This window comes from Ambystoma mexicanum, chromosome 1p (genome assembly GCF_040938575.1).
Source record: "Ambystoma mexicanum isolate Mex_15411 chromosome 1p, UKY_AmexF1_1, whole genome shotgun sequence".
In the NCBI taxonomy this organism is placed as follows: Eukaryota; Metazoa; Chordata; class Amphibia; order Caudata; family Ambystomatidae; genus Ambystoma; species Ambystoma mexicanum.
In genome coordinates this window covers 1075648824-1076705066 of record NC_090921.1, presented here as the reverse complement: position 1 = coordinate 1076705066, position 1056243 = coordinate 1075648824, and the positions used below count along the sequence as shown (strand labels likewise).

Sequence of the window (1056243 nt, the reverse complement as noted above, 5' to 3'; positions counted from 1 at the left end):
TGCAACTTGTCATGCAAACAGGATGGTCATTCGAAAATGAATGTCCTAATAGGCCTTTTGCACTGCAACTCCTACCCCTAAACTCCAACCTCCAAAGCCCCAGATTTTTCTCCACCGAGGGAATCGATATTAGGACAGCCTGCGAAAATATAACCTCATCTTTAATCCTTTAATACGCATTGGTCAGGACGGTCCTTATGTTCCTTATGGTCATTGTGTGATTGAGAGGAAAAATGTACATTGTTTTTGAGTTAGTGTGGTGAGCCAGTCCGCTCTGGTTGAATGATTTTTCGAATGCACCTCTTTCTTCTGCCTCTGTTGGTTCTATTGGTAGTTCTAACCAGTCTGTCAAACACCCCATCCCACACCCCAAATCTATTCTTCTGAACCCAGTGGGGGACAAACATGCATTTCTGTTGCGTCCATCTTCACCTGTTCATTTGCTATTATGAGATCTTTTGTGCAAACTAAATGAAACTCTCTTTTGTACTCTCAATAGAGTATTTTTGGATGTCGCATATGACAATGTGGAAATTGTGATTGTCACTTTACAAGAAGGGGCATTTATACCGCCAAATCCAAGAGATGTAAAACTTAGCAAATACTATTTGAGCTACTATCCAAACTCCATGCTTGTCTATGGTCTTAAGAAGCTAATGAAGTAGGTAGTATATGCAGTTTACTCAGAATGGACAAACATTTAAGCATTTGTTCCAGGTGTGGGATTTGCTGACGGCAAATGGAAGCAAGGAAGGGGATATCCCTGCAAGGGAAACATGGAAGGGTGGGAAGGCCTCCTCAATTATAGACTACTTAGCTCTCTCAAGAGGCATGTGGAATATTTGTAGGACTTTTAAAATGATTGATTCTCCTCCAAGTGAGAACAATATGTTAACAACTAGTTCTAAAATTGTAAGAGAAGGTTGCCGTACAGTTGGTCGATTGCCTCTAATGAGGAATTTGGGAGCAAATCGAGTTGTTAATTTTAGGGCTGGCGGCTTCATATTAGCTAGGGACTTGAGGACTGTGGTGGGCAATTTCTCAGATAACCAGCTGATGCAGGCATACAAAGTCCCCAAGTTTAATGATTTGTTTTGGGGTATTGATTCCTCGAAGAGTAGACCTGTTGGAAAGAAAATTAAACACAGACACGAATTCAATCAGGCAATATGGGAAGGTAAGATGTCCCTAACACAGCCAATGTCTGCTTTGAAATATTTGGAGTTAAATGAAGAAAGCTATAAGAATAGGAAAAATAAGCTGCTTTGGGATTAAAAGAAGTAGCTGAAAGCTCACTGATTTTTAATGGCGCAGAAGGACGGCGAGCTAATGCTGAATATATTGCTTTGATATGATATGATAGTTTATTTATATAGCGCCTATACACAATGTGTTTCAAAGCGCTTCAAGGAGGGAGGGGACATAGGAAAAATACAGTTACATTCAGCAAAAGTCCTTGAAACAATACAGAATGTGAAAATAACTATCATAATAGGCCTGTCGACATTTCTGATAGTACAAGTGCATAGAACAAGTAAGGCAAGAGGTGATGGAAAGGAAGGAAAACAGAGCAAGCAGTAACATTACTAAGTCTGACGACAATTTACGCAGTGCAGGTGGTAACAAGAGGCAGGGTGGGAGGGGGGGGCAAGTGGACGGAGGGGGGAAGGAGAACAAGACACGCTACTGATCAAAAGTCAGTGACAAATTGAAAAGTAGGGGAGGGGGAAGGGGGAGAACAAAAAGGGGGGGACAGACAAGCTGCTATCAAGAGTCACGGAACAGATGATAGGAGTAAGTGCTAGGAGGCGGAAGTCTAAGAGGGGGGAGAAAAGGAGGAGGGAAGTTGAAGAGGATGGAAATGAGGAGGGGGGGTGGAGCGCAGAGCAAGAGGTGGGGCAAGCAGGGTGAGGGCACACAGATACTCATGGGGGGCAAACAGAATCTCAGGGGGGCACACAGATACTCACAGGGGGCAGGGGGGGAAAGGGGGGCACAAAGATACTCACGGGGGCAGGGGGTGGAGGGGGGCACACAGATACTCACAGGGGGCAGGGGGGAAGGGGGGCACACAGATAGTCAAGGGGGGCAAGGGGCACACAGATACTCACGGGGGCAGGGGGGCACACAGATACTCACGGGGGGAAGGGGGGGCACACAGATACTCACGGGGGCAGGGGGGGCAGAGGGGGGACACACAGATACTCACAGGGGGCAGGGGGTGGCACACAGATACTCACGCACAGAGGGGCCGTCGATCCGCCGTACCGCGGTGGACAGCGGTAGACAGGGCCTTAGGAGTGGGCCTTGTGAGGAGGGCCGGCCAAGCCTGCCGGCCTTCCCATTGGGCAAGATGTAGGCGCCCATAGCCAATCCTGTACCCCCACCAGCAGTGTGCTCAGCACTCCGGTGCAGGCACAGTGAAACGACCATCTTTGAATGGCGATTTTACAAACGAAAAGGCATGGTGCAATGCAAGGTGGCACACAACGGAGCGGTATTGAGACTCCAAAATGTCAGTACATTCATGCGGATGATGTGCTAAACAAGCAAAGATATTAAAATGTTCATCCATGTTGATGCGCCGATGCGCGCCTCTCGTGGGAGCCCAATAGAGTGGGGCTTACCTTAGCACCAGAGTCCGACACGTGCGAGCAGGCAGCACGTAGAATGCAGGGGGGGAAGAAAGATGCAGCCGCTCCGGCAGCCGCATGAGAGATTCAGCCAGGATGGAGGAAAGTGCCTTCCAAACACGATTGAAACTTCTGGACAGTGGTCAATAATGAATCACAATCTCAATCAGAATTGCAGTAATGGGGTCAGTGAAGACAAATGGGTACATTATTTTTGGGGCATTTATAAAAGTAGGGGTTGTGTGAAGGATAGATCTATGGAAAGCCCCTGGATTTTATTCTAAATGATGTCATGCAACTGATAACTAAGGCCTCAACCTCTAAGGCAGCTTGTCTGAATGGTCTGCCATAACAGGTCCTTAAGGCCGATAAGACACTTTGCTCACAACTGTTATTCCTCCTTTTTACAAATATTATTGCAACAGGGCAAATTAGCCTTTCGTGGAAAACCTCAATAATCATTCCAATATGTAAGAAGTGTGATCATGCCCACCCTTCCAACTATAGGCCGATCACCCTTCTAGACGCAGGCAGTAAGATCTTTGCTGCTTTAGTATTCGGAAAATTGAAACTATGGATTTCTGAGAATGATATATTGTCAAAAGAGCAAGTTGATTTCAGGAAGGGATGTCCACCAGTCTGAATGGACCTGTATAATGTTGAGAGATAGTGTTGGTCTAGGCAGAGTAAATGTTTGTAAACAGAGCTAATAGATTTTTTCAAAGCCTTTGAGACTGTAAATTGAGAAGGTTTGTGGCATTATTATACATATTTATGACATTACAAACATTCAGATTAAGTTGGATGAGCAGGGAAATCTAACAAATAAAGCAAAGATGTAGAGGGGTTTAAGGAATGGTTGCTACTTGTATCTGGCAGATATGGGTGAGGCTCTCCGAAAACACGCGTTTGTAAGTCCAAGTGTGGGGGAATCAGAGGATCAGCTGGATGGCATACGCGGACAATATTGTCCTGATTGATAACACTCCAATAGGTATGCAGCACCTCTCATCTGCCTTAGCACTATATGCTAAAATAGTAATCTGGAAATGAATCCCCAAAAATCATACATCTTTTGTTTTTCAACAAATGTGAACAATTTAGATGTTTTACAGATGCCAATGAGATATAAGTTGCGAAAGAGGTAATCTATTTAGGATTTCATTTTAATGCTCATTCAAATATTGCTAATGTTCAAAAGGTTTTAGAGGGGAAAATTGGCCAATGTGTGTGCCAAATACATAGAATACATTGTAAATATTGTAGATTTTCCATGTCTCCAATAATCGGGTTTATAAAGCAAGGCATCTTATATGGTGCTGAAAAAGAATCTCAATCTTTTGAATTATCATGGGAAAGGTTGGAAGGTAGGATCTGAAAGAAGGTTCTTAATCTTTCACCATCCCTACCTATGGCTACTCCTCGCTTTGATCTGGGCCTGACATCGCTCAAAGCCTGGTTGGATTGGTGTATTCTGTCGATGTATGAGAAGATAATGTCAACTCGTCACAAATCTTTGTATGAGGACTTGAAGATTTTGGAGCCCTCATTACTGAAGTTGAAACAATGGCAGAGGCCCATTTGGGGAACAGTGGGAGGCAGTTATCCTAGTTGTGTAAAAACCCAAGTGGGGTAAAGAAATCACTATTTTCTGCTGATTGGATCTCTACCATTGATAGACTGCCTAGATATCACTTACACTCTACATTCTCAACTTTGGATAAGCTTTTGAGGTAGGTCCCACATTCTCTAACAAGATTTCCAAATGCATTCTGGCATGAATATTTCCTCTGATTTCACCTAAATATTTTGCATACAGGGGAGATTCTGGAAAAACATTTGGGGATCCAGATAAATGATGATATATGTAAACGGTGAGGAACCTAAGGGCGTCCTTCCTTTCTTTCCCTTGGATTCTCCTCTCAGGTGGCCGGGGAAAGAACATGGCTTTTGTATCCCGACACAGGGAGAGAATATGCGAGGGAGGATCACCTGGGTGGAGGGAACTTGGGGAGTGGGGAGAGGACGTCCTTTGGTGAGACATGGTATCCCCCATTCCCTTTGCAGAATAAACCCTCTCTCCCTCAAGCATTTGTGTGCTACTCTCAGCCTTTTCCCTCTCCTTCCCCCAGAATATTCCCCAGAAACACTACATCAACACTGGGATGGGGAGGGGACAACACAGAGTTATGCACACTTCCTTTATTAAAATGCACTTCCCCAAATACCATTTTTGAACTCGGCCAAAAGAAGAGGAGTCCAGAGTTAATACAGACGAGATGTGACTTGTTTCAAGGTGAGCTGACTGGCTCTAATGATCCAAAGCCTCAGAGAGGAATATTTGAAGAGATTAAAGGAGCTGGGTAGCAGGAGAGAAAGGCAGAGAAGCAAAGCAACTTCCTAGACCGGAGCAGAGAGAGTGTGCTCTGGCTCAAGAATCACTGGAGAACCAAGACCGGGTGCAGAGGGAAAGCAGCCAAAAGCAAGGCTGCTGGGAGGCAGAGGTCTGGGGTGAACTGCGAAGAAGGGGAAGTCACCAGCTGGAAGAATGATGCCGGGAAGCTGAACCCGCTGACAGCACACTGACTGTGGGAGTGAAGCCAAGGAATGCTGCTGCATTGCTACAGCGAGACACCCATAGGGAAAGCAAGACTGTGTCTTCCTGGGACCGCACAGAAGTGCATGTAATACATCCGGTGAGTCTGCCTGGGAAAGGGGACACGGCAAGAGGGTGAATTTGTCCATATGTACAATATGTTATGGAACCTTTGAGCGGGGAACATAAGTAAGGCCATTGTGAATGCTGAAACAAGTACTTTTGAATACCGAACAAACTGAAAGTTATTGCAGGCAATTGTGAATGCAGAAACAAGTACTTTTGAATACCGAACAAACTTAAAGACATTAAAAGCACTTTTGAATGCCACCCACCGCAAAAGCAAGTTGTGAGCACTCGAGTGGAGTGCAAGAAAGGCGACACATGTGGCAGATACCACTGAAGGTATTGTTTGAAGCCCTAGCAGGGGCCAATGTCAAGAGAATACTAAGGGTATGAGATGAGAAACCAAGTATTGGGAAAGGCTAAAAGAGTTCAAGGAACTGCAGGTTAAGAGGAAACCTGTATTGGCAAGAGCCGAGGAATTCAGAACAAGGGTAGCAACGTGTAGGGTGGCCCACGGAACAGTGTTAGAAGAGTGTGAAGCTGATGAAAGAACCAAACTTCACTGTCAAAGGAAGGCAGTGGCCAATTGTTGATGGAAAGCAGTCATGAAGGGGCTTCGGTTGTGTGACCTGTAACGGGTGCACCGTGTAGGCCAACAACATCACCTAGACTGAGTGCCTCCCTGTATGGAGAAGCAAAGGAAAGTGTCCATAAAGAAGCTTGTGTTTTGCAACAGCCTCTTATGTGATTTGAACATTAAGAATCAGAAATATCTATGTAAACCAGTGAAAAGTACTGACGTCAAAAGAGCTGGGAAGTGTTGCAGGGAATTGTGTTGTTTTGTTGAAAGCTGGAAGACTTGACATCTTGGGGAAGAAAACCCCTTCTGTTGTTCTGTTGAAAGCTGGAAGATATGAACTCTTGGGTAAGGGAGCCCCTGTGTGGTATGAACTACTTTGAACTTGGTGACGGGGAAGGTGGTTTCAAGCCAAGAGCTGGAAGAAGCTCTGAACTTTTGAACACGATTAATTTTGATGCTAACATCCCTACACATTGTATACAATTAGTTGTGAGGGCAAGTATAGGTTTTGGACGCAGACAGACATTTAACTTGGACTTCCTGACGCAGACTATCCTTGGTTTTCTTTAGTTACAGAAAACAAACCTTAGAATAGGGCAAGTTAGGCATTACTCGACCCTTCCTCTTAAAGTCTTAAAAGATTTTTAACAAACTTTAACCTGTTTTCTGTGCGTTAGTCACAATGCCTTCACAAATTCTGCAGGGGTGGTTATCCAAAACGAACATTAAAACATCTCATGATAGCTTGTCCTGTAGTACAGGAACTCTGCCTGAAATACTTGGGTCGTTTTGTTCACTACTTAGTTTGGCTCAGTACTGATGAGTTTGGAATGGACTAAGTGCAGGCGAATAATCTTTTCTAACAATTGAAGGTGTGAGAGTATTAAAAGAGATGGGCCTTTGATTTGAATGCTTATTTGAACACTGTTTTATTAACAGTGCTTGCATAATACTGTAATTTGTATCGTGTGTATTTATTGATTGGTGTTAAAATCTTTGAAAGCTCTTATATGTGTAATATTTTGTTTTTAATGGATTTTTTAGTAATACTTAGCAAGATCTTATTTATTGAATGTTTTGAAACATGTAATGCATTTTTATGTGAAATGGCAATATTATTTTGACAATAACACAATGAATACATAAATAAAATGCGGTATACAGCCCACCGCAATTTCAGTTGATCACTTCAAACCTCTCCCAAAAATACCTCCATATTCTTTATGCTCCAAAGCAGAAGGTGGTTTGCGGCTGTCGTCCAGTCCCTTTTGCAACATGCAATTATAGTCCCCAATACTAGCTCTTGTAATGCTCCATTATACCTGTGAAAACACTTATCGCTTTGTGTAGCGCCACTGTGCTGTGCATTCTGTAGTGTTATCCTTTCCAGTGGTTCCAAAACCTGCAACCATTCTTTCTTGTGGTCCACCATCACCTACCTACTTCTCTGTAGTAGATTTCTGCACTGCTTTACTTTTCATATTCATTCACCCAGAGACTCAGTATATGTTCTCCTTCATATACCCTGGATTGCAATACACCTGAAAAAGAAAGGTTTAGATGACATTTCATTTCCTGGCAAATATGTACTAGTGCAATATGTGGATGATCCTCTGTTGGACTCACGTTCATACAATGCAAACCTGACACTACAGTTCTGCTGTCAGCCATAGCGTTGAAAGGTCACAAAACATCTAAACAGGAATTGCAATTATGTCAAGCAAGAGTACTCTCTATTTGGGTTATGACATCTGTGCTGAACACATCATTTAAGAGCTACTCATATTGCTGCCACCCTGAATGTGCCCATGCCTACTATCATAACACAAATGCATTATTTCCTAGGAATATGTGGGTATTGCTGACAATGGATATGAGGACGGTCTGTCCCTGTTCAACCATTCCAGGTTCTCACTGGCAATACACCCCTGAATCATTGCTTTGGTTTTTAGAATCACTACAAGCATTTACAGCTGTTAAAAATGCCCTTTCGATTGTGTCTGTGCTACGTCTGCTTGACTGCAAAATGCTGTCTACACTATTCAGACATGAATGGATTATGTTTGCATTTGCTGTATGAACACATAGGCATGGATATAAAGACTTACAATCAGCATTTTAAAGCACTGAGCTAGTTTCCATTGCAGCAGGATTTCCATGTTGTTGTAGGTTTGTGGAAGATACGTCTGCTCTAGCAGTGCAATTGTTTGAATGTTTTTTTTTTGTTTTTGTGGTTCATCATGATGTTACAAGCTTTATACTCAAAATGGAAAAGCAACACCCTTCCACTTCTTGTCTCACAAAATGGGAGTTGTTATTGTTGAATATATCACCCATTAATTAGACCTGTTGCTCGACTGTAAACATTGCTCCCTTGTTGCCTGGTCCAACAGATGTCCAATGACATGGCTGTATTTCTGTGAAAGCTACAGGATGGATGATCTCCATGATGTACCTTGGAACAATCCTAACCGCATTACTTTGTAGAAGGTTTATTACAGCCTGATTCAACAGGAAATGTAGCTGCTGTCTTTGACGTGTGTTCCCTCCAAGCTGTAATATAAAGTGAGTTGCCTGCCAATATTTTCTCAGCACAAGAGGAAAAGCATATAGCCCTCACACGGGCTGGCACACTAGCAAATTGTAGATCTGTTACTGCCTATACTGCTACTCTAAATTCATGTGGCTTTTCTCATAGTTATGGATGGATCTGAAAACAGGGGCATTCCTCATCTCAACAGGATCCCCTATGAAAAACAAAATGCATGTTTCTGCTCTAATTAATTCCCTTATATTACCCATTGAAATTGCCATTGTCAAATATGCTGAACATCAAAAAACTCCATGATGAGGTTACACAAGGGAATGCCTTGGCTGACAAAGAAACCAAGGAAGCAGCTGTAGATAGGTACTTACATCCTGATTATGCAGAGAAAGTCCCATTTTCTTCCTTTCAGGAATCATCTAGAATAGAAGATGGAGCACCTGAGAGTGAGAAGAGATCACAGAATGCAGCAGCGTGCCTGTTATAGTCAGATCATCTTTGGTGTTCCTCATATGGCTGCTTCATAGCACCAAGGGCTCTGTTGCCTTATTTTGCCCATGTGCAGCATGTGGTGTAGCACGCAGGCATAAGCGGGTTGGTTGCTTCTGTAAATTGAGACTGCTATTCTCCAGATTTCCCTTCTGTGGCGGCACAGTATTGTAGACAGTGTGTTTGTGGGAAGACAGTAAAAGTGGAAAGTGGGGTGCTTGCATCAGCATTGGGGCACACTGAACCAATCCGCGAATTCACTTTATCCAGCTACCCAAAAGTGGAGGTTTTGAATCCATTTTAGCCCTGCTGAAAGGTAAACACCAATGCTGTGGCCAAGGTAGTGGTTAAGGATTTTGCACCAGGATTTGGTGTGCTATTCAGTATAAACTGTGACCAAAGAACCCACTTAACTAGCCAGTGTTAAAGGAACTCTGTACAGCTTTGAGAATTCAGCAATAACTCAATTATCTATATCGCACCCAATTAGCAAGGGTGGTGCAATGGCAGAGTGATATACAAGAACAAACTAGCCGCATTGTGTATTCTAGCAAAACTGTGTACTCAAGCAAAACTAAAATTGTCAGGTGTGTTGTCTTTAGCCCTAATGAATGTGCAAAGTCATTGTAATATAAACACAGTCCATATTCTGCATGAGATCCTTATGAGCCTCCCATCCTTATCACTGCTAGGTATAACTGGAGCAAATGTGCCTGTAAATGATGATGTTTTGCTTAATTATTGCAAGGCGCAGATCATGTGTGTTAAGGCTACCCAGTCACAGGTGAAAGAAGCACTACCAAAAGTGCCAGACCAGGTGTACCATGCAGTGGAACCGAGGGACTGGGTCTTTGTTGAGGTTCATCAGCAGAATGCTGTATTGCTCCCAGGCAGAAGGGATACTATCAGTTAATTTTGGTTTTTATTACAGTGGAGTAATGCTAATGCGTGTCCACCTGCATTCACATTAGCCATTGCAAGAAGTCAACATCTCATGAAGGTGGTCTGTCCCCTGTGAATGGCTAGCGTCTTGCTCATATCCTTTGTACTAGTTTTCAAGGTTGACCGTATGCTTAGATATGATGTTATAAATGAACAGGTTGAAATAATACACCAAGTCTAGAAATTAACTGTAAGAGACATTTTTGAGACACAGCTATAACTGAAATAATACCTGCTGTACTGTACAGTTGGCAGTGGTGGAAGAAATATGTTATTGTTGCCTGGCAGGGAAGAAACTTTGGGTGTGGCGGAACATGGTTTAGTGGGGTACAATATGTCTTACGATATATCCCTTCAGGTGCTGAATGTATAGAGGGACACGTACCCCCATCTTCTTATACCTTTCAAAAGTAGGTTTCATATAACATTTTTTAGAAAATAATGTCTACAACTACTACTGTTATTCCTAAATCTGCTTTGCCCATGACGTAACATACCACCACTACACCCGACACTGCAGTAAGGGATGTATAAGAAATGTAATGACAAAGCATTTCATCCAAGTGATCTAATAGCATATTGTGCTATGCATTTGTTTATTATTCACAGGAGAGAACATTCAAGTAATTGATTCAATGGAAAACAAATGGTGGGCTAGAAACAAAAAATAAATATGTAACTACAAATCGTGATTTCAGATAACCCCGAGAATCCCACCTCTCGTATCCCCTCCCCAAAGAAGTACACACAGTAGCAACTCCCTGTAATCCTGCAATCAATGGTGAGGGAGATCCCAACTGTTTTCTGGCAACTTGTTTATTTCAAAATGATACCTCAAATGAAAGAGTGTGTTCTGACAAACCCAGGATTGTATGCACTATAATGCTCCCACTTTCCGATAGAACTTCCCCACTATGCCAGTTTTCTTCTTCTTTCACTTTTAGTATACAAGATTTCTAGGGACTTTCTAGCATAGAGATGTAACAGCTATGTTACACTGCACAGAGCCAAGGAGAGGTAATGGGTCACAGGCGGACTGTATCGGGTGCTTCCCTAGGGACAATTATATATTTCTCTCTCCGTATCAGGATTCCAAATAACCTGCCGTCTTCCAAATGGCCTAAAAGGAGATGATATTCGCTCAGCCCAACAGAAAGCACAGATTTCCCCAGGAAAGAAGTGAGATTTAGAATGGGGCCTGTAGGATGGTGCAAATTCGGCAGCCGCAGTGTGGAATGCTGCAAAGGGGCATAAAGCTAGGGCAATTGGAAAAGGTAACACATCTTATTATAATTACTGGCTCACAGTTGACAAATGTGGAAGTTAACATTGGTGAGTTGCACAAAATTTCTGATCTGAGTGCCATGACGGTAACTCTGCTAACAGACCTGGTTTTAAATATCTCATCTGCACGTTGACGGATCAAATGGGGCATGGCATGTGAAGAAGGCCAGGATGTCTTGACCCAACAGTTATGGACAGTATGTGATGACATTAAGCACTAATCCTGGTCAGAGACCCTGAAAAATGAATCTGGAATGGCTTCTGATCTATGTACGGCCTAGCTGACCCTGTGGAATTAATCAGGGTGGAGATGCCAACAATCATAGTGCTCATTTCCAGTTTAGTGCCCTGTACAGGGGAAGTGGCCACCCGCCTACCAAATACTACCTGACTTATCAAGATATTTGTTAGGTCAAGGCTCCCAAGTGCCACAGGGGTAACACCCACCATCTGGATAGGAATTGTAAATACATATTTGAGAGCTCGGGCCATTGGAATCCCCACAGCTGCACTGTATCAACAAATTGCGTCCTAGTCAGATAGTAACAGTAGGTGACAAGGTACGGTGACAAGGTGTAGGGAGAGAACTCTGTTTGGCTGAGAAGGAATGTCATCTTTCCCATAATAACCTACTAACATCTAAGTCCTTAGTGGAATAAAAAGAAGTGTGCATCTTACAATTGTTACAAACACAATTTCACTTTAATCGAATAAACATCACAAAATTGGGGGGATGGGTGACACAATGTTTAACAGTGCCTTCTGTAAAAAGGTGCACTTCACCGCAAGCACACTTCATATTTGGTGCAATGTCGCTACCCTATTTTTTGCCATTTGCTGCAAACGAGGATTGTTTGCAGTAAATGGCAAATAAAAATTTCAAACATCCTCATATTCGCCAGCAAGGTCGAGTACGGTGCAAAAGGTACTCGCCCTTCACAAAATCTCATCGCCAATTCGAGTGAGCTAGTAGATTTTGTGAGCTGCGGGAAGATCGTTCTGGCTCTCTCCCACATTGATGCTGCACTTGGCTGGACCTTCTTGGGTATAATGGATGGCGAGTGATGCAAAGGAAATAAGGTGGTCCCCCTGGCTGAACGATGTGGACCTAAAAACAAAAAAAGGAATTCGTACAACAGAAATGTGCTTTCCCATTGTCATGGTAGAGGCCAGAACCTTGCACATGTTGGAACGTTGGAGAAAATAGCTTCATTTCCTCCCATTCATGGACAAAGTCTGTTACTCGTCCATTACACTGTGAAGGGAGCTGCTACAATTACTGCCTTAACTAAAAGATTATGCTGTGGCAGGCAGCTCGCATTGTGCATGTTCATCAACAAAGCAAAAGATGTTAAGTTTTATGTAATTTACACCGTGACTCAGTACCAACGAATGTGGCACGTAGAAAAACGTTATACTTCTCTATTGAGCTATGTTTAAATGTGGACATGCAATCCCACTGGAATTTCATTTGAGAATTAGCAACGTCATTTAAGTTAAGTAAAGATTATATTCTAAACACTACATTTTTAACTCTATCAATTCAGTTAAAAGCCATTTCCAAGTTGCATTTTGTTCTGTAGGTTCTTATGAAAGCTGCTTCACTTTAAATGTATTGCATCATTAGTTGTTGACATAGCGTGTGCCATCTATTGGCAAATATCTTGCATAATGACTACACTCATGTTGAAACTATTCAAATGCACACCACGATGATTCGGTCATAATATACTTAGTGCTTTGTTTCACAAAAAAGTGTTTTCACAAATTGCTTTTCATTCCCTCATTTTGCTGAGCTCCAAAAGGGGTGGTGGGGTGTGGGGTGCTCTGAGATTGGTATGTTAACACAAGAGACAAAAATAATAAAAAGTACATATTTTAAGGATTATTGGCTGGAGCTATAGGTTAGTTTAATACTTTTAATACTTCCAGTGGTGCGAGAATTAAAAAAAAATGTGTGTTTCTCTCTGATTTAGAATCAGTTCCTGCGGGCAAGCATAGACTATACTGGCCTGGTCACCATTTTGGTTGCTGAGCCTATCCTCCCTTGCCAATAAATGTGATCAAATGACACTTCCAAGTGAAATTGACACACTGTGACCTCCACACTCACAATAGGATTATAACATCCAAACGTTCATCTAGTGTAGCCTAAGTAGGATGAACCTTGTCAAATGCAATTTCATGTGATGCATTCGTTTGAAGTTGTATAGCACTCCATTGCCATGAGGGCATGCCCTGGACCACTGTGGATAACCCAATGTTAAGGGTCTCAGCTGAACTCCAGGCGGATCTAACTTTCGTCAGGGGAGGACTTCTGCAGCAATCATGGCTTTGAGAAGGCGGAAATAACACTGCCTCCTTCCTAAGACTTTTAAGACCCCGAGAACTTAGTCGGTAGGAAGGACTTCCAGGTTCTTCCATTATTGCTTAACCACCTCGGACAAGAGAAAAATAACTATGCGTACTTGACAGATCCACAAACAACAACAGCGTGCCTCCTTCTTGCATGATTGTAAACATCAGACATCCTGTATGATGCTGAGAAGGGCTAAACACAAGGACCATCGTTGTTAGTTAGATGTAGTCATGATAGATGAATATCTAAAGTGTTTAGGAGGTAAGCCCACAAATAATGAGGGACGACTTACTAAAAAAGTGCAAAGGTGAGGAAAACATAAAAGTGGGGTTTGATTGGTGTGGACTTAACACTCAAAGATGATCTCGGTAGTAACACAAAATGTCAAACGCCTACTCTAAACAAGTCTCTGTCCCTCTAGGCACACCCTAATATAATCCAAAGCAAGAGTCCATTGTTGGCCGTGTCTCGGGAGGATAGCTCACGGGCAACATGCTCACCTTGGAAGCAAGACGACACACAGCAACACTGGTTCGATCCCCAACCTATCACCATCAACAGAGAGATCCAGTACAAGCGTATCAAGTCTCCTAGCCTCCAAGCTAATGCTATTCTAAAACAGAAAGTCCACAATACTTTGGCAAGACAAAAAAACCCAAAACGTCTGTTATAAAAGCCCAGCCATAATGTATAAAAACATCATAAGGAATTCTTCTGGTCCAAAATACCTCTGATAGTGCACCCAGTACCTGGGGTTCCCCTGGCTCTGGCCTTCCAGGTACTCAGTTCCAAAGGACAGAAGTGCCTTCACACTGTAGCTGTGGGTACTTGAGCTATCCCCCACCAACTGCTGGGTTTGCAGGGAGAAGTGTATTTACTCCCTGCTCACCCGAGGGTCCTTATCATGCAGCCGAATTCACCCTGCTGCCAAGGCTCTTCCGTATCTACCTCCCTCGCTCTCCATCTCTAGGGGATGCTGGTGGAAAGCCCAGGATTCAGACTCTACAATGCACGGCATGGAGTCTGTAGTTTGTTGGGGGGAGTCCAGTCAGCCAATTTCATCCTTAGTGGTTCCATGTGTTTCTCCCACACTCTGCACAGTCTCTTGCTATAGGGTCTCCAAGGGTCCAAAACCTTGCTCCTGATAGTCATCTTTTTCACTCTGGGATTTCGAAGTGCATGCCTGCTTCCTCGGGGTATGTGAAACCCAGCCCCTATATTATAACCATGGGGTGGAGAGACTCTATGTGATCTCTCTTGGGATTGCCTCTTTCCTATATTGACCTGCTTCATGCACTCGGATTGGTGAGGGCTGATAGGTTTCTCAAATACATCTATTACGTAATTATTATGGGTGTTCTGCGATTGGTTTACTTTTATAGTAGATCCCTTTCCACCTTGTATGCGTATATTGTCAATGCGCAAGGCTTTAAAGGTGACCAACGCTATCAGCGCCATCTTTGAATCATAGAAATAGTGTTGGGGCTATGCAGCGTTCTGTGGTCACTCAAAAACCCCAGGCAAATGTGTCCTTTCCACCCAGCAGTGACGTAAGCGATCGGCTTGTTCTGCACTGTTCTCGCTTTCCGAGATCCTTTCTCACCCACCTGTGGGTAGGTGAACAGTATGAATTGCTGAATCACCTCTGCAGTCTGATTCTTGCAGTCTTGTAGCCTTATGGGAATAGTAGTCTTCACCGAAGGCTTTTCTCTGACTGCTTATGGGTACTGTGTCTGATATAGAGTTGCTGCAGGCATGAGGGGGTTAAAAGAGAATTCTACTCCATCTACCCTATGGGGGGCACTTTGGATAACAGCCAGACTGCCCCCTCAAACAAGTGTATGGGGATGTGCTCCAACTCACCACAATGCACCCTCCTCCAATTAATGCACAAATATTTGTAGCCCTACTGCAGTGGTCTTCTAACTTTTTTGGCCTGGGCCCCCCCTGAGCAAAATGTGGGCAATCCGGGGCCCCACAAAAATGCCAAATGTACATAACTCCAAATGGATATGAACTATCACATGCCGTCACCACACCTTTCACCCAGTATAGTCCCTGGGCTCCCCACCTGCTCCCATGACAGTCTCTGGGCTTCCTCATCGCACTCCTAGCCCTGTCCCTGGGCTCTCCCCACCCCACCACAGAGCCTGCACTCTCCCCACCCTGCTGCCACCAATGTCGATGGGCTCTCCCCACCCCGATCCCACCACTATCCCATGCCCCACCACCCCCACATCCTGCTCCTACCACAGTCTCTGGGCTCCTCCACTCCGCTCCCAGGGCAAGTGGCAGCTGGTGACTTTTTTAACTGGAGGGGCATACATACTTCTCCCAGATATGCCATAGCAACCAAGCGTATCGCGGGAGCTCGAACTAATCAAGGAAAATAGTGGGTTAAAATGCTGCATTTTAGAGCATACTTAAATAAAATAATTGGGTAAAAAGCCAAACAGTTTGCATTGGGCCCAGGGGAAAAACGTGGTATTATTTATTGGACATCTATGATAGATGCCAGGTAAAAAAAAAATGCTATCCACATTAGGTTACTAATATTTGTCTCTGGCACATCCAGGAGGATTGATTTTACTGCAAATGGGACAGTTGAGAAAACATTGCAATAATATTGGGAAGTTGAGCACCTTGCACACAGCAATTCTACCCTTAATATGGAGAGTGTCTACCAGGGAGTATAGCTTGCTTGTGCTTTCAACGTGCTGCCATCAACACATTCAGAGGGTGACGAATTTGGATGCTTAAATAATGAGAAACAATTGAATGCTCAGATTGAGAGGCAGCAGAGGCTGCTCTGTAGAGTCCTTCTGTCTGAAAGCAGCTATGGGTGGGGGGAATGCCAGCTTCCCCCCTAGTTTCCGGTCTCTTGCAGCATATATGGCATGCTTGAGGAGGAGATGATGGAACGGAAGCCCCCGCGCTTTAGGGAACACCTCCTCTATTGTTGCCCCCCTGAAAGCACCCCCCCCCTCCACTCTTACTCCTCCCTCTGCTCCTCCCTCTGTATTCTCCCAATATTCTGTACTGTGCTCCTTTACATTCTACTAAGTTCACGCTATATAAATCCCCTTATAATATATACATGCTCTGTACATATGATCCACCCCCCCCTCCCCCACCCCCGGGTGCCAAATATTGCACCCAGCTCACTAGCTGCTCCCTAAAGTTTCATATTCCCATTATCCAAGGCCATCTAACGTCATCCAATGGTTTTGTAGCATTGAGAAAGGCAAGGGCAGATTCAGTGGACCAAACTTAGTCTACTCATACCCAGAGATGTGTCATCCGGCAATGAAGCTCACCTGATTAGTACGGAAGCCCTTAGTCTTGTACAGATTGCGCAATACTTAGCGTTGGCATGGCCAGATTCTGAAGGCGATCCGTCACTACCAGGTCATTGACGACTTTGCAATGGCTGCGCGTGTCTCCTACTCCGTGATTGATTGTTAGAAGGTCCCTCTTCTTCTCCTGATATACAGGTGGGAGACGTCCCTGCGTCAACGCGTCTTTTACGAGAAATCCCTCATGAATATGATTGTGCGACATTTTGATAGTATATTATAGAGGTTGGATGGTGTATGTTGGAGATGGGTAGGTCCTTGCCTCTTAGTATACAGGCTGAGGGCCTGATTCACAGAACGCTTTCCTGTGGGATTGCGCCATTCTAAAACAGTTCTGTGAATCAGGCCCTAACTGTCACTCTCTCTGCAAATTAACATATCAATCGTTATTTTCTACTTTTTCCCAGTTCTTCTAGAAATATTTCATCCTCAAATGAGCCAGGGATTCACCCACTACTTTTGTATCACTGTACTCTTCAGCACATCCCATCTCTGCAGTGTAAACTATCATGTGACCACCTTAATCTTCACAGAGTGCTCATTGCCTCATAGCCAATTATACATCTCATGCATCACGACTCCCTTGCATGACACATCTCCACGTACACTAAAGTGAGCACTAATAACACATATTAGCACATCGAGATCGTTATTGACCTCCTCTGAGCCAATCAGAATATTCAGAACGCAATCAATAACTAATGGTAATGACAGAATTCTGAACATTCTGACTTCAAAAGCTCACAGGGAAACAACAATGCAATTTCCAGTAAAGATTCATCAAGACTCCTCGTCTCTAGGAGGACTTTGTTTTGCTGCAACATGCAATGTCTCTCATCACAGAGAAAGTTCAAACATAAGAAAGCCTTTCACTTTCTTATAAAGAAGCCGCTTCGTTGTATGGGACGCCTAATGCAGGCTCCTAAACCCGCTGCAGTTTAAGCAAGTTTACAGTTGTAATGTTTAACTCATGAAGAAAACCTTATTTAAATACTACAACGTAAACACCATTTAATTTACTAGTTGTCCTTGCCTATTTATTTTGCTCACTAATAAAGTAACATTTTTACTTCACCACCAAAACATAAAAAAATGTATTGCTTCTACCAGTATGGGCTAATAGCCTTATAGTGCTCAGGAGGGGTCATTACGACTGTCAAGATGGATTTCTGAACTCTGACCTGGAGGGCAGAGGTTCAGAAGGCCAGAATAGTTTCTTGGAGTAGGGTAACCTCTGAACAAGCCAGACCAATCAGGGTAGCGATGGCGGCGGTCAAAACTAAGTCTCAAGAGGGGTGAGGGTGACTGAAAGACCTCAATTAGCACACAGAGCAAGGACACTTACAAATTACTCCAGACAGGTGTTATATCAAAAATATAGACACATTTATTACAAGGCCTTTGTAACGTAGACCATAGCAAAAGAATCACAGTAACACTAAGTAAACCAACACAACACTATCCATACAATGTATTTACAAGACCATTGGGGTCTAAAGGGCGTAGAGGCACAAAATATGTCAACAACCTAGATGGGAAGGAAACAGGCAGTTCAGATAGTCTTAGGCCCTTTTGACATCGACAACACACCTAACTAAGAGGCAGTCCAAGCCCTAAGAAGAGAGGAGCCTTGTGCTCAATAGTACATGCAATGCAAGCGCACACGGTTGTTCCAATAGGGAAACGAGGATCTCTTTAGGGGTCTCTAGCAGCTCGAGAAGGTGGATGAGGCGATGAAGAACAAGTTCCTACTATTCAGGGAGGACCTCCACTAGAAGGCAGAGGCAGTTCCAGAGTGTGGGATGGATTCGCTAGTTCGCACTAGCAGTGGAAAGGAGAGGGGAATCCAGGAGCCACTCATGCATAAAAGGGGCCCTTGGCACCAAGGGCCACCGGTTAGTGTTGTAAGTACTCACCGGTCCCAGGCGCACTTGGATCCAAACTTAGCCGGTTCAGTCCACTCGGGTTGCAGGTACGAATGCGGCAAAAATGACGTCTCTGCGGCTTTCAGTTCCTGAGATACAGCGATGATTCCGAAAAGGGACAGTGGTGATTTCTCCACTCCGGGTGGATGAAGCGACCCAGTTTCACTACAGCAGGCTTCATGGGTAAGGAGGTTGCAAATGCAATGTACTTGCAAAAGACGTTGCCAAGGCAGGGCAACACAGTAACCACGTTTACTCCGGTCCTGGCACACTTGTCTCACTTCAGACCTGGGAATGCCAAGTGTACAAAATTCAGGGTGAGGGTGCCGGAGACACAGAGCTAGCAGTATACCAAGTTTCGATGGCCTCCTCGAAACGACGGCAGAGACAGAGCAAAGGACCTGCGTAACCTGGTCTGCCCAGTGGTTGGCCCAGGGACACTTCCGAAGAAAGCTTACTTGCAGGTTTTGGTGACGGTGCCGAGAATAGTTGGTCCCACTATTCCAATGAGTTGAAGCGTCTTCTCAGACCTTCTAGGCAGACCAGATGCAGGGGGGTCCCATGGGACGACAGCGGGCTCAGGGTGGCAAACCTTCCAGCGGGTCACCAGCGGTTCCTCGACTCGACTTCATAGTTGCAGGATCCTTGGATCCTATCCTTTGTTCAGTGAGAACTCAGGAGATCGACATGGTAGGGGTGTTTTTGGCCTCCTCTTATCCAAAGTTCCCTTTGCGCCAAAACAAAGAGGACCCAATGGGAGATCTTCTCACAAACACACACTCCAGATGTGGACCAATCACGGACCACGGTGGTCCCAGTCATTCATGGCACTCCAGACTCTCTGGCACCCAGGATGTGTATTGGACTCTGACATTTCAGCCCACATCCTGGAGGCACACACACAAGGCATGCAGAAGTCCGCAAAAGCATTGTGTTGCACAGGAAAGTGCATGACCAAATAAGGACTGCCCCTGGTTGAATCGACCTGGGGAAGGTGAAGGGGCAAGATGGCCAAAGGATAGGACAAAGAATCTCGCGGCATGGCCATTTTGGAGCCTTGCCCCCTATTCGTGCCAAAAACGGTTAACGCGGTTAACATGGCAGGAAAGGGTTAAAAATAATGCAAAAAGATGGCTGCCACCAGTCCTGTCCATGACACATCTGCACAGTTCATAAAAAGTCCAGCGAGAGTATCCAGGGCTGTTGGAAAAATGACTATAGACCCCAAGTGTACTGTATGGTAAGATACATTGCACACTTGTTACATGTTGCACAAACGTTGCAGCATTGGAAAAGGACTAAGGGAAACAAAGTATCCCAGTACTGACTGTCTTACGGGCATGTCAGTTTCCCCATAAAAGTGAGTGAAAGGCCAGAGGAGTGCAGCTGAAGGCTGTGCTTCTCTGGCAAAGTCAGTGAATGGCGTCTAAACAGCAGCAAAAAGTTTGGGGTGGAACATATGGAGGGAAAATTACATACAATTATGAAATCTTTCCTAACAATGACCCTTCCCCAACTTATGAACCAAGGCTTCACCTGGACCATTACTTGGTGGCGGGTCATTACCCGTGATAATGACCGCTCCCTCGATCCAGAAGGCTATGGGGGTCATTAGGAGTTGGCTGGTATCCCGCTGGTAAATCCGGTGGGATTGGCAAATGGTATTACCATTCCCACCACTTGATAGCATATTACAGGCGGCGGGAATACCAGTAAATCCCCATTTCATGGCTCATGGAGGGATCTTCAGTATTACTGTTACCGGTAATACCGGTAATACCAGCAGTTTTTTGCCAGTGGGGTGCATGATTTGTCTCAAGCAATTGGCTGGAGGTAAATCAGGCTCCCCCACTGGCAAACTCGGAGTATGCTGGTCCAGAAACGTGCAGGTAAATGGAATTACCGGCATGTTAATTCCAGACCAGCATACCCCTAATGATCCCCAATATCTTTATAGCAGTTAGAAGTGTTGTGTTTGAAGACATGGCTTTGTCTTTCTGCAAAAAGGACTTTGTCCTCAGCTTCTGAAGAAGCCTTGTTTTCAAGCCCTCAACTAAGAACTATCATGGCTGTAGTCATCCACATCTTTTCTTTGATTCTACATCACAGTGATATTGCCACCCACCGCAGTAAGGGCCTCATCACGAGTTGGGCGGTATCCCGGCACTATTTGCACCGGCATACCACTCAACACTATTTGCGTTACTGCAACTTGGTCTGGCGCAAATTGCGCCGGATCCCGAGTTTTGGGGGGCGGGAAGTCCCCATTCCCTATTGTGTCCATTGGGCCCAATCGGGTTGAGGTGGAGCTATTAGTGCTGGCGCAAATAGCGCTGCGTTAATTGCACCGAAAACCTCTGAAAATTGTTATTTTTACCTTCAGCAAAAAGCTGGAGGGAAAGAGGCCATTTCTTCCCAACTCGTGATTTGGCCAGCCCTTAAATGTGGTGTTAATACTGTTACCACCACTGTTAAGGGCTCAGGCCAAACTTGCGATGAAGCCCTCAGGTTTGTAGCTGTGGGAGCCTAAAACTAAGGGAAGGGGAAAGGAATCCATGCAATTCCTATATAATAAGCCCTCTTGTATCCTTTCTCCTGCTCTGCTGGGTTAGCTTACCTCAATGCCTCTGAAGCCGTCACGCGGATCCATACCTGTTACTGAGGTCAGACACCAGCTCCGCCCTACAATGCACCGGTGCAGTCCTGCTTGCTTATCCGTCCTGCCCTTTAATCCATTTCTGCACACCCTAAGGTGACGATAAGGTCTCTTCCATGTGCTCATCCATACCTTTTCCACCTCAATAGAGTCAGAGCCTGACAGTCACACATTTTTTATATTAAATGTAGTGCCCAGCGCTGGTCAATGGGCCGGCTCTTGCCGGGTCCGAGATCTGGCATCAGATGTCTAGCCGGATCTCAGATCCGGCCTGCCTCAGCCCTGACAAGGCTTTACCAAGCCCCCAGCTTCGCCGAGGGAAGCTGGGGGTTCGGTGATATGATCTGCTCTGTCATTTCTTACCCTGCCGTCACTTGCACGTCTGCAGGTATTATTTGCCGAGCCTGTTTTGCTACTTCTGGCTTGAAAGGGACTCCATGGGAATTAATGGACCATGACTATCACTGGGGTGGGGGCAATCACTGTTAAAAGCAGGCTTTCTACCTGCTGGGTACACCATTGTTTTCCAAATGTGAATCTTAAAATTTCATAGAAAAAAGAAAATGAATTTCCAAACTCAAAAAGTCTGCTTAAACTTGCATTCACTGTTTTTTTTCAAATGTGTTTCTTTTGTTGCCAGACGACCACACAAATATCCTGTAATTTGTGTGCCCCTTCCTTTGTGCTTTATCCAGGTTATATTTATAAAGATGTTATATGCATGTCAAACTGATTAATCAACAAATACATGCTTCTGTTGTGCTTACAGAAGTTGTTAGGAAATTAAACTGTGGGTTCATGGGTGCCAACTTTTGATTTCCACAACAGGGGCAGAAATACCCCCACCTCCACCCTGAACAAAAGCAACCGACCAACCCAACCCCTGCTCTGGCCAAACACTTATTATAGCACTTGTTTTTATAAGGAATTGCAAAAAGTCATACGATTAACAAGCAGTTTTTGATATATAACATCTCAGCAACGGTCTCTGAACCTGTTGAGCTAGCCTCGTAGCCTTCTCCTGTAGCGCCTGTCCAGGGCCGGCCTTAGCAGCCGTAGCACTCTAGGCCACAAAACAGAAATTTGGTGTCCCTCTCCCTCAAGTCCGCTCCTGGTCATGCAGGGGGTAGTGCGCCAAATATTTGAATAGATACAGATGCTTTGCATCAGCTTGCTATTTTTATTAAATGTGCTCTGCTCCCCCGAGCGGAGCACATTTAATTTCAATAGGGCACTTGCCGCCCTTTCTCACCTTGAAAGACTCCCCCGAGCTGGCGTGGTGGGAGGCTAATGGCAGGGCACCCTCGGCAGTCGCCCGGGCAGCCCACCCCTAAGGCTAGCACTGAGCGTGTCTATGGATCCCTTAATATACAAAAAATCACTGCATTACCAACATTATTTGGTGTGCACCACTTCCATGGAAATTATTTCAAGTGGAAATGGTGTACAGTGTGGAGTTTGGAAAGAAGCAGCATGAAAGAAATTGCCACATTTTAAAGCTATTATTTCGAACATTTCCTTCAAGTGGAGTTCAAATGCCCCCTCCTCCAAACTCAGCCCCCACCCTGCCCCTTGTGGGACCCCCCTTTAAATGTTGTCCATTTCCACCACTGGATATAAGATACAGTGGTAGGCCTACCCTGGGGGAAATGCCCATTTCCAAACTTAAGGGCCTATTATTATTATTATTATTATTTTTTTTTTATTAATATTATTATTGTTATTATTAATATTAGTAAGTAATTCTTGTAGGGCGCAACCCGCACGAAGGCCTCAGTGAGAGAAAAAACAAGGGGGAAGCAAAGAGCCAAAGTAAAAAGATGAAGAAGGATCAAAATCGGGGATCAAGATGAGAGTTAAAGAGAAAAGTCTTAATGGTTTTTTTGGAGCCAAGGAGAGAGGGATTAATTCTCAGTTCCAGTGGGATAGAATTCCAAAGACCAGGGGCACAGACATCAAAGCGTGTGCCACCAAAGTGCTTCGGTTTATGTCTGGGAATATGTAGAAGGTCAAGATCACTAGAACGTAAAGCGCGTGTAGCAGAGGCCTTCTTCAACCTCTTCAGTAAGTAAGATGGAGCTTTTCCTGCCAAGTATTTGCATGTCATTGTAAGGATGTTGTAGTTGATGCGGTGGTGAACTGGTAGCCAATGGAGAGATCTCCGGGCCTAGGCGACATGAGGAATTCTTGCCAGTCCACAGACAGCTCTCACCGCACCATTCTGTCCCACCTGTAAGGTTACCAGATAACTTTTGGAGTTTCCTGCAAGCAGACTGTTACAATAGTTTATTCTTGGATTAACAAGAGCTGTGGCCAGCATGGCGAAATTGTTATGAGACAAGTAGGGTTTGATCTGTCTAATAAGCTTTGTCGTATAGGCGCAGGAGGCTTTCATCTGTATTACATGTTAATTCCTGTTTAGATTACGATCCAGATGCACCCCAAGCGTTTCCACCCAGGGGCTCACATGAATAACACAGACAGCTACTGTGAATTGACCGCATCTAGTATCCAGCTTACCCAAAACATTGACTTGAACCCACCAGCAGAAATTCTATCTTACTGTTTTTTAAAGCCCAGGAGTTGGCATTCATACATCCTTGGATCAGGTTATATATCTGATTGATTAACTGGGTATCCCTCTTGTAGACACCAGAGAGCTCGAAGATCACCTGAGTGTCTTCTGTGCAGTTGGTATATGTAACGGCAGGGCCATCCAGAAGGTCGAAGATCGGTCGGGTATAGAGGTTAAAAAAGGTTGGAGAGGGACAAGCACCTTGCGGTACTCCACAGGTCAGCAGCTCTGGAGGTGTCTGAAATCCCTCGACAGCCACACACACCATCCCATGCAAAGTGAGTGCCACTTAATGCGGGCGACGGTGTGGTTACCAGCAGGGTGGGCAAGCAGGTGCTAGTCATACCTCCATTATCACCAATCATTCCTAGGCACAGGTGCTAAAGCCTTTAAGAAAAAAACAAAGTAAACTTACTTGGCTAGTCTGCACCACAGTGTCGCTCTCTTGTTGAGAAGAGTGACCTCCGCAACAGGGTAAAGGGACTCCAAGAAAGCAAGCAGCGGCATCACACGGACCTGGGGGAAGGTTATAATATTTACAACCAGAAAAGGCCTTTAGCAGTTGCTAAAAGGTGTTTGTGTGGTTGGCTGCTGGGGGAACAAGCAGGGGAATGGCGGTTAGGGAGAGTTCTGCACAATGGCGTTTTGAGCATCCTGATTGGCTGGTGCCCTCGTCCAGGTTGGTAATGTGTTTTATTTTTTTACACTGCTTTGGCTTTCCGTGCATACAGTGGTATATGTGTTGTGAGGCGATGCTAAGCAGTCTGTCTGCTTGGCTGAAGAGTACAAGAGGAGTGATTTGTATTGTGAAATGTGCTTGGGCGTGCTGGTATATAATAGTGCAATGACATTGTGAGATGGCCGTGTCAATGTCATTTGTGTTGGCTAAGTTGTGCAACATGGGATTTGCATAGTGCACCCCAGCCCGCCCATTTGAAAAATCTTGTTATGCTGATGTAACACTTGAGTAATCGTGAAAATCCTCAAAACCGGGGCAAGTCAGTGTATGTCCAGAGGCCGGTGTCTTTGTTTCTGTAGAATTGTGTTATCTGTTTTCACAGCAGGCCGTACTGCCTACCTGCAATAAAAAATGTCCAAGAAGGTTGCCCTTAATCTATGTATGTCCACCCATGTATTGTCCCTGGTGACTGGTACATTTACTCCCCTCCACAAACTGGTCAGAATGTCCCTCAAACTCACCCCATTGTAAGAGGCTCCCTGCTTCTGTCAAATCGGATTTCTTATCATTTGTACGTTCTTTTGTGATCAAAAGAGCATTGCTCCTCCTATATATAAATCAATCAATCAAATACATATAAATAAATATAAACAGCGGGCCGCTTGTTTCATGTTTTTTTGCATTTTGAGACCTGTTGAAAAATCTTTGGGTTGGGTCAGGGTAAGCAGTGCAAGATGTCTTTGCTGTTGTGTTGAATTGTGCCTAATGAAAGGAACATGCCTCTGTGTGCTGGTCGGTTCCTAAGTGAGTTGTGGTGAGGGCACTTAGGAGAATGTGGGTCTGGAAGGGAGGCTGAGGTATAGGCGGCCTCCTTGGTTTGGAGCAAGGATGAGCGTCACAAGGTGCTGGGAGAGATGTACAGTTCACATTGTGCTACTGGGTGCAGGGTAGTGGAGTACAAGCCGGTGTTCACCTGCAGAGTGCAAGTGGCTTGCTTATAGGTGCACACTGTCTGAGACTGACAGATGAGGGCATGGGGTTAACTGGAGACTCAACTCATTACCCTAAGGGGCATGATAAGTGTCTGGAAGGCATGATTTTCGGGGATCGGAGCAAAAGCTTCACGAGACATGAAAAACAAAGGCTCTCTTTCCACCTTCCCGAGTGCCTTCACTGGCAGTCTAAAAGGCATCTCAAACATCACTCTACGTTGCTTTGGTGATGGGCCCAGTGAGGACACATGAGAGTGTTGCCTTCCAGGCAAATACCTGCATCCATCAGGCAACCGAGCAGGGGTCAGAATCACTGGTCATTTGATTTGCACCAGTAGTCAATGAAGTCACTACACCAGGGGTCAAACACCTTCCACACAGCCCATACAGCCACATGCAGCCCATACAGTCACATGCTAAATAGGACCCCCTAACTCTCACCTAGTGTAGATACAGCCAAAGCCTGGACGTCAGAATGGTGTTGAAACCCTGCAGGAGGTTCTTCACAGGGAGGCCGATGAGCTGATGAGCGAAACAGATAAAAGGTGCAGTGAATCTTCCCCAGAGTGCTCAGCGTCGAATGGTGCACCATCCTTCAGGCTAAAGGGAGTGCCACTGCATCAGGAAGGTTGAGTGAAGAGAGAAGAAGAGTGTTGAACTTATTTATTCTAAGACAGGTATCTCAGTCCTGGTCCAATGCTCGGATGAGAGTGTGGATACTGGTCCTTCCACACATTAAAAGACCTTAAATGACATCAGAAAAGAACAGAGCTGTTATTTTGGTCATGTTGAAGACTAAGTCCCGAAAATACAGAACTACAACATGACAACTCACTTGATACTGAATAGATCATAAGCTTACATACATGTGGTCCTTACTCCCATGTGCTCTGCTGGAGCGTGTGCGGAACAGGTATTGTCCAGTTCATATTGCAGGCTTTGGGCAGTTTTTGTTTCGTCAAAGGGTTGAGGGTAGGATCAGTGTTCCTGATGTTGTTTCCATTCCTAAATATTCCAGTGAGCAGGAAATTGGCAGGCGGGGAGGGGCCAGGAGAGGGGTGATAAGCCCGCTGCGAGTTGCATCTAGAACTACTATTTCCTGTTACACGTGCTACCCTTTAAAATGGGATCCTCACCATAGCTTCAGGGTATGGTCAGGGTTGTGTGGTAATTACAATTATTTGATGAAAGAACCTTGAAGCAAGGTGCTCACAGCAGAGGTGGACTGACCTATGGGAAACTGTGGAGATTTCCCTGTAGGCCTCTGCACCCTGGGCCTCTTTTGTGTGGTAACCTTTTTTTATTTCCAAATGTTCTCATAGCAAAGGGAATGGTCTTGCTGAACACGTGTAATATGGGCCACTTTAGATTTTTGTTGTAGGCCCTCTTTTGGTTCCCAGTCCACCCCTGGCTCACAGTGAGTAAAGCCAATGGCTTGCCACCTGATTCAGCCAGTGACATGTTGCGCAGTCTTCGTAGTGTAAAGGGCTGGATTTGGGAGTGGCTAACTGAGAGTTTGATTTCTATCCAGAGTTACGCTTACACATATACACGTGCTGGTTGCTGAGACCCGTGCCCAGCCTGCACCTTGTAGGCTCACATACCACCAGGAACCTGTGGCCTACGAGGCATTTATTTGTTTTTGTGTTTATTTGAACACCTTGGGCATCATTACGAGTGAGCCAGTCCAGAAATAAAGGTGCCGGTAAGGACGTTACTGGCACCTTTTCTGGACCGGCTTACTCCGAGTCTACTGATAGGGGCTGTGAACTACCGGCAGGCTTGACCTGCCAGTAATTTAGGCCCCTACCGGCAGATAAATTCAGTTACTAACGGTGCTCGTGCTTCAGTGTTCCCACCACGGGAATGGGAACTTACTGCTCCGCCGCCGCTTGCAATATCCTGGTGTTACTGGGATATCAAAAGTTAAAGATTAAGCTTCGGGGGAGTGTCTTGCGCTCTAGGTCAGTCCTTTCAATACGAAGAATATTTCAAACAGATGTGGCATATGTCCAAATCATGTGAGATTTGAATGATGTTTATTTTCCAAAAGAACAACAGCCGACACGTGTTTCGACCCCTGGTCATTGTCAAGGCTGTATACATCATATGTGAAACATAACAACATTAGTGACAATGTACATAACAGTAAAATTACCATTAGATCATAGAATTAAACAAAACAAAAAACATAAAAAACATTAAAAAAGAAATGTCATACCATATTGTATCATGTACCAGGTCAGGATTTGAATGTTGGAGTCAGAGCAGGATGAGAGTTCAATGCCAAATGATAGAAAGAAGATATAAAGTTGCAATAAGCAAATTGGCAATTTTATCCTCCCATTGTATTCAATATGCACCAATATATGGTCTTAAGAAATTCACCCTTGATACATGAACACCAAGCTTATGCAGGGTTTGTGAGATATTCCATCAGTCAATGCCCGATATGATCAAAATATAACAAGGATTTAGAAATCTAAATTGTATGTCCTGTGTGTACTGAAATGATTAGAATGAAACCTACTCACCCTAAAGTTAGATCCAATGTCATTAACGACTACTGGTTGTAATTCTCTCATGAAACCACTTGGAAATCAAACGTATTTCCAGAAGAAATTATTATTGGTACTTCTGCAGTGAAGGAACATATATGTGTCAATCTATGATGAGCTGTTTGGTGGCATGGACTGTAAAGGGTATTAGGGTACAAGACAGTCTACTGACATGAAGTACAAATTAATCTTGAATATAAATATGAGAGATATGGGGCATTTGGGCACAGTTTGGACGATTGCATTCTGTTATTTCGAAAAATAACACATTATCAGCATTGTGCGCCTCTAAAGACTATTTCAGGAAGTCTCCATTAATCCTATAGAATGGGTTGGCTGCCAATTAGAGATGTTTTGCGCAGATATGCGCGTCATCATGTTTACATCTAGTGTTGCCAATAACAGATATATTGCGCTGATAATACACGTCATCATGTTTACATTGATGACGTCACACGCTACTCACATGCGTGATGTCATCACATTACGGGCGCCATTTTTTATGGCGTTTTTGCAGCGATCGCGGCTGAAAAATACTGCTGAAGGTGCGGAAAGGGACTGCTCCACAGACTGGAGCCAGGGATTTATCCCCACAAATAGAAGGTATAGAATTTTGTGATGCAATTATTTGAATGGGTTTTTTTATATTTCGATGGGTCTCTTTGGGGGAACAAGGTGCTGTTCATGGACATATAGGGCCACATTTCAATCTATTATTTTCAATGTTCTCTTTCACTCATCCATATCTCACCAATTAGATATTATTATGAAGGGCACAGTACTATTCTTGCTAAATGGAGCATTGTGCATTAGCACACACATTAGAATAAATCACCTTTATGGTTATTGATTTAAATCCAGGGGCTATATCATATTGTCAAACTAGAAATTATATCGTGCCTCCTATTGCTATGAATATATGTATATTGGCCTACGCCAAGCTGCTAACAAGCTGCTTATAAACTACATGTGAATAAACTCGCATTGCAAGGTCCTGACCTTAGAAACCATGTAAACTGTCATTTTGGGTCAAGCCGCCATTTTAGGTTTTCTTGCTCTATAAAGTCACCATGTGAGCTAAAATGGTAGCCTATGTTATTCAGAACAGAACTCGATTGTCATGACCTCTGTACAGCTAATGTATAACTTGCCTGCAGGCCACTTGTTAGGGTCATGAGCTGAGACCTTGTCCTTCTGCTGACCTGTGTGCAATGGATTACCTGTATCACCGAAACTGATCTATAATTGAATGAGAACACCTGCTTAACTATATTGTATAAATTAAGTCCTGCATTGTAATGTTAGGCCTAGAGCATACACTAATATACATATAGATGAGCAGATGAACTAGATTTGACCTGGCAAGGGACCCTAGAGCAGTAACTTATTTATGGAATGGTTAACCCAAAGGAGGGCTGAACAGCAGGCTTGAAATGTATAAAAGCCTGACTGTTTCAATGAATATTTGCACTCACTGAGCACACCGAACCACGCCGGAGTTCGCTGTGTTGTACTGAGGGTCGATAGCTATCTGAATTTTGTTCTGTTCTTTTGTAACTGGATTCAGTATAAAATAAAGTACTTTGTATGTTCCTTTGTAACCTGTGTTTGGTGTGTTTCCTTTTTGGTTACCCTGCCTCATATTATTTCCTTGTTTTCACAGTCGGTGCCCGGAATAGGGACCCTCAAGATTAATGCCGGATTATTGAAGGTTGACGCACGCTATCGGACCGGGATCGGACAGTGTGACATAACGGGCCCGACTGAACGAGACGCAACACCTCAACAGCGCTGCACAACCCGTTCCCTGGACGATAGCCGTGTGGTCTGAGACGGCATCTTGACGAGGGTCAATTTTTTGAGGCGGGCAGATTTGCCAAATTCACCATACACAAGGTAAAATTCGTTAGGTAAGTCCTTTGTAAACCGATCGGTCCTCCTTAGGTTTGGTCAGGTGAGTCGTTAGCCGACTCTTAATTCAACCCTGACAATTTGAATTTGGTGCATTGTATCTGCAGACACAATTATTGACCAGGTAACACCGAGTATTTGAGAAATGCCTGGGAAATTGTCTAGGTGCTTTAGGGCATTATTCCGCAGCGATAGACAATCTTTGGAATTTAGCCGTCCGGCACCACAGGAGGGGTCGCCGGCATGTACTATGTACTGTAAGCATGGCATTGGAAGTGTAGTATTTAATAAAATTTGGCACAGACAAACCAGACATGCCTCCGAACATCAGTGGCCAGTCAATGGTAGTTTTGAGATCCCTCGTATTGAATATTTAGAGTCAGTCTTGTTAAAAAAGAAGGCCAGACCTGCAGCATTTGATGTTTTGCAAAATTGGAAAAGAGAAGCGTTGCAGCAGCTTAAAAGTAGGGAAAACATGTGCACCGTCATAAAACAAATGCTGAAAAGGCGTTGTTATATGATCAGGACAAACAGTCTGAGTCGGTTAGGAATATGGACAGGGCTTTCTCACTCGGTATGCAGAAAATCTATCCTTCTAAAATCTTCATGTTTCTGATGAGTTTATCGACAAATTGTTAAATGAACGAAGGCCTGGTGCCTCTGCACCACCTCTGTATGTTCCTCTTCCTCCTGCTGTACCTCTCCTGCTGTTATTCCTGCTCTTCCTGCTCAACCTGTTGTTCCTATGCCTCCGGTTGTTGTTCTTCCACCTGCTCCTCTGCCTCTTCCCATTGCACCAGTAATAGTACCTCCATTGAATTTCCCTGCACCCTCACTCCCAAGTAGTTCTGTACCACTTGTAGTTGATCAGGGTGCGGGGTCGAGGATTGTTACTCGTAATACTGTTCCTACAGAAAAGAAACAGGATTTGTTTGCATTGGCTAAGCATTGTATGGAGAGAGATGATCGAGCTAATGTTCTTGCCACACTTTCTAATATGGATAATTTTCCTGAGAAAAATGTTTTCATTGAAGGTTTAGGGATTCATTTATGTGTAATGTGGGGTAAATTAAATAATGCAGACCTCCCACAAGGGTTGAGGGACCTGAATACTTTAGCGTTTTCAAGAGACATTGTGGAGAAGGTACATGAGCATGTTGAGAGTATATTTGAGTATAGAAAGGAGTTGGAAAGGTTACGGAATGAGGATGACGAAGAAGAAAGTATGTATGTACAGAAACGATTTCTTCTGTGTCGTAAATCGACATCTGAGGCGGCGCAAATTTGTACAAAAGATGCGATTAGATGGATTTCAGACATATCGATAACTCCAGTTGAGGTATATGACACATACAGTCAATATACGCTAGACACGCAGAGGAAAGTGATACAGGTAATTGTAGAGTACCGGCAGGATGAATGTTTAAAGAGAAAGGTTAGTTGTCCTACAGAGTTATTGAGCATTTATAAGAGAGCTTTTTCACTTGACACTTCTTCAACTGCTTTAGCGCTCGACTTAGCTCTGTTGCTTAGTAAGCGTTCGGAGTTGCCTACATCTCAGTTGCCTATGAGAGAGGTTCCTCCGACATTTGTCCCAAAGGTTGAGATTCCTGCTAATGCTGCAGCAAGTACACCTGCTGTGGACATTCCTGCACATTATGTATCGCAGTTTGTTCACGTCCCGTTTTCACGACAGGAAGTGAATACTATTAGACAAACTATTCCTGACATTAGGAAAAATCCGACAGGGTTCTATAAAGAGATAGAGTCCATTTTGCAGTCCTCAGTGTTTACCCTAGGCGACATTGATTTGCTATTCCCTGTACTCCTGCCTGTAGATTTGTGGAAACAAGTTAGAACTATAGACGATGTACCAGGGTTGGGAGATACATGGGCTAACATAGTTAGGCTTGATGGGGAAAGGCCAGCTGGTGAGAGACCACCTCAGGTGATACTAACTTTGCCTGACAGAATCATTGCAAAACTGAAAACTATAATCCCCGAAAAGAGAATTATTTGGGACAAGTAGACGGCCTGTGTCCAAGGAAAATCTGAGGGTGCTACCGAGTTCTTTAATCGGTTCGAACAGGTATTCTCGGATTTCAGTGGACAAGATTTAGGCACAGAGTCTGGGAAAAGATTATTTGTGGACAAATTTGTACGTGGATTGCTGCCTGACATCCAGTCACAAATTATGTCTTCTGAGAGCGCTTGGCAGGCGAAATCCCAATCAGAAGTACTGCACATGGCTCAGTACTATGAGAACCGTGTCAATAATGAAAAAGATAGAGTTGAGAAGAGAAAAGGTGATTTGAAGACTAAAGTATTGTTACAGCAAATTGTTAGAGGCCCCAGAGGGGGTAGTTCGCAGATTAGAGGTCAGTATGTTCCACAAGGGAATGTGCCCTTGGGTCCTGTGAATATTAACCAGTGTGCCTATTGTCGCCACGAGGGTCATTGGCGTGCACAATGCCCTGTCCTTCGACAGAGGTCGAGTAACACATTTGGAAATATGGGTAGACGATCCAGAGGTCACCCTGGTGTAGGGGGCCCTGGTAGAGGCCAGTTTTCGCAGGATCCCCAGCAACCTTTTTCACAGGATAATCAGACTTCCAGTGTGGATACTAGAAACATATTTGATCATCCTTCTGCTGCATATCTATCTGAAGAGCTTCCTTTTGATATTTTGTTTCGTTAGGATTGCCCGAAGCAGGGTTTGGAACCTACACCTATTCCCGTTAATCCGAAAGGTCCCTACGTTGAAATGGTAGTGGGAAATAGGAAACATCCATTTTTGATAGACACTGGAGCACAGAAGTGCTCCATTGATCATTCTCGGGTTCCAAACATTCCACTGTCAGGGCAAACCAATGTTTCTGTAGGGTTTTCTGGCACACCAGTTGTTTGTCCTGTTTCTTCACCGGTACCTATTTCTTTGGGTCCCTTTACGGACCACTGTCCATTTCTCTTGACTTCGAATTGTGGAGAGAATTTGCTGGGGTTGAATCTGTTGAAGGAATTAAATGCGGTAATTCATTGTTCTTCTGATGGAGTGCATTTGACGATTTCACCACAGCAATGTTCTGTTTCGCAATTCTTGATGCTTGACTAGACCTTTGCCGCCAGAATTCAGTAATGTACCAGAGTGTTTGTGGGCAGTTGATGACAATGATGTCGGTGTTTTGCAGATTGAGCCTGTTAAAATAGTTTTGAGACATGGAATTAAGCTGCCCCGTATACCACAGTATAAGATCTCAGTTGAAGGCGAGCGAGCTTTGAAGAGCATTGTTTCCGATTTTTTGCATCGTGGAGTGATTGAGGAGATTGCAGGAAGTTTGTGCAATAGTCCGATTTTACCCGTGACAAAAAAGGTGATAATGCAATTTCATTTCGTTTTATAATTGATTTACGTGCCATTAATAAAGTCGTCGCTCCGCAATTTCCAATTGTGCCTGATGTGACGACAATATTAACCATGATTCCAGCTACGGCTACTCACTTCAGTGTTGTGGACCTAAAGAATGCTTTCTTCAGTATTCCTATACATGAGGATAGTAGATACTTGTTCGCGTTCACCTTAGGGGGACGCTCATTCACATTTACTCATGCACCTCAAGGTTATACTGAGTGTCCTAGTATTTATAGTAGGGCTTTGAAAGAGCAGCTTGATACCCTTGGATTGCCCCCTACTTGTACGTTGCTTCAATATGTTGATGATTTGCTTTTAGCTGCTGACTCTGAGAGCTCTTGTTAAGAGGGCACTGTGTTGTTGCTCATCCATCTAGCTAAGCCTGGTCCCAAAGCTTGGGATAAAAAGTTTCAATATTGTTGCCAGGAGGTCGCCTATTTAGGCTATCTCCTGTCAAAGGAGGGAAGAAGATTGACACCTGAAAGAATAAAACACATTTCTGGCATGTCTGTCCCAAATACACAAAAGGAAGTTAGAGCCTTGATAGGTATGGCTTCTTACTGTAGGTTATGGATCCCAAACTTCTCACTGATGATAAAACCGATGTTGGCCTTGACGAAGAAGGGTATTTCTTCGCCATTGCCATGGAATACGGAGCATCAACATTCATTCGAGTTGCTCAAGACTGCATTATGTTCGGCGCCAGTTTTGGGCACACCGAACTATGAGAAGGCCTTTGTGTTGTTTGTGCATGAATGTGATGGATGTGCTTTGGCTGTATTAACGCAGGAACATGGAGGGAAGAATAGGCCATGCGGTTACTACTCTTCCGCCCTTGATCCTGTTGCATGCGCTTTGCCAAGAGGTTTGCGCACTGTCGCTGCTGCTGCTGCATCTGTAAAACAGAGTGAGGGAATGGGCCTAGGCCATGATTTAACCCTGATGGTGCCTCACTCTGTAGATATTCTATTGAACAAAACCCAAACGCAACACCTCACTTCCGTACGACTGACAAGATATGAATGAATCTTGTTTGCTCCCCACATTCAAATTAGGAGGTGCTGCGTTCTTAATCCGGCTGAACTCCTACCTTTCCCGCAAAATACTGTTTGCGGTGACGAAGAGTCACATGACTGCCTGTATACTACTGAACAAGATACAAAAGGCAGAGTTGATTTGAGGGACACTCCTTTGGATAACCCACAAGGGGAGCTGTTTTGTGATGGCTCCTGCTTCAAACTACTGGATGGTACATCCACAGCTACTTAATGCAGTCACTACATTGAGTACGGTTGTGGAGACCAAGAGAATTACGCATAACTCTGCGCAGGCCGCAGAGATTATAGCATTGACTCGAGCTTGTGAGCTTTCCGAAGGGCTAACAGTAAACATATATACTGATAGCCAGTATGCCTTTGGGGTGGCTCACAACTTTGGGAGACTTTGGTCAGAGAGAGGGTTTTTAACTTCGCATGGCACCAAGATCCAACATGGCTCCCTGGTAGTACAATTGCTTTCAGCGCTTGCGCTCCCTAGTCAGTTAGCAATCATTAAGTGCGCAGCACATCGCAAGATTATAGATGATGTAGGGAAAGGGAATGCTTTCGCTGATCAAATAGCTAGACAAACTGCCTCTGATCTCTTCACGGAGATGTATGTTTCAAGGGAGACTGTAGATGCCTATGCAATGGATGCGGGTGTTGGGCCTGTACGGGATATCCAAGCCGATGCCACATTAGAAGAATCCAAGAGGTGGGCTGAGGGCTTGGGGAAACTCGATGATGATGGGTGTTGGGTGGACATGGTTGAAGGGAAATGGTTGCTTCCTAATGCCTATATAGTAATGATGGTTACCATGGCACACGGTCCCACACATGTGTGCGCTCAACAGATCACGAGAATGTTAGAGAAAGTCTGGGTAAATGATAAGATTTCAAAAATTGCCCAGCATTATGTCCAAAATTGCATGATTTGCCTACAACACAATGTGGGAAAGGGGACAGCAACTCCAAGAGGTAGATTTGGGCCTCCTTCTGTCCCGTTTGAAGTGATTCACTTTGACTTTATTGAAATGGAGCGATGTAACAATCTAAAATATGTCCTTGTGGTCATTTGCGCCTTTAGTAAGTGGGTCGAGGCTTTCCCTGTTAAAGACGCTACAGCCATGACCACTGCAAAGACCATGTTAAAGGAATTCTTCCCACGGTTCGGTTTGCCGAGAGTTATCTGATCGGATAATGGTCCGCATTTTGTCGCTGCTGTAATTCTACAGATATGTATGGCATTGCAAATTGACAAACGATTCCATTCGGCCAGATATGCTCAGAGCGCCGGATTAGTGGAAAGACACAATGGTATCATAAAAAACAAGCTCGCTAAGACGTGTGCCGGCACCAAACTAAAATGGCCGGACGCCTTACCGATCGTGTTACTTTCAATGCGGACAACCCCTCAAACTAAGACTGGGCTCTCTCCCTTTGAGGTGGTAATGGGGAGCCCTGCTAATATTTTGGGTTTGCCTTGGGTTTGTAACCAATTGACTAAAAACCTGTTTTCAATTTATCACCAGGTGCGAGAGGCATTGCCGGTGAGGTACGAGGGCCCCGGTCACAGTCTACGACCAGGGGATTGGATCCTCGTTAAATCCTTCGATAGAGCGTCTTGCCTCGCACCACGTTGGAGGGGCCCCTACCAGGTGCTCCTTGTCACTCAGACTGCAGTGCGGGTAGGAGGACGTCGCCACTGGATCCACGGCAGCCACACCAAACGGATCCCACACCCAGTGCCATACGATACAGAAGACGCAGAACCCCTTTCCGACATTGAAATCAACGTACCCGAAATGGCAGACGGTGGAGAGAGAGTATCGGAGGCCTTTCCGGAAGTTGTAAGGCCCGACAAAACGGCCATCTTGCCTCCTTGCTCTCCCACTGCATCGTTTGTGGATCATCCATCTTCTGATCCAACTTCCGTTCACTCGCCACCTCCTGTGGGAAGTGACGACATCCTGTCTGCTGATTCTTTTGCACCGGAAACTGTGAAGTATAATCTCTGCCCAAGGAGATAGGTTTGCAATACGACTCTTGTTGTACAATTGAAAGAATTTGAGGGCTTGCCTTTTTTGGCCCAATTGCATAAAGGGTTCTGCTGGCTAAGGGTTGTGGGAAAAGACATTAAGAAGACGCGCGACCGGAGTCGCCAGCAAACGAACAATTGGTGTTTCTCGATTGAAGATGACAATGCCCGCATCCGCTACCGTTCGTACTGAACTTTTGGACAAAAATGTGACTAGGAGAGACAATGAGCAGATATGTACGGGGGCCCCAAAAACATTTTATTGTCTACTGGTGATAATCACTGGACTTTTAGTAACTGTTGGTTGTGGGTTTTGGTATTTGGAGAGAATGTACCCTTTGAATGATTTCCTACCTGTTGAAAATATAACTGTTGTTCCCACTCCTTCTGTGCAACTACATACCTTGTCACCTAGAGATCTTTTGCATAGACGGAATTATCAAAATAACACTCTACTTCTAATTGGTATATTCACCCTTTACCTTTGACAACTGCTTGTTATGCTTCACTTAGAGCACTGTTCTTTGGCCGATGGAACGATAGCATCTCGGGGAACTTTGATGGCACTAATTTGAATAGTTTTGAGAAACGTGTTCTGACTCCCCTGGGATGCTCGCTTTTCGCAAATAGGAGTAAGCTCAATATTGCTTCTATTAGGCCTTCTGATAGACTGTCTCGTCCTTTCCAATCTTTGATTTCCTTTAAAATGGCTCCGATAGGCAATAAGGATGCCGTGCCTCCTTCTTATACTGTTAACCATAGCCCCGATTCAGTTTCTTTCTGCATACAGAGGAATGGCACCCAGTCAATGGGAGATTTTAAAGGTTGTACCAACGTTGCAAATTTGACTGGGGAAGACAGACCTTTGTATGTAGTCGAACCTATCTATTTTGTTTGCGGTAATGTAGCATTTCCATGGTTGCCCAGGGATTGGCAGGGAACTTGTTATCTAGGAATCCTGTTACCTGGGGTGTTTATAGCAAGTAATGTAGAGGTTTCGAAGGCTCGTCCACGGCGGGACGAGAATGGCGACACTCCAGCACAGGTTTTAGGAGATGTAGCAAAATCATTCCTTCCATTCTTTGGGCAGATAGCGAATTCCGAGGATATCAGGAAACTAGCAAGAGTACTGGAGAGAACCATCAACCGGACCACAGATATACTCTATAATATGACTTTAGAGCAGAAAGCGATCAGATTGGTAGCGCTTCAGAACCGGATGGCATTAGATGTCATTATGGCTGAACGTGGTGGAGTATGTAAACTAGTGGGGTCCGCTTGCTGTGTTTTCGTACCGGATTCCTCCCCAACTATTTTTAAGGCAATACAGAATCTGCACATTCTTAGTTCAGAAGTGCATGTTCCCGAGGGAAATTGGGATCTTAGCGCTTGGTTCTGGGACTCCTTGCGGTCTTGGGGTTGGAAAGTGCTTTCAGTCTTGCTGATTATTTTGGGAATTCTGCTATTTCTTTGTTGTTGTATCCAATCTCTACCAAGTATATGTTCAATGCTAGGGGGATGTTGCGCTCAGGCGATGGGTACAATAGGACATAAAGTGTATGCCCCGGATAAAACCTCTAAGGAGTATGTACTGAAAGAGATCTTAGTAAAAGATCTAATGGCGATAGATATTTCTGACAGCTATTCAGGGTGTATGGACGATGACACATGGAGTTATTTGCAGGGAGATCAGAAGTAGTTTAGCACTTGGCATAGGCCAAAAGGAGGGTTTGTCAAACTAGAAATTATATCGTGCCTCCTACTGCTATGAATATATGTATATTGGCCTACGCCAAGCTGCTAACAAGCTGCTTATAAAATACATGTGAATAAACTCGCATTGCAAGGTCCTGACCTTAGAAACCATGTAAACTGTCATTTTGGGTCAAGCCGCCATTTTAGGTTTTCTTGCTCTATAAAGTCACCATGTGAGCTAAAATGGTAGCCTATGTTATTCAGAACAGAACTCGATTGTCATGACCTCTGTACAGCTAATGTATAACTTGCCTGCAGGCCACTTGTTAGGGTCATGAGCTGAGACCTTGTCCTTCTGCTGACATGTGTGCAATGGATTACCTGTATCACCGAAACTGATCTATAATTGAATGAGAACACCTGCTTAACTATATTGAATAAATTAAGTCCCGCATTGTAATGTTAGGCCTAGAGGATACACTAATATACATATAGATGAGCAGATTAACTAGATTTGACCTGGCAAGGGACCCTAGAGCAGTAACTTATTTATGGAATGGTTAACCCAAAGGAGGGCTGAACAGCAGGCTTGAAATGTATAAAAGCCTGACTGTTTCAATGAATATTTGCACTCACTGAGCACACCGAACCACGCCGGAGTTCGCTGTGTTGTACTGAGGGTCGATAGCTATCTGAATTTTGTTCTGTTCTTTTGTAACTGGATTCAGTATAAAATAAAGTACTTTGTATGTTCCTTTGTAACCTGTGTTTGGTGTGTTTCTTTTTTGGTTACCCTGCCTCATATTATTTCCTTGTTTTCACAATATGACCATATAAAAATTTATATTTTTTTCACAGGCCACATAATGACACTCATGCCAGAAATGGTCCATTGAAACTCAGTTTGCTTGTAATCCGCTATTCCATAATAAGGTAAGACAACTAATGTATTATCACTTTACAGTCCATGCCACCAAACAGCTCATCATAGATTGACACATATATGTTCCTTCACTGCAGAAGTACCAATAATCATTTCTTCTGGAAATACGTTTGATGTCCAAGTGGTTTCATGAGAGAATTACAACCACTAGTCGTTAATGACATTGGATCTAACTTTAGGGTGAGTAGGTTTCATTCTAATCATTTCAGTACACACAGGACATACAATTTAGATTTCTAAATCCTTGTTATATTTTGATCATATCGGGCATTGACTGATGGAATATCTCACAAACCCTGCATAAGCTTGGTGTTCATGTATCAAGGGTGAATTTCTTAAGACCATATATTGGTGCATATTGAATACAATGGGAGGATAAAATTGCCAATTTGCTTATTGCAACTTTATATCTTCTTTCTATCATTTGGCATTGAACTCTCATCCTGCTCTGACTCCAACATTCAAATCCTGACCTGGTACATGATACAATATGGTATGACATTTCTTTTTTAATGTTTTTTATGTTTTTTCTTTTGTTTAATTCTATGATCTAATGGTAATTTTACTGTTATGTACATTGTCACTAATGTTGTTATGTTTCACATAAGATGTATACTGCCTTGACAACGATCAGGGGTCGAAACACGCGTCGGCTGTTGTTCTTTTGGAAAATAAACATCATTCAAATCTCACATGATTTGGACATATGCCACGTCTGTTTTGAAATATTCTTCGTATTGAAAGGACTGACCTAGAGCGCAGGACACTCCCCCCCGAAGTTTAATCCTTAACTTTTAATGTTATACACAAACTTTGTGGGAAGTTTGAGGGGGTAGTATTTGTTTTGCTGCCAGGATATCAGAACTAACTTCATAGGCTGGTTTTGGAATTAATCGAGAGTGGTCACTAGCGCACCAATGGGGACTGATCCCACATATCAGGCAGTGGAAATGGTAAGCTGAGGTTGCCGGTAGGCCAACGGTGCTACTGGCGGCCTACAGGCAATCTCATAATGAGGGCCATGGTGTACCTTTTAGCATAAATGGCGTACATAGGAGGTACTACATATTACAGAGGCAGTCCCTGGGTAGGGTACCTTTACAATTCATGAATATCTGAGTATGAATAAACCAGATAATGAGCTATTAGTAAGGTGGAACGTTAACCTGGTACAAAGACAAGAGACAAACATGATTATGAATAATAGAAAGGTCTAAAACTAACATGATCAGTTAACATTGACGTCACTTCCATTTTGCAGGGCAGTGGGTTGGATCAAGTTGTGGGGTTGAAGTTTGGTGGTTAGAGACATTCCTTTGATTGCTAGTAAGTGGGGCTTTAGTCTGATTTTGACTAGATCCACTCTTGGGCTGCCTTTGATGGTACCGGTTAGGGCATTCCGACAGAGGGGTGTTGATGCAAGAACGATTTTGATTGAAAGCCATCCAGCATTGTCTATGTCAGCAAAGGTAGCTGGCGATCATGGTAGGTAATAGAGGGTGCGTCTAGCAAAGTTGATACATTTGTTTAGTGGAGAGTTGGCGTAGAGTGTAAGTCCAAGTATGTAGGCTCAAACAGTAGTCAAGGGTAGGGATTAGGGTTTTAGACAATTGGTGTTTGAGATAGGCACACATCTTCCCAATATGGCTAAGGTAAATCATAGCTGCAGTAGCCATTGTCATGATGAATTGCTGGAGTTTTAGATCCCTGTCAAAGAGTACTCCAAGGTTTCAAGCTTTGGGCGAGGTAGTGAGGAGATGATGTGGGAAGGTGATAGGCTGGTGAGAGAATAGGGTTGGCATTGGAGGCAGGGGCAGAAAGGGTCCTTCTGTCTGGGAGAATTTGAGCATCAGGCAGCATAAAGCCATCCAGCTACAGGTGGTGGTTAGGCATCCGGTGATCAGATACAGCAGCAATGAAGAATGGAAAGCAGAAAAGGATTTGGGTGTTTGCATCAAAGAGATAATAGTAAATGCTGAAAGAAGCACTGAGTTTGCTAAGGGGAGCAGTCCAGAGAGTAAGGAGGAGAGAGCCAGGGAATGATCCTTGTGGGACTCCGAGAGGTGGAGATGGGAGGGGGATGGGATGTCGGGGTTCCATGTGATGGAGAAAGATTGGTCAGGTAGGAAGTCATCCAGTCCAGAGCAGTATCCTTGAATCCAAGTGAGAAGAGGTTCTGAATGAGAGAGGGATGGTCAACACTTAACAGAGTTAAAGTTTGCAGCGAGGTCAAGTAGGAAGAGTATGGAGTAAAGATGTGAGTGATAGGCCTTTATTAGAAAGTTGGTGACCTGAATGACAGCGGTTTCGGTGGAGTGTTTACTCTGAACGCCTGATTGGAGAGAATCACAGAGTTAATTGTCATCAAGATAGCCATGGTGTGATTATGTGATTGCAGATTACTCATTTAAGGATTTTCTCCATTCTCACCAAGAAGAGAGCCCTTTGTCCAAGCCCGCATCTCTGCGGCATCTAACAATTCGGCCAAACTCTTTAAAATCTGCAAACAGGAAGCAGTGATCAATAACCACACCACATATGCAGCATTTATAGACTGCATATGGCCTTTGATATGGTTAATAGGACAACATTGTGGGGGAAATTAAAGAAATGGAAGTGCCCAGTGATGCTATTGGAACTTATCCAACAACTATATACCAATACCACTTTACGAATTAGATTATCACAACAAGGTCATTTGTCGGCACCGATTGAAGCGGTAAATGGTCACAAACAGGGATGTCCACTTGCAGCTACGTTGTTTAAGTTGTACACCATCGATCTCCCTGAGCTGCCTCGTTTTCAGAAGGTAAATCCACCTGAATTAAATAACCAGCAGATTCAGCATTTGATGTATGCAGATGACATTGTCATCCTAGACAAAACAGAACTAGGTCTACAAAGAAGTCTCAGAGAATTGGAAACTTATATGCTGGAAAATGGATTAGAGATCAACACCGCCAAAACAAGAATTATGCCACTCTCGGCAAAGATGGGACAGAATAGAAAGCAACATTCCTTTTAGTTCTACATGAATGAACAAAAATTAACTACGGTAACTGAAATCAAATACCTAGGGGTCCTAGTGAATCAATCGGAAGTAGAAATTCCCTGGATAAAACACCTGAGAACCAAAACAACTGCATTGGTGAGACAAGGGCCATTCATACATAGAAAATTTGGAAAATACTCCTTACAACCTATCCTCACATTTTACCAACAAATAGTGACAGCAATTTTGAGTTACGGGAGTGAGACCATGATTAATCTTGACCAGTCTATCTGGGATATCTTGGAAGGCCTCTTTTGGAGGAAAATCTTTGGGTTATCGAACTTATTCCCGATCAAAAGAATCAGACAATGAGACCGCGACACAATCATTAAGATCAATAGTCGAGAGGAAAATAATCGACTTGTACAGGAAAATGATTAATGAGGATGAAATTCCTGCATATAAATTATTCCAACAAAAAAGCACTTCTGTGGCCAACACGGTATTAGCATTATGGAAGAACGAAATGAATAGTGTGTTGGCAGCAAACAGTATAACAATGGAGATGCTTGTGAACCGCGCTCAATGTGCTAAACAAAGATTACAGCGAAATGACTGGATAACTACTCTAACAGAGAAAACACGATATCAGATGAATTTGCACTGTGAATTGGATAATCGTGCAATCAATGATTTGCTTACGTATTTGAAGCAATTCCCAGATAGGCATATAAGGGATCAATTTATTAGACTACGACTGAATCAATTACCAACACGAGAACTCCTGGCAAATAACAGGCAAATCCTGAAAGAGGAAGCATTTTGTCGATTTTGTAAGAACAAACAGACGCTGGAAACCATCCATCATATCATCATGACGTGCCCTGCGTTAGCTGAAAAAAGAAACTGGTTTCGAGAAATGATAACAACACCTGGCCAAGAACTTAATTGCCAGGACAGATGGAATTTAATATTATCAGGGAATAATAGAAGTCTCACTATTGTCATAATTCAATTTTGGAATCACATAATTATGATGAAGAGGACATAACTATCTGAAAGTGAGGACTTATAGTAGTTTTGAATGCAGAAAGGAATTGACCTTAGATAGTGTGTAGAGTATGGAGAATGGAAAATGTGTGTTAAAACTATTATGTTTTTTATTGTGAATTTGGATACTGTATGACCTTGTGGATAAATGAAAAGTTTTGAATAAAACTAAAACATTATTAAAAAAAAAATAATTAAAATCTGCAAGGAGCTGGCCAACCCCGCTGCAGTCTCTACCTCTCCTGTCCCCTCCCAGGCCCTCTGGACGGCACTGGCCTCTCACTTTATTTCAAAAACTCAGGACATCCTGTCCTCACTCTCCTCCTATCACCTCCAGCCCTCTATTCCCTGCTCTTCCTCTGGCCCTTCTGCAGCCACCCCTCCTCCCTCCTTCTCTGCCTTTCCCCTTTTTTCTGCTGACGAGGTTTTGAGACAAGTCCGATCGTTGAAAGTCTCGTCAAAACAGGTCCACCCCTGTTCCTCCAAAACTATCAAGGACCACATCGACTCCTTGGCTCCTGCCCTGGCTGACTTCTGCAATCACTCCTTTGCCTCTGGAGTCTTCCCATCCCCCCTCAAGCACTCCCTTGTGCAGCCCCTTCTTAAGAAACCCTCTTCCGACCCCTCCTGCCCAGCTAACTATCGCCCAATCTCTATCACTCCCTTCCTGGCCTAGCTCCTGGAGAAACTGGCCCTCTCCCAGCTTAATCTCCATGCTGAATCTGTTGGTAGTCTTCATGACCATCAGTCTGGCTTCAGAGCTGCCAGAAGCACGGAAACTGCTCTCCTGAACATCCATGAGGACCTGCTCTCAAACCTTGACTCTAACACCCTTGTGTTCTCATTTTGCTCAATCTCTCTTCTGCCTTTGACACTGTCAACCACACCATCCTGCTCAACCGTCTCTGTGATAACCTGGGTATCACTGGTCAGGCTCTGGCATGGCTGACCTCCTTCCTCTCCAATCGACCCTCCCAGGTCCAACTGGGGTCCTTCCTCTCTGACATCTTTTTCCCTACCTGTGGTGTCCCCAGGGATCTAACCTCTCCCCCTGGCTGTTCAACCAGTATCTGGCACTTCTTGCCCACCACATCGCCGTTCTCTGTCCCAACTTTCAGTGTTACACGGATGATACCCAGCTCATTTTCAGGCTACCCTCGGCCTCCTCTTCCTCTTCCCTCATCTCTGACTGTCTTTTGGCTATCCATGAATGGCGTGCCACCAACGACCTCTGCCTTAATGCCAGTAAGACTGAGATTCTACTCATCGGCACACCCACTCCCTCCTTCCCTGCAGCTTTCTGGCCGGCCTCCCTTGGCCCTCTTCCTGCTCCTACCTGCAAGGCAAAAAACCTTGGGGTCATCTTCGACTCCACACTCTCTTTCTCTCCTCACATATCTGACGTCTCTAAGAAGTCACACTACCAGCTACACCTCCTCAGAGGTATCCTTCCTTTCCTCTCCTTCCCCCAGAAGCTCACTGTCTCTAGAAGCTGGACTACTGTAACAGCCTCTATCTAAATCTGCCTGCCTCTACTCTCCGTCCTTTGCAACTCATCCAGAACAGGACTGCAAGTCTTGTCCTTGGCCTCAAGCCCTGGGACCGTATCTCCCCAGGACAGACATCACAACACTGGCTCCCAGTGGCTGCCAGTGGCTGCGAGGATTAAGTTCAAAACCCTCTGCATTGTCCACAAGGCCTTCTGGGGCCCTGGGCCAAAATACCTTCAACTCTCTCTTCCTAAATATCTTCCTTCTCTTCGCTCATCCACCTCCAACTACCTCAGGGTCAGCCGCTTCTCCAAGCAACGAGTTGGGGGTAGATCTCTCTCCGCAGCAGGGGCCTCCCTCTGGAACAGCCTTCCTGCCTCCCTGAAACTTGAGGAGAACCCTCTCCGATTCCGGGAGCACCTCAAAACCTTCCTCTTTGCCTCCGCTTTCTCTCCCTCTCTCCCCTGCTAAAATCACTGAACCTGCACTGAATCTGCAATTGGGCCACTCACCGATCTCGGTCCTTGGCCCAGCCACTCTTCCCTGTACTGCCTCCCTGCACTACGGGACTGTCTCTGTATCCTACAGCCCCTCCTCCAGGCACTTACCTTGCATTTGCCACCACTGGCCCTATTATTTATCTTGTATTCTACTAACCCTGTACTGCACTTTCCCCTCTCCCTTTCTGCTTGCACTTTTCCTTTCCCTCCTACCCTTGCACTTGCGTGATCTGAATGACACCTGGCCTAGTAGGATCGTTGTCTGTCTCCCCTTGTCTCCCCTTGTCCCCCCGCCTTGTCGTGCCTTTAAACACTTGTGTATAGGCATGTTACAAATGCCATATCATATCATATATCATATCATGATGTAGATGAGAGACAGGTCTGAACAAGGGTCAGCAGCAGGAGCGTAGGAGACACATAAAATCTAGGGGGGACAGGGGACACCTTGGGGACTTTGCTACAGACACAAACCACAGAGTAAAATGACCTGACAATTTATTTGTAGTGAGTGATGATGACGCACAGTTGTTAAAAAAAACACATTTCTTTTGTGCGCTCCGTATGCATGTTAAATTCTGTTGCTATTGTTTGTATGATTGGTAACCCTGGGTCTCCTGGGGGCAACCAGACGTGGTCTCCCTCTCACTGTGCTTAGAGAGGCATCAGCTTCACCTCACTGATGATCCCCAACAAGGGTGAAACACGTGTATGGGGTTGCTGGTGGTACTCTCGTTCAGATTGGAATTGCCATTGTATTTCGGTGCTGGACTGCCCCTGGGCAGGACAAAGACTGATATGCAAATGGATATTTCCCATCTGTGAAAGGCACAGTGAGTAAAAGCAGTGGCTGCGAACTCTCAAGTGGTTAATAACCACTGAACAGGTTATCATGTCTGTTCTTGCGAGAGAGGGGCGCCCGCTACCTTTGTAAAACTATTTGTTAAGGAACCTGGGATTGGTAACCCTGGGTCTCCTGGGGGCAACCAGACGTGGTCTCCCTCTCACTGTGCTTAGAGAGGCATCAGCTTCACCTCACTGATGATCCCCAACAAGGGTGAAACACGTGTATGGGGTTGCTGGTGGTACTCTCGTTCAGATTGGAATTGCCATTGTATTTCGGTGCTGGACTGCCCCTGGGCAGGACAAAGACTGATATGCAAATGGATATTTCCCATCTGTGAAAGGCACAGTGAGTAAAAGCAGTGGCTGCGAACTCTCAAGTGGTTAATAACCACTGAACAGGTTATCATGTCTGTTCTTGCGAGAGAGGGGCGCCCGCTACCTTTGTAAAACTATTGTTTGTATGTCAACCAGATCCATTATATCTTTGTGTATATTGCACACACAAACATGATTGAGTCTAATGTGTAATGTGAATATTGAGATAGTTTGGCAGAGGGAGAAATTTAAAAACCTGAGCGCTTGTACTATTACATTAGAAGTGGATTTGGCTGCGGGTAAATGCAAGGTGTGGGTCGTCTGCCAAGCTTTCCATTATTTGTAAGTTATAGAGCAAAAGTTGCATTCACACTGCGCACAAATCAAAAAAGTCCATGCGTAAATTGCATGTATTTAATTGATTTTAGGTCAGCCTGACACGTGTTTCGAGCTATGTGCTCTTTGTCCGAGGCTTGTGTAGTCTTGGTTTCAATCAATTGTCGAGTGACCATTGCCGCACCTATCGTGCAAGCTGTCACAACTTGTTTCAGAAGGGATCACAAACCAAACAAGGGGAGTTTGAGGGGTGTCTCACTCCCAAGAAAATGTTTGACACATTGGGTTAAAATGATGCATGGTATGGCACTTTCTTTGCAAAATTGGGTAGAAATCCATACAGTTTGCAATTGGTTTTGTACGGAAGCACATGAAAAAAACCCAATAGTTGCAAGTCACCAACCATGCACAGGAACATTTTCCAATACATGTCATGCCATTTTTGCACACAACATATGCTAATATAAAATATATATTTGTGCTGGTTGTTACCATGTATGTCCATTCAGGCTGCACCAATATATGCCATTATTACCATATATGGACTCCCAGCCAGTAAAAGAAAGTATGTTCAGGCTGACTATGCACCATAAATGTTACTACTGACTAGACCGGCCTATATTCAATGTGGTTCAGTTTAGCAAAGTAGTATATTTGCTTTACCCTTGATGCATGGTCCTGTAAATCAAGGGCAAAGCAAAACAAGCATTGGCAATGCTAACAGTTTGGCCGTTTGTGTAGGCATGGGAAAGGCACTGCTGTATTGGTATTAACTGCCCGTTGATGGTAGCAGGTGCAAAATGGTTTGAGTACCTGAGCATCTAATAGCAGTGCCTGGCAAATGCCTAATACTTATGCCAAAACTGTTGGCTTTGTCATTTGCTTGTTTTTAACAGGACTTCAGTGAAAGACACGTGGTGCTTTAAAATCAAGTGGCTGAAGGCAGATCTGGTCAAGACATTTTTAATACAGCAGTAGTGTGTTTACAACTCCAATTAGTCATTATCTCTCCGAAGACTCGTTTGAGAAACCACTCGCAGACACTTTGAGGGCAAAGTTTGATGGTAAGGCTGATTGAAGTCAGCTCAAAGAGTTCCAATGAGGAGGTATTTTGGGTGGGGGTAGGCAAGAACTGGGTGGGAATTGCCATATGGATTAGCATGGACATGGAACGTTTTCTACACTGTGGAGCCTAGTGTGGGGGCAAGCTGGCTCCCCCATAGCTGGACACATTAGGGCATTTCTCAAAGGGTCTGTGCCTCTGAGAGGTCAGCAGGGTTGGGATAGACTCTGTCAGTCTCACATCAGGCTCTGATTAACCACTGACAGACTCTGCAACAGCCCTAAAAGTCTTTCAGAGGTATTGGGCAGTCAATATATTTATTCTTAGGCCAGTACATGTTTGATTGTTCTCAGAGTGGATCACAGGGGAGATGCCTGGGAGGTTTGAAGTAGGCACATTTTACATTTTCAGATTTGCTGCAAAGGTGGAACGCTATAGCTAATTTCAATATCAGTGTTCTCAATGCAATATGTGGATTCTTCCCTCTGTTTCAGTTATTAGGTGGTGCCCAAGTGCCACCTATGAGCCAAAACTATTACACTGGATTACATATAGGAGAGATATACGATATCAGGAGAGGCACACAGCGTGTGGGTGTTGTTTGTTTATTGACTCACCCATTGACTACACCATGCTAATAATCCCTATCGCCATACCAACACACTACCTGCATCTTCCCAACCAAAACATATCCTCATGAGAACTCTTTGAGCAATCTCCATCAAACAGTAACACCAAACTTTGTGCAGTAGAGGGCCTTACAGTGTTATTTCTAAGCAGTTTTCTGAGAGTTATTGGCTCAACTCCCCACCTATCCTGAGACTGGGGGATCTGCTCCCTCCTTTTTGCTCGCCTGTGTGCTTGCCTATCCATTGCTGCCAAACTGCCTAACCTCCCCATCCCCATTATTCGCTCCCCGGTCCATTGAATCTCTGCTTTCCTCAGTATGTACTTTCTCCTAAGACTTGTAAAGCACCTTGTTGCTTGCCGAAGCACAGTCTGTGCTCAATAAATACTCTAATAATAATAATAGAAATACAAATAATAATTGCAGCTGTAATTGTGCTACTGGTGTAATAGAACGTGTCTTAACCAAGTGTGCCTTCAGCCACTTGATTTATAAGTAGTGTTTGTGTCCTTGCATCTCTTCCTTGCACTGAAGTCATATGAAAAACAAGCATTCTCAAAGACAACAGTTTTGGATGGATTGTGTATAGGTATCATAGGCGTTTGCCTAGCACTGGTATCATTTGCCCAGGTATTCACACCATTTTGCTGCTGTTGTCGTTTCATGGTCAAGTATCACCATTCAGGCAGTGCATGCCAAATGCCTATCCCATGGCTACACAAAACCCAAATCTGTTGGCTTTATCAATGCTCATTTGTAGTGGTTTCATGCAGTACATATCACTCTTCCGTGTTATAGTGGGTTCATGCAGAGCATATAATGTTTCCATGTTATAATGCATTCGAAGATGGAAAGTTTATATTTTACCCATTTCAAGTGTGCTTTATAAGAGGAGAAATGCGCCTTAAACCTGAGTGTGGTTTGGAAGGTTGGCAAGAGTACATCCCACCCTGTTAGAGTTTTGGAAGGTCGGTAACACTCATTCTGAGCGTGGTGTAGAAGGCCAGCAGCAGGTATGTTTTTTCTGGTTCTTTAGCGTAAGAGAAAACGCTGTTCCTTCTGAAAATGATGTTCCGTAATCGATTGCTAAAATCGACGCCATCCTGCGGGTCTAACTCCCACAGCGCGCGCGTGTGTATGTGTGTGTTTTTGTGTGTGTTATGTGTCACCTAAGTCACAGTATACAAGCTGATAAAGAATTAAGTTTCGGGGGAGTGTCTTGCGCTCAAGGTCAGTTTTCTCTATGCAAGGAATATTTCGCACAGACATTGCGAATGTCCAAATCAAGTAAGATATGAGTGTTGTTTATTTTCCAAAAGAACAACAGCCGACACGTGTTTCGACCTCTGGTCGTTGTCAAGGCTGTAGATATCATGTGTAAATCACAACACCATTAGTGATAGTGTGCATAACATTAGAATTATCATTGAATCATAGAATTAAACAACATAAGAGTAAATAGGTCATACCAAGTTGCATCATGTACCCGGCAGGGTTTGGTGGTTGCAGTCAGAGCAGGATGAGAATTCAATGCCAAATGATAAAAAGAAAAATAGAGTTTCAATAAGCAAATTGACAATTGTTAGCCTCCCATTGTATTCAATTACACTGATATGTGGTAATTCACCCATAATACATGACCACCCAGCTGTTGAGGAGCTCGTGAGATATTCCATTAGTCAGTAACCAATATATCCAGATTATAACAGAAATTTCAATATCAATAAATATATTTCCTAAATGTACTATAATGAGTTGATTGGAACCTACTCACCCTAAAGTTTGATCCGATATCATTAACGACTACTGATTGTAATTTTCTCATGAACCCCCTTGGGCATCAATCATACTTCCAGAAGTGATGTTTATTGATACATCTGCAGTGAAGGAATGTAGATGTAACAAACTATGATGTGCTATAAAATGGCATAAACTATACGGTGATCCTAGATTAGTTGTCTTACCTTATTATGAGATAGTGGATTAGAAGAAAACTGTGTTTCAATGGGCCATTTCTGGCAAAAGTAACATTATGTGTCCTGTGAAAAGTATATACAATTCAATGAATAATCAATCATGTGGTATAATCCTAAAATTAGAATCAATAGTCATAAGAGTAATTGTATTTCTAATATAGGTGTACATAATGCCCCATTTAGCATAAATAGTTTGTGTCCTTCATCATTATGTCTAATTTGTAAGGTTTTGGACTATGGATGAATGAGAAATAATATTATAATCAAATATATGATTGAAATATTTGTGGCCCCATCTATCAATGAATAGCGCCTTAATCCCCCCCAAAAAAAACCTTTAATAGGAAAAAACCTATTGGAATAAAAGCATCACAAAAATATATACCTTATATACTGGGGATAAATCCCTGGCGCTTAGTCTGTGCAGCAAGGCTTTTCAGCTTCTTCAGCAATATTAATGCCGCGATCGCGGCAAAACGGCCACATAAAATGGCGCCCGTAACGTGATGACGTCAGGCCTGTGCGTAACGCGTGACGTCATCAAAGTAAACACGGTGACGCGCATATCAGCGCAATTCCTCTATTATTAGCAACAAGTCTGTTCTATAAAGTAAATAAGTCCCTCTTGAAGTAAACTGCTTAGGTGCAGACAAAGTTACTGGTGACCTATTTAATTTCGAATTGACAGAATACACTATGGTCCAAACTATGCTCGAATGCCCTTTGTCCCTCGTGAATGTACTGGAAATTAATTGATTGTTCATGTCAATACTCTTGTGTTATACCAAAATGTTAGATAAACAATATTTGTGACATAGATAAAAAAACATTTTATAATATAAAAATTATTGTAAGTTATATGTAGCACCTTGTGTAAGAGATGCATGTCAGTTGCATATAACAATTCAATCACCAACATATTTTATTGAGCTTGCCTATGAGTTATTGTGTTGGTAACTCTATGTTGGTATACAAGCTCTCTGAGTCTTTGACTGGCTACCGCCCTAGTTTTCAGGGATATAAAGCAGTCAAGCCAAAAGATTGGCCACTGTCCAATAGCGGTTAAGCTCGCTCAGCATTGCCAGAGCTCCATGAGACCGCATTCCCTGGGCCTCTATAGGTGTGGAATGATGGTCTGTCGAATGCGCTGTGAGGCCCCCCACCCTAGTGCGAGGTCTGGGGCAGCATGCCCCTCCTGTACCCCCCTCGTGATGGCCCTGTGCCCGGCACTGGCAGCCATTCCTGGCTGAGCCAGGAATTATGTGCAACAGCAGCAGACAGTGGCAATGCACTGTCTGTGCACAAGAGATTCTTGGGGTGATATATGCCATTATATCCCTCCCACTTAAAATTCGGGGGGGGGGATTTGTCCCCCTATCCCCTCCATGTCCTACGCCCATGTTCAGCAGTGGGTTTCTTGATTATAGGAATGCCAGTGACAATGTTGTAGCAATTGGGAAGATGCCTGAGAGATTGACGAGGGAAGAGATACAGGAGGCAGGGGCAGGTGCGAGTTATTTTATTATTTAGGGTGTGACAGGATCACTGGGAGCACAGGATGGGCTGGCAGAGTGAAAGATCGGTAGGAGTTCTGCAGGGGAGGTGGGATAGGAGTGAACCCGTGAAAATAGGGCAGAAGTGACAGGAATTGGATAAGAGGATGGATGGGGAGGGTAAGGAATGTAGACAAGTGCTAACATATTTTAGTGATTTTGAAGAGAAATAGGAAGCAAAGGCATCAGTAGAGGGAGTAGAGGATAACATACACTTTAGGGGAATGTGTGGTTTGGAGGGTCAGAGCGTTCACGGGGAAAGAGAGGAGATATGTTTAATAATGTAGGAGGATTTGGCAGAGTTGAGCCCCATATTGATGGCATTGAGAGAGTTTGGCAGTTGGCAGTGAGAAGAGTAGGGGGGCTTCACCAGTGGCAAAGATGGTGTGCTGTATCTCGGTAGCGCCTACATAAATGTAAAATGTGTATCCCCCATGATGATCGGTTTTGATCGCCAATACTTACCAGTTATTCTATTCGATTATTTAATTATTTTTTTAATAAAATATACCACGCCAACCAATTTGTGCAGGCACCATCAATCACTGTTTTATACTCCCAATCAAGATATATTTTCACTGCTGACAAAAAGCTATGCAGTATTTTATTTCCTCCTTCGTTTACACTTTCTATACATTTTTGTTATATAATTCTTGTATTGTTAGTATGTTAAGAGTCTCTTCTTTACTTATATATTACTTTCCTTTCATTCTTCCCTTCCTTATTTACGTCAATCCCACCAATCTCTTACATTGTTTACTATTGGTTTTTAATTCATCAGCCTAAACACAAAAAAAGATTTATACTGTCAATTTTATAACCCACACACGTGCACTTTTGTAAACATGTTTTACTATGTACACCTTGGTTCACTCTCTTAGTAAATGTATCTTGTTCTCCGTTTCGCTCTACTCTGGAGTTTGATATGCAACTCTTCTGCAGGCCTTGCCTCAGGACTCCTTAATACCCTTTATGTTAGTGCGCAACCTTCTGCCCCCTTCGAACCAGGAATTGAGGTATCTATTTCTCTTTATAATCTCCCGACCCCAAAAAAATCCTGTTACTTTTTACACGTATTATTTATAACACAATGCCCCCCTATTTTATTCACTTTCATTGTTCTACTTACATCTGTGACTCAGCTTGAGTCCTCTAGCATCGACTCTCCATCAACCAACCCTTTTGCCTTTCATCCACGGGGCACCTGCTGGGACCGGACATGAATTTCATTAAAGGGGGACCTGCCAACTAATTTTTCTTCACACGTGACTCTGCGCGCCGATCTCCACAGGAAACGCTGCGGTCGTTTGGCTAATGGCGGGAGTAGCCAAGCGTCTGGGGGTCTGGATCTGTCCTAGGTCGACTAGACCATAACATCCACACCGCTACCCAAATGTACTGTAGCACCTTGAAGCATCTTCTGTGCTAGACGGATTTATAGAAATGATTTCAGACCAAATAATCGGACAGACTAAAAGAATATGGCAAAGTACTACTTGATTATCAATTCAATAAAGCTGGGTCACTTGCAGACATTGGACTGATGCATGTACTCTCACACAGCAACTTGATGACATGGAGGTCTTATACCCCAATACGTGTCATCTATGATATCATTCTACGTGGCAAAATACAAAACCTATCAAGGGAAGGGATTGGTGAAGGGAACATGTCTACTTATAGAACATATAAGGATTAGTGCATCATTGGCTACCCCATGTCTGTAGGGCACGCCTTGAACTACCTCTAAATATGTATAATACTGATTATAGTGGACATAACAGTGGATTGATTCCTGCAACATTGTATGTTAGGTTATGCCCCAACCACACTGATTGGTTGGCATACTATCCCAACCTTGGACTTTTGGCTCATTAGCAGCACATACGTGAAACGAAACCTAGGCATTTGATTCCCATCAGACTACTACCCATTTTCCCAATTAGTTCATCATTTCTCATCGGTAGGCTATCAGCCTAAGTCTTCTGTTTGTAGTTGGCCTTGTGTCTGCTTACTGTCCGGGAACATTTAAGGGAGTGTGAGCACACCACTATTTTAGCTTGAGGCTCTAATGAATAGCCTTTGTTTTCGACTTCTGAGTCACATGTGAAAAGATCATGAATGTGTCCATTTCAGGCTTCCATGTACTGCTATTTGATTTAATTATGCAGGGTGCTGTTGCTTCTTCTGGCCTCTAGAGAGTTGGTCACTCTCTCATATGAACTTTGTACACTTTTAATTGACCAGCAGTTTGGGTCTTACAGATGTTTTCATTTTCTTCCATCTATGAAGAATGTCCCACATTTAAAGCTTATCCATGTACTCCCCTTGTGCTCTGTGATTATCCTTTGAAAATAGCATTGTTAACGGAGGGCCAACCATGACTCAATGTCGGCTCTGCACCCAAAGCCGTTTTCCTAGGTCTCCTGATTCTTGCATTGTTGGCCTGACTCTAAAGTAGCTTGGTTAAATTCAACGTGAAGCAGTGTCCATTTTCCTAATATGGGAGTCCTTACCACATTATATATTCTTCTATAGTAAGCTTCTATACATTTTATTTCTACCCTGCGTTACTGCGTATTTACAGTTATTGGTCAGTAAATTACTTTATCTTCTTTGGATCCACAATTGCTTTAGCTTTAGATACATGTTAACCCTAGTTCTTCAGTTACATCATTACTTCTAAGTATTTTCATATTGTTTCAGCATAGGTTTATGAATCTTCTTCATGACATCACTTTGTCTTCATCAGATTTCACTTTAACATTCATCCATAATATTAATTGATGTAATCTGACATCTTGGCAGGTGACATCCTTCCTTGTAGCATTCTTTCATGGAACATCCTTCCACACGTTCAGTGCAAGGGTACATTTTGTATGGCTGTCGCAGTGCATAACATCTCTCATACACTTGATGCGGCATAGGAACGATGCAGGGGGTCCAATCTATGGCTTTTATATGACTGTTCCAATATGACGGCGGTGAGGGGGTGGGAACTGCCAGGATAGTTTCTACCTGCTCCTATATATTCCCCCCTCTGCTCAAATTTTCAACAACATTCTCTTCTTGTATGATCCTCATTTCCTCTTCAACATCTTCGCCTCATCCTGTTTCTTTTTTGTGATGCAAATCTTTGTCACCCCCCTCAGGTGGCCTTCATTTTGTATGTGTTCATTCACACTCCATCTCCAGATGGTGAACAGAATATCCAATGCCCAACATATCTTTTCCGATCCTTAGGATAATGGAACTTGGTTCCTGGAGGTGCAAGAGTACTTTTCTTTATATTCTCACAGGTACTGGCTTCATTTAGCATCTGCTCACCCATTTCAGACTCAATATAAATCATTATCGTCATTCCAATAGCACTTTTGACTGTCTTTTGGCACTGTCCCTAGATGATCCTTGTAAGACAGAATCCTAGCAATACGAACACTAGTATTGCTCCAAGTACTTTAAAAGCATTTGCCAGCCAGGTTGGAATCCACGACAATAAAAATGTAAACCAATCATCTCCTGCTGTCTCATGAAGTTTATCTTCCATTTTCGAATGCAGGGCCGTCAACATAGTTATTGCCTCTGTCAGGGTTTCATTTCCTCCATCATGAGATGGTATAAACGTACAGCAAGAAGGCCAGATCTTGGCGCACATGCCTCCTTCCATTGCTGCAATCAGTTCTAGAACATACCTGTTCTGGAGGGTCATAAGCCTGATGGCTCTCAATTCTTCTCTTATTGCATTGGATACTTTTATTGTTGCATTAATTGTCTGCAGTAGCTTCCATCTTGTAAGATACTTGGCGTTTACTGCAGTTGTAAGTCCTGGAAAGAATATAACTGCCATTATCATTGCCATCTTACTGAACAGTTTATGCTCACCTGGAATATTATCAAATGCCTCCATTGATTTTGCTGAGAAATAATTGCTGCTCTTCAGTCGACGGAGTTCGGGTGATCTCTTCATCCTCAGGTGCCCCTCCATTTTTAAAAATTCATCAATATGCAGGCCACTTTGGGGAATCACCAATACTGGTACCTGTAGCCTTACCATGGAGCATATCCCTACCCAATTATTAGGCAACTGCATGTAGGTTCTGAATCCACAGGCCCAATATCAATACATTAATACTGCAGTTCCTACATTCATTCCTGGAACTTCAATTATCTGTCCACATCCTTTGTCTTTCCAACCAGGATCAGGCCATCATTCTTGAAGCATGTTATTGCATTTCTTAGTGATATTATAGCTACTGGTCCTGCTTCATTGTCAACCCATATGAGTAGCTTTGAGTACTTGGCCCATGATTCCAGTCATTTGTCACTCACTATCTGCACTATACTTGATGATTCTTTCTTCAACAGATGTGCAGTGCAGGCCAATAATCCTTCTTCCCATTCAGTAATGGTGAAAACACGTCCATATATCACTAGTGCAGGTCTTTCTCTGCATCTTGGCTCGCCTGGTGTTTCAGTAATTTCTGAACAATTCAGCTTCTTCATCTGGACAACCTTTATTCTTTCCCCAATCTGGGATGGATACACAAGTTTCTTACTTGTCCAACCTAGTCCATTTTCCATCCTTCTTGTTTTCACATGTTGTCTTCATAATGGAATACCAATTTCGATCGCCATTGTAACCCCAGTTGCCATCAAATTGTCCTCTGGTTGTGCATGCTGCTAGATGACTGAGGCATTTTGCAGCATGTGAAGACATTTTTCTTGCAACAAATGTTCTTGCCGCATTCATGGCATACGGTATTAGGGAACAAACATAACCGCTTTCGTCTGATTTTCTTTCTCCCACCTCTTTCACGTGCTGGTACCATAGGTTATTTTTTAAATGAACAGAATTTTCAAGGTATGTGTTTATGCATTCATGGTTCACCTCAACATCCCTTTTAAATCAAATTATATGAAAACCTATCGACTTTCTGGATGGCAATGAATTTCTGAAATGTTGAAGTCTCTCCATTTTGTATTTACTTTACTTATGAAAATGTCTTATCTCCTTTTTAATCACTTCTATATCAGAAACTGGAGTATTATTGCAATTATCACTCTCCAGACAATACAATCATTTTTTGGATCTTCCAAAAATGTGATCATATTTATTCCTCTTTGTATGAGGGCTGGATAAGTCTGCAATATGCAGGCGAGAAGAACAGATAAGAATGTGTAAACAAATGTAATGATGAGTATCATAAGCAATGGTTAATGCTCTTCTTTTTTCTTCAAGGTCCAGACTCTTCTCTCATTTTCTCTTGAGCTGTCTAAAAGCAGTGTTCCAAGGTAGCTGCAAGTCTATTTTCTCCTTATCAGATCTGGAAGCCAATGATATTTAGTTGGTTTGAAAAACGTTGAACCCTATTATATAGTGCATGTGTGCACTTCATCTCCTTGTTCTCATTTCTAGCCATTGTGTGGGTCTGCATGCGCAGAACAACTTCTCTTTCTTTCTTTGGATGGATCAGCACACGCAGAACTACTTCTTTTGCTTCTCTTGGGATGTCTTTCGGGGGCGATGTTTCACCTTTATAAGGTTTGACGTTGTGTAGATGGTGATGTAGCCATGCTCTTCGCCCTTTCAGCTTCCTCTACTTCATGGGGCCCCTCAAAGCAGGACGTTCTCCAGGTGCGTATGAATTTGCGCACTAGCACCTGGTTTCCTGTGTACAACCTTGGGGGTTTCAGAAAATCTTCTTTTTCATGCGATTGATTGTCTTTGCCACTTTCTTTTGACCCCTGAGACACGAAAGAAACACTTGCAAGCATTGTTGTCAAATAATCGTGCATCTCATCACCTAATGCCCTAGCTACACTGTGGGCATCAGTTCTTACACCAGTTGGAGGAGTCAATGGGGTTCTCATACTGTGTACAGTCACCAACACATGAGGAGATAGGTGGCGATCTGAACCAGGCTGATTTCTTAGGGTATATAAAGAAAGGGGTAGGCAATGCAGCCATCCCTTTTTTTTTACAAAAATCTTCAACTTTTCTATGCGCTCCTTTAACAATCTGTTTAATCTCTCACAGACGCCATTCGCCTGTGGGTGATAAGTGGAGGAAAATGTGTGTTTTACACTTAACAAAAGTACCATCTGCTGAAATAATTCATTGGCAAAATGCAGTCGATTGGCAGACCGCAAATCTTCACACATCCCCCACCTGGGTAATATCTTCAATACTAGGAATGTGGCAGCGCACAGGTCATCAGGGTGTGTGCATTTACCTGCCTCTATCCATCTAGTAAAAGGACATACTATGACCAGCTTATATCTGTAGCCGTTGCATATCTGTAGCATATCTACATAATCTCTTTGCAGATGCTGAAATGGCCACTGGGTGTAAGGGATTGCTCCTCTCACTGGTTGAACATTGTGCCGTGCAGTACATTTTTGGCACACTATGCAATTCACAATGAATTGTGCCACATGCTCCAGATGATTGGGTGAGAGCCACTCTTCTGCAAGTGTTACAGCTAGACTCTCTCGAGTCATGTGTGCTGGGTAGTGAATCTGCTCCAGTGCTATTCTCAATAATGCTGAAGGCATAACGGGATTTCCAGTGCTATCCTGTCTCCAAATTGCCTCATTGGGGGATAAAGAACACCCATGCTTTCTCCATAAATCCTGTTCTTCTTGTGGAGCTCGACCTTGTATTTCAATTAACTGAACAACAGACAGCATGTTAAAGCATTCCTTTGCTAATATGCATCGTCATGTCATCTGTTTAACATATTCTTTCTCTAAACAAGATGTGGGTGGATAAAAGGCTGTATTTTTTGTCCTCTACATCTACGGCTTTGTTTCTTCAGGGGAATTAAATTTGCTCATTTAGAATGCGCTGAGCATTTTACAACTGCTAGAGTCAACAACAGACTTAATGCTTCTATAAGCATATCCAATAGGGCTGCATGTTGCCCTGGAGTGCTGTCTGTGTGGAGGAAACCCCTCTTTTTCCAGCAGGACAGACCTGTGTGCACAGTAGATGGTACATAGGTGGAGTCAGTAGTACACAGTCACTTCCGGAACCTCAAAGCTCTGCAGTTCTGAGATGAGCGCCACTAATTCTGTAGCCTGTGCTGAATCATTCAAAGACAGTCTCATGTTCGTTACTACCTCAAATTCACCTTCTCTAGTCAGTTTCACTACTTCTGCTCCCATATGCCTTTCCCTAGTCGTCTGGTCAATTTTCAAAGAACCATCAATGAAAACAACTTCCATCCTCCATATGTAATTTTCTCTAGCTTGGAGGATTTAGTTATAATTCTCAATATACGTTGTGCAATCATGTACATAATCATCCACTCCTACTGGTTCTGCTATAAACGTTGCTAAATTCACTGTCTTACATGTAACAATTTTAACCACAGAGTTGGAAATAATCAACTCGTACCCTGATGCTCTTTGTGTAGTCAATGTACTTTTGGGCTTTTCTAAAATTGCAAATAATGCATGCACTACAAATAACATTATTGGACATCCCATCTTTATACTTAAATCTTTTTCAATTGCAAATACAGCAGCAGCTAATGATTGCTCATAAGGATAGTGTCCCTTCATTACTGGATCTAAAAAACCACTTTAATGTGCCAATAGTTTATGTCCATGTCCTAGTGTTGTTTTCGGTGTAAGAACTGCTGTAATGACTTCTCCTTTTGAATGGGAGTATAAATATAATTATTCATTGTAATCTGGGATCCCTAACACAGGGGCTGTACTGATTGCTTTTTAAAAGTTTGTAAACACTTCAGTCATCTCATCTGTCCATGTTACATGTTATTGTACTCTTATCTGCCTGTGCTTCTTTAAACCCTTTAGAAAGTGGTACTATGTATGTACTATAATCAAGAAACCCAGGCCCTGTAATAATTGCATAAGCATAGAAACGATTGCATTTCCTTCGCTGTTTTTGGTGCTTCATAATTGCTTCTGCCCTTTCAGGTGTCAGTTTTCTCCCTTTGTGAGAGATCAACTGTCCTATACACAAGACTTCTTGACAATATTGTAATTTCTCCCCGTCTACCTTGTATCCTTTCTCTGAGAGTATGGTTATGAGCTTAACTGAGTCTCCTCTACACCTTTCCTCTGTCTCACAACACACCAAAATGTCATCCACAATTTGAAGTATTGCACTTTCGAGTTGGACATTACCCAAGTCCATCTGAAGGACTCTATTAAAAATGGAAGGGGACTCATAGTGCCTCTGGGGCAAACAGGTATGTTTCAGACATGTATTTATATATGAAAAGGAAGTCAAATCTTATGAGTCTTCATGAAGGGGAATTGAAAAGAATGCATTGCTGAAAGACAATTGTGAAATATTTGGCCGTGGAGGGGATGTTACACAGTATCGTTGCAGGATTTGGAACTAAAGGAAACTCAGCTTCGACTATATTGTTTACAGGGTGAAGGTCCTGAATGCATCTCTATGACACCCCCTTTGATTTTTTCACAGGGTGCACAGCCGTGTTAAATGATAAATCTAATGGCACTAATATGGCCTCCTTCATTAAAGCTGAAATGGTTTCAAAAATACCTTCATCCACCTCTCTAGACATGGGGTATTGCTTTCTAAGCGTGGACCTGGGGATCGAACCTGTGTTGCAGAGAGTCATCTTACTTCCAAAGCGAGTGCATTGCCGCTGAGCTATCCTCCCGGCCCTTTTAAGAAACCCACATCATATCGGCTTGTGGTGCATAAAATCTCTGGCACTTTCCTTAAATCTTCCTGAAATAATTGTGGTCTTCTTTTTACGAATGCCATTCTCTGAGGTATTTCTATATTTTTCACTTTAGTCCAATAAGTGATAGTTATAAAAAAAACACTAGTTCATCATCAGAATTGTCATCTCTAAATAGTTCTTCATCTGTCAAATCTGTCAACATATATCTTTCACTGACGGCTATCACCGTTCTTCATTCCCTTCCTTCATCATCTGTCCCATGCAGAATCACCCTTTCTTTTGTGACCGACCATTGTTGCTTCTAACTCTAAGGGAATGATCTGCCCTTGCTCATTGTCCTTAGGGATTACTGACCTAAACAAAAATTCTCAATATTTACCTGCCAACCTGGGTTACCATGATAATAGAATAGTCACTCCATACAAAAATACTCCTGGATCGAAAGGCACACCTCGTAAAGCTTTCTGGCCTGTAAAGGCTAGTATAAACTCTCCCACATTGATATAGTGTATCCCTGGAGTAGAACACACTTCGTCAGTGAAAGATATGGTCATGTTAGGTTTTTTCATTAAGTCACGTCCCGCTTAACTGCTGTCTGCCTAGAGTATAATAATGGCATTGACATATTATGTTCTCCTATAGAAATTGGTAAATCGCCTGTAAAAGGAACTAAACGCATTGCCCCAGAGACACAATGAGCATTCATAGCCGTACCTGTAATTGGGTATTTTCCCTCATGGACACAGGAACGAGTGGCTCCAGTGTATACTAAAAATGAAAATGTGCTGCCTCCTATTGTTACATTGACCTTTGGTTCCTCCTGGGGTTCTGGTGTCACTTATAGTACTGAACACATCAAATCACTCTGTGGGCTGTCCTGTTGTGGATATAGATGTATTCCTGTACCTGTGAAAGGATTTTCTCCTATCACAGTCACACTCCCCATTATCCCATTATGGGTGTGGGTGCCTGTTGGACTCCTGGGGTCATGTTCCATTGTGGTACCATAGCCGGCTGTATTGGTGCTTGCTGTGGCTGGGCCTGGTGTGCTTGCATGGGTGCCTGCTGTGGCTGCCCTTGTGGTGACTGCATTTGCAGCAGTGCTGGCATCATTTGTTGGGTGCAGGCACGATCAAGCACTGTTTTATACTCCCAATCAAGATATATTTAAACTGCTCACTTTATTTTAAAAAAATCTATGCAATGATCTTATTTCCTCCTTCATTTACACTTTCTATAAATTATTTTTATATCATTTCTTGGCTACCCCCTTTCTGTAGGGCACACCTTGAACTACATCTAAACACGTATAATACTGATTATAGTGGACATAACTATGGTGGATTGGTTCCTGCAACATTGTATGTTAGGTTGTCCCCCAACGCCACTGATTGGTTGACATACTACTCTTGACCTTCCCGCTGGTCACAGTCTCCCCAAACGACACAAACAAGCCCACATCCTTTGCATTCAGGGAAGTAACTATCCCTGAAATCCTACTAATCATGAAGCGCATCAAACCTTCACTATGCAAAGGAGACATATGCCCAGCTAATCTAATCAAAGATTGTGCAACTACACTTGCTCCATTCATCGCCACATTCATCAATGTGTCCTTCACCAACAGCTCCGTCCCTCACGTCTTCAAGAAAGCATGGGTGCGACCACTACTAAAGAAACCCACCCTTGATCCGGACTCCCCTAAAAACTACCATCCAATCACCACCGTGCGTATTTTACAAAAAATTTTGGACAGGGCTGCCTATCTACAGGTACAGTCCTCCCTGGAAACTCATATCCTTGGCAAAAGACAATCTGGCTTCCACCCTCGTCATGGCACTGAATCAGCCTTACTTGACCTTAAGAATCAGCTACTCGAGGCCATGGACAAAGGCAAGTCCTCACTCCTCCTACTCTTGGATCTCTCAGCTGCCTTTGACTTGGTTGACCACAAGATCTTGTGCAAACACCTTGCTGACAATGCCCATTTCTCTCCCAGGCTTGGATGGCAGCCAATGGGCTGTGCTTAAATGGGGAGAAAACAGACATTTTGCTGATAGGTCCCAAAGAAGCCCTAAAAAAATTAGATGAGAAATACAACTCATTCAGTATTGAGAACACCACCATCACAGCCTCTACCTCAGTGAGAGCCCCTGGGGTATACCTGGACTCCATGCTAACAATGGACAAACAAGTCAGCGCCATCTCATCCTCGGCTGCATTTTCCACAAAAATCATAAACGCAGTAAAACCTCACCTATCACCAAGCAACCTCCTTAAGATCGCCAGAGTCACAATTGGCGCAAAACTTGACTACTGTAACATCCTTCTCATAGGCACCTCTGCTAACAACATCAACAAACTTCAAATTGCACAAAACAATGCCCTCAGAGCCACCCGCAGCATCCCTAAGAGAGAGAACATCTCCCAGGCTAGGAAGGATGCCCACTGGCTCCCTCTCAAAGAACGCATAACATTCAAGGCACTCACCATCACACACAAATGCCTCGCCAGGACTGCCCCTGCATACCTAGTAGACAGAATACACCAGGCTCGGGCCCACAGACCCAAACGTGACCAATATTCTCACCTGCTCTCTGTTCCAGCATTCAACAGAGCTAAAGCTGGCGGCACTAGCTTTGAAGTCCTAGCCCCACTAGCCTGGAACGCGCTGCCTCTCAGCCTAAGAAGCAAAGAATCCATCACAGTGTTCAGAAAGCTGCTCAAAACAACGTTATTTAACTAAAGCCTACTACAAATGTACTGTTCTCCCCACTGTTCCATTGTAACCTCGGAACAGCCTCTCAACATTGTCACTATAACATGTACTATTGTAACATTGCCTTCACTTTAAGTAAATCTTCTGTAACAGCGCCACGATGGCTCCGGGGCCACTGGGCGCTTTATAAATTCAAATAAATAAATAAATACTATCCCAACCTTGGACTTTTGGCTCCTTAGCAGGACGTACGTGAAACAAAACTTAGGTGTTTGAACCCCATCAGACTACTCCCCATTATCCCAATACGTCCATCATCTCTCATTGGTAGGCCATCAGCCAAAGTATTCTGTTTGTAGTTGACTTTGTGTCTGCTCACTGTCCTGGAACACTCAAGGGAGTGTGAGCACACCACTATCTTAGCTTGAGGCTCTTTGTTTTCAACTTCTTAGTCACATGTGAAAAGACCACAAATGTTTCCATTTCATCCTTTCATCTAGAGACTTGCTCACTCTATCTCATATGAACTTTGCACACTTTTATATGAGCAGCAGTTTGGCACTCACAGATGCTTTGGTCTTCTTCCATCTATGAAGAATGTCCCACATTTAAAGCTTATCCATGGGCTCCCTTTGTGCTCTGTGCTTATCCTTTGTAAATAGCATTGTTAACTCAATGCAACCTTGACTCATCATCGGCTCTGCACCCAAAGATGTTTTCTTGGGTCTCCTGATTCTTGCAGCCTCGGCCTGTCTCTGAGGTAGCTTGGTTAAATTCAACATGAGCAAGCTTCTATATGTTTTCTTTCCACCTTGCATTACTGGGTATTTACAGTTATTGGTCAGTAAGTTACTTTATCTTGATCCATGATTACTTTAGCTTTAGATACATATTACTCTTAGTGCTTTAGTTACATTGTTACTTCTAAGTATTGTCATCTATCTTCTTCATGACATCACTTTGTCTTCATCAGATTTCACTTTAACATTCATCCATAATATTAATTGATGTAATCTGACCTCTTGGCAGGCGACATCCTTCCATGTAGCATTCTTTCATGCAACACCCTTCCACACCTTCAGTGTGAGGGTTTATTCTGTATCGCTGTCAGCGTGCATAACGTCTCTCATACACTCGATGCAGTATAAGAATGATACAGGCATTCCATCTATGGCTTTTCTCAGACTGTTCCAATATGATGGTGGCGAGAACTGGCAGGATACCATCTACCTGCTCCTCTACATTGGAGATGCATAATGTCTTGAGCTGTTGGATGGGTGGAGCCACCGCCCACTTAAAGCACTGGGGCGATCCTTTCACCAGTGACGCCAATGGAGACACATAGTTTTCTTGAGCTGTAGGATGGGTGGAGAGATGCATGGTAGTGGTGAAGAAGGAAATGAAAGAGCACTCTGGGTATTGATGGTTGAATGAGGCAGCGAGTGTAGTGTTGAAGGTGGGTTTTACGGAGCTTCAATGCAAGGTAGAGGTGACTTAAAGGGGCGATTTGGCTTGAAATAGGAATGGGCCAAGAGAGGCATGTTTGAACTTCCGCTAGGTGGTAGGAGAGAGAAGGGAGGGAGTAAAAGGTGAAGGAATGAATAAGAAGTGAATGAGAGTAGTTGAATGGGGCAGGGTCGGAGCACAGGGTCAAAGAGTTGAGGGAGGAGGAAAGGAAGATGAGATGAAAGGAGTTCCCATGAGTGAGCTTGGAGGCAGTGTAGGGTTTTCAGTGAATCGTGAGAGAGTGGGGGCATGCTGCCAATGATGGGCCTTGGTAATATTGAAGAGGTTGAGCTTGCCAGTCATTACCATAGACACAGCTACTGGGAGCGACTTCAGCAGTAGAGTTCAGTGAAGAAAAGATTAGGGGTGCCTGGCAGGTGCACAATGCCATTGAGCTTACCAGCCAGACTTCAGCCCCGCCCCCTGAAATTTGAGCTGAGGGGTAGGGCTTCCACACATAGCTTTGTGTTAGTCAGAGAGGGGAGAGAAGCCTTTTCTGTACCAGCAGCTTTAAAGAGTTACTGTTTTCGTGCAGAAAGATGTATTTGCACAAACACAGCAAAATCTAAAGCTGCTAGTTTCAATAAAGGCTTCCATCACTGCTCTGTCATACAAAAATCAAATGCACACAGCAGCCCCCTCCCCACGGTTGCGAGCAAACATATAACAACGTATTGGGCCTCAATACGACCCTGGCGGAACGGGTTAACGGGCTCCGCAAAAGGAGGCGGACCCGTTAAACCCGTTCCGCCACATTACGAGATCCCCTCACGGGACCCGGTAAGGACGCCACCGGGTCCCGCGAGGGGAAGAGGGAGCAAACAACGGGCCACTCGTAATCGCCCCGTTGTTTGCTCCCTCTCCCATTCCAATTTAGCCCTATGGGGGCTGAAATGGGAATGGGGAAGGTCCGGGCCCGGGTTCCTGGAGGGAGGAATTACTGGGACCTCCAAACTTGGAATGGCCTGGTAATTCCCCATGCTGGGAACCCGGACGCAATTTCGGCGGCAGCCATGCAAATAGCGGCATGGCTTCCGCCGAGGTCGTAATGAGGCCCATTGTGTCTTTCACATCCGAGGGGATGGGACTGATGCGTGCAACTGTGGTTAAGCAGAGAGGTGAGGGAATCTTTACTGTGTTTGTTGCAGAAAAATGTATTTGCACAAACACAGAAAAAACTTGAAAGATGTTAGTTTCAAGAAAGGCTTCCATCGCCTTTCACTAAACATAACATTTTAGTAGACATTCATAATAAAGTAAGCATCATATTGGTTATGTGGCTAGAAGGGTATTTCGGTGCAGCCAGTGTAGTCATTTAGTAGTGTGGCATGATTTGTTTTTAATTGCCATCTATAACAATGTAGGCATGATATGTGTTATTACGTGGCTAGACTGGCATTTGTTTACAGCCAGTCTAACCATTTCTTTCTGTGGCTTGACATTTATTACTGGGATGGACATGTTTTCTTATGGTATCATTACTAGTATTGTGTGTAAAGCAAACATGAGTATGTTCATATATGGGATTATTGGCATATTTTGGTGCAGCCAGAATGGAAATGTATGGGCACAGCCAGTGTGAAAATGTTTTTATACTATGCCATAATGAACAGAAATGCATGGTTTGTATCTCATGTGGAAGTTGGATTAGTGGCACACTGTACTTCCGCCTCGTCCTCTGGTAGTCACTTTTCTATTGTAGTTGTCATTTATATAGCAACTTTTACCATTATTATTGTCTCAATGCACTAGTGGTGGCCTCTCAGGGACTGAAGTGCAGGGTGTTGGAGATGATGGAGTAGGACAGCATGTGTGTTTGCATTTGGCCACTATAAGTCTTAACAGGGTTGGCCAAGCTCCAATAGAAAGCAACCCACGAGGTCAGGCATGTGGAAGGGTGCTGAGAGGGGTCAGTAGACTGTGTGAGTGCTAGAGTCGAACTATATGCCCAGCAGGCCCGAATTTGTCATAGGTCTTCACTGCATACTGATGTTAGAGGTGTTGAGGGGTAGTCTGGTGTAATTAGGTCAAACAATGATGTGATCAGCGAGATGTATTCTTATGCGTGTGGGTAGCCATGCCTCTGGCCAGTGTCCACCGCAGTGGTGCGTTTATATGTATCTAGAAACTCTGATGGACATTTGCTGTATGTGAACCCGATCAGGTATTGTCATCCTGTGTTGATTCTTGCGGCTGAGACAAATGGTTAGTGACAGGCTGTGCTTCACCTATTGCCACTAGTACAGAACAAGCTATACTTTCAAGCTATTCCAAGTGGAGAGCATGGCAAAGTCTTCACAGATAGTGTGCGCACACTAAACCTTCACATTTGGTAACATTACCATCAGAAGCTAAACATATAGTTCATCCAACCGCAATACTCTGCCACCCCTCCCGTCCTTCCAGTGCAATTCAGGGCAAGTTCCCAATTGCATTTAGCAGCAATACACAAGAAGACCCCCACTTGCCATGGCGCACAATTCCTCCCACTTTGATTCAACTTTGGCAGTGCAATGAAAAACCACCTAGATTCAAATTTGTCAGTTTAATGAAAACTCACTTAGACAATTAGGCTAGATGCAGGTGGGTATAAGATATTAGGGTAATAAGAGTGGTGGGGTTTTAATGGAGTACAGTAATGGCTGTACTCCACTCCCACACCGCACTTACCTTGTCAGTCAATGTGGTTGTCTGCATCAGGCGTCCCAGGTGAGCACGGGCAAACACGGAGTGGAGCTGCTTAGTAGGGAGCTGCCCTTTGCCTCTAGCCATTAGCTGGGGGCTGCCCAGGCAAGGCTGCCTTGGGAGGAGCATCCAAGTATGTGCTTCTGGTCACATGCCCACCGCTCTAGCCTATCAGAACAGCCTGTGGGCGGGCAGGGGGGAGGGAGGAGGGGAGGGAACTGGGCAGCAGGGAGCATGATGTGGGGACCAAACAAAGTAAAGTAGCTACCCAGGCCACAGGGGTGATGATCCTTACCATGTTTTGGTGCTTTCAACAAGAAAAATGAGGGAACACAAATTTAAAAGCCACAAAAAGGAAAATGCTCATACACAGGTGATGGCTGGGTTACCTTGCGTGCCAAAAACCAGCCCCTGAGCTTGCCATCTGCACAAACTCTGCTCCAATGAAGCGAGGAGCTCCCGGTGATTAGATTAAGGCACTCATGTGCTACTTGGCTTTCTGGTCATGTGCACGGACACATGGGCCAATGGGGGCTCAGAGGGAGGGGAGGTGGAGGCATGGAGAAAACAAACAGCGGAAAGCGAAGTTCAAAGCCACTAAAGGGAAAATGTTCACACACAGAGGATGGTTGGGGGTTAACAAGACAAACGAGGGAGCGCAAACTTAAAATCCACAAAAAGGAAGGTGCTCGCACATAGAGAATGGCTGGGGTTACAGTGCATGCCAAAAACTGGCCCCTGGGCTTACCAGCTGCACAAACTCTGCTTAAAGGGTGAAGCCTGATTTGGATACCTGGGCTTTAGATGTAGAAATTATCAAAGAAACTAAATGTGTATGTTATCTTTAATCCAATCACTTTGTCATACTCACTAGCATTTTGCGCTTTAAAATGTACCATTTGATACTTGGGCCCCATGCCAGAAAATCCTTGGGGTAGTACAGAGGGGGAGGAGCCTCCACGTTTGCCCCGCCCTGTTTATGAAGTGGCCCCTCCCATCATCATTAGCCCCCTCTCCCCACCAAATGTAGGTTTTGATGCCCCCCTGATGCCAGATGGGTATCCAGGTCCCTGCACAGTACTGCAGCATATTCATTTGACTCAAACCGGTCTTGCTAGGGTAGGTACCTACAACCAGCAGGTTACACACCAACCTCTGCAGCATGTGTGTTTATCAGAACAGCTTTCTATGTGCAAATGTGACCTGCGTCCTACATCCAGCAAGGTACATATACATATCACGGCCTGTACTGTACAAAGGAACTCCTTGAGCCATACCGTGTGCTGTGGGTGTAGTGTGTACCATGGTCCTGAGTCATGTGAGTGAGGGGGAGCCTGCCTCAGGTGACGAGGGAAAAGGGAGAGTAAATAAAGAGGTGGACGCCCGCAAAGGGAGGAACCCAGTTAGACACCGTTAAGTGGCCTGACATGTCTTCTTGATCGCACAAGCGTTAATGTGTGTGTGTGTAGATTGCCGCCAACCCAACCTCTGTTTATCCATCAGGAGGTTGGGCCTATTATATCACACTGGCAATGAGGATCGGAACGAATCCACATCTGCTGTGCCCCCTACAGCTCGCTCTCATAATACTAGCTGCAACGAGACACGCACTGGCAGAAGAAAAGACACGAAAGCCTAGGAAACAGCCCAGAGTGAAACTATGGAGCACTACACAATGCTCCTATAAGGTGAGAGCGGGGGGAGGGAAGGTAACACACACACCAGAAAAAAGAAAAGAAAATGAAAGTGTTATCAGCACACTGGGGAACAAGTCAGGCACAGGCAAGCACATGTACACACATAACTCCATACCACATGGCAAGCCTCAGAGCAGCCCCACCAGAGAAGGCAGCAGCAGCAGGATCCCAAGGGACCAGTGCATGAGGATAGAAGGCCCTGATACCACGCAAACAATGTTCATGAGGCCTTTTGATCCATATGCCACAGGAGCAGCCCTCAGGTTGGGGATATGGATTCAACAATTTGAACTTAACATGCAAGCCAGGGAGATAACAGAAGGGAAGCAGCGCATGCTGTTACTATTAAACATTGGCGCTCTAGCATTGAGGCTGTTCAACACGTTACCTAACAGGGGAGGGATAGACGATTACATCACAGCAAAATCATCACTAAACAACAAGTTCAAACCTGAATTAAACCGTGATTACACTTTTTTTCAATTCTACATGATCAGGCGGAGAGCCAAGGAAACCATTGATGACTTCCACGCCCAACTCAGGTAAAATGGCAATAGGCTGCGAATTCCCAAATGAAGACTTTGCCGTCTGCATGAAAGTTATCAACAGATTATTGCCTGATAACATCCCTCTGGACCGGATGCTGGCCATGGGCAGGTTATGGGAATGCGTAGATGACCAAGTAGACACCATGGAGGCTACCATGCAATGATTACCCCTCAACAACATCCAGAAGGAGGAAGAAATTGCGGCATCCAGGGGGAGACCAGAAGGAGGACAACCAAACAACGCCAATCCAGAGCGAGCACCAAAGTGACAAGGGGGACCTTGCACAGTGGTGAATCATGTCCAGCTCTAGGAGTCACCTGCTGGAAGTGCAAGAGGCTAAATCATTTTGTAGCGGTTTGCCTCAACCTGCCGCCTCCAAGTGGAGCAGAACAACCTTAAACCCCAAGCCGGAGGCAGAAAGGGAAAGGCAAAGCCAGAGCCATCGCAGCAGCATGGAGATCACCCAGCAGCAGCAACACTGATGCCTCCTAGGAGGAAGAAGCATTCCCGGAGAGGCACCACAGTCGTCAGAAAAAGAACAGTGAACAAGTACATATGATATCTGCCATTAAACCCCTGAAGAACAACAAAAAAGGGAAAAAAGGTCCAGGCCACCCGCCTGCACCATCCTGCCTGATGGAACACCTACCAAAGTCGCCATAGGCACCGGAGCAACGGTGAACGTCATGCCCTGACTAAAATTCAAGCAGATCGTACCAATGCCCCAACACAAAAACAAGCGAGTACAACTCTTTGCCTATGGATGCAAAATGCGACTACTAGTAGCAGGTTCATTCCGCTCCGACCTAGCGCACAATGGGACAAATAAAGCAAGCCAGCATATGTGCAATTGACCAAGTCTGGAGACACTGTTCAGCTGCTGAAACTCGTGAAGTTTGCATTCAGCATTGACACACCTGAAATCAACAACCTCCTGGTGAAACACAAAAAAGTACTCCAAGGCATAGGATGCCTCAAAGGATGGACAGTCAAGCTACACATTGACCCAACAATCAAACCCAAGGCAGTGAGGCACCGTCAAGTTCCTTTTCACATGCGCGAAAGATCGGAGAAAGAGTTAGAGAAATTAGAAGAACAAAGAATCATCGAGAAGATATCAGGTACAACACCATGGGTATCCCCCATGGCCGTTGTCCAGAAGCCACAGCAAACAAACGCACTAAGGATCTGTATCGACATGCGGCTGCCCAATGTGGCCATAGGATGCAAGCGTCATGTGACCCCCACAATAGAACAGCTGATTGTAGACCTAACCCGAGCAAAAATATCCAGTAAATTAGACTTGCGCTCCGGCTACCACCAAATACACCTAGCCTGAGAGTCACGCTAAATAACAACATTCTCATCTCACTTAGGCCTCAGGTGATACAAAAGGCTAAACTTTGGAATATCCTCTGTCACAGAGGTATTTCAGACCGAGATAAGGAAGGTGCTGAACGGCATAGCGAGCACTACCAACATCAGTGATGATATCCTAGTCTAGGGAACAACTACGGAAGAACACCACAAATGGTTAGCGGCGGTCCTGAAGCACCTGGAAGAGTCCGGCCTCACCCTGCACGCCGATAAATACGAGTTTGGCAAGACCGAACTGTTTCTTCGACTACATGTTCAATGCAGAAGGTGTATCACCCGACCCTGCCAATGTGTCAGACATTAAAGAAGCCAAGACCCCCACATCAGTGCCAGAAGTTAGGAGCTTTACTGCCTACTGCACCAGGTTTATCCCAGACATAGCAACAATCGCTGCACCCCTAAGAAGACTGACCCAAAAAGAAACACTGTGGGATGGTCCGAACCCCATCAACAGGCCTCTCCAACAAATCAAGGACTCCCTATTGAGCACCACCAAGATGGCGTTCTTTGATAGCAACCATACCACAGAGGTACTCGTGGACGCCAGCCCAGTAAGACTAGGAGCTGTGCTAACTCAAACCGACCAGGAAGGCACAGTGTCCCAGTCGTATTTGCCAGCCGAGCCCCTACCAAAATAGAACAGAACTACGCCCACATAGAAAAGGAAGCCCTATCAATACTGTGGGGATGTCGACATTTCCAAGTTTACCTCGTGGGACAACCAGCAAGGATCCTCACAGACCACAAGCCCTTAATAACCATTTTTAAATGCTCGGCTTCTCACCCCCAGCACGCTTGGAGAAGTGGATGCTGCCGCTGCAGCCATTCAATTTTGAGTTATCATACAGAGCCGGTGCCGACAACCCAGCGGACTACCTATCCCACCATCCCTGGCCGGCCACCACACCAGAGAAAGAACATGCTGTCGAAACAGAAGAACTTGTTTGTCAAGTGATAGACTGCGCAAGGACAAAGACAATGACACTACAGGAAATGGCTGATGAAACTGCGACATACGCCTGTCTACAATGCACCAAACACTCTGCGTACAGGAAGTTCTTACCTGACTGGAAGAACTTCCTTTACGGGGTAGCACACCACACCACAGCGGGGCAAGAGAAGCTGCACGCCCTATTTGGAATCCAACATGAACTCACTGTATTGGATGAAGGGATCCTTTTAAAAGGACACAGAATCATGTTGCTAGAAGCACTAGAGGAGAGAGCCCTAAGAGTAGCACACACGGGCCACCGAGGTGTCGTGAAAACGCAGGCATATCTGAAGTCCAAGTGTGGATGCCAAAAATACAAAATAGAGTGACAGAGCTGATTGAAACCTGTGCGACATGCCATTCTGTGCAAAAGACAAATGGTGCTCGAACCGATCATAAGCACACCCAGAAGCAACATGAGGTGGCAATCAGTCTGCATGGACTTCTGCACTGTTGCCAGAGAGGGGTACCTATTGGTCCTGATCGCTGAATTCAGCAGGTACCCAGAAGTCAAGCACATCAAGTCCACGGATACACCGTCAGTCATAACGGCACTAGATAAGGTCTTTGCCATGCATGGCATACCGCTAGAGGTGAAGAGTGACAACGGGCCTCCACTCACCAGCCGTGAACTGAAACAATTCCTAAGCAGCCTCAACATCAAACACCGAAGGATTACCCCCTGCCTGTCGCAGGCGAACGGAGACGCAGAAAGGTTCATGGAGCCCTGAACAAAACAATAAGGATTGCAAAGGACCAACAGCAACCATGGCTACCGGCGGTATACCGCTTCCTGCGATCCCGCAGACAGACCCCGCACACCTCCACAAGTCAGCCCAGCGGCTCTAATGATATGATGTGATATTTTATTTATATCGCGCTCGTACACAAGTCTTTCAGAGCGCGACCAAGCAAGGGAGGGGAACAAGGGAGAACAAAAACCACAATCTTACTAAAGGGGGAAAGTGCCTGGAAGGGGGAGAAGTGGAAAGTGGATAACAGAGAAGAGAAAATAATACATAATAAGTGAAATAAGTAAATAAATACAGGCGATGAAAAAGGTGGTAGTGCAGCCAGCAAGTGGCAAGTGCATGATTAGTCAGATAGGATATATCTGATAAGTGCAGAACAAATGTGGAGGACTGTATGGGTACAGATCCCAGTACAATGGGTGGCCTGGAGGCAGTGCAGGAGGGAGGCAGGGTGAGCAGGTACCTGGGCCAGAAGGATAGAGGGTGGCCAGGTGCATGGTGCCAAGAGAGAAAACGGGTCAGCAGGGGAGAAGAGAGGCAAAGGCAGAAGCGAAGAGGAAGGTCTTGAGGTACTTCCGGAACCGGGGGTGGTGCTCCTCAAGTTTTAGAGTGGCAGGGAGGCTGTTCCAGAGGGAGGCCCCAGCCGAAGACAGAGATCTACCCCAGCTTGTTTCTTTGAAAAACGACTGACCCTGAGGGAATTTAAGTAGAGGAGCGAAGGGCTCGGGAGGGGAGGTATTTATGGAGGGATAGTTGAAGGTATTTTGGACCCAGGCCCCAGAAAGCCTTGTGGACAATGCAGAGGGTTTAAAATGTAATCCTTGCATCCACAGGGAGGTAATAAAGGGATTTCAGAGCTGGGGAGATACAATCCCAGGGCTTGAGGCCAAGGACAAGTCTCACAGTCCTGTTCTGGATTAGCTGTAGAGGGCGGAGAGTGGAGGCAGGTAGATTTAGAAAGAGGCTGTTACAGTAGTCCAACCTGGAGATATCCAGAGCTTGGGAGACAGTGAGCTTCTGGGGGAAGGGGAGGAAAGGGAGAGTACCTCTGAGCAGGTGAAGTAAGAAGTTTGACTTTTTAGAGACGTCAGAAATGCGGTTAGAGAAGGAAAGAGTGGAGTCAAAGATGACTCCCAGGTTTTTAGCCTCATGTGTAGGAGTAGGAGGAGGGCCAAGGAAGGCTGGCCACAGATTGAGGGGAAAGGATGGTGAAGGTGTACCGATGAGGAGGATCTCAGTCTCGTTGGCATTTAGACAAAGATCGTTGGCAGTACCCCAATTTTGAATGGCGATTAGGCAATCAGAGATGAGGGAGGGAGAGGAGGTGGCCGAGGGCAGACTGAAAATGAGTTGAGTGTCATCAGCATAGCACTGGAAGTTTGAGCAGAAAATGGAAATGCAGTAGGCATTGGTTGAAAAGCCAGGGCGAGAAATAAGGCCCATGGGGAACACCACAGGTAGAGAGGGAGATTGATGACAGGAAGGACCGTAATAGTACCTAGCAGGGTCGATACGAGAGGAAAGAGGTCAGGCAGACCAGAGTCTGATCAGTGATACCCAGGTTGTCACGGAGACAGTTGAGCAGGGTGGTAAGGTTGACCGTGTCGAAGGCAGAGGAGAGATCAAGTAGGATGAGGACAGAGGGAATGTTAGAGTCAAGGTTGGAGAGCAGATCTTCATGGATGTTCAGGAGAGTAGTTTCCATGCTTCTGGCAGCTCTTAAGCTAGATTGGTGGTCATGGAGAAAGCCAACAGAATCAGAATGAAGGTTTAGCTGAGAGATGGCCAGCTTTTCCAGGAGTTAACCCAAAAAGAGAGTAATGGAAATTGGGCGATAGTTAGCTGGACGAGAAGGATCAGCTGTGGGTTTCTTGAGCAGAGGATGTACAACGGAGTGCTTCAGAGGGGAGGGGAAAGATCCGGAGGCAAAGGAGAGGTTGCATAAATCAGCAAGGGTCGGAGTGAGGGTATCTATGTGGTCCTTAATGGGTTTAGAGGAGCAGTGATGGGCCTGTTTTGATGGGGCTTTCATAGATCGGACTTGTCTAGTAACCTCATCAGTGGAGAAAAGAGGAAAGGAGGAGAAAGAGGGTGGAGGGTAGCTGGAGGAGGGTCAGCAAGCAGAGACGGGGAGGGGAGAGGAGGGGGACTGGAGGAGAGGGTGGACAAGATGTCATGGGTTTTTGAGATAAAGTGAGAGGCTGTCATGACCCTTGCCCCTGGCCCTCACTGGCAAGTCAGCCTTCCAGTAAGGGCCAGATCAAAGGCCTTAAAACCTCATCCAAGACTCTCTTGGAGTCAGTCCTGGCGCCTTTGGCACCAGGCTCATAACCATCATGAAGACCAACATTAGAATGGGACTATTTACTTGGGACTGTGATGTTTCAACCCACGCATCCAAACCCTGCAACACCACCGTGCATTACTGGCAGCGGAAACATCATAATGGCCGCCCGAAAGCATGCTGCTCGCCAGAAATCATCCCAAAATGCGCAGTAAAAATCTGAAAGATAGGTTGCCATCTTCTTTTGCCTCTGTCAGTGTTAATACAGGAGACCATTGCCAGACCCCATCCTTCGGCTGCACACAGAGCAAAATCAATGCAAAGGAATATAGAGCTGTTCAAAATCTGTTTTATTTGATGTCAAAAATTGCTAAAATCATGACTCACCAAAACCACTGAAAAGGTCCCACCTCCTTGTTGGGGGGTCAACATCATTCTCCTGTAAGAATCTACATGAATCTGAGGTCCACAGAAGTATATCTATATTTGAACAAAGTATATTTTGAGGATTGCTTACTGGTAAGACAGCTGTCAAAAATAGGTGCAGTACCGATGCTCGCAACCCACCGGTGTTGGCGATCTAAATTCTGACAGGAGACCTGTGTTTCAGAGGCTAGATATGCCAAGCAAGAGAATTCCATCAGAATGCCATATAGAGTGCCACACATTGATTTAATGTGGAAAAAGACTTGATTAAAGATGTGTTGCTTATTTCAGTTTATAATGTTATATTTTTTTCCACAAGGAACAAAGTTGCCAATGATTAGAAGGCAGTCTGATTTAATTAAGACTTCAAAAGGCTTGCTGTCCCCGGGAATCCTTCACACCTGGGGACTCCACAACAGAAGGCAGGATATCACATGGTCCTGTTGATTAAGAGGGAGGAGATTTTCCCTGCAGCCTGGAGGAAGGAACAATGGGGGCTTTGGGATGAATAGAATATGCTGATTTGAGGTGTAACTGTCAACACTGCTCTGGGAGAAGCAAGACATGTGACCATCTGACTCACCAAGCTTCTAGGGGCGGGCCAGACTGGGTTGTGGATTTCATATTGCACCAAATATATGTTTAAGAAAAATGCTTCTAAAATATTGTATCAAGCTGACAGAAAGTGACTTCACTCACGGTTTAAGACTAAGCTGGACGCCGTGTGATGTTCTGAGGCCAAACCCCGGGATTTATTGATATTGTAGACACTGTGTTTATGCTAGAAAAATGGAAACATACTGTAATATGCCCAGAGAGGGTGTGTACATCCGTGTACGATTCTGTGCAAAACCAATATTGTGAAACCCACTAAAATCCCAGATAAGTTGTCATTTCTGAACCCAAGCTCTTAGAAAGATCAGGGTTAAACAGAGACATGTCTTAATTAATATGTGATATGTGCATGTATTCTCAACAACTTGTGTATCTGGGAAGCATGTTTGATTATGAAAAATTGATTTTCTTGAGAAACCAAAGGAGAGTGTTCTTTCCTTCAGCCATAAAGATGATACCTGATGACTCATTCTGACTCACTACTCCATTCTCCAGTCAGAGAACAGTAAATCCTTTAACCTACCAGGATCATCAAAGGGTCAGGCATAGAAAGTCAGCCTCCACACCCCTTTGAGAACACATAAAAAGAGACTGCTGAGACCCAGATAGACACACTAATTTTTCCACTAATCATCGATTCCTGTGCAGCACACTTCCCGACCATATCCAGACAAAAACTCCAGACTCCTGAGGCTCCAGATTCCAGACAGACTCCAGAACCAAAACTCTAGAACCCAAACTCTAGAACTTTGGAGAAGTAGAGGCCTAATCCACAAGCTGAACTCTTCTCAGTAGGCCTCAGAATCCAGCAACCTAACCAAACTATTCAACAGCCTTGCTGTGCTGTTTGCTTCTAGCCCAGAACCCCGTGCCAGAACTGAGATCCAGAGAAAGCAGAGCTCTATCCAGAACCCGTCAGAGCCAGTTCAAGAGGCCGACCAGACCAGACCGCCGTGCAGTGCTGAACGCAGAACCTAGAGGGCCTGTGACATGTCCGGTGGCAAGAGATCCGCAGCCCGAACCCTTTGACCAGATCTTTGACGAGGCGCATTCCCTTCCAAAAAACTAGGAGTGAGTATCTATTCTAGAACTGTGCATAGTCATCTCTTAGTCTAAAGTAATCTTATCCCATCCATTTCAACCTGTCCAGAACTGCATAGAAATCGTGTGTCCATTCTGTGATTTCAAATCTGTAAACGCGTCATCTGTCATTCTGAAATCTTGACTTTATTTTTTAAAATCTACCTCCATAAAAACGTCCGTATTTTTGAACCACACGTCCTAGAAGCGAGATTTAACTGTCATTTTTAAGCTAGGATCCTAAGCTGTCCAACAAAGCCAAAACGACATTCCAACTCCTTATAGTTTTTCCGTAATCGCGATATACTCACATGGAAAAAGTGCAGCGAATTGAAAATTAGCTTCATTTCACCACTTGTAAAAAATAGCTGCTTCCTGCTTTCCACTGCTGAAATTCGTTTTCAACCTGATAATCACTCATGAGTCATTGCTAGTGTTGACCTGTATCAATCTAAATTAATTATCACCTACCCTCAATCTCCTTTAGCAAATTTAAATAATTTTTTAGCATATTTTTCACTTCATTGCAATCACATTTAAAAGTATTTTGCCTGTTTAAAATCATACCGGTTTTCTCTAAGCCTGCTGGGGGGAACTGGAACTGAACTGCATTTGATTGTATTCTGGAAACCTTTGTGCCCTCCTTTCCATCTCTCCATATTGCATAGGGGGGGAGTGAGTAGTCACAGGGGAAAAAGTGATTATATTATCTTCTGATTGAATTCATATCAAGTTTATTTCTGTGTTGCATTCTTTCCCATCTTGCATTTCTTGAAACCATACAAAGCATTCTCTGCTACCTTATTCTTTCTGTACCAACTCCTAAGTGATTAGAGAATTGTGCTCTTGTAATATTATCCATTGCTGATCACTGTTATATTCATAAGTGTGCTATCAAATATTAATTTATTCATAAAAGTGTGATATATATATATTGTTTTATTCCTCAAATAAATCTTTTAATTTGCAAAACAAACTTACTTTTTGGCTCAGTGAGGTCAGGGGGATTCAAAGAGAGGGGCGTTATATAAGGGTTTATCATCCAGATTCAAAGAATTTGACATAAAAATATATTAATAAGGGCTTCCATCGGGCATCCCAGACTAGGCATTGATTTAGTTGGATTGCGGGATTGAAGTCACTTACAGGACTATTTAACTTGGGGGGGTTCAGCCAACATGGAGGCACACACATAGCTTGGTTACAAGGAACTGAGCTATGAGGTCTAGTCTTTTGGGTGTGGCAGGCCTGGGACTACTTTACCTGGACTACTTTACCTGAGACTATTTAAACCACACCCAAACAGCAGAACATGCTTTGCGTTATTCTGCTGTGGGCAGCGTAACGCTCACTGTGTCCAGTTCTTTGATGCCAGTTTACCTGAAACCAAGGACCTGAAGAGAGAGAAAGAACACTACGAAACTTACCTGGAACAGTATCCTGTCTTCAATCCATCGCCGACTTCACCTGAAGGTACGAATTCCATCATCCGGCACCACATGCATCCTGGAACACCATAACCTGGAAAGAGGAGAAAGAAAGACCGCATTAGTAAGCGTTTTCTCATGTTTCCTTCCGAATGAAGAAAGCCACACAATTCTTACCTGGGTAGTCATCTCCTGGTCAGTATCATTGCTGGAACATTACGGCGCTCGGCGAGGAACATTGCAACCTGCAAGGAGAGAAAAGACACAAGTTAGCAATATAAAAGGCGAAACAACGACGCGCATCGCGCATTACTCACCAGACAGCATCGCAAACACTGCGCATTTGCCTACCGGCCCATGCTCATCTTCAAACTGCATGACAACTCCAAAATACCTTTCCATACCTAAAAGGAAAGAAGCAAGACCTTATTATTCGAACTAAGAGGAACATAAGAACTGCATATAAAGACTGTAAAGCAGCAAACCTATGGAGTTGCAGCAGGCCTGGATTCCCACAGGGGGGGCTTGCACCAGTGAAGTAACTTGGTCGGTGCTCGCCCCCCTGCCACGAGGAGCAGGACGGAGAATCCACCTTCTACAATATGAAGACCCATCTTTAACCAGAGGCCTTACCAAGGTACCGGGAGAGGGTTCGAGAGTGCAAATCATCCAACCAGGGCTGGGTGGCGTCCCCGTGGATACCAGGTGAGCGTAACAGAGGCAAGGGCATTGCAAAGAGCCTGGGAGGCGAGAGGAGGGGTGGAGACTTCAGCAGGGTTGGCCAGCTCCTTGCAGAGTCTAAAGAGTTCAGCCAAGTTTTTAGATGCTGCAGAGACACAGGCTTGAATGCGGACTCTCTTCTTGGTGGGGACAGAGAGTCTGTATTGCCTTTGGAGCAGGCGCTAGGCCAGTTTGTCAGAGGATGAACAAGAAGCCCCCCACTTCCTCTCAGCAGCCCTAAAATTAGGTTTTAGTGAAGCTAGGTCAGAGTCATACCAGGAGTTACACTTGGCTTTGGACATCAAACGGATACTCATGACAGGGGCAAGAACATCAAGAGTAACAGAAATAGAGGAGTAGAGCATGGACAGGGCTGTGTCAGGGTGTGAGTCAGCCAGAGGTGGAGGAGGAGGGGGCAGTAGGTGGCGGCGAAGGCCTCGACTGACACACGCTTCATGGGCCGGATGTCCGAGAAGGTGGGTGGCAATCTTGGGGTAGGCTTGGCTTGGGGGGAGGAGATGGAAAGATGAGAGGAGAGGAGGAAATGATCACTCCAGTAGAGAGGAGTGGTGAGGGGAGTAGAGAGGCGCAGGCCGGAGGAGATCAAGACATCAAGTGTGTGACCGGCAGAGTCAGTCAGGCCAGAGGGGAGGATAGAGAGGGAGAGTGAATCGCAGAGGTCGTGAAAGAGCACAGTTGAGGAACAGGGAGAATCCAAATGGATATTGAGGACACCAAGAGGAGGAGTTGAGTGGTTGAGGCCAGGAGGGAGGAATGGAGGTCTGCCCACTCAGAGAGAAAAGAGGTAATTTGACCAAGGGGCCGGTAGACAGTAGCAACAGTGAGAGAGTGGCTAGGAAAGAGAGCCTGCAGACAAGGCATTCGAAAGAAGAGTAAGTCTGAGTAGGGATGATAGAGGCTGGAATCCACTCACGGAAGATCAGGGCTACACCTCCTGCAGGCTGGTTGGATTTGGGAGTGGGGATGGAGAGGATCTTCTAGCCGTCAGGGAGGAGAGTGTCAAAACTCGTGACAGAGTGTGCCGTGAACCAGGTCTCGGTAAGACAGAGGACATCAAGGTCAAGTTCTTCGAGGAGGTGGCAGATGTCAGATGAGTATTTGATAGCCAAGAGTTTAGAGTGGCAAGATGAAGAAGGTTGCCAGCCTTTAAAACCTTCTGGGGAGGGGTACAAATCAGGGAGGTGTGGAGGGAGCTAGAGATGGGGCAGAGCCTGACGGAAAGGAGGGCAGGGTAGCCAAGGGTGGAGAGTAGGGGACAGCTGGAGATGAGAGGAAGTTGATGAGGCGAAGGAACCGTCTATCAAAGATGAGGAGATTATCCTGAGGGCCTTGCACCATGAAAGTGCCATTCAGGTAGACATTAATGGTGACTCTGGAGGAGTCAAAGAAAGCCATGAGGACTTCCCAGTGGGTGCCACCACTAATGGGAGAGGAGGAGACAGGACAGAGCACAGAGATCATAAGAGGGGTCCAAAGATCAGGTGAAGGAACGAAAAAGGGAATGTCAGTGAGGGTTTGTCTGGCAGAGAAAATGGAATAGGTATCAGCGATGGGGAGACCTGGGTTGGAAGCCAGGATATCCTTTTTGAATTTCTTCTTACCAGACTTAGGGCCTCATTACGACCCAGGCGGTAATTAATGGACATTACCGGCATGGCACAACTAACGTGTCCGTGCTGTCCAGAAACCGTTAAAAGCGGTACATTACGACCTCTCGGGCACGAGCATTGTGCCATGCCGGTAACGTCCCAAAAACGGCACCTACCGGCATCGTATGCCGTGCAAGGTGCACCACCGTCACCCTACCCACCGATATTAGCGATCACCGCAAATAGCGGTAACCGCCATTAGCGGTGACCGTAAAGAAGCGGATCCGGAAGTTGCGCCATCGTACCGGAACGGGAAAGAGCACGGCGGCCATCTTTAAAAACACAATCCATTGCCATCCTCCACAACCATTGCGAGACCCGCCACAAACCTTAACCCACATCCACCCATCGTCAGAATGCCGAACGTTGTTAAAAAAAGTTGCGATCGGCTGCGGCAGGAGCGCTTCACTAAGGAAGAGCTCACCATGTTGGCGGAAACCCTACAGGAAAACGCGGACGTTGCATTCTCAACTGAAATGACCAGACCGGCAATAGCACGGAAGAAGGCCATATGGGACCTAGTCGCACAGCGGGTCAGTGCAGTTGGAACAACACCCCGCACCACAAGACAGTGCCGGAAAAGGTGGGACGACCTCAGGCTCCATGTAAGGAGTACACTGTCTGCCAACAGAAACCTGGGCATGGCAACTGGTGGAGGAGCAGACTCACAGATAAAATTGCAGCCGTGGGAGGAGTTATGTGCCACAACCATTGGCATCGAGAGCATCGAGGGGGTCGGAAAAATGGAGAGAGGAGCCCCCACATCAGGTGACGCAGGTAGGTGCCTCAAATCAAGCCATGCAAAACTCTCTGAAGTCCAGTTTCATGGGAAGCACAATGTTCCCTAATAGGGTTAACGCGACACATCAGCAGAAGACTGCCTACAGGCATTATTGACCTACACCCTGTACACATGCAGTATGCACACTCTCACTGTAGGCACCCACATTCCTGCATGCTTCTCCCACCCAAAAGGGAGACAACCTGTATGTCACTGCCTCCAATGTGCACCATCTAGTTGTCAAAATGATGGCAGTCATCACAATGCCTGCTTGTCCGCAGACCCATCAATAACACATTCCCTCCTATGCTCCACCACAGGCTCCCATTTGGACCTTGGCGAGGAAGACACTGGCACCACACCTGCCAAGAAGGCCAGGCCCGAAGTGACACCACACCAACCCTCCACCTCTGCAGGACCAAACAAACCCCCACAGCAGCCAAAATCGACGGCCACAAGACAGGCCAGGGCACCGATAAGCACCAAGGCAAGCAGCACGGTACCACCAGCAACAGACATCCAACAACTGGTGGCCAGTGGAGGGACTGTGTCTTCAGGAAGCAGCACGATTGGCGAGACTGCTGCCATTGAAGCTTGCTCGGATAGTGATGTGGGGAATGATGATGATGTAGAATGTCCCCCCACTGCCCACCTTCATTCCCCCTACCTGTCCCCATGTAGCCTGCATGATGATGGCACACAGGGGCAATCCCCTGATGACTCCTGGCCAGCCACTCCATGCCCAGTGGAAGGTGTGGAGGAGGGGAGCAGCCCAATGAACACGCCACTGGCATTATCCAAGGCCCAAAAAAAACCAAGAGTCGCTGGACCAAATCTTAACACGCCAACACCAACTGTCCTCACTCCTGACTCAACATGTGGCCGAATGTGGAGGTGCAAGTGCGGAAATGCTAAAATGTGCTGAAACTGAAAAGGCAGCCATACAATCCTCCACCAAGGATATCTGTGCCGAACTTGCCACGGTGCGGCACGTGCTCTCTGAGCTTGTACAGACAATGAGGGACATGCGTCCTAGTGAGCAGCCGAGTACCTCCTCCGCTGCCAGTTCTGCCCCAAGCAGCCCTGTCCGCAGGTCGGCCAGGAACCTGCGGAGTACAGGCAGGGGTGCCCCGGGGGCCGGCAGAGGGGGCTGCCAATAGAGGCCACCCAGTGGAACAATCCCACATTAGGCACTTCATCACAGGCATCCACGCACTTTTGCGGGGAGTTGAGGGGGCAGGGGGAGTTGGTGTGTTGGGGGGTTGAGGGGGCAGGAGGGAGTGGGTGTGTTGGGGGGTTGAGGGGGAGGTGGGAGCGGGTGTGTTGGGGGTTGAGGGGGGCAGGGGGGAGTGGGTGTGTTGGGGGGGTTGAGGGGGGAGGGGGGAGTGGGTGTGTTAATTGAATTCACATTTACATTACAATTTTTGCTTGAGCACAAATCACATGTGTGGACATTGCTCATTGCGTATGTGTGCTTTATTGGTGAACAGTCCACAGTGTGCATATCCCAGACATACACAGTGCCCCAATTGCCATCTCCATTTGACACCCCCCATCCGTGTGTGCTAGAAACATTGGTTGATCAGAGTCCGACGCATGTCACGTCCCTCCTGTGCATCGCTGCATCCCTGAGGTGCTGCCCCATCTCCACCCTCCTCATCCTCATCGTCAGGTGGTTGCAGTTCAGCGTCAGGGGGCAGGGGCACATTCCGTCTGATGCACATATTGTGTAGCATGACACATGCCATGACGATCTTTGCCACCTTCTCATGGCGGTACAGGAGTGCCCCACCAGACCTGCTGAGGCAGCAAAACCGTGCCTTCAATATGCCAAATGTCTGCTCAATCACCACACGGGTTCGTGTATGTGCACGATTGAAGTCCTCCTCGTGCTGGGTCTGTGGGTTCCGGACTGGGGTAAGGAGCCACCTCTTCAGGGGATCACCTGTATGTGGGCAACAATGTATGTGTCAGTCATGACATCAAATCTCAAACCATGACGTGCCACCATGGCGTGCATTCATCTCTTACTGTGTACCACATTTACATGCACAAATGGAGTCACACTATGTGACCGGTATATGTGTATTCCTCTCATGGACTGTTTTGCATGCCATCAACCAGTGTATGCAGGGGGGTCCAGTGCCTTGTGAGTGCCCATCCACTGTGTTAGTCCATGGCGTTTGTTTTGTTGACCTGGCAGGTGTCCAGTGATATCAACGCTCTCATCATGGCAACATTGCTGTCAGCCTCATGACCCCACTGAGCACTACTAATGTAACTAGGCAATTTTTTGGGGCCTCGGTGTCTGTATAGTGGTGTATTGATGTTTTTGTCCGTCATGTGCCTCCTTTGTGCGCAGTTATGGGGAACTGGCCGTTCTGTTGATGGTGTTTGGTGCCGTGTATTGGCTGAAGTCATTGCATGTAGGTGAATTTCGTTGAGGTCGATGTGGTCCGATTCGGTACAGTGCACTTGCAGATGGTTGTGTCATGGTTGGGACACACCTTCATTCACATGGTAGGGCTGCTTACATCGGGCATTATGTGTTCAGGTGTCAGTTGACCTTTGGGGTGCTTTAGGGTATGAGCTGGCTCCATTGCCTCTGGTACTCGCAGCCAGGTAAGGTATGCATCACTCCCCCCCCTTTCAGCCAGGTAAAGTATGCATCTCTCCCCCCCTCCCTTTCAGCCATGTAAAGTATGCATCTCCCCCCCTTTCAGCCATGGAAAGTATGCATTGATACGTCAATCACCTACCCACTTCACATTTCCATGGCCATGACATGAGACTCACTGAGTAGCCAGGATCTTGGCCCTGCATGTCGCTCCATGTAGCGTGGTATTGTGGAGTTACGCAGGACCATTGAATCATGGGTTGATCCGGGGAATCGGGCACAACAATGTGTGATGATCCTGTTGGAGTCACATACCATTTGCACGTTGATTGAGTGGAATAGTTTACTGTTGCAGTACGCTACCTCATTGGCATGTGGGACCACCAATTCCACATGGTGCAATCGATGGCACCAATGCAACCAGGTATGCCGGCTAGTGCATGGAAACCCACTTTGGTGTTTGCAATCTCCTGGGCAGACCGTGGTAAGGAAATGTGGTCATCTGTGTGCTTGAGGAGGGCATCGAGCACTTGGATCAGCGTACGTGAGAATAATGGTTGTGAAATGCCATGCAAGTGCCCCACTGTGTGCTGGTAGGTGCCTGTGGCCAGGAAGTGGAGCACGGACACTACCTTCAGTAGGGGGGGTGATGGCGGTGGGTGTTTTAATCATGCTGACAATGTCGTTGTGTATCATGTTCACGATGGTGGTGATGGTGTCGCGGTCCAAACGGTACAAGGTGTGGATCTGCTCAGCGGTGAGGTTGAATGGACTGGCTCTGATGCGTGGGATTGGGGCCTGCCTGCGTGGTGGCATTGGCTGTACTGGTGGGGCTTGCTGGCCCTGCCTTGCCCTCCTTCTCCTCCTGCGTCTCCTCTGTGCTGCCTGTTGTTGTTGTTGTTGTTGTTGTAGCACTTGCATTGCAATCAGGTCCTCCAGCCCCAACATTGCTAGTCCTATTGGAATCATTGTGGAGTGTGACTGGGTGTGGGAAGGGGTGGGGTGTGCTCTTTTTGTACTTGGTGAGTATATATTGCCTCCACCTGTGATGATTGTGTGCAGCTTTGGCAGCTGGGAACACTGCACATGGCCATTTATGTTTGGTCCGCGATGGCGGTATTTGCACCATGGCGGTAAGGTACTTTACGGCCTTCGCAAGGGCGTTAAGAGCATGTCCGCTTGACTCGTGATGTTCCCCAATTTGCGCCATGCTGCTATTTCCGGCATGGGGGGTCGCGTACCCGTGCCCTGGGTGCTGTTAGCGGCACCGTTAACTACGGCGCCGCTAATTGCGCTTACTCGGATCGTAATCGGACCTAGCGATAAGCGATGCCGGTAATCCTTTACCGGCATCGTTTTCCACTTACCGTCAGGGTCGTAATGAGGCCCTTAGTGAGAAGGGAAGGATAGTTGATAGAGAAGCAGTTGGAGTAGATAGGAGAGATAGATAATGCCATGAGTGAGTAGAGTGAGGAGGCAGTAGGAGAAATATGCAAGTGAAGCAATAAGGAACAGTCACTGGGCTTGCAGGTTACAAATTAGGACCAGAGAGATGTGGAAAACACACCCAAATTTAACTTTCAGAAACAACCCAAATTGCAGTTACAAAACACTCCCAAATTTGACTTTTCAGAAACACACCCAAAATGCAGTTACAAAACATACCCAAATTTGACTTTCAGAAACACACCCAAAATGCAGTTGCAAAACACATAAAATTTGGATCCACCAGGGGGCGCAGAGATGTGCTGAAGCATCTTAGCTCGTCTCCTCTGAAGGGCACCGTTTGAGGGTCTTGAGCCCCCCCAGTACCCCTGGAGTGAGGAGTAAACCATACCCCCACCTTGCCATCGTTGGTGGGCACATCACCCCGAAATTTGGACTTCCGCGGTGGAGCCGCTGTAAAACCGCGACCTGTTGTAGTTTGGAGGGATAGTTACCCCTCCCCCCTTCGACGCCGCGGCTCCACGAGAAACTACACGGAGCCCGGGCTTGAGAGCGGCCTGTGACAAGGCCGAGCGACGCTGGCTGGCGCCTTCCCCCTTCTCCCCGGAGGGAGGTAGTGGCGGCAGGGCGCACCCTGGATGTAGCTGGACCCGCTCTCCCTGGGGCAGACACAAGCCCCCTGCAACGTCCGTGGAGGGCCCGGAGCGACGCCACTGGGTCCTCCTGTGCCTGGAGAGCCGCCGCGAGGCCCACGGAGAGCGAGATCGGGCAGAGTAAGAGAGCCCCCGCCGAGGGCTTACTGCGCCGTGAGAGGCACGAAAGCGGAGAGCTTGGACCTGGCCCCGAGGCACGGGGACGGCCGGCGGGGCCCTTCCCCTGGCCCGCTCAGATCGGATGCGGCATCAATCCTAAGGGGTGGCACCAGCGGGCCCATGAGGTGAGGAGATCACGGCGGGACCCGAACAGCACCCTGAGGACCTCCAAGATCGTGGGAGGAAATGGGCCAACACAGTGGGTGGTCCACTACCCCTTCCATTGAACCGCGAGGGTTATTGAGTGAGTCTCCTTGCGTCTGCTGGACCCCCTGGGGAAAAACTGCCAGTCATAGACCGTATAGACTCTTTGGCAGAGGGCCTGCGACCAATTCTTTGGGCATCTCCCGCCTGGCTGGGGTGGTGTGTCAAGACTCATGCACCAGGAGAGCCCATTTGCAGGACAAGGAAAGACGCATAAGTGCGGGTACTAGGTGGTATACCTGTGGCGGTGCATTCTGCACCTACGAGGGGGAACCCGTGAGAGACCAGGATCTCCTGCGAAGCGTCTTCACTCCCTGTGCTTCCAGAGTGATCGGCCCCTGCCCCTAGCGAAGCCGGCGGTGAGGCCCCCTGAACACGCACTTTTGGGAGGCAGACCCCTCGAGTCAGAGATGTCCGGGGGGACCTATGAGCTGGAAGGAGGCACTACAGAGATTTCGCCGTCCGTCCCCGGGCCCCCAAGTACATCCTGAAATGGCGGCACAGACACAAAAGGAAGCTGCGGACACCAGCACAGTCACCAGGGGCATGGCGGCCCTCCTGGAGGAAATCAGAGGCTTCAGGGCAGATATAGCGCTGCGACTGGACACCCTGGACAAGAAAGTTGACAAAATAGACAATAGAGTTCTCGAGCTCGAGAATAACACTGCTTCCAACGATATCTTCGAGACCCAATTCGATATGCGCCTTGCGGAGCTTGAAAGGAGGGAAGAGAAATGCTCCTTGAAGTTGGATGACTTAGAGAACAGGGAACGTCGGTGTAACTTGCGCTTTCTAGGTTTCCCGGAGCACGAAGGTGAAACACAAGTGGACATCAATAAAGTTGTTAGCGCAGTGGTCGGTTTGCTGTTCGGAGGGGCCAACACGAATGTGCCCACCATCGACAGGGCCCACAGAGCGGGCGCATCCTCCAGAGGCCCCAGGTCCATTCTTGTTCGCGTTCACTATTTTGCCGAGAAAAGCAAGATTCTCGAATTGGCTCGCAAGACAGGCCCAGTGGAGTGGGAAGGGGCCCAAATCTGAATCTATCAGGATCTGTCAGCTTTTACATTGGCAAGGCGCCGCCTATGCTCTCTGCTGACAAAAATGCTCCAGTCCAAGGGGGTCCGGTACAGGTGGGGGTACCCCTTCTCACTCTCTTTTGAGTTTGAAGGCTACAAGTATGCCCTGGTGACAGAGGACAACATCCAGAGAGTGTCAGGTGAACTATTGGCCGGTCCGAATATGGAACTGGGTGACCAGGAGGGTGAGCGAGCTCCGACAGGCCCAAAAGGGACCGGGGCCCCAAGGGAAAGACGCAGGGTTCGAGGCCAAAGGAAGTTCAGGAGATTGGCCCCGGCATCCCCGGGGCTCCCGGACACATGAAAGGGCTCGTGGTGATCAATGAAAAAGCCCGCAATCGACTTCGTGAGTGGATGGGGGAAAGAATTGTTTATACCCAGGGACGACCTTGGGGGTGGGGGGGGCTCGAGTTGTTATTAATCAAGAGTTATTGAGCCCGGAGGGGGAGACAATGGTGGCCTGGTTGGCGATAGGATGACACTAAATACCTGCCAGGCGATCAGGGGGGAGGGGGGAGGAGGGGGGAAAGTAAGGTGGTTGGGATTTTGGGGTTACAGTTATGGAATGCCAAGTTTTGGGGTCTACTACGCACCCCCAGGGCTTTCACGAGCCTCTAATGGGGTGGGAAAGCACTGTGGGAGCAGGAACTGTTGCTGTTTTTCGAGGGGAGGTACGAGCTTTTATCAGTGTATTAATGGATGATTTGCTCCAATACTTGACAGTGGGATCGTTAAATGTGCGGGGGCTCAACTCGCCTACAAAGAGGTTGTTGTTGGTGCGGGAATTTGCAAGGCTCCGGCTTCACTTCTTATTTGTACAGGAAACTCACTGGGTTCGGGGCAAGGAACCAAAGCTCAGGGCTAAAACTATTGATCAGGTATTCACAGCATCTTCTCAGGCAAAGAAGCGAGGAGTAGCTTTGGTGGTATCCCCCGGGGCCCATTTTGTGTTCAAAGCTTTGAAATCAGATCCAGATGGACGATATCTCATGGTTAAGGGGGAGGTGCGGGGTCGGCTGTTAACTCTGGTGTGTATGTATGCCCCGAATGAAGCACAAGATGCCTTCTGGGTTGGAATGAAAGAAATAATATCATTCTCGGAGGGTACCCTATTGGTTGGTGGAGATTTTAATATGGTTCTATGCCCCGAGAGGGATAGGAAATCTGCTAAACCCTGTCCGAACATGCGCCTTCACGAGAGACTTGCTGTGGCCTTTCGCGAAGTGAACAGGGAACTGGGCCTGAGTGACACATGCACCTGCAAGCAGGGTCGGAATCCCGACTATACTTTTTACTCAAGGCCCCACGCAGCTTTCTCCCGTATTGATTACATTTTGGTTGAGACTTCGCTTCAGAGGGAGGTCACTGACTCGGGAGTGGAGATTGTCCCCTGGACTGACCACGACATGGTAAAAATTAGACTGGGTCTCCCCCCTGACCCAGCAGTAGGTTCCCGGTGGAGGTGTAATGACCTTCTTCTACAGGACAAAGAGGTCCGCCAATCCCTTCTGGTGGCCATAGAGGCCTATTTTTCCCTCAATGATAACGGTGGGGTTGGGGTCATGGGAGTATGGGAGGCATTTAAGGCTACTATTAGAGGCACCCTCATTGGGATAGGGTCGGGGAAAAAGAGGGAAAGAGCCCGGGAGGAGAAATCACTAAGGGAAAAGATAGAAGCTATACAACCAGGGGGGGAATTAAAAACACAGATGTTCCCTGGGAAATGGGAGGAATTGCAGAGGTTACGAACCAAGTTAGCAGACCTCTTTGTGGGACAGACGGAGAAGAAACTCTCTTTCTTAAAACAGAAATATATGGAAAAGGGGGAAAAGGCGGATAAGATACTGGCTTGGAGGCTTTGTGAGTTCAGAAACAGCAGAAGGGTCAATTCCATCCACACCCCGGAGGGGGACTCGACAGTGCGGGATAGTAAAATCGCGGAACAATTTAGGCGATATTATGAAAGGCTGTCACGCTCGAAATACGTGGGTGATGTGAACGAGGTTGACAGCTTTCTCGACTCCCTCCCGATCCCGGGCCTCCACCCCGACAAAGTTGAGTTACTGGAGCTGCCCATAACCCCACAAGAAATAATAGATACCATATCCTCGCTGAAAAGCGGAACAGCCCCAGGGGACGATGGCTACACAGTCAAGTTTTATAAAACTTATCGGTCCACGCTTGCCCCATTCATGGCTAAGATGTTCAATGCTGCATTGAATCAGGGCTCCCTCCAACCCACGATGATGTCGGCTTTGATTGTAGTGCTCCCTAAGGAGGGAAAAGATCCCGCCTATTGCCAATCATATCGCCCCATTTCCCTTCTCAACACTGATGTTAAAATCTTGGCTAAACTCCTAGCAAATAGATTGGCGAAACTCCTCCCTTCCCTAGTACATGGCGATCAGGAGGGTTTTGTTTCGGGGCACCAGGGATCAGACAACATTAGGAAAACCCTCGATCTCATGCATGAAGCTTCAAAACAGAAGGTGGAAGGCTACCTTCTTTCGTTAGACTCAGAAAAGGCCTTCGACCGTGTCGAGTGGCCTTACATGGGCAGAGTTCTTTGCAAGATGGGGTTGGGAGACAACTTCTGTGGGTGGATCGCAGCACTTTACAACGGCCCCTCAGCGGGAGTATTGGTCAACGGAGGCACCTCGGAGCCGTTCTCCCTTTCCAGGGGCATCCGACATGGATGTCCCCTTTCTCCCCTTTTATATGCTTTGGCGATGGAACCCCTGGCTATAGCAGTCAGGACAGACCAGGAGATCACGGGGATAAGGTGTGGCGACTGCGACTTTAAACTATCCTTATTCGCAGATGATATCCTGGGCTACCTAACCAACCTCCGGGTCTCCCTACCACGGTTATTTGATCTCATACACTACTTCGGCTCCTTCTCGGGGCTGAAGGTAAATACGTGCAAGTCTAGCATAATGCCCATGGGTCCAGGGGAACATGAGATTGAGGGCAGCACTGAAATACTGGGGGTAAGAATAGAGCGGGAATCCACCAGATACCTGGGCACCACCATCCTCAGAGACCTCTCCCAACTATACCAATGCAATTTCCCGGGGATCTTGGCTCAGGTTAGTAGTGACCTTAAACGTTGGGCTCCCCTTACATTATCTTGGCTGGGGCGCATGGTTACGGTGAAGATGAATATCTTGCCCCGCCTCCTTTATCTCTTCGCGGCGCTCCCTGTGGTGATACCCGAGGCCTTGTTTGAGGTACTCCAATCCCGGGTCCTCCAATTTATCTGGAATGGCAAAAGGACGAGAGTCAAGACTTCTACTTTGACCCTTCCAAAGTGAGATGGTGGGTTCGGTCTCCCGGACTTCAGGCTTTACTATAAAGCAGCCCAGCTCCGAGTGATGTTGGAACATATGAGGGATGACATGGGAACATATTGGACATATATTGAGGACATTCATGCCCACCCGAGAAAAGTTAGAGACCTTTTGTGGGCCCCCCCTAGGGTTCTCCCCTCACATCTCAGAACTCATCCCACCTTGGCGGCCCTCTGGGCGGCTTGGAAGCCTAACGCCGCTAACAAATAACTATCCTCTTGGCCATCCCCCCTGACTTCACTCTGGGGCCCCCCTATTGATCTGGGCTCCAAGGGATTCCGAGACACCCAATCTTGGTCAGACATGGGCCTGGAGAGAATCTCTCAATTGTATCGTGAGGAGGGCTTTATAGAATATGACAAACTGACCGAAGCATTGGCGGACAACCCTCCCCCAGTCTTCGAATACCTACGCTTGAAGGGGATCTTGACCCACCCTCGCTGGCCCGATCGTCTCAAACGCCCCCTCACCCCTTCCGAGACTATCCTGGCCAAAAGCACAACTCGAAGGGGCTCCTTATCTATGTTCTATAGCGTCTTGATAACAGCGGACCTGGAGGGCAGACAACCTTTCAAAAGGATCTGGGAAGCTAGGCTGGGCATGCCTCTGGATGACCATACTTGGAGGGCAATCTTTAAATGCATTTTCACGGGTTCTCTATATACGGCTGCTATGGAACATAACTTCAAAATTCTCCATTCATGGCACCGCCCCCCGGCCACCCTGTCCAAAATGTTTAGGGATGTGTCCCCCTTTTGCCCCAGAGGGTGTCACCAACGGGGCGCATGGTTTCATCTGTGGTGGGAATGCCCAGTCATTCAGGTTTATTGGTCGGAACTACTTAGTTGGATTAAGGAAATTGAGGGGTTCTGCCCAACCTTACTGCCATTGGAAATCCTCCTGGGCACCCCCACGCCGGAGACAGAACTGAATGCGTTCCCTAAGGTCATTGGGGCCGTGTAGAGATCGGGGAGGCTGGCGCTCGCCCAAAAGTGGAAAAGTGCATTGGCCCCGTCCAAAGAGGAATGGCTCTGCAAACTCAGGTCGATTTTCATATATGAAAAGCTTACCGCAATAACGAACGACACCATGACACACTTTCTGCAAGAATGGACTGCAGTTCTTCTCCATGAGGATTGTATTTCTATGCGCCTGTAGACTGTATCTTAGGTTGCCTCCATAAGATGCCTATCTCCATTCTTCCTTGAGACTGTGATTGTTTCCCTCCGGTTAATTCACAATCTGCACCCACTGTGTCAAGTGATTTGTCTAATTGGTATTTGGCAAGCAATCGTTCTCCCCAGAGCTATTATTGTTCATGAATCCTCAAAACTTGGTATGTTGAAATTGGGCTAGGGTGGGGGGGAAGGGGGTGGTGGGAAGGGAGTTATTATTGGAAAAACTGGCAACTTGTTCCTCTTTTTGGGTCTTACTGGTGGAACGGACCGTTTCGTTCAGCCCTATATGTATGTTGTCAATAAAACAAATTGTTAAAAAAAAACACATAAAATTTGACTTTTCAGAAACACACCCAAAATGCAGTTACAAAACACATCCAAATTTGACTTTCAGAAACACACCCAAAATGCAGTTACAAAACACATCCAAATTTGACTTTCAGAAACACCCCAAATTGTAATGTTAAGGCAACATAGGTGAAAGATCTACTACAGTAATGAGGTCCGAGTTAGAGTGAGGTGCTGAGGCTATGACATTAGTGAGCATATAGGGAGACCATTTGAAGCAAGCAGAGGGAAAGTGAAAATAAATGAAGGACAAAAAGGGTAGACAGAAAGGGAAACTAACCCATGGGAAGGGATGTACAAAAGTCTTGGTAGTCCAGAATCATGGCTGTGAACTGGCAGCACCAGGGAGGGTCATGGTGAGGTATTGGCTTCATGTAGCGTCCTGGCAGCGGACAGGGAAGTAGACAGGGGCCTTAGAAGTTTGCCTTTGAAATCAGGTCGGCTCCACGTCTCCCGGTCCCACTGTCGAAAGTTGTAGAAGGGGGGAGCCAATCAGCAGAGCTCAAAGTCAGCCAGCCTAGGTAGCAGCAAGAATCAGGCAGCCATTGGAGTGGTTGCCAGGTGCTGCAAATGGGGGTCACAGGCACTCGGCACAGCAAATCAGGGGCACGTGATTTTGGAGTACCTAGTCAGGCGGAACTACCAATGCATCCAAGCTGGGTAGTCCCCGAACAGGACACCCCGATCATTGAAGAAAGGAGAGAACAACTGAACAACAAAGAGAGCCAAGCCTGTTGGGCGCAGCACAGCAGGAGACACAGTGTTGGTGAAAAACCGGGCGTCTCCAAAGAAGATGACGCTGTCATATGAATCACATCCCTGGACAGTACTCGATTAAAACCACAACATGGTGACCACCACCAGAAGATAGGAAGCAGTAATGCGGAACATATCACACTTCCACAAAATGCCCCTGACAATATGGAAAGAACATAACAACCCGGAGGGCAAAAGGAGAGATACGCCTGAAAAGGCAGGTGAATTCCCAGGATCCAGTAATGCCAGTCCCTGTAAGAAGAGACACCTAGGTCACTGAGCATCAATAGTGACCAGAATTCATGCCAAAATGAAGTGGAACACCCAGAGGGGGCGAATACCAAGTATGGACTGCAAGAGAAACCCCAACCCGACTGCAGGGATATGTCCTAAACAGGATCTACCACAGAAGACAAAGGGCCACGAACAGGTAGTGAAGTGGCAGGCAGATGCCATCAGTAGATGACAGAACTTTATGTTAAAAACAACCAAGTCTGGGAGGAATGTGGTGTATACCATGGTCCCGAGTCACGTGAGAGAGGGGGAGCCCACCTCACGTGACAAGGGAACAGGGAGACGCCCGGAAAGGGAGGAACCCAGTTAGACACCGTAAGTGGCCTGACATGTCTTCTTGATCGCTGCGAGCGTTAACGTGCGTGTGTGTAGATAGCCGCCAACTCGACCTCCGTGTATCCAGCAGCTGGAGGTCGGACTCGGGCCTGTTATATCACAGCGGGCTACATGGTCTGTACAGCGTCTGCCCAACTCACATGGGATATGTCGCCACATCTATTGTTTGACCATATAGTGGCATAGGCCACACACCTCCTTTGTGATGCTTATTAGCCCAGATCTCAATATAAATATTATTTTTCGACGCGTTCCTGGCCCCACTTTTTCACCATACTTAAAAGCACTGGGAAGAGGGAACATACAATGTATGTGGCCAAAAGCCTTGGACAGCCACAGAGCAGTATTAGTATTCACACAAAAACGGATGAATTCTGAGGAAAATAACATAGAAGGGAGGTCGGGTTTCTTAATTTCCAATCCCATCGGTGCTGTGGAAGTGCAAATTGTTGTCCTAAAATAACATATACATGTTATTTTAGAGTGAAAACGTTACTTTGAGCGCTAGATGGCGCCATTTATCCAAAATGCCAGGTAGGAGCTCGGTGAACAGATGCAGCCCGGTTACTGTGATTATAATTGCTATTCCTGCTGCATGAACAGCTAATATTAGTAATAGTTTTCCATAACTGTATTTAGCTCCATTGCGTTAAGCAGGTTTTGCCCACATCGTGAGGCCAACTCATGACGACAGCAGGCACCTACTCATGACTAAGCATCTGTGCTCGGTGCCGAAAAGTTTCCTATCAACAGAACGGGCTCGTGCTATATATATATTTTTTTAATTATTTGCTCTCTCTGGTCGCGTCTGTCAGTGAGAACGTCTGGTAACGTACGAATGCGGGGTTACGAGTCATTTAGAAGTGCCAAGTTTGTGATCTCACTGGAACGGGAACCTCTGCGATTTGGGACATGTGACACGGGCCCTGGAGTGCACCGGGAGCCCCACTTATATGGGGGTTTTAAACATCAGGGCTGCTGGACAGACACGGGTCGAGTACTGGGGTTTCTGTCGGTAGGCTCATAGAAATCTGTATACTTCCGGTAGCCACGGGACTTGCAGGTCCTTTGCAATGTGGATCACTTTGTTCAGTGAGGCCATGAAGTGCTCAGTATCCCCATTTGCCTGGGGCCAGTATGGGGGGATTCAATGGTGTTGTATGTATGTTTAGGTTGTCCAAAAAAAGCCTCGTAGCTCTTATTCTTTGAACAAGGGGCCCATTATTAGGTACGTCATAATAGTTTTTTTGTTTGTTGGGGGCCATGGATGGCGAACATCTTTTCGAGGGCGGTAATGACCGATACAGCATCAGTGAACTGGACTGGTTCGACTTCAGGGTATCTGCTGAACTTATCCACAGCCAGTAGCAAGTACGCACCGTTGGCCAGTGAGCAAAAGTCCACGCTAATCGCGTCCCACTTGTGTTGTCTGTGTGGGGGTCTTAAAATTGGCTCAGGAGCCTTTGTCGCTGGGTTGCTTAGCATGCGGTACACGCTCCTACTAGTGCCATTACTTTCAGCTGCAGTTTTGGTATCCACACGCATGATTTGAGAAAAGCCTGAGTCTTGATGATACCTTGATGGCCTTCCTGGGCTAATCTTAATGCTCGTTCTTCGAGTGCCGCTGGTAGGACAATGCAATGTCCCGTCAACATGATCCCTTCTGGGGAAATTGAGAGTTTGTGTCGCACTCCGAATAGGTTTTGTAGCATCTCTTGAGCCGCTGGTTTTCGGTGGGTTGCTGCTGACAGCAGATTCCTCCAGTCCCCGGATATTATAGCTTCTTTTACCCGTTGGAGGCAGGGGTCCTGCGCTGTCTCACTGGTGAGTTCCTCGAGGTTCATGCATTTGGGGCATGCGCACGCGATCACATGACGGACATGGTCATCTGTTTCCTGCGTGGCGTCGTGTTCTACCGGAGTTTCTGGCCATGGGTGCTGGGACAGATAGTCTGCTGGATTGTCCCCACCGGTGCGATACAGCACTTTAATGTCAAACGGCTGGAGCATCCATCGTTGAAGTCGTGCTGGTGGGTGCGGGGCTGAGCCCTTTAAAATCGACAGAAGCAGTTTGTGATCTGTGTAAACTGTTGCATGGTGCCCTAGGAGGTATACTTGAAAGTGTCAGCACCCCCAGAGGATTGCAAGGGGCTACCGCTCAATGGGAGCGTAATTCTGTTCGGTTTTGGTCAGCGCCCAGCTGGCGAATGCAATGGGGTGCATGGTTCCTTCTTGGTGCGTATGAGTGAGGACAGCTCCCAGCCCTTTAGGCCCGGCGTCCACCAGCAGTTCTGTTCTCCAGGTGGTATTGAAGAATGCCATGGTGGTGTTGGTCGTGAGGGAGTCTTTGATTTATCAAAATGCTTCCTCTTGTTCTCGACCCTGGTTGGATCAGGGGATACCCAGTGGCGTCGCCAGGAATCAAATTTCGGATGGGCACAGAGGGGGCCTAAGACAAAAGTAGGGGGGCACAGATGAATATAGGGGGAGAACATGGTCACTGCTCATCTTAGGTACGGGGGCACAAGGTTTCACAGGGGAGGGCCCGGCCCCCCCAGCCCCACCACTAGCGATGCCACTGGGGATACCCCATTTGTATTGAAAACGTAGCCAAAGAAAGACGGCTCTGTTTTGCCGAATTAACATTTTTCAGCATGTAGGGTCAGTCCGGACTCCTCCGGCCACGCCAGAACTGCGGCCAAATGTGCATTATGCTCCTCCTCTGAAGTGCTGTACATAAGGATGTCATCGCTGGCATTCGTGGTGCCAGGCAGGTCTTGCAGCACTTTGCGGATCTCATTCTGAAAAACCTCAGCCGCTGACGAAATGCCAAAGTTGAGCCTGCGGTACCTCCGGAGTCCCAGATGTGACGAAAATGTTATGTATCTTGACTCCTTGGCCAGACGGATTTGGTGATAACCGGAGCGGAGGTCCAGTTTACTGAATACTGTCCCTCCCGTTAAGTCCATGATCAGCTCATCAATGGTGCGCATTATATGCCGTTCTTGTCCAATCGCTTGATTAGGCAGTCTCACATTGATGCATATTCGCACTGCGTTAGGTTGCTTTTTTTTTTTTGCCTCTACCATTAGGGATACATAGGCGGTGGGCCCCAACGTTTTCTCAATGCTGCGGAGGTCCTCCAGCTTCTTCAGCTCTTCCTCCACTGCTGCTCACATATGGAAAGGGACCTTCCTGTGCCGGACTGCTCTTGGCTCTATGGTGGGGTCAATATGGAGTGCGACTGTTCAGTTCTTTAGGCAACCAATGCCTTTGAAGAGTTTGGGGTGTTTGGCCATCAGTTTGTCGATGGCTGGTCGCTGCAGCTGGAGCGCGAAGTGAATGAATTTCAACTTAGAATCTGGCTCAGCATGTCTCCCCATTGTACACGACGTCCACTTTGAAGGATCCTTTCACAGGGGGGGGGACACTTTGCTCCCATGGGCATTTTGCTGGATGGTTTTGCATTGTATCAGGGGGCTGTTGGCATAATCGTTAGTTTGTTCACCGGTATGGCATTTAGAGTGGCTCTGATGTCGATGACCACTCTTGTCGGTGCGCCGTTCATGAGCACTCTGCAGGTTGGTTGAGACCTGCGGTTTGTTCTCTTGGTGCCTTTGTGTGTCTCCACCGCTGAATTCAGATGCACTCTTTCGCTCCGTCTTTTCCAATGCATCACTCTGAGAATGACTCCCCCCTCTGATTGTTCACTCGTCTCACCGTTACCCGTGCTTCTCTCACGTTCGACTGTTCTTGTTGTTCCTCTGAAACTTGCCTGATGCCCAGTTCTCGGTCTCTGATGTTCCCCTGAGTGAGCTGACTGGTCTTCCCGTCATTGACCAGAGCTGAGGCAGACAGAGGCAAAATGGTTAAGCTTCCCACATTTCTGACATGTTGCCCCGATGGCTGGGCAGGGCTCATCACTGTGCCAGGCTGCGCCGCACCACTTGCAAGTTTGCGGTGTTCGCGTTGACCGTGCACGCAAAATGGGAGTCTTCTCTCGTGGCCATCCTTTGGCTTCAACTGCAGCAATGCTGGCCGAGGGTTGTTCAACGTCAATTGGCAGGCGGCTTATCGCTGCTTCCATGGCGGCCACTTTGGTGTCTGTTTTTTATCTCTGGCACCCCACCTCTAAGATCCGTTCAAGGGGAACATTTCTCTCAGAGAGACTGTCTCTCCTGACCTTCTCAGACGAGATGCCATGAATGACCTGTTGTTTCACTGAGAACTCCTCATTAGGGAACTCACGGACGATTGCCAGCTCTCGGATTCTCATGTGGAAGTCGTTGATGGACTTGGACGGCCTTTGTCTGAACAGGTTCCGTTGGAACCTCTGATAGTCGGAGTTCAGTTGGGGTCTGAATTTCCAATTGAGAGCCATTCTCGCTGCTTGGTAGTCGTCTTCCAGGCCCCTGTTGGGCGATGTGTTGAATAGCAGCAGGGCAAAAGTACCCAGGTTTAGCATGAGTAGCGTGTGTTTTTCCTCATCTTCTGTGACATTTTTTGACTTGAGGTGGAGTTCAAATTGTTGCAACAATACCTCCCACTGGAGGGTGGCGCCTTCTGCGTACGGGCCAAATGGTTTCATGAGCACACCTTGTGCTGAATCATACCATTTGCTCCTTTCTGCGGGCTGAGGGGTTCTCCTGGGGACCTGGTGCCACTTCGGCTAGCGGATGGTGGTTGCTGTCCGTCTGACATCATGGTGCGTAAGGGCTAAATCATATGCTCTTCCCGCGCTTTGTCTATTGTTTCTGTGTGGTTGTTAAGGGGCACACTCTACTGGTGGTCTTTAAGAGTTGCTTTTGGATTTTGGGGCACTAGGGGCATTGGGCTTTGGCTGGTTCACTAGCATGCACTTGGAGGGGCACAACTTCCACTTGCCAGGCTCAATGTGGGTTCCAGGGTGTGACTGCTTGGGTCTTTGGCAGTGCTTGTTTTGGCTTTTCTACTACAGATTTCTGCCTGCTGGTTAGACCTGCACCTGTAACCTGTGCGATCTGCTGCAGGTCTTCCTAGTGGCTTTTTTTTCCTGCCGCTGTGTTGCCCTGACTCCGGCGTAATGAGGGGTTTTTTTTGTGTGTAATTTTTGTTTAGTTGAGCTGGCTTCTGCGCTCTCTGCGCCGGACGCATTTCACCTGTGTCTGCCGCAGGCCGCAGATTCTCTATTTGTTGTTGCTTGGTGGTTGGGAGCGAGGCCCTCGAGTCACCGTGGCTGGCACGCTGTTGTGCGCATGTGCCGCAGGCACAGGGTTAAGATCCTGTTCCTCGTTACCAGTGTGACACGGATCCCGGGCTAGGAGTTACTGGGGTCCCGCCTGATGTCGGGAGATAAATAATGCATGCTCTCACCAGTTAGGTTACCACTCACACTGTCCCGTTTTGGCGGGCTGTGTGATCTTTTATTCCACTTCCTTGCGTCCTGACGTAATCCGTGAGGATGCCTCCGAGGCCTTTACTCTACACCATAGGACCCAAGGACAGGGCTGAATTAAGAGTCGGTGGGAGAACGTCAACATAGGGCCCACCTGTAGGTACTCGCGTTCCCCCACACCACAGCGGCGGATGGACAGTGATGCTTGAATTTCAAGGGATCTTCAGCGTTCCCAGTCCTACTCGTCAAGATGGCGCTGGCTTCAGAGACAGTAATACTAGTCAAAATGTAAGCAAAAGTTACTCCCTCGATTCACAAGTGCCTTCCCATAAAGGGAATGTCCCACAAATGACTCATTGGTATGCCCAAGCTGTAGGGTGACCAGATTTTCAAGAAGAAAAAACAGGATGGTCAACTACATAAATGAAGGACTACCCCCTTACAACCCATCCGCCCATCATTCTGCCCCTCAATCCCCCTCCTCTGGCCCCCAATCCTTCCTTCAACCTTAAGATTCTCACTTGCTAGCGAAACCCTTCCCCAGGGTCCATCATAGATCACTCCAAAGCCTTCTCTCAGATCTCTTTCTGACTAAAGACCACAGTGTACTTAGAAACAATGCTTTGTGATGACATTTCCTGTTTTGTCAAGGGGTGAAAGGCCGTTTTCCATCGCTTCCTGTGATGTCACTTTGGGGTGGGGTCAAATGACATCACTTCCTGTAATGTCGTCAAGGGTCATGTTCTGTCACTTCCGCTGCACATGGTATTTTGGTGAAATGACATCCCTGTCAGAAGGCCTGACAATTTTGAACGGTTTAGGGACTTGACATTTTTACAGGTTAGGCAATATGAGATGAAATGTGATGCCGAGTATCACACACTGCTTATGAGGTGAAGCTGGGATTTGTGCTCAACATGCAATCTCTTCACTTTACCACTTTCTTTCCCAGTGCTTACTATGAACTAAAATAATCTAATTTTAAAGAATTTACTTGTAAAGAACAGAAATTACATAACCCCAAATGACATTAAAAAAAAGAAAAGTTATAGAAGCATATTGTGCAGACTGGGAATGATTCTTGCTTCCCTGTCTCCGTCATCAAGGGAAGTACATAAGTACCAGACTACTAGTTTGTATAATCCTCCCAGAAAGGTGTGAATGCTAGAGGAGTTGTCCCATAGTGAACGCACAAACTATGAATATCACAGTGAACTGAAGCAGCATTGGAGGATGTATGGATCATAGCAGATTGTACTTGTCAGCAACAGACAAGCAATATGTTTAGATCCTTAGCAGCACACCATAACATATCCTAACGGTCATCACCAGTAGGGTACGAGGGTGGGGGGCAAACTGCCTCAGGTCTCGCGGGCCATAAGGGCCTTCCAAGGTATGGCAGGTGCACTGCTTTTCTGCCTCACCATTTTGGCAGTCACATACAAAAATGCAATGCATCCTTCTCTGTGTACTTGAGTTAGCAGCACGCAAGTTAAAGGGTGGGTCATGGGTGGGTGCGGGGAGAGGTTTTCGCTGGTGCCATCAGGCTGGCCATTAGCAGATCATGAACCTCAAGCAGTGGGGTGCAGCAGTAGGGTGCCGGCTGACTAAAAAGGTGCACGATTATAGGCAGTTCCAATCGTGACTCTCTCAGCCATGCTCTATACAATGAAATCACATCTCTGCTACTGAGAGAAACTGGACCTGATTTACAAAGCGTTTTCCAATGGGTGCTTCCCATTGAAAATCGTTTCGCAAATCAGGCCCTCTGCTGTTTCAAGTACTTGATGTCAGGGATGTCATTTAGGGGTTTCCAGGGGTTGCACCTTCGACCCCTCAGGTCGCCTTTGCTACCCCCTCTGGTCTCCCTTGCTACCCCTAAAAAAAGAAAGAAAAAAACGTGTTTTTCTTTCTTTTTAATTATTAAATCGTGGCTCCTGGGCTGTGGCCAGCAGCATACAGCTCTTTGTTTCTGGAGTGACTAGTTTTCTGCTAGCTATAGCCGTTAAGATAGCTCTGTGGGTTGAGCGCTCGCTGCTGTAATGTGTGTGTGATCTGCAGGTTGCAAGTTCGACTCCCGGCAAGGTCAACTCAGCCTTTCATCCTGCTGAAGTTGATAAATCAGTACCAACACAGGTTGGGTGATATTGTATGTATATTTGTTCTATATGATGCATGTAAGTGCTATATAATAACACATCATTATCTTTTGGCCTTGGACGTCTGCATGCATTCTCAGTAATTTGGTAATATGGGCCTATACGTGCTGATATTAATGATACATATGGTGATCCATTCTTGTATAAATATATATCACTTTACAGTGATATCGTAATCATATTTTCTGTAGCGTACGTAGCCTACTATGTGATGCCACTTCCTGTTTTGTCAAGGAGTGAAAGGTTGTGCTGCATTGAATCCCGTGATGTCACTTTGGGGTGGGATCAAATGACATCAATTCCTGTGATGTCATCAGAGGTCAAGGGTCGTGTGATGTCACTTCCGCTACCCCTGGCATTTTGGTGAAACGACGTCCCTGCTTGATGTCAAACCTTTTTAACAATAATTATGATAATGTATTGTTTGCTGATGAGGTTATGGCAACTAAGTTTGCATCAAATCAATTTAACGCATAATACATTCGGTTTTCATTGTATTACATTCAGTTTGTGCAATCACTATAGCACAAACTATGTAGCATTTATTTTCAGCTTTCTTTGGAATATGTTGATCACATGTGATAACAATGATCATACATCAACCAAATTTGAAATGCATTGTGATAGGTTTGGGTGCCACCATAGTTAAAAAGAGCAAAACGAAGGTCATGACCATCCAGAACTGTGGGATGAAACAAAAATCCAACTTTAAATGGCATCTAGGTGAAGCCAACATTGAAACCGTTGCCAAGTTCAAATATTTAGGAGTGATTATGGACAGTTCAGAAAAAGAAATTGCCATGCAAGCAGAATTGTACTCAAAAACTAAAAAACTAGCTGCCCAAGCCAAAGTCATCGATGGCAAATTCGGAAAATTTTCCTTAGTACCCACGATAAACTTCTACAAAATGAAAGTGGTGCCCACAGTAACATACGGTGTAGAAGCAATTCCCACAATTCCAAAACAGCTATGGGCCAAGTTGGAAGCACTGTTTTGGCGCAAAGTATTACATCTACCGACATCAACACCAGGGGCAGCAATAAGACGAGAACTAAGTCTGCAATCATTAGAATGCTCAGTAACGTGCAACTCAATGATGCTCTATAGAGAAAGTAGAATGGCACATAGTAATGAGGTCTTCAGACTGATAAGATGTGAAATGGATAGTAGGAATTGCAACATGCTAAAAAAATTGGCAAAACGAAAATCAAATGGTGCTAAACAGCATCGCATCAAATGAAGAGGAACTTATATCCAACCCGTGTAAAATCCTAAAAAGAATAAAAGATAATGATTGGGCCTCTACATTAGGTGCTGCCGCAAAGCTAAAACTCACCAGCCACTTACCAAGTAACATGGTAAAAAGAAATGAGCTGCAAGCCTACGTAAAACAATGTCCAAGTAAACAGGCCCGTAATTTGATTCTACGAGCACGCTTGAACGTTTACAAAACAAACGAGATCTTATACATTCGAGGCCAGTCGTTAACCAACAATTGCCGATTCTGCAAACATGATTCGCATCCACCAAAAGAAACATTAAGGCATCTGATTATGAATTGTTCAGCTACCAGTTCTATCAGGCAAAGATATTTAGCATGCATGGTAGGCATCGACATCTTGGCCGAAGAGGATACATGGTGGTATCGATTGATAGGAGGCAAAAAAACTGCATGGCAAATTGCAATGGCCAAAATGACTGAATATATTGAGAACAAGCTGCTAAACGATAAAAGTGGTCAATAAATAGTTAAACAGTTGCAAAAGCACTGCCTCCAGCTGCACTGCGACTTATTACCGGGCTATAGCAAAACCTCGTAAATTTCTCGCTAAAAGACTTGTAGGAGCTCGGCGAAAGTATCAATGAAGTCTGCCTTGTTTCATCTCGACTGCCTGATGAACTGTTCTACAAAAATGTATTGTAAAATCTTATTTTTTGATTAAACAATAAAAAATAAAAAAAAGATATCTGAGTAAGTTAGGCACCTGTTGCACAGAACTGTGTTTATTTATGCTGGGCTACAGTACCGAGTCCTGGCAATGCAATCTCTGACATTTCCTCTCTCTGAGGTTAGTTACGCAAATACAGGCAGTTGATAGTAACACTTACTGGGTCATTGGGTGGGGGCACACCCTTCACCTAAGATAGCCCAGTACGATGTAATCAATGAAGAAGATCTGTTCAGAATCTGTTCAGGATCACTGTATTGTCTGGTGGTAAAGCCTGGACAATAGCCTCTGCACTTTGGTTTCACTCACTCTAATTTGACCACCAAACCCCCTCGTGTGACTCACGCATTATGTTCTTTATTGTGGCCAGTAAAATGACGTGCACTAGACGGATGCAATTTTAGCAATTACATTTTTTGTTGTTGAATGTACCGCCTGCTCTTTAACTTCATCTAGACAATTTCAGAATAAGGGTTCCTAGAAAGGAGCAAGCAATATAAACGCCAAAGGCCTCTCAAATGTTGTTCTACATGTCATGAAAAGCAATCTGCAAGTCTGTGTCAAACAATAAATATGGGCAGGTGTCTTTTCACGGTTTCTTTTGTTGGGTGTATTCCAATTTTCAAAATAGCAACAGTTAGGGCTGGGCCATGTGGGCTGCCATTTATGATGGATATATTAAACTACACTGTTTTTTGCATAATACACTTCTAAAAGTATTTTTTAATTACATTGTCATGTTGGTGTAGTACGTGTTTTTTGTACTTTCCATGACGGGTCTACAAAACATGTATGGTTTTAGTTCGTGGATGTCACAAATAATGTAATCTTGCTTCTTGACAAGAACTAAGAAATAACGTAGGCAAGGGCCAGAACTGTAGACTGGGCTCAAATCCGAACTTCAACACTTAACACAAGTGTTTGGTCCTGGCCAACATGTTTAAACTCAGTGGGTGTTATCAAGGGTTGGGCGGAGCGTCTGAAATGCAGCAGTAACTCTATTACTGACGCATTACAGCTTTTTGCTGGAGGTAAATCTTGATGTTTTCCGCCCAATTGCAGCGCTATTACCTAATAGTGCCAAAGTAATAGTGCCCAAAATGTCCCATTTGGTCCAATGGACCCAGTGGGAATGGGGACTTAAAACCCCCCTCCCCTCAACTCGGGATCCGGTGCTAATAGTTGTGGTAACGCAATTTGCGTTGGTGGTATCCCAGCGGATTTACCTCCAGGATGCCATCAAGATTGTGATAGATCCCAGTGTCTAATTTGGAAATTATTTAGCCTGTCATAAATTTCAGTCCTTAAATATTTCCAAATTGTCAGTCATTTGGAGTGATTTAGTTCTTGGAAACATAAAATCAAATGGTGAGACATTGAATTTCCTGCTGGTTTTGCCACTGGCCCAGTGCAACAAATAATAATGGGGCCTCACCAAAAGGTTTGCCCTGGGCCTCACCAACACGGTGACAGCCCTGTCCTGACGTGTGCTACTTAAGCTTCGTGAACAATTAAGAAATAATCTGGGGTGGGGGGGCATTACCGAGTCAGGTAATTCCCCAGGGTCCCTAGATAACGAAGGCCCGTGGGGGCATAACCTGACCCGGTTATGGCCCCCCCGGCGAGGGGATTATTGATATTAGTACCCTGGCCCATGGGACCGGGGTACTAAAAGCTTGTTTCTACCTTTGCGAAACACTCTGGGTTTTTGGAAAAGAAGGAAAAAAAATGGCTGCCGTAGAAGGGAAACCAAAGTACATTCTCCCTTTCCAAGGCAGCCATTAAAAATAATTAAAAACAAGCAAACAAACACACTGGCCACCATGAAAAGGGAGAAGGGACTAAAAATAGTCCCTTCTCCCTTTCCATGGCGGCCATTCAAAAACTAGGAAAAAGGTATCCCCATGGAAAGGAAGAAGGGACTACGCATATCCATGGCAGTGTGTCACAGTTTGGGCGCAGACACGCTGGAGGCAGAAGTGTTTCCAGCGCGTCCGCTCCGATAGAGGAACAAAAAAGCAGGCAACTGGAGGTAAGCGGTTGGGGAAAGGGGGATGGGAGCGGAGCACTTACCTGATTACCCGGCAGGGGAAGATGGCGGCCTTCAGCCGTGAGGAGGCTCGTAGCGGGGGGATTACCATGTGGTAATTCCCCCATTCCAAGCCTCCTCATTGGCTGGGAGGCTGCCACGCCCCCATTCCCCCAACAGGCAGCCTTGTGCCACCACCCCCCCATACTGCCTTCCCATAAAGACATCTCTGCTGGCTGGAAGACAACTCAATTCTATCGACTAAAGAGTGGGATCTTCTCCAGGAAACCATCCCATGCTCTTGGGCAAAGTCTAGGGCCCATTCTAGAGCGAGGCATCACCATTTCACAGTAACTGTCTCTCCGGTCATCTAGTCACACCATCACCTTATTCGGCTTCCAAACACCACTAACTCGACAACTCCATCTCCAACTCTGATACTAGTGTTGTGTCTAAAGAGGTTTCTGGGGTCTGGGGGCCCTGGCCGGCAGTTCCATAGGGCCCTTCTTTGCCCCAAACCCTATAGTGAGCAGCAGCAAGTCTGGCACTGGGCCCGTACACAGACCCCGCGAGAAACATCACATGGTGATGGAGTACTCTAGTCAGCTGAAGTGTGTGCTTAGGAGAGCTGCCGTAGGACACTTCCACCAGAATACCCATGGTAGAAGCTGCCCTGAATTCACAAGTGTTTTGGATTTCTCAAAAGTGCCATAGTCCCAAAGATACAGCTGGCAATTGGTATTGATCGACCTGGGACAGGCAGACTGACGGCAGAATCTTGTATTTGTGGTGATGACGTTCATTCTCTGTTTACGTTGTGCGCTTCAATCTACCAGCACCGGCCTTCTAAAAGCCAAGACGGCCTTCCTAATTCAAGTCCATCATAAACTGCATATTTTATTTTAAAGTTATTATTTTTGGCCCTGGTTGTGCCAGACCTCCTTAACAAGAGTCAACATGATGGCTTCCATATGCAGATAAATAGGTGATTTTATATCATATTTTTAAGTAAAGTGCTTCATGCCTGATACAGCCTGCTTCGCAGCGCTGTAACAAAAGGTGTTATTACTACCCAATGTAACACTACACGATTTATGAACGTCAAAAGATGAAGAGCTGATTTGGCCCTGCTGAGATTTGACCTTGAAAAGTGCAGGCTGCCACACATGGGAGTTGAGCGTTTGCCACCCACACTACACAGTATGCGGTTTGATCGAATGTTCAGTTACATGGAAACATGTATTAAACATTCCAAAGAAGTGTGCAATGACAAATTCCTTCTGCTTCTAAGTACTGTAATATCAGGTGCTATATTAAGAAGAAATGTAGTCGCCAAAGTCAAGACATTACTAAAATCTGTTGGTGTGCACATTTGAGGAATAATAGGTATAAGATAGCTCAGATGATTAAGCGTTCACTGCTGAGTGATCAGTGTGATCTGCACGCCACAGGTCCAATTCAGACGTTCATCCTTTCTAGGTTGTCAAATGAGTACTCATTTTGGTTGGATAATAATGGCATACAAAATTGTTCAAGGAAATACACTTTATCAAGAGCACTATATGTGCAAAAGATGAATATTACTATAAATGCCTAAATGTTAGCATCAATCATTTGAAGGACAGGCGCAGAACAATGCCGCTGTTAAATTAGTGTGACTGCTGTGACTCTTATTTAACTTCAAACATGCCTATATAAATATCACCTCCAAGCATTCATGTGCTTCCTTGAGAGATGTAAAAATCTAATCTTCAAAACTGCATGTCTGAAGCGGACTGCATTATGAACGAATTGGCAGTGAATTATTTTATAAACATATGTTCAATAAAAAACTTTAGCTAATAATCAGTTGAGGTAAGACAATTATCGCAACAAAACTCCTAAAATTCAATGCTTTGGGGCACTTAAGATTAGCTTAACTTGGCACTTTGCCATTGATCTCACCCTATAATACTATATCCCCCATAATGCCATTTTCTATGGCAGTATGAATCCCTTCTCTGCTAATAAATATGTCCTCTTGGGCTTTGCAACGGGGACACAGTGAGTTAAGCCAGTCCTGAGTTCCCCAATTCCTTGAATTTCAGGGGTTTTATTGCCATATGTTTCTTACCTTAACTGATCATTGACTAATGTTTTTTTAAAGAAATTCAAGGGCTTTGTTATTCCATCAATTATTTTCTTGCCCACAAGGCCCTTGGCGGTGCCCACATTGAGTTTTAGAACACTACCAAACCACTAGCAATGGGCGATGATTTTTTGCCCCTTGCCTCACTGTATCTGTTAAAATTGCGAACAACTTTTTAAAATTAATTTTTAAGGCAAGGGGGCAAGCAAAAATGGAATTACTCCACCGGCTGGCAAGTGCCAAAAATAGCCACAATCGACAACCTCCGAAACGGAGATCATCAAAGAGCCCGACTACGGCCATCACGACGTGGCGCTTGCCATCATAAATACGAAAACCAATTCCAGCATAGCCCCAGCAAAAGTAGCAATTTGTCATGCTGGTCCCATAGATAGGAGAAGCTCTAAAGGCAATCCAAATGATACACCGAACCCAACTACAGAGCAAAACTCCAGTCTCCAGAAGGCGATGGTCAGTAGTGGACATGCTAACCATCATCAAAATCAGAACAAACGGCCAATAATTTTTGAATCAGTCTTTGAAGAAGACAGGAACATCCTTCTGAATAGATGCAGCACCCTTGCTCTTTTGGCGTCAATTCCCCTTTTAAAGGATATTTCCTCGCCCGACATTCAATTAGTGCACCTATTCGATCTCAAACAGCTGGGGAAATGTGCAGTATTCATACACTCTAAACTTGTGGAAACTTTGGTCAGTGACTGCCAAGAAGATCTTCTGTTGAATGGGGTTGAGACGTACTATCCCTCGATAACAGGGGTGGCGGGCGGTAACCAGGGAGGGCAAAACTAACCGGTCAGCGCATCTTCGATCCCGATCAGCGGAGGCTGGTCAACCAAAAAGGCTCAGCTTCAAACTGGGGATGGCTCTGCAGCTCGCTCCCTGTTCGCACAAGACCAATACTAGGGTTCTAAGGAATCAGTTATTCTCATCTGCTCCTGGAACTTGAGAGCCTACAATTCCTTTCTAAATGCAGACCTCAATGTCACTTTTAAGGGAGCAGACATAATCTTTCTCCAAGAACCTGGCCAAGGGCCACTCCCTCGTTTGATGGTTATAACAAGCTTAGCCACCATGCCAAGAAGGGCACTAAAGGGTGACTGTGGGGGGGCTGCTGGTGTCTGTTAAAATTGAGAGCGGAAGGAACCTACTCCACCTGAAAACCATGGGAGCTGGTCTCCTGATCGCTAAAGTTATGGACACCACTTATGACAAAGTGGCCCAGTCTCTCCTTATCAACATTTACTTTAATCCTCTAACTCACAACTTGGACATGCTGCTGAATGAGATTGAAAGCTCCCTGTATGAATGGCAAAAAGAGGAGGGTGCGGCCCTATTATTCTAGGAGGAAACTTCAATTGTAAGAGCTCAGTAACAGCAGACGTTTTTGTGGAAGAATCTAGCAGCCAAATCTTAGGGATCTCTAGAAGTACGAACATGGGGAGGGAGTGGTCCCTCTTTTTGTCAAGATGGGGCTTAATCCAATCTAATTTGATTGGAGAGAAGGCATCCAAAGATACTCCAACTTGTGCCAATTCCAACATTAGACTATATATTCACGAAAAATATTGACAGAGAGGCTGAGAGAACTACAGATCTTGAAAAAAATGGGAGGGACCACTGTCTACTCACGTCGTCGATATTAGTAACATCGACTCCGGATAAACTGAAATCCATGGGCAATAGGCCAATTGTAATTATGGAGGTAGGGGGCAGATTGGCCCAGCGCAGTTCCAATGCGAATTACAGAAAGAATAGGCTCACTCGGTGGTGGTACAAACTTAGTAAGAAAGATAGAAGGGGGGCAGTTCCCCAGACGCTTTTCCTATCTTACTTAGTAAACTAGGTAGTAGGGGGCCCTTGTTCAGTGGGAGATCCTCCACTCCCACTCTAGCCTTCAGGCACTCCCTTTTTGATAGTGAGCTAGCAGAAAGAAAACGTTGTCTACAAAGAGAACTAAGGTCAGTTAAAAAACATCACATGAATAACAAGGTAGCCTGCATTAAGGAAACTAAAGTTCTAAAGCAAAAATACAGACTCTGGACTAGACAGAGTAATCAAGAAATACATCACAAATAACCAGGGTTTGCTGTCAAAGCATGGGAAAAAAGATACTTGTGGAATTTGGTGGACTCCAAATTCAAAGAACAGACTGCAGGCCCCACCTCTTACCACAGGGGTGGCAGAGGAAGACTGGGTCCATTTTTTTTAAGGACAAGTTTAGCAGGGGCAGGGAAGAGCTTGGGGGTGGGGGGGACCCATTGGAAGCATCCCCAAACCGCATCTGGACCATTGCTTTTGACAGAGGGGACCTGGAATTGATCGTCGCCAACCTCAACTATTCATGGGCAAGTGGCCCAGATGGGGTGACAAACAAGGTCTTAAAGACCAATCCTACTCTTTGAGCTTGCATCCTGGGACACCTATTTGAGCACATAGCCAAGCATGGCAAGTGTCCAGATTCTTGGCATAGCTCAATCTTGATTCCGATCTTTAAAAAGGGAGACAGGGCACTTCTGGGGAGCTACCGCTTAATCTCACTGATAGATACTTCTTCCAAGGTTTTTGCCACCATGGTATTGCGGGAACTGAGGTCCTGGGCAGAGGCAAATACTTGCCTACACCCACTCCAAACTAGGTTCAAAAGGAGGGTGGGAACCCTGCAGATTTGGTTAGTCCATCACTCCTGCCTCTCGGACGTCAACATCAAGGGACCAACCAATCTGTATGTTGCAGCATAGATCTCTCGGCTGCCTTTGATAATGTGGATCTTCCATGGTTATAGAAAAAGCTGGCCAGTCGGGGTATTGACCTGGGCCTCCTATCCATGCTACAGATGTTATACTCCCACAACTCAAGCAAAATAAGGCTAAACAGCAGAGGGGACCTCTCTAGAGCTATTTCGGGCCCTAATCGCGTAAAACAAGGGTGTGAGGTCGCTCCTACACTCATCAATATGTATCTAGCAGATTTCTGTGAGGAAGCTAAATTCTGGGGAGGATTAGCACTGATGTGGGGGGACCTATCAGTGGGCTGTATTGCCTATGCGGATGATGTAGTCCTGATCAACTATACGCCGGCGGGCCTACAGAGCTGCTTGATGGGACATATGATGTATCTCTCCAAGAACCACCTCACTGTCAACCCTGCTAAATCTGTAGTGACAATATGTAGCAAGAGGAATAGACACATCAGCTACAGGTGGAAAATCAATGAGAGGTGGATCACTAAAGTGGAGTGTTTTCAATATCTAGGTTTCCCGGTATCTTACAAATGCAAACGATTAGTGGCAGAAGCAAAAATGGAACAGAAAGTGGGGGGCAGTTTGTCCCTCGCCAAAGCAGTGAAGGCCAGAGTATGTGAATTCTCCCTCCTGCCCCTTATTGAGTTTTACAGGGCCAAGATCTCGGCGATTGTCTTGTATGGAGTTGAACTGACCCAAGATTTGAGTAGGCAATTCCTAGACATACAAGAAGGAAGGATTTTAAAAAGAGTTTTGGGGCTTCCAACCTCAGTCCGAGTGAGTCTAATTAGACAAGAATTGGGTCTGGTGTCTTGGTGGGCCCAAGTAATGAAGCAATGTCTCTCACTATATTTCAAACTGGTAAGAGCGAAATGCCCACACATCCACTATTACTTGAAAGTTACCATGGGAAAGGGATCCAACCCATTTCTACACAAATTAAGGAAGGGATGCAAGGGTTTTATGGTACAGTTGGATTTGAAGGGCTCAGTTTTTGATATATTAAAATCTAGGGTCAAGAAATGGGACAGATAACAGACCTGCAAGACCTGGGACGCCTACAGAGGTATGCAGGTCAGGAAATCTGGTACTTGTCCCCAAGAGATATTAGACTATACTTAAACAATTTCACTCAGCAAAGTACTGAGATTGGCATCTGAAATTCCGATTGGACTGTTTGCCCACTCTGGATGTGGTAGGAATCAAACTGGGGCTTCCTGTGGAGCTTAGACGATGTAGATTGTGTGCTGGGGATCGGGAGTCACTGCACCATCTATTGATGCATTGCTGAGGGTAATAAAAGATAGAATTGCTAGTTTCGCCCCCTTTAAAAATTCCCCGACAGGCACCTGGCCTATGCCATAGACTAAAAACGACCACTCACGTATCCCTTACTGTGGCTCTGGTCAAGTTCTTGATTATCATTTTTTTAAACCTGGACGAGGTGATGGAAGGGGCCCTCCAGGAGGCAGTATCTCACTTGGATATGGGGTAGATCCTGTTTTACCCGGATGGTCAGGCCCTGGACGCTGAAGAGGGGGGAAAGGGGAGAGACACAGATTCCCTCTTTCTAGGTTAGTAAGAATGGTAATAGAGATCAATACGGTGGGATCCATAGGGCCAAGAGAGCGGGGCTTGGGATTCTCCAGTTAGGTTGATCTACAAAACATATGTACTGGTATCCATGCGTGTGTTGTTAATGACTTGAATTGCTTTGCATATTTGCATAGTCTTGTGTGTGCTAATGATTTAAATTTGTGAACAATCTTGTTTTACTTTGTTTGTGATAGCACACTGCTATGGTGACTTTGAGAATAATTTGTTCAAGTAATTTGTGTACTAAAACATTTTCATTTTAATTTTAAAAAAAAAGGATTTCTTGGGTAAAAAAAATACGTTTATTTTTTGCCATAGCCACATGTATAATTATAATTAGGATTTGCTGTTTTCAGTGTTTATTAACCCGGACGCGGGGTCGAAGACGAAGTCGAAGACATCTTCACACGAAGGATTTGCACAAAACGAACAGGTTCGAAGAACCGAGAAGAACAGAACTCCAAAGAGTCGAGGCGCTAACCGAGAGTCACGAAGCAACACGTTCACGGAAAAAACGGAACTGAGGCTACGGGCGTCGTGTGTCCTACTTATCACATCGGATGACGTCGGACGTCGGGGGAGGTCCTCGACGACGGCGCGTCGACGCAGGACGCAGAAAAAAGTTTCCGAAGCAGCACAGCTGTGGTGATTACATGTCATAGATATGGAATACGTCGGAGGACCCAATCCCCTCGAAATTTTCATTTTAATTTAAAAAAAAAAAGGATTTCTTGGGTAAAAAAAATATATTTATTTTTTGCCATAGCCACATGTATAATTATAATTAGGATTTGCTGTTTTCAGTGTTTATTTGTTTTACTTCTGTGGTCTTTTGCCAATGTTTTAAGAAAATGAAGAATTTTTGTTTATCAGTGTTTTCTCATGTGCTCCCTTTAAACAATCACAGGTAACTGTTTTTCCAGTGTAAACACACACACATTCTTTTATTGTCTCATTGCATGCATAAACAGGGTAATATCTCTCATGACCGGCTGCAAGAATAACATATGCCCAGGTTTGAGAGGTTAACCTCGAAATCCACCCTAATGCAACCACCACTCAAAGATGTTCATCAATCACAAACTGATTTTGACCTGTTTTGACAGTGGTATATGAAAGTTGGCAGGCTTTGAAAATTTAGGCAATGCATAGTGTGATTACATTATTTGCCAAGGATCACACACTTTGGTTAAGCAGCATGCTACAAGCCCCTTGTTTTATGGCTGATCTCTTGGTGACTGTTGTGATACATCGCACAACCCCAACTAACTGCATTTAAGCAGCACGGAAAAGGGAAAGACATGGACATCATTTCACCAAAATGACAGGGGTAATGGAAGTGACATCACACGACCCCTGACCTCTGAGGACATCACAGGAAGTGATGTAATTTGACCCCACCCCAAAGTGACATCACAGGAAGCGATGGAACATGCCGGGTCACCCCTTAACAAAACAGGAAATGGCATCACATAGCATTGTTCCTAAGATCACTGCGTAAAATATGGTTACGATACCACCGTAATGTGATATACATTTCATACAAGAATGGATCACCATAAATATCATTAGTATCAGTGTGTATAGGCCCATATTACCAGATTACTGTGAATGCAAGCAGAGTCCAAGACCAAATGATGATGATGTGTTATTATATAGCACTTATATAAGCAATTATATAGAACTAATATACATACAATATCACCCAACCTGTGTTTGTACTCATTTATCAACCTCAGAAGGATGAAAGGCAGAGTTGGCCTTGCCGCAATTCGAACCTGCAACTTGCAGATCACACACACATCGCATCAGCGAGCGCTCAACCCACTGAGCTATCTTACCGGCTATAGTTATCTTATTGCCTATTGTAAAATGATTAATTACATGCCTGAACGTTCTCAAAGTCAGAAAACAAATTACACTCAGTAGTGGATGCCATTAAACTGGTAACTGAGATTTAACAGCAGGCAAATTCATCTGCAGGCCTGGTGCAAAGTGGGCCACATGTTAAGCCTGTGTGGATCTACTTTTCTGGCTTCAGAGGTTGGCAAAATGCATACCATTGGGAGGGTTCATATCTGTGTATTAAAGAATTTAGAGTAGCGCAGGGAAAGCAGTGCACTCACACGGCAATCCGTACTACGGCACTCGTTACCTAATATATGCAAACAAACATCCTGAACAGCATGCCATAGAGATAGGAAAGATAGACACATTACAACAAAGCATTTATTGTGGCACAATGAAATCAAGGGCCACTTTATGTGCTTCGGTCAAACATTTCTACACTGTACACAAGTGACTGAGGACACTGAGATGGAATGTCTTGTGATGATCATTACAGAGACAACAGCAGAAAAAAAACATGCATAACTGCAACTTGTGAAAATGCAAAATACATAGTCTGAAATGTATGCTTTCTCTACTCTAAATACTTTTTGGACATGTTTGTCTGCATTGTGAATTGTGAATTTAAGGTGTTTAAGAACAGACTAAATCAGTGACTCACCCCCCTGAAGTGTGCCTGAAATAAACCTTAATGAGTCTAGCAATTATTGCACAGAATTCCAGGAAGACAAATTATTTGTTATTCCTATTCTTTCTAATTTAAGGTCAGTGCTCTAAGTGTTACACTTGTACAACCCCTGTTGTTTTTTTTAATTGGCCTGAACAAGAAAGCCAGCAACTCCAGAAACAAATCGCCACATGGCGCTGGCCACAGTCCAGGAGCTTCAATTACAAAATACCATTTTCTTTTTTTAGGAGTTGAAAGGGGGACCAGTGGGGTAGCAAGGGAGACCTCAAGGGCTGCACGTGCGACCCCTGGTGACTCCCAAATAACATCCCTGCTGTAAGAATATCATATGCCCAGGTACTTTTGTCCCGATAACGAAAATCGAAAGCTGGCACCCATGAATATAAACACAGTAAGTGAACACATATCTTAAAGTGAAATATACAACTATAGTTCAATTGACCTTCGCCTTAGAACAGTGATATTCAAACCTGTTTATGCCAAGCCCCCATGAGTACAATGTTGATGCTGATGCCCCCTTGAGTAAAAATATTGCTGCTGGGCATCTTCAGATGTGATTTCTGCTTATATTTTCTATTAAAAACAGTCACCATACTCCCTTTTGGAAGAGCCTTGCACCCCCCCCTGGATTCCCTTAGGGCCCCACAGTTTGAAGACAATTGCCTTAGAAGAAAGTGCACAAGACGAAATAGCTTTGGACATTGAAAAAATGTAATGACCGTGAGAAAACTAACATGAGAGGGGAAATGTTCCAATAAATATGCTGGCAAAATATAAAAGGTGCTCACCTTTTAAACCCAGCAATCTGCATATTCCCTGGTAAAACAAAATCCCAATATGAGATAGGTGCTTGTGGTCTTATGGATAAGCATCTGCACTGGGAACATGACAACCTGAGTAAAATCCTAGTAGCCAAATACTTGAGCAAGCTTCACAACCTAAAAGAAAATAATGGGGTTACGGCCACCCTTTGAAAAATGTTATCCTGCCCACCCACATGTGTCCTCTACTTATGCTCTGAAAAGCATCCACAATCAGGGGAGAATAACTTCACCACGGTCTACGATTGCTACCTCTCTTGCCACATCCTGGGAAAATACTCATGACTTAACTGCCCTCTCATCATTTCTCCACCTCACCCCCATGTCTGCCTTTCACCAATACTCTGCTTCATAAAGATAACTTGAAAAGGACACATGCGATAGTGTCAATCAAATATATAAATCCTTATAGAATTTTACAATTGTGGCATTATTCCCCCATCTTGACTATACATTCCAGAATGCAATTCAGTAAAAGGCAATACATTGTCTCTCAGAGAACATAGAAGATATTTAAACCATATTGGGGCATGTTATTGTTTGCCTTGTACGTGCAAGCTGGATTTGCAATTCTCCATATATTAGCAGCTCCTTACCCAGAGATAGCTAGTCTTTTCATGTGGGCCTCATAGCAGCTTGCCCTTTAGAGTGCAATACTTTAATGGACTGATAGTTGCATGGTTTAAAAGAAATTATAATGCAGATGCTGTGTGTTTTGTGATATTTAAAACTAAGTAAACACACAGCATCCGAGACTATGGACTGTATCCCATTGTAGTCTGTCTCCCATCCATGCAGTAACCAGGCCCACCCCTGCTTAGCTTCAAAGCGAGGAAGGGGCCAGCCCCCTAATGCCATGTTTCTCTAAGTGGTCTTGTAAATTGTGCTAATTTATCAGGTAACATGACCTGCGGGGGCCCTTTCCTCGCTTTGAAGCTAAGCAGGGCTGGTCCTGGTTACTGCATGGATCGGAGTCCCGGATGCCTATTTCCTGTGTATGGACTACAGATAGCCATATCTATAAAACAGTGTGTGGACTACAGATCGATGCGGCTATGTGCAGTTTTATAGCTACCAAAAAAGCTTTTTTTCCGCCCAGGTCCTCACCAAGTGCCCCCCTCATCTGTGCCAGAGCCCCCCCTAATGGCCTCCTCACCTCCCCTGCCCTCTCCCATTTCCCCCACAACACACAGTGTTTCTGTTATGCAGGTTGCTTTCAGATGTCGGCTATTCGTGGCTATATCCCAGGTTATAGCAGGGTATGGGAAAAATGTTTCCGCCTCGTGTTGCAAACTTGGTTCCTAGCCCGACTACAGGTCCCAAATTTCATGTGATGTCCTCTTGCCTCCCCCCACCTCCACCTTGATGGCCATTGCGTATTGTTTGACCAGCAAATGGCTTGTTCTGCGTTTCGTTTTCCGATACTCTCAACTATAACCTGGGCTATAACCGCAACTATCACTCGCATTGAGAAAAACAAAGATGGCAGCTGTTTCAATTATAAAAACCTGGTTTCTTGGCAATTTACCCGAGCTACAGCTATCTATTTTGGAGAAGGGCCCCCCTTTCTCTCTCAAATATTTTTAAAAGTACTGGATGAAATAGCCCCAAACACAAAAAGGATCCCTAGTCAACGTTTCATGCCCAAGATGTTTTGGACCTGATCCAAATCAGTCCAGCAGGGATGGCTGTGCAGTCTGGCAAAGAATTTACCTTTTTTGTCTATGGGAAAAAGAATAGTGACTAGCTCGAAACTACATTTTTTTTGTTTTCTTAATGACTTTTATATTTTGAGGGCATGACAAACTTTTTTTGCAAACTTTCATCCAAATCCGTCACACAAGTCACAATCTATTAGCAATTCATTTTTTCAATTTCATCTGAAACTCAGTTTTAGCTTAACTATAGCGGGCAGCGACATCCACCCTATAATACTCAATGAGAACACTTTAGTTGAAGTGATGTTAAGGTACCAGTTTAATGCAACAAAAAACCCCACCGAGGTTTGGCAGGTGTTGACAGCTACACCACCTTGGCGATGAGCTCCACATCATTCAGCCCATAAGCACACTCATGAAATCACCTGGAAATAGAGCACACCGATTGCCTCATCAATGACATCACTGGTAACTAGGAGTCATGATGAAACATTTTCATGCTCTATATTCAGATGTATGGTGCATGCTAACACAGATGTAACAAAAACATAACATGCCATTTATTTCATGCATACCTAGTTAAATATCAAAAAATATGTTCCCAGCATTGTAAATAATGATAGAATAACTTTAGAAAGTAGTTCATGCACAGGAGTATCTATAATTTCATATATTTTAGAACGGGGGTCTGCAACCTGCGACCCTCCAGCTGTTTTGCACTATAACTACCAGCAGCCCTAGCCAGTATAGACAGTGGTGCGGGATCAGGAGGTTTAGTCCAAGAGCCGCAGTTTGCAAACCCCCACTACCGGAAAGATTACGGGGCTGATTCATCGAATTATTTGCGCTGAAAAACAGGGATTTGTTTGCCATTCTGCCCACAAATCCCTGTTTAACAAATGGGGATTTGCGGGCAGAATGCCGCACAAATCCCCGTTTTTCGGCGCAAATAATTCCATGAATCAGCCCCTACAACTTTAGGTAGTACAGTACGTTATCTACTCTGGTCCTGATAACGCTGTGTCCTCGAAACATGCAAACTATTTCCTCATGACTGACCGTTACAGGCCACCTGCCACAACCCTTACCATTTAGCATGGTTAGGGCTTATCTTGTGCTTGATTAGACTGGCAGCTTTTTGGGGAATTTAAAGAGAAAGCGACTTGGGAAGCTATCCCTTCTCATTTATGTTACTAACCTTTCTGGACTGCCGCAAAGTCAACCCCATGGTTTATGTAGTTGTTCATCGTGCTCTGAAAGAATATGTCTTCAAAACACGTGACAGAATCCATACATACCATCTTCCAGCAGGTCCAGAAAGCTGGCATTATTGCTTTGAGAATGCAACCTACTGGACAGTGTATCATGCAGAGTTGACCTATTTAAGGGCAGAGTGATAAAGTTCAATAGAATGATATTATTAATGTGAACTCTGCCTTTATCTCCATACACTCCAATTTCGCTATTTTATCTTTAGAAGCAACAATACACTTTTGAAATGTTGGATCTCTCTTGCTTTCAGGTAACATTTGCTATGCCAGTGATACCATGGGTTGTCAAAAGGGATGTCCTTTGTGATGTCATCAGCGTGCTTATGAGCTGTGCAACAGCAAGCTAGTTAAGGTGGCGTGGCGTTGCTTCCAACACCTGCTAAATTGCAATGGATTTGTTGTGATAAACTGGCACCTTAATATCCGTTTGAGTAAAGAATTTCCAGGGATTTGATACGGCATATCTCCAACCGCCTGTAATGCTACAGATGCATTTTCAGTTATCATAACTTATGTCATATGCACTGTTATCAATGTGTGTTCTTCAGCTATGAATGATGGATGTTTTCCACCATTGGGGGTTCTTAAGACACTGGCGACGGCTGATGACCAGTTTTTCATATGCCCCACTTTGACACCTGACAAGGAATATTAAGAGAGACCTGGATGAGGAAAAGGGGGAGGGAACAAGAAAGAGCGATTGGGACGAGAGAGGAGAAGAGCGACTCAGTCGATAGAAGAGAAGAGCAACTGTGACAGCAAAGAGGAGGGAGGACTGCGATGGGAGACGGGAAAGAGGAGGAGGGACTATGGTGGGACAAAAGAGGAGGGCCTGCGATGGGAGAACGGAGGGGGGCTGGGAGGGGAAAGAAGTAGGGTCTTAAAAAGGAAGGAGGAAGAGGGACTGTGATGGGAAAGAAGAAGGGTATTGTGATGAGGAGAACAAGAGGGACTGCGACGAGGGAGAGAAGATGCAATGATGAAGAGGGACTGTGACCAGAAAGGGGAAGAGGGACTGTAATGATGGAGGACTTCAACAAGGAAGAAGAGTGACTGCGAGGAGGAAGAGGTACATTGAGAAGGAAGAGGGATTACAACGAGGAAGAACAACATGGAGGACTATGGCAGGGGAGAGGGAATATGACATGAAGCAGTGATAGGAACGAGGAAGGGGGACAGTGACAAGGAAGACTGCGAATACGTTATTATATTCTGTTATTTATATATTTATACTAGCAAAAAGTACCTGTTCTCCGAATGGGTTCTGTGGACAGACATGACAACACTCCCATCAAATTGTTGAAAATCAATGCTCCTGTAGGTTGCTGTTCTGATTCGCTTATCGCTTGATGTGCTTTGCACTCTGAAGTAAACTGCACTGAGAATGGGCATGTGCAGCTGGCTGACATACCCCAGAGCAGACGTTGAGGGGATGAAAGAGCTGGTGTGCTGCTGCATACTGGGACCTACTGTGCTCTCTTCTGACCCGCTGCCTCACCCTGACATGGTGCAGTTCATTGCGGTGCAAAGGTCCCAGAAACCATGCATTCTAGGGAAGAGGACTGGTCCTTCTACAATCACATTGATGTTTTGCCGATTTCAGGCAACCGTCTCATGTGTGAAGGTGATGAAATCCAAGGGGTAGGGTGTCCAAATGTTATGTCGTCAGTAATTTCTGGAGGGTCCTAACAGGTAACTATGCAACATTTGGTGCAGATTGGTGAATCAGTGTGGAATTGTATAAGGAACAACACTTTGCCAAGCCACAAACCCACATACAAATTTAAAGTATGGCTGGAATCCGGGGATAGAGGTGGGGTGTCCAAATGTCATGTAGCCCATGTTGAATGAAGCAGGTATTCATCGTACTGATGAGGCAGTGACATTTCTAAGACAATGTGCCAATGTGCCTCATGACAAGTTTGCCGGTCTGGAATTAAGGGTGCTGGTAAGCTCACCGGCAACCTTGTTTCCGGACCAGCAAACTATGTGTTTGTCTGCCGCTAAGCCCGACAGGTCAGACCCTGCCAGGAGCAGCGGTCTCAGTAAGCAAACCCATAACGGATGCACCGGCACCATTTGCAACAGTGCTGGTGCTTCCGTTTCCCCACTCCCATAGAATCCTAGCAAACTCCATGGGAATGGGGATTAAATAAAATTTACCGACGCCTGACTTCCCGGCCGCCCGACTCGTAATGAGCCAGTGGCACCGGGAAGTCAAGTGCCAGTACATTTTTATGGATCCGGCGACAACCCGCCGGATCACCGCCGGACCCATAATGAGGCCCAATCTGTGCAGCCCGGTGTCATTTTTGCTACTGCAAGGTATTACCATAGAGCATGGCTGTCAAGGCTGAGGACTCCGGACATTGTACTCCCTTGTTGCTCTAGCCAGTATCCACAGACCTGTCTTTGGCCCTGTGCTGTTCAGACATGACGCGTCCCGAGCCCAGTGCTCGTCTTGAGAATGACATTCTCTCCCAGTTATCAGCTTTGGGAGTGTGAATTTTGAGTGTGTGGATTCATTTGCCTTTCTGCAAAAAGGTCAATCCGGGCCTCAATGGCTCCTCATAAACCTTTCCAACAAAAAGGAGATAGCATGGGATTGTGATTGTAAGCATAAGGTATTTTTCAGTTCCAAGGAGGAATTCCAGTACACTAAAGTGGAAGAGGCATTCATTCACCCTCAATATCTATTTGAAATTGCTCAGTCCTTAATCTCCCCTACATGCTATTTTTCTGTAATAATGCAGACACAGGAAACATGCTGCAATCTCTTGTAATGTTTGCAGTATGACCTGCTCGAGACTCAGGCGACCGCTGTCTCTCAACAAAGTCAGCTTTTCATGCTGATATTTGGGCCCTACTAATTAATCAATAAATCACTCTCACGTGGCTCATTACCGTGCAATTTAAAACAGGCATTGATCACTGTCACAGACGGCCTCAGGTCCACACCAACGAAGATAGTTCAATAGTTTGTATTTGCTAACTATTTCAAGGGGTTCTCAAAGGACCGTCCCACTCTATCTAACATAGAGACGTGCAGCCACTCCCTAAACCAGGCATCCCTCAAACCCAGAATGGTCACTAGGGATCTGTAACCCCTACTGGTAACACCTGTCTTACTAAAGGTGATGCCTCTAAGATTACTGGGATAACATAGGTTGGATTTGTGGCGCCTTTCAGACACTCAGGTGTGTGAGAATCCTGAGGGTGTCCACACTTCTTCTCCCCCTTTGTCGTCTTCTCAGGTGGCCAGGGAAAGGCCACCGCTCTTGGATCCGGACTCTGGGGGTGGATATGCAAGGGAGGATCACCTGGGTGATGGGCACTTGGGGAGTGGGGAGAGGATATCTTATGATATCCCCCTTTCCCTGGTCAAAGTGACCCCACTATTCCCATGCCTTCATGGCTGTTATCAATCTTCGTCCTTTTCTTCCACTCTTGAATACTGTGATGAGGAGGATTCAACTGGGATTTATGCACACTTCGATTCATTCAAACTTCCCAAAACACCACTTTGGTACTGAGACTATGAAGAGGGCCTTGGAGGAGTTCAGTTGGAATAGCCACGCAGGTCCAGATAATAGGCTTCCTCATGGTCAAGCAATTAAAGACTCACACCTGTAATCATTTGCCCAGGTGTATAAAAGGGGTGACCACCCAGCACAAGAGGAGAGATGGCCTGGAGAGAAGGACGCAGCCTGGACCAGCGGAGTGGGCTGGAGAGAAACCAGCTTGAGAGAAGCCGTGCAGAGCAGGAGTGCGGAACAGACGCTTTAATAAAGCCTTACTCCAAAGTCACGACGTGTACAGTGTGTTTCTTCCCAAGAACCAAACGTAACAAATGGCGACAAGGTTTAAAGGAAGCAGCAGCGACCTCCGGCCTCCGAGAAGAACGCACAAACGCAAGTCATGGCAAGCTGCAGAAAGGCTAATGCAGTGCATTAGAAGGAGGAAACGTAATGAACGTGTCAAGCAGTCAAACAAACATCAATATTCAAACCGTAATCTATAGTATTGGTACATAGTATCATAGGCATTATCAAAGGCATTATGGAAGGAAGCATTTACAGAAACACTACAGAGTATTAAAGAATCAGGTCAAACAGTGCAACAAAATACATAATCAATCCACATCTGGAGTTATATAGTGTTGCCATGGCCAATGTTTCAGGTCCAGTATTTTTTTCTACCCACACCAGGTTAACCCAGAGTGCGTTGGACGGATTGGAGAGACGGGTTCACCACTTTTTTTATTAGCTGTGTTTGGTGCAAACTATTCAAATGACAGAAAGGAGGCCTTACTATTTCATTGCCTTGGTTCCGCAGATTAGGACATTCTAAAAATATTACCAGAATCTTTTGGATTAGGAGATGTAGGCTATTATGAGAGAAGAATAGCAAAACTTGACAAACACTATGAGGTTCAAGAGAATATTCTATTGCCATGCTATCACTTCACCACCAGGGAACAGAAGCTGGGTGAGAGCATTGAGGAATTTATTACAGCTCTAAGAGGACTAGCCGTCAAGTGCCAATTTACTCATTGTCTGGAAGAACATCTACGAGATCAACTGATGATCAAGTGCAACAACAATAAGATATGGGAAGAAATGTGGAAGGAGCTGAACCCTATATTGGGAAGGACAATTGAAATTGCAAAATGTATAGAACATACAGACAACTGCATCAAAGCTCTTCACTCTGAGAAGAATACCTAGAGTCACAAGGTGGCATCAGACAAAGGTTCAGTGAACAAGAACTCAAAGTCGTCAAAAGGAGATAAGAAGACAAAAGAGGCACAAGGTGACATAGTTTCTCACAGCAACAAAAACACAGGACAATCATGTGGCCCTCCGGAGGAGTCCAGATTCACTTCGGGTAGAAGGTGTTACAGGTGTGGTAGTAGTTCTCACCTGGCCTGTGACAAGGAGTGTGTGGCCAATCACATAATCTCACGATAGTGTGGGCACAAAGGTCATGTGGCCCGATGCTGCAAGAATATCCAGCCCTTCGATCAAGTGAGGGAAGTGATTGATGGTGCTGTCTCAGGAAGAGTGAGAAGAAGCAAACCCTAAGCCATGGTAGTCATAAGAGTGTCCATTTCCATGCTAATAGATAGTGGTGCTTACTACACACTTGTAAGTGTTCAAGCTTGGAGGAGTACATTTGATTCTTGCACTTTCTAGAAACCAGAGATAAAGGCCAATGCCTATGGTGATATACCCATTGACATAGCGGGTCAATTCAATGGAGAATTTGAATTCAAGGGGAGGAAATCCAAAGGAATGGTATATGTGGCAAGAAGAGGAGGAGAATTGTCTTGGGATGACCAAGCAGAGCTAGCTATTCGGCTGGATGCAGGACATCCTGAACAAGTGCTTGCAATACAGAGAACTAAACAAGAAATCAAATCGACCAACATGGTAGGTGAGTGTTCGGGTGTGTTTGAGAAAGGATTAGGGTGTCTCAAGGGATTCTGTGCATTGCATCAGGCTTCAACAAGGAGTTGCACCTATAGTGTGCAGGTTGTGGATGGTACCATTAGCATTTCACAAAGATGTTGAGGAGGAAATCACCAGAATGGAGAGAGATGGCATCATTGAGAAAAATGAAGCAGCGGAGTGGATTTGTCCCATTGTGGATGCAAGAAAATCGTATGGATCTGTAAGGCCCTGTATAGATCTGAGAAATTTAAACAGCAAGGTGGTGGCAGAAAAGATTGCACTGCCAAGAATTGATTATCTGCTAACAGGTATTCCAGGTGCTCAAGTGTTTTCAATACTGGATCTCAGAGCGGCTTATCATCAGATTAAATTTCATCAAGACTCAATGGATTTGACCACCTTTATAACACCCATTATCTCATTCAGATGTCGAAGGATGCCTTTTGGGTTGGTTTCGGCAGCCAGTGTATTCCAGAATGTCATGAATCAATTGTCTGGTAGTGAGAGAGGAGTATTGTTTTATCAAGATGGGGAGCCTCATTACGAGTCAGCCGGTCCGAAAAGAACGGTGGTGGTAAATCCGCCACCACTGTCCTTTCCGGACCGGATGATTAAGAGTCCTGCAGGCGGGAGGTGTCACTCCCACCAGGTCTGACCTGGCAGGTTTAACACCACCCGCCTGCAGGCGGGACATGGAAACACCGGCACCATTACAACATGGTGCTGGTGTTTCCACTTCCCCAATTCCATGGAGTCCTATGGGGCTCCATGGGAATGGGGACTTACAGAATTCCGCCTCTGGAATTCACGGGTCACCGGGGTCGTAATGCCCCGGTAATTCCCAGAATCACGGAGGCGGAATGGTAATACGAGTCCGGTGGTAAACTGCCAGTTTTTCCGGCTCGGTTACTGCCGGACTCGTAATGAGGCCTCATGTGTTGATTTGTTATGTGAATGGAGAAGGGCATGGCATACATTTGAGAAGAGTGTTAGAGATTTTGAATGAGGCAGGGCTGACAATTGCCAAAGAAGTGCACTTTCAGGGCACAGAAGGTGACTTATTTGGGGCATGAAATCTAAGCAGAGGGTGTGAGAGCGAAACATGACTCTGTTGAAGGCATCAGAAGGATGCAGTGTCACAAAGGTAAGAGTGATGAGGCATGCTTTTTCAGTTTGGTGGAATTTCACAGTAAATCCATTAAGAAATTATGGAATAAGATGAAGAATATGAGGAAGCTTATGAAGAAGGGTGTATTGTTTGTTTGTTTGTTTATTTGATAGCGCCCACGCAGAAAGGACAAGATAACTTGAGCTTGGTTACAAAGGAGAATCAGATGAATACATATACATACACATAACATACAGGTAATATATGGTTTCTGCACTACTGGTTACAGTGTAGTGGTCGGACAATAGGCTAGTCATGTTGCAGAATTAATGGGTAAGGTCAAGGAGGATACAATAAAGTAGTTCAGCAGGTAGTCAGGTTAGAGGTCATTTGTTCGAATCCATTTGAGTACCTTGCGTCTAAATGTAGGGTATGGTTGGTCTATACGGAGGTTAGTAGGGAGCGCATTCCATGACTGTGCTGCCTTGACTGGGAAGCTTGTGCCCCCAGCTGTAGTACGTTTAAATCTAGGGATCTCAAAGGTGTGAGCGTTGGCAGCTCATGTTGGGCGAGTAGAGGTTCTCCTGTTTATCCTGTTGGCCAAGTACGGAGGTGGTAGTTTGTTCAAGCATTTAGAAGTAAGTGAAACGGTTTTCACGAAGATTCTGTCAGTTATTTTTAACCAGCGGATGTCTTTCCTAGATTTAGAGATATGTTCTCTAAGGGGGATGTTCAGTGCTGCTCTTAGTGCGTTATTTTGCAGTCTTTGCAATTTATCTGTGACATATTTATTAGCGCCTGAGTACATGGCATTACAATAGTCTTAACTAGACATTATGAGAGCATTGGCCAAGGTAATGCAGCTTGTGGTGGAGAGGAACGGTCTTCAGGCCCGGATAAGCTTACATTTGTAGGCTGTGGTAGATGCAAGTGAGTTCACTTGTTTCTTAAATGTCAGAGTAGAGTCAAGATAAATACCTAGAGTCTCAACAGCCGGCATCACCTTAATAGTATTGTTATCAATATTAAAGGAGCTGTAGATGGGATTAAGTTTCTTGATATTAGTTTCCGATCCTAGGATCAGTATCTCAGTTTTGTCGTCATTCAGGCAGAGGCCATGGGATGCCATCCATGCCTGAATGAGGAGGTATATCCTATTTACTAAAGCCGTGTCATCCGTATAATTACCTGAGAGAGGGATAAGGATCTAGGTGTCATCAGCGTAATTTGGATAGGTGATACCCAGTCTATCCAACTTGTCAAACAACGGCTTTGTAAAGATGTTTTACATGGTGGGGGAGACGCAAGATCCTTGAGGTACTCCGCACGATATATGAATAGGGTCGGCAGAGGCTGAGGGAGAGAAGACTCTCATTGTGCGGTTTGCCAGGAAGGATTGGACCCAGGCTATGGCCTCTCCTGAAAAGTGAGCCGCCGACCTGAGATGGTTACATAATACTGCATGGTCTACTAGGTCGAAAGCTGCAGAGAGGTCTAGGAGGAGTAGCATAGCCGTTTTCCCACTGTCCTTCAGTTCATCAATTTGAGTCTTGAGATCTAGCATGGCTGTTTCAGTGCCGTGAAGGGGGCGGAAGCCAGATTGATGTGATCCTAGTAATTGATTTGTTTCTAGATATTTCTGTATTTGAGTTAGGCTACTCTGTCGATGATTTTGAGAAGGAAGGGCACCGTAGTGATGGGTCTGTAGTTGGTGGGGATGGTGGGGTCTAGAGTTTGTTTTTTAAGCAGGGGGAGGACCCAGGATTCTTTCAAATTGTTAGGCACTGAATTTGTTCTGAAGGAGGCATTGATAATCTTAGTAATAAATGGAGTTAGGTCTCTGGCCGCATCCTTTATGATTTGGGCGGGGCAGCTGTCGCCCTTACAGTTTGAGGGTTTTATGGAAAGTATGTTTTTCTCTGTTTCGAGGATAGAAATTTAATTAAAACTGAAAGGCAGAGTCGTGGTGTTCCCTGTCTGTAGAGTGGTTTGCTGCTCTATGGGGGTCAGTGAAGCCTTTTTTTGGCTATTTTAAGTTGAACTGTAGAAATGTTGTTGGAAAGGGCACTTTGTATTGCTGTATACCATGGTTTGCCTTAGGGGCGTTGTCTGTTGGCAGAATAGGGGATTCCATTTCCCGGAGAATGGTAAAGAACTCCTTGGTGTTAGACTTGGACTTTGCAATTCTCTCATTAAATATATTCTTCTTAGTGGTGATTATTTCTTTCTTGTCATTTTATTTTAAATGGTATAGTTTAATTTTTAAACTTTTCATTTGTCTCCAGGTTTCCAATGTTTGTTTTTAATTTATTAAAAATTGGCATATTGTCAAGATCAGTTTTTGCGATTTGCCGTTGAGCATCTCCATCCATCTTTCTTCTGTCTCCATTGATTGCTCTCTGATCTTATAGTAGCTGCCGAATCTAGATCTTTGTTCTGAGAGATTGTTGCATTCCATTAGTAGGTGGAACAGTGTTTCAGATTTTTGAGTGTCTGAACAGAAGCGGCAAAAATGTTCTGCTGGAGCGATTTGTCTGGTTTTGGCTAGATAGAAGCGTGTTGGTATGGTGTTTGTTCGGACTTTCAGATATATTGCACAGATTTTGACATTAGGAAAGATGGTCAGGTAGGCTGGTAATTCGTTAATGGATCGAATGTCTGTATCACATTGTAGGTTGAGGGAGTATTTTGTTTTTTCCTTAAGGGTCTTTATCCAGTCGTTTTCCATTATTTTTATTTTTGCGTGTTGAGGTCGCATCGTAAGCATTTCATGTGAGATTTCTTCTGTTTGCATGAATTGATCCAGATTGCTTTTCCACTTAGCGAGGATTGTGTTGTTCATTGCTCCGTCATGGGACTTCAAGATTTGAATTGCTGGTGTTTTCTCATCAGTGAGGAGCTTGAGGTATAGGTCTAGTTGTTTCCATAAGACAATTGAACTGATGGACTGTAGTGCTATTTCGTGTCTGATTCTAGGCATTGGAAAAGAAGGTGCCAACTGTAAGATCTTACGCCAAAAGAGGGCTTCTAGCTTTGTCCAGCTATAGTCCGTTGCATGTATCATGGCTTCTGTTCCATAGACTATTGTCGGAATCACCTTTTGCTTGTAATATGTGGTTATTGGTTTGAAAGAGCATTTGCCGAATTTGCGCTGGATCATACAACCTTGTCTTGCTAGAGATTGAGTCCGTTGTTCCAGTTTCAGAGTCCACTCTTCTTTGGATTTGGATTGGTTTATGTGGATGCCCAAGTATTTGAATGTTTTTACTTCTTCGAGCCGATTGTCATTTAAATGGATTTTCAGTTGTTTCCGGTTGTTATTGGTCGGTCTGGTCAGTTGCATGATTTTTTTCTTTTTTGTATTGATGGTGAGTTCGTTAAGATTCATATAAAGGCTTAGTTGGCTGAGGCTGTTTTGTAGACCTGATGGTGTCTTGTCCAGGAGAATGATGTCGTCCGCATATGATTGTTACCGGAGTTGAGTTGATCTTTGGGGGGTTGAGAGCATCGGACTGTAGATGGGTCTCGATGTCTGCAGTAAAGAGATTATACAATGTGCCTGCAAGAGGACATCCTTGTTATAGACCATTTTCAACTTTTATTATTGGTGTTGCATGGTCTTCTCTTGTAAGTCTTATTGCAATGGTGGCGTTTGAATAAAGTTGTTTGATTGGGCCTAGTATGTCGTTGAGGCATTCCCATTTTTCAAGTTTATTCCAGGGTTTTTGCCGGGATATCCCGTCAAAGGCCATGTGGAGGTCTATGAAAGCCGCATAGATTTTTGTTTTGCTGTGGATTGCTTCGTGTTTTATCAGATTTAGCAGTAGTAAGTTGATGTTTGTCCCAACATTTGGGGTGAAGCCAGTTTGTCTTATTGCGAAGCATTTTGTGTCAATTTCCCACTGATTAAGTTTTTTCAGAAGAATCGATGCGAACAGCTTTCCTAATGAATCCAATAACGCAATTGGGCGGAAATTTGTCAGATCGTCCCTCGGACCTTGTCTATGAATAGGAACTATGGTCGCAGTTTTCCATGATGTTGGGATCTGATTAAGCTTGCTAATGAGCAGGATGATGTTCCTCATGAGATTGGCCCATGAGGGCGGATCTTTCTTTATCATTGTGTTCGATGTTCCATCAGGGCCTGGAGCAGGAGATATATTGAGTTTTTGGATCATCTCGAAAATGTCTTGATAGGTGCAATTTACTGTCCACTTTATGTTCTATTTTTGTGGGGTTTTTCCAGTTTCTGATGGTCGGGCTTTATATATTTTTGTGTAATGTTCAATCCATCCATGTTCAGTCACATTTCCTGTCAGTTTTTGCTGGTGCGCTGCGTTGTTGTTTCGAAGATTCCATAGGACTCAAAGGTTGTGTGTTTTGGAAGTTTGTAGGATTGCTTCTGCTTCTGCTTTTAACAGCATCATGTTGTGCGTTTTGATCCAGTTTCTGTAGGTTTGTTTGGCCACTTTTATTTTGGCTAGAGATTCCGTGTCTTTTTTTATTGTCAATTGCCGCACTGTGTTTCTCAGTGCTCTTTTCCTTTCTACTAACTCCTTGCTGTATGAATGTTGGTGAGTCTGTACGATATGCTGTTTGGTTGGTTTGTAGTAAGGTTGAAGTAACCATCCATAATTTAATTTCTGGGCGTCCGGTAGGGTAGTTTGGATAAATTGTCTTGTCAGTGAACTTGTTACTTGTTAGGTTATGAAAAGTTTTTTCCCAGCTGTGCAGACTTCTAGCGGAGTAGGACGATTAGGCTGAGGTTGGCGCGGCATGTCTTGTCCGTGTACGGCAAGTTGGTTATGGTCACTCTTTGTTGTTGCAATTATGCTTGTAGTTTGTACTGCAGCTCTTAGCTCTTTGGAGAGATAGATGTAATCAATTATGCCGGATGATTTGCCTCGGGACCAGGTGGAAAAAGGCTTGCCTGTTTCGTCTTTGGGATAATCAATGGATAGTAGATTACGGATGCTGGTTTCTTTGATCCATTTTTTTGCACGAATTGTTAGTTTTTCATTAGGAGTGGGTTGTCCGTCTTGTTGCCATAGGTGTAGGTTTAGGTCGCCACATAATATGAAATCAATTCTTGTATGTTTAAGAATGAGGTTGTCAACTGTTAGAAAGACACCGTCCAAGGACGCTTCATTGTTGATTGCCACTGGATTCCAGTACAGATTCATGATTGCAATTTTTCTTTCGTGTTTGGGTGTCGCTGTAGTGGAATCTAGACCTTCCTTTGTCACTATTTTTATGACTGTATTTTGTATCCACGGGTTGATGTTTGTTGTGTGCAGTATTGACCATGTAGGGTCAATCTTGATTAACGTTAGTAGGCCTGATGAGGGTCTTCCTTTGGTTCTTGTCGGAGCTGGGTTTAGGAAGGCTAGAAAGCCGTCACAGCATGGAGTGTTGGAAAGCTATGTTTCTTGAAAACAGATGATCTGATATGAGTCGAATTCAGGTGATGGGTCGTTAAACAAGTGAGAGTTTCCCCGTGTATTCCATGAGCACAGGGTCCAGCTGTTTAATATGTTGATTGATGGTTATGAGATTTTGCTCAGCTCTGTAGAGCCTGAGAGATTTAGGCCGTCTTCTGATGCATACTGTCGTCTGATTGGACGATCTATGTTGTTGCTCATCCTTGATTCGTCTTGGTTGTGTATACTGTCTTCTAGGGTATGCTGTCTGATTTGGCGATCACCGTTGTTTCTGGTGGCATTATTATGTTCAGTTTTGAGGTTATGGCTCGCGGTCTTCTTAAGGTGATCAGACACGGTTGGAAGGTTATTTGAGTGGTTATGTCTCTCGTTTGACTGTTTTCTCAGATGTTCTTGGTTAAGATTTGATGTGAAAGCGTTTCCGAGGTTTTCCTTTCTGATGATATCTTCATATTTTGCTTTAATGTCGGGCGTACAGCTAAAACCCAACTTGTGTAGCGCGGTTTTTGATGTTAAGATTTGCTCTATAGTTAATTTGTTTTGCAGTTTTAATAATATTTTGTCATTGGAGTTTTCGTCTACAAAGATGACTAGATCGATGTGTCTGGAATGTACTTGAGTGAGGTTTGGAATTTCTTGGAAAAGGATTAGAATGTTCGCTCTGTTTAAGACCAATTTGGTATGCCTCGTGATAATGTTTTCCATTTATGGCACTCTGTTGTCTGAAATGTGTTCAGGAATATTGGTTCAGATAGATCTTTGCATTCTCTCGGGTGTTGTGATCCAGGGTTTTCTTGCATTGGACGAGTTGGTGAATGCCTGGTGCCGGTGCTAATGCTTGTTTCATTGAGAAATGATGTTGAGGAGATTTCATCATAGGTTGACTGTTTACTTGGAGCGTCAGTTGAATTGGTTATTGATCTGTCTGAAATTTCTTCACATGAGATTGTATAGCTGACAGAGTGATTTGGTTGGTATTCGTCGATGACTATTAGACTTGAGTCATTTAGTTGACTTTTCGTTTTCATTTTTTCTTGTGTTGGTGGGTCCTCATGCATCGTTAGGTTGAGTAGATCGTCTGATTCCACGCTTTGGTCCTTGTGAGTTAGCACTGTCACAGCTGCTGGATTTTGTTTGGCTTTTGTGCTGGTGGGTCCCAGTGTTTCATTACGGACCTTTAGGTTGTTTTTTAGGTGTTTTTTCTGTGGTTGTTTCTGGAATCGACTTTGGTATTGACAGGTTTCGGAGAAATGCTCGTGACCCCGTTTGCTTTTGAGTGTGTTTGGTGGGTTTCTTTGCTGTTTTTTTGTCTGTTTTCTTTACTGGACCGAAGATCCCGAAAGTGTTATTGCCGATCATGGTTTGTGAGCCGTTTGTCACTTTTGTTTTCTCTATGCACGCGTTTGATGGCTTTGTTACTTGGGTCGCCAAAGACGTTGAGGGTTTGTTTGGTGTAGGTCTAGGTTGATCAAGGGTTAATTTTTCCGGTACCATGCAGTGTAGTGTGTTTTCTTTTAATGTGTTCTGCGGTAAGGGCACTTGTTGTTGTTGGTTTCTGAATAAGGTCATAAGTTCTTTTGTGAGTTTAATCTTTTCTTCCTTATCGCCTCGTGCCATCTCAAAAAGTCTTTGTTGCCAGGTGCGAGATTGTTCTGCTTCAGAGTCTAGACGTTTGCCAATTGTGTTTATGAAGTCTTCTGTGTGTATTTGCTTGGTGTGGATCATTGCCAAGAGAGTGGCTTGGTCTCGTATATTGTCTTTTATTGTTTTGTGAAGTTTAAGGAAGGGTATCATGTATTGGGACACCACTGCTAGCAGCATGTTTTGGAGTTCTAACATTGATGTCGGAAGTCTCTGATTTTGATTGTCGTGATTTGGAGAAAAGTGTTTTCCTGTGACTCCAGATGTTGGGGTAGGGTAGTTTGTGGTATTTCCTTGCACCGGCGTATGGAAGGATTCTTCGGCATCGTAGTCAAATTGGGTAGTTTTTTGTTCTTTTTTAATTTTGAGATGTAAGGGTTGTGCTTCTCTGCGTGGACTTTTGTTTTCCATGGGATTCGCAGTTCTGTTGTTTGGAATTTTTTGGTAGCGGTGTCGAAGTGCAGGATGGAGTTGCCAAATGTGTTGGTTCACCGAAGATCTCTTTCCTTCTTTCGGCACTGTTCATGATGGACTCTATTTCAGTGATGTCTAAAGATAGACGGGCTGCTTTCCCTGTCGCTGTGTTCAGAGGGTGTTTGAGAGGTTCATTTAATAGCTTTTGAGCAGTGTGGGCTTGTAACCACTGTAGTTTGGCCTGTTTTGCTTTTTCTTTTTTTGTCATTGCTGTCATCGGCGCTCTCGGGGTATTCGTTTGGCTTGATTGTTTGGATGGTTCTTCGTTGTCAGTTTGGTTCTGAGTAGCCGCTGTTTCAGCTGGTGGAAGATTTGGCGTTTCTGTTGGTCGTGTGTCTCTAGTTGGGTCGTTGACAGCGGCCGTTGGTGGATTAGGTTGGGTTTTTACGAGGGTTGGATCTGCAGTTATCTCGCTCCGTTTGTTTGTTTCTTTTATTTCAGATTGCATATCAGATTGTTTGTTAGCTCGGACAATCTCATTATCCTCCGTGTGGGTTTTACAGGTTAATTGATTGGTTTGATCATTTTTTTCTGTTGTTAACTGGTTTTCCGTTTGGTCCCAAGTGGTTGGGATTTGTAGATCTTGAGCAGTTTGGTCTCCTTGGTTTGTTTGAATCGGCTCTTTAGTTTGTCCATAATCTGGGTGGGGTGAGGGTTCACTTGTGCTTTCTGAGAAGGTCTGTTCTATGTCTTCCGACTGTTTTTGTGTTTCATTGTCTTGAATTTGTAATTCTGAGGTGTTATGGGTTGGTCGATTTTCGGTCAGAAGTTTGTTAGAGTTATTCTTTTGAAATGCCTGTTCCATTGTTGTTTGTGAGGGGTCTATGTGGAGCTTTCCTCTGAGCCTTGTATTTGGCCGCATGGTCCGTTTTTTTTGCATTGAGGGGGACGGGTGGTTTCCTGTTGTCTCTAGTACTCTTGCAAGTTTTGTTGTTGGTAATGTCCCAGTTTGCATTTCAAGATGAGTGAATCTCTTGTGCGATGGTAGAGGGGTTGTTATTGGACAAGGTTTCTTTATTATAGCACCCGGGACAGGATCAAAGGGGTGTGAGCCCCCGCAGTCTCCTGTGTTCCGATGGGTTCGGGATCGAGTGAGTGCTTTAGATGAAGCAGTGCGGACCAAGGTGATGAGCTGGGTCGTCAGAGTTTCTATGATGCAGCGCCCAGGACAGGATCAAAGGGGAGCGAGCCCCTGCAGTCTCCTGTCTTCCAGTTAGTTCAGATGGTCGCAGTAGATTATTTGCTGTAGCACCAGGATCTGGTCAGGATCAAAGGGGGGAGGGCCCCTGCAGTCGCCTGTTTTTGTTAGTTTTGTTGTTATAATAATGTGCTTTCAATGATGGTGTTTCCGTTAGTATGGGGTAAGGGTGGGCAGGATCAAAGGGGAGAAAGCCCATGCTGTCTCCTGCCTTTTGTTAGTTCAGCACCCCAAGGATATCGCTTCTGCTGCAGATGTAGATGTAGCAAGGTAAGGGGTATGGGGTGGCAGGATCAACGGGGAGAAAGCCCCTGCAGTCTCCTGCCTTTTGTTAGTTGCTAAGGGTCTTAGTTCTGCACCCCAAGGAAAACACTTGTGCTGTTCATGTTGTTGTAGCAAGGAGGTCTCTTTTGCTATTAGTGTTTTTGATGGTCTTGCAGCGAGGTAGGCGCTTGATGTAAAGGAGAGAGGGAGTTGCTCTCTGTGTTCTCCTGTCTTGTGAAATGTTTTAGATCTTCTTATTGTGGCACAGGAGAGCGAGAAAGAACCAGACACTAGCTTACTTGTGTTGAAGGATCGTCGCTTCTTTTGCTGTTAAGCAAGGCTCTTTGTGCGGCACTTTCAGATTTCAAGGGGGTGGATGTTTGGAAGAGATATCCTGCTAAATTCTTTATTGTGCAAAATTCAAGTTTTTCCTTGGTTGTGTGAGATTATCTTGTGTCGGGAAGAAGCACTGCTTGAATGGGCACTGAGCAGTTTGGCAGATTCGGGTCCTTCAGCTAGTAATGAATTGGCTTCGGTGGAAAAAGGTTACCACTAGATGGAGCCGGAGTGCTCGTGGCTGCAGGATGAAAGAGTGCAGCTCACGGGGTGCCTCAATGAGGAGCTGGAGGTCACGATAATGAATTGCCTTCAGTGGGTAAAGGGTTGCCACTAGATGGAGCCGGCGTGCTCGTGGCTGCAGGATGGATGGATGCAGCTCACGGGGTGCCTCGATGAAAAGCTAGAGGTCACGGGGGGATCAGGCACCGCAAGCCGTACGAGGAGGGGGACAGGCGCAAGGGGTCACCCGATGTCAGTCACGCAAGGGCAAGCGCAGAGGCCCACGGCTCATCTGTCTCCAGTCGGACCACCGTCGCGCAGGGCTTGCCGGCGCGCGCTGTGCAGCAGCGAGCGGGCAGGCTCGTGGCTCATCCGCGTGTAGCTGGTTCAGCGGAGCTGGCGTGCACGAAGAGGAAGGTCAGGCTCCAAAGGGCACGCGGGTAAGGGTTGGCGGGCGGGCTCGATTGTCTTGGTTGTTTGCTATGCGGGCAGGAGAGTTGCAGCGTTGGGAGGCAAGAACTTGCGAGGGCGGGAGTGTCGGGTTTGCCGAAGGGAGGGAGGAGTGGGCAGACAGGATAGGCTTCATGAAGCGGTGGATGTATTTCTGGATGTGAAGTGGGGGAGGGGAGGTGGGTGACGCCACAGATCAGACAGGAGCGGTCACACAGGGGCCGGCGGACAGGCTCACGGCTTGTCCGCGTGCAGCTTGATCGGCGGAGCCGGCGTGCGTGGGCAGGCAGGCCAGGCTCCGAGAGCACACTGGTGAAGGTTGGCGGGTGGGGTCGGTTTTCTTGTTTGTTTGATATACGGGCGGGAGGGATGTACCGTAGAAAGACAAGGACTTGTGAGGACGGGAGTGTGCTTAGCCGAAGGGAGGCAGCAGGGGAGCAGACAGGACAGGCTTTTGGCTGTCGTAGGTGTAGTTCAGGGTGAGTGGCGGGCAGGTTGAAGGTGGAGGGGGTAGCGTGCAGGAGAGGTTTCGTCAGTTATTTTAGGCCAGTCTCAGGGAAATCTCTTGGTGAAAGTCTGTTGTTCTTTGTTGGAGGTAGAGGGGAGCGGCGCCACGGAGCCTGCAGAGCCTAAAGACCAAAAGACTCGGCAGCAGACTCTGCGGTCGCTCCGTGGCTTCCTGGGGATTATAAGTAAAATTGCCAGAGATAGGAGGACTGGAAAAGTCTTCTGTGTTCCTGGAGCAAAGCAAAATAGAGTCCTGCAGTATCAGTATCCAAAAGACTCTGCAGCAGACTTTCTTGTAATATTTGGAGTGGTCCATAAGTCTAGCCTTATTCTCGAAGTGGGGGAGTGAAGCCAGATTGCTTGCAACTTTCTTTTTTGTAATCTTAATTCTTTGAATTGGGGTGTGAACCACGCATTAAGGTGTTTTATTTGTCTACTTTTGCGCATTTTAATAGGAGCAACAATGTCCAGAGCCTTAGTCATGGCATTGTTGAATACCTCCACTAGTAATGTGGGATCTGAGTTACAGTTAAGTCCGTAGTCTTTTAGCAAGGCTGCTATTGACTGTGAGCATTTGTTGCTGATGTCATTAAAGCCTAGGTTAAAGTCTCCCAATAGTAGGGTTTGTGAGTGGTCTTTTGCATTGTTAGCTATAAGGTTAGTTAGGTCCTCCTCGAAAGTTCCCAACGGGCACTGGGATGGAGCCTGTTCCAAAGAATTTGGGGCTATCAAGCAGGACATTATGAATGCTCCTGTTCTTTCCAGTTTTGTGGAAGGATGGAGGACCATAATTTATGCTAATGCCAGTAATTATGGCTTGGGTGCCGTGATAATGCAAGAGTGTGGTGAGGAGCTTTTGACCATTGCATTTGCTTCCAGGACCCTGAAAGAGGCAAATGGGAGATACTCTGTGGTGGAGGAGGAGACCTTAGCATGTATGTGGGCTGCCAACAAATTTAAAATGGTCTTGTGGGGTCGTGAATTCATAATGAGGATGGATCACAAGCCACTGATTAGCATTTCTTTCAAAGGATGGGTTGGAAGGAGAATCCAGGAGGATACTGAAGTGGGTCAGTAGCCTACAGGGCTTACAGTATCAAATGGAACATATTCAAGGTAAGAATAATGTTGTGGCAGACGCCCTGTCTAGATCTGCATTGGTCGACCACGTGGGTGAGGAGTGTGTTGAGAATAATGAGGAGGAAGTTGCTGAGATTTTTTGAGTGCAGGAGTGTATCAAGAGAGTAGAGTGCGATGTGGCTTGTACTGAGGATAGCATTGATCAGTCTGTGTTTGACTTGGTGACTAGGAACTCCAGAGATATTGGAGATGAAACAGTTAAAGATTACAGGAAGATGAGATATGAACTCTGGGTGAGGGAAAATAACTTATGCAGGGGGCACACAATGGTAGTTCAGTTCCTGAGAAGATGAGAAGTGCAGTGATGGAATTGGGGCATAGTGGTCATTTAGGCTTAGCAAGGACCAGAGGTCTGATAAGGTCTGACTTCTGGTGGCCTGGAGTTGACAAATGTGTGGATAAAATGGTTAAAGGATGCCCTGATTGTGTGGATGGAGACAAAGGTATAAAGGTACACAAGCCTCCAATGCTGGTAAGGGATAGCCCCAGAGTACCATGGGACGAAATTGCTCTGGACTTGTTGGTACCTTTTAAGATTAGAGGATCCAAGGATACCTACCTGTTAGTGGTGATGGATCTCTTATCAAAGTGGCCAGAAATCTGTGTGTTGAAAGATGTATCTAGTGGCAGTTTATTATGATTCTTAGAACTGTTATTTTGGAGGGAGGCTTTTCCTTGCCGTTATTTATCAGATAATGGAACTCGGTTGGTTTCAAGGAAATTCAAGTTATTTTTGGAAAGATATGGTATTGAACATGTCACGGCAGCTCTTTATAATCCCCACGGAAATGGCTGTGTGGAGAGATTTAACCGCACCTTAATGGAGGTTATTAGAATTGCAGTGGCCACTGGAGGAGACTGGGTGAGAGCTGCCATGGCAAGATCATTCCAATACAGGTTGGCAACACATGTGGTGACGAGGTTGGTCCCACATGCGGTGACGGGAGTTGCTCTGCTTGAGTTGTTGCGTGGAAGGAAACCCAACGTCCATTTGTGTCCCAGTTGGAAGTGGAGGTCAAGGTGTGAGAGAGTGGATGTGGAAGCTGTGAGAGAGAAACTGCTGGTCAGTGGATACAAGTCTAAGAGGAGATTTGATCAAAAAGATTGCTGCAGAGGTTTTACGGACGTTTCCGGTGATGTGATTAAAGTGAAGGTTCCATTGAAGGTGAGAAAGGGTAACTCAGTATTCCCAGAGCCCAAGGAGGCTGTTAAGGATCTGGGTTCTTCCATCTAGTTCAGAGGTGGTGGAATCTGGAATAAGGAGAGAGTGGCTCTCAAACGCAAGGTGAAGGATTGGTTGGTTAGTAGAAGGAAGGGAGGTGTTAGGAGTGGTTAGCATGCATGCTGATTAGGAGTGTTCAGCATGTATGTCATTAGAGTTTAACATGAATGCCAGTTAGGAGTGCTCAGCATGTATGTTATGTTTTGTTTTCACATTGTGTGTTATAACAGTAAAAGGAAGTGAGGTGTTAGGAATGTATATCCTTTCCACAATGCTAGCTATTTGTTACAATGTTTGTTGTTTGTTACACTTAGTGTTCATGCTCATTTTACAGTGTCTCTGGTTGCATCCTCACATGGAACTTGGAACCAGGCTGCTCACAGTTTAGGTGGGTTCCAGGTTCCATGAAGAGTCCGTTGGTGAGAGTATGCATCTGGGGGTCACTGCTGATGAGACTTGGCTTACCTGAAACGTAATAAAGCCTTGCTCTAAAGTCATGACGTGTACAGTGTGTTTCTTCCCAAGAACCAAATGTAACAACTCAAACGTAACAGAGCTGTGGAGCACCGAAGCCTTCCGATCCTTGCAAGTCTCCAAGAGAGCGAGGGGTGCTCTTGGTAGCTTCTGCTAGGGAAGAGAGGAGCTACACACAACAACATTCCAGGACAGCGAACACTGCTTGTGATAGCTCCCGCGAAAGGAAGGCAGAGTAAAGCGAAGCCGGGAAACCCGAAGGAACCGCTGCACAATACAGGTGAGTGACACGGAGGGAACACTAACCCAGGGCGCTAGAGGGACTGGAAACAAGCATCTATGAATGCTGAGCAAGCCGAGAACTGTTGGAAGTACGGTAGAAGGTCAAAGCCATTATATCTGAGCTGCAAGCTATTACCAATGCTTTTGAAAGTTGAAACACGTACCATTGAATAACGAAGTGACTGAAAGACAGAAAGGGTATATTTGGATACCGTATAAAACTAAGCAAGTAATGAACATTTATGAAGGAAACAGAAGTAAGGTGGCACTAATGGAAATTACCACAGAATCAGAAGTGTGAGACACAAGTGGTGGCACAGCCAGAAAGCTATCATAAAGGATATGAAATGAAAGTGAAAGCAGCAGGTTTTGGGCAAGTTAAAAGATTGCTACAAAGGCCATGAGATGTGAAAATGAACACTCGTCGAATATAAAAGAATCCAAGGAACTACAGGTTAAGTGATAGAGAACATGTGTTGACAAAAGCTAGAGGATTACATTGAAGTGCATAACATAAATAATTTCTTTATGAAGACAGAAGGACTTGAAAAAGAAACAATTTCTTTTTTAAGTCCTAGGCACCCCCCTCCCACCTCATGAAATGGAGACTTCTATGTTGGAGGCCTCTATGTCACGGGGCGGGGGAAGCCCTATGACTTCAAAAATATATATTTTCTTTTTGAAGTGCTTCTGTCTTCATGAAGAAATTATTTCTGGTACATTAACGGAAGAGAGTGAGTGAGTGAGTGAGTGAGTGAGTGAGTGAGTGAGTGAGTGAGTGTGTGTGTGTGTGTGTGTGTGTGTGTGTGTGTGTGTGTGAGCTCTGATTACTTACCTGTAATCTTCATTACTCCTAATCTTCCTCTTCCTCATCCAAGTACTTACCTATCAGGCAAGGTCCCTCATAGGTAAGTACTGGGATTAGGAAGAGGGACATGGAGGTAATGGTATGTGCTTGTGTTTAATGCCTGGGTTAATTATTGGAAGTCTTCATCACTCTCCTCGTCCCAGTACTTGTGTATGAGGCATGTGTCCTCATACACAAGTGCTGGGATGAGGTAGAGGAATGTGGATGTAATGCCTGGCTTAGTTACCTGTAATGTTCATTATTCCTAATCCCACTCTTCCTCACCCAAATACTTACCTATAAGGCAAGGTACCTCATGGTTATGCACTGGGATGAGGAAGAGGGACATGGAGGTAATTCTTGGTCGAGGAGCAGTTGACGGTTGGGGTGGTAATCTAGGCCAGCCCAGAATGGGGTGCGACCTGTGATTTGTTGCCGGGGATGTGTGGGGCCCCTTCAGGAAGGCTAGCAGAGGGGACCCAAATTGTGTGCTATGCCACTGGCACTATATAGACCCAGCAGGAGTTACGGCTGTCCTGGATACCCCCACACCAAAAACAAAACAGATCTCAGAGCCTTCTTGGGAATGATCGGCTACTACCGCTGATTTATCAAAAACATTTAAAGTAAAACCGCAAGACTCACAGATAAACTGAAAAATGCTGAGCCCCAAAAGATCAGCTGGGATGAGGAGAATGAGATTTGTTACACCACATTAAAACAGACCCTGTGGCAGAATCCCATTTTAGAAGTAGCTGATTTTTTCAAAGATTGTATTTTATAGACAGATGCTTCTTTAATGGGACTGGGAGCAGTTCTCTCTCAAAATCATGACCGACTGGAACACCCTTTATGATACATCAAAAGGTAGCTGTTTCCCAGGGAGAAAAACTACTCAGTTATTGAACTTGAGGCCCTGGCAATCAAAAGGGCTATACTTCATCTTAAATATTACCTACTAGATTGCAAGTTTATACTAATCATTCTCCTTTAGTGTGGACCAGTCAAAGAAAGCAGTCCAATCCAAGAGTCATGCAGTGGTTCTTGGGCCCTCAGCCCTATTGTTTCACAGTGGAACACCAAAATGTAAGAGATCAGGGGAACGTCGACTTTCTATCTTGATTTCCCTGTGAAACATCTAGGCCCAACCCATATAGGAGAGGGTATGTGAGAAGCCTTAGGGTGGCCTCACTTCTTCTCTCCCTTTGTCCTTTTCTCAGGTAGTCAGGGAAAGGCCATTGCTCTTGGATTCCGACCCTGGGGGTGGATATTTCAGGCAGGATCATCTGGGTGGAGGGCACTGGGGCAGTGTGGAGAGGACTTCTTTGGGTGAGACATGGTATCCCCCTTTCTCTGGTCAAAGTGAACCATCTATTCCCCAAGCCTTTATGGGCTGTTGTCAATCTTTGTCCCTTTCTTCCACTCAAAATATCCCACAGGCAGTGCTCTTGAATACTGGGATGAGTTGGATACAACCGGGAGTTATACACACTTAAATTCCCTGAAACTTCCCTAAACACCACTTTGATACTGAGATGAGGAAGAGGGCCTAGGAGGAGTTCAGTTGCAATACCCAGGCATGTCCAGTTAACAGGCTTCCTCAAGGTCAGGCAATCAAAGTTAAAGACTCACATCTGCAATCATTTTCCAAGTCCCAGGTTTATAAAACTGGTGACCGCCCAGCACAAGATGAGAGACTCCCTGGAGAGAAGGACGCAGTCTGGAGGAGTGGAGCGTACTGGAGAAGAACCGACTTGAGAGAAGCCATGCAGAGCAGGAGTCGGGGCCAAGGCTGACCGTGAGAGTATCTGAGGCCCTGCTGTCCTCCCTGTCTGGTTCCCATAGCAGGAGCTGTGGTGCACCAAAGCCTCCCGATAGTTGCAAGTCTCCAATCGAGCGAGTAGTGTTCTCTGTAGCTTCTGCTGGGGAAGAGCGAACCTAACCACTACAACATTCCAGGACAGTGAACGCTGCTTGTGGTAGCTCCCGCAAAAGGAAGGTGGAGCAAAGCAAAGCTGGGAAGCGAGGCTGGGAAACCCAAAGGAGCCGCCGTACAATACAAGTGAGTGGCATGAAGGGAACACTCATACCGTGGCACTCGGGGGACTGGAAACTAGCATGTATGAATGCTAAGCAAGCTAAGAACTGTTATAAGTATGGCAAAAGGCCAAAGCCAGTATATTTGAACACTGAACAAGCTCAAGGTATTTCCAATGCTTTTGAAAGTTGAAACATGTACCATTGAATAACTAAGTGACTGAAAGACAGAAAGGGTATATTTGGACACCATATAAAACAAAGCAAGTAATGAACATTTATGAAGGAAACAGAAGTAAGGTGGCACTAATGCGAATTACCACGGAATGAGAAGTATGAGACACAAGTGGAAGCAAAGCCAAAAAGCTATCATAAAGGATATGAAATGAAAGTGGAAGCCACAAGTGGTCGGCAAGTTAATTGATTGCTACTAAAGCTATGGATGTGAAACTGAACACTGGTCAAATATAAAAAGAATCCAAGGAACTAAAGGTTAAGAGAGCGAGCCTGTGTTCCCAAAAGCCAGAGGAGTACATTGAAGTGCACAGAGGTATCGGTTGCGTTACCTGTAATGGGTGGACCGTGTGGTCCAATAACTGCGAAACAAGCATCTATGAATACTGAGCAAGCTAAGAACTGTTAGAAGTACGGTAGAAGGTCAACACCATTATATCTGAGCTGCAAGCTCTTACCAAGCTTTTGTAGGTTGAAACATGTACCATTGAATAATGAAGTGACTGAAAGACAGAAAGGGTGTATTTGGATACCGTATAAAACTAAGCAAGTAATTAACATTTACAAAGAAAACAGAAATAAGTGGCACTAATGGAAATTACCACGCAATGAGAAGGGTGAGACAAGTGGTAGCAAAGCCAGAAAGCTACCATAAAGGATATGAAATGAAAGAGAAAGCAGCAAGTGGTGGCCAAGTTAAAAGATTGCTACAAAACTGAAGCTGAACACTCGTCGAATATAAAAGAATCCAAGGAACTACAGGTTAAGTGAGAGAGAACGTGTGTTGACAAAAGCTAGAGGATTACAATGACGTGCACAGGGCTATCGATTGCATGACCTGTAATGGGTGGACTGTGTGGTCCAACAACTGCTGCTAGACCGAGTGACCCCTTCTTGGGAAAAGCCAAGGAAAGCAAATGTCAAGAGGTTTATGTTGTACAACAGTTGTTGAAATTAATTATAAATGAAGAAGCAGAGCAATCAATGTGAATTATTAGAAAACCTGGATGACCAAAGCCGGAACTCATATTGGTTTTGAAAGCTGGAGTTGAACTTTCGGGGAAGGGAACCACGAGACTGTGTGAACTGTATTGAACACTAAGTGAAGGGATCCCTGATGCCTACGTGGAAGTATCCTGAACTTGGGGACAGGGAAGCTGAGTTTAAGCCGAGAGCTGAAAGAAGCTTGGAACGTTATGTTTGAACACTATTCCTTTTGCTGTTGGCATCTGTACACATTATATACAGTTAGTTGTGAGGGCAAGCATATGTTTTGGACACAGACAGACTTTTGATTTGAACTTACTGACGCAGACTATCCTTAGTTTTCTTTAGGTAGGAAAATCACACTTTAGTATAGAGCAGTAAGGCCTTACTTCATCCTGACAGATTAGAAAAATAAAGCTTTTGATTAGAAAGTTGAATCTTTTGTCTGTGTCTTACTTCTTGATGCCTTGGCAGGTCCCACTTGCTCTTTCGCACTAGACAACTCCTCTTGTTAGATCTCACTATCACTCTCCTTTATCTCCTCCTTCTCTCCTCCTTCCTACTCCACCACCATCTCCTCTCTCTTTCACTCTCTTTGACACTTTCTCTTCTTTCCCTCCAATGTTCCTTTCTCTCGCTGCCTCCACCCTCTGATCTTACTCCCTGCTACTCTCTCCTCTCACTCTCTACTACCTCCCCAACTCCCACCTCTTCACATTAATACTGCTCCCATCCCCCCACTATATTTACTTCCATCTCCACACAAAAACAATCCCTTCTCTACACAACTACTCTTCTTGCCACCACTACATTCCTCTCCACAATACAACTACTCTCCTCTACACACTACAACTACTCTCCTCTCCACAAAACATTTATTACTAACTCCACCCACACCCTCTCCCTCAGGCACACTCTTAACTTCTCCCGTCACCCTCCTTTCACTCTCTACTCTCCACTACTAATGTCACTCCCTCTCCTTTCGCACGCACTCAACCTCCAGTACCACTCTCCCACCAACCAAAACCTCACTGTGCACACTCCTTCAGTAAGTCTCCTCCATACTCATCTGCTCCACCCTTCCTCTGCCTGATCTGTTGGTCCTCCCTTTACTCGCTTCACTTCACTCAAATAACCCACACATTCCTGTCTCTGGTCTATCTTTCCCCAACCATTGTCTATCATCCTTTGCTGCTTCCCCCACCAGCCACTGGCTGCTCCTCCCCCCGGGAAGGTGTTATATACATCAAAGCCTTCAAAAGGGGGTTTATATCCTGCCCTTTTCCCATACATGGGTCCACTGGTCTCCCACTATGGTGACCCAGGGTCTGTCATGCACTGTCATGGTGTGGGTTAGAAACACTCTCTCTGTGTGGTCTGACCCGGCTGCTTTGCTCCGAATCTGCACTCTACTTTACGTAGAAACTGGCTGCTACCTTGCTGGTTCTTTATTTCTCCTGGATCTTGGTTGGTGGCGTCTTTACCTTGCATCGGTCTGGTGGTGCTTCTGCTAAAGTGGATGACTTTGTCGGCTCTAGGACAGAAAGAAAAAGACAATAGCCAAAAAGGGGGTTGTGAAGGAATGGAGTGAGACAGCGATACTGCGGTCATGCAACCAGGCACAAGGCGAAAGGGAAGGAACTGAGGACCTCTCATTTCCCTCACCTTGTCTTGACAGGGTCAGGTTCCTGATCATGTCAAATCACTCCTCTATTAATAGAACCTTCCCCAGATCCCAATAATCCAGCAAATCTCCTACCTATCGCTGGTCTCCCCAGGGCAAGCAAAACCCTAGATAAGGTGTGTAAGGAAGGCGTGTATCAACAGTAAGACAGACACAAACAACCAAAACTTCAATAAGTGTTTGTAAAACGCCTATCGAATCATAAATCAATAGATGGGAGCAGGTTATGACCATCACTTGTTGTGCTGACTTCACTGGCGCTGCTTTGTTGTAGGAGCCAAGGAGCCACAGCGACAAGCAATTCTCCCCACCTTGACTATCGACGCAGGAGAGCCCCGGGCACCTTGGACACACAATGCAGGATTCTTCAGCCTTGTTTCCTGATCTTACATTTTCTATTCTCGAAGGTAGCGGTTCCTCGTCGAAAAGGTCAAGGGCACTCCCCTCCTTGCAATCCCCTTCTGTTTTACCATTTGTCGCCTTGTATTAAACTGCCATCTTGGAACTGCTGCTTCCTTGTGTGCTTTGCCTCGCTCAGAGTGTGCTCTCGTGCTCTGCCTTTTATCCATGTGGGGAAGTGTAATGGAAGTCAGGTACATGTAATGGTCAGTAATTGCCTGACCATTGTATTGGGACATGACATGTATACGGCTCGGGTGTTAGTCCATTTTCTCTCATAGCAAGCTGTCAGTGAGAAAGTGTTGGTGTTGTGAAGGGGTTGGGGGTTCAGTTTCTAAATATACTACCTGGTAGGATGGGGTAAATGTGTTACAGGGAAGGGGATACCACATCTCGCCACCCAGTGTCCCAATCCCCGAATACCCCAGGTGATCCTCCCACACTGGTCCACCCCCAGGAACTGAATCCAAAAATGATGGCTGTGTCCTGGCCACCTGGATGACAGATCCCAAGGGACTAGTGAGTGAGACACCTTCAGGTTTCTCACAAGCCCTTCCCCTGTGTGATTTAGCTGCATCTGTTTCACAAGGGAACTGAGAAAGGAAATCCACGTTTCCTTGGTCTTTGCCATTTTCGGTGCTCCACAGTGAAACAGTAGGGTTGCAGGTCTAAGAACCATTGCATGACTCAAGGGTTAGAGTCTTTCCACTGGCTAATCCAAACTAGTGGACAATGATCCGTGATGAGTGTGAACTTCCATCCTAGGAGGTAGTATCTAAGGTGGGTAATGGCCCACTTGATGGCAAGGGCCTCCCATTCCAGCACAGAGTTATTTTTTTCATGTGGGGAGACTTTCGGACTAGTCAATAAGATAGGATGTTCCAATCCATCGCAAATTTGTGACAAGGCTGCTCCTAGCCCAGTAAGAGAGGTGTCTGTTTGTAGCACAAACTCCTTCGAGAAATTTACTACCTTTAGAATCGGGCACTGCCACATGGTTTGTTTTATGCTATTGTAACACACATCGTCCTCGTCAGTCCAATGAATTTTCTGGGGTTCGGCGTTCTTTAATTTGTTCATCAGGCTAGTTGTCCTGTCCAAGAAGTTAGAAATAAACCTACGGTAATTACCAATTAACCCGATGAATGCTCTGAGGTCTCTTTTGGTTTTAGGCATAGGGGTGTCTAGGACGGCCTTCACTTTCTCACTTTGAAGTTGGCCACTACTATTCCCTACAAAGAAGCAGAGGTATTTCACAGCTGATTCAGCCAGCTGGCATTTGGATGGATTGGCAGTTAGGCCGGCTTCTCTGAGGACTCTCATAATAGTAAAGAGATGGAAAAGATGGTCTTCCCAGGTTTTACTATAAATGACTATATCGTCAATATAAGTTCCACGGAACATAAGTCATTGACGGCGTGGGCCCTGTGTAAGCCAAAAGGGAGGACTTTAAACTGGCCTAGTCCCAGGGACGTCGAGAAATCTGTCTTTTTCTTATCAGTTCCATGCACTGGGGCCTGCCAGTACCCCTTGGTTAAGTCTAGGGTTGATAGAAAGGTGGCATTTCTGAGTTTATCAATCAATTCGTCGATGCGTGGTATGGGATAGGCATTGAAGTCGGAGATGGCATTAACTTGGCAGAAGTCTATGCAAGACCTCCAGGAATGGTAGGTTTTGTGACCAATACTATAGGGGAGGACCATGGGCTTGAAGAGGGTTTGATGATATTCGTCCATAGCATTTTATTCACTTCCTCAACCACCATCTGTTTACGTGCTTCTGGGAGTCTATATGGTTTCAGATGGACCACCTTTCCTTTGGGTGTTCTAATATAGTGATAAGTGCCTTGCACTCTTCCTGGTTTCGCTGAGAATACATTGAGGAATGTGGTAACTAAATCTTTGAAATCTTCTTGCTGTTGACTAGATGGCTCTTGAGGAATTAATTCAAAGTTATCTATTTCTTCTGATACCAAACAAGATAGTATTGAGGCATTGGTGGCGGAAGGATTTGCCTTCATTCTTTAAAGAGATTTACATGGTAGAGATTGGTCTTTTGTTTCCTGTCAGGTTGGGCTACCTTATAGGTACAAGTTCCTGTTTGTTCTAATATTTCATACAGCCCATGCCACTTTGAGACAAGTTTGCTTTCCAAGATAGGTAAGAGGAATAATATATTTTGTCCTATTGAAAATGATCTTAGGTTTACCTTTTTGTCATGGGTGGACTTTGTTGTGTTTGGGCTTTTTCCATACAAGTATAGACTAGATTTCGAACCAATCTCTGAATCTGGTAGCTGTTTGCTAAAGGGGAATGGGCGCCTCTTCTCTTTCTTCCCAGATTTCCCGGAGCATGTCCAGAACATCGCTAGTCTCTCCATCATAAATTAGTTCAAAAGGAGAGAATCCAGTGGACACTTGATGGGTTTTTCTTACTGAAAATAGTGCCATGGGGATCATGCGGTCCCAGTCCTTCCTGTCCTTATCCACCAATTTTCTTTTGATCGTTTTGATTGTTTTATTGAATATTTCTACCAATCCGTCTGTTTTGGGATGGTAAAATGAAGTTCTTAAGGTGGTGATATGGAGCAGCTCCTTGACTTCGCCCATAAGTTTGCTCATGAAATTGGACCCTTTATCCATCAGAATTGGGAAAACCAACGCTGGAAAAATATGGTAATAGGTATTTTAAAATCTGCTGGGTGGTGTTGTTCCGCATAGGGAATGCCTCGGGGTATCTGGCAGCGTAATCGACAATCACAAGGACATATTTGTTACCCAGTCTAGAGGTTTCCAATGGCCCAATGATATTCATCGTAATCATTGAGAATTGGACTTCTATTATTGGTAAAGGATTCAGAGGGGCAGGCAAGGGAATGTGAGTACTGGTTTTCAGACATAGTTCACTTACTTAAATGAAGTTCTTTATATCAGCATGGACACCTGGCCAGTAAAACCTCCCACTGATATGCGCCTGGGTCTTAGATTGTCCTAAGTGTCCCCCTGTCGGATGAGAATGTCTCTATAATGATCTTCCAATAGGTTTTGGGGATTGCTAACTGAGTTTTACTTAGGCCTTCTCTGGATGTTTCCTTTCTGTATAGTAATCCCTGCTTTAGAAAGAAAAGGGGATTTTCCTTCTCTAATCCCTCCCTTTCGGGAATTGCTTGTAAGAAAACTTCATTGAGTGGTCAATCATTTCGCTGGGCGTAGGCTAGGTCGGAAAGGATGGTAGGTTCTTCTTCCCTTTTTGCTTCAGTGGTAGATGGTTCATCAGCTTCCCCAAAGCCTAAGGCACCTCTCTCAGTATCTTCCAGTTCACTCACTCTAAAGCGAGGAAATAGAGCCCTTTCAAGAATTCCTTGTGCAACTTTGTCCCCATGATGTACTTCAAATCTATGACAACTGCTAGAACATCTAAACTGAACTTCCAGACCAGGCAAGATTTTGGGGGCAATCTTATATAGCACCCAGGAGGGGGTATCAAAACTAAGTCTGTGTGAATCATTCCCCTTTTCCCTGGCGGGATGGTAGCTTCTCTGCTGCTACAGATATCAAAGCCTATACATTTTTGTTGTGGCAATAGAGGGGTCTCAGGCTCTATGACCAAGCTTCTGGAATTTTAGGGTTCCCCAATTTGTGTCAATTGAGTCACATCCCACACCTGATACCACATGTAAGGAAGGCATGGTATCAACAGTAAGAGAGACACAAGTGACCACAGTTCAAAGTTGATTATTGAACTTAAATAAGGGTTTGTAAAACACCTATCTAATCCTAAATCTACAGATGGGAGCAAGCTATGGCCATCAAATAATCATAACGCAGTCCTAGTGGTGTGTCAAAATAAAAGGTTTGTTTTGTTTATTTGTTTTATATAGCGCTCCAGACCCTGTGGTAAATGGGCGCTTAAAGGACAGGTTACATAGGTACAATATACATAGATTATGCAGTAATACAATTGTAGAGGTAATATACAATATATACAGGCAGGGTAGTTAGGTCGCATGGTTAAACATTTCAAGGTAGAAGCCTAAGGTTTTCACGTTTTTAACGACTGGGATGATGTTGCCATCTATGATGAAATTGGAATACTCAGGGCTAAGTTTCTGTAGGTTGTGAGGGGATCCGACTAGGAGGAGCTCAGTCTTCTCATCATTCAGACAGAGGCCGTGTGTGGCCATCCATGCCTGAATGATGGAGAAGATTTTGTTAATCCTGGTGGAGTCTGTATCGTAGTTACCAGTAATAGTGAGGAGTATCTGGGCGTCATCTGCATAGTTAGTGTAGCTGACACCCAAATGGTCCAACTTATCAAAGAGGGGTTTTGTAAAGATATTATAGAGGGTGGGGGAGACGCATGACCCTTGTGGGACACCACAGGTGATGGGGATGGTGTCTGCTGCAGCCACAGGTGAGAAAACCCTCATGGTTGTTGGCTAAGAATGATTGAATCCATAGGACAGCAGAGGGGGAGAAGTGGGCAGCAGATGAAAGGTGGTTGCAGAGTATTTTGTGGTCAACCAAGTCGAAGGCTGCTGAGAGGTCTAGGAGGAGTAGGATAGCTGCTTTGTTTTTGTCCTTGATGTCATCAATCTGACCTTTGAGGTCAAAAAGGGCGGTTTCTGTTCCATGTTCAGGACGAAAGCCAGATTGACGTAGGCCTAGCAATTGGTTGGACTCTAAGTAGTCTTGAATTTGCAGGTAGGCAACTCTGCCGAGGATTTTTAGCAGGAAGGGGACAGTGGTAATGGGCCTGTAATTGGTGGGAATGGCGGGGTCAAGGGATTGTTTTTTTTAGAAGAGGGAGAACCCATGACTGTTTCAGGCTGTTGGGTACAGAGTTTGTTAACTTTAGAGTTAGTTGTAACTGTGGGAACGTAATGGCTCACTCAGTTTCCCCCCAACACCACACAACAACTGGAGATTTCCTACCTTGTCTTCAATAGTGAGATGAGGCTATCAGGAGTTCACCTGTTACACCCTCCCTTCGCCTCTAACTCGGCAAATGAAGGATGCGGCAGGGAAACCCTTTGTTAAGGGATTTGGCTCCCCCTACCCAGTCTGAGTACGAAGGGGGATGTGAATGGAGATTCCCGGGATGAATGATGGGAGATGTAGTCCGGAGATTCCTAATGAATAGACACGAGGGGGAAACAATGAGAGGTAAGTATAGAACGAGGCTTCCTGTGTGATGAAATGTGAATCGAAGGGAGAGGGGAGGTAACCTACGGACTGTGAGCAGGTCTGAAGGCGACTTCACCGGTAACGAGCTCTTGAACGCTATGAAGTGACAGTGATTGGTCGCGGTCAGCCTGGGAAAGAGAAAAGAGGATAGACGAGCAGGTTTCAATAAAAGGGAGGAGGTGGAAGGTTGGAACCAATTCGGAAACGAAATTCCAGTATTTCTCCTAAGCGAAGACTTACGGAGCGTGACCACTAACAACAGTAGCAACGCGCTGAGTCTTCCATTCCGGTGGTTTAAGTAACGTGATCAAATCACCGGGCAGAGTTTCCTCAATGGATGGAATGGGTTCTAGACCGTCCATTCGATTCTGCGACGCCATCTTGGGAGTGACGGCGTGAATAGATGGTATGAAGCGCCACCGGCGCAGAAAAGACCACCGTTGGGAACGGTTCATAACAGAGTTAGTCGAGAAGGATAGGTTTATTCGTTTGGAGATGAAGGGGGCTAGGTCTCTTGCAGCATCTTTGATGATCTGGGCGGGGCAACTATCACCTTTGCAATTAGAGGGTTTGAGGGATGCTATAATTTTTTGGACTTCGGGTATAGTGACCATTTTGAATGTGAAGCCGGAGGGGTTGTTGGTCAGGACGGATGTGCTGGGTATGAAGGCGTTGCTGTTGGAGAGTTTTAGTCGTTTGGCCTCAATATTAGTTTGAAGGCCAGTGATTTTGTTGGCCAGGGAACTTTGGATGCTAGTGCACCATGGCTTGTCTTTCACGCAAGTGTCGGTCGGAGGGTTAGGATTTTCTAATTCCTTCAGAATGGTGAAGAGTTCTTTGGCAGAGGATTGTGCATTGTTTATTCTAACATTATAGGCTTCCTTTTTTGTGCGGATTATCTCTTTCTTGTAGTGGGTGGAGATGGTCATGAGATTGGATTTGTTTTCTGCTGAGGGATTCGTTTTCCATAGGGATTCCATCTTGGCTTTCTTTTTTCTAAGGGTTTTGAGTTCCGGTGTGTACCAAGAGTTCAGGTGAGCTCTAGGTTTACCTTTGCGTAGCTTTAATGGGGCAACGGTATCAATGCCATTAGTTAGGGCATCATTATAGGTGTTGACTAGGAAGTTAAGGTCAGCGGTGGCTGGGAGTGTGTTTAGGAGTGGGAGAATCAGTGGTGTGAGGGTCTCCGCAGTGATGTTGCGCTTGTCTCTAGTCAGGCAAGCCGGTGCGTGAGGACGCTGCTTGGGGTTAGGGTTGTTATGGTTAATGTTGAATAGTATGAGGGAATGGTCAGTCCATACAAGAGGTTGTGGGGCTTTGCAGGTGACATTGCAGTTATGGGCCGTGTCCCAATCGATAGTTCTACCTTTCTGGTGGGTGGGTAGTGTAATGACTTGAGTAAAGTCATGCACAGATAGGGCGTTCACAAAGGAGGTGGCTGGAGTGTCGTTGGGGTCGTTGTACCCTAGATTAAAGTCTCCTAGAAGGATATTTTGGGAGTGAGGTTTAGAGTTCTCTGCTATGAGGGTGGTAATGTCTTCCTCGAAGGAGCCTGTGGGGCCTGGTGGTCTGTATATTAGTTGCAAAGTAATTGTGCTCTTAGGGGTAGTTTGCAGTTTGATGGTGAGGTGCTCGCAGGATTTTAGTGGGGGGGAAGTGATGGGTCTGAGGTCCAGTGAGGATTTGAATATGACTGCTACACCTCCTCCGCGAGCATTGGGTCTGTCCGCTCTGAGGATGGAGTAGTTGTCGGGAATGGCAAGAGTAAAGTATGGTCCTGCTGCTTCATGTAGCCATGTTTCAGTAGTAGCAAGGAAGTCAAGGTCTGCTGAGAGGATGATGTCAGCGATTTCAGTGGGGTGAGCTACCAGTGATCTGACATTGAGTAGTGCTCCTTTTAGAGATGCCGTGTTGGTGGCATTAGCGCTATTCTTGATAGTGGCCTTGGCCATGGGTATGGCAGGTGGCTTGCTGGATGTGGTATGGAGTCTAGCGCCGAGTCTATTGTTACGGTCAGAGAGGGTAGGGTTGGTTGTGGGGCGGTATCCTAATGGTTTGGTGGGGTTAGGGTTAGTAGGAGTGAGGTCATCTTTGGTAATGTTGGTAATGTTGGGAGGGGTATTAGTTGGTGAGGTGCTAACTTTAGCAGTGTGGTGATGGTGGATGATGTGTGGGAATGGTGGAAGGGTGGGTAGGAAGGGTGTAGGGCAGGGGATGGTGCCTAGGGCAACCGAGTTTAGCTAGTCCATTATTGTATTGTATGTAGCTGTTGCCGCTACATTGAGTGCTATTGTTCATGAAGCAAAAAGGGAATATGGTGACAATGAGCCAAGGGAGCATAGTTGGAAATGCGGCGTTGGCTAAGCTGCTTAATTATTATGCAGAGAATGGGCAATTACAATTCAGCTGCAGCAAGGCAGGCATAGGCTAAATTCGAAATTGCTACCAGGGTGCAGAAAATGGCAATTTCATTTAGGCTACAGCAAGGTAGCCATAGGCTAGATGCGATATGGCTACCAGGGTGCAGAAAATGGCAATTTCAATTAGGCTATTTAGTAGATGCTGAGCGCATCGGTGACAGAGTTAGGTGATGCACGTGCAGCGGTTCTGTGATAGTTGGGGAGCAGTTCAGGACACTGTATACAGGCGAATTGTCAAGTTGTAGGGGAGAGAGACACGCTTACCCTGTTAAATTTGAAGGATGGCCTGGCAGGGGTAGGGGTTATGGCCCTGGGCTCGCTGGCATAGACAGGCGAGAGACGGGCACTGCGCCTTCGATCGTGTGCCTTAGAACGTGGGCCGGCTCCCAGCCTGCCAGCTTGTGGTTGGCTGTAAATCCGTGAGATGAGCCAATCACAGCGCGTGCAGAGCTGAGGGGCCGGATGGGTGGCTGTATGGATGGCGGACGGCCATCGTGGAAGGTGGCAAGCCTTGTGGCTTGTAATGGAGGCTTGTACCCTCCAGGGCAGATATGGGGCGAATCCTAGTGCAAGAGGGGCAGCTGGGCCAATCCAACGAGCGGCATGGATATAATTAATTATATCGCCGTGATTTTTAAAAAATAAGCATTCACGCTGCAGGGTTCAGGAATGCAGCTAGCGGAGGCATATGGCCTACCTTTCAACTGGAAGGGCGCACTGGCAGCGATCCAGTTGCCTACTGCTCCTGCAGTGGGTGGAGAGGTCCTATACTAATAAACGTATTGCCAATCCTTACCTCTAAATACAAATAGCGTGGGAAACAGTGTTACAAAAAAGAAAGAAGTGTTCACAAAATGATATGTCAGGATGTTCAAGCCGTTGACCTCACTTCCCCACGTTTCCAGAATGAGACAAGGCGGTATACACAAGCTTAGCACAGTCTCTGGCTTCTCTAGCACAAAGATACAGTTCAATCATTAGCATCAGGGCCTTCCATGCCCAAGTCTCTTTTCCTTTTAAAGTCTCTTCTTTCAGAGGGCTTGATGTGACAAACAAACAATAAGTTATTTTCCTCTTAAGATTTCACAAGTACTTCACTATTCACCTCGGATCCCCCTCAGTCGGGCTCAGATCCTCTTAACACAATGCTTGTAGGATATTCATGCATCCAATTTCTCGGTTGATTCACAGTTCACCCTGGATGCACCTCAGCCGGGCTCAAATCCTCTATAAAACACTGTTCAATTGGTCTCCCTCCACTGGGCTTGGACAAACTTCATCTAGTTTGTCATCAATTTTCTTTATGCTATTAACATTGAAGACTTTCGATTGTGCACAGGATTTTGCTTGACCCGTTGCAGGACCACTTCGATTCACAATTCTTTGTTACTGTTTCGCTCTTGCCACTTTTCAGTTGGATACCTTACAGAGACATTTGAATGAGCACACACGCGGTGCTGGACATCTCTGTTTAAGGTATCGTATCTTGGCTTCAAAGTTCAATCACTCATCTGGTGTTCAATTTTACTCATGTTGATTATCACATACGCTCCAAACACTGTTCGCTTCAGCGTTCACTATACAATATTGCCGCTTGCAACCTTGGCTTCAACACAGACTGGTCTGGTATCAGTCTCCCCAACTCAATGGTCAGGGGAACTTCCCTCCTTTTGATCCCCTTCGGTTTTATTGTTTTCCACCTTCCATAAAACTGCCATGTTGGAACTGCTGCTTCCTTGTGTGCTTTGCCTACCTCAGAGTGTGCTCTTGTTTAATGGAAGTCAGGTGTGTGTGTGGAATGGTCAGTAATTGCCTGACCTTGCCGGACCATTGTATTGGGACATATCAGGTATGTGGCTGAGGTGTTCGTCCATTTTCTCTCATTTTGAACTGTCTGTGAGAAAGTGTTTTTGTTGTGAAGGGGCAGGGTGGGGTTGAGTTTCTAAATATCCTACCTGATAGGATGGGGTAAAGGTGTTACAGGGAAGGGGATACTGCGTTTTGCCATCCGGTGTCCCACTCCTCAAAGACCCCTCACCCAGGTGATCCTCCCGCACTGGTCCACTCCCAGGAACTGGATCCAAAAGCAATAGCCATTTCCTGGTCACCTGGATGACAGATCCCTGGGGCCTATCGGATGAGACACCTTCAAGTTTCTCATAGGTGGTATCAGCCAAGTTAGAAAATACGTGGAAGAAAATTTGCTACATCATCACCTCCAGTCATGCTTCCATTCTTGCCAGAAAACCTCAGTTTGGGATGGAACTCTGTAACGTGATGACTCTAAGAATTCGTTTGTTGAACCTTCTCCACCTCTCTGCAGCCTTTTCCAATGATCAAGCCATACTGATATAGAGATTTAAATCTTTCACAGTGGTAACTATTTGTGACACAGTCCTTTGCCTGATACTGGGAATTACTAAGGTGGTGTCTCAGAGGGCAGACTGCCACCTAGAGCCACTGAATGTTGGGCTTGAGACTGAAATGGGAGGATCCCCATGTCACCTTACCTTGCCACCAATCACATGGCATTGGACAGTCACAATGCCTCACCCAAGACCAGTCCTGGGAGTTTTGAGCGTTCCCAATCCACTAGTCAACAAGGGCAGGTTAGTTCTGGACGTTTTATCCCTGCACACAACCCTGGTGAGAACTTGCCAGGTAATGAGGCACTGCACCCCTCACCCAGTTGAGAGGGTCTAAAACTCTTTGAACAAACCTCCAGCTTGAGTGTAGGAAAAGGTGATTTTCTTTTTAAAGGAAAACACTTCCATTCACTAGAGAAACTGGCAGTGTCGGTTGTAACATTGTTAAACTTCACCCAGAATCTCAGGGAAGCCATTTCAAATCTTAACAGGGATTTTCAATGAATAAGAGTTGTGAGAAACCAGAAGGTATCTCACCCGCTAGTCCCCGGAGTTCTGTCATCCAAATGGCCAGTAAAAACAAAGAGGTGATGGCTGGAATGTTTAGAATGAAACTTAACCTCTGTCATTGCTCTGGGCAACGCTCCAGACCACCGTTCTTCACCTGTCAAGCCATTACAGTAGGGGAAAGACCATATTCAAATCAGGCTTGGTCGAACCCCAAAAGGGGCAGTCCAGCCCGAACTGCAGCTCACATCCCTTCTGCACAAGACCACAAGCATCCCCAAACATTTTTGTTTCGGCCTTGTTGGACCTCATCATTGAGGAGTAGCTTGGGTCTCTAGGCCCAGCAGGCATGGGACACACGTCTGGGCATACCCGTCCCACTCAGGGTGACAAAGCAAAAACAAAGAGGTCACGCTGGAAGGTTTAGAATGAATCTGTTTCTCCTCTGTGAAAGATAGTGAGCTAAAGACTCTGGGTAAGGCTCTCGTAACCAGGACTAATGTCTGGCAGAGGGACTCCCAGGACCCCCCTTGTTATTTGCATCCTGGTGGCCAGGACATGGCCGCTGCTATTGGATCCAGCTCCTGTTGTTGGACCAGTGAGGAGGATCACCTGAATGGTGGGGGTCTTCAGAAGTGGAAGTGGGATACCGACAGGAGAGACGCTGTACCCCTTTCCTTCTAGCCCCTTTTCCCCTTCCTAGCCCGTGGGATACTTCGAAGCTCCACCCACCCTTTTCTGACACAAACACTTTCCTACACTGTCAAAGAAAATGGACTAACATCAGAGATGTTTACCTTACATGTCCCAACAAAATGGTCAGGCAGAGTCAGGCAATTGACCATAACTACAAACACCCGACAGCCCTTTCCCTTCGCCACAGGGATAAAAGGCGGAGCACAAGAGCACATATGGAGGGAGGCCAAATGCACGAGGCAACAGCTACACCGGACCCGTAGTTCAAATCGACGATAAAAGGTGGCGAGACCTGGAGGGACGACGAAGAAGGTACTGCCATTTCCCTTTTCAAATCAAGCCTGCAAAGCCTCCGAGAGGGAAATCATAAGACCAGGAAGTCCAGCGGGCGTGTGGTGTGACAGGTGTCAATGGCACACGGGGCTCCCCACTGCTCATAGCCAAAGCGGGAAGAAGTGCTTGCCACTGTGGTGCCGGCTTAGACTCCCGAGACAAGAAACTCCAATAGTTCAGCACAGCCAGAGAGTCGGAGAAGACGGAAAGTAAAAAACAATCTCTGATGGGCCCAAGGTTGCAGGCAGCAACCTTGTTGAACAAAGAACGTGTTTAATTGAACTATAAAGAAATCCCAGTAAAAGGCTCAGAAGCAGAGTGGTCTGGCGTCACGGGGGCACTCATTCAAAGGACTCTGACTAAAGCCTTTTTGGGTTATATTGTTTTTTTGGAATTACAAGAGCCAAGAGGCCGTAGGAAAGGCCGATGGGGAGCGTCAAAGTGGTCCTACGAGGGTTGAGCAAAACCCTTCGTATACTGGAAAGTCTTTGACACATTGGAGAAAACTGATCGAACTGTGATTGGGTGAAGCCTGACTGGGGGTTAAGAGAAAGTCTGACTGGGGGCTGAAAACACAAAGGAAGTGAATTCCACAGAGTGTTGAAACACCTATGAATATTGTGGCGACAAATGTGAACCCGGCTGAGGGATGCCCACAAGGAATAGTTGTTAACTGGCAATTGTGAACTCAACAGTGGGATGCCTGCAAATTGAGTGTAAACAGGGATATACCCTTAAACATTGTGACGACAAGTGTGAACCTGGCTGAGGGATGTCCACAATGGATAGTTGTTCAAAAAGGACATTGAGATTGTTTGAATGCTACGATTTTGTGTGAAAGGCCATAGTGAACTCGATTGAGGGAGGCTAACTTTACAAAAAGCATGAGAGCCCGGCTGAGGGGGATCCAAGAGGCGAGGCACAATCGCCCAACGTGAAGAATTGTCAAAGGAACTTTTGTGTTCTATATAGTTTATCGTTCAGCCGGCCTTCTAAGGGAAGAGACTTTTCTAATTTTTCTAAGAAACGAGCTGGGGGTAGATCTCTGTCTTCTGCTGGGGCCTCCCTCTGGAACAGCCTCCCTGCCACTCTAAAACTTGAGGAGAACCATCTTCCGGAAGCACTTCAAGACCTTCCTCTTTTCTTCTGTCTTCGCTCCCCCTCTCCCTTGCTGATCTGTTCTCCCTTGGTACCGTGCACCTGGCCACACTATGTCTTTTGGGCCCAGGTACCTTCTCATCCTGCCACCCTCCCGCACTGCCTCCGGGCCACCCCTTGCACTGGGGTCTGTATCTGTACCCATACAGCCCCCCCTTTTTCTTCCTGCACTTATCAGACCTACCCTGCCTGCTGCCTTAAACCTAGCACTTGCAAATTGCTGGCTGCATTACCACTGTTTGTTGCCTTTATTATTTATTTATTGTTATTTATCTGTTTCTCCTCTGCTTCGCACTTTCCACTTCTCCCCCCTTCCATGCACTTTTCCCCTCCCCCCTCTCCCATGCACTTGCGCGTTCTCAATGTCACTGGGCCTAGTAAGATCGCTGTTTTTTTCTCCCCTGTTCCCCTCCCTTGTCGTGCTCTGAAACACTTGTGTACGAGCGCGATAGAAATAAAATATCAATCAATCAGTATGAAACAACTACCCCGGAATGAGGACCATTGACATACAGAGGATAGAGAAACACTTATCATCCAAGGGGACATGGAGGAACCATCCAGGATGTGCGCCCAATGCGTTTGCCCAGCTCACCTCACCACGACGGCACGAGGACGCCTATTATGGTAGTGGTCAAAGTCTCTAGTTTCAAGGGACCACCTTCCACGACGGAACGAGGACATCTAACGATTCCTGAGCGCTAGGGGTGGAAGTCTCTGAGTTCCTGCGCTGTATAGGCAAACATAAGTGGGGCACTTATCCAGGTCCGATGGAGGCGACTGTCCTGATGCTTGGAGAGAGGAGCCAATATCGCGGGGAAACTGGTAGGTCTTGTGGTCTGGGGTCTGTTTGTAGGGTGATGAAGTCTGAAAATTACCTCTCTGCAGTTCAAAGTGATATCGTTCAAAACCAAACCTTCAGGTTCCCTTCTCCAAGTTTCAAAAAGCACAATCCAAAAGGGGTGTTGAGCCCCTGTTTTCAAGACAACAAGTGTGGTTCCTTTAAGTCTCAGGGGTCCCTTCCCCAAGACTTCATCCCGCCACTGATACTTGCTACAGTCCAAAAAAAACACCATGTCAACCTGACCTTCTTTCTGGCTCACTTTGCCAGTTCGTATGCAGTGGTTTCATTAGGTTGTTGCTCATTGTCTTTATATTTCACCATTTAGGCTCTGTGGTCTAGGCACAGTTGTTAGACCGCACAGTCCACCCACTACAGGTCATGCAACCAGGGCTCTGGGACTCCTCAGCACCCACACACATGTTCTTTGGCACTTGCTCCTGTGCACTGTCAACTTTACTTATTTCATTTTATTGGTCTTTTGGCTTCATGCGTATTCTTGAACTTCTCTGGCTACTCCTTATTAGCCTCGTGGCCCTACCACCACGTGTCACCCACCCCCTGCCAATCTGTTGCCTTGCCGCACTGCATTTACTCATAAAGGTTCACTGTTTGGCTCTTTTTCACTTTTAATAATCTTGACTTTAATGTTTGAATTATCAGTTCAGTTCAGTGTTCAATGTACACTTTTACTGATCAGGTTTAATGTTCAATTCAGTTCGATATTCAATATGCACTTTTTGGTTTCAATGTTAAGGTTCCATTTAGTTCGGTATTCAATAAGCATTTATTTGTTCAACGTTAAGTTCCCCTTTAATTCAGTATTCAATAAGTATTTAGTTGTTTCCATATTATGCACCGTTGTTCACGCGCGGACCTGTTGGAGCGCCCCGGAGCCTCTATGCTCTCCTGACACTCACCAATCTTTTGTGCTTCTTCACTGGTAGTTACCTCAACTTCCCTTCTGCTTCTGAAGTCGGGAAACCTTACCGGGGTGAGCCCTGCTCGCCTGCCGTATGTCTCTCTCCACACACCAGCAACTTCAATGCTTCTGTTGGCACACAGCCAGAGTCCTCTCTGCTCTGGCTCCTCAGCAGCTCCTGCTGCTCGCTCTGGGGTATGGAGGCTCCCAGGCTTAGGGAAATTACACATCCCATTCACATCGGGTCCCCCAAGTCCACTGGGATAGAGGCCGGCATCCTGGCTCGGTCTCCAATCCCACCACGTCTGCCTCCTCACACGGGTCTTCTGCTGCTGTCTCCGTTGCTCCCCTTGTAGTGCTCCTTCTCCTCCTCCTCCTCTCTGTCTGGCTGATCTCCCTTTATACACCTGCAGCTGCTTGACAGGCGGCAGGTCTAGATGTCCATTCATGCTGCCTGACCATAATTAAAGGGACATGCCTGGCCCTTACAGCTCTTAGTAGGCATCTTCCTCGCCCCAGTACTAAAGTGGTGAAAAAGTGTGATCTTCATTGCTCTTACGCCTCTTCTTCGTCTGAGTACTGTCAAGTGCCATGTGTGGTGTGAAGAAATGAGTGGAACTGGCTTATAACAGCCCATTAAGGTTGGGGAAGGGTTGGGTTGGTCGTCAATAGGGAAAGGGGATACCGCATCTCACCCAAGGGCACCCCGCTCCTAGTCCCCAAAGATCCACCACCCAGGTGCTCCACCCTGGCGTCTTCACCCCCACGGTCAGGATCCAATTGCAATGGCCTTTCCCCCAGCCACCTGTGCAGAGGACTTCAGTGTAGTATGAGTGAGAATACCCTCATGTTTCTCACAGGTGGTATAATCTTTAAAAAGAAAGTATGGGGTAATTGTCTTGTGGACTCACTGTACTTAAGAACCAGTGCTTAAGAACTCCCGAGTGCTTAAGCCTTGGTTGCTTGTCCAAGCAACCATATAGAGAACCTTGGCTGGGTGCTCTGTGCCTTTGTCCGAACCACAGAGGGCAGAAGTACAGATACCCCGTCCAGTCTTTACACTGGTGGTACAGAAGTGGAATCACTGGTTTTAAGACTCAGTGTTTAACCTAGCTACTACATAATATCCACATGTGTGTTAATTATAGGGTTTAGTGGTGTATATTGATAACTACACTACAAACAATGGCAACTATTGCAAATGGTAAATTGACTAGGATGAGCTTAGAGGCTCTCCAGAGTGCTTGTGAAGTGATAGAAATAGACTTTGAGGATATGTCTAGAGCAGAGCTGATAGCTGCTCTGTTGGACTACCGGGCAGGTGGTGATACTCCTGATAAAAATGGGGAGGCTCTGACGGGGTCCTTACCCCTGGTGATGTAAAAGATGTTGCCAATGGGATTGCCACCTCTCCTGTCGCTTCTATCCCAGAACTCAGCATTGTTTCGCAGGGGAATGTGATGGAACTTAGGTTATTGAGGATGAAACTAGCCTTTGAATACGAAAAGTAAGAGACTGAAGCGAAGTTGAAGAAAGCAGAGTTGGCACACCAAATTATACTCAAAGAAAGAGATCTTGAACTTAAAGACAGAGACACTGAATGTCAAAGACTCCAGCTAGCGAAAGCTATGGTTGAGAATTCAGCCAAACCAGTTGATAGTGTCATGAAGTTTATGAAATAGTTGGTTGGTGTTTATGTGGAGGGTTTCAATATCCTCCAATGGATAAAAGCATTTGAGATGGCTTGTGGTATCCATGATGTTAGCTATAGAGATTTGGCTAAGTGTTTGTTAAATAGAGTGCCTGAGACTGGTTATGACTCAATTCTGAAACTGAGTGTGGAAGAAAGAAGCCATTCTGAGTGTCTGAAAGCTGCTTTGGTTGCCATCTTCGGGTTATAAAAAGAGAGAGAATATGTCTTGGGTTGACTGGGCGAGTTTTGCGCATATGAATATAATGGGATAGATTGATGGTTAGAAAGTGAAGTTTTTCGTTGATTTGTCTCACCTTATGTTTTTTGAAAGATTTTCTGAGGCTTATTCACCAGAGCTGCGTCAGTACATTGCTGACCAGTATATCTTCGACCCCTTTAAATTAGCCAAGTTGGCTGATAAGGGGGTCTTCCACAGGGTGTCCCCTAAGGATCCCAGTGGGAAGGACAAGAACAAAGAAAAAGGAACCCCTCAGAAGGCTGAGGAGTCCAAGAAGCAGACACATTCAAATAAACCTCAACATTCTTCCTCTAAGGGCCAAGGATTTCGTGGGGATAAGACCCATGGGGGTGGGAGCAAGAGTAGTGGTTCTCCTGCTGCAGAGTAGGCTCCCAGTGGATCCAATTCAGTTTCCCGCATTCCTGGCACCTGTTGGGACTGTGGGGCCTTGTAGCACAGAAAAGGTGATCCCAAGTGTAAAGCTAAGGCACTTGGTGTCTTGGCTGTCAGCCTGACCTACCCTTACCCAATGTCTGAAGCAGAGGCCACTGTCCTCCCTCCTCACCAGGAATCACCTTTACTGCTCCCGCAGAGATTTCCCTATTGTGCCTTGAGGCCTGGGACCAGTACTCAGGAGTAACAGCTACTATCCCACAGAAAACACATGATTTATCTAGTTTCCTCATTAATGGCCTGCCTTCCCTTGGTTTCAGAGACATTGGGGCTAGCATGCCAATGGGGGACAAGACCCCACTCAGGCCAGAGGACTATGTAGGTGCTCCTCTGAGAACCACCAGGTTAGCTGGTTGGTCTCCCAAACTTTCTCCTGAAGCCCTAGTCACCATTCAGATTAATGACAAGACAGCAAAGCTTCCTGTCCTGGTTCGGGACAATGTGCCTGCCAACATTTTGTTGTGGAATGACTAAGTAGAGATGGTGTTAATTCTGGATGGGTTACTCCTGACTGATGCTGCAGTCACTAGGTTACACAGGGTCTGACTGACAGTTACCCAAGCCAAAGGGGAAACCCAAGTCTAAAAGGAAGAGTAAGAAGACCACCTAAGTGAAGGGTGTTTCTCCTCTTCCTGCAGTTTCAACAGCCCCCACTGTGGTCCCACCTCCTGAGGGAATAGCCCCAGTGGTGACCCTAGACTCAATTCTGGAGGCAGAAAAGCCAGGGGACCTTCATCGGGGAGAGGTACTCACCACAAATGATTCCCCAGACCTCCAGTGCTTGTTGGCTGAAGGTGGGCCCTCGAAGGCAGAGTTCTGTAAGGGTCACAGAGAGAGTGCCACTCTCTTGATGGGCTAAGAAAACCAGCCCAGGCGCAATGAGAAGGGCCTGGGTCTTTTAAGATTTGTTCGGACGGTGAGCTTCTTTACAGTGAGCCCACTCAGCCTGAACCTGGTGCAATCAAGAGGCTTCACTTGAGCCCAATAAATACACACCGCTTGTAGCCTTGATTAGGCACCATATGCAACCATGCAAGCACCACAGGCACCTAACATTAAGTGACGGTCCACCACCATAGGGGAGGACCAGGCCCACGGAGTCAAGAGATGCATGTGCACAACTAGGTGGCCATCAACCACCCTCCTTTGCACAGCAGGCACTCCCCTTAGTGCTTTTTAGTGCATTAAAAATTAAAGTGCATTCATCCATTATACCCTAAAGCAAGGGCCGGCCCCATCATAGCAGCTAATCCAGCTCCTCTCTATCCTGAGACTTAATGCCCAGCTGGCCGACTTGCCAACAGTCCAAACGGACTAACAGTGGAAGCCATCCACACCAGCCAGCCATCGAGAATCACCAAGCCAACCGGTCTATGTGAAAACACGTATTAGGTTAGGCCTACCTTGTCAGGCCAAACAACTCACTAGCCTATATTCTAAGGCACTACAAATGTAAAAACAGTGTATCATCAGGTTATATTAACTATGTTGCCTCCTTTCCTTCCTCTCCTTTTTCCTTCCCGACTACATACAACAATGTGGAAACCATTATGCCATTGTAAACAAAATGTAACACACGTTTTTATCCAAAATATTAAAGTATACCAACCACTGGATATACTAACACACAAAATATCACAAAAGGTTTCACATAATTTTTAAAATGTGCTAAATTTAGCCTTGAAAAAGACCCCGAGAGTTCGAAACACGTGTCGACTGACCACCAAAATCGCCCTAATAACATGTACATAACGCATTACAAACAAAGATGTAAAGACTAAAAGTCTTTTCCAAGCGCAAATTATCTGGGGAAAAACATGTTCTAATCCTAAGAGGACGAGTGGGCAACCGATTAGTTTAAAAAATCTCACCAGAATGTATCAAGTGCAGCGCATGTTGATTCAAAACCATAGCGCACAAACAACCCTAATTAAGAGGTTGGTTGTATCCCAGGTATATAGGCCCTTCCTTCTGTAGTTGGCCCATGAGGTACCCTTAGCTGGTCATCTTTGGACTAAGACGACCAAGCAAAGGCTCTCAGCCCACTTTCATTGGCAGAATGGGAGAAGAAGTGGAAGCTCACTGCAAGCACTGTCCCGCTTGTCAGTTGTCTGGCAAGACTGGATGTCATTGCCCCACTGCAGCCACTGTCTGTGGTTGGCAGACCAATTGAGCGGGTGGCCGTCGGCATTGTTGGTCCCCTAGTCCCTCCAATATCAGATGGACACAGGTTCATCCTGGTAGATCATGCCACCAGATACCCTGAGGCTATACCCTTTGGACTATAACTGCCAAGGTGGTTTCCAGGGCTCTCTTGGACATATTCACCAGAGTTGATTTTCCTAAAGAAGTGATTTCTGACAGAGGAAACAACTTCATGTCTAGTTACATGCAAGCTATGTGAAAGGAATGCACTGCAATTTATCTCCTCAGGCCAATGGTTTGATTGGGAAATGTAACAAAAATCTCAAGGGCATGTTGGGTGCTTTGGAAGAGCCCCTAAGGAGGAAATGGGATCTCCTCCTACCATGCCTGCTGTTAGCCTATATAGAGATACCTCAAGAAGGTGTTGGTTTGAGCCCCTTTCAGTTCCTCTTTAGACATCCAGTGAGGGGTTGGGGGCCGTGCCTTAGTACGAGAACGTTTGAAAGCCACCCCTCCAGGTCCTGCTATGACAGTGCAGGACTATGTGTTAGGCCTTCGAAGGAGGATGGCACAGATGATGGACCAGGCAACAGCAAATCTTAAGGAAAGCCAAGAATTGAACAAGTACCGGCATGACAAAAGTGGATTGGACTCCTGGTTAGCAGAACCTTGTGATGAAGCCTACCAAGCCTCGAGCTTAGGCAAATAAGTGGACTGGACCCTTCAGGACAATCTCCAAGATGGGTGAAGTCGACTATCTGGTTGACATGGGTGTTCCGGTGGTAACCCCTCAAGTTGTCCATGTCAAGAGGCTCAAGCCTTTCCATAGGAGAGGAGAAGTCCCATGCCTCTTGATAGCTTCAGAACAAGAAGAGGATGAGAGTGAGCCCCTTCCTGACTTGCTGCATTGCACCTCTCAGGATGGCTCAGCGGAGGGAGTGCAACTGTCTCCAGATCTGACACCAGTTGAGAAAAGGACCTGCAGGTCTTTGCTCCAGCAGTATGCCCCTGTGTTCTCACTGACACCAGGCCTCACCCCATTGTGTAGGCATGATATTGACACTGGTGACAGTGTACCTGTCAAAAGCAGTTGTTACAGGATGTCAGACACTGTTAAAAACCACATCCAGGCAGAGGTCGCCAAGATGTTGGGCTTGCGTGGCATTGAACCCTCAACTAGCCCATGGTCCAGCTCAGTGGTCCTTGTCCCTAAGGCAAGTTCCCAGGCAGGTACCATGTATTGGGGGTCATGTGTGGACTACAGATGAGTCAATGCAGTCACCAAGACTGATGCATACCCATTGCCCAGGGCTGATGAGCTTGTGGACAAGATAGGTGCTTTCATGTATGTGAGCACTTTTGACCTTACATCAGGCTATTGTCAAATAGCTCTGAGTGACCAGGCCAAGGAGAAGACAGCTTTCCCAACACTAGAAGGGCTTTACCAGTTTAGAGTTATGCCTTTTAGGTTGATAAATGGCCCTGCCATCTTCCAATGGTTAGTCAACCATGCTCTCAGTGGACTGGATGCCTTCTGTGTTTCCTACCACATTTTGGGTGGATAAATGCCCCTGCCATCTTCCAATGGTTAGTCAATTATGCGCTCAGTGGACTGGATGCCTTCTGTGTGGCCTACCGTCAGGATCAAGATCCACTTGGGTAACCCCAGTCTCAATGGACAACTGGGGTCTCCTTTCACAGGGAGACTCCCCCCCACCCCCCAAGAGCGCAGCCTGCAGAGGATAGAAAACCTGTCAGGCTAGGGGCTCAGGTGAAAAGGCAGGAGCGAATAGCAGAGCTAAAGGGGAAACAAACAGATATAACAATTGAATATCCTTTGAAAGCCAACTGGGTACAACCCGCACCACCCTCAGACCAAACCTCACTCCTACCTGTTGTGCTGCCGTTGCAAGCATGGACCCTACTTGCACAACGCCAGCCAGCGTAGATCACTGATTCAGAGATTTCATGAAGAGTGTGCAAATCCAAGAAAGACCCGGCGACAACTTAGAAGCACGAGGGTACCTAACCTGAGCGGCATGAGGGCGCAATCTGTGGGGTACACAAAGCTACAGGATTTCAGGAGGCAGGAAGTCCCAAAAGAAACAGTTCCCAGAACTGAAGTCCATTTGAATGTCCAAGTTCAGTTCCACGGGAAAAAGAGATCCAGGAAAAAGGTGAGCCATGAAGTCCTTAGAGGATGCAGCAGAGTATTTCAGAAGAGAACAGTCCAAGTTCATAAACCAGTAAGGACATAGATGTCAGGCAGTCCAGTACACGTGAGCCAAGATCTAAGGAAGCCAAGAAATCCTGACAAGGGGGCTAGACACCAGACACAGAAAAGGGCAATAGCAAAACCCGGTATTAAGAAACGGAGATGCCGGGGTCATGGGAACCAGGAAGTAAGTTCAAAGGGATCTAGCGCCAGAAGCAGAGAGGGACGAGACAAAAGCAGATCCAGAATAACCAGCTAGGAGGTCGAGAAAACAGAATTCCGGGTCGAAGAATCAAAGCAACACGGAAGCAGCCTTGCCGGGCGAAGGCGACGGTTAAGGAGCGTTGCCCGACAGTCCTTGTTTGCTTAAGTACAGTCGTTTCTGGGTAGCGCGGAGAGCGCAGAGACATGAAGCATCACGTGAGGTTTGGGCACTAAGGTTGCTGGGCGTTGGAGTCCATTGTGAACACTGAGGCATTCATTGAGCCAGGCGCAATGGCAAACGCCACTGCCTCTGGTCCTTGGTGTTCCAGGGGTGACAAGCCCTTGGGACCAGGCGGTGCGTGACACCTACCTGGATGACATTGCTGTCTACAGTTCTACCTGGGAAGAGCATCTGGCACACTTGGATACGGTTTTGCAGGCCATGAAAAGGGCCAACCTCACTATCAAGGCAACCAAGTGCCAGATAGCACAAGTGAAGGTTACCTACCTTGGTCATGAGGTAGGAGGGGGTCAAATCCAACCGCTCCCTAATAAAGTACAAGCAGTACAGGACTGGAAGACTCCCTCTACTCAAACCCAGGTGAGAGCTTTTTGGAGCCTCACTGGGTATTACAGAAACCTCATGGCAGACTATGACACCATAGCTGCCCCTCTGACATCACCCAAACAGCCTATGTAGGTTAATTGGAGTGAAGACTGTCAAAGGGCCTTTGATGGCTTGAAGGAATATCTGTGCAGGGCACCCGTTGTCTGTGGCCCTAACTACAGCAAACTCTTTATTGTGAAAACTGATGCCTGTGACACTGGAATTGGAGCTGCCTTGTCTCAGTTAGATGACAAAGGGAGAGAACACCTCATCATTTTCATCAGTAGGGGACTCAAGGAAAGGGAACTTAAGTGGACAATTGTTAAAAAGGGGTGTTTTAGCATAATTTGGGCACTTAAGCATTTAAACCTTACCTTACCTTACAGGGTCTGCCTTTTAGGTCCAAACTGACCATAAGCCCTTAAAGTTGCTTATGCAGATGAGTTGGGTCGTGCTCTGTAGTTTCCTCCTTCTCTACCCCTTGCTTTTCTCTGCATTGTCCCTCAATGGTGCTCTCAATCTCCCCCATCTTGTTTAATTGCTATTCTGTCACCTATACTACCCTTCTGAAAGGAAATGTTCAAGAAAGATCTCCTGTTCTCCAATTCAGGCCTACCCATCGCTGACACCTAGGTCAACACTTCTTCCAGGAAGACTTCCACCGACATCCACTTTATCGTTCCTTCTCTGGACCTTTGGATTCCCCATATGGCCTCTACACTCTCCCCTTTCTCTTCCTATCCTATTAATGGTGGCACCCATTGGGAGGCACTTCTGGCATCCTTCCTGTCCTCTAGGGTCATCATTAATATCTACCTAAGTGGCATGGTCATGGTCCTTGGTTCTCAGCCCAAACTCCTTCTTGCTCAATAGGCATCATCTGTCTCTCATCAACTTCGTCTCTTCTCCTGCCACTCCTCCTTCTGTCTTCCCTCTAGCCCCTCTGCCACCTCTGACGAGCGTACTACACTCATGTACCCCTCCTCGGAAGACCTACAAAAGTGTCAACCTGCTCCACTTAGCTACCCTTAATTCTCGCTCTGCTGTCAAACACTCCTCTGTCATCTGCCACCTCCTTGAAGATCTTGATCTAGATGTCCTTGCTCCCATTGAGACGTGGTTCGCTGCCAGCTCTGTCATGAGTTTTGACACTCTTCTCCCTGAGGGTTACAAGATCCTCTCTAAACCCAGGGTGGATTTGCCCTAATCTTCCCTGAGTGGGTACCTGCTACTATCACACTCACTCAATCCTACATCTCTTTACAATGCCTTGTCTGCAGGCGTGGTGTCTCTCCCGGCCTCTCTCTGACTCTGGCCACCATCTATGGGCCCCCTGATCAGGTCTCCCACTTTCTCTCAGAATGGGTTTACCTTACCTCTCCTGACCCCCTCCTCTAAGCTTCTCCTTCCCAGAGACTTCAATTGTCACCTCAAGTCCCCTGATACCGCCTCTCGGCTCTTCAGCAACCTCTGTGACTCTCTCTTCCTCTTCATTCTTCCCTCCGGCCCGATGCACTCAGCCAGACACACCTTGGATGCTCTCATCTCTTCAGACATCCCCATCTCCATCTCTCTCATCACTCCTCTCTCATCACTCCTCTCTCCTTGTCTGACCATGCTCTCCTGTTCTCTCACCATGACCTCCTGGGCCCCCTGGCTAAGTCCCTACCCACACTGCCAGCCTCCTTCTCCATCATTCGACCTATGAAGCGAGTATCAGTTGCCGCTTTTGCTGCCACCTTCTCCTCTCCTCCTACTCCAGCCACTGATTCAACACAGCCCTTAATAACCTTCAACTCTCCATCTCCAATACTTTGGAAATCCTTGCCCCTCTCATGAGGATCCGCATGAAGCCTGCCTCCAGTTGCATCTCCTGGTCTGACTCTGACCTGGCCACTCTGAAATGCAAGTGCAGAGCAGCTGGGCGGAAATGGTAGGCTTCGAGCACATCCTCTGACAACCTGGCCCGCCGCTTGCTCCAAAGGCAATACAGACTCTCCATCTGCTCAAAGAAGAGGGCCTATATCCAAGAGATGTGCTCTGTGGCCTCTAACAACTCGGCTGAACTTTTCAAAATCTGCAAGGAACTCACCAGCTCTACTGCAGTCTCTACCTCTCCTCTGCCCTCCAAAGCCCTCTGCACTTCTCTGGCCTCTCATTTAATTTCTAAAACTCAGGACATCCTGTCCTCATGCTCCTCTACTTCACACCCCACTCCCTCATCTGCTCTCAGCCCTCCCTTGGCCCCCCTTTCTGATCCCCTCTGACGCTCCTCTTTTTCTCCCATAACACCGGAAGCGGCCTCTAGAAAGGTCCGCTCTATGAAAGTCTCATGTAAACAGGTGCTCCACTGCTCCTCCAGAACTTTCAAGAACAATATTGTCTCTCTTGCTCCAGCTTGGCAGATTTCTGCAATCACTCCTTTGCCACTGGATCCTCCCCCCCCACTCCTCGATCACTCCCTTTTGCACCCCCTCCTCAAAAAGCCTTCTGCTGACCCTTCCTGTCTGGCAAACTACCTCCCTATTTCCATAACCGCCTTCCTAGGCAAACTCTTGGAGAAGCTGGCCATCTCCCAGTTTATCCACCACACTGAATCTGTTGATTGTCTCCATGACCACCATTCTGGCTTCAGAGCTTTCACAGGCATGTAAACTGCCCTCCTGAACACCCGTGAAGTCTCGCTCTCTAATCTTGATTCCGGCTCTCCTTCTGTTGTCATGCTTCTTGACCTTTCCTCTGCCTTTGATACGGTCAACCATGCCACCCTGATAAATTGGCTCTGTGTAACGCTCACCTGACTCCCACGGAGGCGCTGGCCTGGTTCGCGCTGCTGTGACCTCTTCTAAGGTGATGCGCAGGGTTCGGAAGACGGACTGGACCGGGCCCCCAAATCTGGCTTGTCTGGCTCGCAGAAGTATCCTTCTGTAGGCGAAAATAGGGGATTAACTGTCTGCGGGGTAATGCAATCGGCCTCCCACTTTCCCCTCTCACCCTCCTCGAAACCCTTCTGTGATTCCTCGTAGCGTCTCACCTTAGGGTCTGGAAGGATGAGCTCTCCATCCTGCTTCTGATGCAGGGGCGCGTTGGTATCCAGTTACTTCACTGGATTTTCGGATTGGTGAGAACCAAACTTGCTTGGCTTCCAGGTAAGTTTTTGATAAGAGGTTCCCCTTGTGTCCATGCATTAATGTACTAATGCTAGTGTCTTTTTCCTCATAGGGGCCGGGGTACGGAATGCCGGGGAACAGGCACCGACCCGAGATGAGAGGTGAAATCCTTGTAGAAATCAGATAAGTCTTTAATGAGTGTTTTTTGGTAATGTCTTTTCATTCGCTCATTAACGCTGATGTCTCCTTTTCCGGGGTCCGGAAATGCCAGGATGCGGCGCGGACCCGAAATGGAGAGGGAATGAATCAGCAGGTAAGCCTTAACATGGAGATTTAGCTTTCCTTATTCCCTTCTCTCTCTCACCTTTTGTTCTGGTCTTTTTCTCCCTAGGCGCTGGGGTGTGACTGCGAATCCGGATGATTGCTGCTGAACATGGAGGCGCCCTGTAAAGGTGAGTGGAATGCGGCGCTGCAGCGATCGACGCGATGAGCTTTTAAATAAAAGTCTTCCTTTTCAGGATTGTCGGCGAGATGTCTCGGGGATGCGGTTTTAGCAGGTAAGGACTTTTCCTTCTTCTGTTCTCTTCTTCTCTTCCTTTGCAGGTGATTCAGGATGCTGGCAGGAGTGGCAGAAGTCAGGATGCAGGAGCAGACACGGTGAGCGTCCAGCTGCTAGAAGCAGAACAACACGAAGCACATGTGGCTGTTCGGGTGGGGTTTAAAAAGCCTTGGAAGAAGTTCCAGGTATGTATCCTTCCTCCAATCAGGTATGTATCCTTCCCCGACCATGTCCGGATGGTAAATTAGTCCCACAGGTAAAGTAGTTCCTTTCACGCCTCAAGGAGGCCGGGATCCTGCAGCTTGGTCTGCATCAGGTAAGTGCACCCAAGCCCTCCCATAATGAGCCTGGCGCCTATGGCGCCAGGACTGATGTCTTTTATGAACCTGGCGCCATAGGCGCCAGGACACTGTCCAAAGGGCCCCTATATGGGGTTGCTGGGTCCTTCCTTGGGGACTGGATGTCCACTTTCGGGGACGCAGGGCTTGAACCGGCTCCCCGGGAGCGGGCATCATGACACTCTGTGATACCGTTGGCATCTCTGACCTGGCTCTGGACAGATTGACCTTCTATCTCTCCGACCGACCTTCCCAGGTTCAACTGGGCCCTTTTCTCTCCACCATCTCACTCTCTACCTGTGGTATCCCTCAGGGCTCTATCCTCTCGCTCTGGCTTTTAAATATCTACCTTGCCCCTTAGCCCATTTGATTTCCACCTTCTCTCCTAACTCCCAGTGGTACGCAGATGATATGCAGCTCTCCTTCAAGCTTCCCTCCTCTGCCTCCTCCGCTTCCTCTCTCATTCCTGATTTCCTGTCTGCTATTCAGGCATGGTGCATGGCTAACAATCCCTGCCATAATGTCAGAGATACTTCTCATTGGGACCCCTGGTCCCCCTTTCCCTCATTCACTCTGGCCGCCCTCCATGGGCCCCCTACCCTCACCATCCTGTGAGGTAAAAATACATTGGTGTCATCTTCGATTCCTCTCTCTCGTTGTCTCCTCACTTCACAAACCTGGCCAAGAAGGCCCACTTTCAGCTGCACCTCATCAAAGGCATTCTCCCTGGGCCTCATCACAAATTAGCCGGTCTGGATATAACTGGGCCGGTAAAACAGTACCAGCACCGTTTTCCGGACAGGCTAACTACAAGTAATGTGGCCGCGTGGTGTTACACCCACCAGGTCTGACCTGGCGGGCGTAACGCCACCGGCCGCAGCCGGACACGGAAACACTGGCACCATTACCACATGGTGCCAGTGTTTCCACTTCCCCATTCCTGTGACTCCACGGGAATGGGGGTTTACAGAATGCCAGCTCCGGAATTACCGGATCACCGGGGCTGTAATGCCCCGGTAATTCCGGCAAGTCCAGAGCTGGTAAATCCCTACGAGTCCAGCGGCAGCCTGCCGGTTTTACCTGCACGGCTCTCGCCAGACTCGTAATGAGGGCCAATGTCTCCAGAGCTCTGGTTCTCTCCAGGCTTGACTACTGCAACAGCCTCTTCCTCAATCTGCCTAATTACTCTCTTTGCCCCTTTCAACTAATCCAGAACAGGACTGCAAGACTTATCCTTGGCCTAAAGTCCAGGGAACACATCTCTCCAGCCCTAAAATCTCTCCACTGGCTCCCGGTTGTTGCAAGGGTCAAGTCCAAGACCCTCTGCATCAACCACAAGGCTTTCCGCAACCTGGTACCCTGCTACATTCAACTCTCTCTTCCTAAATACCTCCCTGCTAGAGCCCTTCAGTCGTCTAGCTGTAACTCTCTGCAGATCAGACTTTTCTCCAAGCAGTAAATTGGGGGTAGATCGCTCTCCTCCACAGGTGGCTCCCTCTGGAATGGCCTCCCTGTCCCTCTCAGACTTGAGCCGCATCTCTTTAAGTTCCGGAAACTTCTCAAGACTTTCCTTTTCTCTTCTTCCTTCCCTCTCCCCTGCTAGTTTTCTTGTCTGCGCTTGACTGGCCGCCTGGTTCCTTCAGAACCGTACACGGCACCACACCCTCCTAGTCCGGTCTACTCTTGCACTTGGACCCCACCTGTCATCCCCCCTGTACTTGCCCTTCCGGGCTCCTGCCCGCCCACTTACCTGGCTGTGCCCTGCCCCTTGTAGCCCTTGCAGCCCCTTCCCTCACACTTAGCTCATGGACCATACCTTCCCCACACTTCTGCTTTCCCCTGGCTCTGTCCACCAGGCCCCCTGGCACTCACCTTCTCACGTTCCCTTTCACACTGACCTGCACTCCCCTCCCTCTGCCCTGCACTTCTCGTTTCTCCACTTGCACGATTTGAATATCACAAGGCCTAGTGGGATCACTACTGTTTTTCCTCCCTGTTCCCCTCCCGTCTGACTTTTTGCGCCTCAGAACACTTGTGTATAGTCGCATTATAAATAACAAATAAATACATTGAATAAATAAGGGTGAAAACCCCAAACTGGTCATGTGGTCCATTAGCCTTCAAGGGCTAGACCTCACCATTGAGCATAGGCCAAGGAAGAGTCATAACAATGCAGATGCCCTTTCCAGGTGGTGTGTTGACCATCTGGATGAGGGTAACAATCTCGTGGGGCGATCAGTTGCCCTAACCTCAGTCTGGGGGCGGTGTGATGCTGGAAATGCTTTTGGAGGGACAGGGCCTCCTAGTCCTTGTCCTACCACTTCTCTGTGTATGTTTTCAGCGCAGCTCTTCCTGTTTTCCTTTTCTGGTGAGCAACACCCATGGGATACCCGTATGGCACCCCTGGGTGGGGCTGCACCCTTGAGCACCTGTGTGTTGCCCACAGAACAGGTTATGGGCTGGTGGCAGCTACATGCGGACTTGGCAGTGGCTCTGAGTGTCCTCCATTTTTGGGACACTCAGGCCCTGCCATAGAAATCAATGGATTGCTGAAGGCCACTGTGGCCTCTTGGTTTCTATTACTTTTTACCTTGTTTCTCAAAGTCCTGGGAAGCCCTGACACTCTGTTAATACCATATATGGCTCTGGGGCTGCCCCTGGCAGACTGGCTGGAGCCTTCCGAGGGTCTGTGTGTTGTGGGTACACCCTTAGAGTTAGACCTGTGTGAATGGAGTTGGGAGTCAACTCACATTGTGTGTTGTGGTTGTCTGTTTTCTGGGTGTTACACAATGCCTGAGACAGCCCTGACTGAAACTGGTATGAATGCAGTGTAGTGTGCTGAAAAAGTTATGGGTGTCTGGGTGGAGTGAATGGCCTGAATGCTTGTGAGCCTGGTTGGCTGCGTGCCTGCATAATTGCCGTTCTGCACGGTTGGTTGACTGAGTCTTACTTAGTCTGAGGGATTGGGGAACACATTTGTATAACCATAATCCCTGTACTCACCAATTTGTTCAGAAGCTGAAGTCAAAACCGAAGCTGATCCCTGGAGTCCAGCAGGAGGAGGGAGATTGTGGCTGGTACTCTTCCCCCAAATCCAAAGGCTGCTGTGCCACTCCAAGGACTGATCCAAGAGAGGACCTGGCTAGGGGACCTCTCCCGCAGCTACGTGGGACCATTGTGCAACCTGACGCTCTTCATCAGAAGTACCCTGGAAGCCAGTCCTGTGTGCCAGCCGTCCAGAGGAGGGGTATTTGTGAATCCAGAAGAGGAGTGCCGAGACATCTCGAGTCTTAGAAGTCCATTGGTGTCACCCGAGGTCTGGAGGAGCGTCTGTGACCACTGGAAGCCCAATTGCTGTCTACCGCCAAGACGAGGGGGTACACTGGCATAGTGCTTCTTGACATCCAGAGCTGTGAAAGTTCCAAACTGCTGAAGAATACTTCAAGGGAGATCCTTGCCATCATCACTGATCACTTTTTCCCCACCGGAGAAGAGCCAGAGTTGTTGAGTGCAGAGGAAGGTCTGCCGGTGGGTTTCCCTGCCACCAAAATCCAACAAAGACATCCGAGGATCCAGAATTGGTGAGGGTCCATGGTCCATTCCAGTGGCCAAATCGAGGTCACCAAAAGCCATCCAGAGGTCCGTGCTGCAGCTGCAGCACCAAAGAAACAAAAGGTGGAAAACTATGATATTCAGGAACCCAACACCAAAAGGGACTGTTGCGTCTGTCACCGCCAGATGTCATTGAAGGTCCCCAGGAGTCTCTCCCTCATCTGCCAAGCCCCTCAGGGGCCCACAGCAAGTTTAATCTTCCAGGACTCCTACAGTCAGAGAAATCATCAACCGATGGAGAGCAATGTGAATAGCAAAACAGCTGCGCTTCAGACAGAAATTGGTTCAATTTTTCTTGTTGGACTCAGCAGCCCAGGGACTCTTTCTTCCAAGGGGGAGGGGGTGGTTCATCCTCAAGAGGAATCGTTGAGTGAAACCAAGAAACTCTGCCGCTTCGCCTGTCATGTCACCAAATGTACTGTGACGAGGAAGAGCATCTTCTAGCCTCATGAGTTTTGCAAGGGTCCAAGTTCATCTTGGATCCTGTTCTCATGTGCCTCTCAGGTACTTTGGGGGATGGTAGAACCTTTAAAAAGAAAGTAGAGGGTTATTGACCGTTTTGGGGCTGGGCTGTAAAAGACAAGATAAGTGACACCTTAACTTTTCCATTACAGGTTGCCCAGGTGGGGGGATCCTTACACCAAATTGTTTATCTAGTCTAAAGAAAGCATTCTGCCACTCTTCAAAACGAACCTGCCTTTCTTCCCTACTCTATGCTGTTACACCCCACTTAAGAATTCACATGCCTATTTAAAACTGTCTGCCATTGGTGTGTTTATTACTGAATTTAAATATTGTGTGGTACCACACAGAATGTACATATTGACCATTTATTGAATTGAACTGCCTCAGTACAAAGTTATTTATATGTATAGATTTTGCTGAACCTTATTTTATCTAAAGAAGCTGTTTTAATCACCTGACATAGCATGCAGACATTTCTTTGTGGGGGCTTGGGGACTCACTGTTCTTACGAACCAGCCTGCATCACCTCCTGAGTGCTAAAGCCTTGGTTGCTCGTCCAAGCTACCATATAGAGAACCTTGGCTGTGGTGCCCTGTGCCTTTGTCCCAACCATATAGAGGGCAGAACTACAGACACCCACCTCCAGTATTAACACCAGCACTGTTTTTTTAGGTGCCAAATCCCCATTGATTGCCTGGTCTCTATTATCACATCTGCGGCAAGAGATTACAATTAGAAATCAGCATTTAGCTGTGGAAGTGTAAGGCTGGCGTTTGATTGTACTACTTTCTCAGTTTTGCATATGCTTGATAGAATGATACAATTTTGTTTAGATAGTCGCTTGAATCTGAACTATGATTATGTTCTTACAAGATTGATGTTTTTACAACAGCTGGCCAGCATCAGTCCTTGTTTGTACCAGATCATTATCCACCAAGGGGATTTCACCATTATCTGTACAGTATATGATCCAGGTATGAATCCAATTTTAGATTTCTAGAACGGTAACCGGCACTGCAGGCAGAGACCACATCACAGAAGCTTGCTGTAACCTTCACTGGCTCCCTGTGGAGTCCAGACTTGTATACTGCCTCGCCCTCATTGTATGTAAATGTGGGCATGGCAGGATGCCAGAGTATCTTCAGGCCCTGATTAGTGATAAGGTGCAACTCAGGTGCCTAAAATCTACTAATACCAACCTGCTACATAACCCGAAATTACACACTGTCAAGGACAGCAAAACGGCTTTTATGCATGCTGCCCCTAGAATCATCTGGAATGGACTACCCCCCTGAGTTTAGGGAACTGAAATCCATTGATGTTTTTAAAAGTAATCTCAAAACCTGGCTTTTCAAATAATCCGTTTTATGTTTTAGTTATTAACTGGAATCTTTAACTCGTAATACCGTACTTCACCTTTCCCCTTTTTGTTTCATGTTTGTATGTCATATTGGCGCCCTCAAGCCTTCGGGTCCATGTATAGCACGGTATAAATTATGAAAGTAAAGTTATATGTGGGAGTGTAATACTTACTTATGATTTGATTACTTGCTATGTTTTAGGTAAAGACATTTCCGAAATAAACATGTACTTGACTTGACTTGAGAATGTGGAGTGTGCTAGGACTACTGCATTAACAATTCAGGAGAAATTATTTTAATTATTTTTTTCTTGCAACCATCTCCTTTTTTGTTGGATTCTGAGCACAAAGCGTTGCTCATGTGTCCCTCAATGATATCACGGTATGCAAATACGTTGTATGCATATATAACGGGCATTCTGTTCCGTCACCAGGAGGAAACACTATAAAAGAGTCAGACGTGCCATTTTTGTCATGTATAATAGAGCCTGTAAGGATTGAAAAGGTAGGAATATTTAATGATTTCCCCCAACCATTATGATTCTGCAAACAACTGCAACCTTTGTGGATCCTAATAACTCGTACATTTGCATCATTTCTAGTCAAATGGAGATCCTTACCATTAATGTAAATCCCAAAACAAATGGACAGAATACACACCGAAACAAGGCTACTATCAACTATGAATTCATGATTAGAGCAAGAGATATCCTGCACTCAGTAAGATAACCACTTATAACCTGATATTAGAAAAATGTCAGGGTTCCTTAAATACTTTGTACCTGTCTATTTGGCTCCACAGAAACAAGGAGAGCTTCCAGCATGAACCATTACATTAGTAGTCATGTGCAAATGTTTCCAGAAAGTGACTGCTTCAAATAGTTTAGGTGATATGATATATGATGCAGCATTTATAACGCTCCTGTACACATGTATTTCTAGGCGCGACAAGACAAGGAGGGGGCAACAAGGGAGGACAAAATACAATCTTACTAGGTCTTGTGTCATTCAGATTGCGCAAGTGCAGGGAAGAGGAAAGGGGAGAAGTGGCAGGGGGGAAGGGAAGGGGAAGTTCGGCTAACTCACAAGTGCAGCCTGCAGGTGGCTCATAAGTGCAGAGAGAAGGGACTGCATGGTTGCAGATACAGACCCTTTAGTGCTGGGGAGCCCGGAGGCAGTGCAAGGGCAACTGGACATGCAGGAGTCTGGGCCCGAGTTCAGAGGACGATCAGGTGATCAGTGCGCAGAGCAGTCAGGTGCATCAGCAGGGAAGAGGAAGAGAGAAAGCAAGCGAAAACGAAGGTCTTGAGTTGCTTTTGGAACCGGAGGTGGTTCTGCTCAAGTTTGAGAGAGACGGGTAGGCTGTTCCAGAGGGAGGCCCCAGCTGAGGAGATGGATCTGCCACCAACTCTCCGCTTGCAGAAGCGTCTGACCCTCAGAGACTTGCAGGTGGATAAGCGTAGAGCTCAAGAAGGAAGAGGTTTCGGAAGAGAAAGTTGGAGGTAGAGCAGTGCCAGATGCCAGAAAGCCTTGTGGACGATGCAGAGGGTCTTCAACTTGATCCTTGCAGCCACAGGGAGCCAGTGAAGAGATTTCAGAGCTGGAGAGATACGATCCCTGGGCTTGAGGCCAAAGACAAGTCTTGCAGTGCTTGGCCTCAGGTGCTTCCTGTTTGTTGAGTGAGGTGGCATTTATATATGTGTGTATTAAAAGATTACTTCAGTTAAAGATCAGTGGTGTTTTACAGAGACATTTTACTTCTCATTCATACAGGGTGCATCATTTTAAAAGGATATAATGGTTACGTGAAATACTAAAGAATATTCCTCAAAAATTGAAGGCCAAGAAATTATTCTACATACATTTATCATTTTTGTTCATGCCTTGGGTGAATTGATTTGTCCAGTGCGATCATCTATCTAGAGACCATATTGAAAAAATAAAACTAATGTTCATAATATTACCCCTGAAGAATGTCCAACATTTGTAGGACAGGGACAGAAACATGTAGGGTCTGTTATAGAATACATAGAATGTAGTGTATCTTGTGACACCCTCATATATCATTATATGTTGTATTATTTTTGTTGAAGATCTGACAAAATGTATATGCATCCAAGACGTGTAATATGGTCTATACAATTGCATTTTTTGATTTATATGTTTAATGGGCTTGTTCAAATAAATTTAGCAAAGTGATATTTTTTAGCACCGCATAAATAGTCCCCATAAGTGGGCCAGATGATGTACTTTTCCCTCTCATGATGGTTATATAGTGATTGATTAATCCACTTTTTTTAGATGTTGTGAGTGTTGCCAATTTGTATAATTTAATTTCTTTTTTAACAATATAATAAAGGATTTCTGTACAACTTGTATAGGAGAGATTCTGTGGACACCTATGACACATAGGCGGTCATTATGAGTTAGCTGGTCTGGATTTAACGGTGCCAGTAAAACCGTACCGCGTTTACCGGACCGGCTCATTCCGACCCGCGATCCTGGAAACACCATCACTGCAAAGTGACCCCTGAGGAGTCAAGGCACCCGGTAGCTCCGTGGGTGGAAACAGCACAATGACTCACTGGCACACCCCCAGTCACCGGCAATGCGCAAAACCGGGCACATTACGAGTAGCACGGACACGGAAACACCGCCATGACAATGGCGTAAACACTATGAACATTGTGCCGGTACCGCCAGCACCAGGGACATGGCGTTAAACGGTGGCAGGTGAGCTGAATCAGGCCCCAGGTGTGCAAAATTATGCCAACTGCACGTCATAAGCCACTGGGACCCTATAAAAGGGCCACACCCACACAACCATGCTGCAAGCCGCCGTAGCAGCATTTGGGCTAGGGAACCTGCAAGCAGCAGTGCACATTGAGGCAGCACTGGGGCAGATGAGGAGGCGGAGGCGGCGCAGGCACAGGAGGCAAATCATGAACCCGGTGGCCATCCCAAACATAAATGTGCAGCAGGCACCACCACACAGGCAGCCAGCAATACCCTGCATCAGCGCCTCACCCTGGAACCTGACCCCAGGTCAAATCCATACATTATACCGGCTTGACTGGGCCTCAATCATATCCATCGTCACCCTGATTGAAGAGGACATCAGCGCCACATTGGCATCCGGGCTGCAATCCCCCCCCACCGCTGAAGGTAGTCTCGGTACTGCATTTCCTCGGCAACGGAACCTATCAGCACACTGTTGGGGATCTGCACGGGCTGTCACAACCCTGTTTTTCTAGAATACTGGTCCAGGTACTTGATGCGCTGCTGTGCCATGCACGAGTACATTTCCCTACCCATTACTCCTGCCCAAGTCATTGCCACCAAATTGGCCTTCCATGCCATTGCAGACATGCCCAATTGCATAGGCGCATTAGACTGCACGCACGTGGAGTTGACTGTTGGACATGCAATCGAGGCGGTGTACCACAATTGGAGTCAATTCCACTCACTGAACATCCAGGTGGTCTGCGATGCTGGACAAGTGATCACCCATTTCTGTGCAGGTTTCCCCGGGTCCACACATGACTCGATGGTCTTGTGGAATTCTACATTGCCACGCTACATGGAACGCTATGCGGGACAAAGCACATGGCTATTGGGTGAGTGCAACTGCCAATGCATGACCCCTGTGTATTGAGAGGGGGGTAGTGAAGGCCCACAGTGTCCCATGCATTTGGGTGGGTACAACTGCCAATGCATGACCCCTGCCCAATGGAATAGACAAGCACCAGTATCCACATAGCTCACCACGCCAAATTTAAAATGCCCCATGTCACAGCACGTAGGTACATGCCCTGCCTACCTCCATGCACACCCTATCCACGGGGTGGCACTACATGCAATCTCAACATGAGGATGTGAGTATCTTCCCCGCCAAATGTACCTGTGCTGCTCCCATGCCCACAATGGGCGCTTCTCGTGCAGTCTGCATTGGTCACATCTTTGCAGTGACCTGTGTCTGCCTGATGCAGATCTGCCAATCACATCACAATGCATAGTCACCCACCACATCTGAAACCATGTGCATTGATATGTGCCATTGATGGACGACAAGCACATGCAGCATTCATACACAGTTTCTTTTGATGCCCTTCATATGCACATTCAGCACTTCATGCGGTGGCACTACATTAAATGGTTTGTATACACACAAAATTAAGATTGTCCACTTGTCATTTGCATTTTAACAATAGTGTATTATTGATTTAACAGGGGAAACAGGAATTGGATTGAAATCAAGAACACACGTGCCCCCCCATGTCCCCAACGTACCCACCCACCAGGCCCCAACTGACTAACCCCACTAAGGGCCACCCCCACATCCCCAACGTACCCACCCACCAACCAGGCCCCAACTGACTAACCCCACTATGGACCACTCCCACATCCCCAATGTACCCACCCACCAACCCTGACCCCATTATAACTGGTTGGACGAAAGTCCGGCAAAGCACATCCTATTTCCGTCCAAGCTTGTGCCCGTGGATGTCCTTTCTGGAGGGTCCTGCCAGCCGTGAAGACCTCCTACTAGGGCTACTGGCCACCGAACTGGAGGGTGTGCTGCTGGCAGATGGCACTGCAAGGATTGTAGGTGGCACATGAACCAGGAAAGCCTGTTGGGAAACAAGCATTGTCTCTGAAATATTCAACATGATATTGTTCCACTCCCTCACCTGCCATGATAGCACCATGTTGGTAGTTGCAAACCGCCCGATTGCACGTGAGGGGCGTCGCGAAGAGGTGGCAGAGCTCTCCCATTGGAGTCGGGCCGCCTCACGTAGTCGGGCCTCCTCGCGTTGCAGTCTCGCCTACTGGAGCTGTTGCTCCACAAGCTGTGTCAGGCTTGCCTGGTGCTCCTCAACGCACAGTAGGCGGGTGCTGAGTTCCATGATTGAAGGTGTGGGGGAGCGCAATGGACTGTGGAGTCCCATGGGGCTGAATATGCCCACCTGTTCGGGAGTGATGTTGCCCCCATCATTCCCATTGTCTGGTGCGTCAGCGCCCTGTTCTCCCGGCGCACTGTCGACGCTGGCTGCGTCATTGTCGCTTGTTGTTGGCCGGCCACTGATGGGTGCAATGGGAGTGGCAGTAGGTGTGTCTTCCGTTGCCACATGCAGCACTTCGGGTGCTGCGGGATGGAGGTGTCTGTGGGCACCGTCAGCGTGGCAGATGGTTGTGTGCCGGGGGTGATGGCAGTGGCGTCCTGGGATGTCCTTGTCTGACGGCCACGTGCAGTCCCCCTTGGCGTTGGCTGTTGTGCCGACTCACTGTCGGTTGATGTGCCTGTGGGGGAATGTAGGGCATGCTGTTAGTCGTGTGACAGGATGTGAATGGGGCAGTCACATGCAACGCACTCCTCATACTTGGTCCACTTGCATGTACACAAGTTTGCTGGGTGATGGACTCAGGTGTGTGGATCACGGCTTGCACACAGTTGCCTCTAGACCCTGCCGGGGGGCGGTCTTTGGTGAATGTGTTGTGTGCCTCTAGACCCTGCCGGTGGGAGGGGGTGGGGGCAATTGGTGGATGTGTTGTGTGCCTCTAGGCCCTGCCGGGGGAGGGGTCGTTGGTGGTTAAGTTGTGTGCCTCTAGGCCCTGCCAGTGGGGGTGGGTGCAATTGGTGGATGTGTTGTGTGCCTCTAGGTCCTGCCGGGAGGTTTGGGGGGGTCATTGGTGGATGTGTTGTGTGCCTCTAGGCCCTGCCGGGGGTAGGGGGGGATTCCATCATTCGCACTCATGGCTTTGCACTCTGTGTACCTACCAGCCTCGCCAGGTCTGGAGCTTCAGGGGTGAAGGTGGTCCCCCTCCTGTGCTGGTGCTGTGCTGCCGGTGTGCTGCCATGTGGTTGCGAATACACAGCCACAGATCGTAACATCACTTGTGGCAGTCTTTGACGGTGCGCACTGTGACGCTGACTGCTGTGCACTTCTGTGCAGTGGCTGCCCATATTTTCCTTGCGCCTCTGCTGTGTGCTGCGCCTTTGATCGGCACTGAACAGCAGTGCCGCATTGTCCACAAAGTGCTCAACGAGCACTGTCAATTCAGCCTCACTGAAGCGGGGTTTGCGCTAGCGTTTGGCTGGTATGCAAGGTGTCATCTTGGTGGTTGTAGAAGGTCAATGTAGCTGTAGGCCAAGTGGTTGCTGAGGATTGCAGTGGATTGTGGTTTAAGTAATGGCCGTCGCTCTCTTTCCGGTTTTCGTGATCACGGTATTTCCGGAACTGGTATTTCCGTATCCGGGATGGTGGTGGCGGATACGGATGTACCACTGCCATGTTGCAGGGTGCATCCATCTCCGTGGGTGTTTGCGTTACGGCAGTGACACCATTTCCGCAATGGTCTGGTGCGCGCGGCCAACCAACCGTAATCGCACCTTACTACCACATGCTTGTAACTTGTAAAGAGGCCCATAGTCTTGCTTTTTCTTTATGATTATTAAGCTGCCTAAATCACCATCTGCTGGTGCAGATAATTTGCTTAGCAAACATTTTTCAGCCAGGCTAAGTATGCCAATGTGCGGCCATTAGTGCCGGATATGAAAAAGGTGCAGTAGCTCTGCCATGAGGAGGTGGAGCGGAGTTGTGGTGGGAGCTATGCTTGAGCCAGGTTTCTTGAATGGGGGCTTTAGTGCACCTAGGAGTTTCAACCAATTTTATCGGACCATCAATCCTTAAAATATACAATTTCTTACAAATGAACCGATAGAGCTCCCCCTCCCCATCACTGCTACTCAATTTTCTGTAGAAAATCATGGACCCTCAATATGAGCTGGCCGGTTCAGTATTAATGTTTACCGGCACATTACTGCGCTGGCCAACTACAAGTTTGCCGGTGGGGTTGCCGGAATGACCTCCATCTAAGAGCTGATAATACCGGCCCCTGTGATGCCGACAAACTCCCTCATGTAATCCTATGGAACTCCATGGAATGAGGAGTTACATCGCCACCCAGCACTCGGAATCTGGTGGACATTGCACTGGACCGAGTGCCAGTAATGGCAATGCAGTTTGACGGTATCCTGGAGGATGTACCACCAGGATACCGGCAAACTCGTAATGAGGGCCATTGTGGTCATACATGTGGGCCTCACTGCTTCCTTAATTCACTACACAGGTTCAACAATGACAGAAGCAGTGCATGCTTTATTCAAACACAGAAGGCAGCACATGCAGCAGAAGTTCACACTTCTCTGACATTTATGCAAGATACAATATGGGTAGCATCAGAGCAAAGGACCCCCTACATAAAGAACAGGCACAGCACAGGGAGCAAGCAGCATTGAAAGATTCCATCACAGACTGGGCAGGTACATAATGGACAGCAACATTGCTAGCTACTAACACACACCAAAATAGTACAGCATGAGTAGGATCAGTGCAACCATCCCTTTCAGGTACCAATAACAGTCACAGCCTGCGCAGCAGCCTTTCAAAGTCCCCAAAAGTATGCCATTTCCTCACAAATGCATCACAAAGTTACTAGACGGGCAGGGCAACGATAGGCTTTGCTCGCAAATGGACCAGGTACAGGTACACTGTAGGCAGGACAAGCGCAAACTTTCCTCAAACATCTGCTTCATGTACTGGGCTAGTGCATGTACCTCCCCAAATCCATCAGGGCCAGCCTTGGTAGTGCCAGTGGGAGCAGTCTTCGCAAACAGGTGCAGCATGTGCATGGCCACCGCAGGCTCCCTCAAAATTAACTATGGCACAACATGGATATGGCTAGTACAAGCTTCCTTTTCAAACAGGTACAGGGTGGACATCGCCAGTGCATGTTTACCTCAGAAGTGGGCACGTTTTGGACAAGGCTAATGCATGTTTGCCTAAACAATTGGTGCATGAAAAGCATGGGAAGCACCAGTCCAAGCTTCCCTCACAAATGGTTACATGCATAGCACGGGCCAGGACAATGCAAGCTTTGCTCATAAGCAAATACGTCATGTGCACAAACAGGTACAGGATGGACAGGGCACGTTTCTTGCAAACAGGTACTGGTACAGCATGCCAGGGAGAAAGCATGTTTCCATTTTGACGTAATGGGACCATCATGAGTTGGCTGGATTTTTAAAGAAATAGCACGGACAATACATACCATGTCAAGCGGGAGTATTTATGCACATTCACATAATTCAGAGTGTATCACTGATGGGGATAGTATTGATGAAAAATATGTTTTTAATTGTACAAAATGGTCGTTACTGAGTTTGAGGCGGTGTAACCGTACATTGGCTTGACTCGTGGAAGCACAATTCGATGTGACCAGATTTAGGGTAGCTAAATTCAGGGGTGAAAAAAAATTGCAGTCTTGATAAAATCCAACCTGTCAATCAGTCAACAAATTAGCAACCTATGCTATGCCAACATCAGCTCCTTATGCTTAGGAATATGAATATATTCCCACCTCTCCTACTGTCACATAAGCCATCTGGGTTCCCCCCTCAAAAAAGGTTAAAAAATGTACCCAAACCAAAGCATCAGGGCTTGCAGTCAACGAGAAAAAGCAATACCATATCTCAGAGTCCCTCAAATCTCACAATTGTCTGCCCATGAAACAAAGAATACTGTTCAAAATCCTATGTATCACACACTGAGTATTCTAGGGAAGTGGCCCAAATTACATTAGGAATCACCAGACGCAATCCATGAAGGGAATCACCACTCGACATACGCAAACCTTTTCCTACAGAAGATTAATCAGGGGAAGGGCTACCAGCACGTAAATAGATGGAGCACCAGAAGAAGCTTCCTCGGGAACTGAGAAAAAAAAAGGAAAATTCAAACATATTGCAAATCCCTCACAAAAATCTTCATTCAAACATTTGGAAGCTGACCTTCTATGACCTGTTGATTTGACAAATGAAGAGGTTCAAACGTATTTCAGTGAATGTTGCATGGATGAGGATAAAAATTGACGATTTAACGTCTAGAGGCAGGCCGAAGGTATTCCACTGCAACTGGTGGGGGCTCACCTTGCACTTGATAAGTCACAGTAAGGAGTAATCTTCTAGAGAGCACATTACTGTGTGTGGCAGGTGTTGGACTGGCTGGATTATATATCACAGTACTTGCAGCACTGAACAGAGATTGGAGAAGGTGAGTGCAAATATCACACTTAACACAGCTCAAGCATGCCTGGCCAAATAACCATGTATTCATTAGGTCTCAGAATTGTCAGGTGGCATGAACAGACACACAAAAGGCCTAAAATGTGTTAAGGAAGGCCAACACCATAATGAGGTGCAGGAGCCCTCAACACTGCAGGAGCAGTGAGCTAGCCCTCCACCAGAGTGCATCCACCCTAAGGCTACGCTCCCTGCCTATTTTTAGCCCCCTGGGCTCAAAAGTCCCACCCACTGAAAAGTGCTCCTCCTAGCCCCATAATTACACACGAGCAGTGTAAATTATATTTTTATTGAAAAAACGACCTAAAAGGCGCATTTCGAGCGTTTTTTCTGTGCCTCCATTGGAACACATGAGCTGTTCCTGCTTCAACATGGCCACCGACCTCCTCCTTGCCAAGAAGGCGACCACAAGACATCCAGGAGAGCCCCCATTGGTCAACTGCAACTACAGAAGGCCAATCATGCGCCGGCAGGCAAACGCTGGCCCCCTCATCCAAAGGATCCTCATCACAAGGAACTTTTCCTGTCTGGAGCCTGTCCGGAGGCACTTGAGGCCTGGGCCAAGGACTCTGCCCATTTTCTGGTAAGCCTGCCCTGACCCTGCAGCTTGCCCACACCTCCCCAGAACCTAACCTTTCCACCTAATCCCTTCATGCAGTACACCTCGTGGGTGCCTCTGCTTTTCACTGACTTTGGAGAATTGCTTGCTATCACCTGGTCTATTGTTGATATATAATATCTCACTATACTATTTAGCGCATTTACCAGTATTGCTTATCCGCTTGTACTGTATCCTCTTGTGCAGCCAACTGCTACCTATTATGCCCTGCCTCTGAACTACCTAGCACTAGTCGCACAATCCCCCTGTCATTTCTGTCACATACCAGCGGCACACACCAGCTGCACACACACACACACACACACACACACAGCCACTCTCCACGATCATGATGCCCAAGAATGCACCTCCCAAGCATAGCATAGTTTCACTCTCCCGCACTCTCCCTGCCACACTCCGCTCAGCCAGCCTAACAGCCATCCTTATAGCCCTCACTATAATGGCCTCTACGCCTCCTCGTATAATCCCAGCACACCTCACCCAGCGCCCTGCACTAAATTCACATGCCGCAGCACCAGACTACAACATCACACAGTCTCGGCCGCCTAGCCACCAGACTTCGCAATCTCAGAAATCGATCACTTCCTAGGTATTTACTCTGCTCACCCACACCCATCACGACTAGAAACACCAGATTAGGCACCCGCACTGCACCACTACCCCATACTAAGATGAGCATAGGCACTGCCCCTCTCCCCCCACCACTCCAACATGCCTCTACACTACTTCGCACTAAGACCCTCACTACCACACACCACAACAAGCGCACTTCACCCCATACTAGTACAAACAAAAACATCAAAGGCACACAACACCCACCTCTTAAATGTGCACTACTGAACGTACGCTCCCTACCTGCACATGCCCTCGAGATAAATGATCTACTATCCACACTTAATCTGGACTTTCTTTGCATCACCGAATCCTGGCTCAATGATGCCTCCTGCCCAGCCATCGCACTAGCGCTACCCACAGGCTACACCATCGTTTGGCAAGATAGATGTGATAAGATTGGAGGGGGAGTCGCCCTTATCCACAAAGACTCACTATCCATCAGATTAGCAGTCCATAGTAGATGGGGTGGTAATGCTGATATCCTATCAGCCAAGCTTATGCTCTCCCCCAATAATCTAATCAACATCCACATCCTATACAGACCTCCCAGACTCCCAGCTGACTTCCAAGAGCACCTCTCCCATCGACTCAGCAACAACATTGAAAAGTCCTCCAAAATCCTTCTATTTGGAGACTTAAATTTAGGATACAATGATCCTAAGGATAAATCTGCCGCAACCCTAGCTAAAGAACTCGCAGACTTAGGTTTCTCCCAAAGAGTCCTCACCCCCACTCACCCAAAGACCGCACCCTTGACTGGGTCATGGATCAAAACTGTGCATCCAACATTACCTCAAACGCCGCCCTTCCTTGGACAGACCACACATGCATTGAATTCCTCATCCCCACCAACCCTAAACCTAAGACTCTCACCCATGCACCACCTGCCACAATAAGAAGTTCTAAAAAACTCAATGCAGACAACTTGCGCCCCCACCTTAAAAGCCCCTGCCTAGCACCACCTTTCTCTCAGGACCCAAATATACTATCAGCTATCTTCAATGATACTCTCACCAATGCCATAAACTCTATAGCCCCACTTGAAAGCAAGAAGGAAAAAAAACAATTTCACTGCAACTCTTGGTTCTCGGAAGAACTCCAAACCCTCCAAACTCAAAAGCGCCAGTCGCTAAAAAACTGGCAAAGGATCCGAATGATCTAAATAAGAGCCTCTTCAAACAAATAGCCCTCCAATTTAAAAAAGCCATTTTAGCAGCAAAATCCAACTCCTTCAATGATAGGATCTCAAAGGCCAAATCCCAAGCTAAAGACTATTCGCAATCTTTAATAAATTAGTCACTCCTCCGGCTACCGCTGACGAGATAACTAAAGACAAAGCCTGGTGTGCCAGCTTTCAGTCCGCCATGCTCAACAAAATAAAACTCCTCCAGAACAAAATCCAAAACCACTGCAAAGCCCTCCCAAACCAAAAAAAAACAACCGCCCTGCACAAGACAACCGTAGTAATCTCAATCACGCTCAATTCTCCTTCAGAAATGTCGCTGAACCTGAGGTCCTTAATCTTATCAAAAACCTCAAACCATCCGTCTGCAAAGCAGATATTTGCCCTCCCAAAATCATCAAGGAATGCGCCAATGGCCTAGCACCCCTGATTACTGCCTTCATTAAGGCATCTTTCCAAACAGGAACTGTCCCAAACAATCTCAAGGAAGCCTGGGTGCGGCCACTTCTAAAAAAGGCCACACTTGACCCAGCGCAACCCAACAACTACAGACCGGTAACGACAGTCCCGTTCCTCCCAAAAATCCTGGACAAAGCAGCACACATCCAGATCCAATCATCCATAGAAGCTAACTTCATACTAGGCAAAAGACAATCTGGCTTCCGTGTCGGGCATGGAACAGAATCTGCCTTATTAGACCTAATAAATCAAATCTCACAGATCATGGACAAAGGCAAACCTGCCTTGCTCCTCCTCCTCGATCTATCAGCTGCTTTTGACCTGGTAGATCACCAAACACTCACCACCCACCTCACCCATGCAGCCCATTTCTCTAATCAAGCAGCATCCTGGATCCCTTCCTTCCTTGAAGGAAGAGCCATGAAGGTCTACTCCGACACAGCTAACGCAGATCTTACCACTATAAACTGCGGTGTCCCCCAAGGATCTTGTACAGCCCCCACCCTCTATAACCTCTTCACAAAACCCCTCTTCGACCTACTTGATTCCATGGGTGTTGTATACAAGAACGACACTCAGGTACTTTTACCCCTATCTGCGCTCTATCACCAAGACGCCACGGCCCTTAACAACATCTATGCCACTATCCAAGCTTGGATGGCAATCAATGGCCTCTGTCTTAACGGGGAAAAGACTGAAATTCTCATCCTGGGCCAGTCAAACACATTATCGAAACTAAGCCCCCAATACAACAACTTCAACATAGACAACTCAACCATCTCTGTATCATCCTCTGTCAAGACTCTAGGTATTCACATTGATGCAAATCTATCGATGACCAAACAAGTCAGCGCCATAGACTCTGCATCAGCGTTCAGCACCAAACTCATCAATGCCATTAAACCCTACTTATCCACCCCCAACCGCTTGGCCATAGCTAGAGCAACTATAGGAGCCAAACTCGATTATTGCAATGCCCTTCTAGCTGGCACCTCCGCCAAAAACATTCACAGACTGCAAACCACACAAACCAATGCCCTCAGAGCCGCCATGAGCATCCCTAGAAGAGACCATATATCCCACGTCAGACGTGAAGCCTGGTGGCTCCATGTCAAAGACCATATTACTCTGAAAATCCTCACCATCACTCACAGGTGCATCAACAAAACCGCTCCAGCATACCTATCTGAAGCAATATCAAGGACCACATCCACTCGCCCCACCAGAGCTCAGTACACCAACCAGCTACACATACCACGCATAAAGAGAGCCACAGCGGGAGGTCTAGGCTTCTCCTATATTGCATCAAAACTCTGGAACTCACTCCCTGCCACCCTTAGAGCTGAAACTTCCATCTCTGTCTTCCGCAACAACCTCAAGGCCACTCTCCTCAACTAGCAAGTGGAGGACTGCCTCTTCCAATTCTGCCATGTATATTGTAATATAACACAAATGTAATTTAACTATATTGTAACCTGTGTATATACTGCTAATGACTATGTAACTATGTGCAACCTGTATATATATTGCTAATGGCTATGTAACTAAGTAACTAAGCTTTGTACTGTAACAAGTGCCACGATGTCCTCGGGCTGTTGTGTGCTATATAAATACGAATAAAACAAAACAAACTGCATGCTCTGAGTGAGGGTGATTCAACATCATTCACACACCAAGCACTATCACAGGGAATAGTCCTGCACCAACGAATGTATGGACATATGATTTACACTCACAGATTTTTTTTCTCATCTCACCGATATAGGTATCATCAATGAGGAAGACATGCCACAGTTTGGGGAAAAAGAGACTGTCAACAACAGCGATCATGCCATATGTCTCGCAGAAAAGGATCTCCAGCCACCAGAACCAATACACACCACACACCATGGGTGAAAGGAACATGCTTGAGCCAGGTTACAAAAAAGATCCTGATGTTTATTTGTATTCCTTCAATTTGGTGATATCTAGTTACTGGTTCCATGTATTAAGGTCAGCATCCACTGGTCATCCTCAAAACTTCCCATTTATCTCTGACTGTGGCACATGGAACTTTCAAGGAGGTCACTCACTCGGGAGTCCATGAAACACACCATTCCAAGACTCATACTACCATCATTCAGGCCCCATACTTTCAATACATTCAAGACACAACAGTGTTCTCTCCTTTATTCTCATCGTTCCAACATAGGGGAATTTGTTCAGCCAGTTCATGAAGGCATTACATCAAGGGTGTAAAAAGAATTACGCACTGTGATAGAGGTATATACACCTGCATGAGATAGTTTAAGTCAAACCACAGGGGTGGGGCAATAGGGCATGTATACCAGGTAACATGAGATTTATATTTGGTTAGTTGACTGCAATGTGACATTTCACAAACGAGCCGGATGTGGTCTATTTAAGGCCTGGCTTGGTAGAATTATCTTACCTGGCTCCCAGTCCACAGCAGTTTAAACAGGGTGCTTGGTGAGGGGCCTTGTTTTGCAGGGCTGCAACTGGAGTTTGTGCATCTGTGTGAGCTGACATTCACTGATGTGTGAACATACTGGCATCTTTTGTTGGTGTGCTGCCATCCTCTGTTAATGTGTGCGTTTGTGTTTTTATCTGTTGTGTGTGGACTACTCACTATATGTTATTCTTTTGGGGTGCTTACGCTTGGATCCTTTTTGTAGTGTGTGCCTTCACCTGTATTTGTTGTGATATGTCTGCTACCAATATTTGCTGTTTTGTTATTTTTGTGTGTGTGTGCTGTCATCCATTATTGTGTGCTTGCTGTCAGCTGTTGTGTGTCTGTTAGTTTGTGTATGTGTGCTATCATCCACGGTTATTTTTTGTGTGGTATGTGTGCACAGTGCCATCCATTGTTATTTGTGTATGTAATATTTCAGTGAGACCACCTTGTAAGGCCAGGTGATCCTTTCTGCCACACCGGCCACAAAGTTTGCCCAGTGGCGGTCATAGTTTTTTTTAAGTGAAGTCCTACGAGCCTTTTGCACTGCTTCTGGCGCCTGGGCTGAAAGTCCTACACCCTGCAGCCCCATCCTCTCAATTTCCAAACCCCCATGAAATGAAGGACAGGTGGGGATAGAGTTTTTCCTCCTGAAGAGGGGATGGTCACCTGGGTAAAATCCAAAGAGGCTCCCAAATTTCCAGAAGGGCCGGGAACAACCCTCTCTTTATCCAATAAGGGACTACCAAAATTGTTGTGACCAGGTTCTCACGGATTTTCCCGATGACCCTCGGATTATTGGTATCAGGGGAGGGGGGCGAAGCATAGAATAGGGTTCTTGGCAAGTCCACGATCAAGGCATCCACCCCCAAGCTCCCTTCATTGGAACTGTGGAACATAACCTGAGGACTTGAGATTGAATGGGGAAGCAGCAATGTATATCCACTGCAAACTTCCAGCAAACTTCCACGAAGCACATGATCATCGTAGGCACATTTCCCCTGACACAGGGAACACCCCACATAGTCTGTCCCCCGTCCCGTTGTCTATTCCCCTGATATGGATGGCATGTAGGGAAGATAAGGCGGACTCCCTCCAATTGCCAATGGACATCACCAGGTCTTCCAGGGACTGAGATTGTGTTCCCTCCAGATGATTCACATACAATAGGGCATTGGTATTTTCTGTTCTCACAAGGACTGCCCTCCCCTGAACTGTTTCCTTGAAGAACATCAAGGCTCTTTTGATGGCGCCTAGATCCTTCCACTTTAAGGAGTGACTGAGATCCCCACTCGAGACCACTTCTGATGAAATTGCCCCAGCAGAGTGTTATGACCTTCCTTCCTGCTGGTATGAGGTGTGCATGAACTGATATGATGTCACTTTGGAATGTATGCTGTGAGCCTGGTATGGTGAGTGTGGAATGTTTGTGGTTGAAGGTGTTCCAGCCCAGGCAGTTTGAAGATGTAAGCCTGGGTGGTGGGAGCCAGTGGGCTCTTGTCCCGATTTCCTCTTAATCTCCTTTGGACTTGCTTACAACTGATTGTAACTAAAAGATAACATTAAACCCACCTTGAAGAGTACCTGACAGCGTATCCAGAGTATCCTTTTTCTGAACCCCATGACTGAGAGGCAGTCATAACAGAGTTACCCCCCCCCCCCGCCTCCTAGCCATGGCTGCTGGCATATGCGGTAAGTATGATCTGTGTTACCGGAGACATACTAATTCCTCTTAAGAGACAAGAAATTTAAGTCGACTTCTGGAGATTCCTTGTCAGAGAATCCGTGATTGGGAGCAAGGTGTGGTAATTCTGAGACGCTGGGTTCCAATGGGAGAGGATGCATTGCATTAGAGGTCTTAAATGTAGCCTTGCCCATGGAGCCACAAACACACACAAGGCCTTGTGGCCCTGAAGAGTCAGCAGGTCCCTGGCAGTCACCCAATTCCTGCTGAAGTAACTGTGCAAAACGTTCTGGAGCTTAACCAGTCTGGGGGCGGAAGGTCCCCGATCTTCTCTGAATGGGTCCCTGCTACGATCATACACACTCAGTCCTACTCTTCCTTTGAATGCCTTGTCTGCAGGCTTGGTGTCTCTCCAATTCTCTCTCTGAATCTTGCCACCATGTACAGGACCCCTGGTCCAGTCTCCCTCTTTCTCTAGGAGTGGTCTGACCTCACCTCTTCTCACCTGGTCTCTCCCTCCAAGCTTCTCTTCCTCCGAGACTTCAATATTCACCCTGACTCCCCTGATGCTGCCTCTGGACTCTCCCGCATCCTCTGTGACTCTCTCCCCCTCACCATTCATTCCTCCGGTCAGACGCACTCAGCCGGACACACCTTGGATGCTCTCATCTCAGCAGACATCCCCATCTCCAACCCTTTCAACACACCTCTCTCCTGGTCTGATCATGCTCTCCTGTCCCCTCACCTTTATCTCTTGGGTCCCCTGGCTAAGCCTCCGTATGCACTGCCAGTCTCCTTCTCCGTCATTCGACCAATGAAGCAAGTGTCAGTTGCTGTTTTGGCTGCCACTTTCATAGCCCCTCCCACTGACTCTCACACTAACACAGCCCTTGTGAACCATCACCTCTCCATCTCCAACACTCTGGACATCCTTGCCCCTGTCAGGAGGATTCTCATGAATCCTGCCTTCAACCGCAATACCTGGTAGGATTCCGACCTAGCCTCTCGGAAATGCAAGTACAGAGCGGCTGAGCGGAAGTGGCAGGCATTGTGCACATCCTTTGACCAACTGGCCTGCCGTCTGCTCCAAAGGCAATACAGACTCTCCATCCGCTCAAAGAAGAGGGCCTATATCCAAGCCTGCATCTCTGGGACCACTAACAACATGGCTGAACTGTTCAAAATCTGCAAGGAACTACTCTCCTCTTTCTCGTCCATATCACCGGATGAGGTCTCTAGACATATCCTCTCTTTGAAAGTCTCTTCCAAACAGGTGGTCCCTTGCTCCTTCAGAACTTTTAAGGATAGCATTCCCTCCCTTGGTCCAGCCTTGGCTGATTACTGCAATCACTCCTTTGCCACTGGCTCCTTTCCGCCACTCCTCAAGCACTCCCTTGTGCAAAGCCTTCTGCGGATGCCTCCTGCTCAGCTAACTAGAGCCCCATCACCATTACCCCCTTCCTGGGCAAATTCTTGGAAACTATGGTCATCTCCTAGCTGAATCACCACACTGAATATGTTGGTTGCCTCCACGACCACAAATCTGGCTTCAGAGCAGTCAGAGGCACGGAAAACTGCACTCCTGAACACCTGTGAAGACTTGCTTTCAAATCTCGATCCCAACTCTCACTCCATTCTCATCTTTCTTTACCTTTTCTCTGCCTTTGATTCAGTCAATCAAGCCACCCTTATAAACTGGCTCTGTGATACCCTTGGCATCAAGGACGTGGCCCTGGACTGGTTCAACTCCTCTCTCTCTGACTGACCATCCCAGGTTCAAATGGACCATTTTCCCTCCTCCATCACTCTCCACCTGTGGCACCCCTCAGGGATCTATCCTCTCGCTGTGGCTCTTCAAAATGTACATTGCCCCTATAGACCATTTGATCTCCACCTTCTCTCCTCATTTCCAGTGTTATGCAGACGACATGCAGCACTCCTTCAGGCCTCCCTCCACTGCCTACTTTTCTTCGTCTCTCATTCCTGACTGACTGCAATTCAGGCATGATGTGCTGCTAACAATTTCTGCCTTAATGCCAGTGAGACTGAGATCCTTCTCATTGGGACCCAGCTCCCTTCTATGTTCTGGGCACCCTCCATAGCCCCCCCCCCCCAACTCGCTTGTGAGGCAAAAAACCTTGGTGTCATCTTCGACTCCATTCTCTCCTTGTCACATCACAGACCTGGCCAAGAAGGCCCACTTTCAGCTGCACCTCCTCAAAGGCATTCTCACCTTCCTCACTCAATGTCTCCAGAGCTCTGGTCCTCTCTATGCTGCACTTCCGCAACAGCCTCTTCCTCAATCGGTCTAAATCCTCCCTTCGCCTCCTTCAACTAATCCAGAATAGGACTGTGAGACTTATCCTTGGCCTCAAGCCCAAGGACCGCATCTCTCCAGCCGTAAAATCTCTCCACTGGGTCCCGGTTGCTGGAAGGATCAAGTTCAAGACCCTCTGCATCATCCACAAGGCTTTCTGGGGACTGGGACCCTGCTACATCCAACTCTCTCTCCCTAAATACTTCCCTGTTAGAGCGCTTCAGTCTTCTAGCTCCAACTCTCTGCAAATCAGATGCTTTCCCAAGCAGCGAGTGGGGGGTAGTTCTCTCTCTTCCGCAGGTGCATCCCTCTGGAATGGCCTCCCTGCCAATTTCAGACTTGAGACGGATCTCCTTAAATTCCGGAAGCTTATCAAGACCCTCAATTTCTCTTCCTCCTTTCCCCTGCCCCGCTAATGTACTTTGCCTAATTTTGACTGGCTGCCTAGTTCCTTCTGGGCACCAGGCCCTCCTCGACCAGTCTACCCGTGCACTTGGTCTCCCCTGACCCCCATCTCCTAACCTGCACTTGCCCTACCGGGTTCCCTCCCCTGCCCTAGCCTGGCTGGGCCTGAACCCCTTTGAGCTCATCCAGCCCTGTCCCTCGCACTTAGCATGTGGACCTTATTTCCCCTGCACTCTCTGCATTCCCTTTGCACTTGTCTACCTGGCCTCCCCTTAGGACTTGCCCAACCCATGTGCCCTTTCCCCCACTTACCTTCACCCCCCCAGAGCAATTGGATGCTCACCACTCAGACCTGCACTTCCATTCCCTCCTTAGCATTAGAGCATTCAGCTCTGACTGGTACGCCCCCTCCTCTCCCCTGGACTTTCTGTTACTGCACATGCACGATCCGAATGACACAAGGCCTAGTAGCACCATTTTTTTTTTCTTCATCCGTGCACTGCCCCTCGTTTGACTTGAAACACCATTTGCTGTATGGGCATATTATATATAACTAATACATAAAATCAAAATATAGGCTCTGTCAATGGGTAGCCACACCCTCCCTTCCTTTCTCACCTGGAACTTTGGGAGGTTTATCAGGAAGCCCCAATTGATCAGAGCAATGTGTATTAGCACCGGCCTCCTCTCCTGACCAGCCAGTCATCCACATAGGGGTAGACCTATATGCCCTCCAGTAGCAGGGATGCCATCAGGGGAGCCAATAGGTTCGTAAATACAATGGGAGCTGATTTGAGGCCGAAGGGGAGTACTTGAAACAGGTAATGACCTTTGCTCACAGTGAACCTCAGGAAGCGTTGGTGGTAGAAAAGGCAAGATTCAAACCGAAGAAGAGACATGGAGAGCAGAGAAGGGGAAATAGAAGAACGAGGAGTGAGAAAACCAAAGGCTGACTGATGAATTAAAGACAGGGCGGATGCGGGCAGGTGACAAGCAGGGAGACCAAATAAGAGGGCATAACAATAATCAATCCGTGAGAAGATCAGAGAGGTGATAAGAAGTTTGGTAGCACGGTAGGGTTGAGCATGACGAATGTTGAACGGAGCGTAGTTGCTGGAGCAGGCAGGTCTTGAGCTGATGAAGAAAAAGGAAGAAGCGAGCGGGGAAAAGAAAGGGAGGGAGGAAAGGGGGAATGGAAGTAGCAGGGAAGAAGAGGACCCCAGTCCTAGAAGGATTAAAAAGATGAATGTGAGAAGACGTCCAAGATTGGATAGAAGAAAAACAGAGTGTGGAGTGTAGAGACTCTGTAAAGGAGAAGAAAATCTGGGTGTTGTCAGCATATAGATGAAAGGAAAGATTGTAAGAAACAATAAGTGCAGTGACAGGAAGAGTGAAGAGCGAGAAAAGAAGAAGCCCCAGAACAGACCCTTGTGGTACTCCATACAGTAGGGAGTAGCGGACAGGAGGTTTTACGAGCCCCAGTGAGCGAATAAGAGTGATTACATAGTTATGAGTGGAACGACTTATGGACAGAACCAGAGAAGTCCAGGGCAGTCAGAGTAGAAAGACGAACCATATGGTTGACAGTGTCGAGAGCGGCAGAGAGATCAAGGAGGATAAGAATAGAGGAGAGCTTGGAGTGATCAGCAGAAAGAAGGGGGATGTGCAAAAGGGCAGTTTCAGTGGCGTGAGAAGGACGCAAACCAGATTGGAGTGGGGGGTGAAGTGAATGAAGATTGAGGTAAGGAGGGGCTTGGCAGTAAAAATGATGCTCTAGGAGCCTGGAAATGAAGGGAAGGAGAGAGATGAGGCAGACATTAGCGGAAACAAGATCCGAAGAATGGGGGCATGTTTGAATGCAGAAGGAATTAAGGAGTTGGAGAGAGAAGAGTTAATATGGGAGGTATGGAAGGGGACAAGGTGAGGGTAAACTTGAGGAATAAGGGCAGAAGGGAGAGGGTCAGGTGGAGAAGCAGTAGGATGAGCACGAGCAAGAAGAGCAGAGGTGTCAACATCAGAAAGTGTGGAAAAAGAGGAGAGGGCGCGGGGGGAGAGTGGGCAAGAGGGGTGGACAGGAGCAGGTGAGAAAGAGGAGTGGAGCAAGACAACTTTACAGGTAAAGTAATTTGCAAAATCAGAGGAGGAAAGAGGGGAGAGAAGAGAGGGATCAGGAGAACAAGGGGAAAGAATCATGTTCAGAAGCTAAAAGAGACAACGGAGGTGATGGGGAGGGACAGTGTGAGATCAGAGATGTAACTTTTTTTTAGCTAAAAGCAAATTTAGATAATAAGAGGAATGCAGCGAGAATGGAGCAGAGAGATCAGAAGAGGACTAGGACTTTTTCCACTGCCGTTCGGCCTTATGGAGATTGGATCGGAGAGAGGCGAGGGTTGGGGTGGGGTCTCCGAGGAGGAGTAAAATGGCATAACGGTGGATTCAGACAAGGGTAGATACAAGAGAAGACTGAAAGGAGTTTCGCGTCTTCAGGAGGAAGAAGAGAGAACGAGGCGTAAGAGGGACAGGAGGAAGAAAGGGAAGAAAGAAAATGATCTAAGGTCCGAAGATTGGGACGAGATATGGACGTGGATGAGGAAAGGGAGAGGAAAATGAAGAGGTGAATAGGAAAGAGGAGAGTAAGAGGTGGTCAGAAGCAGAGGCGTTGCTAGGGGAGGTGGAGGGGGCTATAGCCCCGGGTCTTTTGGTTGTAGCCCTGGATAGAAGCTCAGGGGTTACAACCAAAAAGGCTAGCTAGCACTGTGTCCCGGCAGTCTCAACATTAGCGCTGCCCCGGATCTTTTCCAGACCTAGCAACACCCCTGGTCAGAAGAATGAACAGGGGAAGGAAGTGAAGAAACGATACGGTCAAGATAAGGAGTGATTAGAAGGGGGGTGGTTAAATGGTAGGAGTCAATAAAAGATGAAGGATGAGGCCTGCTCTGGGTCTTCTGGGGCTTTCCAGGTGCACTGGTCATACTTAGTCCCAGGGGCGGGCTCAGAACCTACCCCGGGAATGATTGTCCCCTGGAGCAATCCTGTACTTCTACCTTGAGCCAACAAACCTCTGACTTCCAAACCTATCACCATCAGGTCAGGGTTCACCTCCACTAGACCCAACAGCCCTGCAGGCCTCCTCGAGTCCGGCGACTGTCAAGCCCTGCAGGAGAGTCACCTGGACGAGGGTAGCCAGCAGTTGCTTCCCTTGTGCCCTGCACTGGGTAGAGGCCTGAATCCTGGCAGTAACGAAAAGTACTGAGGCATCACAGGTGAGGAGAAGGTTATACCTCCTAAAGAGGGGCAGAGCCAAAGCACAAAAGGCTTCAAAAGAAAGTTCCTGCGAGGGCAGAGCCACTCAAAGGTAAGTACTGAGACGAGGAAGAGGGACATGAAGGTAATGCTCGAGTACTTACCTATAACCTTCATTACTCTGGGTTCTACTCTTCCTCGTCGCAGTACTAACAACTGACCTGTCCTACCTTGGGTGGGGAAGGCCACATGATTCGTCTTGGAAAATTGTAACTAAGGGATTGTGGGTAAGTGGGGGGAATTACACCTCCAAGAAAATATATATATATATGGAGGCAGGGCCAGGGCCTCAAAGAAAAGCACTGTGCAGAGGAAGAGTATGACTGTGAGTAATGGACATTACTGGTAAGCAATCGGGGCATGTCTGCACCCTCCTTCATTCTATTTGCCAGTTTCGTATTTACCTTCCATACAGGTTTCCTGTTTGCATTTAATGGGCCGCTTCGTCTGGGAAATTCAGAACTCCAATGAGTAAGAGAGGAAAGCAAACCACGCCAGGCGTTCACGCCTCAAGGACTGGGCGTGGCCAAGCGACGAGGAAGGGCGTGGGACGGTGATTTGCAGCTGGGTGGACATTTTCCTACCTGCCGAATTCAAATGACGAAGAACTTTATACGTATGACAACAAAATGACAAGTGTTGCTGCCAATTTCCAAATGTATATTACATGTAATCACCCAGAATATTCACACTTCCACACAATTCTTTTTGTTAATTGGTGCGTGTATAAACATGTATGCATATGGACACACACACACCTATCGTATGCACGTGTACTAAAAGATGCGCGTACCCGGCCGCACACACAGTCACGGTGAGACTTTTCGTGTATCACTTGGTCTGCTACTGTACTTCGAGTGTACTACGGCTGTTGATGAAGTTGTGCATTGTTCCTTTGGCATAATGCGCCGTTTGGTTCCTTTCCCCTTGCTGGAAAATCTATATTGGAATCATGCGCCCCTTACATTCACAGGGAGACTCCATACATTCACAGGGAGAAGTGACGGACAGATGAAGACTCGGCTAGAAATACATGAGCACTAAATTCAAGTGGCATCCCTATGGTGGGGACAGGGGGCCATGGGTCCTCATCCGATATCCCGTGCCCGCCCTCCCTACAGTGGCCTACCGAGCAGAGGCATAGCTCTCAACTCACACGCTTTTGGCGGGTGTCACCCGCATTGTAAAGGGCTGACTCACCCGCCAAGCCTCCTGCACGCCCATTCATTTCAATGGGCGTCTCACCCGCCAAAAACAAAATCGGGTGATTTCACCCGCCTTTGCAACAGAAATGGTTGAGAGCTATGGCATAGGGAAGGGGGCAGGGAAGGCGAGCTGCCCCCCAGAGGCTCCTTTGCAAGAGAGACCGGGATATTGATCAGTGGGACACCTCAGAAAGGTGTCTGGGTGGCAGGATGCGTGCCTAGCAATTCCTGCTCAGCACGCTCATTGTCCTGGCAGAAGGACTCCTTACCCTTTCCTAACGTGAGAGGTGTCCCACTGCCAGGACAATGTCCCAAGGAGCTCCCAAGGTTTTGCTTTGCACTTCATGTGCTTAAATAACACTTTATTTATAGCAATGCCTTGGAAGCAAACCACCTTTAAGCAATAAGCCCCGAGCCGCGGCGGCATTGCAGAGTCAGTTAATGCCCCAGGGCCCATAGTAACAAAGGCTCGGGGCATTACCTGACTCAGTAATGCCCCCTCAGCTCAGGGCTTATTTCTATTAGTACCCCGGCTCATAAGACCGGAGTACTAAAAGTATTTTTTTTAACAGAAAAATAAAAATGTTAAATAAATGGCCGGCGGGGAAGGAGAAATTAAGTCAGTTTCCCCTTTCCATGGCAGCCATTGACAAAAATAGAAAAAAAGTAAATAAAAAAATGCCTGCCTTGGAAACTGGAGAAGGGATTACATTTAGCCCATTCTCTCTTTCAATGGCGCCATTAAAAAAAGTGAACAAAAAAAATGGCCGCCATGGAAAGGCAGGATGCGACTATGTGTAGTCCCTTCTTTCTATGACGGCCTGTCGCGGATCGGCAGCAGACGGGCTGGGGACAGAAGTGTTCCCAGCACGTCCGGTCCTCAAATGGACCAAGAAGAAGGTAAGTGCGGTGGGGGGGGGTTGTTTGGATTGGTGGTGCGGGGGGAGGGAAAACACCTCGATCCCCGGCGGGGGAAGATGGCAGCCTCCAGCCATGTGTTGGCTCGGAGCGGATCTTACCCCGTTCCGAGTCTCTACATTGGCTGAGTGGCTGCCACACCCCCCCGCTAGGGACATGAAGGAATGTAGTGGGGAGAAGGATTCCCGGTCGATTAAAGCCCTGGCGAGGGCCAATCAGATTGATTGTTACAATCTGATTGACCCTCACCGGGTACTAATACATCATAAACTATCCTTTCATAGTAAACTAACTATACACTATATACATTGTCATAGAAATATGTTGAGCAATAAGAGAATAGCAGCAGAGGGGCTCTCACTTTGCTCTGTGTCAACAGCATTTCAATGTGAGCCATTAGGTACTGATGTGGTAGGGGATGTGGGGCCTATTAGCAGGGACTTTGTCCCTTTAGAAATGGGATTGGGAGGGAGTGATCAGAAGTAAGAAGGGTGCATAATGTTGCATGGTTTATGTAAATACTATGGCTTTAAAATCAAGGGGGTTGTTAGGCTCACATTAATCTGCATGATGCTATTGTGACTTTGCATGCAGGATGGGGAACATAAAACTAAAGCCATACTCTTATTGCTGAACACATTTCTATGACAATGTATATAGTGTATAGTTAGTTTACTATGAAAGGATAGTTTATTATGTAATGTGGTTTGCGCCCAAGGCATTGCTATAAATACAGTATTATGTAAGGACATGAAATGCAAAGCAAAACCCAACTAAACCTGGGAAGATGTGCTCAGTTGCTTAAATTGTCCACATCCTGGTTTCACCATTTAACCAAAGTGTGTGATCCTGGGCAAATCATTTAATCGCACTGTCTCTTATCTGCAGCTCTGTAAGTGATTCACTTGTTAGCTTATGTTAATATATCAATCATGCTGTTATTTAAAATAGCCTAATGACTATAGAGTTGCTCCATAAATAATAGTGCAATTTAGGTATTTTACACCACAAAGTTATTTGCCAGTTGGCTTACTCATGGCAACTTATTCTAAAGTCACTTCCATGATGCCACCAAATATCAAAGACTGATGATGCTCCTTGCGATGTCCATTTCCTTGAAGTCACTTCTGTTGGTGCAATCCATATGGAAATTAGGAGGTGTGCATGTACTTTGCCCCAGAGTGCCTGGCCAGAGCTCTAATAGATGAGTTTCCTGCATCTGTAATGATTCTAGAGTTTTATTTTTTCTGTTGTGTTAAAATGCACGCTGCCACCAATGTTACCAAAAAAGTAGATTGGGGCAGAGGTTGGTGGTTTGGGGGCGCGAATCAGACCATATGGAATTGTGTGCACTGCATTTGGGGGTGGGGGGAGTAGCAGGACTTTTTTCGTGGCTTGCCCCCCCCCACTCTTGCAATGAGGGATACTCCCCTGCCCCCCTTCCTGGGCTACTCTCTCTGCAGTGCTGCCTGGTGTCGGCACGCACAGCATACACACACACAGGACTGCAATACACAGGGCTGCAATGCTGCCACCGGGGCTGGCTACGGGGACGGCAAATGCAGTGAAGAACGCACCATAAAGGTGCACACAGCACAGAGACGCAGGGGTGAGGGTCAGCAGTCAGGGTCCAGGGCTTGCAATTGCTACTGCATGAATGCGCAGCTAGGTGAAAAGGCAAACCCTGCCCCCTGCCCTGCCTGATGGAGTGAGGGCACAGTGAAAAAAGACCCCAATTTGAATTTCAACAATCGGGCCGGCATGGCAGACGATTGTTGAAATTCAAATTGGAGTCTTAAGTGGTAGCTCCCCCATGACAGGAGTTTCCCGGCCGAGCCCCACATTTGCGGAGGGAAGCAGGGTGCTTGGTGTTCTAATCTGCTGTCCTCATTTTGCTAGCCGTCACATGTGCGTTCGTAGTTTTTTGCTCAGCCTGTTTCTTTCTTCTGGCCTGAAAGGGACACACTGCCCTCGAGACATCATATTGGCTCCATCTCTGCAGAAGACACTGCTTTAAAGGATCATATATTGTCGCTGGTTTACCGCTGGTATAGCGTGCACACTGACACACACTGTGCTCCTCTAGTTCACATGCCCGCTGTGGATATTCTCAGTGCTCTTGCTAAATTTACACTATAAAATGTCCACACAAAGACACTGCTGAGAAAGGAACCCACAGTCCCAATTGCTATCTGCACAGACCTTCCAGAAAAGAGATGCACAAAAACGCATTGCGAACTGTGGGTATTAATGGCACACTTGTGAAAGGCCGCCTACAGCACATACGATCGGGACACAATATGGACACTATCATTTCAAAGTGCATAAAATGGCAGGTGTCCATTACCAGCCAATGACCACAGGCAACATCTGGACAAATTGCCCATGAAGGTCCGAAACCAGGAGTGAACTTAACTGGTGCTGTGTGTGTGCTGGCCGATATATTGAGTTTTGGAGATATACCAATATATATTTTCAATATCGATATGGGATGAGACAATATTGTTAATACCAAGATATTTGCAACAGATCAGCTTGCTGTATAACTGCATGATTTCTACCTCCCCTGGGCCACTCTGGACTACTTTGTCCATGTCAATTTGGGCAAAGCATACACATTGCCCTTTATACTATAAATAAATAAACAAACAATAGGCTCCCCACCTACTTTTGTCTGTGGCCCCCTCTGTGCCCCCACCCCCCTAAATTTGATTCCTGGAGATGCCACTGCTTGCCATGATTAATGGACACACATGTGATGCCCCTTATTGGACTGGGATAGCTTGGTGGGATAACTAGTGAGTCCGACTCCTTGCCTTCGGATGGAGTGTCTCTGGTGTGCCACGCTTAGAAGCCGTGGTTTCAAGCATGAAGCGCTGTATGAAAGTTGCATTTATGTAGAAACAGGAAAGTCATTTCACAAAAATGCCAAGGGTAGCAGAAGTGACATCACATGACCTTTGACCTCTGATGGCATCACAGGAAGTGATGTCATTTGACCACCACCCAGAAGTGATATCGCGGGAAGCAATGGAACATGACCTTACACCCCTTGACAAAACAGGAAGTAGTATCACACAGCATTGTTCCTAATTACACTATGAAAAATATGGTTTCAATATCACTATAATGTGATGTACATTTCATACAAGAATGGATCACCATATGTATCATTAATATCAGTGTATATAGGACCATATTACCAAATTACTGTGAATGCAAGCAGACGTCCAAGGCCAAATGATAATGATGTGTTATTTTAAAGCACTTACGCGTAAGCGCTTTATATGGAACAAATATTTTTTTACTTAAAATTATACAGTTTAATTTCTAAACTTTTCATTTACTCTTACGATATTAATACATCACATGAAAAAGAAACTTAGTAGTCATTCATAATCATGTTTTAGCAACCATTTCCAATGTTATCCCAAAATTGTATAATGGTATACACCATTTTCTTGTTATTGCCCAACAGAATTTGTGCCCAGCGTTCTTTCGCCGCCTTCTGTGTATTGTCTTTCAGAAACATTTCTCTGAACAAATTGCGCTTCTCCAATAATGCAGAACATTCCATTATGATATGGAATAATGACTCTACATATTCTGTTTGGTTACAAAATCTACAGAACTTAAGTGTATTGGGAATTTGCTTGGTTTTTGTTAGTAATTCCAGTGTGAGGAGTAGATTCAGATGTAGTCTCAAGAAACTAACTCAAATTCGTTGATCTGGAAAAAGTGCAAGATATGCTGGTAGTTGGTTTATTGCTCTTTTATCAAATTCACATTTGAGGTCCATTTGATAGTGGGCTTTAAGATGTAACGTGGTTATCCAGTCATTTAAAAGGATTTGTTTTTTGCATGCTGTGGACGCTGGATCAGCATTTCAGTAGAAATCTCTGCCACAGGGGGCGTGGATTGACGCCAACGAAGATGGCGGTGTAGCCTGGCAGCTCCGTCCCACATATCAGTAAATACGGCATTTCCCCGCATATTCTCCCTCATTACTTACCTTTTCTTCTCAGCGCCATGGTCCGGACCGCTTCCACGAACTGGTGAAGGAAATTCAGCGCAGCTCCAGCGCTCTTCTTCTCCGCGTTGCGAGCTCCAGCATTCCAGCTCCGGGGACTGCCGCAGCCGCCTTCCAGTATCCGCCTTCGCTGAAGTAAGTGTCGGCGTCACGTGCACTGTGACGCGCCGGCTGCGGCCTGGTCGGCCCTCCCTCTTCTCTTCTTCAAAATAGCCGCCTCTGGTGCCGGTGCGTAATAGCACTGTCAGCACAGTTTTCCTTAAGGGAAAAAAAAATTAAGAAGTCTAATATTGTTTCATAAGAAACTCCACTATACGTCACAACATTCAGAGACTATTTAGATACAAACAATATCTCTGCAATACCCTTCCTCACAAATATGGCCCAGAATATCTCATTACCACAATTTTTTGACTAAATAAAGGAAAAAATAAACATAGAAAGGAACACAGTTTTACTTCAAAGGCTTTCTACCACACTTTGCTATTTGTGAGACACAACCCTTTCTATTTTTGTTCTTTTTTGGTGGAGACAGCAAGCACATATTTGACCACCTTAACTATATATGAACCACGAATTCAATATTTTGGAATACACATGGAACTGTGTATAACTATAACTCTAAATCAAACCTTACTGTACCTGGATACCCATATAAATTGGAGGCATCCTACCACTACAAGGCTTGTAGCACCGTCAATTGACGCCTAAGTTTACGCCTTATTATTCAATAGTGCTTCTATTAACCTCCTCTATCAGGAGTAGTACTACCTGTATAATATGGACATAACAATTGTAAACTCTGGGATATAGAGCCTCACATATCTGCTGTTTAAAGACTCTATACATCTGTGCTTACTACCACAAGCCCTCCTCAAAACAGCTTCCATCTGAAACGGAACCTGCTATTGCTCCACCTGTAACAACTTTCAACAATTCTTTACCTTCCATCATTAATATAGCTAACCAAGCTCTTCACAATTGTTCATATATCTATATTTCGCAGCTAATAACATGGCGGCCAACAAAAAAAAACAATACTTCCTCTACCAAAGAATCCAATACTCCCGCTTCCAACCTCAAGAGACCCAAAAGTGACTCCCCCCCTCCGTTAGGCATCTCAGACCCTGCTATAGATGCCATTTTGTCAGAAATCAGATCACTCAAACCCTTCATAGAGACTACAAACCTAAAATTACAACAGTTGGACGACAGATGGAAAGGCTTTGAGAATAGAATGGACGAGGTTGAGAAAAGAGTGGGTCTAGTAGAAGAAACTACACCCAAAGTAGCACAACTGGAAAAATCAATCAAAGAACTTCAAAAACACAACAAAGATTTGGAAAATCGCAGTAGACGTAATAACCTCTGTATTTCAGGTCTGCCAGAGGGATCAGAAGGAACTAATACCATTGTCTTTTTGCAAACATTTTTAATAAATCTGCTTCACCTACCTCCAGATTTAATACTTGAACATTCAACGTGCTCATAGAATTGGCCAACTATCTGCTCCCAACTCTCCTTGACCTCTGTCCAGAACACTGATCTTTTATCTTCTAGAATACTCTCAACTTCAGCTCATTATATCTGCAGCAAAGGAACGCAAATCTCTTATATGGAATGGTACTAAGATTTTCATTTCACAAGATGTTGCTAAAAGCACAGCCCAGCGCAGGAAAGTATTCCTATCCTGTCCAGCCTTGAAACAGCTCAACATACGTTATGGTCTATACCACCCTTGTTCTTTTAAAATAACGTAAGAAGGCCGTACTAGAATGTTTGAAGAACCAGCAGACCTAAGAGCATTTATACGCTCCATCAAATCTGATAACATGGACACATCCTCTCCTGCAAGTACCTCCACTTCTTTTGTAACATGAACGCTTTATTCTCTTTCTCTCCTTACTATCACAAATGTAATTCCATGATTATCCCCTATATGTACGACGTGGGACGGGTGGCCTCGTGACGTCCATCTTCCATCCTGAGTCACTCTATTTCCTTTTTGACGACTCAGTGGGTGTCAGCCTTCCCTACAATTTTATACTCCGCTAGTCTCCTTTTTTCCTGTCTGATCTGTGTTGTATTTCATATTTCCAAGCCAATAGGCAAGCGTTTATGACCAGACTCCCCAACCCTCATCCTATAACCTCATGTGTTTTCCTTATGTGTCTTATTCTCATTAATTGGCATTCAAGATATTGTTCTTTGGCACCTATTATTTGTATTTATATGATTTCCAAATGCTACTTCAGATACTGTCCTTGGGCACCTAATATGTGCATGTTTATGGTCTTATGTTATAGCTATGCTATCATAATATTTGAACTGTTATGATTTTTAAATGTGTCACATGGAACATCAAAGGTTGCAATAATCCCATCAAAAGGTGCAAGGTCATTTCTCATTTTAATAAACTCAACCCTTCCATAGCATGTATACAAGAAACACATTTATCTATTAGAGAAACATTGAAACTGAAGTCCCGTTGGATCAAGGAAATCATTTCTAGACCTGCTGTTGCTAAAGAAAATGGGGTAGCTATTTTAATCAGCAAGAAATTATCATGTAAAGTTCTCGAGCAAGGTGCTGATACTGATGGCAGATGGGTTTGGGCTAAACTAAAAATAGAATCTACTGATGTTACCATTCTAAATATTTATGGTCCCACTAATCCAGACCCCACGTTTGGACCACCATTAAACAATTGATACTTCAAAAAAACTTTACCAATTTAATTGTGTGTGGGGATATGAATCAAGTCCTTGATCCTTTTCTGGACAGAAAAGCTAGCTGTTTGTTCAACAATAACAAATCACACAAATCCTTTTTAGGATGTTTAGCCGAAACTGGTCTTATTGATACATGGAGAATATCTCACCCTACTCAACTTGACTACACTTTCCACTCTTCCCCACATAACACTCTCTCCCGTCTTGACTATATTTTCTCTACTAAAAACCTAACAGGTACCATTATAGATTCCAAAATAGAAAATATCATAATTTCCGATCATGCCCCTGTTTGTACCTCTTTTAGTCTTTCTGATGTTCGGAAACTCATCTCGGTGGAAGCTTAACAATTTTCTTTTACAAGATCCTCAATTCATCCTATCCGTAGAGTCTTTTGTTCAACAATTCTATGCAGATAATCTAGACTGTGACACTTCGGTAGTGAATAATTGGGATACTTTTAAAGCGCCCTTGAGAGGTCACATCATGGCTTACTCAGGCAAAATGAAAGCTCTACGCAAAAAACACTTAGATGACCTATATTCTCAGCTAACCCTAGCCGAACAACATTATTACAGTGTCTCCAACCCTACCAATCTCCACAAAGTACTGACTTTACGCTTCTCAATCAATAAGGAGATCACAGATCTTGCCGCAGGGACAATTCTTAAATACAAAACGAAAATATATCAAACATCCAATAAAGCAGGGAAAGCACTGGCCTCTTACTTAAAAACCAAAAAAGAGACATTTTTCATATCCCACATTAAAGACTCATCCGGCACTGTTAATCACCATCCCAAAGATATACTAAATTGCTTCAGAGACTTCTATACCAAACTATATACTCCCGAGAATTCTATTCCCCATAACAACATCACATCCTTTTTTGATAATATTAATAGATCCTCCTACCCCCAAGTAGATGTATCCCATTTAGACACTGTAAGTACTCTTCCAGAAATTTCCAAAGCAATAAAATGATTAGGCAAAAGCAAAGCTCCTGGCCCAGATGGCCTTGCCACAGAATTCTATGATAGCTTATCTCGATCCCTCATACCCAAGCTTCAAAATCTATTTTCATACTTTATCTCCCAAGAAGCGTCCTCTGGTTCCTTTTCAGAAGCCTTACTTATTCTATTCCCCAAACCCGATAAGGATCCGGCCTATCTCTCTAATAAACGTTGAAAGTAAAATCTTTGTAAAAATCTTAGCCAACAGGATTGAATCCTCCCCTCCTTCTCTTGTCAAACCTGAACAAGTTGGCTATGTTAAAGGGCGCAACATCTCATCCAATGCCAGACTCCTTCTAAATGCTATCCACCTATCTAACCAAAATAAAATAGATAAGCAGGGCGCAGCGGTTATAGCACCAGATGCAGAAAAAGCCTTTGATCGTGTCAGCTGGGACTTCATGTTTCAATCCCTCCGCTGGCGCGGTTACAGCGACAAGTTCATTTCTCTAGTCAGTTTACTTTACTCTTCCCCAAAATCTTCAATTTGTATTTATGGTCTTACCTCCCCATCTTTTTCCCTCAGTAGAGGCACTAGACAGGGTTGCCCCCTCTCACCTATCTTATACATCCTCTCCTTAGAGCCATTACTAGAACTAATCAGATCTAATAAAAATATTCCAGGTGTAGCAAGCGGCTCATCCCATATTAAAACAGCTGCTTATGCTGATGACATCCTTATTCTCATCAAAAACCCGAAAACACACCTACCACATTTACTCAAAGTACTATCTCAATTTAGCTCGGTTTCAGGTTACAAACTTAATAAAGATAAATCAGAAATTATGCCCCTCAATCCCTACTGCCTTAAGCATGACATTGACCCCTTTGGTTTTAAATGGTGCAGTTCCTCTATTAAATACCTAGGCCTCAGATTTGCTTCTACTATCCAGGACACCATTAAGCTGAATACACAATCATTATTAGATAGACTAAAGGAACTAACATCCAGATGGTCCCCTTATATCTATCTTGGTGGGGACGACTAGATACGATCAAGATGATGTTATCACCAATAATGTTATATTATCTGCAACTCCTATGTGTTCCGATATCTCCCTCCTTTTATAAATCAATTTACTCTATACTACTAAACTTCCTTTGGGGGGGCAAAAGCAAAAGAATAGCTCTAACCAAATTGAAGGCACCCTATGACAAAGGAGGGGTCAGGTTTCCTGATTTTAAAGCATACCATACTGCCTTTCTTTTGAAGCAAGCTAGATATTGGTTTGCCTGTCCCATAATGTCAGATATTGCCACATGGTGTACCATAGAGAAGCAGTTAGTGTATCCTGTAGAAATCACCGAGCTCATCTATGTATTTAAGCATTCCTCGTCGGCTATATCAGACCCGATTAGAGCCACAATATCAGCCCTCCAACTCTTTTTATTCACACAGTCAGACTCCATAAAAAAATGTCTTTCTCCTTTCTTATGGCATAACAATAAGATAATGATTAATAATACAACCCTAAACAGAAAATCCCGGAAGAAAAAGGGTATTCGATTTATACAATAAATCATAAATACATAATCTATCCTTTCTTTTCAGCAGCTCAAAAATCAATTCTCAATCCCCAATACAGAATACAATTTCTATAATAAATTAGTTAATTCTTGCTTTGATGCTCTCCACAGCTCCAATGATATTCTGACTCCTGATACCTCTAGACTGCTACACCTTACAATGCCCACTGACACTAAGGCTGCAAAATTCTACGGCATTCTCATATCATCCCTGAAGATTTGCACGATACGCCACAAATGGGAAGATGATTCTGGACACATTTTAAATGATTACACATGGTCTAAGCTTTTCTCTAGAATAAAATATATCTCTGCATCAGCAAATATCTCCCAACATTTTTTCTTCTTTATACACAGAGCTTTCATCACACCAGCCAAACTGTTTTTATCCAATATCAATAACAATAATTGTTGGACATGCGGAGCCACCCCTGCATCGTATGAGCGCATGTTCTTCTTGTGTCCCTATACTCTCAGGTTTTGGCAACAAGTGTGGAAATACCTTAACTCTATTTTTTTCACTGATATCCCACTTTCATTCATGAATATTGTTTTAGGAAGCCTGGCTGTTACCACCCACTTGCCATCTGGTGCATCCAAACTCTATGATCTCTTTATTTGTTTGGCTATGGAGAGTATAACTGCCAATTGGAAAGACTCTCGTTCCTTGTGCATAAGAAGCTGATGGAATAACATTTGTCTCACGCAAAAGATGGAAATGTGTATGGCAAACAATCTTAACTCTATACCCAAGTTTAATGCTAAGTGGACATTTTTCATTCGCTATCTGAATCACTTCGATGTAGCCACGCACGGAATGTGACATCGTTTAATACCTCACACTCCTTTGATGCTCCCAAGAGCTTTATGTATGAATCTTAATCCTGACACTTTATTGAATTATATGCTAATGTGCCTCACTTCCTCAATACCTACCTCCCCCCGCCTCCCCTCGCCCCTTATATTTCGTGTTTGTCAAATGTCTGTCTTGTGTTTGTCCTCCCCCTATTTAAGGCATCATAATGCAGAAATCGTTTCACACTAAGTTGTGCACAACACTGTGCTATAGTCGTTTCGTTTATGTTTTCAATTATACTGGCAATTTGTTCCTCAAATGTTCAACTTCAAATTGTATATAGTGCACTCTATTAATTGCTCTTCTAGATCACTTCTATCTTACCATTGTTTATTCTTAATTCTTGTAATGGTTCACTGCATTATGTTTAAGATGCTTTGACTTTACTATTGTATACTATATACCTTAATAAAAATTCTTAAAATAAAAAAAAAATCTCTGCCACTCTGACCATTTCCTCTATGGCGTTTTTCCAGTCATTTAGGACCTTATCATTATACAATGTTTCTTTATGGTGCAGAATGTCAAGTGCCGGTGACTGATTTTGACTTAGAATTTTCCAGTAGAAGTCCAATTTTTTCCATGTCATAGGGTGTAGAGATTGCGTGTCGATTTCGGATCGAATACAAGGCATAGGTTATGATGATGGTAACAAATATACATAGAATATCACCCAACCTGTGTTGGTACTCATTTATCGACTTCAGAAGGATGAAAGGCTGAGTTGAGGTGGTTAAGAACAGACTAAATCAGTGACTCACCCCCGCAGTGTGCCTGAAATAAACCTTTAATGAGGCTAGAAATGATTGTATAGAATTTCAGAAAGACAAATGATTTCTTATTCCTATTCTTTCCTATTTAGGATCACTGCTCAAAGTGTTGCACTTGTGGAACCCCCTGTTTTTTTTCTTTTAAGGGGCATGAACAAAAAAACACAGCCACTCCAGAAGCAAAGAGCCACATGGCGCTGGCCACAGCCCAGGAGTTTGCATTTAGAAAACAAGTAAAAAAAGATTTTTTTTTTTTTTAAGAAGTAGCAAGGGAAACCACAGGGCTCGCAAGGGAGACCACAGGGGTCGCAACTGCGAGCCCCAAATTACGTCCCTGTAAAGCAGATGGCTGTATTTCGAGAAAACCTCTTGGCTGTTCAGCCTCTAAATTGCCAAGCAAGGCCATGTACAATTGAGCTAAACACTTCGCTGGTTTTGCAGAGACGTACACCGTTGTTTGAGATTACATATCATGCGTATTTCATTCGTAAAACTGGGCATAAATAGTAGCACTGTAGAGGCGTGTAACTCCCCTTTTATGCTTTGATGCGCCGTGCGTGGAGTGTGATAGATTGTATCAGGTCAGGGTTACGGACTATGTAGCTTCCAACAAGACTCCAATCAACAGCGTGGAGTATAGTCACGGTCCTGGAAACACACATTCTGCCAAGAAGGGGGCGTTCGCTGCGCGAGAATTAGCATAACCACGCTTTCCGTCCGTGCCTTGATACGGGGGTGAAATCCGCCCCCAGCCCTTCCACACTTCTCCCATAATAAAGCAGTATGGTAGGGTGTGTGTAGGCGTCCAGACAATTTGAGTGTTCTTTTTCTGTAGCGCCACAGTACTGGGGGCGATAAGGGTTAATGCCTTTACTTATCATAACACAGAGGTGGCTGTATTTTCCCCTTCAGATAGATTCTAACCCGGTTCGTGTTTTGCTTGGAAAAGGCCCCACAGGCGTCTGCATCCGAGTGGCCAGCATGGGGGAAACCGAAACCCACCACTGGATAGACCTGGCTGGGGTAGCAGTCGAGGGTCCCCCCTGAGAGGCACGAGTTGGACCCTTCAAGGCTAGCTCTGACTGGAAGACCCGAGCATTCGTTTTTCAAAGAGTGCGCCGAACAGCAACGAATGGATGCGGAAACGCCGTGAAGGAGAGGCGAGGCTACTACGAGTGTCATTGTGAAATTCAGGGGAAGAGTTCACTCAGTGAGGGGCAGCCCGGGGAGGGGACCTGATCAAAGGGCGAGGAGCATCGGTGGGCGGCGGGTGGTGGTACTAGAGGAAGAGGCATGCAACGTTTAAGGGGGCGAAAGGTCGTTAGCAGCTTAGAGGTAGAGGTGAATGGGCTGGGCTGGGATGGGAGTGGCAGCAATAGAGGGGTGAAATACTAGCTGGGAAAAGGGGTGTGAGTTGAATTAGTTTGTAAGGGAGGGCTTTGAGAGGCGGGAGACATTTTGCACGGAGCCAATGGCATGTAAATACAGCCGGAGCGCCCGGGGCGGTCGCTGGGAGAATCGAGTGCCTGTCTGCATTACCGGAGAGTCACAAGTCGGGAGCTGCTGACCAGCCATCCATCCAGCCAGCAGTACAGAGTGGGGGCGGAAGAGCAGGGCAGAAGGTGGGTTACCTGTCCCACCACGGGCGGCACCCTACAGCGAGCTTAGTACAGCACCGAGGGATTGCTACAACTCCCAAGGTACAGCAGTACTGCCAGGGTCACATAACCCTCCGAAGGATCCCCCGGGGTGCGCCCCTGCACAAGAGTCCTGCGCCACTGCGATCTGCACAGACACTAGCGTGAGCCGCACCTCCGCCACACAACGCCACTGTGCGCTGTCCACCTCCCTCCTTCCAAAGTAGCTGCGTTTGCTGTGGGCGTGTCCGGACAGCATAAACTCTCGGTAAGTACCAACTCCCAGCCAATGGCAAACCAAAACAACCCGCCCCTCCTTGCTCTGTAGGGTGTCTCCCTGTTTTGTTAGCAGTTGTTGTAGTAGTATTTGACACGAACCTCCATGGAATGCGTAATACACTATCGATTGCTTTATCAAACCTCTCATTCGCATAGTTGCCAACATGACCCGTTCCAACGTGTAGGTGCTTATCAATTCCTTGTTTTTTTTCTTTGCATTCTGGGACTTGCAGTTCAATTTTTTCCATTCTAAAACTCGAACTACAAGTCCCAGAATGTAAAGAAAAAAACCTGGCTTGGATAAGCACCTACTGATTGGAATGGGTCAACTATGCATTTGTCATCTTATCGCTATATCCATCAAAGACCCTCTACGCCCCCCCCTTTAACCTATTTCCCCATGAACTGTTTCTACGTTTGACTCAGACCCCCGGACCTCCTATCACTTCCCGTCTCTCTCCTCAGCACGCGCCATCGCGTCGCGTCACTCCTCTCAGGATCCTCTCCTACTCCTGTCCCCTCATACTTGCAGGCTCTCTCCCTTCTGCGTCCCTGGTAATTGCGGGTTCCCTGGCTCTCCTCACATGCCGTTCCAATGATCCTAGTGGACACCGGCTGTGCTGCAGATATCCGTGTCGGGGGTCGCTTTTGGGGAGGGAGAGGGAACGGGACAATTCCGAACGAGCGTCACTATTCCATGGTTTTACATCTTTAAGCATTTGCATCGGCTTGGTGTCAAGTTAAAGTTTCGAAAACAAAAGGATCGAATGCAAAAGGTGAGAGAGTACATTCGACTGAAAACCAAAGGATCGAAAAAAAATGTAAAATGTATTTTTTTTTTTTTGCTCTAGTTTAGCTTTTAAAGTGTGTTTTTACAACAAAAACGGGAGTTTGAGGGGTGATCCTTTTATCGGTCGAATTGACTCGACCCTTTTGTCATTCGATCCTTTTGATTTGGTAGTATGCCCTATAACCCATCGGCTTCACTTGCACCGATCCGTTTGCATCTTCAAAAAAGGGGAGGTCCTTCAGTCCCTCCCTACCTTAGTTGTTTTGTTATTTTTCCTGTATCCCTAGATGCAAATGCACAACAATGTAAATGCATGATCTTATCAAATGATTCCAAGCCGGCTGTGGTTGGTAAACATTTTCAGTAGTTTAAACATTTCCCCCATTTCCCCCAAATTCAGGCGAGCAACCGAGCATAGCAATACAGTCCGAGTATGATACAGGCATTGGACTAGGGTGAGTCGGCGATTCCGTTACCGAGAACATTTTCCAAATAATGGGTGAAATGGTGCATTTTATAGCACAATTTTTGAGAACATTAGCGTAAAAAAAAAGCAGTTGGCTGTATAGGATATCACATGAAAAAACCCAATAGATGTGATGTCACCAGTAGTGCACAGTACAATTTCAAATACTTTGGGATGCATACCAGCAATTTAGAGTTTGTTGGGGTCGTTTTCTGGAGGTCAGCAGGGCCGCCAGGTGTGGGAAGGCCCCAACTCAACTCCTTCCGTGTCCCAAAGGAGTAGGAGGCACACACAAAGGCAAAGAGTTACTGCTGTTTGTTGCATAGAAACAGACAGGGACAGGTTCATGGAGCGTAGGCCCTTTTTCTAGCTGGGTGACGCCACAATGTGTGTCATCGGTGAAAATGCATCCCCAAACCTAACGCTACCCTGGGTTGGTTCCCCGAGTGGTAGGGTCAGTATAGGACAGTATAGAAGAAAAGGTTATTGGTAGAGAAGAGGCCAGCTTGTACACTTGGGTCGTCCCTAAGAATTGCTACATGAAAATAGTTACATGAAGAGAGTTAGTGATTGGTTGTGTTGTGATGCCGTCAGTGGTTAGCCCCTCGTGTCCTGATTGATCCATCTGCAAGCCCCCAAGCCTGGGACCATTGTTGTTCCCAGCTCATGATGTACCTGACGCTGGCAACAATGTGTGGCTATGTGTCAGTGGAGGACAATGGACAGGTCTTACTACTCGCTGTTAGAGCGCTCCTTTCCCATCGCTGTCGGTGTCCAACTTGTTACTTCTTTGTTGCAGGCTGGGTCCTTGACGTGAGACCCCAGAGCTTCTTAGCCCTTTGAGATTGGCATCGTATCAGGTCGACCTGGTCACATGTTGAGGGACCGTGGCTGAGGCAGAATTAAGGGGATTTAATTTGTATTTCTGCTCCGGGGAGTCTTTAGCAATGGCAGGTGTAACATTGCGTTGAGAGCGCGGCATGTTGATTCGAACTTCGCGACCTTGGCTGTGGGGCTCCAGTCAGGATTGTGCTGCATGATCAGCACCTTGTAGCTTCGTCTAAGCTGCTTCGGCTCTGGGCCTTTGGTTTGTGGCCTTCCTTTGGCCTGGTTATATGTGGCGGTATAAAGTCCATAAGGCGAGGGTCGTGAGGGTGCGGATTGTTCCTCATACATCAGTCCATCTACAGGGTCTTATCTTGAGGGTTTTAGTAGCATGAAGCATGAAAAATAACGATGCATGTCTGCGAGTGTGCGCGGTCCTCTAACTCATAGCACTGAGCGTGTTCTTCGTGTGGGTTGATGTGTGTCTGATCCAGGCGCCTGGCAGCACGTGTGTTTTCTGTCTGTCGTGGCTAGGTCGTCATGTCATCTCTAATGATGGCAGTATTGGTTGGTGATGTTTAGTCGAGCTGGTCCATATGGTCGGTCTCAGCTCCACCTGGTTTCCCACGTCGTGCTCTGGGTGGGGTGCGGCTGGCTTGCGGAGTTGGGGCATGGCCACGGTGGATCTTGACATCTGGGGCGGCAGGCAGAGGGTCGAACTCATCTCGCTGCGGGTGCTTGGGTCGTGACGTCATTGGCCATAGTTTGTCGGGGGAAGGAACAGTCCCATTTTCCCTCTTCAAGTTAATCTCATTCATGAAACTACACCCAACAACAGTAGATGCCGGCAATCATACTATAAATCACTTTCATAATGCTCTGTCTGCAATTTATGCCACTATTGCCATTGTAAATCTCACGAAGCAGTGCCCACAATATATGCTAACAATACCATAATAAATCACTTTTATCATACTGAAGGTAAATCACTTTAATAATGCTGCACCCCCCCCCCAACGTATACCAGCATTGCCCAGGTGAATCACTTTCATGGAGGTGCTCTCACCATATATGCCAGAAATTATGCTATAAATCACTTTGATATTACCCCCACAATGCATGGTGTGGCCACTCTCTCTTGCCAAAGAAAGCACGTCATCATCGCTATAAGAATTTTTAGAACACAACAAAAAACATCTGAAGTTGTCCCATGTTGGGTGTAGGTAGATGGTCCTGCTCTTTTTCCTTCCATTGTGATGTACAGAACAGTGATAATACAGAGGAAACGCCAGGTGGAATTGAGCTATTCGTGCACAACCAGACTTCTCCAAAACTCATTTTTTTCATACATATATACGTTTAGACCATCCTGAGTGTAAGAAATTCCATAGAACAGGGTATTTGACCCATCATCCTTCTCAATAGAGGGGCTCCCACACTCCTTTTCGATTTTGTAATGCTTGGGGTTTCAACCTAGATAACCGAGGGTAATCCAGATATTGACCCCTTGGAGAGGCTCAGTTTCACCTGACTGGGGAGGCCCAACAAGGCTGAAACACATGTCAGGGTTTGCTGATGGTACTCTTGTTCAGAGGCAAATTGCCTAGCATTTCAATGCTGGACTGCCCTTGTGGGTGGGACAAAGACTGATATATAAATGGATATTTCTCCTCTGTGAAGGGTGCAGGGAGCTACAACGTTGCTGTAGACCCTCCTGAGTAGAAGACATTCCATAGAACAGGGTATTTGATCCATGTTCATTCTCGGTAGAGGGGCTTACACATTCCTTTTCAAATATATTCCTGAATTGATACCTATGACAATGGGACATGTGTTTCTGGGATAATGGCACTATGGACAGTTGGTAAAAATCAGTTCCTAAATAAGTCTCCCCAGATTATAATCGCTCCCCAGTCATGGGGTTTGAAAGAAAGGCTACATGCCTGTTGTCCCCCAAAGAGGTAAATATTTGATGAAACAACTGCTGCGTGTGTGCATGATTGACAGAGACACCCAAAACATATCCAGTTTCTGTTGGAAAACATGACATTTTCTAACACGCTGCACATTTTCGCTATAACTGGGGTAATGCCAGTCTCATGGACACTTGTAACTTCACCAATGGGCTGGCATCTTTGAAATGCCAATAGGGCACAGCCTGGCATGTGAATGAAACTGGTGCAGAATCAGAGGCATAGGCTCATTAACCCTCGCCACTGAGAAACAAAATTAGGGTACAGCCATGGGTGCATAAGGTGCACCCTCTTTAGTCAATCTCTATGTAGACCTGTTTGAGATCAGATATTCTTTTACAGAGCATAGTCCTTTCATAATACCTAGAATTGGTAATGCTACATTGGTATTATAAGTACATGGGAAGGCACAAAATTCCAAACACAATAATTTCTGGAATGGGGTAGTAGCAAAAACAGACTCACTGGGTAAACCACTGGAGCAATGTGGAGGCAATTTGTTTGGATCTTACAATATGCCACCCGGGAGGCACACTAAAAGTGAAACTGTAAAGTCATCACCCCAAACACATAAAAGATTATATGCACTTTGGCCAATTCTTAAAATAAAAAAAACCATTAGCACCAGAGCAAATCATGTAATCACACATTGTGTAGCGGTGGGTTAGTCATTAAAAATTTAGGCATGCTATGAAAAGAGCCTACAATAACAACAGAGATGCTCTTTCAGAACCAAAATGTACGGCAGAAAGATGTGAACAAGGTGTCACATATTTGTAGTATAAGATAAAAAAAGGTCAATAATAGGAAGCGGACATTTTTCAAAAAATCTAATGAAAAACGAGTTTTTCAAACATTTGCTTATTAAAAAAAAAAAAAAAATACAATCTAGTGATAAAAAATACTATCTGGGCTTGCATGAAGAAGGAGCTCACCATGATAGAACAAAGGGGAGTGAAGCTAGTAGTGGGTCATTTCCCAGTATTGTCGGCAGAAATCCCCAAAAGATGACAGAAGGGGACACAAGAGCTGCTAGAAGTTGGACTATGAAAAGTCTAACAAACTGTGAGAACTCACGTAGATCTACATGATAGCATGTCTGGGCAAACAAAGATGCATATGAAAACCATAAGGAAAAGGAAAAAAAAGAGCTGCCTAAAATATAATATAGGGATCGGCCCAATGGTTAAATACTTTTGAGGCAGGACACAAATATGATGATTTCCAGTGGACAGACCACAAAGATCACAGATCAGAGTATGACACCAAGAAAAATGGACTGAACAGGAACAAAAATACATTTTTCTCAGTCATATTACTGGCCTAAATGAAAACATAGAATGGCATTTATGTACACAATGATTATGTTCTCACATATGACTGCCATTGCATCCTTTGATGTACATTAGCAGCAGGATATAGGGCATATGTATTCACTAGCCAAGTTTTTACCTATTAAATGATTTCACTATTTAAAATGTTTTTTTCAAAATGAAAAACTGTTTATTTGAAAATTGACCACATACGTCGTATATGTTCAAAATGTACTCACTAATTACATCAAAAGAGGATACCCAGTATATATGTATATTTTAGTATGTGAACAATATGGAGCACTATACATCATCACATGCATTATGTTGGTAGTGTCTACACGTAATTGTGTACTGATGCATAATTTATTGACAATCCGCAAGGATTTAAGGATGGCCACCAGGAAAAATGTGCAGATGCTGTCCTAAATTATTTCGATTAAAACCCAGATAATCTATAAAGTTGGTACGAATTGGCTATTTGGAACACACTTCTCTTTTTATGTACAGTAAAGTATATATTATCGTACATTTTTCTTTATCTTTAGGATGGATCACATTATAAATAACGTTTTTAGCTTGCAACAGAAACCCAGTTTTCTACAGGCATGAAAATAAAACGAAGATAAAAAGTAAACTAAGCATTTAGATAACGTAATGTCTGATTTCATACTTTAAATTTCAGTACAGTTATCTAGATTCCTACAGGATTACAGGTGTGGAGCAACCATGATAGATGAGAATCCACTCTCATTAGGAATAATATTGCAAGGTGTCCAGGAGCTTAGACTTTTTAAGGTAACATATCAAGGGTACAACTAAGTAATTGTACTAATAATATCTTGGGTACTAGAGGTCATCCAATCGCTTATATGTATTTTGTTTTATGACCCACAGTGGTAAAACATAAAAGGACAATCTTCTTAGGTATATCAATTAAAAAGGTCAAACAATCAAGATTTCCCCTGAAGAAGGTCCAGCAATGAGACACACAAAGGACTAAAACATGCAAATGCTTTTTTTGAGTATATTTGGTTTATACAAACATTTACACAACATTATATATAATACCATTAGAAAAACAATAAAATACATCACTCCTATCAGCAAACTAGTCCCATATTACATCATCATATCAACAGCATTAAAAAGGCCAATTTTCAACCAGTAGGCTATACATCTGCTTTATAAAGTGCTTCAGTGTAATAATTGTTCTTGTTAATGTAGGGAGACAATAGATCGCTTGATTCTCAGTGGAGTCAATATAAAAATGTGTAAAATGTTAAATGTTAGTTATTGAGTATGTTCTATGTCTGTATAGTACATAAGTCATGTCATGAATGGGTATTTAAATTTATGAAAATATCAATATCCTCTTACAAGTTAATCAATAATTAGAAAATTGTTCACGTATTATGGGTGATACACCCTATTGGATTTCACCATTTCTATTAAAATGTCATGATGTATTATAATAAATAAAATTATATTCAATAGCAGACTTAATTTAAGGAGTTTGGAAATTCCCCTTTTGAAGAAATATATTGTTTTGCGATTGTCAGGAATATCAGGAAGGCACAGATCCTGGCAGGTTTCTAAGTTTAAGATGATTTTCTAACATCCTGCCGATATTCAACTTCCAGGGCACCAGTAGCCCAGAGAGGAGTATTGGTTTCTAAACCATCAATCAGACCCACACCTCTATAACACCAAAAGAGATCCAAACAGATTGCTAACACAAGTAAATTATAAATCTACTTGTCCAATTTTGGTAACGTGGACAGAATGGCAGGTTTATCTCCGCAAGGTCATGGATCGGTGTTTAGTTGCAACACAGCGAAAATACAATTACACAATGATAAAAGGGACTGTCCAATCATGGTTGTATAAAAATATGTAGAGGAGCAGTTGGATGCCTCTGTGGGAAATCACGCCCCCTACCTCCTGTATGTTGGAAGCCTGAGATTGTGCTATGCTTGACACCAGCAGTTGTAACCATACCACAGCGAATATTTAAAAGAAGATACCCACTGAGAAAACCCTATTAAATGCATTTCAGAAGAGACAATAATCTGAGGGAGGTATTCCCTGATGGAATATGAGAACAAGTGAAAGAGGAGCTGGTGACATCGCGAGAGACGAATGTGACACACTGAGGATACTGGCTGAAGAGAATGTATGGTGCTTATGGAAACGGAGGACTAAATTAAGAACGAGTAAGCTATCATATGCGAAAAGAAGATGCAGAAAATCAACTGTTCAATAATTGTACAGATGCTGAAACGCAGGTAGACTAGGTCATCATAGAAGCTGGCTATATTTAGTGAATAGATTGCAGCCAGAGCTGTCATTGTATACAAGCTGGACATCTGTATCTTGAATTTAGTAAGCCTAGACCCATGGATTAGAAAGGCCAAGAACTGTGTTGCAGCAAGAATTAGCTGAGGTCGTGGATAAGAATGGCAAGGCTGTTTGGCCTGATGTCAAAGCAGCCAATGCCAGTTATCTAGTCTTGAAGGTGGTGAACATGAGAAACTGAATCATCCCATGTTAAGGTGCAAAGAAAGAACACCAAGCGTGCCAAGTTTACTTCTTTAAGACATTTCATTACTGCAAAAGTGGTCCAATTCATGGTCTACTGTCACGTGAGCCAAGGATGAAATGGAGTTGAGCTTGGAGTTCCTGAACAGCGATACTGCGTGCTCGCACTCCCTTATTTTCTCAGAATACTCTACAAGGCCAAGTTCAAAGACCATCTTCATGGCAGAAGGCATGGGTGATGAGACGTTGGGCTAATTGGGTCCAGAGGTAAAGTAAAGTCCACCTCATGGCACCTTGGTCTGAGCTCACAGGCTGCCAAATGAACCGAATGTTCTAGACAACCAATTATAGACGGCCATATAACAAAGGGCCTTATAGTTTGAGAGCCAATGTTGTGTACTTAAAAATAGTGTTGAAGATGACGTGTTTTAGTGGTAGGCATAAGTTGTCCACGTGACGGATATCCAATCACAATCCCACCCATTATACAAAGTATACTTAGATGTTCCCCTTGAGCCTATCGCAACCCCTGGTAGGTTTTTCTCATTTGCCATGTAGTATGATGTCGCGTATGATGAATATTTAGTATATAAGTGTGTTTTTATGTGAAATGAATGCAGAACTTGAGCAAATGTCCGTCGATGTCCATTGTAACTCTCTGTTTAAGTCAATTGTTAATAAAACAGCAAAACTTTGCCATCTTCCTGAGTTGGTTCGATAATTTGGTGTCCGGGGTAGTCTGCATCCCATCCATTGCATGCACGCTATCCAAAGGGCTCTAAGCTCATCTACTTTTATTATTATTACAACAGATCTTTCTAGCACACTACAAAATACAACCCGCACTGTAAAGGAACGTAGAGGACAGACACATTCACAAAGGAAAGGGATGCACTCCGGATACTGACAGGACAGTAGTCGGTAAAGTAATCAGGCTTAACTGTTCAAAGTTATTTGGTTTCAGCGCCAAAGGAGCAAGGGGTTGTAAATGTCACTAGGGGCCTTCAGAAAAGGACCAGGTGGACAGAACCACAATGTACCTGGTGCTTCAGGGCACTTTGCATCTCCTGTGACAGAGTTCAAGACGGGAGACAGCTGCAGGTATCAGGTGGCAGGCAATTCGGGATGTAAGGCTGGACGGACGGCTGCATGCTGGCTAGATTTGTTGCCTCTGTGCTGGTTGGCGATCTGGAATGCTGGTCTACTCATCTCGGACGGCTTTAGTGACTGCAGCGTGATAACAGTCACTGGTGCAGCCGGTTGAGGTTCGAGGGCTCGACTGCCTCAAAAATGTCCTTAAAAGTTGGACGCTGGTTGATGCTTGTTTGTTGTGGCACTCCTTCTAGTTTCTTCTTAGGGCTCGTGTCGTCCTTTAAGGCGGACAGCCCAATGCTGAGGAGAGTGTTTGCAGGCAACGGCCTTGTCCATTGTTCAGAGACTCCCTGGCACTTCCCACCTAGGACGCTTGCTGGCAGAACCTAGCAGGGCACGCTCTGTGCTGGCTGGCTACCGGTTCTGGAGCTGCTGGGCGGGTCCTCTGAGTCCAGCATCTCCCTCTGTTCCCTGTGAGGTGTTAAGGGGAGTGATTTTGCTTCCCTCGTGGAAATCCTGGCCTTCCTTCACTGGCGGAAGATGTAAGGCGAATGAGTCCTTCGTATTCCTTTAAAAGTCCTCATCTGATCTGCTAAGTGAGGAGCTCAGCCCTCTTTTAAAGCCAAATGGGCCCAAGTGATTGGTGCAGGCTAAGCCTACCTTAATGAACAAATTCTGGACCCCTACCAATAATCTTCTGTTACGTGTGAGGTCAGGACCAGAGTGTTTTGCAACAGGAAAGGTAAGAGTTGATAACATGTACTCCTAAGACCCACCCGTCTTCCTGTCTGTTGTAGATCAAAATATCTCTCCGGTTAACGGAGCCCTCTGTGGCTCTTGATCAAAGTGCAGGTCTCCCTTGAAGTTTGTGGTGAGAACAGACTTCTGTCTCCCTCAAATCACATACTACGTCCCTCTGAAAGGGGTCCATTCTCCAGGGGTTGCCTACGGTAAATAGTGTACCAAGACATCCCATTCACTGTCCTTCATACAGAGAGGTGGGAACTAGTTTCCTGTTGTCACATTGCATATCCATGAGGTGTTAGTCTTGCCTTCCTCTTGCCCATTCTGCGATCAAGCCTAATGCTGGCCTGTTCAAATTATCTCCTATTAGTATGTGCTGCCACCAGCAGTCTAGACACTAGGAAGGCAGATCCATGGGGCCTTTGATATTTTAACTAGTCTTCCCATAGCCGGAGCAAGGAGTGGCCTACCCCCTTCTTGAGATGCTTTGATGTACCGTGGCTGTCACATTCCAGCTGAACATGACCAGGCAGGACGGCACCTGTCGGTCTGTGTCCTCCCAGAGTACACGTGATTATGCATGCAGTGAGCAGGAAAAATGTGTGCTGAATGGCCTCGCACATTTTTCGGAGGTTGATCTGCCATCATTTATTTTCATTTCCAAAAAATCCAAAAAGCCTAGGTGAGCACACACTACCCGTATGGATGGTCAAATTCCTCACAATTCGGTAGGGCTGGGTTAGTGCCAGTCACCTGAACACCTGCAGCTTCAGCAAAAGGCTGGTGCCTTGGAAGGCCAGTAGGTTGCAGCCTGGCATCTGAACGAAATTGGTGCAGAATCGGAGAGAGGTACAGGCCCATCGACCCTCACCGACTTCACCCCAGGTTTTTGTGTAGGCCAACTCGCATATTGCTCTTCAATACACGCCGGAATGTTGGTTTGGGAAATCATAAAAGATTCCACAGGAAACAGATTAAATATTTTGAATCATTGACTGCCTTGGGCAAAAATGGAACCCGTCTCTGTAACCTCCTCTTGCAGGACGCGCAGCAGAACCGGTACTCACAGTTTCTTCCTTTGTAAATAGCCTGGGAGAAGCTTCTGTAGTGGAGTGAGCTATGTTATTCCGAACAAGGTGGCCACAGGGATGCACGGTTCTTCCAGAAAATCTAATCTGCTACGGGACAAATGCATACACGTGTAGATGGGTAACTGTCATCAACAGGAACATATATTTCACGGAGGGGTTATGCGTGACATCTGATTGACAACTTCGGGGAAGCTTGTCGGTCACTCACAATCACCAGAATAAATAAATGCCATTATTGCTAGATGCTTATTGTTGTGTCTTACTTCTCCCCTGTCCCCGGGCTGTGTGGATGCTAGCTGATGGAATGCCTGTGGAATGCTGATGTGTGGAATGTTGATCTGTGATTGCTTCTGTGTGTTCCCTGAGTGTCAGTTGAGAGCCGAGTGCCTGAAAGAGTGGGTGTCGGTGGGTGGCTTCCTAAGGCTTTATCCGAGAATGTACCTGTAACCTAGTCTACTGAACCAGAGTCAAGAGGTTACTCACCCCAGCATGTTCTTCCAGGGTCTTCTTCAAAGGACACAACTTTTCACTTCTCCTCAATTTTGCGCACTGCATAGTCTCCTTACTATCCTTTTCACCACTTGCTTTCTTAATAGAGTGGGCTGACAAGGGAGGCACGTTGGACGCTTGGACAACCTTGGGCAAAAAAGTACCTGTGGCCTGCCACTCTACCCACCCTCCTTCCTATTATCGCGCCCATCACCACTCGGCACCACAGACACAGTTAGGCAGTGAATATGCGCTGTTCTCCTGCTGTGAGGAGGTAAACCTCAGGGGAAACGACCTCCATAGTGCACTGACACGACGTCACAGCTTGAAGATACGGCATACAGTAACCTTTTCATGCGTTAACAGCTTCTTGTGAAAGCGACACGCAGCAAGCGCGTAATCGCTGCAGCCAGAGGTGTTAATAACGACATTCAGAGGTGGGAGTTGCGTCAGACATCCACAAACTGTACACACCTAAGTTTTTACACAACCCTATGCCAATTGAAAATTGGGGTGCGCCAGGGCGATACATTTCTAATTATCAGTGAAGCGGCCGATCTGGTCAAGAGATCCGTCCCGCAGCTACCAGTTGAGTCTCGCGGTGGATAAGACCCTACTGTACGTTCTTCTCAGCGCTATGAAATGAGTCCCGTTCAGTTGGATAATAGTTGGGACTATTTTAGGGTGCTTCGGCCTCTGTGGGGGAAGGGCAGTTTAAAAACAAGAACGTGTAAAATAGGAAATGTTGCTGTCTGAATCGTTGCCCATGGCGATAATTAAAAGATGATTTTAAAGAGGGGGAACCCGTTGCCACTTCCAGGTTTTAAAATTGGAGCAGCCCTAATGATGTGGTTGAGGGAGGGGAGTGGAAGGGTGGAGGAGGGGCTAGTGTTATGTGCTTGCTAGGAGTTTGTGACTCACCACAACATACACATGTAGTAAGTTTAACAGTTTGAAAATGTGAACACTTGAGCTATTCGGGCCACAAACGGAATATTTATATTATTAAGAATATTAGGTTTTCATATAGTGCTTCATGTTAGATTTTATTCTGCTTCTAAGTGCAGCAGAACTAGCTGTCATTGATCAATGTATAGGTATTCCAGTTTGGTCCGGTTTTTCACTAACCATGGTGCTAACTACGTAACACATCTTTTAATCGCTACATTGTCCAATTGTTTTTTCCTTCCTTTGAGTCCTGTGATTTTTGTCTACATTACCCTCAAATATTTGTTTCAGTAGGAGCTTGCGGGTAAGATACTGTTTATTTAGTTTATTTCCTCAGCTGAAAAAAAGTTAGCTTTTGTTTGGTTGTTTATAATTTACTTTTTGAATTACTCTGTATTCAATTTTTCATTTTCGGATTCCTTGGTTTCCCATGCGGACTGATTGGGTGTTTCTCCTAACGTTTGTTCAAAACCACAGATAGCCTCCATGTTCTAATGAGCTTTTGGAAACCTTGAGTTTTCTGTTTTGTTGCAGTTGTTTACCTGCTCTATTGTCGAGACTGTGCCTCTGGAACACCAAGTGGCAACCACTGTGGAGTAATTGGGACTCGAAATTCATCACCATATTCATCCTGGACAATACCTATTCATATTTCTGTCTTTACTTTCCCTTTGCAACAAGTTGGTATTTACCTTTTCACAAACTACATATCCCATAATGCACCTTTTAACAGTGCTCATTACCTGGTAATTCCTATGCAGCAGTCTTAGAACTACAATCTCCAGAAGCCTTTAGAGATCCATGTTGATTTCACTTTCCCAGGACCAGAGAGGCTGGAGGCAGATTACCTTTAGGTGTGGTGCTCCAGGTGCTGCTAACAAGCCTGCTTCAGCGCAGCACAGGTCAGTATTGAAGCAGCTACTTGTAGGAGCACAGGGCTCTTGCATTGGGTTTGCTCCCAGACCTCTGGTTTTGATCCTTGGATTCCTGCTCTGTTCGGTTGCTGCTGTTTCCAGAACCTACTTTCCAGTGCCCTGTGCTTCCTGCCCTGCTACTTTGCCTGCATTCCCCAGTCTTCTGCCCTGTGCTTTGTGCCCTGCTCCCCTGCTTGCCGTCCCATTACCTGTCTGCAGCCGTGTGCTCCTTACCAGCAATTTTCTTGATCCCTACCTGCAGTTCCTTGCTCTGTGCCCATAGCCCACGTTTTCTGGCTTTAGCTTCCTAGATTCCAGTCCTGATTTTCCTTGTTATCGGTCTGCAGCCCTGTCCAGAGTTACATTCCTTTTATTCCTTGTTGTCATTCTGCAGTTCAGTCCTTGTTATCCTAATCCTGGGTTTTGTTGTTCCCAGTCTATAGTTCAGTTAATTGTTCCTTGATTCTGGTCCTTAGTTCCAGTCTCCTGTACCCTTTTGCTTAGAGTCTTGTCTTCTTGCTTATCCTCTTTCTTTCCGTTCTCTGTCTTGAACCTTGCTCACTATGACTTCTTGTTCTTTGCCTGGATAATTCTATTACAGTTCCTGTCCTCTCTTGTGCTTGAGTAATTCCTTTGTACAGAGTTTAGCTGCTGCGATTCCCAGCAGGCTATCTCTGCCCATTTCCTTTGTCGCTTTTCAATATTGTACCTCGTGCCATATTCTTAACAGTGTGCTAGTTCCTGTTTCAGGAGGCAGTCACTGTTCAGTTTCTGCTGGACCTGTACGTCTTCTGAGTATTGTTCCCTTGTTCGTGCCTTAGGGTCCAGACATAGACACCCACTCCTGATGGTCCTTTTCGAGCATCTAGAGTGGGGTCCTGTATTAGTAACCAGCTAAGAAGGCTAGAGTTTCACCCGACCCTCTGGCAAACTCTCCCCCCATTCTGTGTACACCCCATGTGGGAACCTAACGTGTTTGTCTTACTTGTTCTCCCTGCCCCTTTCTGTTCACTGCCTTTTGTTGCCGGTCTGTGGTTATTGCCTATCCTTTCTTGTTTGCAGAACTCCCTACACCTCTGTCTCTTGTGCACTTTTCTCCCTGCTGCGTTGTGGCAACGTCTCTTCCCTCACGCCCCTGACAACTAGTAATATTGTTAAATATTCTTGGTTGTTTGCTTTATGAAGGTGACTGCTCTTTTAAAAAGTAAATCAATAACCTCCTGTGTGATAAGATTTGGATGATAATGATGAAAATAGACTTCATGGAGGTCCCTTGCTGAGAACAGAACGTGGCCGAGAATGTGATTCTGCCTCTTATGGTTTAGACAGATGACTTCTGCAGGATCCCTCCTGTATGGCCTGCATGGACCATGTTGACACATGCTGGACCAGTTAACACAGATTAGTAGACAAAGGTGTCCTCAGCACAAATGCCCACTTCCCCATAACATTTTGGAGAGCCAAACAGTATTCCCGCAGCCTGGCGGCGTCACAGAACAGACTTTGTGTTTTTAATTTTCTAAATCAGGGTTGAAAATTGAACCTGGTCACTCCAGAGCCATTTCTAGTTTTTTTTTTAGTAAAAAGAGGGCAAAGACCATTTACAGCTTTACAGGTGTCACTTAGCTATCTCAATTGCTGTGTGTGAGTTACTTAGTTGGTATGTGTATGAGGTGTCTGAACAAAGAGGTTGAGAGTTTTGGTAAAGGGGGTTAGTTGAGGGCCCTGTGGGCAACTGATTATCCATCAGGCGTGACCATGGCAACTGTGACGAAAGGACTGCTGCTCTGTAGGGGTACAGGGATGAGCATTGGCTAAAAGAACTACTCTGCCCCACACTACTACCATGATCCCAATCATAAACCTGAATACCTGAATAAGGCCCAACCTGAACAAGATATCCCCTTAACATCTTGGGGCAGTGTAGGCCAAGAGCAGGCTACACTCTTCAGAAGGGGACGTGAGCTGGTAACAGTAGCAACCCAAATAGCATTAGTACAGTGAATCCAAAATAAAAGCGGGTCCAATCAAAGTTTTATACAATAGGGCATTTAATTAAACTAACAATACACACAACAAATGAAAAACTCCAATCGCCCCATGTTGTAGAGAATGCAGACTTATGGTGATAAAGCACTCTGGGTCTTGCTGACTGGGGCAGGACAGGAAGTATTTCGGCAGCAATGCCATTAAAAAGGTGGAGAGTGGGGACTTGGTCAGTAGGGCCTTCAAAGGCACACCGGGAGTGTAGAACCACTGGCAGTACCTTGTTAAAAGCCTGTCTTGGCACTCAACAGAGTCAAGCTGGGCTTCTATCTGCTGCACTGCATGTTGAGGTAGTCTTCCCAATGGTGAGTCACCATTGAGACTGCGGCCCCCAGTGGATTAAAGTGCTATCGAGATTATGGCTTCAAACAGTCAAGTCTGCATCAAGACAAATAGAATGGTGGCTTTTGCTAGATAGAGTTAGCAATTTGAGAAGCGGCAAATCCACTCCTTCTTCATGGTCAAGTTGAGCCATGTGCTCTGATGGGTATAGTCTGGGTTAAAATGGCTCGAAGTGCAGGTAATCGGATCAAAACATCCTGGAGTGCTAAAGGCAGCAGAGCTCGGCTGGTAAGAAGTCGAAGTCATTCGGGCATGGTTGAGATGGCTTGGAAAGCACCTCAATGAGTAAAACTGTCCCTGGGCTGCTTGTGTGGTGCTGAGAGTCCGAATCCTGGTTCTCTGGAAGCAAAAACAGTCCTTATCTGAATTTCCCAGCCAGAAAGGTTTGCAGAGGTGCTTGTATGGTTCTGTCGCCTCAAACGAGCAGGTCCTGGGTACCAGTGCCTCCATTGCAGTAGGCCTTGTCCAACCAGTTGGTCATCCCCAATGTTCCATAGGATTGTTGGGGGAGCGTGGGGGTGGCTTGCCTCTTTCTTGGAGCTCTGTGTCTTCACCTCTATGGCAGAAGACTTTGGAGCAGACTGTACCCCCAGCAGAGGTCCAGATGAATCCATCTTCTTTCAGAGTCCAAAGATGAATCCACTAAGGGGAGGGTCTCCATGCCCCTCTTACATGGGAAACTGCTAGAGCAGATTGGTCCAGAGCAAGCTTGTTGTTGAGGGTCCTATACGTGCTACTTTAACATGTAACCAGTGTCATTTGCCTGCTAATGACATACCCAGAGTGTCTTGTCTGCAGGAAGTGTGGCAAGAAGTTTGGGGACTAAACCTCTCCTCTGGGCTACTTTAACCCGTTTCCCCTTTTTGCCTACTTCAAAAGAACTCCAGTGATCAGCACCCCTGTGAGAAAAGACCATTGTCGGGTGAGGACTGTCTTTGAAGCACTGATTGCCATGGGACCTCCCAGGGTGAAGTTCCTGTGTCCTGAAGAAAGGGGTTGGCCTTCCTCAAAGGAATCAAATTGGCAGCTTCCTTGTAGGGTCCCACATGGTGGTTGTGGGTACATCCAGGCCAGATGACTAATCTACACCAAGCCCTGTCCTGAGTGAATCACCTCACCAAGCTAACAATACATGACATCTAAATGCTGTGGCTGTATAATTGGGTAACCTCCGCATCCACCATATCGTAACTTGACATGGCATATATTTATAGTTTGCTTTGCCACCAGGTGGCTGGGGTACATGCATCTGTTTTAAACCAGAGATACAGACAATTAACATGCCACCCCATCCTTCTGGAACTTTGTGTTACAGCAATTGTTCAGGAATGCCCATGCAGCCTTTCCCCTGCAGGGTTGTGGCTGGTGATGTGAGGAGATGGTCACAGCAAAAGCATATGAGTGCTCTAGGATTGTTCGCATTGAACATTATGCAAGGGGGTCTGATGAGATCTCCCTTTCAAAGTCAGAATTGCCAACATAGATTTGTTTCCAATAATCAAAAAATATTCAGGCTATGATGCCCTCACTACATGGCATTCTGACACAGCAACATCATTGAAGGATACCCCTTTGGCAAGGTCTCAGGTATTGTGCCCCTCTGGTAAGGTACTTGAGAGGCTTTGTCCTAGGGTACACTTGAGAGCCCTACTAGCTCTGGTAGTAGACAGATGGCAGCGGCAGGTGCTGGATGAGGCTGGGGAACACATGTAGGAGCAGAAGACCTAGGCAGTATGCAGCACTAGGTACATGGTATACACTGTTTGAGCATAGCTTCAGAGTGAAGTTCAGAGGATTGAAAAAACCTGCGTTGAATCAAAAAGTTTACTTGAAGTCCATACTTAAAAAAATTGAGTAAGGTTTAAACTAAAGAGCTTAAGGTGCCTGGTGTTCAACCAGTTAGTGGCTTTCAGCCCCATAGCACAAACATATAAGAACAGACTGGTTATGCTGCCCTGCAAATCATGAAACATTATGAAAAAGTTTATTAATCTGGAAAATGTTAATAAAAACACCCAAAATTAAATACTCTTAAGGGGTTTCTTATACGACAATCTTCATATAGATGATTAAAAGATGTTTCTGAGCACTTATGCAGATGTAATGACCTTTGGATAGAAGGCTCTCATATGGAAAGAATGCAGAAACTTGGCTCAATGAAGTTCAGGCCCGGCACTATCTCTGGCTATTCCGTCGGGGTACTCCATATTCAGGAAGGACCGCACCTTTCAAAGAGGTGGTGGCGTGGCCCTCATCGCCAGGGAAACCTTTGCTATTAGGGAAATGGCAGGGCAACTTGACCACAATAGTGACTACCTCCCACTCAAAATCAATATTTCTCCTAACTGCACCATAACTGTGCACATTGTCTACAGACCTCCGGGTCCTTGCACTGACTTCCATGACACCCTCATCTTCGCACTGTCTAACAACATCAAAAAGACTTCACAGGTCATACTCCTGGGCGACTTCAACTTGGGGCTCAATGACCCTAAGGACCCCCTTGCCAAAACCCTCAAGAACGCCCTATCCACCCTGGGCTTTGCGCAATCTGTCTCTGACTCCACCCACATCAAGGGGCGCACCCTCGACTGGATCAGTCAACATAGCTGCTCACTACTTGTCACGGAAAACACGCCCGTCCCATGGTCTGACCACCACTACATCCAATTCAACCTTCGCACCAAAAAAGAGACCAACTCACCTCCCGCCCCCTGCCCAGCTACTCTCGCCAGGAGCTCCCGCCAGCTCACAGCCGAGAATCTAGCACCCTACCTCCGCAACCCCGCCTTGCAGGCCCCATTCTCCAACAACCCAGAAACCCTAGCCAACACTTTCAAAGAAGTCATCACCCAAGCAGTTGACGCCGTTGCGCCATTGACGCTCAAAAAAGCTAAGAAAACCAAACACGCTAATTCATGGTTCTCCAAAGAACTCCTTGAACAACGGGCGCAAAAGAGGACTGCCCTCTCCATTTGGAAAGCTAACCCTTCAGAAACCACCAAAAATGCGTTCAAAGCCATCTCTAAATCCTACAAAACTAACATCACCCTAGCTAAAGCTGCCTCCTTCAACGCTAGGATCTACGACGCCAAATCTGGGTCAAAGGAAATTTTCACCATATTCAGGGAACTGGAAAAACCATCCTCTCCTCCTCCTGCTCTCATCAAAGATGACAACTGGTGCAATAGCATTCAATCCGCAATGCTAGACAAGCTTAACACTCTTCAAACTAAAATTCGTGGCCACCAAAAAGCCCTTTCCCGCCTCATAGCTAACCTACATAGTCAACCCACCACACCGTCCACCACTAATCCCTCTCCATCTTTTGACTTCAAAGATATTACTGAGCACGAGGTCATCACCCTGCTCAAGTCCATCAAACCCTCCAACTGTAAGGGAGATGCCTGTCCAGCTAGTCTCATTAAAGACTCAGCACAGATCCTAGCTCCTTTCCTTACAGCATTCATTAATTCATCCTTCCAGTCTGGCCACGTTCCAACCGGACTTAAGGAGGCCTGGGTACGCCCACTCCTAAAGATACCCTCGCTGGACCCAACGATCCTGGGGAATTATCGACCTATCACCACTGTACCCTTCCTGCTGAAAATCTTGGACAAAGCAGCTTACCTGCAAGTCCAAAAGTTCCTTGAAGAAAACCGTCTCCTTGGCCTGCGGCAATCTGGCTTCCGCCCACGACACGGCACCGAAACGGCTCTCTTGGACCTAAAGAACCAAATGGACGATCTAAGAGACGCAGGGAAACCTGCTCTCCTTCTGCTCCTGGATCTATCCGCCGCCTTTGACCTGGTGGACCACAACACCTTGTGTCACCATCTAGCTACCCAAGCTAACTTTTCCCCCAAAGCTTGTGAATGGATTTCCTCCTTCCTCCAAGAAAGGGCCATGAAAGTCTTCTCCGACTCAGCCTGTGCCACCCCTAGCCACATCACCTGCGGTGTGCCTCAGGGCTCATGTATCGCGCCCACGCTCTACAACCTCTTCACGAGGCCACTGTTCAGCATCCTTGACTCCCTGGGCATCTCGTATACCAACTATGCGGATGACACCCAGGTCCTCATCCCACTCACAGGTGACTACCTGGCGGATACTAAAACTCTCACCACCATCTACTCCACTATCCAATCATGGATGGCAGACAACTGGCTATGCCTCAATAGTGAAAAAACCGAACTCCTCCTCATAGGAGCACCTTCCACGCTGGGGAACCTCGGTGTACAGTACTCTTCCTTCACTATTGACAACATTCCCATCAAGGTCTCCAATCATGTGAAGACACTCGGAGTCTACCTAGACTCCGACTTGTCAATGGATAGACAGGTCAATGCCATTGCCTCCTCCTCAGCCTATTACTCGAAAGTCCTCAACGCTGCCAGACCTCTCCTGTCACGCCAGAATTGCCTCACCATTGCCAGGGCAATAATTGGATCTAGGCTGGACTACTGTAATGCCTTACTCGTTGGGACCTCCAATAAGAACCTGGCCAAACTTCAGCTAGTGCAAAATAATGCACTTAGGGCTGCCACAGGCACCGCGAGAAAAGACCACATCTCAGAAGTCAGAAGACAGGCACACTGGCTTCCGGTGAAAGAGAGGATTGTTTTCAAAACACTTGCCCTCACCCACAAATGCCTCCATGAACTTGCTCCACCCTACCTGACCCAAAGAATCACCAAGCACTCTGCCACCAGACCATTAAGAACGTGCTATTCCAACACGATTGTCACGCCCAAATCACGCAAGGTGCGCGCCGGTGGTGCCAGCTTTCCCACGCGGGCCGCCACCCACTGGAACGCACTGCCACCTCACATCAGAATGATTGAATCCCACCAAGCCTTCCACAAAGCTGTTAAAACCAAGCTCTTTGTATGAAAAGTACCTGACTGCATTCTGTCACTGTATTATGATTATCATTCTTTACTTGTAACTATGCCTGTAATTATGTATCCATAAGACCTCTCGTCTCATGCATATCTGCTGAATTAAGAATCCAACACTTACTTGTAACAGCGCCTCGATGCCCATGGGCTGCAAGTGCGCTATACAAATGTGAATAAATAAATAAATAATAAATAATAGAATGTATGTAATGAAATATGTAGGTGACACTTCCAACATGTATGTACTCTAAATGTCATTTTCAATCAATTCGTGTTTGATTTGCCGGTGTGTTTCGCCACCTGGGCATTTTAAAGGCTAAATGATACATCTCCATCTACACAATGTTTTCAATTTTCAGACTATATAATAATTCCTGTATATACAGTATCAGGTTTCTTATTCAAACTCCAGTTCCCAAAAATTACAATAGGCATCAAATCCATGATTCTGACGTTTTCTTCGTATACTTTCAGAATTAAAAGGGGACACAATTAAATGAGGTAGGAGTAGCTACCAATAATATTGAATTAACACATTATCAGAATAATGTTTAGGCCTTATCCTATGTATGCACAATTAGATAATGTATTTTTCATGAAAATCCTAATTAGATTTTTCCTAAAACCTGCAAATGTATGAAAATTGTTAAGGAAAAATGTATTTTGTGACATAATTAAAGAAGCTTATGAGGGAGGCAATACAGTGATTCGAAACAAGAGGACTATATAGAGCAGGCTTGAATTTCCAGGATGTTATACTAAATTAAAAGAAAATCCACCAAAAAAGATTATTTCATTGTCTAAGGCAACCCTAAACACATGTACAAAAGTATGATAGATCATGAAATGACTGATAAGACTGATAATTTAAAGTTTAATTTAACCAATGTTTTTCCCACAACACAAACATTCTTCTGAATGTTAGCAAGTGTTATGAAACATTGCTGGATATTAGATCTATTATCAGTGTTATTAGTTGGACAACAGAACTGGCTGCCACTAAATATCATGAAATCCAAAATGGAGATGGGATTAGAAATAAATTTAAGTGTGCACAATGAAGAGCATCACAAGTTGGGCCGGGAGGGTAGCTCAGGGGCAACACATTTGTCTTGGTAGCAAGACAACACTGTGAAACACAGGTTCAAATCCTGGTCCCACACTTAGAGACTGGTCTCTGGTATTACGCACGTTGCAAAGATTAATTCATCAAAATAGTCCATGCCCTAATACAAAAAACCTAGGCAGCTTCTTTCCAAAAACAGTCGGAAGAAAAATGGAGAAATGTTAATTACGAAGAGTCTGAATCCACTGTCCACTGCCCACTAGCGGGTTTTAGGGAATCGTATTTCTCTACATATTCTGGTTTGACTGGGGCGGAGCCCAAGATCGATTACCCTCCTGCACAATTTACCTTCAGCCTCTCGGGTGATATGTTCAACAGTGAAAGGTCTCTTAGGACAAACTCTTCCCCAATTACAGACAATGATGAACACGGGGTCCATCCTAGAGACTCTTGGTTCTAAGTGGGGTAATCCACTTATTTTGTTAGTCCTTCTCCTGTACAGGCAGGTAGAGGTCTTGCAGCACTTAACAGGCGTGAGTCTCTGCAGGTTTACAAACCCCTGTGGCTCAATTCTCACTGTATGCAGGCAGGTACGTCCTCTGAGCAGGGAGAATTCTTCAGAGTTCACTCTCACCTTGCCTTGAAGTGAGCCACAGTGATCTCCACAAATGTGCAGCTGCTGTTGGCCCCAGTTTGTCCATAAACTTCCAGCGATACGACTGATTCAGTCTAAACCTCTCCAAACAGCAAGATCCTGGATTGGGTTCATCCTAGTTTTATCAAAGTGTTGCCGGTGAGAGTTGCCTCCAGGCAACCAAAATCTGCAAATGCAAGATGGGCAGGAGAAGGCCCTGCTCACAAAATCAAGTGTGCCTGTCTTGCAGCCATTCATAGCTCCCACTGGCATATGGGGCAGGTCTGAGTACCTTGGAAAAGTAGCACAGGGGCCTTGGAAAGTTTCCCCATCTTGTTCAAGATGATGGGAGCCAGATCAGCCCAGAAGAGCATCCTCTCCTGTGTTCGAGACACTGGCATTAGTAAGCAAATGTCAGTAGCGGGTCAAAGGAAGACATCTAAAAAACTCCATTAAGAAAGCTCTCCTTTTAGAAAGAGAAAGACTAGAAGAGTGGTTTAAGGGCATTTACTAGCAGCATAATGATGCTGGGGTAATTCACTCCTTCTTGTGCACCACCACGACCACCAGGTTCACAATTTGCGTTTTATTCTAGGGGGAACTTATATTTCAATGAGTCCTGTGTAATGGGAACGCCTCCTTTGCCATGCAGTGATGCCACTTGTACAGTTAAGGGCAGCTAGCTTCTGCATTTAAAAAAGACACCAGGTTTTGCCATTTAGGTCTGTTCTAGTTTTAATAATGGAAACAAATCCGTTGGGTTCTTTCATGCAGTGTCACGAGGCCTCCCTTTGCAGAACCACGGTGAAGAATTGCATTGCCCAAAATCTCAAGGGAGACAGACCGCCCCCCTGTCCTAGAGGGAGATCAAAGTGATGTGAAAGATCTGAGGGTTCAAAAAAGAAAAACAAAAAAAGATGGAGCACCTGATCCAATCGTAATAATGGTACAGCAAAACACCTGCTTCTGGCCTCTCTACGGCCTGAAACCGATAGGTTTTGAAATATGCTGTAGGGTTCAAGAATAATAATAAAGCATTGTTTTGACATTCATGATTTTAAATTAAGCAACACAACCTGGGCATCACTTTTATTTATTTGGATTTGTAAAGCGCACTAGCAGCCCATGGGCATCGAGGCGTTGTTGCATGAAAGTGTCTTAGTTACAGGAAGATTACTTTGTTCATGGTTACAGTGAGCATGCCGCCTAGCAGCGCAGGTTTAGTAGGATACATAAATATGTGGTTACAGGTTTGGTTGATCATACAGTAGCAATGAAAGCTATATCACTTCAAATGTGGGACCATGCCTGCAGCCTGAGTAGAAACGATTATACGAACAGCATAGTTTTTACTGCTTTCCGGAAAGCTATATCTGACTTAATACCTCTAATGAGGGGTGGTAGTGTATTCCAATGGGTGGCGGCCAGAACGGGAAAACTTGCACGAGTCCTACGGGCCTTGGGAATAGGGATTCGGTTAGTGTAGGCCATTCTGGTGGGGCTGGTTATCTTAGGTTTACTGATTCTTTGTGATAGGTAGAGTGTTGGGGACACATTGACCCTCCGCTTTCCTTTTCTTGTCACTACCCGCCCCTGCCGCTTTCAACTCTACACTATCCGTTAGGCCGCTCTTTGCTTTCTTTTCAAGCTTCTTCTCTTTTCCCATCTCGACTATTGGCTCTGCTCTTAGTCGTACTCCCCGCCCCTCTCCCCTCACCCTTCCTTCCAGTGCCTCTAGTTTTCCCTCTGCCCTTTTTGCTCATTTCTCCTCTTCCATTTCCTGTGCATGGTCTTGATGTGTCCGCAGGGCCTCTGTACTACCTTTCTTCCCTCCTTTCCTTCTCCTGACCTGCGCGTGGTCCTCGCTCCCTGTCACGGTCCCTTCTTTCTGTGTCCAAACCCCCATGTGCCAGATCTCGTTTTTGCACCCTTTCACTTCTCGGCCCTCCGCTCTGGAATAACCTGACACTCTCTCAGACTTGCAACCGCTCTCTTCTTATTATGCCTTAATGAAGTTGTTAATTGCCCATTTTTTATTACTTGCTGCTGTACTGTTAATATATGCTGTGCAGTGCTGTATAAATTCCAATAAAATGCAAATATATCGCTGTAAATGAAAGGTACAAGTGTGCGTGCAGAGTACAGTGGCCATACAACTATCGTTCGCTTCAGTAGCAATGCCTACATCCCAAATGCTCTCCTTCCGGGCAAGGTATCTTCTCCAAGAAAATAAGAAAGAGAAAAACACCCTGGTAACAGCTGGTTGGTTCTTGAGGACCAATGGTGTCCATTTTATGTTGTGCTTCTCTGCTTTTATACTGCGTCAAATCACCACCGTAGTAGTGTAAAATCGCCTGATCCTTGTCTCTGGCATATTGTGCCCCCGTCTGGGGTGGTCCAGACCTCAGTTTGCTTGAGGAATAGTGAGCAGCATGTTGAAAGAAAAATTCCAAAACTTTATGGTGTACTTTTTATTTATTTATTTTAAATTGGATTGCGGCAGTAATCGACTTCTCAAAGTGGTGTACCTGACGACCAGGAGCGGCGAAGATTACAAATAAATCTATATAATTGTTAGGCCACATTAGGTTTTCAGCTGCGATCTTTCAGGGTTGTCTTTTTTTTTCTCCTTTTTTGTCCTGTCGTTGTAACAACATATTGTCACTACCTTCACACTTCCGGCATTATTTTTCTGAATTAACTGTGAGACGTGCATTCGGTGTGTTGATGCTGCGGTTCTGATAGATACAAATGCATAATGTTCTGAGTGTGCAAAATACTCTTTGTCAGGTGCTGGTGATTTTTATCATTGCTGAGAGGTCACATTATTAGACTGCTGTGACGTTTTACGTTCATAAAAGTGCGCTGAAAACAGTTTAAAGCGACCGTTTTTGTTTATTTTGCTTAAAAATCTCTGGAAATCCCCTTTTTGCGAAAATGTGTGTACATATTATATTTAAGGAAGGGACTTTTGTGGAACCCCTACAAATGTCAAATGACAACAATCGCAGTGTCAAGTGAAACCTCCACAAGCAACACTGAAGAGAATGTCAAACCTAATGGGTCCCCCTTTTTGTCCAGTTGAACTTTCTTGTTCAGGAGCATTCCACAGAAAATTCCCAGCTAGGACGTTAGTGTTCACACTTATCACTAGGAACTCCAGTAAAGCTGGAATGAGGCGAGCGCTTGGCTGCCGTGGCTATTTCCCCATTGGGGAACTCCTATGTAGGATGTAAGTTTCCTGACGGAGTAGCTGCGTGTGATTGCATTCCTGCCACATCGTCCAACTTCTTGAGTTGCAGGGTCTGCTCTGCTCTTCTGGTGGTGGATAACAGTCCTTCTTTGCGGTTAGCATCCTTGATTGCAGGCTGTGCCTGTCCATGACTGTCTCCTCTTGAGTAAAACCCACCGTCTGTCCACACGCTAGACCAGTCCCTACGTGCCTATTGATTGGTGCTGCTTTGCCTACAAGATCCTCCTACTTCTTCTGTGTACCTGTTCTGACCAAGTGTTGTCTTGTGGCATACACTTGAAGTTAGGCCTTTGGTGCACCATTTTATTGACAGCGTGCCTATGGCCCTTTTTCTTTGGTACCTTTCTGGAACCCTAGCTACCTCCTAAAGCGTCGCCTTGCATGTTCCGGCTGCCCCAGGACAGTAGCAACACCAAGGGAGGTGGATTGGTTTGCTTACTTTAAGGAAATCTAATTTCTTCCAGATTAGCTAAACCAAACAAATCCTTGGGTGCAGGATTTGGTCTACTGAAATTTTTAGTCCCTACCGGTTTGCGGTTCTTTAGAAAATGTATCTGCAAATGTTTTATTTTATTTATTTATTTGCATTTTTAAAGTGCTCGCACAGCCCGGGGGCATCAAGGCACTATTACAGAATTCTTTTTTGTTCTCTTAGTTGCATATTTACAACACACTTAAATACCCAGAGATTTCTAAGAGCAGGCCTGGGGATCAAACCTGTGTTGCTTTGTGTCCCAAAGCGAGCACGTTGCCACTGAGCTATCCTCCCACGGGTTTGCTTTGCATCTTGTGCTTGCCTTGACCGGAGTCCTTGTAGTAGGAGTGCATTCACTCGCCAATTATCACAACAGATTAGGACAAATCAAACGTTCCCTTTTGCAGAACTATGCACCACCTAACAGGACTGACATGCACCCAGGCTATCCCAACTTATGCTTGCTTCCTCCCTCCCTCCATCGGTCTGTGTGCAGCATCTATTTCCTGCTTTCCCATCTTCCTATTGTCCCATTGCTCATTTGCTTTCCTCCAGAAGATGAAGGTCTGGTTACCCCTGCAAAGGACACAGCCAACCACTCCAGGGACAAGCCTAGGCGCTTTGAAACTACTACAGTTGTGACTTGGCGCAATATGGAAGCATTAACCTCAAATAACTTGGTGAGCCTTTCGAGATATTTTTTAAAAAATTGGAACTTGGCCCACTGTTTACAATCAGCCTGTATCTGCAACCCCTTGGCCTTCTTATGGTGCCTTCAGAATCTACTGCTTGCAATCTATCAGCAATTCCCAGGTGTGACGGGTTGTGGGGAAAAGGGAAGGTATCCAGATTGGCAGGTGCTTCTGAAAAGCTGACAGGATTGCCTGGCATGTCACTCATAATGCTCCCGCCCCACTGACTCGTCACAGGCACCAACCTCTGTGGAATTCCCTATAGCTTCTCTGGCTTGCTATACGTGTTGCAATGACTACCGGAATACTCCTCTTCTCTTATGGGGAGCCCATGTTCAGACGCACTGCTCAGGGCGTGCATCCCACCCGTGAGCAGAAGGGTGACTGACTTCAGGCCCCGGGGAGGCGTGCCACCCGCCCTAGGCTTTCCTTTCACAGAAGCGTGTCTTTTCCCACTAAATTCGAATCGTAAGAAATGAACCACTTTGAATCCAATATAGCAGTTTGGGCAGCTTCCACTCCATCGCAATTTAGCCTGTCTTTGCCATTATAGAAAAAGAAAAAACGCACGTAACCCAATGCGAGGCCGTCCAGGCTGTAAGGTCATTTCCTGTTGCCATGGGCACACAAGTAATCCCAGACGGGTTTTGGCCTCATTGGGGGGCGTGTGGCCTGGGACCCTCTGCGCAGAGCTCTGGACCAACTCACATGTCTGTTTCTTGGGGTGACTTTGAAACAAACAAAAAGTAAGGGCTGGGAAACGTTGACTCGACCATAATCGCTGGCCAATGCTTTGCGAAAACGTGGCTTCCATCATTGCTTTTCCCACCTGTGCCATTGGGGAAACTGTCGCATTTGAAGTGAACCAAGACTACAGCTCCCAGAATGATTGTGCACATGCTAGGGTTATCAAGGTCTTGAGCCCTCTCCGTTCCTTTCTACACCTACTCCGACCGGGAGGGAAAAATGGACATGAAAAGGATAATAAAGCCAACGTGGTACAAGTTAAACGCTGCCCTAGGGCTGTGTTTCCCCTTCAGGTGGGTAAAAAGAGTAGCTGAGGAAAACGTGTCCACCTGGTGCCAGATTACAGAAGCGTTGCACCGGTATAAGTGCAAAGTTTGCACAGTATTAGCACTAGGGCAAAGTTTGCCCTATTTTTAAAAACACTTGCACATATTAGAAAATATTTCACCATGACAAGTGCAGTTTGGCATTGCATAAGTACCAGGGCAAAAATTGGCATAGTGAAAAAAAGATACATTTGCGATGTGTTTTTTCACCAGTGCAAAGTTTGCTGTAGTGCTAATACCATTCCGTATTTACTTTGCCCTGGTGCAATAATGGAGTGAAAATGTATCTTTTTTTTGGCCAAGGACAATTTTTTTTCCCCTGGTGCTACACCATAACAAACTGCACTCGTCATGCTGCAATACTTTTCTAATATGTTCACACGTTTTTAAAAAATAGGTCAAATTTTGCCCTTGTGCGAATACCGTGCAAACCTTGCATTTGCACCGGTGCAACGTTTCTGTAATCTGGCTCCGGAAGTGTTTCTCACCAAGCATGTTAGATCAGCTCCCTCCAGCAATTCATGGCCAACGTTGGCTGGAAGTTTGCCACAGTCCGCAGCACCATACCAGGCAGTGATTATGACTGCCACATAGGTAAGATGGCTCAGCAGGTTAATGCCCATGCTGACTGCCTTTGGCGATATGCTAGAAAACTGTCCGGACCTACTCCACCTTTCAAAGTTACGGATGGGTGTAATCCTAACATTTTGTTTTTTGAAAAGGTTGAGTTGTTCTTGTACAACATATTTTACCATTTTAATTATTCCTGATGAGCAATTGTATTGACTTGGGTTTTCTCCCTTTTTGAAAATATTTGACACAGAGTCAATGTAATGACCCAATGAGTTGTCTTTTGAAAACCATGCATATTTATACCTATAAACCCTGCAGCCAAAGCCTTGAAATTGTATGCTATGTGTTTTATAGACGGAATTAAAGGAACTCTAGAAACTTTGTATGGAATCTTTATAGAAATTTCAAATTCTATGTGAAAATGACGGCTAAGGATCTAGGCACATGTCAATTGCAGTACTGGGCTCCGAGGATATCTGTACTGGCATCCGTATGCGCATTGAGCCAATTTGTATATGCGCCCAGTTTGGCCAGATTCGCAAATCCATACACAGTATGATTGCCGCCATATATACAGGATCACATGTTGTGATCAAATGGGGTAGCTGGGTTGGAATCCAATCCTTCTGGATCCACAGTCCTGAAATACGCCACTAGGCCACACGCACTCTCAAAGGAGACTGTTTTCTGTATCCCTACAGTCCCACTATTGGCACTTGACACCTGATGTCTGCACTTAATCTTGCACTTGCCACCTGCTGGCCGTACTTTTACCTATTGCTATTTATTCTATCATCCCATATACTGCGCTTTCCCCCTTACCTGCACTTGCGCAATCTGAATGACACCTGGCCTAGGCCGTTCAGTAGACATGGATTCAAGTGGGCTACTAATCGTACATAGCAACAGTGTCCATGAACCAGTTGCTGGAGGAAGCTTGCATGTTCTCTGTGCACCTATTATTGGGTACAGACAAAGGCATTAGAGTGGCATAATGCCATGCCATTGTCATTGATACCACATAAAGCTTCTGCATTTGTATAGCTGTTTATTCGCCCATGCGTACGTCATAGGCCCTTCTTTCATTCACAGGGAACAGCGAGGAGGATTGGGTGGAAGGGAACGTGTGACCTTTGGTAAACGCCGAATAACTAGGGCGTGTTGGAGCTTGCCTCGCCCGCACCTGCCCTGTATGGCCTCGTAGCGGTGTGTGCATCGGGAACGAGGTGAATCTAACATACAGAGCGGGCCGACCCTGCGGGCAACGCCCATTTCCAAACACTGGGGCCTATGCAAAGTGAGGGTCACTGGGTGCAGGCGGCGGTGGTAGTGGTAGTTCTAACCAATCATTCCAAGGCACGGCTGGCAAGGCCTTAAAGCTTAAAGAAAAAAAGAAAAACAACTTATGGAGGGTCTGCACCACAGGGTCGCTCTTGAAGCACGTTTTCTTTTGTTGAGAACAGTGACGTTCGCAACAGGGGTAAAGGGTGGCAGCGTCACACGAACCTGGCATACGTTTATCATTTGTATTATCAGAAAAAAGCCTTTAGAAGTTGCTAAAGGGTATTTGTGTGGTTTGCTGCTGGCGGACCAAGCAGGGGAATGACCGGTAGGGAGCGTGCTGCACACTGGCTTACATGTGTGGTGGCTTCCCAGGGCCCGTGTGAAAGCCATGTGCTTAATGACACGTGCTAGACGTGTTACAGTTTGAATAAAAGGGGCACACGTCGTTCCGTGCGGCCTTCCCGAGCAACCAAGTCTTGGGAGGATAGCTCAGGGGCAACGCGCTCGCCTTGGAAGCAGACAACACAGACCAACACACGTGTGTACAGGGACATTATAAATGCCACACCCTATCATATCATATAACACAGGTTCCATCCCCGGGTATTCAGTGCATAACCAATTATTTTTGCATTTACTAAATGTGTGCAAGTGGTTTCCAGGCTATCCCTGGGAACATAACCTTGGCGACGAGGGAGACCCTGTGTGTCCACAAGTCATGCCGGCACACGCTACCTGGAGTGCCCGCTGCCTGGTGCTCTGTATGTGTGCAGGTCCTGTCCCAGCGACCGTCGGCCTCACCGACGAGGTGCCACTGTGTGCAGGTTGGCGTGTGGTGTGCTCACGTGTCCCTGCTGTCCTGGTGACCGCCTGTTTCAGGCGAGGTTTGTTGACTAGGGTTTACAATCCTATAGTGGCCGAGGTAGGCCGCAGTACGGTGCGGTGGCCCGGAGTAACGAGGGAAGGAGCTGAAGGTGTGCCAATCCCTGCCCGCCACCGCCCTGGTCCAGAGGGAGCTCGTGCGGTGTTGGCCCAGGCCCACAGTGGGGCTCTGGTTAAAGAGGGAGAAGTAGACCAATCCAGAAGTGCTGTCATGTGAAGTCGTTGGCTCACCCCTAGGAGTGGTTTATGTGGTGTGGCCCAAAAGCCTCACAGTCACCCGGTTAAGGAGGTACAGCCCCATAATAGAAAGGGAGCGGATGGAGAGGGATCCCAGATTCAGTGGGAACAGAGGAGCTGGCAGCAGCGGGCTTTTCAATACGCCCGACCCCAAATAACATGCAAAGGCCCAGTCAGAGGGCATACGGCGTCCCTACACCAAGACAAGGGATGGGTGGGTGAACCTGCACAATCTTTAGGTCCCCTGTTTCATAGTCACCCTGAACAAGTAATTCGACATGAAGGAGAGTCCCACGTCTATGGGGACCAACCGGGCGCATTAGCTCGAGGATTTGAGATGTTTTTTGAGGCGGCTGAAATGGTAGATGATACGACGAAGAAGAAGACCCTATAATTATTCTCTGGGAGAAGTGATGTTCATAGACTCTGTAAAACATTGACCCCAGAAACTGGGCCCTTACAAGAGGCTAATACGGCGCTCACTAAATACTTTGCACCGATGGCGAACATTGATTTTGAAAGATTCCACCTGCGACAAGCGACACAGCACCCAGAGGAAGCCCATGACACATTCTAGATGAGGCTTTGCCTTTTGGCCACTTCCTGTGAATTTGTAGATGAGGTGGCAGATAATTCAGGCGTGCTGTTACAACAATTCACGCACCCAAACATTGAAGGAGCCTGGGATGCCCCTACCGAGAATGCCCGGAACTTGGAAGGGCCCATGGGTTGGCCATGACACTGTCGACTATGATGGGGGGGCTAAAGATGGGGGAGGTATGTTTGGTCAGGGAGCAGAAGAGAATGAGTGTGACAGTGAGTGGGGCAGGCCCAAAAGTTGTAGCAGAAGTAGTGAGCACTCAGCCATGTGAGTACTGAGGCAGGGTAATGTCGCATGCCGAAGGGTGCCCGGCGACAGCGTTCCGTGCGGCATTCCCGAGTAACCAACGGAGTCTCTCGCGTGCATACACATAAGATGGCGTCCTGAGCATCCGGATTGGCTGGTGCTCTCGCCCAGGGTGGTGAGGTGTTATAGTGCTGTGGCTTTTCGTGCATGCTGGAGGCTTGATATGGTAGCCTTGGTCTGCAGTGGCATGTGTGTTATTAGGAGATTCTTAATAGTCTGCTGGACTGAAGAGTACTATTGTGAGCATTTGTCAAGGGACGTGTTTGGGTGTGCGGGTTTAAAATAGTGGGATGACATTGTGAGATGGCTGTATCAACTTCATTTTTGTTGGCTACATTGTGTTACATGGGATTTGTATAGTACACCCCCCACCCAATTTGCACAAACCTGTGATGCTGATGTAACACTTAAGTAATCGTGAAAATCGTGAACTGCAAACCTTGGGGGCCCATTGTTGATGCTGGTCTATAAGTTGTGCTGTGCTGCGGCTTTCATTGCAATACTGCATGCAGTGTGGTAGTGATGTATACAGAGCCAGTTACTACTGCAGTTGTCCACTGGCACTGAAGCTTGTCTGGAGTGTGGGTTCGTCCCAAATCTGGCGAAAAAGGACCTGTGTCTGTGGAGGTGAAATGGTACATGGGAGGGGAGGGAGGAGACTGGAGGGACTAGCCGAGGGTTGTCCAATTCCAGGCTTCGAGGGCCTGGATCCCGACCGGTTTTCAGGATATCCCTAATTAATATTCACGAGGAAAAATGTGCATCCGTTTAGAATCATTATATGTAAATTTATCTGGACATGCATACGGCCCTTGAGGCCTGGAGCTGGACAACCCGGAGCAGAAGCTGAAGAAGGAAGTAAACACTTGTGTGTGCTTGTAGTTGTGTATTTGATTGTAGTAAGAATGTCATTTCAAACAGAAATGTATGGGGGACAATACACGTGGGTGGGGTACCCGTACAATCTTAGTTCATGAGTGAAGCAGACCAAAATATTCATCAAAAAAACTCATTGAAAAAAAGAGGGGGGGTTAGATAAGGCGATAAAAGGGATAGGGTGGCTAGGGAGAGGGATTAAATAATAAAGAAGGGGGATTGACCGGGACCCCCAAATATACACAAAAATCGATCTGTGTTTTTTCAATTAAAAACTTTCCTTTGAAAAGCTCATCGGAAAAAAACTGGCCGCAAAATAACATGGAACCGATGGAAGAGGTTTAGGGCGCTAGGGAACGCACAGTGAGATGCAAGAATGAAAGTTAATGGGGGTGCGGGTGGAAGAGACCCTGCATAGACTAAAAGACCACAACAAAATTTGAAGATGGAGAAACTTTGCATGTGGATCCACCCAGCATACTGATAGTAGGTTGAGGTGGGGGATGTAAAGCAGCTGCATGTGGTAAAGTTGAGAACTTTGAGGGAAAGGAGATTAGAAGGGAAGCCCAAGCAGTAGTCTTACACAGTAGTAGAGTTTACTGAGCACTCTGCACAGCAGTTTCTTATTTATTTACTAATGGGTACCCAACCCCTAAGGGGAAAGCACAGGAGCAGCACTGGCGCTGCGGCCCCCATCCCCGCACACCTTGCAGTGTAGGGGGCCCTGCACATGTTTTAGGAGAGGGACCCCCTCAGACTAAAAAAAAAAAAAAAAAAGGTTTAATTCAAAAACAGAAAAAAAGATAGTTTCTTTTTAAGTCGCTCTGCCTTCATAAAGAAAGTATTCTATTACAGGCAGAGTGACTAGAAACATTCATTATTTCTTTATGAAGTCCTAGGGCTCTCCACCCCATGGCATGGAAGCTTACAGGCTGAAGGCCTCCATGTCATTGGGTGGGGGGGAGCCCTATGACTTCAAAAAGAAATAGTTTCTGTTTGAAGTCACTCTGCCTTCATAAAGAAATTATTTCTGTTCCTTTTTGGTCCTTTAATAGAAATAATTTATTTGAAGTCAGAGTGACTTCAAAAAGAAACCATTTCTTTTTGAAGTAATGGGGCCCCCCTCCACCCCATGACATGGAGGCCTCCAGATTGTCTGCAGATGAGCATGGGTGAATGCTTGGGTGTGCTTGTATGGGGAAGGGTGCACATTTAAGTGTGGGTGTGTGTGAATGGTGTGTGTGCTTGGGTTCAGGGACTCAACAAAACCTACATTTCGGGGGGGGCTAACCCTTCAAATGTTGGGAGAGGCGCTAACATCACGGGCGGTGGGGGAGGGGCAAACTTATTTGTTTAATGGCTTCTAACTTCTTTACACATTCTTATGAGACTATTCTAGTGCAGCTTTTAATGATAAAAGCAGTTAACTCTCTCCTTTAAATCTGAAAGCACCCACGTATGGACTGCTGTGAGAATGAGCAGTCTACTGTCCCCTCTCTACCCTTCCAATCACTCCCCTGGCATGCAAGTACTAAGCCCATATCACGATTTTAGCTGCCTGCAGTAATTGCTGGACCTTTGTTAACAACGAAACCCAGGCGCCATTTAACATCTGTGTCCTGTTCATTCCGTAAACAGCTTTGTAGGTCAGCCAGGTTGAGCCAACATTGCCAAAAATTTCAGGAGGAAAGGACTGAAGCCCAGTTAGATCAATGGCATTGTGGCACTGCTTGTGTTTAATGCCATGATTACTTATTGGTAATTTTCATTACTCGTAGCCCCATTCTCGCGCCTCCCAGTACATGTGTATGAGACACTTTGCCTCATACACAAGTACTGGGATAAGGTAGCGGGCCATGGAGGTAATGCCAGGCTTTGTTACCTGTAGTCTTCATTACTTATAGTCCCACTCTTCCTCATCTCACTATTTACCTATGAGGCAAGGTGCCTCATGCATAAGCACTGGGACAAGGAAGAGGGATGTGGAGGTAATGCTGGGCCTAGGGGCTGATTCTGGGCGTTTGAGTGGGGTGGGGGGGGTTGGACAGATATTGTGTGATAAATCATAATGGTCATCCATGTCCAGACTAAGCAGGCATAATATGTGGTATTGGTGGCTAGAGAGGCATTTTGGTGCAGCCAGTCATTTCATAGCTTTGCTTGACTTTTTTTTAACTGGTCATCCCTGATAAAGCAGTCCTGTAAAGTGTAATTACCTTGCCAGACTGGCATTTGGGTGCTGCCAGTCTAGCCGTTTCTTACTGTGGCTTTGTATATTTTTCTGGGCATCTATGATAAAACAACCATGATACGTGTTATTGCTTCGACTAGTATTTTGGTGCAACCAGTCTAGGTATGTCTAAATGTGGCCTGGTATGCTTTATTGTAATATGTTATTACGTGCTAGACTGGTCTATAATGTGCAGCCAATTGAACATGTTTTCATTGTGGCATGGCATTTTTAATAGCAAAGCATTACATTAATAAGCATTAATGTTCCTGTACACTGTTGGTGACCTGCATGTATTGGATTTTTGACTGGTGTTGCTCCACAAAACAATAGCAAACGCTCTGGCTTTTTTGCCAATTTTTCTCAGTGTGCTGTACAATGCATTAAAACACATATATATCCTTCTTCTAATACAGTGTGTGGCGTCACCCTGCAGCAGCACGTTTTTGCATATTGCGCAAGCATGCTATTCTAGGCCGGCCCAGACTGCGGCGTGACCTGTGATTTGTTGCCAAGATGGGGAGGACCCCTCAGCATGGCTCGCAGGGGGAACCCCACATTTTGTGCTACGCCACTGAAGGGCAGGTTGGCCTCAGTGCACATGTGATACTAGGAACCAATGGGAGGGGGAGGAAATGAAGACCAGCAGGGGTGTAAAAACCCCACCCTCAGACCAAGTGATGAGGGGTGTTTGGGTAAGATCAAGAGAGGCGGAAGGTGGAGCGGAGTTGTGTGTGTGTGTGTTTTCAGAAAATAGTGGTTGATCCAAGTATAAGTGCACATGAGTAGACAGGGGACCCGGAAAATGGAGAGTTGAGTGAAGGTAGATGTGATAAGGCGAGCAGGAGAGTTTGAGAGGAAGCACTGTAAGAAGATTTAAAGGAGGAGGTCATGAGAGAGTAGATGGTGAGGAGAGACTAGAGGAGAGGAAGACTTGTAGGGAGTGAGGTAAGACAGAAGACGAAAAGGCTGTGGACCTAGGAAGATGAGACAAATAAATCATGATCATTGGTACAGAGACTGGAGAAACCTTATCCTAGGGAACCCTGAGAAATACCCCGAGGCAGCCAGATGGAAACGGCTAAGGCCTTTCCCCCAAGACTAGGTTAGAATTAGACAGAAGGAGTTGCCTGTCTATAGTCTTTCATTTGTGACAGGGTTAGGAAGCTGACCCTGTCAAATGGGAATGGGGATCCCTCTCAACCATGGGCAGGCGGCCTACCAGGGTGTTTGCCAGAGTCAGTCCTGTCCCAGAGGTGAGGTGAGACAGTTGGGAGGGTCCCAGTCTCTGTCCCCGCGGCATGTGCCTGGCTACAAGTTGTGAGTTCCACTTATCACCCCATACATGCCATGCCCTGTTCTGGCCAGTGTCGTCTTTCCTCTTATCCAGGACCACAGGACACAGGAGTCTTTGTGGTGGAGGAGGGAATGCGCAACCCGCACAAGAAAGATGCGCCAATGAACACTGAAGCAACAGAGCAGTACGTGCTGCAGACGGTGAACAGGATCTCAAGATCACGCATATAAGAAGTTTGAAATTGACTCACTATCTTCATCACAGGCCACCATTACAAAATCTCTGATGACCGCACCTTTTAGATGGGGGCATGGCTTAGAGGCACTTTAATGCCTTACATTGTGAGACGACCCCAGGAAAAGAGCAGTATACCAATTGGCCTGGGTAACCACGTGGGCACCAGCACCATGAGAGGGGGAGAAGGAGGATTTTAAGGGGACATGTAGGGAACAGGGGAGTGTGGGCTGTTCCGTGAGGTCACGAGAGGAGAAGGTGGGCCAAGCCACCAGGCTGAGGCAGGACAGTGCATCAGAGCATGGAGGAAGATTACATAGAGTGTGTGCAAGGTGAGGTATTGGTTGGTGAGAGAAAGTGGTGTTTGGGTTTGACTGTGTATATAATGAACAGGATTCGAAATGGAGGGGAGCTGGGAGCTATTTAGCTCCTGCTTGTAGCCTAGTAGAGCCTGGTTAGCTTGGCACCAGGAGCTACTTTTGGCTCCCCAGGACAACTGATGCTGAACAAACACATTAGGACGCCTCTATAGAACTTTTAAAGCTTTAAGGGTAATCAATAAAGGAAATAATTAAATATTTGCATCTTATGTGGGCATTAGGTTTGGTCACTGGTTAATAAGAGATAACCAGGAGCTGTGTTTAACTCCTGCTTATCCAAACTGATTTGCAAACTCTGAGTGAGACTAAGTGGGAGTGTAGGTGAGTGAGTGAGTGGGTGAGGAAGGTAAATGAGAAAGTGAAAGGAGGGTGACTAAGAGGGGAGGGGGAATGGAGGAGAGTGTCCTGGAGATCAGTGGGAGAGAAGTAGAGACTGAAGAGTAGAAGATAGGGGAAAGTAGTAGAGGGGAGAGTTGAGAGTAGCAGAGAGCCAGGGCGAGTAGCAGTAGACTGAAGAACATTGGAGGGAAAGAGAGGGAAGAGAAGAGAAAAGAGTAGAATGAAAGGAAAGACCATTCGGGTGACGAGTACAAGCGCATGAGAGCTGGGTGATTGAAATGACGCACTTATTTTTGGTTGCGATCCACCTAGCCATCCCTGGAAGGAGTCGGGCAGATGAGATGCTTGCATTAAGGACCACACCATTAGCCATCCAGAGATTAGATGCTAGCGGTTACCGATCTCTAGTGACCACCTTGGGTTTTACTGATGCCTGGAGTAGGGGAGGGAGGGCAAAGCCCATAGGAGACAGGTGGCCCTTAGTGAGACCCTACTCAAACGATAAAAACCCTTGATTTCCGAGTAGCTCCGTTTAGTCCCATCTTGTCGTCGTCCATGTTTATTGAGTATGGCGTCCATGTTTATTGTGTATGGCGTCTGTTATTTGATGTCCACTGTGTGCCGGCTGTTCAACGAAGCACCTGGTTTTGTCGCCCCTCTCCACCCTGCCCCTTCACAAAACTACAGAAGGTTAATCGCTCCTCCAGGAGAGGCAGAGAGGGGCATTGTCTGGCTGCTGGAATTGCAGGTGTGCTGTGCGGCGCTGATCAGCAGCTGCAACGGGAAGGCGCCTCTGGATCAGGTCCTGCGGGTTAAGTAATGTGGCTTCACTCCTTCTTGGAAGAGCTACACGTGCGTGTTTGTACACGTTTTCCCCTTGCGCAGCCTTTCACCCCACCCGTAGATATTTGTGTGGGGAGGGGGTCTCCGGCGGCAATGGTCACTGCAGGCGGAGAGCTGACTGGGCTCTTTTGTTATGAAGCCTCTTGGTTTGACACATGTCTGTTCCCAGAAAAAGCCTGGAAGCGTTCCTTGTAACCGGTTTCCTTTGGAATTTGACTCCTCAAGAAGCTGTCTGTCTGCTGTGTAAACTGCGAGTTGGGTTGTAGTGCCCCAGGCCCGTGTTTGTGGCATTGTGCCTGTGTATTCATGGCAGTGCTGGTACCTGGCGCTTTTGTTTCCTTGTGACGAAAAGCTCACTTCTAGTAGGAAATGTATCTAGCAACACCACCTGCAAAACCTCTACACTAATGAAAACCACACCAGTGTCGCTACTGATCCTAAATGCAAAGGGAAGCGGGCTATGTTCTGTACAGGTAGGGCTCAGAGTATCTAAATTATTATTGGAATAGTTAATATGTATTTTTTTGTTAGTTAATGTGCGGTGCAGTGACTAACGTGCTTCCCAGGGGTCAAGTCCTAAACATTAAAGTGGGGGGACTCATCAACAAACTGAATGGGATGTGACCTTGCCAGAAATTAGCATATCAAGGTGACATGTGCACATTTCATTAAATTGGCTTTGCATAACCACCCAAATTGCAGAGGACAAATGGCATTTGCCTTTCATAAAATCAACACACACACAAATCCAAGACAGGATATTTTCTTCTGTTTCTGAAATCGTTAAAAGGTGTGCATGATTTAAACTCCAAGAACCAATACAAATGTTTTCCCTGGATCTTTCTGTACCAAAATGGGACATTTCACTTTTAGTTGTTTGTTATTTTTCATCAGGTTATACAGTGCAGTGGTGAAGTGTCTGGCCAGCAAACCTGACGACTGCGGTTCGATCCCTGAGGGCTTAAATTCAAAGAGGACATTCAATGTTTCTCATTTTAGCTGAGGGGGGGACTGAGTGCACCTTCTGAATAAAGTGGGTGGACTCTGTCCCATCGCGTGTACCCTCTACTTGAGCCCTGTTGCTCCCTACCCACAACAGAACAAGGCCTGGGAAGGCTAGATGGGTGTCAGAAGTGGGCTTCAACCTTACACCAGATGGTGGCGTGGTCTTTACCACTGGACGCCTGCCCCATAGACCTGTAGATAAAGACTACTCATTGGACAGCTCTGTCGTAGGAAAAGGGCTGGGTTTTCTGCAAATATGTAATAAGGGCGACTTTGAACATTATTTCCAGGGCCTCTTTTGGTTCTGAGTCCTCCCCTGGGGTCATGCCAGCCTGCTGCCATCCCCCACAGCCTGACGCAGGCGCAAGCATACCTCTCAGCTCACCCGCTTTCGGTCAGTGTCGGCTGCCAAATTCCTTTCCCATCCATGGGCCTAAATGGGCTTTCACCTGCCAAAAACATATATTTTCACCCGCCCCCATGACGCAAATGGTTGATGGGCAATGATCAAGTCTCCTCCCCGTCCCAACCCGTTAGCGGCACCATAACCACCACTGCCCCTCCCATCCCTGCACAGAACAGTTGCCAGCAGTGAGCCAGGACCTGCTTGGCCAGACGGAGAAGAGGATCAGCCGCTCTTCTCCCCTGCCTCCCAAAGTGGCACCTTAACCGCCCTGCCCTTCCCATGCAGAAGGGAGATCCTACTTAACTGATTTTGAGCCCTGGTCCCTCAAAAACCTAGTCTGCTCTGCCGCTGCTATACCTCGCCTATTGAGGGAATACACCTACCTTGAAGCATGCATGGCATATGATAGTGTGACAAAATCAACTTACGGGGTACCAGTGGTGCAGGGGTGATATCTGTTTCTAAGCCATCAAACAGCCCCACACCTCTAATACACCAGAAGGGATCTGAAGAGATTGGAATAACAAGCAAATTATAAACCTCTGTGTCTAATTCTGGTAACGTGGACGGAACGACAGACTTATCTCCAAAAGGTTGTGGATCGTTGGTTAGTTGCAACACAGCAAAAACACAATTATTACCTAATCATAAAAGGGACTGTCGAGTCAAGATTCTTTCAAAAGTATCTACTTTATTTATAGCGCAACAGGCCTTCTAACAACGCTACAAAATACAACCCACCCTGTAAGGGAATACAGAGAGAGGACAGACCATTTCAAAAGAAGGAACTGGGATGCACTTTGGATACTGTCACATTATATTAAAACCATCCTTAACCTGGGGAGTTCCTTCCCACCCCCAATCCAGGAGCCCTGCAATACTCGTATAGAGTCACGCAAATTCCGCCCCCAGCCCCACATGTGCCCACATTGAGCAAAGAACTAGGCTGGGGTATAATAAATATGTTTATATTTATTTGGAAAATAGGTAATAGAGAACACACTAAAACGACACACACCGCCTTCTTTGTGGCTCCCAATTAACTTCTTGTTACACAAAAAAAATCAGTTGGTTGGGAAAAACTCAAATCACAATACTTTACTTTATACAGATTTCACTTCAAGAAATAATCAAACTGGTCAATAAACACAAGCAATTTACATTTGTAGTGCTGTGCAATTTCGATTTTCCTGCACACTTAAAAGGCCAGCAGTTGGGTTTATAGATTGGTACAAATGCATATGGCAATTATGATTTCACCTACACTTTTGCTTTAAAATGCAGACAGGGTGATTTTAGTGAATTGGTTCAGGACCCCACCCTCACTTAAATGTCTGTGTTGGGGAAGTCGGATGGTAAACATTGGGATTATTTGAGAATTTTGGATTTCAGACTCCCCCTCCACTTAAAGGTCTGTGTTGGGGAACATGGACCAATAGGATTACCCAATTAAATTAGTCTATTGTTTTCAGCACACATTGGCAATGAGCTTTGTTGATTTGGAATTTTAGAAAAAATGTACCCTATGATGTTATGCCAAGGGGAATTTTATTAAATCAATATTTTGAGTTAAATAGGCTAAGGATCTATACATGTTTGCCCCCCACAACTATAAAGGGAAAGGATTTAAGGCAAGCAGACTCCCCCACCTCCTGGTTTCAAATGGTGCAATTCTACTTACATTTAAAATCTCTATTTAAAGTTCAGGAAAGCCAGCTGCATTTTAGGACCCCCTGGAAGGACAGGGCAGGGGTTTGGTCACTCCATGTTCAAGGATGTCCCACAGCTCTTTTCACCATAGGACCCAGTCAGCTTGTAGACCTTCCAGCAATAGAGCACTCAACCCACATGCAATTTCAGCCAAATCTCCTTTTGGCGTTTCTTGCAGCTGTCAGTACATTTCAGCGGCTCTGTCATTTCCTCATAGTGCATCCACGTTATATACCAGTGATGACCCCATCAAGATGTCAATACTGGGCGATGCCCTGCAAGGTTCCTCGCAACCAGGATTGGACAGTTACCCTTCTCTCTACCCCAAAGTCCAGCCTCTCTCTAAGGATTGGTTTAGGAGTCTGGAGCAGACCTATGGCAACTTCCATTTAAAATCCCCTTTTGTTGCCATGTCAAAGTTTTGGCAAAAATCTAGTGATGTGTCAAAAACTTCAGAATTTACTATTAACTGCCATAATATATATATATTTCTGCTTCAGCTAATCATGGGGAATTAAATAAAATGACGGATCTGCACCATGTTGCACAGACGTTTGGCAATTTTCTGCCGTCTTTACAAAAAGCATATTAGTAAGGAACATATAATTTACTCCCCACATTCCTAATTGTACTCTCCGCCAGCACACCAATTCTCAAATTCGGGACATGTTCAGTACAGCCGGAAATATCTTTTACCTGGCCATTATAATTCCCTCAGTTGCAGGTGGATCAATTTCATTTCAACAAAATCTCCTGGAAATGATCTAAGGAATGAAACATACATGTAATCAGTGTGATTTGTGGTTTCTGGGAAAATGCAGCAATTGTGATCATCCATTTAAACAAAGGGACTCTTCATATGAGCAAATATGAGCTTCGCTTCCTCCAAGCCATTTGCCACTCTTAGTCAGCATGTGAACAGAGGTTTTTTTTTTATTAGCCTATTTGTTGTTTGAATTCAGAGGTTAGCCTTGATTGCAGCTCCTGTTTTCGCCCCCCACTTCTCCCCTTCAATCCCCTTTACATTCCGCTCATGCACTGGCTACAACAATTGGCCTGCACAGAACTGCTTCAGAGACAGCAGGTCTAGGGAACTTGATTTTTGACACACTTTGGGCAGGCCACATGTTATTGCAGTTGTAAGCATTGGGGATGCAAGCCAGGCTTTCAGTGGAGGATCCTTTGTGGATTTTGCCCAGAAACACAGGATTTGTCCTTGGCTTAAAGGAACTCACATATTGCATTTTCTAACACCAGCCTTGATTATTTGGCGTACAGTGTGTTTTTCTGATCCGGGTTTGCCTTGCTTTTGCGCTGAAAGTACAGGGCTGTTTCTTTGTCATTAATAAACTATACGTTTGATTATTTGCTGTTTGTTTATCTGCTGAAAAGTGGGTCTGAATTGTCACAGTGCACCACCTTTCGATGGTTGGCAGTTGCAGTGAAACTGCTGCATTTATTTCTCAGCCAGCAATGTGATGTGCTCTTCCAATCTGCTCTTGGATTACATTTTAGTTTTAGCTTTCTCTGGATTTCAACTGCAGAAACACACCCGTATTGTCTTCCCTGGGCCTACAGGAACTTTTCATGGACACAAAGTGGGATTTTCTTTGCAAATGTTTGCTGCTATTTTGCATGTGAAGCATAATATACATATTTTTTTGTCAACACACATTATGTATTTTCCCTGACATCTTTGTTAGCAGTAGAACATTTTTCTCATGTCTTGCTTTAAACTACAACCACCCATAAAACTCAGTTTTGGTGTCAATGTTTGTAACTCCTGTTTTTCATGTGAAAGGGACCTTTGAATTTCTTCTGCCACTTGTGAAGTAAAATGCTGCCTTTACCGTTGTAATGACAGGTAGGCATTTTTCACATGGATCTCCCTGGACTTACTTGCAGAAACCCCACTGTCTGACTTTAAAGGCCTGTTTTCGGTGTGAAGGTTTTGTTATAAATTCTGGCAGGTCATTTTTTTTTCAGTTCTGTTGGTTTGGCGCCTTTGATTGCAACCCACAATACTGACAGGAGGGTAGTCGGTATGGTTAATAACCATAGCAGTTTAAAGTTTCTTGGCTTCAGCACAAAGGGAACAGTGGGTCTTAATATGTCTCTAGGGGCCTTCTGGAACAGGCCAGGGGGGCAGAACCATAATGTACCTTTACTGTAGGTGTTCCTGGTGCTCAAAAGGGTCGACTTCAGGGAGCTTCGCATTCTTCTGTGACAGAGTTCTAGACAGGAGTCAGCTTGTGGGTATCGTGGAGCAAGACGGTTCGATGAGCGAAGCTGGACGAACAGCTGCAGGCTGGCCTACACAGTGGCTCGAGGTCATGAATAATTGTCTCAGTGCTGATCGGTGGTTCTGAAGCAATGGCCGAGCTGTCTCGAATGTCTTTAGGCAGCAGCAGCTTGCAACGGTCAGTGTTCCCATCGGTTGTGGATCGAGGAAATCGACTGGCTCGAAAATGTCCTCAAAAGTGGGCATCGGTAGTTGCTCTTTGAGGCACTTCTCCCAGCTTCTTCAATGGGCTTGTGCCGTCCTTTAAGGTGGACAGCCCACAGCTGTGGAGTGTGTTGCAGGCAGCTGCCTTTTTCTTAGTTGTAGGTTCAGAGACCTTCTGGCACTTCCTATCCAGGAAGCTTGCTGCAGAGCCTAGCAGGGCATGCTCTGTGCTGGCTGTTACCCGTTCTGGAGCGGCTGGTGGGTCCTCCGAGTTCTGAATCTCCCTCTGTTCCCTGCGAGATGTTTGGGGGAGTGATCTCGCTTTCCTCTTTGGATATCCTGGCTTCCTTCACTGGTGGAAGATGTAAGTCCAGCTGTACCTTCAGCCAAGGTCCAAGGTTGAGTTCTTCTTTGTTACTTATTGTGAAGTCTTCTGATCTCCCAAAAGAGGGGCTCACCCCTCTTTTAAAGCTAACTGGGCCACAGTGATTGGTGTAGGCAATCCTGCCTTAATGAATCAAGCCTGGGGTCCATACCGACATTATCCTGTATGCGTGAGGTCATAACCAAAGTTCTGTGCAACAGGAAAGGTAAAGGGGTGAAAACAGAAACAAGGCGTACCCCATAAATAAAATGGCAGAACCCTTCTCTCAACAAAAAGAACGCTGGGTTCACTTGCATGTGCTAGGAAGTCCCATCGGTGATATGATATGATATGGCATTTGTAACACGCCTATACACAAGTGTTTGCTGTCTGTTGCGTTCGAAGAGTTTCTCTGGTTAATGGTTCTCACTGTGTGGTCCCTGTTAAGGCGGCAGGTCTCTTAAAGCTGTGCCGAGACAAGACTCTCTGTCTCCTGCACACCACATTTTTGTACCTTTATGAATGGGATCCCCTTAGCTATGTGGCCTACTGTAAACAACAGACTAACATGTTTACTGAACCACCAAAACCATTATTGCTCTATGCTGATAGCCTTTTCAACCTTAGTAGGGATCGTTATTGCTTGTGATAATGACCTTCACCAAACTTGCAGTACTCTGTTTTGACTTGCGCCATAACTTGGTCATTTTCCTGTGATAATGACCACCTCCTTTTGGTTTATGAGCATCCAAAAAACTATTTAAGCACAATTAAATTACCCAATAGTTTCTTCTTAAACTTGTCACACTTAGCAGCAAACCTTTGGAGACCAAAGTGACTCTTGTAGCATTCAAATACTCCTTCGTAGCATATTCAGCCGAACACATTTCTGCCCTCCCAAAGCTGGTCCTAGAGACCTGTGGAATGCAGCATAAAGTTTGTATCCAAAGAGCACTGTGCGTTCTCCCTGTCAAGCCTGCCTATGAACCTAAGGACAAGCGAGCAGGGCTACTTCAGTCTCGCCATCAGCTGACTTGTGCGTGTGCTTTTCCTTATGCATAGTTTTTCATCGTGTGTGTGACCAAACATGATTTGATTTTCTGTGCAACCACTGGACATTTTAGTATGTATGTTTTAACTGCTTGAGTCGGGGTTCCTTGGTTCATAGATCCTATATCGTGGTCCGTGATGGAAATGGAAAAAATGTAAAGCGGGATACCACAAGGGCCGAGGTGGGGGTGGAGTTTGGGGGTATGGGCAGAGCTCTGAGGAGATGTAGCTGTGAGGAGGCAGAGCTGGCAGTTGGACTCAACTCATAGGAAATGTTCAAAATAATATTTGGTGCAATTTCTTTTATGCTGCTTCTTTCCAAACTCCACACTGTAGATAATTTCCACTTTAAATCACTTTCATGGCAGTGGTGCACCCAACATACAGACTCTCCGGGATATTGCATCATCAAATCGAATATTTTGCGGTATAAAAAAGCGAATTCTGCAGTACAAAATTGTATTTATTGCACCATTTTGCAGCACAATTTCTAATGATTGACAGGCTGCAGGAAAGAGGTAGTGAATGAGGCTTCAAGAGAGCCAGGTTCTCATTATTTGCATCATTTGATCGGAAGAGTCCCAGATGTCCCTGGCTTCACAGAACAGTGTTTGATTTGCTGTAGTTTTTTGGTTGAATGTGCATGCCTATTTCTTATTTGAATGATTGATCATTATCAGTTCTAATGGTGAAAATATTCTCCCTCTGTTTTACAATTCGGCATTGTTAGGGAGAATTCTCTGTTTAGGCTGAATTTCCCTACCTAGTGAGTCCCCCAGCAGCTTTGCTGGATTTCTGGGGTTTCTTTTTTTCTCCTGCCAAGAGTGAGACTCTTTTACCCTCACTCTTGGACATGTTGAAGTGTGTTTTCTTGGTTAAACCTTGTGTTGAATGGGCTATGGGGTCTTTTACTCCATAGGGCCTCATGTATTTTTGTGATGTGGGTTACACAGCACCCTCTGTGCCGTGACCCAGGGGTGTCCTAGGGACTCCCCAACATAGACTCCATACCCTGGGACTGACTACTGTCTCCCAGGGCATGTAAAGTCACCAAAGACTTTGCTAGTCTTGAATCCTGAACAGAACCAGTACAAACCATCATATTGTGGACGTACTGGCTGGGGCAATTCGATTGCCCCAGGGTCTGTTAGTCGAGGGGGCACGTCTCCGTCCCCCCTGATCGAGTTTTGGCTGGTGGCAGTGGAAACTACTTTTTATATTCGACCGCGAATATTTCCCTATGGGATTTCCCATTGTTTTAGGCTAACACATTTAATTATTTATTTACGGTAGCCTTAAACATACCGCCGGTTTATATATTTATTATTATAACTCCGGTTGGGACTTTTTGCCAAAACTTGATTCTAAAATGGCGTTGGCGTTCGCCTCTGTAACTCTGACCCAAAGTGGAGCCCTTTGTTCCACTTTTGGCGGGCTTCTCCACAGAAGCCCTCCAAAGTGGTGCCACTCTGTCTGGGGTACTTGGGAGGGGTGGAGGGGGGTTTAGGCACCCTGGACTGAGTTACCTTGGTAACTCAAGTCGCACTCCGTCCTGATTGGCCCAAGTGGTGAGCCGGCCGGCTCACCACTTAGCATGTTTGAGTGACAGCTAGGCTGGGTGAATGGGGGTTTGCTGCATAAAAGCAGGGCTTTGGGGACTGGAACTTTAGAAGTCGCCACAGGACCAAGAATCCGACGAGGGAAGAGCTGAGCCGACCTGCTTCGACGACACCACCCGGTGGAGCCCTGCTGAACCGTCTCACTTTTCCCGACGACCGAGGAGAACTCTTAACGGAGTGGCTCCTTCCCTTGACTGGTGGGGACAACCAGTTTTCACCTTCTTTCCGCTTCTGGAGGTATCTCGTGGCCGCCTTGCCAGTGCCAAGCACCCCGGCAACCGGAACCCCACCACTTTTACCCCAACCACGAAAGTCGGTACAACCCTTTAACCGGAGGACTCCGCGGCTGGTTTCTTCCCGGGCAGTGCAACGACCCTCTTCTTCTGCTCTTCAGCGAGAACTCCTTCTCCCCTGACCGACGTCGAGCCTTGCTGCCACTGCCTGGAACAACTGCCACCGCTGGAGGATCCTTTCCACTTAAGGTACCGTGTTCCGCCTGGCTTCCCTTGCCACCGACTGTACGGGGTAGATTTAGCCCCCGGCTTTCGAACCTGGGAGTGCCTGGAACACCCTGGCTAAACTTTCTAAGCCACCCTAAACTCTTTCTAACTCTTTGTAAGACTTTGAATCCCTAATAACAGTGTGATCTTGGGCACATTTTCGCTCCGACTACTCTAAGAGTGGGCCCTGCCTAGTGACTTTTGCTCACCTGTGACTTTGTGCTTCTTTGAGCCTATTGCAAGTGTTCTGGACCTTAGAGTGGTGTGTTAACCCATTTCTGTTTCTTTTCCCCTTTCTTGAACCTACTAGAGTGTCATCTAACGTTAAGCGCTCACCTCTGTTTTAATTATGTGGTGTTAACCTAGAGTTGTCTAGATAGGAGTAAGGGTTGAAACTGCTTTCATTATAACTGAGTTTGAAGTGTTTTTACTATATTTTGCTAGAGTGATTTCAACTTATGTGTGTTAAATAAATAACTATATACTTTTGAAACCAAGCTCTGGTCAGTGTTTGCTTGTGCTATTGTATTTGAGTACCTATTGTGTATACTTTACATACTGCCTAACTCTTCTTGAGGGAAGTCTGACTGCTCAGCCACAGCTACCAGGTAAATCTGGGTGGTGCAGACTGCTACCAAGTGGGTTTACTGCTATACCTGTAGTCTTAAATCTTTTGCAGTGGTCCCCAAGGGAACTGCACAGGTTTCTGCCTAACACTGGTGTACAGCGGTGGGATTTGTATTAAGTATACATTTCAGTGTGCTTTAGATACCTTAGTGCAACTAACCACAAAGCTTAGCACTATAAAAGTAAACCTCTAACATGTCAGTTATAGAAAGCTATAGTCAAGAGTCCCTTGCAGCCAAAACTGCTGATTGTTTAAGAGTGCTCTGTAAACATAAAGACCTCCTGACTAAGGGCAAGAAAATGGAGCTGATTGAAAGATTGTTAGCTAACCAAAGTCTGGGTGAGGGTTCAGAGGAACCTACCACTCCAGCAACTGTAGATGACAGTATTGAAATTAACATGGAGCAAAATGTTGATGATTCTGAGGAAGAGTCAGAAGAGGAGGGTGAGGCTGTTGTGACTGTCCCCCCTAGGCCTCTACCTGCTCTACCTGCTGTACCTACTGGGCCTTTACCAGGTCCCACATTTAGTCCTCAGTACTTTGAACTGGAGAAAATGAAACTAGAATTGGAGTATAAGAAACTGAATGCTCAAACTGACAAAGAACTAAGACTAAGGGAAATGGAGCTCAAGTATGAGCTAGAAATGAAGAAATTATCTGTTGAGAATGCTTCTCTCTCCGGCTCCTCTAGAAGTTCCAGTCCTAAAAGACCCCGGATGCCTAAAGAATTGGTTGGTATGTATGAGCCTAAGTTGGATGTGTTGGATTGGTTGTCTCTGTTTGAATATAATCATGGGCTCCAGAACATCACAGGAAATGACTTACTCACCTGGTTGTTCTCTAGGCTTCCCCCTGTTGCAACTGATGTGGTAATGGAGATGGGGGAGGAGGATAAGAAGGACTATGAATGTGTGAAACTAGCTTTGATAGCTAGGTTTGGGAAGACCCCTTCCCAGTATCTTAAGAGGTTTAGGAGCCTCAAAAAGCATGGCTACCTGGGTGAGTGAAGGGTTGAAAAACTTAGAGGGATGGATTAAGGGTTACAAGGTGAACACTTATGAAGGTATGAAGAATTTGTTTATGTTGGAGACTATTTATGATGCCTGCTCTCCTGAGCTCAGACAACACTTGGCTGATTCCAAGGAATTAGATTCCCGGAAACTAGCTAGGGCTGCTGACTTGTGGGTTGCCAACAGGGCCACTCACAAGGATTCTGGGGTAACTCAGAAAAAGGATGGGGAGAGACAGCCTAAAAAGGACTCCAAAGAGAATTCAAATACTACAAATTCCAAAGAGGGCCCCAAACAAAACTATAAGGGTAAGCCACAAGGGAAACCGAATCAGGCTAGTGTACCTTCTGGTCCCAGACCAGAAGGAGGTCAGAACAAGCCTCCATTCCAGCGAGCCTTTGGCTCATGCTTTGTTTGTAAGGCTACTGACCATGTGAAAGGAGATCCCAGATGTAAGGGTAAACCTTCAGGGGTCCAACTTGCCTCCTTAGCCTTCGCTCCAGAGGAGGAAGTACATATGGCAAGTGGAAACTTTCTATTACTGGCTGATGAACCCACTGGAGTCTCAGCTAGTGTTTCTTTAGTCTCTCTGGGGTTGTGGGAACAACAGAATTTAGATGTATATAACTCTATCCCAGATAATACTAAAGAGTATTATAAAGACAGTGTCCAAGTGAATGGCCAGGAGACTCCTGCCATTAGGGACACTGGGGCCAGCATAACTGTGGTGGATGAATCATTTTTCAAGGCAGAGGATGTTGCTAAGGCACCCAAATGCCTCACCAAGTTAGCTGGTGGGCCTGTGCAGATGTGTCCCCAGTTACCAGTTCTCATCCAATGTAATGATATGGCTGTAAAAATACCTGTCAGTGTACAATGTGAAGTGCCAGGTAGGGTTCTGTTGGGTAATGACCTCAAAGCTCTTGGAGTTGTATCTCATACCCCCAGACCCCCTAGCAAAAGGTTACAGGAGCTCACAAAACCTGCAAGAGAGAAAACCCTGAGAGGGTTATCTCAGGAGATGATGACAGAAATCACTCCTCTCCCACTGGAACAACTTACTGCAGTAACAACCAGATCAGGAGCAAAGGGGCAACCCAAGACTCCTAGGAAAAAGCCAGCAGCAAGCACTCCAGTGCTTCCAACAAGGACTTCCCCTAGGTTGTCCAAAGTTACACCTGTAACTCCACCTCCAGCTGAGGCTGAGAGGGAGGTACAACCCTGTGTGGTTGAGCTAGACTCTGAGGAAGAGCTAGAGGGAGGCCCAAACCTTATTGGAGATTTGGACCCTGGGGACCATCCTGAGCTGCATTCTTTACTGGCAGAAGGTGGGCCTAGCAGGGCTGCTTTCCGTAAGGGGCAAAGAGAATGTCCAACTCTGGAAGGTCTCCGCCACCAGGCAGCTTCTCAAGCTGATGGGCAAGAGCCTGGGAAGTATAGGTTGCACTGGTAAGATGGCCTCTTCTACAGTGAACCCACTGAGTCTGAACCTGGAGACTACAAATGCCTTGTAGTCCCACAAGAGAACAGACAACAGTTCTTACAACTAGCCCATGAGATACCTTTGGCTGGTCACTTGAGTTTCAAGAAGACCAAGGAAAGGCTCTCACTCTACTTTTATTGGCCAAAGATGGGGACTGAAGTAGATAGATATTGTAAGTGCTGCCATACCTGCCAGGTTTCTGGTAAGGTTGGTTCCAAGAATGTGGCACCTTTAGTGCCTCTCCCAGTTGTGGGAGTCCCATTTGAGAGGGTAGGGATTGACATTGTTGGTCCCCTTGATCCCCCAACCTCCTCAGGCAACAGGTTTATACTTGTTGTAGTAGACCATGCTACTAGGTACCCTGAGGCAATTCCTATGAGGACTGTTACAGCTCCGGCTGTGGCTAAGGCCCTCCTTGGTATTTTCACCAGGGTTGGGTTTCCTAAGGAAGTAATCTCTGACAGGGGGTCAAACTTTATGTCCCACTACATGAAAGCCATGTGGAAAACCTGTGGAGTTACTTACAAGTTCTCAACAGCATACCACCCTCAGACAAACGGGTTGGTTGAAAGGTTTAACAGAACCATGAAGAGCATGATAGGTGCTTTAGAGGAACCCCTTAAGAAAAAATGGGACCTTCTACTGCCATGCCTGCTCTTTGCTTATAGAGAAGTCCCTCAGGAGGGAGTAGGTTATTCTCCCTTTGAGCTTCTCTATGGCCATCCGGTCAGAGGTCCATTGGCCCTGATTAAGGAGGGGTTGGAAGGTGCTCCTCCCCTCAAGCCAGTCAGAGTGACTGACTATGTGATAGGTCTCCGGAGGAGAATGTCACACATGATGGCAGAAGCAAGTGACAACTTGAAAGCTGGTCAAGCTCTGGTCAAACATTGGCATGACCAGAAGGCTAACATGGTTGAGTTTACTCAAGACCAGCTAGTTCTAGTTATGCTCCCAACAAGGCAGAGGGCCTTGCAAGACAAGTGGATGGGACCCTTCAAGATTGTGGGAAAGCTTGGAGAGGTCAACTATCTGGTGGATCTGGGCAGGCCCAGGGAAGCTCCTAGAGTCTTCCACACCAACAGACTAAAAGCATACATCTCCAGACCTGACGTAGGAGCCTTGCTTCTAGCCTCAGCTGCAGAGGAGGAAGAGAGTGAATCTCTCCCTGATCTCCTCAGAGGGGTGCCTTTAGATGAAAAAGTCGAAGGAGTTAATCTCTCTTCAGACCTGACACCTGAGCAACAAGAGGAGTGCAAATCTATGTTAAATCAGTTTGCCTCCCTGTTCTCACTGTCACCAGGCTTGACCCCTTGGGGCCAGCATGAGATACTCACTGGTGACTGTCTGCCAGTCAAAAGCAGAGGGTACAGAATGTCAGAACATATCAGAACCCACATCAAAGGAGAGGTCAAGAAGATGCTTGATCTCGGGGTAATAGAACCCTCTACTAGTCCATGGTCTAGCCCAGTTGTGTTAGTACCAAAGGCAGGATCCAAAGACTTGAGATTCTGTGTGGACTATAGAGCTCTAAATGCAGTCACCAAGACTGATGCCCACCCTTTGCCCAGGACAGATGAGTTGGTGGATAAACTTGGTGCAGCCAAGTACCTCAGCACATTTGACCTTACGTCAGGCTATTGGCAAATAGCCCTGACAGACCATGCCAAGGAGAAGACTGCATTTTCAACCCCAGTTGGCTTGTACCAGTTTAAGGTCATGCCTTTCGGATTAAAAAATGCACCTGCCACATTCCAAAGGATGGTGAACCAAGTTCTGGCTGGGATGGAAGATTTCTGCATGGCATACTTGGATTACATTGCAGTCTTCAGCCACTCCTGGGAAGAACATGTGAACCACCTAGGACATGTGTTGCAGGCTCTGGAACAGGCCCATTTGACAATCAAAGCCAGTAAGTGCCAGATTGGTCAAAGTAAAGTGGTCTACCTTGGGCATGAGGTAGGAGGTGGAGAAATAAGGCCTTTGCTCAGTAAGATTGAAGCTGTGCAAAGTTGGACAACACCAACTACTCAAACCCAAGTGAGAGCCTTCCTAGGCCTCACTGGGTATTACAGGAATTTCATTGAGAACTATGGGACCATAGCTTCTCCACTGAATGTAATCTCCTCTCCTAAATTCCCTAAAAAGGTAAAATGGAATGAGGAGTGCAATCAGGCCTTTGAAAAACTGAAGAGAGCTCTTTGCCAAGCTCCAGTATTGAGAGCTCCTGACTACCACCAAACTTTCATTGTACAAACTGATGCTTCCAATGTAGGTATAGGTGCAGTTCTAAGCCAACTGGATGAGAAGGGTAGGGAGCACCCCATTTGCTTCATCAGTAGAAAACTGAAGGATCCTGAGACAAGGTGGGCAACAATCGAAAGAGAATGCTTTGCTATTGTGTGGGCACTGAAGAAGTTTAGGCCATACTTGTATGGTTCTACTTTTGTTATTCAGACTGACCACCAACCCTTGAGATGGTTAATGCAAATGAAAGGGGAAAATCCAAAACTATTGAGATGGTCAATCTGCCTGCAAGGGTTTGATTTCACCATTGAGCACAGGTCAGGGTGTCACCATCAAAATGCTGATGGACTCTCTAGGATGTATATCATCGACTAGAGGTATGAGGTTCATCCAGGAGTGGATTAAATCCTCCTGTCCCTTAGTCTGGGGGGGGCGAGTGTTAGGGAGAATTCTCTGTTTAGGCTGAATTTCCCTACCTAGTGAGTCCCCCAGCAGCTTTGCTGGATTTCTGGGGTTTCTTTTTTTCTCCTGCCAAGAGTGAGACTATTTTACCCTCACTCTTGGACATGTTGAAGTGTGTTTTCTTGGTTAAACCTTGTGTTGAATGGGCTATGGGGTCTTTTACTCCATAGGGCCTCATGTATTTTTGTGATGTGGGTTACACAGCACCCTCTGTGCCGTGACCCAGGGGTGTCCTAGGGACTCCCCAACATAGACTCCATACCCTGGGACTGACTACTGTCTCCCAGGGCATGTAAAGTCACCAAAGACTTTGCTAGTCTTGAATCCTGAACAGAACCAGTACAAACCATCATATTGTGGACGTACTGGCTGGGGCAATTCGATTTCCCCAGGGTCTGTTAGTCGAGGGGGCACGTCTCCGTCCCCCCTGATCGAGTTTTGGCTGGTGGCAGTGGAAACTACTTTTTATATTCGACCGCGAATATTTCCCTATGGGATTTCCCATTGTTTTAGGCTAACACATTTAATTATTTATTTACGGTAGCCTTAAACATACCGCCGGTTTATATATTTATTATTATAACTCCGGTTGGGACTTTTTGCCAAAACTTGATTCTAAAATGGCGTTGGCGTTCGCCTCTGTAACTCTGACCCAAAGTGGAGCCCTTTGTTCCACTTTTGGCGGGCTTCTCCACAGAAGCCCTCCAAAGTGGTGCCACTCTGTCTGGGGTACTTAGGAGGGGTGGAGGGGGGTTTAGGCACCCTGGACTGAGTTACCTTGGTAACTCAAGTCGCACTCCGTCCTGATTGGCCCAAGTGGTGAGCCGGCCGGCTCACCACTTGGCATGTTTGAGTGACAGCTAGGCTGGGTGATTGGGGGTTTGCTGCATAAAAGCAGGGCTTTGGGGACTGGAACTTTAGAAGTCGCCACAGGACCAAGAATCCGACGAGGGAAGAGCTGAGCCGACCTGCTTCGACGACACCACCCGGTGGAGCCCTGCTGAACCGTCTCACCACTTTTCCCGACGACCGAGGAGAACTCTTAACGGAGTGGCTCCTTCCCTTGACTGGTGGGGACAACCAGTTTTCACCTTCTTTCCGCTTCTGGAGGTATCTCGTGGCCGCCTTGCCAGTGCCAAGCACCCCGGCAACCGGAACCCCACCACTTTTACCCCAACCACGAAAGTCGGTACAACCCTTTAACCGGAGGACTCCGCGGCTGGTTTCTTCCCGGGCAGTGCAACGACCCTCTTCTTCTGCTCTTCAGCGAGAACTCCTTCTCCCCTGACCGACGTCGAGCCTTGCTGCCACTGCCTGGAACAACTGCCACCGCTGGAGGATCCTTTCCACTTAAGGTACCGTGTTCCGCCTGGCTTCCCTTGCCACCGACTGTACGGGGTAGATTTAGCCCCCGGCTTTCGAACCTGGGAGTGCCTGGAACACCCTGGCTAAACTTTCTAAGCCACCCTAAACTCTTTCTAACTCTTTGTAAGACTTTGAATCCCTAATAACAGTGTGATCTTGGGCACATTTTCGCTCCGACTACTCTAAGAGTGGGCCCTGCCTAGTGACTTTTGCTCACCTGTGACTTTGTGCTTCTTTGAGCCTATTGCAAGTGTTCTGGACCTTAGAGTGGTGTGTTAACCCATTTCTGTTTCTTTTCCCCTTTCTTGAACCTACTAGAGTGTCATCTAACGTTAAGCGCTCACCTCTGTTTTAATTATGTGGTGTTAACCTAGAGTTGTCTAGATAGGAGTAAGGGTTGAAACTGCTTTCATTATAACTGAATTGTTTTTACTATATTTTGCTAGAGTGATTTCAACTTATGTGTGTTTAATAAATAAATAACTATATACTTTTGAAACCAAGCTCTGGTCAGTGTTTGCTTGTGCTATTGTATTTGAGTACCTATTGTGTATACTTTACATACTGCCTAACTCTTCTTGAGGGAAGTCTGACTGCTCAGCCACAGCTACCAGGTAAATCTGGGTGGTGCAGACTGCTACCAAGTGGGTTTACTGCTATACCTGTAGTCTTAAATCTTTTGCAGTGGTCCCCAAGGGAACTGCACAGGTTTCTGCCTAACAGGCATGCACCCACTCACCAACATCCCTCACACCCACCAATTCCTCTTTACATCTTACACTCCCAAACTTCGAACTCCGCCAGTCATGTGCATACTCACATGATCTGTCACATGGCCTAGTCACAACTCGCACTCCCCAGTCCCTGCCACACTGCCAACAATGTTCCTAACACATATCTTGTGCTCCCCAGTTCCTCCTGCAGTCTACAGACCTTCATTCTCCCATTCTATTGCACTCTTTCCCCCATCCGTGCTCCCAATTTGGAGCTCGTTGCCTTTATCTGGCCAATCGCACCCGCTCTCCTTTCTGGCCCACCGATTTCCCTCTAGCCCACCGCTTTCTCAGTTTTCTGGCCCACCACTCCACCTCTGGCCTACCTCTCCCTTTCTGCTCCCTTTTGCTAACGCCTACCCTCTGGCACGCTGATCTCCCTCTACTTTCCTGCCCATCACTCCTCAACTGGCCCATGGCTTCCTCGCTTTCCTTTCCCCCTCATACTGGGATTATTTTTATTTTTTTTTAATTAAAATGTCGATTTTTGGTCAGTTCTTGCAAAAGATCTGGCAACTAAAAATAGAGCAGATGATGCACCATTTTTAGATGCCCCATTTTTGGAAATGCCCAGGTCACATTATGCATTTCCAAGGGGCTGAGCTGTAGCTCCAATGATGCGCTGGCCAGCCTGACGGGGAAGGGTCTGGTGCCACACATGGGGCACTTTCTACCACCTCCAGGGCCCTCTTGATGGCTCTTGCAAAGGAAGCAGGTGGAGGAAAACCCCCTGACTGATCCAAAAATGTCCCGATTCTATTCACTGTGGTGCTGAAGGGGGGTGGGTGCTTGCCCCTCCCTCCCCCCCCCGCCCTTGATCGATACGCTCCTACTCCAAGCTGCTTTCAGTTTTCAATCGCAAAGTCATGCAAATTGTCCATGGACTTGTCTTTCAGGGCCACTCTTAAACATGAGGCTTTGCCAAACTCTAACGTGTGTTAGACTAGAAAATGACTATTTACAAGGGAACCCCGCCTAGAGCTCAGCACCCCGATAAGTCTTAACCCAGAACAGTGGCGTCGCTAGGAATCAAATTTAGGAGGGGCACAGAGGGAGTCAAAGACAAAAGTAGGGGGGGGCACAGACAAAAGTAGGGCGATAACATGGTCACTGCTCGTCTTAGGTAGGGGGGCCCAGGGTTTCACAGCCACCCAACCCCCCTAAACCCCCATGGCCCCCCCCCTCCTGTAGTGAAGCCTTATGTTAGACATTCAGTGTGCACTACTGAATCACAGACCAGCTGCTGAGTCTAAGTTAGTTCCAGGCAAGGCTTTATTCACATATGTACAAATCTGTACATTACTCCAGTTACTCTTATTATAGTTACAGCACGCGTAGACATTGACAGGGACATGGGAAGGTATAAACGTCACTAACAAAGGAGCTGACCCACCGGCCATCCATTCAACCCAGCTCAGGCCCCCAACTGACACTCACAGAACATTCACACACAGATCCACCCAACATTCTCCTGAGCTGCATTCATGCACCAACATTCTACAGCAAGCATCCAGGCCAGTGGCAATACAAGACTACATTACAACACCCCCCCCCCTAGTGACGCTACTGCCCCAGAACCAAGAACCGGCCGAAACTGATCGAATAGCTCCTGAGCTAACAGGATGCCGGGCCCATCCCGTGTGCGCCTGCACACTGAAGGCCTGGAATGTGAAACTGGTTAATTAAAGGTGGGCGCGGAAATTCCAGATGCTAATCTCCGTCGTTCTTTAGATAATCCACATGTCCTCTATAGCGGCTGGAATGGGGGAGAGGGTGGCGCGGATTGCTTTTTTTTCTTTTCTTTGTATAAATCTTGTTGCAACGGGAAATGCTAGGGTCTACCTGGGAATTTGCAGACGGTGTGACGGCGAAACCTGTATTCTAATCTCCGATCACACAAGCGAGCAAGCCTTGTACTCTTAGGCAAATTGTCATGCTTGTATTCCATGCCCCTTTTCTGCAGGAACTGAATTCAGTGTTTAGTAAAAACTGATTTAAATGGAAATAGTGTGAATTGGCTGCAATGATTTAATAAGAAATGAATGATGTATTTATGTTTTGTAAAAAGTCCAATTGAATGAATACAATAATAATTTTAAAAAAATGAAGAAAACTCGTTTAACGTTTGGCTCCCAACTCTTAGAAAAGAAACATAATGCTAAAAATCGGTCTGAACTATTGTGTGATTTCAGGTGGTCTGTTGGGTCCAATCAGAAGCACATGGTCATGGAGAATGTAGCCAGGGGTTCGGTGGCAGCTCTAGGCATGCCCGGCCGGATTATAGGGCAATGCCCGAACAGACTGTCAATGTGGGTCTGTTTGTAGTATTAGGGCCTTGTGGATCTGGTTGCTTTGCCCAGTTCTGGAAATTGCTTATATGTTCATGGTGGGATCCCACTAGCGGGGATGGGTTGTGGGGAGCAGGTGTGCAGCGGTTATTCTCACCCCCACACTCCCATAAACCTTTGCCTCTAGGAAGATTCATTGTGTGCCCCTGGAAAATGACCCAAGGGGGAGGGGTGTTCCCTATAATGTCGCAAACTAATAAAAAGATGCATCCCTTTTTAAACCTAAAAAGCTGCTCTTGCCTATTGCCTGCCCAGTGCAGTCCTAACAAGAGATTTCCTGATCAGACGCTTAAATGGTCTTGTGGGTAAATGTCTTGCCCTGATGCAACCGACCACAGGTCGAAACCTGGCTTCTGTATCTTTTCAAGCAGTAAGACGCAAGACCTGGCATTACTTTTTGTGAATGTGAACTGCTTTTTTGGGCCCAGACCCATTTTTTGTCCAAGTCAGTTTTTGCCTCTGGCAACTGCGCCAATTGTCATATTGTGTCCCACTGGGTCTGGGCTCACAGAAGGATGGGAGGGAATGTGTGCTGGAGGGAGATGGGGCACATCTGTTTGACCTGGCCTTTCCTGCCATTAACATTCCGGTGAGTATGTGACCTTTTAAAGATAAGTGGGAGCAGACAAAGGTGCTGCCTTGGGCTTGCACATTTTTGAGAACTGTGTTCAGCCAATCACGTTCGTGGAAGGCGTGGCCTGCGGTGTTGCTGCGTGCACATGGGCAACAAGGTTTCCAAAGCGAGGCTGCTTTGACTTGCTGGTAATACTGTAAATATGTCTGCCCTCTACATGGGTAAGATGTCTTTTCAAAGATTTTTGAGACCCATTATGTATTTTCCAAATGTGATTGTCGTGATGAACCATTCCATTCGAGTTGGAGGCTCTCCCTCTCTGGCCCACTCCGTCGCTTTCTCCGCCCCACTCCCGTCCACACCCCCGTTCTTTTTGGTCTCGAGCTATTTCCTTTTTGTCCCCCCAATGGTATTTCTGTCTCTCAAACTTCATAGCAGGTTAGCGGGTTAATGCACTGACGGCAGCCTCTGGAATGTGATGGTTGCAGGGTGTGATCGTGGCAGGGTCAACTCTCTCGTTTCCTTCCAAGGTTAATCACATGAGTGCCATAGAAGTGGGCAGCCATGTCAAATCGTGCCACTTTAAGGTGCCAAATATTTGGTTGAATAAGTATTATTCTCTACAAATTGTATGCATATTTGAACCTAGCACATCATTGCCAGTTTGCATAATGCAAGCACCCCATGGCCGTTTCCCAGCAAACCTGCACACTACATAATTACCTGTTTACATCATGGATAGTTATTACATTACCTTATGCCCACCTAGCAACCAAATGGCGGTTACAATGATGCTCATCTGGCACATCATGGCCGCTTTCGCGGATACGCATCTAGAACATCTTTGTTAGTTTGCATCATGCCCACTTTGCACGCCGTTTCTAATTTCCAGTAGACCCTAAACCATGTCAGGTTTCTGTGAGAACCGCACCCATCATTGGCCTTTTCCAGCAGGGTTTGCCTTCTAGCCGGTGCTAGAAAGCCGAGCGGTCAGTGCTCGAGATAATGGCTTTGAGCTTTGATGGCCAGCAAGGCTGCAATCTGCAGTGGACACAGCAGTGAACACTCTGTGCCCAGGTATTGTGTGCTGTTGGCTGGTAGACTGGATCAGGCTCTCCCAGCCAGCCTGGAATATGATGGGTCAGGGCAAGGCCTCTTCCAGCATTTCCCTCTGGGCATTTCTTGAGGGCACACATCCATCCATTAGTTATTTATTTATTTATTGCATTTGTTATATGCAATAAATTGTCCCGGCAGGATAGCTCAGTGGCAACTTGCCCGCCTTGGAAACAAGACGACGCGAAGCAACACAGGTTTGATCCCGGGTCCGTGCTTAGAAACCTCTGGGTATTAAGCGCGTTATAAATACGCAACAAAAACATATTCCTGTAACAGCGCCTTGATGCTCGTGGGCTGTGTGAGCGCTTTAAAAATGCAAATAAATAAATACGCCGAAACCCAGAGGTATTACGGCGTAGGTTACTTCAAAAGCTTGGCTAGTTACAAATTATGTTACAGCATAGGTAAAAACATTTACAACGTATGTTTCATGCACAGTAAAGGTACAAGTTATGTAAATTTCATGCAGAGTACAATATGGGAGGCGTCAACCTAGGAGAGCTGTCAGGAGCGTTTCAATGTTGTGTGAAATCGGAGTTGTCAGCAAGCTGGGCCTTTTAGCCCAGCCTAGGCCTTGTAGTGAACATGTTACCAAAATGGAGGTCGAATCGCATGGCTGTCGTAATCCACGCTACCAATGGAAAGCCATCAATAATCTTCTAGATGGTTTCCAAAGAGAACGTTCAAAACTCCGAAGTAGAAATAAAATGATCATCTTGGATTCTTGGGTCATCAGCAAAATCGTATTCATCTACTCGCATTTCCTGCAAACATGCATGTTTGCAAGAATTTTACAAGCAAAGCAAATATCTATCAGCAAATTGTGCTGTTCAAAATAATCTCTCTCCAAATAAGTATACTATGCCCCTCCGAATCTAGTTACTGTGGCACTTTTCATGCAGCATTCCAGTTTATATAAATTTCGAGAAATGTATAGCTAATAATGCAGATTATGATTTTAAGACCAAAATTGCAAACTTCTCGGATATAGAGGGAACATTCAGGGTCACAGAAAACAGTATATCTAAGCAAATCCAATATAGACTGGGCAAATTATGGCACATATTTTCTTGAAGCACGTATGCATTCTACACGCCCAAAACATTTCATCATTCAACTTCCAATTTCTATAATTTTAAATATCGGCCCACTATGGACATAGAAAAGTACTCGGACAAGTATGGCATGGCCAATTTCCAATCAATTTCAGTCAGAAGAAGACCTGTCTTGCAGCAGCAACGTTCCTTGCAAGATGGCTCAAACTCATAGGGTAGGTTGGCAACTCCTATATTGTGTAGTAGCAGGTAAGTACGGTAGTGATGGGCAGGTATGTGCAGGGTTCGAGATTGCTGGGAGCTATTTAGCTCCTGCCTTTATCATCGGAGAATCTGGTTAGCTTGAAACTAACAGCTACCAGGAGCTACTTTTGGCTCTCCAGGCCAGCTGGTGCCTAACACACATGCATATGTGACATTAACTTTTGAGTATTTGAGAATGAGAATAAAGAATAATTAGGACACATCTAGTTCACATTTACAGACTATAGATCATACATAATGGGCAAGAAGTTGGTGTGCTTTGCATATGGAAGTTAGATTTGTGGTGCGCTGGGTACTCGCTCCTGGTTCCCCAGGGGTATCTCCTGCCAACAGGGCGATGCCTAACACACAGGAGCTGCTTTTAGCTCCTGCTCTTCGAATCTGAATTTTGAACCCCAATGTGGAATGACCACCACCAAGTATGTGCTCCCATGTCCAGGTCTTACTCGGCCTGACAAACTGACTAAGGGGCACATTGTACTCTGACATGCCTGCAGGCTACTGATGAGCACAGTGTGATGTCACTGCTCCCTTCTTCACTGTGGAAGGAAGACCCCTCCCTTTTCCCACGAGGCCTGAAATGCATTGGACACCAAAAGGAAAAACCTGTCTCTCTGTGAAATAAATACTTCTGACTTTTAATATGTAAAGACCAACGTGTTTGTCAAAAATAATTTCTTTACTTTGAACATGAATGTATGAAAAATAGTAATGGAAGTACTAAATGTGTATGAACTCTAGGTGAGGCACATCGGTCCTTACAGACGTTTGGGTATTCTACCCAAACAAAGTCTTGCACCAGCATGAATGTCATTGCATCTGCTAAAATACTTATGCAATTCCAGTCATTGTGCCAAAGCCAATCTTGCTGTGACGCTGTTCTTTTTACGCTGGTTCTACAGCTTGCAATCCATACTTCCCATAAAATGAGTTCCAGATAACATGGCTGTTTATTCCCAGTTTGCACATCAGGGGATGAAATATCATGATATATCAGCATCTGTTCTGCAGTAATCTTCCTGGAAAATGGGCTCCTAAGACACCTGGTGCTGAGCCTAATGAATAATAACCCTCTGCCCGAGCAAAACATGACTTATCACAACCGTACCTGCGCATCTACCTGAGAGTGACGCTACCGCGAAACTTGAGGACGACCACAGCCAGCTCGTCCAGATCCAATATGTAATACGGGAACAGTGGGCTCCTAAGAGTAAATCATCCACTCCAGACACTCGCCTCTCCTACCGCTATGCTCACTCTCTGCTTTTCACCAACACACAATAGAGCACAACTCTTCCCCCTTGATCAATTTCAGCCTAGTTGCTCACATACGAACAATACTCCATGAACACCTCAACATCCTGCTAGAACGCAGCTATACCCCACAAAATAATCGGCCTAGCTGCACACCTAAACGTCCTGCACAGGCATAATGCTGCCTCGGAGACCAACCACCTGCCTGCACACATTCGACTAATCTCTCACTATTACTGCACCTAATGTCAGGATGCCGCTACCACCAGGCAATCACACCAGCTGCACACATATTGAGTGCAGCCAAGCAACCTATACTACTCTACTCTCTCGACTGACTTGGACTACGGTCCCCAAAGGCGTTCAACCCACAAGCGCCTTGAGATCATACCAATGATATATAGGGCACTGTATAAATGCTTAATAACAATAACTGCAATGGGATATGGCATGCTATGTTCTAAATGTAATGTCATGCGAGGCAGTGTTAGTGACGGTTCCAAAGCACAGTAGGTAATCCTTTTACTTCCTCTCAAGCTAACTCTGGAACTCCATGCCCAACCACCTGCATTAGCCAGAAAATGTGCTCATCGCCAGGAAACGACTCAAAACCTGGGTATTCATCGAACAGCCTTGCAACCAACATGCTTATCTTAATTTAAGTGCACCCTTTCATGACCAGGTGGTCTCAATAAAATTACTCCCCTAAAATATGTGAGCCCTCCTGGAACCCAAACCCGAACCACCGCCAAGAACTATGGAGAATTAACTGCTTTGCCTCCAACACCATAACCAAATTAAAACCTAACGAGTTCCTTGGAAATATCCAACCGATCACCTTCATACTCCCTGAGGAGTGCACGCAACCACTTTATTCCTGAACGGTGCCCGAGTCTGTTCCATTACTTGTATACCTTTCTAGTCATTTCTGCTTTAAAATCTCCCGCCACCTTACTTTACATCCACATGGCAACGTCAGTCCTATCAGTTATCACTTCCATATTAAATGAGTTTCAATGCAGCTCACTTCTTTAGTCCTATAGCACACCCTCGCATCATAGGGGAAAACTAGACCCAGAGCGATGTATGCCTCTAAGCAGAATTCTGACTGTCCCCTCTGGATAAACACATGCCCAAGCCTCATCACCAAAACCATGGAATCCGAGTAGTGCCAGGATCCGGGTACTCCTGGCATGCACCCATCAACACCAACGGCTTCGCTTCTGCCCCTTCCTCTATCCCACTAGCCCACCTCTCCCTGCATCACGTTTTTCTTACTGATACACATGCAGTATGACCATGACAATTGCAGAAGGGTGATACACAAGGCCACTTTCCGTTACATGTCGTATGTCATGACCTATCGGGAAATGCCATGATACAAGGCCATACCATATTTCCCATAAGCTTCATGTTTGACGTTTCCATCAAGATTCTGGCATTCCCAGCCATTGTATAGGTTGTCATTTCCTGTAAGCTTGACATTGCCAGTAAGACCCCAGTTCACATAATTCCAGTACACTGCACTGAAAAATCACAAATACCCTTGAGCACATACTACTGTACGAGGAAACCCCAGTGTAGAGGTGAAGCTGAAAGGGCTCAACACCCCATACAATGTAGTAGCCAGGATTGCGACAAGACTCCATGGTCGCCATACTTGGGAGACTTTGCAGAAAGATCCTGTGACAAAACGCAGAGCTCTGATTTCACAAAGGATCTGTGAAGTCGTTCTGAGCAACAACTCTTGGGTTTGGCAAGTATCTGGGGACGAGGCACTTGAGTAGCTGAAGGAAGGTTCTGTAGAGTCCCTCCTCATGCCATTGGGCGCCTGAACTCTTGATCCCAAAGGTGGAGGTAATGCCAAACCTCAAGGTAGGTACTTATTGCTCCCACTGCTATTTGCTAGACATACGTTTCCCATTACAACGGACAGCCCTCCTCTCAACCACCCGCGCTCTACTCCCACCCCGGCTCTGTGGAAAGTGATGCAAACATTTCCAGTTGATTTTAGGAACCCCCAACCCACTTGTTTCTCCGATCTAGTGCCTGGTGGCCTTAGTGTGTGTGAGACAGGGTCTCTGCCCTAGAGTAAAATACATTGCTTCCTGTTGGGAGTGGGTCCGATTGTCTGGTATAGTAATCATATTTATGGGTTTGTTATTCTTCCGATACCCTTCAGTGTGCAAATGGTTCTTCATTCTGTTTGGGAACATTTTTCTGGTCGTATGGATCTCCCGCCTCCCCGCCCCCTCTGAATTTACACTGCATCTTGCACTCCGCTATTACTGGCATCGGCAGTACTTTCCATGAGCATATCACTTATTGACTTGCGGAGCTAAGGCCATCGTTCTTACTGTGATTCTGCTCCACTGTTGAATGGAGCAGATCCCTTGCAGAGAGACTTCTCTGGACAGGAGCCCCAGGGCAAAAGCCCCACTCCTGCCTGATTTCAAATTTACAGACACCCTTCTTAAGTCCTCAGCCGCTGCCACGCCAGAGCAACTTACATATTTACCATCTGGGAGCAGTACACCAACCACAACTGGCAGATAATCAGGAGGAGGGAGGGGCAGGGAGAGTCATACCACCTGAAAAATTAGGCCAAACAGAAGAAAGAACCATTTGCAAGCTGAAGAGCATCAGAGGAGGAGGAATAACCAACCCAAAATATGATTACTATAGCAGACAATAGGAACACTTTAACAGGAAGCAATGTATTTCACTCTAGGCCAGAGACCCTGTTCCACACACACTAAGGCTACCAGGCACTAGATCGGAGGAACAAGAAGCATATGTGTCCCGGTGTGCTTGCTGAGAGTTATACTTCACACACTTGCTGAGACCAGACCAAGGAGTTTGTTGAGAGCCATACCTCGGGCACTGGATGAGACCAAACCAGGAAAGCAGTTTTAGAAACATAGTGTGCGCTTTATTCCAGAAACTAGGACTGATGCGGGAGTGTATGAATGAGGTGGGGGGTGTAACCCTTGGCTTTAGGATAAGAATTGCAGCCTCGCAAGTACCCCAAACAAGGGAGAAGTACATTGGCTGGTAGCAGATCGACAGGACATGAGTAGGGCGCTGTGTCCCTAGGAAGAGCACTATCAAGAAGCATGCTGGGCACTATATGCTCGGGACTGTAGGCTCGAACAGGTAACTAACATCGGGAGGATTGACGTTTGCTAGTTAGACTCTGAACCACTTTATAATTCAAGGCATAAAGTAAGCAGTGCTGCATAGCAATTTGCTATGCAATTCTGTAGGTTTGCAAATTAAATTGACATTTGTGTACCACAGCTAGCTAATTAAATTACTTGTTTCAATGAAAGCACAGATCACCCATATTCCTCTCTTGCTCTCTTGCCCCCTGTGCTCTCACCACCCTCTTTTCTCTGTTCCAGTTCAAAGGGGTTAGTGGAGAGAGGGTGCAGTAGTAATCATCACCTCCACTCTTAAAAGTGACAACCGCCTTTGTGGGAGTGCAAGATAGGAAGAGTTCTTTCTTTTTCAAATGCTTGCAAACCAGAAGTAACCTGGATGATACTTTCATTAAGCTAACTATATCCTGATGGCAAAGACCAATATGTTGTAACTTACATTTTTAAATAGGCAGTCCTACAATTCCAGTCCTAAACGAATAAAGTTGTTACATAATGCTTAATTACAGTATTGCTACTGTAAAACACAGCATTGTCTCCATGTTTTGAAGTAAAGTGTATCATAGTGTCAACTATATTCCATTTTGTTGGGGAAGGTGCATCATATTGACAAGTGAATGCTTTAAAAAAATGTACATGATCACACAGGCAAATGCTTTGGACAGCAAGTCTAGTTCTGTGACTTGGTTGAAAACATCTGTGCAACTAGCGTGCAACCCGTGAGCTGATCCCAAACTCTGAGATTCTATCTTGTCACCCTTTTGCTTTATACCAACTACCCTGAAAGTGAGCTGGCCACAAACTACAATATTCCACCAAGTGTGCCCTATTCTCTGCCCGCTACGCCATCCACTCTGCTTAGTCTCTTACTTTTTTCCCAACTGCATAATGAATACACAAATCTAACTAGATGTTTACCCAAAATAGTCATCAATGCTTCATCCAGTCTGTACATCTACGGATCTACTGCATACCATACACTGCAGTTAACCTCCAGAGTTCACTTTGCTTGATGATTGATTGCATTATACATAGAGAACTGGCCAATCCAGAGACCAGGAATGCAAGGGGAATCTGCAAGTGCCCGTCTGCTTTTATGCTGGGCCTCTGCCCAGCTTTAACCCTGTACTTGGAAACGGTGCCCCAGGCTGAGTCTCTTCTGGACTGCTGCACCTCGACCCTCACCTTCACACCTCCAGATCCTGGAAATAGTTATTTTCAATAGCAGATATGTGTCATTTTATTTTTAAGGGAAGCGTGAATTGTGCAAAACTATCAGCAACCCAGATGGTGGTTAGCAATAAAAACTGCTTTCATGGGTGTGCAATGCTGCGCTTGTGGCTAACTGCCCTGGGTTTGAGGACCGTTAGCAGCCCAGCCCACCGCAAAAGTGATATTTGACACTATATTGAAATCAGTTGATATCACTAGCCGGCAAGGGCCTTCTTGTCCACCTGAAGTTGACAATTACCATGCCTGCCGCAATACCATACTATATGCTTGGTCTCGGGGTATAACTTTCCTTTAACATTGAGAACCTTTTAATTTAGGAAGCTTTTGAACTTCTCCTTACACAGCAAATGATGGGTCAAGCTTACAACATACAGAGCATTGTCCTGTGCATCACCGACTGCACCCAGCTGCACAGAAAACTGTTTTCAGAGTCTTCTTCTTCTCATATCTATTCATTTGTGTCTGTTCATGCAGCTAACTTTTCCATTTTACAAACCGTGATCGCGCTAATGTCTTACTTACAATGTGATATATAGTTGTTATTCATTTTATATCTTGGGCACAAATAACTTCTGGTGACATTAAAAATATTAGTTACAAAATTGCTAATCAAATAAGGTTGTTTGCGAATTAAGAACATTTTAATTAGCAAACTCTGCTAATCATTTTTTTTAAAAACGAGTTTATGTCTTGTAATTGTTCCCATCCTGGCAATGTTTGCCATCCTCGTCCCCTTTAGCTGCTGGACTGTGTACAATCCTTTCCTGATACAGTTAATAGAGCTTGGTTGAAGTTTTGTAGCTCCTTCACCCCACGTGACCATGGCCGTGTTGTTGGCGCCTTACACGTTGTTGCTCTCTTCCTTCATCCCTTTTTCTCCTATTTTGTTGGAAGGCCTAGGAAGGGTGCCACCTCCATTTCAAAGGCACCCGGTGGGGTTCATGCACAGTGGGGCTTAGATGCATTAATCCATTGACAGGAAAAACACATGAATCAATTGGAGTGAGAAGAAAGTCCCCGAAAGCCAAATGGCTTCTAATGTTTTTGGCTCTGCTTTGACCGTATTTTTTTTCTTTGGTTTTATCGTGTTAGTCATTTGTTTTTTACTTTCACTTAAATTCAAGTGTTAGTAAGGCGGTACCAGGTTGGGCGCTAAGTAAACTAAAATGTGAATTTCTTTTTTTACCTCAAATACGCGAATGTGCAGTATTTTCGTAATATTACTACGAGCTGTCCTATGGAGACCACTGCTTAATAGTTATGTAAATAGAGCTTTTTGTACAGCGCTTAATGCTGTTCAGCCCATTTTCTAACTCTTCTAGCGTTGGCACGTTAGGAATCTAAAGTGATACTGGCCAGTCAATTGATGTGTCTAGAATCACACAATGCTGGTCAAGCACAGCAGCCTGGATTACGACTCTGCTCGCAGGATTCGATGACTATTGATGACATTTCCCGTTTGGATTCCCCATCCATTGTTTTTTGTTTTGTCTAGGACTTCGAGCAAACAGATGACAAGTTCTTCCGGATTAGGCAGCCATTTTAGTGATGCACGTAACCAGTGCATAGGAAGCTGATTTATAGGAAAATTAGAACATGTGTCGGCAGGATGGAGCTGCTGAACTCCAATGGCTACCGATGTACTAGTTCATAAAGGGAAGCCAAATGATCAACCTAACCATTCCAGAGGTCAAGTAAACGCACTTCCCCCGCCTCTGAGAAGCCTGTATATTTCATACGGTTCACCACATCTTCCCATTCTAGAATGCTACATATGGGCATACCTCCCGTCATGCACCTCTGCGTGATAGTTTTGCCTTCTTCGATCATGCAATGCTTCCCACAGGCCAGTGTATGAGCTGTCACTCCTGACATTAGCAATGAAATCACACAGTCGCTCATACATCACCTCAATTAGATGGGATCGGAGGTGCCTGTAGGAACATCCCCTCCTTGGGCTCTCCCCAGATCCCCCAGCACCACCCTCCACCCCCGGACCATTTACAGTAATCGTGCACTGCTGCAGAAGCAGATTACAGGAAATTATGCATTTACAATTGCATGCACTGCACGAGTAGTATATAACATGGGACTACACGTCTACTAATGCATGGCGCAAATGATTTTTTTTTTTGGCGGATGTGACTAGTATTGTAGCGTTATATTGTACAGTTGTATGTGTTGGGCGCCGTGTGTTTTGCCATGTCGTTGAATGTGATTTGTTGGTAGGAGGACCGATCTTGGCATTGGACTCTGACGACTAATATACTTTGCATGCCCATTTGTTAACAATTACATGCCAATTGGCACATGGCAAAGCGTGTATGCTTGAAAGACCAATGTTTGGTCCTGCGGTTGCAGGAAATGACTGTGTGGAAGTCTCGCGAGACGCTGGGCTGTCGGCTCTCGCGAGACCTGAGCCGAGTTGCACGCGCAAGACCTTCTGAGCACAGGGCTGTGCTGGCAGCAACTCGTCTCCAGCGCTCCTCCTAAGAGGACTTCCAGGCATCCACCCTTTTAAGGGAATTCATCCAAAGAACCTATTGATGGACAATTGCATATACATTCTTCTAGAGGTCAAAGAACACACAGGTCCCACCTACGGAAGATTATTGACCAAATGCAGCTTGTAAATCCACTGGGGTCCCAAAAATGGTCCAGAACACGAGGGGTCTCGCTCCCTCTAGCCTCCACAGACCTCTTCCTCCATTTCAGAACGGGGAGACCCGTTCCTCCCGAGTGCATGCACGAAATGTAATCCCCCCCCCTCTCTGCACACCAGTCCCACCCTACCTATCCCTTCCCCTGAAGTGTATTTAAAGCCCTTTTCTGTCTCTTTACACATGCTGTGGTGATTGCCAAAATATTTACAAAATGACTACCTGTAAGTTATGTTACATTATAAGGACTTATAAAGCGCAACATACGCCCAAGGGCATCTTGGTGCTAGGAGGTACATGTGAGGCAGATCGAATTAGAAAAGAAGAGTCTTCAGGGCACGCCTGAAGGCCAGATGGTTGGCAGTCGCACGAAGGGCCAAAGGCAGTTGGTTCCTTGCTTTAGCGGCTGCTACAGAAAAGGCACGACCGCCAGATCGGGCTCTTTTAAAGCGAGGGACCGAAAGTAGTAGAGCAGCCTGTGAGCGAAGGGAACGAGCAGGGACATAGCGAACACATTTCTCCCAAAGATACTCCGCTCCCACCTTTATAGAAGGCAGGTCAATATTTTTTAAATCTTTAATTCTGAATCAAATTACGTTGCCTATGAAATTTCCCACACCCTCTATTTAACATCAGAACCTTCGAGATGTCCTGGGATAGCGCTGGCTGTGGAGGGGCTGCAATCGAGGGCTTACCAAAGGATCCATGCGCAGGACACCATTTCCAGTGCGTCAACACGACTCAGGGCGCAGGCAAGAAGGAATACAGGATGAAGACCGCTGGGACCGCGTGGTGGGAGGAAAGTCCTTCAGAGCAGAACTGTATTCAATATAGTAATAAAATGCAGATTATATAGTTGGTTAGAAGTGTGATTGTCGAGTGCTGTTTGCGTTCCTCAGCGGACACTACGTATCTTGGCAAAATGCTCTACCTCGATCCAACACGGAGGACACTCCAACTCTCGGCCAAAGAAGCCTAGTAGATAAGTTCTGTTGACTGTGGAAAAGGCTGCTTAGAGCACAGTGACTCTGTGAAGGGAGCCCTCCAGTCCGCTCTAATGTGTTCTCTACTCCTGCTTAATAATGGTGTTACGGCCTAGGTCCCTGTTCTGAGTTTCAAATAAAATCTTCCTCTCGGGCCTCGTGCCGCATCAGGCTGGGGACTCCAGGGTAGAACATGGCTGCTGACTCCAGCCTGTTGCTGGAATTGTAGCACGTTTGACCCTCCTTTGCCCTCCTATGCCATGCTCAGCTGGTTTTATTGTGGATTTTAAGATGTCTGGTACAATCCCAGTTGAGTTAACTGTGGTCCCAAAGATGACCTGAAAAACATAACACAATCTAGCCAACATATTGGGATGGAATATTTGAAGTGTGTCGAAAAGTAAACCCCAATTCGTTCACCTTAAATTACCCCTCTTTACATGGATCTTAATGTAGCCTATGGCAAAACAATTTTGGTAGGGACTAGGGTACATGAGTGAAACATTTCCTTCAAATATGCAGAACTGGGAGCGGACAATGTGTGGCACTCTCGGCATAGAATGTTTAATGATACAGTGAACATTTAATGAATGTAGAAGGCCTCCTGAGGCATCATTGACTGCCTTGTGGAATTGGACCTTTGAGTTGTTCATCCATACATTCACTCCTCCCAGATGCATTAATATCACTTCCTCGCCTGCCTGTTCATCCGATTCTCAATTGATCTCGGTATGTAGTTATTTCTGTACAGGAGATGCCAAGTAGCCCCATGTCATGGTGGCCCCTTGATCCAGAGGTGGAATTTCCTGTTGCATGCTGGGACTTGAAGTTTGGTTTTCATAGTATAGGTCTGGGTCTACCAGGCTGGATCATGGTGTCACGCGTGACATGGGCCCACTTGGCAGCTATGCTGTCGTAGGGGTGACCTCTGACATTGTAATTGGTTATTTATAATGCGCCTAATACTCAGAGCGCAGAGGATGGAACCTGTGTTGCTCTGCGTCGTCTTGCTTCCAATGCGAGTGCATTGCCCCTGAGCTATCCTCCCGAGACCTATAATTTGCTTATCCTGGGGGCATGTAGGGGCCGCATAGCTTGAGCATTGCCAGGATTTAGAGAGTTTACTGTTTTAGAATGTCTCCCACTTCCAACCAAATGTTTCCCTTGCTGAGCGGTTCTCCGGCTGCGTTCTTCAGTGTTTGTGCCCGTTTTCTAAATATCTAAAGGTAAAGGAGGGCATTTATCCTGAGTTGTGACATGGAATCTCTGCTGCTCAGAGGGAACCGCTGCAGAGGGAAGACGTGCCCACGCTCAAGAGCTGATGGCGTCTTGATGCTTGGGTGCAATTTCTCCATAAGTGACTGAATGGGCAGTGTGTCGCTGTGTCTGTTAGGAGATAAATTAAATATCATATATGCATTCTCACCCTAAACAAATGAGGAGGCAGGTAATCGGTGTTAGCTGTAGAATGTTTCCAGTGACCTCAAATGACCCAATTTTGTTTCAAACTCACAACCACCAAAATATGCAAAATGAATTCCCTGCATAAATCGAGCCTACATGCACAATAAAATCCTGCTCCTTCAAACCATCAAATATGCCCCCAGGGTTACTGACCGAGTATGCATCAAATAAGGGGTTCTCCCAATAAGCTCAACTTCCTGGTTCTTTGATGGAAGCCTCTTCTTAGTCCCATAAGCTGTCCAGCCACCATCCTATATTTGACATGCCCAAGATCCTAGAGAAGAGGGTGTTAAGCGGCTTCACTTCAACACTACAGCTAAGTCAATGCCTAGCCTGGGATGCTGAGGGAAACCCTTATTGATATATTTTTAGGCCCAGTTCGTGTACTCTGGATGACAACCCTTATATAACACCCCTCTCTTAGAATCCCCCTGACCCCACTGAGCCAAGAAGTAGGTTGGTTTTGCAAATTTAAAAGGTTTATTTGAGAAATATAACAATATATATCTATCACACTTTTATAATAAATTAATATTGGATATCACACTTAAAATATGACGGTGATCAACAATGGATAATGTTCTACGGGTAAACCGATTTGGTTACTTAGAAGTAGTATAGAGGATGAGGTAGCTGAAATGCTTTATGGTTTCAAGGAAATGCAAGGTGGAATAAATGCAGTACAGGAAATAAACTGATATGGTTTCACAAGAGATAATATGTTCACTTTTCCCCTGGTGGCAATTCACCCCCCCCTATATGCAATGCAAGGAGATGGAAGTAACACACACAGTCTTCAGGAATACAATCAAATACAATATGGAATTCAGTCCCCCCCCCTAGCAAGCTTAGAGGAGACAGGTAGAAGTTTGAAACGCAGGCCCAAAATGCTTTTAAATGTGATGGCAATGGATGGGAAAATGTGCTAACTGATTTTAATTCCCTCTAAAGATTCAGGGTGAGTGAGAGATGCTTTTTGGTATTAGTTCAGGCTCACTTTAGCAATGCTCTATGAGTTATTACCAGGTTGCAAACGGATTTTAACAAAGGAAGGAATGTAGCTGCTATTTTGACAAGTGGAGAAATTGAGCCAAAATCGCAAATTGCGGTAAATTTCGCGAATGCGTAAATCGCGATTGCGGAAAAAGTATAGGGAGTAGGAAGTCGGTTCTAGGTTCGGAAAGCCTAGAATCACAGCTTTAAAATGAAAGTTAAACCACGTTCCTAGGACAAACTGTTCCGGAGATACAGACGATTAAATAAAGGTAGATTTTCGGATTTAAAGTAAAACTCAAAATGACAGGTGACAGCTTGCAGCTGCAGAATTGACAGGTGACAGTTGTGCAGCTTTACAAATGATAGATGACACGATTTCTAGGAGGCTGTTCTAATTAGGTTAAAATAGTTTGGATTAGATTACTTTAACTAAGAGATTGGGTTCTGCACAGTTCTGGCAGATGCTCACTCCTAATTTTGAAATGAATGGGCCTCGTCACGGATCTGGTCAACACGTCCAGTGGCGGTTCTCTCTGCTCGGCGGGTCAATCGGGCACCGGTTCTGCTCACAGCGATCCGGATCTCTGGTTCTGCTCACAGCGGTATGGGTCTGGTCTGCGGTTCCGGCACAAGTTCTTGGCAAAGAATTCAAACAGCTCTCCCGGCTGTTGAATAGTTTGGTTAGGTTTGCTGGATTCTGAAGGCCTGCTGAGAATAAGTTTGCTTGCAGTGGGCATTCTTGGTTCAAAGTTCTGTAGTCTCTGTTTAGCTTGGAAGTCTAAGTGTTGGATCTCTGGATGTGAAGTCGTCGGTCAGCACGCTCCGCAGCAAATGGAATTGAATGTCTCTACCTGTCCCAGCAGTCTCTTTTTATGTGTTTTTAAAAGTGGGTGGAGAGGCTAGCATCACTAAGGCGGCCCCTCTCTTGATTTGATAGGTCAATAGATTCTTTGGTCCCTGATTTGGGAAGGGATAGTGTGTCAGAGTGATGTCATTTATATGACCTGCAGAAATGACCCTCCCCTGGTCAATGTGCACACAAATCTATTCCTGATCCAAATACATATTTCCCAGGTACACAGTTGTTTGACATCACATACACACATCATATATTACTAAAGATCCCTGTCCCGACTCTGGCATTTCTAGGAGCTTGCATTCAAAAATGGCAACTTACTTTCGATTTTAGTGGGTTTTGCAACATTGGTTTTTCATCAAAAATTATACAAAGGTACATTTCCCTTCCACATATATCCCAGTAACTTTCCATGTCTCAGCTTAAATACAGTGTCTACAATATTCATAATTAGCGGGGTTTTGCCCCAGAACATGGTACAAATCAGAGTTTGGACTCAAATCGTGAGGGCATTTTCCATAGTAAGACTCTCAAAGTTGTACATTCCTGTCATTTGGTTACAATAAGTTTTATGACTGTTTCTATAAAATATATATTTGTTGCAATTCAACTCCCCAAAGTGTTTGGGTCCGCCTCCAGAAGTCTGGGTGGGTCAGTGATCACATGTCTCTCCTTGCTGGCAGAGGGCTGTTGACAGGAAATACTCAAAATTAACATACCCCATTCAACTGAAAGGGGCTATTGTCTCTCTCCTCCAGGCTGAAGGGGAAACCCCCTCCCTCTCACTCAGAAGGGCCATGTGATATCCTGCCTCCTGTTGTGGGTCTCTGGGGTGTTAAGAGTTCTCAGCCTCTTGGCCTCTGGGAACAGCAGGTGGCTAAGATTTTCAATTAACCAACAAGCTTTGAAGTCCCTGCCCCTCTTGCAACTCCTAAATACAGTTTCCCTACCAGAGTTTAGGCCGCTAGCGCCGCCTTGGGGAATTTGTCGGTACTGCATCCATTTTTGAGTTGTCTTGAATTTGAAAGGAGATTTTTGCTATTATTTTGATAGGCATCCTTACAGTAGAGTGGTGATGTGGAACCCCCCACAATAAGGTTGTATCTTTGGAGTGGTCTTGTGCCAACTGCGCAGTTCTCCTGGATTCTGGTGTGAATGTGGGCGGCGACAGCTCATCCCCCACATCCACCCAGTCTATTGATTTAGTTTGTTCTGGGATAAAATAATGGGCGGTGCCAGCTCATACCCACATCTACCCAGTCTAAGGATTCAACATGGGTCAAAACCCTTGACAAGGGTGCTATCACAGTGGGATTTTATAGGAAATCAAATTATGCTGGGGAAATTGCAGCTGTATTTTAGACTGAAAATTGTGTCCAAATACTCTACTAGAACCACTCAACCCTGAAGTCAAACAGACATACATATCCCCAAAAAAAAATGATCACAGCCCAATACTCTCCTCCCTGGAACACACAAGATCTTGCATCAGTGAAGGAGTTGCATAAAGCAAACATGGCAGAAGTCCACAACCCCATGTAACCTGACACTACTTAAAGAACTCCTGACTTTCCGCAAATAAACGTTCATAACCCCAACAGCCACCTACTATTAGTACACCATAGATCAGACGCCTCAATCATTGCCTCTCCAGATGTGTTGGAATGCAATTACCATGATCCCTAGTCATTGTCTGTTCTGGCTATGGCCAATGGTAGCTGTAGTCAAAAACCCCAGGAGAGCCAAAGGTTGCAGACCCCTGCCATAGATGAAGCCAAGCATGAAGGCAAAGCACTCTTCCAGGAGGTCAAACAGTGCATCAGGTCTCATCTGATCTCCCCATACCACACTCCACTGAAAAATCCAGTACTATTTAAAGGTTCTTCTTTGGCAAGGTCTGCCATAACACTGATGGGAACACCAATTCAGACAATGCCCTGCATGCTCCACTTCACAAAACTGCAGCATTGACTACCTTCAAAACACTCTACATGAAAAACCTAAGACGCTAGAATCGCTCAAAGCAACAGCTTACTTGGATGACCTTTCACCATCCTCCAGATACTCCCAGGATGAAGTGGAGGGATTCATATGCAAGTCAGGGCATTGCTCACCTTGCCCATAGTCCTCAAAACTGGACAAATCCACACTTTGCTCAAGAAAGCAATGCCAGACCCTCTCTAACTCATCGAGCCCATCACATGTGATCCTTTCTTGGGCAACAAACTTTACAGAGCACACGTCAATGCCAACATCCTCCTCCAGACTTCTCAATCAGGCTTTGGACAGACATTCATCACCTAATGACAGACCATGCAGTCCGCATCTTTGACAACAGAAACCCTTGCCTCCTAAGTGGTATTCTATTTCTCTGTAGCCTTTAACAGAGAAGACCATGAATCCCTCCTCAACATATTGCACAAGTGAATGGACATCGGAGAGGACATGCATTGCTGATTCTCCCCCTTCCTAGAGGAACGCAATGCGCATGTCCAGACTGATCTCTCCAGATCACCACCTCTCACAGGAATTCATGCTCTCACCCTTGATTTTTCAATCACTATATGGAACCCCTAAGGTCATTCCTCACCAGCAACAATACCACAACCACAAATATGCAGATGATGCACACATATTTAAGATGTCTAAGTGTTAAGAACAGTTTTTCTAAAGTCCAACTAAGGATTTCATAAAACCATATCTGAGGAAGTACAAAGCTCTGCTCTTAGTATAAGTATAAGGCTGTACCACCTAAGAACCTTGGGTAGCGTAGACAGAGCAGCAGGGCTTATCTTGGGAGGGAGAGAGGGATGTAGGTCATTACAAAGAAATGGTAGCATGCATATGGTTCAAAGAAACACTGATACACTAAGTATTGTAAAAATAATGGTTTATTTGAAATACAGTAGGCTAAGATAAATCTTGGGGAAGTAAGTACTATTCACATACGTTATAAACACACATATAAAAACCAACTCAATACTTATGATTTACAAACCAAAGTGTAGCCTTATTTAGATTACAATAAGCAGTCACGGTGAGTCAAACCTAGAACACATTCAGGATGATATTTAGCTATTCTTGGGGAGTAAACCCAGGTTAGGTGTATTTTTAGATTACATTAAGTAAATCAGGGGCTGTAGGCCCCTTTGGTCCCGAAATAGTGTTATTCAGTTTAGACACACTTAATTAGGTCAACACTGTTACAAGTCTACCTTGCAAAATGTATAACTTTCTTCAATCAAGAATGGATACGGTTACACAACAATATTTCTTTTTAGAACGAAGGTCGGAGGGAGTAATTTAACTTGTATACTACATAGGGGCCTTAAGCTTCTCAAGGATAGGAATGGTAACAGTAAACTATTTTAGAAGTGCCCTGAAGCAATTCAGGGAAAGCACACCCAACAGGTGAGTAATTTACCACGTACTCCTCTAACCACACACAGAATGACTTCAGTCAGTCAAGTAAAAATACTTATTTGAATTAACTTAGCAACATTACAGTTTAAGGAGATCAGCAGCTATTCAAGGTAAGTAACATATTATACTTTTCCGAGGGGCTACAAGCAACTCGAGGACAAATACCTTGTGAAACTATTTTAGAAAAGCACTAAAGCAATTCAGGGAAAGCACAGCCCAGTGTTACAAGTTTAGAAGAGCAGCAGATATTCAAGGTCAGTAAAGACCTGCATACTTTTAAGAGAGGCTACAACCAACTCAGGGACGAGTATTAACTCCAAGACTGTTTAAGAAACGCCCTAAAGCAGATCAGGGACAGCAAAACCGAATAACACACTTTTATAAAGACAAAATGTATTTCAATGTGGGTAAATCCTATTGGCCAGCTTTTACACTCATTAACTTTAGAAAGGATAACACTCCACCTACAATATTATCGTTTGAATGTGAAACAGCATTCAAAGCTTGTAAGTTAACTTTGTTAAAGGATCAACAAGCAACTTAAAGATTAGTATCAACTTTTGGACAATTTTTGTAACTTATTCTATTACAGAACCAAAGTTACTCAACAACTCCTTTACAAGTGGGTACTTACACTTAAGTATTTCAAGACAGAAATCTTCTCATCAAAGTCCGTCCCTAATTCTTGAGCATGAGTTTTCTCTGTGACAGAAGAGGGACCTTAGTGGTCTAGGAGCCAGCTGTAGGCAGGTCAAGAAAGGGTTCAGTTGCAGGCAAGTCAGAGTTCCAGAGGATTTCTCTTCAGATGAGTAAGTATCACTTTAGAGTTAGTTGGAAAGTGGTTAGGGACTTTACAGAAGACTCCCAATATGTGCTCCAGCATTAGTCCTAGGCAAATGGTATGGGAAAACTTCCAGCCAACATGAATCGCCCACTCAACCTCACAGGATGAACACCAGACATACAGTAAGAATTACCCAAGCCAACACAGAACGTTACGAGAAAAGACAAGCTTCTGGTGGATGCCTTCAGGATGCAGCAACGCAGGATCCGATCCTTAGGTTCTTGGTCTGGAGACTGAATACATGGACAGTGAAGGAAAACTGGCAGCAGTCCTCAATGGGGGAGGCTTCCAGCAAAGGATTTTTGGCACCTTTTTACAGGGGCCAGATGAAGGATCAATATCACCTGTCGGATTTTCTTCACTCTCTCGGTCCTGCACTCTGGTGAGGGGACTTCAGGGATTCAAATCATGTCTTTTGGGATCCAACAGGAGTCCACCAAGTTTCAGCAGGATTTGGACTTTGGAAGACCATGCACTACACTTAGGCTTGAGGTCCCCTGGTATTGGCGTTTTGCCGCCCAGCAAGATCACAGCTAGTCGAGAGATGGCTCGTTTTACACGTCTTCTCAAGACTAGTGGATCTCACCATCCTCTGAGTAGGAGTCGTCCCATTCGTGACCCCCACAGGTCGCTTGGAAGGAAGGGTTACATCAGGCTCCAGTTACACAACATGCCCTCCGCTCACTGGAAATCGTTACAGCTGTCTTTTCTTCATCTTCCACTTTCTATTTGGTTCCAGTGGTCGACTTGTCAGCAGCTTCCAGGATCAGAGTATTTATCAGCAACTACAGCACAACTTCTGCAAACTTTCCCTGCAGTTTACAAAAAACGGGGCAGTCCGGCGGTGCGATTAAGTCAGCCAGCCCCCCAGTAGGATTTGGTTTCTTTCAGGCAAGGTGAAGACAAAGGGCAGCAGAGTTTTGGACTCCTCCCTTGCTTCCAGCCTTCTCAGACAGTCGGGAGCCTCTGCATGGAATACAAAGGATTCCCGGCTAAGCCAAATTTCAACCAGGGTCTTTACCACCCAGAATGGCAGAGGAAGACCTTAGAGACAGAAAGCAGATGAGAAATGTAAAAAAAGGAGCCCACCATTCTAGCAAAATGGCGGCCCTCCTATGAATTACTGTGGTCAATTTGACAGCCTGCGAGTAATAATGACTAAAAGTCATAAAAGTAGTTTCACTGCCACCAGCCATTCAAGTAAACTTGCAATTGTATCATAAATGTTACTAGGTAAGTTAGATGGGGGATACTGTGCATCTCCCCAGCACTCCAAATAAGGTGGGGTGTGCTAGCTCACTACGTAAAATGTAAAGGGGATGTACATCCCACGTTACCCCTTGGGAACAGTAGTTCATCCAAGTACATTAAAGAGCAATTACAAAGGGAAGCCCAAAGGGGCAACCCAGCCTATGCCCAAAAGTTATAGGAAACTGTAACTCCAATCATACACTATGGGGAGACGTACAAAGGTCCTCCATAAAAAGAGTAAAAGACTATGTGAGAGGGGAAAAGGATTCACACTCATCTAGGAATAAGATAACATAATTACCAAGTCCAAGCAAAACTTTCTGTGGTTGACACAGGTCAGGAAGATTCATCACTAATATGAAAATCTTACCTAACACAAAGGCACCCACCAACTCCAGACCTGCCTAACCCTGATGCAGACCTGGGTTTCCAGGGTCTACCTGAAACTGTGAACCCCACCAAGACAGATGTATGGTTCCTCACAAACCCTGAGCACATCCAAACCTGGCTGTCCACCAAGACCATGGAGGACGTCGCCCTACTGTTGAAACCCTGTGCTAAATAAAGACCACGACCTTTCCTTGAATACTCGCATATAATGAAATCACAGACTGCATTGTACCAACTCTCCTTCCTGTGGAAAATCCCTTCCTACGAGAAGCCAGATTTATATCCGTTGTAGCTCTATTTCACCTGGACATTGGAAAAGTTATGCTCATTGACCTACCCACCACACCACCCTAGCACCTGTGAAAAGAGTCTTCCATACTTCTGCCGGTCTCCTCAAACATCTCTAAAAATATGACCACATAATGCCCACACTTGAATGTTGCTTATTAAACCGTCCAAGCATTAGTTTGCATGATACTTCAATGCAAAGCCCTTCAAAATGTACCTTGTTTAATGAAAAGCCTTACATTCAGTGAAATAATTGCTCCAGTTTTCAAGCTATGATTCTTCCTGGAAATCCCAGCAAGCCAGTCTTGCCTGCCCTGAGTCCTCGGATATCGGGACAGGTACTGCACTAAGGGGTCATCCCTCAAGAAGACCGACCAAAGCGTCCATCTTCGTGTAGTGCATAATTCAAGCATTTCCCAAAAATAAAGCACCCATTCCACAAAAACCGGGATGGAGTTTTTAACATATAATTCTCAGAATAACACGGCAGGGGGGGCAATACTGGGACAGTACTGACGAAAACGGAATGTCTGGTTACCCGAAGTCTGTATACTTGCTCAAAGGCCCTGATTGAGCGACTGATTTATATTTTCCGCCTTGAATTTCACGCTTTTGTTCTTTAATCTTGGTTTTTGCTTTTTTGCCTTCCCTTTTTTAAACTGGGAAAAAGGAATGTCAGAGGCGGATGCTGCCGAAATTCGAAATGGACTGTGGCATATATTTTGGAAGGGGGTACGTGACTACATCGAGTTTCATGCTCATGAAATGCAACACATGTGCCCAATACCAATTAAACAAAAATGCAACTAACTGATCTCGGGATCCTTCTTCTACTCGCTTTGATCAAAATGTACACTTTTAATGGATTGTGTCCTGCCATAGATTCCTCATCTTAGATATTTATTCTCATGCTTTCAGGCTCTCTGAAACTTTTTCCCAGCAGGGGGGCATTGTGCACAATGGCGTTGATGGCCATCGAGGTGACGGCGATGTGGGTACAAATATCAAGCTCAGTTCCTTTTTTTCTGCATGCCCAGTGTGCTACTCGGGAACTTCACATCAGCGAAATCCTCTGACACAGTTATGTTCTTCAAATATTCCATCACATTGTTGTAGTAGACTTTGTCATCATGTCTACTCCGAAACCTCCGGTTTTAAGAAGCGCTGTGATAGCGGCACTAAAATGTCGCTCGCCGATCCCCACATAGTTTGTCTCTGGTGCCTCAGAACTGCCACGTCATGGTGCATTGCAGCTTGTGTATGATTATGACACCAAAAGCTTTCAAGGGGAGTGAGCCTCCAAATTGGCTCTAGATCCGACCCGACGATAAGAGCTCTGTGGCCGATAAATCGCCTGAGAAGGAGAAAAAACAATTGAAAAAACACTGTAAAAGATCCCACTCGAGGAGCAACTCGCGACCTTCTTCTTCTTCTTCTTCTTCTTCTTCCTCATCAAAGAAGAGGAGAAAGCATTCATCGACGGACTCCTCCCCAGATAGCCTGGTACGGTTCCCGTCTGAATCCGCCTTAGCAGAGAAGTGGGAACAATTTCACATCAAGGTGATGCAGTCTTCATGCAAGCGGGCCCGCTCGGTTTCTTTTCCTCCAGTAAGACCATCAAACCCACCTTGCCTGACCAGGCTGGCAGGGATTTGACTCAACAAGCATCTTGTGTGCTTAAAACCGGTGAAATTCTCGATCTGACTGTCCACGCCATCGACGGCAGATGCGTTTTTTTTCATGTTCCATCTGCTCCATGGCACTATCGACATCACAGATTAAGCCATCAAAGACAGTCGAGGATCCTTCAAGTAGAATCATTCCAAAATCTACTAGGGATTTGATGTCCTTTTCAGGACGTTTTTGATGAGGATGACAACCCGGTTCATTTTGGGTTCAAACCCATGGACCTTTCTCGACATCCTAATGAGTTTCAGGGTGAGGATAAAAGGTTGTCTTACTTGGCTTCAGCCGTGCACGGCGAAAGTGGCAAGGACATCTCTCCTGACGTGGAACGTGGAATTCCCACAAGGAGATCCTAGAGCCCATCCAAATGTGCCATACAGGAGAATGATGGCTAAGGTGATGGATGCCTTAGGTTGGGGTCCTCCACCTGGCAACATAACAGAATGTGACTTGACTGACATTTTAGAGAAGGGCAACAACCGTTGAACCCATCCTTCCACTACATAATGCCATAAATAAATCCCCTCCTGGAGCTATGGAAGACTTCATGCTTGGGCCCATCAGTCCACAAAGATTTTGGAAAGAAGTACAGACCAGCCATATCTCACCTGGAATTCCTAACCAGGCATCTGGCACATCTGGTGGCACAGGCTGCGACTGTGGAGTAATAAGGCAAGCGCCTGTGCATCTTTACCCCCTGACGGGGATGGCAAGCGTTACAATGCTTTGGCAAAAAAGGTTTTCACCTCTTGCACTTAAAACAGTCACTGCTTCATGTTCATTGTCAAACAACACACACACTCTTCGGTCTGTGATCGCTGAGGCAGCTGAACACATCCCTGAGGGTGAAATGAGGAAAGGTTTCCTCAACATATTAGATGATGGAAATGAAGCAATGCGCAAATCTCTGCAGTCAGGACTTGACACAGCCGATTGTGTCAGGAGATCCATGGTGGCGAGTTCCGTCATGCGAAGATTTGCCTGGCTCAGAGTCGGGGTTTGCGCAGGACGTCCAGGCAAAGCTGCTTGACATGCCGTTTGACGGCTCACATCCTTTTGACCAAAAGGCAGATACAGCTTTGAGAAATCACGGGCATCCAAGGAGGCTGGAAAAGTCCTTGGGTGCGGCGATAAGACAACTTGCTCACCCTTCCATTCAATGGAAGGGCAAGCATTTCTGTTACTATAATTACTATAATAAACATAGATGGAGGCCAGTCTCTACCCTGAAACTAGACAGTCAGGAAAGGGAAGAGAAATTATACCACCCAATGGACCACCGACAGTAAATAGATAGCAAGAAGCTGGTTAGGGATAATATCACACCACTATCAAACTAGGGGACAATGCTCACTGAACCTCGGGTACTTAGCCAATTTAATCTGCTGGAACCAGCCACGGTATCACCACAGAAACTAGACAATCAGTGAACCAAGAGAAAGAATATACCAACCCAGTATGACAACCTGATACATAAACCAAACTACAGAGATTGGGACATATAACTCACTAACCAAAACCTCTAATTTCTGCTTACTTAATTTACACAAAAACCCACACAACCACCTCTCTCACAGCAAACCGCATGGACTTCACCACACCGTAACAACAAACAATCAACACATAGATCGCAAGGACCTGCTTCGATCCTATATGCACACCCAAGCTCAGTGCACTGTGAAAACCGAACTGAAGCTGACAACAGTACACCAACTCTCATTTTCCTACGCCCTCTTCACCCACTAACCCACCCCTCAGCTTTTTCTTTACAGATCCGCCTGAGTGCCTGGAGACCAACTCTGTTGGTGACGGTGCACTATATAAATACCTTTTAACATTAACATAATTATGGACAGAATGGCAAACCATTCGCAAGAATGGTGCACCATTACTTTAGATGCATGGGCGCATCAGGTAGTCTCCCAAGGGTACTGCCTCCCATTTTTAAAGCGCCCCTTGGTGTGCACACCCCTCCCCCGCCCCCTGACCAGATCACCACCTGTTCCAGGCCCACTACTCCTGCAAGAGGCTTCCTCTCTTCTGGAGAAGGGCGGCATAGAATTGATACCTGTACAGGAAAGGAACCGGGGGTGGTGCTCCCACTATTTTTTGTCCCAAAGAAAGACAGGTCTGTGACCCATCTCTGACCTGAGGCACTTGAACATGTTCCTGAGGAAAGAGCAATTCAAGATGATGACACTTTTCGTTGATCCTCCAGGCCCTAGAAATTCAGAATTGGGTGGTAACACTCGACCTACAGAACGCTTACTTCCATGTGTAGATGCATGAAAACCACAGGAAGTACCTGAGGTTTGTCATAGGCAACACTCACTATCAGTTTCAAGTTTTGTCTTTCGGGCTAACATCTGCCCGAGTGTTTTCACCAAGCTGTTAGTGGTAGTGGCACCCTGTCTCAGGAAAGAGAGGAATCTTTTCTTTCCCTACCTTGGCAATTGGTTGATCAATGCATGGTCCCCTGGATCAAACTGTAGAGGAGCAGCTGCGTGGCTCTGCAGGAAGTCCCGCCCCCCTACCTCCTGTATGCTGGAAGCCTGAAATTATGCCATGCTTGACACCACCAGTTGTGACCATTCCGCGGCGAATATTTGAGAAAAGATATCCAGTGAGAAAACCTATCAAATGTATTCCTGAAGAGATGACCAGACAATCTGAGGGAGGAGTTCCCCAAAGGAATATGAAAGAGTGAAAGAGAAGCTGGTGAAGTCACAAAAAGATGAGCGTGACGCCTTGAGAAGACTGACTGAAGAAGAAAATGTATGGACCATATAGAAACTGATGACGAAGTTAAGAATCGAGTAAACTTTCATATGCGAAAAGAAAATTGCACGTGTGAAGAGCACTGCAGAAAATACAAGCCGTTCAATAACTTTACAGATGCTGGAAAGCAAGTAGATCAAGTAATCCTAGACGCTGGCTATAAGTAGTGAATAGACTGCCGGCGAAGACGCCATTGTATAGAAGCTGGACATCGGTGTCATGATTTTAGTAAGTGTAATCCCAGACCCATGAGAGAAGAGCCGAGAGCTGTTTCGCAGCAAGGATTAGCTGGGATTGTGGATGAGTCTGGAAGGGCTGTCGAGCCTTGTACCAAAGTTGAAGCAGCTAAGACCGTTTATCTATTCTTGAAGTTCGTGAACTTGAGATACTGAGTCATTCCTTGTTAAGGTGCAAAGAAAGAACACCATGAGTGTCAAGTTTTATTAATTTAAGACAATTAAATGCTGCAAAATGGACCAAATCGTGGTCTCCTGTCACGTGAGCCAAGGATGGAAATAGAGTTGGGCAAGGAGTTCTAGAACGATGAGAGTGCATGCTCGCACTCACTTATCTTCTTGCAGACAAGGATATTTTGCAAGGCCAAGTCCAAAGACAATCTTCATGGCAGAAGGCATGGGTGATGAGAGATGTTGGGCTAATTGGGTGGGGAGGTGCAGCCAAGTCCACCTCCTGGCACCTGGGTTTGAGCTTATGTGGTGCTAAGTGAGCTGAATGTTTGAGACATGGCACAAACATGCCAACCATTTGTAGAGAGCCATATAATGAAGGGCCTTAATATTTGAAAGCCAATGATGTACCGTGTACTTAATAGTGATGAAGATGACTTGCAGTACAGGTGGGCATGAGATGTCCACTTGACAGTAGATATCCAATCGCAACCCAACCCCTTATAGAAAGTATACTTAGATGTTCCCCTTGAGCCTATCACAACCCCTCATAGTTTTGACTTCATGTATGATGAATGTTTACTATATAACTGATTTTTTTGTAAGATGTGCTGAGAGCTTGAGCGAATGTCCATTGATGTCCGTTGTTACTTCCTGTTTTAGATAATTGGTAATAAAACAGAAACCTTTGCCATCTTCCTGAGTCGGTTCGATTATTTGGTGTCAGAGTTATTCTGCATCCCATCCATTGCATGCACATTACCCAAAGGGCCCTACGCTCAAAACTCTAGATCACCTCAATCGCACCTGCCACCTTCTCCACAAGCTGGGCTTTTCCCTCAATTTAAAGAAGTCTCAGTTAACATCTTCTCAAATGCTCCAATTCATTGGAATGGTCCTGGATTCTCCCATGGGCAAGGCTTTCCCTCCTGAGGAGAGAGCTTTACACATCCTGCAGATGTTAACCAAATTCCAGAACGCCCAATACCTGCCAGTCCTGGACTTTCTATGGTTGCTCTGCCTCTTGGCATCCTGCATTTTCCTGGTGCCAGAGGCCTGGCTGAGAATGAGATTGCTCCAGTGGGCCTTCAGTGGTTTCAGTTCTCTGGCAGTATGACGCACTTGATTCAAGTCACAATCAAAGTCGGTCAGGATCTCCTGTGGTGGACTTAAACAGAGAACATGATGGCAGGAGAACTGTTTTGGCAACTGTGGCCAGAAGCAACTGTAGTGACGGACGCATCTCGGAAAGGCTGGGGCGCTTACCTGAACTAGTTGACAGTGAGCGGCTTGTGGTCCCTGGTAGAAACCAAACTTCACATAAAGCTGTCGGAGGTGAGGGCTATCAGACTGGCGCTGATGGCCTTTTGCCCTCCATACAGAGGAAGACTGTCCTGATCATGACTTGACAACACAGTGGCAATTCACTACATGAACAAGAAAGGTGGTGTAGGGTCAATCATCCTGTGCAGAGAGGTGATGCAGCTCTGCTTCTGGATGTTACAGAACAGGATCTTCCTGTCAGCAGTTCACCTCCCCGGGAAGGAGAACACGGCGGCAGAAGCCCTGAGCAGGCAGGGCTCTGTCCCCCACGATTGAGAACTGTGCCAGGAACTTCTGCTAGCGATATTTGCCCTTTGGTGAACCCCATAAGTGGATCAGTTTGCCTCCAGTGTGAACAGGAAGTGCAAACATTTCTGCTCCAGGGAATTTCCCCCAAAGGAGCACTGGGGGACGCATTGGTGATGGATTGGAACTTCCAGATCATTTATGCATTTCTGCTTATTCACGTCATCCCTCAAGTGATAAGGAACCTGTTTGCCCCAGATTGCGCCAGCAGGACATGGAACTCGGACCTTATGGACATGCCCATCTGTGCTTCACATCGTCTTCCCCATAGGACCACCTCTCTCAGGAGAGTGGGCTGGTTCTTCAACCGAGCGTACACACACTTAAGCTGCATGCCTGGCTTCTGAGTGGGTAAGGTACAGAGATTGTGATCTTCGGGAAGACGTGATGGAAATGCTGCTTTTGGCCAAAAGGTCTGCAACGAAAGCTCTATGACGCTGCTGTTGGAAGCAATACTGCAGCTGGTCCAGAGCACAGGATGTGGATACTTTTTCATGTGACACCTCAAGGCTGTTCTTTCTTCTTCATCTGGCAAGACAGGGCCTTATCACCAGCTAATCAAAGTGTTCTCTTGGGCAAATCATTTAATATCCCTATGTCTTATGTGGAGTCCATCTAAGTGATTCAGTTCATAACTTATATTATCAGAGGCAGAACATGCCAAGTTTCAAACAAGTCTTGGTGTTTTGAAACCACTAAAGTGGTGATTGGGTGCAATATCAAAGATGTCTAACATAACATGCATCCCTGTGTGCAACACTCCAAGGCTCTGCCAATGTGCAATGCCCCAGGACACTGATGCTCATCACATCGCAGTGGCCGGTGCCCATGCATCCGAGTGTGCAACGTCCCAGAGCTCTGGTGCTTGTGCATCCCAGTGTGCAATGCCCAGGACTCAGGTGCTCACGCATCCCAGTGTGTAATGCCCCAGGACTCGATGCTCACGCATCCCAGTGTGCAATGCCCCAGGACTCTGGTGCTCACACATCCCAGTGTGCAATGTCCCAGGACTCTGGTGCTTGCGCATCCCAGTGTGCAACGCCCCAGGACTCTGGTGCTCACACATCCCAGTGTGCAACACCACAGGACTCTGGTGTTCGTGTATCCCAGTGTGCAATGCCCCAGGACTCCGGTGCTTGCGCATCCCAGTGTGCAATTTCCCAGGACACTGGTGCTCGCGCATTCCAGTGTGCAACGCCCCAGGACTCCGGTGCTTGCGCATCCCAGTGTGCAATTTCCCAGGACACTGGTGCTCGTGTATCCTAGTGTGCAATGCCCCAGGACTCCGGTGCTTGCGCATCCCAGTGTGCAATGCCCCAGGACTCCGGTGCTTGCGCATCCCAGTGTGCAATGCCCCAGGGCTCCAGTGCTTGCACATCCCAGTGTGCAATGCCCCAAGACTCTGGCGCTCGCGCATCCCAGTGTGCAACGCCCCAGGACTCTGGTGCTCACACATCCCAGTGTGCAACACCACAGGACTCTGGTGTTCGTGTATCCCAGTGTGCAATGCCCCAGGACTCCGGTGCTTGCGCATCCCAGTGTGCAATTTCCCAGGACACTGGTGCTCGCGCATTCCAGTGTGCAACGCCCCAGGACTCCGGTGCTTGCGCATCCCAGTGTGCAATTTCCCAGGACTCTGGTGCTCGCGCATCCCAGTGTGCAATGCCCCAGGACTCTGGTGCTCGCGCATCCCAGTGTGCAATGCCCCAGGACTCTGGTGCTCGCGCATCCCAGTGTGCAATGCCCCAGGACTCTGGCGCTCGCGCATCCCAGTGTGCAATGCCCCAGGACTCTGGTGCTCGCGCATCCCAGTGTGCAATGCCCCAGGACTCTGGTGCTCGCGCATCCCAGTGTGCAATGCCCCAGGACTCTGGTGCTCACCCATCTCAGTGTGCAATGCCCCAGGACTTCAGTGTGCAATGCCCCAGGACTCTGGTGCTCACGCATCCCAGTGTGCAATGTCCCAGGACTCTGGTGCTTGCTCATCCCAGTGTGCAATGCCCCAGGACTCTGGTGCTCACCAGGGGCGCTGACTACGGGGGGCGGGGTTGCGGGGTCCGGGCCCCCCCTGCAGAATGAAGTTGGGGCTGAGTCCCCCCCTGGGCCAGAGAGAAGAGACACAGTATGGATGGCCCTTTGTTCCATCCATACTGTGTCTCTCTCTGGCGGCCCGGGTAAAAGCCAGGGAAAAACGATGTTTAGAAATTGTGGGACAGATGCAAAGCAAGAGGGTCTTGCTTTGCATCTGTCCCTCAATTTCTAAAAATCGTTTTGGGTTGGGTATACTTCTACATCGGTGCACCGGGATGTAGAGGTACACCCAACCCAAAACGATTTTTGGAAATGGAGGCACAGATGCAAAACAAGTCTGTCCCTCAATTTCTAAAAATCGTTTTAGGTTGGATGTATTTGTACATCTGTGCACCCCTCTTGGCAAGGGAGGGAGGGGGCAGGGAGCAGGGGCAGGGAGAGGGCAAATGAGACTGTTTGCAGGTCTCTGAGTGTGCACGTGGTGAGGGTGAATGCTATGGGTGGGGAGATGAGGCGTATGAGCCAGCACTTTCTAGTAGAGCTACCATATTTGAAATGGGGCAATGCTGGTACTACTCAGTTAGCTGGCTATACTCTTGATGGGATAGTACTGCTGTAACAGGACTTCTATAATTGTTGAACCTTCTCAGCGATAATACTATGCTTTTGTTGAGGCAATGTTAGTTCATTTTAGTGGGGCTGCTTTACTTTTGATGGGACAACATCAGCACCTCTCAGTTGAGCTGCTACACTCTTATTGACAAGGCCCCAGCATTTCTCAACAGATTTATTTTAATTGGTTATTTATAATGCGTGTACTACCCAGAGGTTTCTAAGCGTGGACTGAGGGAGCAAACCTGTATTGTGCGGACCGAGGGAGCGAACCTGTGTTGCGCGGACCGAGGGATCGAACCTGTGTCTGTGTCGTCTTGCTTCCAAGGCGAGCATGTTGCCCCTGAGCTATCCTTCCAATACTCTAAAGATCTGAAGTACATTTTAATGATACAGAACCAGAACTATTGAGCAAGTCTGTCATCAGAATAACTCAACACTGTCGTGGTTATACAAGAGCTCATATAGTTAAAGGGATGGAATTACTCAGAATGTAGGAGCACTATTCAATAACCCAAAGTTCTTAAGCATAGTTAATGTTAAAATACTACACTTCTCACCGTTGGGACAGAACTGCCACTTCACACAGAGGCTTCTACACCTTTTATGGGGCAGCACTGATCCAGCCTACTGCTCACATGCTCAGAATTGTCATTTCCCAGCAGGACTGCAACACTATACCATTGTGTTCTGTATGTTGAGTGCTTCTTCACCACCAATGTGGATTCATGACTCTCTCCCAGTGTCTAAATAGTAGATCTGTCTACATTCAATTGGCAACAGGCATGTCCGGAGCTGCCTGCTGTCCATAAACTGCCGCTCAGGATGTTGGAAGCCATGATGGGGCAAGGGATAGAAGGATCGAGCCTGTCGGATAGCAGAATCAGCAGGGTCTTAAAACCTGCTCACTCCTTCTGGAGGAGCCATGGGACAAAATGAGCCTGGTCCCACATACAGGGGGTTGTTACCCCTTTATCTCTCCTGAATGTAAGAATGAGCTCTCTGAGACACAAGTTATCACCCCTGCACACACTTTGAATGAATATGGTATGGATCTATAGATCGAGAAAACTGGAGTGACAATTCAGTGTTTTAACAGAACTATAATTGTCTTCCCAGATGGGAGACGGACTCCATTAATATACATGGGGTCACTGAGATGACCAAGAGTGAAACTGTACATTCAGTTGTGAGATTACCAGCAACGGTTGATACTATGCTCCAAGGAGTGAGGTGCCCACTCAATATATCACATTGTTTATAGGTGTGAGACCCATCCTGAATGCTTGCCCAAAGAGCCTTGGCCAGAGTTTCACACTGAAGAAATGAGCATGGATGATTATAGAGTGCTGGAGTAGGGGCAGTGATAGCCTACTGGAATGCAACTCGAAGGCTTAAATCTCCTTCTTACTTGACTTTAGTATATGCAGTACATGTTAGCCAATGTTTCCACTGTTCTGCGCGCGCCTCCACTCCCCCGTGTGCCGTTGCACCAAGTTGGCGACTACATGCAATTTTGTGGTCCTATAACTGCCAGTGATGTCACTTCCTGTATTTGTCCTCCCACCCGGGAAATTCATAAGTCGGCTCCCCTGGTGCGCATCCCAGTGTGCAATGCCCCAGGACTCTGGTGCTCACGCATCCCAGTGTGCAATGCCCCAGGACTCTGGTTTTCATTCATGCGAATGTGCATCGCCCCACGAATCGGTTGCTCACGCATCCCAGTGTGCACCACTCCAGGACGCTGGTACTCACGCATCCCAGTGTGCACCGTCCCAGAACTCAAGTAGGCCATTTACCAGCAAATCAGTACAACCCCATTCAGTGTTTATATGGCATATGTGAGATGTCGCATGTTTCGACACGAGGAGCTTCCAGGTCATCATTTATATGAGCTTTAGGGTTATTGCTCGGTAAAAGAGGCCTTGGCCATACATTCTTTGTATGGGCTAGCAGTGCAGATTGAATGCTTCTGAGTAACCGCTGGTAGCAAAGTGGTACATATTTTTTTTTTGTAAACAATGTGTACATTTTTATAACTCCGAAAGCAAACTGTTCAGCTATTACCTGTATAAAGTGAGCGCCCTTAACGCATCGTGATTTTTTTTTTTTTAAACACACACCCACTCCCTAATCGTTCCTCAACAGGCCACGGCAGTGCTCTGCGTACATTGGAGAAGGGCTGGGGAGACCCCGCTGTTCCGGTGACGCGGCGCAGACCGCGCGGGACTTGCACGCAGACACTAAATATAGTCAATAACTGAACATCAGGCCGACAAACGGGCGGCCGCCTCCTGGCCGCATTCCTGTGTCTCTGCTCAAAACAAGCCGAGGAGCAGCCGCCGATCTGGAGCGGTTCAGACGAGTCTGGACAGCATGCGGGTTTTCCATCTGCCGATCGCTGCCCTCTGCGCACTTTGAGGGGTGGGAGGAGCTGAGGGTTTGGATGGGGTCCCTCTAACACGAGACCACCCTTCTTAACCTCGCTCTCCATTCCCATCTCCGAGTCGGTTTTGGGGTCTTCTTTCCTTTCTTCAACTGACCTCTAGCAAGTCTTGTTTTTACGTCTCCCTTTACTCTGAAGCCTTTATAATGGCAGGAGTACATATTCCCCCGGACCCCCGCTTTCCCATGCTAGCACTGGAGTAAGCAGGATGCTGAAATGTAAGCTCGGAGATTACACGAGGGTGGTTGCAGATGGTTTTGCTGAGCGCGAGACGCAGGACTGCCCCATGCCAATGTTGTTTCGTACTCTTAGTTGTGAGGCTCTCTGGCCCAGAAACATCTTGGAAGGTTCCCACTCCAACGCCACCTCTCCTTCACAGCAGAGCACAGGCTTGGGCCTTATTACCACTTGTGTCCTATGATCGCTTTTTAAGGGGCTGTGGGGGTGCCAAACGCGCTTCAGCTGCATCTAGGGAGTGCTAGTACAGTGACGTTGGGGGAATTGGGAAGCACATCTGCAGCGGTGTGGGGGGAGGGCCCCTGGTGAGATGATGAAGGAAGTCCAAATGATCTAGATCCAGGTCCTCCAACTTGGGATGGATGACGCGTTACGGTCTGATCTGCTTAAGATGGCTTCCTTTATTTACATTGTACAACGGGTAACTGGGTGCGAGCAAGCATTGTCAAAGGGCCAGAAGGCCAACTGTATTCCCAACCACAGATTGCTGGCAATTCCACAGAGGAACTGTTATGATCTGTCAAGAATTGACTACTTCACCCTATGCCAGTGTTCTTTAAATGGGGGGCTGCCCCATGACATCCTTTTGACCCCTAGGTGGGGGATGAGGGGGCAGAAACAATATTCTTTTACTCATGGGGGGGTCTCTAAATGAAAGAGTTCTATATGAAAGAGTTTGAATACCACTGCCCTATGCAAATATTTATGTCCCCTTCTGGATCACTGTTTGATGACCTCCTGACCTCTACTTCACAGACAAAATCAACACTCTGAGGACATCTTGACCAAAGATGCACCTTGAGAAGAGATAACTTGATCTATCAATGAAGGCTCAAGGCGCTGGCCCACTTCAAGCAAGCGTACATCCACGAAGAGGCTGTAGCTAGGATACAAGCATCCCTGAAAATGACATCTCCTTCAATGGATATGTAACATCAGAGTGGTCAACCGTGAACATCCTGTTTTGGCACTGCCCATTGTGGTAATCAACTCTTTCCTTGCGTCAGGAAACGTGTGACAGAAATGTTGACATATGATTATCACATTCCCTGTTAAAGAAACGCAGGCGGATTCAGTCCCTGTCCAACTATAGGCCTATGTCTGTCTGTCCTATCATGTGCTGCAAAAGCAATTGAGACTGTAGTCCATTTTCATTTTACGTAAAAAATAACTACGTTCTCTGACACTTCTAATCAAGTTGTTGCCCCGCCCGTGGAAGTGCAACAACACTTCTAAGCATACAATAGAGGCTCCTTCCTACAAAAGAACAAAATGTACAAGCATTCAGCAATTTAAAAAAAAATATATTTATTGTGAATTGGTTCACAAATGGAACCTCGCACAAGTATCACAGTTTGACAATCCACAATACAGAGTGTAATTAAAAAAGACAATAAAATAGCATACAGAATAAAATCTTAAAACACAATTAAATCCAGACATAAAACACAAGACAAAGGTTTCATTTCGAGGAAACAACTTATTTAAGAAGTGCATTGCTGCGATTTTCCAAGAGAGCTGATAATCGTGCAGAATTTGATTCCAGAGGAATTCAGGGGGCATCATTCTAAAATTAGCAATCAAATGATGAAAACATAACGACCTCTCGCCCCGCAAAGCAGAGCAATCTGCAACAATATGAAAGAGTGTTTCAAATGTTGCAGGTCAATTACTCCAGCGACACAAATGCTGTTCCCTTTGAATATTCCTACGAGCACCGAGGATTTTGTTAGTGGGAAATAAGTTAATACTAATATGAAGGAAAGTTGAGCAAGCATGGGCATTAGGGAATTTTAAAAGATATATAAAGTAAAAGTGTTTAATGGTTTTTCTATTGACGACACATAGGAAAATAATGTATATGTTTTGCAAACAGATAATGTCTCTAACCAATCTTGTTGCTGAAGTTTCCTTTTCACCTTATTAGGCCCGGTTGTCGGTGCATTGGATGGACCCCAACCGAGGTCAAGTAGGAAACCCATTTATTAAGGATTTTGTTAATTTTACTCATCACCAATTCTCTCAAAACATGCCACAAGGATTTCTCGTCTGCTAACAAGATTTTCCTGTATAAGGTCAAGATTTTCCATTTTATAATAATTTCAAGTGATGATCAGTCAATTTCATATCTGATTATCAGGGCTGGGATGCCGTTGGGCAGGTGCAACACTTGTCTCCAGAATATACCACCTGGGGCAACTCCAAAGTAAAAAGATCTACACATCTGTATATCTCGGCACCATAAGATAATATTTGGAAGTACCATCACCTTGTAAACGGTAATCAAAGGAGCAACAGAAAAGCACCCATATTTCTTATCGTGGTCTGTGTTGCTAACTTAAAATTATTTTGCTTTAAGGAATTTGCGGTCTGCGTTATTATCACCACCAGTTAAAAAGAAACCCAAATATGTAAACCTATTTACAGTTTCCAGTTTATGTTGGTTTAAAAAACATTTTAAATTGCCATATTTATTTTTCATCTTGGTTGATCGCAAAATTAAAATCTTAGTTTTAGTTAAATTAATTAGTAAATTATTCTTACGAGCATAAGATTGTAAAGCTAAAAGTTGCTGTTGCATGCTGATCGGAGTAACATCAAAAAGGGCTAGGTCGTCTGCATACAGCAGCCAATTTATCGTATGTGCAGCAAGGCAAGGTGGAATGGAATGGGCTTTCAGATTTTCACCAGTGTTGTAAATAAAATAAAAAGAAGAATGGCTAAAACACAACCATTTCAATGGGCGCAGAAAGGCATCCCTCCTTATTTAAGCAAATCTTAATTGAAGTCTCTGAATAAAGTGCAAAGGTTATATCTAATAGATGAGTAGGGCATCCCAAAATGTTCAGCTTCATCCACAATAGACCTCAGTTGACACTATCAAATGCTATTGTTAAGTCTACCATTGCCAATTCCGGGTTTTATTTTTCAGGGCACCGGCTTTCAATAAGCTTACAATAAAGCTGTTTAAAGATGTTCCTCTGCACTGAGTAAATCCAGTTTGAAATCTGTCCATACAGCCTGAGGATTTAGCTCATTGATAGAGCTCAGATTCCAACAAAGTGGCAAATTGCTTGCTCGGGATGTCAAGCAAGGTTATTGGCCAATAATTCGAGGGATCATTACGCACCCCCTTTTTGAAAATAGGCAGTATTATAGAAGATCTCCAAGTACTTGGTATTCTACATGCTGATAAGATATTATTAAAGCAAATGTAAAGTAGATATGCCCACAGAGCAGTGTTGTACTTTAGTGAAGCAATGGAGAGACTGTCGGGTCCAGGAGCCTGGAATTTAAGCGACCAGACAGTAATAGAATCTGCATTACAAAACAAATTATGAATCACAATTCGAAGTGTAGATTTTCTTAAAATGGTAAATCCAAGTTTGTTTGCCAATACGATTTATTTGCACAAATGCCTGAGGGTTTAATTGATCATTAACTAAATGCATAAAACAGGCAGATTGCTTACTAACAACGGTTTTAAGCATTAGTTCAGAGACTCTTTGGGTCAGCTTGGATTGATGGGAATGGATCCAATTCCTATATTTATTTTGTAAACAACGGTTTTGGATGCACAAGCTCTCTTCGAAGCGTGGTATTGTAGCTCGGATTTGTCCACGAAGCAGTCTTTTCTGCTCTTGCACTATTGCATCAGAACAATTCTTACGGCTATAACTATTCTGGTTTCCTCTGGGAAACTGTTCATAAAAGACCACCAAAACTTTGGTATAAACAACAACAAAATCAGACATGTTTAAGATTCGATTGTTAACAGCACACTCCAGAGTCTCGTTAAATTGTGGCCTAATTCTTTCCGACCATCGCAATCTATTGCCACTCTTATTCGCACTAGTTGTGCATAGTAAATGGGGCAAATTTTCTGTTGGATATTTACAGTCCACTTCCTCACTAAGGGGCGATGATCGCTATACCCAGAGTTTAAAACTTCCAAGGATGCACAAATGGAACTCATAGGGACAGTGATTAAAATGTAGTCAATTATTGCTTTCAAGTCACCTCGACTCCAAGTATAATTAACCAACAGAGCTTCACTATTGTTACCATTCCATTGAGATAAATCCCATGTTTCCCTGAGGGCAGACCAAACTTGCCCTCTGTTATACCTATCTGAGGAATAAAGATGAGGGTTTCTGGCTACCCCAGAAGGAGGTCCGCACGTGGCGTTTATAATGTTGTTGAGACGCCTCACAGCATGTCAGTCAGCCAGAATGCTTTCCACTTCCAATAACAACTTGCCTTCGGCTGTCTACGTGGAGTTCCAAGAAACATTTATTATTAGAAATTACCTTAAGGAGTCCAGGAGAGAACCTTGCCACTCCAATTCCACAGCTTGAACAAATGGGTTGGGTGTTCTCCAGGAAGACATGATAACATTTAGGCCTGCTGCAGGGCGTCCTCTAATGCCTTTATAAGCCAGATTAAGTAACTAACAATAACCATCTAATATAGGACACTCCCTCAGTCAGGATTCCTGAATAGCAAAAAAATCGTATGAAGTAAGAAAGCAAGAACACACTGGAAAAAGATGCCCAATCCCAGGGGAATTCCATGATAAAAAAAGTACAAAAATTCCACCTGGAAAATATCCTTTGAATCAATTCCCTTTAGCACTGCTATTGATCTTAATAAGGCTAAGCCATTGGCTTGGTTTAAGATTATATCTTCTTTGATGAAGGGGAGTTTCTCTACCATCAGACAATTCAGCTTTTTAGGTTGCTCACTTCGAGACCTGTTCCTATGAAATCTCTCGGTACTACCTAAATTAGAAGGGGTGTGGTTCCAAACCGTTGCTGTTCCAGCATATAAAAGGGAGAGTCTGTAGAATATTTATCATAATGATTTACATATATTTGAGAGCGATGGATTAATCATGATTCAGCAGATTAGAACGTTTGGAGCCTTCTCCAAGTGGCTACATCTGATTTCTCGCACCTCCGGTAAAGTTGTTACAGCATCAGACTGCTGGTTAGTAATGCCATTCTTTACAGTGGGAGAAACCCTCTTTTTCAGGTTATCGGAAGGCCCCAATCTTGAACCTTAAAGGCATATCTCAATTTCTGTTGGCGTCCAAGGGCATAGGATCTAGATTTCCCATTAAGTATGTAGAGCTGTCCATCAGATCTTCCAAAGATGCTTCATATATTGGATGTAGATCACCTTGTTCTCTACCCTCTGAACACGAGATCTGTTGCTCCGAATACTTTGATATTGAGTTTTTATTTCGCTGCCTTTTGATCTTTTTTTGGGCGCCTTTGACACCTATATTGCCCAATTGACGAGGTTCTTGAGGAATGGTAATATTACACAGACATTTTCTCGAGCAAGCAGAATTTAAAGGAATGGTTCAGTCAACATTTTTTATTGGCCCTATGGTTCGGCCATGTGTTTTTAAGCCTAAGTCGCTCGATTTTAGAAAAATTTCCTATGGACCTTACCCGAGTTTTCGTCCATTAAACACACGCAAAAACAGGCAGTAGGGTGCCGCCATTTTGTGATAATCCTATCACTTGCCGCATCGCCCTGGCTGACCTGCTTTTGCGGCACTAAATCATATCCCCCGCCCCTGAACCTGTCATCAGCAGACGCGTACCGCACATTTCACAACGCCAAAGCAGGTCTCGTGTCAACATTCGCTGCGCTTCAGCTAATGGCGGGTCGCCATGGAAATGGCAGGACGCCTCTTTCCTCAATAAGTATAAACAGACCGTTTCACAACACACAGCAGCAGATTTTCGATTCCATTCCTCTCTCTGTGCTACTTTGAGTATTCTGTGACTCGTTTCTGTGCTCTGGTCAGCTACCTTTGTTGCTTGTAGCCCATGTGAACAGATACCAGTACCACCGCTATAAATTATTTTAATTTATTTAACACACAATGGCTACAATAATGCCCTACATGTACGATCCCGAGTATACCGAGGAGGAACTACTGGAAACGGAAACACGCGAAAACGATGGGTTTTCGGACGGCAGTTGGGAGGACGATTCAACAGCTGAAGAGCCTGGACCTAGTCTCATGGACGGTGTTTCCACCTGGTGCACATGCAATCGGTGCGAGCTAATGCCAACCGGGGACGAGAACTGCTGCTGCTGTGAAAACTCGGGATGCGTGGCCTACATTTCGGAAGGCGAGCCACGAGCGCAATGCATCACCGAGCTGCCAGACTTCAGGGCAGCCTGCCTCACACGGTCCGTGTTGAGGATAATGATGGTGCTTATGCACGAACTTCGCACAACTGTTCGTCCTTGTAATCCGAGTAACAAGTAAGTATACTCTGCTTGTCATGCCACTCCTATTTCAATGGTCTTCTACTATATCCAAAATTACATATACATATCATTGTAACGCATGAAAGTCGTTCAATAGTGTGCAGTGTCTAGATAGCATTTGTCCGAGCAGAATGCCATTAGTTACAAGAATTGTCATTGACAACAAACGTTTAATAAACTTATCTTGGTCATTTAAAAACAGTTTGTTTCATTCCTTTTCAGAGGTGGTACAGGCTGGTGGCCTATCGCTCCTTTACATGGTGGCTTCACGGGAGGCTTGGACACCGCGTTCGAAGAGTAATACCCGCCTGTGCCGTTCGTGCCATAAGAGAAATTTTCTCAAGTGACAGCGGTCAGTACAGGGGATTTTCTCTCGCTGTGCTGCAACCTGACCTGTACAATGTGCAAAGCCTTGTATTTTTGTGTCATCAAAATAAGATACAAAATAAAACACCACATATATTTTAACAACGGTTGTTTCGATTTTTTAAATGAATCAAGTGCGTCTCCATTCAAGGATGGACGTCAGACATCTGTGCTCCAAATGGGTGAAGGTCAGGTCGCTGTGAAGCAGGGTGGTCAATATCTAAGCTAACATAATATATTCTCAATAATGCATGCACTAAATAACACTTGTTCAAAGTCTTTCAGTCAGTTATGTCTCTATAAAAGTCGCACGTATATCTATACTATCAATTAACATTGGATTATACAGGCCTTAGGTTAAGGGTTTTGACCACTATAATACACTGTTTGAATTGTGGGTCTGTGCTCACAAGAATCTCTGGTATGTGGCATTTGTTATTAATAGGCAACGATATACTGCAGTAGGGATCTAATGTTAGTTGGGGATCTGCTAAGTGGGCATCATGGCGTGGTCAGTGGTCTGGCACATGAAGAGAATACCTTGCAGGGACACAGGGTCAGAATGGCAGTAAGTTTCCACTGGCAAGGGTGCGTGGGCAAGGACACGTTTGTGGAGATGAACGAGCTATGTGCTTAGTTCAGGCTGGTTCACATGCAGGACAGTGATCTCAGAGGAAGAGTGATGTGTTACATTTATTAGCTGTTGCAAATACCTCTGGAGTTTTCCAGTCAGAGTGGGAACAAGGGTGGGGGCCATGTGCTCCGTGCAGTGAGGCCTGGTCACCACGATGGAGTGGAAAGGGGGTATACAAATGGATGCCCCGTGTCCTGCTCAGTGGTCCCATCTACGCGAATGTGAACCAAAGTTAACATCACATAAGGACAAGGGGCGAACCCACTACTGGAGGCACTTGGTCCGAGTTTCTACTGAGAAGTAAAGGATGAGAGGGGCCTGATGGCCCCTCGCTCCCACACACTTGCCTGCACGCCCCAGGCCCATCCATCCCACCCCCCTCTATCAAAGGCGGTTCGCACCCGGGGATGAGCGCTTGCATGGGGGGCTGTCACGGGTGCAAATGGCCAAGGTGCCAAACAGCATGTACACTTCAAAAGGTATCCCACGCCCAGAGGCCATCGCTCACATGGCCTCCTCAGACCCTGTTTCTCCAGGCAGGCCTCCCCTGAGGCAGGCCGCCCCCCTGCAATCCACATAAGTGTGTCTCCATTCAGCAGTCTTCTTGTGCCTTATCTGCACGCCCCAGGCCCATCCATCCCACCCCCCTCTATCAAAGGCGGTTCGCACCCGGGGATGAGCGCTGGCATGGGGGGCTGTCACGGGCGCAAACGGCCAAGGTGCCAAACAGCATGTACACTTCAAAAGGTATCCCACGCCCAGGGTCCATCGCTCACATGGCCTCCTCAGATCCCGTGTCTCCAGGCAGGCCTCCCCTGAGGCAGGCCGCACCCCTGCAAACCACATAATACCACGACAAACACACGTCATTCATTCACAAACACACCCCTGTTTCTAATATTTTATAAACCACTTGATATGTCTCATGAGAACATCTTTGTGCTCTGCAAGTCAACTGACATCTACGCTAATCTGGTCGTCGTCGTGCTATCTGTGACCGCTTCAAGCAAACTCGTCAGTGTGCTACCTGTGGCCATCTCCCTGTTCTCCTGCAACATACTGCTCGGCCTGCTGAATCCAACTGTTTGTTGGTCTAGGTAAGGCCATGTATCCTAGTCATAGTTCGGTCATTTTTACATTTCTATCTATTTGCGATTACAGTACCCAATAGTGCTATGGTCATTGGTCTCATTGCTATTGACTTGAGTTTCAATTGTTATGCTATCAATAGATCTATTTATTTTCATCTGTGTCAATTGTCATCGAATTGCATCCTTTGGGGGAGCACTCTATAATGTAAGCATGTTTCCTTCTCGTGCAAGACAGAACATCCAAGGGACGAGTCACATGTTCAGAGTTTAGTCACATCATTTAAAACATTTCTGTAACTTATGCAAATACTAAGCCGCACATGATGAACTGGTATAGTTCCGGCGACCAAAACAAACCTTGCATTGAACATGGTATGGTTCATTTACTTTTTTATGACATTTTTATTCTTCAAGGTTTTATAATAATCTAGATATTTACTTTTCAGAATTTTCAACAATGCCTGCCTGTTCGATTAGCGGTTGCCCTTCGAAGACCCATGCTAAATCTGAAGGCACTACAATGCATGTATTCCGTAAAACTGTTGATCGAATAAGAGAATGGGTCAGACATTGCGGATATCCACCGGAAGAGCTTGAAAGTAGAGTCCAGCAAGTCTTTGAGGACAAGATGGGTGATCGATACCGCATCTGCAGCCGGCACTTTTCCTCGATCATGTACGCCATATCTTGGGTAACAAAGAAGAATAAACAACGAACGACACGAAAATTTCTCGCAAACGCTATTCCAACTCTATTCGTCCACATTCTGCCACTGGTGAGTCAAGTGTCCAGATTTAGCTTTAGGCCTTGCGGTAGTGTGTAGGTAGCCGAATGGATTAATTGATATTTTAGGTGTTGTATCCCTTGTAATACTTTCGATATTGATATGAGTGTATAGCTTTTTGAATAATGACATTTATCAATAAATTATTTTTTGATTTTATAACCCCCAAAGGAAATCTATTTATGGGCAAAGGGAACTGTGCTATATTGCACATTTTCAATAGCATTATTCTCAAGTATTCTGTCGGTTTACATGGCATTTTTTTCATATATGCATTTCATTATCAAACAAGAATTTACCTTTACAACTGCTTGACTATCCACTTAATCTGAAGCAAGAACATTCTACATCCGTGACGTGCCCGCAGTTATCAACCACTTCTAGCGCGTATCAGGTAATCCTACTTGGCTATTCTACTACAGACTTGTTTTATGCATGTCAAGTAATAGTTTTTATGTATCGTGTGATTATTTTACCAATTGTTTGGTTAGTGCTTTCCAATTGATATACACCTTAGTTGTCATCCCCTGGTGTTTGTTTTCAGTTATAATTAGTGTTATCCGTACTAATGCAAGTACTGTCTTTCAGGGAGATGCTGAAGCGTCCACCACATTGACAAGAGCCCTAGATGTTCCTCAGCAGCACGAGGTATGGAAACTGACAGCTCCATCGACCGTGATCATCAGGACTGGAACACTTCTCGATTGATTGTTCTACACCATGTTTCATTCTTGGTTAGCCATTGATATGTACCTGTGCGGTCGACCCCAAGTGTGTGTTGTGTTTTCAATATTGTAATCCTTACTAATGCAAATACTATGTTTCAGGCAGTTGTTGAAGCGTCAACCCATGCACTTGATGCGGAGCCTGACATTCAAGTAATTCCAGGGGAAGTGGAAGCGGGACCATGCGGATACAAATCATCGCAACAGCTTTCGGAAGTGCACACCACATTTACAACATCCATAGATATTCTTCAGCAGCACGAGGTATGGATACTGACAGCTCCATCGAGCGTGATCATATAACGTGATTCCATTTGCTATACTTTCTTCCCTATTAACGCAAGTACTGTGTTTCAGGGAGACGACGGAGCTTCCACTACAATCACAAGATCCCATTTAGATGATGCAGATGTAAAGAAATTGGAGAAATAAGTCGATTTAAATCTGATCATATTTAAATATTCCTTGATTCTTTTAGACAATGCATCATTTGTGGTTATCTCTTTATATGTACCTGTGCCATCGACCCCAAGTGTGTTATGTTTACAATATTGAAAACCATACTAACGCAAGTACTGTGTTTCAGGGAGTTGCTGATGCCTCCTCTCCATTACAATCATTCATGGCAGTCCATGAATAGGTATGGATATTGACAGTTCCATGGAACTAGGTCACCAGAGCTTGAATACTTGTCGTTTGATTGTTCTACACAATGTTTAATTCGTGTTAAGCTATTGAGATCTACCTGTGTGTTCGTCCTCACGTGTGTTTTATGTTATCAATATTGTGATGCATAGTAATGGAAGTACCATGTTTCAGGGAGTCGATGGAGCCTCATTCCGTGCTGTCTATGCGGATACAGAAAATATAGTCATTGCAGCGCAAGAGGAAGTGAAGAGATGTGGAAACGAATCGGAGCTACAGCGTGCAGATGTTGAAGGTCGAGTCAAGAAAGTTGCAAAGAAAAGAAACAAAAATAAGGTTAGTTACAAACAGTTCATAACTTTAGACTTTCTTTGTGCTGGGGACTATTTTATGTTTTTTCCAGTCAATTGTACTATACTTTATCTTGTATTTAAACTGATCATCCCTTTTCCAATCTGTCCTCTAGTTACCCGTGGGGGTATGAACTATACATACACAGACAGTGAAGCGAATGAGAGATGTTGCTTGCCAGACCATTTACACTATGGAGGAACTATTAATTCAGACGTGTTGAGACTAGAGATGCTCATATCCAATGGCCAGAACATGAAATGAATGTGTCCGGAGAATCCAGTAAAGTTGTAATGGACCATTGCTACAGTGCGACTGCACCACCACAAGAAGATGATACTGAATGTATTGAGGATAGCTCGGAAGTAGTCGCAGATCAATTCACACAATCTACACCCGACAAAAAATTGCCACCAAAAAAGCTGTCAACATTGTTGTGTTCTCCCATCAATGTTGAAGTAACAGATGTTGAAATGACAGAGAATGAACCAGCAGCAGCATTCACCGACGCATCAGAACCTGATATCGGCGATATTTCTTTCAATGCTGCTGATATGTCCTCAACGATGCAGTCCGAAACAAGTGTGATGCCAGATGACAGTCTAATGAAAGAGGGCAAATACATAGTATTCAACAGTTGTTTGATGGATATTATAAGTATGCTGAAATGTGGGCATTCCGTCAGAGGGAAAGTATGTGGGAAGCCATTGTTTCATGTGACTCGTCAAAAACAAGGCAGTAACGTCACAATACATGCCACCTGTAGATTAAACCATACGTTCTCATGGTCTGCACAACCGATGCTGGGGAAACTGCCAGCAGGCAATCTACTGTGTGCAGCTGCATCACTTTTTAGTGGCTCCAGTTTTAGAAAGTTAGAGTCTTTCTTTCAGTTTGTGGGACTTCATTTCATTTCTAAAACGCAGTACTACAAATACCAACATGATTATTTGTTTCCAGCCATTAGTGATGCTTGGAAAATTGAACAATTGTCTCTAGCAAGTACATTCGAAGGGAAACGATTCAGGCTAGCCGGCGATGGACAGTGCGACAGCCCTGGATTTTCTGCCAAGTACTGCACCTACCACTTTCAGGACATGGATACTAAGAAAATTGTGAGTTTGGTGGTCGTGCAGGTAACACAATGTACATCCTCAGTGGCCATGGAGAAACTAGGATTTATAAAATCAGTGGAATATCTACAATCGAGGGGAATGCACATCAACCTCAAAGCCACGGACAGACACGTTTCAATTGCTAAGACAATGAGAGAGCAGTTACCACATATTAAACATCAATTTGATGTATGGCATCTTGCTAAATCAATCAATAAGAAAATCGCGGCTGCAGGGGAAAAAAAAAAGGTTAGGTAAGTATTTCACAGTGGTCCTAGTCTATCAGCAACCATCTTTGGTGGAGCTCCAAAACTTGTGAATGGTCAGTGGAAATACTACTTGAAAAATGGTGGTCACTGATGCACCACTGTACCAATGTTCACCGCTGGTCAGAAAACCTACATTTCCACCAATGTGAACATGGCCCTTTGTCCCCAGAGGGGGCACAGAAGAAGAAGTGGTTGAATCCATCTCCACCGACACACAAAGCCATTGAGAAGATTGTTTTCGATAAAACTCGATCAAGAGATTTGAGGGGACTGACAGAATTCTGTCACACAGGAGGTTTGAAGGTGTTCTACAATATGTGCCTAAAGTACAGGCCAAAGCGCTTGCATTTCAGCATACAGGGCATGAAACATAGGACTCTACTTGCGGTCTAGGCCCTTAACGAGAATCTCTGCCATGAACAATCTAGGACTACGGGTAATGTAAGGATGCCTTGCTACACTAAGGTGTTTTCTAAAAGAAGTAAGCAATGGGTGATCAAACCAGTCTATGAGGAAATGGAGTTCGACTTTGTAAAAAGCCTTATTGTTGCTGTACTCGAGAAGCACAGATTGTGGAATTTTGAACGTTTCTGTGCAAAGCACTGATGCATTGCCACCAAACATTGCCACTGTGCCATGTCCACCCAAAGCAGAGCTGGTTCTGAAGTACAAATCCCGGTTTAAATAATTGTAATATGATTGTCTTTTTGTAAATAAATGTTATTGTACAGTGTACATACAAAGTATGCTAACCCTAACCCCTCCCTTCACCATCCTGGGTGGCGAACAACCTGGGTGTCATCTTTCACTTCTCTCTCTATTCACCTCATATCGCTGACCTTGTAAATATGTGTATGTATATATTTTTGTTGCTGTAACTAAGTTTCGCAGTCTCATGTAAATGCTGCGCACTGTTAACCAAGGGGAGGCTTGCGTATTGCAAATAATAAAACAAACTAACAATGAATCTCACTTTCAACTCAACTCCTCGGGTACTTTATACTTTCCCTGACCTTCCCCCAAAAAGTCAATGTCTCCATAGTTGTGGTTCTCTAGAGCTGCAAAGCTCGCGGACAACGAGGACAAAATTGGGGGCCTCAGAACGCGCCAAGTGAGCCGTTGCAGATGGGAGAGAAGCCAGTTTGCATTTAATATGCCAATTGCTGAATATTCTATAAACATTTAATGTTAAATAAATGTACTTTCCCAAATGTACCGTGTTGCTGTTTGATTTGAAAGTACAGTTTCATATTCCGAATTGTGGCGCGCTGTGTTGTAAGTTGATCTGTGTTGGTTTCCGGGTTCTGTGTGAAGTCACGTAGAAGACGACTGGGCGCGTTTGCCTACGCAGCACAGTAACGTCATGGAGAGAGGCGGGGAACATGAATGTTTTGATAATGTCAGGCTCAGGGGCGGGGGATATGAATTAGTGCCGAAAAAGCAGGTCAGCCAGGGCGATGCGGCAAGTTATAGGATTATCACAAAATGGCGACACCCTACTGCCTGTTTTCGTGTGTGTTTGATGGACGAAAACTCGGGTAACGTCCATAGGAAATTTTTCTAAAATGGAGCGACTTAGGCTTAAAAAACACATGGCCGTCCCGTAGGGCCAATAACAAATTTTGACCAAACTATTCCTTTAAGTTTAAAGACTTTTTATTCTTTGATTTTCTTTTTTTTTGTGACATTTGCTGTTTAAGACTTGAGAGAGGCTTTTTTCTTATGCTTCTTCCGCTAGTAAAAAAGTGAATAATTCAGGTTATCTCCTGTGTCTTCAGGAGAATCTACTGCCATCACCAAAGAACCCACGTCAGCTGTAATGTTATCCATACGAGGGAAAGCTGTCTCCACCCTAGAAGTAGATGGACATTTGACACTTGGTTGATTTTCTTTAGGTGAGGAGACCAGGCTCTGTTCCTCCAACTGTGGTCCAACTAGCATCTCATTACTAAATTCCAGATGAACACTCGGCAGGGAATAAACAGACACATCCCGTTTAGTTGCGGTCCTTCTGTGCGTTCACACTTTTGCTGTTACAAAGCCTTCCAGAAAAGTCTGCTTCATATGCATTTCCATGATCAAGGCTTTTTGATCACTGAGACTGTCATTGATATTCTGGTATAAATGAACAAACGGATTTAAAACATAATTCAATACCAAGAGAGTGGTAGCGCCATTGTCAGTTTACTGGATCAGGGGTAAAGAGATGAATTGAGGAGTACGTTTAGCTGGCTGGTCAGACTCAGCAGAAAAAAGTAAATTCAGAGAATTTTTCCATAGAGCACGGTGGCCCAAAGAGTCACCATATTGGGCTTGAGAGTTAGAAGAAATTAACACAGCCTGTTCTGTTGGCGGCAGGTTCAAGAGAATTCCGTCTGGGATTTTGGGCAAAGCGTGAGTGGGGCAGCAACCGGGATAGAAGAGATCGGAATCACAGAGGGCTCCACCACCGGCATAGGCCCAACAAATTCATTAATTTTGGCATGATAGGTGGTTTGTAGGCCCACCTTTGACACATTATTAGACCCCCCTCTTAGACAACCCTTCGGTGTTGAAGCCCCCAAGGCTCACGCCATCGGCAAGGTGATAGTCTCACTAACTTCCGGTAAGGGCAGAGGTGTCTCAACACTGTGTTATCGTTCTAAACAGCGGGGGGCAACAAGGAAGGCCCACTGGCACTTGTTTTGCTACAGAGATCGTACAACATCTTTGATATGATGGCAATAGGCTTCACACAAACAAACTTCCCCAAAGTTCAATTTAAGCTATATCAGCTACACCAGTCGCTCACTGGAGCACCAGAGCGCCAAGTAGCTGGGCGAAGTTCAGAGGGCTCGAAGGGCTGTCGGCCCAACAGTCATCAGCAAGGCAAAAAGTTAACCTTTGTACTAAATTCAGAAGCAGATGAACAGGAGTTCACAAAAGCACAGCCTCAGTGCTAAATTCTGCTTTGATCGGTATCGCTGAAGGGGGGGGGAGTCGCCTCCATCACAGCTCCAAGAGCTATCAGCCCAGCAGTCACCGACAAGGTAGAAAGGAAGCTTCTCCCTCCAGTTCACAAAACAGGTAAACTGGAGTTGAGTGGTGAACCACTATCACGTATCACACAAGCCTCCTCGCTCTCCCCTCCTCCGTATTGAGGAGGAAACGCACCAAAATCTCCTCAACCCTCCTAGGATTATTCAATAAGAGCAGGACACACTGAGCAGGATCTGAATTATGGTCCAACCGGGCCCAACACTCTCTACTTTCTCCTTGCTTCTCTGTCCGCGCTCACACCATGGATTCACAGCCGGGAGACCAGGGAGGCAAGAGGAAAGGACCTTGCTATGCCCTAGTTCGATAACCAAGCCGCATCACAATACACAACATTTTCCACTTCCGACAATCGTCTCTCTCACAGCACCCACGGAGAAGCAGCAACTGCATTGCGTTTCGGGTGCGTATCTAAGCTAGAACTGTATCAATTTTAATTTTCTTTACGATCACTACGTTCTCCGACATGCCCGTGGAAGTACAATAACTCCTTTAAGCAAACAATGGAGGCTCCTCTCTGCTAAAAACCGAAATGTACACGAATTCAGAAATTATGAGTGTAGTTGCACAGAAGGTGCCTCTCAACCTACAATTGAGTTTGCTTTTTAGACACTTGACTACATGGCTTTTTGCTCAACATGATGACATTGATTGCATGAGCCACATAACCGATCTACAGCAAAAATATGAATACATGATTGACTGCCAGATCAGATTGCCATTCAATGTGGTGTTAAACTCAAATGTCCGTTGTCCACCTTTTTATAAAATCTATCCTACAAAACACTTGTTAGAAATCGACGTGCAATTGAAGACTATGGATGTCTGAGATTAGCTGGGCACTAGTTCCAAACCATGCTGTATGCAGGCTCGGTCTGGCCTATAGGGCAATAGGCCCATGGCCGAACCAAACATGGCAACTGCTGGTGTGGGCTTGTTTTTTAGGTCAAAGAGGGCCACTTATTTGGCCAATGTGGGCCAGTTTGATGAGTTACTTCACTATACGGCTAATGGTTTTGACCAGTGTTGCTGAATAAATATTCTTTAAAATGCACAATTTACATCACATTTTATCAAAACACTCCCCCTTGGGTACTATTTAGACAGTGTCACAAAGGGAATGAATAGCCATTTGCAACTGTGGGCCACTTTTGTATTGGTGCGCGAAACAATTTTATGGCCCAGTCTGACCCTGGCTGCATGCCGATAACGTGCTACCATTTATCTCCAGAAATCTCCAAGAAGTGTAATAATGGAAAACATTGGGTTATACGACTGTCAAAACGGCTATGCATTGAACTACGAGAAAACGAGCACTGCTGTTGATATATACAAAAACAACTTTTAAGTTTGGCCTTTTTAATGGTGCAAAACTCAATGAAATATCTGGGAATAACCTTCTCCAATAAGACAAAAATTCTTCTTTGAACCATTGAATAAATGTATCTATTAAGAAAATGAAACATGACACCTGCTCAACCTTCGATTGTGGGACAGCAACAGTTTAAGATGTATGTTTTACATAGAGGCTTATACATACAAAACCCCTTATTTCTGTTTAGTCATAGCCGTTAAAAAGAATATTAATTTTCTTTTTCCTGTGGTTGGTAAGATCCATTACTTATGGACTATTTTTGACAACAAAGAGACATTGAAGCATGCTGTGCATTTGACAAATTGCCTCTAAATGAGAATGTTTTAAATGTATTAAGTTATTCGGAAAGTTTGCAACGTTTTGAGCAAGTGAGGAGGAAAAGGAGTGGGAAAGGTGGAGAATATGTGGAAGTATGAGAGCACAACAATGATTTGATAGCAAATGTCGTAAGTCCTTAAAGGACTTACGACATTTGTTTTAAAATCACTGTTGGCCGGTCTTAGACCAGATTGCACCCCAGGCGGGAAGCATCGTGACGCCCCCCCAAAATGTTGGAAGAGGTGTTAACGTCAGAGACGATGGGGGAGGGGCCAATTAACTTGTGTGGGTGCGTCCATCTTCTTTACACATTCTAATGAGACTATTCTAGTGCAGCTTCAATGTTACAATCAGTTAACTCTCTCCACTCAGAAACCACACACTTGAGCACTCCTGTGAGAATGAACGGCCTCCTGCCCCTACCCTTACAATCACTCCCCTGACATGCAAGTATGAACACCCAAATGATTTCAATTGCCTAAAAATGTATGCATATGACTGCAGGTGCTAACAATAAAATGTTTTACATTGGTAATTGCCAGGCATTTGTTAACTGTGCAGCCGCCACCACCATTTATTGTCTGTGCCCTGTCCTTCTACGGCTCTGTTCATCTTACGAAACATGAACGGTAGAGGGGTGAACGCTGATTGATTGATTTTTTTTAATTTCTTAAGCGCGAACGGTCGCCCAAAGGCATCTTGGCGCTGGAGAGAAAGAAAGAACATCCACAAAGAGTCACCAAACAGAGCCAATGGCTAGAACAGAAATGTCTTAATCGCTTTCCTTAAGACCAGATGATTTGAGAGTTGCTTTATGGAAATTGGAAGTTCTTCCAAAGTTTAGCGGTGGCTATAGAAAAAGCTCTACCACTGATCCTCGTGTGACGATAGGGTGGCACGATAAGCAGATCCACCACAGCTGAGCGTAATTGACGGTTAGGATAATAGCGTGTGAATTTGGCCTGTAGAAATTCCGCGCCTAAATCATGGATGGCACGGTGCACTATACACAGAGCCTTGAATTTTATATGGTGGCCGACAGGAAGCCAGTCTAATAGGCGAAAAACCAGAGAAATATGGACTCCATGGGGGGTCCCTGTTGCCATACAGGCCACCAGATTTTGTAGGCGTTGCAATCTTTAAATGAGACTCTTCGGTTGGGCCAGATACAAAGAATTGCAGTAATCCAGTCGAGATAATATGAACGCTGCTACCACAGGGGGGTACATGGACGCCCGGAATTAAGCGAAGAACTAACTTCAGAATTCTCAGCTGGAAATGCCCCGCCTGACACAGTCGTAACTTGATTAGTCATGGAAAGAGAGGCCGAGAGAACTACACCCAGATTGTTTTACTTTACTTACCGGGGTGGGGAGAACACCAAGAGAGGATGGCCAGAAAGAAGAAATCCAGAGTGTGGGATCAGGGCGACACCTAACCACAAGGACCTCTGTCTTGTTTCCGTTCAATTTGAGCCAATTGTGGTTCACCCACGCCAACCAGGCATCCCCGCAGGCACAACGACATCTCCGCCTGATCAAGGTCTAACCCAATCAGGATCTGGGTGTCGTCGGCATACAAGTAACACTTGATGCCGTAGGAGCATATGAGACACACAAGTGCCCAAATATAGATGTTGAATAAGATCGGAGACACGGAGGAGCCCCGTGGACCACCACAAGTGAGAAGACAGGAAGCAGATAGAAAGGGTGGCATGGAAAGGGTCTGGGTACGAGCCTCCAGGAACGAGGTGAACCAGGCTAGGACCTGGCCAGATATCCCTATCTGGGCCAGTCGAGACAACAGGATGGGTTGGTCGACAGTGTTGAAGGCAGCTGACGGATCTAACAATATCAGGGCTCCATCCCCCCTGAGTTCACCAGTCTGGCCATATCGTCCTGGACAGCAACGAGTACACTTTCCGTGCCTCTGCCAGGCCTGAAACCAGCATGCGCTGGCTGGATCGAGCTGGTGAGAGGATTCAAGGAATGAAGAGAGAAGGGGTGATGCCAAAGATTCAATTAGTTTAGCCAGAAAAGGAAGAAGAGAGATAGGACGGAAATTAGCCAGGATGGTGGGGTCAAGCGATGGCTTTTTAAAGTGGAATAACTCTAGCCGCTTTAAGTTCAGACCAGATTGACAGGAATTGATTAGGGGAGATGGTCTTCATAATGTCAATTGGAATGGCATCTGATGGAGAACAGGATTTAATCTTTTGTATTGCTGCCAAGACGATATCCTCGGAGAACATAGGGAAGGTGGACCATTCGGCAGGATCGACTGTATGCGTAAAATGGTCAGGGTGATTAGTGGAGCTAAGAGAGATGGCAGCAGTGCTTGCAACAGTATGGCAGATGTCACCAATCTTTGTTATAAAAAATTGGGATAGGTCGTCACAAAGTTTTTGCGCGGGTCTAACCTTTACTGTCAGAGTATCAGATGAGGTAAGAGATTTAACAACTGAAAACAGCACTTTTGGTTTGCATAGGTCAACTTCCATCTTCTGAGAGAAAAACAAAGTTTTAGCCGCTTTTATATCTGCATGATAAGCTGCAAGGCAAACGCTGGAGTCTGAAATGTCTTACTAAGATAAGGGGTGGGGGTGTCTTGGGGTTTGATGTGTTTTGCTTCTGATTCCAGGTGTCATATCTGTATCCCTGAATCTGTTCATGGGTATTTGCCTGGGCTCTGCTTGATTCACTCGAGATGAGGTCTTGAGGGGACAGGGGTGGGTGGGCGGTCTAACCGGTGGATGCGCCCGCCCATTATCCCCACCCTCTCATTTGTGTATGATCAGGTGCTTCTCCAGTGCCTGTGTGTGCCTCAGTGTGTGACCGGGTGCAACACAATGATGGGTGCAGCTTTGTGTCGGTGGGTGCCCTATGCAGTCTCTTAGCAAACCCCAGCAGCACAGGGAAGCCTGGCTTGGGGGGCACCTTTGCGACAGATTGTAGAGTGCTTGGGAAGTGAAGACGACCCACAAAATATATAAGCACATGTCGGTGCTGTAGCTAATATTCAAGTCTATTGCATCATTTCAGTGACAACACAGATGGTGAGGCAGAAACGTAAATGGTGGACTTCTAAACATAGATTGTTGCTTCTGCGGTCTGCAACCACAACCTTCCTTGTGGTATTACAGTGTAATACTACATTTCGAAAGCCCGTTCCTCTATAGTGTTTACATTGTTTGCCCAATATTAATATTTAATAGAAGCAATTCTAAGTTATTTTAAACTCTTAATTAAAACACTTGATGTTTATAAATTGTTATGCTTGTGCTACATCCAGAGCACAGCAAAGAAAGGGCTATTCATGTCTGTGTTAATATGTAATTAACATGATTACAATGGTATTGTTGGAGTCAGACTGGCGCCCCCTAGAGCCTGACACCTCAGGCAGCCGCCTGCACTGCTTGGTGCAATGACCGGCCCTGATCCTGGACAGTCTTCCTCTGTGCAGGACTGTCCTTTAAGTTCCTAACACTAAACCTGGGTTAGCTTCGCCTGGCTAAGTCGTGCGTCGAATCAAATGCATGCGTGTTTCAGTGGCAGGCCAAATTCGTACTGATCTTGCGCGAGTGCGGCATATGGCTTCGGAACCAATGAACCTGTGAGCTGTTCTGTGTGACACTTGGAGCGCTGCAATCTCTGTGGAGTTTTGGTGGTCGTATTAAAGCCCCACTCCCTTTTACTTTCCATTTGCGGGTTTTATTTTGTTGCGAGAGGAGTGTTCAGGGCAGACTCAATGCTTGCTGTTCAGAAGAGAGTTGGTGCAATTTTCTGAATACAGGTTTTAGTGATTCTTGATCCTTTTTTCTCTTTTGTTTATAGGCCACTTTTGATTTCTTTCCTTTTTTACCCTTGCTTTCCTACATAAAATCTGTAAAGAACACGAAAGAAGTTTTCCTGTCCTTTCTCATGTTCATTTTTTTAAAAAGCCAAATATTCTTCCCAGCCCTTTTTTCAATGTGTATTCGGCAAAAAGTTTCAAAAGCAAATAAAGCCCGTTTGTTTTTCTAATTCCATTTGACTGTGTTTGTAGTACTAGGCTTGCGTGACTTCTTCAATTGTATTTGCTTCTCTTCTCTTTTGCATTCTTCTCCGATACAATAACCTAAAAGAAATAACAATTTATATGTGAACCAAATGATCCTTCCTCCGTTTTTGTTCCCTTCCTTTGCTTGTCAAAGATGCCTTTTGAATTTGTCGTGTGAACGCACTTGTTTGTCCAACTCAATGGAGCAGGACTGGGTGTTCTGTTTGGAAGGAGATCAGAAAGGCGGTGTTCACTTCTCCTATTTCGAAGCTCTTGTGCTTGTGTGTCACATTACCAAGTGCCCAGTGTAGCAGGTGTTACCTGAGGTGGGAAGAGTCATTCGGGGACGGCTTGGGAAGAGGAGATGATGCAGGGCTGACGAAGGAGGGTTTGCCTGTGCCATGGGAGAAGCTGAGGAGACCAGGCTGCCGGCGGGTGCCTTTCCAATGCAGAGAATCCCTGGGCCAGGGATGGGGGCATGGGCTTGAGGTTTCTGGGTGCTGCCATAGCTAATATCATGGCCGAGCAGAAATTTGCAGCAGCTCCTTCTGTGACTTATTTTTATTTACTTATCATGCGCCAAAGCCTGCAGGCATCGGGGTGCACATTCACACACAAAAATATCCAGAAACAGGACATGTGAGATAGCAACAGCACAATCAGTACAGTACTTGGGGCCTCATTACGAGTTGCATCACTTTATTTGCATTAGTGAGCACCCGTCCAGCCGTATTACCGCCGAATCACGGGTTGGGCCCTAAACGTTACTCCCCATTCCCCATTGGACCCAATGGGGAATTGGTGGCGCAATTACCATGCAGTAATACCGCCGGCGGTAATTGCACTGAAAATGGGCATTTTCCCAGCGTGTTTACCCCCAGCTCAGAGCTGGGGTTAAACACGCAAGACTCGAGATTGAGTGGCATTTTCGCCACATGTTTACCCCCAGCTTATAGCTGGGGGTAAACACTCCAGACTCTAGATTGGGCAGAGCAGTAAATGTGGCGGTAACCCTGTTACCGCTGCATTTAAGGGCTACTTCCCAACTCATGATGAGGCCCTCAGTACTGTTTTTGTACATCTATATTAAAATTAGTTTTAGATGAACAATAAAACATTTACCAAAGAAGCATCACTTTGACTGTGTCCTTTGTGCAAATATGTGCTGTAAATATCTTTTTTTAAGAACAGTAAATCAAAGCTTACCATTCTACGCTAAGATTAAAAAAAAGCTCCACATATTCCTTTACAACCCCAATGTACGACCCCCCTTCAGCAGACGTGTCATGGGGTGGCGTATGTATTAACCCCGTCCACCATTTTCACTCATGCAACACCTGATGTTTAGTATCCAGTTAGCCTATGAACCCCAATCCAGTACACTTGTGGCCAGCAATGGTCAGGGAGATCAGCTGATTTTCAATTTAAAATGTGGCTATGGGCGGGAATGCGAAATGCTGGTCCCAACATGCCGGTTTCCCCACCGGTAACCATTCATTCAGAAAGAGAAGTTGCCTGCTTCTTGTAAGGAACTCGTGGTGGAAACATTAACGACAGACACAAGTGATCACAGTTAAAGGGTGTTTATTAAACTTTATAAATGGGTGAGAAAAACGCCTAATCTAAATCTAAGATGGGAGCAAGCTACCACCATCAAATAATAATAAGGCAGTCGTAGACAAATAAAAAGGGCCTATACTAGAAAAAACTATTGCCAATCCTTAGAACTAAATTACAAAGTAGTGGGGGATAATGTTCATCGGAAAAGAAAGAAGTGTTCACAAAATAAGTCAGGAGGGTATAACTGGGGTCTCCCTTCCCCACGTTTTTAGCACAGCACAAGGTGGGAATGTCGAGCACAGCACACTCCTGGGCTTCTCCAGCACGAGCTTACAGTTTGGTTACAAATTAACAGGGGCTACTGTGGCCAAGTCTGTTTTACACCAAGTCTCTTGCCTCAGAGGACCTGATGTGCCATTTACAACAAACAAAAAGTTCCTTTCGAATAATCTTCTCCTCTGGTAATTTCCTTTCACCCGTGGATTTCCCTCAACCGGGCTCTGATCCTTTCTTGTAACCTTGCCTTCCCTTAGTCTGGTTCACATTTGCTAGTTTCTCACAGTTTACTTTTTCGTGATGCCTTGTGGGATTCACTTCCCTTTATATTTCTAGCCCCCAGTCAGGCTTCCTACATTTATCGTTCATACAGTGTTTTCCCTCAGCCGGGGGCACATGCCTGTTTCACAATTTCACAACTTTGGTAATGGGTTAAAGACTTTCGATTATGCAAGGGATTTTGGCTCGACCCTTGTATGACTACCATAATTCAGTATGTCGGTCTTTTCTACGGCCTCTTGTTACTATATTAATCACAAGATAAGGGGACACGCCTTTTGAATGGACGCCCACATGGCTCTGGACCACTCTGCAGCTGGTCTTTCCCTTGATTTTAAAAGTTCAGTAGTACACATGTTCTTTGATCATAACAAGTTGCCGTTTGCAACCTTCGCTCAACACAGTCCGGTTAGCTATCGGTTCTCCCTCCGGCTGTGCTGACCTCCTTGTCGTTTCTTGTCTCTGGAGTCAAGGACGGTACCATGGTAGCAAGTACATCTCCCCGCCTCGGTTATCAGTGCGGGAGGGTCCTGTGCACCGTTGACATCTGTTACACCACACGTCGGCTGTAGTTCCCGGTCTTATGATTCCTTTCACAGAGGCTTTGCGGGCTCTGGTCGAAAAGGCAAGGGCACTTCCCTCCTTGTTGTCCTTTCCGGTCTCTCTGCCTTTCTTCTCAGTTTGAACTGCCACCCTGGAATAGCTGCTTCCTTGTGCGTTTTTTTCCCTGCTCAAAGTGTGTTCTCGTGCAACGCCTTTTATCCCTGTGGGGAAGGCAAAGGGCCGGCAGGTGCGTGTCATTATGGTCAATTGCCTGACTCTGCATGACTCTTGTGTTGGGACACGTCCGGTAAATGGCTCTGGTGTTAGTCCGTTGTCTTTCAAGATGTAAGAAAGTGTTTGTGTCGGAAAGTAGGGGTTGAGCTACTAAGTATCCTACGGGTAGGATGGGGAAAAGGTGTTAGAATGAAGGGGTTACTGCGTTTCACCTGTCATTGTCCTACTTCCACTCCCCGAATACCGCTCATCCAGTTGATCCTCCCTTACTGGTCCACCCCCAGGATCTGGATCCAATAGCGATGGCCGTGTCCTGGCCAGATGGATTACAGATCTCTGGGGATTAGCAGGTGAGACACCTTCAGGTTTCTCACATTCTGCAAGTGCCTAAACCCATCAGGATGAAGGCAACTTAAACTGCCAAAAACAAGACCCTGCACCACTTTCACATTAGCACACAAAAAATATGAACCTATTCAATACACCACACCACACCCCTATTAAAACAAGCAATCCAGTGACCTGTGCCGTCATGCACTGCATTCACCACACAGATGGAAACAGTCCTATGTTAATACTACCACCAACACACACAGTAATTGAGGCTCCAGGACATGGCTGGAAAGCAGAAGAAAACAAGAGATGCCTGTGTTCGGACTTTTTGTGTAAGATTATCATTGTGCAATGTAGTCATGCACACACAGGCTGTGTATGTACCACAGAGACAATAGTAGCAGGAGTATTTAATAGTTTTATAATTCTACTTGTGACCATCGCTTTCAAATACGGCATCTGTTTATTCTCCCGCTCACACTTTGCTCTTGCACTTTAAAAACGAATATCTGCTTTTTCAGCAGGAAGGAAAAAGGCCTAACCGTGCCGCTCCTCTTGGCTGCCTCGACGATGGGGGTGCTGTGTGGTCTCCTGCCTCTCTCCAACATCCCGCTAGCTGATGCATTTACAGTTCTTCTGCACTGCATCAATGCTAGCATGCTCAACCGTGCTCTCGCCATGGGTGGAGCCACACACCAAACACAAAAGCGTGATTTATCCTTGAGGTCGAAAAATGCCAGCTGGGTCGCCCCACTGGCACTGAGATTAATCAAACAAAGTTGGCATCGGAGAGCTAAAGCTCTTTGTGACAAGATCTAAAAGGAAACGAAGGAGGGGAAGTTATGAAAGTGGACACACTGATCTAGGAGAGTGAAGGACTGCAATATCGACCATTCTTAATGGGTTAGAATAATGCAAATATTGCAGCGAAATTTCTTTCGGATGCTTGACTAATGACTGTTTTATTACTCATTTCAAGAGTACTTATTTTATGCCATCATTTCATAGTATAGTGCACTAGTGATGCATTAATGAATATATTGTTTAGATGCAAAATAAAGTGTAGAGGCGGAGCCAAATGCCTCTACAGGAAGTCCCTCCACTCTGTTACCTGTGTGCTGGAACCCAGAGGTCGTGCCAAGTCTGATACCGGTAACTGACTATTCTGAGGAAGGTCTTTGAAATTAGGTATCGGTTAAGAAGACCCTATATGATGTACCCTCGAAGAGATGATGATCTGAGGGAAAAAATCCTCGAAGGAATATGAAAATAATAATAATATTTAGCATTTATATAGTGCTACCAACCCTCAGGTATCTGAGCGCTGCTTATTATTACCCACGGTGTGTGGTGCTCATTTATCGACCTCGGAAGGATGAAAGGGTGAGTTTGGCCTTGCCAGGATTCGAACCTGCATCAGCAGTCTCTGCACAGATGTCAAAGCGAGCGCTCTACTTGCTGTGCTATCGTAAGGCAGAAAAAGAGACTGGTGACGTCACAGGAAATAAGTGTGACGCACTGAGAAGAATGATCAAAGGAGAAGACGTAGAGACTGTATGGAAACTGATGTCGAAATAAAGAATTGAGTAAGCTTTCATATGCGGAATGAAGATTGCACGTGTGAAGAACACTGCAGAAAAACTTAAGTCGTTTTACAATTGTACAGATGCTGTAACACAAGTAGACGAAGTAATCATAAGGCTGGTTACACGTAGTGGATAGACTGCAGGCGACGCTGCCATTGTATATAGAATTCTAGACATTCGAGTTCATAATTTTAGTAAACTAGACTCCATGAAGAAAGAAGGATTTTTGGCTATGCGTGTGTTGCAGCAAAGAATAAGGTAGAATTTAAAGCAAGACCAAAAAGGCTGTCTGGCTTGGTGTCAAAGGCTGGAAGCAGCCAAGAATTGGTTATCAGTCCATGAAGAATAGTGAACGCGAGAAGCCGGAGTATTTCTTGTTAAGTTGCAAAGAAGGAACACCATGGATAGTAGGTTTCTTCATTTAAGACAATTAAATGCTATAATATGGGCCGATTCACGGTCTCCAGTCACGTGAGCTGAGGATGAAAATAGATGGAGAGCATGGTGCACCAGACTGAAGATAGCGAATGCTCACACTCCCTTATATTCCCAGGAGCAAGACGCACTTGCAAGGCCGAGTTCAAAGACAATTTCATGGCAGAAGGCATGAGAGATATGGAACTAATTGGGTAAGGAGATATGGTCAAATCCACCCACTGGCATCTGGGGTACCAGTCTACGTGCTGCTATAGAATTGAATGTTTCAGAAGGGTACAACATGCCAACCAATTGTAGAAGGCCATATAATGAAGGGCCTTCTAGCTTCAAAGCCAATGATAGGTTGTGTATCTTATAACTGTTGAAGATTACTTGCACTAGCGGTGGGCATAAGTTGTCCACCTGACAGTAGAAACCCATTCACAATCCGTCCCTATATAGAAAGTATACTTAGATGTTCCCCTTGAACTAACCACAATTTCCTGTAGGTTTGCTTAGTTTTCCGCCTAGTATGACGTCATGTATGACAAGGTTTTGCTATAAAACTGTTTTTGTCTGAAATGCTTTGAGAACGCTGTGAGACGTCTGTTGATGTCTGTTGTAACTACCTGTTTTAGATAATTGATAATTAAACAGTCTGATGAAGACTTTTTGCAAACTTCCTGAGTTCATCTTATTATTTGGTGTCAGAGCTATTCTGCATCCCATCCATCGTACGATGTGTAACCCAATTTAAGGACCTTAAGGTTTCAGAAGTGTTTGACCCGTTTCTGATGATTAAGAAAGCAAATGTGTAATACCACTTTAGTAACTCATGGCACAGAAAACACTCGAGTCTTAAGGTCAGTTGAAGGGTTTTTATTCTAAGTCTTGTGGGCACTAGAGTCGTCCCTCTATCTCATCTCCCTCATCTCCTGTGGGATTTTCTCCCTACCCCAGGCATCTGTAAACCCTGTTTCATTTGAACGGTAACCCCTAGGGTCTAAGGTCTGGCTTACACTCGTGAGATTTCCATAAATGCAGCCTCTCCACGGTCTTGCTCTGGTGTTTTCTGGTGAGACTGCACCACCTCTGTAATTTCCGCATATGCCATCTGGCTCCTGCGGCTGATAGTGCTGAAGGATTTGTACAGGTGCTGGCTGCTTCCCTGTCGCTTCGGTACTCTTGTTTTAGGCAGGCTGACCATCTTGCATTACTGCAGATCTGTAAAAATAAGTGAAACAAGTGGTTTGTTCAAGAGGCATGGTTGAAGATGAGGGTTTGCATGGAAGCATTCTGTTCTGGCATGGGGGTGGGTACAGGAAGTGGCTTTGGGTTTGTGTAGCAGGCCTCCACTTCTTGACAATGCCAGAGTGCTATCCTTGCCACACTCATTGTTAAATATTGTGGATTGTACATGACTGTCTCTGGAGTCATTCTCTACAGATGTCTAGAGTGGCCACATGAACTTCCAGGGCACCAGCGGTCCAGGGATGAATATCGGTTTCTAAACCATCAGTCAGCCGCACACCTCTAGTACACCAAAAGGGATCAAAACAGATTAGAAACACAAGCAAATGATAAACCTTTCTGTCCAATTCTGGTAACTTGGACGGAACGGCAGGCTCATCTCTGCAAGGTCGTGGATCATTGGTTAGTTGCAGCACAGTGAAAAATGCAATTGTTATCCAATGATAAAAGGGACTGTCCAGTCAAGGTTGTATAAAAATATCTACTTTATTATTATCACAACAGACAGTTTTAGCAACACTACGAAATACAAGCCACTCTGGAAAGTAATGCAGAGGAAAGACAGTTTCAAAGAAAGAAAAGGGATGAACTCTGGATACTGGATACTAACAGGAGCGTAGTCAGTATGGTTAATAACCACAACAGTTTAAGGTTACTTGGCTTCAGCACAAACAGAGCAATGGGTCTTAATGTTTCTCCAAGGGCCTTCTGGGAAAGGACCAGGGGACAGAATCACAATTTACCTTGTGCTGTAGGTGTTCTTGATGCTCGACAGGGTCAAGTCGGCTTCAGGGTGCTTTGCAGCTTCTGCGACGGCATTCAAGACTGGAGACAGCTGTGGGTATCAGGTGGCAGGCAGTTCGGCGAGCGAAACTGGACGGACGGCTGAAGGCTGACCTACACGGCAGGTTTGGGTCAGGAATCAGTGTTGCTTTGCTGGTTGGCGGATGACTTTCAGCAACTGCAGCGTAACAGTCAGCGGTGCAGTCGGTTGCAGCTCGAGGGGCTCGACTGGCTCAAAAAAGTCCTTTAAGGCAGACATCAATAGAAGATTGTCGATGCATTTCTCCTTGCTTCTTCACTGGGCTCATGTCATCCTTTAAGTTGGATGGCCCAACACTGAGGAATGTGTTGCAGACAGCTGCCTTGTCCTTGGTTTTGGGTTCAGAGACTCTCTGGCACTTCCGGTTTGCTGACTGGGTACCATTACTGAAGCTGCTGGAGGGTCCTCTGGATTCAGTATCTCCCTCTGTTCCCTGGGAGATGTTTAGGGGAGGGATCTTGTTTCCCTCTTGGAGGTCCTGGCCTTCCTTCACTGGCGGAAGATGTAATGTAGACTGTACCTTCAGCCAGGGTCCAATGCTGGGTTCTTCTTTCTGCTTCAGATGATCTGCCAAATGGACCAGAGGGATTGGTGTAGGCTAAGCCTACCTTAATGAACCAATCCTGTATCCCCACAAACAGAAAAGGTAAGTGGGTGAAAACATGTACTACTTAGTCATCGTCCTGTCTGTTGTAGATCAAAGGGTCTCTGTGGTTAATGGAGCCCTCTGTGGTTCCTGATTAAAGCGGCAGGTCTCCCTGGAAGCTGCTGCGAGACCAGATTTTCTGGGTTCTGAAAACCACATACTCGTACCTTATGAATGGGGTCCCCCTGAGGGGTTAAGTACTGTAAGCACCCAGTCTCAGACATGGCAGCTCACTGTCAATCGATAATGAGGGTGGGAGATGGCTACAGGTTGACACAGTGCATATGAAAACGTTGTTTGGGTTTCCTGCATCCTTTGTTAGCCTCTTCAGCCAGGCCCCATGTGGGCCTGCTTGAATTACCCTGTGATTAGTATAGCTGCCACCAGCCGCAGGGACCAACAAAAGGACAGGGCGGATCCATGGAGCCTTTGTAAGTTAATTAGGCTGGCCATGGCAGGGAGAAGGTTTGGCGCTCCCCCTTCTGGAGATGCATTGTGTACTCCTCCTATCATATCCCAACTAAATACGTCCGGATGGACTGCGCCTGTAGGCTGTGTCCAACGAGAGATCGTGGGCAGAATGTCATGCAGTGAGCATAGGAAAATGTGTGTGAATTAGCCCCACACATTTTCCGGAGGTTGATCTACCATCATTCAATTTCATTTAAAATTTCCAAAAAAGCCGATGCGAGTGCAAACCAACCGTGTGGATGGTCGAATTCCTCACACCACCAAACAACTGAGCTCTCTTATTGGCATCAAGATTCCCCATATTCATTTTCAATTAAGGCAGATGGGTGCGGGCACAATGTTGGCAGTCTACTAGAGCTGAAGGTGTATTTCACCCTGTGAGCATGCTCATCGCAGGCAGTCTAAAATCCGTTATCCCCGGGCCAGGAGCAAGCAACCAGGCCCTCTAAAACTGTAACGTATAATATGGCGCAGCTGGAGGATGTGCAGTTCTCCGTGCCCCTGACAAAGCAGCGTCCATGGCAGGGGGACCAGCGGCCCTCGGTCACTCAGTGACTGCTCTGCTCTGCTTTCAGGGCTGATGATGAATTCTGCAGTTATTTGCTAAAGTCCAGAGCACAACATCTGCCTGCACTCAGCTCCACAGCTGGAGGCCATATAAGGGAGACGTCAGGAGTATTTTCCTCCCCCGAGCAGCTTGCGAAAAAGGGATAGTGTTTCTTCTGGAGAGGGGCACTCCTTAAGAAACCCAGTCCCCTCTCACAACAAATTCTGTCCAGGTTCCACCAGTTGGCTGACTCATTAACCCATGCTTTAAAAAAATGGATTTGCATGCAGAAAGCCTCTTGGGAATGCGTTCTAACCCCTGCATGTAGCTTGATCTCATTTAGTCGTGCAAGAAGCAAGTTTGCAAAGAGGCCATCTTTATTAACTTGGCAAAGTTTGCTGACTGCAAGCTTCCAGGGCTTCAATGATCCCTTCCGCCCTGCCTGTGGGCGGTTAATGGCATAGTGATGCGCAGGCTAGCATCAAGGAGCACCCACACACTTGATGAATCTTAGTTCTTTCCAAACACTTTTTTTCCTTGAAAAAGCCTTGCCTGACACACCATAAACCCTTCAAATCTGCCAGTTTCGAGACCTTTGATGCTCTTGGCAGCACTTTCTGCTGAAAGAAACCTTATTCTCACTACCGTTCTTTCGTTCCTCAAGCCGAGGCACAAGGACCATGTACACAAAACAATTTCCTTTCAAAACAACACTACAACTATCAAAATGCATTGGTTTGTAAAAGCGAGTCTGGGGCTAAACATGTCGCATTGTGAAACGAAGCCATATTTTCTCATTCATTTCGCCAGGTTTTATCAGAAGAGTGTACGCGTGACATCGTACGCCCCTGCAAGTGCTATACAAAGTGACCATCAATTCCTCAGATACCGTTTTTCAAAAGCTGATGATTTTAAGACGGTAATTGAGGATAAAACGTTTTGGAGGAAGCAGTAACGACATCCCCCATCAGCAGAGCCTCTGTTCCAAAACTCCTCCTGAAGAATATGAACGCATGGGTTGACTGATGAAACACATCAACAATTAACTAATGACATTCCCTGCTTTGCTCTTCAGTCCAAAGAGCCATAATGGACGCCTAGTGTAAATGAACCCAGATAGCCAGAATTCCATACAATGGTGCCTTATTTGCCTCCCCACCACTCCCACTCCACTGGCACATCTTTAGGGCTGCCCTAAATTAACATCTGCTGCCACCAAGAAGAGGGGCACTCCATCAAATGTGTTTCTGTGGCATTGTTTTGTGGTCTATAGAGGACCAGGGGCCACTGAGCAGGAACATTTCAGTGACATTGATTTCACCTTTGACCACGGTTAATATGCATCTTTAAGGCTCGACCAAAGCCCATGATGGTATGCAGTCCCTTAATCTGGAGTGTCATTACTTTGGCCCAACCCCTATGCTTAAAAGGTTTTAGGCCAATTCTAATGTTACTCTATCCCCAATAATCTCTCTACAGAAGTCCGGAAAAAGCAAGTTTCCATCAGAGCTGCTGTTCAAAGCAAAGATGGAAGGTGTGTCCATGACTATAGTTTGGACGATAAGGGAGTATTTAGAATGCATATGCGTTTATGCATTGCTCTTGACTCGGAGGCTTTTGGTGGGTGTCGGTGTGGTGGGTGTCGGTGATCAGCTAACTCACACGCCTATCTCCCTACATGGCCATACACTTCAATTGGCTCTCAACCCTCCAAAAACAAATTGATGTATTCACCCGCCCTGACAACACTTGAGGTTGAGAGCAATGGTTTGTTGGGTAAGTTGAGCCAGATAACCAGGACATGGACCGCCCTCCTTGATAGTGATTTCCATTCTCTGTAGAGTTTGCCTCTTTCTCGATGTAGGTCTCCTCGCGACGGATGCTCCTGTGTTGGCTCCTCTTCACGGGTTGATATGAAATCAAGTTCTTGAAATTGACTTTTGCCATCTCATTACTTTTTCCTTTATTATGCTCTTGTTGTTGTAATTATCAGCATGTTTCTTCGCTATTAATGGAGGTTTTGTTTATTTTTAGCGTACTCCCAAGAATTGAACGGAAATTGGCAGGAAATTGCCTTTTCCCTTTTAAACACAGTGACAGAAAAAAACATGATAGGAATGTGATTGCTGGCTCTTCTGGAGCTATTGACAGTCATCTATGGAATGGCTTAGTGTGGCCAAGGTTCAAACCACTGCCCCATAAAAAACGAATTTCGTGTTCCATGGCCCTTCCCCCACACAAATTGGATCCATATCAAGGTTGTACGTTTTGAGACATTTTTCTAACCATAAACAGTCTAGAAACTAAGAGTGACCATATGTTTTACGCAGGTCAGTTCTTAACACAATCCCAGTCCGTTCTGAAAATGTAAGTATCAAAGCCGCGCAAGGCTTGTCTACGATTCCAATGGCCAATGTCCTGAAAAACCTGCCAGTGGTGAGGTTGCATGAAAAGTACCCCTCGGCCTCTCTTCCTCCGGCGCACAGGAAATTGCTGCACCTGCGACTCCATTCCCGCCACTGAATCTGTCCTCCTGTCCTTACCATTGTCCAAGCTTCAACTCGTGGACAGCCCATTTTATAAAGTTCTAAATTGCTTTACAAATGTTTCCTTTATCTGCCTGGTACGTGACTGACTGCCTGAGCCCTATAGACCGGCTGGGCAATCTCTAATTTTTATCCTTTAACCTCGCACTCATTTAGTGTATGTAGTTTAACATTTCTTGTCCACTTAAAGTCTTCTGGGGAGACACAACCCTTGTCTTGCTTCCATGCGCTACCTGGTAGCAGTAGTGGTAACGGGGCAGTTGTATGCGGACGAACCACTGGGTTCTTTCACCTTCCACCACTGCGAGCGAGGTGCCACTATGTAGATGGCAGAGCACTTCCACCACTTCAGATTCGATCATGGTGGCCCCTCTTCATGACTGCAATGATATGCCACCGATGCCTAGGAAGCGCTCATGAGTAAAATACATTAATAATGTTATTTAAATGGAACCTCCTCTCCATAAGCATCTTCGCCTTTCCTACAAAGGATGCGTGGTGCTGTCTGATCAGGGCACTGACCCTGTGCATAAGTTCCGTTATGTTACAAGGCTTTTACACTGTTCCCAAGCAGTACTGGAGCAGTTTCCCAGGAAATAACTTGCTTGGAAGTTGGCATATTGTGCACCACACGAGGTGCCCAGCAGGGACGTCATTTGGGTTCCCCAGGGGTCGCACCTACAACTCCTGAGGTCTCCCTTGCTACGCCTAAAAATAAAAAAACTCCCAACAAATATATATAATTTTTATTTGTATTGAAGCTCCTAGGTTGTGGCCAGTGCCATGTGGATGTTGGTTTCTGGAGTGGTTGGCTTTATTGATCAGGCCTCTTAAAGTTTTTTTAAAAAATTGGGTTCCACAAGTATAACACTCTCCGCAGTGACCCTAAATAAGAAAGAATACGAATAACAAATAATCTGTCTTTCTGGAATTATATACAATGGCTAGACTCATTAAAGATTTATTTCAGGCACACTTCATGGGGTGAGTTCTTAAATACCTCAAATTCACAATGCAGACAAAAACTTCCAAAAAGCGTTTGGAGTGGAATAAGCATCCATTTGGGACTATGTATTTTGCTTTTTGCAAGTTGCAGTTATAGCATGCTTTTTTCTGCTGTTGTATCTGTTACTATCATCACAAGACATTTCATCTCAAGTGTCCTTGGTCACTTGACAAAATCCTTCTGCCTTAAAGCTTGTGTACAGTGTACAAGTGTTTGACCACAGCACATAAAGTGGCCCTTAATTTAATTGTTCCACAATTAATGCTTTGTTGTAATGTGTCTATCTTTCCTATCTCCATGGCATGCTGTTCAGGATGTTTGTTTGCATGTATTATGTAACACATGCTCAGAGTACAGGATGGCGTGTGAGTGCGCTGCTTTCCCTGCGCTACTCTAAATTCTTTAATACACGGTTAGGAACCCTCCCAAATGTATGTATTTTGCCAACCTCTGAAGCCTGAAACGAAGAGCCACACAGGCTTGACATGTGACCAACTTTGCACCAGACCTGCAGATGAACGTGCCTGCTGTTAAATCTCAGTTACCAGTTTGATGGTATCCACTAGAGAATGTAATGTGCTTTCGCAACTTTGAGAACTTTCAGACATCTACTTACTCATTTTACTATAGCCGGTTCGATAGCTATAGCTGGTAAAATAGCTCAGTGGGTTGAGTGCTCACAGCTGTGATGTCCGTGAGCTGCAGGTTCGAATTCGGGCAAGGCCAACTCAGCCTTTTATTTTTCTGAGGTTGATGAATGAGTACCAACACAGTTTGGTTGATATTGCATGCATATTTGTTCTATATGAAGCGCTTCAGCGTAAGTGCTATATAATAGCACATCATTATTTGGCTTTTTTCGTCTGCTTGCATTCATAGTAATATGGCCCTATATACACTTATATTAATGATACATAAGGTGATCCATTCTTGTTTGAAATGTATATCACATTACAGTGATATCGTTACCATATTTTTCTTAGTGTACTTAGGAACAATGCTATGTGATGCCACTTCTTGTTTTGTCAAGGGATGAAAGGTCGTGTTCCTTCGCTTCCTGTGATGAAACTTTGGGGGCGGGGGTCAAATGACATCACTTCCTGTGTTGTCATTGGAGGTCACGGGTCGTGTGATGTCACTTCTGTAACCCTTAGTGTTTTGGTGAAATGACAGCGGCTGCAGGAACAAACAAACATGGGAACGGTTTGAGGTAGCAGAGTGGGCGGAGGAATGTTTATGATGGCATCAACACACGTGGATCTGTTAAATTGGACCCTAGGTCTGACGTGCAGAAAGGCGGTATATTCTCACCATGTTTGGAATTATTCATACTTTTGTGTGGCAGCTTCAAGGATCAATAATAACAATGCCATCGACCGGGCGCTCAACGTCATTGATCCACAGACACAAAACTCCATCCTGAACCTCTTTGAGAATGAGGTATTAGCCGACTTAAAACGTATCAATTACCAGTCAACAACACCTTTTAATGTGAGAAAATGTCAATTGGACCACATTGAGGCACTCGCTAAAGACGAGGATTTAACCATCAAACCAGCGGACAAAGGGGGTGCCATTGTGATAATGGACACGGCAAAGTACACACAGAAATGCCTTAATCTTCTGGAAGATGAAAACACCTACATCAGATTAGATGGTGATCCCATCATCAGGATAAGATCACTCATTGAGAAACTAGTGGATGAGGCGTATGCCAATGACTGGATCAGCAGTAAAACTTGCGAGTTCCTTTTCAATCAACACCCCATCACGCCAGTCTTCTACGGGCTTCCAAAAATTCATAAGAACCAGAATGACCCACCACTGAGACCTATAGTTGCAGGAACTGACAGCATATTTGACCCTCTGTCCGTATATATCGACCGACTGTTACAACCACTAATTCAAGATATTCCAACGTACTTAAAGACACAACAGATTTCCTCAACTGCATTTATGAGATCTCAGCTCTACGTCCAGAGTACATAGTGGTCAGCTTGGACGTGTGCAGCCTGTACACGTCAATCCCCCATAGGGAAGGCATATAAGCAGTAGAATGGTTGATACTTGACTCACAAGCCACAAGAGGTGATCCACAATTCATAATACAACTTCTGAATTTGATACTCAACAATAACTACTTCAGATTTCAGGATAGATTTTACCTCCAAGCAACTGGCACATCAATGGGGTCAGCAATGGCCCCAGTGTATGCAAACACCTTTATGTACAAGTCTGAGTGGATGTATGTGCTAGATATTGCAGAATGGTCCAGCAAGATCATAATGTGAAAGCAATTTTATAGATGACATCTTCAGGATATGGTGTGGCACACCAGAGGAATTAACCACATTCTTTGACTATCTGAATTCAGTGCACCACAGCATCAAGTTTACTATGGATCTCCTTCCCTGCACTTCCTAGATGTCTGTCTGGAAATCAAGGACAATCACATTACCACAAACGTTTACCATAAGCCAACGGATGTGAACAATCTCTTGCATTTTACAAGTTTTCACCCTAAATCAATGCGAGGCAGTCCACCATATAGCCACATCTTGAGGCTAAAGAGGATCATTTCTGATCCAGCAGGATTAGACATAGAGTGTACAAAACTACTGGATACATTTGAAAAGAGAGGATACCCACCCACTGTGTTAGAAGAGAGGCTAAATGAAGATCACTGAATGTGAGTAAAGAACATCTACTGATTCCCAAAATCAAAGATAGGACAACACCATTACTCTACATTTCAAAATATTCCAGACAAAGTTTCCAAGTTGGTAGGGCAATAAAGAAACACTGGAGCATTCTACAAAGTGACCCACTGCTCAAAATATTGTTTCCCAAGTCATCGATGATGGCCTTTAAAAGAGGCATTAATTTAAGAGACAAGCTGGTAAGAGCAGAAACAACCCCTAAAGACAAACAGTTGTTATTGAGCACTAGAAAGAAGGGCACTTACCCTTGCTTAAGTTGCTCTAATTGTAACAATGTTGTCAAAGGAGAAACGGTGGCACATCCACAAACAGGCAAGAAGTACAAATTTAAAGATATCGCGACTTGCACCTATGTAGGTGCTATCTACGTGATTAAATGTCCCTGTGGGATGCTTTGTGGGTCAAACCACAAGACCAGTAAAAGACAGAATTAATGAGCACAAATCAAACATCAGGTGTAAGAACACTAAATCCCCATTGGCTAGACATTTCACAGATCATCACCACTCAGTCAAATTTCAAATTTTGGAAGTTGTGGAAAAACCCTAGAGAAGAGGCGATTACCACTCGATCCTCGTCCACAGGGAGACATTTTGGATTCATCTTCTGGACACCCTTGACCCCAAGGGACTCAATGAGGAGTTTTCCCTAAGGTGCTTTATTTAGGGTACTAATAAAAGCTCCAATCAGTACACAATCAGTTCCCATCTCACTAGATAATATTTATTCAACATCTTAAATAGAAATACATAAGTTTGATATGATCACCAATTTGAGGTGGAACACATGTTAAGTTCATATAAGTCCGGGATTTGTTTCACCGGCCCACCTAAGTATCTTATTGATAAAATGTATAAACAATCGTCAAAGGTATGTCATCTTTAGCAAACATAATACACACCTACACATGGTGGAACACCTGTTAATTATTATCCGGACCTTGTCTATCCGGCCCATCAATCCATAGATAAATGAGCATGATCATAGGGAAGGACATGTATGTTTGTCAACTACACGTTAACTGGAGTTTATCAACCCGTGGTGACCAGTAGATATTGTGACAGAACGAAGGGGGAGTAACATTGAGAAAATCCTATTCTTTTCGGATCCGGTATTCATGCGTTGTTGATTAGCCATATTAGCATATTCTAAAAATTACGAAATTGAAGTATGTCTTACTGCATTACTCTAGCTTTGTCAGCCTCCCCTGGATGAATGAGGGAGCCTCAAATTTCCTACTTTTTACATTTTTTGGAACGGCATTCCTTGACTGATATAAACCACATTTGGCCGTTTCCTAACATATCATTGACCATACCAAAATGGCGTTTCTTTTTTCTTTCCCCTTTTTTTTACCTTACCTCAACGGCCTCCATGTGAGTCCACTTTCTATTTCTATGATTTGTTCATCTATACCACATGGAGGTTTTTACTGACAGACCCTGCAGCATTGAGGACGGTCGTCTAGGCGACCGCTGTAATCAACCGCACTGTGCCCTTCAGGCTAGCTGAGCGCAGACCCTTGTCTGTACCCTCCTACAAGTCGTAGGACTCTAGACATCACCTCGCGCCTTGTAGCAAGCATCGAGCTACAGCCAACATGCCATTCTAGCGGCTCCACAGGTTAAAATGCTTTTTGCATTTACATTATGAGCTTTTAATTAGCTTCTTAGTACCGCCTTCATCCTCGGCTCCCCCGACTGAAATATTGTACCCTTTGATTTTTAAATAGTACCACAGCATTCTACACATACAGCAGACTCTACAATAGAGGGACCCTATGTTATTACAGCACGTATTTGACACTGGCCACAAGTGAGATGAATACTTCATAGTGTGAGTTCATAGCTTACAACTATTTGCCTTATACCTCAACCATTGCAGGTTACCCTTCGTTCACAATTATAAGACCCACTTGGGATATTTAATTTTTCCACAGTTTGCACCCATGTGCCCCTGGTTTGAAGATAGCGTCTTGGTTACTAAGTCTCAAAACAAATTCCAAGCGTATTGCTCTGGAGTGGCTCCATCCACCACAGGATAAGATTACAGGCTTTAATAGGTGAGATTTGATTAACTATGTGCCCCTTTAGAAGCATATTTGTAGCCTCTTTATGAACGTTTTGGTTATCTGTGCACCTCCACAAAGAATTGTTTATCTTTGAATCCAACATGAACCTGTATAGCAAGGATATAGAATACTGTAAGCCATCTACCACGTTTTGAAATGACTAAAATATTTTCTTAAATCAGGAATAAGGAGCAACTACTTATCATTAAGGTATTTGGTTCATTTTCTTGCTTGGCAGTGCTTCCTGGCCTTGAACACATAATTGACAATTTTATACTGTGATTCTGGTTATTTTACTAGCTACTCTCCATTAGCCTGTCAGAAACTACATTTTAGCAATACAATGTACACCATATCGATTCAGGTGATCATAAGTATCCCTCCATTGACACACCTTGAGTGATAGGCACCTTGTGTCTTTAGTAAACCATAAGCATCCTCTTCTCTTTATGTACTGGTCTCCACGAATCATGATATCTTTGGTTGAGTTAACATAATGTGCGTTTAGGTTACTTGGCCTTTGACTTTGCCATCTTAAATGTATATGAAGGATATGATGATCATTGTGGACTGTGAATTTCTTGGTTAACCACTAATGGTGTATTGAGACAGTACAAAAACCTATCTTTGTTTATATTTCTAAAACATTATTTATTGTTTCTTTTCAGTTCAAATTTTGGCTCTTGAAGAAGAGATTGATTTCTCGAAACGCGTCAGCCATTTTAATTGTTAATTTATCTACAAAATCCGCTGTTCCTTTGTTTTTGTTTTCTGCATCTAAGAAACAAATGTTGAAGAGAGTGTTGATCAAATAAATAATTGCTTTTGTATCAAAACAGTTTTTGGAATATCAATTGCATATAAAATATTCATTGACAAACAATAACCGAAGAGAAACAATTGTTGAACCATCTGATGACGGATTAGTAATAGTGTGCAGGGGACGGGAGGGTTCCACAGTTTTGGTTGGATCCTCTTTTTTTTCTTTACATATTTGTAGCAGTAGACCTGTCCTGTCCTGTGCCAGATCTACTTTTCCTCCCCCGCACCTTAAAATTCTTGAATAGATTGAGAGTAACCTTTATACTTTAATTTAATAATTTTGGCGGGCATCTTCACACTTTCTTTTGCTCGAATCTGGCTCCCTCCCACTCACCTCTGAAATGTGAGCTATGGGGCGGGGCTCCTGTGTTGAGCCTTTAACAGTTGAAAGAATCAGAAACATGGTCCTGGGCGCATTTTGTTTCTTCAAGGCAAATCTACAGTCTGCTCTGCTCGGATGATCAAGCACTGCCCGTTTCCCTGAGTCACAGCCCCCCTGAGACACACAGGCAGCGCCCCTGGCTCTGCAGCCAGTGCTGTAATGAACTCAACACTTTTTTTATTTTGTTGTCATCAGCAGCATAGCCTTTCTTATGCAGGATGGTGAATTTCCAACTGAAAGACCCCAAGTCACCTTGGATATCTTTGACAGTTAAAGCGAGCAACACAATAAAGCACCCTTTTGAAATATTTGTTCATACCCATAATGTCTAATAGCTTGATATGCTAAAAAGTAAAGGTTGCTTTGATGTCCTTAGTTGAACCTAAGTGAGTTTATTACTCTGTGTCTTAAAGAGCTGAAAATAAAGTGGGTAAATAGATAGTTTGCCTTTTGCATCTTATAGTTTTCCATTCAGGATGTGGAAAATAAAGTTACACTGACGTTATTTTGGCTCAACATGCTGCTATAAGGATTTACATGTTGTCATGATGCTTTACTATGCAATGTGTGTATTTTGCAAGTAAACTCTATAGGACAGTATTATTGTAGGCCTTGACACCCAAAACTTAAATATTTGTTCCAAGTAAAGTGTGGAAGAAGGTGACCATGCCTAATTTACAGATTGGGTTAAAATCCCTGCTTCACTGTTTAGCGTAAGTGTGTGATCCTGGGGAAATAATGTAATCTCACCCTGACTTCAACTGCAAAAATTGGAGTGCTTATAAGTGGTTATATTTACACCCTTACAATAGAACAGTTTTAGTACATGTATGGACAAATTGGTGTACCCTGGTGCTCCTCTGCTAGTGGCTCAAATACTGTCACTTGGAATTGCATTATTGCTGCACTGGCCCTCCCCAGTCTCTTATCACTTGATTTGACAGGTAGATATAGTCTCACCAGCCAGTCAGTGCACCAGAGATTCTAGTATAGCAAACTAACGGTGGTTGAACCAACATTAAATTTATTTTCTCTCCTGTTGCTCTCAGCCACTGAATTAGCTTGGGCTGCCCAGAGTACTGCCCCACACTTTGCTATGTCCTGTTATGCTGTGATATTGAGTCTTTCATTGAACACCATTGCCATTTTCACACTTTGTAGGAGTTTCAGGATCTGCAAGAAAAAGGGTAGGGGGCTAATGCAGTAGCAGAGGGAACAGGTCAAGATTGCTTTGTTACAACATTGATGTGTGCAGATTTTAAAAGATATGGCTCTGTACGATCAAACTTTCAGATATTTTGTCAGCTCTGTGGAGAGGTAGTTATATGCGTTTCAGGTAGGTAAGGTACTTGTTTGTGTGATTGACAGAAAATTGAAGCGTTTTGCTTCTTGTTTTTGCCACTGACTCACCAGAGAGCCAAAGACCAAAGGAGGGATGGACCAAAAGTCCAACTAGCAAGGAAGCCAAGGACCAGAGGAGAGTTGTTAATAATTTTGTCTGTAAGCTGAAACTATTGAACTGGAGTACAATTAGGAGGGAGATGACTTGTGAGGAGGGATGCATAGCTTTAGAGTGTTTTGTTATTTACCAGCCCACGGCCATGCTTATTCCTATGGCCAATCCCACCCACTACCGTCCCCTCCCAAAACACATCCTCATGGGATCTCTTTGAGCTACCTTTATCAAGCATTAACATCAACTATGAGCCTTCCAAGGTTATTTATAAGCAGTCTGCTGAGAGTTAATGACTTGATTACAATTGTAAATGGCTATTGGCGTAATAAAATGTGCCTTCAGCCACTTGATTAGGTATTTTCCATGCACTGTACCCCTTTTAAATACAAGCAATCACAAAGCCAATAGTTTTGGGTTGAGGTATTAGAAAGGCATTTGCCAGTTAATGCCATTATATGCCTAGGTAATCAATTTTTCAGCCATTGCCATCTTATCGCAAGTTAATACCATTATATCAGTGCCTATCCCATACTTGCACAAAAGCCCAATCTGCCCGCTTTGCCAGTGCTTGTTTATTATTCCAGAAAATGTCTAGTATAGCCACAAAGCAACACGAGACATTGTAGATGGCAGACCAAAGGTCACAACCCATCTGGCACAGTCCTACCCTCCCCCCATCTCCCACCATCCCACTACCTCCTTTTCGGATGCAGAGTACCACTAGTTCCTTTTTTCCACTAACACCACTGCTCTGAATACAGCACTTTTAACAGGAATAAACAACTTTCTTGGTACAGGATGCGCACCGACTTGAAATTGCCTGTTCACTTGGAAACTGTTTTTATTTGACGAAGGTGTGGTTTTACAATTTAATGTAAGCTTTGTATGGAATTTAAAGGCATTGTGATGTGCATCAGGAGTGACGGTGCTGACAGGTGGGTGCCAGGCAGAAGCACCCGAGCCTTGAGTGATGATCCTCTTAAATGGGATCGGGGATATGTTATGAAATGTAGAGAACCAGAGGTCTGATCCCTTGAAGTGCTTTGTGGAAACCTTAGATACGTAAAGCATTTCATTGTTGGCACCTGCATTCATATGCATACATTTTTAGGCAATTGAAATCATGTGCCAGGAGAGTGATTGGAAGGGTAAGAGGGACAGGAGATAGCTCAGTCTCACAGCAGTCCTTATGTGGGTGTTTTCAGACTTAAAGTTAACCGCTTGTAACATTAAAGCTTCACTAGAATAGTCTCATTATAATGCGTAAAGAAGTTAGATGCCCCTACACAAGTAAGATTGCCACTCCCCAACGGTCTCTGAAGTTAGCGCCTCTCCCAACATTTGTTGGCTTAGCCCCGCCTTCATTTTAGCCTAGGGGCACCCATGGATGTGCGCACTTACATTTTGTTAGGCAGGGAGGTGAGGAAAGCCCTCCCGAAACTGGCAGCGTTCAAGTTTTACTATGTGCAGAAAAACGTCCTCGAGCAAACGCAGTAAAACTTTAAAGCTGCTGCTTTCAAGCAAGTCTTCCATCGCCTCTCTGCATATTGCACTTTAAAATGTACTATTTGATAGTTGGAAACCACATCAGACCATGGAGGGGGAAACAGCAGGGGTGGGGGCTCCAAGTTTGCCTGCCTAATTTCTGAAGTGGCCCCTCCCATCACCACTTAGCGCCCCCGCCCGAAATGTAGGTTTCATTGCGCCCCAGTCGTCAACAAACCATGGGACAAAATAAATATTAGTCTTCGTTGGGGGAAAGCTGCAGATGAAGGGACATGATGCTCTTAGTCTAGGGGTGGGCCCTGTACACTTGCCCTCAATGTTTGAGGGCGCTCCCACCGCCCTAATCCTGAAATGGATAGTATCTAACGATTGCGTTACCTTACTCTCTAAGCTGGCCCTGCCCTTAGGGAGCCCAAACGTAATACCCGTCCCCCCACCCCCTCACAGAATTTCTAGGTGACCTAAGCAGGGATAGCATTGGCCTGGTTGTCTATGCACGCAATTTCTCTCCTCCAGTGTTCTTAGTTTTTTTTCCTCACTCTTCCTCTGCTGCCCTCAAGCCGTTCCTCCTTTCTCTTCTCCTCCCTCCCGCTTTTAGTTCTCCTCTTACTCCTCTCTTCCTCCCTCCGAGAAGGCCTTCCCTGCAACCTCTGAACACTGCTTTATTGCTTAAGGGATCTGGGTTCCTTTCACTGGATGGCTCCTTCCAGCTAGAGCACTTTAGCAGGTGACCGCAGTGTGACTGGCATATTGTGGCACACAGAAGGAGCTGCCCGCACAAGACCGCTATGCCATCAACACACAGCCTTTATAAGGGCAGCTTTGTTCTTCCAAATGAAAGATGACTTCTTCTGGAAACAAAATGCTTTTCATTGGCGCCCCCACTTGCTCTGTAAACAGCCTCTGCAGTCAGCCCTGAAGAAAACATTGAATTGTAAGAGTGCAGCAGGGACGGCACGGATTGCAATGTGCTGTGTACCCTGGAATTCACTAAAGTAGGTGCTTCCAAATGGCTGCACTATCCTGTTGGGTCGAAGCAGCGTGTTTTGGAAGTGACTCTCTTGGGAGATCAGAGCACTCTGGTTACATTCCTTTAAGCACCCTGAACGCCCGCCTGTGTGCTCCAAAGTTATGGTTTGTATCTTGGGTGGGAGAACAATACTAGATTATTTCAGGCTAAGTAGCTCAGTCAGTAAAGTCCATCTTCCATTCGGGAAAGGTTACTGAAGTGCCATCACATTTGGTAATTACACCTAGGTAGAATATTGTTATGATGGGTTATTTATAACGCGCTTAATACACAGATGTTTCTAAGGGCGGGCCTGGGGATCGAACATGAGGTGCCCGTCTTCTTGCATCCAAGGCGAGCACATTGCCCCTGAGCTATCCTTCCTTGTGAAAGAACAGCATGTCGTATGTGTGCTAATTCTATTGAAACTAGTCGGCACCTTTTGAGTGCATGTGAAAAGTGTACTGCTTTTTATCACTGTGTATATGAACGTTTTTGCACTTCACCAAACAGTATTACAACAGACCAGTTTTGGTGCACGCTTGTGAGGGCAGATGTGATAACTACCGCAGCAATGCATGTATGGCCTAGTATTCACTCCACTCTACTAAAAAAGAGATATTGGCCCCTATCAGGAGTTGGCCGGTATCCCGTCACTAATTGCGGGATACCGCTCAATGCTATTTGCGTTACCACAACTTGGTCCGGCATAATTTGTGCCTCATCCCGAGTTTTGGGGGGCAGTAAATTCCCATTCCCCATTGGATCCATAGGACCCAATGGGGTTGGGGGGCGGCAATTGCGCCGGCACCAAAAACGGGCTGTTAGTGGACATTTTTTACCTCCAGCTTTTTGCTGGAGATAAGACTCCAAACTTACTTCTTACTCGAGATTGGGGCAGCCCTTAAATACAGCGGTAATAGTGTTAGCGCCACATTTAAGGGCTAACGCCCAACTCACGATGAGACCCATTGCATTGATTAGAAGTTTCTGTGGGATGGCACTGCTAAATGCGAACAGAATAGGTACGGAGAAAGATTGTTATTAATGGGTTTAGGGACATGAATTAGAATGTGACTTTTTACTAATCTTAATAACTTCATGAATTGATTATTTTAAATTTTGATGGTTTTATATGTAAAGTGTAGTTTGCTGTTTTCTTTTATAGTGCATTTTTTATATTGTATTGTGATGTGTATACAAAAGGCTTAGTTGTATTACCCAAAAGCATTAAATAAAAATAAATAAATACATTTAATAAAAAATTATTACACCTATTCTACCAGATCTGAAGTGGATTTTAAACGGCAGGAAGCACTATATAAAACCGCAGATAGCGCTTTGAGAAGTAAGTTGATTGGCATTGCTATTGCAGCAGGATGACGGGGAGGGGCTATACGTGGTGAGTTTTAGATCGAACCTTGGAAGCATTTTTTTATTTTTACTGTTATTTCGGATTTTCGGGTTCGCGCAGGCGCTCAGTAGTGCTGTATCTGCGGGCAGAGAGGAAGGCAAGTCAGGAATGTGATCAGGGAGCTGTCCCTCATCACCAGGAGGGACTCTATGCCTGAGCACAGCTTGTTTATAGGCTGAGTAGTGTGGGCTCGCTTTGCTCCTCTTACCAGATCCCTACCTAAATAATAAATCGCAGATAAATTATGTGTATGGAAAAGTTGTAGGCCGTAGGCATTTTATTTTCTTACAGAAAATACAACACACAGAAATCAATACATTGCCATATGCTTTTGGGCACCTTGTGTCCAGTCCCGAAGTTGCCCAAGGCTCCTCCTGAGTCCTTGTTATCCCTGGGCCTTCGTTCCTGGGCACATGCCGCCTACGACATGCTTTGGACCGTGTACCGAAAAAGTACTTGGCGTTCCCACTTCTGCCTGCTCCTTATTTGGACCGTGTACCGAAAGAGTACTCGGCGTACCGGCTCCTGCCTGCACCCCTCTTCTTCCGTTATTTTTGTAGGGTGGGTTGGCTGGCAAACGTTTTTTCCTTCCCCTTATCCAGGCACTAAGAGCCTACCCGAGAGAGGTGAGCTCTTATCTGGTTTGTGCTGCCTCTCCTTTTCCTGGCTTACTTATACACCCCCAGCCTTTTGTTCCTTCTTGGGGGCGGCCGGGTTACCCCCCTGGCCCCTTGCTGTTATATTTCGCACCTTCCCAGGTGCTGCTTCCTGCTGTTTCCTGGGCTTTTTGTTTCTTGTGGCGCCGTTCGGGTGCCCTTCCCTACGCTTTCGTGCCGTTTTCCCCCACCCCGTGCCTAAACTCCCAGACCCTCTATCGTCCCGCATTTCATGCGGCCCGGGGCCTGGGGCATAGGCTGAGTAGTGTGGGCTCGCTTTGCTCCTCTTACCAGATCCCTACCTAAATAATAAATCGCGGACAAATTATGCTTATGTAAAAGTTGTAGGCCGTAGGCATTTTATTTTCTTACAGAAAATACAACACAACAAAAATCAATACACTGCCATATGCTTTTGGGCACCTTGTGTCCAGTCCCGAAGTAGCCCAAGGCTCCTGCTGAGTCCTTGTTATCCCTGGGCCTTCGTTCCTGGGCACATGCCGCCACACCTGAGCGGGTGTTCCTCACGCCCGCTCAGGTCCCCCCAAAAGCACCCTACCTACAACCCCGTTCTTGGAGTGCCCTAAAAATTTTGTCAGAAAAAAACCCCATCCCTTTCCTTGATAGGTGTACCCCATCCTGGTGAAACATGTCTGGATTATTCCGGTGTAGACCATGTTTTATGAAGTGCAGCCCTGTGCTCTTGCAGTACTTTTCTACTGATTTATTTAGTTTCTTTCTGGCCATTTCGATTGCATGCCTCCTCTGTGCCCCATACCAGACCCTTCTTGGTATTATTTCTGACATAAATATCTCGGTTTTCCACCAGCTGCGGGTTATGCTATGCAGCGACTCGCAAATGTTCCTTTGTAATTTATCCCTATTTGTGCTCACCAGGTCGTTCCCTCCGAGATGTATAACTCGGTACTCGGGGAGGGGGGGGTCCCTGAAACCTATCCCCGACAGCCTGTCGTGAATGTCCCCCCAGTGCATCCCCGAGAGGCCCGACCAGGATGTAATCGCTGCCGTCCCTATGTATTAATAGCTGGCCGTCGACCTCTGGTCGGAGGTCTAGGAATTCTTGAGTGATGCATCTGGGACAGTGGTCCTTCTCTCTGATGCAATTGAGGTCTATTGCTCGCCCCCGTTTGGTCTGTTTTAGCTTTCTTTAGTATTATAGTTATAGTTATAGTATTATAGTTTCCCATACTAACATCCCTCCTTGCCAGGCCGTCTCCTGCCACCGTATTGCTGGCCACCAGTTCCCCTACCCTGAAGGCCCCGTAATATGCCAGCGCAAAATGCTGCCCTGAACCGCACGGTTTCGTCCGTGCTGCTGCATGTATCTCGTAACACTTTTAACAGAATTATCAACTTCCCAAAGCACACCGGCCTTCTGTTATCTGGTTTCTTCCCCTCTAATTTAGCCCATCCTCTCACAGCATATTTTATTCTAGCGCTGTCGGTTGGGTCCGGTATGCCCGCCACTTTTGTGGTATCTGCCACCGCCGCTAGGTGCGCCGCCGCTCAGCTTTTCTTTTTCCCTTTGGCAAATGCCCCTTTGAGAAATTCACACATTTTTCAAATTGAAATTTTTCCACCTCTTTTACACCTGTTTCCACCAACACATCTTTTACATGCTTTTCGTACTGCTTACCCGTTTTGTACATTAGGGCGTTCCTGGTCAGTTTGTCAATGACCCTTTCCTTTCTCCGTTCTTCTCCCACTTCTTTTGAGCCGACTTTGTGGCCAACCGTGCTTTCCTTTCCAGTGCCTCCAACGGGACCCATGCCTTCCGCGGCGTGGGCGTTCTTTCCTTGTCGGCGTCCGGTCTCAGCTCCCTGAATTTTTCCCACTGAAAGCGAGAGAGATTGTATCAGCCACCACATTTGCTTCCCCAGCGATATGCCTCGCCTTTACGCATGTATTCATTTTTAGGATTTCCAGCGTGATTGCCCTCATTAATTCCAACACTATTATGCATGACGCACTTCCTTTATTTAACACGTGCACCACCGCCATGTTATCTGACCATACTGCCAACTCCTTGTTTCCTAGCTCTCCCCCCCCCCCATGCGCATAAGGCGACCCATATCGGGAAGAGCTCCAATAGCGTTATGTTTTTCGTCCATTCCACCACCTGCCATGTTTTTGGCCACTTGCCTGCACACCATTGTTTCCCCAGTATCGCGCCAAAACCAAGGCCACCTGCTGCATCGGTGAACAACACCCTTTTACCTTCCTCGTTCACCGGTGAGCGCCATATCACCGACCCATTGAAGTATTTCTGAAATTCTGCCCACACTTCCAGATCTCTCTTGATTCCTCCCCCTAACCTGACTCTGTGGTGCCCCTTTGTAGCACCTCTCGTTTTCAGATCAATACTTCTCTGGAACACCCTCCCCTGTGGTATGACTCTTCCTGCGAAGTTCAGCTTTCCTGCCAGCGCTTGCAACTCTCTCACAGTCACTTTGTTTCTTCCTTGTAGTTCCTTTATTGTCTTCAGCAGATCTGTCACCTTGTCATCCGGGATCCGGCACCTTCCTTTGCTTGAGTCAATTTCTATTCCTAGGAATTGGATAATCTGCGTTGGGCCCATCGTTTTCTCCTCTGCCAGTGGAAAACCCCACTTGCTTGTCATTTCCACGAATTTATCCAAGGTTGCCCTGCATAGCTCTGAACCTTTGGGCCCAACGAATAAAAAATCATCAAGGTAATGTACCATTAATGTACCATCATGGACTCCCTCATCTCTTCTGTTACCGCCCATTGCAAAAATGAACTTACCCTCTCAAAATATGCACATGAGATGGCGCACCCCATCGGGAGACATTTGCCGATGAAGTATTCTCCCTCCCAATGCATACATAACCATCTTTGAGATCTGCTGTGGACCGGCAACAGGCGGAATGCAGATTTAATGTCTGCTTTCGCCATCCATGCCCCTTTTCCTGCTTTCCTGACCAGTTCTCCTGCCTCCTCGAAGTCTGAATATGATACTGTTGCCTCGCTCTGGGCGATGCCGTCGTTCACTGAGGCCACCGGGGGGGAAGGATAGGTGGTGTATCAGCCTGTATTCCCCTTTGTCTTTTTTCGGCACCAGCCCCAGTGGAGAGCATATAAATTCTTTGAATGGTAAGGCCGTAAAGGGGCCCTCCACCCTCCCCAGTTCTACCTCTTTCCGGATCTTACTTGTCACTATATTTCTGTTCTCGGTTGCCGACTTTAGGTTCCTAGGAATGTCTTGCGCTCCCTGCCCAGTAAACGGGATGTTAAAACCTTCTCTAAAGCCTTGTCTGATCTGATCTGCCGTTTCCTGGTCTGGGTATTTTTGGAGCCACCCTTCCATCCTCTCAATTTTTACTGGCGTGGCCCCCTTCCCGCCCCAGTTCTTATTTCCGCATCTCATCGTTTCTGCCGCTTGGAGCTGCGGCCCTTGTGCACTTGGATCTCTCGCACTTGTGGCTGAACTTGCACTTCCATCCCCAGCTACAGGGTACCCCCTTTTCAAAATTCCGACATTGTCCTGGTTCGGCTCGAGTTGTTCCCGTGCTCCCGCTGCCCCCCAACCCCTGCGTTGTCGGGGGCAGGGTGCTCTGCCACCCACTCTGTGACCCATCATTTCTGCTCCGAAAACTCTGGTCTCTATTTCTGTCATAGCTGGATTCGTACCTCCTGCTATTGTATCTATAATCTGCTTTGTAATCATTCTGCCAATATTGCCTTCCCTGCTGCCCACCTGCGCTTCGCTCCTTGGAATCCCATTGCTTCATGAGCACATTAAATATGTAGAGATTAAAATTTTCCTCATCCCAACCAATATCCGGAAAGCAGTCCATTTGCTTTCTGAACTCGTGATCATACTCCAGCCATGCGTCACCCCCAAACGCTGCGTGTACCTTCAGCACCCTCTGCTGATATGCCACTAATGCTACCCCGTCTTCCGGGAATTTTTGTAATATAATTGTAGACATTATGGTGAAGGCCGCCATCCAGTTGTCAAAATTCTTTACCACTGGCCCCTTTTTTAGTAAGCTTTTCTCGTCCTCTTTAATGTCCTCTAGGGCCACATTCATCCCCCTCTTTTGACAATCTAACAATGTGAAAATATCGATCAATTCCTTCCTCCATATTTTCTCCTTTACTTTGTCATTTATGTACCAAGCCATTGCTTTCATTGACCTGCCCTGTGCATCTTTACCCATGCCATATTTCGTCATGAGTGGCCCCCCATTTTCTGCTGCTGCCACTGTCGGTGCTGCCCCCGGTGGTGGGTCCCCTGACACTGTTGCCCCTGGTGCCCCCGTTGGCACCCCCGGTTGTGGGTTTGGTCCTTGCGGTGCTTCCCCTGCGTTTGGCCCTACCAGTGCACCTTGTGGTGCCGGGACTACTGGTGCCCCTTGTGGCGCCGGGACTACTGGTGCCCCATGCAGCGCCGGGACCGGGGTTTCCCTGGGTTCTGCCCCAGCCCCCCTTGCCCCTCTCTGTTTCTCCCTGCTCACCACTCCTCTCTATTTTATCCAAGCCCTTAGATGGTCCCTTTCTTCGTCATCACTGCTTGCTTCAGTTGAGGAACTCCCCTGCCGCTCCTCCCTGGATCCCTTCTCCCGTCTGCTCTTCTTGCCATTGGTTCTGGGCGACTTACCCGAAACTGTGACGCAATTTTTTAAACATTTTTACAATTGTATTCCCCACATTATTATTCACAGTACCTTTTTTTTAAAAATCTTTTTTCTTTCTCTTGGTCGGTGCCTCTGTCTGTTCCTCCGATCTCTTCGACTCCGCTCTCCCCCTCTTCTGTCCTTGCGGTACCTCGTCTTCTCCTTCGCTGCTGCTGGGCTCTATGAACAGCAAAGGTGACAATGCCTTCGCCCTTTCTTCTTTCTGCATTATCTCCAGCACCCATTGTGCCCCATATTCTTTCTCTGCCTTTCTCGCCCATTCTGAGAATTCTTGAGCCCTTTTTGCTCTTCCTTACGCCATCCTTCTCGTCTGAATTCTGTCAGCCACGCTTTCCGGCTCCTCCGCACCATGCGTCCTCTGTTTTTCTGATTTTCTACTCCCGATCTACCTCGCCCATCTCGTTTGTCCACGGTGGAGGTGCTCTGTTCGCTCGCAGCTGGTACTTCTGGGTCGCTCCTGCTCCGGCACAACTGGGCGAACTCGTAGCCACCGCGTTTAGGGCAAATTAAGAGGAGGTGGAAATGCGTGAGCCCGCAAGAGCAAACGTTTTTCCTTCCCCTTATCCAGGCACTAAGAGCCTACCCGAGAGAGGTGAGCTCTTACCTGGTTTGTGCCGCCTCTCTTTTTCCTGGCTTACTTATACACCCCCGGCCTTTTGTTCCTTCTTTGGGGTGGCCGGGTTACCCCCCTGGACCCTTGCTGTTATATTTAGCACCTTCCCAGGTGCTGCTTCCTGCCCTTTCCTGGGCTTTTGTTTCTTGTGGCGCCGTTCGGACGCCCCTCCCTACGCTTTCGCGCCGTTTTCTCCCACCCCGCGCCTAAACTCCCAGACCCTCTATCGTCCTGCATTTCATGCGGCCCGGGGCCTGGGGCATGCGAGGGACAGGGCTCATATGCCTGGAAGAATGTCCATGACACGGGCCTTGGGAAACCCCCGGGCAGAGTTGGCCGTAGATGTTCGAACAGAGTAACATAAGATAGCTAGACCGACCTACACCCAGAGAGCCAAGTGCCGAACATGAGAAACATACAAACGGCACATAGGCAGTATAGATGGCTAACGCTCATTGCCACCACATATGCACCTGTAGCTCGCGCTCACTGCCACCACACATGCAACTTAGATTGCTAGGGCTCACTGCCACCACATATGCAGCTCAGCAAGCTAGCAATCGCTTCCACCACATATGCAGCTCAGATAGATGGAGCACTCTGCCACCACACATGCAGCTCAGATAGCTAGCGCTCATTGTCACCAACTATGCAGCTCCGATAGCTAGCGCCCACTAAGCCCACATATGCAGCTCGGTTAGCTAGAGCTTGCTGCCACCATATATGCAGCTTGGATAGCTAGCCCCCACTGCCACCACATATGCAGCTCAGATAGCTAGCGCCCACTACACCCACATATGCAGCTCGGTTAGCTAGCCCTCATTGCCACCACATGTGCAGCTCAGCAAGCTAGCAATCGCTGCCACCAAATATGCAACTCGTATAGCTAGAGCTCAATACAACCACATATGCAGCTCGGTTAGCTAGCAATCCCTGCCACCACATATGCAACTCAGGTAGGTGGAGCTCTCTGCCACCACCTATGCAGCTCAGATAGCTAGCCCTCACTGCCACCACATATGCCACACGGAGAGCTAGAAATCGCTGCCACCACAAATGCAGCTCAGATAGCTAGCGCCCACTCTGCCCACATATGCAGCTCGGTTAGCTAGCGCTCATTGCCACCACATATGCAGCTCAGCAAGCTAGCAATCGCTGCCACCAAATAAGCAACTCGTATAGCTAGTGTTCATTGCCACCAAATATGCAGCTCATCAAGCTAGCAATCGCTGCCACCACATATGCAGCTCAGATAAATGGAGCACTCTGCCACCACATATGCAGCTCATATAGATAGAGCGCTCTGCCACCACATATGCAGCTCGGATAGCTAGCGCTCACTGTCACCACATATGCAGCTCAGATAGCTAGCACCCACTACGTCCACATATGCAGCTCGGTTAGCTAGAGCTCTCTGCCACCACATATGCAGCTCATATAGATAGAGCGCTCTGCCACCACATATGCAGCTTGGATAGCTAGCCCTCACTGCCACCATATATGCAGCTCAGATAGCTATCTTCCACTATCCCCACATATGCAGCTCGGTTAGCTGGCGCTCATTGCTATCAAATATGCAGTTCAGCAAGCTAGCAATCACTGCCACCACATATGCAACTCGTATAGCTAGTTTTCATTGCCACCACATATGCAGCTCATCAAGCTAGCAATCGCTGCCACCACATATGCAGCTCAGATGAATTGAGCACTATGCCACCACATATGCAGCTCAGATAGAGTGCTCTGCCACCACACATGCAGCTCAGATAGCTAGCCCTCACTGCCACCACATATGCAGCTTGGATAGCTAGCCCTCACTGCCACCACATATGCAGCTCGGATAGCTAGCGCCCACCACAACCACATATGCAGCTCGGTTAGCTAGTGCTCATTGCCACCACATATGCAGCTCAGCAAGCTAGCGCTCACTACCACCACATGTACAGCTCGGATAGCTAGAGTTCTCTGCCACCACATATGCAGCTTGGATAGCTAACCCTCACTGCCACCACATATGCAGCTCAGATAGCTAGCACCCACTACAACCACATATGCCGCTCAGAGAGCTAGAAATTGCTGCTACCACATATGCAGCTCAGATAGATAGAGCACTCTGCCACCACACATGCAGCTCGGATAGCTAGCGCTCACTACCACCACATATGCAGCTCAGATAGCTAGTGCCCATTACGACCACATATGCAGCTCGGTTAGCTAGTGCTCATTGTCACCACATATGCAGCTCAGCAAGCTAGCAATTGCTGCCACCACATATGCAGCTCAAATAGCTAGCACCCACTACGACCACATATGCAGCTCGGTTAGCTAGCGCTCATTGCCACCAAATATCCAGCTCATCAAGCTAGCAATCGCTGCCACCACATATGCAGCTAAGATAGATAGAGCTCTCTGCCACCACACATGTAGCTCGGATTGCTAGTGCTCACTACCACCACATATACAGCTCGGATAGCTAGAGTTCTCTGCCACCACATATGCAGCTTGGATAGCTAGCGCTCACTACCACTACATATACAGCTCAGATAGCTAGCACCCCCTACCACCACATATGCAGTTCGGATAGCTAGCGCTCATTGCCACCACATATGCAGCTCAGCAAGCTAGCAATCGCTGCCACCAGATATGCAGTTCAGAAAGCTAGAGCTCTCTGACACAACAAATGCAGCCCTGGTAGCTAGCAATCGCTGCCACCACATATGCAGGTCAGATCACTAGTGTTCATTGCCACCACATATGCAACTCGGATAGCTAGTTCTCACTGCTATCACATATGCAGCTTGGATAGCTCTCACTCACTGCTATCACGTATACAGCTTGTGTAGCTAGCGCTCACTGCTGCCACATGTGCAGATCTGGTAGTGCTTACTGCTGCCACATGTGGCTCAGTCAGGTAGCGCTCACTCACTGCTACCACGTATCCCGTTCAGATGACAGATGTGCAGCTCAGCAAGCTAGCGCTCACTACCACCACATGTACAGCTCGGATAGCTAGAGTTCTCTGCCACCACATATGCGGCTTGGATAGCTAAACCTCACTGCCACCACATATGCAGCTCAGATAGCTAGCACCCACTACAACCACATATGCCGCTCAGAGAGCTAGAAATTGCTGCTACCACATATGCAGCTCAGATAGAGCACTCTGCCACCACACATGCAGCTCGGATAGCTAGCGCTCACTACCACCACATATGCAGCTCAGATAGCTAGTGCCCATTACGACCACATATGCAGCTCGGTTAGCTAGTGCTCATTGTCACCACATATGCAGCTCAGCAAGCTAGCAATTGCTGCCACCACATATGCAGCTCAAATAGCTAGCACCCACTACGACCACATATGCAGCTCGGTTAGCTAGCGCTCATTGCCACCAAATATCCAGCTCATCAAGCTAGCAATCGCTGCCACCACATATGCAGCGAAGATAGATAGAGCTCTCTGCCACCACACATGTAGCTCGGATTGCTAGTGCTCACTACCACCACATATACAGCTCGGATAGCTAGAGTTCTCTGCCACCACATATGCAGCTTGGATAGCTTGCGCTCACTACCACTACATATACAGCTCAGATAGCTAGCACCCCCTACCACCACGTATGCAGTTCGGATAGCTAGCGCTCATTGCCACCACATATGCAGCTCAGCAAGCTAGCAATCGCTGCCACCAGATATGCAGTTCAGAAAGCTAGAGCTCTCTGACACAACAAATGCAGCCCTGGTAGCTAGCAATCGCTGCCACCACATATGCAGGTCAGATCACTAGTGTTCATTGCCACCACATATGGCGCTCAGCAAGCAAGCAATCGCTGCTACCACGTATGCAGCTCTGATAGCTAGCACTCACTTCCACCACATATGCAACTCGGATAGCTAGTTCTCACTGCTATCACATATGCAGCTTGGATAGCTCTCACTCACTGCTATCACGTATACAGCTTGTGTAGCTAGCGCTCACTGCTGCCACATGTGCAGATCTGGTAGTGCTTACTGCTGCCACATGTGGCTCAGTCAGGTAGCGCTCACTCACTGCTACCACGTATCCCGTTCAGATGACAGATGTGCAGCTTGGATAGCTAGCGCTCACTACCACCACATACACAGCTCAGAGAGTGCTCATTTTCACCAAATATGCAGCTCATCAAGCTAGCAATCACTGCCACCACATTTGCAGCTTAGATAGATGGAGCTCTCTGCCACCACAAATGCAGCTCGGATTGCTAGAGCTCACTACAGCATATACAGCTCGGATAGCTAGAGTTCTCTGCCACCACATATGCAGCTTTGATAGCTAGCGCTCACTACCACCACATATACAGCTCAGATAGCTAGCACCTCCTACCACCACATATGCAGTTCGGATAGCTAGCGCTCATTGCCACCACATATGCAGCTCAGCAAGCTAGCAATCACTGCCACCAGATATGCAGCTCAGATAGCTGGCGCCCACTACCACCACATATGCAGCTCGGTTACCAAGCGCTCCCTGCCACTGCATATGCAGCTCAGAAAGCTAGAGCTGTCTGACGCAACAAATGCAGCCCAGGTAGCTAGTAATTGCTGCCACCACATATGCAGCTCAGATCGCTAGTGTTCATTGCCACCACATATGGGGGTCAGCAAGCAAGCAATCGCTGCCACCACGTATGCAGCTCCGACAGCTAGCCCTCACTGCTATCACGTATACAGCTTGTGTAGCTAGCGCTCACTGCTGCCACATGTGCAGATCAGGTAGTGCTTACTGCTGCCACATGTGTCTCAGTCAGGTAGCGCTCACTCACTGCTACCACATATCCTGTTCAGATGACAGATGGGTAGCCCTCACTCCTGTGATCTGGATTCACACTGCAGGTGACCGGATCGAATTCCAGCGGCATTGCCTTTCATCCTTCTGAGACCAAAGCGCTGAGTGCCATTATGCTTCTAATAACAGCTGTTTTTTATTACGCTAGGAAATGGTGGCAGCAACCACTGCATTAAAATCAGACTGGCATTGGCCTTATTCTCGCGTTCTAATCGTGCGAGGAGTTGAAAGGATGAGCCAGGCGGAGTGCCTGGGCCGAGGATGCCGTAGGCTGGGACCAGGTTATAGGCGACTGGCCTCAGCGTGTCACGTGACCATACCATAATGGAAGCACTGATGTAGCCTCATGGTCTCCTTATATCAGGGCACGCTCCCAACGCAGCACCTAATGGCTTCATGCTGGCGACCCCTGAAGTCTTTGGAAACTGAGCTGCAGCATGTGTTTTTTGTTAGCTGGCCATTTAGAAATTCTAAACTGCAACAGCTGCGACCTCATAGCAACGTGAGCTGCATAGTCTGGCACGACTTGCAAAATAAAAAGTACATTGCAATGTTAAATAACGGGAATATAGCAGAGGATGGCCAGAAAACCCAGCTCTCTCTAAAGCCAGCTGTGGTGTGTGAGGATTAGAGCGTGAAGGCTGGCTCAGTAGCCATTGTTGTGGAGGGGAAATGGTGCCCAATGTGTCATTATTCAAAGTTTAGCCATAGGCGCCCCTCTGCGAGAACGAACACGGCCCATTGACCTGTTCTTTGGGAAGGTACCCACTCAAGAGTCTGCAGCCACACTTTAGCTCACTGTACCTTTCACCGATGGGAAATAACCACAGTCCAGCACCTAAATGCTATGGCAATTTCCCTTCTGAACAAGAGTACCAACAGCAACCCCATACACATGTTTCAGCTTTGTTGGGCCTCATTAGTGAGGGGGAGCTGTGCCTCTCTTAGCACAGTGAGCAAGGGGTCAATGTCTGAATGACCCTGGGAAACTCAGGGTGACTAGACCTAAGGCCCTTGAAATAATCAAAATGTAGTCATGGGCGCCCCTCTCCGAGAACGAACACGGGCCATTGACCTGTTCTTTGGGAAGGTACCCACTCAAGAGTCCGCAGCCACACTTTTGCTCACTGTACCTTTCACAGATGGGAAATATACATTTGCATATCAGCCTTTGTCTAGCCCACAAAGGGGAATCCAGACGTGGACCCCTTGCTCACTGGTCTTAGAGAGTCACAGCTCCACCTCACTGATGAGGCCCAACTGCCTGAACTGTCCCTGACCAGGACACAGAATGATTGGCAGGGGTATGTCTCTTCTGTGAAAGGGAAATTGAGCTAAAGACTTGGTTGAGACTCTCTGGGGCCATTCACCGAAGAACAAGTCAATGGGCCGTGTTCTTTCTGGTAGATGGACTCCCAGAACCCCCCTTGTTTTGAATATTAAGTAACTTTGGGTTTCACCCTATGTTACTAGTGGAATCCAGACGTGGACCCCTTTCTCACTGGTCTTAGAGAGACACAGCACCACCTCACTGATGAGGGCTGACTAAGCCGAACCATGTGTCTGGGGTTGCTGTTTGTACTCTTGTTTAGAGGAGAATTACCTAGCATTTCGGTGCTGGACTGTCCCTAGGCAGGACAAAAACTGATATGCACGGATATTTCTCCTCTGTGAAAGGCACAGTGAGCTAAAGACTTGGTGGAAACTCTCCAGGGGATCATCCACCCAAGAACAAGTCAATGAGCCGTGTTTGTGCGGGTAGAGGGACTCCCAGTCCCAGAACCTCCCTTGTTTTGCATATTAAGTAACTTTGGGTTTCCCCCTTAGTTACCAGGGGAATCCAGACGTGTGTTCCTGGAGAGGCACAGCTCCAACTCACTTATGAGGCCGGACTAGGCCAAAACATGTATCTGGGGTTTCTGTTGGTACTCTTGTTCAGAGGAGAATTGCCTAGCATTTCGGCGCTGGACTGCCCCTGGGCAGGACAAAGGCTGATATGCAGGGATATTTCTCCTCTGTGAAAGGCACACTGAGCTAAAGACTTCGTAGAGTCTCTCCCGGGGGCCATCCACCCAGGAACAGGTAAATGGGCAGTGTTTGTGCTGGTAGAGGGACTCCCAGAACCCACCTTTGAATGCGTAATTAGATTAGGCCGTGCTAGGGGGGTTGCATGTAGTGTGCTTAGTGATCCCACATGATAGGTTGCAATCACGGGCGCTGTCACCACATCCTCTATTGCGATTATATGGGTTAAGGCGGCAAGAGTGCAATCCAACACTACCCAACCCCTGAAGGCAGAGGTGAAGCAGATGTGATGTGCGTGTACAGGTGGAGCCTTGGGAGTGCTTGTGGTGGGGTCTAAGTGCTACAATGCTTTCTGGGAATCTTGGAGATTGTTACTTGCACATTCATTGAAAGGCTTCTTGTTATCGCCTATAAACTGGTCAGGGAAAATGTAAGGACTGCGGTCTCTACTGTTCTAGCGCGCTGCCGGAGGTCAGGACAGGCAAGGGAGCAGGCGTCTGCATGTCCTCACTTATTCTACAGTAGACAGCCAGCTTCACGAGTGATGGGCAGAGCGGACGCGCCAGGTGCCACGCCATTAGATGCACTCACGCACGCAAAGCATAGCCCCGGCCCACTTAAAGCCCTGCTCTGCTGTCGAAATGTGTAGGTGCAAGTGGCACGTGCGGTAATGCAGTAGCATGACCCCTGCACCACCGGGATCACTCTTCATTCCACAAACCATTCTGATCACTGGTCCCAGAGCTGCCCTGACGAATCTAGCATATCGGTTCCAGCAGGTGAGTGCGCAAGGTCACTCCGAGTAGCTGCCACCAGCCTCCAAGAAGGAACAAAGCAAACTGGCTGAACAAAACAGTGAGGCCCATGTGGGATGACCAAAAGCAGTTAAACAATTGTATAGGACAAAACTACAGTTGCACAACAACGGGTGTTAATACAAGCACAAGACACAATTTCCTTAACAAGGTAATGGGAGGGTGAGAAAAGACTCCTGGGCTGTGGTAGCTGACGCAGAAAAGGGCCGTGCAATGGCCGTGTGGCCATTTTTTCTAATGCCCGCATCCAGGTTCCATAAGACCTCCCACTTGCGTTATGTAACTGCACCCGAAAGTTCGGACTGGAAGTGGCGCACCTGCTCCTTTTTTCAGGGCCTGGGCAGCTGTGACCACAACCACGGAAGCCCTACACAAGTGTTGCCCTGGGGGGGGGATGTTGCTGCTCATACATACTAAACTGATTCAAACATTCCCCTGCAAAGTAACTGTGCATCAAGGATAAAGCATACCTAAGTGTTATTACCTGTCTAGATTGGCCGACATTGAATGCAGGCCATTGACAACATTTGTCATATTTGCTTTGCCATTTAGGCACAATAACTGTTCCTCAAGGGCAAAGCAAACCATCAGGTTATATGGACAGACTGGCCTACATTCAATGTAGGCCAGTGTAGTTACGTAATAACACTTCACTTACCATATTTGCTTCTCTCTTGATGCACACTTCTGTGCATCGAGGGTAAAGCAAAAAAGAATGCCATGCCCCCAGCAGCCTCACTTGTAAATGTAGGGCCCCCCAAGGGCTGCTGGAGGCTTGACATCCGGCTTAGCAGGACCCCAAAATGTAGGTGTGGGGTCTGACACACACATGCAAACCACACTTTAACCTGTGCATTCTCACAACATTCATACAACATGCATGCATTCATAAAAACAATAACACCAACCCACATATACATACGTACATACAATCTATACATAGAGATTACATTTTTTTTAAAGTCTTCCCTTACCTGCATGCACCGTCCTAAAATGCCCAGGCCACCACAGGGAGGACCGGATGGCCCTCCCCTCCTTTCTGCAACACGGGGACTGACAGGAGAAGACTCCTCTCCGGTCAGTCAAAAAAAGAATTGCGTAGCGGGGGATGCGCCCCTGCTCCAAGGCAGGCAGCACAGTCCCCCATGTAAATAAATCACATGGGGAACTGTGATGCCTGCCACTCAGGTGGGGGGAGGGGTGGCACCTCCACTGATCATGATGGCTTTGAGCGAGCGTGATATAATTGTGAAATGGTCAGTCGCCGAGAGAACATAAACGACTGGCAGTTTAGCAATGTATGTAAGTGTCTGTCTGGACTGCTAGACTTGTGAATGTGATGGACCAGAGTGCTTTTAAATAGACCCTTGGCCTTTTGGTGGACCTAGAAGGGGGTCAAAAGTCATGCTGCTGGAAACAAGAGCATTGTGACTAGTTTCAGCTCCTTCATCTATGTGTATTTGTATTTATTAATTTTATATAGCGCTTTACACCAAAGCGCTTTACATTACAACAATAGGAATACAATAGAAGCACGAGTTCTGAACACAAGTCAATTAATCGAAAACAATATAGAGAACAATTTAATGAGAACTAGGAACAAGATAACAGTAGCGGAAGAGAAGGGAGCAGTAGTAAGGGGCTGTCAAGAGAGGATGAAGAAGGTGAGATTTTAAGGAGGAGCGGAAGGAGGAGTAAGAGGAAATGGAACAGATAAGGAGAGGTAGAGAGTTCCAGTGTAGAGGGGCAAGGAGCTGAAAAGAACAGAAGCGGGAAGGGGCGCAAGGAGAGGAGGAACAGTAAGGCGGAAAACATCAGCAGAACAGAGGGGGTGAGACCTCACTTTTGGTCTAGGTATTATTGGAGTTCAGTTTGGGACAAGCATTAGGTTTATCAGGTCCAATCAAGACCCAAAGTACCCTACTGATCCTACTGCCCATGTTTCCCATGCCTGGAAACATCCCACCCCACATCAGGGAGGCCTACCTCACAGTGCAGTAGTATGTGGGTCTAAGCTCATTCATGTAACACTTGTTCACCGGACATGCCATAAAGAGTACTCATTGGCATTTAGTGTATACGTGTATGTTTATTTACATTTGCCTATGCTATAACCATTGTGAGAAACCTAAAGGTATTTCCCCATGGATCCTTTTCTCAGGTGGCCAGGGGACGGCGATCGCTATGGGATCCAGACCCTGGGTGTAGACAAGCGAGTGAGGATCACCTGAGTGGAGGGTCACGGAGGGATTGGGCAGAGAATACCCGAGGCCAAGACATGGTATTCCCCCTTCTCTCATGCTACCTCAAAACCCTTTCCGTCAGCTTTCATGGGGTATTTCCAAACCCATTCCATCTCCCCCTCCCCATTTTCAGCAAATACTGAGACGAGGAAGAGGCAACCGGGAGTTGTGAAGATTTCCCATAGGAATGACATGGGGAGTGTAAGGGAAACTGGCTGTAGAAAGAACTTAAGTTGTCCCATTGATAGACAGAGTTAGGCATTTACTAATTATCACTCACACCTGACTCCACTTGACTGTTTTTCCAACTATAAAAGGTGTGGTTCTGCACAGGTGAGAGAGCGAGCTGGGGATGTTGTCTGGACCAGAGAAGCCAAGGAGCAGAGAGCAGCAGGATCTACAGCCCAGAGGAGAACGGTGTGCCGAGGCTCTAGCCCAGTGTTTGTGAGGGGCTACAGTGTGGCTAGGGAGCCTTGTCTCCAGGGAGCTGGAGTGAAGAACCCTGCAAGCTGATGTTGGAGGTCGGAACATTGCTTGTTCCCTTGGGACATGTGCTTGTCAATGTGCTGCTCGTGAAAGTAAGAGGGAGAGAGAGACTCGGGAGCATGCGGCTGACTGAAGCGGAGCGTGCAAAAGGAATGCATAAAGTGGCACGGAGCCGAATAGAGGACAGAAATTAAAGGAAATAGTAAAGCAATATAGAATGAAAGAAGAGTGGCAAGATCAAGAGATAATAAGAGAAAGCAAGAAAAGCAGAGCGCACAAGGGGTGCAAAGTGAAAGAACTGTAAAAAAGAGGGCGCAAGCAACCCAAAATGAGAGAGAAGGGTACAAGCGAACCGGCAGAGTGGAAAGTGTGCTAGTGTGCACAGGAAATCTGGAAAAGGTGCCAGCGGGCGCGGAAAGGTAAAGAGAGTGCAAGTGTGCACAGGAAGACTGGCGAAAGTGCCAGGGACACCAGAAGTTGCAAGTGTGCACAGAGGAAGTTAAAGACGGTGCCAGTGGGCACATGAAGGAGAGGAATGTGCAAGTGTACAAGAGAAGGAAAGAAAGGTGCCAGTGGGCACGAGAAAAAAGTCAAGAAAACGGGGGGGAACAATAATGGGGTGCAGAAAGCCCCTGAAGGCAGAAGGTTAAGAGAAGAAAGAGCTGGAAATAAGAGAGTGGTCATGCTTAGGAGGAGAAAACCTGGCGTTTTTGAAAGTCTCTAATGTTAACCCTTGAAAGAACTGTATATGAAGGAAAGGTACATCCTTAGAAACTGAACTCGTGTTTTGAAATGCAAGAGGGACCTGAGTTAAGGGAACGGAACCCTAAGAGGCCTATCCAAGTGGTATCTTGATTATTTTGTGTTACTGAAGGAATTGAAGCTTAGAGAAGGGAACCCGGAGATGCTTAAAAAAAGAACAGCATTTCTTTGGTTATGTTTTGAACTTGGAAAGACTAAACCTTGGCGAAGGGAACCCAGTGGTCGAAGTGAGCGGGAGCGGTCAGGAGCGGTGCTCCTCTACTTTAAAAAAAAAAATGTTTTACAGCTCCTGTACTTTTATTTTAAAAAGAAACTGTTTCGGAATGGTTTCGTTTTAAAATAAAAGTGTAGGAAGATGTTGCAGCTTGCATTTTCAGTGCACTGCACTGAACATTCCCTTAAACAGCAGGTGAAAGTGTTTAGGGGTTTGTATTCTGTGTGGGAGGGAGCATGGTGATGAGGTGTGTGGTGAGTGGGTGCAGGCCAGCAGGGAACATACCTCCACTACTTCTTTTCGTACACTTCGACCACTGAGGGAACCCCAAGGCATTAAAGACATTGATTTTTTGTGAACTATGGAGAAGGTGCTATGAATGATCCCTTTTAATTGAGCTCATTCTTTTTAACCTGACCAACCTACACCTGGTGAGAAGACCACCTGAAACCAATCCTGGTTTCATATTTTTGTTGAACTGCCACTTTTTGCATTTGAAAGATTTCCTAACACATTATTGCCAAAGAGGGAGGGCAATCATAGGTTTAGACCGAGAGAGATTTTAATTTTGGACTTGCGGACTTCTGCGGCCCTTAGAAACATCAGTTAAGGGAATCATCCCGTTAGTGTTAGGGCCAGTCAGACATTACACCAACCTAGGAAATCTAGTAAATAAAAGTTTTTAAAACTAATATCGGAGTCTGTGTCTCTATTGATACCATGCCTGTCTCACTCCATACACATCTGGAAAAGGGACACTGCGGTTTGCAACTCCTCGGAATTTCCCAAATACTTGGTTTCATCGCTGTCGCACTGACATGCTTTGCCTCCATATGTAGACACTTGGCTAATGCCACTGCGCTAATGCCTCAAAAAAGAACTGACAGTATTCCTTACCCAGAGAATCACTGCATGTTACACATGACTTCCTAAAGTGCTTGCTCTATGGCCCGCCCAAAGCGGATGTGGGAAGTGCTCTGCTATCATATGTTTCACTGCAGGCTAGTTTCTGTACCTTCATTGAGGACAGATTTTGTCTCTAGAGGTTGCCTTACCTCCATGCAAAACACTATCAATTAGCAAGAAGGAGCTACCTTACAATATATCCTTAGGGGGTGCCTCTTGCATGTGTACTTGCACAAAATAGACTAGCAGTAAACCAAGAACCCAAATTGTATAACAGTAGTGACTTGTTAGCCCATTCGCATATGTGCTTGCTGTATTGGGATTCCATTCCCCCTCGAAGCGCTAGATAATACAAATCATTGGGCATTGCTCCCCCATCTTGGTATGCTCTCACAGGGCAGCTAAGCTGGAGATTGCCTATTTTAGCAAGTCGGGACCTCTAGCAGGATAACATAACGTCCTCCCTTGCTGGGCGGGGAAAATATTGAGAGTTCTTATTAGGGCGTGTCGGGGCTGAAGTCGAGGGTACACAGGGGTGGAGAGAGTCCCTCCACATTTTTCAGAAGTCCCCCCTCTTTTTTGAGAGTGCACCTTGATATCCTAATTTATAAATAAATAAAATATATCATTGAAACTCCACATTCAATTGGTATGTCAATGTGTCCCCCCCCCCACACTTTTTTAAATTTTTGGACTGGACCCTAGTGCCTGTGCTCAGGATGCAGATCATGCTAGCCCCTGGGTCTCCAGATGTAGGGGTGGGTGGCGTGCATCCGCTCCACACCCGTTTCAAGAGACAACCCTCACTCGGCCAAGCCACTGTGGGGTATGCACATTTCTTTTTGATTTTTGGTCACATCAGCATTGTTGTGCGCGCGGCATGAGGCAATGCAAACAGTTCAGATAACCCACACACAAGAGGCCCGCCAGGACATCTCCTAAAATCCCTGTAGGCCAGCCCACCGCCAGTGGGCACATCCCCGGGCAGATTGGGTTTTGAAAGCGATCTCCTTAAGGTTACAGCCTGGATGTGAATGGCTTCCTATGGGCGGCGAGTTTAAAGGCATCGGCTGGTCCCAAGTGAGATGATTTATGGTGTAGCAGTGCAAGGGCTGGGCTGGGCTCCATTATTGGCAAGATGCATTGCAGCAGGTCTGCAGCAGGACATCCGCCACGCTCCTGGTTAGTTTCTAACGGGGATTGGTTGTGTCGCTGGACACATTAGGATGGGGACACTGTCAGCAATAAATAAGAGATGCCTATAGCCGAGGTCAGGAAGGGTCACAGTTCAGGGAAATCCATATCGGGACACAGCAGGACAGAGGGTTCCTAGCACTTCTTTCTTGTGCAAGACTACATCTGAGAATCCCATATTGGGACACTGCTGGTCATATGCAAGGCACAGCAAGCCAAATGGATTACTTGCACTTCTTTCAGGTGCAATCCTGCATCTGGGAGCTCCATATTGGGGCACTGCTGGTCAGATGGACTCCTTGCACTTCTTTCTTGTGCAAGGCTGTATCTGGGAGTCCCATTGTGCAAGCCTGCATCTGGGAATCCATATTGGGACACTGCCGGTCAGTGTGCAAGGCTGCATCTGTGCTGCATCTGGGACAGATCTAGAGATAACAGAATTTTGGCGCTGAGTATTGCCAAGGTGTGGAAGCACAGCGTTTATTATGAAGAATAAAGTCCCCCACACCCCCCAAGCCTGGAGCTCCAGCCCCTTGGGCCTTTCTGTGGCTGCAGAGAACTCTTCAATGACTTGCAATGAGGTATAACTGCTGAACCCATATGCATGCATTAGTATTGGCCGACCCCCAAACCCTCTCCCGTAATGACAGGCTCACAACTTGTGTCAAGTGTTGGCAATAAAACTCTGTAGGATTTTATTGTACAGATATGGTTATGGCAATACACAATATCACATATCATGATGGTATCATACATTTGGGCACCGGGTCCTGAGGTTACCCCCTCTGGCCCGTGCCGCCTTCTCATGTCCCACGATTGTTGTGGGCACCGTACAGTGCCTTGTACCTCTTTTCCTTTGTTCTTCTCCCTTATTTTGTAGGGTGGGAGGGTTTTGTGGTAAAGAAGCAAAGGTTGGAAGACACTGGGTAAACAGTGAACCTCCTGTTTGTTTGTGTCCTCGTTCAGGGTCCACAAACAGATTGTGTTTACTCAGAGCAGCTGCTCTCATTTATAGGACCCAGGGAGGCCCTGGGTCTTTGTTATGTATGTGGTGGGGGCTGCTGTTGTCGCAGCCCCCCCACCCCGGCCGGATAGCCGACTGTCTGGCCCCTGATGGGGGCAGGTCTTTGAACCTGGGCCCTGCCTGACTGTTGGTTTCCTTATGGTGCTTAGCACCTTGGTGTTTGGAGGAAGGGTGAGGTGATTGTTCACACCTCACCCTTCCTTGGCTTTGTGCTGTAGAGACTGCGTGTCTCTGCAGCTAGGGGGAGGAGAGGAGCAGGCACAGGTAAGGTTGGGGCTGCCCCTCTCCCAGCTGCTGATGGTAACAGCAGTTACCCTGCCTCGCTTTTGGGATGCCCATGCAGCATTGCCCAAAAGCGGTGGCAGCATGCACCGTTTTCCACATGACCTGCTTTACAGCACACTGTCTGCCATTCTTGCTCTATTGTAGCGCCCCATTGCCGTTCTCCTTATTATTGGCTATGGTTTTGGCCTGTGAGGCCCTTCTTGTGTAGGCAGCACACAGATCCGCAGTCTCCACCAAAGCAGACAATTTGAGGGCCCTTCGCGAGTGCTTGGACTACACCTAGCATGGTGAAGTGTAGCCGGTTGCATATAAAGTTCCTTTCTTTTATTATTCTCTCTTTACCCTGCTCATTGGAGTCATGAGCAGGGTAAAGTATGTGGCTTTTAAGTTGTGCTGTGTAAGAATTCTGGTCTATTAGCTTTTCTACACAACAAATCGCCTTCGGGATGTGAGAAGCCATCCTTTAATGTCAAACACGAAAACATATGATTTGTTTTAACATGCATTTTTGATAATATGGAAAGAGGCTTACATCAAGTGGTCTAATTTTTCTAATTAATGTACACCTCGTTGTGCGGTGTGGTAGTTCAGATCTGGGAGACGGAAACAAGGACCTGTTAAAACGTGATGATTTATTTTTTTAATTAAAAAAAGCCTCCTCGCTGACTTCTCTAGTCTAAAAACAACTAATGGGGGCTTGTCAGGGTGGCTCCTTTTGTGACCCCCACCAAAGAGTTCTCAAGAGTCTTTTCTAGCTCTGGGCCTGGTGGTTCCAATATTCCAAAAAAAAGTCTCTTTCAATGTCCTTTAAGCAAAACCGTGTTTCCACTTGTCCATACGGTTTCCCTCCTCAGGGACGTATTAAGCATAACCAGTTCCTCAAATTTGTATCGGGCAATGTTCACAAAACACAGCTTTCCTCTTATTACTGATCGGATAGCTCTATTTCTTGTCCCGGGCAGGCTACAGATTTGCCTAGCCCAACTTTAGTTCGTCCTTTGGTTGGGATATCTCTCACTCTCTTCTGATTCTCAGCTCTGCGTGGTCTATGGGCTTGCTAAACCTGGGTTTCCCTCACTGCCTCCTTGGGTCTTCCGTTCATCCTCCTGGCTTGGGCTATGGTGTGGCCTCACCCACCACTTTACACCCGCTACCCATGTAATACTGCGTATCTTTTTTACAGCCGTAGTTCTCGACTGGAGAGGCTGTCTCTCTGGTCATCGTGGGGCCGCATACACACCCTGGCTGTGGACGGCACAGTCTGCTTCTTCGCTCTGGTTCTTCCCTTCGGTGGCAGAGGAACAGCGCACCGACTCATCTCGGAGTGCTTACGGTGCTTCCTCTTTCAGCGGTCGCCGTCTCTTTGGGGCTTCCGCCTTTGTTGAAGCGGCAGTGTTCCATGGACTGCGTCGGGTTTCCACCCACCACGCCAACTGCGTGGCTTTCCGGTTTGGTTCTTCCTGCGAGGGAGAGGCTCCCACCTCTGCGCTGCTGCGCAAGCCATCGTTTCTCGCTCTCTGGCTAATTCTCTCCAGCCCAATAGGTGTATTTACGACCCGAGGGGAAGATTCCATTGGTCCTGAGTTTAACATATACAGGTCAAAAACCACGCCATCCATCTTAAGCGAACCCTGTACTTGAAAACCCATATAACTCATAAATGTTTGGGACTTTGCTACGAGGGGAAGTGAAAGAGAATTCATGCATGTTCCTTCCTTGTCCACGGAGGGGTGGGGGGGTATTCTGCTTGTCCTGTTCCCGAGGGAGGGTATTGAGTAGTTCCAAAGGGGGTGGTTGCCCCTTGGGAAGAAGAGCTAAATTTCCTGGATTCATCACAGCGGACAAAAACCTGAGTCTGCCAAACCACAAACACCCATTGCCTGAGGCTGATCACCATCTACCCCAACCTTATTTTAAGCAGGGATGCCCATGTGGTCGCATCTTCAGTAAATTCTGAGCTAGAGCTTGGATTGCCAGCACCCCAACTCCATCATTTGCAGTTTTCTTTTTAGAAACCAGCAGTATGCCTACCCTAGCAACATATATACTCACTGGCAAAACCCATGGGTTTGGCTATGCTTTTATTGTGTTAAGTGTTTGTGTGTTTCACACTAGAGGTTTTCACAAATTCCGACTTGCTTGTGTAATATTATGACTGCTTGACACATGTATTGGTAAAGAGGGATATGTGTAAAGTTGCATGTCTAACACAGAAGGACAATTGTGTGCCTCGTTAACATTTTGTTATTCTAACCACAATGATTTTTCAGTGATGTTTGCAACGGTATCTTTGCTCTTAGGCAGTGGCAGGGTGCGGTCTGCTAAGTTTCCGCAAACTGAACATGTGCTGACCAGATGACCTGGCTAGAGATCCATTTTGACTTACTACAATACTCCTTCCTTGCAAACTTTACCATAGATGTGTGTTTTATGTAGCTGTTTCGAAAGGTTAAAAAGCTTTAAAAAGCCAGCATTGGGTGGCAAAGGCAAATGTTGTAGCTTTTGTACAGGCATTAGATAGGTCTCTGGCAGCCACTGCCATTCTATATCCTGCTACTAAAGCTATGTGTCTTCTGTTGCCAGCTGTTTGGTTGGTAGTGCAATTATGTGCCTTGCATTGCCATGTCTTCTCACATGGCACAGCATTTGTCAGATAACACTATCATGTATCGGAGATTGCCCAGGCATCCTCAGGTACTCCGCTCATTGGCACACCTTGCCATTCAAATTGCAATATTCAAACCATTGTAATCCAAAGGATACGGTGATTGATCGCCTGCATCGCAATGTGCACTTAGTGCTATAAAAGAACTGTCACTTTTTTGTACACTGGGTTGTCCTCCCATTCCCAATTAATATGTTCACTTGAAACACCACCACCAGAAGTTTAAAATGTACACAAGAGTTCACAATAGGTTTAATTGTGGGCCACATGCAAACCACATAGTAATTCTTTGCCACTAGTGCATTGAAACATGTCATTAATGGTGCAAAGTTAGCAATGCAAAGCGTCAGAAAAGAGCCAAAATTAGAGATTACGGATGAAAGGCATGCTAGGCAGGTCTGGTGTGAATACATTGCAGGAGAGCGTTTCAGAGAGTAGTTGTTAAGACAGAAAGCATGTCCCTTTTTGTAAGCCTGCAGAAATCTAAGCACGCGATCTAGGAAAGCAGACTGGAAGATCAGGCCAAGTTAAGAAGAGGGAACGCTGGGGCCACAATTGGGCAACAATATAGAGGGTCTTAATTTGGACTCTTCCAGGAAGCCAATGGAAAAATAAGAGGTGATGGCTGGAAGGTTTTGAATGAATCTTAACCTCTGGCATCACTCTGGGTATCACTCTCCAGACCATCGTACTTCACCCGACAAGCCATTACAAAAGGGGAAAGACCAAATGCAAATCAGACTTCGTCCCACTCCCACCCCAAAAGCGTCAGTCCAGCCCGAACTGCTTGGTCACATCCCTTCTGCATGAGACCACAAGCATTCACAAATATGTTTTGGCCTTGTTAGGCCTCATCAGTGAGGAGTGGCTTGGGTCTCTAGGACAAGCAGGTACGGGACCTATGTCTGGGCATGCCTGTCCTACTCAGGGTGACTACAGCAAAACAAAAGAGGTGATGGTTGGAATGCTTTGAATTAATCCAAACCGCTGGCATTGCTCTGGGCAACCCTCCAGACCATCTTTCTTCGCCTGCCAAGCCATTACAAAAGGGGAAAGACCATATGCAAATCAGGCTTGTTACCACCCCAAAAGGGGCCGTCCATCCCAATGTAGTCTGGTTATAATGTGAGTCATAGAAGTAGTGTGGTAAAAAATCAGCCAAAATTATGAATTCTGTAGGATTTGGAGACACTTCAGACTGGGGTGTCATGATGAATGGTACCAGAAATTATGTCCCTAATGCAAACTGGTGCTGAAAAACTGTGCCACATTTAAATGTGCAAATTATTCATTTGTATGGAAAAATATTAGGTAAGAAAAGAATGAGCGATGTGGAGATACCCCATATACTGTTTGAGGTTTTCACACACTCAACATGATCAATAATGCAGGCAAGCCAAAAGGAATGGGGTTGAAATCCACTTCAACAGAAGATCAGGAAAGCCCCATGCGTCCATAAGTACCAAGGCCCAACTTCACACGCAAATTCGCAACTTGGCTAAGCAAGAAAATTAATGGCCTAGGTTGTAGAAATACTAATATCAGACAATATGCAAGGATTTAAAAAGGAATTCTGTAAGAAAAGAATATTGCCATGTTTACCAGAATTGTGTACCTTTCAAAAAGTGTCAAGAGCTTCACTGTTTCAAAGACATTTCAAGGAAAATCGTGTATTTGATGTATTGTCAGACAATTGTAAAAAGCTATGACACATTGAACTATTTATATATTACCTGTGCATGCAATTGAAAAGACATATTTTGTATTATTTCGGAAAAGCTGTGTATTTATTTCTGCCCTATAATATTTTGACTTCAAGCTGACCAAAGTTTCACCGCAGGGTGACCCCTACCATTGGAAAACTCATTGGAGAGGAGATGTTTAGAACTCAAGCTAAATCATGGGCCATCAGCAGATTACCTTTTGTCCTGAACGGGTCTGCTTTATTTGGAGCTTCAATAGCAAATTCATCCATTAAAAATGACACTGTTTAGCTCTGCATGCCAATAAACCAGCCATATGCACAGAGAACAAAAGGTTTCTGCTATGTCCCTCACATCCATCATTGTCAGAAACCCCCCCATGAAGACTTGTGTAAGTATGTGGAGCGGTGAGGCCATCAAAGTGGAAATACAGAGCAGGTCACGTGCAATTTCTATGTCAAGTCAAATAAGCACCTATATTTCACCATTGATTTTATATTTAAAAATGCACAATGAACATGACTAGCCAGTGTGTTGTGAAGATCAAAAATTCCTCGTTATTTGACACCAAAAATCAATGTTCCACAATTATGAAAATTAATACAAATTATCCATATTGCATAAATAAACAGTTCATTGTCACATTTCCAAGTGTGTGTTTTGGGCATGGAATTAATCAATCTGAATTTCAGTTGTTACATTTTTGCAAGGCATTAGGAACAAAAAACAGATTTTGCATCCAGGAAAATTGAGAGCACATAGGTACCCACCATTTTCATGTTACAATTACAGAGATCATAACCATCCAATGGAGGCCGAAGGGTGTACTCACTTGGGAGTGTCTGAATATTAAACCAGCCAATGCAAAGACCAATCGCATCAGGAAGATGTGATGTCACAGATTTTGTAATGTTAAACACAGAGGAAGGGAGGACAGACACTATTGGACAGCGAGATACATTGAATAAGAGGTATTTGTCCAACTGAAGTGATACTGATCTGGGAACATAGAGGAATCTTGCTAGTTTAGGAGGTAGATTGAAACAAATGGTAGCACATTTCACCTGAGCCTATGGGGATTGGAGGCCAGAGGACCAGAGTCCCAACTGGAGCCGGTTCCATGAGTTAAACTATTTTAAAGTGTGTGTATGAATTTGCATAGAATAGCTAAAGGGAAAATATAGTTCTTTTTGGCAAAGTAGCAGGAGTGGGTGGTACGGAGGCGTGACTAGGGGATGCTGCTTTCCAAAAGAAACCAGGAGCATTGTAATGTGAACTGCAAGTTTGCTTCTCACTATATTTAAGTGCCAGGTGAGATTTTATTCCAAGAAAACTGATTGCATATCTATGTTGTTGGCACTGACTATATCTATTTGCAGATAAAGTGCAGTTTATCTAATTAAGTCCTATTAAAAACGTACCCTGTTTTCTTGGGCCTAGTTGACGATGACAACCCATACTATGAACCAATCCAGAAGCTTCATGGCCTGATGAAGAACGTTGGCCTGCCAAAGCCATAGATATGCGAATAGGATATTGGGAAAGAGGAGGGCTATTAATATGTCACTTCCCAGCACCTAGAAAATAATATATTAATGTGAATCCCATTAATTTGCAGAGTGAAAGTGGAGGAGTATTCATCCCAGTTTAATCAAATTCTGAAGTCCATTCTACTGTATCAGGTAGGTGAACTAATATTCAGTGTGCTCTTTATTGATAGTGCTGTGCTCCTAACTCAAGCACGCAGAATGTTGAAGTAGTTAGTTTGAGCCTACATTTAAATCACATGCACATAGCTTAAAAATGCACGGTCTCTCACTGACACAGGAGGGTAAAGTGAGGCAAATATATCAGTGCAACTTTCCTCTGGTCCCAGTACTTGTTTCTGATGCTGAAGAAAATAAAATGTGCTGTATCTGCTATTTATTAACTGAAATGCGTGGAGTTAAATGGTAATTGAAGAGTATTAATGCTCTGACTGATAATCTGCATATTGATCATAGAATTGAACATGTTTAGAGATGGCCTTATGTTACTTAGAATTTTAATTGTCTGAAATGTTATTAATGGTGCTGTTGTTTGATGAAATGCATGTATTACATGTTATGTTATGTTGATTTGTACCACGCACCTCTACCGCCAAAGGACAGGCTCCAGGCACTCTATATGTATTGTGATCGCCACAGGCAGGCCCAGTTTAATTGTGTATTTAATGTCTTGTGGGAACTTCCACTACATAAATTCTGGGGGCCACATTTACATTGATTTATTTTGATTCATGATATAGCATGTTTCTTGTCCCCAGAATTGTGGGCTCGGACTGTATGCCAGGGGGTATTAGATCGTGGTGCGTGCCTAGTGGATAGAAAGCTATGTCAATTAAAACCTCTAAAGGAGGGAGACCGACATATAATGAATTAGTCCATTTGAGGCATGATTGATGGCGAGAGCAAGTGAGAGGGTGGAATCTTCAGAAGACTCTGATATTAGTAACAATATAAGGTAACCAGCAGCACAAGATTATAATCACGTTTAAATCCAAAGTCCTTAACTGGAACCAAAACAGGGCAGATTTCTAAAGAGGAGGGCAAGAACAATGTATTCACATAGTTTGAGGGAGAGGCAGAGTTTTCTTGGATGCATCACCCAAAAAGTCTGGAACTTGATATAGCAGATGGCCACCTCACCTTTGTAGATTCCTTAAGACATGGTTGTTTCCACAGTAGAGAACCCATACCATGCACCACTGCCATATATCTGCAGGCTCTCCTGGGACTCTGGCACATCTGAATGAGAGGAGTGTGGGCTAGGTAGTGAGAAGAGAAGAAAAATACAAGTTTACTTTGCTGTCGTACCCAGAGCTCTCATGCTGGTCTGTTTCTAGGTGTTGTGTGACCAGAGCATAGAGGCATTTGTATCCAAAGGGCAGCCTCATGTGCTAGGATACATTAGCCTTAGCTGGGTATGTTGGTTGGTTGGAGAGCCAACCTCACACACAATGCGACTTCACACAGCTGATCCCTGCACAGCTGATTCGACTGCCGCGCCTGCCAGCCCCTCCTCTCCCGCTTTAAAGGGAGAGGAGGCAGACCGGCAGGCGAAGCCGCAGTCTGGCGAAGGCCGTTGGGAAAGGCCGACGCCGCTCTCTGCAGCTCTCCGCTGCTCGACGGAACGCAAGGTGCAATTATGCCGTCCAACACAAGGTAAGGCCACTTGCCTTAATACCCACATGTCCTACCCATCCCGGAGGGAAGCCCTCTCTACTACTTTGCGCACAGCACCGCGCAGCCTCAGGAACGCATGACTCCGGTCGCGCACCCGCCCCACTATCTCCAACACCTACACCCCGAATATAGCAGACCGCAACCTAAAGGTAGGTCTCAGATGTCTGCCACCGTCACGCAGGCACAACTCCAACTGAATTTACCCTGATGACACTCTTGTGCCCCACAGGCCTGCCTGCGCCATGGCACCTTTGTACACTGAAGCCATTCCACCTCATCTCTGCCCTGACTCATCAGACGCCCTAAACAAAATGCCCAATACCAACACTGTCTCGGCACTACCATCCACGCCTAGGCCAAGTGATGCTTCTAAGCCCTATGTTGCTACTACTGTCTCTGCTGCCCTTATGCCCAAAGTTGATTCTGCACTGCCTGCTATGCCTAGTGTTGCCACCATGCCAAATGCTGATATTGTTGATACTGCTGCCCTTATGTCCAATGTTGATTCTGCACTGCCTGCTATGCCTAGTGCTGCCACCATGCCAAATGCTGATATTGTTGATACTGCTGCCCTTATGTCCAATGTTGATTCTGCACTGCCTGCTATGCCTAGTGCTGCCACCATGACCAAGTCCAAAATCATATTACCCCTTATCCCTGACCCACCCTCTGCACCCTCCAGGCCACCCACTTCTACACCTCCTATGGTTCACACACTCAGTTGCGCCCTGCTCAACGCTCGCTCCGTACCTGCCCACGCCCTCGACATCAACGACCTGATCATCAAGGACAATCTTGACCTCCTGTTCCTTACAGAAACCTGGCTCAACGAATGTTCAGGCCCGGCACTATCTGTGGCTATTCCTTCTGGGTACTCCATATTCGGGAAGGACCGCACCTCTCAGAGAGGTGGTGGCGTGGCCCTCATCGCTAGGGAAACCTTTGCCATTAGGGAAGTGGCAGGGCAACTTGACCACAATAGTGACTACCTCCCACTCAAAATTAGTGTTTCTCCTAACTGCACCATAACCGTGCACATTATCTACAGACCCCGGGTCCCTGCACTGACTTCCATGACACCCTCATCCTCGCACTGTCCAATAACATCAAAAAGACATCCCAGGTCATACTCCTGGGCGACCTCAACCTGGGGCTCAACGACCCTAAGGACTCCCATGCCAAAACCCTCAAGAATGCCCTATCCACCCTGGGCTTAGCGCAATCTATTTCTGACTCCACCCACATCAAAGGGCGCACCCTCGACTGGATCAGTCACCATAACTGCTCACTACTTGTCACGGACAACACTCCAATCCCATGGTCTGACCACCATTACATCCAATTCAACCTTTGCACCAAAAAAGAGACCATCTCACCTCCCGCCCCGTGCCCAGCTACTCTTGCCAGGAGCTCCCGCCAGCTCACAGTCGAGAATTTAGCACCCTACCTCCGCAACCCAGAAACCCTAGCCAACACATTCAAAGAAGTCATCACCCAAGCAGTTGACGTCGTTGCGCCACTGACCTTCAAAAAAGCTAAGAAAACCAAACCCGCTAATTCATGGTTTTCCAAAGAACTTCTTGAACAACGTGCGCAGAAAAGGATTGCCCTCTCCACGTGGAAAGCCAACCCACCTGAAACCACCAAAAATGCATTCAAAGCCATCTCAAAATCCTACAAAACCAACATCACCCTAGCTAAAGCTGCCTCCTTCAACGTCAGGATCTATGACGCCAAATCTGGGTCAAAGGAAATCTTCACCATATTTAGGGAATTGGAAAAACCATCCTCCCCTCCTCCCGCTCTCATCAAAGATGATAACTGGTGCAATAATATTCAATCCGCAATGCTAGACAAGCTTAACACTCTTCAAACTAAAATTCGTGGCCATCAAAAAGCCCTCTCCCGCCTCATAGCTAACCTGCATAGCCAACCCACCACACCCTCCATCACCAATCCCTCTCCATCTTTTGACTTCAAAGATATTAATGAGCACGAGGTCATCGCCCTGCTCAAGTCCATCAAACCTTCCAACTGTAAGGGAGATGCTTGTCCGGCTAGTCCCATTAAAGACTCAGCACAGATCCTAGCTCCATTCCTTACAGCATTCATTAATTCATCCTTCCAGTCTGGCCATGTTCCAACTGGATTTAAGGAGGCCTGGGTACGCCCACTCCTCAAAAAACCCTCGCTGGACCCAACGATCCTGGGGAACTACAGACCATCACCACTGTACCCTTCCTGCTGAAAATCTTGGACAAAGCAGCTTACCTGCAAGTCCAAAAGTTCCTTGAAGAAAACCGTCTCCTCGGCCTGCGGCAATCTGGCTTCCGCCCACGACACGGTACCGAAACGGCTCTCCTGGACTTAAAGAACCAAATGGACGATCTAAGAGATGCAGGGAAACCTGCTCTCCTTCTGCTCCTGGATCTATCCGCCGCCTTTGACCTGGTGGACCACAACACCCTGTGCCACCATCTAGCCACCCAAGCCAACTTTTCCCCCAAAGCCTGTGAATGGATTACCTCCTTCCTCCAAGAAAGGGCCATGAAAGTCTTCTCTGACTCAGCCTGTGCCACCCCTAGCCACATCACTTGCGGTGTGCCTCAGGGCTTGTGTATCGTGCCCACGCTATACAACCTCTTCCCGAGGCCCCTGTACAGCATCCTTGACTCCCTGGGCATCTCGTATACGAACTATGCGGATGACATACAGGTCCTCATCCCACTCACAGGCGACTACCTGGCGGATACTAAAACACTAACCACCATCTACTCCACTATCCAATCATGGATGGCAGATAACTGGCTATGCCTCAATAGTGAAAAAACTGAACTCCTCCTTATAGGGGCACCTTCCGCTCTGGGGAACCTCGGTGAACAGTACGCTTACTTCACTATTGACAACATTCCCATCAAGGTCTCCAATCACGTGAAGACACTCAGAGTCTACCTAGACTCCGACCTGTCAATGGATAGACAGGTCAATGCCATCGCCTCCTCCTCAGCCTACTACTCTAAAATCCTCAACGCTGCCAGACCTTTCCTGTCACGCCAGAATTGCCTCACCATTGCTATGGCAATAATTGGATCTAGGCTAGACTACTGTAATGCCTTACTCGTTGGAACCTCCAATACAAACCTGGCCAAACTTCAGCTGGTTCAAAATAATGCACTGAGGGTGGCCACAGGTACCGCGAGAAAAGACCACATCTCCGAAGTCAGAAGACAGACACACTGGCTTCCGGTGAAAGAGAGGATTGTTTTCAAAACACTCGCCCTCACCCACAAATGCCTCCATGAACTTGCTCCACCCTACCTGACCCAAAGAATAACCAAGCACTCTGCCACCAGACCATTAAGAATGTGCTACTCCAACACGATTGTCACGCCCAAAACGCGCAAGGTGCGCGCCGGTGGTGCCAGCTTCCCCACACGGGCCGCCACCCACTGGAACGCACTGCCACCTCACATAAGAATGATTGAATCCCACCAAGCCTTCCGCAAAGCTGTTAAAACCAAGCTCTTTGTATGAAACGTACCTGACTGCATTCTGTTACTGTATGGCGAATTTCATGCTTCACCTGAAACTATGCCTGTATTTGTGCATCCATAAGACCTCTGGTCTCATGCATATCCGCTGAATTAAGAATCCAACACTTACTTGTAACAGCGCCTCGATATCCATGGGCTGCAAGTGCGCTATACAAATGCGAATAAATAAATAAATGTGTAGTGTTCTAGTGTTTGATGTCTTTTGGGAGCAAGGAATAAAGGAACTAACACATTATTGGCAGTTATACCAAGGAATGAAAAAGGCTTAACCAGGCAAATCTATCTGGTCTACTCCCTGCATTCCTACCACAGCCTCTGCAGACAGCTCCCATTTCACCTTTTCACTGATGTCCTCTCCTTGCACCACTTCCCTCTCATAAATTGTTTAATGAGCAGCCTTCAGATGCCCAGGCTGCCCTTCGAAGTTGTGCTTTCGAGTGGGTAGAAGCAGTGCTCTAGATAAGTAGAAGTGCAAGTATTTTAGTCCCTATTTTTTAAAGTAGGGAGTACCATTTTTGTTTTAGGGAGAACAAATATAAGTCCAGATCCCAACGAGTGTTTTATAAGTGAGTAAATGGGTTTTAACTGAAAAACAGAAATGATTTTGTAATATTCCTCTGCACCTAGTTATTCATGCACATAAAGAAAATACAGGCTTACTTCTTCCGATTGGGCAGTTATAATAGTCGATTCTTCCTGTGGTACTACATGCACCTCTTGTCCAAACATATCCGTGGAGCTGTGAGAGTGGATAGGGGTGCAAGATTCTCAATGTCTTTCCTATTATTTTTTGTTGGGAGTATTTATAATCCCTATTTGTATTTTTTGGGAGTATTTGCCTATTGGTAGGGAGTAAAAGTGGTTGATACACCCCTTACCTTTAGGCTCAGTAGAAGTTCATGTAACCTCAGCAGTACTATCCTAGAAAATGGCACCAAGTGGCCCATTGTATCGATTACACATTCCCCCCCAGTTAAGCACATTATAAAGACACTGCCTTGCCCCGTCATGTGGGCTATTAGGATTCAAGCTGCTTACAGGGCAAGGAAATATCAGAACATTTCCCTGCAAACAACATAAGTGGGCCAATTACTGGGGAATGAGGAGTGTGGCAACAAGGAAGGAAGAAACTGACCAAGTGGTTCCATAGTGGTTGCTATAGACTTTTATTAAATGGTAAACAAAACTGATCCATCCCGAACTTCTAAGGGGATTTCCCTACTAACTAAAGAAACCCGGGTGCTTTCTGTGTCAGTCGAAACAAAAGGGCACCGTCCTGGTCAAAAGCTCCTACCATATCCCTGTCACTACATCAAAACACCATAAAGTCCAGCTACTGTTCTTAATCCGGGCAAATGACTGCCTTCTCTTGGATGTAAAGCATCCAAATGCCTCTCCTGTTGTTCAAAAGAAAAGTTCCACAAAAGTTCAGGGTATTCTGTAACCCAACCGAAAAAATAAGCAGTCACATAAAATTCTCGTGGGGCTAGGGGAATGACTCCCTTCTCCTAGCTAATTCCCCAATGACTTTGTAGAGGAGCATGTGGATGCATTTTCCCTAACTTCCGCCCTTCACTACCAGCATACTGGAACAGTAGTAGAAGAGCCTTAAATGGGACTGCATGTGTTATGCCTATGCCACATCGAGTGTACGAGACACGATTTGCACTGAGACAACCTTATTGAATGTACTGTCGCAATGAGAGAGTGGAAGGTTACTGTGTGGAACGATGTCCACACGCACCATTGGACATCATGTAGTGCTGAGTGAAATCAGACGAGGGCAGAGTGATGTCGCGAAGATGTACGAGGACATACTCAAACAATATGAAAATACTCAAGAGTGACGATGAAACTGAAGTGACAAGAGAAACATGTGCAAAATGATAAAGTAATCATATATGCAAAAGAAGAGAAAGTAACTTGCTGACCAATAAGGGTAAATACGCAGAACACAAGATAGATGAGACATAAACAAGCTTGCTATAGAAAAAAAATTAACATGGCAAGGACGGCCGTGCTAGGAAAATTGATGTAAGCTTGGGTAAAGATTCAATCCAGCTACCTCAGAAACAGACCAGGGGTGCAGAATCAGGAGATGCCTGGTGGTCATCCGGGTCAGAGAATGATCCCCCCGCCCGACTCACTGCATTCTTCTTGGGCGCCTCCTTCCTGCCACTTGTCACTGCTCCTCCAGGCCCGCTCCTCTGCACCTCTGCGGATGTCCATACTTGTGGGGTTGTCGGGTTGGGCGTGCGCCCTCCTCCCCCGCTCTTCTCCTGGGACGTGCACAGCCATCCTCTGCATGACTTGCAACCGGGGCGTGCCTCACTCCTACACCTCCAGTCCTCCTCCTACAGCGGGATCGTGTCCTCCACTTCTACGCCACACTGCACCTTGCGGCCACGGCACCTTCGCCTGTCTCTGCCCAGCCTTGTCTGGCACCTCGAGTTTCACACTTCCCCAGCCTTCTCGATATGCTCCAAGCGTTCCGTTCTGCCCTTATTGCCTGCACTCTGGGGGTGGTGGAACCATCTTATGTCTACTTCGGGCTCGTGAGCCGCAGTCGACGGGGCCATCTTGGAATCTATTACTTTCTCTTTGATTAACAAAACTCCAAAATTGTTCCAGTTTTTGGTCCGACCAACTTTACCTTTTTTTGCAAGCGTCTCCTATCTTTCTGCTGTAGGAAAGTCGACCTGCAGTGCTTTGGATATAACACGCGGATTGAGAAGAGACTTGGCTTTGATTGACCAGTCAGCGGAAGTGGCAGGGGTGGACTGGCTTATAGGGAACTCTGGGGTAGGGCTCTGCACCCTGGTATATTTTGTGTGGGAACCTATTTTATTTCCAAATGTTCACATAAGAAAAGGGTTGGGCTTGCAACGTGGGGCCATTTTGAAAATTATTTCCAGGGCCTCTTTTGATTCCCAGTCCAGCCCTGGAAGTGGGCATCTGCCAAACCTTATTCTTCATAGGCTTTCTGCGGCGCGTTAAAAGAACTTCTCTTGCACATAAGGTTTCTTGATACTTTTGCTGTTGGCAAGAGCCACCGAAGGTTTGCAGTTCTCAGTCCTGCCGCACCTTCTCTAATTTGGAAACGTGATGGCAGATCCGAGCAACTGTGTCTTTTGTGCAGTTCTTTGCGGCCTTCACTGAGGGATCATCCATTCTGATAAGGAAAGCATGTTAAGCCTCTAGCCTGGCCCAGAATGTACACTGGCCTCCTTGTCTGCAGTACTTTTATTAATAAAAGTGGTGTCAAGTGACTTGCAGATAGTCTCTCGGGGAATCGTGTGTCCTCCTTTCTCAGAAGCTCGAGAGGAGGGGGGAGTGATGCAGGCGGTGTGAGGTAAGCCAGGAAACTGGAAGCAGAACTGTACATTCAAGAAGGCAGAAAGAGAGTGTAAGGATGACTGGAGGAGAAACTACACCGTTAAAGGGCACAATGCTGTTTATCTACTATTCCTGGTAAGATGAGGCTCATTTAAGTGTATGCTGTGCATTGCTTGCATAGGTCGATGCTAGTGCATGCAGATGTTTCTGAACGCTGTATTCTCCTTCTATGATATCACTTCAGTGGAGTATGAACATCTTATTCCAGAATATGAAAATCGTATTCCACTGCTGTGACCACACAGCAGTGAAATACAATATTTTCTCTGCCAACTTCATTGATGTGGACAGGCAAGCAGGGTGGCACTAAGGGGAGTGGTGGGATGGATAGGCTGGCACAACCTCGGGCCCTTAATTTTACCCAGGTTATGTGTGTCCCTCCGGTCTCTCTCATCAACCCCCCTCTACAACTGCTTCGTGGGGATAGTGCAAGCAGGCTCTGCATTCTGACTGGACAACTTTACCATGTTCCCAGTGACATTGAATAGACAACATATATATTCCCGTTGTAGATATTTCACCATCTGCAATTCTATATTTTTGGATTGCGCCTAGAAACACTTGTGTACAGCCGCGTTATAAATGACTCATATGTCTAAAGTGCAGTTTTGATTAAAATGGAGTTTAGATTTTGGATAATTCTGGCCACTCTGCGCCAATCGTGAAAGAAAGGTTTTTGTGGTTGTGTATTCACTATTCAAAGCCAAGGATGCTCACTGTCCCAGGTACCAGTAAGGTATACCCAAAAGCTTAATGTGGTAAAATTGAGTTCAGTGGGGTACCTTGTGTGTGGCGCTGATCCTTCACAGTCAATTTATGACTAATTTCCACTTAATTAAGCAAAGATAGCATCAGAATGTACAGGAAGTGCCTTTATTAACCTAACAGGTGTGCCCTTTGGTTGACCCGTGTTTCAACCTATTCCAGGTCTTTTTCAAAACTGGGCACTTTCGCTAAATACATACATTTAGAACATGAGATCATGAGGATTCATTTCAAAATTGAAGCAAAATTAAAAGATGAAAATATAGTTGAAATTCAAATACATTGGGCCTCATTACAAGTGTGCCGGTCTGGAAACACTACAGGTTGGCCTGCCGGAGCAACTATGCTCGACAGGTCAGACCCTGCCGGACACAGCGGTCATGGTAGGCAAGCAATCACGGAAGCACCGGCACCGTCCTGTGGAACACCATGGGAATGGGGATTAACAGAATTACTGAAGCCTGACTTCAAGACCACCGGGGTTGTAATACCCCGGTGTTACCGGGAAGTCAGGCGCTATTAATTTGTTTCAGGTATCACCTGCACGCTTGCCTCCGGACCCTTAATGAGGCCCATTGTGCCCGAAAAACATAAAATTCATTAAATTGGGGGATTGCATGGAATTGGCTGTGTGACTGAAATAGTTTTGACATATCTTGACAGTCTTTAGTCCATTCATGCTATAACAAGGAATACAATGGGCCTGGGACTACCTGCTCATCACATTAGACGTTAGAGCTCTCTACACGTTGATCAAACATAATTTGGCCATTCTGACCATCAACTACGCATTTAAGAACAGTTCTGCCTCATATTACAGGTATGTAGAGATGCTCAAAGAAATGTTACAGGTCACATTGGATCATAACCGCTTTACCTTCAACAATACATATTACACTGAAACCTAAGGAGTAGCCATGGGTGCCAAATATGCACCAGCATTGGCAAATTAATTCATGGCAATGTTTGAGGACCAATTTGTATAGCAAGAACCCAGTTTTATCTCCCCTGTAATAACATGGCACAGATATATAGACGACATCTTTATCATATAAAAGGGCACGCTTCAAGACCTCCTGACCTTTGTTGCTAATCTTAACACCAATGATTATGTTTTTAGATAAGGATCTTTGCAGTCATTTAGACAGGATTCACAAGCTCATACCCCACTGAACTCATTGATTAAAATGGACTTTGCCTCTAGGCTATCTATATTTTGGGTCTTGCTAGCAGGACCCAATCTGAGGACCTCTCACTTGAACACCCTCCTATGTCTAAATAACTATTTTCTGATGGTCTCTGAATTGAAGAATCTCATTGTCTGATTAGCCTTGGCGCTGTATTACCATTGGATGATTACCACATTTGAGCTTTGTTCCACGGTGGGACCATCATAGCCTTGGCTGGATGAGTACCCTGACAAAGAGAATTTCACCTGATTGGCTCACAGGCAGAGCATCCTGGCCAGTCAGGCCACTCTAAACCTGTCATTGTGATTGGCAGAAATGTTCACATGCCCGATTTGGTGGCCCCCACTCCCTGCTTCTCTGATTTGGCAGATCCCCATCCACCCCAGTCAGAGAAGCTGGCTAAGGGACCATTCCAAATCCTGCTCTTAAACAGATGGAAGAGGGGGCACATTGCTCTTCCATTGAACAATTCACTTATGTGCAACGTAATGTGGATATTCTGCCCATCCCTAGTATCCATTGAAGAAATCTGGTCCATAGAGGACACTGGGTTGGAGATATTCTCCAGCAGAGTTCATATCCATAACATTTTAAGAACAGATTGAAGACCTGAGTTGTAGGTTTCTTTGGCCATGCATGCTATTCCCTTATTCCCTGGGGATACAAGATTCTAATGAAATGGGGCCAAATCTACATTGCATCACTCAAGGAATGAATGGGTTGGAAGATTCATGGCAAATAAAGTATTCATTGATTGGTGTGGTTCTACCTGATGACCAGGCTCTAAATGGGGGTGTTGCGGAAAACCTACCATGTAGTGAATTATGTGTGATGCAGAGCTTTTTGAATTGTAGGATTTAACTGGAAGCCAATGTATGGTTTGTCCCCTTAAAGCTAGGCCACTCCAATATTTGGTTTCTTTCAAATCACCGATATTGAGAAAAGAACATTTACAAGTTGTCACTTGGCAACAACCAGCTACAGCTTATTTATGCACCCCAAGACATTCTGGGCTCGCGGACGTCTTGCCATTACTAATGGTGAAATTGTCCCTCCATGTAAGTGGTTAAAGTTGTCAGAATTCTCCATTTGAAATGTCTGTCTTGGTGGTGTGAGGAACTGATGGTGGCAACAAGTGATCACAGTTTAAGGATGTTTATTGAACAATGAATGCTGTATGCAGGTTGGAAAAACGCTTAATATAAACCTAAATCTAAGATGGAAGCAAGCGTTGACAATCAAATGAAACATAAGGCAGTCCTAGTTGCATCATGTCAAAATAAAAGGGCCTATACTAAGAAACCTATTGCCAACCTTAAAATGAATACAGAAAAAGGGTGTGGGATAGTTCTCAAGCTAAGAAAGAAGTGTTCTCAAATAATATGTCAGGATGCAGTAGCCTGGACGTCCCTTCCCCACGTTCTGAGCATGGGGTAAAATGGGGTCTTGGAGCACAGTTCAGTCTCGGGCTTCTCTAGCATGAGATGACAGTTCTAATGGCAGTTCTCAGGACCATCGATGGCCAAGTCTCGTTTCACTTGAAAGTCTCTTGCCTTTGAGGACCTGTGTCTTCAACTAACATAAGCAAAAGTTCCTTCAACAAATGAAAGTTTGTTTCCAATATCCGCTGGGTGATGGTTCACCGCTGGGTCCCCTCTTCTTGGTGCTGACCCTTCTCAATTATTTACCACAGTTTCACGTAATAACTAACAAACGCAAAGTTCTGTTCTAAATGTCTCTTGGATGATGGCCTCACCCCTGGGTCCCAGTCTTCCAGGCGCAGACCCCTCTTTGCTTTCGGCCTCCCTCTGCACGCTTCACTCTGGCATCCTCAATTCTTTTTACTTACACTTCAATTGTTAGCTATAGTTCATGTATCAGTTCTTTTCTCAATGAACACTGAGTGAGAGCTTCACCCCTGGCTCTCCATCTGCAGGGCTCGGACCCCTCTTGACTGCTTGTGCTTGGGTGATGGCTTCACCCCTGGATCTCTGACCCTTCTCAAATCTCTTTGGTGGGATTCACTTCCCTTTGTTTCTCCATGTCTTTTCAAACAGTTCATAGTGGACATCCCTCGGCTGGGTTCGCCTCTGTCAACACACTGTTTCTTGTGACTTTAGACTTTAGTCAAGGGCAGTACCACGGTCACAGGAACTTCCCTCTCTTCTGCTTATCGGCGAAGGCTTGCCCCATGTAACGTTGATATCTGCTGCAAGACACTCGTGCTATTGTTAGCGGTCTTGGGCTCTCCCCCACAAAGGTTCCACAGGCCTGGGATGAAAAGAGCAAGGTCATTTCTCTCCTCACCATCCTCTCGATTCCTGCCTCCTTCCTTCTTCTCTTGAACTGCTGCGCCTGATTAGCCATCTTGTTGTGCTATCTGCCATGCTCACTTTTCTTGCCTTGCTCGTATTGTGCTCTTTTGCTCCACCCTTTATCCCTGTAGGGAAAGGAAAGGGCTGTCAGGTGTGTGTGATTCTGATTAATTGCCTGACTTTGCCTGACACTTATGTCCGGACATGTCATGTAAACAGATGCATTCAAAGTCTTTTGTCTGTCACAATGTGAGGAAGTGTTCATGGTGGAAAAGGAGGGGGTAGGGTTCCTGAGTGTCCTACGGGGTAGGATGGAGAAAAGGTATGGTCTGATTGTCCTACGAGATATGATGGGGAAGGTTTGCGAAATGGAAGAGAATGACTGGGATGGAGAACGGAACATAGGGGACTGTGGGAATGGTAGTATTCTGTCATAGTAGATTGGGGTTTCGAAAGATGACAATCAGAGGAACGGGATTGGTAGGGTTTGTGAAGCAAATTAGAGTAACTGGTATCATGGAGTGAACAGAGGGGATTGTGGGAATCGTAGTGTTCTGTAAATACATTATACTGGGGTTTCGGGGAAGAATAATTATAGGGACGTGAGGAAGAATGGAAAGGGCAATGACGAGGAGTATTCGGGTAGGGAAAAGACAAACCGGGATTCTGGGATGGATAATCTTCAGGTGCAGGTGGGTTTTAAATCTTAGTGGATTGTTTTGGTATGGAGGGCTCATTGGATCTAGGTAGAAAAGATTTAATGGGAGGAGATGAGGCAGATGAATTATAGCCTATAAAGGCATCACAGATGTCATTTGCCTCTCTTTCATACTTGGCATAGTACCGCGTCTCACCTGGGGCATTCCCCCGAGCATATCCCTGGGTTCTCCTATCCAGGTGATCCTCGCTCGTCCACCACCAGGGTTAGGATGTGAGAGCGCCAGCCCTCCCCTTACCACCTGAATAAGGGTTTCCTGAAGTCTACTTGGGAGAACACTCTCACGTTTCCCACAGTGGGCAGAGTGTAAAGGCATCAGGAAGTACGCACAGACAAAAGAGTAAAGTTTGGACTATAAACTTTTATCAAAATCACGATGAGCTGGGGAAAAGGCCTACCTTGCCCAATGCTAAGGTGGGATTTCCCAACCTAAATAAAACTAAGGATAGTCTGTGAGCGCAAGTCCAAAGTAAATGTCTATCTGTGGCCAAAACCTATAATTGCCCTTAGATCTATTTGTTCAAACTGTGTAGGGATGCCAGCTTCAATTGAATAAGTGTTCAAACAAATGTGCAGAGCTTCTTCCAGCTCTTGGGCAGAAAGGGGCTCTCCCTTCCCCAGTATTCCAAATAGTTCAATGTCTTTCAAAAGGGGTTCCCTTCCCCAAGCTTTCACGTCTCTCACAGTTTTCACAACACAATTTCTCTGGATTCTTCCCAGATTTCAGGCTCTAGACTCTTGCATAAAAATCAATAACTTCAACTCTTTAAGTTCACAATGTCACAGGTTTTCTGTATATTCAACCATAAACTTATAAATGATTCACGTGGCTTCTCCTAAATTTGGTGTATTCGGTTTGGGTGCAATTGTCAGACCATATGATCCACCCGTTACAGGTCACGCAACCAACACACCTGTTTGGCTTCCTTTTCACAGTTGTATCACCACTGCTTCAGCTCAACAGTCGTATCAGACTTCTATTCTGGCAGTCTTTTCCATCAATCTCTTGTTGAAGTATCACAACCGTTTCATAGTTTTTCCACAACTTGTACAATTACTCTTTTCCTTATGGCTTTAGCCAATGCTTGCTTTTTTCTCACTTTTAACACTTCACAGTTCATCATATTCATTACAAATGCTTGCTTGCTTCATTTTATCTGATTCACAGTTCCTTTGTATCAGGGAACCTTTTCCTCTGCTTTCCATGCATGAGGCATTCACTCATTATCACTTTGCTTTGGTTCATTATTCAAAGAATGCTTTTCATTCCCCTCCAAAACAATGAAATGGCAAATTCCCAGTTCACTCTCCTGCTGGGAATTTGCACACTTCTCATTCACTTTCAACTTTACGGCTTTTTTGTGGCCTTTCCGCAGCCTTTTCACTTGCTTTACAGTTCGGTATTCTTAAACCGCTCTTTTCATAAAGTTCATCGACCTTCACAACATGGGGTGTGTGTGTGTCCGACCACAAAACAAATTACATGGTACCATTGTACTGAGGTGCAGATAGCCGCTTGGCTGGTGAGTTGTCTTGGACCAGCCAGGTTTTCAGAACAGGAGGCGGGAGGGAGTGGTCCAGATTGCTATTGGAATGGAAATCCATATGTCTGAAGTGTAGCATAGCAGGAGAATAATGGTTTCCTAGTTTTCTCCTTGCTGCCCCGTTTATACTTGTCTGGCAATGGTCCTAGTGTGCATATGTCGCAATCTTCTGGAGGCCTTCAATTTACCTGTCAGGTAAATTGGTGTGCTGGCCGAGGAACGCATGCATTTTTTAGATATTCCTAGCTGGTAAGGTTAACCAGTGCAGCTCGCATAAAGGGGGGGAGAGATGTGGGTGAACTTGTGCACCCTAATGGTGAGGCACAGCACCTCATGTGTACCACATTAAGGAGGGTGTTTCCTCCATCTACACAAGATTACTCGAGCCCGCATTACCGTTCAGAAGTCCTGGACTGGCAGGAAAGTTTTGCTCATGCAAATTAGGGTGACTTGATGCTAGGCAACGTGTGCCTTTTTGTGTTGTTCAAAGGATAGGTTGCTGTTCATAATGAATCTGAGAGATTGTACTGAGTTAATGAATTGTGCAATAACTGACTTGAGTGGGCGACTTAAGGGCTTGGCTGCTAGCAGGATGAATTCTGTCTTCATAGGGTTAAGTTTTTAGTAGGCACTTGACATCCATGTTTGAATATTACAAAGGCCTGGTGGAGGTGGGAGATAACCTGGAGACTCCTAATGTTTAGAAATAGTTGAGTGTCATCCTTATATTGGTGAATTGAGATGTTGGAGTCGCTTAGGAGTGCACCGAGCAGTTCCAAGTATAGACTGAATAAGACAAGAGAGAGGATGGAGCCTGGGGAATGCAGTAGGTAACATGGTGACGTGACAAACTTGGAAAGCCCTCTGGATGGCCTGATGTGAGGAGTATGAATTTTTGCCCATGCCTCTGAAGCCCATTCTGTGAGTAAGAAGGAACAGTAATGTGTCTAATGCACCCGAGAAGTCGACGAGGACTAATAGGCATGTGTCGCCTTTATCGATGATTTGCAAAGCGTTGTTGACTGCCTCGATGGTGGCTGTTTTTGTGCTGTAGTTTGGACGGAAGCTGGATTAGGAATCACAATGCACACTGAGTTGATCAATTTTATTGAGTAGTTGGTTGGCAAGTATCTTCTCAATAAATGAAAGGGAAGCTAATGATAAAATAGTTGTTTGCCAGATGCTCACGGTGATGGGCGTTTTTCCCCCTCCAAGAGTGGGTATATGAGCCCTGTTTTTAGTCAGTTCATCACAGCCGGTGAGTCGAGGGGAGAGCCGATAAAGAAACCAAACTGGGTTGAGGGAAAGTAGCAAGCAGCTAATTGAACATTGAATAAACAAATAATTATTGATATAAGAAAAGGGTAAAGCCAGCGTAGCTGAATCAAACACCATGTGGGTGTTCACTTTAGAAACTCTAGGCAATTAACCTGCAATTGAACTACAGTAACCAGAAGGCCTTAGGAAAAGGAAGAAGGGGGTCAAAGTGGTCATATGGGGGTCTTGTCAAATCCTCTGTACAGTCCAAAGTCTTTGACCGACAAATTTATGGGACAATAAGGGAAATTAATCCTGCATGGTGAAAGTAGTACACCAACAATGTGTTGTAAAGGTTGGCAAGAGTGAACCCTGCGGAGGGATGCTAACAAGAGGGGACGAAATATGAAGTACCATGAACATTGTGTTGACAGGAGTGAACCTGGTGGAGGGAAGTCAACAGTGCATTGTTTGAAAAGACATTAAGACTTGTGAATGTAAGAGTCTAAGGTTCCATGAGCAGTGTGTTGACAGGAATCAACCCGGCGGAGGGATGTCCACAGTGAACTGTTTTGCAAATGATGACGAGAGTGAACCCGGCAGAGGGAGGCAAAGAAAAGGGTCCAAGCCTAAATGAACTGTTTTAAGAGACATTTAGTTTTGTGAATACAGGAAGAATTATAAGACCTGGGGAAGTAGATTGACCCCTTTGGCATTGGGATCCAAGCCTGGCAGAGGGAGAACCCGAAAGAAAATCCATTTTGAACCCGAAGGAAGGAGGCTGAACATTGAAAAGGGGTCCACACCCAAAAGAGGGAGATTCAGGGGTGGAAAATCAACACCCAAAGTTCGTTGAAAAAGGAACTGTTAAATTGAGTTGTTCAGTATGACTGGGAGAGGTCTGCACCTGGAAGATGGGGACCCAGGGGTGAGACTGTCGAAAAATAACTTTTGTGTTTGTCGAAAATATCAGGCCCTCGAAGGCAAGGGACTTTCTATTGAAAAGGGACTTAACCTTCGAAGAACCTGATAGCTGGAACAGAAATGTCGGCTCATGCTGGGAAAGCTTGAGTGTGTGCTGTGATCAGGAGAGCCAACTTGTCTGTGCTGATGAGACCCCTGGCAATCACATCCTGACGTATTATTTATGAACCCTTCTTTCTTTATTGAAGTCCATATCCCACACTGTTTTTTATAATTAGTTGTAAGGATTTGTCAATAGTTTTTTTTAGTATAGGTATTTTACTCTGACAAGACGCCACAAGGAATGCCTTATTTTTCATTTGATGGTTGAAGTTTGCTCCCATCTTGGATTTAGGTTTAGATTAGGCATTTTTCTTTCCTGCAGATTGCTTAAATAAACACCCTTGAACCATGACCACTTTTCTGTCTTTACTGTTGCCACCATTGGTTCCTTAAAATAGCCTGCCCGTCGTATGGGCGTACGAGCACTTACATCTGTTTCTGTATGGGAAGCCGTTCACTGTGATCACGGATCATCAGGCACTTGTCACCATATATTGCAAGCCTAAAGAACAAATGCAGCCGACATTACCCTGTGGGGCCTGTGCCTTCAACGATATCACTTCACAAGCCAGGAGAAGAAGCTAATCGTGCCGGTTTACTGTCCAGGCAGCCTCTAAGAGGCATCCAATTATTGGTCGACTGAGCAGATGGCTACATCAACGACATGGTTCATCATGCCCTGCCACTGATGATACCTCTGGCCTAGTGGCAGCGGGAGACAGTAGATGACCCAACACTGGAGCTGGCATCAACTTGCATTCATAACTGCAGATGGAAATCGATAGAACAGGTGGTGTGGCCCAACCCCGCCGTCGATCAGAAACTCTAGAAGACGCTCATGAAAGTAAGAAAGGAATTGTCCATCACACCATCAAACCTATTGCTGAAAGGTTACAGAATAGTGACTCCGGCACCGTTACAACAGAAGACCATTGATGTGGCACACAAAGGTCACCTGGGAATTGTGTCAACCAAAAGACAACTAAGAAAGAAAGTCTGGTTCCCCGGCATGGACGAGCTGATCTAATCCACACTGAAGTCTTGCTATGTGTGCCTCAGCCTCCAGCCACTCACGGCCCCAGAACCGCTCCAGACAATGCCCCTGCTGGACCACATATGGCAGGAGGTCAGCATCAACTTCTTTGGGCACTGCATAATGGCGAATGCATCCTCGTGGTGCTCGACAAGTACTCTCGATTTCCAGAAGTTGAAATCCTACAGTCAACTGCAGCGACGGCTGTTATCCCAGCACTGGGTAGAATGTTCTCAGTGTACGGCATCCCAATGGTGGTGAAGTTGAATAATGGACCACCGTTTACCAGCTCCCACTTTAGGGAATTTGCCTGGTACATGGACTTCCACCACTGGAAAGTTACTCCGCTGTGGTCCCAAGCCAACAGCACAGTTATGGAAAATGACAAAAGGGCTGTGAGAGTGGCCAACATCACAAAACGACCACTATAGCAGACCCTCTACCAACTCCTGAGAGACTAGCGCGTCACCCAGCAGAGCTCCACAGGTGTGTGCCCAGCCAAACTTAAGTCTGTCTGTCCTGTCCACACATTCCTTCCTCATGACTCGGGCCACCAAGCCTTGAGCAAGATCGGATAGGAGAAGTGGACAATTAATGATGCTGCAACAATGAAAATGAAAGAATACACCAACGTTGGCTGGGAAGCACAGACGCCGGACCTCCAACTGGGTGAGAACATCATAGTAAAACAAGCAACCACCCACAAAGACATGCCACCTTTCGTCCCTTGACCAGTGGTAATCGTAGACCGGAAGGGGTCCATGATCACAGCAGCCGTATGCGGACAAGAGTGACTCGCAACACCTCCTTCTTCAGAAGAACACACTGTGATCCCTTTGAGGTGCTGGAAGAGGAGGACAGTGACGACGAGAGAGAAGAGTCTGGATATACCGGAGATGAAGAGGAGTCCACCGCTGAGGTGGAAACAGAAAGCACAGGGAACCGAAATGGTCATGTGACCACATATGAAGAGGGATGAAAAGGAATAAAGTTTTAGTTTCACCCTTGATCCCAAGCCGTGTGATCCTTGAGTGCTGTGTCGCGCATAAGTGCCTGTGTGGGTTCCTCCATGAGTGGGGACACAATAGATAAGAAGGCTTTAAAATTAAGCATGAGGATTACCGGTGAGAAATCCAAGCCTCTGTTCTTGCCATTAATTGAAACTTTTACTGGGAGACCTACTAGTAAACAGAGGCCCACATTCGAAATCTGGTGGTCTGGAAATAAGGGTGCTGGTTGTGACGAATCAACTACTGGGGCACCAGTGATTCAGGGATGAATATTGGTTTCTAAACCATCAATCAACCCCACACCCCTACTACACCAGAAGGGATCTGAACAGATTGGAATCCAAGTAAATTAAAAGACTCCTTTTCCAATTTTGGTAACGTGGACAGAATGGCAGACTTATCTCCACAAGGTCGTGGATCGTGGGTTAGTTGCAAACACAGCGAAAATGCAATTATTACCCAATGATGAAAGGGACTGTCCAGTCAAGGTTGTATAAAAATATCTACTTTTTTATTACTACAACTGACAGTTCTTGCACGCTACAATTACAACCCACACTGTAAAGGAACACAGAGGACAGACAGTTTCACAAAGGAAAGGGATGCACTCTGGATACTGACAAGGAGGGTAGTTTGTAAAGTAATCAGTCTCATAGTTCGAGATAATTTAGTTTCAACACCAAAGGGGCAAAGGGTCGTAACTTTCTCTTGGGGCCTTCGGAGAAGGACCAGGGCGGCAGAACCACAATGTACCTGGTGCTGAAGAGGTTCCTGGTACTCAAGAGCATCAAGGTGGTTCCAGGGCACTTTGCAGCCCGTGAGACAGAGTTAGTGGCAGGAGACAGCTGCGGGTACCAAGCGGCAGGCAGTTCGGCAAGCGAGGCTGGATGGACGTCTGCAGACTGTCCGGCACGGTGTCTCAGGGCCAAGAATAGTTGTCTCTGTGCTGGTTGGTGGATCTAAAATGCTGGTTGAGGCTCTGGTGACTGTGGCGTGAGAACAGTATGTGGTGCAGCCAGATGCTGTTCAAGGATTCAACTGTCTCGAAATTGTCCTTAAAAAGATGGATGCTGGATGATGCTTGAGTGGCACTCCTAGCTTCTTCGCAGGGCTTGTGTTCTTTCAAGGCGGACGGCCCAAAGCTCAGAAGGGTGTTGGCACTTCCCACCTAGGAAGCTAGCGGTCAGAACCTAGCAGGGCACGTTGTGTCCTGGCTGGGTACCGGTTCTGGAGCTGCTGGATGGGTCCTCTGAGTCGGGTATCTCCTTCTGTTCCTTGGGAGATGTTTAGGGGAGGGATCTTGCTTCCCTCATGGAACTTCTGGCCTTCCTTCACTGGCGGAAGATGTAAGGTAGACTGTACCTTCAGCTTGCGTCCAAATGAGTCCTTCTTCTTACTCCTTGTGAAGTCTTCAGATGATCTGATCAGTGAGGGGCTCAGCCCTCTTTTAAAGCCAAACAGGCCTCAGTGATTGGTGTAGGTAAGCCCACCTTAATGAACCAATATTGGGTCCTGACCAATAATCTTCAGTGATGCTTCAGCTCAGAATCAGAGCACTTGGCAACAGACAGGGGAAGGATGACAACATATACTTCTAAGTGCCACCCATCTTTCTGTCTTCTGTACATCAAAGTTTCTCCCTAATTAACTTAGCCCTATGCAGCACTTGGTCACAACATGGGCATCTTTTGAAGTATGGGGTTGCAGGAAGACTTTCGTCTCCTACAATTCACATACTTCCCTGATCTGAAAGGAGTGGTTCCAGACAGGACATTCACTGCCCTTACATACCAAGAAGGGGTGTTAGTACCAAATTGAGACATTGCATTACAAAGAGGTGTTGGTCTCTGGTCTCCATTGGCACTTCCTGCACCCAGGCCTTCCCTGAGGCTTGCTAATTAACATTCTTCAGTATTCACTTCCACCAGCAAGGTGTAACAATGGATATGCAAATCCATTTGGGCCTTGAAATACTAATCAGGCTGCCGACGGCCAGAGGCTTTTGATGTACGCACAGCTGTCGGGTGTCAGATACACATGACAGGGGAGGGTCGCGCTGGTAAGCTGTGTCCTCCAAGAGTACATGACTATTTTTCTGCTGTGCGGTGAGCATGGAAAATATGTGCGGGAATGGACCCACATATTTTCCAGAGGTTGATCTCCCATCATTCATTCTTTTAAATAAACAAAACATCAATAGCTCAGGCGAGTGCAACTGTGCAGATGGTCGAATTCCTCACACCGGTAGCAACGTACCGGCACCCTATCTGGCCCGCCCGACTACAGCTATGCCTGCAGGGGCCATTGCTCCCGGCAGGACCTGCCTTGGGCAACGGCCCCTGCAGGCATGGATTTCACTGAAGCACCAGCACCATTCACAACAGTGCCAGTGCACCCGTGTCCCCATTCCTGTGGAGTCCTGTGAGACTCCAGAGGAATGGGGATTGAAACTTTCCGCTGCCTGACACACAGGGCCGCCAGGACTTGCAATGTCCCAGTGGCACCGGGATATCAGGTGCCAGTCACTGGTAGCACCGTCGCGTTACCGCTGAACTGGTAATGAGGGCCAGAGTTTTCCAGATCACACAGCTGGGGCTGAAACATCAAGGAGGCCAAGCCACAACCCCAGGGAGCGTTTTTCTTGTTTGTTTTTTTAGCAGGCAACCCCAAATGCACTTCATCCATTTATGTGGCCATCCCAGGCATGCAACCCTCCTCCATCCCCCTTTCCTACCTATCCCCCCTGTAATCACGCAGTGATGTACCCTACAGGCTGTTTTCTGCTTACTTGCAGCTTCGTGGATTGTCAGCGCACTCCCTATCGGGCAGTGCAGCCTTCCCTTTGAAGAGAGGACGTAAATGGAATTTCCTGCACGGCTGGCAGGCACCCTGTAATTAAGCATTAGATACAACGGATGTGGAGGGGACGCTCGCGCGAGGAGGGGTAGCAGGCTGCGAAGAGCAAGGCAAGGCCCTTGGGCTCTGTGACAGAGAATTCTGTTCCAACTTTACCGTTTGTGCTGTTTGCATGAATGCATCTCAGCCACATGTAACTGTGCAACGAGACATTCTAAAAAATAAAGGACAATTCGTTAAATATCAAAAACTCGTAACTTTCTATCTCGCGTACCCGGATCAGCCGTTACATCCAGCATTTCAAATGTTATAGTGATACATTGTATTTACTACTGGTATTTAAAAGATAGGATTGCTACCTTTTAATGTGCAAGGTGTAAACCAAGCTCATTAAGAAATAATGACAGCTAATCTGTGTATCCGTAAAGGATTTTAAACAATCCTCTGGCAGAGACATGGGAGCAGGAGCAAAGCGGTAAACTATTCGTGTCAGTGAATAGCAGGGCATGGGGTACATTGCTGAATAACATGCACGCCTAGCCCCCATACATCACACACCCATTCACACACACTCACACATACATTACATACACGCTCCTTGCACACGTGCATACACAATGAGCTAACATGCAAGGCCCTTTAACACTGCTAATGTCAGAAACTGCTTCCCTCGCCTCTGCCTAACAAAAAGCAGGTGTGCACATCAGCCCATTGCATTCGAATGCGAAAAAACACACAACGATGTTATATGTTCGCTCGCATCCGTGGGGAAGGGGCTGATGTGTGCATTTGATTTTTGCTAGGCAGAGACAGCGAGGTGAGCAAAGCCTTTCTTGAAACTAGCAGCTTAAAATTTTTGCTGCGTTTGTGCAAATACTTTTTTCTGCACGAACACAGTAACACTTTAAAGACACCAGTTTCAGGAAATGTTTCTCTCCCCTCTAACAAAAAGCTATGCACGGAAGCCCCCGCTCCTCAGCTCACATTTCAGGGGCTGGGGAATGAAGTCCGTTTAGCTCAATGCGTCGCGCGCCTGCTCATGAGGGCACTGCCTCGGGCCCCCTGCTCTACCTGTGGGGTCAGTGTGGCATGCGGGCAAGCTGTAGCCAGTGCCATGGGTTTGGAGAAGAATGTTACGCCGACCTATTGTATCACTGGGACCAGCAGCCTTACCCCCTGCTCTCTACAACCTCAAAGTGACTGACAGGGCCTAAAGTGGTCAAACCACACCTCCCAATAAATCAACGACATCTGACAATTATTCATATATTTTGAGGGACCACACTGTTGTCCCAACGAGATATATGCCAAAAGGTGTAACCCCTACCATATTTTACAAGGGTTACTGAGGTATTTTGTGACCAAAAAGGGGAACGAGTCTGAACGCTAAGTTCCTTTTTACAAGGTCATGAAATTCCAGGTGGCATGAAATATCATTTTTTCATATGGTAGGAGGTATTTTATTCCTTATAATACATATCCGCGCTGTCCTAGCCTTTAATACTTGGTCTTTTGCTTACTCGAATGCAAGAGATCTTCCCATTGTTGAGCCATATTAGTGCAGCATCTGCTCAAGTAAAAAGCACTAATATGCAGCATTTAAGACATTACCAAAAAATGTAAACTGTTCAATACAATGCATCTAAAAGATGTTTGGTGGTTATACAATCCGGGATAACAGGCTGATAGATTCTTCCTCCCCTGCGTTAAAACCCAGCACTGCACAATATAAGCCTACTACATATAAACACATCACACTGAAGTCATGGCTGTAAAGTGTTCTCGAAAGGAATGTGAAACGCAAGTCCTCCTTAAGCACTCTAGTGACAGCTGGGATTCTGCTCTGTGCTGGCTCAAGCAGAAGTACACTGTATGTCACAAAGCAACTGTAATAATTTATGACAGTGGGTGTAGTGATATCATTTTCTTATTGCAGGTGAGTAGTGATGGCTGTATCATGATGTAACGAGGACATTATTTACAGGCTGGCTTGTATATGGATCTTGCATGCTACCATGTCGTAAAATACGAATCTGCAATTATTTAGCAATGCATACTTTTGGTTTAGTGAAGCTTTGCTCTGGAATGCGGCCGATCCATTAGTTGCTGTCTGGGAAAACCAGCCACTACGACATTCTCTTCTCACTAATGATGCTCATGCACTATTGCAATCAAAATGAAGCGAGCATTGGCAAAGCCAATAGTTTTCGCTTGTTTGTAGTTCTAGGATAGGCACTGCTATAATGGTACTACATGGCTACAGAATGGCAACAGCTGGAAAATGGTGTAATTACCAGGGCACATAATAGCAGTGCTTGGCAAATTCCTATCTAATATTTACACAAAAGCCCAAACTCTTGGCTTTACTAAACACTGCTTTTTCTAACATGACTTGCAAGGAGCAGATACTCGGATGTACTTTTACACCAGGGTCTCATTTACAGATGCAATTAAGCCATTATTCTCCAAAGTTTCCTTGGAAATAAAACTGTCAGGCCCTATACAGCACGCTGTTTGAGGTTATTGGGAATTAGAGCTAGCTCTAACAAGATCCCAGGAGGGTGTGCTTTGTGTGCTGTGGGGCAGGGCAGGTGTGCTGGGTTGGAATGGACATAGAGATGAGTATGACCATGGCTGATCGCAAGGTGCTGTTAAAGACAAACACCCCCAAAGTCGTGTCCCTCCTCACATCCCATCTGTACTCAAAGGAAATAGTTTCAGTTTACAGGTGGCACTAAAGCACCTAAAAATTGCTCCTGTGCTTTGAAGCAAATTATCAAAATCTTGCTCAAATTCGTCATGTGTACAGCATGCAGAATCACAACTTCTCAACTGTGGGACTAGTTCGCTTTCTCCTAGCTGGGCTGGTATAACATTTACAGGAGAGTTAAGAGATGAATGTAACGCAATTAAATACACATGTGGACATTTGTTGAAGAGTTTTGTTACACACGCGTGTGAATCGGTACGGTTGCCTCTGTGCATATTGCCTGTCTGCCAGTTACTTGTCAGATTTGCTATGACGTTGATGTATCTCGAAACTAAATGACCCATCCAATGGTGGTATAGTTCACTGGGGCGCTGCTATAGTAGTATTGGTTGAATGTGAGGTGCTGGGGAGCAGTCCCGGCTGCCCTTCACATGGGTCTGAGTAGTCTTGTCACTTTAGCATGATTCATCAAAAAACTGAAGAGGATAATTTTTTCCAGTGTATGCTCCATAAATATGGATTATTGCGTTGTGTTTTAGATGCACTTCGAATACACTTTGGGCTAACTTACTGAAATAACATTACGCGTGTATTTGTAGAGTATTTTAGCGCTATTGACAAATAGCATAAATGTATTGTGTTTTCTTGTGCTGGCCTGCATCTAGAGTGTGCAGTCCCTTGGTGTAGTCCCTTGTTTGTGTGTGGCCTTTTCCCAGTCCCGCCCACCCCCTCCCAGCCCGGCCACCTCCCCTGATTGGTACGTCCACCTGGTCATAATCGACCTTCCAAGGGCAGCCATCTGCCCGTGCAGCCCCTGCGGCGAAGGACCCCAAGGCAAAGGACCGCTCCCACAGAGGTGGCTCCAGATTGTGTCTGCAGGTGTCAGCAGTGGAGGCCAGCGGTCGACCAGAAGCAACCTGCCACTCTACCTGCCCTTAGACCATAGCAGACAGGATATAAACACTAACCTGCTTAACAACTAGATAGAATTGTGAACATTAGCCTGCGCCTGACCCAGACAGAATTGTGAATGATAGCAAGTACCACATTTAGATAGAATTTTGAACATTAGCCTGCGTTGCATCTAAATAGGATTGTGAATGTTAGCAAGTGCCACATCTAGATAGAATAGCAAATATTAGCCATTACCACATCCAGACTGCATTGGGAATATTATCAATGCCACATTTAGATAGAATTGTGAATGCTATCTTGCTTCGCATCTAGACAGGATTTCGAAGGTGGGCTAGTGCCACATTTGGACATAATTGTGAATATTGGCGCGTGTCATGTATAGACAGGATTGTGAATATTAGCCAGTGCCGGAACCAGCTAGAAATGTAGAAATATTCATGCATCACATCTAGAAAGAACGTGGAAATTTAGCACATATCCCTTCTAGATGGCGAGGCCACTAACCAACCCACTAACAATTTCACCCCCCTGCATAGACCTCTCAAACTCTAACCAAACACAACCACAACCCTAAAGCACGACAAACCACACAAACTTCTCTACACTGCAACAACAAAACAAACCACACATAGCTTTGTACAACAGCACACGAAGGCTACTGACCGGAAAGCACCCCCAAGGTCAGCGAAGTGTGTCAACCGAACTGAAGCTGCCAACAGCACGTCACAGCTCTCTTGCACTTATCCCGCTCGTTTCCACTAACTCACCCCACATCCCCTTTCCCTTTCAGATCCGCCAGAGCGCCAGGGGACCACTCCAGTGGTGATAGTGCACGGTACAAATATCCTTTAACATTAACATGATGTGTGTGCACTTTACTTGTGGCGTACACCACTAAAATGTAACCTTTTATGGTGTCTGCTGAGCAGTGCCTCCATGACATTTCTGATAAAATAGATTTTTAGTCTTTCTTCAGTCCTTGGTGATTTCCTTGAGACCCCATGTAGAGAGCGTGGCTGCTGTGGTCCTCCATCATCCCAGAACAAGCAAGAAGGAACCCAAAGGGAGGCAATGGAGCAGGAGAGTTGCAATATTTTACCCCAGTCATAAGTAGCTTTTCTTTTTTTCTTTTCTTTTTTTTTTTTTTTTTTACAATTGGAGGCCATGGTGGCAGAAAGGTAGTATACTACCACCAAGATGGGTCAGGAAACACTAACAAGTCACCACCCGAAAAGGGAACAAAATGATGAATGAGGGCAGACATTTGAGAATGGACTATTAAAACTATTGACTATGTAATAACCACACACATTGCCCCAGCCGCACGTAGACATTCCAACCAAAGACATGGAAAGTGGTCCGTGTCTTGCTACTGAGCTGGCCCTAATGCCATACACCACAGCTTCAACCTAGATGCCCAGAGCTGCAGTGATGGACCTGATGCAAGAGCTTCCTCCCTCATAGGCCAGAGGGCTGATTAGGATGCAGAACATTCAGGCAGAATCCTCCTGCCTCCCCGCTTCTTTCAAGTCAATACACACAAGAGAACAGACGCAGGCTGGAATGCGAGGTAGACCCACTCTATACCTGGCCTTCAATGATTTCTGAGCCGATTTTGATAGTCAATAGAAATAGGCTCTGGAATAATATGAGGACTTTGTTGTCCTGGAAATTTGTTGAGAGCAGTGAGAAGTCTTGTGAGGTGAAATATAACCCCTGGATGCCAGAAATACAGAGGCCAGAATCGGTTGTGAGTGCTCACCAAAATATAAGGACAGCACAGAAATGAGGTCCGACATAATGCCTATGGAACCTAAATCGTGACGGAAAGAAAGTGGGCCTAAATCTGAAAATGCTTATGTGTGCAATGCATTTCAGGAAAGAAAAGGAAGACTTGTGGCTGACAATCTATGGAGAGCTGTACTGACATATAAAGAAACTGCAGTGCACTGTATCTTCAATGGGATACCAGAATTATGCTCCAGGCAGCTAAATTGAAACAGAGCATTTCACGTGGAATAAATAAAAGAATGTTATTTTCATTTTTCCCTGATCCGGATTGACAATCTGCTAAGCGAAATGCTCATCAGTCTTTCAAAGTGTGAATATGATGTTCTCATTGTCAATGCAAACAAAGGGCTAAGGGTCTCGACCCCCCTCTCCCGAACCACAGAAGCCGAATAGATTCGACCCTCCCACCTTGGCTAGCACGGGCGCCTGAACTAATGACACAGGGAGCCATGTGGCAGCCAATGGGGGGAAGACGGAGTTAGGGAAAGAGGATGGAATGACAAAGGGAAGAAGGGGAAAACATAACATGCAAGTATGACAATACCTAATTCCCATTTAATACACTTGTATATGGAATTAAACGCCTAAACCTAACCTGTCCTGACCTAACCTCCAAAATGATACCTGAACCTATGAAAAAAAACATTTAAAAGTATATTCCTGCTCTTAGCAGTTTCTTACATAATGAAAGCACTCATAACATGACTTTGAACACACTGCACATAGTGTTAGAAACTCAAACATAATAGACACAAACATGTGGAAGATAATGTGCACAAACGGACTCTTGCACATAAAGCATGATGGCACAAACTGGGATGAAGCACATTAGACTCATGGCCACATGGGCATAATGAAGCAACAAACAAATGCTGCACATTTAGTACATGAAGTAAAAACTAGGACATAACACTGCTGGCCTGCCTGACGAGTAATTCAGCATGCTTTTGAATCCATATATAAATGTGGTCGCGTGTTTCCTCACACGCGCACCCAGAACAAGCTGCATATAAAGGTTTGTAGCCAGAAACAGAACACAAAAGATGATGCACTTAGTTGATGGCCCAGGCGCCTCACGAGGACACCCGGACCCTGAAGATTGTTGCTTCCAGAGAACGCCCCAAGCCGCTTGTAAATCAACGCCGCGGCCCGGCGTCTTCTACTTCATTCTTATTAGGTCCTGCAATCACGGCTGACGCCCACCAGTCCTCGGCGTCCGAACAACTGGCTTTCCTCCTCACGTCTCCAACCTGCCGCCCGTGCACATAATCATTAATTATCTGCACAGAGGCACGGGTGGTAGGAGTCTTTATCCCGTTCCTGATTGCCAGCTGGAGATTAGCGCGAACACACAGAACTACAGAATTCCCTAGACATGCTGGGAAATGTAGTTTTTATCACCAAAGGCAGTTATTTCTTGGCTGGAAAATGCCGTCTTTTGCCCCAAACTCCTATATTCCTGACACTCATCTAACAGCCGTATACATACAGACAATTTAAAAGTGATACTTAGATATGCTGAAACTGTGCGCCTTATAAGATGCCTTATTTGTGGCAGGCTACATGGATGGTAGCTCCAGGACACCCCCTCTCCTATCCAGAAGACAGACCTGGTTGCCTTCATCCATCATTGCCCTTCCTTAAATATACAAGAAGGAATACTTCTTAGATCAGATACACGGTGAAGACCAGATACACCCATCTCTGTTCTGGCAGCAAGAGTGCCTCCGGGTCACAAGTCCCATAAAACGTCCATTAGTGTGGCTATCGGGCTGTTCTGCTTGGTCACATGCCTGAAGAGAAACAAAACTCGGAGGGCAAAGGAGGGGGGCTGAGTGAAGGAGGAGATGAAACTGCACTTTGATTAAATATGATAAATACTTTTTATCCCATAAAAGGGGCAGCATACATGTCATTCCAAGCTTTTATTAAAGGCGTCAGTCACCCCCTTCTAACCATGCTAACATTATTTTGGTGGGATAAACACAACTAAAGTTATTGATGAATATGTGATTTGGGACTTCCCTTGATTCCAAGAGATGCGAAAGTAGGTAAAAGCATGCTGATAATAATTAATATGACTGTAGAGTGGCCTATTTTACACTGATATGGTTCCTGAGTAAATGAAGAAAAACAGTATCCCTGCACAGGAAGGACATGCAGACTCCAGACTAGCCCCATCGGATTCACCTTCAAATGTAGTTCTCAAAAATATATGAATTCAGGGTACTTGTCATGTTGAGAGAATTCTATGTCCCAAAGCATGCCGAGCCCACATGTCAAAGTGAGATGATGAAGCTCTCTACTCCCACAGTTTCCCAAATCACTTCCCCCATCCCCTTGTCCAATCAGCACACAGGTGGGAGGTGGGTAGTGAAGATTAGCCAATCCCTTTCACGAGCATCATGACAAGTTAGTGATGTAATTTGCCCTATAAATAAGCCAATTTGCATCAGAACTGGAGATCTTCCACTAATTCTGAGATCCAACCTGTTGCTGAAATCTGGTGAGAAACATCCCAGCAGAGAGGCCTAAATCGTACATTGGAGAAAGGAGCCAGGAGACACAGAAGCTAACTGGGACCCCTTAGAGGAAAAAGAGGAGACCTTAACTGGCCCCCTTGCTGTCCCAGCGGTCCCTGATGCCCAGTTCCAGGCCTCTCCTGTAAGTAGAACTACCCCAAAGCCATAGATTGTGTAGGCCCTATATTCTTCCAACATTGTTTTAGTTATTTCCCCACTGAAAATATTTTGTTTGTTTGTGTAGATCTCTAGCATATTTATCAAAGTAAATCAATTAATTCCCCTATTGAATTTATGGGATCTGTATTGTTGGCGTTAGAAGCCAACAATCTTTCCCAGCGTGTTTTGAACCGGAATAGACATAAAGATCTGCCAAAAGAATCAATCCCAAACCCTGCTTCCATGAAATTCCCTATTAATCCCCTTCAATTTAAATCAGACGTGTTAAGCTTGGTGTGAAGCCTGGTAGTGCTTTTGCATATGCAAGGTGCAAAACGAAATTGCCCCTTTGTATCCATTGTGCTCTGACCAAAACCCCATAAGCCCCACCTGTTCGTTGTAGGTGTGGCAAAACAAATTTTCCCATTTGCATACCCAATTTTCCCATTATGTTCTGGACAAAAACCCCAAAGCCCTGTGTGTTATGGTTAGGTGTAGCAAAACAAATTTCCCATTTCTTTCTGTTCTTTCACATTGCAGCTGTTGTAAATATCCCAAAAATCAATTTTCCCATTGTGCTCTGATAAAAATGTTTTTAAATAAAGCCCTGCGTGTTATTGTTAGGTGTGGCAAACCACATTTTTCCCGTTGCTTTTCTGTCTCCCATATTGTTTCTATGATCAAATATTTTCCCATTGTGTTCCCACTCCTTACCACTGGCCTTCCATTCAGAGGAGTTGGTTTAAGTGATGTTTTGAGGGTGAGGGTTTCTGGGAGAAAGTGTAATTAAATCTGTAATCACTGGGTTTGTTGATTTGCACTTTTTCTGTATCAGTGGTTGATTTAAAAGGTAATAATTGTGACTGCATATTTCTGTGTTGGTGCTGTACGGAAGTCCTTTTGTTCTTGTGTTGCCACAGCCTTAGTGGCTGATGTTAATCTAGTTATGATCTTTGGTTGGACAAAATAATAAATATATCCATTTTAAATACATACCAGCCCGGTCCCTAGTCCATTGTGGCACCAGGTACTTTTTGTGGTTGGGTGCGAGACTGGTTGGAGGGATCACCAAATAGAACCTGAATCAAAACCAAAGTGCTTTATTGTGCACCACATTCATTGTGGGGAAAGGAACTCCATGAGTTGGATGTGACTGCGTGATAAACTGTGACAGTCTGCATGAGGAAACTACTGTACAGGTGAGATTGGACTGCAGGGGGGCCCCGACTGCACCCATACCAACTAGTAAGGGTGTAATACAGGGTTGGGTCCTGACTCCCCTGCTATTCAAAATTAATCTTTCTGATCTTCCGAAAACATTAAGTAAAATACAAAATTGTCCCCCTAAGATACCTGGTACAAAGATCACTTGTTTATCGTATGCCAATGACTTAGTTATCCTGAATCACATGTTTTCTGGTATAAAAAGAACAATCCTAGAATTAAATAACTATGCTTGTGCAAACACGCTTAGCATACGTTTCGACACAACTAAATTGATGCAGATATCCAAATGCAAGGTAATGAAACCTGAGTTGGTCACATCCGGGTACATAATTTAATATGTGGAAACCTATACATATATTGGTGTTGAGTTAACTTCTAAGCCTGGTTACAATTGCGTTGTCTGTGGGGTGTAATCAAAGGCCTGGCACCAAAATATGTTTGCGGTTTAAAACAAGACATGAGAAAAATGTACCCCTGCTAACATAAAGATGTCAGGGAAAAGACATGGCACATGTTGACAAAAAGTAATGCATATTATGCTTCTCATGCAAAATACCTGCAAACATTTGAAAAGCAAGGCACACTTTGTTTCCATGAAAACGTTCCTGTAGGCCGCACAACTGAAATAAAAGTGTGGCCACCAAGGGTTTTGAAAACAAACATCCTGCAAACTGAGAGTCTGTGAAAGCTCATTTCTGTGCAGGGCAGATGGCTTAGCCAGTGCATGACCGGAATGTAGGGGGTAGGTGTGAAAACAGGGGCTGTGTTCTGAAACCTTGATGGTCGTGCAGATTATGTGATACCTCCGTCCCCAAGTACCCCACAGGCAGAATGTAATCACTGCCTGTGAGGTCTTTGCGGCCACAGCTGGGTGGTAGGTCGTCAAGGTGGAACCAGGAACTGCCGAAGAGACCCCTTGAACGCTGCAAGGCAATAGGCAAGTAATCAAGCAGTTGTTAGGCGATCCTCTGCACACCAGTCCACTCCACATCAGAACACTGCGCACATTCCCCCAACATCTCCTCCCACGGTTCGAGGCTCAAGTGATTCGGTAAACCCAAAGGACCGAAAACACCGTACCAGCTTTGGTGTACGGGCTCGATTGCAACCCTTTCTGCATTGGCAATTGCCTTGGAGAACATATAGCAGAAGGGGCGGCGTTACGTCTTCACGTCTGTCACGTGATCCATTGTGGCGTTCCTCACGTGACCTTGGTGGACGTCACATGACCCAGAGACGTCACATGACCCAGAGACACACAGTATAAAGGTCTGAGAGACAGAATGCTCATTGCTTCTCAGCTGTCTTCAGACCCTGTTTGGCGTTACAAATTGCTCCTTGTTACTTTGATCACGGAACTCTACCTCGGACTCCTTCGGACACCCCTTTGTACCTTCGCCTGGAACTGTTTACCTGTTGCCGGATTTTGGACTTCACCTCGACTTGTCTTTGGATCATCCCCTGATACCTTGCTGTACCTCTACGCCATTTCCCTTCTTGGGATTCAAGTCAAGCCCTCTCTCCTACAGGTGGCTAACCCTACATCCACGCTCACCTGCGGTTCTACTATTCCAGGGTCCGCCGCATCATCTGAGTCTCGAACCTCTCTACTAGGTTACCTGGGTTTCCCCAACACCAGATAGGTAAGACTCTTTAGATCCTATTGTTTACCTGATTGTATTGTAATTGCCTGGTACTTAACCTCGTTCCTTTCTGACAGCAGCATTGGTGTTCCAGAGGTTCCGTGGATCTGGGAAGACATCTCTCACCTGTGGCCTCAAAGGTCGCACAGCGGGTTTCTATTAGTTGCCCTGTGCGTCACTTGGGGACGGAGGTCTCATCAGTCTACACGACTCTCAAGTCAGAACAGAAGTGCAAAAATTGCCAAACTGAATATACAGGTGATATAAACACTGCTTACCTAAGGATGCGTATGAACTGGCAACGAAGGAGTAGGGGGGACTTGGCACCAGATAGGAGATCTGAAAGGGGTCTTAAATGACAACCAGTGGACAGGTGTTATGTTGCAGTCTGGTAGGAGCCAATCGAGTGGCGAACCATGGAAACACACACACCAGAATCAACGGGAGTCAATCCACATGGTATCCGTTGAAGCAAAATCCGTAGGGAAAACCATAAGCAAAGTCCGAGGTCAGTAGGGGAAAGGAAATCGAAAGGTCCAAGGTGACGTAACAGTTCAGGGGCAGAGTCCAGAAACAAATCCAAAAGAGGTCCGTAGTCGTAGGTTCCGAAAATTCCGGTAGAATCCAAAGCGCCACGCAGTACTTGAATAAGCAGCTGAGAAGCACTGTTTCCGAGTTCTCAGCGGGCTTTAAGCAAACAGCAGCAGTCACATGACAGATCCATGAAGCCACGGTCGACGTGCAGGAGAGTCACGTGATACTGGCTGCTGATCACGTGACAACTAGTCCGTCTTGCCGTGACAATTGCCCCGATAGCGGCGCCAGAGGAAAGGGTACCTCCATTTCAGTTGCCAGAGAAGGGAGGGCCGATAAACGCCTGAAGTACCAAGCGTACTGGTAGGGAACCGTTGCCTTTGCCTGTGGAGTCGTGTGTGAGCATGTGAGTGATTGAGGTTCTTTTGGGTTGCGAGTGACTGCGGGTTGTTCCTTGCATCAGTGTGAACCCTGGTGGACGTGACAGAGCCCTCCCCTCAAAGGCCCACGACCCCGAGGGCTGGAGGGATTCTCCCTATGAAAACGGGAAATCAGCAGAGGAGCTTGGACATCACAGGAAGGGACCCAGGAGCGATCCTCAGGACTGTAACCCAACCAATCCACTAGATACATGAGCCTACCCCTGTGCAAACGGGAACCCAGAATAGCACTTATCTCGTAGACATCCGGGGAAGACACAGACAGGGGCAGGCGGTACAAGGAGACGGGTAGGAGCAGGGCAAGGCTTGAGTAAGGAAGTGTGGAAAACAGGGTGGATGCGCCAGGAGGGAGGAATAGAGAGGCGATAAGCCACGGGGTTTAGAACCTTGGCAACCCGGTAAGGGCCAACAAAACGAGGCAATAGTTTGCGACAGCCGGGAATACGAAGATGACGTGTCGACAGCCAGACACGGTCGCCCACACGGTAAGTAGGGGCTTCCGACCGTTGTTTGTCTGCCTTGGTTTTCATTGCTGTCTGGGCCTCACGTAAATGGACAAGGGTCTGGGCATGTATGGTAACTAGATCCCGGGCACAGGCGTTGGCAGCAGGGGTTGCGGAGGCAAACTCGGGAAGAGGTAATGTACGCGGATGTTGGCCGTACAATGAGTAGAATGGGGGGAAAAGCCAGTAGATGAATGCTGTGAATTGTTGTAGGCAAATTCTGCAAGATGGAGTAAACAAAGCCAGGAGTCCTGATATTGGAGGGTCAAGCATCGTAAATATTGTTCGAGGGCCTGGTTTACTCTTTCGGTCTGACCATCACTCTCTGGGTGGTAAGCTAAGGAGTAGTGTGAATCAATACCCAGGAGTTTAGTAAGTGCCTGCCAAAACCGGGATGTGAATTGTGTGCCGCGGTCTGAGATTATGACCTGCGGTAGGCCAAACAGATAAAAAACGGACTCAAAAAACAACCGGGCTAGGGTTGGAGCCGACGGTATCCCGGTACAGGGTATAAAACGGGCCATTTTTGTAAAGGAATCAACTACAACCCAGGTTGTATCATAACCTCGTCTGCGGGGCAGGTCTGTGATGATGTCCATCGTAACTGTATGCCAGGGCTTGGCAGGAATAGGCAATGGGTGGAGTAAGCCTAACGGATGACCCCTACGTGATTTACTTTGTGCACATATCGAACATGTGTTCACATAGTTTTCAACGTCACGCCTCATTGACGGCCACCAACACCAACGTTGCAATAGTTCTAAGGTACGATGTTGTCCCGGGTGACCGTTGATGGCTGCGTCATGGGACCATGCAAGCGCCTGGTTTCGTACCTCACAAGAGGGAAGAAACAGTTTCCCTTGGATGAAAGGCAATCCCGCCTGAAGTACCACATCCCATTCTGCCAAAGCATTCGGTTGATCGGAAACCCATTGTTTAATGATGGAGATCATGGGAGGGGACGGGGTACACACACAAATGACATGGCCTGTGTCTAGTATGGTATCAGGAAACTGAGACAGGGAATCCCCCCCCAGGCGAGCGAGAGAGAGCATCCGCTTTACCATGGGTAATGCCAGGTCAGTGCTTCACCACAAAATGGTAGGCGGCAAAGAACAAGTGCCAACGGACCTGTATACTGTTTGAACATTTTAGGCTGGCCAGATCCTGCAGGTTCTTGTGGTCGGTGTAGACCACGGTCTGATGCTTAGCCCCCATAAAATGGTGTCGCCATATTTGAAGTGCGTACTTGATGGCTAGTAATTCTTTTTCAGTGACCGTGTAATGGGACTCTGCTGATGTCCATTTTCGTGATTGGTATGCCACCGGATGCAGGCGACCGGTGGTCGGGCAAGACTGTGATAGAACGGCCCCCATGGCAAAGGAGGATGCATCAGCTTCTAGGATAAACGGGAGGTCCGGGTTAGGGTGTTGTAGGACAGGGGCCATGGTGAACCTGGCTTTAAGTGTTTCAAAGGCGTGTTGCTCGTGCGACCAAGAAAACGGAACAAGAGGACTAGTCAAGGCTGTAAACGGGGATACAATTGATGAAAAACCAGCGATAAATCGTCGGTAAAAGTTGGCGAAACCAAGAAAGGTTTGAAGCTGTTTTAGGGTAGATGGGACGGGCCATTCAGTGATCGCACGGACCTTGGACCGGTGCATGGACAGGCCACCAGGTGTTATGTGGAAGCCTAGAAAATCCACCTCGTTGGTATGAAAGATGCATTTTTCTGGTTTAGCAAACAGGTGGTTACTTTTTAGGCTGGATAACACTTCCTTGACATGGACTATATGTTCCTCCAGAGATGACGAAAAGACCAAGATGTCATCCAAATAGATCACTACATAAACATCAAGGATATCTGTGAATACTTTGTTGACAAAACGCTGGAACGTCGCAGGGGCGTTACAAAGCCCGAAGGGCATTACCAGGTATTCGAATAAACCCTGTCGGGAACAGAATGCTGTCTTCCACTCGTCTCCCTGACGTATACGGATCAGGTTGTAAGCACCCCGCAGATCTAGTTTGGTGAAGACGGTAGCCTGTGACAACCCGTCCAGCAGCGTGGAGATGAGTGGAATCGGATATCTGTTCTTAATGGTAATGGTATTCAATCGTCTATAATCGACACAAGGGCATAAATCCCCTTCTCTTTTAGGCACAAAGAAGATAGGGCTAGCAGCAGGGGAACAAGAGGGCCTGATATGACCTAACTTTAGTGCTTGCTGGATGTATTCCTTCAATACCTTCTCCTCGGACTGTGACAAGGAATAAACCCTACCCTTTGGAATCATAGCATTCGGTACTAAATCTATGGGGCAATCATAAGATCTGTGTGGTGGCAAACCTTCGGATGTGGCTTTATCGAAGACCGTTAAGTATTCGTGATATTCGATGGGAATGCTGGTTATCACTGCCCCCACGGTGTGTGCTGTGGGGACGTCAGGTGCACTGTCAGCAATATGGGAAGCGGCCATAGCGCCGAGGAGAATGGCGGGAGAGGAGGTCGAGTTGGGTTCCGATAAACAGAAATGTTGGCAAATGTCTGATTCGAAAACCACCTGTCCTGTTCCCCAATTGATTAAAGGATTGTGTTGCCTCAACCAGGTAATCCCCAATATTATACCAAACTGTGGAGTAGTAATGAGGTCAAAGGACATGGTTTCTTTGTGGATATCTTGGATTACTACTTCTAATGGTGCGGTTTGGTGGATGATTGGACCAGAAGCAAGAGTGGTCCTATCCACCGCTTGCACGGGTTCTGGATGTGTCTTCTTAATCAGTGGTAGATTGAGCTGTTGTGCTAGTGAGATGTCAATGAAGCACCCAGAGGCTCCGGAGTCAATCACTAAATGTACTGGATGGGTGATTTCCTTGGTGGGTTTTAGTACTGCTTGGACTACTATGGGTCTAATGGGACCAAAAGTCGGTTCAACGGGGGTTGTTGAAGTGCTCGTCCGTACCCCCGATGTTAAGGGCGAGCCTTCTGAAAACCTGTAGTTTTATTTTTAGGTCGGCGGGGACATTCTTTCACGTAATGCCCATTTATCCCGCAGTAAAAACAGGCGTTGTCCGTCCTCCTGCATTCCCGTTCGACCTGAGTTATGGGACTCCGAATCCTGCCTATTTGCATGGGTTCTGAAGTAGTGGTTGCAGGTGCCAGGCTTAGAGAGGATTGATTGAAATGACCAGCCTCGATCTTGCGCTCGGTCTTACGGGCGTCCACCTGAAGGGTTAGATCGACTAGGTCCGAAAAGACAGAGGGAAGTGATGGTACCACAGACAATGCGTCTTTCATTGCATTACTAAGACCTCTGTAAAACACTACCGCCTTTTTTTCCTCAGGCCATGAGGTTTCCGCGGAAAGTTGATTGAAGTGAGTGATGTATTCAATCAGTGATTGTCTACCTTGCGTAAGGTCCAGGAGTTCTAGATCTCGTGATTGGGCTTTATACTTGGTGTCGAACACATTTGCCATCTCTGTGACTAGGAGATCGAAATCATACAAAGCAGGATGATTGTTTTCCATGAACGGGTTTGCCCAGGTCACCGCCACACCAGACAAATGGGAGAGAAGAAAGGCAGCCTTGGTCACTGAATCGGGGAAAACCTGAGGTTTACATAAGAAGTGTAGCTTGCACTGGTTAATGAAAGTGCGATATTTCCGGGGGTCACCCTGGTATCGTTCAGGAGCCGCAAGTGGAAACGAGGTCGAAAGGAAGACTGGGGTAGGTGTTGTGGGAGGCGTGGGTGGTGGCAGGACTTGGGGGCCAGGGTCACCTAATTCTGCATCTGCGGGTAACGGGTGGTGTGCACTTTGCAGAGTGTCAAGACGATGGTGAATCGCGGCTGTGGCTGCGGCCATGTCCGTCCTAAGAGCCGCAACTGCCTGCATTAGAGCGGTCACAGGGTCCCTGGCAGAGGGATCCATAATCTTGATGACCAAGAGGCTTCTCAGTCTGTTCTGAAACCTTGATGGTCGTGCAGATTATGTGATACCTCCATCCCCAAGTACCCCACAGGCAGAATGTAATCACTGCCTGTGAGGTCTTTGGGCCACAGGTGGGTGGTAGGTCGTCAAGGTGGAACCAGGAACTGCAGAAGAGACCCCTTGAACGCTGCAAGGCAATAGGCAAGTAATCAAGCAGTGCAAAAATTGGCAAACTGAATATACAGGTGATATAAACACTGCTTACCTAAGGATGCGTATGAACTGGCAACGAAGGAGTAAGGGGGACTTGGCACCAGATAGGAGATATGAAAGGGGTCTTAAATGACAACCAGTGGACAGGTGTTATGTTGCAGTCTGGAAGGAGCCAATCGAGTGGCGAACCATGGAAACACACACACCAGAATCAACGGGAGTCAATCCACGTGGTATCCGTTGAAGCAAAATCCGTATGGAAAACCATAAGCAAAGTCCGAGGTCAGTAGGGGAAAGGAAATCGAAAGGTCCAAGGCGACGTAACAGTTCAGGGGAGGAGTCCAGAAACAAATCCAAAAGAGGTCCGTAGTCGTAGGTTCAGAAAATTCCGGTAGAATCCAAAGCACCACGCAGTACTTGAATAAGCAGCTGAGAAGCACCGTTTCCGAGTTCTCAGCGGGCTTTAAGCAAACAGCAGCAGTCACATGACAGATCCATGAAGCCACGGTCGACGTGCAGGAAAGTCACATGATACTGGCTGCTGATCACGTGACAACTAGTCTGTCTTGCCGTGACGATTGCGCCGATAGCGGCGCCAGAGGAAAGGGTACCTCCATTTCAGTTGCCAGAGAAGGGAGGGCCGATAAACGCCTGAAGTACCAAGCGTACTGGTAGGGAACCGTTGCCTTTGCCTGTGGAGTCGTGTGTGAGCATGTGAGTGATTGAGGTTCTGTTGGGTTGCGAGTGACTGCGGGTTGTTCCTTGCATCAGTGTGAACCCTGGTGGACGTGACAGGCTGCCATCAAGGCTGTACTCTGGAAAAAGTACAGGAAATTAGAAGCTTTGCAAATTGAAATGGTGGTCCCCTTCAGATATGAGGACAGAATGCCAGATGTCTGCAGTCTGGGATCTGTGTGGCCGGTGCATCCCCGGTATTTATGATCTGTAGTCTACACTTCAAACAACAATGAGACTAACACAAATAACTATGGTCACTGGTTGGCCCAGAGTGGAAAATGGCCTGGAGACCAGAGACCTACAATTTGTATGACATAAAGATTTGCTATTATTTTAAAAGGACTATTATAATTTAGGAATTTTTCCCAGAAACCATAAGTTGTACAGCCTTCCTTTTCTTGTCATTTGTTAGATCATTTCCAGCTGGTTTTGTTGAAATAAAATGTATCCACCTGTGACTTGGGGAATTGTAATGGCCAGCTAAATGGTGTTCCTGGCTGTGCTGAACATATCCCGAATTGAGAGTTGGCAAACTGGTGGAGGTTAAAATTAGGAATGCAGAGAGTAAATTGAATGTTCCTAACGATTATGCTTTTTGTAAAAATGGTGCAGACCCGGCTGTTTTATCAAATTCCCCATGATTAGCTCAAACAAAAAAAAACATATATATATATATAGGTAGTTACTAATAAATCACAATGTTTTTGACACATAACTAGATTGTTGCCAAAGGTTGACATAAAACAAAAGGGATTGAAAATGGGAATTGCCATTTGTCAGCTCCAGACTCCTAAACCAATCCGTAGAGAGAGGCTGGACTTGGAAGGAGAGAGACGGCTAACTGTGCGAGACCTCTTTCAGGTCACCTTGCACAGCCAAGAAATCAGAAATTACCAGGGATATGGGGGGCCATTTACACCTCTATGTAAGGTAGCACACTTGCTCAATCAGTCAGCCTACAACCGTCTAGCAAGATCCTGCATTGCTTTTTTAATTGCACTTTTAATCTTACATTTCAAACCTCTCATTTATGAGGTAGCGATTGTTTCAAACCTGCCAAGTTGATTTCTGTAATTTAATGTAAGTTTTCATTTGTGGGAGTATAACTGGTGTTCCAATCATGCCTAATGAGATGGTTCACTGTAGGAAACAATAAATGGCAGGCGATGATACTTGGATGAAATTTCTCCAGCAGGTGCATACACGGCTGAGGACCCTGGTTAGATTCACTGGAACACAAGATACCCCAAGCATATTTAGGCCTTGTGGTCCAGCAGTTTTGGAAGGGCTGCTCACACTGGTGGCAGGGAGGCCAAGGCTGATTTGTAAACAATGGTATGGAAGCCTGACCAAAGCAATGGCAGTGATTAAGATTGATTCAGAGACTTGCATCCATCAGACTGAGGGCCCTTACAAATTCCATTCAAAGTATATATTCAGCTGTATTAACTACTTGAGTATAAGTGAAACAATATGGTTGGTAGTAAGAAAAATGTAATTCTGGAGGGGAGAGTGCAGTAAAATCAAAGTGATTTGATGTAAGGCTTTGAAGTAGGCTATTAGGTGCAAGCCAGGACAATTGCATTGGACCACAGATAGGATGGAGAAAGGATGTTAGGGACACACATTCAATGGATGCGTTTGGTCGTTTACCCATCCATGCCATGTTGAACCCTATGGTATTTCCACCAACTACCTGCCCCCTCCCCGATGAAACATACCCTCTTGGGTACTCTTTGAGCTAGCTCTGTCACAAAGAAACATCAAACGTCCTGTATTGGGCCTGCTTGTGTTATATCTAAGCATTCCTTTGAGCGTTTAATGACTTCATTGCCTCTGTAAATGAGCTCATATTTGAATAAAAAATCACTTAATATGGTGTGCTTTCAGCCAGTAGATTTAAAAGCAACATGGTGTCCTTGCATCTGATCCTTGCACTGGAATCCTAAAACAAGCAATCGCAAAGCTAGCCGTTTTGACAAGTATACAAGTATTACACAGGGATTTTCCAGACCAGATCATACACCTATGTACTCGCACCATTTTCTAGATGTTCCCTGCTTATTGGCAGGTGGTACCCTTATGGCATTGACTGGCAAATGCCTTTCCCATTTGTTTTCAAAAGCCCTACCTGTTGGCTTTGTTGATGCGTGCTGGTTTCAGTTTATCTCCCTAAGTGAAATTATATATGCCCTGGTGTGGGAGCCTTCTTTACAACACCTAGGGACTCAAAACTGCACCTAACTGAGTTAGTCCAACAAGAACCTGACTGAACATATCAAGGCTAGGATGGCAAGTATGGACCAACTTTAGATCATCTTCTCATGCATACTTACCAGTGTGGTTCTGACCTAAATTGTATGCATCTTTGTCTGTGTGGAAGTCTAGGCTGCCTGGCGAGAAATTTTTATGAAACGGGCAGATGAGTACTGCTTTAACAACATCATACTATTGGAGTGGCAATTAACAATATTTGCATGCAAACTGAATACATCAGTTGTATTGTGGGTCTTGTTTGAAAAGTATGATATGACTGCTAAGTGTTTAGGCAGTACCAGAAATTGAATTTATTTACTGTGGGACCCTAACAGTGACGGGGGGGGGCGGAGGGGGGTTTACATTGTTCCCACTCCATGTCCACAATTAACATTTGGCTCTCAGAAGATTTATCATGAAAGTATAAACTGTGCACATCTGTTAAATGTAAAAAAAAAAGGTATAGAAATATTTCCTGCAGAGTGCAATCAGTGGTGGATTTACCAGTCAGACAATGGACAAATGTCTATGGGGCACCCTTGCTCTGCCTTTCTCCCCTCAAAGTCAGTCAGGCCTGCACAGGTGTTCCCCGTGAAGCCTTATCTTTTTAACATGTCTCAGGTGCAGATTATTTAAAAATAGGAAGTGATTAGTGATAGCACAAGGTACTTTTTCTTTAAATTATATACGCTTTTAATAAGCTATTTAAGTGTGATTGTTGGGTGATTTCATATGATGGGGGAGCAGAAGAAGCTATGTGAAACAATGACTTTCTTATGCATTTCATTTCACTTTGTGTCTGTAGGGATTTTTTGTAAGTTCTCATTAATTAGCATTCTGGAGCTTGTAGGCTTCCAATCAGGACGGGGAAACTAAAGCTACAATCAAATCAATTTTACCGCCACTTTTTCCACGACACATGACTTGGAAAAGTACCACCTATGATTGTAGCTTTATTGGTAAAAGCAATCAGGTTCCAAATCGTTAATTGTGGGAGAGATTTACAGTTTTTCAGACACATGGGGCCTCATTACGAGAAGCACAGTAAAAACGGGGTCATAACCGGCATGGAGGAACGAGCGGGTCTGTGCTCGTATGACGCCGCTAATAGCGGGTGATTACGAGTGCGCGAGCACGCGCGAACCCCCATGCCGGTAATGGCCATACCGCCATGGCGCTAAAGGCCCTCCAACCCCCCCATAGTGCCATCACAGGACCCGCCGATACCGCCTCTGCCTAGGAGGCACCCCTTAATACCGACCCGGTAATAACATCATGCTAATACCAGGCTCGTAATACCGGACCTGGGAGAACGTCATCGCGTCGGAACGGGAAATGCGCCGGCGGCCATCTTTAAAAACACAATCCATTGCAATCCTCCCAAACCACCAGTTGTGTTCAGGAGAGACCAGTGCCAATCCCTTCACCATGTCAAAGGCTACCAGGAAAACTACCCCCCGCCTGCGCAAAAAGCGTTTTTCAGACGATGAACTGAACATGCTGGCGGACACCCTTGCCGCCCATGCAGAGGAGATCAGCCTGCAGAACCTGAAAAGGGAGGTGCAGCAGCGCAAAAAGGAGATCTGGGAGGGGTAGCCCGCAAGGTCTCGGCAGTCGGCACCACCCCACGGACAGTGAAAGACTGTAAAAAGAGGTGGGATGACCTCCACCTCAGGGTACGGAATATCCTGGCCAGCAATAGGAAGGAGGCCATGGCCACAGGCGGGGGTCCCCACTCACCTGCCAAACTGTCACGCTGGGAGGAGACATGCAGCACGTTTATAGAGATGGAGTCGATTGAGGGCTTCGGGGAGATGGAGACGGGTGCAGCAAAATCCGAAAATGGAGGTGAATGACTCTGCAGATCCTAGTAGGGGAAACCATGACGTAGCACAAGTGATGTCGAAGAGAGTCTAGGCAAGGCAATGCATGTCCCAACACACACATAGACATATCCTTGTTCAGATGGAGGCCCAAACCCTGCCACACTGAAATGCATGCTGAGTGCCAATTTCCATTACCAACACACAGTCAATACACACGGACCATGCCCATGTAATACATCACACAAACCCCAATACAACTGCATGCCACCTGCCATGCAGCAAATGACAAAATGCCCCCTTCATACTACCCTGTGTGACACACCTGTAAGATATGAATGCATGATAAATGAAAAACTCCACAGCACCATATGATGCATCTTGCATGTAAAACCATCACTGATGCCCTGCATCTCTTCTACCTCCCCCAGGCACTGATGGAGAAGATGCCAGTGAGGAACCAACCACAAGAGTATCCACGTCCCGGCCGAAGACAACGGCCACCGACAAATCCACCTCCGGGGCAGCCTCGCAACCCACACCAACACCCAGGGCGAGTGGCCAGGCCATGGCCACACATGAGGGCCCCACATCAATGCCTGACACCGTGGACACACAGCTGGCTACACCAGTGGAAGGTGAGGCCTTTGCCCCACTAAGCAACATAGATACTGCAGTGGAGGAGTTTGTGGACCAGGATGGACTGACCCATGTGCCATGTCCACACTCCCCAAGCCCCGTGTCCACCCCCCAAGGCCACACTCAGCCCTCACCCACCTGCAACAGTGCGGATCCTTTGCTGCTTGAATTGGACCTCAGCAGCCTCCCCAAGGGCAGCACCGCCAATGAAGGCCCGGTCGCAGCACCCTCGACCACTGCTGCTCCCACCACCAACCTTGAGGCACGGCTAGCGAGGGTAGTCGCTAGACAGGACTATATGTTGGACCTTCTCTGACAATATGTCACGGATGGGGAGGACACGAGGCATGAGATTGCCCAGACCCTAGTGGCGACCACAGCCACCATACGGGCGAACGCAGCCGCCGTCAATGCCTCTGCATTGATGATGCGAGACAGTCTGGGGGCTGTCACGCAGGTCCTCACCTCCATCCTGCTGCACATGCAGCAACCACAACCCGCACCAGCCGTGCAAATCACCATGGCTTCCACCCCATCTACCACACCTGCTTCCTCTGCACCCACTTCCTCTGCACCCTCCAGCCTGGTACATCTAACAAGACGGAGTGCCAGGCACTCGGAAATGCTGCCCCCGGACATCAACAAGTCCATGAAATAGTGTGGGAGAACTATGGGAGTGGGTCAGATGGTGTCGGCGGCGTATGGGTGTATTAGGGGGAGTTCACTGGGGGGTTTTGGGAGTTCATTGGGGGGTTTTGGGAGTTCACTGGGGAGTTAGGGGGTTGCACTTTCTGCAGTTGATATCAATACACCTGTTATGTTAAAAATCATTCAGTGCCTGGACATTGTTCATTTCGTGTGTATCCATTTAATTTATGACGGTGCACAGTGCCCAACTCCCCGCATTCCCTGTGTGCATGTCCACATGGACACAGTGTACAATGCGTCACTGACACATATCTATCAACGTCCCTGTGGGTCCGAAGTATTCGTCAATCAGTGATTGGCGTACTGCACGGCCATCCTGTGCATCACGTACTGGCAGGGGTGCTGCTTCTCCTCCGTCTTCATCCTCATCATCCTCACCCGGTGCATGCATGTCAATGTCAGGTGGCAGTGGTACATTTCTCCGGACGCACATGTTGTGCAGCGTGACAGAGGCCTTGGTGATCTTTGCCACCTTCTCAGGCGTATAAAGGAGTGCTCCACCCGACCTGCTTAGGCAGCGGAACTGCGCCTTCAACAGGCCAAAGGTCTGCTCAGTCACAACACGGGTATGGATATGTGCCAGATTGTACTCCTCTTCATGACTGTTCTGCGGGTTCCACACAGGGGTAAGTAGCCACGGCTTCAAGGGATATCCTCCATCACCTGCAAGCGAATCCAAATAGGTCTATGTGAGTCACTCTGAGCTGCCACCTTCAGGATTCACAGTCATGGCCGCAGCTATTTGCTGTTGAAATGCACATGTCCCGGTGCGTATGCACCAATATTGTTTAGATGCATTCTATACTGCAATATGGTGTGGTAGTCTGGATGTCGTACAGATGATGCAGGGTGAATTCTTGCATGCTGACGTGGATGTATTGTGGTTGCAGGACGATGTTTTCCCTCCTATTTTTGCTGTGTGTACTACACTGTGCATGGTCAGACTAGCCACATTGGCACAATTGCAATCATGTTTAGTCATGCTTTGCTTGATATACCCATGGTGGCCAGGTTGTGTGTCTTACATGTTGTCATTGATCTACGTAATTGGTCCAATGTGTGCCAGTGATGTGTTATGTTGGGGTTGGGAGGTTCAGGTCAGGAGTGTTTAGCTCTGCGTGCATTCTCCACTCACCGTCCATTCCCACCCAGGTGGATGATGCACCCCCCCCACATTGCCACCCAGGTGGAGTATGCATCCCCTCCGCCCCATTCCCACGCAGGTGGAGTATGCATCCCAACACATCACTACCCCAATACAAAGCCATGGGCCGGTCAGGCAACACACCAAGCAGCCAGGCATGTCGTCCAGCATGTCGCTCCATGTGACAGGGTAGCGTGGAGTTTCGCACCACCATGGCATCGTGTGTCGATCCGGGATATCGGGCGCAGCAATGTGTGATGATCTTGCTGGAGTCACATACCATCTGCACATTGATGGAGTGGTATTGCTTGCGATTGCGGAACACCGCCTCTACGGCATGGGGGACTACCAATTCTACATGGGTGCAATCCAGGGCACCAACACAATTGGGCATGCCTGCCAGTGCATGTAAGCCTACTTTGGTGTCGGCTCTCTACTGGGCAGTCCGTGGTAGGGATATGTGGGTGCTAGCGTGCTTCAGGAGGGCATCCAGCACTTGGTTCAGTATGCGTGAAAATAGTGCTTGTGAAATGCCATGCAGCTACCCCACTGTGTTTTGGTAGGTGCCTGTGGCCAGGAAGTGGAGCACAGACAGCATCTTTAGTAGCGGGGGGATGGCAGTGCATATTTCTATGAGGCTGACTATGTCGTCGTGTATCATGTCCACTATGGTGGTGATGGTGTCCCGGTCCAACCGGTACAGGGTGAGGATCTGCTCAGGGGTTAGATTGAATGGACTGGGTCTGATACGAGGGATTGGTAGCTGCCTACGAGGTACTACTGGCTGCACTGGTGTTAATTGATGGGCCTGTCTCACCCTCCTTTTTCTCCTGCGTCTCCTCTGTGCTGCCTGTTGTTGCTGCTGTAGTTGTTGTAGTTGCTGTTGTTGTTGTAGTTGTAACAGTATAGGCATGTCCTCCAGCCCCATGATTGCAACAGCTAGTAGTATCATTTTGGTGTAGGAAGGGGTGTGGTGTGTGGGTGTACTCCTTTTATACTGGGCCAGGCTCCATTGACTCCACCTGTGGTGATTGTGTGCACCGGTGGCAGTTGGCTTGATTGCAGATTGCTGTTTACGGGTGGTCCGCAATGCCCGTATGGCCGCCATCGTGCAGGCCCTAATTACGGCCTCAGGATGCCGGTAAATGCATGTCCGCATGGGTTGTGATGTCCTCCTATTACCGGCATCCCGGTATTTATTTCATGGAGGGGCGCGTGTATGTGCGCATGCCGGTATGAGGGGGCACAGTACGGGTGGTGGTAATATTGGTGGGTTGTCGGGTCGTAATGCCCTGGACCCGTTAACGATGCCGGTATTACCATTCTGCCTTCCTTTTTTCATTACCTCCATTCTCGTAATGAGGCCCATGGTGTAAAAGTGAAGTGAAAAGGCAATTTTGACTGTTTTGCTATTTACTTTTCCAGTACTTTGTGCAAACGGGAGCGGTCCCCTCTATACAATGTAGGATTAAAAAAGAAATGTCCTAAATACTCATTTCCAACAACACGATTCTACAATGATGAACACATTGGTGGGTTGGTTTATCATGTGACTTGTGCATTTTTAAAGTAATCTGTATACAAATGAGCATTATTATTTTTTATTGTTTGTGGTTTATTACAAACCATTACAAAAGTAGTTAGAAAAGTAAGAAAAAGAAACTAATTAAATGGAAAAAGAAAGGTAAAGAGATAAATCGAACACCGAAACTTACAGGAATAAACATTTCATGTTCATGGCTTTCAATCGTTGCTATAAAAATATGTAATTCATAACATTTTTTTTCTATAAATCATCCCTATCACTTAAAGTTTCTTTTATATACAGAGTAGTTGCTATGGTAATCAAGTTATAAGTACCATTTCAAATTCTGTACAAAAAGTGACCTGTGCAAAACTCGGAATTGTAATATTTTAGGTATTTAAAGCAAAACTTCAATACAGATTTGTACGAACTTGAGCTTGGAAGATGTGGGATCAAGTACCTACATTTCAGGCTAGGCTCAAATTCTGGCTTTACCACTTAACCAAAGTGTGTAATCCTGGGCCAATCATTTAATCTCACTGTGTATTTTCCTGCCACAATTAGGAGCCCCTAGAAGTAATTCAGTTTGCAGTATGGTTTAATAGATGGGCAGTGCAGGGGACAGGGTCCCCCAAGGAGACATAGACACATCTTTCTTTGGAAAATATAAGGCCACATTAAGTGATCAAAATTGTAACATTCAATAACAAAGTAAAAATGTCAAATAAGTGTCACCATGGACAATTGCATATTATAAACAGTATGTAAACAGTATGTACCAGACAGTGATGAATAGGGGGTGGCAGGGGTACGGCAGCACCTCCTCCGTGCCACATCCGACTGGGAGTGATACCAGGAGGCTGGAAACCCCTCAACCTGCACTGTCTACCTCCTGATCCCATTCTCACCTGCACGCTAGCACTCACACACACCCTCAATTCAATTCAAATTAGCTGCAAAATTGCAACAAAAATACAATGTTGTGCTTCAAAATGTAATTTGTAAGAAACAAAATATCCTATTCTTTGCTTCAATATTTATCGAGGAGGAGGGAGGATGTCTTTCACAACAAAAAGGCTTAACAAAAAAGCATCTCTTACGTGGCCTCCTGGGAGTAGCCACAGTATCCAAGGAGGTATTGTTGAGAGCACACTATCTTAGATGGAATAAGGACTGGGGGCCTCGTAGCTCACCCCTTGAGAGAAGGAAGTGGCATCATCCTCGATTCACCCCAGCCAGGCCAAGAAGACATAGGGCCTCATTCCGAGTATGGCGGTAAGGGATAGCGGCCACCGCTAACGAGAGCGGTGGCGGTAATCCCTTACCGCCATACTCCGAGTTCCCTTTGCGCCATGGTGGTTTTAACACCTGCTTTTAGCAGGTGTTAAAAACCATGGCGCTAAGGGACCTTGATGTAAATTACGCCACCGTAATTTACGGTGGCGTAATTGACGCCTTCCCCACTCCCATTATGCCCTATGGGGCAAGAATGGGAATGGGGAAGGGTAAATGGGGATTGGGGAATTACCGCCCCGCCAACCTTGGAATGGGGCGGTAATTCCGCCATCCACCAAGGCGCTGCCGGTCCGGGTACGGCGTCAACCAAGGCGTTAATAGCGCCATTGGTTAGCGCCGTACTCAGAATGAGGCCCATAGTGTGGGAAGGGTGGGGCAGATGGGACTAATTGTAAATAGGAATGGTAGTCAGGGGGAGCAGATGGAAGGTGACAGGGGGGTGATATTGCCACACAGTTATTTTCTGCTTCTCTTTTGCTCTGTATTTTCTTTATATGTCAATTATATCATTATGTTGAAAATGGGACAAAACATGCGTCTTGGGGCATGATGAATTGGGATTCATCTCTCAGGCTCTTGGCAAGGGTTCTGCAGTATATAGCTTTCATTTTTCATGCTTTGGCATTAGTTTTCCGTATGGCGATGGTTGAGCGAATGGAAGATGAAGTGAGTAGCCAATGGAAGCTCAACGTAGTGATGGAGCTCATGGAAGGAAACAACAGAGCAAACGGAAGAAGAGAGCAGAAGGCTGTGGAAGGGGTACACTAGAGTCTGATTTTGTAAGGAGTAGCAGGTGGAAGGCGAGAGCAGATTCTGAATTTGAACAAATTGAGTAAACCTGGGCAAATCACCTCATGTCAGCAAACCCTGGTGAGGTGAACAACCAGTTTCCAGCCAGAGTCATACCCCTAAACACGCAGCTCCAATAGTAGAAAAAGACCACTTAAAAAAAAGGCAACAGTTGTTGCACTCATGACAGCTATTAACTACTCCCACCATAAACTGCAACCCATGCCCCACCTACTATACATACTATACTATACTATACTATACTATGCATCTGTCAGCCTTGCCCAAGAATCCATTTGTTTTAAATCTGCCAAGGAGTGCAATCCTAGCAAGCATCTTTATCAGACATTCAAGTAGTCTAGTGGGTAAATGTGTCCTAACAAACTAGGTTTCAATCCAGGCATCTGCACCTTATAAAGCAGTCTAACAGACTAAACCAAATTAAGGGCAAATGGATTTTTCAGATCCATGAAGACATGTATTTGCCGGATCATTGATCTGAAAAAAGTTGGGCCCCCTGTTCACAAACCTGGCCCACCCAGACACAAATTCCTGGTGCCGGGGCTGATGGAGAGAAAGCTGCTGAAAATTATTATCTGACATCTGCATGGAAACACCAGATTAGATTGTTGAAATTGAATCTGGGTGGAGCTGTCTATTGCTGGAGATGCCTACGAAGCTGACTGAAAGAAACACAGCCTCCCTGAAGATTGATGGAGTCATGAAAACGTGTGTTTGGAGGAGAGTCAATGCAGGAAAACTTGACTGGCCACAATCATGGCTTTCCCCCTCCCCCTATTGGGAGTAAAATGTTTGCTATGGAGGGAGTTGTTTCCAGTCACCTGCAAGTGAAATTAAATGCAAAAAATACCAGTACCAGAATCCTTAGAGACACTAAAGTCAATTAACTTGCTACACCTGAAAAGGAAAAGAAACACAGCCTCCCTGAAGATTGATGGAGTCATGAAAACGTGCGTTTGGAGGAGATGTCAATGCAGGAAAACTTGACTGGCAACAGAGTGCGTGGCCTGTCACTATTTCTTAACAATTAAGAAGTTGACTGAGCCTTATGGTGAAGAGCTGGGGACCATCCTTGAGAGTGGAGTGACCAGACCCCTGCCCTGTCCTCCCAGAGGGTCCTGAAATGCAGCTAGCTTTCCTGAACCTTAAACAGAGGTTTTCAATGTAAGTAGAATTGACCCCTTTGAAACCAAAAGGTGGGGGAATCTGCTGCCCTTAAATCCTTTCCCTTTATAGTGGGTGTGGAGGGAAAAATGTGTAGATCCTTAACCTATTTAACAAAAATATTAATTTAATTAATTCCCCTTGGCGGAACACCACATGGTGATTTAGTTAAATTTCGAAATTAACAAAGCTCATCCCCAGTGTGTGCTGAAAACTATAGACTGTAATGTAATTGGGTAATCATATGGCTCCAGCTTCCGTGACATAGGCGTTTAAGTGGAATGGGGCCCAAAATGTGTACAATCATTCCAATTTTTATTGTCTAACTACCCCAACACAGACTTTTAAGTGAGGGGGATTTGAACACAAACTGCTAAATCACCCTGTGTTTATTTTAAAGCAAATTTGTGGGTGAAATCATAATTGCCCTCTGCAAATCTATAAACCAGACTGCTAGCCTTTTAAGCGCGCAGGAAAATTGAAATTGCACAGCACTATAGATGTAAATTACTGTTGTTTATTTTTTTTTTTTAAACTTCTTTTTATTATTAGGCAGCATGGCAGCATAACAATAGGCGAACAGCGCCCAGCAAATATAGATTAACGTTACAGTTCATGATATGGTCACATAAGGATTACATACAATATGATACAGGCACAGAGATTCAATCCACATATGAGGGGAAGTAGTTAAACCAAGCGACACGGGAGGAGCTCCCAGACCAGTGAGAGAAGAGGGGGGGGGTGGTGGGGGATCCACCGGGGATATGCCAGACTAATGAGAGGGAGCAGGCGGGGAAGCCACCGGAGAAGTGACGAGGTCGGACATGTAGGAGCGGAACCCAAGCCAGATGTCCCTAGGTCTGGAGTGAGTGGGTTGCATGTGTGCCCAAGTTTCCTCGGTGTCAGAGGCCCAAGTGACCGCCCTCAGCCATTGGGCATGCGTGGGGGGAGAGGGGCGAAGCCAGCAGAGCAAGATGGACCGAACCGCTAAGAGCATGCAGAGGCCGGCCAGCTTCCTGGAATTTCGAGGAAGGCCCGGGAGATCGTGAAAAAGGCACAATGCAGGGGAAGGATCGATGGGGTGATCGAGCACAGCGGAAACCGTTGAACAAACCATACCCCAAAACTGTGAGAGGCGGGGGCAGGACCAGATCATGTGGATGTAGTCCGCGTCGACGTGCCCGCAGCGGGGGCAGCAAGATGAACGCTCGCTGGACATGCGATGCAGTCTGGCCGGGGTGTAGTGGAACCTGTGCAACACTTTAAACTGAATAAGTTTAAATCGGGAGTTAAAGGACACCCGGTGGGTACGGTCGCATAAGTGTGCCCAGCGATCGTCCGATATCTCTACCCCCAAGTCTTCTTCCCAGGACCCCCTGAGTTTAGCAAAACCTGGAAAGGATCTGGACTGTAACATGGAGTACAACCTGGAGATTTTGCCTTTCATGGGTGAAGGGGAAGTGAGCTCCTCAATGGCCGGGTCGTCCGGTGGTAACGCAGGGAATGTTAGATAACTGCGTTTAAGGGTCCTTCGGAGAGACGCGTATTGAAGCCAGACGCTCCGGTCACTTCTCAAGGGTAAGGGGAGATCAGCCCACTCGATGAATGTGCCCTGGTCAAACACGTCCCGCAACAGCTCGTAGCCTGCCTCGGCCCAGCGTCGAACGGTAGATGGTGCAACCTGAGGAACCCCCGGGAGGAAGTTCCAGAGAGGGAGGTTGCCGTGGAAAGCCTGGGTTACTCCGAGCAGTTTCCATGTTTTGGCCAATGCCAGGGATGTGCAGGCGACCGGACTCTGTGAGTCCAGTACCTGAGGAGCGGGTTGAATAAGTAAGGAGCGGATTTCGCGGTCACAGACCGCCAACCTCTCCAGCCGGACATGAGGGGGGGGGTCAGTTGTGTCGAACCAATAAGATACATATTGAATTTGAGATACCAACCAATACCTGAGAAAATCCGGGGCCCCGAAGCCCCCCCTAGCCATGGAGGTGGACAAGGTCTCGTACTTAAGTCGAACCGCCCCCGAGTGCCAGAGGAAGGAGGTAATTGTGCGGGTCAAGTCTCGGAAAAAGTCTGCGCCTGGCCACAAGGGTACGTTGGCAAACCTGTAGAGCAACTGAGGTAGCACCACCATTTTCAGTAGACCCATTCTGCCCGCAAGAGAGATCGGGAGCTTGTCCCAGGCTGCAACCTTAACGGACAAATGTGAAAGGTACTTCCGAAAGTTCTTTTCGAGGGTCAGCGTCTGTTGACGCGTCACCTCTACTCCCAGGTAGGTGAATGCCGATTGAGCCCAAGTGAATCCCAGAGTGTCCGGAGGGGGAAGAGTGCACTCCGTGAGTGGGAAGAGGGTGGATTTCGAGCAGTTCACCCTGAGGCCCGAGACCCGACCAAAGTAGATGATGTCTTCAAGGACCGGAGACAAGTTAAGAGATGGGGAGCGGATGAACAGCAACGCGTCATCTGCGTATAGGGAAACTATGTCTGCCTTCCCGGCAGAGCGGAGGCCTCTGTGAGCATGGCGGTGACGAAGCATGTCCGCAAACGGCTCCATGGCAACCGCAAAAACCAAGGGAGAGAATGGACACCCCTGCCTTGTTCCCCTGGCGATCCCAAAGAGAGGAGAACAGTGGTCGCCCGTGCGGACTCTAGCCACAGGAGACGAATAGAGTAGCCTGACCCAAGAGAGAAAGGAGGGACCAAATTTACAGTTTTCGAGAACCCGCCAAAGGAATTGCCACGACACCGAATCGAAGGCCTTTTGCATATCCAACGTGGCCGCCACAGCCGAAGTCTCCGGACTAATTCTGTCAATTATGTTGAATATACGCCTCAGGTTCAAGGAAGTAGACCGCCCCGGGACAAAGCCCGCTTGATCGGGGTGAATGATGGATGGAAGGATGGGAGCTAACCTTAGGGCCAGGGCTTTTGCGTATATTTTGGCGTCGCAATTTATGAGGGAGAGTGGGCGGTACGAACCGCAACGTGAAGGGGGTTTACCAGCCTTTAACAATACAGTGATCGTGGCCTCACGCAGTGAGGGGGGGAACCTGCCTGTCTCCACCGACTCCTCCCATACTGCCAACAAGTGGGGAAGGAGAAGTGCCTTATAGGACTTATAAAATTCAACTGGGATACCGTCCGACCCGGGAGCCTTCCCGGAGGATAAGGAATCGATAGCGTCGGAGAGCTCCTCCTGCGTAAACGGAGAGTCGAGAGAGCCCGCGGCCTCAGGGGATAATGTTGCCAATGGAAGGGAATCGAGAAAAGAGTCAATCTCCTCCACTGACACCTCGTCTGAGTTGGAGTATAGGGACCCGTAAAAGTTGAAAAATTCCGTGTTGACGTCCCGGGAGGAGACAGCCAAGGAGCCGTCCGGTCTCTCAATCCCGGGAATGTGTGGGGAACCTGTCTCGTGCCGGATCAACCTCGCGAGGAAGCGGCCAGGGCGTTCGCCCTCACCGTATTTCCGTGCGATGCCTGGATTATCCAGAAACTTCTGTTCACGGTCGGCTAGGGAACGAAACGTGTCCAGCTCCTCCCCAATGGCAGCCAGGCTACCCGTGGTAGAATCGAGCGAACACGCAGCCTCCAGTGACGACAACCTAGCTTCACTCAAGGCTATATCTCTTCGAATTGACTTAAGAACCCCGTTCTCTTTGGAGAGTGCAATCCCCCTGACATAGGCCTTAAAAGATTCCCACAGTGTGGCAAGCGATGATACCGAGCCCGTGTTCAGCTCGAAGAACTCCACAATTGAGTCCTCGAGCTCGGAGTGGAACTCTGGATCGAGCAGGGCTAGGGGTTTCAATCTCCAGCAACGGGACCGGCCAGGATCGGGGGCTCAACTCACGGTGATGGTCACTGGAGAGTGGTCGGACAAGGTTCTGGGTAAAATCATTAGTTGTTTCACGTCCTTGACCAAGATATTGGAGATCACCCAGCGGTCAATGCGGGAGTATGAATCGTGGACTGAGTAATAGAATGAGTAGATGCGGGAATCGGGGTAGAAGAATCTCCATGCATCCACCATGGCCAACCGGGGCAGGGATGATAATGCAGCATAGGCTGCCCTGGAAAGATGACGGGGCTTGGACCCAGATCTATCAAGGGCTACATCGAAGATAGTATTGAAGTCACCCCCCCAGAGAATTGGTACAAGGGGGAAGCCATCTAGGAGGGACGTGATCTGTCTGTAGAACTCCGGGTCATCGAGATTGGGGCCATAAATATTCAACAAGACCACCTCCCTCCCTTGGATCATAGCGTGTAACAGAACGTACCTGCCCAGGGGGTCAACGTGGGAGGAGAAGAGAGTGAACCGGAGGCTCTTATGAATGAGAGTCATGACCCCACGACTTTGAGTCGAGTAGTCTGTGAAGAATCTGTGAGAGCCCCAGGTCCTGGCAAATCGGGCGCATTGGGCCGATCTAGCGTGTGTCTCCTGCAAAAAGAGGATCTTGGACCCATGGCGCTCGGCCTGCAGCTGGAGTTGTCTCATCTTTCTATAATTCCCCAACCCCCGTACATTCCAACTCATAAAGGTTAAGTCCCCCTCAGCCATAGATGTGGTAGTGGTAGAGTCGAAAAAGGTGACCAGGACCAGTGGGTGTGTGCTGCGCCACAGTCCGCCTTCGCTGCCAGTGCCAATTTTCTAACAATAACACCCCTAACATGTCCCACCCCCACCCACATCCCCCTCCCAAACAGAGGAATGATAATCCCAAACCCCTTCAGCCAAAACCAAACTAGTGGCATCATCGCCTGGGGGCCTGTAGGCCTTGCTGACCGCAGCGCTCCGGGCTGCAGCGGAACCAGTATAGCTCGAGGTGCAACTGCAATAACTTATACAACTGAGGAAAGGCTTTTTGCATTTAGCAGTATAGCACATAGTTGAGATGAGAGGAGAATCTTGAACAAGTCGAATCCGGGAAAGAGGATCAATGCGGCAACAGAACAGGGGGAAGGCCGGCCCCGGCCGCCCCCCAAACGGCCCAGAGGGGGAAGCTGCAAGACTGTAGATAGAAGGGGAAAGTCAACCTGGGAAGTGTTCAGCCGAAAACTTGGAAGCCTCCTCCGGGATCGTGAATATAACTTGGAGAAAGTATCTTGCACTCCGCAGTGTGGCACATCGTTGAGATGAAAGGAGAGTTTGAACAAGCTGAATCCGAGAAAGAGGATCAATGCGGTGCCAATGACGGAGAAGGGCCGGACACGGCCGCCCCCCCGAAGGGCTCGAGGTGGAAGCTGCTGAGTTGTGTGCAAAAGAAGGGAGAAAGTTAGCCCGGGAAGTGTTCGTCAATGAACTTGGAGGCTTCCTCCGGGATCGTGAAGAAGAACACCTGATTGGCATGTTCTATGCGCAGTTTGGCAGGGTAGAGCATGGCGTATTTAATGGAGTGATCTCGCAATCTCCGCTTCACATCCTGGAAGGTCTTGCGCTCTCGTTGGACGGCAGCCGAGAAATCGGGGTAAAGATGAATCCTCGCGCCCCCCAATAAGAGCTCGCCCTTTTCCCTTGCAGCTCTGAGTAGGGTATCGCGATCCCGGTAGTTCAGGACCCGGGCGATGATGGGGCGAGGCGGGGCCCCGGGTCTGGGCTTTGCAGTAAGGGCACGGTGTGCCCGCTCAATAGCGAAGTGGGGGGAGAGCTTGGGCGAATCCAGGAGAGACATTAATGTGTGTTCAACGAAGTCCTCCATTGGCTCGTGCACCTCGTTCTCAGGGACCCCGATGATGCGAAGGTTATTGCGTCGTGAGCGGGACTCCAAGTCCTCGTTCTTCTTCTCCACCACGAGGACACGGTTCGAGAGGGCGACAACCTCGGAGCGTAGTGCCCCCAATGCATCCTCGGCGGAGCCAACCCGCGTCTCGATCTCCAACACGCGGCTATCGGTCCTCTCGATGTGGGCTTTGATTGAGGATATTGTGCCGTTCATGTCGTCCAGTTTCGAATGTAGGGCAGAAAAACCCTCCCTGATAAAGTCCATCACGCCCTGGGCCTCAGGCGCCGCCGCCGGCGACGACTCCACCGGGGCCTGTTCAGTGGGGTCCTCCGGGGATCTCGCAGCTGCCCTCGCAAACATGTTAATGGAGCTCTGCTTCCTCGCGCCCCCCTTGGTCATTTTGCCAGTGACGCTGGATGAGTGGGGTGAAGGGGAGCCGTCAGTAGCCCCGAGAAGGCAACAGGGGGGAACCCAGGTCGTGAAAGACAACAATCCAAGCAGGGTGCGTGACAAGTGAGGGAAGCTGGAAGTATCGTGGCCACGAGGCTATGCCGGAGAGGTGTAGGCCGCAGGCACCCGCCCGATCCGGAAGGTGTGGGAGATGCTCAGAGCTGGAAAGGAAGGGACCCGCGGTATTAACGGATCCCTTCTGCAGAATGTCGCTCCGGATGGAGTGGCAACAGCCTCCAGAGAACCGAGAGGGGGGGAGGCCAGCCCCCAGTGCACGGTAGGGCCAAGCAGAGCGAGGGATTCAGGCTGAGGCGGTCACAGTATAGGGCTGGTGAAGATCAAGCAGCACCCCAAGGGGGGGGGGGAGAGCAAAAGCTGCGGTTCAATACAGGAGAGCCAGGGAGGGCAGGACTCACCAGGTAGAGCCGTACATCGCCGGCCGCGGGCCTCGGAGCCCCCCGCCGCAGGGAGCAAGACCCGCCAAGGAGGGGCGATTTCAAAGAGCCAGGGCAGGGCGGCAGCAGGACCGGCAGATCGGTAGAGCCCCCCCGGGCACAGGGCTCGCAGGCGGCGGAGGAAGAGTAGAGGATCGCCAAGCCGGGCCGAGGGTTCAGCCCGGGTAGTCAACCGGGCACGGCGAGGGCGGCGCACCCCAGCCCGTCCAGCACCAGGGGAAATGAGAGCCTGGTCCCCCAAGCCGACCGCGGCGGGAGGGGGAGACCAGCACGCCTCCAGGCAGGTCTGCCGGCCGCCGACCACAAGAATGCCCACACAGGAAAGGGGCGGCCCAGCAGGGCCCGAGGTCCGCAGGAGCACCAAGGCGGCCGGCGCGGGACCCCCCGCGGCAAGTATCCGAACACCGGGGGGGGGGGTGCTCCGGCAACCCCACCGCAGGCCAAGGAGGTCCACCAGGAAGGGTAATGCAGAATAGTATGCAGCCGAGGGGGAGAGAGAGCCCGGCCCAGCAGGAGCACCAAGGCGGCCGGCGCGGCAAGTATCCGGGCACGGGGGGGGGGGGAATGCCCCAGCAACCCCACCGCAGGCCAAGGAGGTCCACCAGGAAGGGCAATGTGGAATAGTATGCAGCCGAGGGGGAGAGCGCCGCAGGCTCGACGTCCCTCCAGGGACCAGGGGGCAGCCCGCCCCAGACCCCTCCGTCCCAGTCGGAGCAGCCGCGCAGCCGGCGGATCACATCCCAGGGGCTCCGCCGACCCCGCCGCCAAAAGGATCGCTAACAGGATCGAGGCGCGCCGGCCCCCGCGGACGCCCGGCAGGCGTGGAAGGCAGCGCCGCAGGGCCTCGGGCGGGAACGACACCCACCGCCCGGGCCTAGTTTTAGGCGCGCAGGAGCTCCGTAGGCGGGGGGATGGGCGCCACGAAGTCGGGGAATATCCCTCCCGGCTCCGAATCGATGCAGGATTGGCACCGCAGGATCAGCGGGGCCGCAGTAAAAGAATCGTGCACTCCGTGCACGGCGGCAGATAGGGAAAGTGCCAAAAAGCAGGATTATGAAGTCCGCTCGCCGCGGAGCTCGCGCATCAAGCGGCCATCTTGCTCGGCGCACAACAGCGCCCCCCCAATTACTGTTGTTTATTGACCAGTGTTGATTATTTCTGGAAGTGAAATTGGGATAAAGTATTGTGATTTGTGTTTTTTCCAACAACTTGTGTGATTTATTTGTGTAACCAGAAGATTGTGAGCCACGAAGAAGGTGGCGTGTTTCGTTTTAGTGTAATCACCATTGTTTATCATTTAGATAGATACACATATATTTCCTATACCCCGGCCTGGTTCTTGGCTTGCTGTGGGGTCAGGGGGGGAGATTTGTGTAACTCCTAATCTTCAGTACGGCCAGCGCTAAAAACTGTAAGGGTGGTCTCAATATAACTGACATGTTGAGGCTAAGCGAAGGAAGGCGATAAGGTTAACCGCATTTGTCACTAGATTCGCCGGAGAGTGTCTGGATACAACTGGTGGGCACATTGATGTTATACAAACAAAGCTTCTGCCCCGCCATGGTGTATTGTACAGGCGCCCTAGCAATGAAAGACTATAATTGCTTAAACGTGATCGAAGGGACATTTTGGAGTAAAGTGATGGGGCGGCTCCATCAGTGTCTGTTGAATTCCTTTGTCTAGAATTGGGTTTAACATCTCTTCCAGCAATAGCATTGAAAAGGAGATGTCTTTTTTTAAAAAAGTCAAGAACTGGTCCCAGATGTCCGCTGTTAAAAATGCTGGTGAAACCATTGAAATTGGTGATTGTGATTTGTTTCCCGAATTGGTTGAAAGAACTTTTGAACTCATTGGTTGAATGACAGACTGGGACAGTGGCTATAACGAACAAAGAACGATCTTTGAAAAAAGACTGGATGCTTGGGATCGGGTTCTGTACTATAACCATATTATGAAATAAAAAAGCTATAGAGATCTGATGTCTGAAAACACAATATGAAGACACAGACACTGGGCCTCATTACAACTTTGGCGGTAGCCGTGCCAGTAGAAGCGGCACGGCTGCTGCCACAGTAGTTTTTTTACTGCCGCCCAGGAATGGGCAATAACTGGGTCATTACAGCCCCGCCGGACCTTGTTATTGCCCATTCCCGGGTGCCGGTAAAAACTGCTCCCCATTCCCATTCAGCCACATAGGGCTGAATAGGGAGGCCGGATGCACCGGCACCATTCAGAATGGTCCCGGTGCATCCGGCATGGTCTGCTTGTGGGTGCCGGTCCGCCCACAAGGTCAGACCCGGAGGGCGAAAAGGCACCTGCGAGCAGAACTTGTAGTTTGCCGGTACGGTAACAACGGTACCGGCAAGCTTAGCGGTACCATTGTTACTGTACCGGCAAACTTGTAATGAGGCCCACTATCTGTTAGTATTCCCATCACTGTATGTACGCAGATTTCTGCTACTTCTTCTTATCACTGAACTGCCTGGGCCCTGAGTTACATCTACCGTCAGAGGAAAGATATTGTCGTATTTGTAAAATGGTTTCGAAGCCTGAAAATGCGAGTTATGTATTGACGCATTGCAGGAAACTAGGTACCTTGAACATGAATTCACTAGGCACATATGTGGCTCAATAGGACAGTATTAAGGAGGATAGTTTTTGGCAGTATTGCTTGAATAGCGAAAACAAATCACTACACCTTGCACTTCACCACGTATGGCATGAAGCAAAGAAAATGGTTGAACTGAAGTCAATGATATAAAGTAAATGATTTGCACTGAAAAGGCATTGAGCACTTTAATGAGGAGGCAGCCTGGAATTTGCAATGTGCATTTGACAAGTCTTATTGGGTAAATTCAGAGAACATGGCGTTTTATCACCATTATCTTTTATAGTGTTTTATGATTACATGTGTATCTATGGTTAATGTAACGTTGTTTTATTTAGTCGATTTAAAATTGAGTTAATGACGTTAAATGTGTTTAAATGGGTAAAGTTTGAAAATAACTAACTAAGCACGTTAATAATAAATACAAAATAAAATGGAACTGGAAAGCATTTCCGATGCCAACAGTTTTGGCTTGTGTGTAGGCCTGGAAAATGCATTTGCCAGGCACAGCCATAGTGGTATTACCTAGCCATCGGAGGTAGCAGCTGCAAAATAGTGCGAGCACCTGGGAATGTAATAGCAGTGTTTGGCAATTGCCGAATACTTGTACACTAGCAAACAGTTGGCTTTGCCAGTGCTTGTTTTTAACAGGACTTTAGTGAAGGACATGCATAGTGCTTCTAAACCGGGTGGCTGAAGGTAGACCTGGTTAAGCATTTTATTACACCAGCAGCATGTTTACAGCTCCAATGAAGTTATTAACTCTCGGAAGACTGCTTTGGATAACCATTGGCAGGCACTTCGAGCACAAAGGTTGATGGTAAGGCTTGAGAAAGCTAGCTCAAAGAGACACCAAGGAGTATGTGTTTTAGGGTGGGGAGGGGCTGGAGGTGGGTTGGAATGGGTGGGTAAATAACCAAACAACACCTACAAGCTTTGTGTTCCTCCTCATAAGCCATTTCTTTCTAGCTGCATTCTAACACAATAGTTTGGGCTAATATGTGTTGCTATAGTACCACCTAATATTCAAAACTAAAAAGGGATTAGAAAGAATTAAATTCAGGACACGTGGATGGGCTCTGGGTGACGTTCAAGAGAACAAACCTGGGCATTGGCCAGTTAAACATTGCTACAAAAGAACCACATATGAATCTAATTATTAAACACACCTGTAATTCATGGAATTTTGTGGGTTCCAGGCATGTATTGGACGTTTTTTGGAGGGCTTTTCAGCCCTAAAAAAAGAAAATCCTAAAATGATTTTAGCATGGGGCTTTCATAGAGGATGAAAAATGCACTCTTTAGCCCATGATATATCAAAATGATACACTTTGATTTTCAAGATTGTTGGCACACACCTCTTGCTGTAAGGCTGAAGTAGTGTATACCAGATTTTTTTTAAATGCATCAGCCAAACTCAATTTTTTAAGGTTTAAAAAATGTATTGTTATTTTTGGACATGTGCCAAATAAACATCTGCAATATATATATATATATATATATATATATATATATATATATATATATATATATATATATATATATATATATGCACACACAACACCCCCCCCAAAATACACCACAATGATCTGACACACTAAACACCCAGTAGGGCCACAATACATGTGCAATAAGGTTGGAGGCATTGGTGTAACAGGGGCCCCTGCAGCCTCTGCTGTCCAGGGGCCCTGCCACCACATGTCCTGGGACGGGGCCCCACTTGGATTAAAAAATTACAAACTAAAAATTGAGAAAAACAAAAATTCTTTTTTAATTCACTCTGCATTCATAAAGAAATGATTTCCGTTATGATTCGGTCCTTAACAGAAATAATTTCTTTATGAAGTCAGAGTGACTTCAAAACCAAATAATTTCTTTTTGAAGTGATAGGGCTCCCTTCAACCCCATGACATGTGCGTGCGTGAGTTTATGGTGAAAGTGTGCACACTTAAATGTATGGGTGGCTGGGTGTGCGTGTACAGTGAAAGGGTGCACACTTAAATGTATGGGTGGCTGCCTGGGTGTACATGTGTGGTGAAAGGGTGCACAATTAAATGTATAGCTGGCTGCTTGTATGAGTGTATGGTGAAGGGGTGCACACTTAAATGTATGGGTGTGTGCCTGAATGGTGAAAGGGTGCACTCTTAAATGTATGGATGGCTGTATGTGTGTGTGTGTTGAATGGTGTGTACTTGTGTTCAAGGATGCAACAAAACCTACATTTTGGGGGGTCTAACCCTTCAAATGTTGGGAGAGGCGCTAACTTCACGGGCAGAGGGACAAACTTATTTGTCTGGGGCATCTAACTTCTTTATGCATTTTAATGAGACTGTTCTAGTGCAGCTTCAATGTTACAAGCAGTTAACTCTCTCCTTTCAGTCTGAAAGCACCCACTTATGGACTGCTGTGAGAATGAGTGGTCCCCTGTTCCCTCTCTAACCTTCCAATCACTCGTCTGGCATGCAAATACTAAACCCACATCAATATTTCAATTTCCTGAACGCCAGAAATAAAGAGGCCAGAGTGATTTGTGAAATCCCATTGAAGTATAATGCCAGCACAGAAATGATGATGTCAGACTTGAGGCCTATTGAACCAAAAACAGGCATAAATCTCAAATGAAAGAAAGTGGGCTTAAATCCCAAAAGTGCAAAGATATGTGCAATACATTTCGGCAAGGAAAAGAAAGACATGTGGCTGACAATGCTGTTTTACTAAATCCATGGAGAGCTGCACTTTTACTTAAAGAGTCAGATAGCAGCGTGTACAATATCTTTATGCAACTGTGAGACTGTGATCCAGAAATCTTTATTGAAACCAAGCTTCTTGCAGTTATAAGAAATAAAAGATCTTCCCTTTTCCCTCATCCAAATCACAGTATGCTAAGAGAAGTACTCCCTAGTCTTTCAGAGTTTGAACATGGTTTTCTCATATAACTGCCCTATACGTATGGACAATCCAGAAGTGATACTCATGTATTTTGCAACTGTGAGATTAAAGAAGTACATTAAATATGGATATAAGGCCCAGGTGGCTTATAAAATGTCATGTAAAATGCATTGTGTGTGAGTTTAAAAGCCAATGCTTGCCGAATCTTATATACAGCCAGCAATTTGTCATAAATATGAAACTTGCGGGCCGATTCATGGAACAAATGTGTGCCGAAAAAAGTGGCGCAAGGTGGCGCAAGCGTGAGAAAGCAAGCGCACGCGTGCGATTCAAGGAAGGCGCTGCACGTGTTTTCCACTGGTTGTGCACCAAATCCCTGCGTGGCGCACACGGGCGCACACGTCATTGCAACAACCGGAATCTGTGCGCAACGGGGACAGCGCACAACGTCCGTGCACACACCAAAAAGGGGGCGGGACACGAGGCGTAACGCACAGAATGGGGAACAACGCGTGAAAAAGAAGGCGTAAGTGGGGAAGTACTGCAGGCAAATACACGGAACGCCCACACACACAGGCGTCAACACGTCCGCCACAGGAAGGCAGGCGTAAGTGTCCCCACGCACAGTATAAAAGCACGCACAAACAACAAACACATACATACTGCTACGATGAATGACCCATTTGTCGCAGCACTGATCGTGGGACACTGCAGGAGGAGGAGAATAGCCAGGGCCCACATGTTTTTCCCCCACACTAGCCTTTTTGGGATGCCTGACGACCAGGTCTACGGCAGGCATAGGTTTCCACCTTGTATCATCCTAGACCTGGTCAGGGAGTGGGAAGATGACCTTACATCCCCCACCCTCTGCTCCCAAGCATTGAGCCCCTTGGAGAAGGTGCTCAATGTCCTGCATTTTTTGGCCACTGGGTCATTTCAGCGGACTACTGCCATAGTGTTGGGGGGGTCTCACAGGCCTCGCAGTCACGCTGCCTACACCAGGTGTTGGCAATCATGACTGCACGCCCCTCAGTCCGCAGGCACATATAAATGCCCAGAACACCCGCAGAAAGGCAGGCCGTTGTCCAGGACTTTTACAGGGTGGCACACTTCCCCAAAGTGCTCGGTGCCATAGATTGCACCCATGTGGCCCTACGTCCACCTAGGGCCACTGAGCACATCTACCGAAACCGCAAGCACTGGCATTCCATCAATGTGCAGGTGGTATGCGATGCCAAGGGAATCGTCACATCTGTCTATGCAAACTACCCTGGCTCCACCCATGACCGTTTCATATACAGAATGTCAGCCCTGAGCCGGGCCTTGGAAGCTGGGCAGCATGGCGACACATGGATCCTAGGTGAGTACAAATGCCCGTGCACATGCATGCATGTCACACACAGACAAATACACAAACCCCAATAATCACAACCATTATCACCTCTCCAGTGGACAGTGCCTACCCTCTGAGCAACCACATGATGACACCAATTCAGAACCCCACCACCCCACCCCAGGTAAGATGCAACGCTGCCCATATTGCAACCAGGGCCATAGTGGAGCGCACATTCAGAGTGCTCAAGTCACGCTTCCGCTCCCTTGACCGCTCTGGCGGGCAGCTACTCTATGCACCCCCAGTAGTGTGCAGGATCATTGTGGCAGCATGTGTCCTGCACAATGTTGCAACACGGCAGGGCGTAACAGTGGACATGGTGGTGCCCCCACATCCCCAACCGCAGGCACAGGCGCTGCCCATGGGAGGGGATAGGGCACGTGGCGAGGCACCCCGGACCCAGCTTGTGGCCACATTTTTCACCTAAACTCCCACCCCTCCAGAGTGCACACAGGCCTGGCCCATACCATGTGACAATCGATGATGACAACAAGACAGTCAACTGTCACAACCTTACCACCCTGAGAATGTTGCCATGGAAGTGCCACATTGTGTGCATCCCTAGCTACGCTAACCTAACCAATCCTGTGTAACGAAAAGGTACACATGCAAGGTGTTTATCACACAGACCTGCAAATCAGGACATGAAAATCACTGGTATGTCACACAAAGCCACCAAAACCACAACATGACATGGCAAGTAATAGCAAAACACCAACACAGTAACAATGTACACATTGACATGTGAAAAATGCAACGTGGCGTCAGACAATGATGCCTGACATGGAATCAGATACCCAAATGCATAACAACAGTTGTAGCTGGAACATAACAATGAATGCGTGTACACATGCACATTGTGCATGGGAAAATCAACACTGCATTAAACGTGTGCTGTGTCCATCTCCTGCAGCACACTGCTCAGCACACAGCATAGTGGCCAGCCATTGTGTGTGACGCACACCCTGAGCATCACATGAAAACGACAAACTAAATAAAAAAAAAATCACGCATGTACAGGGTCCACAAATGGTCATAGATCATGTGCTGCAGGGACACAGTGGGCCCCAGAAGGCAAACTGAGTGCACATGTGGACATGGAAGGGTGGTTGTACATGTTGTGGATCATAGTGCGAGTGTGTGTGTCAGTAGGGACATGCACTCAATACATGCATGTGCAATCAAGTGACCATCAGTGTCCTCATCACTTGTGAACATTGCCCATGTGTACACCCCAGCATGTCAAACCACAACTATACCCTCACACCTGAAAGGTAAACACAACACATGAACAGCCATTGATCAGCAGAATACATCATGTACATAGGATAACCACAATTACAATGTCAGGGTGCCCATCACACTGTGGGGCAAGGCAACTGTCCAACAACAAAATACCCCCCCCCTCCCTCACATATCACCATGACCCACTGAACTACTGCGCATGGGGTATGTAGCCTTCATCCTTGAAGTTCACCTGGCCACAGGATCACCCTTCCCCTTTGTCTCCATCTTCCACCTTGCGTGTAAAAATGTACAGCACCCTCAGAGGCCACCTTGACTTGCAAAAACACAAAATCAAAGAACTCAAAGCAGGCAAACACAGAAGCCAAGCAAAAAGCCTGAAGGCAGCAAAACAGACCAGAAGAGCCTCCAGTAGACGACTTGAAGTAGCAGTACGTCACAAAGGCCAAGTACTAGCACAATGATGGAACAAACAAGGTAGCACAGTAAAACAATGTCACAACAGGATGTGTACCATGTGTGGTACATAATATAGAATGATGCACCACAAACTGATGTGTACTGTCACAGCTCCCGTGTACAGGTACAGGAGTGGCACGAACCAACCACCCCCACCATGGTCTGGGTGCCTGCAAGGTCAAAATCACATAGGCCTCTGAGACCCTAGTGTGGAAGGAGGGTCAGGGATATGCAGTCGGGACAGGCATTCGTATACTGGATAACCGGAATGAGGGGCAGGAGAGGGGAGTAGGATTGACAAGGGAAAGTAAGGAATGTACAAAAACATAAGAATCACATTAACACATGCACAATCAGACCAAACGTGTACATCATGCACATAGTACCAAATTACTCAAATTGAAGTCAAAGAGAAACTTATCTCTGGGGTGAGTGCTGGCCTCCTGCCTGCGCACTCTCAGGTCCGGTAATATGAGCAGTTCAATGCTGCAAAGAGAGCCAGAGTCACTAATCTGTGTGTGCCCATAACACACACACACACACATCACCATGCATGCCCCAAAGTAACAAAATACTTTACAAACAATCTGGTGTAGTGCTTCATACCCATACATAAGATTCCCCCCGTGATGTTTCATACACAGTCAATGCAGTAAGTCAGGCGCCGGTGGGTGCGTGGCAAATGGAAGACCAATGTGTCAAGATTCACAAAACATGCAATGTTCCCTGGGTAAGCAGCCAGATGCATTTAGCAAGGTACGACTTCAGTGCAAGTCGTGTTCCAGCATAACCTAAATAAAGTAGGTAGTGCATGTGGCAATTTCAACCTGAAAATGAAATGCACTGCACACAAGTCTGTCCGTCCCTGTGAGCTGCTTCTTTCCCTGTCTTGGAACGCTACATGGCTAATACAACTGCCTCAATGGACCATGGTGGACCGGAGGATATGTGCCACTGCCCCTGCATGTGCCCCTGACAACTTTCCCATCAACTAGCCATTAGTCCACCAACGCATCTTAGCTGTGCTTTGCGCTTCAACACCAATATCTGTCCAAGCTCACCGTCAGTGGTGCTACTTAGCATGCATGTGCAACTGGCCCGGTGGACGGTTGGCTGCGGTGTGGCCCCCTTGTGCTGCTCACCTTGCCTGGAGTTCCTTGAAACACGTCAGCTTCTGTAGGATGTATGAGCACAATCCCTGTGGCTCTGCCTGCGCACACATGTGCATGTCTGCACCGCCAAACGTGGTCATCTTCCAGGCGTCCAATGGCACATGTCTGCTGGGAAAGGTGGTCTGGAGGCTCACCCCCCTGCAGAAAGGGCAGAAAACACATGATTAATGCATGAAATTTCCCTGTGTGTGTCTCCTCAGGCATGTCATGAATGACCATGTCAGAGACGTACATCAAAAATCACCCCATCAGTACGCCTTTCACAGGCAAAGTGTGTTAGCCACTGTCTACAGCATGAATTGCATCAAGCACATGTACAGCAAAGATAAGAAACATACTACACAATGTATAGCAATTAATGCACACATGAATCATGAAACCACCCATCTAGCAAAGGAAGAACTGTGGTCAATATCACCCCCATCATCCCCACTAGGGGTGTCAACACAAGTAGTACAGGAGCAGACATGCCACAGATATGACAGTCCAAAGCCCTTGTGTAATAGGCTGTAACACCTAACCATCCTTGCGAGCCCATGGATAAGGGAGGCAGGAGTGGCATATGTGATTCAGGACCCCAAGCTGCAAACACATACATGAGACAAGCTTGAAGGGACCAGCTGGAACAGACAGTGGATGCTTTCAAAAGCCACAAAGCACCACACAGTCACATGAAAGCACAATAGACAAGCAATTTTAAACTGTATTAACTAATTAGACTATGAAAAAGCTACATTACCTAATTAAACTAACTATCAAATTGAAAGTTAACTAACTAAACTGAAAGAAAAATCAAAAATGGCCACATACGATCCGGGGGGAAGGGGGGAAAGGCACCCAGGAAAAGGAGGTACAGGGTGCTGCTCAACACCCACATGTGACGATGTTGAGGAAAAAGAAACTCCATGGGCTCAACGCCTGCACAGCCCGACCTATGTGGGGGAAAGGAGGACGTGGCACAGGAGCCTGACCACGCCTAGCCGCAGCTTGCCCAACGTCGGCAGCAAGTCTGCCGGACGGGTGAGCCTGGTTCTGTGTGGCGATGACACGTAGGTCTGCATGCAGAACCTCCCGTGATACGCGTGCTTCCTCTTGCAAGGTAACAAGTGTAACACAGAGTTCTTCCTGCAAGGCCTGGCTGGACAACTGATGCACCTCCCGGCAAGCACATAGATCAGCTGAGATGGTACGCTCAAGCTGCTCAAACCTCTCCTCTGACCGCGCCCTCTGGGACATCAAGAGGACACCCAGAGTGGATCTGAGAGACTCATACTCAGCCCTCGGGGCCTCCATGTGTGCCTCTGCGTGAGCAGCAATTGCTTGATGCAGAGACAACATTTCAGCCTGCCATGCCCTGTCTGAGGCCGCCATGCCCAGTTTGAGCGAGCGGGCCATGGACCGTGCCGCCCGCTGCTGGAGTAGCACCTGCCTAGCAGGGGGGAGCACGGATTGGGACACACGCTCCATGCTCACAGCGATGTTCTCCATTGCTGCCCCCTGGCGTTCATGTCTTGCTCCCACTCAGTATACCGCGGTAGCGCATGGCCAACACATTGCTGGGCTTGACACCTGCGGGACCCAAGGACCGGGTGTCCTCGTTGTGTTGGCACTGCCCGTGGCTGCACAACTACATGCCCCCGTCGACGTGATGGCCCAGGTACATCAGTGACTGGTGTGGAGGGTGACCCTGCGTCCCGATCCACCACAGGCGGAGGTTCCAACACTATCTGACCCCTCAGTGTAGGTGTCGCGGACAGAGGAGTGCCCACATCAGAATCGCTCACCCCTGACCTATGGACCTGATGCACATCCAACTCGACATGGACGCCAGAGTGGTCATCAGGGCAGGACTCATTGCCAGCCAAAGACAAGATAGACTGTAGCACATGTGGGTTTTCGTGGCCTACCACCCCACGACCCCCACTTGTGCTGGGTTGCTGTAGTGATAACAACCCTGTGCCTGGCATGACAACACCATTGTCTGGCTCCATTGCGTCATCATCTGAAAAGTAGAGAGAAAAAAGGTCACTACACATGTTAGAAGCACACAACACACACACACATAGACATCACACAGACACCTAACACATCAAGCAGACATGTCACACACAAAAGAGAACCTGCCATGCATGCTGGACCAACTTTACACTGCTTATGTGATTAGGCATGTAGAAGGGTGTTATATCGCTCAGAAGTGGGTTGATGCAGTGCAGCAAATTTGTATTTTACTCACTATCTACATGTACAAGTACTTCATGATGTGTATCAGAAAATGTGAAGGCAGTGCAAGGTCAACTTCAGGCATCACGTGCAATGTGCATGCAATGGGTAGCATGGCTACAAGTAAACCAGCCCTCCCCCCAAGTGCAAATGCAGGGATGCCTTGCATGGTATCAAAAGGATGACCACAGACCTGTGTATTGACAGACAGTCTTGACTGGCATCAATTGCATCATGTGAGTCAAGTGACAACACAGCAGATGATGATGGGACAGTAAGCAGGACACATGATGAAACCACGCGAGTACACCCACGTGTGAAGAAGACACTACACCAGTTGGACAGAGTCATTGGGCATGAAACAGGCTGAGGCCTGTGACCTACACAGACTGTCACACCCTAAACATGTGTGTGACGCAGGACTGAGCCACAGTGGCCATGGGAAGGCTGATGAAATGCCATGTAATGTAGGTCACCCTGGACACGTACTACAATGATCATCCAGTCAAGGACATATAGGGGCATGCATGGAATGCACATGGAGCATGAATTGCCACTCATGTCCCTCCGGAGAATCTGACATCTGCACAGTCCAAGTGAGACACCCTTCATCAAGTACAAAGGATGTACCACACAGCATATGTCTGGCAGGTTGGCTGGTGGAAGTTAGCATGTAGACAGGACGCATGAACAGGCAAGTACTTAACGGCAAAATTGATGCAGACCAGTGCAAAGGTGAAATTGGGGTACAGAGGGGGGGTGGAGGGTCAAGGGAGCATGCCTATGTGGAGTACCCGCATGCAGGCAGAGGACACATGCACGTCAGTCATGCTATGACATAGTCCAAGGGCTGAGAGGAAGGTCCCCCCAGGCTACATGCAGAAGGGCCAGTGAGCTGGAACATGGACCGGAGGGGTATCCTGGTGACCAGCATGTGAGTAGGGTGCAATAGTGGTGATGCAGACAGTCCCCGTCTGCTCCACATGTCCACCATCCTGTAGAGCAGCCATGCATCAGTGAAGCATTGCATTACTTGCACATCAGGACCATGTACACATGACATGTAGTGGCAGTCATGCACAACACATCACACAAGTAAAACACACATGTCCTCAACAAACACGCAGCAACACTCACTGGACTGGGCATCAAAGTCCGGCAATTCTCCCACTCCTTTTGACCGATTCAGGTGGTATGAACTCCACAACGAGTGACTCGTGCGGAGTGAGGTCTTCCTCCTCAGGTACAGGCCCACTGCCAGTCACCAGAGTCAAGTTGTAATTTGAGGCACGCTTAGCCTTAGCGCTGCGTTTGAGGTCATTCCAATGCTTTTTGCACTCTTGCGCCGTGCGCATCTCCTGGCTGAATGCACTCACATGTTCCGCAACTTGCTTCCAGTGGGTATCACAGAGGGCAGCCGTAGTCTGACAATTAGGCCCCACTAGCATGTCACGGCTGTGGTCCCGCACGTAGTCCACAAGGAAGTCCAGTTCCTGGTTGCAGAAAGGCTTCTTCCTCGACATGCAGGAGGTCGTGGCTGTGTGTGGGGTCCCAGCCTGTGCTGCAGGTGCAACCTTCCTTGTGGCGCAGACCCTGGCTGGCAAATGCCGCCCTGATCAGTATGGCCAGTGGCACCAGTGGATTGAGCCAAGGGAGGGATGACCAAAGACCTGACTTGCGTCAGTGGCAGCTGGGTGCCCTCTAATGGACCCTGCGCAGCAACATCCGCTGTGGCAGGGTCATTGACCACGACTGTCCTGGTTGGTAGACTCACAACCAGGGTGTTGTTGGCTGCATCTGCCCCTGAACTTGCCAACACCCGGCTGGTCGGGCAGCAGATGACATTACTGCCCCAGGGACACGTGTCTCGGTCAGGGCTGCCCTGTTGGAAATCTTCCAAGGACTCTTCAGGTGCCAACGCAGCCTACGCTGGCAGACCCTGAGCCTGGGTGGTGGTGTCCACAGCTGCACCTGCAGCTACCACTACCCTTGGCCCGTGGCAGTCGATGAAACAGACTGCCGGGTCACATGGGCACCAGTGCCAGGTGCAGAAGCTGCATCTCCCGGAACCACAGGGGGTGGTGGCATGACTGCACCGACACATGGCACAATATCGTGCACAAGTGGCGCACCCCTGCCTCTTCCCCCTCTGTGGCCACCCTGGATACCCTGGAGTCCTCCTGCTCCCTGGTCACCCCGGCCACATTCCTGACCACACCCGCCACGAGGAGTACACCCAGCTGAGGCGCCCCTCACCTTTGGTGGCCTCCCAACCATGGCACAGATGGAGTAGTGCTGGCACAGATGGAGAAGTGCTAATGAGAAGTGTACACCACAATTGTCCTGGGCAATTGGGGTGAAGGTGGTGGGATGCAAGATGTTAACAGCACCCCTGCACCTGCAAGGCTGTATGTGACCCCAGTGATGAAGTGATGGGTCACGCAACGCTCAGGCACCCCAAAACTGCAGTAAAACCTGCAGCCTACGTGCGTGGAATTAACCTCCCGCAGTACGCGGTGGCACCCAGGAACACGAAAAACGCGTACGCGTGGGATACGCAGGCTATTATGACCTCAAACGGGTACGCGATACACAGGGTCACCCGCAGTGGGAAAAATAGCATGTGCGACTCACCGTGAGACTAGCACGATGATTAAAAACTTGCGTAGTCAATACCCCCGCCAAGATAAGAGATACGTCCTTGATCCACTGTGAAGTTGTGATGGCACGCGAAACAACACGAAGTAGCAACACACACACATCGGTCTCCACGAAAGGCACGTACAGCGAACTGCTAGCCCTGCTCACCTTTAACCTGTGCTGAGGGAAACGCCCTTATGCGCTTAGGCCCTTTCCTCGAATTACACGCATTCACACACGGACATGTGGTTTTTTTCATGTGCTGATCCACTATGCGGAGGGAAACGCCTGTGCGCGCTATGTCACAGACGCGCTTACGCGCTAAGGGCCTTTCCTCGAATTACATGCTGACGTGCACTTCTTTCACGTGCCAAATCACTCCGTATCAAGCTGGCCACGCGAAAACACATGGAAGACCACGCTCCTGCCCAAAAGGCCATTTTCCTGCCCCCAAGAGCCCCGAGCACGCTCCCACCTGCCATCTGCTGCTGCCTGCCTGCTGCCCACGTGCCCTGCTATTTGGTGCCTCCACGTCAGCCATCTGCAGGGGTCCAGTTGCTGTGTCCACCCCTGCTGGAACAGAACACTCCCGACTGGGATACCATCGCTCCACAGCCGGCCCCAGGACCCTGTTGGCCACCCACGCCTGCCTAGGGGGTCGCCATGTCGGGGCAAACACCATCTGAGACCACTGGCGACCCCCAGCCAGAGAGGCAGAGGGTCACCAGCCTCAGTGAGAAGGAAGTTGGTGTCCTGGTGGAGCATGTCCTGGGACATTATGATGCCCGCTTCACACCATCGCGCGCCAACAAGGAAGGACGGGAGAGGATCTGGGAGGACGTCGTGGTTGCCATCAACACGGAGGGGGTGGCAACCCGCGACATCAAGCACGTCCGGAAGCGCTGGGAGGACTTCAGGTCCAGGACCCTCAACAAGGCCCGGCGCCTCGTGAAGGAAGAGGATGCAGAGGGGTGCCGGGTCCACCTGAGCAACATCCAGATGAGGGTCCTGGAACGCATAAATCCACCGCTCCACGCCCAGATCCTTCGGAAGAAGACCCGTCCAGAGTCGAGCGGTAAGTGACCATGCATTGCTGTGTGAAACAGGGCATGTTGCAGTGTGCTGGTAGTCAGCTACTTGCCTGTATTTGTAACATAGGCCATGTATGGATGTGTGTGCGCCGGGTCATCATGTTAATGCATGTGAGACCAGTAATGCGTGAACCACATGGATGGTACATGTGTTCCAATGCAACATGGGGAGATGCATGCGGTATGCACACATGAATGCATGCCAGTCCTGGTTCTTGGACATAGATGGGGGGTGAGGGATGGGTGCTGCTCTCATGTACATGTATGGTGTGCATGCCTGTGTGTCTGAGAAGTGTGTGTGTGACTTTGAAACGCCATGGATGCCTGACACATGTCCGTGACGATGTGTAGATTCACTCATGCAGTGCGGTCACCGTTGTATCCACTGTGTCTGTGGTGTAGGAGCCATGATGCAAGACCCTCCAGTGATGTGTGTGCATGGGATCAGTATGAGCCATGATGCATGTGAGTTTTAAGGCAACATTTTTGGTAACAGAGGCCCTTGTACATGGCTGCTGATGTTGATTGCATGCGCCGTGCCTGTTTCTGCATGTGTGTTGCGTGCATTGACCCATGTGTTGTGGAGGGACAGGATGGAAGTGACGTTTGACAGTGCCACTCATGTGCTATTGCTTCCTGTCTAGGGTACTATTGTACGGTACCCTGATGCTTGTGTTCTATGTCTCCCTCTCCACTACCTGCTGGCGAGGAGTCCCATGACCGTATGGGCTCCGTCCTGATTGGTGTCACATTGCGCACGCCTGTCATTCGTGATGATGTGCGTGCTTCCTGGGGGAGCACGCACGCCATCACGAACAGCTGCATGGCAATGTGGCACAGTGGGGAGGGGCCATGGTCGGTGGGATCCTACATGTGTCGCGCACTCTGGCGGACCTCTCCTCCTCTGTGGAGACTATGCGCCAGTTGTTCTCCCTGCCGTCTTCCGGCCCAGATTCCACCAGGGCCCCCTGTGGACCTGGCCCGACCAACACAGCCAGCTTGGTGGAGATCCCATCCCTGCCACAGTCGGGAGTCGGCGGTCCAGCAGGAGTGGACACCCCAACAACTGGAGACCAGCAGATGGAGGATGTGCAGGCATCATCGGACAGGGCACATGGACAGCAGCAGCAGCAGGCTCTAGGTGGGATCAATGATGGCTCGGGGCCATCAACATCAGAGGGGCAGGCATCGGCCAGAGGGCAGGAGGACCCTGGAAGGGGAGTGTCTTCCATATTGCTGCAGTTGGGCCAACGGATAAATGCGGAGTGGCGGCAGGCGGAAGAGGCGTGGCTCACCATGGTCAGGGCGGAGTTCTCCATGCGCCGGGCGTTGAGGCGGGCTGAGTGCCTCGAGGCAACTCGCAGGGAGTTGGAACAGGCCATGGATGCATCCCTGCGAGACCTCGGGGCCAGGGCAGAGGCCCGCCTCCAGGAGATAGACATGGAGTTCGATGATGCCCTGGCCCACAACATCACAGAGTGAGCCGCAGGACTTCCCCACCGCCATTGTATATAGTTAGTTAGTGATAGGTTTCCTTTCTCTTTTTTTTTCTTTTGGGACGCTTGGACAATGCCCCACATTTTTGTGCCGCGTGCGCCACTTGTGCGCTGAATTCTATGAATTACCCCCTTAACCTCCAAGACCTTTCCTCTACTGTCCTAGAGAAGGCAATCTGGTAGTCAACTATCAATCGGGGCCATTGCTTAAAAATAAGGAAAGAAACACACTGCTTAGATCTAACCCACAGTGGAAACAGATAAGGCCATGCCTATTCTTTCAACAGAAGTGACCTTGAGGTCACAAATCCCATAAAATGTCCATTAGTGTTGCAGCCAGGGGCAAGAAGGGAGGGGCGAACATAAACATGAGCCAGCCTCTGATGGATTATATGCAATTTAAGAGAACAAAGAAAAAGGCTGGAGTTTAGTTAATCGAAAAATACATATTATTGCATAAAAAGGGCAGCGTATATGCCACAACGGTCATTCCAGACTTTTATTAAAAGGTGACAGTAACCCCCTTTGAACCATTCCAAAATGATTTTGGTGTGATAAACATAACTAAAGTTATTAATAGAAATTTGATTTGGTCCTTCCCTTGATTTCGAGAGATTTGAAAGTTGGTGCGAGGGTGAAGGCCAAAATTAACATGGGAACTATGAATTGGCATATTTTTCACTGATACGGCTCCTAAGTAACTAAAGAAAAAACATATCCCTGCATAGGAAGGTCATGCCAACTTCAGACTAGCATCATCTGATTTACCTTAAAATGTAGTTCTTAAAAATATATCCATACATGTAAAGATTTGAGAAATTAGGGTACTTGCCATGTTAATAGATTTTTAGAGTTGAAACAGGCTGAGACCACATGTCAGTTTGGGATGACAAAGCTTTCACCTCCCACAGTTTTCCTAACTCACACCCCTCATCTCCTTGTTCTATTAGCACACAGGTGGGAGGTGGGTAGAGAAAACCAACCAATCCCTTTCGTGGGAATCATGACTAGTTTGTGATGTCATTTGCCATATAAGTAGACCAGTTTGCATTAGAACTGGGCGCTTTTTCACTTATTCCGGGAGGTAACCTGCTGCTGAACTTTTACCTGAAACATCCAATTGGAGAGGCCCCAAATTTTGCATTGGAGACAGGGACCAGGAGACCTAGAGGCTGGCTGGGATCACTTGGAGGAGCCAGAGGAGATTATCCTTGACTGACACCCTTGCTGTTCCAAAGGTGCCCTGCCGTTCCCTGATGGGGGATTGTGTAGGCCCTGCATATTTTCTAGCATTGTTTTAGTTATTTCCCCATAGCAAAATATCCTGTTTGTCTGTGTATATTTTTAAATCAGAAGTGTTTAATCCTGTTATCACGCGAGTGTGCAGGGTACAAACAAAATTGGACCATTGTTCCCATTGTGCTCTGACCAAAACAACAAAGCCCTGCCTGTTTTTTTTAGGTGTGGCAAAATGAATTTTCCCATTGATTTTCTTTCCCTCATAGTGCATATGTGGTAATAAGTAAAAAAAAAATGATTTTGCCCCTTGAATCCCTTTTTCCAAAAAGTGCATTTCATCAGAATCAAAAAACGATTTTCCCATTATGTTCCCACTCTCTGCCACTGGCCTTCACTTCAGAGGGGTCAAGTCTAATTGATGTTTGGAGGGTGGGGCTTGCTCAGAGAAAAGTTTTATAACCAAATCAGCAATCACTGTGCATCTTGAATTGTTCTTTTTCTGTATTGGTGGGTGATTTGAAAAGAAAGCTGCAGGAAATTATGACTGCATATCTCAGTATTATCTCTGTTTTGGTGCCATTACGGAAGTCAGTCATGTTTTTGTGTTGCCACGCCATTGGTGGCTGATATTAGTCAGTTTGTCAAATTGGGTTTAAATAAATTAATAAATCCATATTCTTACTACACACCGGCCTGGTTTCTAGTCCATTGTGGCACCGGGTATTTGTTGTGGTTGGGTGCGAGACTGGTTGGAGGCCTTACCAAATAGAACCTGAATCAAAATCATAGTGATCTGTTGTGCGCCACATTCATTGGGGGGAAAGGAACTCCCTGAGTTGAGTGTAACCACGTAATAAAATGTGACAAATCCAAGGTGCCGTTTAACATCTATGTCCTGTTCTCGGTAACTGTTCTGTAGGTCAGCCAGGTCGAGTCACATAGCCCAAAATTTCAGGGGGTCGGGGAGGGATGTGCCGAAGCCCAGTCAGCTCAATGGTGGTGCACCACTACTTGTGTTTATTGCCTTGATTACTTATTGGTGTTCTTCATTACTCTTAGCCCTATACTTCCTCATCCCCATAACTGTGTATGAGGCAGTACTTGGGTATGAGGCACTTCACCTCATCCCAGTACGTGTATATGAGGCAGAGGTACATGGAGGTAATGACTAACTTATCTACCTGTAATCTTCATTACTCCTAGTGCCACTCTTCCTCATCTCAGTACTTATCCATGAGGCAAGGAGCCTCATATGTAAGCACTGGGACAAGGAAGAGGGACGTGGAGGTAATTCTGGGCCAAGGAGCTTATTTTGGAGGTTGGGTGGGAAGGAGAGAGGATGTGTGGGGGGCTGGATTGTGCGATAAACCATAATGGTCGGTATTTGGGTGCTGCTAGTATAGCCGTTTCTTACTGAGGCATTGTATATTTTTCTGGGCATCTGTGATAAAATTATATGATATTGTATGATAAGTCATTTATAACGTGCCTGCACACAAGTGTTTCTCGGTGCGACAAGACAAGGGAGGGAACACAGAGGGAGGACAAGACAAACTACCTTACTAGTGCTTGTGCCAGAAGAAGTGCAATGGGAAAGGGCGATGGGAAGTGCAAGGGAGAGGGGAGGAGAAAACAGGGGAGCAGTGCTCTCAATAAGTGCAGCCAGGCAGTGCGGCTCTTGGTAGTGCTAGGAGAACAAGGGACTGTAGGGTTACGTTTACATCCCCTAAGTGCATGGTAGGCCTGCAGGCAGTGTAAGGGTGACTGATCAATACTCTCAGGGTAGCCAAGCAACTAGTTGTTACAAAAGAGAGAGAGAGAGAGGGAGAGAGAGAGAGAGACAGAGAGAGGGAGAGAGGGGTAGAGAGAGAGAGAGAGAGAGAGAGAGGTAGAGAGAGGTAGAGGGAGAGAGACCCCGACCCCGACCCTGACCCCTTAGGCTTGAGGCCAAGGATAAGTCTTGCAGTCCTGTTCTGAATTTGTTGCAGATAGAGTGGAGGAAGGCAGATTGAGAAAGAGAATGTTGCAATAGCCCAGCCTAGAGCGAACCAAGGCTCTCAGACAGTGGGGAAAGTGAGAAAGGGAAGAGTCCCTTTGAGGAGGTGCCAGCTGGTTGTTGGGCTTCTTGGCGAGGTCCAAGATGTGAGAAGAGAAAGAGCGAGTGGAGTCGAAGATGACACCAAGGTTTTTTGCCTTGCAGGAAGGTGAAAGAAGAGTGCCCAGGCGGGCAGCCAAAGTGAGAGAGGGAAAGCAGGGCCAGGGGTCCCAATGAGAAGGCTCTCTGTCTTACTGGTATTAAGCCAGGAATGTTGGAGGTGCACCAATCCTGAATTGTAGATAGACAGTCAGGAATGAGCGAGAGAGGATAGGAGCCTGAAGGAAAGCAGAGTGTCCTCTGCATAACACTGAAAGTTAAAGGAGAAGGTAGAGATCAGGTGGCCCAAAGGGGCCAAGTAGAGGTTGAAAAACCAGGGTGAGGGGATAGAGCCCTGGGGAACACCACAGGTAGAGAGAGAGGGGGTGGAGAGAAAGGTACCAAGTTGGACTGGGAGGGGTGGTTCAAGAGGAAGGAGGTCAGCGACTCCAGGGCCTGATCTGTGATGCCCAAGTTCTCACGTAGTCGATTGATCAGGGTGGCATGCTTGACCGTGTTGAAAGCAGAGGAAAAATCAAGGAGGATGAGGACAGAAGAAATGCTGGAATCAAGGTTCGAGAGCAGATCTTCATGGGTGTTCTGGAGAGCTGTTTCCATGCCTCTGGCAACTCTGAATCCAGACTGATGGTCATGGAGACAACCAACCGATTCAGTGTGGAGAGTAAGCTGGGGGATGGCCAGCTTTTCCAAGAGTTTGACCAGGAAAGGGTGATGGAGATTGGGCGATAGTTTGCCAGGCAGGTAGGATCGGCAGATGGCTTCTTGAGGAGTTGGTGCACAAGGGAGTGCTTAAGGGGAGAGGGGAATGTTGCAGTGGGGAAAGAGTGATTACAGAAATCGCCCAAGGCTGGAGCGAGGGTGTCAATATGGTCCTTGATGGCACTGGAGGAGCAGACAAGCACCTGTTTGGACGACACTTTCATAGATCGGACTTGTCGAGAAACCTTGCCAGCTGTTGTCAGAGAGAAAGAGGAGAAAGGAGGTGGAGAGGGAGAGATGGCCAAAGGGGGGCCGAGAGAGGAAAAGGGAGAGGAAGTGGAGATGGAGGACAGGATGTCCTGAGTTCTAGCAGAGAAGTGAGTGGCCAGAGCCGTACAGAGGGCCTGGGAGGAAACAGGAGAGGTAGAACTGGATTGGCCAGTTCCTTGCAGATTTTAAAGAGTTTTGCCGCGTTGTTACTGGCCGCAGAGAAACCGGCTTGAATGTGTGCTCTCTTCTTGATGAGTGTTATTGCTTCGACTGGCATTTTGGTGCAACCAGTCAAGGTATTTCTAAATGTGGCCTAGGATGATTTTCTGTAATGTTATTACATGTCTACACTGGTCTACGCTGTGCAGCCAGTCGGACATGTTTTCATTGTGGCATGGCATTTTTAATAGCAAAGCATTCATGTTTCTGTGCACTGTTAGCGACTTGCATGTATTGGATTGATGTTACCCTACAAAACAATTGCAAACACTCTGGCTTTTTAGCCAATTTTTCTCAGAATGTGTGCTGTAGATTTCATTAAAACACATATGTAATTCTTTCTCCTAGTGCAGTGTGCGACATACTCCTTCAGCAGCACGTGCGTGCATATTGCGCAAGTCTGATAATCTAGGCCGACCAAGAGTGTGGCGCGACCTGTGATTTGTTGCCGACTTGGAGGGGGGCGGCCTCAGCATGGCTCGCAAAGGGGGCCCCAAATTCTGTGTTATCAAGCTTGTTGAAGGGACAAAATAATATTACTAATATTTCACAAAACACTAGTAGCCCCCAATACAAAACCCACCCCATTCAGTCATGCACCTTACAGCCAGAATGACACAATGAAAGGAGGAGTCTGCTGCAAAAATAAAAGTCAGACACTTGTCCATGCGCACACTAATTACATAACATTGCAGCAAGTAAAGGAGGTTACAAAGCAAAATATAAAACCATCAACCACAACAGCACACTATCGTAGCATGCAAAAGTAAAACATTTACAAAAATGCATATATGAAGCTAAACATATACCGTCACAAATCCTACAATTTAAGAGGCACAGCAACACAATTGCAGGGATGAAACGAATTAAAGTAGCACAACAAAAGGTCAGAGGGATACAGCATCTGGAACGTACCAAACAAAAACTATCTGTACCTGCATATCACGAATCTGAAAGCAAAAAGGAATCCTAAATATAACCCCTAAAAACAGAAAACTTTCACACCATCAGAAAATGCAGCCATTATCAAGAAATATACATACATACATGCCTGCATGCATGTCGCCCCGGCAGTGGTGCACTCATAAATTCCCAAACGTATAGCGGAACAATTAAAAACAAGCACACAACAGAGAAGCATCACGGCATTGCATCAAACATTCAATTTCACTTTCACCCATTTCCAGAACAATCCAACCATCCAATCATACTTGGTCAGGCCTCAGACGACACATTCTTGAACCCTTACGGTCCTTTTAATTGAGGTAACACATCGTACAATGGATGGAATGCAGAATAACTCTTACATCAAATGATAAAACCGACTCAGGAAGTTGGCAAAGAATGTCTCAATAGATTATTTTATTTTCAATTGTGTAAAACTGGGAGTTACAACCGACATCAACGGACGTAGCACAAGCTCGCTCAGTGAATTGCATTGAAACATTCTTTTTATTACAAAAATATGTCATACTACATGGCAAACTAAGAAAACCTACGTGGGATTGTGGTTGGCTTAAGGGGAACATCTAAGTAAACTTTCTATAAGGGCTTGGATTGTTATTGGGTCTCTACAGTCCGGTGTAACACTCATGCCCACCGCTAGTTCAAGTCATCTTCATCATTTATTAAGTACACAGAATATAATTGGCTATCAAACTAAGGGGCTCTTCGTTATATGGCCCTCTACAAATGGTTGCCACGATTGTATCCTTCTGGAACCTTAAACTCGCTAGCAACACGTAAGCTGGTACCCCAGGTTTCAGTGGATGGACTTAACCATGTCTCCCCACCCAATTAGCCCAGTATCTCTCAACACTTGTGCCTTCTGCAATGCAATTTGCCTTTGAACTTGGCCTTGTAGTAGCTTCCTTTCGCTGAGAATTTTATGGGAGTGTGAGCACATGCTTATCAAGATATTAGTCTGCATGCCCACTTCTATTTTCATCCTCGACTCACGTGACAGGAGACCTTGAATTGGTCCGTATTGTAGCATTTCATTGTCTTTAATAAAGAAACTTGCCACTCATGCCGTTCTTTCTTTGCAACTTAACAAGGGATGCCTCGGCGTCTCACGTTCACTGTTCTTCGATGACTGATAACCAGTTTTGACTTGCTTCAGTCTTTGACACCAGGACAAGCAGCCTTCTTGATCTTCCTTCAAGCTTCAACTTATTTCTTTGCTACCACACACTAACAGCTATTAATCCTTCTTTCTCCGTGGATTCAAACTTACTAAAATTGCGACATTGAATATCCAGATTCTATATAGTGGCGGCACTGCCTGCTGTCTATTAACTACATATAGCTAGACTTTATGATTACTTAGTCTACTTGCGTTGCTGCATCTGTACAGTTATAAAACGGCTTGCATTTTCTTCAGTGCTCTTCGCACATGCACTCTTCATTCCGCTTATGAAAGCTTACTCAATTCTTTACTTTGTCAGCAGTTTCTGTACAGACTATACATCCTCTTCTTCAGTCATCCTTCTCAGCGTGCCACACTTACTTCTTGTGACGTCACCAATCGTTTCTTTCATTTATCTTCATATTCCTTCTGGGACTTCTTCCAGGAGATTGTCAGTTCTCCGGGAATAAATCAGATAAGGTTTTCTCAAGGGGTACCTTGTCGCAAAGGCTCTTCGTGCAATAGGTACCATTACTGGCATTGCACATGTCGCAATCTCGGACTTCCAACATATGGGCAAAACGGGGGCGGGACTTCCTGCAGAGGCATTCGACTGCTCCTCTACACTCTTAACATACCACACAAAACAAGACCCTCCCTTTTTCAATTGCAAACAGAAAAGATCACTGACTCTGCACATATGTAACCAAAAAACATAATCAATACATTCAGATCTATGTGAACATGTTAAGTCAGTTTCTATTCCATAAACTTAGCATACCAAACCGGTAAAAAATAGCTGTAAAAGAGTAAACACTGTAAGCAAATCGTTGTAATCTATGTACGTGCAATTAACAAAGACTGAATGTTCACCTGTTACCTGAGGACCAGACCTTACAAGATTGACAAACCTCCGCGTGTAATAAGTCCTCGTAGTGGCAGAATCGAAAAACGACACCCATTCAAAGATATTAAATTGATGCAGCAAAATAATCAATTTCGCTTCAGAATTGTTCTGAGTCGTTGTAGCAGCATGCAAAACAATTTGGGTTGGTGGCATTCTCATAAGTATAATCATTACTACTACATGTAATGTGGAAATCGCCATACAAAATTACCAGAAAAACAATTTACACTTGTCAAATTACACCTAGTAAACAAATGTCCCTGGTAAAACATGTGCGTGATAATGAATAAAAGGAGAAACATGTTTTTTTGTTAAAGTTAACATTGCTATCTATAAAGTTAAAAATCTATAAAAATTGGGAATGCGAATAGTACATTTTAAAGATGTATTTAACACTTAAAAATACATACAATTAAATGAATATTGTTGAAACCTTAATTCGCCCCTCAACTCCGGTACAGAGCCACATCAGCAAGGCATTGTGGTTAAACAAATTAGCTGAAATGCAACCTCTTTGGTCCAGAAAACTGCCTTTGTCTTACAGGTCAGTGCTACTTTATTCATAGCTTAATCAACCCAAGACAGAAATTTCTCAAGACTACAGACAAATACATACCTGGTTTCAACCTTATTTGGGATTATCCGTGTAGTATGGCCTCAGTCTTGGGGTTGGGGCATGTTCAACAGACACCAGTAAAGTTTGTTTATAAAGGCTTGAAATAAAACCTACCTGTGCTCGTATGAATCCCTACATTGCCTTGATGATGTGGCTCTGAAGTGAAGGTGAACTTCCAACAATGGTTACTAGGAGGCGTTGTGGGATGCGTGACTTGGCTCAAATGGAATATTCTACTTTCACATTTTAGGTTGAAGGTTTTTTTTCAAGCCTTTTTAAACCCACCTTAACTTTACCAAACAACTAACATTTAACATGTAAAGTGCAAACCAGTACATCTATATCATCCATATTGGATCAAAACCCAAAATATCAACACCTCCATACATTAACAATACAAAATGGAGGGAGACAGAAGGTTCCAGCAACTTCGGCCACATCCAGCTCGATCAGCATGCATTACGGCTGCGTGCAGGTAGTAATTTTATTACTGTGACAAATCAATTTCTGGGTTTACCAGTGGTCCAGGGGTGAATATCGGTTTTTAAAACCTCAATCAGCCCCACACCTCTAATACAACAGAGGGATTCGAATAGATTCTAATAACAAGGAAAATATAAGTCTCCTTGTGCAATTTTGGTAAAATGGACAGTACGGCAGGCTCATCTCTGCAAAGGTCATGGATCGTTGGTTAGTCGCAACACAGCGAAAATACAATTATTCCCCAATGATAAAAGGGACTATGCAGTAAAGGTCGTATCAAACATATCTACTTGATTTAGATCACAACAGACAGTTCTAGCAACACTACGAAATACAACCCACCATGTAAAGAGGACAGACAGTTTAAAAGAAGGAAAGGGTATGCACTCTGGATACTGACAGGAGGGTAGTCGGTTCCTTGGCTTCAGCACAAGAGAGCAATGGGTCCCGATATGTCTGTAAGGGCCTTCTGGGAAAGGCTGGGGGACAAACCCACAATGTACCTTTTGTTGTAGATGTTCTTGGTGCTTGATAGGGTCGAGTCAGCTTCAGGGTACTTTGCATGCTTCTGTGGCACAGTTCAGGATGGGAGTCGCTGCGGGTATCAGGCGGCACTATGATTCGGCGAGCGAAGCTGGCCAAACGGCTCCAGGCTGGCCTACATGGCGGCTCGAGGTCAGGAATCATTATCTGAGTGCTGATCGGCCATTCTAAAGCACTGGACGAGATCTCTCGGATGTCTATAAGTGATGGCGGCTTGACAACATTCTGCGTTGCTGTCTTTTGCAGCACAAAGAACTAGACTGGCTGGAAAATGTCCTTTAAGGTGGACAGGAGTAGATGCTTGTCAAGGCACTTCTCCCAGCTTCTTTAAGGCAGACGTCCCACAGTTGTGGAGTGTGTTGCAGGCAGCTGCCTTGTCCTTGGTTGTAGGTTCAGAGACCTTTCTGCAGAGCCTATCAGGGCATGCTGTGTGCTGGCTTGGTACTAGGTATGGAGCGGCTGGAGGGTCCTCTGAGTTCTGTATCTCCCTCTGTGCCCTTGGAGATGTTTAGGGGAGGGATCTTGCTTCCCTCTTTGGGTATCTTGACCTTCCTTCACTGGTGGAATATGTAGAGCAGACTGTACCTTGAGCCAGAGTCCAAGGTTGAGTTATCTTTTCTTATTTCTTGTGAAGTCTTCAGGTGATCTGCCAAAAGAGGGTATCTGCTCTCTTTAAAATCCAAGTGGGTCACAGTGATTGGTATAGGCTAAGCCTACCTGGATGAACCAATCCTGGGGTCCCTACCAACAATCTCATGCATGCGTGAGATCATAACCAGAGTGCTTTGCAACAGGAAAGGTAAGAGGGTGAAAACCGGAACAAGTACCCCAGAACTAAAATGGCAGAATCCTTCTTTCAACAGAAAGAGTTCTAGCACACTGCTTCTTCCTTTCTGTAGTTTTCGAAGAATCTCTCTGGTTAATGGTCCTATGTGGTCCATGTTAAAGCGGCAGGTTTCCCTTGAAGCTGTGGCAAAACCAGACTTTCTTGGTCCTGTAAACCACATTCTTTTACCTTTTTATGAATGTGGTCCCCCTAGCGGGGTGACCTACTGTAAACAGTCCCAGACATGATCGCTCAATCTCATTGATTCTGAGGGCGGGAACTGGCTTCAGGTTGAAAGTTGCATATGAAAGGTTGTTGGCTTCCTATCTTCTTTGTTAACCTCTGCAGCCAGGCCCATGTGGGCCTGTTTGAAGTACCCTCTATTAGTATGTTAATCACTGCCACCAGCTGCAGAGCCTAACAAAAGAGCAGGGTGGATCCAAGGAGCCTTTGTTAGTGAATCGGGCAGCCCATGGCAGGGGGGAAGGTTGGCCCTCTCCCTTCTGGAAATGACATAGTGCACTCCTGGCTGTCACATATCACCTTAATATGACTGGGCAGACTGTGCCTTTATGCTATGTCCACCAAGAGTACACAGGTCTATGTGTTTGTTGTGGTGTGAGCATAGGAAAATGCGTGTGGATTACACCCCGCACTTTCCCGAAGGTGGTCTACCATCATCCATTTAATTAAATATTTCCAAAATCCCAGGAGAGCGCGCACCCACCACGCAGATGGTCGAATTGAATTCCTCACAATCACCCTTGTGGTACCTCCACAACATATCAAAATAGAACACATATAAACATTTTTAATTTTAAATTAGTTTGCCAACTGGTTCCCAAATTACACTTCTGCAGATGTTGCACCTTTTTAAAATCTTGGATACAAGCTTTTCGGTCGCAAGCAGAGACTCCAGTGAGGTGTAGGTTTGCACCCTGTGCTTATTGGGTGATTGCTCATCCAAATATGGAACTGACTACCGATAGCTTTGGGGTGTGGTTTTGGGTCAAAGGAAGATGGTGCCCCTATCCGAGGGGTATGTGGACCAGCAGAAGCTTCTTGCTCAGTGCTTTGTGCCCTAAGCGTCATGCTCACCTGTTTTGAGGAGACTCGAACTCATGAAAGGACCCCATTCAGAATATATCAAGTAGGACATTCCATGGTTTCACATCTGGTACTTGACATTTTTCTGATTACATTATTTTTTAGATTACCCTAATGAGACTGCAAGAGGTTTCCTCGTCCAACATCTAGACTCCAAGCACGAGGTAAATTGTTTGGCAATTTAACCAGTACTGTCTTCGCCCCAGCCCTTCCAGCAACTGGGGAGAATCCATGTGCACTGGTGCTCTCTAGGAACACACTTTTTTTATGAACGTTTCTCTTATTTTCTTTGGGGCTCCTTTTGAGAGAAAATGCTTTGTGGATTTTTTTTTTCTTTGTTGCAAGAGCTATGGCTTTGATTGGTTTATATTTCTAGTCATTGTTTTCTAATTTTCCTTGTATTGTTTTTCATCGAATTTTTAGTGGCAATTCCAAAACACGCTTTTTAAGAATTTGGTTTTTACGGTCTTACGTTCTTTGAATTATTGAACTCTTAGTTATTTGGGCAACTTTGACCATCTCCTCCCCCAGCTAAAATGCTGTAGAATCCGTGCCATCACACAGATTTAAGTCATTGGCATTCGTACCCCTCTGCCCCCGAAATGTCTCCCAGACAAATGCATCCTTTAAGCGAAAGTGCCCGACAATTTCGCAAATAAATGGTCGAATGGACCATTTATTCCAATTTGGCCAGCTCAAAAATTCCGAAATACCACAATGTCGAACAAGGGGAACAGGGGTTGCGGGTAGGGGGTGTCCCCCGCTCCCCTTGTTTGACATTATGGGTTGGATGGTTACACGGAAAGCGGGCGACAATAAAAATAAAAAGAAAGGGACTCTGGGCCGTCAGTTCCCACCCATAATTGGGAGATGGAACTGACGTTGCAGGGGGAGCCCGACGCAGGGAGTCGGAGGCAGGTAAGTGGGGGTATAGGGCTGGTGGGTAGATGGGATTAGGGGTATTAGAAATGTTTGTCATCGACAGTGTCGGCTTCTTTTTCTTGTGCCGTATAAAACCCGCCACGAAATGATCACGTATTCCCTTCTTTAAGTGCAGAATGTCTAAAGCACCCCATAAACTCTTTCCCTATGGCAGCATACTTGGAGCAGCAACATACTTTCTTCATGCAAACACCGCCGTTGCTAAGAAACAACATTTTTCCACCGTGCCATTTTGTAAGTAGTAACAGCTGTGAGGATGCAATGGTGCAACTTGCACATCAGTATGCCAAGGCATTTGATTACAATTTTACAAGGTTTAGCGTCTGTCCGTAGAAACGACCAATCCTCGCTCATCGCTCTAAAGGAAATGCAAGGTCCTTGCGATCATCCTGAACCTCATTGGCCTGGCAGCAGTCCTTCCAATCCGTGATGAGGCTGCTGAACCTCCCTCGCACTTAGCACGTGGACCTTCTTCCCCTGCACTCTCTGCATTCCCCTGGCACGTGTCCACCTGTCCTCCCCTTAGCACTCGCCTAACGCTTGGGCACTTTTGCACTCTGAGCAGCACTCCCCCTGACCCACACTTCGTGTTACTGCAATTGATCTGAACCTAGTAGGACCGTTTTTCTGTTTTTCTTCATCACTGGTTCCCCCACGCCTCCTGCCCTCTTTTGTTGGGCCTTGAAACACCTTTGATGTATAGACGCATTATAAATACCCAATAAATAAATAAAAAAATGTAAAAATCATGGATACGCCTTGGAAGCAAGAATATTTTACTCCCAAAATAACACTGTCTTTCACTAAGTGTGAGGAAGAGGTTTCCCGGGCAGTTGCCAGTCTTTACTGTGCTGTGAGCTCAGTGGTCGAAGTGTACGAAAAGAAGTAGTGGAACGATGTTCCCTACTGGCCTCCATCCCTCCCCATCCCCGCGCCCCTTCCCATGCACAATAAAACCCCCAAAAAACATGTGTCTGCTCCTGTGCAGTGCACTGAAAGTGCAAGTTTCAAGTTCTCCCTACACTTTTATTTTAAAACAAAATTATTCCGGAACGGTTTCTTTTTAAAATAAAAGTATAGGAACGGTAAAACTTAATTAAAATAAGAAGACGAGCACCGTTCCCGCCCACTTCGACCACTGTGTGAGCTGCATAGTAACCACAGGAAGGAACATATATACCTAGTGCCAAGGTGACGACATGATTTTAAGCCCCTCCTAGTATATGTCTGTCCCTTCTATTTCAATGATTACTTTCTACTCCATTCTCGTGGACTCTAGAAGCATTCCCTATCGTTGCTGCATGGGACAATACTGCTCTTCTTGTTGTTTATATGGGTGGTAAGATGGCTCAGTGGGTTAAACACTTGTTGCTGTGATCTATGTTTGATCTGCAGGTTCAATCCCAGTAAGACCAACTCGGACTTTCATCCTTCCAAGGTCGATAAAAGCGTACCATTTTTGATTGATTGGTTGATAATAGTAATGTATGCAAATATGTCCTTTCGATTAAAGCGCTATATATATGTAAAAAAAGATTCTTATGATGGAAGCTAATTTCCAGATTCTGCCTGAATTTTCTAGATAAATCTTGTAACAAAAAGGAGCAATTGGCCCTCTGGGGCAGCCAAGCGCATCGTTCTGTCCTTCTGCAAGCCATGTCTGGATACTAGCTCCTGGGTTGGGGGCTGGGATTTGTGCTGTGTAGACGCAGTTTTAGTCCTAAATCCACACGTTCATAACATCCCACTCTTGCATCACAGCGTTATTAAGTAGCAACACTGTGGAAGCAAGTGCTATAGAACAAACTAGGGCGACTGAAGAGACTGCGAATGATTATTTTCCAGTCTCCAATGAAGGCCGGTGCCATCTGGCGTTCGTGATGTTTTCGCGTACCTGCGTCTACTTCGGGCCTGTGATGCACGAGGCTCGGGTTCTTGTTGGTTTTAGCACGCGACACGCCGTGGGAGGTATCTCTGCGGCAATTTGGGCATACGTCGAGGGTGGGTGGACGGAGTACTGCACTATTTTTTAGTGGTGTGGACATATTCCCACGCAGGGTAGCTGACGGAGGAGGGGGTAGGGGAGGGTGGGGGGTGGGGGGTGTGGTGAGATCCACTTTCAAATGTGAGCCTGCAGAAGAGAGACCCTCCAAACGGCCTCATGCTGGGCTGCAATTCCTTTTCATGCTGTCTCGGTGTGTTTTGAGTTGGGTGCGTTACCTGCACAGCTGCATGCCAATGGAAACAGCCCACGGTGGCCTGCTCAATAGTTACCTGCGCTCAAGAAATTTAAAGTAACTATACTGAAGCTGCTGTTCAAAACTCCGTTCGGTTTCCATGATGGTTTGTTTGACACACTTTTGAAATAAGGAATGAATCTCAAAATACATACTAGCAGGCTGCATACGCGTGTCAAGGGATGAGTAAAAGCAGGGCCTAAGACCCTGGCCCTTCTGGAGCGTGTCTCTAAAGTACTAGCAGAGTTGACAGAGAGTTCACGTCGTCTGTCCCTCATCAGGTTGATTTTCTTCAGCTAGTCATGGCTGTAAAGCTCATATCACTTTGCATTGTGGTACTTGCAGTCCTACATTTATAAAAAGAAACGAACACGGCACACACATTGTTGGAATCCAAAATGACATAAGCCGAGACTTAAACGTATCTTCAATTGCGATCACAACTATTTTTTTTTAAACAAGAAGTGTGAATGATCAAGGGTAATGAGGTGAGAAAAGTGGGCAGAAGTTGCTCAACATTACTACAAAGGTCTCAAAATTAAGCATTTTGTCCACGGCAGACATTTCCCCTGCAGATTTCCACTGTGTGGCAGAAGACAAAACACGTGTTTCTGCAAATCAAGTACATTTAATATAAGGGGTCCCGGACACCCCCCATTTACTAAAAAGTACGGTGTTTCTTTAACGGCACTTCATGTCTTCTAGTGTCACATGATGTGGTATTGCACACCCTGCTTTCTCATAAGCCACCCCTACTTAATTTTTTAGGATTTGTGCCCTGCATGTAATTTTACCTTTATTAAGGTTTATTCGGTGTAAATGTTTTTTTAGGGAGATTTGAGCTTAAAATAACATTTTGTGTGGGGATAGCTCATCCTAGAGTTTCTGTACGATGAGTATTTATATTAATGGGCTGAAGAAATAGGGGGTTGACTGCCCGAAGCAGAAATGTGTATGTCACCTGCAGGTCCCTGGTTTTAAACCTATTTGCTCTAACTTTGCTTTGCAAGCTTCCCAGGTTCACACATTGAGTACCATTTAAGTTGCTTAATAGCAACAAGGTTCGAAATTGCTCGGAGCTATTTAGCTCTTACTTCTAGCCTAGGAAAGACCCGGTTTGCTTAAAACCAACAGCTACCAGAAGCTACTTTTGGCTCTTCGGGCCAAATGGTGCCTTACACAAAGTTAATATCACATGTACATGTGTGTATTTGAGAATGTTAACAAGAAAAAATAAAGCACCACAACTAATAGGTTCTATGTGGAAATGTCGCCAGGAAAATGTAGCCATCTGAAAAGGTAGTCAGAAAGTCTTTTTAAAAATGTAGTCCTTCAGTTCAAGCAAAGCACAAAGCGAATATGTTGCCAGTAATAAGGTAGCCAAAAAGCTATTTTTAAATACACAAAGGTACAATACTGTAACCCTCATTATGACCTACAACTTTAACGAAACCTCCACAATCCCCCTGACTCCATTCCAAACCTCTAATTACAACCCATATCCTACCCTGAGCTCTCACAGAACACTAACCCTTCAGCACGCTGAAACATTTTATTTGCTTATTACTGAATGCAAAATGAATAGAAAATAAACATTGAACCTGTCTCCAATCCCATCACCAGAATGACACAAATTACATAGCCCTTACCCTAACCCCAAACCCTTTCTGTAACCTTCCCCGAACTACAACTCTAACACTTAATTTACCCTAACCACTAGGCTTAACCTAACCGCTATCCTACGCCAACACCATCAGCCCTTTCCAACCACTGTATCCCTTTCTTTAACACTTACCCAAACCCTAAACACTTACCCTGGCACTTAATGTAAGCACACCCCCATCATATTTAGTGTCTATATGATTTTAACGAATCAAAAATAAATGCATTTTTACCGAAATGAAAACACTGAAAAAATGTCGAATTCTTGTTTTCTTTTATTTGGGGGGGGTTCTCCTCGCCACCCCATGCCCCCATTTCCGCATGTTTAAAACCTAAACCCTTACCCCACCCCACATATACTTTTTAAAAAATTATGTATTTTTTCATTTTTGTTTAGTTTAAAATGAATTCTTTATTTTTTATTTGTTAAAATGACTGGATACCCATATTTTCCCTAACCATAACCACTAGTGTTAACCTAACCCCTATCCTAAACCTAAACCAGGCCATCACAAGCCCACTAAACCCATATTAACCCTAACAATTAAACTAGCAGCACTACATTTTTGGCTACTTTTCAGATGCATTTTTGTCTAATTTTGCTTGGCAACTTTTTCACTGCAGAAGTAGTTTCACCATGACTTTTTCACGGACTGCATTTCTGTTGTCTACCTTTTTACTGGATACCATCTAAAACATTTTTAAAGACAACGCATCATACACAATGGGCTTTTGTAAGCGATATTCAATCAACACTACATCTAAGTCAATGCCTAGTCTGGGATGCTGAGGAAAACCCTTATTGACGTATTTTTATATCCAGTTCAGTACTCTGGATGACAACCCTTGTATAACACCCTCTTCTTAGAATCCCCCTGACCCCACTGAGCCAAGAAGTAGGTTTGTTTTGCAAATTAAAAGGTTTATTTGAAAATGTAAACACTATATATATATCACACTTCTATAAATAAATTGATAATGGGTATTACACTTGTGAATATGAGCAGTAGTCAGCAAGAGGTAACTGAGGAATAGAAACAGAAGTACAAGGTGGGAAAGAATGCTTTATATGGTTCAAGGAAACGCAAAGTGGAATAAAATGCAGTACAGAAATAACTGGAAAGAAATGGAAGGAGAGCACACACTCTTCAAGAATCCCAACAAATCACACTTTATAATGCAATACACAGTTCCAGTTCTCCCAGCAAGCTTAGGGAAAACAGGGATGAGTTTTGAACACAGGCAAATTACTTTAATGTGGTTTGCAAGGAAGTGAAAAGGTGCTAAAATTGCTTTTAATTCCCTCTAGAGGTTCAGGATAGGTGATGGCTACTTTATATTAGTTCAGGCTCACCTTAACAATACTCTTTGAATGATTAGCAGATTGCAAACGAATTTTAGCAAAGAGAAGCAAAAAGCTGCTGATTTCTACAGATGAAGAAATCGGGCCAAATCGCAAATCGCGGTAAATTTCGCGAGTGCGTGTCTCGCGATTATGGAAAAATTATAGGGAGTAGGAAGTCGGTTCTAGGTTCGTTGGAAAGCCTAGATTCTAGGCTTTCAGATGAAAAATCTCAAAATCTCATTCCTAGCACAAACGGTACCAGAGATACGGATGATTTAATAAAGGTCGATTTTCGGATTTAAAGTAAAACTCAAAATGACAGGTGACAGCTTGCAGCTGCAGAATTGACAGGTGACAGTTGTCCAGCTTTACATATGACAGATGACACGATTTCTAGGAGGATGTTCTAATTAGGTTAAAATAGTTTGGATTAGATTATTTTAACTAAGAGAGTGGGTTCTGCACAGTTCTGGCTGTACTCACAGTGATGTCATTTTTATGACCTGCAGAAATGACACTCCCCTGGTCAATGTGCACAAAAATCTATTCCTGATCCAAATACATATTTCCCAGGTACACAGTTGTTTGACATCACATACACACATTATATATTACTAAAGATAGCCCCTGTCCCGACTCTGGCGTTTCTAGGAGCTTGCATTCAAAAATGGCAACTTATTTTCGATTTTAGTGGGTTTTGCAACATTGGTTTTTCATCAAAAATTATACAAAGGTATATTTCCCTTCCACATATATCCCAGTAACTTTCCATGTCTCTAGCATAAACACATTGTCTACAATAATCATAATTAGCGGGGTTTTGCCCCAGAACATGGTACAAATTGGAGTTTGGACTCAAATCGTGAGGGCATTTTTCAAACTAAGACTCTCAAAGTTGTACATTCCTGTTATTTGGTTACAATACATTATCACTGTTTCTATAAAATATATATTTGTTGCAATTCAACCCCCCAAGTGTTTGGGTCCGCCTCCAGAAGTCTGGGTGGGTCAGTGATCACATGTCTCTCCTTGCTGACAGAGGGCTTTTGACAGGAAACACTGAAAATTAACATACCCCATTCAACAGAAAGAGCCTTTTGTGTGGGCTCCAGCAGGCTGCCTGGAAGTCTCTCCTCAATCAATCAACAGGGTCATGTGATATCCTGCCCCCTGGTGGGGGAATCTCTGAGGTGTTAAGGTTTCCCAGCCTCTTGGCCTCTGGGAACAGCAGGTGGCTAAGGTTTCCAATTAACCAGCAAGCTTTGAAGTCCCTGCCCCTCTTGCAACTCCTAAATACAGTTTCCCTGTCAGAGTTTAGACCGCTAGCGCCACCTTGGGGAATTTGTCGGTACTGCATCCATTTTTGAGTTGTCTTGAATTACTGCATTTCAATAGAATGGTCTTTTGCTTGACAGCATAGGACCCTTGCTTAACATTGTTTTGATGGCATCCTTACAGTAGAGTGGTGATGTGGAACCCCCCACAAGAAGGTTGTATCTTTAGAGTGGTCTTGTGCCAACTGCGCAATTCTCCTATTCTGGCATGAATGTGGGCGGCGATAGCTCATCCCCACATCCACCCAGTCTATTGATTTAGTTTGTCCTGGGATAGAATAATGGGCGACGACAGCTCATCCCCACATCTACCCAGTCTATTGATACAACATGGGTCAAAACCCTTAACAAAACCCCCCGCCCGACTACGCTTTCATTCAAGTCGAGGGGAAGTCGGGTGCAAAGGAGGTTTTGAGCCCTTGCGCTGGTATGTCCCCATTATCTTCTTCCAATTCTGTGGATGGCACAGTTCAGCATCTTTTCCTCCACCCAGTTGGATCGATCGGTTCTCCTCGCTGGTCCTGATGGGAATATTGGGTGGTACCCCGGGCCCCTCGGGTCTCTGCTCCGGTCCCCGGATCGTCCTCCTTGGCCAGTCTCCAGGTTTTCTTTCTCCTAGGACGACAAAGGAAAGCGGCAATACCTATTCATAGACATTTCCTCCCCACCATTGATATAGTGGGGTGGCATATACATTTTATAGTCCAAACATTTGCGTTCTTATTTTAACAAAAAACAAGATACAATTATAAGACATATTTTTTTCCAAATCATAATATTTTAGAGACTATATGTGGGATATTTTAGGGTTGGAATTGAATTACTCTGGAGCGGCCCCCTCTGGTATTGCAGAGGACTCCTCCAGTTGTTGCAGAGTGTGCCTGGGATGGCAACACTTTAACTGATTTATATGGACCCACTTGTCTTCCCCCTCTGCCAAACCGCCTTTGGAGATGCGGATCTTGTAGGCCACAGGGGAGATTTTGTCTATAATTTGAAACGGTCCCTTCCATGTAGACAAGAATTTTCGCTGTTTGGCCTGGTTCCTTTAGAAATTGTATAGATAGACCTGATCACCCACCTTATATTCCTTTCGGGTAGTTTTTAAATCATAGTGGGTCTTCATGCTCTCGGCTGATCTTTCTAGATTCCGCTGAGCATAGGCAAAAGCATGCTGAAGGTGTTTCCTTAAATTTTCCACATACTCATGAGTTGTGGAGGCATTTATCAACGTTTGCTCTTGGGTTCTGTAGAGCAAATGCTGGGGAAGCACCATCTTGCGTCCAGTCATCAACTCAAATGGTGACATTTTAGTTGCAGATGAAGGGGTAGATCTGATGGCCATTAGGACCAGAGGTAATCGGATATCCCAACTTGGCCCAGAATCTGCCACAAACTTTTTTAAAATGCTCACAATGGTTCGGTTATATCGCTCTACTGCTCCAGAAGAAGCTGGCCTGTAAGCAATGTATAGCTTCCTTTTAACCCCCAGTATCTCCCACATCTTTGTCATTACTTCACTGGTGAAGTGGCTACCCCTGTCTGACTCAATCCTTTGAGGTAGACCAAAATGGGAAAAGATGTGGTTAATCATCAGGGCAGCTGCTGTTTCTGCCTTGCAGTTTGGGGCTGGGAGACATTCCACCCACTTGGTAAACAAGCATGTAACGGTCAACATGTACTTGTTTCCTCTAGACGAGCGAATTACAGGGCCTACAAAGTCGATTTGCAAATCTGACCATGGCAGTGTCATCCCCCTCTTTTGGAGAAGTGCGCGGTGTGTGAGGGATGATGGATGAAATTGTGCACACACAAGACACCCCTTCAACTGTTGGTCGAGGTCCTGCCCCATGTGTGGCCAGTATGCAACCTCTCTTAAGATTTCCAGTGTTGTGTGAAACCCCCTATGACCGGCGGTGGCCGCATCATGGGTGTGACTTAACATCAGGCTTCGGAATGAGGTAGGGACCACCCACTGATCATGGCCGGCTTGGGATTTCCTTACCAACAAACCATCTTGGATTCAGGACCTTTCTGGACATTTCATCAACACTCTTAGGTCCTCTTTCCCAATGTAATCGGTATCCATCAGGGGAAAGTTCTCAGGGTCCTCAATGTGTTGGTAAATCTTACCAATTATTGTATCCCCTTCTGAGCTGTAATCAAATCAGCAACAGGGGTCTCCTTACTCCATTGTGCAGTTGAAAGATCATTGTGAGCATTGGTCTGGGACCTAGTGATGGCGGTGACCTGGATTTCCCCCAACAGGGACTCTATTTCTATTAGATCCCCTTGGATGGCCCCGGTTCTGGCCAGCTGATCAGCTAAGTCATTTCCAGTTTTGTTTGGTCCCTCTACTTTGGAATGACCCTTGATCTTTTTCCAGTAGATGGTCATCCCATTCGATGTGACCAGATCATCTATGTTTTGGATTAACTTCCCATGGGTTTGTTATTAGCACATAACAAGCCTCTGGTTTTCCAATTAACCAGGTGCTCCGCGAACCCGTTCCGTACATAATCCGAATCTGTGATTATGACCAGTTCGTGGAGTTGATGTTGGACAGCAGTGAGGATGACCTGATGCACATCCATCTATTCTGCCACCTGACTACTTCGGGGACCAATTTTGTATCCAGCGGAGGGTTCTAGTGACTCATTCACCCATGCATTCCCTACGCCAGCCACCAGTTCTTTCTCTGCGTTGTCGTCAACATGGTACGAGAATCCATCCACATAGACAGTGGGCATTCCCTCACACTTGTCTTCTTCAAAGACTTTGTGTGGGGAATTAAGGTATGCCTCCATGTTGTCTTTGATTTTTAGACTTTCGTCCTCGAGACAGTTTTCTCTGGCACACTCATGCAAGTCAGCCAGACCTTGCGCGAGGGCACTCTTCTTGTTTTGGCCATATCTAACCTCTATGGGAAAGCCTTGCCTTGACAGAATCCAGGAAGTAATTCAGGAATTACTCACTTTCCGGCCCAGATTCTGTCACTTTGGAGGTATTGCAGAGGCTGGTGTGGAGTCTCCACTATGATGTGTTCCCCCTGGATAAACGGGCAGTAATTCTTCAATGCCCACACCATTGCCAGGAGTGCCTTCTCACAATCGTTGAATTTTTCCTCCACAGAAGATAAAGTTTTGCTCGCATAGGAGATTACTTTATTGACCTTGTCATGCTTTTGGTATAATACTGCCGTCAAGCACGTATTAGAGAACCCTGTCTCCAGGAAGAACTCCTTGTTTCGGACTGGGTAAGCTAGGCAAGGCGCTTGTGAGAGGCTTCTTTTGAGTTGTCTTACTGCCTCGGATTGTTCTGGACCCCATTCCCACTTGACCCCCCCTTCAGGAGATGAATCAGGGGTCTGGTGATCTCTGCGTAGCCCTCAATGAACTTTCTGCTGTAATTAGTCAGTCCAAGGAGGCTCCTTAGTTCCCGCAGAGTGGTGGGGTCTTTAAGTTTCTCAAGTGCTTCCACTTTCTTTTCCTGGGACAGAGACCCTGAGGAGTAATCTCATGCCCCAAGAAATTAACTCGGGTTCTACACCACTGTGCTTTCTGAAAGGAAAGTTTTGCTCCGGCGGCCCTCAACTGTGTCAGAACATAACGGATCTCCGCTATGTGTTCCTCCACAGACGAACTTTTGATGTGGACATCATCTACATAAGCCAGGTTGCCCCTCGCACCCAGGTCGGGCATGGCCTTATGTAAGAAAATGTTGAATTAATTGCCGGAGTTGAGGTATCCGAAGGGAGTCCGGGTCCATGTGTACTGCTGGCCCCCAAAGGTAAAAGCCAGTTTGTATTGGTCCTCCCTACTGACAGGCATGGTCCAGTATCCATTGGTCAGGTCTATTGCTGTGAATACCTGTGACCCCTGAATCTGGGCCAGCCCTTGGTCAATGTAGGGCAGAGGCCATCGGGAAGTATGGACCCGTTTGTTGAGCTCCCTAAGGTTGGCGCAGAGTCTCCACTGGCCGTTTGGCTTCAATATTCCCGGCACCGGATTATTGAAGGTGCTGTGTACTGGACGGATTATTCCCCGGGACTCAAGGTTCTTAATTATTTCAGTAAGGGACTCCATGGATGCGAGAGGCAAACGATATTGCTTCACAAACACTGGAGTCATTCCAGGGTCCGTGGGAATTGTTGTGGGGTGGATGTCGGTGCGACCACAGTCATATGAGTCTACCGCAAAGAGATCTTGGAAATCCAAGATAACTTGTTTCAACTTTTGCTTCCGTTCCAGAGTCACGCAGGCATCTGCTAGGTTGACTCTCTCTTCCACCATCTGCCTGAAGCCTGGAAAGACTTCTGGTTTGGCTATCTCAGCGGCCTGCTCCAGCTGGGTGGAGAAGTCCCTGGTCAGAGTGCTGATTTGGACTGGGGGCTTCAGGTGGGAAAGGCAGCCCTCATGGATCTGGAAAATCACCTCATCCCTCCTAAAGTCACAAGTCACATCTTCCATACCATAAGGGCAAGAAGTGTACACCAGGAACTTCCCCCCCATGCCTGGTGAAAATCCTGTCTGGTGTTGTATTGTCCTCACTGTCACTGTCAAAACAGTCCTTGGGGATCGGTCCTAACAGTTCATTACCTAAATCAATGGAGAAATGTCGGTCATCAACCGCCATTCCAATAATGGTGCCTGCGGCTATAGTAATACTCTTTAAGTCGCTGTTATCCACCTCTATTGGAATGGTGTCATGTTCTATGTTGACTAATGGTGTTGGGTTTACCCCTAACCCTTGCTGTTGGAGAGAAGCATTTAGATGAATATAAGCATCAGGGTTTTTCAATTTTTGTCCTCTTTTAACTTTCACTTGCAGGGAGAATTGTCGGGTCCTTTCTGGGATGGTGACTTCCTCTTTAATCTGAATTTCAACACTGCATAAGGTAGCAACTGAGCTGATCTAAATGCTTTTTCTGGATCATCAAAGCACATGGGATTATCCGCTAATCGGGACCAAGCTTTGAAGTTTATTAGGCCCAAACTAATGGCAAAGCGATTGAGAATGTCACTGCCTAAGTAAAAGGCGGCAGTGACGTCTCGCACGACCCAACAATTATGGACTATGCTCTTGTTGCCAATGGAGATTTTGAGCATACACCTGCTTGGCAGGAGATGTTTTGAATTGGGTGTTTCCAGGTCCATTTCCCATTTGTCTATCAGTTTGAATGTGGGAATGGCTGGATCTTTTGGGAGTTGGCGAAACATGGCTTCGCTGATGAAGCTCTTACTGTTGTTCACACACACTCGGGCGAGAACAGAGTCTTTCCCATCATTTAACTGAACAGGGATGAACAACTGTTCTCAAATTTGCTGAATATCAGCCAGGCTCTGAGCTGATTTCACATCTTTCTGGACTATCGGAGTGGGAGTTTCTGATTGTGGATTAGTAAAGAATTTCAGGGTGTTTCCTTCCAGTGTGGAATACCACCTTAAACTGGAAGGGAGGTTGATTTTCAGAAATAGAGAGGACCCCCCATCACCAGTCTGTTGTCCTACTGCTATTACTGTCACGTCTGGAATTTGGTTGTTCTGGAAGTGAAATTCTACTTGGTCAGATTTTTGTTCAACCATGTGGCAGGTGCCGTTTAAACTAACATGGTTGACACTCTGTTTTAATTTTATTGGTCGGCTAGTCTGGGTCCAGAGGACCTTGTTTACGCAATCTATTAAGGGTGAAAACCTTCGCAGGAGGTCATTCCCTAGTAAACAAGGGGTGCCCTCTGGAGTCACTACTATGACCGGGTGTTTCACCTTGTGTCGCCCAATTTTGATGTCCAAATCTGCAGTCCCCTCGACAGGAATTTCCTTCCCGTCAAAGTTCTGCAGTTGTCCAGGAAGAGAGGTGAGAGGAATACGGTAATTCTCTCCCCTTCCTGCATTCAGTTCATCAAAGGCCCTTCTGGACAGAAGGGTAGCTTGAGATCCAGTTTCCACCAGTGCTGCAATCGTACCCTGCCCCTGTACTTGTACCGGGGCATAATATCTTCCCTCATTCTCCTAAAGGGGGCACAGATAATGCACATTTTGGACAACTGGTGGGCTAACTTTCTGGTTTTGGACATTATGTCACACCGCTCCCCGCACGAGCTACGACTCTTCCTACAAAGACACGCCCCTCCACGTCCACAGCCTCTTCTCAATCAGCACCCAAACACACACGTTCCGACAGGGGTACCTTAGCACCTTATCAGGTGTCACGCTATGGGGCACGGCGTGGCATGCTCAGCAGGGCTGGAGTTTATCGCCCTTCATGTTTGTGGCAAGCGAACTGGAGGCTTCATCACAGAAACGCACGGAGGACTGCGCGACCCAGCGCGGCTCGGAACACGTGACTCGTTGCCTAGCAATTCTCGATGCTTGGGTATATGTGTCACGTGATAGTGGTCACGTGTTTCCTTTCCATGGATAAAAGGAGTCCGGTTACGGAAAGCGTTGCTTCACAGCTGTTCTCTCTGGATCACGTGTTGCTTACGCTTCGTTTCAAGACTCCTTACTTCATCTGACCTCGGCTTTGTTCTACGGATCGCTCAGTGCCTAACTCTTGTCTGCTTTGGAACTTTGGACTATTTGTTGACGAACTATTTTTGCCCAACGGATTGCTTGTGTCTTGCCCCTTTACTACCTTGGAATGTGGATCCACTGATGCCGACCTACGCTCTGCCCTACGGACTGCCTTGTGTTTAGCCCCTCGAACTGCTCTGGTACTCTCTACGTTTCATGTGTTACAACAGGACTCCGGTCCTGTCTTAGGTGGTTACCTGCCCATCTCTGCTGCCACGTCTGCTCGGACCCGCTGCCCCTTTCTGAACAACTGGCTAACGCCTACTTTCGATTCTCGGAGACAACGCTCCAGTACTCACAGGTATTTAGTGCCCTGGTTGTTTTCACTAAGATTACTACATACTGTACAGTTACATAACCCTATACCTTCCTTTGCAGCGCTCCAGGGGTTCTTCCGGTTTTTCCTGAGTCCTGGCTCTACGGACTACCTTCTTTGGCCCTAAGCATCACTCTGGCGGTATTACCGTGATTGTCAGTCTAATACTTGGGAACAGAGGGATAGCCCATACTCTGCACGACCAACAGCTGCGTAACACATTGCTAGCGAAGAGATCTGGGCAGAATTCTGTGGACAGCCTTGGGAATCTGAAAGAAGAAGTTGGCAACTGGAGATCAGAGCCATTGTGGGTTCCCCTGGTTCCGGTTCTGGGCCGCCCCCCCCTTTTTGGAGGCAGTCACCAGGATGGGTTTGAACCAGGGGATTTTGGTATTGTCGGTTCTGGGATGAGATGATGGGCGGCGGTAGCTCAGTCTCCACATCTCCCCAGTCTGAATTGACATCCCTTGGGACCCATTTTTCCTTGGGAGGAGTTCCCCCATCTCTGAAGGAGAAGATCCTTTTCCCAGGATCTTCTGAGGATCCCTCTCCCTCAAATTGGAAGACCTGTACCACCTCCACAAAGTGGGTCTGTTTGGGTCCTTTGTTTCTCCTACCCCCCTCTGCTCCCTGGGAGGCAGGCTTTCAGGGGCAGGAGATTTTGTTTCCGGTTCCTGGTTTTCCAGGGGCTGTTTACAAGTTGGGAAGGAAGCTTCCTCCAAGGCTTTACACCCCCCTTCCCCTTGTGCCTCCTCCCTGGGAACCGGTGGGTTATCGGGGTGCTGCCCCCGTCATTGTTCTGGAGCACCAGGTCCAGAGTTTGGGGCATTCTGCGGTGGCATGCTCATCTGAGGGTTCTGTTGAGCCCTCAGTATGTGACCCAGATCCCGTGCCATATTTTGGACCTGGCGCTCAAGTTGTGAAACCCGCTCAGGCTGATACGGGGCTCTATTTTCTCCCCTGGGCTGATCCCGGGAAGGGTAGCTATCCCTTCTCTGGTAGTACCCCTGGTTGGGAAGATTTGGGTACCCCTCCACCCTTGGCCTCCCCTCTCCCTGATTAGGTGGTCTGGGCTCACGGAATTGGGGAAAGAAGAATAGATGATTTTGGGGCTGGAAATTTGGTGGATACCTGGGGAAAAAGTTCTGCCCAGGATTTGGAGAATTTCTGCCCTCCTGTGGGAAGTTGGGAGGGAAGTTCCCTGGGTTAGGTGCTTGGCTGGATCCCCACCCTTGGGCTGGAGGAGTCCACACATAACCCAGGATTGGTCGGTTTCCCTTGTAGCGGGGACTTACATAGTCAGGGGAGCGGGGGACCCCATTTGTGGGACTAGCTCCTCGACTCCCTGTCTGTGACTGGCCCGAGGGCCTTCTGGGCTGTGAATTATTTGGTGCAGGCAGGTTTGGGTTACTGAGCAAGGACCAATAAAACCTAGTTAAAAGAGAAATTTCTCCAGTGTGGAGTTCCACATGGAGTCAATTTACAGATCAGCAGAATCAACCCATATTCGGGATTTGTATGTGTTTTGTGAAGTACAGTCTTTTGATGTTTTATATATTATGTGTTTAACTATGAATTTTATGTAATGTGATCATTTTAAGAGAGTTATAATTAATAAATGAATGTATGAACAAGTATATTCGGGAATATACGATTCCTGGCGTTTGTCACCTCTGTGGTATATTGTACGGTGTTTACACTCTTTTTTTGTTATATATACTATTAGGTTTATCCATGTGGTAAAGAGTGTAATTTGATCCATTAGAACATGGTTTTTGCCGTTTGAGAAAAACACAGGTTTTAGGCCCCCCCATCTCCAAATCTAAAACGGGGGCAACCTTTACCTCTGCCACCTTGGCAGCAGCAGGGGTGCTGTTGGTTTTGGGGGTTTTTGGCGCATTATTTTTATTTTCGATGGGCTTCTGCACCTCATAGATCCGGGTAGCCTGTTCAATGACTCAGTCTAAAGATCTTTTCTCATGAAAATCTCTCACGAGCTGGGTCATTATGTATTTGGGTAAGGCATGGAAAAACGTATTGATAAATTCTCTGCTATCCGTGCGCACCCTTCTGGTGGTCTGCGCAAAAGCACACTTTAATTCTTGCACAAACTCTTGTGGGGCCTGATCCTCCCCACATTGCAAATTGTAGGCTGCCTTGTGAGCCTCTTGAGGATTTCTGTGCACAGAAAAATGTTTCAAGATGGCCGCCCTGTATGTGGACCACCTTGAATGGTTTTGATCGTCCAGCCCCGCAAAGAAACTGGAGTATTCTGGTGAGAAGGTCCACTTTACATATTGAATACAGCTTTGGCTGTCCTTCAAATGGAAAGTCTCCATCATTTGCTCATAGAGCTCCAAGTGTTCCCAAACAGAATACTTGGCGTTCTTATGATAAGGCGTGATGACACTCCTCATTGCCTTTATTTGTTTCAATGGGTCCTTAAGCAAGGCCCTTTTTGCCTTATTGGCCTTTTTGGTTCGGGTAACCCTGGTCCATTCATCCTCCGACTCAGAAGCGCTGCTCCCAGAGGTGCCCATCTGATCTTCCAGGTTTTCCTGGATTCTGCGAGCCTGGGAATGGCTGGCAGAATGTGGGGACCTGGTCTCCTGTGTCCTGTGATGCTCAGAGGAGTCTTCAGATCCCTCCTTGCTACCAGGATTTGCTGGGTATCCCCCCCACTGACCTAACTGGGCAGAGGTTTTCAGGATGCCCTTAGTGGGCCTACTCTCCTGGGGTTCCCCACTAAATTGCACTGTGCTTGGGTGCCCATACCCGGATGCCCGCCCATCCATTCCTGGGAGGTACTGGCCTATGAGCCCCATACTTCTAGCTGGATAGTAATCTGCCATCCCCGTGGCCCTGGGCTCATGTGCGCGAGGGGAAATGGGGGTGGCAGAGTCCAGGGACTGGGAGAGATGAAGGCCTCTGGTACTAGGGCTCCCGAGGTTATGCTCAGGAGTTTCTCTTTCCCAGCGAACCTCATCTCTATCCGCCCCTGCTTCCTGTTGAAATGCAAGAGCCTGTGCTTTCAGTTCCTCAGTTAAGGCCTTACTAGACTCTGTCAGTCTCCCCTGCATGGCTACCTGTTGCTGGAGCCTATCATTGTGCTGACAGAGAGCCTCATTTTCTCTCTGTCCTCCTGATTGGTCCTGGAGTACTGGGCCAGTCTCTGCTGCAGGAGGGTTACCTCCTCAGTCCCATCCCTACTGGCCTGCTCCTTTCTTGCCAGAGCCTCCTCCACCCTCCTGGTGTGATCTAGCAAGCCCTGATGCTCTTTTTGCAGGTCACCCAGCCCCTGGAGGGCCACGTGATTTTCTTCAATTTTTCTTTTTAAATGGCAGACTTCCTGGCCTAAGGTATCCCTTTCCTGACCAAGAGCCTGCATTTGAGATGCCAGGTCGTCCCTCTGCCTTTGAAAGGCACCAGCTTTCTGGCATTCTTCATCAAACTCTGCCTGGGTATTCAGGTCTTTCAAAACCAATTTATTGCTTTCCTCTTTCTCTCTGTCTAGTTGGATTTGCAGGGTGGCTACCTGCTCTGTGCATGCCCTGTTGAAATTGATCTGTTGCTCCAGCTTTTTCTGGCTCTGCAGTAAGGGGTCCAAACTGTCTTGGTGCTCCTTCTGCAAAGCCAGAATTCTGGTATCCTGGTCTGTCTTTTCCTGTTGCAGTATATCCATGTCCTCTTTTACTTTAATGATATACTGCCTACTATCATTTTCTGACTCCTGGCTCCTCTGCAGCCTCTGCTCAGAAGAGACCAGGTCAGATCGGGCCTTTTCTAATGCCATCTGTTGCCTATTTGCCCGATCTTGACCTTCCGCACATTTGTCCTGCATGGCTCCCATATATAGATACAAATATGCCGCTATCCTGGCAATCTTATTGTGTTCATCTTTGGCCTTAGAAGCCATATATAATTCACTCAGGGCCACATGTAGGGGACCCTGATCCCTCCATATATCTGACCCTGTCTCAGTGACCTGTTGCGCGATTGCCTACAACCAGACCGTTTGGTCCTGATGAGTCCACTCACCTCTCACAAATAGCTTATGTAAGAAGTGCTCTCTGGCTATTTTCATATCTACCAAGGTCGTCATTCTGGAATTTGAGTTCCTTCCTGACTTACAGAAGTTTGTATTTTATTTTGCAAAACAGACCGTTTCCTTAGAGCGTTCCTTTGAGGGATGCTTTCACAGTGTAAAACAGCGTGGTGATCTAACCGGATATGTGTATCTGGTCAGTTGGCACACTGTATTAATCTGCACAAGTGGTAAATCTAACCCAGAATATCCCGGCTCCGAGCCCCCACTTTTGTAAGCGATATTCAATCAACACTACAGCTAAGTCAATGCCTAGTCTGGGATGCTGAGGAAAACCCTTATTGACATATTTTTATATCCAGTTCAGTACTCTGGATGACAACCCTTGTATAACACCACCCTCTTAGAATCCCCCTGACCCCACTGAGCCAAGAAGTAGGTTTGTTTTGCAAATTAAAAGGTTTATTTGAAAATTTAAACAATATATATATATATATATATATCACACTTCTATAAATAAATTGATAATGGGTATTGCACTTGTGAATATGAGCAGTAGTCAGCAAGAGGTAACTGATGAATGGGAATAGAAGAATAAGGTGGGAAAGAATGCTTTATATGGTTCAAGGAAACGCAAGGTGGAATAAAATGCAGTACACAAATAACTTGTTATGATTTTAGCAAAAGGTAATATGATCACTTTTTCTTTTGACAATTCACTCCCCCCCTATGCAATACAAGAAATGGAAGGATAGCACACAGTCTTCAAGAATCCCAACAAATCACACTTTATAATGCAATACACAGTTCCAGTTCTCCCAGCAAGCTTAGGGAAAACGGGGATGAGTTTTAAACTCAGGCAAATTACTTTAATGTGGTTTGCAAGGAAGTGAAAAGGTGCTAACATTGCTTTTAATTCCCTCTAGAGGTTCAGGATAGGTGATGGCTACTTTATATTAGTTCAGGCTCACTTTAACAATACTCTATGAATGATTAGCGGATTGCAAACGAATTTTAGCAAAGAGAAGCAAAAAACTGCTGATTTCTACAGATGAAGAAATCGGGCCAAATCGCGGTAAATTTCGCGAGTGCGTGTCTCGCGATTACGGAAAAAGTATAGGGAGTAGGAAGTCGGTTCTAGGTTCATTAGAAAGCCTAGATTCTAGGCTTTCAGATGAAAAATCTCAAAATCTCATTCCTAGCACAAACGGTACCAGAGATACGGATGATTTAATAAAGGTCGATTTTCGGATTTAAAGTAAAACTCAAAATGACAGGTGACAGCTTGCAGCTGCAGAATTGACAGGTGACAGTTGTCCAGCTTTACATATGACAGATGACACGATTTCTAGGAGGCTGTTCTAATTAGGTTAAAATAGTTTGGATTAGATTATTTTAACTAGGAGAGTGGGTTCTGCACAGTTCTGGCGGTACTCACAATATATTTTGGGCAGGAATGGGCCTCGCCACGGATCTGGTCAGGTTTTGGACTGGACTCCGGTTCTGGTCTTGGCACTTCACAGCGATCTGGGTCAGCTCTCTGGATACAGCGGCCTGTGGTTCTCTGGATCTCTGGTCTGCTTCCGGTCCGGATCAAGTGGATTCTGGATGTAACACTGCTTTCTGTGTATGTCAGGAACGGAGAATGGAAGGTTTGGAAGCGCTGGAAGCATTGACTTGCGAGCGCTCTAGTCCTCATTCAATATGGTGGCCGTACCTTTAAATTCTGACTCCTCCCCCAAACCGGTGCGTTGTATCTGTACACATCGCTCCGGTTCGTGCGGAACTTCGTTCTTGGATATTCCTCCTTGCCGACCATCCTTGCAGCCACCTTTTGCCTTCCTTGTGCCTACCTTCTGTGCGCTAAATAATTTCTCCCCTTGTTACCTGTCTCCTGGGTCTTGCTACTTCTGCGAGTGTTTCTTTGCCTCTCCTCGTCTGTTCTACAGCTCCGCCTCGCTTGAGCTTCTGTACTACACCTCTTGGTTTCCGCCGAAGCATTTCAGTTTAGTTGTTCGGCGTTTTCTGCCTTTCGTCTTCTCTGCACTCTCGTTTCTCGTTTGCAGACTTACTGCACTCTGCAGGCGTGATTCTACTTTCTGCTTATTATTATTTACGGGCATTTCTATCTGTTCTGTCTTCCTTAAAATGTACTTATTGGTTATTTGGGTTCCTGTATCTTTCCTCTGTGTGCTTCGCCCTACTGTCATCGCAGAGCTTAACTGCTCTCTCCACCGGAGTTGTTGGTCAACTTCTTTAGTCATCAGCTGCACCCAGACTTCAATTACTTATGAAAGGAATTCTCAACTCCTTATTAGCACCCATCTGGCAACAGGGTTTTTTCTGCCTTCGTGCTTTTTCCCTGATCTAATTCTGGCCCCCTGGGGGTCCCTGCGGACAGGGTTCTATCTCTGCTGCGGTGGCCTCCGGAGGGGCCCGACCCTATTTGCACGAAAAGAAAGCCAAGACATCAAAGGACAAGACTCCTGTAAGGAGCAAGGACCGTAAGAAGACAGAGTCAAATCCAAAGGAATCTCCCACAGAGAATTTAGGTGAGGAGGAAGGGGATAAGGCCTCCAATCTTGACAGTGTAATGGCAAAAGTTCTTGGCACAGAATTCAGACAGCTCGCCCGGCTGTGGAATAGATTGCAGATGATTTTAAAGATGCTGAGGCCTGCTGAAAAGAGTTCTCAGTTTGTGGGTTTAGGCCCTTGCTTTAAGTTCTGAAGTAAAGTTCTGGTCTTTGGAGATTGATGGATGTGAAGTCTGGAGTCTCCCGGCAGAGCGTCCCGCAGAAAATGGAATTTAATGTCTCTACCTGTCCCAGCAGTCTCTTTTTATGTGTTTTAAAAAGTGGGTGGAAAGGCTAGCATCCCTAAGCCCTGGCCTCTCTTGATTTGATAGGCCAATAGATTCTTTGGTCCCTGATTTGGGAAGGGATAGTGTGTCAGAGTGATGTCATTTTTATGACCTGCAGAAATGACACTCCCCTGGTCAATGTGCACACAAATCTATTCCTGATCCAAATACATATTTCCCAGGTACACAGTTGTTTGACATCACATACACACATCATATATTACTAAAGATAGCCCCTGTCCCGACTCTGGCGTTTCTAGGAGCTTGCATTCAAAAATGGCAGCTTATTTTCGATTTTAGTGGGTTTTGCAACATTGGTTTTTCATCAAAAATTATACAAAGGTACATTTCCCTTCCACATATATCACAGTAACTTTCCATGTCTCTAGCTTAAACACATTGTCTACAATAATCATAATTAGCGTGGTTTTGCCCCAGAACATGATACAAATTGGAGTTTGGACTCAAATCGTGAGGGCATTTTTCAAACTAAGACTCTCAAAGTTGTACATTCCTGTCATTTGGTTACAATAAATTATCACTGTTTCTATAAAATATATATTTGTTGCAATTCAACACTCCAAGTGTTTGGGTCCGCCTCCAGAAGTCTGGGTGGGTCAGTGATCACATGTCTCTCCTTGCTGGCAGAGGGCTGTTGACAGGAAACACTCAAAATTAACATACCCCATTCAACAGAAAGAGCCTTTTGTGTGGGCTCCAGCAGGCTGCCTGGAAGTCTCTCCTCAATCAATCAACAGGGTCATGTGATATCCTGCCCCCTCGTGTGGGAATCTCTGAGGTGTTAAGGTTTCCAGCCTCTTGGCCTCTGGGAACAGCAGGTGGCTAAGGTTTCCAATTAACCAACAAGCTTTGAAGTCCCTGCCCCTCTTGCAACTCCTAAATACAGTTTCCCTGTCAGAGTTTAGACCGCTAGCGCCACCTTGGGGAATTTGTCGGTACTGCATCCATTTTTGAGTTGTCTTGAATTACTGCATTTCAATAGAATGGTCTTTTGCTTGACAGTATAGGACCCTTGCTTAACATTGTTTTGATGGCATCCTTACAGTAGAGTGGTGATGTGGAACCCCCCACAAGAAGATTGTATCTTTAGAGTGGTCTTGTGCCAACTGCGCAATTCTCCTATTCTGGCGTGAATGTGGGTGGCGATAGCTCATCCCCACATCCACCCAGTCTATTGATTTAGTTTGTCCTGGGATAGAATAATGGGCAGTGACAGCTCATCCCCACATCTACCCAGTCTATTGATTCAACATGGGTCAAAACCCTTGACACATTCCATCTCCTGGTTCCCCTGCAGTAGCTCCAGTACACAGGGTGATGACCGACACCCAGGAGCTGGATTTTATTTCCTGCTCATCAAACCTTAATTTCAAACCCCTCAGCAGCACCACCTAATATTTACTGTTGACACCAAAAAAGAATCCAGCCGTGTGTGGTCCATAACTCATCTGTCATTATCAGCATTGCCACGCTGTCCAAGTTCTGCCTTTTTCTATTGCTGTATCATGCTGTAGATTTGTCATGATTCATGTAGAACTACTCAGAAACAGACATGTCAATTGGCAGTTGTAACCTATGTTATGTTATGTAACTTTGCATTTATATAGCGCCTTATGTACCATTGGTATGGTCTGAAGGCGCTGGTAGGTTGAACGCCCTTGGGAACCAAAGTTCAAGTCAGTAGAGAGAGTAGAGAGAGTCAAAGGTGCATGTGAGCACCGGATATGTGTGCAGCTGGTGTGGCATTCGTGAAATAGCTGCTTCTTAGTGGTAAGTGTGGTGGTTGAGAGGTCAATAGTATGTGTTCGTTCTGGCAGGATTTATCCAGACCGAATTGTGGCTGCGTTGGGCCTGAGGAGAACGCCCGGCTGCGGGGTGTGTAATCAGCAGTGTTTAGTTAGAGTGATGGGGAGTTTGAGGCAGATATTGGTATGAGAACAGCTGTACCGAATGGTGTCATAGTATCGTTGTGTTCTATTTGAGTGGTGGTGTAAAGAAGGGAGTAAGCGTGTAGATGTGAATATGGTGGTTTACTGTAGGTGCTTGAGATCGCGCCCACTCCAATAGTTCCATGAACTTCATCAGTTCCATGTACTCCGACTGTTCCGTGCATTACGATCGTTTCAAGCACTCAGACCGTTCTTTTCAAAGCTCTTTCAGACGTTCCATGGCCTCCAAACCATTCCATTCCAACGTCGCGCCATTCTGTGCACTCCCATCCGTTCCATGCACTCCCATCCGTTCGATGCACTCCCATCCGTTCCATGTCCTTCAACCGTTTTATGCACTCCACCATTTTATGCACTACTCCCATTCGTTCTACCCACGTTATCTTTTCTCCATGCATCATCCATACACATACATCATCTTCACACTGCTTGTTTCATTCGTTCTACCCATGTTATCCTTACTCCAGGCATCATTTATCCACATACGTCATCTTCACACGTTCCATTCACTTAACTAATTGCACCCATTTCACTTGTTCCATGCACTTCATTAGTTCTGCCCACTTCGCAGGTTCCAAGCTCATCACCCGTTCATTCACCTACTTCATCCGTTCTACCATTTCACCCGTTCCACCCACTTCACCCATTCTACATCAGTTCATCCGTTCCATCCACATACTTCACGCGATATAGGGTATCCACTTCACCCGCTCACCCGATATAGGGCAGACTTTCTAGACTTTGGCATAGTGACGTTATTGGGGACACTGTCAAATCTCGCTATGCCAGAGTGGTATTGTTATATACACTTCTAGAATCAACTTTGTACCGAGAGGATATTGGGCACACTTCTAAAATCAGCCAAGGCACGCTAAAAGGCACACTTCTAACTTCAACTTTGCACAAAGAGGATAATAGGCACACTTCTATATTCAGCTTTGCAGAAAGAGGATAATAGGCAACCAAAACAACTTTGCAATGGGGATGATATTAGGTAACCAAATTTAAATTTGCACAGTGAGGATATTCAACTAAGGCGCGCTAATCGGCACACTTCTAAGGTAAACCAAGGGCACGCTATCAGGCACACTTCTAGATTCAACCAGGGCACGTTATAAGGCACCCGTCTAAAATTCAGCTTTGCACAGAGAAGATATTAGGCACACTTCTAAATTCAACCAAGGCGCGCTAATAGGTACACTCCTAAATTCAACTCTGCACAGAGAAGATATCAGGCACACTTCTAAATTCAACCAGGGCGCGTTATTTAGCACCCTTCTAAAATCAGGCAAGGCACGTTATTAGGCACCCTACTAAAATTCAACTTTGTACTGAGAGGATATTATGCATACTTCTAAATTCAACCAAGGCATGCTAATAGGCACACTTCTAAATTCAACTTTGCACAGAGAGGACACTTCTAAATTCAACTTTGCACAGAGAGGGTATTAGGCGCACTTCTAAATTCAACCAAGGCACGCTAATAGGCACACTTCTAGAGTCAACCAGGGCATGTTAATATGCACACTTCTAGATTCAACTTTGCACAGAGAGGACACTTCTAAATTCAATTTTGCACAGAGAGGGTATTAGGCACACTTCAAGATTCAACGAGAGCACACTATTAGGCACACTTCTAGAGTCAACCAGGGCATGTTAACATGCACACTTCTAGATTCAACTTTGCACAGAGAGGACACTTCAAAATTCAACCTTGCACAGAGAGGATATTAGGCACACTTCTAGATTCAACTTTTCACAGAGAGGATATTAGGCACACTTCAAAATGCAACCTTGCATAGAGAGAGGATAATAGGCACACTTCCAGATTCAACTGTGCACAGAGAGGATATTAGGCACACTTCAAAATTCAACGAGGGTACGATATTAGGCACACTTCTAAAGTCAACCAGGGCACATTAATAGGTACATTTCTAGAGTCAACCAGGGCATGTTAATAAGCACACTTCTAAATTCAACTTTGTACCAAGAGGAAATTAGGCATACTTCTAAAGTCAACCGGGCACGCTATTAGGCACACTTCTAAAGTCAACCAGGGTATGTTAATATGCACACTTCTAGATTCAACTTTGCACAGAGAGGACACTTCTAAATTCAATTTTGCACAGAGAGGGTATTAGGCGTACTTCTAAAGTCAACCGGGCACGCTATTAGGCACACTTCTAAAGTCAACCAGGGTATGTTAATATGCACACTTCTAGATTCAACTTTGCACAGAGAGGATATTAGGCACACTTCTAGATTCAATCAAGGCACGCTGATAGGCACATTTCTAGATTCAACTTTGCACAGAGAGGATATTAGGCACACTTCTAGATTCAACTTTGCCCAGAGAGGATATTAGGTACACTTCAAATTCAACGAGGGCACGCTATTAGGTACACTTCTAAAGTCAACCAGGGCACGTTAATAGGCACATTTCTAAATTCCACCAAGGCGCGTTAATAGGCACATTTTTATCCAGATGCAGTGCAAGCTAAAGTTCAGTATCCTACATGTGTGGCACTAGATAAAATGGCAAGTAAGTTAATGTGCATCACAAGGCGTCATTTACAGTCCATTTATAGTGGTCACAAGTCTTCCTAAGGATGTATTGTTTAAGTCTATGGCAGTCTGCGTTATGGAAGGTAAGGTAGAGTGACAGGGGCTTTTTGGAGTAGAGTAATTGTTCTACACCCCACCCATGCCACACTCATGGTTTTGTTGGTGTCTTTCGGCTTCCTTGGCTTACCCTGCTGACACCTGCAGACACATCTCGGAGCCGCCAATGTCGGAGCCGCCCTTGGCCTTGGGGCCCTTAGCCGCAGGGGCTGCCAGGTAGAGGGCTGCCTTGGTCGGTTCATTTAAGAGCAGCCAGTCAGCCAATTACAGGGTGGAGGGAAGTCCGGGAGGCGGGCGGAGGGAGGTGAAGGGGGAAGCAAAAAAGACGGAGAACGGAGCAACGCGAGCGGGCCTGGGGGCGCATGGGGACATGGATGCTGGCCACAAGATGGCAAAATGGAGCAGGGGGTCCCTGCAGCTCACCTGGGATTGCCACGTTGCGATGTTAATGTAAAGTGGAAGCAGGGAGCAGTAAGAGGGTCGCTAGACCCGAGGAACGGGAGAGTTAGCCAATGCGAGGCGGGTGGGGGGGGTTCGGAGGCTGGAGGGAGGCCAGGAAGTGGTCAAAGGGCTTCGCGGTCATACAGGAGCTGGAGATAATTTTTAAACAAAATTTGGCCCAAAATGGGGTCGCTGGGGCATCTGCACTCACCTGCTTCCAAGATGTAAAGTGGAAGCAGAGGGCAGCAAGAGGGTCTTAAGTGGGCTGGTTGGCTGCTGTAAGCAGCCCAGAGGACAGCAAGATACTTGCAGTGGCGTTCCCAGGTGAGCTGCAGGGACCCCCTGTTCTATTTTGAGCTGGAGATAACTTAAGTTCTAAACTGGCAAAATGCACACACGCATCTTCCAATTATCTGCCACACATGCACTACAGTCACTTAGGGCGTTCCAACCAAAAAACCTTGAGGCCATATAAATGGGGAATGTGTGATATATAAATGACAATACAAAGGGTGCAGAGGCAATTCCAAAAATGAAATACCATGAATTGGTAGTGTTTGTTCAGTTTTTTTAATCCGAGGCATTTCCCGACTTGAAAAGATGCCTTCAAATCTAATGTCGCCGTGAAATGTCCCTCCTTTAGTAGGGGTATGACTTCTTGTAATGTGATCACCCTGAATTTTTGACATGTGTTTGCTGGTCTTAAATCTTGGACTGGCTTCACTGATTTGTCTCTTTTTTAGGGACCATAAAACACACAGCATATTCCTGTGTTTACCTGGCCTACTGGTACTTTTGTATTGCCCCCTTTCGCAATAGTTCTTAGATCTCTTCCAATTGAACAGTTAAGCGTTCTGAAGGATGCCTCTTTTTGGTAGATGGTATGTGCATGAAGTAACATTTTATGGAGTGCATGTGATATGTCTACGTTTCGGATAAGTGGCCGTAAGCAGGGATGGAGATGCTCACAAGTGTCCCTTAAATATGGGCACAAATTCAACAGAACTCCTGATGACGTGTGTGTCCCATGCCTGACCTTGACCCTGTGAAAGTCCTGACTGATCTTTTTTTTCACAGTTGTTTGTTGGTGGGAAAGCCTGCGATTGGCGCATGACCACGACAAACATTGAACTAGACAGATTTGCTGCATGTGGTATTTGATGCGGTATTGGCTCATCCAGTAACACATAAAGTGCCACACTCCACATGAACCGATTTCTCTAAATGGGGGGTAGTTGATATCACAATGAGGTAACTGGGTTCGCACATTTTGTTTTACCACTTATTGCACTAGTCCTTATGAGGGCCAAGTTGTCAATGTTGGCCACATTTGGGGTTTTCATTGTACAGAGGGCCTGCAGAAGATCCTTTCCTGCAGTTAGAAAAGAAGGGGTTTCTGAAGAAGCCCCCCCTGTGCACTGGCATCAAGGGCAGCATCCAAGCATTCCTGGGACATTACTGAAAGGGGTCTTGAAAGTGCAGCAAAGTCATGTTTATCCTGATGGGTACCAATGCAGCCAAAGTGGAGATTAAAGGTTTTTTTTCTTCTTTTCATGGTGTCCTTTAACGACTGCATTGAAGGTAAAATCGGGGCCCCCTTCTACACTATCGTGACACTTATTTATGGGACTTGACTCTGATTTTGCTTTCAATTCTAGTCACTGAATGGAATCTGTGCAGTATCACTCCAAACCATTCAATCTGATGCAGTTAAGTGCCAGGTCTCCATAGAGGCACTCACGTGTCCATGTCTGCGGACCCTGTTTAAGACGTCGGACGTTTTGTCGGCTACGAGACCTTATGTGTCGTCATAGGTCGTTTTCTTTCTTCCCACCTTGGTGGGCGCATGCCCAGTGTGATGGGGTCTCGAGTCGGCACGGGCGGTTGCCGATATGTTCTGGAGTGCGACTGGCGGACCTGTTTTACAGCTGGCTGTTTTAAGTGATGTTCCTGACCAGGTGTGCATTTATAGGGCACCATTCCCCACGCACTCGCCCACAACAATACACCCCGAGTACAGGTCAAAAATTTTGTCATGAAAAGTCACACACTGCAGTTTGTAAACTTGGTTACCTGGGCTTTATTTTTGTTATCCTAGTCTGACCCAGGCTCTCCTGATATTTGAGAATAGTGCAAAATACTGGTGTTGCCAAACTGCAGGTATAATGTGGTTGTGCAGAAAGTTACAAGGTGTTACCCAATAGTGGTGATGGGGCTCACAACGTATGCACACAGGAGTGATATTTCGAGCCATCGAGGCTGTGTATGTCGTTGGCAGCAACATGATAGAAATGGGGCACTGCCTTAGAGGCACCTCTTCCCACTGACAGCAGAAATTGGGGGTTACAACGCAATGGGCCACATGTTAACATAGCTCTGATGTTGACTCCAGCGGCCATTACTACACCCTTCTTGGAGGGGCGGGGTATTAACCAAAGAATTCTAATATGTAAAGTTTCATAGGGGGATGTGGTGAGTTGGAGAAACTACCCATCCTTTTGTAGGAGAGGGGGCCGAGCCACAGGAGAATGGGATGGTCCGATTTCTACCCAATGTGCCTCCCAGAGGATGGATGTGGGATTCCCCAAACTCATCTTTCATTCAGACCTGGTGTTTCCCTAATTGGGCCTGGAGGATAGCTCAGGGGCAACATGTTTGTCTTGGAAGCAAGACAACACAGAGCAACACAGGTTCGAATCCCTGTGGCACGCTTGGAGACTGATCTCCGGTGTTAAGCACGTTGCGAAAGATAATACATTCAGAAAGATTCATCCGGAGCTAAAAAGATGATCTGTGACTACATGTTCCAGCATACACCACAAGGAGCATAGTTTAACAAAAGAAAACATAACAATAGTAATTGCTTCCTAAATTATGATACAGGAGCAATATTAAATGCCCAGAAAGCAGGGAGTGATGGTTATGAAGTTAAACCTAACTGTAGCACTTAAACAGGCTTGAACTCTGAACGAAAGGCGAACTGTGGAGGTTCACGGATGCCGAACATAGAAAGTATTCCCCAATAAACCCAGCTACACTCTGTACCTGTAGAGGGAGAACCAGAGTGTTTGGCTGAGACAGCAAGCCCCGCTCCCTGAAAGTTTGCTGACCACCGTGGAACACTGCAAAGCACCTGCAGATCAAAAATCGTGCAGCGGGCTTGGGCCCTGTTTTAAAGTCGTGGAGCCAACCGTTCGACAATCTATTCCTCAAGCAAGGCCCATCGAATGGCGAATAAGCACCACTGTCGAATAAATGATCATGGAGCCCAAAACCGACCAGGACCTGTAAAACAAGACAGATAAGGGAAGGACCAATCCTGGGCCACCCAGAGAAAGTTCCACTGGCCCATCATTTTAAAAGGTAGTAGGAGGTAGAACATGTGCTTTCCTCTGCTCCCTGGATACATGAGGCTTTCACTACCTTGGTAGTTAATCAATTATCAGCTTTGCTAACGGGATGTCAGAAGTCATGTGTGAGGAAATGATTACTGCTCTACTGGGTAAAGGGATGAAGAGTAATTTAAATGCTTACTCAGATCTACACTACTACTAAACTAGCAATGAACTGTGATGAATCCCGAGATATCGTCACCTACGGCCGAGGGGGAGCCCCTTCCCATGAGGCCAGAGAGGTGAGGCTGCTACTCGATAGTCCCCCTAGGGTGGTACTCAGTGGGAGGATCTCGTGGGGAAAGACTTCCCCCCCTCTGCGGTTCAGGGAGGACATCTCAGCAGAACGCAGTATAGTAACCCTCACTTCACATCCTAGATACCTCCTTACACCAAGAATCACAATTACCTATCTACTCATTCCATGTATGTCTGTAGGGCTACAAGCTTAACACCCACTGAGATGAGGAAGTGTAAGGAGTACCTGGCGAGGACACCCTTGACAGGTACTGAGACGACGAGAAGGTGCAGAGCCACGATGAGAATTGGAATAAACGTTCTAGTTGTTTTGTCCACTCATAAAAAGCAAGAAAGGACTATTAGAAACGGAGAAGTAGCTAACCTGATCGCAGGACAGTGAAGCCCGGGAAGTTGGAAGCAGGCGCAGAGCAGAACAGGGAGGAAAAAAGCCAACAATCTCCTTTCTCCCACGGCATCCGAGCAGAGCGTTGGTGAATGGACGCCTGAAAACGGGACGCAGAAAAGAAGTCTTCAGTCCCAACACAAGGCAACAGGTCCACAAGGGGAAGGAACTTGAACACGGAGACGCCCACGCAATCGAGATACAGAGAGAAGGACCCCAGGAAGAACCGGCCATGCACCTGGAGAAAAACAAAGGTAACGGGAACCGTGCAGGGACCAGAGGGGGCTGGAAGACACAGCGGAACAAAACCCTGTATCAGAGTAACGAGTGAGGAAATCCTTCTTGTCACAGTACTTGGATGGCAAATAGGCTAAGCCTAGGAAGAAAAGAGAAAAGGGTCTGGGACTGAAACACCAGCCAGCAAGGGGAAGATGGAAGTCATCCTCTTTTTGGCAGTAACTGGCAGGAGAATCTGGGATCCGCAACGGGCAGCAGAGCGTATGGTGCCTTCTCCTCAGGGCAGCACTTGGCAAGCCAGAGAGCCAAGTGGGCCATGGTGGAGAAGCCTGGGCCAAGGACCCTACTGATACATTCATTGTATTCCTGAGAAACCCAAAGGTGAAACTAAAGCCAAGACATGCCAGTGGAAGGAAGTCATTCCCTCTGGAGTTGTGAACTGTGGGAACAAAGCCAAGGAAGACCAGGGGAAGGGAGTAATTCACTTGGCATTGTGAGATCTTGAAACCATGTGAAAAGAGTCCAGGGGAAGGGAGGCATCCCCCTGGCTTGGTGTGACGTAAACACTGTGATCAAGACATCAGGAGAAAGGAAGTCATTCTCCTGGTAAATGAGCTTACAGGAATGACCAAACCAGTGATCCAGGGGAAGGGAGTCATTCCCCCTGGAAGACAGAAATAGTGCACTTTTAATACAGAGCGTTGAAGGATTAACAATTCTTGTTTGTGAAGCACTAAAACCTGGGGAAGGGATTAATTCCCCCTGGTGAGGAACTTGAAAACAGAACTGTGCCGTCCAGTCCATGAGGAAGGCATCATTCTCCTGGACCAATAATATTGGTGCAATCTTTAGTTTAGTTTTAAGTGTAAGGGACAGAGATAGGGACATTTGACACAGGAAAGTGGACTCTTTTGTTGAAACGACATCCTGACAGACCCATTAACACTTTAGTTGAGGCAGGGAAACCCCTCATAGAAATATATTATTTTTATTTTAAATACATAGATAGAAATCACTATGCCACCTGTGTGTTAGTCTCTTCTTTCTGCCACCTCTGCCTCTTAGAACTTTGTGTTCCAGCAGCTGTCAAGAACACATGTAACCTTTGAATCTGCCCTGCTGCCACTGCCTCCCTTTTAGAATCTGAAATATTTTCATCATTGTATGTATAAAAGTCAAAATTCAGGCTATCCCGCCCTCACCAGATGGAATTCTATCACCTCCTGCTACAAGATTCAGTGATGCTCGAAGAGAGAACATAAGCGCAGTACCTGTTCGCTAGATTTGTTACCAGATGGGACGGCGTGAGGATGGGGCACGTCCTTGAAAGAAGCCTCACAAAGGACTCCTGGGAGGAGCGTGATAATAGTGCCTTGAAAAGGACACTGAATGGGACAGGGACAGAGGCAATACCCATTGCTGTCCAAGTTGTGCTGAGAGAATCCAAGGTTGTGGAGGGAACTGGGGGAGGGGTATTGGTGTGCTAAAGAAACAATAGGCTGTGGAGAGGCCTAACCAACCCATGCTGACCAGAGTACCTGCAGAAGGCAGAACACTGAGTTACCCCTTGTACTGCCCGGGAAGGTATCTTGTGTAAATTGTTCCGGACAGGGGGTGGACTTTGAAAGGATATGTTTATTAACTCTTTTGTTGGCCAAACATGGAGAACTATTTTATTGTAGCTTAGGGTTAGCCAGAGGCATAGCCAGGATTGTCTAACAAATGGGGCCTGAAGCTAATGTAGTTGGGCCCATCGGAGTGACATTGGCACCTGTAAATGCACACCCACACATCACTGCTGAGTGGGCATTCACAGATTTTGAGTGAGCCTTTCCTACTGCACCTAGAGAACCCCAATTTAAGCTGTCCCAGCCTTGGCACTAGTTTATTAAGGGTTTCCCTACTATTTCTAGAGTGTTTGCCTAGTATACCTATACGTGTTCATCCAACCCAAGACCTTATATTGTGAACCATAATAAAACATTATTGAACAAAGCTTTTGTTGTACATTGTCATTGCATGAAATGCCGGCAGCGCATTGAAACATGAGAACATATTGACTGAAAGTGCTTGTGAGTGAAGTTGGCCTAAAAAACCTATTGAGCAAAGGAGAAGTGATTAAAAAAACATACGAGAATGGAAATTGAGTGGAAGATGAAGGCACTACCTATTTCGGTCGACCTTATTACCAAAAGCTTTTCACGAAGAAGATTTCATATAGAAACCGTGGCATGACGGTCTGTGTTGGAGGAACAGTAGGGTAAGCACAGTTGCTGCCAAAGCTGGCAGGGGTGTTGCTAGGAATGGAAAAGATCCGGGGCTAAGCTAATGCCGGGATTTGGGGCTAGCCAGCCTTTTTGTTGAAGCCCTGAGATTCTATCCAGGGCTACAACCAAATGACACAGGCCTATAAGCCCCTCCACCCCCTCTCCCCCACCTCCTCCCTAGCAATGCCTCTGATTGCTGGCATTTGTACGGATCATCTCGGATATGGAATCCGGCAAAAAATGTCTCCCCGTGTCTGGCTCCCCACTCTACATTTATTTAAGAATGTCGCTGCACCATGGTCACTAGGTTCAGATGTGAACTATGCAGTTGAACCGTGGTCGCTAGGTGCTATGCTTTGAACCGTAGTTGCTAGGTTCAGAGGTGAACTATACCACTGAACTGTGGTCGCCTTGGTCAGAGGTGAGGCACTCCCCTCAAACCCCCACAAGACCACCTGAGTGTCTGAGCAGTAGCTCTGTGAAATCCCTTGTGCACTCTACAGGAGATGTTGATGTTCGTTTCTTTATGTTTAAAAGGTGTGCACATGTTATACTTCACTGACAACATTATTAGAAACTGGGCTATTTGCCAGGCGTTTAGTATTAATCTTATAAGGGACTGAGAGGCAAATGTTTGTGGGAGAATGAATAAAATGCCCGCCCCCTTGCCCTCCGCTGGGTAGGATCCCCCAGAAAAAAAAAATATTTTCAGCACGGATTGCATTTGCCACACACGACTCTGGAGCCCCTGGCCACACGTTGGCATCTATGGAACACTAGTTGCTTTTAATCGAGTGGGCCCTTTGAGGGCAGGCGTACTTGCATTGCTTGCTTTGAATTCCCAGTCTGTGCATGTCGTCACTACGCTTGAGCGTGCGCGTGTCCGCCCACGTGTGGATTTCCTGCTGCTCAGTTCTAGTGCTGATGGCAGCCACGTTTATTGGGATTACCACATGGACCGCGCGCATTCTTTACTCGAGTTCATCTCCCTTTGGTCTCCTGGCTGCAATAAAAAATGTGGAAAAAGAAGCACTGCAATAAATCGGTGTCTTGGAGAGAAGCCCTTAAAGGTTCTTTATGTGCAACATTCGCCGACTGACGGGGCCCTGGGAACAGTGTGCACGACTGTGCTCCAGGGCTTCGACATCCTTTTCAGAGGCAGTTGGATGGGTGCAGGGTGCGAAGACCTCATTAAGGGTTTGTTTATACGCTCGTAAATTGAGGGGTGTACCAAATGGCAAAGTATAGTTTTAATTCAAGCCTTGCCTTGTGTTGGTCCAGTACTATCACTCGCCTGCATATTTGTTTTTACTTCATAGCCTGATTTACAAAAAAACAAAAAACCTTTGCTGAAAACGACTAGTTTCACAATGAAGAACTTCTCAAACTGGAGTATTTGGGCCAAAAAACGGGCCCACTTTCACCATTGACCATATGCCTAGTGCCATATAGGCCAGTCCTAGCCTGATGGCCTGCGCGTCTCTGCGGTCTCTGCGTGCTTATGCAGATGAAAAACAGGCGGATTCCATAGGAATTACTGCCTCTCTGGAGATGCGTGTGTGTATGTGAGGCAGAGTGGGTGGGGTTGACCGGATCATACATTTCGACCGGTGCTCGGCTTTGCCTTAAGAAAACATCAGAATTCAAGGCAATTGAAAGCCACGCATAAAAGCATTTATTTGTATGTGGATTTTACTCCCAGTGGGATTTCACAGCCACTTCAGTTATGGAGCTGGTGGACATCTATAAGGCATTTTAGGTTTCATTCTTTCCTCATGTTGTCATTAGCGCACATAACTTGCAGCAGTTAATCATACAGGACAGCAACTCTTAGAATGAAATGTTAGAAAATAAAACCTATGAGCAAAAGTGGTTTTATTTCTAATCTTCTAAGGAGGCAAGACCGCTTAGGCAGGTGCTTGAAGCTTCATACCACGCCTACTTCATTTAGGAGCTTTTTAAGCTGTTCTCTTTCGGGACAGTGCCGAGTGAAGACTCGTTTGACAGGGGTGGCCCAAGGGGGGCACTGACTTATGAAGGGGTGGCATGAAGACCGAGTGCGCGGGCGCGCACACACACGCATGTACTTCAGGGGTGGCCAATCAGATTCCAGGGGTAGCACGTGCCACTGCAGGCCACGCCATGTACCTATGGTTTGGGATGGTTCATATGAAAGTATTCATCTGAAGCCAACTATCTTAATTTGGGGTTCGATTTAAATGTATTTATATTGTCGAACTGCATCACCACATCAACGGGCAACAACACACTGCACAGAAAAATACAAATATTATAAAATATCTATCTTGAATTGAAAAGAGGGACCATGCCAGTTAGCACCTTTGCTCTTGGGGCAAGTAATTGCAAACCTCTCCACCCACTGGCAAGAAAGTATGCCATCCCAAGTTCAAGTGGAATACCTATGCAACAACAAACTGGTACCCCAGGAGACTCTCTGCTGTTCCATGTGGTGCTTCAAAGGGCAAATAAGCGCAACCTGAGAGTAGGCCTATTCCTTGCAAACCTATGAAGCTCATAATGTCGTATCTCTCTAAGAAATCCAGACTGCCTTGACTTTGCCTCCTCCAGAACTATGGGTTAGTTCCCTCCTTATGGACTCACTCCTACTGCCTTTGACTATCACTGTTCTTTCTGCTTGTTACTCCCATGTTGTCATCCTGATGCGCAGTGCTTCCTAAAACCCTTTGCTAACATCTGATTCCAAGATTGAAAAGTCAAATCTTGCTGTTTTTGCTTTTGTTCTAAAAAGTCAAATCTTGCTGTTTTTTCTTAGTGCTAAAAAGTCAAATCCTGCTGTTTTTGCTTTGTGCTAAAAAGTCAAATCTTGCTGCCCATTGCAAAATTCTCTGTATTTTGCTTGTATACTGTTCCTTCTCTGTAACTTGCCAGCCCAGTGACCTCACCACTCTTTTGTCCCACACCTACCTGCATTAGCCCCCATTATCTCCATCCTCTCCTCACGTCCACCCCAATCATGCTTTCTGTTTCTCCTATCTTCTCCAACTGCTTCTCCATTGACTATCCTTCCCTTCTCACGAAGTCTGGTAGGAAGAAGTTCAAAAAGGATTTCTTGGCCTCTAACTCTGGTCTTCCTATCGCCAACACCTACTCCAATGCTTCCGTCAGACAGGCCCTCACCGACATCCTCTTTGTCGTTCCTTCGCCAGATCTATGGACTCCTCATATGGTCTCTGTGCTCTGCCCTATTTCCTTCTCTCCCATTAATGGTGGCACTCGCTGGGAAGTTCTCATGGCTTCCTTCGACCCCTCTAAAGTCATCATTAATGTCTACCTAAATGGCATTGTCATGGTTCAAGGCCCTCAGGCCAATCTCCTCCTCTTTGATAGGCGCTTCCCTCGCCCCATCAATTTCCTCTCATCTCCTGCTGTCCCCTCCTCTCCCCCCTTGGCTACCTTGCCCTCACACTCCTCCTCTGTCCCTCCTAAGGCTCTTTCTCCTCCGCAGGGCATACCTCTGATCGGTACCCCTCCCCGGAAGGTCTTTAAGGCTGGCAACCTTCTTCATATTGCCACTCTCAACTCTCGCTCTGCTGTCAAACACTCCTCTGACATCTGCCACCTCCTTGAAGAACTAGACCTTGATGTCCTTGGTGTTACTGAGACATGGCTCACGGCCAGCTCTGTCACAAGCTTTGACACTCTCCCCTCTGATAGCTACAAGATCATCTCAGCACCGAGATCCTCCTGGTCCGATGGGGGGTAGCCCTGATCTTTCCTGAGTGGATTCCTGCCTCTATCATTCCCACTCAGGCCTACTCCTCTTTTGAATGCCTTGTCTGTAGGCTTTCTCTCTCACCTACCCGTTCTCTTACTGTGGTTACCATCTACCGGCCTCCTGGTCAAATCATCTCATTTCACTCTGAATGGGCAGACCTCTCCTCCTCCCTCCTAGCCTCTACCACTCAACTCCTCCTCCTCAGTGACCTCAATATACATTTAGACTCTCCTTGCTCCTCCTCTGTACTCTTCCGTGACCTCTGCAACTTCCTCTCCCTGTCCATCCTCCCCTCTGGCCTGACTCACTCTGCAGACACACACTCGATATCTTGATCTCCTCTGTCCGCCCCCTCTCCATCCCTCTGACCACTCCTCTCTCCTGGAGCGATCACTCCCTCCTCTCCTCTCTCTCCCCCCCAAGCCAAGCCTACCCCAACACTGCCACCTACCTTCTCGGACATCCAGCCATGAAGCGTGTGTCAGTTGAGGCTTTTGCCACCATTTTCTCTCCCCCCCTCCACCTTTGGCTGTCTCACATCCTGACACAGCCCTGTCTCTGCTCTACTTTTCAATTTCTGATACGCTTGATGCTCTTGCCCCTGTCATGAGGATCCGTTTGAAGTCCAAAGCCAAGTGCAATTCATGGTATAACTCTGACCTAGCTACACTTAAATGTAAGTGTAGGGCGGCTGAGAGGAAATGGAGGACTTCCTGTTCATCTTCCGCCTGTTACAAAGGCAGTACCGACTCTCTGTCCTCACCAAGAAAAGCGTCCACATTCAAGCCCATGTCTCTGCGGCATCTAACGACTCGGCCGAACTCTTTCAAATCTGCAAGGAGCTGGCCAACCCTGCTGTAGTCTCTACCCCTCCTGTTATCTCCCAGGCTCTTTGCAATGCCTTTGCCTCTCACTTCATTTAAAAAACCCAGGACATCCTGCCCACCCTCTCCACCCACACCCCTTCTCTCCCCTCTCCATCTGAGCTTGCTGACCCTCCTTTAGCCACCCCCACCATCCTTCTCATCCTTTCCTCTTTTCTCCCCTGACGAGGTCGCTAGACAAGTCCGATCTATGAAAGCCTCATCAAAACAGGTTCATCCCTGTCCCTCTAACACCATCAAGGAGCACATTGACACCCTTGCTCTGGCCCTTGCTGATTTTTGCAATCACTCCTTTGCTTCGGGATCCTTCCCCTCCCCTCTGAAGCCCTCCTTTGTGCATCCTCTTCTCAAGAAGCCCACAGCTGATCCTTCTTGTCCACCTAACTATCGCCCAATTTCCATTACTCCCTTTCTGGGCAAACTCCTGGAAAAGTTGGCCATCTCTCAGTTTAACCTTCATTCCACTTCTGTTGGCTGTCTCCATGACCACCAGTCTGGCTTCAGAGCTGCCAGAAGCATGAAAACTGCTCTCCTGAATATCCGTGAAGATCTTATCTCCAACCTTGACTCTAACATTCCCTCTTCCTCATCCTCCTCGATCTCTCTTCTGCCTTCAACACGGTCAACCATACCATCCTGCTCAACCGTCTCCGTGAAACTTGGGTATCACTGATTAGGCTCTGGCCTGGCTGACCTCTTTCCTCTCAGATTGACCCTCCCAGGTCCAACTTGGGTCCTCCCTTTCATCTATCTTCCTCTCTACCTGTGGTGTTCCCCAGGGGTCTAACCTCTCGCCCTGGCTTTTCACCCAATACCTGGCAACTCTCGCCCACTGCATTGCTACTGTCTGCTCAAATTTCCAGTGCTAGACTGATGACACTCAACTCATTTTCAGGCTGCCGTCTGCCACCTCCTTTCCCTCTCTCATCTGTGATTGCCTAACTGCCATTCAAGATTGGTGTGCCGCCAATGATCTTTGTCTGAATGCCAGCAAGACGGAGATCCTCCTCATCGGCACACCTTCACCATCCTTTCCCCTCATTCTCTGGCCGCCTCCCTTGGCCCTCCTACCCCCACCTGCGAGGCTAAGAACCTCTGGGTCATCTTTGACTCCACCCTTTCCTTCTCTGCCTACATCTCTGAGGTCTCTAAAAAGTCAAATTTCCTACTGCACCCCCTCCGAGGTACTCTGCCTTTCCACTCCTTTACCCAGAAGCTCATGGTATCCCAAGCCGTGGTTCTCTCTAGCTTGGATTATTGTAACAGCCTCTTTCTAAATCTACCTGTCTTTACTCTCCGCCCTCTGCAACTAATCCAGAACAGGACTGCAAGACTTGTCCTTGGCCTCAAGCCCTGGGATCGTATCTCTCCAGCTCTGAAATCTCTCCATTGGCTCCCAGTGGATGCAAGGATTAAATTCAAAACCCTCTGCATTGTCCACAAGTATTTCTGGGGCCTGGGTCTAAAATACCTTCAGCTATCCCTCCGCAAATACCTCCCCTCTCGAGCTCTTCGCTCCTCTACCTCCAACTCCCCCAGGGTCAGTCGTTTTTCAAAGAAACAAGCTGGGGGTAGATCTGTCTTCGGCTGGGGCCTCCCTCTGGAACAGCCTCCCTGCCACTCTAAAACTTGAGGAGAAGCATCTCCGATTCCGGAAGCACCTCAAGACCTTCCTCTTTTCTTCTGCCTCTCCCCTGCTGATCTGTTCTCTTGGCACTGTACACCTGGCCACCATCTGTCCTCTGGGCCCAGGTATCTGCTCACTCTGCCACCCTCCCCCACTGCCTCCTGGCCACCTTTCACTGGGGTCCAGTATCTGTACCCATACAGCCCCCTCCTTTTTCTTCCTGCACTTATCAGACCTACCCTGTCTGCTGCCTTAAACCTAGCACTTGCAAATTGCTGGCTGCATTACCACTGTTTGTTGCCTTTATTATTTATTTATTGTTATTTATCTGTTTCTCCTCTGCTTCGCACTTTCCACTTCTCCCCCCTTCCATGCACTTTTCCCCTTCCCCTCTCCCATGCACCACTGGGCCTAGTAAGTTCGCTGTTTTGTTCTCCCCTGTTCCCCTCCTTTGCCTTGTTGCGCTCTGTAACACTTATGTACGAGAGCGATAGAAATAAAATATCAATATCAATATCTCTCCATAGTGCTAAGGCCGAGACTGTTAGTCCTGAATTCCCATAAGGAATCATTTTAGGCTCCGCCCACTCCCGCAGTTATGTCGTTTTTAATGTCTGTGTCAGGTTGCTACACAACATTCTGAGGGTATGGCCTGCTATTTCACCAGCATGCTGACAAAACCAAGCTCCAAAGCCGACCTGGGACGGCTCTGGAATCCCCGAGAATCTGTTTAAGCTAAGTCACCACCTATATGTTTGAGTGAATCAAAAAAAGTCAGAAATACCAATTGTGACTTCTGGAAGACCAGTGAGGTTGGGTCAGAAACTCTGGAAGCTGACATTAATTGTGTGTATCCTCTAAATGTTATGTATGCCCCAAAAAATGCTGTTTCCTCCGGGCCATTTTGTGGGTCTATTTCTTGATCTTAGTGTCAGCCTGATCTGTCTATAATCCTAGAATTGGGCACTTGTGTGAATTGGGAGATATTTCTAAAAGTCCAGGTTGAATGACTGGATGTGATCTTCGAATGAGACCAGAAGTTCCTTCACAAAGTGACCTATACGTTGGATCCCTTGCTTGACCCCAGATCTCCTGGAGATCCCATGTTTGCCTAGTTGTCAGATGAAGAGACTCCTATCTGGTCTAATGGTGTGCTCAGGGACCAGAGCTGGAATGACCGAGCTTCCGGCCTTGCTATCAGAACTGCGTTTTTTCTTTGAACTGTGATTTACAGCCGTATAGCTATGAGTGCTAACCAGCAGGCAGCTACAAATGGCACATGCACCTAACGTCCAGGTCACCTTTGACCCTTTCACATTCCACATGTTTTTTGTATTATAATGCGACACATTTTAAAGATCAACCAAAGTTCATATCAGCTGATCATTTAATTTGTGAAAGAAAAGATTGACACGTTCTTTTAAATATCTACAAAACTTCCTGCAAGAAAATCAAATCTTACTTTTTTTTGTTGCAAAACTGCATTCTTTATTTACATAAACAAAAGAATGCAGCCCCCTGTTTCAAATAGTGAACACAGTACTTGACCTTCATTGGTAATGTAACCAATGCACAGCAGACTATGTCAAGTTGTTCCCATGTCGGATATGAATAGGACACCCAGTCCTGTTTCCTTTGCTTAAATTCTGTCACTTGCAGCTCTGCATTTATAACTGAAAGGTAAACCTCTGACTACCAAAATACAGAGCAAGGCATTTCCGAGGATAGCTCAGGAGCAATGTGCTGTCCCGTACATGCTAAAAACAAATGCAAACAAAACAACGCAGCAACCAGTTGGGCATTAGAGTCTGGAGAGCGCTGGAGCGACGGGAAGGTTAGAGACAGGAGGCACGTGGCATGTTGAGGGAGAGAATGAAAGGCAGGGTTGGGGGTTGCAAAGGCGAGGTCGGAAAGTGTGGAGGTGGACCGAGAGACCAGGTGGAGGATGGACAGAGGAACAGAGTGCTGAAGAGTTGGTGGCAAAGTTGGAGAGTGCATTTGTGAGAGAGAGTGGTACCGGTTGTGTGTAGTGTGATGAGGGGTGTGTGAAAATGATTGCAAGGAGAGTGATGACAGAGAGAAGGGAAGAGAAAGTGTAGGTGGAATTAGGGAGCAAATGAGCATGATGGAGTGTATGATGGTTGCGGGTGGAGATAGAGAGCAAAGCGGTAGTGGAAGTAGGGGTGAGGGCAGGAGGAAGGGGGAAGATAGTTTGATGGGATAAGCAGAGAGTGTGGTACAATTGGGACATAGAGGCATAGATGATACGTTGTGTGGTTTGGAGATGGGAGAGAGGGAGTAGGGTGAGTTGAGAAGTGTGAGCAGAGCACTGTATCCCTGGGAGTATGAGCAGGACACCATAAACCTGAGTAGAATAAGAGGGGTGAGAGTAGCAGAGTCAGGAGGGGTAAGAGTAGCAGAGGGGAGGAAGGGGAGGGAAGTGCCAAGATCAGCGAGTGGAGAGAAAGAGAATGTGCGAATGAGATAGAAAATGGATCAGGGTGTCTGCTACTAGCACCAATTTGACATCATCATTTGGAATCTGTGGGGAGGGGTTAGGCATAGCTTAGGAAGTCCCGGAAAGAGCAAGATAGATGAGGCTTCCGCCTTCAGGTCCTCACAGCTAAGCCACAGAAGATATTGGATAGTAGATATCCGTGATCTCCAAAGAAAATCACCCTGGGGGATTGGGGAAGCTTAGGCTATAGTGGGCCATGGAGAGAGGAAGGGGCAGCCTTTAGAGAAAACCTCCAACCACGCAACACCAGTCCTTTGCAAATGTTTAATAACACCCCTTGCACTATCTCTTAGACTCTATGAATTATTCAGGCCATCTGTGACACTAGAGTGCTGGTCAGAGACCCTGAGCGGTCTTCGGGTGGTCACCATTCTGGTATCCTTAAGATCCTTTGATGGAGAGCCTGTTATAGCCTTAGTGGCCTCTGGGTTGACCCGTTAGAAGATGAAGGACTTTACTCGTCCCTCTGAACTATATGGTAAATGGGGCTAAGGTCTAGGAGTCCAGTAGTCACTAGAGTGAGACACTTCATTTTTTACTTGGGTACACTGCACAGCTTGTTGGGGAGTGGGGGGCTTTGAACCACAACCCACAAATATTATTGACTAAGCTAAGCCCCGGCCAAATGGGTGCATTGTGAGATAGCATTGGGGTGATGTCTAGCCTTCTGTACATCATTAGGAATTACTTGCTATTGGATTTACCTGGTGAGGAAATTTTCATTTTTCCACCCACTGCAGTTTGTTAAAGGGTAGGAGCATGTGGCCATCAAGCCTGACCAACATGGGGAAATGCCCCCGCTAATTGTGCAAACCATGTTGCCCACATCTAGATTGTGAAGCTCGGACTTCTGAGCCCCCCCAACCCCCGTAGCTGTTTTTTGTACATAGCTGCTATTACAAGTGAATATCTACCCCCACCCCAGACAACAAAAATATAATTAATCACTTTTCTAACTGTATCATTTCTGCAAATTGATTAATATGCAAATAGATGGTGGGGCGGTATTGAAGGTGACCAGTTTCAAAGAGCCACCTTCCCCATAGGCAATGTTAGAAGACTCCCCTTACTACTTATAGTCACTATTTATTGACTCTGAGCATATCAAAATTCCTGGTAACACATGTTCTACATTTCCTATTCACATCTTCTTGGGAGGATAGCTCAGGGGCAACGTGCTTGCCTTGGAAGCAAGACGACACAGAGCGACACAGGTGCGATCCCCGGGTCCGCGCTTAGAAACCTCTGCGTATTAAGCGCATTATAAATAACCTATCGTATCATATCACATCGTTTTCCAGATACCTGAGTGAATCAGTCAGCCCCAGTGCCTTCTCCAGTGCACTCTTCAGCTTCCTCCCCGCAAGGGCGATGAACTCAATCTTCTGGAAATTGACCTTTTATCCTGCAATATCCTCTTAGTGCTACTCCAAGTTTAGGACTTCGCTAGATCTACCCCTGGGTCTTCCAGTGTGAAACATTGTCGTCATCAAGCATCATTTTGATATTGTCTGCCCCTAGGGGTGGGTATCCCCTTGAGAGTTCCTCATTTTGCAGAGCAAGGGCTCTAGAGCAATGACAAACAAGAGTTGAGAGGTGGAACCCTGTTGTGTTCCCCTCAACAGAGTGAAAGGCTTCGACCTCAAGCCACCGTGACACATGTGCACGGAGAGTGCACTGAGAGTGTCGTACAGTGTCTCTCAACCTATAGGATAAGTATTTTCAAAGCAGAATTTCCATTGTGTTCTACAGGAACAGACATTCCATGCAATGAAATGCTTTTTTATCATCGACTGAGGCCACAGCCCGGGACTCCACTTGGGATTGGCTGCGGTGCATGATGTGCATAACCCACTTGGGATTGGCTGCGGTGCATGATGTGCATAACCCACTTGGGATTGGCTGCGGTGCATGATGTGCATAACCCACTTGGGATTGGCTGCGGTGCATGATGTGCATAACCCACTTGGGATTGGTTGCGGTGCATGATGTGCATAACCCACTTAGGATTGGCTGCGGTGCATGATGTGCATAACCCACTTGGGATTGGCTGCGGTGCATGATGTGCATAACCCACTTGGGATTGGTGCGGTGCATGATGTGCATAACCCACTTGGGATTGGCTGCGGTGCATGATGTGCATAACCCACTTGGGATTGGCTGCGGTGCATGATGTGCATAACCCACTTGGGATTGGCTGCGGTGCATGATGTGCATAACCCACTTAGGATTGGCTGCGGTGCATGATGTGCATAACCCACTTGGGATTGGCTGCGGTGCATGATGTGCATAACCCACCTCACATGATGGAGATATTTTTGTTTGTAATGGAATCAATTTGATCTGAATGCATTCCCTGTTGATTGCTTGTTTTCTCCCTGTTGCCAGCACATTTGGATAGGCTCTCTGTGTTAAGGAGGACATTGAACGGTAACAGCTTCACTACATAGCTTTTCCCTGGTTTAGAAATGTGTGCCTGTCTCATGGTATCTTTGGTGATAGCATATAATTGCATAACTTGGCGAGGGAATGTTATTTTAGCATACTGTTTCTAACACTCTGGGGTAAAGCCATCCTGGCCAGGTGGTGCATTCATCTTCTAATTCTTTTTTTTCTTCAGTTCACTGATTTCTATTGAACGTTTTTATAAATACAATAGCAAATACAAAAATGAATGCATTTGATTAAACCAGAAAGTGAAACACGTAAAACGTTTACCTTGGTATATGGTTTCAGATATTAACCATATGATACAATATATATATATATATATATATATATATATATATATATATATATATATATATATATATAATGAATAGGTTAATATTGAGATCTGTTGAATGAATTAAGATAAGCAGGGGGGTGACAAACAAGACAAACTTAGAAACAAATAAGGAAGGAAAAGGGAGGGGATTATGATATAATAAATGAAATGTTGGGAGAGGTGATGACTTCAGAGACAGTGGGGGAGTGGCTCACTTCTCTGTGGGGGGCATCTCACTTCTTTACGCATTCTACTGAGACTATTCTGGTGCAGCTTCGATGGTACAAGCAGTTAAATCTCTCCCTAAAAGCAACAATTTCATGACTGCTGTGAGAATGAGTGGTCTCCTGTCCCCTCTCTCCCCGTCCAATCACTCCCCTGGCATGCAAGCATTAAACCCACATCACAATATCAATTGCCTACAAAATTATGCATATGAATGCAGGTGCCAGCAATTAAATGCTTTGTGTTAGTAATTTCCGGGCCTTTGTTAACAGCGAAGCCTAGGGGCCCTTTAACATCCGAGTCCTGTTCTGTTTGGCCACACCTCTGTAGGTCTGCCAGGTCAAGTCAATATAGCCCATAATTCCGGGGGTTGGGGCTCAAGCCCGGTCATCTCTATGTTCAAGTCCCTCTGCATAATCCACAAGGCTTTCTGGGGCTGGGGCCGTAACTACCTACACTTCTCTATTCCTAAACACTCTCCCACAGCCCTCTGCTCGGCCTCCTCCAACTCTCTGAGAGTAAGCCGTTTTTCCAAACAGAGATTTTAGTGGTAAATCCCTATCCTCAGCAGGTGCCTCCCTCTGGAACAGCCTCCTTGCCTCTCTCCGTCTTGAGCCGGACCTCCTTAAGTTCCGGAAACTCCTCGAGACCTTCCTATTCTCTTCCTCTTTCTCTCTCCCACAACCCTACCAACTTCCTTCTCTTCTCGCCTGCTTCCATACTTCTTTCTCTTCCCAACCTGCTCAGTTTGCTGACTGATCCCCTGGTGCACCTCAAGAGTCTCACAGGTCCCAGGCGCCCCTCCAGTCCTGCACTTGCCTTTAGGCCTCCGCACCCTGCCTTGCACTACTGCACTTGGAATTCGCTCCACGAGAGGGTCAACCACTCTGCACTTAACCCAGGCCCTTGCCGGATCGGCTGCACTTGTCACCCCCTCACACTTCCTGTCTGCGCACTTGCACCACCTTGAACGTACTAGGCCTAGCAAGTCTGTCTGTCCTGGCCTCCCTCTGTCCCGTCCCCCCTCCCCGTGCTTGGTTGTACCTGAAATACTCAAGCATAGGCGGATTACTGCCAGGCCTAGTATGGTAGATTATTTTTCTCTTTGTCCCCGCTCCCTTTCTCTCCCCACTCTTTGTCATGCACTTGTACTATCTGACAAGCCTCTAGGCATAGTACGGTAGTTTATTGGTTGGATGCTCCCCCTTCCCCTCCTCTCATTCGTCCTGTCATGCACTTGCACTAGCTGAAATGCCTTGGTCTAGTATGCTAGTTTTTTTTGTTGAGATCATTCGGAATCTTCAAGGCCTACAAATGACTGTATTCCCTTGTTCCCTTCCCACCTTGTAGCGCTTTGAAGCACTTCACTTGTGTATAAGTGCTTTACAAATAAACAATTGCATTTACAATGGTGTTGCACCACTGTCATGGGCACAGTGCGGACATGCTTACAGGCAGCCCTACCAAGGACATAATTTGGGGGTCGCCAGAGGTCTCAACTGCGGCCCATGAGGTCTCGCAAATGCGACCCCTGAGGTCTTCCTTACTACCCTTGTGGTCTCCCTTGCAAACCCTAAAAATGTAAGCTCCTGGGCTGTGACCAGCGCCATGTCACTCTTGGTTTCTGCAGTGTCTGTCTTTCTTGTTCAGGCCTCTTAAAACTCTCAAAAAGAAATTTAAAACAGGGGTTTGCACAATTGTAACACTTTGAGCAGTGACCCTAAATACGAAAGAATAGGAATACCAAATAATGTGTCTTTCTGGAATTCTATACAATAATTGCTAGACTCATTAAAAGTTTATTTCAGCCACACTTCAGGGGGTGAGTCACTGATTTAGTCTGTTCTTAATCACCTCAACTCAGCCTTTCATCTTTATGAGGTCCATAAATGAGTAGCAACACAGGTTGGGTGATATTCTATGTATATTTGTTCTATAGAAAGCGCTTAAGCACAAGTGCTTTATAATAACACATCATTATCATTTGGCGTTGGACATCTGCTTGCATTCTCAGTAATTTGGTAATATGGGCCTATACACACTGATATCAACGATACATATGGTGATCCATTCTTGCATGAAATGTATATCACATAATAGTGATATTGTAACCACATTTTTCATAGTCTACTCAGGAGTAATGCTATGCAGCCCTACCTGAGCTCAGGCTGCTCTGCACAGACACAGGACAAACAAAGAGGTTCTTTGTACCGTGTTTGTGCAGAGCACCCTCCGCCCTCCGCTGGTAGGGCTGCCTGCATGTAAGCAGCAAGAGAAGGATTCATAAGTATTGAGTGCCTAGAGGATTCTGGCCCAGAATCCTTCTTTTGCTGCTTACATCATGTTTCAGCTCCCTGCTCGCTCGCAGTCTCGTGATAATTGGCAGCTATTAACCTTCTCTATATCTTCATTATAATGTATGCCCCCTATGTGCGCCTCAGACTGCTTTCCACTTTAAGTAAGGGGGGCAACCATCATGTTGAAATGTGCGCCCCACACTTCTTTAGCCTGGCCTATTGCCGAGTGAACATCTGAGTGCTCACAGGAATTAACTAAATGGATGAGGAATTCCCTGGAGTGAGCCCCAGTCAAAGCATATTGGCCAGTGCAGGATGGCCCGTGGCTGGGGCTCACTCTGGGGTATTCCTCACATATTTAGTCAATTCTTTTCTTTTTCCCACAGATGTGGCTGTAGTGTGCACTGGGGAAGCACCTTACCTTTTGTGTAGAGGTTTCGCATAGCTCTGCAGGTTAAGCACTTGCTTCAGAGATCTGTGTGTAACCTGTACACGGGTATGCAAATCGTAGCAGGGGTTACTCAGCCTTCTAGAGAGCGCTAAACTTTGTATCATTAAGTTGCAGTTTAACCCCTATTTTTATGGCCTTCAGGATTGGGAGGACGCCATCATGAAACACTATATGAAACTGTGATAAGATTAATATTACTGCATCATCCTAAGCAATAGTAAAATATCTTTGGGGGAAGAATTCAAAATGCACAACACTCTATTGGTTTGCATTAACGTCTTGCTTATAATAAATGCCTGCCATAGCACATTAAATGGACATTAGGCTCTGAACTCTCTCCCTGTTCATGCAAGGCTGTGCACTGTGTGAGCATGCGAGGCTCCGTATGCTGACGTCTGAACCTGCAAGACTCTCCACTGTGGCCATTTATGACTCTATCTTGTTGGACATGCACATTGGCAGTCTGTACTCTATGGGTATAGGATTCACTATAGGTTCTGCCTCTATTAATTGCAGAGCAGGTACAGATGTTAATGCAATGTCTGCTTTCTTTGCAGGACTCCAGTGTAAATGTGAAGTGTTTCTTACAAGAGAGAAGATAGGAGGTTCCCTCTGGATCAATAGGTAAGCCTGCGTGAGTGCTACTGGATCCCAACCTGTGGGTATGAAGAAGGGAGGGAGTACAAGGACCAATTGGTTCTAGCGTCCACTAGTGGGGATAGCGGAGACTAGACCCCAAGAGTTCTGTCAATGTGTTTCTTCTGGGAATTACATTGGGATAACATTGTTTTCTGGGCACACAATGGGTACCAACATGACTGCGTGCTACGTGGGTCAACATTGCTAGGAATGGAATTGCATGGCAATGCTCAACTGGGGAAACGCAAATATGAGAGCACTGTTGTCAATGGTACGGCATTAACAACTTGTTATTAACTGCACCGGGAAAGCTTAAACTGACTTGGCAATGTAAAATGGTGCATGCCATTTCTTTTACAGCAAAGCTGGTGCATTGAGTGGACACATTTGGAGGTGTATTTAAGCATCGCCCAAGGCAATTGGCACATTACATATCCAATGAGCAATTCACTGAGTATTTGGGCAACACTTGAATACACTTTGAGTTGGAGCAAATTCGGTTTGTATTTTTAACTACCCAACCCAGGAAAGTCATGGGCATTATGAAATCTTCTGTCACATTATTTAAGATGGCTGTAATTCCTGCAGGAACATTATATAAGTAGAAAGCTTTTTATGGGATGGCAGTGGCACACTTTACCCATCACTTGCCTTAATGATGGGAGCATATTTGTGCCCCTGTAGGAGATGAGCACATACATGATTTATTGCTGCAAAATGGCACTGTCTACTGTCCACAACTTGGCATCTCTGGTAGTATAATTATGTGGGGGGTTCTCCTCCGAGGACTGCTTATATCATAGGTCTTTTTCTACCTTTCTTGAAAGTTGTGCTAGAAAATGCACCATCTCCACTCCTCATTTCAAAACAATTTCACTGTGGGGAGAGCTCCCTCAGACTCCCGTTTTCTGAGTCGGATCGGCCCTGGCTCGGCCTTACCCATGAAACCCCTGGCTCCCCCAGCTCTAGTGGCAGCACTATTTCTTAGTTTTGAACTGCTGTTTTTCAGTGTACTCAGCCATCTAGGCTCCTGATTTAACAGAACGGCCCCCCAAAGGCATAGCGTTTAAGGAGGCGCCACAACGAGGCCTTTTTCACTGGTTGCCCCAGGAAGTGACATTTTGATCTTGCACAAGCGTTTTGCCACTCAATAAACCAAAGACCGACCTAGGGGACCCTCAGCCGAGAACTCCTATCTGAACTTCGGCAGTTCGCCAGGGGAATTATGATATTCCTAGACACTGAAAGCACTGTCAGGCTGATTGGGATGGGCAGAGTCAGTCACATATCCCATGACCTAGAAGAAAATCTGGATATTTCCCATATGCTGGCACCAGTGAAAGGCCAAAGAACCGGGGAAGCATCATCCGGTTGTCAGACAAAGCTTCTAATTAAAATGGAAGGTTTGCAGGCAGGCTGGGGCCTGTGATGTCTTTAAAGTTGGGCAGCGTTTGTACAATTTGGGAAGTTTCACAAGGCATTCAATAAACGGGTGCCTCTGGGAGACCGGAAAGTTTGGGCAGAGCCTAAGATATTTCTTAAGATGGAGATTTGCTGATGGGCCAGTAGAGATGAGGAGTAGTCCAGTCACATGTCGGAATTTCGCAGCCCTCACTAGTTCTTTATACGTCTACATGCCTTTGCTTCTGATTTTGGGTGAAGGCTCGTGCAGGTGTTTGCAGGTGGAGGCGCACACTCTTTCCGGCAGAGCCTTTGCTGGCTGCAAACAGGTGCCTCGGGCATCAGTGTCGTAGGGCGGGACATGGATCTCGGCTTGTAGGTGGAAGGCGGCGGCTATGCTTGCTTGGTTTCACAGCACACATTCCCCGAACTTGAACTCATTCCAGCTGTTTGGGATCCTTGACGACGACGGTACCTTTGAGAACAGTGAGGTCACATTGCGGTCCACACCCCGACAAGGGCACATAGAGAGGCTCACCCCCAGTAAGGTCACTAGAATAGTGTACATTCAATAACTTCCACACAGTCGTTTATTTGGAGAAGAAAACCGGCTCCTTTATTAAAGAGTCAACTTGCGGGTGATCCCAGAAATGCACAGGCCCCAGTGAAGCAGGCCCTAAACCTAACCCCAGGGTGGCCGTCACCCTTCCTGGGTTTTTCAACCAGTGAACCAATCCCTTGGTTTACATTCCTTTTGGGTGAACTACGTCACTTCCAGTTTAATGCCTGCCTCTGATAGCCTTTTCTACCAGGAACAGTCTGGTCACTCCCATACCCCTGTATCGAGTGAAGCCAAGGCCACTCTGCAGTTGCTAAGTCCAACTGTGCGTGTGGGTAAAAGTACCTGTCGCACCCGCCCTGGCTTCTGCAGCCAGCGGGTAATGCTCGCGGCAAGCATGATTCCCCGTCGGCTAGGATCGCCCAGTAGCTCAGCATCTGTGACAAAGCAGAAAGAACGTTAATACACCTACTCTACCTAACCAATTGTTCTAAACCTCTTGGGCGCCAGGTGTTTGAACCATTCCAGCTGCCCAACAAGAAAGGGTTGTACCTTTGTGCGTCTGGGAAATTTAAAGGCCCATCCAGGGCTGAAGAGGCTATTCCCAGTCTGCCCATCCTTACCTGGCTGCGCCCTTCCGTTTCCTGCCTCCCATCACAAGCTCGAGGAGTGGAGCGACAGCCAGAGGAGCAGCCCACTAAGCAGCTGTACCTCTGCCGCCCCCCCTCGTGGGCTGGCGCAGCTGCTTAGTCCATACGGGGAAATGCTGTACACTTTTAGTAAATGTGGGCATATGTGTCCCCTTGGTTTAAATTGACTTTATTTTTGACACCAGTAGTACTCTGTTATGTTATCCGAACTTATAAAGTTCAACGTAAGCCCAAGGGCATGGACATGAAAGGTTTCCATGAAAAGTAACTGCTGAGGAGGAAACGCTGAATTCCAACCAACCTATTCATAGGCTGAGTAGTGTGGGTTCACTTTGCTTCTCTTACCAGATCCCTACCTAAGTAATAATCACAGACAATTTATGTGTATGGAAAAGTTGTAGGCCGTAAGCATTTTATTTTCTTTCAGAAAATACAACACAACCAAATAATTACACTGCCATATGCTTTTGGGCACATTGTGTCCAGTCCCGAAGTTGCCCAAGGCTCCTCCTGAGTCGTCCTTGCTATCTCTGGGCCTTCGTTCCTGGGCACATGCCGCCTACGACATGTCTTGGACCGTGTACCGAAAGAGTACTCGGCGTTGCTTCTTCTGCCTGCTCCTTCTTTTCTTGGACCGTGTATCGAAAGAGTACTCGGCGTTCCTACTTCTGCTTGCTCCTTCTTTCTCGGTCCGTGTACCGAGAGAGTACTTTCCGTACCTGCTCCTGCCTGCACCCTTCTTATTCCGTTATTATTGTAGGGTGGGTTGGGTGGCAAACGTTTTTCCTTCCCCTTCTCCAGGTACCAAGAGCCTACCCGAGAGAGGTGAGCTCTTACCTGGTTTGTCCTGCCTCTTCTTTTCCATGCTTACTTATACCCCCCCGGCCTTTTGTTACTTCCTGGGGGCGGCCGGGTTACCCCCCCTCACCCCTTGCTGTTACAATTCGCACCTACCCAGGTGCTCTCCTTTTCCAGGCTTACTTATACCCCCCCCCGGCCTTTTGTTCCTTCCTGGGGGCGGCCGGGTTACCCCCCCCTGGCCCCTTGCTGTTATAATTTGCACCTACCCAGGTGCTGTTTCCTGCTCTTCCTGGGCTTTTGTTTCCTGTGGCGCCATTCGGACGCCCCTCCCTACGCTTTTGCGCCGTTTTCCCCCACCCTGCGCCTAAACTCCCAGACCCTCTATCGTCCCGCATTTCATGCGGCCCGGGGCCTGGGTCATTCTGATGAACCACGGCCCATTTGTTTTACCTACTCCTGAATTGATCATGCTCATTAATAATAATATGTAGCGTCCACTTGTGATCTGCAGGTCCTGACTTTTAGCTTGCGTGATTTTGATATCTTGAAACAGTGTTATTTTCGGTTTACATATCCAGAACTGCAAGTACCAGAATGCAAAGTGATGTGAGTTTTATAGCCAGGACAAAGGTGTACCTGACAAAGGGCAACTTCAGATCTCTGTAAACTCTCGTACTACTTTAAAGACATATTCGCAAGGAGCTAGACCCTGCTGTTGTCATCTTCTGACCCAGCCATGCAGCTTGCTGTCATGCATCATGAGTACATCTGCAGTTCAACAGAGCAACGACGTGTTTACTTGCCATGCTAGCAAACATTGTGGAAATAGAATACAGCCATTTGAACAGCTTACTTGATTTCGTTTTTTTTGTATTAATTCGGGTGAATAATGAAGATTCATTGAGTAGCCAGTGTGGGGGCTTTGCCATTAAGGTGCAGTTGCACAGGGAAGCACGCCTGAACCAAGCAGAGGCAGAACTGCAACAAGCCTTTGCATCCGAGCGTGAGACTCTGCTGGGTAGCGCCGCCTTATAGACCCACGCTTAAATGGGCCTCTGAGCCCTCCCCCCTCAGGTAGCTTAAAGGGGACTAAGTCCTCCCTCTAACTAGTGTGGGGGGGGGCGCTGCCCATCCGCGAGTAACCCCGACTTGCACGTGCAAATCGACATCTCTTGTGTGCTTTCACACAGCAACAGTGACCCTAACTCATCAATTTACATGGCCTCCTCTGACCCTGTGGTGTGTGGCCCACCCCAAGTGTGTTGCCCTTTTAAGATGGGCAGTGATGTGTGTAGCCCTCCCATGTGTATTACCCTTTTAAGATGGGCCATGACTGTCATGGCCCAAGCTAATAAAACAAACGCCTGCAGGCACGTGCCGCAGAACGGCTGCAAACTTCCAAAGAGGAACGACTGAGGCCTTCTCTCATTTAGGCCTGCAGGGGCCCACACCGTGTGAGCACATGATGCCGTGGGGCCCTCGTGCCAGTAAAGTGGCAATGGTCTGCATGTTCAGGGTATGGCCCGCCCTGCCCCCACTTAGAGCGGGTGTCCCCCGGCAACCTCCTGAGGCACTGGGCCTATAAGGTACTGGTGTCCCATAGCACCACGTGGGCCGGCTTGATGCCAATAGCCCGCTCTGTAACAGACCCGACTCCCAACATTCTTACAATTAATGTCTCATGAACATCGATATCACTGTAGTCAGGAGCAGGGTGAGATGCATTCATTTTTCTGTTCCACGAGATGTGCTTTTGATCTCGTCTTTCTGGGATTGAATGCTCAGCAACGGGCTACTGGCCATTCCATCAATGTTGCTAACCAACGCCGTTATGAATTGCGCGCTCATTTTTCCTTTCTTTTTAGCATGACTTCTATTTTTAAATGGACAGTGTGAACGTCAACAAAGCCAGTTATGTTCTGTAAAATAGTGACTACTCGCGCTTCTGTACTTTACGCGCCATTTTTTTTGTCTCAGTGCCGGAAGTGAGAAAATGTTGACATATTCTGTGTCTTCATTTGTTTCCAAGTAGACTGTGGCAAAATAATCTAGGTCCATCTCCCAGAAAAAGAACCGCCTGCAAACGTTAGAACATATATCATTGTGCTGCATGTTGTGTTTTTGGTTAGGTCATGAACCTATTGCCCTGTAGGCCAGTCCGAGACTGTGTTGGAATCTAGGCACAGAACACTGACATGAAGAACACACACTTTCACACACACACCTTCTCACACCCACTGACATCCAAGTTTCTCGGGCAGGCGAGAAGAACTGGTTAGGACTCCTCTTCCCACCTAAAAAATGGAAACGGAAGGACTGAACCAGAGCACGACATGACGAACAGAAAGGCGGGCTCACTAGAAGAGACGCACACACATGGGCGCTGAGGGGGTGCAGACACAAGGCTAATCCTTATGCGTTCCCACGCCGAGGTGACGAGCAGACATGCTTTCTTTCTTTCTATACAGCTTCGAGCCATCTTTGGTCGCTTCCACTGTGATGCCTTATCTTTCAATGTACTTATTTCTTTTCCATATTGTTTATATCTTGAAGGCTGGTGGCTGGCAGCGAGCGAGCGTTCTTACTCCCCTGAACATTAACCACACATAACAGAGCGACCTCGCCTACATCTATAGACGCTTGGGAGTACAGTACCTTGGATAATTGCGTTCAGCATGTGTGACCTTTCAGTAGCTCAAGCCGATGGTGGCCAATAGAACTACCAGGGCGTTTAATGGAGAGAATGGATTTCCTAAAGCAGGGGCTGATGGTAGGGAGCCCTTTGGGTAACCAAGTCTGAACCTCGGTCATGTCACTCGGACCCAAATCAGCTCTATTGCTCAGACATTTTCACCTTGTTTGAGCAGGGGGCCTGCAGCCTACAGGTGGCCAATAGTATCAGTGGCTTCAATAGCGTGAGCCGATGGAGACATGAATATGTTGGAAAGTCATTCTGAAAGTACTGATTCTTGACGCACTGTGCATGAAATGAGCTTGACCTGGGATGGCTCCAGTGCTTCAAATGGTATATGTGCATCGAGGGGTGCTTTGATGGGGGCGTGGCCAAAATGGGTATCGCCTAACAGGCAGCAAACGGCATTAAGTGCCAACTCCCACCTTAATTGTGGCGCTGACCCCTGCCAGGCATCCATTTGCAGCAATCAACCCCCTTTCACATGGGCTGTTACGATGATAATCCCTGCATCTATTTAGTTAAAGGGATGCCTGATGGGGGTTGTTGTCAGAAATATGGAAGAAAAGGAAAGGCGGTACATGGGAAGGCCGCCTTTTTTTCTAAAAACTGAAGCTTTCGTGTATAGGATGCTAGAGGCTGGTGGATGTAGAAAAAAGTGGCTTGGTTTCAAGCAACCTATGGACGGGGCTACTAGGGGACCTAAGGGACCCCTGGCAGTACCCATTCTCAAACAGTTTTCGGAGAGTGCCGAGCTCTGCCCCGGGTAACCCGCCAACTAAACCCCTTGTTAACCTATTCTCCAAAGAGGATGCCAACGAGTTGAGAGCACTGCCACGTAGTCTGGAGGGAGGATATAGGATAACCGTGTAGGCAGTGGTATCAAAGGCAGCAGACTAGTCAAGAAGTGGCACACTGTCGTGCCCTCATCCATGGGAGCGAGTAGCTCTACCCTGAAACCCACAAACCCTGAAACCCAAGCCGCTGTGAAGGCGGGTGAGCACCTGCAACTGTTTCACACTTCTTTGCACATTTGGCCGGGATGTTTGGGTCCGTGCTTGCCTGTTCCGGGTTGGGAGGCACAATGGAGTGTTTGGGACTGTCCAAGAGATGAGAAGCATTAATGAGAATTAATAAAGTGGAATGAGATGTGGGGTTAGGCTAGGAATGGAAAGGTCAGGTTGGCCTCATGTGGATTTCAAATGTCAGTGGGCATGGAGGGCTGACCCATTTGGGCTACCATGTCTTGTTTGGTGGGTGACAGCAGGATGAACACACAGAGCAGGCATGGTACATGAGCTGTTTTGGATATAAGGAAGGCTTCCTTTCCAATATTAAACCCAGGGACTGACCAGGTGACTGGGCTGAAGCTGCTCCTCATTGGCCTTTGCCTTCCGTCTCCTCAGGAACTGATGACGGCGCCCCCTAGAGGGAGAGGCGTGTGATAGGCACGCCGGCAGCCATAACAGGCATGATGATGTAGGAAAGCAACAACCTACAGAAGGGCGAGGCACCCCTACAGAACAGGAACTGGGGTAATGACACATCAAAGTGCATAAGAATTGTTCCTGTCTGGGAACTACTCTTAATTTCAAATCAACAATTTCAATCCCAATTGATGAGCACAATTAATGAAAGCATCATCAACTGCATTATTTTATATCCCAAATTTCTGGATCCAAGTTAATTGAGAAACGTACAAATGAAATGTATCAGGAGAAATGTTGCAAACCGTTGTGTTACAGGTATTTTGACATTGTGCGAGGAGATGGTATTAACACAAATAAATTCACAAATCACCAAAAGTAACAGCAAAATAAATGTTCATATTCACAAAAGCATTGAAAAAAGCAATACATATTCAGAAAATGTTTATCTAATTCATAAACAGGCGTGCACCGAAAATTCTTGTGAGTCCAATTCATTAAGGGAGACAAAAAGTTTTCAATGGGAGACCAGGACTACACAAAAGTAGTGATGAGCCCCAGTGCTCCACCCTGACAAACACGTGTGAGAGGGGACAGCGGGCTACCGTCTGCCAATAGGATTAAAGGTCCGAGTCAGGCGTAGGAAAGCCATGCTTACCCAAATAGACACAAAAGCTGCGACATGTATTTTCCTCATCAAGTAACCGAATCTTAGCACTTTATTAAAGGTCCACCTCCAAAAAACGAAACGGCAAACCATCAAATAAAGGCTCATGAACTGATCGCCTGCCAAAATGTGAACCTTTTAATAGAAATCTAAGTGTAAATGGGCAGAGGCCTCACTATAAAAAAAAGGAATATAAAACTACCATTTCCACCCAACTAGCACAAAATAAGGAGTCTATGAATTCAAAAATAGTGAAAAACATCTTCCTAAATACCCCAGCCCCCCCAAAAAGCAATCACCCCAAAAACTGGACATCGATAGCAGTCCAACAAAAAAAACCTATTCAGAAAAGAAACGTTGAAAGTAGCTCCCCAAACCATTCAGAGATCTTTTCTCAAAGAGCAGATAACTGACATCCAGGGCAGGCAGCAGATTTGTCAGGGCCCGTGGGGTGGCATTTCAATATGTTTGCCCCCCAACCTCACCTACAGTTCGCGAAAACAGTCCGAGGCACCAGTGGGGTGGCTGCAATCTAGTGGGTACAAAGGAATGTAGCAAGGACGTAAATAGCTGCAGGTTTTCCCGGGGCACGTAGCTAGCAAGGAGCTGAAACACTGACTGTCCACTGAAAAGTAATTTCTTGCCTTTTGTCAGCAAGGGGCTAAAGCAGACAGTGGTGCAGTGACCATTGGGTAGATTGGACTTTAGCCCTTCCCTAAATTGGGAGGGTAGAGGGGGGGCGGAGACACCTCATTCTCACAGCAGTTCTTAAATTGGGAGGGTAGAGGGCGGGGGGGGGACCGGAGACAGCTCATTCTCGCAGCAGTTCTTAAGTGTGTGCGTTCAGACTTGAAGGTGACGGTCAGCTGCTTGTAGCGTTGAAGTTGCACTAGAATAGTCTCCTTAGAATATGTAAAGAAGTTAGATGCTCCAACAGAAGTAAGTTTACCCCTTCCCCCACTCTCTGATATTGGCAATCCTCTCCCAACATTTGAATGGTTAGCCCCTGCCACCAAAATGTTTGCCTAGTCCCCCCCCACTCCCTCCCTGAATGCAGACCTAACGGGAGTTAATGACAACAATGCTGCTGTATGCCAGCAAAGGGAGCCGGCATGGTGCACACTGCAAAGTGCACATTTAAGGTCTTGAAATAAGGCGACAGCCTGAGGGTGACAGCAAGGGCAGCCTGTAACATGTGTGCAGCAAAGGGCACATTTGATGTCCTGAATTAAAGAAATATGTTCCTGTGTCGTTAGACTGCCAACATGGGGGAAGCTGCTCGGGGGTCCCCCTGAGTCTCGATCCCATTTTAACTAAAACATCTAAAAGGCCCTGGCGCCCTCCCCGGGAACATCTCTCCATGCTGCCTCAATCTTTGTGCGATGGGTACATTCGAGTGATGTGTGGGTGTGATTATCCTCACTAATGCGGCATTAATGTGTGTCTGCGCCAGGCAGGTGCAGGGTTGGTACCGTCTGTCTTTGGAAAGCGCCATTTACAAAGGGATGAATGGAGGTGGCTTCTGCTGACTGTGAGATTGTATCCTGGCAGAAATGCTTCTGGAGAAAGCTCGGTGATTAACACATCTATCACGATCCTGGAGTCGCTGATGCAGCGCCGAGATATGAATACAAGTATGGATCGTCTGCGGCTGAGTGGCCTCGCGTACATTAACATGCGGGCTCTGCCCCTTGGCGTAGGCAGGCTGTGCTGCAAGGGAAATGCCTGCAACCCCTGCAGGGCTGCAATGCCGATTTACAATGGGGGCCACATTTGATGTTTTATGGCTAAAATGGCGCAGTCACCACTTTTGTGTCCAGTGCCAGGGATGCCTCGGAATCCCAGCGAGAGCTCCCCTTCGTGTCGCACTGTCCTCAGAGGCATTATACTGGGGGGAGGGAACTGAGGTCATAAGGGCTACAGGCACGGCCGGCCCTAGTAGTGGCAGCACCCAGGGCAGTGAAAGAAAACATGTGGCGCCCACTCCCGCCCCTCGTCTATGCCAGTGGGGGATTTCTAATGAAAACCACCCCACTCCTGTGTTGGAGCAGGGAGGTAATCACCTCAATGGGGTGCCTATACGAAAGCATCAGCACCCTATTGTTATTAAATGCTCCACGCTCTGGGCTTCTCTAATTTCAATAGGGCGCCTACCCCTCCTTTTCCTACCACGCCAGCACAGGTGGGTGTGGTGGGGGTCTGGGTACTGGGGGAGTGCTTAAATTACTCCGCTAATGGCGCCCTGGGTGGTGATCTGGGCAGCCCTGCCTACAGGACTGGCAAAAACAATGCCTTTAATTCTAGAGGTGTGAAGGGCTTTTAAAAGTCATTGATGCATACCATTTCACTATTTTGCAGGTAGCCGAGGAGGTGGGGGTTCAAATGTGGATCTGAAAGGAGAACCGAGGGGGTCAGGGGTGGCACCAACCCTACACCCCCTCCCATAGCTCGCCCAATGCTGCAGCGGTTTGCTTCCTAACTTGGAAGTGATACTGTGGGCAACTGCACGTCCTCCCACCCCTCTAACCCTCTAACCCTCCAGCCCCTCCACCCCCTTCAAGAGTGTCACGTCTCCCAATAGACCCATTACTAGGCAACCCACTAGGCAACCCATGATCAGTCCACATTTACCTGGCACATTTCTTACTGCACATCGGGGCAAACGACCTTCTGTTCAACACTGGAGAAGGATGACTGGTTTTCCAGGTGTTTTCCGACCTTCATTGTCCTGGCAACTCCAGTGGAAAATCTCGTATATCTTATGGCACTGCCGAGGAACACAGCGATTCACGCGTCAAGTGAGATGAACTGCTGTCAATCACGTTTATCCTTTGCCATCACGTGATTTTCCACGCTGCCGCGTTTTGCATCATGTGACTACAACTAAACATTCAAAAGCGCCGGAAACCATGTTGGCAGCGCTTCTCAGCTGCTTCTCGTAAGGACTGTTTGGTGTTATTGTTTTCATCAAGGATTCATTGGCTCTACGATCACGGACTGTTTTTTGGATACCCTACTTCTTCCTGGCTTCATCTGTTACTTTTGCCCTGGAACTTTTCTTGCTTGGTTCTAAAAGGTATTCGACCCTGCACCTTCTTCACCGATTGCACAAACAAACTATCCCTTGCTTGGATCTTGTGCTTTGAACTGGTTTCGACCCCATTCCGTGTTTTTGAACTCCTCTTTTGGACTCTTGTTTTCAACCTGCTCAGGTGTGGAATTGCCAGCCTAGCCTCTCTGAAACCCGACCCGCTGTCTCTGCGGATTGCCCCTATTGCATGACAACCTGGCCCACAGTACACCTAGGTAAGCCTTGCTTCAATCAAATCCTTATTACTGTGTCCATATTGCATTGGCGTGATAACCGTCTATTGCCTTACAGCGGTCAAAAGGGTTCTTCCGGCGTTTCCTGGTTCCAGTCGATGGCTCACTACACCTGTGGCCTCAAAGATTGCACATACAGTTTTTGGTCATTCTGTCTGTGTGGTACATGGGGACGGAGGTTTTCAATAATCGGCACGACTATCAAGGTCAGAACAGACTGAGAAGCCTTTTTGGTCATCCTGATTATGGATCCCTCCACTGGGGACCCCGTGACCGCTTTAATGCAGGCAGTTGCTGCCCTTAGGACCGATATGGTCACCGCAACAACGGCAATCCACCACCGCCTCGATACCTTGCAAAGCACACGCCATCCTCTACCGGCTGATGCCGAGATTGAAGACGCTCCTCAAGCCCAGCCTCCACCCGCTCCGCCCACAACTCCCACTCCTGTATTACTTCCTACTTCCTTTCCCCTTGCTGCCCCAGAACGATTCCAAGGTGATCCAAGGAAATACTGCACATTCTTGAACCAGTGTAAACTACATTTTTTATACTGACCCCAAGTTTTTCCAGATTCCGTCTCCAAGGCAGCCTTCCTTCTTTCTCATTTGTCTGGCGTGGCAGCTACCTGGGCGAACCCGTTACTGGAAAATAACCATCCAGCATTACATGATTTCGATCTTCTAGTAACTGAAATGGCTAAGGTTTTCGATACCAGGTATAAAGCACAATCCCGAGATTTGGAACTACTAGAGCTCTCACAAGGCAGACAAACACTTATTGAATATATAACACGTTTTAACCAACTTGCTGCAGAGACCTCATGGCCGGAGGAAAAGAAAGCCATTGTGTACTACAAAGGGCTATGTAATACTATGAAAGACGCCCTCTCCGTGATCCCGGCCCTTCCCTCTGTTTTTTCCGAGTTGGTAGACCTAACCCTGCAAGTTGATGCACGTCGATCTGAGCGTAAGGCAGGGGTTGGTTTTTCAAGTCAAACACCCTCGACTTTGTCGGCCCCTGAACCCATGCAAGTCGGTGGGATTAGGAGTCCCATTACACAGGCTGAATAGGAACGCAGAAGAACGGATAATTCTTGTTTTTACTGTGGCATCAACGGACATTATGTAAAAGAATGTCCAAGGCGCCCAAGAAATAACAATCAGGGTTTTCAGAAGGCTCTCCCCTAAGAGTGGGGGTACGGGCGAGCACCTCCATGTCCCCCACTGAACCCGTTTTCGGTCCCATCAGACTTATCATGGTACAAGCTTCATTGAAACCTACTAGGGAGCTTACACATCAGGTACATATAGTGATTGATTCTGGGGCCACTGGCTGTTTTATCGATATAGCATTGGCCCACAAACTCAATTTACCCTTGATTAAGAAGGAACACCCAGAACCAGTGCAAGCAGTTGATTGTACCTCCCTTGCTTCCGGTCCTATCATGCATCAAACGGCTCCTTTGGAACTGATAATCCAAGACACCCATAAGGAAACTATGTCATTCGATCTTATCACCACCCAGCAATTTAGTGTCATTCTGGGCATTCCCTGGTTGAGACAACACAACCCACTAATCAATTGGGGTACGGGTCAAGTCACCTTTGAATCTGATATTTGTCAAAACTTCTGCCTGATAGAATCTCAGATGCTATCCTCCCCTGCCAGTATTCTTGGGGCAATGGCCTCTTCCCGTCTAGAGCAGACAATGCAAAGTGTAACCTCGACACATACTGTAGGGGCTGTATTGGCTGGTATCCCCACGGTTTATCATGAATTCTTGACTGTGTTTGACAAGGCCACGGCAGAAGGGTTACTGCCACACAGACCCTATGATTGTCCCATTGATCTAGTCCCTGATGCAGTGATTCCAAGGGGCAGGATATATTCTGTATCTCAGTCAGAGGAACCGGCCCTAAAGGAGTACATCCAACAAGCCTTACGATTAGGCCACATACGACCCTCCTGCTCTCCGGCTGCTAGTCCCATCTTTTTCGTACCAAAAAAAGAAGGGGACTTACGTCCTTGTCTGGACTACAGAAAACTGAACGCTATTACCATAAAGAACAGGTACCCCATTCCATTGATCTCCCCACTACTAGATAAACTGACACGCGCAACCATCTTTACTAAATTGGACCTCCGAGGTGCTTACACCTCGTCCGTATGCGTCAGGGAGACGAGTGGAAAACAGCATTCTGCTCCAAACAGGGCTTGTTTGAATACACGGTGATGCCTTTCGGTTTATGTAACGCCCCAGCTACGTTTCAACGATTTGTCAATGAGGTGTTTAGTGATATTCTTGACATATACGTAGTGGCTTACTTGGACGACATTCTGGTGTTTTCTTCATCCTTGGAGGAACATATAGTCCATGTTAAAGAAGTATTAACACGCCTAAAAAATCATGCCTTATTCGCTAAACCCGAGAAATGTGAATTCCACACTAAGGAGGTGGATTTTTTGGGTTTTCACATAACTCCGGGTGGCCTATCCATGAACAACACAAAAGTCCGCGCTATCATAGACTGGCCTGCCCCTACCAACCTGAAACAGTTACAATCTTTTCTTGGTTTTGCCAATTTTTATCGGCGTTTTATCGCTGGGTTTTCCTCCATTGTATCACCGCTAACCGCCTTAACCAGCCCTCTTGCTCCATTCTGTTGGACACCGGAGCATCAAAAGGCCTTTGAGGCCCTGAAGTCCAGGTTCACTTCCGCCTCGGTGCTTCAACACCCGGATCCGGAGCTTCCATTTGTCCTGGAGGCCGACGCTTCCTCCTTTGCATTATGTGCAGTGCTCTCTCAACCTTGTTCAGCCACGGGGCAGCTGCATCCCATAGCCTATCACTCGAGGAAGTTTACGTCCTCCGAATATCACTACACGGTTACTGAAAAAGAATTGTTGGCCATTAAGGACGCTTTGCAAACATGGCGTCATCACCTTATAGGGGCAAAACATCAGACCATAGTGTACACTGATCACAAAAACCTCCAAGACCTGGCTTCCCTTAAATGTGTAAATAGCAGACAGGTACGCTGGCATCTCTTCTTCGCTGCATATGATTTTGTAGTGAAACATAGGCCGGGGACTACCCATGGCAAGGCGGATGCTCTTTCTCGTTCTCCTGGGGGGGAATCCTTGTCTTTGTATCCTGAAACATTATTAGGGAAGGGTCATGTAGTCTGTTTATGCACACCATCCCTACCCATGCTATCCACCATTGGGCAATGGGTTTTACAACATCCAAATGAGTTGACAGATTGGGACTTGGTACTTCAGGAAGGGTTACCATTTATTCACCGGAAACTCTTTCTCCCCTCAAGTGATTTACGCAATCAGGCACTTGCTTGGTCCCACGATGCCGCCATCAATGGTCACCCTGGACAGTTACGTACCCTGGAACTACTAAAGTGCTGGTGGCCATCGATGCGGCGCGATGTGGAGGCTTATGTGAACTCCTGCTCCATATGTGCTCAGTGCAAAACACGCCGTGGTCGACCACTAGGTCTGCTCCAACCTTTGCCTCTACCCCCCAGACCCTGGCACACTGTTTCTATGGATCTAGTCACAGACCTACCTCGCAGACAGGGCTATGACACAATCTGGGTAGTTGTTGATTCATACACCAAAATGGCCCGATTATTCTTCAAATCAGTGTTTTGTCTTTTTGGTTTACCACAGGTCCTGGTTTCGGATCGTGGCTCACAGTTCACCTCATGTTTCTGGCAAGCCCTCACTAAGCCTCTTGGTATTGACGCCCGCTACTCCTCCGCTTACCACCCGGAGAGCGATGGGCAGACGGAGAGAGTGAACCAGACCTTAGAACAATACTTACGCTGCCTGACTCTTCAGTTCCAAGATACTTGGTTGAATCTTCTCCACCTCGCTGAGTTCGCACACAATAACTCTCAGCATTCCTCCACGGGCTTTTCTCCTTTCTATGCTTTATACGCCCAACATCCCCAAACCCTTCCTTTTCCTGATTTCGACTCCTCTACTGCCCCTGCAGCTATGCCCTGCGCCCGCGATCCGGTTTCGGTTCATAACCAGACCCTTCTCCATTTACGTGAGGCCCAAGTGTCTATGAAGGCAAAGGCAGACCGGAAACGAGCGGCAGCCCCTGATTACCCTGTGGGTGACCGTGTCTGGTTGTCGACCCGCCACCTGCACATCCCTGGTTGCCGGAAGTTGCTGCCTCGATTTGTTGGTCCGTACAAGATTCTCAAGGTCCTAAACCCTGTGGCCCTACGTCTTTTGATTCCATCAACATGGCATATACACCCAGTATTCCATGTCTCCCTGCTCAAGCCTTGCATTCCTCCCACACGTATCATCTCTCCTCCTGCCCCTGTTTCGGTCTCCTCTCCAGATGTCTTTGAGGTCAGTGCCATTTTGGGCTCTCGTCTTAGACAGGGTCGACTGCAATACCTTGTGGATTGGTTGGGTTACGGTCCTGAGGAGCGCTCTTGGGTCTTTTCCCGGGATATTAACGCCCTTAGACTGGTAGCTCGTTTCCATTGGGATCATCCTTCCTGCCCACGGGGTCGTGGGCCCTTGGGGGAGGGCTCTGTTACGTCTCCCAATAGACCCATTACTAGGCAACCGACTAGGCAACCCAATAGGCAACCCACTAGGCAACCCATGATCAGTCCACATTTACCTGGCACATTTCTTACTGCACATCGGGGCAAACGACCTTCTGTTCAACACTGGAGAAGGATGACTGGTTTTCCAGGTGTTTTCCGACCTTCATTGTCCTGGCAACTCCCGTGGAAAATCTCGTATACCTTACGGCACCCCCGAGGAACACGGCGATTCACGCGTCAAGTGAGATGAACTGCTGTCAATCACGTTTATCCTTTGCCATCACGTGATTTTCCACGCTGCCGCGTTTTGCATCATGTGACTACAACTAAACATTCAAAAGCGCCGGAAACCATGTTGGCAGCGCTTCTCAGCTGCTTCTCGTAAGGACTGTTTGGCGTTATTGTTTTCATCAAGGATTCATTGGCTCTACGACCACGGACTGTTTTTTGGATACTCTACTTCTTCCTGGCTTCATCTGTTACCTTTGCCCTGGAACTTTCCTTGCTTGGTTCTAAAAGGTATTCGACCCTGCACCTTCTTCACGGATTGCTCAAACGAACTATCCCTTGCTTGGATCTTGCGCTTTGAACTGGTTTCGACCCCATTACGTGTTTTTGAACTCCTCTTTTGGACTCTTGTTGTCAACCTGCCCAGGTGTGGAATTGCCAGCCTAACCTCTCTGAAACCCGACCCACTGTCTCTGCGGATTGCCCCTATTGCATGACAACCTGGCCCACAGTACACCTAGGTAAGCCTTGCTTCAATCAAATCCTTATTACTGTGTCCATATTGCATTAGTGTGATAACCGTCTATTGCCTTACAGCGGTCAAAGGGGTTCTTCCGGCATTTCCTGGTTCCAGTCGACGGCTCACTACACCTGTGGCCTCAAAGATTGCACATACAGTTTTTGGTCATTCTGTCTGTGTGGTACTTGGGGACGGAGGTTTTCAATAATCGGCACGACCATCAAGGTCAGAACAAAGAGAGCCTGTTCTGGGAGGGAGATTGCACAGACCAGTGAGTGAGAGAAGTGCCTCAAAATGGCAGGAAGATGGTCTGATTGGATCAAAGGAGTAAATGAGCTTAAATGGGTCTGAGGATGCAATGCCTCCAAGTTCAGTGCCAGGCCGTTTCTTGGGGATGGGCAAAGTGGGCGGCTACCTGGGGAACAGATACGATGCGGGGGTGCAAAATGAGATGTTTCAAGCCAGCGCTGGGAGACAAGTGTCTGAGCTCAGACTGAAAGAACTCGGTTCCTGTTTTTCATTTCCATTTCAAGGAACAAGAAAGTAATACAGTGTCACAAAGTCTGCCAAGGGTGTTTTTACGACGGCTCTTTGTTTCAAAAGAACATTTTAAATAGGAACAGATTAACGTTAGATTACTGCAGCGTGCCAGGAAGCAGGCCCTTAAGAAGTGCAAATGCTGGGTAAATCGGATTGGTGCATAACAAGCTCCACACTGAGCCAAACAATGGCTATAAGCAGGTGAGCTTATAATGCATTTTCTTTTGATGTGTGCATTTAATTCTCCATAACCCAGCAGGGCTCGCACTAACGCACACCTGTACCAAGCGGGGAAAAGATGTGGTCCAGGGTCCAAATTGCAGGTCATGGCCAAATCCTGGCTTCATCCCTTAACCAATGTGTTGGATGCAGGGCAAAGCATTTATTCTCACTGTGCCTTTTCGCAAAAACTGGGAGTCCCGTTTCCCCAGATACCGTTTCCAGTGTACGCATCCTCATACAAGGTTAAATAGATTATTGGTATTTGTTTCCATTTATTTGAGACTTGTATAGCGCCTTAATCCAAAGCGCTCTATATAATGACAATATCAAAACGTTACAATGATATGAAGTATGACATGAAAAGCCTGGGATCAACCCTGATCAAACTAGGGTCCCTAGAAGGGATAGCGTGTCCAGTGCACACATCTTTAATAGATTGTATAGTGTAGCATTGACAAAGCGGGGATCTGTGGCTTGTGGATAGAAAACATGTTTGCTTTGCTGCATTTTGTTACCCATACAAAGCCATAGTTGTTGTTCCCAAATGTGTGGGCCGCCCTGAGGATCTTGGTTACAGCTGTTGCTTTTTTACTGGGGTTTGTATAAAAATAACAAAAAACGAGAAAAACGTTTATGGCCTTTAATGGCCAAAGAGAGGCTATTGGCTCTAACGGTTCTCTCAATAGAGCACATCATGATCCAAAAATGAATGGAAAGCAACAATAAATGCTTTTACAGCAGCAACATCCAGGGGTGCGCCCTACACGCAAAGAACAGTTCTATATACACAAGAAAACTAATCTGAATAATTGTTTGCAATATTGTAGTTACTTTGTTGGATACTTATTGATTTTAATTTGTTAAAAAAAAATTTAAGTGAATAAAACGATATAATTTGGGGACGTGATTGCAGTATGACGTTCTTTCCTTGACATTGTAGTGTGTCGCCCTATGCCTATTATTGCCTAAAAATTGCCCTTCTCATTTCAATATATTTTCTTCCCAAATGCTTGGTTTGTCCCAGATGGTCCTGAGTATTACCAGCAAGGAGAAACCGGACACACCCATGTACAGTAATGCAATTTTGTTTAGGAGTGGTGGGCACTGGGCAGGTATCTAAAATTGTGATTTTCAAAAAGTCTGATTCATGCCTGGCCGGTCCCCTTCCAACTATTTTAGATATGTATGCGTACCCGTGATCACATGTAAGGCCCGCCAATGCTGCCCCTTTCTCCTCTTTTTCTTAATACAGAAACGCAATGCTGTCTCCAAGTTTTCTCTTAAATACCCCATAGTATTTGTTACCATACTCTGGGTATTTTTGAACTTATTTGATGCTTTTTGACTCAACCACTTTCATTCAATTACTACCATTTTACTGTTTTTTTTTTGGCCCGCCACAGTCTCGGTTTCCAGTTCCATATTTACTGATAGGACTACAGACGTCTGGTATTTCGATCAGAAACCTCTTGCAACAGGATTTAGGATGACGAATGGCTCCATCATATCCGCCATCTTTTCTTTCTTTGAATGCAGATATGCTCCCATTCCTAACCCTCTAAACACAGGGCTTCTGTTTTCTTAGGGGTCTAACATCTGATCTTGTATTGCCCGGTCTCTCTGCTTTCACGGTAACGTAGCAGATGGTTCTCTCAACCTTTGGCCCTCATATATGAGTGTATTTTATGTTACCTTGTACCACAAGGGAGCGAAACCAATCGTGCTTTGGGCGGAAGGAGCTCTCATATCATGACCAAAGTCCTCTGTGACGAGTCCGAAGAAGGACACAGACTCTCAGAGGACATGATATACTCTTCTCTATTAAAATAAAGGTAGAAGAACTAACTTTCCCTATAACTATGGGTGGTCCCTGCCTATATTACTAAGGTGCGTGTTTGTCAGTCGTGCATGTCCAAAGAAGCCAGTCCACCGTCCAAAGTGACCCTAACTGACCCTACCACTAAGAGAAAAATGAACTTCGGTCAGGAGAATGACTCCCTTCTCCCGAGAGGTCTGCTAGTACCAACCTTTAATGTACATTCCTCAAATAGTGTCTTGTGACTTTAATTTCCCGAGTGGGATGTTGCAGTTTCTTTCTTCACTCTGAATCCCTTCTGGCTCTTTTTCTAGACTTTTACTTTTATGTTATAACAATTACATTTTTCCTGGTTCACTGGTGTTTGGATCTGGTTTATGTCTGTAGGCTTAGAGCTCTGTCTTTTTGACACTTTAATATTATATTATTCTTGTGCACGATAGAGCTTTGCTTTCCCCCTTTCTCAAGTTATTTCATTCCAATGGTTTTCTCTCTTATTATCCAGCTTCTGATCAACCTATTCTCTTGATTCACAATCTTCATTTCTATTTGTTTTCCCCATTTCATGTCTTCTACTGTGACAAGTTAACTGTGCATTATAATGATTTTCTCTTGATTCACAATTTTTATATTCATTTGACTTCAAAGCTAACTCTGTTTCATCTCTTCTACCGTGACAAGATAGTTGTGTGATATACTGATCCTTTTGAATCTTCCCGCACCTCCTGTTCTCCCCTTTACCTTCTTTTTTTAAGGCGAACATTGTTGGAGGGTTTCACTCTCGGGGTCTCCCTCCCTCTCTCTCTTCGGTTTCTCTCTCCTTCTCTCGGTGCCTCTGTGCTCACCTGCCCTCACGGACACCTTGGGATCCTCTGTTGTTGGAGGTCTCGGTGACGTGCTACAGACCGACAGTCCACCACAGATGGGTCTCCATGGTCTCGCCACCACTTTTGCTCAGGCTTGGGTGTCCACCTTGTAAGCTTCTCGGGACTACCGTAATTTTGGCATCCCGTGTAGCAGCTGTAAGTGAGTTTGAAACTTGCTGGTTTCCTGATTTTGGTTCTTGTCTTGTGTTGCGCAGCTTGGGACCTCCCACACCCTGCATCTACGATACTCTCTCTTCCCCGAATTCTCTCTTCTTCCTGTTTGGAAGTTAACTCGTCCCAGTTAGGTGAACATCTGGATTTAAAGGGAAACAGTTTCTCATAACATAATGATATACCTTAGGAGTTCCTTCGTCCCAGTCCTGACAGTTCATATGTTCTTGTATTTAAAAGATCCCATGCAGGCCATGGTACGTCCAGCTGAAGGGAGCTCCTCCTGGGAACAGGAGTACTTGTCCCCTAAGGGGGAGTCTCTCCCAGTGAGGTTCCACTTGTCTTTACTCCTAGGGAGGGTATTGTGGAGCGAGCTCTCCTTCCTAGCCTCACAGGGGTGGTCTCCCCCTTTGGGAAGAAGGGATGAATTCCTGTGATTCGGCACACCTGCTTTCAGCTAAGGATGCCATAGAGTCGGAATGAAATTAAAGAGAGTGCACTGCAAGTTACAGAAGGAACTGGGATAATGCATCCATGCAGAGTTCGAAATTGAGGGGAGCTGGAAGCTTGTAGCCTGGTAGAACCTGGTTCGCTTGACACCAACAGGAGCTACGTTTGGCTCCCCAGGCCAATTGATGCCAAACAGACACACCTATGTGAATTTAACTCAGTCTGTTTGGGACTGTAACGATATATTGGGACACCATACCAAAATAGGGAGACCCCCACCAGTTAAGATGGCTCACAATACACTGTTTAACTTGGTTCAGCTAGTCCTATCTATGACTCAAATAGAGCCACGCAGTTCACTCCCACATGCCAACAATGAGCCAGGAACAAGGTCATGGTATTGAGAGAATATATATTAATTTAAACTAGTTCAATTAATAATTGCCTGTAATGGTTACACGTGCCACCTTCCCTGTGGCACATAACAAAGCTTCAATACAAAACACACTTTCCTTTTTGTAATAAACAGACAAACATTACTTGATAAGATTTAGATTTCAAAGAACTCAGTTTTGTTTTTCACAAAAATATAAATTACATATGCAGCCCTTTGTATGTGTCAATTCTCTGCACACTTGAAAATGTTAGCAGTTGTGAAATCACACAGACTTTTGAAAAGACTTTCGGTTGATAGAACCTTTCTTTCTTCACCCCCAAAGCAATGCAAAATCGTTCTGCTACCCGGGTCACTCACTCTCAGAAAAGAAGGGACATTTTTCAGTGGAGAATTACATGTGGTTTCACTTTGCAAAGCACTTCTCTCCCCAGCACCAAAACTCAGGCACCAGTTACATGCAGAATCCCTCTGTTTGAAGGCCAGGCTTCGGGTGGGGTGCGAATGGTTTAGGAATTGTGTTGTGCTAAGGACACCCCTTTGTTTAAAGACAAGATTTGAAGCATGGGGACAATTCGAAATTTCTTTTTTGGGACAAAAAACCTTTTTGTTTAAAAACGAGGTTTAAGGACTGGTGCCAATTAGGAATTTCTTTTCAGGACAAAAACACTTTAGGTTTAAAGTTAAGGTTTGGGGATTGGTAACAGTTGTGAATTTCGTTTTGGGGCAAGAACACCCATGTTCCTTAAAGAAGTCTGGGGTTTGCAGGAAAAATAAATGCGCCCCAATTACTTTAAGTGACTATAATTTAACTTCCCTCTAGGAAAGAGGGTAAAGGTTTTAAACTCCTCCGAGTGCCTCCGTGCGTCAATTTGAGAGTTTATTAAATTAATATTTAGTCCAATATGCTAAGGGTCTACACAATTTGCCCCCATGCAGTGGACGATGTTTACTTAGGATGGTGGGCGCTGCCTCCCCACCCCCTGAGTACAGAAAAAGCATTTAATTATGTGTGCATTCATTGACGCGCAGCGTTGTGACTAGTTTACCAAATGAATTAATTATTTTCGCATCACATGGCTGGCTGGGCCTTAGGGCCTGACAGCACAGAGGGTGGGCACATTCCATTTTACGCAGTTTTCCCTATATATTTCAGCATAGAGCTAGTAGGCTCACACTGTTAACGTAATTCTTTGTAACTAGAGGCTGGCGGGCGATAGAGATGTGACCCCACCAACATTAATTTCTGCACAAACAGTGCTGCCTGAGTCCAGTAGATTTTCACAGCCAATGAAAATCATGATGAGCTTGCGTGTGAAGTGATGGGCACACATGCACCACCTCACTTCTGTTTAGTTCACGCTTGTTGCTGGCTGCAGTCAGAGAGTAGAGCCAGGGCGTGGCCGGACAGTCCTAGGTCTAGCTGCTGCCTGAGCACAGCCAGCCACTACCACGTGCACGGTGCAGCCTTTGCCTTGCGTGTGGACCACCAGACTCCCACTATGTGTTGGTCGGTAGTAATACGTCTCATCTGCTCCCTAGGATATGCTCCGACGGCCCAACACTCATTCAAAGCACTTCTTAATACCTTTAAATCCGAACAAGTAACTCATTTGAAGTGTGTGCTAGTTTTTCTGAATGTTAACATTTTGTTTGGTTTTGTGTTTGTATATGTTAAGATCTCAATTCAAGTACAGTTACTGTTTGCACTTTGCAGATTATTTTATGTGTACAGCAATCCCTCTCTGAAACCTTAAAGCTTGTTCCTGCCTAAGCATGTGTAGAGGGCAGCACGTGAACGTGCCAAATGAAGCACAGCTGGCGACACGTGGCTCAACGTCATGTGTGATGTTTTGAGCTATCCCGGGCTTTCCAAGCCATCATTTCGCCTTCAGCCACTGTCCGTTTATTATTTTTGTTATAAGTATGAGTTTACGTGTCGCAACATGAACCCTCACGGCTCACTGCTGCAGGGCAGAACCCATTGAGCATTAGGCAGATCAGCCCCACCCCCCCTTCCAAAACGCATTGCTACTCTACTTCTCCAGCTTCCCCTTCACATTTTCATCCCTAGAGAAACTTCAGATGCGTGTAACTCGTTCTCTATACCCCTCCCCCTCTTGATGCAACATGAACCCTCCTCAATGTCCCCCTCCTGGTCTTCCAATCTTTCCAGGGGCTCCCACTTATCCCCCCCCACACACTTACAATGATTCCTGATGCCACCCTTCACCCTTGGATCCTCACCATCCCCCACTCACCCTGTGCTGCCTCTCCCGTCCACACCTCCACGTTTCTTGCCCTCTACTATTGGAACTTACTCCCTCCTCCCATCCGGAACATCACCACAATTCTAGCATTCAGAAGCAGCACCTCCTTGCCCTTTTAAGGCATGCACTGACCCATCTCATGGTCACACCCTCATCTACCATCTAACTGTACGTAATTGGATATAATTCTGAATGTTACATAATGCCTGGCGAAGTAATGTACATGCTGTAAAATATCCATAAGCTTTGTATGGTTTCTCCCCTCTTTTCATGTCCCCACTTCCTACTCGCAGGTTTGCTCATGTATATTCCACCACTCTTGTAAAGCATTTAGAAACAGGATTGTGCGTGAATTGTTGTTCCTTTTGTGCTGTGTTTCTGTTAAAAGAACTGGGTGACCTAAGGCAACCAAATCTGTCAATGCTGGACTTGCTGAGGAGGTTGCACATGACATGGTGCCACGTAACAGGTAGGACAGGGTTAAACCAGAGCAGCAAAACATACATGTCCGGGGAGGAAATATTTCTTCAAGGGAATGCAGCCCTGCTTCACAGAGGCAAACCCAATTAGTAGCCACAATCGTCAAAATGGCATGTCTGTCATTCCATTACAAATGCCGGGCAAGGTATCATTATAACGTGTCTGTGTGATTCACATATATTTTGCTGCCCTGAGAGGGCATGCGGTAAGCGCGGAACACCTTTAAAAGGCCACGGTAAAGGGCCATGTGCAAAAGGGGTAGTAGTTAAGGTATTATTTTAACAGTTACAAATTACCATTGTTTTAATATTAGGTCTAAACTCATGGGCAATTAACTTCGGAACTATTACAAAGCAGTTACCGAACATTTTTCAGACTCCACATATGGAATCAGTTAAACATGCTTCTGGCACCTGATGGTAGGGCTTTAAGCATTTGATAGAGTTAAATTAATGCTTAGGAAAAAATGCACATTTAGGAAGGAAAGAAAATGTAAAAAAGAATAAAACATGTTGCTGAGGGGACAGCAGCAGTAGAAGGATAACAAAAATGCTGGTTAGAGAGGAGGACTAGGGGGCGCGCCAGGTAGCAGGGGACAGAGACAGGCTGTGCACCAGAGCACTGCAGTTGAGGAAGGGCATGGAGGGTGAAACAAAGTGGAGAGATGAGGGCCATGGAGCTGAAACTGCTACATTAAGATTAGGGGCAGGGTGTGGCATTGCCAGATGCAAGAGTGGATTGGGTGTACCATTGCACACGCAAGAGTAATGTACCACCATTAGTACCTAACACCTAATGCTTTTTAGGTCATGTTTGTGTGGGTTTGGACATTAAATTACACCTTTTCAAAGCCATTTTTCCAAAATTGTCATGGGGGAGAACCCCCCTGCACACTCCACTTGATGTGTGTCTGGCTTGCTCGCTGCGCTTATTCGCATGCAAATTCGCCCTGCAAAATGTATGCCCCACCACCTTTCAAAGTCACCAGCCACCACTGCCCCCACCCTCTATTAAGGGAAGATATTAAGGAAGGCAGATCCCCCACACATTTGTGTCATTTGGATAAATATACTTACATTGGAAATCTCTGTTTTTGGGCACTCAGGAAAGACGGCAGGGCTCCTCTTTGGGGACAGCAGCGGTCTAGTCAAAGGCTTCTGTCCAAGATAGTCACCAGCATCCATCCCTCTTCATTTTGGTCTCCTTAATAATAGGAACCAGTCAGCTTTTGGCTTTTCCAGTTTCTGTCTCCCATGCAAGGTTAACTCTCCATCAATATTAAGGCTTCTCCACAAAGTTTGTTCAGGCAGCTGTCTCAGGATTCATCTAGATGGAATATAAGCACGCCTCCTTAAAGATGTTTAGCAGCTCTCCCTCCAAGATGGTTTTTAGGAAGGTTTTTCTGTGTCTGTCCATCCCTTTCGTCATAGAGCAAGGGCTTTTTAATGTAGAAGTCACACCTCCACTTAGATTAAAGTTAGGAGATGTCAGTTTATTAGCTCTAACCTTTTCATTGGAGGATTATCCTCTCTTCCTCCTCCCAAGAATCAACCCCTCTCTGCCCATAGCCCCAAGAGTTCTATGATGGAAATGATGTGAAGAGGTACACCCCTTCATTTATATTTTTTAAAACATGTCGGTTATTGAACTCAAAATATCTCTACATTGCAAAAATGGGTAATTTACCAATAAATGCCATAATATGTAGATATGAATGTTTCCATAATCATGACTGATATGTGGAACTTACTTTTGTTTGGCAAGTTATTTCATGTGCGTGCTATGTTATTTTGACCTTTATGCAAAAATTAACGTAGTCAGGAATGTGACATTTTCGACCCAGATAGCTAATTTAATAAGATATCCGCTTCCCAACTTTCAGATTCAGGGCATTTCTGGGGGAAGCTGGAAACACCTTTTATGTTGTAACTAAAATTCTGCAAATACCATTTGAATGAAAGTCATATCACCAACACCGCCTTGAAATCAGCTTTAAAATGACATCTGCCCAGACCCTGTAAGTATCATGGTTCCAAAGGTATTAAGTAAAATAACATTTCTAATGTAAGTCTATGGCCATATATTTATACATAGATTTGCTCAGTTTCATTTCTCCATTTCCTACCCTCTTAATAGCAGACCACCACTCCCCCTTCCCCCAGTCATGGCAGGTGCAGTCCACACAATTCCATGAATATGGGGTATTTTACAAAGTTCAGCTTCACTTGATAGCAGCCTCTGTTTATGCAGCCCACCATACATTCCTGTCGCACAAAAGCCGATCCCATCTGCTAGGCTTCAAAGCAATGGGCTTTCACAGAGTCAAACAGATCTTGCAAAGGCGGGTGGGGGGGTACTTGAGAAGTCTGCCCAGCAACTAGAGGCATGTTTTTCTTGGGCTCATAAGGGATTTACATGTTGCATTTGCAAGAAAATAGCCTTTTCAATAACATATTCATTTTAATAACTTGCATCTTGATATCACTGTTCAATGCACATGCGAGGCCTTTCTGCATTAATATCTTTCTCTTGCGTTGCACTTCCAGTATTTGTATATGGCAGCTGGGATTGACAAGCTGCCCTTTCCTTTTGTCATTCAGAATGGGCATTTTCTTTTAACAATATTCCTTGTGTCACTTTCAGCAAGACACACACTCTGCATTTATTAGGCCCCTTTGTTGCCTTAAGGTTTTGGCTGGCATGTCATTTTTTTCAGGGTGCAATGTATTTCGCAGTAGAGTCCTAACCTGGCCTTTCGGTTATGACTTCTAGGACTGCCATGAAACCCCACAGGAAAATGTATAAATAAACATTAAGACACATCTATACAACGTTTAAAGCATAACTGGACATAAATAAGAGAGACAATTATACGTTTGAATCTTATGTGGACACTAGATTTGCAGAACACTGTGTAGTAACTCTTGGTTTCCTAAGTGTAGCTCCAGGTCACTTGTTAATGCTGGATACCCAGGAGCTGCTTTTAGCTCCTTCTTATCAAATCTTAATTTCAATCCCTGCATATATGCCAACATTAGCCATTGCATTCGGGAGGCACTAGTCCAGTCCTGGTTTTAAATTTGCATTCTGGGATTTGTTGTACCAGATTGCCCATTATGATAGTTACAACCAGGACAGGACCAGTGCCCCCAGAATGGAATGGATAAGGATGTCATGTATGACCATGCTAAATGGGGGTCGTGGCACACCCTTTACCTCCCTTCAGCAACTAAATTCTTCTGAGCATGAACAGAACTGGATGCTCCATGCAGCATTAAAAACTCTCCAGCCCTCCCGCACCCCACGCCCCTCAGGCCATTGTGATCAGATGCTGCACTTCAAATCTCCCCCACCCCTTTCTTTGAAGGTGATGGTTGTGGGCACCAAAGTCAAACTTGGACATAGACTTGGAAGGCCTTGTAAGGAGAATGGCTGAAATGGTAATCACATGTAGTAGTTTAAATACCACCTAATTATGAGTTCACCTTGCAAGTGATACTTACTGCATGGGTACACAGGCAGTGCTTTATGGAGTGAACATGGGATATTACCCCATGCAGTACTTTCTTATTACACCATACTCCAGGCAGTTTTTTATCCCAATGCAGGCCCAACTCCTAATTAGGGAATGATTTTAAAAACAAGAGATCTTTGAAATGGCACCTGTTTTTACTGCTTCCGCCATACATGGCCATTAGAAGGTGCTGAAGTTTCTTGGGTTGGATGCAGTGTTCTGTGGCACTGTAGCAGTGCTCCTGAACGTGATCATTCGTACATTTCACTTTATGGAATAGTGTCAACAGAATGCAACATAACTTGGCGGGGAGCCCTGTGGGGACATTTCTCACTGCCGTGATGAGTGCACATACCCCTGCCTGTTCGAAAAGATGTAGTCCCCCAAGGACACACAAGTGCTGTGACGGGAGGCTTAATTTAATCCAACATGACGTGCATTGGGAATTGTAGTACATTGTGCGCTCAACCAGCCGGTCATCGGTGCCATTATTGCCAGCTTAACGCAAGTTTCTTTCCAATAACTTCCAACAGAGCTGCTTCCAACAGAGCTGCAACTGTTTATTCAGGTTGTGTGGCTGTGAAACGTAATAAGAGTGCACGCCATTCCAGCCTCTGTGTTAGTTTGCGTTCTTATTGCGCCTCTGCTTGCCATATGAAGTATCTCTAGAGTCCTTTCAGGTATGAACAAGGATACGTTTATTTATATAAATGACCCGGCACCCTGCACTGCATCCAACTCCATCAGCCACCCGTTCACTCATCTGCTACGCTCCAAATTCCATAAGAACCCGGTAGAGGTTTCCAATACAAACCTTCTATCACACGCGGATGCAGGCAGGGTGCCGTATACAAACAGGATGACATACACAATAAGTTAACTGTATGAAGTATGTCAACAAACACTACTACCAATATACAACACTAGCCCCCTCCTTGTTTTAAAAAACACACAAAAACTAAACAAAACAACAACAAAAACAGCAACAATATAACTTGGTAACAATAAAAAAAAACATGTTAAACAACATTTCTCAAATTATATTAGACCCCGAAACAAAATATTGTTTAGAGAAAGACAATTACTTTTCCATAACATAATCCCTAGACCATACAGGCAGTTTCCTAACTCTTGTACCCCGAACAACTCTCAACATCAATAGTAGGATCTTCTCGATGTACATACACTTCTCCCACCTCACTTCCTTGTTGGTCATTCACACCGCCATGTTCTGAGCGTGAATCATCCTCAAATAGTTTGATAGCTCTTCTGTTATCTCTCTTCTTCATCCATTCTTCCACAGTACCTTCACTCCTTCAGTTCCATTTACTGATCCTATCCAAATTCCAAACTGACCCACCTCAAACCTTAACAGCCCTTCTGAACACTTCAATTACTTTCATACAATTGGAGTGTTTAGACTCACCTTTTCTTACATTGCATCCTTTTTTGATTCTTACAAAATCAGCCGGGACAATTTTCAACCTGCTCTTCTGAACACTCTCTTCCTTGTTACCATCTACATTATTATCATACCCTCTCTTCTTCCTATAGTGGACCCAAACAGGATTGAGCAAAGTGTTAGGCACTCTGCCTCTCATCATCTCAAATGGAGACTTTCCTGTGTCCCTCCTGACAGAGACTCTGCTGCTCCATAATTTCTCCTTGAGCGCCTCATCTACAGGCATATTATTCCTCTGCGCTTGTTCCACTGTCTCTACTTTGACTTTATTGCACCTCACCACCAAACTGTTGGTTTGAGGGTGGTAATACGCTGAGAATCTCCAATCAATCCCTGAATGCTTAGCAAAATCCTTAATTTCTTTGCTTCTGAACTGTACTCCATTATCACTAATTATAACTTTATGGTATCCCTCCCTTCTAAAAACGTGCAGCAAAAATGTTATTACTTCACTAGAATCAACTTAACTCACTAACTTGACCTTCAACCACCCTGTGTAGTAGTCCACCAACATAATCAAAAACTTACCTTCTTGCCTTAAATCTCCATATGGTCCCACTATGTCAATACCTAACCTGTCCCATGGTGCTTCAACCTTTGACATGTTAATAGGTTCCAACTTATAACATTTGCAGCTTTTGTCACTATTTTGGCATGGCCAACAATCCCTGACAAACCTTTCAACCATTAAATCCGTACCAGGCCACCAATATTTCGCCGTTACATTGTTTTTTATCCCTGTAATACCTGTATGCCCTTGATGAGCCTTTTCAATTAATTCCTTATGTAAAACCTGTGGAGGAATTAACTTGTCCCCTCTTACTAAAAGATCATCTTCTATAGAGAACTCTTCTCTGACTTCCCAGAACTTAGCACACTCGTCATCAACCAACCTCTTTTCAGGCCAATCTGATTTGGTATACCTCATAACATTAAGTAGAGTTTCATCCGTGGAAAGTTCACTTAACCATGTTTCCCTCGATGTCACCTCAAAAACTGTTGCTACCACCTCACTATCTTCATCAAAGTAAACGTCACTATCCACTAAGGGTAACCTAGACAAAAAAATCATCTATCACATTCCTCTTTCCCAGAACATACTTTACTACAAAGTGATAATCTTGTAATCTGAGACTCAATCTGGCCAATCTGGGAGAAGCTCTACACATTCCACGTACAATAAACACTTCAACTAATGGTTTGTGATCTGTCTGTACTACCAATTTACTTCCCCATTGATATTTCCTAAAGTAATTAACTGCCCAAAAACAGGCTAACATTTCTCTTTCAATAACTGAATATCTGCTTTCAGTATCAGAAATTGCTCTGATGCGTGATTTATGACTTTTTCATGACCATCTTCTGTGATCTGTGACAACACGCTCCTAAACCACTCCCACTGGCACCCACCGTGACTCTAGTCTGTTTTCCAAATACAAACCCTCCCAATTCTACAGCTCACAAATGCCTGCTTTGATACATTCTACTGCTTTTTTACACTCATCATCCCACTCAAACCTCGCATCCTTTTTCAGTAGTTTCCTCAAAGGTTCAGTAACACTGGTGAAATTTCTCACAAACTTATTGTGATATTCGCACAAACCAAGAAACGACCTGAGCTCATCCTTATTGGTGGGATCAGGTGACTCTTTGATTGCCTTCATGGCCTCCATCTTGGGCTTGTAACCTCTTCCATTTACAATGTGTCCCAAATACTCAACTTCTTTTATTTTGAACTTGCATTTACTCTGCTCCACTTTCAAACCACTGGCATCCAACCTCGATAACACCTCATTCAACCTTCTGTCATGTTCGTCAGAACCTCTGCCAAAAACAATTGTATCATCCTAGTATACTAAAGCTCCAGCTAAACCTCTCAAAACATGTGTCATAACTCTCTGGAACACTGCTGCTGTGGAGGCCACCCCGAAAGGCATCCGCTTGTACCTATATAAACCAAAATGCGTGATAAACACAGTAATATCTCTGCAGTCCTCTGTGAGCGATATTTGATGGTATGCGCTCGATAAGTCTAACGTGGTAAACGTATCTGCTCCTCCAATACTATTCAGCATCTCTGATATTATTGGCAAAAGGAAATATGTCTGTGATGATGTTTTTGTTTACATCTCTCAAGTCCACACATATCCTTGGTTTTCCATTTTTCTTTATGGCTACAACAATGGGACTCACCCATTGTGATGATTCAATCTTTTCAATTACCCCTTCCATTTCCAGTCTTCCTAATTCTTGTTCTACCTTATCGATTGCAGCGAAAGGTATTGGCCTGGCTTTAGTGTCTGTCACTGGTAGTGCTCCTCGTTTAAGTTTTATTCTATGCACAAAATTCTGCAGCAATCCTAAACTTGCTTGAAAGACATCATCTGGGTTCGACTCTGTTTTCTTTGTTTGTTCACTACTACTGTTTACAATCAGTATTTGTTCTTCCTCACACGGATCCAGTCTTATTCTTAGCGCTGCTTGATCCCTTCAACCTATTACATTCACTCCCTTTTCAGCCACATACACCTTTACTTGAGCACGCCTATCTTTGAACTGAATAATGCCGAAGAACCAGCCTACGATCTGTATCTTTGATCCTTCGAATCCACCTGGATTCTTTATGTCCGATGCCTTCAAATTGCACCCGAGACCTTCTGCAACAAGTTTCTGCCAAGTCTTTTTTGTAATGATAGTCAAAGGTGAACAATTATCAACTTTTACCTTCAATTTCCAGTTATCTATAATGACTTCACGACTTGGGCACTTAGACTCCCCTCCAGATGGTTCATGAATTACGAACACTCTCTTCATCAGATTCATCATCTTCCTCTTGTATTGCTGACACTCTCTTTTTCCATCGGCAAGTAACCGCAAAATGTCCCTTCATCCCGCAATTTCCACATTTTTGTCCAATTGCAGAGCAATTTCTGGAGTAGGCATAATGGCCTAATCTACCACAACTGAAACACCCATCCCCATCTATTGTCTGTGGAGGTTGAACTCTGGACTCAGTCTTTGTCCAAAATCTTTCTTTAGAGAAATTCCCTCTCACTTCCTTGTTTTCCGATCCTTTGGTCTTGTTGCTTCTATTCATAAGAATTTCAGACCGTTCCCTGGTGCGTACTGCATTCACTAGACTTTGGTCTTCTACCGCTTGTATATTCCTGTTGCTAGTTGGCAACATGTTCTGAGTAGCTTCTTGTTTCTTGCATTTCATCTGGCTGTGTTCAATCCTTTTCGCGATAGCAATAGTCTCTGGTAGAGACGGGTGCCCAGCCATCCACAACCTGTCTTGTATCAGTGAGTCTCTGGTATGAATTATGATCTGATCTCTAATGAATTCATCTAGGGTGATTCCATGTCCAAAATGACATGTGCGGGCAAATAACCTTAAAGCTGAGACATATTATTCTATACTTTCTTGCTTCTTTTGGGTTCTCGTATAAAAATTGTATCTGTTGATTGCCACATTTGTCTCTGGAGCATAGTATTTATCCAGCTGTCTCAAAGCTTTATCGTGCTCAACACTATCACCTGCTTCATCCACAGTTAGTTCTGGAAGCTCTCCATACTTCCTCTGACCCTCTGAACCTAATGCATGGAGTAATACAAGCTTCTTCTTGTGAGATGTCAATCCTTTTTGTTCTACTGTCTGGATGTAATTTATCCAGGACTCTTTCCATTCTGACCATACCACTATAGGCTGACCTGGAGTTGGGAGGAAACTCGCGGGTGGCTGAATACTGATACCCTGCATGGCCATCTTTTTTTTTTTTTTTCTGTCCTTGGTAGTGTCTACAATTTAATAGCCACTGCTTAATCTCCTGTCCTTAACAGTGTCTACAATTTACTTCCAACTGATCACTTTCACTTGTGATTGAAGTTAGCTTGGCTGAATCAAATTCAAGAAATATTTTATTTTTTTAAGTACCTGGACGAGGAAGAACCGTGCCAGCAAAATTCTTGCCGGACTTCCTCGATCAAGACAAAATGGCGTCACGCAACGTGATGTCTGCGATGTTTTGGAGTGTCCTTTCCTCTAAAGTTCGGGGCCAAAACACGATACGTTTCGTGTACGTGCCTTCCAAAGTCCTTGGATTCCACCGTGAGTGCTGCCTTCACTACACTTGTATGGGCACCCCAATGCCTCATTACCTCAGGCACAGCTCGTCAAGCGAATCAGCACCGACGAAAATTACATTTCGGTCCGGAGCATCAGCTCTCTCCTCCGTCGTGGATATTAGCGCCGGGTCAATCCTCGTCACCAAAATGAAGTATCTCTGGAGTCCTTTCAGGTATGAACAAGGATACGTTTATTTATATAAATGACCCAGCGCCTTGCACTGCATCCAACTCCATCAGCCACCCGTTCACTCATCTGCTACGCTCCACGTTCCATAAGAACCCCGCAGGGGTTTCCAATACAAACTTTCTATCACACGCGGATGCAGGCAGGGTGCCGTATACAAACTGGATGACATGCACATGAAGTTAACTGTATGAAGCATGTCGGAAAACGCTACTACCAATATACAACACCATACCACTGTGTTGCATTTGAAGTGAGGGCCGCCTTGACCTCATCCACTACTTCAACTGGGCCATCGAGTAATGAGCAATGCCCCATAATCCTCCCCCCTCAAAATCGGTGCCATTATGGGGGCTTGAGAGGTTCATGGGGGAACTGGGAGACGTGCTATGTCTGTCCTTGCTTCTTCATGTCCATCATAACGTTTGGGGGGCGGCAGCACAAGGGAAGCAGTTTAGGGTGCGCCTACCTGGATCATGGTTACGTTTCTGGAAACCTTTGAGGTGCCCACTCTGTTTGGTGTTACCTGATCCATTTAAGATGAGATGTTTGTTAGCCCCACCACCCCAAGAAAAACTTGCAGCCTGATAAAAGCGGCCGATGCTGCTTCTCAGCCTTCTGTTTCCCTTTGACTGTTCTTTGTTCCGCATCACCCTGGGTTCCAGGTAGCACATGTCATTGAACCCAAAGGCAAGGGCCATGCCGAGCCACTATTCTACAAGATTTCAAGGCACAATTGCTCAGGAACCGGCCCATTTCCTCGCGCTTGGAGTTCGGCTTAAGGGTGAGACTAGTGTGGTCTCTCAAGGGCACCGACCTGCTGAACCTGCCTCCCCAAACCCTTCCTAGACCCTCCCCAGTGCTCCGGCTTGAAGGAAAGAACCAGCCTCTAGAAACTCACAATATTTGGACACATGGTTTAATTTCTTTGCTCACAATACAAAGAATGTTCTAGCTTGGTGCCCTTTCTAAGCGGGTTCATACAGGAATCCAGCAAATGGGGCCTCGTATTACACATTTTCAGCAAGCCCAACCCAAGCCCAACCCTTTTCCTATGGGAACATTTGGAAATAATATAGGTTACCGCAAAAGAGACCCAGGGTGCAGAGGCGGCATTATTAAGAGGTCGTCAAATGTCTCAGATATCACCCCTATGCACCCCAATGTTGTTGATGGAATGGTGGGCCTCAATATGCCGGGAGCCTTTTACTGGCAAATCCCAGGCATGTTCAGCATTCAATTGTAATGGGAGCAACCCTGGCATTTAGCCTTAGCCTGCTGTGACTGGCTGCACCCTGGTACACTGAGCAGACCCTGCACATGACCGCAGCAAATATGGTGTTTTTACTTTCCTGGGCGTCACTGGTAGGTTGGTGTGAGACGAAGGGATTATGACGGGCATCATGTATTCTGGCACTATGTTTAGAATAGTCTGTTCTTTTCGACTGGCATTTATGTTGGCTGCTTGCGCTGGGGTATAGTGCTTCAAAAGGCTGATAAAGGCATGTGTGTGTCTGGAGCAATTAGGAAAACCTTTCTACCAGAAATGTCTTCCAGAGAGGGGTCATTTCCAATGTACAGAGGTGATGGTTTGAGAGTACACCAGGTGATGGAGGAGTTGTAGAATGGGAAAAATACTGGGCGGAGTAACTGTGGAATAGGCATAAACAGGATATATAGGGCCCAGTGCCCAGGCCGCTGAAAGTAATGAGGCTCTTGGGTGCACTTGCAGACCAGGGAGTATTGATTGATTTCTCGTACTCCAGGGAGTATTGATTTATTTCTCGTACTCCTCCTCGTGCTGTTGCTAAAACGTTTAGCCAATATATTTCGAATAAATGTTTTACAATTCCGTTTAGATGCGACTTCAAGCAATGCCGTTTTTACAAAGTGATTCACAATTAATTCCTGCTCTTTTGTAAGTGCATTCAGATGAAGGGCTGAGTGGGTCCCACCAGGATTCAAGCCACTGATGGCAGTTTCCACGCAGATCCCAGAATGAAGTGTTCAACTTGCTGAGCTACCTCCCAAGCAACCTTTTCGGGCCCTCCTCCCGGCACCCTCCTCCACCTCTCCTTGTCTAGGGTTTGCAGGCTCGTTTACTCCATAATATGAAATAGGGGTATCCGTAACAAATGTATTAGCCGATGGGCATTTCCATTCACTCCCATTCTGTCCCATTCAGATAGTCGCCCGCCTCTTTCGGCACACTTTCTCCTACTGCATTAAACTTGACACACAAAGACGGCCATCAAAGTCCTGGCTGTTTAACACATCAACATTAACCGAGGGCTAAGCTTTCCTCTTTAACCCTATCTCACACTCCCACATCAGCTGCTAAGCAGGCCCAAAGCATGGCCTTTATCCAATCCTGGGCTCTTCCCTATAGATAACATACTCCTAAGTTTCTCTGTCGAGCCAATAGAAAGAGGACTGACTTTTTAACAGGGTACCTCTGTCTGCCATCTACACCACAGGTTTAGCACCTTCCTCTCCCACTGAACCACTAATGAACCCCACCCCCATTTTCTCTTACCGAGCCACATGCAGCAAGGCTGCCAATAGTAGATGGGCACTATACAAGACCACGCGCATTACATTGCTGCTAGATTACTCGAGTTGGGTTCTGCAATCGCCATTTTGATTGCAGGCTCCACCAGAAATCGAACTATTAAGTTACCGGCAGATGGCTTCATCCTAAACCAAATCACCCCTGCTGTGCAGGAAGGAGGGTAGTGATGGAATACTACACTCTGGCATACAATAAAAACGCACTGGCAAAGCCACCAACCTTGCTTTTCCTAAAGGTAACTCGCTGTACTGCACAGACAGCCTCCCATGTTCCAGGCTGAGAGGCCAGCAGGGCATCGTTAATGGCTGAAGGAGCAGTGCTCTGTCAGAGGAATGCAGCATCCGGACACTTCCCTGACCTCATCCACCTGCCATGAATTTCAGTGTCTGCTGATTGTAGCATGACATCACCCATGCATCTATAATCATATCCTTGTCACACGTTACTGCGTTAGGCATAACTAATGATTAAACTAAAGCATGTATTTACACACAATTGCACAGCCACTATTGACAGCGTTAATGTGCCACTATGAGTCGGAATGAATTGTGGTGTAAAATCGCAGACTAAAATACAAAAGTATATAGCCTCACTAGGTTGCGGTAAGGCGCCAACTGTGCGACAAAACTAATTGGGGCACCCGAGTCACCCATGACCCCAAACTTATTGCAACACTAAGCACCACCTAGAAACCAAAAATGATTGTGGCACTGAAGCGCCGCCTATGAGAAGAAACTAATTGTGGAGATAAAGAACCAGCTATGAACAGAAAATATTTGTGTCGCTAAGCAGCCATTTATGGGCAAAAACTAATTCTTGTGCTAACGCACCATGTATGAGCCGAAACTAATGTTGGCACGTACGCATGACCAATGAGCCAAAATGAAGTATGTTGCTAAATTACCATCTACCAGCTTAGGTTAAACCTGTGATTACTGTGATAAGACCGAGGTAGAAAAGACCGAATCTCAAAAGACAGATTATTTTTCTCCCCCTTTGACCGCCTATATATGCAGGGGAGACCACCCCCCGGATCCCCCTTACCCCTCCACATTTTTTATTAACTTTACCTCCCCCACATATATATGCATTCAAATTGGGCATACCAAATTCGGTTTTTTGAGATTCGGTCTTTTCTACCTCTGTCTTTTTGGGTGTTTTCCTATGGACAGCCTCAAACCACCTCTGTTCATGGCCTGTGGCTAAAGTGAGTGGTCACATTGCATGGGCCTATTTGGCCATGGCCCAACACCCGCAAGCCATGTGCTGCAGCCTTTGGCTATCACAAACCCACTGGGCAAGGATAGTGGCCACTTTGGGTCATGCCTCGGTCACTCCAAATCAACCTACGCTCGCCACTGAACATTGGCTGTGGCTACGTCTAGTGACCGTCCCAGGCACCCACGAGCCACCCAATGTGGCCACTTTACTCTATTGCAGATCTACTGGCCAAGAGTATCCCAACAAACTAGGCCCGAGAGAGAGAGCTAGCCTGTGGGCTTCGAACTGCGTCAAAAGCCTGGCGACGAAAGCACGCTTTTAGAACCAACTTCTCTGAAAGTGTGCCACAAATTGGGCGTTCAGGCTTTAGGTCAGGTCCGACAATGCCCTCATGAGAAAGTAAATGGGAGACAAACGTTTTGACACCCCCAATAACATTGCCTCCCCTCTTGTCAAGACCTCAAAGTTTTCAAAAGAAAGTCAGCCTGATCTATTCTTTTGGGAAAGGTTTGTAAAAACAGCACCGAAGTTCTAGGCATCTGAAAAAGTGTGCTTCCTAAGTGAAGTACAACTTAACCATAGGGTTGTGGTTATAGCCAAATGTTGTGTGTGTTCCGGTTTAATCAATGTTAAAATACTCCCTAACAAGATTGTTAAAACTAACAATAACACATGAAAATATTAACAATAATGGCTTAGTTTGTATACTGCACTCATACCTGTGTCTGGCATATATTCCTCGCCCCCCGAATAGAAGCTATCTTGCGATGCAACGAAATGATCCTCCAAACTGTCTGCACCTCTGAAGCAGGAAAATACGAGTTGGCTGACGCCGCCAATTCTAGGGCCTGCGTGCGTCCTACAGATTGCAGTCATATCTCAAAGGAAGGCGCCTCTGCCAGTGCGGCCTCGAGGCATGGGAACCCTGCACCACGAGACTCCTTCTAACCCTCTTCCCTCGTGGCCCAGCAGACCCCATGCTGCAGGTCCCAGTGGGGCCTCGCAAAAACACTTACTATTTCACACTCACGGCAGAGCATTTATATGGAACGTTTTTTTTTTTTTTTTTTTATTAGTGATGGTTTTTGGAGTAAACATTGCTTCCCACAAGACCCTAATAAGTTTCAGTGTTTCGGAGATCGTAGCTGTAATGGGTTTATTGTTCTTGTGTAAATCCCCCCCAATACCCCAGATAGCTAGCCAAATCTGTGCCTAATACAAGACAAGGGAAATGTGCCCGACAATAAAGTTGCACCCTGTCAAAGTGGACAAATCATTCTTGAACGCCAAAGATGCATATCGAAATAACTGTAGCTTGGCAGATGTGTGGTCAAGTTGCTGTTTTGTCTCAAATCCCAGCTTCACCACTTAACTAATGTGTGTATTCTTGGACAAATCACGTTATTCTCACTGTGCCTTGTCTGCCAAAAAGATCCACTACAAGTGATTTACAGGCCGATTTATGGAATCAACGTGTGCCGAAAAACGGCGCACGCGTGCGAAAACGTGCGATTCGCAGTGAAATAGCGAAAATCGCAGTGCAAGTGCGATTATCGCGGTGCAAGTGCGATTATCGCACAGAAAACATTGCACATCTATTCATGGAAGTCCGTGCACGGGCGAAATGTGGGATGTGCGCTGAAAAAGTGCGCGGCGCACGCTGGCGCACAGGTCATCGAACGCCGTGCGATAAGGCCACAGCGAATTCGCACATAGCGCGGCGCACATAACAAAAGTAGGAGTAACACGGGGCGTCACACGCAGAATGGGGAACAACTCGTGAAAATGTGGGCGTCATGGGGGAAGTACAGGAGGCAAGTGCGCAGAACGCCCACACGCTCGCCTACAACACGTATTCATGGAATCGAATAGGGAAAAACAGCGCATGGCCAAAGACGCGCACAGGCCCATACATGTCCGCCACACGAAAGCAGGCGGTAGCGTCCCTGCGCAGGAAAAAAATGTGCGCCAAAGTCCTAAACGCGCGAGAAGGCCCACACGCGATCAGCCCTGGGGGAGTGTGTGCGTGTATTTCAGGGGTGCGTGTGAAGTTCCACACGCGATTGGCCTGGGCGCGTGTATTTCAGGGGCTCCCGGGTGTTTACACACGCGATCGGGCCTGGGGGAGCGGGGTACGTGTATTCCAGGGGCTCGCGGGTGTTTACACACGCGATCGGGCCTGGGGGAGCGTGTGTGTGTATTTCAGGGGTGTGCGTGAAGTTCCACACGCGATTGGGCTGCGTGTGGGTATTTCAGGGGCTCGCGGGTGTTTTCACACGCTATCGGGCCTGGGGGAGCGGGGTACGTGTATTCCAGGGGCTCGTGGGTGTTTACACACGTGATCGGGCCTGGGGGAGCGTGTGCGTGTATTTCAGGGGTGCGCGTGAAGTTCCACACGTGATTGGGCTGCGTGCGGGTATTCCAGGGGCTCGCGGGTGTTTTCACACGCGATCGGGCCTGGGGGAGCGTGTGCGTGTATTCCAGGGGTTCGTGTGAAGTTTTTCACGCGATCGGGCCTGGGGGGGAGCGGGGTACCACTCACCGTCTGCCTTGCGTGTAGAAGAACGCGTAGCCAACACCCGCTGTGAAGTAATAGCGTGTGAACCCCAACGGATGGAAAACACACGCACCGCACGAAAAGCACGTACAGAGCAGTGTAAAGGCACGCGGGATCTCCAAGCCCTGCCAGGGCAACGCCCGTGCGCGAAATGCCGCAGACGCGCTTACGCTGTAAGGGCCTTTGGTCCAATTAAATCGCGTACGTGTGCTGACGCGCTAAGGCCCTTTCCTCGAATTTCACGCTGACGTGCAGGATTTTCACGTGCCAAATCACTCCGTATCAAGCTGGCCACGCGAAAACACACGGAAGACCACGCTCCTGCCCAGAAGGCCGAATCACTGCCCCCCAGTGCCTCGAGCAGCCTCCCACGTGCCATCTGCTGCTGCCTGCCTGCCTGCCTGCTGCCACCGTGGCCTGCCATTTGGTGCCTGCACATCAGCCATCTGCAGGGGTCCAGTTGCTGTGTCCACCCCTGCTGGAACAGAAGACTCCCGACTCGGATAACATCGCTCCACAGCCCAGCCCCAGGACCCAGTTGCCCACCCACTCCTGCCCCTGGGGTTGCCATGTCGGGCACATCAACATCTGGCACCAGTGGCAACCCCCGGCCAGAGGGGCACCAGCTTCACTGCCACCGAAGTTGGTGTCCTGGTGGAGCAAGTCCTGGGGCAGTATGATGCCCTCTTCAGATCGTCCCGCGCCAACAAGGAAGGACGGGAGAGGATCTGGGCCGACTGTGTGGTTGCCATCAACGCGGAGGGGGTGGCAACCCGCACCATCCAGAAGGTCAAGAAGCGCTGGGAGGACTTGAGGTCCAGGACCCTCATAAAGGCCTGGCGCCTCGTGGAGGGGGGCCGGGGCCGCATGAGTTCCATCCAGATGAGGGTCCTGGAACGCGTACACCCAAAGCTCCACGCCCAGGTCCTTGAGAGGGAGACCCGTCTGGAGTTGAGCGGTAAGTGGCCAAGCATTGCTGTGTGAGACAGGGCATGTTGCAGTGTGCTGGTTGTCTGATACTTGCCTGCATGTGTGACATAGGCCATGTACACATGTATGTGTGCAGGGACATCATGGTAATGCATGTGCGACCAGTAATGTGTGAACTGCACGGTTGTTGCATGTGTTTAAATGCAACATGGGGAGCCCTATGCAGATTGCACACATGAGAGCATGGCAGTCTCTGTTCCTGGACATGGGTGGGGGTGAGGGATGGGTGCTGATGCCAGGTACATATATGGTATCCATGTCTGTGTGCCTGACCTGCGTGTCTGTGACTTGTGAATGCCATGGATGCATGACACATGTCTGTGACGATTTACAGATTCACTGATGCAGCCTAGTCATCCTTGTATGTACTGTGATTGGGGTGTACGGGGCCAGATGGATGTGACTGAGGTGAAGTGTGTGCATGTGATAGGCATGACCCATGATGCATGTGAGTACCATTACATTGTATGTTTCGAGAGTCCATTGGACATGTATGGAAATGTCCATGGCATGCACCATGACTGTCACTGTGTGTGTTTTGCCTGGACTGACACATGTCTTGTGGAGTGACATGATGGAAGTGTACTTTGACAGTGGCACTCATCTGCTATTGCTTCCTGTCTAGGGGACCATTGTACAGTACCCTGATGCTTGTGTTCTATTTCTCCCTCTACGCAGCGGCTAGTGAAGAAGAGGGCGGAGACGGTACTGTGGAGCAAGGCGGCGGGGATGCCCCCACGGCTGCAGCGGAAGGGGTGGGTGAGCCCCCACAGGGGCCTGCTACGGCGGTAGACGGTGAGGAGCCATCCAGGTTGGTGGTTTCCACAGAGGAGGAGGCTGCCACTGAGGCGCACATGGGGCCTGGTGGGGGCATCCCTGCTGGTGCAAGTGGTGCAGTCCAGGGGCAGGGGGCAGCACAGGTCACCGTGGAGGGGCCTGTGCATGCCACTGGCCCTGACCCTGTGGGTGCACCACCATGCACCAGCAGGGATGCCCCGTCCCAGGCCCGTCCGCAGTTAGAGGGGATGTCCATGTCATCTGACTCCCCTCCACCTGCGGACGAGGGGACCCCTGGCCGTATGGAGAAGGTCCTGATTGGGGTCGCGATGCGCACGGCTGTGATTCGTGATGCCGTGCGTGCTTCGCAGGAGGAGCACGCACGTCATCACGAAGAGCACCGTGCCGACGTGGCCCAATTGGGAGTCCATGTTCGGGGGGTTTCCTGCATGTGTCGGCCAATCTGGTGGCCCTCTCCTCCTCTGTGGAGACTATACGCCAGTCGTTCTCCTTGTCGTCTTCCGGCCCAGATGCCACCAGGGCCCCCTGTGGACCTGCCCTGACCAATGCAGCCAGCTCGGTGGGGATCCCATCCCTGCCACAGTCGGGAGTCAGAGGTCCAGCAGGGGTGGACACCACAGCAAGTGAACCCCAGCAGATGGAGGATGTGACGGCATCATCGGGCAGGGCACGTGCACGACGGCGTCGGTGGTTTCCATCAGCCTGGATGCCGTCGTGCAGGCACAGGCAGTTGCGTCGGAGGCAGCAGCAGGCTCAACGTGAGAGGCATCATGGCTCGGGGCCATCAACATCAGGGGTGCAGGCATCGGCCGGAGGGCAGGAGAACCCTGGAATGGGAGTGGCTCCCGTGTGGGAGCGGTTGTGCCAGCAGATAGGTGCGGAGCGGCAGCGGGCAGAGGAGGAACGGCTCACAATGGTCAGGGCGGAGGACTCCATGCGGAGGGCGCCGAGGCGGGCTGAGTGCCTCGAGGGTCTTCGCAGGGAGTTGGAGCTGGACACTGCATTATCCCTGCGGGACCTCGGGGCCAGGGAACATGCCCGCCTCCAAGCCATTGAACAGGAGTTTGATGATGCCCTGGCCCATGACAACAACTAGTGAGCCGTCGGACTAGCCCGCTGCCTTTGTATATAGTTATATAGTTAGTGTTAGGTTTCCTTTAATTTATTTTTTTATTTGGTTGCGATTGGACAATGCGCCACATTTTTGTATATAGTTCAGTTTTTAGTTAGTTGTCATAGTTAGGTTTCATTTGGTTGGGCTCATGGACCCGGGATTATCTTGTAAATAGTTCTTCAATGGATTTTTTTATTTTTTGGATTTTTTTCATGGACATTCATCTTCTTTTGGTTGTTTTGCTTTGTGGTTTTTCTCATTTCATTTCCATTCAAGTTGATTTTCAATACATTTTTATTTTCATCCTTCAATGTGTCGTATCATCTCATTGCTTTCATGCATGTCATGTTGGGTGTTTTAACATTCACTTGCAGCCATTGTGTGTGACAGACATGTGTTCATTTGCATTATTTACATTGGGTGTGTAACATGTAATTGCCTTTGATATGTGGGTGGATGTGATAGTTGGTTGGGTCTTTTGGCAGGGGAGGATGGCCATTACGGACATGATTGGGGATTGTTGGGACCCAGGTGCAGGGGGGCATGGATGGGACATGGGCGAGGGCCTGGTGGAGGGTGCCCCTGCACTGCGGGGGGTGGAGGTGGTGGGGAACATGAGTTGGACATGGGTGGGGGCCTGCTGGCAGGTGCCCCACAGTGCTGGGGGTGGTGGGGAACATGAGTTGGACATGGGTGGGGGCCTGCTGGCAGGTGCCCCACAGTGCTGTGGGGTGGGGGTGGTGGGGAACATGAGTTGGACATGGGTGGGGGCCTGCTGGCAAGTGCCCCACAGTACTGGGGGGTGGGGAACATGAGTTGGACATGGGTGGGGGCCTGCTGGCAGGTGCCCCACAGTGCTGGGGGGTGGGGGTGGTGGGGAACATGAGTTGGACATGGGTGGGGGCCTGCTGGCAGGTGCCCCACAGTGCTGGGGGTGGGGGGGAACATGAGTTGGACATGGGTGGGGGCCTGCTGGCAGGTGCCCCGCAATGCTGGGGGTGGGGGTGGTGGGAGACATGGGTGGGGGCCTGGTGGAGGGTGCCCCTGCACTGCTGGGGGGTGGGGGTGGTGAGGAACATGAGTTGGACATGGGTGGGGGCCTGCTTGCAGGTGCCCCACAGTGCTGGGGGGTGGGGAACATGAGTTGGACATGGGTGGGGGCCTGCTGGCAGGTGCCCCGCAATGATGGGGGTGGGGGTGGTGGGAGACATGGGTGGGGGCCTGGTGGAGGGTGCCCCTGCACTGCTGGGGGGTGGGGGTGGTGGGGAACATGAGTTGGACATGGGTGGGGGCCTGCTGGCAGGTGCCCCGCAATTCTGGGGGTGGGGGTGCAAGGGGACATGAGTTGGTGATCATTAGTGCAAGGAGACATGTGCCTTTGCTGGGGGGCATGCCCATGTTGGGTGGGCTGCCTGCGGGACATGACCAGGGATGCAGGGTAGTCCCCTGTGGTGTGGGCTGCCTGCAGGGGCCGTGGAGGGTGTACAGGGAACACCTGGGAGGACCCACACTGGCAAATCACATGTAGGACTCCCCGGCACCCCTGAAATACACGTACCCTGCTGAAAACGCGTGTAAAACTTTCCGCGCACCTCTGAAATACACGCACACGCTCCCCTAGGCCAATCGCGTGTGGAACTTCTCGCGCACCCCTGAAATACACGCGCCCAGGGCAATCGCGTGTGGAACTTCTCGCGCACCTCTGAAATACACGCGCCCAGGCCAATCGCGTGTGGAACTTCTCGCGCACCCCTGAAATACACGCACCCAGGCCATTCGCGTGTGGAACTTCCCGCGCACCCCTGAAATACACGCGCCCAGGACAATCGCGTGTGGAACTTCTCGCGCACCCCTGAAATACACGCACACGCTCCCCCAGGCCCGATCGCGTGTGAAACCACCCGCGAGTCCCTGTAATACACGCGCCCAGCCCAATCGCTTGTGGAACTTCCCGCGCACCCCTGAAATACACGCGCCCAGGCCAATCGCGTGTGGAACTTCCCGCGCACCCCTGAAATACACGCACCCAGGCCAATCGCGTGTGGAACTTCCCGCGCACCCCTGGAATACACGCACCCAGGCCATTCGCATGTAGAACTTCTCGCGCACCCCTGGAATACATGCACCCAGGCCATTCGCGTGTAGGACTTCTCGTGCACCCCTGAAGCACACGCTCCCCCTGGACCGATCGCGTGTGAATCTTCTCGCGCTCGCGTGTTCCCGACACCCGTAATACGCGTTCCCCGCTTTTGCCAGTCCGGTAAACTGGTACAGTGTTGGCGCAGCCCTTTGCGATGGTTTTGCGATCTCGATGGCTTTTCCTTGCGCGAGGGCGTTCTTGGGGGCGTAACTGGCGCTGCTGCAGGGTCGCTGAGCCACTCTGCGCCACGTCTGCTTTTGGAGGCGAGAATCCATGAATACGCTGTGAGCGGGAATTGGTTTTATCGCACGCGGCTGGCGCAGACATTCGCACGGGCACGCTGTGCGCCAGCCGCGTGCGACACTTTTGGGAGGAATTACATGAATCGGCCTGTTTGTTTTCTGTCTGCTACCCAAAAAAAGCTCTCTCGTGCAGTGATCGTGTCAGCAAGCATTCATATTTATAGGAGTGTAACCTTTATCGTGTTGTTTACTTGTAATTTAGCATGCCATTATCCCCTTGAATTTCAAAGACGCATGCCAGGTCCCCTTTGTCATTGTGTGTGCGGTCACTGTACTCTTAATACTTAGGCTAATTAGTCCCACGCATCTTTTACACCACATTGGCCCTGCAAATCCTAGAATGGGCCCTGCATCTACCTTTTGACCTAGCCCCCATCCTAGTGCTTTAGAGGGCAAGCAGCCGCGTGTTTAGAGGAAGAGAACGGAGGATGTGGGCTAGACTAGACAATGTCAATTCAAGATAATGACCGTGGACATCCGCCGCCGGGCTTGGCAGAGGGGCCTTGCCATTGGCTGGTGTGGGGGCAGGGACGCTCTCTCGACTGGCATGGCGTTTGACAATCCAGGTGCATCCGTTGGCTCACTTGCCAAAATGTGCGAGCGCCAAGCGGGGAGTTTTGCAGAGGCAATGCAGGTGTCCTCTAAAAGACTTGCTCTGATCCATGGAGATGTTGCAGCGAGCTCGAGGCCCTCTGCTGCAGCTCAGTTGGGATCTACGGCATTGCATTGGAAGAATTTGATGTATATCACATACTTGTACAGAACCTTATTAACGTGTGCTCAGTAAACAGAAAATGTGGGCGTCCACGTAAATTGTGACCCCTGCCTGCCAGTAACCCCAAACACCGTTCCGTCCAACCACCGAGGTCCATTCCATTCCCTGCCACTTTCTCCTGCTCGATTGCCTTGTGCATTGAGCTCCTATTTGGTGGCTCGTTCCTGCTGCGTTTTGCAAACCGAATATCTTTAAGACGCTTTTTATTGGTAGGAGCGAATGGTACGCGTTTTTGATGCCGACCATCCCACTCCACGTGAACGAGACGTGGTAGGTTCAACCCACATATGGGCAGAGGTGAATGAGCAGGGTTTGGATTCATTTACCTGCACGGGCTATCGCCATGACTCTTTGCAATCAGTTGTGCTGGTGAGCTGCCGCATTTCTCACACATGCACCCACGGCCCGCACTGTACAGATCCCCGCCGCCCGCCTTGCTCTGCGGAGCTTCAGAATCTGACTGGAGGTTTCTCTCGCGCGCTTCCCACCCCCAGGAGCGCGGCTTCCCCGGGCTGCAGGTGTGCAGCGGCCTCGCGCCAGCGGCGTGCCGCGCGAGATCCGGAAGCAGCTCCTCACACAAGCTCTGGAGGGAGGAAGAAGCCGCCTGGGCAGGGACCCCGCAGCCCCGGCACTGCAGTGAGTAGCACTATTCCCTGCTGCGCGTCTCTGGTGGGTATTATTCACTCAGCTGCGCATTATTTACTGACGCGCTCGGCAGCCACCGCGACAGGACGCAGAGGACTCTCCTCCGCGCGCGCAGCTGAGTATAGGCGCGAAGCGAGAGCCGGCGCCGCCGACGTGACTAGGGAGCTGATTGCTGCGAGGTAAGGACTGCGTGACACGGGGCGTGCGCAGGGTCGGCGAGTGGCGCGTGCGTGCGTGTGTGTGAGAGCGCGCTGAAGCGAACCAATATTTATGAATGAGAGACCGGGCGGCCGTGCACATGACGCCCAAGAGGGAAGGGCAGTTTAGGGACTGACTGAGCTAAGGACGGGGATTCGAAGGGTGTGTGGCCGAGTGACGAGGGGTGGACAGCAGTAACAGGAGAGCCGGCTGGCTGCAGTCCCCAAGTTGGAATTCTGTGGCAGGGTCGACTTAGCTTGTCATCCTTCTGAGATGTGTACATCTAGCCATACCACCGGTTATTCTAGCGCTTAGAAGCTGGACGCAGCGCTATGAAAGAACACATTAGTATAAGGGCAATAAGAGGGCTGGGATACTGGGAAAGAGATCGAGTGCATGGAATGGAGGACTAACGAGATCGACAGGGCAGAAAGAGTGCGAGGCAGGGAGTCTGCAAGAAATGTGCGATTGTGAGAGATTGCGTGAGGGACGGAGGCTGTGAAGGGGAGGTGGGGTCTGCAAGGGAACATTCACGATTGAGGGATTTCCGTAAGAGGAGATGTGTGAAAAGGGGAAGGGCTCATTTATTAGGGCGACAACAGGAGAATGTAGACGAGATGTTTCGCCACTGTGCGTGGGGGGAGGAGGTGCGAGAGAAATATGTAAAGGGGGGTGAAAGAATGTGTGAGGAGTGGAGACTGCGCGAATGTGTGTGGGATATTCCACGAAAACGAACGGGTTTGTCTTTTGTGTAGAGCTGGGAAATGTATTTGCCAGGCATTGCCGTAACGGTACTAACTGGCCGTTAATGGTTAAGCAGCTTGAAAATGATGCACATACCTGGGCTTTTGATAGCAGCGTCTAACAACGGAGCATTTACTGCAGGAGAAATATTGAGTCTAAAAGTTAATGAAACAATGAAGACAAATTCACAAAAAGACAAGTTTCGCTGGCAGTACACCTTCTTACACCTGAGGGCTGTCGCTGGCAATCAGTTGTTGCTTAGCAATGGAATCCATAATTTTTGTTAAATATTCATTTAATATCATGATATATAACAGTATCAATTTTATATCAACATGTGTAACATACAATATGCAAAAATACGCTATAAACACAGTGTACAAGAGGGTTTCATTTAAAAAAAAAAAAATCGGTGTACAACCAAAGGTGATGTAGGATTGAAATCTAAGAAAGTCGACTCCAGCTGCTTGAGTTTCGGCTTTATTGGTCTTGATTCTGAGAGACAGCCCAGCCTTCCTCAGGACGAGATGCATAATGAAGGCACCACCTTATTTTCTCAACTTGTCGGTGGACTTGTGGTAATGAGCCTCTGTGTTCCCAGTCTCGTAAGGGTAGCTCTGCACATGATTCTCACAGTAGCCTTGCACCAGCTTCTTAGGGCCCGCCTGCGAGAGCACGCCCCAGCCTTGAACGACTTTGAGAATCTTCAAATCTAAATCCCAATGCTTCCTGTTATGTCCTCGGGGGTCTCCAAGCTATTCCACCTATGCAGTAAGGCTGCTGTGGGTCGCAGAGCGCCAGTAAGGACCCTTGGGTGCACTGTTATCACTGATCACTGTGGTTTGGCTTCCTTTTGGCATTTCATAATTTTGTGCATACGGGCATTCAGGATGGACTCTAAAGTTGTGCACCCTATATTGTTCTTTTTTGTTCTGTTCATATTCCTCCCGAAAGGCCGACACCAGCTCCCTCTCACCAGTTTCCCTTCTGAATTTGTGGAGCAGCTTTAAGGGGGCAAACATGCTATAATACAATACACATACACATACAGTTGTCGCCATCTCTTTTCTGCTCCCCCCGCTTTCTTCCCCCCCCTCTCTCCTCTTGACCTAAAACCCATAGAACCGTCTTCATTGTGCTGTAAGCGCTATGCCAAAGAATAAACATGAGATTGTTGCCGACTTCCCTCTCTTGCTTCCTCCTCCCCTCCCTCAAACCCACTCGTCCGGCTTCTTCATTCTCTCGCCTATTTCCATCTCAATTCTTTGAAACTGCCCCAGGATGGTATAAGTTCCAAAACAAGCAATGAGCATAACATTTATTGAGGGCTTTTGCATTGCATGCAAGAAAAAAGGTTTAATGGCTTGCAAGCGATGGGTAGTGTTATGGTATATTGTGACAGCTCACTTGTGCATTAGTGTGTAAATGTGCATTCTCTGTACAGCTCCACAGGCTACAGTATGCTGTGTCATTATACATTGTTGGCCATATGTAGAATGCCTTAAGGACTGATATTTGGATCTTTGGACAACAGGTTTTTTTTTTATCTTGCTGCATTTCAAAGAGCGATGTTGTATAAGGTTGGCTCCTAAAGGATTGCTCTTGTGTTTACCCCCTCTTTCCCTTTGTTTTCTGGGTTAGTGTCTGTTGCAACTGACCAGATTAGACCTCGAACAACTCACAGACTTGATCAACCATCCCCCTTCACGACGGGTCCCTGGAACCCAGACAAGGAGGTCTATGGAATTACTAACAGAGGAGTTAATCAATTGGAAGAGCAGGGCAAACATGCACCACCATCAACACCAGCTGTAGATAGAAAGAACAGCCGTTAGACAGAGGGACAGGCAACCTGAAGTAGACTGATCAAGGAAGAAAGTGGCTAACCTCTTAAGTAAAGGTGAACTGTCTGTGGGGCGTTGGACCATCAGGGTTTTGACGGTGGGAATGGAGACCAGTGGTTCCTCCAAGACTGTGAAGGATATCAGAACAGGAGCTTGGTATCAGATGGGAAACGGGAGAGAATCAAGATATGAGTAGGTCTAGAGCAAGGCTTACCAAAAGAGTTGGGGTAGCAGGATTCTGAAGATGAACAAGTTCCAACAATAAAGAAAGGTAACAACATTTGTAGGAGGATAAGGGTGGTTAGTAGGGACCTAACTTCCGAAGGCACGAGGATACCTGATCAGCCGCAGAGGTATATCAGTAACTGGAAAGCATCTCTAGTTGTGCACAGAGCAGTCTGGTAAGTAACAAGGTGGTCGGAAGGTTGAGGCAAGAGAATATCCAATCCAAACAAAGAAGCAATCCTGAAACAAGCGTGGTTTCCAAATCGTAGGCAAAGGCAGTCCAGCAAACAAAGAGTAGTTCAGAGACGAAATGCAGAGCCGGGTCAGAAAGCAAGGAATCGATGGAAACAGGAACAGCAAAAGTCAGGAACGCAACTTCAATCAGAAGTGTTATTTTCAAATTGAACGCAGTGTTAAATCTGAAAGGAGAGGCGACGCACGCAATGTTCTACTGTGTCATGTGGGAGCGTGCGCAGCCGTTCCCCTTGGCAACCATGTACACAGGTGCGTGACGTCAGAGGTGTAACGGCCTCCAACGTTGCCATGGCAGCTTCCAACGCCGGAGGAATGGTGTAATGTTAGAGCTTGGATGACGGATCGCCATAGAAGAGCGATTAGACGCCCTAAATCGTGTGAGCCAGACAACTGGTGGAATCCTAACAGGGTCCTCTATGCTCCCCTCTTTCCCACTGTGCATCATTTAGAGTGCACACTCGCCTCACATTGTCCTGTTGTCTTCACCGAGTTCATGAGTAAGTGCTGTTGAACCTCTGGGGCTATTTCTGCTCTGCCCTTTCAGCAGCTGTCTATTTTAGCTCATCAGTACAATTGGGAAAATCAGCCAAACGTTCATACCATAATCCCTAACTCTGTCCCAAAAGGATTAGAGGCCATGCCCCCGCTGGGTGATGCAAGCTTGTGCCCCTCTCTACCCTACCTTCCACCCCCGACCGACAAAGTGCCCTTTTGGCATGATTTCTTCAATATGAGGTGGTGTTTGGCATAAGATGGTCACACCTGAGCATGTGAGACTCTATATATGCTGGTGGCAATACCAGGCATAAGGCTTTATGTAGCATAGGATGGCAATGCTGGTAAATTTTAGGCTGCGCTTAGCATATGATGAGAACACCAGGACACATGAGGCTGTACCTTGTATATGATGCCTATACCATTTATATGAGAAATTAATAAAATAGGACTATACCTGACATTTGAGGCAGTAACTGGCCTACGATCACATTCACTGGCAATAGGAGGCTGTAGGCATATGACGGCACTGCCGCTGGCCTATGCTGATTTTTGGACGTTCCCTGTCATAGCTGCGAAATCTCAAGTTGACAACTACTGTCCAGCTATAATAAGTCACCCGCCACCTCAGTTCTACACATGCACATAGCACACCATTTCTTACTCACCAAGTCGGTCATCACTAGGACAGAGCAATGGCTAGCGGTGAGTGTGAATTTTGAACCCTGATATGACTCCACCGTTTGATAGATCAAGCCAAATTATAGTTGGCAATGAAAATAGCCAATTGCTTGCTTTGATATAGATTTATTTTGTTTATTAATGTTATATCCTTATTTAAAAATATTATATCTGGGATGCCACTTCTTGTGATGTCATCAGCATCTAAGGTCATGTGATTTCACCTCCTGTTACGTCTCTAGGGACATAGGTCATGTTGTTTCACTTCCTGTGTTATAGGGCGTGTGAGGCCACTTCCCCTGACATTTTGCTGAATTGGCATAACTAGATGCCGAAGAGTCCAGCTAAGGAGAAGTATATAAAGGGGGAGGGGACACAGGGTTGATACTACACTAAAGCAATTCCAGGGCGCTGCTTTAGTCTCCAGATACAAGAGACCTCTCAGACGGTGTGCTGCCCCCTACTTTTACCTCTAGGGCTTCTGCGCCTAATGGGCAGGGCAAGTGGGATGATGGGTTTCGTCGCGGTTCATTATGTGGTCACACCCAACTCGAGTTCCTTTTCCCACAATGAATGTGGCGCAGAATAAAGCACTTTGGTTTTGATTCAGGTTCTATTTGGTGATGCCTCCAACCTGTCTCGCACCCAACCCCAACAAGTACCCAGTGCCACAATGGAATAGGAACCAGGCCAGTGTGTAATCAGAATATATTTATTAATTAATATATTTAGCCAAATATCACAAATAGATTAACCTCAGCCACCAATGTTGTGGCAACACAAGAACAAAATGACTTCCGTAAATGTACCAACATAGAGATATCCTATCACAATCAATTCCTTTTAAATCACCCACCAATACAAGAAAAGAACAATTCAACACAGACAATGATTTCAAACAGGGTTATGCTTTTCTCGCAGCAACCCTCACCCTCCAAACATCAATTAGACTTGACTCCTCTGAATGGAAGGCACTGGCAGAGAGTGGGAACACAATGGGAAAATCGGATTTGGGGTCTTACTCACAGAAACAATATGAAAGAAAGGAAAGCAATGGAATTTCGTTTTGCCACACCTAAACAGAACAGGCAGGGCTTTGGGGTTTTAGTCAGCACACAATGGGAAATCAGTTTTTGGGATATTTAGCACAGCTGCAATGTGAAAGAATAGAAAGAAATGGGAAATTCGTTTTGCCAAACGTACAAACAGGTGGGGCTTATGGGGCTTTGGTCGGAGCACAATGGATACAAAGGGCCAATTTCGTTTTGCACCATCCACATGCAAAGGTACTGCCAGGCTTCACACTTCTGATTTAAAATGAAGGGGATCAATGGGGAATTTCAGGGTTTGAGATTCATTCTTTTGGCAGTTTTGTGTCTATACCAGTTCAAAACACACTGGGAAAAGATTGTTGGTTTCGAATGCCAACAATACAGATCCAGTGAATTCAATAGGGGAATTAATTGATTTACTTTGACAAATATGCTAGGGATCTACACAGACAAACATGATATTTTCAAAGGGGAAATAACTAAAACAATTGTGGAAGAATAAAGGGCATACACACTCTATGGCATTGGGGTAGTTCTACTTAAAGGAAAGGCCTGCAACTGGGCATCAGGGCACTGCTGGGAAAGCAAGGGGGTCAGTCAAGTGTCTCCTCTCTTTCCTCCAAATGGTCCCAGTCAGCTTCTATGTCTTCTGTCTCCACTGCAAGTTTTGGGCCTGTTTGCTGGGATGTTTGTTGCCAAATTTCGGCAGCAGGTCGCCTCTCGGAATTATTGGAATAACTCCAGTTCTGATGCAAACTGGCTTATTTATAGGGAACATGACATCACTAGCTTGTCATGATTCTCACGAAAGGGATTGGTTGATGATCACTACCCACCTCCCACCTGTGTGCTGATAGGACAAAGGGATGGGGGAGTGCTTTGGGATAGCTGTGGGAGGAGAAAGCTTCATCATCTCACTTTGACAGGTGGGCTCGGCATGCTTTAGGACATAGAAATCTCACAACATGGCAAGTACCCTAAATTTCCAAATCTTTACATGTATGAATATATTTATAAGAACTACATTTTAAAGCAAATCAGATGAGGCTAGTCTGGAGTCTGCATGTCCGTCCTATGCAGAGCTACAGTTTTTCTTCATTTGCTCAGGAGCCATATCAGTGAAACATATGCCACTTTAGAGTCGTCATATTAATTATTACCTGCATGCTTTTGCCAACTTTCACATCTCTTAGAATAAAGGGAAAGCCCAAATCACATGTTCATTAATAACTTTAGTTGTGTTTATCCCACCAAAACTGTTTTAGCATTGTTAGAAAGTGGTGACTGTCACCTTTAATAAAAGCCTGGACGGACCATTGTGACATGTACGCTTCCCCATTTATGTGATTATATGTATTTCTCTCATTTAAGCAAACTGCAGTTTCATATTCTCTGTCTCTCTGGCCCCCACCCTAGCTCTCCCTGTTTCGTTTCTCTTCAGGCATGTGACCTAAGGAGAGCTGCCTGATAGCCACACTAATGGACTTTTTATGAGACTTGTGACCTGGAGGTCAGACATGACTTTATCTTGTCTCCACCGCATTTCTGATCTAAAAAGTATTCCTGCTTGTATTTTTATGGAAGGGCAATGATGGATGAAGACAACCAGGCCTGAATCTCCAGTGCAACAGGGGGAGATCCTGGAGGTTAGTTTCAAGTTTGGAGAAATGACCATCCATGGACCCTGCAGTAAACAGCCTTTAAACTTGCACATAATTGTAACTTTACATAGCATCTTGTAAGGCTTTTCACAGTTTCAACATACATGTGCGTTACTTTGAAATTGTCCATGTGGTTGAGCTTGTTATAGACCAAAACCATGTGCACACTTTGAAAGTCTGGCAAGCATTTCACTGAGCATATTGTCAATCTAGATGAGGGAACAACTAAAATGACATTCTTTTATTTATTACACATGTAATGTTTTGTTTCTCTTTAGCTGCCTGGAGCACAATTCTGGTATCCCATTTAAGATACTGTACACTGCGGTTTCTTTATATGTCTGTGCAACTCTCCATAGATTGTCAGCCACAAGTCTTCCTTTTCCTTCCTGAAATGCATTGCGCACATCTCAGCACTTTTGGATTTAGGCCAACTTTCTTTCCTTTATGATTTGGCTTCAATAGGCCTAATGTCAGACCTAATTTCTGTGCTGGCCTTATATTTCGGTGAGCATGCACAAATAACTCTGGCCTCTTTATTTCTGGCATCCGGGGGCAATATTTCACCCCACAGGCCTGCTGCTTTGGCTGTGTTGTTGGCATGTGGCATCAAATGGTAGGCCAGAGCTTTAGGGACCTGTATGTCGTGGCACAGGAGATATTGCAACTGGATAGGGAGAACTGCAGGAATCCTGCACTACGACTTGTTCTCCGCATGGTGAGGACAGGTGCTCGTCCTCCCTTTCACTTCAGCCAGGTTTCCAGTATTTTATGAGGAAAAGATCTTAGACCTTGTCCTTCTCCCTCCCGCATAAAAACCCATACTAAGCTTGTGTGCATTAGCGAAGGGTAAATGCAAGGCTGTTGTTACATTTTTGCCCCCCTAATAGCCTCCTGTTGGATGCTGAGAGGAGAGCGGTGGAAATCACAAAAGTAAACCTGGCTTGGATCGGCACCTGTTTCCTTTCACTTCCGGCTGCTGCTGTTGTGGCCTTTGACACGGGGGAATAATCAAGGTAATGCCATGAGTCCCAAAGCTGAACACAGGGTATCTGCTAAACTCCTGGTGACCTTTAAAAGGCTGTCCCTGTTAGACCAACACTAAAGGGTGCACGTCTGACTATATATTCTTTCGTTTAGAGAGACTCATCAAGCATTCTAAAATGCTAGGGACGTGTATTAGTTACTGGAGCTACTGTTGTGAACTTTTAGCGGTAGCTCTTTTTAGATGACCAGCGGGGAAGATCTCAGGACATAACTCCAAGATGATTCTGTTGCAAGAAACTGACGTCACGCCTGAAGTCCAGAAAAACCTTCAGAGCAAAATCATACTTGATTGAAAGACGACTGGCCTTCTCATGATCTCCAATGCATGAACATTTTTTAAGGGTAACCTAGTTTGGGGCCCAGGGCACCCCTACCCTACCAATAATTCATTCTGGGGTGGCATGCACTTGTTTGTAGCCAGTCGCGTTTGCACATCACCCACCTATGCCGCCTAGAACTGGTTCCAGTGAGTGGCTTTTAAGGTGTAAATGCAGGGCCTGAAGTGTGTTTCAAGGGTGGGGCTGACCCTGTGCACCCATCTGTGTTCGAAGACCTTGGCCGTGAAGCCAGCGGTGTGGCCTGCACTCCTATGCCCACTTTTTTTTTTTTTTAAATGTATTTTATTTTATAACGACCACACAGTGCAACAGAACATAAATAGAACACATCAAGCCACAACAAAGGCCAAACAACAGATATGAAAAAGAAAAGAAAGAAAAAACAGGACAGAATTAACTTAACAATCCCCTTCCCTCCCCCCTATGAGCCTGCAGGGTGTCCACCATCATTGTCCGTTCCGTGTGGTGGGGTTCCGTCGCTCTCAGATCCAGCCGAGGTCGACCCCGTACTAAACAGTTCAGCCAATAGCACCTTCCATGCCGTGAGGGAGCTCACCTCTTCCTCCCCTCCCGCCCTGCTGGCCTCCCACCATGCTGTCGTCTCGGCGGCAGCCCATTTCTGGAGGTCACGCCACCATACCTCCACCCGTGGCCTCTGACAATTCTTCCATCCCATGGCTATTCTGCGTTTGGCAAGTGTATAAGCCAAATCTTTAAGCTTCTCCACGTGCCGAAGCTTGCGCGCCCTGGGGTACCCTCCAAGCAAACAGGCCCAGGCCGAATCTATCTTAAGTACAATGCCCCTCCCTGCCAGCTTCTGCGCCACTTCACTCCAGTAGGTCGCAATCACAGGGCAGGCCTAGAACATGTGAATCATATCAGCGTTCTCTGTGTTACACTTGGGACACGCCTGGCGCCCAGCGTCTCGAAATCTGGAAATTCTCAGGGGGGTCATGTATGCCCTATGCGTGATATATAGTTGTATCTGTTTAAACCGGGCATTCCTCGATACCTTTTTGTGGTACCCCAGGGCGCGCTCCCACTGCCCATCCGCCATCGGGGCCCCCATCTCTGTTTCCCATTCCAACCTCAGGTACCCCAAATCCTTCCCAACCTTTGCCATCAGCATCTCGTACAGCCTGGAGACCTCATGCCCGCCCTCGGATGCGTCATACATAATCTCCAGCGTCGCATCCGGCTCGTCAGCCAATACAGTCTCGGGCCAAGTGCTCCGGACCTCCCTGACCACTCTGTGGAACGTCATGTATTGCCCCGCATGCAGCCCCGCCCCCGCCTCTAGATCTGCGAACTCCGCCAAGGCCCCATCCTGCCAAATGTCCCCCAAAGTGACCAGCCCCACTGACTCCCAGTATGTTCGCAGGATGGCCCTAAGCTGTCCGTCTTCCCCTGCCAAGGCCACTAGCGGCAGCTGCGGCATGCACGGCAGGGGATCCCCCATCATCCGGCAGGCTCTTCGCCACATGTTCCTGCCCAACGCTAGCATTTTAGGACGCCCCCTCATCCATGTGCTGGATACCCAAATAATCTCTCGCAGGTAGAAGGGGGAGCAGTCCTTTCCCAACAGTCTATGTTCCGGGGTTTCGTCGTCCGAAAGCCACTTGGCCACGTACTGCAGCTGCGCTGCCACGTAGTAGGCCTCAAAGTTCGGCAGCCTCACGCCGCCTTTCTCATAAGCCTTCTGCAATTTCCACAATGCGACCCTGTTACGCGTGCCCTGCCATAAGAAATCTCTACATACCCTATGTAGTCTAGCAAAAAACCCCTTGGGTATCATGTATGGAATGTTATTGAAATAATGCAGCAGCCTAGGTAGCACGACCATCTTAAGCATAGCACCCCGGCCCATCATCGCTAAGGGTAGTTTCTCCCAAAACCTCATGCACTTCTCGATCCTCCCCACTGCCAATTCAGTATTGTGCCTATGTTCCTCCCCGGTCGTGTGATATACGTCTATGCCAAGGTACCGAAAGGTGCTTGTCGCCCATGGGATTCGCAATACTGGCAACCTCTCAGCCGGTATCCCCACATAGCCGCCCAGCGGGAACAGGGTGGATTTCCGAGGGTTGACCGCTATACCAGAAAGCCAAGCAAACCTCTCCATCACCTCCAAGACATATTGCAAGTTCTCTTCAGGGTATTGGAGGTACAACAGCATATCGTCGGCATACAGGGATATCAGATGGCTCTCCCCCCCCACCTCTATGCCCACCGGGTCATACTGTTGCCGGAGGTAAATTGCCAAGGGCTCAAGGGCCAGGATGTACAACATTGGGGACCAAGGACATCCCTGCCTGGTGCCTCTACCTAACTGCCACCTATCCGACACTACTGCCCCCGTACGAACTCTGGCTAGAGGCGCGCTATATAATAATTCAGCCCACCTCCTGTACCCTGGCCCCATTCCGAAGTGATCCAGTGCCGCCAACAGCCACGGCCAACGAACAGAGTCGAACGCCTTGACCGCATCCAGCGCCACTATCGCCATTTCGCCGCCTTTGTTACATCCCCATTCGACCACTCTGTGTAGGCGTCTATGGTTGTGGGTAATGTTCCTGTCCGGGACATAGCCCGTCTGGTCAGGGTGAATCAGCTTGCCTATCACTCTCCTCATTCTAGCCGCCAAGACAGCTGTTAGGATCTTGCTGTCCTGGTTCAGCATTGACAAGGGTCGATAGGAGCCGCAACCGTGTCCCGGTGTATTGTGCTTGGGGAGTGGCACTATGACCGCTTCCCTGAGTGATTCTGGTAGCTGTCCCAGCTCAAACGCCTCATTAAACATGTCCAGCATGGGTGGGAGTACCTCCTCCCCATACGCCTTATAAAACTCGCTGGGGAACCCGTCCGCCCCCGGGGCCTTGCAAGTGGGCAGCTGTCGCACTATTTCTCTGAGCTCTTCCAGAGTGATCGGAGCATCCATCTCCTCTCGCTCTTCATCGCTGATTCTGGGCAGGCCTATATCCCCGAGTACTTCATCTATCTCCTCTCGGCTCCCCCCTTCCCGATCTTCATACAATGTTTGGTAGTATTCTGCGAATGCCCCATTTACCCCTTCTTGCGTATCGATCTCCGCACCCCCTTCGGTGATGACCGATCGGATCGGAGCCCTAGGGGTTTCGCTCTTATATAGCCAAGCGAGGAGCCTGCCTGTCTTGTCCCCACCCGCATGCAACCTCTCAATGTACTTCGTATAATTCAGGTTACAAAGTCTGTCCCAATGCCCAGAGCACCGCTGCTGCAGCTCAGTAACTACTTCCATATCGGTCCCACCCTTCTCCAATTCTTTTTCCAGCTCGATCTCGGCCTCTCGCAGGTCGGTCAGGATTCCGCCCATTAATCCCTTGGACTTCGCGATAGCAACTCCCCTCATCACCACCTTAAAAGCCTCCCACAAAGTACCAGCCGATTTGACACTCCCTGTGTTCGACTCAAAATACGCGACTATCTCCTCCCTCATGTCCTCCTTGAATACCGGATCCCGTAGCGCTTCCGCCCGAAGGCGCCATGTTGGAATCCGTGCACGTGGGGTGCGCAGCCGCCAATGCATGATTAGGGGCGAGTGGTCCGAGAGGACCCTCGCCCTGTAGTCAATCTGTTCACACTCCGTAAGAATGTCTGGAGTGGCAAAAAAGTAGTCGAGCCTCGTGTGCAGTTGGTGCGGAGCCGAATAGTGCGAATACTGCCTCCCACCCGGGTGTCTCGCTCTCCACACGTCTACCAGGCCTAGATCCGCTAGCAGCGACTGCAACACCTTGGCCGCTGGGCTGGGCCTAACCATTTTGTCATCCGACCTGTCCTCCCTGGGGTTAAGCACACAATTAAAGTCTCCACCCCAGATTACTGTGCTCCCCATCCCTTCACCGAGTCTCGCGCACAGTGTCTTGAAGTAAGTCGCTGTGTCCTGGTTGGGCGCATAAGTGTTTATGATACAGACAACTCTACCTTCCACAATCCCCCGAACCATGGCCAGCCGCCCGTCCGACTCCACAACCTCCCCCAAGAGCTTGAACGGGACATGTGGTGCAACCCAAACCAGCACACCCCTGGCATACGCAGAGAATGTGGATCCAACCACTGTCCCCCTCCATTTTCTTCCTATGCCCACTTAATAGTGGATTCCTTTAGTTAGTAATGGATTTGAGTCCCAAAAATTTAAGAATTATATGCACTACAATTCTTTTTCATGTAGTTAGCTTTAATTCACAATATAGTGAGGTAAATAAAACTCTGTTCATGCAGGTGCCTATAGGGGTGGCCAATGCATTTCGGAATACTACTTCCTTCATCAGGGCCTAGTAAGGGTCATCATAACAAAAATACAGCATAATGACATCACCATTGTAAAACAACATTGAGATCAAACAGTATTGACCCGCATTGTATATATCAATTTCGCGCATAATATTAGTATGTCACATGGATTCCAGCATTATTTACACCATTTTTTGTCCATTACATAAGTGTATGTCACAGAGCAGAGAAAACAGCCATACATAATCATGCATTATGTATAAGGTAAGAAATATATACATACGGATAAATTGCAGGAAAACGCAGCAATTACAAGTTGTGAATCACCATTGGAAAAAAGAAAGAAGAAAAAAGCAATATGAACGGAAATGAATCATTACTCTAAAAAAGAAGAACGTTTCCATGATCGTTACAAGCTTATTGCAATAAAAACTGACCTGGTTTCCCTTTTATTGAAACGGTGCATGAAAAGAGCTGACTGGAGAATCTCCCTGCGCGATGTCTTGTGTACGTGCATAAAACTAGCACTCATCAGAACGCTCTGTAAATATATGTGTATGACAGCTGTTAGCCTATAGAATATTCGGGCTAAACAAAAGAACTTGACAGGAATGCTCATTCATACCTTTCCTCTTCGGAACGATCACAAGACTGAGTGAGACCGCGAGGACGCGCGTTACTTTGCAAGCAGCTAAGTTATTTCAAGTTGCTATGGTTACGTGAGAACAGGAGGAGAATAGTGAATAAAGGTGGCGGCCATTTTGTAATGAAACCGACTTCTTTAGAATACCAGTGAAACATATAATATATATTGAAGGAATAGTAATTTCCATCAACATTACCGCAAACCAATTGCAAAAAATAAATGAAAATAAACTCTCTCTCGTTAAGTGCAATATTCTCCTGTAAAAATTAAGTCCTATAACAATGAGAACCTCAAATCGTCAGAGATGCATGGACCTCCCTTTTGGCTGACTTCACTAAATATTATAAAAAAATGAAAAAAGAGAGTCGTTGTTATGCTACTATGTGGCAAATCCCATGGCTTACAGCAGAGCGAGCTTGTCGGTGAAAGTGGAATCTACCATTAACACACGGAAAAGGGGTGCTTGAAAAAATGCTGACTGTTGGACGGGGGGGTCGGATGAATCTCAAAGTGCTCAAAAGTAGTAAGGAAAGGTCGCAAGGGATCAGTATTTGTGTCCTGATATTAAAGACTCACAGTAAGCTTATAACGATCTACTATAACGTTTCGCTCTTGGTTTCAATGTGTAGCAAAACACTATGTTAGTTATGATGTAAATGCATCAGGTGGTGGTAACGGAAAGAAAGAAGGAAAAAAGAAAGAAGAAAGAAAAAAGGGGAAAAAAGGAAATTGAAAGCTTTCGTAATGCCATTAGTCATAGTAAGAAATAAAGCAGAACCACTACTTGGAAGTGACCATTACAAGGTCAAAATGTTCAATGTTTTCTAAATTACTTCTCTGATTGCTAAATGAAAAATATAGATAGCAAAGAAAAAGTGTGACAAAATGTAACTCTACATTCCATACGCTGCAATTAGAGAAAAATCATAAAAACATCCAAAACATCAATGAACATAGCCAACATGCATATCATAAGAAACAACTTAGATCGAACTCTTCATTAATTCCATCAGGTGATAAAGAGTCAAGTTTATCAATCCAAAACGCTTCCTGTTGTGCCCTCCATTTCTTCATATCTTTAGTAGCCATTTTGGTGGGTTGCACCTCTAGTACTGCAAATCTGAGTTGTGCAATAGAATGTCCCTTTGTCATAAAATGTCTAGCTACTGCTGAGGTCATGTTTTTATTGCGAATACACGACTTGTGTTAATTTATTCTGACTCGTATCTTTCGAGCTGTTTCTCCCACGTAGTATATCCCGCATGGACACTTGATGGCATAAACAACATTTTCTGACAAACATGTCGCATGATATCTTAGTTTAATTTTAGCTCCAGTTTTTGGGTGCATTATGGTATTGCCTTTCATTACGTTATTACAATTACTGCAACTCATACAAGGGTAGGTACCGGGATGTTTGTCTGGTTTCCTATTTGAATCCTTGCTTCTCGTATTTACCAACATGTTGCGTAGGTTTTTGCTTCTTTTGTAAGCAAAGATCGGCGGTTGTGGAAAGAGATCTTTAATTCGTGCATCACTTGTAAGTATGTTCCATCTATCTCGAATGATATCCTTGATTTTATTGCTTTGTATGGCATATGTAGTGATGAACACTAATTCAGGATTCTCTCGTTCTGTTCTTTTGGTGAGAAGTTGGTCTCTCGTCTGTGTTCTAGTCTTCTCGCGTGCTATTTGTAAATCTGTCTCGGGATAACCTCTTTCTTTCAGCCGTTCGTGAAGTAGTTGTAGTTGTCTCTCACAGTCTTCTGGGTCACTAACGATCCGCTTTATTCTCAACATTTGTCCAAATGGTAGATTCCGCAGTAGATTCCCTATAAATCTGTTGCTTAATTCTATCCTTTTTAAAGCCACAACTGGAGCCTAAATGATTTCCATTCGTGGTATAGAGCCCAATAGGGATACTTGGCTGTGCTATGCTTGGCTTCACACAATATTCTGGTGGCCCCCGCACAATATATTGAGGGGCCCCTGTAAAACCCTGACCTCAGAGATGGATGCAGGTGGGCCTTGAATAGTTGGGACCCCTCCACCACAGAGGTTCCATTGATGGCTATTCCCATCTTTTGGATAACCTGGGACACGCAGGGGGGCTGAATTGAAGGTAGGTGCACTTCTAACTTGTTATTGCAAAGGGGACTACCCATAGAGTGGGGATGGGATGGGAGAGGCACTTGTGGTCTGAAATTAATATGTTCCAAGCTTCTGTTATGCATTAATACATCACTTGGCGTATTGAACGCATCATTGATTATTTAGCTTGTCTAGCAAACTGCCTTGACTTCAATGTACCAAATTGCAAGTTTATCTTGCCCACCGAATTTCATCACCAATCCATGCCCGCTTCTCCAACATAGACCTATTTTAAAATGTTACCTGCATACATTCCAGATCTGTTCCATCGGAATTATGTACCGTAAACAAAATAATCAAAGTGGTCCTCTGGTTCGCAATGCAACGGAGTCGTTTTCCTCACAACCAGCCTTTGACCCTTTCAGACTTATCGGGCGTCTTGTCCTGTTGCCAGAACGCCTTCTGTTCCTCGCTGTGTGTGTTTGGGTCATATCTCAATGTACACTTATCAAAACAAAGCAGTGAATCTGCGCAGAACAGGCACTAGACCCCCAGGCATCTCCTCGCCTCTGATAATGGAGTCAGGCATGTGAGAAGCTGCAGGCAGGGCGGGAGGGAGGCTGGGAGTCTGCTGTGTTTCTACGCTGCTAAATAATCCAGGCCTGGAGCACCTGTAGCAATGTAGTGTGCCCAGCTCAGAGTAAGAGGCCATTCATTACCCACGAGGTCAAACCATGGTATAACTAAGAGACTTAGACGGTTCTACGTTAAAATACCGAATCCAAAACGAGGCTGAAAACACAGAATGTTTTTTTTTCGAATTTCCAAAAATGTTTCCGTTTTTTTGAACTTTTATTTTATTTTAAATTGGGGGGGGCAGAGAACCCCTCACAGTCCTCTCCCTCTAGATTCCCCCGTCCTTAATTTATTCCCTTACCCAATCCATCTAGGCCTTTAAGTGGGGTAAGAAATCGAGGGTGGGCCTGGCCTAAACAAGTACACAAACCATAGTAAGGTACGAAAACAAATATATAACTGCATGTAAGCATTTATATATTTGTTTGCGTATCTTACTATGGTTTGTGTACTCTGCAAGCCATCTTTTATAAACATAGAAATATGTTGCATATTTCTAGGTTTATAAAAGATGGCTTGAAAAGTATACAATTCAATCCATCTTTTATAAATCTTTGTCCATCGACAAAGCTTTATAAAAGATGGCTTGAATTGTGTTATCTTTTATAAATCTAGAAACCTAGAAATTAGTAGGAAGGCCCCCAGGTACGCCTCGGAGACCTGGAGGGGAGATGAGGGGGGCAAAAGGACAGTAACTTCCTCTTATAAGAGGAATTTACAGTCACTGACAGCTGCGGCTGGCTGGCACTTCTGTCAGCTTGTCTGACTCGAAAATGGCTGGCACATCTACCGTCGCAGCTGCGGCGGGATAATTTGTCCAGCCAATGTTGTGGTGGGACCGGGGGCCACGGCAGTGCTCTGGCTCAGCCCCACTTTTTGGAGACTGCCAGGCCCAGTCTCTGACTGGCACGACCCACTTAAAGCACTGTCCCCATCTATTTTTAGCGAAAAAAATTGGGGAAAAAGTTTAAAACTTGGGTTGAAAAAAATTTGGCGTTTTCGGCTTCGTTGTTTTAGTATTTGTTTTTTGGGCGGATTACCTACTTAGACAGTCGGTGCTGTGTATAACAAACCGTCTAATAACTATACTCTGCGCTTTGAGAGCCACCTCCCTCAAGGTACACAATGCTTGCATAATTTGTTGTTAAATGGCAAAATATATAACCGGGAATAGCATGGTGAACGGCCATGAATGTTTACCTGCCATTGGAATTGAAGACTAGAGTGTTCTGGGTTCATTCTATGCATGGTCAGTTTGTTTCCCGTGCTGTGGGTGCGCACTAACCTAATTGTTTCAGTAGCTCTTAATGAAAGGGTTCCGGAACGGCCTCTTCAGAACGTTTCTCCAGCTGGCCAGTGGCATGTGTCAATAAGAAGATGGCATGCGTGTGAGAATGTTTCAGGGTTTGATAAATCCTATTGTATATTTTGTACAATAAAGCACCCACAAGCTCCCAACACAGCAGCATCCCAGTTGTTAGAGTTAATGGGGGGTTTAACATGGGCTGCCTTGGGGTGCTTCTTTGTGTGGGATGAATGCTGGTCACGTTTTTTATGGGTGCAGCTCATTGGTACCCAATCCAACTTAATGAGATTTGGCAAGCCCGCTGCCTGTTTAAAGTAGACTGCTCTATGACCGTCTAAAATAAGCCACTGCCTTTGGTTAAGACTTGGATTTTGATGGATGACATGCTGCTGGTGGTCCAATCTTACCAGAATAGAAGATGATGGCATAGCATTTAGAGGGGGCAATGAAAGGCTAAGTGGTTGCTCCCCAAACAATCATCCTTCCATAACTGGTAGAATCTCTCCCCTTGGCAGTCTGCAGATCCATGGGTGGGACGAGCAATGTTAGAAGACTGACTGGCCAGTCCACTTTCCACCTTGGAAAGTACTCTCCATCCCATAGCGAAGATAATAGGTACCCTCCAGAAGCAATAACAGCAGCAATCTTTTTTTCCCACTGAACTGTAGGTAGACAATGACTCTTCCCCTCAAATAGTCTAAATTGAGGGCTACCTTCATACTCTGGTGACATGTATTCCCCTTAAATGTTGGTGCCACATTGACCTACTTGCACTTCATAAGCATTTTTTTGTGACCAAATGACTACTGCTCTGAAGGAGTACAGGGGATTAGTAGTGACGAAAAATCCTACTTGGCCCCACAGTACTACTAAACTGGCAGTTTAGTAGTACCACCCTGACTAGCCTGGCAGGATGTGCTTCCCTACCAAGCCTGATCCACCTCCATCCTCACACTTAGCATGTGGTCCTCACTTCCTGCATCCCCTAGCACTTGCCCCCTGCCCTCCCCTTAGCACTTGCCTAGCTCCAGGGCCCCTCTTCTTCCCCTCTTCCTCTCTTCCTCCCTGCACTTGCATGCCTCCACTCTGCCCCTCACTTCCCTCCGACCCTGGCATTGCCCTTCCACCCCGACCTCCATTCCCCTGCACTTCTTTACTGCACTTGCATGAACCTAATGACACACGGCATACTAGGACCATTATTGTTCTCTTCCCTGCCCCCCCTCCCTTTTATGTCTTGTGATGCCTTTAAGCACAATTTTCTGTATAAGGCGCTTCATGAATAACCCATACAATAAACAAATAAAAACTAGTTATAAAGGTGAAACTGGCACATCCCGACAGTTCTACCCCCTTGTCTCTTTTTGGTGGTAACATGGGCTGAGGACAGGTTTATCTTTGAGAGGGATGTGTGGTAACTGCAGCAAATCAACAGCCTTAGTACAGTGGTTCCAAAATAAAAGAATGACCAACCAACATGCTAGAAATATATAGGAAATGTTGTAAAATAATCAATGCAACAAACGAAAAACACTATACCAATGAAATCCGAGCTATAAGAGGCCTTGCGAAGTCTAGTTCCTGTCGCTTTGCGGGATGCCGAATCAGGTGGAAACCACCAAACACCTTGTTATTGTGCCCGAGACTGAAGAGAGAAAGACATTCTTGGCTGAGTCACCTCATGGACTATGCTTATACCTTCGACGTACAAGAATGGTGGGCCCGCCGTATTGGAGGAGAAAAAACTCCATGGGTGATGGCAGTTGTTGGCTTCTTTAGGCAGATTGGTCTGTTAGATACAAACCCACAGGAAATAGTGACCTAGGTGACGTGATGAGACGAACTTGCAATATAGAGATTTTCTTTTAGGGACTTTTGGAATTTTGTAAAAAAAAAAAACAATGTGACAATTAAATCAAATAAAAATAAATAAAAAAAAACACTACAAACCCACCCATATCAATAACTCGGAGAATGCAGGACTTGATGTGAAAAGGCACTCTGGGTTGAGCAGCACGTGGGTTCAGGCTGGCGACTTGGCATCAATGGCACTAGTTCAAGGACTCGGCTTAGTCTCCAGTTTTGCTCAACTATTTACATGTCTATCTTTGCCTGGAGAGTTTAGGAGAAAGATATCCAAGTTGTTGCTGTTTGTGTGTGATGCAGGAGAGATACATGTATGCACCTTATAATCAGAATCTAGTTTTGGTGTTGCTTTTGGAATGGTTTCAGCTTTTGAGCTGCCTTGTTGTCCATGCTTTTGCTCATATTGTCATGTTTTCCTGTGAATTAAAGGTGATACTTTACAATAGCTTGCCGAGATGCCAACCGTTTATTGAGATTGAACCATTTTGCTAATCAATAATGTGAGCCTTACCATACTGCGACCGAAGCATTCACCTTCACTCCCAAAAGATGGCACAGGCATTTTTGTAAACCTCGTTTTTTTTCTTCTTTAAGATAGGAGCTATGCATATGAGCTATGGTCATTCGTGTATTTGTGCCATCCTTACCTCCCCAAATCTCCCTGGGGTTTACAGAACAACTCCAGCTGTCTTTGTGTGCACATGTAAGGGTGTTCATAAAGTATATATTTTTTGGAATGGTGCCCAACTTTCGGGCCTGCTTGAAACTTTTAGGTCAGTCTAAATTGCACGAGTTGACGGTCTGCTACAAAATGAAATAAACAGGTTTTGAGGCCGGTCAAACTCAGATTGTGCCCCGGAAGTTTATTTTAATCACTGGTTACATTTTTCTTTAACTCCACCTTTTGCACGGGGTTGTGGGGGAGGGGGAGGCGATGTTCTGTGATTTCTCCGCTACTATGCAGTAGAAGTGTAATGTTACTCTTAACAGCACCCCTCCCCCTTTCCATTGGGTAGACTCTAGATTTAGGAGCTCTTCTGCTAAAAAGGAAGCCTTTTGCACGGTATTTGTCCCAGTCAGAAATGTGACGACCTTCTCCTTTCTCCATGGTGTACATGTTTACATTCCAGAGGCGCTCCTCTTACGACCTCTCTCCCCACTTTGAATGCTTGCTCTGGACTGTCAGTCTGTCTTTATTCATGTTTGCCTCGCCCTCTCTGCTTAAACCCGCCTTGGGGGGGGGGGAATGCCGGGATGGCTCACACATGTTTTTTTTCTGTGTGTCAGAAATACAGCGACTTCAAATGTTTAATTTTCAGCAGTTTAACAAACTAAGATAGCAGCCAAATCTAAAAATAAACCCGCCTCACAAGCCAAACGCCTTTAAAAAAAATGAAATTAAATCTGTTCGAGCGCGAATCGGTGCGGGCAATGGTTGCATGAAAACGTTAAGTCTAGGTGTTGCGGGCTCTCTTCTCATCCTGCGATAAAGATTTTCACCAAAGGACACTACTTTTTATTAACCTGAAAAACGCGTGGAAAGCCACAAACAATTCATAGGCGTTGCCGCTCCGCCATCATAGACCATGGCCACTGGGAAGCACGTGACATCGCGGGTCCCGCGCGGTACTCCTCCGAACACGGTTCCCTGCTAGCCAGTCCTGATGACCACTATGGCTATGAAGGAGTCTTCGCACTTGGAAAAAATATGTTTTCATTTGGGTCAAAGCACACATATCTCCGGGAAGGAAGCGTCTCTCTAAAAACACTGAAGTGGGTGCTTATTTTGAGAGGTTAATTTACTCGATAGAGACTGGCGCTTGACGACTAGCAGCATTTGCTGACTTCCGCCTTTAGATAAAGGCAACGGGCGTTCTTTGGGGTCGAACAGAGTGTTGCACGCTGTGATCGTGCGGGATAGCCTCTCTCGATTGCTCACTTGTTAGCGCACTAAACACTGCAACTTTGTGGTAGCTGGCCCACTGGTGTACGTCCACCACACAACCAACACTGAATACCGATGTAAATACCAAGCTCTGGTTGCTCTCTGACAGAATATTAGATTGCTTAATTTCTTGTTGAAAACGGCACACAGGGACGGCGTTGGGGCCTTTCAATTTTTCTATTGAAAGGAGCCTCGAGCCTCAAGGGGGTGGAGGCGCAGTAACTGCCCCAAGTTGGCAGTCAGCAGTCTTATAACACGGCAGGTAGTCCTTTATATATTACTTTTTCTCTGTGGCTTACAATGTGCGCTTTGCATAACGGCGTGATCCCCCGTTGGCCACCTCCCACCTCTAGGACCGCACCGACACTCTGCCTGCGTCAGAAAAAGAAAATTAGGAACATAATGCCACAACACAATACAATGATAATTTGCAATTGCTTTTCATACTAACTACGTTAAAACTGCACTCATTAAGTTATTGCGAAACAGGGGAGTTGCTAGGTCTGGAAAAGATCTGTGGCTACGCTGATGTCGGAACTGTTGGGACTGGGGGCTAGCTAGTCTTTTGGCTGTAGCTCCTGAGATTCTATACTGGGCTACAACCAAAACATCAGGGGCTATAGCCCGCTTAGCCCCCCCTAGCAACGCCCCTGTTGCGAAATCCTCACCATGTCTACTACCTCCTACTCTAAAACCATTTGATCACTTCTATTACTTATCTACCTACTATCATATTGACACTTTAGTAGCAACCCAAGGTGTGGGTGGGTGGGAATCAATCAGCGGCGGTGGCTGCTAGACAAGAGACTTGACTCCAAGCAGCCCCCGCATTATATGCGTCCCCCAGGCACCCTCCACCGGAAGTCAGGCCCTGGGGGACGCCTCTTGGGCCTCCACTGGGGCGGAAGAATAGAGGCTGACCACCCGGAGGGTGGCGGCCAGAGGGGACAGCCCTCTATGTAGACTGTACCTCTAGTGCCCCCTGCTGGGGCCGGTCCGCCTCTTAGCGGAGAGATCCCCCACTGGCCACCCTCCACCTCTTGTGGCCAGTGTGTTATAATTACATCAAGCAATAAGCAATAACCACAGACAACTTTGTAAGGTTTTCAGAAGAAACAAGGTCACAGTTTATTAGGAGCAAATGTAAAAATGGGACGGTCCCAGAAACATACGATCACATTACATAAAAGGATGAACAATGTCATCCCTGTTTGCCAGGGGCACAAGCGGACCTATGCTTCTGGTTTACTACCATACACTTTTCGGAAACACTAATAAGAGGTGCTGTTAGCCTAAAGCCCTAGAAGGGGAGTCGGTGCCCGTTGCTGATTTGGCTCTTGCCCGACCATTCCCGAACCACTAACGGGCAAAGCCATAGCGTGAACAAACCCTCACTGGCTAGGACTGCCCGACCCTCTGCCATGCTTTGGGGGTGGCTTTCGCTGCCCCCAATACCCCCAGACCTGTGCTCCTCCTTTTCCTAAACCTCTCCTACCTATCACTTCCTACCCCTCACTTTCTATTATTAAACCACTCATTTTGTAACTGTTCGTAAGCACAAAGTGGATTTTCTCATACCTTTTCGCTGCTCTTCTCAATACATCCTGAACTTCAATGTCAACCAGTCTATGGAACTGCTGTCTCCTTTGACCGTAACATGGTTTCACTTTGATGACCCATGGAGATCCGTCCAGGCAGCAGGAGTGCCCAGCTGTCCTGTGGGTGGCACATGGACCACTTCTCCTAGTACATGAGTGGGGAATCACTCCTTTCCTTTCACAGACACTTTGTGGGTGCCTCTTTACTTCTACAGGCAGGTAACAGACACATGTCCCTGCTGGTAGGTGTGGCCAAATCCATACTTATCCAAGTGGTCTTAAGGGGATGGGGGGTTATGTGGCAATTGATGAAAGGTCAGGTGAACTAATAAATTCAAGATCTATTTGTAATCGTTCATGAGGACAAAGTAGTTTTACACCAACAATGGCTCTTGTCTCCAAATGACTGCAAGTTCAATGTCAATCCCCCTATCGAGCTTCTGTCTCCTTTGGCCGTATCATGCATTTACATCGTTGCCTTTGGAGAACAGTACTGGCACGTACCAAACCTGCCGGTGGCCCAGGACTACATATACCATTGAACCCCCCAAACCCGTTAACCATGCACAGGCCTGTAAAGCCAGAACCTCAATTTGTACATAAAACGTAGTTTATATTATCCGGGAACTTGTGCCACCCCGGCTTACCGTAGGCATGTACATTGTGTGAGCGTCTCACGGCTTACTTAGGGTCGTTGCGGCAAGTTCCTGGGCAGACCCTTAAATTGAACCTTAAACCACAATTTCAAATTATCAAGAAGCTTTGCCACTGTCAGGTCTAGCCCCGGGCATGTACATTGTGGGAGTGTCCCACAGCTTCCCCAAACATTTCAGGGTCGTTGTGCCATGTTACTGGTCAACAAACACTTGAAATTTCAAGTTATCAGTGCGTCTAAGCCATCATCCCGTCTTACCACTGTCATGCACTTTGTGGGAGTGTCCCACCGCTTACCAAACCTTTCTGGGTCGTTCTGCTGCATTCCTGGCCATACTCCTGGGACCCGGCTGAGGCAATCATTGACGTCCTCATTATCTCCATTTCCTATGATAACACATGATCAAATCAAAGTCTGTTATTTCCACCGTAGATATGCAGAACAGTATCCTCGGCTGGCACCATCGAGAAGGACCCTTGTTTGCTCCCACAGTACACCCGCTGAATGTGCCAATGGCCAGCCACACTAACATGCCTCAGGAAGAAAGCCTGGTCGGTCTTCGTAACTGCTACCTATCGCTCGACACTGCTGAGTGCTCTGGCATGTGGATTTAATAAAATCTCACCCTTACATTAATTATACTGAAGCCAGCTCATGAAAAAGTGTTAAATGTCTGCTTAGAAGTACCTACCAGACACTGGCAGTAACCATCAACTCCTTCCAGTAAATGAATCCATGAAACTAATGGTGAACTGTAACTAGTGAGTCATTTTTATTTTTTTTATTTTTTTGAATTCTTAACTTGCTCACTTCATTGTGATCATACGTATCTACCACTGCCATTGCTGTGTGCACCATCCAGGTTCATAAATTCCCTGTAAAGGGTTGGTGCACCCATATACGACTTCGCCTGTGCACTGCCTCTGGTGCCACTGGCAAAATGCAGGTGAAGCACATATTATTTTGTAGTATTATATCATGCAAACAAAATGTATATTCAAAACTGGTATTTATTTTGTATAGACCTATCTTGGATTTGAACCTACGGCCTGCAGATCAAGCAGATCACAGCGCGGAGCTCATTCCCCCGCGCACTCCCGCTGGCTAAAAATTACAATTACCAAAAATAAATTCCGAGGAGGCAATCCTCTGGGGAGCCATGTGCAACGTTGCATGCTGCCCCTTGCCTAGCTTACCATCTGTAGCGTTAATGTGGGATCCACATCCTGGCATTTGTGGATCATCAATCTGGTAAGGGCCATTTGTCTTTATTGGGGTGCTTATTGCCATGTGCTTGAGGACCTTCCTCACACCATGCAAGCCACAACATCAGCTACCCATTCAAGGGGGTAAGCAGAATCAATCGGCGGCGGGAGCTGCTGGACAAGAGACTGACTCCCAGCAGCCCCAGCCTTATATGCGTCCCCCAGGCACCTGCCACCGGAATTCAGGCCCTGGAGGGCACCTCTCCGCCTCCACTGGGGAGGAAGAGTAGAGGCTGACCACCCCAGAGGGTGGCGGCCAAAGAGCGCCCCGTGCGGGGGACGGTGCACCTCTGAGCTTGCCTTACAAGCTGCATTTGCTGGCGCCCTTCCGCCCGTCACTTCCCTTGGGGAACACAAACGTGTTATCACCCCATTGCCTTTCAACAGTGGGTTTCCTCCATATCAGCCACTTGCTGACAAACAATGTATACAGGGGTCAAGTCCTAAAACTTTAAGTGGGGGACTCCACAACAAACGCAATGGGATGTGACGTTGCCAGAAATTAGCATAGGAAGGCGAAATATGCACATTTCATTAAATTGGCTTTGAATAAGCACCCAAATTGCAAAGGACGAATGGCACTTGCCTTTCATAAAATCGATACACACACCAAACCAAGACAGGATATTTTCTTCTAATAGTGTTTTTTGAAAACGTTAAAAGGTGTGCATGTTTTAAACTCCAAGAACCAATACAAATGTTTTCCCTGGGACATGTAGTACCGAGATGGGATATTTCACCTTTAGTTGTTCGTTATTTTTCATCAGGTTATATAGTGCAGTGGTGAAGTGTCTGGCTTCCAAACCTGAAGACTGCGGTTTTGGGGTCGGCTTTAATTCATAAATTCCAATGTTTCTATTTTAGCTACGGGGGGACTGAATCCACCCTCTGAATAAAGTGGGTGGACTCTCTGTACCCCGCGTACCCTCGACTTGAGCCCTAGATGTATAGCTATTCAGTGGGTATTTAGTGTTTCACCTCCCTGTTGACTTCTAATCGGCGCTATTACCCCCAGCTGCATCTGTCTCTGTTATAATGCATGCACGCAACTGGTGCCCCAGAATGTATTCTGCTCCAAGCAAGGGGGTCCCCAACCATTATGTTGAAATAGGCCCCCACACATCTTCAGCTGGGCCTGACTGCACATTATGTCCCGGCGGCGTTACAGTGCCCATCGCTGATGCATGGAATGGATACATGCAGGCCAGACTACCTTGAAAGGGAGAGTGAATTGGTGCAGCAGAAACCACCCTGGATGCAAAAAAACAGCACCTCTGCATTCTGCATAGTGTGCCTATGAACAGCAGCATTCAGCTTTCCTTGCGCCTTAGAGGTGCCCACTGGAGACTGTCCTCTAGGAGCATGGTTCTGTCGCATGAAGTAGAGCTGAATGGGTCATTAACTTCAGTGCTGGCCTTTGCCAAGACACTGCCCTGGGCAGAATAATATCTGGTGCCTCCCCTCTCCCTAGAAAAAGACATCTTAGCATCAGCACACATCTATATGTAACGCTCTAAGGCAACATGACAAACCATGCTTTGTCTGCATTGGCGTCTCTCTGCTGTATTTAATGCAAAAAAAAACTGCAAGACTCAACTTAATTGGAAGACCGCAAGGAAGTAACATTTATTGAAATCGGAATTAAATTGTGAAGATGTTCACAAAGAACACACCAGTTAGTCATTCCTCTGGAATTATCGCCAGACTCGGTTACCACTACAGCCATTCCGTCCAGCAGGTTTGCTGTGGGATTACGTATGATGGTAACATGGTGTTGGTCCCCATTTTCAGAGTCCCTTGGATTCTTTGGGGATTTTGTTGGATGTGCTGCATAATATGGTGCTGTGGTAAAAGTGGTGTTAACAGAATTACCAACCCCCTTTTTACCGCACTGCTGATCTTGTAATGTTACCCAGTGTGTTTTTATAAAATTTATGTTGAATGAATTTATGTTGGAAGAGCACTTAGGACTGTAAGCCTTCTCTGGAATTTAATGAACAAAGTGTTAATGTTACACATTGTATACAATTCTTTAGTGTCTGTGCATAAAAAGGGTGCCTATTTATGTTCTGCCTTTTGTACGTCACCTGATTGTCAATCAAATAAAGTACATGTGAGAAACTGGATCCAGTACAAGCCAACTACGACAGCACATCCTTGTTGTAATTATCCACTGCCACTTCATGCTTTTCACCTGCAGGCCGGGTGTGCTGACATGCATTTGTTGATTATTTCAAAATTACTTCTACTGGATTAAATTGCTCACAGATTAGTGTCCATACATTTGCTGAATTCCAATGAAAGTTCCAGGAGTCATTTTATTTAATCAGGTGTATTCAATTATTAAAATCCATATGTTAAACCTGGATCCAGTAGAACGCATGTCTTAGATGTGAATTGGAGGTTTCACTAAAATTAGCGACTCGGAGCAGGCATACTACTCTGGATAGACCTTGCTGCAGCTAATGTTTGCCATCTGAAGTCTTTCACTTAAAGGTGGGTGGCTTTGTGGATATTCTGCTTGACTATTTCCAAATAGTTACTACTGGATCCAGTTACAGACATGGAGTTTTATACTTCTCCTGAACTACTACGAAGAAACCTTTAGTGATTTGTGTCCATGACCCGGAACACAAAAAACGTATATACCGCTAAGTATATACCACCTCTCATGGCATTTGTGGAGTACTATCACTTAGCAATCTCCTTAAACGATGATAACAATTCTCAATTATTGTCTCAACATCATTTTATTTTGTTTGTACATAGAAAAAACACAGTGAATAAAAAGTAATTCTTTAAAAAAATGCAAAAAACTGAACACACACCCATATGTCATCTGCATACCAGTCATTCAAACCAAACTACAGTCATTCCCGTACTATTTCATTCATATGGTACGAATAGAAAACTATTTTTAGGAAGAATAGGTCCCACAAATCGACCTACAGTGTAAAGTGCTAAATTAACCATGAATGCACAATTATTGTAAAGTGCTGGCGTGTATTTACAGTGCATTTTGATACAATGATTCGGCCTTTGAGTTCATATAAAGCTGTCCAGCATTAGTTGTCCAATGGAGCTTTTAAGGGGTGTCTACTCGAGTTTAAGCTGGGTAATCTGGCTCTGTCTTATACACCAGATATCTTTAGGACACAATAGTCATTTCTGGTAACAATGGTGTGTTTAACAACATTGAAAGAAGAAAAAGAAAAGAAAAAAGAGAGAGGGAATAATAAATCACTCCTCAAAATGCATACTCAATTTAATCATTTGCACATTTAAGGCAATAAATGCCGAGGACGGCTCCTAGCCATCCGGCATACTATTATAGTGAGTGAAGGGTTGCTATAACCCAGCCCATGCGTCGGGGGAGGGGGGGTGGGGTGGGACCATATCTCTCATACCTGAGTCATCACATGGTCATACTATTTACTGAGTATTTACCAAGAGTAGAACCGGGATTATTGGGGTTATCAAAGTAGCAAACTCTGGGGATGTCTGGCGTGACGATTGACATAACAGCCATCTGATGTTGTTAATGTACACTGGCTACAATAAAGGGTTGTACCTTTTAGGCTTGTGAGGGAGGAGCATCTAAGGATGGAACTGGACCCTTACATTGTTGAATTCAGCCTTTCGAGGATCGGTAAGATCACGCCTATGTCGAGGTCTTTGTCCTGGGTCGCCAAGTCTAGAGAAAAGCACATGGAAGGCACGAAATGTAATGATTTGCGTGTATGTAAATTGACGGTGAATTGGAGGCAACAAAGCCGGTTGTTGCCTCCAGTCTCCGATCAACCGGGCTAACTACTGTCTAAATGCGAGACTCATCAGTTAGCCCGCCCTTATTCCCCTGAATATTTGAAACACGACCTGTGTAACGTTTTGTCAGGGAAAGTGATCTGAAAAATGTGCGTGACTCCCTTAGACGAAGCAGAGGTGCGCATAGGGTCTTCGCTTTTCTCTACGGCATACAGTCTAATCACTCACTGAATCTCCTTTTTCTAAATCCTGGAGTGCCGTTAGCGATTCCGGGGGGTTACATTTCCAACCACGTGTTCCCTGTCCGCTAATGTCGGTGCTGATTTCTATGCCCTGCTGCATGGAGCAGGTTTGAGGCTGATACAACACTGTCACGTGTTAATTAACTACTCTTGTTCGGGTTTGTCTGGCACCTATGGTCTTCACCTTGGCCCATTGCGGCAGCCATATTGGATGAGGAATTGTAACTGCATGCCCTCAGTTTCATAAATATATGAGCTCTAATTTGCTGTTAGATGCCCATGTGTTAGTGGGGCTGGAGACCATCTATTGGTCGAGCAACTCTGCACACCAGAGTGAGAGACGATGGTTAGTCGGTTTGTACACAGCCGGTGTACTAAAAGAGCGCCCCCTTGCCCATCATGCCACAATACAGGTAGACAGGAGGTTCATTGTTAAAGCAAGCGTCTGGACACTGCTGGGATTCCAACCCATCTGATTTCTTGTCCATCTGACGCTTGTTTCTACTAAACCGTCTAGTGGGAGCACCAAGTCATGTGACAACCACTGTATCTGACCTCTTCATGTGTGTTTTGTATGCAGAGCGCTCCTTGATACACTGACAACTGAAATGTTGGTATTTTATGAAAGTAATACTGCCCATTGTAATTCTTCCTTCCGGCCTACCACATGGGCCAGCAATCTATGTATCCATTGTTCCAACTTTAATAACCTGTTTTGCATGGAGCAATCGCCAGCATCTTGTCATAACTGGTCGATTATAGCGCACTGCATCTGGCACGAGCAAGACCGGGACCTTATTCCCTTGCAATGGGTGTGTGCACAATCAAACCACTTTTTATTTTTACAATCCCCAAATGTTTTTTTTTTTTTAAGGAGGCCTCCAACCCATCTCACATCCAACATCCACCAGCACCCTTTGTCCCAAAAGACCAAGAACCAGGCCGGTGTGTTGTCAATGAACACTTTATTAATTTATTATTTTAATATTCAATAAGGACAACATATGACAGCAGCCACTATTGAGGTGGCAACACAATGCACAGGTTGCTAGAACATCACCAGATTACGACAAGACATTAATGCCACACCAAATTTTTGTTGTGAAAAGCTATGCTAAATTTAATTCAACTGATGTCAGGAAGGTTAAGCGCTCCCCCCAGTTACAATGGAAAACTGATTTTATTTAAATGATTCAATACTACTATCCTGAGACAGCACACAAGGGTATTTCGGGCTGCTTACGCTGGAGAACAAATATGGCTTCAACACAGGCTAGCTAGCACACATAGGAAATCCGATTTTTACCCTGGCCGCACATCAAAAATAAAAGTGAATAGATTTTGAATCCAAGGTCAGGGTACGATCGAGAAAGAAGGATTGAGTAGGAAAGGCCACCTAGCCTTTCGTAAGGCTATCAAAGCAAGACTCTTTGTCTAACTTGAATCTGTATCATCATCCACTGCATATATGCCTGCCATTCTGTACTGCCAATCTGTAACTAAGAGCCCTCCTCTCTGTAATCTTAAGTCTGCGTATCCTCTGTAACAGCGCCTCGATGCCTTTGGGCTGCAAGTGCGCTTAACAAATGCAAATAAATAAATAAAAATAAATAAATAAATACAGTTTTTCAAATGTGAAAAGAAAGATTTAGAAAAATGAAAATGCAAATCACACTAAGTTTTCCTGGGGCTACAAGCTCAAAACCATAAAATAAAGAAACTGCAATACTAGATCCGAGCTCAGAACATGATAGAGGAAGAAAGATTGAGTAGGAAAATAAATCACTTTTTAAAGAAAGATGAGAATGTTTTGGGAAAACGAAATTGTAAATCAAAATGAATTTGGCTGTAGCTGGAAATGACATGCTTTCAATAATGGGAAAGGCACATAGAAACCACGGTTTTTAGTGAAAATGACAGGGGCAACTCACAGGGATGTTTGGGCAAAGAGGTTCTCACAGTGGGAGCAACAGTTTGGGTTTATTATGACAGATGCAAACAGGGATTTGTTTTTACACACAATTTACTCATGGACACATTCGGTTTTAGTGTATAATGGGAATAATTATTTTGGGGGCAACACTTTAATTACTATAACAATTAAATAACCTCACAAGTCACAAGATAGTTGGTTTCGAATTGCAACAATCATGCTCTGTTGCTCTGTGAATTTCAATGGGTGGAATTCATTGATTTACTAAACAAAATACTAGGGAAATAACTAACTTAACAATGCAAGCAAACAAAGGACCGTTCAGAGGAAAGAGAACTATGACCAACAGATACACCAAGGATGATTTTGTTGCATAGGAAAAATGACTTAAAGGCACAGAGGGACACAGTATTTGTCATGGGGAAAGTTACCAAATTGCACAGACAGATAAAAATACTTTGCCGTAGAACAATAACTAAATTTCACAAACAGATAGAGTGTCCATTCTATCTATGACTGTGGAGATCAATACTTATAGAAGAAAAGGATTCTATGGTAATCAATGGCGCCAGGGCTCCACTGCCAGGATCATCACCAAGGTCAATCAAGGCCTCACTCTGTGATCCCAACCAGTTACTCCAGGTCCCTGTTTCACTCCAGGATTATGCCCAATTTCTGCAAGTATAGCCCTAGATCTCCTGTCAGCTGCACAGTTGAGGAGTAACCTATTTATAAGCCAAATTACCTCACTGCTGTGTCATTCTCCTCGCACAACTGATTGGGCAATGGTCAAGGGTTCCCTCCCCCTCCCTAAGCCGGTAGGCTCAGAGAAAGTAGGCGTGATTTGAGCAGTCAGGGGAGGATACTCCATCCATCATATGACACGGGCAGGGGTTTGGATCTGGCTTTTAGACAAAGAAATCTCACATTTTAATAACTACTATTTCTCATCATTTTATGTCCCCGATGGCCATATATCTAGATACTATATTTTTCAGGCAATCACCTAAACGTGGTTTGATGACTGTGGGACCTACTGGTGCGAAGCCACAGCTTTCCCTCATTTCTGCCCAAATCATATTACTGAAAATTCAGGCATTCTATGGGCAGAACACCTAGCACCTGTTTCACATGTTCTCACATTTTTATGATGGTCTTATTTATGCAGAGGATACAATATATTTTTTTTCCTATAACGTTTGATAGGTTGGTGTCACCAAAATAGTTTTTGGCCCAGTAGATGCGGCTTGCGGACAGCTTTTTAGAAATTCGCACATGCATATTTTGGGCTTAGCATTATGGATATTACATTATGATACATGCGGTGGTCAGTCATAATGTCGAAAAAAAATGTCGAATGACAAAAATGTCGAAAAAAAAATGTCGGAAAAAAAATGTCGAATTACGTTTTTTTAAATTTTATATTTATTTTGGGGTCCGGGAGTAAAAAAAAACAGGTAAAACAAGAAAAAAATCAAAAAAAGAGGGATTGGGGGGGAAACCCCCAGTTTCAAAAAAAATACGTATTGAAAAAAAATGCGACATTGTTTTTCGACATTTTCTTTCTACATTATGAATTTCGACATTTTTGTTTTCGACATTGACTATAAACAGATACATGCATCTCCTATTTTACACAATGGGAAATCAGCTACCTCCTTAAACTAGCCCCCACCTTTGCCAAGTGTGGCTGTGACATCAGGAAGGGTCTGTGCTGAGATTAGATCACCTACTGCTGAGCTTCAAAGGGCTAGTTGCTGGCTCAGGATAATTTGTTTGGGCCTAAGTAGTTTGGACCATAAACGGCTGGAGAGCACCCATGAGTGAAGGGAAGCCAGACTCACATTAGCATAGCAACAGGCTTTGAAGCTTCAGTTTCACATTTGAAAAAACCCCAAAGCAGAAACGAAACCAGGACCAATATTTGGGGCCTATCTCTGCTGCAAGCATTTTTACTTTTTAACCAACCTTAGTAAATGCACCCTTTGTATGTAAAACCCTTGCACAGTAATTTCCTGTAAACGGTGATCACAGAAAGGCAATATAATGTACATATTTCCAGACTTTGATGCACATCTTGTATTACATAGTGTTACTTAAAGGCAACATTGAAATGTCTTTGGTAGTCTCAACTTTGGAAAAGGGCCATCATTTGACTGCAGCTTTTTAACCCCTTTCAGGCTCCCAATATGACATGAACCAAACTCTTATGTTGAACATTTGCATACATTTGGGGGAGCCTGTCTTTATCCGCAAAGGAAACACAGATTCTTACACTTTCTTTAATTTTTCCACTGAAATGCATTCTGCTGCACAGTAACTGTAGCTTACAATTCTGCCATCCCATTTAGGGTGCTGTGGACGATAGTTCAGGAGGATATTATTTCTGTTTTCTCATACTTTGGCAAATTATGCCATTAGTCGTTCCCTTCGAGGAGGCAATGCACATCTTTAGGCATCTCCAAGTTTAGACACCTAATTTTGCTCCTTTTTACTTTGCAACTGCCGGGCCTCAATTTGCAGGCCTTTTGCTGAGGGGCATATATCCCCCTCTGACTCCGGCCTGTAGTTATGGCATTTTAAGGCTATTTCACCCCACACACCTCATCTTTGTTGTGATTTGCTGCCATGTAATGTTGGACCGAGGGTGCTGTTAGGGTTTATGTCCGGATCCGTGATCAGTGTTCATTAAAGCGTGTGTCAATTTTCCTGGTAGTCATCCCTACTTATATTCGTTCACAGGGACATCTAATGACATATATGACGTTAGATGATTGACAGTTGGTAAACTGACGTAATTCCAACTAAAGTTACTCTGGACAAATACTGATGTCTTTGTCACAGGCGTAGTGTCCCAAGACTTGTTTGTGTACATGATTCCAAGCTGCGCAAAGTGTGTGTTGTGCAAAGCTGGAGTTGGGCTTCTGTAGCCGAGAGTGGACCAAGCTGTCTGTTATGTTTTTCCCTCATTTAAGTGCGAAAAGGGGAGGCCCTCTGGTACGGCCTGTGCTGGTGACAAGGTTCCAATGTTGTTTAATTAATTTCTTCAATTGTACAGATTGCTTAGAAAAAGTGGTGACACACATGATGCAGTCTGACTTTTTCTTCTTTTCCCTTGGGCATAGCAAATGTTCCCTATGGGTCCAACGTGTGCCCTCTTTGCCAATCTTTTAATTAATTTGCGGGGGTATCCTCTTGCCTCTAATCTGGCTCCCAGAAGATTTACATGATGTTCAAAGTCCCTGTTCATGGTGCAATTGCACCTGAGGCATAAGAATTGTCCCTATTGTAGGTTATCTTTCTGGGAACGTGGATGTTGACTTGAATACTGCAGTAAGGTATTGCGATCAGTTGTTTTTTGATATAATGTAGTGTAAATGTACCCGCAGTGATGGCATAAATAAATCCCAAAAAGCCCATTTCTGATTGTTTGTGTGACAAGTAAATTCCAAATTGGTATTACAATGGTTCAACCAAATAATGAAGGTGTCTAGTTGTTCTTTGGTCTCTTTCCAAATGAAGAATAGATCATCTATGTACCTTTTCCAATGGTGTACACTGTTACTAAAGGGATTGTTGTTATAGATGCATCTATTCTCAAAGTTAGCCATGTAGATGCTTGCCAAACTTGGTGCAAAGGCTGCACCCATAGCGGTGCCCTGTTTTGTAGGTATATTTCATCTACAAGTGGAAAAAAGATGTTACATAGGACAATTTTGTAGGAGATTTAAAATGAAATCTGTTGGTACGGATTGTGGTGTCAGACGAGTGTTCAACCTCTGTTCTGTACAGATGAGGGCCTCATTTTGGGGGATGTTGATATATAACGCTGTTATGTCCAGTGTGACTAACAGGCTATTCTCTCGACCATGAGATGGTAGTCATTCATAAAAGTTAAAGGTGGCCATTGTATCCTTTAAAAAGGATGGTATATTCTCAGTCAACTCGTGGATGACTTTCTCAGTATATTTCCCACAGGGCCCCAAGACTGACACACATAGTGATACAATGAGTCTCCCGGTGGGTTTTCACAGTTCTTGTGGATTTTAGGGACTGCGTATATGGTGGGTAGCCGGCAGTCTCTGGGTGTCAAGAAGCAAGCCTTGTCAACAGTGAGGTACCCTTGATCGATCCCTCTCGTGCATAATTCCTGCAGGATTTTTATCAACTCACCTGTGGGGTCAATTGCTATTTTTAGATAATGATTTTGATTGTTGATTAAAATGCACACCATGCTGATATAGGTTATCCCGATCTAGTATTACGATGCCACCACCCTTGTCTGCTGGTTTGATTACTATTTCTTTATTGTGAGATAAAGATTGTAAAGCTGCATTCTCCTCTTTGTTAAGGCTGTGGCATGAACCTGACATGGAGCTATTCAATGTAACCTGTGGCAGTGAGCTGAGAATCATGTTCTCGAATGTAACTATTTCAGGTGGATTTCGCTTGCTCTTGGAGTGAACAATGATTTGGGTCTGAAGCCTGTGCATGATGTATTTTCCTTGTCATCTTTGTTCATAAAGAATGCTCGTAATGTTACTGTTCTAAAGAACTTCATTAATTGAAGTTCCATATTGCTGATCGAATTATCGCTCGTTGGAACAAAACTTAATCCCTTCTTGAGAACGCTCGTTTAGGCACTTTTGAGATGGTAGTTGGATACATTCAAAATTGCTGCCTGTACCAGGGATATCCCTGTTGTCTGGTGTTGAATGTTTGTAGGCAGCCCACTAGTTGCCCATTCCCTCTGTCGGGGGTGTGTGTTCCTTGGTTGGTACTGCGTCTTAAAAAACTCTGAGATGTGGCGGTGATCGCTAAAGCTGCATATTGATTGCCTGAGTCATCCCCCGAGGAGTTGGTAGCTGAAAAAGTGACCCAGCGTTTGTTAGTCTGTGGACTGATATAAGATCGTACATTCCAATTCGGAGCTTTGTAATCACTGGCTAAATAGGGGTAGACGTTCTCCTTTGAGAAGGCTGCACTATCGCTTTTGTTTTTGGGATTTTTTGAACAGATTGAATTTCCCATTCTTTAACAACTGCATTTAGTTTTTCTTGTGTATCCATGATAACTGCACTGGCTAGAAAGGCTGTTTCCTGCATGTCTAATTCCTGTTTTTGTTTGGTGGCCTATCTTTCTGCTGTGTTAATAGGGAGCAGCATTAAGTCGTGACTACATTTAGTAGCAATGTGACTAAAGCAAGTTTTATACTCTTGGTCCTCCAGAAAGGCTGCTGGCATTTTCTGTATTTGCAACCCCGACAGGATTGTGTTTGACCTCAAATATTCTTTTAATAAGTGACCATGGAGTTCTGTACGAAAACCTTTATTTTTGGATCTAAGTAACCCTTCCGCTGTTACGGATAGGTCTGTGCCTTCTGTCTCTGGAATGTCATCAAAGATGGATGGTCCGCTAATGGCCTTCTGTATTCGGCTTCTGTGTAGCTAAGTGTATCTAGTTCTGCCATATTGTTGGAAGGATATGAGAGATACGGGTCTGGGCTGGATCCAATTCAACTAAATTCACTAGAAATTGCTTTTCTAATGGAATCACAGCAGCTGAGGGCTGTGCTAAGTATTGTACATACAATAAAGCATGGTGAAGCCTATCTTTATTGTGTCCATGCCCGTGCACTGCACAACACTCCAACTCCCTGCCCTGTCAGACACTGCCATGCAAGCTCACCTCTTTCACTTGCTAATCACCTCCCTCTTTGCCTAAATCACCTGCAACTTTTCCCCCTCACCACCCTTCTTTCCCTTACTCATCCTCATTACCCTCACACCATTGAAAGGCATATACCAAAGCAAAAACTATTGGCTTGGCCAATGAATGATTAGTATTTTTGCAGAACCTTTTTGTGTTGGTTACAGTATTGACACTTAGGGCCCGCAATTTCCCTGTGCTCAGAACGACACTGCACGAGTCTGCACTCAGATTAAAATGCGTGCCCCACGTATTCATGCAATGTACTGGGCAAAGTAAGTCGTGCACGGAATGCCCCTGACACGCCCCTATGCAAAGCATAAACAGCTACAGCAGCTACCCTTCAAACAGTGTGTGGGAGTCCCCCGCAAGCAGGCCTGCATCTCGGGGATCCTGTGCAGAGTCCTCCATAACTGTTGCTGCCACTCTGACAACATGCGTATGAAATTCGTAACTTGGGTTAAACTTGGAAAATCTGCGTGCGAACAGCCGTAACCCGATTCTTTTTTCCAAGTTCTTCCCCGTTTTTTGTGTTCCGCTCCTTCTCAGCCCTCTGCGCAAGCCACACCCACGCTCCACGGGGTGTCTCGCGCTATGCACTTGACGGCTCGCAGCGACGTGCAGAGCCTGCGCAAATTCCACACAAGTCCTTGAAAAGTCCCGCGCATTCGATTTAATGAATCGACTAACAGGAATTCATACGCAGTTTGGCACGTACATTCCCTATTTCCCGTGCCAGTTATTCCATGAATCGGACTCTTAGACTGAGGTAAATGAAGAAGGTGATGTGCCCAGGATCACAAAATGTTGTTAATGTAGGAAATAGAGCTCTCTAGGTACAAAATTATACACTTAAAAAATATGAACAAATACAAGGCGTTAAATCTATCTTCGATAACACTATTTTTTGTATATATATGTTCCTTGCATATTGTATGTATCTTATTCACCAACATTTTCTTTGTGTATACCAGCCTCGGTACTCTTTACTTGTAACCTAAGCCTAAAGTTTTCTTGTACCTCTTGCACCCAGTTACCTTCGGGTTCGGTGCGCCATACAAATAAATAAAACAAACAAAAAAAAAATGGTCACATCAAGCAAACTTACCAGGCCTCCCCCAAATATGTATTATGCATTGGATAGAAGTTATTCGTATAACTTTGATTGTTTAACCTGGGGAATGCAACATATCTGTTGCATTGGTTATCTGTGAGACGCATTCCCCAGGCATTCTCTCCACACACCGAATGGTGTAGTCTTATCATTTGTTTGTTTGACTTCTTAATCGAAGAATTGTGGCTCATAAAGGAACATGACACAACCTAACATGTTTCATTGATATGTTCTTGTTTAAGTCGGGCATGGCTCACTTTTAGAGGAGAAATGAGAGCAAGAAAAAACGCGTATCTCAAAAGCAGTGCAGTAAAATACTTGGATTAAAATGTTAGACATGAAGCAATACATACTTCCAGATTTTAATAGAGGTGATGAACTGCTAAATTTAACAGTAAAAGGAGGCCACTCTTGCATAATCCTGCTCCGAGCTTCTGTGGTTGCACACGGCTTCATTTCATTCAGTTGTGCACCGATCATGAGGCGAGAATACCCTCAAGGGGGGACCAGAATACAGGAATTTAAGATCAACAATAGAATGGGAGGGGGAGCCAAATGGGTTAGCAGCCCCAGATGCCTCAGATGGAGGTGGCGCCAAGCACACTGCTGTTGGGTGTTAACAAACAGCAAACATATTAATGGCAGCAGCTCTTGATGCCTTGAAAAGCCGCCCACACCAAAGACTGGACCTGAGTACCTCCAACTTCCCCATTCCCCTGGTCCTGTACTATCAGGGGCACCTGTGCTTTGTCACGATTTATAAGGTGGTCACTCTCAATTCAGGGAGTCCCTCCCCACCCCCCAAGCATGGTGGTGTACACCCAAAGCGCTGACACAGATTCAACTTTAGTGAGGCCTCCAACCTATCTTGCACCCATGTCGCAGTTTGTCCAATCTCACAACCTAGTATTTAGGCTAATTAATTCCAAACATTGAAGCTTCAATTGGCTTATGTTATGTCAAAGCACAACAAAATGTCTTGTAACATTCAACTTCCTGTTCTTATTATTGCAGCAACTTCAGTTCAAGCCGGGAAGCATGCCCTACTTTGCTTGGCTGAAAAACTGTTACGGGATTTTAACATTTAGAACATACACATTTGAGTGGTTTTAAAGGTATTACTGGACATACTCCGAGGTTGTCTAAGTCTTCAGGAAAGCTATTACTTATTGATCCAGCTGGACCCGTTGGCGAAGAAGGGAGTGGTATTGTTGTGTTATGATATCCCGTTAAGTGAGGTTTTAACTAATTTGTTTTAAGAAGACGGGGCCTGTTGCTGCCTAAATAAAGATTTAATGGGACATCACCCATTCCATGTGTATCTTAATATAGTATTGCACCCCTGCTTATGGTGATGGGGACGCTGTGTCCTATGTAGCTAAGTAGACACCTTACCTTAAGCGCGACTGTTTTATAGGCGGCACATCGGCACACTTTGCTCGGGACATTTTCCCTCTTTCCTGAGGGACAGACTGAGTGATCTCTCACTGTCTAGGATGTTGCATATTATGTAGTAGTCTCTCCACACCGTCATATATAATTCTTTTAAAAAAAAATGAATACATAATTCGAGTCAGATGAAAAGTGAAATTTCCTGAAAGACGCCCCACTACTTAGAAAACAAATCGTGCTGTCCTGATTAAATCAAGAGATCTAAGAATACTTTCGAGGTTGCCTGGCTAAGAAATGCAAAACATCTAAACAGACCATCAGGTTGCTCAACCTTCCTCGCAGGGGTCAAGTCCCAAAAAATAAAACAATAGGGGGACTCAATAACCTACCAATTGAATGTGATCCTACCAGAAATCAGCATATCAAGCAGCCCTCTTAAAAAGTGGGGGCTCCATCCACCCGCGTGCACCCTCGGCTTGAGCCCAGCTTCTTCAGGACGTTCCCTAAATACGGGACGCCTTTACTTTTTAAAAAGGCCTCCATTTACTTGCCACCTACCTGACTTGCTGGTGTGACTTTCACCACCTCTTCTGCCCTGCATTTAACTCCCTCCACTGAGGCGTCCATTGTTAGGGTTCCCAATATTTGCCGTTTTGCTTATTGCAAAGCACTGCGTGACTATTTGGCCAAGTCGCGCCATGTCAATACTTGCTCCTTGAAGGAGCATCTTTTCACATGGCCTTTTTGATGAAAGCCGCAAAAGCAGTTGGACCTCTCTGCAAAGAGCATACGGATATTATGAGCATGGCGTCTGGGCTCGCCTATTTACTGCAGTTCAGTTACGAGGCGCATGGACGAGCGGAGAGAAATGCGTGAGCTGCTCCCAATTATCTGTGTGCTCACAGCACACAATCCAATACCTTCCATTGTTACTAAATACACACGCAACTACTCCCAAGATCCACAAGGACTCGTTAAGCCTTTACTGACATTATAGATATAATGCATAACAAATGCTGACCTATGCACCTGTCTAGGGTGCAGCATGTCGGTGTGGCAAAAGCATCCTCCAGGGCTCGAGTACTAAAAACAATTGGGGCGACTCTGACACACCCACTGGGAAGTGACGTCATAGAAAGTGAACATTTCCTTAAGTTAAATATGGAAATTTCCTTCAACTTGTCTTTCACAGAGGGGGTTGGAGTTCCTGTCCATGTCATGATGCCTAGCCCTCCCTCGAGCCCCCTTCTGTGAGTGTCCAGAAGCCTGAAACTTTGCCCATGCGGCACCTACAAACTGTGAAAATAATCATATTGTGACGAGTTCCATTCTTGCACACTCTAGTTCGCTCACATGAGGCAGTGATCTGCAGCATTACATTTCACCAAAATACTCCCTGCCAGAAGCCTTCCTCATGGCATGTGTGTTTTGGCATTCTCTACTGTGCTGTACGCCTGGAGAGTAGGGTGTGTCTAAATAGGAGCAGTAGACTGGAACCTGGGCATTCTTATTTAGAGTCTACTCGATTGTTTTATATTTCTGTGGCCAGTGATTTTATGCATGCAAAAATACTCCACGTGTTGATGTTACTCTCGGGTTTAGATTTTCCTGTATCAAGCAAGAAAAGCTGATATTGTACCCCATTTTATGTATAGCGCTTTATACCGGATTCCTTCTGCTTCTAAGTGTAGTAAGAGTAGATGTTATTACTACCAAATGAAATGATTCTCATTTATAAACCACAGTAGGGTGATGTACTGATTTACTACTGCAGAGACTTGAACTTGGAAATTGTAGGCTTCAGTGTTTAATGTGCTGAGTTGTCCACTCTCACTACAGTATGTTGTTTGATCAACTGGGCAGTTAAAAAGAAACTTGGATCTACTCACCACCCTTTCTTGTCCCCTACAGTCATTTTATTACAAAATGTAACCCTAATGTTATCACGTTTATAAGAAGTGTGCCATGCCAATGTCGTCATGCCTCCAAGCATGGAGGGTAAGTGCTCACTGTGCACTCACTAGCCATCACTCACCGAGCAGTGCACAAGACTGGCCCATTGTACCTACAAGAAAAGATGAAACCATACCTACCATTCCGCAACCGAAGATCTAGCACCGCCCTCCTTCTAGTGATTCCAACCTCTAACTCTGTCAGGATCGGAGGATCCGCCTTCTCAACCTTGGCCCACACTCTGCGGAACTCACTTCTCCCTCATATTCGACACACCCAAGACTATGACGTTCCGCAAAGCGCTAAAAACGTGTCTCTTTCCGTAATACCAGCCATGACCATCTAAAGTGATTGAACCCTAGAAACACGATAACTAATGCTCAATGAGATCCCGAACATTTTCATCACTGAATACGCTTATTATTTCGCTATTAAGCAACCGAATGCCTGAAATGCGGAATATCGATCTCCTTAGATCATAACTCCATGCAAACACTCACAGACCATATCGCTATGATTACTCTACATTACACCATCACACAATTAGAATGCAGCTATATCCCATGACAAATCGGCCTAGCTGCACACATAAGGGTCCTACAGGCCTAACACAGCCAGAACCCAGTCTTGTTGTCCACCCGCCAGAATGCACACATCCAACCAATATCAATACCACCACACCTAATGCTAAGATGCAGCGACCATCTGGCAATTAGATCAACTGCACACATAACTGGTGCACCCTACGATACCCTACTCTCTCAATTGACCTGGACTACGGTCCCCAAGGTCGTTCAACCTACCAGCACCTTGAGGTCATACCAATGATATATAGAGTGCAAATATAAATGCCAAATAACATAACTGCCGAGCTCTGTGTTCTGATGGTAACAGGCTCAAACGGCCCAAGTTCAAATATTTTCCAGAGACTTGTAAAGTCCCCTGGCTTATGTCGTACCCCACCCTTCCCTCATAACTCTGATATAACACAATACTGAAAAGGTATTCGACACAAAATTACCACACTGGGCTCCATGAGTCATATGTCTTACACATAGTTGGTTATATCTCCCCTTGTGTGGCCTTCTAGAGGCACAAGCCTGATATGTGGATGGTTGTGTTATCACCGATCTTGTAAAGGGACCCGTCTGGCATAGCGAGTTTCAACTGTACTACACCTACTATGACTGACACTAACCCATCCTCTCCCGCCTGCCTGACAGCGCTCTAACAGCAGGGCTGTCTTTGTTTTCTTTTTTATTTTTCTTCTCTTCATTTACACTGACCCTTGCCCTTCTTAACACAGTACCATTTAGACATTGAATGTGGCAATGTGTTGGGAGTTTCTGCATCTAATGCATGCCCCCTCTTAGTAAAAATTCAAATCAGGTACACAGACAGCACAGATAACTGGATCATTCAAGGGGGTTATTTAAGCTGTAATGTTTTTCAAAGGCTTCTTTTCTTTACCAACTTTTATTTAACCAGATTTGGCTATGGCATAGCAATCACAATAACAGATGATAGCATTGAGTACATTTGGCATTGATCAGACAAATCCCTCACTTCACCATTCCCTCTCATGTAAACCTACTATTTTCATACCCTATCTAAACTTTGTTGAACCTGTTCAGTGTCGTAAAAAGTCCCTAATTAGAATCTGTTTGTGAGTTTCTGCCGGGTCATATGAGAGACCAGACATCCAAAAACCTGCAGTTGGCTATCCATGGAAGCTGTAACTTTTTCTGTGACAAGTATATCCCACACCTTCCTCTGATTTCCAACATCGTGCAATCGTGATTCTTGCTGCTACCAACAGGTGGGTCATTAACTTTGTGGAAGAACCCGATTTCTGATATATCCCCTCAAGTGAGGTGCCCACCAGAACAGTCAACGTGTCCATGTGCAGTTCGACCCCCCATTATTTCTTCAATTAATGTTTAGATTTGCTCCCAAAAGTCCCGGTCAATCAGTCAGTCCCACCACATGTGACAATAATGATATATGATATGATATTTTATTTGTATCGCGCTCCTACACATGTGTTTCAGAGCGTGACAAGGCAAGGGAACGGAACAGGGGAGAACAAAACTACGATCTTACTAGGCCCAGTGACATTGAGAATGTGCAAGTGCATGGGAAAGGTAAGGGGAAAAAGTGCATTGAAGGGGGAGAGTGGAAAGTGCAGAGCAGAGGAGAAACAGATGAATAATAATAAATAAAATAGATAATGGAGCAATAAACCGGGGTAGTGCAGCCAGGAAGTGGCATTTGCTGTGATAATGGCAGCAGAACTAGTTAAGTCTGGTAAATACATAAAAAGAAGAAAATGGGCGGGTGGGGGACTGTATGGGTACAGATACAATCCCCAATACAAGGGGTTGCCGGGAGGCAGTGCAGAAGGGTGGCAGGCTGAGCAGGTACTTGGGCGCAGAGGACAGAGTGGCCAGGTGCACAGTGCCAAGAGAGAGCAAATCCGCAAGGGAGAGGGGCAGCAAAGGTAGATGCAAAGAGGATGCATAAGAGCCACAGAGGCCACATTTGCACCAGCAGTTCGGATCTAGGCTAGGTTTGAATTTTTGTAATGTGGTGGGGGTTTTAGTACCACCTATATGTTAATTTAAACATACACTCCCTGTTTGTAACAATTCTGGAGGAAGAGTAATTTTGAGCCCATGTATCTAGCCTTGTGAGGTTTTCGATGGGATGGCCCAAATCAGCCTCCAAATTAGCCATATATTTCAGCTTTGTTACTAACATATCATTTCTCAGTATCCTATATAATCTGGAAATGCACCTCCGAGACGTTCCTTCCCTGTTGATAAGATCCAGGGCTCTGGGGGCACATACAGCCACAGATTCAACACGAGAGTGGACAATCCAGTGTCTAATTTGTGAATACCGAAACCTCTCAGACTCAGCAAGCGAGAATTTTTATTTACATTCGACCAAAGTTAAGGGCGAGGTTTCTTTATAAAATTCAGAAATGTGCTTTAGTCCCCCTCGTGTCCAAGTACTAAAGTCCCTTTCTGTGAGCCACGGGGTAAAGGCCAGATTGTTAATCATGGGTGATAATGGGCCCAAACCCGGGGTGATTCCTTTGCTTCGCAATGCTTTTCCCCAGTAGTATATTGTAGCTTTAGTGAACGATAGTAGAGGGGACCAATTTGCCAGGGCTGTAGCCATTATATATGGCAAAGAATTGAGGGGAAATGTTGTCATTGTTTGTTCCAGGCACACCAGTTTTGAGGCATGATCTACATTATTCAATTTTACAATATGGCCAATTTGGGCGGCAATGTTGTATTTAGTAAAATCTGGTATCCCCAGTCATCCATGGTTCACATCGCCTACCCTGACTTCTTTGGAAATTAAAGGTTTTTTTGCCCTCCATATAAATTTGGACACCTTTTTCTGCAACCTTTTGTAGGGCCGGTTGTGGGCTCTTGACTGGGAGAGCCGAACAGCAATACAGGAACCTAGGTAGCAGGTTCCTTTTAACTGCGGTGATCTGTCCCATTAAGGAAATCTCTTGTTTTTCCCATCTTTTCAAATCTTCCTCCAAGTCTTAATAAGTATAGCAATATTTGTGGGGGCATCCGAACACCTAGGTATTCTATTGCATCAACTCCCCAGATTCATGGGCATAGTTGGCAGAGCCTGTGAAAATCCACTTCCATCAGTGCAATGCCCAAGGATACTGATTTCTGATAATTGATGGAAAAGCCAGCTGTCTCTTGGAGCAACTGGAATTCGGTCATGGTCTCTTATATCGAAGCATTCAGGATTGCGAGCGTCAACATGACGTCATCTGCATAGAGGGAGATCCTATATTGTACTCCCAGTGCTGTAATCCCCTCGATATTAAGGTTGCCCCTAATCTGTTTAGCGAAAGGTTCCATAACAAGTGCAAAACTTAAAGGAGAAGGGGTGCATCCCTGTTTCGTGCCACAGATAACTGGTATAGGGATCATACGTTTATGATTCATCCATATTTTAGTAACGGGGGTATTGTAAGTAGCAGATATCATCTGCTGATATAAAGGACCAAAGCTGAATGCATGAAGGCACAATCCACCGCATAAAATGCTTTAGTCGCATCCAGGTCTAAGAGAGATACTTTCAGTCTCTCATCTTTAGCTATTTCCACTGGATCAAGAGCCCGGTGTAGGTTATCAATGGTAGTTCTGCCCTTAAAACCTTTTTGATCCAGGTCCACCAATGGTGATATGACGTCTGATAATCTGTTCGGTAGAAGTTGAGAAAATACGTTGGCGTCAGGGATCTTTCCCTGGTTTAAGAAGCAGGACGGTAGCCGATTCCTCCTTCGTGGTGGCCATCCTTTCTCTCGGAGGAAAGAATTATACACTTTAGTGAGGGGCTTAAGTAATTGAGCCCCAAGCACCTTATTGAAAAAGTGGGTGTAACTGTCGGGGCCAGGGATCCTATTGTTTAGGGATTTTATCACCCCCTCTATTTTTGCAGTACTGATAGGTTGATCTAAGTGTGCTTTATCGGCCTCAGAAAGCCGGGTAGCTTACCTTCATTAATATATTTAGTTTGGTCTGTTGAGGAGCGTGCCATGGTCTCCACAAAATATCTTTCTATAATCTGTAATTTACAGCCTGATTCATGGAATTATTTGCATGAAAAACGCAGATTTGCGCGCCTTTCTGCCCGGAAATCCCTGTTTGAATTATGGGGATTTTCGGGCAGTAAGGCGCCCAAATCTGCATTTTTCACGCAAATAATTCCATGAATCAGGCACTTAGCCCCTGACTCATGGAATTATTTGCGTGTAAAACGCAGATTTGCGCGCCATTCTGCCTGAAAATAGCCATACCTCAAACAGGGATTTTCGGGCAGAAGCGCGCGCAAATCTGCATTTTACACGCAAATAATTCCATGAATCAGGCTTTTAGTGTCTTCAGTATATTGCATAGTCCTTGTTCAATCTTTCAATCCAATCATAGGGTTTTGATTTTTAATCACTTTCAATTTCCTTACAAGGTATTTATTTGCTTTATTGCCTTTGGCATAAAATGATTGCTGGGTTTTAGCAAGGATTGGGCCATTATCTCTGCTAAATGCGCTTTGAACTTATTCTGTGCAATTCGAAGGTGCCTTTGTGTTTTGGGGGGTGCATTTCTTTTTATGAGTCCGTTCACAAATCAGAACTCTTCCCTCCAGTTCTTCTCTAATTTTGCGTCTACATTTCTTATAGGCCGATGATTGGATGAGGAATTCTCCCCTGATGAATGCCTTCATTGCACCCCAGATCGTGGAGTCCGAAAATGTATATCAGTAGAGTTTTTGAGGAAATAATTAATAATCGCCTTTGCAATGTTGTTCCGAAGGGTAAAATCACTAAGGACGGGATTATTTAGTTTCCAGGGCGGCCTTTCTGGGGGCGAAACTTAGAATCTTCAGGTTCATTGTAATCGGTGCATGGTTAGATAGGATCCTGGTACCCGCCAACACCTCGTCGGAGCATGGCACAAGAAGAGGAGAGGTCAGCAAGAGATCAATTCTCGATAAGGTGCGGTGAACATGAGAACTACAAGTAATGCCATTCCAATTAATGTTTTAGCCTACATATGTCAACAACCCGAAGTACTCTAATAAAAAGATTAAGCAAATGAAGTTCATTTTTCAAATTGATGGGGGAAGGGGAATTAGTTTTGTCTCTATAGGGGTCCAGGACCACATTGAAGTCACCAGTTATTATTAATTTACCTTCAGTAAAGGAGGACACTTAGTCAAGAATTCATTTTGTTTATCATTGGGGTCATATATCGACAATGAGGTGAAGAGCTGTCTGAATAGTGTAAACTTGACCCCTATGTATCTGCCTCCTGGGTTCACCTTAACCTCTGATTTCACAAATGGGATCCCATTTGCTACCAAAATAGTGGCGCCCCCTTTCTTGGAGCCACAGAAAGCTACATACTGTAATGAGTAAATCCTAATGCATAATCTGGAAATGTCGGGCAGTGCTAAATGTGTTTCTTGTAAGAAGGCAATTGCACACTCCATATCAGAGAGTCTTTGAACGGTGGATATGCTTTTATTAGGGGAATTAAGGCCCGGAACAATGAGGGTGTGAATCTGTAAATGCGCAGACTGATTCTCTTCCGCATGCAAGGCCCTACTTAAAAAGTGGGGGGATTGAGGGGTTACTTGTCTAACATCCACCATCTGTGATCAAATGGAGCTTCAAATGCACCCACGGCAGCCAACTTTTCAGTACAAACCCAAACCTCTAAACTATCCCCCCACCCCACTCCTCAACTTTCCAACCTAAGGAAAACTACAATAAACCAAATAAGATGAAATAAAATATCACAAACAACCTCTGAGCCAACTGCCTAGTAGTTTGGGGGTAATTCCAGTGGGTGCTCGGCTGGATCTAAAAAAGAAAAATGACTAGTCCGGAGTCCAAAAGCCAGAGCCACAGTGTGCTGAGACCCCTCCAGGACGGCGTGCCCATTTCAGGGAGCCTTCTGCGTGGCAAGTATTGTAACCACTCTAGTGGCTAACATAATGGCCAGAGTCCTTTGTGCCTTAGCAGGGCTCCCGGCTTTCTGGATTTACCAGCTGTCTTCCATGGCGTGCATTGCGGTTTCGGTCGTGGTGAAGCTGTTTGAGGAGTCGATGGCGAGGCAGCTGGCGATGATTGGTGTGTCGGGTCCGTTTGTAGAAAATCTTCTGCCTCTTCGGGGTTGCTAATGGGCCACTTTTTGTTCCCCATTGTGAAGGATCAGGTAGCCAGAAAGACCCACCAATATCGAATTCTCTTATTTTGTAAGTAAAGGGTCACAGGATTGAGAATCTTTCTTTTCTGTATCGTCATGGCGGCTAGGTCCTAATAAATCTGGATGAATGCACTGTGAAAGTTTGTCTCTGGTGCTGCAGGCCACTGCCATTATATCCTGCCTAACAGTGAAAAAGCGTATGTGAGTAATGACATCGGTGGTGGGCCTGTTTCTTTAGCTATTGCACGGCGGAGCCTGTGGATGCGGTATAGCAGCATGATCTCTTCTTCATGAGACGGTGCAGGGAATGGAACAGCATACCCACATATTCAGGGAGGTCGTTATGCAGTAGTGATAATGGAATCCCTCTGAGTCTCACTTTGTTCCTCCTGACACAATTTTCCATGTCTTTCTGTTTAATACACAAGGCTCGCCAGTTTGTGCTAAAGCAATCACTCTTTGCGTAGAATCCAACTAGGGATGTAACGGTATAACGGTATACCGTTAAAGATACCGTGAACCACTTAATTGAACAATAATAACCGTCACATTGTTTATACCGTTATACCGTAAAGTGTGCTTTTCAATCTGATTTGGAAAGGCTGCAGTAAGCAAGTGCTGCGCAGTCTTGGTCTTGCACTGTTGGATGTGCCGTCTGCCAAGTAGTTTCAGTTGGAGCAGTTTTTTCCATAAACCACACGTGCCTGACACAAAATCAATATGTTAGCAATAGGAAGAATAGATACAGTGCCAAGAAGGAAAAGGGTTTACTTTGGGTTGGCAGCTTTGGGGTTTATATATTTATAATGGATAATGTTCTCTAAACATATGGCAATGGGGGATTTCCCTGGTTCTATCATTGAATTTACATATGATAAGTCATACTGCGAAATTCACTCATCTCTGTGGGTATTCCCTGCTGCCATACCAAAGGGTAACATGTCCGTGATTACTGAACACCTTTTGGCCCGCAAGTAAACTAAAGGCTGTAACGTAAAGAGAGTGCGTCTGTTTGTGTGTGTGTCTGTGTGTGTATATGCGCACAAGCATATACTACCATCAGCCTCCATTGATCGGTGGCATGCAGGTTATCAAGATGGCAACATGTTCATCTTCACCAGTAGCCAATGGGGGAGCATAAAGCCTAAATGACCACTTAAGAAAAGCTATTCAGTTTGCTTTGCCAGTTGCAGCAGGGCTCCCCCCCCTCCTCCTCTCCACACGTGTGTTTGTGTTTGGTGGAAGCAAGGCATTTCAGTGGAAAGTATGTTGAAAAGCCCAATTCTGGCCCTGGGTGCCTGGTTTTGTTTGTGATGCTAAATCTGTCAATTTATGACCTTTTAGAGAATATTTGTTAAGATTATTTAACTCCACCTGCTATACCGCGATAACCATGATACCGTCATTTGGCAAGAAGGTTATCGTACCGTCATAAAACTAATACCGTGGCACCCCTAAATCCAACATAGTTGAAGCTTGCTCATTTGATAGGTTTTCCAATTCGGCTTTCCTTTGGTCTGCCTCCACCAATTGTGCTTCCAGGTGCTCCACCTTTGTTGTAAGCCTCACCATGCAAATTCAGAATTCCTATGTAATGTCCCCTAAGAGGCTCTTGATCAGCTTTAGTGGCCAATTGGCTTGTATTCATGTAGAATTGTGCCGGGAAGTGTATCATGGCCGTCACTGTGTCCATCTTCTTTTTTTTCTTGTGCAAGGAGGAGAGAGCGACTATCTCGCTGGATTTTGTGTGTCTTGTCTGTTTTGCCATGTTGTCATTGTCTCCAACGAATGTACACCCTGGCCAGAAGACCTCAAACGGATGCAGCGCTGTTTGCACGATAAATCCGCCATCTCAATTCCCCACCAACTTTCGGCCGGTATTGCTAATTATGCTAGGCCCCTCAATACGGTGCTTTCTGCTGGCCACCTCGACATTAGTCTTCCCCCCCTGTGGCACCCAGAGCCTCCAAGCTCAACCCTCTGGGGTTTGCAATGAATTTATCCACAGGTATGGCTTTTCCATCTGATTCTGCATGATTGTAGGAGTAAGGTCAGATAATGGGCCCTATGTTTACATATCTTCTATGAGATCCGGGTCCGCACACTTGTGTGTCTTGGGTGAGCGGTGTAGGTTCGGCGAGTGTTCGGTAGATGATTGTTCACCCAGGTTCTGCAAGCATATCTAGGGCTCCGGATATAGTCAGCATGCCAAATAGGTTGAAATCACCCACAGAAGCTAGCTTCAACTTCCACCAATGGATTTATAAATACTTTTCTCTTTGTATCGGACGCAGCACATCTCAATGTCCCCAATCTTCCTTATGGCTTCTCAGCTCATCGCAGGATGGCGAGCACCATCTTGATTTTATTTTTAGTGCGGTCGCTGCTCGCCCGGAAATAATTAAATCGTCTTAGCTCCGCTGGGCTCAGCTAGACTCAAGCTCCTCAAGTTGAGCTCTGGGGGTTCTGATCACTGCCCCATCTTTTGCTGCACACTCACCAGCCATCCCGTCCCGGTTCCACCGCCCCTCTCCTGTTGCACACTCACCAGGCATCCGATCCCGGTTCCACTGTTGCTCTCCTGAATTTCTGAGGGCAATGCGTCGATCCTGCATGCAGCAACGCCGTTGGCGGTTGCCTTAGCGACCTGCTGATGCAACCCAATGACGGCTGGCATTCCCTCTATTCCGGACTGAGGTGGTCACATGATCACGTCTCTGACATGTGACAAGCGCCTGCTTGAACACTAAGTCCTGTTATTTAAGCTATTTAAGCTATTGGCAAGTCGCAGCTGGTGCTTCTCAGATGTCCTAGTTGTTGTGGCCTGCCTTGTTCTTCCTGTCTCCTGCTCTGTTTATCAAGACCTGGATCTGAATGTTGCCGGACTGCTTTTGGATCGTCCTGTATTTGGTGACCTGATTTTCATTGTCTTTCTGGTTTTCTGGACATCTACTATTCCTGGATATTGGACTGCCTTTGATTATCCCTGGAGTTGGAAAAATGGTTTCTTTATCATCTTGGTTCTATGGACATTGTATTGCTGTTGATTTGTTGACTTGGACCTTATTTGGCGATTCATTTTTTCCTTGCTCTGGATTTGACTCTTCTGGCTTTCATGGAACTGGATTGGACCTTCTGTAACTTCCTTGTGCCTTAGATTGTGCCCTCGTGCCATTCGGGTGGTCCAGGGATGAATATTGGGTTTTAAACCATCAATCAGCCCCACACCTTTAATACATCAGAAGGGATCTGAACAAATTGGAAATGCAAGTAAATGATAAACCTCCTGGTCCAATTCTGGTAATGTGGACGGAATGGCAGGCTTCTCTCTGCAAGGTTGTGGATCGTTGGTTAGTTGCAACACAGCAAAAATACTATTATTACCCAATGATAAAAGGGACTGTCCAGTCAAGGTTGTATAAAATATCTACTTTATTATTATTACAACAGACAATTCTAGCACACTACAAAATACAACCCACCCTGTAAAGGAAGACAGAGGACAGACATTTTCACGAAGGAAAGGGATGCACTCTGGATACTGTGAGAAACCTCAAGTGTTTCACTGACTACCTGGTCCCCGGGGATCTGTCATCCCGGTGGCCAGGACACAGCCATCACTATTGGATCCAGTTCCTGGGGGTGGACTAGTGAGGGAGGATCACCTGGATAAGGGGTCCTTGGGAAATGGAAGTGGGACACCGAAGGGTGAGATGTGGTATCCCCTTCATTATGACACCTTTCCCCATCCTGCTCAGTAGGGTACTTTAGAAACTCTAACCCCCATCCCCCTTTTCAGACGTGAACACTTTCTCACAGCATGAATGATAACGGACTAATACCCAAGCCATTTACCTACATGTCCCAACACAAGGGTCAGGCAGAGCCAGACAATTACTGACAACTACACACACCTGACTACCCTTTTCCTTCCCCATTGGGATTAAAGGCAGGGCACACAAGCACACTCCGAGCAAGGCCGAACGCACGAGGAAGCAGCCATTCCAGGACAGCAGTTCAAATGGAGGAGAAAGGCAGCGAGACCTGAAATGACATCAAGGAGGGAGTTGCCCTTGCCCATTTCAACCCAGACTTGCAAATCCTTAGATGACGGAAACATAAGACAGGGAATCGCAGCTGGCGAACGGTCTAACGGATGTCAGCGGTACATGGTACCATCCTGCACTGATAGCCAGGGCGGGGAGACGTGGTTGCCATTGTGGTACCGTCCTTGACTCCAGCAGCAAAGTAACCGCCAACGAGTTCATCATTGCTGGTGAGTCGAGATAACCAGGTACTAATTTGGTTTATTATAATGACTGCAAATAAAAGCAAACCAACACATGTCCAAGCCAATAATCAAGACACAGCTCAGGATGCCATCTGCTTAGGAATTTCAATCAATTAACACCATCAGTCAACATTAAACACCAATAACCCTTCCTACGAGGCATTGCAATCAACTCTCGGTCTCCATGGTAGTGCAGAAGGTGACCAAAAGCCTACAGCCACCGAATGGATTCAATAAAAAAAGAAATTACTGGTTGTCTGGAATTTCCACTGATGTGGAAGGGTATAGGCACCCGTCAGGCAAAACAGGCCCGATTCATTTTTAAGGAAGAAATGAGCACAACCGAGAATGCAAATCTTCACTAGGGGATATAGTAAAAAAATTGAGCTAACATGTTAGAACTGTCTGTTATTCTAACAAGTTTAATGTGAAATGTATGTAAGGGTAGATGCTGTGAACTAAGATTTTGACAAGTTAACAAGCTTGATGAAACAAAACATACTTTTGCCTATCAATAGATGTGATAAACTGCTGCATTTGAGACACTAGCCTAGCGCAAAATCTCAGTCCCAGGTTGAAAGGCTGCAGACGCCTACTAACGCGTGCAGCTTGGGCTGTGACATGGTGTGGTGAGGCTCGGGTCAAAAAATTGGAGAGGACCCCTTATGATTTTTTGCACTCGCCAGCGGCGCCCCCCACCCCTCAAACAGGAGATGTGAGAAATCTCCCCTTGAGTTTGTGTGTAGGAACCCAAATATGGGTTATTATTACTACTGCAAATCAACTACAGCAATGTTGGATGTCTCTACTGAAGAAAAGGTTATGCCAGACTAACATTTGTATCATATGCAAAAATATATATAGGATGGCATGACGATGTGTGGTGCATGATGCCAGCATTAAAGAGCACCCTGCCCCTGTGTGCGTATAAAAACACACATCATGAACAGTGACAAATAGATGATGCAAAGTGAATTTCTAAACTGAAGATGGCTTAAATGTTTGTGCCAATTATGCGGGATCTACAGAGCACAGTGAGGGAGCCCAAACCAAGCAAGGGGTGATTGAGGGGGTTTCTCACTCCCGCGAAAATATTTGAAACATTGGGTTAAAATGATGCGTTTTACGGCACTTTTGTTTCAAAATTGGGTAGAAATACACAGTTTTCAATTGGTTTTGTATGGAAGCACATGGAAAAACGCAAATAGTTGCAAGTCACTAACAGTGCACAGGAACATTTTGCAATACATTTCATGCCGTCTTTGCCCACAACATATGCTAATATAAAAATATATTCATGCTGGTTGCTCCCATGTATGTCCATGCAGACTGCACCAATATTTGCCATTATTACATATAAGGACTCCCAGCTAGTAAAAATGCCATTTCACAAAGTATGTCCAGGTTTACTGTGCACTATCGATGTTATTATTGACTACACTGCCCTCAATGTGATTCAGTTTAGCCAACTTGTATGTTTGCATTACCCTTGATGCATGGTCCTGTGCATCAAGGGTAAAGCAAAACAAGCAGTGGTAATGCTAACAGTTTGGGCTTTTGTGTTCGGATGGGAAAGGCACTACTGTATTGGTATTAAATGGCATTGATGTTAGAAGGTGCAACATGGTTTGAGTACCTGAGCATTAATAACAGTGCCTGGCAAATGCTTAATACTTATGCACAACCCAAAACTGTTGGCGTTGCCAATGCTTGTTTTTAACAGGACGTCAGTGAAAGACACGTGGTGCTTTTAAAACAAGTGGCTGAAGGCAGGCCTGGTCAAGCTATTTGTATTTCACCAGTAGTGTGTTTACAACTCCAATTAAGACATTCATTCTCAGAAGACTCCTTTGAGAAAACACCTGCAGACACTTTGAGGACAGCGTTTGATGGTAAGACTTGATTAAAGCTAGCCCAAAGAGTTCCAATGAGGAGGTGCTTTGGGTGGAGGCAGGCAGGAACTGTGTGGAAATTGCGATAGGGATTAGCATGGCCATGGGAAGTCAATGGGTGGGCAAATAACTAAACAGCACCTACACGCTTTGTGTCCCTCCTTGTATGTAATTTCTTCTTATCTGTACTCTGTGCTATCCAGCACCACAATCCTGGGAAATCGATGTGCACTATACATGTATTTTAGAATGCTGTTGTGCGTTCATGTTTTAAACTAGGTCATGCAGGGATTTGAACCATGGCCGTTAGGTTCCAAAGTGAGACACTCCCCCACAAGACCACTTGAGGGTCGGAGCTGGAGCCCTTTGCAATCTCTTGTCAATGTTGCACTGTACTGGAAATATTAATGTGCAGTTTCTAGGTTCAAAAGCGGTGCAGATTTTGTACTTTGCTGATATGATGAATCCTCCGAGGGGAAGAGCCAAATGTTCATGTGGGGGTGACTAAAATATCTGCCCTACACCCTCCCAATCCTCCCCTTGCTTGACCTGGCCCCTTTTCCTACTAGGTGTGATGCCCCAGTAAAAGAAAGTCCATTTCTACCACTCTCTGGTCTCTAAAGCAATAGTTTTGGCTTATTGGTGGCACAAAAGTGCCACCTGATAACCCAAACTAGCAGTGAGGGCAGAGAATCGTGGCTGGAGAGTGGTGCTTATATGGAGACCCCGCAAGGGAAAGGGGGCTGCGATCCCTGAGATTTGTGTTCTGGTGGATTTGGGTTTCACGGTGTGGGTGCTGCCCTCCCCTCCTCGCACCAATGGATGGTGTAAATGTAACCAGCATATCCATATACTGCATGCCATTCCAAAGTGTCTGTCATCAAGTGTGCATACAGGTTGGTTGATATTATAGGTATATTTGTTCTATATATAAAGCGCTTAAGCATGAGTGCTATACAATAACACATCATTATCATTTTGCATTGGACGTCTATTGCATTCACAGTAGTTTGGTAATATGGGCCTATACACAATGTTATTAATGATAAATACGGTGATCCATTTTTGTATGAAATGTAGAACTCGTTACAGTGATAGCATAACCATATTGTTTGTAGTGTACTTAGGAACAATGCTATGTGATACCACTTACTTTTTTGTCAAGTTGTGAAGGATCGTGTTCCATTGCTTTCTGTGATGTCACATTGGGTGGGGTCAAATTACATATTTTCCGGTGATGTGGTCAAGGGTCACGTGATGTCACTTAGCTACCCCTGGCATTTTGGTGAAATGACAGACCTGCCTACCGCCTCCCTACCCTCCTCGTGTACCTACTCGCTAGAAGGGGTCCCCACTCTGTTGAATTGAGTGGCAGAGCTTTCCAACTAAACCCCTAAACCCTGGCACATTACTGTAGCACTCTTGGCCTCAGCTCTCGAATTTCACAACATTGGAAACCAAATGGACACGCCCAGTGGTGGAAATGGAAAAAATGTGGTGGAGGAACCCACAACACAAGGGCCGGGGTGGGTCAGGAGTTTGGGGGGGGCAGTGCCCGAGGAGGCGTGGTCCAGAGGGGACCAGCTCGTAGTGGACATACAGCAATGCTGGAATACTTTAAAAAAGAGCCCCCGCGACGTCAGCATTGCCTTTTACCGCCGGCTTTGGCACTGGTCTGTAATGCACAATTCTCGCTACATGTACAACTGAAAGGAATCAGTTGTACATGTAGTAAACATTGCGCAGTACACAACAGTGCCAAAGCCGCGGTAAAAGGCAATGCTGCTGTCGCGGGTGCACTTTTTAAAAAGTTTTCCAGCGCGTTTCATGGGCTTGGGTGGCTGACTCTGGCCGGATCCCGAGATCCGGCTCCATATCTGGTGCCGGATCTCAGATCTGCCGAGAGCCGGCCCAATGACCAGCACTGTAAAGCGTGATAATATGGACACTGGACCATTCTGTTTGCGCTGCTAAGCAAGCTCTTACCACTGGGAATTAAGTCTCAGTCCAGAGAGCCTGGTGTGCCATTTATTTTTTTCCAAGGAGCAGCAGACTGAAAATAACTTCTTATTTTACCTCAACTGCGTTGCAGGAGCAGTGACGGCATTCCCATCTAGCAAAGTGTTATTTATAGGTCCATTTTCTATACATATTTATGAAGCACAGGCCTGGTCTAAACCGATGTGTGATACATGTGAATTCAATAGCAATTATAAAAAACGATATCAATATGCATAACACTTTAACAATGATGCCGCAGCCGAATCCACATTCCCTGGGGGCAGTGGAGACCCCCCTGACTCTTTCCCTAAGGCTGCAGTGCGTCAGCTGAATTCAGTGCTGTAAATAACAGTTACTGGGTGAATTTCGAGGTGGGGGCCATGGAGCAGAGTAGGTTGTGGGCAGGGTAGGTGGGGGTTGTTTGGCCGGATTGTCAGTGGTGTGGGTGGTTTTGCAGGCCAGAGCTGTTTCAAATGATGTTCGTGCCCTGAATATAGTAAACATAAAAATGACCAATTTATTAAGCATGTCTGTGCTAGTAATTCAAACGTTCATTCCTTCAGAACACGCAATGCACACTGAGTATGGGGCCCATTTCCTCTGTCAGAATAATCACCCTGAGAGTAAAATGACATACACACAGCTTTGGACGGTTTCATTATTGGAGCTTGGGCGGTTCAACAAAGGATGCCTTTCAGATGCTGTCTAGTTGTCTATTGCAACTCAGCTGCACGCATAGAGGCACTGTGTCTCTATGCGTGCAGCTGTGCGGCGATATGCAACAAGCGCCGTAAACTCCCCGCGTTCAGGAGATTCACGTCAGTCAGCGGCAGAGAGCTTCCTCAACTTGGGGGGGGTAGGGGGAGTCTACATGGAACGGCGCTCCAGCATGACCGCTTTTGCCGGAGCATAGCTCTGTCTTGTTCCTGCCCATCGCCGGGCTGAATTGCAATTCCCAGAACTGTGTAGGCTTTCTTAGTTTACGGAAATGGGCCAGGCGTAGGAGGCTGCCCCATCTGCATTACGATTCACCAGAACACTGGGGCGGCTGCCGTCCCTGAATCCCTGTTTGTCCGAGGCTGTGGAGGCATCCTCAGCAGAATTGCAAAACCTCTGGTTTGTGGAGTCTGCCTACTCCGATTTCCAGCACTCCTTGGGGTTTTGAAATTCCCAAGGATCGTGCAGATGGCAGCAGCTGTTGCCACACATGGGCCTCATTACGACCCAGGCGGTAAGGGGTTAACGGCGCCGTAAAAGGTGGCGGCGCCGTTAACCCCTTACCGCCTAATTACGAGGTCCCTTTGCGGGTCCCTGCTTTAACGGCTGGTTTTACCAGCCGTTAAGGCAGGGAACCGCAAAGGGACCTTGGAGGTAATTACGGTACCGCAATTTGCGGTACCGTAACTATCATCTTCCCCATTTCTATTGAGCCCTATGGGGGCAAAAATGGGAATGGGGAAGGGCCAATGGTGAATGGGGAATTACCGCCCCGCCAACCTTGGAATGGGGCGGTAATTCCGCCATTCACCATGGCAGAATCGATAAAATATCGGCGGCAACCATGGCGCTACTAGTGCCATGGTTACTGCACGGGTCGTAATGAGGCCCATTGTCAGTGTCCCTTCTCTACGCTGTTTGAAAGTATACTAATGCCACAGTTTGGAAGCGCGTGCAGTGCTGTGCTCTTGACTGCCCCTAACAGGTTGCTTTTTTCATCTGGATATGGATACACAGCACGCAGTTGGAGTTGTGCACCACCACTTGGCAGTGATCACCTGCATATGTACCTTCTCCAACCACAAACATCCTTGGTAGTTTGTCCCGGCAACCACAAACATATGCAATACCTCCCACCCCGATTCCTATGCTCCCTCGTGTGCCCCCATGAAATAATAGGCTCACAGCATGATTGAGGGGCTAGAAACATGGGCCGTAGCTGCTTTATTAGGCAGGAGTTATATTACAGGTGATCTGTAACAAACGTCACAGCTTCAGTTTATTTCTATGCTGAACTGGTGTATTAGCTGCACCCCGAGTAAGGAATAAGCTCTTATTCCTCAAAGGAGTTCTCCCCATTCTAAAACTCCCTAACCACCGCTCTCTATACGTCACTATATTTACATTACTTAACAACACATCTCGGTTTTACTTTCACTTTGATTTATCACTTCGATGCTTGTGCTTAATTTCCCTCCCACACTTTTGGGTCTGGAAGGAGTTCCAGGGCCATCCTCCTCCCGTCCCTCAGCATTCCCTGGCCTCTCTGGGTCTTGCACCGTTGGGCGCCATGACTAAGCTATTGGCTGTGCGTCATCCTTGTGGTTCTCGCCAGCCTATTCTTATTGGATGCACCCTGTAACTCCACTGCGACAGTCCTAGGATAAGGGTAAATGAACAAAGAGAACACATTGTTAACCAGCAATATATGGTACCACTGCGATACAACCGCACAATTTTCTAAATTTGAGGGGTGGGAAAAGAATTGGCCCCGGCACCTGAAAAGGGCAGCCATCTCTGTTTGTCACTTTTTAGGAGCCCCACAGACCTCCCCCTTCATGACAAAACTCCGGCCCCAACCATAGTCTCTGCCACTGCCCAACCCATCCACACCCCCCACATCTCCCCCATCCTGCCTCTTCCTGAATTTCCACCCCTCTCAATTACAGCCCCATTGCCTCCGGTCGGGGTGGGGCACCTCTGCTAAAATTTGTGATCACGGAGGCCACCATGGGTGGCATGTTCACTGGGAATCTGCGGGTTAAGCTGTCAACCTGGCCTTATTCTCAACCCTCTTCATGTGTAACAGGTTCCTTATTGGTTGGCAGCATGCTGATGCTGTCAGGGGCTCACGCTTGCATAATAAAGGCACAGTATTGCACAATTACTCCCAATATTTGAAAAGGTGGGCGAACAAGAACATTCTTGGGTCGCCTTCTATGTTCAGCCACTTTCTGTCTTAATAGAATTGTATCTATTACATTTTTTACATATGCTTTTCAAGTTTTCGTCACGTGAACTTTGTACCATCTGCTAATCTCTTTCAAGAGCGTATGTCTGATGTCTCCACCCGGATGGCCGCTAGCGGAATCGTACCAAAATGTCTCCCCCGCAATTACTACGGCCGAAAATGCTGGGTTATTTATTTATTTATTTGTTTGACCCCCGCTTACACCACATATATACGTGGGGGGTATAGAATATAACATTAATATGGGGGCTGTGGGAAGTCTAAAGTGGTTTAAATGAAAAAGTCAGCATTTTGGGCCGTCGCAATAATCGCATAGATCCGCAGGTAGCTCATGTTGGTTGGAGGTCCTTCTTCCCTTTGGTTGCCAGCATTTGGCCTTCTGCCCAATGTTTTAAGTGGGATACGAAATTGAGAGGGCAGGGACTTTGGAAAGGGTGTGTGGCCAAATTGTGATTGGCAAGGTCTAAATGAGGGGCAAGTGACTTAGGCAAGGGCCACCTGCTCCAACCAAACAATACATCATGAGGCCCTGAAAAAACATGTACTTTGTGCCACCCAGCATGGTCTCAGGGCTTGTATTCATCCAGTCTACATATTGTAAATAGAACGCCTCCTGGTTCCGTTTTTAAATAATCTGCTGTCTGTAAATAAATCCCTTCCTGACTCTGGATATACGCCTTTCAATCAACGAGCAAAACATCTTCATTCTGTGAATAAGCTACCCAGGCTCAGTGTGATTAATGGCTCTTAAGTGCTCATTTCGTGCTCACTCCTCTGCTATCAGCGTGCCCTGTGAGAATCTGTAGCCATGAAGCCACTGCAAGGAGGGGCTGATGGCGTTACATGTATCACCCAAGGATGCACTCATCTTCTCAAACTAAAGTCTGTCACTTTAAATGTGCTTTTGCTGCCTAAAGACAGACCTTAGGGTGTTAACTTATCCCCGAAATCACCCAGGAGAGCACCCGTGAGAAATGCAAGGACGAAAAATAGCACCCATGTAAACCGCTTGGTGCTTTGCATAAAATCTAAGATCATTTTGGGGACAAAAGAACAAACACACATTTTGATATGGCCTATCTTTGACAGCGATTCAGCCTGCAACCCTTCTTAGCACATAATGCATGCCAACCTTTGCCTTTTTCGTTAATGCAAACAGACCACCAGGAGGGTAAAGGCAAACTACAAGTCGTGTATAAACTTGGAGGGAGTAATCCTTTGGGAGTCAGGTGCTGGCTGTCCAGCTTCGGCAGGCAGACTTCTTCCCTGCACGCATTTCTTTCGTGGTATAGGCCTCCCTACTTCCACTGTTCTAATCAAGGTGGACTGAGGGAGTGGAGCCTTGGCCGTGCCCCAGCACAAGGGCAGTTTTTTGTGTCTACTGGGGCTTTGCCCCACCTAGCCCGGGCCCACTTAAAGCCCTGCTTCTGCCCTTCCGTGTGTCCTGCTCTTTTGTCATCTGTATAAAGTTTGAGGTTTGTACTCCATCAAGATTTGTTTCTCCATCCACAGATTAGTTTGGTTTACTCATCATGCTACTATCAGCTCTGTCTCCTCTGCCAAGTTGTACCTTATCTTACTGTGTGTGTGGTCATTTCTGCGATCTCAGCACTTGTCCAGTCAAGAGTTGTTTATGGTTAAGGCCCTGTACCTGAGCTTAGTTTTAATGGATATATGTTGTCTTCAACTGATTAGAATGCTGCAGCCAGACTCCTTACCATCGTGTACAGGTTTGATCATATCTTGCCAGTCCTTATCAAACTTTCACTGGCTTCCTATTTACCGTAGAGTCATATATGCATCACCCAGTGTTCTTGATATGCCGCCTCCCCCTTTTCATATGCAACATTTTATCAAACATATGCTCTCTCATTCACTATATTTTTCTCATCTACTTCGCTTTCAGGCCCAAGATTCCATTTTGCTCGTAGAGGCAGTGGAGTATTTTCTGCATTGGCACCTAGAGAATGGAATAGTCTACCTCTCAAGCTCTGTGTCTGTATCTGCACCTCTCGAGCTCTGTGTCTGTATCTGCACCTCTCGAGCTCTGTGTCTGTATCTGCACCTCTCGAGCTCTGTGTCTGTATCTGCACCTCTCGAGCTCTGTGTCTGTATCTGCACCTCTCGAGCTCTCTGTGTCTGTATCTGCATCTCTCGAGCTCTGTGTCTGTATCTGCATCTCTCGAGCTCTGTGTCTGTATCTGCACCTCTCGAGCTCTGTGTCTGTATCTGCACCTCTCGAGGTCTGTGTCTGTATCTGCACCTCTCAAGCTCTGTGTCTGTATCTGCATCTCTCAAGCTCTGTGTCTGTATCTGTTTGCTTCTCGATATTAAAGCAAACACCTTTCCTTATTTGAGCTTGGCGCCAAGTAACCGCTCCCTGGCTGCTTCTGGGAACCCCTTGAAGGAAAGGAGTATTTGCAAATGTTTTGCCTGAAAGAACAGAAATTCACTTCTTTGTTATATGATCACATAATGATAGATGGTCATATCATGCCATTTTATGTCATGCTTTATTACTTAGTATTTGCAAAGTCATGTCGCTTTGTAGAAAGGCTTCAAAGCTTGTGCGGGAGGCTTCTGACAGCCTCTGCATATGGGCCTTATCACAGACTGTTGCCCCACTAGAGTATTGTCCTTTTGGCCTAATTCTAATTCTCACATATTGCATTCCATTGGCTTATTTTCCAAATCAATACATGTTCTGTCCAGTAATGTTACGTGATGTTTCATTGTGTCGTTTTGCATTAATGTCTAATGCCCAAGCACTTTGAAGCAGCCATAAGGTGGTGGGTAGCATTACCCAAAACACCTAAATAAAAAAATTAAAAAAGAGGCGTGGCTCTCCGTTTGAATAGGGAAGCATAATGCCCAAAGTAGATCTGCAAATACAATCTAGCGAGCGGACCCTAGACTGCTGTTTTGACATTCAGCCCTCTAGTAACAAGACAAGGTAACTTCTGCCAAGTTCGAGAAGGATATACAAAGGCTGGACTATGCAGATTAACTTGCATAAGAGCCCAGCCACAGCCTAAAATCACTACTGCCACACACACACACACCCCACTGTAACCATCTGCATAAAGTTCCTAGTAGGCTTCCAGAGCCCCCAGGAAGCTTGGCCTGGGGCTTACTCTGACAGGTGCCAATGTTCAAAACCTGACCTAAAAGTGCCCATATTTCCTTTTGAATTGCCTGTCTATAGAACATGGCTGTTCGCGGCACTCTAGGGTTGCACTGGTGTGCATTTCTTGGCATACAGCCTGAATGATTCCTTCCCTGCCCCTCAATCCTCTGAGGTGGCCTTATTGCGGCTGTGATGAAATGACTGCTGCTCTGCAGGAGTACAGATGTGAGAGGGGGCTAAAGGGCTTTTTAAGTGCGACAGTGCTACTAAACCAGCAGTGATCCCAAACAAAAAGGTGAAAATGCTGAAAAGGTATAACTCCTTCACCTTGTGTGATAACGCACACTAAGAGCAGGTGTGCTCTAGCACCTTGAAGCGTCTCTTGTGCTAGATGGAATTACCAATAACGATCTCAGACCAAATAACCGGACAGACTCAAGGAATGTGACAAAGTACTACTTTATTCTCAGTTTAATAAAGTGGGGTCAACTGACAAACATCAGACAGATACTTGCACACTCACACACAAACTTGATTACACAGAGGTCTTATACCCCAACATGCATCATCTATGACATCATCCTACGTGGCACACCACAAAACCTATTAGCGGGAGGGATTGGTTAGGAGAACATGTCTACTTGTTCACGGGTTAGTACTTCATTGGCTGTCTCTTATCTGTAAACCACACCTCGAATTACCTCTAAATACGTATAATACTGACTATAGCAAACAAAATGGCAGCGGATTGGTCTATGCAACATTGTACAGCAGGTTGCCCCATAGACCCACAGATTGGTTGGTTTCTTACCCAACCTTGGACTTTCGGCTCGGCTAGCAGCATGTAAGGAAACCCAAAACCCAGGTGCTTGAATCACATCAGATTACTCGCTACTTTACCAATTAGTCCATGATCTCTCATCAGTCGGGCCATGAGCCAAAGTTTCCCGTCTGTAGTTGACCTTGTAGCCAGCTCTCTGTTCTAGGGCATTCAAGGGAGTGAAAGCACATCACTATCTTCATCCGAGGCTTAATAAATATACCTTGCTTTCGACTTCTGAGTGAAGAGACCACAAATTTGTCAATTTCAGCCTCTTATTTACTGCTGTTTGATTTAATTGTACTGGGTGTCATTGCTCCTCTTGGCCTCTAGAGACCCGCTCACTCTATCTTGTATATACTTTTTACACTTTTAAATTTCCAATACTTGCAGATGTTTTCTTCTCTTTTAATCTAAGAGAAATCTGTCTCGTCCATGGCTTATCCGTCTGCCTCCCTTCGTGCTTTGCTGCTATTCCTTAAAAATAGCTTAGTTGATCCCAAGCCAACATTGCCTCCTCTTTGTTTTGCACACAAAGCTGTTCTTCCAGCATCTCTTGACTCTGCAGCCCTGATCTGTTTCTGAGGTAGTTGAATTGAATATTTACACAAGCTGGCGTCCATTTTCCAAGGGTATATATTCCTCTTTATCAAGCTTCTATGTATCTTTTCTACCTTCCATTACTGCATATTTACACTTATTGGTCAGCAAGGTACCTTGTCTTCTTTTACATTCATGATTAGTTTATCGTTTCGTACACGTTTCTCTCATCACTTCAGTTGCATCATCAGCTTAAGTATTTTCATATCGTTTCGGTATGTCCTCGTATAGCTTCTTTATGCCATCACTCTAGCCACCTCAGATTTCACTCAGCGCTTCATGATGTCCAATGGTGCGTGCTGCCATCTTTCCACACTTTCAGTGTGAGGGTACATTTGCTACGGTTGTTTGAGTGCATATCATCTCTCGTGCACTCTATGCAGTGTGGCATAACACATGGAGTCTCACATAGGTTCCTTCTCCTGCTGTTCCGGTATGATGGTGGTGAGGGGGCAGGAGTTAGGGAAAATGTGCCCACCTGCTCCTCTACACAGGCTATGTCACCTTGAGGGGTGTGAGCTCATAGCAGTAGCATCCCAAATAGCAATAGTATAAAGACTCCAAAATAAAGAAATGCCCACTCAAGGTTCTATTAAAGTATAGAGTTTTAATTAAACCATAGAATGCAAATCACGAACTATAATGACAAGCAAAAACTCCGAAAATGCAAGCTATTGTAGAATAGCTCTCTGAGTAGAGGAGCAGAGTTGTTCAGGCATGCAGTTGGTACTATGTCAGTGTTCATGAAGGTGTCTTGGAAGGAAAAGGCAGAGAAAGGGGTATGGTCCCAAAAGTGGACTAGGGGGCAGGGCCTCTTCTCAGGACCGTAATCCTGTCTTTGTGGCTGGACAACATTGATCAAGGCTTCTAGGAGCTTCCTGAGGTAGTGATCCTACATCGGGTTGGTGAGCTGGTTGACTGGGTCCAACCCGCAGTGCGGACCAAGCAGCAACGGCATGTGACACAAGGCTTGGGACATTGGGACACAGAGGCGATGTCCAGGTGGGTGTAGCTCACAGGCGGTTCAATGTGAGAATCTGGACCCAGTGCTGTTCCTTTACTTCTGGGTTGCTTAGAGGTCCAATACGGGGTTTCCAGGGAAAAGCTGAGTCCCTTTTGGTCTTCACTAGACTTCACTCCCCCTCCAGGTAACTTGTCAGGAACCTACAGAGGAGCCTTAACTTCCAGTGAATAGGCGCCTGGTTCCAGTGCAGCTAGCAGCACAAAGCCTTGGTCCAGCAGCAGTCGCTCACACTGTTCCCTGGGGATGGCTAGGGAACAGAGCTCTGCTCTGCCTTGAATGCCTCACGTCTTCACCCCTATGGCAGAGGATTTAGGAATGGTCTGCACCCCCAGCAGACAAACAAAAATGTTCCCTTCTCTTGATGGTCTAAATGAATCCAAGAATGAGGGGGTGCTACTCTCCTTTTAACAGCAAAATGCCACAGGGGATTGGTCCTAGTAAGCCTGCTGTAAGGGATCCAATCCCTTTTGGCAATTGCCCTTTGCCTTGTGTCATTACACCCAAAGTACCTTGCTTGCAGGAAATGGAGGTGGAGGTGTAAAATTGAGTCTTGGTCTTGTTGAAAGAATCCAAGGTGATTGCAGCTCAGCTGGCTTTAGTAATTAAATTGTAATCCATTCACTGTCCTCCTAGTGCAATCTCCCTTCGCTCCTATAGGCACTCCTCTGGGCTCCTCAAGTAGCCAAAGGCACTTCAGTAGCCACCCGATCTTGCTTCTGAAGGCGTCTAATGAAGGTCATGCAGTAACCTCACTGATCTCCTGCAGCAATTCTACTTGGCTCTGGCAGGAACTCATTGAGTGCCTGAAAGCACGTAACTTAAATTCTACAAGCCATACTGAGTGCCTGTAGGCCCCCAGTTGAAGTTTTGCTGGCACCAACAGAATGTATCATCAAATTGTTCTAAGCAACCCTTCAGAATTTATTGTGCAGCCAGCCATGCCATTAGTGAAGGCAAAGACCATATGCAAATCAGACTTGGTCCCACCCGGAAAAGGTCACTCCACCTGAAATTACCAGGCATCATCCTTTCTGCTTGAGACCACAAGCAACCCCAGACATGTTTTGGCATCATTAGTGAGGTCTAGTTTGGGTCTCTAGGGACAGCTAGAGATCTGCTTCTGAGCATACCCTCCCCACTCATGTTAGCTTACGCTGTGTTACTGGGATTGATAACATTTTACGCTACAAGTGTTCTGTAGGATCTGAAAGAGATGGGGTGAGTTAGGTCAGTGAGGGAGCGGTAAAATACAAGATAGCTTTGTTGATGCTTTGATAGTTCCCAGAACTCTGCATGCGAGTATGTTTCTATGTGGTGGTCTATTTCAAGAGCATAAAGGCATTCGTTTCTTGAGAGGAACGTTGTGTGCCTGCAATGCTAGGATGCATTGGCCGGGGCTGCGCTGTATGTTTTGACAGTGGCATTGAAATGACTTATGTCGTAGTTGGTTTACGTATTGTGTGTGGATTATAGAATTTTAGCCTGTTAGCGCTGGAATCGGAGAGTGGAGGCCTTGATAGGCAGGTTGGTGTGGTGGCAAAGACTATCTTGAAGCCACATACAGGAAACCATAATTTTGCATAGCAGACACGAAATGCCTAACGAAGCATTCAAGTCAAACAAAAGCATGAAAAATGCCTAAAGGGCAGAACAATGGTCTGCATTGCTACCTCTGGCCTTTGCAGCAAGCTCCCATTTCACTTTCTATCTTTTCCATTGTCAGTCTCTCTAGTCCTCTCTCTGTACCACTCTTTATATTTGTCTCTCAAATACAGAATGTGCAGCAAGGATCTTGAAATTGATAAATGAGGAGAGGCGAAGGTTTAGAGACCAAAGCGAAGGCATACGGGTAATGGGACGCATGACCATTTGGGTGAGAGAAAGGGATGAATGAGTTTCCCCTTCCTTAGTAGGTTGGCTGGCAGCCTTAGATTCATCTCAATCCTTACTCCACCTTGCCCAGGGGCTGTGTTGAGCTGACTCTCTTGGGCTTCTTCCTGCAGCGGCGATGAGCAGCATTTGCCGTGCGATCAAGCAGGTGCCAGAATCCCTGGTTGTTTCTTCCAGATGTCTATGCCAGTGTCGCCAGCAATCCTTAAAGCCCTCTCAACCAATGCACACATCCAGAAGCCAAACATGAATTCTATCCCCACCCTCGCCACGCTGTGAGCACACTGAGCTGCTGGACTTGCAGCGGCTCACCCCCTGCAAACAGCACACAGAGGTCTTCCAGGAAGTCCTGCTGGTACCCGACACAGGTTCCACGGGTGTCCCATTGGTCTCCACTGAGCATTCAGTAGTGCTCATTGAAACCCAATATAATTGTGTTGACCCATTTTTGACTGAACATAATTATGGCAGCAAAATAAAATAAGGCCTATTCATGTAGTGATTTCCCCAGCTCACATTGGCTGGTCAAATGGGGAGGCTGAGCATTGAGCCCAGGTATCACGGTGCACTGTTTGCACATTTTCATGCTTCAGTCTAAACATCCTTTATGGGGCATCTTTAGTTTTGCACTAACAATGCATTTTGGGGATAGTTGGCAAAAACTAAACCTGTATTCTTTGCCTGGGTGCCAACTTCTATATTTTACAGTGCTAGGTGGCATTCTTGAGAGACAGGCTTTGGACTAACCAGGCGTGATGTCAAAGGAAAGGGCAGACTTTCCCCGAACAAGAAATTCCGATTATTTGTGTTTAAAGAATGCTTCATTTAGGGTGCCTCTCATAATTTCTAAGCGCCGTAGTAAACGTGTTTTTTATTATCCAATTTTAATGGCATTTGATTTATCGGCCCCGGAAGGATGACTGGCTATGATGGCCCTGCTGTGGGATTCAAACTAAGGAAGTGAAGGGTACCTCTTTGTCACAGACAGTATTTTACTTGTGTACTGCTATCCACCTGCAGAAAACATTCTGGGTGTGCCGTGCGTGATGTGGGGCGAGTAGAAGGGCATGTGCTTGGCTTCAAAACTGTCCATTTTATACTGGACACAAAATGCTGTCTGATCCTGCACCCTGTCGGTCCCTGGCATCCTAATAATCTCCTTCCTCCAGAATATTCAGACTAAGGGCCTCATCACGAGTCTGGCGGTAACCCTTAAATGCGGTGGTAGCGCTATTACCGCTGCATTTAAGGGTCCGCCAGATCATAGCTGTGACGGATTTCCCCCCAGCTCTGAGCTGGCAAAATTGCCGATTTTCGGCGCGATTACCGCCGGCGGGAAATCCGCCGCCGGTAATAGCGCAAAGTTTCCCCATTGGTCCCAATGGGAATGAGGAATTCCCAAATGGGCCCAATGGGGAATGGGCAATAACCCTTCTGCCAAACCCGTGATCCGGCACTAATAGCGCCGGGGGGTTTGGCGGTAGGGCTATTAGCGGAACTCGTGGTGAGGCCCTAAGTATTAACCCACTGAATGAGTTTCATAGTTGCTCTAATGTTTACAAAATATACAGAAGCAATGCACAAACTCTAGCGTGTCAGGTTTGAGATGTCCTGCAGGTCGTGAATTTTAATCTTATTTTATTCTTTATATTTGTAGAGTAGTTTTAGTTCCACTATAAATGTGGTGCTACAAATACTAGACTGCAAAGTGGCGGGGCCCAAAATCTAAGTCTGGCTTCACATCTCACGTTAGATTAGGCTCTGGATATCTGTAATCACTCTTCTTGGCTGCACATGTGTGAGAGTCACATGCTCTTAGTCATTGGCCCTCATTACGACCCTGGCGGTAAGTGAAAAACGATGGCGGTAAATGATTACCGGCATCGTTTTCCGCTAGGTCCGATCATGACCCGTGACCGTTAACTACGATGCCATTAGTTAACTGCAACAAGTTTGCGCGACCCGCCACGCCGTAAATACCGGTATGGCGCAAAGCTGCGCGGATCACGGCCCAAGCGAACATGCACCTAACGCCATCACTAAGCCCATTAAGTACCTTACCGCCATGGTGCTAATTACGCCATCGCGAACCAACCATAAATGGCCATGTGCAGTGAATCCAGCTGCCACAGGTGCACAGAATCAGCACAGGTGGAGGCAATACAGACTCAGGAAGTACAAAAAGAGCACACCCCACCCCTTCCCACACCCAGTCACACTCCTCAATGATACCAATAGGACTAGCAATGATGGGGCTGGAGGACCTGATAGCAATGCAAGTGCTAAAACAACAACAACAACAACAACAACAGGCTGTACAGAGGAGACGCAGGAGGAGAAGGAGGGCAAGGCAGGGCCAGCAAGCCCCACCAGCACAGCCAGTGGCACCACGCAGGCAGCCCACAATCCTACGCATCAGAGCCAGTCCATTCAACCTCACCGCTGAGCAGATCCACACCCTGTACTGTTTGGACCGGGACACCATCACCGCCATCGTAGACATGACACACAACGACATCGTCAGCATGATAGAAACACCAACCGCCATCCCACCCCTACTGAAGGTAGTGTCTGTACTCCACTTCCTGGCCACAGGCACCTACCAGCACACAGTGGGGCACTTGCATGGCATTTCACAACCATTATTCTCTCGTACACTGATCCAAGTGCTCGATGCCCTACTCAAGCACACAGACGACCACATCTCATTACCACGGACTGCCCAGGAGATTGCAAACACCAAAGTGGGTTTCCATGCACTAGCCGGCATACCTGGTTGCATTGGTGCCATCGACTGCACCCATGTGGAATTGGTGGTCCCACATGCCATGGAGGCACCGTACCACAACCGTAAACTATTTCACTCAATCAACGTGTAAATGGTCTGTGACTCCAACAGGATCTTCACACATTGTTGTACCCGATTCCCTGGAGCAACCCATGATTCAAGGGTCCTGAGGAACTCCACAATAGCACGCCACATGGAGCGACATGCAGGCCCAAGATCTGGGCTACTCGGTGAGTCTAATGTCATGACCATGGAATTGCGAAGTGGGTAGGCGAACGACGTACCAATGCATACTCCACCTGGCTGTGAGTAGCAAAGACAACGGAGCCAGATCATACCCTAATGCATCACAAACCTCAGCTGACACCAGTAAACCTAAGGCCTGATGTATGCAGCCCTACCATGTGAATGAAGGTGTGTCCCAACCATAACACAACCATCTGCAAGTGCATTGAACCAATTCAGACCACAATGACTTCAACAAAATGCACCTACATGCACGTCACCAAACGCCATCAACTGAAAGGCCTGTCCCCCATAACTGCGCACGAAGGAGGCACATGACCCCCCTGCATACATTGGTTGATGGCATGCACAACAGTCCATAAGAGCCATGAGCATATTCATGTCGCATAGTGTGAATCAATTAGTGCATGTCAAAGTGGTCCGAATTAACAGTTGGATGCAAGCCATAGTGGCACGTCAAGTTTTGAGTTTGACGTCATGACTGACACATACATTCTCGCCCACATACAGGTGATGCAGGCTATCCCCTGAAGAGGTGGCTACTTACACCAGTCCGGAACCCACAGACCCAGCACGAGGAGGACTTCAACCGTGCACATACACGTACCCGTGTGGTGATTGAGCAGGCATTTGGTCTATTAAAGGCACGGTTTCGCTGCCTCAGCAGGTCTGGTGGGGCACTCCTGTTCCGCCATGAGAAGGTGGCAAAGATCGTCATGGCATGTGTCATGCCACACAATATGTGCGTCAGACGAAATGTGGCCCTGCCCCCTGACGCTGAACTGCAACCACCTGACGATGAGGATGAGGATGAGGAGGGTGTGGATGGGGCAGCACCTCATGGAGGCCACGATGCACAGGAGGGGTGTGAAATGCGTCAAAATATCATTGACCAATGCTTCTAGCACACACGACTGGTGTGTGTAACATGGAGACGGCACTTGGGGCACTGTGTGTGTCTGGGACATGCACACTGTGGACTGTACACCAATAAAGCACACATACGAAATGAGCAATGTCCACACATTTGATTTGTGCAAAAGGAAAAAGTGTATTATGAATGTGAATAGGTTTGACACACCCAATCCCCCCTCCCCCTGAACTCCCCAACACACCCAATCCCCCCTCCCCCCATAACTCCCCAACACACCCAATCCCTCCTCCCACCTCCCCCCTGAACTCCCCAACACACCCAATCCCCCCTCCCCCCTGAACTCCCTGCAAAGGTGTGACGGTGCCCGTGATGAAGTGGGTAATGTTCCATTTGTCCACTGGGCGGCCACTATTGGCAGCCCCCTCTCCCGGCCCCTGGGGCCCCCCTGCCTGCATTGCGCAGGTTCCTGGCTGACCTGCGGATGGGGCTGGTTGTGGCTGAACTTGCAGCGGAGGAGGTACTGGGCTGCTCGGTATGCCGCGTGTCCCTTATTGTCTCTACAAGCTCACCGAGCACATTCCGCACCGCGGCTAGTTCCGCACATATGTCTTTGCTTGCGGATTGGATGGCTGCCTTGACAGTCTCAGCACATCTTTCCATGTGTGCACTGGCACCTCCACAATCAGCCACATGCTGCGTGAGTAGTGAGGACAGTTGTTGTTGCCTCGTCATTATTTGGTCCAGCGACTGTTGGAAATCTGGGGCATTGGATGTTGCAATTGCCGGGGTAATTGGGCTACTCCCCTCCTCCCCTCCTCCCACTGGGCTGGGAGTGGCTGGCCATGACTCTTCAGGGGATAGCCCCTGTGTGCCGTCTCCGTGCAGGCTACTTAGGGACAGGTGGGGGGAATGAAGGTTGGCAGTGGGGGGACCTTCTGTGTCATCCTCCTCATTCCCCACATCGCTGTCAGAGCAGGCTGCGATGGCAGCAGTCTCCCCAATTGTACTGCTCCCCGCAGACACATTCCCCTCAGTGGGCAGCAGTTGTTGTGTGTCTCCTGTGGGTGGTGCCATGCTGCTTGCCTCCGGGATCATTGCTGCCCTGGGCTGTTTTGTGACAGGCAATTTTGGCTGCTGTGGTTGGTCTTTGGGTCCAGCAGAGGTGGAGGGTTGGTGGGCTCTTGACTCTGGCCTGTCCTTCTTGGCAGGTGTGGTGCCACTCTCGTCCCTGCCGGTGTCCGATTGGGAGCCTGTGGTGGAGCAGAGGAGGGAAAGTGTTATTGATGGGTCAGCGGACATTGAGCAGGCATTGTGATGACTGCCATGAATTTGAGGGATAGATGGTGCACTTTGTAGGCTGTGACATACAGGTTGTCTCCCTTTTGGGTGGGTTGAACATGCAGGAATGTGGGTGCCTGATGTGGAGTGTGCATGCTGCATGTGTGCAGGGTGTAGGTCTTCTGCTGATGTATTGCGTTAACCCTATAGGGCAACATTGTGATGCACATGTAAGTGGAATTCAGGGGGTTTCGCATGGCTAAATTAGAGGCACCTACCTGTGTCTCCTGATGTCGGGGCTCCTCTCTCCATTCCACCGACCCCCTCGATGCTGTCCATGCCGATCGTCGAGGCACATATCTCCTCCCATGGCTGTATCTTAATTGGGGAGTCTGCTCCTCCGCCAGTTGCCATGGCCATGTTGCGGTTGGCCGACAGTATGCTCCTTACTCGGAGCCGGAGGTCATCCCACCTTTTGCAGCACTGTTTTGAGGTGCGTGCGGTGGTTCCTACAGCGCTGACGCGTTGTGCTACGAGTTCCCATATGGCCTTTTTGCGGGCTATGGCTGGTCTTGTCATTTCTGCAGAGAAGACGATGTCCGCCTTTTCCTGTAGCGTTTCAGCCAACATTGTTAGTTCCTCCCTGCTGAAGCGGTCCTGCCGCTGCCGATCGCAGGCTTTTTTAACAACTTTTGGCATTGTGGGGATGCGTGGATGTGGCTGTAGCTTTCTGCAAGGTCTCGGGGTCAGATGTGCAGTGGTAGTGGAGGATTACAATGGATTGTGTTTTTAAAGATGGCCGACGTGCTCTTTCCCGTTCCGCCGCGATGACGCTACTTCTGGTTCCGCTTACTGGCGGTCACCACTAATTACGGTGACCGCTAATTACGGTCAGTGCTAAGATCGGTGGCCGGGATGGCGGTAGTGCATCTTATGCGGCATGCGATGCCGGTAGGTGCCGTTGTGGGGGCATTTACGCCATGGCGCTGTTTACATTACCGCCATGGCGCAATGCTCGTGCCCGATGGGTCGTAATGTGCCGCTTTTTACAGCTTCGACCCAGCACGGAAACGTTAATTACGCCATGGAGGTAATGAACGTTACTTACCGCCAGGGTCGTAATGAGGGCCATTGTTTGATACAGGTTGCTTGTTATGCACGATGTGAACATGGCTTACATTCCCAAACAATGGAAACTTAACAGAAGTTATGGAAATCTACTGGTCGCTTTAAGTTTGAGAAGGGGCCTTTACTTTGTATTTTAGCCTAGGTTTTGGTATACAAAGACTGGAACTTTTAATTTGCTGTCCAGGTGCTGCTTTACACTCGTGCTGGCCCTTCTCCGGGTCGCGTACGCGGAGATGGCGCCCAATGGAGTTCCACAGTTGACCCACCCCCAGACACAACCCTGTTCACAGGAGGAAGTGCTGTAACACTCTGGTCACACTGGGTTCCGGGCTCTGGCTGTGGGCTGTGTCGGTGAGGGGGAGATGGTGAGACCGGGGCACATTAGGAAGCCATTGCTCGGTGCCTGCGAGAGAATATACTTCCTGTCTTGTCTGGTACATAGAGCAAGGGTGTGATTGCGTGTTCAAACACAGAATTGCTTTGCGAGGATCGTGGCCACAGATAAAGATTAACATCTTTTGGTGTGAATATGAATGTGTCACTGTTCCCAGCGACTAAAACGTTTATTCGCTCTGTGCACAATTGGCAGCTGTGTTTTCTCCACTTCTATCCTTAGTTTGCACATGAAAGTAGTGCAGCCGCCTGCATTGTACTTTTGGACTGATATACAAAATTAAATCTACTAACTTAAAAAGGTTTCTGCGGCCACGTTCCCTTTTGCGAATCCTTCAACCTACACCATCCGGCCTGGGACAGATCTCTACAACTATTTCCCCTGTGCATGGGCTCCTCTGTCGAATGGCAATGGTAGGCCTACGCCCAATTCCCCAGTGTTTTTGCAGACTTCTTGATGCACTTCTCTAACTGAGGCGACGGTGTAACTACTGCATTTATAGGCATGGGCCCTTTGGTGGCCAGCACTGCAGAGGAAATCACTGACCTTCACCCGCTTGGACTCCAGGAGGATTACACGCCTAGGTATAAGGAATGGGCAAGAACCTTTTCTCCACTGGGGGGTTTTGTGGCGGGGGAGAAAGGGGGCGGGTGCTCGCTGTACGTCCCTTGTGACCATAACAAAAAACTGAAGAGCAGGGAACCCCACTCTCTGGATAAGGGAAATGCACAACTTTTTTTCAAAAAGAAAAAAATTCAGAAGGCATAATTTACAAAAGTAGACAAATTATTTGTTTAATTAAAATAGAAATGTTGAATCAAGAAGAAATCAAAGAACCAATAATTCAATGCAGGAAAATGAAAAAACAATTATATCCCACATTTGTACTAGGCAACATACCTCAGTACAAACAGGCATAACTATATCTGCATCCACTGTTTATATAGATAACAAACATTATAAAAACATCACAATATTATTAGCAATTTTTGAAAAGTTATATATCTCTCCTTCAATAGCTACTAATTCATTTTCATAATCCCATTTCCAGGCATTTAGACCGTACCGACCGGTTTTGACATATTAGGCACAATTCTGCCACATCTTCATCAGGGAACATAATAAGAATCCTAGCAAGGTTGACATCTATTCCTTATTGATATATGTTGGTTGAGGCGTTGAATCTGATGCCACCACGAACTTTGTATAAGTATCATATGTGTATTTGTAAATTACACAGGGCCCATAGATGCTTTCCTCAACTTTGCTTTGTTCACATGGGACGGTTAATGATCTTCCAAGCCATGTGTTTCTCGTTGTGTATTGCTGATTCTGGTCCAGGAAGTCTAGCGTCTGCTTCCCCCACCCCGGTTACACCATAACACCATAGCCAGTTCTACCTACTCCTCCAAGGTCCATGTTTGAAAATCTGTGGCATGAGGAGAGTCTGCAGGTGCAGACATGTGAGGGCACTTTGCATGTCACATTCTGCCCTTGAATTGTGCATGAATTGAGCCCTCTGTGATTTAGGAAATAACCTTGCCATGGCTACGTATGAGATTGCTATCTCAATAAATGTAAATTGATGTCCATTTGTTAATGCTGTGAGATATTGGAAGGGCAAGATGCTGCTTGTATAAAACATTGTTTAAATCCTTGTAGAGTAACCACTTGACAATCAGACCGAAAGAAAACCACCCTCTTGGGAAAAAGGCTTGGTGCATCCTTTTGTGAGAAGAACAAGAGCTTTATTTTGTATACAAAAGGAAAAGAACTGAGAGGGTATTACAAGTCCACTGCCGTAGAGCTCCCTCTGTCTTCTTCAAAGCAAACAGCACGGTATAACTGCAAAAATCGTCATTCATGATGTGTACAATTTACAGTGTTCATCCTCAATCCTAATTGGCTACCGCCTATTTACATGCTAATTATCACATATAGACCCCTGGTTCCCTGGTCGTGTCTTCTCTGACTCCGTCTTCACACGTGGGTGACGATCTCTTCACCTTGGGTCACTGTAAAATGATTGGTTATGTTTCTGAAAATACTGCCCTGGCCTGAGACCTAATAATGTAATGTGGACCTGGCCTGCAACATGAGCTCAACGGAAAACTTTGAGTTTAGTCTGATCCTTGCGAATAAAGCATCCCTTTTCTCATCCCAGACATGCAGGCACCCCCGTCAAACCTCCCCGTTGAGATCTACCAAGATCTGGCATCATCCTTTGCTCCCCCCAGTAAAAATCACAGACTTTGTTGTTGTCTGCTCCTCCCTTATCAGCTACCCCTCCTGAGGAGTAGGCCTGGGTTTCCTGCATGTCCCAGTAATCAGTTTAAATAGTGAAGGAATTTTGCTCATGGGCATCTGGTAGTTCCGATGGGAGGGCCATTCTACTGGGGGTGGGGGCTAGTGTTCTAAATCTCTGCTTGTGTTTTGGCAGCTCAAGACCTCTGCTTTCGCTCCCATTTTTCACAACGGGCCGCAGCCCTTACTTGTGGTAGGCCGCACACATTCCTGTCTAATTTCGCAGAGCTCTAGCACAATGTATCCATATGTGTGTTTGTGTTCTCTACCTGGCCAGGGGTGGTGGAGAAAGATTCAACCACGAGGCCTGGTTGTTTTGTATGCCCAACACAGCCTGCGAGGATTCAGGCCTACCACTTAATAATGTCAAACATCCATTCTCTATGGATGACGTGCGCATACAATGTATCCCCCTAGCATCTTAAGAAGCTAGTTGTATTATAAAATCCGATAGTAAGCATGCCCTATGCCATTCACCTATATAGCATGTCTCCACCCTCCCCCTTTTCCCACTTATGTGTATTTCCTGCGTATTAGTACACTTTCTGCAATCTGAATCGTTTGGGAGGGGCTGGGATCTGAATGTGCATCCCATCTCCCCCCCCTTTATTTAATCCTCCATTAACTAACCTCTTCTTCTCTTCCTCCCTACCCGCTTCATCATTAGGGACCCACACCTTACATAGACGGGGTAAGATTTCCCCATCCTCTGCATATTTCTCTGGAGTACATGTGAGATAAATGCACCCTCCGTCACCCGCCAAGTCAACCCAATGCTCTGTGTAGTTCTCCGGGTCTGGTGGGGGTGAGGTCGGGGTGCCTGGGGGATGCATTGGTTGTTCTCTGTCTGAACTTGTCCATTCTTTGTACCTGAGAGAGCTCTTCATGGCCCAATAGTAACCATCATCATTGCACTATTTGGGATAGTCTTGGCACAGCATCGAAGCATCATTTGCCATGTACAAAACCAAGCCAATAGGAGCACGACGATCAGGACCAATATCACAACTGCTCCAAGCCATGTGGTGCCCATGAGAATACTGTATCAAACCAATCTGGACCACTGCCTTGCTTTCCATGCCGGTCTTCAACCTACGCAGAGCCCCTATGATGTGTGTCATGACCCATTTTCTGCATAGTTTGGGGGGACCTATGTCCAGCAAGACAGTCTTATCTCTTTGCATACGGCCCCCCTCCATCACGTCAGAAGATCCAGGACATACCGGTTCTGGAGTGTCATTAACCCGATTGCCCTCAGCTCACTCTTGATGGCATTCAGGCCTTGTTCAGTGTCATTTGCCAGCTGGATCACCTCCAATCAAACTATTTGCAGCCATTTGGCATTGGGTGAAGCCTGGAATCCTGGCATCAGAAGCTAGTCGAGGAACAGCTCCGTTTTGGTGTAGAAGTGATATTTATCTGGAATTGCTTTGAGCAGTTTGGACGAATCTTCCGACAAGTAATTGGACCTCTTCTTCTGGATCTTCAATGAGTGTTTCCTCCTCTTCGCCTGCGGGGATTGGGTCGGAACTTGATTCTGTGGCTGCATACCAGGCTTGGATGCAATTGTTAGATGAGCTTCAGGCATCACAAGGATAGCTAAGTGCAAGGTTGTTAGTGCACAGGTGCCCCCACCATGATGGTGGGAGATGCTTGCTGGCCACACACCCAGTAGAGATCCATTAGGGCTGACGTTCCTCTTGCGAGATCTGGAACGCATTTGATATGCATGCCAACAGGAACTGTTCTGTGCCCTCAAACAAAAATCATATTCTTCGGCTGCTTAAACCCTCACTGGAACTTCTTGTGTCTCAATCCATGTCAATTTTGAGACATACGCGGCTCATATTGTGAAACAGTTCTTATTGATATTCCATATTACTTCTTCTCCGAACCCTGCCAGCCCTCCTGCTGCACAGCTCACCACCACCCTTTCCTATCTGTTTGACACAAACAACACTCCATCCAATTTTAGAATGGGCCATGGCTTACATTGAGAGGGGCTGCCTTCTTTGGCACATTTTCTTCATTCTTTTCATTAGTACAACTTGTACCTTGTGCCCCTGGAACAAACTACGAACCTGACACAGTGCCAGATGAACCAAACACTGGACTTCCAAGGATGGCATTTCCTGGGGTACTAGCATTTTGGATGCCCACCGACGCGTGGGGGTGTGTGCAGTTATAATGTCGACTGCAAAAAGTCGAAAACAAAAATGTCGAAAAAAAACATTCGATTAAAAAAAAATCGAATGTGTTTTTTTTATTTGTATGTTTTTTTGGGTTTAGCTGTAAAAATTATATGGGGGTTGGGGGGAACCCCCCCCCTATTAGAGGGGCAACCCCCATTAAAAAATAATTTAAAAAACACATTTGAAAAAAAAAAAATCAACATTTTTGCAGTGGATATTTTTGCAGTCGACATTTTCACTATAAACCGCGTGGGGGATATGGTATGATATGATACAGCATTTATAACGCGCCTATACACAAGTGTTTTCAAGGCGCGACGAAGCAAGGGAGGGGAACAGAGGGAAGACATAGACAATGATCTTACTAGGCCAGGTGACATTGAGATCGTGCAAGTGTAGGGGAGTGGGGGAAGGGGGAAAGTGTGACGGGAAAAGGTGAGGGGAAGTGCAGTACATAGGATAAACAGTAAATAAATAAAAACAATAAATAAGAAGTGCGGACAGCTGGTGGCAGGTGCAAGGGTAAGTGCAGACATCTGGTGTCAAGTGCTCGTAGGGGGCTGTGGGGATCCAGAAACAGCCCCAGAGTGCAAGGGTTGCCAGGGGGGCAGTGCAGGTGTGCATCTGGCAGGGAGGGGGCCTTGGCCCGAGAACAGAGGGTAGCCAGGTGATCAGTGCAGTTTCAGCCAAGAGTTCATCAGGGGAGAGAAGGATAGAAAGCAGAAGCAAAGAGGAAGGTCTTGCGGTGCTTCCGGAACCAGAGTTTTCAGGGAGGCAGGGAGGCTGTTCCACAGGGAGGCCCCAGCCGAAGAAAGAGATCTACCACCAACTCGTTGCTTGGAGAAGAGACAGACCCTGAGGGAGTTGGAGGCAGATGAGCAAAGAGCTTGAGAAGGAAGATATTTAGGAAGAGAGGGTTGTGGACAATGCAGAGGGTTTTGAACTTAATCCTCGCAGCCACTGGGAGCCAGTGCAGATATTTCAGTCTTGGAGAGATACAGTCCCTGGGCTTGAGGCCAAGGACAAGTCTCGCAGTCCTGTTTTGGATGAGTTGCAGAGGGCGGAGAGGAGAAGCAGGCAGATTTAGATATAGGCTGTTGCAGTAGTCCAACCTAGAGAGAACTAGAGCTTTGGAGACGGTTAGCTTCTGGGGGAAGGAGAGGAAAGGAAGAATACCTCTGAGGAGGTGCAGCTGGTAATGTGACTTCTTAGATAAAGCAGCGATGTGAAGAGAGAAGGAGTGTGTGGAGTCAAAGATGACCCCAAGGTTTTTAGCCTCACAGGTGGGAGCAGGAAGAGAGCCAAGAGAGCCTGCCCAGAGAGTGACAGGAAAGGAGGGAGCAGGTGTGCTGATGAGGAGAATCTTAGTCTTACTGGCATTAAGGCAGAGATCATGGCGGCGCACCACTCCTGCATAGCAAACGGACAGTAAGAGATGAGGGAAGGAGAAGAGGGGGCTGAAGGGAGCCTGAAAATGAACTGAATGTCATCCGCATAGCACTGAAAATTGGTGCAGAGTGTGGCAATGTGGTGGGCACCAAGTGCCAGGTATTGGTTGAACAGCCAGGGAGAGAGGTAAGATCCCTGGGGAACACCACAGGTAGAGATTAGAGGAGAGGAAGGGCCCAAGTTGGACCTTGGAGGGTTGATCGGAGAGGAAAGAAGTCCGCCAAGTCAGGGCCTGATCGGTGATACCCAGGTAATCACGGAGACGGTTGAGCAGGATGGCATGGTTGACCATGTCTACGGCAGAAGAGAGATGAAGTAAGATGAGGACACAGGGGGTGTTGGAATCAAGGTTGGAGAGCAGGTCTTCATGGATGTTCAGGAGAGCAGTTTCCCTGCTCTGGCAGCTCTGAAGCCAGACCGATTGTCATGGAGACAACCAACAGATTCAGTGTGAAGATCAAGCTGGGAGATGGCCAGCTTTTCCAGGAGTTTTCGTAGGAAAGGAGTGATGGAGAGTGGGAGATAGTTAGCCGGGCAGGACAGGTCGGCAGAGGGTTTCTTAAGAAGAGGGTGCACAAGGGAGTGCTTCAGGGGAGAAGGGAAGATGCCAGTGGCGAAGGAGTGGTTGCAGACGTTAGCAAGAGCAGGTGCCAGGGTTTTGGAGGAACAGGGGTGAACCTGTTTTGGTTTTGGAGGAACAGGGGTGAACCTGTTTTGTCGTGACTTTCATGGATCAGACTTGTCTAGAAACCTTGTCAGGGGAGAACAGGTGAAAGGCAGAGAAGGAGGGAGGAGAGGTGGCCGAAGAAGGGCCGGAGGAGGAACAGGGAGGGAGAGAGGACAGGATGTCCTGAGTTTTAGAGATGAATTGAGAAGCCAGAGCCATGCAAAGGGCCTGGGAGGGGACAGGAGAGGTAGAGACTGCAGCAGGATTGACCAGTTCCTTGCAGATTTTAAAGAGTTTGGCTGAGTTGTTAGATGCTGCAAAGATGCAGGCTTGGATGTGAGCTCTCTTCTTGGTGCGGACAGAGAGCCGGTATTGCCTTTGGAGCAGGCGGCAGGCCAGTTTGTCAGAGGATGTACCGGAAGCACACCATTTCCTCTCAGCCACCCTGGACTTGCGTTTGAGGGTGACGAGGTCTGAGTCGTACCAGACATGAAGGAACACACATGACAGCTCCCATTAGACCTCTATTTCACCACCGAGCTCATGTGGCTGTACCGCATGTTGCTAAATTCTGGATGGTGCCCATCAGACATTGTTTTGATAACTACTGCTTTGTACTGATTATACACATCTTCTTCATCGAATACCTTTTCAAACCACAATTTTAATGACCACAATACTGTATCTTGTGTATATGTTCTTTTATAATTCACTACAGTGGTCATAAAATCATCAGTATGTGTTGTGACATCAGAAAGTCATTTTTGCATGAAACGAAACACAATTACTGAACTGAAAAACAGTGATACCGAAACAAGCAAGGTGTTAAATCCATACTACACACATGTGTGTATATATATATATATATATACACTCATTGAATCAACAGCTCAGTAATCGAAGTGTAGAAACCCAACTATAACAATAAAGAAGTGGTCAACCATCTTTTTTCAGTCTTTGAACCAGCATTCACGAAAAACACTCAGACAATATACTCATCGAAGGAGGTGATGAATGGGGGACCTTCTGGACATCAGAAAGATGCACCCAATACCGCAGTTCCTTCACCTTGACCGAGAGTGGAGTGGCATATACTACCATATAAGGTCCGTTATAGCATGGCTCACTCCAGCTATGGACAAGGTTTTTCGCATACACCTTCTCTCCTGGAAGCAGCTGGCCTGGTGGTGGGCTTGCTGAATCTGGTGCAGCACTGTTGTCCTCTTCCGTTCGTGGTGGTGTAATCTGTTGAAAAAGACATTTTATACACTTCGTTAATTATGGTAAATAAGATTGGAACTCATCTCCTAGAATTGATGCAGCCCTGTGAGCATCAGATGCGCAACGCACAGTGGATAATGGCGTGTGCAAATGTCTCCCCATCACTATCTCGTGAGGGTAGGTGGTGGTCCTTGCAGGGCTGATCCCTTAAACTGAAGGTAAGCAATTGGACCCAGTTTTTCCTAAGTGTCACACACAGCTTAGATAGCTTAGCCTTTAAGAGGCCATTCATCCTTTCAACAGTGTGACGGTGTTGCAGAGTACCCCTCCTGGGAGCATGGTAGCTCCCATGATGTTGTAAGGGTCACGTGGCAGTGGTCACGTGACCAACATAATAAAAAAATAAAAACCTAATAAAAACAACAAGCCACTTCCGGCACGTCAGTCACACTCTCCCCTGGCTCTGGTGTCGTCCTTTGTGTGCCTGCCTGGCACAACACTGCGTGGTATAGGCCCAGGGCCCGGGCCCACCACGAGGCCGGCACCCCTGCTGGGCAACACAGACCTCCACTGTCTGTGGGCCATGTGAACATGGCTGTTGGGGACGACCCCGGCCTGGGTGCCCCCAGAGCCGGGGGCGTCGTGTGCTGGGTGCCCCCAGCCCAGTGTGACCTGGAGCGCAGTGGGGTGATCCCCACTGCATTATCCGTGGTGTGATCGCCGCCCAACGGAACCCCGTTGGGTGCCCCCGACATGAGTATGGGGCCTGCCCGGTGACCTGGAGTAGGCCCCCAACAATGGCAACGAGGGAAGGGGCCCCGCGTGCCCCGGAGACGGTATGGAGAGGTGGCCCCAAAGAGAACTGGGCCTGCAAAAGAGTAGAGGATGGCGAGCTGCCTGCCCTGTCCCCCGCGGGAGTCAGAACATGTTGGCGGCTGCGCCACAATGTGAGAGGATGAGGGGCCTGCACGCCCCAAAGGAAAATGGGGAGGCGGGCCCAACTCCAACTGGGCCCGCACGAGCTGCCTGCCCCGCCCCAGCAAAGGAGAAGGGCTGCTGCCCCCGTGTGGAGGACGATCTGCGCGTCCGCTGCATGAGCGGCTGCCCCCCCTCCCATCTGAGGGAGACTGCTCTGCGGCCTCAACAAAAGAAGCAGCGTTGGAAACAGAAAGCAAAGAGGGAGAAGTGGGCAGCCCGCGACGCAAGGAAGAGGCTGCTGCCCCTCCCATGCCGGGAGATGCCAGGCGAGCCCCAGCCGCGCAGGAGGAGGCAGCATGTGTGCGCCTCAATACGTGTAGGCGGCATCCACCCCAATCCCATGGAGAGGGAACATGCTGGCGGAGGTGCTGCCCCTCCCACCACCATTGAGGTGGCCTCTGCCGCAGCAACGTAGGGGGGAGATGGAGCTCCTGCCCCCACCACAATGCGCCTCCCCAAATCGGGGCCCACGAAGGAGGTGCGGCTGCCCCCAGGAAGACACAAAGCGGCTGTGGCCGCAACGAGGAGGTGTGTTGCCAGCCCCTCCCCACCCGCGGGTCGGGAAGTTGAAAAGCAGCGACGTTCGCTGCGAAGAAAAACATTGTAAAATGGACTTAAAGCCTGCGGCAGACCTTCAAGAACAAGGGCCTGCCGCGGCGAGAAAAAAAAAAAGAGCAAAGCTGGCGGCCTGTGCCACAAGGAGGAGATGCTGGTTTTCCCCACCAGGAAGGGGGGGGGGAGCTGCCCGCCCGTGAGCCACAGCAACAGGGAACCACCACAGGTGGTGTCGGCTGCATTGAGAGGTGAGCTGCCCCTCCCCCAGCATGCCCGCTGGCCACCCACCACCAGGGCTTTAAGTGGGCCAGGGCCTGCCGGGGCTGTGCCCTGGCAGGCTCCGAAATTTCGTTTTGAGGCGGGACCCTGCCGGGGCCCACTAATCTCTCCTGGCATCCCCGGCCACTACACGAAAAGGATTTTTTTTCTACAGCCTGAAGCTCTCGCTCGTGTGCGAGAGCTTCAGGCTTCAGAAAAAAATGCCTTTCAGCCATAATGGTGGCGCCGCACCTGCAAGGCATCCCTATACCCCGTGGCTGCTTTAAGTTCTCTCAGTGGGTATAACCCTTCGTCATTGCCTTCAATCTTCGTTTCTGATGATGCGGGTGGCGCTGTGGGCGTCTCACCCCCCTATGTGCATACGTTAAGTATCCAATCTGATGGCGGCTCCACTTCCTTCTCCTGTTCATACATTTTCCAAAGCTCTAGAATAGCTAGGCCTTTCTCTAACTTTTTGCCTGTGTATGTGGCGTGCAAATATGTCGTCATGTGCTGCAAAACAGCTTTAGATAATGACCCGCCCTGTGGCCAAGGCATAAACATGTTGTGGGCGGTTCCTTTAACCCATTCTGTACTGTATTTAGGTGGATGTTTTGGCAAATGTTTGCACAGGTGTGCTAAGGGGGTTATGCCTTCCATATTAAACTTTGTTCACTTTCACTTTACTGTGACACTTGTTAATGCTAACAATTCCAACAATATGAGCAAGCACCAAACACTGCAAGCTCCAATCCCGTTTTTTCCACAAAATTTTATCTCTCTATTTTTACTCAATAAATATCAATTTGTATACTACAATATCGCGCAAATCTTATGTTGGTTCCTTCAAGTAAATATTTTGACTTATGATGTCACATCAAACAAAACATAAGACAAACGTTAACAGACTAGACGAACTGGAGCTTTCCACATGTACCTCTGCCTCTAATATTAACCCGACATGGAGTTTGAACATATCCCTTTCACTGCATCTTTAATCGCTGTGGTAGCCTATTTTTTCCCCTTTATTTGGGACTCTGGATACAAGTTCCTTCTAGCCGCTTATATAAAAAGCGTAGGAATAAGGCGAATCCTCTCTCTTCTCGGTTGTCCTCCCCAGTAACCTCTCTTCTCGGGTGTCCTCCCCGATATCTTCCCTCCATCTACTTAATTATTCTTGAGTCATTATTCCCTTCCCAATATATATATGCATTCTTCTCTACTTCTAACTATATTTTGTTTTCCCACCTCCCTCTGTTACCTTTTCCCTTACTTGTTACCAAGGCATGCACTTTTGCCAAATCATTAGTCTTTTTCACTCACTGTTTGCATGTTTCCTCTCTGGATCCTCGGGATCACCTCCTTTTTCACCGCCTTCTCCAGCTTTTCTCCCGCTCAGCTGCCCGTAGGAGTGGGAAGGGGTTAGGTGGGTAACACGGGTCCCTTCAGACCTCGTTCTGCAGATTTTTTTATCTTTAATCTATGTAACGCTCTCACCTTAGGTAAGTGAATGCCGAGCTCTCCATCTGCCTCGGGGCAGGGTGCTGTAACCAGTTTCTTCACTGGATAGGTAGCGCAGGCCTCTTGACTTCAGAGGACTGCTGTCCGTCGTTTACTGCACGAACGGTAAGTTTCGAGTCATTCAAATGTCTTTAAAGTCTTTAGTAATGATGTCTCTTGTTTTGCAGGGTTCCGGCGATGGCGGATGACGGGCTGAAGTGAGTTGAAGATGGAGTCCGTGTGATGAATAGAAGCGCCTGGAAGCACGTAAGTAAGCGCTTGTTGCCTGCTTCACTATGCGCTCTAACTGTCTTTTTATTTTGCAGGTACGAGTTCGGAGCGGCTGCAGGGTGCCGGAATACCCACTGGATTAGATGTGGAAAGGAGTAATGGCACGTGAGTATTAAAGTTCCCCAATGTCTTTAAACGCACCTTGTTTTGTCTTTCAGATGCGGGATGCAGCGCCAAAGGCCTCCGGAGCGTGCGAAGAGTTGGTAAACTTTTGTCTTTCAGATGCCGGAATGCAGTGTGAAGACCTCCGGAGCGCACGGAGAGTAGGTAAGCCTTTGCCTTTCAGATGCCGGAATGCTAACCTGTTCTTTCTTGTCTTTATAGGTGTTGCTGAAGACTGGATTCAGGATGGTAAGCCTTTGCCTTTCAGATGCCGGAATGCTAACCTGTTCTTTCTTGTCTTTATAGGTGTTGCTGAAGACTGGATTCAGGATGGTAAGCCTTTTTCCTTAGGCCCAGGACCGGATGCAGAAGACACGATGAGCGTTCTGCTGCAGAGGTTGCAGAATAACGCAAAGCAAGATTCATCCACCGGGTGTGGTTTAAATAGCCTCCTGTAGTGCTTAGGTGTCTCCTTCCACAGCCACGCCTAAGTAAGAAAAGAGTTCCTGGTAAGAAAAGAGTTCCTGCCTTCCAGAAGAGTTCCAGTGTTCTGAATCTAGGGAGTGGCTCCAGCCCCACCCAACAGGAAAAGTAGTTCCAAACAGAAGAGGATCAGAGGCTCAACTGGCAGGCAAGTAAGCAGCATGGTCTGCTGAAGGTAAGTCCACCCAAGCATTATGAGCCCGGCGCTTCCAGCGCTGGGACTGGGCATATTTATGAGCCTGGTGCCACTGGCGCCAGGACTGGGTCCAAAAGGTCCCAATTGGGACTGGTTGGCACTCGGAACCTGGGTTATGGATCTGCTTCCAAGGGAGTTGGGAAAACCCTGACCTTTTGGAAGCAGAGATCATGACAGTACCCCCCTCAAGGCCCCTCCCAAACCGGGCTTCTCCGGGGGTTTTGGCTTGTCAGGAAATGTTCGGTGAAATCTTTTGATTAGGTGAGGAGCGTGGACATATTCAGCAGGTTCCCAGGATCTCTCTTGGGGGCCGTAGCCTTTCCAGTCAATTAGGTAGAATAGTTTAGATTTGGAGATCTTGGAGTCCAGAATGCTTTTGACTTCAAACTCGAGTTCTCCATCCACTAGGATAGGTTTTGGAGATTTGGTTAGTCGGGTTTGAGGTTGCACGGGTTTTAATAGAGAGACGTGGAAGACCGGATGTATCTTCATGTGCGGGGCAAGTCCAACTTGACCGCTACTGGGTTTACTATGGTAGTGATGGAATAGGGACCAAGGTATCTTGGGTTGAATGTGCGTGGCCCTTTTAGAGGTAGATATTTGGTGGATAACCAGACTTGATCCCCTACTTGATATTGAGGGGCTTCCTTCCGATGTTGATCTGCTCCTTTCTTGTATTGTTCTTTAGCCCTTTGAAGGTGAGAAACAGCTTCCTTAAAGGCTTGGGTGATTGTAGAATGCAGGTAGTCTACTGCTGGTGTTTCAAGATCTTGGAGGGGATCCAACTCCGAGGTTCGAGGGTGACTGCCGTACAAAAGAAAAAACGGGGTTTTCCCAGTTCCCGAATGGACAGAGTTATTGTAGGCATACTCGGCTATCCAAAGGATATCTTTCCAAGTTTTTTCAGTTTGTTGCAGCATGCAGCGTAAATACTGTTCCAGAGTTTGATTGGTCCTCTCGGTTTGTCCGTCAGTCTGAGGGTGGTGACTGGTCGATAGTCTCACATCAATTTGAGCCGACCGACAGCAACTTCGCCAAAAATGAGAAATAAATTGACTACCTCGATCCGAAATTAGAACCAAAGGAAAACCGTGCAGTCGGACGATGTTTTCGAGAAATTCTCGGGCCAGAGTTGCTGCTGTTGGCAAGCCTTTGAGCGGAATGAAATGCGCCATCTTGGAGAATAAGTCCACGATTACTAGAATCGTATTGTATCCGGAGCATGGAGGTAGATCGGTGATGAAGTCCATAGAAAGCGTATGCCAAGGGCGAGGTGGGATGTCAATAGGGCGTAAGAGGCCTGCTGGTCTTTCCTTTTGACTCTTGTTTTGGGCGCATACTCCACAGGACATTATAAAGTCTCTGATATCTTTTTTCCAAGACGGCCACCAGAAGTAGCGCTTGATCTTTTCTGAGGTCTTGGCTATACCGGGATGACCTTCCATTAAAGAGTCGTGATAACAAGAGATTACTTTTTTCTGTAAATCTGTGCTGGGTAGGTATAATCGTTCTTGGAAATACAATAAGTTGTCCTTTACTGCAAAGTCCTTTCCCTGCAGATGCCAATTCTGTATGTCTGCTGGAGTTACAAGTTGCCTGGCTTTATCCTTAACTTCCTCTATGGATTCTGTGGCGATTACACCCAGAATTCTTTGTTCGGGAATGATTGGTACAGGTTTAGGGTTGACCAAGTGTTCTTCCACTCCCATCCGAGAAAGGGCATCGGCTTTACCGTTCTTTGTACCAGGTCGATAGGTAATTATGAAGTCAAACTCGGCAAAGAATAATGCCCAACGGAGTTGTCTAGAGGATTGGGCTTTTGCGGTCTTCAAATATTGCAGGTTTCGGTGATCCGTAATCACAGTAACGGTGTGTCGGGCCCCCAGCAGATAATGCCGCCAAGCCTTAAAGGCAGACTTGATAGCCAGAAGTTCCTTGTCAGTAATCGTGTAATTGATTTCAGGAGGCGAGAATTTGCGGGACCAAAATGCCACGGGATGCAACTGATTGGTTACCGGGTCCTTTTGTGATAGAACTGCCCCCATGGCAAGGCTTGAAGCATCAGTTTCCACGATGTAGGGGAGTTCGGGGCGAGGGTGTTTTAAGATTGGTGCAGAGATAAATTTAGTCTTCAAATCCTGGAAAGCTTGTTCCGCCTCGGTAGACCATTCAAAACGTTTGTTTTTCTTTAACAAGGCAGTGATGGGCTGGACTATTCGAGAGAATTCGGGGATAAACCTGCGGTAAAAGTTAGCGAAGCCTAACATGCTTTGCACACCTTTTACGGAGGATGGTGATGGCCATTTGAGAACTGCATCGACCTTCTTTGAATCCATACGCACTCCGCCAGGTGATAATATGAATCCCAAGAATTCAACTTCAGTCACGTTAAAAACACATTTTTCCAACTTAGCGAAAAGTTTGTGTTGACGCAATCTTTTGAGGACCATTTTCACGCGTTTCCGATGTTCAGATTCCGATGAAGAATAAACGAGGATGTCGTCAATGTAAACAACAACACATACATCTATGAGCTCTCTGAGGACATCGTTCATAAAATATTGAAAGGCGGCCGGGGCATTGCAAAGTCCGAAGGGCATGACCTGATATTCAAATAGCCCATACTTGGTGCGGAAGGCCGTCTTCCATTCATCGCCCTCTTTTACTCGTACCAAGTGGTAAGCTCCTCTAAGATCCAGCTTTGTATATATGCATGCTTTTCTGACTTGGTCCAGGAGTTCAGGGATCAAAGGTAACGGATATCTATTCTTAACGGTGATCTGGTTCAGGGAGCGATAATCGATACAAGTTCTAAGGTCTCCTTCCTTTTTTGGAACGAAGAACAAAGCTGAAGAAGCAGGGGACTTGGAAGGACGAATAAACCCATTTGCCAGGTATTGATCCAGGTATTGTCGAAGGTGAAGGTTCTCAGGCTCGGTGAGGGCATAAATTCTACTACAAGGAGGAGTAGATCCAGGTATCAGGTCTATCTGGCAGTCATAAGACCTATGAGGAGGTAGAGTGTTAGCCTGATCCTTCCGGAAAACATCTTGGTATTCTAGGTATTCGGGAGGTAACTGGGGAGTCTCTGAAGAAATTGCGGCCAGTGCAACACCAGGTGGAGGGTGACAAGTAGAGACACATTCTGGAAACTGGACCGTTCTTGCTCGCCAATCGATCAGAGGATTGTGTTTCTCTAACCAAGGTATTCCTAGAATAATCTGAAACTGAGGGGCCTTGATCACATCGAACACGATCTTCTCATGGTGTCCATCTTGACTTACTAGCGTCACCTCTTGAGTAGTATGCGTTACTGGCCCGGAGGCTATCTCCGTACCATCCACCGTAGTAATGACGTCCTTTACAGCCTTGGGACAAAGAGTTAGATTCATCCTCAAAACCATTTCATGATCCACATAATTGCCGATGGCACCGCTGTCGACGTAAGCTTCAATTGCATGTAATCGATCCGGATTATCAGGGCTAATGAGGACCATAGGTATCACGAAATGCGAGGTCACGGAACTGGTTTTCACGCTCGGCAAGAGGACCTCTATTCTTGTCGGGCGAGGTCGTTTCCCTGCTCAGAGTTTGTAACTTTGGTAACTGCAGCTCCTACTGCCTTCTTGGCAGGTTTCACCGGACAGTCTCGAAGAAAGTGCCCTGAGTTTCCGCAATATAGGCATAATTGCAACTGTTTCCTCCTTTCCCGCTCCCTTTGTGTTAGAGGACCTTTCAGACCCCCTATTTGCATGGGTTCCCCGGAGTCTACTCCTTTGGAAGGAGTTGGCGGTTTGGAAAATACTTGAGCATCAAACTTGGAACGATCGGCCTTCCTGTTCTGCAGCCTGTGATCTATTTGAACGACCAAGTCTATATAATCCGAACAGTCTTGTGGGGGATTCACTACTTGGGCTAAAACGTCTTTGAGCTCTCCACGTAGACCTCTATAAAACAGCGTAATCCTTTTGTCCTCAGGCCATTGAGTTTCCACTATTAGTCTATTGAAAGATGCAATATAAGCCAAAAGGTCTTGATTACCCTGTCGCAACGAAAGAAGCTCATTGTCCAAGGCCTGCCCCTGTGAATGTCTTGCGAACAGTTTTTCCATACTAAGCTGAAAGGCTTGAAAATCATGGAGAACCGGATCATCTTGATTAACTAGAGGGATCGACCAGTCTGCCGCATTGCCACTAAGGTACGAAAGTACAAAAGCTACTTTTGCTTGATCAGTTGGAAAGGCTGCTGGCCGGCATAAGAAGTGCAACCGGCACTGATTGATAAATACTGCAAACCTCTTTGGGTCACCAGAAAATCGTTCGGGCGGAGCCAGAGGTACATTCCCAGGTAGGTTGATCTGCACTGGATTCATAGAGGATGTTGAAGGAAGATTTGCCCCTGATGCGGGTAACGGGGTCTGTCCGGCTTGTGACTGTAGCACTTGTCTAGCAAGATTGTCTGTTCTCTCCTTGGAAATAATTAGTTCCCTTCTTAGAGCATTTGTTTCCTGACGAGCTGCATGCACTTCTGCCCTTAGTTCCCCAAGTAACCGGGCTAGGGGGTCAGTATCCGAGGTTTCCATAGCGCCTGGGCGAGAGTTTTGCGGTAGGCTTTGCGTTCTGTAACGCTCTCACCTTAGGTAAGTGAATGCCGAGCTCTCCATCTGCCTCGGGGCAGGGTGCTGTAACCAGTTTCTTCACTGGATAGGTAGCGCAGGCCTCTTGACTTCAGAGGACTGCTGTCCGTCGTTTACTGCATGAACGGTAAGTTTCGAGTCATTCAAATGTCTTTAAAGTCTTTAGTAATGATGTCTCTTGTTTTGCAGGGTTCCGGCGATGGCGGATGACGGGCTGAAGTGAGTTGAAGATGGAGCCCGTGTGATGAATAGAAGCGCCTGGAAGCACGTAAGTAAGCGCTTGTTGCCTGCTTCACTATGCGCTCTAACTGTCTTTTTATTTTGCAGGTACGAGTTCGGAGCGGCTGCAGGGTGCCGGAATACCCACTGGATTAGATGTGGAAAGGAGTAATGGCACGTGAGTATTAAAGTTCCCCAATGTCTTTAAACGCACCTTGTTTTGTCTTTCAGATGCGGGATGCAGCGCCAAAGGCCTCCGGAGCGTGCGAAGAGTTGGTAAACTTTTGTCTTTCAGATGCCGGAATGCAGTGTGAAGACCTCCGGAGCGCACGAAGAGTAGGTAAGCCTTTGCCTTTCAGATGCCGGAATGCTAACCTGTTCTTTCTTGTCTTTATAGGTGTTGCTGAAGACTGGATTCAGGATGGTAAGCCTTTGCCTTTCAGATGCCGGAATGCTAACCTGTTCTTTCTTGTCTTTATAGGTGTTGCTGAAGACTGGATTCAGGATGGTAAGCCTTTTTCCTTAGGCCCAGGACCGGATGCAGAAGACACGATGAGCGTTCTGCTGCAGAGGTTGCAGAATAACGCAAAGCAAGATTCATCCACCGGGTGTGGTTTAAATAGCCTCCTGTAGTGCTTAGGTGTCTCCTTCCACAGCCACGCCTAAGTAAGAAAAGAGTTCCTGGTAAGAAAAGAGTTCCTGCCTTCCAGAAGAGTTCCAGTGTTCTGAATCTAGGGAGTGGCTCCAGCCCCACCCAACAGGAAAAGTAGTTCCAAACAGAAGAGGATCAGAGGCTCAACTGGCAGGCAAGTAAGCAGCATGGTCTGCTGAAGGTAAGTCCACCCAAGCATTATGAGCCCGGCGCTTCCAGCGCTGGGACTGGGCATATTTATGAGCCTGGTGCCACTGGCGCCAGGACTGGGTCCAAAAGGTCCCAATTGGGACTGGTTGGCACTCGGAACCTGGGTTATGGATCTGCTTCCAAGGGAGTTGGGAAAACCCTGACCTTTTGGAAGCAGAGATCATGACAATCTACCACTGTATACGGGGAACTTCACAGTCTACTCAGCCGAATGGCAAAGGACTTGTGCTATTGCCAAGGACCTAGAGTTACTTTATGTCGATGGTCAATGGGTGTCTTATTTTAATCGATAAACGATAACCATCAATCTCTGCTACCAAGTGTGCTCCGAGACCCCCAGCCGGACCATAGAGTCGGGGTTTGCTCAGAAGCACTTTAAGACAAGATAGCAGCACCCATGAGATGGATGGGGGTGCAGATTTATTCTTCAACACCAATCAATAAGGACAACTCAAATGGTTTGGCAAAGGGAGTCCGTTTAATGACAAGCACAAAAAACGGGGAGTTATGAATATCAGCAATGGTGCGATCTTCCTTCTCGCTTCAACTGCAACGAACTTCAGACGATCTTCATTTCGTTTCATTTGTTAGCATGGTTTTCTCAATGGATATCTTACCGTCCATGGTTTCCTTGGTACTGGTATGTGAATAGTTACTGTTCTATTAATGGGCACTGGGCAGAGCCCTACCGCCGCTCTCTGCTGGTTTATTTGCTCATCATGCTTCGCATATCTTGGTGTGAACATTCCTGGTACTTCAAAATGGGCGATTGGAGTGCAGGCTTTATTTGGGACCTCCTCTACAAGGGTATCCATTTCTGGATGTCTTTGTCAATGCTTAGTAGGAGCCATTGTCTGTTGAGAATTTTCTGTACACTGTGGCTGTCTTGATGAAACTGCGTAACATATCTTATTGTATCTTCAGTTCGTTTGGCTTGACTTTTGGAGTCAGTAATGTGTCCCTGGCCCTTGTGGTGGCAATTGTGATTGCTATCTTGCTTGACTTCTGTTGGTATCATCTTTCTCTCAGAAGATGGCATTTGGCTATAATGAGTAGAGTTTCCGACCGTACCCTTTTCCCTGATCTGCCAATTTGCAGATCCTTGCTTTGTTGCACATGAGGTACAATGAATCTATTTGAGAGAGAGCGAGAGAGAGAGCAAGGTAGAGAAAAAAAAAGAGAGATTGACAGAGGCAATTTGAGAAATTGAAAGGGGACCTTTTCTGCAAGAGGCCAGTGGTGGGAGTACAGAGTTGCACGTTGCTGTATCTTCTTAGTACTACTCCACCCTTTTCAAGTGACTTACCTACTCCCCTTCATGGTCTCCTACCACCACACAAATCCCATAGAGAAATCCACCGGAGTGTGGGCTGTTAGCACAGCAACACTAATTGAGCCATGACTAACCGTTTCACTTTAGCCCTGTCACACTCTTCCCACATTAACGGCTTACAAGTCGCAACGCTTTGTAGTCTACCTGTTCTTGGGCTCTTCCAAATAGATACTCCAACTTCCTCTGACAAAGCCATAGAAAGCTAATCGGCATACAGGAACTAGGCACTTATGGGCCGCACCCATCAACATCACAGGCTTAGCATCTGCATTTCCCACTGTGCCACTGACCCCCACCCCCCCACCACTTTGTTACAGAGCCATGTACAGTGAGACCAACGAAAGTGGCAGAAAGATGCTATACATATATAAGGATATGCTGAGATTGCTCTGCTGCGCTGGCTGGCATGTAAATGTAACACCACAGCCCCCGTCTTCAGCTGGGCTAAGTGGATGATGCCCCCCTCTAAAAATAGTAAGACGGTTAAATCCACTAGCATCCACCCTAGACTTCTGCCCTGTGTGTAGGCCTCTTGAGGCCTGGAGTTGGACACTCTTGCCTGGAAGGATCAATGGGGCTGTGTGGTCCCTTTTGGTCTGCGTAAGAGTGTCATAGTTGGTACGATGTCCTTTCATCAACACCCTTTTTTACGACTTGTGTTTTTCTGTGGAATTGTTGCTGAAAAAAAACATTTCACATTTTTTCTTGTGGGGTGGGAAAGGGCATATAAAGGGTTGGAGGGGTCGAGAATGAAAAAAAAAAGATAAGTGACGAGTGGCTTGGGGAGGAAGCCTTCCATCCAAAATAATTGTACAAAAATGTGTTTTTCCGCAGAAGTTTTTCAGGCAAAACGTCTGCGGAAAAACACCAGTCGTAAAAAACAGGTGTCGGTGAAATTACACAGAACCAACCTTCTAGTTATATATATTCCCTTTTGCCCTTCTGCATGCTGGCTGACGAATGACAGCTGTGTTTTATGTTGAGAGTCCTCAGCTGATCCTTCTTTCCAATAGGTACCATCATGGTGCTGCTGTGGGAATCGCAAAGGGTGACATGTTTTGTAATATTAAGCTTGAGCTGGCTTTAAAATGATGCCATTGTTTGGATGACCTGGGGGGAGCAAGAGTTCTCTCCCCAGGGAGGGAGGGGATGCTGGGTGTCTTCAAGGGTCCCCATAAGTGTTTCTCGATAATAGCAGCTTGTTTCTAATTTCAATTGTGTTGAGGTCCCAGCAAGGACTAGAGATGTTGCTTGAGGCCACTGGACCCAAGTAACACCTAAACTTTCAGCACAAGGATTTACTCACTTACCAACCTCTTGGTGAGAGAGTGAGATCAACCTGAAAGACCTAGCAGCATGCACCCTGTGGTCTTTGGAAGGTCACGGTGCCGCCCCTTTTATAGATGCATGTTTATAGTTTAAAAATCACAAGCTATTTTTGTACTCCTGAAATCCTGTGGGAAAGGAAGGCATGAGCTAATATGTCCAATCTAGACGAGCGGTCCGAGAAGTGAGAATTGCTGGAGTCCTTTACAACCATAAATACACACAACGCCCCCCATCTTGCGTTCCCCCCATCTTGCGTTCGCTTTATGGGAAACAAGCTAGTTCACTCACGTGTTTAATATCATTGATTCAAAGTAATAACACACATTTTATATAGCTGTCAGATAGCACAACAAGCTGAGTGCCCGTTTCTGACATCTGTGTGCAGCTTGCTGATGCAGGTTCGAATCCTGGCAGGGCCAACTCAACCTTTCATCTTTCTGAGGTCAATAAATTGAGTACCACACAATACCACGTAGTGGGATAGTAATATCAATTGTTATCTCAGCCCTCAGATGCCTGCGGGCTTGTAGCACTTTATAAAAGTAGATATTATTGTTATGTCACCAGACCACACAGAAATGTGCTTGTTTAAACAAAAAGCTCAACAGACGGGCCCTGCTAAGCACAGTATCCGCAAAGCACAAAAAAAGCCTCAGAGAAATGGGAAGGGTGCACAAATAGTCTTTACTCATCCCTCATCTCCATAAAGTGCAAGAAAAGAACGACGTTCCACTGTTAACACCACTTATTTATGGTCCCTTTTCATAGATATTTCCAAAATATTTGGGCAAACATACAGTGCATATGGTAATCAATTAATATAAAATGTCACATTAAAAAATGACACACATTGAAACTCCCCACACCGATACTTTACTAGCGAAAATGTTAGAACCATAAACTACTATGATTTTTCCACCAATACATTTTGTGTATTTATTTATGTGTACATTCCAGGGAGGCTCTCTTTAGGTACCCCGGACACATCTCTACAGTTTAGAATATTGTTTTAAATTGAGCACATAAGAGGTGCATTACTGCATATCTCCCTGTAAGATAAAGGTAATAATTAAATGAGGCTTGTATAGATAGAGTGGGAGAAAGCAGCCCGGAGAACTTCTGAAATAAGCAAGTTCTTGTTCCTTCTGTGATGAAGAGGAGTGTGAAAGTGAGTTGAGCCTGGGGGCCAAGGGCCACCACCTGCTTCACGATGCTGTTGATACATGGAGGATGCTCCTGGTTCGCCATCCTATTCATAGCCTATTTTGGAGAATTCCTGATGCCTGGCGTTGGTGCTTCTGGAGCCGTTGGAGGACTCGCCTCCATTGATGCTGCGTTACGTTTTGTGACGCACTTTCGGTGCTCTCTAGTTGTTTCTAAGATGGCCGACTGCTGGGAGGTTCATATATCCATTCCTCCCAGCGGTCGGCGTGTTACAACCCTGATTTGCCTCTATCCTTTGGCTCTAAACTCTGTGATTTCCTCTTTGGCTGCGCGCCATCTATTCTTTCCTCCGGTCCTTGCCGGTAATCTTCGCCTTTGCTTTTCCCCCTCCCCTGGCAGGTTCTCGTCCTTGTCTGCGGCATTGGTTTCCCTCTGCGCCGTCCCCTGGCGCTCTCTCTCTCTCTCTCTCTCTCTCTCTCTCTCTCTCTCTCTCTCTCTCTCTCTTTCTCTCCCTCTCCCTCTCCCTCTCCCTCTCCTTCTCCTTCTCCTTCTCCCTCTCTCCCACTTTCCCTGGTTCTTGCTCACCACACCTCGATTTTTGGCTTCCGGTCCTGTCTCCCGCTGGTCTCTCTCCTCTGCCCTTCAAGCTGCTTGGGTACACGGTCCCTCTCCACCCCCGGTGCAGGCTGTCCGGAGCCACTCTGCCAGTTTTCCGTAGTGCTTACCTGTGTCTTGCGGTGCACAGACCTTCTCACTGACATTTCTCCTTCAAGCCAGAACCAGATCCTTACCGTCCTCCAGAAACCCTCCGTAGGGATGACTTTTCTGTGTTACACTTGGAATCTCATTGCTGCTCCTCCTTTTTCTTGGCTATCCCGGGAGCGAGGCCACTGGTCTGTTTACACCTCACGGCCACAGTGGCTTCCTTTTGGGGTAGACCGTATCTGCACACAGAAAGAAGGATTAACGAGCTAGAGGAAGGAAGACGGCGCCCTCTCCAAGCTCTAGCTCTCCACGTGAGGAGGAGGGGGGACTCTTTTGAGACTGATACTGAGCCTTCTGAAGCTGACATTGACCCTTTTAGCTGAAAGAAGGGCCTAAGGAGTAAGATTTGATAAAGGTGGTTAAAGAATATTCAAAAGAAGGAAAGTGGGGAGAGAGGAGGAGGGAGAGGTAACAAAGGAGAGGTAACAAAGGATGTAGTAAGAGAAGCAGGAATTGAAGTATTGGAAGGTGTGGGATGTTTTTATCCATGCATCCAAGCCCTACCATAAAACTGTGCAGTACTGGCATGGAAAACATCATGATGGCCAGAACTCCCCCGAGAGTGCACAGGGAAAACATGAAGAATAGGCTGCCACCCATTTTCGCCTATGTTGTGAGCACAGGAGGGCACTGCCTAAAACCACCATTGGGCTACACACACAGTAGCCTGAAACCATTGGGAATGGCAATGCTGATTGCCAAAAAGCAACTCAGAACTGTGGGGAATTCATTTTCTTAATCCCAAAAATGGTTGCATTACCAGTACTCGCCACTATCAGAAAACCGGCGTTTTAAAACCACCAGACTTTTGTGTAAAACTGAACAAATGAAACAAAACCAGACCAAGGAAAGACTTGCTAAGAGGTGGATACAATGTAAAACTATATTCTGAAATGACTTGAAGGAAGTAATTATTTAATGTATAGGTAATAATTGTCAGTTTGATTTGAATGTAGAAAACTGGGAACAAAAAGTGACATTTAGCTGAAACCTGGCTTAATGAAACTGAATTCTGCCTGACAACTACCCCCGACAGGAGTTGAAACTGGATCAACAGCCACTCTTCCCAGGCCTAGCTGCATCCTGCTGCCCCTTGCCAAAATGAGTTAACCCTTCTCTGATTAGATTAGGGGTGGAGCACCTGGGAACTGGAAGGGACAGAACAATGCAACTTCCTATGTTGTATTGGGGGCGTTGTAAAATAGCTTCCTCTTGGGAGAAACTGGGGGGCAGCTGTGCCTCTGTGAACAAGCTGGCTTGGGGGAAGTGGATAAACCAGTTATTCCACCATGTGATGTGGGAAGCCACACCCCTTTTTGACCAGAGCATAATTTTAAAAAGATAGATAACTCATAGTGCGGACTTGTCAGAATTATATAAGTAATACCATTATTTTTGTGATTTTTCTGTGAACATTTTAAGAGGCGTTAGGACCCTGTGGTGTATTCTGAGGGGTTGCTAGCGGAAAATAGGGTCTCACTCCAAATGTATGCATGTTAAAAATCTGACACTTTATCATCTGTAACCCATATCCCTGGTGCACATTAGTGTAAAATCTGGAAAGGTTTAGAGGTCGTTATCTGGATGAAAAGGGGAGAATTCTGTCATCAGTGGACACGACATCATACAAAGACAGGGATCGGATGGTTTGGTGCTACAAAAAATATGTTAACTGGACCTATAATATTAGAAAAATGGTACATAGATAAATATGTATTTGGGTCAGAAAAAGATTTGTGTGCAATCTGACAAGGGGAGGTTCCTCTGACCATAAAACCTACAGCATCACTCTGACTCACATTTCCTTCCCCCAATCAAGGGAGAGATGAGGAATTGGCCAATGATAAGTGAGAGGGGCAGGTTTAGTTATGACCAACGCACACACCCACTTTCCAAAACACATAAAAAGAGACTGCTGGGACAGGTAGAGACATTCAATTCCATTTGCTGCGGAGCATGCTGACCGACGACTTCACATCCAGAGATCCAGACTTCAAATCCATCAATCTCCAGAACCTGTAGCAGAAATTAACTCCAGAATTTGTAGCAGAGAGGCCTGAATCCACCAGCTGAATCCTCTTCAACAGGCCTCAAAACTAACCAAACTATTCAACAGCCGGGCGAGCTGTTTGAAGTTTTGCCGAGAATTTTTGCAAGAACCTGTAGCAGTACCCAGAAAGCAGTGTTACATCCAGAATCCAGAGAGGCTAGACCAGCAGAGCAGAGCTGACCCAGATCGCTGTGAGCAGAACCGGTGCCTGATTGACCCGCCGAGCAGACAGAACCGCAGCCGGACGTGTTGACCAGATCCGTGACGAGGCCTAGTTCAAATGTATATTGTGAGTACCTAGCAGAACTGTGCAGAACCAATCTCTTAGGTTAAAATAGTTTAGAGTAGAGTAGAACTGCTTCCTAGAAATCGTGTCATCTGTCATTTTTAAAGCTGCACAACTGTCACCTGTCAATTCTGCAGCTGCAAGCTGTCACCTGTCATTTTGAGTTTACTTTAAATCCGAATCGTCCGTATCTCTGGAACCGTTTGGGCTAGGAACGGAATTTAACTTTAATCTGAAAGCTTAGAATCTAGGCTTTCCAACGAACCTAGAACCTACTCCCTATACGTCTCCCGTAATCGCGAGACACGCACTCTCGAAATTTACCGCGATTTGCGATTTGGCCCGATTTCTTCATCTGCAGAAATCAGCAGCTTTTTGCTTCTCTTTGCTAAAATTCGTTTGCAATCTGCTAATCATTCATAGAGTATTGTTAAAGTGAGCCTGAACTAATATAAAGTAGCCATCACCTACCCTGAACCTCTAGAGGGAATTAAAAGCAATTTTAGCACCTTTTCACTTCCTTGCAAACCACATTAAAGTAATTCGCCTGTGTTTAAAACTCATCCCTGTTTTCCCTAAGCTTGCTGGGAGAACTGGAACTGTGTATTGCATTATAAAGTGTGATTTGTTGGGATTCTTGAAGACTGTGTGCTCTCCTTCCATTTCTGGTATTGCATAGGGGGGGAGTGAATTGTCAAAAGAAAAAGTGATCATATTACCTTTTGCTAAAATCATAATTATTTCTGTACTGCATTTTATTCCACCTTGCGTTTCCTTGAACCATATAAAGCATTCTTTCCCACCTTGTTCTTCTGTTCCTATTCATAGTTACCTCTTGCTGATTACTGCTCATATTCACAAGTGTAATATCCATTATCAATTTATTTATAGAAGTGTGATATATATATTGTTTAAATTTTCAAATAAACCTTTTAATTTGCAAAACAAACCTACTTCTTGGCTCAGTGGGGTCAGGGGGATTCTAAGAGGGGGGTGTTATACAAGGGTTGTCATCCAGAGTACAGAACTGGATATAAAAATACATCAATAAGGGTTTTCCTCAGCATCCCAGACTAGGCATTGACTTAGCTGTAGTGTTGATTGAATATCGCTTACAAAGGGGAGTGCAAAATAAGTTTTGGTAATGCACACATAATGATGATTTAGGCAAAGAAAAATATCAAGGACTGGGTGGGATTTGTAGTGAATCAGTGTTTCAAAGGGCAAGATTAATAAAAGTTGAGTAGGGGGAAAAAGGGGGATAGATAAGTTTGTTTAGATTTCAGATAGATGAACAAACACTAGAAGAGTGAGATGTGCAGTGAGTAAGAATGGGAAAACAGCATCAGACATAATGGGCCTCATTACGAGTTGGCCGGTAAGAACGGGTCCATTTCCGGCATGCCGGAATGAGCGTGTCCGTGCACGTATGAACCCGCTAACAGTGGGTGATTATGAGTGCGCGAGCACGCGCGTTCCCCCATGCCGGTAGTGGTAATCCCGCCATGCCGGTAAAGTGCCACTAACCCCCTTATACTGGCATCACGCGGCACGCCCATAGCGTTACCGCTTCATACCGGCACGGTGATACCGGTACGGTATCACCGTGTACGTAAAAACTGTATCCGGAAATTACATCATCGCGCAGGAACGGGAAATGGGCCGCCGGCCATCTTTAAAAACACAATCCATTGCCATCCTCCATAACCACCACTACACCCTTGTTGTTCAGTGCCACAACTCAATCAGGATGTCGAAGGCCACCAGAAAAAGCACCCAAAGGAAGAGGAAGCAGCGTTTTTGTGATGCTGAACTGACAATGCTGGCAAACACCCTCGAACAGCATGCTGATATCATCAGAAGCACAGACCTTAAGCATGCGGCCCAAACCCAAAAAAAAGAGGTGTGGCAGGAGGTTGCTACGAGGGTGTCGGCAGTGGGGAGCACCCCAAGGAGCGTACAGGATTGCCGAAAGCGCTGGGACGACATCCGCCTCTGGGTCCGGAAGATCCTGTCGGAGAACCGGAGGGCCGCAATGGCGACAGGCGGTGGCACACACTCCCATGTAAAGCTCACTGCATGGGAGGAGATCGCAAGTGGATTCATCGACCCGGAATCCATAGAGGGGATAGGAGACCAGGAGTTTGGCGCAGCAACTACAACAGAGGAAGGTGAGTGAACCATCACACCCACGCAAAACAAAACATGATGTGACACAAGTGATGTTGAAGTCAGATTAGGCACGCCAATGCATGTCCCAAGGCGACATCAACACAAATCAATAGAATAATGAGTGCCACCCCCTGCACCACACGCATGATGAGTGAAAATTCCAATCCCAACAGAGGTGCAACATGACCCAACCATGCCCATGACCCCCCCAAGACACCAAAAGAATCCAATGCCACCAGCCATGCAATGATTGCCAACATGTCCCCTCAGTACACCAAATGCCACACAACAGAAATTAAATTGTACCTGTATGTATGAAAATATCACATCGCAAAATATCACAGCTGCCATTTGGCAACATCACTGATGACCTGCATCTCTTCTATCTCCCAGGCTCCGATGAGGAAGGTGGAACAGAGGACAGAGGACAGGGGTGCGAGCACATCCAGTGCACGCAAGGGTACCAGGGCCACCGCCACCCCCTCATCCAAGAAATAGCCTGCAGCCACACCTAGTGTGCCACGCAAGGCATCAACCCTGCAGGGGGCACCTGCTGCGACAGTGGTAGCTGTTCCGCCGGCCACCACGGACGTTGTGTCCACAGAGGTGGCTGAAGAGGCAGAGGTAATGTCCGGAACGCCCAGCCCAACGCCCATTGCCAGCACACCCCCACCTGTGGAGACTGAGAGCCAGGATGACCCATGTCTGCATGACTCCGACCTTGGAGAATCGGACATTGGCATCTTCGAGGAGGACACTGCCCAGGACGAGGACCCCACGCAGGTGCCTTCCACCACCCCGCCAGCCACCACCCTGCCTTCCACCACTTTGCCTTCCACCACCCCGCCAGCCACCAGTACACCTGCGGTTGAAACCCCCTTCGAGGTCCGTCTGGCAAGGGTAGAGGCCTGCCAAGAAGAAATGCTACAGATAATGCGACAACAGGTCATCGCTGGTGATGAGGCCATGAAGGCCATAGCCACGGCCATTGCTGCTAATACAGCTGCCGTGGAGGCGTCCACGTGTGCATGCCGGGAGTGCATGGGGTCACTGACCCAGGCCCTTCTTGCGAACATCACGCAAGTGCAGCAGCCACACCATGGCCCAGCCAGGGGACTAATAGACACCTCAGCCACGTCGTCCCCTTCCACCTCGGTGCAATCAAGCCCTGTGCGCTTAACGCGCAGGAGCGCACGGCGCTCCGCCATGGCACCCCCAGACCCAAAAGTCGCAAAGAAATGACATTATGGGAAATGACAATATGTGAGGAACTACAATGGTGAAGGCAACACTGTTTGTTGCACCCAAGGGGACATTTGGGATCTGTGGGGTGGGTGAGGGAGTTTGTTGGCCTATTCACTGGGGTATGTGGGGTGGGTGAGGGAGTTTGTTGGGGGGTTCTGGGAGGGGGGAGTGGGCACAGTTTTGCTGTTACAAATAATACACAAGTTGTGATGAGAAAAATCCATGGCTGGACATTGTTATTTTTCGTGTTCATCCATTTAATGTGTTACGGTGTTCAGTGCCCAACCACCAACATTCCCTTTGTGCATGTTCACATTGGCCCAGTGTCTGACTGACACAAGTCATTCATCGTCCCTGTGTTTCAAAAGTATTTGTCAATTAGTGCTTGGGGTACAGCATGGCCGTCCCGTGCATCACGTACTGGCAGGGGGGCTCCTTCGCCTCCGCCTCCATCCCCTTCATCCTCACCCGGCCCATGCATGTCAATGTCAGGTGGCAATGGTACATTCCTTCGGACGCACATGTTGTGCAGCATGACACAGGCCATGGTGATCTTTGGAACCTTCTCAGGCCTAAATAGGAGTGCCCCACCAGACCTGCTTAGGCAGCGGAACCACACCTTCAACAGACCAAAGGTCTGCTCAATCACAACACGGGTACGAGTGTGCACACAATTGTACTCCTCTTCATGGCTGTTCTGCGGGTTCCGCACGGGTAAGTAGCCACGGCCTCAAGGGCTATCCTCCATCACCTGCAAGCAGATACAAATAGGTGTGTGTCACTCTGAACTGCCACCTTCAGGGAGCACGGTCATGGCAGCAGCTATTTGGTGTGGGCATGCACATGTCCCTGTACGTGTACCAAATAGTCACCTATATGGAATGTATACTGTAAAGAGGTGTGTAACACTGGATGGGGTTCAATAAATGATGCAGGGTGTAATCATGCATGCTGAGGCAGATGTGCTGTGGCAGTGCGACAATGTTTAGCCTCCAATTCATGCTGTATACTCTTCACTATGCATGGTCACACTAGCCGCATTGCTACAGTTGCCATCCTATTCAGTTATGCATTGCTTGCCATCCCCATGGTGCCCCGGTTGTGCCTCTAACTTGTTGTCATCCATATGCATTATTTGTGGTATGTGGCCCAGTGATGTGTCATTTTCCGTTTGGCTGGGTCAGGTGAGGAGTGTTTAGCGCTGCATTCATTCTCCACTCACTGGCTATTGCCACCCAGGTGTACTATTAATCCCCCCTTTCCCACCCTGGTGAAGTATCCCCCCCTTTCCCACCCTGGTGAAATATCCCTCCCCTTTCCCACCAGGGTGCAGTAGCCCCCCTTCTGCATCCGCACACATGAGTACCCCACAGCAAGGCCATGGGCCTGTTGTGCAACTCACCGAGCAGCCAGGCACGTGGTCCAGCATGTCGCTCCATGTGACGGGGTAGCGTGGAGTTGCGCAGTACCATGGCATCATGTGTGGATCCAGGAAATCGGGCGCAGCAATGGGTGATGACCTTGCTGGAGTCACCTATCATTTGCACATTGATGGAGTGGCATTGCTTGCGATTGTGGTACACCGCCTCTATGGCATGGGGGGACTACCAATTCCACATGGGTGCAGTCGATGGCACCAACACAATTGGGCATGCCTGCCAGTGCATGGAAGCCTACTTTGGTTTCGGCTATCTCCTGGGCAGTCCGTGGTAGGGAAATGTGGGTGCTTGCGTGCTTCAGGAGTGCATCCAGCACTTGGTTCAGCATGTGTGAGAATAGTGGTTGTGAAATGCCATGCAGCTGGCCCACTGTGTGTTGGTAGGTGTCTGTGGCCAGGAAGTGTAGCACAGACACCACCTTTAGTAGTGGGGGGATGGCAGTGCGTATTTGTATGCGGCTGGCAATGTCGTTCTGTGACCCTCATTGGGTGAGATTGGTATCATCAGATGAGACATGGCATCCCCTGCTCCTTTTACGGATGTCTCCTCTGTTCCTCATGCCTTCATGGCATATTGTGGTGAGCCCATCCCACAATATCTTTTAATGAGAAAGACAGACGATCAATCCCATATATATAACTCCTTTAAAGATACTGGGGCAGGAGGAGGAATTAAAGTATGAAGTGCACAGAAGCCCACACCATGCTGTAGTTGTTGGAAAGAGTGGCAACATGGCGGGATCTTTAAATCCCCAACATCTGATGTTGCCGAAGAAGCTGCCAGGAGCAGGCGTCTCCCGTTGGAAGGAGAAACGGCTGAACGAGAGCCCAGATGCATGCGAGGCCTGCAGAGGAAAGAGGAGCAGACCGAGTGCTGCGCAACGCGGAATGTCTGCCAGTCCTGCCGAGAAGAAGCGGGAGAACCGGAGCCCTCACGTTTTATGAGCAGTAACAGCGGAACGCTGTCTCCTGAGTGCGGAAGGCAGGCAAATAGCGGAGAAAGGACTGGACACTCCTGACCTACCAGAGTGTTGCAGTAACCATGGAAGCTCACAAAGAACGCTGAAGCTGCTGCACATAACCGGTGAGCCCAGCTGGGTAAGGTGGGATGCTGTGTTGCTTCACGGCAAGTGCAGCGCCCCGTGCGAGAAGGCGATAAGCCCTATTGAAGTGATTAAGAAAGGGTCGAACTGGATATTAAAAGCATGTCAAGGGCTGAGGCTTTCAGTTTTTAATATAAGTTTAAGACCCACACCTGAAATGAAGAGACTTGTGAACCCTTTGTAACATAATGCAGGACAGAAAACAAGGCTTTTGTGAGACGGGGACTCGCACCTAAATTGTGTGACTAAAGAACCTGGCAGGGAAGTACACCAGGTGTTTTTTGAGACAAAGAATCCAAAGGAAGACCCATACCCTTTGGACCTACAAAGAACTTGGTTATGTATTTTGAAATTTTGTTTTGCTGGTAAGAAACCTGGTGGAAGGGATACAGTCCCAGGAACTGTGAATTCCATCCAAGTGGAAGCCTTCTTGTTGAAGTTGTATGTTTTATTGAACTTGAACATTTGTGCACTTTTCAAATCAAAGACATTACCCGTAGCACCTTAATTTCTTTTATGATTGTGAGGGCAGAATAGGATTTCGGACACGGGACATTTTGATTTGTTTTCTTGACATCGGACAGACCCTCGATTTTGGTTGAGGTAGGGAAATGCCTCCTAGAGCAGGGACAGTGAGGCACTTTCCAACCTTCTTATTATTTGAATCAAAGTCTACAACAACCAACATGATTCCTGTGTCTGCGTCTCATTCCTGGTTCATCACACTATCTACTTTTGAACATAATTTGTATACTTTTGTAACCATTGGAAGCACTTTTTATAAGAACTGTGAGACTGAGCTAAGCCTTTAGTGCGGCAGAAGCTACAGGAGAGATGTAAGTACACCAGCGTTTGTTATTTATTGTCTGAAATAAAGATGAATTGATTTTAATGGGATTTTTCTCCATTTCTCTGTAATTCGTGCAAAATGGCACTTCAAACAAGTGGTTGCTTGAACAGCCCTCCTAAATGGCTATTAGTGATGACTGGCGTTGAAGACGCCCCTGCTCTACAGTCTCTGACGTGGGAGAAATCCAGTACAATGAGGCTTTTTTATTTTTTAAACCATGTGCTGGCTGTACTCCCAGAAGTTATCTGAAAGGTGCAGATTTAAAACCGAGTGCATCTTCCTCCTCCGGGCCTCCCTACCACCTCTTTCCATATTAATGTACTGTGACAGGACTGTGCGCTAGCTGCCACTCTCGCTCACTATAATCAGCCTATTCATTTATATTAATAAGTGTGGCCTGCGGGCTGAACTTCTGAACAGCAACCTGCTGTTGTGTACGTATTACACAACAGGCGCATGCGCGGCTTGCAAGCCGGCGCATGCGCAGTTAACAATAAAGGCGGCGCCCGGCAGTTGGAGCCGGAGCGCCGGAACGAGCAGACGCCTCCGTGTCTGTTCTTGCGCGGCGTCGCTACGCGGCAGCCGCATACACCGGAGGGGCCCCCCCGACACCACGGGCCCTCCGACCATCACACTGGCGACGAGGACGAGCCACGGCCCACTCCCGTGCCCGGCCACGAAACGTCAGTTAAGTCCGCCCGCGTCTTGTACTGACGACGCACCGGCGGCCATTTTGTTTTTCCTTTGATCCGCTCGCCGTCACGCGCGGCGACCGTGGTTGCGGCCCAACAGGGTGCTCGTGCGCCACTCGCCGACGGCGCCAGGAAAAATAAAGATAAACAATCACGAACAATTTTTGGAACCCCCACAGTCTTGCTGGTGCAAGGCTGTGGTAATAAAGAAGAAAGAAGAAGATTTGGAAACCCCACAGCCTTGCTGGTGCCAGGCTGTGGCAAGCAAGAAGAAAGAAGGGGATTTCGCTCCCACCACTACCACAAGGCCATATCTACCACCTGTGAGTACCTAGCAGGAAGAAATGGGTGACGGCGCAGACGATGAGGGCGCCGCAGCCCCAGTTCCCCGCAGAGCCCGCAGCTCCCTAGCCCCCATGCCGGAGTTCGATGCCACTGGGCCCCCTTCCAAGCTAGGACCGAAGTGGCTGCTGTGGGTCAAAAGACTGGACATGTTCTTCAGGGCAGCAGGGGTTGACGACGATGATGAAAAGATTGCGACCATGATCTATTCAGCAGGCGCAGAAGTCCACAAGATCTATGACTCCCTGACCATCCCCGTGGTCAATTACGACGCCGTCAAGCAGGCACTCAAAGACCACTTCTTACCCATGGCCAATGTGGACTTTGATAGATTCGTCATGGGCGCTGAGAAGCAGTTAGACGATGAACCCCTAGACAAATTCTGCGCCCGCCTGAGACACCTGGCGTCCTCTTGCAGATGGGCCGATGAAGAGGAGATGGTCCGCAACCAACTGCTACAAGGGTGCAGCTCCGGTAAACTTCGGAGGCAGGTGTTGAGGGAGCCTGGCCTAACCCTCCAGCAAATTCTAGACCTGGGCAGAGCACACGAACTAGCGGAAGCCAGAGGCGCGAAAATGGACGCTGCCTCGCGACCAGGACACAATGAAGATGCATTTGCAGTAGGGCGGTCGTCTGCGAACAGGCCAAGATGGACGCCGAGAAAGTCTGACACCGCGTCCACCCCAAGCACCGCGCCATCGTGCTCGAACTGTGGGTATGACCTTCCCCACAGCGGTGACTGCCCGGCCAGGTCAAGAACATGCGCCCGATGCGGCGTACCAGGCCACTTTGCCAGGACGTGCCGTGCAGCTGCCCCTGTCACAACATAGAGAGGACCAGAGAGAGCGGGGCGAAGCAGTTCCCGCAGAGTGAGAGGCATCTCCTCCATTGATCAAGGCCTGCAAGACCTGGATCTCGCGGAAGAAGAAGAGGAGGAAGAGGAAGAAGTCTTCTTCATCTCCAGCATCGCGAGAGGTCCCAGCACGAAACGCCAGCCCAAGTGCACCGTCGACATCCAGGGCATTCCCACCCCCATCCTCATTGACACCGGGGCCTCAGTCTGCGTGCTAGCCACCAAACACTACGTAGCCCTGCCAGGCCCACCAGAACTGGCGACGTCAACAGCGAGGATATATGCATTCGGTGGTGACACCCCCTTACCCATCCAAGGTGCATTCATCGCCCCAGTATCGCACGGACAAAACTCCATCAAGGCAAGATTCTTCGTCACCGACGTCAGCCCCCACTCACTACTGAGTTGCGCTGCGTCAGAAGCGCTGGACATCGTGCATTTCACTTTCGGGGTATACCATGCAGATCTAAAAGGCATGTTACACAAGTTCGCGAGCCTCTTCAAGGGCATTGGCAAACTGAACGCTGACCCCATTCGATTGCACATCGACAAATCCGTAAGGCCGACAGCCCTCAAACACCGCCGAATTCCATTTCACCTGAGAGCACAAGTAGAGGCGGAATTGCAGCAGCTAATGGACCGAGACATCATCGAACGGGTAGAAGGGCCCACCCCGTGGGTTTCACCCATCGTAGTGGCCCCGAAGCCGAAACAACCAGGGGCTGTGCGCATCTGCGTGGACATGAGGCTGCCTAATGCGGCCATCAAAAGAGAACGCCACCTCACGCCCACCCTGGACGACATCGTCGGCGAACTCCAAGGCGCCAAAGTCTTCTCCAAACTAGACCTCAGATCAGGCTACCATCAGCTGGAACTGCACCCCGAGTCGAGGTACATTACCACGTTCACGACGCACGAAGGGCTGTACCAATACAAGAGACTCAACTTCGGGATCTCATCCGCAGCTGAGGTCTTCCAGAATGCAATACGAGGAGCGTTGTCTGGCCTGAGGGGTGTCATCAACATGTCCGACGACATTCTGGTCTTCGCCAGATCTGAGAGCGAACACCTTAAAAGACTAGAACGCACGTTTGAGAGACTCCAGGCAGTGGGTCTTACACTTCACCAAGAGAAGTGTGAACTCCTGAAAGATCGGCTGGAATTCTTCGGTTTCACCTTCCATGCGAACGGCATTTCACCTGATCCCGGCAAAGTAAAAGACATTAGAGATGCGCCTCCTCCCACTTCCCCTGCGGAAGTTCGGAGCTTCCTGGGGATGGTCAACTACTGCGGCAGATTCATCAAAGACTTGGCCTCCCTGTCAGAACCATTGAGGGCACTCACCAGGAATGACGTACCGTGGCAATGGACAGCGGCAGAACAAAGATCATTCAACGCCATCAAAGAGGCCCTGTCAGAGCAGGAGACGATGGCCTACTTCCACCCCAGCCGAGAATCAGAGATCGTCGTTGACGCCAGCCCCGTTGGCCTAGGGGCAGTCCTCATGCAGGCCGACGAACTGGGGGCAATGAGACCCATTGCCTACGCTAGCAAGGCCCTCACTGACACGGAAAGGCGCTACTCGCAAATCGAGAGAGAAGCCCTCGCCATCCTGTGGGGATGCAAACACTTCAGGATATACATCCTCGGCAAACCCGTCGTTGTGGTCACCGACCACAAGCCCCTGATTCCAATTCTGTCAGGCACCTCTTCAAAGCCGCCTCCCCGGATCGAAAGGTGGATGCTATCGCTCATCGAATACAGCGTCAAGCTGGTGTACCGCCCAGGCACCCACAACCCCGCAGACTACCTGTCCCGCCACCCCGGCATGAGGGACGCCCAGAATCCAGTCGAGGTGTCTGATGCAGGGGACGCTGTGCACCTCGTCGTTGAATCGGCCCTGCCTGTGGCCCTGTCGAGGGAGAACATTGCGGAAGACTCAAATTCGGACGAGGCGTTCCTGCGAGTGAAAAGGGCGGTTGCGACAGGGGAATGGCGAGAAGTCCTCCTGAACAACGCCAGAAGACACCCAGAAACGCAGAGAGACCTGCAACTGCTGTGGAAGGCTCGACACGAACTCTCAGTGTCCACAGACGGCCTGCTACTGCGGGGAGACCAGATCGTGATCCCCAGATCCCTGGTCACAAGAGTTCTCCAGTTAGCCCACACAGGCCATCAAGGCATGGCCAAGATGAAGGCGCGCCTGAGGCTGAAAGTCTGGTTCCCCGACCTAGAACACCGAGTGACCGAGTTCGTGAAGGCATGCATACCTTGCCAGGCTGCGAGTCCGGCAGAAAAGAGCCCGCCCATCCAAGCCATGCCACGGAGCGACGTGCCGTGGGGTACCGTCCACGCAGACTTCGGTTCGACCGGCAGAGGCCTACACTTCGTAGTGGTGACCGACCAGTGGTCAAGATACCCCGAGGTGGAGCTCGTAGAATCCACCGCCAGCGATCACACCATCCTGGCCATGGACAAAATTTTCGCCACCCACGGCTTCCCGCTCGAGATCTGCTCCGACAACGGCGCTCCTTTCCAAGGACAGCGTTTCGCCAGATACTGCGCTGAACGAGGCATCAAACACCGCAAAGTGACCCCACTGTGGCCAAGAGCCAATGGAGAGGTTGAACGGTTCATGCGGACACTCAACAAAATTTTTCGCATCTCCGTCAATGGAGGGGAAGACCTGCGCCATAATCTGATCGAATTCCTCCGTGAGTACAGGTCCACCCCACATCAGTCCACCGGAATCGCGCCCGCCGAAGCCCTATTCAAGCGCATACCGAGAGGGCTGATACCGGAAGCAGGAGAGCGACGTCCGGGAGTGATTGATGACGCACAAGTGGCAGCGGACAGGGCAGCGAGGAACGAGAAGGAAACAACGAGGCGGAGGCTGCCGGAAAAAGAGATAGCGGTAGGAGATACCGTCCTGGTCCGAAACCGGAAGCCAGAAGGGAAACTCTCAATGACATATGAGACACACCCGATGGGGGTCACCCACGTCAAGGGATCCATGGTCACAGCGGCGAACGCGCGTGGGACAGTGACCAGAAACGCGTCCTTCTTCAAACGCATAGGACCAGCAACCTCTAGAGAGGAACCGGACCCGGGTCGGAGGCAAGCAGCAGATGCACCACCGGAGGACGTTGACACGCCCGGAGACCCTGCGGAACCAGAGAGTGTCGAAATGGGACCGCCCAGGTACCCCCGCAGAGAGGGGCGCCGCCCTCCACAAAGATTCCAAGACTTTATCATGGACTCGGAGACCTGAGCAACAAAAGTCCGTTAAGTATATAATGTTTAGGCCACGTTGGCCCCATGTTTTGATGTTTTGTCGTTTGAGGGGGAAAAGGAGGGATGTTGTGTACGTATTACACAACAGGCGCATGCGCGGCTTGCAAGCCGGCGCATGCGCAGTTAACAATAAAGGCGGCGCCCGGCAGTTGGAGCCGGAGCGCCGGAACGAGCAGACGCCTCCGTGTCTGTTCTTGCGCGGCGTCGCTACGCGGCAGCCGCATACACCGGAGGGGCCCCCCCGACACCACGGGCCCTCCGACCATCACACCTGCTATAAACCGTGTTATATAAAGTCAGCCATGCTCAAAATGGTGGACAGGCAGGGTGCGAGCCAGGGTGAAAGGGATGTGAACAAAATAACAGCAATGTTGCTCATTTTTCAGGGAATCGCGAACATGGTCAATTAGCATTTGAGACATACATTCTTGCCCAACTCCAGTCAACACACGTTTAGTTAAAAGATGCCCGTAATGATGCCCATTGTGTATGTCACAAGCCGCCACAGCTCCATCTTTGTACAGTGGGCAGACTTGCTCCAGCACAGCGTGAGTGGTGAACCTTTTTAATACCATAGTAGTGGTTATATTATGCTTATATTATTTTGGATGTTGCATGCACTGGCTTTCAGACCAGTTGTGGTAAAGAAAGCATAGGAAGGACTACCACTAGAGCTTGATTTTGTCAAGCATTGGAGGTAGCACAAGGTTTTTTCGTTGCATTAGCAGTGGCGCCCTCAGACATTTTTCATAGGGGTGGCTGCGCTCGGCCCGCACCGGCGCAGACAAAAGTTGCATTCATTGGGCAGGCAGGCCGATGGGGGGTAGCATTTTTATAACGGTGGCCGTGGCCCCCTTTGGTGGCACCTCTGTGCGTTGGAAGTAGGAGGTGATGCAGTGAAGTTCAGTATTCAGACCCCCTGCAGAGGGACACACATGCACAGCCTCTTTCAAACTGGCAAAGCAAATCTGGCGCTAAAAAAAAGCAGCTTTTTTTTGCATCTGGGTGGCTCTCTCACTGTCTGCCCCAGTGCCGGATTTTCCAGGATCTAGAAAAAAATGTCTCGCCAGATCTGGTATGTGGTATTTTCATTTGCTCTCCAAGTGTTTTAGATCTGCTTAATTTTGCAAAGCCGGGATTTGAACCCTCCTTATCGGGACCAAGGTCCAGTGAGACACTTACCCACAAGAGCACTTGAACCTTTCAGGATATGTGTGAAATTGCTTGTTAGGATTGTTCTCTGCAGAAAATATTTAAGTAGAGCTTTGTAGGTTTAAAAGGTGCTTGACACCTTATATACTTTTGCTTTAAAAATATAGGAAATGCTCCTGCTCTCTTGGGTTATTTTCCAGGTATTAATGATTAATCTCCTGAAAGGCAAATGTTTGTTTATGGGGGGGCTGATCAAAATCGCCTGAGTTCCCCACCCAACCCCCAGTCGTTGGTGGCATCCCACAGTTAATTATTGCTATTTCCAGTACTGGTGTGCTCCAAACGGAGATTAAAGCAACCTGCGAGTTCAAAACTCCAAAGCTCCAAAATCGCCCACATTGGACGACGGATTGCCTACCAGTACACAGTGACTGCAGTGAGCGGGAATGTTTTGGAGCAGAGTTCCACTACTTTTATTTTTATTAACAGTTCCACCAATTTGTACAACCATATTCACTGTTCAGGAAATGTACTTTTTTTAAGTTAAAGCATACTTCTTCATGTTACCATCTTGTAGCAGTTGCAGCTAAACTGAAATCTGACCATGCATTTATACAGCTTAAGTGACGTAGACTGGATGGATTCTAGATGTCGTCATCTTAGCCAGGGAAAGATGGGTGAGGTCCTGGTAATACCAAGAAGGAATCTTTTCTCGTGCTGAAAACATGTTGTGATGTCGGCTAAAGTGCTAAGACAATATTGTTCATTCATGCCTCAGGGCAAGTGTAAACTTGTAATAGGAGCTTTAGTGACTAGTCACTTGCTGTTACAATGCACTCCAGGGGGGTTACTTCAACGAAAAGTATTCGCAGACTCGAGGTAGCTCAAAACTGTTTGGTTTCTGGATAGAGGAAAAGTAATCATGTCCAAGCTGTTCACAGGATCCTAGTGCGGATTCCAGTAGAGTAGAAAGTAGAGCTTAAAAATCTTTGCATCCGTTTCAGGTGGCTTCAATGGGGCTGCTTCTGCCTACTTTCAGGATAGTATCACATGATATATCCCAGGATGGAACCTTTGTCTATGGAGGATCATAGACTATTCATCTCAAAATCTCTGTCAGGTCAGAGGAGATGGGACTTTCATTCTTTGGACGTAGGGTTTGGAGTAAATTACCATATTCTGTTCATGACCACGGAAGCTTTTCCTAGTTCCAGGCCTCTGTTGAAGCTGCATTTGTTCATGTAAATGTTAGTGATGAGCTGAGTGACAGAGAAATAAAAGAAAAGCACTACAGTGTCACAACCTTCTTTCACCCTTTCTACTCCCTTGGCTGTCAATCTGCCCCGGCTGTAACATCTTGTCTCACGTTGCACTGTGCCCCTGCCTACGGCATCCCCCACCAAGGTCACACAGTTCCACCCCTTTCACAGCACACTTCTACCAATGTGCCAGTGCAACATTTGTGTTGTTCGAAAGGAGTAAAGAAGGGGGTGTCTTTTATTTATGGCTAAGAGTACTGATAGTCTGTACCTGGGTGAGGTTCAGTTCTGCAGGGCATGTTTAATGGTGCCTCAGTTCAGTTCATGGAAAAGTGAGTACAAAGCGGCACATTCCGAGAAAAGAGGACAGGCTGGATAGGTCGAGACTGCTGCCAAATCGTGCAATTCTGTACTTAAACTCGGTGTATAATAATGCATACTGTGGTGGCATAGTGCTTGCAACAAACGTTTATCAAAGTAAAAATCAAACCTACCTATCCCTAACTAAAGGTGGTTTCCCTACATCAAACAAACTAAAACTCGGGCAGTCAGGAAGTCTGTGTAGTCCAAATCAAAAGGTTCACCATCCTAGTGTAGAGGAGCAGATGTGATCATCCGCAGGAGATCCTACCCCCCTACATCCCCTGCATTGGAGCCATGAAATCATGCCATGTCTAAGCTCAGCTACTGTACCAATAATACTGCAAGCAAATGGAAGATGGTATCCATTAAGACAACCATATTGAATGTATACTCGAGTTGATGACAACCTGCAGGAGGAATATATGAAAGAGCTAAGAAAATTAACTGATGACCTCATAAGAAAGTATGCACAATGTCCTGAGATACTGAGTGAAGACTATGTATGGATCCTAGAGGAGAAATGGTGAAGTAAAGAATAGAGTGAACCTTAAAGTATAAAAGGAGAAGATTACACCGTAAAAACGTGTTGTAGAAATCAGAGGTTTAATGAATGTACAGACGCTGAAATGCAAGATAGAGCAAGTCATTGTGTAGGCTAGCTATAAATAGTGAAAATAATGCAGGCAAAGCCGCTATTGTATAGAAACTGGACATTGGTATCATGAAATAGTAAGACAAAGAATTATGGAGAAAGAATGGAAGGATGTGTTGTAGTAGAATCTGCAGGTTATTGGAACTGCGTTGGGAGGCTGTCTGGCCTAATGTCAAGAACTGAGGTTGAGGTCCGCTATCTACGATGAGGAATAACATGCGTGCAGAGGATGAAGCCTCTCATATTAAGGTGCAAGAAAGAACAGAGATTGCCAATTCTTCATTTATTTAAAAGCTTACAGAATGAACAGAATCGTGGTCTCCTGTCACATGAGTCAAGAATGGAAATCGTTTGAACTTGGAGTTCCAGGTAGGATAGCGAGTGATCTCACTCCCATGCAGTCCCAGGAAAAGAATACTATGCAAGGCCAAGTACAAAGACAATTTCATGCCAGATGGCATGGGTGATGAGAGATGTTGGGCTAATTGGGTGAAAGAGCAGCTTCATGTTCTAACTACTTGCAACTGGGTTTGGCTTATGTGCTGCTAATTGAACCGAATATTCCAGACATGGCACAAGCGTTCCAAACCAATTGTATTAGTCCATATAACGAAGGGCCTTCTAGCTTAAGAACCCATTGAAACACTATGTAACTAATCTTTCGTAAATGACGTGTATGAAGAGGTAGGCATAAGTTATCTACCTGATATTGGACAGCCAATAACAAACCTAACCCCTATATGATTGTATATCTAGATGTGTGCCACCCTTGATGGGTTTCTCACTATTGCCACATAGTATGATTTCACTCTGACGCAAAAAGAAGTATAGAATTGTATTTTTTGTGGAAATCGCTGACGGATTGAGAGTACGTCCGTTGATGTTCATTGTACACTCCCTGTTTTAGAGAATTGATAATAAAACAGCAACCTCCCATCTTCTTGAGTTTGTCTGGTTATTTTGACTCAGAATTATTCTGGTGTAATCCCATCCAGCTATAAATGCACATTCCAAAGGGCCATAAGCTCACTAGTCCAAACTCCTATTCTATCCATACCACTTAAACACAATTCCTAATCTAAGAAAAGAGTTATTTCTACAACCCAGGAGACTGACTGCCTTCTCCTGGGCATGAGTCTTTCAAAATGGCCGTGTTCTCAACATCAGCAAATGTTCCAAGTTTCAAACGAAGGACAGATTCCAAGGTTCCTAATCAAACTTAATAACTAACTAAACTAAACTAAATAAACTAAGTTCCACAATATACAGACGCGGATAGGTGTGAGGGGTCAGCAATGCTAGTCAGACAACTGTTTGATGATTGTTAAAACCATGCCATTTTATTAAAGTAAACGTAATATTAAATGCCTCACTTTCTCTACTCTGCAGAGGATTTCACTGCCTAACTAAAACTAAAGAGAACCACTCTAACACAAGACGTCCCTCCCTCACACTAAACATTAAATACAAAGAAAATATATGGTAATTGAAATAGCCTCAACAACATTCAGTTTCTTGATAACCTCTCAATACCTTGGGCGAGATTCCTTCAGGAGGCTTCAAAGTGAACTCCACTCCAATGTTCCAAAATAAAAAGAAATAAGGAAATCCTTGAAGATAGAATAGTCTCAAATCAGTTCTTGATGTTTCAATAACAATGTAAAGTTTTTCCAACAATAGCACATCTCTCCTCCTTGTTAAAAGGTGAACTTTCCATTTCCTCATAACAGCACCAATGTTACTCCCAGCCACTATGCTTTGCCACCACTTTCAGTAATCCAAGAAGCTTGCCACGTTTAAAAGAAATACAACTTCTTTGACTGTCAGTTAAACATAGTTCTTGGTTATCAGTCATTATGTCATTAGTTACAGGATTAGGATTCACAATAGGTATGTTTGTCAGGATGATGTCACGGTGCTGCTGCTTCTACTTCACCAACTTCACTTCTACTCGAGTTTACCATGTGAACAGTCTCCTTTGCCTCATAGTACACCGCTTTGTTTAGGCTTCTGAAATGGTGCATCTACTGACAACCAGATATACCACCACAGCTTCAGTTCTTTGAACTACTACCACAGCTTCAGTCATTTTTAATTCAAGACAGGTTTTGACAAGGTTCACTTTAAAGTACTTCAACACCTTCAAGTTGGCAAGGCACTCTTCCTCTGAATATCTCTCTTCAAATGGGGCAGCCTCTTTGCCTTTCTTGTCTGTCTGCCACAATAACAACCTATGTTTGTCTTTAGGACCCACTTCTCTCTTTCTTTCACAGTCTTTGGCAATATAGGTTGTGTCAACTTCAAATAATCTTTACAAGCAACAAGTTCCCCTTCTCTGACTTTGCCTTCACCTCTCTGCCAACTGTTAGCCCAAGTAATTACCCAGAAACCTTGGTGCCACTCTCTTTGCTTCAGGTAATGTTGCACACTTGTATCTTAGATAAGGTTTAACTGTTATGGGGTTCACAGTAATAGATTGCGTTTTGGTTCTGAGAACGGCTGCTTTCAATCTTAGTATGGGGAGGCTCTTGGCTCGGGCAATGCTTGCAGTTTTCTTCAATTGTAGATACAATGTTCAACTGCTTAACTTCTTTTAATCGAAATGAATGTCCACATGAAATAAAGGATAGAGTTCAGTCTTCCTTTGGAAAGCACAATTAGGCACACACGACCACTTTTATGTTTTGAAAGGTTGAAGGTTTAACAATGGTCTTAACAATGTTAATTGTTCAGCAATGGTCTTCACAATATTTACTCTTCATTATGGGAGACATGCAACCACTTCTTTATTTGGTTTAAAGTCGTTTAAGTGTTTAACAATGGTCTTTCTCAGCGTTTGCCGTTCATGCGAGTAAATGGGAATTACCCAATACATGCGAGTGCTACTTTTCCATTGTCCCCTTATTAAAGCTTCAACGAACAACTTCAGCTCACTTCTGACTGTATGCGAGTGAATAGGAAACTGGATACTGTGTCCGGAAGTGCTCGTGCAAGGAATCAAAATGCCAGGTTTCACTCACAGCTTCTATGAACCTTGTTCTGCAGGTTGCACAACTTCCATGACTTGTGCTACAACTTCTACTGCTTCTGGCTTCACAGGGACCCACACCCTACCTCGCTCAAGGTGTCTCCCATCTGGCCACTCGTTTAAGGAGCCCCTCTCGCTCCTGAGACCCAAGGCTTTACAAGAGCTCCTCGCCTCAGTCTGCAACGCATTCCCTGCACGGCAACCACAGCAATTAGGCTCACATGGGGAAAGACAGCCTTCCTGCACCTCTTCCACTGCACAGTCGCTGCACTTCAGAGTTTGGGGGGAAAAGGAACCTCTCAGAACAAGCAGGTGACATCTGCTGCATCCATGTTCTGGTGCCCCTCTGTTTTTCCACTTCTGCTTGGTTTGCCAGCTCTGTGCTGCCTTCTTTCTGCTACTACAGCACACACTCCAGTCACAGTTCCAGCTCCTTCTGATTGCCTGCACCTGAGAGGGCCTTTCATGCCTGCCAGATTCCTTCAGGTGTTTGCTCTTGGGCTTAATTGCCTGACTACTACTACAGCATAACTCTTCATTCCTCTTCCTCACCCCAGAATTTATGGTATCATGGGACTTGCAGTCCCCAACAACAAAGCTCTTTTAAATAGCTTTTGATTTTTAAGGGTAGATTTATTCCCCTTAAAGTTATTTAATGGGTACATCATTAGAATTTGTAGTTAAAGAGGAAGACAGTCTATTTAAGGTAATACTTCTAGATTCCTTTCCATTATACCTTTGGTAGTAAGGAAGGTGTTTATCCTGAAATACTTGGAACGGTTTTTTGTGGTAAAGGCTTGCTAAGGTTTTATAGTACCTTTGCCCAGAGCCACAGATTTTATGTGTGGTTCAGATATATTATAATGGCAATAAGCCATTACCTACTTTGGCAATTTAGAAAGATGTTCCATTTGAAAGGACACATACCGCATCTCATCCCACGGGATCTTCTCACCACCCTGGGCCTTGTCTCCTCCGAGGTTATCCTCCCGCAGTACACCACCCCAAGGTCAGGATCAGGAAGTGTCTGCCTTTCCCCGTCTACCTGGGGGGAGATTTTAGGCAGGGGTTCGGTGAGGGATCCATAGGATTCATCACATAGAAGAATCACTCTCTTCTCCTAACTTGTTCACCAGTTCTCCATAAGCCTCTTCCAGGCTAAATTATTTTCATGATTCCTTAACAAATCTTGTAGTTCACTCCAAGGACTTCTTCCTCTCTCTGCTTTCTCTTCTTTCTTTAACATGCCCCCACTGGGACGAGGAAGAGGCTCCATGAGTCCTCCTTGACTCTCCGGAACCACACCTCTCTGGAAGTGTCCAGGGAATTGCCTCACAATGTGTTTCTCTACTTTCTCTTCTTCTTTCCTTCTTCTCTTCTGCTTCTCGACTCAGCCACAAACTTTCCCGGCCCCCTCCCAGACGTATTCTTATTCCTGTTACCTTCTCTTGAGGAGTGCTTCACCGGTTTTGCCATGGGCAGTGGGTTTATTCTTCCGCCTTCTACTTCTACTTCTCTTTGTACGCCTGTTTGCCTTTGCAGCTAGGTGCTGCTGGTGGCCTCGGCTCAAGTTCCGGACCGAACTGTTCACTCGGTACAGGTCACACCACCAACACACATGCTCCCCATACATTTGCCTCTGTGGCACCACAGTAGGCCAGAGTAGCCGGTCTCGGTGCAGTTCTTGGACCGCACGGTCCACCTACTACACGCCACACCAACACCTCTCAGTTTCTCCACTTCAAGTGTGCAAGCTCCCAGCCAATTTGCAAGACGCATCGCGGGGCATCCAGCTACTCTTCTCTGATACACTGGAGAGCTACCTCGCTTCAGTCTCTCAAAGCCCAGCTTCAACCTTGTAGGCTTTTCGATGGCATCCTCGCTGTTGGGGAGAAAGATAATTTCTATGCTAATTCCCTTCAACCTTCGAGACACCCAGCTCTTTTGCTGGACTTTAGGACTTTTTTAAATTTTAACCCTGGAGTGAGTGAGACCTTTTTCTCATGCTCTCATGTGTTTTGACCTGATTTTGGATTATGTGTTTCCACTGTTTTTGGAGTCTCACAAACTCCATAGGCATCTACTTTTTGTATGGCGACACTCTGCACTAAAGGTGTTATGTGTCACCATACCAAAAGTAGATGCCTTTGGAATTTGTCAGACACCAAAAACTGTGCAAGCACATCCTATTCACATATATTGAGAACCTGTTTAACCTTTTCCTTCCTTAAACCTCTCCTTTCTGCAACCTTAGAATCTGCAAACTAGTGTGATATATAAATGCCATTGCTGTCCTTGCGATTGAAGACACCTCAGGTGTAGGAATTGTGTAAGAAGCAAATCCAAAGCTAATCCACTAACTTTTTCTGATTCTGAAAAGTAATTTTAAAGTGTATTTACATTGTTACACAAATTGCCTTTTTAAAGAACGCTTATTTAAAAATTGATGTTAAGTGAATAAATAACTATTTATAACTGAAACCTTGAGTGTAAGACAACTTGGCTACTTGTGTTTACGGATTTTATTTGTACAGCCCTACAGCTCACATTTACCCCTCTTGAAATAGGCCTGGCTGCTCAGTCACACTGCCAACTTGTGCAGTACAGATCTATACCAAAAGGTGGGTTACCTAATACCAAGCAGATAAGTGTTGTGTTGTCTCACACAGTGTGACTGCACCAATTCTTACCTAACACTCACTCACTTGATTCTCCATCTGGATTCAGAAAAGAACAAGGTTCTTCTTTTCTGTTTGGTTGAAATAGTGGGGACCGGCCCACCATAACGTCAATTCGATTGACAACAGCTGGTCGAGTACTTTTCCTACTTGATTGTAACGTATTTGGGATCTTCTTTGTCCCTGTACTCATTACAGTGAGATCGTCTCACAGTTTACAATAACACATGGTTTCAGACTGTATCATAGGTAGAGAAGATTTGGGTTTTGCCATTAGCCTGCGAATTAAAAGGCCTGTGTCCCAGACTCTCATCTTATCCCCAGGATGGGAGTTCCTCCCCATGGGGTCTCCAGCATGTTACTTCCCCTAGGTGGACTATTGGTTAGTAGATGCACCTCCCTAGCCTCATGGAAAGGGGCTCCTCTCTGGGGAGAAGTGATGCCATATGGAGGATCATCACAGTACCTTGTATGGCATATGGGGAAATTGCACCAAAACTCCAGTCAATGCTCAGGATGTGAGGAAATTGCAATCATCTGAAAGACGCTCAAGAGTCGATCGCAAATGATGGCATGAAAGAGCAAAATACATATATATATATACGTATGCAAAGTGCAGACCAAGACCGTGAGGTGCATGTAGCTCGGGTCACAGCCTGCTGCAAAACATAGGCTGCATTATCCGTGGGATTTATTGTGCTGTGAAACCAAAGCTTGTCAAAGCTGAAAGGCGAAACTTTAATGGCATAGGACAATGTGTTAGTAGATTCGCAAGCAAATTCAAGACTGGATTTTGCATAGCCATGGTTAATGCACAATAATCTAGCAAAAGAAAGGGTTCTATGCCTAAAAACTGCCAGTTGAAGGCCACATCTAAAAAAAAGGCTGCTTTGTTTAGGCCGATTCGGAGTGGCCTTCAATGGGTAGGAAACGCTGTGCTGGGGAAGTTTTAATGGGGTGCTCACTGATCTGAGCTGATCCAGTAGGTGCTCAGGAAATGTGTCTGGGGCTTTTTTAGGTTCACAAGAAGGCATCTTTATTCCCCCAGGACTGTTCCCAGGCTGAGGAGGTGGGCATGGTGGCATGCACTCCCCACATCCACTTTGTTGTTGGTAAAGAACAATTGTCCCTGGGGTCCAGGACTTGCAATTTATTAATTTAATTGCATGTGATTTTTCTGGACTGAAAAATGTATCATTAATGTTGTCTCATATAATTAATTGATTGTTCCACAAGTTCAGACGAATGCCTTGCGAAGATACACATGTGCTGTAGGTTTTCTCCCCTGACCTTGTGTCTCCCCTTCATTCGGGAATGCTGAGGCACACTTCTCTGTGTGAGGCTCTTGGTCCTCTGTTCTCACTGCTGACGTGGCTTTTTGTCGCATACCTTTGGCGGGCTCTGGTGCGTCACGCTCTGGTCTTGGCCTCTCTTATCTGGACGTCGGCTTGCAATGACGCGGTGTGTTATTAACCAGTTTCAACTGGTGTTTTTTCTTCAGTGGCGCACAAAACAAACACGCGGCGGTTTTACTAGAACTCCTCACAATGGCTCCCTCGCTGCTCAAGTCCTCATGATTTAAAAGGGTTCCCAGGCAGGAACATTGTTCGGTAAAGAGGAAAAGGCTGGAGCCTTTAAAACGTATAAATGATAGATTTATTTACGAAGGTCTTCGCATGAGACTCAAAAGAAAAGCATGGACGTTAAAATCAGCAATAAACACAAACGATACAGAAGGTTGCCTGGGAAAGTACTCGCCACTGTGAGGAGTATGTGCTTGGCACAGAGGCGCTGTTCATTCATCGTTTCACTTTCTGTTTGAAGTAAAATTGAGTTACAAAACTGGGATTGCTTCAACGTAATGAGAGCAGAGCAGGAGCCAGGGGCCCTAACAATCATCAACACATCTATCGAAAACAGCAGGAACCAGGGCAGTAGCCCTAGCATTCATGGTCACATCTAGCCAAAAGAGCAGGAACCAGGGCAGTGGCCCTAGCATTCATGGCCACATCTAGCCAAAACAGCAGGAACCAGGGCAGTGGCCCTAGCATTCCTGGCCACATTCAGCCAAAACAGCAGGGACCCGGGTGGTGGCTTTGGCATTCCTGGCCACATCTAGCTGAAACCACAGGAACCAGGGCACTAGTGGTGCTAGCATTCAAGGCCACACCTAGACAAAACAGTGGAAACTAGGGAACTAGCCCTACCATTCGTGGCCACATCTAGCCAAACTAAAGGGACCATACGCAGTGGCCTTGGCATTCCTGGCCACACCTAGCCGAAACTGTGTGAAGCAATGCAGTGACCCTAGTCATGGACACATTCAGCCAAAACAGTGGGAACCAGGACAGTGGCTCATCATTCCTGGCTATATCTAGCCCAAACAGCAGGCACCAGGGTGGTGACCTTAGCATTTATTACCATATCTAGCCAAAACGACGACACATAAATCAATGGCACTTGTTTTCATAGCCACATCCAGCCGAAACAGTAGGAACCAGGGCAGTGGTCCTAGCATTGATGACCACACCTAGCTGCAACTTGTACATCGAATCACTGACTTTAAAGTGTTTTGAGTAATAATCGAGATTGCCGCAGAATTATTTTACGCTTAAATCTGTAGATTCGGTTTAATGTGTGCTCCACATACTAAACATAGGAGCCTTATTGAACATATGTATTCCTATATTGCATGATGGGGGTCAATTTCTTTATTTTAGGTTTATCAAATTGAACCTCTCCCACACTGCCACCCTTAACGTTCACCTCATCTACAGAACCTGGGACCAGTACTCGCATTCGAGGAAAACCTCTCACTAATGCTTTCATTGGAGGCCAAGGCCTCCTCCAGAATCGCTGTCCTAGGTGACTTAAATTTAGGCTTTAACGACCTCACGGATGTCCGCTCTCTCTCACTTGCCATGCTTCTTGAAGCCCTGGGCTTCTCCCAACGTACCACTGAGCCTACCCACAACAAAGGCTGCACCCTAGACTGGCTTGCGGAATGCAACAGTAATATCAAAATACTCTCTAATCTGCCTTGCCCATGGTCAGATCACAATGTGATTTCCTTTGCTATTCCTGTGAGTAACCTTCCCCTGGAGGCAGCACTGCTCTTACAAGCCACTTTTACCAGAAAGGCGAGGAACATCACCCACTGCCAATATCCTCCCACTCCGGAAGCCAATCACAGCCTTCCAACCTTCCACCATGGATACTACAGCAATGATCGACTTATACAAACACTCACTCCTCCAAGCGATTGACAGAGTGGTCCCACTGAGCCAGCACAAACCCAAGCCGACAGCTCATGTGAACACCTGGTTCACCCCTTATCTCAAAACGATTCACTCTATGAAACAAGCAGCTGAGATAACCTGGAAAAAGGATCTCTCCGATATCACTATAAACCACTTCACCACGCTTATCAAAAATATATAAACAGGCCATACTTCAAGCCGAAAAATGCCTCCTGTGAGGGGATCAATAAAGCCCAGTCAGGAACTAGAGAGCTATTTGCAATATTGCACGAACTGGAATCTCCAGTTGCCCCTGTAGCCAGCTGCCTCAAAGACAGAGTATGGTGCAAAAAACTAAAATGTATGTCCAGTAGATCACTCCCAGCACATCCCCTAGTGCCTCCTGGGTATCCTACCCATCTGTTCGAATTCTCACAAGTATCCGACCTAGAAGTCAATAAAACCATCAAAGGCCTAAATCCTTCCAGATGTCAAAGAGACATCTGCTCAGCCTCTGTCATCAAAGACTGCACTGGTGAGCTAGCCCCCTTTTATCGCCTTGCTCATCAACACTTCATTTACCATGGGCACAGTGCCTACCAACCTCAAAGACGCGTGGGTCCTCCCGCTTCTCAAAAAGCCATTACTTGACCCTAGCATCCCCACCAGCAATCTCTCCATCACAACTGTCCCCTGCCTTCTCAAAATTCGGAACAGAGCAGCGTACTTACAAATTCAAAAGTACCCTGAAACTTACAACCTTCTAAGATTGCATCAATCAGGCTTCCGGTCAGGACATGGAACGGAATCTGCACTGCTTGACCTAAAAACAAACGGACGAACTTAAAGATAACAGCAAACTAGTCCTCCTCCTCCTGCTTGACCTCTCAGCTGCCTTCGGCTTAGTGGATGACACAATCCTCTGTCATCACCTGGCCTCAGCAGCCCACTTCTCCCCTAAAGCAATAACTTGGATTGAATCCTTCCTGTCCAATAGAACCATGAGTCTTCTTGCCGTCAGCATCTGCCTTGCCTGCCCTAGTCTCCTGTGGTGTCCCCCAAGGCTCATGAGTCTCACTTACGCTATACAACATCTTCACAAAGCTCTCTTCGACCTCCAAAACTCTATGGGTATCTCCCACACTAATTATGTGGATGATATCCAAACCCTTCCACCCATCACAGGCAACTACGATACTGATTCCAACTCACTGAACACTATTTACCAAAAAAACGACATACCATACAAAACAATGCCCTTAGAGAGAGCAGCATTGAACATTCCCAAAAAAGACCAGATCTCTGCGGCTAGAAGAAGCGTCCATTGGCTCCCAATTCGCAAGCGATCCATTTCAAAACTCTCTCACTAACTCATAAATGCTTGGCATACACTTCCCCTAGATATCTAACAAATTCAAGAAATCACAATCAAATAGACTAACTAGGGCCTCCCACTCCCACCTACTCTCTACTCCTAGATCCAAACTGCAAAAATCAGGGGGACGCAGCTTCCCTGTGGAGGTGGCAAAATAGTGGAATGCCTTACCGCCTCATCTTGGATCTGAATCCTCCTTCTGAACGTTCTGCAAAGGCCTCAACACTTGGCTCTTCTCGCAAGATGTATAACTTCTACTCTGCATTCTTGCTAAGGCAACGTACCTCCTAAGCCTTCAAACTGTTGGCTTTAATCTGTTTGATTATTATGTACAAAATCTAACTGTGCTCTCTGCAACCAGTGCCTGGATGCTTTCAGGTTTGGTACACTTTATAAATGACAAAATAAATAGATAAATACATTCACTTCACACATCTGGTGGCATGTCAATTAATGTAATTTCTTTTTGCGTTGAGCCCTTCTGAATTCCGTACACTATATCTTTCATCCGCATTTGAGCATTTCCTTAGTGTTTTCCTAATGTAATGGGTCTATTTGGCATTTGTTAGTGAACCGGTCTTCAACCCATTTCCCTGTTTGCGAACTTACTTTGTAACTAACCTACAGTAAGAGTCCGGGTTCTTACACCCCATTTGGACAGTTCCTTTTTTTTCTTCACTTGGTTTAGCACTCCTTTTCCATACAGTTATTCATATTATATTCTGCTACCAAGGGTCTTGTTTGTCTCGGAGTGTGTGATGTCTAAGTTAGGATGCCTATTGATCACTGCTGCGCCTATGGATTTTGTAAGGGTTTCACCTAGAATTAAACACTTACCTTTCAATCTTCAAATCTTTGTTACCTTTCTCCACCACCACCTCTCAGTGGCGTAAGGAAAAAGTAGGGGGATGAGGGAGCATTATTGTTTTACTTTGGGCCCTCCTACAGTCCTGTCCCCTGGAGACCTAAACGGGCTGTAGAGGATTCTGGGTGCTTCTGAAAAGGACCCTCTCTTCACCATTGCCATAACCGCAAGCCGATTGCTAAGAAAACAACTTTCCCTTAGGACTACGCGTAACCTAATGTTACTGCCGAACGTACCAACCCCTGGAGGAATCTAAACTCTGTCCTCCTCAGATTTCGAACCCTGCGCAGTGTGCGTGTTCAGGAAGAAAAATGAAACGTTACTGATCAAATGGTTTTTGGACACGCAAACAGCTATAAACAGTTAGCACTCGCATAGATTCAGTGGACTACACCGTGCACAAGGGCACTTAATGTGATCTGGTCTTAGCGTGCCCAGAAGTGGGCCTAAGAAGTCATTGTAGGACAAGCCAAAACAAAATACAAATAACAGAATACAAATTATCTGACTCAAATACATAAGTAAGCGCAACCACATTTGATCCATTAAAATAGCTCCTTTTCAGTATGGTCAGTCACCTGAAAGTCTTAAAATGTCCTAGCTTAAGAAGACCTCTTCCAACCCAGAAGATCCCAGTAACTGTACCTTAATCTCTAGACTTCCTTTCCTCCCACTAAACTATTAGGACTGTTAGCCACAGTCCAAGAGCAGGGGCATGCAGAGTGTCCTTTGTGAGACAGGAGTCCCCCCGCCCCCACCGCCAGGCTAGACTCTGACTTGCCCACAGTATTGACATGGTCATCTTTTTCGTGCTGAGCAATATAAGGAGAATGATGGATGACAATGCGTCCGAGGAGCTTATTCTATTGGACCTACGATACAATACCGAATACGAAAAACTTGAGTCACAAAATTGCAAAGCCCACTTGTTCACATTTTGTGACTCAAGCTTTTCGTATTTTGGTTGTCCACTGCAACCCCTGCTCACCGACTTCGGCATTTTGGGAGTCAACATTTTGTAGAACACCGAATGCGCAATAAAAGCACATTCAGCATGATATTTACGGTATTTTGGGGCAAACCCTATTCTATTTGTTCTATTGTCTGCCTTTTTACGCTGTGCACCACGCCATTTTAGCAGAACTATTACTCAAGCAAGGTTTCAGAGGGGGTGGCTCTCAAATGGATGCATCTCTTCCTCTGAGAAAGGCAACAAAATTGTGGTGCTTCCACTCTGAGACTACCGGGTGGAGAAAATGTACTGCAAGGCCTCCCACCCTCTTCTTTTCAGTGTATATGTAGTGTGACAAATCTGTACTGTTATTTCTCCCCAGAGGAGAGCCAACCACTTTGAGGAGTTGGAGGTGAGCCCGCTAAGCAAGACCCTTTCTAGGGTCTGGGAAAGTGGGACCTCACTGGGAGTGACTCCCCTCTAAGGGACAAGGACTTGCATTTATGAATAACTCCCTATCAAGCATACAGTGTCTGCATATATATGAAAATCGAAACAACTGATGTTAAATTACTTTAACCCTTTTGGCTTCAGGTAATGCTGGATTCCCACTGAGCTCAACAGTCAAAGAGGAATGACATACCCTTTTGTTTGTGGTGGCAAACATAAAAAGACAAGGAGCCTTGAGTGGAGGAGAAGGAATCCTACGCAGAGGCGAGCCTCTGATGGGATGACATCCTGGAGGGGTGGAGCCACATGTGAGGAAATCAACCATCCTCCTGGTGCGTGTGCGCTCACCTGTTTCTTTTTTTTAAATGTTATATGAATTTGCTAATCTGGGGCTAATCTTCACGCATGGTCCTATGCTCGCCGCACAACATACATGTAGACCTGTGTACTCTGGACACAGCCTACAGGCACACTCCTCCCTGTCACATTCAGGAGCACATCAAGGCATCTCAAAAGTGTGAGGGCAAAACCTTTCTCCTGCCGTGGCTATCCTAAGTAAATAACAAAGGCTCCATGGATCTGCCTATCCTTTGTTGGCCGTGCTGGTGTCAGTGACGCATACTGATGAGTTTATTTAAGCAGGCCCACAAGTGGCCTGGTCGCAGGGATAACAAAAGACAAGAAACCCCAGCACCTTTGATATGCATCTGTGTCAACCTGAAACCAGCTCTCGCTTCTTAGTATCAATGACAGTGAGCTGTCATGTCTGGTATGTCTGTTTACAGTAGGCAACCCCCGCAGGGGTACCCCATTCAGATGGTACGAGTATGTGATTTGATGGAAACAGAAATTCTGTTCTCGCCACACCTTCAAGGGAGACCTGCCTTTAATCAGGAAACACAGAGAACTCAATTAACCAGAGTGACCCTTTGATCCACAACAGACCGGAAGATGGGTCGTCTGCACGTCTCCCCCTCCCACTTGCACTTATCACTTTTTTCATTCACTTACACGTTAGGATTGTCATAAGACCAATATAACCATTTCTTTGTTGTTTTATTCTTATATTTTCCTATCCCCCCACCTCCCTTTTGTCCTATGGCGCCTGGAAACACCTGGGTATAGGTGCCATACAAATGTCCAATAAATAAAATTAATGTTTTCACCCGTTTACCTTTCCTGTTGCAAAGCACTCTGGTTATGACCTCGCGAATAATAGATTTTATCGTGGGGACCCAGGATTGGTTCATTAAGTTAGGCTTAGCCTACAACAATCCCTGGGGCCCCTTTGGCTTTAAAAGAGGGTTAGGCCCCTCTTTTGGCAGATCTGACGGCCTTACAGGGAGTAACAAGAAGAACTCATTTGGACCCTGGCTGCAGGTACAGTCTGCCTTACAGCTTCCGACAGTGAAGGAAGGCCAGGGTTTCCAAAGAGGGACGCAAGATCTCTCCCCTAAACACCTCCCATGGAACAGAGGGAGATACTGAACCCAGAAGACCCTTCCAGCAGCTCCAGACCTGGTACCTAACCAGCACACAGTGTGCCCTGCTAGGCTCTGCAAGCAAGCTTCCTAGGTGGGAAGTGCCAGGGAGTCTCTGAACCAAACCATGGACAAGGCCGTTGCCTGCAACACTCTACTCAGCTTTGGGCCATCTGCCTTAAAGGATGACACAAGCCCAGTGAAGAAGCTAGGAGGAGTGCACCGACAATCATCAACCAGTGTCTGCCTGCAACCGACTGCACCACTGACTGTTGTCATGCCGCAGTCGCTAACATCATCCGAGATGCCTCAACCAGTGCTTTAGACCCGCCAACCAGCACTGAGACAACGATGCCTGACCCTGAGCCTGAGCTGCCATCTAGGCATTTCTGCAGCCATCCATCCAGCCTCGCTCGCCGAACTACCTGCCGCCTGATAACCGCAGCTGTTTCCAATCTTGAACTCTGTCGCAGAAGCTGTAAAGCTCCCTGAAATTGACTCTACAATGTGGTGCACCAAGACCTTCTGCAAGCACAAGCTAGATTGTGGTTCTGTCCCCCTGGTCCTCCTCCGAAGGCCCCTAGTGACATTTTACGACCCATTGCTCCCTTTGTGCTGAAACCAAGTATCCTTGAACTATTGTGATTCATTACCGTCTACCCTCCTGTCAGTGTCCAGAGTACATCCCATTTCCTTCTTGAAACTGTCTGTCCTCTGCATTCCTTTAAAAGGTGGGTTGTATTTTGTAGTGTGACACAACTGTCTGTTGTGATAATAATAAAGTAGATATGTTTATACACCCTTTACTGGACAGTCCATTTTATCATTGGGTAATTGCATTTTCACAGTGTTGGAACTAACCACTGATCCACAACCTTACGAAGATAAGCCTGCCGTTCCTTGTCCAATTTTGGTAAAGTGGATGGAAGTTTATAATTTGCTTGTGTTTACAATCTGTTTGGATCCCTTCTGGTGTACTAGAGGTGTGGGGCTGATTGATAGTTTAGAAACTGATATTCATCCCTGGACCACTGGTGCCCAGGAAGTTGATTTGTCACACCACACTAGACGGCAAAGCCAGCAGTAGCGTGCAGAGTGAGCTGATCACAAGGAGGGCACCAGAATTGGTGTCGCAAGAGGCAACGAAGCCAAAGCAAAGAAAGGGAGTGGGACGGTCGAAGGACCATCTCGCCTGGTGGTGCGACCACACCAAAGCTGTGCTGGGGCTGAGACCAGACTGCAATGGGATGATTGGACCACCAACCTCTGCATGAGAAGGGTGACAAATGCTGAGCCAGACAGAGAAAGGGAAGCAAATGCACCTGAAAAGGTATGACAGGAAGAGGGGCGAACGGTTGTGTCCCTGAGTGCCAGAGAAGCCAAGATCATTACGGGAGCCCAGGAGACCCAAACGCTGGACACTGGCAGGCCCCCAATTGAGCTCCTGCTGAATTAAGCATATCATGGGGCCAGAGGACTTTGGAGAGCCCTAGAAACACAAGTCACAATATACGAGTCTGGGGGAAGAGCTCCAGGCAGTGGCATGACCCAAGGAGGGTGGACCGTCTAGTCCATAAAAGATGCTGATACTGCCAAGACCTCAAAGGAAGAGGCAGACCATCAGGAAGAAGACGTTGACTGAGCCACTGAAATGCAGAGGTGGAGGGAAGCAGCCTGGACCCCACAGGAAGACCTGGTGATGCTCTCCCTCAAGACAGAAGGTAACTGGCGGAGCGGGAGACCCAGGAGGGGGCCAGAATATAACTGTATCAAGTTTGCTCACCCTCATGACAGTAGTGACCTCTTTGAAACTCATGAGAAGTACAGGAGTGATCTCCCTCGTCCCAGTGGTCACACTAAGACAAGCCAAAAAGAAGAAACACTTTGGTGTAATCTCCCTCGTTACAGTGGTAACACTAAGTGAAACCAAAGCGAAGAAACACTTGGAAGTAATCTCCCTCATCGTAGTGGTAATACTAAGAATCCAAAGAGCGGAAACACCCAGGAGCAATCTCCCTCTTCACAGTGGTGACTCAAAGCGAACCCACAGAGAAGAAGCACTCCAGAGTAGCCTCCTTTATTACAGCAGTAGTTGGCAAAGCTGACAAAGTCAAGAGTGCAACGAGTGATCTTCCTCGTCGCAGTGGTGGCAGTGAAATTAATAAAAGTCAAGAGTGCCTTGGGAGTACTCTTCCCTCGCCACAGTGATTAAATTAACAGTGCAGAGAAGAACAGACAATCAGAGCTGTTTAGAGAAATCTTTCAGTGTGGGAAAAGATCAGGAAGGACCATTGGAATTGTGGAACAAGTCTGTAAAATTCAGTTGTAGCAACTAAAGAGACTTTTGTGGACTATTGGGTGGGTCAGGCGCAGGGAGTCATTCTCCTGCCCTGAAACCCTTTGATGACTCAGAGACTGAAGCAAAAGATTGGAAGAGACTGAACCAGTTCACCAGGAGAAGGGAGCCATTCTACTGGTATTTTGTTTTCATTAAATGCTTAACTATTTTGTAACATAGTGGTAGGGTTAGAGTAGGTGTTCGACAAAGGACAGAGAATTTTTCTTTTGACCCTCACCCTGACGATGAGCACCCGAGTTATCTTAGAAAAGGAAGGGGTACCTTGTAGAGATTGGGAAAGCTAGCCCCTTTTTTGCTGATTAATTAATAAACTAGATATTAATAATGCCACCTCTTTGTCTGACTTCACCTCGCCACAAGAGCCAGAAAAACCTGAACATTGTATATGGGCTGACGCCCCTGAGGTACTCTGTTGAGTATAACTCATCGGAGGGAGAGAGGGCTTTGGGGAGCTCTAGAAATACAAATAATAGTGATCAAGCCTGAGAACAGAGAGAACCTGGAGGGTTCCATTTCTCAAACCCAAACTAAGAACAATATCAAAGACCAGGTAAAAAGTGGTGGAATCACACTAAGAAAATTATTTTTCCCTTTAAAGAAGGCAAAGTATTGGATCTGTGTGAAGACCTAAGACGTGTCATTCAGAACCTGAAAAGAGGATGGAGAACTGTATTGTGGCAAAATGGATGAACTTTGACCATTTGATGAACATTATTTGGGAGGAACCCAAGTAGTTTGGCCAGGCGAAGCCCAAGTGGAAAGGCTCTGGTCTATTATTTTGTTACATTTTTCTAAAGTGGTAGGGCTAAATAGCAAGTAGGTTTTGGACGGCAGACTATTTTTGTTTTGGACATTTGATGAGCACCCTTAGTTTAGTTGATTAGGTAGGGAATCACCCTCATAGCAATATGGTTGGATAGCATGTTCAATTATATTTATTTAAATAATGAGAAAATACCTAAGTCCTAATCCGACTCCTTTTCCTGGTTCTCCACAGTAGACATTCCTTGCCAGACTACTTGGAACCCATGGGATGCATTTCTGTAAGCATGCCAACATGCCACAGAGGTCCTATATTGAAAGGGAGATCCCAACCATCTGGCAAATAGATAACCCAGAAGTGTGAGAGCTGTATGCCTGGATCAATTGAAATGAGTTGATATTCAGTACCTTCAAAAGCAACATTGTGTTACGTCGATCAGCTGAAATTGACTTGAATGGCTTGTTCTGTCCACCCCCCTTGACACTTGCCCCAATCCTGTCCAAGAGATCAGAACCCTAGGTATCTTGACAGCCACCCAACTAACCTTCCTTTAAACCCAGAAAAAAATCAATTTACAAATCTTTCACTGGCTGCCTCTTGTAAAGAGAATAATACATATATCCCCCCCCTCCTCGCAGTCACGAGTGGCTTTATATCATCCACTCTAGACTACTGCAACATGACATATCGTGGCCTACACAAACATGACTTATGGTACTCCAATTATTGCAAAACGCTGCAGCTCGTCTGGTAATGGGGCTCAAAAGGTGATCCCATATAACATCTGCCCTTACAGTTACCATGCTATTTTTACTCAAAGCCATGTGTTTTGTTCACTATCCACCAGTGGTACTGGTATGACATTCTTTCAAGGTTACCTGCATTTGTGTAATCCCACCATGTGCTTGTGACTGATGGGCTCTCAACTATTGGTGGTACCTAGATTTCTCATGGTTAGAACAAGGGTATTCTACGTCCATGCCACTTGCATATGGAATTCCATACCTGTTTCCCGAGGTGCAGGCGATCCTATGTCCTACAACTCTGTTCACGTAAAAGCACATCTCTTTTCTTATTAACCCTCTTTGGATACACCTTCCACCTTCTCGCGCCACTCCCACCCCTCTCCTCCATCCACCTTTGTTAGGAATCTCTGATCTTTTCTGCAGGCCTTTTCCCCATTTATTTGACTGTCTCCAATGGTGCAATGAGACCTCCTGAGGAAAGCAAGTGCTCTACTAAGCGGTCTATGAATAGGTACACACATATACTATTTCTAGTACCCTCCCCACATCCTGCCAACTCAATGCATGGCTGCTGCAGCATGGCAGTCACAAGAACTGTCCATCAGCCAGGAAGGCACAGGCTATGAGCAGTGCAGGTTGATCACTGATGACTTTGGGTGTAGCATTCTGATTAGTTAACCACCCTGTACCTCAGTAGGTTGAGAATTTTGTTACAGATATCTGTGTGCAACCTTCACATCACCTGTTTGACTCCAGGAAAGGACAGGGCAACTTTTATCCTCCTGTATTCAGTGAAGAACACCTGTTACCAGGACACATAAAAACATCTTTATTTGTGGTGTGCACTGACCTAACGAGTTCAGCCACTTTCTAAAGTCCAACCCTTCTTACCATCTTCCTCTTGTAAAATTCAAGGTCATCTTGTTTGGATTAACAAAAATGACAGGCATGCTCAAACAGGTTATTCATTCACAGACGTCATTTCACCAAAATGCCAGGGGTACCGGAAGTGACATCACACAACCCTTGACCTCTGATGACATCACAGGAAGGGATGTCATTTGATCCCACTCTGAAGTGACATCACAGGAAGTGATGGACCACAACCTATCACCCCTTGAAAAAACAGGAAGTGGCATCACATAACATTGGTATATATGGTAGGTCAAACCCTTGATATTTGTTTATCGGGGGGGGGTCTGTGATATCACAAGGGTGATCACATCGAAAAAGGATCACAGACTTCCTCCTTCTCCTTTACTTTAATGCTATGAACCCTCATTGGCTGAAAAACTGGTCGACTCGGATGTCAACCGACGAACACACTACACACGGTCCCAAAATAATTCTTATTACCTTTTTATACCTTTATTAAAAGCAATTTTATTGATTAATCACATTTCTCTATGCTGGAGAATGTAATTATATTAAAAAGGCATTATTGTCTCATATGTTCCAAATTCACAAACATCAATTAAACACATTCATCTTGAGTTAGTGTACAACAAACATGTCCTAATTCTTGGACCACAGGTTCAGTTGTTACCCAGCTATAATGTTGACAGAGGTTCACTTAGTTTCTGAACATCTACATACAGAGCTGTAAAAACAAGAAAAACAACATCAAACTTCTCTTTTTCAGTCTTCTAATCACAGGCAGTATGTTTTTTATGTGATGTTTAAAAACTGTCCAATTATAGGTCACTAAGCCTTATTCTGTTGTGTCTTTGCTTTTTTCTTGTTTTTTTAATCTCTGTGGGATATATTATTGTCCATTGTCCCAATCTTTCTTTATTACAGGATTGAAACATTTGTTGTGTTGACGCACTGCGTTTCAGCCTAAACATCAAAAGGTAGACCCCCATCCCACGTGGGCTTCCCACGTCAATTTCACACAGGTCTTCGTCAGGACAAAAATATCTTTGTGGTTACAATAATCTTCGATCTTCTAACCCCAAACTTCATTCATAACAATCTAAAATTGAAACACACAGATTTAGGACCCATAATTGTGTATTTTCGTGTTAGCTGAGCTGCACAAGACTGTGCGGTTATGCATTACTGACTTTATTAGTTTGCAAAACAGGAATCGATATTTCACTGCGGAACTGTTGTCTCATCCAGCTGTCGCTCCCTGTCGGTTTAATCACATCACAGGGTGCTCATTGATTATGGGTAAATCATTTCCCATACATGATCATACACATTATGTGATAACACAGACAAAAATATCAGTAATTTCTACACCTGTCAATTCACAGGTGTAGAAATTCATTTTGTATTCCTTTTCTAATATCAGTCATCAGACACGGGCTGCAGTGCCCTGGTGTAGAAATGCGCCTGCACTTTACCACGTTCATATATCTCCCTGTTAAATAAAAATTGGGCATTCCTTAGTATTGCTACTATTATTCTAACAAGTCTGATGGTAGAATATAATGGACTTATTGCAAGGATGTCGCTGCAGCTTGTATGGCTAAATCCTATTATTAAGCTGTACATAGCATTGTATCTAAGTACATTACGAAAAATATGGTTACGATATCACTGTAATGTGATATACATTTCATACAAGAATGGATCATCATATATTGATCGTTAATATCCGTTTGTATAGGCCCATATTACCAAATTACTGTGAATGCAAGCAGACGTCCAAGGCCAAATGATAATGATGTGTTATTATATAGCACTTGCGCTTAAGCGCTTTATATAGAACTCATATACATACAATATCACCCAACCTGTGTTGATACTCATTTATCAAATCGCATGAAGCAAGCGCTCAACCCACTGAGCTATCTTATCACCTATAGCTATCTTACTGCCTATAGTAAAATAAGCAATTACATGTCTGAATGTTCTCAAAGTCCGAAAGAAAATTACACTTTGTAGTGGATACCATTAAAATGGTAACAGGTTTAACCGCATGGTTTTCATCGGCAGGTCTGGTGCAACCCTGCGTGGATCTACTTTTCAGGCTTCAGGGGCTGGCAAAATACATACCATTCGGAGGGTTCATAACTGTGTATTAAAGAATTTAGAGTAGCGCAGGGAAAGCAGCGCACTGACACGACATCCGTACTCTGGGCACTCGTTCTCATACATGTAAACAAACATCCTGAACAGCATGCCACGAAGATCGGGAAGATACAACATTACAACAAAGCATTAATTGTGGTACAATGAAATCAAGGGCCACTTTATGTGCTATGGTCAAACATTTCTAAACTGTACACAAGTTTTTAGGCACAAGAATTTTGTCAAGAGACCAAGGACACTGAGATGGAATGTCTTCTGATGATCGTAACAGAGACAACGCCAGAAAAAAAAAACATGCTATAATTTAAACTTGCAAAAAGCAACATACGTAGTTCGAAATGGATGCTTATTCTACTCTACATGCTTTTGGGAAGTTTTTGTCTGCATTGTGAATTTGAGGTGTTTAAGAACAGACTAAATCAGTCACCCGCTGCCTGAAATAAACCTGGTGTCCAGTCAATTGGTCGACAGCAAACTGGTCGACTGCAATTTGGTCGACACCATTTGGTCGAATGCCAAATGGTCGAATTTTTTTTTTTTATATATATATATGTGTTTTGTGGGTTTTCGTGTGGGAAAAAAAAAAAGAAAAAAAAGGGGGTTGGGGGTGGGCCCCCCCCAAAAAAACCAAAAAAGGGGTAAAAAAAAAAAAAAAAATTCGACCATTTGGCATTCGACCAAATGGTGTCGACCAGTTGTCCTGTCGACCAAATGTTTTCGACCAATTGACTGGGAACCAATAAACCTTTAATGAGTCTAGCAATTTTAGTATAGAATTCCAGAAAGCAAATTCTTTGTTATTCCTATTTTTTCTTATTTAGTGTCACTGCACACTTGTGGAACCCCCTGCTGTTTTTTAAGAGTAAGAGGCCTGCACAAGAAAGCCAGCTACTCCAGAAACAAACAGCCACATGGCGTTGGCCAAAGCCCCGGAGCTTCAATGTATTTAGGGATAGCAAGGGAGACTTCAGGTGCGACCCCCAAATGAGGGTGGGCAAGGACAGCAATTGCTTTGAGAAGTGCTTCACATCTTGTTGGTTAAAGGGATAACCAGGCTGCCAAGAGCACCAACTGTTTGGGTCCCAGAGACTCTGCTGGCAAAAAGTACAAGGTGTTGCGGAAAGTCGCGTTGTAGCGAGTTGCAATGAGGCATAGGAACCGTTTGGGCGAGATGGCAATCAGGGTTGATCCTGAAGTGATTGGCTCTGACTATAATATGAGAGTCCTGGAGCACAGTGGGGGTGATACTGAGATAAGGTGGTCGCAGGTGAGTACTTGAGTCTTTTCTTCCCCTCGCTTTCACCATGGTAACTGCAGACAGTCCTGCTGCCAGTCTCTTTACCTAGGTCAGAGGGCTGCAAGCTTTGGCTCTCCAGATGTTTTGGACTACAACTCTCACCATCCATAGCTATCCTAGTCAATGGCAAGGGATCATGGGAATTGTAGTTCAAAACATCAGAAGAGCCAAAGGTTGCAGTCCCCTGACCTAGGTGATGTAGTTGCCTGCCTAGCCAAGGGTAAACGTGAGAGAAAGAGGTGGAGGGAGAGATATCTGGGGGCTGCCAATGTAAACCCTCCATTTCCCAGGACACAAAGGGCTCCCTGGCAGACAGGACATCGGTGTTGGAGGAGGCATTATGGAGCAAGCTGTGATTAGGGAGAAGCCTTGACAACTGCTGAGCCTGCTACTTCTGGCCTAAGCCTCGAGAGCTCAGGGTCTGGAGATGGGCTACTTAGATGGCTGCATGCCCCAGTAGGAAGACTTTGGTTGTGTTTGGGAGCCAAGCACAGTCGGCCATTAACGAATTCCCTTTGCGCCAAAGGGCTGGGTTGAGAGCGAAGATGTCACTTTGAAAATGTAGTGCATTGTGGACCTGGTAGTGTTGGGGGTCCACTATGCTTTAAAAGGTGCCATTTTCCAAAAACGTTGCCTAAAATACGACGAGGGTCATACGCCAGGGAAAAGTGGCAAATTGAGGTGTACTATTGTGGGCCACTTTTATTTTGGTGACAAGCCTATTCATTTTCTCAATCTGACTGTGAAGGACACAAACTGCTGAATTCTGCCTCTTTCTCGTCCAGATTTTCTGGGGAGAGGAAGGTGGAAACGAGACCTGACCTCCCAATGCTTTGGGGTAGAGGGGCCATAGAGATGCAAATTGAAAGCAAAGTGAGCGCATTATTATTCACCTGGTACAGGCTCGGGCCGGGAATTGGGGCAATGGAAATTGCAGGCCCAATGGGCTAGTGTGGGGCCGTTTTATTTTTATTTTTTTACTAAAGTGGTCCGGTATGAGCTACTTCACTGTGCAGCTAGCTTTGTCATATGTTACTGATCAAAATGTCCTTTAAAATGCACCATTTCTGACACTTTTTACGATTAAAAAAAACCTCTTGGGTACTACACAAACGGCGTGTTACAAAAGGAATGAATTTCCAGTTGTGACGGTGGGCCACTGTTTCATTGGTGCATCAGCCAATTTAATGCCCCAGTCCGTCCTTGACCCGGTATGTATAACCGGAGGGCAAGTGGCACAGTAGTCTGAGATGTGGGAGAGCCAGGTTTTTGGAGTTGAGAACAGCAACTTCATATTTAAAGACAGTATTTGAGGTCGTTTTTTACCGCATGCTATAAATATCGCATACTATCCCGACTCAGGTGGTATTTTTACAACCAAGTGTGTTTAAAATGCCATAGGTTTGTACCCTTAATACCATAATCATAATTTGGACCTGCGAATGGGAGGAGGGGGCGCTTGTCAGGGGGGGGGGGGGTGTAATTTCTGTTCTCAGTGTGCATTATGAGGGTATAGGAATTGGTGACTCGAGGGGAGAGGCCACAGTCGGGTCACACTTTCCTTACCCACTGTTTTCCCAATGAGACTTGACTGCTGCTTTATGTCTAAAATGAAGCTGGAACCTCAAGCACCTGCTCTAAAAACAATGGCTATTTTCCTCATGCAATCCTTTCTATGTACCCCATGCCATACACATCCTGTGCATGCATAGATGCTCTTTCAAAAATGGAAGGGATCTAAAGTAGCACATGCTTTTAAAATGACCGCCATCCTCCATATGAAGCCTTCCTGCTAACCCTTCTCTGTTGTGACGGACACCGCGACTGGGGAGGCGCTGCGAGGCTCCTACTTGGCGCCAGGCAGCGGCAGCACAGTTTAGGGGCATATGTTGGAGTAGGGGCATCTCAGACATGCAGTGCTGCACATAGAACCGCGTGTGCTGCCCACGGGCGACCGTGGGAGTGACCCACTGATGGGATGCGGAGGTGGGAAGTTTATTTTTACATGTGCACATTACAGATTCCTGATTTCATGCATAGGAACGCCGCAAAGGGCTTCGCTCTGAATCTCTCTGCTCTTCTTGGTGAAGTGCCGCAGTCACGCATGAAGCCAAAGTGCTAAGTGGGGGCGAAGGAGGGGGTGGGAGGGTGTGGTGGGGGTGGGGTGCCTCCCTGCCAACACCCGAATCTTATGGCCATTTTATTTTGGCACACTTGACATTCTCTCTCTTCAGGTAATATTTGATGAGCAAATATTGTATCACAAAATGTTACAGGCATAGGTAGAAAGGGGTTGGCCTATTCCCAACCAATACCATTAGGCTATGTTATGCGGCACGATACGATTTGCACTGCCACTTGCTTCATTCAAAGAGATATATATTTTTTTTATCCCAGCAAGACGTACGTACATTCTCTGTCGCTAATTTGTGTACTCCGGTGAAATCAATGGGAGCATCTTTTCTGCCATTGATGTCCTCTATACTATGGACGTATTGCAGTCTTTCTTTGCCTGATCATCTGCCGCCATCTTATGGTCACTACCTATCATACAATATTATGATATGGCACACTGCATTCGCTATATTTTTCTTACACAATGTTGTGGGCATATTCTGTGGGTCAAAAGTGTACACTTATTGTATGGCACAGTACATGGTGAGTATATTCCCTGCTTTAATATCTAATACTCAGTGGTACAGTGCAGGGTAATAACGCCTAAACCATGTTTATTCATCTGCTCCACACGATCGGTGCTGCTCCCTGGTTAGAGAAAGCGATTTGCTGGGTGTTTAATGCGTTTCTTCTGTAGTGTTTTTCCGGTCTTTTTGATTTTCTCGCCTCTTCTCTTGTGTCCATGGTACTCGTTGACCTTCGTGCTTTTGCGAGTGTTCGTGTGCTTGGCTCTGAAGTGCGGCCTTCATCCGTCGGCCCGCTCTTACAACGAATTGCCTTACCTTTCGAGACGCCCCTGCTCGCATGCATCCTTTGTCCACGGGCAGAGCCTCGTAATGACCAATAAATGGTCCTCTTCAAGCTCACACTTCTTGCAGAAAATCTTCAGATTAGCTGCTTTTAATCATTGCACCGGCTGTGCGTGACCGGAGCCTGGCTCTGAATTAAACGCCCCTACTGGCTGTGTCTGAACTGAGGCAGCAATGTCTACAGCTAGTTCTAGATTTCATTTTTTCTTTCTTCCGTGTTTTTTGTGATTTTCTTTTTTGTGTTTTCAGGTTTTCAATTGCATTCTGTCCTTCTTTCTTTTTACAAAAATAAATAAACCCGCAATCTCTGCTAGTCTACCCTCCTTTTCTCTTCTGGGCCTTCATCATTCCCATGAAACACATGGCCACATGTTTATAGGCTGCTTCAAACTAATGCAGGACAAATGGGTCAACACAGAATAATATATATTGTGAGTTGCTTTGTTTTGTACCACTTCCTGTCATGATTTATTTGATTTATTGGGAGGTCACTCTCAACTCAGGGAGTTCCCATCCCTCACCCCCCAAGCAAGGTGGCGCGAAACAAATCGCCTTGCAGATTCAACTTTAGTGAGGCCTCCAACCTATCTAGTGCCATTCAGAAAATACCCTCTTTACCACCAATGAGCTATGAACCAGGCCGGAGTATAGTAGGAATATATATTTATTTAAGGTTTGACAAAGGATAATAGAACAACCAAAACATCAGCCACCAACGCCGTGGCACTACACAGTATCACAATTTCAAATGACTTGCACCAATTGACTGACTTACATTTCTAATGGACTTATAGATACTAAACACACAGGTACAATGAGATGGACAGTCATCAGTTTGCATCAGATTTCTTGCATTTTCACCCATAGAACAATATAACTCCCAGCGTGATTGCTTAGTTTGTTATAAGGCTCTTTTCTCCTAGAAGCCCCCACCCCCAGGCATCAATTGATATGACCCCTCTGGTTTGAATGCAAGTTAGAGGGAGTGGGAATACAATAGAAATATCTTTTTGACTTTTTTTTAATTAGAAAAGTAATGTTTTGGAAAAGGAACAACAATGGGAAAATAATTTGGGGCTTTTTATTTGAATAAAATGCCGGGCCTTGGGATTCTGTTTTGGGATGCAAGTGAATAATTGGGAAATTTTGTTTTGCATACTCTACATTCACTTGAATTGCAGAGTTTTAAGGTTACTTATTTTGGGAGTATGGACACCCTCCTTCGATAAGGAAGACCGGGGTTTCAGAAAGGTAGTCACCCAAGTACTTTATTGTCTATACCGGCTCTAACATACTGGGCATAAACTTTGTTAATTTCTAACTTTAACAACACTCATCCAGGGACTTTTCTATATGGGGATTAATTGATTTAACTTTAATTCAATGCTCTGTTTCACCCCGCACCCACAATTTAATGGAAAGGATTTAAGGCAGCCAGTTCGCCACAACATTCAATTAAAATGGATAGGGTGGTTTTCTATGGGGAATTAATTCTCTTATAATACAATGTGCCAAGGGTCTCCCCGGTTCCACCCCCTACCCACTATCCGAGATGGAGATTAAGGCTGGCGATTCCCCCCACGCATTTGTTGGCATTTGGATTAATCTACTTACATGGCAGGCCTTGGTTATGGGGCGTCCAGGGAAACAGCAGGGCTCCTATGAGGACATCACACATCTGGTTAAAGGCTTCGGTCTATGATAGTCCCCAGCAACCCAGTCCTCCCCTGGCTCCTCAAATGGCAGGCCCAGCTAGCTTCTAGCTTTCCCAGTCTCTGTCACCCATGCAAGGTTTAAGGCCTTTCCAGGTAACCAGCTCTTCTCCTGGCAAGGTTTACCTTGATGGCATGGGTAGCTCTCCTTGCCTCTCTGCTAGTTGTTCCTCGCAAGAGTCCAGATGTAGACTACCTCCGGGAATAGAGTGGAAAAGTCAAGCCAAAAGTCTCTCTCAGATTTAAAACTGATCTCTTATAGGGCTGGTGACACTCCATTATTATCATTTTTTAAAAATTATTTCTTTTCATTTTATTCAGAAAGAGACATAACAAGTAAAGATGATCAAGTCAAAAATAAATTGCATAAGAACAAAGAATCATGCGAGGAAATTAGTGAAAAACTATATACATAAACCTTAAAGTATGTACAGTTCCTACCCTGAATCCCGCAACCCACCGTCCAGTGCATATACACAACATGCAGAAACTAGTACAAGTCCAAAAACCTCCTCCACAGTTTTTCAAAAAGATCAACTTTCCTTTCCCTCCTATAGATCATCCTCTCCATTTCAGCAAATTTTTTATGCATTTCATGAATCGAGTCATCTATAGTCAGAGAGACCCTAGATTGCCACCCACGTAAGATCATTTTCTAACCAATTGCAGCACCTCTAAGTAGTCACTTCTTTTGATAGGTTGTCAGATCTTCCAATAACTCGTCCCCACCCAAGATCATTGTCTTAAAGACATAATCAATTTTCTTGCCAAGCACTCCCTCACATATTGTACCAATTTCCTGCCAAAAATCATGCACTCTTACGCAATTCCACATCATGTGCTCCAGCATATTCCCACAATACGGATTTGCTAGCTCCCCCCCCCCCCTCTGCCCTCAATATACCCACTGCCTGCTGTTAGGACACGGAGTTTTGAGGTGTGGATGGCGGAGGCTGAGGGAGGAGAAAGATTCATTATCCCAAAATGACACGTAGGTTTAACTTTTAGTGTTCCTTAAAATCTCACAACATGCCAGCTACCCTAATTTTTCAGATGACTACAGGCGCATATATAAATATTTGAGTTCTATATTTTATGGCAGGTCGGAAAATACTAATCTTATTTCGGCACGCCCTTCCTGGGAGGAGCTACCGTTTTTTTCTGAATTGCTCGTGAGCCGAAATAGTAAAAAATCAGACACTTCAAATATTAATTTCCCCTTTGAGCACTACACCAACTTTCCATTTCCTCGGAATTATGAGAAGGCCGGAATCACAATATTCTTCATAGCTCACATTGTATAAATCACGCAGAATTTATATTTACATGGTGCTGATGGGCTTCTTATGCCCTTTAATATGAGTCGGATGAACTCACTGGGACAAACAATGCTCTTTTTATTAAGGAAAATGTAATCCTATGTTAATCAGGCAATGCTTCACATGTGCCCCTCTGTTTCAAAATAGCCCCCACCTTTTCTTAAGTTTCATTTCACTTCTGTCACATGACATGAACATTTGTTTATCAGCACGGCCTGTTTTTTTTCAGCATTTGAAGGCCATTTCTTGAGATCGAGTCAGCCCTGGTAATTGGCCACTAATGCATAGTTAATGGGGAGGCCTGACATCAAAGGTCATTTCTGCTGGTCGGCTTATCTTCCCCTCCACAATTCTGATCACATTTTTTGTAATTCTTAGCATTTAACTAAACACCAGGCCTTTTTCTCCTAGAGGACCTCAGCCCAAAGGTCTGGATACACAGCGGTTCAATGGCTGGAAGCAGCAGCAGCCAGTTACATGCACCATTCTGAGAAAAATAGCATTTTAAATTGAAAAGATGTTTACATGTAACATTTTTCATTGCCTATTATGGCTTCTGTCAATATGTTAATACATTTCTTTCATATGCTGGTTGAAAAGAAATGCGTGCTCCTCTTAACTTGTCCACACATATGCTATTATTTAACATGGGAAACCAGTGCCCCTTTTAAAAACAAAGTTGGTCTTTCCATTTGAATGTCAGTTTATTGGTGGAAGGTAAGTGTCTTTCTGTGTGTCAAATGAAATATGTCACTTGGCTTCACTTCCTAAATTTAAGGCACAAATCCTCCTTTTTATTTTTCAAAGGCACAGCATTTCAATGTATCTTTTCAATGTGTACTGCTTCAGTTTTGATCTGTCAAAAGGTGCATTTTCCCAGTTTACACAAAATTTGCGTCTGCAGTATGTCTTTTCCCATTCATTGGGATTATCCAGCAGTTGGGTAGATTATTTTTCACTTCAGCGCCTGTCCATTTTAGTAGAGAAGAATTAGGCCCATTTCTTTTAATTTCACTAGGCCTTATGTCGGAAATTACAGTTTTGTTCTGGTTTTTATATTTCAATGGGACTCTACATTAGCCAGCTTCACTCTGACAATAGGGGCCTAGCATGGTCTCTCCATCTCTTCCACTACGGGGCTGTATTTTCACCCCACATTTACTCCCTTCATTAGCACCCTGGGCGGGGGAGCCAGCCAATTGGGTGGCTAAGAACTTGGGCTTGAACTGCTGGTGTAAGCCTACGTTCCAAGCCACCTTCCCCCCACCCTCTGTCCCCATTTTGTTTTCTTTATTAACCCCCCAATTTACCTTATTTCGGCTGTGGCGGCTATTGATTTTTGAGCCCTTCCGTCCATTCAGTTGTCCTGCCGGCCTGGTCCTTGCAAACCTTCACCCAAGTGCGGTCGTGAAGATAAATGATCATCTTTAGCAGACCAAAACGTATGCCACCTACGCACAGTTTGTTCCAGAGCTTCGCTCGCTCTGTCAACAATATTAAACGCTGCACTGAAGTCAATTAATGCTGCATGAATGGTCGTTTTATGTATGGACCATGCCTGCTGGATGATGCTATTCAAGGCAAGACAGTTGATAGTTGTGTTAGAGCCCTTGCGGAAGTCAGTTTGATTTATTGGTACAATGTTTCGTGCCTCCAACCAGTCTTCGAGCTCTGACAGTAGTGCTCGAGCAAAGATCTTTGCTGGGATGTCTAACATTGCCAGAAGACGATCATTTTTTGGATCAGTGTGCTTACCTTTCTTTAACAATGGAATTATGCCTTCCCGCCACGATACCGGGATTGTTTGTAACACACTGATCAAACCAAAAAGCCAGTGAAGAGCCTTTGCCCAGAGAGTTGGATCAATCTTAATTAAGGAGCAACAAATCCCATCCAGACCTGGGGCTCGAAGTCTTGCAAGCCGTTATAATGCCATATATATCACAGATGCTTTTTCCATATAGCCATCTGAAGTTGGTTACATGCGCACACGTGCTATTCGACCCTCCCCCTCCAAAATGTTGCGCCACGTAAGATTCCCATTTTTCGCTGAGACTCCATTTATTTCTGTGGTTGTTGGGCTGTTTCCATTAATTATCTTCCAGAACATTGTTGTATCGTGGTTTTGTAACGAGTAAACCAGAAGATGCCAAGTCGACCATTCCTTAACAAATTGGTGTTTTCTTAGCCATGTTGCGTAGGACTTTTTGATGGCTTTTGCCTCTGCGGCGTATAAAGCTGGATGTAGCTGCCCATGAGATAAAACTTGCAGGACGTGACGCAGGGCCATATTGGGCCGATGCTGATGTTTCTTATTTGGGACAAAACCAACCCTGTTATAGGTTTTAGATGCCACTACAGAGCAACCCTTAATGCTCACCATACATGACTCAGTGACTTACGACTGTTCGGCTTCATCAGCACAATTATTCCAAAAAGAACCACAGGCCATTGAGTATCTGTGCCAGGTGGCCCAGGAATATCAGAAGCCGTCCTTAAATTCCCTTCATTCCAAGAGATCCGACTCAGTAATGCGGCCTTGACTAGCACTTGCCCAGAGTGGGTAGGATCGGAGTTCACGATTTCAAGGTTCAAACTAATCGCTAAAGGGTAGTGGTCACTATCGTCCCTTTGACATACACACACCTGTGATGATCAACTTGAATGAGTTAGGCACAAATATATAATCTAGTATGCCATTTGATACATTCCCAGTTTGTATGTATTTTGCGGGAATATCAGATGGTCATTCACCATATGACAGTCATAGGAATAAAGCAAATTAGCCCAGCTGGAGCCCCGTTTACAGGACATATTAAGTCTGCTAGTCTGCACCGAAGAGATACCAACCGAATCACATAATTCGGACGGTGCTAGTTTCGGTATTCTCGCATTAAAGTCCCCACAGATGACTACAGGTGAGCCAGCACCCAATGTACTGATTATTGCTTTGACTGCCTTAATTATAGATGCGTGACACCTTTTACAGGGGAGATAATGTGTGTTGACAATAAAGAGTTCTTTCCTTGGCTAGAGGGCAGTAGCTTGAGGAAAGGAAATTCTGCTGACAAGGATATCCTTGAACTCCAAACAACCTCCAACCTCAAAGGTTTCTTGACAGTCAATACCAACCCCCCCTTTCAGGTGGCCTCTCAGGCCCTGTACAAGAAAGAGTGTTCCAACCGTCAATCACCAAGGAAGTCGTGAGCCAGGTTTCCTGTAACGCAATTATGGTGAATCTATCATTATGATCCAACAGACTACCTTCTTCATAAATGTGAGAAATTCCTTGTGTGTTTGAATTTAGAACTAGCGAAAGACAGGGTTGCGGCTAAGAACGTGGCAGGCCCTGCTGGTCTAGCATGTTAGCCAGCCATGCCCAGTGGAACTCATCACCCTGGTGGCAGTAGTTGACACTTGGGCGACTGACCAGAAGAGCAATGTTATTGCCCTGTGGTGGAGAGTGGCACCTACGAGTCACTCCCTGACCACCCTTGCTGCCACCATACTTATGCCCCAGCCTCCCATCCACCTCAAAGGGTGTGCACTCAGAGCCCCATTTATGCAGAGCAAGACGATGGTCCATAACATATGCCAGTGTCGCTCTGGTATGATAAGACAATTGATGTTGTCTTTTTAACACTGAGGGAGTTCTCACAAATGTCCACAACACGTATTTCATGGCTGGAATCACAGAGTGAAACAACTCTAATACTCGACATCGATTTATATAGGAACTCTTAGCGTCACCAAAAATGCTCTGAATTTGTACAGCCGTTAATTTAACAGGTTGCGGGGGTACTACCAACGCTTCCATCAGCATTATATCATTGTTCGACTCCGTCTGTACAGCAGCAGTATTTGTGGTCTGGCCCACCACTACCATAGCAGGAAGGAGATGGGCCACAAACCGCCCCTCTCGGTTAAAGTATTTTCTTCCACATTGTTAGTGTCTTGTTCTTTATCATTCTGTGGACACACAATGCCACAGTATTGCTTTCTTACCTTTTCCCCAATGTGAACACATTGCTGTTTTGGTTTACCACGGTTCACTTGGTGTCACAACTTTAGTAGCCCTGCTCTTCTTTGTTGGGACATCTTCATACATTATAGCTTGCTTGGAGGTTTCTTTCTTCTCAGATTGATACCAAACTGTGGAGTACAAGTCGAGTCTATTCATGGCTGTGTTTTGTGCACCTAAGGGCGCGTTTAGCTGTTTCGTTTAGCTGTTTCGTTAGCGCCAATTCAAGTTCATCTATATTCGCATTGATCTTGTCCTGGAAATTCGCTAAAACGCAAACTGCGTTGGTTAACTTTTGTACACAATCCATTGTTCGTTGGGATTGGCCTCAGGCCTTTTCTAGGCTGACAGCTATAGTCACATTTTGATTTCAAATGTACTAGTAGAGTCTCCGATATATATCACACATAGAATCTGATGAGCTGGTCACATTACTCTCCTCTGCAGTTGCCGACTCCTCCAAGGGTCCCCCCTCTGCTGTTAATTCCCCCACAACTGAGGCCGCCAGGTAACTAGCAGGCACCTGGCGCGAAAGCGTTATTGCAGTTCTCTTTTCCATTGATCTAGTTGATCCTACCGCAGCAGTTAAGGCGGTTTCTGATCTAGGAATACTTCCAGCGCCATTGTTAACTTGAGCTGCAGCGGGTGCTAGTAGCATCTTGTGTAACCGCCTGATCACATCACCAGGATTAGCAGTATTTTAGGGTGACCAGACGTCCCGTTTACCAGGGACAGTCTGGTGAAATTGCCCTTTGTCCCGGGGTCCCAGGATTTTTTTAATTTTAAAAACCCCGTCCGGGGTTTGCAAGGTGGGTGGCTACAGTGCCTATTTATGCCGGGACCCGATTAGGAAATCCCAAAAATTGGGTCCCAGCGCAACTCTTCCTGCACAAATGGGGGCGTGAAATGATTTTCAGGCCCCATTTCCTCCCTGGCGCTCTCCTCCAATGAGGAGTGTGTCCGTGAGTACACCTCCTCCCTACTCCCCCACCCCCGCAAAAGGCCAGCGACATGGTAGGACTACAGTTATATGTGTATTTGCAGTAGTCCTACTTCAATGTCTATGGCCTTTCCTTTTTTCTTTTTTTTTTTGTAAATATGGTCACCCTACAGTATTTACAACTGGGCATAAAGGTGGTGGGCTGTGCAGCGATATACGTTGTACTGGCGAACTTGCTATAACTGTGGAGACATTGATCACCTGTCCGGTGTTAGGAATAATTAGGGCCTTTACTTTCGTTTGAATCATTTTAGACCTAAGACAGGGCAGTGAGGCCATGAGGTCATTTGTGAAATCCGTACGAAAGGCAACATCTGTATGAGCGTCTTTAACTGTTCCGCCTGTCTCAGCCTCATTACTAGAGATGGCGGCTGGATTACATAATGCTCCATTACTAAAAGCAGGATAAAAGTCCGTCATTTTTCAAACTGATTTATTATCCCCAGCCGCATTCTTCAGGGCCACAGTTCGCTGGGGAAATCCTTTCGACTTGCAGGCAGAGTTCAATTCGGAGGCGGCAATAACGGACAACCCACTCAAATTTGGGTAGAATTTCTGGGAGAGCCAAACCTTTCCGTCCATCTAAGGTTTAAATGGAGAATGGGGGGTGGGGGGGGGCGCGTGGCGGGGAACTGGTCTGACTGATCTTTCACCCGCCCCCTCCTCACTCATTTGTGAAGGCCGCGATGTCTCCGAATGATAAGCCTGCGGAGCTCGCAAAGACACTGTCACGTGTTTAGCCGCTCGCGTTTTGATTGAAGTTTGGGCGCGACGCCTCGCAGGGTGTCTTTTTCTAGATGCCCCGGAAAAGACAGGAGAGGCAATAAACATGTGCCAAATGATGAGCAATCAAATCACAGGTAGCTTTAAAGAGCGTACAGTCAACATGTATTCTTCCTTTTGCCATTGCTCCCCCCTCCCGCCCCCCTCTTTCGGCAATTAACAGCTACAGTTGTGCAATCATGCAAAGGTAGGTGGATGTTGGATGTGAGCTGTAAAAGGTTAAGCCTTAGATGCTGAGATACAAATCTTCAATCCAGCCCCCCATGGGCACGCCTGGGCCACACACACACACTATATTTCCTTTAAGCACATTTCAGTAAGCAGGTCTTCAATGACACTTACTTTGATATTGTTTATTGTGTTGCTATATCATTTCCTTTGTATGTTTGTTGTTTAGTGTAAGGGCCAGTGATTCCATGCTAGAGAATGTTGCCTCAGCCTTTAGACTAAGTAGGGAAGTCCTCTGTAGAGTAGGGCAAGCAAGGTCTTTAATAGAATGGCATATTTTCAGAAATCTACAAGCAATTGTCTGCCTGACATTACTGACCCCTCACAATCCTCAACTGCTCCCTCTGCTCCACACCCTCGCTGCTGTGAGACGGCCTTGATCGTGGCATACATCACTATACAAGAACTCCCCATGCACAGATGCACCACTGTACTAAAGGCATCTATCTCCACCTGGCTTTGAGATTCTCATAGAGCTGCGTGTATGCAAAGATTGGGTAAATCCGATTAGCTCTTACACTCTGCCGGGGATACACTGGTCGCCATTCATGTCTCCACTGCATTGCACTAATACACCAGTGTGTGTGGAGCACATCCCGGTATCGCCCTTCCCAGCCTCAACCCACAGACTATAATTCTCATTCCTGCCCTCAGGCTGAACTCTGTTGGATAAATATTGACCACCCTACCTGTGGCCGGTGGGAGGGGGATGCAAGGAACCCAATAAAAATACCCTGGCCCATCATGCATTAGTCACTGCATGCACTGCACCTCTCAGTCTACTTCAGCACAATGCAGGTGCAGCACTCGAAACCTCTCCTATCCCATGATGCACCTGGGAGGTAACACTGTAGGCAATTCACATCCAATGCACCATTCATGCAAGCAGCAGGCTCTGGTTTGTCAGATCCCTGAACTGTGTAGCGCTGCCACTTTCAGGGCAAGGGTACAGCGCTGAAAAGTCATACCAATGACAGCTGAGCACTATGCGGGACTCCTCCGACAGAGACATTTCAACATGTAAAGTAAGGAAACATGAAACTATTAACAGCAAATTATTTTCATTTGTCAATGGATACAGTGTGAGCCTGGCCACTTTCTATAGAATGAAAATAATATGCCATGTATTTCACACTGTTGTAAACTATTGGTAACTTGTGAGCATAGTTTAGAATTGCTGCTGATGCATCAAGTGCAGTGTAATGAGAAACGAGCACGTTTTTCATTTAGAAGTGCCGTAAAGCCTCCCACAAACACGGAGTATTGCAATTGCCCCGCCCCTTCAATGATGTCAATTACAGAAATTCCACTGTCCATAGGATTAACATTGAAGAAAATGACATGCCTGGTTCTGGACTACTTCTGGGGAGTATTTACACATTTGACTTTGGGCAAACCTTTGAGAAATGCCTGTCCCCATAGCAACGCCTATCCTAACAAATGAGAGACCAGGGGTGAGAAGTCCTTCCCCATGGCCCTCCCAACGCTCCACTGCCTCCACCCTCGCCAAAGCTGGACTGCCAGTACTTCCCATTTTTGCACTGTGCACTTTGATATGTGGACATGTTTATTTTGAACACGCTGTTCCTATTCAGTAACAGATTGGTCTGTGCATGCTTTAGGCATGACGAGCAAACCGTACACATTGTGGGCGATTGTTTTAGTGCTCATTGGTATAATGTCTCCTCTTTGGTTTGAATGACCTATGCTAGCCTCGATCGCTGAGTCCCTTCTGCAGCGCCTTCTTTCTAGGCCCTGTTCCTGGGAGCTGTTCGCTGTTGCAGGGATATCTCATACACTCGGGTCAATGGGAGATATGACCCCCCCGCCCCCCATAGAATGTGCTTGTTGACTGACCCAGAAGCTAACCTTTACCCTTTTATGATTCCAGCCAATGGCAGAGTGTGAGAATGCTCCAAGTCTTGCCCAGGCCCAGGCAAGGAGCCCTCCCGAAGTCAGTGAGGTGAGAGTTGCTACCTTAGGGAGCGGTGCTATGGGAGTGGCGGGCATGGTGGCTGGGCTCTGCTGGGCGCTGTTGATTCAAGATGGGGGAAGCTTGCCGCTTGCAATGATCTTGGCCTTGCAATCGTCGTTTGCTGGAGCAGCAATTGCTCTCTTGATTCTGCTTGGCTTTTTATGACTCTACAAATCTGTTTGCTCACCAGCGCAAAACACATTTTCGTTGTTAAGCTTTAAGAATAATTCTTCAGATTGCGTTCTGAAATACGGCTTCATTCGCCCCTCAACGTGCCTTAAACCCACCCCACCAGGCTTCACCCTGCTGTGATTTCAAAAACACTTACACGCTTGAACTAAACTGGTGCCACCTTCGTGCCCCGGCTGGCAAAAGAAATGAATATATGTGAGCAAGCGCTCTGTGAGCGTAAAACGTGTCACCCCCCCTCGCCCCCTTTGTGCCTTGTGCATGCTGTGCTTTGTTTTTACTAATAAAAACGTTCCAAGCCGACCTTGATCTGTGGTTTATTTGCCTTTTTCAGCATTCCCTGACAGGTTTCCTGTTTGTTATCTCCTAGCATCGTCCATTCTCGTGCCAAACGGAGGCCTATCTCTGTGATAAGTAACGCACGGAGCCTTCACAATAATTCGCAGGGAGAGGCCTCGTGCAAGGAGTGCTTGCGCTCTGGCACACTTGGGCACTAGGCCTTTTGGTCAATCCTTCCCTGGTCAGGAGCTGTATTGCAGAAACCTCGAAGCAGTGCACGCACAGCTTTGCACAGAGTCGAACGTTACCCTATTGTGAAAGCGTTTTGTTTGCAACAGGAACTGGTCTGTCCCAGTTCAACCACTGCACTGTACCTGGCGGGCCCTAATCTGCTCCCAGCGGACACAGAAATATATTTTGTGCATAAGCGATATGGAAATAGTAGGGGCTGGTGAAACACAGCAAAAAAGGCTAGTGCGCTCAGTGCCATTCTTTCTGCTTCTGTGCACTTGAAGGGTTAACACCTATGAATAGATCACTAGCAGGCTTATTCACTAAGGCCTTGGTGTTCATAACATGAAATCCATCCACAGATCACGCCCCCTTTGCACATTTACCATCAAACACGGGAGATGCTCAGTTGCCTTAGAGTTTATTGAAAGTGCAATGTACGTGCTCTGAGCAGGGACACGTCTGTCAGTCGTGAACAGGTTTCCCTGGAAACATCTGGATGTAATGGATCTGGGTAAAAGCTCAGTAATGGAACTACGTTTCTGGTTAAATACCCCTAACTCCTTTCAGTGTCAGAATGGCATGAATCTAGTCTAAAAGCTGCATGTGGTGCTCGGGTAATGCATGCTTGCCAGCCGAGATGGATGGAGCAGGTTCTGAAGGCCGTTCTCCAATTGCTTTCTCTCTCTCTCCTCTCTCCATTCGCTTTCTCTCTTCTCTCTCCATTCGCTCTCTCTCTTCTCTCCAAGACCTAATCCTGCCTTTTCAATGGGACTAAATTAATTCATCCCGGTTAGAGGTGTGTGTCTCTTTCTCTTTATCTCTTTCTCTCTCTTCTCTCTCTCACTCACTCCATTTGCTCTCTTCTCTCTTCATGATCACTCTCTCTCTTCTCTCCATTCCCCTTTTCTCCTCTCTCCATTCGCTCTCTCTCCATTTGCGCTCTTCTCTCCTCTCGATCTTCTCTCCTCTCTCTCTCTTCTCTTTCTCTCTTCTCTCTCATAAATTCCACCTTTTATCAAATGTTAGGAGCGCTCCCAGTACAGGCAAACCCCAGCTAAATAAACAAATGCTATATAAACAAGCATGGCAAAGGCAACAGTTTTGGCATTGGTAAAAGTAAATCCTTCAGCGATGATCACGTGCAGAGAAGCTGTGCTCTCTCGTGCAGCCTGCATGGCCACAGGACCACCAGCACGAGAGAAGCACAGCTTCTCTGCTCTTGATCATCCCCGCCAGCCTCGTCGGTCTCCATGGCTTTCTGTGTGCCCTGTCTGTTGCATGCCACAGTCCATGCATTTATGGTGCAGTCCTTGACCCCCTCTGTTTGAAGCTACAACGCCATTGAGGAACCAACACGAATGAAAAACTGTGCAGCCTCATGTTAGGCTCACTGCAGACACTGTCCGGCAGTGTAGAGGGAGACACAGTCTGGTACCCACGTTTCGTTCGTAGCTGATGGATTCTTCCTGCCACGTAACTCTCAACTTAGTTAACGAACAAGAAGAAGGATCAATTAGTCGAAAGATGGGACACACACCCATGGCACTCCGGCTGTTAACGGCAAAAGACCCAGTTAGCAAGACTGCTTAGCTTTTATGAACAACACTCCCACAATACAGACCAGACAAAACCAACCTCCACAGGTGGGAGAGGTTCCAGATAGCGGGCCCTGCAGCGGAGCTGTCGAACAGTGTCCCGGGGTACTCTTCACTGGAAAGAGCATACCTAAAACATGATGCACACTCAGTGACGGTGAAGGAAACAAATGAGCAGATGACAGAAACAGGTAAAAGGAACCGATCTTACCGGAAGAGTAACCCTGGGACGTTCCGTCAATGTTGAATCCAATGAGTATGTTCAGTTTTCAATCTCATATGGTACAGGAACCTACCCCAACGGCACAAGGATGCCTGGATAAGGTCTTAGTAGAGCGAGGAATCCTTGTGTCCGGAATACAGCACCAAAGCTACCCACTCAGAATCCTGAGTGCTGTTGCAGAGCAGAAGTGGAGGATCCATTTGTGGGACCGGAGAGTAACCAGAGGAGCGAGCAGAGCTGAGGGGTAAGGTTGAGAAGTCCAAGTAGCAAAAACGGTTCGGCAATGAGCGGGCAAACAAACAAGGTCCGATAGCAATCCAAATGCAGTCAGTTAAGCAGGCAGAGTTGGCTAAAACAGTAGGTGTGAAACATAGTAAAAGGATCAGGCAAAATGCAGCGTCTGTGAATCAGAAGCAGGGGTCAGAAAGGCAACAGCACTAAACTTGGCAGGAACGCAATGAATCGTAAGAACTTCCATTAGAAGCACCGACGACTACTGACAGAGGCAGTCTCTATGTGGTACGTGTCACATGAGTGTGTGTCAAGCACCTTCCTCTAATGCTGTTACGTACCAGGAAGGGCTTCCACCATGAGTGGAACAGTGTTCTCTGCTTAAGCCTGGATGTTGCCGGCACTCTCCCTCGAGATTGAGAACGAGGTACCTGGGTTTTGTTTGGGATTAGCAAACTAGAGGTAGTCTTAGAAGGAACGTGTGCAACCAACGGGGATCCGGTGCGCCGATTCCCGAAACTTCACTAGTTGTTTTATTAGAGGCCCTAAAGTGTCATCAATGAGCCACAATAATGGCGGTGCTTAAGAGCCACCTGTGAGCCAAAGTATATAGCCTCACGAGGCGACTGAGGCAAAACTATTGGTAGCAGTAATGCATCAATTATGGTCCAAAATTAAGCCACTTTAGGACACCTGTGGGCTTTTCCTGACCTCCACAATGCCGTCCTTAGATCTACACGCACACACACCTACCTGCCCCACTACCCATAGCATATTGTCATGCCATATCTTGTACGCGCGCTGGTCATCCTAGGTTTACCCACTGTGCTGAAACTTAAATTTGGAGAGGGGGCATTTTGGTACATTCTTGACCCCCGTGCAGGGGCAGATACATCATTTAGAGCACTACTAGCTTCAGTAATGTGCGGCAGCTTCCCTAATACCACTCACTCCTCCTGATCTAGTTCCATCCGGCATCATTCTGGAATGCCTTTAGCCTTATGCTGGGGTGAGTTCAAGATAACTGTTGTGTCAAGTGTAAGCTTCACAGGCTTGACATTGAACTCCCCCTGTGAGGAAGGCCCCCGAGCAGGGGCGTTGCTAGGGGGGGGCTAAGGGGGCTATAGCCCCTGATCTTTTGGTTGTAGCCCCGGATAGAATCTCAGGAGCTACAGCCAAAAGACTAGCTAGCTCCGAGTCCCAACAGTTCCCACATCAGTTTAGCCCCGGGTCTTTTCCAGACCTAGCAACTCCCCTGCCCCCGAGACTCGAGTTCTTTGTGGTGGGGCGCTGCTTTTGCTCATTAATGGGCAGCTGTGTGGGTGAGTGCCGCTGCGGCTCTGCTCTGCAGGCAGTACTGGGGAGCCTGAGCTGAAGTTCAGCACTGGGTAGAGAGCTGGCTCGCCTCCAGTGACTGCAGCAGCGGAAGCTTCAGACCACGTGCCCTGCATCTCAATGAGAAGCACTCGCCTGCCTGTGTCTCTGTGTCCCTAGGCTGAGGGTGCCTGCTTTGCTACTGCCTGCATGCTGATGTACTGCTCATGTACCTTTCCCTGTGTGAAGAAGACCGCTGTGTGTGATCGGTCATTATTTATCTGTATATTGTTTTAATCACACACACACACTACTATTAAGGACACTTTGTCCTGATGCACAGTACATTTCCTGCTTTGAGATTAGGTGGCGGATTCTTGTTCGAGCGTCGCTTAACAGTGATTTGGTTTGTTGGTTGAAATGGACTTGGCTACGTTGTTGTATGCAAGGATGCTTTTTTGGGATGTGTGGTCCTGTCCCTTTTTGAGGGGCTAGACTGGTTCCAATGACCTTGTTTGCAGAGAGATCTGCGGGCCAGATGAGGAGGAAGTCAGACCTCTGCATTTGGGCAGTTTTTCAGTACTGAAGCCTAGAGAATCAATCCTCATGGGCCCTCGCGGACGAAGCTGAAGTTACCGCCTGACACGGAGGCATGTAGGATGAGTCCTATCTTGGGTACTATTCTGGAAAAGGGGCAATCCCAAAAAGGTGAATTACACTTGAAGCTGTGAACTTTACCCTTGTCTGGAGTCTGTTGTATGGGTACCACATATTTTCCATATGCTTCTCAAGGCGCATTTCCCCACTATTCTACCTTTTACACGTCTGATTGTCAGAAGCAAACCAACCTACAGGGAAAGTGTTGTAGTAGTGGTATATGTACAATATTCCAGCAAGGCATTGTGGGAATGCAAATTAATGCAAATTCAAGCTAATTTGCATACTCATAATGCCTTGCTGATGTGGCTCTGAACTACAGGCGAACTTCCAACGATGGTTACTAGGTGGCGTTGTGAAATGTGTAACTTGGCTCAAATGCATTATTGTACTTTCACATTTCAGGTGAAAATCCCCCCTCCCCCCAAGTCTTTTTAATCCCATCATCATTTTACTGGTATTGGGTGTATTGTGTGTTCATTCTTTTCAGTTCTTGCATGCTTTGGCCCAGTGGCTGTTATGTACTTTAATTGTATCACCACATGGCATTCTACCAGACAACCCTGCAAGATCATCTGGTCAATTTGTGGGCTGTTACTGTGCACCCCTCACTACTTCACTGGCGACGGGCTGGAGCTGGAGCACCCCACAGGGAACCCAGTTGTGCTGCTGCAGAATAATGCTGCTAGTCAAAAGCTGAAATGTGACATAACCTATTGAGCCAGTCGCCCAGTTCCTGGGCAGTGCTGGCATAGGGAGCTGCGCAGAAGTGAGGTGCGGGGCTTGTCACCTATCTTTGGCAAGCATGCAGAGGAAAGCAATGGAGGAGGAAGGTATTTTGCCGCACACACACACACTCCAGGGATACAGTTGTGCCAAAGGCCTAAGAGAATTCCGGCTATAGTGGATGACAGTCCATCACTGTACCTCATCAACAGGTCTACGCGTCGAACAAAGCACTGCGCTACGCGCTTGGCGGTACATTCTGCATGTTAGCAATCAGGAACTGAACAACTTTAGCACCACCTACAGGCTTACGTAAAAAAGGATGGGCAGTGCTGGTTCAGCCCTTTGAGTGAATATGCAGTTTCCTGGCCAGCCCAGATGATCCTCCGTGCTGTGAGAACTATGGATCGATGCATTTGAAGTATATCTCAGGGCCGCTGAGAAAGAGGTGGCACACCTGAATTGTATTGGGACAGAAGGGCTACAAGTGTTCATACATATCCCAGGGAGGAAGTCTGTGGCAAACTTACAGATGAAGGGGAGGAACCTGTGGTTAGTCTGTTTGAAGTAGCGTTGGCCAAACTGGAAAAACGATTTGGCAAAACCCCCATCGTTGGCACGGAATAATCTCTTTATGCGTGCACAGAGGCCAGGTGAATTAATTGACTCATATGTGATAGCATTAAGGACATAAATTGCAGATTCACTGGCGTAATCGACAAATATGTAAGGGGCCAGATTATGATGAGGATATGCAATGCCTAAAAAAGAGAGCGCCTGTGGATTGGCAAAGACCCAACACTATAAAATGCACTGGGTATGTTGATGTAACAGTTTATTGAGAAGCCACCCTCAATACGGGGAGTTCCTTTCCTCCCCACTCAAGTGGTTACACAACAAACAGTTTAACATATTCTTTTCTTTAGCCCTATCTCAGACACATCTCATGCCCCTTGGATCCCTTTCCTCTGAGCTAACAATGAGCCAAGAAGCAGGCAGGTGTACGGGAAATATATTGGTATTTATTTGAAATAAAGTAATAGAAATTAGCACAAACATGTCAAAAATCACTTTATCAGTGGCACAACAAAATGAACTTCTCCCAGCATAAATAAATCACAAAAGTGAGTTAAAAAGAACACAATCACAATTCTTCACTTTCTGCAAATTTCACTTCATGAAATAATTGCACTGATCAATAACAAAGGCACGTATCTAATGGTGTAAGATTTAGAATTATTCTGCAGGCTTTAAAGGCAAGCAATAGGATTTCAAGATTGGTAATTATGATTTCTCCCACACCTTTTGCTTAAAATAAACACAGGGTGATTTCTCAGTTTGTTTTTTCAGCAAACCACCCTCCCACCCCCACTTTGGTCTATGTTGGGAAGTCAGACAGAAAAATGTGAATGCCTTGGGGAATTCTGGATTTCAGACCCCCCTTACTGAAAGGCCTGTGTCAGGGTCAGCTGAACAACAAGGATTACCCAATTAATTTATTGGCTATAATTCTCATCACACACTGGGAAGTAAGCTTTGTTAATTTAACAAAATTCACCCCATAGTGTTCTGCCTATTTTTGTTTACATAAGCAACCAACAATAGTCCCCCATCTCCCCAACTATAATAGGAAAGGATTCAAGGGAAGCAGACTCCCCACATTTTGGTTTCTCAGGGCTCAGTTCTACTTACATAGCAAACCTCTGTTTAAGTTTCAGGAAACCAGCTGCATCTTGGGACACTCTGGAAAGATAGGGCAGGGGTCTGGTCACTCCCCTCTCAAAGATGGCCTCCCACTCTCCACCATAGGACCCAGTCAGCTTGGAGGGCTTCCTAGGAATAGACATCTCCACCCAGATGCACTCTCAGCAATCTCCTCTGGTTTCTCCTTAGAGCTGGCAGATGGTAAGTTTCAGCCTTCCGGATGGTCTGTCTCTTGTCTGTCTGTTCCTGTCTTTCTCCTTTTTCTCTCTCCTTTTTTTGTTTGTCCCCTCTCCTAGTGCAGTCCCCCTTATATAGCACTGATGACACCATCAATTTTACAATCTTGGGGAAGAACCCTGCAATAATCCATGCCACTAGGATTGGACAATTACCCTTCTCTCTCCTCCCAAACCCAGCGTCCAAGTCAGGATTGGTTTAGGGGTCTGGAGCAACATATGGCAATTCCCACTTGTAAATGCCATTTGTTCGCCTCAACATTTTGGCAAAAACTAGTAATGTATCACAACTTCAGACTTTTACTATCAACTGCCACAACAAACATATTTTCTGATTCAGCTAATCATGGAGAATTAGATAAACTGACCACCAAATCCATACCATAAAGCACGGCCATGTGGCACCTTTCTGCCTTTTCCATAGAAAGGACACCACTGCAAACCCTGCAGCATCAGATGAAAGAATCAGCTGACCGGACTGAGCCGGGATACTCCGTGAGCAGCAGTGCCCCCATTCCTAAGGAAACAACATCCGTGTTCGATGCGGTACATAAAGGCTGTGAAATGGCCGCCTCGGCCATCATGGCTACCAACAATCACAACAAAGGACCGGGAAGCCCAGCCGCAGTAATATCAGGCCAGGATTGGCCCATCCGCACTGCCAGTGCCTCCGCTCCTTCTTTAAATGGAGAGGGAGTCCGCCGCCTGGCGAAAGCTGTGCAGAGAAGGCCTGAGGATAAGGCCTTCTCCACTCTCTGCCGCTCTCCGCTGCTCAACGGTGCACGAAAGCCCCCGTGCCCATACTCCAGCCCACCTGATGCTGCCCCAATACTCCAAGGTGAGCAATACTACACACGCCGCCACTTGAATGGCCTGCCTGAACTTACTCGCCATGACCACCCGCCAGCACCCCACATCAGGCACGCACGCCTATGAGCCAGCATGTACCATTTGCTGCACCCTATGCTCCCTGCCCATTTCTCCCAATGTAACCACAATGTGGGCTTCAGGACCCACGGGAGGCTTATCAGCATACCACATGACCCACGCAGAAATGGCCACATACCGCTAAAACAGTGGTATAGGGTACACAAGCTCAAGCAGCACAACGACCGTTGCAAGGCCACTCCGGCCACTGTGTGCACTGACACACCTTGTGCATTGTGCCCTAAGCATAATGCTTCTGATTTACCTTTTAACTTTAACGCAAACCTTGCCTCCTGCAACCAGCCCCCACTATACAAACCCTATTATGCAGACACTGCTAATACTTATGTACCCCACCATGTTGCACATGCTGTGAAAATCATAGGTGTAAATGTTAATAAACTACAGAATGTTGCTATTGCCTATATTGCAACTGCCCCCATTGACCCAGTATTGATGCTGCCCATAATGCAATTGCCCCCAATGCACTCAATGTTGATGCTGCCTGTATTGCAACTGTGCCCAATGTTGATGCTGCCTGTATTGCAACTGCCCCCATTGCGCCCAATGTTGATGCTGCCTGTATTGCAACTGCCCCCATTGCGCCCAATTTTGGTGCTCCCTGTATTGCAACTGCCCCCAATGTGCCCAATGTTGGTGCTGCCTGTATTGCAACTGCCCCCATTGCGCCCAGTGTTGATGCGGCCTGTATTGGAACTATCCCTATTGCGCCCAGTGTTGATGCTGCCTGCAATGCTTATGCAGCCCACCATGCTGCCCTTGCTGTGCCAAAAATCATACCGACCGATCCGGACCATAAATGCACAGCACCTATCACAGGTATGCCCCATACCACCCCTGATCTCAATGTTGACATCACTAAAGATGCAACCACCACCTCTACCCTCAAGGACAATTGTGCATATCCACACCTCAGATGTGCCCTGGTCAATGCCCGCTCCGTCAATGCCCATGCTCTCGACATCAATGACCTCATCATCACCCACGATCATGACATCCTATTCATTACCGAATTATGGTTACCAAAGCCTCTGGTCCTGCTTTATCATTGGCACTACCCCCTAACTACTCCATCATTAGACAAGACCGACTCTCCAAGGGTGGGGGAGTAGCCCTAATAGCAAAAGAGTCATTATCTATCAGAAAGACCGATAAGGTCATAGACAATAACAGTGACTGCCCTCCATGCTAAAATCAACGTCTCTCACAACTGCACCATCTCAGTACACCTTGTCTACCGACCACCTCGACCAGTAGGTGAATTCCAAGCAGCCCTTACCCACCTCTTATCTGACAATCTAAAAAAATCCTCAGAGGGCATACTACTAGGAGACCTCAATTTAGGCCTTAACGATGGTAACAACCCTGCAGCCAAAGCGCTCGATACCACACTCAAGACCATAGGATTCAGCAATACCATTATTGGTCCCACCCACAATCAGGGTTGTTCCCTTGACTGGATCGTCCATCACAACTGTCCTCTCACAATCACTTCCAACTCACCCACACATTGGTCTGACAACCACATTATTCACTTTGGCATCCCTACTGCCAGAAACAAACACATTCCAGTGCCACCCATGCCACAAACCCTCGCCAGAAGCTCTAAGCAACTTACCAAAGAAAGGCTCTTGCCTTATCCATCAGGACCGGTCTTCAGGCCCCCTTTCTCTGCTGACCCCGAAATCCTGGCACTCAACTACAACAAAGCAGTTGAGGATATCGCACCACTAAAACTACGAAAAACCAAACCTTCCAGTCACACCAATGCCTGGTTCACCACCAACCTTATGGCACTGAGAACCAAGAAACTTGCAGTACTAACACTATAGCAATCGACCAAAACAGATAAAGCTAAATTCGACTTCAAGAATATTGCCAAAGAATACAAGCAAGCCATCATTAGAGCAAAAGCCACCTCTTTTGAAACTAGAATCCAAGAATCTCAATCCCACACCAAAGAGATATTCTCTATCTTTAGAGACCTAGAAACCCCCACACCGCACCACAGAACTCTAGCAAAGACAAGACCTGGTGCGAAGGAATCCAATCGGCCACAATGAACAAAAAAAACACACTCCAAACCAAAATTGAAACATCCAGACAAACACTTAAGACCACCCCCCCCCCGGCCACTACACCACCACTAGCCACAGACCCCTGCACTCCCTTCTCTTTCAACAAAATTAATTGAAGAAAAGGACATGATCAACATCATGAAATCCATCAAGCCCTCCAATTGCAAAGGCGACACATGCCCAGCAAGTAAAATCAAAGAATGTGCCGGCCCTCTCGCACCATTCTTCACAGCTTTTGTGAATGCTTCATTCTCTACTGACAAAGTCCCCACTTGCCTCAAAGAGGCATGGGTACGCCCACTTATTAAAAACCCTACTCTAGACCCGACATCTGCCAACAACTACAGGCCCATCACCCCGGTGCCCTTTCTGCTCAAAATATTAGACAAAGCAGCTTTCCTCCAGGTGCAAAAATTCATTGAAGACAATAAACTCCTTGGGGTGCGCCAATCGGGTTTTCGTCCAGGACATGGGACAGAACCCACACTACTGGGCTTAAAAAACCAGATGGACGAGGCTAGGGATGCAGGCAAACCGGCTCTCCTCCTCCTCTTAGATCTCTCGGCAGCCTTTGATCTTGTTGATCACAAGGTCCTATGCCACCACCTAACCACCACAGCCAAACTCTCACCAGACGCCACCACATGGATATCCTTCCTACAAGGTGACCATACAAGTCTTCTCAGACTCTACCTCTGCCTCACCCACCATCATTCTATGCGGTGTACCACAAGGGTCATGCATCCCGCCCACCCTTTGCAATATCTTTACTCGCTCCCTCTTCCTCATTCTAGACTCCCTGGGTATCTCGTATACAAATTACGCCGACGATACCCAGATCCTCCTTACCCTAACGAGATACTATGACACCGACTGTATGACTTTGAACGACAGTTACAACACAATCCAAGCCTGGATGGGAGTAAATAGATTATGCTTGAACTCTGACAAAACAGAGCTGCTCCTATTCGGCACCAAGGAAACACTCAGGAACCTCGACCCCAAGTTCAGCCATTTCAACATTGACAATATCAGAATCCCAGTTGCCAGTGCAGTAAAAACTCTGGGAGTCTACCTTGACTCTAAACTATGGATGACTAGACTTGTCAATGCCATCGCCTCTGCAGTGGCCTACCACGCAAAACTTATGACAGCAGCTAGACCATTCCTTTCCAAAGGAAACTCTATTACCATTGCACGAGCCATCACTGGCTCAAGACTAGGTTACTGCAATACCCTCTTCTTAGGAACCTCCACAAAAAACATGGGCAAACTACAAGTCATTCAAAATAATCCCCTATGGGCAGCCCTAGGCATCCCAAAAAGACAGCACATAACAGCTGCAAGGAAAGAAGCCCACTGGCTTGCTATCAAAAAGAGTCATCTTCAAAACCCTTGCTCTGACTCATAAATGTAGTCACCAAACAGCTCCTACTTACCTCTCTGAAAGAGTTCATTCACCCCATCCTCGCGACCAGACCCACAAGAACACCTTATGCGAACATGCTCACAGTGCCCAAATTCAAGAGAGCTCGAGCTGGTGGCACCAGCTTCCCATACCTAGAAGCTACACAATGGAACTCCCTACCACCTACTCTTTGTGGTGAAAGCTCACACCTAGCTTTCCGAAAAGCTGTAAAAACAGTACTTTTCACCTAACCACAGCTCACGCCACAGCTACTTTGAACCACAGCCGCCTTAAATGCATAATGAATTGTTCTGTCTCATCAATGTTTTTGTGATGTAATGTAATGCATTTCAATACATCTCCCTCCCTTCTGTAAGCAAGTGTAACTACAAGTAACAGCGCTGTGATGCCTAGGGGCTGCTGTGTGCACTATACAAATGTAAAAATAAATAAATGAATATGTAAGTTATTAAGGATATCCCTAATTTAATTTTCCACCTGCTCACCAACTCTCACATATAGAACATGTTCAGATCAGCCAGAAACCTAGTTTAACTGACCATTATAATTCCATGAGTCGCACAAGGATGAATTTTATATCCCCAAATTTGCCTGTAAATTACATTACAAATGGCACATAGATGAAATCTGTCCACCTTATGATGCCTGTGAAAAAGGCCTAAATGATAATAGTCCTTTTTAAATTAATTTTGAATCTTCATGTGAGGCAAATGGCCCTGACTCTTGTCTTCCGGCCATTTCTTTTCAATGGGTCAGCCTGTACCCAAAGTTTATTTTTTCTATCAGTCTCCTTTGTGCTGGAAGCTTGCTCTTTAAAGGAATATTCACACATATTAGTCATGCTCCAGCCAAGCGGTAACTTTTCTTGAAGTCCATGCTTTTAGAGCCAGCATGTCTGCAGAACACTGAATTTCGACGCCTTTAGCAGGATATGTTTTTGCGGTTGGTCATAAGATTGGGGATGTGACATCCAGGCTGGAAGTGGAAGAGGTCCTTGTGAAGTAGCCAGCAAAAGGGTCTGCCTTGGGCTGACATTTTCCATGAAGACAAAGTGGCTCTTCAAATGTCACTGGAGTTTTGTAGGTGAAACATAGTATACATTGTTTTCTGTGGGCAGTGATATTCTTTTCACTTTTTTTAAAAACTTTTTTTATTTGCACATACCTGTGCAGGCCGTTTATGTTTTCAGTGTAAACATGCCAGGGATTGTAGGTGTTGTTCTCTTGGTTTTTGGATATAATCATGATTTCTGTCTTTCCTGGGTTGATTTTCAAGTTGTTGGCGTTCATCCAGTCATAGATTTCTTTTTCACATTCTACCTATTTAACCGAGTCTGGTAGATGTTGAAGTATAGTGGTGATAGTGAGAATCCTTGTGGTACTCCACAGTTGTTAACCTGTGGAGTAGATATGAAGGGTGTTATCCATATGCATACAGTTTCTGTTCTGTCAGCGAGAAATTATTTAATCCAGAGTAGTGCCATGTCCGTTATACCTATATCTTCTAATATTTTGATTACGGTTTCATGGCTTACTGTGTCGAAAGCTGTTGAGAGGTCAAGCAGAATCAGGGCCGAGGTTGTGTTGGAGTCTGCATTTGTTTTTAGGTCGTCCTAGATGGATTGTAGTGCCGATTCTGTTCCTCTTGCAGGTCTGAAGTCGACTTGTGCTTGGTCTTATGTGCTTATGTTTTTATCCAACTTGCTGAGTTTTGTCCACCATTCTTGGTAATCTGGAGCCCTTTCCAAGATGGCTGCCTGATTTCACCACAACGTGTGCTGCTTGACCTGGCCTCCTCCCATTGGCCACCCCTCTCTTTATCCACCTATCACTGAGACCGGGAGGCGGGAGCCGGCTTGTCCTTCAAAGGCCCATTTCTAAGGCCCCTGTCAGCTTCCCTATCTGCTGACAGACCGCTACATGAAACCTCTACCGCAGCCTGACCATCCTTGACGTTTCTAACCCTGGACTACCATAACTCTGTTACCTCGCTCTTCATGGGTTAGTTACCTCCTCCTCACTGCCCTGTACCCTCATCTCTGCCTGTTTTGTACTAATCAAGTCGTTTCTATACTGCCCTTTATCCTCTCACTCCCACTTAATTTCCTGAACAACAGGGTCATACATGAAACCTGAAAATCAAATTTGGGTGTATTTTGCATTTAACTTTGCCCATTGATTGCAACCTGCTAGCCCAGTGACTGTTCCATACCGCTGTACTTGTATACTCCTCCCTCTGCCTCCTCTCTCTTTCCACCCATGGCACTTTCTGTTTCTCCCATCTATTCCAACTGCTTCTCTATCCGCTATCCTTCCCTTCTAACTAAGTCTGCAAAGAAGAAGTTTAAAAAGAATATCCTGGCCCCTAACGCGGGTCTCCCTATTGCTGATACCTAATTCAGTGCCTCTTCCAGACAGACCCTCACCAACATCCTCTTTGTCGTTCCTTTTCCGGATCTATGGACCTTGCATATGGTCTCTGTGCTCTGTCCTGTCTCCTCCTCTCTCATTAATGGTGGCACTCGTTGGAAGTCCTCATGGCTTCTTTCGACTCCTCCAGAGTCATCCTTAATGTCTACCTTAATGGCACTGTCATAGTCCAAGGGCCGGCGGCCAATTTCCTCCTCTTTGATATGTGTTTCCCTCACCTCATCAACTTCCTTTCATCTCCGGCTGTGCCTTCCTCTCATTCCTTGGCTACCTTGCCCACTCCTCCCTCCTCCTCTGCCCCACTGCAGGCTACCTCCACTGCTTTGCAGGCCGTACCTCTGGGGAGGGGTACAAATCAGAAGTTCTTCAAGGCTGGCAACCTTCTGCATCTTGCCACTCTCAACGCTTACTCTGCTGTCAAACACTCCTCTGACATCTCTCACCTCGAAGAACTGGAACTTGATGTCCTCCATCTTCCTGAGACATGGTTCACGGCCAGCTCTGTCACAAGCTTTGACACTCTCCTCCCTGATGGCTACATGATCCTCTCCGCACCCAGATCCACACGGCCCAGAAGTGGTGTAGCCCTGATCTTTCCTAAGTGGATTCCTGCCACTATCATCCCCACTAAGATCTACCCCTCTTTCGAATGCCTTGTCTGCAGGCTCTCAATCTCTCCTAGCCACTCTCTTATCAGCCCCTGGTTAAATCACCCCTTTTCTCTTGGAGTGGGCTGACCTCTCCTCCTCCCTGCAGGCCTCAATCACTCAACTCCTCTTCCTTGGTGACCTCAACATCCATCTCTATTCTGCCTGGCCCTCATCTTTACTCTTTCGTGACCTCTGTGATTCCCTCTCTCTTTCTAAACTCCCCTCTGGCCTGACTCATTCTGCAGGTCATACACTTGATGTCTTAATCTCCTCTGGCCCCCCCTCTTGATCCTTTTTGACCACTCCTCTCTACCTTTTCGGACATCCGGCCGATGAAGCGCCTGTCAGTTGAGGCTTTCACTTCCACCTTCTCTCCCCTCCCATCTCGTCTGGCTGACTCACACTCAGACATAGCCCTATCCCTTCTCTACTCTTCTATTTCTGATACTCTTGATGCTCTTGCCCCTGTCATGAGGATCCGCTTGAAGCCCAAAGCCAAGTGCGATTCTTGGTTTGACTCCGACCTAGCTACACTTAAACATAAATGTAGGGCGGCTGAGAGAAAATGGAGGGCTTCTTGCTCATCCTTACAAACTGGCCTGTCACCTGCTCCAAAGGCAATATTGACTCTCTGTCCGCACCAAGAAGAGAGTCCACATTCAAGCCCGTGTCTTGCCGGCATATAACAACTTGGCCGAACTCTTTAAAATCTGCAAGGAGCTGGCCAACCCTGTTGCATTCTCTACCCTTTCTGTTCCCTCCCAGGCTCTTTGCAATGTCCTTGCCTCTCACTTTATATCAAAAACCCAGGACATCCTATCCCCCTATCCTCCCCTTCCCTCCTCTCCCCTCTCCATCTGTGCTTGCTGACCCTCCCTGAGCTACCCCCACTCCCCACCCCCCTTCTCATCCTTTCCTCTTTTCTCCCCTGATGAGGTAGCTAGACAAGTCCTATCTATGAAAGCCTTGTCAAAACAGGTTCATCCCTGTTCCTCTAAAACCATCAACTACCACATTGACACCCTCATTCCTGCCCTTGCCGATTTTTGCAACCACTCCTTTGCATCAGGACCCTTCCCCTCCTCTCTGAAGCACTCCCTTGTGTATCCTCTTCTCAAGAAATCTACAGCTGATCCTTCCTGTCGAGCTGACTATCGCCCAATTTCCTGCCTTTGACACGGTCAACCATACCATCCTGCTCAACCGTCTCCGTGATAACCTGGGTATCACCAATCAGGCTCTGGCCTGGTGACCCCTTTCCTCTCCGATCGAACCTCCCAGGTCATACTGGGGTCCTTCCTATCATCTATCTTCCTCTCTACCTGTGGTGTTCCCCAGGGGTCTAACCTCTCTCCCTGGCTTTTCAACCAATACCTGGCAACTCTCGCACACTGCATTGCCATTTTCTGCTCAAATTGCCAGTGCTACGTTGACAACACACACCTCATTTTCAGGCTGCCCTCAGCCACCTCCTCTCCCTCTCTCATCTCTGATTGCCTTACTGCCATTCAATATTGGTGTTCCTCCAGTAATCTTTGTCTGAATGCCAGCAAGACCAAGATCCTCCTCATCGGCACACTTTCTACATCCTTTCCCCTCACCCTCTGGCGGACCTCCCTTGGCCCTCCTCCTACACCCACCTGCGAGGCTAAGAACCTCGGGGTCATCTTTGATTCTACACTTTCCTTCTCTGCCCACATGTCTGTCGTCTCTAAAAAGTTAAACTTCCTACTGCAGCTCCTCAGAGGTACTCTGCCCTTCCTCTCCTTCCCCCAGAAGCTCACAGACTCCCAAGCTCTGGTTCTCTCTAGGTTGGACTATTATAACAGCCTCTTTCTAAACCAACCTGCCTCTACTCTCTGCCCTCTGCCCTCTGCAATTAATCCAGAACAGGACTGCGAGACTTGTCCTTGGTCTCGAGCTCTGTGATCATATCTCTCCAGCTCTCAGATCTCTCCATTGGCTCCCAATGAATGCAAGGATTACATTCAAAACCCTCTGCTTTGTCCACAAGGCTTTCTGGGGTCTGGGTCCAAAATACCTTCAGCTATCCCTCTGAAAATACCTCCCCTCTCGAGCTCTTCGTTCCTCTCCCTCTAACTCCCTCAGGGTCAGTTGTTTTTCAAAGAAACAAGCTGGGGGTAGATCTGTCTTCGGCTGGGGCTTCCCTCTGGAACAGCCTCCATGCCACTCTTAGAATTTGAGGAGAACCATCTCTGGTTCTGGAAGCACCACAAGACCTTCCTCTTTGCTTCTGCCTTTGCCCCCGCCCCCTCTACCCTGCTGATCTGTTCTCTCCTGGCACCGTGCACCTGGCCACCCTCTATCCTCCGGACCCACGTTCCTGCTCACCCTGCCACCCTCCTGCACTGCCTCCGGGCCACCCCTTGCACTGGGGTCTGTATCTGTACCCATACAGCCCCCCCTTTTATCGTCCTGCACTTATCTGACTGACCCTGTCTGCTGCCTTGAACTCAGCACTTGCCACTGCACTACCATTTTTGTTTGCTTGTATTATTTATTTATTTTTCTTTCGTATTTATTCTGTTCTCCTTTTGCTCTGCACTTTCCACTTTCTCCCCTCTCCTTGCACGTTTCCCCTCCAGCTTTCCCATGCACTTGCACATTCTCAATGTCACTGAGCCTAGTAAGATTGTTGTTTTGTTCTCTCCTGTTTCCCCTCCATTGCCTTGTCACGCTCTGAAACACTTGTGTATGAGCGCTATAGAAATAAAATTTCAATTAAATTCTCGCAACTGGTGTTTTTCTACGTGTTCTTGGGTTAGTTTGTATATGTATGTTTCTAGGAGTTTTGCCAGGTAGGGAATGTTTGAAATTGGTCTGTAGTTGGAGAAGTCTTCCACGTCGCCACTTGTGTTTTTTTAGAAGTGGTTTAATATATGCCGATTTGAAGGATTGTGATACAGTTCCTGTTGTGAGCGAAAGATTCAAGAGATTTCTGTAATATTCTGATGGCGTCCCTTATGCAAGGATTGATTTGTACATGTAAGGGGGCAGGGATCCATGGATGATCCTGCTTTCTTGCTGTGTTTTACCAGCTTAACGAATGTCTCTATTGATATTTCCGGGAAGTTTTGGAGTTTGTTCTATGGCTCCTCATCAGGTCTGGTTAGTTGAGTGGTAGGGTTGGTTGGTCTGTTTTGTATGATTTGTCGGATGTTGTTGATTTTGTTTTTGAAATGGTCTGCCAAGTTGTTGCATAGTTTCTGTGAGGGTATTGGAGTGTTGTTGCAACCTGGTGGGTTTCTCATTTCGTTTACGATGAACATTTCTTTTTGTGTGTTGGTGGCTTTGGTGATTCTGTCATCATAATGCCTTTTCTTTTGTCTTTTGAATTTCCTTTTTATTTGATCGGATTTGTCTCTGGAACTAGGTTTTCTTATCTTGGTTGTATTCTTTCCTCCATTCTAATTCTAGCTTATTGTTTCTCTTTTTCATGGTGCTTAGTAATGGGGTTTACCATTTTGCCATTGCATTTTTTCTGGAGGTGGTAAATGGTCTTTCCGGGGAGATATTTTCGATTGCATCAGCAAACCAATTGTGGAGTAGCTCCACTTTCCCGTCTAGGTCTGCCTTCTCCAGTTCTGCTGTTAAAGATTTGGTCATCTTTATTTGTTCTATTAGGTTGCTTGCTTTGACGGTTTTCCAGTTTCTTGTTGTGGTGGTTGAGAGCTTGAGGGGCTGAATGCTGACTTTGGTTTGTAGTGTGATCACAAATGGAATAATGAGATGGTCGCTCCAAAGTATTTGTATTGGTGGTGCAGTGGTGATAGGTTTTGTGATAAGACATCACAGACCTTGCCAAAAGGCCCACTCCCAGGTGCACCTGTGAATGCTAGAACCAGTTCTGTTTCTCAGTGAGCCCAAGAAGCAGTCTCAAAAGGTGTTTTGAATGGCATATTCACAAGTATTTAGTATTAAAGTAGACAAATGAAAGGGTTTTATCCACTACATTCTTCTAAACCGCAGATCCACGTCTAAATTACATAACATCCAGAATATGCAGCTGTTAGACACGGAAGCTTTAAAGGTGGAATTGAACAAGTTGAGGTTGGCAGATGTAACACAGGGAATAGTCTTTGGAATGGTTGTCACCCATAGTGTGAGTGCACAAGCATGATGGGGGAGGACTGGTGATGTATGTGGATCTAAGGGAACTGAATGCCAACATATGGGTGAATAGTCGTCCCCTTCCAAAAATAAATGAGTTGTTGGTAACAATGTGCCAGGCATCCCGGTTCTCCTCATTTGAATTATCATCCAAATATCGCCAATTCAGCAAGGGGTGTCACGTCGGATCACATCATTTTGTAAACACATTCAGGGAATTCAGGTTTTGCAAGATGCCTTTTTGGATTGGCTATGGTATCTTCTGCATGTAAATTCCTCATGCAGGAATTGCTTGGTGGTAAATTGAGTGCCAGATGTGAGCTATTTTCCAGATTACATTTTGGTGTGCAGAAAGAACTGGGCAAGAGCACTACGAGCGGGTTCACATGATATGGAGAATCCTAAGGGAAAGGGGCTTGTCAGTCAAATTGTCCAAGTGTAAACAAAAGGTACAACGTGCAAATTATCTAGGGCGCACAATTGACAGCAGGGGTATTGGGTAAAGAGAGGGTTTAGTAGAGGTCATGAGACATACACTTTCTCCATCTACCAAGGAGCAACTTAGGTAATTCCTAGGTTTGACTGAATATTTTGTAAAATGAATTGCAGACTATGGAGAAAAAAAACAGTCTATATCAGGACGCTTTTCCAGAAAAATGACAAATTTGTATGGTCGCAACATTGTCAGGAGGAATTTGAAGTGTTCAAGAGGGCTGTTGATTAGGCACCCTGGTTGCCCACGTTCAATGTTCGGTGCAAAACTGTGTTCAAGTCAGATGCAAGCGATGTGGGAGTTGGTGCGTTAATGGCTCATTGGGAATATGGTGCTGCAGATCCAAAGCATTTATGTCTCATGCTCTGAGGGAACCAGAATGAGAGGGTGGCATTGATAAGTGTGCTGGGCCTATAAGCTTTTTGTACTTTGTTATGCGAGTTACCGTATGAGAACAGATCATAGACATCTCACATATGTAATGATCTCCAGTGGCTTCAATTCTCTTTCTCCACGCATTGCTAGGTGGATGTTGGATTTGCAGGAATATCATTTTGGGGTGGAATATGTTCCAGGTGTAAGGCATGCTGTGGCAAATTGTCACATTTAGCACTGCTCGCTAGTTTTGGGGAGGAAGAAAGAGAAACAGTACACATTGCGTGCGTTGTGCCATCATTGGAGAAGGCATTATGGATGGCAGTTTGCGATGAGGACCGTGAAGTGAGGTGGGGTGGATTTGTCAAGGCCCACAAGAAGGCTGGGTTAACAGTCATTCATCACCAGTGAGGAAGCTATATGCAACTATATGAGATGAATTGGCTGAAGGGCCAGGGCGCAAGACAAGAGCGTGGGTGGGGCGTGGTGTTCTGTTATCTCCTGTTTCCAGTAGAATTTGCTTGGTGGAGTTAATAAATGCTCATTTCGGTAGGACAGTCCAGGAAGTTTGGTTACCAATAATGCGGTGCAGTTCGTCTTGCACAAAATGACCCCTTTCCTGAAATAATTTGGTGTTCAACATCACAAGGCCGCTTTTTATAATGCAGGGTGAATGTTTTAGTGGAAAGGGCTAACAGGTTTGTAAAGGACACTGTAAAATCTTGCCTTAGTAAATAGACTGGATTGGCAGGTGGTCTTGGAGGCGGTGAAGGCTCACTAGCTAGGCTAACTCTGTGTGGTTTTATGGTCACACTCAGTTTGAGTTAATGAGGGCTACAAAGGGTGGGATCCAGGCCAGTTTTGAAGGGTGTGGGAGGGGAGTCACAAGTTTGTGTTGACAAGAAGATTGTAGCAGAAAGGGCGAGGGCAAGGCATTTGGAGATGGTCAGTTCATCAGATAACAAGTTGTATTAAAAAGGTGTAGGTGGCAACACGGTGAGATTTGTGGAACACCATGTTTATTAATAAGGAGTTGCCAGTATGTAAGCCTCCACTTCGAGTAGTCAAAACAGGGGCAGGGTATGTCCGATTGTAGGATGGTTCAGTGTGGAATAAGTCCTATTTCAGCGCAGGATGTTCAGGGTCAGAAACGTTTTTATGGGAGGGCAAAAGGGGCACTTACCCTGGGCCCCCAGATTGAGGGGGGGCCCACTAGGCTGCCTGATCTGAAGGAGTAAGAGTTCATTGTTCACCAGTCTTAAATAGCACACACAAAGATATTTTATGGGGTGCTGCTGAGGCTCTAAACCCATTGCCTTTCTGTTTTGACAAGTACAGTCTTCCTTGATCAATTCATCACGTATTGCTTTCTGTGTTCATTGTGGTATACACAGTATGTGTTCCTTGCGGCACAACTCTGTAGCATTTATTCCTTCCTGTGTGAATTATGTTTATCATGTGCGATAGGCAACAGTGAAATGCATATTGATAAATTGAGTGCCGCAATGGTTCAGAAGTTAGCTCAGTGCTTGAAGCACCCATTGCAGAGATATGTGTTCATATGCAAAATTTGAATATTACATTCCAGTAAGGCTAGCTGAGCCTTTCCTATGTCTGAAGTTTATGTATTTGGCTAGCTGAGCCTTTCCTGCCTGAATATGTATTTGGTTTTGCAGAACAACATCTGCATTTATAAGCAATGTACCTGTACCAGATAGGGGTTGCTATAAAAACAAACATATCATCCGTATGGTGAAGGTCTAGAAATTGATTTGTTCAGATGGGGTGTTCTAAAGCCTAGGCAATCGCCTCCAACGATGGCATAAACTGTTAGTCCAAGAGGTGAATAAGTATCCAAATTCAAGACTATGGAACAAAAGCGTTGATGCTTGTATCCTGGATTTGCCAGCAGAAGATACATTGATCCTGGTCATCATCTAATATATCTTACATTATTGTGCTGTCTTCTGTGAGGTTTGCCTTCTTGCATGCTGCTGGTATCTTTTAGTCCATTACTGGATATTTCTTCTTATGTAGGTCATTTGGGTGGAAGGGTTGGTAGACAGAAGAGAGCGGACCAAATGTTGCAGGCCTCAGGAAAGCATATTTTAAGGTCTGCTTGTTTGACACAAAAAACGGTTTGCTTTTTGGTAAATGTAAAAGGTTTTTATGGACGTTTATGAATGAAAATGTCACAAGCTATTGTTTTGGAAGTATTTAAAGCTTTAAAATACAAAAGACAAACCCAGATTAAATGTGTTAAATCAAATCGAATGGTATGCTAGTACTTGTATACTTCCCTTGATGATGGAGAGAATGAAGCTAGAACCATTCCCATTTTGCGCAACACCCTTCTATAATATTTTGTTTTAGAATTGTCATGTTTGGTAATGTGATTTGTGTACTTTCCAAGTCCGTTTTTTTTTAATAAAATGAGATTGTTTTAGTTCATGGTAAGAACAGGAAAAGAAAGTATTCAAATGCAGAAATCGAGTTGGCACAATTGGCCCCAGCTTGACCCCTTCTCCCCTTAACCAATGTGTGATCCTGGGCATCTCATTTAATCTTGTATTGCCTAACCTCTCAATATTGCCAGTCCCTAAACTTTTCAAAATTGTCAGTCCTTCAGAGTGATTTCCTTCTCATGGTATGATCTTCATGAAAGACCTATCATGGTTTCACTGGCTATAGGGTTGCTTCCACTTTAATAGTGAGCATATTTATATCGCACACCACAGGCATTTGTTCCTTTTGATTTGTTATAGCAACACTATTTGAAAACCACATCCCACTTCTAATCTCAGTCTGTCTGGATAAAGACACCTTCCTGGTAGCTTCTAATCTGCATCCACTATCCATACTATGATATGTGCAGCTTTCTCCTTCCTTCCAATTGGTCTCTGCTATCCATGCATGAGCACCTTTGCATTCTGTGAGGCAGCTAATGTGAGTTCTTGGTCTATTATGGGTTACATTTACCTTTTACATACGGTCCTGCATTAATACTACAGGTTGCATACCTTACTGGATGCTATTGATAAAAAGTATCCTGCATGTACTCGAACAGTAACCTCTTCGTAGACTGCTTATGTTGGTCTTCAAATGCTACTTGTTTATCATTCTGATTAGAGCAAGAATGAAATGGGTAAGGGGACTTAAAGGGAGTAAACGTTCTTAGTATGCTATGAGATAGCATATCAACCTATAGGTTGTGATCGCGACTTGTAGGTTGCCGGGGGCGTGACCAGTATTCTTGATCCCTTAATTCCTTTGGATTGGTGGAGGGGGGCCCCAAAGATGTACGTGCCCAGGGCCTCAAAAGTGCTTATGATGGCCCTGTTCAGGGCTCTTGATGGGTGGAAGAAGTTAATGAGTCTGTGTTTTGGGGGAGGTTGCTGATGACTGAGCACTCTGCCAGGAGCAAGTCAGGTGAGATGCAGTCAGTTGGCAGTAAGCCTGGGGAGTGTGAAGCTTTCCGGGTGGAGAGGGGACCGAGCATGATCTTGCATCGTTCAGGAATGATGAGAATCCCTACGGGTAGGTTCAGAGATTTTGTGTGAGTGTGTTGGTGATCGCTACAGGAGGGGTGTTGTAGTGACACAGTGGCAAACGTCACTGCAAGCTATTTCTAGATGTGCATTAGTTATTCATTCGTTTTAGTTACTGTCCTCACGTGGCATTCTACCAGAGAACCCTGCAAGGTCATCTGGACTGTTGGTGCCAGTGGATATGGGTTGGTGGATGCTGATGCATAAATGGTCCTTACCAACTGTGCATTTTTCGTTACTTCACAAAGTTCCCTATTTCTCCACAAGCTGGGGCATGTGAAAGGTTGGTAGCACTTCGGTAGAAAAATTGGCAAGCTGGCTATTTGGCAGGCGAAAGCTCTTTCACTGTAAGCCATTCTCATAGACATGGGCCAAAGAGAAATGAGAGCAGGACTGTCTGAGGTACATTAAAGTGGAATTAAGGATATCCGATCAACTGAGTTCTGCTGGGCGGATGGAGGTTGAGCGCGCGATCAAGCGGCTGAACTGGCACATCAGCTGAAAGAGAGAACACTAGCGATTGTAGTTAACAGTGACATTCCTGTGTGTGCAGGTAATGGCTACAAAACAAGGCAGGCCTGCTTTAGTGTCCCTACCTCTAGTTCACGAGGTCTCTATTGTCACCAAAATTCCAGTGACGTAGATGTGCTTTGCATTTATCCATGCCGATTTCTCGGCGTGACTATTTTAATTATCCCCAACACTGTTCTGGGTATGCTAATGTCTGCATCCTGTGGTTTCCATGATGCACTGTCACGTACTAACACTTGTAATGCGAATTTAATTATGCATGTAGCAGCACGTACATTCTCTCTCTCTGTAGAGACAGCACCGTGGACTATTACATGAATAGCAGGTAAATTGCATTAATTGCTGTGATGAGGTATCTCACTGCCTCACCCTGAAGCCATTTGCAACGCAGTAACTAATCAAATATGTTGTTATGTCCGAGTGATTGCTTGAGGCATCTGCTGCTTGAGAGCTGTGGATTGTGAATTTGTGATTTGTGTGCTTGTGCTTTGCCTTGCAAGAGAATGTCTTACACATTTCCTTGGCCCCACCACTTTTCGCACTAATACATACCTCCATTATCAAATTATTCTGTAAAAATACCTAAGCCGTGCCCTACAACCTAAACATCTCAACTTACCCACAATGACCCCCTCCACTCTGACCCTTAGACGGATAGGGACACGACCAATCACTTTACACCTGTCCTGATAGCCCCTTATGATATATGATCTGATATTTTATTTGTAACGCGCTCTTACACAAGTGTTTCAGAGCAGAAAGCCCCTTCATCAAATCTCAATGGAACTGTAAAATCTTAGATCACATGGCCCTACACATTAATTTATTTATGTATTTATATAAAGGGGGAACCATGCTCTTTTGCTCACAAAAGAACGTACAACATATAAGAAATCAGATTTTACGGAAAGCAGTGAGCTTCTTACAATGAGGTGAGTTTGAGGGACATTCTGACCAGGTTGTTGAGGGGAGTAAATGTAACAGTCACCGGGGACAATACTTAAGTAGACATACATAGATTAAGGACAAAGAATATTGGACATTTTTAAGTGCTGGTAGGGGATACGGCCAGCTGTGCTCAGAATGCAACTATGATGGGTGAAGTGCTAGAGTGGAGGCAGAGGAAGTGAGGGACAGAGACAGGTTAGGTTAGAGGTGGTTAGAGGCGAGGGAAAAAGGTTAGCTAGCAGGCAGATGAGAGGTAGGTTATGAGGTTAACTCATAGGCCAGGAGGTATGCGTTTAGTTTGGTTTTGAACAGATCCGTGTGGACTGTTTCTCAGATATTCAGGGTAAGAGTATCCCATGCAAGTGGAGCAAGAAGAGAGAAGAGAAGGAGCGAAAGTGAGACGAAGGACAGGGAGGGCAAGGAGCCACAAGGATAGCCGAGGAGGCAAAGCAGAGATTATGAGAAGGCTTGTAGAGTTGGATAGAGGATAGATAGATACAGTGGTGATTTACCATGGATAGGTGTGTGAACCAGGAGAAGAAATGTAAATCTGGCCCTGTTTTGCATCATCAGACATCCAGCCTGGTGACGGTAGGATGAAGTAGGTGTGAGGTGAGGGAGTTCAAAGAGAGTCCTGTAGCGAAGTAAATTATCTTGTCAAGAGGACAGAAAGCGTAGTTGGGTGACCAAAGAGGATGCTGGCACAGTAGTGCAGTTTAGAGAAGACAAGAGTGGTTGAGAGATGGTTGGCGGTCTTGAAAGGAAAGAGGTACCTGATTTTACCAATATTTAGGAGGTTGAGACGAGTTGCTGTTCCAGTTTTGGAGATGAAAGTAAAGAAGGTGTGAGAAGGATCAGAGCTGAAGGAGAGTATAGGAGAGTGTCAGATGGGAACTGGATAGGTACAGGAAGAGATGAGAGTTTTTGACAGGGAAGAAGAGCACCTGTTTTGGTAGAGTTTAACATCAGAGACTGCAAAGCCAACCAATATTTAATAGCAGAGAGACAGTTCGACATTTTAATAGAGAGATCAGAGGAGAATTCAGGAAAAGAGAAGAAGATTGGGTGTCGACCGCAAAGAGTTAGTACGAGAACCCAAAGGAGGAGATTACTGCCCCAAGAGCAGAGGTGTAGAGTGTAAAGAGGAGTGGACTCAAGACATAGCCTCGTGGAACACCAACAGTTAGAGGAGTAAGTTGAGAGGTCTTGTTGCTTCAGGATACACAGAATTGGTGAGGTGCAAGGTAAGATTCAATCCAGGCAATGGCTCAATCACAAATCCGAAGAAGAAAGAGAGTGTTACAGTCAAGTTGGAGTGTTTAGCAGAGGTGATGAAGTTGGACACAGTCCTGAGAGCAGTTTCAGTGGAGTCACGGGAGCAGAAAGCTGCTTGTAGGTTTCTCAAAGGTTGTGGATGTCTAAGAAATTGATGAGACAGTTGAACGCAACTCTTTCAGGCTCTTTAGAGTAGCATGGAAGGAGAGACACAGGGCAAAAGTTAGCCGGTAAGTACGGGTCAGCCCCTTGCATTTTTAGGAGAGGGGTGACCGTGGCTGTTTTGAAAACAGAGGGAAAGCAAGCAGAGTTGAAAGACCAGTTGAAGAGTTCAGCCAAGTGAGAGGACACTAAAATGGCAATAGGCTTGATTAACTGAGGAGCAAGAGGGTCTGATGGGGCACAAGAGGGGTTAGCCTTCATCACTAGAGGTAGCACTTTGTCAGTATTAGTGTGACTAAAGTGGGAGATGGGGGGCGGAGGATGATGAGTTAGGCAGAGTGTAAAATATAGGAGGACGGAGTGTGAGGAAGGTTGGGAGAGAGTCTCTAATTTTGGAAATGTTTGCAGCAAAGTATTCAGCTAGGTCATTAGCTGAGAGAGTGTAGTTGATAGTCATAGACTTAGTAGGAGTGAGGAGTCAGTTTAGGGTGCCCCGTTGGAGTGATAGTCAATGAGGGTTAGGTATGATTCCCTTTTCTGCTCTATCAAGAGTGGACTTAGGGGAGTTCAGGGCGGAGAAGTAGAGTTGCAGGTCCTCATGCAAGTGGGCCCGCCTCCATTTGCGCAGCAGCTGACGCATATCTGTGTGGAGAGAGCGTATGAATGGGGTGACCCGTGGGGGAGGAGGCTGAGACTTAGAGATGAAAGTAAGCAGTGGGAAGTGAGAGGAGAATGAGTCATAAAGTAGGGATTGGAAGCTGGAGAAGATTGTTTTGGTGGAAGAGGCATGGGGTGTGAAGGAGGAGAGTGAGAACTATAGGTTGGAGAGAAAGCGGGGAATAGCAGAAGGTTTACATTTCCTATATCGGTGAAACAAGTGGTGAGGAATGGCCAGAGAGTAGAAAGGAGAGGGTGGTGGAAACTATTGAGTGATCAGATATGGATGGTGTGACTGTAGTTTTAGTGGCTGAGAGTGATGTGGAGATGAATAAGAGATCCAAAGAGTTACCCCCTGTGTGGGTATGAAGGTTATGGATAGAGTGGAGATTTCTCAGATTTTTGATAAGTGGTTGGAGAGGGAAGATTAAATTCACCTAAGAGAATGAGGTGATGTTTAGTGGAAAGAGAATCAAGGGATTGCTCAAGATCATCAAAGAATGGTCCAGTGAGACCAGGAGGGCGATAGATGGAGATGATGTGAACCGAGTAAGACAGAGCAATAGTAGAGACAGTGAATTCAAAAGTCGTAGAAAAGGACCAGGCATTGGAAATTTGTGAGGCGGAGGCAGGAAGAGAGTAGGTGTCCTACACCTCCACCTCTGCCAGTCAGTCAAGGAGTGTGAAGGAAGGATAGTTTAGAGTCCTGTAGGGCAACAAGAGCGGTAGTCTCATGTAAACCAGCTCCCAATAATCCACACCAACCAAAATAAGGGAGAAAACCAAGGTGCACGAAGAAACTAACTTTGTGTACTCCCTTCAGTCGCTAGAAGGTCCACCGATGTTCTCAATTTCTTTCTCCCAAACCAGGGGTTATAAACTAAACAAATTACATCATATTCATAAAAAACACAATCTACACAGGCTTACATTGGTTGTTAAAATACATCATCTAGTATATTATATACATTACTTCTAAATGGATAATCATCATCTTTGAGCCTGCCCAGGGTCCCACCCACTATGCAAGACATCATGTCTCGGACAGTTCCATGTGTTAATATCCACGCAAAAATATCACAATACAAAAATATCACCATATTTTCGCTGCGCTATTGAACCATGGATGCTGTGGGGGACACCCACGCAACACCTGCATTATTTTAAAATGTGCGGGGGACACCCCTGCAACCCCCACTCCCACAAAATATCCCCCCAAAAATATTGCCTATGGCGAGACAAGCGGCAATATGTACAGCAATATTTTTGGTGGGGATATTTTGTAGGGATACCATCTCGGACATCATCGGGCCGTGCTCTAATTGGTTGGCACCACAACATGCTAACATCGTTATAATACTGGTGCCTGCAACTGATGTGGCATTGGGTGTTACACTTATTTACAACTGTCCAATACATTTTGGTGGGAAAGTTTCCCATATCATCCTTCCAGACCAGGCCCCAATCTCCCAGACAGTTTGCTCAAACTTTGACAGCTCCTCCTGTACTCCCTTCTGATGCATACTGCTGCTTGCCGGTGTTTGATCTAATTGGGTCACATGCATAGCTTATTTATTGGTTTGTGAGGCCAATGTATGAGACCTTTTGCACTCGATGTATTCAAGCTGTTAATGTGTTCTTCGTGCATGCGTTGAACTGCTTTCACCATTTGAGGCACTGTGGATATATATATATATCTTGCTAGTGCGTTATTTGCAACGTTACTGCATGTACCTGGTGATCGTAACTTGTGTATTCCTTTCTGCTAGCAACACCACTAACTTAATTGTTGCTTATCTAAACTGGAACCCCGAGAAAGGCCTACCTATCCTCCCTTTTTCTCAGCCTTGGGACTTTCAATGGACCAATACAAATCCCTATTAAGCTATTTAAAGTACAATGCTGTGCTTTTTAACCATGTACTGTGCAGTGCCTTGCAAAGGGAAACATTGAGCTTCTCTTGCCTTGTATAATGCTGCTTTATGTATGTATATACCCTATCTAACTGTGCATACCACTGTTTACTACATTCCCTCTCTGTTGTGAGGGGTCGGAAATGAGAGGCAGACATCTTTGTGAAGGTTTTTCAAAAGATATCATTTTATTAACTCAAAAGGTCGGATAAACGCTTCACTATTCCTACTCTGATGAGGATTTCCCCGCCAAAGATGAACTAAGGAAAACACTGTCCCACACACTTGTACATACACCAACTCAACAAAGTAATATATTTGTGGCATTTCAAAGATAACAAATATAGCAGTTCAATTCACAATATTACTGTCTCTCCTTATATTCTGGGAAAAACTCCTGTCTTATGTCAAAGTTCCAATGCAATTCTTTTGATTTCCACTTTGCAACAAAATGTTCCAGCACTTTAGGATCGTTCAACAAGGTTCTTTCTCGTCCACTTGTTATATTAAGAAAAACAATCTTCTTTGCATATACCTTAGAACAATTCCTGTATTCAGTAGAATGAACATAAATTGTCTTTGTCAGAATTATTCTTCAACCACATATTTGTTCCGAAACAGTTATTCATTTCTGCAGTAGCTAACACCACACTTTCTTCAGCAATGAAAGTTTGTCAAGATGATTCACGAACATCACTTCATAGCACTTCATCAACTTTCACCTGGTTGATTTCTATGCCAGGCCCACTACATCTGATTTGTGACTTATCAACACTGCTTTACAGTAGTAATCAACTTTCACCTGGTTTACTGCCATGTCAGGCCTACTACTCAGTGACTGCAACAGTTTATTGAGAGGTTACCCTCAACACAGCGAGTCCCTTCCCTCCCCAAGGTAAGTGTCACACAATAAACGGTTAAGGTCAGTTCTTTTATTCAGCCCTGTTTCAGCCTCATATCAAGCCCCTTGTATCCCTCCCCCTGAGCTACCAATGAGCCAAGAACCAGGCTGGCGGGAGGGAAATATATCTGCATTTATTTGAATTATAGGTAATAGAAATCACACTAAACTACACACGCAACATTCTTTGTGGCTCTCAATTAACTTCTTGTTATACACAAACCACACCTATAGGTTGGGAAAAACACAAATTGCAACACTTTTCTTCCTGCAGATTTCACTTCAAGAAATAATTAGCACTGGTCAGTGAACCCAATGAATTTACAGATGTAGATCCATGCAATTAAAATTTTCCTGCATGCTTAAATGGCTAGCAGTTTGGTTTACAGATTTGGAAAAAGGCACATGACAATTACTTTTTCACCCACACCTTTGCTAAAAAATAAACACAGGGTGATTTAGCAGTGGGGTTTTCAGACCCCCTCTCACCTACTTTAGTCTGTGTTGGGGATGTCAGACAGAAAAATTGGGATGATTGAAGAATTTTGGATTTCAGACCCCCCCCCCTCTGCTTAAAGGCCTGTGTTTGGGAAGCTCGATGGTAAATTGGGGAGAATTTTGTTTTAGTTTTGGTTTAGGAACAAAGGCATCCCTCACCCTAAAAGAAGTTGGTGTTAAAAGGTGAAATAGGATTACCCAATTACATTAGTCTATAGTTTCCAGTGCACAACAGCAATGAGCTTTGATGATTTAGAATTTTAACAAAAATCACTCTGCAGTGTTCTGCCAACCACTGACCTGAAAGAAAGAAGACCTGCATTAATTTAACCAATGTCTTGTCTATGGTCGGCTGTCTACATTTTCCCCACCTGTTTTTGAAAATCCCTTTGGTAATTTAAATCCAATTCCTCATCCATGAGTTCAAAAAAACCACAAGTTGCCCCTTCCATATGTTTTCTTTGGTCTTGTCTGTCAAATGCCAAGGTAATATACCCATATCAGAGAGCAAACAGTGGATGGCAGACCGCTTAGTTGCTCTTAGTTGTATCCTGTTCTTCTGACTCAGTGGAGGGATAATGGTGGTATATAAGTGGGTGATTGTTTGGCCTCTTTTTTAAAGATTTGCTTTGGCCACACTGTCTTTCCTGACATTACTTGATTGCATGCTCCATTTTCCTTGAGCGGCAAGCAATGTCCTTGTCTTCCTCCTCCCACCACTCCCGGCCACTAATTTCCCAGCACCACCTGTAGGCCCTGAACCCTGGGCAACTTCCCCCTCATATCTTTCTCATTACTAGTAGGCTCCCCTTAGTGACCATTCCCATACAAGGGTGTGTGAGTCACCCCGTTGAAGACTGGTGTAGGAGTCCTTTTGGGCTCACCACTTACTAAGTGAATAGTCCAAGGATGGAAATGATTGGCAGGAGAGATCTGACGCAATAGGTCGCCGCCAAAATATTTGGTTCAACGGAGGTACGAGAGCTCGGGTGGGGAGGTGCCACTTTCGAATATGGGACCCATTGGAACAAAAGCCTCGCTGCCTGGGACTGAGTGGGGTCTTTTTCAGTCCCTGCAGCAATAACTACAAATTCCTGAGGGGGCCAGGCAAGGGGACAATAGGGGGAGCTGCTGCAAATGGCGCCTAATGGCACTGCCCACGTGACCGGGTTCATACTCTTTAATCACTCACCATTTGCACCTTTGAATTATACATTTGCTCAGAGGCGTTGCTCGGGGGGGGCTAAGGGGACTATAGCCCCTGGTCTTTTGGTTGTAGACCCGGATCGAATCTCAGGACCTACAGCCAAAAGGCTAGCTAGCCCCCAGTCCCAACAGTTCCAACATCAGCATAGCAGTTCCAGACAGTTCCTGACCTAGCAACACCCCTGCACTTTCTGCCTAGTCTGCAGCCATCTGATTTAATCACACTCTAATGTGCTTAAATAAAAGACAAAACGGAGCAGAAGCCATCTGCACAAGGAATGTCCCTGAACCACGGGAACAACCGATCACTGCATTGCAATGTGTGGTGGCTCAGTCATGGGATTTCCCCCAAGTTTGGAATCCTAGGTGACAGTTTTTGTAGAATTCAGAATCTAGGGAAATCCAACCCAATTCCATCATTGTCTGTGAGAGAAGCTTCTTTGTGCATTAGTTAAGCTCCAGAGGGACTTTGGGCTGGGAATGGTTGGTTGGTGACTGGAAGAGAAACAGTCTAGTGTACAGATATTGTCAGTGGTTCTTGTACTGAGATGCTTGCTGTCTCTTAAATGTATGAAAAAATGGCATTAGCCTCTTTGGTAGTTTTTCTTTGTGAGGGAGAATCTGTTCTCAGGAAGCCGTGCTGACATTATGCGTTAGGTTCTGTTGCTGGAGAATTGTTTTTGTGAGACAAGTTATCCTAAGTTAGCAAACATAATGTTTTACGTCCTGGTGCTGGGAGGGTATGTTTATCAGTAAGCGTGAAGCCTCTGAGATGTAGGCTCAGCGTATGGTGGATGTGACAGATTTCCGTCTGCAACGGGCATCATCCCGATTTTCTGAAGTTTTAGGTGTTCCGGTAAATGGATTTTGATGTGAAAGTCATATATGCTAAACAGTCTCTATCAAGAACACGTGTGGCATTGATGGCGAATCACAGCAAAGATGTGAACCGCAGCACAAGCCTCTGAAACCAGATGCCCCAGCCTTTTATGTACTAGATGCAACGGTTGCTGTTGACTAGTCTTCTGTTGGCAGGTGAGCCGCGACTTCCGGATCCTATTTTATCTGCTGTCTTGCAGAACTCAGTGCGTCGCAACTCTGCAGGTTGCCTTCCACCTCCTGCTGCGGATGCTGCAAATCCTCGTAGAACTCTTGTGCTTGCCATGGCCATTCATCTCCCTTCTCTTTCCTGATTCCTGGCTCTCCTCTTCCAACCTTTCCCCAGTCTGCTGGTTCAGTTTTCCCATCAGATCTTCGTTCCTGGAAGAAATCTCTCTGGGCTACTGTGCCTGCAATTTCTGCCTCCAGTAAGTAACCATGTGATGTCCCCCCTGACACCCATTTCTGGGGCTTTCCTTCCAGGGGTGTTGATAGGTCTGTAAAAGACCCGGGGCTACACTGATATCAGAACTGTCGGGACTGGGGGTTAGCTAGCCTTTTGGATGTAACTCCTGAGATTCTATCCGGGGCTACAACCAAAAGATCAGGGGAGCCCCCCCTAGCAACGCCTCTGTTTCCTTCACTGGGGACAACTCCCCAGAAATCATCCTGTGTTTTGATTGTTCTCTATATTAGATAGCATTCTGGTTGCTGACAGGGGTCGGCCTTACCTCTTCACATCTTTCCAGAGACTTAAAAGCAAGGTAAGCTGGCGTCGGATAGGCTCACATGCTTTATAAACCGTTATTGGTAGATTTGTTCCTAGTTGGGTATGAAGGCCATTGGGTATATAAATGAACTTACCAACAGTCCTATATGATATCACCAATATAATGGCTTCTAGGCATACCTGATTGGCATGCCAGCAAAATGTTAGCAGCGATGGGGCTTCACTCTTAGAAAGTGCCCTAACCAATTTGTTCACTTAAGTGTGAACCTCTTTCTGGATGCCAAATTTTACTGCACCAATTGTAGAAGTCTACAAATTGGAGGTTACATTCATAACATTCATACACATGGAGGGCACGCTCTGAAAGGATTTATTACTGGCATGTCTAGAACCAAAGCTATTCTAAAATTTCACATTGGCCTTTTGAGGAATACAAATGGGACTCCTTTTGAATGTAAACAAGCAGGATTCAATTGTGAAGTGTGTATTCCAAGGGCCTTGGTGCAGTTTGAATTAAAATAAACATGGGCTATGCCTGGTTGAGGTAGTGCCTTATGAGGAAATAGTTCTACATTGCCAAAATCACCTAAGGTCACTTCATGGTCAAACTGGTTTGCATGAACTCATACCGCTATCAGTTTGTGTGAATCTCTGTGGGGCTGGAGGCTTTTCCCCCAGAGAGGGCGTGAGCATAGCCCAGCCAGCTCTGCTTGGGAAGGCGTAACACTTTCCCAAGAGGAGCGGATATAGCCCAGGGGGTAAGATGGGAACCAGTGTGTCAAAGGATCCCTTTCAGCACAATGGGTGTATGACACTAGGAAATTGATGACTGAAGTCTCTTTGATCTAAGTTAGAATGGGAGTGAGAATGAAGGAGGGTAGCCCGGGAGATAAGTAACCAGCGAGAGAGGGGGTCCGCCATCTTGGAAATTCTCAGGCCACCCGTGTTTCTTGTGTCCCTCCCTGCTTCATGTAAACAAAGCACTCATGGACTGACATCACCAGGCAGTCTGGATTGGCCCCTTACAGAAGGCTTGACATGAACCAATCCACTGTGACAAAATTACTAAATAATGCGATGGCACCACCTCCACCCCCCTTTGTTGAATCATCTTTGGGCCTCAGAAGAATGATTCTACTCAAATGTTTTGGTTATAGACTGCCCAAACCTCTCAGCCATGAAGGTGAAGATTAACATTTCCAAAGAAGAAGCAAAACATTCCCCCCTCCTACTTTAGGGGAACATTTGGGGTGGCATGCTGCTTGGAAAGTCTACCGAGACTGGTTTCAGGCCTCTGATTACTTGAAAAGGCCCGCCGCAGGTGTTATGGCTCCCTGGCTGAGAAGGGCAGAACACCACCTTACCTTTCCTCAGTGACCCAGTGTAGGGTCTTGCAGCACAACAAGGACTGGCAGCTTAGAAATCCTGCCAGCAGCTGGAACACTAGTAACCAGGACTCTGTCTATTGGAACTGGCAGCCATCCAAGTACTCTCTAGCAAACCTCCCGCTGGGAAGGGCAGAAGAGGGAGTCTTCTTTCCTCAGATGATTCATCTTTACCTGGGCAGGGCCTCGCATCATCTCTGGAAGAAAACGTGCTACATGTGGCTCTCTCTGCACTGATGAACCGCTTCCAGTTCATCGCAAGCTATGCTCACCTGAACATCGCCTGCCTGGCCCAAACCTCTTCACTTGAAGAGCTGCTGCTTGCCTACCTACATGTCGTGTTGAACCCAGTGGACCAGCTCACCAACTCGAAGCAGATTAAACACCTCAAACTACTCAGACACCTAGCTTGATAATATCAGATCCAAAGAACAAGACTGAAAGGTATCTAAATTGTCTCTGTACCACTGACCTGATTGTAAGGGCCCTTTACCCCCAAGTCCTTTTCTTTTTAAAAGCATATACTTGAACGTAAACATTGCTGAAAAGACAATTGCCTGCATTTCCCTGTCATCATACCCAGAGAGCCCCCTTTAACCAAAAGTTTGCATATTCTGTGTCTTTCATTACATACAAGCTTTGTTAGTGTTTTTAATAGTTTGTACTTTTAGTTTGATTTAAAGTGTTATATTTTTATAGAAACGTGATTTCATTACCACAGTACTATTCTTCCTTGATGGCTAACATCCCTCTTGAGAAGTATAGCCTGCCCTGGGCCCATGCTACCAAAGGAGGTGTACCATTCACGTTGTGCCCATTTCACCTTTGACTGAGATCCATGCTGGTTTAGTAGTAGTGTGTGTCTGAGTAGGAGTTTAAAAACACCACTCTTCCCTGTACTGCTGCAGAGCAGTGGTCGTTTTGCCACAGTAGTTGTAGAAAAATGAATGGAAGTCTGATCAGATGTGATCTGGTGAGATAGTTGCGCTCGGCAGACCATCTCCTCTCACCACTTGGGATGTTGACGCCCTCCTGTGAACCCTAAACACAGCCATTACCCCTGGAAACCTCTGCCAGTCACACATTAAAATAATGTGGTCTTTTTTGCTCTCTCTAGTCAAAACCAGAATCTCCAGTAGTCCTCGTCATGAGGGCGTTCAGTTGGCGACCCGCCATTTGGAAGTTTGTACTTAATTTAAGTATTGCCTGTTTTGAATAGTGTCTGCACCGGGAGGCAACTGGTTTTTCCTGTTCATCGTACACCTCAAGGAGGCAAAAGCATGGCTGCCTTTAGCTGCACAATGGGTCTCTCCTGCTGTGGAACTTATTTTTCTTGGGGGAAAAAAAGAGAAAGAATGCTCCTTTCTGTGTAGCCTCCTGGCCATGTTACAATTATTCCTTCTCAGAGAAATTCCGCTATGCAAGAGACACACCTTTTGGTAGGTAGGAACACAGGTGATGTTGATGTTCACGTTCAGTGTTGCTTCTCTCTTGTCAGATCATCAGTGGGTTTTACTTGGAGGGGCTGGGGCTTTAGACTTTCTACGGCAATGCTCTCCTTGTCCAGTCCTTAATACCCAAATCGCCTACATGTTCTTACGATAGTGTGACCGGGTCAGGGCCCTAGTGGCATGGTGAGGACGTTGAGAGGGCCCCAGTCTGTTTCCCCACTTTTGTGCCTGGTTGCAAGTGGGAAGGCCACTTTTAATCATTCCATACCTGCCATACAACTTGCTGGCCAGTGTTGTCTTTTCCATTTCAGAACTACCAAATACAGTAATCCTTGCAGTGGATTCAACCCACAGGAGAGAGATACAGCGATGAACACAAAGCGAGCTGAACATTGCTTGCTGGGGACCGGCAATCGGGACTCTAATTTACAACAGAATAGGAACTCTGAAAGTGATATTTGATGTACCAGGCTGCCATTGCAAAACACCTGTGGACACGCGTTTGAAAATGGGATGTGGCTTAAAGGGCATGTTATGACTTCACACCTGAGAAATCCGGCACTTGGGGAGAGCGAGGCAGAGCATGACCTGGGGACCCAGGTGAGCATAAGAGCTAATTGAAGGGGGAGGAGGAAAATATGGAACCCGCATGCAGATGTGGGGTGTTTGGTCCGGGGGTGACGTAGGAAAGGTGGTGAAAGCGAATGGTGCAGCATGTGGAGGAGACTAGAGGAGAGTTTGTCGACGGTGATTGCTTGATACGAGAGTGGCACTTGGGCATGATAGTGAGGTGAACAAGTGAGACTAGGGGAGAGTAGAGGAGTGAGAAAGGTGACTGGAGAGTGAAAGCAAGGTGAGTGTAAGAGAAGGAGAGACAGCATAGTGTAGCAGAGTTTAATAGGAGTGGAGAGTGGTGGCAGCGGAGAGTGGCGGGAGCGGAGAGTAATGGAAGGTAGGAGAAAGGAGTAGACAGAGAGCAGAAACATGCGAGAGAAAGAGAGAGTGAGAACACAGAATGAAAGACCATCAGGATGAGCGATATGATAATATGAGGGGAAGAGTAAGTGGACCCTGGGTGGTTTCCAGGCACCAATTGCCATTTCAAAGTCAATAGTTTGTGGGGGACACCAGGATAGGATTCACCTAGAAGACTCTGGATAGAGTCAGATGGATAAGGCTGTTAAAGTCCCTCACCGCTAACCAATCAGAATTTAGATAGTATGGTTTCCTGATCTCTAGTGACCATCTTGGGGATCATCGAAGACTGGGCTAAGCCCCACTATAAGACGAGAGAGAGAGAGAGGGGGGGACGGCCCTTAGGTGGACCCCCTTTAAATTGACAATAAAAAACATTGTTCCTTCTTTTGGAGTTGGTGTATTCTTGTGGCTATTTGTGACAACAGCCACACAAAATGAGGGGTAATGCAGTGAATTTAAATGGGAGTACACCTGATGCAATGTAGCTCTTGAAGACCACAGTAGTGTATTTTGCATCCTTCTAGGCAGCCCGTTTTCTAGAAGAGATGACATCACAGAATGTCTTGATGTGGGAGCATTATTGCTTGGAGGAACGTGAATATTTGGACATTGGAAGATAAGATATGATACCGTTGACAGCGGTGTGAGAAACCTGAAGGCGTCTCACCTGCTCGGCCCTGGGGCTTGTCATCAAGATGGCCAGGACACAGCCATCGCTTTTGGATCCAGTTCCTGGGGGTGGACCAGTGCGGGAGGATCGCCTGGGTGAGGGGTCCTTAGGCAATGGGAGTGGGACACCGGATGGTGAGACGTGGTATACCTCTCTTCCCTGTAACACCTTTTTCCCATCCTATCCGATGGGATATTTTGAAACTCAATCCCCCGCCCCCCTTTTCCTGCATGAACACTTTCTCATGGACAGCCCGCTCTGGGAGAAAACAGACTTGCATCCAAGCCGTGTACATGACCTGTCCCAATACTATGGTCAGGCGAGGCCAGGCAATCATCAGAAATCACTCACACCTGACTTCCATTACACTTCTTCACGTGGAGAAAAGGCGGAGCACGAGAGCACACTCGGAGTGAGGAAAAACACATGAAGGTACAGCAGTTTTGAGTTGGCAGTTGAATGAGGGGAGACAGACGGCCAGGCACAAGAGGTTTGCGAGAGGGACAACATCCTTGACCTTGTTTACAGGAAACCTTTACTTTCATGAAACCTTCAAGACAGAAAACAAGGTTAAAGAATCCTGCATTGTGTGTCGGAGATATCCAGGGTCCTCTGCGTGACTGACCAAGGTGGGGAGGGTCAGCAGACGCTGTGGCACCATCCATGGCTCCAAGAACAAAGAAGCGACAGAGAACACAGCCGGTCAGTTGGGTAGACCGGTCTATGTTGAAGTCAAGGTCGCAAGCGGCAACATTGTAAAGTGAGCTTTAGAAGGAACATTCTTAAACATGTATGATGAAAGACGCGAGTGAAGCTAAATTGCTGGTGAATATTTGGACATTAGAAGAAAAGATACGATACCATTGACAGAGTGGTCCGGCACTGTGAATGTGCTCAATCAAAGGTCTATGAACGGTATCTTGACGAAAGGAAACAAAAGCAGAACATTGATGAGAAGTGTAAATTGTGTGAAGTGAATCAAAGTGGTCCTGAGACAGTTTAAGCAAAACCTGTTGCACATTCAAAAGTCTTAGATTCCTGTATCAAAAAGGGGTTTGAGCCCGAATGAAGGGAATCCATTGTCCGAACCCAAATGAGGGAGACCAAACTATGAACATTGTAGAAAAGGGGTCTGAGCCCGAACAAAAGGGATACATGGTCCGAGCCTGAATAAGGGAGACCAGTCTTGAACTTGTGAAAGTGAAACCTTGACAAAGGAAAGAAACTTTTGTGTTTTGTTTGCTGAATCCGGCCCGCTGCATCAAGAGACTGTCATTGAGAGAGAGACTTTGGCGGAAGGCCCTGATACCTATGTGTTGAACAGTTAACTCGTGGCCAAGAAGCTAGAGTGTGTGCAAAGCCCGCACGTGCCTCCTTGCCCCGTGATGAAACATGGGGAAGGGAAGCTAACTGCTCAACTATCCTGACATATAATTTCTTGAACACTTTTCTTTTGGGTACATTGTTATCCCACACCATTTTGTATTTAGAAGTAAGGATTGGCAATAGGTGTATTAGTATAAGCACTTTTATTTTGACAGACACCACTAGGACTGCTTTAATATTATTTGTTGTTCGTAGCTTAGATAGGCGTTTTTACCAACCCATTGAAGTTCAATAAACACCCCACACTATACTGTTGCATCACATCACAGCTGCATACTGTTTGATTTTCCTCACCCAGGGATTTGTAGGTGGACAATATCCTCCACGTCGGGCAATGTATGATGTACAAGCTACTGTGAGTGAATCGAAGCCGGCATTCGTCTCACAAAATTCATTTACAGCTTTGGAAGAACATTCACTCAAAACATATTCAGAATTGGCAGCTATATAAGGGGACAGATTATAAAAATTGTAAAGCAGACAGCTGTAAATTCTCTTAATACGACTGACTTGGCCGATGCCTGGACAACATACTGTCAGTGAGACCCGCAATTAAACCTAAAGGTGCCTCTGCTGTCATTCACAGACAAATATGTTCCCGTCAAGGTGATGAATGCATTCTTTTGACAAAAGCAGGGCATAAAGAAATCAATTTCTAGACAGTGTGGCACCTTTCAACCTTTGGAATCAGCACACCATGTCGGCACATCATGTCGATGTTATCCAGACTAACAATCCCTAGACTAAAAAAGTAAAAATGTGCCTTCTTAAAAAAATAATACCAGTCCTACACTATCATATGTAAGTCAAAATCTAGTCCCTTTTCTTGCACGGTTAGTTGGATATAAACACAAAACCAAGGGTCCTAATTCGCAATAGCAATATTATCGAAGGTGAAAGGAAACACATCATAGTTATTAAACCTTTCAGTGGTCCTCCAACTCTTCTGCCATCCGCCTCCCCTGTGCAGGGCTGTTTCGGTTCAGAGTGTCAGGACAAAAAAATTGTCTAGTAGTCCCCAGATATTGGGTATGAGGCGCAGGCATGGAATGGAGTGGCACACAGTTTCCATACCACCCTTCAAATAGGCTGCATAAAGGTGGGTGTGTCTATATGTTTACTATATATTCTGTTGTGTATTATATTGTAATGGTCCACATTGTTGTTTTTGAACAGCCATCCACTCCTAAGAGTGAAATCGGACTATTCTGCTACATCCTGGCAATTTTGGTCTCGGAGTGGGGGCGCTCTGTCCTCGAAGTTGTTCACACAATGGTAGTGAGGCAGCCTCGAGAACCGATTGCTACTAGACCTGCAGGAAGAGTGACCAGAATGGACCTTGCGATTGTTAATTCGCAGTGAAGGGCGGAAGATTGAGTCTTGGGATTTGTATGCTCACAGGGAACGAGTGTGGTAGCACGGATTTGACATGGTTATTGGGAGTAAGGGCATTTGGATTTTCTTAACCAAAACTCAGTGAACCTTTTGTAAAGTGAAAATTCTAGACCTAGGAAAGAGACCTCAAAATCACAGCTAAATTGCTGTTTCAGTAACTTGCAGAGGATGAACACCTGATTGACTATCGACAAGTAGATTTTCCCTCTGAAGATAGTTGTACAGCTGTGCAGTAACCTCTCCTCCCAAGATTTCGCTTACAAAGGTGAGATTAGAAATAGGCCTGAAATTAGCAGGATTAATGGCATCTAGATTAGCTCTTTTTTCAAAATGGACGTGACTACAGCTTCCCGCAACTGTCTAGGAAACACACCTCTCTGTAAATGGCCATTTAAAACAAGTGAGGGATTGTATGACAAAATCAGAATGAACTTTTATGAATTTTGCTAGAAAAGGTTCCATTGGGCACCATTGTGTTTTTAGTCCCAGGACCTTCTTAATAACATCCTGAGTAAATAAAAATTAAAAAGGAGCAAAACCAGAAAAGATCCTAAATGTAACTGGCATCAGAGCGTCATAGATCCTATTTCATTTGCAAATGGATCGTACTCCTAAAGAAAGATGCTAGATTATCATAAAGTGATTGAGAAGCAACTACATCATGCAGTTCCTCCATACCCGCTGCAGGTTCTCTGTAGATTTTTAAAAGGTTTGGTGAATCTGGGCATGCAGCAGAAATACTATTAGAAAAAAAAGTCTTCTTTGCATGGGCAATTGCTTTTTTTTGTAGATTAACGTGCTGCCAACATTTTACTTTATCTACTCACAAAGAATACCTCCAATAAGAAACCAGAATGGCTATGCTTTTTGGGTGGAGGGGTAATTTTAGCTAATTTCGGGGCATCTTTAAACAAATTAATTTCGGTGGCAATATTTTTAGTTAGAAATATTTCAAGGAGATTTGAGGTCTTTGGGCAGGTTGTATTTATAATGCTTTCTGATGGTGGCATGCTTGGAACTATTTTATGGCACTGAATGTACATACATTTCTACCCTTTCTGTGACTTCTCTCTATTATGCTCATCTTTACTTTAATTAACTTTCCGTTGGCTCCTTACCCCATTATTTTGTTGTCTTGTTTCTATCCCATCCTTTAGCATATCCAGTCACCTTCTTATGGACCTTTCTCTTTTTATTTTGAGACACCTGATCTTCTGGCATTTTACGGTTTAAACTCTCTATCCATCAAACCAAGCTTTCCCTGAAGCTGTAACCTCTCCTGCTCTCAGCCTATATCAAAGAAGTTCTATTATACGGGTCTGGCTTCAAGGCTAACTCTGCAAAGTGAGACATTTCACTACTTTGCAGAAGATTGTCCAGGCGAGGTGTGGAAATCTAAACCAGGACACCTGGCCACCCCAGGTAAACCTACGGAACAACATGGTGGCATTGTTTCAGTGGATTATTTTTAGAAGTTAATTGAACCATTGCAATGCACATGCTTCATAAAATACCATTTTGCTTTGACAATACATGGAAGAAAATATCCCCTGTGGCCTTTTCTGTGATTCTTCAGAACCTTCCTACTTTCCAAAGCCCAATATTAACTGGTTTAATCTCAACATCCACAAGTAGTGTTATAGACTTTAGTGAGCGACGCACACTAACTTCCTATAGAAGGTCTAGCTTGGTGTCTGCATAGTTCTAAACAGTTCCATTGGCCTGATTCATGGAACATTTTCCAATGGGATTTCACCATTGTAAAATGCTTCTGTGAATCAGGCCCCCATGTCTTTACATCCGTGCATTTATATCTTTATTTGCATCTACTTCATTTGAATCTGTGCATTTGCATCTTTCAAAAAAGATGCCCCCTCCTCCTGTATCTCCCTCCAAATAAGTCTTGCTGTTTGGGTAAAACATCCCATGATCCTACAGTTAGCATGCAATCTCTAAATTAACAATTCTAATTATTAAAATACTTCCTGAAATGGAACGGCCATATAACGAGGATGTAATATTTTATGTATGCACCCTACCATAACCATGGTTATTTTAATACAGGCATCAAGACTACAATCGCAAATGATCTATTTGCTCACCTTAATGAAGATTCATAATCACCAATGCCAATAATTATTAGATAATTTAAGGCAAAAGGAGAACAATATTGTACCAGGAATGTATACTTAGGAACTGAAAGTAGAATATGATGCAGCAGCAAATTCATAACACTGAAACTAACTTTGATTTTCGGTTTCTCTTTTTTTCAATCCTAATCTTCCCATTCCCGTATATTTTGTTTGTCCTCTTTTTTGTTGTTGATTTATTTATGATAACATTCATCTCTTATCCATGAGTCCGTATTGTAACATAATCTAACAAAAACTTATTTTGGTGCATGCCATTAGGATTTGATTTTTGCCGATTTTATTTTATCTTGATGAGCCAACGTTTTGGATTTTCATGTGCATGCACTTTATTGTTTGATGTTATTTATTTGTCTAACCCATTACTGTTTAGATTAGAGAAAAGATAATGATATTTAAAGGAACGTCTATACATGACAATGTATCAATTTGAAAGTACCCAAAACATCTTTGTAATTTTGAGCCCTGAGGAAGAGCAAGGGCTCAAAACACGTGTAGGCTTTGCAGTACGATTCATTTAGTACAATGTGTTATTAATACATTAGAACTCCATTTAACTATACAGACCTGTCATTTGAGTGTCTGTTTATTTATTGATCTGGGAGGATACATAAGATGAAATTATTGTACCTAGAGTTGGCGCAATTTGAACCAAAGAAATCTGTTTTCTAAAGGTTTGCACTATATTTTAGGACATACAGAGAAACGTCTTCCTCTCTGTTTTTGCGACACTTATTAAACACATAGGTTCGGAACAAAGGTTCACGTCTTAGTTCTCTCACCTCACAGTTTATAGGAGGACTAATTTACAGCACAGCCCAACCTTTTGACTTATAGATTCATAGTAAATTACCATCTGTGTGTCTGTTTGAATGGCTTTGGCCTAACTCTGCCTTTCAAGTTAATAATTAAACATTAAATTGCCATGTCCACTTAGACCAGATAAAATGGAACTACCTTTTCGATCATACCTCTGCAACACTTAGAAAACAATTACAGATTTGGACTCGGAAAAGAATTCCCAGTACTTTAAATCTAAACATGATAGATTCATATACATCGATTATGAAAATGTACATCATGTAATAACTATTTCATATTAATGGGGCATGCCATATCTGTGGATTCAGAATTGTTTTGCACTTTTAAATTTATAAGCATCAATACTGGGATATATTTTAATAAGTGAAATCATGGGAGAAAACTGGTTTGAATCCAAACTGACCCAAACCTCTAGAAAGGAGGCTGAACCTCTCATTGCCACATAACTAAATACATTGAACCAATCCAAATAGAGGGGAGTATAAATGCGAGTATATGTATAGAAAGGGAACCAATCAAAAATCCTGTTCAATGAGAAATTGATGCATCAAATGATGCTGGACAGGTGACATTTAAAAGTTATTTAAATCCCGACACACAGAAAATATAGAGTTCTGGGTTTCTCAGCAATCTAGCAGATGGGGGTGGACCTTGTCCGACTGGCGGAGTGGTGGTGTCAGATTATACATTGAAGATAGCTGGACGATCCCCTCAAGAAGGCATTTTGTCTAAAGGTACCCTATTGCAGTAACGTTTCCCAAAGAAGAACCAGATTGCCTGAGAAGGATTTTGAAGGCAGAGGACAGACTGGGGGTGGGTGAAGGTGCCTGGATATGTAGATGTCCTGCCTGTACTGGACCTTTGAAAGACAAACCCAAAAGTGAGAAGAACAAACCCTCTGCAATTAGATATAGGTCTTTAGAAATAGCTCAACCTCTGATAGCAACTGAAACTCATTCTGGGCATGCCTTTCCCAGCGAGGAAAATTGGGGAAGCGTATTTAAAAATAGAATGCCATGCAGATTTTAGCACAAAATGCATATATTGAACTGTGGCAGTATGCACATAAACGAATTCCGGAGGTTTCGCAGGCTTAATTTACGACTAGATCTGTGAAAAGGGTATTATTCACATTCCTGATGTCTGGAAACCATAGTAGATAAATAGAAATCTTCGGTGAAGCTATATCATTATGGTAAAGTGGGAAAGGGATTACTTTGTCCATTTAATTCTCAGGAAATTGCCCATTTAAATGACTGTTGAGTGACAATAACATGACTTGGAAATTTAATCTGGATAAGTGCAGTAAAACATTTGATTGCCTTTAGTTCTATTGGACTGAAACATTGTGCATACACACCCTTCAACTTTTAATCACTTTGTATAAGCTGAAATTGTTCCCTATTATGTTTTATGGATGTGAAATATGAGGCTACACACAAATATAAAAGTTTGGAAGACTTGTCAGTTATTGCTTAGTGACTGTTCTCTTGGCCGCTTAGCCTACCTGTGGTATATATTCAAGCAGACTTTGGTCTCATACCAATTCAATATCAGTTGGTTAAGAAGAGACTATGCAAATAACATACATTCTTCCATTGAGAATACATTGTTGCATCAACTTTACACTGCATGTGTAGAAACACACAATGGTTTCAGATCAACCACGTTAGGTAATCTCAACAAAGTTGCTTCATATTGGGCAAAGTGCCTTAAGATTGATGTATGGTCTAATATGAACACAAAAAATGCAAATCCAACTAAAGCGCTTAGTTACCCAGACTACCTAGGAACAGAACAAAGTTGACTTAGTCACAAACATCTTATTCAGAGAATATTTCCCATGAATTCCTAAATCAGAATATAAAATGGGAATATCTACGGTTCAAAGTCCATAATTTGCCCACTTTAGAAATAATGGTCCCGTGGAATAAAACCACCAATGGCAGAGGTAATTAATTGGGTTCTCTTGGGCTAATTGAAACCTTGAAGCATTTCATATTATCGTTTCATGGAACCAAAGGACTAAGAATGAAATAGTATCCTGATTTTCATTCATCCTGCCTTGAGGAGGAGGCAAAACTACTAATAAAGAACAGGGTAATGACCGGAAACTATATGTATATAATCTCTCTGTTACTGGTATGAGATTAATGCATTGTTGACTAACCAAGAATTATGGTGTATATAAGTTCTTTCATTGATCTGATTTTTATTTCTATTTTGTATTGAACGTCCTGCATATCTTATCTTTTTCATTTGTGTAAATATTATTTATATTATGTATATATAACTCTTGTCATTTTACCGAAAAACATTGCACAGACAACAAAGGACTCTGCTTTAAGCAGACTTCTAATGTCAAGAAGGATTGTAGAGTTCATTTCTGATCCAACAGTTAATTATATTCTCATGCTTGCAGGACATTTTACAAGAAACTATATTTTGTGCTCTCAACAAATGAAAAATTCTATTCCAAACCCAATGCGTTAGAAAAAGTGGTCCAGCATTACACTGGGTATTTTACATGCATGGCACAACTAGGAACCAACCATGGATTCTCTTCAGAGTAGGATTGTTTTAAGAATAAGCAAGTTGTAGATGATCCCAATGTATACGATCATCTTTTTTCTAGTGCCCAAACTTGTCTGTGGATTTAGAGACAATAAATTCAAATGCATCTTTTGAAGTTTTTCTCTGGCCCCAACATTTATTGATGGATTAGAGAAAATAAAGTGCATTATATAGTGTCAATTTCTGATGCAAGCTTTTGAAAATACAGAACCCGACAAGCTGTGATCATTTAAAAGTTCATTGTGCAGTGCTGTATAAGAATACCTATTCAGTTTTGAAGCATGAAGTTGGGGGACCATTTTTAGTTTTGATGTAATGTATTAAAAAACTGAAGATTAACATCGACAGCAGCCTGGTTCTTGTCCTAGAAATTTGGGTGGGATTGTTGTGGTAGGGGGTGTTGGACCAGGGAACAATGTTTCTGTACAAGAATCTTCAAAGTTAAATTAGATTTTATAGATTAAGTCACATTAAAGAGCACAGAAAGGGAGTTTATGGCAGGTTAGGGACCTATAACACCTGGTACACCATGAGGTCCCGCTACATTAAGCTATTATATCACGCTTTTTGTATAAAGTGAACATGGCTATGCAGTGACCTGTGAATAGTACATGAATTTGCATGTGTGGTGACACGAAATTGGTTGAGGGTAGAGTCTGAATTCCTGCTGGTAGACTTGGAACATTGTGTGCTGGACAAATCTGTGGGCTATTCCAGTCCATAGAGCTCACAGATTGTCCACTGACAGGAAAGCACAAAGTTCCAAAGTATATAACTGCAAAACATTTCTGACTTGCTCGTTCTATAACAAAATGATATATCCTGCTGACCAATTAAAATCTGCGTCACAAAAGGCTGTCGAAATGTTAAAATTATGAACTCTGACATTGGGCAACACTTTCCTCTGTAAGACTCTCGTGCAAATTGTGGCAGCCAAGTTATTTTTGCCGGACCTTGTGGAAAGATTACTCGATAGCACGTGGGTCTCTTGCACAATTGCACCGACTGGTATATCAGGTGCCTCCACAGTGCTTGGGCCCAAGGGCAAATGGGTGCCCCCAGCTGCCCGCAGAACCCCAGTAGCACCATAAGGCATCCAGCCCTTTTGCTGCTGTTGGTTTTCAAATGTTTTGGGCCTATTTCCGAGGACATGTGGGCATGCTAGCCTGAAACTGAGGAAGCAAGCCCTAGTTTCCTTAGAAGGAAATGTTAAACACATGGACAATCACAACGCTGAAGTCTGACCACAGAGGAACACCAAAGCAGCAGTGATGATTGTAAGCAAACGATAAAAAGTGTATGTAGGCATGAATGTTTGAATGTGTTGTAATCGGTTATTGTGTTTTTTGCCATGGCTGCTTTCACCACAAATGGTGTTTTTGTCAATAGCCTTTTTTGACGATTTTTGTGTTTTGTTGTTTTTTTTAACATTTATAAAAGAAAGTTGTATTCGTTTACACAAAATGTGTGTTTTGGATGGGGGATTTGGGGTGGTTGGTGGCAGTGGGAGGTGGTGGTGAGGAGAAAATCACCAAAAACGGCTGTGGCGAAAACATGATGGTTAAAATAGTCACAGTGACAGGAGATCTTGCTGTTAACGACATGCAAGATGAACCTTCTCCCCCGCTTTCTCTACGCCTGCGCTTCCCTCCCAACCTTGATCCCTCTTCCCCCCCCCCCTTGCAGCGGCTCCAAAGAAAAATCATCAACTTTATTTGGAAGGCCAAGAAAGCGAGGATCCCTCGGAGAACGATGATGGCCAGCACGAGACTAGGAGGACTGGGGGTGCCTGACCTCCGGAAATACCAAGCGGCGGCGCAACTGGCCCACCTCCATGCGTAGGGCCTCGCCACTGGGCGCCCGAAGTGGGTAGAGATCGAACAGTCTCGCCTTCCCCTTCCCTTCCGCTTTCTTCCGTTTATTCCTACGACACTATGCCAGAACTGGCCAGGAGTGCTGACCGCCACAAAGCAGTCGATAAAGGCATGGGAATGGGCCCGCAGACTTATAGGTGTCCAAGAAGGTATGAGCGCATCTTCCCCGGTCTTCCTCAACCCAGCCTTCTCCCCGGGAACTCATCCAACGAACTTTAGGAACTGGGTGGCTGGAGGCCTGGAAACATTGGGGCAGCTACTTGAGGGGGATGCCCCCCTCACCTTTTGGACGCTGTAAAGCGATCTTCCAGCTAGCAGGGACGGACAGATTTACTTATGCCCAACTGAGACACTGGTGCTCCAAACCCGAGACTCTGGCGGCGGCAACACGACCCCTTGCCCCGCTAGAGCTTACAGCAAACAACCTGCCTTCCCGGGGAAAGATCTCGGCCTTCTATAAACTATTGCAGGAAGACCCCCTCCAAACTAAGCCCTTCTATATGTCCCTCTGGGAGGCAGACCTGGGCCATCCTATTGAAGATCGTACGTGGGTGAATCTCTGGACCAGAACGCACACTGCATCCTGTTGCATCACTAACCGGGAATGCGCCCACAAACTGCTCTTGCGCTGGTACTACATCCCCCTGCGCCTCCATCAGTTTCAGCAGGGTCTGGATCCCCGCTGCTGGCGTCTCTGTGGCCGCTCAGGCTCCTACTTCCACATGTGGTGGACCTGCCCCAAAATAAAGGCGTTCTGGACCCAATGCCTCGCTACCATAAAGGATATCACTCAAGTGGAACTTCCGCTAACGCCTGAGCAAGTCCTCCTGGGAATCCCGCTCCCTCCCGGACTCTTACCCGCGAACAGGGAGAAGGGCAACACTGATATCCCAATTCTTGTTGGCAGCCAAAATTACAGTGGCCCGCACCTGGAAGTCCGCGGAGGGTCCCCTGATGACACTCTGGTGGGTTAAACTTTGGGACATCCTGAAAGCCGAGAGGAGCACGGCAGCCAGAGCGGGACTTCTCCACCAATTCACTGACATTTGGGCTCCAGTCCTAAACTACGACCGGAACTAACCGTCCCTGACCTACAAATCACCCTATGGGCAACAAATCGCCGCCTGGTCAGGCCGAATGAGGCCTGGACACAGGGCCCTATTGGGAACACAGGGGGGGGACACTTTGGTTTATATGCTCTGTGAGGCTATACGCAATGTTATTGTATATGTTCTCCTGTGCGCTGATTCATAAATAAACACATTTTTTAAAAACAATCACAGTGAAAACAGCCATGGCAAAAACATGTGAAACCATTGCTTTTCGTGTGCAAGAGTTTGAATGCGAGTGCTCACATAAACATGTTTTTTAGAGTGAGTATGTGTGTGTGTATGGTGGTGCAGGGCAGGTGCTGCATCATATTTATTATGACAGTGCAGTCTTATTTTGTATGTGCAATGTGACATCATCAAAATTCTTTTTGGGTATTTTGGCTGCAACTTCATACGTGTATACCTCTAAGCACACATGCTTTTAGTGGGCATTACCTGCCATGGAATTAGTTCCCTCACCTGCCAGGCCCCTTACCTGGCCATACACTTCAATGGGCACGCATCTGCCAAAGACAAAATTGTCTGTCTGTTTTCACCCACTCTGGGGACATAAATGGTTGAGAGGTGTTTTCATGAAAGTGATTTACTGTACCCATACTGTTACTGTTAATGTTATGTTAAAGGACATTTGTACCGTGTACTATCACCACCGGAGTGGTCCCCTGGCACTCTGGCAGCTCTGAAAGAGGAGGGGAGGTTGAGTTAGTGGGAGGCAGCAGGAAAAGTGCAAGAGAGCAGTGATGTGCTGTTGGCGGCCTCAGCCCGGTGGGTCAGTTGGCTGGGCCTGGGGTGTTTGCGGCCGGTAGTCATTGTGTACTGTTGTGCAAGACTATGTGTGTTATTGTTTTGTTGTTGCGATGTAGTGAAGTTTGTGCGGTTTGTTGTGCTGGCATAGATAGTAGACCTAGTTTCATAAGAGTGATTTACAGTGACCATATCAGCGTAGATTGTGTGCTCAATATCAATGATTTACACCGGATTGTTGTCATATTGTAGGTGCCCCGTCATGAAGGGATTTACAGTGGCACTATTGATGCATAGTGAGGGCACATCTGCATGAAAGAGATGCCTATGTTTTGGAGGCAGGCATCATGAAAATATAAAGTTCCCCTGTAATATGGCATATACTGGAATTGTCTCATGTATTATCCTAGAAAACAGTCGCAAATTTTATGAGATGTTACTTATTTTTCTCAAAAGTTGTTTGTAAAATGTGCCATTTCAACATGGGGCTCATCACGAGTTGGGCGGTAACCCCGGTGGTATTACCACTGGGGCTACTAGCATTACCACCAAACCCCCTGGCGCTATTAGCACCGGATCACGGGTTTGACAGAACGGTAAGTCCCCATTCCTCATTGGGCCCATTCGGGAATTCTCCATTGGGCCCAATGGGGAATATTCAGCGCTATTACTGCCAGCAGTATTACCACAGGCGGTAATAGCACCGAAAATTGGTAAAATTGCAGCGGATTTGCCCCGAGCTCAGAACTGGAGGTAAATCTGCCAAGCCTGTGATTTGACAGACCTTAAAATGCGGCAGTAATAGCGTTACCACCGCATTTAAGGGTTACCGCCAAACTCGTGATGAGGCAGATTATGTGATAATTTTATCTGGGGGTCGGGGGGTTTTCAAATATCTCTTTCTATGCTTGTGCGCTCCTTTTTGTGGGAGATGTTAATGCTCCTCCACTAAAAAATATCTACCTACAAAGCTAGCACCCTTCAGCGGCCACCCACCCCTGAGCACCAAAGTTGCCCCTGACACTGCTGTGCACATAATAATGTTACGGACCACGAACAGATGAGATGTAAAATGTCATTAAAAACCCTAAATATAGCTTGCACTTAGTGCTGCATGCCGTTGTGGCAGTATAAACATTATGCGCTTTTTGCATGCATGGTGGCCAGTAAGTCCCGGGAGTCGGTGCCGCTTCCGTAATTCTTTAAGGAGCTAAGGGGACACATTTTGTGCTAGGCCTTTGTCTGTACCTCGTGCTCCTGTACGTTTGTGTCGATGCTGGAAATCATGTCAGGTCCACAGTAAGGTGTAAAGCTCTCTTGCAAGTAGCTGTCTGCAAGGAGGCGCTGCTGGGGACCATAAAGCAGCCAGTTAAACGTGTTACTACATTTTTACTGAACGACCCCTTCTCTTTCCCTATAATGGCTGATTCCTCCCCCACACTGCCTTCTTTATTTCTTCTCTATTTTTCAGGCTGAAAGGCATTATCCGTTATAAGGGAGTTTTTGCTTGTTTGTGGGAATTTTTTATTTTTACTCTGGTAAATGGGATAATAGACCAGATAATGATAGGGGCCAGATAAGGCTTTCCGAGGGTAAAACTAGAAGACAAGTAGTAATTGTGATGGGATAATGATGCAGGCCAGTTGGGTTTATAACAGAGTGTTCAAGGGGAGGTTGCAAGTAATGGGGTTATCATAATTTTTTTTAATCAAATACTCTGTAAACAGGGTCTCACCTTTGCCATGTAGACTATGGGAACCTGCTACTGGGAAGAAGAAAGTATTGGCAACGTTTCCAAAACCACACGCAATAGATCTGTAGAGGTCGTAAAATGCAGGCGTGCAGGGACCACTGTGGCACCGAGGTCACTTTGCTGTGAGCCTGTGGCCTTACATGTTACGTTACTGTCATGCGTGTGTGTGTAAGTGCATCTGGGAAGCTGTGAATATTTAAGAACATTGCTAATGTTCATGGTCTTCTTTTTTTTTTATCTCCCTCACCAACTTTCTGTCTTTCTCTCATCACCACCCTCCATTTCTCGATCCCATCTTCTTGCGCTTGCCGCCCTCTCTTGCTTGCCCCCTCTACCTGTCTCCTTTTCTCATTCTCTTTGGTTTTTCGGCTGCGCAGGAGAACATTGGGCCTCCTGAGGACGATGAGGACCTTATGATTGGAGACGACAACGTGTTCAGCCCTGATAGCACGCTCGGCCGTGTCATGTCGACGTTCAAGCTTGAAAATGTGGAGGACCTCTACGAGCTGATGGAAGTCCTCGGCAGGTAAATGGCATCTTGCTTTGTTTACACTCCATGGCCTTTCTGGGGATGCTACTACTTCTGTATTGCACCCCTCTAAGTGACCAGAGGAGGAACTTGGGAGAGAGATTGAGGTCACTGATGGAAAACATGAAAGCCCTGTTGGCACCTTATAAAATCCTAATAAGTACACTGTGCCTGGGCCGATCCAGAGACATTTATCCACAAACAAAGCCCTGTTCCACTGCTGTGCTTTATGAAAGACATTGGTCTAACGGAATTGACTTGAAGGGCCGTTGGGCACCGTCGAATACTTATGAAATGGGGCTTCTTTCTTTTAAAGTGATGTATGATGAATTGATAATTGTTGGATAAATTTATTAAGCGACTGTCGTGTTATATACGTTTTAAAAGACTGAATTATATTGTGCAAGGTTTGTTTAAGACCAACTTTTCTTATTTTTTTTGCATAATAAAAAATCTAAAACTAAAAAGAAAACCTGGGACTGGCCCCATATCCTCTTTAATGATAAAATTCAACCAGAATTCAAAACGCACTTCTGCTGTGGCCGGGATAATGATGGACACTCTGCACTGCTTGTCAGCGGAGGCGAGTAAGAGGTCTGCCAGTAATGCCCACCAGCAATGCAATGACTTGCCCAGTGACGGTGGTGGAAGCTGGATCTAACAAGCATCGATGATGCCTATGTCCGTTGGTTATATATAGGCATCATATACATGTTGGTCGGTCGTTGGCCTTCTTTGTCCAGGTACTCCCAGCATTTGTTACCATCCAAAAGCCAGGTAGTACCCTCACTGGTTCTGCATTGCAATGGGAGGCGCTGGTATGCTCACCGCCTTGCCGTCATATTTCAGATATGCCAGGAATCGTGTGTTGATGTGTACCTCGAGGTGGTCCATTCCCATCTGCCAACACGTACCATGGCTAGCGTGTTGGGGCATCTTAGTCATTTGCTCAGTACGTATGTCCTAGGGAGGAGAGCCTCATATATGTTATTTACCGTTGATTTATATGGCACCATCTTTGGAGCATAGTGACTTTGTGGCCCTTGGAGGCCAATAGGAAATGCAAGATATTTCTTAGTTTGTTGCCAATACCTGGTACAGGCTGATGGGTCTAGCACACACTGAGGCGCACATCAAAGGCTCAAATAAATCCAGCATTATCTTACTCTAGCCAATGTAAGCTCATGCACCCCCTTACTCATACCATTGCTAGGTATTGGCATAAAAAACCCAGGCACATTGCCAGGTATAGGAATGGAAAGTCGAGGCACTCGCCCCATTTCCTTATGACAGGCGCTGGCCTCATCGGTGAGCTACTTCCACCCTATGCCGTGTTTTGCTATCCTAAAAGCTGGACTAGACGCATTCCCAGTAAGTAGGATCCTCGGCCCCTGGGTGAAGATCCGCAAGGAGAAAAGGGTTTATGAAAGGGATCGAAAAACCAACCAACTTGTTGTTTTTCTGCCAAGAACGGTTGGGATATTTAAAGACCCTGGTGAGAGAAAGGCACATCCTGAACACTAAAGCCAGGCTTTCAATTCTTGCTGGCAGGAAACTCTGATGAGGATTGCAGAGGGGCGGGGGAGATTCCTCGCGGGGGCACAGGAGGCACAGAAAGATAAAGCTTCACCCTACTGGTTGCATAGTGAGGGGAGTTTAACTATTAGCAACCGAAGGAAACCACCATGTGACAGACGTAAAGAAAGGAACACGATTGAGAAGTGAAAGGAGAAGTATTGAAGTTAGGCGATTAAACATGAAAGTGGAGGGGAATGTGTAAACCACTCCGGAAGCTGAGCGAGTTCATGTGTAGTGTGGGAATAAGTGTACACAAGGTTGATTATATTTTGTACCGAAGGGGATCTTTTTTTCCCATATGCAGCTAATGCAGGGTTGAGTAACATTTATGTATCTTTTGTCTCTGCATTACCTTAAGCATCTCCTCCAAGACGCTAGCCATTTCACCAACTCTTGACCTTCGTTACCTCCCGGCATTTCGCCTGGTGCCCCATTACTGATAACTGGGGCAGGTGACCCCCCCCACACCCCTGTAAGTCGGCACGTTGCTTCCTGCTTGCTTTGACAACTTACCATTGGGCTGCCGCAGAGCTCGCTTCCATTGTAACGCTGCATCAGCTGCCCCTTCGGTGTTTGGGACGGTGTCCATGGTGATCGGGGGCGGGGGATATCAGTGGTGGGCACTAAGCTTGGCTGTTCCAGCACCTTCTTTGGCCAACCTGTTCCCGTGTGTTGGACCCTTTCTTGGATGAGTGCCCAGAGCTCAGCTGTCTCGTTGCTGTACGGCTCATTCCTGTCGTCGGAGCTGCTCTCCCCACTAGAAAACATACTTTCCGATTGTTAAAGCGGATTTCTAAACTCTAACCTGGTGGGCAGAGGTTCAGAAGGCCAGACTAGTTTCTTGGAACAGGGTAACTGTCTGGACAAGCGAGACCTATCAAAGTAGCATTGACAGCGGTCAAGACTAGGCAACAGGAGGGGTGAGGGTGAACGAAATCCCACAATGAGCACACACAATAAACAAAACCACAAGTTACTCTGTCAGGTGTATATATCAAAAAAACATATACACTTATTAAAGGCCTTTTAAATCGAACACAACTAGAAACCACAGGAATATTAACAAAGCTAACACAATTGGCCTAAAGTGACATTCAACAAGTAGAGATCCACAGGCTGCAACAGAAAGGGATTATAGAGAGCATATATACGTTAGGCAGTCATTTAACAACTAAAACCCTAACTAGGCAGTCCAGTCCCTAAGAAGTGTGGAGCCTTGCGCTCAAAAGTACTTTAAGTGCTGGAGCACTCGATCATGCGGTTAAGTTCAAAACGGTTCTTCAAGGGGCTGTAGTGGCTCAGGAAGGTGGGTGAGGTGCTGATGAATAAGTTCCCACTATTCAAAGAGGGTCTCTTCAAACGGGCTGAGAGGTTTCCAGGAATCAGGAATAGGATGCTAGGACGGGCTACTTGAACAAAGGGAGAGTGGCCCTCAGGAGACACTCGTGCATAAATGTCTATGGATGCGCCAGGGGCCACTGGTAGGTGATGCAAGTACTTACCAACCCTCGGTGCACTCCAGACCAAACTTTGCCAGTGAAGTCCTGTTCGCTTGTAGGTTGGAGTCCAGAAGTTGTGCATCTCTCTGGCTTTTGGGGGCTGCATTCCGGGACTTCAATCTGTGGTGGGACAGTGGCAATTTCTCTGCTTTTGGTGAAGGGATTGGGCCAGTTCCACTGCAGCTCGCCTTGGGGCACAGCAGCAAGGCACCCACGAAGCTCATCACCACAGCGCGGCGACACGGGTACTGCGTAGGCTCTGGTTTGGGCAGTCTCTCCTAATTCCAGACCTAGGAATGCTAGGTGTACGAAACTCGGCTGGAGAGTGGCTTCTACCCACAGCTTAGAGGTCCCCAAGTCTCAGGTCAAAACTCAAGACAGTGGCAGTTCCAAAGCAAAGGTCCTGTATGAGCTGGCCAGTTCACTGGGCGGTCCAGGAACACTTCAGAGCAGCGTCGTTTGCAGGAGGTGCTGAGAGTAGTTAGTCCCACTACTCCACCGGTTCAACGTGCCCTTGCAGGCCTTCATTGATCGATGAGAAACAGGGGCTCTGATGAGACAACAACAGGGCCAAACCTTCCAGCAGGTCACCAGCTGTTCCACAGATCTGCTTCTTCGGTTCAGGATACTTGGCTCCTTTACTAAATTCGGTGTGAACTCAGAAGATCGACCTGGAATGTGTGTATGGTGCCTTCTCTTATCCAGAATCTCCTTTCCGCCAACACAAAGAAATACCAATAAGAGATCGGCTCACATTCAGCCATCCCAGATGTGGAGCAATCACGGACAACAGTGGTCCCAGTTATTCCCAGCACAGACATCCTGTTTCCCAGGATGTGTATTGGAACTAGACAGCTCCAGCCCACACACAAGGCATGCAGAAGGGTGAAAGCTTTGATGTGTGCGGGGGTCTGCATGACCAAATAAGGAATGTCCCAGGGAAGGCAAATGGACAAAATGGCCAAAGGACAGAACCAAGGACCTTGTGGCATGGCCATTTTAGGCACTGGCCACTGTCCTGCGGCAAATGCGGTAAACACGGTTTGGAGCATAGAAAAGAGTCAAAAATGCTTTAAAAGTAACTGATGACACCAGCTCCGTCCTAGGCACACTTGTACATTCACCCAAAAATCCTTCGAGGGTGTCTAGGGCCTTAAAAATGAAAAATAGACCCCAGCGCACTGTACTGGAAGGTACATTGTGCACTGGTAAAATGTGGCAAGAAATAGCAACAAAGTTAAAGACTAAGGGAAACAAAGTCTCCCAGTAATGACAGGCTGAAAGGCATGCCCGTTTCCCCATAACAAAAGGAGCAAAAGCCCAGCGCAGTACAGCAGAAGGCTGGACTCCAGCGGCAAGTCAGGCTAGGATGGTCAGACAAAAGCAAAATATTGCAGGGTTCACAACTGGAGGGAAAATTACCCATAACTGGAAATCTTTCCTAACACTGATCCCTGCCTCGACATGTTAATACTGTCCTACAAATGCAAAACAAAAATTAGATGCAATCTCCTGTCTGTCAGACTTGGATGCCTGGCTAGAAAGGACCCTTTCACTTTCAGCCAACCCCTTACCAAATGCTGCTCAATTCTGCTGGCCTTGTACCTGGCATGATCTTACAGAAACCTGCCGCAAGGCAACCCTCCAGCTTGTTCCTTTCCTGTGACAGCATATAGACAAAGTCCTGTTATTAGTATTACTATTTTAAAAACAATATCATTTCATGGTTAATTAAGCACAATAGCGCAATGCTGAAACTGATAAATTAATTGCCAGAACCCATGAAAATAGAAGTAATAACCGTTGATACGCTACAAACTCCTGAGCAATTTGTGAGAAATACATTGTACCTTTACCGACACCATCAACTCCCCCATGATACTCCGCACAACTACATTACCCCAGACACACTCACTTGTGACAAACTGCTGTCACCAAATATTATTTTTTTCAAAGATGAATTCCTCAAAAGTGAAGTTGTCAATGGAGAGGCCGCGCCCATCACCTGAGTAGGCGAGAACAACTTAGCGTTAATAAGGACTGTATGGACATTGCCCCGCTCTACACGCATTGTCCATTTCACGCACTTGTCCGTACTAATTATCAAATGCCGCTATCACGTGAACCTGAAAGCACAAACCAATAAATGTGAGTGCTGTGCTGGGCTGCAATGAGTGTGACTGTGCAGCGCTGGGTATGGCTGGTTTCAGTCGGCTTGGGGTGGCACGCCCCTTCCGCCTACCCCAGTAGAGTAGGAGCGCAGCGGACACAAGGGGCTAGATGGGCGGCCCGGTATGCCAGCTGTCCCTCTAGCGCCCTCTAGATGTCTGCTTGGGCTGTGACATCTGCTTGTCTACGGTTTATTCTGGTATTAAAGTGGGAATTCACTCCCACCAAGAGCTTGGAGGGTTAACGTTCTTTGTACCAAGCCATTCAGCCTAATCACCCATGCTTTGCCCCTCTTACAAGTCCTCTCAACAACTCCCCCTTCCACTTGAGAACATCGAGTGCCCACGTGCACCAGACACGATACAGACCGGTTCCTGTGCTCCAATTGGCTGCCAGTCCTCTGTTCTTCTGCATGAACCTCATCCTCGCGGCAGGGCGATTGCCCGTAACCAGATAAGAGGTTGATGGTCCATCCCACGCAGACATGCTGTTTCCTCACTTGCTTGCTTCTGTACAGGGCAGCAGGCCTGTGCTGCTAGCCCTATAAACCCACAGCTCTGTACACCACGAGGAGACCGACCATTTCACGTGTCTTCCAGCCATGCAGGCCTTACTACGCTTGAAAACATTTTTTTTTAATATGAGATTTTCGCAGCCTGCATGCAGAGTCGCAGCTCCTATACGTAATATAAACTCTGTCCTTACCCACACCCCACGTTTAAAAGGAGGTATTTATGCGTGCACACACACGCATGCCAAGTGAACGTTTCATAGTGTAGAGGGATTGGAAAAAACGCAGCGCTTCCGGCTGTGTTTGATGAATGGATATCGCGGGGCGCGCTTTTTCGTGGCGTGAGAGTGGCAGTGCACATCTGTAGCAGAATCTGATATACTTTTGTGTGGCTTTTCTAGGTGTGTAGTCGCTCTCCTTTGGCGCACTGGGTCGCTTGGTGCAGTCACCGGTGTGGTCTCCTATTTTCTACATCTGCTGCTGCTTTGGTGTCAACTCTTTCACAGCTTTTCACTATTCCCAACTTCCTCTAGAGGTAATGGTTTCTTTAGGGTTTCTTTCCTGACCCTGGAGGAGATGCAGCCCTCTAGGCCATGTTAGAGAACACATTCATCACTGTAGGAGTTTTGGAATTTATAATGTAGAATGCGCCCTTGGGGGCAGGTGTAGCTTTCGTAGTTAATGTTCCGATACATTTGCTATTTAAAGCTGTACTAAGTGTAAATGTGTCTTTCTTTTTCTAACCCAGGGGTAAGATTTCAATGACTGGTGTGACATCCTTGTCAACCAAGATCATGGGGATTCCTATTTGTGTGGTTGGGTCAATTTTCTGAAGTCTAGCCATCCGGCCCATCTGGGCTTTCTCGTTTGTGAAGATGTCATTTCAAAAGGGGATTGTTTACAGGGAGGGAAGGCACTCTGTAGTAAGATGTGTATGCTTCAACAGGGTCCTCAGCCCTCCTCTTCGAGGACCATTCGCCTTTCGACAAGATGACAAGTCACTGGTGTGAACTACGAAGACCTATGCGCTGTACACTGAATAGCTTTGCTTGGCAGCAGGCTTAAGGCAGGTGCTTGGTGTGAGGCTGTGCTTATCACCACCATCTAGTGTTCTTTGCAAAAAATGTCTCATCGATATACATTTTTTAGAAACTGTTGGATAGGAGACATTAATCGACAAACCGGCCAGACCAGGGAATTGGGGTTAACAAAGGTGTCTTGTTAATTTGTAAAGGATTGGCCAAAATAAACAAATAGGGTTTGAATTAAACTAACATTGTCATGGTGCAAATTCTCCACAACACAGTAGTGTTCTGGGAAAACCTAACCAAAAGAAAGTGTCTCTCTGGGAAGTAAAGTGTTGAAAACAAATGCTCTGGCAGTTCAAAGATGGCAGTTTAAGGGGAGAAAACGGCGAGAAAGAAGGGGATTGCAAGGAGTGAATTTCGCTTGACCCTTTCGAAAAGGAACTGTTGCTTTCATGAGCCCTCGATATTGGAAAGCATAAGACCAATAAAACAGGCTGAAGAATCCTGCATTGTGTGTCAGAGATACCCAGGGGCCCTATCACGTCAAGAATCAAGGAAGGGAAAATTACCCGATGTGGTACTGTCCTTGGCTCCAAGAACAAAGCAGCGTCATAGAAGTCAACACAGCCGATGAGTTGGGGAGACCGATGAAAGAACGGTCTATGTGTTGAAGCCAAGGTTGCAAACGGCAACCGTGTATGGCGAGCGCTGGAACGAACATTGTTTGAAATACGTGTGATAAAAGATGCAAGTAAAGTTGAACTGCTGATGAGTGATTGAACTTTGAAACAGAGATACAATACCTTTGACAGAGTGGTCTGGCACCACTTGGGTGCTCAATCAAAGTTCTCTTTAAGGTATCCAGCTGAAAAGTGAAAGAGTTGTAGAGAATTGTGAATTGAAGTGGTCCTGTGACGAGTCATGTAAAACCCTGCTCACAATCGAAAGTCTTTGATGTTGCTACCGTAAAGAACATGTGTGGAAAAGTTGATCAAGTTGGTCCGAGCCCGGCATAGGGAGACCAATTGAAAGCTTTATGTTGAAGTGGGTCTGAGCCCAACGGAGGGGGATCCGGGGTGAAGCGAAAATCACCCGAGAAGGTTTTGTGTTGAAGTGGGTCTGAGCCTAGAGGAGGGGGTGTCCGGGGTGAACAGAAAATCACCCAAGAATTTCTAAATGTGAAACCATAAGGAGAAAGGAACTTTGGTGTTTGTCGTATTGCATCAGGCTCTCTGGAAAGCAAACCTTGAATGGCAAAGAGACTTTGTCACAGAAGGCCATGATGTTGAAGTTGTGAACTGCACCCTCATGCTAGAGAAGCCAGAGACTGTGCTAAGCTCGAGAGTGCTGGCTTGTCCAGTGCTGAAAATGTGGGGAAGGGAAGCCAATGACTTGAATATCCTGAAATATCATTTCTTGAACAGTTTTCTTTTGCATAACATTGTTTCCCACACTACTTGTATTTAGAAATAAGGATTGGCAATAGGTTTATTTGTATAGGCCCTTTTATTTTGACAAAACACCACTAGGACTGCGTTATTATTTTTTGATGGTCGTAGCTTACGCCCATCTTTAGATTTGGGTTTCGATAGGCATTTTTCAAACCCAATTGAAGTTCAATCAACACCCTTGAACTGCAATCACTTGTCTCTCTCTTACATTTTGATACCATGCCTTACTTACAATATTGTCATTATTGAGGACCCCAAACCACTGTATAGACACTGTAAGCCAATTGTCCGAGGCGTTGGAAGTACAACCTCCTAGTTGATCCAGCTACAGAGCAGTCCATCTTGGAAACAGTGTGAGTGGGGTTGGTCCTTCTAGCCCTGATTCCAGTACCTAAGTCCCTACATCATCAGGGGGTGTCCAAGCCCCTCTGACGTCTGGAGATTCACGGGTGAGCTCACAGAGATCTGAGGTGTTGTCCTCATTTGACCACAGGCACGCCAGCGTGAGTATTGGGACAGCATCAGCAGGAGGGCCTTCTCTGGTCTGTTTCTTCCTGGATTCAGCAGGGGGAAATCGGATAAACATCAGTCAAAGCTCCCTTTCGAGGCCCCCCTCTCCAGTAAAAAGGATAGAAGATGAGACTGGCACAAACTAGTGCAATGGCGCAGGTTCGAGAAGCATTAAAAGTGCTGGAAGAGAAACGGGAGGAACAATCTAAGAATAATTGGGGTCTCAGAGACGACTGCAGAGAGATCATTGGAATTGCTGGTAGAAGCTATACTCTGGGAGATGCTGGGCATGAAGGCTTCTCCTCAGACTTTGTTGTGGAGTGGGCACATCATATACCTGGAAGAGACCTATCACTGGTGCTTCAGCAAGGCCAATAATCGCATGCCTGTCTAATTATAGAGACACAGATTTTGCACTTTGGCATTCCTGAGAATTAGGGTTGCTTCACTACAGGAGAGAGCAGATATGCGCATTTTTCCTGATTTCTCTTAAAAAGTACAAGCATCCAAGAAAACATATCTGGAAGTTTAAAAGCATCTTGGGGACAAGGGAATAAAGTATGCCATGCTCTTTCTAGCAAAGCTATGTGTGGAACACAATGGGAAGGCATTCATCTTCCAAACGGCAGAAGAAGTGGCAGACTTTTTTGACTCGTTACCTAAAGGAACCCCGTCGGCGGCTTGAGGAAAGGGTGTGCGGTTTCTCAAGTTTACAACAACGATTGATTTGCCTTTGTCTTTATGGAACTTAATGGGTGTACTAATGTTCGTAGTGAGTGAGGGCCGGCTGGGACCCTAGCACCTTCCATAGCAAATGTGCTTGGCTGGTGCGGTTGGGGGGTGGGGTGGTATGTGCCAGCGGGTTGAGGTTGATGGTGGGGCTGGGGGTGAGCTGAGTGGGTTTGCTATTGTTGGTGGGGTTGTTTAAAATTTGTTGGAGGTATGACAGCATATGTGACAACTATCACACAGTTCTTTTGCACAATATCAGTTTTGGAACGGGGAGAGTAAAAGAAGGCTGGTTTGTTTCAAGAAGGAAGATAAAAAGATTGCGATTATGGCTATATAATGGCAATGGCTAAAGGGGTGCGATTCGCCACCTGGAACATAAGGTCTCAATTGTCCATCCAAAGCGAGAAGGGTCTTATTATATGTAGTTGGCCAGACATCACGTTACAATAGCGTTCCTCCAAGAAACTCATCTAACTGCTGCCAATGAGTTGAAATTTACTATTCTTCCTACTCAGCGTATTCCAGGGAGATGCACACGTTAATTCAGAAGTCCCTAAATTCCAGGTTCCTTGAGGTAACCAGTAATGCCACGAAAAGAGCCTTATTAGTGATACTGATGTTACCGACACATTTGAATGGATAGAGCAACTGTGACAAATCAACTTCCGGGGCACCAGTGGTTCAGGGATGAATACCAGTTTCTAAACCATCAGTTAGCCCCACACCTCCAGTACACCCGAAGGGATCCGAACAGATTGAAAGCACACGCACATTATAAACCTCCTTGTCCAATTTTAATAACGTGGATGGAATGGCAGGCTTATCTCCGAAAGGTCGTGGATCGTTGGTTAGTTGCAACACAGCGAAAATACGATTACCCAATGATAAAAGGGACTGTCCAGTCAAGCTCAATATCAACGTTTTAATTATCACAACAGACAGTTCTAGCACACTACGAAATACAACCCACCCTGTAAAGGAATGTAGAGGATTGACCGTTTTAAAGAAGGAAAAGGGATGCACTCTGTATACTGACAGGAGGGTAGTGGGTATAGCAAATAATTACAACAGTTCAAGGATACTTGGTATCAGCATAAAGGGAGAAATGGGCCATAAAATGTCACTAGGGGCCTTCGGAGAAGGACTTGGGAAACGTAACCACAATGTACCTTGTGCTGCAGATGTTGTTGGTGCTCGACGGGTCTAGTCGGTTTCAGGGCACTTTGCAGCTTCTGCAACAGAGTTCAAGACGGGAGACAACTGCGGGTATCAGGTGACAGGCAGTTCAGTGAGCGAAGCTGGATGGATAGCTGCAGGCTGGCCTACATGGTGGCTCTGGGTCAGGAATTGTTGTCTCAGTGCTGGTTGGCTGTTCTGAAGCACTGGTTGAGGCATATCGGGCGATTTCCGTGACTGCAGCATAACAACAGTCAGAAGTGCAGTCGGTTGCAGCTCGAGGGCTTGACTGGCTCGAAAATTTCCTTTAAGGTGGACATCGGTAGATGCTTGTCGATGCACTTCTCCTAGCTTCTTGACTAGGCATGTGTCATCTTTCAAGGTGGACGACCCAAAGCTGAGGAGTGTGTTGCAGGCAGGTGCCTTGTCCTTGGTTAAGTGTTCAGAGTCTCTCAGGCCCCTCCCACCTAGGAAGCTTGCTGCAGAGCCTAGCAGGGCATGCTGTGTGTTGGCTACTTACCGGTTCTGGAGTTGCTGGAGGGTCTTCTGTATTCAGTATTCCCCTGGGTTCCCTGGGAGATGTTTAGGGGCGGGATCTTGCTTCCCTCTTAGAGGTCATGGCCTTCCGTCACTGGCGGAAGATGTAAGGCAGACTGTACCTTCACCCAGGGTCCAATGCTGAGTTCTTCTTGTTACTCCTTGCAAAGTCTTCAGATCTGTCAAAAGAGGGGCTTGGGCCTCTCTTAAATCCAAGTGGACCACAGGGATTGGTGTAGGCTAAGCCTACCTTAAATACACCAATCGTGGGTCCCCACTAACAATCTCCTGTATTCATGAGGTCATAACCAGAGTGCTTTTCAACAGAAAAGGTTAAGGGGTGAAAACATGTAATACTAAGTCCCACCCATCTTCCTGTCTGTTGTGGATCCAAGGGTCCCTCTGGTTTATTTAGCTCTCTGCGGTTCCTGATTAAAGCGGCAGGTCTCCCTTGAAGCTGCAGTGAGACCAGACTCTCTGGCTCCCCCAAACCACATTCTCATACCTTCTTCGGGGATGTCTACTATAATACATGCAGTCCCAGACATGACATTTCACTGTCAATCAATACTGAGGGTGGACGCTAGCTTCAGGTTGACACAGTGCATGGTTATTTATTTATTTATTGGTCATTTTTATAGCGCCTATACACTTAGCAACAAGCAAGCGCTCCAACGCAGGGACGGAATACAAGGGTTGAACATTCTTAATAGTCATTGGTACATTCAGAATGGGCAAGTGCAATGTGTTTAGAGGTACAACATGAGACATGAGGAAAACAAACTGTTAAACAGGACAAAGAAATGTATGCATGTGCCTGACGGTCATTACACTATGCAAGAGCTTAAACAAGAAAGAGGGAGAGAGGGAATAGGGGAGGGGGAGAGGGATAAGACGAACAAGTAAGTGCAGAGACAAATAGAAGGTGGGGGTAGGGGTGGAAGTGGGAGGCAGGATAGGCACATCCAGTAAGCACCTCAAATCAATTCTTTGCACAGGTAAAATAACATAACAGCCATTTGAAAGAGCTAGGCGCTGCCAAACGTTCTGGTGTGTCTTGTGCGGGAAGTCACAGTCAGTTGCCAGTCTAGGTGAATACTAGTAGGTGTCGAGAGGAGAACAAAAAGGGGGGGGGGCGCTTTGATGAGGCACTTAGGTGGAAGGGCCGGTCTGTGCCTGCAGGCTACTGATTGCCCAGAGGTAGTGTGAGAGAGCCAATCAGCACCTTGAGGGAACCAAGGCACTCCGGTGCCAGAGGAACAAACAAAGGTGCCAGCGGCCATGTTGGAGAAGGGCAGGCTAACCGGTATATTATCATCAGGCCCACGAGGCAGTACCACTGCATGTGCTGCATGATTGAAGTTTGCAGCAAAAGCACAATGTAACAAGCATACAAATTAGCATCAGGGTGTGCGGCAGATTTAGCGGAGCCCCAGTGGGCTTGCCTTCATGTTTGATGAATGCTTTTCCTGGTCAGGTTATCATCATGGGAGGGAGGGCGGGGGAGGTAGCCAGATGTGTGCCCCAGAGGGAAGGGAGGGGAAGTGTAGTCCAGGCCAGTGCAGACAGGGGCCTTTGATGAGGGCCTTAGGTGGAAGTGCCGGATGTCCCGCCTGCTGGGTGCTGATTGGCTAGATGTAGCGTGAGAGAGCCAATTAGGACCTTGAAGCAAGCAAGGCACTCTGGTGCCAGAGAAACAAACAAAGGTGCCGGAGGCCACACACTGGGGCATGGTCTGACAACATGTGAGGTAGTATCTCACATTCCCCAACCAGATTTGCCACTTTGGATATTAAAACATAGTCAATACGGGATGCAGAGGCGCCATGAAAGGGTGTTGGGGTTTCCTGTCTCCTTTGTTAGCCTCTGCAACCAGGCCCCATGTGGGCCTGTTTGAATTAAACTCTGATTAGTATGTGATTGCTGCCACCAGCTGCAGGGCTCACCAAGAGGACAGGGCAGATCCATGTAGCCTTTGTTAGTTCATTAGGCTGGCCATGGCAGCGGGAAGGTTTGGCTCTCCCCTTTCCTAAGATGACATGGTGTACTCCTGGCTGTCATATCCCAACTAAAGGTGACAGGGAGGACTGCACCTGTAGGCTGTGTCCACCCAGAGTACACATGTCTATGCGTATGTTGTGCAGTAAGCATAGGAAAATGTGTCTGGAACAGCCCCACACCTTTTCTGGAAGTTGATCTACCATTATTTAATTTCATTTAAAATGTAAAAAAAAGCCCAGGTGAGTGCATGCCCACCGTGCATATGGTTGAATTCCTCACAGCAACAATTGCTCAAACACACAACCAGGGAAGGAAACAGTGAGGAGCAGATCATTCTCAGGTAGGGTTGGGCGTGGAGGGTGTGCGGACCTAGAGGTTAGGGAGGAGTTAAAAGTACAAGGTCCTCTTACATTGTAGTGGTCCACTGAGTGTGAATTTATTCTGAGCTGCAAAGGGGTTGCTTTTCCCGGATCTCTGCCTGCTCTGAAAACATTTTGAAGGGGGTCGGGACCATTGCAACTTTCAACATGTTGCTGCAAATGTTTTACATCTGTTTTGTCCAGTCGCTTTGCAAGAAGAGGGAAGTTTTAAGATGGCTGATAGTTGACTCTGACAGGTTGTTTTGTTTTGCTTTTGCTTGGCCATGTGAGGAGACTTACTCTTACTTTTCCCCGGCCCAGGCAAAACAAGTTATTGGACTCAGACATGCAAGAAATCACACATAGACTACTTGTTATAATACAACAAATGGCTCGTTATAGGCCCTTTATTCACACAATATATGTGTATATGAACTTAGCATACATAAACAAACATACACTTAGATACATAGAAATATAGATTGCTTCACCGTTAGTAAAGATGCAGAAGACACCTTCATCTTGGCCACTATGACACTGATGAGTCCCTGAGCAGGTAGGCAAAGAGATCACTCGTGCTAAAGGGGCCTGAGGCGGAGCGTCCTCCCTCTCAGCGAGACTGCATCACCCAGGGTTCCAAGGTCTAACTAATTTTGACACACAACGCCCTCTTCTTTATGGGGGGCATGTGCCCGCCCTTCTCAGTTGTGTCTGCCCTCGGCCGAAGAGCAGATCACAAGTGGAAAGGGCAAAGAGTGGAAAAACCCAGTTCCCCTCTCCTCGCATTCATTCCCAGAACCCCTTATCATGCACCTGTAACGCGCTCCGACTCCCTTCCCGTATTTGTCCTTCAGGGGACAATACCATAACTATTCTCCATAGCAAGTCTACTCAGCAATAATATTTGTCGATACTTGACCTTGCTCTGCTTTCGCTACTGAAATGCTCATTTATTCTGCGAGGCACGCAGAGACGCAGGCTTTTATTACCGCAATGGGGGATGAGTGTCCAAAATGGCTGCGCACTGACGCCATATTGTTCTAGCTCGCATTTCGCACAAGCATTACACAGGTCTAGATTGTTTTTTTTTTTAATGTCAGTGGTGCCCGTTTTTAGTAGTGATGGGACAATATCGGATTGTAAAGACAAATTGGTCATTTGCGTGCATTTGATAGGTCATAATAGAAATCTCACAACATTTATTTATTGTACATTTATAAGTGGACTATACATCAGAAAGGTTTTCCATTTGAAGGTTTTGGCAGACGATGAGGGGTGTCCTCTGCATTTTCTATGAATTGCACAATGTTATTTTCAGTAAGAGGAGAGGGAAATCAGTGCACTTATAAAAAGAGGGACTGTTAGGTTGTCGCTGCTCTGAGGATATATATGGAGCCAAGAAGCAGTTCAATTTAAGCTCGCTTGCCTTATAGATGTTCTCAATGGTTAATAGTAAACTGGTTCACCTGAGAGCCTGAGTGTTTTGCTTTGATCCGTGCCTCCAGAGTCCTGTCCAAAGCTCCCCACTGACACTTGACGTCAGTCTGTGATGCTGAAGATTACACAGTTTGCCATTGTGTCTCTTTTCACCCAGCAGACACAATGAATCCATTTCTGATTGTGCAATGCTCAGAGGCTCCAGCCATGTGCCATTTTCTCACCAGCTCAGTGCAAAGTAGGCGTGATGGTTTTGTGTCGAATGAGAGTGTGTGAAAACCTGATGTTTTTCTCTTTCCCTGCAGTGGCCACTTTGGCGTGGTGAAGAAGTGCCGCGAGAAGAGCTCGGGCACCCTGTATGCTGCTAAATTCATCAAGACCCGGAAGTGCAAGGGCAGCCGGCGGGGTCTGGACCGTGAGCAGGTGGAGAGGGAAGTCTTCATCCTCCAGCAGCTGGAACACCCCAACATCATGCGGCTGTACGACCTCTTTGCCAGCAAAGCCGAGGTGGTGCTCATTCTGGAGCTGTGAGTACCCCAAAGATTTGCTCAGAGACCTTTGTTTCTGATTTATCCAAACTACAATAATTTGTTTTAAAATACAGGCATGGAAATGGTGATGCATACTTTATACTATATTTGCATTTCTTGTATGGCACCAAATTGCCCAATTCATTATCACAAGGGCACTAAGGCTAGACCTCATCAGCTACATAAACATGTAGAAGTTAACGCTGCTAAAATGGCAAGACTTTATTTTTGTTTTTGCAGGAAATGTTGAAGCCAATTACACTTAGCATGTCACTCACTTAATAGCATTGCATGTTTACAAAGCTCTTGGGACATGAGAATTATTGGTGCATGGTCAGAGATTTCTTGCAGGCTTATTTGGGTTTAATAGTTCTCTGAATGGGAGAAATATTTTTTAAATGCTTTATATACATGGTTACGGGCGGCACTATTGAACTGGGAACTCAAAATTGGAAGCTATGACCTGCAGCTTGAGGACGTTTGCAGTTGGAATCCAGAAGAGTTCCACTTTTGGGGTATTTGATTGATTGGCAAGCTGGTTAATGCTTCATAAGCACAACAATCCCTCTCCAAACCATGCCCTAATTTTGTGACCATGTTTTTCTTTCGGAGTTAGAAATCCTGTATAGAATATATGGATCGCACTACCCAGGGATGGATGATATATTTCACTGTTTACCTCAACCGCCTTAACAATTAAACGCCTTTATGCCTGACTGTGTAAATCTCATTACCCAGAAAAGTTAAGCAGCATATATTGGAAATTACATTTTTATTCAACACTTCACCTTGTTGTATGTCTTTTCGCTAAAACATTTCTGAATGAACAGGATGAAAAATGCTGTCTGATGTCTTTACTGAATTGAAAGTTACTCGTTTGAGCATTCCCAAAAATATCCAAATTCATGTTTCCTATGAAAATAGAAAATAATTACAATTGAACCTCATTAAATCAGTGAAATCTTGCGCATAAGAAAGGTTGCAATGGAAAAGTTATATGACAAAAACCCACTGAGTTAGATTTGTGTTTTTTGTTTGAAAGAACCTTACTTTCTTTGTGTTTCATGAATTTCCAGATAGCAAAGTAATTGTAAGATTTAATAGGAGTTATTTTATTTTAGAAATAGGCCGTATCCCTTATTAAGAACAGTGCTCTGGTTTTCATGCTCGATAACGTGTTATGAATCTCAATCCTTTATACAATACGAAAGAGAAGCTTGTTAAAGGATCAGGCTATGGTTTTTGTATGAGTCTCAAGTTCTTAAAACAGAGTCTGCACTTGAAGCTCTTTTGGAATACTTCTGAGTAATGGTTGATTAAATATGTGAAATCTACCTTCTCTGTATCTTCATAAGTATTCTTGTGTCGAATCAAATTGTTGACTTATAGGCATCTTTATTGCTATTGTATCAACCAACACGTGTTACGCCAGAACAGTCTTTCTCAAGGCTCTAATAATACCAATAGAAGTGAAAAGATTTTATTGTGTATAAAATCATTGAAAATCACATTTTTGACATTGGTACCCAAAATCGGAACATTCAACAGTATTAATAAAATGTGTTCTATATAATTTGGTTGAAAAAAGATATGAACTCGGTAATAACCACACATAAAGAGTTCCAGTGTCATAACATACTGTCCACAAAAGAATGTTGAAGTAAAAATGAGATGGTGAGGGGTGAAAAATAGAAAGTATTGATTAGTGAAGTTGTTCATCAGAGTATTTACACATTCGTCTATGCCATGCAAATGAATGCTTAATATACCTTTCAAAACCAAAGTTGATACGCATATTGATAGATCTGTGTGGTTAAGAACTGGTTACAGAGATCTTTGTTCAAATGCCCAATCACAGTACCAAATTCTGTCATGGCCGACAATTTCTTATCTCTGATGTTGTTGAATTTGAATGTATATGTACTTTCGGATAGTGACACCCACTGTTATAAAACAACGTACGTGCAGTAGATCACACTTATTTATTCATTGTTCGCTTGTTAGGTGCTTATACAGCAAGTACACACTGTTTCAAATGAGCAATGAGAGTCGGACACAAAGTTGCAAGGTTATCAACATTAGCCATATTTATTAAAGCACATGGGTTTGGAAAAAGGCCTATCTTGCCCTAACCAAAAGGAAATGTCCCTACCTATGAAACTAACACTAAAGTAAGTTGCCTTGTGTCCAAAATGCACCTGACCCTCGCACTAAAATACAAAATAAAAATGTCTGTTGTCACTTAAACCAGGTTGTGCAAAACCATATATGTATATACAATTTCATCAAAACAATCCTTGATATGATATGACATTTATAACGTGCCTATGTACAAGTGTTTCAAGGCGCAACGAGGGAAGGGAGGGGTCAAAAGGGAGGACAGACAACGATCCTACTAGGCCAGGTGTCATTCAGATTGCACAAGGTCACCAAGGTTTAGCTTCCCTTCCCCTGAACTGTTTCACGAAAAGGCATTTGAAATATTCGGTTTCACCAAAGTTCCATTAAATGTGATGTACTTTCTCTTTCTTGGGTATGCTCCTTGTGATGACAAGGCCAATGCTCTTTCTACAATACAGGTTGAAATATATTGAATGACTTTGTCCTATGGTCTTTAGGATGGCAAAGCAAAATGTTAACTTTTAGCAAAGGCTTGATATAAGAAAGTTTCTTTTTAACCCAACATTGAATATCCTAGTATACTCCCTTGCCATAAATATCCCCCTTTTGGCTCACATAGATCCCCTTGTGTACTCTCCTGCCAGGTATCTTTCTGTCAAACCTTCTTACCATGTTTCTTGGTTCTTGGCAATTCTTGTTCCAGGTTTCCCCCAACTGGCATCTCATGTTAGGAGAATTGTACAACTTCTGCCTCTTTTTCTCTCTTCTAATGAGAATTGTACCATGGTTGCCCTCTTGTTCCCTCTGTAAAATCTTTTAGCTTATGGCAATGCTGGTTTCAGGTTCCCCTTATCAGAGGAATTGTACCATGTTTTGCCCTCTTGTTCTCTCTGTAAATGTATCTGGTCGGTATTCAAAGCTTTCACTTAATTGTCCAAGTCAGAACGCCCCAGGGTTACCACTATCAAAGGGTGAACTCACTGGTATCTGTCATGACCCGGCGAAATTGCCCCTTCTGGACCTCATGGTCATTGTCACGAAGGGCCTGTACTCCTTGTTCCTCCCAACATGGCCGTACCAAGCTCCGTGCTACGCACTAGCTTTTACGTCGTAGCACGTACTATAAATTGGTCACGCCCTTGCGGGTCCGCGTGTCTCAACGCTATCTTCGATAGTGACCCGACGTGTGTTTGCTCTCTACATTTGCTTCCTTGATCCTCATACTTCCTTCCTTGCCTTTTTTCCTGTTCCTGGACTTCCCCCCTACATTGCTTGTTTATCGCTAATCCTGGACACCCTGGAACCACGAACTTCCCGGAACTCTGAACGCGCTCTGCAACCTGACGAGGCTCGGGCGAGCCTATTCAATACCCGAACCACCCACAGGAAGAGTCCTGTGGCCGAACAAGGGAGATCCCGATCACAGGTGAGACGGGGGAGATTTACGACAGTATCTCCTGGCGTCTCCAACTCGTGGTTCCCTGTAGCGGCAGAGCCCAGCCTCGGTTACGACATCTGAAGCTTATCAAACTCCCTTTGAGGTCCTCTGCTGGCTCACTGGTTCCTCACCAATACAGTTGTTGCTTTATGGTTTGACAGCGTCATGGACAACCTGTCTGCAGTTGCTGGTTCCTTTGCTACAATTCTGTGGAGCCCATCAGTCTCTGTTGGGTCTCCCGCCACTACGGTATGTTGGGTTGACAAGTGGCAGTCCGGGAACACCTCTCTCCTTCAGCCGGGTTCACCCACATATGCCTGCCTCTCTGTGCGGCTCCGCTTCCTGCTCTGCATACTCTGCAGCTTGATCCGACTTCTCCTTCACCTCCTCTAACCTGCAGGTGATTTGGGGATTTAAGTGCTCTGTGTAATGGATTGAAAGAATAACAACTAGAACGCATGTTACTCTTGGTATTGCTGGTGAACCTCATTGACTCTTTACTCCTCTTCTTTGTCCTAGTACTAAAACTTGTTCTGGGAATTGAAGTTGAAAGTATTTTCATAATTATTCAAGTTCTTTGGTTGATCACTTTTGTCTACATTACAATTATCATGAACATCAGATGTCAAATGAGTTTTAGAGATGTTATACACATATGAAGAATGAATAAAGTTTTGTTCACAATATTTAACAGAAGTAGGTTTCAAGTCTTTTGAATTAAAGGGTTCTGAATAATGACAGCAGGCCATTAAAAACTTTGGTATTAGGGTTTCTTCTTTGGAATCAAGGGAAGAAGACTCCATCTGTCCTGTCAGAGCCATCACCTCTTCCTGTCAGCCATCTCCTCACATGTGATCGACCCTCGGAATACCACGCCTAGGGTCAGGATGAGGTTGCGGCTGCCAACCCCTGGCCACATGAGAGGAGACTTTAGGCCAGGGCTTAGTTAAGACTCCACATGTTTCATCACACTATTCTTACACCAACCTCTTAACGATTAGCAACTTTATTCTCTCACATGATAAGGTTGTTATTTCCTCCCTAATGTACAATGTGATTTCATAAAATTCATACTGACTGACAAGCAACTTAGACAGTAAAATAGGAAGGGACCACCCTAATGTTATCGGGAAAAATGGTCCTTATTTTACTTTAAACACAGTAAAAATGTCTTTACAGTGTCTGCGTACTTCTTCTGGTTCTCCACAATTGGCAGCCTATCAGAATGTGTGGTATTGTTTCTCTGATGTCTGCATGAACTTCAAGGCCTGCCTTCTTTTTTCCTCCCAGTAACTGATCCTCGTTGAGTGTCAGTTGCAAATATCACTTCTTAATGATGGAGCAGGACCATGGAGGGTGGATTGTGAGAGCTTGGTGTAAATATGGTAACCCTGGAAATGTTTTTAAACCTCCTCACGCAGACTCTTGTATGCCCGTGCTTCTGCTCCAAGAATGGTGTTTTGCTCTTGCCGAAAGTGGAATGTGTGTTTCCTTTCCAACTTAAGCCATCATTGAAAATACTTCAGTATCTACAAGGTACACTCCACTGGCATGTATGTGCTCATAATATCCTCACAAGGATTGTTCATTGAAAAATAGCAAAGTAGCTTAAAATGCAAAGTGCTTATTAAAAACCATTGTTTCTGAAATAGTTATTATTATTATTTGAGCATGGACCTAGCTTCGAGAAGTAACTGAGGGCTTTACAGATGCATAACAAAGTGCTTTTCAGAGGTAACAACAGAACATTTGTACAGCAGGTGGGGTACGATAAAGAGGGGTACAGAGGAGGGTTATGGCTGTACAGGGTGGCTGAGAGGAGAGAGGCTGACTGCGACTAGCGAGTCAGGTGGCATGGGGCGACATGATGGCCTAGGTGTCGAAGAGGAGAGACTCCCTGAAGAGGTGGGTCTTGAGTTCTTTTCTAAATTGTAAAAGGATGGGTCTAGTCTGATGCTGATGGGGAGGAGGTTCCATAGTGTTAGGGCGTAGGCAGAGAAGGCTTGTTTTGTGGGCCTTTCCTTTTTGCAGTGGCGATATCAAGTCTCCACGTGTCCTGGCTTCTGGTGGTGTGCTGTCCACTGGAGATGCTGAGCTTCTTCATGGGGTAGCTGAGTGACTTAAGGGCAGCTGCCTTATAGATGATGCAGCAAGTCTTGAAGGTGATTCTTGCATGCAGTATGAGCCAGTGAAGGTAAATGAGGGTTGTGGTGATGTGGTCATATCTGCATAGACCTTTGATGAGGCATGCAGCCGCGTATAGGACACTTCTCGGGGCCACAAGGGAGGACGACGGAAGGTGCTTCGAGGATGGCATAGCCCCCTGTGAAAAATAAGAGGGTGTTTCATAACCTAGTCTCCGGGGATCCCATACTCAAGTGACCAGGAAAAGGACATCGCTTTTGCATCCCGACCCTGGGGTGGACAAGCTAGGGAGGATAATCTGGGTAGGGGTTCTTCGGGGAGTGGGGAGAAACACCTGATGGCGAGACATGGTATTCCCCCTATTCCCACAACCATCTAACCCCTATCGCTGCTTATTTTATGGGAAACTATAGCTCACATAATTCCCCCCCATGTTATATTGGCAACACTACTGAGCCAAGGAACATGAGGAATAAGATCAGGCAGATTATCTCAACTGACTTGCTCTGTCCCTGTAATGAGGCCAGGCAGAGTCAGGCACGTAATCCTAACTATATGCACCTGCCACTTGTTAGCACTCTTGTTACAAATAAAAGGTGGCGCGCACAGGCACACTCGGAGTGAAGCTGGATACGAGAAGGAGCAGCTCTTTCAGGGCTGATGCAAACTAGGCGATGGAAGTCTGGAGACCAAGGGGCTGATCTGCAGTTACGAAGATCGAGAGAGAGCCAGGCGAGAATCCCCCACTTTCTGGAAGCCGTAAGCCTTCCAAGTCTGAAACAGAGTGAGCAGAAGAAAGAAATCTTCATTGTACCTGAAAGCAGCCCGCAACCCTCCTGGGCGAACGACAGAGTTGGGGAGGAGCAGAGGGGGCATTGGAAACGGCCATGACTGCTGATTGAAGAGCTGATTAAGACAACCGGTGAATTATCGAAGGCAACAAAAGTCTGGTTTGTGTTGAAAGCAAAAGTAACTGTAACTCAAAAGTTGAAGGTTGTGCGTATGCCGATAAAACACGTAATGGAAAGGATAATTGTTGAATTGTAAGAGGAATGCATACAAAGTAACAGAGTGGTCCTGCGAGGTGAAATCACACACTCGAAAGTCTGTGTGAAATGTTCTGAGTTGATTGAGAATCAAAGGCAAGAAAGCAATCTTGATCTCGAAAGAAAGTGAATGAATGAAAAGCAAAATATGTCAACTATGCATATGCCAAGAGGGCAGAATATATGAACTTTGTAAAAGAGGCCAAGAAGGCAAACTAAAGAAAATACAAAAACACAATTACCAAGAAGCATTGCTGTCATATATGAATTTTGGAAAAAGGCCAAAGAAGGCAAGCCGAAGAGAATAGGAAACAACAAGTACCAAGAGGCATTGGTGTAAGAGAACGAAGATTGTGGATTGTAGAATTATTGAAAGAGAGGTCGAAGTGGTCATGCAGAGATCTATTTAAAATTATTGCAGTTTCAAAAGTCTTTGACATGGAAAAGACACTTGAAACAAAATGTGGGGAAGGGAACCCCGCAAAGAGAGAGAGGCTCGAGCCCGGCAGCGCAAAGCCTCTGCAGAACTGTGTGATAAAGTGAAAGTGAAAGATAGGCTCAGGCCCGACAAAGGGAAGCCTGTACAGCAAAATTCAAACAAGGAATTGTATATTTATAACAAGGCGGACAAAGCCTAAGGAAGTGATTGAACTACCAGAAGCTCGAAGCCCAAGCCTGAACTGTTAAATTGTACCAGGAAGCCAAAGTGTGCACGACTGAAAGAACTGTGCCATCCACCTACACATTTTAGGAAACTCTCTAGAAACCTGTGGTGCTGTACGTAGGGAAGGGGGTTGTTATTTAAAGCCATTCCGACCATTTCATTTGAGACACTATTTTCTTTTTGAATTTCCTTAGCACATTTGTCATTTTGAGAAGGAGGGCAAGGTTAGATTTTCTTAGTATAGGCCTTTTTATGTTGACTAGACTGACTGGGAATGTTTTGTTACGTATTTAATGGTCGAGATTACTCCCATTCTAGAGTTTGGGCCAGTTGGGAATTCTACCAACCCAATCAAATTACCAGATACAAGTTTTCAAAATGTGTATCTATTGTGTCTGTGTCTAATACTGATACCATGCCTTCCTTACCCCCATAGAGTATAGGGGGATATAGAATTTCCAAACATATTCTCAGCAGCTCAATGTGGTTTCATTGCTCATAGAAGTATTGTTCAAATAGGCATTTCTGATAGCAGCACAATAGCAAACACTGAAAAATAAATAAATATTAAATAAAATAATGCCCAATACTGATTGAACATTACCCGACACACGTCCAGCTCCAACCTTCTCTTCACCTCATTCTACTTCCATTCCCAACCCAATCATATGCCCGAGCACCTTTTCTAATATCCTAACTATGGGGGAACCCCGCCTGTTGTCCCTTCACCATGTTCAAACAACCACTTACACCCCGTTACTGTTTGAGCATTCGTTCTTGGGTACAAAATGACACAATATTTTTGTTGAAAAATGAGTCTTTATTTCCATAATTGTTGCATGATAAAAAACTGGGTACCATTCTTGCAATGGGTTAAGAATAGGAAATGTTCCTCTACTTGTAGGATATTTTTGAGATGTTGGCTAAGTGATACTGCGTTCGATTGTGGAACCCTCTGCCTCCGTAAGCTATTGTTTAGGTTTGATTTAATGTTCACTATATACATTTAAAACCACACAGGAGTTGTAACAAATCTCTCAATAAACTAGATATTGTATATGTTCTCAATATTTCAACAGCTTTAGAGTGAGAACCATAATTGATTAACTCTCACTTGAGTCACCATAATTGAGTAATCCATATGAGGTTGTTGTTTTGGGAAATATGCTCCATATGTATTGGTGCTGCCTGACTATTACCATCATCGGTTTCTCAGTGCCTGTCACTTGTATGGTGGGATGTGACATTAGCAGGAGCCGGACATGTAACTTCACCTGACACTAGGAGGCTGGCCACCTGGGCATCTGTGTAAACTGGGTCTACTTATCCTTGCCATTTCCCTGTCTTAGAGTCCTGGCTCTAGTCCTGTGGACATATACCTTAAATGAACACCAGTTCTTTCTCTACAAATAAATGTCACACAACGGTTTTGCCGTGGTCCACTAACAGTAGTCCAAAATAGTTTGTGTTTGTGTTAATTTACAGGCACTGCTTTCTAAGCTAGGACATAGTTTGAAGTCATAATAGCACACACAAATGCCAGCAGGTGTTGATCTTTTCCCCTGGGCATCGGCTCAGGATAGAGAAAAACAGACGTCAAGCCTCCCACTGCATGTCTATTTGAATTTCTCTATAATTACTCACCAGAACTTTCTGTTCCTCTTGTCAGTGAAGTTACCTTTCAGTATTTGTATTTTTGTTTATTTGTATAGCGCGCTAGGCCCGAGGGCAACCAGGCGCATATCTTAGAGGCACAGGGTACAATACTGGCATTGATACAGTTACAGATTAAATTCACAGGAGCATAACTTAGGTTGCGAGGTACACATTAGGCATAAGAGCACAAAAGCAGGTGCAGGCAGAGTTAACTAGTGACCCTGTGTTATTTTTGTGCTGTGCTAGCAGAGCTGAAATAATAGTGTTTAAGCATAGACCATTGTAAGTAAAAGCAGAGAGAGCCCTAGCAATACATGTCGCCACTCTCTCCACTCAAGCTTTTGGTTTTGATGCCAATAAATGGATCTACATGACTGTCATTCTGTTAAGGCGTCTCCATTTTTTAAATATTCCTGGCCAGAGAACCTATGGTAGGGGTTCAAAAAACGTATTCATAAGTGAACCTTTTACAGTCCCCAGAACCCTTTCTTAGTCTACCTCCACAATGAGTCGTAACTGTATCATGGCCATCGAGACTTCTAAAACTCCTCCTCTTTTCCCTTCCATATCCTCAATGCCCTGCTATGTGCTCAGACCTCCAACCTACCTCCTGACACAGCACCTTGGCTCAGGGTGAGATTCTTCCTGTTTTTTTACTACTTCTAAGTTTGTCTCCACAACTGACCTTCTCACTCTTAATCTCCTCCTCCTCGACCCTTCTTCCAATCACCATCTTGACATACTCCTCGCCCTTTCCTTCAATGTCTCCTCCAACCACTTTTTAAATGCACTCCCCCTCCTCAACACTCCTTCCAACCATCTCTGTAATACACTCTTTAGTTACTCCTCTGTCTTCTCCAACCTCTTACTTAATACTTTTTGTACCAGAGATGGGCTGTACTATATGCCTCACTCGTGCCTGGAAAAAGCTTTGTGAATCGCCAGCATATAGTATTATTCATCTGTAGGTATGTTAACACTGTCCTCATAACTAATCTGATTGGCAATGAAGCACTAGATATCCGATACTAAAATCTGGAAAATATCTCATGAAATATGGCCAGACATGTCTTATGGGTAGGGCAAATGGGGCACATGCCCCAGGCCTCCACCTTGGGGGGCAAAGGGGATGAGGGCCCAGAAATCTGCCCATTTTTAATGATACATGAATATCAGGATATTTCATAGTGCACTGGTGAGGTTGCCTTGCTGTTGTACATTCCGTTTAGATCAATGAATCATGTAATGTTTTCAGTGTTCACTGTAGTGCATAAGATGTGCATTAACTATAGAACAACGCCAATATTGTTTTCATTTTTTTGTGAACAACAGATTGACAAATTGCAAAACCAAAGTTGATACGCATATTGATAGATCTGTGTGGTTAAGAACTGGTTACAGAGATCTTTGTTCAAATGCCCAATCACAGTACCAAATTCTGTCATGGCCGACAATTTCTTATCTCTGATGTTGTTGAACTTGAATGTATATGTACTTTCGGATAGTGACACCCACTGTTATAAAACAACGTACGTGCAGTAGATCACACTTATTTATTCATTGTTCGCTTGTTAGGTGCTTATACAGCAAGTACACACTGTTTCAAAGTGCCCACAGGCCAAAGGGAGGGAACAAGGGAGTGATGCATATTGAATACACAACTGAGGAGGGGAAAGGAAAAAAGGACAAACCTACTATGCCTTGTGGGTATTCAGAACGTGCAAGTGCTGCATGGAAGAGGGCAGAGGGGGTAGGTGATGGAGTGTCCGTGCTCGTGAGTGAGCAACAGATTAAATGCATGGTGTGATAAGTGCTACACGGCCTGGAGCCATTTTGAGTGTATGTGTGAGCCTCCAAGGTGAAGGGAGTGCCAAGAGTAGTGCTGAAAGTATACAGAAGTTGGGCAATTGGTTTGAGAGGTCAGGGCCCCGAGGATGCATAATGTCCCAGGACACCAATCACAGCAACTGTGAGATTAGCAGAGGAGAGAAGATGGGAATGACGAGGTAAAGAAGAATGTGTTGAGGAGCTTCCGGAATTTAAGGAGGTCCTGCTTAAGGCACAGAGGGAAGGGGAGGCTGTTCCATAGTGTGGAGCCAGCTGAGGAAAGCAATCGTCCTCCCTTCTGTTCAGCAAAGCGCTTCCTCACAAAGAGTTAGTGCCAGAGGAACGTAGAGGTATTTAGTGAGATAAAGTTGAAGATGGTGAGGTCCCCGGGTCCAGACAGCCTTGTGGATGATGCAGAGGGATCTTTATTTGATCGGTGCAGCAACCGGGAGCCAGTGAAGACTTTTTAGGGAAGGAGTGATGCGGTCCCTGGGCTTAAGGCCAAGGATAAGTCTTGCTCCCCTATTCTAGATTAGTTAGAGATGTCTCAGAGTGGAAGAAGGTAGATTCAGGAGGAGGCTATTGCAATAGGGGAGAGGGTCAGGGGGAGAGGGAGATATGAATGGCTTTAAGGTTTATGGCTTCAGAAGAAGGAGCAGGGAAGAGCCCATGGAGGAAGGCCAGAGCGGAGGGAAGAAACAGGGTGCAGGGGTCCCGACTTTTACAGGCGTTGAGACAGAGTTCGTTGGAGGCGCACCAGGACTGAATGGCAGATAGGCAGTCAGGGATGATGGAAGGTGCAAACGGGTCAGCAGGAAGTTTGAGAAAGAGTTGTGTTATCTGCATAATACTGGAAGTTGGGGGGGGAGGAGGAGATGAGGTGTGCCAGAAGAGCAAGGTAGATGTTAAAGAGCCAAGGGAAGAGGATAGAACCTTGGGGGACACCACAGGTGGAGAAGGAAGTAGGAATGGAGACGGTTCCCAGGATGACTTGGGATGAGCGGTCAGTCATGAAGGATGTCAGCCAGTTCAGTGCCCGATCTGAGATACCAAGGTTATCAGGGAGTCTTGGTATAAGGATGGTATGGTTGACCGTGTCGAATGCAAAAGAGAGATCAAGTAGGTTGAGGACAGCTGGGGAGTTAGAGTCCAGAGATGCGAGCAGTTCTTCACAGGTGTTTAGAAGACCAGTTTCCGTGCTTCTGGATGCTCCGAATCCAGATTGATGGTCATGGAGACCACCAACAAGTTCGGTGTGTGAGTTGAGTTGGTGCAAGGCCAGCTTCTCCAGCAGTTTCACTAGGAAGGGGGTGATGAACATAGGGCGGTAGTTGGCAGGGAAGGTAGGGTCTGCTGAAGGTTTTTTCAGGAGGGGGCACAGAATGGAGTGCTTGAGGGGACAGGGGAAAGATCCAGTGGCAAAAGAGTGATAGCAGAAATCAGCGAGAGAGGGGGTAAGAGAGCCAATGTTGTCCTTGATTGTTCTGGATGAGCAAGGGAAAACCTGTTTAGAAGAGGCCTTCAAGGAGCGGGCAGCTCTGGCAAATTTTTCAGGTGTGCTGGCGGAGAAGGAGGAGAGGGGGGGAGTAGCAGGGTTAGGGGGAAAGTGGGTGTGGGAAGGTTGGGAGGGTGAGTGACAAGGGAGTTCAGGACTTGCTATAAAAATGAACATAGCATCATTATGGTGTGCTTCTAGAGCTCTGTTCCTTCTGAAGGGGGTCATAAAAATTGGGTGACAACCCCCCATTGATCATAAAGTGTTGGTGATTAGGTAGCCAAATTCAGGACTGTGGAACCAAAGAGTTGCGGCACATATTCTAGCATTACCACCAGACAATGGTGATCTGGTCAAATCATCTTATCTCACTGTAAAGTACTTTTGCCCTTGAAATGCCACTTGTTTATCATGCTTACAAAAAGGATGTGGAGGGAAAGGGGACTTTAAGGGAGTGCCCGTGCTTATAGTGTATCCTTAGATTCTGAATCCCTTAATTATTTTTAGCTTGATGGGGCGGTTGGGGGTGGGAGGGTTCCTGAAGCTATCCTATGCCCGGGCCTCGAAATTCCTTAAAATGACCCTGGCTCAGTCATCCTCCCTTATCTGACGTCCAAACCCTATGACACTTTTAGCCAGTCATCTCTGCAACCAATGGCCACACCATGCAACCTTTGAAAAGAGTAATGAGGAATTGTAGCGCCAGAAAGAGGAAGATCGCGCTTTTACTCATTTACCTGCAGTGGAGGAAAATTAATTTTCGGTGGGAGAAAATGAAAGGGTGTTGTGAAACATCAACAGTTTGGGATGAACATGTGTGAGTCTTGCACACACATCGTGAGGGTTGTTTGGCATGCCAGTGGCAGTGAAGCACTTTGAAAACCTGAGGAACGACAATGCTAAATGCACTTTGCAGAGCACTTAGGGTTTCGGAATGGCACTACTCCTGCCCGCTGAATTCTCAAGCACGTGTGAGGACCCGGGGGAAGGCACCTCTTCAACAAGTGCAGACCCCAGGAGCTGGTGGGAGACGGCGGCTCCGGGTGAGTCATTCATCTGAGGCAGATGAGAAGCCGATGACGTACATCCGCCTCCTGATGCCTCGTCTAGCCTCTCTCCATGTACATCTGCACGCAGAGACTGTAAATCTCTCTGCAGAGGGGCTCTTATGGGGAAAACCGTCCAAAGGAAGAGGACATAAAATAAAGGTACGGAGCCGGGATGAAGCAGTGCGAGCTGAATGTGGAATGCGTGGCTGGTTGGCCTGCAGCCCTGACCGCTTTTTTTGGAGCAGGGAATCCCTAACAAGGACATTTCAGGTTTTGCAACCGGCAAGGAGTGTCGGGGCCTCCCACTGCGCCCTCCCCCCAGCCTATGAAGAGGTTCGAATTCAGAGCAGGTTCTCCGAACACCCACACAAGACACATCTGCGCCTATTCACTCTAAACGCGGCTGCTTCTATTTAGGGGTTCTCCTGCAAACCGATCTTGATTGCAGGCCTCAAGGCTGTAGTTGTATCCCCTGCAGATTTACCCAGGCTTACACAGTGCTGCGGCATGCTAGAGCTCGGGTGGGAGGCAGGGCCCGGCGGCCTTCGGCGTGGGTGACCTGGGCCGCCGCCCAGGGTACCACATTATTATAATTTACATAGGCCACCTTAGCCTCTGCCATGCCAGCATGGAGGGCCCTTTAAAAATCTCCTTTGTGCTGGCGCGGCAGCGGCCGTGCCACCCCATGTAAAATATAAGGCTCTAATGTGCTGGGCAGCAGCAGCATCTAACTTAAGTGGAAAGCTCCTCCCACCAGCTTTTCGAAGGGCAGTGCTGCCGGGCCAGCTCAGGGGAGCCTTGCAAGGGCTCTCCCAAGCTGGCGTAGTGAAGGTGCCCTATTTAAAAGAAAAGAGCCCCCCTCTTTTGCTGACACCGGGCCCTTAGGACTGGAGCGGGCCGCCTTTCATTTAAATAAGGTTCCGCTGCACCAGCACAGGGCAGCCGTTGAAAGACTTCCCCTGAGCTGGCGTTGCAGCGGCTCCTTATTTAAGTGAAAAGCTCCCTGCTCCATCACAGGAGCGGTTTGCTGCTATACCAACACGGGGCAGCCTTTCAAGGGCTTCCCAGAGCTGGCGTGGTGGAGGCACCCTATTAAAGTGAAAATCTCCCAGCTCCAGCTTTTCACTTAAATAGGGTGCCTCTGCCCAAAAAAATACTCTGTGCTCGCCCTCCTCCTCCTTGGAGGAGGGTGGTGGAGAAGAGTATTGTGGCCCATATTTTGTCTGGCATTTTTTAATGCATAATACATGTTTAAACAATGTTCGAACATGAAACATGTTTGTGATTGAGCGAGAAACCCTTTTGGGTGAATAATGGAAGTTGGACTCTGTTTTTATTGGTCACAATACTCATGGTTTTCATTGCTCACAATATTCATCCTAACACACAAATGTCTGTACATTGTAAGACACATATACCAATCTTGACAACTTTTGAACAGGATACGAGGCTGGTTGTTTCTGCATTCATTCTCGTGCCAAGTCTTCTGAAGCTGGGCTTGGGAACAGATCTGGGAGCTTCATGGGTCAGCCCTGGTCCTTGGAACAGAAAAGCTTCCTGTGCTGGCACTGGAAGATTTACTTATATAGGTCGCCGCTGCCAAGCCAGTATGAAGAAGTCTTGAGAGCTTCCCTGAGCTGACATGCTGGTGGAGCAGCTCAAATTTCTTTCTGTGGGTGAGGGTGGCTGGATGACACTTTCGAAAGCTCGTCTTCATAGGGTATATTGACATTGCGTGGGTGGGTTTTTGTCCTCTGCTACTGTATGTTTGGTCCTGCTTCCATGTTATTGAATGTTTAAATGTAAATAGTCTGCTCTCCCAGGTGAGAAATCCCACAGGATCTTATTCTCCTAATGAACACGAGGTTTGGCACTCGGACATCAAGGCATAGTGCTGCCTTCTACCTGCAACCTCCTCAAAGTGGTAAGCTTAAGCCCTTCCAAGCAAGGGGCTGATGCCACCCCATTTAAGTGAAAAGCTCCCATGCTGACACCAGCTGCGTTTACGAGGGAGGGAAGTGGAGCACCACATTTTATTTCTCCCAGCGCGCTGCCTGAGCTAAGATCGGCCCAGGTGGGGAGGGCAGGGCTAATGGAGAAGCTAAAGGAGATGGGGAAACAGTCGGAGTAACAGTCCATGTTTTCACAGTGATGCACAAGACCGTGGCTTCCCAACACAGAGCAATGTGTGTAACCTTTAACAGTATAAAAGAAGTGCCTGGATAGGCTCTGGATTGAGTGGCGATCTAGCATTGGGCAGAAGACATTAACGAAGGGTCCAGTGTTTTTCTAAAAGTCAAATTATTGTTCTCAAGATTTAATTCTGATATGAGGGTGTTCCAAACGTTTGGGCCTGTGACAGGCTCCTTGTTCCATGTCTTTTTTTTGTTAGGAAGCCGAACAAGGTCACAAACGTCATATGATGTCCTGTTGGTGATGTCATTGGGCGGATTATGTCTTTTGTGCTACTCCTGCCATTGTGGTGGAATTACTTCCCTGGATTGCGCGCAAGTTCCTTCCCTGGGGCGGGATACAGGCTGAGTTTACGTGGTCAGAATGATTTGGAAATATGACGTTGCCCCGCATTGGAAAATGTACCTTTGTTAGGGGCCCATGAGAATCTGACCCTTCGGCATCCAGGCATGTACGGTCGATAGCCAACTGGACACCTTTGTCTCATTGAAATTGTTGTTTGCATCAAGATGAAAGCTCAGTTGGGTTTTGCCAGTGTTTCTATTGAAGATCGTCTTGAAGTGGTCTAGGATGTCCCTTCAGAAGAGGCCCTTATGCATTAAATAGCCGAGGCAGAGTGTTGCACCTTTTGAGGACAATCTAACTTCGTGACGTGCTCAGGCATGAATTTGCCGCATTTCACTTCACCTGAGCCTTAGTCGATTAAGGAAGCAAAAATGGCCGTACCCTGTATGCTCTTCTACACTATTAGCCAAGATAGTAGGACGTGGTGATTGACTCGATCATCGGGTGCAGTGATCTCTAAAATTAATATGGCCATAGGTCTGTTTTGATCTTCTTTGTGTACAGTAGGGCTGTCCCTGTGCTGCTTCCCAGCTAAAAACACAATGGTCCATCTATCGTGAAATAGGCTGTGCGTTTCACTGCACTGTTAGGTCTACCTAGCTTTATTTGCTCTTTGTGTCTCCATCAGTCCTACTGGAAGGCCGTTCTGCACATTCATTGACCCTTTAAATGACCATTCTGTCTTGCAGCTTTTGAGTCCTTTGCCACCCCTCTGACCCTGTTACCTCTATCTCTCTTCTGCTGGCCGCCGATTGCCTCTTGTGCTCTCCTCGTTGGGATTTGTGGTGAACGCATTTCACCATTTTGGATTCTATCTCTTGCAGAATGTCCATCATCCTGGAAGTGTGTCTCCAAACTGGAAATTATTACAAATAATGTCTCATGGACGTATGTGACAGTAGCATAGATGTCACTTCCTTCTGGTTATACATCTCCCTAATTAACCCACCAGTATTCACCCTGCTGCCCCGACATTGCAATCTCATGGAACCAGCATTCTAACTACACACTGTAAAAGGCCACCTTCAAAGAACTTTGGTTGGACAGTAGCATCTAAAGATCAGAATCGGTTCACATAAAAATTTCCCGAAATCTGAAGACGATATCATATTTGTTCATGGGGGAGCATTACAGAGATACAAATGGGTGCTTAAGTTATGTGTTTTGGCTATTTAGCGGTGCCCACATTTAAGCCAACATGGTTGTATTGGGGTACAGCTAGGAGGAGATTGGGTGTTGTGATGTCACGGGAGACCGGGTCATGTGTCAGGGGGCGGGGCCAGGAAATAAAGGAATCACTGGATCTGGCGGTTTGGCACCAGTCCGGGTTTATGCAGCCAACATACGAGTCGCTGCTTCCTTTCTCACCGCGCTGCGACCTTAGGCCTGTGCAGGCCTTCCCACCACACCGTGGCTCCCCAGCAGTTGAGACCACCAGGATCACAGGTATGAGGAGGGACACACATCTTGTAAGTGTTTAGTTATTTACCAACTCATTGGGGGTCATTACGAGGTTGGAGGTAATGGAAAAACGATGCCGGTAAGGGATTACCGGCACCGCATACCGCTACGGGCTATTCCGACTCAACAACCCGGTATTAGCGCCACCGCTGATAGCGTGCTCCCCCATACCGGCATGTATGCGGGCATGTGGCCCTTAGGCCCGGTAATAGCAGGAAGGTGCTAACAGGATGACAATACAAGTCAGGTGGACATGCAAATACCGGCATCGCGAACCACCTGCAAACAGCAATGTGCTGTGTTCCCAACTGCTACAGGTGCACACAATCAGCACAGGTGGTGGCAATGGAGTCTGGGCCAGCACAAAAGGAGCACACCCACAAACCACACCCCTTACCACAGCAAAATGATTCCACTTGTAGTAGCAATACTGGGGCTGGAGGACAGGCTTGCATTGCAACACCAGCAACAACAGGCACCACAGAGGAGATGCAGGAGGAGAAGGGGGGTGAGACAGGGCCAGCAAGCCCCACCAGTGCAACCAATGATATCACGCAGGCAGCCCCAAATCCCTCGCATCAGAGCCAGTCCATTCAATCTAACCCCTGAGCAGATCCACACCCTGTACCGTCTGGAACGGGACACCATCACCACCATTGTGGACATGATACACGACGACATTGTCAGCCTGACTGAAATATGCACTGCCATCCCAACTGTACTGAAGGTAGTATCCATGCTCCACTTCCTGGCCACAGGCACCTACCAGCACACAGTGGGGCACATGCATGGCATTTCACAAGCCTTATTTTCTCACATGCTGATCCAAGTGCTGGATGCCCTCCTGAAGCACGCAAGGAACGACATATCCCTAACACGGACTGTCCAGGAGATCTTTGACATGAAAGTTTGCTTCCATGCACTGGCAGGCATGCCAAATTGTATTGGTGCACTTGACTGCACCCATGTGGAATTGGTGGTTCTGCATGCAACGGAGGTGGTGTAACGCAATCGCAAGCTATATCACTCAATGTACAGATGGTATGTGACTCCAGCAAGATCATCACACATTGTTGTGCCTGTTTTCCCGGATCAACTCATGACTCAATGGTCCTGCGGAACTCCATGCTACATGGAGTGACATTCAGGATGACGTGCCTGGCTGCTTGGTAAGTTGCATGACAACACATGGAAGTGAAATGGGGAGAGAGATGAACACACCATCATGGTGTCATTGTTGTGGTGACTGCACCATGCCCACATCCCACAACACTGTGCCCCAAAGCATCCCAAACTGAACATGACAAACAATCCCCATAGCAATGAAGGAAGCTGCATACCAATCACAACATGCCAAACTTTCAACCACCCCACAAACCCACAACACGTGCACCACCCATCATCAGACCTCACCCTCCGTAACACAATCCAGCAACATGCTGTGAGTCTACACAATGTAAATGTCAGCATCAATCACTACACAGGTCAAGCATCCATGAGAGTGCACAAACCAAAATCACCAAGGGAATCCACTGCTTATGACAGGGCCACCACCACAGTAGTGCAGCATGTCACCATGAGAATAATCGGCGCTGAATACAAAATTATGCAGAGACCACTGCCAACGCGCCAGTAAGAAAATCATACAGAACCCTACACATCACATATATAACACAAACACAGTGGTATGCATCCACAATGCATGAGCAACATCAAGGCAGTGTACACCGTGTATCGTCTTGAAGACGCAATCCACACCATAAAACCATGGCACAGCATACATTGAGGCAAGGTAAAATGTGTGCATACAACCAGGGACATGTGCATGCGACCAACAAATATCTGCAGGCATGTGTGATAACTACAGCAGTCCATCATGAATTGACTAACACATACCTTATTTTGCAACCATGCAGGTGATAGTGGCTATCCCTTGAAGACGTGGCTCCTCACCCCTGTCCGGAACCCACAGAACAGGCACAAAGAGGACTACAAGCGTTCCCATATCCGTACCCATGTGTTCATCGAGCAGACCTTTGGCCTGTTGAAGGCAAGTTTTCGCTGTCTCAGCCGGTCGCGTGGGGCACTCCTCTACAGGCATGAGAAAGTGGCCAAGATCATCATGGCATGTGTCATGCTGCACAACATGTGTATCCGACGGAACGTGCCCCTGCCCCCTGACATTGCACTGCAACTACCAGGTGAAGATGAAGAGGACAAAGAAGATGTGGGCGCACATCATCGCGGTGCAGATACACAGGAGGGACATGCTGTGCGCCAGTCTGTGATTGGCCAATATTTCTAAGACATATGGGTGCAGAGGGTGCCATGAAAATGGGACTGAGAGCACTGGGTGTCGGAGTACATGTACACTATGCACCGTAGACCAATAAATGACACATATACAATAAGGAATGTCCACTCAAGTATTTTTTCTGGTACACAACGGGTGTATTAAACAGTAAAATAGTGAACAGTGCTCATGCCCTCCACCTCAAACACACCCTCACCCCCCTCCCCCACAACTCCCCCACACACCCTCTCCCTCCTCCCCCTCCTCCTCCCCCCACAACTCTCTCACACTTGGTGTCCAAGCAAATGCTTCAGGTTTCTGCAACAATTGCCATTATCAGGCTGCCCCATTTACTTTTGTCCACTTACTGCATCTGATGGCGGTATGTCCGAGCGCTGCAAGGTGCGCACAGAGCTGCGAAGGGGGCTGGTCTGAGTGGAGCTCGATGAAGATGCCGTGCCCGCTTGCTCCAATCTCGGTGCAGGAAGCTCTGCCTCCAAGGCATCCGCAATAGGCCAAAGACCTGCCTCCGGCAGACACCTCCTCGCAGATACGAGTAGTGCTGGCCTCAATGGCCTGTCTCAGGGACGCAGTGTTGTCCCGCCCCTCCTGCCTTGCCTGGGCACCGTCCACTACAAACTGTCTGACCAGCCCTGTCAGCTCCTCCTGGCGCAGCTCTGCCTTTGCCATTTGCTGCACCCCATCCCAGACACCAGTGGAGGTGGATGCTGCATGTGGCAGATGTCCTGAATCATGTGGCTCCTCTGTTGGGGGCTCAAGCTCACTTGCCCTGGCTCCCCTCCAGACTGCTCCTGTGTGCTGTCATTGGGGGTGCTGAATGGAGTGATCTGGGTTGATGGCGGGGGACTGGGTGTGGCAGACTGAGGACTCCTCCTCCACAGGGACACACACCTGGCCTTGTCTCTGTGCATCCTCGTCGCTATGGGGTGCCGTGGCTGCTGCCTCCCTGACAGAGCTGGTGCCAGCTGAAAGTGCCCCATCAGCCACTGGCTCCTGTGCAGTGGACACTGCTGTTGTGGGGTCTGTTGCTGTGGCAGTGGCCTTTTGCCGCCCCAGTGACGTGGCATCCAGTGGTGCCTTCCCCTTCTGTGGCAGTTGTGGCTTGCCTGGGCCTTTTGATGTCGAAGGCCTGTTGCCATCTTCCCTGCCCCTGGCCTTCTTCCTGGGGGTTGTTGGCTGCGCCGCTGAGTCCCGGGCCTCGCTGTCAGGATCTGAGCCTGTGGTGGACCGAGAGAGGGACAACATCAGTGATGATTCTACATGCATCATGCATACATTGGTATTATTGCTGTTCTACACATTAGAGGGGATTAGGTGTTGGAGTTTTGACATTCAGGTTGCTTGCTATATGGGGGGAGCATGCAGACATACGTCAGGGTCACACATGTTTGAGGTGGTGTATGCTGCGTGACATGCATTTCTGTTGTGGACTGCGTGCAGTGTGACTAATAACGTTTCCATGTTTGTGGGGTGTGTCTCAGGTATGGCATTGGCATGCTGCATGCATGTGGATGTGTCAGTGCTGAGGACGGCATCTAGGCAGGGATGTACCCATGCGTCTGTAATGGGCCATGCATTGCTTCATGGCACGGTCACATTGGTGGGCTAGCATCATAGTTTGCATTACAGTGTTTTCTAAGGACACTCACCTCCATCTGTGGATGATGTGGCGCCAACTTCCATCTCACCCACACCTTCAATACACTCAATGCCGATAGTGCTGGCGCACGTTTCCTCCCACCGGCTGAGTTTAATTGGCGAGCTAGGGCCACTGCTAGTAGCCAGGCCATGGCTCCGGTTGGCCGACATGATGTTTCGCACTCTGTATAGGTCACTTTTCACATGGGCTCCATCTGTCTATCTGAACGTTAGTACCTGTATACATCTGGCACTTTTAATGCAGCACCTACACATTAATGCCGGGTTGGTCCTTTATCTTTTGTATGGGGGGCCATCTCTCTTCCCCTCGTTTTGGGTTTCCAATCCATCTGGACCCTCAGACTTCACCTTACTATTTTTCCGAGACTCGCTCGCAAGTCAGCTTGAATCGGTCCATTTTCCTCGTTGCTGCGACCTGCGCACGCGCGTGGGACCAGTGAACTATGGCGGACCCGCACCACGCATGCGCGTGGGAGCAACGCGCTGGTGCACATTTCCACTACGCATGCGCGGGGGATCAGTGCCACCCCGCGCGACCTGTTTTGCGCATGCTCGCATTAGCAGTGTCTCGCTGTACGGCTCCTACGTGCAGTGCATTTATATAGTCACTCGCTGCTCCTCAGCCTTGCAGCTGTGACTTCGGACAGCTCCTTCCACATCCTTGAGTTAAGAAGCTACACCACAGTTGAGCCTCTGTGCCCTTTCTGCTCTACTGGACACGCTCCAGTGGGGAATCCTTTCTCCACAGGAACCTAGCCTTCAGGCGTGCATTTTTTAATCGGCAATTACTGCCACTCTTTCTGCTCACCTTTACAGGATACACCGCCTCCCCATTTTTACAGGGGTTATCTCTGGAACCACGGCCCCTAAACTCATCTGTGTTGGGTCTACAGCCCTCTACCTGTATAGGGCCTCTTTTGGGCCCCGAATATTCCTGGCCTCTACTGGAAGATTTTCAATCAAATGCCATTTTCAGGTAGGATCCCTTCACATCCATTTCTATTTCCTGCCACCACCTATCTACACTTTTCTCATGCTTTTTGTTGCTATGGGCAATACCAGCCCTTACCTACATCCTGATGTCTTTCAGATACAAGGTGGGGATTTCTCCTCCACCCTACACTGAGGTCGCGGACCCTGCCGCCTCCTAGCCGTTGAGAAAGCGCAGCTCTACGAGACGGGATCGCTGCGCTCTCCCCACCGCACTTCTTTTCTCCCTTCTCCCTTTCTCCCCCGGACTCAAGCTTCAGGTTGGCGAGTTTCCTTGTTTTTATGAGAGCTCTCCTCTCTTTTAGCCGTACAGGTCCCCTATCTGCATGGAGCATACTGTTACCACTTGTAGGTACAGGTTTCTTTTTTGTGAGTCTCTAAACACCCTCCCCTCCCTTTTTTTGTTTTATCACCTATAGGGAGATACAGTCCTCTTTTGGCCCAGATGAAGGCACCCACACTGGAAGCCGAAACGTCCTAGGGTCCAGAACCACCACTGTTGACCCAACATACATCTTTGGGAATTGCTTATTTCCTGACGTAGACCGACTGAGGATTGGTCACTCACAGATCCAAATATTAGTGTACAACTATATAGGATTCACAATTGATATCTTGAGGAACACTGTTTCTCGCCTATATGAAAATGTGCACTACTTTACTAACACAGCATCACTCTGTCCTGCTTTATTTGTGTTACAAAGTTCCCCGAATGGGAAAACAATTTATTTAACGTCTTGTGTATCTAAAACAAATATAGCCCTGCTGTTATTGGTAAAGAATCCTACCATGCAAATGATGATGCTATAAGTGAATTACCTTATTTTAGCCATTTTGCATCTGGTCATTGTTTTTCTTTAGTAAACTGTACAGGCTTGAGACTTAAGCTCTATTACTGCCTTAGTTATTTTGCTTTTCTACCATATCAGGACACTGTAGTTTGGTTTCAGTTGTTTTGATAAAGAAAATGGAGTGCAATATTAAAAAGACTGCACCACACAAAACTGGTTTCTTGTAATAACATAGAACTTATTCATACAATACAATTCATATTGTCTTGTTCACCCCCCAGGGGATTTTAGATTACATCACTAGGATGAATCAGAGGTTACTTTCTGCATATACCACCAATTTGAATAGTATCTACTACATACATAAGTTATAGTATGCTTAAAGTTTGTTAGGTGGCTACCCCCTTATGTGACATATTGTTTCGCACTCTGAGGCACAGGTCGTCCCGCCGTTTACGCACATCCTTCACTGTGCGGGGGGTGTTCCCAACGGCACTCACTTTACGGGCTAATTCTTCCAGATCTTTTTTCTTGACCTGGGCTGCTTTCTTGAGGTCATTCGTAAAGACCACCTCAGCATTTTCAGCCAGCGTGTCTGCTAGCACTGTGAGCTCGTCCTCCGAAAACCTCTCCTTAGGCTGGCGGGATGCCCCTTTTTTCACTGCCTTTGGCATGATGCTGGTTGAGTGGATGTTTTATTTCTGTCGAAATGAATCTCTAGGTGCTGTGTAGTGAGGGTGACAATGGATTGTGTTTTTAAAATGGCCACCGTGCCCTTTCCCGTTCCGGCGCGATGACGTTACTTCCGGTTCCGCTTAATAGTGGTGACCGCTATTAGCGGTACCCACTAATAGTGGTGCCCGCTAATGCTGTATTGTCAAAACCAGACAATCTTTATCACAACCCCCTCTTTGCTGAAGCCAATTTGCAGCCAAACTTTCCTCACAAGAGCACAGTCTGTAGGAGTATGAGAAAGCACCTAACAGACTAGGGGCTTGAGTGAAAAGGCAGGAGCAGCAGCAAGCTAGAGGAAACAACAATAACAGCTGTTTACTACTTTGATCAAAAGTACCTACCGTATCCGACACCACCCCCTATTTCCCACTCTTACCTGCTCCATGAAGAACAAGACCCGAAACCTACTTGGCCACAACGGAGGAAATGGAATGAAGAACCAGGTAAAGAAAGTCCAGGAGAAGTCCCGCAATCCCAACAGAAAAGGATTGACAACAGTTCGTGTCGTACTGCAGAGCGTCCCGGTATTTAGTGAAGAGAGTGACCAAAGAAGAAAACAGGAGAGCGTCCACAACAGTCACTCTTGTGTCCAAATGAAACAATCCTTGTGGTTCAGCAGAGCGTCCCAGGGTGCAGGTAAATGAGTCAGTGTATGGAGGTATGGAGGAGAGGGCAAAATAAACAAGGATAGAAGGAGTAAAGGACTGGAAATGAAAGAGAGAAAAATACAGGTAAGCAGCGGGTCCAAGCGGGAGCGGGAGGTACTTGACCAGGTTTCAGAAGCGATAACGCTGAGTTGCAGAGTTCCGGGTTCGCGACGTAACAAAACGGTAGGCAGTGGAAATACAGGTAACGTATGCCGTGTCAGGGGTAACAGGAATCAATCCGAAGGAGCCGAATACCAGAAATCAGGGGCAGTTCAAAATGGGCAATCCGTAATAACAGGCCAAGGAGTCAAAACAGGTTCAAGAAACAAGATTGCAGAAAACGGACACTACAAAACTGGCTGTAGAACGCAGTTAAGGAGCACTGTTCCGTGTGCGCAGCAAGAATGAGTAGTACTCGCATACAGATGTGAATGATGGTCCATGCGTATTACGTGACCGTAGCACCTGACTCGACTACTAACTTGGAATGCTGGATGCTGCAGTCCACACAGAACCGCAGTGTTTTCAGCATTGAGCCAAACGCCAAGGAATCTTCCAAGTGATTGGAGGGGCAATTGCAAGTCTTCGAGACTTTAAATAGGGTCGATTCACGACACGGATCCATTGATGCTGGGCCCGTTATTTAGAGGTAGATGGCGGCAGTAGTGCTATCTGCACTTCGTTTGATGCCGGTAGGGGGCTTTTTTGGGACTTTAGCAACATGCCGGTACTGTCGATACCGGCATGCCACTACGCTTGTGCACGCAAACTCGTAATACGCCACTGTTAACGGCCTCTTTCCTACACGGACACAGTATTTGCTCCGTGCCGGTAAAAACAGTTTTTTACCTCCAACCTCGTAATGACCCCCATTGACTGCCAATGGACATGCTAATTACTATGCCCACTCCGACCTACCTTCCCCTCACCAAAAGCCATCCTTCTGAGCTCTATTTAAGCTAGTTTTGCAAACAGTAACATCAAACTCTTTGCTGGAAGTCTCTGTCAGGGTTATTTCAAGGCAGTCTTCTGAGAGTTAATGGCTTTATTGACGCAGTACTGGTGTAATAAGTGCTTCAGCCAATTGTCCCTTCAGCCACTCGATTTATAAGCAGAATGCATGCTCGACTGAAGCCCTGTTAGAAACGAGCATTGGCAAATCCAACTGTTTTGGCTTGTGTATCTGTGTTAGATGGGCATTTGGCAGCTTCTACCATCAATGGCCAGTTGCTGCCATTACGACAGTGCCCAATAAATGCATATCCCATGCCTACACAAAAGCCAAAACTGTTGGTATTGGTGTTCATTCTGCTAAATATTCCTTCTAGCAGCATAACGTTCCAATTTGAAAGAAACCCTAAAGCCAGTAGTGCCACAATGCAATCAAGGAACATTGCATCCCACGTGGTGCGGGTCTCCAAATTTGTAACAGTTCTGCACCAATCCAGTATTGTGCATGCACATTGTTTATGGTTTGCTGGGAAAATATCCTGCTTTACAAGTAATTAAAACTGGTTTGTTTTGCATTGTGACCGTACATGATGCACACAGAGTAGGGAAGGCCCCAAGGCCCACCATGTTTTAACAATCTGTGGTTTCTTCTCCACTGGCAGGTTTTTCTGCTTTCAGGCCAGGGGTTATTTCCACTTTGGATAGGTGGTATGGTAGCCAGACTTGGTTGGGGAGTAGAAATAACCATTGAGGGATAATGTGGTTTGGCCGAGTCTCCTCCAGAGGGGGGGTTGTATGAGGTCCTGTTTTCCTAGTTCTCAGAATAGATCTGTTAACAGGTCCTTCCTGAATCTTGGACCTCAGTGATTAGTCTACTCTAGGATATTAAAGTGCAAGACGCCCTAAATTCCTTGAGTTCTGCCTCTGTTAATATTTCATAGATGTGTATTCATGGATCAATTCAGAATGTTTGATCATAGGTCTCTGCAGGGTTACACCATGGGCTAGCGTTTGCAGGCAGTCTGGGCCATTGGCCCAGGCGGCCTTGTGAATGCTGCATGGGAATCTGAGTTCTCCTCTTTGCGCTATTTGGTGACGCTGGCTGGCCTTCAGGCGAAAGGGTGCATTGTATGCTTGTCTTTCGAGAGTTCAGGCACTATCTGGCTGCTCGGTTTTGCTCTCTCCATTAGCGCATTCCCACGTCTAACGCAATGCGCAGCAATTCAACATTGGAATGTTGGTGCCAGTGCTGGAACCCAGAGAAAAAATTCCATCAATGTAGCTAATTGCGGACTAATGGCAAAGAAGAGGTGAGGCAGATTTTTAAAGGATCAAAATGTTGCAAGATATTTTTACCAACCCGCTGATCACGGGGGATGGGGGGCATAGGCACACTCTTAAACGGGGGCATGGCGTCCCAGTGCCTTCGCTCTACTGGGAATTGATAGATGTTTCACAAGAATTCTCACTGCAAGGGGATCCTTAAATCTGCTATTAGCGAGGAGCCCTCATCTGTCTGTGTGTCTCTCTCTCTCTCTCTCTCTCTCTCTCTCACTCTCTCTTCCCCTGAACTCCGAACTTTAGTCACCTCCTCATCGTACTGCACTGGCTCCTACTGCAAGCCTGTATCATCTTCAAATCCTATTGCTTCATCTACAAGGCTGTCATCCTGAAGTCCCCAAGCTACCTCTCTGAGAAACGTAGCATCTCTGGAGGCCTGTGGTCCACCAGAAGTAAGGAAATTTGCAGAATTGCGACAGTGCAGGAAGGAAAGAACCAGAAGACGGGCCTTCCCTGTCTATGCTCCAAGACTCTGGAACCTCCTCCCTGTCAACATCAGACTTGCCCCATCACTTCTACAGTTCAGTAGAGAGCTGAAGACCTTCCTCTTCAAGGAATGGCTACTCCTTAACACCTAGGTCCATACACCCTGCACTACCCACCCTACCTGAGACTCAGTGATCTGCCCCCATTGTCTTCTCCCATGCTGACGATTGGCCGCCCCGTTAGCTCTCTGCTCCTATCTTCTCTGCTTCCCTCACTGTGTTCTTCCTCCTATGATTGTAAAGTGCTCCACTGCTTCCTGAAGCTAGGTCAGAGCTCACTAAATACCCTAATAATATTAATAATAGTAATAATTCGAATTTCAGTTCCAGCGGTGCATCTGCACACAAGCATTAAAAAAAACTGCAAGTTGTAGAGGGTCTTGAGAACATGATTCTAACCTGAAAGTATGCAGTCTACTCTCATGGGACTGTAGTCCCATTTCAGTGCGGTTTAATCCTGACTGGTCCTCTGAAAAGAATGACGGAGAGCCTGATGAAAGCAGAATCAATGGAGTGAAGACTTTCTGGCATCGTGAGCAGCCTGGTTCACTGCCAGCATTATTGTGTTCGAGTGCATGCTGGAAAGTGAAAACATTTACTGGGGGGGAACCAAATTCTGGTAGAGGGATTATGGTGGGGGACGTGGCGGGGTGACAACATAAAGAGCCTGGACATTCAGTGCACAACCAGCCTTCCTACATCTGGACACAAGGAGGGCATGTTTTTTACTCACTTCGGATCAGCAATCCATCTGGAGTATTTTTTTGGCAGATTGCATTTTTCGCGAAGTTCCAGCTGTATTCCTATGTTGGCTATCTGCGGCACACAGCTTCATGTGGAATGAATGCTTAAACTGGCTGAAATAATTTGCAGTACATGCAAATGTACTTCCTGGCCCAGTCTGCAAAGACTTAAATTAAACGCAGGCAATGTTTGAAAATTAATTGGAAACATCCCCGTCTTTGTTAAACAAACATAAAGAACAGCAAATAATGACAGAGCAATCGTTCAAATCAACAAATCTCTGGACTCTGAGCAGAAGGGCCTTGTGAGATAAACCTTGAGCCAAGAGGAGTAGGTTTGCCTTTATGTGTGAGGAATAGGGCACTCCTATGCTTCAGATAAGCTGCAGGTTGCAGAGCTCAACTTGGAAGGATATGATGGGCCCTGAAACTGAGTGACAGGGCTGCATGTGTGCCTAGGGGGGAGTGGGGGTAGGAAAGAGCCTGCAAATGAGGAACATGGAAACTGGTAGTTCTGAGGGATAAGGCAGGCTATATACTTAAGGAATAGGGTGGCCCGATGACTTGGGTTAGGGTAACTCCTGTTTGTCTAATATGGTAGATATATCTTTATTTCTGAGGGATAGAGAAGCCCCTAGACCTAATGGATAGAGCAGCTTCTGTGCAGAAGTTAGGTCCTGTATCTGGGGGCAGAAGTTAAGGACAGCCCATGTGCATGAGGGATAGGGTAATTCTTGAATCTAAAGGATGGCGTGCTAGATCAGCATATACATTGCAGGATCATCCAGAAAAAAGCAACATAATCATATTTGATCACTTCTCTGTGTGCAAAATGTCACAAAAAATACATTGTTCTGAAGAAAAGTAGGGGACACATTTTTCTGAAGCGCCTGGAATGTATCCCATGAAGCTGCATGGGTCCCAGTGTGCCACTGAGGTTTATTCCTCTTGTACCAGATGGGAGCCAATAGCAGGGCATAATCCTTTTATCTGAATCCGTCTAGCAGGCTTCATTTTTTGGAACAAATGTGAACTTTGTCTTGCAAACTGACTGGTCCCCTAACTTTGTGCCTGGGAAGTCCCACACATGTGCATACAATCACAGGCAGCTTCGTTACAAAAGAGAAAATCACCTGACTGTTTTTTTCACTAATTGTCAATGCACACAAATATTCATTCATTCATTTAAAACACGTCTATATAGCTTATTCTATGCAGCAATATACAATGTATATTCAAGTTAGCACTGCTTGTCGGCTTCCATGCCTTATTTTACTTAACAGTCATTTAATACATTTTAAGTTATACAACATCGACAAGGGTTGAGAGAAAACTAAACTAACTCCCAAATCATCTTGCTACAGGTCCTTAAACTTGGACTCCTCGAGCCCAACGACCAACATGCACTAGAAACTGCTAGCACCCTCTTCAACGTAGGCTTCACAGACCGCACAACAAAGGCTGTACACTTGATTGGGTAGCCGACCTTAATTGTAACATTATTATAGATTCGAACACTCCATGTGTGTGGTCTGACCACCACATTATCACATTTAACATCCCAGCTAGTAACCCTCTTACTAAACAGGTCATTGCGCCTGCCATAAGCACAAGAAACAAAAAGGTCCTCACAAGTGACAAACTTCTCCCCATCATTCTGCCCACTCTGAATAGAATTGCACTAACATGTACTGACCCTAAGACCCTTGTTGATGCCTATAACCGCACTATACTCAATACTATAAACTCTATAACTCCCACTAAACTTAGGAAACCTAAACAGCAAGCGCACCTCAATTCGTGGTTCACCCCACAGCTGAGAGCACTACACAAAGAAAAACGAACCGCTGAAACTCGATGGAAAAGCCTCCCATGCCCATCCAACAAAGACAACCTCATTGTTGCTACTCTTAATTACAAGGAAGCTATATTTCAAGCAAAAAAAGAGACTTATAATACACGCATATCACAAGTTGAATCCAACCCTAAGGAGCTTTTTAAAATTGTGAAGGAGCTAGAATCACCTTCCTCCCTCTCTGACACCTGCAGCAAAGACATTGCCTGGTGTTCCAACATCCAAAAAGCACTCTTTGACAAGATAGCCTTGCTCCAATCTAAAATTAATAACAAAAAAAACTCCATTCAAATAGACACGCAGCCTAATCCTGCAGCCACCCCTCCGGTTCACACCTTTGCATCATTTAACTTTCACCTCTCACCATCACAGAAGTTGAAAGTATAATAAGCAAACTGAAACCATCCAATTGTCAGGGTGATACTTGTCCTGCACCCATTATCAAGGACGCGCTCACGAACTAGCCCATTTCATTATGGCCCTCATTAATTCCTCCTTCAAAACTGGCACCGTCCCCGACAAATTCAAGGACGCCTGGGTCATTCACCTCCTAAAAAAAACACTAGATGCAAGTATACCTACTAACTATTGACCCATCACCACCGTCCCCTTTCTACTCAAAATCATAGATCATGCAGCTTATCTGCAGATACAGGATGATCTGGAATCTAACAATCTCCTCGGCCTTAGACAATCCGGCTTCCGCCTCAGACACGGAACTGAGACTGCACTTATCGACCTCAAGCCACAAAATGAGGTGATCAAAGATAATGGCAAACTAGCCCTGTTGCTCCTTTTTGATTTATCAGCAGCCTTTGACCTGGTCAACCACCAGATCCTCTGCCAGCACCTCAAAACTGCTGCTCACTTTTCGGACAAAGCTAACACATGGTTCAGATCATTCTTGAACAATAGGTCCATGAGGGTCTTTTCCCCTTCCTCCTCTGCCGAACCCTCACCAGTCTTATGTGGGGTCCCCTAAGGATCTTGTGTTTCTCCCACACTCTATAATGTGTTCACTAAACCCCTTTTTGATATATTGGACTATCTGGGTGTCACTTATACTAATTATGCTGATGACACCCATATACTCATTCCCATTACCGGTGACCACATTATAGACACTAAGGCTTTGAATGAGGTTTATCAAGTCATTCAGGCTTAGATGGCCCAAAATGAGCTCTGTCTTAATGATGATAACACAGAGCTCCTCATCCTCGGCTCAACCGGATCAACAAGCTGGACCCGGCTTTTAAAGCCTTTAACATTGATAGCAATTCCATTCAGGTCTCGCATAATACCAAAACCCTTGAAATCTACCTCGATTCCACACTCTCGCTCAACAGACAAACTAATGCTGTCATCTCAGTGTTCGCATACACTTCTAAATTGATCTCAGCCTGTCGCCCTTTCCTCACCACCTCCAACTGCACCATACTCGCCAGGATACTGGTTATGTCCAAACTGGATTACTGTAATGCACTTTATCTGGGGACTAGCCAACTTAACTTAAATAAACTTCAGGTTACTCAAAATAATGCCATTAGGGCAGCCCTTAACTTCCCTAGATCTTCACACATCTCAGACACCAGGCGAAGCCTTCATTGGCTGTCGGTCACCCAAAGAATATCACTCAAAACGCTTGCTCTCACACATAAATGTGTAAACAATCAGGTCCCACTTTCATGGCTAATCGCTTTGCTCACCATTCCTCGACACGCCCACAGAGATCCGCCCAAATTCACAGTCTCATCGTACTCGGATACAAACTCCAAAAAGGTGGTGGGATGAGTTTCCCTGTACTTGCAGCCAAATTATGGAACTCTCTCCCCATGCTTATCAGGAACGAACCTTCTTTCCATGCCTTCAAGCACAAAGTCAAGACTTGGCTGGTGACCCAAGATGCCTAAGACTGTTCATTTTACATGATCTCTGCACGTACATTACTGATTCTATTATCACCCTTACCATGCTCTAATTCTTCAGTGCTTGCCTCCCTTATATACAGTCTTCTATATTCTTGCATACTGCGTATCTTGACTGCTTACCTTTCACTCATGCTTTTTGTAAATACTTATTGTACACTGTGTAATTGTACATTTTTGTTCATACATAACTGTAACAAATGATATGTGTCCAGATGCCTTTGGGCCAGGCGCGCTTTTACAAATAAAACAAACAAACAAACAATCATAGATTTTGTCTGACCTCACTGACAAATATTAGCATCAGAGAAAATCTACATCACATGCATCAAATACACAAATAACCTTTTAATTCCCTGAGCACTTTTATAATATATATGTGATTCTTTTGGTTTCTAATGGTTGTACTAGTGATCTAGGGGCTTAGGTTAGGGAACTGTGCTTTAATTTTGGAGTGCACAGAATATTGGTTATTTTAAAAAGGACATGACATTCTAAATCTCTGGATGGATGGGCACTAACTCTCAATCCTTCTTGGCATTAAAATCTGCTTAATGCAGAATAATTTATTTTCAGACTAATCTGATTGGATAGATGACAATGATCATTTAAATTGCTATCATTTTCTTGGGAGAGGACGAGGACACACCAATCTCTCTTACCAGTATAATGGTGAGGCTTCAATTGACAATTCTCTTTTTATGTAAGCTATGGCTTCCACAGGTCAAATATTGAATAATCATCAGACTGTGAACTATGAATATGTTGTACATCAGCTCACAGTTCCATTCTTAAAATGCACATGTGAAAACATAGGGCTTGATTCATTTTGTTTCTGTCAACATTTGTATTTCACACTCAAATGCTGTGATATTGTATTTTAAATCAACCCCTACCCCATTGCTTCCCTCACTTTACAGTCCCCATTTAATAGCCAATCTGGTAAAGGATTTCTGAGGTAACATATCAAATTGCACGTGGTTTTTATACTTCCATTTGGGTTTGACTTTCAAAGGCCCAGGACAGGTGGGACATCATAGCTAAAGGCAACTTCATTTAGTCAGCTATTCCCTCCAGACTATCCTCTGCTTCTAAATTCCTTCTCTAGGAATCTATTTCTGTGGAGAACATTTTCAGCATACAGCTTCCTCTGTACCAAATGCCTTTTTAGAGGATCTTCCAACTATTTCCATGACAATTTCCCTATACAGTACTACTGTCAGACTGGTTCCCCCATCTGCAGACTTGCCATAATCTCGGAGCTTTCCCTATTTTCTGTGTGTTTTGCATCATACAGATAGTAAAATGTTCCCATGCAGTGTCATTTGATGCAATGTTTTTTCCTTGAAGGAGCTCTCTCATTGGTTCCCTTCAGATGTTGACTCTCCCCTCTATTTGGATGGGTCCAAAATATTTAGCCACGTGACAAGAGGAGATTCAGGTTAGATTTGGTCCCACGTCCATTTTTCTTCCATAACACTTGATAGGAGCATATCCTGTAATATGATGTTTTTTTTTAAACCCACAATAATCCTGCATCTGTAGACTTGTTACCAGAAGAATGAAAATATGAAAAAGTTATTAAATGTGTAATTGTATTTATTATTAATAAATGTGATTATATCATGATAATTTTTATTAATGTAATTTTGGTACAGCTTAATCTGGTCATTTTCAGTACATTGGAGCTCCATTTAAACTAAATGTGACGAGGCCTGTTTCCTAGCCTTGTCAAGAGGGGATAAGAGCCAATCTCATTCTGGCGCTATGCACTTGCCGGGAAATGCATTGCGCTCTGCTCTCAGGCTGACATAAAATACCGTCCCAGGCTACAGGGAGCCCAATAAACCACAAGCAACTTAAATGGACATTGAACACGCAGAGAGGACCTACTTTCAAAGAGGAACAAAATCTTACCCCTTGTATGAACTGGGACAATTCAGAACTCAGGCTGCCATTGCTGCCCCACGGCAGTGCCTTGTGGAGAAAAGGGGTGGGGCTTAACTCCCTTTTTCTGCTCTTTTTTTGTTTTTACTGCACATTGTTATAAAGCTTGAACAAGGCACAAAATGCTTCTGAGATGTGTACAATAAAACATATACATTAACATTCAACAACATCAGAAATAACATAAATCTAAGAACTAATACAAGCACTGAGACCACCTAAAAATTGGAAATCCAGAACCAAGATATTCAAACCTTTTAGGGATGTTATTTTCAGTAATAATATGAATTACAGCCTGGGTATAAATCATTCCTAGCACAGACGACTAAAAACACACAAAGAACAGAATTCCATAAGCAGAATTTGACATTTTTTCTAAATTTTAAATGATCCGGAATGGTATGTATTTCAGGCAGGAGTACAGTCCAGCATGCAACTGCAGCACTTGAAAAATATCTCTTTTAGGAGGCTGCCACCCTAAACCTAGCAACGTCAAGTCGTCGTAAAAGTTCCTGGCAACATAAACTTCCACAGGCCCCTTTTTCCTCTATAAATAAGGTGGTAGACACATGAATGGCTTTTTAGGTAATACAAATCATTATAAAAAAAAATCTTACTTATAGTGGAAGCCAATGGAGACTTATTAAAATGTAAATTCTATCAAACTTCATAACACTGATGATTACTCTAGCAGCAGCCTGAAACACACCTATCAGAGGTGCCAATGAGGATTGAGGAAGACCCGCCAATAAAGAATTACCAGAGTCACTGCAGCACAAAACTACAGCTTGAACCAATAAATGATGACCGTGTGCCAATAACCGAGTAGTAGCATCTGCTGCCCATCAGTACCTGATGAGGTATCACAATAGTGAGGGGGATTGCGTAATTGTTCAATTCTCAGAGATGCCTTTACTTAATCAGGCAGCAAGCCACTGGCATGGAAGAAATGATAACCAAGTGAAGGAAAAAAGTCAATTAATGGTAGACCTACAGTGAAGACCGGGTTCCACTGAGGCAAAGACATTGTATTCAATACATGTTTTAGAATGTTTTAAAAGCAAACTACTTAATGACTTAATCTTCCCCTATTGACATGTTTTCCTTCAGCAAATATTAAAAGTAGCACAATCTGGTTTTGAACCCATTCTAAATCTCTGGATTTCCATTTGGACTCCTGTTTATCTAGGATTCACCACATCAAGTCTTCAGTACAATCCACTAATTTTAATTTATTTTCTATGAGAGCTATTAAATCTTTTGTTTTTTCGGCTCACTTTCATATATATAACAAGTAAATCCAACAAAAGAGTGTGGTCATCAATCTGGCGCAGTAGTCTTTACTACAAAGGTCGTCACTGGTAATGGTGAATGGTCTCATCAGCTTCTTTCAGGACTTGTTTGCTCCTGATATGGTGCATTCCAGGGCTCTAGAAGACACGTAATACTGAAAGGTACATCTATGCATCGAGTGTGAGAGTAATTAGTCTGTTTAATACCTTAAGTGGTGCCTGCTTCAGCTATCAAGAGAGTTAGGGATGAAACATTCGAGAAATAGGAGAGCGGTGGAAGGAGCAAGAGGAGGGGGCAGTAGTAAAGGTGGAGAGGGCGAGGTAAGTGTTGGCGTGAGTGAACCAGCCTGATTCCAACAGAGTATGTGCAAGGCACAATCTCAAAACCCCCATTGCAATGCTAACAACAGTAGCTTCGGGGGCCTGGGATAAGGATGAAATCCCAAGGGAGATGTCCCTATGGCCCACAACAAATTTAAATAAACGCACCCTGAACTGTCCTTGAGTGAGTTTCAGAGTCTTTTGAGTGTTCTTGTGCCAACTGTGACATTAATTATTAACTTTGAAGCTGTGTTACTTTCCAAGCAATTAAAACATACATGAATAGATGGTATTTAATTGGTGGCCCCATGTTAGAAGGTCGAGGGCCTAGTAGGAAACCTGGTGTTTGCTCCATTGTTATGTGAAAAACATGCTCAGTTTCATGGGGCATAAAACGACCATGAATTTTCTTTTTTTTCAGAATGCATTTTTGCTGCATTTATCTTTATATTTCAAAGACGAGTCTGCATCCATGTAGGTGCAGCCTAGCCTAATGGATTTATCTAAAGATTTATGAGAGGTCTGCCTCAAAACCATCCATTCTGAACTTCATTTGTCTTCTTAAAGTGACATGCATGCTACAGGCCCAGATAAGGATGTATTATTATTCTTTCTGTTTGGCATTATGACATGTGAATTAATCCAATGTGTACATTAATTCTCTGTGAATGGCGTTGATTTTCAATTCTTCCCTCACCGTAGGAAGTGCACAGATTTCAACATGACTTGCATTCAAACTGTTCCTATGAGTTGGCATTATGGAGAAAGCCATGCACGAGGTACATACTGAAAGTCAGTGCTCTAGAATTGGTGCATTTTTATCTTTTGTAAAGTTAGGGATTCACCTGGACCTCTCCCCGAGACCCGGCAAGAGTCATTTACACTCTTTTGAACCCTAATTATCTGACCTGGAAGAGTGGAATTTTGATGCCACAGTCTGGTTGACTCCCATATGCCAGAACATGTGGTTGCTCATTCATTTCTTTGCCAGGGCTCTGGACAGCACTCAAGGGGCTGGAATTGCACGCTAATATCTGAGCCTAGTGAGATGCTAAGCGCCCATGACCACAACACATTCATTCCATCAGATCCAATGGTGCAGCAGACAAGACAAAGTTATGCCAAGAGGATGTACAGATGCCCAAGCAAGCAAGATCAGAGGCGAAGAGACTCATCTGCAGTCAATTGGTGCTCTTGCGTACAAGCAGGTGGACTGAGTCTGCCTTCTCTTTTCAGAGAGGGTGTGCAGTCCCACTTAGGGCTGCGGAAGGATGAGGCGTTGCGTCCCATTTAAATGACCGACCCTCGAGCTGTACCTCTCAGCAGGGCTGCAATTACTTAGCAACCTGCCACTGATTGGTTTGAGCTGCGTTTGTCATGTACACATCAACATCTGAAACCCAAAAGCCCACGCTGCTCAATAATTATCTCTATGGAAGAAAAATAAACGGAGTAAAAACAATAATCTGCTCAAGGCTACATGTTCCATCCCCATGATGGCTGAGTGTTCATAGATTCACTCTCACCCTGCACAGTGACCAGCTGCACGCCGGCATCAAAGGATGATTACAATGGATGGATTTAGCACGGGCTCTTTTGGAGTGCAGCTAGAAGTCTTTAAAGTAGGAGGAGAGTTTAGAGAGAACTCAAGCTGACCCTCGACATATCACGTGCATGGTGATACTTTTAATCTGATTCCATTATATGGAAAACATTACAAGTGTATTACAGGAATTCAAAATAACAGCGGCTAAAAGCCAGGATGTGTAGATCATTAATTGTAGGGTTGGCAGTGACATGCCTTCCCCACAGTCACTTTCCTTCCAGGCTCTGTGCGTCAGAAAAGAGATCAAGGGAGTTTATCTCAGGAGGCTGCGTAAAAACCAATTTACTGAAAGAAGCTGTCCTATCCTTTTTTTTTTAGAACTCTTTATTGATTTTTGATAACATTACAAAAAACAAACAAAACATATAACATTTAACCAACAACATAACTGGCTGTATGGCACTCTTTATTGATTTTTGATAACATTACAAAAAACAAACAAAACATATAACATTTAACCAACAACATAACTGGCTGTATGGCACTGGACGTAGATGTCCTTTCACGTTTTCGCCTCAGCGTGGGTGGGGGATCAAGTCTTTTGAACTATCTCGTTTCTCATGGCCGTTTTAGAGTTTACATTTCACGCCTTCCTGTTCTGGGGGCATATCGAATGACTGTCCTTTACTGTTCCTCCCCCCCTCCTGGGTTTTCTTCTTCACTGTCTTCTCTTTGTTCAAATAAATTCTGCATCAGAGAGTTCCATGCCGTTATTCTCTGTCCTGTTTCCCCCACTCCTTTCTGTGCTGCCTTTATCCACACCGCTGTCTCTGTCAGTGCCCATTTCTTAAAGTCCGCCGACCATAGATCTATTTTTAGGCCCTCCCTTGAGTTCCACGCCATTGCTATCCGCTGTTTAGCTAATATGCATAGTAGGTCTGTCATTTTAGCCAGGTGCGACCTGTGTCTGCCTCCTCTTGGGAAGAGACCCAGCAAGTACAGTTCAGGATTCTCTTCTTGTATTCAGAGTCCACTGCTGGCCACTCTCTGTCTAATTTCGGCCCAAAAGACCCGTATCACTGGGCAGGTCCAGAACATGTGTATCATGTCTGCTTGTTCTACCGGGGCAACGGGGGAATGTGCGGGGGCCTCCCGGCATCATTGTGTTCATTCTCTTAGGCGTGAGGTATGCCCTATGCGTGACGTATAGTTGTGCTTGTCTGAACCGTGCGTTCCTTGATACCTTCTTTGGATATTTCAGCACCCTGGACCATTCCTCATCACCAAGGGGTCTCCAGAGTTCCTCCTCCCAGTTCTCTCTGGTGCGTAGCACTTGCGAATTGTTAGCGTTTAGCATTTGTTCATACAATCTAGAGGTCGTGTGTCCCCCTTCTGATATGTCGTACCATGCATCCAGCTCCCCTTGCATGTCCTCTTGGTCTGGCCACTCTGGCCACCTCTTCTTGATTGTTAGTATTGTCCTGTTATATAGGATGAATTGACCTTCGTGTATGTCGCATTCCTCCACCATGTCTTGGAATTGTGCCCACTGCTCGTCTTTCCTTAAATCTCCAATTTGTGCTGCACCCTTAGCTTCCCATTGGGATCTGTATATTGCAATTGTGTTGGGATCTGTGCCTACTAATCCCGCCAGTGGGATCTGATCTGAACAAGGATCCTTGACCTTCTATAGTCTCCACGCCCTCGCCCACAATTCCATTGCGAGCTTCAGCATGTTTGGTAGGGTCTTGAGCAGGGATTTGTCGAGCCATGGGACTTCACGTAGATAGTAGGATTTCAGTGTTGGTTGGAAGAGTGTTTTATCTATTGATTCGTCTTCTCCCAGCCATTTGACCACAAATTGAAGTTGCCCTGCTAAATAGTACTTTTCGAAATCGGGCAGCCTGATGCCCCCCTCCTCGTACTCTCTCTGTAGGGTTGTCATGGCGATTTTACACCTCCCTCCTCCCCACAGGAACCCCTGTGTTATTGTGTTCAGCTTCTTAAAGAAGGCTCTGGGTATGGCATGCGGAATGTTTGTGAAGTAATATAGCAATCTTGGAAGTACCACCATTTTCAGAATGGCCGCTCTACCTATCATCCCCAGTGGGAGTGTCCCCCAGAAGCCCATGGCCTTTTGTATTTTATCTAGGGCTGCTAGTGTGTTGCATTCGTGTGACTTTACAGTGTTGTTGTCTATTTCGATTCCTAGATACCGGAAGGAGTGCGGTGCCCACGCCAGACCCATGTCTGGGAGTTCATCCCGGGGCACTCGTTTTAGTTCGGCCAGGGGGAAGAGGACAGACTTCTCTTTATTGATGGCAATCCCTGAGAGTCTAGTGTAGGCTTCCGCCGCCTCTAGGAGGCAGGGTAAGTTGACACGCAGATTTTCCACAAAGAGGAGGATATCGTCTGCATATAGTGAGACCTGTTGTACCACTCCATCTATATCTATTCCTGTGTCCTCGTATTCTGCCCTGAGAAACACAGCCCATGGCTCCAGGGTCAATATGTATAACATTGGTGATAGAGGGCAGCCCTGCTTGGTTCCCCTGTGCATTCTCCATGCTTTCGAGATCTGTCTCCCTGTTTTCACTCTTGCCCTGGGGTCTTTGTATAGCAATCTAATCCATCTAAGAAACCCTTTTCCCATGCCAAAGTGGGCCAAGACACTCAGCAGCCACTTCCAGCTAACTGAATTTGAATGCTTTGACAGCGTCTAATGACACTACCGCACATTCGCCCTGTCTCTGGTTTGTCTGTTCTATAACATAATGTAGTCTGCGGAGGTTCCATGACATGTTGCGCCCTGGGACATAGCCCGTTTGGTCTGAGTGGATCAGTGTGGGTATCACTAATTTCAGGCGGTTCGCTAGGACCGCTGTGAGTATCTTGACATCTTGGTTGATAAGGGAAATTGGTCTATATGATGCACACTCCCCTGGGGGTTTCCCGGGCTTGAGGATCGGTACAATTGTCGTTTCCGACATGCTGTCTGGCAGTTGTGATTCCTCATATGCTTCCTCGTATGTTTCTAACAACTTTGGGGCGATGGTGCTCTTGTATGTCTTATAAAACTCCCCCGGAAGTCCATCGGGCCCCGGGGATTTACCTGAGGGGAGCTCGGAGATTACTGTCTCTATTTCTTCTACTGTAATAGGAGCATCTAATAGTTGGGCTTGTTCTGTTCTGCTGTTAGTTTCGGTAATCTTATCTCTGCTAGGGCATCCGGAATGTCTTCCGGTTCCACTTCCGGGTTATGGGCGTAAAGTCTCTCGTAGAAATCAGCAAATAGGGTGTTTGTTTTCTTGGTTCCTGACCTCTGCCCTGTTTCGTCTATTAGTACTGCTATGGGGTCTTTTTTGTTTTCTTGCTTAGTGAGCCATGCTAGGAGCCTGCTCGGTTTGTCTCCCTCTGCGTGCAGCCTCTGTAAGTATTTCCCGTAATTTAGCTTCCCCAGTTTCTCCCAGAGTTCCATACATCTTGTCCTTAGCGCTAGGAGTTTCCTGGGTTCCTCACCCACTCTTTCTGCCCTTCTTTCCTCCCCCTTAATTTCTCTTTCTAGTTTGTCCAGTTCTCCCATAATAGCTCCTTTCAGCCCTCCTGTTTTCCCAATCGCCGCCCCCCTTATCACTACCTTAAACGTGTCCCAGAGCGTGGCACTGCTTCCCACACTCCCCTCGTTCTGTTCGAAGTAGTCCTCTATCGCCACTTGCAAAGGTTCTTCCAGTTCGCTGTCCCCTAGTGCCTACGCTCAGAGACGCCATGTCGGTATTGGGGTTCTCCTATGGGTATGCGCCCATGTTGCTAGTATCGGGGCGTGGTCTGAGAGTGTGCGTGCCTTGATGTGAATGCCTGTAAATTCTATTAGAGATTCGGCACCCGTAAATAGGTAATCTATTCGTGTGAATATTCCGTGGGGTGCGCTATAGTGTGTGTACCCCCTCCCGCCTCCGTGTACCTGTCTCTAGACGTCCACCAGCTGCAGTTGAGCAAGGGTTTTCTGGAGCTCCCTGGCAGGGGGAGCTGGTTTTCTGTACTTGTCATCTGATCTGTCGAGGAGTGGGTTCAAAGTACAATTAAAGTCTCCTGCCCAGATGAGCGTAGCTTCCCTATATTGGGCCAATTTGGGCCCTATGTTTCTGAAGAATTCTGTTGCGTCGTGGTTCGGAGCGTAGGTATTGATCAAGCATACCTCTTTATTTTCCAGCATACCATGCACTAGCATAAGTCTTCCCTCAGTGTCACTTTCTTGTTTTATTAGCTGGAACGGTACTCCTGGCGCAATCCATATTAGCGCTCCCCTTTTATAGTTCGAATACGTGGTGCTATAAACCTGTCCTCACCATTTCTTGCTCATTTTGGCTTGTTTTTCTGATGTCACGTTAGTCTCCTGGAGCATTGCTATTTTGACTTTCATTCTGTTTAACCAGGAATACACTCTGAGCCTTTTAACATACACATTGAGGCCTCGCACATTCCAGGTAACTATTGTTATCTCATCAGGGTCCATGTGTACTACGTTTGTTTCGGCTCTGTTGTCCCATAGCCTTCGTTTTGTGCACTGCTCTGCTTATCTTTCTTTCTTCTAGGTCTCGGGGTCTTCCTCTCCTCTCCAGGGCCTCCCCGCCTTTGTATCCGAGGTAACTTCCCCTGATTTGTTGCTGTATGTCTTCTTGTTCCCCACCCACTCGGGCCATTCTGTGGTCTCTAAAATTGTCTCTCCCATTGATAGTGCCGTGTGCCAGTCGGCCATTCTTACTGCTAACCAATACATAAACCATAACCTTTAAACTAACGCCCAGCCACCCTACCCCGGCTCGGGCTTCGCCGCTTCTCTCGCTCTGTCCACTTAGGTGGGGCTGGCTTGCCGCAGCGTGATGCTTCCAAACTAGCATCCCAAATTGTTGAACTTTCTTCTTCGGGGGGGTGGTTTTCTTGTGCCGTTCTGCTGGGATGGGGCGAGTCGCTCCTCCGTCTTGTGCATCTGGCTCGGTCATGTTTCTATATGTTGACATCATATTCTTTGGGCAAACGCTTCTTTTGTTTTCAGCGAGGCTGGTTCTCGGTGTTATTTCGGTTTCTTCCACTTTGCTGGTGGAAGCCCTGCTGATCCATCCATGTGTGGGCCTCTTCGGTTGAGTCAAAGAAATGTGATTTCCCTTGGTGTATTACTTTAAGTTTAGCTGGGTATAGGAGCATGTATCTTACTCCAGCTGTCCTGAGGCGCTCTTTAGTTGGGCCACATTTTGCCCTTTGCTTTTGAACCATCGCTGTGTAGTCTGGGTAGATTGTAATCTTGGAGGAGCCCTTCTCAATCACCCCCCCCTCTCTTGAGAACAATAATATTTTCTCTCTGTCCTTGAATTTCATAATCCTGGCAATCATCGCTCTTGGAGGGGCACCGGGTTGCGGTCTTTTGGTCAATGCCCTGTGTGCCCTTCCCACCGCGAAGCCCTGGGACAGTGTTCCGGCACCAATCTCTTGGAGTAGCATAGTCTCAACATATTCTGTGGGGTCTCTACCCTCTTCGCCCTCAGGAAGTCCGAGTATACAGATATTATTCCTGCGTGCCCTTCCTTCCGCATCTTCTGCCCTTGGATCGAGGATCTTGATCTTCTGTATCACCTCCGACATTTGTGTTTGTGCGACTGCAACGTCCATAGTGTTTTGTTGCACTTGCTCTTCTGTTGTTGTTACCCTATCCGTCAGATTTCTGGCATCCTGGCGGAGGAGAAGGCCTACGTCTACCATGACAGTGTCGGTTTGTTTTTTAAGGACGCCTTTAGGGCGCCTATTGCTGTGTCCATTTTGGCCTCGAGGGATGTTTGCAGGGCCGCTATGGCTTCTAGGATCGGTCTGTCATTTGTGTCTCCCAGCCGTTGTATTGTGCTGGAGGAGGCCATTGCTGCGTCGGGCTGAACAGATTGCGTTTTCCCGGGTGTTTTGGTGAAGGTTTCTATACTGGTTTGTTTTGATTTACTTTCCGTTTTCCGGTTCGACATTCTCTTTGGGGTCCAATTGAATGCTGCCTAGTGGTCGATGGATCGAGGTCCGGGTCGATCCGAGCTCAGCGCTGTTAGTTGATAGGTGTCCCAGGCTTATTTCCCAGGTCTCCGGCCGTGGGCCTTATCGTTCGTGGGCCTCCGAGCGTCTCTCTCATCCACTGGGGGTTGTAATGCTCTGGGCGCTATGCTTTGGGTATGCCTATGCGTATGTCTACTTATGTCTATGCAGTCATCGTACAGCCCTCGACAGGTGACTGTCATGCGTGTTATTGCGTGGGCCGCCCTATGTTTGATATTACACCATGCGGCCCAATGTTCCTCCTTCATTCAAGTTCATACCCGGGATAATTAACAGTCTTGTTTCGCATATGTTTGTGTGGGCTGTTCCATGTTTAACGCTGCGCACTGTGTCCCAATGTGCCTTCTTCCTTCTCCAAGTTAACGCCTCACCTTGTGATCCGCGCCGTGCGCGCCTCCTGTTTGTAGCGCTATGGGGTCCTTATTTATCCGCTGCTGTTATGTTCGTCCCTGCTGCGCTGCGACTCGTGTGACCCTTGTTGTAGTTTCAGAGAGGTGGTCGCAGCCGGTGCGCTGCGCTCCCGTGTCGGATCGGGGCTCAGGTGGCCTTTCTCCCCGCTAGGCTTCCTCGGCCTTGTCTTCCCGCGATGTCCTTGTCCGCCCTCCTTGTTCCGCCTCCTGGGTCGCCCCGGTTCGGCTCCGCCACCTCTCCGGAGGGCCCCCGCTGTTATGGGTGTTGTTTCACTCCCTGGTCGGTCGTGCAGCACCTGTGGACTTTTCCCTTTCGGGTTGCGGAGCGCCGACGTTCTTTCTCGGCTGTTCAGGTCCTCGCGCCCACCATTTTGTTTTTTGTGGGCGGCGCCTTCTTTTGCTTTTTTCTCTGCGATCCTTACTCCGTTTTTCCTCGGGCGAATCAGCGAGTGCTCTGCTACTGTTCCGACATCTGTATCTTTTAGTCTGGGCTCTTTACGAGTCGTTTTGTGCCAGTGTTGTTAGAATCACTGCAGGATCTCGGCGGAGCTCTACGATCGTGCCTCCTACAGCATGGCCGCCTAGCCATGCCCAAGCTGTCCTATCCTTGTGTTGATTTCATGTCCTCTGACGTCACTTCCGGTGATGGTCATTTTACACCCTAATTAGTCACTGCACTTATTTTTCTAGGAGCAGAGCCATAAGGACAAACTAGATGGAGCGCTAATGGAGAAGACCGTCACTTCAGACCATCTCATTAACTGGTGCCCAGTGCCCATTGGGGTTTGGTCTGCATCTCATTAGGGCAGGGATACAGGATTCTGCTTCCAGGGTTGTCCATTAGGGGTCCTAGACCACGAAATGGAAACCAGGGACCTGAGACACATTTTACAGGATTGCAGGCAGGGCCCAGGCAAATAAATTACCTAAAGCAGGGGTCTCCATCCTGCAGCTTTCTAGATGTTTTGGACTCCGATTTACATGATCTGTCACCATTAATGAAGCTGAATGGAGTTCTAGTCAAAACATGCGTATTTGCATTTGTGTTTTATGTAGCGCGAAAGTAGCTTGGGAACAACGGAGCATTGTACATGCGCTAGAAACAATATGACGGTCAAGTTTACAAGACAATTGTAGAACAGTGGTAATCTGGGGACAGTAGATCCTATGCCACGCCTATGAATTGCCTTAAGAGCAGGGTCCTAAGATCTTTTCTGAACTTCAGGAGCATTGGAGCGGTCCTGGTAACAACTAGGAGGGTATTCCAATGTGCTGGCACAAGACAGGATCATTGATTCCTGGTCTCCCTTCTCCCTGAGGGTCAGTTTATTTTCAAGCCTAGCTGTGGTTTAGTTCTTGGAGGAGCCTGTGCCAGCAGAGATGGTAAGTGTGGTGGTAGCCAGGCATTTGGTTGTCTTGTAGGTGATACAGGTGATTTTTGAAGATCATCCTTGCAGGGATTGGTAGCCAGTGTAAGTCATGCAAAGTCATGGTGACGCGGTTGAATTTCTTGGAATGCAGGAGGAGGTGTGCCGCAGCATGATGCACCGCCTTGAGAGGAGCCAGGTGTATGTCAGGGAGCCCAGCAAGGAAGGCATTTCCCCCCTCAATGTGTGCAATCATGAGGGCTTGAACAGCGGTCCGCAAGTCATATGATGAGAGGTTGCGGATCAGTGTGAGCCGCTATCAAGGGGCCTGAGCCCGTTGGCTTTACTGAGTGGTCTGAGCCCTTTTGTCAATATGCTGTTGGAAGGAGATTTTAGGATAAACCCAAGGGATTTGACGGAGTGGATCAGTTGCAGAGGGAACTCATCCAAGTGCATGGCACTCAGCCATCATTGGATGATTTCCTGTTTGGACTGCTGACCAAGTAGAACAAATTACGTTTTGGAGAGCCAAAGCTTACAGACCCCTGAACTAGAGCAAATACGTCTCTCCTTAAATAGACACTTAAGCCAGAAAGCAGATGGAAAAGTCATTCATAAAAAAAGGACATGTAAATGCTAGATGCCGGGAAGAGTGTCATAGGGTGAATGTATACCCAAACGTACCACCACTAAAAGCATAACCTGACGGAAAAGAAAACTTCATTTTTACATCGTAAGACTTCCACTCTGGTTGCTTAGATCTGATTCTAGGCACCTGGAGCCTTTGGGCTGCACATCATAGCTCTTAAATTTCCAAGTCCCATGGATGAGAAAGCAATCCAGTCCTGTTTTTTCATGGAATTCTGGGACTTGGAGTTTTTCTTTTCCATTTTACATGCAGGACTACAAATCCCAGAATAACAAGAAAAAAAGATGAGACTGGATTGAAACAGAACCTGGTGGCTCTCACGCATGGAACTAGTAATCTTGAAAGCTCTACTAGCATTGTATCAATACTGTAATTGACATGACCAAAAATGCAAGTTTTGCTGATCATGCGTTCTACAAAGCCCTCTACATTCAAACTTATTTGTTGTGTATGGCTACATGGTCTATTAGGGGTTGGCACTACATGTCATCCGTCCTTTGTGTTCCTTTGATTGCGACGTGTGGCAAGTCGCTACTTTAATTGTGCTCAAGAAAGTGCATTGGAGCAAATCGATATGAAAAAGAGACCTAATTCTCCCTACTTTTCTTGGGTTATCCCTATCTAGTCTAAAATGGCTGTTTGTCGTCGGGATGAGGGTAAAAAGGAAGTATATTCGTCCTCTGGCCAAAACCTACTGTAACCTTACCACTAAGTAACAAAATAGTTCAGCATCTAAGAAGGTGGTATGCTACCTTCAGAATGGCTCCCTTCTCCTGGTAAACCGGCTCAGTCTTTTCCAGGCTTTTGCTTTAATTTCTGATTAAAAAAAGAGTTTTGGGGCAGGAGAATGAGTCCATTCTCCTGACCCACCATGTAGTCCTCAAAAAGTATTTGCAGTTATTCCAAAGGGTTTTAAAAACTGTTCCACCTTTCCAACTGTCTTTTTTGGCCTTTTCCCACACTGCAAGTTCTCTCTAAACTGATCTAGTTGTCTGCCCTTCTCTACTCTGCTGTTAATGTAATCAGTGTGATGAGGGAGAGTATTCCTGAGGCACTCTTCACTTGTATTAATTTCACTGTCACCACTGTGACGAGGAAGATTATTCTTGTTGCACTCTTGACTTGGTTTGCTTAGCCAACTATTGCTGTAGTAAGGGGGAGGCTAACCCTGAATGCTGCTTCTCTGTGGCTTCTCTTGGTGTTACCACTGTAACGCGCGAGTTTAGTCCCGAGTGTGTTTTCTCTTTTATTTCTCTTAGTATTATCACTGTAACGAGAGAGATTACTCCGGAGTGTTTTTTCACTTTTTTTCTTTTAATTCTTAGGGGATCACCACTGTGACCAGGGCGATCACTCCAATACAGCTCTTGACTTTCAAAGGAGATTCACTACCGCACTTCTCTTGGTTTTCAAATGAGTCACTACTGTGATGAGGGAAATAACTCTCATACTTCTCCTGACTTTCAACTTCAAAGGGGTCTCTTCTGTGACTAGGGTATGCAAATCTGATGCTGCTATATCCTGGTCCCCTCCCGGGTCCCTTGCTATGCCTGTTACCTCCTGTCTTGCAGGCAAGTGTCACTGGTTCTTCTTGTGGGGTCCATGCCTCTTCTCGGCTTCTTCCTGGTAGTTTGCCTCTTTGCTTGATGCCTTGGCAGTATCAGTGTCGTTTATGGACCAGCTGGTCTACTTGCCTTGGATCACGCCACAGCCTGGAGTTCTTCTTCTTTGGTCCGGGTTGGCGACTTGGCGAATTGCATCCCCATTATTCGTAGGGTCCGGGTGGGCCACTTTCTATCCCGACCGTGATTCTCCCAGCTCCCTGTTCTGGTTTCTCTGCTGCTCCGGATTCGTATCTCCCGTGCTCCTTCTCCATCTCTGAAGATTAGTCCTTTCTCCCTTTTGTTCGTGTACAGCTGGTCCCTCCCAAGCATGAACGCACAGTCTTTTTTTCTTTGTGGATTGATCTCCATTCTTCGTTTGCTCTTCTTCGTCTCAGTATCGTTGGGTGCCAACCAACCAGCACTCTCTATGGCTTTTACATTCTTCGTCTTTTCAGTACTTTGAAAGAGTGTATGTGTGAATGGTGCAGTATCACAATAACAAATAGAGACTTTAGGGGCTGGTACCTAGAAGGGTGAAAGGGTATAGGGATGTCTTTTAGGAGGTTATGAAGGAGTTCCATAAAGGAAAGGGAGCCCTTATCCCCAAAGGGGGAGTCTCTCCCTATGAGGTCCTCCCGCTTATTATCACCCATAAGGAGGAATATTTGGTAGCGGCCTCATGTACGTAGCCTCATAAGGAAGGGCTCCCCATAGGGGGAAAGTGACAGAAGCCCATGAATCGTTGCATAGTGTATCTTAAACCTGTTTTTCAAGAAATTGAATGAACTTGTTTTTTTAAAGTGCTCCTAGGCCTTTTTGTGGCCTGTTTGGTGCTATATAAAACCACAAAATAAATAGGAAGCAGACACATTTCTCCCAGGGCATTCAGGGTGTGAAGTGGAGGGTGGGGACACCTTTATTTATGAGAAGTCTCAGCCCCGATCAGCAGGGCCGGCATTGGGGCCTTTCAACATTTTCAAATGAAAGGGGCCTCGAGCCTCTGGGGGGTCCTCAGGAACTGCACACATATTGCCAGTCAGCAGCCTAATAACACAACACTATATATTCCTTTATATATTACTTATGTTCTGGGGCTTACAGTGTGTGCTTTGCAGGGCTCGCCTTACAAGCTGCGTTTGCTGGAGCCCGTCCGGCCGTCACTTCCATTGGGGAAAACAGAAGTGTTATCACCTCGTTGCCTTTCAACAATGGATTCACCACGTAAGTCACTTGCTTACAAAGAAGGCTCCATAGCACGATTTGTAGGTATTCAGTGGGCATTCAGTGTTTCAGCTCTCTGCTGGCTCGCCATCTCGTAATAATTGGCATCTATTAACCTTCTATGTATCTATATTATAATGTATGCTCCCCACGTGTCTATGACTGCTTTTCGCTCTAAGCAAGGGGGACCCCAACCATCATGTTAAAATGGGTCCCCGCACACCCTCAGCCGGGCCTGCCTATCAGGGTTGTTGTAGACAAGCGTGGGTGGTCGTGTGCATGTTTATATGTAGCTGTGACCTGAGGCAATGCTTTATAATTTTTCCATGTGGAAGACCGCTCCTGCAATTTGTGCACCCTGCAGGGGGCTCTCCCTGGAAGGCGCGCCGTGGTAGAGCATGCAATATTTTTTTTTTGTTTAGACAGGTGGGATTACTTTGCATATCTCTAGCAACTTCCATGTTTACTCTGAAAGCATATTATGCATTCAGTGTTTCATAGTGAGGTCACCGGCCGGAATGTGTCCTGTGGCTCTGTAGTATGTCAGCTGTGTTTCTGATGGGTGAGAAAATGAGGTTGGCAGATAAATTGTGTTTTTTTTTCCACGCCTGTACACATCATAGGAGCGGCTCCTCCTCGTTAAAGTAAAATGCTAACTTCTGGATGATTCGTTTGTTACAGCTAGATCAAGGGAACGTGTGAACCATCGAAAAATAGACATTTAGTTCAGTAAAAATGTCAGTTCAGTTGTTCTGTTGTTGGCCTGTACCTACCGAGGGCTTCTTCCCCAGAGACATTTTGATGTTGGGCTTGAACGCAGAACGTCCCAAGGGGTGCTGCGAACGTGACCACACCGGTCACAGAGAGCGCAGCTCAAGGTGGAACTCATGCATAAGAGCAAACCCACCAGGGATATTGCGGGAAGGCCTCCAAGAGGGTCTGATACTCCCTGAGAGCTAGAAATGCAGTTAGACTGCATGGGAAAGGGGCGGAGCTTTTCAGCCCTCATCGCCCCTTGACAAGTTGTCCCGCGTCACGCTCAGTGGAGCCAGGTAAGTCTATTGGTCATGGCAAGCCTGGAGGAAGCTTTTCAAACGGCTAATGCGCCCCAAAAGTGAACCACGGAAATTCGACCCACCTTTAAACTCAAAGAAGATAATCCCTTTTTGTGGAGGCTGGCCCCAAAACTTTCAGGTTCTCCCGTGGTCAGACCTAGAGCATCTATGCCTACAGAAACCCAACGCAGAGCTCCTGCCACCGCAGCATTTCGGCCAGCCGGATCCCCTTTAAGACCTCAACCTATTCGGTGCTACGAATGTAGTAGAATTGGGCACATTGCACGGTACTGCACTGAAAATCCCAAAGAGGAGCCCGTAGGTGGAGGAAGAGGAATACACCCAGGAAGAACACGACCACCAATATCTGTCTGGTCTACTCCAGGAGGAGGAACATCAACCTGAGGCAGACACCTGGGCCATACATAGCAATGAGAGAGTAGCTCACAATTCCACATAGCGGTGAAGGTTTGTGGATGCCTGGCAACAGACCTCTTGGCTCAGGAAGTAAGACGACGGCAAATTGAGCAGACTTGGTGTCTGCAGAAGAGCTGGAGCTGAACTATCTGGTCTGGATAATTTGTGTACATGGGGTGTGGTTTTATACCCCCCAGGCCAGAGTCAAGATCCATATTTCAGGGCAAACTCTTACAGTCTCAGTGATAGTTATGCCGGGACTCCCAGAAGAGGTCATGATCGGGACAGACTCCCATTTTTCGGTGAGTATCGAAAAGGAAACCCCCTTTTTCCCAGAGAACCAAGACCTCAGTCTATAGCCCAAGACCTTCCAAACTACAGCAAGGTCGCTAAAAAGCAGGGACAGGTAAACCCCCAACATAAACTACAAAGCAGGGGTGGAGGTATGTGACGGGGCCTGCTTTCAGGCCCCGTCACATAGGGTGGGAGGGATCCTGCCCCACCCCAACAACCCAACCAGTGCCGGTGTGAAGGCGCACCCCCTCCCAGTTCCTCATTACCTGTACTTATGGCGGCGCATCACATATGGGTCATGGTACTAATAACAGAAGAGGGTTGGTGGGGACCCAGCTTTGGTTCATGAAGGTATGCTTAGCCTGCACCAATCACTGGGGCCCATTTGGCTTTAAAAGAGGGCTGAACTGAGCAGATCATCCGAATACTTCGAAAGGAGTAAGAAGGAGGACTCATTTGGACCCCGAGCTAAAGGTACAGTCTACCTTACAGCTTCTGCCAGAAAAGTAAGGCCAGGAGTACCAAGAGGGAAGCAAGATCCCTGCCCTCAACATCTCCAAGGGAACAGAGGGAGATACCGGACACAGAGAACCCGTCCAGTAGCTCAAGAACCGTTACCCAGCCAGCATACAGCATGCCCTGCTAGGTTCTGCCAGCAAGCTTCCTAGGTGGGAACTGCCAGAGAGTCTCTGGAAAAAAGAAAAGTGCATTGCCTGCAATCACTCTCCTGAGCTTTAGGTCATCCCCCTTGAAAGGACGATACAAGCCCTGGGAAGATGCTAGGAGGAGTGCCACCCAAGCATCATCCAGCGTCCATCTTTTAAGGACATTTTCGAGACAGTGAAGTCAACGAACCACATCCGGCGGCACCACTGACTGTTGTCACGCCATAGTCACCAGAGCCATCCGAGCCGCCTCAACCAGCATTCCAGATCTGCCATCCAGCACAGAGACAATGATTCTTGGCCCAAAGCCGCCACGCTGGACAGCCTGCAGACATCTGTCCAGCCTCACTTGCCGAACTGCCTTCCGCCTGGTTCCCACAGCTGTCTCCCGCCACTAACTCTGTCTCAAGGGCTGCACAACTCTGTGGAACTGCCTCGACGATGTTGAGCACCAACAACTTCTTCAGCACCAGGTACATTGTGGTTCTGCCCCCTGGCCCTTCTCTCATTTTTATTTTATTTATTTACTTATATAGCGCCGGGAACCCTTGGGCATCAGGGCGCACATAGACATGAAAGACATTTATTAGACGGGACTGAACATTTATGTGGTAGTCTCAGGAGAATGCTAGGTGGTGCTAGTTAATCCTTTCAACCCCAGTTGCGACCCTTTGCCCTTTTGGTGCTGGAACCGAATAACCTTGAACAGTAAGACTGATTACTTAACTACCGTCCTGTCAGTATCTAGAGTTCATCCATTTCCTTCGTGAAACTGTCTGTCCTCTGTGTTCCTTTACAGTGTGGGCTGGAATTGTAACGTGCTAGAACTGTCTGTTGTAGTAATGATAAAGTAGACATTTTTATACAAACTTGACTGGTCAGTCCCTTTTATCATTGGGTAATAATTGTATTTTCCTTGTGTTGCAATTAACCAACGATCCACTACCTTGCGGAGATAAGCCTGACGTTCAGTCCATGTTACAGAAATTGGACAAGGAGGTCTTATAATTTACTTGTATTCCAATCCGTCCGCATCCCTTCTGGTGTACTAGAGGTGTGGGATTGATTGATGGTTTAGAAACCGACATTCACCCCTGGACCACTAGTGCCCCGGAAGTTGATTCGTCACACTACCTGTCACTTTCTGGCTGCTTCAAATCGTTTGTAGGCTTTTTACAGAGTAAACCTGACATTGTAATGTTTATCTTTTCACATTAATGCAATCTGCTGTAACATCACACCAATAACTAGTACAACAAAACAGACATGTCACAAAAAACAAAAGAAAGGGTGTAATAAATAAATAAACAAATACAAGTGAAAAAGAAGCAACATTGTGTTAAAGCCAAAATGTGAAATCCTATTAGATTATCGCAATGAGAAGAGACAATTTAAAAAAAAAAGGAAAGACAGATGAGTGGAGCAGGGTTAGGTATGAACACTTTGGCAGAGGAAGTGGAAGTACAAACGGGTGTGGGGCGTGGGGTGCATGGATGTCACCCACCTAAAAGCAAAGGGAAGGTATACATCAAAAGCGCAACTTCAAGTTCACATTTCCGGCAAAGATGCATTGTGGAAGCAAACACGTAGATCCCAACATGTCGCAGCTACTTAAGCATGACACAGAGTAGCATACAAACCCAAGGAACATCGAAGCAGGGCGCAGCCATACAGCAAACACATGGCGTCTGCACAAATGAACTGCAGAGGTAGCGTGTCCCAGAAAACTAAAACACACACCTCATCCTTTTTAGGTTTGACAAATGCTTCGCTGACGTTTGGCAGAAGGGGAATGGTTCGCTGTAGTGGAAGGCAGGCCCAGAAATCAAGGACTCCTCCCCTGACACCATTACTTCATCCCTGTCTGAGACCATTTGCTCGTTCCTTTCAGGGGGTGCTATGATGGCATTAGTGAGCCACTTGAGGGTGTAATATACAGGTGTTGACAGAAGGTGGAATTGTGGGCTCTATTGACCATACCAGCACGTGATCATTAAAGGATGTACTTAGCATATGACGACAGCACCATATGGTAATGTACCAGGCATACTATGGTGGCATTGTGGGACACTTTTAGGCTGCACATGGCATATGATGAGCGCACCTGCATGCGCTTTGCATTTGGTTATTTTGACGGGTATGTGCTTGCGTTATTGGGGCATGTGAGGCTTCACTGGACAGATGACAGCCACACGTATTGGTTTTGCCAATGCTTGTTTTGGAGGTTTGTGTTAGCCCTATGGCCCTTTCTGAATGCCTTTATAGGGGAAGTATGAAAGTGTCCACAAACGCCCTCAAAATGCAGATGTTTCCTGCTGTCTTTATGATAATTTTACGTATCGCTCTTGGAACCACAGATTTTCCTGTGCTGTAGCTCCGTGCATAACGCGTAGTTTTACTACTCGTAAAACTGCTTTCGTGTTAAGGGTTGAGTTGCACACTGACCTGAACTGCAGGCCTGCCCGCTAAGGTAACTTGCCTGGGCCAGTGCTCGGGCATTAACTTCGCATGAATGTGGCACAGCTGTTTGGGACTCCAGCAGATGGTCCGAGGCTCATTCTTTCCGTCGCTGAGGTTTTGGCACTTCGTGGCCGCCATCTTTCTGTTTTATGAGCGCGTGGCACAGTGCGCCTCTGATACGTCAGGGACTGTCAGTGACTTGTATATGCAGCTGGGAGCAGTCTTGAAGATGCGCTGGGAATGCAGGGAGCCGCCAGCTCTGCGAATCATGTCTCTCGGTGCTTTGATAACCATGCGAACGCCCGACTGCGAGCGCACCCAACGCTGTGGGGCGCCCCCGTTGACTGTACTGCTCCTGCTTTGCCTACAGTACGACGCTCGGCTGTGCAGAATCACAGAGGCGTGGAAACCTATACAGCATTCTGTGATGCCCACGAGAAAAAGATTCACTGCTCCCCCCTCACTCCACCACAAGTACCGTTGCTGCGTAATTGCACCAGATTGAATTTGTGAAGGTCTGCATGCTGATTAGGGGTGCGCAAACTCCCCTTCATTTGCCCGAGCATTGGGAGGTCAGTTCGGCCAGCCACTAACAGGCCTTGAGCCATTCTGAGAGAAGCATTGTCAAAGCCACCTGCTTTGGCTTTTGTCTAAGCATAGAATAGGCCTTTGCAATGATTGAATTGCCTGGCAAATGCCTATCTAATACCTATGCACAAGGTATTTATCTCCCCCTCTCCCCTGCTGAACTCCTAACCGAAACTGCACTGGTTACCTGGCCACCCTTTCTGATCTCTGGCCCAGGCCCAGCTAATTACCCACCTGCACTGCCTCCCTGGCAACCCATGTACATGGGGACCCCTGTTCTGTATCCCTACAGTCCCCTGACAGCACTTATGTCTGCACTCCCTTGCACTTGCCACCAGCTGGCCTTTTTATTTATCTTATTTATTCTACTTTTCCCATGTACTGCACTTTCCCCTCCCACCCCCGCACTTTTTACTTTTTCCTTCTTCCCCCCTTCCCATGCACTTGCGCCATCTGGATATGACACCTGGCCTAGTAAGATTGTTGTCTGTTTTTCCCTTTGTCCCCTCCCCCCCTTGCCTCGTCGCGCCTTGAAACACTTGTGTATAGGCGCGTTATAAATGCCATATCATATATCGAGCCAAAACGGTTGTCTTTATCAATTCTTGTTTATAAAAGGATGCCAGTGCTTGGAACAGATATAAATCAAGTGGATTAGGACACAATTGGTTAAGAAATTTTGATTACACCATTTGCACATTTACACCTGCAATTAAGACATTGGACCTCATTACCTGTGTAGCTCGTAATCCTGTGCTAAACCCACAGTACTGAGTGCCGGGAAAGTTTAAATGAGTTTTCCTGGAATTCGGCTAATGAAGAGCAGGGGCTGGCCAACGTTTGATGTCACTGTTTGATATAGCTATCTCAAAGAGATTCCAGGAGAATGTGTTGTGGGCGAGGAGGGTCAGCTCGGTGGTGGGAATATAAATAGGGACTAGCTTGGACATGGGCAGCCAATGGGTGGGTAATTAACCAAACACCTACAGTCTCTGTCCCTCCTCATATGTCATCTCTCGCCTCGCCATACTCCAATGCAATTGTTTCTCCTTATATGTAGCGCTTTAGCTTCACATAATAACACAAACTAAAAACACTCAGTTGCTTCCTTCTTTCTATGTGGATGTATTTGGCTGTTGATATAGGAAGGGACGGGACAGCACACTCATTGGTCATTTTGAAGTGCTTTTGGAGAGCTTTGAGTTTTTGTGGTGTTTTTTGTTCCCTCTTGGGAAGTTACCTTTGTCTGTGTCTTTTGCCAGACCCCTCTAAAGTTTTAAAAAATACAAAAACACAACGTTCTTGAACTTTCCTCTCCTTATTTTTCCTTCTGGGTCACCCCCAAAAATTTATAAAAACAAAAAAAGATTCCTAACACCAATTGTTTTGAGTGATCTGGCATGTTATGCTATCGATAATTACAACACTCTGCTAATTGACCGTGAGGCGATGAGTAAAAATATGGAGTTTTAATTATCTATGGAACGAGAGATGATTGTTGATGTTGTGTGGCAGGTTATACCAAAGACTCACTCACACCACAGAAAAAAATCGTCCACATAGCATAGCAATGAGAAGAAGGCGCTAATTTTACGTCAGGGAGTAGTTTCTAAATGTGTCTCTCCAACAGGAAGGTGCTGCCTAATGAAACGGTCTCTGAGCCATGCAGTGACGTAATTAACGTGTCTCCACAGGCAACGAATGAAGTTGACGCAATCCTTGAGAAATGTATCCACTTTGAGGCACTTGCAAAAAGAAATGCGTGCTGCAAGATTCTGGCTCCTTTATAGTTGTGTAAGTGATTTCTAAGCTAGACCAAGATAGAGTAATTTGCAGTTGTCTAGTGTAGAGGAAATGTTAGCATTCACTACAGTGACCTAAAGGAAAAGAAATGAAAAGTGGAGCTATCCAAAGCAGGAGCGAGGGACAATTTCTTATCAACAATGGTACCCGGATCCTGGACTGATGAAACTGGCATAGGTGGGGATCCTAACACAGAGGGCTGGGAACTTTTCTCCATGACGAACCCTCTTTACCACAGAGAAGAACCTTCATTTTAGAAGTGTTGAGTGGTTTACGTTCGTCCAGTTATTCTCTTCCAGGATTCCAGATAAAAAGTAGCAGCTACCTTCAGTGGTATTGTTATCAATTTATTTTTTAGAAATGTCCTCAATCCAAAGGCCAGTGTAACATTCTGGACAGTGTAAAACAGTGCCACTCTGACCTTGGGATGGTAAACGAGCATATTTAACTTGGAGTTGGCGAGGAGAAGGTGGTGCCCTGGCATCAGCAGTGAGGGCAGCCACAGAGGTGCAAGAGGACGACTGGCAGAGAGGAGAGCAGGAGGTGGTGATGCTGCAAGATATCAAAGGGCACCAGGCAAGAGAACCCGGGAGGGTCCCAGTGGTAGGTCAGGTGGCTATGGAGATGGAGCCAGGGGCCACCGCACCATCCCCTGCCAGCTTGGAGTGTGCAAAGGAGGCTTCGGCGTTCCTTGCAGAGGTGAAGGCAGATCAGAAGTCCCCCGCTCTCTCAATGTCACAGCCCATCTGGTTACCCGTGTGGGACTACTTCTGCTTGCCAGAGGGTAAGACCGTCAGGAGGGAGGGCGATAAGGAAACATGTAATCTAAGCCAAAAGACCAATAAGCAGGGTGTGTAATCCACAGAAGAGTGGCTTCGGCACCTTATGGATACGCAAGCACTGTGGCCGGTTGCATAATGTGCACAGGGAGCTCACATCGCGTGCCACAGACCCTCCTACTGCAGTCACCTTCTCCAGCAGTGATGGCAGTAACAAGGAAGTGGCAGATAATGCACCAGTTTGCCTCTGATTACGTTCGAGCAAGTGGCCCTCATCCTTTGGGCATTCATGGAGGAGTCTTCCAGAAAGACCTGCTCCCTCCTATTTACGCTAACAAGTCAATTAAAATATGGAAACAATATGGCCAACAGAAGCGTGAGGCGTAAGTAACGAAATGGGATCTTTGATGCCATAAATCGATAACTTGGCTGTATGCCTCCTTTTCTCTTTATCCTTTCGCCATTCTATTGCCCATGCTCTTCCCTCTCTTCAATGGCTTCTCTTAGATTCACGTCTGCTATTTAACTTTGTCTATTTTTGCCTTCATGACCTGGGCCCCTCCCTATCTTTCCTCTCTTATTTCCTTTTACATCCCATAAAGTCCACCTTGTTCTCAAACTCTATTTCTTCTTACTGATCCTCGCCCGCCTTGTGTCAATTCCCATTTCGGCTTGTTCTCCCTCTTGGCCACGAAACACTGGAACGTGCTTCCCTTTCCTCATTCGATCATTGTCCCCCTTTCCTGTCTTTCGTTCACACTTTCAAACCCACCTGCTTACTGGTTAACTTGTGTTTTTCAATTTGGTTTGCATGATCTCTAGTATTTAACTTTTGCACAGTGCTTTGGCGTACAGCACCATACAAATAAAAATCAAATCCACATACAATCCAATCGAGAAACCAAAAGATCAATCTTTGCTGACCAAGGAATATCATTCTTCAAAAAAGAAAAGGCAGAAGACTGCTTCATCCAATTGATGTTCTAAATTACACTGAACTAACTGAGTAAATTTAAAGAACCAGAGCATATATTGATATTGAAGAATAGACGAGTCTGATTGATAGATCTCATTGCAGAAACTTGTAGCCTTAAAAAATTGCAAGATTGCATGGAACACGTTTCGCGTGTTGTATTTTGTACATACCAAACTGAATATATTGTGCACATAGAATCATGCCTGTATTTGATCAATATTGTATGCATACGCATTATGGACGTTGAGCTTTAAAATAAAGACACATCAAGAAATAAAACATGTTGTATTTAACCATTGTAAATGCCCGACCAGGAGGATAGCTCCGGGGCAACATGGTTGTCTTGGAACCAATACCGATCTGGGCAGCGCAGTTTCGATTCCGATTCCCAGTCCCATGACATTATGTAGACTGCCATGAGGCTCATTAGAAACAACACATTTTAAAATTTTTTGTAAATCGATACTAGGTGTAGATGCGTACATGAATCTGGAAAGTTTGTTTTTTCATGCTCATCCTGGCCTTACTCTGGCCAGCCCAAACATCTTCCCAACCCCTCAGACCTACTGGCACCTTAGACAAGCAGGACCATGTCACAACCAGTTGCACCTCAGCCTCCTGTTGGGGGTGGTAGAATTCAGGTTGTAGTGCTATTCGGGTAGGATACACAAGGCAGAGTGATGGGAAGTGTAGGCATGTACTGCTTGCATTGCGTGTCATTTGGCAGTTGGGGGATGTTGGATCCTGTGGCACAAGCAGATGCCATGGTGAAGCGCTTCCTCCAGCACCACCCTACCTTCTTTTAGGTGACTGGGAACAATGGTAGTAAAATGGGGGGCATGGAAAACTAGGCGAGTTCAAGCTCTTCTGCTTGCTAGAGCCAAAAATATTGAGTCAGGTGAACCACTGCATCTAATGTTGGTATTAGCTGGGCAGTGGACAACAAAAATAAAACACTATTGTAGAGGAGCAGTTACATGACTCTGCAGGAAATCCGCCCCCCAACCTCCTATATTTTGGAACCCTGAGATTGTACCATGTTTAACACCAACAGTTGTGCCATACCACAGTGGATGTTCGAAAGAAGTTATCCACTGAGAAAACCCCATCGAATGAATTCCCGAAGAGACGTCAATCTGAGGGAGGAACTCCCTGAAGGAATATGAAAAGGAGCAAAGAGAGAAGCTAGTGACGTCACAAAAAACATGCATGACACCCTGAGAATACTGGCTGAAGAGAATGCACAATCTGAGGGAGGAACTCCCTGAAGGAATATGAAAAGGAGCAAAGAGAGAAACTACTGACGTCACAAGAAACATGTGTGACGCCCTGAGAATACTGGCTGAAGAGAATGCATGGATCTTACAGAAACTAATGACGAAGTTAAGAATTGAGAAAACGTTCATGTGTGAATAGAAGATTGCATGTGTACGAAGTGCTGCAGAAAATCAACTGTTCAATAATTGTACAGATGCTGAAACACAAGTAGACTAAGTCATCATAGAAGCTGGCTATACATAGTGATTAGACTGCAGGCAAAGGCACCATTGTATAGGAGCTGGACATCGGTTTCATGAATTTTGTAAGCTCGGACCCATGGAGAGGAAAGGCCAAGAATTGTGTTGCAGCAAGAATAAGCTGAAATCGTGGAAGCGCTTGGCGAGGCTATCTGGCCTTGTATCAAAGCAGAAGCAGCCATGATCGGTTATCTATTCTTGAAAGCAGTGAATGTGCAAAGGGTGAATCATCCCTTGTTAAGGTGCAAAGGAAGAACACCCAGAGTGCCAAGTTGTATTCATTTAAGACATTTAAATGCTACAAAATGGACCAAATTGTGGTCTCCTGTCATGTGAGTCAAGAATGGAAATAGAGCTGTGCTTGGAGTCCTAGAACAACGATAGTGAGAGCCTGCACTCCCATATTTTCCCACAGACAAGAATACTTTGCAAGGCCAAGTTCAAAGACAATCTTCATGGCAGAAGGCATGGGTTATGAGAAATGTTGGGCTAATTGGGTGGGGAGGTAAAGTCAAGTCCACCTCCTGGCACCTGGGTGTGAGCTTACGTGCTGCTAAGTGAACCGAATGTTCCAGACATGGCTCGAGCATGCCAACCAATTGTAGAGGGCTGTATAATGAAGGGCCTTCTAGTGTGAAGACCAATGATAAACTGTGTACTTGATAGAGTAAAAGATTACACGTTTTAGAGGTAGGCATACGTTGTCCACCTGACAGTGGGCAGCCAATCACAATCCTAGTCCCTATACAAAATATATTTAGATGTTTCCCTTAGCCACTTGTTAGGGGGACCCACAGGCAGAGCCATGCTAGGAGTCCGCGTACACCCAGCTCACGGAAGGCCCTAACTCCTTCCATTGTCCGAAAGAACTCGAGGTCCACGGAAGTAGCAAGGTGCTACAGCCATTTATTACAGCCAACAAACACACAGGGATAATATACATGGAGGAAAGTCCATGCACGTCTCAGTGAACTCTGGCTCGCAGGCCAGTTTTCATACCATGTGACGTCACATTTTGCATCACTCGCTAGGCCCTTTTCTTACACACATTGCCACTCAGGATAGGTCACTGAGTGGTTGTTCCTGTATTGGAACCTATAGAAGAATGATGTTATTGGACAATGCTGTGTCAGGTGGTGTGCTTGGATCATCCTCGAAAGTTGCTACTCTGAAAATGTGCCAGTGAGCAAGACGTGTGGTTCTAGACCCAAGTGTTCTGATTGATCAGGCCGCAGCCCCCCAAGCCTGGGACAAACTCTGTTCCCAGACCACGAGACACCTGGTTGAAATACATGTATACTATGTATCAGAAAGGTGCACCTATGTGTCAGCGCTTACAATGGTGTGTTGAAGACTAATGCCATGAGAGCATTTCATTCCCATCGTACAAGAGCAGCTGGAGAGTAGCGATTTTGTTGCAGACCGCTGTCTGGTCGTGGGACGGCTGGTCCTTCCCAGCCTCCAAGTCTTGGCCCAGTATCAGCTCGGCTGGGTCACGTGTTTGGAGAACACGCTTGCGAGCTCAATTGCTTCAAATTAATCTGTATTTACAGGCAATATCCTGTGATGTAGCTGGTGTCACCTTGGTTCAGTGTGTGGAATGTTGCTTGCAACATTGTGGCCTTGGCAGTACCCTCGTTCCTGCCGCGGTAGTTCTGCTTGCATAGCATCTTGTGAGGCTTGAGATTTCTCTGAGATGATCATGGCCTGCTAGATTTCCTAAGCCATAGTCTGGCTTCTAATACATGCCTTTCATAAGCTCCATAGGTTAGTGTATCATGGCTGCCAGGTCCCTGGAGTGCTTGTGCCATTTCATGGGGTTATTTGCATGTAAGCGTCTGCAAGCATATGCACAAGCTCTTCTTGCTTCTTGCGTTCCTACGTTGCTGCGATGAGCCTAATGGCAAAATAATAAATGTGCAGACAGTATGTATATGTGTCTGTCCTCTAACTAATAGAGTTGTACGCACATGTTCTTCATGTAGTTGGGTGTGTGAGTGTACCGAATGTGCGGATTACACGTGTGCTTCGTATCTGACGTAGCTATGTCATCGTGATGTCTCTAATGACTTGAGGCATGGCTTCTTGGTGCTTTAGTCGAGTCTGTCTATGTAGCTGTTTCCAGCTCTGTCTGTGTATCTTCTTCCACTCTGGGTAAAGGTCGTATTACTGCAGGGTTGTATGGCCTGCTGAAAGGGTACCTTTCATGGTAGTTATCCATTGTGGGGGCAGTGGGAATTGATGTGAGTTCATATGACGGGTGGCCATATTGTTGTTGGTGCTTCTTCCGATTGGTGGGGGTCTTTTGGGACGGAAAGTATAGTCAGATTTTCCCTCTTCACAATCCTAACCCTTGATATGTTTTCTATTGATAGGTTTTCTATTATTTGCCACATAGTATGACGTCACATCTGATGTATTTTTTGCACATAAGGAGGCTTTTATGATAAAACTATTGAGAGCCTGAGCTGTCAGCATTTTAGAAAATGCTGACTCCCATTATTGTGCCCTAGTGGAGCGGGGGTTCCAAGGGTGCCCCCCTCTCCTTGGTCGCAGTAAGGGGCCTCATGGTTGCAAGGGCGTCCTCCGCTTACAATTACAGTAAGCAGGGGATAGGGATAGGGATTTTTTAATATACTGCACTGCCCCTTTCCCCCCGCACTTTTCACTTCCTCCCTCCCCCTGCACTTGCGCAATCTCAATGTCACCTGGCCTAGTAAGATCGTTCTCTCTGTCTTCCCTCTGTTCCCCCCTGCATTGCCGCACGTGTGTATAGGCATGTCATAAATGCCATATCATGCCATATCATATCATATATAAAAATGGACCCAGCGGCGTCAGCACCACCCCACGTAAGTGGGAGGAACTGACTCTGCATTGGTACAGGACAGTCAGCGTTGCACACAGAAGTGCGCTGCAGTACAGGAAAGTGGGGTGGGGGTTGGCGTATTGCGAGGCATGCAGGAAAAAGTGATCCTTCTGATCACTGCACTGTGCCGTAATTGGCATCAACATTTTCGCCTGTGCAGTTACAGACAGCGCAGTGATCGTATAGATTCGAAAAATCTGTTTTCTGGTCTTCCAAGTGGTGACTGGCCCATTGTTTCTTCTTTGATGGTAAGCTGCAGGTTTACTTTTTTGAACGTATACTTTGCTGTGTGTCATTGAGGCCTCTCTTGTGGTCTGACACGGTAGACCCAGCAGTGCTTAATAACCGTTCACATTGCTGGGGCTAGCTTAGTGTTTTCACAGCGAATTGAACAATGTATATATGGCCACCCTAACCACTTACCAAGTCAGAATGGCAGTGGACCATCATCACAGCCCAATTGAGGTGTTCATCACATAGACATCAACTGTCTAGTCTGCAGTGACCCTGCATAATACTTTTGATGAATGTGACGAATCCCGAGATGTCGTCACTACTCCCCAAGGGGAGCCCCTTCCCATGAGGCCAGCGAGGTGAGGCCGCTACCCGATAGTCCACCTGGGGTTGATATTCAGCTGGAGGATCTCATAGGAAGCGACTTCCCCTCTGGGGATCAAGAAGGACATCTCGGGAGAATGCAGTACAATGCCCTATTCCCTGACGGCTGCATCACTCTTGCCCGAGCTGTCATTGGCTCCAGTTTAGACTACTGCAATGCTCTTTATGCACGCACCTCAATGCAGAATATTCACAAAATGCAAGTCATCCAGAACAATGCACTCCGTGCTGCCCTTAACATTCTGAGGCGAGATCACACCTCTGCTGCTAGAAAAGTCGCACATTGGCTCCCAGTACAAGAACACATCACATTCAAAACGTTATCAATCACCCACAAGTGCCTCTCAAATTCTGCACACCCATATCGTGTACAGAACGTCTAAAAAAAAAAAGCCCAATCATTGAAACCAACCAGATCTGCACACGCTCAACGGCTCATCGCTCCAAGATTGAGACAGGCCAGAGCAGGGGGTTCTAGTTTCCCAGTCATTGATGTGATGGACTGTAAAGTTGTACTACCACTAGCATGTTTCTTCATGCTGGTTCTGGATAAGGCTGGTACAGAGGGAGGGTCTGCAGCTTGCTACCTATGCACACTGCTTGCAATTGACAGTTGCATGCACAGTTCAATGCCTGCACCCCCTTGTTCCATACAGTTGTCTCCCTTGCCATGTGTGGTTTCCTAAAAGAAGAGGTGTCAACGTCTCAATTGAATTAGGGGAGGGAGAACATCTTGGTCATGTTTCTCATTATCATCTATTCCCAAGGAAATGGGGAGGGGGAGTTTTCAGGAAACTCCTCCTGTTATTTGTGGATTGTCTCCACTTTCTCCTCCTGCTCCTGTGCTTCACCATCTGTCACTTGATACAAGTGCAGAAACTGTGCAAACAAAATTGCATGTCTTCCCAGTACTGCAGATTTTCCTAAGACTTGTCCCTGTTCTTTTCAGAGGAAGAGAACTATAACGCTACTGATTTTGGCACACACAACCCCACCTGCTGTCTGGGCCTCTGCAGCACATGCAGCAGCTGCTTTTACAGGTGAAAAACACCCACTGGATGCATTCTTACCCTGTTCCCCACCTCTTCCTCTACTTTGTTTGGGTTCTACAGCATATTCAGACATGATACTATTATTCAATTCTGCTCTACCATAACAAGACTGCCTAAGGCTGCTTTGGTCTTCTCCTACACTTACAAAATGCAGTGCATGTGGGGTTCTAAGTACTTTGGTCTGCTCCTCCTGCTAACTTCACATGGTGTGCCCACTGGTTCCGCCCTCTTTACCGCCTACAAATTGCATGTGGTATTTTTAATTGCTTTGGTCTTCTCCTCTTCTACTAAATGCACATGAAGTTCCCATTACTTTAGCCTTCTCCTCTGCCTACAAAATGCAGGTGGCGTTCTCCCTGCTTTGGCTTTCTTCTCAGTTTACAAAATGCACCTGCCTTCTCCTGTGCCTACAGAATTCATGTGAGGTTCTCACTGTCTTGGCATTCTCTTGTGCATCCAAAATGCATCTCCTACTTAATGCATGTGTGTCTAATGGTGCCTTGACAATCACCTCTGCCTACACATTGCAAGTGAATCTCTCATTGCTTTTGCATTCTCCTAGATCTACAAAGAATCATGTGTGCACCTAGCACTGTTAGTTTCACTGCTATGGTGTATTGCCTGCACACATTATATCATGTGCCCCCCAAAAAATAATTCCAACATATTTCCTTACCTCTAACTAGGCCCTGTTATCAATTTAATGTTCGTTTTACTTACACTGTTAATAATTCCACACTACCCTAGCTACAATTCCCTTTCCTAACTGACCAGAGCTGCTCCGTCCTCTTCAAACGCCAATCACTGACGGTCCACAGTCTCTACTCACATGTTTTAATATGGAGGCAAGATCGAACCCATTACAACTTATCTGCAGCCTTGGGAATGTTATGATAGGTTCACCCTGGTATAGCCTGTAAATATTGTCGGGATGGCTTCAGTAGCTATCAGACTTCAAAAGATGGTTCAAGGGTTTTTATTTTCAAGATGGTAAAAGTATTGTTGTTATTCTTGTGAGGGTGTAGCAAGGGTACGCTAGTGGGCGTTCCTATCTCCACCACCAGTGGGCTCCCTCCACCCTAACCCAGACATCCCTAAACCCTAGGGCTTCCCCACTTGCGATCGGTAGCACCTGCTATGTAAGGATAGCTATATGCAAGGGCCTAACAAGACAAAGCCTCATCTATCTGGCTCCTTCCAGGGATTTTCTAGGGGTGCCCTAACTTGCCACTCTCCAGGTTTCTTAACGGAGAACGATGTTTCCAAGGTGCCAATGTCGGACACACTGGTCCACTCACTCGTCTCCCTGATGTCAATTCTGCCTCTATCTACTCTCTCTCTCTCTCTCTCTCTCTCTCTCTCTCTCTCTCTCTCTCTCTCTCTCTCTCTCTCTCTCTCTCTCTCTCTCTCTCTCTCTCTCTCTCTCTCTCTCTCTCTCTCTCTCTCTCTCTCTCTCTCTCTCTCTCTCTCTCTCTCTCTCTCTCTCTCTCTCTCTCTCTCTCTCTCTCTCTCTCTCTCTCTCTCTCTCTCTCTCTCTCTCTCTCTCTCTCTCTCTCTCTCTCTCTCTCTCTCTCTCTCTCTCTCTCTCTCCCTAGTCAACATTCTATTTTCCTACACTACTTTTACTCTGTCACTCCTCTTGTTCTTAATCAATCAACCTTCTACTCTGTATCAGTCCCCTCTTACATTTTCTACCAAACACTCACTCATTCACAGCCTCCCTCTGTGCACCAGGTGTCACTCTCTTACTAACACTCCACCTGCAACAAGCTCCAGCATAATCTCTACGACGCTATGCTCCACGGTTCTTCCTCCACCTAGTCTCTCAGTCAGTCTCCACTCCACCTGACCTCACCCAAACCCTCCTCATCCATTCTGGCTTTCGCTGGGGGTTTTATATCCCTGTCCTTGTCCTACCATTGGTTTTCCTGCTCATCGGACTCTTTGGGGAAATCTGGGTTTACCCATCCCCGGGACTTGGGTGACGGCACCTGGCAGTTTTAAAGCCTGATCTAACACCACCCCCTATTCGTGTGTGTTGCAGTTGAATCGGTCTCTGCGGTGCGGGACTCGGTTGCTGGGCTGTTATAATGGAGTTGTGGAGAGTACCTTTCGTTGTTTGGATGTGCTGTTTTACCAGTGCTTCTGTTCTGGGATCACCCACAAAGCTCGTGGCTCCATTCTGGAGTATCAGTGACATTCATGTGCTGTCAGGCCTTCAGAGAATTGTCATCCTATAAAATAAAACACAAAGCATTCTAGGCAGAGTAGGGTTCGCCAGGCATTGGGTGATTGACACTGGTACCCATTTCAAGAAGCATGACGCATGCAAGGGAGACGGGCACTGGGGCCCTCACGACACCATCACCCCACCTCTGAGGCTTCAGTGGAAACCCTATCGAGCATCCTGCCCCAGATCAGGAGGGGTCCCTGTACCCCCCTGACAGGGTTAGGAACCTGTCCATGTCACAATATTTTTGAGGCCTAGGTTTTGCATGAACCGTCCCGTCTTTGCATAATATTTGCATAATGTAATGATTGTTGGAAGTTGTTTGTTATACCACTTTATCTAAAGCGATGTGCTTCTTATAATTCGTATGCATGCTTCAGTATGCCAATTGTATTCCATCATATTCTTTATTGTGCGACAGTGTCTAGGTTTACAGACTTCAGGAAATGTCTAGGCAAAGAGACAGATCTTTAGAAGTTTCCCAAAAGATTTGAGATGTAGTAGCACTTGCATTTTGCGCTAGGACAGATGCATACCTTCTATTTATTTTCAGTGACTTGCTGGGGAAGGGGAATTTAATGTGGCTCTCTACATGACATTCTCTTTGAGTCTAAAGTAGGATTTTTTTTTTTTAGATATCCAATCAATTGCGCCTTCATGGCTTTGTTTAATGAATAATTAAAGATTGACTTTAACTGGGAGCCGTAGCAGGATAGTCGCCTTTATTGGCTACAGGGTGTAGCGTTTCTGATCACTGAGGACATTTCTGAAGGAATTAGCCCTGTTTACAATCTGTTCCACTGTCGGCTTTTCATTGTGCATTGGATTCATATTGGATAGTCAGCAAACTGAGAAAGGGACATATAATGAGGCTAAACTGTCATTTTGCAAGGATTTTATTCATATAAGCACATTTTATCATGTTTTTCCCTAGCTTTCTACTTTTACAGTATTGCTGGGGTTGATCATTTTAGCTGGATTTAAAACGCTCAAGAAGCACTGCTTTCAACCATGTGAATTGTGGGTTTCCTCTTTGCTTTGCTGGGTCTTGCCTGCCTGTAGCATCTTCATTCCACAACAGAGGCTGCTTGTCTCTCAGTTGGCCTTTGAAGATGATCTGTGAGCCACATTTTGCCTTATTTGGAGAAGGGGGTCTGGTCTGTCGGTGCTTCCATTGATTATAAACACCATGTCCTCAAGTTCGTTGGCATTTCTTCAAGAGTAGTAATATGGATATTCTCCAACAGGAAAGATTAATTTCTGCTTCCTATCTTTTAGAAATGTCTGATCAGATTGAACTATAACTTGAATCCATGTCTTTTATGCTCTCGGTAGGTATATGGAAGGGCAAAAGTTTTTCCATTATGGATGGATATCAATTTTTTTTTAAAGGAATACAATATATGTTAAAGCAAATTAAGCAAATTAAAAAAGTGTCTAGGGATTGGTTTACTGTCTTACATTTTCTTTTCACCTTTTGTATCAGCAAACTGTTTTTCATTTAGTGTGTGACACTAGCTTTTTCACTGTCACACTTTTGGCTTGCACTCAGTATTCTAAAAGGCAGTATTTCAATGGTTTCTTTCTATAGCTTTGGGTAAAGTTTAGGATTGTATTTTGCCTTCCATAATTTAACCCAACAATTGGTTTCCTTGTCTATATTCTGTGAAACACTTGGATTGTATGGTCTATCAGAGTACAGCATTTCAATTCTTTCAGCTTCTGAATGGCTGAATAGGCCTCCATCTTCTGGTGTTCTTCTCCATGTTGCCGTCCATGGCCTTCAGCAGAACTTTTCTGGATCGTTTGTGTTGGCTGTCTCTGCCTCCATGGTGTGGTTTACTTTGGCACCAGTGACACCACTATCACTGCCAGACCTCTGTGCTGACTGTCTCCCTCGCCTCTGGATCCACATACATTGCTCCTAGACCTTCTCCTTAGCTCAGTCTCAACACAGATAAAGGCACGGGGTTTATGCGTCATTCTCTGCCATTCTCATGGACTGGCACTCGCTCTAATGGCTTCTTGCCATCTCTGCCTCTTCCTCACAGCAATTGGCAATTCATGGGTTCCTGGTGGTCTTGCCGTTTGCCACGGACATCCTCTACCTGAGGCTTTGCCCTTCGTTCCCCCAAAGGTCCACCTGTCGGGATGTTGCCCTCTCTCTAGTTGATCATGTCTCTGCTACTGTGGCTCATTTAAGACTCCACCTTCTTCTCTGATCTCCCCCCCTCTTACCCACTGTGCCGCAGATCTCATGTGATTACCGCCGGTTTGGTGTTTCCGCAGCTAGTCTGCCACTTTGTTAGACCAAGGTCTGAACTGGAAAATGTATTGTACTAAACCAAGAACGTAAGGGTCGTTTTAATTAAGACACAAATTAAATGTTTATAGATTTCCGCTTAGTATTAGTGTTTCTAATTGCCTTGGGGTACATTATTTGAAGAGGTTTGACATGCAAAATGGTTCAAGTCCCTACAACATGCCATAACACTTGCATAGGTTTCCTTTTTTTTTTACAGATCAGATTATTGTTCTGAAAAGTAGTACAGCTGTTTTCCATACCATACCATATCATATATTATCTTCCCAGTTCCTATTTAGCACATACACAGCCTGTTTGATCCAAAACATGTTGGCCTATACCTGCGTTCTGCAATGCTGATCCATGGCCCATTCTATTCAGCTGCATGTAGGCAAGCTATGGCAAGGCATGCCTTCCTCATACATCATCCCTCACTGAATCCATGGAACCACTGAAGTCTAAGGTCTGGATACCCTGGGCCAAGGCACGCGTTGCTGACCTCCAGACAATCCCAGATCCTCGGAGATCATTCGAGTGGTAAATGTCCTATAACATAACATATGTTTCCCCTTAAGGATTGCACTGTTCCTGATTGTTTCCCTGCATATGTAACTTACTGATCTGAACCTCAAAACAGACAGAAGATTTGCCCTAGTGGTCAGAAGCACATGGCTAGGTCCTGTACTGGCCTGTTGGTTCCCATTTTCCCAGTGCATTTAAAATTGACTTCAAAATGTACCACACAAATGAATAATGGTTCTGTCGTGCTTTAGGATTACAATTTAAAACAGCAAAGACATTCCGTAAATGCCTCTGAATTCTTCGCAGCATTTAAGGTCATTTTTCCCATATTATATCCTATGTCTCGGATCTGTGGTATGGAGGTCATAGGGGGTGCACTCATCTGTTTAGAGGTAAAGTGTGTGGAGGGAGGAGTTGGTGTGATGGTAGTGGGGTTGGTGGAAATGCGGGAATGAGTTGTTACTGCCTTAGTATTTTAAGAAAAGGCGGTACAGTGTTGTGAGCGAAACTACATGGGTTTCTACACTAGGAGAGCAAGCTCTCGCAAGATCATGACCATAAGGTGGGATTTAGTTGCACAAGTATTCCTGTGGAGATTCCAGATTCAAGAGTCTCGCTTCACATATGTATAGATTTAAATCCAACGGGCTGCCGCCGGTCCTTCTGTGCACTGTAGCTCCGAGAAGCATCCGTTGATGTTTCTACAGAGCGCGTATGACTAGAGGGAGTGACTTAAAATGACTGATCTTTGGTGTCATTAAAGGGAATGTCTCGATCCCCGACTGATGTGACCTATTGTTGTGCAGTGCATTGGTAGTCCAGGCTACACCCACTCTTTTGCGCCGCCTCACACCCGCTGTGCACTGGATTTCTATGCAAGGAAGATCATTGCGCCTCATTCCCTAAAGGGATAATCTGTGAGGTTCCTATCAAGCACATTTAACTTGTATGACATTAAATCCTGTCTTGACTGGGAATCCCCCATGTTTAGACCTTAATCCTCTCCATGTGATCTCTTGACAGGATTCGAGGTGGGGAATTCTTCGACTTCATTGCTGAGAAGGAAGCCATGTCTGAGGTGGAGGCCATTATGTTCATCGAGCAGATCTTGGATGGAGTTGCCTACATGCACGCGCGGCACATCGCCCACTTGGACCTCAAGGTGAGCTTCTGACAAATGTGAATAGATGAAACAGTCCAGTGTTGTTTTTAGTGTAAAAGGCCAGTAATTCGCCTAATTTATAAGCACCCCCCAATTTAAGGATATAAGGCAGTTGAGGCACACTAAGGTGAACTGATGTTCGTAGGATCACAAGCTATCCCAGCCTCCTAGGCTCATAACCTGCAGTCAAACAAGCAGGCGATTCCTCACCAATGACCTTGGATTGCTGCAGCAATCGCAGTACAGGCAGGATCTATGGGATTACAGCGACCCCCAGAATTCCGACGGCCGAAAATGGCGAATTTCTTCCTCCAACCCCCTTTACACCACATACATATGCAGGGGAGACCCCCCACATCCTCCCCATATTACTATTATATCCCACACACCCCCCAAATATATATGCGGTGTAAGGGGGGGAGGGAGGTCGGAAAAAAAGTCGGAATTTTGGGATTCGGAATTTTGAGGGTGACATTTTGGTGCATTTCCGTACAGGCACACCAGGGTGCAAAATGAACCAGCCTCCCTTCGATTCATTGGCGTGCACTTGCACTCTCAAGCTCATCGGCTGGAGTGTTGGTGCTCCCGCTCACCAATTCGCCGAGTTACTCTGCCCAACGGGTCTTGCTTAAGACCCGCGGCAGCTTCTGGGCACCAAGGCTTTGATGGTCCATTTTCTTGCACTTTGTCATGTTTTGAAATGAACTATGGTCACATACGAAAAACAAATGTACACATATTTTAGCTCTTGCTTCAATGGAACGGTGTCCTCTTCTGTTAGTTTATATACTTTTGACTTTCACTTCCACTGAACAAGTAAGTCTGTTGTGCGTTCTGCCAGTCAAAGTAAACCCTTTTACATTCTCTTTATAGGTGCCAAGCTGCTACATTTGTACACCCTTTTCTGCAACAAGCGTGACCATTTATTGTTGTTTTGCATTGTTGATGATCCGACAATACAGTTCACACAGTCTGAGTACCTAATGAAGGAGAGTGTGAGGAAGCTTCAGACTGTGCTGACTGGAATACAAAACTAAGAGGTTTATAAGCGAGCAGCTATAATTCCCTAAATCTTGGTAGCCCCCAAAAGCCTACTGGGTAATCCGTAATTTTTGGTCGAACTGAGCTGGGAGAGTGGGACATGCCTTAATTGGTTTATTTGACAAGATTAATGTGCATGAATTATGAGAATGGGAAATTGGATCTGTCTGAAAATTCCTTATTTAATTTAAAAACATAAATGTTTGACTTCCAAAAGTTTCAGAAACAAGTTTCTTTTAAATAATTATACGTATTCCATACATCAAATAGGTGCGCTGCCTATAGACCATAGCAGATCTTCCCTTATGCACCGCAAGGACAACCACTGCCACCACCACCAGTGGCAGGGGGACGTGTCCGCGCATGCCCAAACCGCTCAACAAATGGTAGAACACAAACACACAATGCATTTACTAAAGATAAGCAGAAAGCGGAAATCATTTTAACAACCGAAGCAATCATGCAAACAGTGTGTGTTAGTAATATTATATTTTGATGTTACTTTATTTTTTTTAAAACAATGTATATTTCCCTATAAGAACTCCCCCAAAACATGTAAAAAAAAACAAAATGTTTATGGGCTGCTTTCAAATACAAAAAACATTCTTTAGGGACAATGCAACAAAACAATTCTAATCAGACATATGACATATAAGCTACTAGAAAATGCTGTAAAAATATTTTTAATACGAATCGTAATACAAAGTTGACAAGAACTACAGATATGAACAAATGAAGTGTACAACATTCCTAAACTATGACCAACAAATAACACAATAATTCAAAACAACATTAACACAATCCAATGTTAACAAGTGTTCCTCTGCCAGACAATACACATTGATATATCAGTGAAAGTGCAATCAATGTCTTTCACTTTAATTTCAACCATGTAAACTAGATCTACAAAAAACATTTTGTCTGTTGGGATATCTAACCACAGAAACAGTAAAAGTTGACTTTGAAGAATTGACTCAAGTTTTGGTTGATGGCTGTGTCATTACTTCCCTGCCTTCTTCTGGAGTGGAATACGTTATTTGAGTTTGCATAAGGAAATGCATGCATGCAAAGGTTTTTCAGACGGATACAGCCAATGAGATGGCAAATTCACAAAGAAAACACCAAATGGTGCCCAGTGTGCAAATTGTGGCACAAAAGATGTGAAGATAAGTAGGAATGTAATGGCACATCTGCCAGGTGCTGACGTTTGTATGCGCAGATGCTGACATGAGCATCACATCTGATGTCCGAAAAGCGAGTGCATCCACCCTGAAAACACAAGCAAAGTATTTCAGACACTGTGTTCTGTGCTCATTCTCTTTTTTTTGTCTTATCTGCGTAATAAGTCTGAGAAGATGGTGCATATTTTTTTTACTTTGCCTTTGTGGTGAATTTATTCTTAAAGTGAATCACGTCCCATGGGAGTAAGTGTGTTGCAGTGTCTCAGGTCGTAGTTCTGGCGGTAGATTTGCCATGTCATTCATTAATAATGTAGAGTGATATCTATGGTTGTGTTGATGTGGAGTAGGATTATGCATTTAATTCATATAATTGTGTAGAAACTGGCAGCGTGATTGCTAGGCAGCCACATGGAAAGTGTTCTTCTTCCTAATTGCCTCTCATTCCTGTACAAGTGTTCCATGACTGCAGCAGTATGAGGGCCACCTAGGTGCAGTCAATGGCAACACAAATGCACAGTACCCAAGTAAGTTGTAAAATGCGCTCACTAATCCTGCTCTGGTACATGGATAATGAGGCAAACTCATACATATCCTGGCAGATACGAGGATTTTGTGGAAGACCTTGCATAGGGCCAATGACTGTGAGGATTATGATATCACCACCGTGACGCCACTAGTGACCTGTCAAAAGAGCCTTTTGAAAAGAAATACAGGGCTAACGTTACATTGACTAGTTGTGGTGTGGCATGGGCTGCCAGGGGTGTGGTAAGGGCCCCCTCTCACTGACTCACCATCTCCACTGTGATATGGGCTGGGAAGCGGTAACTCTGGGTGACCTCCATCAGCCAGTTGAAATACGGTGATCCTCCCATATATCATTTCTCTCCTCATCAATGGGGGCAGCAGCTTGATGCCTGCTGGATTGGCCATTTTTGGACTATGTGCTTGTCTCAGTAGGCTGCGCTTTTATTCTGGGTTACTGGTTGTGATTGGGGTGCACTGCGTGCGTTTTTGGTTAGATAGGTTGCTTGCACTCTTTGCTGCGCCACTTGCTCCACTTTTCAATGGAGCAAATGTTGAAGGGGATTTTTTGGAGCAAATTCAGTGGTTTGGTTTTGTGAATCAGGATTCTGGTGCATCTTTTCTCACCGTCTGTGGTCCCTCCCCCTTTGCATGCTTGTTTGGTGTATTTGCATGCTTTCTTCCCACTTTGTGCATATTTTGCACTCCTTTTATAAACTAGCACATCTCTGAGATACACGCTTCTGTGAACGTGGAACATCTTTTTCAGGTGCATTTGTGGCACCTCTCAGATTTGCACACTTTCTTTTATTTTTGAGAATCTGCCCCAATGTCTTCAATATGATGCATTTTTTACACCAAGCCAGTGCAGCAGTCTCCTCCGGGCTTAGATGTGTTCAGATTTCCTAGTCGCAGTGCAAGTATCACAGCTGCATTTTGAATGGCCTGTAGCTTGTTGATAGAAGGCTTTGGGAGTCCTGAAAATAGGGCATTACAGTTTCCAGCTGGGAGTTAAATCACTGCAGCTTGATGCTCCATGGGGAGACTTTCTTTGGGGAGAAGCAGGTTATCCAAATTTGAACCATATGGGGAAGAAAGGACATCTTGGAATCGGAATATTCTTTAGCACAATCTCTGGGATGAGATGTTTAATGATTCTCTGGAGCCAGTGGTGAGAATTTTAACTTTTGTTTTCAACTCTGTCTGTAGGCAATTTTCGCGCATCCAATCTTGCTGCGGAAGAAAGGCAGGAATGGTCAAGCTCAAGTGATGAGTGTTAAAGTTTTATAATGAATCGCGTGCCATCAGCATATGAATGATATCCCATTTTGTATGCCTGCATGATGTTAAAACAGGGATTGCTGTACAGATTAAAAGGTAAGGGTGACACATATGATTATTGAGGTATTCCGAATGGGACATCAGAAACTGCTAAACAGCATGAACAAGGATAACCCCCTAGATTCTTCCAAACAGAAAGGAATCTGGCCAATTAATGGCCCCTGGGGTAAAGCATGCCAATAATCTCTCCATCACAGTTCTATGGTCCACTGAATCTAAGATCGAGGGGCGATCAAGCAAAGAGACCATGCAACAGTGTCCCTTATCGACTGCTTCAAGAGCGTAGTCGCAGATGGATTTGAGAGCGGACTCAGTCCTGTGTCCAGGATGAAATCCAGATTTCATAGTCCTGTAGATGTTTGTTGGTGAGTAAAAAGTCTTACATCTGGCTGGTGGCTAAGGACTCCAGGGGTTTGGCTGCCAAGAGAAGATTAGCAACAGGCCGATTAATTAGATGGATTGACTGGGCTCAGGGGGGATTCCTTGTACCTGTGGGCAAATGGGTTTGGTACAACATCTATAACTCAGAATTACCTAATAAAGCAGGTGCTCTTTCTTTTTAAAATTACGGTACATTTATCATCATTTTGGTCCAGAGAAGAAGCTGGCATGGACTGCCCTTGGAAGAAAGATTGACATTTATGTGACAGATCTGTTGAAAATTAGCAATATATATTTTTACATTGTTTTGCATTGTTAGAATGAATTAAGGATATAATGGGTCAGAGATGTCATTTCACAATTTTGATAGGTCTGGTGATGCATTTTTCTGTGAAGGGAAAACCAGAGAAATGTTCATCAATTTGTATCAGTTTATCCATGTTCTAAGGAAAAATTAATACTGGTTTGTGAGAAATGGAAAATTGTTGATACCACTGTGATTTTTATGAAACCGGACAACATTTTAATACACATTTTTAAAAATCAAGGATCTAGAAGTAGCTAATGGAGATGAAAGAGCCTCTATTACTTTAACCAGAGCTCTATTTGCATTTTCTTTGACTCTAGTGGAGTAAATAGGTTCTTTTGCCTGGTATATAGCTTGATAATATTCAGCCAAGGCAATCGGGCTAATGTTTTCACCACTTCGTGTCTAGGGCTCTGGCTTAGCTCTTTAATTTCTTCACTGTGTCACAAAACCATAGATCGTTCCATTAGGCTGTTGAGTACCATCAAGAAGTTGGGGGGTGGGGGGTGTTCATACAGAGGGGAGAGAAGATCTGATGAGTGCCAGATCAGCCTGGGTTGGCAGACAGCAGGATGGAAGGAACATTTTTAAGGATATGGTAAGTGAGAGGTATAGGCAGATTATGGAGAATGAGTAACCCTCTAATAGCAGCATTGTCTAGTGAGTGGCCAAATGTTGATGTGCCTCCTCTTTTGGGGATTGGTACAATTGAAGGCATCCCAAAATTCAGACAAGGCTCAAAGAAAGACATCTATTCTTAAGGTGGATGCTAAAATCGCCAAGGAGCACTATTATTCTTGTGAGCAAGTCTGCCCAGATAGAATGAGTTAATGCTACTCCGTGTATGTCCCAGAAAGAGAAGGAATCTAGCAAAGATCCACTGGCATGCCATCATGATCAGAGATTTGTAGATTGGCAATCGTTTTCTCTGGGCTCTCAACTGGAATGGACAATACATTAATGATATCATGTATTATTTCTGAGCAATTCCATGTCTCATGGAAGACTGCCTTTCTGATAGGGGTTACATCAGTGAGGAGAAACAGTGACTTCCAAGGTTTTTACAAAAATCCTCACATCTTGCTTTTATGCCAAAGACTTTGTCTAACTTTCACATTAACCAAGAGCTCAACCTGTCCGTATTCTTCCCAAATTCATCATTGTATCCCAAAACAGTTGCTACAAGCCGGGGTGCGGCAAATGCCCTCCGTTTGTACATGGGACGGACCAAAGTGTTGAGGAATACAGAAGACTTTTAAAAATGTTCCTGTGGTTGGGGTCAACTCGGGTCAAAAGGTAGGTGGTGGACTGCATTCTGAAGTGCTACACATTGAGCACGCTGCAACCCCCAGAGGGTCTCAATGTAGATCTGAGCAGAGCCATAGCTGCCTCAATGGCATTTAGGAGGGATGTTCCACTGGAGGACCTCTGTGAAGCTTCAACAAAGGCAAACCTGCACTTGTTTTGTAATCATTACTCCTGTCATTGGAATGTTGCATGACATCGTCCCAGTTGCTATGAAATCTCCCATAGGTATAGTGGAAAGACGGCGGGACGCAGGAGCAAGGGAATGTTACTCACCATAGTAACTAATGTAATCCTAGTCCATAGTCCCCTTTTCTCTACAAGCCCTGCCACCTTCTGTTCCTGGGCAGAAGCATGGTACCATGCTTACCCTGCTCATTTACTGGTGGTTGGCGCCTACGCATGCCGTGGGGAGGATCCTGTGCGGGGCGCGCTGCATGCACTTCTAAGCCTTACTCCTGCTTTCTTTTTGTAAAATGCTGCTCCACACATTGCTCCAGTCCTGACTCTAGGATGAAATAACCCATACGTATGAGGACAGGGGACTATGGAGTATTAGGCCAGTAGTCAATATAGTGATTAATATTCTTTCTGAAATGAAACACATTGAAGATGAAGTTAAAATGTGTGTTTTGTGTGGTTGACAAGCATGTGTTATGGATCTTTTGAATAGACATTAGTGGTTTTTATTTTTCTTGTAGTCACCATATCATTAACCCCTTGATTCATGGATTATTTGAGTCGAAAACAACGGGATTTGTGTGCCATTCTGCCCGCAAATCTACATTTGTTAAACAGGGTTTTGTGGGCAGAATGGCGCACAAATCCCGTTTTTTTGACGCAAGTAATCCATGAATCATTTGTGTATTCATTTACATTTCTGGCGTTATACTGCCATCTATTGGTCACTAAATGTATTACTAAAGATTGCAATCAAATGTTTGCCGGCTTTTAAAAGTTTGAGTTTTAATACCTTTTATTGGACTAACAAACTATTATCTTTCAATGGAATAATGCAAAAGCTTTTGAAGTAACAAACACTTTCTTCATCAAATGGTAAAAAAGGGAAAGTGAGAGGAAGAAATTGTTCTGCAAGTTTTACATCCATAGCTTGCATGGAAGGAAAGCTGCACTTTAAGAGTAATATCTACCAGTTGTACATCTACACTACATAACCATGAGCTTGCTGACATGTCAGTTTAAATATTGCACTGGTAAACAATATGCTGGCATTTACATAGTACAGGCCATCCATTCTTATGTGCGTTTACAAACCTGAGAATAATTCTTCCTAAAAAGGAGTCCTATTGCGTTTGAACATATGTATATTTCATTTCATGGTGTTCATGGCTATCCTTGGACAAGAGGGTGATGTCCAAACCGTTCTGCACAATTCACTGGAACTTCTCAGACTGCAAGGGTCTGCTTCTTCCTCCCCCCGCATGCCTGCCTGATGCAGGAAAAAGAAGTTTGGAGGTCAACTACTAAGTGCAGTAGGCACTGCCTTACGGAACAAACCCCCTGCTGACTTACGAGTGGCAGACAACCACCTACGTTTTCAATCTATTTTCTCTCCTGAAACTCCAACCTTCGACCCCGATGCCCTTGCAACTAAAGTCCCATGCCCACTGCACCCCCTCCACTCCTCAAGGGTTCCTGATTCTGTTCTGTTTGCACTTGGGTCATCTTCTTTCTGAAATGCCATCTGCATTCCTACACGGTGTTTGTCACGTCAAGTCTTGCTGTACCTCTCACCTGCCTCCCCATCCTCGACACTTCGCTGTTTCTGAATGTTTCAAGGCTGCTAAGGTTCAGACACTGCCCCTCTCTCTTTTCCCTCCTGGGACACTCATTATGGAGGGCGCTTTATAGAACACTAATTAAATGGTACAAATGTCACGGAGTGCAGGATTTAAAAAGGCAGATGTATCACCTGTTACAGTGTACTCATTTCACAAGTAAATTTGCATTTGTGAAAACATGTGCACCAAAACTGAACATTTTAAAATTCTGCTTTCTTGTTCTGACTGACTGCAGTGGTGCCAACACTTAATAATACTTTGCAAAAAGCACTTTACAATTCTATGAATCGTGAACTGTCAATTTGCCTTGCGTATGGGCAAGAGCTCTGTGACTTCTGTGTAGCTCCTGCATGTGACTAAGGCGCACATTACCAGTGTTCACATAGCATGTTGCCTGATGAGCTAGCATTCACCTGTGAGGCATAACACACGCCTCTCTGTTGAAAGCTCTGTTCTTGAGGTCAAGCGGTTGTAAGACCATGCTTGTTTGTGTCTTGTGTTTGCGAGATCTCCTTTTAACAGGTTCTTGAGTCTGCGCCCATTTTGTGTGAAATGGTGTCCTAATGCTGTTTCTGTTTCATGGATCGAGATGGTATGTCTGTGTAGTTTCATTCGTTTGCGCAGTACTGGGGAGCTTCACCTGCGTACGTTTCTTTCAGTCTTTTGGTTCATTGGATGAGGTGCACGGTGTTGAACAAATTACACACATCCCGTGAATATCTATTGTGTGGTCCTGTGTGGTTGTAGCAGATTCCGTGCACATCTGTTGGCAGGCTTTGCATCTCCCCATATTGCATGGACATGCTACACGACTCATTGGTTTTTGGGCCGTTGGAAATGCGTTTCTGGTCAGGGGCGGTGCTAGATTCTTTGGTAGCTTACATGTGATCAATACATGTATGAAAACAACAGTTTGAGCCATGACACTGTTGTTTTTTGATGTGGCGCATGGAATGCCCAATCATTTAGAAGATCTCTTCCAACAGGGCCACCGAGTCAACCGAGTCAACTCCTCGCAAGGCAAGTGAGCCTCTCACTCTCAAGAGCAGATGAACACAGGATTAAAGCGTTTGCTCTTTCAAGTGCACAGTGCTGTTTAAACAATCTGGATAGGACATACAAACTCACAAACTCTTCTACCCAATGTTATCTTTTTCTGAGACTCCCAAGTCCTGCCACGTTCAAGAACAGGTTAATTATGGCAGCGTGGGGCTGAGTGGGGCTGAGCGGCGCAGGCTTTGCTTGCTGTCATTCCCTTCACTCTGCGTCATCTTTCTCCCTCTCCAGTCAGGGTTACTTGGAATCCTATGGTCTGCAGGCAGGGCCTTCAGTTTAGAGTAAATGGTACCGGGGGCACGTGTAAAATAATACTTTAAGGAAATGGTGCATAAAAGCACAGTAGCAATGACAGTAATTGTTGAGAATGCGTTGTTTTTTGTTTATAATTTGTATCAATTGTGCATAGTATGTTTTTCTTTTGATAGCCTAGTCAGTGAATTTGTCAACATCAGTTGATGGCCAATGTTTAATGTTAGAATTGCAATGTGTGTTGCTGTGATTGGCAAAGTTTGTATTAAGGACAATGCAAAACGCTTTATTCAAATAGGACATCCCACCAACATTTCAATGTTCCACAGCAGGTGGGTGCAAGAAGCAGTGAACCAATGCACCAATCGTTGTTTGCGAGAAGTGTTGTTTTGCAGATTGCCAATTTTAACATTTCATTTTGATTATGCCTTTTCTTTGAAGCCGGAGAACATGATGCTGCTGGAAAAAGAGGTCCCAGAACCCAAGATCAAGATAATTGACTTTGGCCTGGCCCAGAAAATCGATGCCGGGGTAACCTTCAAAAGTCTCTGCGGGACTCCTCAGTATATTGGTGAGTCGGTAGACCATCCTTGCATGGACAGCAACGAGGAGTGTGAGAGCCTGTTCTGGTATTTTGGGTCTCTTCTATGTAAAGGCATTGGGGTATCGGGAGTGGGTGTTTACATCTCACAATAGACTCCAGTGATGGTTTACAGACACTTGTGGGAATATGTTGCCAGATTGAGAGCATGGCAATCTGAAGCTGTGTGTCTACCCACATTGCAGCTAGAGCCTGGGCAATGGTGGGGCCGGCTGATCCTGCCACTCTGCCAAAGAGCCTCATCGGTATGAGAGAGATGTTCACTGTTAGTCCTCACTCAGTTGCTGGCATCCTTGCCCAGGCAATCACTAACAGAAAAAGACTTGTACAGGAGGAAAAATGCGAAACTGATTTTGATCTGTGCAGATCGGAAGAACCCACTATCTGTCTGCCAGTGCGATTGTAGGTGAGTTGGGTTGGGATGCCTGGGTTTTTCATTGTTATAGCGGATCCCAATCTGCCATGCTAGGCTGCACATTAACACGATTGATCTGTGATTATTGCTATGTCTGAATTGTATCATAGTGGGAAGAGGTGTGTGTGTGATAGTTTACTATGAGTGGGCTGGCTGCTGCTAGGTGTGCTTTTCTGGTTCAAGGAAGGAGTGTAATGGTGTAATGTGGAAGAGGGAGTGTGATGATGATGATGATGATGGTGGTTAGTGGGCAGAAAGGTGGGTCATTTGAAGCCATGTCCTATTGTGTTAGGTTCCTGTGGTCCATTTATAGTTCAGCAGATCCCGGGCCCACCACAGCATCATCATTGTGGTTATCATGAATGATTGTGGTGACAAGGTATTCCCTTAATTATGGTGGCTGTAGGAGATCATTATTGCATCTGCTATCCACAGGCCATCATTTAGCCGCCTCTTGTACTAAACTCTGACCTGTGAGTACGTGATCCCATGGAGGCAATAGTTATGTTTCTTGGTTGATGTGATGTAAAATGAGATTTGACGTGTAACTACACATGGGAATACATTAAATGTCAGATTCCCTGCTCCAAAGAGGATAAATGCAGTGGAGCCCACACATAGTACAGTGCATTTGTGTTTGCTTTGTAAGCACGCAGCACCCAATGTTTTCCACAAGGACCCTTGCTTTGCTCGACCACCAGTGATCCAAGCTTGGAGTTCATTTTCTGAGAGAGACTGTCAAACCTGTGTCTGGAGCGATCAGTGAATGAGTCAATGAAGTGGCCACCCGCCATGGGGTCTGGTACGAACTGGGAGCATTTTATACAAAGTCTGAATGGGCATATTGCACTATGAAACCAAATGCATGCCGAAGGTCAGGCAGAACTTCTCCCCTGATTCCAAGATGGCCGCTGGCTGTTTTGAAGTCTCGGGCCTGGTGCAGAGAAAACACTTGCAGGAAAGGAGATGCATATATAAGCTCACCTTTTGGAATTAACCTGGTGAACCTGGAGGAACGTTGAGACTCTAACGTTCGTGAGACTGGCAGGACTGAGTGTGCAGCAGCACTGGTGTTGGCAGCTAGTGAGAACAGAAAGAGCAAGTAGATGACCGAAACGCACAGTGCACAAGGCTGGCGAGCGCGGTACGTCGAGCATAGGGAGAGGATCAGGAAACATTGCGATGCTTGAAAGAGGCTCAAGAGGGGACTGTCCACTGCTTAGTAGGCTGGGCACTGTATCATTGACAACCACAGTCCCTGATGTAGACAGAACTGGGTGCTATGTCCCCAATGGCACAGAGAGGTGGCTGTATCCCTGGGTGCTTTATCTCTGGAGACACTGATGTGCAGAGTAGGCAGGGCACCAAGTCCAGGGGACACTGCTGCAAGCTGCATAGGGAGCTGGTTACTATATCACCCAAAAGCATAGTCTCACTGTGTGCGATGTTGGCTAGAGATCAGGGGACTGTATCCCTAGAGGCAAGAGTGAGCTGGGTGCTATATCCCTGAGATTGAGGAGCTAAGATGTGTGCTGGGCACTATGTCACTGAGAGGAAGGTGGGTGGTATTGGGTCCAGGAGGCCGCAGAGAGGTTTGTGTACTGGCTCCAGTAACTTCCCCGAGTCTGATGCTTGAACCACTGAACAAGAAGTGTGGTGGGTGCTGTGTCCATGAGATTGATGGAGACTTTAGCAGGCCCGAGATTCTCTGGGAGGGCAGGCATTCTATAGGTCCTATTATATTCCCAGTTTCCCTATATCACAGGACCATTCAATTGGGACACCTGACATATATGTGATTGTATATAAATAAATACAAATATGTTGATTTGGTGACACCGCAAGGTCTCCTACATAGTATTGCCACAGCAGTTTGGAAAAGTCTACACAAAGAAGTGTAAAACTGTGGTTACCTTTTTTGTTGGTCACCACATTTTGGATTTATATCATTGATTTCTTCTATATATAATATGTTTTCTTCTGGCACATTTCTATGCCTTTAATTAATTGATTGAAGGGGATTCTCATCTTGTATTTTGTACCTTAATCCTGTTTTCATCCAACCCCCTCCCTTTGCCAACACCTCTTACACTGTTGCCCTACTGCCCCTCGCCACCCTTTCCTTGCCTGCATCCCCTGCACACCTTCCTCCTTCCATCTCTTTCTACTGCTCCTCTTTTCATTGGTTTTGCTCTCACACCCAATGTTACTCTCTTCATACAACCATATGTTCCAAGATTTGTGCTTTCCCTCTCACCTATGAGGTGGACCTGGTTACCCTTCCCTCACCTCCCCTGCGTGCATTTCCCTTTCTCCCAACACTTGCTTGCTCTTGCATTCCAAGCATGCAAGACGCTCTCACCTGCAGAAGGGACCCGTGCCTGTTAGGGACATCTCCATCATTCCTCATAAGACACTGAGGGCCTACCTTTCATTTTACTGTCTCTTTGCACGGAGGTGAGCCATCCTCTGTATTTTATAGTTCCTTGGTCCCACTTTATGGATGTCTGTACTGGGTTGAGTGACAAAGTCAAATTAGAAGCACCATCTGTGAACTTTGGAGAGACTCTGGGGGCAGGAAATGTTGACAACTGCCGTGAAATGCTACCTGGTAGGCGATAGATGGGGGCAGGGGCGTTGCTAGGGGGGGCTAAGGGGGCTATAGCCCCTGATCTTTTGGTTGTAGCCCCGGATAGAATCTCAGGAGCTACAGCCAAAAGGCTAGCTAGCCCCCAGTCCCAACAGTTCCGACATCAGTTTAGCCCCGGGTCTTTTTCAGACCTAGCAACTCCCCTGGATGGGGGAATCTTCCGGAGTCCCTCCTCTTGCTGCACCATCTCTGTAAATTGGGGTTAAGGAAAGATGATAAAGTGGCCTGGGATTCATTAGACATCGGCCAATGCAATTAACACTGATTCACACCAACTCTTCTGAAGCAATGTCAGAGGTCTGTGATGAGCGTTGTGCTACGCAATTCTCGAGGACGATCTCTTCCCACTCTCCATGTTAAGCCCTTCACAGAGCAGGTTTTGTTTGGCGTTGCGTGAGTATTGGATCACAGTATTGGGGATAATTTCATTTTCTGTGCCAATCCCTCTCACCCTCAGAGACCCCCATCACTTTTGCTGGACTCTGAGATTTGTTTGATCTGTTCGCGCTTTTCCCACTCACTCATTCTTTTTTACTCTGACATGGGAACACTGTTTCATTCCTTTTGCAATGTATTTTTTACTGTAATGGAGTCCTGCTTTCCTCCATGCATTTCAATACAGGAATCTGTAGTGGATGTGTGCAGCACACAGCACCCTATGTGCCGCGTTGCTGGGGAGTCCTTTGGGCTTCCCTATTTATTTTATTCCATTTTCCCATGAGAACTGCTGTTCTCAAGGGTAGTAGGATACTTTTAATCTTACTTGCTTTTCTTTTGTAGGATCAGCACACACCACCTTATGTGGGGTGCTGAGGGGCTACACAGTAACCCCTTTCCCACTGCTCCTGTAACTTTCTAGTTACAGTAACAGAGAAACTTAAAGCACCAGTGGCAGTGGATACATTTTTCGTCCATGCATGTGCAACTCATTTGCAGGCTGTTTCCACAGCTGCAGTGAAGCACCCATGGGTGGCCATTTTCCCAAAATAGCAACTGTCTTCTTTTTTCACCATTTTCCATTCGTGTGTTCCTTCTTGGCCTTGCGTCTACCCTTCCAGGTGGGTGTGGGAACTCTTTGAGTTGTGCCTTTGGCGAGATTCCTTTGTGAAGCCTGCCACGGCTCTGGTGTGTCTGCTGAAGCAGTAATTGAGGCAGCAGCCCACAGTTTTGCATGACTTTGATGAGTGATTCACTGGTATGCCTGACTGGAACCAGTTTGAACTCGGAGGCTGGCTGTCCTGCAAGGGGGACCACCCATAGGTAATTGACAGATCCATAGGACTGAAAGAAAGGGTTCCTGCACAAAAGGTGAGGCTTTTCAGACTGAAGGCTAAGTCGAACACTGGAACTGAAGATCCAAAGAAGACTATCACAGATGCCTGCAACACCTCCAGCACCTGCAGAAGCACCGCTGCTGTCCTGACCCCATTTTCGCATTGACAGGGACACTCCGTCAAGGACGAGTTCCTCCATTGTGCTGGTGGACATAACCAACCTCAATACCACCTTCAGTTTGATCCATCCCCTGACATCCTGCCACTTTCTGGGGGTAACTCCACCATCTTGGAGTGCATCGTCTTGCCATGATCAAATCTCACTGGAACTTTGGTGGCATCTGTGTGGACCTCCAGAAGCAAGAATCCTCTCCTCAGTCCCCTCACCAGAGTGCAGGGCCAAGTCAACAGGAAGATTCCAACCAGCAGTAATTGTTCACTCCTGTTGCTGATAAAACGGTGCCAAAATCACAAACTGATGTGGGAGTATGAGGAATCCTTTGCTGAAGAGTCCCTTTCTTTAATACTGCTGCAGGGTTCCATCCAGAGACCCTCCTTTCATCACCACAACCAAGGAACAGGAGACCGGGTCTGCATCCATGCATCGTTAAGGCATCCAGTTTCATCATCTTCATCAGTCTCAGGGTACTGTGGGGCTCTTGTTAAACTTACCTCGAGCCATTTGTGTCGCTCCTTTGTTCTTGGAGGGCTGTTTCTGCTATTTGGGTGTTCACCCAAATTTAGTCACCCAAGCCTAATAGCTTGAGCACCTACAGGGAGACTTCTCCAAAGTCCCTGTGCCCTTTTCGAATCCAACTAACGTGTTACTTGCCTCTACAGAGAAGATTTTCCTCAGTACTGCTGCATACCCATTGACTTTGGCATTGCTTGTTCCCCAACAGAAAACCTTCCATTCCTATTGAGTTCAGCATTGCTCGTTTCCCTCCAAAACCTGAACTGAAGAACTAGTTAGGGAAAGACTGCTTAAGCCTTACACGTTTCTAGTAAGAATTGGTACAGTGGTACTTACTTGCTAATATTGGTTTCTCCTATTCTTGAACTTTCTACAACCAAGTATTGCTGAGTTATTCCAACAAGTGCTTCTTACTTACCTAGTGAAGTCATTCATTACTGGTTGCAAGAGTATATTGTGATTTAATCACCTTTTTTATTTCTTCCTATTATCCTGTTGTGCGTTTAATGTTATCAGTTGATACTGCATTTCTATTGATACCTATTAACCTTGTGTATAAAAAATTTTTAAACATTTTTATTTAACTTAGTGTGTAAGTGCTTCTCTGGATCTATGCATGTTCTGATTTCTTTGTACTGATTTACAGCTCACATTCCTCCTCCTAAAATAAGCCTGGCTGCTCTGCCATTCTACCAACCTTGGGTAGTACAGGCCTATATTAGATGTTGGGGCCCTGAAACCAAGAGATACGTCTAAGAGTCCAAACTTAAGTAGGCTTTAGAAAAAAACTAATACACATGCACACACATCTGAGAAAAGTTTAAGGAAGGAAAGGGGAAACAAGTGGGGAGTATGGAAAATGGTAGCAGGGACAATCACGAAGGCACGAGAAATGAGACAGGAGAACAACCAATCCCAAACATTATTGAATAAAAAGGACCATTTCCAGCCCTGTTAAAAAGCTCAGGTCCGAGAAGGGAATATTTCAAGCACAGTGTCATTCTAGGAGGAAGGTGAAGCTAGAGAAAAAGTCCTATGCCTGATGCGGGATGCAGCTGAGCTGTTTCCCACTACCAACACGAAAAGAAGAAAGATCAGCACTAGCCCACTGATGACTCTATCTTAGAAACCCGGGCACAGTAGCAAAAGGTCAGCGCTTGTTAAGGGTTCAAGCCCGGGCGGGTTACCAAATTAGTTCTTCATTCTGTGAAGTTTTGAGACATATAGTCCTCTTTCAGTTGCATTTAAGACGCGTAGACCCGTCAGAAATTCAGCCTGTCCCCTACCATGTGCAAGAGTGAAGCCAGAAGGACAACATGAAGGAGGGCTGGGGATCCTAGTAGCAAGCCAGGTAGTCCACCCTCTTTTGTGTTCAGAGAGGTTACCTTTGCCTTTAGAGCCCAATCCATCCTAACCTGTTATGAAGGCATTGAAGGGCATGTTTTGTACCTGGAGTGTCCTGGTAATGCCCCATCAGTGGGCGTGTGAGAATGGCTGGACTATGGAATGGGGCAGAGCGTCTAAGAGGCCCACAGAGAACTTCACAACAATACCAATTCTGCGCTAGATTTTCACTTTCTAGCATCCGCTGATGCTCTCTGTAACACTGTTGTCGAGGAGGTCCCAAGTAAAGCCTGCACTCCCATGACCCATTTTAAAGTACCAGGAACGTTCACACCAAAAAATATGACGTATGATGAGCAAATAAACCAGCAGAGAGCCGCAGGAGGGCTCTGCCCTGTACCCATCAGAAGAGCAACACCTATTGAAGTACCAATACCCAGACAACCATGGATAGTAAGGTATCCATTGAGAAAACCCTACCAACAAATGAGACGAAATGAAGATTGCCTAAGTACCGTCCCGGAAGAACCCAAAAAGGCCTTAATGGAAGACGAATGGTGATGTCACGAGAGCCCGGACGGACTCACAGATGGAACAAATGATGAACCAAGAATGACCCAAAGAGACGAAACGCCCTGAGAAAAGAGATTTTGAGCTTAAAGTGATAAGAAGCTATCAAAGCGTAAGAGAGTTAAGCTGCAAGTAAAATGAATACAGTCGATCAGTTTATGCCTGTACATATGCTTGGAACCGCAAGAAAGTTAGGAAAACAGTGCAGCTTGCTATGCTAAGTAGAAGAATAGCGCAGCAAGCGCCATTATACATAATCTACCTCAAAATGAAGCACAGTATTAGAAGTGCGATTCCACTTTGCACAAAATGCAGAATCAATTCAGGTTACTAGAGGCCAAACAAGACAAGATTCATATTCTAGCAAAATGAGAAGAGACGGCTGAATCGAAACTCAGCAGATGCAACTTGTGCCAGGAGCGCCAAGGTCATACCAATAGAAGGAATGAACAGTAGCTACATCTAATTGAAACTTAAGAATAGAATATCCAGTCTTTGAAAGGTCAAGATAAGGAAGCGTAGGCAAGTGGCAAGCCGAATAAGAATCAAATGCACAAATCGAGAGAAACTAGGCAAATTCACGGTGTCTGCATCAGGTGACCATCCGAGCGAGGAGAAGCACAAGTTCACACCTACGCTTGGCATCCTCCCAGGAAGAGATATCGGAACTTTCCCAGAGAGAAGATGCAGTTTCGAGGCCAACCACAGTAACATAATTGACACATAGTTGTTGAAGTGATGATTGATTGTAACCTTAATTGGATGAAAGCTGGGTAGCTGAGGGGGCACCCTGCACCTGGCTGACCATTCTGCCTACTGATAAGTAAAGTGGAAATGTATGCATGGGGTTGGTGCCAACCCAATCACAATTGACCAAATAATCTAGGGTCCTATAGTTAGTAGAACCAATGGGACGGCGTACTTTAATTGACGTCTACAGTAGTCATTTTGAAAGAAGGGCTTGGACGCCCACCTGACAGCATTTACCCAGTCCCCCGACTCCTTTACCTTATACAGATGTAGTACCTATATTAAAGTTACCTTTTCCTAGCCAATAGAATTGCATGTTAACTTTTAAGTGTAACACGTCATTAGACAAGTTTTAAGTATAAATGTCATTGTTTGTATGAAGTTCGTGCCGGACTATCGCATCACTGCTGATTGCCATGACTCCCCGTTTTTTGTACTTGTCATTAAACTGACTCCCTTTGCCAAACCATTGAGTTGTTCTTATTGATTGGTGTTGGAGTAATAAATCGGCTCCCCCATCCATCTCAACGTGCAGCTATCTCGTCTTAAAGTACTTCGGAGCAAACCTCAGCTCCATGGGCCGGCTGCGGCTCTCCTGAGTAAACTGTGGTGCTACAGCCAGTAGCGTGCTCACCGCTGCACGGTAATTGGTAACCCCACAGGTGCCTGACTACTGATGTGGGCTGGCATGTTGGGATATAGGGTGGTGCTGGCTGGTGCTTCTGGAAGGTTAGTAAGTCCCCGGCAGGTCTTCCACATGCCCCGTGCATGACTGACATGCGACTCACTCTACCGCCTTCCCACGGGCCGCCGTCTATTGGCTAACTTTCCACTTTAGCCACAGCCCATTCAGCTGCTTCATATGAGCGCACCACGGCTGTCTTACGTGTTGTTCCATTGTGTCATGAAGTAGCGCTGTAAATGGGTAACATGCATTTGTGATCCTGACGCCTTGGGGTCATTTTTAATTCAAAAACCTAATGTACACGAAAATGGCAATTTACTGCTCATGAATAGGTAGGCTTCTCTGTGAAGCTTTTCTTATTTTCATGAAAGGGGTCTGTTGTGCACGGGAAATTAGGCTAACCTGGGGATATCACTTGGAAGTGCCACCCGTCCTGCCCAGGCATTGTGGCGGTGTGTACGTGGTTCCCTCTGCATCCTGCCTGGTATTTGAAGGCACAAAAACCCATGCAAAATTCCATGAAGATTATTCCCTCTCGATCTGCATGAAAATGGGATAAGGGGGGGGGGGGGAGGCTGCTGTTGCATTTTCTGCCCAGAGATGCTAGGAGAGGCAGATCCGGTCCTTATGCTCTGCCATTCTGCTAAGTGCAGAAAAATATACAGACATCGCATGGTTCATACAAAAACATGTCTCTGCCAGTGAATTACATACACATTGTGTGACCATCAAAATGAGTGCCATCTTCAACTTGACCCGATAGCCTCCTAACTTCGCCCAGGAGGAAAATGTGTTTGCATGTGGAACCCTAGACATCTTCTTCATAACTGCACTGTGTCTTTGTCTCCCCAGCTCCTGAAGTTATAAATTACGAACCCCTGGGCACAGCGACAGACATGTGGTAAGCAGATAATGATGGCTAACGAATGGTTCAGAGAATTCTGTCTGCGCAAGAATAACAGAGAGTGTGGTTCACATCTTCAGGGCATGAAGCCTCATTAGATGTACTTCTGCAGAGCACTACATCAGCGCTCACAGGGGGGCAGTAATCATCATTCTTTCTAACAGGCTAATGTTTGAGCAAATTGATTTTGGACTGGGGACACACTGTTATATAAATTGATGGAATTCACAGACACATGCTCTTTGTTTACCAGCTAAATATCCAAGTAGGGTCTGTTGGCGAATATCTCTTATACAGAGGCAGGCAGGCTTGATCGGGTTACCCCCATTTACAGAGGCCTTCTCTGTGTAATGGGTGATGTCAGGCATAACTGCAAGCATCAATTGAGTGAGTGTTTACATTTTGGCATACATGGGCACACAGCAGCCCAGATCACCCCTAGACGTGAGCGTCCACATATGGGCAGGCACAGGTTACTCTGTTGCAAAATCAATTATATGAGGGTCCCACTAGGGTCTGCACTCTCACCTCTGCTGTTCAGCATCTACACATACACACAAGCCCCCGGGCCAGGCTCTGATACAATACCTAGTACACTTCCAAATGTATGTGGATGACAAATCCAGCTGTGATGGTTCTGAGATCCGGGCAAACAATTCAGGCTTGCAGAGGGCCTCCAACACACAATCCTTGGGATGACGACGTTCACTGTGTTTTTTTGGATGCAGAGCAGAGGTGCAGGGGTTGGAAACGACAACAGAACCCTTCTCATGTTTGCATGCCCCATCCCCTGCCATACTCCTAAAATAAACAAACCAGTGGGAAAGTCACCAATTCAGCAACTCAGTGGTGGACATTAACCTGTTCAAGTGTAGTGTCAGCAGGACACGTGTAGTAATGTTTGCACGCAGTCCATTGGGGCGAGGGGCTGGGGGCGGTGGTGACACATAGCTGCAGCATTTGACACGCTCCAGGGTCCCGCAGAGGGCCAGCCTCCTTCCCAGCAACTGGCAGTGCAGCCTCCACCAATTCTCTTCAAATTTCTCAGGGGATTGTCATGTTCTGAAACCTTTATGCTCTGCCAACCCACCACCGTAATATCAGAATGCCCTGGTGCGCGTGCGCAAAGATCTGTGCGCATTATGCAGTGACCACATTTCAATGCTTGCAAAATAGCCAAGCTGGTTAGAGCGTTTGGTCTGTAATATTGAGATCTCAGCATCCTGGAAGTGTCAGCTCAACATTTCATCCTTTAGAGGCAGATGAGTGCTATTTACAGTGGCGGGCCCTGCGGCTCTAGGATTCACCGAAGGGTTGAGGCGAGGAATGTGCATGTGTGCGTAATGTTAAAATAATCATTATAGTACTCCTTTTTCATTATCATATACTTTCAGCCATGTTGCAATATTGTTTTAAGACAACCTTTTCAGGGGAGACGTTTTCCGTATGCATTGTGATTAATGAATGATGACATGTTGCGCACTTTTTGTTGACGGCATTTCCGCATAGAACGGTGGTTGCAGTGCAAAGCATCGGGGTGCACGTCCCTGTGCATTGTGGCAAGCGGGTGCACTGTTCATGCTGTCTGCGTTCAACAGGCATTAACACGGAACGCGTGAAGTCGGCATTACACTAGACATCTATCATGTGATGAAACGCTGTCTTAAAGCTAGGGGAGTGCTGCTAACCTGTGCGATTTCCTTGTGTATTGCAGGAGTATTGGAGTCATTACATACATCTTGTAAGTGTTCAATAATTACATTTGTTTGCTACTATTGCTCTTCTTCGCTCATTCTTCCATTCTCCGATCCGCTTTCGTTTTCCCTCTCTGTCCCCATTTGATGTCTATGCTTTTGTGTTTATTGGTTGTCCTCGCCTCTCATACCCTTAACGTGCACATATTTCTCTTGTGTCTGCCATTAACTCTTTTCCCCACCTCCATAATTTCTGCTCTCTGTCTGCCTTTGTATTAGATATGCAAAACCTGTTTGTTGTGTGCACACCTTGGCTTGAGATGCATTTACCGATAAACAGCATAAAACCTCTCTGAATAAAACACCAACGTCTGCAAAAGCGTTTGTGCAGATGGGCCGTCTGACCTGCCTTGCTCCTCGAGGGTCAGGGAATCTCTGGGAGTTTGCACTGCAGCCTCATACATCATTACCTATATGTCCGACTCAATGCTATGCCTGGGAAGCAAGGGGTGATAATGAGACGGGCTTTGGGTTGGATAGCGTGGCGAGTCAGACATAGAAAACGGACAAGAAGACCTCTTTTAAACCGACTTGGTTTTATTAAAGGAAACAAATACCTCTGCGATGTATACTTCTGCTATGATGGATTCCAACCCTTCAAAGAAAATAACAATCTGATGCTCGTCAAGATGTCTTGCCAAAAAGAAACTCTGTCCTCTGTCCCAAAGCTAATCTAACCTAACGTCTGGCCCTACAACCAGTACAAAAAGGAAACACAGACTTAGCCTAGGAAAGAATTGCACCCGCTTTCAGTTGGCTGGTGGTGGTTGGTTTTCTGACCCCCGCCCAAAGCGTTCTTGATTCTCTTAGCCCACAGGCCTGCTGCTGCAGTTCAAATGTCATTCCTGGTGGTGCATAGTCTAGGACCTCATTCCAAATGTTCGTATAAGTTTTAACAGTTCAAAGTTCAAAATCTATCGATGGTCGCTCTACGGATGCTCCTTATCGGAGATAACAAACCGGTATTACACTACCGTGGCCTGTCTTTTCATAAAGGGAATGGGCCTCATTACAAGGTTGCCGATCTGAATACAACGGTACCGGTAAGCTTACCGGTACCGTTGTAACTGGGCTGGCAAACTCAGAGTTGTGCTTGCAGGTGCCTTTCATTCCGCCAGGTCTGCCTTGCCAGAATGAAAGGCACCCGCAAGCACAGCAAGCCTGTAGCACCGGCACCGTTATAAGCGGTGCCAGTGCTACAGGCATCCCCATTCCCATTGAGCTCTATGGGGCTCATATGGGAATGGGGATATACCGGCACCCGCAAAAGGGCAATTACCGGGTTCGGAGGGGCCCATTCACGGATGCCGGATTTTCATGCCAGTTTGGAGGTAGCCTTATAATGAGGCCCAGTGTCTTTCACCCCAGCTCGGGGTATCTTGTATCCCATAGCGTGTTGGGGGTTTGTCTTGCTCACTCCTGCTCGGGTTGTTGGGTTTCTCACCCCGTCATAGGATATCTCGGATCTTGGCCTGACTTGGGCTAACTGGCTCTTCTGCCTTTCTGGATTTATCAGTGCTCTCACCCCGATATTCAGCCCAGAGTGGTCGGTATGGCTTCTCAGCCCTTCCGAAGTTATCAATGTTCTCACCCCATTGTGGGGTGTTTTGTTGCTCAGCCCAGCTTGGGCCATGTGGCTTCTTAGCCATTCTAGGATTCTTAATGCTTTCATCCCCTTGTGGAGTATCTTGGTGCTCATCCTGGTGTGGGCTATGTGTTTTCTCAGCCCATCTGAAGATATAAGTGCTTCCACCCACTTGTGGGGTTTCTCTGTGCTCAACCCAGTGTGGTTTATGTGGCTTCTCAGCCCTGCTAAGATTCTTAATGCTTTCATCCCCTCGTGGGGTATCCTATGACCTCACAACCCTGCTCCCATTCCTTGGTCTATCCTGCGTGCCTGGTTCTCGGCAGCAGTGCTCATGGGGGAAGGCGGTTTCTCTGGTCGGCACAGACACACGACTCTGACTTCTTCATGGTTCTCGCTGTCTGGTCTCTTGCATCGGTTCCTCCCGTTCTTGTCTGACAGCAATTTGGCGTTGGGTGTGGCAGATGTTGGTGCCGCTTCGTCTCTCTTTCTTTTGGCGGCTCCAAGCTCCTTGGCCTCCGTACCTTTGCGGAAGTTACAGCCTTACACAGGCTTCTCTGTTCCTCTGCCCACCACACCGCTTGCATGGCACTGTCTCCAGACTCTTCCACTGTGACTCTGCCCAAGACCTTTATCTTCGTCCCTGGGATGAGATGGGATAATAGATTGGTTCCACTTTTCTGGCCAGGACAAGAGACCAGAAACCAATGCCTGTACATTACTGCCCTGCTCAATTCTCGTATAGCAAACAAGCACCTGTGATTCTGTGTTACAGGAAGATGGAATGAAACACTTACTAGAGGGCTCCTTGACCCCTAAGGGTTAACCCCCAGTGAGATCCTGCTTGCTGTGTCCCCCGTTGGCTTTAAGCATAGCAGACTCACCTCCCTAGTCCCAAATGGGGTGCCTCCCGTTGGGGAGAAGAGAACAAATCCTTAGATTTGTCACAATAGGTAGATGCTATCAATTATCTTACATATCCGTGAATTGTGGAGGTGTCTTTGGATTAATGGTTTGATCATGTGACTTTGGAGGCTTGTCTGTGTGCTGATAACTTTATGACCAATATTGGATTATTTGTTTCTGATTGATGGGACTATCACAATATAAGAAGCTCTGGCCATGGGATATTAGCATTACGTTTAACTTCTCTATGCTGTGGAATTCCACTATGTCCCTGATTAGTTGCAATGGGGGTGAGGGATTCTTGGGATCTGAGAGTATATTTTACATACATTTTATACCCAGTGAGACCATATTCTCTGTACAATGGGGTCCCACCAATTAAGCCTCCACATGCATTACCCCTGCTTCCTCAGTACTGTTGCTCACCTACATTTAGGGTTCATTTGTATGGGAAAGCGGGGAGCAGTCCTAAATGACTCATTACTAATTTGGCCTAAAAGACTGAAAAGTGTCTTGGCAGTCAACAGTTCCCTGTTTGTGCTCCTTCAAGTTTTCTGCCACACACCGATGCCTCTTCAGGCATAGTATGTGGAAAGGTGTTTTCTCTAAAATCATCCTGAAATAAACAGGGTATATTGTTCAATACAAGATTCTTTTCAGCCAAAAGATGGGTTTTGATTCTCCTCTTCTGACTCTTTTCTGCTATTCCTTCCTCTTCTTGTCACACAATATCCTACGAGAATAAGGGCCAGCATTCATCGCTTGCTATCTGAATTGGTTCAGTTTTCTTCAAATGTTTTCCATTAATTTAGTTTGGTGTTTGATGGAAAATTGAAAGCTTGCATTGCTAGGCAAATTTTGCACATTGCTCCGTCTTTCTTCTTAATTTAGATGACAAAATCATTGCTAACAAAGAGGTGTGTTGTGTAGGGGAGGCATGGTATCACAAGTAAGACACAGACACAATAGGTACAATTTGAAAAAAACTTTATTGAAGTTTCTGGGGTTGGAAAAACTCCTACTTTGCCCTATAACTAAAATGGGATTAGTCTCGATAACAGTAAACAAAACAGTCCCAGTGGAGTCCGTCAAATAAAAATGGCTGATGCTAACAAAATCGCAAGGCATGCCCTATCGCTTGTACACAAAAGTGTATAAAGGAGAAATGTATGCAAAGGAAAAATCAGTGTTCAAAATAATAAATGTGACTGAATCATCTCTCCTCGCCATGTAAGACCACACGGAGTAAGGCAGTCCTTGTAGGCAGGATGGCACACTTTGGCTCGGGGCCTCAACAAAATAAACAGTTCCAAAGCGTGCATCGATACCCACCTGCTCTTCCATGTTTAAGTCTTTCTTTCCGCTTCCAAATAATATTTCTACAAAAAGTTCACTTAGGTCTCCCTCTGTCGGGCTCAGACCGTGCACCGTTCCCCCTCTGTCAGGATGAGACCTTTCACAACAAAGTTCAACAATGCTTGCAAGAGGCTCCCTTGCCTTGCCCAAGCTTATACACTTTGGGTCTCCCTCTATCGGGCTCAGGCCATTTTCAATGTCAAAGACTTTCAAAAGTGCATGGCTTTCTTTACGGAACGCCGCAGCATCACTTCCACTCAAAGTTCACTGTTGAGCTTTTTACTCTCTTTTGCAGTTCATTCACTTTTATCACTACAAACGATGTACTTTTCACTGAGAATTTCAAGGGGGCTCCTTCCTTGGCATGACCAGTGATACTGAGTAATGGAGTGATTTTACAGCTGTCCTTACTCCAAAAGTTGATCCATGGGTCTGCCTTTCTTCGCGTCTCATCCACACGCGTGCACCCTTCACTTGCGATATAATGTCACCATTTCAAACTTTCTTTAACACACACCCGTCTCTCGGGCTGCTTGCCATCTCACCGGCTGTGTGCGTTTCTTTCATGGTTTTGCGATTTCCCATTCACGAGTCAAGGTTAGTACCACAGACTTGGCCTCGCCTCCCCAACTTTGCTGTTTACCCCGGAGGGTCGCTGGCGTCCTCGGAAAACAATGCGGCCTTCGGTTGTAGGATCTGGCCTACTCCACGTGTCTTTCGCGGCCTGTTGGAAGCAATGACGTCCAGTAGGAAACTCTTGGGGTTTTCGACCTGCTGCTCTAGTCCCTTGGTCTGTCGCTCTGCTTTTGTAGGTTTGCCTTTGTCCGGAAGATCTGGTCCTACTCGTGTTCCACCTTGCTCAAAGTGTGTATTTAGGTTCTGCCTTTTATCCGTGTGAGGAGAGATAATTGGCATCAGGTGTATGCACTTGAAGTCAAGTGCCGGACTTTGCCTGACCTGATTAGTGGGACATGTCCAGTACGATGTATTAGAGTTAGTTCTGTTACTCTGTCACCCTCTTCCTCAGCCCCGTGTTTGTATAAAAAGGGAGGGGAGTTGGGACCTAGGAGAATCCTACCAAATAGCATGGGTTAGATAAACAAAAAACGGGGAATACCGCATCTCACCATCGGCTGCCTCACTCACACTCCCCAATAACCCCTCCCCCAGGTGATCCTCCCGCACTGGTCCACCCCCAGGGTCTGGGTCCAAAGGCATAGACCGTGCCCTGGCCGCCTGAGAGATAGATCCCCGTGCACCAGCAGGTGAGACACCTTCTTGTTTCTCACAGTTGGATTGACCAAATGCATGACACATGTAGAATTCAAAAGTATTTGGCAGAGTAGTATCGGGCAAACGGTTACTAGGAATTCATCTAGCAAAGGGTGTTCCTAAATGATCTAAGCAAAAATTGACAGATGGGAATAAACGATAGTATAGTACACTCAGGCTTCCGATATATAAGGTATACATGTCTCCCTGTGGTCCTCTGATATATGTACAGGCTCAGGGCCGTAGCGCCTCATATGCATCTTGACATCCGGATTGGATTGGAATAAATGCAAATGGGCATTAGAGATTTATCTATAAATTGTGCTATTGTGCGTAGTATTCTTCTTGATACAAGAATGGGATAAATATGGATGGGTATTGAGGGTGTACCTAAAAAGGAATAGAGTGTTCCTGATTTGGAGCAATCTAATCATAAAGAACATTTGGTTTCCTAGGTACTAGGAATTCTGGTATCCCTCTGGGCATCTGGTCAGAGTACGGTCTCAGGGATACAGATTCCAGCATGCTTCCTGACATGGGTACTAGGGATAATAATCCCTAGTACCTGTTTAAAAATAAAAAGGAATGTACCATCCTGGAGGAAAAGTATGAGGAAGTGGGCTGAACTATTGTGCCTATTAGATATGATGACCTGCCTCTGGATGTCTGATCTAAAGACAATCTCTGGGCTATATAGGGCTCAACATGCTCTGACAAAAACAAAGAGGTGATGGCTGGAAGGTTTAGAATGAATCTTAACCACTGGCATTGCTCAGGGCAACCCTCCAGACCATCGTTCTTCGCCTGCCAAGCCATTACAGAAGGGGAAAGACCATATGCAAATCAGGCTTGGTCCCACCCCAAAAGGGGAAGTCCAGCCTGAACTGCTAGGTCACATCCCTTCTGCACGAGACCACAAGCATCCCCAAACATGTTTCACGCTTGTTGGGGCTCATCAGTGAGGAGTAGCTTGGGTCTCTAGGCCGAGCAGGCACGGTAGACATGCTCTGAGACACATTCTCAGGGATTTTGCGCCCAGCATGCTTCTTGTCTCCAAAATACAATACAAGGGATGTAGCACCAGCTTACTGATGTACAGATAAAGCGCCAGTCACATAGTTCACCTGAGATCAAAAATCACACCAAGACTACATATTTGTTGGTTCATTATATTTATTTTGCGACTATCTAAAAATAGGAGCCAACTGAAAGAAACGTCTGGGCTCCTCCCACAAGAAGTAACAATCATCAGGAGGAACTTCTCCAAAGAAGACCAATTGTGGGTAGTCAGGCCTGCAGGCCTCTGTAGCCAAGGGTTGAGTATTTAGAGTTCACTGGTGGTTACTGGCTACCTCCCCTCCATCACTGCCGGCTTACAGGGCCCCAAGCCCTCTTCCATACAATCTACTTGCATGCTTTCTTGGGTTCTGTAGCCCATGGCAACAAGTCTTATTGGCAGACAGGTCCACGGTTATGGTCGGCAGGGAGAACTAGAGAGGAGGTCCATGAACCTACCTGAGTGTTGCCTCTGTTTTTCCCATTGTCTCTCTTAGCTGACTCTAAACTCAGTCTCGTACCTTCTCCCATTGTCTCATTCGACCAAGAGCCAATCTGACCATGCTACAATAATCTTGTTGTCTAAGCCCTGGCCTTCTGTAAACTCTTTTTACTTCTTAACCTTGCTTCTGCTCCTCTGTATCACTCTTTTCCTGATGTGATTTCTTCTGTGTTACTCCCAGTTTCTGATGTCCACACTTTATCCTGGCACCCATATTCTGTCTCCTCTTATTTTGGCTCTACTATTCCTCTGTCTTGCTGTCCTCTCCTACTTCCTTGCCTCTTTCATTCATACCACCTTTGAAGTTAACACCTCAGCATGGGACCGCCTTTGTTACTGCCACGCCACTCTTCCTTTCCGGATCCTTCTTGACTGTCTCCAGTCCTACCACCTCCTTCTTGGTAACTTCCATCTCAGTCCCTTCCAGTACTGCCACCTTTTTCTTGGTACCCTCCCCTCCAAATGTTGCCAACTCCTCCTTGAGCTGTTTTATGGCCACCACCATCTTCCTCCATCCATTCTACATCCCTGTTATTACCGCCTCCTAGTTGTGGAAAGCCAATGGTGTCTCTCATTTGAGATAGTTCTTTCCATAGAAGCAGTTAATTTCACTTCAAGTCCCAAATGTAGAGCTTCAGCTAGAAAATGAATAACATTTGATCCAATCAATGTATGTCAGAGCAATTTAAGCAGCTACTTCTGTCTGACTACTTTATTACTTAAGATGGCACATTTCCAAAGCATTGACACCAGAGATCAGCCCTTACTCTTTTCGAAATGCAGCTGCTAGACCATAAGACCACAGGTCATGCTGTTTTTAAAAAAACAGACATGTCCTATTTTTCAGCATGTTTTAGTTTTGGCTGTGACACTTAGGCGCCACCTATAAAGCCAAAACTATTGGCATAGGGGAGCAGATATGAGGGAGATGAGCTGTGAGGAGGGACACACAGCTTGTGGGTGCTTGGAATTCCACCCACCTAATGCCAAGCCAGTCCCTTTGGTCATTCCCCCCCACTAACGGCTCTCTCTGCCTAAAGACTGGGCTAACTCTAATATACAATAACATCAACAATGCACTTTTTATGGGGCTCCCTTTGATATTTCTAAGCAGTCTTCCGAAATGTGATGACTTAAATGAACTTATAAATCAGCCATTGTTGTAATTAAAATGTCACCGAAGTGTGCCATAAACCAATTGATTTTTAAACAATGGGTGTCCTCATATTAGTTCTTGGCACTGAATTCCTGTTAAAAACAGCATTGGCCAGGTCAACAGTTTTGGCTCTCTATAGACATAAGATCAGCATTTTCAGGCAATGCCATCCTGTCCACAGGCACTCCTACCATTTGCTAGTTGTTGCCATCTTATGGCTAGTGTGACGAATCCTTGGCTGTCAACAATTCTCCTTGAGGGGGAGCCCATTCCCATGAGGCCAGGGAGGTGATGCCGTTACCAGATAGTCCCCCGAATGATGGTATACAGTGGTAGGATCTCATGGGGAGAGACTCCCCCTCTGGAGACAAGGACGGCCATGTTAGGAGAACGTGGTACAACACCCCTCACCTTCCAAATACTTCCTTTACCTCCCCTCAGTCCATGAGTCCCAACATTACATCCCTCACTGCCATACCACACACCTCCATGTATATAAGTGAGACTGAATACCCTAGACTTCCTGAGATGAGGAAGGGAAGGGATGACTTTATGAAGACCTCCTTGATGGGTACTGAGACGAGGAGCAGGAGGAGGTGCGGCGCAATGAAGACTCCTCCTAAGAACTTGAATGAGAATTCTAGTTGTCATTGCTCTAACAAAGAGCGAGGAAGGACTTGCCTTCTTTTCAGACCCTCCAATGAGGAACCGTGATCGAGAGGATCGTCTGGCGTGGGAAGGAGAGAACGCTGCTGACCGGGACGCAAGCAATTAGGCTCAAGCGTCTCTCTACCGCTCCAACGTGGATGGACCAGTGGGAAAAATGGAACAGAGGTTCAGACAAGCAGAGTGCCTGGATCATGTTGGCAAGTAAGGTTACATGACCTGTGAAGAAGCAAGTGCCACAGAGTCAGTGCAGCAGATTCGGGAACCAAAAAAGCAACAAGAGACCTGAAGTAGAGGTTGAGCAGCCAAACGACACCAACAGAGATCGGAATGGTACATGGGTGGTCAGGACAGCTGGTAGAGGTTATGGAGAGAGTGCAAAAACTGAGGAAAGAAGGGTTTGAGAAGGGTTTGCAGATCTCTACAAGTCATCTTCTTTGTGGCAGTACCAGGCAGGGGAGTGAACCAGATTCGCCATTCTGAATATATTGAAAAAGGCCAGGGGTGTTGTGAACTGTGAGAAAAGCCTGAGAAAGGCCTGGGGAAGGCAGACATTTCCCATGGTGTTGTGAACTGTGAGAAAAAAGCCAAAAAAGACCGGGGGAAGGCAGTCATTCCCCGTGGCTTTGTGTGAGGGAAAACATTGAGAATCAGACTGCAGGAAAAGGGATTCTTTCTCGTGGGAGTTGACCTTGCAAGGAGGATTTAAACCAGTGATCCAGGGAAAAGAGTCATTTCTGATGGAGTGAAGAAATAGTGAATTGTCTGATACAAAGTGTTGAAGGATCACCAATCCGTTGTTTGTGAACTATTAAAATCAGGAGGAGGCAGTCATTCTCCTGGACCAAGAACATTGGTGCAACCTTTAGTTTAGTTATAAGTTCAAGGGACAGAGATAGGGATGTTTTGACACAAGACGGTGGACTCTGAGTTTCAAGGACATCCTGACAGACCAATTAGCACTTTAGTTGGAGCAGGGAACCCCCTCAGAGATATGGGGAAAGATAGGTGTTCTCTTTATTTTTATATTGAATAAAAGTCTATAGAAATCACGATGCCACTGGTGTGTCAGCCTCCTCCTTCTGTGCCCTTAAACTAGGTAGTGCCATTATGGCAGTAACTGTCCGAGGACTAACCCATGACTGCACATAAGCCAAAACTGTTGGTTTCCAATTTCTTTTTCAAACTATTGGCACTTAAAGCATTCCTCTTTTTAGTCTTTAACTAACCATTTCCCCCGCGTCCATTCATGATCTCTTCTTATGGAACATGCAGCAACGGGTTCACTGAGGATCTGTTTTCCCATTCGCCAATGATCATGTACATGTTGACGCTTAACTTTGCACCCATCTACTGCTGTATTAGTGTCATATCATCCACTAGAGACTACTAACATTAAAGGAATGTTTAAATTATAAAAATGTCAATGCCCTGGTTTACTTTTACAAGTTAATTTATATTTGAAAATCAGACAAAGATGTAATTTGTGGCATTTGCATTTTGGATTTTCTTACACCAAAGACAAGGCTAGGCACTCTGATGCTACTATAGTAGTGATTTGGCGCCATATAAATGCATATTAAGATAACATAAAATACTGATAATAAACTTGCTGAAGGCAGGGTAACCCTCTAATGCTAGATGTTACTAAGTCTAGTGTTGAACCTTAAGGGATCTACAGTGATGTGATCCACCCCACTGTTCCTCTAGACTACCTCTGTTTCCTTATATCCCCACTTCCCTCTTTATGATTTACCGTTGCCCTGCAGAGTATTTGATATCTAAACCCCTTAACCCCTACAAAACTGCAGGGTAATTTATTTTTGGCAATCCCAATTTGTAATGTGTAACAGTATTTCCATTCAAGGGTAAAAAACAAATTCCCAAAAAGTGTATCCTTTGTCAGCTGGCATGTGCCCTTCTCCCCTGTGTGCCTTTCCTCTATTTTCACCCAACTGTGATCCTCTTCCTGGCATAACTGGTGCACAGTGCTAATGCTCTGTTTGATCTCTCCAACCCAGGTTAAGTGGGATGTCCCCGTTTCAAGGTGAAACCGATGCCGAGACTCTGACGAATGTGGTCGAGGGTAACTACGAATTTGATGACCGGTGCTTCAAGCAAACCAGTGAGATGGCCAAAGATTTCATCAAGCAACTTCTAGTCAAGGATCCAACGTATGCGTTCCACCTTTTCCACAATGAATAGAATGGATAGTAGAAAAGATATATTCCCATGAGCTACGTAACACACATGTAAACCGTGCAGCCCAGTATCATGGGACACCACTCCCAAAATGAGGCACAGGCAAAAGCTGTGGGTAGTACGACATTGCTTCACACATACGCATGCGCCACAAAGAAGCTGTTTGATGCAAAGTTGTAGTTAGATCCAACTCAAGTTTTATTGTTGAGTGGTAAACCCAATTCACTGGCATATTATTCAGCTAATCTTGAAGTTGGGGTTACTGCGTCACGGGTTAAATCCCTCCTGCAAAGATCCATGCTCCCTCGTCCGTTCGTCCGCCATTGAATTGGGTTTACTTTTTAATTTGAGAGAAAATATGTTACAGATTTTGGGTTCAATTTTGCTTTGCCCTGATTTGACAAAGGCAGAGCGTATGCCGAAACACGTGTTATGTGTGAAACAATGTCGTACTATGTCATGTGAAACTGAGTAGAGGAACTCATGTCTCTGTTTATGCCTTCACACACATGCAACATTTTTTCCAAGACTTCAGAGGAAACATATGGCGCTGAGGCCAACGAGTTGATATCCACCAATAAAATTCCTCATAAAGTTTTGCATTTCCGAAAGCTGTGGGTAGCTGAGGACCCCCATCTTCGTGTGCTGTAGTATCTGTGATAACCATTGACTAAGGGGCTGTAGATGTGTGCGGTTCATGGCTGGGAATGCTGCTTTTCTATTGCATATCCGCACCCATGACATGTTCCAAATCATCAATTTGTTTCAGCTATAAGGAAGAAAACTGCACTCTAAGGTGTTCAAGACAAGGCAGCTCTTATACAGGACTATAGCAGTGACTTTAGCTTTCACCTTATGGCTAGAAGCTGGTGAGATCCATGTGTTGGTAGCTCAACTTGTGGAACGTCACTACTTTTGTCTTGACCTTTTCTCCACTTGTTCAGTCATGTGATGGTATAAAGGTAAACCTGTTTTCAATAACCATGGCAATACACTCGTAACACAGGCCAATGTTGGGCAGAAAGATGAGCATAGTGGAATATTGTATGCAGATTACAAAGTTGTTTGAGGGAGCAATGTATACAAATCTATAGAAAAGAAAGTTGTTCATATTTTTTCATCCATGCGATTTCGGATGGATCTCCTATGGGCACTATTAATTCTTGTATATGCATTTGTATTTTTCTTTGCTTTTTTTCTTTAAATCTACATTTGCTTTGCTTTCTCGAAAGTCTCTCCTTTTGCTTCTCTACTATACCGAAGCCCCTAGAGACCTCACCTTTATGTGTTTATTTAAGTTTTGTACCGCACCAGATTACAATGAAGCCACTTCAAGACAGAGGGTAGGGTACAAAGCAACATCGTATGCCAGTGGTGATATACATGGGGACAGCATAACTGTGTAAAGCAACATTCCAACTGCATACAAGACATTTCGGGAAAAGCGAAGGGTACCACCCCCAACCAACAATTAACACACTCCGTGGCGTAACACAAATTGTGGGCACACTCTCCGCCCCCCCTGTCCTCCAGATCAGCACCAAATCACAGGTCACGCCACACTCCGGGCCAGCTGGGACAATCATTCTTGCGCAATGCGCATGAGGGTCATGCTGCTACAGGGGCGCACTGCGCACTGCACACTGCACTAGGGGAAAGCTGGATATGTTTTAATCAAACCTTAAATCTTTCACCAAGCATAGAAACAAGGGGGCTGTGCCTGGTGTAAAGGCATCATGAAGCAAGACCCAGACAACTGTTTCCGAATTCAAAACAAACACTTTTATGAACTTAGATGTCGGGATGGTTGAAGGCCTAACTTGCCCTATGCTAAGTTGGGATTTCCCCACCTGTCAAAGAGTTCAACTGAAGAATCTGTCTGTGTGCAAAACCTATACTTGCCCTCACAGCTAATCTATGCAATGTGTAGGGATGTCAGCACCCAAAAGAAACCGTGTCCAAAATAACGATCTGAGCCTCTTCCAGCTCGCAGCTTCCTTTCAGCTCCCTTCCACAAGTATTTATTTAATTGCACCAAAGGCCGCAGGAATCTAGGTGCACAAAAACACGAAATACACACAAAAAAGACACATGACATATATATATATATATATATATATATATATATATATCATGTAAACCGGGTTAAACTAATAAGGTATAAGACATGAAATATCAAGTTCCGACTATCCAGTCCAAAGACTATGCTAAAACAATTACAAATGGCACCTAACAAATCCAGCAAATACACCAAGTTTATCAAATATGTCAATTGAGAATAATTCTCAGATTAATGTGTCATGACATGTTATCCAGATTCTTACTGAGACTCAGAAACAAGGGAAGATTACTTTGGTCACATCCTATGATAGTACAGTCTGTATCACTCTTGGTGCTCCAATTATTAATTTGTACCCTATGCAAAAATCTCAGATCTTGTTATCTGATACAACATTCCCCACTCTTTGGTGCAACCATTTCAAAGCTTTATTCTTGAGCTCCTCTCTCAGGACCACATGGTTTCTCTATGTTGGTAGTTATAATGTTTCTAGAGTCCATGGCAAAAGTCCTTAGGTTTGTGTCTGTAACATTTGGCATTGCTGACTTCCTAATACGAATATCTGTTGATGAAATAATGCCTGAGTAGAAACGGAAACAACCACTGGCCTAGCATGTTTCGAGAGCAATGCAGTGGCACTTTTTAACATATTTCGCTCCTAAACTAGGAGCTGAACAGGAGAAATCTGTTTGAACTTCACAGTTTCCACAGTTTTATATTCAGCGTTCCACTGGCTGGGATGTTCAATAAGGTAATTTTGGCAATGTTGATTGATCCTAGGACAATTCTGATCTGATAAAGTCATCTGAGAATGTTGATTGACCTTAACAGAATTCTTAGCGGTTTGGCAGGACTTGTCAGCTTTTTCTATATGTGGACATATTACCCTAGTGTGCAATGAGTCAATCCAAAAACAGAAATCTGCGGAATTAGTTAAGATTGTGCATAATATGCTGCCTGATATGGTGGCCATCTCTCAACATTGGTTGGTTCTACATCAAACTCAGGCATGATCAAGGATGATAGCATTGAAGCTTCTGATAATGCTTTCTCCAAACCTTTTGTGGCGGACTGCATTACTACAGTTGATGAAGAGGCAAGAGCGTTAAAACTACAGATTTTGATTCTCTCAAAGTGCTTCCCCATATACACTCGGACGAACATTTACTAAGGATGAGGGTGTGAGAGATGAGAAATCCTTCAATTCAATGCTAGCAGAAAAAGTGTCCCCGGGTGGTCCCGCTAAAAGGATGTCATCAAAAGACTGGAGCTTCCTATCCTGGAGCCATAACGTCAGTCAAATGACTGTGATTTGCTTTGGAAACTGGGGACTCAAATGGCATACCAGGCTGCCAAGTACATGTCCCCAATCCAGAGGACTTGGAATTGGGAGAATTTTCAATTACAGGATTCAGTGTTATTTTGGCAACACGAGGGTGCACATGGGCTCTGATAACAAGCATTGTACAGTTTACAATCAAGCAAATATGGTCGTTGAGACAAAGCCCCACCCCAGCCCGAAACAATAAGAGCCACAGCTCTTTGAACCTTCATTTCAAAACCAAAATTTTTTTGGGGAATTATACTAAGCAAAACATTACAGGGCAGGCAGCCTTGAGGGGATCCTGAACAGATCTTTTAGACATACCCCATGACTGAACTAGGGAGTGCCGTCTACTATTCCACACCAGCCAAAACTCACCAGAAGAGCGGCTTAGCAATGACACACCAGTCACCAACAGGTAGACCTATACTGGGGCAATGTAAGACTCTACTCCAATGCAGCAACAAGCCAGCACCTCTGATGGTAAGAGTCGCTGAGAGAGTTACACTGCATCCTTGGCCTCCACACCACAAGAACACCAGGATTTCCAGCACCTTAATACTGAACACAAAACAGGGCACGGACGCGAGCTGCCAGGAGCCAACAATCCGCACCGGCAACAAGCACGAACACGGAACGTGTGAGTAACCGGCCAGCTCTGTTAGCATATAAAACAGTTCCAGAAAAAAGTCTCAAATTCATAGGCTTCCCAGCAGCATGAATCATACAGACTTCCGCTCTTTACGTCAGGGGTCCCACTCCTACCCTTCAAGCACTCCTCTGACAATTACCCAACACAGGGGAACAAACATCTTGTACACATGTAAAAGAGACAGCCTCTCCACGCAGCTCCCATGTAACATTCAGTCTGCTCCATGGAGCTCCAGCTCCCATGCCACGCTTCCAAAGACCACTTCTCTCTCTGTAGACCTCAGCGTTTTGGCGTGTCTCTCGTATGGACCCTCCACCCAGGTTATTCCCCCTCACTTCTCCACCCCCAGAGTGAGGATCCAAGAGCGATGGCCTTTCCCAGGCCACCTGTGCAGACGATCCAGAGGTCTGTGAGTGATAATACCCTCAGGTTTCTAACAGTGGCTCCGGAGTTCTGACACCCAAATGTAACAGCCAACTCTGTGTATGGCCAGTAATATTATGCACAGTAATAATACCATAAGAAAACATGTTCATGGTGGCTCTGACAGTACCAACAAGCAGGAGACCGAGTAAAAATACAGCGGCTGCGTGACCTAGTATTTTTACTCGGTCTCCTGCTTGTTGTTCTGTTTTGAAGTCGGGGTGTCTCCAGACTTGTCGCAGCCAGCTCCTCTTTTATTTTGGATGAATTAATAAGTAAATTCAACCTCTGATGAAACATTTCACCCTATAAAGTGGTGCCCACTTACTTCCCTGTTTGGCTCTGACAGTATCCCCATGTACAAACTTTCTCTTCTTGGCTTTGCCCCTAATGCCATTGATAATCTCCTGCCACAAGAAGAAAACATGTTATTGCTGATGCACAAATGCTTGCCCAACCAACCCCAGCACTACAATGAAAGAATACTCCTCATGTTGACTTTGCCCTCAATGGCAGTAAAACATGCAATGCTACAGTAAGAAACCATTTCCTGTTTGGCTTCACAAATACATCCACCCGCCACGTAAGAACACTCATGATGTTGACTTTGCTCATAACACCAGTAAAACATGGATTGCCACAGTAAGAAAAATGTATTTGCTGACTGCATAAGTGCCTCCACCTTCCCCATTTAAGAACACACATCATATTGGCCTTGCCCCTTATGTGAGTAAAAATGCATTGCCACAGAATAAAATATCCAGTCTGCCTGCCCCATTGTGTTATAAACCCTCCTTCAAACCCTCCTACATCGAATAACATTCATCAAGTTGGTTTTGGCCAAAAATACCAATCAAATATGTAAGAAAACATCCATGCTCCAATGCCCCTTTCTGTGCCCCAGCCTTGCATGCATACACCCTCCAGCCACTCACCTTGTGGCTGCTGGTGAGAATTTTAATTGGAGAGGTGTAAACATTGCCCACAAATATGCTAGAGCGACCAAGCTTAGTGAGGGAACCCAACCAAAGGAGTTTCGTAGTTGGATATCCCTGAGAACGTTTTTTGGATAATGTATTAAAATTTTGCATTATACAGCACACATTCTGTAAACAATTGGGTAAAAAGACAGACTCTTTGCAATTGGTTTTGTAGGGTAGCCCCAATAGATGGTATTCATCAACAGTGCACAGGCACATTTCCCAAAACGTTTTCATAATGCTTTTGCCAACAATATATGCCAGTATAAAACTATTTTCATGCTGGTTGTGCCCATGCTTGCCCATGATGCCTGCACCAATATATGCCAGTATTCCCATATAAGAACATATTGATGTTTGCTTTGTCCATAATGCCAGTAATGATACTATAAGAAAACATGTTCAGGCTGTGAAGGCATCATGAAGCAAGACACAGACAACAGATTCAAAGTTCAAACACATTTCTTTTTATTAACTTAAATGTCAGGATGGTTGAAGGCCTAACTTGCCCTATGCTACGGTGGGATTTCCCTACCTAAAGAAACGAAGGATAGTCTGAGTCAGCAAGTTCAACTTAAAAGTCTGCCTGTGTCCAAAACCTTTACTTGCCCTCACAACTAAATCTAAACAATGTGTATGGATGTCGCCAACAAAAGAAATAGTGATCCAAATAACGTTCTGAGCTTCATCCAGCTCTGGGCTTGCTTTCCAGCTCCCCTTTCCCAAGTTCAAGACAGTTCTACAAGGTCTTGGGGTTCCCTTCCCCCAAGAAGACAACCCAGGACATCAACTTTTCCAACTTGCCAACTTCCACTTGGTTTGCCTCTCAATATTCAAAATCCGTTCCAAGTCAACTTTTACACTCCTTCTGGCTTCTTGACAGTTCATACAGATTGTTTTCGTCTGCTTCACTTCAGCAATCTCTCACACACATTTAGATTGGCTTTTTGTATGTTTCCTTGGTGTTCACAGATGGGGTACCCCTGGTCTAGGTGCAGTTTTTAGACAACACAGTCCACCCATTACAGGTCACGCAACCGATAACCCTAGGTTTTCTTGCCCACACAGGTTCTGCTGTAACTAACCCTGTGTTCTGGTTCACATTCACTTGGCTTTCTCCTTGCCAGTCTCTTGACTTTGCCACAACCTGTTCTTTCATATAGTTCACTCTGTGGTGCTCTTTTCCTTCCCCTGCCTTACTAGCACACTCTTCAGTAATATTCAATACTTGCTTTTCAATGCATTTCATAACATTTGTTCCTTGGTTTCAATATATGGTACATGTACTTCACACAAGCTTATCTTCTGCTCATCGGTTTATCCAAAGCTTTCATAGGCTTCTCGAAAGCTTTCCTTTCATTTCGGTATTCAATAGTGTTTGTCTCTTATTTCTTCTGCTCCCAGCTCATCTTATTTGTATTGTTAATCACAACCCGTCACTTTGGGTTCACAGCATCTTGCATATCTCCATTCATTCATTCAGCAATTACATTTGCCCTTTAACAGCCCCCAGAAGTGCCCTGGTTTGAGTGTTGCCTTATATTCACTCACTGGTCCATGCGGCTCCCCCGGGTGGCTGCTTTCCTCTTCTCCCGCTCCACATACTCTTTTTCTGCTGTATCGCGAGCCCTGTTCGCACTCCAGTCTTCTTTCTGTGGGTTGCCAGCAGCATCACTTGCTTCCCATGGACACTGCTCGTAACTGTCAGCACTCAGCTTCCTTCCGTGCCCCACAGCGCCTGCTGTGAGCACTGGCCAGGGAGGCTCCCAGCACAGTGACCATCTCACGGCCCGCCTGGGCCTCGGCACCACAGTCTCTCCTGGGTACCTGCTGGCACCCTGGTTTCCCGACAGGACCCTCCTCGGCGCCTCCTCCTCCACAGGATGTCTCTTCCCTCAGGCCCACAACACTTGGCCCGGCTTCTCTCCTGCTCGTCCTTCCTTTTATACACCTGCAACCATTTAACAGGGTGCAGGTGTACTTCCTCGAGCCCAATTGCCTGACCACAATTAGTACAGATCTCTGGACATGCCTGACCCTCACAACAGTCTGCAGGCCTCTTCCTCGACTCAGTACTAGAGTGGGGAAATTACATGTCAGTGTGTACCACTCCTAGTCGTCTCTTCCTCGTCTCAGTAATATAATGGTATGAATGAGGGGAAGTGATGGGATGTGATTGACGGCAGCCTATAGAGGCAGGGGGAGGGTGAGGTTGATTATTACAAGGAAAAGGGGGAAACCATCTCTCGCCTGTGGACATCCACTCCTTCACCCGCTTCCTAGTGTTCCTAGCTCAATGTCTTCTGGTGTTATTCTGGACAAAGGGAAAAGGATATCGATATACCATAAATGCGGCCGGGACTGAGGGTTCATCATAGAATGTAAATGGGGAATACCGTGTCTCACCCAAGGACATCCCCCTACCATTCCCCAACTCTCCCCTACCCAGGTGATCCTCCCTCGCATCTCCTTCTCCAGGGTCGAGATCCAAGAGCGCTGGCCCTTCCCTGGCCAGCTGAGCAAAGGATGTTGGTGGAGAAGGAAGTGAGGACTCCCTTAGGTTACTCACAGGACTCGCTCTGGCTGTATATCCAAGTAAGGACATATTCCTGTTGGCTTTGTCATTAATAAATGCTGTGCCACAATATGAAAACAAAATGAAAACATGTCCAAACTGGCTGCCCAATGTAGGACAGTCTCAACATGCAATAACAATGCTCATCTTTGCTTTACCCTTTATGCCCAGTAAATGGGGCTGTAGATGTGTGTGGACCAGAAATGCTATGCCACAGTAAGAAATAGTTAGACTGGCTGCACCAAAATGGCAGTGTAGCCATGTAATAAAACCTGCAATGCTTACTTTATCATAGATGCCCAGAATAAAATGCCATGCCATAGTAAGTAATCGCTAGACAGGATCACCAAAATGCGAGTATAGCCACGTAACAACACACATCATGCATGCTTTATCATGGATGAATGCCCATTAAAAATGCCATTGTAGCCTCCCACCTGCAACCCGTCCACCCGTCAAAATCAGTTAATCAGTGGCCGACCTAGCAAAAAAACACATGCACACACATTCACACAACATTCACTCTCTTTCACACGCGCACCCAGCCACCCACACATTACATAATACATAGAACGCTGTTCCATTTTGGCACACATACTTACAAACTTACATCATAAACATGCAATGCCCTTGCATGCACACACACATACAAAAAAGATTTTGTTTTCTTACCTGCTGTTTCCCGAATCTGTCGCTCCAAAGGACTCCCCTCCAGGCAGTTCTCCGGCTCCTGTACTTCATGCCGACAGGATCCAGGAAGCAGGGAGAGCTTCATGGTTCCTGACATAGACCGTGCAGCCAGAGCACCTCCATCACATGCCACAGCTGGAATATTTCTTTCTGAATTAAATAAAGTGCATGCACTCTGACTTCAGAAAGAAATGGTCTGACTTCAGAAAGAAATTATTTCTTTCTGAAGCTTGACAGACTCCCCCCAGGATATTGTACGGCGTGGTCCCTTGCACATGGAGGCTGAAGGGTCACGTGCTACGCCAGTAAGCACACTCACCTGAGAGTATTTACATGTGAATACAGATTACAGAGTCATCAGGAGCAAGCTGAACTATAGAGCGCAGCCTATTGGGCATTTTTTGCGACGGACAAAGTGATAGGAGGTGATATGGTTCTGCAAGGAAATTATTCCATTGTTTAAAGGCGAACACTGCATGTATCATTCCAAGTGTTTGCAATTAATTCATAATGGGTGTTGCCCTAATAGGTGAACATTATTGCTCTTTTTAAAGGACACACACCTTACTTGAAGCAATTGTGTTGTGTGTCTGTGTATGTATATATATTCACTGGAAAAACTTTAATTAAAGTTTAGTTAAGTCCGACAAATTTATCGCAACCAAACCCTTGAAATTCAGCAGATTTGGGAAGTCATGACCGGCTCAGATCCACACATTACCGTTGATGTCCTGCATAATGCTATGTCCTGCATAAAGCCGTTTTTCATGTCATTGTAACTCCCTCCTTTTATAATATGTATGTGCTCATGGGCTTTGCAACGGAAACGCACTGAGCTAAACCGGTCATGACTTCCCACATCCGCTGAATATCAAGGGTTTTGTTATGATAAATCTGGTAAACCTTGATTCAAGTCTTTCAGTGAATTTCAAGGGTTTTGTTATACCATTGAACTTTATGTGCCACTGGCCATGGCCTTCGGCCACCATGGGCACTTTGTATGTTCCCTCAAAGTTTATTTTTCTATCACTAGCCATGGCCTGCAGCCTTGTCCACTTTCCACCCCACCTGACTGTAGCTGTCTAAATACTTATTTTATTTCTTCTTTTTTCCCATAACCATCGCTATAATAGCAATGCACTACAGATAGCTGTCGTTATCGAGTAAAACAATGGAAATCATGTTTCACTGCTCTCGCAGTCTCTCACCAGCTGCCCCTCTCCTTCTGGCATGCTCCCCCTTAGTCCCCTAAGCACATGTTTGTTTGTTTGTTTGCTTGTTTGTTTGTTTGTTTATTAATTTGATAATGGGCACCAAGCCCTTGGGCAGCTGGGCACAGCAGTACAAGAATTCTCAAAGCTTAGTTACAGTGCCTGTCACAGTTTAGTACATACATGTAATTACAGTGTGAAGTACAATACATGAAGCAGTACAATCATTTGAGTACAATGTGAATACAGTGAGTGAGGTAGAATAGACATTTGCCATTTGTGGAGCAAGGAGAGGAATACCGTATAGGGTCAGACTAGTTGGTTAGAATATGTTTCCCTCTCTAGCCCTCTTCCATGCCCCACCTACTCACCTTTTTCCATGTGACGCACTTTCATTCCCAATCTGGTTTTCTCTTGTAGCCATGTTTCTCCCACTGAAAAACTAGAAAACGTTTGCGCTATTAACTCAGTCCCTTGCCCCCCTTCAACTCCCAATTTCACATGGTGTACTCTTTTCCCCCATCCCCTCCACACTGTTAGCCTGATGCCATTGCATCGATTTTCCTCCTCCAAATGGCATTTTTTTGCCTTTTTATTTTGAGGTTGCTGCGGCTATCTCTTGCATCGAACAAAAATAAATGGCGACTTTTTCATTTCTGAAAATTTTCTTCTGCAAAGCACCATGGGAGATAGCCTTATAATTTTGGAGGTACTCCTTTCTCCATCAAATATTTTAAAAATGACTGGACATAACAACCCCAGCCCTCCCCCTTCTCGTACCTGCATTTGTTTTTGTTCTTAATAACGCCTTTATTTTTTAATGGATCTTTCCCGAAATGTCCTTTCTGGGGCACCTTTTAGTATAATTTTGTCTGCAAAATTGCATCCTAATCTGTCATATTAGTCATTTGAGATTTCCTATGGCACTCAATACCCAACTTAACTATAGTGCGGCGACCACCACACTATAATATATGTGTTATGTGATGAATCTCAGGATGTCATCCCTGTTTCCCTAGGGAACACCACTTCTCATGTGACCAGGGTGGTGCGGCCACAATCCAGAAGACCCTCGGGGTGGCAATATGAGGGAGGATCACATGGGGAAGGCGTTCCCCTGTGGACATAAGGGCGATATTCCAGAGAGAACATGGTATCCCCCCTCACCCATCTGAGGTTGACACCCATGACACAACTCCCCATCCCCCATTTCTTATTGTCATGTTGAAAAAGACCATGCTGGTACGACAATTAGGAAAGTTCATAAATACCCCCCCTTTGACTCTGACTCAAAGTACTGGGACGAGGAAGAGAGCCAGAAGAATACCTGGAGGGACCAAGCTATGCGCTCTAGTTGTTATACTAATCCTATTGGTGCCGGGACATTCAAAACCACTGAGCATAGAGAAACAGAGTCTTCGTCCTCTCGACACAGGTCGAGGAACTGCAGAGCAGAAATACTCAGGAATATGGCAAGCTGACGAGAGGCACTTCCACTGTGCAATGGGGAAGGAAGGAAGGAAGGAAGGAAGGAAGGAAGGAAGGAAGGAAGGAAGGAAGGAAGGAAGGAAGGAAGGAAGGAAGGAAGGAAGGAAGGAAGGAAGGAAGGAAGGAAGGAAGGAAGGAAGGAAGGAAGGAAGGAAGGAAGGAAGGAAGGAAGGAAGGAAGGAAGGAAGGAAGGAAGGAAGGAAGGAAGGAAGGAAGGAAGGAAGGAAGGAAGGAAGGAAGGAAGGAAGGAAGGAAGGAAGGAAGGAAGGAAGGAAGGAAGGAAGGAAGGAAGGAAGGAAGGAAGGAAGGAAGGAAGGAAGGAAGGAAGGAAGGAAGGAAGGAAGGAAGGAAGGAAGGAAGGAAGGAAGGAAGGAAGGAAGGAAGGAAGGAAGGAAGGAAGGAAGGAAGGAAGGAAGGAAGGAAGGAAGGAAGGAAGGAATCCCGCAGACTGGGAAGTGGGAGAAACGCTACCGGAGTACACAGCAAATCTGCAGAGCCGAAACGCCACCGCAAGGGACCTGAAAACCGCCATGAGAGTCCAGTGAGCCCATAGAAGGGAGTTGGGACACAAGGGCGCTGCTTGAGGAAGCGCTGGGATTGGGAAGCTGAGTCAGAAACCCAATCCCTCACCCAGAAAAGGAGAGATTGTCTTCATGGCACTGCTTACACAAGAAAGCAAACTGTTATCAAAAGCAAAGTACTGAAAGCCACAAAGGCAAGACATTGAAATTGTATGAGTCTGTGAATTTTGGTAAGGTCCTGGCAGGAGAGTATACCAGGCAGGAAGATTGCAAGTCTGGAACCCGCACCCAAATGTATGAAAGAGAGTAACCCAGGTCCTGACAGGAGAGCATACCAGGCAAGAAGATTGTGAGTCTTGGACTCGTAACCATTTTTGTTTGAACTGTCATATGTATGGTGACATCAAGAGGAGGGAGTCAACCTCTTGATCCTATAAAAAACAGGGGAAGGTAATAATTCCCCCTGGTCCTGTGGAGAATGTGGAAAAGCCAGGAGAAGAGGGCACTAACTCTTGGCCATGTGAACATTTGTGCATCTGGTATCCAGGGGAAGGCAGCAGTACCCTGGTACTGACTTTGAGTTTTGATAAGGGTGACAAGACAGCCTCTTGGCCTTGTGAACATTTGTGGCTATGGTCACAAGGGGATTGGGGGGCCAGTTCTTGGTGTTGACTGGGTGTTGTAAAAACCAAGAGAAGGGGAACTACCTCTTGTTTAGTTTGTGAACATTGTGACAAAAGGGAAGTAGCCCTTTCTTCTGCTACTTGTTGGGTAACCTTTTTGTTTTGAAACTGCAAACTTTACTGTTCCCTTTTTTGCTGCATTTGGAGCAGTGGAATGAACACTGGACATTTCTCAGAGGAAGGGAGTCACTCCTCTACAGTTAGGAGTCCCACTTTCCCCTTTGTATATTAGTCTAGGTGTAAGGTTCAGAAATAGGTGTTTTGGACACAGAACGGTGGACTATTGTTTTGACGGATGTTCTGACAGTTTCCTTTGTTTTGTTTGAAGCAGGAAAACCCCTCTTAGATTTAGGGAAAGGTAGGATTTTCATTTTCTGTTCAATAAAAAGGCTATCCGCCATTAAAACGCCACCACTGTGTCAGCGTCCTGGTTCTCACTCGTTACATAAAATACATATATATATATGTAAAGTAATACAGACACGTCCTACTCTAAAAAAAACAAAACCACCAGTTTATCTCCACTTGATGCCATCAACCATTTTTTGAAAGAGCAATATGAGGACTGAAGAGCTCGGCAAAGGCAGTTGAAGTTGGTCATAGAGCATGCTTCCAGGTTGGAGATGGAATTTTGACACCCCACCACTTCGTAGTCCCCTTTCTTCAGATACAAGCACCATGCCTCTACATATACCCGCGCTCCTCTTTCATCTCCTCCCACTCACTCAATTCTTACGAGAGAATGCCCAGTTTTTCTTTAAGCAATGGGCAAAATTCCAGCTGCTCATGCCATTCTTTGCATCGTGCATAATCTACAGAAGTGTACCATCTCAAAAGCAAGAGACACTTTTTTGACAGGAGGTATACTTTTTTTTTGCCAGAACTAACATTTTTTAGATTTCTCGAATTAGCTCCCTGTTAGTAAGCCACATTCTATCAGATTGCTCGGAACACAGGCTATATCCATTTATGCAGGCTTGCACCCTAAGCAACCTGCTATCTGCCTCGTGCTGTCCAGCTGCGCCCCCTGAACTTTAATCTTTTTTTCCGAATGCAAACTTAGGTGCATTTGTTTTTTTTTTCAACACTCCTCAGCTTCACCATTTTTCTACACAGTGAACCTTTGTGTTCATAGTAAAGCTAGCTCAGCCATTTCCCCCAATCTCGAGAAAGCCCATCCACACTTCAATTAAAGAAATCCCTCCAGGCTGGCTAAGGGTTTCTTCCATCACTGAGTGTGAAATGATCTCTTTCTACATTGAGTACCGTGACAAGGCAGGGTGGGGGAGGGGTAACCCTTGTCATCCAGGAGTGGGAGGCGTACAGGTGAGAAAACCAGAGCCAGTGAGGTTGAGAGGGCCCCAATTCCTGCTCCCCCTTCTGCCAGGCTGTTTTTGAGCATTCCATCTTCATCTCTTGTCATACCTCCTCGACAACGAGCTTGCCAGTCTTTGCGTCCTTATAGTGAGCCACAAGTACTGTGATTGTGGTAAAAGGTTGTGGTGGAAAAGAAATGTTAACTCCATCACTGTATTTTGATGAACTGCTACTTTACAGAAAGTGATTGTTGAAACCATCCTGACTAAAGTCTTTATTAAAGAAGTATGATGTGTTAACAAATAATTGACTTTTGGAGCAAAGAACATTTGCATTTGGTTTCTGAATTTATGGTTGGAGAAAAAACCTTTGTATTTAATTTCTGAAGTTGTTTGGGGAAACGTACTTTATGGTTTATCACCCAGAAGGCTGTGGAAACATTAACAATTAGTTTGAACTCTGAAAAAACCTATGTGAAGCAAGGTAGTCGCTTTGCCAAGTGAAAAGACTTTGTTATACCTCCAGTGGCACTTTGTTTCTGCGCAGAACTTTCTTGAAACTTAACTTTGTCACAGATTCACCTGAATTGATCCAGGGGAAGGGACTCCAACCATGGACACAAGGATTAATGTTTATAACGTTGGAGTTTGAATTTCTGTTATTTTGGGGAGTTTAAAACAGCCATAAAATGCCTCTATAACTTTGTTGTGTATATAAGTATGAGGGTCAGATACGTTTTGGAATTGTGGTCATTTTTCTTTAGCCTTAGTTTGTAAGGCAGGGATATCTTTGTTAGGTTAGGGAAAGATAGGTGTTTGTCTTATCCCTTTTTTATTTAATAAACTGGCATATTATGAGAAAACTATACCTATTTCTGACCCCTCCCACTAGATGATCATCATTAGACCTGCATGGAATGAAAGGCTTGACAGTACATGCTTCTGCCAGCTGGTGCCACGGTGCATCCAGTGTGTGATCGGTTTATTTTACCTGAAAAGTCAATGTTTTCATTCTTTCTTTTCAGCGAGAGAATGACTGCAATCGAGTGCCTCATTCATCCCTGGATCAAGGTTTGTATTTTCTGACATTTTCTTGCAGAAGCCTTTAGCTGAAACCATGTGAACCTTTATTTTCAAGCTCCTCTCATAGTACGGCAGTGTATGAATCGGGGGCTCGCTGTGGCTTTTGCAGTGGTTCCTTTAGGAATACTTTACGCAGTAATTACCACGCGATATTGCGAAGTGCACCGAGACATTAGGACTTTACCACCGCTGTGCCGGTTAAGTAATGCCAAATCTTAGGATTTCTGAAATTCCTTATGCAGTAAATGCTACTGCATGGCTTGTTTCTACTCGCCCCATAACAAGGTTGTTCTTTTTTTTAAATGCCTTTCTGTCCTCGTTTGAGTGATGTAAATACATGTTAGACAGTAGTTGCCCAGCAGAGAGAGAACAGAATGGGTTTGGTGTGATTTCTTGTAGAGAACATACCCATAGGTATGCCACTACCACTGGAAGCTTTTGAAAGGTGCCTAATTTTCGTCAGGGAGGACTCGCTTTACCACTTGGTGTGCTTGGTGTGTGCCCATGTGTGTGAGAGAGTGCCGCAAGATTCTGGCATCGAGTGATTAGTGGAGGTCGTTCTGCCCCTCCTGTTTGCCTGACGCCGAATGCTCAACTGAGCACTTTATCACCCGGGAGAGTACAACTTCACTGCCATTTCTGCAACTGTGAACATACCTATCGGAGGCCCAGGTTAACTAGCAAGAGACGTCTACATTAAACCACTAGGTTGTGTTCCATCAAAAGCTGTTCTTCTTGATTTAAGTTAAGAATTGACCAATATTTTAATCCATCTTGGGTCTATACAATGTTTTAATGTGTTGAAGTATGGCTAGAATGTGGACAGGCTGCACTGTGTGTTGCAGGAGTCTGCCGGGGTTGCTGGGCATACCTCCAGGGGCTGATGGGCTATGGGTTATGAGTGGGGGCAAGCCTGAGTTAGAAATGCTAACAACACAACCTCCTGTTTCTTTTTCTAAACCCTTACAGCCATTGAATAGGAAGCAGGCGGTGAACCGGAGCCGATCCTCCATTAACATGAAGAATTTTAAGAAGTTTAATGCTCGCAGGAAGTGGAAGGTAAGCTTGAATGATGAAGTGGTGGGCGTCGTGCCGGTGCCCTCTGTGCCCCCTCAACACACTGCATTGTTTTCCAGAGTTGAGGAATATTTCTCTGTCAGAAGACACCCCTAATTCATCACAACTGTGTATGTAGAAGTTCTCACTGGCAGTTTCGTGGACCAACCACGAATCAGAAAAGCACTTTAGGGTGGCTCTGCCAACACCTTTGATATAGACAATAACATTGATGCACCATTTATGCACTGAGGCGTTTACATTTCTCTGTGTTGTGCCAGATCCTGCCTGACATCAGTGTGGGCACAGAGGTGAGAAGAGCGGCCATTTTGGAATTGGGCTAGCACTTGAAATTTAGGATGTTGAGGGCCTTTTCTCACTTGGTGAAGTTTGCCCAAAAAACCATGCACGTTTTCGATAGTTCCTCTGACACATACTTATCACGCACCCCGCCACAGGCACACTAGCTATAGGTTGCCGAGCCGCCTGTAATCCATTCCAGTGGCAAAAAAAAGTTTGTATGGAGCAGCAGACCACTCCGATAACAATCTGTGATCCGTTGGTGCATCTTTAAGCATGTTCGACTCGCTTTATGGATACTGCTAGGCTGGCTTCAAATGGCTCACGATTCCACTCGCTTCACAGACACTGCTACACTGGCTTCAGATGGCTCACGATTCCACTCGCTTCACAGACACTGCAACACTGGCTTCAGATGGCTCATGATTCCACTCGCTTCACAGACACTGCTACACTGGCTTCAGATGGCTCACGATTCCACTCGCTTCACAGACACTGCTACACTGGCTTCAGATGGCTCACGCCAGATGTCCTTGTTTAGATATTTTTGGCACACTCGGTGGTGGTCAGATCCTCAGCAAAGGAATATAGGGCTAAAACCACATTACCACTGTCGATTCCCCTGCAACAAACGGTGGCCTGCCTTTCAACTGATCAGTATACGTGTCTGCACACCCTTGCCCAAGAAATCTAATCCAAGAGGCTTTGTAAGTCTTTAAATAAGTGACTTTTAATCATGTGTCTTTTTTTTTGTTACTCCTTCCAAAAGAGATGAAACGCCAGTTCCTTTTTTAAACCTTTCTTCCTATTCCAAGTCAGGCATTGGAAAATTACAGTCAACTCTATATAGCAACTTATTTAATGTTTGGTCAAAAAGAGCATCATTAAATATGGCGGTTTGGCGGTACGGTAAAGTGGTGGAAAAAAGCCACTTTACCGTACCGCCAAACAGAGATTGGTGGTGAAATGGAGGAGATACCTCCAACATGTTAGTGGAGGTCCTCCACCTTACCCCAAGAAAATTGAGGAATGACCACAGGCGGAATTATCACCCATGGTACTTCCTCCAAATCCCCAATGCTGTTCAATGGGCCCCAAGAATGGGGACTAACTCTGCTGCACATGTTTGGCAGCATTCTTGATGAAAATGCCTTCAAACTATCAGTTTACCTCCCGAGCTTAGGAGTGGTATTTCCTCCCCTGCACAGGTCGTATCTGTCACTACTGCTTCCCCAGTATACAGTATGGTGGTACGGATTCTCATGCCCAGGAAATGAGGAGTTTTTGTCACATGAAACAATCAATATTTGGAAGAGACAGTGAGATTTGGGGCTTATTTCACAGAGCGTTTTCTAATGGTGGTTTGCCATTATAGAACGCTTCTTTGAATTGGGCCCAAGTGGTAAAGGCTTTAACAAATAAGGGCTGTCTGAATACATCCTATTTCCTCCTTAAACCAGATATTGAATTCATGCAGTTCTCTAGGGAGGGTAGGACGCTGAATTATGCTGATAAAAGAGCAAAGTAGCTAAGTAAGCCATGTGGGTTGTTTACTAAAGTCCCTAACGTGTGGTTTCGCTCAAGGGTCTGTCCTTGCTCCCTCTTGTTACACCTAGTCACAACCTTTCTCGGTTACATAATATTGACATTTGGTAGCACCGTTTTGCAGATGACAAAGGTCACAGATGGCCTCAATAGCACACAATTTCCAAAGCCAGTTCATGGATTTTCTATTACGTTTTGTGGAAGGGGCGCTAAGGCCATCCACCTCTCTCTCTCATCTAAAGAAAGCAAACCCCTCTGTAACCTAAGCGTCTCTACTTCCCAGGGTGGTATCTATTTCTTCTGGATGTCTGCGAGGGCTTAAAGGCAATTGCTTTATCTATTCAATCTCCCTCTGGGACTTCCTATGTGGAACCTACACTACCATTGAGCTAGTTCTAAGGAGACACTGAAGCCCCAATGTGTCACCTTCATTTCCCACCCTGATGTTCCTCACCCTGTGTCTCGCTGCTATTCTACCCTCATCCCACTACTATCCTTCCAACTCCACCCACCTTCTCTCCTGGTTCTTCCTCCTCTGTGCATCCAATGCCGCTTTCTCTTTGTATGCTCTACCTCCACCCGCTGATGTGACTTTTTCCCTACTGTCTCTCCTGCTCCTCTCTTCTCTCCATTACTACTTTCCCATGTCCACTCTACTACTAGCCCCTCGCCACTACTACTCAGCCCGCTCCCCTCTCCACTCCACCCCACCTTCTATTCAGTCGTCCTCTTTTCATTCTGTCACCAGCCACTCACACTATACTACTTTCTCTAACACTCGCACTCACAACCATACACACAAACACACTAATAACACAGCACCACATGCTCTCACTAACCCATAACTCACCTTCTCTGCAAATCGCCTCCACTCTCCAGTCCACCTTTCTCTCGCCATCTGCTCTCTTGTCTGCCACTTCCTCCCCGGATGTTGCGAACAATCCACACCGTCCTGTCCTTATTGAAGGAGGGGAGGATAGAGATTCTTCATACATACATAACATGGGGGATAAACCATGCCCCTCTGCACTGTGAGTCCAGTGTGCTCGGATAATGGCAGCCCGCTTTGAAAAGAGCCCACTTCATGTCGCGCAGCCGCGCAGTGGCTAAGTCCACAGTAAGCATTGAAATGTCTCTGCCACTCCGCAGAAGGTTTGTAATAGTCCAGGTTGAGAGCTCTGCCCCAGTTAATGGATTGTGGCATGCGTCTGTGGCTACTGGTGGCACGCAGTATTCTTTGCAGCCACACAGACTCACCACTGCTCCACTTAGCGTCTCTCTTCCCGTTGTTCAATGAAATCTGGTAACTGGAGTAGGTGGCTTGGAGGCTCTGGTGGGCTGTTATGTTGCAGCAGTCCATCTAGACCTTTGCTGTAGGTTGTTGTGCTTAATGAAAAGAAAGAAACTGGGCAGCATTTTTTGAAGAGGAATGGGGTGATCCACAGTGGTACTGTTCAAATACATGCAGGCACTTATGTAGGGGAATGTAATTGGAGCCCTCCCATCTGCAAACTTCCCCCTCTGGGGTAGGAATGACTCTGGCTTCCATCCTGGTAGTCCTCCCACCCAAGGATGAGATAGAGGTACCACCACCCTCTTGACAAGGTCAGTTTTTCTGACCTTGTCACACACCTAAATATTCAGTTTCTCCTTAGTCCTAGCCTCCCAGCAGGCAGGCAAATGTGTGTGCCTCTCTGCCACGATTTGGTAGATGGCTATTGTGGGAAATGGCCAAGGGCGTCTCACTTGGTAGTCCCCAGGGATCTTTCTCTCAGGTGGGCAGAGCACGGCCATCGCCTTTGGATCCAGACACAGGGGGTGAACCAGTGTGGGAGGATCACCTGGGTTAGGGATCTTCAGGGAGTGGGGGTGAGGCAAGCGATGGTGAGATGCGGTATTCCACCCTTTCCTGTGCCCATCCCCATCCTATTTTATAGGATTCTCCAACGTTCAAACTCCCTCCCACCCCCTGTTTCTACACAAACACTGGGCAGAGGAAGAGGGTGACTGAGAGTAAAGAGGCTAACACTTACATATCTCATTTGGACATGTCCCGTTAATCAGGTCAGGTAAAGTAAGGCACTTGACCGTAATAACATACATCTTATACCCATTAGCTCTCTGATAAAAAGGCGGAACATAGAGGCACACTCTGAGCAAGGTGAGACACGAGAAGGAGCAGCTCTCCTGGGGCAAAGGCGAATCCACTGGAGCAGAACGACTGATCAATGGACCAGAGCAAAGGGTAGGGAAACCCTGAAGATCCCTGCAGGAGGTTGTTGCCTCTGGGAAACCATGAAGGATACCCAGAGAAAGCCAAAACCGTGAAAAGAAGAAGCCTGCATTGTCTATCAAGGATGCCACCGACCCTCCTGTGTGAACCACCGAGTTGGGGAGGCGATACCAAGCCTGTGGTATCAACCTTGACTCATGAATCAAAGTTGTAGAGACAAGAAAGGAATGCACACACCTGGTGAGTTAGCAAAAGACATGAAAGGCCGGTTTGTGTCAAGGAAAGATTGAAGCCGCAACAGTATATTTCACGATTGAAGGATGCACACTTGCAGATGAGATGCAAAAGAAAGCACACCAGTAGTAAACTTAAACCTTACCGATAACTGTGAAGCCAGTGATACAGAGTAGCAGAGTGGTCCAGCAAAAAAAAAGCGGCCCACTCGAAAGTCTCCGCAAAATGTTTGATGTCTTGTTTTAAAGTAGCAAGTGAACGAACACTGAAATCTGCAAATGGTAAAGATTCATTGCGTCAAAAGGGGAAGTTAAAAGGTGATTGCTTTAAGAGAAAGATCTCTTTGAACGTTGCTGATTGTGTTATAGAACTACTAAGACCAAGAAACACTGGGGAAAATAAATAAAGGGAGAGCTGAAGTGAAAGTTGTAGTGGTCCTGCGGTCGTCTATGGAATAAGCATTGCACACTCAAAAGTCTTCAACATCAGTTAAAGGTCTGAGCCCGACTAAGGGAGAACTGAAAGATGAAATAAGTTAGGGGAAGGGACCCCTAGCGACTGTGAATACAGCTTGGGAAAGGGACCCCCTGCAAGTGCTGTGATTTCGAGGTCCGAACCCGGCTGAGGGAGTCCTATGTGACGTTGATGCCTTGAGAGGTCCGAGCCCGACAGAGGGAGACCTACGTGAACTTTTGCTGAACTGTGAAAGAACTTTTGGAAAACTGGAATAAGTGACTTTACATAGAAAGCCGAAGTGGGCCTCGACCTATGTCTTTTTTTTAATAACCTGACCCAGAGTGCGTCGTACTGTTTATAAGGGCCGCCTTACTCCATGCTGTCCAATGTGGGAAGGAGAGATGACTGCCATCTTGATCCTTTGTTATAACACTGACTTTCCTTTGCAAACACATTCCCCATTACACACTTTTTGTATAAGAGATATGACAGGCGTTAGGTTTGTTAATATAGACCATTTTGATTTGACATACACTGCCTAGGGCTGTTTTTTCTTTATTATTTGATGGTAGAGACTTCTCCCATCATAGCTATAGGGCAAAGTAGGAGTTTTCCCAAACCCCAAGAATTTAATAAAGGTTTTGAAACTTGTAGCTCTTGTGTCAGTGTCATACTTGTGATACCATGCCTCCCTTACACAATGCAATGCCTAACGAAAAGCTCTGCAGAGAGCATGTATTTCTATTAATCGACCATCCTCTACCCTTATAACCTTAAATTCTAATTATTCGGCAAAATGGGATTACCCTCCATCAACTTTATTGACACTTTTAGCTGCTACCACCAGCTAAGCATTCTCAAAATCCACCCTACTTCATCTCCTACTCTGCTGAGACTCTGATTAGCATCATTACTCTTTTTACCCTTTGGAAAAGTCAATGAGCTTGTGTCTCATTACAAGTTAGCCGGTCCGGATTTAACGGTGCCGGTAAAACCGTGTCGGCACTGTTTTCTGGACCAGCTAACTACGACTTCTGTGGCCATGTGGTGTTAGACCTGGCGGGTGTAACGCCAGCAGCCGCAGACGGACGTGGAAACACCGGCATCATTACCGCATGGTGCCCGTGTTTCCACAGCCCCCATTCCCGAGAAGTCCTCTGGGACTCCACGGGAATGGGGAGTAACGGAATGCCGGCTCTGGAATTACCGAACTACCGGGCTGTAATGCCCCGGTAAGTCTGGCAAGTTCGGAGCCGGTAAATCGTGACAGGGCCGGTGACAGCCTGCCGGTTTTACCGCCATGGCTACCGCCGGACTCGTAATGAGGCCCCTTGTGCCTCACACCTGTTTTCTTTCTTCCCAGTCGTACACTCCACCTCTCCTCACAGACAGGTTCCAGCCTGGCTGCGGGTCTACAGGTGGCCCCTCTACATGCTCCCTACTCTAGTTTCCAAATGCATTGTATGGCCAGGAACTCCCCCAACTTTCTTGTAAGGAACATCTCCATTTAATCACGTGTCCCCCTCCACTTGCAGACACAGCATGGTCTTAATCCCACTCCCACTTCCCACAGCCCTCTGTGGCATGCTGTGATTCTGATTATTCTAGTTCTTGGCAGCCCCCCACCCGCCAAACTGGAACAGCCTACTTCATCTAATACCTGCCTCTAACATGAGCACATGTAAAATTACATTTAAGGACCAAGCATCCGATTCCCCCCATTGCAAGCGCTTTTCCTGCACATCCCGCATAGACAGTGCCACGAAGACAAGTTATACCACGATCTCTGTAGTTATCAATATGTAATGGACGTTATCTTCTTCTGCTGTCTATGATCTCGGCTCTTTAAATCAAGTGTGTTTGTTACCTGGTACAGAAAATGTGTTCCTGTGTAACGCTTTTTGATGTATACAATTTCCTTTAGCGCTGTTACCCAAATAAATAAGTAAGAGTATAGATTGATGTAATGGGCATTGGGATGGCATAGTTATTCTATCCAGCAATGCTTCAACTTATGTACAGCTCGCTGATTGGGTTCACCCTCTGTAACAACTTAATTATTTTAGGTCTTCTTCACGGACATGTAGATCCTCAGTCTAAATTCTCCTACACCTCAATTTCCATCCCACCTTCTGGGACAAGAAACACGCTGTAACAGTAATTCCTTGTATTTGAAATAGATCAGGAGATATTTTATAGGTGGTTCTCTGCTCTCAATACAAGGGAAATTCACTTGAAATGTTGTCTACAAAACAAACAGAACATACCACATAGCAAAATAACAGTCTCTCTCTGTTCCTATATTTCAAATAACAAGTAAAAATGCAATTCCATTTGCACTGCTTATTCAAAATGAGTACCCGGCGCGCGCTGTACACCTGGAATACTACGTGTGGATTGGCTCTTTCCTGAGCCATACCACGCAGTATTCCTGTGTACGTTAGTGCGTCCCGCTCATGCTGGGTACTCTGTCCCAGCGAGGGGTGTGGCAGCCCCTTAGCCAATGAGGAGGCTCGAAACAGGGCAATCCCCGCTCCGAGCCTCCCCATAGCTGGAGGCTGCCTTCGTCCCCCGCCGGGGACACAGGTAAGTTAATTTTTTTTTCCTCCACCCCTCCCCCACAAACTATCCCTTCCCCACCCTCCCACCTCCATTTACCTTCTTTTTTGTTCTTTTCTTGGGAGCGAATGCACTGGAAACACTTCTGTTCCCAGCGCGTCCGCTCCTGATGGCCGCCATGGAAAGGGAAAACTGACTGTTTTCCCTTTCCCGGCGGCCATTTTTTTTCAATTTTCTTTTTTTTTCTGTTTCGAAAAACAGAAAAAAATGCCATTAGTACCCGGTCTAATGGCCCAGGGTACTAATGGCTATAAGACCCAATACTGCCCACGGTAAAGCCCCCGTGGCTTCGTTAAGGTGCTGGCTGCGCTCGGGCCTGTAACTACGGCCCCAGGGCATTAACTTGGGCCAGCATTGGCCCTCTGCCTCTGGTTTTATTGCCACATGCACACACCTGCTTCCATTATTAGCACTCTGGAAGGGGGCGCTGGCCAATCAGGATGCTTGGAACGTGGGCTGTATTGTCTGGTACAAGCCCGCGTTCCGAGCAGCCTGGGTGCTACTAGCCAGCGCCCCTTCTCTTGCCTCCTCCCTCCCACACACCTTGTAGCATCTATGTAGTTTTCTACGGGGTGCTAAGAGTGTGTATTTAAAAAGAAAAAAATAATAAAAGTACCTTGCTATGCGGGCCGGTGCCGCACTTCCACAAGCCCATTTTCAATGTTGATGTCACACTCATCAACATTGTAAGCGGACTTTGGAACCACAGCGCCGAGCTGCGCAGCAAGGTATTTTTTTTCCCCTTTTTTATTTTTAAATACACACCATTAGCACCCACCTAGGGAACTAAGCTGGTGCTAATGGCCCTTCAGGCCACAATGTCGGTAACGGCACTACTCGCTTCTCTCGGGCCCTTCACTGGGACGGTGGGCCTTTAATGACAGGGTCGGCCCACCGCCTCGTGTCACATCGCCCCAATAGATGGATGTTTGTTGTAAATAAGACTTGATAACTCTTACATGAAGACACATAGATATATTCACAGCATGATTTTCAATCAGTTTGCATTTGAAAGTATTTAAAAAACAGAAGACACATCACTTATGAAATATCACGCAATATTGCTATTTGGAAATTAAAATAGTAATAGAATGACAAAGTCACTCATTTATTGGTCTCAAGAGTTCACTGATGGTGAAACATCTCAATGTATGTGCTGCTTTACATTTCAATGCAGTTGAAATGAGTATTTTTAAAATGAAATTGTATTTCCTTTGGAAAAAGAAGGGGTCAATCTAGCCCACCCACACGTGTCTATTGGAATTCAATTCTCTCTTTCAGCATTCCGTTATCTAGTCTCTTTAAGGACCAACAAATACATTCTTTCAGACCTTTTATTTAGAATATGGTCATTGAAGGTTAAACACGTCTTTTAATCACTGTTATTCTGTAATATTCGATGCTCATCACAACTCGGACCCAAATATATGTTTGCGTGTTTAAAAACCGAGAGTATAAATTAATATCTATTGGGCATAGGTCAATACGCTATGCACTATATTAGATACTATAGAAATGTAAATTAAAAACATTCTTCCAGGGCGTCGGTTCTCTTTTAAGGTTTGAGTTAAAACTGGGCAGCAGGACTCTGCGCCGACCAGTCACTCCACTTGCTCGCTCCTGCAAACTCCTTCTCACTGCCTGCATGGGCAAGGACTCCAGCTATTCCCAGGAACCACCTCCACCGTTAGGCACTTCTGGCATATCTATCTACCTCATTACCAGTCTAGAATAGGCCCCCCACCCCTCCAAAGAGGCTGTAGAAACCCTCTGCTAGGATGGCTCATTTCTCTCTTCTGACTCCTTATGGGATCCCTGCTGTTCTTTCTGGATCCTTTATCGTTCTGCTCTCGAAGTTTCCCAAAGTCTCCTCTTTCAACTGCATAGAGTTATTGTATATAATGAGCATCACCCCACCCCTTGGGAATCATTCGTGATGAAATTATTTTCAATTGGTTCTTTTGCATTAGATTCTCGAATAAAGTGACACTTCAAAAATGACATCCCTCCCCTCTGAGGAACATGGGAATTTCGGAGGGAGGGATTATTCTCAGAACTCTACCCCCTCATTTACTAGAGAAGAGGTTGCATATTGCATTTAGCGCCTCCTCTCAGTTAAATGCCATCAGAACCAGGACAGTTTTACAAAGAATAAGTATAAAGTTACATAATTCACATTTTCTAATAACTTTAAGCAATGACCGAATTGGACTTTTCAAAGAGGGCTTTTTTTCTGACAGGCAAGTTAAATTTCACCAAGAAAAGGGTCAGCAACCTTTGGCTCTTTAAAAGCTGGACTGCAACTCCCAGCAGCCCTTACTAACCAATTCAATGGTGAGGCCTCATGGGAGTAGTAGTCCAAAACGTGGGGGGCCCAGGTAGCGCACCCTGAAGTAAGATAAGCAGAATTGGAGATCTCAAAATGCATGTGACATATTAAAATGTGGATTGATCACTGTAAAAATAAAATGCTCCCTCTACACATTAGTTATATCTTATTTCTCTATTTGCAAAGGTTGGAATAAATGAGGGCATTTCAAACTTCTAAAAACCTCAAATTGGAGGCGTCTGCTTATAAACATGGCCTGCATTTTTATTTCCTCAATTCAGCGTGTTTACGCTGCAAGGAGGGAAAGCGTTGTTAAAAACCCAAGTTACTAGTATGCATTTTGAAGATAAGAATTAAATATTCTCCTGGTAATAACAACACTCCTTCACCCCTCGATCACAAGATGTTATCGGGGACAAATGACTGGCTTCTGCAAACATCGAAGTTGTAATCAAATCCTTTTAAACTCCAGAATGCATTCATGTCTGCATGTTTCACACTCTTGCAGCAAGGAAGGCATGTAGCATCTGACCTCTTGTAATTTTAATTTAGATAATAACACTTGTATCCTTCCACAAAAAATGTTAGCCTGCAAAAACGGTCACTTTGGGATGATTACATAGTATAGGAGACTAGGCCACGATTCACTACAATTAAATGACTATACCTTGGATTCAATTTCCTTTATCTTTGTGAATTTATTATGGAAATCTGTTAACACAGACTGGTCCCAGAACAGTGTTATGACCTGCGCTTAACACTGTACCAGCATATTTCTCTTTACCAAGCACAGATGGGACTTCAGGATGTCTTAAGTAAACATGTGCCTGGCTGTTTAACAACACTTGTTTATGAGAAAACATGTCTTGGCTGGAGGACTTTATTATTAATTCATGAAAACACATAGCAAAGTTTAACGTTCTTTTTGAAGTGAGTGTTCACTGCTTCGCTAGGTATTTTTCATTACATTTAAATAAGGAAGATCTGGTTCACACGTCAATTAATACACAAAATAATCATTAGAACATTTTATATCGATTGCATGTGTGGAAAATCAAACATTGTGATGACTAATTCAGCAATACGCCTTGTTTACCACCAGCTTTATTCACTGCAAACAGCATGTTTATGTTGTGAAAAGAGACCAATCAAAGAGATTTTGAATGACTGAATTTAACTCACTGTTGTTTCACCAGCTCTGACCACCTATTATTTATTGACGGCATTCTATTGAATAACATAACATCCTACACTTTTCTTTGTCTTCCCTGAGCTGTCCTATAATATGGTGTCTGCCTGTAACCGATTGTGTCGGATGAAGCTTCTTTGCAAGCCACTGAACGATGAGGAGAATCTGGTCTGTATCTATTTGTTTGTTTGTTTATTTATTTTATTTATATAGCGCTCCAGACCCAGAGGTAAAAGGGCTCTTTTAGACAGGTTACAACTACTATGGGGGAGGCTGTCCCTAGTTTGGGAAGGGTGAGCGGGAGAGGGGAAGAGGATGAGCACAAAGGATAGAAAGGAAGGAATGTGTGTAGAACGTATGGTGAAAGAGGAGGATTGATAAAGATGGGGGAAGGGCAAAGACATTTCAGCGATAATTTGGAGAGGAGGAGGTATGCCATGAGGGGAAGAGGGTAAAGGAAGAGAAGAGAAGAATGAAGTAACTTCATATTGAATAGCTTTTTTAGTTGCTTTCCTCCCCAATTGCTATGTGTTCTACAGTTTGACTCCCAAGCATTAAATCTGTTTGTTCGACCTACCTCCCCCTCAAACCCTTTTCTCCCTCATTACCTTGCTCTTTCCAAAGTCTGCATGGTGTTTAATTCCCCACTGGGCTCCTGGCCATCCTTTCCTTTCTGCAAAGCATGGGTAATGTATGCAATTCTGCGAAATGCCTGGCGTCATTTGCGATGGAGATGGGGCCAGTGATGATGGGGTATGCAGACTCTGAGCTACTAGAGTGTGCATGGAGGTTATGTAGGGTATGTGAATCTGTGTGGTTTTTCTAGAAACACTGATTTATTGGGGGCAATGGAAGAAATGTGGGGATATTAGGGAGAAGAGCAATGGAAAGAATGTTGATGGCTATGTTGGGTCAAATCATTCCTCGAGGGTCGACTTATGAAAGTCTTTTCTGACTCTGCGAGCGCTACCCCCACCACTATCCACTGTGGCGTCCCACAAGGGTCCTGCACTGCCCCCACCTTATACAACATCTTCACCCTCCCACTGTTCAATGCCCTGGACCGTCATCACATAGCCTACACCAACTATGCTGACGGCACGCAAGTCCTGCTCCCTCTCGCCGGGGTCTATGAACAAGACGCAGCGGCATTAACCAAGATCTATACAGCCATCCAAACCTGGATGGCAGCCAACGGCCTCTGCTTAAACGGGGACAAAACAGAGATCCTACTAGTTGGCACCAAAGAAACACTAAACAAACTCCCACCGCGGTACAAATCCTTTAATATAGATAACTCCACCATCACAGTCTCCACTGCAGTAAAAACGCTAGGAGTATACCTTGACTCCACTCTCTCCATGACTCGGCAAGTCAATGCCATAGCCTCCTCTGCTGCACTTACCACAAAGGTAATGAACGCCGTTAAACCCTTCCTATCCACTAAAAACTGTCTGGCCGTAGCCAGAGCCACAGTAGATACCAAATTGGACTACTGCAATGCTCTCTTCTTGGGCACATCGGCACAAAACCTAAAAAAAAAAATGCAAGTCACACAAAACAATGCTCTAAGAGCAGCCCTAAGCATCCCTTAAAGGGAGCACATCTCCCAAGCCAGAAAAGAAGCCCACTGGTTACCAATAAAAGAACGTATACTATTCAAATCCATGGCCATCACCCACAGATGCCTCTCCGCCGAGGCTCTGCCCTATCTTTCTGAAAAAATCACCCTTAATACATCCACTAGACCCACTAGGTCACACATGACTAACCAGACCTATGTACCCACATTCAAAAAAAGCAAAGCCGGAGGGTCTAGCTTTCAACACTTAGCACCCAAAAACTGGAACGCACTCCCCACCGCTTTAAGGAACGAAAATTCATACCATGCCTTCCGCAGACTACTCAAAACCACGTTGTTTAACTAACCTCTCCACCCCACCTATACTACTGTATTTTCACAACTGTATGTAAACAAGCACAACTGCATGTAAATATTCAAATATCCTCTACATTGTATCTATATATACACCATGTATGCCTGTAACAAGTAAGACTGCTTTCAGCGCCACAATGCCCCTGGGCAGATGTGCGCTTTACAAATCCAAATAAATAAATAAAATAAATATGGAGTTGCAAAGTGTAAGTAGTACAGAAGTAGGTGTCTGGAATTACAGATTTGAAACCCACCAGTTGGGCAGGTAGAGTGAATCTTCGTCAGACTTGAGATATGTTGAACTAGTCAAATGTAGATCTCGTTCGGTCTCCCCACATCAATGCTTTATCATGTTATCCTCCCATTCTCGATTACAACTCATCTCGGTATGCACCACTTTGATTTCCTGTAGCTCCCCTGCAAGCTCCAAAGCTACCACACAGTAAGCAGCACTTGAGTTCCAAAATACAGTAATCAGTTGTGTAGGTGATACTGACATGGGGTCCTTCTGATTCTTGCTGTACGAAATGATTATCTGATTCAGACACATTTGGAGATGAATTGCATTCACGCTGAATACATGAGGTATGCCGCCCTGACAAATGCGGACATGAAAATACCTGAACTGTTATGTGAAGCATTCTGCATCACTGCCAGTCTATCAATCAAGAACCCAAAGACGTCATTTCAACTAAGTGTGGTATACGCGCATGCATTGCCCAAAGGGGCGTCTAACCACTGTGTTATGTGAGGAGCCTGAAATGAGAGGCGGGCACAAAGTTCTATGATTTTCATTATCGGCCATTTTTATTAAAAGAAAAGGGTTGGATAAAGATCTCGCTATCCCTAACCTAAGGAGCGTTTCCCTACCTAGGAAACTAAAACTAAAGATCCATCTGTCAAGTCGTCAAACGTTTAAAACTGTCCTTGTGTCCAAAACGAATCTACCCCTCAAACTTGAAAGAAACAACAAAAGGGGTGCAAGAACATGTTCTAATATATGTTTAGCAAAATGTGTTCATAATCAAAGTAGAAAAATACATCCAACAGAAACAGTGTTTTCCAAGGATTCAAAGGGGGATTTCCTTCCCCTAGATATTTAGGCAGGTTGGCAAATGGTTCTCCTTTAAACAATAGTTTCTTTGGTTCTTTATATTCAGTTCAAACGGGTTCTTATATATACAAAATGTTCCTCAACGTTCAGCTCTTCCTTGGCTTCATTGAACTGGATTCACAGAAAGAAATCATATTCAAATGAGATATTCCATACTTCAGCTTTAGAGGAGTCCCCGTTATACTCTCCTGCCAGGAATCCCTTCATAGACTTTTCAGATCCCCTGGTCTACTCCACTGCCAGGTATCTCTCCTCCCCAAATTCCCACTGCCTGATGGGTTCATTTCACCAGGACATCCTTTTAACTTTACTTTCTTCAGTTGGATTACCTGGTATACTTCCCTGCCAGGCACCCTTTCATGGAGTTTTGCAGATCCCCTAGAAAACTCTCCTGCCAGGTATTTCTCCTCCCTAAATGTCCACTGCCTGATGTATTCCTTTCACCAGGACTTCCTTTTAACACAACACAGTTTTATCTCTTCACTGTGTTTCTAGTTGTTGGCTTGGTGTAATGTTTGTTCCATCTTCACCACATTGACTTATTGTTCTAATTTTCTACACATTAGCATTTCATATATGAGGGCTTGTTTAATTCTTGTGTTTGTGCTTTATATGGTCGGTATTAAACCACTCTTCTTTCATTTACTTATTTAAATGTCTGTCTGTACGCCCCAGGGTTCCCAATGGCTCTTGGCCGACTCACTGATTGTTCGTAGTGTCCCCGACCCGTGGCAAGTCTCTGCAAGGAACCTTCTTCTCTGCAAAGGCCTCCTTCACATTGCAGACCTTCCTCCAGTGTCTTCTGCGCTCCTGCGCTTGTTCGCCGGCTTCTCTGTGTGATCTGGACAGAGGAACGCTGCTTTTCAGTACAGCCGTATTCCCGGTAACCCTGCTGCTGCTGCCGGAGATCCACCGGTCTTCCACAGGTACCCACTGCATTTCTATTCCTTTGGCGCCAAGCAGGTATGTAATTCTCGCAGTTGCAAGCTGCTATCTGGATGTGCCTGTAATCTTCTCTGGCACAGCCTGCTGGCGTTCTGCCTCCTTCCTCCGGACACTGGTTGACTCTGCTACCACAGTCTCTGGCTCTCTCTCCATCTTCAATGCGGACATCATTTTTAAATGCCCCATGTTCTCATTACAAAAACTAGCCTGCATATTCAACTTTGAGTCACTTTCACTTTGCGTTAACTCCTTTCTCTTCTTCCTCGTCTCAGTACTTGAGGCTTTATGGTAGTTGAAGTCCCTAGAAATCATGGGATTTCTAAAATGATGTTGGTTAGGAGTTTCTCTTAGAAAAACATCAGACACAGGAGATGTTATGTATGTATTTTGTGTATTTTAAGGATCAATGGAATTTCAACTAAAATAATTTAAAGGAAGGATTTTCTGAGTCTTACAATGGGGGGAACTTGTATGTTGATAACAAGCAATTAAGAACTTAGGTATTATGATATCTCCTCCATTAGAGGGTACAATGCGCGTCTCTTTGGGTGGAGTCACCATCTTCCCGAAATAGTCCTCTTCGCCCATGTGATCCTCCTTCATAATACCACCCCCAAGGCTAGAATTGGGTAGCGACTGTCATTCCCTGGCTACCTGGGAGTAGATCACTGCCGAGGAGTCAGTGATGACTCCACAGGATTCATCACAGTAACCAATAATAAGAACACATATTTTATTAAATGCAGTTTATGCTCCTGCTAACACATTAAAGCTCTGAAATGTGACACTTACTATAGCTAAGCAACCTTATTTTCATCTTTCTCAAGGCAATGCTGATTGCTGTACGTATATCTCAAATGACATCACATGGGGCGTCATTCATGACATCACTGCTGGCTTTACTGTTGACGTGGGCACTTTAGTAACAAAGTGTTAACAGAGCACTGCTCAAATGTCGGTCGAGCTGGAGCCTTTTTGCAATGTGAGGCACACTATCGTGAATAACATAATGCACACTTTTAGAGCGACCGGTCAAAGAAATTGGGTTTTACTTTTAAATCTATTGTAGAAGAGTGGCAGTGGGTCAGTGTCAGCAGAGAATAGGAAATGCATGACCAGTAACCAGGCATTCCACATTTTGGTGTAGAAATGCATAAACGACATGATTATATTGCAAGCTTTGACCTTTTTTTTTTAAGAGGGGCCGGGCCTCACAGATGACCTCACACATGCTATTGCATCTGAATGTAAGCAACCTGCTATGCATTCCATACAATGACAGACAGGATTAGGCACCGTCGCTAATCTGACTGCAATGGCACATTGAAGGTGCGGCTGACTAAGCATAGTGTTGATTATAAGAGACAGACACCTTTCTTCTCCATTTTTATAAATAAAGCTGTGTAGACAACATTCCAAAGTAATGTCACTCGCCTGAATTCAGAAGTGCCAGGGGATTCTAGTGAATTTTTAAGGGGCATACATATTTATCCGGAGTTTGATAGAACGAGCTAGAAAAAATGACAGCCAGCCATGCACTCCTGCCCCGTTGCCGCCCCCCTCTGTAGGGAAAACATGAAGATCCAATACTTAAGATATCATTTCAACAAAGGTATATCTAGGAGCTGATCAGGAAAGTGTGCACCAGATTTCATTTTTTGCAGCACAATAGACCAATCTTTATCTGGGCCATGTCATTGAAGGTTCACATAAGATTGTGTGCATCTGCCACCCTGTGGGGAAATTCCAATTCTACGTCATATTGTGATGAGTCCTATGGAGTCATTACTGATCCCCCGCAGCCAGGAATCTCCCCCCATGTGCCAAGCGGACGGCAGTCGCCACCTGATCCTAACCCTGGGGGTGGTATTAAGAGGGAGGATCACATGGGAGGAGATGGCTTTCGGGGAGATGTGGTGACCCCGTCAGAAGAGATGTGGTATTCTTCCCTTCCAAATTAAGAAGACACTATAATTCCTAAATTCCTGATGGCCTGTTGTCACTATACAAATCCCTCCCTTTGCAAAACCCTAAAACCTTTCCTGCCAGACAGTCTAGACAGAATACCATTTGCACCTCAAATGTACATAACGCACACATAACTCCTCCTGTCTCTGATGTTTTTGGGCCAAATGAAAATATAAAAATCCCAAATAAAATCACATTAGAAGTCCTATAAATCCTGTGGACTTCAACTCCCATAAAGCCTCAAGTACTGAGACAAGGTAGAGGAAGGAGTAGTTAATGCAGATCGAAAATCACACTAAGTTGAACATGCAGGCTAGTTATTGTAATGAGATGCATCTGTGCGGGAAATTTAAAAATGGTGTCCGCATTTGAACGAGAGAGAAAAGCCGAACGGATTCAGAAGGAAGCAGAATCACGGGTGAATGAAGAAGTACAAGAACGGTCCGTGCTGGTTAGAGCAGGTGTTCTCAGATTGTCGCTTGCAGGCAGTACTTACTGGAGTGGTGCGAGGCCACAGAAGGCACCGTAAGAAGACTGCTGGGGAACTGGCACAACAACCAAGCTACCGGCAGTGCGGTCGAGTCCAGAAGCAGTAGGCTTACCGGCGGACAAATGCGGAGCCAGGGAAAGAGCTGAGAAAAGGTCTGCCGAGCAGAGAATGCCTTCACGAGGTGAAAGCTTCAACGCAGCAACATGCCTTGGGGCTAAGGCATTGCCAGATACCGGTGAGTCTGCCCAGAGATGTTGAGAACCCTAGGGCATACTGACACGCATGTGAGTCATTAATAACTTGTTTTTAATATTTACCAAGTAGAAAACAAAGACGGAACGTGCACAAATCCTCATGTATGAGAGGCCATTATGGGGAAGGTTGGAGCAAGTATTGTCACAAGCCAGTGAATCTTAATGAAGGAGTTAGGTCAAAACTTTGACAAATCTCCATATACAAGATATCAATATGGGGAAAGTGGGATCAAGTGTTAACAAAAGCAGATGAATACTACTGAAATAGAGGGTAAAACTTGAACATGTCTCCATATATAAAATGTCAATGTTGAGAAAGATGGAACAAGTAGTACCTCAAGCCCAGAACATACAGCAAAGGAATACAACTGTGCTATACTGATTGACAGTGAGAACATTAAAAAGAAGACCTGGTGAAAAAAGCACATCTGGCAGTAAGCATTCCAGGAGGAGATACCCACAGGGGAGTGTATCAGGGGATCTGCAGGCCCCAGAAAGGGATTCCTGGCAAGGGATATACCAGGTAATCCATTTAAAATACAGAGAGGACACAGACATTGTGGGCAGATACCTGGTAGGAGAGTAAACCAGGAGATCTGTAAAAAGCAGCTGAAAATAAGTCCTGACGGTCCAAGCACCAGGCAATTTGAAGTTGCATTAATAAGTTAAAATTGTGTGAAGACCTGGCATGAGAGTATACCAGGGGATCTAATAAATCTGTGAAAAGCATCCTGGCAGGGGAGTATACCAGGAGGGTTTCCGATAAAAGTTATTATTTTAAAAGAGACACTTTCACTATCCTTAAAGAACTACTTTTTGAAAGACACTTTTTTGCCATTCTTATGAAGTGGTTGCTTAAAAGAGACAATGTTGCTATCCTTAGGAAGTGGCTGCTGGAAAGAGATGTTTTTGTCATCCTCAAAAAGTGGTTCTTTGAAAGACAGACTTTTGCCATCCTAGCTCAGATATCCAGGGGAAGGGAACCACCCTCTGGATCCAAAGATTATTTTTGTTGGATTTATCGATTTGTTTTTTAACACGTTCACCAAACCTACATCAGTGACACTTCCCTTATAACCCTCGTTATTTACTTTCAGTGTGAGGGTCAGATTAATGTTTTGGACACAAGGATAGTATATAATTGTGACGATGACACAGACTGATCTTTAGTTTTAGTTTCCAAGGTAGGGAAACTCTCCTTGGGATAGGGGAAGATAGGTCTTTATCCAACCCTTTTATTTTAATAAACATGTCTGATGTTGAAAACACTACCACACTATGTCTGCCTCTCATTTCTGACCCCTCGCAATATGCAGTAGGCTGTTTACCAGTTTAAACTATTGTGGAAGGGTATTTATCATTTAGCACATATTGTTCTGTGAAAGTCAATAAAATAGATCAGAACTGGCAAATCAGAATTAGATGCATGGTTACTAATTATGTGAAAATGCAGCTCAATCTGCTCACTGACTGTAAACCTCGCCATTCCACTTTTTAAGCCAGTTTCAGAGTGATTGCGAGCATCATTGCCATGCCTCTTCCATATGGTTATCAGAAGGGCGCACTTGTCTCTGTTTTCCCACAGACCCTCTCCATGGTTTTTAATGTTGATGCCAGAGAAACCTCATGGCACCGACTGCTGCCAAACATGCTTCATTTAGCCTCTTTCATTACATCAAAACAGCTGCTCGGACACTGGTTGCCCACCAGAATTGCCCCATGCCTATTTCACATTGCCCAAATAATGATCGCATGTCACTGCTTGCCATCACTTGTCCCTTGGTTATTTCACATCGAAACCACTGTTGCTTATGACACACCCGATCGACCCTGTTTCCCTTCACTTTTCCCTAAACATGCAACTCCGAGCCCTCAGATTTTCCCAGCCCCTTTTTCACATTACGGCAAGCAGGCCATCGTGATCAAATAAGCATCAAAAGAGGCAATAGGAGATGCCGGAATGTAAGACATTGACTTACATTAGCTGCCAACCATTTTAATGTACTCCTGTGTGGGGATCTCAGAGCAATGCAAAGAAAAAAAGTTCACACATCTGACACTACACACAACACTCAGCACACGGCTTGTCAACCTTCATTCCTAAGACGCTCACCATCACTCATACTTTCATGGCCTATCTTCAGAAACATTATCAATTCACATCAAAGCTTCGATTTAAAATATTGGATACATCCATCTTTGTATTGAGATCAACCCTATTTCACTGAACCTCAAAAAGGCAAGTTTGCCTTTGCGTGGTAATGGCACAGCAGTGTCGATGTTGTCCTTTTTTCTATAGTTATCTTACGCCATTCACAACCTTGCCAGTACATAGACCGTGTGCTCGGTGGCAGTGAAGTGCATTTTGATGGGGACATTATTTTCAAGCTGGGCATATTTCACAAGCCTATCAGGTCAATATTCTGAGGTCTTTGAAGAAGCAGTTCGACATTGCTCTTTTACAATATAGCGCAGTTGTTGCTAATGAGAAATTAGAGATGCTACTTAGATCATCAGTGATGACTTCCCGTTCCCTGTCTCTACCCCTCTGCTTCCTTAGAAGTGCCACCCATACATCAAACACACCACCCACTGAAATCGCCAACCGCACTTACTATCTTCCATATTTTCTTCATGAGACCTCTGCTACGCACCTCTAAAACCCAGCCTTGTCCCCAATCTTCTCTCCCTCCATCCACTCTTTTTTCTTTTAGCCCGCTTCCGTTCCAACTGCAATCAGTGATCATATATGGATCTATACTGTATGTTCCCTTGGAAAGGTAACTCTTGTTCTTGTTCAAGAAGTGTGAGTGTTCAGATGCCTGTGTAGCCCTGTACTGCACCATTTATTTAATACGAAAATACTGGTGCACCTTTGCCAACAGATCACTGACCCTCACCATCTCTTTTCACCCTACAGCGTCAGTGTGAAAGTGACCAAGAGGACGAGCAAAGTCACCCAGTGACACTCATGCGCAGGCGGAGAAGCAGCTGCTCATGACCACATCTGAGAAGAACCCGTTCCAGCATGCAGCCCCCAGCCCCCTCCCCTGTAACGCTGGAGATGTGTGGACGCCACAGGAGAACTATACATACCTACATATTAGTGGTGGGGGCATGAATACCCACCACGGCCAAAGAACACCAGAAGAGAGAGATTGATTGTGGGGATCAAACCGCATGAGGAGAAGTGCTGCTATGTGTGAAACTGTGGGAAGTGCTTGGCCTTTTTTGAGCCGCAAAGGGCCTCCCTGGAGATGCACCAGATTGATATGTTTCACGCCACTGAGGACGATAAAATATTGTTTACAGCAGCTGGGGTGACCATTGCATATCGTAAGCCCTTCAGTGAAAAGCCATTGACTACGCGGCACAACTCGTGGATGGTTTATCACCATTTGGTGAGTGAAAAACACTGTGACTGCAGCAATATCTGCTGCAGAGGTAGAGGCACTTTTGCCCACGGAGTACTTCCATAGATTTGAATTCATGGCTCAAATGCACAAGTCATTGCTCCGGGGTGAGGCATATTGTGCCATCGTGGACACCTCATCTTCTCTCCATATGCCATTGTTACTCAGCTGTGAATTTTCAGTGCCTTGAAATGTGCTTCATGATGGCATTAGGAGTGCCATTAATGCCACCCTGCAGCAATGCGGGGTTGGGTAGATGCAGGTTTTCAGGTGGTTATGCTCATCGGCAATGCTTGGATACTTAGTGGTGTAAGCACAATCCATATCCAATATACATACACGTAATCAAGCAGCTACTTCCGTTCAAGGTATGAGTGCATTGCAGCTAACCGTGACACAGACATGACCATTCACTGGAATGACCCAAAATATATTCCAAATGGCAGCTATGCTGGGAAGTTCGCTAGCGACTATTTTGCAAGGTTCAGCGATGCATATTAAGGAAGCACCCACCACTGACAAGGTAGAGCATAACATACAAACCCAATCTAAAATTACATTTAAGGATTGTTTTGAACTTGCTTTACTTTGTTTTGGGTACCTCTGACACTTGTTATTCCTATGCACTAAACTCAAAGAGGTGTTACAGGCTTTATTATCCCTGTAAAACATATTCTTTTCAATGAGTTGTATATCTCTAAGAAGGTTTTAATTGAAACTGATGGAAAGTGAACTTTTCTTTTGCCCATGAAAGTGGGTTGGGGGTCTGTGGCTGACATAAAAGCAACAGAGCACTGCCACGGAATGGCAAAGCCGCTCGCAAGGAAGTAAAGAGAGGGGGTAGCAGCAGAGTTGAGGTTGGCAGTTTATCCCATTCAGGCATCCCAGCTGTCCCTGATCAGTAGTTTCCACCCAACCGCTGAAGCGCTGTTTTTTTAACACTTACCAAGCAGGTCAATTCATGTTATTTTAGACAATTATCACCAGGCAAAGCATGTGATGAAATGTTCACATACAAATTCAAAGCTAAGAAAAGTTGAGTGACATTTCTGCTGCTGGTGCGTCTGCTCACCAGTGTGTCAGGCATGACCTGTGAGGAAGAAATGACATAATCTGTGAGGTGGGTGAAGAGCAAGGTTCCGAGACACCTGGTTGTACCTATTGTAATGTCAACAGTATCTCATGCATCCCAACATTGTGTGGAGTATACAACAGAGCTCTGCAGTGGTGCTGCATTCACCACCTGCTTCTCCAGCATTCTATTTCCCAAACATGTTTCTCCCCTGTTGTTGCATCCTGGCCATGCAAAGGATTTTGTATTGGCATTGGAAACCACGGAAATTGATCACTCCTTCATGCACACGTGTGATCATGGTGGTTCCACTAACAATGAGATGGACGATTAAAGTGTGGAATGTGCCAACTTGTGTCCATGAAACCAAAGAGCAGTCCTTCTAAAGACGCCATTGAAACATATTCCCACCTATATATGAATCTGAAAGTAGCTATTGTAGGTCATTATCCTTCCCTGACACTAATTCTATATCAAAAGGACCAATCCCCAAGTGCAAAAAGGTGGGATCTTTTCTGGGCTTTAGAGTATCTTGCATATGGGAAGGTGACTACGAAGGGATCCCGTCCAAATGGAACTGTGTGAAACACATGCATCCTGTACCCCAATGATCCCTTCCAAGAACGTTGCAAGGAGCATAGTGACCCGCCAGTGAAGGAGCCTGAGACGGTACCTGCTTAAGTCACCGCAGAAGGTGAGCAGGTTTTTCATTATGGAGGATTGCAACGTTATTGCATGCCATTGCCCATCGGGAGCACGGCTCCTACCCGCTTCAGTGTACTTCTAAAGGAAGGGCTCCCTTTATGAAATGATCTTTTTTTTTTACTTTTAGAAAAGAAAATGTCACTAGTGTCCAGGTAGAATCTTCTCACATCTGCTCCTGGGGTGATGCTTTTGGGTTGAATTCTGCAGGCCACTGTTTGCTTTCAGCTTCCTGGACAGAGTTGAGATCCTGTGAATGGCAGTAGAACTACCTCCATGGTCACTCATTACTTTTAAGAAATGGAAAATATGTTTCTCTTCCACTTTGGAACACCAGCCTGTACTTTACATTATTTTGACGGCAGGTCTTTTTACATTTTGAGGTGATTGCTCTTTCCTTTTCTCAGCCATGCTCATGTTTACCCAGAAGCTTATATGAGGGCAATGGTACAGTGCAAGCACATGGTTTTGTGCCATGGAAATGGTGTACATTCTGGGACTCATTAGATTAACTCTAGACTTTAGATCTGTACAATTTGTCCTTAATAGTCTAAGATGTCGGTAGCTTCCATTTTGCCAAAGTTTTTCACAAGAATGTTTGGAATATTGTTTGCATTTACTTCCTCATTGACTCAAAGGAAGGTCCTTGTAACACCTCCAAAATTAAAACAGAAATACACAAAGACATTTAAGCCATCAGACTGTTTACCATTGCCCAAACCATGGAAAAATATCCATTGGAAATCCCCAAAAGATGGATACCAAATTGCAAAACACATTTTTAAAAAATGTGTAAAAGACTACAGTTTATTGGTCAATCGTTGCCACTTCGAAGGGATTGGTTCCTCCAATGTATTCCACATCTATGACAGGTAATCACCACACCTGTGCTGCTTTGGAAAATGTTCAGCGTCTGAGTCCTGCGTCAATGACATCGATATGCTGTCCGCGATGGCCTCTGTCGAGCAGACATCACTGGATGTTATAAGTAGGATGCACGACGCCCGTAGCCTCAGTTCTGTTTTTTCCGTGAACGTGGTCGCTTCGGAGATCTCGGCATGCCTCGGTTCTTCTGATTCTATCAGTTCTTCGAACTTGGTTTGTGAAATTATCATGTCTTCTTCTTCTACCCCGCAGTCAGGATTCAAGAAGTGTCGGGACTGCGGTTCCAAGATGTCACTTACGGACCCGCACGACGTCTGCCTCTGGTGCCTCGGCGAGGACCACGCCACAATGACTGTGATGAATGCCAGTCTTTGACATCAAAGGCCTTGCGGGAGCGAAAGAAGAAGCTGTCGGTAGGTAGGGTTTCCAAGCCCCGAAAGTCGAAATCCGTGGGGCTTTTGACCGACGATTCGAGGGGCGACTCTCCGCATCGTTGGCGTAAGTCCAGGGGGACTCGGTCCCGGAGTGGTTCTTGGCACTCGCAGAAGCACCGTCACCGGTCGCCTTCCCTGTCCTCGTCTGAGGACTCCGCCAGACGGTGGGTAGCTTGTCCTACCAATCATTCCTCTCCTGCGGAATGGGATGCATTTCATAAGGAAATGTTGGCGATTTTCGAGTCGCAGGGCTCCGTTCCATATGCGCCTTCGAGAGAAGCCAGCAAGGAATGCGCTAGGGCCACCGTTCACTCGCCTTCGGTCTCGGGCGGTCGGTGTGATCACCGGGAACCTTCGAGGTCCTGGTCAGACAAGGTGGTTTGCTGTAGCCATGCCCGCTCCAGGTCCCGATCCTCGACGCCATCGAGACTGGTAGAGCCTGTGAGGTCTTCTAATGAGACGTCAACGCCATCGGCGCCATGTCCGTCGAGGGACTCTCTTGAGGCTCCGCCTCCGAGGAAGTCATCGAAGCCATCAGTGCCGAGGCCGTTGAAGGACACTCTCGGGGCACCGCCCTCGCGGTCTGTGTCGAAGCCATCAGTGCCACGCTCGACGTCGACACTGATTGTGTCGACACCTTTCTTGGAGGCCTTACCGGAGGTACCCCGGGCATCAGTGGAAACTACGAGAAAGGCCCTGAAGAAGTCGCTGAGGCCTGTATTTGAGCCTCTTTTTGTGCCCTCTTCCAGGGATCTCTTCCAGCCTCTGGATTACATCTCTGAGGTGTATGAAGGGTCTGAGGAAGGTTTGGTTCCTGATGAGGTTCCTGATGACCTGTTATCTGGTCATAGCCAGTTGGAAGACCTGCGTCAGACTTTGCACAATGCCAGTGGTCTTGATAACTCCCCGGAGGTTGAGTCTGGCAGGCCTGAGCCTGGTACGCATGCTGAATCTTCGTACAGGCGACTCATGTCGAGGGTGACAGAGTACTTGGGGTGGTCTGTGCCACCAGTAGATTTTCTGCAGGATGACCTGACAGATATCCTTGACCAAGGTCCACCCACTGACCCGGTGCTGCCATTTCATATGGCTTTACAGAGAAGGGTGGCGGTGGCTTGGACTGCTCCGGAGAGTCTCCCGGCTGTAAGCAAGTCGTTGTCGAAAAAATACAGTCCAGCCAGTAGCGACCCCTGCTACTTGACTACACACCCTACTACGGAGAGTTTGGTGGTACAGGCGGCCACGACCCCAGCAAAGCAGGCGTTGTACCCAACCATCCCTCCTGATAGGGACAACAAACGTTTTGATGGCTGGCCGAAGAAAGTGTTTTCTTCAGGGGTATGGCTTTACAGGCAGCCAACTCCATGTGTGGCTTAGCACGTTTCATTCACACTCTGTGGAATTGTGTATCTTTGGCGGCTGAACATATTCCCGAAGGAGAGGAATGGGATGGTTTTCTTGCCCTCGTTCAGGATGGCAAGCATGCCATGTGTGAATCCGTTCAGTCGGGTCTGGACATGGCAGACTGTGCCAGCCGGTCCATGGCAGTGAGCACCGTGATGCGCAGATTTGCATGGTTGCAGAAGTCGGGGTTTGCTCCTGACGTACAAGCCCGGCTTCTCAACATGCCCTTTGATGGTGAACATCTTTTTGGCAGCAAGGCTGACGAGAGCCTTGAGAGGTTGCAGACCTTCAAAGCTGCAGCAAAGTCATTGAGCGCTGCAGTCCGCCAACCTCTGCCTTTTCATCCTAGGGGACAGCAATGGAGGGAGGTTCCTTTCGATACTACTCTTCCTTTGGTAGATCGAGGGGAGCTGCAAGTCAAAGGGTCCACCGTAGGAGTACCAGAGGTGGAAAACAAGGTACTCGAGGTGCCAAGGCCACTCGGGCAGTTGCCTCTTTGCCCTCAGGCACTGCTGCAGCCGCTTCAGCTCAGTCATGAGGCCATGTCCCATGGTTCGCCGGTTGGGGGAAGGCTGGCACAGCATCTTGTAGAATGGCGTGCCATTACTTCAGATGTCTGGGTTCTGGAGATCATAGACCACGGCTACTGTCTTCCTTCCCGGCAGAGGCCTCACGACAATCCACCTGGGAATCTCTCTTTGAAGAGTCTGGATCCGCTAATTGCGCAAGAAATCAAATCCCTGCTGGAGAAAGGCGCCATAGAACTGGTGCCTGTAGCGGAGAGGAACAAGTGATGGTATTCCCCATATTTTATTATCCCGAAAAAGACGGGGGATTGAGACCCATCATGGACTTGCGTGGTTTGAACAAGCTCCTCAGGAAGGACAAGTTCAAGATGGTTACTCTCTCTCAAGTCCTCCAGGCCCTTCAACTTCAGGACTGGTTGGTGTCTCTAGATCTACTTTCATGTGCCGATTCATCCGAAGTGCAAGAAGTACCTGAGGTTCGCAGTTGGTGACTCACATTTTCAGTTTCGGTTCCTGCCGTTCGGATTGACCACCGCCCAAGGGTCTACAACAAGCTCATGGTGGTGGTGGCAGCGTATCTCGAGTTCTTGAGGTTGCTCGGCCTCATGGCATCCTGCATTCTTCTGGTGCCAGAGGCCAGGCTGCGGATGAGATCTCTGCAGTGGGCTCTCAAGATGCAGTGGTCACAGTCCTCTGGCAGGATGTCTGATCCTGTTCAGGTGCCACCCTCGGTCGCCCAGGATCTTCTGTGATGGGCCGTCGAAGGCAATCTGATGAAGGGGGCTCCATTTTGGCTACCCTGGCCGGAGGTGACAATCGTGACGGATTCATCCCTCGTGGGATGGGCAGCTCATGCCAACGAGTTGACAGTCAACGGTCGTTAGTCTCCATCGGAGTCCAGACTCCATATCAATCTGTTGGAGCTGAGGGCCGTCAGGCTAGCCCTGAAGGCTTTTCTGCCGTCTGTGTGGGGGAAGACTGTCCTGATTCTGACGGACAATACAGTGGCCATGCACTACCTCAACAAAAACGGGGGGTAGGGTCTCTCCGTCTGTGCAGAGAGGCGATGCAGCTCTAGTTCTGGCCCATCCAGCAGGACATTTCGATCTCGGCAGTTCATCTGGCTGGAGACGAAAACGCGGGGGCGGACGCTCTGAGCAGGCAGAGCACGCTCTCTCACGAGTGGGAGCTGGCTCAGGAGATTCTCCTGGAGATCTTCGCCCTTTGGGGGACCCCACAAGTGGATCTCTTCGCCACCAGTGTCAACCGGAAGTGCGAAAGATTCTGCTTGCGGGAATTTCCTCCAAAAGGAGCTTTAGGGGACGCGTTCATGGTGGAGTGGTCCTTCCCACTGCTGTAGGAGTTCCCTCCTGTCCCCGTCATCCCGCAAGTGCTGCAGAGGTTACGGAGGTTCGGTTCCTGAATGATCCTCATTGCTCCGGCAGGAGAACGTGGTATCCGGACCTTCTCGACATGTCCATCTGCCCTCCACGCCATCTTCCCTACCGAGATGATCTGCTCTCACAGGAGGGGGGTCAGGATCCTTTTTCATGTGCCATTCCTGTGGTTCTGTCTTTTTTGCTTTTGTTAGCCCACAAGGGCCTGCAAATGGGTACCATTAAAAGTTACCTGGCGGCGCTGTCCATATTTAAGCGCTCGTCTGAGGAGTGTTCTTATTTTAAAATTCCTTTGATTTCTCAGTTTCTGAAAGGGCTCACTAATGTGTTCCCACCGTCTCCTTTCCAGGTGCCCGGTTCGGGATTTGAACCCGGTTCTAAAACTCCTCAAGGGAGCTCCGTTTGAGCCCTTACATTCTTGCTTTTTGAGACTGTTGACCTCGAAAACTGTATTTTTAGTTGCGGTTACTTCCGCTCGCAGAGTGAGTTGCAGGCACTTTCCGTTAAGCCACCCTTCACAGTGGTCCATAAGGACAGGGTTGTCCTTAGGGTTCATCCTTCTTTTCTTCCGAAAGTTGTGTCGGAATTTCATTTAAGCCAGAAAGTCATTCTTCCGGCGTTCTATCCTCCTCCGCATCCTGGTAAGGAAGAGGAGCGGCTCCATAGGTTGGATCCTAGGAGAGATTTAAGTGTCTACATCTCACGCATGTCCCGGGTCAGAGTGTACGATCAGCTCTTTGTAGGATACGCTGGAAGGTGTTTGGGACAAGGTGTTACTAAACAGACTTTGGGCCTCAACACGAGTCTGGCGGTAACCCTTAAATGTGGCGGTAGCACTATTACTGCCACATTTAAGGGTCTGCCAGATCATGCCCCTGGCAGATTTCCCCCCAGCTCTGAGCTGGGGGAAACTCCGCAGCAAAATTGCTGATTTTATGCGCCATTACCGCCTGCGGGAAATCCGCCGCCAGTAATAGCACGAATTTTCCCCATTGGGCCCGATGGGGAATGAGGAATTCCCGAATGGGCCCAATGGGTTATGGGCACTAACCGTTCTGCCAAACCCGTGATCGGGTGCTAATAGCGCCAGGGGGTTTGGCAGTAGGGCTAATAGCGCCGGCAGTAATACCGCCGGTGTTACCGCGCAACTCGTGATGAGGCCCTTTGTCTAGATGGATTATCTTGACAATTTCTGAATGTTACCGCTTGGCGGGTAAGGACCCTCCGGTAGGCTTACGGCCCATTCTACTAGGGGCGTGGCTGCCTCTACTGCCCTGCAGAGGGGTGTTCCCATTCGTAACATTTGTGAAGCAGCCACATGGGCCTCTGTCCATACTTTTGTAAAACACTACTCCCTGGATTCTATCCATGGGCTAGATTTGGTCTTTGGCAAGGCGGTCCTCTATTGTGCAATTTAATTGGGCATTCTAAAATTTTAAATTCTTTTCCCACCTGGTACTGCTGGGAGTCTGTCATAGATGTTGAACACGTCGGAGGAACCAATCCCTTCGAAGAACAAGTTACTTTCTTACCTGGTAACGTTCTTCGATGGGATGTTCCAACGACGTATATTTACACAGCTCCCTCCCTACCTGCCCCTCTACAGAATTTCTTTTGCGATTGCAGCTTTCGTTTCCGCAAGGCTTTCTGTAGTCATTCTGGCAGAAGATTGGTGCCACACGTTCTGGGGAAAAAACTACAACTGAGGCTACGGGCGTCATGCGTCCTACGTCCTACTTATAACATCCGGTGACGTCGGCTCGACGGAGGCCCTCTAGGACAGTGTATCGATGTGATTGACGCAGGACGCAGACGCCGAAAATTTTCCGAAGCAGCACAGCTGTGGTGATTACCTGTCATAGATATGGAATGTGTCGTTGGAACATCCCATCGAAAGAACGTTACCGGGTAAGAAAATAACTTGTTCTTCTCATGCAGTCGTCCTGCTAAAATCTGTCTAGAGCCGACGTCTGTTACCTGCCTTCCAATACCAATGTTTGCTTTTCTAATTTGTTCATTCCAAGTGCCATTTTCATGCAAACGTTCAGTTTTTAATTCACCTCCTAGCCTTGCTTTTTTAAGATCTTTCCTTCGATGTTGTATATTATTTGTTGGGTTTTACAGTTGATTTTATTTAGGTTTCCATAAATTCTAGCATTTGCTTTTAATGTTGCCTGTAGATGTTAAAGGGACATGCAAGAGTTTCCCCCAAGGGTTTATGTCTGCTGCACATCGTGATGTCGCCTTACATTGCGATATATCTAGGGCAGCTGATGATACTCCTCCCAATAGGGGCAAGAGCTCTCGCTATGTGGGTCTATAGAAATGGAATGATATTAAATAGAAATGTTATGTTCCTGTTTAATATGTATCATTATCCTGCATTCTCTCTCTTTTTCAGTGTTACTTACTCTGAGCCTGTGATCCCCGCATTGTGTTTTAATGGTAACATGATTCCCATGCACCTTAGCAGATCCAGTTCTTCCTCCTCTAGGAGAATGACCTTGGCTGTGGACAGTCATGACACATTCCCCCCTGGAATCCCAGTAGCCAGTTTATGCAGAGCCATGAAAGAATGAAAAAGGATACTTACTGTGTGCCCCTGTGTGGAAAACAGAACATTACAAGATGTACAGGAAGCCGACTTGTCTCCCTCGAGATGGATTGGCCTACAACTCCCATCAGCCCAAGCCAGCATAGTGATGGGGTACTGTTGGAGCTGTAGGCCAAAATAAATGGAGGGTGTCACGGTAGCCACCACTGATTGTACAGCATAAGGTAGAAATTGCCTTTCCAGATTGGAAAATCAAATTAAATCAAATGTAGAAGAGCCATGGTATGGAATAGAAAGAAAAATGGAAAGGTACTTGGAACTGGTAAAAAACACTAAAGAGAGAAAAACTAAGTAGCAAGTACTTTCTACCCTGAAAATCTAGAGTGCACATTTGGTATACAGCTCGCTAGTACATGTTCCAGACAACGCCTCTGTTTAAGTTATTGCACCAAAAAATATAAACACTTAAATCGGTGTTGCCTGGAAGCCGGAAGCTCCTACTTTTCCAGTTTGTAATCTAAGCACGGGCACCGCATACTGGACACTCTAGTGACCAGGTGACCATTTAGTCACACTGGGCCATCGGGGATGGACACCTTTGCTGATAGATAGGCCATTGCCGCTAGCAGATTGGTAGAGCTGGAGAGCTTTTGTGTATGTTTTGTCCGCAGTCTCTGCTTTTGGAAAGGTTAAATCAGTCTGGCTTGCCTTTAGAAGTTTCTAATTCCAGTCCCCTAAAAAAACACTAAAGATAAGAAAAAAACAACATGCGGGCAAGCAAGAGAATTCGTCCCTCCAACCTCAGGGCTATTTGCCACCTGTGCCCCATTCCGTTTAGTCGTCAAATGATGGGGTTTATAAACACTACTTTCAATGACCATTTACCTCTAGGCACCGCCTGTCATTATCAGAGTCTTCATTTAAGGATGGCTGATGTCACTGTCGCCTTTTGGTCCCAGTGGAAGGATTAAGTGGCACCGATGTTTCATAGATTATATTGAACTCCCAAATCATGAAACATTTTGTGGCCATCTTATCCATCCTTAAGAAAATAGCACATTGCATTAGAGGGCAGACACCAAAGACTCAATATTGCACCAGCTCCGTCTGTCCTTTAAAAACAGCATGCAACACTGCAGGGCCCGGGAGGGTCTTTTGGATGCACCAGTGAAGGGCTGGGCCAAGCTATCCTGTTCAGTTTGTAGTATGAATTTCTTATCCCTGTACATTCTGTGTCTGTGCTTCCATTGTAGTAGAATTTGCATGGCACGCGTGCCTGACCACAGCGCCTGAGAATACCCCATTTGCATGCATGCATGTTCCTGGGAATGCGCACAAAGCAAGACTCAATACTGTGAATGAAGATTTCGTATACCAGAAAGGAAAGATCCCACAGTCCAAGTTCTTTGTAATTTGTTGTATTATTGTTTTTATAACAAGACGAATTTGAACGTGTCTCCAGAGTGGTTTATTTCTGTGGTCTTCAATTTTCTCAGTTCACCACTTGTTCATAAATCATGGTAATCTACACGAGTTTATGTGGTTGGGGAGGGGGAGTTGGCAAGGGGGGCAAAGCTGGTCTTCAAGGAATTTATCAGCATTCAACCATATCTGCGCAATTCTGGCAGTACTCATTTTAGAAGAAATCACAATTTGTTTTCATTGAGGCCAACATTACTTCATTAAGCCACTGTAAATGCATTCAATGCAACATGCCAGCATATTCTTCTACCTTCATTAAGCACCGGTTTTCAATTAAAAAACACACGATAAATACTGCTTCCAAGAATATGTAATTGAACATAACTCTCAAAAAGTATGATGACACGATTCTGTGAGATAAAACTTTATTAGGAAATAGCAAACTTTGCAGTGCTATGACGGAAGGTCTAGTGTGACTCGCGGGCCATACAACAATGTGTAAATGAAACAAATCTTGATCCGCGTCAGTACACAACTATTGGCTGATCATTTTGGGCTTTGTTACACTAGCTCACTTGCATAGACAATGCATGCTCTATGAAAGCGCAGCACCTGTCCAACATGAATAATTAACAAGGTTCCACTGACCCAGTGCTTGTTTGATTCCTTCTCAAAAGGGTTTTTTGTTGTTGCATGAAGTAGGTTTTCTTAAACTACATAGACTGTTTAGTCATTTGGCTTGTTCATAACTCGTCAGAACAAGAAAAAAATAAAAGGCAAGTTTCCAGGCCAACTTTCACCTCTGTGGTTTGCCTGAAACCATCTTAAACCGGAGTAGCCAAACTGTCACGCTCCGGGTGTTATGACTTGCAACTCACATCAGCCCTAGCCAACATAGTCAAAACATGCCTTTTTAATTCCCATAATATCACTCCTTCAACATTGGCTGGACAAGTGACCTCACTGGATGCAAACATTCCTCCCTTATTCGGCTTCCCAATCCTGGACTGGACCATGATTACCCCTTGGAGGAAACCATATCATTTTGACAATATCCCCTGTCAAGGAGCCCAGTTGAATCAATCTGAGTCCGACACAGAAAGTTAGACTTTTTATTTTTTTTATTTTTTTTACAGATCCAGGTTTATTATGTTTTTGTGTAAACATTTATAGCGCACTATAGGCCAGAGGGCAAACAGGCGCACACGTATTTCAAGATGAAAACAATACAAACAATAAGGAAACGGAACAGAATGCATAAAACAGCGTTATACAACAGCATAAAAATATCTAATAACATAAAAGAAAGAATAAAAGAAGGCACCAAAAACCAGCATCAAGTAAAGTCAATAGAATCAACCAGTAAAGGAAACGCTATAACGTCAGCAGGATAAAACCAGCAATACAAAACTATAAAATCATGTAAAATAAAAAAAGGTCTTCAAGAAATGTGAAGTATCCAATCTGAATGTGCTCGACAACTTGTTGCACAATGAGGGGGTAAGGAAGTTAAAGGAACACTTTCCAGCCCTCTCCATTTGTCCTTGCTAGATCTCCATGAACGTGTAGATTGCTTCCCCTGAAGCCTTCTCTTCGGATAGGCAGGGCTTCTGCCCTAGATCCATTAGACAGTATTCTGAAATTCAAACGCTCTCACAGGCAGCCAATGCAGTGCTCTTCGAGCTGATGTAATGTGCGCTCTTTTACAAATGTTCAAAACAATTCTAACCTGACTATTTTGCAAAGCCTGAAGGTTCGTCGCATATTTCTGTGCCATGCCAACCAGGAGACTACCGCAATAATCCATTTTTGCACCGATGCTGGCTCATGCAAGAGATGACGAAATTAAAGAACTAACTTGGTCCTGCATGGACCGGGTAGAATCAACAAATACACCAGGGGTTTTAACCTTGGTAATAACTGGAATATGACGATCAGCAAAAATAATGTTTTTTATATAGATCCCCTTAGACAGTCTTTGCTGGGTACCTAAGGCTTAGGCAGTCTTTGCTGGGTACCTAAGGCTTAGGCAGTCTTTGCTGGGTACCTAAGGCTTAGACAGTCTTTGCTGGGTACCTAAGGCTTAGGCAGTCTTTGCTGGGTACCTAAGGCTTAGACAGTCTTTGCTGGGTACCTAAGGCTTAGACAGTCTTTGCTGGGTACCTAAGGCTTAGGCAGTCTTTGCTGGGTACCTAAGGCTTAGACAGTCTTTGCTGGGTACCAACTAGGAGAAGCTCAGTTTTTGCATCTTTCAAGGCTAGAAAGTTGTAAGCCATCCAGCTTTGAATCAGATAAAACACGTCATTTCCGCTCGCAGCGTCAGTAGTGTAATCGCTAGTGACCGAATCAGAATTTGTGTGTCATGAGCATAATTGGTGTAAAAAATCTCCTGATCATATAAGATATCAAATGAAGGTTTCATAAAAAGATTAGGGATATTTAGGTTTCAACAATCAAAAGCCTCTGGTCTCCTCAATTGGGGGTCTCATTGCAAGACTTTATTGCTACTTCTCAGTCACTCACAGCTTGGCTCTGTTGATTCAGGTCCCCTGCATCTCGTCCTTGTAGATCACTCCCTGATTCCCGCCTGATGGGACCCAGGCCCTTTGGGTGCCTTCACATTAAGCTGTTGTGGCTCTGGAAGGTAAGGATGAGTAACGCCATGCTGAGCCAATGGGTTTCCACCCGGAGGCTTGCCACCTATTATGCAGCTCTACAGCCTGTCTCCGGTTGTCTTCCCTTATTTTCTTACTTGTGGGCTTGATTCTAGTCCCCAGCATCCTGTCCTTATCTGCCTCCTTGGCGGATCGCAATGGTCTCGTACAGCAGAGAGGAAAGGAGAAGAGGAGTTTAAGGAGTGCACTTAGGTATAACTTCTTATTCTCTTTCACCTCCTCAACGCTGCCGCACATGCTTGCACATCCTTCCCTCAACTCTCACAGGTTAGGTTGGTAGCATGCCTGCTCCTTCTCTCTAACCCTTCACTGCTCCTCCCGCAAACCCCTAACCTTGACTCCCTTGGTGTCATTCTCTGCTTTTCCCAAAGTATACTTCTCTCGCCTCACCTTGCCAACCCCCTTTTTTGCTTCCATCTTCTACCTCATCCCTTGTTGACTCTTGTCCCCACCACTTCCCTCCCTCGGGTTATAGTCTACTTTTCCTGCTCATCTCTCACTGCCCCTTTTTTCTCCACCCTCTCCTTGCTCTCCTTGGTTTGAACTACCTCCTTTCTTGTTTTTTACCATTGTGGTCCATGCTTTGTTTGTCACTCCTATCCCTCTATCCTCTTTCCTCCTGTCCTCCAATCGTCTCTCCTGATGCTCTTGCCTTCCACTGCTCCAACACCAATACTTATCTGACTTCAAATGCCCACACACGGCCCACATCTTGGCAGCTTATATGGGGGATTAGTCCTGCCCCCTTAGTACTTTCCACATTTAAGTGTATTCAGGATTGCCTGGTGATGATTATTGTTTAAAGAATTGTTATTTTGTTTATAATGCAAACCTAGCTCAAAAGCAGCAGAGCTCTGTACAATGTTTTGTGTAGCCAGTGGTGGGCATTGGGGTTTAACAGTAGGGCAATATGGTGGCCTGGGAGGCAACCTGGTGGACTGTCAGATCCTGTTGGAAGAGACAGGTTTTTAGCGCATTTTGGAACAGAAGAATGATGGATGTATTTCGGGACCACACAGGTATTATGTTCCAGTGATCAGGGCGTATGGCAAGAGAACTGTTTGAGCGCCTTTTCCTTGCAGGGGAGTTTTGACTGAAGCCAATTTATGGCTTTGCTATGAGACGTGCCTGGCTCTCCTCTCTGGATGTTGGGTGTTTGGCCACCAAGTATACTGGCAGGCCGTTTGTGACACTCTTAGAGATGGTACAGGCAGTTTTGAACAAGATCCTGGTGCTTGTGGAGCAATGTAGTTTGCGTAGGGAGGAAGTGATGCAATAAAATGTCTGTGGACCTGTAATGAGGCATGATAGCCTGCTTTAATGCAGGCAAGGTGTGAGGCTGGAAGCCCTGTTGTGGGGGCATTTCCCCCATCGATTTGTGAGATTTAGGATCTGAACCAACATCCTTGATATGATTTGATAAGTCATTTATAACGCGCCTGTACAAAAGTGTTTCTAGGCGCGACAAGACAAGTAAGGGAAGACAGAAGGAGGACAAAGCAACGATCTTACTAGGCCTTGTGTCATTCAGATTGCACAAGTGCAGTGGAGGGGACTGTGCAAGGAACTCATAAGTGCTGCCAGGGTGGTGGCTCATAAGTACAAAGAGTCGGGGTACTGTAGGGGTGCAGATACGGTCCCTAAGTGATAGGGAGGCCCAGAGGCAGTGCAAGGGCAACCAGTCGTGCAGTAGCCTGGTCCCATAAATTCAGTGGGTGGCCAGGTAACCAGTATGTGCAGCAGACAGCAACAGGGAGCAAGAAAGCAGAAGCGAAAGGGAAGGTCTTGAGTTGCTTCTGGAACCTGAGGTGGTCCTGCTCAAGTTTGAGAGAGAACAGGGAAGCTGTCCCAGAGGGAGGCCCCAGCCAAGGACAGAGATCTACCCCCACTCTCTGCCTGGAGAAGCGTCTGACCCACAGAGTTTGAGTTGGATGAGCAGAGGGCTCGAGAAAGAATGTGCTTAGGAAGAGATAGTTGGATGTAGTGTGGTCCCCGGCCCCAGAAAGCCTTGTGGACGATGCATAGGGTCTTGAACTTGATCCTTGCAGCCACAGGGAGCCAGTGGAGAGATTTCAGGGCTAGAGAGATACAATCCCTGAGATTGAGGCCAAGGACATATCTCACAGTCCTGTTCTGGATTAATTGTAAAGGGCGAAGAGCAGAGGCTGGCAGATTTATAAAGAGGCTGTTGCAGTAGTCCAGCCTAGAGAGGACCGGGGCTCTGGAGACATTGGGCCTCATTACAAGGTTGGCGGTCCGATAATAACGATAATGGTAAGCCATTACCGGCATCGTTTACCGGACCGGCCCATCACAACCTGCAATGCCGGTCCTACCAGCATCGACAGGGACCTGCTGTGGCTGTGCACCACCATACCGAAATGCGCACGGGCGCCGTGCCAGTAACACCGGCATGCCACACGGAAGAGGACATTACGAGTCGCATGGACATGCACATACCAGCATCCAGATTCTGGTAAGAAGGGCCACCATGATGCTGGCAATACCGGCATCGCATATCACCGTTTAGTAAACTGCTGTGTTCCCAACTGCCACAGGTGCCCACAATCAGCACAGGTGGAGGCAATGGAGCCTGGCCCTGAACAAAAGGAGCACACCCACACACCACACTCCTTCCAAGACCAAAATGATTCTACTTGCAGTTGCTATACTGAAGCTGGAGGACATGCATGCACTGCTGCTCCTTTAGCAGGTAGTACACAAGGGATTACAGAGGAGACGCAGGAGGAGAAGGAGGGTGAGACTGCCCCAGCAAATTCCACCAGTGCAGGCAGTGGTTCCCGGCAGGCAGCCACCAATCTCTCGCATAAGGGCCAGTCCATTCAACTTAACCCCAGCACATATCCACACCCTGTACCGCCTACACAGGACACTATCACCACCATAGTGGATCTAATACATGAAGACTTGGTCAGCCTGATCAACATCCGCACCGCCATCCCCCCTCTGCTGAAGATAGCGTCTGTGCTCCAGCACACAGTCGGCCAGCTGCATGGCATCTCGCAACCATGTTTCTCCGGTGTGCTAAACCAAGTGCTGCATGCACTCCTAAATCATGCAAGGGCCCACATATCCCTACCACGGACAGTACAGGAGGTGAATGACACCAAAATAGCATTTCATGCACTGGCAGGCATGCCCTATGTCATTGGTGCCCTCGACTGCACCCACGTGGAGTTGGTAGTCATGCATGCCCTGGAGGTGGTGTACCACAATCGGAAGCTATACCACTCCATCGATGTCTAGATGGTGTGTGATGCCAGCAAGATGATAACACATTGCTGTGCCAGATTCCCATGATCCACGCATGATGCAATGGTGCTGCCGAACGCCTCGCTACCCTGTTATATGGAAAAAGATGCTGCCCAACGTGCCTGGCTGCTGGGTGAGTTTGCTCTCTGGGCCATGGGAGTATATTTGGGGGGGGGTTACATGTATATGCAACCTGTCTGCCCTCTGTGCCATGGGAGTGTCCTCAATGGGGTGTCTGGACACTGTCCATGCTGGCAAACACCATGCTCTTGGCCCTCTTCCTGCTCCTACCTGCAAGGCAAAAAACCTCAGGGTCATCTTCGACCCCACACTCTCCTTCTCTCCTCACATATCTGATGTCTCTAAGAAGTCACACTACCAGCTGCACCGCCTCAGAGGTATTCTTCCTTTCCTCTCCTTCCCCCAGAATCTCACTGTCTCCAGAGCCCTGGTTCTCTCTAAGCTGGACTACTGTAACAGTCTCTATCTAAATCTGCCTGCTTCTACTCTCTGCCCTCTGCATCTCATCCAGAACAGGATTGCAAGACTTGTCCTTGGCCTCAAGCCCAGGGACCGTATCTCTCCAGGACTGAAATCCCTACACTGGCTCCCAGTGGCTGCGAGGATTAAGTTCAAAACCCTCTGCATTGTCCACAAGGCCTTCTGGGGCCTGGGGCCAAAATACCTTCTCTTCCTAAATATCTTCCTTCTTGAGCTCTTCGCTCATCCGCCTCCAACTCCCTCAGGGTCAGCAGCTTCTCCAAGCAACGAGCTGGTGGTAGATCTCCCTCCGCGGCAGGGCCCTCCCTCTGGAACAGCTTTCCTGCCTCCCTGAAACTTGAGGAGAACTATCTCCGCTTTTGGAAGCACCTCAAAACCTTCCTCTTTGCTTCTGCTTTCTCTCCCCCTCTCCCCTGCTAAATTCCTGACTGAAACTGCACTGAGTCTGCAACTGGGCCACTCTCTCTGATCTCGGTCCTTGGCCCAGCCACTCTCCCCTTGCACTGCCTCCCTGGCAACCCCATGCACTGCGGGACTGTCTCTGTATCCCTACAGCCCCCATTCCCAGCACTTGTCTGCACTTACCTTGCACTTGCCACCAGCTGGCCCTTATTATTTATCTTGTTTTTATACTACCCCTGTACTGCACTTTCCCCTCTCCCTTTCCCCTTGCACATTTCCCTTCCCCTCTACCCATGCACTTGCGCGATCTGAATGACACCTGGCCTAGTAGGATTGTTGTCTGTCTTCCCTTGTCCCCCCTCCCTGCCTTGTCGCACCTTGAAACACTTGTGTATAGGCGCGTTACAAATGCCATTTCATATCATATCATGCCCATAATCATTCAAATAAGATGCCCTCATTACACAGACAATGGTGGCCGATATACTCTGGCCGCACACCAATGTTTAAATGTCAGACTCACAATTAGCGCACACCCCTGAACTTGTCCACTGGACATCACCTGACCGTACCCACAGCACCACAATGCAGTCACAAAGCTGAATACAGATGACCGCATTGAAGAACCTTGCAGGTCATGCATCCATGAGTGCGCAGTATGAATTCCCACTCCGGTAAATCACCTGTCATTGCCCCTCCATGACAGTTACACTGCATAACACCATGGCAACATGTGCAGATGAATACAAATGGGAAAACATGTGACAAGGATGCCTCAAATTGGACCTGTCAAGTAGTGAACAACACCTACATGGGTGCGATTGGTGCGAGAATCACCCACAGCACGAGTACCAGCATGCAAGTCGACACCCTTCATCATCCAAGGAACACATCCCTACACTGGCGGACCCTACCAACAATCGCATTGTGCGATTGTGAATAGTGTGAAGACGTTGAGAGACACGTGCATGGCGTCAACAATTATCCAAAAGCACGATAGTCTAAACAAGCTGCATCATGTTGGGCATCAGCCTACTGCGCCAAACAATGCCCAACATGCATTTGGTCTCATCCCCTGCCACACAACCCTCACATGTGAGTACATCATGCACTTTGTCACTCCATCTGGGTGGTTGGTGATTCCAATGTCAAGGCCCCTAAGTTGTGTACATCACCCAATACCAGCACCATGGATTGCCAACTTGTGTACAGGGCAGATAGTTGCGCAGATGGGAAGCCAATAGCTGCCATTGACGATATACTGCATATGAGCATGAACAATGTACAGGCTGAGCACAAATTGAATTGAAGAAATACCCTTAGGCATACCTTAGGTGATGCTGGCTATCCCCTGAAGCCGTGGCTCCTCACCCTTGTCAGGAATCTGCAGAACAGGCACGAAGAGGACTTCAATCATGCCCATACACGCACTTGTGTGGTAATAGAGCAGATCTTTGGCCTGTTGAAGGCACGGTTTCGCTGCCCCAGCAGGTTGGGTGGTGCTCTCATTTATGAGCCTGAGAAGGTGGGCAAGATCATCAGGGTATATGCCATGCTGCACAACATGTGCATCCGGCGGAACGTACCCCTGCCACTTGACCTGGACCTGCCACCACCAGGTGAAGATGAAAATGAGGAAGGAGAAGATGTTGCACATCGGCCAGGTTGCGATGCACATTAGGGACATGCTGTGCGCCAATCAGTGATAGACCATAGTTTCTGATGCACTTGGATGCCGAGGATGCTATGGATGTGGGACTCTGGGTACTGTGATTGGGGGAGTATGGGCACTGGGTTTGGGGAAAAATGGGCACTACACTGTCATGCAATAAATTGACACACGCTGAAGAAGCAATGTCCAGGCATGAGAATTTTTGTACACAAATGGGTGTATTGAACAGATAGTATATTCAACATGATTGAACCCTCCACACCCATACCCCCCTACCCCTATCCCTCAATACCCCCATACAGAAAATATCCCCCACCCCAACACCCCTGCACAGTCCCTCCCCTTCCACCTACCACCTCAACACCCCCACACACCCCCTCCACCCACCCTCCACCCCCACACATCAAGAGCACAACATGCGTCCAGATGCACTGACAGTCAACACGTGCAGGGTACCCCTGCCACTGCCGCCCCCTTTTCGATGCAGGGGGTTGCATGTCTGTGCGCCGCAAGCTGGGCAGGGACCTGCGCACAGGGCTTGTCTGTGTTGAGCAGGCAGGCATGGTAGTCGAGGAAGTGGATGGATGTGGCTCTGATGCCGCTCCTCCATGGTGTTGGCCATTCTCTCCAGTATTTGGGCCACAGTTGCAAAGCCCTCATGGACCCGCTTTGAATTTCAATTTACAGCCTTGGTGATGGCCAGAGTGTTCTCTCTCATCGCCCAGCGTGTTGCCTCCCGATCGGCAACATATTGCTTCACAAGTGCATGCATGGACTCTTGACTGCCCTCCATCCTCGACAAACGTCCCTCGAGGTCCGGTATTGCAGTTCAAGTGGATGTTTGCATGGCTGGTGTGGACGTGCGCAAGATGGGGCTGTCCTCTGGTGGAGACCACTCCTCCTCGCTGCCCTGGCCTTCAGGCTCATGCTGAGGGGTGCCCTGTGGTGTGTCCTGCGGTCTGGGCGTTTGTCCACCATCCCCCAACATGCTGCCTCCTTCATAGGTGTCTTCCTCATGCCCCTCGTCCTCATCGGCACTCTGTTGGGTGGATGCAGCAACCTCCCCAACTGAACTTGTGGCTGCCAACTGCGTGCCATCATGGTCGCTTGCCACAGATGTATGCACATCCTGTGAAATGCGTGTCTCCAGGGGGGCAGGGGCAGGTATTTGATGGACCTGTTTTGGGGGCTGTGCAGCCGGTTGAGCACTGGTGTGTGCCTTGTGAGACCCTTGGCTCATCCTTGTGCCCCTGGACGTGGATGTCCTGGTGCCATCGTTCTGACCCCCGGACCTCTTGGCAGGTGTCCTGGGCTGTGCCGCTGCATCTTCCTCATTGCTGTCTGTGTCCGTGCCTGTGGGAGAGGCAGGGCATCAGTGATGTGAGTACTTGCATCATGCATGCATTTGTGTTCGTGCAGTTTGGGCCTTGTGGTTCGTTGCTTGCTTGTTGGCGTGGAGGACAGGGTGCTTGCAAGATTGGGGGGGGGGGTAGTATTGGTATCTTTCAGGTGTAGACATGCTTTCTCCATGGTGTCTGCTGTGAGGCCAACAGGTGTGTTGTGACTTGCGTGCTGTGTGACATGTGATTTTTGTTTGTGTATCAGGTGTATATTGGGTATAGGAGCCACATGCAGAATACGTTTTGATGTGACAGTGGTGGGTGCTGCATCTCGACAGGGATGTGTGCATGTGTGTATGATGGGCCATGTATTTGCTCTCATCAGAATCACATTTGTTGACCTTCATTGTACTTTTGATGTCAGGTGTTTGTGGGGACTTGTGTGGTGCGCAAAGGGTCACTCACATTCATTAGCCGATGATGGGACTCCATACTCTGCTCCACCAACTCCTTCAATGGCCTCCATGTGGATGATGGAGTTTCAAGTTTCCTCCCACCTCGACAGCTTTATGGGGGAGTTTGGACCGCTATTTGTTGCCTGCCCCTGGCTGCAGTTGGCCGATAAGATGTTACGGACTCGCAGGCACAGGTCTTCCCACCGTTTCCTGCAGTCCTTTACGGAGCGTGCAGTGGTTCCAACCGCACTCACCTTTCTGGCAACCTCCTCCCATATTATTTTTTTTTCTGTAGCTGTGCTGGAAGTCGCACGTCTGCACAAGAAACGACATCCAGCTGCTCCACTAGCGTATCAGCGAGCATATTCAGCTCATCATCGCTGAAACACGGTTTTCTCAAACGTGCTGCGCCTTTCTTGGTGACTTTTGACATTGTCCACCAGTAGAGATTGGGAAGTTGGGTGCTCAGGTCCTGTCTGCAATGGATTGTGTTTTTTAAGATGGCTACCGGTGCATTTCCTGTTCCGGCACGATGACGTTACTTCCGGTGGCGGTAATGATGCTACCTTTTATTAGTGGTACTGTTATTTAGGGTGCCAACAGTGGCAGGATAGGTTTCAACGCATTCCTTGATGCCACTATTGGGGGCGTGGGGGACTTTACCGGCAAGGCAGTGCATCCATTACCGGCATGCAGGGATGCGCGTGCACACAGTCTCGTAATCGTACGTTGTTTGCGGAGTGGGTACTGCACAGACACGTTCATAATAGCATGCCGGTAATGATGGATTTTTACCGCCTACCTCGAAATGAGGCCCATTGAGCTTCTGGGGGAAAGTGAGAAAAGGAAGAATACCTCTAAGGAGGTGCAGCTGGTAGTGTGACTTGAGGAGAGAAGAAGAGGGTTGAGTCGAAGATGACAGCAATGTTCTTAGCCTCACAGGAAGGTACAGGTAGAGGGCCTGTGTGGGTGACCAGAGTGAGTGAGAGAGGGAAGGTGGGAGCAGGTGTCCCAATGAGGAGGATCTCAGTCTTACTGGCATTAAGACAGGTGGTTTTGAGCATGATGTTTGACATAGAGTAAAGTTTATCAAGTCTCAGGATTTCCTTCCCTAAGACTTCACTCGCCTTAGCCTTTTTAAAAGTGTTGCAGTGTTTTTTTTTAGCTTGTTTCGTGGTGTCCTTAGGCTTCACCATTCAGGATCCTCCGGTCTAGGCACAGTTGTCAGACCACACAGTCCACACATCACAGGTAGAGCAACCTGGATCCCTGGCCTCTGGTTGGGCTTGTTTGGAAGTGACCTTAGCTTTCCCCATTCAGGGTCCTCTGGTTTAGACGCAGTTGTCAGACCATATGGTCCACCCATCACAGGTCACACAACCAGAGTCCCTGACTCCTCAGCCCTACACACAAGTTCCTTGACACGAGCTCCTGTGCGCCAAGTTATTTTCACTTGACTCTTCTGACTGGCCTCCTAGCTTTAGGATGCAATCTTATATTCCTTTGGCTTCTCCTTGGTTGCCTCATGGCCCTGACACCATGTATCACACACCCTTCACCAAGTTGTCTTGCCACACTGTATTCACTCATTCAAATTCCCTGTTCACGTTTTCTTTAGCCTTAAATGTAGTCAACTGTAAGTTTAAATATAACGTATTGTGCTGCATAGGTTTACTATGATTTGGGTTTCAATTCAGAGTTCAAAAGCGTTCCTATGTTGCTTAATTAAATTTCAAGTTTCACTACACACTCGTGTTGTCTCAAAGTTAAAGCGTTTTGAAGTTCTCTATTCAATGTACTCAGTTACTTCAATGGGAAGTTTCCCTATAATGCGGTTTTCAATAGGTATTAGTGTAAAGGTTTCATATAGTTTGGTGTTCAGTAAATGTACTGCCACTTCCCTACAGTCCATTTCAAATCATCAAAATGTCTGTGTCCCTCTTACACTCACCAGCGTTCTGCTCCTTTTGCCTGCGGTTCGTTTCGGAGCTCCCCAGTGTCTGTGTGTCCCTCTGACACTCACCAGCGGTCTGCTCCTTCTCCTGGCAGTTTCTGCTCTTATCTCCACTCCGCTTCTGAGGTTGGGAACACCGCCAATGCGAATCCTGCACGCCCTTCGGCTTTCTCGCAGACCTGGGTGGCATCCTCTGTGGTCCAGGTCTGCCTGCGGCCTGATTTGGTGTCCTGTCCCACAACGGCTGCTCCCATGAAGAGCGGGTCTCTTCCTGGCCTCTGCCATGCCGGCCTCCCTGCTTCTGCTTCACGGTTCGCCTTGTGGGCTCTCTTGTGGGTTCCTTTGTGGGATCCCTTCTCTTTCTCTGCCTCTCTCGTCTCATTTTATATACCTGCAGCCTTCTAACAGACTGCAGGTGTGCCTGGTCAATTGGATCTGTCTGACCATAGTTAGGCAGACATACCTAACCTTCCCAGTGTTCTGGATGCAGCCTCCTCGTCCCAGTACCTAAGTGGTAAAGAGGGATAATCCTCATCAATCTTAGTTGCCTCTTCATCTCAGCACTGTTAGGTGTTGTGTGTGGAATAAGGAGGGGAGCTGGCTTGTAACAGCCTATGAAAGTTCGGTGGGTTGTGGGGGGGTTAGGTTAATTGTCACTAGGAAAAGGGGGAAACCATCTCCTGCCCAAGTGCATCCCACTCCAATTCCTCAAGAACCCTCCACCCAGGTGATCCTCCCTCACTTCTCCCACCCCAGGTTCAGGATCCAAAAGCAATGGATCCTGACCCAAAGGGAGTAGGAGTGAGACTACCCTCAGGTTTCATACAGCACCCTAACCAAATATGGAAAGACTGGAGGTTTCTCCCTACAAGATAACTCATGAACGGTGCTGGATACATAATTCTGTTCTTTCAAAGATGGTCATGTATTATTGTGACTCCAGTACACTCTAAAACATTTAATATTTCTGATCCAACGCTGCAGAGGCTGTGTTAACCATGCCAGAAATTCCCTTGGTAGAGGGGCTTCTTATACCTGAGGCCCAATTCATAACAGGTGAATTGATGTTTTAGAGGGTCTGGCTCTAACATGAGTCTTCCTTACAAGGTGTGGTGAGGGGCCAGAAATAAATAAAGAGGCAAACACAAAATTGTAATATTTTCATTATCAGACATCTTTATTAAAATAAAAGGGTTGGATAAAGGCCTCTCTGCCCCTATCCTAAAGAGAGAATCCCTACCTAGGAAACTTAAACTAAAGATCAGTGTGTGTCTGGTCGTCAAAATTATATAAACGGTCCTCGTGTCCAAATAATAATCTGACCCTCGCACTAAAAAGGAACAACTAAAAGTGTAAGGAAAATGTCTCTGACTTATGTTTGGCAAAAGGTGTTCATAATCAAAGCAAGTAGATACATCTAACAGAAATAGTCTTTTTCAATGAGAAATCCTTTAATCCAAAGGGTGGTTCCCTTCCCCTGGACATCTCAAGTAGGATGGCAAAAGTGTATTTTTTTAAACAACAGTTTCCTACAGATGACAAGTGTCTCAACCATTTCTTTTTTGAAAATTTGGTTTTATTGGAGTTTTACATTTATGACATAATTAAAAAAAATAATGCAAACATTGGTATATATCAAAGTGAGGTCACAACTTTTCCCCCCCACCTCCCACACCCGCCCCCCCTATCCCATGCCATGGTTTAATGGTCGATAACAACAACAGGGTCCAGCACATCATCTGAAGATGCAATGCAAGCTTAAGGTTGCTTCCGAAAGAAAGACGGTGCTCAAAAAACAAGGTCCAACATATAAAAGTCACATTTCCTGTAACAATCGATCTCTTCCCACTCCAAGGGGGCTGCTCCGATGGTATTGTTCCCATGAAGAGGACCGACTGAGCTGATTACTTATGCCTCAGGCTATTTTCCCATATTTATCAAAAAATGGCAGCCATAGGGCCTCGATGTTAGATTTGGATTCATCGATCAGGTGGGTTAGATACTCCATATCATAGATTGCCCGTGTTTTCGCTACCCACTCCCCCTCCCCAGGAGGTCGGGGTGATTTCCATTTTTGGGCCCAGCAGCATCTAGCCGCGACTAGTATGACCTGCAACATGTGGTCATGTTTCACCTTGGGGCCCCCCTCAACCTCAATGCCGAACAGCCAGGGGGACAGAGTTCTCACCATTCCGTCTACTCCTCTTATCCATGACAGGACCTTACTCCAGTAGGTCTGTGCCACCTGGCACTTCCACCACATATGGACATAATCCCCCTTTTCAACGTGGCATTTCCAGCAGTGGGGGTCGTAACCTTTTCTCATTCTGGCTATCTTCTGTGGGGGTTAGTGCCATCTGTGTATCAACTTCAGGGGCCTGGTGGCGGTATTGGGGTGCAGTTGTGGAACGGTGTGCCTGCCTAAAAATCTTGGTCCATCTTCTTTCCGTTATGGGGGTGCCTAAGTCCTTCCCCCATTGTACTTGGGAAGATGGGGGGGTCCCGTGGGGTAGAGAACAACAAAAAGCTATAAAGCCGCGATATCACCCCCTTGGTACCTTTGTGTATTATGAGGAATTTCTCAAAATCGGTTAGGTCCCGCCTAAGTGTGTCACCCCATCTGCTCTCAGTAAGGGCACCCTTAAGCTGTAGGTATCGAAAGGGGGAGAGGTTAGGGAGGCCCAGGGCGTCCTTCAGGTCACCTAGAGATATAAACACCCCATCCACCCAAAGCTGTCCAGCCCTACAAAGACCCACCTCGTACCATTGCTGGAAGGCTAGTGGATCGTTGATCCCTTCCCAAAGTGGCACAGCCCAGATGCAGCTCAGAGGTGAGGGCCACGTTGTGAGCCATCTTGGGTAACCCCCTTCCTTCCAAATAGACCACAGCACTCCCAACACTGGATGTTTTAAAACCCTTCTCGGAATAGATGTCTTGGGGACCCATAGCCACTCGTCCAATGTGACCGGCGAGAAGAGTGTGTTGTCCAGTGTTACCCATTGTTTCTTTGGGCCAGTCGTCAAATGATCAACAAGGACGCGCAATTGTGACGCCTTATAATAAGTGTTTAGATCTGGGAAATTAACTCCACCCTCATCCTTGGGTCTTGTGAGTGTCATAAGCAATCCTGTGGGATTTACCGGCCCATAGATAGCGGAGAAGGGCCCACTTGATCTCTAGGAGAAATGAGTTTGGTATCTGGGTTGGCAGCATTTGAAACAGATATAAGAATTTGGGGAGGATAACCATTTTGATGGAGTTGAGGCGAGCCATCCATGAGAGGCCGGATTTTGACCAGCGTCCCAGGTTGTGTTTAATCGACCTCCATAGGGGCGGGTAGTTTACCTTAAAGAGATCTTCTAGGTGTGTTGGAATTTGGATCCCCAGGTGAGAGAGTCCCTCTGTTTGTTTACAGAACGGAAGGTTATCGATGTATTGTCTCTCGGTCTCGTTGAGCTGGCCTGCCGGGAAAGCCACTGATTTATCTACGTGGACCTTATAGCCTGCCAGGGAACCATATCGCTCTAGACTATTCAACACCTCTGGGACTGATTGGGATGGTTTAGAGAGGTACAGGAGGACATCGTCGGCAAACAGTGTTATTTTGTAGTCAGTTCCCCCTATTTTAACACCCTGGATCTGATCGTTAGTCCTGATTGCTATAGCCCAGGGTTCCATTACCAGGGCGTATATGAGGGGAGACAGTGGGCATCCCTGTCTTGTGCCTCTCTCTCTAAAGGAAAGGACTCCGACTCTCCTCCATTGACCACCACTTTAGCGAAAGGGCGGGAGTAAAGGGACGTCATCCATCCCCGCCACCTGGGTCCCATCCCCAAGGACGACAGAACCCCCTCCATGAAGGCCCAGCTCACCCTGTCAAACGCCTTCTCCGCGTCTAGAGACAAGAGAAGGGCACCGTCAGATTTCACTCCATTTGAGCTCAGTATGTGCAGGGTTTTGCGCATGCTGTCTGCTCTTTGTCTATTTACTACAAAGCCTACCTGATCGGGATGGATCAGTCGGGGGAGACACCTTTCTAGACGTGTCGCCAGGATCCTGGTGAAGATCTTGGCATCTGTGTTCAGGAGCGAGATGGGCCTGTATGAGCCACACTCCGCTGGGTCTCTGCCCGGTTTAGGGATAACTGTGATTATGGCCTGCAGGAATGTCGGTGGAATGGTTTCTAAGGTTTTGATTTGGTTAAATAATTTGGTCAGTGGTTGGGTTTGTTCGGACTGGAATTGTTTATAGAAATCCGCTGTGTACCCATCTTCTCCCGGTGTCTTGCCTATTTTAAGCTTTTTGATGCCCTCTTCCACCTCCTCCTCTGTTATCTCCTTGTCTAGTGTCTCCCTCTCTAGGTCTGTGAGCTGGGGTAGGGGGTAGTCTTCAAGATATTTTCGAATTTCATCCAGTGATTCACCCTCTTGTTTAGTGTAGAGGGCCTTATAGAAGGCCGCAAATGATTCGGCTATGTGTTCAGTTTTTATCTGGGCGTTACCCGCCTGTCCTTGACCTTTTCTATGTGTCTGCCCGCCCTGTTTCCCCTCAGCCTATGTGCCAGAAGAGTTCCAACCCTATCGCCCCTCTCATAGTATCTCTGCTTCGTGTATCTCATTTTTTTAACTACCTCTCCAATCAGGATTGTATGCAGAGCTTGTCTCTTCTCTCTCATTTCACTCAGGAGGTTTTCGCTGTCTGTTTCCCTTGGTGAGCTGTGCCCTCATGGCCCGCAGGTCTTCCCGGATTCTGGATTCTATCAGGGCCCTTTCTCGCTTCTTGCTCGAACCATCTGCGATGAGGAGACCCCTGAAGGTGGCCTTCGCTGCCTCCCAAACTGTAACCATTGGGACTTCCCCTGTGTCGTTTGAAGGCTTCTATTTTGTTCCTAAAGAATTCCCTAAACACCTGGTCCCTCATGAGGGTGTCGTTACAGCGCCACCTACGTGATTTCACGGCAGCTTGCAACCGCCATCCCATAACGAGGAGTTCATGATCCGACCAGGTCACAGATTCAGCCGTGGAGCTTCCAACCTCTCCCCCTCCCTCCTCCGACACCAGCAGCAAATCAATTCTGGTATATGTTTGGTGGGGAGAGGAGAAGAACGTGTAACCCCCAGGGGTTTGCCAGCATTTGCGCCATATGTCAACCCAGTAGTACTCTTGTAGGAGGTCCCTCAGGGCGAGATTATCTTTTGTGGGGGCTTTTGGTCCCATCCCTTTGGCCGACCACCAGTCAAGATGGGGGTCTGTAATGAGATTGAAGTCTCCGCCCAGGATTGTGGCTCCCTCGGTCCACCCGTCCATGACCCCAAGAACCTTGTGGATAAACCTGACTTGGCCGGTGTTGGGTGCGTACAGGGTGGCAAGTGTGATTGGTGTGCCCTGGGCTGACCCCTTGATTGCAAGAAATCTACCTCCAAAGCCCATTTTCGTCTCTACATCAGTGAGATGCAGCGATTTACCCAAGAGGATACCCACTCCCTCCTTCTTTGAGGATTTGTGCGAGGCCCAGAAGTTTCTACCTATCTCCTTTCCTTTGATCGTTGACTCGGGCCCCCTTCTATAGTGGGTTTCTTGTAGCAAGAGGGCCAGTAATTTCTGTTTGCGGAATAAGTTACTTGTGAGAGACCGCTTGTTTTGCGAGTTGAGACCTACATTGAGCGTACCGATCCGACCTTCAACCATGGTCGTCGCTATCCTTGCCCTGTGAAGCCTCAGTGAGTGCCCCCGTTATCATCCGTAGACTTGAACCCCAGAACCATGGCATGGCGTTCCCTATTTCTTTCCCCTCCCCTTCCCCGGTTCCCCATTTCCCTTACCCATTTTGGTAGGCGTCCGTCTCCATCGCCCGACATACATCGAGTTTAGTCAACGTACCACCAGGGCCGCTGCCCGGGCCTCGAGAGAGAAATAGTGTGGATAGTACCCTCCAGGTTATACCTATAGGAACATTTTAGAGGTTTAGTCGGAGTCCAATCCTTCTACAAGACCTCCCCCGCCCCAGCCCCCTTTACTCCCGCTGCGTGTCTCGTGTCTCATAGGGGCTGGGTCGAACCGTGAACTAGCTTCCAGTGTGAATCGGAGGGGTTTTCCAAGGTCTCGGGGGACGCACCTGGCCACCTTCTGACAACCGAGAACAGCACCACTCCGTGTTTCAGACAGGTGGGACCCGAAACCTTCAACCATCAATTTCGGCATAAGCCTCGCCAACCGTGGCAACATCACAATACAACATAACACGCCCTCAAACATGGAGGGGCCCATGAGGGCCCTGCGGGCAAATGCAATACAATACAATAACATCACATTTCTTAACTTTCTCCCCTTCCCTCTTAATCATTCGGATCCATCGCACGGGCCTTGGCATCAACAAAAGTGGAACGAATGTTTCTCCTCAATTCGCCAACGGCCACGGAGGGCGAGTGAGCGAATGAACCACAGCAGATCGGTACTGCATTCCTTTTAACTTCTCCTCTGTCCGATAATCATGCGGGTCCTCCACGTCGAGGGGTGCCTGGTTTTTCTGAATTTCTGGGTGCCCTTCACTTTGTGTTTCTGCTGGCTGAAGTCAGGGCCCCGTGGGGCATGGCTCGGGCCTCTGTCGGATACGCCGTTCTCCCCCGAGGGCCCGGGGCAGACCCTGATCAGTTCGTTGATGCCTCTCTGGATGTCCTCTTCTATAACGAGCTGAAAGTTTTCCCCTTGCCATTCAAAGGATAGGTAGAATGGGTGTCCCCAGCGGTACAGGACCCCCTTCTCCTGCAGCCACCTAGTGATCGACCCGCATTTTTTCCTCATTTGTAGCGTGAGGGCAGATAGGTCCTGGTAGATTGCCACCCTGGAGTTGTCATATTGAATCTCTCTTAGGGTTCTAGCTCTTTCAAGTATTTTTGCTTTTGTCTCTGTAATAGTGGAACATCGCAAGCACAGAGCGTGGGCCCCTACCGCCTCCGCCAGCTCGATGAACCCTATCAATCAGGATGGTTTCCCCAGAGTCAATTCCCAAGACAATCCTAATGATCTCCTGCAATTTGCCCTCCAGGCCGGTCTGGGTCTCCCCCTCCACCTCCGTCAGGCCGAAGAATCGCAGGTTACATCTCCGTACACGATTTTCCATGTCATTGACTTTGAGGCGGAGTTCCCCCTCGTGCCGCTGCATCTCTTTAAACCTTGCCTCCATCTGAGCCTCCAAAAAGACGGTGGATGCCTGGTTGTTCTCTACCCCCTCCATTCTGTCCCCCAACGTGGAGACCTTGGCGGTGAGGTCGGCCAGCTTGGCTCCCATGTCCGTTCTCATCCCCCTGATTTCGTCTAGGATTGTCTGGATATTGTTCTGCATGGTGTTCATGTCGGGGGTTGGCGTAGGTGGGGAGTTGATCTCCATCTCTTGTTTTCGGGGAGTGAATTGGTATCCTGCCAGGGTTTCTTTCCAACTCATGGGGGTGTCTCCACCTCTAGATCTTCGTGGTTTCCCAATGTTCCTCGAGGTCTCCCCCCGGTTCCGTACCAACTCCGATGAGGTGTGGTGTTAGGACGGGCAGGTCGGGCCCCAACCCCCCCGGCAGCCAGTACTCACAGTTACTCCGACGTGGGGCCGGTGGGTGCATTCAAAGGTCGCCGTGGTGGTAGTCGCTGTGGATGGCAAGTAGTAGGCCGCAAAATAGGGTGGTGGACCCCACGATGGGCCCGGCACTCCGCAGAGGGGCCCAGGCACGCTCCCACGTCGGCCCAGGCCTATTAGGTGTAGGCCTCTGAGGGTTGTGTCGCAGCAGCAGCCGGGGGGAGTCCTTATGGTAGATGTTACAAAGGTGTTCCCCACCGCCGGGGGGGGGGCGAGGAGAGGAAGGGGCCCGGGCGAGCTCCTGCGACGGCCCGGGTCGAGGCACACATACGTGTGTGCGGCAAGCCGGGGTCCGGCCGCGGAGGCCCGGGGCGTACTGTCGTCCAAAACTGCTGCAGCGGGAGCTGAAGGTGGGCTCGTCGGATGAGGGCTCCGGTCTCCGGGGGCTCCCACGAGCTTTCATCGATGCCGGCAGAGGCGCAGGGTGTCGATTCCTCAGATTGATCCTGGCGCAGCGCCCATCCGCGGGGAGGAGGGGCCTGGCCACCGAGCTTCACCTTGTGCGCGGCCCGGGCCTGGAGGGGGAGGGGGAGCACGGAAGCTCCAAGTCAAATATCTTGGGGACCCGGGCACCCCCAGAGCTCGGGAAGGTATCGCCGGAGTCCGCAGAAGTTCCCCCACCTGGATTCAGCCTTTGTAGGAGGATAACGTTCCTTTTATCGCAGTTTACTCCACAAATCTCTCGGGGCTTCTCCTCAACCATTTCTTAAGGATGACTTCCTGTTATACTCCCCTGCCAGGAATCCTTTAGACGATTCTTTAGATCCCCCTGGTATACTTTCCTGCAAGGTATCATTCCACAATGTATTGTTTTTCCATATATATTTCAAATGGATTGCCTGATGCACTACCCTGCCACGAATCTCCTTCTGGGGTCTTGTAGATCCACGGTATGTTTATCAGCCAGGCATCGCCACCCCAAATACAAAAAAGGAGGTTTGCCTGGCATTTTAGTGCTGGACTGCCCTTGTGGGCGAGACAAAGACTGATATGCAAATGGATATTCCTCCTTTGTGCACTGAGCAAAAGGCGAAGGCTGCGGACTCTCAAAGTGGGAAAAAAACACAGAACAGGTGATATTTCCATGTTCTTTCTAGAGAGGGGCGCCTGGTACCCTTTTTGTTTCGTCACTCCAAATGTTCACTGCCTGATATGCTTCTTTCATTGGGACATATGTTCGTTGAGTTCACTGACTTTTAATATAGAACAGTGATAATACTTCACTGTGTCTATACTTCATTGCCTTGAGTTACTACTTGTTCCAACGTTCTCCACATTGATATCTCATCTATGGAGACTTACATATTTTTGCCTTTACTAAACCTCAGAGGCATCAAGGCACTGTTTAGAGCATAGTGGCATCGGGTAATACAATATACAACTTCATTTGCCAAACAAGGTAGATGGCTCAGACAAGGGTTGGGATAGGAGATCAAAGCAAAGTCTTAAGATGTTTCTGTAAGGTCCAGTATGAATGTATGATTGTTCAGATCTTGGTGTCAGGGGTAGAGAGTTTCAATTCTTGGCAGATTGAAAGCTAGGGATGATGAGTCTGTGAGAGTAGGATGATGAGTAGGATGAGCGGGTCGGTCTTGATGATTGTACTTTTTTTTAGTTTTTGAGAAAGGCACCTGGGGGGGCAGTATTTGACAGGCATTTATGTATGATGGCCAGAGTTTTGAAAATAATTCGCTCATGGATATGATGCCAATGCACTCGTCTTCTGGTGGCAGAAATGTGATTGCGCCTTGGGATGTTTAGAGCGGCCCTGAACGCATTGTTTTGAAAACATGGAGTTTATTAATGTTGCTGGTGGAGGATCTTGTGAATAGTGTGCTGCAATAATGCAGTCTGGAGCCTATGTGTTTGCGGGCAATTCTAAGACCACTATCTGTAGACAGGATCTAAAGGCGTTAATTAACTTGGTCGTGTATGCCGCCAAGTATGCAGTGGCATTGACCTGCCTTGTTAGTGACAGGGTTGCGTCTAGGTGCACCCCCAAAGTCATGATGTTGCTGGATACTAGGAAGGTATTGCCATCAGTGTTGAATGATTTTTAGGCTTGGTCTAGTTCGCGGAGTGAGATTTTCGAGCCAACTATGAGCATTTCAGTTTGGTCATCGTTAAGGCAAAAAAGGTGGGATGCCATCCGGGCCTGTATGGGTTGGTAGACTGAGTGCAGTGTGACTGAGTCCATGAAGTAGCTTTTGGTGAGGTGGAGGAGTATCTGTGTGTCATCAGCGTAGTTAGTGTAGGATATACTTGTAGAGCGTACGGGAGACTCACAATCCTTGGGGACACTGCAGTTGACCAGGGCAGGTAGCACTGCAGCATCGGCGGAGAAGACCCTCATAGATCAGTCTGTAAGAAAAGAGGAGACCCATGAGATAGTTTCAGGAGAAAAGTGTGCAGCCGAGGCAAGGTGGTGACACAGGATTTAGTGGTCCACAAGGTCAAAAGCAGCTGACAAATCGAGCTTAAAGAGGAGGGCTGAGTTTTTTCTTTGATCTCAAGTTGATTCTTTAGATCAGCAAGGCAGCTTCAGTGCCATAGCAAGGTCAAAAACCAGATTAGTGCAGACCTTGTAGGTCGGTGGATCATAACCGGATCTGAAGGTATGCCGTCTGATCCGGGATTTTAAGGAGAAAGGGGACTGTGATGATGGAGCGGTAGTTAGTTGGGATGGCTGGGACAATCGTTTTTTTTGTTGGTAAGGCGAGGATCTAGGTGTCCTTTAAGCAGGTCGGCACTGAACTTGAGGTGAGTGAGGCATTAATGAGAGAGGTGAAAAAGGTTGCAAAGGGTTCGGCCCAGTCCTTAATGATTGCAGCTGGGCAGGTATCCCCCTGCATCAGAATGGTTTAAAACCTTAAATGATCTGAATAACCTCTGGTTCTGAGACTGGCTTAAAGTAGAATAAGGGTAGTTTTGGAGAGCAACTCTGGGTCCAATAATGGAGGGTGCTGGACGGCGCTACCTAGGGTGCTTTTCTTTATACAGATCTTTGTCTGGAGCATGTACATTTTTTGTAGCAGGTCATTTTGGATGTTGGCGCCCCAGGAGCTGTTCTTAGTGCAGTTTATTCATGGAGGCACAGGAGATTCCAGCTCACGCAAGATCATGAAGAGTTTACGGGAGCTAGATTTTGTGTTAGCGATTCGAGTATTAAATGTGATACTTTTGTCTTGGACTATCGCCTTATTAGATTTCTTTGCTGTGGCAGTGAAGCAGGTTTTGTTATGCTCTGTGGGGTTGTTTCTCCACTTGGTTTCTGCCTCGTGTTTTGGTAGACGGAGTGCTTTGAGGTCAGCAGAGAGCCAGGCATTAAAGTGCAAGGCAGAATTAGCTGTGCGTAGGGTAAGGGGATCCACAGTGTTGATGGCTTGTGTAAGGGTTTGGTTATACAAGTCTACCAAGGAGGTTGGGTCACTGGCTAATGTTTGTGGCGAAGACCGCTTGTGTAGCAGGGGCAGGATGCTGGTTTTAGTTATATTACAAGAGCTCAGTGAAGCTGTAGGGGGAGTAGGCATGCTACAGTAGGGGTGATGTTGGACACTGGTATGTTAAGCTGGATGATGTTCTGATCAATCCATGGGCAAGGTAGATTGGAGGTAATTGCTGTGTTGCAATTCATGTCTGCTAACCAGTCTAGGATTCAGCCTTTAGAGTGCATGGGAGTAAGGATTTGTTGCATAAAGCGTAGCGCTTTAAGAGAGCTGGATAGGGATAAGGCATTTGTGTCCGTCTCGTCATTAAGACCAAGGTTTAGGTTACCCAGGAGAATAGTTTTGGAGTTAGGTTTCACATTGAATAGAATGTCAAGACGCCCTCTTCAAAAAAGAGGAGTGGCCCAGATGCACAATAAACCAGATGTAGCATAATCGTAGAGGTATGTGAGAGACTAGGTTTGGTGGTAAGAGCTTCTCCAGATGTGATGGATAAGTTACCCATTTCTCTGAGCCTCTAGCTATACGGACAACACCCTCCCCTCTCTCAAATAATATGTCTTTTTTGATGAATGTTGTAGTTGTGCGGTACTGTTAGAGATAAGGCTGAGCCCGGAGCAGGGTGTAGCCAAGTTTTGCAAATAGCTAATAGATCCAGCTTGTTAGAGGTTATGAGATAAGAGATGTCAAGAGGGTGGGAAATAATTGACCCTGTATTCACTAATGCTCCCTTTAAAGGAGTATCTGTGGGTTTCCTGAAAGGTTTGGTCTGAGTGTGAGAAGGCATGCAGATGTCATGGTGGTTCAATGCCCTGGAGTTGGAGTCCAATACAGGATAGGGTTGAACACAGGATTGTGGCATTAGGGCTTTGCATTCTTGGTTCATCCTTGCGGTAGTGGTGGGTGGGTCAGTAGTATTGGGGGTGGTACCTCAAGGCGTGCTCTTTAAATCATTGGGTGGGTCCATGGTCTCAGGAGTACCACTGAGTGTACTCTTTAAGTTGGGTGGAATCGGGAAAATAGGGTTCTTAGAGGAGGGACTGGGGTGAAAGTTACCAAGTTCTTGGTGATGCAGGGTCTACGAGGAGGCAAGGATGAGCGAGGTAAGGCTTGTTTTTTGATTGAGGGTGTGGTGGAAGCGCTCTGTAGGTGGGGCTGAGGTGTATCTTGCACAGCTGCCGTGAATGAGCTGGAGATGCTCAGATAGCTACAAGAGCGGCCTACCACTGACATCAGAATTGCTTGAAGGTCCCAGATGATGGTAAGCTATAGGCGCAGGCTGCAGGGTGGAATTGATTGAGTGCGAGCAGCTACGCTCGTAAGTGCGAGGAGCGGATCATAGGTTGGTGTGCAGTGCCTGAGGGTGGGTGGCACGTGCAGAAAGGCACCTGTTATAAGCATAGCATCTATGTGCAGTGCAGCATGTGAGGCTTCTTTGTGCAGTTGTGAGGTCAGGTGAGAAAGGCATTGACTTTGGTAGGATTACGGGGATCATTGAAGGGAAGTAGGAAGGTGGAGGGGGGAATTGCTTTGTGGTGCAGGAGGCATTGGCACTGACAGGGAGATTTTAGTGCCAGATATAATAACACACCCTCTCTGTGATGCGGTCTTGAGGCCTTCCATCGCCTGACAGGGCCAGACAAGGGTCTCACCACAGGCCTTAAATGTTGGCCTTTAAGGGGGGCTGGCGTCCCTGGAGGAATCATGATTTGAGTGTTGGCTGGCAAATCAGAGGCAGGCAAGGGCAGGCATACTGGAAGGCACACATCTAGTGCGCCTGTTGAGGACATCGGGCAGCCATTTTTAAATGGCTCATGGTTGCATTAAGATAAAGCACAACAGGGTTTACTTGCAGCAGTGATCCCTCCTGCAAGGGATCCTGGGGCTACTCCAGTAACACGGTCTTCGTTCTGCTGGGCCAGACAGGGGTCCCTTGTTCAATTTCGGTTTTTTAACTCCTTCATGATCCTCCCTCATAATACCTCCCCCAGGGTTCGGATCGCGTAGCGTCTGCCAATCCCATGTGGGAGGAGTGCATCACTGGGAAATTAGTGAAGACTCTGCAGGATTCATCACATAAGTCAGAAGGAGTCAGACAGAGGGGTGGCATTTCAACTCAGAGTTTTATTAAAAAATGAAGAAAAGGAGCCTAACTCTCCCTACCTACATAAATAATAACTTGGATGCTAGTGATCAGGGTGGTTGTCAAACTAAAGAGTCCATCCTCTGTCCAACTCTGTTCTATTCTGACCCTACCACTAAACAAAGAGCTTTTAACAAACAAATAACCCCAGAAGAAAGACTCCCTTCTCCTGGTTCAAGAGGATCAGCCTCAGAGCGCTTTTTGACAGTCTTGTGCCAAAGTTTTAAACAATAAAAGAGGGGGAGAGGAGACTGACTCCCTTCTGATTAAACTGCATTAGCAGTAGGGGATTTTTTTTCGGACAGTCTAGGGTAACCACCTTTAAATGTCCTTGTATTTCCTCCCAAGGACTTTCCTTGGTTTGACCAATTGTCCAACAGTTCTTCCTTTTTAACACAATGTAAACTCCCAGGCTTCCCATGTTTTCTCTGTGAGTAATCAACCAAAGGAGGTCACTCCCTAAGTGTTTGTGGTTTTGTCTACTATTCTTAATAGCACCTATCAGTAGAGAGACAACTTTTGTAACTTCCTTAATTCAGAATGTTTCCCTTCTGGTTATTGTGACAAGAGAGATTACTCCCGTGGCATTCTGCACTTTCGAGTTCGTTCTTTTGATTCTTCTGATGAGGACAATTACTCACTCTTGGTAATTTTGGCACTATTTCTGTGACGAGGAAGATTACACCCGATGCACTCTTTGCCCTTTCCCAAGCCCCTACCGGGTCTACCATAGCTCCTGTTACCTTGTGTTTGCTGGGGCCATGTTGCCGGTTCTTCCTGGGGTGTTGGGTTGGCTCGTTCCCTTTGGCTGCTCGCCATAACTCTCTCTTCACTCCCCGATGTGCTGCTGGGTCTCTGTTGGGTTTTTGGCCTCTTGGTATTGGAGTCGTGGAAGGATCACACCGTCCACCTCGATGAGGTCACACCACCACCAGCCTTTTTCCAGCTTCTTCTCAGATTGGGCATCCTTCAGGCTTTGGAGGAGTCCTCCGACCTTTCCACTGCATCCTCTCAACTGAGGACTTGCTCCCTCTTCAGACTTCTTTGTTCCCAGGTTTGAATTTCCCGTGCGACAGGCTTCATGCCGGCTTTCCCTTTAAAGAAGTCCTTCCTTGCTTTTTATGTGCTGCAGCTCGGGTGTACCCAGCAGAAGGCTAGAGTCTTTCCATTGTGTTTTTGAAGAACTCTTCACAGCTCCTCTGGGCCACTGCTTCCCAGTACTATCTAGAGCTGTAAAAAGAGTAGTTTGCATAACTCAGTCAATCTTCTTCCTCTCAATACTTTTAGTAGATCACCAACTGTTACTTTGTATGTTCTTGTCATTCTTCCTCATCTTGGTGGAGTCAAATCTTACATAAGGAAGGAGGGAGTATTGCAATAACAGATGGGGGAATTCTCAGGTTGGTTCTTGGAAGACCTCAAGGATGATATGGTCTCAAAGGTAAGGGGGTTACAGAGTTCCATCAGGGAACACGAGTGCTTGTCCCCATGAGGGGAGTCTCTCCCTGTGAGGTCCCACCTTACACCACCCCTAGGGGGATTGTTGTGTAGAAGGCTCACCTGCCTAGACTCACAGGGAAGGGCATCCCTCTGGGGAGAAGTGATGAGATCCTGTGAATCGTCACAAGGGACAGAGGTGTATTTGATCTCACTATGTCTCACCGAGGCCCATAACCTGGAACATGGTGGTGTTAGAGAGAACTCCCAGGCAAGCAGGGTGGGTTGCTAGGAGTTCACAGACATCGAACTCATGGAAATCCTAACCCCTTCCCCAAAAAGAACGCAAGTCCAGACAGGTAGCAAGTTCAACTGTGGTTTATTACAGCCAACAAATCATCAGGGATTTGCGCATGGATACAAGTTCAGGAACACTCTCAGTGAACACTGGCTCGCAGGCCAGTTTTTAGGCAAATCCCCGTCAAATTGACATCGTAACCTGGTCCCTTCTCCAGCAGCCCTACCTATCATCGATTATGATTGGTTATTGAATAGTAGTCCTCTTAAAGCTGTCTCTGTAAAGGTTAACTTAATGGCTATAACCATGTCGGGTGTCTGGCCTGGATCGGCCATGGAAAGTGTTACTTCTAAATCTTTCAGCATGTGGACCCAATGATTGGTTGGTGCCCCCCACTACCCACCCTTAGGGCAGTAAGTTGTGATTGGTCGAGCCGTTAACCCCCAGGCCGGGGACCCAAGTTGGTTCTCAGCTCAGAGTGTACCTGGTCAAGCGAACATGTGCAACTATGTGACTGTGTTATACCCGTATGTGAACCACCATTGACTATCAGAGTACTCCTTTCCCATCATCTAACTTTGGCTCTTGTTGTAACAACTTTGTTGCCAGCCACTGTCTGGCTTCGTGAGACCTCTGTTCTTCTCAACCATCACTTCTTGGTTTGTCGTCAGCTCTGCCGGACCACGTATTTAGAGATTGCCTTTGTGAGCTTCTGGAGCTCTGAATTAGTTTGGATTTAGGAGATTTATTTGGTTCTGCTGCGCTGGTGTTACTTCAGTTCAGGAGCAAGAATGTCATTTGTAATGATGCAACCCTGGCAATGGTCTTGTTCCATGCATGGCAGTCCTCTGGATCACGCTGTATTCAGCTTAGCCTTAGCTTTCTGAGATCATTGTGGCCTACTGTGACTTCCTGAGCCATAGTCTGGTTCCTACTGTAGGTGCTTTGCTATAGTATCGATAGGTAAGTGGGTTCCAGCATGGCTGGGCTGCCCGAGTGTTCCTGAGTTCTGTAGGGTTAGTTGCCTGTGGGCATCTGCAAGCATTTACACAATCTCTTCTTTGCTTCTTGCAGTTTCTGTGTTACTTGCGACAAGCCAGTGACAAAATAATAAGCATGCAGGCATTATGTACAAGTTATTGTCCTCTAACTTGTAGAACTGTGCTCCTGCATTGTTCGTGTGTTTGGGTGCGTGATTGTGTTCCGATGTGCAGATGGCAAATGTGCTTCATGTCTAATGTGGCTATGTCATGTTTTCTCTCAAGACTAGATGCATGACTTCTGGGCACGTTAATCAAGGCTGTCAATGGAGTTGTCTTTGGTTTTGTCCTCTGGGTCTTCATCCACCTAACATAATGTTCGTATTGCTCTTGTGGTGTAAGGTTGACTGTGAGGGTATGTTTCATTGTATGTTTCCATTGGAGGTGCAGTGGCGGTTGGCGTGAGCTTGTGCGATCGGCAGCCATTTTGTATTTAATTTTTCTTCCAGTTAGAGTATTTTGTGGTTGGGGGGGACAGGGTCTGATTTTGACCTTCCCTCTTCTGTCGACCACATCACAATAGAACCATGAGTCATCTATCAATCGCCATATCTTCATTATCCCTGCAAGGTGTCCACAGTAATTCACATGATCGTTGAACGACCAATACATGAAGGCGCATCGTGCTTTGGATTTTCACCATACCCACTTCCCTACATACTTCCTTGGGTTGCGTGGATTGTCCACCTCTATTCCAGCCAGAAACATGTTATTTATTTATTTATTCACATTTTTTTAGCACACAGGCAGCCCAGAGGGCATCGTGGTGCTTGTTACAGATATGAAAATTACTTGTTGTACATACAGTGAAGTCATTACTTAGTTGCAAGAGAAAAAAAGGTAGCTACGGGAGAGGAGGAGGAGAGAGTAGACGACACGAAGGAAGAGGAATTAGTTAAACAAGGTGGTTTTCAGTTTTTTTCGGAAGGCAGTGAGAGAGGTTTCTGCTCTGAGCGTGCTAGGTAGTGCGTTCCATAGCTTAGGGGCAATGTAGGGGAAACCTATTCCACCTGCTCTGGCTCGTTTGATGCGTGGGACCCTAAGTTGGTTGGTGTGGCATTGCCTGGTTGGTCTGGTGGAGTGAGATCTGGCTAGCGTGTCAGACAGGTATGAAGGTGCAGACAAGTTGATACATTTGTGTGCGGTGGTAAGTATTTTGAATGTAATGCGCTCTTTGACAAGTAGCCAGTGTGCTGCCTTTCTGGCTTGCGCAATGTGGTCCCTTTTAGATATATTGAGAGCTGCTCTTAGTGCATTGTTCTGTGTTGTTTGGAGTTTATTGAGATTGGAGTTGGAGGTGCCAGCCAATAGCGCATTCCAGTAATCTAGTGTGGCTCCAATGGTGGCTCTGGCAATAGAGAGGCAGTTATCTTTGTTAAGGAAAGGTTTGATGGCATTAATGAACTTAATGCTCAGGGCGGAGGCAGAAACAATGGAGTTGACTTGCTTGTCCATGGAGAGTGAGTCGTCGATGTGGACTCCTAGTGTTTTAACAGAAGGTAGAACTGGGATGACACAATTGTCTATGCAGAGGTTGGTGTAGAGTGGGTCGAGGTTAGTGAGAGTGGCTTTTTGACCAAGGATGAGAATTTCGGTCTTATCTCCGTTAAGACATAGGCCGTTCGTGGCCATCCATGCTTGGATGGTAGAGTATATATTCTGGAGGGTGGCTGCGCCCTGATGGTAGAGTCCTGTGAGCGGGAGGAGTACTTGGGTATCGTCAGCGTAGTTGGTGTATGTGATCCCAAGTGCGTCCAGTTTATCAAAGAGAGGTTTGGTAAAAAGATTATAGAGAGTAGGAGCTGTACATGAGCCCTGAGGTTACATGTTGCAATTCTTTCTCAGTCTGTCTCTTTCCTTCACAATATCATCCATTGTTCCTTTAATGTTCATATCACTGAGAATTTGCATTCCTATTGCTTCTTCAGCTGTTTTCTTCTCACCTCCCGATACATATCTTGATCCCACACAGAGATACTGCTCCGAGGGCCAGAGCTCCAACTACCACCTTCAGCCCATGTGCCTGCCAGGATGGCATCCATGACCAGAGCTTTGCTAGCCAGCTTTGATCATTCCCCGTTCCCCGTGCTTTGTCCTCCATTTTCGCATGCATCTGGGTCAATTGTACAACTGCGTCTGACTGTGTTCGTTATCTTCATCGTTTGCAGGTGTGAATGCGCAACATGAACACCCTATCTTTGCGCAAACTCCTCTTTCCATAGCTGTGAGGAGGTGCAGGACGTATCTATTCTGGAGCTCCACCAGTCTTATTGCTCGGAGTTCTTCTTTTATGGCATTGAACCCATTCATGGTTGAGTTTGTAGTTACCATCAACTCCCAGCGAGTGATCTGTAACCATTTGGCATTAGTGTATGTTTGTATTCCAGGGATCAGTGATGCAAAGAACATTTGTGATCTGCTGAACAGTCTGTGTGATGCTGGTACTTCATCCAATGCAGCTTCTGATGTGCTGGAGAAATAATTTCCTCTTTTCACTCTGCTCAGTCCTTCCTGCGTCTCTGTGTTATCGGGTCAGGCAGGTGGTGTTGTATCTGGTGACCTCTTCCTTCTTCTGTTGTTGTCCGTTTTTGGGAAGTCATCAAGCTTCATGTCTTGCCTGGGTACTACTAGTGAAGGCATGTTGACGTGTACTAAGGAGCATATTCCTCTCCAGTCAGGTGGCAATTTCGCATATGCTTTAGATCTACAAGCTCAATAGTGATCCATCAGCATTGCTGTTCCTGCTCCCATTTCTGGGATCATTTCAATCCTTTTACAGCCTTCATTTTCACTGACCTCTTCATCGCCATTGTGTTGATGACACAAGGCCGGTGTCTTCAAGGGAATTATTGGCATTGGTCCAGCTTCATTTTCCACCCAGTTCTCCAACTTTGCATGCCGTTCCCATTCTTTCAGGCACTTTTTGTTTTCCTCTTGTACCTTGTTCACTGTTGACTTTGTTAAGGTCAGTGTCTTGCTTCCCACCACTCCGTCTTTCCAACCATCGTTAGTATTTACTTTTCCATAGATCAATATTTGCTGTCTCTCACAGCAGCCTGGCTCTCCACCTATTTCTTTCACTCTTATCCATGGACATGGTAGGTCTTTCAATGTGATCGTCTTTGTGTCTCCCTTATCTGGTCCATCTGTTATGTACTACAAGCCTTCATGGAGCTGCCAGTAATTGTTCATCATAGCTAGTGTCTTTACATAACTATCTACATAAGGGAAGGTCCCCTTGGACATCCACCTCACTGTTGCTGCTCTCCCTTGGAATCTTCCTTGCGTCTGGAACATTGCGAGGTACATCAGACATTGGGCTCTTACAATGGGTATTTCTGTCACAACAAAGGCTCTCGAGGCACTCATGGTGTAGGGGATTAAAGAGCAGACATAACCGCTCTCCTTGGGGGTATCCCTACCAACTTTGAACATGTGCTTGTGTTAGGACACCTACCTGTACTGGGCGGCGGGGCTCTGGGGGGCGTGCTGGTTCCTGGCGGCTGTACCCACGTCTCAGATTGTGGAGACGACGCGCCGCCCCGGGCACATTTCCCCGGCGGATTTGCTCTGTCCTAGCCCGTGTGGGGCACGGTTGTCGTTCACGCAGCTGTTCGAACGTGTTTGCGTTCCAAACCTCGTTCGCGAGGCGACATCCATTCGCGCATGCGCATTGCAGCGCGGTTCAAGCCTCGTTTTCACACAGGACCGCTACTTAAGCGATCCGAATTGTTTTCCCATCGCGTCTCAACGCGGTTGGTTCCCTTCCGCTTCGCTCCCTGGTTCTGAGGTTCTTGGGTCCTGATCATGTGCCTGGGCTGTGTCCTTCCTGCCCCTACCCTTGTCTGGTTCCCCTTTCCTTTCCCTTCCCTTACCTGTCTTCTTGTGTACTCTGGTCTAATTCCCTGGGGAATCCTCCTGCTTCCATCCTTGCCTGAGTTGCCCACCTCCTGCTGAGTCTCCTGTGGTCCTGGTCTGCTTCCCCGGCTCTCCTGCATTGGTACCTTGGACTCACTGCTTACCTGTACCTGTACCATAGACTCTTTGCTTACCGGCATTGGTACCTTGGACTCCCAGCTTACCTGTACTGGCTACTTTTGTACTTTCACTATCCTGGATAGCTACTTGGGATACTTTGCCGGTACCTGCCAGAAACATCTACGACCTTCCCAGTCAGTGCTTGCACTGTTCTGACGCCACGTTAATATTGGGAAGCGTCATTCGTGGCGTCAGGAGCCGGCCCCAGTTCAATCCTGTATTACAGGACGGGTCCGGGGTTGGTTCTTTGCGTCGCTACTCTTCATTTGCGAAGACTTCATCAGCTACGTGTCTACCTCTACCACGACCTGGCTACCTCGGCACGCAAGACTTCTGGAGATACAGGTACGCCCCGTCCTCGGGACACACAACTTAACAGCTTGTACCACATGTTGTTTGTTACCTGTGCTGCGTCTGTGAGATACGTATCAACTCCCTTCATGTCTGCATCAACACTGCACTTACCTCTCCTTACCTTATCAGCAGTGTCTTCTCCTCCACCTGACATGGTAGTTCCTGCTGCTCGGGTCAGGGGAATGTTAGTATGGGTCATAGCGGTATCATGCAGTGCAAAATACAACTGCCACAGGACGGTACCCATTATTCCAGTGGGAATCAGAACATACACAAGAGCCAGTATACAGTTAATTTTGTCCATGGTGACCACTTACACTGCTTGTCCAAGCAGCTGATGGGATGATGAAGTTGCTTGCCTGAAAATCGAAAGAAAGACGTCAATAGGTTAGTACTTGTCAGTACCCTCAAGCTCTGTGAAATAAATAATCACATAGGGCAAAGGCAAACACTTCCTCCCAGCCATTTCATATGGATGGGTCTCTTAGTGTGGGCAGAACAGGGTATGCACTGTGGTCAAGTTGGGGATAGGCTTGGGTCAAATACTCAATAAATACTCGGAAATACACTTCAGTTGTTTGGGCTCTAAATGTCTGGGTATCCTTATAGAGGGTACAAATTGGTTGGACAATGCTTCAGGATGGTCAATGGGAGGCAACATTAAGGAAATTCCCTACACAATTCTAACAACATACGCAGCAACATGCATGTGCGAGAGAAAGAGAGAAAACAGTGTTACAGTTGTCATGTGCGCAAATATCAATTACTGCTCCACAGCCTGCGTGTGTGGGAAAAGGGGTAAGTCCAGCTGTCAAGTGTGCAAGATTTGTTCAAGTAGCAACTTTGTAACTTGCAGGTGCGGGGGAATAGTAAGGGGCATGTTTTTCACTGGCCAAGTTGCACCAGTGTGGCCAGGGCTGCTTCAGCCACTTGGGAGCACCTGATCATGGGATGACCGGTAGCCTCTAGTTCATGGGAATTTGCACTTACTTGTGGATAATTGGTTGTTGCAGTGTTGGCTCTGTTGATCTCTGCACTCGTGCTTCTGGGCGAGGCCGATGCTTTGTAGGGCTTGACGTCTTGCAGGTGGTTCCAAACCATTTTCCCTTCTAAGCTAGCAGCTCGATCAGTCACAGCCTCAATCTATAGGAGATCCTGTTAATCTGGGCACGTTCCAGCGACGTCCAAAATTCTTTCGGAAAACTAGAGCTCCTATTTGCACTACAGGTTTCTTTGGTGGATCTTGTCCTGAGTCATTCTCTTGCTCCTCGTCTTCATGCCTGCCCTGGGACAGTTGTATCTGGCGAGAGATAAAAGAAGTGCTAGAAACCAGTGAAGTAACCGAATCGTACATTTCTTGACCCAAAATTTCAGCAGTGTTCTCACAATTCTTAAGTGCCCTAGTGGGAGATGCATGTGCCGTCCGGTCACCACCTCGTGGAGAGTTAAATGGTGATCAGAGCCTGGCTTGTTGCGCAATTCAAAAACAAATGCCAATGGCAGACAGTGAAGCCAGTTTTTCTTGGTGCTCTGCTGAGTTTTGGCAATGCTCTCCTTCAGGAGGCCATTGAGGTGTTCACACATCTCATTTGCTTGCGGGTGGTATGCACAGGTACATTTGTGTTTTATTTCTAGCAGGGTGATGATATGTTGGAACATTTAATTGGCAAAGTGAGGGCCTTTGTCAGACCGCAAACCTCATAAAAGGCTCCATCTTGGGAATACTTCCCAGACCAGGAATCTGGCTGCCCTCAGTGCGTCAGCACGTGAACAGGGTCCAGCCTCTATCCAGCTTGAGAATGGACAGACAACCACTTTCATATAGCAGTGTCATTGACATACCTGGATCATGTCCACATAGTCAACATAGAGATGCAGAAGTGGGCCTTCGGGTCTGGGTATGACTCCTCTCGCAACTCTGTGTGTGTCCTACCGTGAATTGCTGACGGGTCGAACAATTGCTAAGGAAATCTGCCACATGTTCATTCAAGTTGGGACAAAACCATGATTTTCCAATAGGTGCAGCAATCATCTCTTTCCCTGTGTACGTTAGATGATGGAACTGCACTAATGCTGTTTTTAGTAACACAAGTGGTATGACCACTTTCCTTGTGTTGTTTTGTCAACATAGGGTGTCTGTAGGGGACATAGAGCAGTCTCCTTTTTACCCAGAGTTCTGTTTCTCCTTTGCGTGCAGCTCCCTGCAGAGCCATAATCTGGGTTTCTGGTAGATATTTGTACCCTTCTCTCATCACCATGTTTCTCTCCCCTCCTGGGACATTGGGCCCCTCTTTCAGTTCCCACAATTCACCAAAATAGGATGCACATTTTGCTTCATAGTCAGCTGCCTTGTTTCCCCTTGAGATGGCACCTTCCCTGTTGGTGTGTGCTTGGCACTTCACCAAAGTCAATTCCTGTGGTATGTTATCACTTCAAACAGTTCACCTAACAGCAGCGCATGCTGCACTGGAGTCCCATCTGCTCCCCTGTACCCTCTCCTAAACCATCGTGCCAACCCTGAATTTACTATTGATGTGACATAGGCACTATCGAAGTAAATTGTCACACTCTTACCCACACTGTGCTGTAGGGCCAATATAAAGGCCACTAGTTCTGCTGCATGTGCTGAATAATGAGATGTTAATTGGGCACTTGCAGCTGCATCACTTGTCCCCTGTTCCTTTAATCTTACCACAACAGGCCCATTACTCCTGACCCCATCAGTTTGATCAATTGTTGAAGAGCCATTAACGTAGAGCATGTCTCCCCCCTCAAGTGCATCTTCCTCCACCTTGCGTGTCTCACTGAATTACTCTATGTTCTTAGTGCAATCATGAGCCCAATCTCCTGGTTGGTAGACATCTGCCATGAATAGTGCTGGGTTTATGGTTTTGCATCTTACTATCCTTGAATCTTCCTTGGATAGTATTATCTCATATCCTAATGCTCTCTGTGTGGTCAATGTGCTCTTTGGCTTGTGCAGTATGGCAAACGGGGCATACTCCATGTAAAGGGTGGTACTGCACCCCATGTTTTTGCAAATCCTCTTTCTACTGTGAAGGCTGCAGCTGCCAGAGATTGCTCACATGCATAGTGTCCTCTCCTCACTGGGTCAAGTTGACCACTGTAGTAAGTGAGTGGCTTATGGCCCATGCTTTTCTTCTGAGTCAGAACAGCCTTCATTATGACTCTGTCAATGTGTGAGAATAGGAAACATTCCTTTTTATAGTCTGGGGTCCCTAGCACTGGGGGCATGCATATCGCTTATTTTGGCTCATTGAATGCTTCAGTCATGTCTTGTATCTAGGTCAGTGACTTTGCTCCTCTCTGTGCTTCCTTCAGTGCTGTTAAGAGTGGTCTGGTGTATGTGCTGTCATTGAAAACCCATGCTCTGCAATAGTTGCACAATCCCAGGAATTGCTGCATTTCCCCCTCACTGTTTTCGTCTGTGGTGTGTTGCGTATTTTCTGTGCTCTCTTTGGGGAAATATGCCTTCAGTCTTTGGATATCAGCTGTCCAATGTACAGTACTTCCTTTTGACAGTACTAGATGGCCTTGTCCACCTTGTATCCCTTGTCAGCTAACACTGTCAACATGTGTACTGAGTCTGTCCTGCACCGGTCCTCTCTTTCACTGCAAATCAGTATGTCATCTACTTATTGTAGCACTGTGCTGCCTGTCTCAATATTGCTTAGGTCCATCTGGATAACTCTGTTAAAGATAGATGGTGATCGCAGTACCCTTTTGGCAAATGAGTATGTTTCCACTTCTGGTTGCGGTACATAAAACTGGTCAAATCTTGCGAGTCTGGGTGTAATGGCACTGAGAAGAAGGCATTTTTCAAATCAATCACAGTGAAGCAGGTGGATTCCGGTGGAATGCCACACAGGAACGTTGCTGGGTTTGCTGCTACTGGATATTCTGCTTCTACAATGTGGTTAAGAGGGCGCACATCCTGAATAAAATGCCATGACCCTCCCCTGTTCATTTTGTGTCTCTCAATGAGGGGGGTGATTGTTTCATAAATGCCCTCATCTGCTTCCTTTGTTAGGGGGTACTACTTCACTTGTGGTAAAATTGCTCCAGGTTTTAATTTTATCTTCATCCCCCTATGCTTTTTATGCACCCTTCATCATAGGGACTCGTGGTCCATAAACTGTCAGGTACCTTTGCCATGTCCTCCTCCGAGAACGTCGGCTGTGCTTTCAGTACTATCGCCATTTTTTGTGCAACCTCTCTGCAACTGATCTGTAACCAAAACCTTACACTCCTTTCGAACATCATTTCCATTTCCAGTCTCTCTTCCCTCTCCCTTGTCATCTGTAGCATGTACTGCAATCCAATCATCCCTTGCTAAAACTGCCTCGATGTCCACTGGCACTATTGTTCCCTCTGGCTCATCCAATGGTGTTTCTGGTCTGACAAGGTACTCACCTGGCACCCTCCACACTTTCCCTGCAATGCCTGGCATCCATGCAATTGCCAGGTCTGTTTCATAATGGAACATCTCTGGGTCCAATGGCACCCCCATCTGCACTGTGCTCCCACAATATGCCTGAATGATCTGTGTTACATTCAACATGTGTATGCCTGGTGTGGCGCATATTATGCCTTTGTCAGTAAATGAGATGGTCATGTTTAGTCTACTCATGATGTCACGTCCAGTAAGTTTACAGGTGCTTGTCTAGGGTAGAGCAATGATAAAGATAAGTCATGATCTCCTATAGAAAGGGAGATGTTATCAGTGAAAGGAACCACTTCTCGAGCCCCAGAGAATCCTTGCATATTCTTGACATCGCCTGACAATGCAAATGTCCCTTCCCGAATGCTTGACCTAGTCACCCCAGTGTCAACAAGAAAGGAAAAACCTATTGCCACCCCTATGCAAGGTTCCTCCCTGGGATTGGGTGTTACCGACGGATTGGGACACAACAAGTTAGTCTGTGGGCTGTCCTCTTGTGGATACATAGATAGTCCGTTCCCGGTGAAAGGGTTGTTACCCACCATGGTGACCTCTCCCAGCTGTCTGACAGGGAAGTGTGTCAGTGGTCTGTATTTGTGCTAATTGCTGTACAATCCCTCTGGGTTGTGATGCTTGTAGGTACTGGGGTAAGGGTACTGCCATTTATGGTATTTGTGTCTGTACCTGTGGTGTTTGTTAAAATGAGCCCTGCAGCTGCCCCTGCTGCTGACGGTTCTGAGCACCATAGTCTCCCTGCCCTGCTGTGTACTGCTATTATCCCTGATCCCCCCCAATTCTGTTGGAACCCCCTAAATCAACAAGTTCTTGAAATATGCCCTAGCTGTCCGCAGGTCCAACATTGTGGTGGCTCCCATCCCTGACCCTGGAAGCCTCCTGTAAAATCCCCTACATTTTGTGGTCCCTGCTGTCCATATCCCCGAAACGCTCCCTGATTGTGGTGCATCTGTGGTCCAAAACCATGCCCCTTTGTAATCCTCCCCTTCCTCTAAATCCCTGCTGGAACCCACCCCACCCCATGTATCCTCCCCCCATGTCCGGTGCGTATTGTGGTTGTTGCTGCTGCTGCTACTGTTGCTGTGGTGCTGCTGCATGCGTCTGTGTTGTGGGGATAGTTATCACTGCTCCTTCCAAGACATATTTTGATAATTTGTTTTTTTAACTAATCTAGCCTCATCAGCTTTTCTCTCTTTTGCCTTTTGTTTGACCTTCTGCCACAGCCTGCAATGGTGTACTATTGTGAGCTGTATCTCTGGCCATTCTTTTGCTTCCATCCCCACCAATGTCTTCAAACACTTCTGTATGGGTTCTGGTAGCCCCTGTACCAGGATGTGATAAAATATCACTATAATTTTGTCCCATGGCTCTCTAGTTTTCAGGTGCCAAAGCTCTTGAAACGCTTGAATGTACACAACAGGATCCTCGTCATCACGCATTTTGCATGACGTAATTGCTCCTATGTCTGACATGTCTGGGTACTGTCTCCATAATTCTTGCCACACCACTGCTTTATAATTTGGGAATGGTGACCGGTCATGTGCTGTGTTGTGTATCGTCATCCCTGGGAATCCTGTCCTCTTCCATATGTCATCAGCTGCGTCACCCAATATCAATGCAAGTAGCTCCTTGACGTCACTCACTGCCAGCTGGTAGCCCACTGTCATCTTCTCCATTTCATATATTCATTTCCCAGCTCCCGCACTCAATGAGGGTCGCCTACATTTGACATTTCTCCTTGTCTGTGTGTTCCCAGGGTACATACTGAGGGTTTGTCCTTCCCCTTCCTAGTAGGGGCACCTGTGAGCGTGCTGCCCTCTCCTCTGGTGTTCTTCTATACTGTCTGATCTGAATAGGCCCTCTCTCATCCTCAATGTCTGTGCATATGTCTGTGGGTTCTAGTATGGGTATCCGTTTTCTCTCTTCATGTGCTCTAGACAGTCATCCCCTGGAATGTGCCATTGCTTTCTCATCTCTCCTGTGCCCTGGAAGATCCCTTAGTCTGTTAATGTATGCGTTTGTGTGGCGCACCTGTCAGTTGTGTGTTGCTTTTGTTCATCTAGATCATATCCTCCTCTCCGTTGCCCCTGAGACCTGCATTCCCAGGATGTCCCTTCACCTGTCCTCATGAGATATTTTGTTATACTACCCCTTCCCGTCTTTGTTGTCTCTGTCCTCATGATCAGACTCTATGTTCATGTTACTGCAGAAATCGTATCAGAAATTCAACTTGCGTGATGTAGAGTCAGGGTTATGCTTTACGTCAAGATCAATATCCACTAAATTCTATTTGTTTTCCCCTTTCCATAGTCCCAGGTGTGCTGTACTATGCCCTGCTGAGCTGTCCGCATGTACCTCTGAGCTATCGGGCTCCATTTGCCTCTCTCCCTTCCGTTTTTTCCTCTCCCATTCTAATGCAGCCTGCTCCCCAGCCACTCTTATTGCTCACTCATCCTCCTCCTTTCGCGCTCGTTCCCTCACCAGCCTGTCTAGCTGCAACTTCCTCTGTTTTCTTTCTTCAAACTTTCATGTTTCTTGCTCTATTATCTTCCTTCTCCACTCTGCCAATTGTGCCTCTTTCTCCTCACTCCCCTATTTCTCCCACTCTTCCCTCTCCTTTTTCAGTTCCCTTTCTATTCTCTACGCCCACTCCTTATCTATACGCTCCTTCCCCTTCTCCCTTCCTTTTCTTCCTGTTCCAATTAATCCTTTCTTCCCCTCTCCCTTTCTTCACGTTCTAGTCTAGCATCCTTGTCCCTGCCTCGTTGTTCCTCTTCCTCTACTTAACCCGCCCATTCAGGTCCCTCCTGCTCCCTTTCCAAGCCCTCTATGGCCCTTGTTGCTCCTTCTGCTACCGCGGTTGTCTTCCCTTTAAGATTGAAGAATATTTGTGCTGCTATCCACTCCTCCATACCTATGCCCTCAAATTCTGCCTTAGCTCTCTGCAGCCCCTCCACGTTTGCTCCGTTGCTGCTCGCAGGTTTCCCTGTACCTTGTGGGTTCTCCTCTTGAATATATGGTGGTGGTTTATATGTTGGGTTTGAGTATCCCTCTGCCACCCATAGCTACCTTAATAGATACATCCCCTGTGTCATCGGATACTATGCTAGGAGGGGCAGGAGGAGGTGCGGAAGGGTCCGACTCCTCTTCATCCACCTCCTGTTGGTTCATCTGCCGCCCCTCTTGAAATACGCTCCATAACTCGAACATGGCCATGCATTTTGCCAACTTCTTCCCTGTATAGGTGTCATGTAAATGTGTCGGTAGTGATTGCTGCACGTCCCTGGAGAAACTGCCGTTAGACAGCCATGGCCATGTTGCTTTCCCTTCGGTGCTCTTTGACCACTTTACACTATATTTAGAGTTTCCTGTTTTAGGGGTTTATTATTTTTTACTTGCCGGGGTGTTTTTCCAGTGTTTTCAAACAATTTCAGAATCTCTGTTTATCAGTGTTTTCCTGTGTGCCCCTTCGAAGAATTGTGTATAACTGTTTTTTCCTGTGTAAACACACACATATTATTTTATTGTTTCATTGAATGCATAAGTAGGGTAATATCTCTCATGACCAGCTTCAAGAATAACATATGCCCAGGTTAACCTCGAAATCCACACTATAGCAATAATCGCTCAAAGATGTTCATCAATCACAGACTGAATTTTTATTGTTAGAATTATTCACTAAACACATACACTAGCTTCTTCCAACATGTTTAAGTGTATTTTGTATGAAAAATAGAAAAGGGATATGTTTGACATAAAATTCATCGTTTCCTCATCGGACACAGGTCCGTCTATGTATTAGCCAATAGCTCTACTTGTGCATTACATCCAGGACTACAGCATTTAGGGCGGTCATCCTTTTGTTTCCACTTCTTTCTTTTTTAAACATTAGTGAAGTCATCTAGCCTAGAGACACTGGTACAGAAGAGGCGAGATGCATATTTTATGACAGTTTTTAGTGCTGTGCATCTTTAAGAACCCTTGGATTGTGCACGTGCATGCTTCACACCATTCCCATAGGACAGCTTAAGATACCTGTAAAAATATTTTTTAAAAAGGTGGTGAACTGCACCATTTTCTAAGCGCTGCAATAAGGTTGATATGGGCACTCAGTGTATACCCTGACCTAACTGGGCCTGTGGCATAAAACAAGCAGTAATCAACATCCAGTTCTTCTGCAAGTTCCCCAAACCGGAAGATGTGATGTTGTTCCCGAAAGTGACCCCTGCCTTTGGACCCATTGGCCCCTTGCGAGCGATTAGGGGTACCAAGGGGACCAGTGGCACAGGCACTGCCTCGGGAACTGGCAGCATTGTGTGCAGTCGGACCTGTTGTCCTCCCGGCACCCAAGCTGATGAAGGGACCTCTGGCTGTGTTGTAGATGTGCCAGACCATGCATGCGGGCTGTCATGGTTCGCCGACCCTGGAAGCTGTGGAGAAGGTGGAAGAAAGGGTAAAAGGACTATTGCCCTCAGTAACGTCATGCGCGCACTAGTCTTCCCAGCCTTTATGAACCCGGAAGTTGCTAACGCGCATGCGTTGCAACTTTCAGTGTTTTTGGGAAGTTTACTGCCAGCGCTCCGGGGTGTTTGCTACCTCCCGCTCCCCGACGAGTTTCCCTCTTTGCCTGCCCATTGCTTACCTGCTTGCTTCCTCCTGTTTTCCCTTGTCTCCCTGCTTACTCGCTTCCTCGTGCAGCACGATTCTGGTGCTCGCTCTATCTCCTTGGCCACGCCCCTTTGCTCCGTACTCTGTTCCTCTGCCCGGTTCTGTTCTCTCCCGTACGGAGCCACCTCTGCTCAGTCATCTAAGGAGCCACCACTACTCGTCTCATCTCCTGCTGGTACACTACATGGACCTCTTCTCTGGAGTCACGCCTCTGCACCGCATTGCATTCTGGTGGTAGTAGTCTTCACCTGGAACTTTTCAATACACCTGCCAGGGTTTTTCGGCAAGGCTTTTCCCTGGTCCGGGGTGGGCTCCATGGGGTCCCCACTGCCAGGCAAACAGCTTTCTGGCAAAGTGGCTTCTGGTGGAGCCCGTACCCAATACTTCAAACCGAAAGAGAGGACTCACAAGCGAAACCTCGAAACAGGGAAGAAAGGGGATCGCATTAGACGATCCTGACGATTCATCCGCCTTCCCTACAGATTCAGGTGAGGAGGGGTTTGGGGAACCAAACATTACTGAACAGACTAAATCTGAGAGGGCAGGCCAATACAATGTTTTTGGGCTGCTTTCTCCTCTTTGATCGTGCCTCATCTTGCAACATTTAAAAGGCTCTGACACAGACAATCTAGACAAATGCAGGTAGCGTGGCAGGCATCTGCCGAGAACCAATAAAAAAGCACATGCACGGTTCGAGGTTTTCTTTCCTCTTTCTTGCACCAATGGCTCACATGGCACCAAATATTAAACTGGGCAATTTTGGATGAAATGGAGAGCTGAAGGCAACGCAATCCTTTCTGGGTCAGGTGCGGCCTGGCAATGTGACCTATCTTCCCCAGCACTACCCAACAACCAGCAGCACTCGCCCCCCATGGGCCCACAATGGACAAGCAAGGCTCCACCGTTGCTCACATTACAGATGGTGCAGGGCTGACTGCCTCCTGGAGCAGGCTGTCCTTCTTGCTTTAGGTCTCAGCTCTGCTAACACTCAGTCACTCACGGTCCAGCACCCAGACCGCGCACACCCCATCATGGTCACTTTCCTGTCTTTGCGTTTTTATGATGAGACCCTTGTAAGAGGCTCATCCCGTGCCCCGCCCTTGCCTACAGAGACAAATGCACTCCCTATTCGTGGCACGTTGAATGCATTCATAAACTGTTGGGCATTCTCGTTTTTCCTCCGATTGTTTGCATTTGTGTTGGCTTTGTCATACTTTCCAAAATTAGAACAAACCCTGCATTGTCGTGATCACATTCTCTACGTCAATCTATCTATCAGCTGCCATAAATACCCTGCACAAGTGTTACCACGAATGTCGTTATATTAATCATTCTCTATCCCACATATCATAACAATTAAGACAGCTGAAGATAGCTCAGCATGGGAAGCACATTTCTTTTGCCCTGCTTTCAATAAAGATCCACATTTTTTAACTAGCTCACCCGCAACTCTAGACACTTATGCACCACCCACCCCATTATGAGTGCCCCTCCTTTAGACAACAGTAACAAGAATAACAAAACATTATAGGAACTGAAATGAAAATTGGTCGAAGAGTGAATTCAGTGCGACACAGAAACGCAAGGCAATGGATAAAGGCAGGTCCCTCAAGCACTTGTCCCTGCAGTGCAGTGAGCGCACTGGTGAACGCGTTAAGAACTTCAGAGCCCATATGGCAAAGCAGTGTGCAGACCGTAGTGGTAAGTGCATTCATGTTAACACCATTGCCACGACATGGCGGGCACCCCCCAAATGAACATTTAAGGAGTGCTCCACAGTACAGCAGACACCCCCACCAGTTGCCTTTCATTGTGAGCCAGCAACGTCTGCACCTTGTCTGCACCAAACGAGACCGCCCCTTCAATACCAGCACTCAAAGCCCATCTTTTCATGTTCCTTCCACACCGAACGGGTGCACACCACCAAACCCAGGCGGCCCACTCAGCAGAATCCCCCCCAAACCCCAGCACTGCTGCTGCCAAAGAAAACACAAGACTAAAAACAAGGCAAGGAATAGAAAGCTGTTCAGATCAGTGTGTGGGATGTATATGATTAATTCAACCTTCTGCCACAAGCTAGCAATAGTGATTAATGTCATGTCAGTTCAAACAGCTTAGTACAGCCAGGGCTGGGAGAATAGCTCTTCGGCAGTGCGTCTGTCTTGAAAACAAGACAATGCAAAAAATTATATAAAATGCAGTGTTTATCGGATTCCCCCGGGGAATGTAAATACAGTGACAGGGGTCAGATATCGGAAATTTTCGGAGTTCACTGAAATCCGGAAACCCTAACTATATTTAATGATTTTATCCTTATGGTGGCAGGCCTTGCAAAGTTATTAGATGGGGGTCAGTCCCCCTTTCACTCCCTGGTACATGGCGTACAGTATGTGTTTACCTGACCTCTAATTTAAGGTTTTGATAATCTGCTGTGAAGAAAAAAAGGGGTTAAACTGCAAATGGTATGTATATATTTCAATTGCTACAAGCTATTGCTGGCTCTGCACTTTACACGGCGTAGTCCGCGTGCAGCCCCTCCTTTACAATTGCTGCCTTCTCCGGCACACCACCTGCGCATGCACCTTCCACGCACCACCACTTGTTCAACTCTTAACCAATCCCAAGTCCACAACACTAGCTTCTCAGTGCATCCGTCTCCATCCTATTCAATAACCTAAGGGTGACGTCACCAAGCTAAACCTCTGATCAAATGGATGGACAATTTGCATCGACATAAAACAATGACCCCATTGCTCCTCTTCCCGCACAAAATTCCCCAACAATCCTATAACCCCACAGCTGTCTTCCCCCCTCTCCAGGGCAGAGTAAACTTCTATTTTCTTGTGACTAACTGCACCTGTTGCGTCACCTGATGTGTGAAATGCCTCTCTCCAGGAGACTTAACCAGTTACTACACCTTCCGCAATCTAGGATAGCTCCAGCTAACCCTTTCGGGAATACCGTCATCTATGCTCCGGTCTACAACGCCCAATTCACAGGTATCCTTATTTATATACTTCTATAATCCACGGCGTTCAAGTCTATAGTCCTGGTTTTTCACTAGAACTTTTTACGTCGAAGACTGAATGCTCCCTAGAAAAGGGACTACTACCTGTGCTCAGGGCCCTACTCAATAACACTACTAACAATACTAAAATGCACTATTAATACTTTCAACAATACCTCCCTCCTCCCAACAATTACTCAATACCCTCCCTTATGCCCACATTTGCTAGTTGTCTGGACAAATACTTACGTTCCATGATCGGTGACGCTGCCCGGCTGCTGGCTCCTTGTCAACCGCTCGCTTTGCCCTTCCGGTCTGCCTTGGACTCTTCACTGATTGAAGGTGGGATAATCTCCAAATGGATCCCAACAACCTTTCTCTGGTTAGCGCTTTCCTGGTTCTTCTCGCACTACCCGCAAAGGTCCGACAGCCTTTCAGGTCCGGCGGCGAAGGAGGTAGCTCCTGGCCAGGCTGACGTCCCAAAATTGAGAAATTGAGTATCTTAATAAAGTCATGTGCTGGAATATGCTAATTTTTAGTGTTTCAGTGTATTTTTGGTTAATAAACACAGGTATTATGATTGAATAGTGTTCCTCTTCTAGCCTATGGGGCATAGCATAAAGGCAACAGGATGCTCTAGTCTGGAAGTTTGCACAAGCCCTTGTTAGGGGGGGAAGAATCCCGGGGCCATTAAATAATTTCCCTTCAGTCTTTTGATTGTATATGTGTGACGCCCCGAACCATCACCTCTGCTAGCAACTTGTTAGGAAGAACTCGCAGGCAAGCAGTGTGGGTTGCTAGGAGTTTTCGGGCACCAAACTCATGGAAGGCCTAACTCCTTCCCCTTCCCCAAACGGAACACAATTCCAGACAGGTAGAAAGTTCAACTGTGGTTTATTACAGCCAACAAATCATCAGGGATTCATGCATGGATAAAAGTTCAGGCACACTCTCAGTGAACACTGGCTCGCAGGGCAGTTTTTAGACAAATCCATGTCACAATGACATCACGACCTGGGCCCTTCTCCAGCAAACCTAAAGTCGATTATGATTGGTTATGGAGTACTAGTCCCCTTATAGCGGTTCCTATAGAGGTTAGCTTAATGGCTCTCCCATGTCAGGTGTGTTACCTGGATCAGTCCGAAAAGTGTTATTTCTAAACTTTTCAGTATGTGGACACAATGATCGGTTGGTGAGAGTGCTCCTTTGCCATCGTCTAACTTCGACTCTTGTTGTAACAACTTTGTTGCCAGCCACTGTCTGGCTTCGTGAGACCTCTGTTCTACTCAGTCATCACGTCTTGGCTCATCGTCCGCTCTGCTAGACCACATGTTTAGAGACCGCGCTTGTGAGCTCCTGGAGCTCTGAATTAGTTTGGATTTAGAATAATTATTCGGGTCTGCTGCGCTGATGTTACTTCAGTTCAGGAGGAAGAATGTCATTTGTAACAATATGACCTTTGCAATGGTCTTGTTCCACACATGGCAGCCCTCTGTTTCGTGCTGTATTCAGCTTAGCCTTAGCTCACTGAGATAATTGTGGCCTACTATGACTTCCTGAGCCATAGTCTGGTTCCTACTGTTTGTGCTTTCCCATAGTATCCATAGGTTAGTGGGTTCCGGCATGGTGGATTTCCCCATGTGTTCCTGTGTTCTGGAGGGTTAGTTGCATGTGGGCATCTGCAAGCATTTACTCTTCTTTGCTTCTAGCGGTTTATGTGTTACTTGCGACAAGCTAGTGACAAAATAATAAACGTGCAGGCATTATGTACCTGTTTCTGTCCTCTAACTTATAGAAGTGTACGCCTGCGTTCTTCATGTGTTTGGGTGCGTGATTGTGTCCCAATGTGCAGATGGAACGTGTGCTTCATGTCTAACGTGGCTATTTCGTGTTGCCTCTAAAGACTAGATGCATGGCTTCTTGGCGCTTTAGTCGAGGCTGTCAATGGAGTTGTCTTTGGTTTTGTCCTGCGGGTCTTCATCCACCTTGCGTAATGTTCACACTGCTCTTTTGTTGTAAGGTTGGCTGTGAGGGTATCTTTCATTGTACGTGTCCATCGGAGGTGCAGCAGGGGTTGGTGTGAGCTTGTGCAATTGGCGGCCATATTGTCTTTGGTTTTCCTTCCGGTTTGAGTATTTTATGGTTGGGGCACAGGGCCTGTTTTCAACCTTCCCTCTTCAGTGGGTTAGGCCAGGGTATCCTCCCAGCACTGCCCCTGAAGCGAGCATCCCTTAGCTGGTGCCCGGTTTGCTACAGCATCTACCACCAGGGTCACGAAATTGCCACATATCCCGCCTTTTTCCTCCAAGCCTCCACCCAGGTTATCTAGTGGATGTCTGCTTTGAAAGTCCACGTTTTCTTGTAAATGTGCTTTGTAGTGGAGTAGCCGGAGTTGATATAGCTTCAAGCCAAAAATCACCTCATGACCCAACTATTTGTGGTTTTGTTTCTGGCAAGCATGGTAACGGCTGCACAGTCGATTATTAAGATTACTTTCTATCCTCTTAAATGATACTTTAGAGCCTCCATGGCCAGTTTCATCACCAGATAATCCAGTTCTAAAACTGTAATTCCTTTCTTAAGTGTTTATTTTGCTCTTGCAAAGCACTGCGCCAAGCCCAATCATAGAAGCATCTGTCTGAAGGATAAAGGGCTGCCTAACGCCTGGCATTATAAGGAGTGTTTGAAGGCAAAGCGAACTCTTCATTTGCTTGAAGGCCTTGCCCATTGTGTTAGTCCAGATCATGTTGCTGCTTCTAGTCCCTTTCAGCAGATTAGTGAGAGGCCCAACCACAAATGAAAAATGGAGGGTGAATAGTGGTACCCGACTAGATCCAAAATAGCTCTTTGCTCTCTTTTAGTCATAGGCGGTGGCACTTTCTGGATTGCTTTAACTCTCGCCTTGCGCGGTATAACAGTGCCTTTCCCCATTATGGATCCCACGTGTTTACCAAAGTTAAAGCCAGTTAACAGGGCTACAGATAAGGTTTTGCAGTTGGAATAATATACTTGTTTTTATGAACTTGGCAGTAAAAATACATTTATGGAGTAAAAAAGTATTTCACATGTCTTAATGGGTGGATTTTTAGGCAGGTAAAAATATATTTGAACTGTTAAACTGATATCTTATTGTAAGCCATAATTGTTTGCATCTAGTTATTGATGCAAAGATGCTCTTTTAGTTTTATAGTTACTCTTCATGTCAGGGATTAATAGCAGACAAAAGAACATTCCTGTGTAGCTGAGTGGAGCGAAACATGGGGCAGGATCATCTGTTGTCATGCCTGGTTATCATGCGCAGAGTTACAAATGAAAATATAAGGATAAACACTCTGCCCCAATAAGCACGTTTACTGGCAACCAAGCCAAAGTCAGAAAAGACAGATTCCTACCTGCAAATTCATTTGGAAAATAACGCTACATCTACAATATTGTGTTGGTAAGCAAGTCAAAATGAAGACTTATCCCTCTTCAGGATCCGTCACGATCCACAGACGGAGAAACAAGTGTCGAGGGTCATATTTTATTTGCAAAGCTATTATGAGAAACGAAATACCAACCAAAGGTATACACTTTAGTTTTGAATTGATGCAACCAAAGAGAAATAAAAAATTGAGTTGGGGGCAACACATCGGATTTCCATCTTTTCATTTGCTTTCTGTTCATAATCATTCTGATCAGCCTCAGAATAGGAATCCGGATGCAGCCTGACGCATTTTAGCAAAAGAGAACACCTTAGACATCACAAACACTCAAGTTACAGGATCGCCACCAGTTGCGTATAGGCTGACTAACTTTAAGCAATCCCAGTTCTGATTTTTTCGGCAGTATTTGTATTCCCTATTTTTCTTGTGATTTTTTTGGGCCTTTTTTTGGAAAAAGCGTGCATGGTACGCCCCTTCACTCGTGTCAAGGATGGCTTTCAGTCTTGCCTTTCTTAGAAATCAAATGGTGTATGTGTTCTGACCAGGTTTTACTGTGCATCACAATGTCTCCCCGATATCACCCTCCTGCCCCCAGCCGCAAATAGGGAGAATTATCAATACCTGGTCTCCTACCTGGAACTTCCTTAAGAGAGCCTAGTGATTGGACTGGGATTTTTGGTTGTCTTACCTTTCTTGGAGACCATGATCTACCAGGTCTGACACCAAGCCAATACACTCTCTGGTGGTCTTCAGAAACTGGACCGTGTTATGCCTTGCCCCTTCCTGAATCTGCCTTTCTTCCTTCAATGTTCACATTTCATCTAGAGGCTCTCATCAATTCACCGCCTCAAAAAGGGAGAATCTGTTGGAGGCTTTTGGAATGTTCATTATGGTAAATAAGCCCCAAGGAAGTAGATATCCCAATTTTTGTAATGTTAATTCGGTCACTCCTTCAGGAGGGTTTGAATGAATCTTTCAACCAAGTTGTCCATCTGGGGCCTGACGTCTTAAACTCATTCTCAGGCTTGGAAATGAATGCGGATCCTTGATCCTTAATGGTCCCCTGGGTAATCCTCATCTGGTGCTTGATGATTCATTAGGTAGTGTCATTGTGAAGGGGGAACTGTTTCAGGGTAACGAGGGACATAATTGTTTACTAGGATGCATCTATTCTCTGCTTTAGACATGAATTTTGAGTCCCATTATATCAGACGAATGGAACATCAGTGATATGGGGGAAGTAAAGTAGCTCGGCCACATCTGTGCAGGACGTTTTTTGCAAATTACACCGTCTCTGAAAAGGAATGCCTGTGGCTGATAACTGCCAGGCCAAATCAACCTACATGAAACATGGGCCGGTGTTTCTCCTCTGTATCTACTGATGGTCCCTGATCTAAATTCTCAATGTATCAGAACCTAATGATTGATGCCTTCCATATACCAAGGCCCCATTTGATCCTTTCCTTCCATACCGCTGTATTCCTCTCCCTCCCTTTCCTCTTCTGACTCTCCTCCATACACCATCTCTCCTCTCTCATTCACACCCCCATTCTATCCCTCCAATGTTCCTCTCTTGGCTACCTACCTCATCTACTGATTTTACCCTCCACTTTTCTCCCCCTCCACACTGCTACCACTTTCCCCCTCATCACTACTATTAATCTATCTGCTCCACTGCTACTACCCTCTCTACACCACTGCTACTTACTCTTCCCTCTTCACACTACTACTACTACTCTCTACCCACATTTTCTCCCACAGTTGCCCTCCCTTCATTTTTCTAGTCACCCTCTCATTCACTCCCTACTCTCCCTCTATTAAGTTCACTCACTCGCCTTGCACAGACACTGAAACCCAAGTACCACTTTCTCCCACCAACCAATACCTTAATTTACACACTCTTTCCAAAATCCTCCTCCATGGCACTGTACACAGTCCTTCCTCCACCTGGTATTTTGGTCCTTCTACTCCTCCCTTGACCACAACTACAAAACCCAAACCTTCCTATTTCATGTCTCCCTTATTACCAATAGGACAGCCTGTGAAACCCCAATATTCCACAGAGGATGAGGAGCCAAAAAAACGTAAAGTCAATAACGGAAATAGTCAAAGTGAAAGGCAAAACCCAGCCTTATTAGCATACCAAATATAGCATACAAGCACAAGGGTCTCAGCTCTCAGAGCTCTTACAAAACAATACTTTTTATACCAAAAACATGTTGGACTGACGTCAACATAATACAAAACCTATGGGGTGAGGGTATTGGTTAAGGGAATTGACTATATACATTTTTTATATGGGTTAAACTTGTAATTGGATAATGCTTAACAGATGGCTCTTCCTGAGATCATCTCCAAATTGATAACAAAAAAATCACTTTTATGATAATTCATTGGTTGGTGTAATATGTAATGGGCGGTTTGTCACCAAGAGTTTTAATTGGTTTGCATTGCACTGACAAACCTTGGGCAACTGACAGGTCATCAAGACATGAGCCAAATGGGAGTAGGAGAGAGAGGTCCACTGGCAGATTTCCTCAAGTTCAAGAAAATAGCATTCTTCACCTCTTAGCCCATGAGCCAGGGTGATTCCCTTTTTAGTTAACCTTGTGCAGCGGCTCTTGTCTGGGAATATGCGTATGAAGTGAAGCAGGTGTCCTACCTGTGTTCTTTGCTAATGAATAGTGTGATGAACCTGGCGATGTCACCACTATCTTCCCTGGGAGGGTCTCTGCCCATATGGTCCGGGAAAGGCAGCCGCTACCTGATTCCGACCCTGGGGGTGGCTGCCTGAGAGAGGGCTAATGTGAGTTAAGTGTACTCTCCAGGTGGAATGAGATATTCCCACCAATCAAGAGACCCAAAACCACCTTCCTATGACCCTAAGAACAATGCCTCCTCTAAGAGTCTCATAGTTTGTACTCCTCTTACCAATCCCCTAAAAGTACTGGGACGGAGAAGAATAAGAGTCACCTCAATGAAGATCACTTCCCAGTACTGTGATGAAAGAGAGGAATGGAGAAATGATGATCACTCCTAATGCGAACTACTGTCCGCAGTCTAGTATTTTTTGAACTACTGAGACAAGAAGGAGGCGAGGAGCAACGAAGATCACGCCTAATGAGAACCACTATCAGCGGTCTAGCCTTTCTCCAAATCCTTTTGGCCAGACTCAATATAAAAGCAAGGAGAGACTCTGGAAGTGTGAGAGGAGCCCTTTCTGGGAAACCATGTGGAAGGAGAGAAGCCAGTCCATGGAAGCCATAAGAGGGAAGACCGGGACGCTTTCCCAGAGGCAGTGGAATCTCTGACAAGTCCAAGGAGGAGAGACTGTCCTAGGAGAACGAGAACGAGCTACCCAGCTGACCAGAAGAGTTGGGGCTCACAGTCTGCTGGACTCTCACAGAAACAAGCAGAGACTGGCCCAGCAGAGGGGGAATATGTATCCAGCAGAGGAGGGAAGCTGGGGCTTGCAGTCTCCTGGGTTCTCCAGACTGGCAGGAGGACTCATTCCCCTATCCTGCTGGGGTGATTCCCATTGGGGGAAGTGTATGGTAAACTGAAGCGGAGAGTTGAGGGCTACTGCTGCTGGAGGGATTGAGCTGTGCCTCTACATGAGATTCAAGAAACAGAGGATGAAACCGGCATGGTGGAGCCAGGCAGCTCACCAGTGAAGCAGAAAGAAGCTGCATTGCGAGAAGGACATGCTGCAGAAATGCCAGGAGTCGGTGAGAGAATCCTGGGTATTAACACGTGATGGAGAGCAGTGGTTCACTTATCAGTTTCTGTAAGGAAGAAGACCTATCAAATGCGAGACATGAGAGACGTGAAAACCAAGAGGAAGCGTTTGCGAGAAGGAAGCAGATGGAAATATTTTACAGGCTGACCATGGGAGAATCCAGGAACGCCAACAAGAGCAGGCGTCTCCACCCAGAGACAGCAGGGACACTGGGGTGCATCAGCAGCTACACTGAATACAAATAATTGTAAATCAAACAACCGAGAGAGAAAGAGTGACAGGACTTAATGTTAAAGGGGGAATTAAACTACAAACAAAACCCTTAGAAACATGTGAATGCATACAGCGCAAGTATATGGAAAACCTGGACAGGATAATATATTGAGAAGCTACTTTGTCAAAGTATATTTGCACCCCTGGGAAAGGGCAGATACCGTGTATGAACAGAAGGCCTGGCCGGAGCGTATACCATGCAATTACAAGCTTGTGAAAACAAGAAGCCGCCCTGGCAGAGGAGTACCAGGCAAGAAAAACTGTGTGAAATAAAGAAGTCCTTAGAAGAAACATCAGGACTGGGAAAAGGATTTTGTTAATCAGAAATAAAATAGTCCTGAGAAGAAGCATCAGGACTAGAAAAAAGGGAGTGTGTTAACCGGGTGAGAAAGAGCAGAAACCCTGGCAGAAAAGTATACCAGGTGTCCTGAAAGAGACAAAATTACAAAGCCAGGCAGTTTTGTGTGTCAGTGTTGTTGTTGGCCAAGAAAGGCACCAGGAACTGTTTCTGAAACATCAGAGAGTAAATATGAATCCAGGGGAAGGGAACTACCTTCTGAAGCAAGGACCTTTTATCCTTGAAGAACCAAAATCATGGCTAACTTGTCTCCGAGTTCCATTCCTGACTCCTCACCATAAACGGTATTCTTCAATTGTGGGTCATGTGTGAGAGGACCGCAGTTGGAGTTATTTCACCCTGCATTTATAAGTATTTTAGCTAATATTAATACAAATGTTATGGTCTCTTCTACCTCTGGGGACTCTCTTGAGCCCATGATTCATGTGGTTTTCTGACTTATGATTACCCTGCTCCTGGCTCACAATGGTTGGTAATAGTTTTCCAGACTTTAATTAATTTGGGAGTATACCATTAGCGTCCTGGGAATACTTATCTCGTGCCTTCTCTGTGGCACTCGGACCCTCCCTACTTTCTTTGCAACCTTGGCTCAAGCTACGAGCTACCGTCTGAGTTCTGCAAAGATCTTCATGTTATTTCAGCGTTTTGAATTCTCCCGAAACCTAGGAGCCTTACATTTACTTAGAGGTGTAATGCAGCTTCCATTTTTAGAAAAGATGGCTGTCCATTACTGCTGTGTTTCTATGCTAGTGTGTTGTTCTTATTAAATTCAACTTATATAGTGCTAATGTTAATATTCTTCATGTCTTTATGGTTGCAGTGTTAATATTCTTCATGTATAAATGCATTTTTGACCTGGTGCGTTCTCTTCATGTTGAGTGCATGTATGCTTCATGTCTAGTGGATGTATATGTAATGTATATGTATGGTTTTATTATCAGTTTTAGTTCTCGCCATCTTCAGCTTCCTGTGAGGGGTCAGAAATGTGAGGCGGACAACTTGCTAGAGGTTGTTCATGAGACTACATTTTATTAAGGGTTGGACAAACCCCTCACTAGCACTACCCTGACAAGGATTTCCTGCCTATCAAAATAATTTAGCAAAGGACATCTGTCCCTCAAACGTATACATACAACAAACTTAATAAGGTAATATATGGCAATTTGAATATAATAGAAATAAAACTTATGTTCACTATAAACCTGATAAATGTTTCTCATTGTAACCTAGGTGATATTCCCTTCCCCAGATCCAAACAGGATTTTCAATCAACAGTTCAAAATAGGAAAGTTCTGTCTTGCAACAAAGTTCTAATGATAAAGTTCTTCCTGCTACAAAAAGTCGCACACTCAGACGTTGACCAACAGTCCAACATACTCAACAAATCTTTATCTCTTCACTTGTAACAGAGAGTTCAACACAACTGCTTCTTAGAAAACGGGAATACTGCCACAGTTCATCTGTATAAAACAGGAACAGAAAGAGGACAGAGACAACGATCTTACTAGGCCAAGTGGCATTGAGATTGCGCAACTGCAGGGGCGGCGGGGTGGAAAGTGCCAGGGCAAAGGTGAGGGGGCAGTGCTGTACATAGGACCAAAACAATAACAAGAAGTGCGGCCAGCAGGTGGCAAGTGCAAGGGTAAATGCAGACAGCAGGTGTCCAAAAGTGCAGGTAGGGGGAGTGTAGGGTTACAGATACAGACCCAAGTGCAAGGGTTGCCGGGAGGCAGTGTGGGTGTGCAACTGGGCGGGCAGGGACCTGGGCATGAAATCGGAGTGTAGCCAGGTGAACCAGTGCAGTATCAGACAGGAGATCAGCATGGGAGAGGAAGAGAAAAGGCAGAAGCAAAGAGGAAGGTATTGAGGTGCTTCCAGAACCAGAGATGGTTCTTCTCAAGTTTCAGAGAGGCAGGGAGGCTGTTCCAGATGCAGACCCCTGCCGAAGAAAGAGATCTTCCACCAACTCGTTGCTTGGAGAAGTGACTGACCCTGAGGTAGTTGGAGGAGTGAAGATCTCGAGTAGGAAGGTATTTATGAAGAGAGGGTTGGAGTTATTGAGGATCCAGACCCCAGAAGGCCTTGTGGACAATGCAGAGGGTTTTGAACTTATTATTTGCAGCCACTGGGAGCCAATGCAAAGATTTCAGTCCTGCAGGGATACGATCCCTGGGCTGGAGGCCAAGGACAAGTCTTGCAGTCCTGTTCTGGATTAGTTGCAGAGGGTGAGGAGCAGAAGCAGGCAGATTTAGAAAGAGGCTGTTGCAATAGTCCAGCCTAGAGAGAACCAGAGTTCTATAGACAGGGATCTTCTGGGGGAAGGAGAGGAAAGGAAGAATACCTCTGAGGAGGTGCAGTTGGTAGTTTGACTACTGGGGACATCAGAGATGTGAGGAGAAAAGGAGAGTGTAAAGTCGAAGATGACCCCGAGCTTCTTGGCCTCACAGGTGGGAGCAGGAAGTGGGCCAAGGGAGGCTGGCCAGAGAGTGACAGGAAAGGAGGGTGCAGGTGTGCCGAGGAGGAGAATCTCCATCTCACTAGCATTAAGGCAGAGATCGTTGGTGACACCCCACTCCTGGATAGCAGACAGAGCTGAGAGAAGGAGAAGAGGTGGCAGAGGGGAGCCTGAAAACAAGCTGTCATGCGCATAGCACTGACAGTTGGAGCAGAGACGGGTAATGCAGTGGGCGAGAGGTGGCAGACATTGGTTGAACAGCCAGAGATAAAGAGTGTGATGGAGGAAAGGAAGGACCCAAGTTGGACCTGGGAGGGTCGATTAGAGAGGAATGAGGTCAACCAGGCCAGGGCCTGATTGGTGATGCCCAGGTTATCACAGAGACGATTGAGCAAAATAGTATGGTTAACCATGTCAAAGGTAGAAGAGAGATCGAGTAAGATGAGGATGAAGGGGAGATTAGACACAAGGTTAGAGAGCAGGTCTTCGTGGATGTTCAGAAGAGCAGTTTCTGTGCTTCTGGCTGATTCTGGCAACAGATTAAGTGTGAAGAGCAAGCTGGGGATGGCCAGCTTTTCCAGGAGTTTGCCCAGGAAAGGAGTGATGGAGATTGGGCAGCAGTTAGCCAGGCAGGAGGGGTCGGCTGAGGGTTTCTTGAGAAGAGGGTGGACAAGAGAGTTCTTCAGGGGGGAGGGAAGGCTCCAGTGGTGAAGGAGTGCTTGCAGAAGTCAGTCAGGGCAGGAACAAGGGTGTCAATGTGGTCCTAGATGGTTTTGGAAGAACAGGGAAGAATCTGTTTAGACAAGACTTTCATAGATCAGACTTGTCTAGAAACATTGTCTGGGGAGAACAGAGGAAAGGAAGAGAAAGAGGGAGGAGAGGTGGCCACACGGGGGCTGCAGGTAGAGGATAGAGTAGAGGGAGGACGAGGGGAGGACGAGAGGGCGGACAGGATGTCTGGGTTTTAGAGATGAATTGAGAAGCCAGAGCCATGCAGAGGGCCTGGGAGGGGACATGAGAGGTAGAGACTGCAGCAGGATTAGCCAGCTCCTTGCAGATTTTGCTAGGACTTAATGAAAAACTTCACACTACTACAAGTACTTCTGTGGCAAAGTTTCCTTTAAACAACTTAGCAAGGTCTTTCACTTTCCACAACATCAGCTTTGACTACTTCTTCTGGAAGACATGAAATACATTGGTGCTGTTTGTTCCACACTTGTGATTGACATATGCAAGGCAGCTTATGCTCCTCTCCTCCTGAAAACTTTATATCAGGGCTGCTCTCCTGCCACTCTTGTTTTCCCACGTACTGATAATGGCTTTTCACACACTTGCTCTTCTTTTGTTTAGACAATGCTTGTTTGGGTCATTTCCAACTATTGCTTCTTTCTCACTCTGGCAATAGGGTGTACAGTCAACTTGCTTTTTAATTGCACTCTCTTGGCTTTGGCAATGTTGGTTCATATTAACTTTGGTATTGCCCTCTTTTGGCTTTGGAAATAATAGTTCTTATTAGCTTCTTGCAATTTTGCCCTCTCTTGGCTATGGCAATTACGCTGACCTTTATTTGTATAATGATACCTCCCTTGTCTGTTTCCAAAGTTCTTATTCAGTCACTTTAGCTTCTTTGTATCAGCCGGGGTACCACAATGCTAGTGAACTCACTGGGTATTAGATACGCGTCCCGGGGCTCTGCTGCCTCCAGGACTTCTGCTTCGCCCTGCCCGACAAACTGCTTCTCTTCACTTCCTGCGCCGTTCAGGAAAGGAGCGTTCCTCACTTGAGGGGCACTCCCATGTTCCCCTGCCACTAGAGCCCAATTCACAATGCGGGAAGCTTTTCCAATGAACACTTCCTGTCACACAACCTCTGCATTCACAGCCTTCAGGGGGAAAACTTTCCAAAACGAGAGGGCATAGGGTATAGACCCTCTCAGAAGCCGCATCTGATCTGCAAATAGCGGAGGCTCCAGTGTTTCAGAAGGCAGAGATCCAAGCTGCAAATGTTGGTGGCTCCGGGATCTCTGCTTTCCTTCCACTTATGCATCAACCGCAATGTGGAGTTCCCAGTCCCACTCCGGTGTGAGTCATTATACACTATTATATTGCAACTTGAAGTCCAGTGCCTCTGCATCCCACTTCTTCATCCCAGGACTTTGAGCATTGTGGGACTTGAAGTCCCCAAAGTTCAAATTACTTATTTTACTCTGAATGCTGATTCCAAATTTGCCAATGTAATTTCTATCCTTAATGACCTCTTCTAAAGGACTTAATGAGTGTTTCTGATTTACCAGGGAGTTACAGTTTTCAGAATCTAAGATGTTAATGTTTTGAGATTTGCCTTTAACATTCCCCTGTTGATCACAGGAGCTTTCCCCACCATATGTGGGTGACTTTGTGAGGTGCGGGTCTTACTCTCAGTAAACAATTGATTATGATAGTTTTCATCAACATCAAGATAATTAGCTTTGTGAAAGAAAATCTCCTGCTGACATGAGGGGGTGGGGACCACTCTAAGCCTGGGGTGGGCGGCGCACCAGGGTTTTCCCCAGAGCCAGTCCTGCCCTGTAGGTGGGGTCTGGATGGGCCGTTGCCCTTCTTCCTGTGCCTGCATGCTTGACGTTGCTATCACTTCTTCATGTCCCATAACTGTAGTGCACAATGCTGCCCAGTTTCTTTCTCCTCCCATAGGACTGAAGAACCATCATTCACAGTGATGGAAGAACAAGCAAACATCCTGCCTGGAAGACAGACTGTGGAAGGCCACCAGGCCTCAGAACGTTCAACACCTTAGACTGGAAAAAACTGTACACTACGCAGCATGGATACACGTGAGGAAACGGCTCCAGCAGCAGCAAGCACGTGGAGCGTTCTCCTCCATAAAACAGCGATCTCAACACAAGCGACCAAACCCAAATGGACAATCCTCTTACCTGCAACGGAGGGCCTTTGAAACCAGCATTTTGCATATGCCGGGAACCCCCTCACATGAACTGGGACATTTAACTGAACTATCCCTGTAGCAGGTTGCCATGGACTAGAGTAGGCAAACCTATGTACAAGAAAAGGACAGTACTTAAGACCCCTTTTGTGCTTTTGCTCACCTGTAACACCTCCCCCAGGGGAAAAGCAACTGAGTGGTTGACCTGGGGTACCAGGTGAGAGAGAGAGCGCCAATGGACAGGGAACAGGGAGGATAATGTTGAGGAACAGATGAATATGTCATCAATAACCATTGCCCCTCCCCGAGCCCAATATCGTAAAGGTGAGAAACGTTACTCCTTAAGACAACCCTACCGCCCCTACCCCAGGCAGTTACAACAGGGGATGAACACAATGTAATGTGAGGAATCCTGCTGAATCCAGGTGGCTAGGGAAAGGCAGATGCTTACTGATCCTAACCCTGAAGGTGGTATTAGCTGGGAGGTGAAGGGCCCCAGGGGAATGGGAGGACTTTGTGGGATGAGACTCAGTGGGCCTCATTACAAGTTTGGCGGTAGCCTTGCCGGTAAAACCGGCAGGCTGCCGCCAAACATGCAATTTCTTTCCAGCACCTGCGAATGGGCACTTACCGGGTCATTATGGCCCCGCCAGACCCAGTAATGGCCCATTCGGGGGCACCAGAAAAAAATGCTCCCCATTCCCATTGAGCCCTATAGGACACTATAGAGCTCAATGGGAAGCACTATTCAGAATAGTGTCGGTACATCCGACATGCTCTGCTCGCAGGTGCCGGTACGCCCGCCAGGCAAGTCCTGGAGGGCAGGAAGGCACCCGCGAGCAGAACTCGTAGTTTGCTGGTCCGGAAAGAGGGGGATGGGGGGCCAATAATCTAGCAGCCTGCTGCTGGTCGGGAGGGTTGCCGCATATTGTGTCTCTCTATGTGCGCACATAGTCATAAAGTATAACCATTCACGGATGGAGCTGAGGCCTTCCCCCATGTCAATGTACCTTGCCCTCACTGATGCCATGCTTGCCAGCCGTCTTTCAGCCTCACTGCCTGAGTCCACAGCCACCAGCATCCAGAATTCCGGCGAGAATTGCCAGGAGTCACAAACATGGCGGCCGTAGCTGCCTCAACTGCTGTGCAAAAGAGTTGTAGATGGGTGCAAGACCAGGCCATGTGCAAACGCCTTTAAAATGTTACCAATCTAAATCCTGAGAAACCTCGTACTTCTGTAAAACCAAATACTTAATGGAATCCTTATAGTACTGATTTGGGGAATATGTATAAAGAGAGTAACGAACTTGGTGATGATCATTTCATTAAGAAAGAGGAGTTTTATATTATGGACTTCAAGTCCCAGAATTCCCAAAGTACTGGGATGAAGGTTTCAGTCACTTAGGAATACTGATCCACACCCGAGGAGGACTGATAGGCATAAAAAGTCCCCTCAAGTGCAGGTAGAGAGAGAGTGCAGTAGCAGAAGGTTGAGTAGTTTCCCTAACTCCACGTGGCAACAGAAGCAGATGTTGCATGTGAGCAGAGATGCCAGGACTGCCTTTGCATGTAAATTGAATGTCGGTCCTGGGGGTCGTTTGTGCTCAAGACCCTAACTGCAGAGTTGGCGCAGTGGGATGCGTTGGGAATGACAACTCTCCCTCTGAGGAGCAAAGCTACAGAGTTCACGCAGCGGAAGCGCACCATGTACTAATTTTCCACATTGTCAGAAAATCACTGGTGGTAGGCAAGCACCGGAGAGTTGTCGGAACCAGGAAAGACCTGCTGATGACAGACGTGGGTCACGGGAAGCCGTGAGAGAGAGACTGCTGGACCGTGTGGGGAAACCAGCAGAGGACCTGAAGCACAGAGGCAAACACAAGCGCACCCCAGACCTGGTGAGTTCACTGTTAGATTGTGACCCCAGAGCTCTCTGTAATCGCCCGCTTGCAAAGTCCAGGGGCCCTGATCACAGAAACATGGTAAATGTAATAAAATAAAGAAGAAGCAGAAACTTTTTGAAAGCCCAACCAATGTAAATCAGCTTAATTCTTCTGTTGCGAAACAAGCTGATTTAAAATAGCGCAATAGGCAGAACAAGAACCTAATTATCATACCAGAGCCGTCTGATTGTGACAATGTGGGGCATAATAAGAGCCAGTAACCAGAAAGAGCAATATTCATAGAAGAAGAGACACACTATCATTGCCAAAGACAAATGAGAAATATACACAAGCCATTAAGAAAGAACCTGAATTGCTCAAGCCAAAAGAAGGCCATTGAGAAGCTCAGTGTTGTTAAAAACGATTGCCCACATTGCCCACATTGCCAAAGCCAAAGAAGAGTAAAAGTGAAACAGAATCCTTATCAGCAGTTGGTAAATGCTAAAGGGGGAAAACAAGAGTCTCCAGAAGGCTGCCCTTCTAAAGGAAGATATTCAGTGGGAGTGGAACATAACTTGCAGAGAGCATGGCATCCACACAGGTATAACAAACAGCCTCAGTGTGGCTCTTGTAGAGCAAAAGACTTTGCCAACCTGTTTATGTTTAACCTTTTCCAAAAAGGTACTTATAAGTACTAGTTTGTTATGGCCTGGCAGGGTAGTAGACCAGGTAAGAGAACAGTGTACTATTTTGATCTGTTCTAGCAGGAGAGTACACCAGAGCAGAGAGATTTGTTCTAGTAAGCTGAGCAGGTGACTGGACCAGATTGAAGCAATTGAAGTACTGTGGTGTGGTTAAAAATCTTGAAGGAGTTGAAGAACCACTAAAGTGTTTTTTGTGGATTAATACAGGAACATCCTGACAAATTAATATTAATGAAGTGTTGTATGAACAGCTGTAGAAGTATTTAATATTGTCAAACAAGTGGTTTTGTGAACTGGTGCAGAAATATCACGACAAAGACCTCTTTGTTGAAACCAAAGAAGTGAAGAAATTGTCGTACTCCATCAAATTCGCCGTTGGTTCGAAGAAACAAACAAACACTGCCTCTGAAGAAAGAAAGACTTTCTTCCTGAGAGCATGGCTTGCAGGGTAATAAAACCTGTCAGGCCAAGGGCTCAGTCAAAAAGGCGGGATACATAGCAGAGCTAGAGGGAAGAAAACAAGGCAATCATCAAATACTGTTGTTTGCGGCAATAAGCCAACCTCCCTCCCCACAAGACCCACAATCTTACTTGTGATAATCCCTTGATTGATGGAAAACCTACTTGTGACAGAACACAAGAAGTGATGAAGAGTATGGTGTCAGTAGCCACCTTGGAATATGTCCAGAAGGTAGTTCCGCTGTTGTTCTGAATATCTGGTATGGGGAATTCCCTGACCCGGACGGCACGAGGGCGCTACTAAGGAGGTGAAAGAACATAATACAGGGTAAAACAGCAGAGCGTCCCAAATTCCAAATAAGAAACAAAACAGCAAAGCGTCCCAATTTCAGGGTCTAGAAGGAGCACTACCCCTACTTTTGCAGCAGAGCGTCCCGGGAACTAAGAGTAGTGTCACAAGGGTAAATCCGGAGAAACCAGAACCATCGGTTCACAGCAAGGTGTCAATATAGATGACAGACTGGCAGCAAGACACTCGAGTTCTGGAAACAACCCCCTGCTAGGAGGAAGAGCGTGCAAAGCGGAGTGGGTTAAAGAGAGCAGAAATAAGGTAAGGAGCAGGGGGTCAGGAAGGGAGCCGAGGACCAGAAATGAAATCGACGTCCAGAAGCAATCCGATAAAGCATTCCACGTTCACAGGAGGGCAGGCCGTGCGTAGCGCCGTGACAGAATCAATAAGCCAAATAACGGAGTCCAGGAGATAAGCAGAGTTCAGTAACCAAGTAACGGTAAGAACGGGAAATTTCCAGGAAACACTGCTCACTGAATACAATGGTTTAGGAGCAACAGCGTTGAGGGGGGTGTGGCCTAATATAGGAAATCAGTCATACGAGGCATGGAATGCACAGAAACAAGCATTCCAGGAATGAGCCACGTGCAAGCCCCACTGGGAGATGTAGTGCACTACGGGTAGTGTCCATGGCGTTGTTGCAATCGCTAGGGCAGGCGCCACGTCTTCCCACCATAAGCATGTGAATACCTTGGAAAACCGGGGGGCATGACAGTACCCCTCCTCAAAGATGGGCTTCCCCCAGACCATAAACCACGAGACCGGAGAAAAGCCCGCAGGAGGCGTGGGGCGTCTACGTTGGATACAGGCTCCCACATGCGATCCTCCGGACCGTAGCCTTTCCAGTCCACTAGGTGGAAGCGAGAACCTCGGATGACCCGAGTATCCAAGATAGCATGCACCTCATATTCCTCCTCGCCTTGGATCATCACAAGAGCAGGAGCACTAAGCAGTCGTGTACCAACAACATACGGATGTAGTAGGGAGACGTGGAACACTGGGTGAATCCTCCAACTAGGAGGTATGCCCAGGCGAAAGGCTGTGGCATTGATGTATTCCATGATGGGATAGGATCCTACATAACATTGGACCAATTTACGCTTGCCTGGGATGCGCAGATGTAAGGTGGACAGCCAGACCTTGTCCCCGAGACGATACCCAGGAGCCACCATGTGGTGTCTGCCAGCCTGCGTTTTCATGTGATCTTGCGCCATATGTAGGTGTCGTACAACAGCAGCGCGGACAGTTAGCGGTGAGAGAGCTGCTGCTTGGGCTGTGGGGACCCGCGCCACAGATGGAAAGGCAGTCGGCAAAACCCGTGGATGTTGGTCATACATGGCGTAAAAAGGGGAACAGCCTACAGACGTGTGGCAAGCATTATTGTTTGCAAACTCGGCAGCCCCCAAGACCAACAGCCAGTCTGACTGGTACAAGCATTGAAGGTATTGCTCCATGGTGGCGTTCCGTCTGACCGTCAGTCTGGGGGTGGTAAGATGAAGACAGACGTACATCGATGCCAAGGAACCGGGTAAGAGCCAACCAAAAACGCGAGGTAAATTGCGATCCCTTGTCGGAGACAAGAACCAAAGGGAGACCAAACAGACGTACCACAACAACTTGGCCAATGCAGGAGCAGAGGGCACGCCCCGACACAGAATGAACCGGGTCATTCTAGTCAATGTATCTATGACCACAAGAATTGTCTTTAGGCCTTGGATAAGTGGAAGTTCTACCACAAAATCAAGTGACACTGTGTGCCAGGGACGTGGTGGGATGGGCATTTTTTGGAGAAGCCCAAACGGTTTGCCAGGCACGGATTTACACTGTGTGCAAATTGCACACTTAGATATGTAGTCTGCCACATCCCGTTTCATGTTTGGCCACCAACAGCACCGAAGCAGAAGGTCAAGTGTTTTGGTTTGACCTGGGTGCGCGGCTAAGCGGGTGTTGTGATACCAACGCAGAGCCTGCAATCGGGTCCAAATGTCCGGGATGTACAGATGGTCCTGCATGTAGGGCAGTCCTGATATCAAATGTGCTTGCATTCTCTGGAGAACATTGGGATGATCCGCCGTCCAACGGCGGATGTGTTTGAGTAGAGAGCCGGTCGCAGCACAAACACACGTAACAGTGTTCTTTGGCAGGATGGGTTTTGAAGTAGGTTCATCATCTCCAATAAGGGAAAGTGCATCAGCCTTACCATGCAAGGGGACTGGTCTGTAGGAGACCGTGAAATTGAACTGTGCAAAGAACAGATGCCACTGAATCTGTCTTGAATTGGTGCATTTGGCAGTAGAGAGAGCCTGTAAATTGCGATGGTCTGTGAAAACAGTGACCGAATGCGTCCCCCCAACAAATGGTGCTGCCATTCTTTAAACGCAGTCCGTTTAGCCAACAGTTCCCGGTTCAATATAGTATAAGGCTTCTCAGGGGAAGCAAGCTTTCTGGAGTAGAAGGCTACTGGGTTTAGCTGCTGAGTCGTGGGGTACTTCTGCGAGAGAATGGCCCCTAGAGCAATGGCAGATGCATCGGCCTCGACGATGAAAGGTAACAAAGGATTCGGGTGCAAAAAGACTGGAGCCATAGTGAAATCCTCCTTCAGCTTCTGGAAAGCGTTCTGGGCCTTAATGTCCCAACAAAAGGGAACCGACTGGCTGGTGAGGCGTGTCAAAGGTGCTACAATAGAGGAGAATGATGCAATGAACCATCTATAAAAATGTGCAAACCCTAAGAAGGACTGCAAACTTTTAAGAGAGGTGGGAGGAGGCCAGTCTAAGACTGCACGTACCTTTGCATCATGCATATGAACCCCCTGAGAAGATATCACAAAACCCAAGAATTCCACAGAGGATACGTGGAAAACACATTTTTATGCCTTAGCATATAGACCATGCTCACGTAGGCAGAGTAAAACCGTCCATACGTGTTCCTCATGCTGCAGCAGTGTCTCGGAAAAGATTAATATATCATCCAGATATATGACAACAAAAACATCTAACACATCTCTGAAGATGTTGTTGACGAAATGTTGGAATGTAGCAGGGCATTAGATAAGCCGAATGGCATAGCTAGATTTTCGAAGAGAGCATATTTGCACTTAAAGGCCGTCTTCCACTCTCGCCTCTACGCATCTGAACCGAGTTTTAAGTCCCCCTCAAGTTCAGTTTCGTAAAGATCTTAGTGGACATGAGACGATTCAACAGTTCTGGGATGAGGGGCAATGGATATTGGTTTTTAATCGTTACCGTGTTGAGTGCGCGGTAATCCACACAAGGGTGGAAGTCCCCTTCCTTTTTCGGGACGAAAAAGATTGGTGAAGCGTCTGGAGACCGGGAAGGCCTGATATGACCGAGTTGTAATGCGTTGTCGATATATACCTTTAGTTGCTCCTCCTCTGGCCACACCAGCATATGCGACCATGGGGAGAGCAGCACCAGGCACCAGATCTATGGGGCAGTCGTATTCCCGGTGGGGCGGGAGCCACTCGGACAATCCCTTATCAAACACATCAGCCAGATCCTGGTACACAATTCAGGAACCACCCTTGCAGTGGCATTGACCGTGTGGGTGCTTGACACCAAGGCTATAGACATGGAGAAGATAGAGGCATATTCTGGGCAAGAAAACAATCAGCAGCGCATGATGGAGAGGAAAAAAACACTGTTTGTTTGACCCAATCAATGATCAGATTATGTTTCTGCAGCCAGGGGAGGCCCAAGATAATCCCAAATTGTGGTGCAGATATAAGATCAAAAGTTACATACTCTGTATGACCTTCCACCGTACTCATTAACATGGGTTGAGTTTGTTTCGTGACATGACCCGAAACCAGAGAGGAGCCATCCACTGCATGAACCGCTTCTGGTTTATCTTTATGGTCTACGGGAATACTGTGGGTTATCGCCATTTGTTCATCCATATAATTGCCTGTCGCCCCGGAATCAATCACGACTGGACTAGTGAAGGTCTGGGCGTTGGGCAACAAAAAGATGAATTGAGAAGCCAGAGCCATGCAGAGGGCCTGGGAGGGGACATGAGAGGTAGAGACTGCAGCAGGATTAGCCAGCTCCTTGCAGATTTTGCTAGGACTTAATGAAAAACTTCACACTACTACAAGTACTTCTGTGGCAAAGTTTCCTTTAAACAACTTAGCAAGGTCTTTCACTTTCCACAACATCAGCTTTGACTACTTCTTCTGGAAGACATGAAATACATTGGTGCTGTTTGTTCCACACTTGTGATTGACATATGCAAGGCAGCTTATGCTCCTCTCCTCCTGAATACTTTATATCAGGGCTGCTCTCCTGCCACTCTTGTTTTCCCACGTGCTGATAATGGCTTTTCACACACTTGCTCTTCTTTTGTTTAGACAATGCTTGTTTGGGTCATTTCCAACTATTGCTTCTTTCTCACTCTGGCAATAGGGTGTACAGTCAACTTGCTTCTTAATTGCACTCTCTTGGCTTTGGCAATGTTGGTTCATATTAACTTTGGTATTGCCCTCCTTTGGCTTGGAATAGTTCTAGTTAGTTAATTTTAATAGTTCTTATTAGCTTCTTGCAATTTTGCCCTCTCTTGGCTATGGCAATTACGCTGACCTTTATATGTATAATGATACCTCCCTTGTCTGTTTCCAAAGTTCTTATTCAGTCACTTTAGCTTCTTTGTATCAGCCGGGGTACCACAATGCTAGTGAACTCACTGGGTATTAGATACGCGTCCCGGGGCTCTGCTGCCTCCAGGACTTCTGCTTCGCCCTGCCCGACAAACTGCTTCTCTTCACTTCCTACGCTGTTCAGAAAAGGAGCGTTCCTCACTTGAGGGGCACTCCCATGCTCACCTGCCACCAGAGCCCAATTCACAATGCGGGAAGCTTTTCCAATGAACACTTCCTGTCACACAACCTCTGCATTCACAGCCTTCAGGGGGAAAACTTTACAAAACGAGAGGGCATAGGGTATAGACCCTCTCAGAAGCCGCATCTGATCTGCAAATAGCGGAGGCTCCAGTGTTTCTGAAGGCAGAGATCCAAGCTGAAAATGTTGGTGGCTCCGGGATCTCTGCTTTCCTTCCACTTATGCATCAACCGCAATGTGGAGTTCCCAGTCCCACTCCGGTGTGAGTCAATATACACTATTATATTGCAACTTGAAGTCCAGTGCCTCTGCATCCCACTTCTTCATCCCAGGACTTTGGGCATTGTGGGACTTGAAGTCCCCAAAGTTCAAATTACTTCTTTTACTCTTAATGCTGATTCCAAATTTGCCAATGTAATTTCTATCCTTAAAGACCTCTTCTAAAGGACTTAATGAGTGTTTCTGATTTACCAGGGAGTTACAGTTTTCAGAATCTAAGATGTTAATGTTTTGAGATTTGCCTTTAACATTCCCCTGTTGATCACAGGAGCTTTCCCCACCATACATGTGGGTGACTTTGTGAGGTGGGGATCTTACTCTCAGTAAACAATTGATTATGATAGTTTTCATCAACATCAAGATAATTAGCTTTGGGAAAGAAAATCTCCTGCTGACATGAGGGGATGGGGACCACTCTAAATCTGGGGTGGGCGGCGCACCAGGGTTTTCCCCAGAGCCAGTCCTGCCCTGTAGGTGGGGTCTGGATGGGCCGTTGCCCTTCTTCCTGTGCCTGCATGCTTGACGTTGCTATCACTTCTTCATGTCCCATAACTGTAGTGCACAATGCTGCCCAGTTTCGTTCTCCTCCCATAGGACTCAAGAACCATCATTCACAGTGATGGAAGAACAAGCAAACATCCTGCCTGGAAGACAGACTGTGGAAGGCCACCAGGCCTCAGAACGTTCAACACCTTAGACTGGAAAAAACTGTACACTACGCAGCATGGATCCACGTGAGGAAACAGCTCCAGCAGCAGCACGCACGTGGAGCGTTCTCCTCCATAAAACAGCGATCTCAACACAAGCGACCAAACCCAAATGGACAATCCTCTTACCTGCAACGGAGGGCCTTTGAAACCAGCATTTTGCATATGCCAGGAACCCCCTCACATGAACTGGGACATTTAACTGAACTATCCCTGTAGCAGGTTGCCATGGACTAGAGTTGGCAAACCTATGTACAAGAAAAGGACAGGGCTTAAGACCCCGTTTGTGCTTTTGCTCACCTGTAACACCTCCCCCAGGGGAAAAGCAACTCAGTGGTTGACCTGGGGTACCAGGTGAGAGAGAGAGCGCCAATGGACAGGGAACAGGGAGGATAATGTTGAGGAACAGATGAATATGTCATCAATAACCATTGCCCCTCCCCCAGCCCAATATCGTAAAGGTGAGAAACGTTACTCCTTAAGACAACCCTACCGCCCCTACCCCAGGCAGTTACAACAGGGGATGAACACAATGTAATGTGAGGAATCCTGCTGAATCCAGGTGGCTAGGGAAAGGCAGATGCTTACTGATCCTAACCCTGGAGGTGGTATTAGCTGGGAGGTGAAGGGGCCCAGGGGAATGGGAGGACTTTGTGGGATGAGACTCAGTGGGCCTCATTACAAGTTTGGCGGTAGCCTTGCCGGTAAAACCGGCAGGCTGCCGCCAAACATGCAATTTCTTTCCAGCACCTGCGAATGGGCACTTACCGGGTCATTATGGCCCCGCCAGACCCAGTAATGGCCCATTCTGGGGCACCAGAAAAAAATGCTCCCCATTCCCATTGAGCCGTATAGGACACTATAGAGCTCAATGGGAAGCACTATTCAGAATAGTGTCGGTACATCCGACATGCTCTGCTCGCAGGTGCCGGTACGCCCGCCAGGCAAGTCCTGGCGGGCAGGAAGGCACCCGCGAGCAGAACTCCTAGTTTGCTGGTCCGGAAAGGGGGGAGCGGGGGGGCCAATAATCTAGCAGCCTGTTGCTGGTCGGGAGGGTTGCCGCATATTGTGTCTCTCTATGTGCGCACATAGTCATAAAGTATAACCATTCACGGAATTTGGGAGCTGAGGCCTTCCCCCATGTCAATGTACCTTGCCCTCACTGATGCCATGCTTGCCAGCCGTCTTTCAGCCTCACTGCCTGAGTCCACAGCCACCAGCATCCAGAATTCTGGCGAGAATTGCCAGGAGTCCCAAACATGGCGGCCGTAGCTTCCTCAACTGCTGTCCAAAAGGGTTGTAGATGGGTGCAAGACCAGGCCATGTGCAAACGCCTTTAAAATGTTACCAATCTAAATCCTGAGAAACCTCGTACTTCTGTAAAACCAAATACTTAATGGAATCCTTATAGTACTGATTTGGGGAATATGTATAAAGAGAGTAACGAACTTGGTGATGATCATTTCATTAAGAAAGAGGAGTTTTATATTATGGACTTCAAGTCCCAGAATTCCCAAAGTACTGGGATGAAGGTTTCAGTCACTTAGGAATACTGATCCACACCCGAGGAGGACTGAGAGGCATAAAAAGTCCCCTCAAGTGCAGGTAGAGAGAGAGTGCAGTAGCAGAAGGTTGAGTAGTTTCCCTAACTCCACGTGGCAACAGAAGCAGATGTTGCATGTGAGCAGAGATGCCAGGACTGCCTTTGCATGTAAATTGGATGTCGGTCCTGGGGGTCGTTTGTGCTCAAGACCCTAACTGCAGAGTTGGCGCAATTGGATGCGTTGGGAATGACAACTCTCCCTCTGAGGAGCAAAGCTACAGAGTTCACGCAGCGGAAGCGCACCATGTACTAATTTTCCCCATTGTCAGAAAATCACTGGTGGTAGGCAAGCACCGGAGAGTTGTCGGAACCAGGAAAGACCTGCTGATGACAGACGTGGGTCACGGGAAGCCGTGAGAGAGAGACTGCTGGACCGTGTGGGGAAACCAGCAGAGGACCTGAAGCACAGAGGCAAACACAAGCGCACCCCAGACCTGGTGAGTTCACTGTTAGATTGTGACCCCAGAGCTCTCTGTAATCGCCCGCTTGCAAAGTCCAGGGGCCCTAATCACAGAAACATGGTAAATGTAATAAAATAAAGAAGAAGCAGAAACTTTTTGAAAGCCCAGCCAATGTAAAGCAGCTTAATTCTTCTGTTGCGAAACAAGCTGATTTAAAATAGCGCAATAGGCAGAACAAGAACCTAATTATCATACCAGAGCCGTCTGATTGTGACAATGTGGGGCATAATAAGAGCCAGTAACCAGAAAGAGCAATATTCATAGAAGAAGAGACACACTATCATTGCCAAAGACAAATGAGAAATATACACAAGCCATTAAGAAAGAACCTGAATTGCTCAAGCCAAAAGAAGGCCATTGAGAAGCTCAGTGTTGTTAAAAACGATTGCCCACATTGCCCACATTGCCAAAGCCAAAGAAGAGTAAAAGTGAAACAGAATCCTTATCAGCAGTTGGTAAATGCTAAAGGGGGAAAACAAGAGTCTCCAGAAGGCTGCCCTTCTAAAGGAAGATATTCAGTGGGAGTGGAACATAACTTGCAGAGAGCATGGCATCCACACAGGTATAACAAACAGCCTCAGTGTGGCTCTTGTAGAGCAAAAGACTTTGCCAACCTGTTTATGTTTAACCTTTTCCAAAAAGGTACTTATAAGTACTAGTTTGTTATGGCCTGGCAGGGTAGTAGACCAGGTAAGAGAACAGTGTACTATTTTGATCTGTTCTAGCAGGAGAGTACACCAGAGCAGAGAGATTTGTTCTAGTAAGCTGAGCAGGTGACTGGACCAGATTGAAGCAATTGAAGTACTGTGGTGTGGTTAAAAATCTTGAAGGAGTTGAAGAACCACTAAAGTGTTTTTTGTGGATTAATACAGGAACATCCTGACAAATTAATATTAATGAAGTGTTGTATGAACAGCTGTAGAAGTATTTAATATTGTCAAACAAGTGGTTTTGTGAACTGGTGCAGAAATATCACGACAAAGACCTCTTTGTTGAAACCAAAGAAGTGAAGAAATTGTCGTACTCCATCAAATTCGCCGTTGGTTCGAAGAAACAAACAAACACTGCCTCTGAAGAAAGAAAGACTTTCTTCCTGAGAGCATGGCTTGCAGGGTAATAAAACCTGTCAGGCCAAGGGCTCAGTCAAAAAGGCGGGATACATAGCAGAGCTAGAGGGAAGAAAACAAGGCAATCATCAAATACTGTTGTTTGCGGCAATAAGCCAACCTCCCTCCCCCCAAGACCCACAATCTTACTTGTGATAATCCCTTGATTGATGGAAAACCTACTTGTGACAGAACACAAGAAGTGATGAAGAGTATGGTGTCAGTAGCCACCTTGGAATATGTCCAGAAGGTAGTTCCGCTGTTGTTCTGAATATCTGGTATGGGGAATTCCCTGACCCGGACGGCACGAGGGCGCTACTAAGGAGGTGGAAGAACATAATACAGGGTAAAACAGCAGAGCGTCCCAAATTCCAAATAAGAAACAAAACAGCAAAGCGTCCCAATTTCAGGGTCTAGAAGGAGCACTACCCCTACTTTTGCAGCAGAGCGTCCCGGGAACTAAGAGTAGTGTCACAAGGGTAAATCCGGAGAAACCAGAACCATCGGTTCACAGCAAGGTGTCAATATAGATGACAGACTGGCAGCAAGACACTCGAGTTCTGGAAACAACCCCCTGCTAGGAGGAAGAGCGTGCAAAGCGGAGTGGGTTAAAGAGAGCAGAAATAAGGTAAGGAGCAGGGGGTCAGGAAGGGAGCCGAGGACCAGAAATGAAATCAACGTCCAGAAGCAATCCGATAAAGCATTCCACGTTCACAGGTGGGCAGGCCATGCGTAGCGCCGTGACAGAATCAATAAGCCAAATAACGGAGTCCAGGAGATAAGCAGAGTTCAGTAACCAAGTAACAGTAAGAACGGGAAATTTCCAGGAAACACTGCTCACTGAATACAATGGTTTAGGAGCAACAGCGTTGAGGGGGGTGTGGCCTAATATAGGAAATCAGTCATACGAGGCATGGAATGCACAGAAACAAGCATTCCAGGAATGAGCCACGTGCAAGCCCCACTGGGAGATGTAGTGCACTACGGGTAGTGTCCATGGCGTTGTTGCAATCGCTAGGGCAGGCGCCACGTCTTCCCACCATAAGCATGTGAATACCTTGGAAAACCGGGGGGCATGACAGTACCCCTCCTCAAAGATGGGCTTCCCCCAGACCATAAACCACGAGACCGGAGAAAAGCCCGCAGGAGGCGTGGGGCGTCTACGTTGGATACAGGCTCCCACATGCGATCCTCCGGACCGTAGCCTTTCCAGTCCACTAGGTGGAAGCGAGAACCTCGGATGACCCGAGTATCCAAGATAGCATGCACCTCATATTCCTCCTCGCCTTGGATCATCACAAGAGCAGGAGCACTAAGCAGTCGTGTACCAACAACATACGGATGTAGTAGGGAGACGTGGAACACTGGGTGAATCCTCCAACTAGGAGGTATGCCCAGGCGAAAGGCTGTGGCATTGATGTATTCCATGATGGGATAGGATCCTACATAACATTGGACCAATTTACGCTTGCCTGGGATGCGCAGATGTAAGGTGGACAGCCAGACCTTGTCCCCGAGACGATACCCAGGAGCCACCATGTGGTGTCTGCCAGCCTGCGTTTTCATGTGATCTTGCGCCATATGTAGGTGTCGTACAACAGCAGCGCGGACAGTTAGCGGTGAGAGAGCTGCTGCTTGGGCTGTGGGGACCCGCGCCACAGATGGAAAGGCAGTCGGCAAAACCCGTGGATGTTGGTCATACATGGCGTAAAAAGGGGAACAGCCTACAGACGTGTGGCAAGCATTATTGTTTGCAAACTCGGCAGCCCCCAAGACCAACAGCCAGTCTGACTGGTACAAGCATTGAAGGTATTGCTCCATGGTGGCGTTCCGTCTGACCGTCAGTCTGGGGGTGGTAAGATGAAGACAGACGTACATCGATGCCAAGGAACCGGGTAAGAGCCAACCAAAAACGCGAGGTAAATTGCGATCCCTTGTCGGAGACAAGAACCAAAGGGAGACCAAACAGACGTACCACAACAACTTGGCCAATGCAGGAGCAGAGGGCACGCCCCGACACAGAATGAACCGGGTCATTCTAGTCAATGTATCTATGACCACAAGAATTGTCTTTAGGCCTTGGATAAGTGGAAGTTCTACCACAAAATCAAGTGACACTGTGTGCCAGGGACGTGGTGGGATGGGCATTTTTTGGAGAAGCCCAAACGGTTTGCCAGGCACGGATTTACACTGTGTGCAAATTGCACACTTAGATATGTAGTCTGCCACATCCCGTTTCATGTTTGGCCACCAACAGCACCGAAGCAGAAGGTCAAGTGTTTTGGTTTGACCTGGGTGCGCGGCTAAGCGGGTGTTGTGATACCAACGCAGAGCCTGCAATCGGGTCCAAATGTCCGGGATGTACAGATGGTCCTGCATGTAGGGCAGTCCTGATATCAAATGTGCTTGCATTCTCTGGAGAACATTGGGATGATCCGCCGTCCAACGGCGGATGTGTTTGAGTAGAGAGCCGGTCGCAGCACAAACACACGTAACAGTGTTCTTTGGCAGGATGGGTTTTGAAGTAGGTTCATCATCTCCAATAAGGGAAAGTGCATCAGCCTTACCATGCAAGGGGACTGGTCTGTAGGAGACCGTGAAATTGAACTGTGCAAAGAACAGATGCCACTGAATCTGTCTTGAATTGGTGCATTTGGCAGTAGAGAGAGCCTGTAAATTGCGATGGTCTGTGAAAACAGTGACCGAATGCGTCCCCCCAACAAATGGTGCTGCCATTCTTTAAACGCAGTCCGTTTAGCCAACAGTTCCCGGTTCATTATAGTATAAGGCTTCTCAGGGGAAGCAAGCTTTCTGGAGTAGAAGGCTACTGGGTTTAGCTGCTGAGTCGTGGGGTACTTCTGCGAGAGGATGGCCCCTAGAGCAATGGCAGATGCATCGGCCTCGACGATGAAAGGTAACAAAGGATTCGGGTGCAAAAAGACTGGAGCCATAGTGAAATCCTCCTTCAGCTTCTGGAAAGCGTTCTGGGCCTTAATGTCCCAACAAAAGGGAACCGACTGGCTGGTGAGGCGTGTCAAAGGTGCTACAATAGAGGAGAATGATGCAATGAACCATCTATAAAAATGTGCAAACCCTAAGAAGGACTGCAAACTTTTAAGAGAGGTAGGAGGAGGCCAGTCTAAGACTGCACGTACCTTTGCATCATGCATATGAACCCCCTGAGAAGATATCACAAAACCCAAGAATTCCACAGAGGATACGTGGAAAACACATTTTTATGCCTTAGCATATAGACCATGCTCACGTAGGCAGAGTAAAACCGTCCATACGTGTTCCTCATGCTGCAGCAGTGTCTCGGAAAAGATTAATATATCATCCAGATATATGACAACAAAAACATCTAACACATCTCTGAAGATGTTGTTGACGAAATGTTGGAATGTAGCAGGGCATTAGATAAGCCGAATGGCATAACTAGATTTTCGAAGAGAGCATATTTGCACTTAAAGGCCGTCTTCCACTCTCGCCTCTACGCATCTGAACCGAGTTTTAAGTCCCCCTCAAGTTCAGTTTCGTAAAGATCTTAGCGGACATGAGACGATTCAACAGTTCTGGGATGAGGGGCAATGGATATTGGTTTTTAATCGTTACCGTGTTGAGTGCGCGGTAATCCACACAAGGGTGGAAGTCCCCTTCCTTTTTCGGGACGAAAAAGATTGGTGAAGCGTCTGGAGACCGGGAAGGCCTGATATGACCGAGTTGTAATGCGTTGTCGATATATACCTTTAGTTGCTCCTCCTCTGGCCACACCAGCATATGCGACCATGGGGAGAGCAGCACCAGGCACCAGATCTATGGGGCAGTCGTATTCCCGGTGGGGCGGGAGCCACTCGGACAATCCCTTATCAAACACATCAGCCAGATCCTGGTACACAATTCAGGAACCACCCTTGCAGTGGCATTGACCTTGTGGGTGCTTGACACCAAGGCTATAGACATGGAGAAGATAGAGGCATATTCTGGGCAAGAAAACAATCAGCAGCGCATGATGGAGAGGAAAAAACCACTGTTTGTTTGACCCAATCAATGATCAGATTATGTTTCTGCAGCCAGGGGAGGCCCAAGATAATCCCAAATTGTGGTGCAAATATAATATCGAAAGTTACATACTCTGTATGCCCTTCCACCGTACTCATTAACATGGGTTGAGTTTGTTTCGTGACATGACCCGAAACCAGAGAGGAGCCATCCACTGCATGAACCGCTTCTGGTTTATCTTTATGGTCTACGGGAATACCGTGGGTTATCGCCATTTGTTCATCCATATAATTGCCTGTCGCCCCGGAATCAATCACGACTGGACTAGTGAAGGTCTGGGCGTTGGGCAACAAAAAGGACATAGCCAGGTATTTATGCGTGGCGGCCGGGCAATGGAGCCAGCCATTAGATGGCCGACCTGTCTCGTTGGCTCGATTTAGGGACAGGTCTTGGCGTTTCTCGCTCGTCTAACGGGATGTTTTGGGCATGCACAAATAAAGTGTCCCGTCTGTCCGCAGTACAGCCATAGGTTGTTTTGTGGCCGCCTCTCTCTCTCGGCTTTCGTGAGGGGACCTTTAACTGCCCGATTTGCATGGGTTCTACATCTCCAAGGGCTGGTGAAGGTACTGCCTCATGTTTATCGGGACATAAGTCAGGATGTTGACGTTCTCCACTCCTCTGTTGAAGGCGGGCATCCACCTGCAATACTAAATCAAGAAAGCCAGAGAATAATGAAGGGACAGAGGGAACCACGGACAATGCGTCCTTAAGCTCATCTGACAATCCCTTATAAAAGACTGCCGCCTTCTTCTGTTCAAGCCAGGATTGTTTCTGCAGCCAATTGATTAAACCGGGCAAGGTATATCAATAAGGGTTGCTTAGCCTGAGATACCACCAGAAATTACAAATCCGATGCTTGGGCTTTATACCTGGAGTCAAACACCTGCTTCATGGCTGTTAGTAAAGCATCAAAGTCATACAAGGCTGGATCGTCAGATTCCAGTAAGGGGTTAGCCCAAACAGCAGCCGTACCCCCCTAAATGCGAAAGCACAAATGCTGCCTTAGTGGTGGAATTAGGAAACGCAAAGGGACGGCACAAAAAATGCAGGCGACATTGGTTGATAAAGGTCCTGTATGTTTTGGTATCCCCCGTGTTCTGATGAAGCCAGGGGAAAAGGACCAGGTAGTACCACAGGGGCCAAACCGGGCTGGGGTGAAGGAGTAGAGGGTGATGGTACAGCAGCGGGACCATCCCCGAATTCCTCATCCGTGGGCAAGGGGTGCACTAGGCTTTGCATGACATCCATGCGCTGATGCAAGGAAGCATGTGCTGCTGCCATGTCTGTACGGAGTGTAAAAAAGGCCTGCACCAAGGCAGCCATGGGGTCTGTACCTGGATCCATGACAGACAGACAGGCACCACTGTTTGGCTCCTAAATCTGTCGTACTCCGTCAGATCTGCCGTTGGTTCGAAGAAACAAACGAACACTGCCACTGAAGAAAGAAAGACTTTCTTGCTGAGAGCATGGCTTGCAGGGTAATAAAACCTGTCAGGCCAAGGGCTAAGGCAAAAAAGCGGGATACACCGCAGAGCTAGAGGGAAGAAAACAAGGCAATTATCACATACCGTTGTTTGTGGCAATAAGCCAACCTCCCTACCCCCAAGAATCACAAGCTTACCTGTGATTATCCCTTGATTGACGGAAAACCTACTTGTGACAGAACACAAGAAGTGATGAAGAGTAGGGTGTCAGTAGCCACCTTGGAATATGTCCAGAAGATAGTTCCACTGTTGTTCTGAATATCTGGTACGGGGAATTCCCTTACCCGAATGGTGCGACAATGCTGCTAAGGAGGTGAAAGAACACAATCCACGGCAAAACAGCGTCTCAAATTCCAGGGTCTAGAAGAACACTACCCCTACTTTTGCAGCAGAGCGTCCCGGGACATAAGAATAGTGTCACAAGGGTAAATCCGGAGAAACCAGAACCCTGGGTTCACAGCAAGGCATCCATTTAGATGACAGACTGATTCAGCAGGAAGCAGAGAGACACTCGAGTTCTGCAAACAACCCTAGGAGGAAGAGCGGGCAAAGTGGAGCGGGTTATGGAGAGCAGAAATAAGGTAAGGAGCAGGGAGTCAGGAAAGGAGCTGAGGACCAGAAATGAAATCGACGCCCAGAAGCAGTCGATAAAGCAGTCCGTGTTCACAGGCGGTAAGGCTGTGCGTAGCGTAGTGACAGAATCAATACGCCAAATAACGGAGTCCAGGAGGTAAGCAGAGTTCAGTAACCAAGTAACAGTAAGAACGCAAAATTTCCAGGAAACGCTGCTCACCAAATACAACGGTTTAGGAGCAACGGCGATGAGGAGGCATGGCCTAATATAGGAAATCAGTCATACGAGGCATTGAACGCACAGAAACAAGCATTACAGGAATGGGCCACGCACAAGCCCCACTGGGAGAAGTAGTGCACTACGGGTAGTGTCCATAGCGTTTTTGCAATCGCCAGGGCAGGCGCCACGTCTTCCTGCCATAAGCATGTGAATACCTTGGAAAACCAGTGGGCATGACAGAAATATTCTGTGTTGATGAGAAGTGGTTGTTTCAAGTCTTTGTCACAAGTCAAAGAGAGAACATTTTGTTGAACATTTATGAATTGCTGGTTAAATTCCTATTGAAACTTTGTCTTATCAAATTGAAACTTTGTTTTATCAAGTTGGAACTTTGTGCTATCAAATCAGAACGTTGGAACCAAAGAGAACTAAAGTGGAACTTTGTTGCAATACAGTATTTCCTTAATATTTTTGGAACTGTCGAACAAAATCCTGCTTGAATCTGGGAAGGGGGATATCACCTAGATTAGAAGGAGAAACAGTTAGGCTGGGAATTTAACTGATATATTTGTTTCTGTTGAAGTGCCATATATTACCTTATTAAATAGCTGTATGTTTAAGAGTGAGGGACAGAACACTTTTGTTAGAGTGTTTCCTTTACTTTATTTTAGGCAGTGAAATCCTGGTCAGGCTCGGTATAGTGAGGCATTTATCCAACCTTTTCAATTAATAACATGGCATCTTTTGAAAAACCTTCACAAAGTTGTCTGCCTCACATTTCTGACCCCTAACAGCGATCTGTTCAAAGGAATCCCCAGTAGCCTTGTGAAGGAATCGAAAATTAGACATCTGTTCTGTAAAAGCTTGGGCCTCATCATGAGTTGGGCCTTAGCCCTTTAATGCAGCGGTAATACTATTACCGGCGCATTTAACGGTTGTCCCAATCATGAGTCGGATGATAAGTGGGAGCTTTACCTCCAGCTTTTTGCTGGAGGTATAAATGTCCCCATAGTACCTGTTTTCGGCCATTTTTAGTGCTATCACTGCCGGCGCAATTACTGCTGGCGGTAATAGCGCCCCAACCCCATTGGGTGGGGAATGGGAATCTACCGTTACACCGCTACTCGTGATCAGGCGCTTATAGTGCTGGAACGCGCAGCAGTAATGCTGTTTGCGCTGGCGGTATCCCAGTGGTAATACAGCTGGGATACCACGAGACTCCTGATAAGGCCCACATTGGCATTATCTTCCCAAAATAGGTTCTGTAATTGATCCCGAGTTGTTCCAATAAGGACCATTGTATAGCGAGCCTCACTATTTTAAGATAAGAATTGTGGCAGAGTCTGCCTTCTTTATCTAAGTATTAGTGTATTCCTCCCTTTGTTTTTCAACATAGGGGGAGATATTCTGAAATGTACTCCAAATATTCTATTCTTATGCCTACAAGTTTGGGCAATTGAAATCCCCGCTCTGTAACCTGAGCATTTTATGCGATCGAATTGCTAGGGAATAGATGTCCATGTCTAGCAGTCTAAGGCTGCCAGGTTTATTAGTTTGCTTATCATTTCTTCCTGCTCAATCTAGGCCTTATATTCCCTCATAAAATGATGGTGAATACTGTGTTGAATGTGGGCCACCATGTTTTCCTTGGAATAATAGGAAGCATACGGAATATATAGTTTTAGTTTGGAAGCTCTCATCATTTTAATGCACTGAACTTTACTACATATTTTAAGGTCACAGAGGAAGCACTTACCATTCATCCAAATTCATTTTATAACCAAAAAAGGGAGTGTTTTGTGATTGAGATGATTTGATTAATGCATGTTTTGGGTTGCTGATGATATGTCATCTTTATTTAAAGGAGAGTTCCGGGACTTTTTTTTTATTGTCCCTACGGTTCGGCCATGTGTTTTTAAGCATAAATCGGTAGATCGTAGAAAACTTTCCTATGGACCTTACCCGACTTTTCGTCCATTAACGCACTCGAAATCAGCCGCCATTTTATGATAATCCTATCATTTCCCCCCATCGCCCTGGCTCACCTGCTTTTGCGGCACTAAATCAAATCCCCCGTCCCTGAAACAGACTTTATCAAAACATTCATATTCCCCGCCTCTATCCGTGACGTGACTGTGCTGCGTAGGCAAACGCGCCCAGGCGTCTTCTACGCGACTCCACACAGAACCCGGAAATCAACACAGATCAGCTCACAACACAGCGCGCCACAATTCGGAATATGAAACTGTACTTTTAAATCAAACCGCAAGATTGTAAATTTGGTAAAGTACATTTATTTGACATCAAATGTTTAGAGAATATTCAGCGATTTTCATTTTTATTTGCTCACGTTCCAAAAAGTTCCTTTTGAGGCACGTGATGTTCCTTTGCTGTACACAGGGTCTTAGATCATCTCACAATACAGCGCCACAATTCGGAATATGAAACTGTGGTTTAAAAGCAAACTGCAAGATTGTACATTTGGCAAAGTACATTTATTGGACATCAAATTTTTAGAGAATATTCAGCGATTTGCATTTTTCTTTGCTCTCGATCCAAAATAGTTCGTCTTGAGGCAAGCGATGTTCGTGTGCAGTACACAGGGTGTTGGTTTACGATAAAATAAGCTCTTCGGTCGCACTGATAATCGCATGGCTGTTCCAACAACGAGGCACTAGGCCACCACAACGGTCTGTATGTTGCATCTAGCCGTTAGTACCGCGTAAGGGCATACTTGTACTTGGCGATCGTCCCACAAAATGGTCAGGGTGCTAACGTTGTTCACGCGGATAAGCAATTGGCGATTATAGAAGCCATCCGCCGGTGTCTGGTACTCGTGACACAGACAGTAATGGATGAAGTACCTGTTTGAAAAACATAAAAAATGAAATTAGTCTCACCATCAGATCTTTATTAAAATTATTAATTTTATATATTAGGTCGGGAAATTATTTCATAGCTAGGACAGAGCAACTGGGTTTTATACGTCATGGGGGGGCTGTAGGATACTGAGACAGTCCCCCAGTGCAGGGGTTGACAGGGAGTGCAGGTGGAGAGTGGAAGGGCCCAGGACCGAGATCGCAGACAGTGGACCAGTTGTAGCAGGGGAGAGGGGGAGAGAAAGCAGAAGCAAAGAGGTAGGTTTTGAGGTGCTTCCGTAAAAGGAGACAGTTCTAGTGCGCGGTAAGCTACTGTATAGTAATTAAATTGCGGTATAAACTCATCTAAAGAGTTACTTACATTATATTTGCATTTTCCATTGTGTCTGTGCGTACGGCAGCCCCGAAATACCACTCCTTCTATGCCGACGTTATTTCTTCTAATGAACGAACATGAAATGGCTTTCGTTTCTGAAAATATATTCATTATCGTTTCTTACGTGGTCCCGGCCTGTCAAGGTCAAATAACAATAGAACCTTATACTGAGTCGTGGGCCATCCTGGCACCCGAGAAAAAATCAAAGCAGCTGACCTTCACTTTGAACGAGCACACATTCCTAGTTAGCTACATTCAGTTTAAGGCCATCTCACAGGACTTGAAATTTACACTCCATCTTTGCATTTTGTCTGCGTGCTTTGCAGCCCAACAGAACCATAAATACGGAGACATTCTATATTTTTTGAAAAATGATTTATATTACTGTTTGGTTTAATTTAATGCGCACATGAACAAGGTTGGAGAGACACATTGCATGTACACTGAGCAATCACTTTTATTTACACAATACATAGCTACACATATTGAATGGGCCTGCGACATGAGGAGACTCCAGAGCAAAGTCACAGGTGACACCCGGGTGGTTCGCACAACTGCACAGTGAAGGGAGGGGCAACGGTGGAGAGACACATTGCATGTACACTGAGCAATCACTTTTATTTACACAATACATAGATACACATATTCAATGGTCCTGCAACATGAGGAGACTCGAGAGAACAGACAATCAAATTACAATCATTTAAACCGTGATGTGTATTTCTCAATGAGCTCTTCTTTAGGTGGACATGGAACACAGGCAATGTTGGGTGGCAATGCAGTTGTCCCCTGCACAGGTTCGTTCACAACTCCATTTATGTGCCTATCTAGGACGTCAACAATAAGTCTTTCAATAAACTCATATTGCATATCCTCAAACACTGGTTTGATCACCCATTGTTTACTTCTTTTAGTGAAGGCCTTATTGTAGCGAAGCGTCCCTAAAGTTCCGGTCGTCCTACTTTGTTGACGGCCAACATTATGGTTATGTGTCAAGACCGCTAGAAGAGTCCGATTTATCATGCCCTCCATGCCAAAATGCAATCGTTTTGGCCTGTACTTTAGGCACATATTGTGGAACACCTCCAAATCTCCTGTGTGGCAGAATTCCGTGAGTCCCCTCAAAGCTTTTGTTATAGTTTTATCAAATACAATCTTTTCAATGGCTTTGTGAGTGGGTGATGAAGGAATCAACCACTTCTTCTTCCGTGCCTCCTCTGTGGACAAATGGCCATGTTCACAATTGTGGAAATGTTGGTTCGTGTTCCATCGGTGAACGTTTGTACAGTGTGGCATTACTGACCGCCATTTTTCCAGTAGGATTTCCAACGACCCTCCACATGTTTTTGAGCTCCACCAAAGATGGTTGCTGATTGACTTGGACCACTGTGAAATACCTTGCGTTTCTTTTTTTTTACCTGCAGCCGACAATTTTTTATTGATTGTTTTTGCAAGATGCCAAACGTCAAATTGGTGATTTATATTTTTGTACTGTTCTCTCATTGTCTTGGCAATTGAAACGTGTCTGTCCGTGGCTATCAGGTCGATCACCATTCCCCGCGATTGTAGTTCTTGCAATGATGCTACAAAGCCAACTTTCTCCATGGCCACTGAGGATGTACTTTGTGACACCTGCACGACCACCGAACTCACAATTTTCTTACTTTCCATGTCCTGAAAGTGGTAGGTGCAGTACTTGGCTGAAAATCCTGGGCTGTCGCACTGTCCATCACCGGCTAGCCTGAACCGTTTGCCCGCAAATGTACTATCATGGACATTTTTTCCATTCTCCAAGCTTCGCTAATGGCTGGAAATAGATAATCGGTTTGGTATTTGTAGAACTGAGTTTTCGCAATGAAATGGATTCCCACAAACTGAAAGAAAGACTCTAATTTTTTAAAACTTGAACCACTAAAAAGTGCAGCCGCTGCACAAAGTAGATTGCCTGCTGGCAGTTGTCCCAGCATAGGTTGTGCAGACCATGAGAAAGGATGATACTTTGTACAGGTGGCATGTATTTTAAGGTTAGTGCCTCGAATTGCACGAGTCACATTAATCAATGACTCCCCACATACTTCCCCACCAACCGAATGCCCACATTTCATCCGAATAATAATATCAATCAAACAACTATCGAATACAATGAATTTGGCCTCTTTCCTTATACTGTCACTCTGCATCCCAGCTGGTTCGGCCTGTAACGTTGAGGACATGTCACTCACATGAAAGGTAGAATCTCTGATATCGTCTTCCGCTATGTTCAGTGATATTGATGGTGTTTCATTGTCGTCCACTTCATTCTCTTCCATTGCAACATCTGTTCCTTCTCCGGCGATGGGTGAATAAAACAATTTCTTCAACTTTCTCGCGGTCTTAGTTTTCGCGGGTGTGGATTCTGTGAATTGATCTCCGACTGCATCCGAACTACCAGGAGGACATCCACTATCAATGGCTGGTGGTGGTATAGCTCCGTTGTCAATCACTTCATATTCTTCCCATTGGCACGATGCATCTCCAGTCTCAAGTCCCTGCCAAAAGGTTTGACAAGCAACATCTCTCGTTCGCTTCACTGTCTGTGTAGATCTAGTTCGTACACCCACTCGCAACTAGAGGACAGATTGGAAAAGGGATGTTCAGTTTAAACACAATTTACAGTATTGAACTATTAACAGTGAAAAACAACATAATATAGTGACCAGGACACTAACCTTCTTTTGCTTTCTTTTCTTTGAAACTTTCTTGCCTCGAACTTCAACATCCGTACGCTGTTGCTCCGACTCGTGTGTGCATGTCTCCACTTCCTCTTGCGCTGCAACGACTATATTTTCCTGATAAGCACATCCATCACGCACTGACGCTCCATCGACTCCCTGAAACATAGAACTTTCATTAGTATGTATAATAATATCGAAAACACAAAATGTACTTGGGGACCAATACCCACGTACATCTCAATAGCAAAACACGAATGGACGCTTTGTGTAGAACATTCAAACGACAATTATTCACGCATTGTTGATCTAGTTAGATGGAACTGTCAAGATCCATACCTCGGGCTCCTCATAGACTTCCATTGATGATATTATTGAAGATGATGCTTCAGTGACTCCCTGAAACACAGTAATTGCATTAGTATGGTTTTCTATTTTGATAAAAAGAACAGAAACTTTGTGCAGGCATGAACGGCTCATCTAAATAGACCTGCACAAACGATCAGTTGTCTAAAATAAATAATGGATATGTAAATTTGATTCGATTTGCTCGATCGTTGGAAGTGTCACCACCCAGAGATCTGCATCAACTACTAGGGGTGATGTTCTTGTAGAAGAAGCTCCGTCATCTCCCTGAAACATAGTACTTGCGTTAATAAAGAAGGAAGTATAGCGGATGTAATCACGTCATATGATTTCGCTTGATCGAACTGTCAGTATCATACCTCGAAATGCATAAGAACATCAAGGGACGATGTAACTGCGGTGCACACTTCTGCAAGCTGTTGCGCCGAACCGTAACTGCACGCTCCCCCTTCTTCTTGGACTAATGCTCCATCGACTCCCTGAAACATAGGACTTTCATTAGTAATGAACACAATATTGAAAAAAGAAGACACATAGGAGGGCGACGACAGAAGGACATATCAATGGCTAAAAACGAAAGAAACATTGTGTGTAACAATCACGCTACAAGAATGCAAGATCTGATGATCTCCATCGATGGAACTGTCCTGAAACGTACCTCGAGCATCTGAGTGACATCAACGGTAGTCGTCAACACGTTGGACTCCTCAGCATCTCCCTGAAAGACAGTACTTGCATTATTTTGGATAACAATAATTATAACTGAAAACAAAGACTAGAGGACGAGTACAAGGGTGTACCATTAGGCAAAATAATTACACGATAAATTAAAACTATTGATTTACATGCATAAAACAAGTCAGTGGCAGAATAGCCAAGTAAGATTACCAGATAGGCGCTTGAAGTGGCTGATGACTGCAATAACGACACGGATGGAGAATCTTCCGCCTTCATATTGAGTGGATACATAAATGGGGAAATTATTGTTAGCTAATGCTACACACTACCGCAAGGCCGAGAGATAAATACATAAACTTGACTCACCAGTGGAGGGATGTGGACGAATAGAGTGGGAATAGCGGTTGCGAGCAATTTTCGCCTCGCTCGCGGTGTGTTCTTCTTTATTAGCAATGATGTGGAGTACATGTCTGAGCTAAAGTGCCTGCTGCAGATGCGGTATCGATCACCCCTCTTGTCCGCAAAGACTTCTAGGACTCTACTTTCAAGCTCAGACGGTGGATATCCGCAATATCGGACCCATTCTCTTATCTGATCTATTGTCTTAGGGAAAACATGCATTATAATACCTTCAGATTTATTATGGGTCTTTGAAGGGCAACCGCCAATGGAACAGGCAGGCATTGTGGAAAGTTCTGAAAAGTAAAGATCAACAATTCTCTATGAATACCAATGTGTTAAAAAATTAAATGACACATAAAAGGTTCAACGCAAGGTTCGTTTTGGTTCTTGGAACTATACACGTTATTCACATGCGGATAAGTATTTGAATAACTTTAAGAAAATTGAAAAATAATTTGACTAAACTCAGAACATGTGACTAGTTACTTGCATGTACTGTCTTGAACGAAAAGAAATTGCACGCAAAATGATTATGGTACATGGCCTTACCTTGACGAACAAACAGTTAGATGCAGGGATCAGAGTAGTTTCTTGTCGTAGAACAGGGAGCAGTTCACAGGTTGCAAACTGACGAGTTTCCTCGGAGTGGTCACGGAAGTTCACAGAGACGAAGAGCAGATAACCAGCACCTTCACGGGTTGACTAGCAAAGCGCAAAGTAGTTCTCATTAGAAATATGAAGTGGGTTATAAAGAATTCGAAACAGGGGTGTGTTTGTGAATGAATGACGTGTATATGTCGTGGCATTATGCGGTTTGCAGGGGGCCGTCCAGCGTGAGGGGGGATGCTTGGCAGGAGACACGGGGTCTGGGGGTAGACATGGGAACAACAACCCATGCTCTATGGACCACTTTGAAGTGTACATGGTCTTTGGCACCTCTTGGCCTTTATCGCTCCCTGACAGCTCCACTTGCCAGCACAAGTACCCCGGTGCGAACTGCCTTTGATAGGGCGGGGGGGTGGATTGGGGCGGTGGTCGTGCAGACAAGACTCGTTTGCCGCAGGGCCTCACCAAGGAGAGGCCATCTAACTGCATGTAAGAGGCAGGCTGCAGGATCTAATACTTGGAAGGCAGGGGGGTGAGTTTATAAATACCTCACCCTCCCAGGAGAATATATGGGTGCAGTTCACCCTGGAGACCCTGGATGCCTAGGCAGTTAGTCAGCAGCAGGCTGGCCTGTGGTGGCAAGGCGGGGGTCATCTCTGTACCCGGTGCCCAAAAGGATGATTTATTATGATAAACCATATTGATTATTTACCTATAACCATGTTTTGTATCAATAAAATCCAACGGCCTTTTATTGCCAACGCTTGAACAAAGTGGTGTGGTAAGTATTTTTGGGGGAGGAGGCAAGGCCGGGAGGCTTGATGCCAACCCGCAAAATAACATATGTATGTCTGCTGCATATGGGTTCAACGGTTATGTGGATTGAAGGTGGGCGGCCAGCGTGAGGGAGGATGCTGGCCGGAGACATGTGGTGTGACAAGACAAGGCACAGGAAGACTATTCAATGGAGACACACTAGATTCATTTAAAAAATCCAAACAACCATTGTTAAAATATATGTTGGGTTTTATTTTAGATCTTAATTTCAATTGAACATAAATAATAAACATTACACATTGTAAAGTTCCGGTTGCAGCACATCCAGGGAAAATCCGCGGTATTGTCCACTGTCGCTGGGGAAATGTTGTCTAATGGCAAGTACCGCACAGGCAGGTATTACTCTCCGAACGCGATGTCCGAGCCTCCCGTGAAGCCACCAAGTGAAGCAACGATAGGCCACCAGCCTGTACCACCTGTGAAAATGAAAGATGCAAACTGTATTAAAATGACAAAACTTTCTTATCACTGTCGATTCAGGTAAAAAATGTCATTCTGCTTTGAAAAAAATTCTGTCTAGAAAATGCACAATATGGAACCAGTTTACATGCATTCGAATGATATGTAGATGTAATTTTATATGTGGGAGACGACCATGACATAGTAGTGGCATCACTGACATCAAAACGAGAGTATACTTACTCGTTACTCGGATTACGCGGACGAACAGTGCCACGAAGTTCGTGCATAAGCACCATCATCATCCTCAACACGGTCCGTGAGAGGCAGGCTTCCCTGAACTCTGGCAGCTCAGTGATGCATTGCGGACTTGGCTCGCCTTCTGAAATGTAGGCCAAGCACCCGGAATTTTCACGGCAGCAGCAGTTCTCCTCCTCAGTTGGCATTAGCTCGCACCGATTGCACGTGCACCAGGTGGAGACGCCGTCCATGCGACATGGTCCAGGCTCTTCATCCGTTGACTGGTCCTCCCAACTGCCGTCCGAATCCCCATCGTTTTCCCGTGCTTGCCTTTCCAGTAGTTCTTCCTCGGTGTACTCGGGCTCGTACATATACGGCATTATTGTAGCCATTGTGTGGTAAAGAAAGTAAAATAATTTACAGAGATGGTACAGGTGTTCACAAGGCCTAGAAGCGGCGAAGGTAGCTGACCAGAGCACAGAAACGAGTCACAGAATACTCAAAGTAACACAGAGAGAGGAATGGAATCGAAAATCTGCTGCTGTGTGTTGTGAAACGGTGTGTTTATACTTATTGAGGAAAGAGGCGTCCTGCCATTTCCATGGCGACACTTCATTAGCTGAGGCGCAGCGATTGTTGACACGAAACGTGCTTTGGCGTTGGGAAATGGGCGGTACGCGTCTGCTGATGTCAGGCTCAGGGGCGGGGGATTTGATTTAGTGCCGCAAAAGCAGGTGAGCCAGGGCGATGGGGGGGAATGATAGGATTATCAGAAAATGGCGGCTGATTTCGAGTGCGTTAATGGACGAAAAGTCGGGTAAGGTCCATAGGAAAGTTTTCTACGATCTACCGATTTATGCTTAAAAACACATGGCCGAACCGTAGGGACAATAAAAAAAAAATCCCGGAACTATCCTTTAACAATATTTTAAATGTGCCTATTAGAGTGGTGATTCTGTGAATAGGTATCTATTTTCTAATGGCTACAGAATGTGGTCCCAGAGCAAGATAGAGGGTACCTTGCCTCGTTCCTCACGTGATATTGAATGGGTTGGCAATATGACCATTATTGGATATTTTTGCAGGTGGATTGATGTATAAGAGTTGAGTTTTAGAAATAAATTCTTGGCCCAAACCAAATGTGTTCATAACTTCAAAGAGATATGACCATTAGATTCTTTTCAAAGCTGTCTTTGCATCCATTGATGGAATAAACTTAAAATCTTTAGCTTGTGTGACGATTCCAAAGAGATCGTCACCTCTCTCCAAAGGTGAGCCACACTTTTTGGGAATATGCGGTGAGCCCGCTATGCTTAACACCCCATAGGGAACAGGATAAGACCGATCCCTCTGGAAGTGACATTCCATAAGGGGACAGGAAATCCCCAGAGCGGTGTTCTGGTACCCTGCCTCCCCCAGATGCTAACACCTTTATGGGATTTGTAGGGGCTAGGTTCTATGATAAACCTATACCCCCTTTAATGAGGACTGACTTAGCTTCTGACCCACCCTATCTCCATGGAAGACTGGAGAGAGCTAAGTAAACCAGCCCACTAGAGGAGCGTCCCTGGAAGAACCAATAAGGAGAGAGTCTCCACCAGTCCTGCTGAGTTTAAACACTATCAATTTCTTACAGGGTGTGTGGTCAGTAAGGGATAGAGAATGCCAGACTTGGCATGCCAGCCCGCAATGCATACTGGGAAAGAGACACCTGCACATCCCTGCACTCAGTGAACACATGGCTGAAGCAGAGTACAGTTGACTAATTGAATAATCGGTTCTGTGGCGAGAGGAGGGCCAAGAAGAATCCATACCCCTCCAGCGGAGCACTGCTCAACACAATCAGGTACGCGGTGGCTGCAGGGGAACGGGAGGTGGTCAGCAAAGTGAGAAAGAGAGAGAAGAGCCCCAGAGTGGGCAATACAAATGAAGCGAAAGCCATAGTGGGGAGCAAGGAGGCAGAAAGCCCCAGAGTATACAGAAAAGAGAGAGACACACCCCAAGTGGGGAATGTGAAGGGGGAAAGCTCCAGAGGGTGGAAAGAACCCCAGAGTGGGGGCTGAGGTGGGGAAAAGCCTCAGAGTGGAGAAGAAACGTAGAGAATCCCATAGTGGGGAGCAAGGTAGACGAGTCTCCCCAAAGGGAGAATGACTGAGGGAAGTCTATTGTGGGAAGAGCCACGAGGAGGCTTGAACAGGAGCCCCAGGATTGCTCTCCAGCATGACAGGAATGGTGCAACTTGAAATGCAAGAATCTATGTGAAGGAGGAACAGGTTGGGTGGATAACAAGGCAGCAGCCATCCCTTTCACTTCGTCGTCACCCAAAGCCTGCCTCTATTTGGTTTTGTTATGTTTTTCCTTTTGAAAGATGCGGAGAGTGGCTAATCTAGGATTCTGGAATGAGGACTTCATTTAGGTTTAGACATCCCTACAAGCATCCTGTTCTGTTATAGAGTAGCACTTCCATTCACAGGTGTAGGGAAAGATAAGTCCTTTTGCTTTTGAAGATAATAAGTCTTAAGAATCATGTCATAAAATATGAAAATCCTCACATTATCCTTTCCCTTTGACCTCACCACCCGGCCTCATGGGAAGTGGCTCTCCCATGGAGAGAAGTGATGACATCTCGAGATTCGTCACACACCAAAACTCAAAACCTGCACAAGGAGTGGGACAAAAGGACAGTGCAGTGAGTATTTCTCGGTTAGAGCAGGAGTACACCAAGGATGTGTACTGGCCCCCCTTTCATATCTACCAATACATTAACAGACTCTTTGAGACATTGGTGCGGATTAGTTTGGATGTATCAAAATTGGGGAACATGTTTATGCCTGTATTGGCCTATGCCAATGGCACAGTGTTAATTGCCCACACACCTCGCTGCATTATAACACCTTATCACGGCACACACTAAATTCATGAATAACTTAGATCTTCCAGTCCACGCAGGTAAATTGTCCATTATGGTATGCTACCTGAGAAAACCCCAAACCATTATGTCAGTAAGGTACATTAATAAAACTATAATCTCATGAGTCAAGGGGTCAGATATGATATGATATGATTGTTTATTTATATAGCGCCCATACACAATGTGTTTCAAAGCGCTTTAAGGCAAGGGAGGGAACAAGGGAAAATAGAAACACATTCTTACAGGCCATGAACAGTAAGGATATGAAATTAACTATCGTACTCGGCCTGACGACATTTCAGATAGTGCAAGAGCTAAGACATAGATAAGGAAGGGAGGGGGAGAGTGGGAAGGAAATGGAAACAGACAGGCGACTACCGTACTAGGCCTGACGACATTTCTGGTAGAGCCAGAGAAAAACAAAAGGTGAGGGAGAGGGGTGCAGAAAGGGAGGGGAAGAACAAAACAAGCGACTATCATACTAGGCCTGACGACATTTCAGATAGTGCTGGAGGGGTGGTGGGGAGGAAAAAAACAGTAATGGGAGGGTGGAGGAAACAGACGAGGTTGCTATCATATTAGGTCCAGGGACAATTCTGATCAAGTAAGTGCATAGAAGAAAGTAAGGGTAGGAGATAGGAAAAGGGAGAAGGGAAAGGAGGAGAGAAAAGAGAGTAAGCAGTCAAAAAGAGTGGAGAAGCAAGAGTAGAGAGCGAATACGATTGCAGAAGTCAGTAGTAACACATAATGTTGCAAGCCAGGATACAAGATGAAGATGGGAACAGCATGATTCAGGGCCACCATGAGTACAAGATGCAAAGGAAGTCCAGCATGAGAGTTGAGAAAGAGTGACACACCGTGAATGAATGAAGTCCATTAAAGTCAAATCCAGCATTGGCCACAAGACAGTGATGGTGAAGGAAGGCACCAGGTGGGCAGGGCTTGCTAAGTGGTGAAAAAGAGCAGCAGGCAGGAAGGTACCAGGTGGGCGGGGCTTAGGCCAGGTGACCTAGATCCACTTGCACCTGCTCCCCATCTGCAAAGGAAAAGAAGCTGGAGGGCTCCTTAAGTAGGGAAACAGAGCGGCAAGCAGGAAGGCACTAGGTGGGTGTGGCTTGCTAAGTGGTGAAAAAGAGCGGGAAGCAGGAAGGCACCAGGTGGGCGGCGCTTGCTAAGTGGTGAAAAAGAGCGGCAAGCAGGAAGGCACCAGTTGGGCGGGGCTTGCTAAGTGGTGAAAAAGAGCGGCAGGCAGGAAGACACCAGGTTGGCAGGGTTTAGGCCAGATGACCTAGCTCCACTTGCACCTGCTCCCCATCTGCCACAAAAGCAAGATGCAATTGCCTCCTTCTGAGAGATATTACGTCAAGATGGTTAGGTAATACTAAAGAAAACGATGCCCCTTTTGCCAAGCTCCAGAGGAAGATCTTCTGCATTTCATGTTTTTTTGCCCAGTGTACAGTATAATCAGAGCTATGACTCTGATTCCTATATTAAGAGGCGCGCATTTCATTCAATGCCACCCAGCCTTGTTTTACCTATTATGGGCTGATAAACGACCATTTGGTGTTTATTGCTGTATCTGAGGCAGGCGTTGGCCAGCAGAAGCTCATTACTTGCACTTTAAGAATCAAAAGCAAATCTACCAACAAATGTACAAAACAGAAAAAGGGAACGCTAAATGAATTTCATATGGTGGCCTGGTTCTATCTGACTATTTTTACTGTTTGGGTGTTGGGAATATTTTGTCATTCATATTTTTATGAATTATGAATTCCATGAATTAAGATTTTATGGATTTCAGGTTCGTTTACCTTTATTATCTGTGATATTTGATGCTGCTCTCGTTGTTAATCTAGAAACCTGCACTTCATTGAACACGTCTTGTATTGAAATGTTTCTGTAGGTCATTGGAGGCGCTTTTTAAGAATTGTAAATGGAAGGGCTTGTCTCCTATCAGTTTATTTTCTTGGTTTATGGGTGTGTTCTTATTAAATTGTAACTAGTCACAAAAACTCAGCGACAAATTCTTTTATAAAAACCTTGCCTTCAGTACTTAATGAATTAGGCTCTTAGGAATTGTAGCTGTGTTTATTTTTCTATCTTTGATCATGGATACTGCTCTTGTTGAAAAGCACTTGATCCTTATGTAACATGCCTTCATGGAAACTACTTTTTGGTAGGTCATGGCATGCACATTTAATGAAATGTAAGCAGAACAGCGTGTTTCTGAACTATTCGTTTATGTTGATGATCTATGGATGTGTTTTAATGAAATGTTTTAATTAGTTATATGAACTTTGCGACAGGTCTGTGTGGAATTCATGTGTTTACAGGTATATTGTTTGTAGTTGTGGAGTTTTTATGGAACCATGGTTCCGAAATAAACATATATAATAATAATTTTTGAAAATTGGAAAAGCAGAAATACATATTTTGAGCCTTGGATAAGTCTTGCTTCAATGTTGCTGGAAGTACACCACATTTAGATGACCTTTCAGGATTCTAGTAACGCCAGCATTAAACCATAGGACTAATTCAATAACATTAAAACTGTAAATAAAAGATTAACTTTTCAGCAGAAGGATTAACCCTATGTAGGACAAAAATGGCTCCCAGTTTTACGATTCCAGAAATACTTTACTTTAATCAAGGAGCCAAAAGAAGCTTCATTTTCAGTGGGGAACATTATAACAGATATGTGCAACAAAGAAAGGAGTTTTTAAGAAGGATCAAGGACAATTCAGTTTGTTCTGTTTTTTGTTTTTAAAAAGGCATTTTAAATATAAGCACAACACATTTTTTATAAATGTTTCTTTTGTCAAATAAAGCCTTGAAAGGTGAACATTTGCTGGAATATTTATTGGCGCAACAGTTTCCCAAAATGTCCTTTCAAAATAAGTTAAAATACAGCCTGTTTTCAGGAATACTCCCACACTGCATATTCTCTATGACCAATCATTCACCTTCTTTGCAGGATTGAGCCTATGTAGTTATGATGTCATTTTACTGATATTGGGGATGATTGATGTCCTCTAGTCCAGGGACGTCATTTTTCCAAAATGCCTGGGGTACCGGAAGTGATGTTATATACGGCTCTTGACCGCCAATGACATCACAGGAAGTGATGCCATTTGAACCTGCCCCAAGTGACATCACGGGAGGTGATGGCGCACGATCTTCAGATGCGTCTAACACCTGTGTTTCGAAGCGCTCTCATTTCAGCCAGATATAAGAACCGAGGCACAGAAAGAGACAAGATTTGTCGGTTCCATGTGATAATAGCTCCGCAAAAATTTCGCCATACAAGAATGGTGACATTTTTACCACATGGAACCTGCGAGGGACATCCCTGCTACCCCCGATATTTTTTTAAGGGGAGCGGAGGAAACCCCTGCAAACACCGTTCCCATTTACCCCATAAATTATCCCTTTAAATAATGTTGCCTATGCCGTTGCCCGGCAACTATATGACATTATTTATGGGGATAATATTTCCAGATACCTATTTGTCCACATAACACATTTGGGGAGTGTCATTTTCCAGATTCGACGTGGAGTTTATATGCAAGACATAAATAATGCAGTACTTGTAAATGGGTAATCTGTATGAAACATCTATAGATCAATGGACACAGAAGTACTCGTTATCTGTGGTATTGATGTGTTAAACAAGACAAAAAAGCACTGACCTGGGGTGGCGTGCAATGTCTGTTTACCCAGGAGCAAAATGCTGCATGTGCAAGGCCTGAAAATGAAATCATTGACCAGGATTTCGTATCGACAAAATTCCCTGATTATAAATGTATCTGAGTCAGCTGCCACTATGGTTGTGTGCTTGTTTATTCATTTGTAGGGCACACCACACCTGAAGGTATCTGGGCGCAATATGAAGAAGGTTACAAGTATACTTTAGGCATGAGTTACAATGGTTGGGTTGTACCAAAAATATACACAAGATTACAGAAATTACAAAATGGGCATGAATTGCAATGGTTATAGTACGAGGTTACAAAAGTTGTCACAGTTATGTACATAAGAATATACACGAGATTACAAAAAAAATTACAAATTAGGCATGAATTACAATGGTTGTTGCACATGATTACAGAAGTTGTCATAGTTATGTACATTAAGTAGTCACAACAATATACAAGAAATTACAGTGTTTAGATACATGTTCAGTTATAAACGACAAAATGGTTTACACAGTGTAGTACAGGTAAAGTTAGGACTTTAGGCCGGACACTGATCCTTGGCTCTGAGCCAGTTAAGGGTGTTTTTAGGAAGGTTTGGTCAGCTCTCAATGGCGGAGGGAGGGCGTTCCAATGCTGTGCCGCCAAGACATGGAAGCTACTCCCGCTGGCCTTTTTAAGTTTAAATCTAGGAACAACCAGGCAGAATGCGTTGGCTGTTCTGGTATGGTGTTCTGAAGTTTTTCAGATGATTCTATCAGAAAGGTAGAGAGGGGCAGCTTTATTGAGACATTTATGGGTTAAAGAGACCGTTGTAAGCCAGATTCTGTCTTTGATGGATAACCATTTGTTTTGTCTCCTCATTTCTGAGATATGTTCTCTCCTTGGAATTCCCTGTGCCACTCTAAGGGCATTGTTTTGGAGGATTTGCATCTTGTTGATAATGTGCTTACTTGCACCCAAATATAAGGCATTGCAATAATCCAGGTTGGAGAGTATTAGGGTTCTAGCTAGAATAGTGCAACAGTCCTTAGAGAGAAACTGTTTGCGGGCTGTGATCAGCTTGCAGGTGTATGCTGTGGCCGAGGCCATGGCGTTGACCTGTTTGCCAAGTGTGAGAGTAGAATCAAGGTAAAAGCCTAGAGTTTTGACCTCTTTAACCACTTAGATGAGGTTACCATCGATGTTGAATGAGGTATAATTAGGGTTGAGTTTGTTCAAGTTAGCTGTAGTTCCGAGTATGATGATCTCGGTTTTATCGTCATTCAGGCATAGGCTTTGAACAGCCATCCATGCTTGGATGATAAAATGCATTTTATTTACAAGGTCAGTGTCCTTGTCATAATCCCCGGTAAGTGGTATGAGGATCTGGGTATCATCTGCATAATTCGTGTAGGTGACACCCAGATGGTCCAGATCATCAAACAATGGCTTTGTAAATATATTGTACATTGTTGGCGAGACGCAGGAACCGTGCGGCACGCCACAAGTAATCGGGAATGGATCTGCAGCTGCTGAAGGCGAAAAGACTCTTGTGGTCCGGTTGTTCGAAAGGATTGGATCCATGCTATAGCGTCTTGTGAAAAGTGGGCTGCTGAGTAGAGGTGTTTACGAAGCACTTTATGGTCCACCAAATCGAAGGCTGCAGAGGAGAAGTAGCAGAGCTATTTTCCCCTTGTCTTTTAATTCATCAATTTGGGTTTTAAGATCAATCGGTGCCTTTTCTGTGCCATGTCGAGGCCTAAATCAAGATTGGCGAATTACCAGGGGGTGATTATTCTCTAAGTACTTCTGTATTTGAGTGTAGGCTACTTTGTCTAAGATCTTAAGTAGGAATGGTACTGTAGTGATGGGCCTGTAGTTGGTGGGAAGGGATGGGTCGAGAGATTGTTTTTTAGGAAGGGTAGAACTGTAAGTGAGAGACCCCCAAAAATACAGTTAATTCTCCCATTGGAGACAATGAAAACGCATCCCAAGAGGGAATGAGACCAAGACCAAGTGCGGGAGGTAAGGAAAGCTTTATCTAAAATAAGGCAAGCAGAATCCACTCTGCTCACGCTGAGAGCGCTCTGCAGAAAACATGCTACAATTTGGTTATATACAAAAAAAACTCATCAGCTGTGGGAAGGCCTAGAGGGCACAAAGGTCGTCGGGATAGGACACTCAGAGTGGTCACCTACATATATAGGTACCATAGGTGCTCGAATGGCTTGAAGGCACGTGGTGAGATGATGTGATGTCCCGGGTCAATTGGTCAGCTGGGCTCATCGAGCTGGTATGTCGGGTTGACACTTATGTTTCTTTGGTTGGCCCGACCATGTGACATTTGCCCTTGTGGCCACACACTCCCATTCATTCACTACTATGATCTGTTTGTCCAGTAACCTCAGAGACCTATATCTCGAATACTTGTAAAAACATGGTTCAAAGGTAGGTTATTTATTACTGGTCATAGATTAAACTTCATCCATTCAATATTGCGCTTGGCCTGTTTAGACAATTCAGAATATACTCAATAAGGGGTAGAGCTCATGGGGTAATTGTACGGTCCGGGGTGCCCACCTGGTAACAACGAAGGAGATTCTAAATATATGGCTGAGATGGCTGGGTCACAAAAGGCACATCTCACTATGGGCATACATTTCATTTGCGGAGGTTCAGTGATCAAATGTCCAAACATCATTGACTCTCTGCTGACCTAGTTTGACACCATGATGGCATGGGAGAATCGAGACTTCTTTGCGGTACGGTTCCTTGTTGCACAAAGAAACAGGGCTTCTAGAACACAATTTTACATACAGGCGTGTTACACGTGGTTTGTTGTGCTGCACTCAAGTCATACTGGTTTAAGACATACTATATTTTCCCTTTGACTCAATACTCTTATTATAACAAGGAGAAAGACCAGAGTTCATTTAAGAAATAAAACATATACTTGAGTCAGTGTTCATCGTTTACATATATAAGGAAAGGAGGCGGTTCATGATTGTGGCCTGTATGTGCACCTTTAACAGCGATTATGGCTTGCTGGGAGGGACTAGCTGCTATATTATGTTTACACAATGTTACACATATATTTACATTTGGACTTATAGACTCATGGAAATGAGGTAGCTCCATGCTGGTGTGTTCAGTGTTATATTGATTATGCATTACATTGTTGCAATTTATTTCCATGTGCATTCTTATGTCCCGTGTTAGTGTACATCATACGTTCATCGTTAAAGTTTAACATGAGGATTTCTGGTTATACATACATATTATACTGTTCACTCATATACAAATTGGTCCACATTAGGTTTACTCGATTCTGTATGCAACAGGTATCTTGGCTCTGTCTATGTTAGAGTATAAATGATCAAAACAAACTCAAGGGCCAATCTTAGCTGTTGACTCTATCCTAAGGACATCATGTTTTTTATGGCCGGGTCTGCAGGGGTGTTGGGCAGGTTTATAGAGACAGATAACTTTTGCTCTGGCCCCTGCTCAGGGCTGTATCTGGGTCAATGAAGTAAGATGGAAGACAGAAGATACATTGTGGATTTTGTTGCATTCTCGCAGCCAGTCTTCTCATGGGAACCAAACAACTGCAGAGATGGCAAAAGGGGGAGGAGGTGGGGGGTGGGGCTTGCTCGCTGTGCGCGCCTGGTTGGGAGAGCTGCAGGCTCACGTTGTCTTAATCTTGTAAAATGGAGTTGGTGCTTTACAAAATGGAGTCCTATCCACCTCTGGTTTTATACTGGTTTTATACTATTATGAGGGGTGTCACAAGGGGGGTCACAGTTCCCAAAGGTTTTCCCGCATGGGTGCTCCGGGGCCCTTAACCCAAAGCAGCCGTGGCTGGGCCTACCTGGGAAGTGCAGGAATAAGGGAGGGGGGGTTCAAAATCTCCCCTCCTTCCACTCATCCCCCCCTTTCGTTACTTAAGTAACAAATACTGTGCCTGTCCCTATCTCTTACATTGCTCCTCTTCTGCTATTGATTCATCCCATGCAGGTGTTCCTTTTATTGGCATTCATGCCTTACATACTGCTCTGAGGCTTTGCCCCCTCCTAGCATATTCATCTGGGGTGCGGGTCATATAAATGCACCCTCCTTCACCCTCCAGGTCCACCCACACTTCCTTGTACCATTGTAACTCTCTAGGCTCCTTTATGGTTATGTGATATAAATTATCCACTCTGTGCCCTGTGTTGTATATGGCAGTCATTCTATATTTGGCTCTGAGCTGTCTCCTGTTTGCACCTCTGCCTCATGTTTGATTTGCGCCACACCATTTGCGCGACCCATTGTTACCATCATCAGCGCACCATTTGGTACTGCATTTGCGCAGCATCGGAGTCCCAATTGGCACACACAAAAGATGAGCAGCAAAAAGATGATGAGTGGTATAAGGAGCTTTACCGTCATTCGCAGCCAAGAAGGTACCCACGAAAAAAGATGATCAAACCAAGTACTGGGTTGTGCCCCTCCTTGGTCCTTCAACTGCTCTCTGAGGTCATGCACCGCTGCTATCACGTGTGAGAGGGAACCGTTTTCGGCATCTGCAGAAGGTACAAATGTGCAACATGTGCTCCCGATTTTTTGGCAAACACCTCCATTGATTGCTGTTAACAAGTCCAGCACATATCTGTTTTGCATCGTCATTAATCGCAGGGCTCTGAGCTCCACTTTAATGACATTGAACCCTTATTCTGTGTCGTTGGCCAACTGGATGAGCTCCCACCTTGTAATCTTAACCATTTGGCATTTGCTCTCGCCTGGATGCTGGGAACGAGGGACACAAAAAATGTCTCTACGGAGTTGAACACCCGGAATCGGTCTGGTATTTGGGCCAGGAGCTCTGATGATTTGGCTGAGATGTAATTCGAGGATCGTTTCTTTCTCTGGAGCGGGTTTTGTACACCTTCCTCGTCTATGGTGTACACGAGAACCGCTCCGGGCGACATTGGGGATGGTCCGTTTGGCGCTGCCGCACGTGTGCTTCCATCATGGATATGGCTTTCTGGGATCACCATCAATGCAGAATGCAGCGTTGCCAGGGAGTACGTGCCTCTCTATGATTGCGGGAGATGCAGGTACGCCATGTTGCTGCATACCCAGTACGTATCCATCATCGCGGCCGTCCTCTTTTTCATGTCAGGTACTATGAGAGTTTTGCTGCAGTTTTTGTTTTACCCCATATCCCTTTTCCCCTCACCATGAAAACACAGTTCATAACTAATGTCTCTTTGCAATTTAAAGGGTTTTTCGATGGCGGTAACCCAAGTGAGTTTACTTATATGTTCAGTCCATATTGGAGCGCATGTTTTCTGTACCCATGAGAGTTTCTCCTCAGACAGCCCTCTCAGTGCTTCTGCCTTGCACAGTATTTCTTCCTTTTGCCATTTATTGTCCACGTGCAATGTTCCCTTGATCACCAGGAAAGGCTCTTTCATACAAATTACTCCTTGCGGCCGGGAGTAGCATGTTCGCTCGTTCTGCAAAAGTTCAAACGAAACTGTATGTGCTTGAAAAGTATTTTTGATACGACATAGTGCGAGGTGTAGGAGACATTGGGCCTCTGCAAATGGAATTTCTTGTGACAGTGGGTATTAGTGAGCACACATAACAACTTTCGTTAGTTGTTTGCTTTTCTGTGTTGCTCATGTCAGAATACCATTTATTTGTCTGGTGGGGTTGTTGGGGATCATCAACTGTGTCTAAGCCAAAGTTATAATGCTCTTCCCACTTTTCTTTGTGTGGTTCCCTCCTCTTCCTTTTGGGCCCACCCCTCTCATTTCCTTGCATCTGCTTCTCACCCTCCCTTTTCTCCCATTATGTATACATGTTGTAATAAGTGGTGGCCATTTGTTTGTCATCATTACTCCCTTCCCTAGTGGTTGGATCTTTTGAGGTTGCTGTTTCAGGAACCGGCATGGTTGTGGGTTATGGGTGATTCTGCACCCACGTGAGTTCTGAAGGAGTTCGAAGAATCATTGTGTATACACTGAAATCCAATTTATTTGCATATGGGGACTGTGGGGTGGCTTGCATCGCTGTACTAGGTGTAATACCCGGGGTGCTATTGTACTCATTTTCTTGGTCCCCGTAGGCCCATATCAACTTTGTACCATCCCAAATTAGATGAATCCCCTTTTTATTAGTTTGTATACCCACACCACCCTGGCCAGCATCAATTGATATGTATGCGATGACCCAATACAAGAACAGGCCGAAAAAGGTAGAAAGGAATATTACTGCACACACAAACAACATACACTCATATGAATAACAAGGATGAACATATCTCCTTCTTCTATTTCTATCTACACTATTAGTTGTTGTGGTTGGGGCCTCGTCCATGCCCACTGTAGCTCCTCATAAATGAAATATGAACATTTGTTAATCATGCAAATCACCTTTTCTTTCCATGTTTTACATATTAATATTATACATTCGGCCGCTTAAACTCAGCTCTCCCTATTCTCATCTTTCTTTTCTTTTGCTTTCATAGGTAAGATTCAGGGACATCATTATTTTTTTCTTTTTTTTTCTTTTGCGTCCTCCCGTTTTCCTCTCCCATATCTCAAGTCTGGGGGAGGGGCACTGAGAGAGGCAAATCCCGGTTGATTTGAATTTACTGCTGAGGAAGGAAAAATCCATTATTTTATACCTTTTCAACCGTGAAATCAGGAAAGAAAGAAATGGGAGGAGAGAGAGAGAGAGAGAGAGAGAGAGAGAGAGAGAGAGAGATCATACTGTTCTTATTTCATGTTGTTGCATATATCACCAATACTCGGAGAAACTATACATTTATTTACACTTTTTCATTTATACCTTCTATGCTTTTGTGTCATCCCCGACACCTGTTCTTAGAATCCCACAGTGCCCATTTTCTACATCTGGATACCATGCTCGTCCCTGTTATCTTTGTGATCCGTGCAGTCTGTGCTCCCATGGGCTCTACGAACATCTGTCAAATGCACCCAGTACTTCAAGCCCTGAACCTTAACTGCGGTAGGCATGCAGTATATCACTTTGTATGGACTGTGGAACCTTGGCCCGTTCTATCTTTGCACAAAACTCCTGACATACACCATGCCGCCTGTCATCAACTGGCAGTCTGGGCTATCTGTGGCTGGGGTTACCGTGTTAGTAGCGGTTTCCTGTGTAAACGGGGATGCTAGTTGTTTGGCAATGGCTTGTGCCGCTCTTGTCAAATTTCTGAGATACTCATGAAATTCATCTCCTAGAACTGTGGCGCTTTGGTGTGCATCTGATTGCCTGTGTAAGGGAGAGTGGGCGTGTGCATCCTTCTACCTGTCACAATCTCATGGGGTGACAGGTGGTGGTTCTTGCTGGGTTGGTTTCTCATCTCAAAAAGCGCCAGGGGTAAACAATACACCCAGTTCTTGTTGAGTGTATGGCACAATTTCGACAATGTACTCTTGAGCAATCTGTTCATTTTCTCCACGACTCCATTCGAGTGCGGATGATAAATTGTACAGAGCTTGTGGGTTATGCCTAGCATCGCAGTAATATGCTTAAACATGTCATTCACAAAGTGTGTTCTGTTGTTGGAACGTATACCGTCACAAATACCCCAGCGAGGGAACACCTCTCTCACTAAGAATTTGGTGGCACACCGTGCGTCTGGATGGGCACAGGGGCCGGCTTCCACCCACTGGGAAAAGGGGCATACGACAACAATCATATATCGATCCTCGTTACAGCGCTCCCACATATCTGCATAGTCTTTGTGTAGTTCTCTGAAGGGCCCTTTCGGTTTTGGCAATGTTCCTCTAAGGGTCCGTAATGTCATGCTGGAGTTGTACGTTTGGCAGGTGATACATTCTATTATCAGTTTGGTTACATGTTCCTGTATTCCGGGGGCAAACCAATTTTCCTGTATGTCTGCAATGATGTGCTGCTTTGCATTGTGGGCTGGGAATGTAGCTGTTTGAATGCAACCTCTAATAATTTTGTTGGCATCACTACCTTGCCAGTGTTATTCTGGCTCCATAGCAGGTCTGTGAATGACTGGCTGAACCCCCTTTTTGCCCACATCTCCTTTTCTTCGCTAGGTGCATCTGAGAAATTTGAGAGACTGGTAATGAGTTAAACCCTTCTGGTTGTGTGTCCTCCACTGCCTTCTGTAATATACACTCACCTGTCGGGGGTCTTGGCAAATAGGAGGCATCCTTTGTGGCAGCGTCCGCTGCCACGTTACCCAATGAGATGACATCATCACCTCGCGTGTGGGCTTGACATTTCACAACTGCTACAAGTGCAGGTTCCTTTAATGCATCACTTAATTCCCCTAGTAGTGCTGCGTGCTGAACTGGGGACGCATCTGCCCTTCGGAACCCTTCTTCTTCCCATCGTGCTAACTCTCCATGTACTGTTGTTGCCATGTAGGCAGAGTCTGTATAGATTGTTACTATGCACCCCTTTGTGGTGTGCAACGCTTCTATGAGCGCTGCTAATTCTGCTGCTTGGACGGAAAAATGTGGTGGTAGTCTTTTTTGCACAATTACTTCAAACTCCCCGTGCTCCAATCTCACTAATGCTGTTCCCATGTGTTTTTCTCCCGTCTCACAATCTATATAGGCCTCCCCATCCACAAAGTATACTTCTCTTTCGTGTGCTTTGGGCGTGTGATCATCATCTCCTGTGTATGTGGAGCAGTCGTGCTGTTGCATATCTTCTACTGTGCATGCTCTGTGATAAATGTGGCTGGGTTTACACTTTTGCACCGTACAATATGAATGTTTTCAGTAGAAATAATCAATTTATATGCTGTGGCTCTTTGAGTGGTTAGTGTACTTTTTGATCTTTCAAGGATGGCAAACAGGGTGTGTTCTACGTATAACGTGACGGAGCATCCCATCACAATCGTTGAGATTTTCTCTATCGCGAACGTGGCGGCTGCGAGGGCCTGTTCACAAGCAAAGTGTCCTTGTATTACTGCATCTGGTGTTTCACTGTAGAATGCTAGGGGCTTGTGACCCAAGGATGTCTTTTGTTTCAGTACAGCTGTCATGAGTGTGCCATTGCAATGTGAGAACAAATAAAACTCCTACTCATAATTAGGGGTCGCGAGAACTGGGGCAGTGGATATCAGTTCTTTGAGATTGTGACAAGCGGTATGCATTTCCTGTGTCCATTGTAAATTTGTGTTTTCTCTCTGTGCTTACTTCAGCGCCTGCAAAAGGGGCTTTGTGTATGCTGCATAATCCAATATCCACGCCCGGCAGTAATTACACATGCCAAGAAACCTTTGCATCTCTTTTACTGTATTGGGTTATTTTACTGCTTTTATTGCGGCTGCTCTGTCAGGTATGATTCTTTTACTATCTTTGGATATCAATTGACCTAAGTATAGCACCTCAGTCAAGCAGTTCTGCAACTTTTGTCTATCTACCTTGTACCCTTTCTGCGCAATGTGCGTTAGCAGAGTGATAGAGTACCTTCTGCACTCGTTTTCATCTTTACCGCAGACTAACAAATCGTCTACGTACTGAATTATGGTACTCATTGTGTGTATATTTCCAAGGTCTTCATGCAATATTCTGTTGAAAATACTGGGGCTTTCACAGCGTCCTTGTGGCAGCCTGCAGTGCTCATATCTCTTCCCCCCTAGCGTGAATACCGTCAGGTACCCAGAACCTTGATCAAGGGGAATTGAGAAGGTGTTTTTTAGGTCCACTACCGTGAAATGAGTGGCCTCTGTTGGAATACTACATACGTTTGAAGCAGGATTCGGGACAAGAGGGAACTCCTTCTGTACTACGTCATTGAGGGGGCATAGATCCTGGATCATCCTCCACGTCCCTCCCTTAGCTTCCTTGATTGGGTAAATGCAGGTGTTGCAGGGCTAGTTGGATGGCACTATTATTCCTTGTGTCATTAGTGCATAAATGATGTCTTTTATCCCTTCCTCAGCTTCTCTAGGCAGGGGATATTGCTTTACCCGAGGTAAAATTGCCCGGGTTTGAGCGTGATTTTCACTGGAGTCACTTTGTGCAGTAACCCTATGTTGTGTGGGCCCGTGGTCCACATTTGCTGTGGTACTTTGGACATGTCTTCCTCTAAATATGCTGTTGGAGCTTTAATCACTGCTACGAGGGCTAGTGGCCCTTTTCTTCTTTGAATCATGATAAACAGGGGATTGCAATTTCCATCACGACTTCCCTTTCTGTGTCATGGAAGAGTTCCTCATCTGTCACATCTCAAAGGGCCGTATTGGCATTGATGCACAGCACTGTTCTCCACCGGCATCCCTGTATATCCATTGCTATTACTGTTATTCTTTGAGACGACACTTGTACTGCTTGTATATCTAGGGATACTATGGACCCTGGCACTGTTTCCGGGTCTGTGATTGGGCGGAAAACGAATTCTGAAGGCACCCCCCATTTTTCACTTTTCAATTCTGGTACTACTCTCGCGAGTATCCTCAGTCCTTGTAAGAACATGTCTGGGTTTACAGGTATGCCCCGTGTTTGAGGGAAATTCACCTGAGTGTGTATCATTAGCATGACGCGGATTGCACATATGCCTGGTGTAAAGCACACTATCCCTCTGTCAGTGAAGGATATGGTCATGTTGAGTTTGCTGAGAAGATCCCTCCCCAGTAAATTAATGGGTGAATCTTCGTAATACAGCAGGGACGCACTTATAGTTTTTCCCCCCACTGTTATGTCTAGCTCTTCAGTGTATGAAACCTCAACCACTGGCCAAGAGAACCCCTGTGTTTCCAAGGTCCGATTAGAAAGCGGGAACCTGGCCTCCTTGAGGCATGATTTTTCCGCTCCCGAATCCACCATAAAAATGAATTGTTTGTTTCCTATCACCGCCCCCACCAGTGGTTCCTCTGCTGCGTTACGGGTCGTCGACAGTACTGGACACACAAGTGCTCTCTGTGGGCTGTCCTTTGCTGAATGCCATGGGAGCTCGTCTACATCAAAAACATTTCCTGTTACTATTGTTGTCCCTCTACACGGTGTTGTTGGTGCACCATTTGCTGTAGTGGGGTAAGCGTTATTGTGCATGGGGGTAGTATTGTCATGGCACTGGGGGTGTGTAGATTTTGCATGGGCATTGGGCACTCGTTCATGTATCTTGGGTCGGGCTGGCTGTCTCTCCAATTCCCGCCCATCGGTAGCCCGTAGGAGCTCCCCGGGTGGGGGTGCCCAGTCTGGTGTTCGTTTGGATAGGGGTTACTAGGCCTGCTACGACATTCTCTCATAAAATGTCCCCATCTCCCACAATTCCAACACTGTCCTTGCACTCCCCCTCGGGCCCTCCATACGATCCCCTGAACCCGCCTCTATTGCCCCGCCCCCTCTCAACGGCCTCTGCGATCTCTCATATTGATTTTCCCCAGACCATTGGTCATGGCCGTTACCTGTCCAATTTGGCACTATCTGCATTGGTATTCCTATCGCGCTAGTTGCTGCTACTGCACTGACCTTCAATAGTTTACTTTGCACTAACTTTGCTTCGTCTGCCAACCGCCGGTGGGCTATCTCCTTTTCCTTCTCTTTGATCCTTTTACAGTGATGCACTATGATGCTTTGAATTTCAGGCCACCCCTTGGCTTCTAGCCCAGCTATTTTATCAAGGGCCTTCTGCACTTCCTTCGGGAGCCCTCTTTTTATAATGAAGTAGAACAGGGATGTTGATTGATCCCAGGCCGTACCCGTTTCCGCTCTCCACATGTCCTGCACCCGGAGAATGAAAGACATCACATCTTCCTCATCATTCATTGTGCATTGCATCACTGACTGTAAATCTGGGTGTCTGGGAATGTTTCTCTCAGTGCATCCCACACGCGCACTCGCACTGTGTTAAATGAGGCCCCATCATGGCGGTCACAGTCTAATGTTATTCCGGGGAACCCTGCCGTCGCCAATACCCTGTTGGCTTGGTCTCCCACTGCAGATACCAGCAGGGTTTTAACATGCCCCACCACCAAGGGCACGCCCGCTGTATGTTTCTCAAATGCATATATGCACTTGCTAGCGCCTCCTAACTGTGGGGGTAGCTGTTTGATTAAGTTGGCCTTGTCCATTTGAGCCCATGGTATGTAATTTGGCCTCCCTGCCCCCCTGTGTATTAATGGCAGCTGTAAACTTTCCCCCCCTTTTTAGTACTCACCTTCTTCCCTTTCTTTCCGATCACAGCCATGCGCCCGGTTCTGTTCCTTTACCTCCCCCTCCATTCTTCCATGGGAGACAACCCCCCTCCAAAAGAAGCCCCACTGGTGGCACTTCTTCCTTCCTCTTCCTGCTCTTCTAAGTCGCTCCAATATTCCTCCTCACGGTCTGATGCCACCCCTCCCTCTTCTACCTCTTGTTCACTGTCAGCTGTGTTTATTTCTATGATTCGCGAGGGGGTGTCGTTTATTTGGAATAATATCTCTCCCTTCTTCCATCTATCTTCCCCTGTCCCTACACTAGGCTGGGGCGTCTCATCACGCTCTACCCGGGGGTAAGTGACCCCCTTTTTCTCCCATAGCCCTTAGATGGGATAACTCAGTTCAAGCCATCGTCAGTTGTGAGTCTAGATCCTGTGTGAGCTTCTCAATATCGATTGTGGGGGTACTTACCTGTCTAGTTACCCCTTGCATTTCATAAGGGGGTGGTGCTGTACTAGATGGTTTTACTATGGGAGGCGCTGTGGCTTGTGCTACATAAACAGGGTCACTGTATCCTTCCGGAGGCACTGGTTTTGACAATAAGGGATAGACACGTGTGACCTCTACCATTTTCTCGCTCTGTGTGATCGGACCGTCACTGCCAGTTGTTGTCAGGGGAGATGTATTATTTTCACTGCATTTTTTTCGGGGGCACTTCCTCAAACAGATGCCACAAGTCCAATATCTCTTTTCTGTTTTGCAACTGTTTCCCCTTATATTTAATAGACAAACAGGTGGTGACCGTGTCTAGTACTGTTTTATCAAAGGACCCTCCCTTTGGCCAGACTTGGGGTAACCCTTCTCCCTTCAGCTCCACAACCCATTGGTCGTGGTACTTATTGATTTTTTCTGCATACCCTGGTAGTGTCTTACAAATATGAGTGAGGGGCGTCTCTGCACCCATTTTACGTTACTGTCAATGTAATTCAGTTACCAATTCTTACATATACTCGTGCACCTTTTGTATGACCAACTCAATGCACCTATGCAATTCCTCTCAAACGAATTGAACTGTCCCTTACTTTTTGATACTTCTAGACAGCATCAGTATGGATACACCACCTCTTATACAGTGTCAAACCTATTCATTAATATTCGCACACAACCCTTATCAGATTTCACATATAACACAAAAAAATAAAAATGTGTGCTGTACCTCACCGTCCTTAATACCACCTCTTCACTTGTTCTAGCCCACCCGAAAGGGAGAGAAAAAAGGGATATGTAAGACAAAGGTGGAAAAGGCGTTTCTAAATACTACTCCGGGTCTTCCTTTGAGACCCCTACGTTATCCTCTTTTTCCTCAATTTTCCCACAATCATATATCCTGTACTAGTGGAGATAGCACTATGCGGCGCCGCCTTCCACCCCCCAATGGAGATAGGATCCCTTAACCTCTATTCACCTTTCACCTTTCAGTCCTAATGGCCATTTGCGATAGAAAGAGAGTAGGATGGAATATAGAGAAGAAAGAAATAGCCCAGGCCTCTTGACCCCTTTTACCCTCAGTGCTACAAATTTCTCACTCCTTTCACCCAAAATATACCGTTTGTCCCAAGACCCTCTAATCTGACTCCCACTCACCTTTCAATACCACCCGCACTTGATACTCATGTGTCCGTCTTGATCCGAGACCCTCTGGACCCGATCGGTCAGTTCGCTGCTCCTTGCTCAAAGACCACGCCGGGCTCCGTCGAGTGGTACGGTGGGTTTTGTAAAAGGGGATCCCGTACCCTCTCGCCCTACTGTGTGCGCATGTCTAGGTGTACCGGTTGCCGTTGGCGGGTAGCCCTTGAGGGAGTGCGCTCTGGGTGAAAGCAGGGGGGCGTCTTGTGTCAGAAGGACGGAAAAGAACGCTATCGCGTCGGGGTTACCAATGTAATTCTCCCATTGGACAAAATGAAAACTCATCCCAAGAGGGAATGAGACCAAGACCAAGTGCTGGAGGCAAGGAAAGCTTTATGTAAAATAGGGCAAGCAGAATCTACTCTGCTCACGCCGAGAGCGCTTTGCAGAAAACATGTTACAATTTGGTTATATACAAAAAAAACATCATCAGCTGGGGAAGGCCTAGGGGGCACAAAAGTAGTCGGGATTGGACACTAAGAGTGGTCACCTATAGGTGCCATAGGGTCGGAGTTGCTCGAATGGCTTGAAGGCACGTGGTGAGATGACGTGATGTCCCGGGTCAATCAGTCACCTGGGCTCATCGAGCTGGTATGTCGGGTTCACACTTATGTTTCTTTGGTTGGCCCGACCATGTGACATTTGCACTTGTGGCCACACACTCCCATTCATTCACTACCATGATCTGTTTGTCCAGTAACCTCAGAGACCTATATCTCGAATACTTGTAAAAACATGGTTCAAAGGTAGGTTATTTATTACTGGTCATAGATTAAACTTCATCCATTAAATACTGCGCTTGGCTTGGTTAGACAATTCAGAATATACTGACTAAGGGGTAGAGCTCATGGGGTCATTGTACGGTCCGGGGTGTCCACCTGGTAACAACGAAGGAGATTCTAAATGTATGGCTGAGATGACTGGGTCGCAAAAGGCACATATCACCATGGCCATACATTTAATTTGCGGAGGTTCAGTGATGAAATGTCCAAACATCATTAACTCTCTGCAGACCTAGTTTGACACCATGATGGCATGGGAGAATCGAGTCTTCTTTGCGGTACGGTTCCTTGTTGCATAATGAAACAGGGCTTCTAGAACACAATTTTACATACAGGCTTGTTACACGTGGTGTGTTGTGCTGCACTCAAGTCATACTGGTTTAAGACATACTATATTTTCCCTTTAACTCAATACTCTTATTATAACAAGGAGAAAGACCAGAGTTCATTTAAGAAATAAAACATATACTTGAGTCAGTGTTCATCGTTTACATATATAAGGAAAGGAGGCGGTTCATGACTTGTGGCTTGTATGTGCACCTTTAACAGAGATTATGGCTTGCTGGGAGGGACTAGCTGCTATATTATGTTTACACAATGTTACACATATATTTACATTTGGATTTATAGACTAATGGAAATGAGGTAGCTCCATGCTGGTGTGTACAGTGTTATATTGATTATGCGTTACATTGTTGCAATTTATTTCCATGAGCATGTCCCGTCTTAGTATATATCATACGTTCATCGTTAAAGTTTAACATGAGGATTTCTGGTTATACATACATATTATACTGTTCACTCATATACCCATTGGCCCACATTAGGTTTACTCGATTCTGTATGCAAGAGGTATGTTGGCTCTGTCTATGTTAGAGCATAAATGATCAAAACGAAATCAAGGGCCATTCTTAGCTGTTGACTCTATCCTAAGAGGGATCATGTTTTTATGGCCAGGGTCTGCTGGGGTGTTGGGCAGGTTTATAGAGACAGATAGCTTTTGCTCTGGCCCCTGCTCACGGCTGTATCTGGGTCAATGAAGTAAGACGGAAGATAGAAGATACAGTGTGGATTTTGTTGCATTCTCGCAGCCAGTCTTCTCATGGGAACCAAACAACTGCAGGGACGGCAAAAGGGGTAGGAGGTGTGGGGGGGGGCTCGCTCGCTGTGTGCGCCTGGCTGGGAGAGCTGCAGGCTTGCGTTGGAATCTCTCGGTTTTCTTAATCTTGCAAAATGGAGTTGGTGATTTACAAAATGGAGTCCTATCCACCTCTGGTTTTATACTGGTTTTATACTATTATACTATTATGAGGGGCGTCACAAGGGGGGGTCACAATTCCCAAAGGTTTTCCCGCACAGGTGCTCCGGGGCTGGGGCCCTGAACCCAAAGCAGCTGCGGCTGGGCCTACCTGGGAAGTGCAGGAATAAGGGAGGGGGGTTCAAAATATCCCCTCCTTCCACTCAGAACCCATGACTCCTAAAGATTACTGGGGGCAGTGCCTGATTTAAAGGATGCATTAATCAATTTAGAGATGAAAGATGCCAGGTCTCTGGCGGCATCTTTGATAATCTGAGCTGGGCAGCTGTCTCCATGATAGTTTGAAGGTTTGAGGGATGAGATGATTTTTTCTACCTCAAGTATAAAGACTTGTGTGAATCTGAAGCGTTGAGGCGGATTGGTAGTATCCAATGCTGTACTATCGTGGTGGTCGGTTAGGTAAGTTTGCTCTTTTGTCAGCACTCTTATTCTGGAGAAGGGCAATTTTGACTGATATGGCATTCTGAATGTTGGTACACCAGAGTTTATCCTTCAAGCAATTATCTTGTGGCTGTATGGTGGCTTCCATCTCCCTTAGGATCGCAAAGAGTTCCTTAGTATTTGAACTGGCTTGGTGAATCCTGTTGTTATATGTATCCTGCTTGGTACGCATAATGTCTTTTTGTAATGGACAGAGATATTTGTCAGGTTGGTTTTGTTTTCCTCAGTAGGTGAGTGTCTCCAGAGAAGTTCATGTTTTCTCTTTTCAGATCTCAGCTTTTTGAGATGGGGTGAACCAAATGTTCAGGTGAGCTCCCAGTTTACTTTTTCGCAACTTTAGAGGAGCCGTAAGGTCTAAGGCTCTGGTCATACTCGCATTATACTCATCTACTAATGTGTCGGCGTCAGGTGATGCTGGCAGTGAGTTGAGGGTGGGGAGAATGTGTGGTAGGAGTTTATCCGACGTAATGTTTTTTTTGTTCCTGGTGAGGATAGGAGGGGCTACAGAGTTAACCTTGTTGGATGGGGCGATAGCTGCAATGGTAAAGGACAGACAGAAGTGATCAGTCCATAGTTGAGGAGTGATGGAGGTTATAGCTGTATTACAGTTGAAGTCAGCCACCCAATCTAGGGTTCTGCCTTTGTCGTGGGTGGGCTGGGTCACTCTTTGGATAAAGCCAAGTTCAGTGATCACGTTGGCTATAACTGAGGCTTGTTGGTCACTGGGATCATTGAATCCCAGGTTGAAATCCCCCAGCAATAATAATTGCGAGGATGCCTTCGTGTTTGGGAGGTCTGTAGATAACTTGTACTGTGTGCATTTGGGAGTCAGAGATAGTTAATTTAAGAGTAAGTAGTTCACAGGATTTGATCACTGGTGATCGGCCTAGTATCATTGCAAGGCTAGTCTTGGCAATGACTGCTCTACCTCCCCCTCTGGCAGCAACCATGTCTGCTCTAAAGATGGATAATTGTCAGGGACAGCCAGTAGGAAGGCCGGGCCCGCAGCTGGGTATAGCCATGATTCAGTAATAGCTAAAAAGTCATAATCAGCGGCCTGGACCAGGTCAGCTATCTGCGTAGCATGTGCACCAGAGATCTGGCATCGATTAGGGCAGCCTTAAAGTTGAAAGTGTGGGGTTTGTCCTGACTGGCTTTTTTGATGGGTAGATTGGTGATAGGTTTGCACTGGCGTAGTTTTTTTGAAGGTGTGAATGCTGAACATAGAGGTGTGAGTAGAATGAGTGATATTGTTTCAATTACTGGAGTTCATTTTGGCAACAGGGTTTTTCACTAACGGGGAACATGGTTTCTGAAGTGTTCTGGTTTGAGGCTCGTGGAGTCTAGTTAACCTTGTGCAGAGTCTAAGATTTCTCGCTATAGTGAAACACGGGAGGTTAGATGTGGTTGAGATGGTGTTCGAAGGAGACTGATAGTTTTGGGGTAGACTACTATTGTGTACCGGATGGCAGTGTTTGCTGTTTACACTCAGAGATGGTAAGAATCTGTGGGTTTAATTGTCAGTCTTTTGGGCTTCAGCGAGGCCAGGAATGAAGTAGGTTTGATGCCCACTCTCTGTGCTGTTAAATTCGCCATGGGTGGGTATGGGTATAGTAGATTCAAGGGGAATGTGCCCACAGCTGTGACAGATAGAGTTATTGCCCGTATTGCACACAATAGGTATGGTAACCAGTACCGGTGAGTGGTGGCATACATAATGCACGTAAGGTGATGCTGCGGATTGACTGGGACACAGTGAATGGGCAAGAGTTGTGCGGGAGTGCACAAGGCCCACAGCAGTCATGGGTCAAATATCGTCTTTAGGCACAAGGCAACGTTTAGATGCCGGATCAAGTGTTGGGATAAGTATAATTATCTGTTGGTATGAAGGCATGGTGCTATAGCTCGAACTAGTGCTAGATTACATGATAGGCACGGAGCCAGTCAGGGTTGACAGTAGGCATAAATGAGAAACACAAACAGGTTCGACATGCACGCTAGGCATGACCTGGACTCAGAGGCCAGTCATGCAGAAGCACGAATAGCAGTCAATTTCATATTCAGGAATTAGTGGAGCACATACATTATGTGCAAATGCAGACACCGATGAGCGCAGAGGGTGCAACACTATTACATAGGCAGAGGCCAAAGCAAAATCTAGGGAGAGTGAGTATACCTGTTATTACAAGACTAAGCAGAGTCCTAATAAGGTTGAGCAGAGGTACAGTAGTAGTAGATGGCCGTAAATGGCTGACAACAATAATGTATGTCTAACACAATGCAATGGAGTACAGCAGTATTGAGTGTCTTACCACACTCTGAAGACTTGCTAGTGTAGACAGAAATAAGACGTATGTCAGCAAGCAGTCGGTGCATCTAAGGCACTAAGTGGCTATAAGATGTGAGGCTACGTGTAAAGGTCGATAACGGTCATTAACTGAGGAACGGAGGGCCTAGGCTAGAAGTGATGCGTGTTAAGAGCGTAGCATGTAGTCATTAGTCATATGAAGTGAAACAATATGAATGGTACAGGTACAATGTGATGTCGATGCAGGTACACTGCAGTAATAATACAGATACAATGTGACACAAACCATCAAGTATGCAGATACAGTGCACAAGTTGAGCGCACAACATGCAGTAGGTTAATAAGTGTCAACAGAAAATATCGATTACATGGTGGATGTATCGAGCACCGCTGAGCAGTTCCTAGGTTTATGATACGCTAGGACGGCAATTGCTGCTAGGGGCAGGCTATGGTAGAAGGGATATAGGGCAGGTTTCAGCAGTAAAGAAAGGTAGCAAAAAATGGAAGCCAGCCGAGAGCATGGCTAGGAAGTTTCTAGAGGTGAGCAGGTTGCTGCGGCGGAATGATTACAGGGTAAATCATCTAGCATAGGTTAATGCAGTAGCATGTGTTAGGGAGTAGTGCAGCATATCAGGCAACAAGGCCGGGACGTGGGGTGATGGTGCAGTAGACAGGGGATAGAGCTAGGGGTGGTCTCACCATACAAGTGGATGTGAGTAGGATGAATGGTGCAAGTTCGTTGTTGGGGCGAGTTGACCTGCCCAGTTAGAAAACCTTTGTGTGGATACTGGAGACCAGGGTGCTGCGCAGATAGTCAGTGCGGACGGTCAGGATATCACGCTTCCATGCAGGGATCAGTTCGGTGTCTGAGAGGAGTAGTTGGTCGAGTAGAGCAGCACTGCTAAGGGACAGAGCTCTTAGATCTTTTGGCTCCGTCATGCTCAGTCAGAAGCCTTTTACTTGTGTGCCTTCTATGAGTGGCAGCGATTGGCTGATGTTGGGGTGAGCACCCAGTCAGCTGTTACGAAGTGATCAGCAGGTAGCTAGGCAGAGGGAACGAAGGGGTCGGGTGTCAGTGGCCATCCTACGAAAGGGAGACTGCACCGTATTCACAATGCGTTGCCATGGTGCAGCGCTTTTTTTCCTGCCGATTTTCTCTCGGCGGGGAGCATATAAAACGGGAAAAGTGCTCAGAGGGACACCACAAGTGAAAAGGGCAAATTCAGTGCAGGCTTGCAGGTGAAGGCTGTGTTGAATGGAGGGTAGCCAGTAGGGCTTACCTCTTCAATAGAAATCAGTGTGTGCACTGCTTCTGCAGTGCACGGGTCCGGCGGGCCTTACTATGATAAAAGAAACCTATTGTGCTGGTGTAAGCTGAAGCCATCTGTATTCCGTGAGCATTTATCTTTAAGTTATATGAGAAGCAACCACATGTTGTCCCCCACAGCCCACAGCTGAACATAACACCTTACAGTCCTAGGCTCTTCTTCAATCTTTTTTAATGCGCTGAGGGGTGGGGCTGCATTTCCCTCAAGAGTGGGGCTCAATGCATCTACAATTGTTGGAGCTCTATGTGAGAGGTACATTATTCAGTGACCCCCTCAGAACTGGCCCGTGAATGAAGCTTCCACAAAGCCCTTTCCAAGAAGGAGTTTGAGTGGGGAGGGGTGTGTCACTCCATGGCTCTCTCACTTCAGAGATTCCATGTCCAACGCTTATTTTCTTAAACAGTGTTGCACCATGCCAAGGGATCTGGTCGCGTTTGCGGCCCCTCTCAACCATTCACATCACACTTGAATGCGTTCAAGGTGATCAGAGCCCAATCAGTGGCGTAGAACAAAATTTGGGGGCCCCCCTCTGAGCCATGCTGAGGCCACCCTCCCAAGCTCCTTAACAATGCACAGGGCACGCCACACCCCGGGCTGTCCTGGACAACCACATGTGCAACGTCCATGATGATTATGCCACTGCAGTGGCATGCACTACTCCAAGTGAAAGAAGTAAATATGTTTTTGAATCAAAGCTTAAATGTTTCACCTAGCAGAGAAAGAAGGGGTGATGCCTGGTCCCAATTGTTTTATTGGAGGTTGTAAATATTTGCTACAAATATGCGATTGCAACCGAGCACAGCTAGGGGGCCTGAACTAACGAAAATGGGTTTGGGGGTCAGGGGAGTCTTCCCCCTCCCATGAGAAAATGATTGAATAATGGGTTAACATGGTACATTACAAAGCACACTTTATGTGAAAATGTGGGTAGGCCAGACAGTTTGCAATCGGTTTTGTAGGATGTAGGGTAACTCATGGAAAAAAGTACAATAGATGCAAGTCACCAAACGTGCACAAGCGCATTTCCCAATGCATTGTCCCTACAATATATGCCAGTATAAAAACATGTTCATGCTGGCTTTGTCCATGCATTTCCATGCTGGCTCCACCAACATATGCCAGTTTTCCCATATAGGAACATACTCATGTTCGCTTTGAGATGTTTTTTTATAGTATCATTACTGGCACTAGGCACAAAGCTGGCTCTGCTAATATATGCCAGTACTCCTATGTTAGAAAATACTCCCGTTGGTTTGGCCGTTAAAACTGACATGTCACAATAAGAAAACCTGTCCAAATTGGTTCCAATGTAATTTATCATCCTTGCTTCATCGTAGATGATTAGTTAATTTAAAAATAAAAACATACTACAGTAAGAAATATGCAGGCTGCTACACTAAAACGTCTGTCTAGCCAGGTAATACTACTTACCATGCTTGCTTTATCACAGATGTTGAATAATACATGTAATACCAGAGTAAGCAATAGCTAGACTGGCTGGCTGTAATTGTTTGCAATAAAACGCTGGTCTAGCCAGGTAATGGCACACATGACTTGGCTTTACCTGAAAACACAAGTAAAACATGCCTGCCGAGTCAATAAAGGATGTGTCAGACAATATCTCTCTCTCTCTCTCTCTCTCTCTCTCTCTCTCTCTCTCTCTCTCTCTCTCTCTGTCTCTCTCTCTCTCTCTCTCTCTCTCCCTCTCCCTCCCCCTCCCCCTCTCTCTCTCTCTCTCTCTCTCTCCCCCCCCCGACCCATACATGTCCTCTAATTCACACTGCATGGACCATGCACGCAGCCACCCAGAACATTCACACACACAATCACATTCATACCTATTCACCCACCAGTCACTCACCCATATACCTTCTATCACATACACCTACAATGGCACCCACCCAGAACATTTACGTACACACACACACAATCACATTCCTACTCACTCGCCCATAAACTTCATGTCCATTTACACAGCATTCTCCACACAGGAATGCACCCACCCATCCAGAACATTGAAACACACTATCCCATTCATACTCATTCACCCACCAGTCACTCACTCATACACCTTCTCTTGCATCCACTCTCACTGCATTATCTACACAGGCACACACCCACCCATCCGGAACATTAAAACACACACTATGACATTTCATCTCATTTACCCACAACTCACCGACCCATATCACATACATACATCTGATAAGCACTTCACACATGCAAAATAAACATCACGTTTCTTTTTTTTAAAAAGCCTTCTTACCTGTTTTTCCACATTCGGTCCATCACTCCAGACCACCCTCGGCTCCTCCATGCTGCTCACAAACAGGAACCAGGAAGCTGGGAGAGCTTCCTGGTTCCTGTATATGAGCAGTGAGGAAGTCGGAGGAGAATGGGTTGGAGCTGAAAGTGGCATCTGACACGTGCCTTATGTCTCAGTCATCTCCACCCCCTACTGAGAACTTCCTTCTTGCGCTGCAAGCCCTGCCCCAGCATTCACCCTCATTGGTGAAGACTACGCCTGGGCACCCCAGACTTGGTGTGCCACAGCCCCCGCACTGCAGGGGTTGTGGGGGCACCCGCTACTCCAGGAGCTTCAGTTTAAAAAAACTACGGGGGTAGCAAGGGAGATTTCAGAGGTAGCATGGGAGAACACTGGGGCTGCAGCATTGAAACCCGGCAACCCCCAAAAAAACGTCCCTGCTCTATGCAGGGCTTTCATTTGGCTGGGATGCAATTTTTCTTCTGCACTGCATAAGCTTGAATGCAGCTTCAGGAGACCTATGTTGTCTCTTTACAAGCTGTGTGCATTTAGGCAACTGAACAGGTGTCCTCTGCTGACCTAGAACCCGCTATGCCTGAATGCTGAAGCAGTCTACGGAAGTGTATATGGCTTGTGGTTTGCATTTCACTGTTATGGTTGTGTGTCGTGTAAGGAAGGCATGGTATCAAGAATATACAGACAAAAGTGATTACAGTTCAAGGGTGTTTATTTAACTGTATAGGCAGGTTGGAAAAATCTAAACCTAAATATAAAATGCGAGCAAGCTACAACAATCAAATCAAAATAAGGCAGCCGTAGTGGCATCTTCTCAAACTAAAAGGGCCTTTATTAAACAAAAACGATTGCCAATCTTACAACTAAATACCAAAAAGTCTATGGGATAGGGTTTCACAAGAAAGAAAGAAGTGTTCACAAATGGTAAGTCTGGATGTGGTAGCTGGGGGTCTCCCGTCCCCACATTTTGAGCATGGGACAAGACGGGACTCCTGAACACAGCACACGCTCGAGCTTTCTCGGCACGAGACAACATTTCCAGCTTTAGCTATCAGGACCTTTGGTGGTTAAGTCTCTTTTCTACAAAAGTCTCTTGCCTCCAGGCCCGGATGTGGTCAAAATAACAACCAAAGTCCTTTTTTGTTTGCACGTTGGGTGATGACTTTTCACCCCTGGATCCCCCTCTTCCGGGCTCCGATCCACTAACAGTTCTCAGTCAAATCAGGCCCTTCGGTAGCTAGCTCTCTTGTTTCCGATGGCCTGATACGTTCAAATAACAAACAACAAAAAGTTCCTTTCCAATTGTACTTGTGGTGATGATTCCTCACCTCTGGGACCCCCTCTTGAATATCTGCCTCCTTCCGTCAGGTTCACTCTGGCTTGTATTCAAAAATGATTTCTCGGTTTCATTCATGTGTTGGGGTGATGGATTCTCAACCCTCGATCCCTGCTTTCTTGAATATTTGCCTTCCTCCGTCGGGTTCCCTACAGCCTTTTTGAAAAAGATATTTTCACCTTTCGTCTTCACAAATCTTAATGTCTTTTTAAACAGTTCACCGTGGACATCCTTCTGTCTGGTTTACCTTTGTCAACACACTGCTCATCGGGACTTTCAGACTTCGTCCCGTTCTGTAGGCATCTCTCCGTCGGGTTCACGCTTGCTAATTTTACAGATCCTTTACTTCCTTTTAGTTTCTAGTAGTTTGCCGGTCAAAGACTTTTGACTGTACAGAGGATTTTGCAAGACCTCTGTAAGACCACTTTGACCTATCTTTGCGGCTCCCCCACTGCCTTCTGGTATCAGTAGTTTTTATGAAACGTGGGATTTAACCAGAGTCTCTTGAATGAGCACCCTCATGATGCTGGACTCCTCTGCAGCTGGTTTTCCCTTAACAATTTTCAGTTCTTTGAATTTTCCTCAATGTGCCACTTTGCCACTTTCATTTTCATTCAACACAGTTCGGTTTCTTTTTCGGTTCCCCTCTGGCTCTGATGTAACACTTGGCTTTTCAGTATATTTGGAGTCCAGGCTGGTACCACGGTAGCAGGCATCTTCCTCTGTCCTGCTTATCAGCATAGGCATGCTCTGTGTACCTTTAACATCTGCTGCAACACACTTGGGCTATTGTTCGCGGTCCTGCGATTCCTTCCTAGGAGGTCTCGCTGGTCTGGGTCGGAAAGGGCAAAGTTGCTTCTCTCCTTGTCAGCCTTTCGGTTCTCGTCGCCTTTCTCCGCCTCTTGAACTGCCTTGCTTGGAAAGCTGTTGCGCCATGTGTTCTGCCTTGCTCGTATTGTGCCCTCATGCTCCACCTTTTATCCCTGTGGGGGAAGTAAAGGGCTGTCAGGTGTGAGTGGTTCTGGTCAATTGCCTGACTTTGCCTGACCCTTGGGTTGGGACATGTCAGGTAAACAGCTTTAGTGTTATTCTGTTGTCTTTCGTGTCGGGAGAAAGTGTTTGTGTCAGAAAACTGGGGGTGTCATAAGGAATGATATTCTCCATCCTAGGGGTTTTGGTAAATTCAGAAGGGTGAGATTGGTAGGGTTTGTGAAACAAACGGGAATGACCAGGATTATTATCATAAAATGACCAGGGGGAATTGTGGGAATGGGAGTTTTGTCTGAGTAGATTGGGAGTGCGGGAAATAATAATCGGAGGAACAGGAAAAAGAATGACTGGGAGTATTCGGGTTGAAAACCACTGAGAAACATGGATTCTGCAGTTGTGGTTTTTGAGTGTAAAAGGGTTTTTTTGATTGAAGGGGATTTGGAGATTCTTTAGGTGAAAGGGAGGTCGAGTTGGTACAGTCTATGAAAGCCTTAAGGACCTTGTCTTCCGCGTCCCTTTCTCCGGTATAATACTACACCTCTCCTGGAGTATTCCCCTGAGCACAACCCCGGGTTCCCTTACCCAGGTGTTCCTTCCCTACTCGTCTACTCCTAGGCTTGGGATAAGAGAGGGCCAGTTCTTCTCTGGCCACCTGAATAAGGGATTCCTGGGATCTACTTGGGAGAATACCCACAGTCGTGAAATTAAATGAACGTCAAGAACATTGTGCATTGCATGCTGAGAAGGGTAGCATACTTGAATTGCTATCAGACATCAATTAAGGGTCACTATTATAATCCCAAAATGCACTTTCCTTGGATGCAAATCAGCCACATTCAAGCGCTAGGTATGAGCAGTCTCAACTCCCAGGGTGCTCCACACAGAGAGGCATCATGTATACAAACTAAACCTGTGTGTTTTGGGGAGGGTCCATAATGCTTCAAGACTGGATGTGTTTTCCCTAACCATTACCTAGCAGCCCCCTTTGAGACTGGAAGATGCATCCTCTCCCCACACCAGCACACAATTAACACTTTCTTTGTTAAGAAGAGCATTTAAATCGAAAGCTGTTGGTCATTTGAGTAACAATTGCCTCTTAGGTTTTGTTGATAAGGACTGCAATTAGGGACTTTGCACACTAAAAGCAAGGGGGGAATTGGCCCAGAACAATACTGGTAAAGTTCATCTTGCCAGAACAAGCCGATCATTCTTCAGGATCTTCTCTCAAGCAAGGTCATCTCTGTCACTGCAGGACTTATTAGTGTATTAATGCTATGCAGAAACAACCCTAACCTCGCATCCATTTAGTGGCTGTTCCAATGTGTATATATGTCTTGTGGTTTACAGACATTTTTCGGTAAGGGTGAGTATTGTGGCAAATGAAAGCAGAGAACTCAGTTTGTGTCACTTGCTGATAAGGGTTTAATGATTAAATCACTATCACAGGCATATTTCAAATATTACATGATGCAGTCATTCTTATGTTCCCAACATGCTCTTTGCCTTTATGCAAATCAGCAGGACTCAGTCGCTTGTGCAGGTGCCCCCACCTCCCCAACTGCACATGTTTTGGTTTCTTGAGGAGATAGGGTGCTGCCCAACGCTGGGCTGAGTCTCTACCATTCGGCCACTGCCCCACATCACTGTGAACCTCCAACGAAGGTCCGGGGAGGTGTTTCCAGAGTACATTTTGTCAATTCCAAGACTGGCGGAAAGTTCACACAAAGCACCAGTTAGCGACCCAAACGTATGTCTTCTTTCAAGATAATGACAATATGTCACACAGAAAAGTTTTAAACCTCTTTATTTGACACACCAAAAAGCCTTTTTTTCCGTAAAATGTCACATTTTCCTCAACTCAGATTATATATGAAGCATGCCTTTGCCATGCATAGAAAAACAGCCAATTCGTATTTTCAGAATTTAGGATTTTTTGTGAGTCTTTGCATCTTGAAAGTGCATTTACAGGCCTTTTTTTTTTAGCATTGCGCTAAATGTCATTCTGGTATTAGTCTTCCATTCCAGATGGGGGGACAAAGATGCTACAAGCACACTCTTTTTACTCAACATATTTCTACAAAGAAATGTAAATATTGTTATCAGAGTACTTTAGTATGATTTGTGCACTTTTCAAGGACAAAGTCAGGTAAGTTCCTCTCCACGAAACAGAGTATTGTTGAAAACCAATATGGAGAGTGAGGCGGGGAAGAGGGCAAATGAGTCAAGATGGTGTGCCAGGGATGTGGGAAGAGAAGAGACTGGTGTGGAGAGGTTGTTTTACTTTGCCCTGACCCTGTTCTGATTTTCTTAACATTTGAAGACCCACAACATGGCTTTCTTTTACAGCCATCGAGACCCCCACTGGTAAATAGGCTCCACTTTTATCACACTATGAGACAATCCTATAATAGAGGCACTGTCTCCTGTCCTCCAATGCATGCCCTGATGTCCTTGGAACTGTAGTAGTATATAGCGCTTTAAAGTGCCTTGGAGTGTATAGCGCCTCACTGAATGTGATGGCATGTTGTTGCCAGCAATAATGTGGCATACACATATAGCCAGTCTATGTTGCCAGCATAACATGTGAGTATGTGACTGGAGACAGGCTGCAGGTTTAAAAGTGCACCAGAATTTTTTTCTCTCTTCTTTGAAATACCTCATACATAGGAGACTACATTATTCATCTAGCTAATTGACTTAATTAACAATTACTACTTACTAGAGCTAACTTATTAACACTATAATGTAATCTCTATGTGCACATGGGGTGAAAATACATATTCTGAAATTCGTTTTTCAAATGTGCACTGAATTCTTCTCCCTTATTGTTCTGTGTTCACAGTAAGCAGAGAGCCTGCATACCAGGAAATGATATTAGTTACAGTTGCTTACTGTGTAACTGGTCTATTGTGCTATAGGAAGGGTGATGCTGACTTCAATTTGATTGGAGCAGTGTATCTGCAGTTTTGCTACGGAAGCAAAATGGGAAGGTGCAGAACTTTGCTGGGGGAACATGGACAGAGTGAGAGGGAGTTTGAGGAATGACTGGGCTCCCAGACGGATGTGCCTAGTCACATTTAGTGCTGGCTTTAGAACTCTATGTTCTCGCCACACTCTTCAGACCTCCAAGGTTACAGAGGTATCCCCTGCTGACTGGGCCTGTTTGAGAGAAAGGAGATCGTGTGGGAGAGGGAACTGCTAATCTTCGGTAAGCATCCAGTCAAAGTGAGGTTATTCTTGTGCGATTGTTTGACGAATGTGTTCTAAAAATACCAGGCAGTCAGAGTAGCAAAGCAAAAGAAAATAGCCTGCATTTTCATGTGTCATGTGTTGATTCATAAAATGTGATGCCTGTTTTTGAAAAGGGTTTATCTGCATTGTACCTGCTGTGTTGTTTCTCTCTTCTTATTTTGTTACAGGTAGTACTGAAAATGTAAATGGTAAGATCTGAATCATGACATTGTAATTGTTTGCAATATAAGATATATGTATATATGCTTCTGAGTTCTCATTGTTTTGTGTTTGCCTATGCGGATGTGGGGAAGATTCGTGTTCTTTGGTAATACAGCTGCCAATTTGTATATGCAGATGGAATAATAGATAGACTTAGTGGCGGTAAATAGATGTATGCCTGTGTTCCCCAGTGCATGTTGTCTGGGGGAAATCTAATACAATATATAGATTACTGGGGGTCTATGAACCAGTAATGAGGCCTACGGACGCATAGTTCACTGATGTAAATAAATCAGTGATACCGGCCACAGGTTGTAGGTGGCACTCTATGTAAAAGTGTGGTGTCTCTGAATGTAGGTCCAAGGCCCTCTATAGATCACTAAGAGTATTGTAATAGTAAGGAAAGTTTTGTGTATGATGGGGCTATAATGTAGGGAAAGAAAATCATGCTCACCACTAAGTAATTTACTACCACCAGATACTGCCACCAATACATATTACTGGATTAGCCAATGTAATATAATAAGGTATGGTCTTTAGGATGATGTGAGGACAAACCCAATCTAAACGCGAGGATAAGTATTTCTAAACTACCACTCTTCTTTTGGCGGTAAGAAAATACTGCCAGACCTCAAATTTACATAAAATATATCCTACAGAACCTGCAGTCACAGCAAGATACTCTGCTAGCTAAACCACTCACCTTATGCTTCAAAGGTAATAAAAGCATTGCCTGAAAATTAATTTGACAGTCAAAACAATCCACAGCTGTATCTTCAACATTAAGAGCATATTGCTGGTTTGAACCTTATGGCCAAAAATAGACACCATAAAAAAAGCAATCATGAAATCATTTTAAAAAGTTTCCTCCAGTTAACGATACACCATCATATATTTTCATTCCAAAGTCAGATGGTGTTTTCAATCAGAATGTATAAAGAAATCCTGTGGTAAACAATATTGATGTGACTTCATACAATGAATATCTGTGACATCATTTTCTATGATGCCAATGAAGGATCTACATATGCAAATTAGTAGGGCCTGCACAAGTTGGGCCGCCCCATAGTGATCCATTGTAAACACTGCCTGACATTCTCGCATGGTATACAGCATGTACAATTACAATTAAACTCTGCCCAACATGCTCACATGTTGGGCAAGGTTTGATTGTAATGTTCTATACAATGTAAGCAGTGTTCTGTTCAGCAGGGTTTAATTGTAATTGTGAGCGCTGTTTGCCATGCAAGCAGGTGAAGTAGCACTCACAATTGAAAACAAATGCTGCCTGGCATGCTCCCATGCCAGGCAGCATTTACTCTTTTTGCACGGTGGAGTGAAAAAGTGCACTTCAAAGTGCACTGTACACACAAACACACACACGTACACACTGTCTTTTGTCCTGCGCTTTTGCACTCTGCTGTGCAAATGACATGCATTTGGTGGCAGGTAGCCGTTTACGTTGCATTGGTAACATATCAGCTCCCCTCTGTCAAATTATGAGCATCATTAAAATGAGCTCCTTAGTGTCTCAGCTCCCTACTGCCTGCCTGCCCTGTGATAATCTGCAGCTATTTACACCCTTGCTGTTTCCCTACCTCTCCATTGTAATTTAAGCACCCCACTGGTGCCTCAGACTGCTTTTTCTAACTCTAGACAAGGGAGGGCCCCCAAATATCATGTTGAAATGGGCCACCAGGAGCCCTGACGCATTTCCACCCAGCTCTCGTCTTTCAAATGTTGCATTTATTGAGAACATATGCCTCCATTCAGTGATCGAAATGGAAAAAGAAAAGTAGGGGAATTGTTGATTTCCTTGAAAAAAGGGGTGCTATTGCAGGAGACCTGGAAGGCACGTGGCTCGATCCTGCAAAAATGTCTTTCTGGTGTTGGTTTTGGTTGACTTTCACTTTACGCACTAACCGCTTATAGTAGTTGCACCAATCGTGAAAAGAATATTAGAAACCAGCAACTTTAAAGCAAGTTGGGTCTCGATTGGATGTCACTAGAACACATCCTCTCCAAAGCAGATTTGTTGGCATGTAGAGAGAACAAGACATTCCTAGAATGTCTAGAAGCGGCCCGTGGGACTGGGACTGGGACAGATACAATTATGCGCTTATCCTGCATTAGTGAAAAGTAGAGCACAAGGAGCACAGCTTCTCTGTTCTCTCCTGTCCCGCCCTACGAACCCTATGGGCATGCGCAATACCTCCATCATCCAATGCAAACCACGCATCCTGACTTCCAACGTACACAGTTCAATGAAGCTACGTTCCAGTGGAGCAGGAACCATTGTTAGAGTGGGGGTGCTAGTCAATGATGTCATGTCACCAAAATCATAGGGGTGTGAACAATCCTGATGCGAATGAGCCAGCAGGTGTAGCAAATATGTTAACTCCCTTCAGCGGAACTGTGTGGTGCGGGGAAATGCTTTCCATGCATTTTTGAAAAAATGTGATCCACTGCTGCATAGGAAGTCCATTTTCCAAATATATAATCAATAGATGATATGCCTGGTGTTGTGACTTTTCTTGAGATTGGCTATGTTAAAGAACCGAGCTGCTACAGTGACTTATTGGTCAGGCTTTTTTTTCCCCATTTCGATCCATCGCCAAGCAGGGAAGAGACAGATCAGTAATTCACTTCATGAATGCATAAACTACATGCGCACATGCCCACAGCAGACATATGCAACCCTCTGGCACTATTTTCTGTACATGAGTCCATAGATTTCACATGTTATTTCCTTGCACAAAAAAATGGATACATGTATTTCCAGAGAGAATGCCCATTGCATGCATTTTCAGATGTCGGTTTCTGATAATATTCAAAGTGGCAAAGGACCATGCTCTACCTATTGAGAGAAAGATATGAATGTTGTAAAGAATGGATGAACATGTTTAATTCTTGAGATAAAAGCTGAAGCAACAGAGCAGAGTTAAGGGCTCCTCTTTGTGCACCAATGACAGAACATTTCATCAAACAGGTGTGTGACATAAGTCAAATGCACACATTGAATTGTAATTAAACCTGTGTCTGTCCATTAAGTGGTGCTGGTCAATGGCAAGATCTCTGTGGTATGCAATAGAGCATATTCTAAGCACAGAGACTTGGCATGTGATATTAAATGAAAAGCATCCTCAGATGTTTATCCAGTTTAGTGGGAGAATCATATGTTTCTCTCTCAGTACAGCAGGATAGTCACTTGAAACCAAAAACTACAACTGTATAATGGTGTAACATAAGATATATTTCTTAAAGATCTAAACCGCTAACTCAATATCTGTCAGAAATCCACGGACCACTTGACCACGTAGTGTAGCCGAAGATTTCTTCCTAACAATACCACCAACTGACTGCTCCAAATCACAGTCACTGGATGGTATTCTTTGAAAGAAGGAATCCCACGAATACACCAGGATGATTTCCATGAATGGAGGAACCAAACGGTATACCAGGTTACCTAGGATCAAGAGAATTAAACTTAGTTCAATTTGTTAGAACAGATGAAACAGAATAGTACTCTATCCCATCTACTTAGACTAACCTCCGCGTGGCAAAAGAACTGCTGGAGATGACTGCTGGAGAGCGAGAAATAACGTAACGGTCTCTTCTGCTATTCCTTGTTCTATGGTAAGGAGAGTTATAATACAGATATTCAGGTGTTAGTTATGCTACTGACAGGTGGGTATGGTAGGAGGGGTAAATAAATGGAGGGATCCTTACCGTGAGTTCCGAGTAGAGAAGATGGCAAGAAGTGTAGCTGCAGCCGTGGACATCTCGGAATCGAAAGAAGCAACCACCAGAACCTATTCCTGATGAAACGAGTACGCCTAAACGGATGAGTCTCTAGTCCAGACATAGAATCCCGACGGAACGAGGACAAACAGCTGCAAGCACACAACAGGCAGTCTCTAGTCCATGTTCTGCAGGGAGAATCGATCTGGTGGGAGGTTGCTTCGAGATGATCCATAGTGAGGTATCAGCAGTCCAACAAGGTAGCCAAGGAACAGGGCATAAATGAAGATCGAGAGCACCGTAGGGTCAATCCAGTTAACATTCTGAGTCTTGTGAGGTCTTTGGAACGTAACACTAGGAGACGTAGCAGGCAGGGAGTAGGCAAAGAGTTCTGTGAAACAGGTCCAGGTCAATAACAGTACGGGGCAGAGCGTAAACCAGGCGACGTAACAGGCAAGGAGTAGACAATGGAAATCCAGGCAAACAGTAGCAAAGGTAAAAAAATCACAGGAATCAAGAGCAAGGCAGGGTATCAGGAAACAAAGCGCACTTCCACAAATTCAGAGGCTCCGTTACCAGGAAATGCGATGCTTAAATGCCATGGACTGATCACGTGATAGCACCTGCGTCAGAACGTGCCGGAAAAGCATGTCAGTTCATGGCCGCCACAACTTCCATGGCAACTTCCAGTTGTGGCCATAACGTCCAGGCCGCACAGCCCTCTGGGGGCTGTAGTTGGGAAAGTGCAAGGGAAAAAATTGGCATACGTTCTTGTGAATGGATTTAAACCTGGGATGTGACTGATGTAAACGAGATGTCTCAGTGCTTTTAACTGAGAAACGTGATGTCAGAGGCCTTTTAGTAGTAGCAGATAGTAGCGGCTTGAGTGGCTTGGCTACAGGGGCGAATGGATTCCTAACAGTATCAGCCAAATGACAGGTATGGTAGAGGTTGTGAAACATGTGGTTGTTGTACCCTATCAGTGTTCACCCTACTGGCTCTTGAGGATCAGAAGGAGTTCATATGCAATGCTAGTTACATTCTTGGACTTTATGCTGCACATTTTTTAAAAAGTGCCAGTGATGCACTACTTAAAGTAAAGTAGCTCTTCCGAGAAGGGCTGTCACATTAAATTGTCCATGAAATGTATAGCAGCCATGCTGAGAAGTCCTTCTTCTGTCCTTTTTGGAGAGTAACAGCCATTTGAAAAGCTGATTACTTGTCCTATGGAAAGTCCTGCTGAAAAATGCTGGTCTCTCCTAGAGGAATGGGTGCAAGACCTCTATTCCATTTAGTGTAGTGGAATGGTGCATTAGGGGCTTACTAAAACTCTTGGTCATTCCAAATCCATGTTTTACCCCAATAAATTGCACGTAACAAGGTAGTTGTTCCAGCTAGACTGATTCACCACGATATCCTACCGATGGTGACACTGATCAATCTGATTGCCTCAAGTAGCTATTGCCAGATGGAAAACAATACAGACAGTGATGCTTTTCAAAAGTATAGTAGTCCTGAAGAAAAGTACCATACTGTTCCATTTAATCTATAGCAGCCCAGCAGAGAAGAGTGGCCCTGATGCATTAAAGATTTATGGGTTTAGTTGATAAATGGAAGATTAAATCAATTCAGCTTTGATTCAAACCCATGATCTGCATTTTGAACAATCCATTGTGCAGAAGACACATTAACTCACAAAGCAAACTCACAAGGATTGGAACCTTGGATCTACAGGTTAGGCATAGATCCCCACAGTAGGAGCATTAACTGATTGAGATATGCTTTGCACCAGACTGGGGACGGCAGAACATGGGCAGCAGTGTTGGTAACATTTAACACTTGCTTACCTTGTGACTGGCTTTGCTTGATCCATATTAGATAATGAATGTTCTGTCCTTGAATTTGTTTCCTGCACTGAATTCCAGTTAAGAACAAGCATTGACAAGGCATTTGCCAGGCAGTGTCATAGTATACCCGGGTGCTAACACCATCTGCCAGCTGTTGCCATGTTATGGCCAGATAGTACCATTATGGCAGTACCTGGAACATGTCTCTCCTATCCCTACATAAAAGCCAAAACTGTTGTCTTTGTCATCGCTTATTTTTGGAGCGCTTTCCTATTTTTCAAGGTCCCTTGGATATTGTGGCATTGAATTCCAAATTTTGCAAAAGGAAATATTGTGGTACAAATGTATACAGTTTGCTGCATATTTGCTTAATTGAAATAGTCATAGGTGCATAGTTCTATTTCTAATGTTTTTATTGTGACTCTAGATTGAAAACAATCTCCCACAAAGCAAGTTCCTTCATATAAATGGTGTGTGGGGCGTGGGTCCATTGGTGCTGTGGGCACTGGATATCATAAATTGACATTAAATTGTTCCTCATACTTCCACTTCCCTGCCCACACACACCCACTCCACCCGACATCAAGGGCGCCCTTATCAGTGCTCGGTCCCTTGCAGCCCACGTCTCGACATTGCTGACTTCATGATCGCCTATCAACTTGACTTTGTGGCCATATCAGAAACCTGGTTGAAACCTGCGTCTGGAACCTCTCTAGCGCTCACACTCCCAGATAACTATACTATCATTAGAGCTGATAGGACCTCTGGCAAAGGGGGTGGTGTCGCATTCATAGCTAAAACACACCTACGCCTCTGAGAATTTTCCAGCACCCCATTACCTTCAGCAGAGCTTCTCTCAGTCAAATTGCCCCTCACCCCCAACCGGACCATACTCCTACATCTCATCTACCGGCCTCCCAGCCCTCTCACCTCCTTCGAGGAAGACATTTCTACCCTCCTCACTTAAAATATCAAAACTGGTTCTCTAACTATCATGCTAGGGGATTTAAACCTAGGCTTCCACGACCACCTCCCTCCCTTGAGAACACCCTCATCCAACTTGGATTCAACCTGTGCATCACAGAACCTACCCACTGTAAAGGTAGAACCTTGGATTGGCTGGCAGATCTTAATTGCCACACCACTATCCTCAATAATGAACCCTGTGCATGGTCCGACCACCACTGCATCACCTTCTCCATACCAGAGAAACACAACTCTAACCCACGATCTATTGCTGCCCCTCCCACCCTGTCCAGGAACAAGTGTAACTTAACCCTAGATCTTCTATGGCCCCTATTACAGCCCCTTGCCAATTTATCTGAGGATACGGACCCCGCCTACCTAGTTGAAACGTATAATACAACCATGGAGCAAGCTATCAACAAAATTGCTCTGTTAAAACTTCGGAAGGCCAAACCCTCTTCCCACCTAAATAAGTGGTTGACCGCGGACTTAAAACTGCTCTGCAATGAAAAAGATCAGCTAAATCCACGTGGAGAAAGACTCCATCCGCTCTGAACAAAGAGAAATTTGTCACTGCAGCCAGCATCTATAAAGCGGGCATTCTCAGATCCAAAAGAGATATATACAATGACAGAATACAAAATGTCAAATCAAGTACTAAACAACTCTTCACTATTTTAAGGGAATTAGAGTCTCCAGCCCCACCCACTGAAACATGCCTGAAAGACACTGCCTGGTGTGCTAACCTCCAGAAGGCACTCTCAGACAAAATAATGCTTCTTCAAACCAAAATTGAAAAAAAAAACAACCTAACCCCCAACTCTAACATTACTGAATCCAACCCTTCCCAATCTCCACCCTGCCCACCTTTCCACTTCTCCCCTGTCACCATTGAAGACGCAGAAAATATCATCCGTGGGCTAAAACCGTCCAACTGCCAAGGGGACTCATGCCCTGCTTCGGTCATCAAGGATGGAGTAAAAGAACTAGCACCATTCATAACAACCCTGATGAACTCCTCCTTCAAAAACTGCTCAGTTCTGGATAACCTCAAAGAAGCATGGGTAATGCCGCCCCTGAAAAAACCCAACCTCGACCATAACATACCTACCAATTATAGGCCCATTACAACAGTCCCCTTTCTCTTAAACATTCTTGACCTCTCTGCGTGTATCCAAATTCAAAAACACCTGGAAAACAATGAGTTATTAAGCCTCTGTCAGTCCGTCTTTAGAACCAGGCATGGTACTGAGAGGGCACTTTTAGACTTAACAATTCAGATGAACGATGCAAAAGACAAAGCTAAACTGGCAATTCTCCTTCTATTAGACCTCTCAGCAACCTTCGACCTGGTCGATCACTCAATCCTGACTAAACAACTCGTCCCGGGAGGATAGCTCAATGGCAACATGCTTGTTTTGGAAGCAAGACGACACGGAGCAACACAGGTTCGATTCCCGGGTCCGCGCTTAGAAACCTCTGGGTATTAAGCGCGTTATAAATATCCTATTATATCATATCATACCTCAGCAGCAGCCTTCTCTCCAAATGCTGCTAGTTGGATCCAATCCTTCCTCACTAACAGAACCACCAGGGTCTTTGTGCCAGCAGCATCATCACCACCTATTCTCACCCATTGTGGAGTGCTGCAAGGCTCGTGCATCTCGCCTACGCTTTACAATATATTTACGAAGCTTCTCTTTGACTGTCTTGACAATCTGGGTGTCACCTGCACTAATTATGCGGATGATACCCAGATCCTCATCACGCTCACTGGCTGCTACTTAAAAGACACCAAGATGATCAACGACATCTATCTTGAGATCCAAGCTTGGATGGCTACCCATTGTCTGTGTTTAAACAATGACAAGACTGAGCTCCTGATCGTTTGGCTCCCAAGCACACCTTAACAAATTAGACAGTTGTTACTCAGCCTTCATCATCGATGGGAATACCATAAAAGTCTCTAGTGAAGTCAAAACACTTGGGGTTTACCTTGACTCCACTCTATCACTAAAAAAACAAGTCAACTCTACAACCTCGTTCACGGCCCACAAATAAACTCATAAATGCCTGTAAACCATTCTTATCCACTAACGGCTGCATTACTCTTGACAGAGCTCTGATCCTTTCAAAGGTGGATTATTGTAATACCCTATTCCTTGGATCTTCACCTCGGAATTTAAATAAGCTCCAAGTTCTTCAGAATAATGCCCTACGATCAGCCTTAACTATCTGCCACAACCATATCTCAAAACCTCAGAAGGGAGGCACTCTGGCTACCAGTACGTGATAGAATCACCTTACGATAGCTAGTCATCACACACAAATGCCTATACAACATGGCCCTGAAATACCTGACTGGCAAGTTCTGTAGATATCACTCAAATAGACCGACTAGATCCAACTACCTTAACCAACTCACCATCCCCAAATACAACCTGAAAAACGCAGGAGGATCTAGCTTCCCAGTGCTAGCGGCCAAATCGTGGAACTCACTGCCCCCAGACATAAGAGCAGAATCCGCTTTCTGGACCTTCAGAGCCCAAATCAAATCATGGCTTCTGGCTCAATATACTTCCTAGCAACGCTTTCTCCCCCCACAGTGCACAGTACACGGGGAACACCACTGTATAAATTGTGTGCACATCCTGCGTCAGTCCTCAGCTAAAACTGTAAATCTATTGTAAATATGTAAATCTAGTGTAAATCAGTAAATTATGCATCACGTGTAGCAGGCGTATCCCTGCTGTTCATGCCTACCTCTCTAATTTGTAAATGTCTGATGACATCTGTAACCTGTAATTATACTTTGTAACTGTTTGTATGGTGATCTGTAACCCACCATGCACAACTAAGTATTTAAGTGCCCAGATACCCTTGGGTTAGGCGCACTATGTTAGAAAATAAACTAAACTAAATTTTTACAATAAGTGTCCGAGGCGTAAAATTGAATATGTTGCTGCTTTTAAGCAGCAGTATTTCACAAATTGTGGAGCACATTTAAAAGTTACACATTTTCGGTGTTTTGTTGTGGGCAAAAAAATCTCTATTAGCTGGATAGTCTCTTTTTTTGTGGCAGTCCAACCATGATTACAAAACCTAGGAAATCCATAGAGGTGAAAGGCCTCCATTCCTGGCAATGTGAATAAGAGAAAGGGGAGCAAACATATAGCTCCTATAGTCTCACACATTAAACTTCATATGAAAAAAAAAATGCTTTCAAATATTCTGTAAGATTCGAAAATAATGTAAACACAATTATGCAGTATCCATCGCTCTGCTGGAAATAAAGTGAAAACTTGAGTTTGAAAACAAAATGAATACAGATTCCATGTCCATCATTAAAACGACCTGCTTCTTAGATGACCCAACACAAGACACAGAACACCAAAGAGTGTTCAGAGGAGTTTAGTTAACAAAAACAGCATAATGCACCTTGTCTGCAACCTCCTTCTTTTAAGGAACCTACCCACTGCATGCATAAAAAAACAGAGTTAAAAAAGGGATGTTCGATAAAGTTTGCATTCCACGCTGTCAGCAACAAGAGTTCTTGAAGACTTCCAGCACCACGTGCTTCCTACATTTTTACTTTAAAAAGAAACCATTCCAGAACGGACTTTTTTTTTAAAAAAAAAAAAAAGTACAGAAACGCTGAAACATACACAAAAAAAGTAAAGGAACACTGCTCCCGCCCACTTGGACCACTTCCTCCATTGGACAGTCGCGTTTTGTAATCCTTTTTGGCTTTGAATTCGTGGTTCCACTAAAAAAAGGCGGCATGTTATTTGTGTTTGCAGTAGGAGTGTGCCACGTGCGTGGAACTAACGTGGGAATTAGATAACTAAACGCTCATCCACTCTCACTATCGGTAGTAGGTTTATAGAAATACGTGTTTTGTTGACCCATCCGAGCTGATGCCAAAGACAAACCTGGTGAAAAGCAGTTCAGCCACTAGATGGTGCTAAACAAACAATAAATAAATCTAGCAGCAATTCTTAATGGGAACCATTCGCTGTTGCTTTTAATTGAATTCAAAATGGAAGATAAAGAGGTCCTTTCTTCTGGTTTGCAGTTAAACACAGATTTTCCTCCACCGTAAAGGACTGGAACATAAGTATTTCAGGTAATAAGCACTGAATCAAAATGTGTACCAATGATGGCATACGTGACCTGCCAACAACATGGAATGAATGCATGCCATCTACTGAAGTGGTCTTCAGACTGTGGGGCTGGCCACATTAGGGGGCTGGAAGGATGTCCAAGAGGGCGCGAGGCTCTTTAAAAAGGGATTACAGTGCTTGCTTTTAATAGAAAATATACGCAGTTATAGGTTGTGGGGAAGCCCATAAACAATATTTTTACTAAAATTGGGGGACAGTGTCTGTATAAAAAAAAGTTTGAATACCACTGGCCTAGTGTCAGTTAGGAATGTAGAGGCGCGGTCCCACATCACAATCTTTACCCCATAGCATTAACCTACAATGAATGGACGCTACCACCTGAGAGTGGGCATTCCCATCGAATCCCCTGCAATATGAGCAAGCAGGGCAAGAATTGGGCCGGAGCAGTGCTTCAGCAAAGTTTGTCTTGCCCGAGCGCTCCTCTGTCACCAGGGTCAGGGGCTAGCACAGCAAATACACAGATCTGCTCTGAAGCTGATTTCTCACACGCACAAGCAACCAGCACTTTGAGTAAAGACTTTCAGAAGACTTTGCAGTGCTGCCGAGTCTTCTGCAGGTGGTCTGCTTGTTGAAGCGCCTGTTGCTCGTCCGTGGAGAATTCAGATTCAGAGCAGATCTGTCTCCAGTCCCAGGGGATGTCACAGGACACTCCCAGCAAAATCTGTTTTGAAGCCGAGTTAATGAACGCACGAGCAACGCACATTTCAACAAGCAGGCAGCTTTCAGAAGACTCTGCAGGAGAGGCTGACTACAGAAACAGCCAAAGCCTCACTTACCACGTGCTGCTACCTCATTCTGTCACGATATATTATTATACAGCACAAGCAAGTCAGGGATCTCTTTCCGCTACAATGAATGTGCCGCACAATAAAACCGCTTTTTATTTTTACAACCTAGATTTTTTTTTAAGGAGGGCTCCAACCCATCTCGCACCCAACCTCCAGAAGCACCCCGTGTCACAGTAGACTAGGAACCAGGCCGGTGTCTTATCAATTAATATTTTATTAATTTATGATTTATTGGGAACATTGAATTGTCAATGACAATAGCCACCGAGGTGTAGCAACACACATTTCAGAGTGCTTTTTGGTCAAGCCACACATTGAGACAACTCAAACATGTATAGCACAAGGATTCAATTTTTACTTCTCTCACCACTACCATCAAAACAGTTAAAAAAAACCATGAGGGGTTTTTCACAGGTGAGAAAGGAAGTTGCCCTAGGGTTTTGCATCCCCATTCCCCTTTTCCCCCTGGGCCTCCTCCTCTGGAACTTGTTGGTTGTCAGGGTTTCCTCCCCGTCGTTGCTCCAGGGTACCAGACTCTGGGTTTGAGCTTTTCTGGGTAGCCATGTTCATTTGATGGCTCTGCTGAGCCCTCAACATGCGACTCATGTCTTCGGTCAGACTTTGGACCTGGCGCACCAGTTGCGACATCCTCTCTGTTTAATATGGGGGTCTAGGATCAAACCTTTGCTGTTCTCGGGAAGGGTAGCTTTCCCTTCTCCCAGAGTAGTTTGGGCATTGAGGGTTTCCCTGGTAGCCCTCCATCCTTGGTCTCCCTTCTCCCTGATTTGGGGGGCTAGAATCCTGAAAGCGGTGAGAGAAAGGGGGATTATTCTGAAGGTTGGGGTTTGGAGGGTACCTGGGTAAGAAACTGGAGGGTGGAAATATTTGTTGGAAATTGAAGGGTGGAATATTACTGCCCTCCTGAATGAAGTTTTGTGGGAAGTTTGGAGGAAAGTTTCCTGGGGCTGTACTTACCTGATTAGATCCCCCCCTTGTGACGGGAGAGTCCATACATACCCCAAGATGGGTCTGTTACACTTGCACTTCGGGCTAATGTAGGTGGCAGAGTCGGGCGACGCATTTGTTAGATACCCTGCCTAGCTACCACCCACTTGGGATTGGTCAGAGGGTCTTCTCTGCCTCTCATTTGGTTTATTAGAGGGAGGAGTATTTTTAGGCCCCACCTTTTCTAGGTCCGAAATGGGGGTATTCTTCAAGTCTGCTACCTTGACAGCAGCAGGGGTGTTGGACGGTTTGGGATTTTTGGGAGATTTTTTTTCCACTGACTTTTGGACTTCATAGATCTGGGTAGCCTGTTCTATTACCTACTCCAGGGTCCCAGTTGTGTCATGATGTACTTAGGGAGGGCATGAAAATAAGTATTGATAAACTCCCTACTATTTGTGCACACCCGTCTAGAGGTCTTGGCAAATGCCCGCTTCAGTTCCTGCACAAACTCTATGATCCTCTCCACACTGC

General features: G+C 46.1%; 1 protein-coding gene across 5 annotated transcripts; it reads left to right on the top strand.

Annotated features, from left to right (window-relative positions):
* The first annotated feature begins 213183 nt into the window (after positions 1-213183).
* LOC138448032 (death-associated protein kinase 2-like) lies at positions 213184-922389 on the top strand. 5 transcript variants are annotated; one of them, XM_069604570.1, is made up of 15 exons: positions 213184-213650; positions 376120-376183; positions 510095-510161; positions 706118-706189; positions 758042-758190; positions 773487-773708; positions 843205-843343; positions 852973-853102; positions 862367-862415; positions 864133-864159; positions 874693-874845; positions 889821-889866; positions 890848-890937; positions 901924-902007; positions 911467-922389. In XM_069604570.1, the coding sequence occupies exons 4-15, from the start codon at positions 706121-706123 to the stop codon at positions 911545-911547; spliced, it is 1239 nt and encodes a 412-aa protein (XP_069460671.1). In that variant the 5' UTR covers positions 213184-213650; positions 376120-376183; positions 510095-510161; positions 706118-706120; the 3' UTR covers positions 911548-922389. The 5 variants fall into 5 exon arrangements, with proteins under 5 accessions (XP_069460671.1, XP_069460676.1, XP_069460673.1 ...); XM_069604575.1 differs by lacking the exon at positions 706118-706189 and having other exon boundaries at positions 213186-213650; XM_069604572.1 differs by lacking the exons at positions 213184-213650; positions 376120-376183; positions 510095-510161 and adding an exon at positions 556321-556639.
* Positions 922390-1056243: the final 133854 nt, after the last annotated feature.

Excerpts from the sequence above, each read along its gene's own strand:
- LOC138448032 (XM_069604570.1), top strand. The coding sequence starts at position 706,121 with ATGGCAGAGTGTGAGAATGCTCCAAGTCTTGCCCAGGCCCAGGCAAGG. Across the intron at positions 706,190-758,041 it reads GCCCTCCCGAAGTCAGTGAG|GAGAACATTGGGCCTCCTGA; the intron begins GTGAGAGTTGCT and ends TCGGCTGCGCAG. Across the intron at positions 889,867-890,847 it reads TCATTCATCCCTGGATCAAG|CCATTGAATAGGAAGCAGGC; the intron begins GTTTGTATTTTC and ends AAACCCTTACAG.